The sequence below is a fragment of the Anabrus simplex genome, chromosome 1 (genome assembly GCF_040414725.1).
Source record: "Anabrus simplex isolate iqAnaSimp1 chromosome 1, ASM4041472v1, whole genome shotgun sequence".
Classification (NCBI taxonomy): Eukaryota; Metazoa; Arthropoda; class Insecta; order Orthoptera; family Tettigoniidae; genus Anabrus; species Anabrus simplex.
The window spans coordinates 1018931867-1020041678 of record NC_090265.1 but is presented as its reverse complement, the minus strand read 5'-3'; the positions used below and the strand labels follow the sequence as shown (position 1 = coordinate 1020041678).

At 39.1% G+C, this 1109812-nt stretch overlaps 3 protein-coding genes across 10 annotated transcripts; 2 read left to right on the top strand and 1 right to left on the bottom strand.

Annotated features, from left to right (window-relative positions):
* Positions 1-79953: 79953 nt before the first annotated feature.
* On the top strand, positions 79954-80677 carry Bet5 (blocked early in transport 5). The gene is made up of 2 exons (XM_067149303.2): positions 79954-80140; positions 80228-80677. Exons 1-2 carry the CDS (start codon positions 80042-80044, stop codon positions 80564-80566), a joined length of 438 nt encoding a protein of 145 aa, XP_067005404.1. The 5' UTR covers positions 79954-80041; the 3' UTR covers positions 80567-80677.
* A 152568-nt stretch (positions 80678-233245) lies between these two features.
* Positions 233246-838101, bottom strand: Fmr1 (synaptic functional regulator FMR1). 2 transcript variants are annotated; one of them, XM_067136974.2, is made up of 14 exons: positions 838051-838101; positions 837298-837350; positions 830775-830925; positions 775419-775582; positions 755293-755529; positions 707687-707758; positions 676866-677013; positions 617296-617433; positions 557372-557515; positions 510392-510504; positions 500198-500316; positions 388393-388593; positions 345963-346076; positions 233246-237254 (listed from the first exon to the last, which is right to left on the bottom strand). In XM_067136974.2, exons 1-14 carry the CDS (start codon positions 838099-838101, stop codon positions 237070-237072), a joined length of 1890 nt encoding a protein of 629 aa, XP_066993075.1. In that variant the 3' UTR covers positions 233246-237069. The 2 variants fall into 2 exon arrangements, with proteins under 2 accessions (XP_066993075.1, XP_066993074.1); XM_067136973.2 differs by lacking the exons at positions 707687-707758; positions 838051-838101 and having other exon boundaries at positions 837298-837968.
* A 120-nt stretch (positions 838102-838221) lies between these two features.
* On the top strand, positions 838222-1072170 carry LOC136857908 (WD repeat-containing protein 44). Of its 7 annotated transcripts, none has more exons than XM_067136965.2 (9): positions 838222-838378; positions 838596-838743; positions 873226-873493; positions 940811-941184; positions 981506-981646; positions 1015682-1015708; positions 1066146-1066274; positions 1067936-1068226; positions 1068369-1072170. In XM_067136965.2, the coding sequence occupies exons 1-9, from the start codon at positions 838311-838313 to the stop codon at positions 1070070-1070072; spliced, it is 3150 nt and encodes a 1049-aa protein (XP_066993066.2). In that variant the 5' UTR covers positions 838222-838310; the 3' UTR covers positions 1070073-1072170. The 7 variants fall into 7 exon arrangements, with proteins under 7 accessions (XP_066993066.2, XP_066993067.2, XP_066993069.2 ...); XM_067136967.2 differs by having other exon boundaries at positions 838246-838378; positions 838661-838743; XM_067136966.2 differs by lacking the exon at positions 1015682-1015708.
* Positions 1072171-1109812: the final 37642 nt, after the last annotated feature.

Below are 1109812 nucleotides of genomic sequence, written 5' to 3'. Positions count from 1 at the left end.
CAATATCATTTATTGTCCGCTGAAGGATAGAGTTGTGCTTTAGAAGCGTCACATGTCGACATATCTGTGTGAGGCACCGCGGTGAGGCGTCTTCTGGCTCAAAAATGTGTGCAAGTTGTCTGTGACACAAGCAAATTAGCGACCAATACGTCCAAAAATGTTATCTACTGCCACATAATCGGTGGTAATAATTAGCACTCAAATGACCGTACCTTTACTTTCGAAACTCTCAGCAAATTAGAGAGTTATCAAGATAATTACAGGATGTTCAACGGAAGGTGCGGTTAGATGGAGCAACATTCATAAATAATAGATACAAGTATTATGTCTATATAAAAAAGTCATTGTATGTATTACATCTCCTCCTAAACCATTGGAGCGATTTCAACCAAACTTGGTACACATATGACTTAGTATCAGGAGACAAACCGCGTTGGGGTAAGACACCTCTGGCACTCTTATGTGTGCGGGGTGAGAATGGTGATATGTAAAAGTAATCGAAAATAATGTCAAATCCATAGTTTTGGGGGTCGCTGAGATGAATATTGACACTTTGGATTGTATTAAGTCAAAGACTAGCCCCTTTTGGTATAGGGGTGAAAAAGGGTGGAAAAGAAAATGTCCAAATGACCGAGATAACGGACGTATGTGTGTATGTCCCAGCATAGCTCTCAGCCAACATGGCAGCATATGAATGCAAGCGTAAGCATCTCTTTCACCCAGTCGGGTATATTTTTCCAAAGCAATGGCTTGTAGTTTCCATGGGCTTTACATTTCCTTAAAATCCTAACTTTATCCCACAAATCATGACGTCGGCATAAACTGCCGGACGAGCTAGAAAATTATAATTTAGCAAAATTATAGCTTTTAGCCTGTAACCAACGGAAAAATTACGGTGCCGACCTTCGTTTCGAGATATTTGGAGGCTAAATGGTAAGTCGTATCATAAAACAGATAACACAATCGCAGTTCAATTTTCAAGTGATCTACAACTTTAGTCCTATGACGTTTGGTCGTATCTCTATCCCTTATAAGATAGATTTGGCAGTATTTCTCGAATGTACGTACATTTTGTACTTTTTACAGGTATCTTGCATATTTGACATACTCATAGTAAAGATAGGATCTTATTCGGTACTAATATTAGCCCATCCAGTGGCCATATGCGAGCTTAATTCTATGTTTCTAGCTATCACAAAAGTATCCAAAATGTAAATCAATGTGTGAAAACTGTACCAAATTTCACCCTATTTAAGGTTTCTCACTCAATCTAACCAGTAAATAGAGGACATACGAGAAAAGTCATAGGACCAAACATGTATGTCGCTAAAACGGCCATCTTATGGTACAATCCATTTGTCGATATGACTTACCGCTTAGCAGCAGTTAATCTGAAAATGAAGGTCTGCAATTGTAAACGTGCATATAATGTCGTATATCGATCAATATATATTCAGTGAACTCGATTTGAAACGATCTAGAGAGGGGATGCTGTTATTATAATTAATACTTAACAAATCGATAGTGACTGTCAGTAGGAGAGGCGTCTGTAATTGAAATCAAAACTCCCCATATGGACTATAACTGGCGTAGGAATGGGAGCTTAACTCCTGTGTAACTGGCATTAGTAAGGAAGGCCTACCGTTGCAATTAATATTTCCCTTATCGATTTGACTGCCAGAGGCAAGGGAGCATGCAGTTTTGTTCAAAACTCCCCTACCCGATTGTGTCTGGCAGTAGGCAAGAGTGCCCGCCACCATAAACAAATGTATCCAATAAAAAATGCGACCGGCATTAGGCAAAGTGCCCTGCTATTAGAATCGAAACTCCTCAACTAGAGTGTGAATGACAGTAAGGTGACTGGCATTACGAAAAGGGGCCTATCATTATAATGATAACAGATAAACTCCTCAACTGGAATGTGTCTGGAAGGGGGCCTGTCATTGTAACGTAAACTCCCCAAATCGATTGTGACGGGCAGTAGGCAAGAGGTCCTGCCATTATAATGAAAAATTCCCAACTCGAATGAGAAAGGCAGTAGGCAAGTAAGCCTGCCGTTACAGTAGAAACTCCCGAACTCGGTTGCGAACGGCAGCGGAAAAGGGGGCCTGCCATTATCATCACGACTACGATACTCGCACTTTACATTGGAAATATATGGGGACCTGTGATTTAAAAAATTTTATTCACTGTGTGTACAGTAATTTACTTCGAAATTCGTATACAGTGTAGAATACCGCAGCAAAGCACGGGTTCATTTACTAGTTAATAAAATATAGGATTTTATAATGCGTATTTTGAAAAAGCATGTAAGAAGTACAGTATATGGAAAATACAGGTCTTTATCAAATGTCGGAAATATAAAGGAATGCATCTATAATACGAGAATAATATTTGAATTCCAGGCATTCAGTAACAAATTCAATAAATACATAATGACATTAGTTTTCTCTGTAACTTGTAGTCTATCCTGGAAGTTCGTTGTTCGTCCCTCGTATTGACGGAGCAATACAGGACTATCATACAGTGACGGAGTGAAAATATAAGAAAGTACTCTCAACAGACGGTATTATAGCAGTTTTTGCCGCTCGAGATGTTGTTAAATACTACACTGAACCTCACAGAACTAAATTGACATTCCAGGTTAAACTTTGAATATACTACACGTTTTGTAGTTTATTTTATTACAGTACCGTACCTATAACTGAAATTGATAAGGTTGCTCATTCTCCATGGAAAAATTTGCTAAATGAACGCCTTATACTATCACCCAGAATTCTGGATCTATGCACAATTATTTTTGACAGATTGCTGTAGTGATAAACAAACTTGTGATCTAATCAACTAAAAGATCGTAATGCTTGGATGCAAAAATAGAATTTAAAATAATCCGAGTCAGTGGCTATTGCGGTAAAACATTTGCATTATTTCCTTCACAAATACCTCTTATTGTGTGAGAATAGACAAAACCGCCAAGGATAACGCTTCCAAAACACATTTAAAGACTCTACGTTCGTCGAATAATATTAATAATAATCATCATCATCACAGGGTCTTTATATATACTTGCAGAGTACATGAAGCTCATGACAACGAAAATAAATAAAACAAATAAATAAATAAATGAATAAATAAATAAATAAATAAATAAATAAATAAATAAATAAATAATATATCTTTCTAAGAGGGAAGCCATGCATGTCAATGTTGACCTAGTTAATATAACATTTTAATTTTCCAGTCTGTCGATTTTAAATTTAAATTTGTATTTTGTGTTCGACAGATTGGAAAACTTAAAGGTTATAAATAATATCTAACAACACAATATACATTTCACACAACACACTACAAAATACCGCAGAAACACGCTATAGTGCCTACATCCCTCAGCACAGAGTTGGTGTCAGGAAGGGCATCTGGCCATAAAACATGGCCAAATCCACAACAAATGCCGTCCCAATAAATTGGGAAAAGGCCAAGAAGAGGAAGAAGAATATAACGAAAGTTGAACGTTAAAACTAGGGTGGGGGGAGGGGGAGAAGCACAGTGTCAATCTGACTCCTTCAAACAGTTCCTCAGAAATGGTAACAAATAAGGCTATCTCCGTTACTGGTTGAGGAGGTCCATGGAGGTAGCCAGTGGCGTGCGGTGCCTTCTGCAACAGGGTAGGCTCTTTATGTTTCCATGGTACTTAGCGACCGTTCGACTATTGCCTAAGCATATTTGTAATATTTTATAAACTCCTCCACCCCTCCTCCTCGTCCTGTAAGCAAGAATAAGCCTTTGGTCCCTTGAACCTTGTGTGCTTACGTAAGATTTGTCTAATTTCGTTACACCACTGGCCAAACTACTTTTTAAATATTTAAATTTACAGTCCACTCGGAAGTAAAAATAACAGTAAACACCATTGAAAAATAAATGAAAACAACAAAAATTACATCAACGTGTTGAACAATTTTCCATTCTTTGCTTAATAATTGGACATTTTCAGTTTTGTCTGTCTTTAATAAGCAATACTCTGTTCTTCCCTCCCACTTTCCAACAGAATAAGCTAAGTTTTATCCGTAAAAATTTACCAAATACTCCCTTACAATATCTTGAATACATTGGTAATGTAATATAGTTTATGGCTTCTAGCATCAAACCAGGGCTATGCCAATTTTGATAGCAAATGAGTAAAATAAACAATTACCTTTACTTGAAGGAGAATTCAATTCTGTGTTCTTGTTTGGACAACTCCTCAATGACACCGCTGTGCAATGTTGGCGATTTTTGGATTTCCCTCAACTTCTTCTTCTTCTCAATGGACAACAGTGCAAGGCTGATCAATCTTTGTTGTCCTTGTGTTGACCTTTGGAATGATTTGATCCGTTTAAGTGCAGAAAATGACCTTTCGGCCGATCCAGATGTGCTTGGTATGGTCAAAGCAAATAATGTCAATTTATATAATTCAGCAAATACCGCGTGGAGTTGTTTCGATTTCAAATTTGTTGCCAGTTTGTGAGGTATTTGGCATAAAACTCGCCCATGGTATATAAGACTGTCGGTTCATTTTTGATTCGAACATTGAAGTGTGTTTCATTTTCAGTGCATCTAGAGCGAGGTTAGGAAAATGTAATTTGTACACTTCAAATTTGGTTGGATCAAGTAATGAAAGAAATTCCAGTTGGAGCAAGTTTCCAAATCTCTCTGCTATGTGACTTGTCACATTGTCTATTATTTCAAAATACATTCTCCTACATTTTACGATTTCACTGTCCAGGCGTTTTCTCTATCGTGACATTTCTTCGTATTCGACACATCATTCCACACTGCTCCAAATCACTCTCTTTCATTCTGAATAATACACTTCGTTTCGTTCACATTTTCTGTACAGTACAGTATGTCCAAATTGCTTTGTCTGAAGAATGTTATATAGAATGTCAGTATATGAATAGATGTTTGATAAAACATAAAGAAGGAATTTGGGCTCAAATTCTGAAAGGAAAGACAAATCGTCCATGCAAGGGCTACAGTTTCATTTTCCCAGTATGACGAGTTGTCTCGTATACTCTGAAGGAAGTCCACCAGCAATTAACGGTTCTCTTTGACAACATTTACAACTCTGGAAGAGAAATTCCATCTTGTTGGTACATTTCGTGGAATTTTCTTGTTGGAATATTCAGTAAGAGCATGAGTACGTTTTATAGACTTAGAGAAGAAACTACTTAGTCCATTGAGAGTTTGGAAAAAGATACGGCACTCCTTAATACTCATACTTTGTAGCTGTCAGAGATAAGGCTAGATTCAGAACGTAACTGAAACAGTGAACAAAGAGAGCTCCTTGGCACATTTCTTGTACTTTGCTTTTAGTCCATTTAGTTCACCAGACATCACTGCAGCACCGTCGTATGTCTGGGCAACCAATTTTTCTCTGTTGTCATAGAAAGCCACTATGTCCATTATATGATTAAGAATGTTGTATAAAATGTCATTATATGAATAGATGTTTGATAAAACATAAAGAAGGAATTTGGTCTCAAATTCTGAAATGAAGGACAAATATCCATGTGCAAGAGATACAGTTTCATTTTCCCAGTCTGGCGAGTTGTCTAGTATACTCTGAAAGATGTCCACCAGCAGAACACGGTTCTCTATGACAACATTTGCAACTCTGGAAAATAAATTCCATCTTGTTGGTGCATTTCGTGGAATTTTCTTGTTAGAATATTCAGTAAGAGCATGAGTACGTTTTGTAGGCTTAGAGAAAAAACATTCCACTGAGAGTTTGATAAAAGATACGGCACTCCTTAATACTCATAGCTGAGTGAGATAAGACTAGATTTAGAACGTAACTGAAACAGTGAACAAAGATACCTCTAGGGCAGGTTTCTTGTACTTTGCTTTTTAGTCCAATTAGTTCACCAGCTATCACTGCAGCACCGTCGTATCTCTGGGCAGCCAATTTTTCTCTGGTGTCATAGAAAGTCACTATTTCCATTACATGATTAAGTAAACCATTAGCGGATCTATCTGCACTCGCGTCAACGAAGGAAATAAACGTTTCTTGAACATGTGCTGTCTGGTGATGAACATATCTGAGGGTGGTGGACAGCTGTGATTTGTTTCTAATATCGGAAGTTTAATCTAAAATAATAGCTACGTGCTGGGATAGTGGAAATCTCACTCTTTATGGTTTCCATCAACACGCTACTGATAGTACCAGTCGTTTTGAATCCTGTTCGATGTGCCCTTTAAAGTTGAAGACGACTCTAGATGTTCTCTAAGAGTAGTGCCATAGCTGCTCAACAAATGTAGAAGTTCCACATAATTACCTTTGCTGAATGAACCTTCACTTTCATCGTGGCCTCTGAACGGCAATTCTTGCATGGATAAGAAGCATGTTGCGTCGATTAGGCGCTTTAAGATTTCTCCGTTCTTCTTGACCATTTCATTGCGACGCACTACATCAGCTTTCAATTGTTGATCCAGTTGGGTATCAATGCGAACACTTCCGAAGCACGTAAGCTGAACAAACGAACGTAAATGACTTTGCGATCGTTCGTGTTTGACAATGGCATTACTGTTCCTAACAGTTTGTACATGGCCAGCAAAATAATTTATTATAATGACAATTTCCAGCTAGCCAATTAGTTTTCTCGTATTGATCCACATTAAATGACGTAAATATTTTCTACCCTTTTACAATGAAGAAGTGTTGATTTTGGAATCGCCAGCACTGGTCTTCCCACTGCTATGTCACTCTTTCGACTAAATGATCGAGAACCAAAAGGCTTTTTTTTTAATGTCTTCAAATATGCAACGATTTTTGTCATAATGGAGCAATATCGCCCTAATTTTTTCACTCACTTGAAATCAACACTGTAACCGCAGTCACTTCACCACCAAAGACGCTTCCAATATCACCTGCCAAAGAATGTTCCACGGCAAGCCGCTGCGTACATAAATCACGGTGTATGCATCCGCCTATGTAATATACTGGCCATGAAGAGGGAACTCTATGATGTTACAATGTCACTTTTTTCACTAACGGAACAAGAGCCGAAATATTTGTAAAAAGAATTATCAGTGATATGTTACAACGATATTCCGTCATAATCCAGCAATATCTACCTAATTATTCATCACTCTGTTGTTTAAACACTATAACCACAGTCAATTTGCCACCGAAAGCGCTTCCAAAAGCGCCTACCAGGGAATGTCTTAGTGGTGGTGGTGATTATTGTTTTAAAAGGAAGTACAACTAGGCAACCATCCTCTATATAACACTAATCAGAGAGAAAAATGGGAGGGATCCGACACTTCGAAAAATAAAGGTATGGGCCAAAGATAGACAAGGGCGTGAAAACGAAAGACTCCCTAGCCCTCGGAAACCCAATAGCGTCGGGGTCAGAAAAGAACAAGTGTTGACCAAAGGGAGGCCGAAAAAGATAGATGAAAGTGAGAAGCCTGTCACAAGTAAGTGGAAGCAATACCAGGACTCAGCTAACGGCCCCGCGGTCACCAACCCACTCTCTAAAGTTCAGAGCCCTGGGGCCCTTTTAGTAGCCTCTTACGATAGGCAGGGAATACCGTGAGTGTTATTCTACCGCCCCCACCCACAGGAGGAGGGAATGTCTTATGGCAAGCTGCTACCTACGCAAATCACAGCGCATGCGCCAGACTATGTTATGTACTGGCTATGCACTATGCTCGTTGCGGGCCTACAGCACCAAAGAGAAAGGAGCACAGCTCGCAACTTCATAGACGAGCGGGAGGGGCTGTGTAACTGACTACACCGACTGTTTAATCTGCGGACCGCGCGGTTGAAAAAAACCATAAATCGGCACATAACACTGGCCAAAAAAAATGAATATTCAAATTTCAACGTCCATTGAAACTGTAAAATATTATTTCGGGATTTTATTAAGTAATAATACTTTTCATACAAATTTAATTAGGTTAAATTTATTCCTTTGCTGGGTAGGCGCCGAATACCTAGCCTACCCGCAACGCTCGCCACTGGAAGCATCTTCCACTCTATATAACCTCAGTAAGTGCGATGGAGTGTTAGCTCCATGTCGTCTGTCTTTGTCCTCAGGAGTAAACCTGTGAAGGCTCATGGAGGAATCTTCCACTTTCTATAAACTCAGCTCCATGCCGACTGGCTTGTCCTCAGGAGATAACTTATGGAAGTCCATGAAGGAATCTTCCACTTTCTATAAACTCAGCTCCATGCCGACTGGCTTTGTCCTCAGGAGATAACTTATGGAGGTCCATGAAGGAATCTTCCACTTTCTATAAACTCAGCTCCATGCCGACTGGCTTGTCCTCAGGAGATAACTTATGGAGGTCCATGAAGGAATCTTCCACTTTCTATAAACTCAGCTCCATGCCGACTGGCTTTGTCCTCAGGAGATAACTTATGGAGGTCCATGAAGGAATCTTCCACTATCTATAAACTCAGCTCCATGCCGACTGGCTTGTCCTCAGGAGATAACTTATGGAGGTCCATGAAGGAATCTTCCACTTTCTATAAACTCAACTCCGTCGTCTGTCTTTGTCCCCAGGAGTAAACCTGTGAAGGCTCATGGAGAAATCTTCCACTTTCTATAAAATCAGCAGTCAGCATTATGTATGTGGAATGGAGTGTTAGCTCCGTGCCAGCTGCCTTTGCCACCAGAAATAAATATGTGGAGGTCCATATAGGAATCTTTCACTTTTTTGTAATCATAACACTATGTAAGTGGGACAGAGAAGTTGGCCACTTCCCCACCCCCAGGAAATAATCTGATATTTTTATCTGTGGTGGATTGATTGAGACCCAAAGCCATAAAGTGGTAATGGTATTTCTAAATTTCTTGACTTCCTAACGAGGAATCGAATTGACATCCTTCCAGAAAGACCGAGCCTCGGTTAGACAGCGCCAATTCACAACCAGCCTGCTTTTAATTGTGAGCAACGAACGCTCTCCCATTCACGACGCAAACGATGTTCTCTTCTTTCAGTCTTAATCCCTTGAATGAATTACTCAACTACAACCAGAGCAATTTAGTTCGATAATTAAGTTCCAGCATGAGACAATGGTGGAGTTGTGTAATTAACATGGAGAAGGGAAACAGAAAGGTTCAACTCTTCTCAAAGTAAGAACATTATCCTTGAAGCAGATTCGTTGTCGGAAATCGATGTTCACTTCCTTATAAACAGGAACAAAGGACGTTTATACCTTGCCCACGACAACATAAAGAAGTCATTTCCCCCTTTAGACACTGCTGAAAAGTGTACTAGCTTGAATGAATATAATAACATGTGAATTAACCATTTTAATACGTGACGCAAAATGTTTCGCAAGAGCTGAAACTTTTGAGACAACTCTTTGAAAAAAGCATTCGATAAAAGACGCTAAACAAAATTTTCAGTTAACTAGTGATGTCAATGAAAACATAACAGCTAGGTTTCCCAGGTGGTTGTGTGCGATCCTTCTGTTATGATTAATACATGCGCAAGTGGTTCTTTTCACATCGTAGGGCTTCGTGTATCAATTCTTTGTACTTAATGTACTTAATGAGTGTTTAATCTCTGTTCGATGATGACATAATAATAATAATAATAATAATAATAATAATAATAATAATAATAATACATTTTAATTTTGTAGGGTAAATGTCAAATGTATCACCAGAGATCTCTCACATTCTACCATCGTACGACACTCAGTGCTGAATAGACCTGTCCCCTTTTAAAATCCAATTACCCCCGACGTGTTTAACCCACGAACTTAGAATCCGGAAGCCAATATTCTTCTACTGATCCACACAGGTAGCTCTGTCGTACTGTTTTGCTACGGTGTATTCTACGTTGTAAACATTAGAACTGGTAGTCTTAGGATGCAAAAAAAAGGGGGATCGTCAACCTGAGATCCATCTGTCTTCCGAGATCATTGGCGCATTTCACACCAGTCATCATTTTAACATATCAAGCTACATTGATCGATTGCAGGAGAAATCTCATCACATATCGATAATTCGAAAAATAAGGCAAGGCCGCCTCTTGCCGGGCCGTGACGGCCTTTGGAAGAGTGGAAAGTAAAGGCTTCCTCAGCATTAAGTGGGATGGAGTAATTAGCCCTATTCCTGATTGCCCTTGCGCTCAGATAGGCTGTTACCCTGCTACTACTCACTCCTAGGGTGATCTGAGTGAAAGCCAGAGCCGTGCATCATTCCAAAAGTAGAAATCCTGTCAATAAATTTGTCGATTTCCTGACAGAGAATCGAACCCACATCCTTGAGAGTGAACCGAGCCCACTTTTATTACATCGGCAGTAAGGCAACTCCCGTACATTAAGAACAAATTATAATGACAAGTTATTCTAGATTACAAAACTATTCGCCGTAGTAACAGGGTATTGAAACTATTGTATAATATCAGCTATTTTATCTCTCTTCTAAAACAGATGATCGAATTATGATGCATATACCTCGTCTTACACAGATAGCTTGTCAACAACAGAGTCAATAAAATTTAAGCTATTTATTTATTTATTTGGCGTATGATGAATAATGACAACCTATAAACTATTTACACAACAAGTGAAAGATGAGTACAAAGTAAATACAAATTATCATATCTATGCAGTCAAAGAAAGCAATTTACAAAGTTTGAAAGAACAAGAAAACACAATATATTTACATCACTATCCACCTATCAACTCTGACAGTTCGCGTATACACATTGAGTGCGAGTGATGTACATCTCACTAAATGTGAATGTCCAAACCCGCCACCCACTTCACTGCTTCGGGTGTTGCTGAGTTGAGGTCTTCCATGGTGCCAGTGAAAGCAATGAGTGGACATTCCTGCACTACACGTTTCATTGTTTGTCGAACCTCCCCACAATCACAGTAGGGAGAAACTGACCAGCCCCAGGTGTGTAAAGTACATGCTGTTCTACCTACTCCACATCTCACGCGATTTAGTCTACTCCAGGTGCAGCGTGGCAGATCGAAGCCTGCCAGCTTTGTGGATGGATTATTAATATCCACTATTGCCCGAGGTGGGGATAAACACCACTCTATTAACCATTTAGAGGTGGGGTTGAATTCGCTGGATGTTATCTTCACTGCAGTCTTCCAAGCAGGCTGGCGAGACTTAAGGCGTGTGCATTTTTGTCTGATATCCTCATGAACAGGTAGATGTTCATTCTTCAGCATTCTGGTCCATAGCTGAAAAATGGCCTTCTGTCTCCTGATATGTGAAGGTAGTATATTGCTGAGAACCGGTAACCATTGGGTCGGTGTAGCACGAAGTGTACCAGTTATGATCCGCATGGTTTGACGAAGTTGTGAATTTACTAGCTGTGTGTGAGCACTGTTAAGCCAGATACCAGAGCAGTATTCTGCTGCAGAATAGACCAAGGCCAGAGATGTTGTCCTTAATGTGTTTCCATCCGCTCCCCAAGAAGTTCCAGCCAGTCGTTGGAGAATGTTATTACGACTTTTTAGTTTATTGGCGGTTTTCTCCAGGTGATTTTTGTACGTAAGAGACCTGTCCAATGTTACTCCTAAGTAACTGGGATTGGCACAATATTGTAGTTCATGACCCTTGAAGAATACCCTTGGATGGTAGTTTGCTTCTGCGTTGTTCAGATGGAATGTGGATGTCACTGTTTTCTGTGGGTTGGGATGAAGATACCATCTTTGAAAGTAGTCATCCAACAGTTCAAGGTCTCGGTTAAGAACTATTTCAGCTTCTGCGAAGTTGGGTCGTTGAATTGTAAGGCAAATATCCTCCGCATATATGAACTTTCGGGACACTGTTTCAGGCAGGTCGTGGATGAATAAGTTGAAGAGAGTAGGAGATAGAACCGACCCTTGAGGCAGACCATTGTTGACTTTGTGGAATTTGCTTCTGTTGTGTTCTGAGTGAACTTGAAATTGTCGGTTGCTTAACATTCTGTCAATTAGTGTAGTAATTTTTAAGCAAGGAACAGCAATAGAACCATGGTTCAGAAATATAAACCACCCGTCGGTCAATACACCCTACTTTTTCTAGCTCTACACGCAGGTGTTAAAAGTGAACAAATGCCTAGAATTTAGGTTTAGAAATGCTTTTTCGCTGGGCTCTCCCTTTGTGATTTTTTTTTCAAATTACGTTACCTCCAATCTTCAACAATTCGTTCACATCTTCTTGAGTTTCTTTGGGAGTGTCTACCCTTGCGGCTTGCGTCGTTCTGCCAAGTCGGATTTCTCACCTTGTACGAAGGCTCTCTTACATTCATCCTTGGTCTTGCCTGATGTCTTTTAACTCGTTCTTTCTTCCTGCTTCTGTTTGAAGTAAGCTTGAACCTTCATTAAATTAAGACATTTTGAAGATTTGCACAACTGTTTCACAGTTTTTCACGGACCTAATCACGTTTTCTCTCAAATATTATTACAGATATCGGTAAATCTCGCGTAGATAAAATGAACGACATCTCGCTGTACGTGCCGTCAGGTTGTGGTCCCTACTTATGCTAATTTTACCACATGCTCAGATTTCACTACCCAAAATGGCGGATGCTTGCGTCACTCACTGTTGCCTTGTGACCTTGAAATCTATTACGATAGACTCTTTGGTCCCCCCCCCCCCCCACTGCACAAAATGGCGGATGCACCCGTCACTCACTGTTGCGCCTTCTGGCCTTGAAATCTATTACGGTAGACCCTTTGGCCCTCCCCACTGCCCAAAATGGCGGATGCACCCGTCACTCACTGTTGCCCCTTCTGGCCTTGAAATCTATTACGGTAGACCCTTTGGTCCTACCTCTTTTCAGTTCAGTTATTCAGTTCACTATTTTTTATGGTTTTGAAACTATTAACGGAAGTATGGTATACAGTTTTTGGGACACCCGGATATTTATCAAATGACTCATTACTGCAATAAAACGATAGACCTATTCCACGTCAATATCTGTAAGTAGATTTGTACGTCAAGCTTTCTATTCATTAGTATAATTTTGGGTTCAGCACAATTTCCATGGATATTTGGTGTTTTATCTCCTAAAATGTGCATTCACTAATATACGGCCTAATTCTACAGATGCAGTGTAAGGAATTTTTAACTGAGAAAAGACGATGGAGCTCCCTTTGACCCTTTCTTCACTTGAGCCTCCTCAGACATGATACGGGTATAATCTGTATCTATATACTCTATTATCTGGCTTCATATGACGTTGAACAGTCAGTATTACGAATGTAAATGGCGTAACGTCCCGTACAATATAAATACTAGCCATGAAAATCTTAATTATGCGGTATATTATATATTCCCCACTACTTTCATCACATAGAATAGGTCTATATGTTATCTTGGAGAATACTATTGCCTACTTATTCTTTATAGCATTGGTGGAATTGCGTAGTTATGAAAATGCTGACCGAATAACCTAAAATATCCAGATTCTAATATGTGTTAGTTTGGAGATGGGCCAGAATAAGCTTACGACAGCACTGCCTAATACTACAGTGTTGTACAATATACTTAATGAATATAAGAGAAATTGCAAAGCCGAACAGTCGCAGGCTATTACTGCATGACGGCTCAATTACAGCCCGATGCTATTCGGTACTGCAAAACACTGGCTAGTCCAGTGACTATTCCTTGCTGTCTATTTCACTTTTCGTCCATTCGACATACTAATAAGATGTAATTAACTTGTAAAATTAATCAGCCTATATCTGACTCTTTTTGTATATGTATCGATGATCTTAGTTTAGTTAGCAGAATATGACATAAAATTATGTACTTTAGGTGATAATGGCGTTAGACACCGGTTTGTGATTTCTATTATAGTTGTTTACAAAATGAATCTTTATAACGCACACTCTTGTGCTTTGTTGTACGTATATCACAGACAACTGCCTCATGGAGCCCATGAAGATGGTGACCGCGGGGCTTCTCATCCTCAAGTCGCGCACGCAGCGCACGGACAGTCACGGCTCGGCACGGCAAGGCACTTCACCGCACGGGGACCAATGAACCGTGATAGACACGCATTAGACGTTATTTTTCAACAAGCAGATGCATGTATATTTCACACGAGAAGTGTCTATTTACTTATATCTAAAATCGCCACTGTACGATAAGAAATATTACACGCTGTAGCTGGGATTTAAAGTGTTCCTTTCAGTTTTTTGTAAAGAAAATCATTATTCAATTTTAACATTATTGTTATAACAAGTCTAAACTATAAATAGCACAATGTAATCTGGGTTCTTCCCTCTCTCCTGTTGTCGCGTTGTTGATACTAGCGGCTCCGTGGTTTGAGCGATGACAGGACAAGAGGAAGTGATCTGAGGTGACTTCTGTTACAAACAACTTCGTTATCAATGAGCTGAAATGAATAAAATGAAATATTTGTACAGTATGATATGTGTTTTTGTGTAAATCCGGAGGAGTGCTGACAGCTCAGGACTACACGAGTCTGGTAAGTACAGTACTATTTATATACTAGTTTCAGAAGCAACATGGTAGGCTACTTTAGTAGGGCCTACTCATATTTTCAAGATAAACTGGTATTAGGAAGATTAAAATGGTATACAAATAGACATATTCAAAGGATAATACCTACAAGTACTCCACATGAAGAACGATTAGAAGTACAGTATAGAAATTAGAAGGTCCCTCAAATCACAGGTGATTCATTGTTTTTAAGGACAAAACAACATGATTATCAGCCCTTAAATCACAGCTGATTGGTATTTAAGGAAGTCACACCGTGGAATGTTGTCTTCCCCAGGTCCAAATGCCACACCTTCACCTCCTCGTTCACCTCTATTATGTTTTACTTTAGTATCTGGCAGAAGTGGAGGTGGAGGTAGGAGTATAAGACAGGGAGCAAAGCGTGGAGTCAGTGACTCAAGCCAAATACACTATAGACAATACTGGACACTTCCGTATTCCCCCGTATTAAACTGAGAGACAAGTTGCAGTGGCGCACCTGGCGGCCCGACCTTAAACATCAGGCGGCAAGATTGAAACAACGAAAGTTGCTTGTCAAAAGTTATAGAAATAATGACACTAATTAATGATTTTTGCTTTGTTCTACTACGAAAATTGAATGCTAATATTGATAGAAATAATGGAACTCAATAATGATTTTCTTTCGTCCGAATCCTTGGCTGAATGGTCAGCGTTGAGGCCTTCTGTTCAGAAGGTCTGGGATTCGATTCCCTGTGAGATCAGGGATTTTAATCACGTCTAATTAATTCTCCTGGCTCGGGGACTGGGTGTTTGTGTTTTTCCCAACACTTTTCTCTTGATATTCAGACAACGAACTACACTTCCAACCATCACAGAAACATGCAATAGGCATTAATGGCCCTGAGATTTTTGGGTGCTAAATTGTTATTTTACCTGCCTCAAATAGACTCTCAAATATGTTCTAAAATATTTTCAGACAGCTTCAATTCTACGTATTTTAATAGGCATCAATTAAAATACCATATTCATTTTGTTAAATTTATAAAAACTCGTTGGGAGAAATATAAAACACTCACCTCTTCCCAGCAAACATTACAGAATATAATTTTACCATTCCTATGTGAAATGGAGAAACTCCTGTAACCAATTTTTAATTAAAAACGACTTAGAACCTGACACTTTTTGCATAACTCACACACTGAACAAACGGGAATGCCGAAATATTCTCACAGAATTGAATGGAGTTATTTTCCAGCAAGTCAACGGATCCTGTCTCCTGCCTCGTGACAGGCTACGGGAGTGTTCGCTGCGGGAGGTACTTACGGCTTTCTGGGAAGTGCGGTTTTCAGCTTTCCGATCTGAAGACATTATTTAAGATACTGAAAACGAGTCATCATTTTTTGGAGTACATTAAAAGCATTTTAACCGATTTAGGAATGAAAATACGACTATAGAAATATAGGTAAATATATGTAGCTTCTAGCGTATATTCAGGCATTTTTAGGTACGTACTAAAATAACACCGTTTCTAATCTTATAATTACACGAAAATACAACTTAATTGTTGAAATGAATACATCTACATCTCAAAACTTAAGAGCTTACAGACGTAAAAAGTTATATTTGAAATCTACTTTTAAAATAAAGAAACACGTATTTTTTGTCTTCGGAAAGTCCATATAGTCGGCGTGAAAAGAAGTGAAGAAAGAGTTTAATTCTGTATGAGGACACATATCTCAAAAATTAAAGAGGTTACAGACGTGAAAATTGGTATTTGTAACCTCCTTTACAAATAGAAACACGTATTTTTGAGGGGTTAGCAACTTCGGGGAGGGGAGCGTGAAAAAAGGAGTTGAATAATTTTTACGAGGATACTTATGTTTCAAAAACTGAAGATGTTACAGTTGTGAAAATTGGTATTTGGAATCTCCTTCATAAATAAAGAACGTATATTTTTGGTAAAAGCAATTGGGGGCGGGGGTTAAAAGAACAGAAGAGGGTTGAATTACTTGTATCAGGATATCTCAAGAACTGAAGGTTACAGGCATGGAAATTATTATTTGGAATCTCCTTTAAAAATAAAGATACGTGTGTTCTTTTTTCAAAAAAATACACTTAAGGGGGTGAGTTAAAAAAGTGAAAAATATTTGAATTATTTTTATGAGGATACTTAGGTCTCAAAAACTGAAGATGTTACAGGCGTGAAAATTGGTACTTGCAATCTCCCTTAAAATAAGGAAACACGTTTTTTCTTGTTTTTCGCAAAATCCACCTAAGAGGGGTGTGCAAAGGACTGAAAAACGGGTTGAATACTTTTCATGAGTATACTTATATCTCAAAAACTGAAGAAGTTACAGATATAAACATTGGTATTTTAAATCTCCTTCAAAAATAAAGAAACACGTTTTGTTTTGTTTTCGGAAAATTCACTTAAGGGGGCTTGAAAAGACGTGAAATAGAGGTTGAAATATTTGTATTATGATACTTATCTAGCCTATATAAATAAAATCCTAACGACCCTGTGGTCTCTACATTGACTATTTTTGCGAAATTTTCGTACAGTTATCCGTTTAATGTGTAATAATGACCGTCCGCATATTTTTTTAGCTTTAATTTCCTGAAAGTCCTAAATTTTCCCCTTCCCCAAATCAAGATGGCGGCATAATCTGCCAGACGAACTAGAAAATTGAAATGTGGCAAAATATTAGGTTTTATTTAGCCTGTAACCGACGGAAAAAATCCAAAATTTTTAAATTTTTCACTTTTTACCCCTGGAAAGTATCGAAATATGGAGGCAATGTTAACGACGGTGCAGGCCTTCGTTTCGAAGTATTTCGTGGCTAAACGGTAAGTCGTATCATAAAACGGATGGCACTATCTCAGCTCAATTTGGAGTGATGTACTACTTTGGTCTTATTACTTTTGTCGTATATATATCGTCGTATATATTCATAGAAGTCGATTTTTAGCGATCTAGAAAGGGTCTGTCTGCCATTATAATTATTACTGTAGATTTGGCTGTATTTCTCGATTAAACGTAAATTTTGCAGCTTTTATACGTATAATATATAGCTTGACAACTTATAGGAAAGGCAGAATCATCAAATTTGGCACGAACATGGGCCCGCCCAGTGAGCCAAATTCTATGTTCCTAGCTGCACATAAATATCCGAAAAGTAATGAAGTGTGTGAAGATCTTGCCCAAATATCGCCCTATTCAACGTTTCTAACTCAGTCTAAGCCACAAATAGAGGAGATATGGGAAAATGCCACAGGATCAACCATTTCTACCGCTAAATGGGGCGTCTTATGGTGCAATCTATTTGTCGATATAACGTACCGTTTTCCAGGAGTTAATCTGTAAATGAAGGTCTCCAATATTGTAAACATGCATATACTTTCGTATGCCGATCTATATATATTCATAGAAGTCAATTTGTAACGATCTAGAAAGGATCTGTCTGCCATTATAATTAATACTGTACAAGTCTACAGTGACTGTCAGCAGGAGGGCATCTGCTATTGTAATCAATACTCCCCAGATCGACTTTGACTGGTAGTACGAATGTGGTCCTCCAATTCCTGTGTAACTGGCATTAGTAAGGAGAGACTACCATTGTAATGAATAATCCCCTTCTCGATTTTACGATTTGACTAGCAGAAGGCAAGGGAGCATGCAATTCTCTTCAAAGCTCCCCTACCCCGTTGAGTCTGGAATTAGGAGAGGGTGACTAGCATCAGTGCGATTGCGACCGTACAGTAGACAAGGGGGTCTTCTATTTTAATGAAAACTTTCCAAGTCGATTGTGAGTGGCAGTATGTGAACTTGCCGTTATCATCACAACTCCTCAACTCGCACTTTATATTGGAAACAACGTACGGGGACCTCCACATGATGTTTCTTGGATAATGCTAAGAGACATGCAATTTAAAAATTACTATTCATTGCGAGTACAGTAATTTACTTCGATATCCGTATACAATGTAGAATACCGTAGCGAAGCACGGGTACATTTGCTAGTTTTATATAAGAGGGAGATTGTAAAGGATAGTTAGATTCAAGGTCAGATAAATGTATTAACACTTGTCAACCAGGTCTGTTTATAGCAGAGATTCTTAATGTGAATTTTGTAGTTTAACTCTTTTTCTGTTACGGTATATGAAAATCATGAAATCACCCATATCTAGCTATAATTGCAAAGGGTGCAGGAAAACGTTTCCGCGGATACAACATAAAGACGTCATGAGATGTCGTGTAAGACAGTTTTTCAATGCAAACAATGTAGAAGTCAGTTTAATGACGCATACAACGGCAAACGTCGTGAAGAAGCTTGTAGTGTAGCTTCATCGAGAAAGAAGTTGAAAGAGCTTAATCATATTCAAGCAGATAATATTGCTTTGTAAAAAGTACACCTCTACAAAATATTTTTAATTCTTACTCGTTATCTAGCCCTACTAAAAGTTCTGTTCCTACGCACACATCTCAAGACAAAGACAAAGAGAAGCATGATGATGATAATGATGATGGAGAAGATAATATTAACATTTATTTACCATCAGAGCTTTTTAATTCTATTTCATTTTCTAAGCTTACTACACGTTCTGACGTCGTGCAAATGTTTCAAAAGGAAGAGAAGCAAGATAAGGTAGAAGAAGATTTCAACGTCTTCTTAGCATCAAAACAAGATAAGTTTTACCTACAGACGCCATCGCAGAAGCACGTATTACATCAAAACAGGTTCTACCGTTTCCTACACATCAACTGTCTGCATGTAGACTCAGTGTTTAACAACAAGCATCTATCACCCTATGTAGATGTAAGATCTTAAACTACTCGCAGAACGCCTGCAACTGCTAAGAGCATAGCAAGACGCTGGTTACACAGAGCATAAGGCATACATTTTAGAAATAGGAAGTGAATTACTTCATGCGGGTATTATTGAGTAATAGCTCTTTAAACTGAAGACCTTGCCTGTAAGCTATCTCTTATATAGTACAGTACCCTAAACACCTTCCTAAATTCCTACCCCTATACCTAAGCCTATAGACGATTTGACTTTGCTGGCGAGACCAAGTGTTTACAGTGCTCTATGTCTTCTAGAACAATTTGTTACTTATATTGATCTGTCTCAGTTTTATCCTTGGTTTTGACCTTATGAAAATGAGTGAGGTATGAATAATGCTAGTAATGCCATTCCTTATGCCGTTAGTCCCTGTTATGAATGAGGTAAAAACGTTGCTCACAGCGTCGGTTGGTGAATGCATTTCTGTGGGATTGCTCAGTGAGGAAAGCAACGGATAATTACGGCACTTCTCATTTCCCTCTTCAGTGATACATAGCCCATCTATAACATCTAATAGTGGAACTGTTGAAGATCCAACCAGTTTTCTGGCTGAGGACTGAACATAAAAATAATAGACTATAATGTTGCAACTTTAATAACCTCCTCCCTTTAGGGTACTAACTCCGCATCTAGCCGTCGAGCCAGTCTCAACCCCGGATAAAAGAAAAACATCCCAAATAGTAGACTAGCTGAAATAGTAGTTTAAAGGAAGTTTCAAAATATAATTTTGGTATAACTGCGTTAGTAGCGGTTCAATCGAAAATACGTCATTTTGGTCTTAAAATGCTTTCTGTACAGGCTATAATAAAATATAATTGAGAACTTAGACTTTTACCGAGTTGCTAGAAAACTGTTGAATAGAATGTAATGAAACTTCCAATATAAATGTTAGGAATAAAGAGTTAATTTTGTTCCTGCTGCGAAAATAATAGTCTAGGGGTAGGTATGAAATATTATCCTCGTATAATCGTCTTAGTACCAGTTTTATCAAAAATACTACATAATTAAAGTTGTATAATATAAAATTTCTAATCATTTTTATCTCCAAATATTTTTCCATGCATGTACTTAATACAGAAGTAATCGTAAATTTTGTCTTTTACAGAGTTGTGAGAAAATTGTTGAACAAAATGTAATAAAACTTACAATATATATTGGTCACTAGCAACTGCTCTTTAGCCCTTCTTCTCATTAGCCATTGCTCATTAACCCACATATTCATTAGCGATTGCTCAACATCACCTGCTCGTTATCCCTTTAACTTTAGCTACTGCTAATTAGCCCGCACGCATTCGTGATTGCTCATTAGCTCACGCTCAATTACTCCTGCGCATTACTGTAAGTTACTAAAAGATTTTAGAGTTTAAATTTATAACCTCGAAAATTTTAAATCAACATTAAGTGTACCAGTCAGCAAAAGGCATAGTCACATGTCGGATGAAACGCAAGCACAAATACGTGTCCTTTAGCTATATATCCACTATTTCAGACGAAGATTGAATTAAATTCCTTCCTAATAACAGCATTAGTTAACACTTAGGGCTAAGTTGATATATATCACCTGTTATAAGATAATATTTACTAAATTTTAAGATAAAAGTCAGTTTTCTAGGACCATCGTTATGAGAGGTACTGAATTTTTAAATCAAGGGATGTTTTCGTCCCCAACATATTTTTTATTCCAAGTCATTTTAAGTATCATCTGAGACTTTTTAACGTTAGAAGTTATTTAACCCCAAAACTTTAAAAAGTAACAATTAGGGATGAGTTCATATGTCTCACCGATTAGATTATTTTTTTTGAAAAATTTTAAACTAAAAATTATTCTGTAACTAATTGTTTAGTAGTTATTGAATATTTAAGTTAAGGGTTGTTTTCACCCCAACCTATTTTAACTCTAAAGTCATTTTACCACTACATTTTGAAAACAAACCATTAGGGGTGAGTTGATAGACATCGACTACTAGAGGATAATTTTTGATAAATTTTAATCTAAAGTCAGTTTTCTACCACCATTGGTTCAGCAGATAGTGAACTGTTAAGATTTAATTTCACCCCCTCCCTGTTAACACATTGTTACAGTTACTACAGTAACGCAGGTTATCAAACAAATTCTACATACAATAAGTACATTGAACTGATAATCGCAATGTTACAAAACCCCTCATAAGTCATCATGGGTCCCTCACCAGCATTACTTGATTCAAGAACCGGAAAAAATCGAAAGAAAAGCAGCTCGATTTGTTCAGGGTGACTTCCGACAAAAGAGTAACGTTACAAAAATGTTGCAAAGTTTGGGCTGGAAAGAATTGGGAGAAAGAAAACGAGCTCCTCGACTAAGTGGTATGTTCCGAGCTGTCAGCGGAGAGATGGCGTGAAATGACATTAGTAGACGAATAAGTTTGAGTGACGTCTTTAAGCAGGAAAGATCACAATATGAAGATTAAGTTGGAATTCAAGAGGACAAGTTGGGGAAAATATTCATTTATAGGAAGGGGAGTTAGGGATTGGAAATAACTTACCAAAGGAGATGTTCAATAAATTTCCAATTTCTTTGAAATCATTTAAGAAAAGGCTAGGAAAACTACAGATAGGGAATCTGCCACCTGGGCGACTGCCCTAAATGCGGATCAGTATTGATTGATTGATTGATTGATTGATTGATTGATTGATTGATTGATTGATTGATTGATTGATTGATTGATTGATTGATTGATTGATTGATTGATTGATTGATTGATTGATTGATTGATTGATTGATTGATTGATTGATTGATTGATTGATTGATTGATTGATTGATTGATTGATTGATTGATTGATTGATTGATTGATTGATTGATTGATTGATTGATTGATTGATTGATTGATTGATTGATTGATTGATTGATTGATTGATTGATTGATTGATTGATTGATTGATTGATTGATTGATTGATTGATTGATTGATTGATTGATTGATTGATTGATTGATTGAATAACAACTTAAATCGAGAGTTTGTTAATGGGGTAGAATTAAACCTTCCATGCAGGTAATGTATAGCAGCAATTATTGCCTAGTAGCCCTTGCTTCAGAAGCTTACGACCTGATGTAGGGAAGGGCAGCCGTTTAGATTAGCTTAACGCTTGATCAGCGTGATGTTAAGCCTGCACTCTTAGCCAGCGTGAGGTTAAGTCCGCGCATGTAGCCTAAGCTACTCACCGAAGTAGCCCTTGCACCGTGTAGGGAACGGCAGACGGTTAGGTTAGGTGAACACGTGGTCAGCGTGAGGTTAAGCTTTTACTCTTAACCAGCGTATAATTATGCCCGAGCACGTAGCGAACACTTCTTACCAAAGTAGCCTTTGCCTATAATTTGGTGTAAAGAAGGGCAGCCGGTTAGGTTAACATATGGTTATCGTGAGATTAAGCCTGCAATGTTAACCAGCGTGTAAGCTTATGCCCGCGCACGTAGCCAATGCTCCTCAACGAAGTAGCCCTTTCGTCGGAAGCCTACAAGCTAGTGTGGGGAAGGGCAGCCAGTTAGGATAACGCATCGTCAGCGTGAGGTTAGGCCTGCACGCAGCGTGTTAGGTTATGCCCATGCAATTATACAAGGCGCAGCACACACCCCCACGTGGAGTGACAGCTTTCAAATACAGCCACGCCCAATTTTCACATCGCCCGCGCCCAATATTCAAATTTTCAGCACGCTGTGACGTCACACTGCAACAGCCAATCAGCGCTTGGTATACCTTCGGTGTGCACCATCTACCCTCCTCAATTGTTATCACGTAGGCGGAGTGGACCTCGAACCAGCCCTCAGATCCAGGTAAAGATCTCCGACCTGGCCGGGACTCGAACTCGTGTCCTCCGGGTAAAAGGCAGACACATTAACCCTGCACCGCGGGGCCAGGTCCGTCCATCAATCCAGATAATAAAATCGAAATGAAGCCTGACTTTGTCTAGGGAATGTACTTGCGAACTACTGGAAGCATAGGATTGCAGAGGAATAATATCATATCATATCATATCATATCATATCATATCATATCATATCATATCATATCATATCATATCATATCATATCATATCATATCATATCATATCATATCATATCATATCATATCATATCATATCATATCATATCATATCATATCATATCATATCATCTTTATTTTCCTCCAGATCTACAGTATTGATACTTTATTGATCTATTAAGGAGAAAAATAATAATGCCCAACCTAGACAGCTTATGTTGACATACATAGGATAATTCTCGTAAAATAAATAGAACTAACATAATCGGTACCTGCTGCCAATTGGCGCACGGACATCTCCCTCAAGGAGAGCCGATCGCCACGATAATACAGCAATAAATTAAAACAAGGGGAAAAGGCAGCAATAATATAAATAATAATAATAAAATGGCAATGAGGCAGGATAAACACTGTCGCCTGGCCCAAGATCAACCCTTATTGGTGGTATGTTGGCCATGGCATAAGGCAGTATGGCAGCATGATAATAAGAAATTAAAATAATAACACATTACTGTGAAGAGTACAATAGTGTCGGCAGACGGCATCTGCACTTTAAACAAAGTATATATCACTTCCGGTCGGGTTCGCAACGCAGCGCAATCCTTCCTAAACACTGACCACTCTGTTGCTCTACAGTTGCAAACCTGGCTTCATGTTACATCCACTGTAGTGCCAGTGTGCAATTATTCTCTTTACGTTCCATTGCTATTGTCCACTGTTAAACTCTATTATCTCGCTACACTTATTATCTTTTAAAATTCCAGACAACTCACCACATTAAATGAAACCATCTATCTTGCCATTCCATACATTACCAACCAAACATCACTATCTCCCTATTCATCCGACAGCCTTAACTCATCACAATCACTACTACCTTATTCACTCACAGTTAACTTAGACCATCAGCTCATATACCTCCATCTTCACATATTAACTATATCACGAAACCTCACGATTATTTACAAAGTTACCACACATGCCATCACAACTTTGAATCACAAGCATCCTGCAACCACTTGTATTCTTACCATTAGCTTTTACCCTTATCACTTATCCATTTTACAATCACTCTCTTCCTTATTCACTAACCAAATACCCGCCTCATCTTAATTACAGCTTTACAATACCATCTAATGACAGAACTTAATATACACACTTAACGACCTACTAATTTAACTTCTTAGTCGCTCTTGTCACAGTTACAAATAACACACACACACTCCACTATTCTCATGTGTTTAAACAATTTACTTACTACTGCTGTTTTTTGCTTCTTGTCACTATGCCTTCGTCCAATTTGTTCTTCTTGTCCCATATCTCTCTTAGGCTCAAGCTTCTCCCTTCCGCCAAGGCACCTCTTGCTTCTTCTTCCTGCTTCCAAGCCGTATTTTCTCTTCGTTTATGTGCACTTGTCACATCATGTGCTTCCGCCCCCACAATCACTCCCTGTATCTTCCTTTCTTCTCTCACACTGGCCTCCGTCCTCAGCTCCTTAACTAATGCCCTGGCCTCCCTGGTCTCCTTCCTTATCTCCCTCCTCATCTCAATTGCTGCTTCGCTGGCTCCTTCTACGATCGAATCGAAGATAGCATGCACGCCTTCCTCTGTCCTGCTAATTTCTTCTTGCTGCAAGCTCTGTTCCAATGCCCTATTTTCTTTGTTTTTTCTTTGTCCCCATGCCCGTCTTCACTAACTTTACTGTCTCTAACTTGCCTTTCTTCCACTCTCTTCCCCATTACCACTTCGTTCTTCATATTCTCTTCCATTTCCCGTAATTTCATCGCTGTCCAAAATCTGGTCCATAGTCCATTGGTTACCACTAAATGTTGACCCTTAATATAGGCTCTTAAGCCTTGCATTCTAGCCCTGACCAAATGTTTCTTCAGAGTGTTTATATTCTTTATCCCATCTCTTCCCATTCCACTTTTAATCCAAATTTTTGTGTTCCGTATATTGTCTGCGCCTCTTATAACTACTTCCGCCATCAGGGTGGAAAACAGCTTCACTTTTATCGACCTATTACCCCATTTTTACTTATCCTTTCCACATCATCAATATCTACTTCACTAACGTTAATTTTCATCATTTCCTGGATGGCTTCCACAACTTTGTAGGTTGTCAACACTTTGTCCTCAACTTTTTCTTCCGGCACTCCATATATAAATAAGCATTTCTTCCTGCGTTCTTGGCTACTGTCTTCTATTTCTGCCTTCAGCTTCACTACCTCTTCCTCCATCTCCCTTATTTTTGCCTTGAGTGATATAATTTCTCTCTCGTTGATTTCCACTTAGTTCATTGTTTCGTCTGTTTTTCCCTGTATCCAACGCCTTATATGTTCAAATTCTTTCACTTGTTCCTTCATCATATTTTTAATATGCTCAAACGGACATACTTCTTTCACAACTTCTTTAACCACTCTTCTTATGACCTCCACGTCTTCCCAGTTCATGTAGCCACTGGAAGTCGGGCTGGGGTTTACCTCCACACCCCCTATAGCTAGCAGTACCATAATCACCACTGCCACCAGTATCATCTCGCCCATCATTCTTGTTTCCACTTTACCTCCTTCATTCCTGGCTGTTTCCTCCTTCCATCTTCCCTGCCATCTTTCAATAACTACCCGATATTGATCCACACCAATCATCTTCCTCTTTCCTCCCGTCTAACTTTTCCACTCACCGGTCACACTCCACACCGGCTCCACCGGCACCTCAACTCACCACGTCTGCCCGCGATCGTTGACTAGGTTAGACTGTGCAGAGGAGTAGTATTTCGTATGCAATATTATAAATCAATTATGGTATAGGGTAAACGAATTTAACTAATAACAATGTGAGCACAAAAGTTTTACGTAACTAAAAGTGAATTTGTAACAGTATATGCACTGTTTATATCGGTAAGAATAAGTAAACTGGTGACATTTTGAACACTAACAAGGGAGAATTTACTGCAATCGATAACTGTATGAACTTTACATGTTGATGGTAGATACTAACGCAACCATTCCACCTTTCACAACACTTCGCAAACATTAGATGTGCTGCTGACAGAGAAGCGTTTATGCTCATATCTAGTAAGCGATAAGGAATACCTTTTTCTTCCCACTTCAGTCCTAAATTGTTTTAATCCATTTCGTCTGCATTTTACCTTCATCTGTTTTCAAACAGTAAGGGAAAGTTGGTTATACAAAACCCACGACTCTTGGTGCCCACAACATAGTGCAATTCAAAAGCTACCTCCTTAAACACAAAATTCTTCCCATTCTCTTTAAAATCTTGAACTTCAACTATCAATGTTCTTTTCATGATGAACCAAGAAGCTGGCAACTCTCTAGCACAGTATCTTGTCAACTAAGTAAAATATTCCTACTCATATCATATTTAAACTCTTAAGTTTACGAAAGAGACCGAGTCTGTTAGCGAACAAGTCTGAACGTGCATAACCATGTCCACGTGATCACTGCATGGCTGACCTTGGTATGACACCTGATCTGCCCCGCCATCTTGTTCAACGCGTTAAACACAGCTGTAGATTTAAAATTCGTGTGTGGGACGGTGGGGATCTCCACTTCTTCCTCCACCTCACCTTCTACCTCAGCTTCAGCTTCAATCCCCACCTCAACCTCAGCATCTTAACAGAATTAGTGAAAGCATACAAGCTATTGGCTTTACGTTGCACCGGCACAGATAGGTCTATGGTGACGGTGGGACAGGAAAGGGCTAGGAGTGGAAAGGGAGCGGCCGTGGCCTTAATTAAGGTACAGCCCCAGCATTTGCCTGGTGTGAAAATGGGAAACCACGGAAAACCATCTTCAGGGCTGCCGACAGCGGGGTTCGAACCCACTATCTCCCGAATACTGGATAGTGGCCGCACTTAAGCGACGAAGCATACAAGCATCGACCTTGAACTAGAGTTAATTATATAAGAGCATGCATAGGATAACATAAAAGAGGAATAAATCATTATTTTGAAAGAACACCTACCTCATAAGTTTACAAATATTCGGATAAAGAGCAGAAGTGTTATGCGGGGTTGTAAGGTAGGTAAAACGAAACGTTTTAAGCTCGGAAACAGCTTTCTAATGAACTTTATAAGGGTTAAGGATTGTTTACACCTCCTAAGCATTTTTACTTTAAACGTAATGTTGAAAAGAAACAGTGAGGGTGAGACTATTTTTACTCTAAACATCATTTACAGCATCATCCGAAATATTTTTAACGTTAAAAGTTACTTTACCTCAAAACATTGAAAGGAAACAAGGGTGAGTTGATGTATATCACTGGCTAAAGGATAATATTTGATAAATTGTAAGCTAATATTCAGTTTTCTGTGATCATCGGTATGAGAGATATTGAAATTTAATTTAAGGGATTTCCACCCAATACATTTTTTACTCTAAAAATAATTTAAAATATCAATCGAATCTCTTTTGCGTTAAAATATATTTTACCCCAAAACTTTGAAAAGAAACAGTCAAAGGTGAGTTGATATATGTTAATAGTTAGAGGGTAATTTTTGATGAATTTTAAGCTAAAACTCAGTTTTCTAGGACCATCGGTTGAGGGAATGCTGAATGTTTAAGCTAAGGGGAGTTTCCACCCTTCCCTGACACCGGTACATGTTAACATACTACTACAGTTATTACAGTAACACAGGTTATAAAACAAATTCTATATACCTATAAGTACACTGTGTGATGACCGCGATGTTACAAGCTCCTAATGAATCAACATCAACAAATTAAAAAACAGTTCGTTAATGAAATAGCATAAAACCTCCCATGTATGTAATTTATAGCAGCCACCTTGCCAAGTAGCCCTTGCACCAGAAGCCTACGAGATAGTGTAGGGAAGGACAGGCGGTTAAGAGGAATAAGAAGAAGCTGACGAACTGTCACTATTTGTCCCAATATATAGCGGCCACCTTGCTCAGAAATACGGTTAAGTCTGGAGTCTTATAAGCATCGAACTTGGGTCTGTAAGGTTGGCATTTTCTCTATCAGGTTTGCAAGTCTGCACACGTAGCTACTTAGTTTTAATATCGCCCAACAGAGCGCAACACACGCCTCCATGTGGCGTGAAAGCTGTCCCAGACAGCCACGCCCACTTTTCACATCACCCACACCTACTATTCAAATTTCTCCCAATTGTGACGTCATCAGTAACGTGACCGGTAAGAGCCAATCAGGGCTCGGTATATTACTCTTCTAAGCTCCCTCCTTTTGTTACGTCGTATTTTTCGATAGAACTGCTACGGTACTATTGCGATTATATAAGAATAACCTTTTAAACTTTCCCCTAAACTACCATTTCAGCTAGCATGAGCAGAATTATTTACATCCTGTGAGATACAGCTTCATTCCTAACCTTTACATTGCGTTCAAAAAATTTCTCGCAACTCACTTTAAGTCTAAATTCATTATTATCTCTGTTGAGTTGATGTCCGTGCAGTTTTCAAGACTCAAAAGGGTAGTGCACTGCTGTCTGAGTTACTCAGCCTAGATCAGCTCTTTGGAATGATGACAATGCAGTTTTCAAGACTCAAATGGCTAGCGCTCTGACGCCTGAGTTACTCAGCCAATTAGGCTGATGACCGTGTAGTTTTTCAAGACTCAAAATGCTAGCACTTCGCCGTCTGAGCTTTGCCAGGAATGTTAATTTAAATTCATATAGCTAGAAGGCCGGATGTTTGAATTAAACGCAAGCTTTTAATGCGCAATCATTAAGTCAATATGATAGTCCGCAGTCGAAAGGAAGGTTCGACTCCCGGTCGGGTCGGGTCGGGTCGGGTCGGGTCGGGTCGGGTCGGGTCGGGCATTTTTAACTTTTAATAGCTGAAGTAAAAACATCAGCACCATGTCTCATTAGAATAAAAAATTAGTGTTCCGGACACTGCTGATGACCGTGTAGTTTTTCAAAGATGATGCCCATGCAGTTTTCAAAACTCAGCAGGCTAGTGCTTTGCCGCTTGAAGTAGAAGGATAGCGCTTTGCCGGGATTTTATCTTTTATTTCCTGTAGCTCGAAGCCCGGATATTTTATTTATGTTCAAGCTCTACAGTTTTCAGTCCAAAGGAAAATCCCCGGCTTCAATTCCCGATCAGGTCAGGTATTTGAACATTTAATTCCTGTAGCACTAAGGCCGGCTGTTTGAATTAAACACAAGCTTTTAATCCACAATAATTTAATCAGCATGCTAGTTTGCGGTTTAGGGGAAGGATTCCCGGCTTCGATTCCCGATCAGGTCTGGGATTTTAACTTTCAATTCCTGTAGCTCAACGGCCGGGTGTTTGAATTAAAAGGAAGAATTTAATGCACGATCATTTAGCCCCATCGATCCCAGATCGGGACGGGGATTTTAAATTTCTCAAGTCATAACATCAGCACCTGGTCTCACTAAAAGATAAACACAAAACCAGCTTTATACCTCCTGAGCTACTCAGCTTACCAGTAGAAGACAGTTTATAAGTAAAAAATCCAGCCTCCCCCTACAGTTATAGCACAGATTGTTTTTTCAGTTCTGAACACAAGGTTTTAATCTCTAGGTGATGTAAATATTACAGTGCCCCAAATAGAAGTCTCTAGGTTCAAATCTGTAAGCTCGAAAAGTTAAAATAAAATTTCAGTGCTCCAGACACTGCTGATTACCGTGCAGTTTTTCAAAAGGCTTACCCGTCAGCAAGACCATTTTCAAACTCGGAAGATGTTTGTACCGTATTCAGAATTAGAAAACATCGTAAGTAAGAGCTCTGGGATACATACAAAACAATCAAATGTGTATTTCCTGCCTCAGCAAATTCTTTCGAAGTCAATAAGTCTGCTCGTAAAGTCATTTCTCCTGCTGAGAAGACAATCTAGCAACTACCGTGCTTCACTCAGCCTTATCGCCTGTACATTATTTTATGAAGTCTAACATGTCAATATCTGTTAGCAGTTCCAAATTCAATTCCATGTATGCTGCGTTGCTAATAGCTTAAGATAGTTCGTGAGTCAAACATCCACAGTCCCCTACAGATGTAATTCGGACAGCTTTTTCGGTTCTGAACACAAAGTTTTAATCTCTAAGAGATGTAAACATTAAGATAAGCAATTAAAGGTCACTAGGTTTCAAATTTATAAGCTCGAAAAGTTCAAATTAAAAAATTCGGTGTTCCAAACACTAAAAACCAACAGCGCGTTACGCATCAGAAGAGACACAATCTTGTTCAGAATGTCAAGTTCAGCACCGAGTCCGCGAGGTCGTCCTTCAAAGTTATGTACATATGGGTAAAACATTCGTATTAAGACTCACACCATCTCCATAGTCCCATCAGTACAACGATATTCTTCCAACGATATTCTTATATAAGCAATGCATACCTATTCTACCTTACCCCACCTCCGTAGTCCCATACGAACAATGTATAGTCGTCATCTTGTTGAAAAGTAGTAGCTCAGCTCCCAGGCCATGAGGTAGCCCTCCAAAGTTATTCCTATATATGCAATGCGTACGTATTAGTAGTTAAGATTTGCAACTCTTAAAGCCTGAGCTACTCAGCTTAGTAGTAGAAGCTACAGTAGTAAACGAGTACAAAGAATCAAGTCTCCGAGTCAGAAGAACTCTTCAACCGCTATGTACTTAAATATTTTTTAGCCCTTTAGCGTATACTTACCCGTTAACCTACACATAGCCCCGTTTAGCATATTAGCATATGTAATCCCTTTAACCCTTTACCCTATTAAAGCCCTTTTGTGCCCTTTAACCCATTAAAAACCTGTATGTTTAGCCCTTACGTCACTTCCCTGGTCCCATAAGAGCTATGCAACAACCATCCAAGTATAAATATTTTTGCATCGTGCTATAGGTATTATTTCTTAAACGATTATGTTCTAGTTAAATGTCCTGAAAATGTTGTCAGTATATCACATAAGACTTAATCTCTTTCACTGGCAAGTAGCGCGAACTGTTTTTGGTTCTGAACACAAAGTTTAGATCTCTCAGTGATGTAAGCATTAGAGTAGGCGATTAAAAGTCTAGGGTTCTAATCGATATGAACTTAATTTAAAATCAGAAATTGAGTGTTCCAGTCTTTAGCAGCATTTAACACTTTAGTACCCTTTAAGCCCTTTAGTGACCTTAAGCCCTTTAGTGACCTTAAGCCCTTTAATGCCTTCTGGCCCATTTGTCCTTTATCCCGTTATTCCTTTAGTTCTCTTTAGCCTTTAGTGTCCTTTAGCCATTTAAAGCCCTTTAGCACTCTATAGCCCTTTGCTGCCTTTCTTCCTTTAGCCCTTTTGCCTTTAAAGATTTAGACTTTTATATCTTTAGCCCTTTACTGCCCTTTAGACATTACGCCACGTCCCTAGTTCCATAAGGACAATGTAGAGTCGCCGTCTTGTTCAGAATTCCAAGCTCAGCTCCGAAGCTGATCACCTGAAAGCAAATTCCTAGATATCTCGCAAGTCACCTTTATCTTCATCCGAATACATAAATGCTATAAAAATATCGTGCAACCTTACCGCAGTAAGATCGGTTTCCGGCAGAACTTTCATCTCAACCCGTTGCCACCAAAACGGTTGCAACGAGACCGAAACACTTGGACATGTGCTGGAGTTCAGGAGGAGCACCGAATTACTGCGTAACAATCGTCATCATCGAGTAAGGACATCAATTGCTCAAGGCCTGAGATGCACGAAGAAGTTTACTGAGTCTCTACCGACGACTCAAAGAAAATAGTGGACATCGTAGGCACGAATAAGAAAGAAAACAAATCTAAGGTGTTAGATCTTACCATTCGCTTCGAGAGGGACCTGCAACAAGCCCAGGATATTAATCTGGAAAAGCAACAAATTTATACTCCATGTCTACCATATATATCAGCTAAGTATAATATTCCTCTTGTTCAATGGATTGTGATGTATCAGTCAATACTGATCTGCATTTAGGGCAGTCGCCCAGGTGGCAGATTCCCTATCTGTTGCTTTCCAAGCCTTTTCCGAAATGATTTCAAAGAAATTGGAAATTTATTGAACATCTCCCTTGGTAAGTTATTCCAATCCCTAACTCCCCTTCCTATAAATGAATATTTGCCCCAGTTTGTCCTCTTGAATTCCAACTTTATCTTCATATTGTGATCTTTCCTACTTTTATAAACGCCATTCAAACTTATTCGTCTACTAATGTCATTCCACGCCACCTCTCCGCTGACAGCTCGGAACATACCACTTAGTCGAGCAGCTCTTCTTCTTTCTCTCAATTCTCCCCAATCCAAACATTGAAACATTTTTGTAACGCTACTCTTTTGTCGGAAATCACTCAGAACAAATCGAGCTGCTTTTCTTTGGATTTTTTCCAGTTCTTGAATCAGGTAATCCTGGTGAGGGTCCCATACACTGGAACCATACTCCAGTTGGTGTCTTACCAGAGACTTATATGCCCTCTCCTTTACAACCTTACTACAACCCCTAAACACCCTCATAACCATGTGCAGAGATCGGTACCCATTATTTACAATCTCATTTACGTGATTACCCCGATGAAGATCTTTCCTTATATTAACACCTAGATACTTACAATGATCCCCAAAAGGAACTTTCACCCCATTAACGCAGTAATTAAAACTGAGAGGACTTTTCCTACTTGTGAAACTCACAACCTGACTTTTAACCCCGTTTATCAACATACCATTGCCTGCTGTCCATCTCACAACATTTCCGAGGTCACGTTGCAGTTGCTCACAATCTTGTAACTTATTTATCACTCTATAGAGAATAACATCATCCGCAAAAATCCTTACCTCCGATTCCACTCCTTTACTCATATCATTTATATATATAAGAAAACATAAAGGTCCGATAACACTGCCCTGAGGAACTCCCCTCTCAACTATCACAGGGTCAGACAAAACTTCACCTACTCTAACTCTCTGAGATCTATTTTCTAGAAATATAGCAACCCAATCAGATCAGTCACTCTTTTGTCTAGTCCAATTGCACTCATTTTTGCCAGTAGTCTCCCATGATCCACCCTATCAAATGCTTTAGACAGGTCAATCGCGATACAGTCCATTTGACCTCCAGAATCCAAGATATCTGCTATATCTTGCTGGAATCCTACAAGTTGAGCATCAGTGGAATAATCTTTCCTAAAACCGAATTGCCTTCTATCGAACCAGTTATTAATTTCACAAACATGTCTAATATAATCAGAAAGAATGCCTTCCCAAAGCTTACATACAATGCATGTCAAACTTACTGGCCTGTAATTTTCAGCTTTATGTCTATCACCCTTTCCTTTATACACAGGGGCAACTATAGCAACTCTCCATTCATCTGGTATAGCTCCTCCGACCAAACAATAATCAAATAAGTACTTCAGATATGGTACTATATCCCAACCCATTGTCTTTAGTATATCCCCAGAAATCTGATCAATTCCAGTCGCTTTTCTAGTTTTTAACTTTTTTATCTTATTGTAAATGTCATTGTTATCATATGTAAATTTTATTACTTCTTTGGCCTTAGTCTCCTCCTCTATCCCGACATTATCCTTGTAACCAACAATCTTTACATACTGCTGACTGAATACTTCTGCCTTTTGAAGATCTTCACATACACACTCCCCTTGTTCATTGTCAGAGGCCACCTGTTTGGATCCAGAGGTATCCTGCCGAAGAACACAGCAACTATCCTCTAAAATTTTAAAATTCCTTTTACGACATAGAGAAAATCTTAAAACGGATCATAAGAGTACTCTGAAAATTATATAGTTTAATTTATACTTTATACGTAACTTCCACGAAAGATACGATTTCATTATCATAATTACATACTGTAAATTATGTATTCCGGACCTTTATGGTCACCCTCACTGGAGGACGAATGATTTATTTTTTAATAAATCTTACTACTGCTTATCAAAGAATTGTTTTATCAATTTTCAATGCAGTTCTACAGGGCGCCAGGAAATGTTCTCCGCAGCGCCTACGTGCTGCTGCGCGAGGTGGCATCAGCAGTTAAGTTGGCAGCGTGGCTGCTGACGCTTGTATAAAATAACAACAAACAGTAAACTTTACACTCACCACATCAATTCATAAGAGTTGCTGGAAGAGTTGCTGGAAGTGTGTTCCAAGACAGACTTCAACACGTCTACAAATCTTGTCGAAAACTTTCAACTAAATTGTCTTGCGTAATGGACTGCACATAATTAATTATATTCACTTTAAGTTCATCGGTCATTTTTCGCCTGTTAAAACCGTAGGCCTGCCTGTTCCCGGTGCATCATGAACTGAGCCGGTCACACGAAATTTACTTATCAAATCCCGAACGGTATCCCGGTTTCGACATCTTGAATTAGGAAACAGCGCCTGAAATTTAGTTTTACATTTTCAGTAAACTGATCGCCTTCACGAAAAGCGTATTCCACCAAAAGAAAGCTCTCCCTTCAGTAGTAAACATTACCGCTTGTATCCTGTTACACTATTCCAATAATCTAGTGAATGCTCGCTTAATACAATACACACTGACTTTTTCGACAGCCCACAGCTCGCATGTGGCCTTCCCAGTACTGCTATCCTGTTGAACTTGGCCACTCGGCGAGCGAGGGTAACAGATATGACACCGTGCTGCCAATTAAACTGCTGATGCTCGCTCACGAAGCAGCAGGTATGCACTGCGGAAAACATTTCTTGGCGCCCCTTATGTATGTTATTCATTTTTACCCTAAAACTTCTGTCAGGAGTAGGTTGATCTATATCACATGTTAGAAGATAATTTTGGATAACTTTTAACCTAAAAGTCAGTCTTCCACAACTAACCGTTTATGGAATATTGAATTTTTTAATTTAAGGATTACTTTCACCTCAAACTATTTTTAGTTACTCTAAACATCATATAAAGTATGCTACAAAACTTTAGAAAGAAACGGCCAAGATTGAGTTGGTCTGTATCACTAGTTAGAGAATAATACAGTATATCGTATCCACACTGCAGTTCGTAACTGAAATACGGTTACGTTATTTTTTACAGCTGATGGATTATTATTATTTTTACTACGCGGGATGGAGAATAAAGGTGTCCTTAAATGCTAAAAAAGAAGAGGTTGACTACTGTAATTTCTCTAAAAAAACGTTTGTCGAATCTACGTCGGGAAAATTGCAATTATTGGGATATAGGAATTTGATTATTAACCTTTACTCGACAAATAATCGAAGGTGCAAAGTACGAAGTATGCTGAGGACTTGGAACTACAAATTATCGGAATACAGTAATCAGCTGATTCTTGTATTATTGTTCACTCAGCTACCCTCCATTCGTTAATCTCATCGGAATGCAGCAAACTATCGTCAACAACCCAAAGACTGTTAAGTAATTCAACAGTGAAATACCGTTAATTAAAATCAAAGTTTACAGGCGTATAACGTTATTTAATTGAATAAGTTATTACCTTCGTGATTCTTTGAGCGGATATCTATACAAAATATCGTGTCTATTGTCTGCTCGAATGAAAAGGTGCAGAAGTTGGAAATCCTTATTATAATCTGTCTTTGTAAGTATTATACTAATGAACCTACAGATATTTCAAAGTTTAACGAGTTAATATTATTACCTAAATTATTTCCTAACGCTAAATTCTAAAGACAGAATACCTAGCTAGCCTACTTCCCCTAGAAAACGTAATCTTTTTTTTGCTAGTTGCTTTACGTCGCACCGAAACAGATAGGTCTTATGGCGACGATAGGACAAGGAAGGGCTGGGAGTGGGAAGGAAGCGACCGTGGCCTTAATTATGGTACAGCCCCAGCATTTGCCTGGTGTGAAAATGGGAAACCACGGAAAACCATTTTCAGGGCTGCCGACCAACTGGTATACGTACTTGATATAAAATTCAAATAAATATCACTACTCCCAATTTCAGCCAAAAAGCACTAAACACCAATATATAATTAGCACTAAATGGATCATACACACACAAAGTGTAACTATTTCAATAGGTTTTAACCAATTTATAACTACGATAATGCAAAAGCACACTAACATCCGACCATTCACAAGTGCATCTCACAATGGAACGTCATAGCGTACCGGTACTATCCCACTTACTAGTGGATTGATCTTGTTACCCAATGACTTGCTGTACATTCGAAGTGTCTGTTTGGGAATATGATGTCATATCATGCGAACGTTCGCAATTTTGTAGAGGTCCCGTAGTGGTGTGTTTCCAGGTAGTTTAGCCGCAGCTCGAATGCATTTGTGTTCTACGTTTTCCAGCTTATCCAGGTTCATCATCGCAATGAACCCCCACGCCGGAGCTGCATACATGATTATTGGCATAATGAAGGCCGTATATATGTTTATAGCTACCTTCGTGTTTATGCTGGAATTTTTGTTCTTTACCGGATACAGGTGGCTGAGTCTTATGTGAACTTTTCTTTGGAAGGTTTTAATGTGATATAGCATGGTAAGCTTTCTATGTAGGACTACTCCAAGGTATTTGGCTTTGTCGTGCCATGTTTTATCCGGATTAAAACAGCTTTAGCGGTTAATATTGGCTGGCCTGTGAGTAGTAAGTGGGTACGTTAAACGTATTTCCACTATGGGATGAAACCACTATTGAAATATCTCAAAAAATCACCTCTTTTGGTAAAAATTAACCATTTTTAATTAATTTTATAGAAGTGCGAAAATTCGCCTAACGTACACATTTACAACAAAATAGGACTAAAACGCCCAGAAAAACTATTTAAAAAGAAGATTAGTTCCTATCATGTAGGAAAAAAAACCTTGCTATGCTTTCCGCTACCATATTTCAGCTACCTCTATTTTTGCATGTTAATAAAACGTTTTAGTATATTTCTCATGCACACAAGTTAATAAACATTTCTAACAAATACATTTCCAGCTACTTTTTCCTCTCTAATAAATAAAGGCCGAAAACAGAACGTCTGTTACAACAAATAAATACTCTATAACAGAACTTCTTGGGAATAAAACAAAATCAACCAACGAAAGATTTGGATTATGCTTACTAACAAAAAATTTAAATAACTCGAATCTTGTTACAAATATTGGAGTTATTAATTACATAGATGGAGAACAAAAATTACAAGAATTTAAACCAATTGCAGAACCCCTTTGCGATAATATTATGGTTGTAAAAATAACAGATTTTATAGGTTGCGATGGAGAAATGAAAAAATAAATTTATAGTAAAAAAGGAAGCAAGCGGTGGTTTTAATAATATTTTGAGATCTAGATTTTCTAAATATAATTTAGCAGAACATGGATTTAAAGGAAAAATTCCTTATTTATTAGATTCTAATGTACAAACAATTTAAGGTGTTAAACAAATTATTAATAAAGATATTTGCATCAATAAGTTAAAATACTCGAATCCAGTTGCTATTCCTTATAAAATAGAATTAAGAGAAGTTAAACTCGATACACTATTAAAAGAATTACCAGATATTTTAAAAGAAATTAAAAAAGAACGTTATTATCTCTTATTCTTGGACATAACACAAGATTTTACAGGAATGTTTAGCAAAGAAGAAATAATTAAATACATAACAAATAATTTTAATTTTCGTATACAAATAGATTATGAAGAAGAATGTAATGTAATAGTTAATAATAATAATTCTGTCGGAATGGACTCTTTAAATGGATATATTCTAATTCTAGAGTTGAAATAATATAATAAACAAGTCCCGGAGTTAATACACAGCTAGGAAACCATATAGTAGATGTCATAAATTGTCCAGGTAAAAGATTAGGAGGAACATTTTCTTCCACATTAGCTAAATAGAATGGAATAACCAGTTTAGAAGCAACAATTTATAATTATACGAACAAAATTTCCAAGAAGAAAAAGAATTCTATGCATTAACAGATTATTTAGAATTAAAAAGAAATAATAGCAACTATTTCTAAAACGCACCATGTTATAATGTTACAATAGCTCAAGTGTGGCAAAAATTAACAGATTCGTTACAAAACAGTTGTTCTCTTGTTTTTAAAATCTATTACAGTATATTTATTGTGACAAGAAAAATACAAAAATTAACAGAAATGCAGATAAAAGTCGGTACAGACAAAAAAGAGGAAAGAGAAAAATATTTAAATTTGTTTTATCTGCATATAGTGTACCAGAAAACAAATTCGAAGTATGAGAGTTAAACTTCGCGCGAGGTGAAGAATAGGCAATCCCGCCGAACTCGGCTGACGTACACGGCAGTGACGAGGCCGCCTAGAGCCGGCCTCACCCAGCGAGCATGACCACATGTGGTAATGATCCGATCCATCTATAAAAATATATTTGGAGTTAAGATACAATTATAGATGTGAATAATATCCACGGTTGGAGATGCTTCATGGGCTCCAGGTATAAAAGCAAGGCAATCTAGGCTACAGGGAGGACCAAGCAGCAGCTCGACTGTCGAAGTGAAGGGACGTACGTGCCTCTCACTTCGCCTTCTCTCTCATCTCTCCGAGACCTTCGAGAATCTACAAATCCTGCCCCAGCCGGCTATCACTTCTCGGTGCCTAGGGTTAGATAGGATACCCTGTCGTTCAGGGCCGCGTTCGTGTCAGAGAAACCCGCGCCTACTAGTTCGATTCTAGATGTCCCCACACGAACACACACGGAAGCAGGTTCGTAGTTCCCGAAAGAGCAATCAGACACTTTCGAAAGAGCAATTTGTCGGTGGTTCTGGGACTAACACACACACACACACACACACACAAGCGACTACTTCGAGAATGTCTAGAGGCTACCGATAGGGAGGAGCCGCTGTTATCACAATTCTCCGACCAACTGGCGGTCGCCACCACTACAACAGAGAGTGAGAACCCCCACCTCTCTATTTGACTGAGGTGACGCTGTACTCACAGCGTTGTACCCTGAACACCACATCCCCGTGGGCACAGTTTGAGGCCAGCCCCACAGCTACGGCCTCGGTCAGGCACACTAAGTCAGCCTGTCTTAAGGCTGACACGTGTAACCTGCCACGTGCAGCCCCAACAGGTCACAAACAGCCGTCGCTCCGGACAGTGACCCCGTAGAGCAGGGAATAAATGTGACACGTGGTGTTACCCTCACTCAACACTACATATTACACACAGCAGGTATACCTGCTATGAACACTAACACAAACAGTGACTCAAAGCCAACTGAGCTCAGGCTCACACCTCCCGGTCCAGCCAATGCCAGCCCGCGCGGAGCGCTGTATAGCAGAGCTGGCGGCCAGCGTGGCGAAGACTGGGGGTGGTGTACCCCCTCATACCGAACTTAGTGGTCCACCTGCCGGACGCCGGGAAAGCGGGACCCAGTACCACCGACCCGAGCGAAAAGGCGGCTCATCGGGGAGGGAAAGAGGGCAACAAGAACCTGACTCGGCGGATGGCGCCACCTTAAAGCCACTCCCCTCCTTAGCATGCTGGCAAATTGGACTCGGACTCGAACGAGGCTAAATTGTTGATGGACCTGTCAAGTACAACCCAGGAGGGTGATTCTGAAAGTTCAGAAAGCCTAGGCTCACAAACCGAGTACCCGAGCCGACAGCTCTACCGACACCACAATTGACTCAATACAGCCACAACCAACAAAATTACAGATCACAGTAAACATGAGGCAGACACAGCAGAAACTACCTCAACCACCACAGCCAATAAAATCAACCACCCGTAAGGGGTCAACCCCCGCCCCTTACGGCTTACACCAACGATATTAAGTTAATTGAAATGAAGTTTCTCAAAAGCTGACTCATGAACAGAGAAACTATTACTTCTCTAGGCCGAGAACAGATGCATATGAAGCGATCCGGCTGCACATGACGAGCTATGAGGGCTACGAAATCGCTATCGGCGTGCTGAGAGAGCTAAATATAAAATTCCTACAAGTTTTGCCCAAAAGCACAGTGAAGCGCTTCGTAGTGAGAACTCTCATTAACACTTACGAGCCGAAGGATATCGGGATAGCGTTGCAATACCAGCGTCTCCCAGCTATTAAAGTGTAGCGGATGCTAACAGGAAACAGGCCAGCCAAAGGCTGCCTCTTCCTGGTTGCCGTGGCGGACCTCCCAGGAGCGGACAACTTGCGGGAAATGCGGCTTTTGTCAAATATGCTGGTGACAGTCGAGCCGTACCGCCTCCCAGCCACTGGCCCCCATTGTGGGGTGTGCCAGAGACACAGGCATTCCCTGCCGACTGGATCCCAGATGCCGCACATGCACCGCCCCCACTTGTCTCGCGGCTGTCCCCACGGCAGCGACCCAGCGTGCTCTAAGTGCGCTAACTGCGCGGAGAAACACGCGGCTAATTACAAGGAATGTTCCAGCCGCAGGAAAAAAGGCCCCTCAGGCAAAAAGACCGTTCAGGTCACGCAGGCCCCTCAAGCAAAAAGGGTTAAAAAGAAGGCCCATCAGGCAAACCAGGCCCTTCGGGCGGAGGGAAACTCAATTTGCAAACCCCACAGACGGAGGGTGAACCCAACTCTGGGCCCTCAGCCCAACAACCCCCACCACCATCCAAGGTAAGACCTCCAAGGACAACAGAAATGTGAAGGCCTACCCCCTACAACAAACAAAATGCAGGTTAAGCCCACGCACAGTGCCCCCTAGCTTCCCCAGGTGCCTCCCTTGGCCAGCTCCAACCCCACAGGAAACCTGCCACTAGTAAACCGGCAGCGGCGGCACTGCCCAAACGCCCACCCCGGCAACATACCAGCCTTACCCCTTACACCACCTACACCACAAACACAAAACCAGGCACAGCAGCCCGCAGGGAACATGGCAGGAAGGGCGTTCAAGGACAGGTTAGACAAAATTCTGAAAAACGTCTTCCCGAACTTGAACCTCACTGCAATCATAATCTCTGGAGCTACGATAGTCAACATGCTGGCCGTGGCCCTGTCATTGCGCTGGCTAAGGAAACTGGCGAATGTGATCGTCAAACTCCTGACCCAATATGCCTGAACAACCTGCCAATGATAATAATAATAATAATAATAATAATTATTATTATTATTATTATTATTATTATTATTATTATTATAATAATAACAATACGCAGGGCCTTCGAGTACTTATATGCAATTGCCAGGGCATCAGAACACACAAAACCGGACTCGAAGCCTTCCTTGCTAAGAACTCGATACATATATACCTCCTAACAGAAACCTTCCTCCCACCGGGGTCGAAATTCAACATGAGAGGCTATAAGGTGCACAGATGTGACAAAGCAAACCGCGCCGGAGGCGTGGCAACCCTGGTAGGAAAAGACATTGAACATATGGAACTAGACTTACCTGAACTCGTAGAGCTAGAAGCATGAGGAATTAGCATGCCAGTGCGAGGGACACTAATTAATGTCGTCGTAGCATACGCCAGACAGAGAACCTTAAACATGCAAGAGATCGAAACTCATTGGGGCTAAACAGAAACACAATCCTCGGAGGAGATTTTAACTCGAAGCATGATAGCTGGGGGTGCCTGAAGCCTAACGCTAATGGTAAAACACTGTACAACCATAATGATAGCCCAGGAATACATTGTAACAGCTCCAGATGAACCCAGGCTTCTAGCACCCGCCGGACAGGTCTCCGACATTCTCGACATAGCCCTGTTACAACACATTGCTCAGAGGCACACTATCACCACAATAAACGACCTAGGGTCGGGGCACCAACCTGTGCTATTTACATTGGATGATAAACCCGAGGAATACGAACACAACCCCAAGCGAATGCTTGACTACAAGGCCGCCAACTGGGGTAAATTCGAACACAAACTAGACAAAAGGGAAAAGAGGCCATGTTATTAGAAAGCCCAGCCCAAATAGACGAAGCAGTCAAAACCCGCAGGCAGCCGCCACAGCGAGCATACCGGTACACAAACACAAGGACTACCCTCATTTCGAAATCCCAGCTCAGATAAAGGAGTTAATACGTAAGCGCAACAGCCACAGACGTAACTAAACACGATACAATCGAAACTATGACCGAGAAATGAAAATGAACTTAACACAGAAATACAAACACAATTACAAGAATGCAGGTCACGCGAATGGAACAATAAACACGTCTAACCGACACAAATACCAGGCCTGTGTGTAACTTAGCAAGGTACTTCACGCGAGAGCCACACATCATCCCTACTATTAAGGGACCCAATGGCCCTGTATACGAGAACCGTGACAAAGCGGAAGTCATAGAGGACTTGCTTGAGACGACATTCACTCCGAACGAAACACCATTGGACCCTGCCTTCACCAGGCTGACTGAGGAAAAGGTAGAGGTGTTCCTCGAAAACGCACCTAACCGGAGGTTAAGAGGACTAATATACACGAAATCAAATGATTAATAGATCATCTTAACCTCAAGAAAGCGCCTGGCCCGGATGAGATCCAAAATGTTATAGAAATTAACCCATAAAGCCCTCACCCTACTGACCGGCATCTTCAATGCAATGTGCCCTCAGTAAAGTAGTTGCCATTTCAGTATTATAGCAGAGCCTGCTATCGGCCTCCTGCATCCTAACCCTGCGGCTGAACAGAATGTGTTTCGGTGTGGGGTACTTGGTGTAAAAATCTACGTCATAGTATCCTGTCCCACTTACTAGTGCGTTGATCTTGTTAGGCGATGACTTGGTGTACATTCGAAGTGTTTGTTTGCGAATATGATGTCTTATCGTGCGAACGTTCGCTATTTTGTAGTGGTGTGTCTGTCGGTAGTCGAATAGAGAGATGAGGGTTTTCACTCTCCGTTGTAGTGGTGGCGACCGCCGGTTGGTCGGAGCGTTGTGATAACAGCGGCTCCTCCCTATCGATAGTCTCTGGACGTTCTCGAAGTAGTCGCTTGTGTGTGTTGGTCCCAGGCCCGTCGACAAATTGCTCTTTCGAAAGTGTCTGATTGCTCTTTCGGGAACTACGATACTGGTCCCGTCTGTGTTCGTGTGGGGACATCTAGAATCGAACTAGTAGGCGCGGGCTTCTCCGACACGAACGGGGCCCTGGGCGACAGGGTACCCTATCTAACCCTAGGCACCGAGAAGTGATAGCCGGCTGGGGCAGGATTTGTAGATTCTCGAAGGTCTCGGGGAGATGAGAGAGAAGGCGAAGTGAGAGGCACGTACGTCCCTTCACTTCGACAGTCGAGCTGCTCATCGGTCCTCCTTGTAGCCTAGATCGCCCATGAAGCATCTCCAACCGTGGATATTATTCATCTCTATAATAGTACCTTAACTCCAAATAGATTTTTATAGATGCATCGGATCATTACCATATATGGTCATGCTCGCTGGGTGAGGCCGGCTCGAGGAGGCCACATCACTGCTGTGTACGTCAGCCGAGTTCGGCGCGATTGCCTATACATCACCTCGCGCGAAGCTTAACTCTCATACTTCGAATTTGCTTCCTGGTACACTATATGCAGATAAAACAAATTTAAATATTTTTCTCTTTCCTCTTTTTTGTCTGTACCGACTTTTATCTGCATTTCTGTTAATTTTTTAGTATTTTTCTTGTCACAATAAATATACTGTAATAGATTTTAGAAACAAGACAACAACTGTTTTGTAACGAATCTGTTAATTTTTGTCACACTTTAGCTATTGTAACATTATAACATGGTGCGTTTTAGAAATAGTTGCTATTATTTCTTTTTAATTCTAAATAATCTGTTAATGAATTATTTTTCTTCTTGGAAATTTTCGTTCGTACAATTATAAATTGTTGCTTCTAATCTGGTTATTCCATTCTATTTAGCTAATGTGGAAGAACATGTTTCTCTTAATCTTTTATCTGGACAATTTATGACATCTACTATATGGTTTCCTAGTTGTTTATTATCTCCGGGACTCGTTTATAATATATTTCTACTCTAGAATTAGAATGTGTCCATGTTAAACAGTCCATTCCAACAAAATTATTCTTATTAACTATTACATTACATTCCTCTTTATAATCTCTTTGTATACGAAAATTAAAATTAATTGTTAGGTATTTAATCATTTCTTCTTTGCTAAAAATTTCTGCAAAATCTTGTGTTATGTCCAAGTCTAAGAGATAATAATGTTCTTTTTTAAGTTCTTTTAAAATATCTGGTAATTCTTTTAATAGTGTATTGAGTTTAGCTTCTCTTAATTCTATTTTATAAGGAATAACAACTGGATTCGAGTATTTTTGCTTATTGATGCATATGTCTTTATTAATAATTAGTTTAACTCTGGAACCGGCAATCGTCGCAATCGCGACTCATTTCGCTGTTACTCAACCGGCAGAGTCGCTATCGAGATGCATTACGCCAGCGCTGACTAATTTCGAGATAGCGCCTTGACATTCAACATCTTTATCACATATCTTGCATCATGTTGAAGAGGAAACCCTACTGTATAATACAGCACAATTCTGAAGTAGTTTAGTATGACAGAGTGTGCGGTATACACGTGGAAAAACGAGAACGCTTTGCAGACGGTCATTCTGTTGTGCTTGCTGTGGTAGTCCGATGTGCATTAGCTTTCGTGGCGCAAAATTATTGAATTGTCAGGAAGTAGTTAAATTCGTAAATGTTTGTTTGATCTGGACGGCGAAGGTGATAGTGACGTATTTTTAGAAGGAATTGACGATGATTTTGACAATAATTCGTCAGGTAGTGGCGAGTTATATGAGCCTAGGCTAAGTGATTTTGACACTGATATTGACGATGATGTGGAACACAATGAACCAGCCACTGATAATAATAATGATAATGACGGTAATGCAGTTGACCAACCAGAACCGAAGTGGACAAGAGTTTATCCTCCAGAGCCAAAATAAAAGTGGAAGAGTAGTTCAAAGTTCGAAACGCGGGTGTACGAAATTGCCCTCCGGGAAACAGTCCTCCTCTAACATATTTCTAGTCGTTTTTCTCCAATGCTATCTGGAATCATTTAGTGACTGAAACTAATAAATATGCACGGGAAATTATTCGAAATAAAACGAATTCCGGAAATATAGGTCCGTATTCTCGTCTGCAAAGATGGGTTGACGTTACACTATCAAAAATTTAAAAAAATCATTTCTCTAGTTATAAATATGGGTCTGAACCATAATAACAATATTGAAAATTAGTGGTGCACTTCAAAACCGCAAATATTTCCATATTTTTCTAAAGTCATGTCACTAAAACGTTTCCACTAGAAAGAAATATTCTATACCCTGTTGGTAATGGTAATTTTTGATGCCTACATACTCTATAGTTTGAACACCGACAAACCCCTTGAACATGAGGAATTTATGGTTAGTATTGTCGAAGGTCTTGTAGATGAAGAAACTCTTCAAAACATTCCACCTGGACCTTCAGGAGAAATGGGACATCAGCCGGTACGCCTCTCAGGGAAGAAACTGCGGTTGTACCCTGTCTGTTCGACTGCAGAGAAAAGTCACGTACCCACTTCTGGTGCCTCGGATGTAATTGTGGTGTCCATAAACAGTACTACCATAAATTAAAACATTTTTGGAGGCCTATGAAAGAAGGAAGAAAGAGGAGCCACTCCGAAGATAGCGAGGATGAATCTGACTAAGTAGACTCACGTTTTGGTGCGATGTGCTTGTGTTATTTCAGTTCTATTTGACTTTAAAACACTTCAATGTAGTGAAACCTTTCTACATATTTTAATCAGCATAAAATTATGCAAATTTTGTATATAGTAAAATCTTCATATAATGTTACTTTTTACGTACACGTTGCCCAGAACTTTCGGATTATTTTGGAATGCTTAGCGTGTGTTGAATACTTCGCCCATACTGCTTCAGGATACTAAATTAGTAAGTTTAATTTCCTACTATAGTAATCTTCGTCCTTTTCTGAATAAAATGACATGTTATACATGAAAAAGAATTGAAAAACAACATTTTTATGAATTTTTTAAAAGTTGCTTGCAAAACTCGCCTAAATGCTTGCCGCTTGAAGGTAAATTGCTTGCCGGTTCCAGGGTTAACACTGTAAATTGCTTGTACATTAGAATCTAATAAATAAGGAATTTTTCCTTTAAATCCGTGTCCTGCTAAATTATATTTAGAAAATCTAGATCTCAAAATATTATTAAAAACACCGCTTGCTTCCTTTTTTACAATAAATTTATTTTTTCATTTTTCCATCGAAACCTATAAAATCTGTTATTTTTACAACCATAATATTATCGGAAAGGGGTTCTGCAATTGGTTTAAATTCTTGTAATTTTTGTTCTCCATCTGTGAAATTAATAACTCCAATACGTGTAATAAGATTCGAGTTATTTAATTTTTTTTAGTAACCAAAATCCAAATCTTTCGTTGGTTGATTTCGTTTTATTCCCAAGAAGTTCTGTTATAGAGTATTTATTTATTTTAACAGACGTTCTGTTTTCGACCTTTATTTATTACAGAGAAAAAAGTAGCTGGAAATGTATTTGTTAGAAATGTTTATTAACTTGTGTGCATGAGACATATACTAAAACTTTTTATTAACATGCAAAAATAGTAGCTGAAATATGGTAGCGGAAAGCATAGCAAGGTGATTTTTTTACCTATATGATAGCAACTAATCTTCTTTTTAAATAGTTTTCTGGGCGTTTTAGTCCTATTTTGTTGTAAATGTGTACGTTAGGCGAATTTTCGCACTTCTATAAAATTCATTAATAATGGTAAATTTTTAGCAAAAGAGGTGATTTTTTTGGAGATGTTCCAAAAGTGGTTTCATTCTGTAGTGGAAATATGTTGAACGTACCCACTTACTACTCACAGGCCAGCCAATATTAACCGCTAAAGCTGTTTTAATCCGGATATAACATGGCACGACAAAGCCAAATACATTGGAATAGTCCTAGATAGAAAGCTTACCATGCTACATCACATTAAAACCATCCAAAGAAAAGTACACATAAGACTCAGCCAGCTGTATCCAATACAGAACAAAAATGCCAGCATAAACACGAAGGTAGCTATAAACATATATACGGCCTTCATTATGCCAATAATCATGTATGCAGCTCCGGCGTGGGGGTTCATTGCGATGATGAACCTGGATAAGCTGGAAAACGTAGAACACAAATGCATTCGAGCTGCTGCTAAACTACCTGGAGACACACCACTACGGGACCTCTACAAAATTGCGAACGTTCGCATGATACGACATCATATTCCCAAACAGACACTTCGAATGTACAGCAAGTCATGGGGTAACAAGATCAATCCACTAGTAAGTGGGATAGTACGCTATGACGTTCCATTGTGATATGCACTTGTGAATGGTCGGATGTTAGTGTGCTTTTGCATTATCGTAGTTATAAATTGGTTAAAACCTATTGAAATAGTTACACTTTGTGTGTGTATGATCCATTTAGTGCTAATTATATATTGGTGTTTAGTGCTTTCTGGCAGAAATTGGGAGTAGTGATATTTATTTGAATTTTATATCAAGTAGGTATTTCAGTTGGTTTCAATAGATTACGGGTGACGGGTGGAGCTCTAAAAGTGCGGAAAACCGAAGCTATGTCCAGCCGAGACTCCGTATTTCAGTAAGACGACACTCTGACCCTCTAGTGTTCGGTTCCGGTAGAACATAGTATTTTTGTTCAAGTGCCATATTAGGACTTACGTTTCCTTTACAAACAGTGGCGTTCCAAACTAACATAGAATTTTTCCAAGTGTTACAATTTCTCCAAGCGTTGTAATTTTTCTAAGTGTCATGTTGAACCCGTGTTGTCATAACAGACAGTGGGAACATAGAATATTTCCGAGGGCCACATTTAAACTTGTGTTTCCAAAACAAACTATGGGAACATACAATATTAATGCCATGTTTGAACTTGTGTTTTCTTCTCGTAAATTTCCGAGAAAGCAGAATTTTCAGTGCCGCATTTAAGCTTATAATTTCTACTTCGTAAAAATTTTTCACAGACAGTGTTAAACATTATTCAAGTACAGTTAAACTCTAATATTTATTTATGGAAAGTGTTGAATAGTCCTCGAATGCACTTAAATTCCAATACTTATTTATAGACAGAGTTTAACATTCTCCGAGTGCCATTACACTTGTTTAATGTATAAAAAGCATGCTAATATGTCCTGAACTTGCAGGAACTGTAATTATTACATTCAGAATTGTGTTCCAATAATGAAAATGATGAAGCCAGTCAGTTAGAAACAGTGATAACATAAGTTAGGGACCTAATAGAATAGTTCAGACTGTCGTGCCAATATCAGCGGACTTACGTCGCGAACTTAACATTGAAAATTTGTACATAATTTTCCCAAGTATCAATACGGCTGACATGCAACGTGTGATCAGTTACTCAGTTCAATTGTTTTCTTTTCCAGAATCAATTTTAAGAACCTTTGACTTGTGCGATTCAACGAGGTGTTTGAGTCGAAAATTCAAGTGTCAATTTCATTAACATTTGACGTATTCCACATATGATGAATCAATGCAGTATTTATAGTAAAAATTAATTTATTCGACAGTGATACAAATCAATTCAAAATACCTTATTTGAAAATGAGGTCTCTACCTTGGTGGCAAATGATACACAAAACATTATGCTCAACAACTACATTTCAAGTTAATAAGAAAGGAAGACAGTTTTCCTAAAATACAGTATTATACAATTTACATTATTTTTCTATTAAGCACACAGCTCATCCTTAATAAATTTATATTATTTACAAAATTATACTCATAATATCTTCTGTACATACACACATAATCAACTCATATACAGTATGTGGAATCACTTCAAAAATACTGTACAATATTGCTATAAGATGTAAATATGCATTGTTTTTTAAACCCATTTTGGTACCAACATGCATAACGATCTGCTGCATCTTAACCAGAGCCCCTTTTGCCACTGCTTTTCAGAGTTCCTGAAGGGCCTTCACAGCTACCATAACGATCCTAGGGCCCTCGAAGACCCCACTGTACTTCACCCCTACAAGTAGTCCCCTACTTCAGCTGTCCAGTCTCCATAGACAAGGGGATGGAATTAATTATTCACAAAAATGCTTTATTACAATAACCTACACAGGTCGAATGCCCCCTAACATTTCTTTTCTCTGTTGCCGTTTATTCTTTTCTTGAATATCTGAACAGATTTTGGAAAAGGATCAAACACTTCCCCAAGTAAACTGTTCCACTCCTTCACGCCCTTCCCAATGAATGAAAATTTACCCCAAACATTTCTGCCAAAATCCCGTCTAATTTTATACTTGTGATCAGCCCTGCTGATATAATTATTTTCCAACTGAAGCCTCTCACAGATTTCTCCCCATGCTTCCTCTCCTGTACAGGCTCTATACCTGGTGTTAGGGGTATACGTGCAGATATTTTGCAAGTCGGCAAAAAGTACATCTCGCAATATATGCTACTTACGTTTTACTTTGTCCTGTTCGTTTTCCCATAACTGAGCCCAAATATTACAGGACCTAACGTGTTTTGAATTGTCGTAGCAGGATCCGCCGGTTATATCCTTCTGTCCTCGTGCAGTGGAAGTACAGTAGCAGAGTATAGGGGTTGTTGAACCTGTTTCTTATCGCAGGCCAACACATGCTGTTGTGCACTTCCCCTAAACGCTTGGCAAGTAAGGGAGATTGACTCACATGCCAGGCCACTTGCTGTACTCGAAAACCGGTCTAGGGTACTCTGTGTGAAAAGTACACATAATCCTTACAGAAGTGTCCACACCTTTACCTTCTCATGTTGCCGCCGATTGTTATTTTGTACTCGTTTACGTACAATACGTGACATCGAAGATACGTACCGGCACATACATGCGAATCAAGTGTTGTGCAGTTGTGTGTGATTTATAAGACGTCAATAGCATTACTCACTGATCAACGCTGACAAAAACAAGGGGAAATAGTTAAAGAGTAAATGAAAAATGGGTGTAGTATTTCTGTGCTGCTATTGTGACAGTCTACGATGAATGTCTGACAATAGACAATGCGAGTTGTCTATTGCTATATTCGGATTTTTCAGGTCAATGAAAGGGCGGTGAACACTGAAAGAAAAAAGCTATACGTATTCAGTGAAACTGATGAGACAAATTTCAAAAACCGTAGTTACATCCATGTGTGAACATTGCTCGAAGGAAAAATAGCTACTATGGAAGTGCCGCTGGGTATTTGTAATAGAAGTCTTATTACTGGACAGTAAGTGCCGATAGGTAAAATGATGACTGTAATTGATTCGTTTAATTAGATCTTCCGTAATAATAACGTTACTACTGCTACTACTACTACTACTACTAATAATAATAATAATAATAATAATGTCTTTACGTTCCACTAACTAATTTTTACGGTTTTCGGAGACGCTGAGGTGCCATAATTTTGTACCGCAGTATTTTTAATGCAACTAAATCTACATACACGAGAGTGACGTTTTTGAGCATCTTCAAATACCACCGAACTGAGCCGCCATCGAACCTGCCAAGGTGGGATCAGAAGACCAGCGTTCTATCGTCCGAGCTACTCAGCCCGGCATTAGAGCTTAGAGTAAACTGGTCGTGCGCGCATCTGTGAGATTGAGTTCTGGAGATAGTGGGTTCGAAGTCCACTGACGGTAGCCCTGAAGATGGTTTTCCATGGTTCCCATTTTCACACCAGGGAAATGCTGGGGCTGTACCTTTATTAAGGCCTCGAACGCTTTCTTCCCACTTATATCCCTTTTCTGTCCTATCGTCACCATAAGACCTATTTGTGTCGGTGCGACGTAAAACTATTTGCAAGTACATGTTTCAAATGTGTCCGCAATTATAAGATTAATAATAATTCGGACTCGTTGACAGTTCACTATTTTCTTTAGTGTTTTCTGACAGATTACAAACTACGAAGTTTGAGTGTGGCGATTAACTTTTATTTTCATAAGAGTTAGAATAATAGACTAACACAGTTATAATAATCATAATGATGATGATGATGATGATGATGATGAAGTTTACGTTCCAATGGAGACGCACGGTGTCGGAATTTTGCCCGCAGGTATTTTTTAACGTGCCTGTAAATCTACCGATCAGAAGCGGGCGTAATTGAGCACCTTTAAATACCACCAGACTGAGCCAGGATCGAGACTGCAAATTTCATGAAACCAGTGCCTGAATCTCCTGAGCAACTCAGCCTAGCAACGGTTATTTTGATACGGTTAATAGGCACTGCTAAAGCAGCAGTAAGATAGAATGTTTTAATTTACCATTACACATGGTCTTTTCGTTTGGAAACACGAAATGAAGGTACGTTTCATTTATTTACTTTTATAACATGTCCCTTATTGGTATGAAACAAAACATTCGATGTGATTTGACAATTCAATTCCGATACTACTCATTTTGACATCCTATCCCATGCATTCTTTCGTTGACGTAAGAAACTTTGTTTAAGTACACATCAACACGCTTCTGCCTGGCAGACTAACCGAACATCCTATAGGTTTTGTGTTTGAGCTATGTTGTGCATTATAAGAAAATGAAGAAATGAAATCCGGGGTGTTCCTGCTGTGGGAGAACATTCAACGTAAGCAGTTCGGCAAAAGCACTAGACGTGTCACGTGCCGGTTCTGTTGTCTGCTGTTTCTATCGACGGGGATGTGGTTAGACGGGTTCCCGCCCCCTACATGAAACCGGACTAGAGGTATGAGCTCCCTACCTGACATTCACTTGAATAACAGCTATCAGAGAGGCGAATCATCGTCCATACTAGTCATACGCGTGTTACGCCGCAGTAGTAGTATTTGCATAATGCCCGCGTATGAAAACCACGAATGCTGCTAGTGTATAGTTAGGCAGAACAGAATACAGGTCGCGCTCCATGAATCTATCGGGAAAGGTTTCCCAACAGACGGGTGCCGAATCCAGCAACGATACTTGCTGTACTGCAGCGTATTCGCGATACAGGTTGTGTTACATCACGGTATGAAAAGAGAGGGCCTGAACAGCCACGTGTACTCCTAGACGCGGAAGAAGAAATCCTAACAATAGTAAACGATGATCCCGGGCGCCGTACGCGTAGTATACCACGTGCCGTTGGTGTACCAACTTGGACCATACGTAGGACACTGCATGAAGGGAGAATGCATCCTGATCATATTCAACAGGTACAGTGTCTTTCACCAGCTGATTACCATTTCTTTACGAGTTGATGTACGTCACGACACAGATAAGTCTTACGGCGAGGCCGGAACAGGAAAGGGCTAGGATAGGGAAAGAAGCAACCGTAGCCTTAATTAAGGTAAGCCCCAACATTCCCCTGTGTGAAAATGAGAAACCACGCAAAACCATCTTCAGGGCTGCTGACAGAGGGTTTCGAACCTACTATATCCCGAATACTGGATAATGGCCGAACTTTAGCGAATGTTGCTATTAAGCTCGGCGACGATTTAAGAGTGGATTTCTGCCGCTGGTTAATTGATCAAGCACGCAATCCAGAATTTCTGTCAAGTGTTTTAGTGACACATGAGGTAATTTTACACGACAAGGAGTGTTTAATATGTACATAACTCACTCATCGTCTATGCAACATCCCCTCACAGTATGTCAAGGCAAATTCCAGGACCACCTCTCAATTAATATCTGGATGGATGCAGTGGGAGGTCAGTTACTTGGACCAATTATCTTTTTATTTCGTTATATTTCTTTACGTCCCACTAACTATTTTATCGTTTTCTAAAACAATGAGGTGCCGAAATATAATACCGCAGGAGTTCTCTAACGTGCCAGTATATCTACGACACGAACCTGCGAAGTTGGAGGAAAAACGCAGCACCTCAAGCATCTGAGTTACTCAGCTCGGCACGAAGCACGAAATATAAGAACGTGTAATTTATTTAGCTGTATAACATATCCATTATTCGTTTGAAACAAAACGTTCGATGTGCATTGGTAATTCAATTCCGATACTACTCATTTGGAAATCCTATCCCATGCATGCTTTCATTGACGTAAAGAACTTTGTTTGCATATACGTCAACACGATTGTGCATTCTTTCTTCTACCTTTATACAATGCACAACGGGGATCGTACCGTATTTCATATTCCGGCGCGCCTATACCAACCTTACGCTACAAGAATTATATCACATGCCCGTACAGATTCCGCAGCGCCACAGCTTTTCTGGTCATTTACATACTCACTAGACCATGGCGCTGATTACCACAGATATCCCAATCCCCTTGAGAACGTAACAGCAAAAGAACCAGTATTAACGCTGACAATTCGATACATCTCCAGGGTCCGAAACCGATTGCCAGTGTTATCTGAAGCCCCAAAAACGGAAACAAAATACTAAGAACCACAAAAACAGTCTAGCGAGAATGTTACATAACATGGCATACACTACTAGCAGCCTTCAGCTGTTATCGTAGTTCAGTTGCTCTTAAACATAAAACCAGTTTGGCAAGTATGTTACGTAACATCTCGTGGCATTGCATCGGTAGCGTTCAACTGTTACAGCAGTGCATTGATTTGCTCTTAAACATAAGCAGAAATCAGTTTGGCACGGATGGCGCGTAACTTTCCTGTTATCGAATGAAAGCTATTCATTCACAAGAACAAGGCACATTACCTATTCTAAAACCATCTTACCTCTTTGTTCTCAAAAACACCTTCCGAAGATTGCTAAAAGTGTGATATATAGTGGTTCGTCACATGGTTCTCTATTGCTACAAGAAATAACACTATGCACTCGTATAATCCTTATAAGTCTACTTTTCTCCCTTCTCTTCTTTCCCACCCTAGTTTCTGTAACATTTCTGATACACTACGTTTTCTCCTGCATTGGGACTAATAAGAACAACTAACACTATTCCATGTGTGTCTAAGAAAATAATAAATACCCATAGAAAAAGCTATCAATTTCCCATTAAAGAAATAAAATCAATTAATATGGCATATTTACAATCTAATTTTCTAGACACAAGTGGAATAATAATAGTTATTTTATTAGTGCCAATTCCTCGATATTTATATTCTTAGAGATGGCAGAAAACAAACTACTGGATTTAGAAAAATATGTTTCTAGAGATTTTATAAAACATGTTTGTTCTACAGAAATTATATTCTCTGTCCCTTCGAAAATTTCTATATAGTTAACAGGCAACAAGTTAAAACTATATGCAGATAAAACAAATTTCATTACTTTTCCCTTTCCTCTTTATTGTCTGTTCCAAATTTTATTTGTATTCCTCTTAATATTTTAGTATTTTTCTTGCCCCAATAAACATTCTGTAATAGGTCTTTAAAAATCAATCACTACTGATCTGCATTTAGGGCAGTCGCCCAGGTGGCAGATTCTCTATATGTTGTTTTTCTAGACTTTTCTTAAATGATCGCAAAGAAATTGGAAAATTATTGAACATTTCCCTTGGTAAGTTATCCCAATTCCTAACTCCCCTTCCTATAAACGAATATTTGCCCCAATTTTTCATCTTGAATTCGACTTTATCTTCATATTGTGATCTTTCCTACATTTAAAGTCACCACTCAAACTTATACGTCTACTGATGTCCTCCAGCGCCATCTCTCCACTGACAGCTCGGAACATACAACTTAATCGAGCAGCTTGTCTCCTTTCTCAGAAGTCTTCCCAGCCCAAACTTTGCAACATTTTTGTAACGCTACTCTTTTGTCGGAAATCACCCAGAACAAATCGAGCTGCTTTTCTTTGGATTTTTTCCAGTTCTCTAATCAAGTAATTCTGGTGAGGGTTCCATACACTGGAACCATACTCTAGTTGGTATCTTACCAGAGGCTTATATGCCCTCTACTTTACATCCTTACTACAACCCCTAAATACCCTCATAACCATGTGCAGAGATCTGTACCCTTTATTAACAATCATATTTATGTGATTACCCCAATGAAGGCCTTTTCTTATATTAACAACTATGTACTTACAATGATCCCCAAAAGGAACTTTCACCCCATCAATGCAGTAATTAAAACTGACAAGACTTTTCCTATTTGTGAAACAACCTGACTTTTAACACCGTTTATCATCATACCATTGCCAACCGTCCATTTCATAACACTATAGACGTCACCCCCCAGCCGCTCACAATCTTGTAACTTATTTACTACTCTGTACAGAATAATATCATCTGCAAACAGCCTTATCTCTGATTCCACTTCTTTACACATATCATTGATATATATAATAAAAAATAAAGGTCCAAAAATACTGCCTTGAGGAATTCCTCTCTTAATTATTACAGGGTCAGATAAAGCTTCGCCCACTCTAATTCTCTGAGTTCTAGTTTCTAGAAATATAGCCACCCATTCAGTCACACATTTTTCTAGTCCAACAGCACTCATTTTTGCCAGTAGTCTTCCATGATCTACCCTATCAAATGCCTTAGATAGGTCAATCGCAATACAGTCCATATGGCCTCCTGAATCCAGGATATCTGCTATATCTTGCTGAAATCCTACAAGCTGAGCTTCAGTGGAATAACCTTTCCCAAACCCAAACTGCCTTCTGTCAAACAAGTTAATAATTTCGCAAATATGTCTATTATAATCAGAAAGAATGCTTTCCCAAAGCTTACATATAATGCATGTCAAACTGACTGGCCTGTAATTTTCAGCTTTATGTCTATCACCCCTTCATTTATACACAGGGGCTACTATTGCAACTCTCCATTCATTTGGTACAGCTACTTCACCCAAACAATAATCAAATAAGTATTTCAGATATGGTACTATATCCCACCCATTGTCTTTAGTATATCCCCAGAAATCAATTCCAGCTGCTTTTCTATTTTCTATTTTTTATCTTACTGAATATGCCATTGTTATCATAGGTAAATTTTAATACTTATTTAGTATTTCTCACCTCCCCTATCTGGACATTATCCTTGTAACCAACAATCTTTACATACTGCTGACTGAATACTTCTGCCTTTTAAGACCCTCGCATACACACTCCCCTTGTTCACTAATGATTCCTGGAATGTCCTTCTTTAAACCTATTTCTGCCTTAAAGTACCTATACATACCCTCTCATTTTTCACTAAAATTTGTATGACCACCAATTATGCTGGCCATCATGTTATCCTTAGCTGACTTCTTTGCTAGATTCAATTTCCTAATATTTTTCTTCAATTTCTCCTTACTTCCATACCCATTTCTATTTCTTTCCAACCTGTACCTATTTCTTAGTCTCTTTACTTCTCTGTTATAATATAGTGGATCTTTACCATTCCTTACCACCTTCAAAGATACAAACCTATTTTCACATTCCTCAACAATTGCTTTAAAACAATCCCACAGACTGTTCACATTTTTATTTTCCATTTTCCAGTGATCATAGTTACATTTTGAAAACTCCCTCATGCCTGTTTTATCAGCCATATGGTACTGCCTAATATTCCTAATTGTAATACCTTCCTTTCTTTCACATTTATTTTAACTACGATAAAAACAGCTTCGTGATCACTAATACCATCTATTACTTCGGTTTCAATATAGAACTCATCTGGTTTTACCAGCACCACATCCAAAATATTCTTCCTTCTAGTTGGTTCCATCACTTTCTGAATCAAGTGCCATTCCCATATTAACTTATGTGTCATTTGTTGATCATGCTTCCCAATTGACATGGCGGATGACAAAAAGCACGTGGATTTGTTTCCAAACAAGAGCACGTGGAATTTGCCGCCACCACATTTCGATTAAAGAGTGCAGCTCAGCGCTCTCTTGATTAAAGATGGCGGATGACAGCTGACGAAATTTCCCGCTAAAAGGTATCTAGCTAAAGAGTGCAGCACGGTGCTCTGTTTATTAAAGATGGCGGATGACAGCTGTCAAGAAAAGCACGTGGATCTGTTTCCAAACAAGAGAACGTGGCATTTTTTAAATTGCTGCCACTACGATAAATAGTACAGCACAGTGCTCTCTTGATTAAAGATGGCAGCTTGTCAAACAGCATTTTTCAAATTGTCCGCCACCACATTTTAGCTAAAGAGGGCAGCACGGTACTCTCTTGGTTAAAGATGGCAGCTTCTCAAATTGTCCGCCACCACATTTCAACTAAAGAGTGCGGCACGGTGCTCTATTCATTAAAGATGGCAGATGACAAAAAAGCACGTGAATTTGTTTCCAAACAAGAGCACGTGGAATTTGCCGCCACCACATTTCAACTAAAGAGTGCAGCATGGTGCTCTCTTGATTAAAGATGGCGGATGACAGCTAACGAAATTGCCCGTTACTACGTGCCATAAAGAGGGCAGCACGGTGCTCTGCGGATTAAAGATGGCGGAAGACAGCTGACGAAATTGCCTGCAAGAGGGCAGCACGGTGCTCTGTTTATTAAAGATGGCGAATGACAGCTGTCAAAAAAGCACGTGGATTTGTTTACTGATTCAAATCTCGCCCTAGTGAGGTTAAGTTGGCACCACTAAGGTTTACGCCCGTCAAGAAGGTAGCACTGAGGTTAGCGATGCGTTGTTGTCTGTCAAAAAGCACGTGGCTGTCAAAAAAGAACGTAGCTTTGTTTACCGATTCAAATCTCGCGCTAGTGAGGTTAAGTTGGCAGCACTGAGGTTTAGGTCCGTCAAAATGGCAGCAGTGAGGTCAGCGATGCGTTGTTGTCTGTCAAAAAGCACGTGGCTTTGTTTACAAATTCAAATTTCGCGCTAGTAAGGTTAAGTTGGCAGCACTGGAAGAGGCCCCTGGCTGCGGACGAGGAGGCCCCTGCGAAGCCTCCCGGGAGGCGGCGGAGGAGGAGGACCCTGGGTGCCGGATGAGGAGGAGGCGGCCGAATCCCCAAATTATACTACTGATGAGGACATTAATTACGGACGATCGGCGACTAACTGTGCGCATGATAGCGGATGAACTGCAGATTAACCGTGAATCCGTGCGACAAATCGTTACCCAGAAGTTAGGGATGAGGAAAACGTTCTCGTCTTGTGCCACATCACATGACTGACGATCAGAAGCAGGCACGTTTAGCGGCTTCACAGAATTTTGCCGAAACGGCGAATGTGATACCAAATTTCCTGAACTGTATTGCCACTGAGGGTGAAACCTGGTATCTCAGGTACGACCCTGAAACGAAACGGCAAAGCATGGAATGGCGTTCTCCGGGATACCCTCGTTGGAAAAATGTCAGAGCCGAAAAGTCACGCATCAAAACGTTGCTCACCACCTTTTTCGATAGTCAAGGCATTATCCGCAAGGAATTTCTACCTGACGGAACGACGTTTAATGCTGCACGGTACATTGAAATTTTGACCCGTTTCATGAAACGGCTACGCAGGGTACGACCCCAGTACGCACAACAAGGTTAATGAATTTTTGTCCATGACAACGCTCGCCCACACACAACCAATATCGTTAAGCAGTTCGTGGCAAAAAGCGGGTGGTGCAACTTGAACATCCCCCATACTCGCCAGATCTCAATCCTCCAGACTTCTTCCTATTCTCACGACTCAAACACACTTTGAAAGGAAAGACATTTGACGATATTTCTGGCAACCAACGAAAAGTGACGAAGCTTTCGAACACCATCCTAAAGGAAGCCTTCTTGCAAAGTTTCCAGGACATGTATCGCCGATCTCAGCAGTGCATAGTTATGGGAGGGGACTATTTCGAAGTACAGTAAGGTCACTGTCGTCCATTGTTCAGGATTATTCACAGGTTGTATATACACGGCGTTTCCGTAAGAGAGTGCAAACATTTAACTGGACATAGAGGATACTCCACTGAACAATTTGAACCAGGAAACCTGTGGTCGGAGAAGCCAGCTTAAGGAGATAATATGAATACAGTCACATCACTGTGTACTTTTCTTATTGAAATTAGTTACAGTTATTTGTAAATACCATCATTGGTACGTATCATTTGCACTTTATCTTAAAAATGCGCTGAACGGGCATCAACCTCAATGCAAGTGTGACATCGGCAAACAAGGTTTTGACACCCTGACAAATATTACTGGTTTGTTTCGAATCACATCACAAGCAGCTATAATTATGACAACTAATTCCATCTCCGTATCCACTGGAGTCTCATACACAAGTGACTTTAGATATCCCAATGGGAAATAATCAAGGGGGATTTGGGTCAGGTGACCTCGCAAGCTATAGAAGAGGACCTCCTCTTCCAATACAGCGACCAGGAAATACAGCATTGAGATTTTTGCGGACATTCACACCGAAGTGAGGCAAAGCACCGTCATGTTGTATCCACAGTCTCGCAAGAACAGCCAAGGGTACGTCCTCCAACAACTCAGGTAGAACTTTTTGCAAGAACCTCAAGTACAAGTGGCCATTTATACGCCCAAGTAGATGATATGGCCCAATGAGATTGTCGCCTACAATGGGACCTCAGATATTCCCAGCAAAACGTACTTGATGGCGTGACTCTACTAAGTAAGTAAGTAAGTAAGTAAGTAAGTAAGTAAGTAAGTAAGTAAGTAACTAAGTAACCTTTATTTTTCTCCAGATCTTACAGTTTTCTAAACCTAATCGATCTCAATGGCGAAAAATAGAAACGATACCTTAGAAACCAAGCAAAACTATGAAAAGTTACTAAATCTATAACTAATTTCCTACTAAATCTACTATGCAGCATCTCACACGGGAGCGGATAGCCAGCTCACTACCTAACTACATTAAGGCCCGGTTTCATCAACACATGTTAGTACTTAACAAGGTGTTAAATCATGTTAACATACAATTTAAGAAAAATTGCGTTTCATCAACAACTGTTAACGTTAACATACGTTGAACTGCGTATTAAAGTTAACATCATGTTAAATGGCTAACATTAGCATTTAACAACCTGCTCCAAAATGGCTACTGAGAATCTCCCTTTAGATGCTGAATTGCTCTATTTAGATCTTTTACACAATAATCCTGATCGAAGAAGAGTTCAGCGACGTAATAACTTTGGCAATTTGACAGATGCAGAATTTCTTCATAGATACAGGTTATCGAAAATAGTCGTTGCTAAGGTTGTTGACGAAATTCGAGTGAGGTTGGAATATACTACGAAGAGAAACCTCTTTCCCCAAGGTTACAGGTACAGATAATATTACGATTTTTTGCTACTGGTTCTTTTCATATAATGGTCAGAGACAATGCTGGAATTTCTAAAGCCACTGTTAGTAGAGTTGTTTGTCGAGTGTCTGCAGCAATAGCATCATCCATGAGAAGGAGGTATGTAACATTACCTTCAGTAGAAGAGCGTCAGCAAATTATCCGCGTCTTCTATGAAATAAGCCATTTTCCTGGTGTTCTAGGTGCAATAGATTGCACACATATAAAAATCCAATCAGCTGGAGGGAATAGGGCCGAAACATATTGTAACCGGAAGAGATATTTCTCTGTTAATGTTCAGCTGATTATTTATCCTAACCTCCAAATCAGGGATATAGTTTCTAGGTGGCCTCGTTCTGTACACGACAGTACAATACTTAATAACTCCCATATCAGAGCACAGTTTGACGTGGGGACAATTAACGAAGTGATTTCTGTAGGTGATAGTGGATACTCGCTAAGAAAGTATCTGTTAACCCCGTTAAAACCCTCGTGGACTTTCTTCCACGCCTCGTCTTTTCTTTTATCGTCAAGCCATCTTTGCGCTTGAACTCAATAACTTCTATATATTTACTAATTCAATCAACAACTCTTTTTCGAAGGAGGAAAAATTAGAACTACGACTCCGTTTCACTCCACGCGCCATATTTAACAGCTGTACTCAAACAAAAGCGCATCGAGCGCGCTGCAAAACAGCATGTTCGTACCACTGCCTCCTTGATCCGCACCAGTTCGTAATGTTGGGAGAGTTAACAGTCGATTAGTTATTATTTCACAAGAAAAGTTTGATGAAACGCAAGAAATCTAACAAGATGTTAAATTTTCAACTCCGTACTAACTAACTACTTGTTAGTATATATTTAACATGTGTTGATGAAACCGGGCCTCAATCTATACTAATTCTATTCTAAATCTGACTGGTCGTGGCATCCCACCCTGGTGAGGAACTGATGCAACCCTTCCCTGGGATACCACGACCAGCCATGTCCCGTGAGGCCGGAAACCGAGACCTGAAATACCCCTTAAACTGTCCACGTTAATTCCTCACCACTCCATTATGCAACAGCCCACATGTGAGCGGATAGCCAGCTCTACACGTGGCCTGCTGCAGCTCCATTCTCCTGCCGAGACGGATTCCATAACTCGGCTCGTCCTTCACTGTCACATTGACAGCTTACTTCCTCTCACCTACTCTGCACGTGCAGACGTTCTGAATCTACACTTTCTTGACATAGGTCAGGCCTATCTCTCCCTCTCCCAGATACGTCATACACTCCACCATCTCGCTTCTTCAAACTTATCTCTTAACATTCATAAGATTCCCATTTACACATATACCGTACCTTAAAATTATACAATACATCGCCATTATAACTAATTTCATACTAAATCTACTTTGTAGCATGTCGCATCTGGGCTGATAGCCATCTCCACATGCAAGACGCTACCTCCACATCTATCTAACCTACCTGCTTAACCACACTCCTTCTTTTTTCCTATTTACCTAAACCTTAAATTCAGTAAAAAAATGTACGTAAATAAAACAAATATACAGAATTACAGAATAATGGCAACACGGTAACACAAAACAAAGAATAAATTCTGCCTCTCCAGTCCTGGTTGAATAAGCAAGTCTTAATCATTCTATACTCGCTCGCCACGTGCTACAGCACAGCAACCCTTGTCCTTGAATCATGACCATTGTTTCTCGACAAGGCTGTTTGCTCCTTGTCGCGACCTACCTCACCGTACTAAGACTTGCTGAATCAACCTTTTCATTTTCCTTAGTCTGCTGAGTGTCGTGCCTTCATTCCTCTTTACTTTTAATCTATTTCCTATGTACCCAATATCAGCCACGCAAAATATCACATACGCACTCTTCTACTTGTTTAATTTCATGTCCAATTGTCTCATTAGCCCATTTACACGAACATTTCTTTTATTTTTTGGAACATCCAAATGAATTTACAAGACCACTTCTTTTAATTTTAACACATCATTGTTTAACAGCGCTTAAATACCAATTAAGATCCCCTGCCCTATTCCATTCCTTAATAACCCACCCAAAATCTTTTGCTCGTCACTCTGTTTTAATAGGACTTGCTGACTTGCACTCAAAAGTTTCACTCTCACTTTTTCTGTTTCTTTACATCGTCCTAACACGTGCAGGTCTTCATTCATTTTACCACACAATATACATAATGAATTATCTTTATCTCTGATCCACCCCATATTTTTATATAAGCCCATAATCCACCACGTTAAACCTCCTCTCACAGTTCTTTCTACGTTACAAATATTTATACTAGATACTTGGCTAACCTTGTTAAATATACTTGGGAATGCTTTCCTTCTTGCATTTCTCCATCTGTCGTTGCAGTTGTATATCCTTAACTCGTATTAAAATCGTTTTCCGAGTTCTGCTACCCCTTTTATTCCTACCTCATGTCATATATATTCCATACCCAAACTTTCCACATACATTTCGATCTTCGGCAGCCAGCTCCCAGCATACATACTTTTCAGCTGTTGCTGGTAAGCCGATTGTAACACTATACCCCCTCCAGTCTCTTTAATCGCATCCAATAGTTAAGTACCCTCGTCACACATTCAACTTCTATACACTCCCCAAAAATTACTATCGCCCCCGTATTTCCTGTTGACTGCGGGAGACGCATCGACGTCTTACTGCATTTAAAAATAATCTGATTTAGCATATCGCTTCCTTCCTCTAGAACTCACAGTTCAGCCCCATTCAGTACTCTGCTCAACACTAATGACTTAAACACAATCCTTTGAATACTATACTTTATACCGGGCGAGTTGGCCGCGCGGTTAGGAGCGCGCAGCTGTGAGCTTCCATCCGATAGATGGCGGGCTCGAACCCCACTGTCGGCAGCCCTGAAGATGGTTTTCCGTGGTTTCCTATTTTCACAGCAGGTAAATGCTGGGGCTGTACCTTAATTAAGGTCATGGCCGCTTCCTTCCCATTCCTAGGCTTTTCCTATCCAATCGTCGCCTTAAGACCTATCTGTGTCGGTGCGACGTAAAACAAATAACAAAAAACTATACTTTATACCCAGGTGTTCTGTCTCCAAAATCTTGACAATTAAGAGAGCAGCAGCTTCCTTCCGTTTCGCTCTCTTAATTTGATCCCCCATCCCCTCTTTCGTTTATAAGCATTCCTAGATATTCTAACGTTTCTACCTCTTTAATCATCTCCCTCTGGACAACCTAATTCCTCTCCTTTCTCGGCCTGCTCTTTTGGACTACCATCACCTTCGATTTATTACAGTTAATTTTCCGGGACCACTTCCTAACATATTCAGAAACCGTACTTAAACTTCTCTATAAATTCCACCCTGTTAAGGTCATTAATATCACATCATCAGCAAAAACCAATCGTGGGATCTCTACATCGTTTACAACCGGCGATATCCAGTTATTCTCTCCGTGGCCTTGCAAAATGTCATTTATAATAATAGAAATAAAATCGGCGATAGCTTACAGCCCTGTTTTAATCCCATCTTACATTCAGTCAGACTGCTTACTAAATTTTCTTCCAATTTAATGCAACAATAGATCTTGACGTATACAGCCTCAATCGCTCGGATAATCTTTCCTGAAACCCCCACCCTTCCTAATTTTTCTACTTACCGTGCTTCTACTCACTATATCGTAAGCTTTTACAAAATCTCAGCTAAATGTACTTTACCTCCTTCCTTATTCAAATATTTCTCCATGATCATCTTGACTGTCATTATATTATCTGTCGTCCTTCTACATTTTCTAAACCACTCTGAAAAATTAACAGTATCAACTGCTCTTCTGCCCAGCCCCTCAGTCTGTTCGCTAGTACATCTGTATAAATCTTACTTAACGAGTCCAGTAAGGTTATACCTCTATAGTTACTCGGGAGATTCCTCTCACATTTCATTTTACAGATTGGGCATATGAGCCCCGTTTGCCACTCTTTTGGAAACATACCCCTCTCGAAAATCTTGCTGAATAGTTTCACTATGCCCTCTATCATCTGACTATATTTAGCCATTTTTTCAGGAACAAGTTATTGATACCATTGCTTCCACCAACCGACCTACCCTTAACTTTTCCTATCACCCCTAATACTTCTTCTTTTGATATTTCTTTACCAAGCTCATATATCTGCATATCCACACCCCTCCATATGACCTCCCCCGTATCTTTCCATCTAACTTTCCCTTCTAATAATTCTCGAAAGTAGTCCACCCATTGATCGCGGTCAATACTCGGTTTGTCAATCCTCTTCCCCCTTATTAACTTTATTTACTCTGTGCCAAACACTTTCAGGTTGCTTCATCCTGCACTCCCTATTTATTGACTCTACTTGTTCTGTAATTCATACTTTCTTACCCTCAGCAATTTTAAGCTTGTATTCTTTTCTTAATTTACAAAAAATCTCTTTCTGCGCTTCCTCCGTGCTTTCTATAACCTTTTAGAGACTGCATGACTATTTTCCTCATTTCCTTGCGATCTTAATTTTACTACCCTTCTTCCTCCTCCACTAGCCATCCTACTGCACGTAAACTCCAGCTCAGGCACACCTCAGCAGAGGTTCGGACCTGCCTTCGGGCAGAATACATCATTACCTTACCTCATCCCCTCCCGGCTTTCTTTTCTTACATTGTGATAGTACATATATCACACCCCCGAATTATATGTAGAAGTTAGAGATATTATTGTCAGTATTCGATTTATTATTATTATTATTATTATTATTATTATTATTATTATCAGTATTTCATTTGTATATTTTGCCATTTATATTTGTAAGCTGGAAGATATCCACATTGTAGGTATGAGTAATGTGTTTTGCACGAGTGGGAAAACGTTGCTTTAATAACTCTGGTAATTTGGATGAGTCATGTGGCTACCCCAGTGTTTGTTGTGATGTACTTGTGTCGGGAAATTCCATGAGTCATGTATATAACCCAGCCTGATGAGATGAGCTTGTTGTTGTATTAGGGAAGTTCGTTGACTCATGTAATAAACCCCAATAAACCCCAGAGTTTGTTTATCTCTCGGGAGCAAGGAGAAGTTCAGGGCATGGTCTTGACAAGAGGTTCACTCATGATTGGCTGGCAAGCACCAATCCAGACGTATCATCTGATAGGAGGGGGATGTTGATGTCTATAAAGTTTGATCATACGGCGGCAACCAGGGAGATTGTAAAGGACCGAGAAGGAAGACAACTACAACCAACCACTACTACTAGAACTACAACTGATACACTGTACAAGAAAAAAGTAGTGCTGGATATACGGTATTCGAGTGACATGGCTGCAATGGACTGGATTTCAAACGTTCGTGGAGCGTAGTCTTGTTATGTTCGTGGAAAGTGGATGATTAACAAATTGTGGAGGGCGTACGCATTAAGTGTTGTTGTACTTGTGGAGGTCTAGCATTATATGTTGGTGAAAACTATCTCAGATTTTCCATAAATTATGTTGAGGATCGACAAGCGTATATTACTAAAATGTATATATCTTTACAAGTGTTAAAATATGTGAACACAGTATTACAAGGTACAGTACCTGTGTGATGTGATAACTGCCGATTATGAGAATCGGTAAGTCGAAATGATATAGAGACAGTGAAGGGTATTTATCTTCATACATGTACATTGTTCATCGGACTATCTACAAATGGTAGCTTAGTTCTCGCTTTCATTTTCCCACGGTTTTCATTGTTGTTGTTGTAAATATGGAGTCTTCCAGCAATATTTTATGTGTGTATTATATGTATAATGTTGTATGTTGATGAGGTGCTCATGCACGGATTTTGTTAAGAATATAGTTAGCTATTTTAGAATCAGTGGAGTTATTGATGAACCTAGGTGCAGTTCCTACCTATTTAGTCGTTTTCAGGAGGTTAGGTAAGGCCTGCAGCAGATGTACCAGTACGCAGCATTATGTACACGCCCTAGGATATAAAGTTCATCATGCTCTATCAAAATTCAAGGGATCCATTCTGGTGAACTCTGGCGCCCATACTACGGACAGTTCGGTTAACTATTTTTATTAAAGTAATTCATTTAAAGTATTCCATGAAGTTTTTTAGTGATGTTATTTAAATATATTATCCATGATATATTTTATTATTATTTATTGGTAGTCATCAGTTAGTTACAACATCTAGCTATCTGGGCTACCCTCTTAATTGGGTATTCAATTCATTCCAGCGCTCTGTCAACATTGTCTTCTCTCAGTGCTGCCTCCCATCCACATTTAATTATTTGCAGTTAATTTTCCATAAGAGCATCTAAATCTCGTTTTACATTTTCTGCCCTTCTCAATACCCCTGTTTTCCCTCCTTCCTTTTCCTCTCTCTCACTTCTTTCCATCATCATCCACACCGGAGCATGGTGGGATTTAACTCAGTCCCAACACGTCCACCCTGCGGTATAATATACGTCAACTTACTTTCCTATTCCCTTCCCACCAGCCATTCAAAATATAAAATTTGCCTGCGGCACATAATTCTAAATGTTTAACCCATATCTATTTCTTTCTTTATCTTCGCTACATCTTCTTCCCCTCACCATCATCTCATCCTCTTTGCTGAATGTTGGACAGAGATCACTTATCCTAGCGTTCCAATCACCAAATAACAACATCCCATCTTCTTCATATTTCCTCCCTATGACACCTGTTTCCAGTAATAAATCTTCAAAAGAATTGGGGTGACAGTATAGAAAAGCCAAGCATACCTTCTTTTCTCTCCTTCTCACCCCCCATCTTAAACCTGACCCAGACTACCTCTTCCATTTCATTCTCAATGTCTTCGATTAACTCACTAATCTCTTCCTTTAGTAAAACTAAAATGCTCCCCGCGTTCCTCTCTTGCTCCGCTCTATTCTTTTAGATTTGTATTTGACCACAAACCCCCTCCACGTTAACACCTTCCCTATTTCTAACCACGTCTCTAGGAGCGCCACAATATCGAAGCTTTCTACTAATTTTATTACTTCACCATTACCCATCTTATTTAACAATCCCTCAATATTTACAAATCATACCTTCCACTCTAGTTATAACCTAGCATCCCCTGCTTTAACATTTCCTCCATTATTTTTACTCCCCTCAGCCACATTACTTGATTTGCTTCTCGTTATTATGGCCCTCTCACTTTCCACTTCCATTCCACCTTTTTTTTATATTTCGAGATGCTCTTTGCCCTCTTTATCCTCAACAATTTAATTTTCTTTCCCCATATGTCGCTTAAACTCAGACTTCTCCCTTTGCTCAAGGCCGATCTCCCTTTTATTTCTTCCCGCGTACCTTCACCTTTACCATCCACATGCACTCTGTTAACTGGACTTGCAGGTTCTTGAGATTCTTGACATTCTCCCTCCACCAACACCTGCTGAGTCCTCGTTTCCGTTCCTGAGCTGCACTGGACACTGGCCTCTGACCCTGGCCTGTCTCTTGCCTGGTCACGTCCCTCCGTTCGCACTGCTACCTGTCACCTTGCCTCGTCACCATGCGCTCTTCCTGTTTGAGCTTCTCATCAATTCCTGTAGCTTAGCCACTGTCGACGTTTTCACCCATCTACCATTTATCACCACCATCTCTTGGCCGCTGATGTACGCCCTCAGTCCTTGATGCCTGGCTTTCACTAGATATCTCCTTAAAATTTTCAAGCTCTTGCTACCTTCACTTTCAACTCCCTTTTCACCCATACTTTCTCTCCTTGTAAATTCACAGCGTTTCTAAACACTATATCGGCCATCAAGGTAGATAACAACCTGACCTTAATTGGCCTGTGTCTTCTTACTTTGCCTACCCTTTCTACATCATCAATGTCAACTTCACTGAAGTTTATTTTCATTTTGTTTTGAATCACCTCCACCACTTTGTATACTATGTCCACTTTATTTTCTTTCACACCCTCTTGGACACCATATATAAATATGCATTTCCTTGTACGTTCCTGACTACTGATTGCTTCCTCTTTCTTCAATTTAGCCACCTCCCCTTCCACACTTAACCTTCATCCTCAACAGCACAATATCTTCCTCATTACTCCCCACTTGGACATTGTCTCGCCAATTTTTTCCTGGATCCACCTCTTCATGTCGTCAAACTCTTTTGATTGATCCTGAGTAATTTCCTTGATCTGGTTCAACTGGTACGCCTCTTTAACCACCTCCTTCACCACCTCCTTAACGGCTTCGATATCGTCGCAACTAACATTTCCACTTGTAATCGGGATGGGATTCAATTCCATGCCCCCAATAACTAGTAACACTGTTACCAATGCTACCTCACTCATACTTTCCAGATCACCCTTGCACTCCATTCTTATTATAGTTTTCCTCTTCAAACTCCTCTGCCATCTTCCATTTGCGACTCGATATTGCTCCACTGCAATTAATTCTCGGCACTCACCACTCAGCACGTCCGCTCACTGCTTGCTTAGGCTAGACTTGTGTGACTCTACTACAGCGTGAGGGTTTTCCACAGCCCACACATGGCTATTCCTGCTGTTCGAAATACCATCACGATCAATGAGACTCGCCAGTAAACAGCACGATTTAGAGGAAATCTGGTCGCTCAATCCATTGTTGGAGCAACCACTGACACAATGCGACCCTTGGTGCAACGTCAGTCACAAGCATTGCATGGACGCGTTGTGGGTGATATGGGTGTAATTGTTGTTCGTGGAGTACTCATCAAACGCTAGTATGTGCAGCGCCCATTTTACGTGCAATACGACGAGTACTTGTAGTGGGGTCCGCTGTAGTACGTTCCAGCACCTACTCTTCAGAATCGGGTGTGCGAGTGGTATTCATGTTGCCAGATCCCTCGTTTCTTCTTTCCAATGAACCAGTCTCCCGCATTCGTCGATCGAGAAAAGTAAACACTCGTCATGACGGTTGATACCTGCTAGGAAATCGTTCCCTGTACAGCCTTTCAGCAGCGAGATCATTGCTACGTACTTCCCCGTACACATGGTGCATGCCAGCAGTAACGTAGCCAGGATTTCAGTTTGGGAGGGGGCATTCATCCAGAATTTTATTTTGATAGGTATCCAAACTTTCAAAATTTAGGTGGTGTAGAATACCTAAAAAGGAAATGGGTGCCGTTGGATCAAAGTAAGAGTGGTGGATGCGTGCAGATTCCGGAAGCTAATAGTAATCTTCTTCTTCATCTTCTTCCCCCGATTTTACCACACCTGTGGGGTCGCGGGTGCGAACTGTGTCGCACATGTGGATTTGGCCCTGTGTTACGGCCGGATGTCCTTCCCGACGCCAACCCTATATGGAGGGATGTAATCACTGTTGTGTCCGTCTTTGGTGGTTGGTAGTGTAGTATGTTGTCTGAATACAAAGAGGAAAGTTTTGGGACAAACACCCAGTCCCAGAGCCAGAAGAATTCACCAGACGCTATTAAAATTCCCGACGCAGCTAAGAATCGAACCCGGGACCTTCTGAACCGAAGGCCTCAACACTGATCATTCAGCCAATGTGTCGGACTCCGGAAGCTAATAGTAATATACATTATATATAAAATGCTTAATAAAAGTATATTAGTTAAAACTCCTGGGGTGTCTGGACTCCTTGGACGACAACCCCCTGTCCCCCGACTACCTCTGTTACTTCCATCTCAACATAACTGCAGCATTTCATATATTCCGAGTACAAGTGAAATGAATGCGAGAATAAACAGTTTGAGTAAAGATGCAGTATTCTGGTTTAGAATAAATACGGTAATGTTATTATAATAATGGTCATGTGATAAGCAATAAAGAAGTGACATTTTTACAAATAATGCGGCAAAGAAATACACACACACGTCGAATAGAGGTTTCTCGCCCTTCTTGTCCATGGCTAGATGATCAAGCCGAGAGAATGATAGCCCACCGTGACTCGTTATTTCCACATTATAAACAAACCCTAGATGACACAGACTTCGAATCTTACCGCATCTTAAGAAATCGCACAAAGCAGTTAATCAGAAATAAAAAATGTACATATTACCGGAATTCAGCTAACAACTTAAATTCTAATCTAACTTAGAGCTATGGGAATAGGTAAACATCAACAGAGACAGACAACTCCTGACATTCCACTTGACGAACTGAACGATTACTTTAGTAGAATAAATATTCAACCTACCCCAATTAACTGCACCGACTCACCGCCCTCCTCTCCAGCCAATCCACCATTCACATTTCACAGTGTCACAGAAAATCAGGTTAAAAAGGCTTTGTACTCGATTAAATCAAAGACTACAGGTGTAGATGATATTCCTATTAATTTTATACAGAACATTAAGGGTGCTGTCCTGTCTATACTGACTCACATACTGAACTACTGTTTACTAAACGGAACTTTCCCTCCTGTCTGGAAAACAGGTACCTAAGAGTTTAGACCCTCTGACTATCGTCCTATATCCATACTCCTTGCGCTTTCTAAAGCCTTTTAACGTTTAGTATACGAGCAAGTTCTGGAATATCTAAATAAAAATGCTGTTTTGGACCCTTTGCAGTCTGGATTTAAGAAGGGTCACAGTACCGCGACAGCACTTTTGAAGGTTACTGAAGACATTAGAAACGCTATGGACAAACGACTGCTCACTATACTTATCGTTTTTGACTTCAGTAGCGCCTTTGGCACTACAGTAATTCTGACTATGATAAAGAAAATGGAACTGCTAAATTTCGACCTGGCTGCGTTTAAGGTTTTTAGTTCATATTTGAGTAACCGTCAACAGCGTGTAACAGTAAACGATAAGGCCTCTAAATGGAAAATGAAACTTAGTGTTGCCCCACAGGGCAGTATTCCAGGGCCCCTAATTTTCTGTATTTATATCAATGACAAACCATCTGTGACAGGAAATAACACACACCACCTCTATGCTGACGACCTTCAAATATATCGACACTGCAAGATAAGATATTAACAATGACCTCCGACGACTCAGTGTATATGCACAACGTAACTCGTTTGTACTAAAATCCACAAACTCTCAGGCAATCATAATTGGATCACGAAAATTACTCAGCTGCTCATACAATGTCGCAATCCCGCCTATCCTACTGAATGGTAACATTATTCCCTACAATAAGACGGTTAAAAATCTCGGCGTAGTGATGAATGAAACAGTTGATTGGTCTGATCACACGAAATAAATACGTAAGAAGAGTTTTTGAGTTCTTCACCCTCTTAAACGGCAGAGGGATGTATTTCCATTTGAGCTACAGGCCAAACTAATACAGACACTCATTCTCCCTATTATTGATTATTGTGACGTTGTTTTAGTTGACATGACGAGAGAAGAAACACGTAAACTTCAACGAGCACTGAATTCCTGCCTGCGATTTATTTACAATATAGGGTACGATGTTCATATCACACCATACTACCAGGCTGTGTCATGGCTGATGTCTGATAAACGTTGGCGGCTACACACTTTAACGATGGTGTTTAGAGTGGTAGCTAAATGTTATCTACTGTATATTTCTTCTAAATGCTTCTTTTATCATCATTTCACAACTGAAATACACGTTCTAGATTCATTCCTTCTATTCCATTGCTCCGCACAAATAAAATTAATAGATCATTTTTGGTGACTGTCACCAGACTATGGAAGACCCTGCCAGCTCAGGTCAGAGAAACTAGCTTTTTTCAAATCACGATTTAAGGTCACCTACCGAGACTACCTGCTGGTGCTGAGGACAGCTGACTGAATGGTTTAAGTATGAATGTGTGCGTGTCTGAGGATTAGTCATATTAAGAGTTTTTAATATTAATTAGTTTTAATATTAATTTAGTTAGTACTTTATTGAAATTTATTTTCAATTCTATTAAAGTATGTAGGTTTAACTATTTTAAGTATCTCAGTATTTTATTTCAGATTCTGATTAGTATGTGTACGAGGGAGCCTGGAGCCCTAACTTTGCCAATGTACAGAAGGCACTAATAAATAAATAAATAAATAAATAAAATAAATAAATAAGTAAAATAAATAAATAAATACATAAATATAGAACGTAAAGCGTATGGGTATAGATATTTTGTTAGTTGGTAAAGAAAAGTACACCGGGTGAGTTGGCCGTGCGGTTAGGAGCGCGCAGCTGTGAGCTCGCATCCGGGATATAGTGGGTTCGAACCCCACTGTCGGCAGCCCAGAAGATAGTTTTCCGTGGTTTCCTATTTTCACACCAGGCAAATGCTGGGGCTGTACCTTAATTAAGGCCACTGCCGCTTCCTTCCCATTCCTAGGCCTTTAATATCCCACCGTCGCCATAAGACCTATCTGTGATGGTGCGACGTAAAGCAAATTATGAATTACGTTCTCCCGCATGCCTGGGATACAGAATATAGTACCGTAGTATAAAGTTACAGTTTTGTGACTAATATTCGTATGTATAATTGTTATTAACGTGCCAGAAACCAACAACACGGAGCTGTTGCCATTTCAACACCGTTTGAAGGGTCAGCGACCCAAGCCGGGATTTGAACCTGCGAACTCGGATTCAGAAGGACAGCGACTCAACCAACTGAGTCACATGAAAAGGAGGCGTTTCTAATTATTGTTATAAACAGATGCAGTTAGTATTTTTACAAAGGTTTAATAAGGAGCATTTGTTAAGGCGTACGTTTTTCAACTGTCCTAAATGCACGAGACTGGACGGAAGAATTAACTAGAAGCTAAAGAGCCTTGCAGGGGTATCGCTTCCTTCTCTGTTCACTTTTCCAAACCAAACTCCATGGTGTAACAGCACCGAAGGGCCATCGCGTAACAAGCGACCGCTGTTCTGCCCGAAGGCCTGCAGATTACGAGATGTCGTGTGGTCAGCATGACGAATCCTCTCCGCCGTTATCCTTGGCTTTCTAGACCGGGGCCGCCATCTCACCGTCAGATAGTTCCTCAATTATAAACACGTGGGCTGATTGTACCTCGAACCACCCCTCAGATCCAGGTAAAAATCCATGACCTGTCCGGGAATTGAACCCGGAGCCTCCGGTAAGAGGCAGGCATGCTACCCCTACACCACGGGGCGGGCTGGTTACTTTTAGGTCTCCTTATTTTAGAATTTGACATAAGGCATCCTGCATTCGATTCCCCGCACTGACAGAGTTAAGAAAGACATGGGATGGGGAAGATACAGCCTTGTTTTTGGTTGCAGGTGAGTTGACCTTGAGCCTCCCGTAATCGAAATATCTACGACCTGGAAGGCTACCTTCACGGGGTGTAGTACCAACGTGGTTCCTTTTTATAAGAAAACAAATTAAATGAAGATTCTACTCCTCACAAACGAAGAACGATATTACCAATTTTACGAACATTTTCAATAATGCAGCCGGTTTATGTTAAGCTATGATTGTACATGGTAACAATCAAAACCATCAACTACTGAGGATCCGTCACCGCACTCGGTAGTACCAGTTTTCTTTTCATATTCCACCGGGCGATTTGGCCGTGCGGTTAGGGGCGCACAGCTGTGTGCTTGCATCTGGGAGATAGTGTGTTCAAACCCCACTGTCGCCAGCCCTAGGGCTGTACCTTAATTAAGGCCACGGCCGCTTCTTTCCCACTCTTGGCCGTTTCCTTTCACATCGTCGCCATAAGAACTACGGTGCGACGTAAAGCAAATTCAAAATAAAAATGAAAAAGTCTTTTCACAACCCTTTCGAAGGAAAAGTTGTATGCACGCTACTGGCCTGGACTTACTCCCCACCCACTGAAATTATTTTGTAGGTACGCCACTGCATCCACTCACCATTTAAGATACAGGGTAAGCCCGAAGAATGGTTGGATACTCAAAATACACCACCATAAGTGATGCGGTTATGGCTCAAAAGTATAAAGAAAGGTAAGGGACGGGATGTAATGTTTTAAGTTGAATCCGTATCAATAGAACGTGACTTCCCATTTTAAAAATGTTTCATGCATCGACTGCGATTCAAGCCTGGGCCGTCCCGATGAGAAGATAGAACCATTGGAACTGAGTTATCACGCCCGCCAAATACAAAATAGTTTTGATGGTGCCATTTGAGGTTCCGATCAGTTTCCGAGCATTTGACAAAATATATAGGCCTACCTATCGAACTTTGGCACTTATCTGCGATTGTCTTACTACTGTTAGAATTTTTTTTAAACCTTTTTCATAACTTACCGAGGATGCACATAGTTTTGGCTTCTCTGTGACAAAACGGTCCCTCTTCAAAAAAGTTACTTATATGGCACAAAATTAGGAACTAAGTGCAGTTCACGATCCTGTCACAGTCTTCCGAACGCTGCAACATAAACACAGCTCATCTCTCAACCACGGTACAACCCGAAGATCCCTAGGGTATTGTTGTTTCCGGGAACCGATGTGCAAAAGCTGACACGATGTTGCAACTGTTTCTAGCCGTGGCCCCCGTTATCTCGGTGATCACGTTCCGGCCCCCTACTGAATAATCCTTTGTTAATTGCTCCTTTCCTCATGTCTTGACATTTGTCAACACACCGTTACATTAGCAATACTGAGGCCTCTACAGGGAAATATCCCCGCGCATCACAATCCTAAGTATATTCCTTTCATGCAAGCAGTACAAATATGGAGAATTATGTATGGCCCTACTGAGCCTTTCTAGTAGATTCTTTGTCGCTATGTTAATGTAACATTTCGGCGTAAGTGTTTAAGTTATTCGTACCGTACGTAAAACGACGGCTGATCTTCGCTCTAGTTTCATGAAACATTTTTGGGGGGGCGGCCCCCCTGGGCCCCCCTTGGCTACGCCAGTGCATGCCAGTGAGTTCAGCGAAAATGTACCGGTACCGCTCCATCGCATTGTAATGTAATTCTCTAAATAGCACTGAGTAATGAATGGGTCTGTCGTTGATACATAGCACGTTCTGTCATGAGACAATGTAAATACGATACAACAGAGCCACCTTATGGACAGGTAAACAAAATCTCCATCATATCTTCCTAGTAATCAGACTCGTCCTCCATGTTTCCTTGCAGAAAATAAAGAATGTACATATAAATAAACAGCACATTGCATGTAAAATTGTATGCTTGTTAGTTGGAAAACAGTAATGCGAGACAATACGGTAAACATGTTTACTTCCATACCTCCTTAAGCCGACTTTTCCGACCCCAGGTTCTTTGCTTCAAATCTCTATGTCCTGTTAAATTTTTGCACTCTCTTACGGAAACATCCTGTATATAAATGATATGAGTAAGGAAGTGAAATCAGAGATGAGGATTTTTGCGGATGATGTTATTCTCTATAGAGTAATGAATAAGTTACAAGATTGTAAGCAACTGCAAAATGGCCTCGATAATGATGTGGGAAGGACAGTACGCAACGGTATGATGATAAACGGGGATAAAAGTCAGATTGTGAGTTTCACAAATAGGCAAAGTCCTCTCAGTTTTAAGTTCCTTATGAGAATCATTGTAAGTACCTAGGTGTTAACATAAGGAAAGATCTTCATTGGGGTAATCACATAAATGGGGTTGTCAATAAAGGATACAGATCTCTGCACGTGGTTATGAGGATGTTTAGGGGTTGTAGAGAGGATGTAAACGAGAGGGCATATACGTCTTTGGTAAGACCCCAACTAAAGTATGGTTCCAGTTTATGAGACCCTCACAAGGATTACTTCAATCAAGAACTGGAAAAATCCAAGGAAAAGCAGGTCGATTTTTTCGGGGTGATTTCCGATAAAAGAGTAGTGTTACAAAAAACGTTGCAAAGATTGGGCTGGAAAGACTTGGGAGAAAGGGGACGAGCTGCTCGACTAAGCGGTATTTTCCGAGCTGTCAGCAGAGATATGGCGTGGAATGATCTTAGTAAACGAATGAGTTTGAGTGGTGTCTTCAAAAATAGGAAAGATCACAATATGAAGGTAAAGTTGGAATTCAAGATAACAAAATGGGGCGAATATTCGTTTATAGGAACGGGAGGTAGGGATTGTAATAACTTACCAAGGGAGATGTTCAATAAGAAAAGCTACCCCGGTCAGAGGTGATTCCATCTTTCTTTTCCCTCTGGTCACAACCACAACAAACACATCAAGTCAAGAAACTCTAATATCCTCAGTCACTAAATCAAAACATGGCAGGTAGACTATATTATGCTTGATCACAGTCGCGGCACTGAAACGTCTCTTTAAACTTTGGAGCGGTAAGGCATTTCAGCTTTCGGACAATGTTACATTTTCCGAGATATCCTAATGCCCGCGTTGTAAATATTAATACATTTTTAAGAGGAAGACGAATTTGCGTCGGCACTTTGTCGGGGAGCAGAATTCCCCTCACAGTACTTACCCTCACTGTAATCTTATTCAACAAAGTACAAGCTATATATTCTGGAGTTATCATTAAGAGCCCAAAGAGATCCGTTTCTGCTGTCATGTAGAGAAATAGCAAGCCTCCATTTCTCCCGTAAACTCGGATCTTTAGGAAAAAGATGAAAATTTATATTTGTGTATATTTTCTTTGCTGTGTCAGATGTACAGTTAGGCACGCAACAGTAAACCATCTTAACCAACAGAATGGAAAGAGAAGCTTGACAGTAATTGGCCCCAGGGGCTCTGAACTTTGGAGCGTGGGTTGGCAACCTCGGGGCCTTAGCTGAGTCCTGGCATTTCTTCGACTTATTTGTGCCAACTCTAGTTCTTTTTCTACCCCGACGCTATTAGGTTTCCGAGGGCTAGGGAGTCTTTCATTTTCGCGCCCTCCGTAGCCCTTGTCTTCCTTTGGCCGATACCATCATTTTTCGAAGTGTCGGGTCCCTTACAGTTTTTCTCTCTGATTAGTGTTGTATAGAGGATGGTTGCCTAGTTGTACTTCCTCTTAAAACAATAATCACCACCACCACCTTGACGGTAATTTGGAAGCACATAGGCTAACTAAACAAATGTTAAGTGCATCTCATCAACCATCCATATTTTGCAAATCGTGAGATCAAATAAATTAAAAACTACAAAACTCTTTAGATTTCATGTTAAATAAGACCTTACATTATGAACTGAAGGTTAATATGTTATTTCTTCTCATAAAACATGTTGCAGTAACACACGTAATCAAAGAATTCGCGCCAAAGAACAGAACATAAACGCGAACCTAGCGGTGGAAAAGAGAAAAACTATTACCCCGCTTTTAATGCAAGAAATTGGCTTTCTGTCCAGGCCTTTGGTCAAGGAGATGAAGTCAAAGAATTGCGGAAAGAAGGACCATCCGTTTTCAAAGCAGGGGTGCTGCCCTCTGTGGTATAGTTTGGGAAATAGTTAAGTGAAGTCAAACAAGAGTTGATTAAAACTCTTAGCAATCATAGGGAAACTTAGATGTTCTAAGCGGACGAAGTTTATACTACAAAGTAGTTTGCTTTTGAAGCAATAAGCAGGATGAGGGGAGGAAATGTGCCTAATAAAACTGCATTTCTAAATCATAACAAGAAGCAACAGTGGCAATAACAAAGGCCAAATATTCTTCATCTTTTTTTCTTTTTGCAAGTGGCTTTACGTCGCATCGACACAGATAGGTTTTATGGCGACGATGGGATAGGAAAGGCTTAGGATTTGGAAGGAAGCGACCGTGACCTCAATTAAGGTACAGCCCCAGCATTTGCCTGGTGTGTAAATGGGAAACCATGGAAAACCATCTTCAGGGCTGCCACCAGTGGGATTCGAACCCACTATCTCTCGGATGCTAGCTCACAGCCACGTGCCCCTAACCGCACGGACAACTCGCCCGGTAATCCTCTTCATCTGAGTCCATTGTCCTTGTTTGAAAATACTAGACACCACCTAAATGTATTACCGTACCACAAATTGATATAATGAACTACCTGTATATAGAAAAAAGGAAGTTAATTTTAACATGCTTATTAAGTGTGGGTACAATGTTAAATGAAACAGTATTTAACATTTAACATTAATTTAACATGTTGATGAGGGTATCCGATAAGCGGATCGAGATTGCTGTTATAAATAACTTTGGGTTTAATCTCCCTTTCACCAATTATCAGCGATCCAATCTTTTCCTACGCACATCTGATATTTTGACTTTCGTATTGAAGCCGCTGTTTGGTGAGCGATGTTATGCCCGTTACGCAAATATTTAGCGTCGTTTCACCGTATTTCTCTTTTTTCTTCTCGTAAAATTAAATTTGTGTTCGGCTCTGTGGTGTAGTGGTTAGTATGATTAGCTGTCATCCCCGGAGGTCCGGGTTCGATTCCCGGCCCTGCCACGAAATTTGAAAAGTGGTACGAAGACTGGCACGGGATCCACTCAGCCTCGGGAGGTCAACTGAGTAGAGGTGGGTTCGATTCCAACCTCAGCCATCCTCAAAGTGGTTTTCCGTGGTTTCCCATTTCTCCTCCAGGCAGATGCCAGGACAGTACCTAACTTAAGGCCAAGGCCGCTTCCTTCTCTCTTCCCTGCCTGTCCTTTTCGATCTTCCCATCCCTCCACAAGGCCCCTGTTCAGCATAGCAGGTGAGGCTGCCTCGGCGAGGTACTAGTCATCCTCCCCAGCTGTATCCCCCGACCCAATGTCTGGTGCTCCAGGACACTACCCTTGAGTGGTAGAGGTGGGATCCCTCGCTAGTCCGAGGTAAAAACCAATCCTGGAGGGTAAACGGATGAAGAAAGAAGAAGAAAATTAAATTCGTTCTAACAGGAATAAAGCTCCTAAATGACCAATTTTAGCATGCTTTTCAATTTGGTTTGCTTTTTGGTCAAGTTCAGATACCGTAAAACTTTTTTTTCTTATTTCATTACCCGTATCCTACTTCTCAATTTACAGATTATTTTTATAATCTGGTATTTAATTTTCTCATCCGTTTATTTTTAGATTTAACAGAGATACTCATAGACTTTCCTTGATATAGAAACGAGACTTGTACTCCTTTTTGGTTTGTGGCTGACGTATGAAGATATGGTATGTTCATTGTTATCTGAATCGGAACTTTTACTAAATTTTGTTGCAATACATCATTTTTGGGAGCTGGACGCTTCCTGCGTTTGACATTTTCCTGTTTGTGAACAGGATACAGAATGAAAACAGAAGGAAATTTTGATGTGCTTACACTGAAATCTGTTTTATGAGAAGAATTGCTAGGTACCTAAAGAGATCCTACTATATCACCTTGCCTAGAAATAGTTTGCTTCCATTTCTCCCTTAAACCGCACTCGGAAGGGAAACTATGGAACGTCAATTTTCAGGCTCTTTTAGTGTCATCCGAAATACAGAGAGGTACACAACAGTGCACCTTCTTCTCAACCTCACAGACACTCACCGACAGAAACAATATTCACAATAAATTGCACAAAATCAAGACAGCATCACAATTACTCCGCATATCACAATGTTAAAGTCCGCCAAGAACAGAACGGAAACCTGACATCTAGCGGCCAAACCGTGAACAGCGACAAATTAGTAGCTATGTCCCGGCCTTGTATATCTCATATGCAACGGCCACACCCACACTGACAGCGAAGATTGTGCGTTTACTACTGCACTCTTACGGCAAATTGAGGAAATATTGATATTGGCATCTTCTTGTGTTAAACTAGGGGCATAGAGCAGGCCAGGCAGTATAAGAGGATCGAGAGGGCGGTGGTCCAACCACATTACTCAAGAAGAAGAAGAAGAATCTTTCGCTCGATGTTGTATGGTGTGATGGTGTGTGTTTTTCCGTAGGTTAGGTTATATTTATTGCTCATTATGACAGTTCACAACCTGTACATATTTGATCGTTATGGAACATTATTGTATTATTCGGAATGGAATCGGCTGAAACAGTCTGGAATAACGCGGGAAGAGGTATATTAGCCTAAATTTTATAACAAAAATATGTCTTCCAATCCCAAATGAATATAAAAATAGTTGTTTCTGTTTTTTTGTCCTTAGGAAGCAAAACTTATGTATGGAATGCTGTACTCATTGAAATCTTTTGTTGGGAAGATATCACCTCTGGATACAAAAGAAGGCTTTTTATATTACAAAACAAGTAAATATGCGCTACATTACTTTGAAACACCATCTGGTTTGAAATTCATATTGAATACTGATACAAGTGCTCAGAATGCCAGGGAACTCTTGCAACAGATTTATAGTCAGATTTATGTAGAGTATGTCGTCAAGAATCCTGCATGCAGTTTGAAGGAACCTATCAAAAGTGAACTTTTTAAGAGTAAACTTGATGCCTTGATTAAACAGTCACCTGTATTTATATCAAGAACTGTGTGAAATATGTATATGTTCACTAGATTGAAGCATCTAGGTTATGCATGATGGCATTACTTTATAGCTTGTGTGAATATAAAAGTAGTATTACTGAATCTTTACAAGTCGGAGGAACACCACTGATTTGTACTTCAGGTTTAAAAATTGTGAACTGTTTTGGTCTAAAGAAGAATATTTAAAACTGTAGTTGTTGTCATGTCATCTTCATCAAAACTGTATTACTGATTATTAACTATTTGTCAGTTAAATGTTATGTAAATATTACTCTACCCATCTGAATTGCACTGTTAAATCTGTGAAATTAATCATATACTAATACTTTAGAGATAAACTTCCTTTTTAACTGAAGATCTGATACTCTGGTTTCTGTATATTTCTATTCAAGTATTTTATCATCTTTTCCATGGAGTTAATGGTTATTTATTATCTATTTCGTATATGATGCCACAGTTGACAATCGACTCTATGTACACGTTCTTGACACACACAAAAACAAATATACATATATATACAAACAACTCCATAAACACCTTAAAAATATACACACACACGCAGTCCACATTAAAGAGGTTAATGTGGAATGCTTTCAGTCTCTTACAGACGAATATCTAGCTTTTCCAACCAAGAGAGTGCCTCTGAGGTTACACGATGTATGTCCTCGATGGAACCAGCGAAAGCTTACAGAGGGCAGTCCTTCAGAATGTGCAGGATCATTTGCATTTCAGCACCACATTCACAAGTTGGAGAGTCTTTCCAGCCCCACTGATGTAGAGCAGAAGCACTTCTTCAGACTCCGCAGCGTATCCCGTTAAGTGTAGTCCAGATGGTACTAGGAAGGTTGAACCCAGGCAACTTTGTAGTAGGATCCCTGATGTTGACAATGCTGTGAGGGTGTGATTGAGACCATGCTTCATCAGGTTTAAAATATGAATTGACTAATTGCTTGGCTATCTTCCAGGCAGGTTACCGCGATTTCAGTCAGGTTACGGCATTTTCATCTGTATCCTGATGTATTGGGAGGTAACTGTTCTTCAGTATCCTGGTCCACAGTCTAACAGGGACGCTTTGCTGTCCGATATGAGAAGGTTGAATGTTGTTAATTCTTGAGTATTATTTATGATACTTATTAAACATTTGTAAATGTTTTGTGCCAGGATAATTATTTGTATTCTTGCTGTTATAAAACATCTTGGTGAACTACTGGATGTGCTGATTTCCAATGTTTCACTTGTTCTGCGGAAATAATGGCCACGCTGGTAAATCCAGCTGCTTCATTTCAGAAATAATTCATTCTATGAGGGTTAATAAACAAAGCAGTATACATGAAGCCAAGGACTAATATTACTTACCTAGACTCACAGAGTGCACTGATGTTATGAGGAATATTGAGCACATTTGTACATTGCCGTGTTGTGGGCACTTCAGGTTCGAATGCATGCTCAGCATGTGATAATGTTTGCACTTGCTGGTAAGTTTTCATATTGAATTATGACGGTTAGTAGATCTGTTACATTATTTATTAAATGTAAAAGGACTGATAATATATTATGCCAAATGTTTTCAATGAATAGGTGAGAACTTATGCAGTAATTAAATTGATCAATACTATTGGAGGAAAGTAAGTGTGAAGTGGAAAAGTATTCAAGGATGGCAAAATCTTGTGCAGTTTTTCATTGTAGAGTTCGCTATCAAAAGAGATCAGGTATGTCTTCTCACAAGTGAGTGGAAATTGAATGAACTGTTATAAAATTACCTTCAATTACCGTAATTGAGATTTAAGCAGGCTATAGGGCGGTGGATTCAGAAAACGTATGGACATTGAACTTTGAATGTGTAGGCTTCTTCTAATTCTTCTTATTCTTGGACTTCCTCCAAATTATTGTTGGACAATTGAAGACCTCCTCAGAATAAGGATTTAACCGACAAATTTTTGAAAAATGAGATTTTAGTTGAAATAGGGTGTATCATCAGTCATGTCTTATACTAATATACTATAACTTATTATACTAATATATTATACTAATTATACTAATATTATTTGTGTTCCAAGTGCATGTACCAGACTACTCCTCTGTTATATATGAATGTAAGACATACTTGCAGATTATTTTTCCATTGTATCACTTCTAATTCATACATGATTTTTAAAACCTTAAGTTATAATAATATTGTTTTTAATAGTTGAACTCATTTGTACACTTGCATATGCAGTTGGTTCAAGTAGTGTATACCATGAAATAAACCCCAAAAATATTTTCCTCTCACCTGAAAAATTGCTGATTTGTTGGTTACAAACTTATTCTGGGGAGGTCTTCAGTTATTAAGAACTAAACAGCTATTCTGGAAAAAGCATATATATTTTTCTTACAGGGTGTGCATCGGTGCCAATGATTCGAAAAACATGGGCCTAGAATACAGAAAATATGTATGGTTAATAAAGCTTGTCAAAACCTATCTAGTTTTAGGTCGAAGTATTGCTTCAGATTATTATAAATTATCTGAAAAATGATGATAATAATAATAATGTTATTTGTTTTACGTCCCACTAACTACTTTTTAAGGTCTTCGGAGACGCCGAGGTGCCGGAATTTAGTCCCGCAGGAGTTCTTTTACGTGCCAGTAAATCTACCGAACGAGGCTGTCGTATTTGAGCACCTTCAAATACCGCCGGACTGAGCCAGGATCGAACCTGCCAAGTTGGGGTTAGAAGGCCAGCGCCTTAACCGTCTGAGCCACTCAGCCCGGCATCTGAAAAATGCTTTGTAGGATAGGAAATCTTTATTTCTCCAGTTTTCACTCCTGCTTTATAGTAAAAGAATTGTTAAATATGCAATTAGCCAGGCTGAGTGGCTCAGACAGTTAAGGCGCTGGCCTTGTGACCCCAACTTAGAAGGTTCAATCCTGGCTCAGTCTGGTGGTATTTGAAAGTGCTCAAATACATAAGCCTCCTGTCGGTAGATTTACTGGTATGTAAAAGAACTCTTGCGAGACAAAATTTTGACACCTCGGCGTCTCCGAAAACTGTCAGAAAGTAGTTAGTGCGACGTAAAAACAATATTATTATTCTTAAATATGTTATTCCAGAAAATTCTGAATAGGCCTCAGTATGAGCCTGCAGTTCCTGTGAACTACATGGCCATTTTTAAGGTTATTAATTTCATGTACCAGAATGTAATTTTTTTCTGTTTTCAGGAACTGTTCTCTTAAAAGATGTTAAGTGTATTTTGCTGTCTCCTTATACAGTATACTTTTTTTTTTTTTTTTTTTTTTTTAATATGCAAAGAATTTATGGAGATTGTTCAATGGTGTTTTTGTAGTTTGGGTCATCTGTCCATAGACTGGTTTGATGCAGCACTGCATGGCACCCTATTCTTTGCTAATATCTTCATTTCTGTGTAACTACTACATCTACTGTAATCTGTCATATTCATACCTTGGGCTACACCTTCCTACACTTCCCTCAAAAACCAACTGAACAAGTCTTAATATGTGTTCTGTCTCTTCTTCTGGTCAAATTTTGCCAAATTTCATATTGAATTATGACGGTTAGTAGATCTGTTATAGTATTTATTAAATGTAAAAGGACTGATAATATATTATGCCAATTTTTTTCAACGAATAGGTGAGAACTTATGCAGTAATTAAATTGATCAACACTATTGAAGGAGAGTAAGTGTGGAGTGGAAAAGTATTCAAGGATGGCAAAATCTTGTGCAGTTTTTCATTGGAGAGTTTGCTATCAAAAGGGATCTGGTATGTCTTCTCACAAGTAAGTGGAAATTGAATGAACTGTTATAAAATTACTTTCAATTACCATAATTGAGAATTAAGCAGGCTATAGGGCGGTGGATTCAGAAAACGTACCAATTCAGTTTTGTATCTCTTCATTCATGATTCATTCTACCCATCTCATCTTTGGCATCCTTCTGCAACAAAACTTTTCAAAAGCTTCTATTCTCTTTTATATTTCACTTCCATACAAAGCCACGCTCGAGACGAAAGTCTTCAAAAATATCTTTCTAATTTCTATATCAATAATTGAAGTGAGCAAATGTCGTGAGGAAAACCTTGCTTCCTTGTGCTAGTCTTTTATGTCCTCCTTACTTCTACCATTAGTTATTCTACTACCCCAGTAAAGATATTCATCTACTTTAGGATTTCATTTCCTAAACTAATATTTCTGGCATTATAGGACCTTGGCTGATTCGATGCTGGTCTAGTCCGGTGGTATTTGAAGGTGATCAGATACGTCAGCCTTGTGTTGTTAGATTTACTGGCACGTAAAAGAACTCCTGTGGGACTAAATTCCAGCACCTTGGCATCTGCAAAAACCGTAAAAGTAGTTAGTGGGACGTAAAGCCAATAACATTAAGATATGGCAGAGTGCATCATTGATTTCGGAGGTTAGTTTATATTTTCTCGCATCTGGTTTAATTCTGGAAATGTAAATTTATACAATACTAGCATCTGCACGCGGCTTTGCCCGCGTTTAGTAGTTCAACCATTAGATGTTTCTAAACTCTTTATTTAAAAGCAAATTAAAGCATTATATTTATTAACTCGCATCTTTTTGACGTAAATTGCATGAAATACATTATTTTATTTTTATTATGTTGTTACTTTCAATGCTTAAGATACCGGGTTCATGGATGGTACAAATAATATTAAAACTATGTAAAAGACCATGTTATATAATACAAAAACTCTTGAACAATTCTCGTAGGGTTGACAATGGCAAAAGCACAGTTTTCAAAGATGGAATCCTACAACTTTAATCGATTGTTCTATGTCAAAATTTCAGATCTCTGTGTACCGTAGATTTGACTGGGCTTCGCATACATACACACAAACACTTCCGAATATTACGGGCTGATGGCTCCTCGTGTCGCGGGCTGAAAATGGCTTCCTACTCAGTGGAATACTACTTTGCCCGCGGCATGCTCAGTCATGATGGTGGCTTCAATAATATTCGTCATCAGTTTCAGAGCCGTGTTCATTGCAGAGGGAAGGATTAATATTCCTGAGAAGGATAATCGGTGCTACAATCGTTCACCCCAAGATATTCGAGGGTACTCCAGGTGACTCCAAATTGTTCAAAATCTCTGTCGTGTAGTTGACTGCCTCATCTATATGACATTTCGTGTTGATAGACTTTTCAGTTTATAGGAAACTGGATAATTCTTGTGAATGTTGCTTGTTGACAGCTTCATGTCTTGATGCAAGAATTGCGCTCAGACACAGCCATGTGTCTTAGTTGAAAACCTGTGCCCACGTATGACAAACATTTTAGATCTTTGTTTGCCGTGGTTTTGGCTGGGCATTGCACACACAAACACAGACAGACAGACATTATGGATTGAAGGAAAATGGCTTCCTATTCCACGGACTTACAAGGGCATCCTGACTGATGTATGTATTATTCCTGGTTTATTGTTATCGTCTATCTTGTGTCATATCTGTTTCCTCTAAATGTGTAAGTGTCCAACCCTTGTCCCCTTTCTCTACGGGGTTTGGGTATGAAGTGAGATGAATCTTCGTAGCGAATTTTTATGACCGGATAACTTTCATGACGTCAGCCTAATCAGATGTGTTAATGAGATGAAATGAATGACATTATATGATAGTAAGAATGAAGAGGATGAAACCCGACGCCGCCACATAGGCCTAGCCCACTCCTCTCGAATAGCTCAAGACTTTACGTCCCAATCCGATGGACAAATCACCATCAACAGCGTCATATGCCCTCACACCATATAAGACCAAAAACGGTTTTCTACGCCCTGGACTTAAAATGGCTCCTTGAATATTGTGTTCTCTACCTATCTTATCTACGTTGCCTAGTGACAGCAACTCTGTGCATTTAATCTTGGTGACAACACGTTGGATTGTCATATCCCAATGCACGTTTTCCGATGGTTTTTTGTTCATAACTCACCAACGAAAGCGAAAATGAAAATTCCGGCTCCGAGGTGCATTCAGACCCCTTTTCATCTACCTGTGTTCAAAATTTCAGATCTCTGCGTGCTGTAGATTTTGCCGGGCATCGCGCAAAGACAGACAAACACTTCCTTTTATAATTATAGATTAAATAGAAGGAAGGATCCACCTTTCAATACTCCGTTGTTAAGTTGAACCAAATAGAAGTTACAACCTGTTCATTTGGGACTGGTTTAAACACATTTGAAGTGTCATCATCAGCCAGTTAGCAAAGCAGTGCAAAAATTAAGTCATAAAGATCTAAAAACAACTAACAATGTGAATGCAGCACAACAGGATTGTACTAGACCTGCTTATGAACTTCAACTGGATTTGTTTTGGCATGAAATAGTGGTGTTCCTTTTACTCTTTTGACTGTGATAATTGTGTTATGAACATCAACTGGAATTGCTTGCACGAAATAGTGTTAATTTTTTGTCTGTGATCATTGTGTTAGTTGTTTTTCGATCTTTATGACTTAATTTTTGCACTGCTTTGCTAATTGGCTGATGATGACATTTCAAATGTGTTGAAACCGGTCCCAAATGATCAGGTTATAACTTCTATTTGGTTCAACTTAACAACGGAGTATTGAAAGGTGGATCCTTCCTTCTATTTAATATTGTATATTTCTCTATTCAATAAGGAACAATCATGAAGTTTTAAACTTTAAATGTAAATTTATAGCGAGAAAGTTATAATTTCACTACTGGCGCTTTGTGTCTTCTCTGCATATGTGCCACAATCTGGCTGTGATGACCTACCCAGAAAGGAAACAGATCTGGCAGGAGCTACAGGATCATGTTTCAGCGTGTCCTCAGAATTCCAACTTCTCTGTGGTGATCTTAATCAGCATGTTGGTCACACCAAGGATGGTTGTAGCTTCCATGATGGTAATGGCAACGGTATCCAAAATGATGATGGAACTCAAATTGAATTTCTCCAAGGCAAATGACTTGGTTATTGGTACAGTAATATGCTTTTCAAAATGTGCATCAACCACCTCATCACCTACACCAGTGATGATTGTAGAGCCCTGCGCGGATATACAAAATACGATCCGCATTTGCGCTTCCTTCATCCTCATCCGTGTATCGTTATCTGCGGATATTGTAAATATTTAATTAACTACAGTATATCACACCACCCAAGGTATTGAAATGTGTAGATCTGTTAACATAATGTAACAGGCCTGATACCTGGCACCAGAACCCCTACAGTCACAAGTTCATAAGGGATTTCTCTTGTGACAACTACAGACATACAGACTTTCCTGTTCCCTTGCTTACAGATAGGTGCAATTACTGCTTTCGTCCAATCAGAAGGAACCTTACAAACATTCCATGCCAGTTTGATTCCTCTGTGAAGACATTTCATTCCTGCCTTCCTGCTGTATTTAAACATGTCTGTCTGTTAGGTCATCAGCCCAGAGGCTGGTTGGATTCTCAAATAGTACCACCAAAAGTTATGCGGTTATAAGGAAACCGCAAAAACCAATGGCAGCACCAAAATGAGGCGTACTAGGCAAGACGAGGAGTGAGGTAGTTTGCCATTGCTTTCCTCACTGGGTCAGAAAGTGCTATTGCAGCACGACTGACCCTATGAGCAACGCCTTTCATAAAACTCAGATGCACTAGTCGTGCTCTGAATGTCATTACTCAGCACCACCCATACCCCAGCAGCTTCCATATTGTCACAGCCATGGATGAGACTGGGACTTCAGTGAAAGCTACACTTTACTCTGGCCTGTGCCAAGAGATGGATACAAAAGTACTGTATCCATCAAGAAATGGCAGCAGGCTATTTAAACATTTCAGGTCTCATTTCATCTGTTCCTGCTGGAGTTTGCTTACCATCCATTCCACTCCCTTAAGTGTAATTTCACCAACAGTGTCCTCCTCCTCATGAACTTGGTTACTCACAACAACCAAAGGAAAGTTTTCTTTTACGTTGAGATGATTTTCAAAATATTCCTTCCATCTGTTCAGTGATTCCCTAGTCACCCAATTTACCTAAAACACTATTCATTTCCTTTTCCCTCCCTTTCTAAGATTCTTTCACTGTCCAGAAAGGTTTCTCTGCTACTTTTGACTTAGTCTTTCCTAGTTATTACCACAACTTCTTCTTTGGTGAAACAGCTATTTGTTTTGCTCTGTTCCTTTCATCTACACATAATTCCCTGTATATCCCATCTTTACACACAGTTATTCCTAGGAATTTCATTCATGTTCCTAGTACTGCATCTACTATTATATCCTGAAGCTGCTTGCTGTCCACTGTTTGGAAATTTTCACTAATCATACCCATATACACTGACTGAGCAAATGTCATGTGGTAGCGAAGCACTGATGCGCAGGTGTGTTGTCTGCGCACCACACACCCCTTGTGCCAGCGGCAGTTGTATAAGAGACCTTGTGAGCAATGGCTGTGCATGTGACAGGTATAACATGGAACGTCGTCGTGAGCTGACACCGTTGGAACGGGGTATGGTGGTCGGTGCCCGACGGATGGAAAGTGAGATTTCGGAAGTAGTGCAGGAATTCGGCTTCACATGATCAACCGTGTCCAGGCTGTATCGTGAATGGTTGAATGCGGGTGTCACCGTCCACAACAGACGAACGACCGGCCGTCCGGACCGTGATCGGCGACATCCGAGACGGATTGTCAATAGTGACAGACGGGCAACCGTGCAACAAATCACGGCTCAGTTCAACACAGGCCGTGCTAGACACGTCTCCCAGTGGACAATCCGTAGGAACATGGGTTCTGTGGGGTATGGGAGCTGGCACCGCACACAGGTGCCACTGTTAACCCAACGTCATCGGGCACAACTACGCGAATTTGTCGCCAGTCACCCGGGATGGACACTGGAACAATGGCGTAACGTGATATGGTCGGACAAATCACGATTTCAACTGCACCATGCCGATGGGAGGCATTGTGTATGGCGCAGACCACATGAAGCGATGGATCCCGCCTGCCTCGAAGGTGTGGTCCAGGGCGCTGGTGTCTCTTGTGGTCTGGGGTGCATTTTCCTGATATGGAATGGGCCCCCTAGTTGTTCTGGAAGAGACTTTGAATGGTACGCGGTATGTTGAGCTGCTCAGAGACCATCTCCACCCATTTTTGGCCTTCCAGCGCCCAGGCAGTTCTGCGGTGTTTCAAGATGATAATGCGTCGCCCGGGAATGGTTCCAGGAACATGCAGCGGAGGTCCAACGACTGCCATGGCCACCCAGGAGCCCCGATATGAACCCTATCAAGCATATCTGAGATGTCCTGGAACGCAGGCTCCATGCCATGGATCCTGCACCCATGAACAGACCATCATTGGCGCCCGCTCTGCAAACGATTTGGTATCAGCTGCGTCCAGAGGACTACCAGGGACTTGTCGACTCACTTCCACGGCGTCTCACTGCAGTTCGCTGGCCCAGAGGAGGCCCCACATGCTATTAGGTGACTATCTCTTGACATTTGCTAAGTCAGTGTACTTCTGTCTAATTTCCTTGTCCTGGGTATTTTCTACCCTTATTTTTCAGCAGACAGATTTTGCTTTCTGTATCCTAGGCCTAGGGGTAGTTCCCTACAGATCAGATAGTGGTATGTATCATCAAAAAATCCCCAGAAAATCTGCACATTCCTAGCAGATTTCCTGAATTCAGAGGTGGTTAACACATAGCCTTTATGGATCTGGTGCCTCACCCTCCCGTGTGTAACCATTAATAGCCTTGTGTTTCAAGAATCTATTTATAACTGTTAATCCCATACTAGCACAGAAGACCATTCCTATTAGCCTCGATATCTTTCCTACATTTACTCCATCACCTTCCCACATCCTTCAGTTCTATTTCCAATTCTCGCATTGAAATTACCCATTAGCACTATCCTATGCTTGCTGTTGACCCTGACTATGATGTCACTCATTGCTTCATAAAATCAACTTCCTCCTTTTTTTTTTTTTTTTTTATAAGTTGTTTTACGTCGCACCGACACAGATAGGTCTTATGGCAACACTGGGATAGGAAACGGCTGGGAGTGGGAAGGAAGCGCCCGTGGCCTTAATTAAGGTACAGGCCCAGCATTTGTCTGGTGTGAAAATAGGAAGCCACAGAAAACCATCTTCAGGGCTGCCAACAGTGGGGTTTGAACCCACTATCTCCCGAATGCAAGCTCATAGCTGCACGCCCCTAACCGCATGGCCAACTTGCTCAGTAACTTCCTCCTCGTCTGCACTATCACATAGTGAATACACTGAGACAATTCTTGTCTTAATTCCTCCAATTGCCAAATCTATCCACATCATCCACTCATTTCAGTGTCTAACAAAAACTATGTTGTGTGCAATAGCATTCCTGATGAACAGTCCTACTGCATACCCTAGCCTTCCCTTTTTAACACCCATTGAAAACAGTTTATAATATTCTATCTCTTCTTTGTTATCTCTCCGTATACCCAAATATCATTAACTCGTAACACATTCAGATGCATCCTCTTCGCTGACTCAGCCAGTTCTACTTTCTTTTATTAATAGCTCCCCAGCAAATTCTATTTCATTCACCAAGTTGTTTCCAAGGATTCCCTCGCCTGTCAAATGGAAGATGGTCTTCGTTACTCCCATAGGTCTGAGGTCTGCTTTAAAATGTTTTGAGCGTGCTCAGTGAACGTTCTGTGAAGCAGAATGCTATCCTTCGTACACATAGTCCCCATGACGGTCTTTTCGCTAACTGGTTAGGGACCGTCGGTGGATTGTATAGTTTTAGCCACCTGAGCACAAGGAGGGCTATGACTCAGAATATTTCTGGGATGCCCACTCCCATTCCATAGAAATTGATATCCCGACTCATGACCACTTACTAGGCCATTCAACATTTGCCCATATTTCACAAAGTAGTGGGTGACTACAGTAACCCACTTCTCGTTACCAATACAATGTATGAGATAAATCTGGTTTATTTCAGAAATGTTGTTTGAAGTCTGATAGCTGTCATTTTTCTTCTGCACATTGTTGTTGAAATTCATTATTTCACGTCAGATGATGAACCATTGGAAGGCAAAAAGACAGGCATGGAGTATAACCAAGAAAGAGCAGCAGCAATTGCAAGTCTTTGAGAATAAAGTTTATAGAAAAATATTTGGCCCATTGTTCATTCCTATCTCTCAAAGTTGGCAGAAAAGATCTAATTATGAGATTTACACCCTCTCTCAACAACACACTATAATGGGTGTGATAGAATCCAACAGACTGTGCTGGGCTGGACATGTACTGAGGATGCAGGATAACAGAGCACTAGTAGATCTATACAAGGATCTCTTAATGGGAAAAGACCTTCAGAAAGACCCCAAAGCACCTGGAAGAAGGAGATCAACAAGGTATGCCGAACCCTCCAAATTGATAACTGGGAAGAGCAGGCTCAAGATCAGAGAGGATGGAAGAGGATTGTAACATCGGCACGGGAACTTGACGTCACTCAGAGGCCTACGGAGCGAGTGAGTGAATATCAATATAGTGACCAGGATTTGAACCCCAGCCATTTGACTAGAAAGCAAAGAGTTAAGTGATCACAACATTTTTAAAGTCAGATAATTTAAAAGTAAACATAAATTCAAAAATATTATGTCACAGTTGGGGCTACCAGCACAATAGTGGCCTAACTCTTACACTGATTTGTGGGAATGGCAACTGTAAGACATGACCATTTGAAGAACTAGCGTGAAAGGTTTGCGGCACATAGTCATTACCTTTTTTATTTAAAAACCTTGTGGGTGGGAGACTTAGACGAAGTATACACCCTTGGTATCCCCTGCCTGTCATAAGGGGCGACCTTGGAACGGTAATGGACTGTGGCTTGGTACAGTATGTTGGACACCCTGTGGATGGGAGGGATTGAATACATCCACAGGATGCAGATGGTGACTAAAAGGGTCATGCGGCCATCAGTCCTTTCTTTATTTTTTAATGGATAGTTGTAGACCGTTCCAAATTCTTGATGTGCGTACTGCTCAGAGATGGGCCTCTTACGTGTGCGATTACACTCGAAAGCCTGATGGTATTTCCAAAAATCATGTCGGGTGGGAGCGCCATGTACCCACGCAGTAGTATCTGCCTGACAACACAGATCCCCGCACAGCCAAATACCAGAAGGGCATATTATTATTAATTGTTTTTTTCTTAAATCAATATTTCGTCGTTACCGGGGAAAAACCTCCTATGTGCAAAATAACTAATTTTTCAGGAGAGACAAAAAACTATTTCATATAATAATACTTAACTTCATAATAATCGAAGTAATCTAGTTCCCTTCTGTACCTGTCTTTTTATAACCCTGTACAGTTTAACTGCAGTAATATCAATTATTTCACCAGATATTTAATTTTTGTTCATTACGTTGACACATAGGAGGTTATGGTTTCCACGAAATTACACATAGGAGATTTTGCTTTAAGAATGAAGCTTTTATTCTATTGAAGTTTTACTCAAACACATGAATCATTACAGTTTATTCAGCTGAATTTTATTACATCAATTGTTCCTAATTGTATTTTATTAAATGCATACTGTGCAAATTGATCACTGCCCTCTTCTGGGAACTTTTCACTTGTCCGGCTTTACAGAGAGATTATCATAGAAAGAGTGGGGGTCATGCTCAATTACCTGCTTCAGTTCCTGCAAATGAGTGAACTTAGATATTGTGATTGGCAATTGTGCAGTGTACAAACTGCGTGGTTCACCAATTGGAAAACACATTCTCCTCCTTTGTGGAAGTTCTTCCCACTCTGCTGTGTGTTCCAATTTGTAATTTATTCTTCCATCAGGTAAGTACTGCAGTTGGCAGATATCTGTCACTACAGGGTCGCCAGATTTTCTTCCAGGCCGTAATGATGGGAGGTTTGATTTATGCTCAAAATCCTTAAAGAAACTGAAGTCGACACTTTTCACATTGTATGGTTTCGTGGGTCTGGCTTGCCTCATTCTTGCTATATAATCCATGGGCGAATTAATTGGTGAAGAGAAGTAGTGCTCTAGAGTGGCATGGACACTATCACATTCCATCATAGTGTGCCCCTTTTCCAGATACAGTTGTTCCACGGTGATGTTCTTAGATCTAGCGGCATTACTTAAGGCGCTGGCTAAAACCTTGTTCCTATTCTGATAATTACAGCCATCAGAAATTAAGGTAACCTTATTGGTTGGAGGTGGCAAATTTTCAATAAAATTAACTATGCATGATGTAAATTCATTTGCACTTACACCACCATTGCCCTCGTGCCATACATAAAGTGTAACATCACCGTTTCTTAGATCATAAATTGTGAAATTGTGTACTTGAAGTTTCTGTCTGTAGTATGTCTTGGATGCTAGCAACTTAGGACACAAAAGAACACTTTGAAGATCCATTGTTACCACAACATGATAATCAGTACTGGGCTCCTTAGCTTTATTCTTCGCTTCCCGAGCCTCGTCTTTCCTTAGGAGGTGTTTTTTATATTCTTCTTCTTCTACTTGACCAACTTTATATGCACAGCAAATGTCGCACTGGTCTTTTTTAGGCAGATGAATATCAATTTTGTCTTCTTCCAACGTATCCATGAAAAGGGTTCTACAGCTCGGAGATTTGTTGTTTTCGTCACACCATTCCTTGTAGACTGAAAACATATGTAATTTTGATCGAAAAGTTGACTCAACGTATACCTTTTTTCGTGGACTTTTGACATTAATGGCTGGGAACTTTAGGTAAAACTCCAAGCCACTCACGAATAGTCTTCTTGTCTTCAATTTTCTTTTTCTTCTTGATGGACATAGGTAGATCCTGCTTTTCTTGGGCACGTTTCTTCAATGGACTGCTTCGGTCATCGGTGTCTGAATTATCTGCTCCCTTACCAGTAGAAGTTGAAATATGTTCGACGTCCTTTACATGTGTCCATCTCTTGTAACTGTCCTCACCAATTCCCAAAGTGTTCATGAAAAATGTTCGGCAAACACGCACACTTTCTCCGTCAGGTTTAGTTAAATGTATATCATGGCCTACGTTCTTTCTTTTGATGTTGCCTGCTGTTTCTTTGCGCCTCCTGAGAACATTCCTAGTGGTGACAAGCCCTCTGATGTATGCCTTCTTTTCAGCCCAGGATGGAATCTGCCAGAAATCTTTGAACAATTGACATCGGTGCTCACCGGGCGAGTTGGCCGTGCGCGTAGAGGCGCGCGACTGTGAGCTTGCATCCGGGAGATAGTAGGTTCGAATCCCGCTATCGGCAGCCCTGAAGATGGTTTTCCGTGGTTTCCCATTTTCACACCAGGCAAATGCTGGGGCTGTACCTTAATTTAGGCCACGGCCGCTTCCTTTCAACTCCTAGGCCTTTCCTATCCCATCGTCGCCATAAGACCTATCTGTGTCGGTGCGACGTAAAGCCCCTAGCAAAAAAAAAAAAAAAAAAAAAAAAACATTGGTGCTCCTTGTTGATTGTACCGCAAAGGAATGTCTTCTGTGTCTTCTTTATAAGTTCTTTATGTTTGCATCTGTTACCTAATTTTCTTGCCTGTTTTGTGATTACTTTAGCCTTTTGCTGTAAACCTAAGTAAGGCTTCCCAAAGATTCTATTTGAACGGGATTTTTCCTTTGCTTTGTGGTTGAGTCTCTTCTCTGCGCTTACATTTCGTATATCTGGATTACCAACAGACATTTCGGAATGATCCAGCGCCTCACTCACAGTTTTCATACCTTCGTTAGACGTATCTTCGGTCTTCGGTGTCCCTCTATTTTTATGAGAGTTCAGTATATTTTGGAGATCATCTTCTTCTATATTCCACTTAATGGAAGACATGTCATGTAGATCTTCAAAATCTGAAATAAATGATTTAATATTAGAACACAGTTTTTATCCTTCGTGTGGCTCCATTTGTCAACGTCACAGATTTTACACTAATTGCTTTGTACTCGTATTAGTCACAATTTTATGTTTAAGTAGAAGGCTTGTAAAACTTCAAACATACCTATTATAGGGCAGGCGATTTCCATTGCCTCCACATTTCTTGCTGTGCTGGTAGAGTCATTATCAGACATCGCCGCTATGGATGCAGTAAGTTCTTCTAGATGAAAGGGAAATGAGGATTATTTTGTAGATAAATTTTAGAGGCCACATGACTATTTGTTTACCAATAATGCAACATTCATATTGAACATAGTTTCTATGATATCCATGTGTTTCAAGTTGGTATTGTAACTCATACGTACCTGCTGCAGAACTTGTAACATCCATCACGTCGTCCAATATTTCTTCCATGGTAGGGGTGTCATTTCCATAGTGATTTGTCTCTGTTGTGGGTTTTACAAATGCACCTGCGGTATATTAAAGGAAATAAAACGATCATACTACTGTCATCTTACAATCCATAGTAGTTGTTATTTAAATGTGCATAGAGTTGGGATAGCCCTTGTGTTTTTGGTATTTTAAGATTTGCAATGCATCATGCTTTCATCACTGTTTATTAATTGACTTACCTTTGTCTGACTGATAATCTTTTGTAGATATCTCCAATGCCATTTGTAGAATCTTCTTTCCACGGCTGAACATTTCTCTTCACAATAAAGTTCCTGCACCAATAATAGTAGAAGCAGCAGAAAAAGATCTGACGTCATACAGAGTAAACAATCCCTATAGAGTTGTCATTGTCGAGCAGAAGGCGGAAAAGTATAACACTAACGTGTTCGACTCAACACATAGGAGATATTTCCCGGTAGCGTGAACAGTGTGGACCAAGGTATAATACTCCTATGTGTCCTTCAAGCACATAGATTTTCCCCAGCAACAAAAATGCTAAGCCACATAGGAGGTGCAATATTTTGTGGAATTTAACCCATTTAATATTTTCTAACACATTGGAGGTTTTGCCACTTCGTAGTGGCAGCCATTCTGAATCTCTTAGTGCTAAAATCTCATTTTCACAAATTCTGACACGTAGGAAGTTTCTTCCCGGCAACGACGATTTATTACTCTGTACATGCTATTGTAGGTGATTGGATCTGCACACCGACCCAAAGGAGAACACGGACCCGTTCATTTTTCAGAGGCTCTTGCTGTCCGTTGTTGGCCAGTATCCAGATTCAGTACTTGTTTACATGGATGGATCAAGGGCAGAAGCGAAAGGAGACACGGCATTTGTTGTTGACAATAACAGGTTTCTTTTTCCTCTGCCAGAAGCCTGTAGTGTGTACTTAGCAGAACTCTATGCTATCTTCAAAGCTCTGTGGGTCGCGCTGTCCAGTGATCGCCGGCACTTTCTGCTGTGTACGGACTCCTTGAGCTTGCTACAATCTACAGATACATGGTTCCCTCACCACCATCTGATGCAGCGGATCCAGGACCTGCTGGCACCAGAATCACATTTATGTGGCTCCCAAGTCACGTGGACATAGTGGGAAATGAGTTAGATGATAAGGCTGCCAAGGAGTCTGTTACATTGCCCTCATTGCCTTACAAGGTTCCAGCCAATGATATTCGTTCTCAGCTGAGACATTTCGTTATGTTCCATTGGGAAATGGAGTGGCAGGGCACCCCTCTCCCAAATAAGCTGAGTGATAAAAGGAACTTCGAAGGTATGGAGGATTTCCATTCAGGGTTCTCGGAGGGAAGCAGTGGTATTAGGTCGCCTTTGAATCGGTCACCATTAAGCAACACATTGCTACTTACTGAAGGGTGTAGGCCCCCACCGATGTGTACATGCAGTGGTCATCTCACCGTGGTACAACTCCTTACAGAGTGTGTGGACCTGGCCAATCTGTGCCGTAGTCTAAAACTCCTGAGTACCATCTCCCTCATCCTACGAGATGACGAGCAGTCAGCAAACCTCCTCATCCGTTTTATGAAGAATAGGTGCCTTTTTTATCATGTAACTTACAAAAATGTATTTTCTATAGTGTTTTATATTTTTGTTAACTACACTTTTATTCCATTGACTCTATTTTAGTTTGTGTTTGTGTATTTTAATGTGTTATTTTAGCTTCTAACTTGAATGATATATAGCACTGTACTTCATGGCTATGCCTTACTCCATCGTTATATAAATTTAACCCTTTTATTTGAAAATAAGGCATTGCAAATTAGATTGTTCTAATGTTGAGGCAGCCATCCACAAACTACCTACGGATGAGGCTGAGGAGTTAAGACAGAAATGTGTGAGACTCATAAGATCCGCTGTTGTACCCGCGCCTAATTTAACTAGAGGCGAAAGGAGAGCTCTGAAAGAACTCAGAGATGATTCTGAACTGACCATTCTCTCAGCTGCGACAGTGGTCATGGACACTGACGAGTATAAGAATAAGATATCGGCTATATTGTCAGAACCTGTCTACAGGCTGAGCTCACATGATCCCACCATTCATGTGTCCAACGCCATGGCGAAGCTCTTAAGGCAATCTTCAGTTCCAAAAGAGGAGGCTAAACATCTGTCCCCGGGGGATGCAGTGCCACCTAGATTATAGGGACTGCCTAAGATCCATAAAAAATATGCTCCCCTCAGACCTATTGTTAGTGCAATAGGTTTTCCTACGTATGCTCTGGCTAAATACCTAAGCGAATTGCTTTAGCCACACATAGGACGTACTGAATCATACGTCAGGGACTCGGTATTTCGTCAACAAGCTGTCAACCATAACCCTTCAACCTAATGCACTTTTGGTGAGTTTCGATGTGGAGTCCTTGTTCACTAAAGTGCCGATTGACTCGGTCATGTCTCACTGAACACCTGCTCCCTGAGGACATTGCTAAGTTATTTTACCACTGCATAACGTCCAGCTATTTCTTGTGCGGTGGGAATTTTAAGAACAGACGGACGGAGTGGCTATGGGAAGTCCACTTTCGCCCGTAGTGGCTAACTTCTTTATGGAGCATTTTGAGGAGGAGGCTATTGCTTCGGCGCCCGTCAAGCCTATGATGTGGTGGAGGTATGTTGATGATGTATTTGTGATCTGGACAGAAGGTTCTGAGAAACTTAATCTATTTCTAGACCATCTAAATCAGCAACATCCGTCAATAAAATTCACTATGGAGATGGAGTCGGACGGATGCTTTCCTTTCTTGGATGTTCTAGTAACAAAGAAACCGGACGGCTCCTTAGGACATACCGTCTATCGTAAGCCTACCCACACAAATCGCTATCTTCATGCAGATTCTCACCACCATCCAGCTCAAAAACAAGGCATCCTCACGGCACTCGCCAAGAGGGCGAGGCGAATTTGTGAGCCATCACATATCCAGATGGAGATGGACATGCTCAAAGTCGCGTTTAATGTAATGGTTACAGCGATTTGCAGATTCATAGAGCCCTACATCCCAGAGAAACGACCAAGCAAATCTCACAGAAGGAAGAAGTGAAGGGAACTGCCTACTTGCCTTACATTCACAACACCACAGATCGAAATTGCCAAGGTCCTCCGCAAACACAATATAAAAACCGTGTTTGGCACCGCCCCTAAAATTGCTCACAGTCTGAGTAAAACCAAGGACAAATTGTCCCCTCTTTTACATCCTGGGGTATACGAAATTCCCTGTACGTGCGGTAAAGTATACATCGGTCAAACATGCCGGTCCATTGGTACCCGTATCAAAGAACATGAACGTAATATTCGTCTCAACCAACCTGACAAATCGGCAATAGCTGAGCACGCTCTATCGTCGGGTCATGATGTCATGTTCCAAGATGCTCGAGCTCTTACCCACACTAGACACTACAGGTCCAGGATTATATGGGAAGGTGTGGAAATACGTAGAAATCCTAACAATTTCAACAAGGACACCGGCTATCAATTAAGTAATACCTGGTTGCCAGCCATAAAGAATTTACTTAGGTAGTACCCTTCCCTGCCCCTTCACTATTGTTATTTCGTCTCGGTGTTTTCCAAAATCGTACGTTCCTCGTCGCCAGATGTTTCATTCCGGGCTTATGTCTATGTCTTACACCTGTCATATTGTTACGCAAACACGTTATGTGAACCGCTTAGTCTGATTGTGATGGTTCGGTCAGCTTCCGCTTCGAACGCTAGCGTTGTGCCACGTCCTGGAGGCCATCTGGTGGTGAATGAACGTAAAATTTCTACTTCTATTATAACGTTCCAAATTCAAAAGTGTCATTGTTTAAGAAGCCTTTCTCGTGAACAGTCGAGAATTCTTCTGAGCACGCAGAGCACAGTTTTCTGCGAAACGTTAGGAATTTCACCTTATTTTCTTGACACGGCACGAACCCAAAAGCCTATGCAATATCATGTCTATATAGATCGTTCTATCTCGTATCATTATGGGCCTTTAAACAACAAGCATCATCATCATTATTTTATAAATAATGGTGTATGGTGGTCAGACATAAGTGTATTTAATATTAATAGTGGATTATTGGTCATTTTTGTGCGAGTTAGGCCACTATTGTTTCTGCACACTTGGCTGTAATTCACTAAACATGTGTACTGCCGTAATTGCAATACAAACTTTATTCAAAACTTTGATCCGGGCTGAGTGGCTCAGACGGTTGAGGCGTTGGCCTTTTGATCTCAATTTGGCTGGTTCGATCCTGGCTCAGTCCGGTGATATTTGAAGGTGCCTAATTGCGTCAGCCTTGTGTTGGTAGATTTACTGGCATGTAAAACAACTCCTGCGGGACTAAATTCTGACACCCCAGCATCTCTGAAAACCATAAAAGTAGTTAGTGAGACGTAAAGACAATAACATAATTATTATTATTACAAACCTTGGTAATATTCACATATAGCATTAATTTTCATCACCGGCATCATCGTTTACAGGAATTGTCTGCAAACTGCAATGCAGATATCTTCAAGTTATAATAATAGACATGGTGGGGGTGGGAGGGTGTTTCAAATTGCAGCAAAGTCATTAAATCTTTCTTTGCTAACTCACTAATAGCATGTTCATTGGGATGTAGGAAGTCCAGAGTCTTGAGCCACACCCCCACCCTTACCGACAACACACCTACGCATAAAACGCACACGTCGGATATTCGAGGCGTGGACCTCGGCTGGGAAAGGCCATACACAGCCCTGAACTGGAAACGGTGCTCATATCAAAATCATAACAGGAAAAACACAAAGCTACTAGCAATAAAATGCCAAGAAAATTTAAATGAGGGTTTATTATAATAAAATCAAGAGGAAACAAGAAATGAAGCCAGAAATAAAATAAATAAATGATACGTACATGTACACAGCCCATCCAATTGAAGTCATGACGCTAATGCGTGAGCACAAACTTATCAAATACCAACCTCAAATTATTCATAACACGGGCTCGCCGTTATATTCTCAATCTCACAGCTTAATCTGGTGATGCAAATACAATATGTACGGGTTATTTCGGCCAATTCTTTCCGCGAGATTGATAAAATTCATTATGAACCCGTCTATTTAACTTCCATATCCACAACAATTACAACACATATCAAAGCTTCCACGCAGCATGGAGGGCAAAAGTACAGAGAAAAAAAGATGCCAGATATCGCGACATAACAATAGAGAAGCATCTGTGGACCACGGAAGTAAAATTCAAACTCAAGAAAAGAAAATGGCGGCCTCATAGGCAAACAACGGCCGCGATAAAAACCAAGGCAAAACAAATAAAATCGTGCCGCAAACAAACATGAGGCACAGAAACAAGGTTAAAATATAAAATAAGCAGATCGATATGTCATCTTTTCTCCCCATTCACTCGCAAGCAAACTCCCAAATATTCAGACATCGCCGGAACGGAAAAAGATCCGAGCATTAGCTCTCATAAATAAGTCGAACTCAATCACAAGTAGTATGACGCACACGGTCACAAACCAGGGTCTCGCGTATGACAGAGCAGCGTCCATAGCGCGCACAATTACCAGCAGGATAATACAGACTCAGTAGTCACACATAAAACCATCATCTCACGCGCTGCGCACAACACGAATTGATCTCCGCGTCGACACGCAGGGTGTGCATTCATTGACGCCTAGACACAATACCATGAAGTGCACGAAAATAATCAATCAATCAGAGACCCAGTTATTAATACATCGCAATCACATCAACCACAGACACACGGGCCATTCATGCAGTAGAGCACAAGGATGCATATCAACCGGCCATCATTACTAAAAGGCGAAGGGCACAATTTATGCATAGTAATAATATAAATACAAGATTTGCCATACCTGCCATATCAGTACTCAAGACATCAAGAAGAAATATAGTACGGATCAAGTTTAAATCTGTTAAAGATCCATTTGTGGCACGAAAACGCCACTCCAATATGCATGATTTCACACACGTATAAATGCAAGGAAGGGCTCCAAAGAGATAAAAATACTTTCTCGCCGAAAGAATGATCTCCCGTGCTCACGACCGAGGAAGCTGCCCTCTCTGATACACACATGGAAACACTTAAGTAAATTGAGGCGAGGCCGATACAAGTTCTTTGTAATACGGGAAACAACATCTCAATGAACATGCTATATTAGCATGGTTCAGTCTCGAATACTTTCGACCCATGTATTGTAAAACTCACTTCAGCAAATAAAATATAATACTTATGTGGGAACATGAAGATCCATATTATGATTTTTCCCTGTCTGTTGATTTAAGTACATAATCAGTCTCTTTGCCTTGATGATATTTTAATCTAATGTAGGTGGCACAGTGGAATGTTGTGGAATTCAGGATGCTTCGCATTCACTTCATACATACAGTACCGGGAAAAGTTGCTTGAAAAGGAGCATGAGATAGGTCCTAGCTAGTGTTTGGTTCTTAGGAGCCGGTACAGAGAAGGGTACTCGCAGTGCGAAATAATAGATGTTCTATTTTTAAGGCTAGCTTTATTCAGTTGATGCATCGGAAACTTTATTATTTCGCATGTGAAACCAAATTAATTGTACTTACCTTTTTGCAATAACTATTATTGCACTGTAGAAAATTCTCAAATGTTCGTAGCAAACGAAAGTCAGAAGAATCACTCGTTATGAAACAAATGTGACTCCAAAAGAGTCTTTGAAAATTCCCTATCAGATAAAACTTAAAGTTTTCTTCAAGAAGTTAACACTTGAAACCTAGAGTCTTTCTAAGAAAATGCCTACAGTCTTTCTAAGATTATCATCACTTAAAAAATATCACTGGAAATTTCTGAGTTCTTTGAATTAACACTTGAATAAAAATAAAGTTATTAGTTCATGAAGTTTGTTACGAATTAGTGACTGAACTGTATTATTTATCACTTTGAAATGACTTCAAAATTTTATCACTGTCTCTGCAGTTTAAGAAGTTTCGAAATTAAAGGCACTCATATCACCTGAATTATTATTTTAGCATGAACTGGTGAAATGTAGTACAGCAAACAGCATTGATGAGCTCTATCGATGTGGTGATGTACCATCTCCCACGAGGTACCACGTTCAGCCCCTCGTTGTACCACGTATGATCTCCCACGTCGTACCATGCACCATCTCCCACGTCGTATCTCGTTCAGGTTGATATGATAATGGCAACACTCGGTCAAGATTTCTGTGTCATGCGTTAAATTGTGTTGACACTAGAAAGTTCAATTGACGGATTAACTTATAAGAGTGTTGAACTAGCACGATTCTACTTGTTTGGTAGTCAGTAAAATAGCACTAAGTATTACAGTTCATGTCACAGTCTGTCATTTGAAGTTGAAATTAGAAGTAGAATTCTAAGTAAAGATGCTTGACTAGCAAAGAATTCGTTTTGAAATGAAAGCACAGTTCGAAGTTTCGAAGCACAGTCCACAGTTCGAAATTATATCTTTATAACACAGTTCAAAGCATAGTTCTTTCTGTTTACACAGTTCACAGTACAACTCCTTCTATTTTCATGAAAAATAATGCCACAGTCTCTCTGGGTTCACGGTATTGGATTGAAAATGAATTTAAAGAGTGAAGTGAAAGCTCAGATCACTGACCACACATGAACATGTTCGAATGTTCCTAGTTGTTCACTGCACCAATATTAAGCAATTAATATTTGTGAATTTCCTTCAACTGAGTTGATGGTAAAATAACATTAAGATTCACTGTATCGTTTGATTCTATATAAGTCAGATTTTTGGCAGGAATCACTTACAGGGGGATGAAATGACAGATTAAATTGTGTATTAATAATATGACCAAAAATGTAGTACTAGACCGGATCACTATGCTCATCTTGATATAAATTATATAACTTCCCTACACTAATGTCCGGTGACAAATACTTCCAACATACACTTTTATTAATTCATGCATAATGGCTATAATATGCTGGAAACCATTTTATGAAGTTCTGTACTTCAAGGATCTTTTCCATTCGTGTTTTGTTTTTAGCAGGGTATGTGCCTCTTTTATCCACAAGTGGGGTCTGTTGCTTAACATTTTGTGAAAGAACTTTGTAATCCTGCTGCCTGAGATTTGTAAAATATTATTAAAGAACACTTTACACACCTTAACTTCAAGTCCCTTTTCATTATGAAAATGGTATATTTGTGTTGTTCCTCATCGTGACGGGCATAAGCGCGTGCCGTATGGACAACTTTCACTGTTGCAAAAACATACGCTGACTGCAAAACGAGACAAGAATCTAATTGTTATAGGCCATGATCTACCAAGCGACCGCTGCTCAGCCCGAAGGCCTACAGATTACGAGGTGCCGTGTGGTCAGCACGACGGATCCTCTCGGCCATTATTCTTGGCTTTCTAGACCGGGGCCGCTATTTTACCGTCAGATAGCTTCTCAATTCTCATCACGTAGGCTGAGTGGACCTCGAAACAGCCCTCAGATGCAGGTAAAAATCCCTGACCTGGCCGGGAATCAAACCCGGGGCCTCCGGGTAAGAGGCAGGCGCGCTACCTCTACACCGCGGGGCCGGCCATATCGTTTATCACATCAAATAATTCTAAATCAGCGTCAGCGCTACCCTTTCCCTGTCTGTACACTCCAAAGACATTAAGTTGCCTAGAGATGAGCCTTACACCTAGAATTTCATGTTTGTCATCTTTAACTTTTTCGTAGCTTCTTTCACCAGAATGAATACTCCCCCTCCTACCATTCCTATCCTATCTCTACTATACACACTCCAGGTCCGTGAGAATATTTCTGCATCCATGATATCATTTCTCAGCCATGATTCAACTCCTGTTACAATATCTGGTAAGTATACATCTGTTAATCCGCCTCTGTGGTGTAGTGTGATTAGCTGCCAACCCCGGAGGCCGGTTCTATTCCCGGCCTTGACACGAAATTTGAAGTGGCACGAGGGCTGAAACGGGGTCCACTCACTCTCGAGAGGCCAACTGAGTAGAGGTGGGTTCGATTCCCACCTCAGCCATCCTGGAAATAGTTTTCCGTGGTTTCTCACTGCACCTCCGGACAAATGCCGGCATGGTATCTAACTTAAGGCCACGACCGCTTCCTTCCCTCTTCCTTGTCTATCCCTTCCAATCTTCCCATACCCTCGCTAGGCCCCTGTTCAGCATAGCAGGTGAGGTCATCTGGGCGAGGTCCTGATCATTAGGGGCCGTATTTTTTGGTAATAGCGATACGCACGATTTTTTTTTCATATCTTCTTTCTTGCCCATATATGACCTTCTAGCAAAATGAACTTGCGAAATCTGATATATTGCGCAAATAATCACGACATATACCCCACTGTATACGAAAAAGCTGAATAGTATCGGAAAAGCTATCCCAATAACCGTTCAAATGCTTCTGAGAACGTGACTATTGTAATTTCCTTCTCATTTGCTTGATAGCGCTATATATTCTCTACACAAATGCACACAAAGCGATGCGCACTGTATATCGGAAATGTGTATTCAGTTCCACGATCTCTAAGGCAATCGATATCTGTTATCGATTATATAAAATGGCGTCGTGGTCGTAAGAAGACCGGTCATAGATACACAGTGCGCAATATACTCTGTGGCAGTGAGAGTTCACTGCTTATGAACTAGTGATGGGCAGTCTGAGATTAGGTCTCGAGATTAGCGCAAGCACTATTTCTCGCGAGAAATTTCGAGAGATCTCGAGAGCGTTGTCCCCGCATTGTGTGGCGAGCAGCGTGTCGTAGGCTTACGGATAGTCGGAGCTGAATGTTGTTTGTGCCGAGTATGCGAATAGCCAACCACGGGCCTTCTCCATTTCGTAAATACGTGTCAACAAGCGACTACGGTGTGCATTTCTACAGAGGTCTATTTTGACGCAGTATAACATCATTATAAAGGATACGCATTCTGGCATTGTATGCACTGGTAGGTACACGAATGAGTAGTTTAAGTACAGAACCTGACGGCTACTGTTGATACATGTGCCCGGATACTGGAGGCGTGCATTATTCTAACTCGAGACGAGGCAAGATGCACCTTGCTGTATATGCAACCACCATTACGCATGAGTGGAATGTGTAATCTAAAAGAGTTTGCTCCAATTCTTTCGACAGATAGGTGTACATCGTTATCAGACCCCACATTCAATAACATATGACCACTGCTTGTGTTTACTGATATTTTGGTGACGAGGGAAATAATTCCTTACAGTGTTATAGAGTATTCGCGTCATATGTAAAGTTAGCATAATTACCCAACAACAACAGGAGTACAACAAGCAATTCCATAGAAAGGAAATATTACAAGTACTACTAATTTAACATTCTAATTCCAGCATCATAAACAAATTCAGTATTTCCAGTGCTTAACACTGCCGCTTACAATACTATAGGTGCAGCTTTCTGCTGGCTCAACATTACAAGTGATAATAAAGTGACGTTAAACCATCATTACCCTACAACTATAACGACAACAACGAAAGAATATATGACAAGAAATGCTACTAGTTTAACTTTCTAAATCCAGCATAATTATATACAAATTCACACACAACTTAAGTATTTCCATTACTTAACACTATGGCTTACAATACTATAAGACAGGTTGAACTTATTACTAGCTGAACACTACAAGTGATATTAAAGTTAAACCATAACTACCCAACAACTACAACAACACGAGTACAAAAAGCAATTCCATGAAGAGAAAATATTATAAGAAATACTACTAGTTTAACATTCTAAATCCAGCAAAAAATCACAAATTCAGTGTCCGTAGTTTACAGCTTTTACCGTTCACTTTGCACTAGCACTAATCATCATCTTAAACGATCTGATATCTGTCTGTTAGGTCATCAGCCCAAAGGCTGGTTGGATCCTCAAATAGCACCACCAAAGGTTATGTGGTTATAAGGAAACCGCAAAAACCAATGGCAGCACCAAAATGAGGCGTACTAGGCAAGACGAGGAGTGAGGTAGTTTGTCATTGCTTTCCTCACTGGGTCAGAAAGTGCTATTGCAGCACGACTGACCCTATGAGCAACACCATTCATAACACTCAGATGCACTAGCCGTTCTCTGAATGTCATTACTCAAAAGTACTGTATCCATCAAGAAATGGCAGTAGGCAAAAACGATTTGATACCGGAAGAGAATCTATCAAAGACTGCTGCAGGTAATTTATTCCAATCCCTTACGGTCCTGTTTACGAAGTAAAACTTGCCCATATCAGTATGCTGGTTATTATTACACTACTGTAAGTGACCGTTTCCACCGGGATATTTCCCATTTGCGATGTATTTGTTAATAATAATAATTCGGTACTTCGGTATATGACAGTGCAATGTGTAATTGTGTCTAGTTGTACGCGACAACTTGAAAATGATGTCCGAAATGCAACGTAGTCGTGGATGTCGGTTATTTTAAAGAGATGCCACATAGCACATCCCGCTGTGTTTATCCAAAAGAAGTAAAATACTTCGGCAGAAATACTTCTGGGATGACCCGTCACTTAAAAACACATAATATAAATGAAGAGGGATAGTCACAGAACACCTCCGGCCCAGTCTGAATCACAAGAAGCTATCCTGCCGACAACGATTTTGAGGCATCTAGGTAGGTTTACATCCTAATAATAGTTATCAACAAATTATACGGGTTATTCAGCTAAAAAGTCCGCCTGAAATAACTCGTGAACAGTTTCACTTTCATTAATGGTATTAAGGAGCTCATAGTTCAACATGCAGCGCTTTCCTAGGCTTTTGACAAAATTTAAACACAAGTTTTCATATGAGAACTGCTGATGATAACTATCAAGCTTACACTCGTAGTTACTGGGATGTCGCGTCGCACAGCTTGCAGCTCACGAGAATCGGTCTCGAGAGCGTTCGGACATATTAGATTACACGTTCCACTCATGTGTAATAGGGGTTGCATATGTAGCAAAGCACATCTTCCCGTCTCAAGTTCGAATAATGCACGCCCCTAGTATCCAAGTAGGTGTACATCCTATCTGCAGTTATTCACAAATTATGCAGGGTTATTCAGCTAAGATGTCCACCTCAAATGAGCCGTAAACAGTTTAAGATACCGTACTGACATTCGGTTTTCACTTTCGTTAATGGTATTAAGGGGTTCATAGTTGAACACAGAATACTTTTCCGGGCTTTTGACAAAATGTATTGGCTCACACGTTTTCATATGAGAACTTCACGCTATAACTGCCAATGATTACTATCAAGTTTAGAGTCGTAGTTACTGGTACGTAGCACAGCTTGCACTACAGGAGGATCGGTCTCGAGACTCTCGCGAGAGTCCCGAGATCTGCGACGAGAGTCTCGAGCGAGAGCGTTGCCCATCACTATTATGAACCTTTATTGGCAAATGTCGCATTTAAGTCGCAACAGTGTTTTCGAGGGATGAGGAATGCAACACGTGCGATAAACACTGCAGGGAATCAGAAACACAATGAACATAATTCTAAGCGGCAAATAACAATCGACGGTACTCGACACATCGCAAAGAAGTTGAAGAGTGATAGACAGCAATTTGTGATAGACACACACATTCATTCGTGCAAGCTAACATTCACCTTGAAAAATTGGATAATCCTGGCATGAGGAAGCGGATGTAGGCTATATAAAAGGAAAGATAAATAATACTGTCTTTATTGTGAAATATGACGGTATTAGTAGGCCTATTAAAATCACCGAGCTCGATAGCTGCAGTCGCTTAAGTGCGGCCAGTATCCAGTATTCGGGAGATAGTAGGTTCGAACCCCACTGTCGGCAGCCCTGAAGATGGTTTTCCGTGGTGTCCCATTTTCACACCAGGCAAATGTTGGGGCTGTACCTTAATTAAGGCCACGGCCGCATCCTTCCCAGTCCTAGCCCTTTCCTGTCCCATCGTCGCCATAGGACATATCTGTGTCGGTGCGACGTAAAGCAAATTGCAAGAAAAAAACGCCTGGTTGAGTAGTAATAATGTTACTATTTTTACGTCTCTCTTTTTAATTTACGGTTTTCGGAGACGCCAAGATGCCAGAATGTTGTCCCGCAGTAGTTCTTTACGTGCCAGTAAAACAAGTGAAGTAGGGCTGACGTATTTGAGCCCCTTCAAATACTACCGGACGGAATCTGCCAACTTGGGCTCAGAAAGCCAACGCCTTAACCCTCTCAGCTACTCATCCCGCACTGGGGAATACGAGCATATCCATGAACACCTTCCAGGGCTATATGGCTTCGAAAAACGTAGTGAAAGCACGTCTGGTTGAGGAGAAGAAATTGTTAGCTATGTTTCAGGAGGTTTGATAGAAGACCACAGTGAACTTACATCCAAGTGTTCGCTTCTCTGCTTACACGAAGATACTTTCTGACTGTCGCACAACTCTGCATCCTGATGATGTTGAAACCATGTTTAGTTTACACTTTGGAGACAAGTGCTTCAACGTGTAAAAAAATAGCATTGTATACATTCATATTACAGGCCGGATCACCTAACTTCATTTCGAGGTATCAGTGATTTATACATTTATTTCTCTAACAATTTCTGTATTTGGTTTTTCTAAGATCTAATAACAAGGATACATTATAAGAGTTCACTTTAAAACCTCCTATCACAAAATTAGTTAGATTTACCCGATACTATAAGGAAGATTTCACAAGAAACATCGATCAGTATGACAATTTATTTCACGAAATATCTACCGAAATAGTGTCAGTTTTAACACCGATATCAACTGATTTATTTCACCCCAAAATAAGGCCCTTACTGATCATCCTCCCCATTTGTATTTCCCGATCCAGAGTCTGAAGATCCAGGACACTGCTCATGAGGCGGTAGAGGTGGCATCCCTCGCTGAGTCCGAGGGAAAAACCTACCCTGGAGGGTAAAGAGAAGAAGAAGACGTAACTTATATATCTATTAAATTACTTAATTCTATTCCTTTCTTTACAACACTTCTACAGTTGAGCACTAATATTTTTGTCTTCTCTACTTGACTTCCAGTTCCCTGTACCCTTATCACCGCTCCCTAGGCCACCGCAAATGTACAGAGTCACGACCATATTAGGAATAGCTCCTCAAATCATGATGAGCACGATCTTCTAAAATCCCCACATTTGAAATTCTGTGAGTCGAATACTTTATTTAATAGTAAGTCATATGATTATCATGTTTGATTGAGAGCTATGCTGGAATATGCACTCGTACATCCATGATCTCGGTCATTTTCGACATTCCTTTCACCCCTTCTAACTCCCATTCCGATTGGGAATGAACTTTGGCTCAAACGGCATCTAGAGTGTCACGGTTCATCTCAGCTATCCCAAAGACTATGAACTCTCCACTAATATCGGTCAGTTTTCGGGTTTTTACATTTCACACGTTCCTTTGAGATGCTAGGAGTGTCTTGTCCCTATCGTAATGTTTCGAGATATTAAGTTATATGTGTATCTAGTTTGGTTGAGAGCTATGTTGAAACATACACATTCACCCGTAATCTCTGTCATTTTCGACATTTTCATTTTCTTTCTTCACTCCTTCTCACTCCTTATGCCATGGGACTGAACTTGGACTTTTCATTTTTATATACCGTTTATAGAAGAAAAGAAGTTTTACGAAAAAAAATCATAATCATTACATACTGTTGGGTAGGCAACCCGCTGATCAGACTTGTCATGCGGTTTACTTACCTTCCCCTATTTCCTTTTTTTCACCCTTCTCATCAGATTTCGTTCAAACTACCCATCAGATTTCGTTCAAACCAGTTCCTAAACCCGCCCAGGGCTACTAAGAATGTGAAATTTTGAGAGCTATGCTGAAACATACACACACATTCACCCGTAATCTCTGTCAGTAGTCCAGTAGTTTTTGAGTCCATTCGAGACATACGTACATACAAACATTCATTTATATTTCTTTTCACCCCCTGGGCAACGGGATATCCAAAATCCTCCCTTAGTAATATAAATGTATCGCCCAAAAATGTCATTTCTTTGTGTCACGTAGTTTTGGCTGGGCGTTGATTAGAGTCAATCGGAGTTAGCCTTATGTATATAAAGATTAATTATTAATTTCGTGTGGCTATTTCTAGCCGAGTGCAGCCCTTGTAAGGCAGACCCACCGATGAGGGTGGCGGCATCTGCCATGTGTAGGTAACTGTGTCTTATTGTGGTGGAGGATAGTGTTATGTGTGGTGTGTGAGTTTCAGGGATGTTGGAGATAGCACAAACACCCAGCCCCCGGGCCACTGGAATTAACCAATGAAGGTTAAAATCCCCGACTCAGCCGGGAATCGAACTTGGGACCCTCTGAACCGAAGGCCAGGACGCTGACCATTCAGCCAACGAGTCGGACTATATATAAAGATGATATAGATGACAGATAAGCATGGGCACGTTTATAATGATAATCCGTTTGTCGATATGATGTACCGTTTATGAGCAGCAAATTTCGAAATGAATCTCACACTATTAGTCCTATAACATTTTCAAGTATCTTCCATATTTAAGGGTTAGATTGAGTTAGAAACTTTCAATAGAGCAAAATTTGGGTACATTTTTAACACTTTACATTATCCTTCGCATACTTATGAGGAAGCTACAATAATGAAATTTGGCTTTCATGTGACAATGAATTGTGTGAATATACGTGCAAAATGTTATGACTCTATATTTCCTGTAAGTGTGCTAAAGTATAAAAATGCGTGTAAAAAGTACAACATTCACTAAAATCGAGAAATGCTGCTCTTTATAACGTATAAAGTGGTGGTGGTAGTGGTGGTGGTGGTGGTGGTGGTGGTGGTGGTGGTGGTGGTGGAGGAGGAGGAACGATGTAATCATCCTCTCTGAACAAATTAGTGGAAAATAAATTTAAAATAAAAACAAGTATTTATTCAAGGAAGGAATTTGGAAACGCAATACAAAATAAAACAAAAAATAAGTTAATTAATTCGAAAAATTACAAACGAATCCAAAGGGAACGTGCGTTCCCTGAGTAACAGTACACTTGTTATTTATATATTCTTAATTAATCCACTGTCGCACATAAAGCATCCCGGCCAGAGAGAAGGCGTTACATTCTAGTTGGCCCGCCCCTCCCCCTCGGGAAGGTGAATGAAAACCTTAGCCCGCCCCACATGAAGCGGATAACGAGATCAGCAGTAGTAGTGTCATCGGCTAGTATGCGCTCGAGTGTTTCCTGCAGGCCGAGGCTCCGCCTTAGGCCAGAGAGATCGATGCACTCTGTGAGGATGTGGGCCACGGTGAAGTCGGCACCACAAGAACACACTGGGGGTTCTTCCCTCTATAGCAGATAAGAGTGCGTAGATCGTAAATGAGCTATCCTCAGCCTACACAATGCTATGGCCTCTCTCCATGAAGGCCGGAAAGAGGACCGCCACACGGTAGTTGTCTTCTTAATTGATATCAGCTTGTTCAAAGTTCGGATAGCTAGCCACTCCGATTCCCAGGACACCAAGATGGTTCGACGTAGCTGAGAACAAATATCTTTAGCAAGTAAGCTGACAGGTCTTGGAGGGAAAAGTACCGCTTCTTTTGCAGCTTCATCCGCATGTTCGTTTACCGCAATCCCAACGTGGCTTGGAAGTCACGCGAAAGTGATTCTGGTGCCAGCATCACTTAACCTGGCTAGAAAGACATGAATCTGCTGCACCAGTGGGTGTTGCGAGAAACAAGCTTCAATAGACTGTAGAGAGCTTAACGAGTCGGTTCCAATAAGAAAGTGTCTTCTACCGCCACGCAGTGCAAACTGCAGAGCCTCTACGATGGCGTAAAGCTCCGCAGTATACACGCTGCATACACTAGGAAGCGAGATCTTCGTGCTCATATCACCGGTGACGAAAGAGCAACCAACATTATCTCCGATTTTAGAACCATCCGTGAAGATATGCTTCGCGGCCGGATATTGGTGAACGATGTCTTGGAAATACCTCCGATAAACGGAGGAATCCGTGTTCACCTTGGATCCAGGGAGTAGATCTAGACGTATATCCGGTCGCGGAACTAACCACGGAGGTACCTTGCTGAAAGTTTGTTCAAGACAACCACCAATATCGATATTCAAATCACGATACAAGCTATCAATTCGAAACCCAACCGGCCGTGTGGCATTCGGCCGGTTTTGGTACCTCTGGTGGTATTGGGTACTGAAGATGCATTGATAGCCTGGATGTAGCGGCCTTTCACGAATTTTGGCAGCGTACGTGAGCAGCGTACTGCCTCCTTATTCGTAAAGGTGGAACTCCCGCTTCAGCGAGTAGGCTGGGAGTGGGGCTATTACGGAAAGCTCCCGTTGCCAGCCTAACTCCACTATGGTGAATACTGTCTAAAAGGTTCAGCGTAGATTTTGATGCTGAGCCATAAGCCGCACTTCCAAAGTCAATTTGGGATAGGACCGTCACCGTGTAAAATAGTAGCAGCACCGCACGGTCAGGCCCCCATGAAGTGCCGCTGAGAAACTTAAGCATGTTAAGTCTCTTCATGCAGGCAATCTTAAACTGACGGATGTGGGGCTGCCACGTTAGTCTCTTATCAAAATGGAGACCCAGGAATCTGCAGGTGTCTACCACTGGTAAGACAGTGTTTCACAAGCGGAGCTCTGGTTCAGGATGCACAAGCCGACGTCGACAGAAGTGTATAATTGAGGTTTTCGAGGCTGAAAACCGAAAACCATGTTGCAGGGCCCATCCGTCGAGTCGGTTAATAGCTTGCTGTAGATGTCTTTCAGCAAACGCCACCCTTCCGGAGCTGTAATGTAGAGCTAAGTCGTCTACATACAGCGATGGAACGACTGCGGGCCCAGCAGCGGCAACTATGCCGTTGATGGCGATTGCAAACAGCGTGACATTCAGTACAGATCTCTGGGGTACTGCATTTTCCTGAACGTAATATTGAGAAAATGCATTCCCTACTCGGACTCGAAAGATCCGAAGGGACATCAAGTTCTCAATAAACGTTGTCAAATTTCCCCGATATCCCCACTGGTGTAGAGTGGAGAGAATTCCATATCGCCAGGTAGTATCGTAAGCTTCCTCCAGGTCAAAAAACACGGAGACTATGTGTTCCTTCCGGGGAAAGGCCTCCTGAATGGCGTTCTTCAGTCTGACCAGATGATCAGTGGCAGACCGATGAGAGCGAAACCCACACTAGTAGTTAGAAAAGGGACCTTCCTTTTCCATGGCCCACACAAGACGCCGGTTAACCATCCTTTCAAATAGCTTGCAAAGGCCATTTGTAAGGCATATTGGCCTATAACTATCCAGGAGTTTTGGATCTTTACCTGGCTTGGGAATTATCACAATTCCCTCACGCCATTGAGGTGGAAACACTCCCTCACTCCATATTCTGTTGAACAGGGAGAGACTATCCTTGAGATATGTATTTTGTCCGGTCTAGGAGCCATGTCTCTGCATTGCGCGAGTGCACTCCGAAACTCCCATTCCGTGAAAGGCACGTTGTAGGGGTGCGGAGCACTAGAGGAAAAGGAGAGATGGTGTTCCTCTGCTTCGCACTTAATTGGTAGAAATGCAGGGTCGTATCTCCCAGAGATGGACGTATCAGAAAAATGTTACTTGACGTGGTCGGCAATGACTGAAGGAATCGTAACAAGATCTCCATTAATAGAGATAACGGGGACTGAGGGCACATTCTGTATACCGACAATACGGCGGAGTTTTGTTCACAAATGTGATAACGAGTATGTGCCGTCATGGAAGACACATACTTTTCCCACGTAGCTTTCTTACTTTCTCGAATCGAAAACGGGCCTCCGCGCGCAGACGCTTAAATGTGATATGATTGGCCATCGTTGGATTCCGACGATCCTGCTTAAAATCCTGTCGGTGAAAATGTATGGCTGCTGCAATTTCGTCCGTCCACCATGGGACGAATACCGGACGAGGATGGAATTGTTTCCTCTGCAGCAGTCGAAATTTCAGTAGTAATGGAAGAAACGTGGTCGTCAACAGACTCCAGCATATCTTCGGCCATCACTGCACGTTCCGAAAATTCTGGCCAAATTGCCCGCCGAAGAAACCAGCGCTTGGATACTTCGGACTGTATTTGATCCAAGAGAGAGAGAATTATCGGAAAATGGCCACTATCACAGAGGTCGTCGTGTACCTGACACTGCAGCAGGGGAACTAGCGCACGGCTGCACAAAGTGACATCCAGGTGTGAGAATATGCCATGTGCGCTGCTGAAATGTGTCGGTTTCCCTGTATTAAGCACGCAAAGATCAAACAGGTTGATCAGTCGCTCGCGCATCCTCCCCCTAGCACAGGAAGACGGAGAACCCCATACTACGTTACGACCGTTCACGTCTCCCAGCATGAGGAAAGGAGGAGGCAACTGAGCGATCAAATCTTGTAGTGCGCACATTTCAAGGTCGTAGTCCGGTTGAAAGTCATTACTGGCAATGGAGTGCGAATTGCATCTGCACCTAGCTGAGTACGGAGCGGTACTTCTTCGCTGAAGATGTCGGAGCGAACTAGGGTACAAACGTCCCCAGTCGCCGCGCCATCCACAGCTACTCTGTTTTTGGAATCGTGTCCAGGTCTCAAACGAGATTCCTGTAGACAGACTATGGAGGCCGCATAGACGGATATCAACTGACGTAACTCAGTTAAGCGACATTGATAACTACTGCAGTTCCATTGCAATAGTGCCATTGTGTGGATAGGTAAAACTTCGAATTCATATCAATTTCTTGCCCTTCGTTCGGTTCATTACCTGCCCGGTTCCGCCGTCTTTGTCGGTATCTTTTTTTGTCATCATCACCATCCACGACAATGAGTGGTTCAGTTTACATTGTCTCCTCAGGAGAAGGAGACGCGGTGACTGGGCACCGCGGACGGTGATCTCATGGATCGGGAACAGTGGGCCTTCTTCCTGGGAGAACTAGGTTCTCCAGAAAGTGATCGAGCAAGAGGGCGTCGGGGCCTCTCGCTCTTGCCCACCGTTTCTGTATTTTATTGGAGGAGAACCAGCAGATGGCTTGCCTGATTTCTTCGGGGATCCTGTGACCCCCGATTGAGTTGAAGAACGCTTTTCTCCAATTTCTTAAGGGAGCTCTGTGGCTTCACCTTCTCCTCCTCTGTGGTCTGGGCATTGGAAGGAGGGCTGGACGTTCCAGCCCTATAGGGGGAAGTATTTATCCCCGCCCTGTTGGGGGAGGACTTCCCAGCCGAATGTTCCTGGGAAGGGCCCTTCCCAGGCAACGTCGGCAGTAACGCTCTTTTCGATGCTTCACGTAGTAAAACTCCAATTCCTTTAGTTATTACATTTTGTTGCTGGCTTAGAATTTTCGATGCATTTTCAGTACTAGTGTTCTGTACAAAACACTGTGGAGTGATCTGCACATTCGCGACCTTTTCAGCGAAGGAGATATAGAACTCTGGAGCAGCCATGAACTTGAACTTCGTCCGGGCGTCTGGATAAGATAGCTTATCCATCGTTTTTATCTCCTGGATGTCCGGCTCTTTGGTTGAACGGTCAGAGTACTGTCCTTCGGTTCAGAGGGTCCCGGGTTCGATTCCCGGCCGGGTCGAGGATCTTAACCTTAATTGGTTAATTCCAGTGGCACGGGGGCTGGGTGTATGTATTGTCTTGATCATCATTTCATCCTCATCATGACTCGCAGGTCGCCTACAGGCGTCAAATAGAAAGACCTGCACCTGGCGAGCCAAACCCGTCCTGGGATATCCCGGCACTAAAATCCATACGACATTCTCCTGGATCTTCTTCCCCTGCTTGAATGTAGGGCACTCCTTGGAAATTCGAGCATTCGCACCCGGGCAGTTGACGCAGACAGGTGGTGGTGTGCAGCCAACCCCAGCATGCTCGCACTTCCCACACATTTTGCAGGTCGTCGAACCTGTACATCGCATTGAGGTGTGGCCAAACGTTTGACAGTTAGAAGAGCACCTCGTTGGTGCCGGAATATATGGACGAACAGTCAGACGATACATTGCCCCTTTTATCCGTTCAGGTACGGTCTCGACGTCGAAGAGTAGAGGAGCAGTGGGGATTCTGGACCATGGCGTCAGCATATTTCTGCTGAGTCGTCACCCGAGGTCACTGATCCGGGCCAGTGTCATTGACCCAATGACGCCATAACCACGTGACCGTGACGACACGACCACGTGCTCTTGTTTGTAAACAAAGCCACGTGATTTTTGACAGCTGTCCTCTTGACGGACCCTAACGTCACTTTTATGGACAACAGAGCATTGCTAACCTCACTGCTGCTATCTTGACGGGGCTAAACTTCACTGTTGCCACCTTATGTACGTGGTGGCGAGCAATTTAAAATCCACGTGATTTTTGACAGCTGTCAACGTGACAGCTGACATCCTGATAGACCCTAACCTTACATTTATAGGCAACAGATAATTGCTAACCTCAGTGCTACCATCTTAACAGACCTTAACCTCATTGTTGCATGTGGTGGCGGGAAAAATTAATTCCATGTGCTTTTGACAGCTGTCAGGTCCTAACCACGTAGGCGCGGAATTTAAACAAGTCAACATGGCTAACCTCACTGCTGACACCTAGGCGCGCGGAATTTAAAATCCACACGCTTTTTGACAGCTGACATTTCCTAACCACATGCACTTGTTTTGCTGAGGAGTTTAAACAAGTAAACATGGCTAACCTCACTGCTGCCATCTTAACAGCGCTAAACCTAATTGCTGCCATCTTAACAGCGCTAAACCTCATTGCTGCCACCTAGGGGCGCAAAATTTAAAATCCATGTGCTTTTGATAGCTGCTAAGATGACAGCTGCCATCTTCAAACACATGGACACGGAATTTAAACAAATGAGCGTAGCTAATTTCAGTGCTGCCATATTAACAGAGCCTCACCTTGCTGTTGCCATCTAGGGGCGCTGAATTTAAATTCCACGTGCTTTTTGACAGCTGACAGGTCGTAACCATGCGCTCTTGTTTTGAACTGCTGCCATCTTGACAGGACCTATCCTCACTGCGGAGCGCGGAATTCAAATGATCATGACAAGGACAGCCACGCTGCGGAATTTGAAGACATAACCAGGGGCCTAACTACAGGCAAGCTGCCCTTCTCGACATTCCATAACCTTAAGGCAATCTTCCCTTCTCAACACACCACCATGTTAAGGCAAGCTGCCCTTCTCGATATACCTACCATCGTACAGAAAGCTGCTCTTCTCGACATACCACCAACTTAAGGCAAGCTGCCCTTCTCGACATACTACCATCTTAGAGAACATAGTTTTTAAAGTAAGCTGCCCTTCCCGACATACCACTATCTTAGAGAAAGTTTTAAAGCAAGCTGCCCTTCTCGTCATACTTCTTTCTTATGATAAGCTGCCCTTCTTTACATACTAACCATCTTATGACAAGCTGCCCTTCTCGATATACTCCCATCTTATAGCAAGCTGCCCTTCTCAATATACCACCACCTTAGAGGACATAGTTTTAACGCAAGCTGCCCTTCTCGACACACTACCATCTTATAGCAAGCTGCCTTTTTTGACATTCAACCATCTCAAGGCAAGCTGCCCTTCTCGACATACTGAGCCGTATCCTGCCGGCCCATAAGAGATACTTGGATTATTATTTGACACAATATGTAAATTTTATTGATATGAATTGCAGTCATATATGGTAAAGTAAGGAAACGCAAGATAGCTGAGACCGGAAGTCGAAAGGAGACATCAAGTCGCTGGATATTGCCCAATACATCCTCGGGACCGTGAGAATGGCTTAAGGTGCGTTTTCCAAGTTGCGACTGTAGCCGCCACGGCCGCCAAAGCCGCAACTACTGGGGTCGCCATATACTTTGGCGACAGCAGCCGCAAGCGACGGGCACGTGGGGTGTTTTCTTAGACACGACTCCAGTCGCCAGTCGCACAGTCCAGTCCGTCAGAAATGGACGAGAGCACGGGCGATTTCGTTAGTGGCAGGGCTTTCCTTGACATTTGAATGGAAGAATAAGAATAAGTAGTAGACGAAGAAGAAGAAGAAGAAGAATTGTTAATGTGGTATCTCGGCCCGAAAAGAAGGAAAGTCAACAGTATATTTGCATCGCACTATGAGAAAGGACGCTATAACAATTTAATTAACAGGCATTTTTCAAGTGATGAGACAAAGTTCAGGAAGTATTTCAGACTGAGTGTTTAGTTATATTCTCTAACTTTTAAAAAGTGAAATTGTGAAAACCCCGCGCAATCGGTACAAGAAGCCTATCAGCCCACCTGAGAAATTTGCACTTACTCTCAGATACGGATATCTTATTTTAACAGTGTTTAGCTCAGCTGAATAAGTGTATTTACAGTAAGACATAACGATCAGTAAATCTGTGGTCGTAATAGACTTCAAGATTTTTTTGCTAGTGGCTTTATGTCGCACCGACACAGATAGGTCTTATGGCGACGATGGCATAGGAACTAGAAGGAAGCGCCGTGGCTTCATTAAAGTACAGCCCCAGCATTTGCCTGGTGTAAAAATGGAAAATCACGGAAAACCATCTTCAGGACTGCCGATAGTGGGATTCGATCCCACTATCTCCCGGATGCAAGCTCACAGCTGCGCGCCCCTAACAGCACAGTCAACTGGCCCGGTAAACTTCAAGTTTAAGAAACCCGCAACTTAAATGAGTGTCACAACATTAATTGCACCAATATGTCAATTATTTACATGCCATTCCATCGCTGTAATATAGGAAATGAAGGAATCAATAAAAACGCATAAAAACGATAATGCAGAGTGGGATTTGCATTTTATTTAAAAGTACATATTACACTGTATATTTATTCCTATAAATTATGAGCCAGTAATCTTGACAAGATATCATGACGACTCGGCTTTTATCGGCCCTTGATTGACAGAGGAGAATGCTTGCGGAGGAGGTGTTGAGCAATAGTCACTTCCGTCGCAGCGATTGCGGCTGCCAGCACTGCTCACTGCACCAGTGTGGCGGCTCAAGCCGCAATTGCCGCGAGTCGCAGATCAAATTCAAACTGCGCATGCGCGGAGATGGAGACTGCTGTCGCCGCGCGGCTACAATCGCTGTTACGGCTACAATCGCACCTTCGAAAACGCACCTTTAGCGTCACCAAGCGTTGGCACATCTCGGCACGTGTACAAGATGCTGACCAAGCGATATATTCAGCAAATGAGAACGTGAGGATATGGCAAACATGGAGTCTACATAGCGCGAAGTCATAATCGCAGGTTGACCATCGTGTACAGTTGCTTGAGATAAATTCTATTATTTGGCTGATTTCCACAGGTCTGTAAGTGAAATATAATCAGGAATACGGTATAAAAATTATAGGAAGAGATTTGATATTATTTGAACTGTGTTGTATTATTATGTTATAATTGATATTGTGTCATTATAAATGACAAGCATTCTGATTGGTGGTTTGTCTCGGCAAGCGGGAATCCCATAGTTGCAACGGCGTTACCTACGCTTCCTTAGCACCCCAAGCTCTGGAGAGCGTCACTCTGATCGGGTAGTTTGGAGAGTGTAGAAGTGCGACTCTGATCGGGCAGTTTGGAGAGTGTAGAAGTGCGACTCTGATCGGGTAGTTTGGAGAGTGTAGAAGTGCGACTCTGATCGGGTAGTTTAGAGAGTGTAGAAGTGCGACTCTGATCGGGCAGTTTGGAGAGTGTAGAAGTGCGACTCTGATCGGGTAGTTTAGAGAGTGTAGAAGTGCGACTCTGATCGGGTAGTTTAGAGAGTGTAGAAGTGCGACTCTGATCGGGTAGTTTAGAGAGTGTAGAAGTGCGACTCTGATCGGGTAGTTTAGAGAGTGTAGAAGTGCGACTCTGATCGGGTAGTTTAGAGAGTGTAGAAGTGCGACTCTGATCGGGCAGTTTGGAGAGTGTAGAAGTGCGACTCTGATCGGGTAGTTTAGAGAGTGTAGAAGTGCGACTCTGATCGGGTAGTTTAGAGAGTGTAGAAGTGCGACTCTGATCGGGTAGTTTAGAGAGTGTAGAAGTGCGACTCTGATCGGGTAGTTTAGAGAGTGTAGAAGTGCGACTCTGATCGGGTAGTTTGGAGAGTGTAGAAGTGCGACTCTGATCGGGAAGTTTGGACAGTGTAGAAGTGTAACTCTGATCGTGGATACTGACGTGAGGTGGACGTTGTTCGATGTGCTCCGAGTATTGTACTTAAAAGTTGCCACGTGAATATATCGTTAACATAGTATGGTTTATAAGACCAATAAACAGTGTTTCAGTCGTGCAGTGGAATAAAGTAACTGATGCAGAGTTAATTGCAGATTATATTATCGCAAAGTTCACTACCAATATATAGACGGCGATAATTAGCCGCAGTGTAGAAAGTGCAGGAGAGACGTTCCATTGTCTCATATTTTCGTGTCGGTCTCGTTTCGCGAGGAACTCTCGATTCGTACCGCGTGCCGCTCTGAAAAACTGTGTACATACACCCTCCAGTGTTAAATTTACAGTGTATTTATGTGTCAGTGTGTTTGGCTGAGTTTGTAGCCACATAAAGGGTTGTTCGGCACGTGCAGAATTGAGCGGTGAAGAGATTTTTATCCAAAGCCTTCTGTGTTGCAGTGTTTAATAACTTTCAGCAAGAAGATGGCTTCGCCTATGGAAGAAGGAAGTGTATTTCTATGTGTTGAAGCAGTGATCAACATGGAGTAGACACCCAACAAGGCAGAGATGTGAGCTGCTGCCATATATCCAGAGAGTCGTCCAAGATAAGGCGCATGTGTTAATTATGGAATGTTATATGGGTTATGTTAAAATACTAGTGCAGTTTAGAATAGGAATTTTATTTAACGTAAAGTAAGCCTAACGGTATGTGTTTGTTTCACTTTTATATTATTGTATATACGGATAAAAGAGAAATGCATGTTCTCTTTATTTTTATTCTGATTTATGACTAGTTTGTTGGGATAATGAGGGAATTGTTAGGATTAGATGCTGTTCATTCATGCATGATAATTTAGTTTAGTATCATTCCGCTTTTTCCTTGTATATTAGTGCTAGGACGATTAGATTGACAAGTTCATCCATTTTTCAAAGTTACACACTTGCAACGTTATTTTATTTTGGTCATTTAGAGAGACAGTAACAGTTAATTGCATGACGCATGGTATTTCAGAAGCTGTACGTAAGGAGCTGCATAACATCGTTGAAAGAATAGGATCTTCGAATTTAGGTTGGAATCTGTTTTTGCCCAATGATTTGCACAGGAAACGAACCGGGTCTCATAATATAAAAGGCTGATGTGATTTGTGAGAGATATGAGAAGTTATAATGCATGCGGAGTTATAAAGTGATTATGCAGGCCGATTGCATGCCTGATAAGTGAAAGAATAATGTGCAGTGGATATGTACCTGCTATTGTCTTCTGAGAGAATATTAGTTATCAGAATTGACGGAGTTGATTCCAGACCAATGAGTCTGATGTGTGTTAAATGGTCAAAGCATTCTAGGAAGGTATACGATTGTACGTGAGTTTCCGTGTTGCCGACGAAGGATGATATCTCATTGCAAGCTGATATATTGGCCGTGTTTCATAGACGGCGTGAATGAGATGGTATTTCCGTGTTACAATCTTGGCGGACAGAATCCAAGCCTTAGTACAGTGGTGAGTTCCAACATTTCCTTTCAGCTCACATCACACCAGGAAATACGTGACGGATGATCGCGTTGTTGAGTGCGCAAATGCAGCAGAAGAAGGCGATGTTGCCTATTGCTTTCCACATGAATATTGATGGCTAATTATATGTTTTACCCATACAGAATGGTGTTTTATTATGTTTCATATTGTTTGAATATGTTGTCTTGTTGTTTAATGGGGAACAGCCCGAGTGCTGAGTATATTGATGGTCAATCTAGTTCTCACTAGATCCTTTGTGGTGAACCGCGATTCACATAGAATCTGTGTAGTATGTAAGACTTTTCTCTTGATCCGATGTAAATAGATGTGATGTTTTGCTTATTTTTGTTCATTGTAAATATAGCGTAGGGAATTGCCACTAGTATTTTTCATAATTCATATCATGTCCCATTGCGTCTTAATTTTTCTTTTATCTTAGTTTTTCTTTTCATCGTAACTTTCTTTTATATTATAATTTTCCTTTAACGTATAATCTTGCGACTACTCTAAATTAAATTACAAACCCGTATCGATGTGATTATTGTCAAGTGTCACTCCGTCTGAAATAAATACGTATTAGTATATGCGTACATATGTTGTCATATAACATGAACAATGGACAATAAGAAGAAGATTATTTCTGAACTTATGCAAGTATTCAATGTTGTGCTTGATACTTCATTTCACTTTTGTTTCTTTGAACAATTAACGTTGTTAATGTCCAGTTATTTCTTTAATTTTGAGATTTTTGTAATGACATTTTATTATTTGATTTATTTGATTTTCGAGTAGTATGATTCGGGGATATTTATGAATAAACTCATCCTACCCCATATTATTGTTTTTCGTTCGAGTTATACCTCCATTTTCCTGTCATTTACTTATATTTAAGTGTAGAACTTCGACTTTTAGCCTGACCCAATGACGACCAACCCACACTCTGCCTAACCCTGAGTTACTCGAATGTTCATACAGGAATGGAGGCATCGTCCTAGAGGGTATTTACCTCTGGGTACGGTACAATACTATCATCTTAATGAACATGGTTTTAAAGTAAGCTGCCCTTCTCAACATGCCCCTTCCCGACATAGTTTGCATGCAAGCTGCCCTTCTCGACAAGACCCTTCCACCACATACTTTTCATGCAAGCTGCCCTTCTCGACATACTACCATCTTAGACGATTTCGTTTTAAGGCAAGATGCCCTTCTCGTCAAGACCCTTCCCGACATAGTTTTAAAGCAAGCTGTCCTTCTCAATATGAGCCCTTCCCCGACACCATTTTGGAGAGGGGATTATAATTTTTAAAACAAGCTGCCCTTCCCGATACGCACCTATTACTCTAACTGATTACACACAAAAATATAGAATCGATTGTAGGACAAGCAAGTGCTGTGCGGTAGTGCCGTACATGTCGAATAGCATTGTGAGGTTAGCATAAGGCTTTATGTCCCCATCCAACAAATAACTGCGTCCTCTTGCAGCGGAGAGAATTTTTAGAATATACTTATGCTGAATAGCACGAACGACGCTGGCCTTCTTGATGATACTATCTTCTAACGCAAGACAATACGATCTTTTGCTGGATGAATAAGCAAATGCTGCGACTGTAATTTCTATTGATATTCTTTTTAGAGCTTAAAACCATCACCATTCTGATTCAAATCATGGAAAAAGCTATATATATAGGAAGTATATAGTAATAATTTTCATACACTTAGAAAAGGCATATGACATCATCCCTAGAAATTATCCTTCTGTAGTGGAACGAGTACCTAGATTATTTTCTAACATTCTCTCTTCCTTAGGGTGTTAACTCTGCTACTAGTGTAGAGCCGGTCTCAGCCTGGATAAAGAGAGGAGAGGCACTACAAAATGTAAACTCTTTTCTTCTTTAGCCCATTTGCCCTTTTTCTCTGAAGCTTATTAGCCCTTTATCCCTAGGAGGAGGTCGTGGTGAGGAGGAGGAAGAGTCCTCTTGCCCTTCTGATAAGACGTGACCCCTGCGTTCCATTGCAAACTTAGATACACTCACACGCTTACCTGGGATGAACAATACTTACATATAGAAGGGATTGTTTTTTACCTTATCGCATAATTCTTTATTTACCCTTTTCGATTGAGGAGGGAGCGGTAGGAGGAGTAGGAGGAGGAGAAGGAGAAGGAGGAGGAAGAGAAGGTGATACATTTTTCCTTTTCGATTGCAATCAGCAAAAATATAGAATTGAATGTAGGATAAGCAAATGCTGTATGTCTACATCCGACAAGACAAAACATGTGTGCAGGTTCAATCCTGTTCCAATTAGCACGCACGCAAAAGTATAGAGTTAAAAGGACAAGCAAATGCTGTATGTCTCTATCCGAGAAGACAAAACAGGTTCAATCCTCTTACAGAATGCAATCAGCACTCAAGAAAAAATAAAGATTTGATTGTAGGACAAGCAAATCCTGCATGTCTCCACTCGACAAGACAAAACAGGTTCAATCTTGTTACAGACGACAGTTCTTATCTTCGAACAGACAGCATACATTTCCTAAAAAGAAAAACGTATCTTGATTGAAGGAGGACGCGCGGTATCTTGTTGATTGATGGGATTTAAAAGTGCACTTCCTCTTAATCACTACCGCTATGCAAAATGATTTTACTACTTAGCAGGGAATACCATAAAAATCTTTGTCCTCTATTAAGGAGATGGATTTTTGTGAAGGATTCGAACACTGACACATGCAACAGAAAAAATCTATGTAGATTTCGAACACTGATTCAGTTATCGTAACATAAAAAATCATCGACCCTGTTCTCTTAACGCAAACACCATAGTTACCGTAACAGAAAAACCATAGGATTTGAACTTTGATCCCTTTCAATTAGAAAAACTGACGCATGCAACAGAGAAAATCTGTATGGATCTCGATCTCTGATTTAGTAACCGTAACAGGAAAAAATGAAGGATTCAAACCCTGTTCTCCTAACGCAAGCACTGTAGTTACCGTAACAGAATAAAAATCATGGGATTCGAACTTTGATCCCTTTCTAATATAAACACTGACGCATGCATCAGAAAAAATCTGTATAGATTTCGAACTCTGATTTAGTTACCGTAACAGAATTTAAAAAATCACTGACCCTGTTCTCTTAACGCAAACACCATAGTTACCGTAACAATAAATGTTTTTATCGGATTCGAACTTTAAACCCTTTCTATTAGAAACACTAACGCATGCAACAGAAAAAATCTGTATAGATTTCGATCTCTGACTTAGTTACCGTAACAGAATAAAAAAAATCATCGACCCTGTTCTCTTATCGCAAATACCATATTTATCGTAACAATTAAGGAGATGGATTTGCGGGATACGAGGGAGAGGAATAGAAGTGTGATTGGTGTACTTCCTCTTAAATCATTAAACACTATGCTAATAAAATGATTTTACGTCAGCTGTGAGAGGGATCGGAAATGTAAACTTACCTCTGATTTTACTCACTTCTTAAAGGTGATACCACAATCTAATCTAGCTATAAATCGAATAATCTGTTACGCCAAATAGCTCGGATGCCTACTTAGGCGACACCCTTACTTACAACAGGTGTTAGGAACACTGAATTCTAATAATAATAATAATAATAATAATAATAATAATAATAATAATAATAATAATAATAATAATAATAATGAATATCCAGTAGAGCATGAAGCCCTGTTTGACAAAAGTATGTTAGGGCTGAGAAGGTTTGTACAGCCTGCCACCGCACAGCACTGCATTTTAACCGCACAAACACGACATATACACTGCAATTCACTTCATTTATGACCGATATGCACAAGTTCACGACTTTCAAAACATTCGCAAGCCTCGAAAGTAATTAAATAATTAAAGAAACAATGTGCAGACCGCAGGCGAACAGCAATGCACCGAAATTCAACACTAGAAACATTTAATTGTCTACTTTCATGTTGACATTACCAGGTAAAAATAGGAAACCACTGTGAAAATGAGAAACCAAGGAAAACTATATTCAGGGCTGCTGACAGTGGTATTCGAACCTACTATATCCCGTTGATGATAGCTACGTCACCCAAACCGTGCAGTGGAAGCGTCCATGATCTTACAGCCGCAGCATTTGTCTAGTAAGAAACCACGAAAAGTGGGTGCCGACAGTGGGGATCGACCCCGCTATCCCTGAGCTACGTAACGCAAACCGCGCAGCCTGCGACCACTGTTTAGCCCGGATGTGTTACAACACCCCGGCAATATTAATAATACACTTATACTTACACGGTAGCTAAAAAGAGACGGTAGGTGTCACGCGCAGTCGGCCAGGACCGTCTGCCAGGCGCCGTAACTTACTGCAAATCAGCGTGCCGAGCACCTCGCTTATGTTCCTTATTACAATTACATGTATTTCGTAATAAAAAATCACATGAAAACCACTAAGATATTGCACAGAACTATGATTTTTATTATTTTGTTTGAGTGCTTTCGTAATATTGCAGATATACATACTTTGAAATCCAGAATAGTGAGACCTTTTGCTAACATGTTTAAAAATCATTTTTAAATGTTCCAGTATACCAAAAATGTTAGTATTTACAGTTTCCAATCCTATACACGTACAGATTAAATACATCAGAACTTAATAATTAAGAAATAATATTAACCGAAACAGGCTGTGGATTTTCAAAGTCTAAATAAAATACACAAGATTAAACCCTGCATGTTGTTACTTTTCCTGAAAATATTAAGTACTGTACTAACATTATTGCTTTCTTATTACCAACAAAATATAATAATAATAATAATAATAATAATAATAATAATAATAATAATAATAATAATAATAATAATAATATTGAATATCCAGTAGAGCATGAAGCCCTATTTGACAAAAGTATGTTAGGGCTGAGAAGGTTTGTACCGCCTGCCACCGCACAGCACTGCATTTTAACCGCACAAACACGACATATACACTGCAATTCACTTCATTCATGAACGATATGCACAAGTTCACGATATTCAAAACATTCGCAAGCCTCGAAAGTAATTAAATAATTAAAGAAACAATGTGCAGACGGCAGACGAACAGCAATGCACCGAAATTCACTGCTTGGAATGAAATCGCTGACACCCAAGGGTATATAGATTGATATTAACGCGCCAAACAATGCGTAGTGTAATGGGAGGGATGGTCCAGTGACATCACGACCACGGCAGTCTACTGCACATCCGTCTCGTGACATCTACTGTCTCTCTTCTGGCTACCGTGGTATACTTATATGTAATCTCTAATACGTAAGTGATAGACTGCATTTAGTAAAATAATGTGAACAGTCTGCCTGCATGCCACTACCATAACCGGATGTAACCAGCGTATCGGTCAGAGTTCATTATCGGTCAGCATTTTTTGCAAGATTCTGCTTGCATGACGTTGACACGTGACACCGCACGCGTCGAACAAAAGTACAATAGCAGTCAGCATTTTTTGCTACACAGCAAGATTTTTGCGTGCACGACACAGGATGTAACTTGCAAAATTATAAGTAGAGGTTAATTTTATAGCATAAACCTCGGTGACCGATAGCTGAGTCTATAGGTTACCGACGTGGATTTTGAACCCGCTACAAGCTGATAGCTATACGCAGTAGCAGCGGTCGCTTGGTAGGACAAGACACTTCGTTAAGACCCTAGTCGGAAGATTCTGTGTTCTGAACACGAACACACTATACTGAGCGAATTGGCTACGCGGTTGAGGGCTGAGCAGCGGACGTTTAGTAGGGACCCGCGAGCGTGGCCACAGCTCCAGCATTTTGCATATAGTTAACGACTACGAAGCACATAGCTGAGTCTGTAGGTTACCGACGTGGAGTTCGAACCCGCTACAAGCTGATAGCACACGCAGTAGCAACGGTGGCTTGGTAGGACAAGACACTTCGTTAAGGCCCTAATCGGGACATACTGTGTTCTAAACACCAACACGCCTTTACTAAGCGAATTAGCTACGCGGTTGAGTACTGAGCCACTATTACTTTGCACACACATACACTAGATAAGAGATCATAGATGCACTCGGTTTTCGAAGGCGTCGACGTATAATCATTAGCACTACAGGGTACAAACTTAAATTACACACACACTTACCTCAGATAAACAATACTTACGTACTGAAAGGGAAAATTAGTAAATAAGAACGGATCTGAATTTAACACGCAGTACATTCGAAGTGATTATTTGCTTGCAGCGAGCTGTAGCTGGCACGTGTCTCTCGCGACAGAAAATAAGTGTTAAATTACTAAAGACACAGCAGTGTGCGCCGACTGCTTGTCGTGGCTCACGGAGGAATACTGTACCGAGTTAAGATTATTATCTAGTACACATGCATATTAATACTCTGTTACCACAACCTTATGTCTACAACTTACCTACGCGCGGTTAGGCATGTTGAGGGCTGTGCAGTGGTGGGGCAAGGCAAGTCCCCAGTAAGGACATTCTGCGTTCTAAACACCTGTGCATGTGTTACTAAAACACACCTTTACTAAGCGAATTGGCTACGCGGTTAGGCATGTGTTTAGGACAGAGCAGCTGTCGCTTAGTAGGGTAAGACACTTCGTTAAGACTCCCAGTTGGAACATTCTGTGTTCTAAACATCAACACACCTTTACTAAGCGAATTGGCTACACGGTTAGGCATGTATTGAGGGCATTCCAAGATAAGGTACGCTGACCACACATTACCTCATAATCTGCAGACCTTCGGCAGCAGTCGCTTGGGAGCCACATTATCTCATAATCTGCAGGCCTTCGGCAGCAGTCGCTTGGTAGACAAAGTCCTCCGTGGTTTTGCGAAAAGCAAAATAATAGGTTGCTCAATGTTGTATTTCGTTAATTACGATAGGTAGGAAGTACTTCAAAACCACCTGTTACAACAGCAAGGGACACGCAAGTTTACAGCCCCCTTTTAGACGTTAGGCAGGGGATACACAAGTTGAGAATACGTTTACAGCATTCTAAGATAATGTACGCTGACCACACATTATATCATATTCTGCAGACCTTCAGCAGCAGTCGCTTGGTAGCAAAAGTCCTCTGTGGTTTTACGAAAAGCAAAATAATAGGTTGCTCACTGCTGTATTTCGTTACTTACGATAGGAAGGATGTACTTCCATGTTACCTCTTACAACAGGCAAGGGATACGCAAGTTTACAGCCCCCCCTTTTAGACGTTAGGCAGAGGATACACAAGTTGAGTCCATTTACACCATTCCAAGATAATGTACGCTGACCGCGCATTACCTCATAATCTACAAGCCTTCGGGGTCAGTCTTGCCTAAGCCACGGACGAGTGAGGTCGCATTGAGTGGAGGGTCCCGGGAGTGGGAGGTGTGGGTGAATGTGCCGAGAGCTGGAAGGTTGTGGAGAAGTGTGCCGACAATGATTAGTGTAGAGCAGTACAGGGCGACGGTAGGAAGATGGCAGGGAAGAATGAAGAAAGAAGAAATGAAATTAGGAAGGTGTTATATGGATTTGGAGAGAAAAGGTGAATTACTGCTAGCAGCGGCGGTGATTATAATTTTGCTATGTATTGTGGGGGTCGAGTTGAACCCAGGCCCGACCCCTAGCAGAAATGAAGAAAGGGAAAATATGGACGCATTCAAAAGAGCCGTAAAAGAGGTGGTGGAAGAAGCTGGCCCTTTTGAGCAAATTAAAAATATGATTAAGGAACAAACCAGGGAATTTGAAAAAATGGAGGTATGGTTAAGAGAACAAACGGAAGATATAACAACAAAAGTGAGACATAACACCGGAGAAGTTGTAGCATTAAGGGAAAAAATAGGGCGATTAGAAAAGGAGAACTTGAAGCTGAAAGTAGAAGTGGAAGCCAATATTTTATATCGAAGAAAGAAGTGCTTATTTATCTATGGTGTGCCTGAAGAGTTGAGAGAAGACAAAGTACTGACAACTTACAAAGTTGTGGACTTAATACAGGGGAATTTGAAACTTAATTTTGGTGAAGTAGATATAGATGATGTGCAGAGGGTGGGAAAAATTAGGGGCAAAAGGCCTATCAAACTAGAACTGTTTTCTACGTTGATGGCTGAGGCGGTGATAAGAAATGCGAGTAATATGCAGAGAGAGAAAATATGGATCAAGAGAGACGTGGGATGGGAGACGATTAGGAACGAGAAAATACTTAGAAAACACAAGATTCGTGCAATAAATCAAGGGCTGAGAGCGACTATTAAAGGGCAAGAGCTAGTGGTAGTAGGCAGAAATTGGAAGAAAATCTGGACTGTAAATGGACTGATTGACTTAGACAGGAGGATAAAAGAAGACGAAGAAAAAGTGAGTAGTGCAACGAAAGGTGGGGAAGTGAGGAGAGATATCAGTAACAGTGTGCAGCGTGAAGAGGGTCAGGGAGAGGCGCTAAGTGAAAATGTGATCATAAACAGGGAAGAAACCCAAGGTCAGGAAGAGAGGACAAGTGAAAAGGTGACCATAAGAAGTGAGGAAGAAAGGCAGGGGAGGGAAGGGAAAGCAATGAAGTAAGGGAAACGCAAAGACTGGGAAGTGAAAACAGTAGAGTAAGGCAAGATCAGGGTAAACAAGTAAGGACAGATGTAACCCGGCAGAGGCTCCGGCACGAGCTGAGCCGGGGCGGACGGAGAGATAGAGACTTTAGGGCCATCCTGGCAGCTATTTATAGCAAGAAGAAATAACAATAATAAAGCGAGTAGTAAGTAATTAAGGGCATGATGGTCGAAGAATTAAGAGATGTAGGTGGTGTTGTGGAGTTGGAAGTTATGATGGTATTTATTTGTGAAGGCTGAAATGTGGTGATGGAGAAGTGGTATGTAAGTTATGACGTGTTATGGGGCTGAAATGAGGTATTGGAGAAGTGGTGGTAGAAAATGGTGGAGGGCAGAAGGAGAGTGTAATGGTCGAAGAAGTGGAGGTGGTACTTGAGGTGGAGTTGGTGTTATATTGCTGAAATGTGGTGTTGGAAGTTTTTGAGGGCTTGGTATGTATGAGTATGTGTTATGATTAAATTAGGAGGTGCTATATTGTTGAAATGAGGTGCTGGAGAAGTGGTGATATAAGATGGTTGATGCAGAAGGTGAGTGTTATTGTCGAAGCATGGTTGAATATGTAGGTAATGAAGTGTGTTTAGAAGGAGAGTGTAATGGTCGAAGAAGTAGAGGTGGTATATGAGGTGGAGTTGGTGTTATATTGCTGAAATGTGGTGTTGGAAGTTTTTGAGGGCTGGGTATGTATGAGTATGTGTTATGATTAAATTAGGAGGTGTTATATTGTTGAAATGAGGTGTTGGAGAAGCGGTGATATAAGATGGTGGATGACAGAAGGCGGGTGTTATTGTCGAAGCATGGTTGAATATGTAGGTAATGAAGTGTGTTTATTTATTGTTGATATTTGGAGATGGAGGAGTGGTGGTAAATGTGGTGTTGGAAAATATTGAGGGCTTGGTATTTATGATTATGTGTTATTTATTTGTGGAGGCTGAAATGTTGTGATGGAGAAGTGATGTATAAGTTATGATATGTTATAGGGTTGAAATGTGGTATTGGGGAAGTGGTGGTATAAGATGGCGGATGGCAGAAGGTGAGTGTAATGGTAGAAGAAGTAGAGGTGGTATAAGAGGTGGAGTTGGTGTTGTATTGCTGAAATGTGGTGTCGGAAAATATTGAGGGCTTGGTATTTATGATTATGTGTTATGATTAATTTATGAAGTGTTATATCGTTGGAATGTGGTGTGGGAGAAGTGGTGATATAAGTAGAGGTGGTATATGATGTGGAGTTGGTGTTGTATTGCTGAAATGTGGTGTTGGAAGTATTGAAGGCTTAGTATTTATGATTAGGTGATGTATGGTTTGGTATTGAGATGGTTTATTTACGGCTGAATTCGTGGGAGTTGGGAGGTGGTATTATTGTATTGGTGTCTGCTATGAGTATTGATTTTTTGGAGCTGGAGAGAGGTGATTTTATTATCATTTTGTAAATTTTGGTTTGTTTGTATGGAGAGGATGAAGAAATATGATGTTGGAGAGGTGTTGGTATATGCGTGATTGGTATTTGTTATTCATTGCCGAAATTTTTGGAGATGGAGAGGTAATTTTATTATGGAGTGTTATGGCGGAATGAAATTAAATGAAGCAATGTTAACGCGGATTGGTAAAAGCTGTGGTATGATGGATTGGAATGCAATGACGGAATATTGTTGTTATTATTTAGCCTTTTACTATAGGAGGTGGAATCTGAAAGATTGAATGTAATGTTAGTGTTATGGCTGGTTTGGTATGCAATCGTGTAATGTTGCTGTTGTAGCTTATTTTGGAGTAGGTCAGGGAACAATAGAGGTGATGAAAATGCGGAAGCAAGAAGGTTGCGTGATGAGTGGGTACGTGTGAGTGATAACAAGCAGAAAGTTGCAACACCAGCAGCAGAATGTAAACATAGACCAGGCTGAGGAGGTAAGATAGTTTGGGACCAGCAATAAGAAATGGGATAGTTGTTATCCTTAGTCTTATCTTTTCTTTTTATTCGTGAGTTGTTGTAAACTGGTGTTGATGGAGTTGGTTCTGGCATAGAACCGTGGCGTTAGGTCTTTTTGTTTTATTGTTCATTTCATTTTATTTTGTATATGGTGGAGAGTAGTGGCTTAGGTTGGACTACGTTTATTAATTTTATTAGTTATTTATTTATTTATTTATTATTATTGTGAACTTGTATTCGGGGCTGAACGCCTGTTATGTTCATTAATAAATACTAATACTAATACAAGCCTTCGGCAGCAGCCGCTTGGTAGCCAAAGTCCTCCGTGGTTTTACGATGAGCAAAGTAATAGGTTGCTAACTGTTGTATTTCGTTATTTACGATAGGCAGGAAGTACTTCCAAGTTACCTCTTACAACAGGCAAGGGATACGCAAGTTTACAGCCCCCTTTTAGACGTTAGGCAGGGGATACACAAGTTGAGAATCCGTTTCACAGCATTTTAAGATAATGTACGCTGACCACACGCATTATCTCATAATCTGCAGCCCTTCGGCAGCAGTCGCTTGGTATCCAAATCCTCCGTGGTTTTACGAAAAGCAAAGTAATAGGTTACTAACTGTTGTATTTCGTTACTTACGATGGGCAGGAAGTACTTCCAAGTTACCTCTTACAACAGGCAAGAGATACGCAAGTTTACAGCTCCCCTTTTAGGCGATAGGCAGGGGATACACAAGTTGAGAAACAGTTTTACAGCATTCCAAGTAATGTACCCCGATCACACATTACCTTGTAATCTGCAGGCCTTCGGCAGCAGTCGCTTGGTAGCCAAAGTCTTTCGTGGTTTTATGAAAAGCGAAATAATAGGTTGCTCACTGTTGTATTTCGTTACTTACGATAGGCAATGGATACACAAGTTTACAGTCCCCCTTTTAGACGTTAGGCAGGGGATCGCTCGGTTTTCGTGCGGTGTTCGGTAAAATCAGTAATCACTACCTCACACTGCATAGTACAAACTTAGATACGCGCACGCATACGCTTACCTGGGATGAACAATACATATAGAAGGGAAATTAATCATGTTTATAATTAAGAACATAACTGTATTTAACAAGCACTGTACATTCGAAATAATCATTTGCTTATAGAGAGCTAGCTGCATGCCTCTCACAATCTGACCGCACGCTTGTAGCAACAGGAAAACGGGTGTTAAATTACTGCATATGCGGCATTGCCACACTGTATGTGTGTGTGGATGTGCACTGTTCGTCATGCCTGTTAAGTAGGTCTGCATAATACAATTCTGTTACTACATTATCTAACTACAACTCGATTGTAACGTATTCATAATTGTATTTTGACGGCCTAGGGGCGATTGCGCAAAATAGTAGCTATACCCATCTTCCTTGTGCTACCGGGCTGAGACCGTTAAAAGGCAGACCCTCCGATAAGAGTGGGCTAGCCCATCACCTTTCGATCCCTGACTGCCTAGGGGCGATTGCGCAAGATAGTAGCGATATCCATCATCTTCCTTGTGCTACCGGGCAGAGACAGTTAAAAGGCAGACCATTCGATAATAGTGGGCTAGCCGGATCTCTGACGGCCGGGTAGCTTGCGTTAAAACTATGTTCTCTTAAGATGGTAGTATGTGAAGAAGGTCAGCTTGTCTTAAGATGGTGGTATGTCGAGAAGACCAGCTTGCTATAAGTTGGTAGGTATGTCGAGAAGAGCAGCTTGCTTTAAAAACTATGTTCTCTAAGATAGTAGTATGTCGAGAAGGGCAACTTGTCATAAGATAGTAGTATGTCGAGAAGGGAAGCTTGTGTTAAAACGATGTCCTCTAAGGTGGTGGTGTGTCGAGAAGGGCAGCTTGCCTTAAGATGGTGGTATGTCGAGAAGGGCAGCTTGTCATACGATAGAAGTATGTCGAGAAGAGCAGCTTACGTTGAAACTATGTCCTCAAAGCTGATGGTATATCGAGAAGGGCAGCTTGCTATAAGATGGTAGTATGTCGAGAAGGGCATCTTGTCGTTAGACGTATACGAGAAGGGCAGCTTGCTTTAAAACTGTCCTCTAAGATGGTGGTATGTCGAGAAGGGCAGCTTGCTATAAGATGGTAGTATGTCGAGAAGGGCATCTTGTCGTTAGACGTATACGAGAAGGGCAGCTTGCTTTAAAACTGTCCTCTAAGATGGTGGTATGTCGAGAAGGGCAGCTTGTCATACGATAGAAGTATGTCGAGAAGAGCAGCTTACGTTGAAACTATGTCCTCAAAGCTGATGGTATATCGAGAAGGGCAGCTTGCTATAAGATGGTAGTATGTCGAGAAGGGCATCTTGTCGTTAGACGTATACGAGAAGGGCAGCTTGCTTTAAAACTGTCCTCTAAGATGGTGGTATGTCGAGAAGGGCAGTTTGGGAAGAGTCATGGCGAGAACGGCAGCTTGCATAAAAACTATAACGGAGAAGAGTCTTGATTTAAACATTATTCCTTAGGCCCCCTCCATAATAATGTCCAGAAGGGCAGCTCGGGAAGGAACATGTCGAGAAGGGCAGCTTGCCTGTAGTTAGGCCCCTGGCTTTAGGACCGTTCAAAAAAAATCCGTCGCATGGCTATGTCCCTGTCATGATCACTTAAATTCTGCGCTCCGCCGTGAGGATAGGTCGTCAAGATAGCAGCAGTTCAAAACAAGTGCACGTGGTTACGATCTGTCAGCTGTCAAAATGCGCATGAATTTTAAATTCTGTGCCCCCCTTACATGCATAAGATGGCAGCAGTGAGGTTTGGGTCTGTTAAGATGGCAGCAGTGAGGTTAGCCACGATCAAATCAAGTGCACGTGGTTAGGGCCTGACAGCTGTCAAAAAGCACGTTGATTTTAAATTCCGCGCCGCTACATGCATAAGGTAGTAGCAATTGAGGTTTGGCCCCATCAAGATGGCAGCACTGAGGTTAGCCATGTTCAAACCAAGTACACGTGGTTACGATCTGTCAGCTTTCAAAAAGCACGTGGATTTTAAATTACGCGCTCTCTACGTCGTTAAGATAGCAGCAGTGAGTTTAGGTCCTGTCAAGATGGCAGCACTGAGGTTAACCATGTTCACTTGTATAAAATCCCGCGCCCACGTGGTTTGGACCGGACAGCTGTCAAAAGCACTTGAATTTCAGATTGCGCGCCACCATTTGAATAAGGTGGCAGCAATGAGGTTTAGCCCCGTCAAGAAGGCAGCAGTGAGGTTAGCGATGATCTGTTGTCCTTAAAAGTGAGGTTAGGGTCCGTCAAGATGTCAGCTGTCAAAAAGCACGTGGATTTTAAATTGCCCGCCACCACGTGCATAAGTAGGCAACAGCGAGGTTTAGCCCCGTCAGGATGGCAGCAGTGTGGCTAGCGATGGTCTGTTGTCCATAAAACTGAGGTTCTGGTCCGTCAAGATGACAGCTGTCAAAACGCACGTGGCCAAGCACGTGGGTTTGTTTACAAACAAGAGCAAGTGATCGTGACGTCACGGTCACGTGGTCATGACGGCATGAGGTCAATGACTTTGGTCGGGGTCTATGATCTCGGGTGCTGACTCTAGAAAAAATGCTGAGGCTAATGTCCGGAATCCCCACTGCTCCTCTACTTCGAAGGTAAAGATGAAGGCAGCCGTATCGAGTAGCTTATCACCCACACTCCTCTTCAACCTCTTCACGTCGTTTACACCCCGACGTGCTAGGTATCGGATCATAGTATCCAAATCCCTGTGGAATATAACTCCCTTGCAGGAGTTAAGGGTTTGGTGCTTCTCGATTTTCAACTCAACCTTTCCGAATAACTTGGTTTGAAGTTGCTGTCTGGACTGTTCAGCCGTAGATGTCTTAAGTTACGTATAATGTACGGAGATACGACAAAATGTCACCGAACCAATGTTGTAGATTTCTTCGTGCTGAGTTATATCATGCCAACCGTTTTGTGATACGACGTACCGTTTAGCCCAGAAATACGTCGAAACGAAGGTCTGCACAGTCATTAAAATTGCCTCCATACTTCGAAATTGTTCGGGGGTATAAAGTGAAAAATTGAAACATCGTGTAATTTTTCCGTCGGTTACAGGCTAAAACCTACAATTAAGCCAAATTTCAACTTTCTAGTTCGTCTGGCAGATTGTGACGCCATTTTGGGAAGAGCGATAAGGAAACGAACGCTAAAATGTATGCAGATGGTCATATTACACCGGAAACGAATAACTGTACGATAATTTCGCGAAAATAGTCAATGTATGGGCACATGATGGTTACGATTTTATTTATATAGATAAGTATTATAATAAAAATACTTCAACCATGCATCACTCCTTTTCAAGAACACTTAAGTGGATTTTCCGGAAACAAAAAATACGTGTTTATTTATTATAAATGAAGTTTCCAAATACCAATTTCCACGTCTGTAACATCTTAAGATTATGAGATATCAGTATCCTAATAAAAATAATTCAACCTCATTTTCTGTCCTTTTACCCCCTTAAGTGGTTTGTCCGGAAACAAAAACATCGTGTTTTTTATTTTTAAAATAGATTAATAGTACCAATTTCCACGCCTGTAACATGTGAACATTTTCAGATATACTGTAGATATATTTATTTTAAAATTTCACCCTTTTTCATTTTTCCTCAAGTGGATATTCCGAAAACAAATTGTGCGTGTTTCTTTACTTTTACAGGAGATTCCAAACACAAATTTTCACGTCTGTAGAATGTAACGGTGTAAATATGTAAGTCATATGTCAAAACAAATGAGAAAGAAGGCAATATCTATCAGTTTAAAATCCCATTGTCCATTCGAAAATACACCGACGAGCAAAAAATTCTATGTACCGGTATTGAGACTATCATCTTGTTTGTTTGAATGACGCGCCACTGAAGATAACTACCACTTGGAGAAGTAACCTAGTTAATATTATGGACACGTTTGACCTTACCATGCTCGATCACAGTCATAGTTGAGCGCCAAATGACCCGAAAGTAAACCAAATTAAAATTAAGCCCTTGCGGCATGTTTAGACTTCATGTTTGAGTATTCTGATCAATGAAATGTTTACAAAATTGTGGCCAGTTTTGTTTGTAAGATGAAGCCGATTTTGGAAATATAGACACACACGTGTTGGGAGGAGGAGAAGCACACGGATACATTGAGATAAGAAAATTACTATTCCGAGAGAAATGTTCCAAATGATAATTGAACACGAGCGAAGAAATGAAGGCAATATTTGAAATGGCTTTATTTTTATGAACATTTTGATATGCTGTTGGAGTCACGTGTGGGAAATCCTGGAATATTTTAGTTTGTTGTGGTTTTACGCGTCAGGGTTTTGACGGGACATATATTCCCAACTCACCAGCGCGACACCCACATTTGATAGATAAGGGTGCAGACATGTATCGCTCCGGAATCGTTGTTCTCCAAAGCCGGCTAGTCCTACAATTAGGAGGTTGAGCTTTGATCTCTAATAATAAAAGGACTAAGGTCAGATACTATTATTATAATAATATTTCATGTAAGGAATAGTCTTCCAGTCATCAGTGAGATTCTATCAAATTACCATACGTAACGAAATAACTTTGAGAATCATATAAACTGAACTTAGTGAGACCAGCGAATGTCCAGGGAGACGTGGTCCTCACAAAATACACTCCGGGAAAATGAAAAACGAACACCTTGATGCAAGTGAGTAAGGCCTGCCTGCTTGCATGGGATACTACGAGAGGCAATTGCATGCGATGATCAAACGCGCAGCGCTGGAGGCACACTAGGAACAGTGTTATCAGCCGTGGAATGTTGCAAGCTGTGCAACATTTGGTCACCGCCAGAGCCAGTGGCAGCCAGTTTGCGGTGGGATACGGAGCTCCGTCTGTGTCTGGAACATTGTTAGCATGCCATGAAAGCGTGTACCTGAACCGTTTATGCAATTGACGGAGTTTGAGCAAGGTCGTACCGCAGAATTGCGCAACACGTCGGGCGGGAGGTCTCCACAGTGCGTCAATGTCGTCACCAGTGGTCAGCAGATGGTGAACATGCCCGCCGGCCTGGGTCCGGACAGCGGAGACGCACGCCAAGACCATCACATCTTACGAAGTGCCGTATTGGATCACACCGCGACTTCACAACAAATTAGGGACATTGTTGTTCCGGGGTATCAGAGAGGACCATTCGCAGCCAACCCCGTGAAGCAGGGCTACGATCCTGTGTGCCGTCAGGGCGTCTTGACCTCACGCCCCAACATCGTACAGCCCACATCGAGTGATGTCGTGATAGGCGCTTATGGAAGGACGAATGGGGACGCATCCTCTTCAGTGATGAGTCGCTTCTGCCTTGGTGCCTATGATAGTCGTAGGCGTGTGTGGCGTAGTGCACGTGAGCATCAACTTCTGAATTGTATACGACAGAGGTACACCGGGTCAACACCCGGCATCATGGCGTGTGGAGCCATATCTTACACTGACCGTTCTCCTCTGGTAATCGTCGAGAGAACACTGAACAGTGCACAGTACATCCAAACCATCATTCAGCAATATTTGCCCAGCTACTGTTCATGCACGAATACGGCGATGTGCTTTTCGAACAGTACAATGCAGTCCACATGTATCCCGTGCTACCCAACGTGCTTTCAAATGTGTACGTCAACTACCCTGGCCATCATGATCCCCAGATCTTTGACTGAGCATATTTGGGACCGGATGAAAAGTCATCTTGCGCGGTCTGGAAATCTGGCCCAGGTGAGGTACCAGGTACAAATTATATGCCAGTCTATTCCGTAAGACTACATTCGTCACCTCTACGATCGTCTCTATGGGAGAATTGCAGCCTGCATTCCTTCTAAAGAGGGTATGTTTAGTACTAGGGCTTACATTGAGCACGCTCTGTCGACTGGCTCTGTCATTGTGATCGTGTGTCGTATACGTCCTCAAAAGTATGTCAATAAAATTTCTCTCTGCTGGATCGACGAATTCATGGAGTTATCATTTTCCCAGAATGTGTTCCTCGAGGACGAGGTGGTAAACGCACTTTTGTACCAGACCATTGAGGCGGTCGAACGCTGTATTTTTACCAAGAAACCCATGTTGAGTGCAAGCGCGAACCGATATTATAAACTGAACGCGAATCGTGTGCGATCGAAAGATTTCGAGACGGCATCCGTGCGCTCACTTCTTCAGGTACAACAGTATACCAGAACGAGGTAAAAATGATGAATTAAGGCATGAGGATTAATCTTGTAAACCTACAGGCAGTCATGATTATGTCACATTAAACCCATGAATGTTGGCGAGATGAGCCAATAGCTAGAATCAACAAATTAAGGTCTGTAAAAGTGTTTTGTTAGTTAACATCTAGACATGAGCTCCTTACCATTCTAACTATTCCTGATTCGGGCGGAGCATCGCGTTTTCCTTGTATAATTTTTGTGGGCAGATAATTTGTGAGAAGCGTGTGGATATATATATATATATATATATATATATACGTAGGTCAACGAAGATGTTGTTAGGGTTATGTTATTGTATTTGAGACTAGATCGGTGTGAGGTGTCGTATATAAGGAAAGAAGTTGGATTCTGTTGTAGAAAGTATTTGTAACTACTGTATGATGTTTAAAAATGTTATATGTAAATTGATAATTTTGTCTTTCAATAAATTACGAATCGAGAGGAGAACGATGTTTCAATAGGGAAATGAAAATTTTGCATGCTCATAAATTAAAAATATTAAAAATATTGAAGTCAAGGGTAGTGGTTTCTCACGGGTTTGGCCACATCCACTTCCACATGAGCCTGGGAGACACGATTCATTGAAGATCACTTGCTTCTGGCAGTCTCCACTGAGGAGGGCTCGGCTACATGTACGGCATCCTCTAAGAAACCTCGGCTAAGGTTGGGGCTTAACCTCAGACCGTGACAAAGAATAGGGGCTTAACCTCACACCTTTGTTGAGGGCTTAACCTTACACATGGGCTAAACTTCACATTCTGGATAAGAGTGGGTCTTAACCTCACACACAGTCTAAGAGCGGGGACGTAACCTCACAGCCTGGCTAAACGAGGGACCTTCAATTCACGCTGACCATGCGTTAACCTAACTTAACCTAACCACAACCAATATAACCTAACCCACCCTAACCTAAACATAACGCTAGCCAAGAGTACAGGCTTATTCTCTCGCTGGCCTAACCAGCTGCCCTTTCTAACACCAGCTTCAGTTGCTAGTCAAGATGGCTGCTGTCCTTCTCAACACCAGCTTGTACGCTTGGAGGGGCCTTGGCTATGTGCGTGAGCATAACCTAGCACATTTAAGAGACTGGGCTTAACCTCACGTCTAACCTAACCACCTGCCCCTCCCTACATAAAAGTTTCTGGAGGAGCTTTGTAAAATCTGTAATAGTGTATTAATATGTACTCGTGTTAGGGAGGTGTGGTGAAGAACAACCCTTAACTTATAATACGATATCTCCTCAACCGTTAGTTGCAGAAAACTGATTTTAGCTTAAAAGTGATCAAAAATTATTCCCTAACAGCTGACATAGAACAACTCACACCTAGCTGTTTCTTTCAAAGTTTTGAGGTGAAAATGTTTAACGTTCAATAACGTTGAGAGTAAACATAGGTTGGGATGAAAAAGCTAACAAATTAAAAATTCTATATCTCTTATATAAAACCTTTTCAGCTTGAAATTTATCAAAAATTATCCCACAACAGGTGATGCAGAACTCAACACTAACTGTATATTTTAATTTTGAGGTAAAATGACTTTTAACGTTAAAATAGTCTTGGGGGACTCTTAGAGTAAAAAATAGGTTGGGATGAAAACAAGCCTTAGCTTAAACATCAATATCTCCTAAACCGTTAGTTATGGATAAGTGATTTATAGAATAAAATTTATGAAAACTTATCTTCTAACGGGTGATATATAATCTCACCCCCAACTGTTTCATTTCAAAGTTTTGGATTTAAAGAACGTGTAACGAGAAAAATCTATAGGGTGATACTTTGTTTTGAGTAAAAATATACATAGGGGGTAAAACATCCCTTAATTAAAAATTAATTATCTCCTCAACTGTTTGTGACATTAAAATGTTTTGCTTTCCTTCACACAACGTTTCTGCTCTGTATATTTCTAAAACATAGGGTAGGGGTACTAGAAAATAATTTTATATTTATGTTATCCTATGCATGCCCTTATCAAGATCGATGCTTATATGCTTTAGGTAATTCTGTTAAGATGAGCAATCGCAAATCAACAGGGGCTATTGAGCAAGGGCTAATGAGCAATAGCTAATGCGCAGGGCTAACGTTCTAATAAGAAGCAGGGGCTAATGAGCAATCGCTAATGGGCAGGGGCTTTTGAGCAGTACATTGCAAGTTATATTACATTATGATCAACCATTTCTCACACCTCGGCAAAATTCTAAGTTCATGTGACTGTGTTATACTTCTAACATTTACTTTGCAAGTTTTACTACATTTTTAAATCAGTTTCTCACACCTTGGCAAACGTGTAAGTTCAAGATTATCTCCGTTATACAGAAAAGCATGTTAAGACAAAAAAAAGTATTTTCTAATTATTTCGGATGTTTCGATAGGTCTACTGCTGACGCGATCATACAAAGATAAAATTTGAGACTTTCTCCCTAAACTGGCATTTCAGCTATCATAAATAAATACAATTGTTTATAGTCTACACTATAGTTCTTTATTTCTAACCTTTACATTCCCTTCAGCCAATTTTCAAACCTCAGCAAAAGTCTACATTCATGATTGTCAGTACAGAGAAGGAGGTTAAGATAAAAATTGTTTGTCGACTTAACAACTTTGGTTATGAAGTATGTTTCGATGAAGCCGCTACTAACGCAGAATGACATTTTGAAACTCAACCTAAACTATTATTTCAGCTAGTTTTCTATTTAGGATGTTTCTCTTCCTTTATCCGGGGCTTGAGACTGACTCTACAGGTGGAGGAAGAATTAACACACTAAAGGAGAGACTCTGCAACATTATAGTTTACTACGTATGTTAATTTTCAGCCTGAAGGCTGGTTAGATCCTCATCAGCTCCACCATTAGCTGTCATAAATGGCCTAGGTATCACTGAAGTGGGAAATGAGGTGGGGAGTAGTTTCCTATTGCTTTTCTCTCTGAGCCAGAATATGCTATTACTTATCAGTTTGCCAAGCCCATTGAAATGCATGCACCAACCGACCCTTTGAGCAACATTTTCACACCATGCTTAGCAAGGATGGGCTGCATAAAGAATGTCACTACTAGCATCGCTCATACCTCAGTCACTTCACTATTGTCAAAGCCATGGATAAGACTGAAAGAGATAAATGCAAGTAAGAAAATTGCTCTACCCCATACTAGAAGACATATTGCACCAGTAGCGTAGCCAGGATTTCAGTTTGGGGGGGGCCCATTCATCCAGAATTTTATTTTGATAGGTGTCCAAACTTCCATAGTTTAGGTGGTGTAGAATACCGAAAAAGGAAATGAGTGTCCTTGGATCCAAGTAAGAGTGGTGGATTCGTGCGGATTCCGGAAGCTAATAGTAATTTCCTTCTTCTTCTTCTTATTCCCCATTTTCCCCACATCTGTGGGGTCGCGGGTGCGAAATGTGTCACACATATGTGGATTTGGCCCTGTTTTACGGCCGGATGTCCTTCCCGACGCCAACTCTATATAGAGGGATGTAATCAGTGTTGTGTGTTTATTTGGTGGTTGGTAATGTAGTATGTTGTCTGAATATGAATATGTTGGGACAAACACCCAGTCCCAAGCCAGAAGAATTATTCAGACGCGATTAAAATCCCCGACCCAGCCGGGAATCGAACCCGGAACCGTCTGAACCGAAGGCCTCAACACTGATCATTCAGCCAATGAGTAGGACTCCGGAAGCTAATATTAATGCACATTATATATAAAATGCTCAATAAAAGAACTTTCGTTAAAACTCCTGGGGTGTCTGGACTCCTTGGACGACAACCCTCGGTCCCCCAGCTATCTCTGTTACTCCCATCCCAACATAACTGCAGCATTTCATATACTCCGCGTAGAAGTGAAATGAATGCAAGAATAAACACTTTGAGTAAGGATGCAATATTCTGGTTTAGAACAAATACGGTAATGTTATAATAATAATGGTCATGTGATAAGCAATAAAGAAGTGACATTTTATACAAATAATGCGCGTCGAATACAGGTTTCTCGTCCTTCTTGTCCATGGCTAGATGATGAAGGCAAGAGAATGATGGCCCACCGTGACTCGTTATTTCGACATTATAAACAAACCCTAGATGACACAGACTTCGAATCTAACCGCATCTTAAGAAATCGCACAAAGCAGTTAATCAGAAATTTAAAAAATGCATATATTTTCGGATTTTAGCTAACAACTTAAATTCTAATCGCGCATGGGACCAACTTAGAGCTCTGGGAATAGGAAAACATCAACAGAGACAGACAACTCCTGACATTCCACTTGACGAACTGAACAATTACTTTAGTAGAATAAATATTCAACCTACCCAAATTAAGTGCACCGACTCATCGCCCTCCCCTCCAGCCAATCCGCCATTCACATTTCACAGTGTCACAGAAAATCAGGTTAAAAGGCTTTGTACTCGATTAAATCAAAGACTGCAGGTGTATATGATATTCCTATTACTTTTATACATAACATTATGGGTGCTATCTCGCCTATACTGACGCACATACTGAACTACTGTTTACTAAACGGAACTTTCCCTACTGTATGGAAAACAGCCAATATTATATCGGTACCTAAGAGTTCAGATCCACAATCACCCTCTGACTATCGTCATATGTCCGTACTCCATGCGCTTTCTAAAGACATTGAACGTTTAGTATACTAGGAAGTTCTGGAATACCTAAATAAAAATGCTCTTTTGGACCCTTTGCAATCTGGATTTGAGAAGGGTCACAGTACCGCGACAGCACTTTTGAAGGTTACCGAAGATATTAGAAACGCTATGGACAACCGACTGCTCACTATACGTATCCTTCTTGACTTCAGTAGCGCCTTTGACACTGTACTAATTCCGACTATGATACAGAAAATGGAACTGCTAAATTTCGACCTGGCTGCGCTTAAGGTTTTTAGTTCTTATTTGAGTAACCGTCAACAGCGTGTAACAGTAAACGACAAGGCCTCTAAATGGAAAATGAAACTTAGTGTTGCCCCACAGGGCAGTATTCTACGGCCCCTAAGTTTCTGTATTTATATCAATGACATACCATCTGTGACAGGAAATAACACACATGACCTCTGTGCTAACGATCTTTAAATAGGCTATATCGACACTGCAAGACAAGATATTAACAGGGACCTCCGACGACTCAGTGTATATGCACAACGAAGCTCTCTTATACTAAACTGCAAAAAACTCAGACAATTATAATTGGATCACGAAAATTACTGAGCTTCTCAAACAATGTCGCAATCCCGCCTATCCTACTGAATGGTAACATTATTCCCTACAGTAAAACGGTTAAAAATCCCGGCGTAATGATGAATGTAACAGTTGATTGGTCTGATCAAACGAAAGAAATACGTAAAAAGATTTTTGGAGTTCTTCACCCTCTTAAACGACAGAGGAATGTATTTCCATTTGAGCTACAGGCCAAACTAATACAGACACTCATTCTCCCTATTCTTGATTATTGTGACGTTGTTTTAGTTGACATGACGAGAGAAGAAACACTTAAACTTCAACGAGCACTGAATTCCTGCCTGCGATTTATTTACAATATCGGGTACGATGTTCATATCACCCCATACTATCAGGCTGTCTCATGGCTGATGTCTGATAAACGTCGGCAGCTACACACTTTAACGATGGTGATCAGAGTGGTAGCTGAAAGTCAGCCAATGTATATTTCTTCTAAATTCATCTTTTTATCATCATTTCACAACATTAATACACGTTCTAGATCCATTCTTTCTATTCCACTGCACCGCACAAATAAAATTATTAGATCATTTGTGGTGACTGTCGCCAGATTGTGGAATTCCCTGCCAGTTCAGGTCAGAGAAACTAGCTTTTTTAAATCACGATTTAAGGTCACCTGCCGAGACTACCTGCTGAGGACAGCTGACTGAATGGTTGAAGTATGAATGTGTGCGTTCCTGAGGATTAGCCATGTTTAAGAGTTTTTAATATTAATTAGTTCTAATATTAATTTAGTACGTAATTTATTTAAATTTATTTTAAATTCTATTAATTTATGTAGTTTTAACTATTTTAAGAATCTCAGTATTTTATTTAAGATTTTGATTAGTATGTGGTTAAGTGTACAAGAGGGCCTGGAGCCCTAACTTCGCCACTGTACTGAAGGCACTAATAAACAGACAAGTAAATAAATAAATAAATAAATAAATAAATAAATAAATAAATAAATAAATAAATAAATAAATAAATAAATAAATAATGTAAAACGTATGGGTATAGATATTTTGTTAGTTGGTAAAGAAAAATACACGTTACAACAAATGCTATGTAGGGTTTACCTTGTCCTGTTAGTTTCCAACGCGGTTAGGGCCACGCAGCTGTGAGCTTGCATCCGGGAGATAGTGGATTCGAACCCCACTGTCGGCAGCCCTGAAAATTTTTTCCCGTGGTTTCCCATTTTCACACCAAGAAAATGCTGGGGCCGTACCTTAATTAAGTCCACGGCCGCTTCCTTCCCACTCCTAGGCATTTCCTATCCCGACGTCGCCATAAGACCTACCTGTGTCGGTGTGACGTAAAGTAAATTGTTAATTACTTTTCCACGCAAGTCTGGGATACAGAATATAGTAGTATAAAGTTAGAGTTTCGTGACACTAATATTCGTATCTATAATTTTTATTAACGTGCCAGAAATCAACGACACTGATATGTTGCCATTTCAACAACGTTTTAAGGGTTACCGATCCAAGCCGGGATTTGAATCTGCGAACTCAGACTCAGAAGGACAGCGACTCAACCAACTGAGCCACATGAAAAGGAGGCATTTGTGATTATTGTTATAAATAGATGCAGCTAGTATTTTTACAAAGGTTTTATGAGGAGCATTTATTAAGGCGTACGTTTTTTTACTGTCCTAAACGCACGAGGCCGGACAGAAGAACTAGCTGGAAGCTAACGAGCCTTGCAGGGGTGTCGCTTCCTTCTCTGTTCACTTTTCCAAATCAAAGTTCATGACGTAACAGCCCCGAAGCGCCATCGCCTACCAAGCGACGGCTGCTCAGCCCGGAGGCCTGCAGGTTACGAGGTGTTGTGTGGTCAGCACGACGAATCCTCTCCGCTGTTATTCCTGGCTTTCTAGACCGGGGCCGCCATCTCACCGTCAGATAGCTCCTCAATTATAAACACGTGGGCTGAGTGTACCTCGAACCAGCCCTCATATCCAGGTGAAAGTCCCTGACCTGGCCGGGAATAGAACCCGGGGCCTCCGGTAAGAGGCAGGCACGCTAGCCGTACACTGTGGGGCAGACTGGTACTTTTAGGTCTCCTTATTTTCGAATTTGACTTAAGACATCCTGCATTCGATTCCCGGCACTGACAGAGTTAAGAAAGGCATGGGATGGGGAGGATACAGCCTTGTTTTTGGGTGCAGTAGAGTTTTCCTTGAGTCTCTCGTAATCGAAATATATACGGCCTGGAAGGTAGTCACCTTCACGGGGTGTAGTACCAAAGTGGTTCCTTTTTTTAAGAAGACAAATTAAATGAAGATTCTACTTCCTCACAAACGAAGAACGATATTATCAATTTTACGAACAGTTTCAATAATGCAGCCGGTTTATGTTAAGAGTACAAAAGCTATGATTGTACATGGTAACAATCAAATCCAACAATATCTACTGAAGATGCGTCACCGCACTCGGTAGGACCGGCTTTCTTTTCATATTCACCGGGCGAGTTGGCCGTGCAGTTAGGGGCGCACAGCTGTGTGCTTGCATCCGGGAGATAGTGGGTTCAAACACCTCTGTCGGCAGCCCTAAATATGGTTTTCTGTGGTTTCCCATTTTCACACCAGGCAAATGCTGGGGCTGTGCCTTAATTAAGGCCACGACCGCTTCTTCCCACTCTCAGCCCTTTCCTTTCCCATCGTCGCCATTGAAGACCTACGGTGCGACGTAAAGCAAATTCTAATTAAAGAATAAAAAATATTTTCACAACCCCTTCCAAGAAAAAGTTGTATCCACACTACTGGACACTACTGGGTACGCCACTGCATCCACTCACCATTTAAGGTACAAGGTAAGTCCGAAGAATGGTTGGATACTCAAAATACACCATCATAAATGATACGGTTCTGGCTAAAAAGTATAAAGAAAGGTAGAATCCGTATCAATAGAACGTGACTACCCATTTTAAAAATGTTTCATGCATCGACTGCGATTCAAGCCTGGGCCGTCCTGATGAGAAGATAGAAGCATTGGAACTGAGTTATCACGCCCGCCAATTACAAAGTATTTACCAGCACTTTTGATGGTGCCATTTGAGGTTCCAATCAGTCCCCGGGCATTTGACAAAATATATAGGCCTACCTATCGAACTTAGGCACGCATCCGCGATTGTCTTGGCACTGTAAGAATTAAAAAAAAAACTTTTTCATAACTTACCGAGGATGCACATAGTGTTGGCTTTTCAGTGACAAAACGGTCCCTCTTCAAAAAAATGTTACTTATATGGCACAAAATGAGGAACTAACGTGCAGATCACAATCCTGTCACAGTCTTCCCACCGCTGCAACTCAAACACAGCACATCTCTCAACCACGGCGCAACCCGAGGATCCGTAGGACATTGTTGTTTCCTGGAACCGATCTGCAAAAGCTGACACGATGCTGTAAGCTTGCAGCTGTTCCTGGACGTGGCCCCCGTTATCTCGGTGGTCACGTTCCGGCCCCCTACTGAGTAATCCCTTGCTAATTGGCCCTTTCTTCATGTCTTGACATTTGTCAGTACACGGTTTCATTCCCAATACTGAGGCCTCTACAAGGAAATATCCTCGCGCATCACAATCCTAAGTGTCTTCCTTTCATTCAAGCAGTACAAATATGGAGAATTATGTATGTCCCTATTGAGCCCTACTAATAGATTCTTGTAGCTACGTTAATTTAACATTTCGGCGTACGTTTTTAAGTTGTTCGTACCGTACGTAAAACAACGGCTAATCCTCGCTCTAGTTTCAGGAAATATTTTGGGGGGGGCCCGGCCCCCCTGGGCCCCCCCCCTGGCTACGCCAGTGTATTGCACTGTTAACACTAGGTCTCGCCAGCAAAAACATATTTGCTACATAAAAAGTCTTTGTATAATCTCGTTAGTAGCAGACCTATCAAAAAATCCAAAGGTATAGAAAATAAAATATTGTTTAAACATGCTTTTCTATATAACAGAGATAATCGTGAACTTAGACTTTTGCCAAGGTGTGAGAAAATGGTTGAACAAAATTTAATAAAACTTGCAATGTACCGCTCAAAAGCCCCTGCTCATTATCGATTGAGCATTAGCCCATATACATTAGCTCTCCTGCTCATTAGTCCCTGCTTAATAGCGAGTGCTCATTAGACCCTACTAAAATCAGTTTTCTGCAACGAACGGTTGAGGAGATATTGAATTTTTAAGTTAAGGGTTGTTTTTCACAACACCTCCCTAACGCGAGTACATTTTAGCCCATTTATGCCCTTGATTTGTTTTCGAATTGTATGGTTTTGACTACTGGAATTTGTTTATTTATGTCCCAAACGCCTCAAAATGTTTTAATTTTTTGTTGTTGTTTAAAAATTATAGAATTGGTCGTAAATGACCTGCTGGGCATGGTCCTCAGGGGCATATCTCCGACATGGGCTTCGGCTATTTTCGTGTTTGGGTCCATCGAAGTACATTTTTAATTATAAAAGAACGAATGGTGTATTTTATGACTCGTTGTTATTCAAAATGACAAATTTATTACAGAGGTTAGTATTGTAGTGTGTTATTAAAAATGCGTAGACAAATTGACTATCAGTGAGTTTTCTAGTCAATCTTACGCCTTCCTTTGAATACTCATTATTGAAATGGCACAATAGGCTTCTTCAACAGGTTCCACGCCGTCTTCCATGTCACAGCCACGCCACTCTTCTTCGTCAACTGCACTTACAAAGTAGCCCTTTCTTTTTATTCATCGCCTTCTTGGCTAGCAATGGGCTTTCCTTGATTTCTTAGCTCCGACAAAAACTTTGGGCAAGTAAAAATGTTATCGCAGTAAAATGAAAAGAATACACTGGGTAAAACTTAGATAAAATATCGCATAATTTCATAACAACGATTTCCCCAAAGCCAACATCTTCAGAGCGTTTTTGTAGCTTTTGCGCCTTGATAAATATCTACCTGCATACAATAATTTTGTCTTTGAGCAGCAGTCCATGCCTTGAAGCCAAATCGAATAGGGTTTTCTTTTACGAACTGGCGGCAACCACAGCGCCGAGAATACGGGATAATGGACTCATTGACAGAAAGAGTTGACTCATTGGGAGCGATTTCCACAAACTATTTGTTCAAGACATAAATAAATTCACGAATTTTGGGGTAAGTTTGTATTGTCACACACATGAAAAAGACGAAAAATGTCTTCAAACGATTTCGCCGCAGTGGCTGGCTCACAAGGTCATTGCGCGAGTCGCGCGGAAATTCCCAAAACACTCGTCTCCGTGGGACAGGAGCATAGTCGCTCAAGTGTAGGACACCTAATACACAATAAAGTTATCTGAAAATTGGACTGGTTTTTCTCATCGGCGTACACGTTAATGTACTTTGCAAGCATATCTATAATATCATTGGTACAGAAAACTTCCCAAAAATCTAACGGAGTCGAATTCGAAGCAGCGGCGGAACAGCTGATACGTGACGCGTATAATACCAGTGGTAGAGATTCGTATTGAAGATCTCCCTTTCTCCCAGGTCCTAGTAACTTCTTCTTTGCCGATTTTTCTTTGTAGGTGGTTCGGTCTCTGAACTACCCCTGCCAGAATTACTGTCAGATGCCGGAGCAGCTAAGTCGTCATCGTAAACAACTTGTGGTTCAGCCCGCAGTCGTGACCCACTTATTCTGTCCGGATTGCGGCAATCATCTTCGTCACCCGAATCGGCGTCCGGTATAGGAACCTTATCATCCGGTGGAGTGATAAAAATATCCGCGATGTTCCAGGAATATCGCTGGCAGTCAATACTTCAAACTGGCAGAATTTCAGCAGAAGTTAGATTTTTGCCTGAAAAAGACAAAATTAATATGAAAAGATCAATCTGTTGATTAGTTAACGAATAAATGACTAAAATATACTCCGAATGGTTGGTATTGTTTCTATTGTTTAAAAAACACTAATTTAGAACATTTTGCCCCCAAGCATTCGCGTTGTTACCATCTAAATGGAAAAACCCGCTAAAGTACTATTGTTCTGCGGTTTGTGCCCAGCGGGGAGTTTACGACCCACACTATGTTATTCTAGGTGTCTTGTAAGAACCAATTGAAATATTAAAACAATAAAGGCATCTAAACACGCGTCAGAGATCCCCGAACAATATCAACACACTGAACACTACATTTTAACACTTTTAAACACTCTACTTACCAATGACGGCCAGAGCGCGATATAGCTTCCATCATGAATCTAGCTGTTGGGCAGCGACTGTGTTGTCGACTGTCGACTGTGTGGGCAACCTTACTGCACAGACTGAATACGGTACCAACGCAAAACAACAACAAATGCGCTTGGCAGAATTTTTTTCTTTCGGGTGTCGCAAATGACCCGCTGGGTATAGATTGGTACACTACTACAGTACTACAGGTTATCAAACAAACTATTGTCTAGCAATATGATAACTTAGGGTGGGTTGGGTTAATTTAGATTAACTCGTGGTCAACGTGAGGTTAAGTCCGCGCTTTTAGCCAGGGTGTGAGGTTAAGTCCGCACTCTTAGCCAGGATGTGAGGTTAACCCCTACTCTTAGCCTGGGCGTGAGGTCAATCCCCAACCTTAGCCAAGATATGAGGTTGAGCCCCCACTCATTGCCAGGTTGTGAGGTTAAGCCCCAACTTTGCCGAGTCACCTTAGTGGATGCCGCACACGTAGCCGAACCCTCCTCAGTGGAGAGGTTCAGAAGCTGGTGATCCTCAGTGGAGTCGACCTTAAGCAGGCGATCCTCAGTGGATCGGGTCTCCCAGGCTCATATGAAATCGGATGCGGCCGAACCCGTAAAAAATCACTACTGTCACGATTTCTAGTATGAGCGTAGTGAGACTGGTCACATTGGGGATCATGTGGGGAGAATGAGCAGTCATCGAAGAGGAAACCGGTAATATCGAGTTTCTTGTGTCGTCACGACGGTGTATTATTTTGGAATTTGTATTGGTGATGACTAGACCTCGGATTTTAGGCAAAAACCTATTTTGTTCCTTAAGAGATAACTTGAAATGAAGTTGTATTTACATGTTTCATGCATTTATAAGTTAGCAACGGTGGTCCTGTAGTGCCTAAAATGCCTAAATTGGCGTTAGAACCTCATTTTTGCCTATTTTCCTATAATTGCTATATTTTATGCATAAATCGATTAAAACGCTTTTAATATAGTCGGAGAAACTTAAATATTTGCCGACTCGTTTTCAGTATCTTGAACAATATTTTCTTGAAATTCTTTTCAGACAAAATCTGAAGCTGTAAACCAATTACCACTCCCCGGAAGTCCTTAAGAACCTCCCGCTGTGAATACTCCCTTTGTCCCTTAGTTTGTGTGTCACGAGGTGGGGGACAGTGTCCATTGACCTGCTGGAAACGAAACTCTTCATTCCATTCTGTGAGAAACTTTCAGTGCGTCCTTTGGCTCAGTGTGTGCATTATGCCGAAAGTTGCAGCTTCCAAGACATCCTTAATTAAACAGTGGTTGCAGGAGTTTTCCCATTTCACGTTGCATGGAAAAATTATATTCTGCGACGTTTGCAGCAAAGAGGTAAGTGAAATTTGTTTTATATTTCACTCTGAAGTACCTACTTTGGTGTGAGAGTCGTACTTAATACGTAGGCGTTCTACCTCTCTGTTGTATATCGTTTAATACATCAATTCAGCGTACATACACTAAACGAAATATAACAGTAAATATGAATTGGGGATTGTAGCGCATCTCGATCCCCCGATTTTTTGTTTATAGAATCGTTAAAAACTGGCATGTTTGTGTGGTACTGTAAGGTCTATTCATTTCGGAGAAAGGAAAATTTTCAAGCAGGTTTTAGAAGAGGAATAATAGTACAAACGTATTGAAAACTGAAAATATCATGCTGCCGTAGGAAACCTAAAAATACGAGGTGGAAATTGTAAGAAAATTAGATATGCACTTTTGTAAATTGTAGGAAGTGAGTAGGGGAGCTGTGAGAGTTCTGAATCACTGGCGTTAGATTTTTTTTGCTGAGTCAGCACCCGAGGTCATTGACCCCGGTCACGTGACCATGACGTCATGCCCACGTGCTCTTGTTTGTAAACAAAGCCACGTGCTTTTTGACAGCTGTCATCCGCCATCTTGAATCGCTAACCTCAGTGCTGCCCTCTTTACGGCACTAAACCTTACGGGCGGGAAATTATCTTTAAACAGCAACGCATCGCTAACCTCATGCTGCCATCTTGACGGGACTAAACCTCATGCGTGCTACCTTATGCACGTAGTGGCGGGCAATTTGAAAATTTTCGTCAGCTGTCGTTCGCCATTTTGCATCGCTAACCACAGTGCTGCCCTCTTTACGACACTAAACCTCACGGGTGGGAAAATTCCACGTGCTTTTTTGACAGCTGTCATCTGTCATCTTGCATCAGTGCTGGCATCTTAACAGAGCAAAATCCTCATAGTTGCCACCTTAGGCTAACCTAATTATGCTTTATTGACTTCGGGGGAGTATAGGGAGTTCTCTTTCCCCTACCTCCCCTTTCCAAAAATTAGGGATGGGAGAGATATGCTCTCTCTAGAGATCCACTGCCATAGCAATAGCTTCTCTACAAAAAATATTGCCCTGGGAAGGCTAGGGCACAGCTACCTCTTACGTGGCAAGCGAGGGATACATCAAGGACCAAGGGGGATGTTTTCTTTCCCCTCCCCGAAGGGGAGGGGCGGGCCACCTAGAAGGTAACGCCTTCTCTCTGGCCAGGAGATTCAGCGGGGTTTGGGGATTTAATAGGTTAGATGAGAGAGGGGGGGTGCTTTTAATTTAGTGATGTGGGGGATTGGCCTCTTGGCTAAGGGTGCAGCATCTGCTCTCGTGCTTTTTATTGGTTCTTATTACATTAGTTACAATGGTTTACATATTTTGGATGATTACAGTACAGATTTACAAGTTACACAGATTTTAATTAAGAGTGGTGTTGTTGGATAGGAGAAGATGAATGGTTTGTTAATAGAAGGAGGTGATGTTGACGAGGGAAGTGAGTAGTAGGAGGAGAAGGTTAGAGCTAGTAGGTGGGCTGAGATGGTGGGGGAGGCGGGGTTGGTTCCGGGGTGGGTTAGGGTTAGGGCGGGTGGGTGGTTGAGGATGGGAGCGAGAGGGTTCCACCCGGTGTTGTTTTCCGAAGAGCTGGATCCCTTGCTGTATTAGTCTTTGTGCCTCTTCGGGTTGATGGAGAAGGAGCCGCACCATATAGGTGGGCCCGGCCGTGTTGTGGATCCTGGCTGCTTTCTTTAGGTTGAGTCCCGATCGCTGTAGTTCCTGTGTGACTATTTCCTGGGGGATGGCTGGGTTGACTCCTCTAATAACGCAACTGGCATTGGGCTGAGACGCTGCTGGTGGTGTCGGCAGAGTTGCTTCGTTGGACTCGGGAGTTGGTGGTGGTGTTTCTCTTCTAGTTTCCATGGTGACGCTGGTGGCGTCTTCTTCTTCGGGCTGTAGGTTTACTGGATTAGGCTGATTGGTGGGTTGAGGGGACATCATTATGGGTGAGGAGTGTGTCATCACTGTGGAAGTTATGGGAATGGTGGGGTGGAGGGGAGAGGTAGCAATGGTGGTGGTGATAGTGGTAGTTGTAGTGGTGTGTGGATAGGTCAACGGATGACGTGGATGGGTGTATGGAGGTGGTGGCCGTGGTGATGGAGGTTGGATTTGTTGGGGTGGCTGGGCTCCCGGGCTCGGTGCGAAGTCGTTTTCCATGTAGGCTGGGCATGGTTCTGCGTAGTGCGGTCTTCCATTTATGTAGATGCCCCATCTTATGGCATTTTGGACAGCTTCTTCTGTGGCAAGTTGGATCAGGACTCGGTCGGTGGGTGCAAAATCCACCAGTATTCGGCTTAGGTTTAATACTGGTACTCCTTTGTTTTTGAGGTACCCGAATAAGGTAGCGTCGGTGAAGGAGCGATCTACGCCAGGAATTATGCAGTTGGGCATGTTGGAGGGAGGCCGACTTCCAGTTTGGTGTCTTGGCCTGTTATGCTTTGTTGTCACGGCTAGGGTACGAATTGGAGACTGGAGTGTTCCCTAGCCGTAGTAAAAAGTGGCATAGATCGTTTTCCCGGGGATACATCGACTTACACTTGTATTTATACCTAGAGAATGCTTAGATCATCATGTGCGCGCGCACCTTCTGCTATCTACTGCTCATCGATCTGCGCACACATGCGATTGCTGCACGCTCTAGCGGAAGAAGATTAGTACGTTAGTCGATGCAAGCATTTATCGATAGGTGTGTGCGCGCGCACACATGCGATTGCCGCACGCTCTGGCGGAAGAATTTTAGTACGATAGTCGATGCAAGCATTATCGATAGGTGCGCGCGCACACATGCGATTGCTGCACACTCTAGCGGAAGAAGATTAGTACGTTAGTCGATGCAAGTATTTATCGATAGGTGTGTGGGCGCGCACACATGCGATTGCCGCACGCTCTGGCGGAAGAATTTTAGTACGATAGTCGATGCAAGCATTATCGATAGGTGCGCGAACACACATGCGATTGCTGCACGCTCTGGCGGAAGAAGATTAGTACGTTAGTCGATGCAAGCCTTTATCGATAGGTGTGCGTACACGCTCTAGCGGTAGAAAATAAAAACTTACGTTAACATGATTTTTCAACATCGCTTGTAGCTATCTCGACAGATTCTAACCTTATTGCTACAACACGTGTTTAGTTTACTGAATAAAACATAACAAGACAAGAATCGAACACTGTACTTGATGTCGAACATGTGTTTAAGACAAGAATGGAACACGATACTCGGCGTCGTTACTTTCAACATGTTAAGGAAAAAATATAGATTACTGCAGTGCTAACAAGACTAGAATTCTGAACAGCTTGCGCAAGATAGCGGCTGTTGTAACCTCCTCCGCCGCTGCCACCTCTTCCTGCTCTGTTAAGACATATCTCTATCGAACATACAACGTGATCTTATAAATAAGGCAGTGCATATAATATTTCAATAATATAGCATTGTCTTGTGCGAAAATAAAAAATCACACCACGTAGCTAACTCGCTCAGTAAACGATACAGCAAAAGTACATCTTCAATGATTTGCCTTGTTTTGTGCGAAAAAAAACCATACCGCCTAGCCAACTCGCTCACCGCACAGCTAACACGCTCAGTAATTGCAAATACACGGGTTATCGACTGGAACACTGATACACGTCATGCAAAAATTAAAAACCCATACTGCGTAGCCAACTCGCTCAGTAAACGATTCAGCAAAAGTACATCTTCAATGATTTCCTTGTCTTGTGTGAAAATCGAAAAAACCATACTCCGTAGCCAACTCGCTTACCGCACAGCTAACACGCTCAGTGATTGCAAATACGCGGGTTATCGACTAGAACACTGATACACGTCATGCAAAAATCAAAAACCATACTGCGTAGCCAACTCGCTCACTGCAAGCTAACACGCTTAGTAACTGCAACACGGGTTATCGAGCAGAACACGCATACACATTATTCCTTTTTTCGAAACACTCGGACAAGAATGTTGCGAGATAACACTTACACAGAGATATATGAATACTTACATGTAAAAGAAAGGGAGGAGGAGAAAGAATAAATCATAAATTTTTTGTATGCATGCTGTCTCTTCCAAGTTGTAAGACCAAATGGGAGCAGTACTGTGAGTTTCTGCTACCGCTCGCAAAACGTGAACGGAAGTGACATGTTATCTCAGCAAAAAATACACATGACCTTGTTCCTACATACACGCAAGTCAGACGCTTACAGAAATAAAATGATGGATACTGCGACTCAATATCCCAGTCCTAGCGTCAGGAAGGGCATCCGGCCGTAAAACAGATTATTGCTGAGCAGGAAAGGTAGAAAGTAAGCAGCCCCCAGCATTTGCCTGGTGTAAAAATTAGCAGACCTGACAACCGTGTAGTTTGAAGCCCGCTACTTTATAACGCTGTTGATCGTGTTAGGCGTACACTGTTTGCAAATCCCGGTCAGGAAGGGCATCCGGCTGTAAAACAGATTATTGCGATTTAAAATCCCGGTCTTGGAGTCAGGAAGTGCAACCGACCGTAAAACAGATTCTTGCGATTTAAAATCCCCGGTTTATCCGGCCGTAAAACAGATTCTTGCGTTGTCGTCAACAAAGCTTTGTTTCTTGCTAAAAAAAAAAAAAGCTCAACCACACATGATGGATACTGCGATTTAAAATCCCAGTCCTAGCGTCAGCAAGGGCAACCGACCGTAAACCAGATTCTTACGATTTAAAATCCCCGGTCCTTAGACTTTTGGCGTTAAGAAGATTATCCGACCGTAATTGCGATTTAAAATCCCGGTCCTTGTATCAAGAAGGGCATCCGGCCGTAAAACAGATTATTGCGTTGTCGTCAACAAAGCTATCTTTGAATCTTGCCAAAAGCTCAACTACACATGATGGATACTGCCCGTATACCTTTGGCGTTAGGAAGGGCAACCGACCGTAAAACAGATTCTTGCGATTTAAAATCTCCCAGTCCATAGACTTTTGGCGTTAAGAACGGCATCCTGCCGTAAAACAGATTGTTAAGAAGGAAAGGCCAGCGGTCGTAGCCGCCTCTCTAGCATTTACAGTGTAGTTCGAACCCCGGTATTTAGGCTATGTGCCAGCACCGGGTTTCGAATAAGGAGTAGGCTATGTTCCGTCACCGAGTTTGTAATGCATAAGTTTCAGAGGAAGAAAAGGGCTAGGAGCGGGAAGGAAGCGGTCAGCCACTTAGTATTTGCTTGGTGTAAAATTAGCAGGGCTGATGTCAGTGTAGTTCGAACCCCGCTATCTCCCGAATACTAGCGACACATAAATGTTGCTTGTTGTTTGAAGGGGCCTAACATCGAAGGTCATCGGCCCGACACACATAAATATAATGCATAACGCTGTTGATCATGATTTATCTGTTGGATGGGGAGCGTACACCGAGGTTAGCCGGTTCGAGTCCTGTTGGTCGAAACATTAGAATGTTAGCTACCGGGCGAGTTGGCCGTGCGCGTAGAGGCGCGCGGCTGTGAGCTTGCATCCGGGAGATAGTAGGTTCGAATCCCACTATCGGCAGCCCTGAAAATGGTTTTCCGTGGTTTCCCATTTTCACACCAGGCAAATGCTGGGGCTGTACCTTAATTAAGGCCACGGCCGCTTCCTTCCAATTCCTAGGCCTTTCCTATCCCATCGTCGCTATAAGACCTATCTGTGTCGGTGCGACGTAAAGCCCCTAGCAAAAAAAAAAAAAAAAAAAAAAAAAAAAAGAATGTTAGCTGGCAGTAACTAGATTGCATGCCAAAAGCCTGCATTAAATTCCAAACTACTCAGCACTGCTTGAGCGCATATTACGCTGTTTATCTGTCGGATGGAGGCATCAAGCAGAACCCTTAGTGCTAGAGTAGGCTATGTGCCGGCACCAGACCCCGACTCTGTAGGAAAACGGGACAATAGTTAGACAAAAAAAATCGTTATAACATTACTTAAAGTTACTGAGCGATTGAAAAGAACAAGAGCTGATCAAGGTGCTCAGGGAAAAGCCAAAACTAACTGATGATGCTAGGCAGTCGTTACAACACAGTAAAAAAAGCACAGGGAAACTGTTTGTAGGCTATGTGCCGGCACCTAGTTTTATCTTCTCTAAGATGCGTTTTCTATAGTTTTACACGAGCTAAATGCACAAAGCGAATTACTTACTGAGCCGAACTAGGGAAAAATGTTCTTGCCATGAGTGGGCGACTACCTTTTTCCTGAACCGAACGCTTAGTCCCGCGGCGTCTTTCTCCTTTCGAGCTCTACGAGTGGGTAACAATTTTTTTTCTTGCACCGTTCTTATGGGTGACTATTTATCTAGAGCCGTGCTACAGTGCCTATCTCACCTTTCGGTCCTCCTCAGCAATCAAGAAAATTCAATGTTCGAACAATATCTCAGGGAATAAGTTACATCAGCATTTTTTTTTACCGTGAATCCGACTGGGATTACCCTCTCTACCTTTCATTATATACGAACATCGATTGGAATATTTGGTCATGAAGACTCGGTTTCAAACTCAATTAATTACCATCATCAGGTAAGATATTACCTTAAATTAATCTTATAATCTATAAATAATATAAAATCACTTAAATTCTAAATTATTAATATTTATTCAAAATTATATCATATTTTCAGATGAGCTAAATGTTTTCTAAATATTTTGTATGTACATTGGTATTTCATCCAAACAAAAAAAAATCTTGAAATCGTCCTTGAAGTCCATGATCATTAATCAAAAACTACCTCATTATTGCCTATGGTCTCATCCTACCAAATAAATCTTCTCCTAAAATTTTTCATGGATTAAAATTGTTCGATGAATTCATCCTGACTTATTATGAATTACAATCTATCTTCATATTCTCATTCTCTTATTTAAAAAAATTATAATTGTATAGTTCTTTATATTGACATTTAGAAATTAATTAGATTAATGAATTAGCTTGAAATTGTGTAAATGATACAACAAGAGTAAAATAAAAGTGAAACTCTTTTATGAATAAAGTCAAATTCTCGTGAAATTCCAGCAGAATGTCGAGTTCTGTCATACATCCAGTTTCGGTTATTGATATTTTACAAAGTTTCAAACTTAAGAATCCGAGAATATTTTTTAAGTTTTTTTTAACTTTTGGTAAGTAAGCTTAATTATCTGCCTGGGCTCTTCAACTAACTTTATCTTTCAGAAAACACACGCAGAATAAGAAATGTTTCATGATTGTAGCTCGTACTAGCTACCTACGTTAATATATATATAAACACACACACACATATATATATATATATCATTATTCATGACTAGATGTGATCAAAATATTCCTATGAAACCTGTAAAATCTTCAAGATAGACTCAACACCTTTGCATTCAGGTTATAATATGTCGCACCGCTTAATAAATTCAATTATATGTTTGCAATAAGTCAAGGAATACCTTAGATGACAGTTCCTAAGCCATTAATAGTGATTAGCTAACATTACGATGACACTAATTTCATACCTGCCGACACTAATCTAGTGTTTCAGCTTAAATCAGCTTAAATATCAAATAGGATGTGGAAATTTTCTTTGAGGTTGCCATAATAGCCTGAGTTGTAGGTTAATTAAGATTAATTTCCGATGACCATACTTCATTAACATCCTGTAAACCTATCTTCAATTTGACAATACGTCACATATAGATTATTCGAGGTTACGTCGCTTTAAGCATTAAATAAAACCTTAATTCTACACTACGTTACATACACTCTCATTAATTAATTATACGTGAGATTCTTTCCTCAAACGACCTTCCATTTATTATCATTCCCCAAACAAATATTCAAGGATATCTATTATTTATTATTCGCACTCCCTATCTCATATTTCCATCATATCCTTACATCACCGCATACATAAACTTCATTTGATCTATTCAGTGTTACGCTCGATTTGAATAATTCCATATCCCAATGAAATTACAATATTATGGATCGACAACATCTATTTCTGACAATATGCACTTGATTTGTCAAAATATATATATATAAATATAACCCATATTTACTCACGTTTGGCAATAAGTTGGTATTAATGATGATCTTAGTAACCTACGATTCGATATGCATTACCGGTATTTACTCACTCCAAGTACATTTGAACAGCTTGATTATGGCATAACTCTTTGAAAATCGACTGACAAGACGTTATTATTGTGCTTCATTGGCGAATGCGACATTTCCTACATATGGAAGTTCTTATCTGCTTTTGAAAAATACAGCTTTTAAACTTATCTTATTCTGCCTGTGTTTTGGGCTGGGACTGCTGTAATTTCGTCCTCTTATGTGGCGATCATCTCTGGTTTATATCTGCGGCATCTCCGAGTCTTGATCGCTAGACTTGTGTTGTTGGGCAAGGCCGGTTCGGTTTCCGTCTGTCGCCAATCCCATCTCCATTTAGCAGGCCATCACAGCGTTTTCACGTACATGCATGAAAAACATAGACAAATATAACATTAATTCCACGGTCTCCATAGTTATAAAGCCTTCTTATATTCTTTAGGTTCTTATGAGGAGAATATGATGACGTAAATTCAACTATTGCAGTTTTAACGACACGAATGGTGGCTTAAATACTGTCAGGTTAATGTTTAAATGCTTCAAGATACCATTTTCATAGAAATCTACTTCAATAAACTTTCATTGATCAACCCTGCTTTCCGTTCAGTCGTCTTCTTTATTTCATGCAGTGTAATTTGCCTATGACCCTATATCTTTACAAGAAATATAACATTTGGACTTCGTATTTTTGTTAATTCTTCCGATAATGTTAGTATCTTCTCTCTAAAATCTGCTATTTCTTTATACAGTAGCTTCTTGAAATCTTCTGTGTATATTCTTCCTTTTTACGATCTTCGAGTGTTCCTACTGTTGGTTTATAGTGAACTTTTCTTATATCACGGTTACCTGGATTCCGTTTGCCTGTATACTTTCCCTTATGTTAGCGGCCACATGGATTCCATTAGTCTGTATTTCATTACTTCGAACTTTCTGCCGCACGATTTACGGAACTTTACCGCTATTCTCGGCAAATGATGATTTCAATTCCCTGTTATTTTTTTATAAAAATTTTATATTTAGGGCAATGAAATGGTACATTACACAGCTAAGCAAATTCTATTCTACTGTTAATTAAGCTACTTGGAGGTACAAGTATGTAAACTGTGCGCCTTATGTTTAATCATATGTAGAGCCCGGATTTGTATGCATTAATAGGTTAGAGCGCAAAGTTACTGAAGCGAGTAGTAAGTATAGTCTACCTCCACAACGTCTGTGCTATGGGGTTTGCATAAACATTAGGAGTACGGCCCATCATAACCCCAGTAATTTATGTTACTCTTGCTACAGTATGGAAGAGCGGGTGGCCGACACTTCCTACTAACCAAATTAGTTTGCAGTCTAACCTGTTACTGCATAAAAATCCGGGCTTTAATCATATGCAATGTTCTCGCTGCTCGCTGACAACGAGACAGCCGGAAGAGTGTACAATTTCTGGCGACGTGTACATTCTTTACTGTGCGTTTGCTCTGACTCTGTAACACACACTTCCTCAAAGACAGTGTTCTAACTAGACAGCTTTACCTGCTATGCTGAACAAGGGCCTTTTTACGCTAACGCTGTATATCGTCATCTATACACCCGGATGCCCTTCCTGACACAAAACCCCTACAATATCATTACTATTGAACAGAAACAAACATAAGTTCCTAAGCGATAATTATTGTCTTTACGTCCTACTAACTATTTACGCGGTTTTGAGAGATGCTGAGGTGTTCGAATTTTTTTCCACGGGAGTGCAATGTCCTAGAGCGTAAGACATTAGGTCGTGGGATACAACTAGGGTGAATGACTAGTACCTTGCCTAGGTGGCTTTATGCTGAACAAGGACCTTGTCCAAACAAAAGTTTTTATGTGCTAGTAAATCTATCTACAAGAGGCTAACATATTTAACAAAACACCAAGTTCCCGAGCCAGAATTAAAACACGATGTTCCTAAGCCTTAATCATTAGCAGTTACAATTACACTACAGCTACTCCGCGTAGGTAATTCGCTTAGTATAGCTTCTTACTATTTATTTCTTAATCTGCTACAATTCTTATCTTTGCAGTTAAATAGGGCTTTTTCTACCTGACTATTCGAGTTATTTTTACCGAATTCTAGACTGAGCTAGGATCGAACCCCTACCCTGTCGTACAAAAAAAAAGAAGCATCTATAGTATTCTCTGCTGGTTGTTTATTCCTGATAAACACTGCCGATATTACTTGCTAACATAAGAGGTAACTAAAATGCACTATCTATAAACTCTGCACCTACTACCTGTTGTAAAAGGCGCAGAGTACTCCTACCCTCAGCGATTGCTTCGTAGATCCCGGGTTCGATTCTTAGTAAGTGTAATCATCAGTAAAACACGACAGTTCTTATCTTTGCAGTTAGATAGGTCTTTTGTACCCGACTATTTGTGTTATTTTTAACGAATTCTAGACTGAGCTAGGATCGAACTCCTTCCCTGTCGTACAAAATAAAAGAAGCATCTATAGTATTCTCTGCTGGTTGTTTATTCCTGATAAACACTGCCGGTATTACTTGCCTAACATAAGAGGTAACTAAAATACACTATATATAAACTCTGCACCTACTACCTGTTGTAAAAGGCGCAGAGTACTCCTACCCTCAGCGATTGCTTCGTAGACCCCGGGTTCGATTCTTGGTAAGGACGGATATTTCTACTTAAGACGTGCTTCGTGCAGGCTAAGCAGCGGTAGACAGTATCCCGGTAAGAACAAGGACTTTTTTTACTCAAACGCTAGTTACCGTTCTAGAATATAGTGTAGTTTTACACTGGGTAAATGCTGTAGGTTGTAATTGTCGCTAGTACACTTTAATTTTTATCTTTGCTGTTAGATAGGGCTTTTGTACCCGGCTATTCGAGTTATTTTTGCCGAATTCTAGACTGAGCTAGGATCGAACGTGGTTACAAGTATCTGCTCGGAAAAAGGGTACCTAGCCCTAATTAGAGGAAGAGAGAGAAGTGTAAGACTAGAGCAGATAATAACGGAAGGAGCATCTAAGTCTAATAAATAAATAAAACGTAGCTATGCTACTTCCTTATCAAATACCCCTCCCCTCCCCTCCTCCTCCTCCTCCTTATTAGATGCAGTTTTACAGATAAATAGGCAGTTGTTATTTGTCGGTTGCAGTGTAAAACATCCATTATGTTTATGTGTGATATTTGTAGTGTAAGTTGTTCAAGACTTGACAATCTTCAACGACATAAAGCTGTAAAGCATAACAGTAGAGTATATGCATGCAAACAATGTACTGCTATATTCAACAGACGTGATAATCTCACACGACATGTAAATTCTAAACACATTTATTTACCAGTAGAACGCTTAACAAACGATATATCATCGTCTCAGCTTATTGATACACTACCAGATAAGGAAGAGGAAGAAAAAGAACAACTCAACGTTTCAGAGCTTTTTCCGACAACATGTTCTGTAGGTGTGCAAACATCAGAAGATTCTTTTCAATCAAACTGTGAAGCACAACAAGTTCTTCTACATCATCTGTCTAGCAAAACTCTGTTACCCTATGCAGATGTAAGATACTGTAAAGATGTTAACTTACTCGTTGAACGATTACAACTCCTAACAACTTATTATAATGTTGCATACACACAAGAGACTGAAGAAATAGAAAACGAATTACGTCGTAGTTGTATTATTGTGTAAAGACACACAACAAGGATTTTAATAAATATTTTTAAACGTTCTACTTATTGCATTTTCTTTACACCTATCGTAAAGGCTTGAGTTTACCTTGTTAACGAACATGCAACATTGTCATGGTAGAAGAGGGATTGTGCTGCCTTCTATAACGCTACACTATCGGATATAGATCTGTAAGAGGAGGAGGGGATTAAGGCGACCTCGTAACTGTACGGAGGAGGGATTGTGCTGTTGTACGCTGTCGGATACAGAACTGTAAGGAGGAAGGACTGTGCTATCCCCTGTATCGTCTCGCTGCTAGGAGGAGGAACGCAGCTAAGCCGACAGAGGAGGTAGGATTAAGCTGTAGGAGGAAAAGAGACTGTGCTGTCTCGCTGTTAGGAGGAGGAACGCGGCTAAGTCTCGACAGAGGAGGAGAGATTGAGCTGACCTTGAGGAGGATAGCCGAGCGATGATAGACCCCTCGCAGAACTGTAGGAGGAGGAGTAGAAGGAGGAGGAGGAGCGACTGTGCTGTCTTCTGTATCGTCTCGCTGTTAGGAGGAGGAACGCGGCTGTCTCGACAGAGGAAGATGGATTGAGCTGACCTTGAGGAGGATAGCCGAGCGAGGTTAGATCCCTCGCAGAACTGTAGGAGGAGAGGGACTGTGCTGTCTTTTGTACCGTCTCGCTGTTAGGAGGAGGAACGTAGCTAAGTTAGACAGAGGAGGGATTGAGCTGGCTATGAGGAGGATAGCTCAGCGAGGTTAGACTCTTTGCAGAACTGTAGGAGGAGGAAGGACTGTGCTGTCTTCTGTATCGCCTCGCTGTTAGGAGGAGGAATGCAGCTAAGTCTCGACGGAGGAGGAGGGATTGAGCTGATCATGAGGAGGGTAGCCCAGCAAGGATAGACTTCTTAAAGATAGCGTTGAGGAGGAGGGAATTGCACTGTTTTACGCTGTCGGATACAGAACTGTAGGAGGAAAGACTGTGCTGTCTTCTGTATCGTCCCGCTAACGCTATTGTAGTCATAGGTTTAATGCAGTAAAGATAGCAGCACGATGCTCTGTTGATTAAAGATGGCCGCTGACCGCTGTTAAAAAAGCAGCTTACTATATTTCCCGCCCGTGAGATTTAGTGTTGTAAAGAGGGCAGGACGATGTTTTGTTGATTAAATATGGCAGCTGCCAAAAAATTACGTAGAATTTTAAATTACCCGCTACTACGAGTGCCGTAAAGAGGGCAGCACGATGCTCTGTTGATTAAAGATGGCCGATGTCTACTTTCAGGTCTTAAAAAAATGCGTCGTTGCACAAAAGCATGCAAGAGCAGCAGTCATCTAAGGCTGTAGTTTTTCTGCAACCGTCAAGAAGGGCATCCGGTCGTTCTCTAAGATAATAATATGTTGAGTAGGACACCTTGCTAGCAGTGTGCCGACAAGTAGCAGCTTGCTTGCTTGTCATGTTAAATTCCATACAAAATAGCAGTTGGCTATACAAGTCTAAACATGCACAATAACGTCATCGCTGCAGCACGTACTCACTCACAATGTTTGGGTGCTGATTCTACAAAAAGAAGTGTTAACTCATTTCCGGGAGTTAGAACTCTACTGCTCTTCTCAGTAGATGGATAGCAAGAGGTGCGCGCGCACATGTTAATCTAAGCGTTCTCGCCTACCCCACTTAGAAAGGGCAGTTCGGTAAGTATGTTGAGAAGGGCAGCTTGCTTTATAACTATGATCGTAAGAAGGGCAGCTTGCTTGCTTGCGGCGTGGCTAAGTCCCGCACTATAAAGATTACTTCTCTCAAGATAGAGGTAAGCTATGTGCATGTAGTTAAAGATAGCAACTGACTGATGTCAAAAAACATGTAGATTTTTTTTAAATTGCCGCTACTACATGTCTAAGGATAAGATTTAGTGTTGTAAAAATAGCAGTACGATGCTCTGTTGATTAAAGATGGCAGCTTATATTGCCGCCACAACATATCAAAGGTAGTGCCGTAAAGATAGCAGCACGGTGCTCTGTTGATTAAAGTTGGCCGCAAGCACGTAAAATGATTACATTGCCTGCTACTACGAGTGCCATAAAGATGGCAGCACGATGCATTGTTGATTAAAGATGGGCGCAAGCACGTAGAACTTTTTAAATTATCCGCTACTACAATAAAGATTACTGCCGTAAAGATAACAGCACGGTGCTTTGTTGATTAAAGATAGAAAGATAGCAGCACGGTGCTCTGTTGGTTAAAGATAGAAAGATTGCAGCACGGTGCTCTGTTGGTTAAAGATGGCCGCAAGCACGTAGAATTTTACATTGCCCGCTACTACGAGTGGTATAAGGATGGCAGCACCATGCGTTGTTGATTAAAGATGGCCGCAAGTACATGAAATTTTTTCAAATTGCCCGCTACTACGATAAAGATTACTGCCGTAAAGATAGCAGCACGGTGCTCTCTTGATTAAAGATAGCCGCAAGCACGTGGAATTTTTTAAAATGCCCGCCACCACGATGAGGTTTAGTGTCGTAAAGAGGGCAGCACTGAGGTTAGCGATGCATGATGGCGGATGACAGCTGTCAAAAACATGTGGATTTTTAATTGCCCACCACCACGTGCCCATAAGGTTTGGCCTCGTAAAGAAGGCAGCACTGAGGTTAGCGATGCAAGATGGTGGATGACAGCTGACGGAATTTATCAAATTATCCGCTACTACATTTCAAAGGTAGTAGCTAAAGAGTGCAGCACTAAGGTTTGTGATGCAAAATGGAGGGTGACGGCTGTCAAAAAAAGCACGTGGATTTTAAATTACCCGCAGTACCTTAAAGATAGCAGCACTAAGGTAAGCGATACAAGACGGCGGATGACAATTACCGTCTACTACATTTCAAAGGTATGTAACTAAGGATAGCAGCACGGTGCTCTGTTGATTAAAGGTGGCAGCTTGTCAAATAGAATTTTTCAAATTGTCCGCCACCATATTTCAAATAGCTAAAGAGGGCAGCACGATGCTCTGTTGATTAAAGATGGCTGCTTGTCAAAAAGCACGTGGGTTTGTTTCCAAACAAGAGCACGTGGAAATTGCCGCTACCACATTTCAAAGGTAAGTAGCTAAAGAGTTCAGCACTGAGGTTTGCGATGCAAGATGGCGGATGACAGCTGTTAAAAAAGCACGTGGATTTTAAATTACTAGCAGTGCCGTAAAGAGGGCAGCACTGAGGTTAGCGATGCAAGATGGCGGATAGCAGCTGTCAAAAAAGCACGTGGCTTTGTTTACTAATTCAAATCTTGCGCTAGTAAGAATTAGTGCCGTAAAGAGGGCAGCACTAAGGTTAGCGATACAAGATGGCGGATGACAGCTGTAAAAAAAGCACGTGGCTTTGTTTACCAACCAGCAGTAGCGTAAAGAGGGCAGCACTAAGTTTAGCGAAGCAAGATGGCGGATGACACCTGTCAAAAAAGCACGTGGCTTTATTTACCAATTCAAATCTCACACCAGTAAGGATTAGTGCCATAAAGAGGGCAGCACTGAGGTTAGCGATGCGTTGTTGTCGATGTCAGCTATCAAAAAGCACGTGGCTGTCAAAAAAGCACGTGGCTTTGTTTACCAATTCAAATCTAGCGCTAGTGAGGTTTAGCTGCCAGCACTGAGGTTTAGGTCCGTCAAGATGTTAGCGGTGAGGTTAGCGATGCGTTGTTGTCGATGGCAGCTGTTAAAAAGCACGTGGCTGTCAAAGAAGCACGTGGCTTTGTTTACCGATTCGTATCTCGCGCTAGTGAGGTTTAGTTGGCAGCATTGAGGTTTAGGCCCGTTAAGATAGCAGCAGTGAGGTTAGCGATGCGTTGTTGTCGATGATAGCTGTCAAAAAGCACGTGGCTATCAAAAACGCACGTGGCTTTGTTTACAAACAATAGCACGTGGTGATGACGTCACGGTCACTTGGTCATGACGTCACGGGGTCACTGACCACGGGTGCTGACTCAGCAAAACAATGCTGACGCCAGTGATTCAGAACTCTCACTGCTCCCCTACTGAAGCGTATGACAGATTATACACATTGTAAATATATACAGCAATGATTTTTATAAGCATACAGTAAATGTAGGGAGGAAGAAACACGGAATTCGGCGATGCGCGGGCATCTGTACCGATAGTAACAAAAATATTGGCCAACATAATCTGACTGAACATAAAACAGGAAAAGAAATGAATTAAATTCACCTCTATTGTGTTCGGCTCCTTGGTTGAATGATCAGCATAGTCACCTTCGGTTCAGAGGGCCTCGGGTTCGATTCCCGGCCGGATCGGAGATTTAAAAATTAAATAGTTATTTCCCCTCGCTCGAGGACTGCGTATTTGTACTTTCCGAAACATTCCTGAAACTCACACACAATACTATCGTCCAAAACAAAAGCACGCAATTTCCTGTACACGATAGAAGCTGCCCACCCCGTTGGAGGGTTTGTCTTACAAAGGCTGGACCAGGATAGGAATAGTCACATGGAATTTACCCCTACTGCGTAATTTAAAGGTCCAGGGTGCATGTCTACTGGAGGGATCGGGAGCGCTACAAGGCCCTATGAATTTGAATAGTATTCTGTGCATATTTTCATCTGGCCTATATACTTGCACGGTTTACACAATATTTGCGAGTATTTATAGTTGTCGTTGTTTCTAGGTGTCCAGTGAAAGGCGATCGCATCTTAGGCAACATGTCCAGAGGATTAAACATCAGGAAAATCTGCAAAGAAAGTCAAATCTTAAACAAAGATTAACAACGGAATCGCTAAATAAGGGAAACAAAGACGAATTCCATGCGAACTTATGCAGAGCTCTTGTGTCGGCAAATATTTCCTTCAACTCACTTGAAAATCCTTCCTTCAAAAGTTTTTTTTACAAAAATATTGTCATCGGAAAATTCCATCCGAATCAACTTTAAGATAAAACTACCAGGACACTCTTTACCAAGACACAGTCAGGCGGATAGGGGAAGATATATGAGACCCATGGATATCTGTCGATGAGACTGACACTCTCGGTCGTTACATTGCCCACTTGATAGTCAGAAAATTAGATCCCGACACGCTGTGTTCGCCATATTTGATCTGCAGCAGACAGTTAACTAAAACCAATCAGGAGACAGTTGCTCAGTTTGTAAATAAAGGTCTCAAGGTACTTTACCCCAATAACATGGACGAAAATAAGGTGCTTCTTATATTAATGATGCAGCCGCCTACATGATTGCTGCTGTTAAGTTGCTGAAAGTATTTTGCCCTGCTTTGATTCACGTCGCTTGTCTTGCTCATGCTATGAATCGCGTGGCTGAGCAGATACGTGCCGAATTTCCTCGAGTCAACAAGATGATCTCCTCCACTAAGAATTTTTTTGTAAAGGCTCCCACACGAAGCCACCGGCCGTAGCCGTGTTGAAACACCGGATCCCGTGGGATCTCCGAAGTCAAGCAACACTGGGCGTGGTCAAGATTTGGATGGGTTGCCACGCGCTGTTGGTGAGGGATAAGGGAATTTAGAAGCGGAAAGGAACTGGCCAACCTACCGTACTTAAACTCCGGCTCAGGCACACCTCTGCGGAGGTTCGGATTTGCCTTCGGGTAGAATACACCCTTACCTTACCTACACGAATCCTGTTGTTCCGCAATGAATTACCTAATCTTCCACTGCCACCATAACCCATCCTTACGCGCTGGGGGACTTGGCTTCAGGCCATTGTGTACTACAGCGAACATTTTGATGCAATCAGACGTTTTGTTCTCGCCCTAAATGAAGATGCCATGTGCATCACTTCGGCCAAAAATGTTCTTTTTTGGTCCCTGTTATTTCAGCACTTGAGTCTTCCGGGAAACCTGTTTACAAACAATTGGATTTGTTAGAAGAGGTGAAAGAAAAAATCAGCTTAGCTCCAGGCCCCGCTGGGGATAGAATTTGGGACAAGCTTAATAAAGTACTACAGAAGAACCCAGGACTGTCAACGCTCCGTGCTGTGGCTGATGTTTTGATTGGCAAAAATAACGTTGAATGTGACATATCCCAACGTCTTGTACCAAAATTCAAATACAGCCCTGTAACCTCTGTTGACGTTGAGCGTACTTTCTCAGCCTACAAGCTAGTGTTGTCAGACAAGCGGTGTAGTTTCACAACAGAAAATCTAGACACAGTGCTAGTGATTTACTGTGCATCAAATTATGGGCAGCAACGTGCTTGTAATTCAATGTTTTAATTATTTAGAGATAAAAACTCAAAAATGTGGTGAACCATTGTATATGTGAAATATTGCATTAACATGTTGCCTTAGCCTATTACTTGTATGCATTTAGAGATATTATCAATTCAGAAAAATAAAATGGTATTTTAACTGATAAGTGCTTATTAAAATACGTAAAATTGAAACTGCCTAAAACATATTTTAGAACCTTTTTACATATTTGAGAGCCTATTTTAGGTACCTAAACTACAAATTTTAGCGCCTAAAAATCCGAGTTCTAGTGATGAGATGGGTGAAATGTTTACGTAGTATGAGGAAGTTGATAATAGGAAATTGTGTTCCAGGCAATGTCCTGAAGGTAGAAATGGCATTCCAGTTTAATTATCTGTAGAAATAATATTTTGGGGGAGACAATTATGACGAATTGTTTCCGTGGTTTCACATCGACAATCGAATTGTGTCGTTGTCACGACGTTGTGAGAGAGGTATAGCTAGCTGTATGCCATGTATCTGTCCTGAGGAAGCAGTATTTTGTGAAGATAGTTAGGACGTGATGTTTTCGTAGTTGTGCAATGTCCACAGTGATCTGTGAGGTCGTAATTGTTTACTTTAAATATTTGGTGACAGTTGTCAAATGAATTATGGAGTAGGTAGATTTGATAATGGTCAATAGAATGAGATTGTTATGTGCTGGAATTGTGCGTGTTCTTTCGAATCCTATCTGAGCTGGCCGGTAAACGTCAGGAATCAACCGGCCGAGCCAGACCATGTGGTGGGACGATGATAAAGTGCAGATTGTGTTTCTTTGCACTGGTTGAAACGATTTCATTTCTCGATGCTAGAAACTGATGATTATTTTCAAAATTCAAAGCCTTCTGCTGAAAACCGATTATTCGCAAAAGGTATAAGTCGCGTTCTCCACATTCTCCCACCTTGCAAAAGCAGTTTTTGCAACACATCGACAACTGAAAATAACAAATAATTTACTTTAACACAATTGTATTCATACAATTCAACACCATCTTCAAAACTATAAGCAAGGAAACTACATAACAACACAGAACAAAACACTGTCTTTCTTCTGCTGGAAATCGATTATTCGCAAAAGGTATAAGTCGCGTTCTCCACATTCTCCCACCTTGCAAAAGCAGTTTTTGCAACACATCGACAACTGAAAATTATACTATTACACTTCACTCATAGGTGTGAACCACTATAAGTCTAGTTTCTTGAGTGGTCGAATGGCTCTACCACAGCGAGTCTTGAATTCACTCCTGTTTTCACTCCTGGCAACATCTTCGTTGTTTACTGTTTCTCCTGTTCGGTATTGTGAAGCATTGGTAAAATCTTTCTTCTCAAGACAGTTTATCTCTAGAGGATAAAGTCTTTGTACTGGGCGAATCAAGACACCAGTTGCTGTCTTAATCCTGCCCAGACGAGTCACATTGTCTCTTCCAGGTAACAGCTCCACCACTTTTCCTAAGGACCAGTTGATTCGCTTCTTGTTGTCGCTCTCCACCAACACGATGTCTCCAACTTGGAGGGATCCCCGTTGCTTTTGGCTCCGTGATTGAAGAAATCCCAAGTATTCCTTTTTGAAGAACTTTCTAAGGCTCTCTCGAACAGCTTGTAGATAACGCCATCTGTCGTTCAAACTGCAAGATTGAACTTGGTCCAAGTCGGTTACATCATTACCCTCTAGATTCTGTAGGAACATGGAAGGGCGTAGTGGCTTCAGTTCATCTTCTTCAGAAACATAAGTTAGAGGTCGGTTGTTCATCAAATTCTCACAATCGCACGAAAGAGTGCACATTTCTTCATAATTTAGACAAGCCTTGCCCAAATTACGGCGTAGCAAATCCTTTAAAATCCGAATAAGTCTTTCCCAGAATCCTCCCCACCAGGCTGCCGTGGGAGGGTTCAGCTTCCAGGTAATTTTCAGAAGACCACATATCTTTATTTCAGTCCAGTCCAATTGTTCCAGCGCCCTACGCAGTCCTGTGAAATTCGGCCCATTGTCAGAATAAATGGTATTCACTCTTCCTCTTCTTGCCACAAATCTGCGTAGAGCTTGGACATAAGCTACCGTACTAAGTGAAGTGATCAACTCTAGATGCACAGCCCAATAAACCGCACAAGCGAAAATAACAATCCATCCCTTTTCTGCACCTCGTAGAAATACAGGGCCTGCTAGGTCTGTACCAGTGATCTGGAAAGTACTCGATGCCTTAATTCGATTCTCTGGTAATGGAGGGAAAGGTACTTCCAAAGCTTTAGCAGAGTTACGACGACAGATCACACATCTCCGAACAACTGCAGCCACCGTTCTTCTTCGTCTAAGAATCCAAACCCTTTGGCGCAACAAAACAAGTAGCGTATGTGTCGCAGCATGATTATGAAAATAATGAAACTGTTCAATCATCCTTTCAACCATTACATGTCTTGATGGAAGTACAATTGGATAGGTATATTCTGGCGTGTCGTCAGAATCAACAACTCTTGATTTCATGCGAAGAATTCCTTCATTATCTGTGAACACCTGCAGATTCTTCAATTGCGCCTTTCTTTCTTCTTCATAAAGAGTTTCACTCTGGATAAGGAAGAACAGCTTCTTTTCAGTATAGAGAAATTCTTCGCTACCATTTTCTGTAGATACATGATCCCTATGATGACACTGTCTGAATCTCAAAATCCAAGCAATAGTTGTAACGATTTTAGTGTATCCAGAGAATCGTGAGCTTAGTTGCAGTAAGATCGTTCTCACAACAGTGATCTTGGCAGTTACAACTGTTTTTCTTCTTTCCCTGTTGACTTCTTTCCATACTGGTTCAGGACGGTTAGAGACCCATTCTTCCTCTTCACTTTTAAGCCAAGAGGGGCCCTCCCACCATCGGAATCTCCAAAGCTGTGCAGATGAACATCCTCTAGACAGCAAGTCTGCTGGGTTGAGACTGCCCGGAACGTGCCTCCATGAATCAGCCTTACTGTACTCGTGAATCTCCTTTACCCGATTCTCTACAAACACAGACCAATGTCCTTGGTTTTCTATCCAGGATAAGACTACTGTTGAATCGGACCAAAACACTGTGTGTATACTATCCCTATGTAGGCATCGCAGGCTCAACCGAGATATCCTAACTCCAAGGAGCGCACCCATCAATTCGAGACGAGGTAGTGTTAGTTCCTTGAGAGGTGCCACTCTAGATTTAGCCATCAGAAGGCTTAGTTCGATTTCATTTTCATCTTCTGTCCTCAGGAATATACAACAACCAAACGCCTGTTTGCTGGCGTCAACAAATACATGCAGTGAGCTGTTGTCATTCAGGAAAACCCTTCTAGGTATCCGGCAGCCATGTAGGTATTGTAGCTGCTGGTTCCATTGATGGAATTTTTCACAAATATCTTCTGGCAAAACTTCATCCTATCTTCTTTTGCCACGTTTTCTGTAGAATGAGTTTGGAAATAAGGGTTACTGGGGCCGAAAATCCAATCGGATCAAATATTTTCTGCACACTGGAGAGTACCACCCTTCGGGTTACCAAACCTGTAGTTAGGTTGAAGTTACATCCAAGTTCATCTACGTCACAATACCATCGAAGTCCTAAGACATTTTCAGTTGTGCCAACATTACAATCTGAGGAATTCACCCATCCCCTCAAATTGAAACCTGCAGAGAACATCAACTCTTGTGCCTTTAAAATAAATGGCCCAACCTCTTCTTTTGAAACAACTCCAGTAAGACAGTTATCCACATAAAATGCATGTTTCAATTTATTAGCTACTTCCTTCAAATGAGTTGGGGCACCATCCAGAAGATGGTTCAGTACTAAACCAATAAAAAGGGACTGGTACAGACCCCAAAAACCACCCTACAATGTCTAAAAGTGGCGACCTTTCCCTTATCTTACCAAAGAAAACGAAGCATATCTCTATCTTCAGGATCAATTTTAATCTGCAGGAAGGCCTTCTCTATATCACCAATTAGACCTATAGGGTAGGATCGGAAATTGGTGAGTACGGATGGAACAAGGTCAATGAGGTTTGGTCCAGGTTTGAGGCACTTATTTAAAGAATTACCACTTCTGTCCTTGTTGGAAGCATCAAACAATGGCCTAATCTTTGTAGTACCACTCTCTTTCAGCACAGCTCGGTGAGGCAGATAATGCGTAGGTCCATCCGAAACCTCGTTTGCAACACCTTCAATGATCCCCTTACTTTCCCATTCTTGAAACACTTCATCATAATCCTGAAATTTCTGCATTCCTCGCAACTTTCTTGAAGTGTTCAACAATCGTTTCTCAGTAACTTCACGATTTGATTCCAGAGAAGAACAACCGTCAATCCAAGGTAGTTTTACAATGTAGCGTCCAGGTGCTTCTCTCTTCAGTCTTCACAGTCTTATCGAAGAACATCTTGACCTGTTGTTCCCTCTCCTCCTTTTTTTTATCTGTTCGCCAGGATCGTTTATACCCATAGCTTCAATTTCCCACAAATCCGCTACTCTTGTTGTTTGAGTCAATGTAAGTAGAGTGTAAGGCGAGGCAGTTGCTGAGGTGGTCTCAGAAGGGCCCATAAGTGTCCACCCCAGACAAGTTCTCACAGCCACCAGATTCTTGTATACGTGCACAAAGTCTGGCGTGATTATCTGAGCCCAGACATCAGCTCCTAACAATACCTGTATATCACTAGCACTGTTATCATCACATTGTCTAACATCAGTAAGTTCAACTCCCTTATCCTTCAGTAAATTAAACAAGTCAGCATCAACTAGAGGAGCACTACCACAAATACAATCAGAGCCTAACACAATAACCTCACATCTCCTTTCCTCGTTCATACCTAACAGGGTTATCTGATAGGACTCGAAGCTAACAGGTGCTGTTTTCCTGCCTCCAAATAATTCTTGACTTAGGGTTGCCTTTCCTGTTTGTTCCAACTCTAATTTCCTAGCACAAGACTTCTTAATGTAGCTTTTCTGTGATCCACTGTCACAAAGAACTCTCACTCTGTGTGTGAATCCACCAACAACTACCTTAGCAACTAAAGTCTGCAGATAGGTCACTTGTCCTTCATTACTAACTGCTATCATGCTAACTGCATTTGGAACTGAATCATCTTTAGGTTCATCTGAGGCTGTCTTCACACACATCAAAGCGTAATGTTTCCCTCTGCAAAACGGACACTTCACAAACATCTTACACTTAGCACTGACATGTCCCTGTCGTAGACACCTAAAACAAGCTCCCTTTTTCTTTAACATCCCTTGGCGTTCCTCTAGAGAACAATCAATAGCTACAGCACAGTCTTGAGAAGGATATGTGGTTCTGCTACAAAACACGCTTGCTAGTTCTCTGTTGTTCTTGTTTCCCTTACCAACCGAAACACCCTCTACTGAAACTAAAGCAGCTCTTCTTAATCTTGATTTTATCATCTTGCTTAACACGATCTACCCTCTCATTAGCTTCAAAAGAACCTTGCCTTAGCTTAAGTCGTTCATCCCCTTCAACCTCAATCTTTAAGAAGGTTAACAGTTCTGTCAAGCAACAGTCAGGTTCCTTGGTAGACGTTTCTTTCGATACAGGGTACCTGTCCCAGGTTTTAAACATAACCTCAGGTAAGGCACTCGCCACAAGGGGAAATAACATTGCTGCGTATTTCTCCTTTGTCACTCCTAACAAATCAAGCGCTCTCAACTGTCCTTCCAGACTGTCATACAGTTGTTCTATGGATCATAAGCTGTCTTTCTTTAACACTGTACCGGGCGGTACACCTCCACGCCGCGAATTCAAATATTGCGCCAATTTAAACTCCTCTACAGGAGAAGTTTGGAACCTTGAAAACTGAACTTTAAAATCTGTATTAAATCAAAGGTTTCTTGGAAGATGTCACTACTGTAAATTTTGAAGTGTTCTGAACTATGTCTATTTCGATTTGTGTTTGTTTGCTCTGTAGCAAGAAGTGTAGACATTCTCTTCTAGATGTCACTACTTAAAAACTATAACCGTGCACCCTGGTGCGAAGTGGACGAACTGTTTTTGAAGAAATTTTGTATCTATAAGTTTGTTCTTTGTTAAATTTCTTTCATTTTTTGGGTTGGAAATTTTGATCTCTGTTTCCGCCACTTTTAAATTTAGCCAATCCTAAATTTTCTAAATTAATTTTCCACCAATCCTAGATTTCTTCTTCAGTTTTGACTTGTAATCTTTAGCCGACCAATAAAAGTTTGTGGGCGGGTTGTTATCATTCATGAAAGGTCTCGAGTGTTCCACGAGGGTATATAAACTGCTGATTTTCTGGTCTCGGGGCCACTTCATTAACATCTTTCTCAGTGTGTGAATATATATAGCAGGGGGCGGGAAGCGCCTCTTTTTCCAAGCAGCGGTTCATCTACAAGGTAATGGCCTGTTAACATCTTCATTTCTTGCTAGCTCAGCAGTTTAACTCTCGGGGAGGGTTCGAAACCTTTAGTATGTAACCTACCCTTTTAAAATGTAAATTCTTTCCTGTCTATCTACAAATTACAAATCTGTAAAGCGGGGATAGAGAGTGCTTCACCCTCTCAAACTCCCCTTCGTTTTTGAAAAAGGAGGTGACTACGTTTTCATAACCGTTCTTCTCTTCTTTAATATAGTAAGTTTTCTCATACGTGTCACCTTCCTAGATTGGGATTAGCCCCTGTATTATCGGCCTAGCGCCACATAGGTTTTTTGACACAAACATTGTGTAGGAGTGCAAGTTATCGCCTCCATTCAATCTTGTATTATGGGCCAGTAATTTAACCTGATGTTTTGTTTTCCTCATGTAAAGGCCCTGTAGGTTGGGTATCAAATACCCCTGTTTCTTAGTGTGCCTTGAGGGCAGTCTGAAATGAAGGTTGTAGCCTTTGATAGGCTGGTAATATTGAGAGCGGTTCTGCTCTTTTCTTTAACATTAGCATTGTGCAAGTGCTCCTTGTACTTAGGGGTTTTCTGCCCTGTAGCTTTTGTGATTGTGAGCTGAGAGCTCAAGAGTTAATGAATTCGGGCCGTAGCCCAATATATGTAAAAATCACTTAAGTGGTTTTTGGTACAGCGGCTGTATACCTGATTGTCTTGGTTATTTCCCCTAGTGGGAACCGGTTAAATATTCTCTAAATTGTGTACCTGATTTAACTTGTTGTTATTTGTTGTATGCTCAAAATTCTATGCTACCATTGTTAAGTTTTGAAAATATACCCTTGTTAAAATTTTAATTCATCTTTCGTGCTTCTGTAGTTGAGACCTATTCCAACCCGCACCTTCTTTCACCTCTGCAGATCCACAACACTCCGTAACAAACACCAAGGATAAAAGTTCCCTAACATAGTATTCAATAAGTAACTCATCCTTCCCATACCTCGACTTCAACAAATCTATAGCCTTTTTATAGTTTTCCTTGGAAGAAGGAAAATTTTCTACCAGTTTCTGAGCAGGTGAACAAGGTTCCATACATTGAATCAAATAAACAAATTTGTCTTCATCTTTAAGGCTGCCATCTTCATGTATTTTAGTTACTAAAGTCTGCAGATAGGTCACTTGTCCTTCATTACTACCTTTCACATTCCCATCAAACCTTTCACATTCCCATCAAACCTTTGACATTCCCATCAAACCTTTTGAGCTCTAGTTTCGGCAGTTTTAATAATCTCTGATTGGAAGAAGGTAACAGTTACTATTGACTTCCGAAACTGCTTGATCTGCATCTTGTAAGGCCTGTACCTTCTCTCTAACCTTAAAAAATTTCAGTTCGTACTCACTGCAATTGTCGATCTCTGTTTCAAGCACGATGTCTTCTAGGTTTTCTCTTTGCACCAGTTCATTGTAGATTTCATCATCAATACATTTTAATTTCAATATCTTTCCACAAGTGAAGCATACCTGCTACGAATTTCTATGTAGTCACAATCGGGATGATTCAGTAGTTCTTCAAGCTTATTCACTTCGCGAGTAAACACGCCGAGTAATACTCGTCGTTCGGTCATTGTTCTTCTAATTTATATTGATGTTGAAATTGCCTGTAATCCTGTCGCGGTCGCCAAATGTTCTATACAATAACAAATAATTTACTTTAACACAATTTTATTCATACAATTCAACACCATCTTCAAAACTATAAGCAAGGAAACTACATAACAACATAGAACAAAACACTGTCTTTCTTCTGCTGGAAATCGATTATTCGCAAAAGGTATAAGTCGCGTTTTCCGCACCTTGTTATTCCGTGTTCTAGCTTCACTTCCAATTAGAATCGGTGACATTTATTTGTAGATACCGTACCGGTAAATTGCGGGTTATTATTTGAGATGTTTGTTAGATTTTATTATTGGCGTTGTTGATTTCGCGGGTAGCGATGCATTATCGGGCAGCGATCATGAATCAATTTTACAATTTGTTTTCACGGTGCACCGACACAGATAGTTCTTATGGCGATGATGGGAGAGGAAAGGGCTAGGAGTGGGAAGAAAGCGGCCGTAGCCTTAATTAAAGTACAGTCCCAGCATTTGCCTGATGTGAAAATAGGAAACCCGTCTCCAGAGCTGCCGACAGTAGGTTTCGTACCCACTATCTCCCGGATGCAAGCTCACAGCTGCGCGCCCCTAATCGCACGTCCCACTCGCCCGGTAGGAGCTAGGGTGCTTGGCGACCAGGGGCCTATTCCACAAAAGTATGGTCTTGTACATTACAAGTAAATTATCTAGTAACTAGTACAAATACCAGAGTTTCTGTTCCACAAAAGAATTTTCTGCAGTTATACTTTACTACTCCATACTTACAAATTACCAGTAAATTTTTATGGGTGTGTTCCACAAAAGGACTAGTACTTGTAACTTACTAGTGAATTAGTATTCTCTACCAGTAAAAGGACAATAACATATAAATGTACTAGTGATATTTAAATATACTTATTTCAGATACATTTCGATAAATATGTGGTCTAGCAGTAGTGGTAGTGATGGTGTTGAAAATGAAAACTACCGTCTCTATAGAGAAAGAATAAATTTCCAGTTTAATACTGCATTTGAATACAATGAGCGTTTTAGGTTAAGCACAATACAAGTGGAAGAACTTTTGATAGATATTGGATATAGGTTAAAACATCCTACGAACAGAAATCAATCTCTCTCTTCTAAAGAACAGTTACTAACAATACATTGGCTAGGAAATGGTGGTTAGTACCATGGTATTGCAGATATGTATTGGATGGAAAAATCATCGGTCTGTAGGTCAATACATTCTGTGGTAGCTGCAATAAATGATATAAAATTTCCTGAAATTTTTCGTCGGCCTGAAAATACTGAACAAACATGTTCCAGGAAGGACATTCCTGGAACCATTAATGAGCAGTATATCTCTTACATACGTCCAACTTTTCCCCTCAAAACCTCCATGAGCTTTTCCCAAGCCAAATATTTCCATCCAACCATTTATTTTGTCTTGTTTTTTCAGACTCTCGCTGAATACACCGAAAAGAATATCTTTCCTTCTTTCTATTTCCTTCAAAATGAATATCTTTGTTTCTCTTGACACCATTTTAACAATTCATGCAGAGTTTGCAGTTTCGTAACAATTAAGTTTGGCGGCCGAATATAGTTATTAGCGGCATCTGATTCCTAATGACAGACCAAGGTATGTCAGACTATCGTGGAACATATGCGAGGATCGCGGAAGAACAGAATGGGTGATAATAACGGAGTAATTTCCTATCATCAAATAAACTGAAAAATAACATTGTAGCATTAAGAAATTCACAGAAATATTAGAGTTCTTTGCTGCATAACTTACCTTAAAATACGATATTACGATAAATGAGACAAGCATAACCTAATTAAACGAATTGAATACGAAGATAAACAGTTGACTGATGCCATGACGTAGTATGTTTATTGATATGTCGTCACTTGTAAAACTTGTAACAATTCACTGGTAATATACAAGAGATTTTCAATCTTTTGAGGAACAGAACTGTACAACTCCATACATTACAAGAACCCACACTAGTAACTTGTAATGTACAAGACCATACATTTGTGGAATAGGCCCCAGCAGTTTCATATCACGGGAGTCGGCTTCAACGATAGATAGGTTGTTGGTTGACATCCGAACTGATGCAACTGAGCGTTTTTCCTGATGAAATCGGGAACCGCTCTGTTGGCAAAGTGGTTACCACCCGAAATCGTGTGGAGTGGGTGTGTGATAGAATGCCAGCTTGTCCACAGTAACATAGGTTCAATGCCACGCATAGGCAGTGCAGCCTGTCATGAGTATATTTTATTTAAGGGTTCTGCGTTTACCTTCGGGCCATTAGGCTCGATGCTATCCCCTTCTTCTTCTTCTTCTTCTTCTTCTTCTTTATCTGTTTACCCTCCAGGGTTGGATTTTCCCTCGGACTCGGTGAGGGATCCCACCTCTACCGCCTCAAGGGCAGTGTCCTGGAGCGTGAGACATTAGGTCAGGGGATACAACTGAGGAGGGTGACCAGTAACTCACCCAGGCGATCTCACTTGCTATGCTGAACAGGGACTTGAGGTGGATGGGAAGACTGGAAGGAAGAGGGAAGGAAGCGGCCGTGGCCTTAAGTCAGGTACCATACCGGCATTTGTCTGGAGGAGAAGTGGGGAAACCACGGAAAACCACTTCCAGGATGGCTGAGGTGGGAATCGAACCACCTCTACTCAGTTGACCTCCCGAGGCTGAGTGGACCCCATTCCAGCCTTCCTACCACTTTCCAAATTTCGTGGCAGAGCCGGGAATCGAATCCGGGCCTCCGGGGTGGCAGTAATCACACTGAGGCGGACTCGACGCTATCCACATGTTAATTATGAACGGTATAAGAATTTTTAGTTGACATTTAATTAATGTAGCGAAACAGTTAGAATGGTAAAACTGTAGAATATATGCATTTCTTTCAGAAATTACAGACGGAAGACATGGTCATGCGACCCGACCACTCAATGAAGTAATGAAACCAAACTGTAGAAAATTATTCCGTGTAATTAAATTTCAGGATAACCATCTTGTTCTTTCCTTTTATATTTGCTCGATGAGGACATGCATGTTAGTTTAAATTTTAATTTAATAATGAAATAGTGGCCAAGCGTAATGGTGATAGTTATTAACTCAAACGCAAGTGACGAAAGTCATTCCATTTGTATACTTTTGTTGTGGAAGCCTCACTTTCAAACGATTAACTTTGAATAGTTTCATTCGACTTTTGTTGTTGATAAAATGCACTTGAGCATTATTTTATTAAATAATTAATGATTCATTGTTTACCTTGTATTTTGATGGGGATCATTGTAAGTATCTAGGTGTTAATATAAGGAAAGATCTGCATTGGGGTAATCACATAAATGGGATTGTAAATAAAGGGTACAGATCTCTGCACATGGTTATGAGGGTGTTTAGGGGTTGTAGTAAGGATGTAAAGGAGAGGTCATATAAGTCTCTAGTAAGACCCCAACTAGAGTACGGTTCCAGTGTATGGGACCCTCACCAGGATTACCTGATTCAAGAACTGGAAAAAATCCTAAGAAAAGCAGCTCGATTTGTTCTGGGTGATTTCCGACAACAGAGTAGCGTTACAAAAATGTTGCAAAGTTTGGGTTGAGAAGAATTGAGAGAAAGAAGAAGAGCTGCTCGACTAAGTGGTATGTTCCGAGCTGTCAGCGGAGAGATGGCGTGGAATGACATTAGTAGACGAATAAGTTTGAGTGGCGTTTATAAAAGTAGGAAAGATCACAATATGAAGATAAAGTTGGAATTCAAGAGGACAAACTGGGGCAAATATTCATTTATAGGAAGGGGAGTTAGGCATTGGAATAACTTACCAAGGGAGACGTTCAATAAATTTCCAATTTCTCTGAAATCATTTAGGAAAAGGCTAGGAAAACAACAGATAGGGAATCTGCCACCTGGGCGACTGCCCTAAATGCAGATCAGTATTGATTGATTGATTGATTGATTGATTGATTGATTGATTGATTGATTGATTGATTGATTGATTGGGATGATGATGCAGTTAACTTTTATTTGGGATCTTCAATCCAATAATCTGTCGATTCGACTTATTCTTTGGCCATCAGCCCTGGTAACTTACATTCAACATTTGTGACAGTCGATTCACAAGGATATCAGAGGTCAATCCGATTCGAATAAGGGCTCATGTGACTCCCAAGCATCCTGTACGATGTTGAAGTAAGGGAGCTGCCTTTATATGTAAAGAGAAAGACTGGAGCTCGAGTCTCGGTAGCTATACTTTCCAGAATATTATGGAACAACCCACGGTAGTTGCATTCATGAAAGTTATTTTTCTTTGCCCCTAAGGCAGCATTGTAAGAAGACATGGCCATGCGACAATGAAATATGGAATAGAAATGTGATCAGTGTGTTTATCAATCCTGATGTATTAACGAATTTAAATTGTGCTTTATTGATTTTAAATGGTAATAATACCCTAACCTTCTAAAAGCCTTTAATTTCACATAGTTAAAATCTTAACTGTTCCCTTTGTCATGTCGGCAAGTGACGAAGAACCAGAAGAACCCATTAGAAGGTAATAATGGTTATAAATGCCACCGACTTTGTCCGGCGAATAATTTTATTTTGCTGACAGACAACGAAAAGGGTTATTGAATCTTAGAAAATGTTCTCAAAAATCGCCAAGTGGAGTGAACTCAGTAATGAATAGTAACAGCCAATAACGGACCATCCCAACCAGAGACGGATCCAGGATTCCCAAGGGGTGGGGGTGGGGGTGGGGGTGTTATCTAGAAGGAATACCATTAAAAAAAAGCAAAAACGAGTTTACATTCTGTAGCAAAGCGAGAAGAGAGAACCTTACCAAGAGGCCAATCCCCTTCAACTAATCAAACTTTTATATTTCTATACATTTTCATGAATATTAAAATATTTAGAGTTATCATTGTTATATGACTATCAACATTGCACTAAGCATTCAATATTAAATATTTTCGTTCATAAATAATATGAAGGACAATTCTTCAAAGAATTTAACGAACTGCTATCATATATATTATATTGCTGTAGACATGAAAGATGTACTAACCATATAAAGTCATACACGCCACCACTAGCAACTACGTTATTCCCTGGTTTGGTCATGTGTGCAGTTTGTTTTGAATATTAACAATAATTTAATACACGAGTCTTTCAAAAATTACACTTGCGTAAGTTTATTAATTTTATAGCAAATTTCTGCTCATCACCGACTAACCGCCTAGTGCTAATTGAAAAGTTATTTTATAGTAAACATAGCCCCATTTAATTTCGCCTGTCTGTTTTCATGCGACAATTTCAACATCATTTGAGATGTGGAAATATTTTAGCCATTCCCACTGAAGTACTAGGAGGATACATCCTTATTTCATCATCTGTAGATCCCTTTTCTTTTTTAGTAGTAATCATTTCAACACCACTAGAAGAAGCCTTAACTGCAGAAAGTTGGCATGTTTTACCTTCTGCTTCATTTTTGGCCTTTTTAAAAATGATATGATTGAAACACTACAAAATTTACGTTTGTCACTCATTGCATAGAAAATGGTAAACTTTCAGCTAGTATTCCAAGTATTATTTGTGAAATAAAACTTTTTAATCACATTCACTGAGAGTATTAATGCACCGCAATCCGCAAGCTTCTCGAAACTTCTTGTGAAGCAAAGTATTCGTACGATCGCCGAGGTAAACCACCTATTGTTGCCTATTGTTGTCAGTCCGCTAGCCACTGCTAGGACGAGATCAGTGGTTACTATTCGATTTATACTACTTGGACTTAATATGGAATCAAATGCTTTAAATTTGAAATGAACTGTACGTAAATCCTCGATTCTACTGTAACATGTGTTGTAAAGTTTTCAGTATTGCACTGTGTATATTGTGTTATATTTGATGTCTGTCATGACCAAATGGTAATGTAGCCAAAGGTCTATAAAATAGTTACTATTCAAGGGCTGTATGCTCATCCCTAGCAAACTTTGGTGACATACTTTTTTAAGGCAGAAATGAAACTTAGCATAGCGTATAGAAGAGAAAGTGTATCTCTTCACCTATTCCAACCGCTCATAGTAGATGCTACGAAAAAGAAGTTATTCTTGCGAGGAATTTTATTACGAACACGCGGCCTTTCTTATGCAGCACCCTAGATACAGTAATTTCCTTACCAATGCAATACATACACATTCCAAGGTGTTGTGGACACAGAGTAAATACAGCGTATCGAGTGAGTAGCTACGCGGTATGTGTCACGTAGCTGTCAACTTGCTCTCGGGAGATAGTGGGTTCGAACCCCACTGTCGGCAGCCCTAAAATTGTTTTCCGTGGTTTCTCATTTTCACACCAGGCAAATGCTGGGGCTATCTTCATTAAGGTGACAGTCGCTTCCATCCCACTCCTAGACATTTCCTATCCCATTGCCGCCATAAAACCTATCTGTTACGGTGTGACGTAAAACAAAAATTGTGAAAATAAATTAATACTGCGTTCGTGCTATTATTTCCGCACAGGGACGGGCCGACAAGCGCAAACAGTTCTTACACAATTAGAAACCTTTCTTTTCTTTTTTTAAAAATTATGACCTAGAATTTTAATGGGCTTAACAAGTTGCTGTAAGTCTAAATTACCTTTCAAGATCAAATCCGCCGGGCTGAGTGGCTCAGACGCTTGAGGCGCTGGTCTTCTGACCCCACAATGGCAGGTTCGATCCTGGCTCAGTCCGGTGGTATTTGAAGATGCTCACATACGTCAGCCTCGTGTCGGTAGATTTACTGGCACGTAAAAGAACTCTTGCGGGACTAAATTGCGACACCTCGGCGCCTCCGAAAACCGTAAAAGTAGTCAATGGAACGTAAAGCAAATAATTCCGAGGTATCTGTGGAACAGCAGAGGTGAAAGAAGGTGCGGGCTGGAATAGGTCTCAACTACCAAATTAAAGTTAATTTCAAACTTTAACAAAGGTTATATTTTCTTTTCAAAATCAACAAATGACAACAAATACCAAAATTGTAACAGGTACCAAGTAGCAAATCAACAAATTAAGAAATATAGATTACAGTCGTTACAAGTGTTGGGCTTCGAGCCCCGTTTTACATTCCTTGAGCCCTCAGCTCACAACCACAAATTACCAAAGGGCAGAAAACCCCTTCATACCAAGGAGCACTTGCCCCTACTTACAAGGTTAAGCCTCCTAAAGGCACGCAGAGATCAAATTAGGAAAGAGCAGTCCCGCTCTCAATTTTACAAGCCTATCAAAGGCCACAACAAACTTCACTCCTAACTGCCCTCAAGGCACACATACAGTGAAACAAGGGTATCTTGTACCCAACCTACAGGGCCTTCACATGAAGGAAACAAAACACTGGGTTAATTAAATAGCCCAAAATACCAAATTAAAAGGAGGCGAAAACATGCACTCCTACACAAAGTTATTAAAACCTAAGAGGCACTAGGCCGATCATACAGGGGCTAATCCCAAGCTAGGGAGGTGACACGTATGAGAAAACTTTAATAATTTAAGGAAGAGAAAAAAAAAACAGTTATGAGAACGTAGTCACCTCAATTTCCAAATGAAGGGGAGTTCGAGAGGGTAAAGCACTCTCTATCCCCGCCTTACAGCAAAAGAAATTTATAGATAGACAGAAAAGAATTTACATTTTAAAAAGGTAGGTTGCTTACTAAAGGTTTTAAACCCTCCCCGAGAGTTAAACTGCTGAGCTAGCAAGAAATGAAGATGTTAACAGGCCATTACCTTGCAGATGAACTGCTGCTTGAAGAAAGAGGCGCTTCCCGCCCCCTGCTACATATTCACACACTAAGAAAGATGTTACAAGTGGCACCGAGACAAGAAAATCAGCAGTTTATATACCCTCGTGGAACATTCGAGACCTTTCATGAATGATAATAACCCGCCCAAAAACTTTTATTGGCCAACAGCAAAAACTAATACACAAGACGAGGAAGAAACACCTTATTGGTGGAAAATTAATTACGTAAATTCATGATTGGTTACATTCAAAACGGGCGGAAATAAAGGATTTATATTGCCAACCCACAAACCACAGAACAAAATTTAGTAAAAATAAAACTTAGGAATACAATATTTCTTCAAGAAAGTTCATTCCATTACACCAGAGCGTGTTACCACAGTTTTGGGTAGCGACATCTGTTAGAGAATGTTCAAACTTCTTGATACGGAGCAAACAAACACAAATCAAAATAGACACAGTTCAGAACACTTCAAAATTACCAAATTTACAGTAGTGACATCTTCCGAGAAACCGTTGAGTTAATACAGTTTGTTAAAGTTCAGGCTTTCTTCTGTAGAGAGGTTTCAACTGGCGCAATATTTGAATTCGCGGCGTGGAGGTGTACCTCCCGGTACAGTTATTAAGATCAAATCCAGCGAAAGTGTTGACAAAACTGTCCGAGATATTAACACACTGCACGAACTTCTGCCACAGTACCACTTCTTCTCTCAATGCGTAGATGAGATGATTGTATAAACCAGTGGCGTATCCAGGAATCTCCACTGAGGCATGCAACTAGTAACCATGCAGTTAACACAATGTATTAAGTACATTTCAATTCTACTCACCCTAATTACATGTAGGTGAACTCGAGCCAAACAGTTTTACTGTAAGTTTCTGGATTGAACGTGCGTACACAATTCTTGTTTTCTGTGGTGTAGTGGTTAGTGTGATTAGCTGCCACCCCCGGAGGCCCGGGTTCGATTCCCGGCTCTGCCACGAAATTTGAAACGTGGTACGAGGGCTGGAACGGGGTCCACTCAGCCTCGGGAGGTCAACTGAGTAGAGGTGGGTTCGATCCCACCTCAGCCATCCTCGAAGTGGTTTTCCGTGGTTTCCCACTTCTCCTCCAGGCAAATGCCGGGATGGTACCTAACTTCAGGCCACGGGCGCTTCCTTCCTCTTCCTTGTCTATCCCTTCCAATCTTCCCATCCCCCGCAAGGCCCCTGTTCAGCATAGCAGGTGAGGCAGCCTGGGCGAGGTACTGGTCATCCTCCCCAGTTCATCCCCCGACCCAGAGTCTGAAGCTCCAGTACACTGCCCTTGAGGCGGTAGAGGAGGGATCCCTCGCTGAGTCCGAGGGAAAAGCCAACCCTGGAGGGTAAGCAGATTAAGAAGAAGAAGAAGAAGAAGAAGAAATTTACGAGGGAAGGTAGAGGTCTCCCGGCTTTAACTATTTGAATATTTTCATCAAACGAACAGCCAGTAAATGGCTCTTCAAACTGATTTACAATTATATCCGTTTTAGACTCATCCATCGTTAATACCATATGTGCGCAAAATATAATAAAACACCGAAAACAATTAATTAACTCACTAGTCAGCCACAACTCAAGCACTGGAGGTAAGTCACCCCAAAGGCATTGGTCAGTTTCGTCACGTTGGGTTCTCGCTGGGGGGTAATCTGTGGCTCCCGTTCGCTGTAAAGATGCCGACTTTCTCCAAGTTGCTAACAGATGGCAGAGGGTAGCACGGGTATGGGGTGACAAATTCTGACCAAGTTTCAATTGCAGCGACATCGTTCGGAGGGTTTCAGAACTACGTCTGCCAGCGAATGCAATTTTAAGATTGAATGCCTTTCATCCTTAACTCCTCCATTCGCTGTCTCTTCCTTCTTAGAGTGGTGTAGACGGCGAGACTACACCAGCACCACACGTAGTCAAGCAACGGAACCAGTACAATTGCGCGGACCTTTTGAACTTCTGAGAGATGAAATCGTTAATATTTGACTTTAAACAACCAAAAATCGTACATCAGATAGTTCTTTATGTTATCATAACGCATGCAATGAATGCCTTGCGTTCAAGGAGAATACACCCCTGGTATAAACACTATTGTTGTGGATTCGTTCTCAGTACTTAAAAGAAACTAGTCGTTAGATTTTATCCTGTTCCTCATCCTTACGGTCGATGACAGCCACCTTAGTCGCAGAAGTTCCGTCTCTTTGCCGTTAAGGTAAGACCGAACGCCAAAATCTGAAAAGAAATATTTTTTTCGTTTATTGACTTATGTTACAATTTGGACTTTAACGAACATTTTGGTGTATCATTTACATAGAAATTCGTCCTAGAAGTATTTTAAATTATTTTTAAAATTTACGTCTACACGGCATGGATTTTCGTTTCATGTTGCATCGATTGGTATAGTCATTGATATATCAGGAACTTCTTGATCTAGAAGTCTGTGGTTTGGCTCATTTTAAAGTTCCGAAGTTGGCTATACTGTTGCGCTCTAAAATACTTGCCTACTGTTGTTTACAAACAAATAATTGCCGATAAATTTATATGTTTATTGAATCCTTGTTGTGGTTTCACATTTCTTTCAGCTTTTTAATATCATCTGGACCAGGGTTTAAAGTCAGGGATCTCAGATGCTGTAATAACCTTAAATCATGGGAATTCAGGCATACTTAAGGTTCTTGAACAACTGGGAGTAGAAATAGGAAAGCATACGGCATCTGGAATGAAAGTGTTTGACAGGTTAAGAGTGAAATAGCAGAATTTGCGGCAAATTTGGCAACAAAAGAAGCAAAAAAGAATTTAAAAAGGAGCAGGTTAGCCAATGACGAGTCCGATTATGGTGCTGGATGCTTCTAATTGGTCTAGTAAAACGTATAGGATAACTTTTAAGATACTTTTTTCACTCCTCAACTTTGGAGTTGATTTTCTTGAAACCTAAAAAAATCTAAATAAATGTTCCTTTTTCTTCAAAACTATACAATGTATAACCATGACATTTTGACACGTACATAACGTGTATACAATACAGCTGGGGATCTACAATCAGGTCATTGCGACTAATACCTTGAGAGTTTTGCCACATTGTTCATGATTTTTTAAATTGGAATATATCTTTTCAAGGAATAAATCATTATTCCCACATTTATTGAACCATAGTTCCGATTGTAGATCCCAGCACTTAGCAAGAGTTGTGGAATAAACAGTAAAAAATTCATAAATTTATCTTTAGCAGTTTCTGAGAAAAAGGAACATAAATGATAAAAAATAACATTGGCGAGATAGGGCATTCGGTCCTACCTTAAATACAAATTTATCAGCCTTAATAATGTAAGGTACTACGCCCCTCCTGCGTCCAGGGCGGGAACATAATAGAAATCCAGGCTAGCTTAACCTACGGGTTATATGTTTATTTTTAACGTGGGTTCCGAAAAGAAGACGGCATCTTAATAAATGTCTTATTTGCCAGAAACTGTCATGGACGTCTCCATCCTATGAATCGTTGGCTGTACAAAAATATAATCGATTTGACGCCTTAATTCTAAATCTATCTAATATCCTTCACCAAACTGATAAATAGCACTTCCAGTATACCTTAACTATAATCATTTATTCAAGTTTGATAGTTGACAAAAAGAAAAGAAAATAAAGGAAAAATTAATATCTTAAATTGAATTAGTTGAATCTGCTTCGATAGCATAAACTAACAATGTTGATCATTGATATGTTGGTTATATATTGTAAAAATTATTAAGATCCGAAATGAACTTGTAAATCACTTTCATATCATCATTCAAATAACAAAAATATATATAATTAAAATTTCTTTTAAATAAATACATATCCACTTGGAAAGTCAAGGATAAAGTTAAGTTGTTTGAATTACATAAAATACATCATTTTATCAGCGACACAATTTTACTCCTTTCTTCTGTTATCTTAGGATGAGGATTTCATTTCATGCTTGTCTTTGGATTATCATAACATATCTGTGTGCGTCGGGAAAAAGATGAGTATTTCTTGCAAGCAAAAACATATGCTAATATTCACCTTAAAGTCTAACGTTACTCATCATTGTATCATTTATGTTATTAATCTTCGATCCAAATTAACCATAAAACATAACTAATCAATCATATTTTCGCATGAGTGTCTGAACTTTAATGTATGACCCTGAGTGATTTATTTAAATGGGCAAGAAATATCTTTCATGAAGATAATAGAAACCATCTATTCTTCTGAAATTATTTATAGAAGAAATATTGCCTATCCGTGTGATTTAATGTATGCCACTCTTATCATTCAGGAAAATATAACTTTATGGTAGAAATACTAGGTTAAAATTTATCAAATTAAATAACCGACACTTCCTATAAGGGTTCATTGTGGTGAACTAACCCTGCCATAACATACAAAGGGCACTAGGAAAGTTTTGCAATACGCAAAAACGGTTGGCCAGACACCCCTGTTATGGTGATTAACTCCTGACAATGGCCTAACATCATGGCAGGGTTCCTGAAAAACTTGTTCCAAGGGCAAACATTCCACTTTCATGGGGCTAACTGGCCTCAACCGTTTGGAAGGGGGATGGTGAAGAGGGGTGAAAACCGGTATAGAAGACAGCAAGGCGCGACCTTCACACCAGTTGTTACCAAGCAGTGGAATTGAAATCTGTCAGTGTGGTCTAAAGGTGAATATCGCTCCCTTATCCGCTACAGCTTTGCTCGTGGATTAACTGTTGGCTCCTCTGCTGGCGAAAGATTGTCCACATCGGACAACAATTTTCCGCTGGTACAAAGAGAGCCAGAGGGGAAATTTAGGGGTTGAAGATGATCCTCTTTCTGGGCGACCGTCTGAATCAGTGACTGAGGAAGACATTGAAGCTGTGAGGAAAATGTTGCAGCAAGAGAGGAGGTTGACATATCGGCAGGTAGAACAGACCCTCCACATCCCTGTACCAGCTGTAGAAACTCATATATTTCTACACGACCATCTCCATGTTAGAAAGGTTTGTTCCCTTTGAGTGCCCCATTCACTTTCACAGGAACAAAGGGCACATCGAATGGAATGGTGCCGAAAAATGCTAAAAGTTTGAAAATGGGACTTTGCGTAATGGCAATAGCATCGTTAAAGGTGACGAAACTTGGCTTTATTATTGCGATGCCCCAACAAAATCCCAGAACAAGGTGTGGTGGCTCTTTGAAGATGAGGGTAATCCTGTGACTGTGCGAAAGTCGAGGTCAGTGAAAAAAGGATGATTGCAGTATTCTTCACTAAACGGGTCATCCTGACTCGACCCCTGTCGGTGGGGACGGTAGAATAACACCCACGGTATCCCCTGCCTGTCGTAAGAGGCGACTAAAAGGGGCCTCAGGGGCTATGAACTTTGGAGCGTGGGATGGCGACCACGGGGCACTCAGCTTAGTCCTGGCATTCCACTTACTTGTGCCAGGCTCCTCACTTTTATCTATCCTATCCGACCTTCCTTGGTCAACTCTTGTTCTTTTCCGACCCCGACGCTATTAGGTTTACGAGGGCTAGGGAGTCTTTCATTTTCACGCCCTTCGATGCCCTTGTCTTCCTTTGGCCGATACCTTCATTTTTCGAAGTGTCGGACCCCTTCCATTTTTCTCTCTGATTAGCGTTATATAGAGGATGGTTGCCTAGTTGTACTTCCTCTTAAAACAATAATCACCACCACCACCACCACCTCATCCTGACTCGGGTTGTGCTAGAAACACAAAGGACAGTTACTGCGAAGTGGTACAGTGAGACTTGTCTGTCTCAGGTCATCCAGGCTCTCAAGCAGCTCCGTCCAAGGTCACGGCTCAACACTTAGCTCATGCATCACGACAATCCTCTAGCACATCGTGCTAATGGAAAAATGGATTTTCTTGACAGATCAGAGATGACTGACTTCGCACTCTTCCCAGAAGTAAAGATGAAGCTGAAAGGGCGGCGTTTTGCATTCGACGTGGAGCTTCTGGCAGCATGGGATCAAGAGTGTGAACATGTAACCGAAGAAAAGTGGCAGAGTTGGTTCAGTGACTGGTTTCGACGTATGGAAAAGTGTATTGACTACGGTGGAAATTACTTTGAAAAGTCCAAAGCGTTCACTCACATTGCAAAACTTTCCTACTGTCCTTTGTATTATAACTACCACAACACATTGTCACTATTGTAGGATATGGATTCTCTATCAATGAAATATAATCATGGTAACTTGAACATAAATGATCCTAGCTTACGTCAAATAACATCACCTAACCCTTCACTAAATATTTTTTCTTTTTTTTTTGCTTGTGACCTTACGTCGCATCGACACAGATAGGTTTCATGGCGACGATGGGATACGAAAGGTCTAGGAGTAGGTAGGAAGCGGCCGTGGCCTTAATTAAGGTACAGCCCCAGCATTTGCCTGGTGTGAAAATGGGGAACCACGGTAAACCATCTTCAGGCATGCCGACAGTGGAATTAGAACACACTATCTCCCGGATGCAAGCTCACAGCCACGTGCCCTTGACCCCACGGCCAACTCGCCCGGTAAAGTTTTTTCTTTTATCGTCGTAGCAACATATATTCTACCCCTCCACTCTTCATTATACTCATATAGCATCAAACATTACCTTCATTTCACATATCATATATCTTCCATTTCTTTCTAATAACCCTCATATAACTTATCTTGACGCTTAAAATCATTTCATTCCCAATTATTCCCTTCATTGGATCAATATTTTCATATCTATTCTCAACATGTCTTTGGTTCATTCTCATATCCATATATACAGTATATAACCCTACTCTGATTACTTATGGCAATATCTAACATTCATATTTCAATATATCAATCATCACTTCACATACAACCTTAAAGTGTTCTACCTAGGGATGTGCCACTCGAACCTCTGCTCGAGCAGGCTCGAGTGCTGACGTCACGAACTGATGTGTCGAGCTCGGTCGAGCAAGATCGAGCAGCACAGAATTACCTCGTGACGTAGGCTTGCATGCGCTTGAAGCAGGACGTGTGTCTTGTGACTCGAGCAACATTTCCGTCTTCACCCATTCTCTTTGGTCTTCCATTCCGGCACTACATTGTAGTAGAGTAATTAGCGAGTATTCTTCAGAAGTACAGACGTACCACAAGCCGTAGTGGACACATCAGTTTATTAAACCCATATATGCCCAGAGTAAATTTTTGCTATCAAATTAAACTGACTTCCCGACATGAACATGAGCTCTGCATAGTGATAATATTTCTGTGGTTTTCCTGTCATTATTTGGTCGCTACTTCCATTTCTGTTCTTCTGATCATTGGATGTATCATTTGCAATAACATACTGTATGTTTCAGTTTTATTATAGTGCTATGATACTACTTCACCTACACGAAGACGTGTTTATATAAAATACACCATTGGTGTGACGGGATCTTCGATATTTAATTTGTATCCATTCAATTTATAGTTTTTTGCTGCCGTATATGCTAATTGGGAAAAGGGAAAGGAGGGAGAATAGTAATAATAATAATAAGAAGAAGAAAATTTGGAACAGAACTTAAGTCCTGAGACCGATAGGATATAACTCAACTTGCAGGATTTTAAAATTATATTTCACAATCCGTAGATATTGCATGTTACGAAAATTCATCACTGGACACATAGGGCTGGCATTATGTTCCTGTAATTCTAATGGATTAGACATTAATAATTTATATTTCGATTTAAACTTATTTTATTAGCACGAACATGCGTATTTGACATCAAAGAGCAAAGAAGATTGCCACGCAACTGATTTAGTGCTAGGAAATCTCTCATAGATGGCGGGCCATACTCCTGCTGCTCGAATACTGCTCGACCTACATCGAGCTATGACGTCATCAGCTCGAGCTGCGCTCAAGCCTATCCCTAGTTCTGCCACTCTACATTTCACATGGCATAACATACCAACATTCTTTGGTTTCATTGCAATGGTATTATCATATTATTCATAATACATTCCCTAATTAGAATTGGTCTTGTCTTTTAGGAAGAACACCTATCTCCATGTATGTCGACACAAATGTATAACCATTGCGCGAAAATCTAACATAATTGAATCATTTCGAATATATAATTACGATCTAACTTTTACTTATAAACAACCAAAATGTCTACATTTGAATTTATATCACAATCATTCACCTTAATTTAATGAATAACTTATCTTTTTCATTCGGCTCCGAGATTGGTTTATGTTTGCATCGTTATCTCTGGCTCTAGTTTGACGTTCGCATTCTGCCGCTGGCCATCGAGATGTTCTCGGAGATGTGGTCACTCTTTGCCGTCATCTCAGTTTGGCCTCATCGGGACAATCTGCCCCATAGTCTTCTTAAAGATGCATGACCGTCACGTCTTGCGCATTAGGAAAATAAAAAAATACATATATGAAGTTAGCTGCAACATTATGCTGTATTCAAGGCCATCTAACATAACAATTTCAATAAGAATCCATTTAGATTGAATTTTTATAGTTTTAATCTTGCAGATCTCACATACGCCTGCTGTTGTTTCAGCTCTTTATATCGTATAATGGTGTTTAAATATTCAATATGTTATCGTTGCGTTACAAGGAATTCTTTCTTTTTTGATACAATCAAGGCCTTGTCTTTGCCGTGATCATCTCCTGTATGTCGATTATTTTTATAATATTCCCTTTATATCGCGTAGATCATACTATTGCTATTCAATTTACGCGTTATACTGTTAACTTAACAACGCTGTTAATCTTTCTTCTTTCGACGATTTTCTTCTAACGTATCAATTTAAAGATGCGTCTCCAGCCTCTTGAATGTAATGCGTTCGCTCTCTACGATGGTTTGTTTATTTACCAATTTTACAATAAATCTGTCTTTAACAATTCTAAGTCAGGTTTTGTCTTAACCACTGCCATGTTGATTTTGACTATTTAGACTTCGTGTTATACCGGATCTCCTTGATATATTATCGAGTTTGTGCGTTCTGTTTAAATTCGTTATCGGCAATTGCGACCATAACTCCACTGAATTCTATTCTCAGAACAGTGAAATGGCACATTATTCCCCCTAGGTCAGCTAAATATGTTGCTTGCAGTATATTTACTTAGATTGTTTCTACTCGAATGGGATTTTTCACTGTTCCAAATGACTATCTTTTCATTCACTATTAAACCATGTGGGTTTTTTATCGTTATCTTATGTGCTAGCCTCGTAATATTTATACTGGCATTTGGCTTCTTTATCTAGCTTAATGTGACTTGTCACTATCATCTGTCTCGTATTCAGTATCAGAATTGTTCATTTCTCTGTATATTTCTGTCATATTATTCTGCGTGAGTTCTTGATTCTCCTTATTATATAATTTTAAGTTTGAGGCATTATGTATGCATTTGTACGTGCCATTCACATTCTCTACCTTGCACCCGCCTATGTAGCGGTCAGTGCCAAGTTATCCCGGTAGCTCGGTTTCTTCTCAGGGTATACCAACTTTCGCTCATAAAATCTGTGATTTTATATTGTTAATTATTTTACGTGGTTTCGGATGAGAATCAGTCCACTGGGATACGCATCACGGGAGCACCTACTCGCTCAAGTAAGAACCTGTGGCCGATAACTTCAAAAGGAATCTCTTTCCATTTGTGAAACTCATAAATTACTTATATCTACAAAACTTATTAACTAACTTACAAACTAGCCGTTACCCAAACAGAAAATAAGACAGTCACTTACTAAAAGAAAAATATAAGATTATTTATTGAATAAATAATGTTCAATGTAAGATAAAATGAAATCTGGGTAGTATTATCTGAGTAATATTCAAACATGAAGGATTAGAGTCAGCGCTGGCTCAAATAAAAATAAAACAATTAAGCCTTAAAATATTTACATTATTTCTTATTTAATGTTCAAAATCATATTAATATTTACTTCAATATTCGTAGCCATGTTCCGAAAAGAAATTGATTTTCTCCAATTATATTCAAGAGATCACTGAGCAATCACGGTATCAATAAAAATACTCGTTGTGAATACTGTCACGTTAATTATTTAAATTATTCTCACAACATTTCAGTCATCTCGCTGAGGTAAAAATGAATGGTTCGCTAACTTGAAATGTAATAAAATTAAATGGGAAAAAGTCAAATTGAAAATGTAAATCTGCTCATATCTTCACGTAAGTATTTCCCAACAAACTCTTGCGTGAGAATTAAATCGTAAAAGTGTTCTCCAACCTTTCCATTCATAAATCATAATCATTCATAAACCTTAATCATTCATAAATTTGAACTCTGATTATTTGGTCACATATCTCGAGCACGCACAAATAACAACTTACGGGCTAAGACAATACCTCCCTAAAGCCTACGACATATGGCTCCTAACTAACCATTATCATATTCCTCATATTTAAAATACTTCAATTGAAATCATCACTGCATGAAAAGAAATAAATATCTATCTAACTATTCAAGTAGTTTCCAATCCACACACTCCTCTATCTACGGCTCAATGTGCTTTAGCAAACTGCTCTTTCTCAATATCTCATATGTATACGAGCTACTCAACTCGTATGGACAGTATAGAATGAAATTATTACGTATTATACTGTAACGTCACCGCACCAAAGAATATCAGATGTATACAAAGTCATGAGCCTAGTGAACCGTATATTAAAGTACTCTCTTATACTTGGTACCTGCCATTTACCAATATCAGATAAATACAACTGTCACGATACACAATTCTACCATAATACATGTCAATCTTACCTTAAAATGGTCATCTGCGCGATGTTCACACTTTGACACATTCTTTCCAATATGGCACAGAAACTCACCTCGTAATTCTAACACAACGTTTCCTTGGCGAATAGCAATTCTTACTCTTTCCGTAGAATATAAACAAACCTCTATACTTCAACTATTCATCAATATACTCCAATAAATAATCACATTTCAACGCCATTCCAACGTACATTAACATAACACCGGCATACATATTGCCGTATGCATATAGCCAATCACACCCAAAACTATATGCTAAACATTCTAGAATTGCCTTATAAAATACGCATTTAATAACCTTTATCTTTAAAAACAGTAGTTCGAGTTGGATGCCCTCTTTCTATGAAGAAAGGAATACGTAACTTGACAATATTCATCTGTATCGCGCAGGTAATTCGTGACGTAATCTATGTACAGGTAAGCGAGATTAATCGGAATTTCACTAGTTAAATAGACTCATTGCCACTAGGTCTTCACAAGTAACACTTCTTTCTTTTATCCAAGCTAGTTTCTACTGTATATATTCAAGTGCGGTATCCTGTATATGTCATAATAGAATTCTAAATCTACACTTCCATCTTATCTTATAGCCTTAAATATCTCACACTTCACTTTATATTTCACACACGCTCTTAATTAATTCATATATATAACCAAATATTCAGCACATGCCGAGTTAGATTGAGGGTGTAGATTACAAGAAACTACTCTACTAAAGAAATGTATGGACTTAGCTCGTCAGTTGCTACGTTTGGTCAGGTTGTCGCTCCATTCCACGGTTGTATTTAGATCCTCCGATAAGATCTGGATCTCTGGTTGGATAGCGTCTTCCTGGTCATCAGCTGGTCACATGGCTCGCCGGTCCAACTCCTCATCGTCCGGTCTTTGGCTGGGCGGTGCTCATCCTCATCATCATGTCCACTGGTTGGCCGGTCAATCATCATCAGCTGGTCCTCTGGCTCGACGGTACATATCCCCAGTTCAGTCCATCATCTAGATTTAGCAGACGGTCATCATTTCGAATCTACAGACAACGAAGAAAATTCCTTTTGCGGAGCAATCAGTCATGATATATTCCATATTTCTACTACTTATTGTAAACGACGAAGTTTTCTTCGGTTGGAATAATTTCTCCGTAAATATATATTAAGATTACTACAACAGTGGTAACTATCTTCTCGTATAAAATTATCAGTTCTGCAATATCGTGAGTCCCTTTTTCTTCAATCGTAGAGTGGTTGCTCACGGATCCAAGTCAGACGTATCTCACCACAAGTTATTTATTTCTATAATATTTTGTCTCCTTTTTCTAGTATACGCCGGTGAATTATTTAATCGTATATTATCGCGAATTGTAAATAGTTAATATCCTCCTCAGTAGTTTAGGATATTCTTCAGTAGTGAAGCTTCGCTCGTATTTGCGTCTTACTTCTTCGGATGCAATTTTTAGAGTATATACTTAAACAATCCTTCCGCTGTTATATTTTTTAAAACAATTCAAAATGAGCCTCTACTGTTCTGCCGTGTCTTCCAAATCATTCCGTTCCGTGACGTACATAGCCTCCTATATGCTGTATTAATAAGAAGTTCATTGTCTTAGTAGATCGCATGGGCCATACCTTCCTACGCCGCCATTTTGTAGTTGGTCTACGAGATGCGAACGGGCACAAACTCATATGCGTTATTACCGAATACTTTTCTATTGATACATGGTTCGTCAAATGTTTGTTTGTCCAACCCTTGTCCCGATTCCCTTCCTGACGTCAACCTCATCAGAGAGGTTAATGAGATTAAATGAATGGCGTGATATATGATAGTAGGGAGAGAGTGAAACCTGGTTCCGGCACATAGCCTACTCGTGTCGAATAGCACCAAGGGGTCTGCTCAAGGCTTAACGTCCCCATCCGACGGACGTCATATGCCCTCACTCCATATGAGCACTGCGGAGAGGTTTGGAATTTAATCCAGGCTTTTGGCACGCAATCTAGTCATTAGAAATTGTATACCACCACCTCCCCTACCCTGCCGGCCAACATTCTGATGGTGAAAAGGTTTTCGACCAACGGGACTTGAACCGGCTAACCTCGGTGTCAGGCCGTTTAGACTTCAGCGCCTTAACGATCATGGCCCCAGGCGGGCTGATATATGGTCCGTCAAATAAATGTATGAATTTTGAAAAATACCTTGGTTGATGTATTAGAAGTAGCTGATTTTTGTATCATCACGAGGTCATTTTGTTTGAGTGGTGGATGGAATTGCTTGTGTTGTATTCTTCTCATTATTCTTTTAGATTGCCTATTCATCCGTTCCCTTACCATCTGGTTTATCTCTCCAATGCTGGATCTTTGCTCGTTTATTCCCCAAGAATTAAGTCCCATGGTCTGGTTGGATACATGTTATGGTGTACGACACTTGGTATTTGCCCCGTTGATCCATGAATTCTAAAGTTGATACTCTCCTCAATTATACGGATGACATCGATCCATTTCCAATGACAATCTGAGCAATATATTGTACAAAATTTCGAGATTTCATTCATATATCTTTCCACTGGATTGGACGATGGATGTCTTACAGAGCATAGGCTGTGCTTAATACCTTGTTCATGCATCGCTTCACGGAGTTGCGTTGACGTAAACTGTGTTCCTCTATCTGTTAACATTTTATCTGGTTTCCCCATCTTCGGAAATTCTCTTTTTATTAAACATCGCAATACTTGTTTTGAATTAGCCCGCTGGATTGGCTGTAACGAAATATACTTGGAGAATATATCCATAATAACCACGATGAATTTCCGCCCTTTTCTTGCAGTTGGTAATTGCCCGAAAATATCTACAGCATCTTGGCTTCGTCGGCAATATAGATATATGTTGGTGTTTAGTCAAGAAGGTATTATACTTTGCTCTTTGACAAACGACACACTTTCCGATTATATTAATTACCATTCTTCTCAACCCTTCCCAAGTAAACCTCTCGAGTGTTGTTTGCGTTACTTTGTCGATTCCATCGTGCCCAGTGATTCTATGAACATGCCAAATCATTTCTCTCTGTATTCCCTGTGGTACTACAATACGCGTTTCATCTTTATTTTTATCTATGTAGGTCACCAGCATTCCACCTCTTAATGCATATGTCGTTGTCACGATTGTTTCTCTGATGTTTTCAAGACAATTTTCTTCTTACTCCCTTATAATTTGAGCTGAGTTTTTATCCGACCACTGTAAGATATATCTCGTAATTGTTCTAACAGTTCTTCCCTTTCCTGCAAAATTGAATACGTTGGATTACTTCTCCGTTCTCTGTTGAAATCCTACTTAAAGCACCAGCCAGTATATTACTTTTTCCACTACAATGCTCTATTTTAATTTTGAATTGTTGTGTAAATAACATCCACCTCGTGATACTTTCTTTCGCCATTGCAGCTTTTAGTGCAAACATTAATGCCTTATAATCTGTTCTTATAACTGTAAGGTATCAATATACAATTTTTCTCCACTGTTATAGAGCATAAACGATTGCCAAAAGTTCTTGCCCTGTTGTGATATAATTAATTTGATGATTTCTTAGTTTTCTGCTTGTGAATGTCAAATAAGTACGTTTCTTCAGATTATCCTTTTCTTCCTGGAATAGGCATGAGCCCATTCCTATACTGAAAGGATCCGATTGTATTATGACATTTTTTCATAATCTGTATATCCTAACTTTATGCAGTTTGCCATTAAATTTTTCATTTCCAGGAATGCCCTTTCTGTATCATTTTTCCCATTTCCATCGGGTGTTCGCTTCCAGTAATTCTTGTAGTGGTGCTGCGACATTGGTATACCCTTTACAATGATCCGCGAAGTATTGTGCCATTCCGAGGAACTGTCTTACTTGTTTAATTTTATTTGGGCGCAGAAAATCGCATATTGCCTTTATTTTTATGGGATTAGGTCGTATTCCCTCTCCGTCTATGATATGCCCTACAAATAATATCTGTTCAAGGCAGAACTTGGATATTGTTAGGTTTATTTTAAAACAACTATTCTTTAAGTTTTCTCTTAACTTTGACAATATTTGGCAGTGCTCCTCGAATGTTCTCGTCGCAAAGACCAAATCATCCACATAACAAGTTATGAATTCTTTTATTTCTGGTGTTAGATTCCTATACAATGCTCTTCTTAGGACTGCGCAGCTATTTGTCAGTCCAAAAGGTAATCTGCAATAGGCATGTTTGAATGTCAAGCATGAATCCGGTCAATAACCTTGACTTCTCTTCCAGAACGTGATGAAAAGATGTAAACTCCACACTTGTGAAATACTGCACATTTCTAAATTTCTTTACAATATCCTTGTTTTTTGGTACTTGGTCGTACTCTGGGATTAATTTTACATTTACTGCCTGGCGTCTAGACATATCCTCAGGCTTCCATTACTTTTTCTTACGATTACCAGTGGATTAAGATAAGGTGTAGTCGTTTTGATTATTATACCATCATTCAGCATCTCTTGTATAAGTTTCTTAAGTTCTTGGAAATGTTTCTCTGGGGTATAGAATAGTTTTCCCCCATATGGAGTCCAGTCATTAACTAAGAGTTCATATTTAAAATCTGGAATCTGTCCCGGCTTATTCTTAAATATTTCTGAATATCATTTTAAAATTTCGAATAATTTGGATTTTTCCACCGATGAATTCTTTGTATCTGCAATACATTCCCATATATTTGAATTTTCATTTTCTTCATGGACGCTAATTATTCTTTCATTTTCTTCAAACATTTCTTCTTCCATTACAATAATATCGCCCTGTTCTCTGTCTTGATTTAAGCATTCCTTCATTTTTATTCACCTCCTGCCCTTCAGTCATATGTTCATTAATATACATATTTTCATTTAACTTGACTCTTTCTCGTGTTTCTCCACTATCATGTTTATTGATAGCAAATCTAATTTCGTTTCTCCAAATCTATGGTCATTCCTATCATTTCTATTAAATCATTCCCAATCTTACGTTATATTTGATTTGGTTCATTACAATGAACGGATGTTCAACGTTTACTTTTCCTATGCAAATTTTTAAATATGTCTGAATTTTGCATTCGACTGATTTATGCGGTATGATCCCTCTGATTTCGACTTTTGATACCGGAATTGTTGGTAGTTTAACATTTTGACCAAGTTCATGGAATAATGCTTGAGATATCACGCTAATACTCACCCCAGAATCTATCAAGCAGTGCGTTCTCATCCCATTTATCTTTATTGTAATTACAGATAGGTTAGATTGATGCTTTTTCGGAGTCGCTCTAACATCCTCTATCAACTCATCCGATCCTACTTCACATGATTCAATTTGTGCAATTATCCAACTTAGAATTTTGCTGTCTTTCTTATCCCATCTATTTTAAAATTGACGTTTTTTCAATATTCTCGGTTGCCTCTGGTCTAAAATTAAAGGATTGAGCAGTCGGATTTAATCTTGCTCCTCTCGTTCCTTTCTCTTATATCTTTGTAGTTCGAGACATTCAGCTCTTTCCATGTCTACGTTTACATCCTGATCTTTAATTGCGCGTTCCCATTTCTCCTTGTTGCGGGTCACTTCTCTTAGATCTTGAATTTACCTTCTGTTCCTGTATTCTGTTTCCTTATCATTTTCTCCTTGTCTTCCTTCGTATATTTGTCTTCTTTTGATATTAAGTCTGTCTCTGTTTCCTCTAAATTGATTATTAGGTCGGTATTATGGTACAAATCTGCTATTTCTATTATATATTTCGCAAATTGTTTTTCTCTCCTACATTGACATCTGTTTTCTTCTGTCCTTCTTCCGTCTCGTTCTACTCATTCTTTTCGTCCATTACTCCCTTGCTAACTTGGCACGTTTTTACCAAGATTCTCCTGCGTTAAGATGTTTATCGTCTCTTCGTTATTCGTATTACGCATTATCCTACTTGTGGGATGTACGGTGGTCATGTCTAGCTGCCTAAAGACATTTTCAATCTCGATTGCTGACTCCACATTTGCAACTGCCAGTAACGTCTGTACATCTGGCGTAAATTGCTTTTGAATGGTTTTAGTGACTTCCAACTCACTAGGAGCTGCATCTAGATCCTGGAAACGATGAAAGTGATACGCGAAATAATCGCTAAATCTGGTCTGCCCAATAGATGCGTATCTCTTGGAATATAATTCCAATCCTAGATTTTGCTTGACCCCTGAATTCCATAAGCTCTCAAAAATGCTATGGAATCGGTGAGTCGTGAAAGGAACTAATTACGCATTGAGTACTTTCTGGTAAGATAAAATATTGTTTGAGTATTACAGTTTTATAAATTTCATGTACTTTATTTTTCCAAGTAGTAGAGAAAGGACCACTGAGTATAAAAAGATAGGAGGAACATTTGTCATTGTGTATTTTAATAGTTATAAACTAGACATGAATGTATTGTACTTAGTGCCTTTTAATTCTGAATGAGATTATATGACAAAATTGGCGTGTTGTATTATGTTATTGTTATATTTCAACTCATAACATAAACTGCAACTTCTGAAATACAACTGTACACACATTAGAAAACATCATCATCATCAATGTTACAGGCACTTGTGGTAGGCCATTGCAGAAGTCTTTCATGAAATGTCTGTATCTCATCGTCGGGTGGATTGTATTGAGACAGTTTCTTATGATCAACAATCTTGTTATTAATAGGAACGTTCCCATTTCTATAGCACTGTTGAAGGCTGCCGAACAGAGTTCCTGGCTCAGGACGTGTACCTGGTTGCTTTAGCTGGAATGTATGGAGCACACAGCTGTATATGAATGGGTAAACTCGTATAGTCCCAATGTGTTTCCTTGAGTATTCAAACTGCTTAAAAGATGTTGGTGTAAAGGACTGCTTTTGGTATCCTGGTACAGCACGGAAATAGGACTCATTGGAAAGACATTGTTTTTGTACAAGGATGGCCACCATTGATTGAAGTCAAGGACTTTATTTCCTTGCACCACAACTACTGCGTTGATCTGTTTGTTTATATTAGCTATTATGGCCACATACTCCGCAGGGATGTAAACTCTGCCATGTTTCTTTATAGCACGTTTCATAATGCCGAATGTTCTATGACAATCAAGGAAAGAATGCCCTCTGACAGGAAGACGATGAACAATATCATAAATCTTCCAGATTCTGTCAGTACTAAACAGAAACGAATGACAGTATGATTTCTGTTTTGTCCAGGGGATGCATCAGAGAATAGATGTAACGATTTGGCACTGGCAGGAACATAGTTTTCAATATAATGGTACAAGAACGTACACACTTCATTAGCACATTTCTTCGCATCTCCTTCGGTTTACAAGTAAATAACAGAACTGTTGTCCTTCAGATTTGTTACACACAAAACGAACATAGATAACTGTCTCAAGTAAAACACTTCTTGCACTGGGATGCATGGGACAGACAAGTTGTGCATATAGTCGAAGACTAGTCCACACACCGAGTCATCCCTGGCAGCTAGTTCTCTACATTTCTGTAGCGCCTTGTAAAACTTCTGGCTTCTTCTTTTGTGAATGTCCAGTCCACGCTGTGCCACACGTTTAACTGATTCAGACAGATGAGTAGTTTGTAGCTGTTCACACGTGCTGCACACATCACTTTAATAAAAATTGGCATTGAAGTGGTTGTACATGGTCTTCACATTTAATTCAGAGTGCATATATTTGATTTCTTTTCCTCCGAAGTGTGAAGTTGTAACAGGGAATGAACTTATGTGGTCATAAATATATTTTCAGATATCTCCTGGAACTGCATGGGTCTTCTTTTTGTAACCCCTGTCATCTTCTGGCCTGGAGCCTGAGATTAAAAGAGAACCTAACCTGAAAACCCTTTTCTGTGATATAGAGTGAAGGTTGATAAAAGCTTTTCTGCAAATTTCTATGCGGTTCGATTTATGCAGTACATATAACTTAAAGCTTGCTCTCCTTTGTTTTATTTGAATATTCTGCATGATCGGAACGGCGTTTTAATGTCAAAAGCTCCCATGAGCCGTTGTAGGTGAAGGTCTTTTTCACTTTTGTTGTTGAAATCATGAAATTTCGAGAGAATGAAAATCTGATCATATTCTGTGAACTTCAGATAACACTGCCGGATTTTGCACTCACATATTGGAATAATGATTTTTTGTCATCAATTAGTTTACCTGAACAACTAGTGTAGGCTTGCCCTTTCACTATCTTTTCTTTCCTAATATTACACTTCCACATTTCAGGTCTTCTCTTCCGCTTCTTATCTCTATCTAGAATATCTAGCTCATCTTGTGCTTCTTCAAACTCCATAGTTTAGCTAAATAATTCCAAAAAACCTTGAAAATACTATTTTACACACAATGAACTCTGTTACATACAAACTGCGCAGATAGATATCGTATTTCCTTTGTCGCGCAACCTTCAGCACTGCACCATGGAGCAACTATCACATCAGCTAGCACAACGTTTGGAATTGAACAGAACTAAATGCAGCAGTTAGTTCCTTTCTTCACCAAATCTAAAGAAGAGGTTATGCATTACCTCCATACTCAGCTACCGCAGCTAGTTCCTTTCATCACCAATCGATGAGCCTACCTCGAAAACATACTATCCAATGTATAACTCATTTAACCCAAAAATGTCAGTTAGTGCCTTTCACGACTCTCCGATTCTAATTTAAAGTCATCATACTCATGAAAGCTGTATTTCAACGCCTAGTACCAAATATTAGGATTTGAGTCTGCGTGTTTCTCTATCACTCTCAATTTCTTATCTTCAGGAATTTTGTTTTCTTTCAAGTATTCCTCCATTTCCCTGAGGAATCTATTCGGAGATATGCTTGCCGTGTTATTGAAGTGCTTTGATCGGTCGTCATAAGTTTTGATAATGCTTATTATAGCTGGATTCCCATTCAATCAATCAATCCATACTGATCTGCATTTAGGGCAGTCGCCCAGGTGGCAGATTCCCTATTTGTTGTTTTCCTAGCCTTTTCCTAAATGATTTCAAAGAAATTGGAAATTTATTGAACATCTCCCTTGGTAAGTTATTCCAGTCCCTAACTCCCCTTCCTATAAATGAATATTTGCCCCAGTTTGTCCTCTTGAATTCCAACTTTATCTTCGTATTGTGATCATTCCTACTTTTATAAACGCCATTCAAACTTATTCGTCTACTAATGTCATTCCACGCCATCTCTCCGCTGATAGCTCGGAACATACCACTTAGTCGAGCAGCTCTTCTACTTTCTCTCAATTCTTCCCAACCCAAACATTGCAACATTTTTCTAACGCTACTCTTTTGTCGGAAATCACCCAGAACAAATCGAGCTGCTTTTCTTTGAATTTTTTCCAGTTCTTGAATCAAGTAATCCTGGTGAGGGTCCCATACACTGGAACCATACTCTAGTTGGGGTCTTACTAGAGACTTATATGCCCTCTCCTTTACATCCTTACTACAACCCCTAAACAACCTCATAACCATGTGCAGAGATCTGTATCCTTTATTTCCCATTTATGTGATTACCCCAATGAAGATCTTTCCTTATATTAACACCTAGATACTTACAATGATCCCCAAAAGGAACTTTCACCCCATCAACGCAGTAATTAAAACTGAGAGGACTTTTCCTATTTGTGAAACTCACAACCTGACTTTTAACCCCGTTTATCAACATACCATTGCCTGCTGTCCATCTCACAACATTTTCGAGGTCATGTTGCAGTTGCTCACAATCTTGTAACTTATTTATCACTCTATAGAGAATAACATCATCCGCAAAAAGCCTTACCTCCGATTCCACTCCTTTACATATATAATTTATATATATAAGAAAACATAAAGGTCCGATAATACTGCCTTGAGGAATTCCCCTCTTAATTATTACAGGGTCAGATAAAGCTGCACCTACTCTAATTCTCTGAGATCTATTTTCTAGAAATATAGCAACCCATTCAGTCACTCTTTTGTCTAGTCCAATTGCACTCATTTTTGCCAGTAGTCTCCCATGAACCACCCTATCAAATTCTTTAGACAGGTCAATTGCGATACAGTCCATTTGACCTCCTGAATCCAAGATATCTGCTATATCTTGCTGGAATCCTACAAGTTGAGCTTCAGTGGAATAACCTTTCCTAAAACCGAATTGCCTTCTATCGAACCAGTTATTAATTTCACAAACATGTCTAATATAATCAGAAAGAATGCCTTCCCAAAGCTTACATACAATGCATGTCAAACTTACTGGCCTGTAATTTTCAGCTTTATGTCTATCACCCTTACCTTTATACACAGGGGCAACTATAGCAACTCTCCATTCATCTGGTATAGCTCCTCCGACCAAACAATAATCAAATAAGTACTTCAGATATGGTACTATATCCCAACCCATTGTCTTTAGTATATCCCCAGAAATCTGATCAATTCCAGTCGCTTTTCTAGTTTTCAACTTTTGTATCTTATTGTAAATGTCATTGTTATCATATGTAAATTTTATTACTTCTTTGGCATTATCCTTGTAACCAACAATCTTTACATACTGCTGACTGAATACTTCGGCCTTTTGAAGAACCTCACATACACACTCCCCTTGTTCATTAATTATTCCTGGAATGTCCTTCTTGGAACCTGTTTCTGCCTTAAAATACCTATACATACCCTTCCATTTTTCACTAAAATTCGTATGACTGCCAAGTATGCTTGCCATCATGTTATCCTTAGCTGCCTTCTTTGCTAGATTCAATTTTCTAGTAAGTTCCTTCAATTTCTCCTTACTTCCACAGCCATTTCTAACTCTATTTCTTTCCAGTCTGCACCTCCTTCTTAGTCTCTTTATTTCTCTATTATAATAAGGTGGGTCTTTACGATTCCTTACCACCCTTAAAGGTACAAACCTGTTTTTGCATTCCTCAACAATTTCTTTAAACCCATCCCAGAGTCTGTTTACATCTTTATTTACCATTTTCCACCGATCATAGTTACTTTTTGGAAACTGCCTCATGCCTGCTTTATCAGCCATATGGTACTGCCTAACAGTCCTACTTTTAAGACCTTCCTTTCTATCACATTTATTTTTAACTACCACAAAAACAGCTTCATGATCACTAATACCATCTATTACTTCAGTTTCCCTATAGAGCTCGTCTGGTTTTATCAGCACCACATCCAGGATATTTTCCCTCTGGTTGGTTCCATCACTTTCTGAATCAGCTGTCCTTCCCATATTAACTTGTTTGCCATTTGTTGGTCATACTTCCTGTCGTTCGCATTTCCTTCCCAATTGACATCTGGCAAATTCAGATCTCCCGCTACAATCACATTTCTTTCCATGTCGTTTCCCACATAGCTGACTATCCTATCAAATAATTCCGAATCCGCGTCAGTGCTACCCTTTCCCGATCTGTACACTCCAAATATATCAAGTTGCCTATTATCTTTAGAAATGAGCCTTACACCTAGAATTTCATGTGTCTCATCTTTAACTTTTTCGTAGCTTACAAATCCTTCTTTCACCAGAATGAACACTCCCCATCCCACCCTTCCTATCCTATCTCTACGATACACACTCCAGTGCCGTGAGAAAATTTCTGCATCCATTATATCATTTCTCAGCCATGATTCAACTCCTATTACAATATCTGGTAAATATATATCTATTAAATTACTTAATTCTATTCCTTTCCTTACAATACTTCTACAGTTCAACACTAACAATTTTATGTCATCCCTACTTGATTTCCAGTTCCCTGTTCCCTTATCACCGCTCCCTGGGCCAACCCGTTTCCCTGAATGTACCTCCCTATTACCCTTCCAAACAAATTTCCTAACTTATACGTACCACTGCGGTTTAAATGAAGGCCATCTGAGCGCAGATCCCTATCTCCTACCCACCCATTAGGATCTAGAAATTTCACTCCCAGTTTCCCACATACCCACTCCATAGTCACATTTAAATCCCCAATCACCCTCCATTCAGTATCCCTTCTACACAGTATTCCACTAATAACAATCTCCGCTTTCTTAAACTTCACCCGTGCTGCATTTACCAGATCCCACACATCTCCAACTATGTTGGTACTTATATCAGCTTGCCTTACGTTGTTGGTACCAACGTGAAACACTACCACCTTCTCCTTCCCCTCCTCCCTCTCTTCTACTTTCCTCAACATCTGCCTCACCTAATTCCTGGATAACACTCTACCCTGGTACCCTTTCCTCAACACACTTTCCCCACGTGTCTAACGATGGAATCCCCCATGACCAGAGCCTCAACCCTACCCACCTCGTTTGATCCCCTCCCCTTCTGGTCAGCCCTATCTTTCCTGATAACTACAGAAGCTACTTCCTCCTCCCTTTTCTCCTTCCCATGACCCTGTTCCACCTGTTTTTTCCTATCCTCTACTCTACATTTTCCTTTCCTACCTTTTCCCTTCCTCCTACTTCCACACATCTCAGCAACAGTTCCCTGTCCCTCATCTTCCCTCTGTTGTTCTACCTGGAGTGACTCGTACCGATTTCGCACAGACACCTGTCCTGAATTCTGATCCTGAATAGAGCTCTTAGCCTGCAATCTCCTTCCCCTTAGAACGTTAGACCACCTGTCTTCTACAACTCCTCCCTCTCTTTCCCCTCCCTCTTGTACACCTATTGTAACCTGTACGTTGTTTGAGGGAGTCCTATCTTCCTTCCTGTCTTCTGTGAGAATCCTAATTATCTCCCTCAAACTTTCCAACTCCTCCCTCATACCCCTCAATGCCTCGCCGCACCCACAGTAACTACACTCGCGCTCCTTAGCCATTCTTTACGGGGAAAAATGAAATTAAAAATAAAATAACTTATTTGCAAAAAATAAATGAACGGAGGGATATATTGTCTGGGATAGTACACAACAATAAGGTAATTAATATACGACTACACTACAATACTACTTAGTCGTGCTCTATTTTTTTATCCTACAACCCCTGACAGGATAAAAACTGCTGTTAATTACTGAATATCGAAAGTAATAGCCTACACAAGAACTACACAATTCCAAACTGCAATTAAGCCTATTCTAAATACGACAACAGTATTTTAGTAAGAGTTTCTACGGATACCTCTACTACACCAGTACTACACAAATATTTTACAATAATAAAATAATCACACTAAATTCTAATAGGATATTACTCGTATACTACTGTACAGTACACTACAGTAATTTTAAACTACTTTCAGACGTATCCTAATTACGACACCCGTACCGTACCGTATGTCACTAAACTAAGCACAACAGAAATGAAATTGGCAAGAACTACTGTACTCAAAATTGCTATTCCCCGTAATCATTTCGTTGTTACTTTGATTGGTTTGAGCTGACACTGTACGAGTTGCTTCGCTCTCATTTATATGTAACTCCATTGCACCTTGTCTCTCGTTGTAGTTAGATATTACCGATTTAGTTGCCTGAGTCTCTTTTCGTATATTCTGTATTCCTTTTTTCAATTTGCCTTAGTCCTTCCTCTGCTCTGTCTTTTGTCTCATTATCCTCGTTTTTATTTCGTTCTATGTCCTCCTTCATGATGACCAGTTTATCTCAAATTTGGTCCCGGACTACTATGAAATTTACCTCCATTATTTTATTTGTTATTTCAAATCCCTGGGTTGTCCCCATATTTATTGTGAGTTAATCTTTAATGCCCCTATATTTTCGGTTAGTTTCTTAATTTCGTCTTTCTTTAAATTTCTAATATAATTTCTATTCTCCGAGAGTTCCTCTATAACCCTGTTGCCTTCCTCATATATCTCCTTATTTTTACTGTCCATGATTTCGATAATTTTGCTGCGTAAATTTATTATATCATTCTTTCCAACTTCTGTTTTCATTATTGCTTCCTGTCTCTCTTCCATGTTTCTAATTTATTCTATTTGTTTTTGCTGTAATTCTTCCTGCTTCTTTTGTTCTTCCTGTATATTTCTAATCATCTCTTACAATATTTCTTGTTGTTTCTTCTCTTTTCTTCTGCTCATCTCTTCCATCTGTTTTTATTGTTCTCTCATTTCGTAAATAACTTCTTGTTGTTTCTCTTCTTGTTTTATCATTTCTCTCAAGATTTCCAACATTCATCTCTCTTCTTCCTTTGCTTCCTCTGTTTTTTCTTGATTACTTCTTATTGCTTCATTCGTTTTCTGTAACTTCTACACCTGTTCCTTTTGGTATTCTTCACACTGCATTCTCATTTGACTTAAATTAGTCATACTTGATTTTTTAAGTTAACGATGTATGGGTACTCTAAGATTCCTTTGCTTTAAAATATCGTTATATTAACTTGCTAAATATGGTTTATCTATATCTTCAGCAGTTGGGTTGATTGTCAGGAATCCACCTCACTGAGTGACATTTATCATCCCGGATTTTATGATAATCCTCATCCTAAGCATTTTATATAATACTACTTCATTTCACTGTGATCATTAAAATTTTACATTATCTTTGATAACTTTATCTTATAACTTCATAAAATTTAAATACAAGCTATTTCCTTCCTCATTGCTGGACGTCACATTTTCTTCTTATATCTCCACGTCATTATCTCTTCTTGCTTCCACGTTTGGTTCGTGATTTTTTAATCAATGTGTCTCTGTCTTCCTCTTCATTTCGAGCCATACGTTGAGGTGCAAATTTTCTTTTTAGTGTCTGCCTCTTACTTTCCTTTCGCGCTCCACGTTCGGGATCAAATTTTCTTTTTATTCCGATGTTGGAAATCAATTTTATTTATTCTCTGTCTTTCTTATCCTTTTGTCCCACGTTGTGACGCCAATTTTTTCTTTTTACGCCCTCCCTGCGTCCAGGCCGCGAACGTAAAGTAATCCCGGCTAGCTTAATCTCCGGGTTCGATGTTTATTTTTTAACGAGGGTTCCGAAAAGAAGATGGCATCTTATAATCGTCTTATTTGCCAGTAAAATGACGGACGTCTCCGTCCTATGAATCGTTGGCTATACAAAAATATAATCGATTTGACGCCTTAATTCTAAATCCATCTAATATCCTTCACCAAACTGATAAATAGCACTTCCAGTATACCTTAACTATAATCATTTATTCAAGTTTGATAATTGATAGAAAGAAAATAAAATAAAGGAAAAATTAATATCTTAAATTGAATTAATTGAATCTGCTTCGATAGCATAAACTATCAGTTGATCATTGATATGTTGGTTATATATTGTAAAAATTATTAAGATCCGCAATGAACTTGTAAATAACTTTCAGATCATCATTCAAATAATATATATATATATATATATATATATATATATATATATATATTAGAAATAATTTTTTAAGTAAATACATATAAAGTTAAGTTGTTTGAATTACATAAAATACATCATTTAATCAACATCATAATTTATCTCCTTTCTTCTGCTATCTTAAGATGAGGATTTTATTTCATGCTTGTCTTTGGTTTATCATAATATATCCGTGTGCGTCGGGAAAAAATAAGTATTTCTTGCTAGCAAAAAACATATGCTAATATTTACCTTAAAGTCGAACGTTACTCATCATTGTATCATTTATATTATTAATCTTTGATCGAAATTAACCAAAATCATAATTAATCAATCATATTGTTTTGTACGTAAATCACTCACTTGATTAAATAACAACATTTATTACACTTACGACACTTATAACACATTATTAATACACAATACTGAGTACTAATGGGCTGATGCCCTCGATAACAGTCAGTCACATGTTCCCGTCTCCTCTCGCTCGAGGCACCCAAGCATAACAGTCTCTCATCCCCTTCCATCCACACCACTTCCGGCTGAGGGCCTTCAAATAAGTACACACTGAAGGGTGCTGCTATCTGTCCTAAAGTGGTAGCGAGTAACTAGGTGGTCTAGCCATAGCTAGGCCGGAACATGCTCCCCACCGTTGAATCACCATGATTCAACCGAATTAAATTGCCTGATATGCCCTCATGAGAGTTCAGTTCAAATATCACACAGGCACTGACATACAGAGTTCATGTACAGTAACCAAAATGAGTTGAACATTCAACAAAATATACATATAAACATAGGCAAAACAGAAACACAAGCAACAAAATATTTACACACTGTTAACAGAAGGTACTACGGTAGGTTGACTGTGTCCTCATCCATTATTATGCAGTATGAATTAAGCACACTATAAGTTCTCAGTTCAAATCACACACATAACACCATAATTACACTCTGAAATGAACAAGAAAAAATATTCACATGAAACACATTATGTTTTAGCCACAAAAATCCTGTTTAGTTCGCAATAGGTAATGGAATTAACTTGTTAACAGGTCGTTTAAAAAGACCACTGGTTGTTCTGATGGTAGCCACTCGCGCAAGTCCATCCTTCCCAGGGTGAACAGTCTCCACCACAGCCAACTTCCAACAGAGAGGAGGAAGATTGTCCTCCTTCAGAAGAACAACTGTTCCAGTAGCTAGGTTCTCCTTGGGACAGGTCCATTTTTTCCTCTGCTGCAGTGAGTTCAGGTAATCGGCAGACCACCTCTTCCACAACTGCTGCTACATTGACTGGATACGCTGCCATCGAGACAATCTGTTGATGGGCAGGTCAGTAATGTCAGGCTCAGGGATGGTTGTAAGGGGGGCACCAATTAGGAAGTGAGCAGGTGATAAATAATTGTCACTGGGGTCATTATATAAGGCAGATAGGGGGCGAGAATTAAGATAGGCTTCTATCTGTGCAGTAAGGGTACATAGCTCCTCAAATGTCAATAGCGTATTACCCGCAACTCTTCTCAAGTGGTAATTCATGGACTTGACAGCTCCTTCCCACAGTCCGCCAAAGTGTGGAGAGCTGGGAGGTATAAAGTGCCGCGTGATGCCTTCCATCGCTAATGAATTCCTTATCTCTTCACAAAAGCTGGTTGAAAGGAATAGTTTTTGGAGATCTTGCATTCTTCTATTGGCACCAATGAAGTTAGTCCCATTATCACTATAGATGATAGAGCATTTCCCACGTCGAGCTATGAATCTCCTCAGGGCTGCCATAAGGGATTGTCCCCCTACCCTTAGCATTCCCTTATCATCTAAGAAAGGATGTAAATCTGCAATTTTACTCTTCCTTGAAACGCAACACTTCGAGTTGAGACTGGCTATCTCTTGAGCGTAACACACTTGTTGTGCAATTTTGAAACAGGAGTGCAAGGCCATCTGCAGCTCTTGTGTACTTAATATCCCTAACCTCTTGTCTTGAGGATTGGCACTATTGTGAATAAATCGCCAACAATATGCAGTAACTCGAGTCAGTCGGGACAGTGACGAGTACTTCAGCATAAGTTCATCCCAGTTTGTACCTATCAACATGACTACAGGAAGTGTGCTTCGTGACTCAGGTAGTTCCTCTTCTGCATGGGCTGAGATTGTGTCTGGCCATGATTCAGTGGGCTCAGTTAACCAGGATGGTCCGTGCCACCACAGGTTCATACCTCGTAGTTGTCCTGGAGCAACACCTCTGGATATTAAATCTGCTGGATTCCAACTGGTAGGAACATGTCTCCATTCTGCCTTGTGAGAGTATTCTTGAATTGAAGAGACTCGGTTGGCCATAAATGTTTTCCAGCGAGTAGCAGGAGATGCGATCCAGGCTAAGACAACAGTGGAGTCTGTCCACAGGTACAGCTTGCTGACTGGCAGAGACAAAGCTGGAAGGGTCTTGTGGAGTAGTCGGGCAAGTAGTAGCGCTCCACACAGTTCAAGTCTTGGTAGTGTCAGTTTCTTCACTGGTGCTACCCTGGATTTAGAACATAATAATCTGACACAGGTCTGTCCCCCTTTGTCGACAGACCGTACATAAAGACAAGCTCCATAAGCTTGTTCTGAAGCATCATAAAAACCATGAATTTGTATATCAACAGGGGGTCCCTTACATGTGACTAACCGCTCAATATAAAATTCTCTTACTGCCTGTGGCTTAAAGTGAAGTTCTTCCCATTCTCTGACTAGTTGAGATGGTAGTCTGTCATCACAGTTCAGATTGACTAGCCAAAGTTTCTGCATAAAAACCTTGTACGAAATTACCAAAGGGCAGACCAACCCAAGTGGATCAAATATTGATGCAATAACAGATAAGACCTTTCGTTTAGTTACATGAGAGTCAGCATGATAGGGACTGTCTGAATACAGATTACCACAAATGAGAAAATGATCAGTGACTGGATGCCATAATAGGCCTAAAGATTTCACGCTAGTGCCTTCATCAAGACTTAAAGGCAGCTGGGTTTCCCTGTCCTCTTCTGAAACTGCTTCTAGTAATGCTGGGCGGTTTGAACACCATTTCCTGAGGTGAAATCCTCCACTCTCTAGTAAATTAATAATTTCAGACTGCAACTGAAGAGCATCCTGGATATCGTCACAGCCGCTTAATAAATCGTCAACATAAAAATCTCTGCGAACAATTTGTGCTGCTCTGGGGAACTTCGATTCTTCAACTTCAGCAAGTTGCTGCAGGCATCTGGTAGCTAGGAAGGGTGCTGATGCTGTACCATATGTTTCAGTTGTCAGTTCATAGTGAGAGGGTGGGTCCCTAGGTGATTCCCTCCAGATAATCCGCTGAAGTTTCCTATCATCTGCATGAACCATGACTTGCCGATACATTTTAGCAATATCTGCGGTGAAGGCAAAGGTATGCATTCTGAATCTTAGAATGATAGAGTAAAGATCCTGTTGTATTGTCATTACAACCATTAATATATCATTCAATGAAATATTGTTAGAAGTTTTAGAAGATGCATCAAATATTACCCTAGTTTTGGTAGTCGAGCTACTAAGCTTAAAAACTGGATGATGGGGGTAGATAATAGCTTCCACCTTCATTCCCTGACTGAGTACATGTATCCACCTTAACCATATGCCCCATCGCCTCATACTCGTGAAGAAAATTAGAGTACTCATGCTTAAGTGAGGGCTGCCTGCTTAAACGCCGTTCTAATTGAGTTAGTCTTGACATGGCATGATTGAAGGAGTTTCCCAGAACCTCAGGTTTCTGCTTGAGGGGTAAGCGAACTATGAATCTACCTGTAGCATCCCTAGTAGTATTCTCTGTAAAATGTTTTTCTGTGGCTCTCTCTTCTCTTGTCATGACTCGTGACGTAAGCTCTTCTATTTCCCAGAACCGTTGTAGTTGGGTGTCTAACCTGTCCTCTGACTTCAAGAAACATGTAGTTAGAGTAGGATTTTTCTCTTCCCTACGATGGTAGTGTCCAGCAATAATCCATCCTAGTTCAGTGTCTTGAAGGATAGGATAATCTGGTGATCGAGTTCTGCGCCCAGGTTTCAGTAATGAAAAGAAATGTTCTGCGCCTGTTAACAATTCAGTGTCACCTCGCTGGAAGAACTTGGGGTCAGCGAGCTTCAAATCAGTAGGCAAGTTCCAATGCTCATGCTGAATGTAACTACTGGGCATGTTACCTGTGATACGTGGAAAGACAGAGCAAGTCATACTCACAGTGAAGTTACTTACAGTGGATTGCAATTCTAACTGAACATTGTACCTTGATTGAGAAATGGAATCATTTATGCCGCTGATTGGTATGGGATTCTTCATTTTCTTAAGGCCTAATCGCTGTGCTAGACTTTCAGTGCAAAGATTAACCTGGCTTCCACTGTCAAGAAGTGCCCGGCAGACCTGCATTTGCCCCCTAGAATCTAGTACCTTGACCATGGAAGTGGACAGTAGAACCCCTACAAGGTCTCTTGTATTGCAGTATGTGTGAGGGGAGTTGGATGCAGTTTGATGGGCTGTACCTCCCTCTCTACCTGATGGATTATGTAATGAGGTGTGATGCTTCCGACTACATAATTTACAACCACGTGATTTGCACTGTTTGGCAGAATGCTCTGTACGCAAACAGTTAAAACATAAGTCCATTTCCTTAACCCTTCTTTGTCTATCTTCCACACTGAGAGCTGCAAACTCTTCACATTTAAATATCGGGTGATTACCATGACAGCAGGGACACTTTATGAGACTGGTAGTGGTGTAAGTGTAACGTGGTTGAGTATCCCCTTGAGGTTTAGGCTTATTTCTGTCAGCTTGTTGTCTGTGCGATGGTGTAGTGTGCTATGAGCTAGGGAAGTTCTCCAGAGCTTGCCGTTTGTGCTCAACAAATGACAGCAAGTCATCAAGTGATGGAACCCGAGTGTCTGCTTGTGATAATTCCCAGTCTCGTCTAGTACAAGCATCAAGTCCTTGAGCATACAGTTGAGTCAAAATAACTTCATGCAATGGAATGAGTGCATTCAAATGACTATTAAAAGTGTTAGAGTACCTTAACAGTTTTGTGGCTGTTTCACTGGAGACTGATTTTAAAGTTAAGAGTGCCTTAACATGAGTAGCTGCTATTAGTTTCTTGTTCTCAAATCTGTCCTTCAACATTTTCCACGCTACCTCATAATTTGCCTCTGTGATGGGTAAATTTTGAATTAATTGGCTGGCTGGGCCCTTGAGAACAGATACTAAGTAGTGAAATTTCTGGACACTTGGCAGATTATTGTTATGAATCATAACTTGAAAACTGTCCGCGAATGAGAGCCAGTTTTCGTATTTTCCATCGAAATGTGGAATGTTTATAGCCGGTAAGTTTAAATCTACCGTGTCGCGTGATGACTCTTCAAGGTTCGCTATTATTTTACTCATTTCACCCTTTACCTTGTAGTATTTGGTTTCGAATTCGGCACGCGCCTGATCATGAGCTTGCTCGTTTTCAACGTCTCCTAATTCTAATTCTGACTGCACGTCATCAAACTTCGACATTAATGCACTCATGTCTTCGTATCGCAGTTTAATTTCATGCGAATTCGAATGTTGTTGAGCGATGAAATTCTCAACGAAAGTTTCCGAGCGGGTAAGTTGCGCTTTAAATCGCGACCTCTGCTTAAGAAGCTTTTGCCTTGTTGAGGATTCCATGATGGAGGGGGTAAGACAATAACAAGGAGAAAAGGAGAGCCTTAAATGAATAGTACTGACCTGCCTTCTCAGTTGAGTTTACCTCTGGTGCTGGAACATCGAACCCGGTACTGCCAGATGATGTCATTAAAGTTAACTTCCAAGTATTTCCATGTGACTGTTGAAACTAACTACACGCCACGCTGCTTTCACGAGGTCCTCGTGGTGTAGATAATCCGGCCCGGTAATTGGACCATGTTTTCTACGTAAATTACTCACTTGATTAAATAACAACATTTATTACACTTACGACACTTATAACACATTACTAATACATAATACTGAGTACTAATGGGCTGATGCCCTCGATAACAGTCAGTCACATGTTCCCGTCTCCTCTCGCTCGAGGCACCCAAGCATAACAGTCTCTCATCCCCTTCCATCCACACCACTTCCGGCTGAGGGCCTTCAAATAAGTACACACTGAAGGGTGCTGCTATCTGTCCTAAAGTGGTAGCGAGTAACTAGGTGGTCTAGCCATAGCTAGGCCGGAACACATATTCTCGCATGGGTGTCTGAACTTTAATGTATGACCTTGTGTGATTTATTTAAATGTGCAAGGAATATCTTTCATGAAAATACTAGAAACAATCTATCCTTCTGAAATTATTTATAGAAAATAATATTGCCTATCCATGTATTTAATGTATGCCACCCTTACCATTCAGGAAAATATAACTTTATGGTAGAATACTAGGCTAAAATTTATTAAATTAAGAACCGACACTTCCTATAAGGATTCATTGTGATGATCTAACCTAGCCATAACATATTATAACTACCACAACACGTTGTCACTATTGTAGGATATGGTTTCTCTATCAACGAAATATAATTATGGTATCTCGAACATAAACGATCCTAACTTGCGTCAAATAACAACACCTTTCTCTTCAGAAAACATTTTTTTAATCGCCGTAGCAATATATATTCTCTCTCTCCTTTCTTCATTGAACTCATATAGCACCACAACATTACCTTCATTTCACATATCATATCTCTTCCATTTGTTTCCAATGTTTGTTTGTCTAACCCTTGTCGCGTTTCCCTACGGGGTCGGGTATGAGGTGAGATGAATCTGTCGTGGCGGGTTTTTATGACCAGATGCACTTCCTGACGTCAACCTCATCAGAGGAGTTAATGAGATGAAATGAATGACGTGATATATGAAGGTAGGGAGTGGGTGAAACCCGGTGCCGGCACATAGCCTACTCCTGTCGAATGGCACCAAGGGGTCTGCTCAAGGCTTAACGTCCCATCCGACAGTGACTATCAACAGCGTCATAAACTATGACTCCATATGAGCACTGCGGAGAGGTTTGGAATTTAATCCAGGCTTTTGGCACGCAATCTGGTGATTAGAAATTGTATACCACCACATCCCCTACCCTGCCGGCCAACATTCTGATGGTGAACATTTTTTCGACCAACGGGACTCGAACCGGCTAACCTCGGTGTCAGACCATTTAGACTTCAGCGCCTTAACGATCATGGTCACCAGGCGGGCTCTTCTATTTCTTTCCAATAACCCTCTGACGCTTAATATCATTTCATTCCGAATTATTCACGTCATTGGATCAATATCTTCATATCTATTTTCAACATGTCTTCGGTTCATTCTCATATCCACATATATATAACCCTACTCTGATTCCCTATGGCTATATCTAACCTTTATATTTCAATATATCAATCATCACTTCACATATAACCTTAAAGTGTTCTACGACTCTGCAGCACATTTCATAACTTGCCAACATTCTTTGGTTTCATTGCAATGGTATTATCATATTATTCATAACACACTCCCTAATTAGAATTGGTCTTGTCTTTTAGGAAGAATACCTATCTCCATGTATGTCGACACAAATGTATGACTATCGCACGAGAATCTAACATTTGAATCATTTCGAAGATATTAACGATCTAACTTTTACTCATAAACAAGTAAAATGTCTACATTTGAATTTATATCGCAATAATTTACTTTAATTTAATGAATAACTTAATTTTTTCCTTCGGCTCTGGGATTGGTTTATATCTGCATCGTAATCTGCGGCTCTGGTTTGACGTTCGCACTCCGCCGCTAGCCATCGAGATGTGGTCATTCTTTGCCGTCAGCTCAGTTTGGCCTCATCCAAACATTCTGCCCCGTGGTCTTCTTTAAAATGCATGGCCGTCTCGTCTTGCGCAATGGGAATATAAAAATTCATATATGAAGTTAACTGCAACATCATGCTGTATTCAAGGCCTTCTAACATAACAATTTCAATGAGAATCCGTTTAGATTGAATTTTTATCGTTTTAATCTTGCAGATGTCCAATATGCCTGCTGTTGTTTCAGCTTCTTATATCGTATAATATTGTTTAAATACTCGATATGTTATCGTTGCGTTACAAGGAATTCTTTCTCTTTTGATAGAATCAAGGCCTTGTCCTTGCCGTGATCATCTCCTGTATGTCAATTATTTTTATAATATTCCCCTTTAATCGCGTAGATTTGCGCGTTGTTCTGTTAATTTAACGCTGCAAATCTTTCTTCTTCCGACGATTTTCTTCTAACCTATCAATTTAAAGATGCGTCTCTAGCCTCTTGAATGTAATGCGTTCTCTCTCTACGATGGCTTGTTCATTTATCAATTTTACAATAGAGCTGTCTTTAACAATTCTAAGTCTTGATTTGTCTTAGCCACGGCCATGTTGATTTTGACTATTTTGACTTCGTGCTATATCGTATCTCCTTGATATATTATCGAGTTTGTGCGTTCTATTTAAATTCGTTATCGGCAATTGCTACTATCTCAACTCCACTGAATTCTATTATCAGAACAGTGAAATGGCATAGTACTTCCCATGAACATTGACATCACACACAGAACTTTGCGGTGAGATTTTTGTCCTTACGGAAAATAGCATTTTTCCTCTTCAAAAACATGTCTCAATTTTTTGGGTGGTATAAAGGAATAAAGAGGACTGGAGTGGTCTACACTAACTTCGAGTGTTAACTACTTAAGATATAGAAACCAAAGAATTATCTAAATGCACTATGCATGACTGGATTCGTGTGTTTGTAGTTGTTGTTCTGATTTAATTTGAATGGCCACTACGCACTGAACTGGATGAGATAGTGATGGGCAATGTTCTCGCTCCAGACTGACGTCACAGATCTCGAGACCGATTCCCCTGTGCTGCGATTTTTGCGATGTCGTAGTAACTACGAGTTTAAGCTTGGCAGTATATCATAAGCAGTTATTGCGTGAAGCTTAGCCTACAAGCAAATACAGTAGAGACAATACGCGACACTTACGGATTTAGCCTTGTTAAAATGGGAGACAAGTCGACGGTGGCGCTCCTAGTGACTTGAACTGAAAATTCGCGCTAAATTCAAATATCAATGGAAATGCATATAGGAAAATGGATAAATAAATGACGTCTAGAAAGAAAGTATTATTGCGATATTAACTTCGAAGTTGCTAAAGCAATTCTGGATAAATGAATGAAGAATTATTTAAAAGGTTATTATTTAAAAACTGAAATTAGACATATAAACAAAAAGTGAAATGGACTGCTGTGAAATGGCTTGATCTTTCATTTATGCATTACTTTTTTTGCTTTAGCATTCCTGCCTGAACATTTTCGGTTACATTTGTCTTTTTTCTCATTTAAAAACACTGTATCATCACATTAAGACACTTGTCAATAAAAATATCGGCACATTCCTTACGCATATGATGCAATGAATTAACATTTAAAAGCTGGACAATTTTCCTCTTCACATGAAGCCTACTAACAGAAAGAAAATCTATAAAATCCCGGCTTTAATCTGAGAAGAGGGATAAAAGAAAAAGCATGAAAATGTTGTCGATAGTGATGCTTTGAGGAATATTTACGTACAATTAGAGTAAAAATGTAACATACCCTTGGCTGTATAGTCGAGGATTTCTAAAGTCACTCGCCTGGAAATGATCTGAACAGATCTTAAATTCTTATATAAGCGCAACGTTCCTTCTTTCTTGTACACCTTATCCAAATCACTTCTGTGACATTTCAAAACCCACAGATCACACCTACAACACCACATCGGTATTGAAGGTTAACTGCTGCACTATACAATAAAATATGCGTATTATATTTTAAGCCAGTTAAAATATGGGTCGAGCAGCTCAGAAACTTATGAAGTACTATAAAAATCTCTTTGTCACTGGAAGAATATATATACAAACACAATATTATTTACATTTTCTTGTCACGTTGGAAGCGAAAGAAAGACCGCGCATTCTTCTCTACTTCATAGTTACTGCAGCCAAACACAGCACATACCTTTCCCCTGATGTTGAGAGGAAATATCAAGGAATGACACACGCTGCTATTTAATTATGTCAACTCACTGAAAACGCATAAACAACACCAAAAACTTCACACAGAAATACACGTGCTCTTACGACGGAATCAGTAGTTCTCAGGTCTACCCGCTAGAAAGTGCTCTAATAGGTGTCCCTCGATATCTCGCTGAGTGTCGCGTATTGTCTCTACTGCATTTGCTACAAGGAATACAAAGCCTGCTCACTCACAGTGCTCTCTTCAGAAAGTGTCCACCTGGCAGTGCGCGTCTTGACCACTGCAGCGCTAGTATACCACCTCACATCAGCACTCACTAGCATTGCTAACGGGAGTTGAAGGCAGCACAAATTTACCTCTATACTATACTTCCTGTATATTGTATAAGTTACTGAGCAGAATTAAGTAGAAAATAATAAATGTTCACCTTTTACCCCCTAGGAGTTCAATTCAGCTGTGGGTTTTCATTTCAGATAAGACACATAACTGTCGAAATATATGTCTGACATTTAAAAAGATATATGGTCTGCACTAGATATTTTTACTACCGCACCGTAGATTTTCAGTGAAAAGGAACGACTTTAACCATTTTCCTTGATATTTTCTTCTCAAGAAGTATTCTCGGCGATACTCATCTGCCATGCCATTAGCGTAGTTAGTGACAGAGGGGCGCAGAAACTTCTGCAGTATTATTCTGCTTAGTTCGTCAGGATGATCACTTTTCCCACACTGTAGAAAAGGATTTTTAGCAATATGTGGCAACAGTATTTCGGTTAATGTTTGTGCTATTTTTGGACTGCCTAGCGTTACCTATAGCATTTCGTCCGTTAGTTGCCCCAGTTTCATCAGCAGTGAAACAAAACTTGGCTTTGGATACCTGAGACCACCTCTGTCTTCGATTTTTATTAATGACGTTAGTGCAGAAGGACTCTGGATACTGCTAATTTTATCAAAACACACTTGACATGGCATGTGGTCTTCGACAACTCTTACCAAATGCCCTCCAATACATGCCATTGCAGCACTCGACATAGAAACGCATGGTGCTCCTTCAGCTTCCTTTTCGATGCTTTCCAGTTGTGTTTGAAAATTTATTGCTAATTCAGGATTCGTTGCTGCCGGTTCATCCACGTGAATTGTTGAGCTAGTACGTTTCCCTGTTGAGTTAGATGTTGCCATCCAGTCACTGTAGGCGGATTCATGTGCCACATTCCCATGAGAGATGCACTAATGAGTCCAGTTGTTAAAATTTTATGTAGGGCCTGTGTAACACTTGCAACGTTTGTTTGGTCGTTGCTACCTCCAAGTTGTCTGATGCAACTAAATAAGCTTTCTACTTCATCACAAGAAACTTTTCTGGTTAGCACAAAGTGGATGCCATTCTCAAGCACGTACTTGACACAGGATGGCAGATTTTGTTGTCAGGCAAGCTGCTTGATAAATTTCTTTACTTATGAATTCCACCGGACTTGCTGATGCTTTCTCCCAGAGTTCCAGATAGGAAATGAAGTCGTTCTCCAGCCATCCCAGTCTTTCATCATCAACTGAGAAGAAATGCATTGCGTCTTCATTCCGACAGCGAATGTGCTGCAAAGTGTTCTTCACGTTAAGGATGATGAACCATTTATTAACTATCGTCAAGAACTCAATAGTACCTTCAGCATCCTGAAATTCTTTTATTCCAAACTAAGACCCGTATTGACTCAAGAAAACGAGCGCCGAAATGACACCTGAAGGGAAAATATCCACGGCTCTGCCCATGTTCATCTTCTTAAATGTTGTCGGTTAGACATGTTTGTGTGTCAGTATTCTTACTAATTTTACTTTTATACCCCTCTGCAAGTCGTACAACTTCCTGATGAACCCACCAGATATGGGTTTCCGATCCTTGACCAAATGCTTCTTCACGTCTAGTAATGCATTTCATAAAATTTTCAATATATAACATTGGTCATAAGAGAAATACATTCTGTGAGCTGTCCGAGGGATGTGGCACATCGGGTAAAGGGGTACTACCTCCAGAAAGCAAACGGAAAAGTTTCACATTTGTGGAGTGATTATATGCCACTATACGTACAACTCGAATAGAAGCCTTTTCCACTTCATCAATAACTTCAACAGCTAGTTGATGAAGTACTTCAGCCTTTAGGTCCTTAGTGAAAAGTACGCCACAGGGATTTTAAAATTAGAAGCAAGTCCAACGAACACAAAACACAGACTTGCAATCACTTTTTCTCGGCCTAAATCTTTTTCCAGTCCACCCAGTGACACACGTCCATGTACTTCATCAGCTGCTTTACAGTCAAGCGCGCGGGGTTGAATAGTCATCTAATCTACAATAATCGAGCCAAATGTATTTATTCTCTCGGTGCATTTTGCTTCTTCGTGCAGTCTCTTTACTATTAAGCTTGAAACCATTACACTAGTTAAGCTTCCAACATAACGTTTGATAGTAGACTTAGAAGGCAAGCTTAACAGTTCAATACTTCGTATAAATCTATAACCTGCCGGGGACTTACTGTGCCAGATAATGCAATACCTGAGTGTTATATCACTCCACCTGGGCTTTTTCTTTGTACACATACTTTAAGCTGTTCTTGTAGAAACGCTGCTTTTAAATTTCTTTCAGCACTCGAAGCCTTAACTGCGTCTATATTATAATCGACCATTTTTTTCTCTAGCCTACTGACTTGTTTTTTGAGTTGCTGTTAGTAACGCCTCAGTGCAGATATCTTCTGCCTTGCACGTTGAAGTGACCTACGCAGTGTTTGTAATGTCCTATTCCGCGAGTTTATATGTCGCACATGTAACTTTGTTTGTGTAGACACATCATTCTTGGCCAAATCACTACAAACTGAGTTACCAGTTGGGGGGGGGGGGGGGGGAGCCGACATCTGGAGCATAAGAATTATTCGGAAAAGAACCAGCATAGGGAAATGTTCTGGGTATAATTGATTTTACAATACATCTTCTTGGCACTGAGAGTTTAATTTTCTTACTTGGCGGGTAATCACTAAAGACGCTGGACACCACATCAGGCTTTAACCACTTTAGTTTTAATTCAGGTTTATAGTCACATTCCATAAAATGATTACTGCACATGACGGAGTGGTCACTAGGGTTCCATAACTTATCCTTGATACCACCTACACAACAGAATAAGGAAATTATTATCATCGGAACAGCAACCTAGATTTTGCCGTCACATAGTCTGCGTATTTACTTTTCCATACCTTGTCTGCTTATCGCTTTAATCCATAATTCCCTAGTTGGCTCGTGGCAAGGGAATTCATGTAAATTAGTTCCAGGAACTTTATTTCTAGAGCCTTGTTTACAAAACGGTAAGCAGCAGTACACCATTGTAGTATAATTGACGTATTTTAACAATACGACGTCACCAGTAAGCATACAACGTGTAGAAATACCCCCAGCCGAGGTGATCATGTGAGGTTGAATTACAGTGCCTCTCGCAGCAAATATAGCATCCACACGGCGGACAGCTATGAGTGGCTACTGGGCAGGCATGGAATTCCTTGTAGGCTAAGCGTGAAGTAACGTTCTCATATGGAAACGTGTGAGCTGATAAATTGTGTCAAACGCTTGGAAATGTACTGCGTGTTCAACTATGAACTCCTTAATACCATAAACGAAAGTGAAAACAGAATGTCAGAACCTTAAACCGTTAACAACTTATTTGAGGCGGACGTCTTAACTGAATAACCCTGTATAATTTGTGCATAACTGTCCTGTACATAGCAAGTACACTTCCCAGAATACTAGTGGCGTGCATTATTCGAACTTGAGACGGGGAAGATGTACTTTGCTGCATAAGCAACCGTCATTACACATGAGTTGAACGTGTAAACTAAAATGCCTGAGTTTGTTCCAATTCTTTCCACAGGAGTGATGAGGAACGATCTGGAGACCGATTCTCGTGTGGTGCGAGCTGTGCGACGTCCCATTAACTACGAGCGTAAGCTTGATAGTATATAATCAGCAATTTTCATATGGAAACGTGTGTGCCGATACATTTTGTCGAAAGCTTAGGAAAGCACTGCATGTCGAGATTTGTAATGTGAAAAAGAGTTTGGTGCACCTTGAAGAATTTCTCCGAGATGACATTTTGCCAACCGTTTTGGACACTGAAGTAGTCAGCAGTAAATAACGAGATGATTATTTTCATGTTGCTTAGTGACAGAGTGGTCTGTCCTGAATCATGTCGACAACGTTGACGTCCTCATTTTAAGGTGAACCCCATTCTTCTCTCCTGCGTAGCGAACAGTTCTTTTAAAAAATGAATCTTTCTGGCGAATGTATTCCAGTAATGCTACTTCAATGGAAAGCAGTGCCAAGCTTGAGTATTTTTTTTCTCCCACTCTGTTCTTTGAGTAGGTTTTTATTCTTTCTAAAGCTGAAAAGGTCCTTTCCACCGACGCAGTAGACACTGGTATAGTACAAATGATCGCAATTAACTTAGAAAATTGTGGGAAACAGCAAATTAATGATTGTTCTGAAAAGAGGCTCATTCATTCAAATGGACTCTTTTCATTAAGCTCCTCGCTACTGTAGAACACCGTTAGTTCGTTTCTCAACCTAATTTCATCGAAATGACCAGGGTATATAGAAGACTAGAAATTTCAGCTTGAGGGATATTTTTCTGATAAATTTCATACTTCCCTTTCTCCGCAAATATTTGTCCTAAAAAGTTCAATTTCCCATAATCCTGAAAACGCATGTCGAGGTGACTGTCAACATTATCAAATATTTCACAATAAATTTGTTTGTAATTAGGACTGTTTCTTTCTGTTGGCTCACCTATTTCTTGTGCTGTTTCTGCATAGGTGGACTCAAATTCGCCCCTTAAACGAATAAATGGCCTTCAGAATTCCATCAACTTTTCTCAGGCAGAAAATGATGTTGAAAGCTTTTGTTTTTTTGTTTTTGGTAGGGGCTTAACGTCGCGCCGACACAGATAGGTCTTATGGCGACGATTGGATAGGAAAGGCCTAGGAGTTGGAAGGAAGCGGCCGTGGCCTTAATTAAGGTACAGCCCCAGCATTTGCCTGGTGTGAAAATGGGAAACCACGGAAAACCATTTTCAGGGCTGCCGATAATGGGATTCGAACCTACTATCTATTCCCGGATGCAAGCTCACAGCCGCGTGCCTCTACGCGCACGGCCAACTCGCCCGGTTGAAAGTTTTCGTCTGGAGGATATTGTAGAGAACGTCAGTGAAAGCAAATATGATGTCAAATGTCCTAAGGAGAAAACAAACATTGGCTGACTGGTCAGCGTTGAGGCCTTCGGTTTAGAGGGTCCCGGGTTCGATTCCCGGCCGGGTCGGAGATTTTAATTGCCTCTGATTAATTCTTCTGGCCCGGAGACTGGGTGTTTGTGTTTCCACTTCATATTCAGACAACACACTACACTACCATCACAGAAACACGCAATAGTGATTACATCCCTCCATATAGGGTTGGCGTCAGGAAGGGCATAAGGCCGTAAACCAGGTGCGACACATTTCACACACGCGACCCCGCAGGTGTGGGAAACGCGGTAGAAAAAGAAGTCATAAGGAGAAAACAAAATGTGAAATCATTCAGCGTGAAGAGGTAATCTTTCACTGGAGCTAAAATTTCATTCTCAATTTCGAGGAAATTGCGTAGCATTGAGTTAAAAACTTCACACAAATCACTTCTGTGAATGAACACGGTGCTCACTAACCTCTTTTTATAGTTCCACCGAGTAGCTGAAACACTAGGAAGTCTTCACTGCAAATACTCTTCCAGGAATTTAGCCCGTTTAGGTGAACGTGAAAAGAAAGCAGCAATCCCATTAAGAGAGCAAAAAAAAATATTTTGCATTCAGACAACTTGTTCAGAGTATGGGACAAAACTAGATTTAAGCAGTGCGCAATAGCAATGAATAAATACAGCTTGAGGATGTGTTCTTTTAATTAAAGCTTGCACTCCATTCATATGCCCGGCCTCCATGACTAAATGGTTAGCGTGGTCACAGGGGTCCCGGGTTCGTTTCCCGGCAGGGTCGGGAATTTTAACCATCATTGATTAATTTCGTTGGCCCGGGAACTGGGTGTATGTGTCGTCTTCATCATTATTTCATCCTCATCACGACGCGCAGGTCGCCTACAGGCAACAAATCAAAAGACCTGCACCTGGCGAGCCGAACATGTCCTCGGATACTCCCGGCACTACATTTAATTTTTTCATATGCCCGGCAATTGAAGCAGCTCCTTCGCAAGACTGTGCAATTAACTTGTTATTAGTCAAATATTGTCTTACGATTTCTGAAATGCCTAAAGCTGTTCTGTTTTCACTGACGTAACTGTACCCGACAAATCTTTCTTTTGTTTGCCCATTGTAAACATAACGTAGAACGGGGTTGTGCGGTGTTGGAAACATCAGTCGCCTCGTCCACTAAAACTGAAACAAACTTGGCTTCTTGCAATTCAGATTTTATTTCTTCCAGCAACAAGTTCTCCACTGCACCAAAATAAATCATTCTGAATTCTATTTGATACACCCCTAAAAACTGCGGATGTCTCCAAGTGGGTTTTCAAGAGAGGGTCATATTCTGCAGTGTATTTTAACAGCTCAATGTAGTTACCCTTATTAACTGAGGTTACACACTCGTCATTCCCTCGGAAAGAATGTTCTTGCTTACAGGCACACAACATTAACGAAATGCTTCAAGAGTTCCCTGTTTTGTTTTACCCTTTCGTTAAGAAATGTGATTCCCTGTTTGAGCTTGTCATCTAGTTATGTGTCCACCCTAACTTTACCAAACGACGCTAAGAGGCAAGAGGCTCTGATGTGTCCTATAGACTCTTCGTGAGAAACAACTGCTTTGGTAAAATTTCCCAGATTAATATACCCCGTTTTAGTCCAGCTTGTGTTTCTGTCTTTACCAAAAAGAAGGCAAGATAAACATTCTGTCAACCAAACATTTTTTTCATACGAAAAAGCAGTGAGGTGCCTAGTGAAACCTTTTACTTGTTTTGTTAAGCCTGGTAAATCTGGAGTTGCCCTACCTTCTATTATAAGGCTGCATTTTTTTGTGGAAAGGTCTATCTGAGAAAGGCCTTTCAAGAATATTTTCAACCCCCCCCCCCCACACACACACACACTCTCTCTCTCTTCCAAATTGATATTCGCGGCAGTGACAACACCATCATAACTTAATCTACAGTACAGCATCACGACGCATAACACATGTTATATTCATGAATAATGGCACAGAACTCATGAAAACCTCACCTGTAATCCAGGAGGAACACTAAAAAAAAAAAAATTCACTATAATATACCACCATTACAGGTAACCAAATACAAAATTCCTTTACTTCGTGCTTAGCACTGTGTTCATGCTAGGCAACCTAAATATTTTGCTGCGGCTATCGGAAAACATACTGTACACGTATCATTGAACTGCTCGAAAAAACTTTATACATGCCAAAATCCAAAAATTAAAATATTTTATATTACAATTGATTTCATAAACAGGTTCTGTTTTTATTAGCAAGACGATATGTAAGTGGCTATATTGTTAGCTTATTGAAATTTTTCTTGTAGCCTCTAGTGTGTGGTGCTGAACAGTTTGAGAGTCAAGTATTAAAACTGACATGCCCTACCTAAGCTAGTTGGCCTGTCACTGTAAATTGCTGTCGGGGGAGGGCCCACAGCCCCGCTCCGCGCTCAGGACAAGGAAGCTTTAAGTGCATACGTCCTCCAAGCAACTTAAATTTCGCTGGGGTAGCTCTCTTTCACGCTGGCAAGGAAACCCAGCCCCGCTGGAGAACCTGAACTGCGGTAGAGAGAGCAGATCGTTGAGACAGCTGTATTTGGCTTAGATATTTGCAGTTTTTAAACTTTATAAAAAGCGTTCTAAGGAATAATAAGAAAATAGAAATACAAAGTTATTTACCCCAGCAGTGCTGGGGTAGATGGGATTCAGTGCTCGCCACTGATTTCCAGTACTTAACACGGTTTACAATAAATACTATAGGTTGAGCTTTCTACTAGCTTAACATTATAAGTGATAATAAAGTGAAGTTGAACCATAATTACCCTACACCAACAACAAGAAAAGAAAATATGACAAGAAATACTACTTGTTTAACTTTCTAAATCCAGCATCATTATATAAAGAATTCACACACAACTTATGTATTTCCAGGGCCCTGTTTCACAAAACGAACTAATAATATTAGAACTCATAAAAATAAGTATTAGTTAACCAAATTCTGTTTCATAAAGATTTACAAATGACTAATAAAATACTGTATCTTCACTCATAATATTAGTTCACTAGCCAGCTGATACAAATGGAGGTTAGAATTGGTCCGTTGGATATGTTCTTGGTTTGTGTTTGTTCCTAGCAGTAGGCTAGAGCTTAACTACAACCGGCTATTAATCCATATGTTCTATAGGCTTACTTGATATTTATTTTCATTGTTGTGACTTTGATTACGAGAATGAATAAAGTGAAAATAAGGTGAGAGAAGAAAGTTTCTATGCAGAAGGAGATCGAGTTAAAGCGTCAACTATTCGCAGCCTTTTGCTCACTATAACCCTCCTTGTTCTTTTTACTTTTTTATTTTATATGTTCTTAAAAATCTCTCTCGAGATGACTAGCAAAATCTTGGTTTAATACCCTTTGTGGGTGGGAGCAGTTGTATAACACCCACGGTATGCGCTGCCTTTCGTAAGAGGCAATTAAAAAGTGGCTCTCAATTTGGGAGCGTGGGTTGGTGACCACGGGCCCAGAGCTTAGTCTCGGCATTGCTTCCACTTACTTGTGCTAAGCTCCTCACTTTCATCTATCCTATCTGACATCCCTTGGTCAAACTCTTGTTTTCCGACCCTGATGGTATTAGGTTGCGAGGCCTAGAGTTTGTTTCATTTTCACGCCCTTCATGGCCCTTCTCTTTCTGTGGACGATATCTTCATTTTTCAAAGTGTTGGATCCCTTTCGTTTTTCTACCTGATTAGTGTTATATAAAGGATGGTTGCCTAGTTGTACTTCCTCTTAAAACAATAATACATTTTTTATTAAATTAACACTTTGTTTAAAAGTCTCCTGTTCCACAAACACATTTCCAATATTTGTTATGAATACTGTTCATTAACACGTTTCTGTGAGATTTATGAAAATGGTTGGCTGTGAGAGTCGTTTGTTTCTTTACATAAAGTGTCCAGAGCGGTATGTTGGAATTGTATTTTTTTTACATATCACTGACATTATTATAGGTTATAGTTAGCGGAGACTTTGAAGACGTAAACATGTGCAATAAGAGGCAACAGAAGCAAGTTGTTATAATGAATATGAGAAAAACGTTATTATAGATTTAATTTGAAAATATGCAGGTGTGCTTGAAAAATAAAAGAATGGACGGGTATATCACAACATTCATTATATTCTTAAGAGTGCAATCTAAGGCTCCTACAACACCGGGAAAATGTGATAACTGATATACATCTTGAATGTTTTTCAGACATTCTTTTACTATGGGGAAAGTAATGTAATGTCTTGCCAATGCAGCGGAAACTCTTTGCACAATTCTAAACACTCTTGCCTTGCAATCATGAGCGTAGTTGCCTACAATTACATGAAAAGTATCTGAAGCATAATATCTAAGAACTATAAGCTACTCCTGTACTGGAGACTAATAAGTTGTAATCTGTGGGAAACTCAATCTTATTTTCAATTTCTTCTAGTATCTTGTTCATTATGGCTTTGGTATTAGGAACCCATCTTTGAAGAAAACTTTCTTCTAACTATAAAAAGGGCATTAATTGCTTAGTATGGGTCATCCTTTACCTTCTACAGTTTATAGTTTTGATAGCTTCAAACTTACTTCTTCTAGATGCTGTCATTTTGAAATTTCACACAGCTGTTAAGAGGTTTTAACAAAGAGCTGGTGTCATGTTAATTTAACACAAGTATCAACAATTTGTTAGCGTTAACAATTCTTGATGAGACTGTAATTTTGTTATACTGTGTGATAAATCTAATTAACAGCAGTGTTAACAGTTAACATTCCTTGAAAAAACTGGGCCTATCAGTTATCTTGAACAGAAGTATAATGAATTCATAAAAATTAACATACCTTGAACAAATATCAATGTTATCTACCCCAAAATAGAACTCTTGTTCTATGACATGCTATAACTTGGATTCAATATAAGAAATGCATTTCCTAAAATGCAACATAACTTACCATGACAAAAGAAATGCTTTGAATCCAATCAAATGCGGTCCATATCTGAAGAGTGAAGCAAATTGCTGGTCTCAGAAAAGGGATAGAATTAACAGGGAACACAGTTTTTATATATATGTACAGAAATTATTTATTCTTAAATTATGCAAACATTGCAAGATCAATACAAATCTATCTCAACAAGCAAACTGGGGAAGAAACTACGATATTGCTTTTAAAACAAATGCAATGTTATTGATTCCAACTGACTTGACTATGTTCAAACGTCAATCACATAGTTCTCCTTTTTTTTTAATTAGAACAACTTTAGTCCCTAGTTCTGTAAAGACAAAATGGTTGGAGTCCACACAAACAGATTCACAACTTTGAGTAGTACGGTGTTTCTCTGAACACGATGTAAACAATCCATATTAACCATACAAGCCATATTGTCATTCATAGTCACCATTCTTAATTGGTTTTATCATGTTTGTGAAGATATATCTCTCAAGGCAGTTCTATTTACACCAGTTGGTTAAAAAGAAAAATGTCTTCATTACAGGACTTAATTAAATGAAATATTTAAAACATGATAGTTTTTTAAAGTAGAAAGATTATAACTTACAAATAGAACACTGTCTTAACCAGACTGATATGAAACTCTTATGATGGGGGGAAAAGATTGGGAGAAATTGTATATATAAAAAATAAGTATAAAAGTTGGAGTAACATATTATAAAGATAATTACTACAAGGAAGAAACATGAAGCAGCAAACCATGTTACTCGATTTTTTCATAATTTGGTAACTGCAGTACCGCAATTAAAAAGCATTAGTTAAGAATGAGATTTTTATTCTTATCAGCAGACAAGAATTCCATCTCAATGCAATGAAATATGTATGATAATTTTTTTCTACTTCCCCCCACTGCAGGAGATGAAAAGAGAATTACAGAGAAGTAATCCAAGATAGCAACGAGAAGTAAGAGATCTATTTATGAACTGTTCGATGCTTCAATCCCCCACTTCTCTACTTCTCCAGTGTATTACAAAATCAGATGCTGGACTACAGCCCAGATCCACATTCCTTGTATAATTCATTACAACAGAAGTAACTTAAGCTTTCCTATGAACTATAGAATTTAATTTTCATTGGGAAATTTTTTGTTTTTCTGTTTATAAGAAACAGGCTTTTATTCTTTTTTTGTTGTTGTTGCTAACCTAGCCTTCAATAATATTGCTTTATGAAACTTTCAATTTGTAACAACAGCAAAATAAAATGTAGGGCCTTTGTTGATATTTACTTGTTCTTATTTTGGGGCAAGTATATGGGAGAAGAAAATCTTGTACATGGGTTTAATCATTCCTACTAATCCCTATTTCTGGTGAAATAGATTAATACCTCCACACATAATCATTTACATGAAACTGCACACACAAATAAGCTAATATAGAATGGCTACGTTATATTCCGCAATCAATACAACCATGTTCTGAAAATCTTGGGTGTGTGCATATATACTATAGTAAAAGTAAAGGAGATAAGGATCAAAGGCGCCAGCATATATTACCTTTAAACTGGAGATACCACGTACAGAGCAGCAAGAAGATCTTAGCAAATTTTCCACGTTCAAACTAAGGTGTATGCTAATAATTCATACAACAGGAGACTGAATCTGGTTCTTGGTCCTTCCAAAACAATTACATAACTTGTAGTACAGATTTTTCATCTACTAACCAGCGTTACTTGCTCGATTTTTACACAGTGACAATCGTCTACAAACGTATTGCCATAGATTGTTCCCTGTAAATGCACCCACTTCTTACTACTCACCACAGTTTCCCATCACTCAGTTCTTACATTCATGATCTTCTGAAACATATTGCCTCAAATGTCTTTTCCTTAATCATGACAAAATACAATTTCAACATTTTTTTCTTTTTTTTCATTTTAAAGAGAAAGACAGTGATACACTGGTACACGTTACAACTTCTTACTTTTACTTCCACAGAATTAAATATCAAATAAATATAGTGGAGAAATGTTCTGAAACACAAATATTCCATTTCTTTGCATGACAATGATTTCTTATCTTAATCCTCTTAAATGGTTTTGATTTAAGAATTGAAGTATAACATTCTCTTATTTTAATATTATTCATTATAGCTAATGTTCCATTTCTCCAGAATCCTTGTTTGACATCTCAGAGACAGCAAGAGAGAGACCATAATTCTTTGAATATCTTGAAATAAATATCAGTTCATTCACTGCTACAAGTGCTAACTGCAACTGTACACATTACACCAGCATTTACAACATTAAAAAAGATTACAAAATTTTGTTTTGTAAGTACATTATCATGGTTCAGGCTATAATTTGCAATACATTTAAGCAAAGAAAATAATCCTGGGAAATTAATTTCTGAATAATTTAAATTTATTAGTGAACTCTAAAACAATGTTTGTCTCAAAGACTTTATTGTTAACAGTTTACACACCAAACCAGTTGGCTACAGATTTTGTTGATTATGGGTTTGCTTCAACCACAGTTCACAAAAGGAAAACACCTATCAATGAGTTACACAATTCAAACCATTACTAACAAAGCACATGCAAGGAATTTAACTATACGTAGTTCAATAAACAAGTTTCCTGTATGCACCACTGTATGCCTTTCACATTTTATTTTGTAGCATAATACCTTTTAATTTCCTAACAATAAATAAAGGAAAAATTAGCAATGCAGTTTTACTCCTTGTTGGAAGATATTCAAGAAATAACTCCATAAAATGATACTCATCCATGCTCAATTTGTTAACCTTAAGTCACAAATAACGAAACAAAAATTTTACTTACAAATTCTGTTTCAAAACCTATTTCAACTGATTTTCTCAATAGATCCTGTAAGGTTCATGACAATATAAATGAAAAACCACTTCCGGTATTTCTATCGCAAAGCTTAGAATTTAATAGTTATCATGAGAAGGTTTTAAAAGATAACTAACTTTCTAAAATTCAATACCATTTCAGTTTCTGTACAGCCTCCCTCTTTCTAGATTTCATTTTATGTTTTGTTTTTGCCATTCAACTCACCACTTTTGTTAGCAGTTAACACATTGAAATTCCTATTGAAACTACATGGAAAATAAGGTTAAGTAACTCTATTAATTGCAATTAACCAAATAAATACTAGAAGGAACATATGAATACTGCTGTCATGCAAACTTCACACACAGCTGCCATCTACAAACAAGCTATTGTATTCACACCAAATGCCATTCATCAAGGTCAGAAACAAATAAACAGTTTGATACTGGTCTATGAAATGAGAATTCGAAAAGGAGGGATTGGTTTTTTAGTAGCAAGTATAAAAAAAGGCAACCATGAGCTAACCCCTGAACATGAGGGAAACCTTTCATCTCAAACTTGTGCTGGTGATTGAGGCTACGTTTGACATATACTGTGAGGTAATATCTTATTTCCTTTAAGACCTCACTTAGTTGCTTCCAGATGATTTTGGGCTTGGTACAGCAGTAAATTTTATGGAAGAGAATTCTTCATTATGCTATTTTTCATGTACAAAAAACAAAAAAAATCAGCATGTATGTCAAGAAATTTCTTCAACTACCAAAGACAGTATCTCGCTGATAATGAATCAAGAAGGACCAAAAATGTCTTGAATGCAATTAATGGAAAAATGCACATAATGTAACCCACTTTACACAGCTTATCTTATGTGAATTCTTCCAACAGCATATGAAATCAGTTCTGACTTAACAACGTTCTTCATTACTTCGGGCTTCTGTGCAGTTATCCACAAAAGATCCAAACAGTGTATCCTTGGCACTTTAGTTATGTCAAATCATGTATTCCTGTTCCATGTCCAGAACTACTGTGCCAGTTTGTCAAACGTTGTGCGTTCAAAGATCTAGATTCACATTCCTAAGCAGATGTACCATTCACCATGGCTTCCTTAGGTTTCCCTTCTGCTCGCTTGGAGGGCGGTGGCCTTTGATTACGGGAACCCTTAGGCTCTCGTTGGTTCTTTGGTGGTCCTTCTGCCGCTGGTGTTCCTTCTTTGCTTGTGAATGCTGACTGATCACTTGGACCTGGAGCCATGCCACCACCTAAAACAACAATTAAGTTCATAAATCACAAATTGAAGATACTAGAATATTTGGTCCCCTTGAATTTTTCTGTATTACATGAAATCCCTACAACAATAAAACCCCGAAAAGGGCCAGAACTTCATCTTGAAGAGGGGTTCCATTATGTGTCAACAAATCTACTAACTATGGTCACTCACATTTCAGAGTTTGTAAATGTCAACAGAATAAGGCAGGATTTGATTCGATAACCTTCAGCAATGGAACCAAGTACTTAACTGATTGACATTGTACCGGGTGGTACACCTCCACGCCGCTAATTTAAAATGTGCGCCAGTTGAAAATCCTCTGCTGGAGGAAGTCTGAACTTTATCTACGGTATTAATTTTCTACTTTCTCAGAAGATGTCATTACCTGGAAATTTTGGAGTTTTTGAACTGTGTCATTTTCGACGTATTTTTGTTTTGCTTGCAGTAAGAAGTGTGAACTTTCTCTTCTAGAGGACACTACTGAAAAACTACAATGGTGCACCCTAGTGCGATGTGAAAGAACTATTTTTTGGAGAAATTTTTATTTCAAAAGTTTGTTTCTTGTTAAATTTCTTTCTGTTATTGTTTAAGTTGGCTGTATACCCCTCTCTTTCCCCTTGTTTTGCATTTAGCCAATCCCGAATTTCTTTAATTAATTTCTGACCAATCTGATGTATCTTCCCCCAACTTGAATATGTTGCTGTACCCTACCCAATAAAGTGATTGTGGGCGGGTGTTTTCTTCCCTAAAACGCCTCGAACTTTCCGCGAGAGTATATAAACTGCTGATTTTTGGGTCTCTGCGCCACTTCTGTACCATCTCTCAGTGTGTAAAGTACATAGCAGGGGGCGGGTAGCGCCTCTTTCTTTGGCAGCGGTCAACAACAAGGTAATGGCCGATTAATAACTTCTTTCCTTGCTAGCTCAGCAGTTTAACTCTCGGGGCGGGTCCGAAGTTTTTCCATAATGTAACCTTCCTTAAAATGTAAAGACCTTTGGGATCTATTCTATCTTTAAACTACATATCGGGATAGAGAGTGCTTAACCCTCTCGAGCTCCCACTCATATTGTTTTGAGGTGAACTTATTTTTCTCAACCTATTCTTCTTTAACGTAATGTAAATTGTTTCTTTCTTAAGTCACCTCTTTAGTATGGGATTAGCCCTTGTATTAACGGCCTAGTGCCAAGTAGGTTTTAAACAAAGAGTATTAGGAGCGGAAGTTCGCCTCCTCTCAAATTGTTATTTTAGAGGTCATGTAATTAATCTTTTCTCACTTAATAGACCTCAGTAGGTTGGGTATTTTACCCCTGTGTCTATGTCCTGAGAGGACAACTTGAAGGTGGAGTTTGGTGTGGCCTTTCAGAGGCTTAAAGTTTGAGAGCGAGTAGCTCTTTCTTGAAAACTGAGTGTTGTATGCCTCGAGGAGGCTTTTCTGTGTAATTTGGAGCAAGTGCTCCTGAGCATGAATGGGGTTTTCTGCCCTCTGTTAAAACTTATTTTGAAGTAAGGTTGGGCTGATTGCCCAAGCATTGTGAAGTCGGGGCGCGAAGCCCAAACCCAGTAAATTGTGTAACTACATTTTGTTGACTTGCTACTCTGTACCTGCCATGCTTGTTATTTTCTTATTTTGAAAAGAAAATATAACCTTGTTAATTTTACATGAACTCTAATTTCGTAGCTTGAGACCCGTTCACACCCGCACCTTCTTTCACGCATAACTACCACAAAAACACGGTAACAGACATAATTATAGTTATGTCAGGCTCATGATTAAGGTGCAGATGTTGAAATGTCATTTCTTTTCCTTATAAATTCAGTCTGTAATATAACAAACAATAATAATAACAACAAATGGAATCTAGAAGGGATTGGAAACAACAATTATATAACTTTCTGTTTCAGTAGTTCTGTGCAAGAAAAATGTCAAAGTGAAACCATCACAAAGTGTTTTCTTAAATCAATCAGTGAATGAATTTGGAAAACGCATGTTTACGACAGATGGGTGTGCTTAATTTTGTAAATTGTGCATCGAGTGCGGAAAGGAAGTTTGTTGTACAACAGCACATTAAATGAGAAAAACATCTGGAAGCTGTAATGAGTGCGTAGAACAACTAGTGTTCCCAGGTTCTTTGGGGGCAAACTCTAGCACTACATCCAACAAACTACTCTGTCCATATTTACACACACATCCATGTAAATTAGGAGATAATTATTTCTGTATAAACAAGAGCTGTGCAGTGAATAGAACAGGGATATATTACCTGTAAAACTACTGTTACACATTCACCAGAATTCAGTTTGGTCAAATATTTTAAAGACATTTTTTGCTTGTTTTATATCATTTTTCCATAAATTTAAGAGCATTGTTTTGATCATTCTAAGAGATTTTATTAGGTCATCAACATCTGCCCCCTACTTATACAACATGGTAATATAGTACATTTGTACAAATGGCCAGGTATAACAATTCCAGATATTAGCATTCCTCTACTCTATTTCAAGCAGCATACAATGGTGCTAGGGACATAAGTTTAGATCTGACCCTCAATGATAATTGAGGTGAGTGATGTACAGAAGTACTCAACATTAACTTTTCTTCTCCACGCCGATATGAAGCTATTTCCGCCTAAGAACGGATTGATATCATGTGATGATGCAATATTCAAACTATCAATTTTATACATTTGTAAACATACCAGTAATAACGGCTTGCTCACATTCTCTGAAAGGTTTTTTCACGATAAAATAATATGTCATTTCTTCCATTACTTCATAAAGCCTGTATTTATTTAATAGTGCATAGACAAATACTTACATATGTGACCAGCTACACAGAAAGGGACCCAAAGTCGGCAATGAAAATTTTACAGCCGAGGTGAATAAAATGTCTATGGATCTTCTTAACAAATTAAGAAAGCAATAAGTGAAAATTTTACTTGCGTTTTTCTCAAACTAGTTTTCTTGATGTCAACAGTCAATAATATGGTCTTAATTAATACAGCTAGAAGCATTAACTGCTTTTCTAAAATGCTCAGCATCATATGTCAATTTTAGAACCACAAAAAACTCAAAACTAAAAAATCCTACTTAACCCATCCGCTTACCTTATAAACATCAGTTCCAGAAATTTAAATTACCATTTAAATGCTGGTGTTTATAAGGTCCATGCAAGGCTGAGCTTAAATGATAATATCACTGCAACTACTGGCTCAAACGTTGTCAAATACTCAAAATTAATCATTTCAATGGAATGTGCTACATTACAGTGAAAAATATGAACTATGCACTATAAACTCACCTAGTAATTCTTACGGTGTGTCGGAACATTTACGTTTGTAATATTTACATCTGCTTCTTGACTCGTATTACTATCACTAACTTCACTAAGCACAGATAACGTATCCACATCACTAGATTCACAGGAAGAACTTTCAGATATATTGTAATCTTCTTCACAATCACTATTCAGTAGAATATCCACGACTTCTCGCTCGGTAATAGCCTCGCGCGTGTTCATCTTTACTCACTGAATATCCGTGACATCAGCTCAATGCTATCTTCAATTTATGCGGTTTATCACCTAAACATGACTCAAATACAGTGGAAGAGACTTCCTTCAGATATAAAGAATGAATGTAACGCCATCTGCTGAGTTTTTAATGTACTACCTTCCCTTTACCATCGATAAAGCAGGACGATTCGACGGTTAGGTAAGCTGTTGGGTTAAGGTACTTTTCTGCTCAACTGTCCATTTATTAAAAATTGTGTTTGTTGTACGTACAGAGGTATATTGTACTGCCACATTTAGTGATGCTTACAACTTATTATTAATAATACTGAAGATAATGAAAACGTTCTAATTTGAGATGTTGCCTAACTGAAAATCTGCCCAATATTGAGGACTGGGTTAGGAACGTGTGCAGGCCAGCTCCTTAGCACTGCAGCCTGTGCTACTTTATTATGTTTGATAATTTCTCACAATTATTTGAAAACGCTTCTCTGTATCAATTCTTTTAGCACTCTTCTGCAAATCTATATATATATAAAATTGGATGTTGGTATGTTTGAAGCTAATAGACTCAAAAACTACTGGACCGATTTTGCTGAAATTTTCACAGTTTGTTCTTATTACATCTGAGAGGGATTATGAAGTGTTTTGAACAAAATCTGATTGGTAGTTCGGCATTAAGGGGTGAAAAATAAAATAGGGGAAGATAAGCAAACCGCAAGACAAGTCTGATCAGCAGGTTGCCTACCCAACAGTATGTGAAGATAATGATGTGTTCCTCCTTAAAACTTATTTCTGCTTTTATCAAATAGAGTGGGGGCAGGACACCCCTCCCAGCCCAAGGGGAGAGAATGAAATGTAAAAGTAATCGAAAACGACCGATATTAGTGTCGTATATGCCGAGGTAAATAAATGTACACAGGCAGGACAACGTCTGTCGGGTTTTGCTAGTAAAGTATATTATTTATTGCACATGTTGATAGGTTGATTAGAGACTTAGTGGAAACTTGATGTTTTTTACATGAGGAGGTCTTACTGTACAGTCTGCAAATACTAAATTTAGTGCAATCACTATGAGTGGCAGGAGTGGGATTCCATGGTTTACTACATGAAGAACATCCTGAGAAGATCAGACCTCAACACTATAATATGTTTCTCCAGTTGGTGAAGATACCTTGCATTTTTAATTACAAAATTGAAGATTTCTTACAGAAGAAACTATATGTACACTTCCTAACATATAAAGTGATCAGCTGAAAATTATAAAATGTCTCTTAAGCACAAGGAGGACCAAAACCAAGCAGTAACGATCATAGAATAGTTTCCTGGTTAATACATGGAATTTTATTTACACTTTTCCAATAAATTGGTCTTCTTCTGAAGTATTCAATCCATGGATTGGTCTGCAGCAGTTCTCCAGATGGCTCTATTCAAAGCTTTCCTCTTCATCTCTTCATAGCTCCTGCATCGTACATCAGACATGATTTGTCTTCCTCAACATCTTTTGCCTTCAACCATTCCCTCCAATACTGTTTTCAACAGGCTATCGTGTCTCAAAATATGTCCTGTCAGTCTAGTCCTCCTCCTCTTTATACTTTTCCATAAAGTATAATTTTCATCCACCTATACATCAGCATTCGTTTTTAGCATTCTTCTATAACACCACTGTTCAAAAGAATTTAACCTCCTTTCTTCTTCTTTTCCAATTGTCCACGTTTTGCAACTACAAAGGTCAATGCTCCAAACATACACTTTCAATAATCTTTTTCTTGTTTTAAGATTAATAGGATTTGTAGTGAATAAATGTTTCTCTTTGTGAAATGCTAATTTGGCTCGTAAAATTCTATTTTTGATTTCCTTCTTGCTTCTTCCACAAATCCTCTAGAACCTTATTCAATGTATCCTGGATGTAGGCATTAAAAAGCATGGGAGACAAAGCACAACCTTGTCTAACTCCTTTCCTTATTTTTGCTTCCTCTTGTTCACTTCCAATTTTAATTACAGCAATTTCATTTTTGTACAAATTCCAAATTATTCTATTTCAAAAAGGGGCACCTATGTTTTTAAGAATGTCAAACATTTTTATTCAATGTACATTATCAAAAAGCCTTTTCAATATCCAAAAAGCATAAATAAGTTCTTTTGTCTTTTTCTAATCTTTTTTCAAGTATAATCAATGCCAGTATAGCTTCTCTTCTACCCTTACATTTTGCAAATGTCAGATACTTTTCAATTTGTCTTAATATTATGTTGGTGACAATTTTTGATGCATGAATGACTAAACTGATAGTGCAATACTGTTCACATTGTTTTGCTGCCATTTTTTGGTATAGGGATCAAGACACTTTACAAAATCAGCAGGTAGTTTTTCTTCCATGCAGATGTTTTGTACAAGTTTAAGGTATCTCTCCTTCATACGAGGTCCAATTTTCTTTAGGAGTTCAGCTTTAAAAATTATCAATGCCTGGTGCCTTACTGTCCTTCAGTCTTCATAGAGCTAATTCGTACTCCTCTCTCAGTACGATGAAGTCTAAATTTTCTTCCGTTACTTCATCCTCTCTCTCGAGAACTTGTATTTCTTGGAGATTTACATCCTCGTACAGGGTTTCAATATAATTTTTCCACTTCTTTGCAATCTCGCTATGATCATCGAGAATTACTCCTTCTGCATTACTTATGGCATTACCTTTGTTACACCTCTTTCTGAAGAAAATCTTTACCATCTGATACACAGAATCTACATGTCCTTTAGTGGGTTTTTTTTTCTATCATTAAGCATATACCCTCGTGATAATTTTCTCTTGCTATTCTTGCTTTCCTGTTTATAGCATTCCGCAATCTTCTATATTCTGCTTTGTTTTCTAATCTTGTTGAGCTCTCGAGAAACTGTCTTTTATCTATCATATCTAAAATTTCTTCCTAGGTGGTATTTCTGTTTTCCCCAAAATTTCATCAGCTGCCTCTGTCAGATCTTTTTAAATTTGAGTCCATGAATCCTCTATAGTATTCTATATTTCTGCTTTAGTTATCTCATCATTTTTCTGCTTCTTTCTCATCTTTCTATTGACTTATTTGCCAAGATTTGGTATTTCTTTTATTCTTTTAAATTTCAGTCTGCTCTTCATCATAATGAGATTATGATCTGTTCCCACATCAGCACCTGGACAGCTTCTGCTTTCTTTTACTTGATTCATAAATCTCTTTTTAACTATTATATAATGAATTTGATGTTTATTGATATCACCTGGTGCTTTCCAAGTGTACCACCTTCTTTTATGGTGTTTAAACCATGTATTGGTGATTACAAGACCATTTTAGCACAAAATTTTAACAGTTTTTTCACCTCTTCCATTCCTTGCCCCCAGTCCATATTTTCCTACTATGTTATCTTCCGCTCCATCTCCGACTACAGCATTCATGTCTCCTAGTATGGTAAGGTTTTCCTCACCCCTTACTCTACTAATAGCTTTTTTCTATTTCTTCATACATGTGTTCTATTTCCTGATTGTTGTGACCAGTTGTTGACATGTAAACTTGTACTATTATTGTATCTCTTGGTTCTGTTTTTAGTCTAATGAAATCACTGATCACACTGCAGCTCGTCACGGCTGTTCACATCGGCAACTTGTTGCTCAACTGTCGCTTTCATTCCCTTTGCATAGGTCAATTAATCAACAAGTGCTAAGATGGTGAGGCTGAATCTATAAAACAGTAGGCAAAAAATTATAAACAGAAATGTTTTTATGTTTTAATGGGTAAATTGTGTAATCAGCAACACCTGGAATGGCAAAAGGAAGATGTTTTAGACAAGCACATCAAAAGCTGGGGACATGTCGGTGCAAAAGAATGTTTTAATAATAAATGAGAAGAGTAGCAATGTGGAGTAAAACTGCAAGCCACCATACATCTGATGCAAGATAAGGTGAAAATTGCAAAATCGGATAAAAGATTTTTAGTTGAAGACACAATGAAGATGTTTTTGGAGACGAACATCCCTCTTCACAAAGTGGACCATCCAGGTTTTTGGGAGTACTTGTCAAAGTAAGTACCTTATTTTAAAGTTGTATTGTGTATTTAATTTTATCCAATTCTTAAAAACTAAGAGAGAATCCAATTCTTAAAAACTAAGAGAGAGCCATGAATTTGAGAAGACATTTCCACGTTTACACTTTACAGAAGATGTCAAATATCTGAAAACAAAGCAAAATTAAATTTAGTTAAAATAACAAATCACATTAACTGCCCAATATTAATTATTATAGTATGGTACAAATCTTGTGCCTAAGTCATTTTAGCTCATTTATTACAACTGTGCGTTCAGGTACATGCCAGGATCGGGAGATCTGCCAAAGGCAACCACATACATTGTGACATGAATATGTGCCTCGCTGTGGAGAAGCAATGAAAGCTGAGATTAAGGAGCGCCTACAAGGAAATCCAATTATTATAGTTGCAGACGAGACTTCAGACATGCAGGGAAGATCTGTTTTCACGGTTTTATTCTGAACAATTTATGAAGCAAATGGTATCACTTGTAGCAAAGCAATAACTAACACTTGCTTTTAAGCATTGGAGACTATAATCGGTAACTATCTTATGCACTTTCAGTATTTTGCGCACAAGGTAAAATTGGGGACGTGATTTTAAAAGGAATTGTATCCAAATTGTAAAAAGGCTTCCTTACATTAATGAAAAGTGCTTATGGGATTTTCTCTAGGAAATTTATCCAAATCTTCCAACAGTAATATTTCCTTTTCCCACGCTCACACAATGGAATTCATGGTTCAAATCTACGGAATATGCTAACAAGTATTTAGATGCTTAAACAGATTTCTTCAATCACAGGATGAAAATTTGTTAAACAGCCCTCCTAAATATTTTTAACGATGAATGTCATCATTTCTAAGTACAATGCCAGCTAAATTTGTGACTTAGGTCTCAGTCACAATTAGTAAATTAATTACCCATTTCCAGGGCCCTTCCTACCGTTTTGCACATAAGTTGTGGGATGAGTTGTTGACTTAATGCACTGTGCTACAAAGGTGTGCAGGAGGATGGTTACCCACAGATATGCTGCAATTCATGGAGTCTCTTGGAAATGAAAGTGCAATACGCAAAATGAATTTTAAAAAATGTTTATGGAGTGTACGCTTATGTGTAACAAGAAGTTCAGCAGTCGGATGGTAGAAAATGCAACAAATTATTTTTTTCCAAGAGGTTGCCAAGCTTGTTAATCCTGTCATTGCTGGCCGAGTATTGTCAAAAGATTTGAAATACTTAAGTGAAAGTAAAAGATCGCATTTTCTTGCAATGTTAATATGGATAGTTTTGTTGATGGATTTGAATATTTTCATTCCCAAATGGTACAAATTAAGCAGAAAGAAAGATAAAGATAAAGATGCCTGCAAGTGCTGTTGGGAGTTAAGCTCAAATACCCAGAGTTTGCCGAAGCAACTCTGCAATGTATTTGGGCTCCTACCAACAGCGTAGATGCTGGAAGATATTCAGCAAATACAATTTAAGGTTTCAAGATAAAATGTCCATAACAAAATGTCTACAGTGACATAAGGTCCTAACAAAAATGTCCACATACTAAAAGGTCCAACATTTAATGCCCTACATACAATTGGTCCGACATAATAAAAGCATGACAAGTAAGTTGTCCCACAGACAATAATGTCCAGCATACGAAAATGACCAAAATAAAAAATGTCCAACAAACTAAAATGGTCTACCAACAATTTATTGTTACTATGACATTGGAATACCATAAAATTGTTTGTGAAATGGATGCAATGTACCAAGTGATCTACAGCCAGAAGTCAGTCTAGCTTGAGCCAGCAAGGAGAATAGACATGTGTGGTGTGTGCCGGCTGAGTGGAGTGCAGGAGTGGGGGAGCGGTCGCGTCAAGTAGAGTGTGAGGAAGAAGCTCGGAAGATGATCGGTATTGAGCAGTACAGGGTCACTATCGGGAGATGGCAGGGAAGAATGAAGAAGGGAATGAATAATAAAAAGGAATGTAAGGTGGAGATGGAAGAGAAGGAGGAGATGCTGCTAGCGGCAGTGATGGTCACTGTGCTGCTGGTTATTGAAGGAGTGGAGGTAAATCCACGTCCACAGAGTAGTAGCAACATAAGCTGGAAAGACACATAGGAGTTATAAGGAAGGTGGTAAAGGAGGTAGTGGAAGAGTTATGCCTGTTTGAGCAATTGAAAAAGATGCTACAGGAGCAAGTCCAGGAGTACAAAAAGACGAGGCAGTGGATCCAGGAATACATGGAAGATACTAAGGCAAAGATGGAGGACTGCGAGAGAGAACTGGTGTCACTAAGGGAGAAAATAAAAAATATGGAAGAGGAGGTGGTAAATCTGAAGAAAGAAACAGCAGTCTGTAGTCAGGAGCATAAGAAGAAATCCATATTTATTTATAGGGTGGAGGAAGAAAAGACAGAAACTAAAGTGGACATTATTTACTAAGTGATAGATGTCATTCAAAAGAAAATGAAAATCAACTTCAGTGAGGTCGATATAGACAATGTGGAGAGGGTAGATAAGGTGAGAGGGCACAGACCCATAAAAGTGTCGCTGCTATCTTCACTAATAGCAGATATAGTGACGAGGAACGCTGGCAATCTACGGAGTGAGAAAATTGGGATTAAGAGAGATTTGGAAAGAGAGGAGAATATGAATTTCAAAATTTTGAAGAAACATTTAGTGAGAGCAAAACTGCAGGGGTTGAGGGCGCATATTAGGGGCCAGATACAGGTGGTGAGCTCCGGGAATTGGACTCGAAATTGGACAATGACGAAACTGAAAGCATTGGAAGAGAGTTTGAAGCAAGAAGAAATTAGCAGGGCAGATGAGGATGTGCATATTAGCAAGAGAGGAGCACCGAACAGAAGTGATTACATCGAAGCGGTCTTAGGAGTCAGGGAAGCAGCAAATGAGCTGAGGATGGAGGCCAATGCGAGAGAAGAAAGGAGGATACAGGAAGTGAAGGTGGGAGGGGAAACACAAGAAATGGCAAGTGGTCATGAACGAAGCGAAAATAATGGTTTGAGGGAAGAAGCCTTGGCTAAAGGGAGAAGCTTGAATTTAAAGGAACTATGGGGTAAGAAGGGTAAAAGTGACGAAGGCATAGTGACGAGAAGTAAAACGACAAGTAGTAGTAGCAGTAGTAGTAGTAGTAGTAGTAGTAGGTAAACTGGTTTGCTTTTGAAATGTTTAGTGAACTGAGTGTAACTAAGGTAATTTGGAATTAATTTGGAGGGTAAGATATATGTGAAGGATGAGTTGGTGGCATGAGAGGATCGAGAAGAAATCGTAATGAGTAGTGAATTTAATGTGGAGTTTGTGGTTATCTGGTGGTAGGTTATGGTGATAAAGGGGAGTGTGTCTGTTAAGGGTAGTTGAAAGGAATAGTGAATAGCGTAGATAAGAGAGAATATGAATAAGTGGCTGGACTGGTGGTAGGAGATTGGAAAATGTGGAGTCAGATTGTGATTATATTATATTTATTGAAATGTTTAGTGATCTGAGTGTAATTAAGGTAAGTGGGAATTGATTTGGAGGGTAAAGTATATGTGAATTATGAGTTGGTGGCATGAGAGGGTCGAGAAGTTGTAATGATTAGTGAATTTAGAGTGGAAGTAAAGTAATTTGGAAGAGTGATTAGTTGAAGGAAAAAAGTTTGATTTGGATGGATATGAGATTGGAAAGTTCGATGGTATTTTTTGGAGTGAAGGTTGCTAAGAGTGATTAGACATGATGGCAGAATTTAAGTGTGGAATTTGATTGTAATTTGAATTGAAGAGTGATTAGTGGACGAGATGGATGAGAACTTGAAATGTGGAGTGTGTTTGGGTTTGTAATTATAAGAGAGTGATTGATGTGAGATGAAAGTGGGGGATTGTGATTATATTTATTGAAATGTCTCAGAATGTACTGGACAGAAGATCTAATTTTCTCCACTCCTATTTTCTCAAAGACAGTGTCACGAAATCGCTTCGAAAGTATCCTCTCATTTCTCCACTTTAGTGACAGCAGCGAATACGAGCACAGTACTGACAGATTGTATAAAATCAGACCCATTTTACAGAAACTTTCGGACAGATTTACAGAGCGGCTAAGATTCCGGGTATAGAACCCCAGTAAAATAATAAAATATGGCATTTTAGTGAGGATGGCTTGCGAGTCTAACAAGGGGTACATCTGTAAACTCATTATATATGATGCAAGTGGTGCGAATTTACAAAGCACAGTTTTTCAGCTGCTTGAAAATTATCTTGGCCAGGGGTATACAGTCTGATGATGATCATGATGCTTGTTGTTTAAAGGGGCCTAACATCGAGGTTGTCGGCCCCTAATGGTACGAAATGAAATTACAACAAAAAGTTCAAAATCATCCACTGACCAAAATAAAAAAAGTCATGAAGAATGAATGGATGGACATGAAAGAAAAAAACAAAAACAAAACAGTGGATTCAACTCAAAAAGGTCATATATAGCAGTATTACTGACCAAGGAGCTGCCTCTGTAGATCAGTGGTAGAGTGTCGGCCTCCGGATCCCAAGATAGTGGGTTCAAACCCGGCAGAGGAAGTTGGATTTTTGAAGGTCGGAAAAGAGTCCATTCGAGACTCCATGTCGTACGATGTTGGCATGTAAAAGATCTCTGGTGGCACATTTGGTGTTTACCCGACAAAATGCATTAAATCTCAGCCATTCACGCCCAAGAGAGTTTCGGTTTACTCAGTCTGCCATCTAGTGGGCCTAGAGTAAAATGGAACGTCGAAATTGACGAGCAGCAGCCAGATGGCGTCAAATTGAAATGCCTGCACACGGTAGCCGAGGCCGTACAATTATTATTATTATTATTATTATTATTATTATTATTATTATTATTATTATTATTACTGACCAAGGGACCACTTATAAAGCACAATCCTGAATCGAGTATGTTTGATGCCTAAAGGGGTTCAAAAATCCAGGTCTAAGGCCCCTCAAAATGGTGCTTATCGCTAGTAAAGTAGAACCATGGTATTTGTCATGTTGGGGTAGTGATCAAAAGTAGCGAAGACTCACGGTGTTCCACACATGATGGCACTACTCACAAGTATTGTACGCCGTACAGGTAACGTAGACCTATGGTGTTCTCACACAATGGCGCCACTCATAGCCAACGCAAACCAATGGGGTTCCTCACCTAGGTGTACTAACCACGGGCGCCGGTATTTCCCTGGTGTTCCTCACATAGTGGGTACTAACCATAGGTAACGCAGACCCACGGTGTCACACATATAGTGGTACTAAACACAGGCAACGCCCAGACCCGCGGTGTTGCTCACATGGGTACGACTCACGGGTACTGGAAACCCACAGCGACCCTCTCACAGCTGCTACTAAGCACAAACCTATTGTGTACTTAACATAGTGGTACTACTCGCAAGTAAAGGCGAGCCATGGTTTTCCCCGCATGATGGTACTAATCAAAAGTAGTGTCATGGTTCTCATACAATCATCCCTTGGTCGTCCCTTTTAGTCGCCTCTCACGACAGGTAGGGGATACCGTGGGTGTATTTTTCGTCTGCATCCCCCACCCACAGGGGGTAAAGAGAGAGAGAAATGAAGAAGAAGGGATCGTCACTTCGAAAGATGAAGGAACGGACGAAACAAGGCAAGGGCCACGAAGGGCGTGAAAATGAAAGACTCCCTAGGCCTCGAATGCTCTAATACCGTCGGGGTCAGAAAAGAACAAGAGTTGACCAAGGGAGGTCGGATAGGATAGACAAAAGTGAGGAGCCTGGCACAAGTAAGTGGAAGCAATGCCAAGACTCAGCTATGGGCCCCGTGATCGCCACTCCACACTCCCAAGTTGAGAGCCCTTGGGCCCCTGTTAGTCGCCTCTTATGACAGGCAGGGAATACCATGGGTATATCCATCTGCGTCCCCCACCCACAGGGGGTAGTGTGTTTGGTCCGCGAGAGGTATTTTATTTCCCTCAAGTCCGCCGGCAAGCCGGTTAGGGCCCCCCTATCCGCCACCTGGGACACGTCACGTGGGAGTATCACCTCTCCCCCAGCTACGCCAGCATAGTAGGTTCGTGGCTATACAGTCTATATGGACAACTATTACAATAGCGTTGGACTCGCGAAACAATTACGGGAACAGAACACTGCCGTATGTGGAACAATAGGGTCAAATAGGGGTGTACCAAAAGATCTAAAGGAACACCAGGCAATTCTCAAACGGGGGGAAATGACTTTCAGGAGGGACGAGGATGTATTGCTTGTCTCTTGGAGGGACAAAAAGGATATTACTATGGTAACTACCATCCATTCGGCAGAAATGGTCGAAACAATGATGATGCTTGTTTTTTAGAGGGGTCTAACATCTAGGTCATCGGCCCCTATGGTACGAAATGAGACGAAATGGGATTACAATTTAAAAGTACAAAATTCATCCACTGACCCGAATTCAAAACGTGATGATGAGGAATGAATTGATGAATATGAATTTAAAACAAGCAGTGGATAAGACTCGCAATGCCTCACATTCCCAGAAAAAAATGTTACTGACAAAGGGACTGCTTCCAAAGCCCAATCCTGAATCGATGATGCTTGTCTGAATGGGTCAATATCTATGTCAATGATCCCGCATAATGGCACTTATCGGTAGTAAAGGAGAACCATGATATTTCTCAAGTTGCGGTACTAATCAAAGGTAGCGTAAACTCGTGCTGTTCCAAACATTAAGGTACTACTCACAAGTATTGTACGTCGTAAAGGTAACGCAGACCTAAGGTGTTTCTCACACAATGGCGCCACCCATAGCTAACGCAAACCGATAATAATAATAATGCTATTTGCTTTACATCCCACTAACTACTTTTTCGGTCTTCGGAGACGCCGAGGTGCCGGAATTTAGTCCCGCAGGAGTTCTTTTATGTGCCAGTAAATCTACCGACACGAGGCTGACGTATTTGAGCACCTTCAAATACCACCGGACTGAGCCAGGATCGAACCTGCCAAGTTGGGGTCAGAAGGCCAGCGCCTCAACCGTCTGAGCCACTCAGCCCGGCTCGCGCGCAAACCGATGAGGTTCCTCACCTAGGTGTACAAATCACAGGCGCCGGCATTCCCGTGGTGTTCCTCACAGTGGGTACTAATCACTGGCAACGCAGACCCACGGTGTCATTCATATAGTGGTACAACTCACAGGCAACGCCCAGACCCATGGTGTTGCTCACATGGGTACGACTCACGGGTACTGGAAACCCAAACTGAACCCCGCTTGAGTGCTACTAATCACAAAACTATTCAGTACCTAACAGAGTGGTACTACTCGCAAGTAAAAGCGACCCATGGTGTTTCGCGCGTGATGGTACTAATCAAAAGTAGTTTCATCGTTCTAATACAATCAGCCTTTGGTCGCCCCTTTTAGTCAACTCTCACGACAGGCAGGGGATACCGTGGGTGTATTATTTGCCTGCCTCCCCCACCCACAGGGGGTGTGTGTTTGGTCCGCGAGAGGTATTTTTTTCCCCTCAAGTCCGCCGGCAAGCCAGTTAGGACCCCCCTATCCACCACCTGGGACGCGCCACGTGGGAGTATCACCTCTCCTCCTGCTACGCCTGCATAGCAGCTTCGCGGCGAAACAAAGAAATCTGGAAAAATACAAATGAAACCAGAGTCTGTGAGCGACTATAATCAACACATACATGGTGTTGATACTGCAGACCAGTACTTGGCGCTCTATCCTTTCATGAGGAAAACTATAAAGTGGCCAAAAAAAGGTATTTTTTATTTACTGTACTGCTCACTTTTTAACGCATTTCAGCTCTTCCAGAACTTAAATCCTCAAAAATCAAAAAAACATTTCTGAATTTCATGCAGACAGTAGTTAGGAACTTGCTCCAGGAAAAAAGCGAACCTGACATACAAGTACAGTCACCTCTCTCCGACATCTCAGCTCCATCTACTTCATCAGCTCCAAGTCAACGTCCTGCGATTTTGCCTCCAAAAAGGGCACCGGCCAAGGATCCACCCTTTAGGTTAGATGGGAAGAGAAAAGAGCATATTCTCTTCAAGTTTCCACCATCAAATAAAGTCAAGTTCCCTTCAAGAAGGTGCAGTGTGTGCTTCAAAAGTAAAATTATTAGTGAAACACGCTATTTTTGTGGAAAGTGTGGTGTTCCCATTCACCCAGGAAAGTGTGACATTAGCTACCACACCCTACAGAGATACTGGAGGACTTCATTAAGGTATGTGGAAAATTTTGTTTCCATATCTTGTTTAGTTTAGAACTTATTGTGAAAAGAATTTGTTGTTGTTTGCTCTGCCACTAACAGCTGAAATAGCTGGGCCAGCTCTTTAAATAGCCAGCTCAGATGATGGGCGTGAATGTGTTAAGAGGAAGTACAGCCAGGCAACCATCCTCTATACAATTGACGGTGTACAGAGGGAAGGGATAGCCTTTGGAAGTGGCAAACCACTCGTAATAAAAGCCTGTATGATGACAAATGTACTGAAGCCCCGGAAAATGCTAGGGCATTCCCCACAAGTGACGTGCAAAATGCTAGGGCATTCCCCAAAGCGACATGCAGTTCTTGTGAAGCTGGGAGAAATGTGAGAAATGGGCGACCAACAACCAAATCCATCAAGGTAATGACCATCAATGTAGTGATACTAACAGGGAAAGTGGAAGAAATTGTAAATATTATAGTTGAAAAAGATATAGCATTACTGGGAATCAGCGAGACCAAATGGAAAGGAAAAGGTAAGAGGAAACTAAAAGGATACACTTTAGTGGAGGAAGAGAAGCCAAAAAATGGTGTAGGTCTCATAATTAGAAAAGACCTAAAGGAATACCTAGAATTAGTGGAAGACATAAATAACAGGTTGATTAAGGTCAGATTGAGACTTGAAACTAGTGTACAGATATACAGGGTTATTCTAAACGATTGTCGGGGTTACAAAAATTCATAACTCTCAGTGCAATTGACGCAGGAATATGAATCTTGTTTTATTGTGTACTGTAACTCATAAAGTTATTTTGACATACAATACAAATGCTCGATAAGTGCGCCTTGTGTCACTCTACACACATCTACTTGATAGTCCATCTCTTCCCACACACGAGTCAACATAGCAGCAGTGATGCTTTCGAAGGCGGCTTGGATGCGCTGCTTCACTTCCTGAATATCCATCGGTAGAGGAGGAACAAATACCTGATCTTTAACATATCCCCACACGAAGAAATCGCATGGTGAACGTGGTGGAAAGGGTATGAGCATCAGATCACCTTCCGTCCCATCAATTGTTGTGGGAGTTCTTGACGTAATTGTAGGCGATGTGGTTTTACCTTTAGGCGCATTCGAAACACATGCCATACTGTGGTTTGAGGAACTTGCATTTCCCTGCTACATCTCCTTATTGATTTCTTAGGACTACGGAGATAAACGCCCCCAGGATTCACATCCACTTCTGACACAGCGGGACGCCCACTGCTTTTCCCTTTGCACAAACAACCTGTATCCACAAATTGTGCGTACCATATCCGAACAGAGTTGTCGGAAGGAGGCTCCTTCCCGTATTTTGTCCGAAAATGGTGCTGGACTCTGGTGACGGATCGGTGTTGATGAAATTCACGAGTACAAAAAGCTTTCTCCTTATCGCTAACTGCCATTTTGTTAAACACTGCTATTACTGCCATCTAGCGCTAACTTATGTACTACAGTTGATGCAAAACAAAACTTTGAGAGTTTGTCTGACCGTTAATGCAACAATAAAAATGGTACGTTTTCCACGTTTTAAAAAAAATTCACGAAACCCCGACAATCATTTAGAATAACCCTGTAATTCAAGGGTATGCTCCACAAACAGAAAGTACAGATACAGATCTAGAGAAATAACTTGAATATCCGGAAGGCCATATACTGTACAGGACGAACAAGTTGTGATCATAGGAGACATGAATGCCCAAGAAGGTCAGGAAAGTAAAGGCAATGAAGAGATTACAGGACCATCTGGATATGGGAAGAGAAACAAGGCTGGAGATATTTTGGTACACTTTTGTAGAAGAAATGAGCTGATCATTGGTAACACATGGTTTCAAAAGAAAAAGTCAGAAGATAACGAGATACAGCTGGGATAACAAAATCAAAACTCTGATAGATTACATTTGGTCGAGAAAGGTAACAGGAAAAATGTTGGTAGATGTAACAGCCCTCCCACGTGAATCTTTTGAAGGAGATCACAGAGTTGTGATAGCTAAGTTAAAGATGGGAACGATACAAAATATAAGATTAGGCAAAGGAAGCTAAGGGCGTGGAAATTGCAGAAGGAAATAAATGAACAGTTCCAGACACACATTAAAACAAGTAAACCTAAGGAAGACATCGGAAGGGTAGAAGAAGAATGTGCGTACTTTAAAACAGTCATGGTAGAGTCTGCAGAAAAGACCTGTGGAAGAGTATCAGAAAGGAAGAAAGATCAAGAAACACCCTGGTGGAATGACAGGGTGAAAGATATAGTTAAACGGAAGAAACAAACTTGGAAAAGATGGCTGAGAAACAGAACAACAATGTGCAAAACAGAATACAGGCACTGCAAGGTAGTTCAAGATGAGAAAAAGAAATGCTGGCAAAAATTTACTGAATCTCTGCAAGAAGATACAACCAGAAGCAAAAAGATCTTATTTCAGTGGGTAAAAAAGAAGAAAAAATTGGTAAAGGTGCTTACTTCATTAAACAGGAGGAAGTGATGACACAGAACCAGGATATATTGCAAAAGGAGGGGAAAAATACTCTGAACAGCTTTACAACGTGCAAAATACCTTGGTACAAGGAGAAATCGAAGAACCAGATTTAGTGCAGATGGAAGATAAGGAAAACGAGGTGTCCATGGCAGAGATTAGGTGGGCCACTAAAAGAATGAAACGAGGCAAGTCAGCTGGAATTGACGAGGTCACCATAGAAATGATAATAACAGCAAGAGCTGAGGTTGTACAGACTCTTCAGAGTGATATGGAGAGAAAAGACTGTTCCAAACGAGTGGATGAAAGGGGTCATTATACCAATTTTCAAGAAAGGAGACAAGAAGCAATGTGAAAATTACAGAGGAGAGACACTGATACCTCATACAGCAAAGATCCTTGAAAGAATCTTGGATAAACGAATAAGAGACAGAGTAGAGGGAAAACTGGCAGAACATCAGTATGGATTCAGAAGAGGCAGGTCCACATTTGACCCAATATTTACATTACGTCAAATGAAATATGGAAAGGACATGGTAGTAACATTTCCAGATATTGAAAAGGCATATTGCAGTGTCCCAAGGAATTTGGTATGGAAAACGTCGACAGAGCCACAGATTGGGAATGAAACAATGCAGATGATAATAGCATTATATCAAAATTGCAAAAGCTGTGTTAGAACCAAAGTGCGTCAGACTAAATGGTTCAGAGTTGAGACAGGCTTAAGTCAGGTAAGTGTATTGTCTCCCTTACTCTTCATAAGCATCATGGATAGAATTCTACATAATATCAAGGAGAAGATGATGGGCGAGCAAGTAAAGTCTATGCTCTTTGCTGATGATATTGTAGTTTGGGGAGATAATGAAGAGGAAGTACAGACACAAATGGGTTTATGGAATGAGGAGATAAGAAATTTTGGAATGAAGATTAGTACTGCAAAAAGTAAGACTTTGAACATGACGAGAGGTAACAGAAAATCCAGGGGAGTGATAAAAATAGGGAATGAACATCCTAAAGTAGTGAAAATTATTAAATATTTGGGCAACATGTCACAAGATGGAAATTTGCATCGAGAAATTCATTTAAGAATACAACAGTCTGGAAGTTTCTACCAGTGTGTGAGACATTGTATGGAACAAAGATGTGCCAATGAAGTGCAAGAAGGTTTTATACTCGTCCTGTTATAAACTTATACTGACCTATGCTTCGTCAACCTGGACGTCGACTAAGCAGAACCAAAGTAAGATACAAGGAGCTGAAATGAGGTTCTTGAGGAGTATACAGGGAAAGACAAAATGAGATAGAATATGAAATGAGGAAATAAGGAGAAGCGTGGGAGTATGTAAACTTCAAGATGAGACTGATATAGCAAAGCTAAAAGTGTTTGGACACGTGATGAGAATGCCAGGAGAGAGAATACCAAAGAACATTCATGGATACAGAGATTGCAAAGAGGCCTAGGGGACAGCTTAGACTGAGATGGAGGAGCTCTGTTGTGAACTGTATTGCAAATAAAGGAGTCAATAACAATAATACGAAAGATGGCGGTGAGTGAGAGTAACTGTGAGTTTTTCCTCTGTGTTCTTTTAGGAGTTTTAGTGTCAAAACAAGTAGTGTGTGCAAAAGAATATAGTGATGTTCATCTACATGATCCAGCCAGTGATTCCATGTGTTGTGACGTGCTCGGAAGTCTGTACAATATAAATGGCTTTGGTTTTATTCCACGTGCTACGGCGGCTGCTGGCGTACCCAAGCCTCCCTTGCCGGAAATATACGACTCGCCGTCTCAAGATTGAATATACCTCAGATTGGAAACTGGTTGACTGCCGTTCATGAGTTTCATTTTCCTTCACTGCCGACTGCAAACCTCCCTTGCATTCTTGTAGCACCAGCTTCGATTCCAGCCTCCAGTATTTATCTCGGTTTTCTACTCGGTCTACTTTAAGTTTGTTGTTGACATTCCTACTGTTAGCTGGTGATGTGGAGATAAACCCGGGACACGCGGCGGATACTGCGATCTCAGTTTACCATCAGAATGTCTGTTCTCTTAAAAACAAAATTACTGACTGTGAGCTCTACCTAGAAGAACTATCTTCTTTCGATATTGTCGCCTTCTCTGAAAGTTGGTTAACTGACTTTGTTTCAGACACGGAAATCCCTCTTTCCAAAGAGTTTTCCATTTTCAGAACGGACCGTGGATCTTGGGGCGGGGGAGTTCTCCTGGCCGTTAAATCCAAATGGCACGCTAACCAACGTACTGATTTAAGTAGTAACTGTGAAGCCATTTGGGTAGAAGTGAAATTTCAGCATTCCAAATATCTATTTGCTTGTTTTTACAGACCTCCTCGATCAACCCTCAATTATTCTAAAAATTTTCTCTCTTCTGTAATGAATGTTGAGGATTGTAAATAGACAGTGCCCCGCCATCTACCGGGGAGTTTAAGTACTATTCATGTATCGACATATCTGTATCGATTCCGACATTTCTGTATCGAGTTGAGTGAATAGCAAATAAATGTATTGAAGGCGTGCTTGGTGTGTCGTGTTTTATTCCCTAACATTTTGGTGCCGAAACCCGGGAGTGACTGTTACAATACGTGATACGGCTGTGTGAGAAGACGAACGACAACCTCCAGGAATTTGGACGTCCACGCAGCGAGAGAAGAGTTGAAAACGACGAATGTGTAACCAGCCACTCCAGACGCCATGAACACATCACCACAGAGCTAAGTCGCATGGACTTATATTTGGGACATATACTTTACAGATTACTTGGAACTAATGCATGATTGCAAATATAATAGAAAAATCGCTAATGCTTAAAGATAATGCATCACAACAAGACATACATTCATATTAACAAAGCATGATACCAGCGATATCTAGTAGCAGTGAGATGTACTAACAAGCACGCTGATTTTCATCGCGATTCTAGCGCCTAAGACGACTCCACGACGAACGTTGCAGATTTAGCGCCATCTATCACCTATTCACTGTACTGTAATCTCAGTCTACGATCTCCATCTAACGGCTACTGAGAGTACCACTGCTGCTAGCCCTCACAGTTGCTTCACCCCTCTCACGACTACCCTCCTCTTCCAGCGAGCAGGTAGTGAAAGGGATTATAGCCAGCCGGTCCCTTTCTTTACTACTTAAAACATTTCAGCCGACCAGCACACCATGACAGAAGACAAACCTGATTTACAACTGAGGAATTTGAAAAGGAAAAGGACGACTTCCAGGGCGCTGCTAACTAAACTTAGCACTGCAGTTAACGAGGCTACTGTGGACACAGTAATTGACTACGAATACAATAGCATAAGACTTCAAGATACACTAGATAATCTCATCACCCTGGACTCTGCTATACACGATCTTTTATCCGACGAAGAATATGAAACTGATGCCGCTAAGTGCGAAGAGTACATCGACACAGCCAAGAGAGCAATTCTTAAAGCAAAACGCGCGATCGAAGAGAGACTTTCCTCATCGGTCGCCAGTTTGAACCTCACTCCAGTCACTCCAGCAGTACAAACACCGCAACCCTTTACGCATACCGTGAAACTCCCTGTCATCAGATTAGAGCCCTTCTCTGGGGACGTAGAGAAGTGGTCCCGCTTCTGGGAGCAGTTCCATTCATCAGTAGACAGCAACCCTTCAATCTCTAATATCGACAAACATGTCTTCCTCCGCGGGTACCTAGAGGACGAGCCTAAGGATTTGGTTGATGGAATACCAATAACCGGCGACGCATACGAGGAGACAAAACGGATCCTAGTTTCACGATACGGAGACAAGAATCGTATAATCCAGGCTCATCTGGATTATCTCGAAGCTCTCAAACCCATATCACACTCTTCTCCCGATGCCTTAAATAGCACTTACATTGAATGTAACAGACGCATACAGGCATTACGAGCATTAGGGGAAAGGGTTGACGACTACGGACGGATGCTAGCTCCCAAGATATTACGCGCGTTTCCGGAGGATATCGTCCGCCGGTGGATCATATATTCTAAGAGAGAAAAGATCGCAGAAAGTCATATAACGAAACTTATGGAATTCCTGAATGACGAAGTGGAAGGTGCCGTGACCTCATACAAAATTAGAGGAGACTGTACCTTTTCAGACACGTCCACACCCACAGCTGCTATGCTTCACGTGAATGCGAAATCGAAAACAGTGGACAGAAGAACGAAGAAAGGACCATCGGCATTCTGCGTATTCTGCGAGTCGCGAGACCACTGGGCACAAGACTGTTCCAAGGTGTCCAACATTAAGGAAAGAACTGATAAGCTACGAGCTGCTCATCGATGCTTCTTGTGTCTCAAGCGAGGACACAATACAAAGGACTGCAGCAAAAGAAGCAAGGTAGCTTGTTCAAAATGCAAGAAATCTCATCATGTGTCAATCTGCAACGAAGAACGGGAAGTTTCAGTAGGAAAGATCGACGTAGAATTGCCTCACTTCACGCATCTCCAGACTGCCAGTATTTGGATCACGGGCCCGACTGGGTTAAGGAAACGTACACGTTGCCTATTTGACGCAGGAAGCCAATCCAGCTTCATCAGCATGGAACTGGTAAATCAATTGAAGCTACGCGTCGTGGGACACAAGGCTATAACCGTTACAGGTTTCGAATCACCTCACTCTACATCCAGAAATCGTCGTCTCATCCAGTTCAGCATTACCGGAGTTTGGACAAATGCTACAGTAAACCTCTCAGCGTTTGAAAGCGAAAACACGTACTCACCACATCCAGCTGTCCCGCACGACATTCAAACCTTACCACGAATTAGAAAGCTGCAGCTTGCGGATCCCAATGATGACGGACATGACCATCCTATTGAAATCCTAATAGGTGGAGATCAGTATTGGAAGGTGATGAAAGATGATGAACTGATTCGCCTTTCAAGTTCCGCAGTGCTCCTTCCATCGATATTTGGTTGGGTTTTAAGTGGCAAAAAATCCGGTATCACTGTAAACCATGTCGCTGTGAATCACGTGCACTTCAACGACGAACCTCCGGCATTGGACCACGAAATTCGCCGCTTCTGGGACCTGGAGACCTTGGGAATTAAGGAACAGCAGGAGCGATCACTAACGACGAAAGACGCTGCCATTCTACAAGACTTTCACGACACCTACCGAACAGAAGATGGACGGAGAGTGGTTTCTTTGATTAGAAAGGAAGACGCATATCCGTCTTCAAACCGCTGCAATGCAGAAAAGCGTTTCCAAACACTTCAAAGAAAACTTAATGGCAATTCCGAGTTCCGCGAAATGTACCATTCTCTAATGATAGACTACATTGGGAGAGGACACGTCGAGATGATCGACACTCAGGACACCACGGACGACATATTCTACCTTCCTCATCACGCAGTGAAGAAAGAGAGACACGAAACAACCAAATGGAGGATTGTCTTCGATGCTTCATCCCACGACAAGGATTCACCATCCCTCAATGATTGTCTGGAGGCAGGGCCTAATCTCTTGCCAGAAATACTGTCGACCCTGATCCGTTTCCGAATGTTTCAACGAGCGATCATCGGGGACGGAACTCAAGCATTTTTGCAATTGTCTTTGGACAAGTGTGACAGGAACTTAACCAGGTTCTTCTGGTTTCGCGTCGAGAAGGACGAAAATGGAACTTGGTGTACGACAGATGACGTAATTACGTACAGATTCACTCGTCTACCATTCGGGCTCACGTGTAGTCCCTTCCTCCTCTCTGCTACTCTGCGTGAATTGGCTACCATGTTCAGTGATCAATTTCCCACGGCTGCGAAACTGCTTGACAAGAGTACGTTCATGGACGACTTCGCCGCCAGTTCCGAAGACGACAACGAGGCTATAACCTTGTACTACGAGATGACAGCGCTGTTGCGGCAAATACGCCTACCAATGGCAAAGTGGGCTACGAACTCCGTGCCACTCAAAGATATATGGAGGGCAGAAGGGCAGGAAATCAAACGGGAAACGACAGTTCTGGGCGTCAGCTGGGACACTGAATCTGACTCACTGCTCTTCGACCATCGCGATGTCACTGACAGGCTGCAGGACGAACCCGCTACCAAGAGACAGGTGCTTCACACTATATCCAGATTTTACGACCCTCTCGGCATCCTCTCTCCAGTATCCATCGTGGGAAAAATCCTCTTCCAAGACACGTGGTGTAGGGGCATAAAATGGGACGATATTCTTCCATCAGACTTTGCAGCAAGATGGCAAATTTGGATTTCAAGCCTATCTCACTTGTCAGTCATAATGGTCCCTCGTTGGTTAGGGATGTCTAGTCGCACGCAAGAAGCTTTCCAGGTTCATGTTTTCTGCGATGCATCCGAGAGGGCTTACGGAGCTGTGTTGTACGTGAGAACACAACTCGGGGACAATATTACGGTTCGTCTAGCATGCAGCAAAAACAGAGTGTCACCAGTAAAGAAAGTGACGCTGCCAAGACTGGAGCTACTGGCTGCCTTGATGGGCTCACGCTTATTAAAATATTTCTGTAAGTCAACTGGATATGACATCACGAATGCAACGATGTGGAGCGACTATGGTAGCACTGGGTTGGATACGCAATGACCCCAATCGATGGAAGACGTTTGTCTGTAACCGTGTCACGGAAATTCAAGAATATCTGACTCCAGCTCAATGGCGACATTGTCCCACGGATAGTAATCCAGCAGATCTCGTGTCACGTGGAATGTCACCGCAAGAAATACAGTCTTCCGTGATGTGGTGGCAGGGACCACCATGGCTCTCCGAACACCCAGATACTTGGCCTCCCAACGTATTCCCCGAGGATTCACTTCCAGAAATCCGAAAGACGCACCAGCAGGTGCTAACGATGAGTACCTGGGAACCTCCCATCGACGCCTCAAAATACAGTTCCTACTGGAAGTTATTACACATGATGGCATGGATTCTACGTTTCATCCATAATGCAAGGCACTCCGAGAAACTCACGGGCCATCTGACCGCACGCGAATTGGAAGATGCAAGACTGCGTTGGATCCGAATGTCCCAGCAAGAGAGTTTTACCGCCGAGTACAACGCCTTGAGTGACAAAAGAGAACTTCCAGGAAGATCCAAAATTGGACGCTTCAATCCCTTCCTACAGGACGGCCTCATACGACTAGGAGGACGCCTCCAATATGCAGAATTGACTCAGCAGGAAAAACACCCTCTTCTTCTCGATGGTTCCCATCCATTTGTAAAACTGCTGATGAAACAGACCCATATACGCCTACATCATTTGGGAGTTAGGATTGTGTTATCGGAGCTACGCAAGGAACTTTGGATTCTCAAGGCAAGACAGTCAGTCAAGAAGGTCATTCACAGATGTTTACCATGCAAAATTGCCAAGAACGACCGAGGACGTGAAATTGAAGCTCCTTTGCCACCTGCTCGTGTGCAACTCACGCAACCATTTGCCGTCACGGGTGTCGATTTCGCCGGGCCACTTTACATCAAGGTGGGGAGCCGGCCACAGAAATCCTACATCGTCCTCTTCACATGCGCTACGACAAGAGCTCTGCACCTTGAACTAGCATCGGATATGAGCACAGAGAAGTTTCTAATGGCGTTTAGACGGTTCTGCGGTAGAAGAGGAGTACCACATACTATCTACTCTGACAACGCGAAGACGTTCCAAGCAGCTAATAAGGAACTGGACATTCTCACCCAACTGTTCACCAGCCCACTCACGAGCCAGCACTTCGCTCACCTTCAGGTCTCTTGGAAGTTCATCGCTCCACGGGCGGCTTGGTGGGGAGGCTGGTGGGGAGGCTGGTGGGAAAGGATGGTCGGAACGACCAAACGGTGCCTGAGGAAAGTGTTGGGACGGTCGCAGGTTGACGAAGAGACACTTACAACCTTACTGGTAGAAATAGAAGCCGCCCTAAACTCTCGACCTATTATTCAAGATGGCGCCGAGACACTGACACCAAGCCATTTTTTAAATGGTGAAAAATTGACGACGTTGCCCACTGGTCCAGAGCCCAGTATCCTCAAAGACCTCAGAAGAGAAGTGAGACTCAGACAAAAGCTGCGTGAGGACTTCCTGAAGAGATGGAAGAAGGAATATCTTCTCGAACTCAGGAACTACCATGAAGTCCAGAGCCCGAAAGGAAAATTGACGGAGTGTAGAGTAGGAGACGTTGTCCTTCTTCAAGACGACATGAGACCAAGGCATATGTGGCGGAGAGCTTGCATCACAGAGAGAAGACCCGGACGAGACGGGAAGGTGCGGACCCTCATCTTACGGACAGCTGACGGGACCACTATCTGCAGGCCCATACAACTGGTCATCCCCCTCGAGATCGACCAGGGTGGGGAGGACGTTGAGGATTGTAAATAGACAGTGCCCCGCCATCTACCGGGGAGTTTAAGTACTATTCATGTATCGACATATCTGTATCGATTCCGACATTTCTGTATCGAGTTGAGTGAATAGCAAATAAATGTATTGAAGGCGTGCTTGGTGTGTCGTGTTTTATTCCCTAACAATGAATGTAATGTAATGTAATGTAATGTAATTATACTAGGCGACTTTAACCTCTCTATTTCTTGGAATTCCCCTGCCCATGGTGTCCCTTCTAATAGCCTTGACAAGTGGTATCTCGGCCATTATATTACGGACCTAGGCCTCCAACAGTACGTCCTGGAGAACACCTGCGGGGATAGTCTTCTTGACTACCTGCTCTGCTCCGTTGAGCCTTCAGTTATTTCTGTGGGATGAAATATTTTTAAATCGAACCACAAGTCTGTAGAGGCAACATTCTCTGTTGCCCCTCCCTGCCCCCCGAAATGTCATCGACCCTTTACCAGGAACTGTGTGCCCTTGTGGCAAAAGGTGGATTGGCAGGCTGTCAATCACACCCTCTCTCTTCTACCCTGGTACTTGCTGCAAGTGGGTGAAGTGCAAGAAGCAGTGGACCTGTTCTATGACTGGACTCGTGCTGTGATCCGTGACCTTGTTCCCACTCGTAAAACATCCGCCACATGCCCACCTTGGAAAAAAAAGTGACACCAAAGTTGCAGAAATTAATAAAACGAAAGCCTGGAAAGACTGGAAAAGGTCACCCTCTGAAGCCAGCTATAAAACTTTTTCTGACCTTCGCAAACACCATAAACAGCTTCTAAAACGGGATTACCAGGACTACATAAACTCTGCCTACCTAGAAGTGAGAAGTAATAGCAAAAGATTCTGGTCTCTGATAAACAGCAGGAAAAATACAAAGCGTGTGCCAGACACAGTGACTTGGGGTGATAATTTAGCCAGTGGTAGTGATAGACCGGAAATTTTTAACGATTACTTTGCGTCTAATTTTGTTGCACCTGTTCAGTTCCCAGATTTTCCGTGTATTGATTCTGTTCCTTCTCATAGTCTCAGTAATCTTTCCACCTCTGAGTCAGAAGTCTATTCTTTACTTTCCTCCCTGCCAGAAAATAAACCTACTGGTCCGGATGGTCTCAGTCCTGTCTTCCTGAAGAATACCGCTACGACTTTTGCCCATCCTATTGCTGTTATATTTAACCGTTGCTTCTTAGCTGGCTACTTTCCTGATGACTGGAAAATCGCTAACATCACTCCGGTTTTTAAAAGTGAAAAGAGGTCTGATGTCAGAAACTATTGTCCGATTTCTATATTACCCACTCTGTCACTCATCTGTGAAAAGATTATCCACCAGCATCTTCTTTCTTTCACACTTCCTTATATATCGTCCCAGCAGCATGGTTTTCTTCCTGGTAGCTCCTGCCTAACTAATCTGGCTGTTCTTCTCCATCGTGCAACCTCTGCTCTTAACGCCGGTTCTCAACTGGACGTGTGCTACATTGATATTGCAAAGGCTTTTGATACCGTAGACCACGCACTTCTTTCCTATTAACTCTCAGAACGTTTTAATATCCATGGTCGCTTCCTAACTCTCCTGCAGAGCTTCCTCAATACCAGAACTCAGCGTATGGTTCTTGATGGGTTCAGTTCGACTCTTGTTATGGTACATTCTGATATAGATGTTGATTCCCATAGGGAATCTGAAATATTTGTCCTGAATAAGCAAATTTATAATACCAATATAAATGGTCCGTTATTGGACATTATAAATTTTCCAGCTAGCTCATTCTTGGTTGCCAGCGTTTCGCCCTCGTGTGCTAGGGTGGGCTCATCAGTTGGTACCTAGCACACCTACCAATACGCTGGCTAGTGCATACCGTGGAGGCCACTGCGTAGGCTAACACGAGGACGAAACGCTGGCAACCAAGAATGAGCTAGCTGGAAAATTTATAATGTCCAATAACGGACCATTTATATTGGTATGGTACATTCTGGCGTCCCACAGGGCAGTGTCCTAGGTCCGCTTCTTTTTTGTCTTATTTATTGACGATCTCATTAATTCTATATCCTCCGTTTCTTGTGAAATTCTACTATTTGCAGATGACTGTAAAATATTCAAACAAATCGATTCTTTATCAGACGTAAACTCCTTACAGAGTGGGCTTAATTCACTCTCTGAATGGTGCTCCACATGGCGTCTTAAGCCTAATCCTGCCAAGTGTTCCTCTATTTCGATCACGCTTCGTAAATCCCCTATTCTCAGTAAATACTCCCTCCTCGGTAACCCGTTCCCAACTCAAACAGAACAAAATGACTTAGGAGTGATGTTTGACAGTAAATTGTTATTTGTCCCCCATATACAAAAGATAACCGCAAGAGCAATGTCACTTCTCGGTTTGTTGTATAGATTTTCTGACATCTACGATATCCACGCCCTCCGAGCCTACTATGTATCTTGCATCCTACCAATTATTGAATTCGCGTCTCCCATTTGGTCTACCTCTTCACACACTAATCTGAATCATATTGACCGCGTGCAGTCATTCTTCTGTGCCATTCTTAGAGCCAGATCTGATTGTCGAAACTTGAGCAGTAATCAGATACTAGACAAGTTAAATCACCCGTTATATAGTCGCAGGAAAGTAGCCGACATTAGATTCCTATATAACGCTGTTAGCGGTATATTTCGTTCTCCTGAACCTGCATCCTTCTTTTCCTTACATGTTCCAACTCACAAAACCAGGATTAATCCGCCTCTTCATATTCCGTATTCCCGCCTCTCTCTCGTTCAAAGAAGTTTATTTATCCGCACACCAACCCTCCTTAACTCTTTATCTTCTGACAGGAACTTGGACGTTTTTTCTTCGTATGCCTCCTTTAATTGATTCCTCCTTAACCTAGTTCATTTTCTTCATATTCCTTTTTTCTCTTCTTGTTGCTGTCCTCACTTTTGTACACAATATAATATTTATTTACTTATTTTTACTGTACTATACCGTTACTTATGTGTTATATCTGTATTTATCTTACTGTGCCTAGCTATAAGTTCTTCTCTTTGTTTTACGTTCAATCTTCAATTTTTCTTGTTGTTTCTTTAGCCTTTATGTTTTGTTGTTATTTGTTGTGTCTCTACGGTTATTTTGTTAGTTTTTAATTTTTTTCCTCTATTTTTATCATTAGATGTTTTTCCGTCATTGTTCTTCCACTCATTTTTTATGTTTGCCTTGTGCTACTCTATTGTAAATATGTTTTTCATTGCGGAACTCTGTAATTCGGCTTCTCACTGTTTTTGGTTTCCCAAATAAATAAATAAATAAATAAATAAATAAATAAATAAATAAATAAATAAATAAATAAATAAATAAATAAATAAACAAATAAATAAACAAATAAATAAATAAATAAATAAATAAATAAATAAATAAATAAAGTACTAGAAGAGGAGTGGTGGAAAGATCAAGTAAGGTGGAGGGCTTTGGTACACTACCCTACCCAGAGAGAATCTGGAAAAGGGAATAGATGAAGAAGAACAGAGGGAAGAGATAATAGCTGTTCTGAGGGATTATGGATAGATTATTAAAAAGCAATCAAAGACATTTAAGTTGACAATTGGGCTGCAGTGAGAATTTATGGTAGAATGAGTTTTGGTTCAAGTTAATTACAGCAGTTAGACAAGGTTGTCATCTTCAACTTTTTTTTTCTTTTCATAATTTAGATGGCTCATCTACTGTGGCAGGAAGTGATTTAGTTAGGTGGAAATGTAGTAAGCAGACTGGCCAATGCAGATGACTGGGTTTTAACGGCAAGCTGTGCTGAAAGCGTGCAAATTATAATATCTTGAAGCTTGAAAATAGGTGCAGTGCATATGATATGAAAATTAGAATTTCTGAGTCTAAAATAATGTCAGTTGGGAAGAAACCTAAAGGAACTGAATATCATGTTGGGACTACAAAACTGGATCAGGTAGATAATTTCAAATATTTAGGATGTGTATTTAATAAGATGGTCAGGAGAATAGAATAGAATTATCCACCTTTCAATACAAAATTAAATGTATGGGACCAGTTTTGACTCTTGCGTAGGGTCATCTTCAGCCATATAATTTCAAATCGGCAAGTTAATAAAAATATACAAAACATTGATAATCTACAAAAAACACATCCAAAAACATATAAACATGTCAAAATACTACATACACAAAGCCTGAAAAGACTTCAAATTACTATATGTGAGCCGATAAAAGCTTTGTCAAATTTTGTTAATGTAAACTTATTTGAATAAGCCCCACATGAAAGGCTGTTATGAAAAGCACACTCCTTACTACTTACTTCTTAATAAGATACGTGGAGCACGTTATTGCTATTAAGCACAAAAGGTTCTCAGCCATGGCGCAGCATATGGTAGACTCAAGCCACAAATTTTTCGATATTGAGCAGGACTTGAACATCATGAAATTAGCAACTAAAGGCCCTGGGTGATGATTATTCTAGAAAATTATTTCATACATCTAGAGCAGTTCTCTAACCCCAATTATAATATTAATGAACGCTCTAAGAAATCCAACGGCTTATTCAATGAAATGAAATGTCATATGGCTTTTAGTGCCGGGATATCCCAGGACGGGTTCGGCTCGCCAGGTGCAGGTCTTTCTATTTGACGCCTGTAGGCGACCTGTACGTCGTGATGAGGATGAAATGATGGAGACAACACGTACACCCAGCCCCCGTGCTGTAGGAATTAACTCATCAAGGTTAAAATCCCAGACCCGGCTGGGAATCGAACCCGGGACCCTCTGCCAACGAGTCGGACTGCTTATTCAATGTTACCATCCCTATCTATGCAGAATATTTATCAAACATCATCAACAAAAGGTTCACACCACAGGCAAGCTGTCCTGCTGTCCAACTCTCCCTGCCAGCACCAGTCAACACACCTAGTGGAAGCTCGGAAGGTAGCTCTGCTTTAACCTGAGCATAGTTATAAAACAGGTCACCAGCACAACTGACATGTAAGAGGACAACAAACAGGTGTGTCCCATACAAACTTACTTACTTATCTTTGCTCTTAAACCTTAACACCCTTATACTTCTCCTTTTTTTTTTTCATTTTTTTCATTTTGGAGTGTCCTTAGTAATCTGATCCTATTTGATTTGGTCAGGAGGATCCGCGTGGACCTATCCAACCCAATTATAGTACATCATCTTTCATTTCAATTAGGAACCCCTGAATACATGTTACAGCCATACATCGGATACCATCCGATAATCCAAAGCATCAAGTCACTTTATAAATATCAATTCAAGAAGACAGAAGAACTGAACACTGGAACCTGCATAACCATTCAAATAAGTTTAAATTAACGAAAATTGACAAAGCTGTTATCGGCTCACATATAGTAATTTAAAGTGTTTTAGCTCTGTGTATGCAGTATACATGTTTTTATGTTTTTGGATGTGTTTTCTTCTAGGTTTTAAATGTTATGTATATTTTTATTAACTTGCCGATTTTAAATTACATGGCTGAAGATGACCCTATGCAAGGGTTGAAACCAGGCCCATACATTTGAAATAATGTAAATTTTAGTTATTCCATTTTTGTATTGAAAGGAGGATAATTCCTCTCCTATTCTCCTGAATACTGTGTCAATATGGACCAAATATGAAGTTTCTTACTTACCATAATAAGATGGTAGTATAGTAAGCAAGACAATCACGGTGCAACAAAGTGAATGCAGTGAGCTCACAGTTACGATCAACAGTATTCTACAAGAAAGAAGTCAGCTCCTGGACGAAACTATCTTTATACCGGTCTGTTTTCAGACCAACTTTGCTGTATGGGAGTGAAGGCTGGATGGACTTGTATCTTATTTGTAATTTAAAAGTAGCAGACATGAAAGTTGTGAGAATGATCACTGGTACTAACAGGTGGAAAAAATGGCGGGAGGACACTCCGAATTAGGAGATAAAGGCTTAAGTTAGCAACGAACTCGATGGATGAACCAGTACACATAAACTGGCTTCGTTGGAGGGGTCATGTGATTTGAATGGAGGAGGACAGGTTATTGAGGAAAATAATGCACTCGGGCATGAGGGGTAAGTAGAGGGAGAATAATGCAACTATTATTAGACTTAGTTTCTAACGATTTAAAGATAACAAGCGATAGAACTAAACAAGACCACGGAACTAGTTACAAATAGAGGATTGTGGAGGTATTTAGTAAATTCACAGAGGCTTGCAGACTGAATGGTAAAACTTTTAACAGTTTTCGAAGGCAGTGACTTGGAAAGACAAGATTAACTTAGGATACTGATACTTTATATAATTTTTAGAGATATTTGGCTTGGTTGACTTCCCTCGTTTTGGTTGGGTTTTTATAGTTTTTTGACAGAGTATCGTGTAGCTTATCAGTGTTTTACAGACTTACATGAAGGATTTTTATTTATACTTGTGAGTACCGTATGCATGTTTACGCTTCACGATTGCTGCCATGGCCGTGCATAATATTCGTACAGGTTACGTTTTGATATACAATTGATTTCGACTTTTAAAATTTACTTCTTAATGTTTACTTGGTAAGTTGTTCAATTAACCCTCTCCCGCCCATAGCATAGTAATGCGTAGCGCGAAAGCTTAGGGCCTCCCGCCCATAGCGTAGTAAAGCGTACTTGTACTTCTAGTCGCATCTATGAGCCATCTATCGGCCGATATACAAATATAACTTACTGTTACTAGCATGTGCACTTCCTAGAGACCAAAGATATTAGTTATCTTCTTTTAAAACCTTAGCAGGCGTATTAGAACATGAAATACGGAAGGCAGTGACATATAGTAAACAAACACGTTGACGTTTAATTTGCGTGAAAATATTTTATGCGATAACGACATTGAACGTTTGGTGAACGATAATTCTGACTGTGAAACTGTTAGTAGTGGCTCAAGTGAACTCAATGAAGTGGAAAGTGAAAATGAAAGTGACGATATTTCAGGAAATGACGACGTACACATGCGTGATGACATAGATTGCAGGCCTAACTTTCAGTGGACAAATACATTGTCTTACGTCGAACCGGCGGACTTTACTGAAGAGGCAGGACCTTGCCATTCTCTTCCTATGGCTAGTACAGCATTAGAGTATTTCTCCCTTATATTTGATGAAAACATTTTCGATTTAATTGTTCATTAGTTTTTGTACAATATACATTTTTATAAATATCTGCATTATCATAATGATGGCTAAAAAGAATTGCTTTAATTCTGGGGAAAACATGCATTTTAATATGGGCGGGAAAGGGTTAAGGGCCTATTTAATATCCTGTCACACCATCATATGGTCAATGCTTTAATACTGTTCTATGTCTGTTAGATTTCATTTTCTACGGTGATAAGTGCAAATTACCCAGTTGGTAATTAGTGATCATAACACCATAAGTTAATATACTATACATACGGCTATATTAAATGATGTGCCATTATTAATTCTGTTCTTGCGAATAAGGGTGCTATAACATCCTGAAATGCAACCCTTGGACGAATCACCGAACATGACGACTCAGATTATCACCGATGAAGTTAACGCCACAGCCTGTCCACATTGTGGTAAACCCTACAAAGGGAAGCTAGAACTGCACTGTTACCTAAGCAGCCTGAATGGAAATCAGCAAGAAGTGGTCGTGCACCCCTTTCAAATGATAGTGATATTTTGTTTCCAGGTAATATCAACACGCCAGACATAATGAATCACAGTACGTACATACAAAACCAAAACACACAGACATAAAAAGAAACAATGGAAAAATTTAAGTTGGAATTCCAGAATATCGGTAATGACAATGACTTCTGTAATCATGTCAAAGAATTCATGGAATTCTTATCCAAAGCCGTGCATCAGTTTCCCGGTTCAAAACACTCGGCAGTTAAATTTTATGAGATATGGCGGAGAAAATAGTTACTTAATAATCAACGTAAATTTACGCAATCGAGCAATCCAGAAAGGGTGACCAAGAGAGATAGATTAAAGTGCCATGAGAAGTATGAATACCAAAAAACTCAATTCCTATACTACAACCAGAGACGAAAAGCAGTATGTGCAGCAATCAGCAACACTAAAGAGGTCTGTAAGGTAGATATAAAATACACAACTACTTTTCCTCTCGTGTTTCAATCCCCTATGATTTGGAAAGATCAACATATACTTTTCACACACATCTGAAGCAGAATATGTAGAATTCGATGATACAATGAATACTGTAATTTCTAAACAAGAAGTAGAGTAAGCAATCACAAAAACAGCCATTGACACATCCCCCGGCCCAGACCCTATACACTTAAGAAAATGGAAATTGCAACACCATGAAGGCACTGGCCGTTTGTGTTGACTTTCAAGATATGGAACGATGCCATGTAGGTATGTAAACAATCAAAGTTTCAGACCAATTGGATTGTTGCTACAGGTCTCACCACGTGATTGGTCACGGAGGAATCAACTCCAGTATATGGACTCTGGTATAGCGTAGTTAACTTGCAGTCTGTGCAGTGAAGCGTTCCCCGTCAAACATGTCTCGATGACAGAGAAGAGAACGCTATCAACAACTGTCGCTGTTTGAGAGGGCTTGGATAATTGGGCTGTGTGAGGCTGGATTATCGCTAAGGACTGTTGCTGCACGTGTTGGCCGACAGGCATCTACGGTACAACGTGTATGGCAGCAGTGGTCGAATGAAGGTACCCACACTCGTAGACCTGGCACAGGCCCGGCGCGACGGACAACTGTGAGAGAGGATCGCCGCATCATTCGGATGGCCCGGATGGAACCCCATGCAACAGCAGCGCAAATTCAAGCAGCTGTGGCACCCCACGTTACACAACAAACAGTAATCGCCTGTGTGCAGCTGACTTAAGAGCTTGTGTCCCTGAAGAAGGTATTCCATTGACCCCACAACAGCGACGTGTACGGCTGGCCTGGTGTCGAGAAAGATCGACGTGGGTCGACGAATAGCACAGGGTTGTCTTTAGTGATTAATCGCGCTTCTGTCTTGCCCGCAGTGATCGCCGGAATCGTGTGCGCCGATGTACCAGGGAGAGGGGCCGCCCAGATCTTATTGTCGAGAGGCACACAGGGCCAACACCAAGCATTATGGTCCGGGAAGCTATTGGCTTTAATGTGAAATCACAATTAGTGCTTGCTGAGGGCACTATGACTGCTCGACAGTATGTTGATAGGATACTCAATCCAGTGGTTGTCCCTATGATGGCGAACATTGCTAATGGGATGTTTCAGCAGGACAATGCCTGGGTTCACACTGCACGCATCTTCAGGAAAGCTCTCCACGACATCACAACCTTAGAATGGCCCGCCAGATCCCCGGACCTCAGTCCTATTGAGCATGTGTGGGACATGATGGGTTGACAACTGGACAACTGTCCTCAGCCACCCACAACTCTGGAACAACTGACCCGTGCAGTGCAGCAAGCATGAGCCACAATTCCTCAGGAAGCGATCCAGGGCCTTATTGACGAATTCATCAATGTATTGCAGCTCGTGGTGGGCACATCCTGTATTGATTGTTGTCCAAACTTGTGGTCAGGGGACCTGAAAGTTTAATCATCGAATCATAACCGAACACTCTTCCTGCATGTTCAATTGCAGCAATGTAGCACCACTCCTTCTGGGTGTTGCAATTTCCATTTTCTTCAGTGTATTGATGAGGGCATTTAAACATGACACGTATTACAAAATTATAGTATTGATTGCAACAACCATGTTAACAAGAACACTGGTGCCCTAGATTCTTAAGAGAGCTAGAGCCATGCTTATCCATAAGGGAGAAGACCCTATGGATCTAGATAACTGGAGACCAACAACCATCGATTCACTAGTAAGAAGAGTAATAGAGCGCATATTAGATACACAACTACGTAGTTACGTGAGCTTTAATGAAAATCAACATGTCTTTACAAACTCTGCTGGCACTCATATCAACACTTCCATCTTGGAATCTATTCTGACATCAGCCAAATACCAAAAGGTCAACTGTAACCTGTTTTTTCTGGATATCAGTAAGGCCTTTGACAACGTAGGGCATAAACACTTGAAGAATACTCTCTCCTCCCTTGCTCTACCATCAAAACTGTATGATCTAATAATGGCACTACAAACTAATTTTAATACTACTCTAATAGAATCCCATCACAAAAAGACCAAACCAATTGTTCTCAATAAAGGTATAAAGCAGGGTTCTCCCTTATAACCGGCGCTTTACATTGCAACTGACCACATTTTAGAACTTTCATCAACAGAGTTCCAGGAAGAACATGGAATTGTATAACGCCGGGCCTTCCTAACGTAATCATTCTAGGCTTTGCTGATGATACGTTAATTGTAGCAAAATACAAGACTTCAGCTAGAAAGATCACTGAAATGGCCATCATGAGATTTGAAGAAATTGGCCTAACAATCAATGTCAACAAATCTAAATCCATTTCCACATCAAAAGGAAGTCCTACCTACAAATCTCTAACATTAGATGGTTACAATGAAACTAAATCTACAACTCCTGCAGAGACAATCCGTTACCTCGGAGTAAACTATCACAATGCTACTGTATTTGATGCTAAATTAACGACGGAAAAACTTAAGAGTAAACTAGACGCATTAGCATCAACTCCACTACTGCAACCACACCAGAAATTTAATGTGCTATCAACCTAAATTTGCCCATCTTTGATCTAAAAATTCCACACTACAACTTTACATCGAATACCTGCGAGTTTCCTAACTGATACTGACAAACTTATCAAAAGAACCTTGAAAGAAATTCTTCAGAATGTTATACTCCGATAAAAATTATGAAGGACTCTGTCTTTTCAAGTGTGGTTGGGAGGCTTATCTACAGCACATAAATGCATGCCAAGTTCTCCAATGATCCAACAATATACACATTAATCATACCAGAGATCTATATACAGAAACAGAGAAGTGCTTTGAAAAACTTGACCTACTCATGAATACTGAATACGAATCTGTCAAGGTCTCGCTCCTACGACAACAACTCCATGAGAAAGAATTCGATGCCTGGTGTGCCTTACCACAAAAGGGTAAGGATGTTATACTGTATAAGGAATACACCCCAGCCAATCAGTGGGTAAGAAAACCCGAAGGTTTAACCAGTAGCAATTGGAGAAATGCCATAAAACTGACAGCAAATGTAGTTCCAGTTCGTGCATTACCTGGCAGGTCCCAAGACAACAACCACTGTCGTTGCCACAGTAAGACTGAAATACTTGGTCACGTCTTGGGTTCCTATCCATTTCATGACACCCTACGCAATTCACGACATCATCGTATACGATCTGTTTGCTGAAGCCCTGACAGAAAAGCATTATACAGTCTACATGGAGGTACACGGATTGTCTCAAACAGGGTCAAGCCGTCGGACTGACATGATAGCTATACCACCGGGCTCAAGTAAAGTGTTCATAATAGACCCCACAATTAGAACCGAAGCATCATCCACTCAATCACATGACGTACACAAGGACAAATATATACGAACCTACAATTCCATACTACGCTGAGAAATATCATCCGGACTCCATAGATGTTTTAGGATTGATGATAGGAGCACGAGGCACCATTACTCACACATTTCACAACTTTTGTAAGAAATTTAATTTGCATAACCAATTGATTAAGGACATTGGGTTAGCAGCTCTGAAAGGATCGTTAGAAATAGTAAAAAAATCATCTATAATCTTAGTACTGACTGATACATTATTTTTAAATTATTAAGTAGGCTTTACTATAGTATACCTACCATTTATGGACATATTTTAAATGACCCTTGTAATTATTAATCAAATTTTCATGTAAGCTTTGTCTTTTTGGCAGCCTCCAAATGGGGGAAGCAGAAATAAATGCATCTCTCTCTCTCTATAAAGATGGATTTAAAAAACAACTAAATTCATTGCTGAAGGAAGATATATTTCTCAAGAATAATAGGCAGGTTTAATAAGCCATAAAATTAACACATATTACACTTATTGAAATAAATGTAAGTATTAGAATAGTGTTGTCTGATGTCACTTGCACACACTATTTACAACTTCAATTGTAAAGTTTTATAATGCTAGGAAAGTTACAAATAATGTTAAAGGAAATTTGTTGCAAACATCATCATTTAAACTATAGTAATTCTAAAAGTATAGCAGTTATGGACGAAGTTTAGGTAAGCTTCTGTATATTAATTAGACATAGACTATGATAATCAGGCCACAGATTAAGAAAAAATCTATTCTATGGCCGAAACTAATGAAATTGTAGTAGCTAAAAATATCTTGATGTTAGAACCCATTTTTACCTCTTTTACATAATATGAACAAGAATGCACTTTTATTTCATGAAAGTAATTAAACATTTTATTTACAAGAGTAATTATTCAAATTGAACAGTTTGCAAAGTAATTTTTGCACCCTAATTCCATGGTACAATAAACTACTCATATGGCAGTTGTTGCAGATAGTCAAAAAAGTACTGGAAACTTTAAAGAAAGAACACACCCTGGAACTACTGGACATAGTGTTTAAAGGTGGGTACATAATAAGTTATTATTCTTCTGCAGTAAACACCAGAAGCTGAAAAATTTTAAAGTGAATTTGTTTGAAGTCTTGCATTCATTCTAGTAGAGAATTTCAGAGTGATTGCAGAAAGAGCCAGAACATGAAGTACTGACAGCCAAGTCATCATTAAATTGACAGTGGATACGAAAATGACAAATCCAGATGGCAGGATTCTCATTGTGATATATTTAAAAAGACGTTAATAAATTTTCATTGCTTTTGGTTGTGGCACCATACACAACCATTAACTTGGCTCAAGGGAGATAGGGTCACCTTCCCTATTCCTCCACTTGAGTAATTCCTGTCTGGCAGGTCCACGTCGCGGGGGTGGGCACCCTACACTTCAGTAGGCCGGAGTGATAGGATGGCTGAGTTCAGTCGGGGACCCAGTCCCGTGGGGTATAACATAGAATCCATGCCCAGGGATACAGGTGAAGATACGGGAGTGAAAGCGGAAGTGAAAATCACTGGTACGGTGGATCTGGCGGAAGAGGCAATATTTGATCCCTGAGAACCGACCCAGGGCCAGCTGCCTTGCAGGTTGATAGGGGACTATTAACGTCTACGGGTGATAACCCTGACAGAAAAATCTTCGGAAGTGATAGGCCCAGCAAGCCAGCTTCTGAATAATTTGGAATTGCTCTCAAAACTAAACGAGGCCTCGGATAGAAATATTTTAATCTCCAGAATAATGACTCTAGTTCCCTCCTTGGTAATGATATTAATGACGATTCAATACCCGATGCTCCATCACAACAAAAGAGGAGAACACACAAAACTCGATATGAGACTGTAATCAAAATTGCCACGCTAAACATTCTGACACTACCTGGCAAAATAGAGGAACGTGTAGACTTAATGAAAACAAGGAACATAATGCTGAAATTGGATTCTTCCCAGAACATCAACATCATTCAGTGCTATGCACCACAGACTGGTTGTGAAGATGAAGAAAAAGAACATTTTGAAGAAAGAGGAAAGAATAAGAGGAGATGGAACGATTATCATTGGGGATATGAATGCTCAAGTAGGAACTGTGAGAGATGGATATGAAAGTATTCTAGGTGGTCCACGAAACCTAGAAGGAACTAGACTCCTTGATCTCTGTTTGAGGACCAACCTTGTAATAGGGAACTCATGGTATCAAAAACAAAAAAGCCATAAGGTCAGCAAGATATGAATGGGATGGAAAAAGTGAATCTCTTATAGACTACTTTTTGATCGAGAAACAACTACAAAATAGACTGTTAGACATAAAAGCGATTCCTAGTCTCTCTCTGGAAAGTGATCATAAACTCCTCATTGGATACTTCAAGTTTAACAAGTTAAAAGAAGTACGAACCACACAGGGAAAGAAACTCAAGACTTGGAAGCTGAAGGACAATGATAGAATAATAAGAGTTCTAAGAAAACATCAAAACAGTACTACCAAAGACAGATGAAAGAACAGTTGAGGAGGAATGGAAGGATCTGAAAGAAAATCTAGTAATGATAACTGAGAAGGTGTGTGGACAAACCAGTGGCTCAAGAAGATGGAAGGAAACTCCATGGTGGAATGACAGAAGAACTGCTGTCCTGAACAAGAACAACATGTTCAGAAAATATTTCAAGGTCCAGACTGACCATAATAATGAACTATACAGGGTTGCTAAAAAACAAGCAAAACAAGTTGTAACAGAAGAATGAGAGAAGTGGTTGAACAAGTGGAGTGATAAACTGAAAGAGGATGTTAATGGTAATAAGAAAATGTAATATGGGATGATGAAAAATAGAAAAAGAGATAAAGTACACTCCAAATACCTACAAGATGATAGTGAAAATCTGATCACTGAAGATGATAAGATCAAAGAGACTTAGAGAACTTACTTTGATGAATTGCTAAATGTGAATTGCATGCAGCCTACACAAAAAAACAGTACCGGTACTATCTCATGCAAGTCTGCCTCTGACAACGAGTTAAGACTTAACATGGAGTGATGTAGAATATGCCTGGAAATACATCAAAACTGGGAAATCAGCTGGTGCTGATGAAATTAATGGATAAATGATCAAGGCTATGGGCATTTCTGGAAAACATTGGATCTACAGACTCTTTCGTAAAATCTGGAAAGAAGGGGACATACCAGTCGATTGGAAAAAAGGCATCGTAATTGGAATTTTCACGAAAGCAGATAGAAAGAAATGTTTCAACTATAGGGGTATCACTTTAACATCTCAAGTTGGTCAACTTTATGAAAGAATTATAGAGCGTAAAATCAGACCCCTTATTGAAGAGAACCTCTTTGAAAAACAGTATGGATTCAGGAAGGGGAGATCAACAACTGATTTAATCTTTACAGTCCGTCAGTTAATGGAAAAAGACTACAAACACAACTGATATTTGTGGTTAGCCTTTCTGGATATCAAGAACAGAGAGAAGGTGTGGGAAACACTGAAGAAAATTGGAATACAGGATGACATGATACACAGGATCAAGAATTTGTATGAAGATACCCGAAGTAAAGTCAAAACACCTGTAGGAATGACAAACGTTTGATATAAAATCTGAGTTAAGACAGGGTGGTGTTTTGTCTCCTCTTCTTTTCATCACTGTGATGAACGAGATTCAGAGAAAAGTTCACCAAACCACTGGAGGTAGGAAAATGAAAGTTATCTTGTTCGCAGATGATATATGCTTGTGGGGAAGACTCTAAAGAAGTCCTTCAAGAACAAATAAACTCATGGACAGAAGCTGCTAAAGAATATGGACTCATCTTCAGCCACGAGAAAAGTGAGGTTATGGTCATGAAGAGATACCGACAACCAATGGGACACATTGAAATGGAGGGGAAACAGCTACAGATGAATCATCAATTCAAATATCTTGGAAGTGTTATCTCTGATACTGGTTCTATAGACAAGGAAATATCCCACAGAATTCAGGCAGGTAGCAACTTGTACAAAATAGTTAAAGACATAATATGGAACAAGAAAATACCAACAAAATGTAAGAGAGTCATATATGAAACCTATTACATACCAATCCTGACCTATGGTTGCAAAACATGGACCATGAGAAATAAAGATGTTAGTAGAATCCAGGCAAAGAGATTTGTCTGTAGCATGATCGGTAAACACGGAGGGACAGAGTCCGTAATGAGGAAATCCGCAAGCAGGCTCAAGTTGTAAGACTGCAGGACAGAATAACAGCGCAGCGACTGAGCTGGTATGGGCATATGCGACGCATGGGGGGATAACAGATTGTCAAAACAAATGTATGATCTAAAACTTGAAGACAAAAGACCAAGAGTGCGACCAAGACTCAGGTACAAGGACATGGTGAAGATTGACATTCAACAGCAAGGATGTACTTTGGAAAGCATCAAAGAAGGAGAGAAGTTCAAAGACCACAACTGGTGGAGAAGCCTCGTTCGCTGACCCATCGCTTAAGATGGAACGACGTAGGATATGTATGTATGTATGTATGTATGTATGTATGTATGTATGTATGTATGTATGTAAGTATGTATGTATGTATGTATGTATGTATGTATGTATGTATGTGAATTTTCACTATTATGTTTGCAATACCTTAGTAGTGTAAATTCAGTGCTTGTAGGTTTACAGCCACTAGTATAAAGCTCTTAGTTCGGTATTTTAACTGTCACCCCTCAGTTTCAATTGATATAGAAGTACCAGTGATGGGATTAAGATTGTGAATTCTCATGGTTCCATTAATAAGTATCAAAGTTCTATTAAAGCCCACAATATTTTCAAAATAGTTTCTATCAGAAGTATGTAATAATACTAATTATAGTTTACTGTTTTAGGTTTCCTGTGAACATATTTAATATAATCCAATGTGCAATACGAGTATAATGAAAGAGAGTCAAACATAAAATACGTGCACACTTCTTTTTTCTTTCTGTTTCAGGTATATATATATTTATTGAACGAATCAACGACTTCCCGCAATTACGGGTTGCCACAATGGACAAAGTAAAGCATATCAGGATAGAGAAAGTTTTTATCATATAGAAATATAGTGATAATAAGGATTTCTTAGATTATGGAGATCCGAACAGGTGAGATTTCAGGATTTGTACTGATCCACGTATGGTGGTGGTAACTATTCTTTCAATGCTGTTGATGGGCAGGTCGAACTTTTTCCAGAATTCTACGAACAAGGCAGGTATTGTGCCACGAGCACCAATCATTAGGCCGATAATCTCTACTTCATTCAGCTGGTATTTATTTTTGTAGATGATTTATATTTCAAATTCATAGAAAAATACATGTCCTGACTACTGTCTACAAACATAATTAGATTCACAGTAAATAACTGCACCCCTTGTCTGTTAATATTAACATATGAATGAAGTTAAGGAAATAAGAGATGATGTATCACTTATTTCTGCAAATGTGATATGACAAATACCCGTGACATTACCACCGTACACAGTATGTTTCTTTTCCAAGACTAGCCTGCCATGAATTTGAGGGATACCTAGTACTACCAAGACTCAGAAGGAAAAAAATATTCAAAGGGAGAGCTAATAGAGGAGCTCTTTGAGAAAAAATATGAAGTGTCCAGTTCCTATATCCTTTCTAATAAAAGATGATCTTCAAGGTATCAACTGCATAGAAGAGGAGAATAAAACAGAAATACACAGGAATTGCAAAAGTGTAATAGAACTGATGTTAACTTCTGCAGAGCACAATATGTTAGAACAAGACTGTAAAAGCATTGTTTCTGACCTAATAGAGAAACAAACAAAAAACTGTGCTTCTAGTGTTCTAATAGTGCTTCTAATAGAGAAGTATTTCCAGAAGGGTACACAGTCTATCGTAGAGACCGAGAAGATAAAAAGGGAGGGGGTGTTTATTCTGGTGAAGGAAATTGTTTACATGAATGGTTTACCAATGAAAGGGATGAAATATTAGGGATAAAATTAGTTTGAGATAATATGAAGGAGGTGGGAATTATAGGAACATACAGGCCTGGAAAAGAGGAAAGAGACATGGAAATATTTGAGAAAATAATAGATTATACTCATAAAAACAATAATAATGATATGGTAATAATCGGGGGAGATCTAAACTTGCCTGAAGTTGAATGGAATGGAGCTGCAAGTGAAGCCCATGAACAGAAACTGGCAAATAAGTTAATTTGGGAGGGAGGATTTACACCAGTAGTACAAGAACCAACTCGTCTCAATAACTTACTAGATGTATTCTTGGTTAAACCATGGGAAATTGTTGATAAAACTGAGGTTATTGAAGGAATAGGTGATCATAAGGCTGTAATAATGGATGTAGGACTGGTACCAAAAAGGCTTAATAAGAGGGTCACACAAGACAAGAAATTGTACAGAAAAACTAAAGTTGATGAATTTGGGACTTACCTTAAATCACAATTCAGTCGTTGGATAAGTGAAGGGAGTAACGTGGATACACTTTGGGCTAAATTTAAAGGAATCATTTGGGAAGGAGAGAAGAGATTTGTACCTGTTAAGAAGGGTAAAATGACCTCAGACCCTGTTTATTATACAAGGGAAATAAGAAAATTAAAAAGAAAATGTAGAATAGTAAAAAGGAAAATCGAAGAGGGTAGGGAGAGTAGAGAAACTAGAAAACAGCTAATGAGGGAACTGAATAGAATGAAAAAGGAAGCAAAAGAGAATTATATGAATGGCATACTTCAAGAGGGTAATGACCACAAAGGGAAATGGTAAAAACTGTATTTATATATCAGGAATCAAAAAGGAAAAGGAATCCAAATTCCTACAATGGTGGGAGAAGGGGGTGAACACTATTTAACAGATACTGAGAAAGCAAACCTATTCAGTAGGGAATTCAGAGATTCAGTAGATGATTGTCAGGAGCTGGAAACCAAAACAGGAGATAGAGAGGGAGAGACACAGAGGGAAACAAGAAGCTTCTCATTCACAAATGTTTCAGAGAAATCCAACTGCTTCAGCAAGGAAAAGCAGCAGGAAGTGTTCAAATTACTGGGGAGGTGTTAAAGACAATGGGGTGGTGCATAGTGCCTTATATAAAATTTCTCTTTGACTATGTCATAAATAATAGTGTAATACCAAAGGAATGGAAGGAATCTATAATGATACCAATTTATAAAGGAAAGGGTGATAAAAGGAAACCAGAGAACTACAGACCAATCAGCCTGACCAGTATAGTTTGTAAAATACTGGAGAGTTTAATATCAAAGTACATCAGAGGGATATGTGATGATAAAAATTGGTTCATGAGGAGCCAGTATGGATTTAGAAAGAAATTATCTTGTGAGGCACAACTGGTGGGATTTCAGCAGGACATATCAAATCAATTGGATTCAGGAGGCCAGTTAGATTGCATAGCCATAGATCTTTCCAAAGCCTTTGATAGAGTGGAACATGGAATATTATTAAAGATATTGGAGGGAATAGGATTGGACGTAAGGGTTACACGTTGGATAAAAGTATTTCTAAATCCAAGGGTTCAGAAAGTCAAAGTAGGAAATAATGTATTACGGGAAGAGAAAGTTAGGAAGGGAATTGCACAGGGTAGTATAATCGGTCCGTTACTTTTCTTAATATACGTAAATGATTTAGGGAACAATATGACATCAAAAATAAGATTGTACGCAGATGACATAATTGTTTATAGGGAAATAAATAATATTGAGGATTGTTCAGAATTACAAAGGGACCTTGCGAGTATCCAGCAATGGGTTGAAGAGAATAATATGAAGGTTAATGGAGGCAAATCAACTGTTACAACATTTACAAACAGGAGTTTTAAAACTGAATTTGACTATACTTTGGATGAGGTAGTTATCCCAAAAGATGGCAAGTGCAAATACTTAGGTGTGAGATTTGAAAGTAATTTGCACAGGAAGGGTCATGTGGATGGCATTGTTGGGAAAGCATACAGATCGTTACATGTCATAATGAGGCTACTTAAAGAATTAAAAGAGAAAAGTTACTTAAGTATGGTTTGTCCATTATTGGAATATGCAAACAGTGTTTGGGATCCTCACCAAGAATACCTAATAAAAGAAATAGATAGTGTGCAGAGGAAAGCAGCAAGATTTGTAACAGGGGATTTCAGGAGAAAGAGTAGTGTATCAGAAATGTTAAAGGAACTTGGGACGGAAACTAGGTAAGAGAAGGGAGAAAACAAGACTTATAGGATTATATAGAGCCTATGCAGGAGAAGAAGAAGCATGGGGAGATATCTGTGAGACGCTTCAGTTGGAAAATAATTATATCGGCAGGACAGACCACAAACATAAAATTAGAAGGAATTTTAGCGGAAGCGATTGGGGTAAATTTTCATTTATTGGGAAGGGCATGAAGGAGTGGAACAGTTTACCAGGGGTAGTGTTTGATCCTTTTCCAAAATCTGTACAGATATTCAAGAAGAGAATAAACAGCAACAGAGAGAATAAATGAAGTATTAGAGGGCATTCGACCAGTGCAGGTTATTGTAAATAAAAAAATGTGTGTGAATAATTTTTTTTTTTTCGCTAGGGGCTGTACGTCGCACCGACACAGATAGGTCTTATGGCGACGTGTGAATAAATTAATTCCATCCCCTGGTCTAAGGAGTTTGGACAGCCAAAGTAGGGGACTGCCTGTAGGGGTGAAGTACAGTGGGGACTTCGCGGGCCCTGGGACCGCTCCGGTAGCTGTGAAGGCCCTTCAGGAACTCTGAAAAGGGGTGGCAAAAGGGCTCTGATTAAGACGCAGCAGGTCGTTATGCTACTTAGGTTCCAGAATGGGTAAAAAAAAAAAAAAAAAAAAAAAAAATTAAGTAAATAAATGCAATGTAAAGTTTAATCTTATACCAGTTGTATAGTATCATTTGAAGTAATTCCACATACTGTATATCAGTTGACTATACTTGTAAGTAGTACAGGAGATATTATAAGTAGAATTTTGTAAACAATATAAATTTATTAAGGATGAGCTGTGTGTTTAATAGAAAAAAAATGGTTAGCGCAAATTGTATAATATTGTATTATAGGAAAATTTTCTTCTCTTGTTAATTTAATACACTGACTGACAGAGCAAATGCAACACCAAGAAGGAGTGGTTCGAAAGGGATGAAAGTTGGGGAAAAAACAGAGACGGCACGGACGAATAATTGATGTTTATTTCAAACCGATATGCAGGTTACACAATGCGCACGGCATCGACTCAGTAGGATGTAGGACCACCGCGAGCGGCGATGCACGCAGAAACACGTCGAGGTACAGAGTCAATAAGAGTGCGGATCGTGTCCTGAGGGATGGTTCTCCATTCTCTGCCAACCATTTGCCACAGTTGGTCGTCCGTACGAGGCTGGGGCAGAGTTTGCAAACGGCGTCCAATGAGATCCCACAAGTGTTCAATTGGTGAGAGATCCGGAGAGTACACTGGCCACGGAAGCATCTGTACACCTCGTAGAGCCTGTTGGGAGATGCGAGCAGTGTGTGGGCGGGCATTATCCTGCTGAAACAGAGCATTGGGCAGCCCCTGAAGGTACGGGAGTGCCACCGGCCGCAGCACATGCTGCACGTAGCGGTGGGCATTTAACGTGCCTTGAATACGCACTAGAGGTGACGTGGAATCATACGCAATAGCGCCCCAAACCATGATGCCGCGTTGTCTAGCGGTAGGGCGCTCCGCAGTTACTGCCGGATTTGACCTTTCTCCACGCCGACGCCACACTCGTCTGCGGTGACTATCACTGACAGAACAGAAGCGTGACTCATCGGAGAACACGACGTTCCGCCATTCCCTCATCCAAGTCGCTCTAGCCCGGCACCATGCCAGGCGTGCACGTCTATGCTGTGGAGTCAAAGGTAGTCTTCTGAGCAGACGCCGGGAGTGCAGGCCTCCTTCAACCAATCGACGGGAAATTGTTCTGGTCGATATTGGAACAGCCAGGGTGTCTTGCACATGCTGAAAAATGGCGGTTGACGTCGCGTGCGGGGCTGCCAACGCTTGGCGGCGGATGCGCCGATCCTCGCGTGCTGACATCACTCGGGCTGCGCCTGGACCCCTCGCACGTGCCACATGTCCCTGCGCCAACCATCTTCACCACAGGCGCTGCACCGTGGACACATCCCTATGGGTATCGGCTGCGATTTGACGAAGCGACCAACCTGCCCTTCTCAGCCCAATCACCATACCCCTCGTAAAGTCGTCTGTCTGCTGGAAATGCCTCCGTTGACGGCGGCCTGGCATTCTTAGCTATACACGTGTCCTGTGGCACACGACAACACGTTCTACAATGACTGTCGGCTGAGAAATCACGGTACGAAGTGGGCCATTCACCAACGCCGTGTCCCATTTATAGTTCGCTACGTGCGCAGCACAGCGGCGCATTTCACATCATGAGCATACCTCAGTGACGTCAGTGTACCCTGCAATTGGCATAAAGTTCTGACCACTCCTTCTTGGTGTTGCATTTGCTCTGTCAGTCAGTGTATTTAGTGCTTGACAATAATGTATTTTAGTGTACCATTTGCCACCGAGGTACACACCACATTTGGAAATAAAGAGATTTTGATTTGATTTTGAAATGTAATGACAAATTAAAAGTCCAAAATCATCCACTGACCAGAATTCAAAACGTGAGAACGAAGAATGAATGGATATGAATTTAAAACAATCAGTGGATCCAACCCGCGATGCCTCACATTCACAGAATCCAACATAAAACAATAGTATTACTGACCAAGGGGCTGCTTCTAAAGCACACTACTGAATCGATGATGCTTGTAGTCTAATAATGGTACTTATCGCTAGGAAAGTAGAATCATGATATTTGTCATGTTGCAGTACTAATCAAAAGTAGTGCAGACTCACGGTATTCCACACATTATGGTACTACTCACAGGTAATAAAATTCGCACATGTAATACAGACCTATGGAGTTTCGCACATTGTGGCGCCATTTACAGGCAACGCAAACCTGTGGTGTTCAGCACATGTGTACTAACCACAGCGACTTGCACTATCCTGTGGTGTTTCGCATATAGTGGGTACTAATCATAGGCAAGCCAGAACCACGGTGTCACTCCTAAAGTGGTACTAATCACAGGTACTGTAAAAGCCGGCAACACACTCTGTTGCTACTAATCCCAAACCTATTTGGTACCTAACATAGTGGTACTACACGCAAGTAAAAGCAACCCATTGTGTTCCCCACGTGGTGGTACTAATCACAAGTAGTTTCATGGTTCAAATACCATCATCCCTTGGTCGCCCCTTACGACAGGCAGGGGATACTGCGTGGTTGTGTGTTTGGTCCGCGAAAGGTATTTTATTTCCCTCAAGTCCGCCGGCAAACGGGTTAGGACCCCCTATCCCCTATCCACCCCTGCTATGCCAGCGTAGTAGATTCATGGGAATACATCTTTTGAAGTGAATTCTGACGCTTGCAATCTGAGAGTCTTGTTTACTTCCTCATCACTCAGCCTCCCATCATGTAAGGATGGCGTTAGAACAAATATGCCGCAACCTTCCATGCTTAGTCTACGAAACCCTTTTTCAGCCATTATCTTATCACAAGCTTCTAACGATGAGAGCAGTTTGCTGTCACTGGTCCTTCTGCCATAGCACTTGGATTTAAATCTGATCATACCATATGCTGCGATTCCCATGAGAAATTTCACTTGTAATGTGAGTACAGATATACTGTATTCTAACGTCAATTCTACTTGGTTGTTCAACTCATATTTCTGTGCAGTCTTACTACTATGCAATGGGGATATGTATTTAGAAATTCTGAGGGCATAGTTTCTTTGACACTTTCTCTACTAGGCCAGGAAACAAAGTTCACCACAGTCGTATCACTGTAAAAATTTTAGACACTGTAGTACGATGACTAAAAACAAAACTCTCAATGCTGAATAAGACAAACCAGTTTTCATCTTTATTAAAAAATTTGCTTTAGAAACTTTTAGTTCCTCCTGATCTAGCAGGAAACCTCGGTAATCACACCCGTCAAGTCCCAGAGTTTGGAATCTTCTTTAATGGATTAGTAACCTCCAAAGCCTATAGATTCCATTAATTCATCATTATTATCTTTTTGTACAATACCCCTACCTAGGTCAAAGCTGACAGGAATACATGCTCGATTAGCAATATCATTGCAATCAGTCGTACAGGTAAAACAAACTCTTGTAACATTATTACTTGCGTCAATTTTGCATATATGCATCCAAGAATTTACTCGGACTGTTACTTACAGGATCTCATTCTCTTACTTCTGTCCAAATTGTTTATATGGTCAATGAGTAAAAAAAGACAAAACTTACTTTTTACGAGTCACTGCTTGAAACTTTCTGCATCAGTTATTCTCTTAAGGAAAGAATAGAGTATCACATCAGTAGTACTTATGAACCTATTGGAACACCTTACAACACACCACAGTACATAACTTCCCCTTTCTTTTTCTTTCTGTATGTACTTACACCCTACATTCATTATTCCATCTAACTAAATGAAGCAGCAAGTCCACATGTAATTCATTTGGTGGCTGCTAGTGTGTCTCGCACACAGCGTGTATTTGAAACTTGGTATGAGACATGGAGGGATTCACGGTCTGTAGATCTCCCATACAATACATCAGCCACAGTATGAAAAGTTGATAATACTGAGTTTTAGTGAAGCTCTCTATCAAAATTTCACAAATTTTACCCCAGTAGGGCCAGGGGCTAAGTTTTTTTTTTTGGCCTCTTTTGTTAAAGAGAATAGTAGAGCTCACTAACAGAGCCCCCAGGCTGTCAACAGCATTCTCTAATTCAAAAGTATGTTAACACTAGATTGATGGAGACCCTTTTATGAATTCAACGCTCTGTTGTTGCCATTATTTATCTTAGATTTCATCCACATTATATGACTTTTCTTCATTTAAACTTTATTTAATGTTGCTAAAAATTGGATGCTCCGGCCCAAGCAGCTTGACCTTCATTATTCAAATAACCTACGATGGAAGGGTCATTGCTGACCCCGATTGGAATTTACAAAACGTGCTTCCTATTTACACAATCTTGCATTGCTTTTGTTCCCTTTGAACTATGGTGTTGGAGAAAACTCCTTAGAGTTCCGTGGACTGCGAAGAGGTCTAATAAGTCCATATTACAGGAAATCAACCCAGGCTGTTCACTGGAAGGACAAATACTCAGACAAAAACTAAAGTACTTCGGTCATATTATGAGAAAACATGATTCACTGGAAAAGACCTTACTGCTGGGGAAGACTGATGGTAACAGGAGAAGAGGGCGACAATGGATGAGGTGGATTGATGGCATCAAGGAAGCCACGGCTCTCAATTTAGAAAGACTTCGGAAAATAGTTCATGACAGGAAGAAATGGCGCACTTTGGTCTATGGGGTCACGGAGAGTCGAAAGTTGAATGTGAGCGAGAGCATAACAGTGGTAATGAAAGTAAGCAGGACAAATACACCTTGTACCCTCACCCACAAGAGAGAGAAAATTCTGGGGAGTACAATGTCAAATGATGCAAGTGCCAAGAACAAAGTGTTGAACAGGGTGAAAAAAGGATCCAAGTCCATCAAGAACAGAACATAGTATGGGACAAGGGAGTTCCTCAGAGGGCTAAACAGACCATGTTTAAGACTTATCTCCTGCCCATCATGAACACATAGTCTGGAGAGTTGCGTCATACATAAAAGAAAAGGAAGTCAACTGTAAACTTGTGAAATGAAGTTCCTTAGATCAATTTAAGAGAAAGTAAGGAAAGACAGAATTAGGAATGATCAGATACAAAGAGACCTGCAGGTCATCCTGATCATGGAAGAAAGACAGAGTGCTGCAAGGCTAAAGTGGCTAGAACACGTTAAGCAGAAGCAGGTGACACGAACATCAAGGAAATATTCTGAAAAGATCGCTCCAGGACAAAGAACAATTGGATGCCCTAGAAATAAGTGGTTAGACCAGATAAAAGAAGACCTAGAGAAGAGAGGAAGAACATGGAATGCGCTAGGGAGAAAAAAGCACACGAAGATTGTAATAAATGGAGGCACGTTGTTCTTACCTCTACATGTGCTAATGCTATATTCTGTATTAAACCTCTTGGAGCCAAGCGGCAGTTCGAGCACCCGCCCTTTAAACTGCCAAAGCTAAAAATCCAGTTGGAAGTTGCTAGACCCGATTACATCGGCCGGCTTAAATTCTGTGATATACATAATTTTGGGGCAACCTATAGTGACGCACATACTACTGTGACAACCTATAGTAAAGGGGCTACAAGTTATTGTGTGCCTGACCTTGCTTTGGCATTTAAGAGGGTGTTCTAGCTTTCACAACAGTTGTTTCCTGTATTTACAAATACCACTAATCGGTCAGTAAGAGACTGCTCCTTGCAGTGAGTGGATTTGTGACAGCAAATTGGCAAGTAGTTCACATGATTTTTTCCAGCAGGTATTGATTACGATAAATTAATGTTTGCTTGAGAACAATGTACAGCGGCAATTTGGTTCCGTCGGCGAGAGTACACAACATTACCGTACACCATTGTTTTTCATTACCACCTATTCTAATGGTAACACTTTAAGCACCGTTAACATTCACAGTCCTGTCCACTGGCATTTCAAAGTAGACTGGCGGCTGATCTGCATTGCCGATTTTGGAAAGCAAATATGCATTTTCCTTTCACAACCGAATTATGTGACGCTGAAACGACAATAACTTCTCATCGTAGGCACCAGGAAGATGCTGTGAAATTGAGGTACGCCTTCGTACACTCAACCCATTTCTTTTATAAAACTTACAAACCCATCCTCGGCTTGCCTTAAACCCTTCCACTGAAAGTTCCTTTACGATGTCTAATGCCTTTAGCTGACACATTTCGGTTGACACATTATATCCCTATTCCCGCCTTTCTGTCACATATTTATAAAGTCTTTTTTTCAATTTCTGCAAACTGTACACTCAGTCCACGAAACGCTCTACGATCACCACTACATGTTAATAGCACATTTTTCTTCTTTCTCCAATCGCGAATACATGACTCGTCAATATCGTATTTCCTACCGGCTGCACGATTTGCAATAATTTCGGCTTCCCGAACTACTTTCAGTTTCTCACTCGCAGTAAAAGATCTCAAACGCTTTGTAGAATTCATGTTGATACTCCGAGAACGTGCGTGAGACTGACGCCAAGCATGGAAGTAGTGTATGCTGAGAGCGGAGAGAACGTTGTTGCCAAGCAGCACTGGCAGTGAAGCCCGATTTACGCGCATTCGGAACAATAAATTTCCCAAAGTTTTTAATAAGACCCGCACCCAATTTTGGAAGCGATATTTTTGGAAAAATAAAAAACCAGTGCGGGTGGTACTCGAGATTATACGGTATTGAACACATGCACGACTGGGCACAGATGATGAGACAGGATGCAAAGAAGAAGCCATTAATATGATGCAGATGTTGATTCCCATAGGGAACCTAAAATATCTGTCCTGAATGAGCAAATTTATAACACCAATATAATGGTCCGTTATTGGACATTATTATTATTATTATTATTATATTATTATTATTATTATATTATATTATTATTATTATAATGTCCAATAACGGACCGTTATATTGGTGTTATGAAGCCATTCATAGTCGAAGAAATGTAGAGAAATTAGTTCCTTGACTTTTCCTCACTATTGGAAGGCCCTCTACAACATCAACGGATTGATAACATGGTGATCAGCTGAGCTGGAGGGAAGTCAAGTGACTACATTGCAAGAAGGATAAATTGGGCATTCTGTTATATAAGAGTACACTTGATTAGGGGGCATTTCAAGAAGTAATTTTTTTTTTTAAGAAGGGGAAGAACCAGTAAACTTACACCACCTAAGACATACAATGCAGCTTTACCAATCTCTTTCTCTAAGAATACGGACCTGCTTTATTTACTGAAGTATGTGTGTAATGTTTTCAATCCCTTCTATCCAGACACAGTTTCAGGATGAGGTAAACCGCAGCTTTAGCTATGGGTGCAGACTACATGCTTATCCCAAATAATCACACACTGCTGTAAAATAAGAAAGCTAAAAACAAAAAACCATTTCATGGCAGTAGCTCACTGGCTTAACTCATTGTGGGCCGTGGACGGTGTAAGACGTTTAATGTTCCGCGCGAAGCAATGCTGTTTATATTCGTCACCTATGCATTCTTACACCTTAGTCAGCGTTAATGGTTGTAACAGGAAGTTAGTTGACCTCATTCAGATAACCCTCGCGTTGAGTGGGCTCATGTTTATCTCAGCTGTTTTAGTGGGAAAATCTCAGTACTTTCTCATGCGTCAAGTTGGTACTTGAGATTCCAATGCAGTGCGTGTCATACTTACCAAATGTAGTATAATGGCTTAAAAAACAAAGTTTCTTACGGAAGAATTTTTAGATATTGTTCACAATGATGATTCTGGTGATGAACTTATTCTGAAATAGACGCAGATAGTGAAAGTGAGAGTGACGAGGAAATTCCGATTCCCGAATGCGATAGGCCTATAGAGGAAAGTGAAGTGCCCGATACATATCATCCTAGTTATTTGTCCACCTGTTCCACCATTTACAGGGAATTCAGGTCTAAACGTTCAAATAGAAAATGAGCAGGATATTTATTATTAGTTACGTGAGTATTTTCATGAATGACGAATTTTATCAGTATGTGTGTGAGCAGACGAATCTATATGTGAGTCAAGTGATAAGTGTGGCGCCCCAGCCTTTCATAACGAATTTGGTCATGCAATCCTGGAAACTGATTGATGTCTCCGAGTTGAAAATGTTTTTAGGGTTGATGTTCATCACAGGTATAGTCCAAAAACCTGATATAAAAATGTAATGGACCAAAGACCCTGTTTTCTAAAACAATGTCCCTAACACGCTTCCTTCATATTCTTTCATTTCTTCACCTCAGTGACAGTAATCATTATACCGATAGTACAGATAGGCTCTATAAAATTAGATCTATTTTGGAAATATTGAGCAATCAATTTTCATTTGTATACACTCCAGACAAAAGATTGCATTGGATGAGGGGATGCTAGCTTGGCGAGGGCGTTTGAAATTTCAAGTCTACAATCCTGGCAAACTTACCAAGTACTTCACTTTAGTCAGGATGGTGTGCGAGTCTAGTTCAGGATATATTTGCACTCTCAAAATTTATGATGGAAGTGGAATTTCACTCAGAGACACAGTGTTGGAATTACTGAATCCCTACCTTGACCAGGGGTACGCGGTATATATGGATAATTTCTATAACAGTGTAGGTTTGGCTAAGGAGTTGCGTGAGCGCAACATTACTGTTTGTGGAACAATATGGCAAAACAGGGTGTCCCTAAAGAAGTCGGGAAACGACAGAAATGTCTGAAGAGGGGAAAAATGACTTTTATTAGAGATGGCGAGGTGGTTGCTCTTTCATGGATGGACAAGAGGGCCACAAGAATGATTTCAACAATGCATTCAGCAGAAATGACTGAAGTAACAAAAGGTAGATTTCGAAAACCTGCAATGAAGCCGCAGTGTATTGCTAATTATAACCCACACATGCATGGAGTAGATATTGCTGATCAGTATCTTGCAATGTATCCATTCATGAGGAAAACAGTGAAATGGCCCGAAGAGGTTTTCTTTTTCATTTTACAATGTGCCCTCTTCAATGCATTTAGGCTTCATCAAAAGAACACTAGAAACAAATCCCTCTCATTTCTGTTGTTCATGCAAACAGTCTGTAGATATCTGATACCTGATTGATTGATTGATGTTTGTTGTTTAAAGGGGCCTAACATCGAGGTCATCGGCCCCTAATGATAAGAAATGAGACGAGATGAGATGACAAATTAAAAGTCCAAAATCCTCCACTGACCACAATTCAAAGCATGAGGACGAAGAACGAATGGATGGATACGAATTTAAAACGATCAATGGATCCCACCCACAGTGCCTCAAATGCACAGAAGCTGGCACAAAACAATAGTAGTATGGACCAAAGGACTGCTTCTATAGCACGATGCTGAATCTATTAGAATATGATTGTTGTCAAAACGGGTCCAAACTCCAGGTCATCGGCCCCTCATAATGGTATTTATCGCTAGAAAAGTAGAACATGTTGCGGTACTAATCAAGAGTAGCATAGGCTCGCGGTATTCCACACATTATTGTACAACTCACAGGTAAAGAAATTCGCACATGTATTACAGACCTAATGTGATTCGCACATTGTGGCGCCCTTGGCAGGCAACGCAAACCTATGGAGTTCATCACCTAAGTGTACTAACCACAGGGACTCGTACTATCCCAGGGTGTTTCTCATATAGTGGGTACAACCATGGGTTCCTTCATCCCATGGTGTCGCTCATATAGTGCTACTAATCACAGGTACTGTAAAAGCCGTCGAGCCCTCCTTTGCTACTAATCACAAACTTATTTGGTACCCAACGTAGTGGTACTACGCGCAAGTAAAGATGACCCATGGTGTTCCCCAGGTGGTTTCATGGTTCCAATTTGATCATCCCTTGGTTGACCCTTTTAGTCGCCTCTTACGACAGGCAGAGCATACCGCGGATGTATTCTTCATCTGCGCCCCCCACCCACAGGGGGTAATATCTGATACAAGATACGCAAGTAATTCAGTCAGTATCTCCAGTTCCTTCAGAAGCATCTTCATCAAGTATGAACACATCCAAATCCCCACCCCTACAACGAGTACCAACAAAGGACCCAGTATTCTGGCTTGATGGAAAAAGGAAGCAGCATGTTCTTGTTAAATTTCCCCTTGTAAAAAGTAATAGCACCCTCTCAAGAAAGTGTAGAGTGTGGAAAAAAAAAAAAAAAAAAGTTAGAAGTTAAACAATTTGGTACTGCAATAAGTGTGGTGTTCCTCTCCACCCTGGAACCTGTGACACCAGATATCACACCCTCAATATCTACTAGAGGTAAGCACAAAGTATCATGTTTCTAACATTTATATCTCAGGAGTAATGGTAAATTTTATTAAGTGATGCATGTTAAGAGGGCCAGGCATGAAAATGGCTGGTCCAGGCATTTAAGTGTCCCGCTGAGAAGCAGGTACTGTACATGTTAAACTGAACTAAGTGTATACAATTACCAAAACATATCAGTCTCCTAAGTTATGGATATTAGCAATTCAATCTTGTGTCCAGTTTCTTTTCAAGTAACTTGAGGCGTTTTCCTTTTTCTTCTAAAATTAAAAAGTAAAGATGTGCAATTTTTATAGTAGAACTAAGACGTATTGTATTACACTGACGTAAGTGTACAGTAGATTTGCCTCTTTTTAAAAAGTTACAATTCTAATTTCAAGTACAGAGAGCTTTCTACAGTTTTATTTTTCGATCAACAGACAATTTTAAAATGTATCTTTTTATAAATATGCTAGTGATATTGTATTTTTATTGTTTTGGAATGTGCAACAAGCACCACTAAACCACTAAAAGGGAAGCCCTCCCCCCCCCCCCGACACACACAGTCTGACAAAAAAATTAAGCACCCAGAAGGGGAGGACGAAACCAAATGCAACTTCACGTGTTGAGAGGGTATGTGATGTTATTTCAGTGATCACATGGTAGAGTCAAATTTACAAAGAACTAGGCAGTACGAGCCCACTTATCAGTATGACATTACACCCCTTCTGGCCTGGATGAATGCACTGAATCGGTTGAAGAGGGTGTCATAATGCCTTTGTATCTTCTTTTGAGGCAAGCTGGCCCACAACTGTTGTAACTAGTCCTTGATATCCTGGATACTGACACTGGGATGAAGTTTATGTCTGAGCTGTTCGCACACAAGTTCTATCGGGGAGTGATCTGGAGATCTCTTGCTGGCCACAGGATAACTCAACATCACACGAACAGTTCATAGAGACACATGCGTTATATGGACAAGCATTGTCCTGTTGAAAAATGGCACCACGATACTGTGGCAGAAGAGGTGACACACGGGGACGCAGAATGTCCTTGACGTACTGTTGTGCCATCCGAGTTCTCTCAATCACTACTAGCCGTGACCTGAAGTTATACCTGAAGGCTCCCCACACCATGACGCCAGGTGTATCACCACTGTGCCTCTCCAAAACATTGGAAGAATGGGACATCTCCCCTGGTCGCCGCCATACTCACAGATGATGGTCACCCAGGGTAGCGCAGAACTGCGATTCATCACTGAATATAATGCGACACCAATGATCAGCAGTCAATGCTTCCCAGTCACGGCACTGTTCCAAACACAGTCGTTTGTGTTGTCATACTAATGGAAGCCTATGCAAGGGATGGTAGTTCCCTAGCCAGGCTGCTGGTAGTCTCCGACCAATGGTGAGGGATGACAAAGAATATTGCAGGGAGTCCATTACTTGTTCTCAAATGGCAAGTGCAGATATGAAGGGGTTACGAGGTGCTTGGTGCACAATATGGTAACCCTCCATTCTGGTGGTCAGACGTGGCCGAGAGGAAACTTGGAGACAAGTATGCCTGCCCTCACGTTCCCAAGGAGCCCAACATCGGGCCACTGTCACATCCGAATGCCCCACAAATGTGGATATTGTAGGATTTGACCAGCCGACCAAATGGAGACCCACAATTAGGTCTCCTTCAAACCCCATCAGGTGCTCATAACTCTTTCTCACATGAGTACACGGCATCTCCGAGTCCTTCACAGTGATCACTCAACATCTGATGTTGCTCAAGCCCCTGGCCTGGTAACAACAGGCCTGGTAACAACACTGAGCACAAACACTACTGCACTCTGGTGGCCATTCTACCGGTTACAGAGAATTGAAACGCTAATCATTTACATACCCGCTGATGATGTATTCGTATAGGAAGTTACATTGACATCTGACCATTTCTTCTGGGTGCTTCAAGATTTTTGTCAGTGTATATTGATGATTTTAGGGAATGCCTCAAACTTTACAAGGAACAGTTTCACCTCAAAGCCTTCCACCCCTACCAACTCCTTAGACGATATGCAAAGAACTGTTATTGTACATATCCATATCCCCTACCTTCCTCTCTTTGCAAATTGTTCGGGACGCTTTGTCTTTACACCGTGTTCAGATCTACTTTGAAGAAGTGTGTTCGATAAAGCATAAAGTAAAATCTCCTAAGTCCTACTGGCTGAAGCAGTGGATCACTTGAAGTCCCAACTTCACTACTGATGGAAGGGTACCGGTAAATCTACCGGCAATAGGGCTGACGTATTTGAGCACCTTCAAATATCACCAGACTGAGGTAGGATTGAACCTGTCCACTTGGTCTCAGAAAGCCAACGCCTTAACTGTCTCAACCACTCGGCTCAGTGTATGAGAAAGTGGCATGATGTAAACTAAGCATTAATGCCAATTAACCCAAAAATAGAAAAAGGAAGTTAAGATATAGGAACATTATTTTTCTGATCAAATGCGAAAAAAAATACCACAATGTAGATCAGCACAAAACTACAGTGACTGCTCTGAACTGAGTGTAGAAGACTGTATTAACTCATCCTTTGTACGCCTCTGAACAGTGACCAGCAACAATTTACTTCAGATCTGTGTACTGCAATGGTGGGAGACAATATCCCACTGCAAATGTGGGCGATAAGTATCGTGCTGCAAACACTGGAGCATCCAGCATTTAAATATTTTTTAAATAAAATAAACAATAAAAATCATACAAACAGCATCAACATTGCAGAAAGCCATGTAATGCCCATTGGTTCAATCAGATTTGGCGTTCCTGAAGGCAAAGTTTAAGATGCTGTCACTTTTGCAGCATATTAGTATTCTAGAAGAAGTTAGGGAAAGTCTTGAGCAAATATCTAGGAGAGGTTGCCACAGTCAGGGAAATAGGGTCCTGTAATGAAATTCAGAGTAGAAAGAGACAGCAAATGTAGCCAATCTGCTGCGAGGTGATGTAGGTGGAACATTGTGAAGCCAATGAAGCCAGATCAACCGGCTTCATTGAAGTTCTGCTCCATCACTTCAAGTGATATTGAGAACAAGATTTATATAAACATTTGTCACAATATTAGAACACGATTGTTACCTAAAAATATTGAAAAGCTGGTAGTTGTAAATTCCTTCCATGGTCATTGAGTTTACATGAAATTATAAGCAACCTTTTTATGCCTATTTTACACAATAGTGCCTATTTACTATTTTGGCTATGCTTAGTGCCTACAGTATATGCTTGCCTATTTTAACCATTTTTCATACCTATTTAAATCCCATCCCTAGTGATGAGAGTGTATAGTAGATGCACATGGAGGTAATGAAATGGCTTCTTGCTTTCCAAGTTGGGCAGTAGAAAAGTTGGTAGAAAGTGACGTAGAAACGCTAACAGTTCGGTCGGAACACTGTTCTGGTCAAAACAGAAATCAATTCATTATAACGATGTATTTTTGGTTGTGAAAATCTGCTCAAAATCAAGCAGAAATCAATCAGGTTCCTCTTACACATATAGTTCATGCAATTCACTGTTTCATAGAGAAAAAAAAAAGCCCACACCCTCAACTCAAGACATTGTTACATGCAATGCCTGGGCAAGATTAGTGAGTGGAAGTGGATAGTATATTTGTGTTCTAAGAGGGGAACTGGAACATTTTAACACAATGCGGACCGGTCCCGAGTTATCTAGTGTTAGCAGCAGACTGAAGTTTTGTGTTATCTTTTGAGATATACCAGAACTATTTGGAGGTCAAGGGTGATAGAAATCTTATGTATGGTTCAATACAATCGACAGTTGTATATCTTTGAGATTATTCTTCATATCATAAGTGTTCCTTGCATTTCATGACAACATGTTTGCAAAGTTTAAAGAGCCATGCAGACTGCAAGATGGTGGTGCCCAGGTATCGCATGTGTTTAGACAGGGATGAAATTATTTGCGAATTATGTGCTGATACAGGCTTCGAATGTCAAAGTGGTGCTGAATATTCAGAGTTCGATGATGAAATATCTTCTTTATAAGTTAAGAACATTTTCCCTATTGAACTGAGATTCACAATTAGAATTAAAGAAGGTTCAACCTATTCAATACAAAATGTGTTTTACAAGGTGTTGACATCATATTATTTATTATTACTAGTACCGGTTTCGACGCTTAATGGCTTCATCATCAGCTAGAAATCACAAAGTAGGCAGAGTACATGTCGTAAAAGTTATATAGATAATACATACATTGCAAAATACAAATGATAGGCTGTTTTCTCATTAAAAGCTAGAAGAATGATATGTAAAAGATGGTGATATAATATAACGCATAGAGGCGTTATAGTCTAATGAGGCAGGTGAGTATTGTACAATAAAATTGGTCTGATGAATAAGAATAAAAGTCTTCACATGATAATAAAACGATGCAGTAAAATTGTCCACTCTTCTATTGTTGTTCAATGGAGACATATAAGTCCAGGTCCAGTGTTGTATGTTGTTGGCAAGACCATCATATATTTCTCTAAGGCCGGGACACCTGACGTTGAGAGGTTGAATAAGGTTGATTTTTAAGGTTGTCTCAGCTCAACGTGGGTGGTGAAGCTTAAAAGGAAGAAAAAACTAAGTTAATGAAATGGATAGCTAAAAATGGGATCGTGGCCGAATATGATAGGATATGAGACTCACCTTGTTTAGCGTGCTGGTTGTATGTTGTGAGAAGAGTTGTGGACGAGTGAGATGGGTGTGAGTAAGTTGAGTGAGTGTGAAGGTAGGGTGGGAGGAGCGGGAAGAGGAGGAGGGAGGGGGAGAAGGAGAGAGGAATGGAATGGAAGGGATGGGAAGGTGGAGTTCAAGGCGGGTCAGGGGGGTGGTGACCTTGAACTCCACCTTCCCATCCCTTCCATTCCATTCCTCTCTCCTTCTCCCCCTCCCTCCTCCTCTTCCCGCTCCTCCCACCCTACCTTCACACTCACTCAACTTACTCACACCCATCTCACTCGTCCACAACTCTTCTCACAACATACAACCAGCACAAGGTGAGTCTCATATCCTATCATATTCGGCCACGATTCCATTTTTAGCTATCCATTTCATTAACTTAGTTCCTTCTTCCTTTTAAGCTTCACCACACACGTTGAGCTGAGACAACCTTAAAAATCAACCTTATTCAACCTCTCAACGTCAGGTGTCCCGGCCTTAGACAAATATTTGATGGTCTTGCCAACCACATACAACACTGGACCTGGACTTATATATGTCTCCATTGAACAACAATAGAAGAGTGGACAATTTTACTGCATCGTTTTATCATCATGTGAAGACTTTTATTCTTATTCATCAGACCAATTGAATTGTACAATACCCACCTCCCTCATTAGACTATAACGCCTCTATGCATTATATTATATCACCATATTTTACACATCATTCTTTTAGCTTTTAATGAGAAAACAGCCTGTCATTTGTATTTTGCAATGTATGTATTATCTATATTTTATGACATGTACTCTGCCCACTTTGTGATTTCTAGCTGATGATGACGCCATTAAGCGTCAAAACCGGTACTAGTAATAATAAATAATATGTTGTGAACACCTTGTACAACACATTTTGTATTGAATAGGTTGAACCTTCTTTAATTCTAATTGTGAAATATCTTCTAACGGAAATGTTTCACGTGATGACGAGGATATAGTCTTATCTTCAAGGTGTGGAACTGACAAGGTGCAAAACAAGCCTGATAATTATGTTATGGGTGTAAATATTCTAAATATTGTAAATAATGTAGTGTTTTCTGACAACTGGGTTATGGACAACAGTGAGTCGAGGCTAGAAGATTTTGAAGGTGCTCCTGGTATAAAGGTATGACCTAATGAACCTGGAAACATAGGACAAGTAGCAGGACTTACGTTTGGTGCGGATTTCTTTCAGTATGTAGCTGAGCAGACAAACTTATACTATGAGAAGAATTCACATTCTCATAATATATCCCCTAAAACACTAAAGCGGACTAATGTCACTAGTAGGAAAATTTAAACAAATTTTGCTTTGTGTATATTGATAGGACAGATGAAAAAATCATGTCTACAAGATTACTGGCCAACAGATACCCTAATAAAAAAAACCATATTTCTGAAAACTATGAGCCAAAATAGATTTCAATAAATACTTACCTACCTGCATTTCAACTACACAGGAATGCCTCCAGAAAAAACTACAGTAGTCCTTCAAAACTAGTGAAGTTCTGACAGTTTATTTGAATGCATGCACTCCAGTTTGGAGGTGTTAGAAAGTGGCCGGGAACAGGGCTGTGTATGGGGTGAAGGGGACCCAGTCTGCAATGTATTAAGAATTTTAGCATACTATCTGGAAGCAGCAATTCTGCATTTATTATCTTAATTGCAACAGGCGAACAAGTTTGTTTCAAAATGGTCCATCTGCAGGTACGGAAACTAATCATAGGGTTTTTAACTTCATTTGATGAAGTGAATTTACATGAAGTTGATATGAGAAGGTAGGCAACGTCAACTTGTGGTACTCGTAATTGCTTACCACTTAGGAGACAAACCAAGAAACCTGTAAGTAAGGCAAAATACAATGACATTCAGAAACTCTAAACATGGATACCATAAGAATATAGGGAATATTTCAGAATTCATCCATTTAAAGACAATTTTGAGGAATATTCTGATTGAAAACGACACTGTAGTGTATCAAACTACTGTGGAAATTACTGTTTGTAGAAGAAAAATCAGTTTACTACTAATAAACCCACATTGCATTTCTTATAATGTTATTTTTTCTTTTACTTCTATGTTTGAGTGCAGGAATCTTATTACTGTGATGGGAGAGCTAAAGTAATGGTTTCCTAATTTCCAGAGGACTGCTATACAATAATGTTACTTCTGTAAAAGTTTGTTGCTATCTACAAATCATTAATCTTCATGTAATCATAAAATAAGACACAGTCTAGCTTTAGCCAGCAAGGAGAACAGACGTGTCCTGTGGTGTGTGCCGGCTGAGTGGAGTAGAGAAGGAGTGGGGGGAGCGGTCGCGTCAAGTGGAGTGTGAGGAGAAAGCTTGAAAGATGATCGGTATTCAGCAGTACAGTGTCATTATCGGGAGATGGCAGGGAAGAATGAAGAAGGGAACGAACAAACAATAAAGCAACGTAGAGATGGGAGTGAAGGAGGAGATGCTGTTAGCGGCAGTGGTGGTCACTGTGCTGCTGGTTATTGGAGGAGTGGAGGTAAATCCAGGTCCACAGAGTAGTAGCAACATGAGCTGGGAAGACATTGAAGTTATAAGGACGGTGGTAAAGGAGGTCGTGGAGGATGCCTGTTTGAGCAGTTAAAAAAGATGCTACATGAGCAAGTCCAGGAGCACAAAAAGACGAGGCAGTGGATCCAGGAATACATGGAAGATACTAAGGCAAAGATGGAGGACAGCGAGAGAGAACTGGTGTCACTAAGGGAGAAAATAAAAAATATGGAAGAGGAGGTGGTAAATCTGAAAGAAATAGCAGTCTGTAGTCAGGAGCATAAGAAGAAATCCATATTTATTTACAGGGTGGAGGAAGAAAAGGCAAACTAAAGTGGACATTATTTACAAAGTGGTATATGTCATACAAAAGAAAATGAAAAATAACTTTTGTGAGGAAGATATAGACAATGTGGAGAGGATAGGCAAGGTGAGAGGGCACAGACCGATAAAAGTGTCGCTGCCATCTTCACTGATGGCAGATATAGTGACAAGGAACGCTGGTAATCTACGGAGTGAGAAAATTGGGATTAAGAGGGATTTGGGAAGAGAGGAGAATATGAATTTCAAAATTTTGGAGAAACATTTAGTGAGAGCAAAACTGCAGGGGTTGAGGGCATATATTAGGGGCCAGATACTGGTGGTCAGCTACAGGAATTGAACTCGAAATTGGAAAATGACGAAACTGAAAGCATTGGAGGAGAGTTTCAAGCAAAAAGAAATTAGCAGGACTGATGAGGATGTGCATATCAGCAAGAGAGGAGCACCGAGCAGAAGAAATTTCATCAAAGCAGTCTTAGTTGTCTCGGAAGCAACAAATGAGATGAGGATGGAGGTCAGGCGAGAGAAGAAAGGAGGATACAGGAAGTGAAGGTGGGAGGGGAAACACAAGAAAAGGCAAGTGGTCATAAACGAAGCGAAAATAATGCAGACATGCCAAATTACAAAAGTGAAAAATCAGGAGAAATTTCGCAGAGAATCGCGACGTATTACGACATCTGCATTAACATGTACAGATTCATTATAAGTCAATACATTTATAACAATTCTATTTGCCGATATATATATATTTTCCATCATTTACATGTGCATACTAAATACTGGACATACCTGAACTGTAGGAACATGTGACTTCTCATCCTTCAACATGGCGATCACATTACGACTAATTGTTGTTCAACAAACCAGTAGCTGACTTAGCCTTCTTCAGAAACTCGGAACTAACTTGCCTTGATGAACTGATTTCAAGGTTAAAAGTTTCTCCAAAGTTTGTTCAGGCAGCAAGGATCTGAACTGTGTTTTTGTCTTTGTGACTTTGCTAAAAATCCTTTCACATTCTGCATTGCTATGTGGAATTGATAAAATAGCAAGCATCACCTTAGAGAGTCTGTCATATTTAAGTACACCATCAGCTGATTTCATCTGACCTACCAATGCCCATTGACCATCAATTCTTCCTTTCGCCAGGTCTGTTTCTTCGAGCTGAAAGTTACAGAACTGGGAGTGCAGAATATCAGTTTCTTCATCCAAATGTTCCGTTTCACTAGTCAAAATGTTCGGACACTTGTTTATGAAAAATCTAAGGCTAGAAAATGATGCCTTACTTATAGCAGAAATATTTGCAACTTCTGCATTAATTAAAACTTCATCTTTGAATGGAAATTTGTGTACCATGTAGTCACACGATGAAGAGAAACACTTTTCCTCAGACTTCAAGGTGTTCACTAAAACAAACGCAAAGTTCCCTACCATCAGATCACAATCATCCTTTTAATTTGCTGGAGTATGATAATCTACATCAAGGAGAGAGGAGGATCTTTTAATAACGTCTGGTTTCACAAAACTTGCCATCACATTCTTCAATAGTTCATCCAAAACTGACCTCAATAAGTGGATGTGCGGCATACTTGACTGAAGAGCTACGTTTGGATTCTCAAAGATATCCATAAAACTTGAGAGAAAAAGGCAAAAAGATTTATGTAAATTTGATGAAAGGAACATGAAAAGTCGTTCTTCACGTGACAATGAATGGCTCTTAGTGTCATAAGTAGTTTCATTTTTTTAGTGAAACTGATGACTGGGTTTTCCTTTTAACTGAGGAGTGAGGTGAAATGTTATGACAATCCTTAACGTTTTCAGACAAACAAGACACATCTGCACTTAAAGTGTGCTTAGGAATTTTGTAAGTCTTCAAAGTTCCCATCTGAGAATCCTTACTCATAATTTTGTTCCTGAATAATGTAACCAAAGGGTCCCACTGAAGCAAAATCCTATCTAAACACCTTCTTAGTGATAACTAGGGCCCGGATTTTTAGGTTCTTAAAAACCATGTTAGTTCTTTAATAGCTCAAAATATTTCTTTTCGTTTTTTATCCTCCTGAAATAGTTTTAATGATCATTTCAATCATTACTAAAGTTATACTATTCATTCAAACTTTTTTTTGCAGTCGCTTAAGTGCGGCCAGTATCCAGTAATCAGGAGATAGTGGGTTCGAATCCCACTGTCGGCAGCCCTGAAGATAGTTTTCCGTGGTTTCCCGTTTTCACACCAGGCAAATGCTGGGGCTGTACCTTAATTAAGGCCACGGCCGCTTCCTTCCCATTTCTAGGCCTTTCCTATCCCATCGTCGCCATAAGACATATCTGCGTCGGTGCGACGTAAAGCAAATTATGACTTGCCTTTAGGCATCGCTACTTCTGAGATGCGTACGCTTCATAAGCTGCCTTCAATAATAACTTGATTTATATGGAAAATCAATCTTAATCTGCTGCATAATAGTGTGTATAGAGCTAAACAGCCGTAGCTGGCGGTAGTCGACCGTACACAATGAGAGATGCACTGAAGATGGCAAGTTAGGCGGGCTTGTACCTGCTAGATACAGGTCAGTGAATGCCAGGGGGTTGTCTCTTGTTTTGTGCTGTACCCTAGTGGAATAGTATCGTATCACGTTGTTTCGCTCTCACTAGTTATACTTACAAACCACTTCCAGTTCGAAACCATGAAGTCATTTCAAAAAGTCGTGCATAATGTTTATTTTTTTAAATCATTCAATTTCATTAATATTTGGTACTTCTATTTCAAAATAACATAATACTGTCTTGAATAGCCCATTTAGTTTCTTAAGGTTCTAAAGTCTTATTTAGTTATTTTTAGGTTTTATAAGATTCGAGTAATTTACTCCAATGGTAATGAAATGGATAAGTAAGTTAAAATACTGCAGTTAGCTATCAAGGAATAAAATAGTTTAAAACCTAAAAATCCGGGCCCTAGTGATAACCATCGAGTAGGCACATGCTTCAGAATTTTCCTGATCTCCGGGTTGTGTAAAGTCTGAAATTCTCTGAACTTTTCTTTCCTCTTTGCACTCCTTTCCAGATAAAAAAATATATCAATTATATTTTCATCTACATTTACGGGCAAGCATGCCTTACCCTTCTCGGCAGCAAGATTAATTAGGTGACAAGAGCAGCCGACGATGATTATGTTACTATTTTCCTGTTTCAAACATCCTGCCACACCATTCTTTAATCCTACCATTACTGGAGCATTATCTGCACCAAGAGCTAGGCAGTTTTTTAATGGAATGCAGAATTCCCGAAAAGTTGAGAGCAAAAGATTGGCAATGTTTGCTCCAGTAGCATCCCATTCTAAATTAGGCACAGAGTAGAAAACTCTGAATTTAATTGAGTTCAGGCCTAAAAAATCTTACAACAATGGGATATATCTTCAAGTCGCTTTTATTGCTACCATCAGTAGCAACAGAAAATGCATTCACCTGCAAATGTGATACAATTTTCGCCCTTTCTTCCGTGCACATTTCTGTAATGATAGCCGTTGTTTTTGTTCCAGCACACTCGTATTGTTTAGCGATTTCCGAATCAGGAAACATTTTGCAAAACAAAGGTCGCGTGTGATCGGCACAATTTACAGGCACGTTATGTTCTACTATAAATGACGTAAATAACGCCTCGGCATTCATCACAGGATTTATATCTTGATTTTTACATGAAAAGTTCAGTTCCTGGTTTCTTTCTACACACTGAACACTCTCCTTATGTTTTTTCGTTTGCATGTGCTTGAGTATATCGCATTTCCCACGATGTGCAACTGAAAAAATCACACCTACATATAGTACAGAATGTGAACGTTGGTCCTTTTCTGGATTCACTCAAACAGGGAAACTCTTCCCTGTAAGTACTTTTAAACACTGCTTCATATTTCTTTTTTTGACATTTTGGCCAAAACAAATATTAAGGCACAACACGAGCACTTCTGCAGGTCTTGCCCCGGGTAGAACGACTATGTTTCTGAGGTTAGGTTTCTCCAAAGAGAATGTTACTCACTTGACTCGCTTGCAAAGAGAATGACTGTATTATAGATCCAAGAGCAGCACTTGACTGGCCACCGTGCCCCATACTGCAATCTGGTAATCATTATTAGAACTACTATCGATCAGCCTTACTCAGCCATATATCGATAGAACGAGGAAATCTGCGGGAGTTTAAAATAATACGAAAATTACGGATATTGCTCTGAAAATCGAGAGATCGGACCCGGAGATCGGGAGGAACGATGAAAAATCGGGAGTCTCCTGCTCAAATCGGGAGACTTGGCATGTCTGATAATGGCCTGAGGGAAGAAGCAGAAGTAAGGGGTGCCTTGGCTAAAGGGAGAAGCTTGAGCTTAAAGGAACTATGGGGCAAGAAGGGTAAAAGTGACAAAGGCGTAGTGATGAGAAGTAAAAAGACAAGTAGTAGTAGTAGTAGTAGCAGTAGTAGTAGTAGTAGTAAACGAACTGGTTTTCTTGTGAAATGTTTAGTTAAGTGAGTGTAAACAAGGTAATTTGGAATTGATTTGGGATGTTAAGTATATGTGAATGAGGAGTTGACGGCATGAGAAGGATGAGAATTTGTAAGGTCTAGCGAATTATTATGGAGTTAGATTGTGATTATATTTATTGAAATGTTTAGTGATCAGAGTGTAACTAAGTTAATTTGGAAGTGATTTGGAGGGGAAAGGTAATTTGGAATTGATTTCAAGTGTTAAGTACAGTAGAAGTCCGTTATAGCGAGAATTCATAACGGCGAAAAATTTACTCACTATAGCGGATTGTCGTTGTATCCGATTTTTTGTAAAAGTTGGGAAAACCCCATACACATTAAAATCAGTATGAAATAGCAGTCAGTTTGTTCAAAACTGCACTTTTGCGGATAATATCCACACTACGGCTACTTGTGTGCTTTTCGAAATCCGAAACTACGTGAAAGCGTGTGTTTAATTTCATTCTGAAAAATATATATTACCGCCTTTCTCCAAATCCAAGACGACCCCCGCTTTTTCCTTCAAAAAATTTTAATCAGGCTTAAAAAGTGCTTTGTAAAATCATACGAATGTCTTTCTTATACAGTACGCATTTTAGACTATTTGTAGACGCCGAGCATTGGCTTTAGTTATGCCGTATTTTTTTGCGGCCGTACAATTATGCTTTCTTTCAGCAGGTTTAATAACCATTCTTGCCTTTGCTGGCGAGATGTAGTGTTTACAGTGCACTATGTCTTCTGGTATGGGCTATATCAAATTTGTTACTTTCATTGACCTGTCTCAGTCTCATCCTTGGGCTTTGACAATATGAAAGTGACTGAGGTATGAGTGATGCTAGTAATACCATTCATTATGCAGCCAGTCCCTGTTATGAATGGTGTGAAAATATCGCTCATAGGGTCGGTTGGTGCATGCATTTCAGTGGGCTTGGCAGACCGATATGTAATAGCAACAGCTGGCTCGGTGAGGAAAGCAACGGGAAACTACTTCACTCCTCATTTCCCTAGTATGCCTCTTCAGTGACGCCTAGGCTATTTATGACAGCTGTTGGCGGAGCTGCAGAGGATCAAACCAGCCTTTGGGCTGAATACCCAACATACATAAAATTGGCATCATAATATCAAAGGGAACTCGTTGAATGTTTGCCGGCAATACACATTCCACACGTCTCTACAATACGACGATCCATCAGGAAAATATTCTTGCTTACTATAAAACTGTTTCTTTCACTCAGGCGCTACACGCACGTCTTGCTTGGCGCATTTGGCCAACTTAAGCAGCTAGCATGTACAAACAGGTCTTAATCGCGGACTTTGAAGGTCAACGAACGAGTTAATTGCGCCGCGGTATGGCAATTCTGCCCTTGCATTTTTGTGAACATACCTCACAATTTCATCTTCGACTTCTTTAAAGCGTCCTTGTTACAGGCCACTGAATAATTTTTTGTGCAGTACGCATTTTAAGCTATCTTTGTCTTCACAGTAACACCGAATATTGCTTTAGTTAGGCCTATGTCGTATTTTCTTTCGGCCGCACAATTATTATACATTTCCGAGTGTTTAGTAGCCATTAACGTAAAATTGGCATCATAACATCGACGGGAACCCGTTGAAAATTTGCCAGCAATACCTGTTCCACATATCTTTACAATACAACGATTCATCACGAAAATATTCCTGCTGTCTATAAAACTTAATTTTACTAAGGGCCGTTTTCCCTAAATGAGTTTAAACTAAGTTTATTTTAATCTGGTTTAAGTCTGAGTTTAAACTAATATTCATTTTCTCCATATTGGTTTAAACTTTGTATCAAGTTTAAACTTAGTTCAAAGTTAAACCTTCTATATTGTAGGTTTAAACTGCTGTTTATATTCAACCTTCTTGACATTTTATTAATGTATCTGTGATTTTACTAGTAGAAGGGTTAGTTTTGACTACCAGTACTGCAGCACTTTAAGAGAAAATGTACTAAAATTATAACCTAGTATTAGCATTAGAAAAATGGGAGAATTTATTGAAGTCTTTGGTTAAATAGGAAATAATTTTCATGTGCAAGTGAGGTTAAGAAGCTGCATTCCAACAAAAGTTTACAATCTTGGAAAATCTGACTTTTTTTTGATGGATTTATAATTCATAAGCAAACAGCAAGGATTGTCTAGTATCGAAGAAGGATTAATTAAAAACGTCAACTGCACGAAATAATGCTATTTCGCTAGAAGCAATGATTCTAGTTGCTTCAAGATATGATGCAGCAGTCATTTTTCTTATTAACAACGGGGACCACAGACCTTAAAATGCAGTCTCCTTATAATATTATATACTGTAAAATACTGTTGGTGGTATGAATACTGTAATGTAAAGCATAAAAATATTCTTACATAAGTCGTGTTAATATGTCCACCCTCCATGCCATGTCTGGTGGCTGTGGTCGCTAAAGCATTAGGTCAGCATCGTCCGAATCTGTGACTTGAGGGTTCGAATCCAATTCGTCGAAAATATTTTTACCATCAGAATGTTGACCGGCACGGTAGGAGAGGCGGTGATATACAATTTCTAATCGCTAGATTATATATTTATAGGATCAGAAAAACAATAGTGTTTCATGCTTGCTAGTAAACTTGTAATAGAATAAATTATAGTTACGAATGTTTCGTCGTAACTACTGCCAGCATACCAGCAATAGAAATATTAATGCTATAGGGAGAAGAGTATTATGCATACAGTACGACATATCGCGAACTTGGTTATGTTATAAACGAATATGGAATCAAGTAATACATCTCCAAATAATATATCCTCAGTGGTCTGTCTGCTGGATCCAAGGTTTGTGAGATTGATCCCGGCCGAGGGCAATGGATATTAATAGGAGATAGATCCCGAGCATGCTTGGAATTTGTTTACTTGAAATTCACATAAATGTTGATTTTCTGAGGAAAGGAATACCGTAGGCCTATTGCTGAACGACCAGGATTTTAATATTTCAACGTTCTCGTGTGTTCCGTATGACAATACAGACATCAAAAGACACGTATTAGGCCCACGGTACTTATTTATGGTAAAGCATGACAGAGAAAAATAAGTAATAAAAGCGCGTGCCAAGAAATTGTAGACAGCAATGGGTAAAATTATGATACAACACTTCGCACAAATGTAAACAATTTATTTGTCAGTAAAGCTAATATCCCGCAGAATTTCTTCTTTATTCACTACGTACGATAGCATTAATTCGCCACAAACAGCTGATATTATTACAAAAATGTTGGTCATTGAATTACTTGGCTCTGATTGGCCAATTCCAATTGACCATGCCTTCGACTATTCCTTCAGTGCAGCCAACGTTAGTGCCAACGACAGCTCGCCCGTTTAAACTAAACGAGTGTCAGAAATTGGTGGAGAAAATGGACCCAAGTTTAAACTAGGTACTAAAGTTAAACAGGTTTAATTTATACCAGGTTTAACTCGATTTGGAGAAAATGGCCCTAAGTGTCAGGTACAGCAGACGAGTTATAACTCTGCTACTGAGTAGCCGTGGCCTTTCTAAGAATTCGAAGTCTCGCATGTTTTGATGCCATTCTGCAGATTTGAGAAACTTTTTTTTTTTTTATTGTAGAGGATAATAGAATGTCATCCTCTCTTCACTATTTCGTTACACAAAGGCACTGTACAACCGGTCGCCGCGGCTAAGCGGTCGTTTTTTGTCAACGAGTTTTGTGTGCACGCGAGGGGTGTGTGTGTGAAAAAAACAGCGTAGTTATTGTGGTACCTTAGTTGCCAGTGGTGTTCATTACTATCAAGCCACGAATGCAAAGCGACCCTTGCTTGATTTTTCACACGAGATTCTGAGAAAAAAAGTCGTCTTGGATTCGGAGAAATACGGTATCACTACAGAGGCTTCTGTGGCAAACATTTCAGTTTACTTCTTCAAACGGCATCACCTAACCTAACCCTATATGTATCATGAAAACCTACAGTATTTGAAACGCATGTAGAGAATTGATAACCTCCTCGCTAAAAATTGGCATGGAAATAGCTTTCCGAAATTTAACTAGACGCGAAGAAATATAAACTATCCTCTGAAATCAATGATGTACCCTGCCATATCTTGAGGTGTATCACATTCTTACTTAATTTCAGTATACTGTATACCATTAAAATTAAGCGATCGTTTACTTCAGCCTTTATTTTTAACGAGTTTACAACTGCTATCAGGCGCGTTATTTACGCATTTATTACGAAAACGTGTTATCATTTCAAATTTTCTTTAGAGAACAGCAGTCGAAGGGGTATTACTAATAGACTCAAATATTGCCTTCGAATGTTCACGAGAGAGCTCGCGAATAGAGCGAAAACTATACCGTACCGAAGATGATCAATCGCATTTTGTGGCAAACGTTTCAGTTTTTGTTATTCAAATAGCGTCACCTATCCTAACTTATCTGTACTGTATGTATGATGAAAGCATACTTCAAGCACCAGTAGGGAAACTATAACCTTCTCGCTATAAATTGACATGATAATAGCCTTTCCGTAATTTATGGGACGCGAGAAAATATAAACTAACCTCGTAATCAACGACGCACTCTGCCATATCTAGAGATGTAGGCCTATCTCATTCTTACGTAATTGCGGTATTTAGCATTAAAATTAAGCGATCGTTTATTCAGCGTTTATCTTTAACGAGTTAACAACAGTTATCGGACATGTTATTTACGCATTTATTACGAAAACATGTTCTCTTCTTTCGTTTTCCTTGCGGAAGAGCAGCGACGGGTATTGATTTTTTTTTTTTTTGCTAGGGGCTTAACGTCGCACCGACGCAGATAGGTCTTATGGCGATGATGGGACTGGAAAGGTCTAGGAGTTGGAAGGAAGGAAGGAAGGAAGCGGCCGTGGCCTTAATTAAGGTACGCCTGGTGTGAAAATGGGGAACCACGGAAAACCATCTTCAGGGCTGCCGATAGTGGGATTCGAACCTACTATTTCCCGGATGCAAGCTCACAGCCATGCGCCTCTATGCGCACGGCCAACTCTCCTAGTACGGGTATTGCTAATAGACTCCAACATCGCCTTCGAATGTCGACGAGAGAGCTCGCTGGTGGGCAAAGCGAGAAAACAATACGGTACCGAAGATGATGCAGTATAATAATTGTGTGCATAAATATCGGCAACGGAAAAATCGAGCGCGCAAAATCGCTCGTAATAACGGATGTCAGTAATTGAGCTCTCGCTGTAACCGAAGGATAACACACAGTTTAATATAGGAATTTTGAAGGGACGGACAAAAGTTACCGTTATAACGGGGTTCTCGCTATATGCCGTACTTGCTATAGCGGACGTCTACTGTATATGTGAATGATGAGATGGTGGAATGAGAGGGCTGAGACTTTGTAACGACTAGTGAATTTATTGTGGAGTTGAACTGTGATTATATTTAATGAAATGTTTAGTGATTTCAGTGTAAATAGGGTAATTTGGAATTGATTTGGAGGGTAAAGTACATATGAAGAATGAGTTGCTGGCATGAGAGGATCGAGAAGTTGTAATGAGTAGTGAATTTAATGTGGAGTTTGATTGTGTCTATCTGGTGGTAGGGTAAGAATGATGATAAAGGGGAGAGTGTGTGTGTTAAGCGTAGCTGAAAGGAATAGTGAATAGTGTAGAGAAGAGTATGAATATGAATAAGAGGATGAGTTGGTGGTAGGAGATTGGAAAGTGTGGAGTCAGATTGTGATTATAGTTATTAAATGTTTAGTGATTTTAGTGTAATTTGTACCGGGAGGTACACCTCAACTCCGCACATTCAAAAGGAGCGCCTTAAAAAAACTCTATCTAGCAAACAAAATGTGAAACAGCTACTGCATGAAGTTGGGACATTAAACAGATGATGTCACCATGGAAGTATTGAGTAATTGTGTTACTGTGAAGTTGCCTAAATTGACTGGATTTATTTGGTTTGTGTTGGTTTACTTCACGAAGTTTGAACTTTTCTCCATAGATGTCTTAACAAAAACTGTGGTCATGCACTCTGGTGTAAGACAAAAAAATTAATGGTTTAAAGAAGTTTTGTGTTATTTATTTTGTTATTTCAAGGTTTGCAACACTTCCTTCTCATTCTGTCAGTTTTGAATATGGTCAATCAGGAATTTTCTGTAATTAATTTACAACCAATCACACATTTCTTTCTCATTTTGTACTTGCCAATCAAAATGAAAGGGTATATAAGTTTCGGCTTTTCAAGTTTCCTTGTCTCATTGATCGTCGTCTTTCTGAGAGAGTGTGTGTTAAGACAGGAGGCGGGGCACCTCATTCTTCGGCAGGCAGACCAACAGCCCAGGTAATGGCCACCTATATGCTATCTTTCTAGCTGCCTCCGCACACTTATCTGAGGGGAAGGTTCGAATTTCGATGTAACTAACCTTTTCTAAAATGTATTTTTTTTTCCGGCTAATGTAAAATTTTATAAAGTCTTTAACTGTAAATCAGGGATAGAGAGTGCATTACACTCTTGAGTTACACTTCAACTTGGTTTGAGGCGACTAAGATTGTAACTGTTTTTCTTTCCTGTAATGCATTAAATTAACCTTAATTCGAGTCACCTCAGTAGCTTGGGATTAGCCCCTGTATCATCGGGCCGAGAGCCCAATTAGGATTTTATACTTAATTTTCTATGAGCGTAGTGTACGCCTCCATTCATTTTGTGTTCGGGCCAGTAATTTAACCTGTTCTTTTTCCACGAAGGCCCAGCAGGTTGGGTACTAGTTAACCCTGTGTAAAATAGTAACTTGTAGGATGGGCCTAGAGAGGCCAGAAACCGTATGATTTTGTGTGTAATTTTGCCTTGAGTAGGCTGTTAAGAAAATGGGAGCGCAGTTTCCATGATTAATGTAAGCTCTTTTCTGAGATTTTTGGAACATTGAGGGGTGCCCTTGGAAGGCTATAGATTTGGAACCTTTGGAGCAAAGTGCTCTTGTTTTGGAAGTTTTCTCCTTGTCTATGTAAACACTAATTGGTGATATTGTAAAGTTAAATTCCCTAATGTTGGGTTTTCCAATTTTTGTATCCCTATTGCGATTTTGTACCTGATTACCAGTACCTGAACATACTGTTTAAGTTTGAGATTCTAAAAGAAATATAACCTTTATTTAAAGATTTAAATTAATTTTTGCTATGGTAGTTAGACCCATTCAACACCAGCACTTTCTTTCACCTCCTCCTGCTCCACGGAATGCCCGGAAGATAATTAAGTATATGTGAATGATGAGTCAGTGGCATGAGAGGGTCGAGAATTTGTAATGATTAGTGAATTTAGAGTGGAATTCAGGTAATTTGGAAGAGCGATTAGTTGAAGGATAAGAATTTGATTTGGATGGATGTGAGATTGGAAAGTTTGATAGAATTTTTTGGAGTTAAGGTCGCTAAGAGTGATTAGACGTGATGGCAGAATGTAAGTGTGGAATTTGATTGTAAGTAATTTGATTTGAAGAGGGATTAATTGATGAGATGGATGAAAATTTGAAATGTGAAATATGTTTTGGGTTTATAATTATAAGAGGTTGATTGACATGAAAGGAAAGGGTGAGATAGTGATTATATTTATTGAAATGTTTAGGATTTGAGTGTAATTATGGTACTTTGGAATTGATTTGGAGGGTAGAGTAGGTGACTTGGATGAGGGATTTGTTAAGTAATGGTGTTTAGTAAGTAGTTCATAGTAAGATGCTAAGTAAAGAGCTGTGGCACACCAACATGACACGTGATGTAATGCTAGAGCTGGGTAAGCAACCTGAGAGGTCAGCAGCAAGGACAAGGTACGGTCTGGAATGTGCTAGGTTGCGAGCCCAGCCGGAAGAGATATGTAGGTTTTTAAACTATATGTGTCGTTTGCCAATGTTCTTTTATTTTACTCCATTTTATGGTTTGTTGTTTATCCTATTGCTGTATTGCCATGGCCAATGGATCTCCGATAAGGAGTTGTTCATGGGCCATATGACAGTGTCAGTTGTTCATTTTCCTCATTCAACAGATCAATTGGGTAATTTACTGTAGATCTGGAGGAAAATAATAAAGATTACTCATACTCATACAATAAGAAAAAGATTGGTACTAAATGGAGTTGATGTTTGTTGTTTAAAGGGGCCTAACATCTAGGTCATCAGGCCCCAAGTAGAGTGAACAGAGTAACAGTCATTCACAGTGTGTCCATTTGTGGTGCATTTTTATTCAAAGCCAAACTATTAAGCCCATATTACTTCAGTTTATGTTGTTCTATTCATATATGAATTATATACAAATTTTGTCAACTGATAACATTAAATTCAAAATTATTTTACACTTTAACCCTGAACAAGGTTACCATATTACCTCCAACCGCCAAGCATTTCTGGGAGTTTTGCAAGCATCTTTTCATAAAATCACGCAAAATAAAATAGTTGACTAATAATTAAATACTGCATGTCATTTTATTCACAAATTATAGAGAAAAATACAGTAAGAAATCAAACTCACCAATTTAATGTCTTAAAGAGTGTATTAACAGAATCTTCCACACAAAAGAAATACGTTGAAGTAGTCAACGAGGTTGTTGGCAACACAGAGGTAACAAAAAATAGCTTGATCACTGTTATGTTATGTTATATACATTTTACGCTGATCGAGAATATATACACTTTTCACTAACTGAATAAAAAGTAAGAGAAATAAAAAGGACTAAATAATATAATGCATGCACACCACTCAAAACACAGACTGCCTATAATACCAATATAAAATGGTCCATTATTGGACATTATAAATTTTCCTGCGAACTCATTCCTGGTTGCCAGCATTTAGCCCCAGTCTGCTAAGTTGGGCTCATCAGTTGGTTAATAGCACACCCACCAAGACACATGGCTAGTGCATACTATGGAGGCCACTGCGTAGGCTACTTGGAGCCACCGGCAGTGCCAATGCACTATGAGAGGCTTTGTCTCATACCAAAAAGTGATGCATGCCTTGCCATCAGATGATATAGATGTTGATTCCCATACGGAACCTGAAATATTTGTCCCGAATGAGTAAATTCCAATATAAAATGGCCTGTTATTGGACATTATAAATTTGTCCAATAAATAAGTATGCCTCCATGGTATGCACTAGCCATGCGTCTTGGTGGGTGTGCTACTTACCAAATGATGAGCCCAACTTAACATACTGGGGCTAAACACTGGCAACCAGGAATGAGTTAGCTGGAAAATTTATAATGTCCAATAACGGACCATTTTATATTGGTATTATAAATGTACTAATTCGGGACGAATATTTCAGGTTCCCTACAGGAATAAACATCAACAGATTGCCTAATCGGACTCATCCTCGGCATCTTCAGGGTGGGTTCTCTTTCTTCCTGGCTTCATGGATCTCCAGTAATGTTGTAATTTACGGTAGCAGTGTTGATGAACACCACAATTACATCCTGGGCACCAGAAGTGGCTGCATGATTTTTTTCCTGCAATTGAAGAGACAGGCCACATACGCAGTTTCTTTCCTGGGAGGTTGTAACGGTTCAAATCCCGTTACAAGATGATATCTGTATTTTTATTATTTTATCTATATTATTATTATTATTATTATTATTATTATTATGTCCGTATTATTATTATGTTATCTGTGATATTGTTACTATTATTGTAATTATCAGTTTTATTCAATTCGTTTTTGCAATGCCTGTTGCTTGCAAGATTGTACTTAGATGTATGCATATATACGTATGTGTAGAATAACACTCAATACCTGTACAGTGAGAATTGTTGTATATATCAGAGATTGGATGTGACGTTGGTACATTGTGCAAGATTGGTGGCGATTCTGCCAAGTCATTGCCAAGTCATGGCTACGTCATCGTGAGCTTTTAGAATATGCACTCAGAGAGTCAGCCGCCCCGGGCTATTTCACCACTGTATGTAATATCTGTCGCGTAGGTGGGAGTATGTCATTGTTATTTCTGGAGATTACGTAGCTGTGTCAACCAACGTCTATATAAGGTGGGTGCATATTGTAGCGTCAGTCATTACTTAAACGGAAGCAGTACAGTGAAGAAGTCTACTAGATCAAGAGGCCTTAGTTGGTCAGTCAATGAGTGTGAACGAGAGATGGTGAAGACTCAGTGAGCCATTAATTCTTGGTCATTGAGAGAGTGAGACCAAAAGGTTGGTCGCTCACTCAGTTGAAGACACGGACACAAGGGCTTACCATGAAGTCAGAGAGGGCAACCCTGGACCTGCCAAGAGGTAATACCATATTGACTTACAAAGAAGTCAGATGATATGGAGAAGAAGCAGTCACAAGGATGTATCACCAAATTAGGCGTGACACATCTACAGTAAACACCAGATCAAAGGAATACGTCGTAATTACACTAAAAGTGTTGAAGGTACAGTCAAGTGAATCAGTGAGGGAAATATTTCGTATAAAGTGTTAAATGTCCGGTCAAGAAGAACTCAAATTCATGCCTAATTTCCTTCAGTTGCAATGTCATAATTTCATATTCTCATCTGTTTTATCGCAACAAGACTCACTATTTTTTATATATTATTTAAAGAATATATTTTGTTCTATCAAACGAATTCATAGTTTTATTTCAATTACAGTAAAATAACCTCAAAATTAATGGGGAAACCGAACGCCAATCTCCTTTTCCCAGAACTTATATGATATGTTGTCAAAAGTAAGCTTATTACCCCACACCCTAGAGATAGTCAAGAATCTCATTCTATTATTGCTGCACTGAGTGGCAGCTGGCGCCCTTCAAATAACGTATGTGTAAGCAAGCAGGTAACAAGTAAGTGTGAGTACAAGGTCCGACGAGTGTGTATTTTATTTAATGAATGTTAATTTTCATAATTTCCATTTTAAATGCAGATATTCAGATTTTTCAAATTAAATTCAGATTTAGATGTTTGTAAAATTAGTCAGTGAGAAAGGAAACTAACAATTTGGCTCCGCAACGTGGTGCACGAATAAATTCAGAATTTGGTCTGAATGACAGCATATCATAGGTTCATTTGGGAAGAGTATGCACATTTAAGCCAACGGAATTATTACCGGTAAATGTCAGGAGTGTGATTTTGGAATATATATTTGTATTTTGGGGATATGTCAAGGGATTTGAAGAGGGAAATTAATTTGAGATCGCGTACTATCACTAGTGAACCAAAGATGGACAAGGAAGACAATAACAAGTCATGTGACGACGAGGTCATTGCTTCTGTGGACATCCAAGGTGAGATTGAAAATAGGGAGCAGGTGAGCACGATGGAAGGTTCTGAGATAATTCAGGAAAGTGCAGAAATTGAGAAGCATACTGAAACTCAAAAAGAAATCGCGGGGGGAATGAACCAAGATATTTTAAATTTGCTGATGGCCAGATTTACCGAGCTCAGTAATGAAAATAAGAAGCTCAGTGAAAAGAATAGTGAAAATAATAAGAAAGAGATGAAAGAATTTTTTAGTAGTAGTAGTAGTAGTAGTGAAAATAATAAAGAGATGAAAGAATTAATTAGTAATAATAATGAAAATTGTAATAAACAGATTAACTCTCTAAGTAATAAAATGGAACAAATGATTGGTATTAGTAATGAAAATAATAAGAAACAAATGGAAGAATTAATTGGCAGTAATAAAGAAAATTTTAATGTGACCAATGAGAAAATAGATGCTTTAAGTGAATCACTAAATTATAAAATAGATACTAAGATAGTAGAGGTAACTAGTCAAATATCTACGTTAGAAAATAAGTTAAAGAGTGTGTTGACCTTAGAGGAGAAATGGAGTCGAGTCGGAGCGATCTTCATACTCAAATTGAGCATGTCAAAGGAACTTGTACAGAGAATATCAAAGAGTTAAGTAATAAGATTTCTAGTAATCGGGAAGAAATTCACGAGATTGTAGACAAAAGACTAGACAAGATCCATAAAGCAGTGGGGCAAGATATGAGGGAATGTGTCAGTAAGGTAGAAACGTTTGAAAAAGAGCTTGGGCAGGTCAGAGGACTAAAGAATAAACAAGAAACTTTGTCGCAGAAGGTTACAGAGAAAGAGGAAAAATTACAGGAAGAATTGAGAATAATGAAACAGAATGCGGAGAAAGTGGCGGAAGAAAAAGTTTTGAATTGCCAGAGGGTACTACGGCAAGAAATGAGAGAAGGTCAGATTACAAGAGAAATAGTAGTAACGAGTTGTTTATACAATAGGGACCAAGATTTGCCTAAGTTTACTGGAAAACAATTTAATCCTATGGAATTTCTAACATTAGTTGAGAAAAGATTTGCAAATAAGTTGAGGGATAATATTATCGAATGGGAATACGTGTTAGAGATCTTGTCTAATTCCTTCATCGGTGAAAGTAAAACCTGGTTTCAAGTGTACCGTAATAATATGTCTAATTTGGAAGAATTTAAAGAAAAGTTCATTAATAAGTTTTGGGATGAGAATGTCCAGGGTCGTGAGAGAGAACGGATTATGTTTGGTAAATATAGACACCAGGAGGAAGTGTCTATGACAGAATACTTTCTAGTACACGTGCTTATCTGGAAAAATCTTAATCGTATTGGTTCAGAAGTTGACATCATAAGGATTATGTTAAAACATTATTCTGATAGGATTAGGGAAGCTGCGTGTATGCAGAAAGTCAGTACTATCAAAGAAATGGAAGTATTGCTAGATAGTTTTGAGGCTCTGAATAGTAGCATAGGTGGTAATCGACCACAAAGTAGAACTGTAGAGGGAGTGGGAAACAGGTCAGATAATTATCAGAGGAGAGTAAACAATTATGATCAGACGAGGGCTAATAGGAATTTCAATAGTGATAGAGGTCAGCAGAGTTACCCGAGACAATCCGACAATGGGAGGCGTGGGGATTTGAGTCATAGAGATGAAAATAGGCCTAACACGAGTGTTATTCAGGATCCATCATTGAGCCAGCGCACTTTAAACTCTCAGCGGACTGCATAAACAGGTCACGTGAACAGTCCGAAGGTAAAAGTTGTAAAAAACAGGTAGGTAGTGTAGATAATTGTGTAGTAAAAGTAGATTTAAGAGAACAACGTGATTGTGACCTAAGTAGTGATAAGTCAAATGTTTTAAGTGATGACGTAGTCATAGGTAATAAAGTAAGAAATAGTAGTATTAATTTAGATATAAGGAGTGATTTGTTAAGTGATGTAAGTAGTTATAATACTGAGGATATAAGTAGTGAGGTAGTGACTCCGACGATAGAAATTATGATATGGAGAAGAAAAGTGAAGGTATTATTAGATTCTGGTAGTGAAAGGTCGTGTATTAGCTCCAAGCTTTACGAGGAAATTCTGAAAGAAAGTCAGAATATAACAGAGATTCCTGTGAGGCAAACCTTCATTATAACAGCGGTGGGTAGCAAGTCACAGAGAGTAAATAAAATGATAGCGGTACCAATTACGATTGAAAATGAATGTAACTTTCAACCATGCCTTGTTGTGCCAAATCTGGTGTATTCAGTCATTTTAGGAGCTGACTGGCTTACAAATCATGGAGCTAGATTAGACTTAGATTCGGGTAGTGTGTGTTTGTCCTGGGGGAAAACTAGCAAACAAGTATGTGTGAATTATGAAGGGTCTGAGGTAAGTGTTGATAACGTGTGTTCTGGTAAAGGTATTCGGGAGGTGAGTGAAGGTGTTCCTAGTGAGAGGAGATGTTTTGACGTGTGTCACTTGTGCATAAGACAGGATCCAAGGGATAGTCTGTATGAGACAGTGGCGAGAAGTAATTTGAGTGAATTACAGGAGGAAGAGTTGTGTTCGATGTTAGGTGAGCATCGAGATGTATTTAGTGATAAGCCAGGAAGAACACATGTATATGAACACAAGTTTGTTGTACATGACCATTCATCATTCGTAGGACCCAAGTACCCCATTCCACTTAAATATGCTAGTGCTGTCGAAGAACAGATAAACATTATGCTGGATTACGGAATAATTGAACCATCTTGTAGCCATAGTATTAATTCTTTAATTATCGTTGCCAAGAAGGATGGGTCAGTCAGGCTGTGTATTGACGGCAGGCTTATGAATCAGAGGATTGAGGCAGACCAACAGAGGCCTGAAACAGTGGAAGAACTCATTCAGCGTTTTGAAGGAAAAACATGGTTTTCCATCATGGATTTGTCTTCTTCATTTTGGCAAATTCCCCTCAGAAGAGAGGACAGACCTCTCACAGCTTTCGCATATAAGAATTGTTTGTATCAATTTGCTAGAGTCCCTTTTGGTACGAAAACCTCTTCCGCAGTGTTGATTCGTGCTATGTCTAGAGTTTTAGGTCGGGATACAGGGGATTTTGTTACAATGTACATTGATGACGTAGTAATAGCATCTCACACTTTTGAAGAACACATGGAACATTTGAATATAGTTTTACAGAAAGTTAGAGAGGGGGGCTTCACATTAAAACCGGATAAGTCAACATTTTGCACACAACAGATTACATTTTTGGGGCACACTGTATTTGCACAGGGGGTAAAACCAGAACAAACGAGATTAGAGAAGATTAACAACACGAGCACTCCACGTAATAGTAAACAGTTAAAATCATTTTTAGGGGTTTGTAATTATTTTAGACGTTTTGTCATCCAATATGCAGCGTTGTTAGAGCCATTCAGAGGCTTATTGAAAGGTGGAGCTAAATGGAAGTGGACGGCTGAACATGATGAGGCATTTCTTAGGCTGAAGAAAGGTTTCAATGATGCCGTTATGTTAAAATACCCTATGCCTAATCGCGAGTTCGTACTCATGACCGATGCGTCAGAAAAGGGCATTTCCGGATGTTTGTGTCAGAGGGATGACGATGGAAATTTGGGTATTGTTTCTTTGGCGAGTCGGGGACTCAGCTTGACTGAGAAAAGGTATACCATCATGGAAATTGAGTTCTTGGCTATTATTTATTCATTAAGCAAATTTAGGATGTATGTATTAGGAAATAAGTTTGAGATATGGACAGATCATCAGGCATTAGTATTTATTAAAACATGTAAGTTAACAAGTAATAGAATGACAAGGTGGATTTTAGCTATCAGTGAATATGACTTCACTATTCGACATATTAAAGGTAAAGATAATGTCTTAGCCGATTTCCTCAGTAGGAATTTATCAGGTAATACTGAGTCAAGGTATGTAGATATCAGAGAAGGAATACTGGTATGTGTGGGTAATGTGACGGACAACATGACAGAATGAGATCGGTTACGTCATCTCATGGTGGAACAGGAGAGGGACGATGAGATGAATGTTATCCTGACCTGGTTAAGAGATAAGGAGGCAGATGTTCTTGTGAAGAAAGGTAAACATGAATACAAACTAAGTAGTGGTTTCCTGTCAAGGAAGTGTCATTCTGGGGAATTTAAAGTTTGTGTACCAAAGGCATTACAGGAAGACATGATTTGGTATTATCACAAAGAACTCGGTCATTTTGGGGCAAACAAGGTTCTTTATGCTTTTCAAGGGAATTTTGTGTGGAAGAATATGGGAAGGAGTATCAGGAAATTACTTGCGACCTGTGATCTATGTCAACGTAGTAAGCATCCTAACAGGACGTTAGAAGGCCCACGGCAAGCCGTCATCGTAGACAAGCCCGGCCAACTTACATGCGTAGATCTGTTCGGGCAACTAGTAAAATCTCGGTATGGATACCGGTATGTGTTCGTTTTGATTGATGCCTTCAGCAAATATGTCAAAATGTATCCCCTGAGAAAAGGTACGGGAAGGGGTTGCCTAAAGCAGGTTATTGACAGATATATTCCTGAGTTTGCATGTCCACTCAGAATATTATCAGATCACGGCAGTCAGTTCAGTTCAAAGATATGGACTACCAAGTTGAAAGAACTGGGTGTTAAGGCCATATATTCGTCTATTCGATACCCACAAGGTAATATGGTCGAGCGGGTCATGAGAGAGATCGGGAGAATATTCAGAGCATACGTACATGATAAGCACAGTTCGTGGTTTTCACGACTGGGTGATGTAGAACGATGGTGTAACACTACGTTACACGAGTCTACGGGATGTACGCCGTATGAAATTCATTTTGGTAGGAAGCCAACCGATCATATTGCAAGTATGCTAGGCTTAGACTTGGGAGAGGGAAAATCTAAGGATTATTATATCCAGCTGGCTAGGGAAAATTTAATCAAAGCAGGCAATAAACGCATTCGCCAGCAGAAAAGGGCAAAATTGGACGAATTCAGTTTGGGTGACAAGGTGCTACTTAGAGTTCCATTCCCATCATCTGCAGAGGCGGGAAATATGTCTAAATTCTTTCTTTTGTATCAGGGGTATTTCACTATTGTGAGCCGTATCGGGAAGTGTGCATATTCCTTAAAAGATCAGGAAGGGAAGATTGTCGGTACTTACAACATTAAGAACTTAAAGAAGTATTTCACGTGAGATTTGTTGAAATAAGAGTAAGATGATTAAATTTTGTGAGAAACTGGCAAAATAAAACTAACATCTGCGATTTGCGTGTGAACCAAGTGTCGTATTGGTATATTGGAAGAATAAGTGCTACATTGTCATGTGTTGTGTGGCAGAAGGCGGAGAACAAGACATTGAACAGTTATCTGCGATAACAATATGCGAGAAAAGTTCTCATATAAGTGAATTTTCACAAAATATTTTGATATGTTAAAAAAAAAGGAGAAGAATGAAGTATATTGATTGAAAATTATTTGTGTGTGTTAAATTAAGGGCTATGCTCTTGTGTATTGTATGAGAATGGGACAATGGACAGTTATCTGCGATGACAATGTGCGAGAAAAATTCTCATACCTTTGATATTTTATAAAATGTATGGATGTTGAAAAAGAAAATTATTGTTGTATACTCAAAGTGTTTATATCTGTCAGTGTTATATATATAATTTTGTTCATAAATCAATCGATTCTTTGTTCTTCGATTTATTTATGAGGGAGGCGAATTGTAACGGTTCAAATCCCGTTACAAGATGATATCTGTATTTTTATCAAAACATCAAAATCTCTTTATTTGCAAATGAGGTGTCTACCTCGGTGGCAAATGGTACACTAAAATACATTATTGTCAAGCACTAAATATTAAATTAACAAGAGAAGAAAATCTTTCCTATAATACAATATTATACAATTTACGCTAACAATGTTTTCTATTAAACACACAGCTCATCCTTAATAAATTTATATTGTTTACAAAATTCTACTTATAATATATCCTGTCCTACTTACAAATATAGTCAACTGATATACAGTATGTGGAATTACTTCAAATGATACTATACAACTGGTATAACATTAATATTTACATTGCATTTATTTATTTACTTTTTTTTTTTTTTTTTTTTACCCGTTCTGGATCCTAAGTAGCATAACGACCTGCTGCGTCTTAACCAGAGCCCCTTTTGCCACCACTTTTCAGAGTTCCTGAAGGGCCTTCACAGCTACCGTAGCGGTCCCAGGGCCCTCGAAGTCCCCACTGTACTTCACCCCTACAGGCAGTCCCCTACTTTGGCTGTCCAAACTCCTTAGACCAGGGGATGGAATTAATTTATTCACACACATTTTTTTATATACAATAACCTGCACTGGTCGAAAGCCCTCTAACATTTCATTTATTTTCTCTGTTGCTGTTTATTCTCTTCTTGAATATCTGTACAGATTTTGGAAAAGGATCAAACACTACCCCTGGTAAACTGTTCCACTCCTTCACACCCTTCCCAATGAATGAAAATTTACCCCAATCGCTTCTGCTAAAATTCCTTCTAATTTTATATTTGTGGTCAGTCCTGCCGATATAATTATTTTCCAACTGAAGCCTCTCACGGATATCTCCCCATGCTTCTTCTCCTGTATAGGCTCTATATAATCCTGTAAGTCTAGTTTTCTCCCTTCTCTTACTTAAAGTTTCCCACCCAAGTTCCTTTAACATTTCTGATACACTACTCTTTCTCCTGAAATCCCCTGTTACAAATCTTGCTGCTTTCCTCTGCACACTATCTATTTCTTTTATTAGGTATTCTTGGTGAGGATCCCAAACACTGTTTGCATATTCTAATAATGGACGAACCATACTCAAGTAACTTTTTTCTTTTAATTCTTTGTTGCATCCTTTAAGTAGCCTCATTATGACATGTAATGATCTGTATGCTTTCCCAACAATGTCATCAATATGACCCTTCCAGTGCAAATTACTTTCAAATCTCACACCTAAGTATTTGCACTTGCCATCTTTTGGGATAACTACCTCATCCAAAGTATATTCAAATTCAGTTTTAAAGCTCCTGTTTGTAAAAGTTGTAACAGTTGATTTGCCTCCATTAACCTTCATATTATTTTCTTCAACCCATTGTTGGATACTTTCAAGGTCCCTTTGTAATTCTGAACAATCCTCAATGTTGTTTATTTCTCTATAAACAATTATGTCATCTGCATACAATCTTATTTTTGATGTTATATTGTTCCCTAAATCATTTGCGTATATTAAGAAAAGTAACGGACCGATTATACTACCCTGTGCAATTCCCTTCCAAACTTTCTCTTCCTGAGATACATTATTTCCTACTTTGACTTTCTGAACCCTTGAATTTAGAAATGCTTTTATCCAACGTGTAACCCTTACGTCCAATCCTATTCCCTCCAATTTCTTTAATAATATTCCATGTTCCACTCTATCAAAGGCTTTGGAAAGATCTATGGCTATGCAATCTAACTGGCCTCCTGAATCCAACTGATCTGATATGTCCTGCTGAAATCCCACCAGTTGTGCCTCACAAGAGAATTTCTTTCTAAATCCATACTGGCTCCTCATGAACCAATTTTTATCATCACATATCCCTCTGATGTACTTCGATATTAAACTCTCCAGAATTTTACAAACTATACTGGTCAGGCTGATTGGTCTGTAGTTCTCTGGTTTCCTTTTATCACCCTTTCCTTTATAAATTGGTATTATTATAGATTCCTATAGATTTTTATTATTTTATCTATATTATTATTATTATGTCCGTATTATTATTATGTTATCTGTGATATTGTTACTATTATTGTAATTATCAGTTTTATTCAATTCATTTTTGCAATGCCTGTTGCTTGCAAGATTGTACTTAGATGTATGCATATATACGTATGTGTAGAAAGATTGGATGTGACATTGGTACATTGTGCAAGATTGGTGGCAATTCTGCCAAGTCATTGCCAAGTCATCGTGAGCTTTTAGAATATGCGCTCAGAGAGTCAGCCGCCCCGGGCTATTTCACCACTGTATGTAATATCTGTCGCGTAGGTGGGAGTATGTCATTGTTATTTCTGGAGATTACGTAGCTGTGTCAACCAACGTCTATATAAGGTGGGTGCATATTGTAGCGTCAGTCATTACTTAAACGGAAGCAGTACAGTGAAGAAGTCTACTAGATCAAGAGGCCTTAGTTGGTCAGTCAACGAGTGTGAACGAGAGATGGTGAAGACTCAGTGAGCCATTAATTATTGGTCATTGAGAGAGTGAGACCAAAAGGTTGGTCGCTCACTCAGTTGAAGACATGGACACAAGGGCTTACCATGAAGTCAGAGAGGGCAACCCTGGACCTGCCAAGAGGTAATACCATATTGACTTACAAAGAAGTCAGATGATATGGAGAAGAAGCAGTCACAAGGATGTATCACCAAGTTAGGCGTGACACATCTACAGTAAACACCAGATCAAAGGAATTCGTCGTAATTACACTAAAAGTGTTGAAGGTACAGTCAAGTGAATCAGTGAGGGAAATATTTCGTATAAAGTGTTAAATGTCCGGTCAAGAAGAATTCAAATTCATGCCTAATTTCTTTCAGTTGCAATGTCATAATTTCATATTCTCATCTGTTTTATCGCAACAAGACTCACTATTTTTTATATATTATTTAAAGAATATATTTTGTTCTATCAAACGAATTCATAGTTTTATTTCAATTACAGTAAAATATCTTAACCTCAAAATTAATGGGGAAACCGAACGCCAATCTCCTTTTCCCAGAACTTATATGATATGTTGTCAAAAGTAAGCTTATTACCCCACACCCTAGAGATAGTCAAGAATCTCATTCTATTATTGCTGCACTGAGTGGCAGCTGGCGCCCTTCAAATAACGTATGTGTAAGTAAGCAGGTAACAAGTAAGTGTGAGTACAAGGTCCGACGAGTGTGTATTTTATTTAATGAATGTTAATTTTTATAATTTCCATTTTAACCCTTTCAGTCCAGGTGTACAGTATACTGTACATCAAATTCATTAGCTTATAGCACCAAGAATTATTAGTGAATAGGGGAGTTCTCTATCTTGGTAGAGACTTCTATGCTTTGTCTTTGTTTCTCAATTGGTTGAAGTGACATCTACCAACACATTAGTGAATTATGAAGATAAACAACAAACATGGCAGAGAAGCATGCTCTTAGTGGAGGTAAGTGGGAAAATTTTATTCTTTATTTTTAACATTTTATTCTGTTTAGGGTAAAGTTCTGTTTGGGGGTTAAAGATAAAGGTTTGAATAGAATATGCATACTAATTATAGTTAGACTTTCATATCCCTTGACTCATAACATCCATGTATATTAGCATGTACAGTATACTGTACATGGGGTCTCAAGTGTTGCAAATAGTGTGACTGAGTTCATTATCTTTCACAAAGTTTTATTTATATACCTGGTAGTTTCTAGTAATATAGAAGAAGATTAAGTGTTGTATACTCTAGATTGTCTCTTAGAAATGTAAAAAGAAACTTTGTTTTTGTTCTCTGAGTTCCCTAAAAATATATTTTTGTTGAAATTCAGGCACATCAAGAATGAAAATGAACCCAAGCGCCGTTGATATGATTTTGAAGTTGTTGGAGAATGGAGATGTGTCTGATGTGGAGGAACTAGTCAGTGATGATGAGGATGAACCACAAACCAGCTACAAATACAGCGCATTGGTACGTTATCACATTCAGTATTATTACACATTATGAAACTCCAGTACTCTTATGGCAAACTGAGTTGCCCAAATTTTTAGCTAATAATTATTAAAATACAGCTTTATTCTGCGATATATTTCAGGAGCTGATGTTGAGATAATATCTGTAAGCAGCCCAACCGAGGAAAGTGGCAATGGATATACTACTGGTACTTCTGGAGATGCTGAACTTTCTGTTGAAGATATTTTCCCGACACAGAGGCCTGATATTCTGCTTCCATGACAATGTGCAAACCAAACAACACTTTAATTACTTTCCTCAGGTTTGATTGGCTTGTATGTCACGTTTTTCTGAAGTGCATACATATTTGTTTTCTCTGAGTGATGGAGTACAGTCAAAATGCTAGAAATGCTGGGTTGGCACAGAAGGAGATAATGGATTTGTTAGATTTCAGGCTTAGGGTAGCTGAAGCTTTTCTTAAGGTTGATAAGCAATTCAAGTGTATCAAAAGAGGAAGGCTATCTACAAGCCCTGTAACATCACCTTCAACTAATAAAAAACAAACAACTGAGAGGAGACCATAGAGGGAATTGCAGGATAGTGTTGATCACTTACCAAAGCATGATGGCAATAAAGAACCTACTCGATGCAAGAAAATTAATTGCACCCAGCGATCACACATTATCTGCAGAAAATGTGGAGTACATCTTTGTATAAATACGAACAGGAACTGCTTTGCAGCATTTCATAAGCAATGAAATGAATGTGAATTGTTATGAAGCTTTTCTTTGTCGGTAACATGTGAACAAAATATGAATATTTGTAAGTAATTATCTGTAAACAATGAAAATATCTCAAAAATAGATAATTTCAGTTCTATAGGAATGTATGGCTTACTATTTAGTACAGTAGAAACATTGTATACCTCCAAATCCTGTCCTAAGAAGGTTGCCATCCCAAGGTAAAAGTTTAGGATTCAGCAACACTTGAGACCAAATGTACAGTATACTGTACATGATACATTTTTGTAACGGGAGGTCTCTCATCAACCAAATTTTGTAAGTACATCCCCAGTATGACCTAAAATCAAAATCCAGTCAGAAATGATTTTTCTTTCTAAACAGAAAAATTCAGGACTGAAGGGGTTAAATGCAGATATTCAGATTTTTCAAATTAAATTCAGATTTAGATGTTTGTAAAATTAGTCAGTGAGAAAGGAAACTTACAAGGTGTACCAGCTGACCTGATGGTACAAGTTGAATATTTGGAATAGTTTCTTCTTCTACGAGTCCCTCAACAATGCTGATCATAAACTTGCCACGTTCAAAGGGTTTGTCAATGTTCAAACTATAAAGAATGTAGGCATCAATCATTGCCATATCCAACAGGTTGTAGATATTTTTTTTTTTTCAGTATCTTCTTGTTGCTCTGTCACAGGATAAACTGACTCATCCTTGCAGTCTACTTATGGATCAGAACAGGTTTCTTAATTTCCTTCCCACTTCTGCTTCAAATGATTTAGTCTTCAGCATGACAGCCAGTTGTTATGAGATAAACAGGTTTCCTTGACTGTTTTTCTTTGTATCCTACCAAAAGTATTGTCTTTCTTCCTGAAATAAACTGAAGTCTGGGAGGCAAGTTTTGTATTTAGAACTGATTTTGATAAATCTATAGACTTTTTATTTTTGTGCCAGTAAGAAAGGTATCTGAAGCAAAAAGTCTTGTCGCTAAGGGTATTTTTTTGCAGTAGTTGTCAGTGAAAATATGGTATTCCTTGTTCAAAAGATATGAGATTTTCAACAAATGCATGACAATTTTCTCTGTGAAAAGATCAGTCCAGTCTGCTAAAAAGTGTTTTCCACAGTACAGCTCTGTAAGCATTATGTAATTATGTTTGCTGTCTACTACTTCAGATTCCCTTATCCCAAATCAAGCATATCTTTTATTTGGCATATACATTATATGTACAAATCTGTTCTTCATGCCTATCATGGATTCACCCATGGACAAATTCTGATGGGGTATAAAGTATTTTTTAAATGAAGGAATGTTCTTACTTTATAGCTAATATGAAACATAAAGCTTATCATTTCGAAACGGTTTAGTGACATGACATTTGAGAAAAAGGGAGTTACTTGAGATTTGGACGTGATCCAGTATTTTTCAGTGTTGTTCTTCCGAAGCAGACTCATGTTTATAACCAAGGAAATTAATTTTTTAATTTCTGAGGAAATTAATTTTTTTATTTCTGACAGTCATGTCAACTCATCTTTGCAGTCAAGAATATGGACGTGAATTTCCTGAGTCCCTTTTATTTTGAATATGTTCCTGTGCATATTTATTAGCCTACCTCACTAACAGATTGCAAACAGTAGTGGTAAAGAATAAATAGAAATATGCTAGCGGAGGACAGTTTCTTGGATGGCAGTTTTGGTATACCTGTGTTCCTAACCTTGAACTGCTCTTCTACTTTCATTTCTGGTTCAGGTGCATTGGCCCCAGTCCACTTAGGTACAGTTTGCTCTACAACGTTATCATTACTCTCATTAGCATTAGTATATTCCCCAATTTCAGCTTCTTCATGACCTAAATCGTCAATATCACTATCTAAATCGCTTATCCTAGGCTCGTGCAACTCACCACTCCCTGAAGAAAAATCTGTTCGATTATAAAAATCATCATCATTTCCTTCTTCCAGAATGACATCACTATCTTCTTCGACTTCTAAATCTAATAAACAGTCACAAATTTCACTGCTTCCTAATAACCGACTCATTTTACATGCAAATACCATGGAAACACGCGCTAGGCAACTACAACAAACATAACAAGGTGAGTTTGCAATAGGTTTTTACTGCACATACGCCAACCTTCTCCACGACTCTAAATTACTTTACTGATGTTTATAATTATAAGCAAACTTTCCTCTTTAAAGTGATATATAATATTTGATCAATACATTGAATATAAAGGATCTATCACAAGATTAGTAAGCGCTAACATAATGTGTGAAGCGGTAGAGCTACATGGAAATGGCCGTTTACCTGTTATAAGGTTAAAAATGCTTTTAGCAGGAACAGTAATATAGCAAGCCGTCTTTGTATGAATTTATGGAGAGGAAAAAAAAAAAAGTGACTTACAGTAGTATGGCTCTCAGGAACAGACCCTGGAATGTCCTTCCTGGAACCTGTTTCTGCCTTGAAGTATCTATACATATCCTTCCATCGCTCCCTAAAATTCATATGGCTACCAAATATGTTATTAGCTGATTTTTTTGGCTAAATTCAATTTCCTAACAAGTTCCTTCAATCTCCTTTTCTCCTGCAATCATTCCCAATTCTATTTCTATCTAATCCACACCACCCTTTTTTTTCTTAAGTTTAAAAGTTGCTTTTGTCACACAGACACTCATAGGTCTTATAGTGATGATGGGATAGGAAAGGGCTAGGAGTGGGATGGAAGCATCCGTGGCCTTAAGGTACTGCCCCAGTATTTGCATGTGTGTGTAAATGGGAAACATTGGAAGATCATCTTCAGGGCTGCCGACAGTGGGGTTTGAACCCACTATCTCCTGAATGCAAGCTCACAGCTGCGCACACCTATCCGCACGCACCACTCGCTTCGTGCACAAAAGCTCTCTATTTCCCTGATATAATATAATGGGTCCTTACCACAGAGTAAAGTGTAGCTTCCACCAAAGTCCCAGTCAACATCCGTGGCTGTGACAATATGGAATTTGCTGGGGTATGGGTAGTGCTGAGTAATGACATTCAGAGCATGACTAGTGCATCTGAGCGTTTTGAAAGGTGCTGCACATACGGTCAGTCGTGCTGCAATAGTACTTTCTGACCCAGTGAGGAAAGCAATGGCAAACTACCTCACTCCTCATCTTGCCTAGTACACCTTATTTTGGTGCTGCCATTGGTTTTCGGAGTTTCCTTATAAACGCATAACCTTTGGTGGTGCCATTTGAGGATCCAACCAGCCTCTGGGCTGATGACCTAACAGACAGACAGACAAACCATATCTTACCACTTTAAAGGTATATATCTGTTTTTACACTCACCAATGCCGTGAACTGTATTGGATTGGCTGCAAAACTAATTATGACAGAAATTGAGACAACGTGTTTCATTAAAATGGGGTTTGGAGAGAGTGATAATACAGGTGATGGAACAAAAGAAGCACCTGAAAATGTATTGGTGACAAGAAATGTTCCCTGCAAAGCAGGTAATGTTATTCAAGGTGATGAACAACTTCCGATCCATTACAATTTGGAATCAGCTGATATAGGTAAGCTCTAAACAATAATTGAAAATATTGTATACTGTATCATGTTTTTTGTAGCAGTGGTGGCGATTGGTCTTCAAAGGTAAAAAAGAGGTTTTGTGTAATGCAGAAACTTGTCAAATTTGAAAAAGAAGAGCGATGGCCAAAACTGTAATTACGAATTTATCCCATATATGGAAGGATTGCTCTATCTCGTTAGGACTGAAAATTACAGTAGTATCCAGTCTGGTATTTTCAATATTCCTCTACAGAGCTGAGGCGTGGACTCTTCATTCTACGGACCTGAACAAAAATCAATTCTTTTGAAATGTGGTGCTGGCAAAGAATGTTACACATACCTTGGATAGCATTTCGCACCAACGATCCCATTATAAACCAGTTCAACCTCAGCATCAGATTATTATCAATATGTAAACATGTGGACATATTATGCGACATGGGAATGACATGATAGAAAAACTCGTAATTCTTGGAACAGCTTCGGCAAGGGAAATCGTGGACGAGTTACTACTTGGTTGAACATTATCAAGATTATAACTGGGTTGAACATCTTTGGTGCAGCACATCTGGCCGAGGACCGCAAGAGAAGGAGGCAATTGACCAAGAGCCTGAACAACAATGAGAGAGAGACTCACTCATTAGTGCCCCTGCACGTTTTCTATGTTTTCTGGGTTTCCTGTGGTGAGCCTGAGATACAACCAGCTTACAAGCTGAAAATATATAGTAAAACCTCGTTAATTCAAAGCCGTTGGGATGCAAAAATCAGACTTCGAATTACGTGATTTTAAATTAACCACCAACTCTTAATTCAGAAATGTCAACGCTTGTCGCATAACAAAATATTCTACGACATGTTAATGAATGCAATTACCCTTAATTCAGAATTTAAATCTTTCAAATGCCATGAAAAAAACCCTATTTCCAAAATACATCCAACAAGGTGCATTTACAGTATTCAAATAATGAACTTGGATAACCTAGTGACAAAAGTAACCCCAAGCAACGAAAGAAGAAAAAGAAGAAGCAGCAGCCTTCAGTGACGAGGGGAAATCTATGTTGGCTCCCCCGTGCAAGTTATTTATTCATTGAATTATTGTATTGTATGCATTTTAGATGTCCTGTACTTGCACAGAAAGTACACAATGTCCTTAAAACATCGTGGCTTACCAAACTTTACTATGGTGAGGGGAGAAAATCTCTTGCTTCCATTTGCATTACAACACAGTACAGTGACTCTATCCTTGTACGATTTCCCACCATGGCACGTCTCTCGTAATTCAGAAATGCCAACCCTTGCGGCGTACGAAGTATTCTATGACCCATTAAATCATGCCATCACCTTGATTTAGGGTTTAAACCTTTCAAATGCCATGGAAAAAGCTATTTCCGATATGTATCCAACAAGGTGCATTTACATTATTAAAATAATGCACTTGAATAAATCACTGGCAAACATAATCTCACGGAACAAAAGAAAAAACACGATTCAAAGATGAGGACAAATTATGTTGTCCCTGAACAAATGCTTTCTTTTTAGGATCACTGTACTGGTTGCATTTTTTAGATGCCTAGTACTTACCCTTAAAACATCGTGGCTTAACGAACTTTCCTATGACGAGGGGAGGAGGTCTCTCGCTTCCGTATGCATTGCAACACAGTACAATGACCCCCACCCTTGTATGAATTCCCAGCTGGTACTTCTCTCCTTTAAAAACAACAATGCAGTTTCATCGGCACTGACAACATTGTTCGGTGTGTACGAATTGATCATATGAGCCACGCTTTTTCGCCGACTGTTGGCATCGGCTGTGTTCGCAGATTCTGCTTGTCGTCACACTGCCTGATACATGATGATGTGTTCCTTAAAACGCTGAATACAACATAATTACGATTTTACTCGAACTTAGCAAATATGAAACACACTGTAGACACACTGAAGTGAGTGAAAGTAAGGAAAGCTAGCCCAGCACGTTCCGGAAGATGCATTCTGTCATGACGTGGATAAATTTTGAATTTAAATTACTCTGTAAAATACTATGTTTTAAAAATGTAAAGGCAGTTTTTAATTAAAAGTCTGATTTTCGGTAATGAGATAGACATTGTTCTTAGAATGACGAATAATCCGTATTTCGAAATAAACAGTTTAAACAACATGCAAAACTGTACCTCATGTTTCCAGGAATGAGAGCTTCTTTGAATTGGGTGGGATTTTGAATTAACTGATTTCAAATTATCGAGGTTCTTCTTCTTCTTGCTTCCGAATTTGGCCAACTGTGGACCGCATGAAACTTAATGCTTTCTGGCCAGCCTTCTTCTTTTCTCTTCCCAGAACTTCTTCATTCGTTCACTCCTTATTTTTCTCTGCTTCTCAGATATAATAAATTTGAGCCTGTTCTTCCGCTGTTCTTCATGGAATTTGTGGTCATCTACTAGAGTTCTGAACGTCTTTCTGTTGAGGATCAATTTTGATGTTATTTTAATTTCTTCTGCGTCCTTCTTAACCTCCTCCACCCATTTCGTTGTCCTCCTCAATCCAATTATATATTTAAACATCCTTTTAGTCAGGCGGTTGTCATTCATTCTGACGAGATGCCCGTAAAATTTCAGTCTTCGTTTTCGCATTATGTCCATGATCTTTTCGGAATACTTGTAGAGATCCTCATTTCTCCTTTTCCTCCACGTACCATCCGTTGTTTTCTGAGGTCCAAGAATTTTCCTCAGAATTTTTCTTTCCTTCTCAATTTCTTTAAGTTCCCCTTTTTTATTTAATATAAGGCATTCTGAACCGTACAGCCCCTCTGGTTTTACAACAGCGTTTTAGTGTTTAATTTGGCTTTGTAGGATATTGCCCGTTTATTGTACCTGTTCTGTGTCAGTCTGTAGGCCAGTTCTAATTTTCTAGCTCTTTCCTTGTTTGAATCCTTGTCTAGTCCATTGGGTTGGATCAGTTCTCCCAAATACTTAAAACTTTTCTACTCTTCTAACCTTTCCGCACTTTACTACCATGCTTTCCTCTCCCTGATGTCGGTACTCCATGTACTTCGTCTTTTCATAAGAGACTTTGAGACCTGTTTTCTTAGCAATGTAATGAAGAAGCTCCAGCTTCCTTTGGGCATCCTCTCTGTTTTGAGCTAAGAGAGCAAGATCATCAGCAAAAGCCAGACATTTAATTTCCAAGTTTTGTCCCTTGCGCCCAAAATGAATTCCCTGTATGCCTTCTACTTTCAGAGAGTTTTCCCAGGTTCTTATGACTTTCTCCACTACAATGTTAAACAGGATGGGTGATAATCCATCTCCTTGTCTGACTCCTGTCTTTATTTGGAATGGATCAGAGATTTCTCCAGTGAATTTAATTTTTGAGATGGTGTCTGTCAGGGTTTGTTTTATTATTTCTCTCGCTTTCCTGTTGATTCCAAACTCTTCTAGGACATTAAATAATGTCTGTCTATCAATTGAGTCATATGCTTTTTGGAAATCGATGAAGATTACCACTGTGTTCTGGCCCCTCAATGCTCTAGTCCTTAGAATAACCTTGAGGTTGAATATCTGTTCTGTACATGACCTCCCTTTCCTGAAACCAGCTTGGTATTCAAAATCAAAAATCAAAATCTCTTTATTTGCAAATGAGGTGTCTACCTCGGTGGCAAATGGTACACTAAAATACATTATTGTCAAGCACTAAATATTAAATTAACAAGAGAAGAAAATTTTTCCTATAATACAATATTTATACAATTTACGCTAACAATGTTTTCTATTAAACACACAGCTTATCCTTAATAAATTTATATTGTTTACAAAATTCTAATTATAATATCTCCTGTACTACTTACAAATATAGTCAACTGATATACAGTATGTGGAATTGCTTCAAATGATACTATAAAACTGGTATAACATTAATATTTACATTGCATTTATTTATTTACTATTTTTTTTTTTTACCCGTTCTGGATCCTAAGTAGCATAACGACCTGCTGCGTCTTAACCAGAGCCCCTTTTGCCACCACTTTTCAGAGTTCCTGAAGGGCCTTCACAGCTACCGTAGCGGTCCCAGGGCCCTCGAAGTCCCCACTGTACTTCACCCCTACAGGCAGTCCCCTACTTTGGCTGTCCAAACTCCTTAGACCAGGGGATGGAATTAATTTATTCACACACATTTTTTTATTTACAATAACCTGCACCGGTCGAATGCCCTCTAACACTTCATTTATTTTCTCTGTTGCTGTTTATTCTCTTCTTGAATATCTGTACAGATTTTGGAAAAGGATCAAACACTACCCCTGGTAAACTGTTCCACTCCTTCACACCCTTCCCAATGAATGAAAATTTACCCCAATCGCTTCTGCTAAAATTCCTTCTAATTTTATATTTGCGGTCAGTCCTGCCGATATAATTATTTTCCAACTGAAGCCTCTCACGGATATCTCCCCATGCTGCTTCTCCTGTATAGGCTCTATATAATCCTGTAAGTCTAGTTTTCTCCCTTCTCTTACTTAAAGTTTCCCACCCAAGTTCCTTTAACATTTCTGATACACTACTCTTTCTCCTGAAATCCCCTGTTACAAATCTTGCTGCTTTCCTCTGCACACTATCTATTTCTTTTATTAGGTATTCTTGGTGAGGATCCCAAACACTGTTTGCATATTCCAATAATGGACGAACCATACTCAAGTAACTTTTTTCTTTTAATTCTTTGTTGCATCCTTTAAGTAGCCTCATTATGACATGTAATGATCTGTATGCTTTCCCAACAATGTCATCAATATGACCCTTCCAGTGCAAATTACTTTCAAATCTCACACCTAAGTATTTGCACTTGCCATCTTTTGGGATAACTACCTCATCCAAAGTATATTCAAATTCAGTTTTAAAGCTCCTGTTTGTAAAAGTTGTAACAGTTGATTTGCCTCCATTAACCTTCATATTATTTTCTTCAACCCATTGTTGGATACTTTCAAGGTCCCTTTGTAATTCTGAACAATCCTCAATGTTGTTTATTTCTCTATAAACAATTATGTCATCTGCATACAATCTTATTTTTGATGTTATATTGTTCCCTAAATCATTTGCGTATATTAAGAAAAGTAACGGACCGATTATACTACCCTGTGCAATTCCCTTCCAAACTTTCTCTTCCTGCGATACATTATTTCCTACTTTGACTTTCTGAACCCTTGAATTTAGAAATGCTTTTATCCAACGTGTAACCCTTACGTCCAATCCTATTCCCTCCAATTTCTTTAATAATATTCCATGTTCCACTCTATCAAAGGCTTTGGAAAGATCTATGGCTATGCAATCTAACTGACCTCCTGAATCCAACTGATCTGATATGTCCTGCTGAAATCCCACCAGTTGTGCCTCACAAGAAAATTTCTTTCTAAATCCATACTGGCTCCTCATGAACCAATTTTTATCATCACATATCCCTCTGATGTACTTCGATATTAAACTCTCCAGAATTTTACAAACTATACTGGTCAGGCTGATTGGTCTGTAGTTCTCTGGTTTCCTTTTATCACCCTTTCCTTTATAAATTGGTATTATTATAGATTCCTTCCATTCCTTTGGTATTACACTATTATTTATGACATAGTCAAAGAGAAATTTTAAATAAGGCACTATGTACCACCCCATTGTCTTTAATACTTCCCCAGTAATTTGATCACTTCCTGCAGCTTTTCCTTGCTGAAGCAGTTGGATTTCTCTGAAAATATCTTCGTTTGTGAATGAGAAGCTTCTTGTTTCCCTCTGTCTCTCTCCCTCTCTATCTTCTGTTTCGGTTTCCAACTCTTGACAATCATCGACTGAATCTCTAAATTCCCTACTAAATAGGTTTGCTTTCTCAGTATCTGTTAAATTGTGTTCAGCCCCTTCTCCCACCATTGTAGGAATTTGGACTCCTTTTCCTTTTTGATTCCTGATATATAAATACAGTTTTTACCATTTCCCTTTGTGGTCATTACCCTCTTGAAGTATGCCATTCATATAATTCTCTTTTGCTTCCTTTTTCACTCTATTCAGTTCCCTCATTAGCTGTTTTCTAGTTTCTCTACTCTCCCTACCCTCTTTGATTTTCCTGTTTACTATTCTACATTTTCTTTTTAATTTTCTTATTTCCCTTGTATAATAAACAGGGTCTGAGGTCATTTTACCCTTCTTAACAGGTACAAATCTCTTCTCTCCTTCCCAAATAATTCCTTTAAATTTAGCCCAAAGTGTATCCACGTTACTCCCTTCACTTATCCAACAACTGAATTGTGATTTAAGGTAAGTCCCAAATTCATCAACTTTAGTTTTTCTGTACAATTTCTTGTCTTGTGTAACCCTCTTATTAAGCCTTTTTGGTACGAGTCCTACATCCATTATTACAGCCTTATGGTCTCCTATTCCTTCAATTACCTCAGTTTTATCAACAATTTCCCATGGTTTAACCAAGAATACATCTAGTAAGTTATTGAGACGAGTCGGTTCTTGTACTACTTGTGTAAATCCTCCCTCCCAAATTAACTTATTTGCCAGTTTCTGTTCATGGGCTTCACTTGCAGCTCCTTTCCATTCAACTTCAGGCAAATTTAGATCTCCCCCAATTATTACCATATCATTATTATTGTTTTTATGAGTATAATCTATTATTTTTTCAAAGATTTCCATGTCTCTTTCCTCTCTTCCAGGCCTGTATGTTCCTATAATTCCCACCTCCTTCATATTATCACAAACTAATTTTATCCCTAATATTTCATCCCTTTCATCGGTAAACCATTCATGTGAACAGTAAGTTTCCTTCACCAGAATAAACACACCCCCTCCCTTTTTATCTCCTCGGTCTCTACGATAGACTGTGTACCCTTCTGGAAATACTTCTCTATTACCCACCCCTTCTTTCAACCACGATTCCACTCCTATCACCACATCAGTCTCATAAGATTCCATCAATGTACCGAATTTTAATTGTTTATTTACTACACTTTGACAGTTTACCAAGAGCAATCTCAGACCCCCTTCCTCCCTAAAACTTGACTGTTGCAATTGGGTAACTTGAAATTCCTTACTATCCTGAGTTTCTTTTTCTAGTTGACTGAGCCAGCTTGAAGTACAGCTGGCTCTTTCTACTAGTTTTCCTGGTCAGTATTATAACTCAAGGGAGTTGCCTGTTTTACAGTACATATCTTAAGATTAATAAAATCTAGAACAATATTTGCTATCTTTCGTTTACCTGAATTGTTTAGATGGAGGCCATGTTTTGTATAACAGTATCTCTCAAAACTGCTGCATTCAATAACCTGAGTATTCCGAAAATGTTTACAAATTTTAACAATATCTGTATTGACCTTGTCCACTTCAATGTTCACACACGAGTCTCTACTCAAACCATGCCTGTGGGGCACGTTCACTACAAAAACGTTAGTATGGGTCAGCTTCCCTAGTGTATGTTTAAGTTGTGATCTTACATTCTTGGCGTCGTCGCGAGCTACGTCGTTCGTCCCACCGATGATAAGCACTGCATCGCCGCTCCCGAAGTTCCTAGTTGCTGCTTCTACGTTTTCCACAACACTGCTGATAGAAGCTCCTGGATATATTTCTCCGGTTGCTGCTATATTCTCGTCGTTAATCACTCCCGCAATTCCCCTTCCTTGGCTATCACCAAACACAGCTACCTTCGCTGATTTAGGCCTAACTGGGTCTTGAATCTGAATTCTAGGCCTAAATTTTAAACTCGGCACGGCAACGGATCGCGATGATTTGGTTTCACACGCGCGATCACTTTCTTCCAGGATTAAATTATTTAGGGCAGAAAACCTATTTCTAATGTTTATTTCCGGAAATTCAGTTGTAGATTTCTTCTTAGCCGGCCATCCACGAACTACTTGACACCACGTGCTCGAGTTTGTTACTTGTACCGGTATATCACTCGAAGAATGGTCAGTCCCAAATTCTAGCGATCGCAGTCTTTCTTTTAATTCTTGATTTTCAACTTTAAGAGTCTCATTGTCCTTTTTTAGAATGTTAATTTCTAATGCACTTTTATATTCCTCATCGACTGTTTTCGGTGCTTCGTCAACGCCGTCCCCAACAACAACATTCCGAACACACTGCTCACAAATCCAGTCAACATTTTCATTAGTTTTTACGCCTCTAGGACAATTTCCGCACTTATAATGCCACCATCGATCACATGAATCACACAACATTCCATTTTTCACTAATTTTCGACATTTTCCGCACTTTTCGTCACATTTTACGGTTAATTTACTCGGAGAATAAAACACTACGTCGTCATTACCGGGCGCCATTTTGAAAAAAAAAAATGAGGAAGTCTACTTGTTCTTCAACCCTGTTCAGTAGCACTTTAGAGAATATTTTATACGCAACTGAAAGTAAAGAGATACCTCTGTAGTTATTAATATCCATTCGGCTACCTTTCTTGTGGAGTGGCTGGATAAACGCACATTGCCAATCGTTCGGAATCCTTTCAGTTTTCCAAATCTCTTTTATGAGGTGATGTATTCTTTCTGCAGCCACTTCTCCAATCTTCCACATTTCTGCCACAATGCCATCTTCCCCTGGTGCTTTGTTGTTTATACATTTTATCTCATCTAGACTTGGTGGTTTGGAATTTGGATTCTCATTGGATAGTTTCAGGACAGGTAATCTTTCATGCGGTTCTTCACAGTTGAGCAGCGTTTGGAAGTAGTTAGCCAAGAGCTGGCAGTTTTCTTTATAATTTGTTGCTATGCTACGTCTGTTCGTCTGAAGCACAGATTTGGTGGTGTGTATCCCTTTAGGTCTTCTTTGAAGGTTTTGTAGAACTCCCTGGTGTTGTTCCTTTTAAATTTCTCTTTTATCTCCTCTATCCTATTCCTGCCATATTTTCTCTTCTCTGTTCTTATGATCCTAGCTGTTCTCTTCCTTGCTTCCTCGAAGTCTTCCAAGTTCTCAGTGTTGCTGTTCGAATGCCATCTCTTCCAGGCCTTTAGTCTACTTTCGAATGCATCGTCACATTTTTCGTTCCACCATCTATGTTTCCGCTTCCTTGGAGGATTCCCCAAACCTTCAGCAGCTTTGTTCACGGAGTCTCTGATTTCATCCCAGTTGGTCATCCTTAGTTTGGAGAGGTTCTGTTGGTATTCCAATTTATTCTGCTCCCGAGTCTCTATATTGATCCCGGGCTTCCTTTGCTGTCTCGGTTTAGATCTATTCGGCTGGAATCTTACTTTTATCTCAGAGAGATAGTGATCTGAATCAATGTTCAGGCATTTCCTTACTTTGACATTTAGGATTTCTTTCTGGTTTCGTGCTGTTATTGCAACATGGTTAATCAGAAATTCACCCAACATTGTATTAGGAGAGACCGAGGTTTTCTTCTTTTATGGGAGAGCTTTGAAATATGTGGACATGAGTTTCAGGTTGAATTGTCTACAGTAGTCAATCAGTCTCTCGCCATTTCTTTTCGTTCTTCTGTGTGATGGGTAATCTCCCACGACTTTTCTATGTTTCCTTTCTTTGCCTATCTGAGCGCTGAAGTCTCCGACCAAAACCTTTACATGATGTTGTGGAATTTTGGAAGTTATATCTTCAAGAGTTTCCTAAAATTCATCCACCTTTTCTGGACGTTTCCTGTTATCTTCATTTATAGGGGCATGTGCGTTGATGATTGTGTAAGCTTTGTTGCCAGATCTAAAGGAGAGAATTGAGAGCCTCTCTGTTGGTGATGTGAAGTTTATGACGGACTCAGTAATGCTCCTTTTGACTACAAAAGCCATTCCTAGAATTGGTATGTTAGAGTTGTTTCTCATTGCAGGTTTTCCTTTATAGATTCTGAAACCGCCTGACTTGAATTAATTTTCGTCCAGAAATCTTGTCTCTTGTACCGCTAATATGGAGATATCACGTTCCTTTATAATACTGTACTTAAAAATCTCTCACCCTCATTAGTTACTGAATAAATAAATAAATGAACAAATAAATAAATAAATAAAATAAATAAATAACGGAAGAATGAAAAGAAAAATATATGGTAAGAAGTTTGAAGTTTCCTCAATTTGAACATAGTTCAGGTGGTAGAGTGCTGGCACCTTGAGCTAAGGTTGGTGGGTTTGATCTTGGTTCAGTCCAGCAGCAACTAGAGGCACTCGAAAACGCCAGCTTTGTGTCGGTAGATTTACTGGCACATAAAAGAATCCTGCAGGGCAAAATTCCAGCACCTAAGCATCTCTGAAAATCGTAAGAGCAGTTAGTGGAATGCTAAATCAATAATGTTAATATTCTCAATTCCTCTGTGAGCTTGAAAGCTGACCTATTTTCTGCTTCCGTTTGACTCATTAGTGCTCCTATACATTTCCTTGGTAAGCTTGAGCCTGCACGCTGAAAACAAAGTTAAAACTCTCCTTCTCTTACTGCTTATTGAAGAAAGAAAGGGAGACAGAAGGAGGTCATCAGGATACCCAAGTTTCATATGACAAAACTGAAATAATCGGCAGTCGAAGATGAATCGGAACAGGAGACAGCCATGACCTGGGAAGAATTCATAAACATGAAAGTGAAGACAAAATTCCTGTAACAAAAAATGCAACGAAGGTGGAAAGACACATACGATAAAGCAACTGAGAACAGGAAAATAGCACTCAACAACTGGAACACCGACAAAGCAGAAGCCAAATTGGCACCATACACAGAGGTGAAAAAGTAAACCATAAGAGATCAGAAGAGTCAAAAAAGAATACAAAAAGGATCAATTGAAAGGTATAGAACAGGTTCTGAAATTACAAAATAAGCTACAAGACATTCAAAATCAGAAATCACAGGACACCAACAACAAAATCTATGCTTCAGAAAAAAGGAACGGAGAACTGGCACTAAACAACAAAACTGCAAGACAATAGTGAAGTATTTTGAGGAACTACTGAATTGTTCTGAACCCATGGATTCCCAAAGATCGAAGGAATGAGAGAAACGGAAGTCAGAAGCACCACATGAACCAGAGATCAAGAGAGAAATCATGAGATTGAAAAACAGTAAATCAGCAGGAGAAATGGAGCTGTAACCTAGCTGCTGATGGAAGCGGGGCTGAAAATGATCACAGAAATAACAAAGATCATGCAAGATATATGGGAGACTGAAACCGTACCGGAACACAAGAAGTGCACAGTTATACACCCTCTACGTAAGAAAAGAGAGATAGAACCTATGCAAACAACTGCAGAGGGATATCTTTACTACCAGTTGCACACAAGATTACAGTGTCTGTTTGATGGGACACAGTCCCAACTAGAAAAAAAGACAGATCAAGCATGCTACAGACTGGGAAGATCTTGTGCTGATCAGGCACTCAATCTAAAGACAGTCCTGAGATACCAAATGATGAGAAGCACGCACACATTATGCACCTCTGTAGACTTCAAGAAGGCTTATAACTCTATAAAGAGACTATCACTGATCAATAAAGCAAGTTCCATTAGGAAATTTAAGCTCTTTTTGGATAGCAAAGCTACAGTGAACATGAGAATGACTGAAGGGTTCACTTGCACCACAATATGCTGCTGAAGGTACGTAGGTGCTTTGAAAAGTTCTTGGAATATACTAGAATTAAGTATCTTACCTCGGTGGAACTGCTTTTATTTTTCAACATAGTCTCCCTGTAGACTAATGCATTTGGTCCAGCGATGTCCCAATGCCTTGATCCCATCTCGAAAATGAGATTCCTCCAGGCCTGCAAAATACCTCTCCAATTCAGTTCTCAGTTCTTCCCTTGTAGAAAATCTCCATCCACCGATGAAAATTTTCAGCTTGGGGAATAGATGAAAGTCTGATGTTGGCAAATCAGGTGAATAAGGTGGATGTGGCAACAATTCGTACCACAGTTCATGAAGTTTTGCCATGGCAATAACACTTGTGTGCGACGGAGCATTGTCCTGATGAAAGATGACCTTTTTTCTTGCCAAACCAGGCCTTGTTTTGTGTATCTTTTCCTGTAGTTGGTCTAGGAGGTTTGCATAGTATTGCTCCGTAATTGTTCGGCCAGTAGGAAGATAATCTATTTGCAGAATGCCTTTTGCATCCCTGAAAACTGAGGCCATGACCTTTCCGGCTGAACGCACTGCCTTTGCTTTCTTTGGTGGTGGTGAATCAGCATGTTTCTGCTGCTTTGACTGCTGTTTTGTCTCTGGGGTATAGTAGTAGAAGCAAGCTTCATCTGTAGTCACAAACCGGCGCAAAAAATCTTGTTGGTTGCACTGAAAACGGGCCAGACTTTGTTCGGACATTTCCAATCTGGTGCGTTTATTGTCCAATGTCAAGAGCCGCGGCACCCATCTTGCGGATAATTTTTTCATACCCAATTCTTTGGTTAAAATATAATATACCCGTTCGAAAGACATCCCTACAGCTTCAGCAATCTCCTGCACTTTCAGCTGACGATCCTCCATGACCATTTTATGCACTTTTGCGATAAATTCTGGGGTCGTAACACTTTTTGGCCGTCCACTACGCGGATCATAATCCAAGCTCTCCCGGCCAAATTTTAACTCGCTGGTCCACTTGGCAACAGTTGAAAATGAAGGAGCAGAGTCCTCCAGTGTGTTCTGAAAGTCGGCATGAATTTCCTTTGCTTTCATACCTTTCTTTACAAAGTATTTAATCACTGCTCGAATCTCAGTTTTTTCCCATTGTCACAAATCACTACACGGGAACAACAACAACAACAACAACAACAAAGAGTCATCACTACCACACTCCTGCAGCTAGAGCACTGACGCGCCATGTGTTCACTCACAAAGGATGTGTGATTATTGCGTGGGAACCTCGTTGCTCTAGCACTGACATCTAGCGGTGATTCCGAGAACTATTCAAACCATCCTCGTAGCTGAGGAGGAGGAGGAGGAGGAGGAGGAATTTATAGATACCACCTATCTCAGATCCACATTCCTTAACTCATACAAAGTAAAGGCACAAACGGAGGAACTTCAAAAACCTTACATTTCATTCACTACTCAGAGCGAAGGTAATTGTAACACTTTGTAAAACCACTAAAGAAAATGCAGTGAAGTCATGACAACACTGCCTGCAAACATGTGATTTTTTCTTAGGTCCCTGCATATTCATACATAAAGCCTTCAAAAAATACTCCATATACTGTAATCAAAATACTACCTATTGCACTTCATTCGCAGAATATTTTCAATTCATTTTCAGCAATGCTTGGGAAAAAGTTAAATTTTGTTACCTGCTCAAGCAAGGATCATTAATCTGTAAAGTATTCCACTCTCTACTAACTGGTCTCATTATCTGTGCTCTTCAAACTTAGCATATCCTTGTACAGAAGAATACTGTGACTGCTCTGTTGTTACCTCTTGTCCCTCACACTCACATTCCTTAGTTCTGGAAAGTTTTGCTTGTTAGTTTCATGTTGTCCTTGGTGTATTGAAGTAATTGGGTGAATGTTAAAATCACTTCAGAAAGACTTAAATTATGTGAAACCATACAAAAGTTATACTGGTGGCACAGCTAACAACGACCCACTGAACCACATCCAATGCTCCTGCAGCGATGCGAGTGATACAGTAATTTATCATTGCTTCTAATGATATGTCAATGCGTGTAAATTCACAGATAAATTTAACAGAAAAGGGTGTTATTCATGTTATTCAGCTATGTCTACAACACAGGCAATGATTAATGAGATTCTTTCCCCCATAAGAATTAAGCGTAGCAGGGCTACGTCATTAATAGGTCTATTGTAAAATATAAATTCTGTGCAATATCTTGGCAAACAGTACATGTAGGAATTACAATATTGTGCATGCAATATTTGAATAAAAATGCTAACAAAATTCAAACATGTTATACTGAATGTATTTGATTGTCTTTTGTTTAATATGCAGTCAACATGGTATCCCGTGAAGAACGTTTTAGAGAGGTTTCACTGTAATGTACCAGTGAAAGTTACTAAGAAACCACACCTTTTTAACAGCATACTAAATTCCATGAAATTGAGATTTTGCATATGCATAACAGCATCATACGCAGTGCTTAAGGCTGCGAAACCATCTATTTCCAACAAAAAGCAAACTAAATACTACAAAACAAAAAATCTCACATGGAAAAAGGAAGACATTCCATTGTAGTGCTTTTAACAGATACCTCAATGCATAGCCTACATTCATTCAATTAAAAAAATATTAAAGACCATACAATGAATATCATAGCTACACATCCAACAATACACTAGAAACTTAGGCCTAACTTACCCTGTCCAGAGACAATGTCGGCATGTTCCCCTGAAGGTGTCTGACTGCGTTGGCGTGTCCTGCGCCTACGCCGGCGCCGCCGAGTCCTGGAGCCCTCCACGCTCGACACTGACTCTACAAGGAGCAGGACGAACACCGCTTGTGACCAGCAATAACAACACTCTAGTCTAAATAATTTAGTAAATCATTCCCAAATCAAAACTGTAATAAAAAGCTCAATGTGAAACACTGCAAGAGGCATTAAATAGTTAAGAGATGAAAACATACACCTTAGAAAACAAAAAAATAAAAACAAATTAAAATTTCAAACTGCAATGGTTAGTAATATGATGGAACATGCAAATTTTCAGTTGAGTGTTAGCATCCTATTACAGTTTTTAATATATTAAAATTGATTTGAGTTACTGATGGTCACAAATGGAGAGTTGTCCTCTTCCCTCCCCATGCATAGGTTACACACAAAGTGTAACAACACACAGCTTACCAAGCTTCACAAACTACATTACAGCAAGCAGGTCCACTGACTGCATCCATGAAATGAGCAAATATTTCAAACTCTAGCTTACAATGCACCAACACCTAAAATTCTGAACATTATGGTAGCACTTTTTGAAGATGCTGAAATTCAACATTAATTTGTATTTGATTACAACTTATATTTTTTCACCTCCATCCAAAACTGTTTAAGAATGCATACAAGAAAGTAAAATGTAAAGCAATTGGAAATATATCCAATAATAAAAATCTGCATAATATGTCAAAAGCTTGGAAAAGCAGACTCATTTGATATGAGCAGAAATATCACTCAAACTATTGCAAGACAACATTGAAAGTTCTACTGCAAAATAGTCTGCATAAGAGAAGGACAGGGGCTAAGTTTATATATGCTAAATATAGGGAATGGTCTATATTTATATTCCTATAAGATACCTGAAAACAGAGTACACAAGAAATTACCTTTATGTATTATTGGTGGATTCCTTCAACATTTATTAAATCCTCATAAATTTTCAGAATCATCAACATCAACAACAATTTCCATGAGAGCAGTGGCTTTCTCCATGACAGCAAAACATTAATATGCAAAACAGGCCAAACACAATTTTCAAGGAATAAGGATATATAAAATATAATGCAGTATAACTCTTGCCTTCAACAACATCTTTCCTAGACAATTTCTCTCAGATTTTATAATGATTATAACATTCTTGATGTTGTTCTTTCTGCATACTGCTGTGGCAATAAATTTAATGACTTTGGCATGGATAGCCAGATATTTAGGATTTCCTTGTGGCAATGACTTTTGTTCACATGGTCCATGACATGGGAGTAGCAGAAAATTAAATTTTCATGCTGGCACAATTTTTGAAATACCATCCATAGGATTTCTCACCTATTTCTACAGCAATTCAAATGTCATCCATAAACATTATAACAGAACAGAAAACCATCACCTGTCACCCATATTGAATGCAAAAACAATTCTATGATTCAGATTGGAAATTGGGAGAGAAATGCAATTCTTCCGAGTTGTAAGGGACATTACCCGATTAAAAACTTTAAACAGTTTCTATAAAATATCTGATATTCATAATTTCTTCAGTGATCCATGCTTTCGATTATTTTGTTCACATGCTGTGATAAATCATCCATCTTGGTCTAATGGTCTAATCTGTAAATTTAGATAACTTGGTTAGAAAACTTGTTGATCACAGAAGGTTGATCTGTTTCCATAATGACATAATAAAACACTACTAACTCTTGAACTGGTAGTTGAAATAGCTCTAACCAGTGTGTGTGCACCACATTTACAGTACCTGACGTCACTCTGACAGATTTATATTATTCACAGAATATGAACATATAATATACCAAAACATGAACTGGACTACTTGAAAAGTGGTTTGCATTTAGCCTAATTGGAAAATTTCTACAAAATGTTCTGCCCCTTTAAAAGCCCCTTCAAAAAAAAAAAAAAAAAAAAAAAAATCAAAAATATTTTTTACTTACACATCAAATATAAGTGATTAATCAGTTTTTCTGAAACTTTTAAAATTTAAATTTTGTAGAGAAATAAATTCTGATGATAAGCATGTAAATTTTAAGTAAATAGTGTTAATACTTTAGGAATTATTCAATAAAAAGTACGGTAGTTGATAGAGCTCTAACCGGTGGGTGTTCGTAACCTACCTCAGGTGGCACAATACTTATCCATTCTGCTGCAGGAGGCCTTGAATTTACAGATGCATTTAATTCTATTACAACATCTTCATCATTTAAATCCAAAAATGTAGCCACCGTGTGTGCATAACACACAGTAAACAAGGAAAGTAAGTCCCAAAAAAATAAACACGTGTTTCAAAGCTGTACGAATTGCGACCTGCATTTGATTCAAGGATATCACACATAAATGGATGTATTTAAAACTGAAACATTCCACATTCCAAGGAGAAAATATGCCTGATGAATTCCGCCATCTAACGGAAATATTCACAACTTCTTCTACCTGTATTTACTTGTAAGGTAGACATGATGATTGTCAGCGGCGGTTGATATCGGCGCACACCTGCTGATCTATCATCAGCTACCGGTCCGAGGGTTAAGAATCATGTGCATATTTCCAGTTGGTACATTATCACCCTTATTAACAAAGTTCTTGATGACAGGCAAAAATAATGCGTTTCAACTGGCTTGTTCGAATAGAAGTTGATAGGAGCATATGTAGCCTTTCATAAGGATGATCGGCGATGGCTTAATTTATTCCATGGAATTGTGAGAGTACATTTTGGCAATTATTCCTTGTTAACTATGACACGACTGATCAAGATGTTAATTTACCATGGAGCATTGAGGTATTCATGCAGAATGGATGTGTTATTAGTTATAACATAAATAATTTGGCCACATATAATATTGCGATTTGGAACAATTGGATCATCAGTCATTCAATAGCATGAGTTGTAGGACTGCTTACCAGTTGCAGCAGTTCACCATTTTATTTTTGTCACTATCATTCTGATTGTCTTGGTGAGAACACCACTAGTCTTACTGTTTGTGTGAACAACCTCAACAATGGACACGGCAAGACAATAATGCGCCATGAGTTGGTTGCACGTGTATTTGAATTTTACAAGTTCAAAAAATGTTTATGAAGTGATTCATACTATAAACAGTGTTTTCTGAAATTAATTCAGTTAAGGTGAACTACGAAGATACTGGATCCGAGTTAAATTCTGTTTATTGGAAATCTCGTATGTTGTTAAACGAACAATTACAAGGAAGGAATACGGTAATTGCTGACGATAGTGTATCCAGATTTTAGCAGTGTGCTGAATGTGAATGCTACATGAAACGTGTGAAGTGATAGCGATTTCAAATCTATGGAATATATGCCGTGTGGAAATATTTACAATCATAAATAGGAAAGGACTTCCACCTTATCAAATTTATTCTAATTATTTACTACAGTACCGGTTTTGACCCCTTCTTTTTTTGGGTCATCTTCAGCTGAACAATACATTCACATATAGATCATGAAACAATGATTGAAATTACTTTGTCTGGGGAATGCCATATGGTAACAAATGTTTGGTTACGTCCAAATGGGGCATGTCAAAATGAGAACTGGCATGTATGTCACTATGTGTGACAATGCAATTACATGTCTATAATAATAGGCTTTAAATCTTAAAATTAGTTTATAAAACACTATCTCCACTAAAAACTAACTTATAAGTATATTAGAGACCTGTGCAGAGTCTCTTTTAAGGACTGTTTACTGTATGATGTGGAATGTTGTTGTAGAATATTTTATTAGTATTCCCTTTACCTACCTAGCCTGTATGGTGTAGAATATTATTGTGGAGTGTTTTGTTTGTATTCCCTTTATCTACTTAAGTAACTACTAGATTGTAAATTATTATTGTTCGGTGATATCTGTAACATTCCGGAAAGGTTGTGACGCGGACTTTTGGAACAGGGTGTGTTGGCCCCTGTCGATTCTAGAAGCATGTCCTTACAAGTTCTGGAAGATGGAAAGTTCACGATTAGTGTCTGCCTATGTTCTGGAATATTGTGAAAACATTGCCACTTGATAACGAGTTTTGACTAGTGGATCTGGGTGGCGATAGGGAAGCTCCTGTGCTCTGATTGGTCACTTGGTAATCACACCAGGGCCAGACTTGCCTTTTTAAGAGAGTGAGGCAAGATTTCATTCATGGTCTTTCGTTCTCTCATCAATCCAGCGATCGGATGCACGTCGGCGAATCCTCGTTCCCGAGATGGGCTACCTTGGGGCAAGCACTGTTGATCTCAGTTCCACTTTAATTTACATTCAATGTTCGCTTGTATTTTCACATAGAAGTTACCCTACGCATCCAGACTCACCACTCAATTACTTCAGATGCCTCAGCTTTTCAGCTGGGCTTGCATGAAGTGTTCCTACATATATTGTTTTTATTACATATTCTTATAAGTTAGTTTTAAGTGGAGATAGTGTTTTATAAACTAGTTTTAAGACTTAAAGCATATTATAGACATAATTGCATTGCACATAGTGACATACAGTACATGCCGTTCCCGTTTTGACATGCCCCATTTGGATGTAACCAAACATTTGTCATCATATGGCATTCCCCACACAAAGTAATTTCAATAATTACAATAAATACGTATTGATAAGGTGGAAGTCCTTTATCAATCAATACTGATCTGCATTTAGGGCAGTCGCCCAGGTGGCAGATTCCCTATCTGTTGCTTTCCTAGCCTTTTCCGAAATGATTTCAAGGAAATTGGAAATTTATTGAACATCTCCCTTGGTAAGTTATTCCAATCCCTAACTCCCCTTCCTATAAATGAATATTTGCCCCAGTTTGTCCTCTTGAATTCCAACTTTATCTTCATATCGTGATCTTTCCTACTTTTATAAACGCCATTCAAACTTATTCTTCCTATTTATAATTGTGTAATCTGTCAATACGGATATGAAGATCGTAGATTACGATGGAAATATTTAGTCAATGTTGGCATGGCCACACACATGTATAGACTGTTGTTAAATACAAATTGCAAATACTTTGTTTAGGTTAAGCTAGTTATGAGAGTTTGTTGGTAACAGTTGTTATAATATAATTTTTAAGGCAAGTACTGCTTTGTTCCTTTAGGAATTGTGTGTGGTGTACATTTTTTCTATAACAATCTACTTCAAACGCCATTTTCAGTTACAGGTGAATGAGAATATTTTAAATAAGCCAAGTACGGAGAGGTTTGAGAAAGATGTATACATGTCTAAAACATAGGGGACTGGAAACCCTATGATTGTGGTTAATTAACCCGGGAACGCCGGAGTTTTCAATTTTCGTTTTTTTAAATTTTTGTTTAATATACCCAGCATTCACATATCAGAGAACATTTAAAAGTCATTTTTCTAAAAATTGAATCGTTGGTTTTTAAATGAGGGCCTGGTACCATACGGTACCGCACGGCGCTTGACATAGCTTTTGGTTGGAACATAAAAATTGTTACCTCTTTAGAATACCATGGAACTGAATGCTTAATATTGTTACAGAATATCACTTACAAATTACTGAGCAATAAACAAAAGAAGAAACGGTGTTTATAGGTTTATTTGTGATATCCCTTTGGAATTCCGAAATATAACATTAGCTCAGACGTGACATATCTTTAGGAAATACGAGTAATATTATTTCAGCTTTTCTTATTTAGTCACCCATTTCCACTCTTCACTAGTTTAGAATGGCAAAATGCTGTTTACACAAACGCCCACACTACACGTGACGCATTCTGTGCGGCCGCGGAATTCGCATTCGTTCGCCGCACAACTCCTGCTTTGGTTTGTCGGAGCGATATAGTGATGTACGCCATTGAATCTCAAGGTGTCAGATACACTAAGAAGTGTAAACAACTGCATTTATTTACCTTAAAATACCACCCAAATATATATGTCGTAATAAATATTTTGCACCTACCCTTTTCTGATTGTGGTACTTACACATAGCTACTTAGAAGGAAAATGCCGATGAAATTTTCATTTCTTCGGGGTTATTTTTCGTTTGTAAAAAGCATATACCGGTAGTTGTTGACTTCAGAGCACAAGAAATTCATAATTTCATCGTAAAGAAAACCCTCATATTTCGGTCGGCATCATATATCGAAAAGTGGAAAATTTCGCACTAGGGAATTGGAGTGAAATTGGGCCATACGCCATCCAGGTATCTGGTGGATGAGGTGATGATTTCGCTCTCTTCCCGGGCCATGAATCATTATCGGACATGGATTATCTACTCCTGTGCGGAATTTGTTGCTTTAGCACTATTTCTGCTGGTACCCGTGATTGACCTCCCGTAAGGTTATCTGCGAGACCCCCTTCATCTTCCTCGGATAATACCTTAGATTCCAGTGGTTCAGTATGTCATGCCGTTTAATTTTTAAAAGTAAAATATACAATTATAGATTTTTATGACACACATAAATCATTATTTGCAACTACAGTATGAATTGTTACCCTTAGAAGTAAGGAGGAGAAAGTAAACAGAGAGGCATGGTAAGCGCCGTGCGGTACCATACGGTACCAACGGAATAATTTGTATCATAACAGCTGACACAGGAATGCTGACCAATTGCTTGTTATTTCAATTCATGGACTTATATTTCAAGACAATAAATCACATGATACAAAATCGTATTCTCAATATTTATAAACAAAGTAAAGCAACTTACTTTAGACAGGTAGTCATTTTTATTCCTCTCGACACGATCTCAAATTACAAGCAGTTGTTGCCGCAAACAAATACTCAAATAAAACCTTTTGTTGATTTTAGGCATTGTAGAGAGTATCTCCTTGACAATGTAAAGCGAAGTTGCCAGATTTATGGCGCGAGTAAGGATCAGTATGAGAAAATCAGAAGTAAGGCGCACTGGTACTATACGGTACCGCACGGCGTTGCCGGGTTAACCACCACAGCATGTGGTAGCGGTGTTCCAGCTAAGATAAGTACTCTTTCTGCTTTCTTTCATTTTGTTGAAAATTCCTTTCTTTTCTTTATCCTACGTTTAGTAGTGTGATTGAAGGAATGCCATTTATTGAAAAGCGAGGCAAATAATCTGGAGATAGTTTGAAAAGGACCACAACTGTTCATTACTGGTTTTGTTTACCTATATAATTTCATCAGAAGTAACCCTATGTAGCACCATATAAATTTTTGGAAGATTCACCGTCATACGATGGGATTATATCAGCTACGTGTATTTAAGTTCATCTGAATTATTTGATTTTTGGTCTCACCTGGCAAATTTTATGGTGGAATGTGTGTTATCATGACAGAATTATGTGATCCAAGATCAAGTCTTCGTAATTGCTAGAAGCGTATTTTAACACTGATGAGGTAGTGTGATCTTTGAAATGTGGTACTTACTCTTGTGCATATTATTATGAAGGATAATGCGACGTGTACATGAACTGAGAATTTTATTTTAATTGAGTCCTCTAAAATATTAAATACGGTTAAATAGGCAGATGGATAGCCAGGAGTCTTCGATACGTTATAAGATATAGGCAGGTAGATAGCCAAGAATCTTTGAGATGATATTGATGGTAATAATAATATGAATAGATAGATAGGAATCTTTGAGATGTTACTGATGGTAATAATAATGTGCGTAAATAGCCACGAGTTTTTCAGACATGTAAAAAAATATAATCAGGCTGGTAGTTAGCTGTGTATATGTTGCGAGGATCTTTGAAAAAGCAGACTAAGTTATTATGATGGGAAGAGTTGATTGTGTACACCGTATATTTTTGATCACCGTAGTTGATGTTTATTACATTCATGAGATTAGTTGACAGTATCTACATTTAAGTCGTCGAGAGATATTATTGTCTTATTCCACCCTGATTTGATTATTACTCAATATTGCAAGTGATAAAAATCATTGTTATCCGTATTGAAGATACTGAATGTAGGATGTTAAAAGGTTTGTTTTTTTCACCTATTCAATACATATAAATTTTATAAATTAGGAATTTATTGTAGATTCCACTTGAGACATGTTTCGCCCTTCATTGAGGGCATCATCAGTCAAAATATCACCTCAAGGTAAAAAATCAGGTAACTGGTTAGTAGTAGACATGTACAAATTAATACATATTATTAACAACATATAAAAATTAAGTATGGGAAAAAAAATTTGCACAAAAGTGATGGTTGAACATGTAGGTTTAGATGAAAAGTCAGCACCAATGCCTAAAAATAACAAAGTAGAGTTCTGCAGTGGTGCTCTGGAGAAACAGTTGACGCAATCATATGAAAATAAAAAGTTTAAAAAATATTTACAATAAAACAATTAAGGGAGAAAAGGTGTAGTGTTTGGCATCAATGTTAGTAACCAAAAATTGATGTCAAAGGTTGGTAACTATACAGTATTTACATAGTTCAATTGAACAGTTGAGATAAAGTTTTTTAAAAAATATTTACATTTAACATTCAGCGTAAATGTTTGTAATAAAAACTAATGTTAATGATTGGTAACTATATAGTAATTACATTATCTAATTGAAAGTTGAGAATTTACAATTATATACATATTTACACAAGAGCAGCTGGTGCGCAAGGATAAAAAAAATTTTAGTACCAAGTGCGTCCTGATGTTTTAGAGGTTGGAAGAAAGAATTAGCATTGACATTTCAGAAATATGTAGAGCAGATTATTTTAGTTAAAAATCACCGGGGGTAGGGGAAATTTTTATAGCCAAATGAGGTTTTATAGGCATCAAGCAGAAAGTTTTCCAGTTGAAGCGCCGAGATCGGGACGGAGACTGGTCAGTGTGGCTGGAGATTCATGGGTAATCCGCGCGTTTGAACGACAACAATGGTGACAGTTAAAGTGGGTAATTGCTAATTAGGAAAAATGTTGTGGGTTGAAACTTCTGCTTATTCTTTTAGTTGACTTCTGTAGCATCGATTGTGATGTGGAGACATCGGTGTGAAATGCCGGTGAGACAAAATGAATTGTTCCGTGGAATAAAATAAGGCGGACTACGGGATGAAGTTGTTGGTCTTTACTGGTCTGGTGAGATAGAACAGAGTTGCTTGTGTTGTGGACTGCTGTGGAGAGATTAGAAAGTATACGGCAACTGCAGAGTCAGAGCGTTAAAGCTGAGGTGAGGCATCTTCTTATTCTGACTGCGAAGAGGAGCCGTAGTGGCCCGCCATATTTGTGCCGATGTGCACTGGGTTCCGGCGAGTTGTTGAAAGTTGTATTGTAAGAAGTGGAAGTTATCTGTAATTGAGACGTTAATAGTATTAGTTGGTGTGTAAGAAAGGTTTATGGTAAGTAATGAAGAGTGAATGTTATGTTACGTACCTGATGTGTCGCTGAGAGGTGATTGTTGATGAGTAATGGTGGACTAAGAAGGAGGCTCAGTCGGTAATACGCACATGCGGTTAGCAATGGCGGCGGGAGGAGTGGATAGCTTTGGGGGGGAGGGGCATGGGCGGAGTCATGCGCAAAGGTGAGTTGTCAGAATGGAGGAAGGTAGAGTGGAGGGGCAAGCTAGTTGTGTATTGGGAGTGCAGGTTGATGTAGTGTTGGTTTATAAAAAGAGGGGGGGGATAAGGAACCGAAAGTTACGCGGATAATATTGATGCCTTTAGTTAATGTGATGAATGTTATTTGCTTGTGTTGGGTGTTGTATTGTTTTTGAAGGTCGAGTGGTTCTTATTTCTCGTGTTGTATCGGTGGGGTCGTGGTGGAGGGGGGGGTGCTTGGGTGGGAGGACGTGTGGGCTTGCTGTCGTTGTGTGTGGGGGAATTGGTCGGAAAGGGGGAGGTGGGGGGTAGGGGGGTAATTGTCGACGTGCTGGGTGAGTTAGTTAATGTGGTATTGAAGATTTTGGACAAGTTGTTGCCTTGAAAATTTATTTTTTGTAGTAAGGTGGGAATTTGTTCATAAAGGGGGTTTTTAAAATCTATTATCTCGTTGAGGTTTTTATCCTTGTTGAAGTGTTGGTCTAGATAGATGTATAGGTTCTCAAATTCAGTCATTAGTTTGCCCTTCTCGACTTTTTTTAGGATTGTTGTTCTATTGTGGTGAAGTGGTGGCCAGTGTCCCTCATGTGGGTGCTCATTGCGGAAAATTTATTATGTTTTTGGGCATTGTAGTGTTCTAAATAACGGGTTTGGAAGCTTCGGCCAGTTTGTCCGATGTACGAGGAGTTGCATTGTGAACAGGTGAGTCTGTAAATACCTGAGCCCGCGTAGAGGTTTCTTCTTGGGTTGACAGAGTTCTGGTTGAAAAATATGTTCTGGTTCGTGTTCTGCGTTTTGAAAGCAATGTTGACTTCGTGCTTTTTTAGGGGGTTGGCTATCTGGTGGATAACTGGATTAGTGTATGTGAAAGTTGCGTATTTGTGTTTATTGGGTTTTATTGGGGAATGATTTGTTGTTAATTTTAGTTTTACTTTGTTGATGATCTTGTTGATCATGTTGGTGTTGAAGCCATTGAACTTGGCAATATCTGTTATGTAATCAAGTTCTTTTTTCAGATTGGTAGGTGAAAGGGGGATTTTTAAAGCTCTGTATATTAAACTGTAGTAAGGGGCTTGTTTATGGGAGTTTGGGTGTAAGGAATTATTGTTTATTGTTAGTGGGGTGAAGGAGGGTTTTCTGTGTATTTGAAACTCAAAAGCGTTGTCCATTCGTGTGATGTTGATGTCTAAAAAATTGATGGAGCCGTTGTCCTCATCTTCTTTTGTGAATTTTATGTTGTTGTCTAAAGTGTTTAGGAATGTGAGGATGTTGTCGCTGTTGTTGCACTGTTTATCGATGATTACTAGTGTGTCGTCGACATAGCGGAGCCAAAGATGAATACCATTGATGGAGTTTATAATTTTATTGTGTTCTAAGTTGTCCATATAGATGTTCGCTAGAATGCCAGAAATAGGGTCTCCCATAGCTAAGCCATTTTGATGGTAAATCTTGTTGTTGAACGTGAAGTAATTATTGTTCAATACAAAGGTTAATATTTTAATGAACTCATCAATTTCTATTTTGCTTAGTCCACTGTGTTTGGAGAGGTTGTTTTTTATGATGTTGATGGTTTCGAGAACTGGGATGTTCGGATACATGTTAGTGATGTCAAAGGAACATAGAATGTGGTTTGGTTGCAGTGTAAATTTATTCAGGGTTTGACATAGGTCAATTGAGTTCTTAATGGGGTATTTGTTGTTGAATTTGTAGTGTTTTTTGAGAAAGTAGTGTAGAAATCTTGAAGTTTTGTATGTTGGACTGCCTCTACTGTTGATAATTGGTCGGATGGGGATGTCTTTTTTGTGGGTTTTGGGTAAGGACTTGGCTGTGGGTAAAGTTGGATTCATGTTGACTAGTTTAAAGATTTCATGGTCATTTAAGAGGAAAGTTGAATTTTTGAGAAGGGTTTTCAAGTTGCGTTGTACTTTTGGTATAGGATCCTTGTTGATGGTGGTGTAGGTTGTGTCGGAAAAGAATTCTTCAGTTTTTTTGATGTAGTCCTGTTTGTTCATGAGTACAGTTGTGTTACCTTTGTCGGCTTTTGTTAATATAACGTTATTGGTGTTTATTTTGGTCTTTAAGGCATGGATTTGTTTTGAGAGGGTTCTGTCAGCAAGCCCCACACGTCCTCCCACCCAAGCACCCCCCCCTCCACCACGACCCCACCGATACAACACGAGAAATAAGAACCACTCGACCTTCAAAAACAATACAACACCCAACACAAGCAAATAACATTCATCACATTAACTAAAGGCATCAATATTATCCGCGTAACTTTCGGTTCCTTATCCCCCCCCCCCCCCCCCCCCCTCTTTTTATAAACCAACACTACATCAACCTGCACTCCCAATACACAACTAGCTCGCCCCTCCACTCTACCTTCCTCCATTCTGACAACTCACCTTTGCGCATGACTCCGCCCATGCCCCTCCCCCCCAAAGCTATCCACTCCTCCCGCCGCCATTGCTAACCGCATGTGCGTATTACCGACTGAGCCTCCTTCTTAGTCCACCATTACTCATCAACAATCACCTCTCAGCGACACATCAGGTACGTAACATAACATTCACTCTTCATTACTTACCATAAACCTTTCTTACACACCAACTAATACTATTAACGTCTCAATTACAGATAACTTCCACTTCTTACAATACAACTTTCAACAACTCGCCGGAACCCAGTGCACATCGGCACAAATATGGCGGGCCACTACGGCTCCTCTTCGCAGTCAGAATAAGAAGATGCCTCACCTCAGCTTTAACGCTCTGACTCTGCAGTTGCCGTATACTTTCTAATCTCTCCACAGCAGTCCACAACACAAGCAACTCTGTTCTATCTCACCAGACCAGTAAAGACCAACAACTTCATCCCGTAGTCCGCCTTATTTTATTCCACGGAACAATTCATTTTGTCTCACCGGCATTTCACACCGATGTCTCCACATCACAATCGATGCTACAGAAGTCAACTAAAAGAATAAGCAGAAGTTTCAACCCACAACATTTTTCCTAATTAGCAATTACCCACTTTAACTGTCACCATTGTTGTCGTTCAAACGCACGGATTACCCATGAATCTCCAGCCACACTGACCAGTCTCCGTCCCGATCTCGGCGCTTCAACTGGAAAACTTTCTGCTTGATGCCTATAAAACCTCATTTGGCTATAAAAATTTCCCCTACCCCCGGTGATTTTTAACTAAAATAATCTGCTCTACATATTTCTGAAATGTCAATGCTAATTCTTTCTTCCAACCTCTAAAACATCAGGACGCACTTGGTACTAAAATTTTTTTTATCCTTGCGCACCAGCTGCTCTTGTGTAAATATGTATATAATTGTAAATTCTCAACTTTCAATTAGATAATGTAATTACTATATAGTTACCAATCATTAACATTAGTTTTTATTACAAATATTTACGCTGAATGTTAAATGTAAATATTTTTTTAAAAACTTTATCTCAACTGTTCAATTGAACTATGTAAATACTGTATAGTTACCAACCTTTGACATCAATTTTTGGTTACTAACATTGATGCCAAACACTACACCTTTTCTCCCTTAATTGTTTTATTGTAAATATTTTTTAAACTTTTTATTTTCATATGATTGCGTCAACTGTTTCTCCAGAGCACCACTGCAGAACTCTACTTTGTTATTTTTAGGCATTGGTGCTGACTTTTCATCTAAACCTACATGTTCAACCATCACTTTTGTGCAAATTTTTTTTCCCATACTTAATTTTTATATGTTGTTAATAATATGTATTAATTTGTACATGTCTACTACTAACCAGTTACCTGATTTTTTACCTTGAGGTGATATTTTGACTGATGATGCCCTCAATGAAGGGCGAAACATGTCTCAAGTGGAATCTACAATAAATTCCTAATTTATAAAATTTATATGTATTGAATAGGTGAAAAAAACAAACCTTTTAACATCCTACATTTATTACTCAATACCATGCAGATATTATTGAAATGAGACTCTGATCATCTATAACATATTAAAGAGTTATGATTTGGATTTTCTATCAGAAAGGAATTTTAATATTTCAATGTTTCCATATACATTTCTTTTATGTGTGTATGTTGCATGATCTGTTGTTCATTTGGGATGCTATCCTTGAGTTATTTCTGGATCGCACGTATCATATTGGAATTACAGGTGCAGACAGCGTTGTTGTATATGGGTTATTATTGAGATCTGATCCTATTGTTTATCCTCTATTGTCTCATTTATTTCCCATTTACGTTTGAGAATGACGGCTATTCTTGTATTATACCAATATAGCTGGTCTGTTATTGGGCATTATAAATTTTCCAGCTAACTCATACCTGGTTAGCACACTGAGGTGAAACATTGGCAACCAGGAATGAGTTAGCTGGAAAATTTATTATGTCCAATAACAGACCAATTATACTGGTGTTATAAATTTACTCACTCGGGACAAATAAAACAAACAAAAGGTATAAACAATTGCCAGACCAAATAAATTGTAAATTTATTATAATGTAAAATAAGATTATTTTAACCCCTCAGCGCTGACCTCTATACGTTGTATAGACCCTCTTTTCTTCCGTAGCCGCCGACCTCTATACGGGGTATAGACCCATGCATGGTTTCGCATTTACGGCTATAGCGCGAAGAGTTTTGGAGTTATGGATTTGCAAATTGTTTTGTTTCCAAGAAGAAATGTTGGGGTTTATCAGTGTTGTAAAATAAGAACGAAGATCGTTAAAATGTATTTGTTTTTGTAAGGGTAAATATTTGTCAAGTAAGTCTGAGCACTAGTAATCTCTGCTTTTTAAAAGACTGTTTGCTTCATTCTTTCGCACGTAATAAAATAAAGAAATGATAATATGAGAAGTTTGTCTTTTCGCGTGATGTTCTTTGCTCTGTTTGTACATTGAGAGTGCAAAATATTTATCATATTGTCTTTATTTCTTGGCTTGTAATATTTTCGTAACTCTCCACTAGCGCTCTGTGTAGGCATCAATTAGTGCTGCTTTCTGTCATACGATACGAGAATCAGTTGTTCATGGTATATATCTCACTTGAAAGACGATGATTCGACCTTTTATCTGATATGTGTATCGAGTTGGTTTGTTTCGTCATGAATGTTATTCCCCTCATTCAGATTCGTCCTGCTGTTTTCGGCCTCGCTGCAGCTTCATCAGTCCGTGTGACCCGCCACGCTCAGCCGTGGTTTGACTGACAGTAATGTGCTTGAAATATTGTATAAATTAGATGAAAGTTTAGTCAGAAGTAGTAGTGACAGTATTAGTAGCAGTGATAATTAAATAAATGATGCGGCTGTGGCGGATGCAGTGGTAAATGATGAGAGTGACGATCAGGAGGAACCAGTACTTGGAAATTTCGTGTAGGAGACTGTAGTTAATTATACAGGTCAGAGGGAAGTTTTCAACAGTGAATTCGGATTCCTAAATTCTCTAATAATATCCAGACAAGTCACACGGACAAACACTGAGCAGTTAGGCCTATCTTATCGGGTTCAGCTGGAGGAAGGTTTGTTTACATAATAAGCTCGCTCGGCCGGGAAACGAAATATTCAAGGCCGGTGCGCATCAGATAATACAGTTCCAAGGTATCATGAAATTATCACACAAGGGTGAGAAATACAAACCTCAGAGACGTATCATGTGTTCAAAACACGGAAAAAAGACGATGTCAGTGTACTGCTGCCAGGAGTGTGACGTGGGTCTCTGTCTCGAAGAGTGCTTCGAACTCTATCACATGAAACTAAATTACTAAGGTATACATAGTTCTGTCATAAGGAATTCAAAATTTCGTGAATATTGGGCTACTCTTATACTTGTAGTAACACTTTAAGTGAATCACGTATTTCAGTTGCGCGTAGTTGAAATCTCATCCGGCCGCGGGGTAGGAAGCTCCTAAAATGGTTGCGACGCTGAGGGGTTAAACAAGGCTATATCAGACCAGATTATTTTAAACAGATTATATTAGATCAGACTGCACTGAACCAAGCTATGTTATGCCATAATTTACCAAGAATAGTATGCAAGCAGTTGTCATTTCACATATACCATAGGTAATGAATGGTCATTTCAGAGTAGTACAATTGTCCTTTCAGGATAGTAAAGCATATATTGCTAGCCTATAAAAACCATATGTGATGAGTATAGACTGCTAAACCTATTTAAACAAATATAAATGTGGAAAGCAAGTGTAAGTTGTCAGAGCAAACCAGTATATTATATAGCCAAATCAGTATGAGTAACTTAACATTACCACATATGAAGGAGATATTAATTATTGCTATGTAATTCTGACTCATATTTGACATACAGAATATTACCACATGTAAGCAATGTACTGGACAATGAAGTGTTGAAGTTAGAGTTGCCATGGGATATGTATTTTATTGCAAGTGCTGCTTAATGGATTGAGTTGTATGATGTTCCTATCAAGGTTATATGTGTAAGTGAAATTTGACATGTGGTTTGTTGCTTGATATTGCTACTACAAGTAGATTGGTTATGTGAAAGGATGTGAAATGAACAGGCAAGATACATGTTAAGGTCATGATAGACATATTTTCGTCGATACTGTCAGAATTAGTTCTACGCTGGCAACTCAGGTTGTTATGACTGACGTGGTAAAAACCGTTTTCTTTATTCTTGGAGAATACATATTTCTGAAGAAGTGGTAAATTACGGAGTCAAGATAATAGTCAGTTGGACATTTTAGATTTTATCTCCATTCATTCAGTCGTGGTCAGCTGGATTGTTTTGTTTTGATTATACGCATTGTTGAATCACGTTTTGATGGACTACACTAGGTGCTTTGCAGTCAGCCTTCATTGTTTCACAGTCCCATTCATTACTTCCATTTGATTTTTGAATAAAATTCTCAGTCCTCTCAATAATGTGATTTGTTATTATTTTAGAAGCTAGTCTCACCTGTTGTTAGTTTGTAAGTTATAGATGGTAATGTTTACTGACTGATTTACATAGATGTGTTGCGTTGTGTACTTGCCACAAGGAATTTACTCCCTCGAAATAAGAACTTTGCTCTATTTTACATATTTCTGTGTATGCAATCCCTTACTGAACTGACTAGTCGATGAAGATGATGGTGAATACTATTTTCCAAAGTTAGTTTGCTTCAATACCACTAGCCAACATGATTTGGCGGTAAAATAGAAAATATGCAATTCTTATGGAAATCACTGCCCTGATTCCAAAAATGATGCTATTTTTTTTTCCTATCACGTCTAGTTTTGACGCAACTCAGTGTTTTAGTATCTGCATGAATTCGTAAGATGTAGTGTTGAGAGATGTTCTCGCGAAACTTTTTTTAGAATACAATTATGTGATTTGATTTGTTATTGTTTGCATTTTATTATAGGTTTATTACTGTCCAAATTTTCATTTTGCAGTTGGGGGTTTCCTGGTAAATTCATAACAAACTCCCCCAAATACGCAATAGACCGTGAGGTATGTAGGATTGAATATAAGACAGTTGAGCGTTTGTCTTTCATCTTAGACCACTTGAATAAACAGACGTGTTAAAAGCCCCAGCCCTTAGGCAATGTTTATGATGGACTGATAAAGCAGTTTCCTTGCAAAGATAACAGTCCGAAAGTATTATACTCACGAAGATGAAATTGTATTTTGTACAGATGTTTCAAATCTTCTACGTCAATTGGGGGAGAGAGAGTATGATCCTAGTAACTGGTGTGTTTTTATCGACTCTTACAAAGGAAGTTTAAAGGCTGTTTTGCTTCATAATACAAATGTTCTGGCATCCGTACTACTTGCACACTCCACAAAAATGTCTGAAACATACACGAGACCTTAAAGTTGGTGCTTGAAAAAATTAAATATCATGAGCATGGGTGGCAAATTTGCAGTGATTTGAAGATCATTGGGTTGTTGCTGGGACAACAAAAAGGCTATACAAAATTTCCCTGTTTCCTATGCGAATGGGATAGCAGGGCATGGGATAAACATTGGGATACAGTGAATTGGCCAGAAAGGAAACAACTACAACCAGGATCCAAAAATGTCTTCAATGTAAGTCTCATTGTCCGTGAACAAATTCTACTTCCACCCTTGCACATCAAATTAGGATTGATGAAACAGTATGTCAAGGCATTAGATAAAAGTAGCCTATGCTTCCAATATTTATCCACTAAATTTCCCTCATTATCAGATGCAAAAATCAAAGAAGGCGTATTTGATGGACCACAGATTCGTAAACTGATGAAGGAAAAAAATTTCACGGACACGATGACCAAAATTGAGAAAGAGGCATGGAACGCATTCAAAGATCTGGTGACTAAATTCCTTGGCAACATTAAGAACCCTCAATACAAAGAAATTGTAAGGAAAATGTTGGTCAAGTTTAAGGAACTCAATTGTAATATGAGCCTTAAGCTTCATTTCTTAACTTCACATCTGGATTACTTCCCTCCAAATTTAGGAGCTGTCAGTGAAGAACAAGATGAAAGGTTTCACCAGGATCTCACAGATGCAGAACAACGCTATCAGGGACGTTGGGATGTGAATATGATGGCCGATTACTGCTGGTCAATTGCACGATACGACCCTTCTAGAGATCATTCGGGAACTTCAAAAACCCGGAAATTCCACGGAAAACGGGAAAAGACGGAGGTGTGAATCTAACCTGCACATAATGTAATAAAAAAACTATGTATGTTTAATCATGTAATTTTTATTCAAGGTACGGTTATATTAATTTAAAAGCAACATTATGTGCAGGTTAGATTCACAACTGAAGCATAAAATGCCTATTTAGTTTCACGAATTTCAATATACATTAAAAATATAATACAAACCATCTACTTGCTTACAAAGCAGCATTTATGTGTATATAATGCATGCAAAATATGATTACGTTTTGAAGCTGAAATTTACATTAATACATCAAATTTAATCAGTACTAAGTATCAACAATTTTACATAAGAACAAAATAACATTTTGTAAAATTGCCACTAAACCAGACGTGATACGCCAAAATTAACTTTTTTCTCGAATTCTGCGCTAAGAATTTCATAAAACCCACCTATTTTCATTTTTACCGCACAAAAGTGGTTTTTTTTTGCAGGCTAGTGTACTTATTGGTACTTACGTGGATAGGACCACCTAACTTTGTGTAGGCATTATTTCATTTTGATGCTGCACTGGTGAGTTAGCCTCACAGCCAGCAGTACTTTAATGTTATAATATTACTGTACAGTAAAAACATGCTTGTTAATGGGATAAAGTGATCAGGATAAATAATCAATCTACTACTACTACTACTTTTCCTCCTCCTCCTCTCGCCCTTTTCCATCATACAGGGTCTGCTTTGTTAATCTTGAGCTGCCATCTTCTCCTTTGTACTGGGTCTTCTTAGGTGAAACTAACATTTCTTATGTCCCTACGGACAGTAGTCACCCAGGTGGTTACAGGTCTGCCTTGTTCTCTTTTCCCCATAGCTATTGGATAAGCCTTTCTTCACTAATCATTGGGTCTGAACAACACAACCATCAGAGACTGCTCATCAAGTGAAGGGAATGAAGGGCCTCTTCACCTTCCTTTAAAATCTAAAAATCAAATTATTAATAATACACTCCAGTATATATGTATATTTTCTACTTGCAAGCTCATCCTTATTCTCTGTGTACAGGATCATAATGCTTCACAAGTTACTGCTGGAACGATGTCTGCCTTTTCAGGTAGAAAGAAGCACCGGTTAGTTATTGATATTCATTCTGTTGACCTTTTTATACAAGGGGTGAATAACTGAATTCCTCCATTCATCCAATATTGTTTTTGTTTTCACAGATGTTTTCTAGAACGTTCTCCAAGTTTTCTGCCACTCTGTCGCTGACATATTTGTTCTTCAAAGATGGAGCCTTTCCCCGAGGCTCTCTTTCTTTTCCTTCAGGTCCTCGATACAGTCTTGGTTTAGTGGAGAAGAAACAAGCCTTTGCTGAGGGGGAAGAATGACAATTTGTTACATAGAGGGTCACAGCTTTGAAGGTTCTTCCAGTGGAGAGTACCTCTTAATCTTGCTTTTGAAGATATAGTAGAAGTTCCTCATGTTGATCCTCCTAAATTCCTCCTCTATTCTGTCTCATACTGCCTTGTGGTGTTCCTGAAGATCCCGGCTGTCTTCTTACTCTGGATCGTTTCTTCGAAGCGAGTTCCAATTGTTCCAAGCTCTAGAGCGTTCTTGGAAGCCAGCTTCACGGTCATCATTCCGAGGATGTTTATTGTTATTGACCAGAAGTATTGTCTGTTTTGTGGCATCTTGGATTCATCGAGCCATTTAATCCAAATCACACATCCGGCGGCCCCGGGTTCGATTCCCGGCTGGGTCAGGGTTTTTTTTATTGTACATGATTAATATCCCTGGCCTGGGGACTGGGTGTTTGTGTTGTCAATGTTCCTTTCCTCAGATTCAACAGTTTACACTTCCGCAATTTCCAAATACACGCAGGTTCATAACATATGGTGCAAAGTAGGGGCAAAAGATCTTAGGTAGACGCCCCGAATAAATAGCATTTAAAAAATCCAAATCACAAGAATCCAGAGTTTCGAGCTCTTTACAATACTTCCCCACAGTGTCTTACCAGATTTTTAGCTCATCGATTTGGTACTTGGTGATACTGGAGATATTTATGTTGCTTTTCAGAGGAAACTTCACTTTGACCCTTGGTAAGATAGTGATCAGAACTGAAGTTGGCTCCTCTTTGATGCTCATTATCTCTTCGGGAGTAGTCGTTGCAACGTAACCAATTTAGTATTCTCCCGGTCTGAAGATGCCATGTTTTTGTATTTTTGGGATCTTCCTTAAAATGCATCGACATGAGTTTCATTCTCAAGGATTCACATACATCTACCGTATTTCTCAGAATCCAAGACAACCCTGAATGCAAGGTGATCCCCACTTTTTTCTTAAAAATATAATAACAGAATATCAGGCTTAAAAAGTGCTTTGTGAAATAATATGAATGTCTTTCTTGTACAGTACGCATTTTTAGATTATTTTTTGTCTTCACACCAAAGCTGAACTTTGGCTTTAGTTATGCCGTATTTTCTTGTGGCTGCACAATTATTTTTTATTTCCATGAGTTTAATAACTATTAAAATAAAATTGGCATCATAATATTGAAGGGGCCGGGCTGAGTGGCTCAGATGGTTAAGGCATTGGACTTCTGACCCCAACTTGGCAGGTTCGATCCTGGTTCAGTCCGGTGGTATTTGAAGGTGCTCAAACACATCAGCCTCGTGTCAGTAGATTTACTGGCACGTAAAGAACAACCGCAGGACTAAATTCTGGCACCTCAGTGTCTCCGAAAACCGAAAAAGTAGTTAGTGGGACGTAAAGCCAATAACATTATTATTAATGTCGAAAGGAACCTGTTGAAAATTTGCCGGAAATACCTGTTCCACATCTATACAATACAATGATCCATCAGGAAAATATTATTGCTGCCTACAAAACTATTACTTTTACTAAACGTCGGGTACAACCAGCTGCTGCTACACGCACGTCTCGCTTGCCGGCTTCGGTCACCTTCAGTGGTTAACGATGTGTAATGAACACGTGGAGGTTGAAGGTTGAGTTTACTGCGCCATGGTATGGCCATTCCACCCTTGCGTTTTTCATGCACATACCTCACAATTTCATCGTCGACATCTTTAACCCTCACAGAAAACAAAATCAGGCTTAAAAAGTGCTTTGTGAAATAATATGAATGCCTTTCTTGTACAGTACGCATTTTTAGACTTTTTTGTCTTCACACCAAAGCTGAACTTTGGCTTTAGTTATGCACAAACAGTGCACAAACTTATGTTACAACATGTTTAATTTGGGACCGGTTTCGACACATATTTGGTGCCATCATAAGCCGATTGAAAGAACACGGCAAAAGTTATACAATTATCAAACACATAACACAAAATGACAATGTTCACACTCTAAAGGATATATGTAAAAATGTAACACTTTCATGAAAATGAAATATTCAATTGAAGTTCATAAGCAACATGACAGTCTTGTACACTCCTGCTATGAGTGCTGAAATCACATATAATGATGTTGAATTAATGGATGAGAACGAGTTAATGGACTTGATTCAACACATTAAATCTTGAGGGTTGCCTTGTAATATTGTGATCTTGAAGGATGCAACTTGTAATAGTTGTTGCTAGGCAAGAAATAACATGCTTTTGTTTTATCGGCACGTCCAAAGGTGGATAGTGACATATACGAGCTCCTAAGATATATTGTAGGAAACAAGTACTCAGTTCGATGCAGATATATGAAGTCTATAGAAAAAAAAAGAAAATTAGAAATAAAAACGGGCGGGGGGGATTGGTTAAGTTAAAAAACAACTATTATTATGAGGTTCACCTTGTTCAGCTTGCCGTGGTGGCTAGACATGTTTAGAGGAGCTAATAAATGAAGTATAAGTGGAAGTAAGGACAGATAATGAGCAGAGGTAGGAGAAAGGAGAGGGATTAAGGGATGTGGGGGTAAGGGGAGTTGTCTAAGGTGGATTAGGGGGGCGTTGTGGTAGGGGCAAATAGCGCGAGAAGGTGTTGTGTATGACGTGAAAAATCGACCGTCTATTTGTCAACTTGGAGCTTTTAAAAACCAAGACAAGGAAGTCAAAAAGGATGTTCGGTTTCTCAGATAAGTCATTAAGGTTTAGGTTAGGATTTAAAAAATTGATCGAGGTGTATAAAACAGATTTCAGTGATATCAAGAAGAGGGCCTTTGTTTAGGAGACTGAGAATTTCAATATCTTGGTCTAATGTAGTGAAATTATGTTTTACGTCCTGCATATGTTGCTCTACTGCCGAAAACTGCATTAACTTGTTCTGAGTATCTAATTTTGAAGTTGCGTCCGGTTTGGCCTATGTAAGAAGTATTGCAGTTATTGCATTTAAACCGGTATACACCTGACCTCGAAAAGATGTTAGTTCTGTTTAATGAATTGGAGATATGTACCACTTCCATGTTTCTATTGTTAGTTTGAAAGAAAATCTTGGAATTATGTTTTTTCAAGATATTGGCAATGCTGTAGAAGTCTTCATTGAAGGTAAAGGTGGAGTAAGCCGCTGGTTTAGGATTGTCATTTAACAGAGTTGTATTTGGTCGGTGTTTAAATTGACTGATTATTTGTTCAATAAAAAATCTGCTGTAACCATTTAATTCAGCGATGGAGCAGATGATATTAAGTTCCTTATTTATCTTTGGACAACGGTATTTTGAAAGCGCGGTCAATCATACTGTTGTAAGAGGCACACTTGTGTGTTTGTTGGTACAGTGACTCTATATGTACAGTGTGGCCAATGAGTGCTTCATTCTGATTGGCTCCGCCATCTTTCAGCCAAATGTCCCGACAGCTGATTTAAACGTATGTATTCAGGACAGGGTAAGATCACTCTTAATGCAATTTCAGCGAAGTACAGGCTACCTGTTCTAACCTTAATACACTGAAAATATGTTCTTATTAAACACGGAAGATCATTTAGTATTAATAGTTAAGAAATGTGTGTGAATTTACGTATTGCTGAGGTCTGAGTTTTGAAGAAAATTACACCAGGCTGTTATGCTTATGGTTGCAGAAGCAGATCAGGAAAGGTTTTTAAAATGAAATTAGGCAACTGCGTATTTTCAGCACGTTATAAGACGCTCCCAACGACGACTAGAGTTGTTTCATGCATTATAATGGTAACAATAATAACAAAATGTGTTAGTAATTTTATAGAGGCCAAGACAGTAAATCTCAGATTTCTCCGTTAATATTCTCCGTTTCGAAAACCTGTGCATAAGAAAGTTGTTAAGAATATCCTCTAGCGACCCCTTGTATCATATATGATACACTGGGAATTTATTTTCTCTGGCGCTTCGTACGTATGTTGGGAAGGTTGCACCCATTGTATCACCTTCGTTACACTCTACGCTATTCAACCGTCGCTTCTTTTTCATTGCTCGCTGTCCCGGTAGATGGCAGGGGAGGTTGTAATCAGGTGGAGATTGAACCATCACAACAATGCTGCATAATAAACACGGTAAGTTAAGTTAATACGTACTTTATAACATAAGATTGTTTGCTAATTGTGCTCCAAGTCTGGAGATCATATTTTTATCATGGTAACAAAATTTTCAATAAAATTTCAATGTGTAACACCAAGATATATCTTATGTATCATATATGATACATTGGGTTTCTATAACTACTTTTCAAGCAGTTTTCTCGTGGGTTGTCTGTGATTTAGTATTTAGATTTTTATTCTCCGAATCGTCATGTTTTTGGCTTTAATGCAATAGAACGGTGAGGTAAATACATATCAGATATGTAAGCCCATACAGACGTATTAAAAATAAAAATATATCGATATTTTAAGGTTATGTTACACATGATCTTCCGATTTCTTTTGTTAGGGCTGGATGATGATGAGATTTTTGAGATGTTGGATGGCGTAGATCCAAACAATTCAGATATTGAAATTGAAGATGAGGATGTTGAGGCTGATATTCAAGCTCCAGCAGTTAGTACTGGCGTTCTGGAAGAAGGAGCTTCTGATGATGATGATGATGATGCTAATGATGGAACAGTTTCCAGTGGTGACGTTTCTGCCAGAAGGGATCCTACTCAGCGATGGCGCCACAAAACAGAGTGAGTAATTTTGTCAACTGGTCCATTTAATAAATAATCAATCCAGATAAAAGCTAATTTCCACAGATTATCTCATTGTGTGTTGTAGTTCAAACAGTAAAAAGTATCTTGTTACTAATTTTATGGTTTGTTTTTCTTTTCAGGTTTCTGGGGCCATCTCATCATGCCCCTGTCATGGCCAGGTGAAGATGAAACAGTATGTGAAAGGAAAACCCCAACCTGTTGGATTAAAAAACTCTGTTATGACAAGTACCAGTGGCCTTCCCTTAGATTTTACCTTGTACGAAGGAGTTAGAAGGGAAATCGTGTTGGAAATGGTTCCTCTCCCAGAGAAAATGGACATTGGATGAAGGGTTATACTTAAACCCTTGGACTCTCTTCCTTCTGGTTCAACCATTTTTATGGACAGATATTTATTATCTGTGACTCTCTTTGATGCATTGTTTACCCACAGGTCCATTTTAGCTTGTGGTACAATCATGGTAAACAGGATTCCAAAATATGTGAAACTGAAACGAGATGGTGATATGAGGCGCGAAGGGAGAGGTGGAAGTGACCAAGTTGTAAGAGCAGATGTAAAGATGGTTATAGTAAATTAATTTCAGCAGACTACGGTGTTGCTCCCATTGAAGACTGCACGCGTTGGTCAAAGAAAGATGATCAGTACATACGTATTCCTCGACCATTCCTAGTCAAAATGTACAACAACATCGTGGGAGGTGTTGATCTCTTGGATAGAATCCTCAGCAGGTATGCTATGAGAAACAGGACTAATAAGTGGACAATTAAAACAATCCACAATTTTTTCGATTTTATGTTGGCAGCCGCTTGGATCGAGTATCGAATGGCTGCTGTGCAAAATAAGTGGCTAAGGAAAGACATTCTAACCTATTTCTCATTCAAGCTATGTATTGCAGAGCATCTCATCTACTCTCATGTCACTAGGAAAAGTGTAGAAAGTGAAAGCGAAGACGAAGATGACGAATTAGCAGAAGAACAAAGAAAACGAACCCCAACCCAGCCACTTCCACCATTGGCAAAAAGATCAAGAAATGCCATGCATTTACCAGAAATGATGACTCAACAGAAGTCAAGATCAAGGTGTAGAGCTCCCGGATGATCTGCACTAACATATGTCAGATGCATAGATTGTAACGTGTTTCTATGTTTCACTTCCCAAAGGAACTGCTTCCGTGATTTCCATACCACAAGAGGGAGTTGCCTGTTGGATGGGTATGGAAAAGCAACCCTAAAATTCATTCTTTCAATGTCTAATAGTTCTAACAAGTAAAAGGCTATGAAAGAGCTTATTTTAACTTGTATTATCATGTAAATAAATTTTCTTACAATAAATGCATGTTCTCGATACAGATCCACTGTATCATATATTATACATCCCCTCCTGCCACTATGGAAACCCTAAAAATTTTTTTTTTATTGAAAGTACCATTTTCAAGCCTGAAAGAGTAAAATTAATTCAGAGAATCATATTTCACGAAACAAATTTGACCTTGGGTCTCTAGAGGATATAATTTCCGACATTTTACTTTTTGTGCGATTTTACCGTGTAAAGAAAATAACAGAGATTTTCACGATTATATTATTTTAAACAAATTTTCAATACTCCCTGAAAATATCCGTTTTATCTGAAACTTGTACGTAACAAAACCTACAGGAAAGATCACCCCCGATCATTCACTGTAAATCTCATTCATTTTCACCGTATGAGGTATTATGATCGATATATTCTCAAATTCAAACATTTATGGCTATTCATCTATTAAAGGACGTGGTTATAAGTGCTGCCTAGCATCAAGTTGAGTTTTCCCGTATATTATAATGATAAAAATAATAGTCTGACTCCGTGGATGAATGATCGGCGTACTGCCCTTCGGTTCAGAGAGTCCCGGGTTCGATTCCCGCTCGGGTGGGGTATTTTAATAGCTCGGGCTTGGGGACTGGGTATTTCCGTTTGTCCCAACAATCTCCTCTTCATACTTAGACAACGTACCACGCTGCAAATCACCACAGATACACGCAATAGTGATTGCATCCCTCCATGTACGATTTGCGTTAGGAATAGCATCCGGCCATTAAACAGGACCAAATTCACATGTGTGACGCAGTTCCTACCCACAACCCCACAGTTGTGGGAAGAGCGGTAGAAAAAGAAGAAGGTACTGATAACAGTGATAACAATGCATTAGCAAAACCGACAGTAGCAAATAGAATGTTTAAAATACAGCGGATATCTACCAGTACTAACCGAACCGGGGCACAGAATTAGTCGCACATCAGGGAAATCGAACAGCGGGTGGTCGATAATTGAGTCCTGAATACAAGTACACCGGGACCAGGAAAACTGCTTGTTTTCACCGAGCAACAAGTAGTATTTCCTCAAACGATAGGCCTGTTGTATAGTGATACTAATATTTCATTCCTCGTTGCGGGGATCAAACGGTAGCCATCATTAAAGGAGCACTATACACAAACCGAGGACCATGGCAGTTGTTTGTTTTCGCCACTGAAGATTAGGAGGTTTTTGCTATTATTTCTATTAGTACCACGAGTAAAATGGTACAGTATATTATGTTAACTTATATTACGTTAACATAAATATGGAGCTAGGTAATACAATTTTGTCTACCCATCGGTTAACTAGACATATTAGTTTCTATCTTCTGCATGTGTCCAGATTATATACATACCGATGTCATATAAAAAGTAGATTTCTACGTATAGTTTTATGATACTGCGTTGTATATTCTGAGATGTAAAACCATGTAACCTGATATATAGTAATGTTATAATTTTTTTTAAATTAAATGACCGGCCAAGTTGGCCGTGCGGTTCAGTTTCCTTTTTACACACCAGGCAAATGCTGGGGCTGTACCTTAATTAAGGTCACGGCCGCTTCCTTCCCATTCCTAGGCCTTTCCTGTTCCATCGTCACCATAAGATCTATCTGTGTCGGTGCGACGTAAAGCAAATGACTCTGAATATATCAAATAGTGATAGGCCTATATACAACAGCATAAGCAAAATAAATAACATCTTAAAACATTGACCTAGCCTAGTCTTTATTGAAATAATAATGATATCACTCTCCTTCATCTATCAGCTGACTGAGTACTTGGCTAAAACATGGCAGGTGGACTGGCCTTGGCCACACTGTACATATAGAGTCACTGTATTTGTAGGTGTGAAGAATCTTGTCTTATGAGAGTAGCTGCTTGTGTGTGTTTTCTGTAAATCATACAAGATAATGAATAAGGTAGTCTGCTTATTGTTATATCTAGAAAGTTGATTTATCTGTTGGATTCAGTTTCGATCACGAATTATTTACACTGGAGAAAAATACATTTCTTTTTCTGTTTTAGAGGTGTGTACAGGTTAACAGAAGTCTGTATACAAACAACCATAATTTTCATTATTTTTGAAAATGCAGCATGTGTACAGTGTGTTTCTTACAACAAAAGGGAACTACTTCTAGAATTCTGCACAGAATGAAAATGTAAACAACACATTAATATTTTTTGTCTAATCTGTATATTTGGCAATACACACAAGAAATTACTATAATAATTCAACTACAATGAATTCAAAAATTTGTTTCTTATTGAAATTAGCGGAAGTAAAACTCAATGAATGCACATTATTCAGTCATGCCACTAACACACAGGAAAAATTCCTATTTGCTCAGAGTTCCTTAGATTTTGTGATGGAAATTGGTGAAGCAGTTCCTTTCCTTGCAGAGACGAAGATAGATGTTGCATTTCTGGCCATGCCAACTTGACTTTCCTTTGCAGTCTGTGTTCTTGCATCTACCAGGTAAAGTTGCATCACTGTGGACCGCCATGTGGTCTATATTATCATAACGAACTTCCTCTGAGGGACAAACTTCGACACCTTGCTGTTTCGTTCTTGAGGAATCAGTATTGTCACTGCCTGTACCAGGATGACCCCCCTTTTTTTCCCCACTACATCTTATGCTTGCTTTACCAGGGCTTCTGCAATTCTCAGCCGAAAATGCAGAAGGTCTCATGGTTGTTTCTTGGGAAGTCCTGATCTTGTAGTATCTCTTTGATACTCCAACGAACTATTAGTGATAGCCATATCTATAGCATGAAATATCGTCTTGAGAGTCAGTTTCCTAGTCTTGATGCAGATTCTATAAAGGCTTATAAGAAAGTCTAACTTGTCAACTCCACCTATTGACGTGTTGTAAAAAATTCACTTTTTCAGGCTGTAGAACCAGTATATGTTCTTTCTTCTTTTTGTCCCAACTTCTCACAACGTCTCTTTCACCAGTGTCAATTACATTTGAGGCTAAATTTGCTGATCTGTTGTCCTGCCACTTTACAACTACATTACCATCATGACTGGAAATATGGTCGCAGTAACCCCTTTCTTTCATGTCTTTGTCAGAAATCAAGGGAGGGTTGGAGAATCTATTCAGACTAATGGTACCAGCTGCAGCAATTTCTTTTCATCTTCAAAGCTTCAAAGAGGTTGTATGTTGAAAAGAAGTTGTTGAAGTATAGTCGATGGCCCTGAGTAGGTAGTCTTTCACATAAATGAAGTAGAACAGAAGTTCCCTGACCAAACCTTTTTGGCATGCCCACTTCAATTTCCATGGCTCAACCGTGGCAGAGCAGTAAGTCATAAGCAAATCCACTTCTCCCACATAGCAAAAATACCCTTGCACCCCACGGATTCGGTTTACCTTTCATGTATTGTTTTACATTGAGCTGGCCCTTAAAAGGTACTATTTGCTCATCTACGAAAACTTTTTGTTTTACTTCAAGTTCCAGACAACGTTTCCTAATTGCATCATAGAAGGGACGCACCTTCCAGAACCTGTCTGTACAATATACCCTTTTCTCTAAATTATTTACACAATGCAATAGGTTTCTGAGCTTGGAAAATGTGTTAACTAACATATTATCTTTAAAAATATTTAGCCCTAATGCAGTGTCCCAATACAACAGTAATCTAGGAAATCCCTAAGTGCCAGCATATATATGTAGTCCAAAGAAAGTTGCAATTTCACTTAGACTGGTTGATGCATACCTTGATTCTCCAGCCTGATTTGCAAACATGTTTGTTATGTCGACAAATGTCTGCAACAGTGATTCTGGAATATATTTGTAAAAGTAGGAAATTGGGTATGGAAGCGCTGTAATTTTATTATTCTCAATGTGGCATCTTCTCCTGGAATGTAACACCACGTCTCCATTGGAGTTAGGTTCATCCATGAACATGAATCCTCTTCCACTGGTTCACCATTTTCCTCAAGTGTTGGGGTTTCCATCGTCACCTACATCGCGTGTTTCATCTACCATATCACCTCCTGACAAAAAATTTTAGTACATGAGGCCTACTATTATTTCAATGAAAAACCAACAACAACCACAATAGTGAGTAATGTTAAACACACCTCGAGCTGGCAGTTGGTCAAACAAATCATCATCTTGTTCCTCTTCATCAGTATCACAACCCTCTATATCGGAAACATTTCCATTCTCCAGCACCTTTAGTATTGAATCAGCTGAGAGAACTGTGAGAAAACAATACCATTTTGTCTCATATACTAATTCAGAAAAAATTAGGAAATCTCTGGAGTAATACTCACTTTATTACGATTCATGTCACCATAATGCATCCTCAACAATGGCAAAAATAGCTTTACGTCACCTCAGTAACTTGATTTAGTTATTTGCTCCATGCAGTCATATTGTCTACATTTGTACAAACCTATTTATAACATGATATACTTCAAGTAAATGTGATTTGCACACATTTCTTCTGCATAATACCAAATTTACATATTCGTAATCAACATTTTAAAAGTTTCCATAATTAAATGCAGCTCCTAAGTCGTAAAATTAGATAAAATTCAGCAACTTACTGGCTGTCTTGTGTGTAACTTCCATCATGCCTGCTTACAATATCTTCCGCTTCGTCAAGTTTCTCGCAGAGAACAGCACATCCTATAACACTGGATGGCTAGATATGTATGTACGGAGATAACATTTACGAAATTACAAGCAAGCACCATTTTTCTCCGTGAAATGCAATGGAAATCAATGTGTACAATTGGAGACATGGTAATCAAATGGGTTAAAGCATCCTTGTTGCGGACCAGTGAATGCAATTTTTGTTCATTAAGCATTTTTAAGCTACTGGTGTCTTAGTCTTTATGCTAACACAGAACATTAGCTTTAGTTATGCTGTATTTTCTTGCTGCTGCAGATTTATTCTTAATTTCCGTGTGTTTAATAACCATTAACTTAAAATTGGCATCATAATACCAATGAGAAGGCATTGAAAATTTGCCGGCTATACCTGCTCCAAGTGCTTTTGCAACACGATGATCCACCGCAAAAACATTCTTGCTATCTGTAAAACTGTTAATTTGACTAAGTGTCCGGTTAAAGTAGATGCCTTATAAGTCAGCCACTGAGTAGCCATGGCCTTTCTAAGAATTCGAAGGCTTGCATATTTTGATGCCATTCTATGGATTTAAGAAACATTTTTGTAGAGCCTAAAACAGGGACATTTAAAATAAATATACTCAAGGAATTGTCGCTTGCCCGGTCGCGCACGCTGCGAGTCTGTCTCCCCCCAAGTCGAATGTTATTCCCTCTACACTATTTCCAAAGAATTACAGAAACACTGTACAACCGGTTGCCGCGGCAAGCAATGTAGCCTATAGACCTAACAAAGGTAGGGACATTGAAGGTCTAGTTTTATGCGCGTGCGGGACGTGAAGGGAAGCAACCATGGTAGCTGCCAGTATTGTTTTTACTGTAGGTCACGAATGCAAGAAAACTGTTCATTTTTCACACGAGATTCTGAGGGGGCGGGGGAAAAAAAAAAAAGAAAAAAAAAAAAGAAAAAAAAAGAGGCCGTCTTGCAATTCGGAGAATCTTATTCTTCTAGGTTCACTGATGTCCTGGGTATCTTCTATTTTCATGTACAGTCGCACCTCGATATCTCCAATCACCTCAGGAGCTAAATTTTACGAGTTATTAAAATTTCAAGATATGAACAATACAGTTTTTGAGCATGAATAGCACATAACTGAATCATACGTATCTACGGGCTTATACCGAATACATTATTTTTAACAGCATTTAAAAATATACAAACTATTTTATGGCATCACTTTAATTTAACACTTATTATAGTAACTTTTCAGAAGACAGGATACAGTACATACAGTAGGGAAACAAAAACCATACCTCTGTTAACATCTTTGGAAAAAATCCGTTAGTCTCTTCTGTTTGTTACTGTTAACCTTTCCTCCCTTCACGCTGAAACTTCTCATCAATACCACGCAGCCGAGATTCGTAAATGGAGCTTGTCATATGCGACTTCGGGAGTTGCTTTCATACGTGACCGGTAGTTAATTCACGCCCAAGAAACATCGAGGCATCGCTGATTTTCCGATTGCTAGAAGGTTTAGTTTTCTGGTTCCCATCATATTAGATCCCAGCATCACTATAAACCTTTCTTTACTTGTTAACTCTTTCTCACAAACCACAAATGCTGTATTGCACAGTTAATGTTGCACAAAATTCAAGTTACAGAGTATTTTTTCCTTCAAGGGAGGAAATATTTGCTTCGAGAAATCGAGAAATAAATACATCTGAAGAATAGGATAAACAGCCGGGAAATTTAAGTTACTTCAAGATACTGAAAACTTGAGTAATGGAGGTTTGAGATATCAAGGTTCGACTGTATTTAATGCAATTATCTGGAGTGTGGAATACGGTAGTTATTTAGCCAGTTCAAGTTCTGTAGATGGAAAAAAAAAACAGAATGCTTGTTGGCAGGGTAGGAGAGAACCCTGACACTCCCGTCATTATAAGCCATACACTAAATAAATAATAACTTACCAATAAGTGTATCTAAATTAGATTCTTATAGAATGTACAAAAGAAAAACTCCAGGCGTGAATATATTTTCTACTTTTCCTGACTCGACTAGGTTGTCTCTCTTTTTCCCCTACTGGATTAAAATGAAAATCCACAGCCTGTTTCCAGTCATTCGACCGGGTCAGGAATGGAATGAAGCCCCCATCTAGTGGCGAGGATAGGAAATGTGCCAGCTGCCAAAGCCTGTCCCACTCCTCTGGGGCAACGATAAATGACTGACAAATGAAATGTTAATGGAGAGTATTGCTGGAATGAAAGATGACAGGGAAAACTAGAGTACCTGGAGAAAAACCTGTCACACCTCCGATTTGTCCAGCACAAATCTCACATGGAGTGACCGGGATTTGAACCACGGTATCCAGCGGTGAGAGGCCGACGCGCTGCCGCCTAGGCCACAGAGGCTTCTCCTACTGGTTTAACATTGCTAAAAAATATCAAAGGTTCTTAGCGACGAATTGACTAGGTTTTCTTAGTCCCAATTCACATACTATTTTGTAGAAAACTGTGCCTTTTCTGATCTACTTGTATACTTGCAAGTGGGCAACTACTGCATCCTCTTAGAACTGCATATTTCTTGTCTGCTTGATAGGAGAAGAATGGCCATAACAGATTAAAAAATCACTACTCTACTAAATATATGTAGTAGTGATTTCTTGGTATGTTATACAGTATTTTTACATTACAGCAACAAAAGTAGTACCTCTTGCAACTGCCAAATGCTGGTGGTCATAGCTGACAATAAAATGCAACAGAGTGAGTGACTGTACAGTGGGTTTGAAACCCACGGTTGGCAGCCCTGAATATGCTTTCCGTGGTTTCCCATTTTTACACCAAGCAAATGCTGGGACTGTACCGTAATCAAATCCATAGTCACTTTCTTTCTATCCGATAGTTGTCACATGACCTATATGTGATGGAACGACATACAAAGTAAAGCAAAATAGTATTTTTTAATTTTTTTAATGCAGGTGCTGAATATTTACAGGTTTAGTTTTGTTGGCTGGTGTCTAACAAATAAGAAGGCAAATCCCTCCAAGAAGAGTAGAGTGAAACTGATGGCTGTGCTGTGTTTCAAGCTGCAAAATCTCTTTGACAATTTATTAGGCAATCTGAGGCAATATAACAGGGAAGACGGACCAGCCTATACGAGTACATACTATGACAAGTTTGTGACCAAATGGTCAGATTTCAACAAGTTCATGTCAAAAAAAAAAAAAAAAAAATCAGTATAACAATAATACTATGGTTGAGAGACTTGGAGAGGCTGCATGTTGATATCAGTGACTTAGCTACTGGCTTTCCACTCCAATGGCTGAGGTTTAAATCCTGGTTGCTCCCAGTTTGGAAATTTCACCTGAAAATTTACAGGCATCAGGAAAGGCACTCGGCCTAAACACTGGTCAAAACCAAAACGATCCCGGGTGGCTCCAGTGACCCCAGAAATACCACTGATGAAAGTACTGTGGGTGAAAATCTAGTTCCTTGGGAAAAGTCTCTCTGCAGGCAATATTTACCATTAAAACCAAAAAGAAAATACAAAATTGAGATAGGGTTCCTCTCCAAAGTGTAAACAGCTTACATCTATGCTGCAGAAGTTTACACGGGTAAAGACACCGCAAAGTGAACCAAACAATGAAGGTGGTACCGAGACTTGTGAACGTACTTAAGGGCGTATATTGTACGTGGCATTCACACTTGATCTATGAGACTATGTAACAACTATGACACAGTACGCTGACGTGTTATACACAGAGCCATCAAGAATCATGGTGACGCAAGAAAAATAACAGGAAGACCCGGACAGTATTCCTATATGGCAAGTAAATAGAATGTCCTTAAATGCCAGTATATCTGTTTAAGTGGAGCCAGACAGCCTGCCTCCCATAGTGTCTCACTACGAGGCAATCTTTCAAAATGTTTATCATTAAAAAGTATTAGATTTAAATATATGTAGTAATATGAAGCACGCACAACAAGAAAATAAGGTGCAAAGAGTTTATGGATTATTGTAGTAATCCACCTAATCAATACAATTTATTTTAATCATGGTACGAGTTTCAGCCTATTGATATTAGGCCATCATCAGCCATAAGATCTTAAACTAATTGGCCATACATATAACAAAAATAGATAGCATAATACTTGACAAGTTCTGATACAATATTCAATATCCACAATCTTGGGGAAATAACACAGCACTTGAAAATTCTTATGAATTGTTGGTATACTTCAATAAATATAAATCACTGTCTTGATATATAAATAATTTGTTGAACACTTCTATAAAATGAAAAGCAGTTGGTGATAAATTAAGATGGAATAGATTGATGTTAAATTAGATCTTAATTGATTATGTTGCATATGCAACATAATCAACCTGTTGTCGCATTGAAACCAGATGTCCTCATGTATCCTGGAGTATTCATATGCACATATCAATGTTAACGGAGGGCATTTTGAACATTTCATGTAAGAAAGACTTTCATATGGTACGCTGGTACATTCTGTTCCTGAGTGTTTCCCATGATTAATGAATAATGATGTAGAGTTCTAGAAATTAGTTCTAACCTGCAAATAAGGCATTTTCAGATCCACATCTATACAACAAATTTTTATCTTATACTTGTGAGAAATGTATCCTGAAATTTTGCCCATACCTTATTGTTACACCCTACACAGAGGGTATGCCATTGAAATTAAGTTACGAATTATACACGAATGCCCTTTTCAAACATTCCACTGAATTTAATAAACCATATTATAACAAAGAACTTGTCATCTCAAAAAGTCCTCTAATGATAAGGCAGAGGACCATGCTCAATAGACAAGCCTGCAACATCACTGAAACACCGAGGTGAAATGTAAGCAATCACTGAAAACTAAACCTGAAATATAGTTGTCAAACCATCAACCCACAGAGGTGATCCCTTCTAACAACTACTACAAATATACTAGGTTAGCCCAGAAACTTTTGCAGCACATTTTTCTTATTCAACAATTATACACAAGAAAGAATTGTGTTTCTTCTACACTCCCTATTTTTCCACGTAATCTCCTTCCCGTTTATATGGCCTTCCTCCATCGAGACACAAGGGCATGTATGCCCTGCCAGTACCACTTCTTGTTGTGTTCATGAAGCCATTTCTTCACTGTGCGAATCACCTCTTCATCATCATGACCTTACCAGAGGAAGCAGTTTCTTTGAAGTTTTCCTTCTGTGGAGAGTCAGGATGGTGCAGTTTTATTTTGGGCACAAAATGGTGAACTCAGGTTTCATCACCCGTCACAATCCAGGACAAGTAGGCTCCCCACTCAGCTTCAAAACGTTGCAGCAAATCAGAAAAAAAAAGTTCTGAGAGTTTTGTGTTCCTCCGTAAGACAGCGCAGAACCCATCGTGAACACCTTTTTGCTTAATCAAGAGCACTGATGATTACATCTACATTTTGCTGATTGAAAGCTCCCGCACCAAATGTTCGGTCATTTTGTGTCTGTCCTCGCGAATGAGCACATCAGCACACTGCATCTTGTCAGGTATGAAAGCCGTGGGTGGCCTCTCCGACCGCTGAAAATCTTGGAGCTCTGCCGAACTGCTTTCAGATGGTATCAACCTCTGTGCCCAGCGACTAACTGTACTTCTGTGACTGATGATGCTCCATAAACTGCACATAAATGTTTGTGAATGTTTCCAACCATTTCTTGCTCCTTAGTGAGAAATCCAATGATGATACGCTGCTTGTAACATACATCACTTACAGACGCCATGTTGAACCACAGCTGCAAGTAAGTTATTTAATATAATAGAGTTCGAGGGATGTTCCACCATTCAACTATTTGTAGGAAGAAGCGGAAACTTTGCATGCAAACTCTGAAAACTTCAAAGAATTCATATCTAAAGTTTTACATTCGTTCCATTGTTGGGGGCTGAGAAAAAAAAAATTGTGCTGCATTATTTTCTGGGCCACCCTCATAAAACTGTAAAATCGCTTCACATATATTATCATACAGGAATAGTAAGAGGGACGACAATTACTAAGCTTCATTCTAAACCCCACTGTAGTCATCGAAGCACTGGGATTACTAAATACAAAATAATCACTTAATTGATTATTTCATTTTACTATATTAGATTATTCATTCAAAAACTCCTTTCGAAATAACTGCATGAAAACTGATCCAAATTGGCATCAACTCATCAATCTTCTTACAGGAAGTGTGTGGGGTGGAGGATCGGTCTCTGATAAGCCTAGAAGTAGAAAGCTCAGTCAAGCTAGCGTTGCTGGAACAGCCCGACGTACTTAACACGCACCGTATGAAAAAACTTGATCATTTCTTCCAACAAATGTTTCAACGGGGTTAATAACACCCACCTGACCGTCTTTTGGATCTAATTGATTACCGCACCAATATAATTACTGACATCCGCTAGCTTTGACACAACATTTTATCATTAGCAATGCCTCCACAAGAAGTTCCATTTTCTCTTCTACGACTTTCAGATATATCAACCATACACATTTTAACATATTTGTTACGTTCACACTTCTGATTTAAATAACTGACAGTGATTTTACAATCTTGGACTCATGCTATGGGAGTGGAACAAACATCCCCCTTTGATGATTGTGCTTACACTCAAGGCCGTCACAGTCTTGATATATAAGAAGAGGATCCATTTTGGTTTTAAACGCTCAAATATTCATGATTAACCAAGTTTTAATCTTCAAAAACTGTTAATTCACAGTTTTTTTTAAACACACTTTGGTGCAATATCGTTATTTTAGACATTATAGTATAATATTTTATGAAATCATTGTCCAACATTTTACTCTATAGTTTATAAGATTGGAAAGATTCCATATCCATTAATTTTTAAGATTGATATAAGCTGATGATGCCCATAAAAAAGGGTTAAACATGTACCATTGACTTTTATGTATTATGTATAAATTTTAACCACATGAAATAGTGGATTATATTGTATTGTATTGAACAGGTGGACCTAATAAATATTAGAATAATATTTGAGATATACGTCAACTTCAATACGGAACCAAAATGAGAATAGTTACTTGTAACTATGATAAGCCTTTTGAAAAGAATATTAACTCATGCTCCACATGTGTCAATGAGCCAAGCAGTGAGATGCCATTATTTAAAATGCATAGGTTGATATATTGTATCATGCACCTATGCGACTAGGCAAAGTGCAATGCTAGTGTTGACTACTTGGCTCACCAAATTTATCAAATCAAAAATTAAAATTTGCCACTATTTTCTCCAAATGGCAAAATTGGTTTTTGCTACAGCAAGTTAACACACAAACACAGTTCACATTCTAACAATAGTTCAACACAGTGTGGTATATCTTATAACACTCGTCTACATGCAGTGCCACCTTACACTTATCATATTCATAACGGCATTCACCCCTATTTTTTCCCTGGGGAGTTTTTCCTCTGCAGTCATAGCAGACCTTGTACCTTATAGATGGAGATGCCTTGCTTGCTGTTATTTTGACAGGGAAGTGAATGCAATGTTTTCCTTGTAACCTTCCTGGTGAATTTCCTGTACTGGGCCAGCCTCTGGTTGGATAATCAGGCAGAACACCACCCTCCAAAATTTACTCTGCAACATCAACCCTGAAAGTGGAAAAGCTGGGCCTCTTTTTTCCAGGATTCAGCATTTGATGAATGACGCTAGCATTTTGCATTGCCATGTTGAACACATGAAAGTGTATTTTCTTATACCCTTTGATATATCATCTAAGGGGGTATGATGCAAGGCGTTGGTCATGTGAATCAACACCACTCATTCCAGAATTGTAGTCCACAACCATGTTTGGTTTCAGAACAAGTTTGCCCCTTTTGTTTCTAGTTTCCACAAAATTAGTCTGATGCATTGTTGATAGAAGATGTACATTCTTTTTATCCACCTATTTTGTGGCAAGGATGCCATTTGCTGAGGCAAAAGTCAGTTCTCCTTTCTTGATGTTCATTGCTGCAAAATGGGGTGGTATGAATTTCCGGTTTGGGCATACAATTACAATGACATTGATATTTTTCATTATCAGGTCCCTGAAAAAAGTAGGTGAACTATACCAATAGCCCATATATAAATAGTCCTGCATGATCCTAGTAATTCATCATACAATTCAAGAACAATTGCCTCACTACACAGTGGTCTTCTGGCATCACCTGTCCCATCTACATACTGAGGCTCTTTTCCAACATATACAAAACTTCCAGCATCAGCTAGTGTCAGAGCAGCAGACTTTATAGAATTTTATACTGAAACATGCTATTTTTGAAGGGTTGAATTGAACCGAGTGCCAAAACGCCCCCTGAACTTCAGACTTTCATCAGTACTTATGCCTTTTCCAGGCACATACACTTTCTGAAACTCGTCTAACAAACCTTTTGACACATTAGCATTAGTTTCATTCTTTACAAGTTCTCAGAATTTGTCAGTCAAAAACTCACCTAGCACCTCTGCCTTCCCTGGATTCTCCCCTAATCTTCTTGCTACCACAGAGTTCAGTTCTCCATCTTTAATGCACCGCATATTATTTGGTACGTTCCAGTCTTCTAGGTTATGCACATGCCCACCTGCGTCCCTGCCTTCATTTTCTTCAATAATGTCATCTAATTCTTCGGAACTACTAATGCTAACGTCACTCGAAGGTAATTTAGTATCACTTTCATCCGAAAAACCGTCACTGATATAGCTTTTCTCCAAAAAACGTAATATTCTAGCTTCATCCGACTCGGCCATGATGTTGACTTTACCTTCACTAAAGCTTTACGCGGCAATTTACTCGATCATATTAAACTCTCTGGCGGTGAAATACATAGCTGCAGGGCAAAGATAGCTGAAATACGATTACCAACATCTCGTAGACATGTTGGGATTGCAAAGAAATATTGATAGGTATCCCTGGGAAACCTCAACAAAGCAATAAAGAGAGTGGACGTAAATTTCTGCAGACTATTACGGAATTATCCGTCATTGCCAGGCAATGGGTTAAAATGATGCAAGATTGCTAGAGTTAGGATCACTGATGATATTTTGTGATAGTGGTTCTTTTCCAGTCAAGAACCCGTGTAAACGACCAGCACAAATCAGTAAGAGTTGAAAACAATGAAGGTGGTGGTGGTGGTGATACTGTTTTGGAGGAAGTAAACCTTGGCAACCATATTCTATTAGTACTAATTACAGGGGAAAAAAAACAACACATGAAGATATTGGCCAAAGAAAGACAAGAGCCAAGAAGGGTGTGAAAATGAAAGAATCTCTTGGCCTTGGAAACATAATACTCTCGGGGTTGGAAAAGAACAAGAGTTGACTAAGGAAGGTCGGCTAGGACAAGGGAATGTAAGGCACAAGTAAATGGATGCAATGCCTGGATTCTGCTAAGGGCCCCACGGTCGCCAACCCATGCTTGCTCAATCAATCAATCAATCAATCAATCAATCAATCAATCAATCAATCACCACTGATATACTTTTATGGCTGTTACCCAGGTGGCAGATTGTTTATCAGTTGTTTACCTAATCTTTCTTCAATTAATTAAGAGCCCCCGGGGCCTCTTTTAGTCACCTCTTTTGATAGGCAGGCGATGCTGTGGATACTAATTTACCACCCCAATCCACAGGAGAAAATAATCGTTGCAGAATGAGAGAGAGAGCTGAATAATTCCTCTTCGTCTTTATGATGAGGTGCTAGGGACCACACGTCAATTTCAATTCATCCTTCCCTGTTGTTTCCTCTTTTGTTCTTCGCAGTATTCCTTCATCATTGCATGATGTTTTAGTCTTCTCTCCTCAGACCATTTTGGACCAGGTTTCCTTTTCATTCTTCCTTAGAATCCTTCCATTCTTAAAACTTTCGTTTTAAAATTCCCCCTCTCTCTCTCTCTCTCTCTCTCTCTCTATATATATATATATATATATAACGTACTCTTCCCTTATCTTATTTCTTTTTAAATCTTTCTTGACCTCTTGTACCTGGCTCATTGTGTACTTTTTCTCCCAAAGGTACTTGAATTTCTGTTTTGTCAATCTGTTTCATTCATTCTATAGATATGTCCAAAAAATAACTATCTCCTTTTTCTTTTTGTTTCTGTAACATTTTCTATGTTCTGGTATATTTCCTTGTTACTTCTTGTTTTCTATTGTTCTGTTGTTTTCATTGGTCCTAAGATTTTTCTCACCATTCTTCTTTCTAGTACTTCCAGTTTATCTGAACCATAGTTCAAAACTAGACAGTCACTTGCGTAAAGACATTCTGGTTTCACCACTGTATTGTAATGCTTTAAGATTTTTAGATAAGCATTTCTTTACAAGTTATCGTGCTTATTATGGTACATATTGAGAGCTGCGTGTTATGTCGACAACTAGAGCGTGAAGTATTAGTATTAAATTCAGCGCAACGCAAGTGTGTATATTATATCTCCTTCAATTAACCAGCCCAGACTCAGGTGGGTAGGTTGTCAGAGACGTGTTGTTCATTAGTTATTTAAAAAAATTGTAAAACAAGAAATTATCTTTGAATTATTCTCCAAGACTCAAACACGCTTACAGATACTTGAAGTGTGCCTTACACTATGATTTCAGTGCATTTTATTGGTACGTTATTTTCTGTTTCGACATTGGTTGTTCCCCCTCCTGTTCCTTCCCCTTACACTCTCAAGCATAGTTTAAGTGGCTGGTTGTGTCCAGCAATTGAAGATCGTAATTATTTTTCACTTGATCAAAGCATCAACTTAGGGGTTCCTTTTGACCCGAGGCTGCTGGGCTGCAAGCATCGGGGTGTATGTCGTATGTGTATGTTGAGTGAAAGGTTAATGCTTGTGGCAGCGAATGGGCATGTAATTGGTTAAGAGTTGTGCTTCCCTGTGTACTGGGCTCGTAGCCCAGGTACCTACAGGCCAGCTGAAAGATTTTTTTTGTTTTTTGTTTTTGTAATTTGTATTACTTTTAGTAAAAGATATTCTGTTCTGTTGTACTGAATCATGCGAGGCCAATAGAGATTTACTGGTTTACTGTTGTAAGGTGCTTCAGTTACGTTTTTGTGAATATTTTGTTACCCGGTACTTTGCTACCTTAGAATAAACGACAGATGAATTTACAAATGGGAAACTCCCTAACCTCGGTTCACCTTGCTTTGCCTTTGGGTACGTTCCTTTTTCCTAGGCCCTAATGCTAGTACATTTTCAAATTTAACACCACCCACTTTATTGAAACAACTATGCCCTGAACGAACGACGGCATTACAACAAGGGTTAACTGATAATAATGTTATTGGCTTTACATCCCACTAACTTCTTTTATGGTTTTCAGAGCTGCCGAGGTACCAGAATTTAGTCACACAGGAGTTCTTTAACGTGCCAGTAAATCTACCGACATGAAGCAGATGTATTTGAGCACCTTCAAATACCTCCGGATTGAGCCAGGATCAAACCTGCCAAGTTAGGGCCAGAAGGCCAGCGCCTCAACAGTCTGAGCCACTCAGCCCAGCAGGGGTAACTGAACTGGTATTATTTTGTAAATTACTTCTTCAAACAAAACATATTGACTGTTTAGAAGACACCATCCTCCCACTTTCTTTCAAGAACAATAAATCTTCAAACAGTTATAATGTTGTTCATACAGAAATCAGGACACTGAAAGGTTACAAATCATGAAGAACACTATACAACCATGTTGCATAAGGCAGCCCATAAAAACACTAAAGCAGAGTCCAGAAGATTTCTAACATAAAAGAAAATTTACTCAAGAAAAGGAAAAACTTACCAAGCTGATATGTCAACGTGTTAACATGCGACCAGTCAATAGACAGTTCAGTTCAAGCAATACCTTTGAATAATACATGGAAAGGAATACATCAAACAAGGATGAAACAAAAGAACGTGCAAAATCAAATTTCGTTAAAAGAGGGGTAAGGCAAAGGATATACATCTGAAAAGCAAATGAGAAAGGTTTCAAACCACATATTCTAATCAATTTTGCGTTCTGAATTTTTTTATATCAATGCTATAAATACAAAATAGTATAAACTTATTTCAAGACATTAATAGGTTGATTCATAAAATTTGAAAGTAATAAAAAAAGATCATGCACATAACTGGAAACATTCATGCAAACAGATTAACACAATGAATTGTAGCTCACTCACCCAGAAGGTACCAAGTTTCTACCCAATATATCAGAACTATACTAGAAACTAAATAAATAGACTACTCACCCCGATCCACACTAGATACATCTTGGCTGTCCATAACAGTGTCTTCCTCATCTGTCATGCGTCGCCGTTCATCCCGACGATGATCTCTGCGAACGGACTGCCGGGGTTGATTCTGGCGAGGTGCTGTTTGATACTGGTGTTGACGAGGAGGCAAGTCTCTTACACGTTCATCAGCAGTATCAGGTGTTGCATGTCTGGAGCCTAGACAAACATATGTAATAGCTTAAAAATGTACCAATGCAAATAGTACATAAATGTTAGAAAGACATGAAATAGGCTTTTGGGCTTATGCTGTGTCAAGAAAATAAGGTGAAATTCTTTACGTTTCAGTGAAAACTGAAGCTGACGGAACCAGGCGTTTTATTCCAGGCTTGTGTCAATGTCATACCTTCCTATGGGCGTAAGCCTGTTATGTGACCCTCTCAGACTGATTCTGGTGGTTCCGTCAGCTTCCGCTTCGAACGCTAGCGCTGTACAACGTCCAGGGAGCTTTCTGGTGACGAATGAATATACCATTTCCACTGCTATTAGGTAACATCTAAATTCAAAACTTATTGTTTTAGAAGTCTTTCTCGTGGACAGTTGAGATTTTCTTCTCATGACGCACAGCAAAGTTTTCTGCGAAACGTAAAGAATTTCACCTTATTTTCCTGACACGGCACAAGCCCAAAAGCCTATATCATGTCTATAATTACGGGCCGTGAAAGCATCAATGGCAACAATGTTAGGAAATATCATTCTGTTCTCCAAAGTTCATTCAGGACAACAACAAAAAATTAGTTTAAGTCTAAAGACATGCAAGAGAAGAATACCGTTAAACAAGAATGGTTTCCAAAGAACTGGTATGCCAATTTCCACTGCAGTAACCAACATTATGTAAAAATGATGTTGAAGGATGTGTATTTTCTAAGGATCCTATTTCCAGTGCAGCAGGTTAAAAGCAGCTACGACTTGGGGACTGTACAGGAAAGGGAAACTAATTCCAAAAAGACAATAACTTCATAATTATACAATTTTCCTTTCTTACGATTAAATTATTGCTGGGAGGTGACTGGGTTACTCTTCGATGTGCGATGATCTGGTACAAAATTTTCAGTTAATTTTTCCTCCATTTTGGTATTACTGTTTCATTTTTAAAAGATATTTGTTTAGATGTTTTACGTAATTCATTGTCAATGGTAAAACACCATTTATATGGTATATGTAAAGAAAAATGTTTTCATGATAGGGGATAGCTGTACAATGAAGAAATTTCAAAATTAAAAAATATGTAAGCTCATTTTATCCGAAGGTAAATAGTGCAAAAATTACTATCTATTTGATGCTGTTACTGAACGGTACCCCTTGTTTAGGCCTATATGCTATATGTGGAATTATACATAGTAAGGAAATCGAGACACTACATATCAAACAGAAGTATGAACTAATACGCTACCGGTACATTATTGCTGTACTTAACAAAAGTGACATTCAAACATATTTCATCATAGGAGACATATGAGGAAAGGATAATGCTACGGTCAAGAATGAAAGGGAAAAAACAAATGCAGGAAAAGATGAAGAGGAAATTATAAAGGCAGGTGGGACTTGGAGATTACTAGAAAGTTTCTGGAAAGAGACATGCTCCAAAAAATGCATGTGAAAGGAGGCTATATCAAATATTTTCTCAAGATGGTAAGATGATATATAAATTATAGAAGAATAACTATTGTATTCTACTTTTCCAAAAGATTGGAAACGTCAAGAGGAATCACAGAAATAGTGCAGATGCAAATGCAGGTTGAACCAGTTTGAAAAATTACCGACTGCATGTGTGTCGAGCAGTATGCAAAATGTGCATACAAAGGTATGAGAATGAGCCGACTGTTACTTGCAGTCCAAAATCTCACATGCTTAGATAAGGATATAAACCATGACCACCTTGGCCTACCATGCCCACTATGAAAGAAGGTAAGAGGAGTAACAAAAATCACAGACAATTATCTCAATAGTAGTGGTGAGCCTGCAGGACTACAGAAGTAAATTAATGGAAAATTCAAGACTGGATGGTTTTAAAAATGTGTACCAGAAGTCAAGTGGGGAGGTGAAATGAAGATGTGTAGAAATAAATGAAGGTCAAAATGTGAATTTAAATATTGGATCTGATGCAGTTAGGACATGTTAATGTGATGTGATGCCAAAACAAGTACCGAAACGGCAAATAAAACGAAAAAGAGGTCGAGGAAAATCCACCTAAGACTTGATTCATGGCCCAAGACAATGTTTCCTTGACTGGAATATAGTAATGGATGAGGAATAATTCAAAGGGGTAAAAGAGGAATCGTATCTGAACCAATTTCACTCCAGTTCGGTAGATGGAAATAGTAACTACCACACACGAATACTTCTTTTTACCCAATACTCCTTTTCAAAACTGCAGGTTATCACAGTTCCAGTGGAATGCCACTTCGAACACAACAGTAATAAAGAATTCATTTACAATGGAATGCCACTTCGAACATAAAGGGAACAAAGAATTCAAGAAAAGATTTAAAAACATCAATTATGTTCATTTAGGAAAAATCTGCAAATAGATCATTTTAGTATAAGATCATAAGCACCATAAATGTTGCAACTGAATATCCAGATCCCACTGTACTAGAAAGAATCTGAAGGTGCTTTACAATTTGGTCGTAAGACTGCTCAGTAGGCGACTAGCCTGGAGACCAGATAAACAGCTATTACTATACAGTAAGTAGTTCAACTTAATTTAATATACTGTAGCATTGACAGCAAACTTTGCAAGCTTACTTAGGGACTGCAGATCTTGAGTTGCACAGTTAGTCTCCCATTGACCTTCTGTTTCAACGATAGAGGATTTGATCGCAGCTGATAATGGTGTCATGCAAGGGGTACTGAGATAGGTCGATAGTTTCCTGGGTTGGACCTATCATTCTGTTTGTGTATAGGAACCACTCTAGAGATTTTTTAAATTAATCAGGGACAATGCCTTTTGCCAAAGAGCAGTTGATAAATTCAGATATTGCATTATGTCAAATAACAACTCAAGGCAACCCCAATACACAACCTTCTGTTTAGACTGTGGTGAGACAGTGCTACTCGGAAATGGTGCCGTTTGTTAAAACAAAAAACACTTGGCTTTTTTTAAAAACTGTAATGAAATGCGTGCGTTTCATCACACCTGAAATAGGCCATTAAGTGTTTAATTTAGTAGTTTTATTTTATTTTTAAAAGACACGTGACAGTTTCTTTTAGTGTAAGGCAGTCTTCCTGTTTTTTAAACTACTGTGGTATTGTCTATCCCGTCCACTTCAAATCCCAAGACTGCTGTAATTACTTCACTAACAAGTATAGTGAGCTAGAAGAAAATGTATATGGCTTTAAAAAGAGAATATTTGCAGGTATTGTAGATGGCCACTGTATCATGATTCCATTGATATCATTTGTGCCAGACAAAATAACAGGTCTAGACCTATGCCAGATCTTTGCTCACAGCATTAGCTCAAAGTTCTGTGAAATATTTTCCTGGAATTTTGTCCTACAGAAGTTCCTTTACTTTCTAGAAATTAACAATATGGATTTGCTGAATTATCTAAAATCTTAGAAACTGTTGCCAAAGTAAGGCTTATTTTGTTACCTCGAAAAATGCAATTATTTTTCTAGACTTCAATATGGTTTAAGAAAAAAGGCTGGGGTGAATCTTGCCGTAATGAATATTATAACTGAGCTTCACAATTATATTGATAAAGGTTACAAGACTGCTGGGTTGTTCATTGATTTAAAAAAAGCTTTTGATACTGTTAGCCATGAATCCAAACTGGAAAACACAGGTGAGAGAGGTCTCTCATTATAATGGTTTAAGGATTTCTTATCAAACTGACAGCAATATGTTCAGATTGGCATGAATAAAAGTGAACTACAAAAGATCTCCTTTGGTGGACCACAAGTTTCCATATTAGGTCCAATTTTTTTTCTCATATATATTAATGACCAGCATGACTGTCATATCTTAGATGAATGGCTGAGAAAAAAATCTCCGTAACAGCCAATTACCCCAAAACTCTCTGTATGATGTCCCATAAATCACAAAATGACCTAAATGCAACTACAAATATATTATTTGCCACGTAGAAGTTGCAATGGGTTAAAGAAGTTAAATATCTTTGACTAATAATTGATAGTGCTCTCCTCGACACCCCATATATTTAACTTAAAAAATAAAATCTCAGTCTTGGCTGATATCATTGGCAAGATTAAGTACCAACTAACAATTGACACTCTTTGTCTACTTTATTTCACAATGATACAATCTTGACTTTCTTACTTGTGTTTCATTTGGGGCAAAGCAACCCAAAATAACTTAAACACTTTGGAGGTCTTACAAAAAAAGGGTTATTAGATTTATGTACGGATTCCAACACCTATATTCTCGAAATAAAATGTACTCTGAAACCAATATATTACCACTTAAGAAATTAATCTCATTAAATGCATAATTTCTTATTCATAAAGTCTTGCACAATAAAATGTTCACCAACTCTGAATTTCCTAGTCACTAATATCCAATCATATAAGACAAGGCAAAAAAAAAAATTACAAGTTTTTCAAAATTATACACGGTTTGGCACTAAGGGAGTGCAACACTTACTAATATCCCACGTAGTAAGGAAAATAATAGTAATCCACCAGCGATAAAAATTCATATAACCACATTTCAGCTGAGAATTGTAGTATAAATACACTATATTTAGACAGTACTGTATCTAATTGTAGTTTAGAATTGTGTAATTCTTGTGTATTCCTTTTGGTATTCAGTAATTAACAGCAGTTTTTATCCTGTTAAGGTGTTGTAGGATGAAATTTGAGTACGACTAAGTAGTATTGTAGTGTAGTCGTATAATAGTTACCTTATTGTCGTGTGATTTTTGAGCACTATCCCAGACAACATATTCCACCCTTCATTTATTTCTTGCAAATAAGTTATTTTACTTCTCCTTTTCTTTACATTTTTTCCATAAAGAATGGCCAAGGAGTGCAAGTCTAGGAACAGTGGGTGTGGCGAGGCATTGAGGGGAATGAGGGAGGAGTTGGAGAGTTTGAGGGAGATAATTAGGATTCTCACAGAAGACAGGAAGGAGGATAGGACTCCCTCAAACAATGTACAGGTTACAATAGGTGTACAGGAGGGAGGGGAAGGAAAGGGGGAGTTGTAGAAGACAGGTGAACTAATGTTCTGAGGGGAAGGAGACTGCAGGCTAAGGGCGCTATTCAGAATCAGAATTCAGGACAGGTGTCTGTGCGAAATCAGTATGAGTCACTCCAGGCAGAACAACAGAGGGAAGATGAGGAACAGGGAACTGTTGCTGAAATGTGTGGAAGTACGAGGAAGGGAAAAGGTAGGAAAGGGAAATGTAGAGTAGAGGATAGGAAAAGACAGAAGTAACAGGGTCATGGGAGGGAGAAAAGCGAGGAGGAAGTAGCATCTGCAGCCATCAGGGAAGATAGGGCAGACCAGGAGGGGAGGGGATCAAATGAGGTGGGCAGGGTTGAGGCTCTGGTCATGGGAGATTCCATTGTTAGACATGTGGGGAAAGTGTGTGGAGGAAAGGGAACCAGCGTAGAGTGTTATCCAGGAATTAGGTTGAGGCAGATGTTGAGGAAAGTAAAAGAGAGGCAGGAGGGGAAGGATAAGGTAGTACTGTTTCACGTTGGTACCAACAACGTTAAGGCAAGCTGATACAAGTACCAACATAGTTGGAGATGTGTGGGATCTGGTAAATGCAGCACGGGTGATGTTTAAGGAAGCGGAGATTATCAGTGGAATACTGTGTAGGACAGATACTAAGTGGAGGCTGACTGGGGATTTAACTGAGACTATGGAGAGGGTATGTGACAAACTGGGAGTGAAATTTCTAGATTCTAATGGGTGGGTAGGAGATAAGGATCTGCGCTCAGATGGCCTTCACTTAAACCACAGTGGTACGTATAAGTTAGGAAATTTGTTTGGAAGGGTAATAGGGAGGTACATTCAGGGAAATGGGGTGGCCTAGGGAGAGGTGATAAGGGAACAGAGAACTGAAAATCAAGTAGGGATGACATAAAAATGTTAGTGTTGAACTGTAGAAATATTGTACAGAAAGGAATAGAATTAAGTAATTTAATAGATATATATTTACCAGATATTGTAATAGGAGTTGAATCATGGCTGAGAAATGATATAATGGATGCAGAAATTTTCTCATGGAATGGGAGTGTGTATCGTAGAGATAGGATAGGAATGGTGGGAGGGGGGAGTATTCATTCTGGTTAAAGGAGAATATGTAAGCTAGAAAGAGTTAAAGATGACACACATGAAATTCTAGGTGTAAGGCTCATTTCTAAAGGTAATAGGAAAGATATCTTAGGAGAGTACAGACCGGGAAAGGGTAGCGCTGACATGGATTCAGAAGTATTTGATAAGATAATCAGCTATGTGGGAAACAACATTGAAAGGACTATAACTGTAACAGGAGGCCTGAATTTACCAGATATCAATTGGGAAGGAAATGCAAACGACAGGAAGCAAGACCAACAAATGGCAAATAAGTTAATATGGGAAGGACAGCTGATTCGGAAAGTGATGGAACCAACTAGAGGGAAAACTATCCTGGATGTGGTGCTGGTAAAACCAGATGAGCTCTATAGAGAAACCGAAGTAATAGATAGCATTATTGATCATGAAGCTGTTTTTGTCGTAGTTAAAAATACATGTGATAGAAAGGAAGGTCTTAAAAGTAGGAGTATTAGGCAGTACCATATAGCTGATAAAGCAGGCATAAGGCAGTTTCTAAAAAGTAACTATGATCGGTGGAAAATGGTAAATAAAAATGTAAACAGACTCTGGGATGGGTTTAAAGCAATTGTTGAGGAATGTGAAAACAGATTTGTACCTTTAAAGGTGGTAGGGAATGGTAACGACCCACCTTATTATAATCAAGAAATAAAGAGACTAAGATGGAGGTGCAGACTGGAAACTAATAGAGTTAGAAATGACTGTGGAAACAAGAAGAAATTGAAGGAACTTGCTAGGAAATTGAATCTAGTAAAGAAGTCAGCTAAGGATAACATGATGGCAAGCATAATTGGTGGCCATACAAATTTTAGTGAAAATTGGATGAGTATGTATAGGTACTTCAAGGCAGAAACAGGTTCAAAGAAGGTTATTCCAGGAATCATCAATGAACAAGGGGAGTGTGTATGCGAGGATCTTCAAAAGGCAGAAGTATTCAGTCAGCAGTATGTAAAGATTGTTGGTTACAAGGATAATGTCCAGATAGAGGAGGTGACTAATACTAAAGTAGTATTAAAATTTACCAATGACAACAATGACATTTTCAGTAAGATACAAAAGTTGAAAAATAGAAAAGCTACTGGAATTGGTAAAATTTCTGGGGACATATTAAAGACAATGGGTTGGGATATAGTACCATATCTGAAGTACTTATTTGATTATTGTTTAGTCGAAGGAGCTATACCAAATGAATGGAGAATTGCTATAGTAGCCCCTGGGTACAAAGGAAAGGGTGATAGGCATAAAGCTGAAAATTACAGGCCAGTAAGTTTGACATGCATTGTATGTAAGCTTTGGGAAGGCATCCTTCTGATTATGTGACCTTGCGGCAGTGAGGAAGCTTGCGTGTCGCAATGAAACAGGCAGCTGAGCCTCAGGTGCAACTCGGATGGGTATCTGTTGAGAGACCAGACTAAAGAATGGTTCATCAAAAGGGGGGTAACAGCCTTTCGGAAGTTGCGAGGGTGGCAGTCTAGATGATTGAATGATATGGCCTAGTAATAATACTCAACATGGCTTGATGCGTTGATACTGCAACACGGCTGAAAGGGAAACTACAGCTGTAACTAATTCCCGAGGACATGCCGCTCTCCTGTATGAATTATGTAATGATGATGGCTTCCTCCCGAATAAATATTCTGGAGGTAAACTAGTGACCCATTCGGATATCCGGGTGGGGACTATACGGGAGGGGGGATCATCAGGAAGATGGATACTGACATTCTGCGAGTCGGAGCGTGGAATGTTAGAAGTTGGAATCATTGTGGTAGGTTAGAGAATCTGAAAAGGCAGATGGATAGACTAAAGTTAGATGCAGTTAGTATAAGTGATGTACGTTGGTAGGAAGAACAGGATTTTTGGTCAGGCGACTACAGAATTATCAACACAAAATCAAACAGGGGAAATGCACGAGTTGGTTAAATAATGAATACAAAAATAGGGCAGCGGGTAAGCTACTATGACCAGCATAGTAAAAGAATTATTGTCGTCAAGATAAGACACCAAACCAATGCCCACCTCAATAGTGCAGGTCTATATGCCTACTAGTTCAGCGTATGATGAGGAAATCGAAGGAATATATGAAGAAATAGAAGATTTAATACAATATATAAAAGGTGATAAGATTCTAATCTTGATGGAAGACTGGAATGCAGTGGTAGGCCAAGGAAGAGAAGGTTATATAGTAGGAGAATTCGGATTGGGACAAAGGAACGAAAGAGGAAGTCCGCTGGTTGAATTCTGCACTGATCATAATTTACTCCTTGCTAATACTTGGTTCAAACATCACAAACGACGACAGTATATGTGGATGAGACCCAGAGACAGTGGAAGATATCAAATAGACTTCATTATTAGGCAGAGATTCAGAAATCAGGTGTTGGATTGCAAAACTTTCGCAGAAGCAGACGTGGACTCTGACCTCAACTTGTTAGTCATGAAATGCCATCTGAAGTTCAAGAAATTGAAGAAAGGAAAGAATGCAAAAAGATGAAAGAAAATAGTGTGAGGGATTGTTTCAAGGAACATGTTGCACATGGACTAAATGAAAAAGCTGAAGGAAACATTATAGAGGAAGAGCAGATAGTCATGAAAAATGAAGTCAGTAGGGCTGCTGAAGAAATGTTAGGAAGGAAGAAAAGATCAACTAAGGACAAGTGGATAACTCAGGAGATACTAGACCTGATTGATGAAAGACGAAAAATACAAGAATCCTAGAAATGAAGAGGGCAGAAAAGAATACAGGCGATTAAAGAATGAAGTCGATAGAAAGCACAAGGTAGCTAAGGAAGAATGGCTGAAGGAGAAGTGCAACGACGTCGAAGGCCGTATGGTAATAGGAAAGATAGATGCTGTATACAGGAAAATCAAGGAAACCTTTGGAGAAAGGAAATCTAGGTGTACGAATATTAAGAGCTCACATGGCAAGCCACTTCTAGGGAAAGAAGACAAAGCAGAAAGTTGGCAGGAACATATCCAACAGCTGTATCAAGGTAAAGATGTAGATGATTTGGTTCTTAAACAAGAAGAGGCTGTTGATGATGATGAAATGGGAGACCCAATTTTGAGGTCAGAGTTTGACAGAGCTGTGAGAGACCTAAACAGGAACAAGGCATCTGGAATGATGACATTTCCTATGAATTACTGACTGCCTTTGGAGAAACCATCATGGCAAGGTTATTCCATTTAGGGGGAAGATGTACGAGACAGGAGAAGTGCCATCCGATCTTGGACAAAATGTTGTTATACCTATTCCCAAGAAAGCCGGTGCTGACAAGTGAGAAAACTACCGAACCAATACTTGAGTATCTCATGCCTGCAAAATTTCAACATGTATTATTTACAAAAGAATGGAAAGACAAGTTGAAGCCGAGTTGGTAGAAGATCAATTTGGCTTCAAAAGAAATGTAGGAACAAGTGAAGTAATGCAGACTTTATGTCTGATCTTAGAGGATCGAATTAAGAAGGATAAGCCCATGTACATGGCATTCGTAGATCTAGAAAGGAATTGGATAATGTAGATTGCATCAAGCTATTTAAGATTCTGAAGGCGATTGGGATCAGGTACCAAGAATGAAGAATTATCTACAATCTGTATAAAAATCAGTCTGCAGTGATAAGAATGGAGGGCTTTGAAAAAGAAGCAGCAATCCAGAAAGGAGTGAGGCAAGGCTGCAGTTTGTCCCCCCTCCTTTCAATGTTAACATAGAACAGGCTATAAAGGAAATCAAAGAGGAATTTGGAAAGGGAATCACAGTCCAAGCAGAGGAAATCAAAACCTTGAGATTTGCCGATGATATTATTTTATCTGAGACTGCAGAAGATCTTGAGAAGTTGCTGAATGGTATGGACGAAGTCTTGGGTAAGGAGTACAAGATGAAAATTAAGTCCAAAACAAAAGTAATGGAGTGCAGTCCAACGAAGGTAGGTAATGCAGGAAATATTTGATTAGGAAATGAAGTCTTAAAGGAAGTAGATGAATACTGTTACTTGGATAGTAAAATAACTAACGATGGCAGAAGTAAGGAGGACATATAATGCAGACTAGCACAAGCGAGGAAGAGCATTCATGGGAAAAGAAATTTGCTCACTTCAAACACTTATACAGGGATTAGAAGGATGTTTCTGAAGACTTACATCTGGAGCATGGCATTGTATGGAAGTGAAACATGGACGATAACTAAAACAGAAAGAAAGAGAATAGAAGCTTTTGAAATGTGGTGTTACAGAAGAACGCTGAAGGTGAGATGGATAGATCGAATCACAAATGAAGAGATACTGAATCAAATTGGTGATAGATGGATTTGGCTAAATTTGATGAGAAGAAGAAATACAATGATAGGACACATCTTAAGACACCCAGGACTTGTTCAGTTTGTTTCTGAAGGAAGTGTAGGTGGTAAGAACGGTAGGGGTAGACCAAGATATGAATGTGACAAGCAGATTAGAGCAGATGCAGGATGCAATAGTTAAGCAGAAATGAAAATGTTAGCATAGGAGAGGGTGGCATGGAGGGCTGCATCAAACCAGTCTATGGACTGATGACTCAAAACAACAACAATAACAATAACAACAACAACCACCACCACTAAGTTCCTTGAAGAAATCAATGTGTGGGCTGGGTTTGGTGGACAGGACATCATTGGACTGGTTTTTATTGAAGGAAACCTGACTGGAGAATTGTATCGGAACATATTATGAGATTTAACTGACCCATTTATCATACTATCTCTACAAAACCAAGTCAATGAAGAAGGAAGCGTAGGAATGAGTGAACAAACCCTGCATTTTCAGCAAGGCAGATCTCCTCCACACTATGCTGCACCTCTGTGACATTGACTGGATAGCAGATTTCCTGAAAAAAAAGGGTTAGTACAAGAGGTGGTTTAGAATGGCCAACAAGATCACCAGATCTGACATCCTTCAACTTCTTCCTATGGGGTAATTTGAAATCAGTTGTCTATATTCCTTCGCCTGACTATATTCGAGAACGGAGCAGTAGAATAACCCAAGAATGTAGGCTGATACGTTAATAACACTCCAAACGGTTCACGATGAGATCTAAAATATGCTGAATCACTGCCTAGCAAATAATGGAGCATAAGCTTAAATATTGAATTAATGACATGCAGGATATTACCAAAAATAAACCATATTTTCATCCAAATGACTTACTCATTCCTTACTGAAATTCAAATGGGTTCCAGATTGCCCAAATGATAGAAGACAAAATATGTTAGATCAAATAAGTAAGATGTAGCCTACTAACAAATGAATGTTCTTTCAAAAATAAGAATAAAAATACAAGGGTAACACTTCAAAATTTCAAGGAGGGTGTGGCTGAGGATGACACCTAAAATAGAATTAATCCTGGTATAAAACTTCCCCATCAATATTTAAATTTGAGGTAGGTTTTCCTTGTACATAAAAATTAAAATTAAATAGTTTAGACAGGGAAGTTTGGAAATGAAAACCCTGTATGTAATTTATACAGTAATTTGTTTTAATGTTTTTCCTATGCAGAAGAAATTAAAATAAGGGAGAAAATATTTTATAACTGTGATTATATTTGTGAGGCACAAACTCAGCAGAGACCCAAGTGCTTAGTGACTACTGCCTCCTAATTTCAAATTTCACGCCCTGAATTAGACCCATTTTAACAGCATTAAATTGTTGGAATTCCAGATGGTCGGCTCATTGTATAGCCAGCCATACAGTTTGAGTAGTAGGCATTATTAAACATTATCAACATATCTGAATATGAACACGTCTTACGTCAAGTAGACCAAGTATTGGTCCCACCAGAGGCATTACAGGCAGATTAATTTACTATATCAATCACTGTGCAGTAACAGACAGTGATACCACGTCCAGAGAGATCCTGCAGTCTGTACGACCTGCAGTGTATTTGTCAATCTAACAAGAACCCTGTCACTGTTTGAGACAGTCTGGATTAAAGGCACAGCTTCCTCTCCAATGTTTACTTTTGACTCCTGTACATCATGTGGAATATTGCAATTGGACAGAGGAATGCCAATGCAGTGTTCTTTGTGTGGACTGCTACTTCAATCTTGATGCAGATGATGGTCAAATTAAGGTTCTATGTCACGGAGAAAACGGAACAATCCAGCAATGATTTGTCAACATCATTGCCAAGTAGCCAAGACATGGTAGTATACAGTGCAATCAGTGCCGACCTCTCGTGTTAGCTAAAGGCACAGAAGTAGTACAGTGATAAGTCAATGAGGTTCTATAGCCCCATTTCCTACCAATTTTGTACAGCATACTGCACAACATTATACAGGAAGATAATCTTGTCATTGATGCTTTTACGGCCCGTACTTATAGACATGATACTGTTAATGGGCTTATGCAGTGTCAAGACAATTAGGTGAAATTCTTTAAGTTTTGCACAGAACTGTGTTCTGCGCCATCAGAAGAAATCTCGACTGTCCACGAGAAAGTCTTCTTAAAAAATGACTCTTTGATTTTAGACGATATAATAGAAGTGGAAATGGTACGTTCATTTGCCACCAGATGGCTCCTTGAACGTGGCACAGCGCTAGCGTTTGAAGCGGAAGCTGACCAAACCATCAGAACCAGTCTAGGAGGTAACATTTGATAGACAGGTGTATGATATTGATACAAGCCTGAAATGAAACATCTGGCGATGAGGAAGGTACGAATTTGGAAAAACACCGAGATGAAATAACAATAGTGAAGGGCGAGGGAAGGGAACTACCTACATAAATTCTTAATGGCTGGCAACCAGGTATTACTTAATTGATAGCCGGTGTCTCTGTTGAAATTGTTCGGATTTCTACATATTTCCACAGCTTCCCGGATAATCCTGGACCTGTAGTGTCTATTGTGGGTAAGAGCTCGAGCATCTTGGAACATGACATCATGAGCCAATGACAGAGCGTGCTCAGCTATTGCCGATGTGTCTGGTTGGTTGAGACGAATTTACATTCACGTTCCTTGATACGGGTACCAATGGACCGGTATCTTTGGCTGATGTATAGCTTACTGCTAGTACAGGGAATTTCATATACCCCAGGATGTAAAAGTGAGGATGATTTGTCCTTGGTTTTATTCAGACTGTGAGCAGTTTTAGTGGCGGTGCCAAACACTGTTTTTATATTGTGTTTACGGAGGACCCTGGCAATTCGATCTGTGCTCTTGTGAATATAAGGCAAGTAGGCAGTTCCCTTCACTTTTTCCTTCTGTGAGCTATGCTTGGTCGTTTCTCAGGGAAGCAGGGCTCTATGAATCTGCAAATCGCTGTAAACATTATCCTTGAACGCGACTTTGAGCGTGTCTATCTCCACCTGGATATTTGATGGCTCACAAATTCGTCTCACCCTCTTGGCAAGTGTCATGAGAATGCCTTGTTTTTGTGCTGGATGGTGGTGAGAATCTGCATGAAGATAGCAATTTGTGTCGGTAGGCTTACGATAGACGGTATGTCCTAAGGAGCCGACTGGTTTCGTTCTTACTAGAACATCCAAGAAAGGAAGGCATCCGTCCAACTCCATCTCCATACTGAATTTTATTGAAGGATGTTGTTGATTTAGGTGGTTTAAAAATAGATTAAGTTTCTCAGGACCTTCTGTCCAGACCACAAATGCATCATCAACATATCTCCACCATATCATAGGTTTGACAGGCGCAGAAGCAAATAGCCTCCTCCTCAAAATGCTCCATAAAGAAATTAGCCACTACGGGCGAAAGTGGACTTCCCATAGAAACTACGTCCGCCTGTTCGCAAAAATTAGCACCCCACAAGAAATAGCTGGAAGTCATGCAGTGGTAAAATACCTTAGTAATGTCCTCAGGGAACAGGTGTTCAATGAGAGACATGACCGAGTCAATCGGCAAGGACTCCACATCGAAACTCACCAAAGGTGCATTAGGTTGAACGATTTGCTTAGGTATTTAGCCAGAGCATATGTAGGAGAACCTATTGCACTAACAATAGGTCTGAGGGGAGCATCTTTTTTATGCATCTTAGGCAGTCCATGTAATCGAATTGCCAAGGGCCTCCCCAAACACAATATAAAAACCGTGCTTGGCACCACCACTAAAACTGCTCACAGTCTGAATAAAACCAAGGACCAATTGTCCCTACTTTTACATCCTGGGGTATATGAAATTCCCTCTACTTGCAGTAAGGTATACATCGGCCAAACATGCCAGTCCATTGGTACCAATTTCAACAGGGACACCGACTATCAATTAAGTAATACCTGGTTGCCAGCCATTAAGAATTTATGAAGGTAGTTCCCTTCCTTGTCCCTTCACTATTGTTATTTCAAATCGGTGTTCTTCCAAATTTGTATGTTCCTCATCGCCAGATGTTTCATTCCAGGCTTGTGTCAATATCATACATCTGTCAATGTCATATGTTACGTACACATGTTATGTGAACCTCTTAGACTGATTCTGATGGTTTGGTCAGCTTCTGCTTCGAATGCTAGCGCTGTGCCACGTCCTGGGAGCCATCTGGGGGCGAATGAACGTACCATTTCCACTTCTATTATAACGTCTAAATTTAAAGAGTCACTGTTTAAGAAGCCTTTCTCGTGGACAGTTCAGATTTCTTCTGATGACGCAGAGCACAGTTCTCTGCGAAACGTAAAGAATTTCACCTTATTTTCTTGACACGGCATAAGCCCAAAAGCCTATAGAGTATTAGGAAGATAATGTTCACCCTACGGGCCCTATGAGAAGTAGAGATCATTCCTTGGCCTGCAAAGTTACAAACTGAAGGCATTTGGATCTGATGGAATGATGTCTGCTCCACCCTCCCCACCTGTATGAATACTGGAGGCTCTACATGTACAGTTGCATGACCAATGGCTGGATGTGCCTAAGGATAGTTTCCACAAGCTGTATAAATGGGATGCCTAATCGCACCGCACCAACAGGACGCCTCGCCTCATACTGAATAGTGTTCTATACACATTAAACAAGGCAGAACCTATCCGTGACTGCTGGTTTACGATATGATCTAACAGCCTGTGAGGGTTTCATAAAAATTTCAAGGAAGAGTGCGTATGTGTAGTATTTCGTGTCCATTAGCTTATGTTGTCGTTTTCTCACATTAGCTTATGGTGGTTGCTTTTTTCCTCCTTTTGAAGTATTGACTGCTATCTCAATACTTTGCCCTCTGATCATCTTCAGCAGTTTCATCACATTCTTCTTCATTCCTATTTTCAATACACAGTACTCTTCACCTAAATCTGTATTGTAACCATTAAAATTTCACAATTGGGTCTGTCATTAGTGTCATACATTTTCACTTAAATATCTCTTCTTTTCAACATCGAGATATGCAGCACATGAAATATGTTGCTTGAAAAGCCCTGTTTTGTACGCCATGCTTGAATGCAGAAATGTAACATATATCACAGGTCATAACAAGCAACAATGAATAAACAAGCCTGTACTTTATGCGAATGTTGATATCGCGATGAAAACCATGGGACCTCTTCAGTTGATAAAATCACGTTCTCTGAAGCCTTCTCTCTTCAATCATTTGTAATGTCTCTTCAGTGAAAAATTGTTTTTTGTTTGGTGTATGCATGTCTGTTGAGCACTGTGGACACAAATTGTATAAATATGGACCAATGTAAATAAATTACAGTTAAATACTCTGTGAGTTTAAATAAATCATATAAATATTACAGTATTTTTAGTATCAGTACTTAAAGTTATTGCAAAATGTATGAGGTACTGCCTCTTTTAACAGACCACCCACCTAAAACAATTTCTCCGCAGAACCATCGACGGTCACTTAATACAGGTTTCATTGTATTTGAAAATATTATCTGCTATGGAAAGAGAGATATTTGCTGCAAACTGTAAGACAAATATTCCTTTCGTTTTTGTTTATCAAGTATCCATACTGATACGTCCCACTAACAAATTTTATGGTTTTTCGGGGACGCCGAGGTGCCGGAATTTTATACCGAGGAGGTTCTTTTACGCGCTAGTAAATCTATCGAAATGGGGCTGATGTATTTGACCACCTTCAAATACCACCAGCAGCCCAAGAGTCTCCATTTCCTATTATGGCCTGGATATGAGTAATTTTTCAAGCTGTCATTTAAGCCTTCAAGGATAATAATGCTTCTATTCCTTCAACAATGTAAAGTGCAATAGGCATCTAAATATGCAGTAAGCAAAGATTATGCAGCTTTGTTTCAAGCGTGATTTGGATTATTTGATCACAGATTGAATCAAATGATTTAATATACTTTCCAATGAAGGTTGCACTATTTTTTCCAGCACTTTCAAATCCCAAGATAACAATCATACAAATTAAGGTTAGATAATTATTCTTGTCTTTCTATCGAGTTTCTGAAATAACACACAAATTAAAGTTTTCCCTTTCACTCCCTTTCCATTAGATGCAGCTCCCAGTCTTGCAGATACTACAAGTGTAACATGCACCAATTCTCCTGAACTTCCCAAGTTAAAATGCTCTCTCCTTTTTTTTTTTTTTTTTTTTTTTTTTTTTTTTTTTTGAAGATGACTTTGCTTCCCAGTTGCTCACATACTTAAGCTACAGTAGATAGAGCATTTCACATGAATGGACCCAGACCTCAACACAGTGCAAGTCATCAGCCAGATTACATGAGATTTACTTTAATTTCTTATACCAGGGCCTCTCAGACCTCCAAAATCTAATGCGTGCAAACTGCGGCGCAGAGTTCCTGTGCTCAGTGCATCGGTCCCACTCGGCTCGCACCAACGATTCATCTCAGGGCTATTTGGCTAAGCTTGGCTCGGATTTGGACCACTACGGAGCAAGTGAGGAAGAGGGAGATAGGGGGAGCGAGCGAGACAGGCGTGGGGAAAGAGAGAGACAGCACTATTGCTCCAAATCGAGGAATGGGAGTCTGCACTCTGGTCAACCAAGCGAAGTTTTTGCACCGTGCACAGTGCATGCACCTGAGAGGCCCTGTCTTACACCATCAATTTACTTCTGGGATGCCTGATGCCGAATCCAAATGGCAGGAACAATAAGAATTTCCAGTTAATTCGCCTTGGCTCAATCAAAGACAGACATGTTTTACACAGCTTACATTTAGTTATGAAAAAATATACCCTACATGTACATAAAAGAATCTGATGTTATCCACTGCGCAGTCTACGTCAATATATCTCTGAATACTTGAATGTGATGACATGTAATATGTAGGAGCTGAGAGGCAAATATGGAAGCAAGAGATTATGTGTGTACAAGGACTATAATATGACATTATGAATAGCAGGAGAAATTCAATGGTCTTATTTAATTTGAATATTGATCTCCATACATATCTTCATTAATTCTACCAATGGAATAAATGCTCTGAAAACGGATCTATCACAAATTTGGGATAGTAGGGTGTGATGAAGGAAGATATTAAAAATTATTTGTGAGTGATCACTCAATGTTGGATGTCGTTTTTAAAATATGTTAAAAAAGAAACACTGGCAAGTTCATGAAGGAATATTCTTCCTATTTTTTGTGGATTTAAGAAACTATTCACGACTGTATAATAATCAGCAGCAAAATGTAAAAACAGATTATTTTGTGAAAAGCAAAGTGAAAGGATTAGTTTCAGGAAGCAGAATTTTAGTCCACAAAGTGGCAGCCTAATTAATTTGGGGGGAAAAAAACACACACATTCCCTAAATACCAAGACAGTCTGAGGAGTATACATTAGTGCAATACTAAGACTATACTCCTGTTAAGGAAAGAGGTCAAAACCATCATATCGGGCATCTTGCACTGAACTAGTTATATTAATGTTCTTGAGTGGCTGAAATGTGTCAAAAGACGGCGTAGAATTGGACAACCATTCTCTCTTAACACTAAATCAGAAGAAAAAAAGATGAGGTTTGAAACTGTCTTGCAAAACTAATACCGTCGGGGGTCAGAAATGAATAAGAGTTAAACAAGGGAGGTCAGACTGACGAGATAAAAGTGAGCACAAGTAACTGTAAGCAATCCCAGACTCAGCTACGGAACTACTGTTGCCAACCCAACCCTCCTCTCCCGTGACAGGCACGGAATACAATGGGCATACCGTATTCTAAAGCAAACACCCACAGGGGGGTTGATGTACGAGTATTCATTTTCCCTGCAGCTAGACATCATAGGCGTAAATTTGCTGGCGAGTATAATGATGTCAACTGAGTGCATCGAGATTGTTAATTATGGGGTCTCAAGATGGCTAGCCTGACCTATTCAAAAACCCAAAGCTTTGCTGCAATATAAGCACATCAAATCTGCCATAGCTCCTGTTATTCACCCCTTCTCTAATGAGTTCCAAAGTCACACAATGTTATTGTTCACGCAAAACCATACTAATAACCAGTGGCGTAGCATGAACTTTTGAGTTGGGGACGCCAAAAATTATAACAACAGTTAAACTAAAGCAGGCCACTCACGAGTGAACTTGTTGGCCAATATGCTCTAATTTTCTCGTTCTTTTCTAGGACCTCTATCATACTCATGCCTTACTCACAGTTGTTCAAAATACAAGGGTTTCTTGTGGACAATAAGTTGGTACATCCTCCTAGTTGCAGATTTGTATTTGATATTAGCTTTAAGAATGTCCTTGTAGCAATTTTTGCTATCCTCTCCGATGGCACTGTCTGTGTAACTGAGAACAAAATTATAGTTACAAGTGCACTACCAAAATATTGCCCACAATTTATTCAATTTCTCGAACAACTGTGCATTTATAAAGCTTATATACAAAATTTATCAAGACAGACATATTCTTGTTACATTCAGCAAGTTTAGCAAAAATGTGCTCCAAAGCTGTTGCTGCTGGTTGAGTCAGGATGTCTAGTATGATAATACAGACCCTTGTTCCGTAAAAATGATACTGCTGTTTTCTCGAAATGGTAATGTCTGAAGTATAAAAGCAAATACTGAGGGGCGGGGGAAAGGGAAGAGTAGTTTAGTACATACATATTTAAAATTTAAAAACTTACTTTTCCTATCTTTGGTCATCATCTTTATGGCACTTCCTGATTGGTGCACATGACCATTGTTGTACTCAGATTGCACATTCATTTTGGTAATAAGAAAAATATTTACTTTCCAGAGACAGAATAACATAGGCTACATATTGCAGAACGGATGGTCACTGTGATTGTTCAAAGACTGCCGAAGCATATTTTAACTTTAAACTTTTCTGTACAGTATAGTCATCTATTATTTTATTTTTTAAAATACAGGTTGTTTTACGTCACACCGACACAGATAGGTCTTATGGCGACGATGGGACAGGAAAGTGCTGGGAGTGGGAAGGAAGCAGCCAGGGCTGCCGACAGTGGGGTTCGAACCCACTATCTCCCGAATACTGGATACTGGCCGCACTTAACTGACTGCAGCTATCTACCTCGGTATCTATTATTGTAAGCTAAAACTAAGCTAATGAAAAGGTCATCACAGACCTCTGTTCTGCAAATAACTCTGTTTTTATAGAAATGTAACAGACACCTGTTCACTGTTACACTTGAATTTTGTTTTTTGAACATTTTAAAAATGTATAAACTTCTCTAACAACATTCACGTGCTTACAAACACTGCAAATTGGTGCAAACCAAAGCATTCACTTCATCACCACTGGTACTCTGTTTTACATGTTTTATGATTTCATCCATTAATATAATAAACAATAATGGTGACAGTGCACTTCCTTGCTTGAGATCTTTTTCTGTATAAAATGTTTCAGAGTCACCACTCCCCACTTGCATACCGATTTACTCTCATGATCTTGTTAATTAATGATTTTTGTGCATTCCTTTTCCATAGGCAGTCCCATACAGGTTTTCTCTTAACTGTATCATAAGCTTTTTCCAAATCCAAAAATATGAAGATGATTTCCTCATTCCTTTCCAGGTGTTTTTCCATTATCCTTTGCACTGTAAATATCAATTGATCTATTCGGTCTAATGCCATATTGTTCTTCCTCTGTGTTTCTATTGTATCCCTCAGTATTTTGTCTATGACTTTCTGAATTATTTTTAGCCCATGTGATAATAGAGTTATACCTCTATAATTTTCACATTTCTTCCTATTCCCCTTTTTGAACAATGGTACAATGCTGCCTTGTTGCCAATCTTCAGGTATCCTCTCATCCTTCCATATGGCATCGAGGGCTTGGTATAGCCACTGTAGTCCACTGCTTCCTGCTGCCTTAATCATATCAGCAATGAATTAGTCTTTCTCACTTGCTTTACCTCTGGTCATTGTTTTCACTGTCCTTTCAAGTTCCAACCATCTTATCGGGTTCTCTCTCTCTTTTTTTTTTTTTCTCCATCTATTATTTCCATTATGCTATCTCCTTCTTCCTGCAAGCAGTCATCCTCATTATAAAGTTTTCCAAAATATTTCGCCATCACCTTCTGAAGACCCCTTCCGTCATGTACTATGGATCAATCTCCTCTCTCTAATGCCTTTATTTTATTTTATTTTATTTTCTCTTTCCGATTTTATTACTCTGTATAATAGTTTCTCATTTCCTCGACTATCATGCTCAATTTTGTTCGTAAACTCTCCCCAACATTTCTCCTTTTCTTCCGTGATACTCCCCTTTACTTGTAGTTTAAATCTTTTGTATTCCACATGTAATCTATCTCATTTTCATCCCTGTGATACATTTTTGGCTTTTCCTTATCCATTTCTTTCTTCACATTGTTCCATAATTTTATTTCTTTTTTACTTTGTCTGTCCGCCACCGTGTTTCCTTTAACTTAAACTTTGCTTGTGTTTTCTGCATACTTCAACTGCTGCTTCCACAAATGTATGTCTTAAATTGCCCCTCTCATCTTCTCCACTTCATATTTCTGTGTCAGGCAACTTCCCTTTTATATGATCTTGGAATGCCATTCTTTTATCCCCCTCCTCCAATTCCTAAATCCTGATCTTTGGTTTCCTCTTCAGCACAATTTTAGGGATTTTTACTTGTTTCAATTCCACAATTAATAATCTATGATCACCTTCCATACTTTCACTGGGGATTATCTTCATATTCATGACTGTATCTTCCCCATTCTCGGTCGGTTATTATAAAATCGATGAGTGTTCCATACTATCCATCCCAACTATATCCAGCCAAAATTACCAAGCACGAAGTAAGTTCAGCAACTAACCCTCTTGGAGTCAGGCGGTAGTGTGAGGACTGCCCTTTAAATAACCAAAGCCGGTCAGGTCAGCCTTTAAAAATTCAGTCGGAAGTTGCCAGCGCCGATTATATCGGCCGGCAGAAAATTCTGTGATATACACGTGACGTGTATACATTTGTGACAACCTTTAAGGAAGAGGCTACAAGTTATTGTGTGCCTGACCTTGCTTTGGCAATTTTAGGAGGGGTTCTAGCTATCACAAGAGTCGTTTCCTGTGTTTAGAAATACCACTAAATGGCCAGTAAGAGAGTGCTCCTTGCACAGAGTGGAATTGTTAAAGCAAAATGGCAAGTGTTTCACATTATATTTTTTCAGCGGGTATTGATGATGAAAAATTAATGGAATATTCGGAACAGTGTGAAGTTAACGTGGATGATTTGTTATTGGGTAACAATAATGAATTTAACTCAGAAAGTATTGACAAAATTATACCATACTATAATCTATCAGCTTCATTGTCCGTATTGATGAATTTCCATGGAAATCTCATTCTTCATACTTGCATTCAAAATTATACCAGACAAGCCCCTGGATCACTGTAGCTAAAGAAGGGACATTTGTTTCAAACAGCACTAAAGCTAGTGTGAATGTGGTGGTAGATGAAACTAGTGATAACGAAGATGATTATGATGTCTCTGGGAAACATTTTACGGAAATTTCTCCCAATGAATCTGACATTCCTCAAACTCCTGTCTCCTTCAAGAAAATTACCGGATCTAAACATGTCCCTCCACCTGAAGCTCCACCCTCTCATACTTCAATTTACTTTTCACTTTCTCTCTGCAAAACCTAATAGTCAGAGAGACCAATCGCTACGCAGACCAACTCGTTACATCAGTCACCCAATTCAAAACCTTGATGCTGGAGACTCACTACAATTAAAAGTTGCCTTAGGCTTTTGTGGTCTAAAACTCTGCATAACAACATATTGTTATCTTGTGGTGCAACATATTATTATTTTGCGGTACAACATATTATCTAGTGGTAAGTCCACAGCTCAACAATTTTCAGGGAATTATTATCTTTTCATTTTCCTTATTTTTCCTGGTGACATATATTTGAATTCTTTTTCTTTTTCAGAATAATTATTTTATAGAATTCTGTTTAGAAAAAACTATCATTATGCATATTTGGTCCCCATAGACCGGGTGTAGCAGGCCTGCTCTCACCCGGAGGCCACGGGTTCGATTCCCGACCTAGTCAGGGAATTTTACCTAGGCCTGAGGGTTGATGATTGTTTTCAAAGGAACCTAACAGCCAGGTCATCGACCCCAATTGTACGAGGTGCAACGAAATGAAAAATTAAGACTTCAAAATGTATCCACTGACTAGAATCTACAACGAATGGTAATGAAAAAAATGACCGTGAGACAAAAACAATCAGTGGACCAAAATCACAATGTCTTATTTAGTGGGATGTTGCTTATTATCTAAAGGGGTCAAAAATCCAGGTCCCCAGCCCTTCACAAGTGTACTAATCACCAGTAAAGAAATCCAATTGTGTTTCTCCTACAGTGGTACTAATCGCAGGTAACATGATGATGATGCTTGTTGTTTAAAGGGGCCTAACGTCGAGGTCATCAGCCCCTAATGGTACGAAATGAAATGACAATAAAAAATTCAAAATCATCCACTGACAAAAGAAAAAAAAATCATCATGAAGAAGGAATGGATGGACATGAAGCAGAAAAAAACAACAAAAAAACGAGCAAACAAAAAATTAGTGGATTCAACTAAAAAAAGGATCATATATAATTTATTACTGACCAAGGGACCACTCATAAAGCAGAATTCTGAATCGAGAATGCTTGATGTCTAAAGGGGTGCAAAATCCACGTCTAAGGCCCCACAGAATGGTACATGTCGCGAGTAAAGTAGAACCATGCTATTTGTCATTTTGGGGTACTAATCAAAAGTAGCGAAGACTCACAGTGTTCCACACAAGATGGTACTAATCACAAGTATTGTACTTCGTACAGGTAACGCAGACCTATGGTGTTTCTCACACAATGGTGCCACTCATAGCCATCACAAACAAATGAGTTTCCTCACCTAGGTGTACTAGGCACGGGTGCCGGTCCCACGGGCCCCGTGGTGTTCCTCACATAGTGAGTACTAATCACAGGCAACGCAGACCCATGGTGTCGCTCATATAGTGGTACAACTCACAGGCAACGCCCAGACCCGCAGTGTTTCTCATAATGGTACTAATCACGGGTACTGGAAACCCACAGGGGAACCACTCTCTGCTGCTATTAATCACAAACCTATTGTGTACCAAATATAGTGGTACTACTCGTAAGTAAAGGCAACCCATGGTGTTTCCCGCGTGATAGTACTAATCAATGGCAGTTTAATGGTTCTAATACAAGCATCCCTTGGTCGCCCCTTTTAGTCGCCTCTTACGAGAGGCAGGGGATACTGTGGGTGTATTCTACATGTGCGTCTCCAACCCGCAAGGGGTAGTGTGTTTGGTCCACGAGAGGTATTTTATTTCGCTCAAGTCCGCCGGCAAGCCGGTTAGGACCCCCCTATCCGCAACCTGGGACGCGCCACGTAGGAGTATCATCTCTCCCCCTGCTACACCAGCGTAGTAGGTTCGTGGCACAGGTAACATAGACTCGTGGCATTTCTCAAATGGTGGTACTAATCACAGGTAATGTAAACCCAAAATATTTATTCTATGTAGTCTGCACGTTACTTGTAGGTATTTGCCATACATCAATACATAGCAAATTTTACTGGGGAGAAAACACAGTAACTTCTTTATACTAGTGACATATGTTTGAATTTTTATTCTCATTCTTTATATTTTTCTCCTTCCAAATAATTATTTTATAGAAGTATATTCCAAAACACACTATACCGTATATCATTGCGTTTACACCGTTGTATTGTAAATTATTTTATCAAAGTAGATACTGAGATAGAAAGTGCGAAATTATTTTCATTTTCCTGAAACTAAACACCATCGACAACTATAATGATATGATACTGTATAGGCTTTTGGGCTTATGCCGTGTCAAGAAAATAAGGTGAAATTCTTAACGTTTCGCAGGGAAATGTGTTCTGCGTCCTCAGAAGAAATCTCGAGTGTCAACGAGAAAGGATTCTTGAACAATGAAACTTTAAATTCGGACATTAAAATAGAAATGGAGACAGGGTACGTTCATTCTCCACCAGACGGCCCCCAGGACGTGGCAACGCTAGCATTAGCAACGGAAGCTGACCGAATCATCACAATCAGTCTAAGCGGTTCACATAACGTGTTTGCGTAACACATGACTCTATAAATACACCACAATTTTGAACTAGTTTAGTGCGACAGTGTGTGCGGTATATACGTGGAAAAATGAGAACGCTTTACAGGCGGTCTTTATGTTGTGCTTGCTATGGTTGTCCGATGTGCGTTAGCTTTCGTGGCGCAACATGAGCGTGATACGCAAACATGTTATATGAACCGCTTAGACTGATTGTGACGATTCGGTCAGCCTCCGCTTCGAACGCTAGCGTTGCCACGTCCTGAGAACCATCTGGTGGCAAATGAACGTACCATGTCTCCACTTCTATTATAACGTCCAAATTTAAAGTGTCATTGTTTAAGAAGCCTTTCTCGTGGACAGTCAAGATTTTTTTCTGATGACACAGAGCACAGTTCCCTGCGAAACGTTAAGAATTAGACCTTATTTTCTTGACACGCCATAAGCCCAAAAGACTATACAGTATCACGTCTTTAAGTACGAGCCGTGAAAGCATTAATGAGGACAACTATAAAACTCTACTCTATAAATAAAGCATAATTTTGAAGTAGTTTAGTGCGACAGAGTGTGCGGTATATACGTAAAAAAACGAGAATGCTTTGCAGACGGTCTTTCTGTTGTGCTCTCTGTGGTTGTCCGATGTGCATTAACTTTTGTGATGCAACAGTTTGTTTGATCTGGATGGTGAAGGTGAGAGTGATGTATTTTTTTTAGAAGGAATTGGCGATGATTTTGACAATAATTCGTCGGGTATAGTAGGGGACAAAACATGATGACCTCAGTTCTTGGAAGCGAGGTGGAAGCCAGCTCTAAATCCCACCCTACACCCTGCTGAGTTAATGAGCTCCATGTGATCCTTGCTTGGTATCGAGAGGTTGCCAAACTACTGTCTTCAGTCTTGACTCTTTCTTCATGCCGAATTCAGTGTAGTGACGACCCAATAGTAAGATATGAAATAACTGATATTTGTTATATATTTAACTTACCAGTCTAGCGCAAGAGCAGCAATATGTCGGGATTCTTCCGGCCGTGGATAAATCAAGAATCACGGTGTTGTTGTTATTGTTCGAGTCATCAGTCCATAGACTGGTTTGATGCAGCCCTCCATGCCACCCTGTCCTGAGCTAACCTTTTCATTTCTACGTAACTATTGCATCCTACATCTGCTCTAATTTGCTTGTCATATTCATATCTTGGTCTACCCTACCGTTCTTACCACCTACACTTCCTTCAAAAACTAACTGAACAAGTCCTGGGTGTCTTAAGATGTGTCCTATTATTATATCTCTTCCTCTCGTCAAATTTAGCCAAATTGATCTCTCACCAATTCAATTCAGTATCTCTTCATTCGTGATTCGATCTATCCTTCTCACCTTCAGCATTCTTCCACATTTCAAAAGCTTCTATTCTCTTTCTTTCTGAGCTAGTTATCGTGCACGTTTCACTTCCATACAATGCCACGCTCCACACAAAAGTCTTCAAAATTACCTTTCTAATTCCGATATCAATGTTTGAAGTGAGCAAATTTCTTTTCTTAAGAAAGCTCTTCCTTGCTTGTGCTAGTCTGCATTTTATGTCCTCCTTTCTTCTGTCATCATTAGTTATTTTACTACCCAAGTAACAATAATCATCTACTTCCTTTAAGACTTCATTTCCTAATCTAATATTTCCTACATCACCTGCCTTCGTTCGACTGCATTCCATTACTTTTGTTTCGGACTTATTTATTTTCATCTTGTACTCTTTACCCAAAACTTCATCCATACCATTCAGCAACTTCGAGATCTTCTGCAGTCTCAGATAAAATAACAATATCATCAACAAATCTCAAGGTTTTGATATCCTCTCCTTGGACTGTGATTCCCTTTCCAAATTTCTCTTTGATTTCCTTTACTGCCTGCTCTATGTAAACATTGAAAAGGAGAGGGGACAAACTGCAGCCCTGCCTCACTCCTTTCTGGATAGCTGCTTCTTTTTCATAGCCTCGATTCTTATCACTGCAGACTGATTTTTATACAGATTGTAGATAATTCTTCGTTCTCGGTATCTGATCCCTATTATCTTCAGAATCATAAATAGCTTGGTCCAATCAACATTATCGAATGCCTTTTCTAGATCTACGAATGCCATGTACGTTGGCTTGTCCTTCTTGATTCGATCCTCTAAGATCAGACGTAAAGTCAGGATTGCTTCACGTGTTCCTACATTTCTTCTGAAGCCAAATTGATCTTCTCCTAACTCGGCATCAACTTGTTTTTCCATTCTTCTTTAAATAATACGTGTTAAAATTTTGCTGGCATGAGATACTAAACTAATGGTATGGTAGTTTTCACACCTGTCAGCACCGGCTTTCTTGGGAATAGGTATAACAACATTCTTCCGAAAATCGGATGGGACTTCTCCTGTCTCATACATCTTGCACACTAAATGAAATAACCTTGCCATGCTGGTTTCCCCTAAGGCAGTCAGTAATTCAGAGGGAATGTCATCAATTCCAGGTGCCTTGTTCCTATTGAGGTCACAACTCTGTCAAACTCTGACCTCAAAATTGGGTCTCCCCTTTCATCAGCATCAAAAGCCTCTTCATGTTCCAGTACGAAATTATCTATATCTTTACCTTGATACAGCTGTTGGATATGTTCCTGCCATCTTTCTGCTTTGTCTTCTTTCCCTAGAAGTGGCTTTCCATCTAAGCTCTTAATATTCATTCACCTAGATTTCCTTTCTCCAAGGGTTTCCTTGATTTTCCTGTATGCAGCATCTACCTTTCCAAGGACCATACAGCCTTCGACATCCTTGCACTTCTCCTTCAGCCATTCTTCCTTAGCTAGCTTGCACTTTCTATCCACTTCATTCTTTAATCGCCTGTATTCTTGCACTTTCTATCCACTTCATTCTTTAATCGCCTGTATTCTTTTCTGTTCTCTTCATTTCTAGCATTCTTGTATTTTCGTCGTTCATCAATCAGGTCTAGTATCTCCTGAGTTATCCACTGATTCTTAGTTGATCTTTTCTTCCTTCCTAACATTTCTTCAGCAGCCCTACTGACTTCATTTTTCATGACTCTCCACTCTTCCTCTATAGTGTTTCCTTCAGCCTTTTCATTTAGTCCTTGTGCAACATGTTCCTTGAAACAATCCCTCACACTCTTTTCTTTCAACTGGTCTAGATCCCATTTTTTTGCTTTCTTTCCTTTCTTCAATTTCTTCAACTTCAGATGGCATTTCATGACCAACAAGTTGTGGTCAGAGTCCACGTCTGCTCCTGGGAAAGTTTTGCAATCCAACACCTGGTTTCTGAATCTCTGCCTAATCGTAATGAAGTCTATTTGATACCTTACAGTGTCTCCAGGTCTCGTCCACGTATACAGCCGTCGTTTGTGGTGTTTGAACCAAGTATTGGCAAGGACTAAATTATGATCAGTGCAGAATTCAACCAGCCGACTTCCTCTTTCGTTCGTTTGTCCCAATCCAAATTCTCCTACTGTACTACCTTCTCTTCCTTGGCATACCACTGCATTCCAGTCTCCCATCACAATTAGATTCTTGACACCTTTTACATATTGTATTAAATCTTCTATCTCCTTGTATATTCTTTCGATTTCTTCATCATCCGCTGAACTAATAGGCATATAGACCTGCACTATTGTGGTTTGCATTGGTTTGGTATCTATCTTGATGACAATAATTCTTTCACTATGCTGGTCATAGTAGCTTACCCGCTGCCCTATTTTCTTATTCAATATTAAACCAACTCCTGCATTTCCCCTGTTTGATTTTGTGTTGATAATTCGGGAGTCGCCTGACCAAAAATCTTGTTCTTCCTGCCAACGTACTTCACTTATACCAACTACATCTAACTTTAGCCTATCCATTTCCCTTCTCAGATTCTCTAATCTACCACAACGATTGGAACTTCTAACATTCCACGCTCCGACTCGCAGAATGTCAGTATCCATCTTCCTGATGATCGCCCCCTCTCGTGTAGTCCCCACCCAGAGATCCGAATGGGGGACTAGTTTACCTCCGGAATATTTTACCCAGGAGGAAGCCATCATCAGTACATCATTCATACAGAGAGAGCTGCATGTCCTCGGGAGGTGGTTACGGCTGTAGTTTCCCGTTGCTTTCAGCCGTGTAGCAGTATCAACACAGCTAAGCCATGTTGAGTATTATTACAAGGCCGTATCAGTCAATCATCTAGACTGCCGCCCTTGCATCTACCGAAAGGCTACTACCCCCCTTTCGATGAACCATTCGTTAGTCTGGTCTCTCAACAGATACCCATCCGATATGGTTACACCTGCGGCTCGGCTATCTGCATCATTGGGACACGCAAGCCTCCCTACCGCGGCAAGGTCACATGGTTAAATGGCGGTGTTATAACTGGTAAAAATTCAAATAATTTATCATCGGAAGCGACAGGAATCTGTATTACTACGGTAAAGAGAAGATACGACGATGCTTAGAAGGGCCATCTGTAATACTTATGGATAATGCCTCCTACCACAGCCGTGTATTTAAACCTAAACCCAATCCATCCTGGAAAAAAGATTGAATCCTTCAATATATGATCGATAAAAATATTCCTCTCCCTCATCCTGTTCGTATAATACAAGTACTCCTTGAAATTATTATGGAGAACATGCCTATTGGAGAATGAAAGAAAAAAGAAGTATGTTGTTGACCAATTGGCAGCCAGTTATGGACACAGTCTCGCGCATACCGCCATACCACTGCCTTTTAATCCCATTGAGAGGGTGTGGGAGGAGATAAAAAGGAGGATTGCATCACAAAATCTAAGAAAGAAACCATTGGAAGCAATTATTCAATCAATGAAGGAAGCCTGTATGCTCGTGACACCTGTAAAGTGGAAAAAAACTACATCAGCCACGCGGGGAAAATAGAAAATTGCTACAAGAACATGCAGATCATTTTCGAAAATGAGAAGATTTGTATACAACTAACAAACTCTTCTGGTTCTGGGGAGGAAGACTACGACGAGGATTAAGGTAAAATTTTAATAAGAAGAAATTTGATGGATTAATGGTTAATCTTTATGTACGAGTATATGATGATACTGGATTTAAAATGTTAAACTAGTAGTATTTGTTGGGTAAATATATTTTAATATTATCACACTAATGTAAGTGACCATTGCCACCTGTTCCCAATTGCGATGTATTTGTTAATAATAATAATAATAATAATAATAATAATAATAATAATAATAATAATAATAACAACTAGCTTTTCTAGGGACCCATACGTCAAATTTAATATATTTTTCACTTTTACAAATATTTATGGAACCCTCCCCCATGGCACTACAGCCCTTGAAGGGCCTTGGCCTACCAAATGACCGCCGCTCAACCCGAAGGCCTGCAGACTATGAGGTGCCGTGTGGTCGGCACAACGAATCCTCTCGGCCATTATTCTTGGCTTTCTAGACCGGGGCCGCTATCTCACCGTCAGATAGCTCCTCAATTCTAATCATGTAGGCGGAGTGGACCTTAAACCAGCCCTCAGGTCCAGGTAAAAATCCCTGACCTGGTCGGGAATCGAATCCTGGGCCTCCGGGTGAGACGCAGGCACGCTGCCTCTACGCCGCATTTTATGGTTTGCAAAACACCTGAAAGTGGGAGTTAACGCCTTAACTGTCAGAGGCTACCGCCCGGGCCACGGAAGAGCCAATAATTATACCAATTATGAATAGTTAATAATAATTCAGTTCTCTCTTCATTCAGTATGAATACAGTATTATTTTCACTTTTAAAATTGTTTACATTACAAACTGTGCAGCCTATTGGTGGGATAAAATTAAGTAATTTGAACATTCATTCCGTTAATTATATGATAATAGCAACAACAACAGCAGCAGGAACGGTCAAGTTCAGAAGGTCCCATGTTCGATTCCCGGCCGGGTTGGGGATTTTAACCTTAATTGGTTAATTCCATGGTTCATGGTGTGGGTTACTGTAGTCATGTCCTAGTTTGTGAACCATGGGCAACGGCTGAGTGGCCTACTACGTGGTCCTGAGAGTCGGGATACCAGATGCTATGAAGCGGGAGTGGGCATCTCGGACATATTCTTAGTCATGGCCCTCCTTGTGCTCAGGCGGCTAGGACTATAAAATTCACCGGTGGTCCATTACCCGTTAAAGGGGAGTGCAAGTAGGGTAACATCCTGCTTCATGAATGTACCGAGCTCAGAACATTTTAAGCATAGCTCCTCAATTCCAATCATGTACAGAATTGACAGGCGACGGACTCCTTGGAAACAGCTTGGCGAACGAAATGGAATTCGATGGGGAGCTATCAATATTAATGGGGCTTATGGAAGAAAGAAAGTAGAACTGGCTGAGTCAGCAAAGAGGATGCATCTGGATGTGCTAGGAGTAAGTGATATTCGGGTTAAGGGGAGATAACGAGGAAGAAATAGGATATTATAAAGTGTACTTGACAGGTGTTAGAAAGGGAAGGGCAGAGTCTGGGGTAGGGCTCTTTATCAGGAATACCACTGCACACAACATAGTTTCTGTTAGGCACGTAAATGAGCGAATGATGTGGGTAGATTTGTCAGTTGGAGGAATAAGGACTAGAAATGTCTCCGTGTATTCACCATGTGAGGGTGCAAATGAGGATGAAGTTGACAAGTTTTATGAAGCATTGAGTGACATTGTGGCCAGGGTCAACAGCAAGGATAGAATAGTGCTAATGGGTGATTTCAATGCGAGAGTTGGGAATAGAACTGAAGTATACGAAAGGGTGATTGGTAAATGTGGGGAAGATATGGAAGCTAATGGGAATGGGAAGCGTTTGCTGGACTTCTGTGCTAGTATGGGTTTAGCAGTTACGAATACATTCTTTAAGCATAAGGCTATTCACTGCTACCGAATAACAAGCCTAATACAGATTATCTGTCTGAACAGATGATGATGTGTGTACTGAGGTATGAGATACAGGGGTTCGTACATCACCTTTCCAGAGTTTAACCTCACAGGCTTGTTTGTTATCTATCTCAGACAGTTGGATTTACCACCATGGCTCGATATAACTGACCATGGATTGGACGGTCTGCTTTTCTTACAGATCAAGAAGAAGATAGAAAGTAAACTTCTTCATGTACTTGCCAACCTGATTCCCACATTGTAGAGGCCAAAGCTGTTCTCACATTTCGGTGGCGAGCGTTGCTCTGCAGTTTTCGTCATGACAGAATCCAGGCACATGTCCTATAGTTTGTCTCACGATAGTCTGAATGACAGCAGTGGGTTGTGCTTGGAAATCTGGGTACTGCTCGAACCGCCGAAACGCTAGTCATTTGATAATGCTGTTAGATTGCTCACCCCAAAGTTTTCTTTGGGATGGTTTATACTTACAGCAATGCTCTTTCCCGCTAATTTGTGAGAGGACTATGAGTGGAAGGCTTGGTCAAGACTTTCCTTATTCACCTACCTACACAGTGGTGGTTGTCTGGCTCACCAATGCTGAATTTCTCTACTATTGCTTGCTTCCCATTGTGAAGATCCCAGATGTAATGGAAGTAGAAATCTTTGATTCAAAGTAAACTCTAATGAAGTGCTGTAAGCAAATCTCCCATTTGGCTTTGATGAGGCCCCAGCTGCAAAATTTTTGTGGACTGTATATTAGGGTGGGCTGAAAAATTTGAATTCTTAAAGTCATAATACTGCAGAAAAGTTAATAGGGAGAATAAAATGGGGTTTAAAAAAAAAAAAGAAACAAAATTGGTTCATTTCTTCCGCTTGTGCACGTGTTCTAAAGTTTGCCGACATCGGTAAAATGTGCATTTTTACGATAATTTTCTGCCTTACTTGTCAATATTTATATGTAGTGGCTTTAGTTGACACTCAACTGATAATGATTTAGAAAAAAGAATTATTCAAATCAGTTAAGGACTTTTGCTCACGCAACAGCCGTCAAATCCAACAAATTCCTGCGCGCAATGTAACTCGCTCGGTTCAAAGACCCTGACGCTCCGCCCACCTATCACTCTCGCCACCAAACCGCACCATTGTTGAGTCAGTCTGCAATTATTCCTTGTGTTTGATGTGTGTTTCATTTGCTCTTCCAGTTACTATTATGGCATTTACTGTATTTCAATGTTAGTTTTGTGTTATGACATTTTTGTGTAACTTTGTGACTTAATGGCGATATACTATGGCTGTACCTAAGAAAATCACCACATGACAGGTACTTGATTGCCCTATATTTGGTGCACCTAAACACTTTTCATCAAGCAAGCTTCCTACTGGTGAGGACGTGATTCGGTGTTGTCCACAGGAGAGATACCACTTGGCGTTTTCATACGTTGCCAGTATGGTAGCTAATAAAATAATAGGTTTGTATTAGAAGGCATCCATCCCAACGGTTAAAGATAAGAAATTTGTGCAACTTATAAATGCGTTGCATGATAAATATTATAGCATTCGAAAATCATATACAAGGGATAAGAAAAGAGATTCGTTTAAGCAGAAAATTTAAGAATTTAAGCAAAAATGCTCATTTCTTCTTGATGTAGCAACTTGCAAATGCCCCACTGTTCTTAACTGCATTTGTAACAGAACCCCTGATTTATGTAAATGCGATATAACTGTCAACCCTGTTTGTGCAAATTCACATTAAGTACCTGCTATTGAGCTAAGATTTGTTTACTTATTACGAGCACACGGAATAGGAAAAATTGGGTGGGTCGGACGTGTCTGAAAGAAAGAAGTGTATTGAATCATAGGAAAGGAGATTGCGTGACAGCCATTTAACTTTGGATGATGAATATGAATCTCATCTGAAATCCTCGTGCTCGTATTCAAATGTAAATATTGTTGAAACTCATCAAGACCAATATCCTTCTAGTAAAGGTAGTGATAGCAACCAAGATTTTGAAGTTCCAAAAAAGGTCTCCTCTGATAATTCACAGAGGAGAATTCAGATAAAATCTACTGCATTACAGAGCGATCTTTATAGAGTTCCTGATCGTGCTACCACTGCAATCGCATCAAGTGTTTTGCACGACGTTGGAATAATTACCGATTCTGATGTCTTCCATGTTATACACAAAAACAAAATAAGAGGAAAACAAAATGTTAAGAGCTGAATTGTGTGAAAATTTGAAGAATTTCCACTACAAGGTCTCTATTTTGATGGGAGGAAGGACGACACGTTAGTGGTAGATGTGATTCATTCGAAAAGGTTCTGCAGAGTAACAGTGGAAGAGCATTACTCGCTAATTCAAAAACCTCGTACAGTCTACATCAGCCATGTTACTCCAACTTCTGAAAGTTATGAAGATATTCTCACTTTATTACTTCTTATCTGTCTGGTCGTGGTATTTCTCTTGAAAAGTTAGTTGTTGTGATGGCACTGCTGTTAATACAGGGTGAAAAAACAGTGTGATTCGCCGAATCAAAATACATTCGGGGAAACCGTTACAATGGACAGTTTGCCTTCTCCATTTCAATGAACTGCCATGCCGGCATCTGTTTCAATACCTAGACGGTAATCAACGGTCTGAAATCGTTGAGAGGACCAACCGGTGAAAAGCTAAATGGCTGCGAAAAACTTTCAGTGATTGGCTTCAAGAGTATTGACTGTCAGATCCCCACAATAAACAGAAGTATGCTAAGTAAGGATAAGCAATATCTACACGATATTTCCATGGCAATAAATTTAAAATTAAGAATTTCATCTTAGGTCTGTATTGAACTGAGAATAATAGAAAATGTACTGAAAAGGTGGACATTTTAATATTCTGTCATGGCAACCAAGTCGGGAAACTGTAAGAGGCTGTACGAGATCCTGGTCCCTTGTCATACTCGAGGTGGTTGACAACAGCAAATTGAACTTGCAGATTGTACTTAAGGGAAGAAAGTCCAACATCTGAACTTCAAGACATAGTTTTATTTATTTTGAAGTCATATATGCCTATCTGGTTTAGTATCAAAACAAGTAAATACTTTACAGAGGCACCAAAACTTGTACCAATGAATACAATCTCCAAGGTACCTGCCTGAAAATTTACGTAATATTGTCGACCCTGTGATACAACAAAATGGCCTTTTCGCTCATCCAGAACATTTAATGTTAGCCATGACACAAGTTAATACAAAACAAGTAAGAGAACTCGGACTTTGACGAATTCTAAAGGTGAGACAGATCAAAGGAGAACAACTATCAGAACATTTTGTCTGCCAAAACTCAATTTCAAGGTTCAAGACTATTCAGAAGTAATTAACTGGGATATCTGTAACGAGATTAAAACATATATTAAAAGTGACTCAGTCCCTAATCAATCACTACAATCACTACTGATCTGCATTTAGGGCAGTCGCCCGGGTGGCAGATTCTGTATCTGTTGTTTTCCTAACCATTTCTTAAATGATTGTAAAGAAATTGGAAATTTATTGAACATCTCCCTTGGTAAGTTATTCCAATCCCTAACTCTCCTTCCTATAATCGAATATTTGCCCCAACTTGTCCTCCTGAATTCCAACTTGATCTTCATATTGTGATCTTTCCAACTTTTAAAGACACCATCCAAACTTATTCATCTACTGATGTCCACCCACGCCATCTCTCCACTGACAGCTCAGAACATACCACTTATATAAATAACACTAGTATGTTTTTATTATTCTCCCACCTATTCAAGATTGTATTGTATTGAATAGGTGGGAGAATAATAAAAACATACTAGTGTTACTTATTCAAATACTTTCAATACGGACTCAAAAATGAATTTTATCACATGACATACCACTTAGTCGAGCAGCTCGTCTCCTTTCTCCCAAGCCTTCCCAGCACAAACTTTGCAACTTTTTTGTAACACTACTCTTTTGTCGGAAATCACCCAGAACAACGATCTTTTCTATGGATTTTTTGCAGTTCTTGAATCAAGTAATCCTGGTGAGGGTCCCATACAATGGAACCATACTCTAATTCGGGTCTTACCAGAGACTAATATGCTCTCTCCTTTACATCCTTACTACAACCCCTAAATACCCTCAAAACCATGTGCAGAGATCTGTACCCATTATTTAAATAATTTTTATGTGATTACCCCAATTAAGATCTTTCCTTATATTAAGACCTAGGTACTTACAATGATCCCCAAAGGGAACTTTCCCCCCATCCACACAGTAATTAAAACTGAGAGGACTTTTCCTATTTGTGGAACTCACAACCTGACTTTTAACCCTGTTTATCACCATACAATGGCCTACTGTCCATCTCACAACATTATTAAGGTCAGTTTGCAGGTACTCACAATCTTGTAACTTATTTATTACTCCGAACAGAATAACACCATCTGCAAAAAGCCTTATTTTTGACTCCACTTCTTTACACATATCATTGATATATATAAGAAAACATAAAGGTCCAATAATACTGCCTTGAGGAATTACCCTCTTAATTATTACAGGAATGATACAACTTCACCTATTCTAATTCTCTGAATTCTATTTTCTAGAAACATAGCCACCCATTCAGTAACTCTTTTGTCAAGTCCAATTGCACTCATTTTTGCCAGTAGTTTCCTATGATATACCATATCAAATGCCTCAGATAGGTGAATTGTGATACAATTCAATTGACCTCCTGAATCAAGGATATCTGCTATATCTTGCTGGAATGCTACAAGTTGAGCTTCAGTGGAATAACCCTTCCTAAACCCAAACTGCTTTCTATCAAACCAGTTATTAATTTTGCAAACGTGTCTTATATAATCAGAAAGAATGCTTTCCCAAAGCTTACATGCAATGCATGTCGAACTGGCCTGTAATTTCCAGCTTTATGTCTATCACCCTTTCCTTTATACACAAGGGCTACTATAGCAATTCTCCATTCATTTTGTATAGCTCCTTCATGCAAACAACAAGCAAATATGTACTTGAGATATGATACTATATACTAACCCACTGTCTTTAGTATATCCCCCGAAACCTTAACAATTCCAGCTGCTTTTCTAGTTTTCAAATTTGTATCTTACTGAAAATGTCATTGTTGTCATTGGTAAATTTTAATACTTCTTTAGTATTAGTCACCTCCTCTATCTGGACATTATCCTTGTAACCAACAATCTTTACATACTGCTGACAGAATACTTCTGCCTTTTGAAGATCCTCGCATACACACTCCCCTTGTTCATTAAAGATTCCTGGAATAACCTTCTTTGAACCTGTTTCTGCCTTGAAGTACCTATACATACTCATCCAATTTTCACTAAAATTTGTATGGCCACCAATTATGCTTGCCATCATGTTATCCTTAGCTGACTTCTTTACAAGATTCAATTTCCTAGTAAGTTCCTTCAATTGCTCCTTACTTTTACAGCCACTTCTAACTCTATTTCAAGAAATTCCCAGTTTACACAGACAGTTGAATGATGTGTGAAACTTGTGACGGAAAGCTCAAGTAAACTTGCGGAGCTGAGTCTAGGGATGGTTTTATCAGAACAACTCTCCTGTAAAAGTACACCATGCCTAACTTTGCCCATAAATCATATTTCAAATTACCTTCAGCTAAGAATGAGTGAAAACGGTGATGTTCAAATGGTGTACAAGAGTTTCTTGGACTTACGATTCTTCCCCCAAAAAACTTCTTTAAATTAAAAATTGTTATAAATATTCCCGTTGGACTAAACTATTTTGTTTTTGAACATTTAAGCTAGTAATCAATAAAGAAAACAAAAAATAAACGCGGAAGTTGTTAGTATTGCTTTCTCCTTGAACTCTGATCTATTTTATTTGTATACAGTTTTCTTCAAATTTTCATTAACATTGAAGGAAATGTGCAACCGGAAGATCTGATGGATTTAATTAATATTTAAACGTTATTTTCTGTGGTTCTACTACACAAGAATTTCAGCTATTACATTCGGGAATAGGCTAATTTAAGAACGGTAACACTGTCATAAAAAAGTGTTTTTCTCCAAATTTATGCAAACTTTAGAGCACATGCGGGACCGGAAAATATAAACCAATTCTATTAATTTTTATTACCCATTTTTATTCTCCCCAATTTGCAACTTCTTAGCAGTATTACGACTTGGAAAGGAGAATTCAAATTTTTTCGGTCCACCCTATTGTATATCATCCCATCAGGACAGTTGTGTGGAAGCCCGATTACTTCTTTCAGTGCATCTCTCAAATAGCTTGTCCAGATCTTCTAGAAAACATTTTCTAATCTTCATGAAGGGGTGCAATGCAGAGGATATATCAAGCTTGGCTGTATCTAAGCTTTTGGTCAGGCTACAATAGTGGCAAGCTGCACGGCTTAGCAGCATTTTTGCCGAGGCCTTTCATTACAACTGCTTCGTTGAAGACTATTTCATCAAGGAAATTTATGCCGGATATGTCTAAGGCTGCTCGTCCACTGGAAGCGACTACATGCAATTACGAGATCAGGAGACTACAAGCGACTTTGATTCAAGCGACTACACATGACTGGGGTCGTCCACTGCAGGCTAATTCGCGCGGCTATCAGCTGGAATCTGTACTCCATACAGGTCTGTGAGTGTTTCCATAGTAGACGTTGTCAAGTCATTAAACATATTAAACAGTCTGTGAGATGGGTGATGATGATGATGATTTAGTTTACATTCTGGAGAGTCTCTGCCTGACGAGGTGTCAGAGGAATAATCGCAAAAGAAGACATCGGTGCTGGGTAAACCCAATACTAGGTAAAAGGAAGCCAAAGGGGAGAATTCCATCATGTGCACAATGATTTGGACAAAGACACCTAGAAGTTCTTTGATTATCACCAGATGCGTCCAGGAACGTTTAACTGTATTTTGAATGCAATAGAGCAAAAAATAGCCAAAATGTCAAACTTCAGGGAGACAATAACACCTCAGGAACGTTTAACTGTGACTCTAAGGTAAGTTATAGTTATTAAAAAGTGTTGATATTAATTTATGTTTTTATTTATATTTATTAAAGATTCAAAATGTAATCATAACGTGACGGCACTATTTGTAGGGTGGTCAAATTGTTAAATACGTGGTCATGGTTTGAATTTTGAGCAAGGAGATAGAAATTCGAGAGTGCACTGTTTATTTGTTTTCAAGAATATTGTTATCAATTGTGATTGTGATCAGTGAAACAGTGCAGTGCTATAACAGTCGGAATTGCATTAGCTGTTAGCCTGTTAATTGATGTGTGTTCATAAATGCCATTGCAGTGTAGCTAATTAATGTAGAGAAAGCAGATTTCTAATCAGCAGGTGTCATCAAGTTATTGTTATTATTCATCTGAAAGTATTGTGGTGTTGGTCCGTGAAAACTGGACCGATTGGGGAGGGGAAAGAGATGGCGGCACAGCTCTGGCAGAGCAAAATGTCACAAGCCGCCACTACTTGGAAATACTACAGGAATGAGCCAGGATCGAACCTGTCAAGTAGGACTCAGAAGGCCAGCGCTCTACAGTCTGAGCTACTCAGCAGTCTAGCATATTAAATGAATAAATAAATAAATAAATAAATAAATAAATAAATAAATAAATAAATAAATAAATAAATAAATAAATAAGCCCGCCTGGTGGCCGTGATCGTTAAGGCGCTGAAGTCTAAACGGTCTGACACCGTGGTGAGCAGGTTCGAGTCCCACTGGTCGAAAATAATTTCACCATCAGAATGTTGGCCGGCAGGGTAGGGAAGGTGGTGATATACAATATCTAATCACTAGACTGCGTGCCAAAAGTATCGATTAAATTCCAAACCTCTCCACCGTGCTCATATGGAGTGAGGGCACATGACACTGTTTATGGTGATTCGTCCGTCGGATGGGGACGTTAAGCCTTGAGCAGACCCCTTGGTGCTATTCGACAGGAGTAGGCTATGTGCCGGCACCGGGTTTCAACTTCTCCCTACTATCATATATATAATCATATCATTCATTTCATCTCATTAACTCCTCTGATGATGTTGACATCAGGAAGGGCATCTGGTCATAAAAACCCGCCACGGCAGATTCATCTCACCTCATACCCGACCCCGTAGAAAAACGGGACAAGGGTTGGACAAATAAATAAATAAATAAATAAATAAATAAATAAATAAATAAATAAATAAATAAATAAATAAATAAATAAATAAATAAATAAATAAATAAATAAATAAATAAATAAATAAATAAATAAATACATTTAATTAGAGTACTTACCATTATCAACACTCACTTCCTCTGCAACCTTTGACCATAGTTTGCGTTGTAGGCTATATCTCGAGTATGATAGCGTTTATCTTTCACATTCCATAATGGTATTCTTTCACAAACCGCACTTACAACCGAATGCTTGCACGAACTGTAGAGTACAGGCGACTACACACGGCAAATCCCATTCGTGTGGGATCCATCGCTTGTCACCTGTTATCGCCGATAATCACGCGAGTCGGCCACTCAAGATCGCTTGCAGTGGACGTGGTTCTGTTACAATCTTCACTTTGGGATCACTCGCGCTAGTATGCACGTAGTCGCTTCCAGTGGACGAGCAGCCTAATGCGTTCATCTATGAATGAGTGTATGAGAGAACATCTGTGGAGGCAGCTTAAGTTAGTATAGACACCCATTCCTCAGATAGTAATTTGATTTTCTTAGGTTTGATTCAGAGTCCTATCAGAGTAGGCCTATCACATTAGAAACTCAACTTTCTCTGTTGTTGCTAACAACAACAACATCATCATCATCATCTGGTTAATTCCTCAGAATAAGGGGCTGACTATTTGTGCCTGTCCCAATACATTCCTTTTTATGTACACAAAGCACACTACACTACCACAAAAATAACCAATAATGAGTACATCCATCCAAATGGGGTTGATGTCAGGAAGGGCTTACAGATGTAACACAACGCCAAGTCTACATGTGTAATACAGTTTACCCAACCGGACTTGGGAAAAGTGGAAGATGAAGAAAAAATGAATTAATAAAAATTTGTAATCTTTCCTATTCAATATATTTACTGTTCATCCTATAATAGTGATATTCACACCCTCACATTCTGAATCACTGGGATTATCACACGCAGAATAGCAATTGTTTTCACACACTCTTTGACAGTGAAGGTTGGAAATCATTTTTCATCCTATCAGCTACCATAGAACAATCAGTAAAAATTCTCATCATTTTAAACTACCCCATGACTTGCCACATTTGCAATGATGCGTTCAGATGAAGAACATCTGGTGTTTTAATCATACAGCAACTAAAATAGACTAGCTGCGATAAAAATATGGACTGTTCACATTTACAATGCTTCAGCACTCAACAGTGGAACATCAAACAGCTCCACATAACAAACACAGTTAAGCACAAGATGTTAAAGAAACGTGCATAAAAATGAGAATTCTCATGGTCCATCTTATGCATTTCAACACGTACCAAAGAGAATCACCAGGGCAAGTATACAATGAATTAACCCCTTAACTGGATTTGCCGCCTAAAAGCGTCAACAGCTGTCGCACGAGTACTGGCCCTGACGCCTTTAGGCATTCTTGTAATTCTAAGTGTGTTTTTACATAGGGTTAGCAGCCTATAGACGTCTGGCTATTCTTAAATCAGTCTGGCCATCTACTACAGTAATTTAAAACTAATTCCATTTATATTAGATGTGATTATTGCTGTCTTATTCATTTTTATCAGGTCTCACGCCAGTCAGGCAGTTCGCGCCTTGGCGGCAGTCCGACAGCTGTCTCGTGTTGCCTCATGCGGTCCGCGCCAAATTTTTTGTAAATAATTTACTTGTGCACATGTACATTGAAATTACTAAATTTGCGAGTTGTTATCTTTGTTGTTGTTGTTGTTGTTACGATAGTTGTTCTGCAACCTCCATTGTCCATATTCTGATAACTTTTTGAAAATAGGTCTCTGTATCGTAGTAAACTGTTCCGTGTGACGTGAACATGGCTTAGTTAGGAAAGAAGTTGAATTATCTGAGAACCCGCCAACTGGAAGTAGGAATCACTCAAGAAAACGTTGTGTTGTATCACAGGAAAACTATCTACTGCTGTGAGGAATGTGACATGGCACTTTGAGCTTGCCCGTGCTTCCGTATTTACCACACTGGGCGCAATTTCTGAATGACCTATGAATCAGAATGTATGTAGAACCTATTGATGCATATCTGAAAACTTGAAAAATGTCATTATAATATTGAAAAGAACACTTTTTATATTCACTTTCGTATGAACACACTGTGTATATTTATTTTTTTTTTACAAGAAAAACAGTAATAACTTAATGCTATTGAATTTCTACTATATCACTAATAATTGAAATAAATCAAGTAAAATATATTTTTCTGTTGAGTATTTACATCTGCCGCACGCTACTTGTACCCATTCCAAAAGTGCGCGTTGCAATGAATAATTACCCACTGGCTGGTTGACGTTATGAAACTATTCCCCAGTTAAGGGGTTGAAGCATCTTTAATGGAAATTACTTTGATCTGAAAGATTGAACTCTCAACTGAAAGGGAAATATCAGAATTAGTTACATTTGTTGGTGCTACCAATGTCTTATGAATAGGCATCGAAGTTTAGGAAAATACTTGTTTTGTTTGAATGTATATATTTAAACGCTGGTAGTGGAATTACCACAAATAAAGCCTTCTGGTGAACTTTTATCTTGCCTATTTTTTTTTCTATAATATGAACTCAAATAATGATGTTATTGATTTTCATCCCACTAACTACTTTTACAATTTTGTGGAGATGTTTTAAATTAAGATTGTAAATTGTGACATCCCAGATTGTTTATCATTGGTTATATGTGAGCATATGCCTTCCAATTGGAGCATGGCTGAAGATGACCCAATATATATGGGTTCGAAACTAGTCCCAGTTATACAGGACAATTGTACAAGCTTTGTCTACCCTTTGATAGTGAACATTTGACGAGACAATACTTCATGGAATGTTGGAGGTAGGGAGGTAATAAGCGACACACATGGTTGACATGACATGGGCTTTTATTGCCACCAAAATAAAGTAAATAAAGCTTCACTAACAGGGCCTTTGCTGGTAACATCAACGTTCTGCGACGGAAGGTGCATCTGACACCCTCTCTCATATCAGCTCCTTTTATATCGTATACGGATCTCATGTGGCACCACTGACCCGTTGTTGTCCAGCGCCATCTGTTGGTCGTTTTGTGTACTTTATCTTGGTGTCAATAAAACCCCATGTCATGCCAATCATGAGGGTCAATTATTACCTCTCTATCTCCAATATTCTGTGAAGTATAGCATCATCAAAAGTTAATGGATTTTTGAATCACCCTGTATATGAAAAACTACAAGATGTTCCGTTACGAAACCCTGGCCATGAAATCATTAGTTTCATTTATACTGTGCGAAGTGGGAATGCAGGGGAATTTCCTGCGGGGTTTAATGTTGTGAGGATAGCACTATTAAAATGTGTTGCAACCACATGAGCATATAATTGGTGTCAAATACGAGAGAAAGAACTCTGTCCGTCAACCTTGAAAAATTTCTTGTTCATTGTTATAAGATTATCGAAATGACAATATAGATGAATAGTGTAAAAAAAAGAAGTACTTTTAAATTTTTTTACAATTTGCTTTACGTCGCACTGACGCAGATAAGTCTTATGGCAACAATGGGATAGGAAAGGCCTCAGTGTGGGAAAAAAAAAAAACGACCATGGCTTTAATTGAGGTAAGCCCCAGTATTTGTCTGGTATGAAAATGAGAAACCATGGAATATCATCTTCAGGGCTGCCGACAGTGAGGTTCGAACCTATTATCTCCCGGACGCAAATATGTGTAAGAGACAACTTACTTAACCTTAAGTGTACTTTTATGGTGTTAACCCATTAGCACCTAAGGTTGCCATACAGATACGGCAAACAAGTAATTTTCCTACTAGTCTAGAAGAGAAATCATGAGCAAGATATGGAGAAAAAGAATTTTTCACCGTGTAGATGTGTGTGCTACATCATAATTGTCTCTGCTTCGTTCCGTCTTTCCAACTGTTATAACAACACTCCCAAATTTCAAGTGCTGTCAATAATTGTGCAAAAGTCAACATTTTTGCATAAGTAGATAGTTATCCATAGAAAATTATTAGTTTATTTTTCACTTATATTCAATGCTCTGTGAAAAAGTATATGTAAATTATAGCCTAAATTAGTTGAACTAAGCAGACTTTCATTTTAGACAGGGTGCCCACTAGTAACCTAAGGGCCATTTTCTCCAAATCGAGTGAAACCTGGTATAAATTAAACCTGTTTAACTTTAGTACCGAGTTTAAACTTGCGCCCATTTTCTCCACCAATTTCTGACACTCGTTTAGTTTAAACGGGCGAGCTGTCGTTAGCGCTAACGTTGGCTGCACTGAAGGAATAGTCGAAGGCATGGTCGATTGGAATTGGCCAATCAGAGCCAAGTAATTCAATGACCGACATTTTTGTAATAATATCAGCTGTTTGTGGCGAATTAATGCTATCGTACGTAGTGAATAAAGAACAAATTCGGAGGGATATTAGCTTTACTGATAAATAAATTGTTTACATTTGTGCGAAGTGTTATGTCATAAAATTTTACCTATTGCTGTCTACAATTTCTTGGAACGCACTTTTATTTCTTATTTTTCTCTGTCATGCTTTACCATGAACAAGTACCGTGGGCCTAATACGTGTCTTTTGATGTCTATTGTCTTACGGAACACACGGGAACGTTGAAATATTAAAATCCTGGTCTTTCAGCAATAGGCAAACGGTATTCCTTTCCTCAGAAAATAAACATTTATGTGAATTTCACGTAAACAAATTCCAAGCATGTTCGGGATCTATCTCCTATTAAAATCCATCGCCCTCGGCCTTGGATCCAGCAGACAGACCACAGAGGATGTATTATTTGGAAATGTATTACTTGATTCCATATTCGTTTATAACATAACCAAATTCGCGGTATGTCGTGCTGTATACATAATACTCTTCTCCCTATAGCATTAATATTTCTATTGCTGGTATGCTGGCAATAGTTATGATGAAACATTCTTAAGTATAATTTATTCTATTACAAGTTTACTAGCAAGCATGAAACACTTTGTTTTTCTGATCCTATAAATATATAATCTAGCGATTAGAAATTGTATACCACCGCCTCTCCTACCGTGCCGGTCAACATTCTGGTGGTAAAAATATTTTCGACAAACTGGATTCGAACCATCTAGTCAAGGATTCGTACGATGCTGACCTAACGCTTTAGCGACCACAGCCACCAAACATTGGATGAAGAGCGGACGTATTACACGACTTATGTAGGAATATTTTTATGCTTCACATTACAGTATTCATAGTACCAACAGTATTTCACAGTATATAATATTATAAGGAGGCTGCAATTTAAGGTCTGTGGTCCGTGTTGTTAATAAGAAAAATGCCTGCTGCAACCAGAATCATTGCTTCTAGCGAAATAGCATTATTTCGTGCAGTTGACGTTTTAAATAAATCCTTCTTCGATACTAGACAATCCTTGCTGTTCGCTTATGAATTATAAATCCATCCAAAAAAAAAAAAAACTCTGTTACATCCGATTTTCCAAGATTGTAAACTTTTGTTGGAATGCGGCTTCTTAACCTCACTTGCACATCAAAATGATTTCCTATTTAACCAAAGACTTCAATAAATTCTCCCATTTTTCTAATGCTAATACTAGGTTATAATTTTAGTACGTTTTCTAGTAAAGTGCTACAGTACTGGTAGTCAAAACTAACCCTTCTACTAGGAAAATCACAGATACGTAATAAAATGTCAAGAAAGTTGAATATAAACAACAGTTTAAACTAACAATATAGAAGGTTTAACTTTGAACCAAGTTTAAACTTAATACAAAGTTTAAACCAATATGGGGAAAATGAATGTTAGTTTAAACTCAGACTTAAACCAGATTAAAATAAACTTAGTTTAAACTCATTTGGGGAAAACGGCCCTAAATGTATTATCCCTGCATTAAATATAGGGGGACATCATACATGAAAGTGACGTTGAGTATGTTCATCATACTATGGAATAATACTCTTGAAGTATATTTTGCACTAACACTTACAATGGCATAAAGACGTTAAATTAATGTATCATAAAACAAGTTACACCGAATCATGAAGTGCCAATTGGTGAAGTGTGTTATCAGTGATCCCATCATTAACAGCCACTACAAGAAACAATACGACCAACGAAAATTAACTATGTTGCTCCAGCAAGCCATCAGTCAATCACTCTTCATACTAACTCCTGCATTCATCAGGGACCTTGTACTTGAAATTGGCGTGAGTGAGCTTACCAGTTTCTAATCACACTTGTAACAGAAACTTATACATTGGTAGCTTTTAAAACACTGAGCATTTTAAAAGGAATGTAAAGAAGGTTACATACGTGTTTTTAATACAAATTATTATTAAAGTTTTTGTATGAGAACAAGGCAATTACAAATTGGATGGTGTTATGCATCACTTGACCAAGCGCCAAAAGTAGATTTTGAGATATTGACACAAACGCAAAATCCTTTGTATTAATTCACATTTTCTGTTAAATGTGAGGTATTCTATACCAAAATGAAGACAGAAACATAAATTTTCTTCTTAATGTATAAAATTTAGGGATATTTGAAGTATATTGTCGTAATCTGAGATAATGGCGCTTGGTCACTTGATGCTTTATTGCGGTTACCTTAGTTTTTTGTTTAGCATCACTTGACCAACAAATAAAACTGTCATTTAGTGATCGAATGGACTTTCAAAAATTCAGTGCAGTGTAAAATATGATACTTGTTAACTAATGTTATTCCTTATTTAAGTTCAGGATTAAGTTATACATAACAGAATACAACATGACATAGAAAAACATGAATTTTAGAATATAGTATAGAAATTACACTGGTGTAACATAATGCAGGATTTTAAGAATTTTCGAGTTCAAAATCCATATTTCCACAATCAGACCCATCTATATCATCGTCTATTCCAGGTTCACTAAACAGGTCCTTATAGAAAGGCTTAGCATCGTTGGGAATTCGCTTCATGAGGGAGCGCAGGTCGTTCAGCTTCGCTTCTGAAACTGGTTTTCCATTGGGCCATAACGGAGTGAGTAGACCATGTAGAGCTGATCCGTTTTCATTCTGAAGCCGGCGACGAACTTAAATAGATCAATGAAAATTTAAGTACATTTAGTAACGCATTTAACACACCTGAAATTCGTTTACTGCAGTCAAGTGTTGTTGGTTAACTTTTGCTGGAGAGAATGTTGTGGGATCTACACCTTCAGTTGCATGTTTCTTATCAATTGGAACAGCTTCCTCTGTTGTATTATTTTCATCGATTACAAAAAAACATTTTAGGGAAAGCTAGGAAACGTGCATACACATTTTGAATTCCTTATTTACAAGTGTGCCACTCTGCAAACTATATCAACGTGGTTAGATGACTGTAGAATTTCACTGAATGTACCAAAATGTGAAACCATGATCTTTACTCTTCGACGTCCACCTCTCCCACCACCAATCTTCCTAAATGGAACAGCCATCCAATGGACGCCTAACGACAAGGCCGTGAAGTACCTGGGAGTATTCCTTGACCGTCGCTTATCATGGAAATACCATATAAATCAGAAATTAAATCTAAGTTATGCACGACTAAGAAGACTATATCCTCTCCTAAACAGGAAATCTTCCCTCAAATTTGAATGTGGATTACTTCTCTACAAATCACTGCTCCGTCCTTTATTCACCTACGCCTGTCCAGTCTGGGGAGGGGCGGCTCGAACCACTATCAGACGCCTGCAATCATTCCAAAACAAAGTTCTCCGTATCATCACCAACGCTCCTTGGTACGTCCGAAACAAACAGTTACATCGTGAACTTCAGTTAGACACTTTGGAACACGTGATTTCAATGCACGCCAAGACGTTCTTCAAGAAACTCCAAAATGTGCCTGGTGCTGTGTTCTTCGCCCTTGGAAAACGATCCACACTTCCACGACGGATTAAAAGTAGACTTCCTCAAGATCTTTTACTTTCGCCAAGAGAAGAATCTGAACATGAACAGTGAATGTTTGTGTTTATCAAAAATAGAATACATCAACGTGAACGAATTTCCGGGAATCCACATTTAGCATCATACGACCAAGTGACTGCACGCGTGTCGTGTGGTCATTTGATGCGTAATTCAGACTCAGAAATGGTGGTTGGTCACTTGATGCAAAACTTCAATTTAATGATTGTGAGGTTGGCGTTTGGTCAAAATGCATTTCCTGCGAAATCATATTGAGAATAAAAGTCCGAACCATAACCTATGCAAAGTTTACACCTTTCGCTACCAGATGGTGCAATAATCTAAAAAAAATCGATTTTGGCGCTTGGTCAGTTGATGCATAACACCATCCAATTAATAGGTGGGAAGTTATTATCTACAAATATTTAATTTTACCACGAAAGTAAAGACCTGGAATAACAGTATTGTTAAAGGTTAATTGTAAGGCACACCACACTATCCTTTTCTCTATCTCTGTCTCTATCTCTCAAAGTACTCCTTACTGGGAATGACTCACGTTGTGTCTACACATCAGTTTCGCTTGATAATTCCGTTCAGGTCCAGCCTTAGATCGAAAACTTAATTTTGACATGGCAAGTCATTTCCCAGTGTTTTTCAGGTTTTCTGTTTTTCCAGGAAATGGGTACCCTGTTAAAAGTTGCTGTATGGATAGGCTTGTTGCTTACATTCGGTGATATAGATTGTCAGACAAAAAACAATTGAAGCACCCAGAAGGGAAGGATGAAATAAAATGAAATTTCACGTGTTGAGAGGGTATGCGATGCTATTTCTGTGATTATAAAATAGAGTAAAATTTACACAGAATTTGGGAGCAAGAGCCTACTTATATGACATTGTAACCCCTTTGGCCTGGATGCATGCACTGATTCAGTTGGGAACGGTGTTAAAGCCGTTGTATCTTCTCCCGAGACAAGCAGGCCCACAGCTGTTGTAACTGCTCCTTGATATCGTGGATACTGGCATAGGGACGGAGATAATGTCTGAGCTGGTCCCACACGTTCTGTCGGGGACAGATCTGGGGGATCTTGCTGGCCATGGGAGTACCTCAACATAACGCAGACAATTCATAGAGATACATGCTATGTGTGGACGAGCATTGCCCAATTGAAAAATAACACCACGATACTGCTGCGCGAGAGGTAACACATAAGGATGAAGGATGTCCGTGACGTACCACTGTGCCCTCATAGTTTCCTCAATTACCGGCCATATCCTGAAATCTTACCCGATGGCTCCCCGCACCACGACTATCACCGCCGTGTGTCTCCAAAACATTAGAAGATTGGAACCTCTCCCTATGTCGCCGCCATACTCACAGACGATGGTCATCTGGGATAGTGCAGTACAGCGATTCATCGCTGAACACAATGGACCCCATTCATCAGCAGTTCATGCTTTCCAGTCTCAGGACCACTCTAAATGCAGCTGTTTGTGTTGTGTTAACAGCAGCCTACGCATGGCACTGTGATTCCCTAGTCCAGCTGCTGCTTGTCTCCAAGCAATGGTGCGGGATGAGAGAACGTTACAGGGAGTCCACGTGAAGGGGTTACGATGTGCTTCATGTACAATATGGCCATCCTCCTTAGTGGGGATCAGACAGGCTTGACTGGAACCTTGATGACGAGTATGCCCACCCTCACGTCCAATGCAGCCCAACATCGGGCCAATGTCACATCCGAATGTGAACAAATCTGGATATTACACAATTTGACCAGGCAGCCAAATGGTGACCAACAAAGAGGTCCCTTTCAAACTCAGTCAGGTGCTGATAATGCTGTCTCACACGAGCACACGGCATCTCCGTGTCTTTCACAGTGATCACTCAACATATGATGATGATCACGCCCCTCATATACCCTACCAGGCCTGGTAACAACACTAAATACTAAAGCACTCTAGTAGCCACTCTACCTGCTACAGGGAATTGCAACTCTAAATCATTTACACTTTTTTTTTTCTTTTTGCTTTACGTCGCTGCGACACAGATAGGTCTTACGGCGACGATGGGATAGGAAAGGCCTAGGAATGGGAAGCAAGCGGTCGTAGCCTCAATTAAGGTACAGCCCCAGCATTTACCTGGTGTGAAAATGGGAAACCGCGGAAAACCATCTTCAGGGCTGTCGAGAGTGGGGTTCGAACCCACTATCTCCCGATTACTAAATACTGGCTGCAGCACTTAAGCGATTGTAACTATCGAGCTCGGTATATATAATGAAACCTTCTGTACATAATATAATTTTTCTACTGTGTGAATTTTCAGTATGAGTGAGAGGACAGATGATAGTTTATGTAATCCCGAGTGAGTGAGACTGTACTGTATGTGGGTATGAGTGTGCCGGCCTAGCTAAAGTATATGTGGGGATTAGAGAGAGAGAGAGGGGTGTGTGTGTGTGTGTGTGTGTGTGTGTGTGTGTGTGTGTGTGTCGAATAACTTGAATGTTGACAATGTCTTGTGAGTAGGATGTAAATATGCCTGTAAATACAGTAACTGTATATAAGCACACTATGTAGAATGTAATTGTATATAATAATAAGGTCACTGTCTATATCTTTTTCGACGTGCTCTTGACCTCAGTTATTCCGGCCTCATACCTCTTGTACAGTATGAACACTGTACCAAAGCATGTAGGTGCTTGTCTCTCCTTTCTCATTCTGGTTTTTGGTTTTCCTTTTAGCACCATAAAGCCTTCAGACTCCACTGTTTCTTCATCCTGTATTCTGTTTCTTGCATGCCTAATATTTCACTGTTTCTGTCTTTAATCTCATCTATTATCCATTTGAGTTTGCTGGCCCTAGTCATTATCTGTATGTTTATGGTCTATAAGCTCCAACTCTTCCCTTGCCCACTTCTTGGCATGTCTGTCAGACCAATTACCTGCTTGTCTTGGCCAATGGAGTATTGTCCCAATGGGGTATCCTAGATTCAATTGTGTGATCCATTCCATGAGCTGAAATTAAATTTGTTGGGATGGCTTGTGTCTGTCCAGTCTTGCAAGTGAGGTTGTTAGCACCAGAAGTGGTATTCAGGCTGCCCCTCACATGGGAAGCTGTCTCCTTTGGTAGCCACTCCTATTCTGGAATACAGACTACCTAATAAAGTTTAGTGGCATTTTCTTCATTGCCCTTCCGAAGAAGCTCATACGCCCGAAGCTGTTGGCTCGCTTAGAGCGTCAGCTTTTCCCCACCGGCCAACACTCAGAATGGAGTCACTCACTGCAGAGATGCCACCTTTGAAGAGAGGCATTTTGTAATGCAGCCGTTGGGGCACCGGGGGGGGGGGGGGGGGGGGTTAGATTTTTTTTTTCTTCCCGAAATCTTACATATCACTGAAAAATCAATGAACAAGATACAATTCAACCAGATGTAACATATTCAAAGACTGGCATATAAAGTGTATGATTCTTATCTGCTAAAGTAACACGTGATATGCAGTATATATCTGAGTGGAGGTTGAAGGATCATTTCTTTTGTTGAGTATTGCAGTTGCTCCCTTAGTAGCGTCTAGTTCCTGTTTGGTAAATGTACACTGGTGACATGCTTTTTCTTTTGATATCATATGCATCCTCTGCACTAACAGAGCACTTAACATTTCGATGTTCATATTAGCACGGAATGCAGTCCTGTTCTTCCTCACAATGTGCAATTAAAAAATTGCTGCTACACACACTACAAAACATGTGTGAACGAGATTTTGAGGAACTCAGTAAACAAGGCCATTATTTCGAGTATTCCTCCCTAAATTTTTTAACTATTTTTGGTTTATTACCAGCGTCACTAGTCACCACACGTATTTTCATCGACAAAAAATCGCTTCATTATTTCAAACCTTTCGCATTTCATAACACACGATTAGCTTATATCCAAGAAGAACAATATATGTAAATTTGGCAACCAAAATCACAATAAATACTTCAACAGTCACGTACACCGTATTCATAATGAAATGGAGTTTGTCATCACTTTGCTGCCAATTAAAGACAAAAGAACTCTCATACTTGCATGGAATTCTGATCATATGACGAAGAAAGATAACAACTCCACAAGATATATCACTTCACAGGTGCCTATTTTTCTGGTACTGGAAGCAAACACTGCATCACGTGAAAACTCAAAATATTCTTAAGCAAAGAACAGAAAAGGGATATAAATAATTACTGAGAAATCTGAAAATACTATTCTGAGAATTCAAGCTGTAATGGCATTCTTTGTGTTTCCTTTTGAAGACTAAATACACTTAGATTTAAAAAATCAACAAAAAATCGTAATTTGTGGTGTGTGTGAGGGAAGCGCGTCTCCACTGGTACGGTCATGTTATGAGAAGGCAGGATGACTCAGTTGCTAAAACAGCTCTCCAAGTTGATCCGGGAGGAATACGACCACGTGGAAGGCCTTTAAAGCGGTGGACTGACAATATCAAGGCCGACATGCACGACGTTGGTATAAAACCTGAAGATGTCAGCTATAGGACGAAATGGAGGAGATGTAGCAAAGCGGCGGACCCCATACATTGGGATAAACGCTAGGAAAGAGATTCGCAAAGGCGTAATTATGATGGGTAATTCGTAACTATTATGATTGAATTGTAATAGTTGGTATCTCTGTGATTGTATAGTCTAGAAGATTAATATAGCAGGATGAACCTGACCAGACCAGACTGTATTTCAACAGATAAACATTAGACACTTATCTTAAGAATTCTAGTAGGGTCAATTTTTTCATTATTTATATTGTGGTAAAAAATCTGTTCTGAATGGGTACATCTAACATTCATGAAATGTAACTTGTCCCCCTCATCTCCTGAGTCCTCTTCTGCATCCATATTAGATACTGAAGACTTTACCAAGTGAAAATCCTCTCCTATTATATTTTTTATTCATTTCATAGATCTACCTGCCTAACAAACAAATTGAAGAACCCAGAAGAAATTGGCGGATTTCAATGTGACTTTGTAAACGTACACATGTAAACACCGAGCTCGATAGCTGCAGTCGCTTAAGTGCAACCAGTATCCGGTAATCGGGAGATAATGGGTTTGAACCCCACTCTCGACAGCCCTGAAGAGGGTTTTCCGTGGTTTCCCATTTTCACACCAGGCAAATGCTGGGGCTGTACCTTAATTAAGGACACGACCACTTGCTTCCCATTCCTAGGCCTTTCCTATCCCACCGTTACCATAAGACCTATCTGTGTCGCAGCGACGTAAAGCAAAAAAAGCGTAAATGATTAGAGTTGCAATTCCCTGTAGCAGGTAGAATGGCTACTAGAGTGCTTTAGTATTTAGTATTGTTATCAGGCCTGGTAGGGTATATGAGGGGCGTGAACATCATCATAGGTTGAGTGATCACTGTGAAAGACACGGAGATGCCGTGTGCTGGTGTGACACAGCATTATCAGCACCTGACAGTTTGAAAGGGACCTCTTTGCTGGTCACCATTTGGCTGCCTGGTCAAATTGTGCAATTGTGAGAGGGAACAAGAAGAATACGACAGCGATCAGTAGGGAATTGATTTTTATGAACGTATATATATATATATATATTTTTTTTTTTTTGCTTATAGATGAAAGACTGTAACTAAGACAGAAATTCCAAACTCAAACAATGAAATCTGTATGTGAAATTTTATTTCACATAAAAATAAATTTTTCTGAATTTTTAATGTATAATGTATAAAAGACTCATTTCATATATTTTTCATATTAATGAAAAAGCAATGCGAATGAATTTCACAAACTTGTTGCATAGTGAGTGGCTAACCTTGACCGTACATGCTGGCTTCCATTGTCGAAGGGAAAACCCTCATGAGGTCGGGATGCAACGTGATGCGCATGACATGATGCAGTATTCCTCAGTTCAATCAGTGAATGCCCTCGGCAAGTTTGAACCACACCATTTATGTAGTACCAGTATATTAAGTGAAGTGTAAAGTGATTGTGATTGGTGATATAATGCCGAAAGTTAAGTCAAGTATATGTTATCGTTTTCAGCAATGTGTTGCTGAATTTAGTGGAATTCTTATGAGTAATGGCAAAATTCTATTCTATGTGGGAAACTTGTAAGTACGGAACAGTCAATCACAAGTCTTGCAGCATTTAACAGGAAATAAACATAAAACAGCTGCTTTACATCCTACTTCAAGAAAAGTTCTTTTATATGAAACAACTTCTTCACATACCCCAGTTTCAAAACGTTCTGAATATTATGCAGATTTATGCACATTTTTTCTTTCTTGTGATATTCCTTTATATTAATTAACAAGTCCACAGCTCAGAAATTTTCTTCCCACGTAAAAAAATTTTGAAACAATTAATCAACATTAAGAAAATTGTACGTCCCTGCATGTTACACAGAAATCTCAAACTAAAATGTAAAATCATATACAGCAGAATGCAGTTTATCCAAAATGAAGGGGGCAGAGCCACTTCAGTTGATGCATTTTTTCGGATGACACACGGTAAATTTTTCGGAAGTTAAATGTCGAAATAAAAATGCATAAACTCTGTTAAGCAAAGGTACATACTGTATCATCATCATCATCATACTCCTAAACCATCTCCAGTTTCCCTGCATGTGGCAAATGAGCCTCTTCCATTTCATCCTCTCCCTGTACCATTCCTCCTCCACCAAATTGTCCCAATCATGACCTCTCAGCAGTACATCGTTCTTAACTAAATCTATCCATTTCCTTCGAGGCCTTCCCACGGGTCGTCTTCCTTCTACTTTTCTGTCAAATTCCTTCCTTGCAGTTCTGTTAACTGGCATCCTCTTCATGTGACAATCCACTTCAGTCTTGATATCTGAATCTTATTGAGGAGAGAATCATCTATTCCTACTTCTCTAATTTTCTCATTCCTAATTTTGTCTTAGCTGGTTTTCTAGATCATAGTGTGTAGGAATTTCATTTCAGCTGCCTGGAGTTTGGAATTATCTCTAATGGTCAGTGTTGTGGTTTCGAGACTGTATGTAATTTGTTTTCATAGGTATTTGCTCATCCCACAGCAGGTGTCTTACCTGGTGGTAAAATTGCGTCGCCTTATTGATTTGACTGTTCACCTCATGTTTTGCTAGGTTGTCATTTGTTAGAACACTACCCAAGTATTTGAAAACTGGAACGCTGTCCAATTGGGCTTCATTTAACATGATTATTGGTTCTGCTCTTTCACAATACACTTTCACCACCACCGTCTTGGTCTTACTGATGTTTAGACCATATTTCTTAAACTCCTCATTCCAGCTTTGCATTCTCTCTCCCAATTCCCCTTCTGATTCACTCCAGATCGCAACATTATCTGCAAATGTGAAGGCTTTGATAACTCCATGTTCTTTCCTTTTAATAGATTTCATTACTATATCCATCACAATAATAAATAGAAGTGGTGACAATGAGCTGCCCTGCTGCACTCCTCTCCTTGTTTCAAACCAGTTCGACAAACCACGGCCTACTTGAATACAACTTCTATTCCCACTATACAACATTTTCACTTGTCTATGAGGCTGTCTTGAAGTTCTTTCATGCATTGCCAAATTCTTTCCCTTGGTACACTGTCGTAGGCTTTCTCAATGTCCAAAAATATTAGAAATAAATGCTTGATCTTCTCCCAGTATTTTTCCAATTAGCATCCTTTCTCTGTTAATCTATCAGTTATACACATGAGTAAGGCAGAAATTTACAACAAACTGATATCTCTGGAATTAAAGAAACCGTAGGACCCGATGGTGTTTCAACTTTCCTGCTCAAGTACCGCTCATTTATTTTATGTGAAGCACTCTTATCTGTTCAACTTATCATTAAACCAAGGCGTTTTTCCAGTGGAATGGAAGAAAGGATTTGTTAGTCCAGTTTTCAAAAATGGTGATAAAACTGACATAAAACAATATAGACCAGTTATAATATTTTCTCATATTTCCAAAATTTTTGACTCAATAATTCTTGACAGAATCACACCTCTCTTTAGAAACATCATCACTGATGAACAACATGGATTTTTTTCAGGACGGTCAACCTGTAGCAATCTTCTTTTATTCTATCAGTTCCTCTTGGATGCAATAGAGAACCACTCCCAAGTGGACTGCATTTATACAGCCTTCTCAAAAGCTTTTGACACTGTCGAGCACGATATCTTGCTGAAAAAAGTAACAGGCTACGGAATTAATGGGCCTCTCCTCTCATGGTTTGAATCATATCTTAAAAAACGCCTGCAGTCTGTTAAAATAAGGAATCATTTTTCTGCGCCTATTATTGTTACCAGTGGAGTTCCTCAAGGGTCTCACCTTGCGCCCTTACTTTTTACTCTATACATAAATGACATTAAAAATATACTTAAGAATTCTGAATTGCTTTTGTTTGCTGACGATGCAAAAATTTTATGCAAATTAATTCTCCACTTGATTGTTTAAAACTTCAAGAAGATTTACATCATCTGGAAAAGTACTGTATTCAAAATGGGTTGAAACTTAATGAGAAATGTAAAAAATATCATTTTTAAAAAACAAGAAGAAAATATCATTTCAGTACAAATTTAGTAATAACAACATTCTAACTCCTCTTTCACAAGTTAATGACCTTGGTGTTTTATTCAGTTATAACCTATCGTTTAATGAACAAATTGAAAATATTTGTAAGAAAGTATCTCAAAGATTGGGTTGCATTACTAGATATTCTGGAGAATTTTCAAACTTAGCTACCTATCGATTGCTGTATGTGTCTATGGTAGGCACTATACTATAATACTGTACACCTGGTTGGAACCCTTCTCATCAGACCTCTATCCATAGATTAGATTCAGTAAAACATAAATTTCTTTGTTTATATTCATTTAGAGCAGGATTCTCATATGATAATGTTGATTATACATCCCTACAACAGTCCTTAAATCTGCATAGAGTGTCACAACGCCGCGAATTATTGGATACACTCCATTTTTAAATTGCTTCATTCCTTGGTAAAATGTCCACAACTCCTTGCAAAAATTAACGTACATGTCCAGACAGATGCACAAGAATACATTGTCCACAAATTGGCATAGAACTATCTTCGCATTCAATGGGCCAATTGAACGAATGTCAATAACTCTAAACAGTGGATATTGATTTATTTAACTCCTCATTGTCAAAATTTAGAAACCACTTACATAATCTCCAGAATTGACTATTACTTTCCTGTAATTACTTGTAATATAACCTGTGTATATATCTGTACATATTTTTCTACTTATACTCCATTGAACTTTCTTTTTAGTGTGTTTTGTTTTGTTTATTCTTCTCTACTGTTATGTAAAATGGTATTACCATTAATAAAGTATTATGTTGTAGTTGACCTTCCTCGTCTGAAACTATAATGCTCTTCTTCCAAAATTGGTTCAACAATATATCTGATTCTGGTTTCTTATATCTTTTCCAATATTTTTAGGACATGAGACAGTAGTGTAATACCACGATAATTAGTACATTTTCGTCAGTTTCCTTTCTTGAACAGAGGTACAATGATGTCCATCTTCTAGTCCTCAGGAATAGTATTTTCCTCCCATATCTTGTTGAACAGTCTGTAGAGCCTCTGGATTTATGGAATTCCTGCTGCTTTCAACATATCTGCACTTAGTTCGTCTATGCCCACTGCCTTTCCTTTCTTCATGCTCTCGAGCGCATTTTCAACATGTCCATGTTGTGGTTCCTCGACTTGGCTTTCCTCTATCCGATGCTATGTTTTCCGTATCTCCATTCAGCAACTTTTCGAAATAGATCTTGAGTTCCTGTTTAATTTCTCCCTCTTCTTGTGCCAGAGTTCCATCATCACATTCCATTGCTTTTATGGTCTCTGTATATTAACATTAAAATGTTTACATAATGTCACTCATTGTATAAAATAAGTGATTTACTTCTGAATTTTTGTGATGCAGCAACTGTCATGCAGCTATATCGTGCCACCGTTTAATCAACAATACCTCAGCTGGTGTAGGTTCACCGCTTTATTCAACAAAGCGTTAAGCAATCTGAAATAATGAAACTTTTTTTGTTACTACTGAACTGAACAATGTATACAGTAATTTTATTACAGCACTGTAGATAATGCATGTGGTTCCGTATTTTAATAAAAAAATCAAAATCAATTTTACCTCCAATGCGTTAAATCCATCATATAATGTAACTCTATTCTCAGAACTGCTATTGTCAAGGTCGGAGTCGTCTGCACAATCTTCATGATGAATAATACAGTACCGGTAATCATTATGATAGAAATAATAATAATAATAATAATTATTATTATTATTATTATAATAATAATAATTCCTGCTTGTTCCAAGAAAAAATGTATCGTGGAAAGAACTAGAGGGTAAATAATAATAATAATAATAATAATAATAATAATAATAATAATAATAATAATAATAATAATAATAATAATATTTGCTTTACGTCCCACTAACTACTTTTTAAGGTCTTTGGAGACGCCGAGTTGCCGGAATTTAGTCCCGCAGGAGTTCTTTTACGTGCCAGTAAATCTACCGACACGGGGCTGTTGTATTTGAGCACCTTCAAATACCACCGGACTGAGCCAGGATCGAACCAGCCAAGTTGGGGTTAGAAGGCCTGCGCCTTAACCGTCTGAGCCACTCAGCCCGGCAGAGGGTAACTAAGAAACTGTTTTGTTTCATGCTACACGTGCATTCTGCAATATGACATAATATAAAAATAGGGTTTGCCTAGTAGCGCTCAGCATATATAGCAAGAGAATTACTAATATCGACGGCTAAGAACGAGAGGGTACAAACAAAATATTAAAATACAATATTGCCAAAGCATTTTGGTTAAGCTGGGTTCTACTGTACATACCAATATTTCTAAATCCACAAAAGAACTCAAACTATCAATCAATGTCACAATAAAGGAAATAAAATACAAATTCAAACAGCTAATACAAATCCTTTGTGAAAGAGAAAATGACCAAAATGACCGAATTTGTAGATGTATGTGCGTACAGTATCTTCCAGAATAGCTGTCAACCAAACTTCATACAAATACAAATCACAATCTCGAAATGATACTGGAGGGGAGGAAATGGGCATACAAAATAATAAAAAATGACCAATATTAGCGTTGAATCCAGAGTTTCCACGGTCACTGAAGTGTATTGTGACACTCTGGATGCCGCTTAAGTACTAAGCTGCATAGGCATGGTGAGAAGAGGTGGTGAAGAAAATGTCCAATCTGACCAAGATTAGTTTAATCAACGAGAAATTAATCTATAGCTAAAACTTATATTAAACACATAACAATAACTTTTAAAATACAAAATAGTTCTTAAAAAATCAGTCAACATCACAATAAATTAAAGGACATAATTATTGAGGTGCATGCCACTGAGGACTTTTTTTTTTTTTTTTTTTTTTGCTAGTTGCTTTACATCGCGCCGACACAGATAGGTCTTATGGCGACAATGGGAAAGGAAAGGCCTAGGAATGAGAAGGAAGCGGCTGTGGCCTTAATTAAGGTACAGCCCCAGCATTTGCCTGGTGGGAAAATGGTAAACCACAGAAAACCATCTTCAGGGCTGCCAACAGTGGGGTTCGAACCTACTGTCTCCCGAATACTGGATACTGGCCGCACTTAAGCGATTTCAGCTATCGAGCTCGGTAGGGAAAAATTGTAATTCACTCAAAGGTCCAAGAGTGGAATCTACTAAATAGAAATTTATAAGTGTGTAAGATTGCCAAAGTTTTGGAAGGGCAAGAAGACATCTGTAAAATTGAATGTTTGAGTGCCAGTGACATTCCTTTGATGAAATATGCAAGACTGTCTTCTTATGATGTTGAATGGTCTTTTTCCCAGTATCGTGGAATGTTCTGAGACAACAGACATCGGTTTGTGATGGAGAACTTGGAAAAAGTTTTCATATACCCTTGCACGTGAGCTCTCTTAATCCACCACCATAGCCTCAACATGATTGGAGAGCATTTTTTTTAAACTTAAGTGTTTACAAATTAATAATATTGAAAGAAGATATATTTAAAATTTTACACATATTTTCCATTTTTATAAATATTTATTACTAGATAAAAGGAACATTTTCAAGTTTTTTAACACACAAAAATCCGTTCCCTAGTGATCAGACATTGTACCGATCAACGAGAAGAAGAGGAAGGATCTGAAAGTGATAGACAACTTATGAAACTACAGTAGTTGATACCTTGAGAAGCACACCAGACAGACAAAGTGAAGTGATTATAATGCATAGGTCGGAAGAGACAACCAACATAAGGAAATAGTAGCAGAGTACCTGGCACACAAGTGGACAAATAAAAATGGGGAGAGATTAATAGAACTATACCGAGAGCACACATTGAGGCTGATGACTACACACTGCAAGGTCAAACCACACAAGAAAAAGACACTGGCAAGTCCACGTACAAGTCTAGGGGAATTCCCGATTGATCACGTTCCGATATGTCGCATGAGCAGTATAGACATCACGAAGACCAAGGTCAGGCACAACACACAGAAGGAATAACATCACTACCTTATAGAATTGCTGTTGGGTACCGACAAGATTTAAGATGAAGAAATTTCCTTAAGGAAATTTTGTTCAGAGCCCAGGCAAATCTACACGGCATAGAGAAAGGACATTTTCGGAATACATTTCTAATACAGAGTGGGTGCTTACTAAAAAAGGGTTTCAAAAAATTCCAACCCTAATGTGATGAAATGAAAATAAAACCCTGAATACCAAAATATTAATTGCTCCAAAACAATTCAAAGTTGGAATTTCACTCAATGGCTGCCTTTACACACTAGATGTTGAATAAGGCAAGTTCAGAAAATTTTCCAGCCCTTAAAGATTAAAAGGGGTGTTAATACGCAAAATACAAAATAACTAATTTCTCTGAAACCATGTGACATACAAGGCTGAAATTTCACATGATGGTTCCTCCTATATGTCTTAGATTTTAAATACGAAATAGCCTTAACAGATTACACCTCCTAAGGGCATTAGACAATGGGGTGAGGCCAGATGACAAAAATAATCATTTCTCTGAAGCTGTTTGACATAGGAGGTTGAAATTTCCCAGAAGCAGACGTGGACTCTGATCCCAACTTGTTGGTCATGAAATGCCATCTGAAGAAAATGAAGAAAAGAAATAATGCAAAAAGATGCGATCTATACAAGTTGAAAGAAAATAGTGGGAGGGATTGTTTCAAGGAACATGTTACACAAGGACTAAATGAAAAGGCCGAAGGAAACACAACAGAGGAAGGGTAGATAGTCATGAAAAAAGAAGTCAGTACGGCTGCTGAAGAAATGTTAGGAAGGAAGAAAAGATCAACTCACAATCAGTGGATAACTCGAGAGATAATACACCTAATTGATGAAAGATGAAAATGCAAGAATGCTGGAAATAATGATGATGCTGCTGCTTGTGGTTTAAAGGGGCCTAACATCGAGGTAATCGGCCCCTAATGGTACGAAATGAGACGAAATGTTACGACCATTTAAAATCTATAATCCTCCACTGACCAGATTCAAAAACATGAGGGTGAAGAATGAATGGGTGGATATGAAGTTAAAACAATCAGTGGATCCAACCCGCAATGCCCCACATTCCCAGAAACTAGTGTTAAATAATAGTATTACTGACCAAAGGATTGCGCCTAAAGCATAATACGGAATCAATGATGCTTGTAGTCTAAACGGGTCAAAAATGAAGGTCAACGGCTCCTCAAAATGGTACTTATTGCTAGGAAAATAGAACCATGCTATTTGTCATGTTGTGGTACTAATCAAAAGTAGCGTAGACTCGCGGTATTCCACACATTATGGTACTACTCACAGTTAATGAAATTTGCACATGTAACACAGACCTATCGTGTTTCACACACTGCGGCGCTATTTACAGGCAACGCAAACCTATGGCGTTCCTCACATAAGTGGACTAACCATAGGGACCCACACTATCCCATGGTGTTCCTCACATAGTGGGTACTAAGCATAGGCAAGGCAGAACCAAGGTGTCCCAAATCCCATGGTGTTGGGCATATAGGGGTACGAATCACAGGCACTGTAGAAGCCGGCAACGTACTCTATTGCTACTAATCACAAACCTATTTGGTATCTAACATAGTGGTACTAAGCGCAAGTAAAAGCGACCCATGGTGTTCCCCGTATGGTGGTAAATATCACTAGTAGTTCTATGGTTCTAATAAAATCATCCCTTAGTTGCCCCTTTTAGTCGCCTCTTACGACAGGCAGGGGATACCGTAGGTGTATTCTTCGTCTGCGTCCCCCACACACAGAGGGGGGGAATGTTAAAAATGAAGAGGGCAGAAAAGAATACAGGCGATTAAAGAATGAAGTGGATAGAAAGTGCAAGGTAGCTAAGGAAGAATGGGTGAAGGAAAAGGGCAAGGATTTTGAAGGTTGCATAATCCTAGGCTAGATAGATGCTACATACAGGAATATCAAGGAGGAAACCTTTGGAGAAAGGAAACCTAGATGTACGAATATTAAGGCATCAGATGGAAAATCACTTCTAGGGAAAGAAGATAAAAGCAGAAAGATGGCAGGAACATATTCAACAGTAGTATCAAGATTAAGATGTGGATGATTTGGTTCTGGAACAAGAAAAGGCTATTGATGCTGATAAAATGGGAGACATTATTTTGAGATCAGAATTGGAAATAGCTAAGGGAGACCTAAATAGGAACAAGACAGCTGGAATTTATGACATTTCCTCTGAATTACTGACTGCCTTAGGAGAAACCAGCATGGCAACGTTATTCTGTCTAGTGTGTAAGATGTATGAGACAGAACTGCCATCCAATTTTCGGTAGAATGTTGTTGTACCTTTTCCCAAGAAAGCCGGTGCTGGCGTGTGTGAAAACTACTGTACCATTAGTTTAGTATCTCATGCCAGCAAAATTTTAACACCTATTATTTACAGAAGAATGGAAAGACAAGTTGAAGCTCAGTTGGTAGAAGATCAATTTGGTTTCAGAAGAAATGTAGGAACACGTGAAGCAATCCTGACTTTACGTCCAATCTTAGAGGATCAAATTAAGGACCAGTCCACATACAAGGTGTTCACAACCTAGGAAAGGCATTCGATAATGCTGATTGCATCAAGCTATTTAAGATTCTGAAGGTGACTGCAGAGATAAGAATCTGGAGCTTTGAAAAAGAAGCAGCAATACAGAAAAGAGTGACGCAATGCTGCAGTCTGCCCCCCCTCCTTTTCAATGTTTACACAGAACAGGCAGCAAAGGAAATCAAAGAGGAATTGGGGAAGAGAATCACAATCCAGGGAGAGGAAATCAAAACTTTGAGATTTGCTGATGATATTGTTATTTTACCTGAGACTGCAGAAGATCTCGAGAAGTTGCTGAATGGTACGGACAAAGTCTTGGGTATGGAGTATAAGTCCAAAACAAAAGTGATGGAGTGCAATAGAACGAAAGCAGGTGATGCAGGTAAAATCAGATTAGGAAATGAAGTCTTAAAGGAAGTAGATGAATATGGTTACTTGGGTAGTAAAATAACTAATGATGGCAGAAGTAAGGACATAAAATGCAGACTGGCACAAGCAAGGAAGAGCTCTCTTAAGAAAAGAAATTTACTCACTTCAAACATTTGTATAGGAATTAGAAAGATGTTTCTGAAGACTTTACATCTGGAGTGTGGCATTGTATGGAAGTGAAACATGGACGATAACTAGCTCAGAAAGAAAGAGAATAGAAGCTTCCAAAATGTGGTGTTACAGAAGAATGCTGAAGGTGAAATGGATAGATCGTATCACAAATGAAGAGATACTGAACTGAATTGGTGAGAGATGGATTTTGCTAAATTTGACGAGAAGAAGAGATAGAATGATAGGACACATCTTAAGACACCCAGGACTTGTTCAGTTGGTTTTCGAAGGAAGTGTAAGTGGTAAGAACGGTACGCGTACACCAAGGTATGAATATGACAAGCAGATTAGTGTAGATGTAGGATGCAATATTTATGTAGAAATGAAAAGGTTAGCACAGGACAAGGTGGCATGGAGGGCTGCATGAAGCCAGTCTATGGATTGACAACTCAAACAACAATAAATCCTGAATTTAGTACATGGCTATATGAGATCTTTTTGAGTCTCTAATATCATTAATGGTACCTGATGAACTGCTGCTTACTGTCCCCAAATGTAACAAAAATCTGAAGTCTTTCTTAGTTTCGGTCCCTGACATTCACTGCAGGTAACAGTTTACTATCCCAATGAACAGTAAGAATTGACTGCGATTTATTTTTGAAAGCAGATTTAATTGTTTCAGAATGTTCTCTTTTCTTCTATCTGATTAAATTTATTAATAGAGAGTTCTTCGGTATTGTGGGTAAGTGATTCTACTGTCACCTGAAGAATGTAAATTTGTACAGCATCTCATATACTAAGCTGACTTCTATCCAAAGCATCCACTAATTTAGTAGTAACATTTTCTGTACCATGCCTTGAAGCGTTCTGCATTGATGTACTCTCAGAAATCTCTTCTTTGCCTCGCTTTTTTTCTTTATCTGTGAGTTTTTGGTCTACTCCTGCAGGGTAGCCTTTAGTCCTGGCTCTCTCTGCCGAAGTAAAAATATCTTGTCTTTTTCCAACTTCATCATCTTTTGAAGAGCATTCACATGTGCAATATCAAACAGATTGTTCAAATTATTTCTAAACTCCTCTTCATGGTGCTTAAAAATATCTTCAGACTTGTTTGTGTTTTTTGCAATTTTCTCCATTCCGAATACAAGTTAACACACTATCGCGAATAATGCCGATTAGTTCTTGAAGCAGGTGATAAATATCATTATGGATCCGTACTGAAGATACTATACTGTTTATTAATAATATAATCTATTCAATACATTAAAATTTTAAACAAATAGGAATTTATCATTATTACCATAAGAATGTGAGACATGTTTCGCCTTTCATAGATGGCACATCACTTTCACTGTACCTCCTCAAGGTTAAATCAGGTACCTGATTTATATTTAAATTAAAATTACTAAGAATTAATATTAACATATTTACAGTAGGAGCAAGGCATATCACAGTGTCCATTAGCAGAGGTCCGACTTGAAATTCTGACACTACACTATTTGAAATGTTAGGAAATGTAATTACAAAGATTTATATTAACATATTTACATGGGAGCAGTCTAAGGAAAAAGAATACAAATGTCAAGCACCAATGCGTATAACTATATTTCTGCCATTGGCTGATGATCATCAGTTATGACAAGGTAACTACACAGTGTCTAGCAGCAGTAGTCCGAGTTCAGAATTCAAATATTACATTATTTGGAATGCTAGGAAAAACACTGCAGCACTTTGAGAGATACCAAATGAGGGCCCCATTCAGAAGCGTAGTCGTGAAGCGAAAAAGCTATCTTGTTGAAGTCCCAAGTTTGAGAATTTGGCTCTCAATAAGCAAATGGTGTATTTAACTGGTGTAAAAGGATACTTGACTGGAGTGCCTTAAATCGTTTAGGTTTAATTTACGTGTAGTTGAAAAGAAAGGTCGAATAAATACATAGGAGCATTGTGAATGAGAACAATGACAGCCATTATTTGTTGATAGTAGTTGTTCCAAAGGGACTCCTTGTGGGGTTTAGAATCACTCACCTAAATTTGAGTTTTATATATTACTTTTTTTGGAATGCTATGTAAAATATTCAAGCATGAGAATGGTTAATTTGGACCTTATTCGGAGGCAATATCGTAAATTTGAAAACTGAAGAACGGGTCAAAATCTTTGGCTTGTGATGCTAGCCTAGTGAAATAAAATGTTGGTTTAACATTTGGCATAGACCGTAGCAAAGGAATTAAATGTCAAAGTACACTATGATTGGTCGGAGTGTCACGGCTCAGGACGAGTCATCATCAATGTTATCGGTGAAGTGAAGTTGTAGTGGCCCAACACCGAGCTCGATAGCTGCAGTCGCTGAAGTGCGGCCAGTATCCAGTATTCGGGAGATAGTAGGTTCGAACCCCACTGACGGCAACCCTGAAAATGGTTTTCCGTGGTTTCCCATTTTCACACCAGGCAAATGCTGGGGCTGTACCTTAATTAAGGCCACGGCCGCTTCCTTCCCACCCCTAGCCCTTTCCTGTCCCATCGTCGCCATAAGACCTATCTGTGTCAGTGCGACGTAAAGCAACTAGCAGGAGAAAAAAAAAGAAAAAAAGAAAAAAGTGGCCCAACATGTTGGTGTTGGTGCGTGCTGGATGCTAGCGCGTTGATCATAATCTGTGGTGGATGGTGTGGAAGCCAAGTGTGTGTAGATTGTCTGTAATTGAGATATTATTGCTAAATTGATGCTTAAAAGAAATGATCTAGGCAGTAAAGATGAGTAAATATTAGTATCACACACCCGATAGGCCACTGAGAAGTTACTTGTTGTTCGGGTTGAGTGTTGTCGGACTAACGAAGGAAGCTCAGCTAGTACTCCACGCATTGTGTTCATTGAGGTCATAGTGGAGGGGGAAGCGTTTGGGACGGAGGAGCTAAGGGCTAATTGTCCACGCAGAGAGGAGAGTTGACGGAAAGGTGGGAGGTAGAGTGGAGGGGCGCGCCTGTACATGTGTTGGGAGTGTTGGCTGATATGGTATTAGAGATTAAAAGGGGGGTTGGGGGGTTGGTCCTGAAAGTTAACGATGGGTAATGTCAATATCAATTATTCTTTAGGCTGTTAAGATGTTATTTATTTGTGTTGGTTGTAGTCATATTTTTGAAGGTCTCTTGGTTCCTACTTCTCGTATCCATGAGGTCGTAGTGGAGGGGAAAGCGCTTTGGAGGGATGAGCTTGCTGCCAATGAGTAGAAGAGAGTTGATGGGAACGGGGGAGATAGGGGGGAGGGACAAGTCTGTCAACGTGTTGGGAGAATTAGATGATGTGGTATTAAAGATTTAAAAAAAGTTGTCTTGAAAATTCATTTTTTGAAGCAGAATGGGAATTTGATCATAAAGAGGGCTTTTTGTGTCTATTATATCATTCAGTTTTTATCTTTATTAAAGTGTTGGTCCAGAAAGATGTATAGGTTCTCAAATTAGGTCACTAGTCTGCCTTTCTCAATTCTTTTAAAGCTTTTTAAATCCTACTCTATTGTGGTGAAATGGTGGCCAGTGTCTCTCGTGCGGGTACTCATTGCGGAAAATTTATTATGTTTTTGGGCGCTGAAGTGTTCTAAATATCGAGCTTGGAAGCTACGGCCTGTTTGGCCGATATACGAATAATTACATTGTGAACAACTGAGTCTATAAATACCTAAGCCTGTATAGTGGTTATTTTTTAGGTTAACAGAGTTTTGGTTAGAAAATATGTTTTGATTTGTGTTCTGCGTTTTGAAAACGATATTGACTTCATGTTTTTTTTAGGGGGTTGGCTATCTGATGTATAACTGGATTAGTGTATGTGAAAGTTACGAACTTTGGTTTATTGCGTTTTATTGGGGAAAGTTGTGTTGTTCGTTTTAGTTTTGCTTTGTTAATAATTTTATTGATCGTGTTGGTGTTTAAGCCATTGAATTTGGCTATTTCTTTTATGTAATCAAGTTCTTTTTTCAAATTGTTAGGTGAAAGGGGGATTTTTAAAGCTCTATATATTAAACTGTAATATGAAGCTTGTTTATAGGAGTTGGGATGCAATGAATTATTATTTATTGTTAGCGGAGTGAAGGAGGGTTTTCTGTAGATCTGAAAATCAAATTTATTGTCCATTTGTGTGATATTGATGTCTAAAAAGTTACCAGAGCTGTTATTCCCATCTTCTTTTGTGAATTTTATATTGTTGTCTAAAGTGTTAGTTCTTGTCGGAATTGCTTTCTCCCAAAATATCACGCACACACAAACCGCAAAATTTGTTGGTCTTCTATGTTAAATTTTACATTTTACATCTAAAACAAAACAAAACATTCATTTCACCATTACTGTGCAATGTATAATGTCAAAATTTTGCAGGTTGGATACTTCTGCGTCCTCGATATTAAATAAAGTAGGGCATTGAAACTTTCCAATTCTATGGGATTCAAATGAGTGTTGGATTCGAAAATACATACTCGTTCCTCCAAAACTCTATGACCTATGTACCGCACCAAATGCTCTTTTGCTTCATCGCTCTAGCTGTCCTATTATTCTATTTCCTAGAGGCTATAACACATGTTTGTTGTTCAAATATTGTAACTTTTTTGGACATGACAATTACTTCTTCCCTAACTTGATAGATGGCAAAACCATGCCACTTTGATATTCCAAAACATTTTTCTTCCCTAACCTTTTTACATTTATTATCTCTTTGTAAAGGAGAGGGGCTTTTAACAAAAGATCGTGAGACGATCTTACGAAATGTGTATTATGGGGTACAAATGAATTTTGAAAGAGATGCAAACCTTGCCTTACTTAATTCTCTGTCCTGGCTTTATGTTCAGGATCACTTAATGTGTACGGAATCTGACCCCTGTAACGATCACTACAAATCAAAAGATCATCCACATACGGAAATAGATACTGATATTTTATGTCAGAAAAAAGGTTGTCGACAAATCTTTGCATGATTTGTGAACCGAGGTTTAATCCGAAAGGTACTTTAGTGAATTGATACAGCCCGGTAGGTGTAATAAAAGCAGTATACTTAGAGCTACTATCATCTAAGGGTATCTGATTATATATATATATTTTTTTTTTTTTTGCTAGTTGCTTTACGTCGCACCGACACAGATAGGTCTTGTGGCGACGATGGGATGGGAAAGGCCTAGGAGTTGGGAGGAAGCTATCTGATTATAGGCAGAATTGAAATCTAAGAGGGAAAAATACTGTGCATTAGAAAAATGTTGAAACGCAGTTTGAACTTTAGGCATGGGGTAAGCATCATAGAGGATCTTAGAATTAATTTTACGATAATCAACCACAAAACGAAAGGACCCGTCAGGTTTATCAACAATGAACGCGGGAGAGGCATAGTCAGAAGTGGAAGGTACGATGGTATTATCGAGCAGCATTTTATCTACAAGTTGATTAAGAATTTTCATTCTGGGCGGACTTAAATGATACGGAGGAGATCGAACAGGAGTCGTATCAGTAAGATCAATATGAGCGTGATAATTCAAAACAGTTCCAAGTTTAGAGGTTACAACATCAGAAAACTCAACTAACAAATTATCAAGTTGGTCAGACTGAGAATGGTTACAATACACATAGTCCTTATGAACAGAAGGAAGATGTGAAAGAGGAAAATCAGAATAATTCACTAATGGGATCGTAATATCCGAAAAGGAGAAACGAATAGAGGAACAAAAGGAATCAAGTACCAAACCAGTATGACGAAAAAATTCATATCCTAGAATTAATGGATATGATAAATTTTCTACAATATTAAAAGAATAAGGCCAGGAAAAATGTTGAATTTTTAAGTTGAGCCTGACTTGGCCAAGGGTCTGAAGTAGATTATTTGATGCAGAAGTAGCGAAGGGAAGACTGAGAAAGTTGAAGATGAGAAAAAATAGTCTGAAGAGATTGGAAAAGTTCTAGACTAATTAAAGAAGTCGTTGAACCAGAATCTAAAAGTGCAATAGTAGGAATTTTATGGAGCAAGACTACAATATGGGAGGTCCTGGATAATGAGCAAAAAATATGAGAATAATATTTTACGCCCGGTTTAGTGTAAGAAATAGTAGAATATCGAAGAGGTTGCCGAGTAGTAGAGGTGGCATGATGCAAAGAATGTATTTGAGTAGGCAGATTTGCCCCTTGAACTCGTCCACTGCCTACGGACGGGGGTTGGGGGCGTTTACCGAAATGGGCGAGGCACAATATTTAGCTATATGTCCTGTACCTCTACAACGATAACAAATAATAGGTTTACTAACTGTAGCAGAACGAGATATTGGTAATGATAATGACGCCGGGGGAGAGGTAATAGCAGAAGGTAAGACTGGTGGTGGTACATGAGCATAGTAGGAAATATCTGCATACGAGTAAGTCGAATGAGCTTGTGCTGCGGTATACAATTGTAGCAAAGAGGTAGGGGGAGAATGTACATGAAGAAGTTGTTGGAAAGAAGGCACAGCATAAAATGTAACAATTGAGATTAAGTCCGATGGATTATTAGCGATATTAAGAACATCACTAAAAGTAAGAAGCGAGTCTAAATAATCGTGTACAGGTTCGTCAGCACGATGACGGCGGACCAATTCCAAACTCAATGTATGACGTACCTCATAAGGTAGAAAGTAATTATGAAGACATGTGCGAAATTGAGCCCAATCCTGAAAATGTGCCATATTTTCAAGCCAAAAATTCGTTAAATGTCCAGTAGTTTTAGACGTTAATAAACTAAGGAGTTGAGAAAATGGGGCAAGGTTAATTTTAAGAAATTTATGGACAAAAAATAACCATATAGTTAAATTTCGAGGATTTGTATCTGTTAAAGGAGGCACTTGTGTCAATGACTGCTTAATAATCTCCAAATTTAATGAAGGGGTGAGTGGATTTGAGGAAATAGGCGATGAGGTGCATGGCCTAGAAGATTCAGGATGTAAATGACGAGTGGTAATTGGAAGTTTTGGTTTTAATCCTGATTAAATAAATCTGAAGTGTTAGAATGCGAAGACGAACAAATAGTGGATGAAGATTCTGAGAGCGCAGTCTCATCAAAAGAAATTAAATCCGCACAAGGTGGATTAGGTAGAGACCGGGAAACCGGGGGCAAAAATGAATAGTCATTAGAAGACTTTAATGGAAAATTATCAGAAAAAGTTGCCATGTTGAGAAAGAAAGTACGGTAACAAAGAGTAAAAAACAATAGAAAGAAGATAACAATAATTAGGGTGAGTTACTCTGCTACCATTTAATTATGTATTGGGTATGTAAAAAGGAAACAAACTTATCAATTCGTAGAGAACAAAGCAACAACGTAATAGTTGATAAAGATTCTTTAACAAGACGTTCAAGGAGAAAAGGGCTGGGACCAATTGGAGGTCGGTGGACGTAATAAGAAGAAGAATGATCAAGGTTAATCAAAACAATGTATGATTTCTACAAGGAAATCAATCTCAAGTTACAACTCAAATTTTTGTAATCTGGCACATAAAAGAAAACGCTCATCGTGAATGGCGTACAACAGAATCGAATCCCTAGACCATTTACCAATTATAATGTGTAACTGATCAAATGAACATGGTAACCTATAAGCCTCGGAGAATATTGACACAGATTTCCAAAAAGGTCGAACAAAGGGAGAAGAAAGGCACGGGAAAGGGCCAAGGATGGGAATCACAATAGTGGGAGTCGCCTGAATATAAAAGTTGCCAAGTACAGGAACAGTTTAAGTGATAAGTTGTACCGTCCAGGCCACAAGTTCAATCACTCACTAACTCTTGAAATTACATATTACTTGATGTTCATTTGTTAAGGAAATATATCACTCATATCAAGCTTAAAAGAAAAACGGCCATAGCAATGAAGATAACTCCAAAAACCACAGGAGAAGAATAAATGCTCTGTTGCTCACCCAATACAGCAAAATAAAAGAAGTGGAGCTTCCCGGCAAAATACTGGGAAGTCCTCAGACGACCCACCAACCACACTCGGATTCAGCGCTGGACTGACGACCAAGTACGTGGGAGAAGCCTTTATACCACTGCAGAAAGTTCAGGAAAGAGGTACACAAAATATCGAGAAACATCGGAGAGTGACGCAGCAGGTGACGTAATCCAGTGGAGACTCAGTGTGTAGTGAGCAATTCAACAGGACGGACACACGGCAAGGCAGCAGTGAAGGTCCAAGGCCGGTTAGATGAGTAAAGTAGCGGCGAGTATATGAAGATAAGTGGAGTTCCAGATGACGGTAGCCGAAAATAGGCGAGTGATCGTTACACCCCAGGTATTTGTTATTTTACCTTTTCCTTTGGTTGCCACGGTTACTTGGTTGTATGTCTTTGTGATCCCATTTGTGTTCTAATTTTATCATTGCGATGTGATATTCTCTGTTTTCCTTTATTATTTTTGTTATTCCTGAATGTATTTATACTCTTATGTAAGGACAAGAAGTTAACACAGACCCATTTTGTGTGTATAGGTGTATGCCATTGTCTAACTGCCTTGGTTGTGTATTCGAGACCTGTACCTATTTCTCCTTCCTTGGCGTCTCATCTTGGGATCATTATGTTATGTGGGCATATAACGCTATCTTGGGTCAATTCATTTTCGCCACTAGAGCAGATATGAATGTGTCCAACAGCGTAATTGTTCTGTGATTTTGTACGATGGGGTGAGCCTTGTCTTATATTTATGGCCATGTTGAAACTCGGATGTAATCTTTCAGATCAAGCCCATGTTCTATGAGCTTACAAGCTTGTGCTGCTGCGATTGCAACGCAGTGTGTCCCTGTTTTGCTATTATGATACCTTGGACATTTGGTGTACATCTATATCTGTATGAATGGATAGTATGAATGACGGGTTTGTGCTATCTTTATTTCTCGTATTCCCTTACGGGAGTTATTTCCTTTTTTTTTTGTGTTTGGGTGGGCATATTGCTTGTTTTATTCCCCATCGCAGGCTGATTCTGCCATTTCTATTTGTAGTTTGGGATCTCATTCTATTTTTCTTATTTGATACTTGGGAGTATGTCTATTAATTATTTATTTATTTATTTATTTATTTATTTATTTATTTATTTATTTATTTATTTGCTATGGCAATCTGTAGGTTCCCTCACTTCCTTATATAACTTCTTTGTATATCATGGTTCATCTTTGGCAATAGTACTTCTTTGCCCATGTATTATCCTTTCTTTTCTCGATGTTAATTCCCTGGGGATTGTTGTTACGCAAGAAGAATTCTTAATTGATGTGTGTGACCTCGCCCCCTTTTCCTGATAAGGTTGTGGTTACCAGTTGGTTACTATATGATTTCTCCGTATGAAGAAAGAAACGTTTTGACATTATATCATATCGTAAATCGATTGTTCCCCCAGCCTCTAAATTATTATATTATTGTGAAGAAAATATTATGCAACTGAATGAGAAGCTGGTGACATTAAAAAGATCTCCCAATCATGTTAAGCAACATTAAAAAGTCAATGATTATGCATGTAAGTTGTATTCACTTCCTCTACGTTTCCACTGTATGTTATACTCTGCTTTATCCTTTGCTTTAGCCAAAGTTTCTTTTAAATAAACCCTGTTGTGTTTTAAACTACATCTGTCTTGGGTTATTGCCTTTCTATACTGGGTTTTATTTCTATAAGAGGTACAGGTCCAGTTCCTGACCAGTCAGTCAGTTTTGACCACTCCACGGTAATTTATTTGGTATTTGCGTGAGTGTGTATTGTGTGTGTTACTCCTTCGTAACGTTAAATGATGTGTATTTGCATATTTTTTGACTGTATTTCATTAAGCCTAAAGGAGGTTAAGTGTTCGGTAGACCCATTAAATGAGGGTATATTTTACAGGCTCGGTCAACGATGGACTCTCCAAAATTTTAAACTCTGAATGATGATGTTCATTTTATACCATAGGAAAGCACGGGTATCTTGCTAGTAATGACGTTATTGGTTTTACATTCCACTAACAATTTTTATGGTTTTCAGAGACAACAAAGTGCCGGATATTTGTCCCACAGGAGTTTTTTAACATGCCAGTAATGATATTATTTATAACGTAGCCTAAATTTCCTAGTAGACCTATTCCATACACCAGTAAAGAAAAGGTAAGTGTAAGTGATTTTTTCTTTATATTCTTAATAAGCACACACTTATACACTGACATTACTTCATGTAAGTGACTGGCACAACCATATGACACTTCTTGAATATACTTGGTAAAATGATTAAGCCAATCTGTATTATTTTCTGTTATATCTCAGACCACAAATCAAGCAACAACAAAAAGTAAAAAGTTGTTTAAATATTTTTCATATACAACTTTTCATTCCCCTCAATATATTTCCAATGCTGTTTACTCCCTATTTTTCCTTGTTTTAGTGCCTTTCTAGGTGCCCTAAACACCATTCTTAGTGAACTTCCGAAACCTATTTATGAAATCACTCAAGTCTTCATGGTATAAATTTGCACAAAAAGCAAAGTCTTTTTTTTTTTTTTTCTTTTCCATTCTTGTACCCAACTACAACTGGATAAAGTAATCAAAACTCTCTTCTTCATATCTTCAAAATTCAATGGAACAATTTCAATTCCCGATTGAAAAATTTTGGTGGCACAATAACATATATACTCCCAACATCAATTAAAATCTCCCCAACTTGACAGAGCAAACAAGTGGAACTTTTATTGAGTTTTGAGACTAGAGATGTGCAAATGCGTATCCAAGATTATTGAAACACAAATACTCTTTGTTGCAAATCTGATATTGAAAATATATTCAAGAGTTGGAGTAACTTATATTACGACAGTATTATTTTGACAATGAACAACATGAAATCTTACAGTGCCATTTAATGGCAATAAATCTCATAGTAATCAAATTAAGACTTCAAGAAACCAGCACTGATACCAATATATTTGCCTAACAAGTACTGTAAACATGACAGGATATTTATAACAAGAAGATGCCTCATTAATAAAAGTACATACTTTGGTTTAACCCTTTCCGCTCGTGTGACGACCCTGAGTCGACATAATGTTTTGCCTCTCGTTGCTAGGTTACCTGGTAGGCCAAGACTTAAGTACTTTGTTTCGTAAGGGATGGTCCCTTCCGGAATCCGAAAGAAACCAAATAGGAGTGTTTTAGTTTCTCTTTGCTCGGCAAAATTGCTCCATTTCCTTGACAATGGAAAGCGGTCGCGTGAAGCAACATGGCGGCGCACAGCCTGACCGAAGCCGAGTTTCTGGCATATATTTCTGCTGATTTTGATGATAGTGACCATGAAAGTGATGAAAATTTTGAATCTGGTGGTGAAAGTGATATATGCATTAGTGATTCAAGTGACGATATTGACATTAGCGTCGCAAGAAATCATGGAGGAGGCGGTAGTATTAGGACTTGTCCCGGACCCAGTCATACAGTGCTGACTTCAAACATATTTGGGAGATCGTGGAGAACGGGTGATGCGGGATCACCCAAATTTCCTTACAGGTTAGTCAGTGGATTCATAAGTTGTGGCAATAGACATAAAATAGATTTAGAGTACTGGCAGCTACTTTTTACTTTAGTTGCTAACCTCTATTGTCCACGAGACAAACAAATTTGCCAAAACAAAAATACAGAAAAATACTCCACTTCAGAAGAGATCTATCTGGTTTTCTTGGAAAGTTGTGATTTTAGAAGAGTGAAGAGCTGAAGACATTTATTGGTGTAATTATCAACAAGGGGATGAACAGTAAGGCAGAAATGCAGAATTATTTTAGTGAAGACTGGTTGGATAAGAAACCAAGGCTCCATCCAAGCATTTGCTTTGAACACTTCCACACACTCAAGACATACCGTTAAGTAAAAAACATTATTTTGTGTCATGTAACTAACATACGTTAATTAATTTTGTAGTTCCTTCCTGTATATATTGTTACAACCCGTACTTAATACCAGATTTTAAAATATGAATAATGCTGACAGAAATAAATATGAGTTAGGAGAAATCAGGACTTACAAATAATTCAAGTGGAAAAGGTTAAAATGGTCAGCATAATCAAACTTCATGTCTGATGAACCTTATCAAAACAAAGATAGATCAATCATCTTGTTCACAGAAAAAAGTTACCCCTTAGTGGGATGTCCCATAATAATAAATAACAAAATCTGAAGCAGGCGCAATTGCTCAAATGGTGCACAAAAAATAAAATAAAAATCTTTTCAAGAAATCATTTCAGTCCACAATGTCTTCTTGTTGGGTTCTGAAAATAAAAAAGCAAACAAAAAGTTTAAAATATCAAAATATATTTTAAAAATTTCAGCTGAACAGTACTTCTCTACCTTTGCACAGAAACTTGTGAATTGTTGGGTCAAATGTTCAAAAGTTGGTGGTGGCTTGCAGAAAGAAAATGTACTCTCGCGTTTTTTAAAAATTTAGTAATCAATGTATTAATTAACGGACAACAGCATAGCTTTTAGAATTTCATGCATCACACCTGTTTCATTACTGTCTACATTTCACGTAGGATGTGCAAAAAGTGCAGTTGAATACTAACACCGTAGAGTAGAGGTCATTATACCAATAAACTCAAGTACAAGAAACATTCCACACGTTATAAGAATGGAGATTTAACAATTCTGTTAGGTCAAACGTGGTATACTAGAAAAGCAATTTTAACTGTATCCAGTGTAAGAGACTTGATAATGATTTTAGGCACGAACGTTAAAACGTTTATGTTTTACAGTGTAATGATACATAACAGCAATGGACATCTGGGCTTTACATCAACAGTTACTCAAAATGTTCAACACATATACCAAGGGATCTTCTCACTCGATGCACAGCACCTTGGGTTTCCCTGTGCACGTACTATTCTTTGGTGTTATCAATGGTCGCATTCAGGTGAGCTACTAGATCATCATCATTTTTCTACGGGACTGTCCTATATATTAGCTCCTTGGGGTGACCTCATAAATAGTAGTCTGCGAATTTAAGTCTGGTGAAATTGCGAGTCAATGACCTATTCATTTTCAAGGATATAGCCTTATGAACTCCTGAAGAATCTTATAAGAGGAATGGGGTCATGCAATTTCACGCTGGAACAATGTTGTACATCGTACCACATAAGGGACGTCATCTAAACAATATCTGATTTCATTAGTATACTGAGGTGTAGCAAAATTGAGGGTAGGGCTACAAACAGGAATTGTCCTGTCGGTTAAAATGAGTTGTATTGAAAAATTGTACCAAAAAAAAAAGTGTGCTAACTATAATTTTCGATCCTCATACGTTTTGTACATTACCCCAAATATTTCTGCAAATACTAGTTCTTACTAAAAACTGCACGACAAAACTGCTAGATAATTCAATTTCTTATCTCAAGAGGAATTAAGATAATGGAGATATTAACACTTTCATCATTATGCTTTACATGGTTGTGTACCCGATGCATTTACTGGACGTATTACAAAATGGCGCCTATGGAAGGTAGAGGCCAGCCAAGGCAAAGAAATGTGTAGTAGGATAGATACTTATATATGTCAGAATGCCATGAATAACTTAAACCTACCACTATGAAGGCGGTGTACAATGGTGTAGAATCGATAGGATTGTTTTAAAAAAATAAGAAGGGTCAATCGGATTATTAAATAAAAAACTGACTTAAAACATTGACTTCATAAGGATAAGACATCCTGAACATCGCTCTAAAAAAAAATAAGCAAGATTTGCAGTATCTAACGTGAATTTTAAGCTCAGAGGACGGTAATATTGAAGAAAACGAAGAGATAAACGTTGAAATACAGTAAAGAAGAAATAAAATCCAGAAATTTCGAAAAGGTCGTCGAAATACTTAGACGCAAAATCGTTCGGAAACAAGAAGTTGAGTAGCGAGAGCTTGAAATTGAGCTATATTAAGTGGAAAAAATAGCAACGATAGCCTAAATAAAGAGGCAATCATTATAAATATATATATATATATACTTCGCAGAACCAATATGAATTCACATTTTCCAGTATCGATGCATATTGTCTACTGTGTTCCTGAACAGATGATGGCTTGCTAAATCGGCATAGACCAACCTGGAGGGAGATGTCATCCTGGCAGTTAAAACCACCCGACCCGTGTGGAGGAGGTCACTCTACCCGAGATACCAGTGATGGACAACCTGCCCAGTTCTCAATCCAAGGCCTGTGACCAGACCGAAGAGAAACTAAGGCCCGAGATATTGAATGGCGAGCTAAGTAATAGTATTTAGTAGTATAATTTCTTATGTAGAGTATTACCAGTATATGCAATAGATCTGAATAGCCTAAACGTGAGATAATTAAGTGTGCAGTGAATACAAGAAAGTGCAGTGTGAAATATTTAAGACGATGTCTTGTGACAGATTGGTAACGTATTTACTATATCATCTTATCCAAGGAAGTGAATACAATTTAAAAGTGTGACGTAGTATAATATATGTTTCAAAGAATCCCGGTTAGTTAGAAAGATCCATGAGTGATGTAATACCAGTCAAACCCAGTTAACGTCACAGAGGGACGCATGTTTGAATTGGTTAAGTTAAATTACCATACTCTTTGCTGTGTTATTATATTGAAAAAAAAATAGATACTGAATTTGGGGTTATATGTTAAATTGTATGACAAAACACGTTTTGAGGAACGAATTCTGCGCTATTGGAGTGATACGTATCGTTGTGTTTAATTAATATTGGAGGTTAAACGCAATAATTATAGATGTTAAATGAATTAAATATGGGTTGAAACGAAGGTTAGTAATGAAATAATGAAGTATATATGATATTTTAAATGTATTATTGCGCAGATTAACAGGAAGTAAAACGAATATATATAATGTGCGATACAGGAGCACAAGTCAAGCGACTACGGAATATAAGTAAGCTCCAGGGAGGAACTATGGCAAGGTATGGACAATAAAATTACGCATATTTTAATGAAGTGTGAAAGTGGTTTGACTATTATAACAACCGGTGATGGGTATATGAATGCTTGACTGTGTCGTATTCTGAATGAATGTTAATTGCGTGGAAGATCAAACTAGGATGTAACTAGTATGGTAATGTAGTGTTGAAATATTTTAATGTAGGAACCTGCACATCCATATATGAAAAAATGCTTATTGGCTACGTGCATATTGAACTGGAATACGTTACATAAGAAATTATATAGCTAGAGTAGGGAAATTATTTGAGATTTGCGTAGGATATCATCGATGTTTTGTTAATATGAAATATTATTAGAGCGAATATTTAGCTAGCAGCCGTACTTAAGTGGCAATTGGACCGAGAAGCTTAGTGCGTCATTCAATATTTCATTTTCTTCACTGTAGTCTGCACCAACGAACTCAGATAATTTTCAATGTAACTTAGGTCACTGATATTAGTATTCAGAACACTTTTATTCATATTCAGTTCATTTCCACGATAATTTGAACAATGTAATGATTGTATTTTTGATGAGGGTGTATAATTAACACCGTGAGTGATGGAATAATTTACTGATATACCGAATTTTGACCGTGATCAGAAGACTATGATATAGTGTATACTTAAATGACCAGATGTAAATTTTAATAGGAAGATGAAACAAAGCAACAATTCATTTCAGGAATACGCGACCCAGAATGTTAAGATATGAAAACTTAGTTTAGGAATAAGCCGGCGCTGACTTAGAATATTTGATTTAGGAATTAGAATATTTATTTATTAGGTTGACAATTGGAAGATCATGAGCAATATTTGACATTAACCATTTCTTTCACAAGTCTTGATAATTTAATAAATGTGTTTCTTGATTGATTTTTATAGAATGGAATGAGTTTTCATTTGTAATGGTAGTCTGTAGTTATACTTAGTGAGTAAGGTTCTCGTTATGCAGATGTGTTTTTCGAAAGGTTGACTGAAGTTTGCGTACGCGAAACCCACTACTGAGCGTTGAATTATGTAATGCTGGACCGCATATGGTGTCATTATTCTCTCTTTGAATGCACGTTAAACCAAAACATAGAAAAATTAACCATTTTTCTGGAGGCATGAATACCCTGAGATATGTAGCTGACTAGTTGAGAAAAATACTATGGTCACCCTGACCCGTAGGGTGCAGTATTTAATTGCCGCTCCAATGTGGGGCGATTAAAGAGAAAGATACCGGAGAAAGAAACGTATCAGTCACCAAAAATAAGCCAGTTATCTAATTGTCACTCAACCTGGCACAAGAAGAGAAAGACACCGCGGGAACGATTATTTAATTGAGAGTTAGACCCGAGAAAATAGCCCGATAACTTACTGCTGAACCAACATGGGGGTCTGAAGAGAAAGATAGTAGCTGATAAAGAGATAGATGGAGAAAGGCACCGAAGACTGCAATGTAATGGACATCCAAAAATACGCCAGTTATTTTTGACACTCTGTGCCGAGGTCAAAAGAGAATGATATCGCGAAACGTTGAGGGAAGCAAAAGAGCTCAACATGCGGTTGGTGAGAAGATACTTGGAGATTTGTCAAAATAGGCTCGGATGAGAAGCTAATAATTAAATATTGAGAAAATGATATTTAAGTAGGAATATTTTTCAGAAGTAGATTGTTAGATGGAGTGATAGGAGGACATTTTATCCTTTTTATTGAAATGATTGTAGGTCTTCACATTTCATTCTTTATTTTAAAATATGATTGAATTTATTCTTGATATTTGGATTCATAGTTAGTATGTAAGTGAATGATGAATACCACATGGTGGATAATTATTTTTCTTTTTGGGAAACTATTTCTGAAATGAATTCAAAGGAAAGTGATCTGATTTCGTTGGGAAGTTGCTCATACTTCAACTGGTAGGATGATGTCAATATTCAGGAAGGTCTAAATTTTAAATAATTTGAGAAACTAAGTGAATATTTAGTATATAAGACTTGATTGCTAGCTTTAAGATTATCTTAGTATAATAAATTGAAAAATATTTCACATATTTATTGATACTGTGTGATATTAGAGAACTTTCAAAAAATTAGAGTTGGTTAGGAAATTAGAAAATCACTCGAAATATTACTGAAATTGACGAGATAATGGCAACTCAGGGAAGAGTACAAACCAGAAGGGAACAAGAAGAAGAAATGAAAAGAGCACAGGAAAGGCAGGAAGGAATACCGTTATGGTTTCAAGAATATATGAAGAAACAGGAGGAAGAAAGACAGAAGGAGAAGAAAGAACGTGAAGAGAAAGAAAAGAAACAAGAAGACAGACAGACAGAAAGAAAAACAAGAACGAGAGGACGAAAAGAGGAAGGAGAAAAGAGAACGTGAAGAGAAAGAAAAGAAACAGGAAGAAGAGAAGGATAGGAGACGGGCAGAGAGAAAAAAGGAACAGCAAGAATTCTTAAAGGAGTTCCGTAGAGAACAAGAAGAGAAACTGGAGGAGCGGCAACAAAAGCAACGTGAAGAGAGGGAAGAGGAACAGCAAGAATTATCGCAAGAGCTGAATAGAAAGCAAGAGGATAAACTGAGAGAATTGACAGAGGAACTCAGAAGGAAACAGGAGGAAATAAAGGAAGACAACAAAAGAACTCGGTTGGAAATACAGAATAGGCTAACCGAAATGACTCAGAGTATGGAAAATAAAAACAAGCAGATACACGAAGAAATGGACAAAATTAAAGGACAGGTTACAGAAAGCCAGGAAATCATCAAGAAGTTGAAGGATGAGGAGATTAGCAAACTGACCAACAATCTCCGAGAACTAAAAGTCAGTAATGAGAAATGGGACGAATTGAGTGAAATAACAAGCGGCATGGAAGGATTGAAGGTCAGACATCAAGAATTGGAGGAGAAATTCGATCAGGCGGCTGGCACGGTGCCCGGTAAAATTAATGAATTAAAAGAGAGGATCGAGAGCAATAAGAATGAAACGGACCAGAAGATTGAGAAGACAGAAGAGGAATTAAGGCAGATTAGGAAGGAGATGCAAGAAATTAAGATAGAAAACCAGACAACGAAATCCGTTATTTCAAATTATAGCGAAAGGCAAAAAGCGATAGAGATTCAGATTAATGAGAGGGAGACCACACCGTCAAGAACACTGGATCCAAGTAGGCAGAGCATAGACTTAGTAAATGGAAGCAGTCAGAATGAAAGTCCAACCATAATAAATGTCATAAAAACTTACGACGATCGCCCAAAGCATTTTGACAATACGTCAAAAATATCACCTAAGCAATTTCTCAGAGATATTGAGGAACATTTTCGCGAAGGTAGAATTCACGAGGATAAGAAGCTGCGCGTGATAGAAAAACATCTAGACGGAAACCCGAACATCTGGTTCCAAGCTTTTAAATATTCTTTCCACAGCTATGAGGAATTTAAGGCAGCGTTCCTAAGAAAATTTTGGAGTCCAGAAATTCAACAACAACTAGGAATCGAACTTTACGCAAGAAAGTTTTCGTCAACGGGTCAAACCCGATACAGCGACTATTTTTCTTTTCAGTTTCATAGGTTTCAGGACTTAGACTCAGCACCAAGCGAGCTAGAGGCCATAAAAACAATTCAAAGACAATTCCCACCGGAGGTGCAGAGATTATTAGCAGCCTCTGATGTTGAAACCGCAGTCGATATGGAGAGGAAGCTAAGGCAGATCGATATGACATCCTCATATCCATTGAATAGAAATGTACGGAATACGGCCCAAGAAGAAGCAATAAACATCATTAGTCCCGAGGAAACGAACCATAGGGAAAATCACAAGTCAAAGAGTAGACCAGAGGACCATGACGAACAAAGAGAGAAGGGCAGAAAGAGATGTTGTTGCCAATGCAGTGTAAATTCTAATGCGGAATATGGACAGAATAATAGTAGACATAATCCACATTATACGAATAATCCAAGATTTCGAGGCAGTAAGAACCAACAGCATTTTAGAAACAGAACATGGTTTAATAATCAAAAAGGACAAAATAATTATCGTAGGAATGAAGAAAACCAAAGGTATATACAACAACTACGAGAGGAAAGACGAAATAAGAACAGATGGGAAGAAGCAATAAAAGACAAAGATATAAATGGAGACATCGAGGGAGCGGAGAGCCTCGAATTGCAGTCATATAAACAAAGGAAAGCAGAAGAGGGGAGACTCAATCCAAATACTCCTGAATTTGTAGGAAATTCGGAGCCACCTGAAAAAAAAAAACAACAACGCCGATTTCCAACTGAGAAGTGAGGAGATATCATATAGCGAAAGAAATGGTAGATTCGACAAAATTCGTAGTTGGATAATCGCACAAGTAGACCACTGGGATATTCGACCTGGTGATCTGCTTGACGAAAATGATCGAGGCAAAGAAAGAGCAAAATTTAGTTTACCCGTAATTGTAGTAACAGTGGCCGACAAAGTTGCATTGCTTGGTGGACACTGGAGCAAGTATTAGTGTAATGGCATCGTGTTTCCAAGAGCTTATTAAAAGAATCTACATACCTACAATCCCTGTATCAGGAATTAAAATAAGAGGAATAATCCCAGATAAATCTGTTGACTGCAAGCTGCAAGCATATGTTACAGTCATGATAGGAAAGCACAAATTTGAACATCCATTCATGATTATGAAGAGGATAAAATATAATATCATCTTTGGTATAGATTTCATGTTAACGACTCGAATGACCATTGATATGGAAAAACGAGAAGTCCGGTTCCCAGTAACAGAAAGTGGTGGAACGCAATCTGTAGAAACCATACAACTTAACAACATTACGGACGAAAGGGAACACTTGAAGATTATGGTGGAGAAAATTGATCCTGAAATCATGGAAGGCCGAGGTCAAAATAAAGACATATATGAACAAGAGATAGATTTAGAACTGATTGAAAGGCTCGAAGAGATAAAGGCTATCCAAGAGGAGCAGGAAGAGAAAACTGAAATTTGGAAAACTATGGCCGAAACTACAATATCATCCACAGAAAAGCGGAAGATCTTTGAAATTTTGAAAAGACATGTCGAGGTTTTCGACAATAAACCGGGTCAAATACCCAACTTTAAAAGTACAAAATATTAGTTAACGACTGGACGCCATATAAGGGAAAGTTATACGATGTACCAGAAAGGTATTTAACAGAAGTAAGAAAAATTATTCAGGAGATAATGGCTGACGGAATAATAGTAAAGACAACCACACCTTACTTAAATCCGCTGGTAATAGTAAAGAAAAGCAACGGAAAACTCAGACCGTGTGTGGACGCCAGGGTCCTCAATGAAAGACTTATCCCAGAGTACAATAAGGTCCCAAGGATTAAGGATATAATAAAAAAATTAGAGGTCTGCAGTACTTCTCAAGCTTAGATTGTACATCGTCTTTCCATCACATCGTGCTGGAAGAAAAGTCAAGGATACTAACAGGGTTTATGTTTGATAACCAAACGTACGCCTACTGCAGATTACCCTTTGGTCTGAAGAATAGTTCTGCTGTTTTGATAAGGGCCTTAGATAAGAACCTAACAGATGAAGTAAAAGGATTTGTCAACTGTTATGTCGATGATCTAGTATTTGGCAGTACAACTTTCGAGGAACACTGCGAAAAATTAGAAAAATTGTTGAGTAACCTGCAGAAAACCGGATTTAAAATTAACCTAGCGAAATAAAAATTCTGCCAAAATCGTGTGCTTTTCCTTGGACATATAATAGACGGCGAAGGAGTTAAGCCAAACCCGGTAAAGATCAAAGCAATTTGTGATTTCCCACGTCCTTCTAAAGTCAAGCACATAAGACAATTCCTAGGTATGACTGGATTCTTTTCAGACCACTGTAGAGGTTATACAGAGATAGCTGCACCGCTCCAGGAAGTCTTAAAGGCAAATAACCGCTGGAAATGGAACGAAGAAACTGAAAACGCATTCATAAGAATGAAAGAATTGCTTAGGCAAAGTATCAAACTAGGGTACCCTGATTTCGAAAAAGATTTTATTGTCCAGGCAGACGCGTCAAACATTGGTGTTGGAGCAGGTTTATACCAAGAGGCAGAGGAGAATAAGAAACGAACGTACTTAGCCTTTACGAGCAGAAAACTGCGAAAACACGAGCTACATTATACAACGACGGAGCTCGAACTCCTTGCCATAATACATGCACTGTAGCAATGGAGACGGATTATTTATGGATACCCCGTGATCATCAGAACGGATCACAAGGCACTAACTTTTGGGTTAAAAGCAATGATGACCAGTGAAAGAGTAGTTAGGTGGATGCTTTATACACAGCAATTTAACATCAGAATTGAACACTGCAGCGGGAAAGAAAATGTATTAGCCGATGCATTGAGCAGAAATCCAGCAGACCACGAGGAGAATATTTTACAGTTAACGTTAGATAGTCAAGACGAGGAGTTGCTAACAAAACTGGAAGACCTTGCTGAATATCAGAAAAAGGATGAAAAGCTAAAGATCATCAATGACAAGTTAATGGCTGATGAGAGGGAACCATTGATAGAAAATAAATATAAGATGTTGAGCGGCATATTAACAAAGGTCGTGGATGAGACCACGCGTAAAAAAAGAATAGTAGTACCACGAGCACTGCAATGTGAATTAATTTGGCACGTACATAAAATAACAGGACATACAGGAATCGATAAAGTCAATGGAACGTTATCAGAAAAATTCACATGGACAGGGCTGAGGAAATCTGTCAGATGCACAATTAAAACCTGTGATATTTGTCAGCGGGTTAAACATAATTTTATCACTAGTAACCAACCTATCGCCATATTGCCATCTAAAGTAAGAGAAATATATGCAATTGACATTTTTGGAAAATTACCGACAGCCAAAAAGGGAAAAAAATACATATTGGTAGTAATTGACATCTTTTCAAAGTACCGTATTTACTTGCGTATTAGACCCCCCATTTTTTTCCCACTTTTACAGTCAAAAAATGCGAAGGGGGGTCCAATATGCGATAACGTCAAATTTCGTGCAGTGAACACATGACTTCTAGGCTATAAATTGTACACGTAAACATTCTACACTATTCTTTAATAAACTTATGAATGTATTCTGCGTTTTACTGGCTATTTTCGTTCGAAAATTTATAAATTTAAAAAGACAATGGTGAACATGACTTTTAGGCCTACATATATTTTAAATATAATCAATCACTTTTATTTACCGTATTAAGCAATGTTAACACAAAATAATGAAAAAGAACTTAATGGCCAGTCATTTGTCACTGTCAGTTGTATTTGATAGTTCGGGAAACACGCGAGCATCGTCGTACCTACGTTACCAACGCTCAGCTGATGCAATACGACCACGGCGCACAGCCCGCATAAAATGTAATACTGTACTCCAAAAGATAATTATTCATGAGGTAAAATAAATTCACAAAATATACACTTACTAACAACATCCGGCACTAAAATGAGAATACAAGAATAAAAGAGAGTGAGGAAATAACAAATTACGGTACTTACAGTCAAGGGAGGTTATGGTGTACAAAAGAAACACTCCACTGATCCGAGACTCAAGTAACTTTCTTGCCACGTGTATTTCCCGGAATAAACGAGACATGGTACACACAGAACTAGATACACTAACCAACACACAAATATCAATAAAACTACAGCTACAATAAACTATTAAACGCATAAAAAACTACGTTATTGCACTAATGCTGTGAACTACGCTATCCTAGAGAGATGAAGACTAGAAGTAATATAACAATTCAAAAAACACAAATTACTGATGAAAATGTTCAAGATCGCAAACCGTATCGGTAGGCAAAAAGTCTATTTACAAGCTATAATGTTCAGGTTATAGCAATCCTAACCACTGCTTTCATCTGAACCATCGTCTGTGTCGTCATCTTCCCCGCTGCTGGCGTTACCATCCCACGTGACGTCGTCTTCACTCCCATCGAGAGCATTTGAGATCCCGTTTTTTTTTAAATCTTTTCACAATAGTTTCGTTCTTGATAAGAGCCCACGCAGTGAGAACCCATTCACATATGGTTTCTAGAGATGGTCTCTGTATTCTCCCAGTTGGTGTGAATTTATGTGTAGCAGAAGCCATCCATTCCGAATAAAGCCTTTTCATGTGACCCTTAAATGGCTTGTTTATGGACACATCTAGAGGCTGGAGTATTGATGTTAGTCCTCCAGGGATGATTGCGAGATACGTCTTTAGGGATTTCAGTTCGTCCTTAATGGCATCTAACAAATGACCCCTAAAGCTATCTAACACAATTAAGGCTTTCTGCTGCAGTAGTGCTCCAGGACGACGACTCCACACGGTTTTCAGCCAGTCGTGAACCAGGTCTGCTGTCATCCAACCTTTCTCATGTACTCGAACATGAATACCGCTCGGAAATTTTCCCTTTGGTAGAGTCTTCCGTTTAAATATTATGTTTGATCTGCGTTGCCAATCTGAGAAAGCAAGTAGTTGTTTAATTTCCTTTGCTGAATGATGTAACGATGAAAAGAGATGACTTTATCCGTACAATCGTGAGGTAGTCTCTGGCAAATAGTTGTTCGTCTTCTCAAACTCAGACCATTTCTCCTCATGAAACGTGTAGCCCAACCCCTGCTGGCTTGAACTGTTGCCGACTGAGATTCAATGTTCTTGCCACTTCAAGTGCTTTAAGCTGTATCATATCATGAGTTACAGCAAAACCATCATTTCTCAACTCTGTTATATATTCTAGTACTTTGATATCTATCTCAGGATATTTGCCCGTTTTGGTCCCACGAAAAGTTCGCAAACTTTTATTTGCTGCTTCCAGTTTCTCTTTTTGCTTGCGCCAATATCTGATCATGTTTGGTTGCACATTAAATATCCTGGCCGCTGACTTCACCCCTTGTTTTTCCGCTAAATTCACAGCGTTTAATTTGAAAGCTGCTGTGAAACTACATTTCTTATGTTTCGTACTATTTACCTCCATGATTTGAAGCAAAACTCACTTAACAACAGGCAACTTAACTAGACACACGCCACTATCAAAAGAAAGTTGTTAATAGTAGGTTTTCGCGCCGTTATTGTACCGATACCACTACCTTCGTGATGTAAGCAAGCTGTACTACTGTAGGCGTCCGTGCGTGCTCACTTGTGTCTAGGCAATGACGTGCAGCCATAATCGGCTGTACCCGGACCTGCTCGGGTAATCTCGGCATATAGCCCGTCCCACCAGGCATTTCAGCGCGGTGCAGCCAGCAGCACTCACAATGGCCAGTAGCATGAATACGAACAGCTGTTACTTTTTAGAATTAGGTACCGGTAATCAGTTTAATAGCCACAGAATCTCTTATGATAGTGTAATTCATATATTTCAGTTATTCCTATGTTGGTCTGGTTGTTCTCTAGACATGAGTGAGAGAGTACATTCTATTTCACTTGATAGTTCACCTCGTGGGTCACTTTGGAAATTTGAAAAGCGCTGTTGTTATTAACTTAAATAAGAAATCGAACTCAGGGCCCCAGGAACGGCAGCTAATAGTTCTAAAGCTACGGAAATAGACATCTCTTAACTATAAGACAGACGTATCACACGATTTTGGTGTGAGCTTGAATCGGGCGGGTCGGACGGACGAACCTTGAGCTCTCTCAGTGTAGAAAGCTGCGGTGAGTGGAGAGTTTCACTTCCGCATCTCTTCCTGCAGGGAGGCCAACCAGCCGGCAATGGAACCAACAGTAACAAAGTTAGTCATATTGACATATATAAGGTTAAGAATTCAAAGCATATTTTCATAAACCGCCATTTGCGTCACAAGTACTGATTATATCAGCTTTTACGGGACATTTTAAGTCTCAATTCATTCACTGATGGCCGACTGCGAGTCTACGGAGGAATACTCGCCACCGTATTTTCTGACATGTTGGCAATTTTCCAAGACACAGACACACGTACTGTGATAGTCTGTAGTTGGAAAGTCGAGAATAAAAAAGTAGTAGGCCTATTTCTCCGTTTACGCTAATCCACCTACGAACTCGGACAATATTCTGTGATGCTTGTACCGTACTGCTGTAGTGGCTGTTGCAGATAAAGCTGTCAGCTCCGATTGTGCCGATCTGGCAAAAGGCAGCTGAGGGCTCAAGAAAATGTGCGCAAACTTGTACACACATTTGTACGACGTCATCAGAGCTGCAGTACAGCTTGTAGTACCCGCTACGAAGTGGAATCGTTTATTGGTCTCAGCTGAATTTCGTTACGGGGTCTAATATGCGAGATTTATTTTTTTCCATTCTCTTGGTCTCAAAAAGCCGGGGGGGGTCTAATAGGCGAGGGGGTCCAATACACGAGTAAATACGGTATATATCACTACAGTCAGTACAACGGGCAAATACAAAACAAGTTCTACACAGACTAGTGGAGAAGGTATTTCCTAAAATGGGCAAGCCCGAAAGAATATTGTCGGACAGGGGAACACAATTCACATCTATGTTGTTCCGAGAAAAGATGAAAAGTATGGGCATAAAATACGTATTATGTTCAGTACGGCATCCGTCGGCAAATCCAGTGGAGCGATACATGAAGGAGATAGCAAAATTCTGTAGGATATACTGCAATCATTGTCACTGGAAATGGATTGATGTAATAGAGATAATAGAGGAATGCCTAAATAACACCGTAAATGAATCAATTGCTCAGATACCAAACCTTGTGCATCACAATAAAGAATCGCGGAGAACATGGGACAATATAATAAACATATCACTTGAAGAGAAACCAGACATCCAGCAGATCAATAAAATGGTCCAAGGGAGGCTAAAACAACAGTCTAAGAAGAGGCTAAGAAGGTTACGAAATAAAAGATTTCGCGCACCGTTTAAGAAAACGATCTCGTTTTGATTAAAAAGGCACCAGTAACGAACGCACCAGCCAAAATATGCGCTAAGTTCAATCATTTATATGAAGGACCATACAGAATTGAGCAAGTTTATGGAAATAACGCGTATCTTATTGTAAGCATGAACGGGAAATACAAAAACGTTCACAATGCATGTAACATGAAGCTATATTTCCCAGAAAGCAGAGCTGGAGAAACCATAATATAACACCCACGGAAGTACGAATCAAGTCCAGAATAAATATATTGGTGAATCCGCTGATATGCAAAGAGATAGGCTTGGAGAAGCTAAACAACATCGGTTATAATAACAGAATAATCGATACGATTCCATAGAGAAATAAAATCCATTAATCGATCAAAGAACCATGGAGAAATAGCAGAAATGCATCGTCACATTTGTCGATCATAGTTCAAGAGAATAAATATATCGCAAGCAATATATTTAATCTGTGCTGGGGGAATAAAATGTACCCGATGCATTTACTGGACGTATTACAAAATGGCGCCTACGGAAGGTAGAGGCCAGCCAAGGCAAAGAAATGTGTAGTAGGATATCGATACTTATATATGTCAGAAGGCCATGAATAACTTAAACCTACCACTATGAAGGCGGTGTACAATGGTGTAGAATCGATAGGATTGTTTTAAAAAAATAAGAAGGGTCAATCGGATTATTAAATAAAAAACTGACTAAAAAAATTGACCTCGTAAGGATAAGACTTCCTGAACATCGCTCTAAAAAAAAAAAAAAAAAGCACGATTTGCAGTACATAACGTGAATTTTAAGCTCAGAGGACGGTAATATTGAAGAAAACGAAGAGATAAACGTTGAAATGCAGTAAAGAAGAAATAAAATCCAGAAATTTCGAAAAGGTCGTCGAAATACTTAGACGCAAAATCGTTCGGAAACAAGAAGTTGAGTCGCGAGAGCTTGAAATTGAGCTATATTAAGTGGAAATAATAGCAACGATAGCCTATCATTATAAAACTATATATATACTTCGCAGAACCAATATGAATTCACATTTTCCAGTATCGATGCATATTGTCTACTGTGTTCCTGAACAGATGATGGCTTGCTAAATCGGCATAGACCAACCTGGAGGGAGATGTCATCCTGGCAGTTAAAACCACCCGACCCGTGTGGAGGAGGTCACTCTACCCGAGATACCAGTGATGGAGAACCTGCCCAGTTCTCAATCCAAGGCCTGTGACCAGACCGAAGAGCAACTAAGGCCCGAGATATTGAATGGCGAGCTAAGTAATAGTATTAAGTAGTATAATTTCTTATGTAGAGTATTACCAGTATATGCAATAGATCTGAATAGCCTAAACGTGAGATAATTAAGTGTGCAGTGAATACAAGAAAGTGCAGTGTGAAATATTTAAGACGATGTCTTGTGACAGATTGGTAACGTATTTACTATATCATCTTATCCAAGGAAGTAAGAAAACGATTTAAAAGTGTGACGTAGTATAACATATGTTTCAAAGAATCCCGGTTAGTTAGAAAGATCCATGAGTGATGTATTACCAGTCAAACCCAGTTTACGTCACAGAGGGACGCATGTTTGAATTGGTTAAGTTAAATTACCATACTCTTTGCTGTGTTATTATATTGAAAAAAAAATAGATACTGAATTTGGGGTTATATGTTAAATTGTATGACAAAATGCGTTTTGAGGAACGAATTCTGCGCTATTGGAGTGATACGTATCATTGTGTTTAATTAATATTGGAGGTTAAACGCAATAATTATAGATGTTAAATGAATTAAATATGGGTTGAAACGAAGGTTAGTAATGAAATAATGAAGTATATATGATATTTTAAATGTATTATTGCGCAGATTAACAGGAAGTAAAACGTATATAATATATATAATGTGCGATATAGGAGCACAAGTAAAGCGACTACGGAATGTAAGTATGCCCCAGGGAGGAACTATAGCAAGGTATGGACAATAAAATTACGCATATTTTAATGAAGTGTGAAAATGGATTGACTATTATAACAACCGGTGATGGGTATATGAATGCATGACTGTGTAGTATTCTGAACGAATGTTAATTGCGTGGAAGATCAAACTAGGATGTAACTAGTATGGTAATGTAGTGTTGAAATATCTTAATGTAGGCACTTGCACATCCATATATGAAAAAATGCTTATTGGCTACGTGCATATTGAACTGGAATACGTTACATAATTAATTATATAGCTAGAGTAGGGAAAATATTTGAGATTTACGTAGGATATCATCAATGTTTTGTTAATATGAAATATTATTAGAGCGAATATTTAGCTAGGAGCTGTACTAAGTGGCAATTGGACCGAGAAGCTTAGTGCGTCATTCAATATTTCATTTTCTTCACTGTAGTCTGCACCAACGAACTCAGATAATTTTCAATGTAACTTAGGTCACTGATATTAGTATTCAGAACACTTTTATTCATATTCAGTTCATTTCCATGATAATTTGAACAATGTAATGATTGTATTTTTGATGAGGGTGTATAATTAACACCGTGAGTGATGGAATAATTTACTGATATACCGAATTTTGACCGTGATCAGAAGACTATGATATAGTGTATACTTAAATGACCAGATGTAAATTTTAATAGGAAGATGAAACAAAGCAACAATTCATTTCAGGAATACGCGACCCAGAATGTTAAGATATGAAAACTTAGTTTAGGAATAAGCCAGCGCTGACTTAGAATATTTGATTTAGGAATTAGAATATTTATTTATTAGGTTGACAATTGGAAGATCATGTGCAATATTTGACATTAGCCATATCTTTCGCAAGTCTTGATAATTTAATAAATGTGTTTCTTGATTGATTTTTATAGAATGGAATGAGTTTTCATTTGTAATGGTAGTCTGTAGTTATACTTAGTGAGTAAGGTTCTCGTTATGCAGATGTGTTTTTCGAAAGGTTGACTGAAGTTTGCGTACGCGAAATCCACTACTGAGCGTTGAATTATGTAATGCTGGACCGTATATGGTGTCATTATTTTCTCTTTGAACGCACGTTAAACCAAAACATAGAAAAATTAACCATTTTTCTGGAGGCATGAATACCCTGAGATAAGTAACTGACTAGTTGGGAAAAATACTGAGGTCACCCTGACCCGTTAGGTGCAGTTGTTTATTTTTCTTTTACCCAACATCACTCATACAGATCAATAGGCTTTAACATTTTCCAATATTTCTACACAAAGCAGAAAAAGAAAATTTCAATCTGCAACAACAGAAAATCATTAAAAATAATTGATTTGTGTGATTGTTTTATGCATGTGTAAGTGAAATTCTATATGCTGAAAACTAACCATCTCAAAAATAAAAATATAAAAAAAGCATGTCACTTATTTTTCTAAACTCTGTAACTCAGAGGAAAACTGTTCAGTCTAATGTTGTGATTTAAAAGCTGACCTCTAAACAGGGGTTGAGAATTGTGTCCAAATCAAACTGTAACAAGTGAGCCGATATAAGAAGAGAGGTGCATACTGCTGAAAGTCAAATATTTTTGTTAAAAAATAAGTAACATACTTCTCCATTATAGTTTGCTATGCCTTTCAGCATTCGTCTGTAAGCCTGTATGAATTTACTCGATGCCTTGACAATCCTCTATTTGCAACTACAGTAGCTCTGTGGCCTCTGTTAGTTCCATATCTCTTACCTTCAAATTATTAGAAACCAAGTCTAAGTATAATAGTCATCGTCTACCTCTGCTTCTCTTATCTTCGACGACCATGTCCATTATTCTCGTAGGTACTTACACTCCTCCATTCACGTCACATAACCCCACCACCAAAGTCAGTTTATGTGTACTGCTTCATCCATCAAGTTCATTATCTCTTGCCATAATAACCACCTGTTTGTACCAATGATCAATTCTGGCTACGTTGATTGTCTGTTACTTCTAACTCATGAATAGGATATCATGAGTCAACCCAGCTTTCACTCCCATATTTCACAGTTGGTCTGGAAGCAGATTGGTTTTAAGATAGCTTCACCCGGATGCTGCAAACTCACTGCACCAGCTTTGCTGAACCTTGATTCAATCTCACTATACTATCATCGTATGAGAATACACGTTTTGCCTGTATCAACTCACTGCACCAACTTTGCTGAACTTTGATTCAATCTCATTATACTATCATCGAAAGAGAATACACAATTTGCCTGTATCTTCCTTACATTTAGCAATCACCTTCTGATTTCCTTCAGTTCTATTTCCAACTCTCGCATTGAAATCGCCCATTACCACTATCCTATCCTTGCTATTTAACATGACTATGATGCTACTTGGTGCTTCATAAAACTTGTGAACTTCCTCATCTCCACATTCGCATGGCAAATACACCGAGACAATTCTCATCCCAATTGCTCCAACTGCTAAATCTACCCACATCATTCGCTCATTTACATGCCTAGAATAAACTATGTTGCATATAATAGTATTCCTGATGAACAGCCCTACTTCACACGGATGTGAAATGGGAAACCATGGAAAACCATCTTCAGGGCTGCCGACAGTGGAGTTCGAACCTACTATCTCCCAGATGCAAGCTCACAGTCGCGCGCCCCTAACTGCATGGCCAACTCGCCCGGTGCTGACAAATGGAAGTAAGAATCTGTTATTCCTATACGTCTGAGGCTTGTTTAAAATATTTTGTGCTCTGTAAATTCTGTGAAGCAGGATGCAACCCCACTTATAGTCCCAGCGAGATCTAACGTGTTGGGGATCACTGATGGATTGCATTGTACAGACCACCTGAGCAGGATTAGGATAAAGATGAATGCAGATGGTAGAAGGAGAAGAAGGAATCCAATGGGTCAATATACATACTGCATAATTTTACAATCCCTTTGCTGGCAAGACCTAGTGTGTACGCTGCAGTACGTCTTCTGGTATGGGCTACAGCAATTTTGTTACTTTCACTGATCTGTCTCTGTCTTATCCTTGGCTTTGACAATAATGAAGGTGACTGAGGTATGAGCGATGCTAGTAATGCCATTCCTTCTGCAGCCAGTCCCTGCTATGATTGGTGTGAAAATGTTGCTCACAGGGTTGGTTGGTGTATGCATTTAAGTGGGCTTGGCAGACTGATATGTAATTGCAATGTCTAGCTCGGTGAGGAAAGCAACGGGAAACTACCTCGCTCCTCATTTCCTTAGTACACCTCTTCAGTAATGCCTAGGCCATCTATGACAGCTGATGGCGGAGCTGTTGAGGATCCAACCAGCCTTAGGGCTGAAGACTGAACATACATACATACATAATTTTACAGGAAAGAAAGTAAAAGGAATGTATGATTCATTGTTAAACCACTACCTACACATGAGTAGGTAATGGAACAGAACAAACAAGTTCAATTCCATATATAGAGATATGTTATTCTTTCTATAAATGACTTACACGAACAAGGATGTGACCACAGTAATCAGCATCACAAACCATAAGAAGCAAGTACAATTATAATATTTTATTTTTATGTGTTTCTGCTTGATCTTAAACAAACCAAATGTATAACAAAAATAAATGTGTAAGTAAGTATTGGTGTAAAAATGAATCACATATCCCTTTTTCTTTCTCTCCTGTAAATTTATGCATTTGTGACTAACGTTACTTTACTTCTGCAGTACAAAATTATTCCTTAACTGCAAGTATACCATTTAGGCAAAAGGCCCTTCATATAAAAAAGAGTTGTATGTAATTAGCTTCTCCTTTTAACCCTATGCTTGTAAGTTGATGAATAACCTATTAGCAATAGGTCATACAGTCAGTATGCTATTTTAAATTGGTTGGGGACCTACAGTCTGTGCAGATGAGTGTACATTCGTTACTTGAGCAATTCTTTTTGAGGTATTAATCTGTTTTTGGTATACTCAAGATCTTATCTTATATACAATGACAATTTAAGGAACACACAACAGGAAAAGAACAGTGACAGGTTAATGTGCGAAAAGGGAAGAGTCAGGAAAATGCAAAAAGACAAGGACAATCTGCACATCTTAAAACAATGCTGTCTACAGATAATTTGGTTCTCTCCTCATCGATCCCAGTCCTATATCCATTTCTCCTCAGCTCCCAACAATTTTGTTTCTGCTTCCCAGCTTCATCAGGAGGGCGAGCTTCAACACTTACTGAGGGGCTATCTCAATAGATCTGCAGTCTTGATGTGTAATATGTAGGATAAGAAGAAAGCCGGATGAATAAAGGAGAAGTTGAAGACAAAAAAAGAATAAAGATGAATGCAGATGGTAGAGGAGAAGAACACAGGACAAACATAAAAAGTATGAAAGGAATAAAATGGGTCAATATACGTTCTGCACAATTTTACAAGAGAGAAAGTGAAAGGAATATATGATTCATTGTTATACCACTACTTACACATGAGTAAGTAATGGGACAGAACAAACAAGTGCAATTCCATATATAGAGAGATCTTATTCTTTCTATAAATGACTTGAATTGCACTTGTTTGCTCTTTTCCATTACCAACTTATATCAAAACCTTATCAGTGGCATTTTTCATTACGAGTCTTATTCCGTTAACGAGTCTCTATTGCACTATCATAGGGAAACAACCCGATATGTTTTGACAAAACTTCACATTCAGAGTCTACCCAACCAGGAGCAAATTAAAAGATGCATGTAATCTCAAAATAATTCAACAGAATGGGGTTTTACAGGAAAATCAGAACAGTTATATGATGATATATATATACTCTGAACAACATTTATTTTAGACTATTTTTGTCTAATACACCTTCTTGGTTAGAATGTTTTCTGTGGGGTTGTATGTTCTGCCATGAGTGACTCTCTTCCAGCTCAGCACAGAGTCTGTTGGTAGGCTTGACAGTGCTGAGGTCAACTTGCAACAGCTTATATGTTGTCAAAGTAATCTCGTAATATGCCGATCATAATTTCTGTGAATTTGTAGTTGCTTTTTAGGTAGCAGGCAACCGAGGCATGAACTTGTCGTTCTATGGAACATTTGATTTACCTGTGCACCAGATAACAGAATGCACAATATTCTTAATGGGTTTCTGCAACGACACTGCTGTTTTTTTCTTTCTTCTCGCTTTGACACCTACAACGGGTACTGTAAATTAAGAGCCACTTGATCCAATTGGTATTGAAATCCAGTGCTTATGAGTCACACAGTTAGTATGCTATAAAAAAAGTTTACGACGCCCATCATTGGTGTCCTCAAAGTACAGTAAAACCTCGTTAATACATTTCTGCAGGGGACAACAAAAAAGAATGTATTAAGTGAGAAAATGTACTACTGAATATATGAATAAAAACTGTCCAACAGAGATATGGAAACACTAAACACCTTTTTTTTTCCAACATGAGGGCATGTTATGTCATGTATCCGCAGGTAGGTACAGTGTAAACCATATTTACCACATCTAAAGATTTATTTATTGGTGTCAGTAGCACAATATATTTTACAGATGCAAATTAGATCAAATATATGAAAATTTTTTTTTTTTTTGCTAGGGGCTTTACGTCGCACCGACACAGATAGGTCTTATGGCGACGATGGGATACGAAAGGCCTAGGAGTTGGAAGGAAGCAGCCATGGCCTTAATTAAGGTACAGCCCCAGCATTTGCCTGATGTGAAAATGGGAAACCACGGAAAACCATCTTCAGGGCTGCCGATAGTGGGATTCGAACCTACTATCTCCCGGATGCAAGCTTACAGCTGCGCGCCTCTACGCGCACGGCCAACTCGCCCGGTATATATGAAATTACACTATTACATAAAATCAAACAGTTATTTACAAAATATCGGCCCAGAATTTGACCACGTTAACAGCACTGATACTGGCCTGTGCCAGATGACGTTCTGTGCATTTAACAGGGCATAGAGGGGAATTAATAAGGTGCCTTGTCCTTAGTAGCACACCGCATTCACATACGGTCTGATCCCCCTTCAGGAGGCCCCATTTCTTCATATTGTCCTTTGATCTTCCAACGCCTGCTCTTAGTCTGTTCAGTGCCTTCCATGTAGTCCAGGTTTCTTCATGACCAGGGGAAAAGCTTTTCCTCCAATTTTAAGCGTTCTGGATGAAAAGGGATCTTCTGATTCCAGAGTAGAAGTCTGGTCTTCCTTGCATTTGCACTAGCAGGGGATGAGGAGTGCACAAAACTGTTCCTGGACTTCAATCGAGTTGGTGGTAGTTTGTGTCCGTGTAGGGGGTGGGCTGAGTTGGTAGAAGACCTTAAACTCTCCACATTTGCAGCTATTTCGCGTCTGATCTCAGGAGGGGCTATTCTTGGAAGGGAGTACAGTTTGTTTGTTAGTGTTGGTTTCAGACATCCTGTAATATGTCTACATGTTTCATTCAGGGCGACATCAACCTTTCTGACATGTGTAGATTTATATCAAACAGGACTAGTATACTCCCCTGCTGAGTAACAGAGTGCTAAGGCTGTTGTCCTTACCGTATGAGGGTGGGCGCCGCACTTTGAACCTGTCACTTTACGGAGCAGGGAGTTCCGAGAGGAGACCTTTGCCTTGATGTTTGAACAGTGCTCCCTGTAAGTTAGAGAAGGATCCAAAGTAACACCCAAGTATTTCAGTGTATAATTACGTTCTAGAACTTTGTCCTTCCAATTCACTTGCAGCTTCCTTGAGGCTTGTTTGTTCTTCATATGGAAAGCACATACTTTAGTTTTTTTATGGGTTTGGTTTGAGATTATTGGTCTCATAGTAGTGAGACAAAATATCCAATGCTGAAGTGAGACTGTTTTCTACTCCTTCAAAGCATTCACTCTGAGAAGCCAAGGCCAGATCATCAGCGTATACAAAGCATTTAGTATGAGGTGGATATGGCTGGTCATTGGTATATATATATTGAAAAGTAAGGGAGCTAGCACACGTCCTTGAGGAAGACCATTCTTTTGCGTTCTCCATAGACTTCGCTGACCCTGAAATTCAACAAAGAATCGTCGGGTCTGTAAAAGGGCAGCAACAACTCTGGTAAGCTTGAAATCCTTTGTCAGGTTGTACAGTTTTTGTAACATGATTTGATGTTGTACGGTGTCATAGGCACAAGAAAGGTCACTTTACAATGGCGAAAAATGAAAGTATCCTCCTATTCAATACATCATATATTCCGTCATTAGACGGAGTAAACAAGTTCAGACATGTTTCGGCTCGTTTGAGCCATCTTCAGTGGAAAAAGTTAGGGGGGTTGGAATAATTTACATAATATGAGTTGAAAAAATGCTAAAAAACATAATGAAAGCGCAAATGAAAACACAAACAAAAGAGAGCCTAGACGGAAACAAAATTAACACAAATATACAATATTTACATCAATATGCAGAGCAAAAAACAACTGAATTTTGTCACAACTTGTTTTTTGCTCTGCATATTGATGTAAATATTGTATATTTGTGTTAATTTTGTTTCCGTCTAGGCTCTCTTTTGTTTGTTTTTTCATTTGCGCTTTCATTATGTTTTTTAGCATTTTTTCAACTCATATTATGTAAATTATTCCAACCCCCCTAATTTTTTCCACTGAAGATGGCTCAAACGAGCCGAAACATGTCTGAACTTGTTTACTCCGTCTAATGACGGAATATATGATGTATTGAATAGGACGATACTTTCATTTTTCGCCATTGTAAAGTGAAAACCGTCAATACGGAATGATTCTAATATCTTGTAACAAGAAAGGTCTACAAACACTACTCATGTGATTTTTCGGGATTGAAAACCATCTTCTATATACTGCGTTAGGTTTACTACTTGTGCAGTACATTCATGCCTGACCTAAAACCAGCTTGCTCTGGGATTAACAAAGGCTCCACTGATGGTGCAAGACGATTAAGAAGCATTCTTTCAAAGATCTTGTACAGGTGACACAAAAGGGAGATCAGTCGGAAGTCCTTAGGGTCATTAGGGTCCTTGCCGGGTTTAAGGATAGCAACTACTCTGGCCTTTCTCCAGATTTTTGGAATGTGACAGCACTACAGGGAGTTAATGAAGAGTTGGAGTATCCATTCTTTGGCAGCATTTCCAAAATGTTTAATTTGCTGTATAAGAATGTCGTACAGACTAGGTGCTTTTCAGTTCTTACACATCTTGATATTTTCCAGCTCTCCAAAAACAAAAGGTTTGGATATTTCCCAGGTTTCATCTTCAACGTTCCTTAGCAATTTAGGTGTTCTAGCTCTGCGTTTAACTTTGTCATTCAACAAGAGCTGATGGGCAATTTCATTTGGGGATACATTATAAAGAACAGATGCCTTGGTAGGGTCATTATTCAAACATTTCAGTAGTCTCCAGGCTTTCATGCTGCTCTGTGACGTATCAATTCTTCCATCAATTTAATCCAACGTCCCCTTTTAATTTACCAACAGTCTCTATCAGTTTATTGCCAGCCTGTATTGTTTCTTCACTAAAAGGATCCGCTTCAAAAAGCGAAATGTACTTTTCCAGATCTTTTACTGCAGAAAGATCTGTGTCTCCCATCTGCCACAATTGAAGGACGGTGGAAGCTCGCTGTCATGAATTAAAGACAAGTGATTCACTTCAACCCAATTTGTAACAGCTAGCACATCTTCGTTGTCATTTCTATATCTCCAAATGGAGCTGTGGCTATTGAAGTCACCCATAACAAAATGGATCTTGCTTCCTAGAAGATCAACGGAGTGGGAGAAGTGAAATGGAATATTTGGTGGTTTATAAACTGACATCATACAGTTTGATAATTCTATTGATATCAGTTCTATATCATCATCTTCAGAAACGGATATTGAGTTCAGGGACACTAGAGAAACCTCCCAGCAGGGTGTATTTACATGTGATATTGTCATACATCCAGGTGTCTCCTGGGCAACGAACTAAGACTATTCCTAGATGGCTGAATCTCTTACTCCAGTAGCACTAATACTAAACAGTATGGTTAATATCTAAAGATGAGAGGAAAGTATTAAAAAATGTGAAAAACAAAAAGTGTGAAAAACAGAACAAATCTAAAAACCTTCTCCGCAGGGACTTATAAAATAACAAGTGCAGTGAAAGTTCGAAAAACACTCGACATGAAAACGCGCACGGGGGCCAATGAAAAGATCGAAGTATTATTGCAGATCACACACACAATTTCTACAACAAATGTTGGTTAAAGGCTTTTATTTCGAAGCAGTGGGTTATTAAACATTATTTTCTGGTCATGTTCTTTAACAATAATTTGAGGTTACACTCGACCATGTGCAACTGACAGGAATGACTTCCCCCGCCATTTTGAATCAAATCAAACTTCAATGAACTTGAGTGACTGAGTCGAAACTCGAAGGTTCAACATTCACAATCTCTGCGCACTTTTAAATGCGGACGTCAATCAAAAATCTGACAGAATTTAATTATGAATTGATTAGTAAGGAATTTCACAACGTTCTCCATATCCATAACCAGGCTATCACAAGACAAACATGCACCACGTTAGTCAATTTCACAAGATGATGCTCCTAATCTAGATGTAGGCTACCGTATCACGAAACAAATATTCGCTACACTCAACTGTACCACTCTACAAAAAAGAAATTTCTAACTTCTGAATGGAATGCGAAATACAAACACAAATAGTACACAAGTATAAAGCCAAGAATTCCACCTAATCAATACTTTATTATATAAGGCATCTTAAAAACACAGTACCGGTTTCGACACATTATTAAGGTCATCGTCAGCTGCTGATGAACGTGCTTATTCATAACTATTGTACAAAATAAAACATTTACTTAGCCTAAACTTGAGTGATACAAATTTCATTAAAATGTTACGTAATAATGTTAAAATACATTTCAGGGTACAATTCTTAAAACCTAAAAAGTCTCTGGCAGAATTATGACACATTTAAAAATATCATTTGTATTCTAAAAAATACATATTTAAAAAGGATCAGTAAACATAAGCTTATACACACAAACGAACCCCCACAAGACACGCCCCACTCTACCCCACCCCCTCCACAAGCCGCCTCCCCTACCCTACTAACCCTCCCCCCATAATGTTGCTACAGCTCGTCCCTGATGTACACGGAACAGTCTGCAGCACACTCCCAACAACACACGATGACAAGCTAAGATTGCACGTAAGTAACACACACATCCTGGTTTAAAACACGTTCAATAGGCACACTCCATTAGTTCTCTTATAGATCAATTGACATTGTCCAAATGAAACAAGTATGAAGAGGGGAGCATTCAGACTTACTACTATTGACATCGATACTCCATATTACAGCAACTTATATGCAACATGAAGCACTAGTATAAAATCAAGCATGTTAATCAGCACAATAATGGATTGAGAAATGAATGTATGTACTTGGCAAGAACAGTATACTACCAAAAAATTTTCTTCACAATTGCAACCCAGCAAAATACTTTAGAAAGCAATTAGTGGACATAATGCTATCAATAAAACACGATATTTTTAAACGTGTCATAAGGATGCTAAAGACTTTTTAGATTTTAATAACTGTACCCTAAAATATATTTTAACATTATTATGTAACATTTTAATGAAATTTGTGTCACTCAAGTTTAGACTAAGTAATGTTTAACTCATTGCAGACCGTAGACGGCGTAAGACGTTTAAGCTTGCTCCTATGCTGCGGGCCGTGGACGGCGTAAGACGTTTAATGTTCCGCACGAAGCAATGCTGTTTATATTTGTCATCTATGTATTCCTACACCTTAGTCAGCGTTACTGGTTGTAGCAGGAAGCTGGTTGACATTTTTGAGATAACCTCCGCGTTGACTGAGCTCATGTTTATCTTAGCTGTTTGAGCGGGAATATCTCAGCACTTCCTTGCGTGTCAAGTCGGTACTTGAGATTCCAATGCAGTGCATGTCGTTCTTACCGAGTGTAGCATAATGGCTTATAAAACAAAGCTTACAGAATAAAACTATCAGATATTGTTCACAATGATGATTCTGGTGATTAACTTATTCCTGAAATAGACTCAGATAGTGAAAGTGAGAGTGACGAGGAATTTCCGATTCCCGAATCCAATAGGCCTATAAAGGAAAGTGAAGTGCCTGATACATATCATCCTAGTTATTGTCCACCTGTTCCATCATTTGGAGAGAATTCAGGTGTAAACGTTCAAACAGAAAATAAGCAGGATATTTTGAGTTACGTGAGAATTTTCATGAATGACGAATTTTATCAGTATGTGTGTCAGCAGACCAATCTATACGCGAGTCAAGTGATAGGCGCGGCGCCCCGGCCTTTCACGAAGAATTCGTTCATGTAATCGTGGAAACCGATTATTCCAAAATCCTGATATAAAAATGTACTGGACCGAGGACCCTGTTTTTCATATCCCGATATTATCTAAAACAATGTTCTGGATACGCTTCCTTCATATTCTTCCCTTTCTTCACTACAGTGACAGTAATCATTATGCCGAAAGTACAGATAGGCTGTATAAAATTAGACGTATTTTGGAACCTGTGACACCAGATATCACACCCTAAATATTTACCAGAGGTTAGCACAAAGTATCATGTTTCTAACACTTATAGTTCAGGATTTTTATTAAGTAATGCACGTCAAGAGGGCCGGGCATGAAAATGGCTGGTCCAGGCATTCAAGTGTCTTGCTCAGAAGCAGGTACTGAATGTGTTAATATTGCACAAACGTTATGAATAAGCTGGTTCATCACCAACTGATGATGACCTTGATAATGGGTCGAAACCAGTACTGTGTTTCTAATGTGATTGAAATATTTGAAATATTTTAGACAACTTATATAATAAAGTATTGATTAGGTGGAATATTCTCAACTTTATACTTGAGGACTCGAACTATCAATATGGACAATGAAGCTTGTAGACTATAAACACGAACAGGTTCAGTGTGTTATCCAGCAATCTCACTGCTACCCGGCAACAAAAACTGAACATTCCTGAAGCTAACGGCCTGCTCCCTGAAGGCACAACTTATCCTGTGAAGTTCCGAAATTCACGGCCTTTTCCTGTAATCACACAACTGCAGTGACAGCTCTTACCCGAGATATCAGGTTTCCTTCACAAGGGATGACAAATAACATTTTCAGGGCTAGGAAAAATGTGATCCTAAGAGGTAATGGTGAAAACTCGTGACTCGATAAGAGAGGTATTTTTATATAGATTAAATACAATGAGAATTAGGACTTTGAATTCACAAACAAACAAACAAACAAAACAATAATCAAGATAGATATTTTCATTATTTATCCATGGGTTAGAGAATTGTTTCCATGGTCTACTAGTCCATTACACTTGCATCAAGTATTAATTATAATTGGGGGTTTGCTGATTTGGTATCCACCTTGTGAATATGAACCAATTCTCATACAACTTCATGAATATGCCTCAAACCTCACACAATGCAAATTCCGAACTGCTGCATTCCACATCAGTGACTTACGATGATGTTATTCATCCAATTCAAACTACAGGGACCCATGACCACTTGTAATAACAATGAATAAAATTTGAACAGCAATTATGTAAGTCAGTTTTTCTATATTTGACAGACTGTCAGATATGGTGCAAGTATGTCAACTAAATGGAAAAAACAAGGGCTCTTCTTTTGGAAGCATGCTCAATTAAAGATAAATCAGCCTTAACAAGTAAGGAACTATGTGTAGTTTATAAATCTTCTTGGCCAGTAATGACAAGAAATCAGAAATTCACCAGAGGATTGAGAGGCAAGGAAGGAGGGGAAGAGAGAAATGCTTCACCGGCTATATGATAGTCGTGGAGATATCAAGTTAGACTGATGCAGATAACCTCGGCTGATCTCACAATATAAGCACGCGTCATGCAATTAATGAAGTGGGAAGTTTTATAAGTAGTAAAAAAAAATTAAATAATAATAATAATAATAATAATAATAATAATAATAATAATAATAATAATAATAATAATAACGACAACAACAACTGCCATCAACTCACAATTAGTCACTGTTAGGCATATAGAATCCTACATAAACAGTTGCAAAACGAGTAAGTCTTTTTTTCTTCTTGTTATGTTAGTGGTTTAATGTTCCACTAACACAAAGGTTTTTCACGATGCAAGGATGGCAAAAAGCCAGGGTTAGAAAGGTAGTGGCACTGGCCATAACTAAGGTACAGCCCCAGCATTTGCTGGTAGTGAAAATGCAAAATCACGGAAAAGCATTTTCAGGGCTGCTGACGGTGGGATTCAAACCCACCACCTCTAGAATACAAGCTCACAGCTACACGATCCTAACTGTATGATCAACTCCATTATGACTTCACAAGGTGGATACCAAATCAGCAAACCCCCAATTAGAATTAATACTTGATGCAAGTGTAATGGACTAGTAGACCATGGAAACAATTCTCTAACCCATGGATAAATAATGAAAATATCTATCTTGATTATTTTTGTTGTTTGTTTTGTTGTTGTATTTTTGTTGTTATTATTATTATTATTATTATTATTATTTGTGAGGTGTGGCTATAAAGTTGTTTACGTCTATTATTATTACTATTATTTAGGTAGTTATGTACAGACTTTATTAGGTGTAAATCGTGGTCGTATTATTTCTCTCTCTAGTGTAACAAAACATGCGAGATTATGTCACAACACGTCACCTGTATTTATATTAGTAAGAGTTTGTTTAATGTAAGAACACACAATTAAGAGTATATAATTTCATTATTAACTGTAAATACGATGTATAAATCCAATGTAATGTTGTGCAACACACGGTAACAGTCCAGAGTAACGCATCTTGTCACTTGAGTTGTATAGAAAATTCCATTCATTGTAAATAGGTTATCGGAGTCTCTAGAAATTACGATGAAACGTGTTGTGTCATATTTATCTAGAAGCCTGGCCAAGCAATGTATATAAAGAGGCAGCCTTAGGAGTTGTTGTTAACGAGAGTTGCTATTGAAAGTCGTTAGTCAAGTGTTGAACTCATGTTGTGACACTGTTGTGTTTGTAATCAGTTGACATGCTACTGTAGCAGTCAAATGTTTGTCAAGATGGCCGTTTATTAACGTGTGTGTGTAGAATGTGTATATTATTTTTAAATAATATAGTGTACACAATTGACAGCATCTCATGTGTGCGTCTTTGTGAATACGATATACTTACGGATGATCGTAAGCTTTATGGTGCAAGCTGAAAGAATTCGTTCTCAGGAATGTACTGTCATTGGATATCTATAATGGACACACTAGTTAGCCTGACTGTTACCTAGGCTTAACTTACAAGCAGAGGCTGAAGTTGAAATGACTGATTCACAAGTTAGTAGAGTACAGGCGCAATTTTCTTTTCTTTTTTTTGCTAGTAGCTTTATGTTGCACCGACACAGATAGGTCTTATGGCGAAGATGGGATAGGAAAGGCGTAGGAGTTGCAAGGAAGTGGCCATGGCATTAATTAAGGTACAGCCCCAGCATTTGCCTGGTGTGAAAATGGGAAACAATGGAAAACAGTTTTCAGGGTCGCCGACAGTGGGATTCGAACGCACTACCTCTATGATGCAAGCTCACAGCTGCTCACCCCAGAGCACACGGCTAGGCTATGGAGCCGAGCTCTGCATTTGGGATATGCGAGTTCCATCTCCACCGTCGGCAGTTGTGAGAATGATTTTCCATGATTTCCCATTTTCAGGCCCAGGCAAATGCCAGAACAGTTCCTATTTGGAGGCCACAGCAGTTTTTTTTACACCTACTTACCCAACTGAATTCACCATCATTAATTTGATCTCCATTATTCCCTTAACTGAGGTCGACATCGGGAAGGGCATCTAGCCATACAAACGCGCCAAATAAATTCATTTCACCTCATCCCCAACCCCATATCAATGAACATAACTAACAGGTAGACATACAGGGGACTAATGTGTACTTAATCATTGTCAGATCGTATCATGGTGTGTCCCTTGTGCCATTCTTCCAGTGAAAAAATTATGAGACTATATTTATTTTGTATCCAGGCCACTCCAAAGTTGGGTTTCCACTCTTAAACATGGTATGTGGTTAATATGGGTACATTTTCATCGATTTAGTACATTTTTAGAAATTTTGCATGCCCTTTTTATTTTAACAAATTTTTTGTCGCCTATGGCCATGAATTACCACCACTTGCGATGGGTTTTTACCAATAGTATTCTGTAAGGAGCAATCAGTGAAAGATGTTTTCATCTCCTTTTCACATGAATGAAGTTGCCCGATTTTTACCCTAAAAAATGGATATTGTATGGAGATGACATAACTTATATTACAATCTTCACAAAGATGATTAAAACTAATGAAGGATAAATAAATCTGCTGTATGATAACATCAACAGAAGCTTATTTTGTACCATAATAAAGCAAAATATTTTTTACCTGCTTAGGATAAAATTGTTAGGAATACTAAACTAACTTGGGATTTACACTCAACGGCACAAAAATTGGCCATCACAGAAAATGACTTTTTTCAAAATCTTCTCATTTGAAATAGAATAAAAGTAATGTACAGGTGGTAGGATTAGAGTATAATCTCTTCAGCCACCAAATATCCACACTTCACTAATATCCTTGCGTTTAAAAAAATGTATAAAATCCATTTTTTTTATTTTTTAAAAAATTTTGCTGGCCAATTTCAGTGTGTTCAAGCGCACATTATGAACTTCTGCATAATATTCTTGGACGCAAACTATTATTGCTGATATGTTATGCGGTTTTTCCATTCTCACATAGTTTACAGCATATCTGTAAAGGTAATTCAACTGGTGAACAATCAGTGTTTAAGTGGTAAAATAAAGTAGTTAGAATTCTTGAAGGCATCAGAGTACAGAATCATGTACACCCCACTTTTGGAAAACAGAAACCTTTTACTATCCTCATAGTTCATTAAACCATGTCTCATTCTAAAAATGAATCCCTAATTTCTCCTACAAGTGGTATAGTACCCAACTGTGAAACAAGGAGAAACAATTTTGGAACTCGATAAATTAAACAATTATCAAAATAGGTTCCAGCATAGATGTATAAAAGTATTAATTGAATTACCTTAGAATGTTCAAGAGATGCCCACAAAACAATCTGAAATATATTTGAAGATATCACTAATGGATTAAGTGAGCAAATATAGCAGAAGTGAATATCTCTCTCTCTCTCTCTCTCTCTCTCGTGAGAGAGGGAGAGAGAGAGTTAGTTTTAAAACACACAATGATGTTTATTGCAACAATGTGTTAAGGATACTAAATCCCAACCTAACCTGGAAAATCATGAAGCCAGAACTCTTACCATTTTCATCCTTAGCAATAATCACTAAGTGCGACATTAGAGACTACAGCTAAAATTCAATAACAACATACGTCCAAGTTGATTTAACTGAAAATTTTAAGAACTTTATAGAAGAACAAATTTACAATCGGTACTTTTGTACTGCACATTAAGAGGAATACTAAACCTCCTCACTCCAGTGAAATTAGGGCTGACGTGTGATCTTAGGGACGAGTGCCTAGGGCAGGATGTATCCGCTGTACAGGAGACCTTCCACACTCTACTTTCTTGCTCATATTTGTTCACATTGGTAGATATGACAGGCTGACTATTTTTAAAGATATATATAGAGAGAGATAGGGTAGTTCAGTCAAATATCTTTGTGCATGTTTTAGTTACTGACATATAGCGACCCTACTAGTAACCACAGATTCACAAGACAACCGCTAGATATCATGAAGGTCGTTTGGTTCGTACTTTTCCAGCAGTCGACCGGCAGCCAGGCACGGCAGTCCATTGGAGTAAAAAGGTTAATTTGGCAATAAGAATAAATTAATAATTACAAAAGACATATACAGTATGTGGCCTCACTAACTGGGAAAGAAAAGAATAATCTGACCCTTCAATGAGCTGGTCCATAATTAGAATGGGCATCCACATAGGTATAGGTGTCAATTATTTTAAAAATCAACTAGTTGGGAGCTCAAGTACGTTATACGGACAATGTCCCGCATATAAATAAGTCAATGATCAGTAATGATCATGCAAGAAGAAAGCATAAAATAAGCCCTATGAAACCTTTCTTTTTAAAAGCAAGGATTTGTGTACTAGGAGATGTTATGTTACAAGTTAGTTGCTAGTTGGACTCGAACATATCGGCATACCCTTTCAAGCTATCAGTATTCTCAAATGCAAGATACTCGTATTACATCATGCAATTAAGTTCTATACTAATTAAATACAAAACACACATATAATCAAAACATGCAACATTATTAATCATCTCTCTCCCCATGTCATAAGGCAGATTGGGTACTGGCTTTTATAACTCTTAGGTCCCCAGCTGAAAGGGTAGCACAAGTATCGAGTCAGAACTCTGCAACTTCTGCAACGGAAGCTTACACTACAATTAATAAGACACACTGTGATGTTTTCTGTTTCTTTTTACAGTACATAACTTTATTTCTTAGAAAACTGTAAATAATAAAGAGGAATAATAATATGCAAAATGCCCAAAAGTCTGTAAACTGGCAAATTCTAACTTTTCATTAATTACTTCTGAATAAGAACATTTGAAGAATTTGCAAAATTAAGCACAGATATTCAATCATAATGTATCTGTAACAATGTATGATTGGTTAACCAATCATTCGAACTCACACTCATATTTTCACAGTTGGTCAACAAAAGCCATTGTCTTGGTTACCCTTCCAGCTTTATTTTTTTGATCAGGGAACAAAGAGTTTAGCCAGTGCATATGGTGGTATATATAAAAAAAAATGAGGTCACAATGATATCTTCATTACAGTATTTCAACAACCAAGTAGCACTGTATGAACATTGTTACATGAGTTTATGACTTGTATACAATTTTATATCAACACACACACACAAACACAAACACAAACACACACACACACACACACACACACACACACACACACACACACATCAGTCTTTCCCTGAGAGCAAAAAGCACCTGAGTAATCAATGCCTTTATGGTGCAATTTAAAAATCATACAATGCTACATAGTTTTGAAGATTTATGAAGATATTTTTCCAAACCTCAAAATGAACCATTGAATTCTCTTCTTACTGAAATTTAGGTCCACTATAACTTCATAAAAAGCTGACACGATTAGCTTTCTGTACCAACATAAGTTACATAAAAGATAAAATAAGAATCATTACATATAGCATAAAATATATTAAAATGCAACTTCTCCCCAAAGATACCAGTAAACCCAGAAACAAACTTAATTTCACACAAAAAGGTTCAGACTTATTTTTCATTTTTCTGCCAATTTTTAGTTTAAACTTCCACTTTTGTGCAGAATTACAGCTGCATTATAAACCTGCACACGCCCTTCAAGGACAATTTTATACAGTTCTAAGATCTAGGAAATATATTAACACGTCAAGTTTAATTTATATGAACTGAAAATACTGTCAATCAAAAAGGATGGAAAATTGAAGGCAAGCCTTATATACCACCTAATGAAGTCCCAGGTATTAAGAGTATCATTCCCTAAAACATTAACTTAATATATAATCAATATATATTTGCACTTGTTATTCCAGTTGCCAGTATTATTAATATTAGTAAGTCCCGGGTGTTTTGGTTAGCCAGTGTAATGAATTCCATACACATCTAGCACAGCATAATATTTTTCATATTATAATATATACACAAGTGAAACAAAGAGTGTCACTTGCAAAGGAACCTTCAGTTATCCGTAACTATAGCTGATGAGCACAATTTGTGTAACGCCACATACAGTATCAATTACAAGATATATGTAGACTTAAACATATCCTCACGAGGTGAGTGGTATTCTCTTAGGTCAACCATGTTTCATAACCTCTCCATCAAATCAGTCCAGAAATATAACCTCTGGCAATCATTGAATCATAGGATTACGTATTACATGCCAAGTGTATGTTAAAATTGAGGGTATTACGTTATACTACACACTGATAACGGGTAACAAAACTGTAATTCATGCAATAGAACAGTTAATAACATGAGCCAGTGAAAGTACTATACGGGGAAGATTTCTATGAGTTCTACATTCTCCGAATAACATGCTTCGGTTCAAACAAAAGAAATGATAATCTAGTCAGTCTCTTCCTCATGAGGCCTACATCATCAATTGAGTTAATAAATATTCAATATTTAAAAGAAAAGAAAAGAAAAACAGTATGCTGTTCTAGAGTATGAATAAAATGTCTAGTGAAGCACTAATATTTTTCCATATACGGGAGTATGAAATGAGAAGAGTTGCCTCCAAGATATATCTGTTTTATACTATAGGATGACAATATTAAGTACAAGAGGTGTTGGCGGGAGACTAAATCGAAGAATATCTAGGTGAAGCTACATGTGATTCACAACACCGAGACTGTAAAGATGGCATAAATATAATAAATCATCTTAACTAAAACAGCACCAATAAATAATCAATTATTTAAAATACAACAGCAAGTGAAATTCATTCCAAAATCCCCTACCACATTAACACTGAAAAAAAAAACACTACCTACCCAGAGGCTAGCTAACAGTGCAGCAAGGTCTAAGTAATTTGTTGGAAAAATATATTACAACACAATGCACAAATATGATGAAAATTGAAGTTCATATCATCATGAAGCAATTAAAATACATCAAATTTCTTCAACCTAACAAAACTAAAGATTTTGAAGAAACTCCTGTAATATCTGGTTAAAATGAATTCCTATGTGGGACAAGTTCTAACAATTATTTTTTAATTTTTTCTTGAAATTGAGCATCCATCTCATTTCCTTAAAAAATAAATTACTCAATAACTACTTAAGAAAACCAAGACAGGAAATCATTGCTTGTTTAGGCATTCAAAGGCAAAACAAGTAAAAAATGACAGCTCCGTACCAGAACTTTTTGACGGCGTTTTCCCTTTATATAATTTGGTGGAAAACAAAATAAATAAATGAATTAATTAAATAAGATATGTTATCTAATGGGTGTTTAATACTTATCAGAAATATATCAAGACAGCAACAGTCGAATAACCTCCTCTTCCTTGAAAGTTCTACCCAGTGCTAATAAGTATCAGAAAGAGTTCACCAACCTGCCTTATTGACATTTCTAAGAAACAAGGAACAGAGGCGTTCTTACCCACAAGGTACACACTGACCTGGATTTCAGTTGAAGTCCTATCTTGAAAATCATTATAACAAATTTATTTTTCATTTTAACTCCAAGTAAGTGTCAGAGCAAATACTATAAATTACAACAATTATACACGATTGAAAATATATTTCCATGACCAAAGAATAGATTTACTTCAGTCATGCTGAGATCAGTGAATTTACACCTTCAGTGGGCAATTCTATTAGTGGAACCATCACTTCCGTTCACCCCCTCCTGCTCCTTTATTGGCACGCCCCCCACGTCCCCGGTTAGAAGAAGGCCCAGGGCCCTTCTTACCCTCAACATTGTTGATATAATCTGTGATGGTATTACCGGCATTGAATCTGGAGTCATTGTGACGGCTGGCATTGCCACGACCTCTCCCTCGTCCTCTCATAGACCCACCTCGGCCTCGGTTGCTGCCACCACCATCCATATCAGAGTTGTAACCCCTGAAAGGAATCAACTAAACATTACAAGATAAGACAATAGAACAGAAAAGTACTGATGTACCAATCCATCCACGATGTGCTCCCAAGAATTTTTAAAATTACAGTACGGCTGAGAAATCTTCATACCTTCTATAGGTCTTTTCTGCTCTGATGGTGGGTGGCCTACATGCTGTCGGGGGAAGTGGGGTGCAGGCAGTATGTCACTGCCCAATCAGGCAAAAGATTGCCTGGCGGTGGCGCTAAGAACTACTCAGTCGCCCGGGGAGTTTGCCGTGCTCAATTCGCTCTACGAACTGCTGTGTTGCCAAGCAGTCTTACAGTGTGCATGTGGATGTTACAAAGAGCTTATCTGACAAGTTTGTTTTAGGATTATTCTTGTTTTATGAGTAATTCTTGATGCACCCTTTACTGCATTCTTCTATTAGCGAGTTCGTGGCATGTGATGTGACAGTTTGTTTCCATTCTATTGTTTATATTTGTGTTGCTCTATGTTGTTGTTGTATGTAATAACTGCATTATATATCTTACAATGGCGAAGAGGAAGGAGGTATGGAGCCAGAGTAGACAAATGATCAGCAATGTTCATGAATATTTTTAAAAGGAAGCAGAAAATAATGGTGCCTTAGTGACTGTGTATAAGGTACAGAAGAGAGTGTCGAAAGCTTGTCAAGTTAGTACACAAACCGTTCAGCGTATACTAAAGGAAGGTAAAGACAGTATCCATCTGGTTCCATCTCATTTCAATCACCGACAAACACATCAAAAGGAACTGTATAATAAAGGCAATCACAGGATTCCTTAAAGATATAATAAGAAAAACTCTCCTCAGCTATTACATAAAGGGTGAATACCCAACAATGAACAAATTACATGGCGATTTATGAATAGATATAAAATTTAAATGGTGAGTGACTTCACTGTGGAGGTTACTGAAGTTTATGAAGTTCAAGTACAAAAATCGCAATGACTGGAGAAGATTTTTAATGGAGAGAGCCGATATAGTAACAGCCAGAGGAATGGTTTTGAGCAAAATTCATCATTCTCATTCATGAGAATTACACTCCAACGAAAATCTGGCAAGATGAAGAGGGTACAGGAAGTTTAAAAGTTCCTGTGGGGAAGGTGGATGAATTATTGTCACGTAGACTCCAGCCACACTGGTTTTCTACAGGAATGTAAATTGGTTTTAAGGCCAAAGGTGAATTCGACCAGTGATGACTACCACACTGATATGAACGCTATGCTTTTTAAAGAGTGGTTTTTGAAGTTTTTTAATGCTCTTGACAAAAGGAACATCAAAGACGCAGTGATTGTAATGGACAATGCCAGCTACCATTCGGTACAGCTAGAACGAATCCCTACAATGAACACACGAAAAGCTGATATTATATCGTGGTTACCTGTTAGGAATATTCCTCATGACAGCGATCACACCAGAGTCGAACTGTTGTCTCTTGTGAAACTAGTCAAGCCAAAGGCAAAAATATATGAAATTGAAACTTTTGCTGACAGAAGGGTGTTATACCATTGTTCGCCTGCGACCCTATCACTGTTAACGCAACCCCATAAAGCTGGTTCAGGGAAACTTTAAAACTGCTGTAGGGAAAACAAACAAAACCTTCAAACTAGCTGACACCCAATTGTTAAAGGAAGAGGAGCTGGATAAAGTAACCGAACAGGAGTGGAAGGCTTGTATGTCACACGCTGAAAAATTTCAAGAGGACAATTACAAAAGGGATGTGGTATTGGACAAACAGTCATGAGTGATATCATAAAACTGCAAGACGACAGCCACAGTAAGTATTCGAGGGATGAGGATATTACTGGTGACAGCTCTGGTAACGATGATGAGTGTCAGAATGCCATAACATGGATACTTCAGCTGGAATAAGGTAAGGTAAAGTAAGAAAGAAAATGTTTTGTGTAACTCTGTACTTTTGAACAAAGTGTTTTTCAGTCTGTTGTCAATGCACTTGTTATATGCATTATTAACTTGTATCATATGACATTGAAGATACAATTAAATTATAAAAATAAATAAATAAATAAATAAATAAATAAATAAATAAATAAATAAATAAATAAATAAATAAATAATAATAAATTAAATAATTAAATAAAAATAATAAAACTTTTCCACAGGCCACACTCAAACTATAACATACGGAGATCTGTATTTCATAGTTACGTGGATTTCAATACAACTAACATGCGCGTGGGCACTCCCGGCAACGTTGTATTAGTGGCCTCTGTCTCATTCCCGTAACGGCCTCTTGCGCCGTGCTGAATTGGTTGGCCCCATGCTTCCCGTTTCCCCTTACAGCATGTAGGCTGCCTGCCATCAAAGCAGAGAAGACCAATAGTATTTAGTACTAAATGTAACTACAATATTTAGCATAGCTATTGCTTAGTATTTCTGCATTATAAAAAAATTAAAGTTAATCAGATTACAGTGTTCAACTACAGTAGATGCAAATCATAATAGTTAAAACTAGTGATATATGAATGACTCTCAAGAATATGAGACAGATAATGGCAGCATTCCAGGAAAAATTTAACAGTCCCACCTTAAAAACTAAACAAGGCTTGACTAGGGGGGGTGCTTTTGCTTTAGGCAATACAGGGCATGGAGTGGAAGAAAAATAACGTAGGAAACAAGTGCCAAAGTCGCTGGTTTGATTGGACATTAAAACATTTTGTTGAACTTGGTATAACGACAACAGCGCAATATTACATGAAGGAAGACCTAGAAGTCCGACCCTTCACGTGATGTTTGCCAATGAGTTATCGTATGGAGACCAGGATCAGTGTGTTACAGCATAAATGCTTTTTTCGACTGAACATGCAATTTATTACAGTTAATTTGTATTTTGGACTGAAGAAAATCATTTACATAATTGAGTTGGAAAGGAAAACACTTTAGGCAGCGATATGTTGTACATTTGGATGAGACAGGCCTGAGAATGGCAAAACCTAATCACTTATGTTGTACAAACAGGGTTATTCCCAAAGCCTGCTAAGCAAGGCATCTTTTGCATCCTAGTGTGATCCCACTGAGGTGCACGGCCCAAACGTTGGCTCACTTTCCACCATTTCACTAGATTTATTGCGTTGTCAGGGTAGATGATCATCACTAAGGTTTGGATGTTAAGGAGAACTATTTCTTTCAGAGCCCATTTTACCCAACAATAAGTGTGAATGATGGACCCGTGACACCGTTTACAGCATTTTAATGTTGTATATAAATGCATATTTTTGTCATTTTTATTGTTATGATCATAAAGTTAGTAAATGATACACTCGAGGTAGCATTGGCGCCACCGTCTACGAGAGAATCACTGTAGAGAGCAGATCATGTTGAAATCGCAACTGTTTGGCAAAAAGCTCATCCCGCTGTACTCATGAATGTAAATAGGGTACTTTTAAAACTTCGTGCATGTAGATAAGGTTTACAATTCTTACAAGTAAAAATTCTCAGATACTACAGTATAATTACAATGCTTCTCTCCAGTAAAAAATAAAAAAAAAAAAGAGCCCAAAAAGCGTAAATAAAGGAGAAATGCGCGAGTAAAGAGGACAGTGTTCAGGTGCAGTTAAGTAACAAAATCAATTTAACGTTCATATTGACTCTTCTAACAACATACGTTTAGAATAAGGGTACGTATATTTCGTTATTTTTTGTGTAAATGACCAGGGCTTTGGTATAATTCGGCCCAATGACTGAAAATGTCCTCTCTCGTACGAAGCGGATGGGAGAGTTTTTAGGCCTAAAAATGTTGGCGAGATTTTGGAGTAAAGTAGACAAAAATATTATTAGACCCTATCTTTCTGAGCCCAAGTTGGCAGGTTCGAGCCTGGCTCAGTCTGATGATACTTGAAGGTGCACAAATATGTCAGCCTCTTGTAGATCGAGTTACCGACACGTGGAAGAACTCGCATGGGAAAAAATTCAGACATCTCAGTGTCTCTGAAAACCGCGCACAAAAAGGGTAAGTAGTTAGTTATTGTTATTATTATTATTATTATTATTATTATTATTATTATTATTACTGTCAACATTTTCTAAACGTGATTACAAGTGGAAATATGACGCACGGTTGTGGTTTCAGTCTATTATGGAGTTTTTTATTAAGCTTTACCCGAAATGTATGATTTGCTTTTAAGACTCTAACTTGTAAAATGATTTCCGTTAATGGAAAGCGGGAGTGGTAAAGTATATGACTTAAGAGAACTGAAAAAATACTTACAATATTCTTTTTACAATTTGGTTTACATCACACCGACACAGATAGACCTTTACATAAAATTAGCTTCATGGTCCGTATCGCACTTCAATAGATTCACAATTAAGTATTTATTTATTTTCCACCTAGTCGATACAATGATTGCTTAAGGCAAATTTTAATGGTCAAAAGTGGTACATGTTTCGTATATTATCAACATCTTCAGCCACATAACACTGTTTAGATGAAAAATATATATATTGACAAAGTAATGCTTTAATGCTAAAATGTTAATTTCAGTCTTCAAAGTAAGATCCAACGAATCTCATTCACGCCGACAGGGGAATCATGTGCGAAGTCAGCCCAATTAGGCCAATTTACATGACTAAGTGTCACACAAAGTATTATTTTAGATACACGGAAATGAATTTCAAGGAAAATACCTGTGAAATAATACGCCATTGTCCTTTAAGAACCTCTCTATGTAGCCATAAGCTGCACAGGAGATTGACATTTTCCTTCAGAGAAGTATATACTTCAATTTATCGGGAAGCTCCAGTAGTGACAGTGCCAAACAATCCAGCTTTTGCCACACAGCGCGCTCACTAGACTTCGCACGCGACTGCAGCGCCAATGCTACCTCTAGTGTATTATTTACTAACTCTATGGTTATGATCATGTTTTGCACATTTTAGTCGTTGCAGTACTTTCTGGCAATGCCATGAAGCTTTTGTGGGATAGTGAAGTTAGGTGAAAACTAATCTTCTTGTCAGTAATAGATGCTGCAGCAACAGGACGCTCAGGTACTGGCAGCAACAGTAAAATGCCTTTGCAAGTGACGAACCCATTGTGATAAAAGCCTAAAATAAAGGAAATATGTTGTGGCTTCGGAAAATGACAGGGCGTCCCCTGCAGCCGGCACGCATTTCTTCAGGTACTGGGAGAGCTGTGAGAAGTGCGTGAGCACCATTATCACAAAATAGTATATCAGAATCAGGTTAGTCAACATTCTAACCTTGATAGACAAGACCAAAGAGCTGATCGAGTTGAGTTCATGAAAGAAAAGGACAATCATGCTTGGTTTTGGTGAAACAAAATGGAGAGGAAGAGGGGAAAGAAAACTGAAGGAACGGCACAGGCTGTTTTACAGCAGAGGATAGGATGCAGTAAATGGAGGATGAATGATCGATGTCCTGGAATATGTCGAGGAAGTGAAAAAGATCAATGATGGAATGATCATTACAAGGATACAGTTTGAGGCAGGAAGTCAAGATTGTACCCACCAAGCAAGTTGGTCAAGTGTTTGGGGTTGTGCAGTTGTCAGCTTTCATTCACGAGATAGTGGGTTCAAACCCATCGTAAGCAGCTCTGAAGACTGCTCTCCATGGTTTGCCATTTTCATACAAGGCAAATGCTGGGGCTGTACCTTAAGAACATGGCCGCTTCCTTCTCGCTCCTAGCCCTAGCTCCTATCCTATCGACGTCGAAAGACCTATCTGTGTCGGTGCAATGTAAAACAAAGAACTTTTTAGGAGCAAGCAAGAAGCCTGTCCATCCACTGCAACACACCCTTAACATCATAAGCTTAGTACGGTATGTAGACGAAGAGTGGACAGCAATAGGAGGGGGGGGAAAAAACAGCTCCCTCGATTGCTCCTCTCTACACGCATGGCTGATTCCCACGCAGTATGTTTACCAAGTACAGTAAAACCTTGTTGATTCAAAGTCATTGGGACGCTAAAATCGGACTTTGAATTATGTGATTTTGAATTAACCACTGCCAACTCAAAAATTCAGAAATGCCAACCCTTGCCGCATAACAAAATATTCTAAGATCCTTTAATGCATGCAATCACCTTCGTTCACAGTTAAACCTTTCAAATGCCACAGGAAAAAATGTATTTCTGAAATGTGTCCAACAAGGTGCATCTTTTGAAACAATGCTCATGGATAACGACGTAGACTGTCTAACATAACCTCACACCCGGAAAAAATAAAACACGATTCAAAGGGTGGTCTACTGTATACCCACAACACAATTTAAGTACAGTATAAAGCACTTGCACAGAGGAGCCAACAAGACTGTCCAAACTGGAAATTCATGACAACAACAACAAAACACTTTAAAAACCAGACACATATTTTACACAAATATCGAGAATAACTTTGTACAGTACCTGAAAAGTTCGCAAATGCTTAATGGTCCAGTAGGGGTTTTTTTGGTCACACATTAGGCTTATTGCCTTTAAAGAAAGAATGTATGAGAGGTTGCATCAATATATATATTAAAACACTAGCTACAAACTGCTCCATATGGGCCATAGCCTTAACAGTAGCACCGTCAGCATCACTTGCATTTATCACAGAGTCAAACATGACTACAGCAGCAAGAAAATATTATTTTTAATGGAATAATTGCCACCTGTACAGTAACTTTGCCGTGTCTAATATCAGCTGTAGCTGGATCTCCCTCTGGCGTCATGTGTTCACAGCCTCCGCATGGTCTATGGTTAACAAATCAAAACAACGCTATACGAAGCAGTTCTTGATTGTCGATAAAGGAATAGTGTCCCAGGCAGCTGTCACACTCCGCATTGCGACAATCACGTTTCACTTGCGTATTTCTCCCGCCAGAATATTTCTAGCAGCTTCATGGAGAAAGTAACGCACCAGTCGCTTTCTGTAGGCATGTTTCAAAGACGAAAGTATACCTTGATCTAGGGGCTGCAAGTATCTCGTAGTGTTGGCCGGCAGAAAAAGAAGACCCACAAGTTTTAAAATTAAATTATGTTTGTGTACAGCACACTGATCCAATAACAGAAATACTTTTCTGTCCTGGCATGCCATTTTGCGCTCAAGGCATACCAGCCACTCCTCAAAAATTTTGCCTGTAATCCAGGAATTTTTGAATAACTTGTATTTACATGGAAAGTGCCTGATGCCCTTAAAACATCGTGGCTTCTTGAACCTGCCTATGACGAGGGGAGGAAGTCCCTCGCTTCTGTCTGCATTGCAACACAGGACTGTGACCTTGTCCTTGTAAGACTTCCCGCCATGACACTTCTCTCCTTTAAAACCATAAGTCCATTTGGGCTCGGCATTAAAAAACAATGCATCTCATTGACATTGAAGATATTGTTCGGGGCATACGAATCGATTAGGTGAGCCACACTTCCTTGCCAACCGTCTGCATCGCTAGTGTTCACCAATTCTGCTTCTCTGTACACTGCCTGTCACATGATATTGTGCCATTCCTTAAACCGCTGAAGCCACCCGTTTGAACACTGAAACTCAACCCCCATCTTTGGCGCCAATTAATTCGCCTTCCCCTCAGCAATCTCGCCATCAACAGGAATACTGTTCGCTCGAACATGCCGAAACCACTCAATCAATTCCACTTCCAGATCAGAGTTTTTAGCTCCTCGAATGCGCATTCACTTTGCTGTATTTCCACCCTGTATTTCATGAGATTCTATGCTTTAACGATTTTTTAAAAGCATTGAAAGTGTGGACACAGGAATTCCCAAGTCTTTAGCCATTTCAGTTTTCGTTTTCTGTCCTTTGTCGACCTCCCTTATAATTTTCATCTTCTCGCTTAGTGTCTTGGAAGAATACTGACACTTGGCCATGTCGCAACACAAAAGAGGAACACGCATGCCCTAGCAATAAACTAAAACACAGTATTAATAAAATATAACTTTGAAGTTTATAACTGCACACTAAAACAAAGTAAAATGAGTAGCTGCAAGAATACAACAGAACTATGATTTCACTAGAACTTTGCAACTGTGAAGCACGCTGTAGGCACAACAAAGTCAAAGTATGGAAAGATACCCCTCCATGTTCCGGAAGACACTCTCTATTGTGACGCAGAGAATTTTTAATTCAAATTACACCGAAAAATATTATTTTGAACAAAATGAAGGACAGTTACGAATTAAAAGGCTGAATGGCAATACTGGGACCGACGTTGTTCTTCAAATTATGAATTATCCATATTTCAAATTAAACAATTTAAATAACATGAAAAACCGTACCTCGTGTTTCCGGGAACAAGACATACTTCAAATTAGGTGGCATTTTGAATTATCTGATTTCGAATTGAAGGGTACATGGGAAAAAAGGGGAATGTCAATGTAAAACAAAAAATGGATTAACATTACCCATATATACTTTATGGTCAGGACAATAGTTTAAGACAATGTATAACCAAGTAAAGGGAATAGTCACCGAAATATAACAAGTTTAAGAATACATGTACAATTGATGAAAGGGGAATGTCACCACAGAACAAGAAACAAAAGGGTAATGTCAGTTTGGTATGTGGCAATAGCGATGGATTTCCAAGAGAATCTACTAACGGCGTGTATTACCGTAGACAGCTGTCGCTGTTCTCCTTCAATACACATGTTTTGTCTATATTCTATACATACCCAGAGACAGTTGCACATAAAGCAGCAGATGAAGTGTGTTCTAAGTTACATCATTTTACATTTTGTGAACTTGGGGATGAGATAAAACACTTGACAATCTCCTGTGATTCTGCATGTGGACAGAACAAGAACTGTTTTCAGATTTCTCCACTTTATAGTACATCATACCAAACGCCTCAAGTCTGTGAAAATAGTATTTCCAATTCGTGGGCACTCGTACTTAGAATGCGATAGAAACATGGCACTAATTAATCAGAAATTTGCAGCTGAAATGCCAGAAGACTGGGCGGGTCATTTTAGGACTGCCAGAAATAAGCCCTTCCCTTTCCATGTAATTAAAGTTAATCAACAAATGATTCGTCAGTAAACAAAGCTTTTGACTCCCTTGTACAGAAAACTTTGCCCTTTTAAAACAAGATCTATAAGGGAACTTATCTCGATTGAGCATCCACGATTCATGGAATACAGACACAGTTACAATGGCCATTGGAAATGACCTGTTGTAAATGCTCCAAAATTAATTCCACACTTCCCAGAAACACCAGTTAGTGAGTTTGTTATTCCAGATGCATGTTATGAACGTAAGCGCAAGAGTAAGTGTACATGAATTTGCCCTACATTCACAAACATGCTGGCAATATTGAGATTTTAAATATGTCATTTATTTCTATTTCAGGTTTACATCCAATCCCTGCAGCAAAATTTTCTGATCTGCGTGTCCTTACATCATTTTGTGGACCAGAGGGCCGATCATTCATTGATACACTTCCTCACTATTAATTGACAGGTTATTTGTTAGGTTTTGTTAAAAGTGACATTCCCCTTTATTTTCGTGACAAATGTGTATTTACTACATTTTCCATTTTTTTTTTTTTTCAATTATAAAACTTAATTCTATACTTTTATTATTATCTATTTACAATACCAATACATTAGGCTAACGTTACATAATATAATACTTTATGTACATGTATTATTTTAGACAGTATTAAAGGTTGAAACTTTCATATTTAATTATCTCAGTTTGTAGTAAATATGACATTCCCCATTTTTCCTGTGTACCCTTCACTTATTGAGGTTCTACTGTATTCGGGGTATAGGCCTAGGAAAGAACCAACCATGGCCTTAATTAAGATACAGCCCCAGTATTTGCCTGGTGTGAAAATGCAAAACCATATAAAACATTCTTCAGGGCTACCAACAATGAGATTTAAAGCCATCACCTCCTGAATACAAGCTCACAGCTACGTAACCTGAACTGTGCACCCATTTGCTCTGTCATAGTAAATCTCATTGGCTCACATTTGGGTGTTAACCGCCTGCAAATCACTTATTTTATTTTATGTACAGATGATATAATCTTACTAATAAATAATTAATACTGTGAATGGGAAAAAAATCAGCTCTTATGTATCTTACCTATCATTGCGCCTCTGAATGGGAAAGTTTTGCATAGAACCCATTGTAGAACCATGTATACTGCGTAGCTGCTGGTCAATTTCTAATTTCTCTTGCCTTAATGCTTCTACTTCCTGTAATAAAAGGGTATGTATTTCACAATAAATCTACAAGTGTCAGCATATTATTTCATGTATAATTACATCTAATCTTAGAGACAAAAGTGATCATGCATGTTCAAAAAATACCGTAATCTACATTTTGAAAAAAATTCAAAGAAATGTTCTGACATAATACAAGTACAATATAGCAAGCCATCATGGAAACTGATTAGAACAAAGAAAGGTTACCAAAAATTCCCTTATATAAGAATTGTATTCTCTAGGATACATTGACATAACATATTCAAATGAGATCTTTTAAATAATAGAATTATTTTCTTAAAGGGAAACAGAGCTAGAAAAAAAGGGTAATTTATTTCTTTCTTTACAATATAAAATAACCTTAAGACAACTCCATAAACACAGCAATGAGATCCAAAATAATTGTATTAAAGCAGTTAATACCGTTCTTCCACACCTTGCCCAAAAATTATACGATTGCATTTGAAAATAAAAACTTCCAGATAAGTAATTTAAACCCATTCAAGGAATCAAAATGAATCAACACGATTAACTGAACTGTATAGGTTCAACGAACGTTTCAAATTTTTAATTATTCAAAATATTCTGTTACTTGAGTTAATACTTTCACTCTTTCATTATGAGAACAAAATATTATACAGAAGGAACAAATAAACACCACAGAAATAATATTAATCAAAACAGTACAAGAACTCAAAAAATAAATTTAGAAATAAAACTATGACAAACAGTCTGGTCTAACTTGAAAATTAAAAACAAATTCATGGTACTGAGCACATGATAACCAACACTTATCCCACATGGGAATAAAATTGACGAGTGTCACATTTCAAGTACCAAAAAGTAGGTAATATCGATACAATGGGCTATTATTGACCGTTAGGTTGTCCTTCTGAAACCTGAGCCTTCCTGCAAAACTGCAATAACAAAGAATCCACAACACATTAATAAGAAATTAAAATGAAGACCCACCTATTCAATATAATTTAATACGAGTTACACATTCGTACAGGTTTTGGCCCCATTATGGGTCAACCTCAGCTATTTATAGATTAAAATTGACAATATATAGTAGAAATATCTAACTAAATAGAACCAAATTAAACACTTAAAAATATTTTGTACGTTACAAATTATTTTGCATATTAATGCATGTGTAATTGACTAGTACAACTTGGAAACAATTCTCTAACCCATGGGTAAATAATGGAAATATGGAGCTTGAAGATTATTATTATTATTATGATTACTATTACTGTATTATTATTATGACTTGTGAGGTGTGGCTACAAAGTTGTTTACGTCTATTAGTATTATTATTATTATTATTATTATTTACATAGTTACGTACTGACATTATTTTGTATAAGTTGTGTTCGTATTATTTGTGAGATTTTGTTATGATACATATGTCTGTATATTAATATGAATTTATTTAATGTAAGAACATAAAATTAATAGTATATAATTTATTATTACCTGTAAATATGATGTATAAATCCAGCGTAATGTTGTGCAACACATTGTAACAGTCCAGAACAACGCATCTTGCCACTGGAATTGTGTAGACAATTCCTTTCATTGAAAATAGGCTACTGGAGACTTTTGAAATTACGAGAAAATATGTTGTGTCATATTCTTTAAGAAGCCTGGCCAGGCAATGTATATAAAGAGCCAGTCTTGGGAGTTGAGTTGAGTTTTTTAACGAGACTTGTAGTGGAAGTCATCAGTCAAGTATGTAAACTTTGTTGGGTTGGTAGTTGGTTGACATGTACGAGTTGCAGTCTTCTTCATCATAGCAGTGTGTTGTTCAACTCTACACAATTGTCAGCATTTCATGTGTGTGTCATTATAGTTACAACATGGGCGTGCGTGATGACAGGACTGAAGAATAATTTTTGGTGGTGAGTAAGAGTGTAAGTGGGAATCAGAACAAAATGAAAATGATACTGGAAAATATGTCCGTACAACATCTTAAAGATGAACTCGCAAAGAGAAATCTTCCCAAGGACGGTAATAAGAAATCGCTAAAGACGTAGTTACGAGAAGACCTCATGAAAAAAGGCGAAGATCCCCAAATGTTTTATCAAGATGGGCGAACATCCGGACTAGGTAAATATGACTACAATGTGTTCCAACTTAATGAGCATGATACAGGCAATTCCACCTTAACAGAACATATTTCGAAGGTAGATGACAAGATTTCTGAATTGAATACAGTCTTAACTAGATCAACATCTCAAGTGTACACGCAGGTTTACAAAAGAGAACAGTTCATAAAACAAACAGGTTGAGAGGAGAAGTTCTACTGTCGAGGGAAATTTTGGGAGCCGTATTTCTAACATTGAAGGAAGGTTACAAAACCGGATTTCGACCATCAAGGGAGATGTACGGAATATGCGAGAGACCATCCTTCAGGCAGTAAAAGATAAATTAAATCAAAAAGGACCTATCGTCACGCCTTCAAACCCCTCAAACCTAACCGGCAATACAGGACACCCAGACCCGAAGGCGATTATACAGAGCCTCCTGGAAATCCACGGGTGACTGGAACAGAACCCGACTAGCTTCATCGAGGGATCTGTCAGTCTACTAGGGAGGACAAATCTATTGGAGGACATCTTTGTTCAACTCATCGCACCACAGTTAAAGGGGCAAGACGCTACTTGGTGTAATAACTTGCGGGGTTTAAACTTAAACTGCGCTGATTTCAAGAGGGAATTCCTTGCTAGGTTTAATTCCAAAGGGGTGAAGAGCTCTGTGGAAAGGAAGCTATTGACTGATGCACAACTCTCCAGCATGAGAGCTAGTACGTTCGTCCTCCAGAAGTACCAGCTCTTCAAGCAGCTGCACACTGAACGAAGCAAGAACTTATCAGACATCGTAGAGGTACTACACGATAAGATTCGAATCCTAGCCAAGGTATCACAACCGAGATCCTTTGATGATCTGTGCAGAATCACTGCCCAGTTGGAAGAAAAACACAAGAGCAAAGTCACGGAAGAGGCCAGCTCGGTTAGGAAGTGCTACCAGTGCGGCAGAACAAATAACCAACTTTGGCGTCGGAAAACTAGGTCTGGCCCATTCTGGAGTGAGGGTGGATGGGACCGGGAACAGGAATGTGCTTCAAGACCTGACAGACAAGCAACCCTGGTCAAGTAGGAAAGGGATTGGTCAGATTGTGAGCAGAACTGGCCAAACTCGCCCAGCAATCATCTTGAGGATAGGCGAGAATTTTTCAGGAATACTCAACAGCCAAACAAGCCATTCCTTTATAAATGGAACTGTTGCCAGATTACTACCGCCTATGAAGTCTCACTATCTCGGAAGGGTAGTGAGAGCAGCACACCGGATAACCTATTCCATCCAAGGACAGACTAACATAACCGCTAAAGGCATGGACCTGCCTCTTGAAATTAAGATTGCAGTGATTCACGCCCTAGTACCTGACATCATATTAGGTCATGACTTTCTGTTACAATACAAGGTGATCCTAAACTATGCAGTTCATGAAGTCTTTTTTGGGAAAAGACAGACGTCTGAGGGTCGCCTTGCACGATGGAAATCTCTGGACTCGCAAGGATGTGGAAGTCAATGTAGACCAAGTGAAGAAGAGGAGCTGAGACACGCCTTAAAGGACTTCCCAGAAATCACCACCAATAACACAGGTCCGACTACCACTGTACCACACACCATCAAGCAACGCCCATATCCAATACCCCCATAAGCTCAACTTCGTCATTCAGAAGATTCAGAGATGGAAGGGTGGGGTGTCATCAAACCCTCTACATTCCTGTTGGGCTTCACCTATTGTCATACCAAAAAAGAACGGGAATTATCGACTATGTTTGCAGTTATTATTATTACATGTAATAAATATCATTTTTGGTCCGTATTGATGATATTTGATTGAAATAATAACATGAAGTTATTTATTAGACCACCTAATCAATACAAAATCGTCTTGGATGATTTACGTAAATTTGTTAGCTAATAGTGGTACATGTTTCGCCTTCCCTGAAGGCATCATCAGCCATAGTCTTAACCTTAAATTAAAAATAAGCGTCTAAATAACATGTAGTAATGAAATGAATTTTAAAATCTTGAAGAGATTTGAAGTAAAATAACATTAAAAATAACAATGATGGTTTGATAATACAATGTGATGAGATATAATAGTGGAAGTATTAACAAAATTAACATTAGAAGGCTGCTAAAATAAGTACAATGGATAAAACAACAGATTGTTATACAACAAGTAGCAAGATCGCATAAAAGTAAAGTTGATAGTCTGGCGGTTATAATTAGACGATGGCGAAAAATCGTATATAATCAAAGTAAAGAAGAGAGAATAAGTCAAAGTTAGTCGAGAGATTCGAAGTTAATCATGATCTTGAAGATAAAAGATGAAAGTCAGATGCATATGGTGAAGTTGTAGAACACGTTGAGGATATGAAGTTGGTGAATAGAAGTTGAAGAACAGTTTCAAATAGGATCACTATGGACCATCTCAAAATTTGAAGTGATGTTCAAATGTTGTAAATTGTGAGTTTGTAGATATTCTAGTTGAAAAAGTATATAAAAGTGGAATCATTTGACGGTGACAAAGATAGCTTGTAACATTATGAGTTAGAAGTATTTGCAACAGTAGACTTCTTGCTACGTGTGTTATAACTGAAACACCAGATCTTCACCATCAACATGGATGGTTCAAACTTCTCGAGGATCTAATGTCATGTACTCTGTCTTCATTTTGTGGAAGTGCATGCCGTATTGCGCTAGTCGGTTGTTCCACTCTTCTGTTTGGCGCTGGAGATCACATGTAACAGTGTCCATCAAAAGAATGAACAGCAGTGGTGATAAGGCAGAGCATTGATGTACTCCTACAGTGATCTGGAATGCTATGTTTTCGTAGCGCTAATCAGATTAGTCATGTTGCACCCAATCAAAGACCTTCTCAAGATCCAGAAAAGCGAGATGAAGAGGCTTATGTTTTTCATGGTGTTTCTCAACTAACAGACGTGCAACGTGGATTGCATCTGTTGTGCCACAATTTTTCATGAATCCAGCTTGGTTCGTTGTAAGTTAGGCTATCTTGCGCATCCTTTTGTCGAGAATCCGTTCGAAGATCTTCATCGTGTGGCTAAGAAATCTGATCGGGCGATAATTAGAACAATCAGCAGGACTTCCCTTCTTCTTGAAGATTAGAACGGTAATGCTCCGTTGCCAATCTGAAGGTATTTGACCTTCTTTGATGATCTGATTGAAAAGCTGTGTTAGCCATATTTCCGTATCCCACCGTTCAGAGCACCAGCACTCTACTGGAAGATCACCGGGGCCGGTGGCTTTCGCTGGTTTCATCTCCTTCAGAACAGCCTGAACTTTCGTGACGTCAATTTCCTGCACTGGGCCTTCAATACTGGAGGTGGTTGGGGTTGGTGGGTAGGGAAATTCTTCAGTTGAAAGATTCTTAAAATAGCTCCGCCAGCATTCTCGCGCCTTCTTCCAGTCGACCAGCGGGTCACCTTTTTCGTCGTTGATGCCGTAAGAACGTTGGATGTCTTCTGTTTTGCAGTGCCCCGATTTAAGTAGCCGGTAAACGTGCCGCTCGCCTTCGCGCGTGTCAAGTTTTGCATATAGGTCTGTATATCGGTTTGCTTTTATTACAGCAATGACCTTCTTCGCCTCACTACGAGCTGTTTTGTAGGTATTCCAACGAGATGGTGTTTTATCTGAAAGAAACTCATGTTACAGTTGTTTCTTCTTCCTCACTGCATCTTTAACATCGTCATTCCAAAGCCACATATCTTTGTCAATCCTATGTCATCCTGGTTTAGTTGTTCCTAGAATAGAGCGTGCAGCTTCATGAACGGCGTCTTTCAGTTTAGTCCAGCTCTCCTCAACTGTGGTGATTGGAGGCACTGTAATTTTTGTAACAATATCAGCCTCCTTCTGCTTATAGCGCCACCATTTCATTCTTTTAGGCCCACTTCTGGATAAGTATTCGGCTCTTGGCGACTTCATCTGTAGCTTACAGGTGACAGGTCGGTGTTGCATCGCGATGGTTTTGTAAGAACAACTTTTATTATTATTATTTTCTATTTTCCTTAAATTGTACATGTACAATTTAGGGTTGGTAGATGGAGAAAGGGCAAGCCCCACATACACGGAAGTGCCTCCATCTCCACATCTGTACATAAACTCTACTGAATATTTAGATATAAACTTATGTAGACAATTTTAAATTTACATATTTATACTACAAACACTGTACCCTTAGAATAATAATTATCTCATATCGTGTCAAGTTCAAATGCTCCTAAAGATCACGACCATATCACTGCAATCAAAAGGGAAATCAGAGCCTTGAAAACAGACAGTCTTGAGGGCAGCAGATTTTCTTGTCCATTCTCTCGAGAGGAAGTTGCTATGGCTTTAAAAGTTGTGAAATCAGGAAAAGCCCCTGGTTTCAATGGTATTCACTCAGAATTTTTAGTGCATGCTGGGAAATATACAATGATCTGGTTAGCCAAGTTCTACTCCAATATCTTAGAAACAGGGTCCATCCCTCGACTTCTGAAACAGACAAAGATCATCGCCATTCTCAAACCAGATAAATCTTGTAAAAATCCTCAAAGCTACCGGCCAATGCACTTCTGAGTGTAGTTTACAAATTACTGGAGAGACTTCTTTACAATAGAATTGGCTCAGTAGTTCCTGACTATCTACCTATTGAACACGCGGGCTTTCGCCCAAATCAAAGTTGCACAAACCAGGTTCTCTCTCTGACTACACATATTGAAGCTGGTTTTCAAAATCAACTAAAAACCTCAGTTGTGTTCGCGGACCTTACTGCAGCATACGATACAGTATGGAGACTAGTACTCGTCTACAAACTGCTTCGAGTAATACCTTGCAAGAAAATTGGCAAGCTCATCGAAAACATGCTTATAGACAGAAGATTTCGTGTAATTTTTGGGAAACAAGACAAGTAAGGAAAGGATCCTTAATAATGGTCTTCCTTAAAGATCGGTACTAGCACCTCTGCTGTTTAACTTATATATATCAGACTTATCAAAAACAGCCTCTAAAGCACTTGGTTATGTGGATGACTGGGCATTTGCAACGCAGGGCAAATCTATGGAGAACACCGAAGATACACTGACAGCTGATCTCGCCACCTTAGATCAGTACTTTCATACGTGGAGACTTAGGCCAAGTTTGAGTAAAACTGAAGTTACACGTTTCCATCTCAACAACAAACTGGCCCACCGTGAACTTAATGTCAAATTCCAGAACGCTAGACTTCCTCACAACAAACACCCAAAATACCTCGGAGTAACCCTTGACAGAACACTGTCCTTCAAGGAACATCTGAAGATGACTAAACTCCAGTCACGGAACAATATCATCCACAAACTGTGTGGCACCACCTGGGGTTCTTCTGCTGCGACCTTACAAACTTCAGCCCTTGCCCTTGTCTTCTCAACTGCAGAATATTGCTCTCCAGTCTGGCTGAACAGCTGTTGCACAATACTGGTTGATACACAGCTAAATCATACTTTGCGCATTATTTCGGGAACCATAAAATCTACCCCCACTTCTTGGCTACCAGTTCTGAGCTATATTCCTCCACCTCACCTACGGAGAAAGAATGCCTTGTTGCACGAGTACCAGAAGCTGTCGAGGTACTCCAATCTGCCAATTCATGGAGATATACCCTACGCCTTGAACAACAGACTTCGGTCCAGAAATCCACCAATAAAGACTGCCAAAATCCTGGTTGACAAATTCAGCCTGCAGCAGGATTGGTTTCAAGAATGGACTTCTATGGCTCCAGCTGAGTATCAGAACTTCCCCAGTATAACAAGTATACCAAAAGGATTTGATCTACCTCGCAAAACCTGGACAACCCTCAATCGTATCAGGACAGGCCATGGAAAGTGCACTGACTTTCTCTATAAATGGGGCAAACATCCCTCCCCGGAATGTAGCTGTGGTGCCCCTAAGCAAACAGTTCGTCATATAGTGGAACAGTGCCCCCTGAGTGCTATTAGGGTAGCCCAAAAGACTTTCTTGACCCAAGTCCTTCTTGTATAGACTATTTACAGAGCTTGATGGTGAAATTGTAACCTACATAGTGTACTGTTTTTTTTTAATTTGTGTTTTTATTTTAAATGTCATACACTAAATAAATAAATAAATAGAGTAAGAACACCCAGCCATTTATACTGTCACTCAGACTCCTGTATGCACACTCATTCACAACCACTCCCACACGACACGCATACATATTCGCCCACATACACCTGTACTTGCACCCATCCTTCTCGCAATTCTAATTTATACAAGTTATATACATTGCATATGGGTTTCTATTTACATATACATTTTCTTTACTTCGTGGAGGAAGTGAGGAAGAGGAAGCAGCTTTACCTCTGATGGTATAAGGTTCCAGGTACGAGCAGCCATTGCGTAAAACCCATTTAAATATGACGTTCTAGCGAAGGGAGGGACAAGAGTAACTCCTTGGCCTCTTTTAACAGAGCAGTAATTGAACTGCAGGTGGTGGAAAGGGGAGAGGTGTGTGTTATCTGTCAGGGATTTCCTAAGGAAGGCTACATCTATTTGTGTACATAACGAGTTCACCGGTGACAATGACCTGGCTGTGTTTAAGGGGATGTGTTTGTTAATTAAACGTTCTGCTCGTTGCTGGATACCCTCTAATTTCCTCATATTTTCCGTTGTCGTTCGATGCCAGGAAGGAAGGCCATATGATAGGATGGGCCGCACTAGGGAAATATAAGCCGTTCGTAGGGCTTTACTTCTTCCTCCCGAGAGACATCTACGGACGAAACCTAGCGCTCTGTATGCCTTACACCTCACTTCCTCCACGTGTTTATTCCATTTCAGATTGTCCGTAATGTGAATACCGAGCAGTCTGATGGAGATAGCAGTCGGCAGTTGGATTCCACATAGAGGAGGTTGGTTCTGGAATGGTTGTTTAGCTCTGCTTAGTCTTAAATATTTATACTTAATATTTCTATACATTCTATTTACCTCACACCACAGAGCTATACTCTCCAGATCCGATTGGAATTTTACAATATCATCACTGTTTTTCATGGCTCTGTAAATGACTGTGTCATCGACATACTGCGCCATGGTCGAATTTACACAATCCGGTAAGTCGAGAGCATAAATCGTGTACAGGAGGGGCCCTATCACACTGCCCTGAATTACTCCAGAAGTAATTGTGGTTTGGCCTGATTTGGTTCCTCCGCATACAACACATTGCGTTCGACCCACCAAAAATGACCTCAGCCATGACAGCAGTTTACCCTGAATGCCGTAGTTGCTAAGTTTTAACAGACGTCTTTGATGTGACACCTGGTCAAAAGCTTTACTCCAGTCCAGAGTCACACAGTCTATTTGTGAGACATCAGTCTGCTCCAAAGAGAACTGCCAGTCATCAATGACTTTTATTAAAAGTGTTGTGCAGGATTTTCCCAGAATGAAGCCATGCTGATTTGAGTTCAGCAGGTTTCTCTCCTTGAGAAAATCCAACATACATTTAGCAACTAGACGTTCCATACATTTACAGACCCCTGATGTTATAGAAACTGGGCGGTAATCATCTATGTTTTCCTTATCTCCATCTCTGAAAACTGGCGCTACGTTGGCTTCTTTCCACTCCACGGGTACAGCCCCGGTATTGATGGAATAGTTGAAGAGAGCACAAAGAGAGGGCGCCAAGGCGTTTGCACAATTCTTGAGAATTCTTGCTGGCACTCGGTCCGGCACGGTCGCGGCATGAGGTCTTGTTTTCAGAAGGCTCTCCTTTACTTCATTCGTTGAGAAATACAGGTTGGTTGGAGGGAAGAGAGGGGTAGATACTGTCCTTGAATATAGCATGTTCTCTTCCTCAGTAGGGACGGAGAAGTTACTTTTAAATTTCCTGTTGAAGGTGTCTGCAATTTTTTGTGGTGTGGAGACTGCCGTACCGTTATGTTTAAATACAGATGGAGCTCTGTTGCAACCTTTACTTTCAAGAAAAGCCCAGAGTTCCTTGGAGTTGGTGTTGAGACTGTGGATGTAAGAATCGTAGGAATCTCTGATGGATTGTTTAGCCTTGTTCCTAGCCAGCCTGTATTTCCCCCACTCATAATCGGTTGCATTTCTTTTCTATTTCTGGTACAGGCGGTCCCTTCTTCGAATTTCTCGCACTATCCATCTGCTGGTTATATTTACTGTTGGTGTGGTTTATTCTACGCATTGAAAGAAAATGTTCTTCCAGTCGTTCCATATCTTGTTTATGTCAGTACTGCCGGTGAAATCTGAGGTGGGAACGGGGAGGCAGTTGGATAGTAAAAAGGATAGATCATTCCAGTTTGTTCTGGAAAAATTATAAACTGTTCTGGTATGGAGTTTGAGGGATGGTTTTATATGGGTCAGTGTTGCAAGAATTGCCTAATGGTCACAGAATCCAGGAATAGTATTAAGAGATTGGACGGACTGTGGTATGTTACTTAGGAAAAGATCAAGGGTTGAGCGTGTTGTTTGCGTAATATGTGTGGCTTCGAACATTAATTGATGAAAGAATAAATCATAGAAAGCGGAAAGGAATTCATTGGCGAGAGGGTTATTTGGAACAGGGGCAGCATTTCTGGACCACGTAATTTCTAGGTTGAAATCACAGACAATATAAATGGCATTGTAATTTTGTTGTTCATGTTGCACACGCTCGAGAAAGAGGATTAGTTCATCGTTCATTACCGGCGATGACTTAGGGGCGCGATAAATTGATCCAATAAGGAATTTGTGTTTGTTGCACGTTACTTCCACCCACAGTGCTTCGGCTGCTGTTTCCAGATGATGGACTCGAGTTGGATGACATTCTGGCTAGGCTGCAATTAGAACTCCCCCTGCATAGCGGTGGGATCGGTCCTTACGAAACAATATCAGCGAGTCAGGAAACACTTCTGAGTCATTAATTTTGCTGGACAACTCGTCTCATTGACACATACGATGGTCGGGTCAAGGCTTTCAAGCGATGCGTGGATAATTTTTTAACCGTCCAGGTCGCATAATACTGCGCGCATTGAAGGCAAAAAGTGATATATTTTTTATTTACATATGTACATTTAGAATTATTTACTAAGTCACTGGGCGTATCACTGGTAATTGTAAAGAACGAGTCTAATAACGGCGGCATTTCACACTTCCAGCATAACCATGTACGGGAACCGTTCTTTATTTTTCTGAATTCAGACACTGAGACTTTTGCGCAGGTTATATGGCCTTTTAGCGAGCAATTATTACAGTGGACAAATAGTTGATTCCTCCTACCACTATTTCCGCAAATTGTGGACTGTTGTGGACCCGGGTTTAGTTCGATATCCCCACTTAGGGCGAGTGCCAAGCACAGCAGTAGCTGATTATCTACAGCCAGTCTGACAACTCCGCTCCCATCCCTTCACTGAGGCCGACCTATGGCTGCCATCCCAAGACTTTCAGCACTGCACCACGTCAAACGATTAAGATTATATTTTTCACTCACCAATAGTTTTTCCAATAGAGTTATGTTTTCCAGATATCCAGGAGGGTTATCTGAAGCGATTGTAATACTTTTGGAGTATTGCACTGCACTCTTTACCACCAAAAATATAATAATAGTGCGCAAAACACTAAGCGTCACTTCTGCACACGCCGCCATCATTTATCTAGAACGTCTTTGAAATTCCGTTGTCTCACAAGGATGTAGTCAATCTGAGTTGCATTGGAGCCACTGTAGTACGTGATTAGATGAGTATCACGCTTTTAGAACCAGGTGTTCGTGATGATAAGATCACGAGTTTCTGCATAATAAAGAATTCGTTGGCCATCGCCGTTCTTCTCTCCATATCCATGTCCACCATGGGCAGTGTGGTCTTCTTTCCTCTGTCCAACGTGTCCATTCAGATCACCAGCAATGATAAGGTAGTCTTCTGGTGGCACTTCAGCAGTCTTCTCATCAAGCAGTTCCCACAAGGCATTTTTTGTTTCCGCGTCTAGGCCGGTTTGTGGAGTGTAGGCACTGAAAAAAATGGACCTTCTTTCTATCCGTGACATATACGATTTTCATCAATCGATCACCGTAGCGTTGCACCTCAAAGACAGAACCATCAAATTTTTGCTGATATAACAATGCCAATACCGTTAGTTGTTCTTTGGGTTTCGTTGTATACGAGTTTGTATCCACACCCAAAGTCGCGTGACTCCACTCCATCTTGTCTCCTGCACCGCGCAGATGTCTATATGCCTTTTTTTTTCAAGTGTTGTGGCCAGTTCACTGCTTCGACCAGACATAGTCCCGATGTTCAGTGATGCTATACAGAATGTGAGGGGAAGATATTTAGTTTTTACTGTACTCGTGAATACACAATATAAAATTCCCTCATGTAGGAAAAAATCATATCTAGTATTTCCATATCCCTGCTTGAACGGTTTTATTTGCGTATTCCACTTACTGCCATTTCTTGATGGATGCAGCATTTTTGTATCTGTCTCTTGGCACAGGTCAGAGTGAAGTGCAGCTTCCTCCAAAGTCCTAGTCTCATCCATAGCTGTAACAATATGGAAGCTGCTGGGCCGAGCCCTGGGTACTGCAGTGTAATGATCTTTGGAGCACGAGTGCATCCGAGTGTTATGAAAGCAGTTGCTAATAGGGTCAATCATGTTGCAATAACACTTTCTGGCCCACGGAGGAAAGCAGGGGCAAAAAACCACACTCCTCATCTTGCCTAGTACGCCTTATTTTAGCACCACCTTCAGTTCTTGTGGTTAGAAGGAAGCCACAACACTTGGTGGTTTAATATGAGAATTTAACCAGCCTCCGGGCTGATAACAAGACAGACACATTCAGTAGTAAGTTTTCTCACTTAAAACGTCCTTTTTCCTTATCCCCTGCAGAAATGTCTTAACGAAGGTTTACTAAATCCATAATCGTGTATCACTATGATGTTTCTGTGAAACCGTGTCCCTCTGCTTCACACAAAATTTGTTCATGATTTTCATGAATTCCTGGAATCATTATCACTACTATATTCATCAGAATATAATTCTGAACCACTAATAGAACCTCAGACTACCTCCACTAACTTCTAACATATATCCAATTTTGCATTCTTTCAAACGTTTCAACAATACTCCCTGATAAGTAAAAGTCATGGTGTGAACTTGAACATGAGTAATCACTAACTAGAAGACATTTTTTATAAACTTGGTCTGTTTGTGAAATACAATGGAGAAAGACTGTCAATAAGGTGCTGAGTCTTTACACTCAGTCAACTGACGACGTAACAGAAGAAGTAAACATAGTGGGACAGGCCGGGAGACTCCCTTGAACATCTTAAACTTTATAACAAAAACATAACCCTAACTTCGGTTATCCTTAAGAAGTTTTCCCCGGCCATCGTATTTTAAATTTTACATTTTAAGGACTTGTACTATGACTGTCAGATAAACAGCCGGATACATAGGCTGCAGTTTTGTAAACTAGACTTAAATATTTTCTTGCGTACTACCAATGGATTTTAATGACGGTATTGTTATGGGGAAGATGTAGTAATATTTTTATTGTGTAGGCATTAAGGATACTGAAAATATAGTGAACTTTAGCGTGGCTGTATACGCGTTTCCTGGTGTTCTCGTCTGTTTAGCACTATTTGTTTTGAATCTGTATTACTAGAGTCCAATATCAGATTCTTATTACGCTGTAATGTGGATGTTCATGTCAAAAATAGAATTAGAACTGAAATCCAAACATACAAGAAATGTTAAAACTAATCAACTATGTAACGAAATAGAAAGATAAGAATTTCATTATGGTCCATATTGTACTGAGATCGCAATTAAAATTTTAAAAACTATTATGTAATGGTTTCACCTTTTCAATACATGTAAACTCAGTAATGTAAGGTTACATCACTAGCTGATCATAAACGGTACCGGTTTCAACCCAAATTTCGGGTGATCATCAACTGATCACTTAAAAACATGATAAACAATGCAGAGATAAATATCAGTAATGTAGAAGATATAGCTTTTCCCCCCCAGATGTAAGTTCGTGGGGAGCAGTGTAACAAATGTGAATGGAGCACTATTTTTTAAACGCTTTTTAATCTTGAAGAGAAGAATAAATAGCTCGAGGATCAGTATTGTAATCGTGTGCTTGATGTATGAAGATGCAGAACAGTTGACATTAAAAAACAAATGTGAAGAGAAATAAGTAAAAAAGTGCAGTATTAGAACAATGGAGAATCACAATTGACAAACGAAGGTTTCATGAAGAAGAGTGCTCAGGCAGTTCATGACGTGGCTAAGAGACTAAATTTGAGGGTCAAATTGATATGAACCAAGAATGAAATTTTAATTCCCAATTCAATGCAGAAAAAGAAAGTAATTAAGAGGTTAATAGAAACCAAAATAGGTGGGGATAGACTTTAAAAGGCAATGAAGTAAGTGGGTAAAAAATATAGTATATAATACGTGTTGTACAGCATAATATATAGTAAGGGGGGTAAGAATAATAGAGCGGAAAATGTGATGGAGAGTGAAAAGAGGAAAGGAGGGAAGAGGGAAATAAGGGAGGAGTAGTAGATTTAAGGCAGGGCAGTTATTCCCAACATGTCAACGCTTTAAACTACAACAATTCTCTGCAGTAGGACAACATATACATGATTCTAAACATTACTTCACCAAAATAGAACAAGACATGCAAATACTTGAAATAACTAACAAAGCCCCCCTAATGTTGTCATTGAAGCTTTCAAAGCCCGTACTTAGAGACATGATACTGTATAGGCTTTTGGGCTTATGCCGTGTCAAGAAAATAAGGCTAAATTCTTTACGTTTCGCAGAGAACTGTGCTCTGCGTCATCAGGAAAAAATCTCAACTGTCCACGAGAAAGACTTCTTAAACACTGACTTTTTGAAATTTAGATGTTATAAGAAGTGGAGATGGTACATTCATTCGTCACCAGATGGCTCCCCGCACATGGCACAGCACTAGCGTTCGAAGTGGGAGCTTTTGCTTGAATGGTTTCAACAATAACATGATGGTTAAAATAATAAATTTTCAGAGAACCGACAATCTAAATCAGCAATCAAACCTAGTAAAACTGATAAATATCAAATTTATATTTAATAATCCAAACATACATGTAATAACAAATTTATTGAAGAGAAAAAATCTCAAAATAGCATTTTTCACCAACAACATGAAACAGAGTATTTTCAACCATGATACAGTCAATCTCTCTGAGAAAGATACATTTTTTGATTCGGGAATATATAAACTTACATGCTTTGAGTGCAAGAATACATACGTAGGACAATCTGGCTGAAATTTTAAAGTAAGATATTTAGAACATGCGAATGCTGAAAAACATAGACGATTCTCAGCTATGGGAACACATGACTACCACAGGTCATAAATTTACACACATAGAACAAGACCTCACCACCATAACAAAATTAAAAAAGGGCTAGTTTAATGAACACACATGAAGATCTGTACATTCATCTACACCAACTTGTAAAGAAAAATGATAACCTTAATAAGGCTATAGAGTATAAGAACCCACTATATGATAAAATTCTGGTGTATTTGAAAATACTTGAAAAAGAATTGGAATCTCTCCACCTCCAGACAGCCCTACGACGTGTTCCTCCCCCTTTGAAGCAGAAGGTAATCAACAAAGAAGTTAATGACACACCAATATACCCTGTTTTTCCACCTCCTCAAGTACGTGAACAAGAAAAAACACATCACTACTACACCAGACACAAGACCATAAAAAAGACAAAGAGATACTGTTCCAGAAGAAAGCAGGTTTAAAAAGAATTGACAACTAGGAATTGGTGATATCATCTCCAATACTAATAAGAGCCACATTTTGAAACCTAGATTTCTACATTTCGACAATTACGAAAAAACGTTTTTGTTGTTTTTTTTAAATTTTTTTAATTTGCTTTACGTTGCACTGAAGGATACACCTTATGGCTACAATGGGACAGGAAAGGGCTAGGAGTGGGAAGGAAGCGGCCGTGGCCTTAATTAAGGTACATCCCCAGCATTTGCCTGGTGTAAAAATGGGAAACCACAGAAAACCATTTTCAGGGCTGTCAACAGTGAGGTTCGAACCTACTATATCCCGAATACTGGATACTGGCCGCACTTAAGCGACTGCAGTTATCGAGCTCGGTATGTGTAGTTTTTAATTTATAAATTGGCTTTTTATAACATGAACTTTTTAAGAAAAGAATATTCATCAGGACATATTCTCCATGGACTATTGAACAAGTGTTTCCTTGTCAACCGCTTTCAATTGTAAAAATAATTTATATATTTTCTCATGAGTATTTTGATTTGAATGTTGTCATTTAATGTTCTTATGCTATTTTTAAGGATACTTTCTCTCAAAGCATTGATACTTTGTCAATATATGAATTTTTTTAACTAAACAGTGTTATATGGCTGAAGATGTTAATATTATACGGAAACAAGTACCACTTTTAACCAATACGTTGCCTTAAGCAACTAATGTATCGACAAGGTGGAAAATAAAAAATACTTAGTTGTCAACTTGCTTTAAGTAGCACCAATACAGATAGGTCTTATGGCGACGAAGGAAAAGGCCTAGGAGTTTAAAGGAAGCGACCGTGGCCTTATTTAAGGTACAGCCCCAGCATACAGCGGTACTACTAGCAAGTAAAGGTGACCCATGGTGTTCCCCGCGTGATGGTACTGATCAAAAGTAGTTTCATGGTTCTAATACAATCATTCCTTGCTCGCCCCTTTTAGTCACCTCTCGTGACAGGCAGGGGATACCGTGGGTGTATTATTCGTCTGCGTCCCTCACACACAGGAAGGAGAGAGAAGAAAAAGAAAGAAAAACAAAGGGATCCATCACTTCGAAAAATGAAGTAACGGACGAAGAAAGGCAAGGGCCTCAAAGGGCGTGAAAATGAAAGATTCCCAAGACCTTGAATGCTCTAATACTGGCGGGGTTGGAGAAGAACAAGAGTTGACCAAGGGAGGTCGGGCAGGATAGACGTAAGTGAGGAGCCTGGCACAAGTAAGTGGAAGCAATGCCAGGACTCAGCTAAGGGCCCCGTGGTCGCCAAACCACAGTAACAAGCTGAGAGCCCCTTGGGCCACTTTTAGTCGCCTCTTACGACAGGCAGGGGATACCGCGGGTGTATTCTACATGTGCGTCCCGCACCCGCAGGGGGTAAGCTCAGAACCCCGTGGTCATCGGATACTTACAGTCATGAAATATCATTTAATGAATAAGCAAAAGCCAGTAAGTAAAGTTTACATTTCCAGCGGCAGGATAAAGCAAGTCTAACGTGTGACATTTAGGTCTAGCAGTAACATATGCGGCGGAGACCATGATTTAAACGTTGCAAGTTCAGTGATCAAGAAGGTGCTGAGGAGATAATCGATTGTATACGTCTTGAAGATGCGAGTACATGGTGAAGTGTTCCTTTGCATAACTTCCTAACTAGAAGAGCTGACATTATCATAAGAGTTTATTCCTCAAATGTCAAAAACGTATGGAACGGAAATTATAAACTAACGAACTTAGCAGGAAATATATATATATATATATTTTTTTTTGCTAGTTGTTTTACGTCGCACTGACACAGATAGGTCTTACGGCGACGATGGGACAGGAAAGGGCTAGGAGTGGGAAGGAAGCGGCCGTGGTCTTAATTAAGGTACAGCCCCAGCATTTGCCTGGTGTGAAAATGGGAAACCACGGAAAACAATTTTCAGGGCTGCCGACAGTGGGGTTCGAACCTACTATCTCCCGAATACTGGATACTGGCCGCACTTAAGCGACTGCAGCTATCGAGCACGGTAGGCAGGAAATCTGTAAACACGAACCAATATTGTTAATGAAATAATTTTTAATGGAATTTTGTTTCGTGAACAATGTATTGTGAAAAATTGAGATTGAAGGTCGAAGTAAGAGCTAACTGAAAGTGTAGAGATTGAAAACATATTGAAAGAAATACTAGGAAGATATAATAATATATAAAATAACAAGGTTTAATATTTGATATCAGAATAAGGCGAGTGTTTTGGGTTAATAGTGAAATATTGTATGACACATACAGTATATCATTGTACTAATTCTGCCTATACAAGTTTCAGGTCAAATTGCTCACGATGATTGAAGATTGTCTCTGCAATGTAATGAGTGCCAACATGTGGGCTTAATCAGGATTAGTGTCCTGACAGACCCAGAATGATGCTGGAATGAATGCCAGTTTGAGAACGATGAAACGGAGAGATGAGAGCAGTGTTACGTAACCAACGATAAGTACCCAAGATATTGTCTTTCTTTATTCTATCATGTGGAACACATAGTAGTAGAGTAGATTTCTTTCATTTTGTCATGAGGTGACATAATTGAAACAACTTGAGTAACCCAATGTGGTTGTTGCAAACGCTCAGTGATATCCGTAATTGCAGCTAAGTTTAATGTGGAGACATTGAAGTCACTTGCCCCGTGCAATGATCAACTTGCAGAATACACATTTCGTCGTAAACTACAACGGGATTTCTCTATAACTATCGTGTAAAGAGGTTTTCTTCATAATTTAAATCATATAGTAGTACTGCGTAGATAATTTTGGGAGGTGATGTGATTTTAATGTCGAATTTAAGGGTCTCCTTAGGTGATAATTTTCGTATACGAGTATGTTGTGTAGATGCAAGTGTTTCGTCAGATTAATAACATGATTATGACATGTTTTGTCATGATGAAATGGTTCTTCGGATAAGATGCTTGTGAATTTCTTTGAGATGGATAATTATGAGTAAGCATGGTGCGCTTGAAAGTATTTTGAATTATAAATGATACGATTGTCGATAAAGTGTTTATATGGTAAAATGAAGTTGTTATGGTGAATGATTTGTTGAGAATAGGTATTATGAAAGTGTAATAAATAGTCTTCGAAATTTTCTATGAATCTAGGGTTGAGTGACTGATTTAAGTGTTCATCATGCAAAGCTAAGAGACTCCAAAGATAGACAAGCAATAAGGTTTGACATTAGTGTTTTCATGTAACAGTTCCGAAGGTTATAAGTGTTGACAGATGTGCGATCATCAAAATATTAGTGTGTGACGTGACACGATGCGGATATTGAATATTTGAACAGATAATCACTGATATGAGGTCTTTAACATTAAATAACGTTGACATGGATGTAGTGAAGCATCATATTTAAGCAAGTTGTTATCACATGGCATAGTGCATAAGTTGTATTCATTTGAGTAGTTGCTTTGTAGTATGGATCTTTTGTATTAATGGTAGATCTTCATGATTTTCAGGAGGATAGTTCCGGCGAGACCAGATGCTGTCAAATCATTTCCAGATCTCTTTGTTTATTATGATGGTATTAGCTAGATATTGTGCATTTTAGGAGGCGGACATGAGCTCCTGGGAGATGCCGTACCTATTCGACTGAATTTATTATTTGAATCTAGTTGCAATGTCTTTGAATGATATACGATCACTTATTTAAGGACGGCTACGTTGAATACAGGTTATTAGGAAACTCAGGTTGAGAGGCAATTAGGCAATTTATGTGAGAAAAGATAAGAATGATGGAATGTAGAAAGATGAAATCTTGGTTCAGTGAGCAATAAAAACAAGTGGAATGATTAAAATGTTCATTTAATTTCTATAACTGGCGGACAATTAATGATAATGGAATAATTTTATAGGTTGAACATTAAGCCTTCAGCAAGTTCTATGTTTGATTTTATCATGATTTGATATCGAGTATAACTTAATTTTTACTAACGTGATTAGTTATGAGAGTATCTACCAACAAAGAATTCAATCTTGATTTATTTTTCATATATTTCCAATCTGAGGAAAGCAACAGGAAACTACCTCACTCCTCATTTCCCTAGTACGCCTCTTCAGTGATGCCTAGGCCATCTATGACAGCTGATGGCAGAGCTGTTGAGGATCCCTCCAGCGGAATTGCTGACGGACTGAACAAACATACATGCATATTTCCAATCATGTTGCGATGTAATATTATTGTCATATACTTCTATGTACTATGATTTAAATTGGAAAAATCCTTCCAAGGAACTAACATTCTCCATATCTTAATTTATTTAATTAGGAATTATTTTAGCCTTACATAATTAATTGAATAATTCCTTGCTATGACAATAAGAGCCTAGCGTTATACAGGAAATAGAATCTAACCTATGTTCGTCGAATGTCCATGCCAGGAGTGGAGACTCTTGTATCTCCGCTGATCCAGCCAAGGCGTATTCACAACATCTACGAACCCTCAACAGAAACGAACAGTGGACGGTCATAACATGATGTATTGAATGAGGAGGATACATTCAATTTTTCACCTTTGTAAAGTGAAAACCGTCAATACGGAATGATTCCAATTTCTTGTAATGGATAGTCGTTTTGTAAAGATGCGCAGAACAGGTATTGCCGGCAAATTAACAACAGGTTCTCGTCGATATTATGATGTCAATTTTAAGTTAATTGTTATTAAACATTCGGAAATGAAGAATAATTGAGCACAGACCTAACTAAAGCAAACATTTGACGTTAGCGTGAAGACAAAGATAGCTAAAAAAATTCATTCAGCGGTCCACGAAAGGGACACTTTAAAGAAGTCGAAGATGAAATTGTGAGGTATGTGCACAAAAAACTTAAGGGCAGAATGGCCATACCGTGACACAATTAACTCTTTCCTTGACTTTCAACGTCCGCAATTAGTCCTATACATCGCTAGCCGCTGAAGTTGGCTGAACCCGGAAAGCGAGACAAGCGTGTAGAGGTTGCTGGTTATATCTGATGCTGAGTGAAAGTATGGTAACAGTTTTATAGGCAGCAAGAATATTTTCCTGATGGATTGTCGTATTGTAGAGACGTATGGAATAAATACTGCCGGCAAATTTTCAACGGGTTCTCTTAGTTATTACGATGCCAATTTTAAGTTAATGGTCATGAAACCCGCATAAATAAAGAATAATTGTGCAGCCGCAAAATAAAAGAAGGCATAACAAAAACCATTGTTCGGCGTCTAAAATGCGTACAGTACTACAAAGGCATTCATATGATTTTACAAAGCACTTTTTGAGCCTGATTTTCACTTCTGGAGGGAAAAAGTGGGGTTCGTCTCGGATTCGGAGAAATACGGTACTATGATTTTTTTAAGAATGAAATTAAACTCACACTGTCACGAAAACTAACAAACAAGTAAACCGTAGTGTGGATATAAACTGCGGAAACACAAGTTTTGAACAAACTTATTGCTTTTTCATACCAATTTTAAGGTGTATGGGGGTTCTTCCGACTTAAAAAAAAAATCGGGTATAACGACAACCCGCTGTAATGAGTAAATTTTTCGCTGTAATGAATTCCTCACTATAAGGGACTTCTATTGCAACAGTAAAGTTTGCCGCATTTATGGATATCTACGGGTGTGGTGGTAATGTGTTTTATTATCATAATGTTCAATTGTTAAATAAGGCACTGGACAAGGAAAAACAAAGACAGGGAGAAGCGCGCAATGAACAAGAAATACTAAGACTCCAAGGAGTATACAGGAACAAGAAACTTGCTGTAGAGAACACTGTAAGGGAAGAAAAAGAGAAGAAATGGAATGGGTTTGCAGACGAACTGGAAGAGGACAGTAGAGGAAATATGAAATTGCTATACAGAGTAGTGAAAAACAAGCGAAGGGGTCAAGAGACCATAAAAACAATAGAGCGTGATTATGGAACTCTGGCACAAGATGAGGGAGAAATTAAACAGGAACTCAAGATCTATTTAGAAAAGTTGCTGAATGGAGATACAGAAAACATAACAACGGATAGAGGAGAGCCAAGTCGATGAACCACAACTGAACCACCAATTACATGGCTTGAGGTTGAGAATGCGTTCAAGAGCATGAAGAAAGGAAAGGCAGTGGACATAGATGAACTAAGTACAGATATGCTGAAAGCGGCAGTACTTCTAGGAATCCAATGGCTCTACAGACTGCTCAACAAGATATGGGAGGAAAATACTATTCCTGTGGACTGGAAGATAGGCATCATTGTACCTCTGTTCAAGAAAGGAAACCGACGAAAATGTACTATTTATCGTGGTATTACACTACTGTCTCATGTCCTGAAAATATTAGAAAAAATAATACAGACCAGAATCAGAGATATTGTTGAACCAATTTTGGAAGAAGAGCAGTATGGTTTCAGACCAGGAAGGTCAACTGCAGACCTTATATTTGCCATTAGGATGCTAATGGAAAAATACTGGGAGAAGAACAAGCCTTTATTTCTAATATTTTTGGACACTGAGAAAGCCTACGACAGTGTACCAGGGGAAAGAATTTGACAATGCATGAAAGAACTTCAAGTGCAAGACAGCCTCATAGACAAAGAGAAAATGTTGTATAGTGGGAATAGAAGTTGTATTCAAGTAGGACGTGGTTTGTCGAACTGCTTTGAAACAAAGGAGTGCAGCAAGGCAGCTCATTGTCACCACTTCTACTTATTATTGTGATGGATTTATCTATTAAAAGGAAAGAACATGGAGTTATCAAAGCCTTCACATTTGCAGATGATGTTGCAATTTGGAGTGACTCAGAAGAAGAATTGGGAGAGAGAATGCAAAGCTGGAATGAGGAGTTTAAGAAATATGGTGTATGGGGAAGAAACAGAACTAATAGTCATGTTAAATGAAGCCCAACTGGACAGCGTTCCAGTTTTCAAATACTTGGGTAGCGTTCTAACAAATGACAACCTAGCAAAACATGAGGTGAACAATCGAATCAATAAGGCAACACAATTTTACCACCAGGTAAGATACCTGCTGTGGGATGAAAACAAAAATGACATTGTACAAGTCCTATTATATGCCAATTCTTACATACAGTCTCGAAACCACAACACTGACCAATGGAGATAACTCCAAACTCAGGCAGCTGAAATGAAATGCCTATGCACTATGATCCAGAAAACTAGGAAGGACAAGATTAGGAATGAGAAAATTAGAGAAGAAGTAGGAATAGATGATTCTCTCCTCAAAAAGATTCAGATTTCAAGACTGAAGTGGTTTGTCACATGAAGAGGATGCCAGTTAACAACCGCAAGGAAGGAATTGACAGAAAAGTAGAAGGAAGGTGACCTTTGGGAAGGCCACGAAGGAAATGGATAGACTTTGGGATTCTCAGTCTTCCTGTGTCAGGAGGATTTTCCACTGGGAGATGTGTCTAGCACGGCCTGTGTTCAATTGAGCCGTGATTTGTTGCACAGTTGCCCGCCTGTCACTACCGACAATCCGTCTCAGGCGTCACCGGTCACTGTTATCGAGGGTGGCTGGACGGCCGGTAGTTTGTCTGTTGTGGATGGTGACACCCGCATTCAACCATTCACAATACATCCTGGACACGGTTGATCGTGTGAAACCGAATTCCCGCAACACTTCCGAAATCGCACTTCCCATCCGTCGGGCACCGACCACTATACCCCGTTCGAACGGTGTCAGCCGACGACAAAGTTCCATGTTACACCCGTCATATGCACAGCCACTGCTCACAAGGTCTCCTATACAACTGCTGCTGGCACAGGGGGCATGTGGTGCGCAGATAATACAGCTGCGCATCAGTGCTCCACTATCCCATGACATTTGCTCAGTCAGTATATATGTATCCTAGATTCTTCAACAGGTTTAGCAATATGTGAGTTCTTAAGAATTGACTTATTTCAGTTTCCCCAAAATTTTGTTATACTGGTATTTTACAGTATTGCCTCAAAAATTATGGGCGTTTGTTGAGAACTCCATTTTGAAGTTATTCAGGTCCCTAAATGTAGGTTTTTCTTCTTTTCTTTTTGGGACGTAATGGATGATATTGGTAATAATTCAGTCATTTTCAAGATGGAGGATATATTTATCATAGCCTAGATACCAAAAGTGTTATGGGATAGACTGGTCACTTCACTTGGATTACTTTTCAGCAGAGCATTGAACTTAGAGTAGGAGAGGGAAGCATGGCAGTTACAATAAGCATGGAACTTGCATGGGATTTTTCAGTTCAGTTTATATTATTACTATAAGAATATATTATATTTGGATGGGGAGAAGCAAAGGGAGCAAAGGGGGTCTGGGTTATATTACCCATGAGGAGAGGAAGGTATGCAAGTAAAAGCCACCAGTTTAGAGCCGTGGAGCGGCCTTAGGCCTCTAATTTCCTGTGCAAATTCCATTGGTCCGATCTGGTTAGGGCAAGGGCTGGACAAGTAGGGTCTGGACAAGAGCAGTGATATTGGGACAAAGGGCGTGTGGGGCGCATAAGCCACCCAATTAGATCCGCAAAGCACGCTTAGGCCTTTAGTTCTCACTGAAAACACTGTTGGTCCGGACTAGTTAGGTGAGGGCAGTCACACAAAACCATCAGTGTGCATTGCTTAGGGTGGGATTGTGGCAAGAGGGGTTCATTCATTCCAAAGTATATGATCATGTTATTGTTCCGAGAGGCATTTAGATGTTTTTATTTTTGGATGTATTCAAATACTTTTATTAGGAAGATTAGGCAGTCACTTCTGTAAAATGGATGGAATTACAACAGCAAGTGATCTCCCTACTTTCCAGAGTAAGGACAACAAAGAAATGATACAGGAGTCGCAGCTTCTTCATTTGTTACCACCCCTTGAGGAATGTAATTGGTGTGGAAAGGGACTGACATTGTGGAAAAACAGCACCACCTACTCTGGCATACCCGTATTTGTCTGCAGTGCTGATGTAGTAAAAAAAAAAAATTGTTCTTAGGAACTTTTTTGAGAATACCCACCTATTAAACGAAAAATTATTGAAGTGATGCCTTATTTGTCCATTAATTTATCTGTTTAGGTCTCAGTATTATTAAAGATAGCATTGACCAATAGTACATATTCTTCCGGGACGTTTGTTCATGGAAAATTATTCAAGAATTAAAAAAAAAAAAAATCTTGTTTCGTGGATCTGGTTTTTCAGTGCAAAGTGAAGTTTAATAGCAAAACGAAAATACGAGAGGGGCCATATAGTCTGAGAAAGATGGGTATTGGGTAGATATGATACCCAACTATGCTGAGGTATTGTGATATACAAAATTAGGAGGAACAGGGCATATTTACTTCCTGTTATTGAACTGCATATACTACCAGGGTCAATGATTCATAATGACAACCTACTGTGGACTGAGTAATTTAGGTTCGTGTAATTTCATTGACTCCGTCACTGGAGTGCATACAAACAATGTCTTAAGACATTTCTGAGAAAAAGTGATGTTCTGAAAAGGGCTGATGTACAAAATCTATGTTCTTAGGAACTTTTTTGAGAATACCCATACTGACGAGTTCCTATGGCGTCAAACTTACTGTAGGGATATAAAGAAATAAGCCTTCAAAACACTGATTTCACGTATCACAGAGAGTTATCATATGTAACTTGTAATATTCAATTGTCTCAATGACGTAAACTGAACAGAATTTTCTACAAACCAAACAGAAATCTCTTATTCGCTGGCTTCTTCCATGCTTTGCTAATTCTACTACAGTGCTTTATGTATATGCACCGTCTATACCTGAACATCTTTAGTTTCAAAATGGCGTGAAAACAAAACAACCTGCAGGTATATCACGTATTATGGCAAACTTAAGTAAGAATACCCTTCATAATCTACTTTTCAGGACCTCAAAATCCTCAGAATGAAGTGCTGAACACACGAGTAATTTTCAAAACAATATTACCATTACAGACATGATACTCAATAGGCTTTTGGGCTTTTGCCGTGTCAAGAAAATAGGGTGAAATTTTTTACGTTTCACAGAGAACTCTGCTCTGCATCATCAGAAGAAATCTCGACTGTATACGAGAAGCACAGCACAGTTCTCTGCAAAACATAAAGAATTTCACATTTTCGTATCACGGCACAACCCCAAAAGCCTATATAGTATCACGTCTATAAGTACGGGCCGTGAAAGCATCAACGGCAATATTACCATTACATTTTATAACCATTATTACCATTCCCCTGCTTCTTTGCCGCCACCACCACCACAACCACCACAGATATAGAAACACAGATGTAGAAGAAATGAGGCTACACAGATTTAAGTCAAACATACACCTAATCAGCTGATCTTGGGGAGGTTAGCAAATGTAGTCACTGACAAAATTACTCAAATGATTCCAGAGTATGTTGCGCAGTACAGTACACTAACACATATTTCACTATAAAATAGCCCAGAATGGCAAATTATTAAAATGTGGAGATGATAATATGAAGGGGCTGATAAATGTAAGTAGCCAAGAAGATAAATAAACACTGAAACCTGTAGCAACCGATACATATCTCAGAAGTCACTCTTAAAACAAATATTTAATTACCGTGGAGTATAAAACAACTTCACCTGATTATTTATGAAACTCCACAGTTTTTCCCTTATTCTCTGTATTAAATCATGTTAATTTAAATGTCATGTACAACACTGTGAACAAACTGCTCATAGGCATCAGCTATGTTGCTGTTTTGTTCCCAATTACTTTTGAGTGACCTATGTGAAGTCGTGTTTGAAATACTTTTGTACAAGTTGTGTTGTACTGTTAACAAGAAAAAGGGGTTAGTAGAGTCGCATGTCATGATACAAAGGATACTAGGAAAGCTTTGCAATACGCGAAAACATTTGTCTGGACACCCCTGTCATGGTGAGGAATGAAAAGAAGGGTGAAAACCGGTCTAGAGGACAGCAAGGCGTGACCTTCACACCAGTTGTTACCTAGCAGTGGGATTGAAAGCAAGTTAAGATGTCAGTGTTGTCTAAAGGTGAATATCGCGCAATTATCCGCTACACGTTTGCTCAAGGATTAATTGCTGACCAGTGCCTGGAAGAAGTGACTCCTGTGCTGTGGAAAGACTGTCCACATCAGACAACAATCTTCTGCTGCTACGAAGAGTTCCAAAGGGGAAATTTTGTGGTTTAAGACGATCCTTGTTCTGGGCGACCATATGAATCAGTGACCGAGGAAAACATTGAAGCTCTGAGGAAAATGTTGCAGCAATAGAGGAGGTTGACATATCGGCAGGTAGAAGAGACCCTCTACATCCCTGCACCAGCTGTTTATTCAATTCTACACGACCATCTCCATGTTAGAAAGGTTTGTTCCCTTTGGCTGCCCCATTCACTTTCAAAGGAACAAAGGGCACATCGAGTGAAATGGTGCCAAAAAATGCTAAAACAGTTTGAAAATGGGACTTCGCGTAACGTCAATAGCATCGTTACTGGTGACGAAACTTGACTTCATTATTACGATGTCCCAACAAAATCCCAGAACAAGGTGCTGTTTGATGATAAGGGTACTCCTGTGACTGTGCTAAAGTCAAGCTCAGTAAAGAAAAGGATGATGCAGTATTCTTCCCTAAATGGGGCATCCTGCCTCGGGTTGTGCTAGAAACACAAAGGGCAATTACTGCGAAGTGGTACACCGAGACTTGTCTGCCTCAGGTCATCCAGGCTATCAAGCAGCTCCATCCAAGGTCATGGCTCAACATATTAGCTCTTGCACCATGACAATGCTCCAGCACATCGTGCTAATGTAACAATGGATTTTCTTGCCAGATCAGGGTTGACTGTGCTTGATCACCCTCCATAGAGTCCTGATCTTGCCCCATGTGACTTCGCACTCTTCCCAGAAGTGAAGATGAAGCGGAAAGGGCGGCGTTTTGCATACGACGAGGAGTTTCTGGCAGCATGGGATCAAGAGTGTGAAAATGTAACCGAAGGAAAGTGGCAGAGTTGGGTCAGTGACTGATTTCGATATATGGAGAAGTGTATTGAGTGTGGTGGAAATTATTTTGAAAAAGACTAAAGCATTCACATGGTTCATGTTTGTGGGTTACTGTAGTCACGTCCTAGTTCGTGAACCATGGGCAACGGCTGAGTGGCCTAGTAAGTGGTCCTGAGAGTTGGGATACCAATTGCTATGGAATGGGAGTGGGCATCTCGGACATATTCTGAGTCGTGGCCCTCCTTGTGCTCGGGCGACTAGGACTATACAATTCACCGGTGGTCCATAACCCGTTAGAGGAGAGATCCTCACTTGGACTATGTGCAAGTAGGGCAGCATCCTGCTTCATGAATTTACCGAGCTCAGAACACTTTAAGCCAGCCTCGGACCTATGGGAGTAATGGAGTCCCACTCCCATTTGACAGGCAAGGGACTCCTTGGAAACAACTTGGCGAACGAAATGGAATTCGATGGGGAGCTATCAATATTATGACAGGGTACCGAGGGAAAAGATGTTCGCCATACTGGGGGACTATGGAATTAAAGGTAGATTATTAAAATCAATCAAAGGCATTTATGTTGACAATTGGGCTTCAGTGAGAATTGATGGTAGAATGAGTTCTTGGTTCAGGGTACTTACAGGAGTTAGACAAGGCTGTAATCATTTCACCTTTGCTGTTCATAGTTTACATGGATCATCTACTGAAAGGTATAAAATGGCAGGGAGGGATTCAGTTAGGTGGAAATGTAGTAAGCAGTTTGGCTTATGCTGACGACTTGGTCCTAATGACAGACTGTGCCGAAAGCCTGCAGTATAATATCTTGGAACTTGAAAATAGGTGCAATGAGTATGGTATGAAAATTAGCCTCTCGAAGTCTAAATTGATGTCAGTAGGTAAGAAATTCAACAGAATTGAATGTCAGATTGGTGATACAAAGCTAGAACAGGTCGATAATTTCAAGTATTTAGGTTGTGTGTTCTCCAAGGATGGTAATATAGTAAATGAGATTGAATCAAGGTGTAGTAAAGCTAATGCAGTGAGCTCGCAGTTGCGATCGGCAGTCTTCTGTAAGAAGGAAGTCAGCTCCCAGACGAAACTATCTTTACATCGGTCTGTTTTCAGACTAACTTTGCTTTACGGGAGCGAAAGCTGGGTGGACTCAGGATATGTTATTCATAAGTTAGAAGTAACAGACATGAAAGTAGCAAGAATGATTGCTGGTACAAACAGGTGGGAACAATGGCAGGAGGGTACTTGAAATGAGGAGATAAAGGCTAATTTAGGAATGAACTCGATGGATGAAGCTGTACGCATAAACCGGCTTCGGTGGTGGGGTCATGTGAGGCGAATGGAGGAGGATAGGTTAACTAGGAGAATAATGGACTCTGTTATGGAGGGTAAGAGAAGTAGAGGGAGACCAAGACAACGATGGTTAGACTCTGTTTCTAACGATTTAAAGATAAGAGGTATAGAACTAAATGAGCCACAACACTAGTTGCGAATCGAGGATTGTGGCGACGTTTAGTAAATTCTCAGAGGCTTGCAGACTGAACGCTGAAAGGCATAACAGTCTATAATGATAATGTATGTATGTATGTAAAGCATTCACTCACGTTGCAACTTTCCTAGTGCCCTTTGTACAATATATTGTAGAGCCATGTTGTTGTTGTTGTTGTTGTTGTAAACATTATGATAAGCTTTCGTGCTTTTGCCACGTAAGAAAACACGTGAAATTCTTTGTGTAACTTTCACACAAAACTTTGCTCCGCATCTTCAGAAGAAAATCTCGAGCATTCACGTGCAAGACTTCTCTAATACTAAAGTTTTGAATTGAAGAATGCTTTACCGTTGGTCTACAGTAAGTGATACTTTCGTACATCGCTAGATGGCTGACTGAGCTTAAAATCAAGATGTTCCTTGTCCCATCAAATGTGCACGCAAAGTAAATAGCAAGGTCAGCAGATGTATCGGGAACAAATGTGGTAGAAGAAATAATAAATATTAAATAAAATGAAAAATAAGTGAAACAGAAGACTAACAGGATAAAAGAACAGAATATAACTGAAGATGGAAAGACAAGTGTGTAGCAGGGTACAAGAGAGAAAAATACACGAGTCAGGCAGGAGGAGGGAAAAGAGGATGTACTAAAATGAGGTTGAAGAAATGGGAGTGAAAAGAAGCAAGAATAATATGGTAAGAGGAGTATACAGGTTTTCAAAGCATGATCCATAGCCTAAAGTAAACAGTCTAGTGATGAAGATAGTACTACTGTAATTTGGAAAATGATAAAATGAAATAACAATAGTGAAAAGACAGAAAAGAGAACTACCTACATGAATCGTTTATGGCTTGGAGCCACGAATTACTAAACTGATAGCCAGTGTCCCTGTTGAATTTATTAAGATTTGTAACTTATTACCACAGCTTTCGCTATAATCCTAGACCTGTCGTGTTTAGTGTGCATAAGAACTCTAACATTTCGGAACACAACATCGTGGCCTGCTCAACTACTGCCGACTTGTCTGGCTGGTTGACACGGACGTTTCACTGGTGCTCTGATACGAGTACCAACGGATTGGCATGTTTCGCCAATGTATACATTGCTGCAAGTACAGGGAATTTTGTACACAATAGTGGGGACAATTTGACATTGCCTTTACCTAAAATTTGAGCCACTTTTGCAACAGTGCGAAATATGGACTTTACATGGAGGGAGGATCTTGGCAATATGATCGGTGGTATTGTGGATGGAATGCAAGTAGGCAGTGTCGTTCATGTCTTCATTCTGTGAGTTTTGCTTAGTCCCTTTGGGATGCAGTGCTTTATGAATCTGAACATTGTTGAATATAACTCCGAGTGTGACTATCTCCTCCTGGATATTTGATGACTCACAAATTTGTTTCGCCCTTGTGGCGAGTGTCATGAGAATACCCTGTTTTTGTGCTGGATTGTGGTGAGAATCTGCATGGAGATAACGATTTGTGTGGGCAGGCTTACGATAGATGGTGTACCCTAAAAAGCTGTCTGGATTCTTTCCTACAACAACATCCAAGAAAGGAAGCCATCCGCCTGACTCCATTTCTATAGTGAATTTAACTGAAGGATGCTGCTGACTTACGTGGTTTAGAAATAAGTGAAGTTTCTCAGGACGTTCTTTCAGACCACAAATTTTTTGTTAACATACCTCCACCAAACCACGAGTTTGATGGGTGCCAAAAGAACAGCCTCCTCCTCAGAATGATGCTCCATTAAGAAATTAACCATTACAGGTGAAAGTGGACTCTCCATAGCCGCAATATACATTTGTTTGAAAATTTACTCATTCCATAAGAAATAGCTGCAAGTCATACAATGGTGACATAACTTAGCCCGAAAGCTTAGTATCATGCCTACAATTAACCCACTGCCTTGCAATGACGGAAATTTCCGTCATTGTCCGCGGGTTCCCATAAATGCAACGACGGAAATTTCCGTCCACCCTCTTTATTGCTTTGTTGAGGTTTCCAAGGTTACATATTGATATATCTTTGCAATCCCAACATGTCTACGAGATGTTGGTAATCGTATTTCAGCTATCTTTGCCCTTCAGCTACGTATTTCACCGCCAAAGAGTCTAAATATGATCGAGTAAATTGCCGCGTAAAGCTTTAGTGAAGGTAAAGTCAACATCATGGCCGAGTTGGATGAAGCTCGAATATTACGTTTTTTGGAGGAAAGCAATGTCAGTGACGGTTTTTCCGATGAAAGTGATACTGAATTACCTTTGAGGGACGTCAGCATTAGTAATTCCGAAGAATTAGATGACATTATTGAAGAAAATGAAGACGGGGACGCAGGTGGGCGTGTTCATAACCTAGAAGCCTGAAAGTGTACACAAACAGACAATGTACCAAATAATATATGGTGTAATCTTCTTGCTACTACAGAGTTCAGTTCTCCAAGCCCCATAGTTTTTCTTCTGCTGAAAGAAGGTATTGATGCAGTTTGTCAGTCTTGTATTTATTGTTGTTGTTGTTATTATTATTATTATTATTATTATTATTATTATTTCGTTAAGCCTGACTAATGAGCGCAATTAAACTTATTTAGCTGATGTCATTGCCTTTTCCTTCTCCCAAAATCTCTTCCATCTTCTCACTGTAGCTTTTTTAGCGAGGTCTGCTATGACTGCAAAGGTAAAAATCCCAAGGGAAAGAACAGGGGTGAATCCTGCTATGAATGTGATAAGTGTAAGGTGGCACTGCATGTACATGAGTGTTTTAAGATCTACCACACTGTGTTGAACTATTGTTAGAATGTGAACTGTGTTTCAGTGTGTTGACTAGCTGTAGCAAAAGTGTTCTCTTTTAAGCCAGATTAAATTGGAATCAATATATATTTATTTTCAAGAAAAATTGCAGTTCAATGGGTTAAGGGCCATGAAAGCATCAATCTAAATACTATGTTATTACTTCCAGTTTCTTTTCAGTAAGCTATGGGAAGTCATATTCTGGAAGTTCCTATGTATGTTTGGTTGAGGTGTATTATTGTTATGACACCCCGATAAGTACAGTCACAAGGGGTTTTACCATAATTTAACCTTTTACCGAACGTGACAAGTTAATTCGGCTACCAATAGTTGTTACTCAATCGAGTAATGACTAGATTAACTTGTCTACAGCTTTCGAAAATAGTTATTTGCTGGGTGGGACATGTTTTCTCTTCCCTTATTGTTGTTGAATTTTGTGATCGCTAAAAAATAATAATAATCGTATGGCCGAAGCTACCATGTGCAGACATTTCAATTTGATGCCATCTAGCTGCCTGCTTGTCAATTTCAACGTTCCGTTTTACTCCAGGCCTAACTACTTGGCAGACCGAGTAAACCGAAACTCTCTTGGGCGTCTGGCTGAGATGTAATGAATTTTGTCGGGTAAACACCAAATGTATCACCAGAGATCTTTTGAATGCCGACATCGTACGACAAGGAGTGTCGAATAGACTTTTTCCGCCCTTCAAAAATCCAACTACCTCTGTCAGGTTGGAATCCGCTATCTTGGGATCCGGAGGCTGACACTCCACCACTGATCCACATGATGAAGGAACTCTTCCCGTTAGTAGCTTCCAGACATGCTACGCCGCAGAGCGACATTTTCTTCTATACATAATGGCTAAGCGCGCTCTTTAGGATGATGAAACTAATCTTCATCTCACTGGTTCAGATTATGAATTAGATGACAACTTTTTAGATAGCAGCGATAGCACAAGTGGTGAAAGTGACTGAGCTTGCTTCTGAAAATGAAGAAGAGGGAGAAGATATTAGCTTGGCTATAACAAGTGAAGTAGCCACTTCGCACTGGCATAGCCAAGGTAAGCCTCGTGCTACTTTTAAGTTTGTATCGGACAGCAAAATAAATATTGACGCTGTTGCAAGAAGACTTATCGAACACTGAATTATGGTTTGAATTAACAAATGCACATCAAAAGAAACCACCTTTGGCTTTGCAAAAATCAAATGATCATAAATGTCTCTCTTGGTCATGGCCATCCATCAACGGCTCCTAATTTCAGATGACAACCAGCCATATAGCCTGCACGGTTGCTAGGTAACAATGTATGACCATCGATCCGTACCTTACATCACAGCCAGTGTTATTCTTCTGCAATGCAAATGACCACCAGCCATATGACATATGTCAAAACGGGCAGACTAGATAACTAGTCTTCTGCAAAGGCATGCACGCGTAATGGGCCCCTTTGTCATTCGTGGAAACACAATAGGCACGATGAGGTAACTCGTCACCCAAATCATGATAATGGGCGTAATGAATTAACTCGCTTTCAGACAAAATATATTCCCCACTACGAATGTTCTTTCCTCTGCAAAAACTGCCCGATTACAAGGTTAAAAGGATAACATGGTTATTGTTGCGACTTGAAGGTGAACAGGTTTTGAGGTTATGGTATCTTTTTTCTATGATGCTACTTAGCCAAGTATCATATCTGCCAGATATTTCTTAAAGATAATAATGTAATAAATTTGTTTTCATTATTCCAGGAAGCAATGAATTATGAAACATGAACAGATGCAAATTAATAATACAATGAACTTGTATTTTATAATTATTACAGTCTGTTTTACGTACCACGGACACAGATAGGACTTATGGCAACGATGGGATAGGAAAGGGCTAGGAGTCAAAAGGAAGTGACCGTGGCTGTAAGTAAGGTACAGCACCATGGAAAACTATCTTCAGGACTGCCGACAGTGGGGTTCGAACCCACTATCTCCTGAATGCAAGCTGATAGCCACATGACTTACACCACACAGCCACTTGCTCGGTCGATGAAATTGTGCGAAACTAAACATGAAAAGCAAGTGTACCTGTCATAAACGAGTGAAACATCTGTACAGTGCGCAAGTCTCTGTGACTAACATAAGGATTTTTACTGTTTTGCTACCTTGGGAGATTTTATAGACACCATCAACAGAAAACACTGGAAATATGAAGTAAGGAAACGTTTCAACAAGGATTTGAGAGCATTAATCTTTCTGCATCAACATCTCACTTGACTGATGAATGTTGAACTGAAGGAGACTTGGTAACATATCAGGTATTTAACCCAACAAGTAGTGAATGTTCAGTTAAGCATGAGAGAGAGAGAGAGAGAGAGAGACACACACACACACAAAACAAGCTAACATTAAAAAAAAAGATATGGAAAAGGATTCACATATTGTCACACCTCATTAGATTTTGAAAACAAAAAAAATTTATGATAACACATAACATATAACAAAATATAGGACCAGAACAATCATACAATAATATTTAGAGACATATCAGTAATGCGCTGGGGTGAGTGGCTCAAACGATTGAGATGCTGACCTTCTGATTCCAAATTGGCAGGTTTGAACCTGGCTCAGTCTGGTGGTATTTGAAGGTGTTCAAATACGTCAGCTTCATGTCGGTAGCTTTACTGGCACATAAACAGAACTCCTGCGGGTCTAAATTCCGGACACACTGCGTCTCCGAAAATCGTAAAAGAAGTTAGTGGGACATAAAGCCAATAACATGATTATCAGTAATGTTTGTGGACAAATAGGCCATCAACATAAAAAGAAAAAAGCTGAAAAGGCAACAAAAGGACAAGGAGGAAAATGTTTAAGAAATACCAGGAAAGCATACAACGTGAAAGGAAATGAAGAGAAAAAACAAAAAAGACGTGAGCTGTGTGAAATACCCTTTTAAATGTACACAAACATTATCAGATAAACCAGAAGGATGTCTGTTTCTCTGAATTTTGGAAAAGCAGATTCTGTGAGCCAGGACAGATGACAGTACATATAGTCTTTCATGTTGTAGAAGTTGAACCTCAAAGAAGACATACCAATGAAGCTTCTCGGAAAATAAAAAAGGTTCCAGTATTACTGAGAGACAGAGAGAGATTTACTTTTTGTTTGGCAGTATCTAGAATTACAGAAAATTTTGTTAGAGTTATGATTGACAAAAGAACAGCTTATTTATCAGTAGACAGTAGGGATAAAACACAATCCAAAAAACAAAAGCACCTTGGATAAAATCAATTCCTAAAGTAGACTCCATTATTGTAGACAGTTTTGAAGGTTATTTATATGGCAATCTTAATTTCCATAACCCCCCCCCCCAAAAAAAAACAATTTAGCACCTGCAATCACTATGCAGCCTGAAACTTACAAGACAAACAAACTGAAAAGGAGAAACATGGTAACTACTTGAACTAGGAAAGAGCACATGAATTAAAAGAGGAGAAAGTAAAGGAAAGAAAACATTAACCTGTTGACGTGTGGACGTAAGGACAGTCAATCAAAAAAGTTCGCACGGCATGTGCCGTTTGGTCCCACACAAGGGAGCACGGCATTTATTGCTTTAGGATAGTACTAAGAACTTCATTGTTTACTGATGTAATATAACATCTGGCGGCGTTTTTTGTTTCAGTTGTTCGAATAGTGCAGCTGTACAAATCCCAGTTCTGTACGGTGGTGGTCTGTGACGGAAGTGCGTATACTCTGTACAGCGAAAGACTTTTGGCGTGCAGTTAGCCTACAGGTTACAGCCGTGTAGCGACTGCCGCTGATGTGGATTCTTGTTTGTGCTCTTTGTAGCTATAAATATTATTGGTTTTCGTAAATATAACTGCGAAAGTTTCTTCTTTTGTAAATTACAAGTGATGCTATGGAGTTACAGGACACAAGTGGTGATATTATAGATGAACTAAATAGAGATATTAGGGGAGGTGATATATTCGGTTCCAATGAAGAAACTACAGATAGTGACGATGAAAATTATCTTACAGTGCTTTTTGATGACTTTTCACCTTTTGACGTAAGTACACCAAGACTACCTAACAACGAAAATATTAATAAAATTCGGACAGCCTTCCCGCCAACCCGTTACAAATCATCGACTTGCAGCAATGCCCTCTGTGTAAATGGCAACATAATAGTGCTTATCAGCCGCATAATTTACCTCATGACTCTTCAAAATCAGGCATTATTATTACAGATGAGATTGTGGGCAATGAATGGAATGAGGTTGATTCCTTTCATAACTTTTTAGATTACGACTTGGTACATCACATTGCTCCAGAAGCAAGTACTACAAGGAAACTGCTAATAATGTATGTACTCAGTTTTCTAAACTAAACCAATGAGTTGACACAACTGCTGATGATATATTTTGTTTTTTTGCAACTTTGCTGCTTATGGCTCATGTGGAAAAAAAGTCTGAAGCAATACTGGTCTACAGATCCAATCATATAAACTCCTATTTCTTCAAGAATATTTGCCCAGGACAGATATCTAAATTTACGAAGAATGCTTCATTTTTATGACAACTCTATGATGGGGGTGGGGTGACAGGCTATATAAAATACGAACTGAGAACATTGAGAAAAAAGTTCTCCTCTGCACAAATCCTTTTCAAAATTTAGTTATAGACGAAAGCTTGATGCTGAGGAAGGGCGGACTGTCTTTTCGGCAATACCTTCCCAATAAAAGGAAACTATTTGGAATAAAATCATTTGTTCTTTGTATCTGTCAAACTGGAATGGTGCTAGATGTTATAGTATACACTGGGTAAGGCACAATTGTTGACACTGACCAAAGTAATAAGAGTGGCCTTTCATCAAAGGTAATTAGAACTCTAATGCAACCATACCTGGATGAAAGTCACATACTATTTGTAGATAACTAGTATTCAAGCCCAGATTTGTTCTCTTGGCTGTACGATACAGGTAACAAGAGCATTGAAACGCTACATGCTGGAAGAAAAAATGTAGCATGTCTCAAAAAAAAGTCGTGACTCAGCACAACGATAAAATGCCAGTAGTAAGATGGTGCGATAAAAGGCCAGTGATAATGTTGTCCACTGTTGACACAAGCAAAATGACTACTATCAACACCAGGTCATTTGAAAATAAGCTAAAGCCAAAATCTGTAACAAATTAGAATGCACATATGGGACCAGTAGAGAAATGTGATATGATGGTCTCATTCAATGATTCAAGAAGAAAAACTATAAAGAGGTACACAAAACTTCTTTTTCATTTACTAGACATTAGAATGCCTTTTCATGCACAAAGAATATCAAAAGAAATCTGACCCTACTGTAAAATTGCTCATAATGGACTTCAGACTAAACCTAATTCAACAACTGTTTGGGAAACACTTTACTGCTAAAAACAACGGAAGGAATGTTGCATGCCCGATTGGAGGTGGGACACAACATCCGTTATGCCTTGAAGGTCGCCATTTTTAGAAGCCACTCCCACAAAGTGAATCAAAGAAGAGTTAACTTCTCAGGCAATGCTACGTGTGCAAACACACTAACCCATCATGACAGAAGAGAAAAGAAATGAGCTACGAGCGTTCTAGATGCGAGGTCGCTCTCTGCATACATTCTTGCTTTGAACTGTATCATACATTAAAGTTTTCAAATGACAGTATTTTCTCAATCCAAAATGTCTTTTCATGCATTTCAAAGTTATAATAAATAAGTTCATTGTAATTTAAAAAAAATTCTAACTCAAAAGAGGTGGTTTACCAGTCAAATACGTTCTCGAATGTGGCCGGCATTATTGCACGGCATTTGCCATGCACACTTGTCAACAGGTTAACAGAAAGCAAACAGTAATTAACGTTGATCAGCAGGCTGTTTTCAAATGTCCCAAGGGTGAACTATCATCACTTTTTTAGAAAGGAAAATTGGCAGTTTACAACTTAACGGTATTTGATCTTATTTCTAAAGAGGGGACATATAACCCGAGGGATGCAACTGAGCATAACAGGATCAATGGAAATTGCTACCCGCATAATGTCCAATAACGGACCAATTATATTGGTATGACCTGCATTTTTAATTACCATATATCAATGGGGGCAAGATCTAAACAAGTAATTTTCAACTGCTCTTTTACATGCTGTTAGACCTAAAAATAATGAAGTTACTGATCGTGTGTTTTATGAACCAGGACATTCGCAGAAAGGAGGAGATCCCATGCATTCTGCTGTAGAGATAGTCGCTAGAAATATACAAGTCAATTTACAATCTGAATGGAGTTTGCTTTGCCATCTGCCAAAGAAGACACCAAAACAATACAAAGTTGTAACATTAAATCATGATTCATTCATTAATTGGACTTCATTAACAAATGACAACAAAAATACTGCAAGATACCATACTGAGACAGATGATGTTACAAGGAGAAAAATGAAATGGTTCAGAGATACATAAACAAATCCCTCATTATATTTTCTGCAACTATGAACATGATAATAGAAGCCTTCAAGAATTGAAGTTGGAGGTCAATACGGATTTAACAATGAAGTTTTCATAAGGACGGAGACAAAACTCTACAAACAACAAATAAAATATTGTAAGAAACAGGACAAATTAAGAAGCTGAACAAAAAATCTTAAAACATTAGTTGGAGAATAAAGAATTCACAGAACATTCTAGTCTATATATATGACAAGTTGTATATGAACAGGAAGAAGTGGAAGAGGCTCGTTAACACTACCCAGGAAACGAACTGTACAATGATGATGATGATGATGATGACATATAAAATAAGAGTTTTGTCTGTACATTGGTCAGAATTTGAAAAGAATGATATTTCTGTATCGGTCACATTCACAGTAACAAGGAAATACACTTCTTACTTTTCCGTAATTTCTGTCTGTATTTATGTATACGCATCACGAGAAAACGACTGAAGAGAATATCAACAAATTAATCTAAAAAGCCACCTAATCGTACCGCTATCACACTAGGTCGTGCACGAAGGCAGTTCTCCAAGGCAACGCGGATTAAACATTTGCCAGATAAGATCGCGAGGCAAGCTGCCCGAATCAGATCGCCATTTTGTATGACAGAAGCCACCACAGGGTTTTAACAAGTTAAACGACTAACACAATTACTTTTATCACATTCCGAAGAGCAATTCTCGGAAGTTAAACAGTCAACACGGCCTTTTAACCACAAGAATATCACTCAAGGAAGTTATTAAATATAAACAATAAATACCTGAAGACTGGTGCATCTGACATAAACTTTCATTCAAGCACAAGTGTTTTTGAATAAGTGCCTTACCATAGACACTTTAGAATATTTTAAATAGACACTTTAGAATATTTTAAAGTATGTTTATTAAAAACAAAGTGTTTAACAGCACCACAGACGCAAATTTTAATTAAGTTATTAGTTTCTCACAAATGCCTGAAGATTATTACAAACACGAACTTTTTATTCACGCCACCTAATTTTATCAAAAAGAATTTTACCATAGACGCTTTTAAATATTTTAAATATGTTTTTCATCATTTAAGTTTTTTAAACACAATTGTAAACGATACTGATATTTAAGTATCATTCACATAAATCTCCTTACCCCCAAACCCCCCCCCCCCATCTTCCAATTCATTTAAAGCATCTAGAACAATAGTTTTTGGATTCCCATGGGATATAGTTTTAAGATCCAATGTGCTTGCTTTTAAATGTTATCATCTAAGATTTTTTATATACAGCTGAAGATGACCACTAAGTGGTCGAAACATGTACTGTGTTTGTTAATGTATTTTTAAGTTTGCCAAAGGCAAAAGAAATAAAGTATCGATTAGGTGGCTTTTTAGATTAATTTTGTTGATTAAACTCATCGATATGGCCATGAAGTGGACAGCTTGCAGTTGCAAAATGAAGAGAATATACTGAAAATTGGTTTGTAAAGTCGAGGGATGAGCCACTACAATCTAGGCTATAAATCATTTTATTCACCCTGCGTGAAATTGTACTTTAGGAGGAAGGTGTTGTATGTCCGGCGCTCCCTTCTCGCTCCGCCAGCCAGCTACACGCGCGCCAAGTGTCATTCTCCTAGCCTCGACGCGCAGCCCTCAGTGCGCGTGCCTGAACAGTCGTGTGTGTACTATAAAGAGGAACTCCCAGCCTGTCCAGATGCCCACTTGCCCCGGTGTCCAGCTCCAGAATACACCCTACGTCGAGCACAGAGGCTACTGCTCTTGAAAATGTGCTTCGACCAGGTGGACTGAATTTCTGGCAGTACGAGGTCTCACCTCTGGTCACCGCTCCTCTTCCGCTGCCCATATCCAGTCATACTATTACATACCGTCATATTTCCTTAATTGATGCAAGCTCCCTTGGTTTCGCCAAGTAAGAATTCTTCCAACATTGAACTTGCTTTTATGAACTCAGCAAGGAAGGACTTTCCAAAACATTTATGTCAGTACTTCGGATAGTTTTTGACTATCGACTTTTCTTATCACAAGGACTATCTTTTCGAGATAGAAGTGGATGTAAATACTGTAAACTTGTATATAGTGTACAAAAGATAGACTCTTTCTCAAGATTCCTAATTCATTTGCTTCAAGTTAAATTTCATTTTTATTTGTGTAAATAGTGTATTTTGCATTTGAAGCGAATAATAAAGTTGTGTTTTGTAAATCTCAACCTTGGTTACAACAGAAGGCTTCTAAAATTTAATTCTTAAATATCTATGTTATTGGTTCTATCAAAAAGTACTAGGTAACAAAAGTTATAGACAATACAATTTATGATCATTTATGTTTTATTCAGTTTTACCATACCGACTATGATAAGAGTGTATTTCAGAGTCTGATGAAAACTAAATGTGAAAGCCTATAAGATCAGAAACGCACAACATTGATTAACAATCACATTACATTGACCATTGTTTGTTGTGATGTTCTTTGTCTCTTATGCTGACACTCAACTGGATAGATGGGATTACTGCTGCGTACTGAATATAACAGCCTGAATGAATATTGGCAGGAAATAGCTGGAGAGTTAGAATACTTTCTTCTTTAGCATGCCATTCCTCTAAAGCATACATTTTCTGATACTGGTGGTACGTAACACACTGGTTCATCATAGTATTCCAGCTATTCGATTGCTACTCTGACGCACTGTTTTGAATGAGCAGTATGCACAGTTAGGCCTAAGGCAGAGGCTCACTTAGTAGTAGTAGTAGTAGTAGTAGTAGTAGTAGTATGACGTGGTCTAGAATTACTCTGAGATGCTGATTAGAATGAGTAGTGTCCACACTAAACGGAATAATGACAGTGTTGTACTGTTCGTTAAAATTGAGAAAAATGTGTGGTTTTTCATTTGATGGAGTATTTCATGACAGCATTGCTTTTAATTGCAACATTCCTACCACTAACATTGTAATGACCCATTTTGATTTCAGTTGGGAAAACCAGTAGGAAGGTCTTTGAGGATGTAAAAAGGCAGGTGGAGAGTGAGTGCCTGCCATTATAATGAAAAACCGCTAACTTGATCGTGACAGATGGTAGGCAAGAGGGCCTACCATTACAATGAAAATTCTCTAACCCAACCTTCACAAAAGAGAAGACGTTTGGTGACTTCCCCTTCGCGGTAATGTTAAGAGCTACGCAATTTAGTACAATCTACTCACAACGTGTACACAACCTAACCTAGAATTCTGTATACAACGTAGAATTCCATAGCGAAGCACAGGCACATCAGTTAGTTTCTTAATAATATTCATCGATTCATAATTTTTAAAAATTGACGGAGTGATTCTATAGAATCTGATTATTTTACTTTTAGCTAATGGTATATTTTTCAGGAATTATCTGTTAATAAATGTCCCCCCCCCTTTTTTTCATGTATTTTCTAAGTTTATGTTATACTGAATTAGTATCGACATACTGAAGAATATCATAGTTGTAAATACAAGTTTGTAACCGTACTTATGTTCGATCCCCGAATTTTTAGGTTAGGAAATTTTGTATATAGTTTGTAATGTTAAAATAATGTAATTTTGTTTATTTAAAATGTAAAAACATAATATTATAAGAAGAATGTGTAGTTAGGGTATATTGCATATGTGCATCATTATATTTTGTATACATTTCCGTTTGGGTAAGAGTCTGTAAATATGGCCTAGCCGTAAGGATTGTGCAACCGGGAAAACAGCGGCTATATCAAGAAGGACGGTTGAGGTCAGTTGAATGTGTTGCAACAAAGTGGCTTGGAAACACGGGGTACGGCAGGTAGTATAGGCTGAAGAATTGGAGTGGATCAATGTGGATATACGTGAGTGGATGTTCAATGTCACATGAGACACTCAATAGCCAAACACGAGGGCTTTGTTTTAAGCGAGGTTGGGTTGACTGAGCGACGCGTCAAGATGTGCCTGTGAGAGCGTTGCTACCTATAAACTTTTCGGGACTCTATGACCACATGCAGCAAGCTATATAAGTATGTACGCATGTGTGGCAAGTCATTAGGACTCAGATTCTGTTTCTGGTTGTGTTTGTGTTCTTGATTCTGTGTTTCTCACTCGGACCGGCGCGCGGGAGCTACTTTGTGCAGATTCCTAGGCGATGCTCTATTGGTCTTAACCCCTTCGGTGGGCGATGCGACGAGATCCGCGGCTACAAGTCGCTTGCTCGGTGGGGAATGCGGATATATCCGCTGATTCGGATTATATTTTTTTCTCGGTTGCCTGCCGGCAAAGGTTTATTTCCTTTTTAAGCAGCGTATTCTGGATGAGTCTTCTCTCTGATGTGAACTTTTTCAACTATATTCTCCCAATAAAATGTGTCATCCACGAGTTGCAACATAAAGAACGCAGCTGAGTCCGGGCAAGAACGACTTAAGGCCTAATAGCTCCGCACTGAAGCTTTAGGTCATCGCCTAATCGTCCCTTGGATGTAATAATATTGCTGTAGAAGGGATTTTTAGAGATTATGACACTGAACAGACTTCTCTGATGACATTTTAGAACTGTGACCTGATTTATTATCCCCACTCTTGAGTTCATCCTTCACGACTGGAACGTGTGTTTATCACGAGTTACACAACATTTTATTATCGTACGCATCCGTAGTACAGTCCTATTTCATGATTTCCGGCCAAACTGCTGAGACCAGGGTTCTATTCGATCCTTTTTCCTACATTTTTTCCGCTAGAATATCTATAACGAATTACCGGCTCCCACTGTTAGAGGAAGACGATTTACGGGTCATGATACACAAAATGTTGGAATTTAGTGCGGAGAATTGTGATATTAGTGACGTAATTTCTGCCGAAGGGGAATTCGTAAGTGACAGGAATTTACATGGAAAATGTACTGCAAGCTAGAATATACAGGGTTTGGGCGTAGCTGATGCGAATGTTCACTAGTCGCAGAAGAGATGACACGTATTCGATTCCAGTTAAGTAGCGATCATGACAGTGACAGTTGTAACGATAATACTGATTACAATCCAACCATTGCAAGTTCGTCAACTTATACTGAAAATGGACAAAGGAATTCCCGCTTTTATCCAAATTTCCATCATCATGTAAAAATAGTGTTTTTAGGGAAAACAAAACTGAGCGAAATATTTCAATTACTTTCTTATGACGAGATATGCCAGAACATAGCTGAACAGACAAAGGATGCCGAGCAGGAAATCGCACATAAATCCCAGTTTAATAAGACAAAAGGAAGGAATCGAGATCAAGACCGTGTCCGGACAAATAAGGACAAAATAAAGCTTCTTATGGCAATACTGTTGCCGCAGGGGATTGTAGAGAAACCTAAATTAGGACACTATTTCTCTCAATCGCTTGTTCACTACGCCTACTTTCTATGAGCTGATGACACAGAAGAGATTTTTCTCGCCAGATTGAGTGGCCTGGCCAGCATCCTGACCCCAACTTGGCAGGTTCTATTCTGGCTCAGACCGGTGGTATTTGATGGTGCTCAAATACGTAGGCCTCTTGTCAGTACATTTCCTAGCATGCAAATGAACTCCTGTGGGACTAAATTCCGGCAGCTCAGTGTCTCCAAAGCCAATAACATTATTATTATTATTATTATTATTATTATTATTACTATTAGATTTTTCTCCAGAGCTTTTTACATATCCCTGAGAATGAGTTGAATAATGCACAACTTCCTCCCAAAATATACGAGATAAATCCAGTATTTGACCACCTGTTAGCAACATTTTCGGAAGCTTATACCCGTGCTGGCAAAATGTCAATTGATGAGAACCTCTTGCCATGTAAAGGGTGGCTAGGGTGGAAAGTTTACATAACAAGAAAACGATCGCGTTTCGGAATGGAATTATATCAATTGTGCGAAGGCGAGACAGGTTATATAACATGACCTGCTTCATTGTGTATCATAATGAAAAGCTGTAAAAGACATAACACTGGGAAGACTGTAAATACTGTAAATATTACCTGTATTATAGTGTAATATAGTCAGTTTATGTCACTTATGAATTGTAGGGAGGCTATATAAACTTGATCCCTCGAAAGCAGTAATCAACATAACATGAGTATAATAATTTATTCCATTGCACATCTTTTAAGTATATGTAAACTTTGTAAATCTACAATTTACATATACAGAAACATTTATATACAGGCAGAGATTGATAGTAAACTGCCTAATATATTCAGGTGAAAGTTACTGTATAAACAAGCACTTAGTACGTTTTGGCATGAAGTATTGAAAAATTAAATAATCGAATTTTTCACAAATTAAATACATTATATTCAAGATACTTCTCTTTTGGCCCTTTAATAGTTCATTTTAGTCTAAGCACAATCAAGTAATTAAATATTTTCTTCAATCAGGGAAATCGCTCCACACCTGAGAGTGAGCTGGTGTTTACCGAGCTACCCGCTTAAGGGGTTAAGTATATTTTACCTACGGAGTGAGCACGCTAAATATCGCTGACGCTACAAGTTTCTGGTGGCCCCAAAGTGTACCGAATCTACATTCGGTAGTGGATGTGTGGTTGTGCACAGAGCTAATTCTGGGTAAAGAAGATCGTCGGCCGAGTATGCAATTTCAGTTGGAGAAACGTGAGGCGCCACACTAACCTGTGCGGCACTCGGGAAGGACTCAAGACGTCGAAGTGTGTAAATAAGGTTAGGGATGCTCTTCGTAAAGAAGGTTGCATCCGTACATAGAGAAAGCCGTCGTACTTTTCTTTACCAGAATACGATTTTTGTTCTGTAACAGTAGTGTGTGTAGTGGGACTCTTACCTGGAGGTATGTTAAGAAATGTATATCTCGTCAAGTAATGATTTTGTTATTGGTAGTAGTGTGTATATTTGCCTTTGTAAACGACAAACGAGTAGGTCTCGTCAAGTAATGATTTGGTTGTTGTTAGTAGTGTGTATATTTGCCTTTGTAAACGACAAACGAGTAGGTCTCGTCAAGTAATGATTTGGTTGTTGTTAGTAGTGTGTATATTTGCCTTTGTAAACGACAAACGAGTAGGTCTCGTGAAGTAATGATTAATGTTGGTCGTAGTTGTTTGTACGTTGCCTTTGTGGACGGCAATCAGGAGGGGGCCTCTTTAAGTGATGATTATTGTGGTATTCATTATATTTTTATTTATTATTTTGGGAGTAAAGTCCTGGTATCAAACTTGCAGTAAATCATTTTATCAGTAGAGTGAGGATGAACCTGGCATGCTACCTACATCTAATTTCAGGGGTAAACAGGTAAGGTTACAAAGTAAGTCTGGAGCTTCGTCAGCCTGATGACCGTCGCCTTGGGAGAGGGAGTTGCTCATTGCTCTACATAGTTAAATATTCCTGTAATTGTTTTACAGGTGGCGCCCATTGCCTTGGTATTTATACTTATTTCACTCACCGTTAATTCATTTCATATTTTCAATAGCTTGCAATCGTTACAGGTTAACTCTGAAGAAAATTGGCTTCCTTTATAACAGAAAAAGAAGTATGCTTTCATTTGCGAGTCTTTTTTGAAATTTTTCAGTGAAAACAACACATATTACCAACCAACACAGAAACACGCAATAACAATTACGACCCTCCACATTGGGTTGGTATCAGCAAGAGCATCCGAGTGTAAAAGAGAGCCAAATACACATATCCGACACAGTTTGCAGACACAACCTAAAAAGTGTGTGGGGGCGGGGGGGGGGGGGGGGGGTAGGGGCGGGGGATAGAAAAAGAAATTTCCTTGCCCATGCTGTGAAATTATGCTGCCAGACTTAAGTAATGATTTGCAAGACAACATCACATGTGGATCAGAGTATTTTGTCAGTGACCAACGTAGAGTACATGAGCAGAAATCTGTAACATGGAGATGACATTGACAGGAGGATAGATTAGTGTTACAGAACAAACTCAAGTACAAAGAAGAAAAATCTTTTTATATTGCTCCAATTGAGGAGAAAATATGATAATCATAAATGATGTGCCATGGACATAATCCAAACAGCAATAGCAACTCTCTAGCAGAATGCCACTGAACTCTTGGTGCTGGTCAATAGGGCACAACGACAACAAAATTTGAGGCGGTGTAAGACTGATACATAGTATGCAGTGTATTCTATGTACGAGAAGATATTTTCTTGAGCGATTGCACATGCAAAATCATCCATGCACAGAAAAAAAAATACTGATGAGTTTCACAACTGGTCTTACCTTTAAATGTGCTAAATGATATTCCAGGAGAACTTTCGCATTAGCTATGCTTTCTACAGTACCTACAAAAACGAAAGGAACTTGGCCCTCTTCACGAGGAATTGTTGGTTGGGGTTCATTATCACCCTCAATTTTTACCCGCACCTGTAAAAATGACACAAAAATCAGTTTATAGGCAAAACAGGGCCCAGAAGCCTGTAAAGTCTGGATGAAAAACCATCAACTTACAAACATAAAAATGAACAAATATTAGGGGTATGCAATTTAAGAGTATACTGTAGGTTTAAATTCTATTTTGTACATATATTTTATTATATAGATAGCTGTCAAGTGCCAATGACAACAGAAATGCTTCTAAAACCAACAACACTGAATTAATGAACAACAAAATAAGACTCCAGGGTTTCACTACGAAATAAAGAGTAATGGCAATAAAAATAGTTATCAAAACAGAATGGAGCAAGAACCTAGCTAAAGTACATCAAAACAGCCATATGCTAACAAGCTAAGAAACTAAGATAAGAAATGCAGCATTAATTTTTTGTAAAGTTTGTATATGGTTAAAAATCTCTGTACACAAGGAACCCTTCGCAGCAGAGGCTCACGCTGGGCATCTCGCCCCGCGGGCGGGCAGGCAGGTGATGAACATACTGTATGTTATTCAGACCAAGTGACATTGTGGTTACGTCACAAGCCGCGAAGGTTGAGTGAAGTTCTCCCAGGCATTCTCCATCACTGCGGCGATGCCAGGGTTTGAAATGGAGGCAGAAAATAATGAAAGAAGGAGGGCAGAAATCAACGTCATACACTGACTGACAGAGCAAATGCAACACCAAGAAGGAGGGGTCAGAACTTTATGCCAATTGCAGGGTAGACTGACGTCACTGAGGTATGCTCATGATGTGAAATGCGCCGCTGTGCTGCGCACGTAGCGAACGATAAATGGGACACGGCGTTGGCGAATGGCCCACTTCGTACCGTGATTTCTCAGCCGACAGTCATTGTAGAACGTGTTGTCGTGTGCCACAGGACACGTGTATAGCTAAGAATGCCAGGCCGCCGTCAACGGAGGCATTTCCAGCAGACAGACGACTTTACGAGGGGTATGGTGATCGGGCTGAGAAGGGCAGGTTGGTCGCTTCGTCAAATCGCAGCCGATACCCATAGGGATGTGTCCACGGTGCAGCGCCTGTGGCGAAGATGGTTGGCGCAGGGACATGTGGCACGTGCGAGGGGTCCAGGCGCAGCCCGAGTGACGTCAGCACGCGAGGATCGGCGCATCCGCCGCCAAGCGGTGGCAGCCCCGCACGCCACGTCAACCGCCATTCTTCAGCATGTGCAAGACACCCTGGCTGTTCCAATATCGACCAGAACAATTTCCCGTCGATTGGTTGAAGGAGGCCTGCACTCCCGGCGTCCGCTCAGAAGACTACCATTGACTCCACAGAATAGACGTGCACGCCTGGCATGGTGCCGGGCTAGAGCGACTTGGATGAGGGAATGGCGGAACGTCGTGTTCTCCGATGAGTCACGCTTCTGTTCTGTCAGTGATAGTCACCGCAGACGAGTGTGGCGTCGGCGTGGAGAAAGGTCAAATCCGGCAGTAACTGTGGAGCGCCCTACCGCTAGACAACGCGGCATCATGGTTTGGGGCGCCATTGCGTATGATTCCACGTCACCTCTAGTGCGTATTCAAGGCACGTTAAATGCCCACCGCTACGTGCAGCATGTGCTACAGCCGGTGGCACTCCCGTACCTTCAGGGGCTGCCCAATGCTCTGTTTCAGCAGGATAATGCCCGCCCACACACTGCTCGCATCTCCCAACAGGCTCTACGAGGTGTACAGATGCTTCCGTGGCCAGCGTACTCTCCGGATCTCTCACCAATCGAACACGTGTGGGATCTCATTGGACGCCGTTTGCAAACTCTGGCCCAGCCTCGTACGGACGACCAACTGTGGCAAATGGTTGACAGAGAATGGAGAACCATCCCTCAGGACACCATCCGCACTCTTATCGACTCTGTACCTCGACGTGTTTCTGCGTGCATCGCCACTCGCGGTGGTCCTACATCCTACTGAGTCGATGCCATGCGCATTGTGTAACCTGCATATCGGTTTGAAATAAACATCAATTATTCGTCCGTGCCGTCTCTGTTTTTTCCCCAACTTTCATCCCTTTCGAACCACTCCTCCTTGGTGTTGCATTTGCTCTGTCAGTCAGTGTATTTCATTAATGTATTTTGACCGGATACAATAAAGAGTTAGGCAAATCACCAAAAAATATTTTTGTTCTGTATATAATGAATTACAGTTTTCAGTATTATATTTTAAGAGGGGCTTAAGAAACACTTCTAACATAATATGGAGTTAAGGTGGATAAGCTGTGGCTTGTGCTTGCTTGGGTTAAAATTATCTCAAACTCACAAACAATGCAATCATGCTTACTGGGAATAACATCAGTTAGGTTATTTGAATACATACTGTATATCTATTTGGTAAATGCATTATTATTATTATTATTATTATTATTATTATTATTATTATTATTAACAATTTGTACTTTAACACGTTCCCTGCGGCAGTGAATTTCGATGACTTAATGTTACGTCGTATCGGCCCACCGGTGACCCGATGCTGCCTTTAGTTATAATCGGTTCGGGTCACCGGTGACCTGACGAATTTGACTTTGTTTACTCCCTAGTATGACATCCTATACAATGCATGTGCACTTGTTGTGTGCGCTATTGTTGAGGAGACATTCCAGTGTATGTACCTGTGCGACAGTGTTCCTATTCAACAATTGCGTGAAACAGAAATGACCCCGGAAATAATTGTTAGATTCTAATTCATTGATCTGGTTTTATGTGAATATGAGAGGCCTATGTTAATTATTTTCATATTATGCTTAGTAAAAAAGTAATATCACAAAAGAGAAAGGATATACATTCAGAACAATATTTACTAGATACGAAAACAATCCCAGCTATTTACAGTAAAAACGGAACAAAAATATAACATCATTTGCCAATACTTTTCAGAAAGGTCATGAAATAAAATTAAGTACTGATTTCCAGACGAGATATAACACAAACACTGTCACCATTGCGTTTTACACATTCATTGGCACTTTTTCACGTGAGTTTCATTGAAGCACTCGATACACATTTTTGGTGCTCCTGGACACTCTGCACAGAATGTCACCACCTTCTTTGTTTTGTTATCGGCAATTTTCTTACCATGTTGTGCAAATATCTTCTTGTAGCACACTGTGCAATGTCGCCGCATTTTTCTGGCTGGTCCTTCCAGTTTACCCAGTGTGTGCGCCCTGTTCCTTGTTGGAGGTGTAAAAGATGTAGCAGTGCTGTACCGACATAGAGAGAAGGCAAGAGATTCCTTAAAATGACGAAGAGATTGTTTTTTTCCAGAACTGCGCTTGCTATGTAGGATCCAAGCATTTACAACTGCAGTACCCAGGAGAAGTTCAATGGCAACTTTCCTCCACCATTTTACACCCTTTCTCAATGGGGTGTAATATGAGGACATTTGATCACCAAGATCAACACCCTTTTTGATCTTGTTGTAGTGTAAAACCGATTTCGGCTTCAAAATTGGATCTCCTTTCCTGTTCCTTTTTCCGGTGTCTTCCAGAATATCACCATGATCTGGTACAGTGGATATCATCAAAACTCTCCTCTTGTCCATCCAGTTAATTATCTTGACCCCCTTTTCATTCTCTGCTCCACAAATTTCCCCCCTTTTAAGACGCTTATTAACCACATCTTTGGGGAGACCGCTCTTATTAGGTCGAATTGTTCCACAGAGAAGTGTTTGCTTGTCCAAGAGATTCTGTGCCAATTGAACACTTGTATAGAAATTGTCGGCGAACAAGATGCGACCTTTTCCCAACAATGGCTTACACATGTTCATGACGACCGCTTCAGCGTGACCTGTCCCTTGCAGCTCCTCGTCTTTCCCTTGATAAATTCTTACTGCAAACGTATACCCATCTTCCGTGCACACTTTGTATAGTTTAATTCCATACTTATGTGATTTGTTCGGAATATATTGCCTGAAAAGCAATCTTTCCCCTCCACGGCACCATGGACTCGTCTATTACAACATTTTTCCCAGGGGTTAAGGCATTCTGAAAATTTTCCTGTAGCTGGTCTACTAGAGGCTTCACTTTATACACTCTTTCATTTCTCTCCCTAGGGGCTTCATTATCACACAAATGCCAACAGGAGAGCAAATCTAAGAAGCGATCACGAGTCATAGTGGCTTTTATTACCTTATCCTCATATAAAGAGTTCTTCGACCAATAAAGTGCCAGTTCAGGGACATAATTTAACCCCGTAACAAGTAATATCCCCAAAAACTTGGCTATTTCTTCCTCAGTGGTATCAATCCATTTGGATAAACGCCTCCCTTTCTTTGGTGGACACTTTTCTAACTTTTGTGCAGCAAGTCTGTTTGTTTCAGTTACCATAGTCTGCATAATTTGCTGTGTTACAAACATGTTATAAATATCAGAAGGGCTATCAAAATTAGTCACAATGTTCACTTCTGTGTCATCACAGAAAATGGGTATGCCAATGTCATGTCCCCCTACTGGACCCCACCTTGGCACATCGTCATCACTTACATCGCCATTACCAACAATCTGACTTGGAGAGTTATCACTTAGCGTTTCGTCCTCATAAATAGCTGACCCACATGCTTCAGAGTCACTGTCTGTGTCAGAAGACGAGTCACTATCTTGGAGGTTGTACGTAGGGTCATCCTCAGATACAGGAGAGAAATCACTGTCACTGTCGTCACTTTGTTCCAAATAATGAACAATTCGTCCGGGATCCAGTGCTGTCCTAACCCTCTTTCGTTTCCGTGCCACCGGTGTATCAGAATGTGAAGGCTCCATGCCTAAAAAACGGACATAAAATTGCTTGTAAATATTATCTACGGAAGATAATAAATATGTCAATAACTACTCCAATAACCTTTATTCGCTTACCTAAGAGCAATGTAGAAAGCAGATATCAGAAGGGTGGTAAATGGAAATTCTAAGTTCCCATGGAGGGAATTAGATTCTTTTCCACCAACAGAGCATATCAAAAATCAGATCAAAAATTAGATGGATGGCTTTTCCGGCGTTTGCTCTATTAACCAGCGTTTCGTCTTAGGTATGACACTAGACTCTTCAGAGTGGGATGTGTCAGACCCTACCCACTGACGCTGGGGTGTATGCAGGTGGAGTTTCCATTGTGGAGTTTTATCTCCCGTATGCAGTTATCAGACTGTGCTTCATAAATAAGCTTCTGATAAGTTCACCTGCATACACCCCAGCGTCAGTGGGTAGGGTCTGACACATCCCACTCTGAAGAGTCTAGTGTCAGACCTAAGACGAAACGCTGGTTAATAGAGCAAACGCCGGAAAAGCCATCCATCTAATTTTTGATCTGATTTTTCAGAAGGGTGGTACTCGTTAAACAACAATCTACCATCTGCGGGCAGCAACACTCTAGGCTTCATTCACCGTAACCGCGCTAAGCGATTCCCGCGTAAAAATATAGGTCAGACAACAATCGGGACTCAGGGTGACCCGAAGCGATATGAATGGAAGATGAAAAAAAATTCCTTCGGGTCACCGGTGGGCCGATCAAAACTAACAGTATGCCTCGATCCTTTACTTCAATTAGAACACTATGCTGCCATTAGTTAACGGAAATTCGTAACTAGGACGTAGTTACTTACGTCGCAATTTTGGGAAGTTCGCACCGACGGATAAGAGTAACATGCTTCGGGGCACATGGTGACCCGAACCGCATGGAACGTGTTAATCTTGGATATTACATATCTAAGTCCTCACTCGCGATGAAACTCCCTCGCCATTTAGAGGCTAGCCTGTTAAGTTTGTCACCAAGGTGATGTGTTTTAGGCCTCTCCCATTACACTTTGGGTCCGGCAATATCGCCGTTGAAATCTGTGTCATTTGGAATTTAATTCAGACTTCTTTTCCACTATTTTCTGACCGGCTTTATATGTGGCTAAGTTTTATTTGCATCCTCTCTGCCCTGGGAGCTATATTCGATCTTTAATGTATTGTGTATTTTCTACTCACCATGAGTTTTTTTCTTTTTTTTCTTTTTCTCAGGTACTGTGTCGGTCCACATTTAGTGCGAGTCTATCTGGAGGCTCGTCTTCTCTTCAGCCAATCAAATCTCTTGACGGGGCCCGAGTGGCCTCTGCTTGGGGTGGCCTATCTGGCTGAGCTGAGTTGATTGTTCGCCATCATGCAAGACAGTGGTGTTTTGTGGACGCGTGAGTGTATGGCTCCGACCTACTCCATTATGTCGGGTTAAGACATTTAGCACGAGGGTTTTATGCCCTCAGATCATTGAATTTTAAGTTTTGACGGGAAGCGTCCTCATCTTTATTTATGTCTTCTGAATCTTCTGGGCCTGTACGAGTGACCGCGTTACTAACGTCAAGGCGTTGGTATCTATCCAACGATACCATGTAAGTCTTTCAACTTCTAATTAATCCTTCCTCCTGGGGCTGGTCAAGAACGACTTCTGGATCTTATCTTCGCCACGGAAACGTTTTCATCTTCTGGATCTCAAGGAAAAAATTGCAACCTTCGTTCGTTCTTTGGTCTAATTAAATGATTTAAAATTTTGTAAACCAAAAATGGTAATAGTTTTTTAAATGATTTATACTGTTAAAGTTGCAACTTTCTACTGGGTAATCATGTTTTGTTATTATTATTATTATTATTATTATTATTATTATTATTATTATTTATAAATTCGGATACTGCAAAAACTGAAACCTTGATGGTATTAGGCTACTCAATGGGTGCAATTCATTAATGTTATAGTGACCTCACAAGATTTTGTCTGGGAATTGGTATCTCTATTCTGGTTTCAGATTATGTGCTATTGTTTTCCTTCCTTAATTTCTGTTTATGCATTCATCTTCGGGTAATACTTCATTTCTGCCTCGGGTTATCACACTGTTTTTACAGTTCTGCGATTCGTCACCTCTGGGGCCTGTATGTGTGTTGTCTCCATGGCAACTGCAGCCCTTGGTGATGATTACTGATGATTGATTGGAGTGGGCGTGCCGCTGATTGATTTGAGCTGGTTTTGCTCTTGCTTTGTGGTGAAGTTTTCTGAATATTCCCGTCATTACTGTGACCTGCTTTGTTTAATATTACTTATCCTGGTCACTCATTGCTGTCTGTGATTAATCGTTACATTTTCTATTAATTTACAAGTCTGAAAAGTTTGAGGCCTGATCTCTTGGGAAAATCTCTGTGGCCTCCCTTACTATGTTCTGATGTGAACAAAATAACTAGAAACAATTGGTGAAAACGTGAATTTAATTGAAACCTCAAAAGTAAATAGTTAAACTTGAGATCATTATTCTACAAAAAATTTCTGCCAGCTTGTGAATTGAGACCATGGTCCCGTTTAAACCTGTTTTCTTATAGGCAGTTCTCATTGGCTCTTCAACTTATTTATCCATTTGTTAATTGATTTTAACTCTTTCTTGGTTTTTAATTTTAGTGGACGTCTTCGCTTTTATTGTATTTGGGCCCTTTGTCTGAGTAACGCCGTCCTCATTAATTTAGTAATCAATTAATTTATTGATTTTAATTCATTCTTACTTTGAATTAGGGCACATATTTTCCTTTATTGTACTTGGTTTATTTGTCTAACTAAATCAATCCTCTGCAATTAATTTATTGGTTTGAATTTATTCTTGGGTTTTTAATTAAAGGACATCATCTGTTTTATGGTACGTGGTTCATTCGCCTGACTAAAGAAGTCCTTCGATTCATAAATTAACTTCTGATTTTAATTTAACTTTGCATTGTAATTAAGGAATTTGGCACCTGAGTCACTAATTTTGTCATCATTTCTTTAAAAATTATCATATTAGTTATTTAAAGTTGCGCCATGCATTCTATTTGAGGACATTCTTCACCTTTTAATTTTTGTATATTTTTTTACTAATTAAATAATTATTTAGTTTATCAAAGGAAGTTCTCTTGTCTTTTCTTTAGAAATATTTCCTGTTGTTTCTTACCATACCAAACATTTATATTCGATCTTCACTTTCTCTGGGCAGTTCCAGCTGTCCCACCTTACTGCACCAGTTGTACCGTCGCTTGCTGGCGCAAGTCACACAAGGACGAGAGATATCAAAACTACCCTCAAAACAAAATTAAAAAACAGGATACTTACCAAAATAGCTGGTGCAGTAAGCAGTAGCAGAGCATGGAAGCATGCTGGGCCCATAACCCACAGGTCCGTGGATCGTAACACCAGCTGTTCCACATTTTGATGAGTATCCTCTTGTTTAATTTAAATTCTGTTTTTGGGTTATTTTTTATATCTCTTGTCCTTGTGTGACTTGTGCCAGCAAGCGACAGTACAGCTGGTGCAGGTTTCAAATACTATTTTCAGAAATTCAGTGAACGGGGAAAGTCACATAACACTACAACAGTGTGAATAATCAAGCATTAAACTTGTTGAAGTATTACGTTTTGCTGAATGAATAACAAAAAGTTTACCTTTTTTAATGGAAATACTGTCAATCCCATCAAAGGATTGTAAATCGTAGCTTGTATGCCAAAACCCTGTATCTTTGTAAATTGTAAGAATTATAAAGTGGCATTTTTCTCTGAAAGTATATATGTAAGAAAATAAAATTGACTGTTTACATTAAGCGCAGTATAAATCAAACTGGAATGTGTTGAAAAGGCCAGTTTTCTTGCGATTACAGTGTTTCTTATTTTTCATTTTCAAAATCGCACCTGAACCAGCATTTTGCTCAGTAGTGCAGGAGAGCTTCGTAGTCACAGCTGAATGACATTGGTTCACTTCCCTGCCGAGTGTGCTCGGTCTCTTGCTTCACTGTGACGCATTCATCCTACATAAGCTGCCTGCATTTATGTCAGGTCAGCTCGGCCGCACTGGGCTAGCCTCAACGTGTGCCCAGCTGAGCACCCGTGCTTTACAGACTACAAACACAAAAACAATTCTACTCTGACAAGTTTTTGACCAAGATGAATTTACAATCTTACACTAGAATATAGCTGAACACTATTTACATTTAATAACGAACTAATTCATTCATATTTTCATCCAGCATTATCTTAACGAAAATACATGGCTCTACTTTAGTCAAGACTTCCTCATCCTTACATTTATTTTACTTGTAATGTTCAAGGAGAGTTCTAATTTTTTAATTAACATGCTATCACAATTTTAAAGATTGTAGAAAAACTATAATAGGCTCCTCCAACAGAGCAGTATCATAATCCACTTACTACGTAGAATATCAACATAGTTAAAGAAAACCTCGATATCAATGAACAATGTCTGTTTCAGACAAGTTTAACACATTGGCATACCTTGCCACCTGTCGGGTGGTCTCGCTCATCGTGACCATACATATACAGATGCTTTGCAAGCGGTCTACGCAGAGGCAACATTCTGCAACTATTTCAAGACGCCCATAGATGGGATGACATGCAGTATACCGTTTGAAAGCTGAGAATCTGCTCTCTCTTGAAATTACAATGAACATCGAAGATTGCATCACGCCGCTGGCAGTCTCAAAGAGTGGTAGTCAGGAGAAATAGCCGGCTGTAGCAAACCACGTATAACGGGCAATGAAACTGAGCTTATATTAAAGCTTAGCAGGAATGAATATGACAGTGATACAGCTTGAGAAAGTCATATAGCTTTATTTAGTAAAGGTGAAAGTGATAAACCATCCAAATACAGTTTTACAGGGCATTCTGGTATAAATCCCACCATAAACAAGAACCCCCCCGTAGACTTTTTTCAATGGAAGGTTCGTGACTGTTTATGGGATGAAATCTCTACTGAGACAAACCGTTTTGCCAATAAGTTTTTTCCAGATAATCCTACTTCACCCAGTATGAGCCGATTGCTTCCCAAATCGATGAAGTCAAGGGTTATTTTGCTTATGCATCCTCACTGCTCAAGTAAGAAAACCCAACCTACAACTATATTGGTCCATACCCACTCCCTTTTTTCAAGTCATGTCTCTCAAAAGGTTTGCAATCCTTTCTAAATTTCTACATTTCAGAAACAATGAAACCCACATGGAAAATGACAAACTCAGAAAAACTGCATCCATTGTAAACCATTTGCAACAACATTTAGCAGATGTTTACTATCCAGAGCAGGATACAGATGTAGATGAAAATGTAGTAAAATTTAAGGAAAGACTGTGCAACATCCAATACAATCCACAGAAAAGGGTCCAATTTTGCATAAACACCTATAAAATTTGTGAGTCTGACAGTGGATACTGTCTGGATTTTCTATTTATACAGGGAAAAAAAGCAGCCCAAGCAGAAGCGACTGGAATGTTGTCGAGTGAGGCTATAGTCACGCAACTTATCACGTATCTTGAGAAGGGGCACACATTTTAATTTGATAACTAGTATACTTCACCCTTCCTGTTTTTAAATTTGTCTTCCAAAAAAACAAATGTAGTAGGTACAGTGCATGTCAGTAAGAAAAATATGATTCTAAAGTTATTTTATTTTAAAACAACAGGTATGAAATTAGCTCTTTTAAAAAGAGAATGCGGTATCAAATAGGTCAATTTAATCAACCATTTACAAATTCAAACTGACAGCATATATAGGGATATCCAATTTACGTATGCTCTCTCAGTAAGAGTTAACAGAAGTGGAGCAGTTAGGACACTTTGATAAAAAAGTTTTCTAGAATAAACATTAAATTGTATCATCGAGAATGTGTGTCCAACGAAGATCCATCATATTAATAGACAATAAGATTGAATTTAAATAACTACCCAAGTGATTCAACAGTGTAAAATCCACTGTCAGTTTGTGTATCCCAGAACTCTTATTCAAGGATTGACATTGTTTCAATGCACTCTTCTTCACACAAATAGTTACTCTAGCCAAATGGGTACTTTAAGTATTGGCAAACAATTTTTTTTTAAAATAACATGAACTAAATAGTTTAATATTTTAAAAAATTATAATCAGAATTCTGGTTGTAATTTGGAGGTTTTGAGTCGAGAAACTCGCTGATGATGCCCTAAATGAGGGTAAAACTTGTCCCATCAACCAAATCGATGTAAATGTGAAGATTCTATTTGAAAAAAAAAAAAAAAAAGTATTGAAAAGGTGGACACCTTCTAAGACTGTATTGAATAAATATTATATGACAGCTCAATACAGACCAAGAAAATGTGATTTATAACATGTAACCACGTAACAATTCGAAGCCGTTTGAAGGAAAATCGTGGATTTATCAGCAGGATAGCCGCATTGCACACAAAACAAAAATGACACAGCAGTGGTGGTTGGCAAGCAATGTCGCATGATTCATCGCTGCTGCTGACTGGCCCAATGGAAGTCCGGACCTCAATCAATTAGATATTTCTCTGCAGCAGAAGCTCAAGGAGACAGCATGTAAAAAAATGGCACTGGAATATTGAGATGTTAAAAAAATCAGCCACATCAGCTGCCAAAAATATTCCACTTGACACAATTAGTGCAGCTATCGATGAATGGCCACGACGTCTTCGGTGCTGTGTTGCCGCACATGGTGATCATTTCGGATAAGAGTATGTACATTTTGCAGCTTGTATTTTTTCCCTGAGAATATATTATTAATGGGTGTGCATAGTTTTATTCAGTATTTATACTCACTGAAAGTACTGAGAGAACTTAGAACTGTGTAGATGTTATGCAAACCTCAAAAGTACATTTTAAAAATCAATCATCATTTAGAACAATCACAATTAAAGCATCGACATGTATATGTTACATTTGCGATAAATTCACAACTAATTTCATACCCAATTAAATCAGATTTGAACAAAAATAGCAATACGATATGTATCTACTTATTATATGTTACAAACCATTTACAATGGATGCAGTAGCCAGCTTCTGCTGTCATCCAGGTATTCAATAAAATGTCCTTCTAACAACCATAAAATACTTCTTGATGTTAAGCCCACTCAAACTGTTAAATGTCTTTCAAAAATATGTTTGCCAAATTTTTTTGGGCATTCGATATCAAATGTAATGTAATAATACTACAATAGGAGACATGAGTGCATTTGGTTGTATATGTGTTCAGGCTTTCCTTCTGACCTCCTTTCCTTTTAGGCAGCTGATACATGCCAAATAAATCAGTATACTTATACTCAGTATACTTATACTTTGTTGGGGAGCAACGTCTACCTAATCTTAGTTTTTAAAAACTTTATCTCCTATACGCCACTCTCAAGTTTGTAGTCTAAGCTAATTTTGTGAAAAAAGATCCACCAGTAATTCAGTAATTCATTCCACTGATTGGAAGATTATGTACAATGAAGTCAAATATTAAAATTTATTTATTCCACCTATTCAATACATAAATAGAGATCTTAATTAAGAAATTAAAACCTGAATAAAATTATAGGGACATGTTTCGCCCTTTAATTAAGGGCATCTTCAGCCTTAATCTCAATCTGAAAGGTAATTAATCAGGTACCTGATTGTATTAAAATTACATATGAATGTGAGGAGGATGATGGAAATGTGCTTGTTACATTGGAACAAGTAAAGCCGGGCCTTGTGATGGTTGAGGGTGTTAGATAAAATTATCGGGTTTTGAACAGTTCAAGCGTCAGGATAATGATGAAGAATGTAGTTAATAAATCCAAGTGGAGTAAAACAGAATTTTAAAAAATTAGTAAAGAGACATTTCTGCTGCTTAGAACAAGTTAGTGGGGTTTATAATAATATAAAAATGGTTAAACTGTTGTAACTCTCGTGCGAAGAGATAAAATTGTAGTCTTCTAAAAGCACGACTGAAGAACAGTGCTTGATGGTAAGCAGCTGTGTTAAACTCACTTTTACTGCATTCGTCAATATACTGTTCTAATTTATAACGAATGATCTCTTTGTTCATTTTGCTGTATAGTATGCTGCAGGAATGTGTTTACTTCATTAGCTGTGGTCCTCCTCTTTTGTGTTTTAAGTAATTGTAGGTATTTTAGCATTCTTTGCAAGCCTAGGGACTTCACTGGTGCCAAGAAGTCATAACATGCCCCCCCCCCCATTGCAATCTAGTCTTATGCGACCCACCATGTCGGTAATTCTAAGAAACACCAATCCCTTTTCCTAATCCAGGGTAATATAAGATTTGTGGTTACTGGTTAGAAGACAGCAGGAATCGTGAGCATCACAGAGGTTCAAATCAAACACAGTGAATGCTTTTCTTTTCAAGATAAATTTTCAACAATGTAACATGGTTGATAACTTAATAATTTCCACAGGCTGGTTTGTTTATGTGGCCCTGAAAAGGGCTGTTTGTATTGTGACAGAGTATGGAATTGGACTAGGAGAGGATGAGGAGGTGACTGTCTGTGGTTAGGACATGGGGAAACAACATTCCAGTTAGTTATGCCATGTATGTCTTCAAAGCTTCATGGAACCCAGGTAGGGCAAAATATGCCTCACTGGAATCATAATATATGATGGCAGGTAGCTTTGTGAGCTCCCCTCTGTCGCACAAACCAACACAACACGAAGCTTAATCACTCCTATGGAGAATTCTAGACCTATCTTGTGCTTGTGCCAAGCACTGGTCACCCGACAGATTTCTCTCTACTACCCGTGATTCGCTCTCCATGTGTCCCGCCTTCTGCTTATCTAGCCTTCTCAACCCTATTTAAGTTGAGTGTTAAACACGGCCCATCGTTAATTCTATAAGTCTGACATGGAGCTAAACGTCACATTTTCTGCCTGCTGATAAGATAGGACACTGTCCGACTTCTTTCTTATTACCATCTTCTCCGGGGATACTGCGGGATGTTCCCCAGCCAATTGTTGTTACACTAATTGCACCATCTGCATACCTGCCAACTTTTGAAAAGGGCTATCAGTAAAACTCACGCGCGACAAAAAAATTTAACGATTTTCGACATGTACAGGCTTACACGTTATAATCTTATGTTAGGTCCGTATTGAAATGTACATAAATGTACGGTACACTTGTAACATACTTTGTACTTATACACCGGCTTGATGAAAATAATACTTTTGGTCTACAAAATATAATAACTCATGGTTTAACCAGGATACTTCAATAAAATCCTATCTACTTACACCATAGGCCAATGATTTCTAAATGAACATACCAATCAAGAAGAAATACATGTTAAACACCAGCAGCTGTGGCGAATATTAGTTTGGAGCATACATAGTAGGACTTCTTTGATAAATTAAGCAGATATGCGATAATTGAAAAAGGCTTTACGCAATAAAACTTGTTTAACGTAACAAAGACAAGAAATATAATACACACTGCAAATCACACACCAGTTCGACTTTATTTATTTTTTATTTATTTTTTTGCTAGGGGCTTTACGTCGCACCAACACAGATAGGTCTTATGGCGACGATGGGATAGGAAAGGCTTAGGAGTTGGAAGGAAGCGGCCGTGGCCTTAATTAAGGTACAGCCCCAGCATTTGCCTGGTGTGAAAATGGGAAACCACGGAAAACCATTTTCAGGGCTGCCGATAGTGGGATTCGAACCTACTATCTCCCGGATGCAAGCTCACAGCCGCACGCCTCTACGCACACGGCCAACTCGCCCGGTGGTTCGACTTTACAGTCATATCCAATTAATTGAAGGAACAAGAATCCACCTGATCGATACTTTCACTTTTATTTAGCCTTAGGCTATTTCAATAGACATTAGATTAAAAGTTCAGGACATGTTTCGAATGCGTTGCATTCATCATCAGCTGCTTGCATTTGGCAAAAGTAAAAATTAGCTAAAAGCAGTCTCACAATTTTCTTAAAACCTTAAAAACAAGTGTTAGTAGTGCGTGTGTGAATGGATGGGGGGGGGAAGAGGGGGGGGATGCATTGAAGGCGTTTGTTAGTTAAACTAAGACTTATTATTAAAAATCTTAATGTTAAAAACACTGATGGACTAAAATACAGTTCACTATGAGTCTTGTGAATTTTCATGAGTTCGTTGATTACTGAAGAACTTGTATGCACTGTGTGAAGTATTTCTGTTGAGCTATTAGTAAAAAGTTTCCTTGAGAAGGCATCCGGTGTTTTCACGTCTCTTATCTCCTGTTGAGTGGAGAGGTGTGGCTTGTTTCGAATATGAAGTTTGCTAATTTGTAGTTTGTATGAGAACAGTTGGATCGTCTGTATCACGATCTGTAACTGGCAGGAAAAATGCGGCTGTTAGTTGGAGTTTGAAAGACGTAACGGATAATAAGTCTTTAAATGTAGGAAAATATAAAAGTATGAACTTACCCTTGTCTTGCGTGTTAGTTTAACTTCCCGTGCTGCGGGAGTGGGTTTAATCCGGCTGCCTTCAGCCTTGTATTGTAACTGTGTGCTGTAGTTCGTGCTACAGCACACAGTTACAATACAAGGCTGAAGGCAGCCGGATTAAACCCACTCCCGCAGCACGGGAAGTTAAACTAACACGCAAGACAAGGGTAAGTTCATACTTTTATATTTTCCTACATTTAAAGACTTATTATCCGTTACGTCTTTCAAACTCCAACTAACAGCCGCATTTTTCCTGCCAGTTACAGATCGTGATACAGACGATCCAACTGTTCTCATACAAACTACAAATTAGCAAACTTCATATTCGAAACAAGCCACACCTCTCCACTCAACAGGAGATAAGAGACGTGAAAACACCGGATGCCTTCTCAAGGAAACTTTTTACTAATAGCTCAACAGAAATACTTCACACAGTGCATACAAGTTCTTCAGTAATCAACGAACTCATGAAAATTCACAAGACTCATAGTGAACTGTATTTTAGTCCATCAGTGTTTTTAACATTAAGATTTTTAATAATAAGTCTTAGTTTAACTAACAAACGCCTTCAATGCATCCCCCCCCTCTTCCCCCCCCCATCCACTCACACACGCACTACTAACACTTGTTTTTAAGGTTTTAAGAAAATTGTGAGACTGCTTTTAGCTAATTTTTACTTTTGCCAAATGCAAGCAGCTGATGATGAATGCAACGCATTCGAAACATGTCCTGAACTTTTAATCTAATGTCTATTGAAATAGCCTAAGGCTAAATAAAAGTGAAAGTATCGATCAGGTGGATTCTTGTTCCTTCAATTAATTGGATCTTATAGTCGATACGGATATGAAGTGGATAGTATATTTACAGTCATAGTTGTGACCCTTTTAGCTTCTGGCAAAAATGGCCTGAGAAAATGTTTTTGTCGTAACAGGGACCAGAACTCATGGTCTTCAAAATAGAAATAAACTCCAGAAATTCATTGGACATAGATGATCTGAGCTCTGTTCTATTTTTCTTCACAAGGCTAAAAACACGTTCATATTCTGCATTGATATGGGGTATGGTGAGAACAGAGAGCATTACTCTATAAATTCAGTTATACTTGAGAAGTCCATCGGCTCCACGAATTCTTGATATTTGTGCCCAACCGGAATCACTTGCATCGTCTTGATTTGCAGCCAAAGGGTCATCTACCTGAAGAGCTGTGAATTGCCTCTGAAGCTCACTCACCAGCACATCTGTAGTTTCATTCTCTTCCTTGCATAACATGACAGGAAACTTTTCCAAGGAAAAACAAATGGAAGACAACTGTGCATCTTTAATTTTGTCTAACCTAGCAACTTGAGCATGCTTTAACACATCATCCTTCAGTGGAAACTTGTTCATGATGTAGTCACAGGCAGTACAAAAGTAGTTTTTCACTGATGAAAAGAAAAGGGATTTATCTATATCCCGGAGATCATTCACTATATTCGAAATCTGAATGCCAACAACTAACTCATCATCACTCCTTTGATTTTGAACGAAGTACTGTTTCTTGTTGGAATTATTCAAGATAATCTACAATAGGAATATAGCGTATGACAATGTCCGAGAACAAATGTGTTGATATCCACTGCAACATCGGAAGGAACCTGGGTCACTGAACGTCACATAAAATTATACCCAACACTCAAGGCAGTCAAACACTTCATTAAAACATGCCAAAGCACATAAAGTCTTAAAACATTAAATGAACACGACGCCAAATTCGTGGACGAAGAATATGCACATGGTAAAATTAAAAAAATCATACAAACACGTGGAACAAATGTAATTCATCTTCTTCTTTTTAATTTAATGGGCTTCCCTAATAGCGGTATACCCTGCCAACGGGACAAATGTAATTTTTTTTTTTTGCTAGGGGCTTTACGTCGCACCGACACAGATAGGTCTTATGGTGACGATGGGATAGGAAAGGCTTAGGAGTTGGAAGGAAGCGGCCGTGGCCTTAATTAAGGTACAGCCCCAGCATTTGCCTGGTGTGAACAAATGTAATTAATCCAACGATTACATTAAATTGCGAAGCATAATAAATAATAATAATAATAATCGTATGGCCTCAGCTACCGTGTGCAGACATTTCGATTTGACGCCATCTGGCTGTCTGCTCGTCAATTTCGACGTTCCGTTTTACTCTAGGTCCGCTAGATGGCAGACAGAGTAAACCGGATCTCTCTTGGGCATCTATGGCTGAGATTTAATTAATTTTGTCGGGTAAATACCAAATGTATCACCAGAGATGTTTTACATGCCGACATCGTACGACATGGAGTGTCGAATGGACTTTTTTCCGCCCTTCAAAAATCCGACTACCTCTGCCGGGTTTGAACCCGCTATCTTGGGATTCGGAGGCCGACACTCTACCACGGATCCACAGAGGCAGCTATTGCGAAGCATGAAGTTATAACACAGAAACTCGAAAACTTCATTAAAATATGTCATAATCTTAAAAGGCCAAAATAATCATGGAACGCCAACTTCATGAACAATGAACACACACGTGGTCAAAGAATATAGGTTAAATCACATCAAACAAACAGCGGAACAAAGAATTTGTGGAGCAGAGCCTGTCGATATTTATCATTTGCAACCTAAGATTCACAAGGAAGAACTGTTATCCCAGCTTTAAATTCAATTCCAATAACAACACAAACATCACACGGTTAAAAATACCAATCACATCAAGGAATGAGTTATCGACTATCATGGACTTGCCTTCGACCCACAAAAACAATCGACTGTACGCAAGTGGATCAATTATCGAATGTTAATGTTCCAAGTTTTTGCCGCAAAGTCGTAAAATGACACAGTCCATCTGTAAAACGGTAAAAGTTGGCAGGTATGCATTTGATATTTCGACTTGTTTGTTTTGTTTGTTTTGAACTGCAAGCTCCGATCTGTGGATGTGGAACAACTTCCTGAGTCTTTTACTTGTTCACTTTGTGAAGGAATTCAGAATTCCTTACCATTAATGTAATTTCTTTATTTTTATTGTTACTGTATTTGTACTATTCACTCTTGGATCTTACCACTTTTATAATGTTCGCTGATTTTTATCTATACTTGTAAAGATTTTGTAAACCACCCCCATCCCCACTTCTATCCTTCTTTTAACTTTAAATCTTGCCATTACTTATGTGTACACATTTCTAAATTCATTACCTTATTGCAAATATGCTAGTCGTGAAAGCTGCTACTGCTTGGCTCTTGTGGGCCTTTTTGACAGCTTGTTGTGGAAATTTGTTATCTTTCTTCATTTTTGAGATCTATATTATTATTTATTATCTTTGTTCTTACTGAACACAACCTATGAGGAATCCTCCATTTAAGGTAGGAATATATGTAAATATATTATTTTAGTGAACATCATCATTTGGAGTTGATCTTGCAAACTTACACACTTATTTATTTTTTGTCTTGTCTTTCATTTCTTAAGAGTGTCCCTGATTGTGAAAATCTGTTTGACATAGTAAAGACATATTACCCCCACTGACGTCTTGCTTCCTGAGCCCTGTACCTCCCTGCTTTGTTTCCACTGCACTCTGCTTGTAATTTAAAATCGGAGAACATTACATACTTTGCACTAATGAGCTTGTTTATTGCATGGTATCTGGGCTGCAGTTGTTCGTAGCTTCTCACCCTTATGATGATTCTCTACCACGATACCACATATCGTTACTATTTGTAACTGCTATGTACTGTGACAATGTAAAATGCTTCTCCCATGAGTCAGTCTAAACCTTTGCTACAACAGTTTCCAGCCTATACAAAACCTGTTCCTGGACGGTGTGTGCACCTCCTGTTGTAACGTAGTACACGTTCTTCGTATCTTTGCTTGTATTATGGGTTCATTTGGGCTATGTAATGAATTAATTGTGGCGCTCACAATTCCTGCTGTCCTGTAGCCTGTAACTATATATGTCGATGATGATACTTGTTTTTTAAAGGGGCCTAACATCAAGGTCATCGGGCCCTAAAGATAAGAAATGAGACGAAATGAAATAATGACTAAATAGAAGTCCCAAAACATCCACTGACCAAATTTAAAACGTGAGGACGAAGAATGAATGGATGGACCGATATGAATTTAAAACGATCAGTGGAGTAATAGTAGTACGGACCAAGGGACTGCTTCTATAGCACAATACTGAATCAATGATTCATGTAGTCAAAAGGGGTCCAAAATCCAAGTCAGCAGCCATCACAATGGTACTTATCGCTAGGAAAGTAGAAAGTAGAAGTATTTGCCATGTTGTGGTACGAATCAAGAGTAGTGTAGGCTCGTGGTATTCCACACATTATGGTACTACTCACAGGTAATAAAATTCGCACATGTATTACAGACCTACGTGTTTCACACATTGCGGCGCCATTTACAGGCAACGCAAACCTACTGTGTTCATCACATAAGAGTAGTAACCACAGGGACTCTTACTATCCCATGGAGTTCCTCATATAGTGGGTACTAATCACAGGCAAGCGAGAACCGTGGGTTACCTCATCCCATGGTGTCGCTATAAAAGCCGTCAAGCCCTCGTTTGCTACTAATCACAAACCTATTTGGTACCCAACATAGTGGTACTACGCACAAGTAAAAGCGACCCACGGCGTTCCCCGCGTGGTGGTACTAATCACAAGTAGTTTCATGGTTCTAATTTGACCATCCCTTGGTTGCCCCTTTAAGTCGCCTCTTACGACAGGCAGAGGATACCGTGGGTGAAGTCTTCGACTGCCTCCCCACGCACAAGGGGTTGTCATTACATTATCTTGGATTAGGGGGAGGGACCTATATTTTTCAGAATAGTAGTAAACGTGGAACGTTGCATAAAAGTAGATGGCAAGAGGCATGTCCTCTACATGGTATGTTTAGCTCACAGGTGGCAAAGGAAGACTGCGTAGCAAAGCATACTGGAGTTTCAAACAAACCGCTGGAGACAACATGCGAATCCAGTATGCTTTAGGGCTCAATCTGCAGGCAGGAGTTAATGGTCTGACAGCAAGGTTATCTGGCTTGAGTACAACTGACGGGCGGGGGAAACACCATCAGAATGTTGGCTGGCAGAGGAGGAGGTATAATAATTCATCATTAGACTGCGAGCCAAAAACTTGGATAATATTTTGAGTCCTATCCCCAGTGTTCTTATGGAGTGAGGGCGTATGCCTATGTTGATGGCAATTTGTCCATTGGATGAGGAATTTAAGCCTACCAGACAGGAGTAAGGTGTGTGTCAACATCGGGTCTCACCCTCTCCCTACCTCATTATCATCATCTCACAACAAGACGCACAGGTCTCCAATAGGCACCAAATAGAAAGACCTACACCACGAGCCGATGTCCTCGGGCACTCCTATATCCTCAATAAAATAAATAAAATTGTAAAAAACAGAGTAATCACCAACAGCTGTATTTAGATTGATGCTTTCACAGAACATAACTGTAGGTTGTAGACATAATAAGCTTTTGGGTTTTTGTTGTGTCAAGAAAACAAGGTTATGTATCAAAGGCTTCCATCCTTGTCTGCCTCTCCACCACTCTTTTCCTGCTTCCAATATTTCCTCTACCTTTCCTCATCTCTAATCTATACTCTCCTCCACTGCACCCGTCCACCTCCTTCTCTTTCTCAATGGTTTCTTTGCAACTAATTTCTTTGGAACTCATCCTTCTCCCATTCACATCACGTGTCCATACCATCTTACCTTCCTTGTATCTATATTTTCCCGTTGTTTTGAAACTACAATCTTTCCTAAAAGCCATATTGACCTCCTTCCATTTTTGTGCCATGTGCTTTGAACAGTAGAGCCAGGAGCTATGTTTAAAACGAGATTGCTAGTGAACAGGGACCCGAGTTCCCTCAGCTCTTAGCCAGCCAATGCTTTTATGCATCAATCTTCTTCTAGAACTTTCCATTTCTGTGACATAGTGCTTAGAGAAGCTCATCAAAGCCGAACATAAAATACCCTGTTTGAATGATACTCTCAGGAGTAATCTGGTTGGCTGGGCGCGAGCAGATTCCCTTTCATGTCCCTGATCAAGAAGAGCAATATAGATCACTGTGGATTGGTAGGCCCCGTCACTCAGCTGGGGTGGCTGCAGTCAGGCCTATTTTATGGAGGGTGTCTTGGTATGTAATTGAGAAGATCTTTCTCCTTTCAGTTCTTCACCGTAAATCAGTTACCTTCACTTTGCAGTAGGGATTTCCGTCTTAGTCTGCTTTCATAATGTAACCTTCTAAATTTGAGAGTTGTGTAGTACCTCTAAATCTTTCATATAGGTGTAACAATAAAGTACAGCCAAACTTCCAGGACACATTCCTGACACATGGGGGAAGAAAATATGTTACATGGACATGGGTACGGAAACACTATTTCCATGTCAGAAAACATTTTCTCCAAACTGTACATAAGTACATTGATAATGGGGAAAAACACAGGAACAGAACACACCTGCAGAGCACATAAAACTCTTTCTTACATAAAATGTTCACAATGTTCTACTAGCATTGACATAGTTTCCACAGAAATATTATCTTAAGTTTCCCTGACTTACTAAGAAAAATTTCCCTGAGTTACGAAAACTAAGGGACAAGTTAATTCAGCGAACAGCATGTATTTACAAGGAACAAAAAAGGAAATTCGAGCCTCCACCACCATCTGTACATACTTTTTTCAATTATTTATGGAAAACCTCTTCTACGAACCATGTGACCTTGCCGCGGTGGGGAGGCTTGCGTGTCCCAATGATGCAGATAGCCGAGCCGCAGGTGCAACCATATCGGATGGGTATCTGTTGAGAGACCAGACTAACGAATGGTTCAACGAAAGGGGGGTAGCAGCCTTTCGGTAGTTACAAGGGCGGCAGTCTAGATGATTGACTGATGTGACATTCTAATAATACTCAACATGGCTTAGATATGTTGATACTGCTACACGGCTGAAAGCAACGGGAAACTACAGCCGTAACCACCTCCCGAGGACATGCAGCTCTCTCTGTATGAATGATGTACTGATGATGGCTTCCTCCCGGGTAAAATATTCCGGAGGTAAACTAGTCCCCCATTCGGATCTCCGGGTGGGGACTACACAAGAGGGGGCGATTATCAGGAAGATGGATACTGACATTCTGCGAGTCGGAGCGTGGAATGTTAGAAGTTTGAATCGTTGTGGTAGGTTAGAGAATCTGAAAAGGGAGATGGATAGGCTAAAGTTAGATGTAGTTGGTATAAGTGAAGTACGTTGGCAGGAAGAACAGGATTTTTGGTCAGGCGACTACCGAATTATCAACACGAAATCAAACAGGGGTAATGCAGGAGTTGGTTTAATAATGAATAAGAAAATAGGGCAGCGGATAAGCTACTACGACCAGCATAGTGAAAGAATTATTGTCGCCAAGATAGACACCAAACCAATGCCCACCACAATAGTGCAGGTCTATATGCCTACTAGTTCAGCGGATGATGAAGAAATTGAAAGAATATATGAGGAGATAGAAGATTTAATACAATATGTCAAAGGTGACGAGAATCTAATTGTGATGGGAGACTGGAACGCAGTGGTAGGCCAAGGAAGAGAAGGTAGCACAGTAGGAGAATTTGGATTGGGACAAAGGAACGAAAGAGGAGGTCGGCTGGTTGAATTCTGCACTGACCATAATTTAGTCCTCGCCAATACTTGGTTCAAACACCACAAACGACGGCTGTATACGTGGACGAGACCTGGAGACACTGGAAGGTATCAAATAGACTTCATTATGATTAGGCAGAGATTCAGAAACCAGGTGTTGGATTGCAAAACTTTCCCAGGAGCAGACGTGGACTCTGACCACAACTTGTTGGTCATGAAATGCCATCTGAAGTTGAAGAAATTGAAGAAAGGAAAGAATGCAAAAAGATGGGATCTAGACAAGTTGAAAGAAAAGAGTGTGATGGATTGTTTCAAGGAACATGTTGCACAAGGACTAAATGAAAAGGCCGAAGGAAACACAGTAGAGGAAGAGTGGAGAGTCATGAAAAATGAAGTCAGTAGGGCTGCTGAAGAAATGTTAGGAAGGAAGAAAAGATCAACTAAGAATCAGTGGATAACTCAGAAGATACTAGACCTGATTGATGAACGACGAAAATACAAGAATGCTAGAAATGAAGAGGGCAGAAAAGAATACAGGCGATTAAAGAATGAAGTGGATAGAAAGTGCAAGGTAGCTAAGGAAGAATGGCTGAAGGAGAAGTGCAAGGATGTCGAAGGCTGTATGGTCCTGGGAAAGGTAGGTGCTGCATACAGGAAAATCAAGGAAACCTTTGGAGAAAGGAAATCTAGGTGCATGAATATTAAGAGCTCAGATGGAAAGCCACTTCTAGGGAAAGAAGACAAAGCAGAAAGATGGCAGGAGCATATCCAACAGTTGTATCAAGGTAACGATGTAGATAATTTCGTTCTGGAACATGAAGGGGCTGTTGATGCTGATGAAATGGGAGACCCAATTTTGAGGTCAGAGTTTGACAGAGCTGTGAGTGACCTAAATAGGAACAAGGCACCTGGAATTGATGATATTCCCTCTGAATTACTGACTGCCTTAGGAGAAACCAGCATGGTAAGGTTATTTCATTTAGTGTGCAAGATGTATGAGACAGGAGAAGTCCCATCCGATTTTCGGCAGAATGTTGTTATACCTATTCCCAAGAAAGCCGGTGCTGACAGGTGTGAAAACTACCGCACTATTAGTTTAGTATCTCATGCCTGCAAAATTTTAACACGTATTATTTACAGAAGAATGGAAAAACAAGTTGAAGCTGAGTTGGGGGAAGATCAATTTGGCTTCAGAAGAAATGTAGGAACACGTGAAGCAATCCTGACTTTACGTCTGATCTTAGAGGATCGAATCAAGAAGGACAAGCCCACGTACATGGCATTCGTAGATCTAGAAAAGGCATTCGATAATGTTGATTGGACCAGGCTATTTATGATTCTGAAGATGATAGGGATCAGATACCGAGAACGAAGAATTATCTACAACCTGTATAAAAATCAGTCTGCAGTGATAAGAATCGAGGGCTTTGAAAAAGAAGCAGCAATCCAGAAAGGAGTGAGGCAAGGCTGCAGCTTGTCCCCTCTCCTTTTCAATGTTTACATAGAACAGGCAGTAAAGGAAATCAAAGAGAAATTTGGAAAGGGAATCACAGTCCAAGGAGAGAAAATCAAAACCTTGAGATTTGCGGATGATATTGTTATTTTATCTGAGACTGCAGAAGATCTCGAGAAGTTGCTGAATGGTATGGATGAAGTCTTAGGTAAGGAGTACAAGATGAAAATAAATAAGTCCAAAACAAAAGTAATGGAGTGCAGTCGAACGAAGGCAGGTGATGTAGGAAATATTAGATTAGGAAACGAAGTCTTAAAGGAAGTAGATGAATATTGTTACTTGGGTAGTAAAATAACCAACGATGGCAGAAGTAAGGAGGACATAAAATGCAGACTAGCACAAGCAAGGAAGAGCTTTCTTAAGAAAAGAAATTTGCTCACTTCAAACATTGATATCGGAATTAGAAAGATGTTTTTGAAGACTTTTGTGTGGAGCGTGGCATTGTATGGAAGTGAAACATGGACGATAACTAGCTCAGAAAGAAAGAGAATAGAAGCTTTTGAAATGTGGTGCTACAGAAGAATGCTGAAGGTGAGATTGATAGATCGAATCACAAATGAAGAGATACTGAATCGAATTGGTGAGAGGAGATCGATTTGGCTAAATTTGACGAGAAGAAGAGATAGAATGATAGGACACATCTTAAGACACCCAGGACTTGTTCAGTTGGTTTTTGAAGGAAGTGTAGGTGGCAAGAACGGTAGGGGTAGACCAAGGTATGAATATGAAAAACAGATTAGAGCAGATGTAGGATGCAATAGTTAAGTAGAAATGAAAAGGTTAGCACAGGATAGGGTGGCATGGAGAGCTGCATCAAACCAGTCTATGGACTGATGACTCAAACAACAACAATGGAAAAAAAATTACACTGATGACACTTAACATATAAACAAATATTTCAATGATAACATGTAACATATTATACATTTATCTTATTTCGAAGGAACTAACTTATTAATAGAGTAATTCAAATATGAAAATAAAATTATTTTACCACAGCAATCTAATGCTATTTCCTGTGCATTTAAAGCACTCATGAGATCAAAACTCATCTACAAAAACAAGAAATTAACATGTATTTGAAGTGTATGTAGGTAACATGTGAATGAAAGTATTTTCAAGCACCATAGATAGTTCCATATGTCAAGAAACAAATTACACAATATACAAGTTTAGTAAACATTGAAATTATATTCATGGTATTAAAAGAAATTATTTTGGGAAACAAAGCAAGAATTGACTTATTTTCTAAGAGTAATTCAGTAAAAGGTACATTATAGCATGTATAACATAAAAAGTAAACTTCAGTAGCCTAATAGTAACTCATATGAATTTAAAGCACTCTTGAGATCAAGAGCAATTAACTTGTGTTTGTAATGTAGGTGAATATAATGAATTCCAATTAGTCTAGGCCTATATTCAAAATAATTGTCAAATTTGAAGACAAATCAGTCGAAAAGATGGAATGAAGAAGAAAAGTTTGGACTTATCGAAACAATTACATTTGTACAATCTACGAACTTCATCGTATAGATCCGTATTGATACAGTTACAACTAAGAAACAAAATTAGGTTTTGGTCCACCCACCCAATCAATACACGTTGATTGGGTGGACCAAAACCTAACTTTGTCTCTTAGTTTTAAGATTACATTTATCGTTATGTTTTCTAGAACTATTTTCTGCCTTTCTATTTCAGCATCCTGCTTTTATCCTTCAGTTTTCAACTTTTTCTGTTTTTCCTCCAAATCTTTCATTGTAATTCATTTTCCTTTACTCCATTTCTTCTCTTCCTCTTCTGATCGATTTCCTTTTTTGTTTTCCAGGTATGTCTGATACCTCCTCCTTGAAGCTCGGACTGAGGTTAGCACACTTGATAGTAACATTCCTCGAACCACCAATGTGTTTCACATTATCAACAATTATTCTACGGACGCAGGCGATTCTTACAGAAGATTTTCGACTAGTACTGGTACATGTTTATTGACAGAAAAGCCTGTCTCAACAAATGCATTACCATGGGATAAATTAAACAAAATTTCATTACCAGACCAGAGATCTTCATATTTCTCATCTTCTCCTAAAAGACTGTAGTAAAATTCATCCATTCCCAGGTCATCTATTCTTTTAGAAATGAAGTCATTAATATTGCAATGGTTGTCGAGTCCGCCATGCTAACTCGCTACGCGCCGGGGCCGTCACCCATCGCCCCAACCCCCCTTACGCTCGAGCGCGCCAATCCACGAGCAACACTCAAGCACTGGGCCGGCCCTTCTCACTTCTATCTGCGGTCGCGCCGCAGCGAACTACGGAAACGACTGGAAGACTAATCTGGAGTCTTCTATTTCGCGAGGTCCCTCGATGCATCGAACATCCGGACTATTCCAGAAGGGCTGGAGAAGGTATAAAAGAGCAGTTAGTTGCCTACAGAGTTAGTCAGTGAGAGGGGGTCAGTGAGAATTGGAGAGTGCGAAGTGGAGAGCGAGAGTTAGTTAGCGAGTGAGTGGGAGCGAGATTGAGTTCGCTGGAGTGCAGTTAGTGATAGCCTGGGAGAGTGCAGCCTGATTGAGTATCTGTCTGTCAGAGCCGAGGACTCGTTCCTGTTTTCCTGATGTCGTGTGTGTGTGTCCCCTGAGGCTGGCTGCTGGAGGAGAACCTGGAGTGTTCTGGAGTGGCGAAGTAGGGAACACTAGGAGACGACGTGTGAAGACTGTGGAGTTCAACGGGTTGAGTGAACAGCGGATACTATCCCGACCTGCGAGGCTGACATGTAGGCTGTGGACCGTGACAGTGCTAACGAGTGTGACTGAGTGGCTGAGAGAGTGTACTGCAAATAATCGATGACTCTGTGTATGTGTCATTGTAGATGGAACATAAGAGAGAGCGCGAAACGTCTGTAAGTGTATGACCGTGTACGTGTGTAAGTTGTAAGCTCGGCTATCGTCTGTGTGTGTGTAAATCTGTAATTGTAGTGCTTAGCTAATAAATCTTAGAAACAGGTTGCTACCAGGTGCTGTACGCATTTATTCATTTATTTAACCCACCAACACGTTACAACTGGCATCAGAAGTGGGATGGACAAGTGTGATAAACTAGTGGATAAACTTTTACGTAAAACTGGTGTCAGAATAGAGTTCCTGGTAGCAAATTTTGTAGTAGACAGAAATATCTACTAGCGAAATGAATTCCGAACAGCTTCAGATTTTTCTAAGCAAGTTTAGTGAGCTTGAAAACAAAATCTTATCTTCCTATGGTGAACTCAATAGTGAACTGAGATCTGACCGGAGGTCAAACCCGGACCAGCTGAAAACCGATTTGAGTGAACGGAAGAGTGAGGACGAAGTGCGCTCTCTCGAAACCGAGGTCGACGATGACGATGAGCGGGATGGCAACGAACTCGACGAGAAGGGATCCGAAGAGATGCTCGCGGTTGTGGAGTCCGGAGTTCGAGGCCCAGAAATGGAAGTCAGTGCCCTGTGTGCGGAAACGATGGCTGTGGAGACGCGAATGAATCCTGCTAGCAGTGACGGCGGTTCCACCATCGTGAAGTTGGAAAACCTACGGGACGACGGGATTACTTCCAAGAGAACCCGCCGGACCCAGTTCGAGACCGGATCGACGTCCAAGAAGAGTGCCGAATATCTGATCGCCGGACTACGTGTACAACGCAGCCCCCAGCCATGTTCGACCTACGAGGAGGTTATGGGAGTGCTCGACGTAAGCTGCGGTGTCCACCAACAGAGAGCCACCTACCGAGTCCAGTCGCAGGAGAGGACTCAGCGCTGGGGATAATCGACGCCGAGATCGAGCGACTAGGCGACGTGACTATGGAAGAGTTATCGCGAGGTGACACCGAGCTCAAGGCGGCTGACAACTGTGATAAACTACGTGGCGCTGAGATCCGTCTAGGGAGGACGATCGGCAGGAAAGAGAACTACGAACCGGCTCTGATGATGGCCCACGAGACAGAGGCAGCGACTGCAACGGCACAGCTGGAGGGACCCCTACTAGGAGACGGAGCAACAATGGAAGAAGAAACGATGACCAACGAACGAGGATGCCACCTGACTAGGACACTTGTTCCGGCACGAAGCTGCGTGCCGGAACGAACATCAAATTCCGCACCCCAGAAGAGGAAATCCAGCAGGGCTAAACCTGGAACGAGCAAACCAGTCCCGGGCATCACACCAGAGGACTACGAAGGCGCTCAAGCCCTGAAAGTAGACGCCAGTGTGGATGAAAGGAAAACCACTGAAGTTCCAGCTGCCATGCGAGGACTTGCTGATCGTTACCACCGGGAACGAGGACACCGTCGACCGGACCCAGCGGATCCCCCATGGGAAAGTTGTGGCCAACCAAACAAAATGTATTGCAGCGAATTGTGGAGCTGCTCGGGACGAGCAGCCTTAAGGAAGGGGCAATGTAATGGTTGTCGAGTCCGCTATGCTAACTCGCTATGCGCCGGGGCCGTCACCCATCGCCCCACCCCCCTTACACTCGAGCGCGCCAATCCGCGAGCAACACTCAAGCGCTGGGCCGGCCCTTCTCACTTCTATCTGCGGTCGCGCCACAGCGAACTACGGAAACGACTGGAAGACTAATCAGGAGTCTTCTATTTCGCGAGGTCCCTCGATCCATCGAACATCCGGACTATTCCAGAAGGGTTGGCACAGGTATAAAAGAGCAGTTGCCTACAGAGTTAGTCAGTGAGAGGGGGTCAGTGAGAATTGGAGAGTGCGAAGTGGAGAGCAAGAGTGAGTTAGTGAGTGGGAGCAAGATTGAGTTCGCTGGAGCGCAGTTAGTGATAGCCTGGGAGAGTGCAGCCTGATCGAGTATCTGTCTGTCGGAGCCGAGGACTCGTTCCTGTTTTCCTGACGTCGTGTGTGTGTGTCCCTTGAGGCTGGCTGCTGGAGAAGAACCTCGAGTGTTCTGGAGCGGCGAAGAAGGGAACACTAGGAGACGATGTGTGAAGACTGTGGAGTTCAACGGGTTGAGTGAACAGCGGATACTATCCCGACCTGCGAGGCTGACATGTAGGCTGTGGACCGTGACAGAGCTAACGAGTGTGACTGAGTGGCTGAGAGAGTGTACTGCAAATAATCGATGACTCTGTGTGTATGTGTGTGTGTCATTGTAGATGGAACATAAGAGAGAGATAGCGCGAAACGTCTGTAAGTGTATGACCGTGTACGTGTGTAAGTTGTAAGCTCGGCTATCGTCTGTGTGTGTGTGTAAATCTGTAATTGTAGTGCTTACCTAATAAATCTTAGAAACAGGTTGCTACCAGGTGCTGTACGCATTTATTCATTTATTTACCCCGCCAACACGTTACAATATGTTGATTCCTGCATTATTCTGAGTTTCCTCAGTTAGCAGACAGAACTCTCATTTGCTCTTTTCAGCACTTTTTATCACATTCTTGTATGGCTGTGCAAGTTTTCAAGAACAACGACAATGCTTTTCACAGTCAAACTGGATTTGAGTAATATCATTTTAGAGTCTAGGGCAGTGAGACCCCTTGATAAATTTGATTTTAGAGAACTTTTTTTTCTTGAGTTTTCCTAACATGGTGATCAAGACAATTCTTATCTCATTCATAAAAGTTTATATATTCCTTTTCAGAATATTTAACTTGTTTGAGTAAGCATGTGGCAGCAAATACTGAAGGTAGATCGGCAGTATCTTGTAATTACAAGTAATGAAAATCATTGCAAATCCGTATTGAAAATATCTTATAATAAATGTCATCATCAGCTGTATACGGCTCATTTTAATAATGTTTTTTAACTCAAACTTCAACATTATGAATTGTATTGAATAGGTGGAAGTGAAATAAATTTCTTACATTCATCCATGATTAAATCATACCACAGTTCAACAACCCTTTCAACTAATAAACAGAAGCACACTAACAACATTAAAATATTAGTCAACAGAAGAAGATAATTAATGACACTTCAGCAGTCCTCATCAAGTTATTAATTCAATTATTCAACATAGGTTCGATTTGAATTACGACATGAAACAAACATCCTTCTGCACTAAGCACACCATTAATACAGAGAGTGCTCAAAGGAGGTGGATGGTCTATTGACATTTCGGCAAACTCATTTGGTTGGTCTACAATAGATTTGCTCAACACAAGTGCTCGGGTGGAACTGCAACGTGAATGCAACGTCTTTCTGGGCTAGTCACAAACTTAAGAAAAAAAATAACTTTTCCGTTATCTTTTAATAGACTACATCAAGTACGACGTGCAAAGGTCAAACGTTATGGAAATTGGCACAGTATTGGAATGCTTTTCATCATCATTTCGTACATGAATATTTGCATTGTTCTATACTCTTTTCCACCATTTTTTTAAATTAATTTATTTACGTAGTTTACGTCCACATTGGAGCACTTATATTAATCCATATACACTACAGTCTTCACAATATTAGTTGTAATGTTTTCTCAACTTCCTCTTCTCTTCCCAGAACTTCATTTTTGTCTGACCTGGCTGCCCTCTCCATCTGTAATGGTGTTTTTGTTTGGCTGTTTTTAATTTTAGTCTTGTATCTCTGCTTCTCTACTTCTCAGAATCCTCATCTCTTTTCTCTCTCCAATTTGTTTCATTGTTATATTCACTACTTCTAAATCATTCTGGACATCAACGAACCAGTTCTTGGTTTTACTTTTCCAAAAGAAATTGAATAATTGTTTCAGTAGTCTGGTCTCTGGTAGTCTTACTATGTGGCTGAAAAAGACAATTCTCCTTTTTCGCATTGTATCCACAAATTATTCATTTTCCCGGTAGACTATTTCATTAGGCAGCAGTCTCCATTGTCCATTTACTTGATGTTCTTAATTGATGATTGTCCTAATGATCCTTCTGTCTATTTTTTGGATTTTTTGCTTTGGTATTCAACTTAAACAGAGTTTCGCTTGCGTAAGTTGCATCAGGTTTAACTCTGTATGTCCAGTCCGTCAGCGATTCCGCTGGTAGGATCCTCAACAGCTCTGTCATCAGCTGTCGTAGATGGCCTAGGCATCACTGAAGAGGCGTACTAGGGAAATGAGGAGTGAGGTAGTTTCCCTTTGCTTTCCTCAAAGAGCCAGAGTTGCTATTACATATCAGTCTGCCAAGCCCACTGAAATGCTTACACCAACCGACCCTATGAGCAACATTTTCACACCATTCATAGCGGGGACTGGCTGCATAAGGATTGGCATTACTAGCATCGCTCCTTAGTCACTTTCATATTGTCAAAGCCAAGGATAAGACAGAGACAGAGTTATGAAAGTAACAAAATTGATCTAGCCTATACCAGAAGACACAGTGCACTGTAAACACTAGGTCCTGCCAGCAGAGGCATCAGGTTTAACTACTGAACCATAATGTTTGAATATGGTATTTATCGAGAGAGATTTCTTATATGTTGACCATGTGACTCGTGCTTGTCTCAGTTTTGTTGTTCCACCATTTTGTAATATTTTTTAAACTTTCATTAATATTCAGCATTGACCATGTCACCAGGCCATCAATATTGTTAATTTTACTTATATAACGGCTTTCTAAGTTATGTTTGTTCAATGTATTCATAGTGTAGTAGATCTTTGATCTATTTTATACAAGGTAATGATATGGTTTGGAAGTTTTTTAATGTATTTAATTTCGCAGCAGATTTTAGAACAGTTTTTAACCAGGTACCTGGGAAGGTTTGAGGTATTGATACGGCTGATGATGCCCCATAGGAAAGGGCGAAACATGTACCAACTCTCATTTTAATAATGTTTTAACTCAAACGTCAACATTTTGAATTGTATTGAATAGGTGGTACAGAAATAAATTTCTTAGATTTATTATACTATCTTGTAAGTCTAAATTTATTAGCTTTTGGGATGTGCTTGCTTCAGCTACCTTTTCAGACTTAACAAATCTCATGATTATGTTTTTCATAAGTTCTTCAAAAGACGTAAAAAGGTAAAGGCACCATAGGTTTCCGACTTTGAAATCTTCTAAGGAAAGGTACAACATCTGACAAAATACTTCAGAGAGCACTTTCTTTTGCGTTAAGTGGTGGATTCTTCACAGCTTCTCTAAGGTATTGAAGGTTTTTTTTCTCAGTGTACTCTTTTGACAAATTTGTCAATGTAATCATCTATTTTAAGAGCTTGATCAACACAGCATCCAGCTCCCAACCACCTTATTGCAGTGAACTTATAAGGAAATGTGGTGCTTCTTGTTATGTTGTATATTTAGCATGTCAAGCAGGGCTATCTTTAACCCTATAACTGGTAAACGCAGCAATCATGGCGTATTTCTGTGTAGTTCTACCGCTACAGTCGCTATCATGACGCATTATGTCACTGTTTACTAATCTCGCGATAACTCCTTTATTGTCAATGTACTGATCAGATATTATATACGACTTTAAAGAGGAAAGTCTGTTTATAATTATAACACATCGGTGTAAAAAATTTACAATCATGGAGAAGATTGGCATAACCAAATTAAATAATAAACTAGTTAAATCCACATTTTCAATACAAATTAAATGGTGTTTTATTAAATAAAAATTTAATGGGACTAGTTTTGACCTATTTAAAGGACATCTTCAGCCATATTGTGTGCAGAACAACGTATTTGAAACACAGTGGTTTTAAGGATGGTCTTAAAACATAAAAGTTTGATATGAAAAAATTGTTTTTAGAATTTCCTTAAAACACTTTTATTCACTTAGCTGTGGGAATATATGAGAAGAAGAAGTCTCTCAGTATTCTTCGTAGTATTCAAGAGCGTAGATACAAGTTGAAATTCACAATCCTGAGGCACAGAACTGGGCATATATGCATATGGATGTTGTAGTAGAGAAGAAGAAATCTTTTGATATTCTTCGTATCACTGCGAAATGTAGATACACTAACTCCTTCCCGCGGATTGCGTAGAAAGTGTACTCGACTTTTAAACCGACTTCCCCTGCCATCTGTCTGCTAAACATATAACTTTTTGGAACCAGCGACTTCCCTACGCTTCCTAGATACAACTGGCATGCACGGAATCCTAAAATAAAGTGTTCTTTTATAAGTTTTCTTAGATTGAACAGACAGCTGACTGAATGAAAACACATTGCAGCAACACGGCTGCTCATAACCAGTTGTGTGCAGAGGATATTTGTTACAAATTAGATCAAATGCCATGGTAGTGAGTTTGAAGTTGTAGGTATGGTAATAAAAATGGTATGGGAAGCAGTTTGGACCGGGTATGAATCTGAGGGAAATTGAGATACGGCACGGGACAGGAAATATTCATTCAGGTACAGTCTCCTTTTAACATATTAGGCCTACTTGAACAAAACATAATTATCAGTTTCAATACTCCAGTTAACTCTGTTTCGGACTATGAGCCTCTACGTAATTACATAATACTCCAACTAATGTCCATTTATCTTCCAATCCCATTCAGTGAAAAATTGTCTATAATTTGTATATCCGAGAGGAAGTATGATTTGCTATCTAAATATCTTCATCCGACTGATCCTGAAAATGAAATAATTTGGGAGATTCAGGGTGAATTCCTGCGTTCTCTGCATTACTAAGAAAATAATAGCCCCATCAGGTCCAGCAATTCAGACTGACTTCAAGAACAAGCAATTTAACATTATGCACCATATTGAATGCTTCTCAATGTATCATACTGAACAGAAGGGGGGGAGGAGGGTGTCCTGCGTGTAATTAGGTGATCTCATTGTATCATTTGAGAATAACTATAGTGTATTTTCCATTGTTACAAAATTTGAAAGCGATATCTTAAATGGTTTTCACAGAATAAATTATTTAGTGAAGGTACTCCACAATATACCTGACAAGCAAAATATTACTTTAGGTTTCGCCAGACAGTGAGTCCAAGATAATACATGGGAAAGGGTTAAATAATTTATAATCTTGAAGAGATGTAGGGTTGAGCATATATGCAAAGTAATGTCCTATTTAAAATATGAGTTGAACAAATATATTATTGCAGTGGAAAGGAAATTCTTTATAGCTGTGTATAAAGAAAACAATGTAAAAAATATTGAAGTATTCATGGAGATTAATGACTTTAAGAAAATGAAAGTGAAAAGGCACTTGAATTAATAAAAGATTTTTATTCTTTGTATTCAAATGGTGAGTAAAATCTCTTCCAATGCTGATATAAAAGAAAGGAAAAATAAATCAGAAAAATGTAGAAAATATTAACAAAATTTAAGGAATGTAAAATATTAAACGAAAAGAATAAAAGAAAGAACTGAAAAGAAATGTCAAATTGTGGCTCAACTTACGTAACCAAATGTTCGATGTATTAGTAAAATAGCGTGCTCAGAAGCAAATGACGTGAAAAAGGAAAAAAGAAAATGATAGAGATTATAAGGAAAAATTACTAAGGTTTAAAGAAAAGTGTTCAGAATGGAGGGAAACTTAAGGTGGGGCTGAAAAATGAGGGAATGGGAGTAAATGCTGAGGAGAGGTGGAATGAATAGAATGGAAGATAGAATTTAGATTGGATAAATAAAAATTTTTAAGAATAATGATAAAGAGATCAAATAGAATGTTGGTTATTTCACATATTTCATTTTGGTTGTAATTAGAGTTAAAATATTTATCTAAAGTTATGAAAAATTCTCTGTTATATCAAGTAATTGGCCTATTTGTAATGTTTTAAGAATTCTTAGATCTTCTTCACATATATTCCCACAGCTACGTGAACAAAAGTGTTTTAAGGAAATTCTAAAAACAATTTATTCATAGTGTCAAATTTCTATGGTTTCATCATCAGCAGCAGCAGAGGTTCTTCTGCCATCCGGCAGGTCCAATCATGGCTGCGACCTCCATATCTATGTTTTAAGACTTTTTTTTTTTGCTAGGGGCTTTACGTCGCACCGACACAGATAGGTCTTATGGCGACGATGGGATAGGAAAAGCCTAGGAGTTGGAAGGAAGCGGCCGTGGCCTTAATTAAGGTACAGCCCCAGCATTTGCCTGGTGTGAAAATGGGAAACCACGGAAAACCATCTTCAGGGCTGCCGATAGTGGGATTCGAACCTACTATCTCCCGGATGCAAGCTCAGAGAAGACCATCTTTAAAACCACTGTGTTTCAAATACGTTGTTCTACATGTGATATGGCAGAAGATCACCTTTAAATGGATCGAATCTAGTCCCATTAAATGTGTATTTAATAAACGCTAATTTGTATAGAAAAATTGGATTTAACTCACTCATTATTTAATTTGATTTAATCAAACTTCAATACGGACCCATAAAATGAAATTCATTTCTCTATAAGATTGGCATATGTGCAGAAAAAGAACATATTTCAGACAGCCATCTTGTTTGTTATGGTTGCCTTGCGCATGTTTCAATGGTACTTGCATCTACAATGACTGAATTGTCACGAAGCAGTGAACTTCCTGACTCATACCTGCCAACTTTCAAAAAGAGAAATCCGGAAGATCCTACAGCGGAAAATTTTTAACAACACGCACATGCGTCGCGAAGTCTTTAGACATTAAAAAGGTTACATCTTGATGAGTGCTCATCTGTTTCTACTGAACACTGGGAACACTTTCTGTGATCGTATAAAACAAGGATATTAAGCAGAATATGCCTCCCTAAAAGACTGATATCGTTTCTTAGTTGAATTCATTACGAACACCACTAAAATACTAAACAGCCAACAAATGTGTCACACAATTCCTTGAGTTTCAGAACTACTGCCGTTGTTACACCCACACACAAACAAAGCCTTTCACAGCTGCTACGAAGCACGACACAGTTAATAAAGTTGTTATATATAAATTCACAGCCTGCTAATTTTCACGGATTTCTTTTCTTCAAAATCACAGCCTGCTACTTGTTTGGGAACATCTCAGTGAATGAAGTAGCAGCTGAGCTCGAACAGGTAACAAAAGCACAGTGATAATTGATAATGTGATTAACGATACATTTACTGGTCGAATTTCAAACACTGCATCTCCTATTACCAGCTACTATCGAAAGTCAAAGAAATCCGATTTGACTGCAGAAAGCGAAACCAAGCATGGATATTCAAAATCCATACAATAACGTTGCTCATCCATACAACCGTAAAACACACCCAAAATCCGTACATTTTATGGAAAAACCGGAATACTTGCAGGTATGCTGACTGTATTAGAATTAGAAGGCGGAGAAGGTAGTGGTGTCGTTCTAGAAAAAGGAAATGATGATTCTGACATCAGCTGGTACCCCCCCCCCCAGGAAAGAAGCCGCGCTTATACCCTGCCTGTTCAACTGCAGAAAACAATCACGCAGGCACTTCTGGTGCCCAGGATGTAATTGTGGTGGCCATCAACACTGCTAGCATAAATTACAAGATTACTGTAGACCCATGAAGGCCGGACGAGTAAGAAGCCACCCTGAAGATGCTGAGGATGAGGCCAACTAAGTGGTTTGAATTTGGAGTGATTTGCACGTAGTATACTATTCAGTACTGTTTTACCTTTACAACAGATCAGCATAGTGAAAAATGACTGTATTCTTGATCAGCATAAAATGAAGCACATATTGTATATAATATTGCAGTGATAAAGCTTATTTTTGTTACCCCTGTGTTTCCTAGGCTGTTGTTCTTTCTGAACCACCTATTTCCTATAATTAGACAGTTTCACATTTAAAATATTTTGTATCCTCTGTTCCTTAACAGTGCATACAATTCGTTCTTACTGCAACATCCTCCTATGAGATGTCTGTAACTTTCTCAGCATATCCTTTCTTTTCCTGCACGTGTTCTTGGCTTCTTGACACGTTTGCCTATTCTCGGCATTTCTGCTTGCTTTCAAGCCATTTGCTTTGTTTTACTGCTTCCCTTTTCCACCAGGGAGTTGCCGTTTACTTCTTTTTGTCTCATACACTACCACAGGTGTCTGCAGGACATTTCACAAATCAATGTTTGAAAGCTGTCCGCTTATCTTTCTATAAAGCTTAACTCTCCTTTCTGAATGTGGAATGATTTTTCCCCCCTCCCCTTCTTTTCAGATCATCTTGAAATTTTTCTGTTTTCTTCAGTTTACTTTCCTCTCTCTTGTCTCTCTTAAATCTTTGCGGACAGAAACATACACTGTAAATATGGTCTACATTTCTCTTCCGCTGGGTGGAAATACATATAGTAGAACCCCTATTTAAAGTTTTAACAGGGACCTGATTTTTTAACCTTAAATGGGGGGGTTTACCTTAAATCAAAGTTTCAGTAGAAAGTACACATTTCCCTTAAATATTTGCCTGTATTAACATACATTGTACCATCATACAATATTTACACAGTGACAGCAATAAAACAAGGAGATATCTATCCTACACACTGTACTGTAGTTACAGTTTGTGCTTTATTTTGATCGATTTTTGTCGGTGAATGCAAAACCACTTTACTTTAAGGTCGTTCTTATAACATTATAAATGATTTTCCATAGGAGTCGGGAAAGATACCAAACTCACACAAAAATCCATTAAAATCTGTATGAAACAGCATTTGGTTTGTTAAAACATATTTTCAGAGCAGCGGCTAACTCATTAGAACGTATTTTCTAATTCCAATAGTCTGAACATGCATATTTTCATTCTGAAAAATTGCAATAGCATGACTCCAGAGACTTATGGCAAATATTTCCATTTTCTTACTTTAAATGGCGTCACCTAACCTAAATTTACCGCGCATGTATTATCAAAACATTTTTCAAGCTCCCTGTAGAATAATGATTACATTTTCACTATAAATTTGCATGGGAAGAGTCCTTCTGAAATTTAACAAGAACCAGAAGTACATAACCTAACGTCTGAAGTTAGTTATGCATTCCACTGTATCTTGAGTAGGAGAAGTATCATATTCTCATTTTATTTCAGAAAAAGGTATTAAAATTAACCTGTCAGCATGCTGTGCCGAGCACTGCTCAGATGGTACACGCATGTACTGTACTGGAACGTAGCGGTTATGATAGAAGCTGTTCTTGTTTTAACTAATTTCTGCATGAAGCGGATGGATTGAGCTTTCGAACGATATACCTTTACTCCTGTCCCAATAGTGTTCTGTCACTGAAATTCGAGCGATATTTCAAGGAATGTTTATCTCTGCCACCAGGGGCAAGCACTGCTTTTGTCTGCTATCTAGCGACTACTATGTACGCTTCTTGCATTATACAGGGTGCGGCAGAAATATCTGACGAATTTCAGACGTAAATAACTCAGCAACGCAACAAGCCATTCGCAATTTTGTTGCGGAGTTTAAAAGAGCAGGGTTAGTAATTTACTTTGCATGATATTATCCTCACTTTTCCGTATTGAAATTCAGTTAAAGTAGAACAATAAAAGTTTGATTTTCACCTATTCAATACTTTACAAGCAATTATAAAATTAGGATCTCATCCTTATTTTATTGATAAATTATTAAAAACATAGGACATGTTTCGTTCAATTATTGAACATCTTCAGCTACATACACTTTTAACAAGGTCAAAATCGGTAATACTATTCTAACAACCTGCAACTATTGTTTACTGCTAACAGATTTAATCATAATGACTATTAAAATACTTTTGAATATAAAACATTATATATTACGTCGTCATTGTTAAACCAATATTACTATTTGTAGTGTTTGATATTTTAAAATGGCGTTCTAAATTTGAATACAATGTCATAAGTTACTCAGATATGATAACTGTACAATCTGTTTGATTTTGTTATCTTAAAACTATCAGATGGATACACATTAAAATCTTTTTGCTAACTGGCGCGAGCATTACTATACATCATACTTCATAAAGTACAAGTAAACCATAGTTGCAGGGTTATTAGAATAATTTTGACCTTGTTAAAAGTGTATGTAGCTGAAGATGTTCAATAATTGAACGAAACATGTCCTATGTTTTTAATAATTTAGCAATAAAATAAGGGTGAGATCCTAATTTTATAATTGCTTGTAAAGTATTGAATAGGTGGAAGTCAAACTTTTATTGTTCTACTTTAGCCATTTATGTCGCATACAGTATATTGGAGTGAACTAAAGGTCGTACTGGCCACAGCTTTCAAACAGGCGTTATTGTCGTGGTGCGCACCTTCTTGGCCTTGGAGAACACGTGCATAGTCTCGACCGGGCTAGTCAGTCAGCCAGCCAGTCGCTAGCATGGCGTGGAGTGGTGAGCGCCGAGGTTTCGCGATTGAGACTTATTTAAAAAATGCAGACTCCTTACGGGATGACGTTCCATGGCCAGCCCGTTCCCCTGACCTCACCTCCTGCAATTTCTTTCTTGGGGGATATTTGAAGAATCGCATCTTCTGACGTAAGCCGTGAACACTACATGACCTGAAAGCTGCCACCCATGAAGAAATCGAGGCAATACCACAAGACATGCTCAAGCGAGTCATGCAGAACTTCAGGGAGAGGCTCCAGAGGTGCATCGAACAAGACAGTCGGCATTTGGATGACATTATTTTCAAAACCTAGTGTGTATGTGTATATGACGCAAATGGCAAACACTACTCTTTCCAACTGAGCAATATATCTTTAAATGGCTTGATGCATTGTTGAGTTATTTACGTTTAAAATTCGTCAGGTATTTCTGCCGCACCATGTACCTTCATTTCCTCTCGGGAAAGAACCTGGCTGTCAACAAAATCACAAATTTTATCTATTCAGGGCTCTCAAGACTTTTTTTTCTTGCAAGTCCTTTTTCCTTATCACACGCTGCCTCTTGCATTCCATTGGTCTTGAGTGGAGATGGCTTTTATAAATAAGTGCAGGTTATTGAACTTGGAAATAAAGGATGTTTTAGAACAGTTGAGTTCTTCTAACAAAAGTTTGTTAGATTCAGGCAGTGATTTGAGTGATCAGCAGATACGACTGATAGTGCGTAGAATAGCAACCTGCATGTCACAGCTAATACATTTCGGTGGGAAAACATGACTAATTACGTGGGTCAAACAGAACAGTTTACAGGGAAGCCAGGACGTCAGAATGAAGCAGTTGAGCAATGCGATGGTGTGACTTTTCAAGACATTCTTTACGGATGAGTTAGTGGAGCTAATAGTTCTTGAAACAAATTGATGTGCTGAGCAAAGAATCTAATTTAGGGGCTTATTACCACTTCGTTCCAGAATGCGGGATTGGAAACCAGTCACAAAGGACGAGATATACGTTGTGATTACTCTTTATATACTAATGGTTATAATCAGGGGTAGAAGAAAATAGAAATAATTCAGTAGCCAGCCCCTTTTTATCAGGAGCCAGCACATTTTTCGCAAATATACATTATGAACACAACAGGTTAGACTAGGATCAAGCTACGTATTATTTTTGAAATGTAGCCTTAAGTAGTACAGTCTCAGAGTCACCTTCAAGGTCAGCGTCTTTTAAAATTACACTACATGTGCCTGTTTGATTTTACTAAACAATGCAAACAAACCTTCAAAATCAGTGTAGGGTCTTTTTTTTTTTTTTCTTCAGTATGATAAGATGCCATGAACAATGCATTGATATGCTGTAACATATTAGCATTCATTTTCTTGACGCACCTCGCTAAAAGTGCACATTCGGGATTTTTCATGAAACATTCAATCTCCTGCCGGCCCCGCAATGTAGTGGTAGCGTGCCTGCCTCTTACCCGGAGGCCTCGGGTTCGATTCCCGGCCAGGTTACGGATTTTGACCAGGATCTGAGGGCTGGTTCGAGGTCCACTCAGCCTACATGATTACAATTGAGGAGCTATCTGACGGTGAGATGGCAGCCCCGGTCAAGAAAGCCAAGGATAACGGCCGAGAGGATTCGTCATGCTGACGGCACGACATGTCATAATCTGCAGGCCTTCGGGCTGAGCAGCGGGCGCTTGGTAGGCCTCCTGACACTTCGAGTGAGTTTAGGATTTTTTGTATGTTTTAAACGTTTCCAGTTTAAATGGTCCTGAAAATCCGGATACACCAGGGTGCGAAATCAGAAATAAAGGGGGGGGGGGAAGGGACATAGGGTTTAACTCAGTGTTTTTTCAGGCAGTATTTCGCGGGGGGGGGGGGGGTGTTAATTTCTCCTGTAATTTAATTACCCCGTCACTCCCCAGACAAATGTAAGTTGTAGATCTTTTTGTTTGAATTTTGTTGTTATAACAAGAATGATAAACATCAGAACATTATTCCAATCAGATGAGAAGTTTTGAGAGACGAGGTGCGATTTGTCCTGATTTATTGCTTTATTAGTGGAACCTTCCTCTATCAGGGCTAAGTTTTGACTGAAAAAATTTGTCGGTTTGTACACTGCTTAAGTGAATATTGTCCTATTGATTACTTATCGGAAACACACCCTTTCCAAGAAGTACAAGAGTGGTGTAAGCTCGAGCTACTTAGAGAAATGACAAAGGAGGAGAGCTTCAAGTAATTTATATTTTTCCCGAGTTTCAGATGGACTTGTCAGAGTGAAATATGAATAATAGGTTGCAGGTCCGGATTGCCACTGCTGCGTTGTTTTATTGCTGAAGGTCTGGCACTCACTTGAATTATTGCTGATGTTTTCATAAAAATATGTTCAGTAAAAATCATTAATTTCAGTCATAAATTATATGTATTCTACATTTTCCTCATAATTTTATAATGAACCCCCCCCCCCCGGCAATTTTAGTGGGGGGGAACCTTTGAGATAAAATCGTCGGTGGGGAGGAAAATCTGCCCCCCCCCCCCCCCGCGATTTCGCACCATGGGATACACCTTTAGAATGTTTATCGGCAATTCTACGAAATTTACTGCATAATTTACACTTCGCAATTCCTACTTCATAGCACAGCCACAGTAGTCATTCAAGCTACGATTCTCTGCATTGTGTATCATTCTCATACGTCTCTGAATCAGTAACATTCAGCTTGCTTAACAATGTAACCAAACTTTCAAAATCAGTGTAGGGTCTGTTATTTTTTGCAATATGATAAGATGCCATGAGCAATGCATTCATATGCTGTGACCATATTAGCATTCATTTTCTTTACGCACTTCGCTGAAAGTGAGGAAATTTCCGTTTGCCTGAAAATTGAAATTTGACGTATTTTTGATGTTTGACCTATCATTGTCTTAAATACCATAAATTTCATGCTGGTCATTGTCGTCCTGAACTCTACAGTCGGCACTTCCATCAAGTGTTTTCTCACATTCACTCCCTTCTGTATCACTTTGTGTTACATTTACGGGCCCTACTTACGAAAAAAAATCTGAAAGAGTACACTGTTTGTTACTCACATCAGTCAATTTGTGCGGTTTTGTTCGTTTCATTTTGCCGCTTTTCTCAAGTATAGCCCAGTAACGTAAAATACACCAGCGTTAAATGGCTTCCGAGTTCGCGGGCTTCGATGTCTGATGCTACGTTGCCAATTTTCCATAAACGCACAGGAATAAAAACAACAGTATTTATAAAGTGCTAACTGTTCAATACCAAAATGCTGTAATTAAATTAAAAGTATAAATATTGTTCGGTGAAAATACAAGAATTGATAAACACGTCATTCCGTATGTTCTAAATACAAAGAATGAATTCCACGGGAATCTATCGGCACAGCTTTAGCGGCAATAGTTGAGGAACGGCTAGTCACGGGAAGGATGGCAATAATGTAGTGTTTGTGGAATTATTTAACATAGTAGGTCTCTGCATTTCTCCACAACTCTGGTCTGATCTTTGTACTCGGCTACCGAAAGCTGATCATCTGTAATAGAACTCAATGTGTTACGATACGTCCACATGAAAGGATATTTGTTTGACGGGTTACAACGATATCTCCCATGACCGCTAGGCTTGACCGTGCAGAACTGAAACGTCCAGTTCCAAGGTATGAAGAGCAATAATTACAGAATTCAAGACCTTGCCAAAAGCACAGAAAATGTTTATTGCCGATATTAGAATATATGAGCAACAGAAAAAAAAACGTGAAACACCACACGACTTGTTACTTTGTAAAGCAATGGGAAAGTACATGTAAGGGAACTCCGGATTTCAAAAAATAAATTTTCAAAACCAAATTTGAAAATTCAGGCACCAGGTAAAAATTTTCAGGCGCCATGGCGACTGGGCGCCCGGTATTTTTCGACCCCTGGTTATAATACAAAAGCCGATGCTATGGAGCTATTTTCCTAAAAGCTCTATTCTGTCTATGCCAAGTTTTGGCTCAGTTATTTCAATGGATGTATCTGAATTAATTAGTAATTTTACGGCGTATGGCCTTCAGTGCCGGGAGTGTCCAAGAAAATGTTCGGCTTGCCGGGTGCAGGTCATTTTGATTTGACACCCGTAGGTGACCTTCACATCGTGATGAGGACAAAATGATGATGACACATACACCCAGCACCCGTGCTAGCGAAATTAACCAATGATGGTTCAGATTCCCAACCCTGCATTTCAACGATGAGACACTTGATACATATCACGGACCCTCCTAATTTTTCATAATTTACCCGATTATGTCATGTGCTACAAACAGAAAGTTCGAAGAGAGACAGTGTTTCGGTGTCCAGACTGCGAAGCGGGTCTAAGCTTTGAGGGATGCTTCAAGATGTTCACACCAAACTGAACTATTAAGGAAAGATATCATCATACTTTCCAAAAGATTGGAGTTTTCTAAACATGCATGTGCAAGTTTTATTGAAATCCGTAAAATAGTACCAAAGTTGTGTTGATTTAAGAAAAGCCCTGCACAGATCTGGGGAGGTTTAAAAACCATGCTCAAAACTTCTCCCGCAGCACGGAGACGACCGACCATTTAAATCCACCGCGCTGAGGGGTTAAGCTATCACTTCCGCCTTTATTTCTAAGGAGTAAACAACTGCAGGTGTTGCACGTATTGCAAAAACATATTATTCCCATGTTTGGTTACAATATTTCGCATTGATATAAGGTGGATCATTTGTACTCTCCTTCATTGTATGTTGGTTACACAAGTCGGAATTGTGAGGACGGAGACCTCAGACCGAGACAGACTCCAACGCTTGCTCAAGATTGACTTACTCGCGCGTAGCGAGTAATAGATACGGACAATGATCGATCACATTCAATATAAACTCTGGACTGTACAGTGTATGAATATTGGTAACGAATACAAAGTAACACGCCCAAATTTGCCCATAATAACTGATTAATCAGTAGAAGGGGTTTCATTGTAACCGAAAGATATGGCAGAGGAATTTTCGAATGTTATTTGTCATTAAATCAGGGGTTCTCTTCTGCTACTGCAGCCGCAGTCAGATGTGTATATGAGTCAGACATCTCACTTTAGCGCTAAGTGCTTGCGCTCGAAATTCCTCTTCTGCCTTGAATCGTCCTTAGCAAGCTTATGACGTCTTTCTCATAGGTCCTTTCTGTCCCGTAAACAAAACGAATTTTAAAATTTCCTTAATGGTAAATGGGGTTTTGACCTATTGTGAATTACGTTAAATCAAATATAAAATTGCATTGCTCTCGCAGAATAATTTTGAGGACTGGAAATTTCTCTTATTAAAAGTGGATTTACATTAAATCGAGGTCGCAAAATTGGGGTGGTGGTTGTTATTGTTATTATTATTATTATTATTATTATTATTATTATTATTATTATTATTGGCCACATTGGACCACTTGAGTCTTCCACGTACACTTTTTCTTTTGAAAGTTGTACTGATTGATTCTTATCTGCCCAGCACTTCTTCATTTGTTCTGATCACAGTGTTCTTAATTTATCTGAAATCCCTACAGGCCTTCTGTGCATCATTTCAGTTGAAAATTTGCGATTCTTAAGAAGGGTGGTAATTTTATTCTTGTTCTCTGTAGGCTATCTGCAATTTTGAGTCAAACAGGTTTGAGATCCTCTTGAATTTCTTTGATCCAATGCCCTACTGTGCTCTTTCCCAGATTTCTCATCGCTAGTTGTAGCAAAATCCTGTTTTCTGGCAATCAAAAGATGTGAATAGGTGTTACACTGTATAGGTTTATAAATGTTCTGTTCGAATTTCACGGTTTCTCTAGCTGAGGTATATAAATATGCTCATAGATGTCAGAAGTTGTTCCTTTAATTCTACTGATGATGGAAATCCACTCAGTACCTTGCAATACCTTTTCCCGGTAGTAACAGTTGTGTAATATGTTCTGCAATGCAGTTTTTTCACGCGCATACTTAGTAATTACGTACCTTCACGGTTTTCTGGTGAAATGGTGCTGCAAAAACAGATTAGTGATACTGATATAGTGTCAATACTGAATAATACAAAGAAGTGTCAGATTTTAGTGTAAGTGGATCTGAAGTCCAAAATTCTTTCTCCAGCTCTTCTGACAGAAACAACCACATAAGTGACACTGACAACAACAGAATGGATCTGACAAAAGTAATAATAATCCTGGAACTACGACTAATACGCATGTTCCTAATAATGATTAAGGGCTAATGTTGTCAAACTTTGATACTGAAACAAATCCTATAGATTATGTATTGATTTAGTTTGTGCAGAGTGTGGGATCAATTTCTGTGACTTTTCTTAGAATAATTTTTCCACTTTTTGACAAACACAAAATGAAACAAAAACATAATTGAAAGTAGCTTTCTGTACATAAATTTCATAATAGTGGACTAATATGTACTGAGCGGAGTAGCCGTGCTACGGCTCTGCATTCGACAAACACACGAGTTCGATCCCTATTGTCTGCTTTCCTGAGACTGATTTTCCGTGATTCCCCACTTTCACTTCCACTATAAGAAATAAGGTCTAATGGATTTAATGACTCCACCTTTACAATACAGTGCAATGTTCTATTTTATTTTATTTTAAGAAAAGTGTCATGTTTCATCTCTTCTATTGTGAGACATCTTCAACTTAAGCTATTATTATAAAAACACATGATAATCTTAAAGCTAAAAAAAAAAAAAAAATGACATGTATTAATATGCTGAAGAGTCAAGGTGACTCAATCTGTCATATTTAAACACAGATTTTTACAAACGCATCTCATGTAAGTCTTATAACCAATCATTGAATGATGAAAGTCCCACTGAGTTTATAATGTACAAAACGAATTAAAAAGATGGTCACAACATGCTAAAATTAGAGTTCAAACTTGAAAAATGTCGATGTGATCTCATGTTGGAAGCCTTCAGTACGTGAATATCTCTGATCAAACAGGGCTTGTTAATAGGTGGAGTGTTGAGTTGTATTATGTGGCTGGACAATTCTTGCAATCCATATATAATTTGAAAGTTCTAAGAAGAAAAAGAAAAGGAAGAAGAAAAAAGGTAAGAGACTTGTAGTACGAAATATTGAAATAAATAAAGTGTTTTTACGGTGTCTGAGTACTTTACTTCTCCGCCCTGTTTGTCTCTCTCCCTTGTCCTTCTGGCTCGTGTATGGCTCCGTGTGGGACTTTTGTCTGGTGTTAACTGTGAGCTAGGAGCAGCATGTTCCGGAGCAGTGGTGAGGGGAGTGGTAGCAGGGGGAGTCGAGTGGAGGGGAACAGATGAATTAAAAGGATTAGAATTGCTGATATTTTGAAAGAATAGTTATTATAATTTCTCAAAAAGGATGCTGTACGGTTCGAAAATTTCGTTTTGATTACCGTTGGAGTTAATTTTTTTATCAATGTCAATAAAAATACTCTCATACATGTTGAGAAGAGCACCTTTATTAATTATTTTGAGGATGGAAAGATCTTTTTCAGTATCGGAAAATGCATGGTTGCAGTCAGACGTGTGACTACTCATGGCCGAGAATTTACCACATATTTTTGCATTAAAAGTGTTCTCAATAATGAATAGAAAAGCTGTGTCCTGTTTGCCTAATATAGCTGGCAGGATAGTGGGTGCAATTCAATTTACAGACTCCTGAATTAGAGAATTTAAATCTGGTATTGATTTTATGATTATTAAGAAACAAAGTAGAATTATTAATAGTCTTAAAAGCTATCTTAAGGTTCTGTCTTTTAAAAAGATTTGTAATTTGATACATCTTACCATTATTGTAAGTAAATGGATGCAATTCTCTCTCTCTCTCTCTCTCTCTCTCTCTCTCTCTCTCTTTTTTTTTTTTTTTTTTTTTTTTTTTGGTTCTCTCGTAAGAGTTGTTTCAGGTTTATTACTGATTTTATTGACGATTTTGTCAATAAATAAATTACTGAAACTATTCTTAATAGCTAGACTAAAGATTATGTTCATTTCCTTCATTAAATTGCTAGCTGATAAGGGGACACCAAAAGCTCTATGAATCAAACTAAAGAAAGTCACGGAATCCCTGCATTTTTCGAAAAGCAAACGCAAACTAACATATTGGCAACAAAAAATTCCAATCAAAAACCCATGCTATATAGCTAAAGAATGAAATTACTCAGCTATATGACACGCATCTGAGTGCTGCTTCTACGCTAATCCCGCTAGAATAGGACTCTCTCCAAAGATATAGTAATATAAAAATCTGGAACATCCTTACCAAGAAACAAGATAAGAAACTAGAATGATACTTACACAGTAAAATATCCAATAGTAACTACTTTCAAAAAGTTAAGGACTTAAAGTTTTGGGTAACGAACATTACTTTCATCCTTCTGTCAAAATTTTAACAGAATAACATTTTGATAACATTTAACGTAACCACAAAGATGCACACAAAATGCTGTCAGTTGGTACAGTCATACTTTCACATCTATTTAGAAGCTAACACACAAATGACCTTAATCACAGTATCAGAACAGAACACTTCAATCTGAGTCATCAACAAAGCCGCCATTTCAAACAACTGAATAACACAGCACATAGAGCAGGACTGGTCAAAATGAGGCTCACGAGCCACATGCGGCTGGAGTCAGTCTTGTGCGGCTCTTGACACCAACCTTAGAGTAAAATTAAATGATACAATTAATGTAATCTAACAACATTTCGCGGCCGGCGACAGTCAGTAGCAGCGATGTGTGACGTTATTAGCGCTGTAGGACCATGGTGAGAGATGGGAGGCGAGTGTGTCAGTGAGTCAGTGTCATGAGGTGAAGCCAGTCGCATTCACGTATAAGCAGTAGCGAGTGCCGCTGCTTTTCTGTGTGCTGGTTAAGATCAGCTGTGGCCTAGTGTCCGAACAGTTGCGATGTTGTATAAAAGCGTAAATATGAAGAGGAGAATAGAGCTTTTAATACCGACTGGGAGAAAGAATTCATTTTCTTAGAAAGAAACGGTAAGCCAAATTTATTTTGTGTCAAATAACATTGTCAGGGTTCAAGGCCAGTAATCTAAAACGCCATCATGACACTAACCACAGTGGTTTCAACAAAGATTTTCCTGTTGGCTCACAGTTAAGGAAAACCAAACTGAAATCACTAAAGGAAAAACTCCATGGTCAGAGTAGGGTTATGTCAATTTTTACCAAGGAAGCAGATATGACAACAGAAGCTGAATTCATCTTGGCTTTTAACATTGCAAAAGCAAAAAATCCTTACACAGAGGGGGAGTTTATTAAGAATAACATGTCACAAGTTATTTCTATTTTAGAACCCGAAAATAAGAAACTGCAGAAACTGATCAACGAAATGCCCGCTGCTAGACACACAATAGAGAGGCGAGTTTCTGTTATTAGTGTGGATAATTTTAATAATTTACAAAAAAATCTAAGCAAGAGCTCAGCAGTAAGTCAGGCTCAGGACGAGTCTACTGATATCAAAGATAAACCACAACTAGCCATATTTGTGAGGTATGGGGCAAGGGACTTGCAGGTGGTGGAGGAACTTTCAGACCTGGTTACTTTGAAGGATACTACTCATGGTTGTGACATTAAAGAAGCAGTGGATGGTGTTTTACAGATAAACTCAGTGCATATTAGTAATATTGTCAGCATTACTACCGATGGTGCACCATCTAAGACTGGCATAAAACCAGGGCTTATTGGGCTTTTAAATGCTGACATATCAGTTCCCGATTTTCTACCTGTACCTTGTATTGTTCACAGAGAACATTTAGCAGCAAAATATTTTCAGTACCCGGATATTATGCATGTTGTTCTAAAATTGTGAACTGTATTCGCTCATGTGCCAAAACACGCCGAAAGTTCAAATTTTTATAGAAGATATGAACAATGACGAGCTTCCTGATGTTTATTGGTTTTGAATTAATCAATCCAATCAAACAGTTTATGGAAGAAAAAGGAAAATCATTTCCTGAACTTAATGGCCTATAGTGGTTGTTAGATTTGGCTTTTTTTTTTAGATGTGGTCCAGCATTTAAAAACGCTACACATATCTTTACAAGGAAGATAAAAACTTACATCTGATCCGGCTCAGACTGTACTTAGCTTTCATAGCATGTTAAAGTTTTTCTGAAAAAGACCTTCAGACTAAAATATTTTCTCACTTCATATGTTTGAAAACTCTTACTGAAAGCCTTCCTGACGTTCAGGTGGAAACTGAAGATTACATGAATACATGCTGAAGACATCAATGGCAGATTGAATGATTTGAGATCACTTAAACCTTAATTTTAATTCCTGGAAAATCCTTTTGCTGTTGATGTTGTGGGCGATGGCTGTCCTGCTTCATCACCAATAACAAAGGATACAGCAGCTGTAGAATTGTAGCTACTAGAACCGCAAGATGACAAAGGACCAAAAGGACTCAAACGAAGTGTCGTTTCTACCATACAATTTTAGAAGAATAATCCAGATTGGCCTGCGTTTAGGGGTGCGCAGCTGTGAGCTTGCATCTGGGAGATAGTGGTTTCGAATCACACTGTCTGCAGCCCTGAAGATGGTTTACCATGGTTTCCCATTTTCACATCAAGCAAATGCTGGGGATGTACCTTAATACCTTAGAACCTCATATACCAACAATATCGTTGGACATGCTTAACTCTCATTTCACTGGTAATCAAATCAAAGAAACTCGACCCCAATCCGGAATCCCGTTACAAGAAGATGGCAATTACTTGAATATTGAACCAACATTCTCATTGCAAACTGTCAATATAAACAAAGTAAAACGAGTCTTAAATTCCATTAAATCTCAAGCGAAAGGAGCAGATCATATTCCAATAGGCTTCATCAAAAATGTCATCGGCGCAGTATTACTGATCATTACTCACATCTTCAATTACTGTATAAACTCAGGAACTTTTCCAGACATTTGGAAGGATGCTCTAGTGATTCCAGTATTGAAGAACACCACATCAAATTATCCATCAGACTACCGCCCTATATCAATACTCCCTCCGCTTGTGAAAGCCCTTGAACAACTTATTCACGAGCAACTAACTGAATATCTTACAAATCATTCACTACTAGACCCGTTGCAATCTGGCTTCAGGAAGGGCCACAGTACGACGACAGCACTCCTTCGGGTAACAGATGATATCCGGCTTGCTATGGATAAGCGACAGGTGACGGTACTCATGCTCCTTGACTTTAGCAGTGCATTTGATACAGTCAACATACAACTACTCCTTTCAAAATTGCGCTTCCTTGGCGTTGACCGGAATGCGCTCAATTTCTTTATATCCTACCTCACAAGTCGTCGTCAGTGTGTCTCAGTAAACGATGTTATGTCCAAATGGGCTATCAGATTATCTGGCGTGCCTCAAGGATCTGTGCTTGGACCTTTATTATTCAGCCTGCATATCAATGATATTTCATCCCCACTTGTCCACTGTAAATACCATCTGTATGCTGATGACCTACAGGTATATTACCATACCAGTGTAGATAGTATATGTGAAGCGATCCAGCATATGAATACAGACTTACAATGACTCACAACGTATGCCAGGAACAACGCCTTACTCATCAACCCACGAAAGACCCAAAGCATAATAATTGGACACAAAAAATTACTATGTGCTCTAAATAGTAATCACAATCCTCCTCCAATTACCATTGATGATACCGAAGTGCCATACTCCAAGATTGTTACAAACCTCGGGGTCACCTTAAATGAGACTCTGACCTGGAATGAGCATATAACCAATGTGTGCAGAAAAGTACATGCATCTATTTATCCTTTGAAGCGTCATAAAATGTTCTCCCACTGGACCTTAAATTAAAACTCATACAAACACTTCTATTTCCAATCTTTGACTACTGTGACAGTTTACTGACTGATCTAACCTGTGAACAAGCAACAAAGCTACAACGAGTACAGAACTCTTGCATTCGATATGCCTTCCAGCTCCGACATGATGCTCATTTAACACCATACTACAAAACGTTGGGATGGCTACGTTTAAATGACCGTAGAAAAATGCACCAAATGACCCTTGTCTATCAGTTGCTTTCTTCAAACAGCCCCACCTACCTGTCGTCCAATTTTAGGCTTCTTTCTTCGTTCCACGAAATTAACACTCGTTCTGGATCACTACTTGAAATAGCACCGCATCGAACGAATACCTACAGCCATTCATTTCTGGTCTCCGCTACGAGGTTATTGAATACGATCCCGGATGATATTAAAAAGTCTTGCTCGTCTAGGACATTTAAAACAGCCTACCGTAAATTCCTCCAGAGTACATACAGTTGACTCGAATGAATGTAAGAGTGAATGACGTGTGAATGAAATCAAAAATGACGTACTAGATTTAAGTTCTTAGGCTATCCCATTTATGTCCTTACTACTCTCATTTAAGGCTATAGACTGTTCATAGAAATAGACTACATAGTAACATTGATTTTAGTTCACTCAGATCGTAACATACTAGTTAATTTATTTTAGTCTTATATTTGAATAAGTTTTTCTTTAAGCTAGTTGTAGATATATTCTTTAGGTTATAAGTTGATATTTTTTTTTTGTTATTATCCACTCTCTATTTATCCTTTAATTTTTCATCAGTAGTAACCTTAATTAATTGTATTATTGTAATTCCTTATCTAACATATATATCTGAATAACAGTAATTGATTACAATGATACTTTAGATTAATACTGTAAAAATAAAAAAATTGTACGTGGTTAAGTGTAAGAGAGGGCCAAGAGCCCTAACTTTGCCACTTAATAAAGACACAAATAAATAAATAAATAAATATTCCTACGCCTTTCCTATAACATCGTCGCCATAAGATGTATCTATGTCGGTGCAACGTAAAGCAAATAGCAAGAAGAATGTTCCAGAAAAAAAATATTCACTGACAAAAGAGTGTGCCGAGAGACTTATCTCAATCTCTGGACTACTCATGTGTGTGAATCACTGTACTCAACGCTTACATTTATTAAATCTGAATATCGATCTCACCTAACTACTGAACATATAAGTGAACTTGTGCGAACTGCGCTTACCAATTATCGGCCAGATTTTAAAAAAACTAACAGCAAAAATTAACACTCGAAAAAGCACTTCTCAGAAGTCAAATCTCATTCCTCGGTGTGTACCTGAACAATAATGTTCTGTGTAGTGTAGAAAATAAATATTCCCTCATTTGTTATAAAATGAAAAACCTGTCTTTTTTTTTATGAACAATTTTCTAAACATGCTCCCACTTTTGCGGCTCCCAGAATTAAGGTTATTGGCCACCCCTGATATAGAGGTTAACCTTGAACCACAGTTGAAAAAAATTATTACAGACTGCCTACATCAGCATGTCAGCCTAACCACAACATGTGTTCACCAATGAAAGACCTACTAAACAATAACCCGTCGTTACTATCAAGACCACCTCCTTATATTGGTGCCTGGCCAGGCTACATTACAAAATATACATTCTCCAAAATTTGAGTGTGCCTAATACATATATTATGATGTACAGAATATTCTACATCGTTCTCGTCTACCTATTCCATTCTGGAAGTTACAGTGTGTTTCACAATTATGGCGTACAAATTATATAAACAGGTAAGAATACATAATATAAATTTACAGGTATTTACATTAACTGAAGTCATATGAATATTCATGGACAGCACGTTTCATGACATAACCTCACAGACAGCACAATCATATCGTTTGTACATATGATGTAATAATAATACTAATACTAAATGGATGAAACACTTCATAGCTATTCATACAAGTAGTAGTAATAATAATAATAATAATAATAATAATAATAATAATAATAATAATGATAATAATTCGAGCTCAATACCCATGCATGCGAGAACATTGTTTTCAAGTTATATTGGTTTATTGCACTTGCATCACATTAAAACTAATATATATGAAAGAGGTCCAAAGTTTAACTGGCCCCATTCAAACAAACCAGGTAATTCAATAACCACAGTAGCAAAATTTGAGCAGCTTATTTCTAAATTACCTCTGAGAAAACAGGAAGGGACTAGATAAGAAATACGTGAAAAATTACCCAATCTAACCACTTCTCATAATCCATATAACCCGAACACTCCCCAAATTCCTAAAAAAGCCATACAGAATCTTAAACTAAAAGTTTAAAAAAATATCTAATATATATAAAATAAGAGATCTGTCTGTACATTGCTCGGAATTTAAAGAGGATGATATTTCTGTATTGGCCGTGTCCCCAGTAAGAAAGAAATGTACTTTTTAATTTTCCGTAATTTCTGCCTGCCTGCCTGTCTGTCTGTATGCACACGTATCCCCAGAAAGAGGGTAGAGAGAATTTAATGAAAATTGGTATGCAGAGCCGGAGAATAAGTTGCTACAATCTAGGCCATAAATAATTATATTCAGGCTGAGAAAGATGATAGTTTAGGGAAAGGCCTAAAATTTAATTCTCAAATATTTATGTTATTAGTGTTCCTAACTTAATGAAAACTGGTATGAAAAGTAGGGGAATACGTCAATATAATCTAGGCTATAAATAATATTACTCCCTCTGAGTGAAATGGTATCTTAAGGGAAGGCCTAAAATTTAATTCTCAAATATTTATGTTATTAGTGGTCGTATTACATACTATCCACTTCATTCCGTATCGATATTGTAATCAAATAAGAATTAAATAAAAACTTTTCCACCTGATCAATACTTTTATTATTTAACCTTAGGCTAAATTATATCATTTAAAAAAACCACATTTCACCAGCTCGATTTGAAGACTGAACGAGTTTCGTCAAATGTTTGTACTTGTAAAATGTCCACATTATGTCCAGGTTTTGATGTATATAATTATAATCTTTTCAATTGTATCGCTGAACAGGTTTTCGACACTTCCCTGAGGGCAATCTATAGTTACTGGGCTTTATGGCAGGAATCAAAACCGCTCCTTCTTAATACAAATCTAGTATTTCAATATTATCGTATATGATTATGCTACTGAGACCAGAAGAAATGCTACACCTTACACACAAAAAGCCAAGGGAGGTCTAGGGATTGCCTGTTACTGTTCTGGTCCTAGTATAACACTAGGAATTTTACGTTTTTGTGTTAAAAATAAAAAAACCACAGTCGTTTTATTTGTACATGTTACATCTAAATAGTTTGTATCATCTCAAACTTGTACTGACATGTGCAACGAGCGCGCTTTTCAGTCGAGTTCAAGATCACGAAGAAGAGTAATTTCTAAAAGTTTTGATGCGTTTCTTCTTTTTTTTCTTTTTCTTCCCAATTTGATTGGATTAGTAATGGGCAGAACTGAACATATGCATTCGAGAAAGAGAATCGATACTTACATTCAAAACCATGTTCTCAAGTTCAACATAACCTAATAACATAGCCTAATTTACACGGTACGAGATTTCCAGAAACATACGAGCAGTAAAGCAGAGACCAAATTACAATGGAAGATTAAGAAAAGAAGGGATTTTGCCATCATGTGGGGCACTTTTGTATCTAATGCGCATTATTTTATTAGAAGAGAGAAGTAGAAACTACTTATGGTAGATTGTCTTTTGGCTTGGCATGATTAGATTTTTCGAAGAGTTTGGCAAATCAAAGTTGCTGAACTGGAAGAAGTTTTCACTGGAAACAGACTAAGTTTCCCCTGTAAAATTGAATATAAAGTATCGATATTTTGAACTCATGTACCGGCAATTAATGTTGATCCCGGTTGCGCGGTCTAACTTGCCTGCCTCTCATCTGGAGGGCCCGAGTTTGATTCCCGGCCAGTTCAGCCATTTTTACCTGTGTATAAGTGCTGGTTCCACATCCACCCAGCCTATGTGATTACCTTTAATTGAGGAGCTATCTAATAGTCAGATGGCGATGCCGGTATAAAGATCCAGCAATTACGGCAGACAGGATTCATCACACTAACCATGCGTCACCTCGTAATCTGCAGGCCTTGGGGCTAACCTGCGGTCGCTTGGCAGGCAAAGGCCCATTGGGGCTGTAGTTTGATTTGGTTTAGGAGTGTTTGTAAGATTATAATTATACATATTTCATTTTACCGAGCTCAATAGCTGCAGTTGCTTAAGTGCGGCCAGTATCCGGTATTCAGGAGATAGTAGGTTCAAACCCCACTGTCGGCAGCCCTGAAGATGGTTTACCGTGGTTTCCTATTTTCACACCAGGTAAATGCTGGGGCTGTACCTTAATTAAGGCCATGGCCGCTTCCTTCCCACTCCCAGCCCTTTCCTGTCCCATCGTCGCCATAAGACCTATCTGTGACGGTGTGACGTAAAGCAACTAGCAAAAATCATTTTTGTAATGTTTAGCCAAATTGTTGATGGTTTCCATTCACTCCTGGATTTTCCGCTTTCCCGTGTTGTACATTTTATCTTCATGGAGCCACCAAGAACGAAGAATCGAGGTTCCACTGTAATCACTGATAAAGCAGAACCATGGTGTTTCTAGCAGGGTGGCACTAATCACAGGCAATGTAGACCCACGGTATGTCACACATAATGGCAATGCCCACAGCCAACAGAAACCCATGGTTTCACTCAAATTACTACTACTCTCAGGCAACGCAGACCTATGCTTTTACTCACATAGTGGCATTAAACACAGGCAAAAGCCATACACGAAGTGTTTTTCACTTAGTGGTATTACTCATACGTAACGCAGACCTATTTTGACCACAGTGAAACTGCCTGGTGGAACAGACATGATGACCATTATCACAAATAACACCCAGACCCGTAGTGTTTCTCGGATAATGGTACTGCTCCTATGCAACGTGGACCCATGGGTTTCCTCACAAGGTGGTACTAGTCGCAAGTAATGTCAACCCATGGTGCTCCACACATAATGGTACTAATCACAAGTATTCTCGTGGTTCTAATTTCATCATCCCTTAGTGGCCCCTTTTAGTCGCCTCTTACACCAGGCAGGGGATACCGTGGGTGTATTCTTTGTCTGCATCCCCCACTTGCACGAGGTTATCAACGTTGCGATTCACTTGTGGATGTTATTAAACAGACATGTTCCATACCATTATTTACTCATTTATCTATTTATTTACTCATTATTTATTTGATAGCAACCACAAATGAATCACAACATTGACAAATTTCTAGTTGGTATTAAACATGCCATGATCCTTACCATTATTTACACCCGAGTCCCCCAATTATGTCTAGAAATAATTCAGCAAAAGAAAAGCTGATGGAAATGAAGTTGTTCTCAATGAAACACCCACTACTTTTTCATGCTTCAACACAATCATGAAAAGAGAATTTGTCCAAAATGTAGTTGTGTACTGTAGTGCAGAATTTTCTTACTTATATGAAAACTGTCTCATGTCATCTCCAGATAAACCGCCAGCCTCACTTCCTCGTTCAATGTGCTGTCATGTAACGCCAGTAACAAGATCGTTGTCATCTTTCCGACAATTCCTGCTATTGAACATTATAACTGTAATGCATTTCAAAATACTTCTAACTGGTTTCCATTTTCAGTTTTCATCAACCTCACCATTAAATCCTTTCATGTACCTGGCCACTTTATGTATGGAGGAAGCTTCTTCTTGCAACATGATATACTTTGTGATAACGGGGATTGTATTTTTAAGAAATAACAAGTCAAGTTCAGTGTCGCCGCTTTTCATTTCTGTCTTCTTTGCAAGAAATTTGCTATTGCTGCTTTCTTCTGATATGACTTCACCAACATGAAACAATCTCAAAAGCTCCCACTGTTTTAATACCCTGCTTGTTTAATCACCGAGATTAAACCATATTATGTTGGTATGTATGAAAATTTTGTGGCTTTTGAGCTCAGGTTCGCTCATTTCCATATACATCTTCAAATATTATTATTATTCTTCTTCTTCTTCTTCGTCTTCTTCCCCTTCTAAAGAAACGTATGTCTACTAACAATGTATCCATGTTTGCACTTGCTTCCAATGTTTTAGTAGTCTTCTGGGTAGCTAGGTGAAGAAGGTGAGAGCCTTATATAACCACTGGCCTCCCCCTGTGAAGTGACCTTGTCGCAAAGGGGAGGCTTGTGCGTACCAGAGAAGCAGTTAGCTGATCCGAAAACCACAGATGAAACCACGTCGGATGTGTATCTGTCGACAGACCAGACTAACGAATGGTTCATCGAAAACGGGGTAGTAATCTTTCGGAAGTTGCAAGGGCAGCAGTCTACATGACTGACTGATGTGGCCTTGTAATAACACTTAACTCCTTCAATGTCTGCCCTAGTATGTACTCAGGCTCCTAATTACTGCCACACGGTATCAGCCCGAATACGTACTTGGGCTTGTGCAGCTTTGCGTCAATTGCTTTGATTGTAGCCAAAAATGAATGCAAACGCCATCTGTTGCACACCATTGGAATCAAGAAGATATTCTCTTTGCAGTAGCGTTGCTCCAAATATCTATCCTCCTTGCGTTGTCGAGCTAGAGATAAAAGAATGAAGCTAGCTGCTGTTTGTTTACACTATGGCTTCCTCATCACGCAGTGTTTCGTGTTAATGACTATAATGAAAGAATTCTACCGTGATAGTGATTCATGTAGTGATAGTGAGTTGGCGTAAATCTAGTGATGATGAAAATATCAATTGTGATAAAGACAACAATAGTATCTTCAATACTGTTTTAACCCCAATGGGAGGCTTCAAACTACCGTAAATTCCTCACATTGTGTAGAATTTGTACCTATACCCAATAAAAAAATTTACACAACTTTCTTCGAATTAATTTATTCAAATGACTTCGAGACTTTTTAAGAAAATTAATTTTCTATGTGTGTTTTTGTTTGTGAGTGTGAGTTTTTAGAACACTGTGGAGAAAGCAAGATAGTCTGCCTGAAAGGGTTAACATGGCGTAGCTGTTATGATACTTCTAGATGACTGAAGCCAATCGGAAATTACAGCCGTAACTAGCCGTAACACACACTGTATGAATGAATGCTGTATTGATTATAGTTACTTCCTACCTGAAATACTGCACACGTAAAATAGTGCTGCCAATTGGATTGTGTTTTGTTCAGGCTTTTACTTTAGTCCTTGAGCAATATGTTCCTTGAAACTATCCCTCACTCTCCTTTCTTTCAACTTATCTAGATCTCATCCTTTTGCATTCCTTCCTTTCTTCAATTTCTGTGATTTCAGATGACATTTCATGACCACCACGTTGTGGTCAGAGTCTGCTCATGGGAATGTCTTGCAATCTAACACCTGAATTCCGAATCTCTGCCTCATCATAATGAAGTCTATTTGATACCTTCCTGTGTCACCAGTCCAAATGCACAGTCATCATTTGTGGTGTTTGAACCAAGGATTAAATTAGCGAAATTCCTCTTTCAATCCTTTGTGCCAGTCCGAATTCACCTACAGCAGTATCTTCTCTTCCTCGGCCTACCACTGTGTTCCAGTCTACTATCACATATTCTGCTCAATTTACAAGATCTTATCTCCTCTCATATTCTGAAGCATTGGTCTCATGAACTTCCATTTCTGCTGCTGATATCAAGACTGTATCTTTTTATTGGATAGATATCAGTAATCGCGCAAGTAAAAAAAATTCCCCCAAAAGTGACACACAAAGAAATAAACAGACTTCTATATTGTCTCGCAGATTAATCACTCATGAATAACAGTGCTAGGAATGTATGGGGAGCGTGGGATTTGAAAATAAGCAATGTGAAGCACATTATTGCCAACAAGAGGAAAATTATGAAGGAAAAAAACCTTGTTCCAATTATTTCACCTGGTACTGTAGAACATAGCAGAAGGTGTAGAACATTAAGTGGGCCTATAATAGAGGCAATAGGTATCCTTCTATTCAAAATATTCAAGCACTGTAGACTTAAGGAATGCACATTAAAACAAACTCAAATTCTGCAGATGTGTCAACAACACTCACAAATACAATCATGAATTTATATATTTGATTGTTTTTTAGGCAGCCGGAAACAATATTTTTGTAATCTTTACAATTAACCTAACCTTAACAATAACAATTTCCTGCTGAAATGTCGGATTCAGAACCATACTAAGTTCAAGTCAGATTTCAGAATCTTCATACAAAAACAATACAACAAATAGGTTCAAATAGGTGCATACAAACAACAGTTTTACAAACTTACCACTCCACTTTTGTCCACTATTTCCTGAATAATGCGGCCATTTTTTCCGATTACCTTGCCGACCAAGATTCGGGGTACTTGAATGGACTCTTCACTATACTCTAACATACTGCGAGCCCTCTTAACAGAGTCTGCTGTCTAGAACAAAGAAATGTAATAATTGTTTACATAACTTTTCTAATATGCAAAAACAAAAAATATTACAGGTTTCTAACATCATCATTTTAGATAATATCTACACAGCTAGCTTTGAAGCCACATACAACCCCTTTTATTTTTCCCATAACAACTACCAATATCACCAGCTGGCTTTGTGAAGAAGTACTGAAGCTAGATTACAGATATTAGCAAAAACCTGGAAGAATAAATAGAACATTATAAGGTTTAGGGGGAGGAATTTTTATTCAACTTCTTCCCACCAGAAGTTGCAAATTGGTAAAGGATAATAAATTACGTAAACTGAAGCTTTCAAATGGTCTCCCATATTTTTATTAATATTAATATATTATATTTTATTATTTTTATTAATATGTATTTTAAATACTGGTATATATTTGAATGGAATAAATATAAATAGCCATTCCTCGCAATGCCGATATAACTTTATGTAATCGTAGACCAGCCATTAAATCTTTCCTGAACAATCGTCTTTATGAATCTCACCTCGAAGCAACTCGCCTACTATCAAGCGCTCAGTGGGACTTATTTCAAACCCATGTAGATGATAAGTTGTTCTTTACACTTTCCAAAAAGCAATCAACTTAAGACAGAAAGATCAACAATCTCGAAAACATCGCTATGACAAGAGAACCTTAAAAAATTATCTACAGAACCGAAAAGTCACGACAATATAATTAGTAAGTTCCACTCCCCTGTTGTCAACTTATCCCAAACAATCCTAGATGATGACAACAACTTAATCCTATCAAAAGGCCCTAAACATAACTGGCCTAACTTAAATAAAAATAACACTGTATTTAATATAATCACTGAATCTGAATTAGCTATCAATAAAATGCCTTTAGAATTACAGGACGAAATTAGACTTGACTCAAAAAGAAAACTTAATAGGATTTACACCCCTAACGATAATAGCAACACTATTCCCTTCGCTGAACGTAAACACATTCTTAACCTTAAAAAGAAAATTAAATATCATAACCTCATTATCATAATTGCTGACAAAGGTAGCACTACAGTAATAATGGATAAAGTTGATTATATTGAAAAAAAAAAAAACCAAAAATTTCTTCAGTAATAATGCCTTTTCTATAATATAGAAAGATCCTACTCAACAGATTCAACGACTCCTTAAACAAACCCTAAAGAACTCTTCTTTCTTATTTACTGAACATGAAAAAACAAGATTATTAAGCATGAATCCAGGCCTGCCAACTGCAAAATCTCTCCCTAAAATTCATAATACTGACGTCCCCATTCGACCAATTATTAATTACAGACCCAGTCCACTTTACAAATTAGCACAGTTCATTCAAAAATTTCTTAAGAATAATTAAAGTTTTTATCGAATAAGTCTGTAAAAAACACCATACAACTAGTTGAGAAATTAAATAACTTTAAAATCCAACCACACCATTCTCTACACTCTTTCGATATTGTCAATATGTACCCCAGCATTAATTTCAAAAAATTATTTCCTATTATTGAGAAGAATATAAACACATAGTTGCTTAAGCAAACTTGAAATAAATGATTTTATTACCAACTTAAAATTAGTAGTTAATAACTTCATCTTCGACAATATAATTTATCAATAAGATAGTTTGGCTATGGGTTCTCCAGCCTAAGGGATCCTAGCAGAAATATACCTAGGCTTTTTAGAACACAATTTCATTGATAATGACGACTTTAAACACGTTTGGGCTAGATTTGTAGATGACACATTTGTGATCCTAGATGATAAAGAGTTATTAATGCAGCATCTACTCTTAACAGCCTCAATAAAATTGATCCTCATATTAAATTCACTCTTGAAACAGAATCAAACAAATCAATTTTCTAGATATAACAATAAGCTGATTACCTTTCTCATTATCATATATGATTTATAGAAAACCCACACATACAGCTAATATCATAAAATAAGACTCTCTTCACCCACAGACACATAAACATGCCTCGTACAACAGTATGGTTAACCGTGCCTTCAAAATTCCGCTATCAAAGGAAAACTTAAATAAAGAACTAAATATCATCCGCTCCATTGCCAAATTTAATGTTTATAATAGATATTTTATTGAACAAATTATTAACAAATTTAAACACCATCCTAACACAACACTTGTAAAAGATAATCCTAAACCAGCTGCTTACTCCACATTCACATTCAATATAAATGCCTAGAGTATTGCTAATGTCTTCAAAAAACACAATACCGTGATTTCTTTTCGAACTAATAATAGAAACCTTGAATTATTACATAACTCCAACTCCTTATATGAAACGAGTGTCTTTTCTAAATCAGGCGTATACCGTTTTAAGTGCAACAACTGTAACTCGTCTGACATAGGTCAAACTGGACGTAACATCAAAATTAGGTACTTTGAACACTGTAATGCAATAAAATACAACAGATTTTCGGCAGTGGGACAACACATACATGACACAAAACATATTTTAGCTACAATAGACCAGGATATTGAAATTCTCAGCACTCTAAATAAAGGCCCTCTCCTAGACATCACTGAAAACTGCTTTGTACACCTCGACCAGTTTTTCAACAAATCTTAACCTGAATGATATTTCTGAGAAGCCCAATGCCCTTTTCGATTTTCTCATCTCCATTTTAAATAACCTAAAGTCAACAAGTAAGCGATCAATCTTTCACAATGTACACAATACCCTTTCATGCCACTTCCCCCTTCCACAAAAAACCCAATGATCCTCCTTAGATACCCCCCATTTTCCTTTCCCTCCCACCCTCATTATTCCCCACTCTTTTCTCTATTTATCATCTCCCATTCATTTATCAATCACCACGGCAAGCTGTTTCGAGTTGAGCCTCACATTGTAATTTCTTTTCAAATTTCTTCCTATTTTTTTATATATTTTATTTGGTTTTGTTCTTTTTAAAGATTTAAATTATTTGCTAATTTATATATCCGCTTCAAATTATCGAAATTAAGTCCTACACTGTTTTCCTAAGACTTCAATTATGTCACCTTTTACTCTTCGGCCGGAGAAACAAATGATCCCAGGAGGGATTAAAACACACACACATGCACAGAAGCGATAATAAAATAGAAGCTAACCGATGAACATACAAATTAAATTAGCAGACCACATCTTTTGAACAAGCGCCATTTTTACGCAAAATTAACAGTTAGATGGGATAAGGAAAGAAATAAAAATAGATAGAAGATAAAGGATAGCAGGGTGGCGCAGTGGAAGCGTGCTGGGCCCATAACCCAGAGGTCCGTGGATCGAAACCACGCTCTGCTACCATATGTTACGGTCTTTTTACTTGATAGTGTCTTTGCTTACTATCAACTTGCTAGAAATAGCGTTGTAATTGAGATTTGCTTTTAAGAAAGTGCCCTTGATCGGGACACTAGACAACAAGATATCAAAGTACCCAGAACTGACAATACACAACCGCGCAGAGTGCCGAGAAGCGTGCAACATGAGAATATAACAGTTCAATACATCGTGTCAACATTACCATAAACAGTGCAATTTAGAGCTCCATACATGTGCATAAACAAGTTAAAGGGCCGCTACCCAAGAGAATTGCCGTAGTAGGTACCAGTGAAAACAGAAGTAATAGGGGAAAGGAACTCGTGAAAGAGAATTTTGGAAAACAAGTTTGGAAATAACAAATATATTATACCAATCTCAAAGGGGTAACAAATTATATTTACATCAGAACAAATAGTATGAACCAGCATATGGCGTAATAAAAGCGTTAAGTTTGATTTTAAGACACGTAGGTGATACAAATTTTAATTACATCGTCATAATCGAATTCCTAAGCAACAATGACTACAATCTTTGGACATATGTTCCGACACTGCAATTAGGGGAAAAAGAAAAAGAATGGGGGGGAAACCCATAGATTCTGAAATCAGTTTCTTTGCATTATATTACACAATACGCTAGAAGGGAGGTACATCAAATAAAGTTTCAGGCTCGTGCCAGTAGAATACAAAGTTGCAAGATAAGCTCACAAAATTGATACAATATTTACAATATGACATTGTAATGTAACCTCATGCCAAACAATTCAAGAGATTCAGAATTGAAATAAACCAATCTCCAGTTTCAGGGACTGATCCTTTTGGTAGATTAGAAAGAAAAAAAAAAGGAATTCTAACAAATGATCCCAGAAGGGATTAAAACACACACACATGCGCAGAAGCGATAATAAAATAGAAGCTAACCGATGAACATACAAATTAAATTAGCAGACCACATCTTTTGAACAAGCGCCATTTTTACGCAAAATTAACAGATAGATGGGATAAGGAAAGAAATAAAAATAGATAGAAGATAAAGGATAGAATGAGGAAATAAGAAACGGGGGGAATGGGATAGGATAAGGATCAAGCCGCCAAGTCCCCAGCACTAACAGACGCGATGCAAAAGTTCATCTCAAAAGTAAGGAATCTTTATGGACTAGAATATTAGATCAGCTGTCCAGTACACCATCTACACCACATTTTAGGAATATGAATGTCCAAAAGGCAGAACATTTGCGCTGCATGAATACTCAGATGTATCCTGAAGGGAGCAAAGTTCAATTTCGTTACTACGGCGAAGCCCAAGTATAGGAAGGTCGGGCACGTTAAATGATAGAAAGAAACAGTGTCTGCTCACCCTTGACAGAAGTCCAGTATGAAGTTTACAAGTAAAATGGACACGGTCCAGCCGTGTGGAGAGTTCCAGCTCCCACTGTCTTCAACAAGGTTATACCACAACTGACCAGCCGAATGAACGACACAAGGCCATATACACTGACTGACAGAGCAAATGCAACACCAAGAAGGAGTGGTTCGAAAGGGATGAAAGTTGGGGAAAAAACAGAGACGGCACGGACGAATAATTGATGTTTATTTCAAACCGATATGCAGGTTACACAATGCGCACGGCATCGACTCAGTAGGATGTAGGACCACCGCGAGCGGCGATGCACGCAGAAACATGTCGAGGTACAGAGTCAATAAGAGTGCGGATCGTGTCCTGAGGGATGGTTCTCCATTCTCTGTCAACTATTTGCCACAGTTGGTCGTCCGTACGAGGCTGGGGCAGAGTTTGCAAACGGCGTCCAATGAGATCCCACACGTGTTCGATTGGTGAGAGATCCGGAGAGTACGCTGGCCACGGAAGCATCTGTACACCTCGTAGAGCCTGTTGGGAGATGCGAGCAGTGTGTGGGCGGGCATTATCCTGCTGAAACAGAGCACTGGGCAGCCCCTGAAGGTACGGGAGTGCCACCGGCTGTAGCACATGCTGCACGTAGCGGTGGGCATTTAACGTGCCTTGAATACGCACTAGAGGTGACGTGGAATCATACGCAATGGCGCCCCAAACCATGATGCCGCGTTGTCTAGCGGTAGGGCGCTCCACAGTTACTGCCGGATTTGACCTTTCTCCACGCTGACGCCACACTCGTCTGCGGTGACTATCACTGACAGAACAGAAGCGTGACTCATCGGAGAACACGACGTTCCGCCATTCCCTCATCCAAGTCGCTCTAGCCCGGCACCATGCCAGGCGTGCACGTCTATGCTGTGGAGTCAATGGTAGTCTTCTGAGCGGACGCCGGGAGTGCAGGCCTCCTTCAACCAATCGACGGGAAATTGTTCTGGTCGATATTGGAACAGCCAGGGTGTCTTGCACATGCTGAAGAATGGCGGTTGACGTGGCGTGCGGGGCTGCCACCGCTTGGCGGTGGATGCGCCGATCCTCGCGTGCTGACGTCACTCGGGCTGCGCCTGGACCCCTCACACGTGCCACATGTCCCTGCACCAACCATCTTCGCCACAGGCGCTGCACCGTGGACACATTCCTATGGGTATCGGCTGCGATTTGACGAAGCGACCAACCTGCCCTTCTCAGCCCGATCACCATACCCCTCGTAAAGTCGTCTGTCTGCTGGAAATGCCTCCGTTGACGGCGGCCTGGCATTCTTAGCTATACACGTGTCCTGTGGCACACGACAACACATTCTACAATGACTGTCGGCTGAGAAATCACGGTACGAAGTGGGCCATTCGCCAACGCCGTGTCCCATTTATCGTTCGCTACGTGCGGAGCACAGCGGCGCATTTCACATCATGAGCATACCTCAGTGACGTCAGTCTACCCTGCAATTGACATAAAGTTCTGACCAGTCCTTCTTGGTGTTGCATTTGCTCTGTCAGTCAGTGTATATATATGCCAGCGGGGTAGATCGAGAACATACTATAGGTGTGACGTCAGAGTGGATGCGCCATACAGGCAAGCAGTGACAGCAGTAATACAAGCAGCCGGGAAGCAGACAGTTCGTAACCACAGACGGAGAAAAGAGCACCAATTCGAAGGGGAGAAATTTTTTTTTTGTTAGGTAAGCGCAAACAGCTCGCAACAAGACCTGCCTAGCAACAACTATACATAACTGCATATCATAAGTTCAGTTTAATAACGAGTTATTCCTTCAAGTCTGCATATTAGAACAAATCCTTTAACTCGTTATCGATCTCAAATACAACAACTTCATACGTCTTCATAGGTGAATGCAGCATAACAGGATTGTACTAGACCTGCTTATGAACTTCAACTAGATTTGTTTCGGCACGAAATAGTGGTGTTCTTTTTACTCTTTTGATTGTGATCATTGTGTTATGATCATCAACTCGAATTGCTTCGACATGAAATATTGTTAATTTTTTGTCTGTGATCATTGTGTTAGTTGTTTTTGGATCTTTATGTCTTAATTCTTGCACTGCTTTGCTAATTGGCTGATGATGACACTTCAAATGTATTGAAACCGGTCCCAAATGAACAGGATGTAACTTCTATTTGGTTCAACTTAACAACGGAGTATTGAAAGGTGGATCCTTCCTACTATATAATATTGTATATTTCTGGATTAACCTCGGAGTTGTTTCATATAACGGCCGTCAATCAGAATAAAGTTCCCAGTATGTTTAAATCACAGAACGCATGCGCTCCAATAGCCACACCTAATGCCAGACCCGCCCAATCCAATTCAAGTGAACGCCTCTCAAGCAAAAATACAGACGCACGATTTGAAACTCACGCCCCCTTTCCCAGCACTCTCCACCCCTCCGCTATAGCACAATACTACACTAGGAGCAGCAAGCTTAGCCGTTCAGACACAACCGGAACAATTGGTCCCAGCTAACGTCGACAAGTAAGTTCATACGATAAACACTCACTCTACATTTATTATCGTATTGGGTTCCATATTCATCAGTCAAATTCCCCGTTTTTTTTTTCTTTTTTTCTTTTATCCAGTTACAGACAACTCATATTCCTCCCAGATTGAATATGCACCAATGGGAAGTTTATCAACAAGAATGACGAAACTTTCCAAATATTTTTATCCGATAAGCAATGAATGAAATCAACAATATGTATCCTACTTACACGCTTTAATCTTAAAACATAACCATGCTTCTTTCTAAAGGAATATTCAAACTGTTTCAAACCTTAACATGAATGACTTTAACCAAGGTTCCGGTATTGTTAAAATTCTTACGACTCAGGCGACCATTTCAGTTGAAAAAACCGCAACTCACGCAGTGATAAATTCTCGTCAATACAATTTGAGAAACCCCAATTCACACCTTGATCAATCCAATCCACAATTGGAAGTCTAGTCATAAAAAAATAAGTTAATTCATTGTTCATAAATTCTGGCAAGGGTAATGCATATATTGTACATATTGTAAACTATTGTGAACTATGTAAATAGCATAAGACAATTGTATTTAGATTAAGTTAGTTTGCTATAAGTTCCAATGTTATAGTTTTAATCCTTGACCTTAAGTTTAATATAGGCTGAAGATGCCCATAACTATATGATTTTTCACGAGAGTTTAATCCTGATGTAAACAAGGCATGTCCACGCCTCAGCCAAAGAAAGAGTTGTGATTCGCTGAGCGTGTAGTATCGACCTCCACCCTGTCAACGTCTCGTGTTCGTACATACAGTGCTGCGCACGATCTAAAATAGACGAGGAACAGTTTTTGAGCTGTGTGAAACTAAACAGAGGGGTCTGAAGGGAGATTCTGGATTTTGTTCACTTATTTTATTAAAAACATTCACAACGCACTGCCTATGGTCACTTCTGAGCGCTTTTCCTCTTTTGTGCTTCACTACAGGCGATGGTCCTACCTCTTGCTCCATTTCTCTCACTATGAATACCGACACTGACAGCTGCTGCAAGATGCAACACCTTATCTCCACGCTGTACAGCTTGGGACTTTCCCTCACTATGAGAAGACTTCCTGCATTACACCACGCCTTCTGCCTTCACATCTTGTTATTTAATCACTGTTTTATTGAAAAAATATAGATATATGCCGGTATATATGACAACTATATTTTAATTTGATTACGTACTCCTTCAGACTATCTAAATGTAATAAACTAAGAGAAAATTAAATTAATGCGACGTACTTATTTTCTTCGAGCTCGCATACAGTCCAGTGAGTGCGACGGTTGCTTCTCCAATCAACTACGTCTGAGTCCACGTGCAAAGCCAAGATGCTCCGCCTATTTGTTTACATCAGGATTAAACTCTCGTGAAAAATCATATAGGGCGAAACACGTCCCTAACTGGTGTGTTTAATTCATGTAGAATTTAACCACTAAAAATATATATTTGTATTGAATAGGTGGACACAATATTCTTAATCTTGAAAGAGTTTACTTAGAATGACCAAGCCACAAACAGCCGTGATTCGTGAACACGCTTAGTCTTTTTTTGGTGGGGAGAGGTTTGAATAGCGGCGACTCTCAGGACAAAAACTAATGCCCTTTTACTAATCTGCTTCCTAGATGTACCCAATGAGTCGGAAAATATAAATTACTGCACTTGCGGCGGAAATTTTTCCTCCAAGTCAGAGGAGAAACCCCCCACCTCTTCACTGATAATTTGGAATAAAATAAATGTAGAATTTAAAAAAAGTATTTTTTTTTCAATTCGCTTTACGTCGCACCGACACACATAGGTTTTATGGCGACGATGGGACAGGAAAGGGCTAGGAGTGGGAAGGAAGCAGTCGCGGACTTAACGTACAGCCCCAGCATTTGCCTCGTGTGAAAATGGGAAACCACGGAAAACCATCTTCAGGGCTGCCAACAGTCGGATTTGAAACCACTATTTCCCGAATACTGGATACTGGCCGCACTTAAGCGACTGCAACTATCGAGCTCGGTGACAACAAAAGTGAAGAAGCTTTTCTTAAGAAACCGCTCTTTTCAGGATTGAATTTTGAGTTATTCAGTGAATTGTGGTGCTATAATTTGGAATAGGCCTAAATTGTTATTCTAGACCAGGCTATAATACTACTACTACTACTACTAACTCAGCCTCTGCCTTAAGTATGCACACTGCTCATTCAAAATAGCGTATCAGAGTAGGGATCGAATAACTGGAATACTATGAAGAACCAGTGTGTTACGTACCAGCTGTATAAGAAAATGTATGAACCGGAGGAATGGCATGCTAAAAAAAGAAAGTTTTCTAACTCCCCGGCTATTTCCCACCAATATTCAGTCAGGCTATTATACTCGGTACGCAGCAGTAATCCCATCTATCGCAGTTGAGAGGCAGCATAAGACAAATAATACCACAACAAACAATGGTGAATGTAATGTTATTGTTGATCAATGTATGAGTTTTCGATATTGTAGGCCCTCACATTTAGTTTTCTTCCGACTCTGAAATACACTCATCATAGTCGGTACGGTAAAACTGAATAAAACATAAATGAATGGAAATTGTATTCTCTGCAACTTCTGTTATGTACCGTAGTACTTTTCGATAGGACCAAAAACATACGTATTCAAAAATTAAAATTTGGGCGCCTTCCCCTAAACTACAATTTCATCCAGAGTGAATACAATATTGTTTATAGCTTAGACTGTAGTTTCTTTTTTCCTGACTCTATATACCGATTGCCATTAAATTCTGTTAACCCATTTTCTCGTGGCTTGGCGTCGATATGGACTTAGCAACAAAAATACAAATTCATGAATATCTGTTATCATAACGGGGGGGTAAAAATGTATGGTCGGAAATTTAATTCTATACAACTTTGGTTATGTAGTATTTATCGAAACGACCACTAATAATATAAATATTTGAGAATTAAATCTTAGGCCTTCCCATAAACTACCATTTTATTCAACTTATTTACAGCCTAGATTATAGTGGCTTATTCTCAGACTTTGCATACCAATTTTTATTAAGATTGGGCCACTAATAACATAAATATTTGAAAATTAAATTTTAAGCCTTCACCTAAACTACCATTTCTATCAGCGCGAATAAAATTATTCATGGCTTAGATTGTAGCGACTTATTCCCCGACTTTGCATACCGATTTTCATTAAATTCTCTGCAGCCGTTTTCTAGTGATGCGTGTACCTACATACATACATACATACATACATACATACAGAGAGACAGACAGAAATTACGGAAATGTAAAAAGTGCATTTCCTTGTTACTGTGGACATGACCGATGCAGAAATACCATTCTTTTCAAATTCTGAGTAATGTACAGATAAAACTCTTTATTTTATATTTATATAGATTTACGGGTTTACAACAAAAACGGTAACAACATAATGCTATTGAATTTCTACTATATCACTCATAATTTAAATAAATCAACTAAAATATATTTCTCTGTTGAGTATATATATCTACGCCGGGCCGTGGTGTAGGGGTAGCGTGCGTGCCTCTTACTCGGAGGCCCCGGGTTCGATTTCTGGCCAGGTCAGGGATTTCTACCTGGACCTGAGGGCTGGTTCGAGGTCCATTCAGCCTACGTGATTAGAATTAAGGAGCTATCTGACGGTGAGATAGCGGCCACGGTCTCGAAGGCCAAGACCAACGGCCGAGAGGATTCGTCATGGTGACCACACGACATCTTGTAATCTCAGGCCTTCAGGCTGAGCAGCGGTCGCTTGGTAGGCTGCAGTGCCATGGCGTTTGTTTTTGTTCCATGTATTTACATCTGCCGCACGGTACTTTACCCATTCCAAAAGTGCGCGTTGCGCTGAATGATTATCCACTGGCTGGTTGATATTATGAAACTATTCCCGAGTTAAGGGGTTAATGTACCTGTTGGGGGACGCTCAACAGTAACTAGTGCATAAGGGTTTAGGTCGATACGCTTTCGTTTTCAAAAAAAATGAGGGTGAATGTCATGAGGAAAGATCCGCTTCGGACCACTTGGAGGTGATAGAACACTAAAATGTGAACACATTTTACATAAACTTGTCAGGTCGGCAACCTAATAATTTCCTAAAATTTATGAATCCCCGATTCTAATGCAACCCGTATATACCTGAAGAGTTGCAACCCAGACAAGTAGAGCAGTGGCCGAGTGGTCATCAAACTTGTCTCCGAACCGTTACGACGTGAGTTCGAATGCCGCCATAGCTACACTTTTTTCTGTACAAATTAAATTATTAGTATTTCAGGGAATGTGAAGGTAAACATGCGAATAAAATTATAATCAAAATGCAGTGGAACTTTATTTTCTATGTCAAATTAATTATATATGCCTCTGCTGGCAGGACCTAGAGTTTACAGTGCACTATGTCTTCTGGTATAGGCTAGAGCAATTTTGTTACTTTCATTGATCTGTCTCTGTCTTATCCATGGCTTTGACTATATGAAAGTGACTGATACAACCGATGCTAGTAATGCCATTCCGTCTGCAGCCAGTCCCTGCTATGAATGGTGTGAAAATGTTGCTCATAGGGTCTATTGGTGCATGCATTTCAGTGGGCTTGGCAGACTGATATGTAATTGCAATTTCCAGCTCCGTGAGGAAAGCACCGGGAAACTACCTCACTCCTCATTTCCCTAGTACGCCTCTTCGGTGATGCTTAGGCCATCTATGACAACTGATGGCAGAGCTGTTGAGGATCCAAACACCCTTAGGGCTGAAGACTGAACATACATACATATATATACACACACACAAGGAAAAAGAGATCCAGCAGTAACTGTGAGAACATTTAGGCCTATATTAATATCAGGCAGAAAATAAAGTGTACTGCAATATGTGTAATATTTTTGTTCCAATTTTTATCTTAACGTTCCCCCAAATATTGATTTATTTTGTACAACAATTATAGCTGCGACGAGACTCGAACTCAAGTCTACGAGGTTTGCAGACAAGTACGGTGACCACTAGGCCACTACTTTAATTCGCCGTGATATAACTTCCATGTAGGCCTATATAAGCCTTGCATTGGAATCGGGGATTCATCAATTCTTTCAGAAGTTATTAGGTCGTGGACCTGACATGTTTAGGTAAAATTTGTTCACGTTTTAGTGTTCTATCACCTCCACTTTGAAGGAGATTCTGTGTAATGACATATGACCTCATTTTTTTCAAAAATGAAAGTGTATTGACTTAAACCCTTATACACGAGCTACTGTAGAGTAACTCCCCTCAGGTACATTGAAGCTGGGTGAAATCGGTTGACTACAAGGTCTGGCTTCTACTTGTTAGATATTATGCTTGAGACTTTTCATGTCTATGTTCACGAGTGCAAAGAAAGAGTGCGTCGAATACTGCAAAGAATTCCTGCTGCCATTGCAGCATTAACAAGGCATTACATTATTTTCTCTGCAATAAAAGAATGCCCGAAAATCATTCAAAACATATCAATTATCACATTTTCCTGGTGATAAGAATATAAGAATAGCCTATAAGAATAGACTATATTGAATGTTGTGATATAAAAGTTCTTTCTTTCATTTTTTAAGCACACTCCCATAATTTTAAACTAAAACTATAACATCATTCGTCTCGCATTCATCATAATAATGCTTTTGTTGCTTCTTACTTGACAGTGTACATTTTATCAATCTCCGTTAACCATAACCTATAATAATGTCAACCCTGTGTCTGTGTGACAAAATACTGTTTCAACACACCATAAGGAGCGCTTTTTGTAAACAAAAGACGCTCACTGCCAAACGCGTTCAGAAATTTCACGGAAATGTGTTAATTTGTCTTTAATAATTGTGTTTTAACAAATGTTGGAGATGTGTTCGTGAAACAGGGCACTTTTAAACAAAGTGTAAAATAACAACTGTTAGTTAACATTTGTTAAGTAAAATTTAACATAGAGTTGAAGAAACCGTGCCTATATTACTAAAAAAAGTCTCCATGTCCAGTGACTAGTCTCTAGAATCGACTAGACTAAAGTGAACTGTGAACGAACATGTACCAACACCGACAATTGTATTGTAGTCTTGTCTTGCACAAATATAACACGCGAGAACCAGAGATTGAAAATCGATATGCGTGTAGCGTTATACAGGTTTCAATAAACATCGCACATTCGCTCACGTTCCTCACAATAATAAAAGTCGATGTTTCGTTTGAAAGCGGCCAATGAACGAAGGACTTCTGGCCACTGGCATAAAAAAGCTGAAATGGCAGGATTTGAAAACAAAAAATTGGGTGAAATAATAGAATAATAGAATAATCGGGATCCCAGCGGGAAGCTGGGTCAGTGAACCGATCAGTGCTGGGGGCTTCAAGGCTTACAACCTTGATAGTTAAACACCACGTTACCTTCGGGTAACCCCTCTAAACTTTTTCGTAACTCTGGAAACATGGAGCAAACGACTAATTGGAAATCTACCCCAGGTGGTAACAAATCCACTCCCACTCACAGTGGGGCAAGCAGGCCATCGGATTCTGGGGAGCCTGCATCTTCATGTAAGAGGAAGAAACACATCAACTATCTGGCAACAATAAACATTAATTCCCTCCTACAAACGGGAAAACTGAAACATACATTGGACGTCCTAACAAAACACAACATCCTTATAACGGCTTTACAGGAGACAAGATTTACGGACGAAGAACCTTTTGAGTCACAAGGCTTCAGGATCTACAAGGGACAGCCAGGTCAGAGAGTGATGAAGAATATGCCTCACCTGGGTACAGGCTTCATAGTCAACAACAAAATGATCAACTCTATTATCTCCTTCTCATCACCAAATGGGAGAACGTCCACTATAGCCTTCAGAAGTCTCAACAAAGCCTACACGATTGTTAACTTCCATGCACCTACCAATGATACTAATAAGAGTAATATTGAAAGTGTCGAATACTTTTGGGAAGAACTGGAAGAGACAATCGATAAAATTCCTGAACATCACGTGATCATCTTAATGGGGGACTTTAATGCCCAGATTGGTAAGGAGCGGAGGTTTAAGAACATAGTCGGAGAATACCTGGCCCACAAGAGAACCAATTGTAATGGTGAGAGGCTGATCAACCTGTGTAAAAATCACAACCTTGTTCTTAAATCTACAGCATTTAGACACCTCCCCCGAAAAGCCAAGACCTGGAGATGTCCCAATCCCTTGCTAGGAGAGTACCAGTTAGATCACGTTGCCATCAGTAGAAGGAATAGCAAGGAAATAATGAACGTCGAGGTATTGAGAGGTGCCAATATTGATTCAGACCACTACCTATCTTTGGTCGAAGCAAATTTCATTCCACTCACGAAGTACAGAGGTAACAATTACACCAGGTCCAAAATCCCAAAATTTAATCCAGCCCAGCTGAAAGAGAACAACAACTTTACTAAGGTACTAAGCAATAATCAGAATAAAACAGATTGGCCTAACCTACAGAAGGCACTGATAGATGCAGCAACAGAAACCATCCTTGTAACCAGAAGGAGTAAACACCCATGGTGGACACCAACATGTGACAAGGCAATAGAGGAGAGAAGACAGGCATGGGTGAAATGGAACTGCAACAAAAACACGGAAAATCATACAGCCTTCCTAACAGTCAGAAAGAACACGGCTAAGACCATTAAAAATGCTAAGAGGCAATATAACAACGACATCATAGATCAGGCAAAGAAAGACTTTCAAAGGAACAACACCAGTAACTTGTACAAAACTCTAAAACCTCAGACAAATGCTCTCTCAGCCCCCACACTCCACCTTCGAGGACAAGACGGAGAACTGAAAATGAACAATGAAGATTGTACTACAGCCCTTGCAAAATATTTTGATGGCCTCCTCAATGCAGAAGAACCACAGGAAAAACTACAATTTCAACCGAAGAATGTTATTAACCCTGACTCCCTTCCTCCTACCAAAGAAGAAATCAAACAGATCATTTCTGAACTGAAATCTAACAGAGCAGCAGGTGAAGATGGCATCATTGCAGAATTATGGAAACATGCAGATGAAGAGTCAATTGACAGTATCCATAGAATCGTAACTGACATCTGGACAACAGAAACACTACCAAGGGATTGGACTTCAGCTACCATCCACCCGTTGCACAAGAAAGGAGACAAGTTAGACCCTAACAACTATAGAGGGGTCTCTCTCCTATCAGTGACGTACAAAATCTTCTCCAAAGCATTGCTTAAAAGAGTGGAGGCACAATTAGATTCCTGCATAGGAGAGTACCAAGCTGGATTTAGGAAGTCAAGACCATGCACAGAGCAGATTCTGAACCTCAAAACTATCTTTACCTACAAAAACCTCAGCACCACACCCTATGTAGCAATTTACGTTGACTTCCAGAAGGCGTACGACTCGGTAGACAGACAGTCCCTCTTTGAGACGTTGACTGAAATGGGACTGGATAAGAAGACTTTGAATCTTGTGAAGGCTACTCTGACAAACAACATCTCCAAAGTCAAATTCAGAGGGGTATTATCAGAATGCTTCGAGATCAAAACAGGTGTTAGACAGGGAGATAAGGCTACTCTGACAAACACCATCTCCAAAGTCAAATTCAGAGGGGTATTATCAGAATGCTTCGAGATCAAAACAGGTGTTAGACAGGGAGATGGTTTGTCCCCTATCCTGTTTAACTGCCTGCTGGAGAAGGTCATTCGGGAATGGACGAAAACACTAGCTGACAACTCTGGATTAAAAATCGGCTACAAAAAAGACAAGTTAACAGTTACTTGCTTAGCCTTCGCAGATGACCTCACACTCTTAGCTTCAAGTATGGAAGAAGCTACGTTCCAGATATCCTCCCTAGAACGCATAGCAGCTAAAGCAGGGCTAAAGATCGCTGTCAATAAAACAGAATTTCTGACAAACATCAGAGAAGCACCCAACTCCATTTCTTTGGGGGACAAAATAATACACAAGGCCAACTCATTCAAATATCTTGGAGAGTGGATAACCCCAAATGTTAATGAGGATCTTGCAATGAAGAGTAGATGCACTAAATTAGAAACAGCTTATCATCTTTGTAAGAACATATACAAGTCTAAATCCCTCTCCTTGAATCTTAAACTTAGACACTACAACACCGTAGTAAGACCATCTGTACTGTACGCCTCAGAATGCCTAAACATGACCCGGAAAGGACAACTCAGAAAACTAGAACTGAAAGAGCGAAAGATCCTCAGAAGGATTATGGGTCCCATTAAAGAAGGAGATGGCTACAGAATCAGGCACAACAAGGAACTGTACAGTAAAATAGAGAGCATTACAACAGCTATGAGGAAGAGAAGACTAATCTTCTATGGTCATGTAGTCAGGATGGACAGCCAGAGGCTCACTTCAAGAATCTTCAACACTGTATCTAGAGGGAAAGCAACAAATGCCAAATGGACGAATTTAGTACGGGAAGACCTACAATACCTAAACATTGATCACATTGACATTTACAACCGAGATAAATTCAGAAAGTTAGTCAAGACATCTGACTCTCTCCAGTCACTAACAACTAAATCACTGCGTCCAGGAGTAGGAGTGAAATGGACTCAAGAAAGAAAAGACATCCATAGCGCTAGAATGAAAGAATACTGGGCTAAGAGGAAGAAAAGAGCTCACCAGAGTTAAGAACCACGTGGTCCATCGTAGGCCTAAACGAAGAAGAAGAAGAAGAAGAATCGGGAGGCTGGAAAAACTGTTGAAAGTCGGGAGTCTCCTGCCTAAATCGGGAAAGTTGGAAGGTATGAACTATGAACCCCAGACTGCCAATAGCGAAAGCTTTACCTAAGATCCATAAGACCAGCGTCCCCATACACCCTATCATCAATTACAGGCCAAGCCCATTGTATAAATTAACATAATTTACCCAGAAATTTCTAAAAAAGGTTTATTTTCTGTCGAATATGTCTGCCAAAAATACCAATCAGTTAATTAAAAAACTTGATGGCTTTGAAATACAGCCTTTCCACTCGTATTCCTTCGACATAAATATGTATCCGAATATCAATACTAGGAAACTTTTTCCTATTATAGAAAATAATTTAAATAAATATGGACACCTCAGTAAATTCAAGATCCAAGATTTCATGGAAATATTGAAACTAGTAGTTAAAAATAATTTCTTCCGCTTTAATAATTGCATATACCAGCAGGAAGGTTTGGCTATGGGGCCGCCGGCCTCAGAGATATTAGCGACAATATATACCGACTATTTAGAGCATACGGCAATTAATAACAATGGTGACTCCGCTAACATAAAATTTTGGGCCAGGTTTGTAGATGACACTCTCTGCAACGAAAGAATTACTGATGAAGTCTCCACTCTTAACAAATTTTTTTTTTCTTTGCTAGGGGCTTTACGTCGCACCGACACAGATAGGTCTTATGGCGACGATGGGATAGGAAAGGCCTAGGAGTTGGAAGGAAGCGGCCGTGGCCTTAATTAAGGTACAGCCCCAGCATTTGCCTGGTGTGAAAATGGGAAACCACGGAAAACCATTTTTAGGGCTGCCGATAGTGGGATTCGAACCTACTATCTCCCGGATGCAAGCTCACAGCCGCACGCCTCTACGCGCACGGCCAACTCGCCCGGTTCTTAACAAATTAACAAATATTGATCCGCAGATAAAGTTCACTCTGGAATTGGAGTCAAACTGAAGCATACATTTTTAAGTTTAACAGCCTTTCTTCTTCTATAGAATACAATATTTACATGAAACCAACACAGACAGCCACTACCATCAACGAAAGTTCTTTCCATCCAAAAGCACACAAATGTGCTACCTACAGCAGTATGGTAGACCAGGCATTCAGTATACTGCTAAATAAAGAAAATTTAAATAAAGAATTGAATAAAATTCGCTCCATAGCTAAATATAACGGGTATGATAATGCATTTATAGAGCCATTATCAAATGCAAATATAGCTTATATTCAACTTTAACTATAGAGAAAACTAAACCTGACCATTATTCAACCTTTACTTTCAATGAAGATATTTACAACATTACAAATATTTTGAAGAAACGTAACAATAAAATTGCATATTGAACTGATAATAGAAATATGGACATAATATATAATACCAGCTCAATTAATAAAACTGACATTTATCAAAAGTCGGGCGTCTACAGATCTCAATGTCAAAACTGTGAGTCCTCGAATATCGGGCAGACTGGAAGGAGCTTCAAAATCAGATACATAGAGCATGTAAATGCTATAGAACATAATAGATACTCGGCAGGACAACACATTCCAGATTCGAAGCATAACTTCAGTAACATAACACAGGATTTAGTGGTTCTTACGAATGTAAACAAAGGCCCCGTTCTCAATGTCACAGAAGATTGCTTCATTCACTTGGATCAGTTCTCTAACTCCAATTCGAACCTGAACGTAATCTCATAAAAAAAAACTAACATTCTGTTTTGATATCTTAATTAAAGTCTTTAAGTGTGTCAATCTTCCAAATAGACAGTCAATATTTAGCGCAATACACAATACCCTATTGCGTTACAAACCCCTACCACACTGTTCACAAGGCCCACCTTACACCCCTCCTCCTACCCTCTTCTCCCCCAACACGCTCCTAACCCTCCCCCTCTCGCCATCAGATGTAACCTACCTCACTACACTCCACCCGTCAGCATTAGTCCGTACCTTCTGCTCTTTAGCTTCTCCTAACACACCGTCTATGGTGAGCCACATATACTGTACATTACACACACTTTAGCTCATCCAGGCCCATTATATTTTAATAGTTCCTTTGTTTTGATTTCGCTTGAGGCTGATTCAAGTCCTTCTGTTTAACTGAGAAATTTTAGTTCACCTGTACTAGATCAGAAGAGAAGACGGAAGGACAACCATTTACCATCAACCGTTTCTCACTTTATAATTTTATTTATACATCAATGTACATTTTTACCGAGCACAATAAGCCTGATAAGACAGAGTTTGACGGATGTTCCACCATTCAACACACTGTAAATTACATTAAATTATAAGAAGACTGGTTTCGACTCCCTTGGAGTCATCAGTTCCTGTTGAAATTTACTTCAGGGGGAATCTGATAATCATCATAATAAGAAAATTTAAAGGTGATAGCCTGGAAAAACGTCGATGGGTTGCAAGACATTATTTTGAAGTGCAACGCATACATTTCAAGCAGCACTTGGAACTTAATATGTTCCTAGTTCTGGCCTAAACTGTCCTGTGTTCATGGAAAATGTAACACTGGAAACACATGCACTGTTGAACAAGTGACACAGACACTTATAATGATATGAAACCTTGGCTCTCTAAGAGCGTTCCTGGAGTTGACAGTTTTGTTTCTATGTTAAAAAAAACTGGATAAAATACACACACACACCTTGAAACAAATGTACAAATACGTGGTTCTGGTCCAGACTGTCGCGCATTCGTAGACACGGAAATACTGGAATTTCTTGCACTGGTTGAAAACACACCTATGATATGAGACACTTACATCGATATGAAACAATTGGCATTTTCAAGTATGATCCAGGGCTTGACAGTCCTGCCTCCAACTGATTAAACCAATTGAAACATATATACATTAAATATACAAAGACAAGCCACTTGGCATCTAAAAGTTCTTGGTTTGGTTTCAAAAAATTTGTCATGTGTTCGTGGAATTAGAATAGAACCGTTATTTCCAATAGATTGTAGCAGGACCAACTCTGAATGGTGGAGAGAAGACTATTGCCTTAAATCTATTTAATAAATTTATGGAATATATCCAGAGAGTTCAACTAACGATATAGTGAAATTAACATCCATGTTCACCGGTGTCTGTTTCGAGTGCTTACAGTGCAGAGGAAGAATTTTCTACTACTGGCCATGTTACCACACCGGTTAAACAGTCTTAGTAGTGTTTTGATGTACAGTGCTATGAATTACAGTAAAACCTGTCTTAACGGACACCTCTCACCGGCGGACACCCCTCATTCGCGGACGATTTTCTAGGTCCGTAATTAAATGCCATGTTGTGTATGAGTAATTTACCCCTCTTATACGGACACCCTTTATTACGGACACAGACACACCATAGCCACGAGAAACTCCAATTAAACCTCTCTTAACGGACACTTTCTTTTTCAAAAAATTCGATATTTGTGTCTTGTACAGTATGTATTCGCTTACTTTTTGCACAGGCGGTACTTCCAAGAATCACAGACACCGTAACTTTTGATCCAGGCTGTATACATTCTTGGAAGGCAACACTAAGCTACGCTATCACTTCCGGAAGTTGTGTAATCTGACATGCTCGACAGCACTGGAATTCGTACCTTCACTGTCAGGTTACTTTTCATTGACTCGTGGGCTTTTGATGTGTTCAATTTTACGTTAGTAAGTTAGTGTAAACATGGCTCCGAGGAAGTATTTAACTTTAAAAGAAAAGGTAGGCATAATAGACTATCATCATGAGAAGTGTGGTGTGCGTAAACTATTCGAAGTGTTTAAGATTGGAAAGACACAGGCAGCTGAAATTGTGATAAAAAAAGAGGAACTAGTGGAAGAATGGCATTTAAATGGCAACGAACAGCGCATAAAACTGTTTCAAAGTGGTAGTGGAGCTCTTATTGACAAGGCAACGCTAGAGTGGTTCGCTAAAATAAGAAGTCAGAATGTCCCTGTGTCAGGACCAATGATACAAGCAAAAGCGTTAGAATTCGCGACAGAATTAGGTATTGGAGATTTCAAAACCTCAAATGGCTGGCTAGAAAGATTCAGAAAGTGACATGTATCAACTTCAGAGGGATTTGTGGAGAATCATCCAGTGTTAATATGGAGATTGTTGACAACTGGCAAGAAAAAATACCTTCAATCATAGACGGCTATGCTCCGGAAAACATTTTGAATGCCGATGAAATTGGATTATTTTTCCGTGCTTTACCCGACAAAACTTTGTGTTTCAAAGTAAATCGTTGTACTGGTGGAAAAGTTGCGAAAGAACGTCTTACGGTCTTGTTATGTGCAAGTATGAGTGGAGAACGGGAGGAGCCCCTTGTGATAGGAAAAGCTGCAAAACCAACGTGTTTTAAAAATATGGACGTTACGAAGTGTGGCATTCAATGGAAAGCGAATAGGAAAGCATGGATGACCAGAGAAATAATGACAGAGTGGCTAGGACATTTGGAAAGAAAAATGATATGCCACGAGCGAAAAGTGTTTTTATTCCTCGATAAGGCAGCATAGCATCCGGATAAAATTAAGTTGCAAAATGTGAAGATCGTCTTTCTCCCATCAAATGTAACATCAGTTTCTCAGCCGCTTGACCAAGGAGTGATCCAGAACATCAAGGTTATGTACAGTTAGTAATGAAGCACATAGTATCAGAACTTAACGGGAATGACGTAACCCTTCAAACACTGACAAAGGGGCTGAATGTTCTCCAAGCAATTTCATGGATAACCAATGCATGGAAAAACGTCACGGCCTCAACAATTCGTAACTGCTCTCTGAAAGCTGGGCTTCCCGCTAGTGGTGGACATCCCGAAATAGAATCGGATACCCTTCATGACAGCATGGAAACAACACAAGAGTTGATTAATGCAGCAGCTTACAATGTACAAATGAACACCTATATCGAAAGTGATTCAGATATTCCAACAGTGTGTGAGAGTGTAGACACGAAAACGATTCTTCGGTCAATCCAAGGGAAGAAAGACAAAAATGAAGATTCTGATGAAAGCGGGAATGAAGGTGATGCTAATGACGACTTTGAAGAAAATACGAAAATGAATGTGCTGCCAATAACCTCGTACAATGAGGCTCTCGGCTTTGTTAAGCGACTGAAAGAATTCTATTATAAACAAAACGATGAAAAAGGTGTAAATTTGACCCAGGATTTAATTGCACATAGTGAAAACATCATTGCTAAACCGAAATGGACAAAACAAACGAACATTAAGGATTTTTTCAAGTGTTAATGTTTTACTGTACTGTGCTCGAGATTGCTATATCTACATACTGATTTCAAGTTTCAAAAACTCATACCTTCTTCTTAATTTTAACATGGTGTACGGTAATAGTGTACAGTGTGCTCAATAGAGGTTCCCATAGAAGTGTTTTTGTCTCTTTAATACAGTGCATCGCAGCTGCAGCAGCCCATCTACAACTTTCTCATGTGAGTACAGTGCAGTATATTGTGTAATACTGTATACAGTATACAATTAAAGGTACATTTGCGAGAATTGTTAACACATACATTACATGGGTTATTGTGTTTCAGCTTACGTTTAATGGTACCGGTTTCATAACCTCTCGCGGGCGGACATCCCTTCATAACGGACATTTTTTTTCGGTCCCGAAGGTGTCCGTTATAGGGAGGTTTTACTGTAGTTCATTCTGCTATACGGAGGAATGTTCACATATTTCTTAAAAACAATGAACCCCATGCGATTAACAAAGTGTTATTGGCTGTAAATTTTGATCCTGAACTCCCAAATTTACAAAACCCTCCCATCACGTACTACTGAAAGAAACAGGTTTAGAGTTCATCAACACAAACTGAAAAAGCATCGTAGTGGACAGAGATATTATATTGTGGTGTACGAGTTATCTCCACAATATAAGAGAATTTAGACAACACAGGTTATCAATTTAGGAGAGGATTCTAGTGACACCAGGGACAGAGGATCATCTGAACTACAAGGAATCAAGCCTCTTGCAAGTTTGGATTAATGAAATAATGAAATGTCACATAAGTAGGCCTCCATGGCTCAGGCGCCCGTGCGCCGGCCTCTCCCCACTGAGTTCCGTAGTTCAAATCCTGTTCAATATATGTGAGATTTGTGCTGGACAAAGCGGAGGCGGGACAAATATTTCTCCGGGTACTCCTGTTTTCGCTGTCCTATTTCATTCCAGCAACTCTCTCCAATATCATTTCATCTATCATTCATTCATCATTGCCCCAGAGGAGTGCGTCAGGATTCAGCAACCGGCACTATTCCGATTCCCACCGCTAGATGGGGGCTTCATTCATTCCATTCCTGAACCGGTCGAATCACTGGAAACAGGCTGTGGATTTTCATTGATTCATTTTTCACATCAGGAAGCATATTTGTTAATTTTAATGACAAATATGCTTTATAGCAGTGATGATAACATTTTGTTTTACTCTATTTCAATTATGCGCATATGTCTATATCCGTCAATTTCCACTTATGTCCGTAATGATATTAAAAGCAGGCAGTGAGACATGTGGACGTGAGGAGTGATACAAAATGTTTGTCTATTTTATTGTTTCGTTGAAAACAGTTTAGTAGCAAGCACCCTATCATCGGCATAACCAAATTTTCTTGGAAGTGTGACAGGCTTGTTAGAGATTTATAAGCTAATTAAGACTAGAGTAAGAACAAAACCTGACAAAGTCCATTATTTAGTGATCTCTTGGTGCTCACAGCCTTCTCCATGGAAAAGTCTTTGACTTACCATATTACTCAAGAGCTGGACATTCGTCTTACAATAGTATCATGTTCATATGCATGATGTGTAGGCCATCTTTCTAGACTGTCACAGGCTGCTGTCAAATCAATAGAAGCCACTGATATTGTAAGCTTTCTCTGATAGCCTACTTCTATGAAAGTTGTAAGAGACAATACTTGGACTGTAGTGCTGTGCAGTCTGAATCCTATCTGCACCCCTTGGATTCTCTTTAGTATCTCTGGACCAAATCTACTGAAAAGGAGACTAGCTAGCAATTTATGTGTCACACTAAGCAGGGCAATACAGCGATAGCTGTCTGATTTATTGCTAGCTTTGCCTTTCTTCAAGATGGCTATTGTCTTTGTTGGTTTGAAAAACTTTGGCCATTGCCCTCTCTGTAGGACGTTCATGAAGAAGTTCGACAACCATACTCTTACTCTATCCCCAAAATGAATGATAAATAATTGCAGGTGAATACCATCCACACATCATGCTTTGTCCGACTTGATACCAGCAATTGCAACAGTTATCTCATATTCAGTAAAAGGTCTGGAGTACTCTGATATATCTGGGACACTATCGTTCAGAATTCTCAAATTATTCTTCACACATTTTATGAATGCTTTATCCCTCCTACTTTTGGAAGTCATGACTATATGAGAGGCAATTTCGTTTGGGTGAAGTTCTAAAGTCATTCGTGTAATGGGTTTACCAACCTCCAGCTTTCTGAGAAGGGAGCTTCTTGACTGGATTTTGAAAAGTCAAAATTCAACTTCTGAAATGCAATTTTGTCTTTGTACTGTATCAAAGCTATATAAAAGTTCCTCTGGAATGTTATGATCACTACTACTAATGTATTGAGGATTGTAGAAGCAAAGTCACCTCCGTAGAGGCCATGAAGGCCCTTGGAGGAGTGGAAGGTAAAGGCTTCCACCATTGTTAACCTCGGCACATGATGGGGTACAGTGGTTAGCTCTACGCCCGGCCGCCTTTGCTCCCAGGAATTAACCTGGTACTCATTTTTGGTATAGGCTGAGAACCCCAGGGTCATATGCACCTCCGGAAGTGGAAATCTCTTTTCTTAAATTTTACGACTTCCTGACAGGGATTCGAACCCACGTCCTTACGGGTGAACCGAGCATGCCTTTACCGTCTCGGCCAGGCAGCCCCTTATCAATGTATTGCTGAAAAAATTATCTGTATCCTCATTCCATCCAGGGATATACTCTCTATGAAAGCTCCAAAGGAAGTGCTTGTTTGCTGTAGATATCACAGATACCTCGAATCTCTCGTGCCTTTCATAAACGTTTGTCAAGGTCCACTGTAGAGGCAGACCAGTTAAGTTCCAGCATGGTCGTGAGGTAGTTGAAACTACAGAAATATGGATGCCACGCTTGTAAAGGACTGGTCAATGTTGGCCATGAGGGAAGTCTGTGAGTACTTTCTGGATGATTGGTAAGGGTTAAAATTCTTAGATATGGACACAAAGCATAGGCCAAACATCCAGCAATTGCAATGGTTATCTCATTCGCACACAACAGATCTAAAAGTACCTCGATCTCTACCATCAAAACATGGAGAAGGTCATTACTTTCTACACAACACATTAGTGCCTCACCGTTATCGACGTTGGCTCTGTAATTCCATTCCGGTGATAACTGTTGAAATCTCCTACATACACAGCTGGGTTTGGAAGCACATCTAAAACTTGATCAGGCCACTTGAAACTGGGTGGTTTATAGATATCCGAGACCAGTGTCTATTAACAACAGTGTGAATACGTTCACATATTCTACAAAAGACAAGGTAAACGTTATATATGGTAGAGAGCACATAGGTGCACCACATGCTTAATGATAGGGAGCTTCCAGAAGATCATACCCCGGAATTTTTCGCTCCCAATTTGTCAGCCCCTATGGGTAACTTTTTGGTCACCACTTACAACAGGCAGAGTACCCCATAAATATAGTAACGATTGCGAGGTCGAAGTCAGGGACCACCCACGTATTTGCCAGTCAGTCCCACAAGTTTCAGCATGCTCTACTTTGTTTCAAGAACTTAGAATGAAGAAAATATGGATCAAGGATGTGAGTGATAACTGTCCAGAAATTCAGCTTCTTATTGGAATGGATGTCTATGCAAAAATTCTAACTGGAAATATCATTCGACTTAAGAATGGTCTTACAGCCATTGAAAAAAGGCTAGGATGGACTTAGGGTGGAGAACTAACTGACAACTCTCCTCAAGTGAATATGGCGAATACAACAATCCCGATGGCTTATAGAGACGGTTCAATCACGGACTTGTGGAATCTTCAAATGATTGGTTTTCAGGATCCAGTAGAAAAAAAATCAGCGGAAGAACAAGATCAAGAAGCGAAACAATATCTACTTAATACTTTAACCCAAAAAGAAGATGGATATTTTGTAGTTGGCCTTCCTTGGAAGGAGGGTCTCCGGAAATCCAGTAAAATAAGGAAATAGCAGAAAAAAGACTTCAGTAAACTACACAGAAGTTGCAAGAGACAGGTCTCCTCTCACAATATGGCAAAACATTTTAAGATTGGACAGCGGAATGTTTTATTGAAGAAGTGCCACAGGAAGAGGCTGAGAAATCTTGTCATCTTCCACACCAACCTGTAATCAAACCTCAAAGCCTAACTACTCAAGTTCGCCAGTTTTCGACGCTTCATGTAAAACAAACGAAGGGCTTTCACTAAATGACTGTTTAATAAAAGATCCTAATTACGTTCAAATTATCCCTGAAATTCTTTTTAAGGTTTCGAGAGAAAAAGCTGGGTGTTATCACAGACATAAGAAAAGCATTCCAAATTATCAAAGTATGAGCTGAAGGTCGTGACTATCTCAGATTTTTATGGTGGGAGGATTTCAGACGTATGAAACTGAAGACTTATAGACATTCTAAAGTTATTTTTGGAACCATATGTAGCCCGTTTATATTGGGTGCTGTAATGGATCATCATCTTTTGACTGTTAATTATAAAGAGGAACTGGTAGCACAGAAACCGAGGAAATCTATGTACATAGATAACTGTGTAACATCACTTGCTTCTGTAGAAGAATACTGTATGTTTCGTTCACACTGTGTAACATCACTTGCTTCTGTAGAAGAATACTGTATGTTTCGTTCTGAAAGTACAAGGATTCTAGCTGAAGCCAAGATGGAGCTGAGAAGCTGGGAGTCTACAATACGAAATTGTGAACTTTCGAGATCGACGGCAACAGTGAACATATTAATAACAATGGATTTGTCACAAAGGTTTTGGGCATGAAGTGGAACAAGAGATTGGATACCTTGGGGGTTTATATTGTTGCTCACTTTCCATTCTCCAAAGAAATACTTACCGAGAGAATTCTACTCTCAGCGATGCAGAAAATTTATGACATCATTGGGTCTGGAAAATTCTAAATTCCCATGAAGGGAATTAGATATTTTACACCAATAGAGCATGTCAAAAACATATCAGATGTAAGGCTTTTCAGGCGTTTGCTCTATTAACCAGCGTTTCGTCTTAGGTCTGACACTAGACTCATCAGAGTGGGATGTGTCAGACCCTACCCACTGACGCTGGGTGTATGCAGGTGAGCTTATCAGAAGCCTATATATGAGGCACAGTCTGATAACTGCATACAGGAGATAAATCTCCACAATGGAATTATTGCCCACCTAGCAATTCCGAATGGAAAATTCTAAATTCCCATGGAGGGAATTTGATATTTTTCACCAGTAGAGCATGTCAAGAACATATCAGATGTAAGCTTTTCAGGCGTTTGCTCTATTAACCAGCGTTTTGTCTTAGGTCTGACACTAGACTCATCAGAGTGGGATGTGTCAGACCCTGTGCCTCATATATAGGCTTCTGATAAGCTCACCTGCATACACCCAGCGTCACTGAGTAGGGTCTGACACATCCCACTCTGACGAGTCTAGTGTCAGACCTAAGGTTAAAAAATTATCCGCAAGATGGGTGCCGTGGCTCTTGACATTGGACAATAAACGCACCAGATTGGAAATGTCCGAACAAAGTCTGGCCCGTTTTCAGTGCAACCAACAAGATTTTTTGCACCGGTTTGTGACTACAGATGAAACTTGGGTCCACTACTATACCCCAGAGACAAAACGGCAGTCAAAGCAGTGGAAACATGCTGATTCACCACCACCAGAGAAAGCAAAGGCAGTGCGTTAGGCCGGAAAGGTCATGGCCTCAGTTTTCTGGGATGCAAAAGGCATTCTGCTGATAGATTATCTTCCTACTGGCCAAACAATTACGGGGCAATACTATGCAAACCTCCTAGACCAACTACAGGAAAAGATACACGAAACATGGCCAGGTTTGGCAAGGAAAAAGGTCATCTTTCATCAGGACAACGCTCCGCCGCACACTAGTGTTATTGCCGTGGCAAAACTTCATGAACTGGGGTACGAATTGTTGCAACATCCACCTTATTCACCTGATTTGGCACCATCAGACTTTAATCTATTCCCCAAGCTGAAAATTTTCCTCGGTGAATGGAGATTTTCTACAAGGGAAGAACTGACAACTGAATTGGAGAGGTATTTTGCAGGCCTGAAGGAATCTCATTTTCGAGATGGGATCAAGGCATTGGAACATCGCTGGACCAAATGCATTAGTCTACAGGGAGACTATGTTGAAAAATAAAAGCAGTTCCACCGAGGTAAGATACTTACTAATAGTACATTCCGAGAACTTTTCAAACCACCTATGTACTGGGCTGACAGGAAACTGAAAAATTCTTTGTATCAAGTTGGCTAGAGTGGTCCAATGAAGGCCATAAAATGCAAATAATATTACACGAGTCACACGCACAAGGGGGCTGTAAGATGGAAAAGGAGATCTTTCACCACCTTTCACTTCAACTTGTTTAGTAATATCTAGACAGACAACACAAGCTTATGGCTGACACAATACTCATATAACGGACACACAAGATAAGTGAAGGCTCCACTCTTAAGCAAAGTCTTTAATTACAATAGAAAATTCAAAGACGTTTATTTATCATTAGGCTATGAACTGACATTAGCGTTTTGTACTTGTAGCGGTCTCCCCATAGATACAGTTTCACACACCCGGAGTTGTTGTTGTTAACGAATCCCTTATTATTTAAGTATCTATAGTAGTATACTCAGTGGCCGAAAGTAAGGGAGAGGGGTGTCCCTTTAGAGAATGTGCCACGTATGACAAGTGAGTGTTACGGCAGTCAGTCACAGGCACCAGTGCCGTGAAAATTGCAACACGTTGCAAGTTGACAGACTCTGAACGTGGGATGATCATTGGCGCACGGCGCAAGGGTCATAGCATGGTGAAGATTACACGTGAATTCGTGTGAACGAAGTCAACAGTGCCAAGGGTGGATCTTCAATATCGCAGAGAGAATGTTACCTCCCGCATAAAATACCGCCCGGGAAATCCACAGATGCTTAACGAACGGACATCACGTCACCTCCGCAGAACCATACTGGACGATCGATGGACTACTGTAAATCAAAACTCTGCCCAGTTGAATTCTGCGAGTCAGGAACCCATTTCTACCAGGAGTGTAAGGAGGCAAATGCACCGCATAAGCTTCACCAGTCGACGACCAACTTGTGTCCCTTTAGTGACACGTTGACACAGTGCTCAACGACGTGCATGGGCCCGCAAACTTCGGCAATGGACCCCGGAACAGTGGCGGTGTGTGGTATGGTCCGATGAATCCTGGTTCCGGTTGTGTCAAACTGATGGGCGCGTGAGGGTGTGGCATATGCCCCATGAAGCTATGGATCCTGCATGTAAACAAGGTTGTGCCCAGGCAGGAGATGGTTCAGTTCTGGTCTGGGCGGCGTTCTCATAGAGTAATTAGGTCCCATTGTCAGGCTGCAGGGAATGCTCATAGGTGCACATTATATGGACATTCTTTCAGACCATCTGCATCTCTTCCTGGCCCTAGAGTACCTCACTGGAGATGTCATGTTTCAACAATAGACAATGTCATTGCTCTGTGGTGGCACGCAGGTGGTTGGAGGAGCACTCCCGTGAAGATACGATCATGGACTGGCCCTCCAGATCCCCCGATCTTAATCCAGATGCTGTCGACTCTGCTGTACTCTCCATGAACCCCCATACCAACTATACAGGACAGTACAAGATGCATGGGTCCAGATCCCTCCAGAACAGTTACAACCCTAGTAGAGTCTATGCCTCGACATATTGTTGCCATTTGAGGGCTTATGGAGGTGCAACTTGTTATTATTTATTTATTTATTTATTTAGCATATGGCAACACATTGGAATATACAACAATATATGAATTATGTAATAAAATAACAAAGGTATTGTTACAATTTGACATAAAACAGAGTATGCAATGATAATGGATGCACTTATATAGTGAGAGTTAATTTGTCTATTCAGTTAACAGCATCTGGAGTCATCATTTGAAAGTCCTTCAGATCACCCGTGTATGACGTAATAGTACACTGCTGCACAATGTGTTGTATGGTCTGGGGAGTCGCTCCACAAACACAACATGGATCAGAAATTTTGTTCCATTTGTAGAGGAAGTCATCAAATTCTCCGTATTTTGTACGAGTCCTGTTGGCAGTTTTACCACGTACGTAGAGGCAGATCAAAACTAGCTGGTTTAATCTGGGTATTCAGAATGGTTATAATGTCTGGTGGTGCATGTTAGATCCATTTCTCTTCCCAATGATCATTTATGTTGAAGCCCATATTGAAAAGTTCAATGGCAGATTTTTTTGCTGGATGTCTGGATTTTTACCTGCCGGATATTGCACTTGGAATGTAGTCATGAATTGGAAGATCAGGATGATCCAATATTTTCTTATATTCATGTACCAAAGCATCCTGTCTCGTCAGTGCAAGTGGATGAATGTGACAATGTTAGAAGCCAAAATGTTGGAGTAGTTCTTAGACAACCAGTGATTGTACGCATTGTAGTATTGAGCTGGATGTCGAGTTTGCTGGTATGGTTGCTGTTTAGCCAAACAGGAGCACAATATTCTGCTGTACTACAGACGATTCCCAGTGCAGAGCAACGAAGTGTTGCAGCTGTTGAACTGCATCTAGTACCACACAGCTTTTGAAGGATGTTGTTTCTGGAATGAACTCTGGCTGTAGTATTATTCAGGGGTTGTCGATAAGTTAGGGATCTGTCAAGTGTGACACGCCAATACTTCAGAGTAGGAACATATGTAACTAGATTTTCATTAAAATAGATTTTCAGTTGTCGGTTTGTTTGTTATGAAGATGAAAACGTGAAGAATCTGTTTTACTTTCGCTTGGTGTGAGTCACCACTTGTGACAATATTGCAATAGGATTGAAAAATAGTCTGTCAATATCCATTCAGTTTCCTCTATGGATTTTCTGCTGATGCCAATGGCTAGATCATTCATATAAGCAAATTTCCTGTTTATAATATGGAGAATGTCTACAATATGTTGATTGAAAGAGATTGGTGTGAATACAGAGCCCTGTGGAAGACCATTTTTCAAAGTTCTTGGATTACTGATTTCCTTGCCCGGTGTGCCGAACCAAGACTGCCTTGGTGATGCACATCCTTTATTCCTACTTCTCCTCGACTGTCGTTGTCGCCATTAGTGAAAACATTACCCGAATGTGACGTGAAACTTATACTTTCTCACTGAAAATGGCGCTCTAGCCATCTGTGTTGATACACAGTCTGTCTCTCGCTCTCCGAGTGTTAAGTTGGTCTGCTCAGGATACCAACAATGGAGGGATCGAAAATGATGAATGAACTAGGATTTAAAATGTGCTTCTTGATCTATGAAATGCTATTATCGTTGATTTACTTGTTTGAAGGCTCGGCTCTCTGCTGGGAGTCATTATTTTGATTGACATAAATATTTCGAGATTCCCGATTGCTGCTCCCAGGTATTCATTCATTTTACGTGCCATAGTAAAAGAACGGTTCTATGTGATTGTATTTTGGTAGTCTTTTATCACCTGTCTTTGCAGGCTCATAGTTCATTAAAATGTATGTGTTTTAATTTTTATTTTTTTTTATGTGCACACGCGAACAGAGACTGGTATTTACCTATCTGTTTGGGCTTGTGTGTTTGTGGGTTTTGAGACTATGCACTTCTGTTTCCTCATCGTTTGGAATCATGGCTGAGCATTTGTATATTGTGTGATTTGATGCTACGGGGCTTAATTCACATTTGTCCACGTGAGGCAATTTGGATGTCCCGGGTAGCAGGTCAACGAATGTTGCGATTATATTTGGATCAGTCTTGCCTATTTTTGCGGCGGTCCAGCATTGTATCTGTGGTGTTCGAACCAAGCTCGTGAGTCCATGATATCCGTCGCTATCCTGTGCGAAAGTATACGTCGCGTCTTGACTCACCGAACTGGTCTGGGTCGATTTTATATTGGGTCTCTCTTCTTGTGTGTGTGTGTGCGTGCGTGCGTGCTGTCTGCCTGTGTACAGTTTATAGTACTCTCCGTATCTCGTTATTTTATTTTTTCTTCCTTTTTCTGTACTTTTTCGTTTTAGTTGCCCGGTTCGGGCCATGTGTGGTGCGCTATTTTATATTTCTAGGCCGTTATCTGCTCCATTCTAGGCGATTAGTTTTTGTTTTTGTAATTGTGCTATCATCATCTTGATTTTTTGCTTCTGCTCCTTTGGGAGGCTGTGCTTTGGCATTGTTGTAGTGACGCTCATTTGGAGCACGGATGCTGACTGTTGCTATGTGCGCGGTCCGCATTAGTATGACTCCATTATCCCTTTCGTGGTTCCATTTTCTGATTCCTTCGATAACGAGTTCCACGTCACATTATTTTTCTGAAACGAATTTGTATTCTGATATGGACATACAGAAGTGATTGGTGCGATCGTGTGTACTGTTGCCGTGTTACACAAAACTAACTATGTCACCGAATGGGATACTACCTTATGTTCTATTTTTCTGCACTTATGTAACATTTAATGCAGCTTCCTATTTTTCCTTTCAATATTGTGTGCATTTGTAATAAACCCCATTTTCTCTTAATCCATTCTTTCATTCTTGGGGGTTACGGGTTCTTGCCTTTCTGTCCCTTCGCTCCCCTTTTGTCTACGCACGGGTCCAGCTCCAAACTGTTTTAGTTCGTTCCTGTTCATCCATGGCAATTTATGAAGAGAGGCGAGCTAAGTATATGCGCGTATATGTCGTGTATTCTGTTGATGTGTTATGGTAGCAGGGTAGGGGGTGGTAGACCAGGATAACTTGGAAATACCTATAACAGAGCACGTTATTTAATAATTGGGATAACGTTCTGTTGGGGATCACTCTTAAAGGATTTTAAAAGGAGGCCCTCTCTCCATACTGTGTCATAGGCTGCTATTAAATCAATAAATACCAGTACTGCAAAAGTCTTCATACCACCTTGAAAGCCTGCCTCCATGTAAGCTGTAAGACTAACGATTTGATCTGTAGAGCTCCTCCCTGTTCGGAAACAAATGTTGTTTATGTCGGATATGATCCATAATTTTGCTACTGATTCGATATAGAATTATTCTGTACAGCAGAGGTGCCAACATTTGAAGTGGGTTATCAGTAATCACCCTCCGCACCTCAGAAAATTTTCGAGTTTAAGTCCAGAGCATGTCCTCCATTCTCGATGATGATACCCACTTTTTCCTTCCCGACACAATCTATTCTTAAGTATATCATATTACGAAATAACATTTGCACAGTACCTTTTAATTCAATGATGAAATATTCTTTGTAACTTGTTTCGCATCCAAATGATTGTTTGCAGTGTAATTTTCTTGAAACACCCTTCCCCCTGTGATGACATTTTCGTCTTCTGAACCATAAACGATTCCAGTGTACATGTCCTTAATGCGGCCTTCAATTCTGTAAATACATTACTTAAGGATTTGTTCTGGAAAAGAGCACAAAACTCCTTCGTTCGCACAATGGTTGTTTTTTTTTTTTTTTTTTTTTACGTCACACCGACACAGATAGGTCTTATGGCGACGATGGGACAGGAAACGGCTAGGAGTGGGAACGAAGCGTCCGTGGCCTTCATTAAGGTACAGCCCAAACATTTGCTTGGTGTGAAAATGGGGAAACCACGGAAAACCATCTTCAGGGCTGCCGACACAGTGGGGTTCGAACACACTATCTCCCGAATACTGGATACTGGCCGCACTTAAGCTACTGCAGCTATCGAGCTCGATACAGAATGAATTTCACAACGCTTACGATCGAATAAGTACCGTTGTCAACTCACAAGCGATGAAACGAGGAGGATTCATCAAACAAGCTGGAAAGGATTGAACATATTTATTTCTTTATTTCTTTTTTCGTAGAAAATGACTTGCGTGATAATGTCACTTTTCCGTAATAATTTTCCCCTTGACCGTAATGCCGTAATCGTGAGATGAAATCCGTAATAATTACGGACAACCCGTAATAGTTGGCACCTCTGGTACAGTAGTTTATAGCAAGCATTGAGGAAATCTACAGGGCAATAGTTTTCTGCCTTATTTGTTTCTTTTTCCGGTTTAGGATTTGCTATCATTTCCTTGTTTCCTTCAGCTCTTTAGGAATGTGACTGTCTTCAGAATATCATTTAAGAACCTTGCTAACCATAGTTTGGCATATGGACTAGTATTCAGTAGGAATTTTTTATGTATACCATCGCACCTACAGGCTTTCCCAGCTTTTATGCTTTGAAGTGCTGAACTAACAGTTTCTTGCGTAAATGGTTGTGAATATTCTGTATGAGTTTGGCAATTACCCTTGACTTTTCAAAGTTCCTGTTTTACCACTGGTTAGATAATACCAACAACTCTATATAAACATCACATTCAGCGTCTTCCCATGACTTCTGGCCACTCGGTGTATTATTATACAGCATCCATGTTCATCACATAACATTGTTATAAGACTATTGTTCAACAAGAACTACTGTAAGAAATAGCATACATACATATATACATACATAATCATTATAGACTGTTACGCCTTTCAGCGTTAAGTCTGCAAGCCTCTGAGAATTTACTGAACGTCGCCACAATCCTCGATTTGCAACTAGTGTTGTGGCCTCATTTAGTTCTATACTAATTACCTTTAAATCGTTAGAAACCGAGTCTAACCATCGTCGTCTTGGTCTCCTCAACAGACTCCATTATTCTCCTAGGTAACCTATCCTCCTCCATCCGCCTCACTTGACCCCACCACCGAAGCCGGTTTATGCGTACAGCTTCATCCATCCAGTTCATTCCTAAATTAGCGTTTATCCCCTCATTCCGAGTACCCTCCTGCCATTGTTCCCACCTGTTTGTACCAGCAATCATTCTTGCTACTTTCATGTCTGTTACTTCTAACTTACGAATAACATATCCTGAGTCCACCCAGCTTTCGCTCCTGTAAAGCCAAGTTGGTCTGAAAACAGACCGATGTAAAGATAGTTTCGTCTGGGAGCTGACTTCCTTCTTACAGAAGACTGCCGATCGCAACTGCGAGCTCACTGCATTAGCTTTACTACACCTTGATTCAATCTCACTTACTATATTACCATCCTGGGAGAATACACAACCTAAATACTTGAAATTATCGACCTGTTCTAGCTTTGTATCACCAATCTGACATTCAATTCTGTTGAATTTCTTACCTACTGACAGCAATTTAGTCTTCGAGAGGCTAATTTTCATACCATACTCATTGCACCTATTTTCAAGTTCCAAGATATTAGACTGCAGGCTTTCGGCACAGTCTGCCATTAAGACCACGTCGTCAGAATGAATTTCTTACCTACTGACATCAATTTAGTCTTCGAGAGGCTAATTTTCATACCATACTCATTGCACCTATTTTCAAGTTCCAAGATATTAGACTGCAGGCTTTCGGCACAGTCTGCCATTAAGACCACGTCGTCAGAATAGGCCAAACTGCTTACTACATTTCCACCTAACTGAATCCCTCCCTGCCATTTTATACCTTTCAGCAGATGATCCATGTAAACTACGAAACAGCAAAGGTGAAAGATTACAGCCTTGTCTAACTCCTATAAGTACCCTGAACCAAGAACTCATTCTACCATCAATTCTCACTGAAGCCCAATTGTCAACATAAACATATTTGATTGATTTTAATAATCTACCTTTAATTCCATAGTCCCCCAGTATGGCGAACATCTTTTCCCTCGGTACCCTGTCATATGCTTTCTCTAGATCTTCGAAACATAAACACAACTGCCTATTCCTGCCGCATACTAAAAATCTGATACTGACAGCGTCTCTGTGGTCTGAAACCACACTGGTTTTCATCCAACTTCCTCTGAACGACTGATCGCACCCTCCCTTCCAAGATGCCAGTGAATACTTTGCCTGGTATACTAATCAATGAGATACCTCGATAGTTGTTGCAATCCTTCCTGTTCCCTTGCTTATAGATAAGGGCAATTACTGCTTTTGTCCAATCTGAAGGTACCTTACCAACACTCCACGCTAATTTTACTACTCTATGAAGCGATTTCATCCCTGCCTTCACACTATACCAAAGATGCCAACTTTCAAGAAAGGTAATTCGTAATGCAGCCGTTAGGGCGGGGGGGCAGTCGTAGTTTTTTTTTTTTCTTTCCGTAATCTTACTAACTTACATATCATTTAATTTAAAGCTTGTGTTTGGTAAACGTACACTGGTGACTTTTTTTCATATCATGTGCATCCTCTGCACTAACAGAGCACTTAACAGTTCGGAGTTCATATTAGCACGAAATTCAGTCTTGTTCTTCTTCATCATGCGCATCCAAAACATCGCGGCTACACACACTACAAAACACGTGTGAATGAGATTTTGAGGAATGCATTAAAGAAGGCCATTCTTCCGAGTATACCTCCCTAAATTTTTCAATTATATTTACTACTAGCGTCACTAATCACGGTAACGTAATCACACGTATTTTCCTGCACAAGAAATCGCTTCATTATTTCAAACCTTTTGCATTTCGTAACACGATTAGCATACATTCTAGAAGAGCAATATATGTAAATTTGGCAACCAAAATCGCAACAAATACATCTTCAACAGTCACGCACACAGTATTCGCAAGTAAACGGAGTTTGTCACCACTTTACCGCCAAAACAAAGACAAAAGAACTCGCATACTTGCATGGAAGTCTGATTATGTGACGAACAAAGACAACTCCGCAAGATATACCACTTCACAGGTGCCTATATTTCCGGAACTGGAAGCACACACTGCGTTCGGCGCTTGAAAACTCGAAATATTCTTAAACGAGGGACATGAAAGGGGTATAAATTATTACTGAGAAATCGGAAAATAATATTCAGAGAATTCAAGCCGCCTTGTGTATCCTTTTGAACACTTCATAAACTTAGATTTAAAAATCAACAAAAAATCGTAATTTGTGGTGTGTGATTCGTAAAGGCGTAATTATGATGGGTAATTCGTAATTATTACGACTAAATCGTAATAGTTGGCATCTCTGCTATACTTCACCATTTCAGGTCTAATTTCATCTATTCCTGCTGCCTTATGACAATGGAGTTTATTTACTATCCGTTCCACTTCCTCAAGCATAATTTCACCAACATCCTTTTCCTCCTCCCCATGAGCTTGGCTGTTTGCAACACCACCATGATGATTTCCTTTTACATTGAGATGATGTTCAAAATATTCCCTCCACCTCTCCAGTGATTCCCTGGGATCTATTACGAGTTCACCTGAATTACTCAAAACACTGTTCATTTCGTTTTTCCCTCCCTTCCTAAGATTCTTTATTACTGTCTAGAAAGGTTTCCCTGCTGCTTGACCTAGCCTTTCAAGGTTATTACCAAAATCTTCCTACGACTTCTTTTTGGATTCAACAACTATTTGTTTCACTCTGTTTCTTTCATCTACGTACCAATTCCTGTCTGCCTCGGCCCTTGTTTGGAGCCATTTCTGATAAGCCTTCCTTTTACGTTTACAAGCTGCTCTCAATTCATCATTCCACCAAGACGGTCGCCTTTTCCCATCTTTACACACAGTTGTTCCTAGGCATTCCCTTGCTGTTTCTATTACAGCATCCCTGTATGCCACCCATTCACTTTCTATATCCTGAACCTGCTTACTGTCTACTGTTCGAAACTTCACACTAATCATATCCATGTACTTCTGTCTAATTTCCTCGTCCTGGAGACTTTCTACCCTTATTCGTTTGCAGACAGATTTCACTTTCTCTACCTTAGGCCTAGAGATAGATAGTTCACTACAGATCGGGTAGTGGTCTGTATCATCGAAAAATCCGCGAAAAACTCTTACATAAAATCAAAGTCTGTTAAGATATAGTCTATTATGGATCTGGTACCCCTAGCCTCCCATGTGTAGCGGTGAATAGCCTTATGCTTGAAGAATGTATTCGTAACAGCTAAACCCATACTACCACAGAAGTCCAGCAAATGCTTCCCATTCCCATTAGCTTCCATATCTTCCCCACATTTACCAATCACCCTTTCGTATCCTTCAGTTCTATTCCCAACTCTCGCATTGAAATCGCCCATTAGCACTATTCTATCCTTGCTTTGCTGTTGACCCTGACCACGATGTCACTCAATGCTTCATAAAACTTGTCAACTTCATCCTCATCTGCACCCTCACATGGTGAATACACGGACACAATTCTTGTCCTAATTCCCCCCCACTGACAAATCTACCCACATCATTCGCTCATTTACGTGCCTAACAGAAACTATGTTGCGTGCAATGGTATTCCTCATAAAGAGCTCTAACCCAGACTCTGCCCTTCCCTTTCTAACACCCGTCAAGTACACTTTATAATCTCCTATCTCTTCCTCATTATCTCCCCTTACCCGAATATCACTTACTCCTAGCACATCCAGATGCATCCTCTTTGCTGACTCAGCCAATTCTACCTTCTTTCTTCCATAAACCCTGTACCGGGCGGTACACCTCCGCGCCGCTAATTCAAACATTGCGCCTGTTGGAACTCCTCTACTGGAGGAAGCCTGAACTTAAACAACCACATTAATTCTAAGATTTCTCAGAAGATGTCCCTACTGTAAATTTTGAAGTGTTCTGAACTATGTCAATTTCGATTCATGTTTGTCTGCTCCATAGCAAGAACTTTGAACATTCTCCAACAGATGTCTCTACCAAAACTGATAACGCTCTCTGGTGTAAAGGAATGAACTGTCCGGAAGAAATTTAACATTCATAAGTTTTGTTTTTGCTAAATTTTGTTCTGTGGTTTGAGGGTTGGCAATATAATCCTTTCTTTCCGCCTGTTTTGTATGTAGCCAATCAGGAATTTCTGTAATTAATTTTCCACCAATAAGGTGTTTCTTCTTTGTCTGGTGTATTAGTTTTTGCTGTTATCCAATAAAATTTTGTGGGCGGGTTGTAATCATTCATGAAACGTCTCGAATCTTACGCGAGGGTATATAAACTGCTGATTTTCTGGTCTCCTCGCCACGTCAGTAACATCTTTCTTCGTGTGATTACGTAGCAGGGGGCGGGAAGCGCCTCTTTCTTCAGGCGGCAGTTCATCCATCAGGTAATGGCCGTTTTATAACTTATTTTCTTGCTAGCTCAGCAGTTTAACCCTCGGGGCGGGTTCGAAACTTTCCTCATGTAACCTATATTTAAAATGTAAAAGACACTTGGTATAAATTCTGTTTCCTTAACTACAAATTGGGTTAGAGAGTGCATAACCCTCTCGAGCTCCCATTCATTTTGTTTTGAGGTGACTACATTTTTATAACAGTTTCCCTTCTACTCGTAATGTCATAACATTTTTCAATCGTGTCACCTCCGTAGTATGGGATTAGCCCTCGCATAAGTGGCCTAGTGCCAAATAGGTTTTAAAGAAGTGTATTAGGAGTGTAGTTACGCCTCCTCTCAAGTTGGTATTTTGGGGGCCATGTAATTGACCTGATTCTTTATTGAATAGGCCTCAGTAGGTTGGGTATTTTTACCCCTGTTTTCATGTGCTTGGAGGACAGCTTGAAGGTGGAGTTTGGTGTGGCCTTTGATAGGCTTGAACTTTGAGAGCGGGTTGCTCTTTCTTAAATTTGGTTTCTGTGTGCCTCAAGCAGGCTTTACTGAGTAATAGGGAGCGAGTGCTCCTGGGCATGATTGGGGTTTTCTGCCCCTTTGTTAAACCTTGTGTATAAGTAAAGTTGGGCTCATTGCTCAGGGATTGTGTTTCTGGAACTCGAAGCCCAATATACATTAATAAACTGTAATTGTACATTCTTATTTTGTTGCTATATAACTAAGTTCGTGTTGTAGTTGTTATTTCTTGACCTCGAAAAGGAAATATAACCTTGTTGAATTTGAAATTAACTTTAATTTCGTAAGTTGAGACCTGTTCATCCCAGCACCTTCTTTCACCTCTAACTACCACGGATAACTCCGTAACAAGCCCCATTAATATTGATAGCTCCCCATCGAATTCCTTTTCGTTCGCCAAGTTGTTTTCAAGGAGTCGCCCTGTCAAACGGGAGTGGGACTCCATTACTCCCATACGTCCGAGGCTTGCTTAAAGTGTTCTGAGCTCGGTAAATTCATGAAGCAGGATGCTGCCCTACTTGCACATAGTCCAAGTGAGGATCTCTCCTCTAACGAGTTATGCACCACCGGTGAATTGTATAGTCGTAGCCGCCTGAGCACAAGGAGGGCCACGACTCAGAATATGTCCGAGATGCCCACTCCCATTCCATAGCAAATGGTATCCCGACTCTCAGAACCACTTACTAGGCCACTCAGCCGTTGCCCATGGTTCACGAACTAGGACGTGACTACAGTAACCCACAAACATGAACCATAAAAGCAGTTACAGAATTTTATTGATAAGAGAAACACACAAAAATGAGCGTATTCACAAGCTCCCCAGTAATAGGGAAACACTTTATAAAACTGTTTGTTTGTCCAACCCTTGTCCCGTTTCCCTACGGGGTCGGGTATGAGGTGAGATGAATTTGTCGTGGCGATTTTTTATGACCGGATGCCCTTCCTGACGTCAACCTCATCAGAGGAGTTAATGAGAGATGAAATGAATGACGGAAACACTTTATAAAACTAATTGTTGATATTTAAATTAAGGAACATCAATATTCTGAACTCTTTTTGTGAGAGCTTTGCTCTTGTCATTAATTACCAATTCAGTTTGGGAAAATAGGTCTCCCACATGGCACTGACATGATTATTTTGTTATAATTTTGTTCACATGATACCTGTTATGAATACTTAAGCACTGATTAATCATATCTACACTGAGGAGCAATATTTCAACTTTTCTTGATGACAGCCCTGTTCTCCTTTCAATAACAATCAGTTCAGTTGGGGAATGTCCGGCTCCATGGCTAAATGGTTAGCGCGCTGGCCTTTGGTCACATGGGCCCCGGGTTCGATTCCCAGGAGGGTTGGGAATTTGAACCATCATTGGTTAATTACCCTGGTACGGGGCTGGGTGTATGTGTTGTCTTCATCATCATTTCATCCTCATCACGACGTGAAGGTCGCCTACGGGCGTTAAATCAAATGACCTGCACCTGGCGTGCAGAACCAGCCCTGGGATCTCCCGGCACTAAACGCCATACGCCATTTCATTTTTCAATTGGAGAAGAAAGTCTTTCACACGACACTGATGGGGCCACTATTTTGCTCTTTTTTCTGAATATCTGTGCTAAATTAGGACACACATGTTGGTGATTTTTCCACCAGTCTAAGGGCTAATTAGATTCTCCTGCTGCATTTACTCAAGGTAAAATGTCATCTTTCAAATACAAATCCATTTTCTCGATGCCTCGTTACAGAGGGCTGGTTTGAGGACGTTGTTGAAAATGCTGAAAATGCTTATTAGACAAAACTGCTGAAAATGCTTATTAGACAAAACTGCTGAAATGCACCAGTTGTAGATGGAAGTGGGGACGTAATGTTACTGTTCTGCTTCTCGCTTGTCTGGGCGTTCCTTGCTATCAGATTCACTTCTAAAGAAAGCACCCTCTTTATGGATGTTATCAAGTGCAGCAGGGTCCTGAAAAGTGGTCTTTATAGCGTGGATCTAACATAGTGCATGAAGCGAAGGTGTTCAATGTTCATGAACTTTTCCGCTAACCCTTTAGTAAGGCTAGCAATTATGGCCCTGCCTGTTTGTGTAGTCAGCTGATTGCCCCAGTTTTTCGCAAATATCATTTAGGCACCTGACGACCACAATCACAGAACATCCAATTATATATGCTTCTCCACTCAGCGAATTAGTTATTTCTTCAAACGCAGCTGGCACATTGCAAGCTAGCCAATTTTCACCTGTTATTACGGGCAGATGTTTATCTAAGAGAGCAACAGTGGCCCTGATAACTCCTTCAAATTCAACAAATCGGTGCAGCAAAAAAAAAAAAGTTGAATTCCAGCGTGTTCTGACATCTTGGGAAAGGTCTTTAGGCACTGCATGTCTGCTTGATATCTGGTACTTCAGTAGTTTTTTTGCTTGCTAGTGAACTTCTCGTGAAGTAGCTGACAATTCCCCCCCCCCCCCCCACTCAATGGTGATTTGCATTTCCTGAAGAGAACCCTGGACAATCGAATCTAATTTAAGGGCAAAACAGCCAGAGTATTCCCACTTCGGAATTTCCTCAAACACGTTTGTTATATTACTAATCAGAAATGGAAAAATTCACGTATTCAATTTCCGATCGATTAGTATGCTCTAAATTTCGCTTGCCAAGGCAACAGACGTATGGCTTCCAGAAAAAATAGAACACTTCAGTAAAACAGTTTTGAAGGAAAACTCCTTGTAATGTAATGCGCTGTTACACCAATTTAACTCTCGGCAAGTAACAATGTCTACAAATTGGTTGTTATACACACACACTCTGCTTCATTGGTCATTGTGCCTCTTATTAAAGAGAACTGTTGATAGAATGCTGGAATCATCACATTTGAAATAGTCCTTCAACCAGGTAGTTCATAGATAGGGATCCACTTTATAAGTTTAGAAAACCCTCTATCTTCAGCAATACTAAAGGGCTGATAATCTAAAATCAGTAAATCAAGTAAGTCACGATCAATTTCTTTTGGGCAGATGAAACATTTTTGATGATGTATGACCTAATTAATTTTTGTCTTTTAGGTGCGACACATGAATCAGCCGTCGAGACTTTGCTATCAGGCCTACTAGTACTAGGTTCCTCTCTATCCCCTGTAGGCCTACTTTGTCATTTTTGTACTAACGGTATATCCGTAACACTATGAGACGTTAGTTCAGTATAAATTTGTTATGTTTCCTTTGCCAATGTGCTTTCAAATTGGTGAGCTGACTTGTAAGAAATAAGTTGCTTGCAGATGGTTAAAAGCGCCTTATTTTCACTTTTTGCGAAATTATTCCACCCCTCGATTAGCTTTGACATGCTATAAAACAAATCACCTCAATCAGCACTACGCAAACATAACACTGTTCCATTTTAAAACTGTTGTTAACACTCGTTAATACTGTCGACTGTCAACAAAAATGCATTGTAAATCAACTGCCAACAGCTTGCAACCAGCAGTAAGTGAAAACGTTGAAGAACTGTTTGGCAAAGAATGCTTTTCCAAACAGCTCTTGTCTCACTGCCTGCTAAATACGAGACAAACAGTTGATTCGACGGTAAGGGAATGGGAGCGGTTAACTATCGAAAAATGCCGATCTCAGCAAGTAGCTCCGACAGCTCGGTTAGGTTCCATTCAAGGTTAAGACAGTGTCGAGCACTAGCGAACAATGAAAGACAAACAGTGGATTGTATTGAAGGAAAACCGGTTTGGTGTACCTTTAAAAAAAGAAAGTTTTCTGTTTTCTCCCAACAGACGGGCATTAGTCTGCCCATCACTAATCTGGGTGCCTAAAATTCTTCCAACAACACTAATCCTTTCTCAGAAACTGGGATAGCTAAGTGCCTTTTATCAGTGAAAGCTTCTAACTCCATGCATTCCTGATATGAAATCTAGGTTATTCATGCTATCTGTTTGCAAGATCATTAGTGGCGAACAAGAAGAGCCCCTGCAACATATTTCACCCAGCTAGTTTTTCTTCTTTTTTTCCCCTTTTCTTTTTTCCAATTTGCTTTATGACGCACCAACACAGATACGTCTTATGGTGATGATGGGATAGGTGGTAAGGACCTTAATAAAGTTACAACCCAAATATTCGCCTGGTGTGAAAATGGGAAACCACGTACAACCATTTTCAGGGCTGCCGACAGTGGGGTTCGAACCCACTATCTCCTGGATGCAAGCTCACAGATGTGCACCCTTAAACGCATGGGCAACTTTACCTTTTAAAATATTCACAGATGACTTCATGTGATACTGAACGGACCTTCTCAGCCTAGAAGAGAATTTTACTGGATCTGTGCCGAAACATCACAATGGAAAATATGGATAAGTCCTTCGTAACACACTGCACAGCGTGATATTTTTAAAAAGTTATCGTACTAATGTGTTTCTGGCAAGCGTGGCGTTTTATTGCCGAACACCTTCCATAAACTCCTATGACTTCGAATGTTCAAACGAAACTATCCCAGGTGAGTAGAGTGAAAGACTCAGAATCTCACACTGACAACACGTCAGTCTACTTCAGGGATTCTGGGGGAGACAAAAATTTGAAAAATAAAAACGACTAAAAAAGTAAAAATAGCCATATACAACATAAGAACTATGAGACTATAAACTGACAACAAACAAAAGAACCCTCGACTACTTCAGTTCGCGCAGCTTGTTTTGGTTCATCACGATGTTACCCAACGAATCAAGGACAAGCACACGTGCAGCTGGCTGACAGACATGCCGCCTGTCAAGCTGGCGTTAACACATATTGCAAGTAGCTGCAGTCAGGCTCTTCGATTGAGGTTATTCTTTCATTAAAGCCGGAAACACAATGCAATTAAAAGAACGAAAGTAAATGTAAAGTGGCCAAAAGTATTAAGCGTTGAGTTAAATGGAACTATTTACATTACCCAAGCTGTAAACCATATTTTTAAAAATAAAAAAATAAAAGTATACTGTTCCAATAATCGTACACACAGACGACATGATATGAACAACACAAAATAACCGTTGAAGATACTCTCTGTTACAGTCAAGTACCTTTTCCGATTTTAACACGCTTCAATTTGTCCAGTGTAGGCACAGTTTTTTCATCACGTAAAATTCGCTTATTTTCCGACGTATCACATCTTTTGTGAAGTCGTCTGTTTCGATCCTTTTCTTGTGGACTGTTTTCTTGCCATCAGATGACACGACCCCTGGCCATAGACGTCTTCCCTTCCGCTAACATACGTTTCACCAGTGACTTTGAAACCCCCGTTGCTTCACTTGTTGAAGCCACTACATTATAATTCAGTTTATAAACTGTTTTCTGTTCTTGTAAGTGAGCAGCTACGTTATATACTATTTCTCTGGCTTGTCCCCCTACAGGCTGTCCACATTTGCTACCAGACTTCGAAGTACCAGCCATAACTACAGTACATTCAAATGACACTCTCACTAGAATAACATGGTACACAACACTATATAGCTGAAAGACTGGGCTGCCGTCAATTATTTCGCTGCTGAGCGGCTTTAGATGTGTGTGTTGGCATGCCAGTTGCGCAACTGCCAATACTTCTAATTCTGTTTTTTACACAGTCAAGAATTTAGTTTATTCACCTGGTTAATGTGTTCCCTTGAAGGTCGTTGGGTAACACTGTTCAACACTATACACATAAAAACATTTACCAATACAGTACACGCTACACGCGGAGGAATTATAGGACTACAATTACTATAACTAAAGAAAGAAATGTGAATAAAACTGACAAAACAACAAGAGCACTAAAATGGATACAGAAGTGACAGCGAAACTCTTGTGTAACCACGCTTCACAGTGTGCACAGTACGGTGGCCGACAGCATGTGACCCCCTCCACTACTCCCTATGACGTCAGACATCAACTAAGAGAGAATGCGCAGGGAAGTGAGCTATGCGCAGGTTTTTTTTGTTAGTTGCAGGGTAATAGCTGAAGACCTGGAAAGACTAGAACAAGAACTGCATGACATAAAATGCGATATTCTGGGTATTTGTGAGACTCACCTTCAAGGAGAAAAAGCTGAGACCCTTCCAATCAGGCCGTGTCATCTTACGTAATAACAGGGATGCTTCTACACATGGGGTTGTTATTCTTGTCAATAAAAATACAGTAGAAGTCCGTTATAGCGAGAATTCATAACAGCGAAAATTTTACTCGCTATAGCGGATTGTCGTTATACCCGATTTTTGTATGAAATTCGGAAAAACCCTTATACACATTAAAATCGATATGAAACAGCTATCATTTTATTCAAAACTTTGTGTTTCCGCAGATGATATCCACACTATGGATTACATGTTTATTTTTCATGGAAGTGTGCATTTAATTTAATTCTGAAAAAATTATAGTACCGTATTTCTCCGAATCCAAGACTAACCCCACTTTTTCCTTCAAAAAAATTAAATCAGGCTCAAAAAGTGCTTTGTAAAATCATATAAATGCCTTTGTTGTACAGTACGCTTTCTTAGACACCGAACATTGGTTTTCGTTATGCCTGTTTTTTTTTTTTGCGGCTGTACAATTATTCTTTATTTCCGCGGGTTTAATGATCACTAATTTAAAATTGGCATCATAATACCGAAGAGAACCCGTTGAAAATTTGCCAGCAATACCTATTCCATGCATCTCTATAATATGACGATCCATCAGGAAAAAGTTCTTGCTGTCTATAAAACTGTCACTTTTACTCAGCATCAGATATAACTGGCTACCGTTACACACACGTCTCACTTGCTGGGTTCGGCCAACTTCAGCAGCTGGCGATGTATAGGCCTAATCGCAGAACGAACAAGTTTATTGCACCACGGTGTGGCCATTCTGCCCTTGAGTTTTTCGTGCATATACCTTACAATTCCATCTTCGACTTCTTTAAAGGGTCCTTGTTGCGGACCACTGAATGCACTTTTGTACAGTACACATTTTTTTTAGCTATCTTTGTCTTCACGCTAACATCAAATATTGGCTTTAGTTAGCCCTATATCGTATTTTCTTGCGGCCGCACAATTTCCGAGTGTTTAATAACCATTAACTTAAATTGGCGCATCATAATATCAACGAGAACCCGTTTATAATTAGAGAGCAATACCTGTTGCACGTATTTTTACAATACAGCTATCCATCTCGAAAATGTTCCTGCTGTCTATATTACTTAAGTTTACTAAGCGTCAGGTACAGTAGACGTGTTATAACTCGTAGCCGTGGCATTTCTAAGAACACGAAGGCTCGCACGTTATGATGCAATTCAGCATATTTGAGAAACGTTTTTGTACAGGCTAACAGAACGTAATTCTCTCTTCACTAGGCATTTCCCAAGATCCAGTGACATGGTACACAGGCACTGTACAAACAGTTGTCGCGGCTTGCGATGTATAATAAAGAGGCGGTCGATTATTTTCAACAAGTTTTTTGTGTGCGTGCTGGGGTGAAAAGAAGCAGCGTGGTTACCGTGGTAGTTGCCGGTAGTATTCGTTACTGTCAGGCCGCAAATGCAAGACAACCCTTAATTTTTTGCATTAGATTCTGTCGAAAAAAACGTTTTGGATTCGGAGAAATACTGTAGCACTCCAGAGGCTTATGTGGCAAACATTTCAGTTTTCTTCAAACGGCGTCAGCTAACCTAACCGCATATGTATCATGCAAACATATTTTAAACGCATGTAGAGAAATTTACATGTGAATAGCCTTTCCGAAATTTAACTAGACGCAAGAAAATATGAACTATCCTCTGAAATCAGCATACATCTGATATGTACTCTGCCATATCTTGAGGTGTATCACATTCTTACTTAATTTCAGTATATAACATTAAAATTAAGCAATCGTTTACTTCAGCCTTTATTTTTAACAAGTTGACAACTGCTATCGGCCACATTATTTATGCATTTATTACGACAATGTGTTATCCTCTTTCATTTTGAATTTTCATTAGAGAACAGCAGTTGACGGGTATAACTAATCAACTCCAACACCGCCTTCGAATGTCTACGAGAGAGTTCGCAAATGCACATAGTATGAAAACTACTCTATACCATACCGAAGATGATCGATCAAATTTTGTGGCAAACGTTTCAGTTTTCTTATTCAACCAGCGTCAACTATCCTAACTTAACCATACTATACGTGAGATGAAAACACGCTTCAAGCGCCAGTAAAGAAATTATAATTTTCTCGCTATAAATTTACACGAGAATAGCCTTTCCGTAATTTAACTAGAAGCGAGAAAATATAAACTAATCTCTGAAATCCATTATGCACTCTGCCATATCTCGACGTGTAGGCCTATCCCATTCTTACTTTATTGCAGTATTTTTTATTAAAGTTAAGAGATCGTTTAGTCAGCCTTTAATTTTAACGAGTTTAACAACTGTTATCGGACACATTATTTTACGCATTTATTATGAAATATGCCCTCTTTCATTTCGAATTTTCATTACGGAGCAGCAGTCGACGGGTATTACTTATCGACTCTGATATTGCCTTCGAATGTCGACGAGAGAACTCACTAGTGGAAATAGCGAGGAAACAATACCGAAAGTAATCGAGCGCAAGCAATATAATCGCTGGGGTGCATAAATACCAGTAATGGAAAAAATTGTGCACGCTTAATCACTCGTAATAACGGATGTGTCAGTGTTAGGACTCTCGCTGTAACCGAAGGATGATACACAGTTTAATATAGGAATTTGGAAGGAACAGCAAAATAATGTCGTTATAGCAGAGTTCTCGTTATATGCCGTAGTCGCTATAGCAAACTTCTATTGTATCAAAGAATTCATACACAAGACGATTTCTCTCTCTCCCAGAGTGATGTGTATAGTCCTCAAATTGAATAGTAAATTCTCCATACAAGTCATACATGTCTATGCTCCAACCAGTACTTCTGGCGAAGAGGAAGTAGAACAGCTGTATGAAGATATCACCAAAGCAAAAAATTCAGGAAAGACACAACTCTCTATCATCATTGAAGACTTCAGTTCAAAAGTGGGTCAAAAGGAAACTGAACACCCAGAGAACATTGGTACATATAGACTAGGCAATCGAAACGAAAGAAGTGAAAGACTGCTAGAATATCTCACAGCCAGTCCAAAATGACAAGGGGGCACACTTTTCGAAGAGTAGAGGACTTGGAAAAACATCAATCATCATTTCAACATGCTTACCAAAAAACTTAACCCAATAGAAGATTAGAAATACTCGGACGTGAACGAACTTAATGAGAAAATTACAGTCAGTATTCAAAATGCAGCAAAGAAGATCCCATTGAAGAAAACTAGTAAGAGGAGCCGACTTTCACTTAATACCATACAACTCATTAAGGACAGGAAGACAATGGAGAAGGATACAGCAGAATACAAAAATCTTAACAAGACCATTCGCAAGGAAATAAGAAAAGATCAAAGGAAATTTAATAATAACATGATCATGCAGACAATTGAAGAAAATAAAAACATGAAGATTTTAAAGAACATGTCTAGAGGAAGACCAAAAATTACAAAACTTAAGAACCAAAATGGAAAAATAGTCAAGATAGGCAAGATGAACAACTAGCCCAGAATTATACACATGAAGTAACACCAGAAGTAACCACTGCCGAGATTGAAAATTCACGTAAACAACTAAGGAATAAAAAATCCCCTGGGAAGGATAAAATAACTAATGAAATGCTGAAATTAGGTGGAAGAGATCTGCTAGAAGCCATGAGAATACTCCTCAACAAGTGTATTAACTCTGGAAAAATACCAGATAATTGGAAAAATGCTGAAGTGATACTTCTCTTCAAGAAAGGTGATAAGGAAAAGAAAATTTAGAGAACTATCGTCCTGTTATTTTATCATCACACCTTTACAAGCTCCTGACTAAAATTGTAACCAACCGACTCACAAGAGAACTGGTTTTTTATCAACCTGCCAAGCAAGCGGGATTTTGTAAAGGTTTCTCAACTGTTGAATACATCCTGACTATTCGTCGTCTTCTCGAAAAAACCACTGAGTACAACATCAAGATTCATCTGCCTTCATTGATTATAAAAAAGCTTTTGACCCAGTGGAGATTTAGGCAATCATGAAGGCACTTCAAAATGCCATGATAAACTCAATGTATATAAAGCTCCTGGAAAACATTTATGATCAAGCAACAATGGTAGTCAGAATAGACAAAAACCTCATCACCAATAAAATCCCAGTTGGCAAAGGAGTTCGACGAGGTGACACAATCTCTCCAAAGCTGTTTACCCTTGCCTTGGAAGATGTATTCAAAACCCTTCTTTGGGTTAATAAAGGAAAACAATTAACGGGTTATATTTGAACCACCTGCATTTTGCCGATGACATTGTGCTAATAAGTAAAAATCTAGATGAGCTAGAAAGCATGATCCAAGAATTAAAAACTGCCTCTGCTAAGATTGGTTTGGAAATGAACATTAATAAAACAAAAATACTAAGCCCAAACAGCCAACCCCTTAAAAAGGGGAACCAATATATAGAAGCTGTTGATGCGTCCATCGATCTTGGACACAAGATAAAACTTGGAAAATACAACCAACGTGCAGAAATTCCTCGCAGAATAGGCACGAGTTGGATAACATTCTGAAAACAAAGATTCATCCTGACCAACAAGGATGTTCCAATTAACCTGAAGACCAAGGTTTATAATACGTGCATGGTGCCAGTTACTACTTACGGTCTGGAAACGATGACTCTAACGAAGGAAAGTGCTTGCAAGCTTCAGCGAACACAATGAGCCATGGAGCGACAGATGCTAGGGGTCAGCTTTAGGGATAAGATCGATTCAGAGGACATCAGGAGAGGAACGAATGTAACAGACATCCTAGAGAGAGTAGCAAGACTAAAATGGCAATGGGTAGGACACGTAGCTCGACAAGACTACAACAGGTGGACCTCTAGGATTGTTCACTGGAGACCATGGGAACACGAGAGAGGCACTGGAAGACACCAGGAAGAGATGGCTCGATGACATAAAGCTGTTGGCTGGAACACGCTGGTTCCAAGTGGCTCAAGACCACAAAGGCGATGGAAGCACATGGAAGAGGCCTATATTCAGCAGTGGATTGAAATAGGCTAGAAAAGAAGAAGAAGAAGAAGAAGAAGAAGAAGAAGAAGAAGAAGAAGAAGAAGAAGAAGAAGAAGAAGAAGAAGAAAAAGGCTAATGTGTTACTTAATAGGGTTTTAAGACAATTTGTACATTAATTCTATTTAGTAACACTTACAATAGAAGTCTGTTATAGCGAGAATTAATAATGGCAAAACATTTACTTCCTATAACGGATTGGCGTTATATCAGATTTTCCATGAAAGTCGGAAAAAAACCAACATTAGAATCCGTATGAAATGGCAATCAGTTTGTTCAAAGCCTGCGTTTTCACATATGATATCCACACTACGGCTTGGTCGTTTGTTATTTTTGACACCCAACACAACGTGAAAGAGTACGTATAATTTCTTTCTCAAAAATTATAGTACCACTCCACGTACAAGAATTTGGTGTCTTCAGGTTAAATTTGAAGCCGACAGTACTGTTCAGGATGTGCATAAGATAAGGTCTGGCCAACCATAAACATCAACAAGTCCAGCTTCCAGCGCTGCTGCGTTGCTACATTTTACTAGGTCACCTAAAAAATCTGTGAATCAGTGTGCGCGTGAAAGCGGGGTAAGCTGATCAACCATACGACGAATTCTGAAGGCTGCAAAAGTGGAAAGTGTACATTCCAAGATCGCTGCATGCTATGAATGAGTACTACCTGGTTCAAAGCATGGAGTAGTGCACGCTTTCCAAGGATGAATGGTTTGCAGGGTAGGTTATCGGGCCTGATAAGGCACAATTCAAACTGGACGGTACTGTTAACTGCTACAACTGTGTACTGGGCTCCTGGAAATCCTCACATTCATGTGAACAAATATGTTGATCTACCCGGTGTTAATGTGTGATGTTGTCTTGTCATCTCGCGGTTTGATGTGAAGGTACTGTAACTGGTGCGGTGTATCTTCATATGCTGCGAACGTCAATTTTACCTGCCATCTACTGCACCTGACGCTTAGACAGCAGGAATATTTTTGTGATGGACCTTGTTATTTATGTAGAACTAGTATTGCCACAAAATTTCGAATAGGTTCTCGTCGATATTATGATGCCAATTTTAAGTTAATGGTTATTAAACACTCTGAAATAAAGAATAATTGCGCAGCCGCAAAAAAACACGGCATTGCTAAAGTCAATGTTACACCTACAAGGAATTGGAGTAATAAGAGACAATATATGTAGGAAATGCAATGAAGCAGAGGAATCAGCTGAACACATACTTTTAAAATGCGAGGTGCTGGGTAGAATCAGATTCTCCACCCCAGGACTAACAGGTGAAGAGAGAGAAAAAATCCAAGAAGGCCCAATAAGAACAACCTGCATCTTTGTGAGGGAGAAGGTATATCTAGGTGGTAATGAAGGAAAAACATGGTAGCAAAAGATCTTAGAGGTCGACGCTATTTAGGAACTAATATTTAGAGGACCCATGAAGAAAAGAAGAAGCAGCAGCCAATGTTTGGCATTGGTATGAAGTCAAAAATAGCTCTAAAAATGAGGACTACAAAAAATGCATTCAGTGGCCCACAACAAGGATGCTTTAAAGAAGATGATATTGTGAGGTATATGCACGAAAAACGCAAGAGCGAAATGGAATACTGCAGCGCAATGAAATCGTTCGTTGACCTTCAATGTATGCGTCATATCAGGCCTACATATCGCTAGCCGCTGAAGTTGGCCAAACCCAGCAAGCAAGACGTGGATGTAGGAGCAGCCAGTTGCGTCCGATGCTGAGCAAAAGTGTTCTATAGAAAGCAGGAATATTTTCCTTATGGATCGTGTTATAGAGACGCGTGGAATAGGTAATGCCTGCAAATTTTCAAGGGGTTTTCCTCGATATCATGATGCCAATTTTAAGTTAATGGTTATTAAAGCCACGAAAACAAAGAATAATTGTGCAGCTGAAAGAAAAGGCATATATAAAGCCGAAGTTCGGCGTAGGCGTGAAGAAAAAATAGTCTAAAATTGCGTTCTGTACAGGAAAGGCACTAATATGATTTTACAAAATAACTTTTGACCTGGCAGTGGTCACTAGGATGAAAGTAACGCGTGTGGTCACGCGTTAAGCAAAACGCTCGGGGTATATGACGTGTTTACATAATAAATACCAACCGATTTCAAGCCAAAATGTATTAAAACATTAAATGAACATAAGAATAAATCTCAAGTGGTTATAAAGAACACTCAAAATTACAAATAGTAATAAATCTAAAATGGTTATAACTGTATCTGGAAAAAACTATTCCCAACTTTCTAAAATAGTGTGCACATCTTCCGCAATGCCCCTTGCAGAAGGGGAATGTCCTTATATTTTCAGCAGAAGTAAACGCGACTGTGGATTTCTTCTTGGTTGATGTCTGCCCCACTTCATCACCTTATCATTCCCTATATAAGCATTGTCACTAAACATGAAATTCTCATTTACCTCCAATATCTGCTGTTCGCCAGCTACAGATTGCTATCCAGGTACGGTTCCATCAGCACTTTCTTCTGTCACGAACTGTTCAGTATCCCTTTTATGTTCACCATGTTCACTTTCTCAGTACAATTCACTGTTCTCACCCTCTAGTTGATGACTAGGAATGTCATCAAACCAAGCTAAAACGTCACGACTCAAAGCCATCGTCATGCACTAATTACACAACACATTAATACAATAAGTTGTGAAGAACTGTTTCAACTATGAAACAACATACAACAAAAGCAAAACTATAACACACACCGAAATTAGAGCCAATGTGACTGGTCCCACGTGAAGCAAAATGCTCACCATTGACTGTCGCTGATAATCCCTCCCTTCCTATCCCTTCTCAAGGTCACAGATGTGTGTTTCAATGCATCCGTCCTTCCCTCAAAAACACAGTGCTAACGTACATTACGGCTCAAGTTCAAAACTACATGCTGTATAACAGAACAGATGATTTTCATTGACCGTAAGCATTTTGTTCATATAGCGAACACTGGCGGGTTAAGCCCGATTCAAGTTTTATAAAGGTAAAAGTGGGGGTCGTCTAGGATTCAGCAAAATACGGTACTATACTCCTTTCACGTTGTGTCGGATTTTGAAAAATAACAAAGAAAGCCATGGTGTGGACATCATCCCGGAAAACACAAGTTTTGAACAAAATGATTGCGCTTTCATACCAATTTTAAAGTGCATCGGGTGGGGGGGTTACAGTACTGTATAGCGAGTAAATTGTTCTCTTATGAATTCTCGCTGTAACGTATTTCTACTGTAAGTAGACGTAATACAACCTGTGACAAAGTTCAGTGAATAATCCTGTACTATCAACATAGATGAACAACGCACGACAGGGACCTTACTGTCCCTCGAAACAGTCCCCTCCCATAACTATATACTGCTGAGATCGGCGATACATGTCCTGAAAACATTGCAAAAAGGCTTCCTTTGGGATGGCGTTCAAAAGCCTCGTCACGTTTCGTTGGATGTCAGGAATATCGTCAAATCTCTTTCCTTTCAAACCGAGTTTGATGCGTGACTTTTTGGCACTGACCTTTTTCCGACGAGGGGATCCTGGAGAACGCCATTCCATACTTCGCAGTTTCGCTTCAGGGTCATACCTGAGACACCAGGTTTCATCCTCAGTGACAATACAGTTCAAGAAATTTGGTGATGCATCCGCCGTTTCGACAAAATCCTCTGAAGCCTCTAAACATGCCTCCTTCTGATTGCCAGTCAAGTGATGTGGCACAAGACGAGAACAAGTTTTCCTCTTCGCTAAATGCTGGGTAATGATTTCTCGCACATATTCACGGTTAATCTGCAGTTATCCACTATCATGCAAACAGTTAATCGCCGATCATTCATGATTAATATCCTCATCTTCTCAAAGTGCTTGTCACTGACGGCGGTCGCCGGTCTTCTGCTACAGGGGTTGTCAGAAACACTTACCCGGTCTCCTCGAAAACGGGCGAACCACTCGTACACACACTTCAAGGACAGTGCTTGATCTTCATAAACACATACCAGTATCGCATGCATTTTTTTCAGTGACTTGCCAAGCTTAAAATAAAACTGCACATTGAACTTGTTCATGTTCCTGTTTGCAGTACAGAACCAATGCACTAAACATGCAGTGTGTCAAACAGGTCTTACACAGCACACACACGATGCTCAACTGAACAATGTTAGGAGCAGGTGGTCAAAACCTGCTGCTACGCAGGTGCAGCGTTGTGTGTCACCAGTGTTGTCGGATCGACGGTTCTAACTTCATTCATCAAACTTTATTGTCACAGGTTGTAGTATCACGCCATAAAAATAACGACCCGGCCATTAATATTTACAGAAAACCAACTTATACTGCTAATACCATTAAACAATGTTCAGTACATCTTGAAACTCACAAAAAAATGTTGCCTACAACAGCACGGTAGAAACAGGTTTAAAAATTCTGGTCTTAAAGAAAAATTGGAAATAAAAAATAAGAAACAAAGACCATCCACGAAAGAGCAAAGGATTAAGCACAATGTTTATACATTGTAAAATCGATTCTCAGTTTTAGGAGGGACCACGGGGAAAAAACGTACTACACGGGAAAACGGAAAATTAGGAAAAGAAAGAATCATCAACAATTTGGCTAAACATCACAAAATTGAAATGTGTAATTATAATCTAACAAACATTCCTAAACCAAACCAAACTACAGCCTCAATGGGCCTCCAGTAAAGCAAGCGACTGCTGCTCAGTCTGAAGGTCTGCAGATTACGAGGTGACGCATGATCAGTGTGACGAATCCTCTCAGCTATTATTCCGGCTCTCTAAACCGGGGTTGCCATCTCACCATTCAATAGTTCGTCAATTAAAGGTAATCATAGAATGAGTGAACCTGGAACAAGCCTTCATATCCCAGTAAAAATGCCTGACCTGGTCCACAATCAAACCCGGGGCTCGCCGAGTGAGAGACAGGCAAGTTAGACTTCTTCCAGTTCAGCAGCTTTGATCAGCCAAACTCTTTGAAAAATCTAATACGTGTAATGCCAAGTCGAACAACAATCGACCACGAGTAGTTTTTTTAATTCTCTAATCTAACCAACTAAAGCACATTAGATACAATAAGGCAAGCCTCCATGGCTCAGGTGGCAGCACAATGGAAATAATGTACCGTGTAAATTAGGCCTACATCAACTTTTAAAGGTTATGTTGAACTGGAGAATATCATTTCGAATGTATCGTTTCACAAAAGTTCTCGAACACATTATATTCAATTCGCCCTGTCATTAATCACATTCAAACTGGAAAGAGAAAAAGTATCATCAAAACTTCAGAAATTACAGTTATTCTTGACCTTGAGCTCAGCTGGAAAGCACGTTCACTCTGCAAGTCGGCACGAGTGCAAAATGATACAAGTTTATAAAAACGACAGCGGTTTTTATAACATTTTCACACAAAAACGTGAAATTCCCAGTCTTCGATTAGGACCAAAACAGTAATAGGTAGAGGTGGGAATTATAGGCACGAATAGGTTAGAAAGCAAACGTATTTGAACAAGGCGCAAGTGAAATCTAGCCGCTCTACAGATATGTCGGGGAGTTGCATAAATTTTAAGGGTTCTGGTAATTCAGATCGATAATATTTATGCAAATCTCACCGCAGAACCGTCATGCGGGTAACATACACTTGCGCCTTGTTCAAATACATTTGCATTCTAACCTATTCGTGCCTATAATTCCCATCTCTAGTAATAGGCAATTCCGATGCCACACATTGCTTCATGTACTGTATGTAACGTGCAACATCTGTTCTGGTCTCGATAACATAATCGAATACAATAATATTAAAATACTACATTTGTGTTACTTAAGAAGGAGCAATTTCGATTCCTGCCTGAAAACCCAGTGACTATACAGTGCCCTGAGGGAAGTGCTGAAAACCTGCTTGGCAACACAGTCGAAAAAAGTATTTAAAAATAAATATTTGATTATGTTTGTTGTTTATACGGGCCTAACTGCTAGGCCATCGGCACCAAATAAACATACCCTGGACATAATGTAGACTTTTTCAAGTACTAACATTTGACGAAACTCGTTACGTCTTAAAGCAGAGCTCTCAAAATGCGTCCTGTCTCCTTCCAATTGCTGTGGCAACACTGCGTTATGATTTCCGAGGATTCTCTAAACAATACCACCCTAATGCGATGCTAGGACAGTCCCTTATGCAAGTTTACTATCGATCGCTTTTCCGGTACAGTAGGCCCACCTCCTCTAATTATCGCAATGACGGGACATTAACACCATGATCTGTAAGCATGCAGTAGCTGTCCTTACGTGAGATACAGTTTCTTGAAAAACGTATGATCGAGGATTTATGGTTGATGGGACTGAAATTTCTGGATGGTTGATCCGGGAAATAGTTTCTTCGAGGAACAGATAATGTGGGAGTTTTACCGCGTGATTTAATTAGGATACTCCAGGACCACACAATCTGAACGAATAATACGGTAAAACAGTTTCCAGGAATGTGCAATCGAGGTTCCACTGGAAAGAAGCTAATTAGTAAACATACAAAGAAGACCATAAGAAAAAACCATAGAACATTTTAACGATGTTTACATATCATACTAAGAGAGTTGCAAGAACTCAGAAGATCACACTGAGAAAATATAATTTTCTAAAGAGATATCCTCACCCAAGTGTTTTTATATTCTTATATCTTAATGTTCCAAAAAAATTTGTATGTACCGATGATGGCCCAAGGGATCAAAACATATCTACATTTTATATAATTATGTATTAATTGTAAAGTTTGTTAACACTGTGTATTGAACAAGGTGGATTAAATCCTATTTTAACTGCACAGCCTTCACAACCACAAAGTTGACTGTGTAAAAAAGCAAATGGCAGTAACTAAAACCTCCCCAGGGATTATCCAGGGATGACTTAATCAGCTTTGCAGCCAACAGAAGTTTCCAAAAACCAGTGACAAGGTTTTACACCAACTGTATGGTGGACAATGAGCATGAGACAACAAAAGCTGGAAAAATCCAACAGCCTTTGCTTCACTGTATATCTGCGACTGTATTGTGCATGCATCGGGGCTGATCACTCCTGAAATTATTGAAAAAAGTTTTTTTAAATATTATGTGAATTAGACGGTTCTGTGGAAAGAACCCAGACGACTAATGTAGTCCCGAAGATGTTCAATTGGATTGAGATCGGAGCTGTTCGGGGCCAGGGAAGAACTTTGAATTTTCGATTGTGCTCATCCAGCTCCGTGCAGAAACTTCTAGCAGTGTGGCAAGACACACTATAATGCTGGAAGATCCCATCCTCCCCCCTCAAAAAAGTAACATGTATGGGTGGGCATGAGCACTAAGGATGGATTCATAACCAAATCAATGAAGAGAATTTCAAGAGAACACTCTCCAGACTGAGACACTACCACCAACCCCTCATGTTCGTCACAGTTGCAAGGTGTTGGTTCTTTTACATTCCTCACTGGACATGCTAATGTCCATCCATTTTATGCAAGTGAAAATGTGACACGTCAGAGAAAACTATCCGTCACCAATAAGCAATGGTCTGGTCACATACTGTCAAGCAAATTCCTATCGTTCTCGTTTATGCACCAGCGTTACCATGGGTGCACTCCATCTACTCCAGACACCCATTCGCAGAAGAGTTGTTTTAATAAGAATGTGTCTGGAACGCTCCATGACGTGCAAGAACTGTCAGTAAATTTCTTTCCGAATGCTAAAGTTAAAACCATGCTCTCATTTTCCCATTTTTGTGATTCCTCAATTGATGGATATATAGGAAAGTAAGACAATCTAAATTAGTTTCATAATCGTAACAATTCCCCCTAGCAACCAAAAATTAGAATTTTTGGATATATGAGTTACACCACCAAAAGTTTTGGTGGCTACCTGTTGAATGCTGATGTTTACATGGTGGAAGTAGAATGCAAATCCAATCATCAAGAAGTGTATACTCTTAGATGGTTTATCTCTGGTGGTAGCTACCAGTTAGTTTTACTATTGGATATGATCTTTTATTAAAGAAATCTCAATCACTGGCAGAGATCAGAACCACATCGGTTTCATTTCAAGACAGACATGACATCACCGAGCCAGCTTCCACACAACTCCCACCTCCCAAATCTACACAACTTGATAGAGTATTATCGTACTATACAATTGCTGCCTATGCTCACTTGTAATACCGAAAGTGCAAAGGTACACTTCACTGGATAAAGTACTTATACAATAAATGCTGAACTGATTAGCACATGCTTTATGGGATCAAACTGGCAGGTTATATTTTTGCCCAGTCCGGTAGTATTTAAAATACTCAAATATGTCAGATTCATCATGGTTCATTTACTGGCATTTGAAGGAAGTCCTGCAGGGCAAAATTATGGCATCTTGGCTTCTCCAAAAACTGTAAAAGTATGAAGTGGGACATAAATAACCATATTAATGTTGCTGCTCTTAGATCATAATACTCACCTCTCCATATATTTTAAACGTGCACGAATTCTCCTCCAGCTCAATATTCGTAATACCCTCCACCTTTCGAGCTTGTTGAATATTAGCTCCGTGGGCACCAATAGCAAGACCCATTAAATCTTCACGAACACTAAACTCGTCCGAGTACCTGAAAACAAAAACATGCTCAATTTCATAAGATCAAGCAAAATTTCATCAAAGAGTATAATACAAAGGATAGTGTACACAGACTAATCCATTACCAAACACAGACTCAAAAATAATTGCCTTGACAATTCATTCCATTCATATCTGAAAAATCTGAGCTTGAATCTTTAAATTAAGTACAGAAAAAGTGAGAAACCCCAGGACAGTAAGATTGCCAGCTACATATACAGTTGGGAGCATAGGACATGCAACATGATCTTACCAAATTACATTCTAATATTTTATTATGCTTATATGATGACAGTACATCAAGATAGGTCTTTTAGCCTCGGTCGTAACATATCTCTCTAGTGGCTACAATAGTTGTAATATTATAATGAATGCTGTACAGTACATTTTGTCTGGCAGTCAAGTTATAGTTTCTGAAGTGCTTCTCAACATGAAGGCTCTGCCAGCCAATGCAGTAGCCGTATGGGCTAAATTGTAAGTTCTACTGCTCGGCTCTTGTGCCAATAGCTCGCATCTCCATGCGATAAAATATTTCTGTTTAATTTTATTCCTGCGCCGACTTATAAGGTGATTCACATAACTTCATTTGTTTCAGCATGCCATTATTGACACTTAGTCTGCTTATTTTGGCTTGAAAAGTGCCATTCGTTGGTCCGCTCAGAATGTATGCTTGTCAAGTACTTAGCCCAAAGGCTGGTTGGATCCTCAACGGCCCTGCCATTGGCTGTACGGATACATACTCTCGTCACCTGCCACCTAATCCCAGGCTGCACTGACATCATCCCCGAAAATACAGTTCATATTGGGCGAGAGATTGGAACTGGTAACCACCATTACTCTCTTCATCTCTGCCCACACTGGGATTCATGTGTGTCCCAAAGAGAGCCAGTCAATGAAAGAACTCAACCTGACTTTGCCTAGTGAACCATTCCTGAATTAATTGGGATGTGTACACTGGAAACTAGTACTGCTGAAATAGTATAACACTGGCAGGATGAAGCACTCACATAGAAGGGAAGATAATATTTTCTATATTGCCTGGTGGTGAGAACTTACTCAATTCTCTAACATTTCTGAGCAAGAGCTCATCCAAAGCAACACAAATCAGATACACAGCCTGAGTGCCAATGCTCGGCAATGTACGCTTGTTTCCAACCGGAGCCGAAAGGGCAAAACGCACAACGGTCCATTGTTTGCCAAGTAAATGTCCTCTTTTTTGGAGAATATAAAATTTGGTCAATAATGTAGAAGGCTTTCCTCAGCAAATGTATGGCGATAGACCCTCCACTCATCAGGGAGCTTTTGTGTCATAGCAGCTCACTGGGATTATAACCCTGCCCCATTCAGATGTCTTGAGTACATCCTCGAGCTGTCGGGAATATTTGCGGCCTCAAATAGCTGCACGGCGTTCATGAACAGGGTTGAATTTTATCCAACACGTCACCGTACTCTGTGAGATACTGTACAATCATCCAGCCTCTATTGCAGCTAGAGTTACTTGTTGAATTGGCGCAACTACCTGCTCACACGAGGTCCTTGGTGTGCCACAGTTGGAATAAGGCATGATTGAGGTATCTTGTAAATTGATCGGTTGCTCGCTATTGCTGCTGAAGGAGTGAAAATAACTTTTTTAAATTTTTTATTCTTAAACAGATTGGAACCAGGCACCTTCCCACCGTGATCCCGAGTCCATACCTACAGGGCTATGCAACTTCTCAAACAGGCACGCATAGCACACTTATTAGTCTACCTGCTACCTCCTGCCTAACACATTTTTACAGCTGTTTACCAGGAAACCAACTGCTTCACATACTCATAGATATTCCAGTCATGATGGCAACTGCTACATAAGTAATGTTTCATTGTTCCAGAGTATTGAAATAGTAACCACAAAATTATGGTTGCATGTGACACTTGGACTTTGGATCGGACGGGTGAAAGGAATATTTTGAGAACCTTCTCGGCATCAAATGAAGTCTTTCTGGTGATAGTTCGAACAACCGAGCTCATGGCGAGGACAATGATGTTGGTGAAATTATGCTTGAAGTGGAAAGGATGATAAAATCTAACACCTAAAGCAGCAGGAATAGATTAAATTAAACCTGAAATGGTGAAATATAGTGAGAAAGCAGAGATAAAATGGCTTCAAAGAGTAGTAAGATAAGAGAGGTATTTTTTATTTTTTTGCTTTACGCCGTACCGACAGAGATCGGTCTTACAGCGATGATAGGATAGGGAAGGCCTAGGAGTGAGAAGGAAGCGGCCGTGGCCTTAATTAAGGTACAGACCCAGCATTTGCATGGTGTGATAATGGGAAATCACAGGAACCATCTTCAGGGCTGCCAACAGTGGGATTCGAACCCACTATCTCCCGGATGCAAGCTCACAGCTGCGCAACTCTAACCGCACGGCCAACTTGCCCAGTAAAATGGTATGTTAGTAACATACTTTCTAATTGGACAAAAGCAGTAACTGCACATATCCATAAACAAGGTAACAAGGAGGACCGCACCAACTATCGAGGTCGTTAATTTATCAGTATACGAGGCAAGTTGGTTCACTGCCATGATGAAAGGGACAGAGTGATCAACGGTTGAGAGTAAGTTGGATGAAAAAAAAGTGTGGATGCAAACCACACAGGAGCTACCAGGATCAAATTTTCAGTATGTGCCACGTAATTAAAAAAGTGCTATGAGACTAATAGACAATTATGTTTCATAGATGCAGAAAGGGCACGACACAAGTACCAAACGGAAAAAATATTAGCTGTACTGGGGTACGATGGGATTAAGGGTGAATTCTTACACACAACCAAAGGTATTTATGTTGACCATTGGGCAGCAGTGAGAATTGATGGTACAATGTCTTCTTTTTTCATGGTACCCACAGGGGTAGACAAGGCTGTAATCTTTCACCTTTCTTATTCATAGTTCACATGGATCATGTACCGAAAGCTATAAAGTGGCAGAAAGGGACTGAGTTAGGTGTAATAAGCAGTCTGGCCTATGCGAACGGCTTAGCCGTATCGGCAGATAGTACTGAAAGCCTGTAATCTAATATCCTGGAACTTGAATATAGGTGCAATGAGTATGATATGAAAATTAGCCTTTAAAGACTAAGGTGATGTGAGTTGGTAAAAAATCTAAGACTGTTGAATGTCAGGTTGGGAATACAAAGCTGGAACTTTTTTTTTTTGCTAGTGGCTTTACGTCGCACCGACACAGATAGGTCTTCTAGCGACGATGCGATAGGAAAGGCCTAGGAAGTGGAAGGAAGCGGCCGTGGCCTTAATTAAGGTACAGCCCCGGCATTTGCCTGGTGTGAAAATGAGAAACCACGGAAAACCATTTTCAGGGCTGCCGACAGTGGGGCTCGAACCCACTATCTCCCGATTACTGGATACTGGGCACACTTAAGCGACTGCAGCTATCGAGCTCGGTGGCTTTTTTTTTTTTTTTTTTTTTGACAGACATTGCTTTATGGAAATGAAAGATGGGTCGACTCAGGGTATCGTGTTCGTAAGTTAGAAGTAACAGACATGAATGTAGCGAGAATGATCGCTGGTACAAACAGGTGTGAACGATTGCAAGAGGTTACTTGTAATGAGGTGATAAAGGCTGACATAGGAATGAACTTGACTGATGAAGATGTACACATCAACAGGCTTCGGGGGTGGGGTCATGTGAGGAGAATGGGGCAAGATAGGTAACCTAGGAGAATAATGGACTCAATTTTGGAGAAGACAACTAGAGGGATACAAAAACAACGATGGATTGAGTCAGATTTTAATCATTTAAAAATACGAAGAATAGAACTTACAAGGCCAAACAGAATTTTGTGGCAGACTATAATAAAATCAAAGAGGCTTGCAGAAAGGCATAACGGTCTATAATTTAAGATGCAAGTATTTACTCGCTCAAGAAGGAATAAATAACACGACCCGGTAGGATGCGCTCTTGCATGTGACAATCTCTTTCCCTTAACTTTCACTCACTCTGCTGCCGGTCCAAGCATGAAACGGGCACCAGAGTCGCGAACGATCGGAAAGGATTTGTGTATTACATCCAAAATATTTAAAGAGAGTGGAATCAACATTTTACATTAAAAATAAAATCTCTACGATAAAATTAAGCGGTTCACTGAACACACGAACAGAATACAGAACTTCCCAAAATACAGCAAGCAATATTACCTCTATTCCAGTGTTTTGCCAGTAGGCCTAGTGTTCTTAATTGAAGAGTGTATTATTTAGTTACTGTATAACGCTAAATAATATTAGTAAGTACACTAGCGTTGGCTACAGAGTGTGCGATTCGAAGCAGTGTATAGATTCATTCAAGTGCCCGAGTGAATTGATTCAGAGGAACAGCGAGCTTATGGCACACGATTCAGCTGACTCGCAGCAGACAGTGCTGAGTGGTGAACTCACAGATCAGTGAGACAATACACACATGGCCCACTAGCGGGACACTGGACATTGGCAGGGAGCCAAACTTCGCTGCAGCGAGACATACAAAGCCATAGCACACTGAAAGAATCATTCACTGTTACAGTCTCTCGCACTCGGCTCATTTGATAATAATACCCACTAAATAAAAGAAGGATTTATTTGCAATGTGAAAAAGAGTAGTCAAAACATAATTTCGAAGTACCTAGCTTGTAAGTAGGTAGGCTAAGAGTTTATTATATTTACCACATTAGTTCAATCGATTAATATTTTTCTAACTAGTTAACATTCAACAATTTATTAAAGCTCTCTAGCCTATCCGACTGGCTGTGTGGCTCAGACGGTTCAGGCCTGGCCTTCTGACCCCAACTTGGCAGGTTCAATCCTGGCTCAGTCCGGTGGTATTTGAAGGTGTCCAGCCATGCTCACGACCACCCAAAATTGACCGTTTCATAATGTGAAGAACTGCTCGGTATTCTCCGAGTCCCTATATCGCATCATCGCACAATATTTCAATAATAATAATAATTATTTATTTCGTGTGGCTATTTCTCGCCAAGTGCAGCCCTTGTAAGACAGACCCTCCGATTAGGATGGGCGGCATCTGCCATGTTGAGGTAACTGCGTGTTATTGTCGTGGGGGATAATGTTGTGTGTGGTGAGTGAGTTGCAGGGATGTTAGAGACAGCACAAACACCCACGCCCCGGGCCACTGGAAATAACCAATGAAGGTTAAAATCCCCAACCCAGCCAGAAATTGAGCTCAGGACCCTCTGAACCAAAGGCCAGTAGGCTGACCATTCAGCCAACAAGTCGGACACTTCAATAATCGAATCACGAGATCACCGGTGTACGTGGACAGTGAGTAAGTGAGCCAACTGATTCAATAGCTTAAATAAAAGGATGTATAATCAGAAAACCAGTGGGCTACGCTACACCTCAGGTAGACTATACAAAACACGGCAATTTAAAAAATCCTCTCTTGATAGAAAAAGACATTTTCAAAGATGACCGAGCTAGTTGGCCGTCCGCTTAGAATCGCATAGGTATGAGCTTGTATTCGTGGGATGGTGGGTTCGAATCCTACTGTCGTTAGCCATTAAGATGGTTTTCCGTGGTTTCTCATTTTCACACCAGGCAAATGCTGGTGCTGCACCTTAATTAATGCAAGGGCCACTTCCCCTCCACTTCTAACCCTTTCCTATCTCATTGTCGCCAAAAAACCTATGCGTCTTATTTGATTTATATTTAATATGTAGGCCACTTATTGTGGACAGATATTTTATATCTAATTCTGTATATATGTACTGTAATAGAGTTGTGACTTTCAGAGAACTGTCGAAAAACATTAGATAGTGCATAAAATTTGAGTTATATAAATTATTATTTTTATTATTATTATTATTATTATTATTATTATTATTATTATTATTATTATTAACTACGTAAGTTTTGTTTCGTAGTATTGCACAAATACCTCTTTTATTCCCTGCAGTTCAATTTTTAACATACTTATTTTGTATTATGTACGCACCGAGATTATAATGAAATTTCCAAATTATTTGAAATAATTGAAGAAAAGACCAGGCAAACAATTGATAGGGATCTCCCACCTGCGTGACAGCTCTAAATGGAGATCATTGATTATTGTGTGTACAAATATTTTTCTTCTAACTCTATATACATTAATGGAGTTGTCACTGTTGGGAGAAGGCTATGTAACATCAAAACTGATGTGAAGAAGTGGCAGCAGGGGATCGAGAATCTGAAAGGTAGATGATGCATAGGAAAGAAGTTCATAGAACGAAGACAAGATGGCAGCAGCAAGCACTGAATGTTGTTGCTGCTGTCTTATCAGTACACTCTCCACAGATGCAATAGGATGGATGACTAATGAGCCGTGAATTGGCTCACTGTATTGATTCAGTAACATGAACCGAATCAAATGAATATCCAATCACTAATGTACACTCGACAGCACCTGACATCGGCTGTATATGTTCAGCCCATTTCAAACATGTTTCTGAAAGAATGGCATTTTCTGCAAGAGCTAATTTTTGTGCACTCTGGTGTGCAAAACATACACAGTACACACAATATTAGATAAGTACGTTATGTATAAATTAACCTCTTTTAATATGTACCATATATTAAGGTATTTCCAGCAATCCGGCACCCCTCCAGTCCCAAAAGAGCACGATTACCGAGATTATACTGTGTATAATTATATATATTTGAAAATGCACCATCGTTTTATATGGGTTTGAATAAAGCAGTTTCAGCCTCATAGTCGGCTTTGGCAATAAGAAAGTGACCGATGTATGAGTGAAGTTAGTAATGCCATACGTTATGCAGCCAGTCCCTGTTATGAAAGATGTGAAAATGTCACTCACAGGATTTGTTTGTACACAGTATCAGTGGGCTTGGCAGACTTTTATGTAATAGCATCTTGTGGCTTGATGAGGAAAGCAAATAGAAAATACCCCTCTCATTTCGAGCATGCCTCTTCAGTGACTGCGAGGCCGTCTATGACAGCTGATGGCAGAACTGTTGAGAATCAAGCCAGCCTCTGGGCTGAGCCCTCAATATACGTATATAATTAGGTAAGTCACATTCCGGTACAAAAAAATGTGAGCCAATGACTGAACAGATTTCACTGAGCAACCCCTTATTTGAACTGTTGATAAACATAACCGTTATGGGTGATTTATTTCATCCTGTAATGACTTGTCTAAATCAATTAAAGAAAACTATTAATAACAGTAAATTTCTATTGGTATCTTCCTTTGAATTTTTGGTTTTCTCACTAACTCTGATTCAAAATATCCATTTCAACAAACATTTATTATCTGCTGCTGCCATTTTACTTTACGCCGCACCGACATAGATGGGTCTTATGGCGACGATGGGACAGGAAAGGCCTAGGAATGGGAAGGAAGAGGCCGTGGCCTTAAGGTACAGCCCCAGCATTTGCCTGGTGTAAAAAATGGGAAACCACGGAAAACCATCTTCAGGGCTGCCGACAGTGGGGTTCAAACCCGCTATCTCCCTGATGCAAGCTCACAGCTGCGCGCTCCCAACCGCATGGCTAACTTGCCCGGTTATTCATTATCTATTTGATTATTAATTCATTTTAACATCTAACACAAGCTATATAGATCTGTAGCACTAGTATTTACATTTCTGTTATAGGAAATTCAGATTATTTTCAAGCAGTATTCAGGCAAATTATATCTCACAGAGACACTGTTGATGACAATGCTTATTTGACTGATTCCAGAGAATTGTCAACCCAAGAAGGAAAAAAGTTTAAAATAAAACTCAACAATTGGTCCTTACGATAGATGAAACATTAAATTTTATTAATGTTATGATATGTATTAATTTATTGATGTATTTCAGTTTTTAATTGTGTGGTTAATTGAACCTTCATGTGCAGTCTAAATTAATTTGATATTTCTCAATGTATTAGGAATTACTGTTTATGATGATGAAAGTGTATCATAATTATGGTACATGTTAATTCTAATCCTCTTACTCTTCGTAGTAAGTTACTTATTTAGGTTATTAACAGTTTACATACGGTATAACATGGAGATGAATTTAGTGCTGCAGGCCGTGTAAACACACGATGAAAAAGGTATAAAGGTTTCTGTAGATGCAAAGTGCGTTGCTCAATTTGAATAAAATTTGGTATACAAAGCCAATGCAGTACACCCTTTTAAACTGCTATATCATTCGCTTAAAATTCAAATGGATTCATACCAAGCTGATAGTAAAATACATCGCGTGTTTACGATGTTCTCCCGAGCGGGCGGCCGAGGAGTTCCCCGTCGCATGGAGCCATGTGTACAGGAATGCTGGAGACGAAATTGAGTGGTACCAGTGGCAAAATGATGATCAAAATCTCAAATTCAAGAATCTAGCACAGTTCAAGAGTATTTTGATAAACTAGTAAAACCGTGTCCCTTGTTTATGAAACACACCTTTATTAAAAGAATGCAAAGCAAAATGTTCAAAGTGCAGAAAAAAGCAAAGACTGAAAATTCAATGGTTTTGCAAGTGGATTTCGTGGAGAATTTCACTATTTTTCCACAAGATGAAATTCAGAATTGTTATTGGCATCACCGACAAATTATGACATTTACCGCTGTTGCGTGGTTTGCGGGAAGGAATCGTGCTTCATATGCGATTGTGTCTGACCATATGGAGCATGACAAACGTGCCATGCACTCATTTTTGAGCAGACTATTAACAGACATCAAGGAAAAAATGACCACAAATCACAAGAGTGTGTATCTTCTCAGGCAGGGCGGCAGGCCAGTTCAAGCAAAGGTTCGTGTTCGCAAACCTAACATTTTTTAAGAAAACTTTTGGAATGAATGTAACTTGAAATTTTTTGGGGTCTGGTCATGGAAAAGGTGCTGTTGACAGTGTTGGAGGAACACTAAAACGTAATTTGACTGTTGCTCTACGTGCAAAAAGAGACCTTATAAACGTGCACGATGTCGTGAAAGCAGCTAAAAGAAATTCAGCAAACACAAATGTTCCTTCTGAAGGTGCTGAAAGGAGTAAACCCCTTCTGAAGAGCCGCTTCGCCGATGTCTGTGCAGTACCAGAAACACACATTATTCACTATGTGGAGCCATTAAAAAAAAATACACAGTTCAGGCAAGAAAATATGATTATTGAGAATCAACTACCACACACTCTCTACATTTAGACTACAAGATTGAAGCAGATGACAAAATTCCACCCCGTGATATGACTTTTGAAGTGGGAGACTTCGTCCTTGGAAAATACAGTAGAAAAATACATTCCAGGTATTATGTTTGTATCATAACTGAAAGTGATGGTGATGTTTATTTTGTAACCAATTTTCGCAAGTGCAACGATGAAGATAAACTGTTTTGTGAACCACCGACGAAAGACGAGTGCTTTTTAAATGAAAGTGAAATCGAAAGAAAATTATTGGTGCCTCGTTTTACTCATGGGAAATGGTATTTTGATGAGTCTTTTGCCAGAGCAGTTGTTCGTAGTGTACATGCACCTGCACCCCATGAAGTACCAGCTAGTCTACCCAGCAAGTCGTTATGGCTTTTAAGCTTAGCTGCCAGCTTCTCAAGATGGCATCGATAAGTTAAGGAGCTGACTACAGTTACACCCAGATATTTTGCGTTGGTATTACACTGTACTGTGTGGTTTCAGAATCTGATTGTAGGTTGATACTTTGCCATTTCAAAGTAGTCCCCTCCTACGACAATGCACATTTTTTTAGCATCTCTGCCAATCCTTGAATACATGCTGCAAACCATTCTTTGTCAGGTCCTTGAGAATCACCTCACCTTTCTTGAGCACTCCTTCAGAGCTCTCAAATCGAATGCCCTTAAGCTTTGCCTTTAGTGATGGGAATTTAAAAAAAAAAAAACACAGGGTGCAAGATCACGGCTATAAGGTGGATGCAGTACACAGGTAATGTTGAATCGAGCCAGATACTGCACGACTTGATTTGCGACGTGAGGCCGTGCATTGTCATGATTAAGTCGCCACCCAGTCCGAGAAAGCTCCGGTCTTTTCCCTGCAATGTGCTTCCTCAGTGTAGCCAATACTGACGTGTAGTATGCTGCTGTAACAGTAGTGTGAGGGGGAACTGTATGCTGGTAAATTATTCCATACCGTCAAAAAACTGATCACCATCACTTTCCCTGCAGATGGAACAACTTTTGCCTTTTTTGGTGTTGGAGATCCGGCAATTACCAAACTGTCCTGTCTTGTTTTCCTTCAGGATCACAATGATGCAGCCATGACTCATCACCGGTGATAATCGATTTAAAAAACGCTTCTCCTCCATCAGCAAAGAGACGCAGCACCTCATAGCTTGTCTCCATTCGCACAGCCTTTTGTTCGGGAGTCAACAGGCGTGGCACCCAACGCGCACAAACTCTGGTCACATGCAGATGAAAGTGCATAATCGTAAAGATACTGCCATATGAAATTCTCAACACTTCACTGAGGTTACGTAATGTTATCTGCCAATCCTCACGGACAATCACAGCAGCTGTGTTGATGTTGACTTCAGTTACAGCAGAAGCCGAAACACCCAGCCCACCTTGCTTAATAAAGACAAGTCGGCCTTCATTGAAGTCCTTGAACCACCTAAACACTGTCGCACGAGGTAGTGCATCTTCACCGTACACTCTTTCACCTTTTCTTAAGTTTCAGTGGCTGCAGGGTTTCAATGAAAACACAATTTGATTGGGCTGTACTGTTCCTCTAGCATCACCTCCGTTGTCTGGTATGCAAAATGCACGTAGTGTCTACACAATAGAGTATTACTGCTAACCTATCGATGCAAGAGTGCTGCCGCCTACGGACATTACACATAAAAACCCACTCTTTTCAAATATTTATGTTACAGATAGGAAACTATCACGGAAGCTACAGGAAAAAAAATCAGTCTCAGTCTCTGTTGATCAGCCTTCGTATGGTGAAGTTGATATCATCTTCATAGATGAACTTGCGATACGGTTTCTGGAAGAGCTTGGATGTGTAAGATGAAGAGAATGGAAGACAAGACCGATCTTAGTGGCAAGCCATTCTTAAGTTTATGGAATCTGTTATGGGCATGTTCTGAATAAAATTGGAAAAATCTGTTACCAAGCATATTTTTTATGAGGTTGAAAATTTTGAGACACGGTATAGTCCAGATGAGTTTGAGGAGAAGGCAGTCATTCCGAACGGTGTCATAAGCAGCCATGATGATGATGATGATGATGATGGTGATGCTGATGATACTGCTACTGCTGCACAAGACTCCAAACTTAGATCCCCCAGAAACAATGATCAATTACTGTACACTCTTGAAAATAAGTTTAAAATGTATTTTATATTAGAACTAAACATGTGCTTGCAGTAATTAATTTCTTAATTAACAAAATATAGCTGAAACATCTTACGAGCACATGTTCCTCTATCTGGAGGAGGACAGAGGATAAGATAAAATAATAATAATCGTGTGCCTCAGCTACCATGTGCAAGCGTTTTTAGTTTGTTGCCATCTGGCTGCTTGCTTGTCGATTTTGATGTTCCATTTCACTCTAGGCCTACTAGATGGCAGAGTAAACTGAATCTCTCTTTGCCGTCTATACCGGAGTTTTAATTATTGTTAGGTAAATATCAAACAAGTGACCATAGATCTTTTACATGCCAACTTCATACGACATGGAGTGTCGAATGGACATTTCTGCCTTTCAAAAATCCCACTACCTCTGCCGGGTTTGAACCAGCTATCTTCGGATTTGGAGGCTGACATTCTAGCATTGATCCAGAGATAAGATAAGATAAAAGTTCTTCTTACAACTCAAAGCATATGTTAATACTTCAATCTCTTTCCTTCAGAGAACATCCTTGAATCTTACATGTGAAGATTTGACAGTCAATTCCGGGTTTAACCCTGTCGTTCTACGTACCTTAAGAACACCTTGCAGATCTTTCGAATTTCAGTATTCCTTGTTAAGATTCAAGATAATTAGTCTCCCCAGGCAGATAAAATTAATTATGTACGTTGTCACTGTGCTTTGCGTTAAATACCTCTTCTCCCTGTGGCTGTCGTAAGCCCCAGCAGGTTATCTTGAAACATAGGGAATATACGTGCCGTTCAGCAGAGAGCTCGAAGATACCAGTGCTATTAAGTAGCTTGATGGTTCGTCCTGTATTTTCATGCTCTGATATGAATATTGGCAATCTGTACATAACAGGAATACAAGAATTGCTAATTTTGTAGCCTTCCTCTAAATTAGTCTTCTTGTTTCGTTATTACTTAATTTCTATTGCCTCCCAGATTTTTCTTTAGAGATTCCACGGAATTGCTGCCAAAATCTTGGTCCATTCAATTGAAATTTTGTCTTATTTAGCAGGAATGCTTGACTAAAGCTGAACTTCATGCAGCTTAGTTCTTGCTATTATGAATTTTGTTCCTTAGTCAGGTAAAAAAATCAGAGACTTTGTTTCGCGTACATAGCAGATACTGCAGCCAAAGTAAATGTGGTAGACACCAAGGACCTGTAATTCTATTTTGCCTCTGACTAGTAGCAGATAATTATCTTGTGTGGTTTGTAAATGCTATTGATATATATGCTCACAATATCTTTCCAAAATTGTCCGTCTTTTTTCTGATGTATGGAAGTATCGGTGTATTCGGATAGGTTAGTTACTTCTCCAGTGTTCTTTTCCACTGTAACCTTACCTTCGATTTATTCTATTTTTCTAAAACCTTGTCAGATATTGTGTAGGAAGTATCCATTTCTTTTGAGGTTTTCGGAGAGGTGCACTTCCTCTTCTTAAAGGTTTTCTGCATCTGATATCGCATGGCCCTTATAATTTGTTATGGTATTTGAGAATAACTTGCTTTTCTATTCTTAGGCGCATGGTATTATTTAAATTTCTCCCAGGCACATCCACGCTTGCGTTAAACTACACTGCTACGTTCCTGAAAAACAACACACATTCAAATAAATTAAGCGATATGGTTTAATGTAACTGAAAGAGCTGTTCAGTCTGTCAATCACACAAATTCAAAATATAACCTAGAGGTGCCAAATACTATGGATTTACTATAGTTCATGCGCATTTCCTGCATGTACTACAGTAGTATGAAATCGGTACCGATTGTTACAGATTTTACGAATTGAATGGGTTAGAATTTCGCTATACGCCTAACTCATTTCATCATGCCCAAATGTGAAATTATGTATCGTAACATGCAAGACCCTAACATATTCATTCCGTAAGCCAACAGCTCTCCAATCCAACCCTTGTTTCTAAGAACTGCACGAAAATTTTCCATCTTCACAAACGTAAAAATACAATGCCATTGGCTGAAATTTTTAATGGAACTGTGTATCCAGGAATGCAATACACCTCAGTTGTATATCAACTCTGCGACAATATAGCCCTGGATGAATGAAACACTGAAATTAGCAATGGTAATTAATACAAACTATAACATTTCAAACTATAAACCCTAATGCAGAACTCACAGGTTGACTCAAAGAAAATGTGCACTCTCGTCTTAACAGGAAACATTCTCTTAAAAGGAAATTCCATCACATTCATATACCACTCAACAAATATGGAGCCAAACAAGAATACTCTGAAAACAGTAACTCAGATAACACACCAAACAAATTAATCATTTCTGAAAGAGCTAGGCATCAAAATAAATTGTCAGCCCTTATCAAACAAACAGCGATAATGTCCATAACATTCACCTACCCTTACCCCAATGCACGGAACAAGGTTATTGCCTACAGCACTTTCTTTCTTTTTTAACTTATATGAATTAGGGCTTGATTAATCCCACAGGAGGATACTCTGAATTGTCTTAAATGAGGAATAGGACATTCTTATCTCTACAAAATCCTCTGAATTTTTTGCAGTGCCTTTGCCAATTTGAGATAATTTATACCTGTCAGGCTCTTCAGTTTGCCGAAACTATGAGTATATACAATTTTAAACTACCTGAAAGACAAAACATATGGCAACAGTATTACACCCAACAAAGAAACATCTCTCACAAAATTCAGGCATAGTACTGTTACCTTATGTTTTCTCTTTCAGGTAGTTTATGAATTTATTTACTGACGGTTAGTTTCTGCAAACTGAAGAGCCGAACAGTTAAAGATTAATTGAGTCGAAACTGAAAAGAGATGGCTTCCGATATTACAAATTTGAGGCAAGTCACAGTAGTCTCCTGTAGGATTCATTCAGCCCTTAAGCTAAAAATGTAGTCAAAAATTAATTTAGCATGGCAAACATGTGTGAATTTTTTAAATGAGTATGTTCACTGAGGTTGGTTTTATAGGCGATTTTGGGAAGTACATTTCAATAGTATTTAGACCCTTAGCCCTTCTTATTTTCTGAACACTCCTGCCTCCCCAGCTCCATTTCAGAATCTGCTTGCAGAGGGATAAGGGTTAGCACAAACATATGGACAGCATATTTATAAAATTCAAATAGAGCAAACACAAAATAAATATAATACAAGGATTATACAATATTCAGGTGCAATGTCCAGCATTTTTAAACCTGAAATTATCTCATGCAGTCACTTTTTATCTGTAATTGTGCATTGTGTGGAACTTCTCAAAGCACTGGACACAATTTAATCCAGGCTTTTTTCTAGAGGTACTGCAGAAAAACACTGCCTCACGGCATCCCCCCTTCACTTTACGGTCACTGCAAACTGCACAGTCTGAAGTTCTTCTCTGTGGATGAGAATAAATGAAGTGCAGACAACCACTTAGACGTTCCTCTTGATCAGAAGTAGATGGCTGACCGCACTTGAGTGACTCCTTGGTTCATACATCTCTGACCAACTGCTTTTATCACTTCCCTTCTGTATTTTCTGTGTTTCACTTGACTCTATTGTACAGAAGGAAACTGTTAATTACTGCTACCCCTAACAGCCAAAAGAACATTTTATGTCACCATTTCACCGACTTTCTAGTAAGGTCATAAGCAAATGAAAAGTAATCTGCCTGATCTACCCCACCATTTCCTTATTGTATTTGCATACAACTTTTGGTTTTTCTATCACTTCATTTTGTTTTACCTTCATCTTTCTTACTATCTCCTGGCTTGAATTATTGTAGTCGGTGCTCAGCATTCGCATTAACAGGTTTGTCTTTCCATAGTAAGAGAAGAACCCTGTTATCTTTCCGATATGAATGCACTTCATGTTTTGCCAGTGCTTTCAGTGTTTTCTTCTTAGCAGAAGTTGGTAACCAATCCTGTTCAACATTACGGTTCCAGTAAGACAGTACCCTAGTTTTAGCAGCTCCAACTGTAAGTCATATCCTGTGTAATACCTGTCTGTAAATACATGGAAACCTGTTGCACCATTTGAGCTGATCAAATGTTATCACACAGATGCAAGACAATCTGAGATGTAGCCGGGCTGAGTGGCTCAGACGGTTAAGGCGCTGGCCTTCTAACCCCAACTTGGCAGGTTTGATCCTGGCTCAGTCCGGTGGTATTTGAAGGTGCTCAAATACGACAGCCCCGTGTTGGTAGATTTACTGGCACGGAAAAGAACTCCTGCGGGACTAAATTCCGGCACCTCGGCATCTCCAAAGACCATAAAAAGTAGTTAGTGGGACATAAAGCAAATAACATTATTATTCATTATTATTAATGAGATGTAAATGACAGACGGGGTCAAGGAACAGAACTACTTGTATTGGACCCATAATATGTATGGCTCAAGTGCTACAACGTACCCTATTCTGCCTTTTGTGGATTATAGAACTTGAATATAATTCTTCCTTTGAAACTCAATGTACTTTCGTCTATACTGATATTACGACCTCGTACAAAGAACTCCGTAAATTTACAATCCAAATTTTCCGCCAAGTTTAAGATATTTGCTCCTCTCCTAACTCCCTGTGGTTGCCCGACAGGTGGACAAACGTGCAACACAACTTTATAAAATGGGACAAATATCTAACGAATCTTCTGAAAAATAGTCTTGTAATTCAGGCTTACTGTCCATTGCCATATTTAGGATTATGCCCAAAAAGTTTTGAATTCAGGAAGAGTAACATCTATCCACGACCTCCAAATAGATTCATGTCTGAGGGGCATAACCTTTGAATATTTACACCGGCATACAAGTTAGTCTCATGCACAATTTTGGACAATAACTCGTCAGTCATGAATAATTGGAAAAAGTAAAGTTCATTCTTAGGTTTAGTCCCTTGCGATGGCTTATAACCTGACGTACTTGTGAATAGGGTTCCTTTGAAGTCCAAGTCCGTGTCACGGTATTCCCTCCAGCCATCAGTAGAGGTACCAGCAGTGTCATTTAGCATACTTTTTCTCATTATCGGTATCTTCATCACTCAACTCACCAATATCTTCCACACCACCTAATTGAAAATAACTCTCACTATCGCTGAAATCGACATCACTTTCATCTAAAAGTATGGCTATTACCTTCTCACCATGTTGCTAAACAATGTCTGTTTATAAACTCGCATGGTCTACAAAGAATGATCACAAAACCTGATTTCAAAGAGATTATAGCAATATATGACTTCAAATTGTCGTCAAAAGTTGGCAGTAGCCTACAGTAACTGTAATGCATGTGAGCATACACCAACACGGGAGTTTTATAGGGAAGAATATCGCGTTGGGCAATGCCCGACATAGGATTTATGCGGGATATTCTCGTTGTCAGGAATGGTCCGCCGCGTGAGTGCTAAGGGCTAACGTTCAATACTCAACAACAACTCCGGTACTTAGGTCATTTAGCAAGGAGACCATAGGTAATTGAAAAATTCATTATAGAGGGTAAAATCAAATGTCAAATATAGCTGCAGTTCATGCTAGTTATAGAATTACACATTTTATTAGTGACCAAAAGACAAAAAACATGTTCCGATTGTGAGGCTGAGAAGGCTTTCTTCAACCCCAGACCGGGTGCGCCAATTTCTGTCACACTACCGGGCGCGTGGTTGACTTTGTCAACCAGTTACATTTTCAGTCGTTTGCAGGCTTCCAATCGCATAAACATTTCAATTAACGGCGTTTTATCTTTTGTTTCAATGTTATTCTCCAAATAAAATTAAAAACTTGTATTATTGATTAATATGAATGTACTTAAAATGAATAATCATGAACACGTGAACTAATTCTGATAGGGACATGAATACTGCACCTATTTAAAATGAGTTAAGCAGTAGATACATAAATTAAAATAATGGTCATATTTTAATATTTGCACAATTATACAATGAAATGATCAGATATAATAGCAAAAAATTGACTGGATAAAAAATAAACTTTATCGCCATATCCAAGAAACCTTTCACACCTTATCGCCCGAGCAATGCCATAATTTCAGTGTGGTTCGCAAATTTTGCATCGTGCTCACGGCTGTAATTCACTTCCTCCCGCTTCCTACAAATGTACAAATTAGTCCAGTATAATAGTTCATCGACCATCTCAGCGTTCATCAACTGCATTAAACAGTCGATTTCTGTTGATAACTTCATCGTCTCCCCTTCCGGTCCTGGCAGTATTTTTACGATATTCCTCGCTTTTACCCTCGAAGTAAATTTTGGAAAATCCGTTGTGGACGATGAATTCCCTTTTGTTATCGTCTTCATAGATCTCACTGTACGAAACAGCCTCCTGCTTCATATCACTGTTATGATCCTGATCCGATACGTTTATAATTTCCTCCTCCCCATCCGAAAAATCCGAGGCAGAGTCCTCTATTTCATCGGGCAACTGGTTCAAAATGTCAGGTATGTCTTCATCAGTGAAAAAACGAGACCTAAAATAGAAATATACCACATGATATTACACCTGACTTTGCTTAATTACACAAAAAGTACAGAGGAAAGGAAATTTTAAAGAAATAGATTTTACTTACGTGACCAGGCGCGCGGTTGACTTTGTTCGGGTTCCAAGAGTTCGCTCGAAATAATTACACATGTATCGCTTCCACTGTTGTCGAAACTCGACTGAACTGAAGGTCAAGAGTTAGAGAAAAGGTATTAGTTGCGAGGTGATGAAAGACTGACAGTTCTAGGAATTACTGCGTAAAATAGCACACTGGTTGGCAAAAACAACCAGTGCGCCCGGTTTAGGGTTAATAAAAGAAATGTTTCTGAAAGGAAACAACCGATAAATACAATCACCTTATCATGGAACATACAATAATGAGAACCACTGAAGAACATGGGACTGATTTGTGCTCACAACTGTGCAAAAATATCAAAATCATTCAAGTGCATTTCGTTGGCTTTGGATGAAAGTAATGTCGTCCGTAATACAACACAACATTTAACTTTTACTTGTGAAAAAATGAAAAAACATGTGAAATTACTGAAGAGTTGGCATCTCCAAGAAACATCCATGGAACTACAAAAGATGAGAATTTGTTTCTCAAACTGAGTAAACCAATAAATGATCTCGATTTAGGATGGGACGGATTGACATCTGTAACAGATGGAGCAAGGAACGAACAGTACAAAAACCAGAACGATTTGAGTAAAAAACAAACAGAAATATTGATATGCGCCTTGAATTTAAAATCATTTCCAGGTACTTCAAGCGAAGGCCCAAGACGTATCACCAATAAAAATTTACAGTACAGTTTACTTTCCTCCGTTTGTTTTGTATTGTGTATCAGGTTACTGCTCATATTGCTGAAGAGCCATATGTGAGGATGGTTGGTTATTTGGTTGGTAACAGAGGGGAAGTGGGGAATAAAGACTTCCTCGTCTAGAAATCAGAGGGTTTTGGTATGAAAGAACGGATGGGTTACGAAAGTAGAGACGAAAACCAGGAGGAGGAACAGAGAACAGAGAAAAAAGGGAATGTACCAACTTGGGGGCGGACACACAGCCTCCCATCTCTTGCGTGCCTGTGGAGAGTGCTGGTACTGGTGATTACTGTCTCAGGTGATTGTGTTGATGTATTTGTATGTTAGTGGGAGGAGAGAACGTGAAAGTGGGAATAATGTGGTCTACCTTCTGTGAAGAGATTTGCCATCCAGCCCACTCGCAAATATTATGTTGAACACCCCTGGTTCACACATTGGCATATCCAAAGGTAAAGATGATGATGATGATGATGTTGTTGTTGTTGTTGTTTGAGTCATCAGCCAATAATTTTGATGTAGCTCTCCATGCCATCCTAACCTATGCTAATCTTTTCAATTCTATGCAACTACTACATCCCACATATGCTCTCATCTGTTCCCATATTCACATCCAAGTCTATCCCTACCTTTCTTACCACCTACGCTTCCAACAAAAAACAACTTAACTAGTCCTGGTTGTCTTAAAATGTGTCTTATCATTCTATCTCTTCTTCTCGTCAAATTTAACGATCTCCTCTCACGAATTTGATTCAGTATCTCTTCAATCAAGATTCAGTCTAACCATCACAACTTCAGTATGGGGTAGCACCACATGTCAAAAGCAGGTGTACATTGAAAATAAATTATTGAGACTTAATGGATTCCCTAAATATCCAGGAGTCATCTTAGATACTAAGGTCGATCAAATATAAGCAGCAGGATTTTGGTCCTGAACATCAACAGTTGGTAGGACTGGCCCCGCGCTTTTGCTATGCTTAGGTGAGACCGTCAGGTGTGGGGAGAGCGTGCTGTTAGATATTTCCCGCTGTCTCGTCAGTAACAGTAATGATGTCGGAGCAACAAGTGCGAACACACACCACTGCGCAACACATAATTATAAACATTTTTTGCTCATGAACGAGTTACAGCAACGGAAATTCACAAGAGACTGACTACAGAGTTCGGTGATCAAACATTCTAAGCATGTGTTTGCCTAGCATAAAAGTTCATGAACATGGAGAAAATCAGCAACACGATCGCCATCCTCAGACCAGCATTACTGACGAAAACATTTGTGCGGTTAAAGACATTATTTACGACGATCGACGAACGAGAGTATCAGAAATTGTAGAACAAATAAGAATCAGTTATGGGAGCTGTTAAACAATCATCACAAATCACCTACCGTTCCGTAAAGTGGGTTCCTTGCGTTTTGACCGAAAATTTGAAACTGAGGCGTCTGTTAGAGGATTTACAGCAAGGTTTGCGGGAGAAAGTGACGGATTTTTGAGTCGGATCGTCACCTGCAACGAAACATGGGTCCACAAGTATACTCCCGAATCCAAACAAGCCAGTAAGGAGTAGCGGAGGAAAGGGGAGGAAGCACCAATGAAAACCAAGACTCTAATATCACCTGGCAAGGTTCTTTCAACATTTTTTTCCTTTTTTTTCGATCGGCAAGGTATATTGCTGATTGATTTTTTGCATGAGCGACGCACAGTCAATGCTGCTTACTACTGCGAGCTGTTGAACTAGACGAGGGTTGCATATCGCCGCAAAAGACAAGACTAAACGATTCGACAAAATAATCTTGTTCTCTTCTTCCCACTGATAACATATCTTGCCTTACGATTTATGCACCTCAAGCTGGACTATTCTCTTGTTTATCAAGACTCAACAACTGGGATACCTTCTCAAAAATGTTATGTTTTACTGTCAGACACACCACATCATTTCAACTGGTTATAATCTAACAGCGACTTTATAGGTGCTGTCATATGTTTAAATGGTTATACGCACCATACCCTCATCATTTTAATGTTAAATTTAAAATTTGCCTTAGTAGGTGCATTTAAATGTTGTATATAGATACACCTTATGTTCTACAAACCTCAAGCTGGACTACTTTCTCGTGTATCATACCCTAACTATTGTTACCTTCTCTGTTTTGCTTTCATTGTTTTAACTTTTGACAATTTAGCTTTCAACATTAATCCTTGTATTTGCTGTCATGTGTTTTATATTTCAACTAGTCATAGTTTAACACTTGTCTTGTAGGTGCTATCATGTGTTATAAAATTATATTGCTATTCGGTAAGTTGCATTTTGCTAAATTGATTTGTTGGCTGATGACGATGTGCAATGAGCGTCGAAACTAGTACCAACCTTCTCTAAACGTTATGTGATATATATTCACATCAATAAACATTCATGGTATTGAAAAGGTGGACCTTTAACATTTTCGTTTTACTGTAATGCCAGTTCAATACGGAACAAAATGAAGTTTCTAACTTTCAAGGACAGGAAAGGGCTAAAAATGGGAAAGAAGCGGCTGTGGCCTTAATTAGGATGTGAAAATGGGAAGTAACAGAAAACCATCTTCAGGATCGCCGACAGTGGGGTACGAACCCACTATCTCCCGAATACTGACCGCACTTAAGTGACTGCAGCTATCAAGCTTGGTAATTTTTTTTCTTAAGACAGGCTTTCCTTGGCTGTGCTAGTCTGCATTTTACGTCCGCTCTACATCTGCCATCATTAGTTATTTTAAAACACAAGTAACAATATCCATCTACTTCCTTTAACTTCCCAATCTAGTATTTCCTGTATTATGTGACTTTGTTTTACTGCACTCCATTACTTTCGCTATGGACAAATAATTTCATACTGTATTTCTTCCATACCATTCTACCAATTTCTCCAGTTTTTCTACAGACTCAGAAAAATTAACAATATAATCTGCAAATCTCAGGGTTTGAATTCCCACTCCTTGGATTGAGATTCCACCCCCCCCCCCCCCCCGATTCCTCTTTCATTTACCTTATTCCCTGTTGTATGTAAAACTTGAAATGAAGGAGAAACAAACTGCTGCCTTGCCTCACTCCTTTCTGAATTTCTGTTTCTTTTGCAAAGTTCTTGATTCTTGTCACTGTAGACTGATTTTTATATAGATTTTAGAAAATTGTTTGTGTTTAGTATCTGATCCAGATCACCTTCAGAATCTCAAACAGCTTGGGCCAATCAACATTATCGAACGTCTTTTCTACATTTATGAACGCCATGTACATGCGCTTGTCCTCCTTAATTCGATCCTCTAAGATCAGACAAGGTCAGGATTGCTTCAAATTTCTTCTGAAGCCTAATTGATCTCCTCCCAAAACAGTTTCAACTTGTCCTTCCATTCTTCTGTAAATAATACGTGTTAAAATTTTGCAAGGATGAGATACTAACCTAATGGTGCGGTAGTTTTCACACTTGTCAGTACCGACTTTCTTAGGAATTGGTAAAATAACTTTCTGCCGAAAAACTGGATGTCTCTTCTCCAGTCTCATACATCTTACACAATAAATGGAATAACTTCGTCATGCTGGTTTCTCCTAAGGCAGTCAATAATTCAGAGGGAGTATCATCAATTCCAGGTGCCTTGTTCCTATTTAGGTCTCTAACAGCTCTGTCAAACTCTGATCTCAAAATCGAGTCTCCCATTTCATCAGCATTAACAGCCTCTTCTTGTTCCAGATAAAATCATCTACATCTTTACCTTGATACAACTGTTGGGTATGCCAACTTTTTGTTTTGTCTTCTTTCCCTGGAAGTGGCTTTCCATCTGAGCTCTTAATATTCATACACCTAGATTTCTTTTCTCCAAAGGTGTCCTTGATTTTTCTGTATGCATCATCTACCTTTCCCAGGACCATACAACCTTCGACATCCTTGCACTTCTCCTTCAGCCAATCTTCCTTAGCTCTTCCGCACTTTCTATCTACTACATTCTTTAATCACTTGTACTGATTTCTGGCCTCCTCATACTTGCATTACCGGGCGAGCTGGCAGTGCGCCTAGAGGCGCGTGGCTGTGAGCTTGCATCCGGGAGATAGTAGGTTCGAATCCCACTATCGGCAGCCCTGAAAATGGTTTTCCGTGGTTTCCCATTTTCATACCAGGCAAATGCTGGGGCTGTACCCTAATTAAGGCCACGGCCGTTTCCCTCCAACTCCTAGGCCTTTCCTATTCCATCGTCGCCATAAGACCTATCTGTGTCGGTGCGACGTAAAGCCCCTAGAAAAAAAAACATACTTGCATTATTGTACTTCCGTTGTTCATCAATCGCGTTTGGTACCTTGTGAGTTATCCAATGATTGTTAGTTGACATTTTTCTTCTTCCTGGCCTTTCTTCAGCAGCCCTACTGACCTCATTCTTGATCTATTATGTTTCCTTCAGCATTTTCATTTAGTCCTTGTACAACATGTTCCTTGAAACAATCCCTCACCCCGTTTGCTTTGAACATTTCTTCTAGATCCCATCTCCTTGCATCCCTTACTTTCTTCAATTAGTTCAACTTCAGCATTTTTTAAGTTGTCGTCAAGAGTCCATGCCTGCTCCTGGGAAAGTTTTGCATTCCAACCCCTGGTTTCTGAATCTCTGCCTAATCAAAATGAAGTCTATTTGATACCTTTCTGTGTCTCCAAGTCTCATCTATAAATACAGCCGATGTTTGTGGTGTTTGCACTAAGTATTAGCAAGGACTAAATTATGATCATTGCATAATTCAACAATCTGATTTCCTCTAACATTCCTTTGCCCCGATCTTAATTCTCCTACTATATTACATTCTCTTCCTTGGCCTACCACTGTATTCCAGTATTCCATCACAATTAGATTCTTGTCACCTTATATATATTGATGTATTATTATTATTTTTGTTATTATTATTCTTTTTTACAAGTTGTTTAACATCGCACCAGCACAGACAGATCTCATGGTGACGATGGGACAGGAAAACCATCTTCAGGGCTGCAGGGTTCCCATTATCTCTCGAATACCAGATACTGGCCACACTTGAGCAACTGGAGCTATCGAGCACTGTTTGTGTTACATCTTCTCCCTCTTCATATGTTCTATCGATTTCTCCATCATCCCCTGAACTAGGCATATAGACCAGCACTATTGTGGTGGGCATTGGCTTGGTGTCTACCTTGACAGCAATAATTCTTCCACTATGCTGATCGTAGTAGTTTACCTGCTGCCCTTTTGTCTTTTTTATTATTAAACCAACTCCTACATTTCCTGTTTGATTTTGTGTTGATAATTTAGTAACCTGACAAAAAATCCTGCTCTTCTTGCCAATGTATTTTAATTATACCAAGTGCATCTTATTTTAGTCTATCTGTCTACTTTTCAGACTCTCTTACTACAATGATTCAAAGTTCTAATATTCAATGCTCCGACTCACAGAATGTCAGTATCCATTTTTCTAATGATTTCCTCCTCTCGCCGAGTCCCCACCCGGATATCAGAATGGGGGACTTTTCTATCCAGATAGAGCTGCATGTCCTCAGGAGTGACTTACGGGTGTAGTTTCCCATTGTTTCAGCCATGTGGCAGTATCAACACACCTAAGTCATGTTAAGTATTATTACAAAGCTGTTATCAATGATTTAGACAGTTGATGCTACAACTTCCAAAAGCCTGCTAATCCCCTTCGATAACAATTCATTAGTCTGGTCTCTCAACAGATACCAATCCGAAATGGCTGCACCTGCGGCTCAGCTATGTGCTTCACTGGGACCCACTAGCCTCCCCCCATAGCTAGGTTACGTGGTTCACAAGGAGAAGAAAGTCAAATATACGGTTTGTATCTTTTAGCTGCTCTTTTTTTTTTTCCTCCAGTCGCACCGACACAGGTAGGTCTTATGGCGATGATGGGTTAGGAAAGGCCTAGTAGTGGGAAGAAATTGGCTGTGGCCTCAATTAAGGTACGTCCCCAGCATTTGCCTGGTGTGAAAATGGGAAACCATGGAAAACCATCCTTCAGGGCTGCCAACAGTGGGGTTTGAATCCACTACCTCCTGTATGCGAGCTCACAGCTATGCGCCCCTAACCACACAGCCCGCTCGCCCGGTAATTTTCGCTTAGCAAAACTGCACACTAAATGAACACCTCATATTTTATGATACCAAATTGCCTAGAATAAACAAGATCAATACCTTGGATCTGTTATGAACGATGGGAGGATTCATGCTGTCATTACACAGGATCACAGCCTGAAGCATGTGGTGCTCACTAACTGGAGTTTTATGCAATGCAGAAATGCCTGTTAGAGCCAAGGCAAAATTTACGAAGTAGACATGGGGACTGAAATGCTGCATAGCAGCAAGGTCTGGACAATGGAAATGATTCAGAAACAGACACTTCATACTGCAGAAATGCATATGCTGCAAAGGGCTAGCGGAGCCATGCTTGGAAACACAAGGTGTGCAACAGATATGTAAGTGTGCAACAGATATATAAGTCATTGTCTAAAAACAGCACCACCCATGGATAAACTACCAGCATCATATTTGAAGAGGAATGCCTGTTAACCCTTTTAAGACCAGGCATATTCAAGGTGGGCACGCCTAAGAAGACCAGCCAGTTTTACGTCGCACCGACAGATAGGTCTTATGGCGAAGATGGGACAGGAAAGAGCTAGGAGTGGAAAGGAAGTGTCGTGGCCTTAATTAAGGTACAGCCCCAGCATTTGCCTGGTGTGAAAATGGGAAACCACAGAAAACCATTTTCAGGGCTGTCGACAGTGGGGTTCAAACCTACTATCTCCCGAATACTGGATACCGGCCGCTTAAGCTACTGCAGCTATCGAGCTCGGTGCCTAAGAAGACCAGCTGTTTAGCATATGGAATGGCGAAAAAGACCAAGGCGTTTGAGGCATATTTGTCACTTCTCGCTTTAGAAACCTACAACTAGGGACCTGAAAGAAAAAAGAAAAAAAGAAAAAATCGCATTTGCCATAAATGCGAATTTTTTAATCTTGTACTGAATCCAAGTCCGCGGTAATTCTAATGTGGAATAAACTCATTTTTACGCACAAATAGAAGTGCGACGAAATGCGAATTGTGACCCAAAATTCAAAATTAGGACGAATATGCGATTTTGTGCGAATTCTGTGAAAATGTGCTACTTTACTGGCAAAAACAACATATTTTGGCAAAATCATCAGAAATACTCAAAATATGATGCATAAATCTTTCGACCATTCTAATCGATTAAAAAAAGTAGCCAATCAATTACTGCTTGCTGAATTTAATCGATATTTACTAGTGAAGAGTAGAAAGTCGAGCGATTGTTTCGGTTATGGGGCGCACAACAGAAACTGCGCACGAAAGGGCTCAGCAATATGCAAAGGATGGTTTATATGCCACAGATTCAGTGACGGCGTTTTGCAGGTATTGTAATTACAGAGTTGGGTGGGGAAAAAAAGATAGCATTGTGAAACATGTTAAATCTAGTAGGTCTCAAAGATAGCCATCTTGAGTGCTTACACAGTTAGATAGTTGTAAACAACGAAAAATTTCCAGAAATAACTTCTCGAAACCCACAGTTGGTATTTGCCAAAGCAAATATATCTCTGGAAAAGCTGGAAAGCAAAGAGCTAAGAGCCTGGATTACTGAGTTTTCAAATGAAGAACTGCCATGTGTGAGAACTCAATGTGAAGTATATTTACAGGGTGAGTTTCGATTTCATTGATCGGGTACGGTTTAGATATTACGACATCGTAACCACGCGCAGAACTGAAGGATACCGAATTTGAGTGCGATTTCCCTATCGAACTATCTTACTCGTACCCAACTGATACAGTCATTTTAAATTATATTCTTATAATTTGAGGTCTTTCTTCCTTTCTAGAAGTTGCATCTGATGTTGTAATGTGCTGCTGCTCGTGCTCGAGGAATTCTCTTCTTACTCTCAGCAGATTTTAAAATCTACAGCACACAAAAATACGCTGTTCAACACTTAATTTCAGAAACCACGAAATTCACTAAACCAATCAATTACTGTTCTACAAGAAGCAATCACGTTTTATGGAAGCTTATAGCAGACGACCCGAGACCACATCAGTGGGTGAGCTGTATGGAACAGGTGTTTATTGCATTATATAGTCATTCAGATATGGCACAGGGAATAACCGGCTACTTGAATGAGGCTCGCACTGTACCAGATAGTTTATCCCACACCTCGTCATATAAAAGGGTGGATTTAGGAGCAGTATAAATGCATCTGCTTCAAACTGTCAGTAACGAAGCACTTTCCCAACTTAACAGAATTGTGTAACTGTTCCAAGCTTTCACAGCTTTATTTTTGATTTTAGGAAACAAACGCAGACCATTAACATGATAAAAAATTATTCCATACACCCGATGATCTAAGAGCATTTAATATTCCTCTTTCAGCTCTGAATCTAAGAAAGATGCTGCTTGTTGTTTTAAGGGGCCTAACATCGAAGGTCATTGAATCTAAGAAAGAAATTAATAACACTGTACTGTATAGCATATAACAATAGCTATAATAATTTGTAGACAGGATTATAAATAAAATCAAAAAGAAACCTGTTACTATTTTAGTGAAAGAACAAAATTATACACACAATGGCAATTTTCTAAATACTTATCAATAGGTTGTCCTAAAACATAATGACAAATTATGTACACAAGGACATGAAACACTTGGCACTTTAACGGAGTTCTTGGTTCTGATTTTAAAATACTGCCATGTGTATGTGGAACACAAAACAGACTTGTTGGTCTTGTTTCAATTTACTAGAAAATATACGAACTAGCTGAAATATACACACTGACATGAAAGCACACATTGACATGAAATACTTGGCACTTTCTTAAAGTTCTTGGTTCTAGTTTAAAAAACAGTGCCGTGTGTTTGGGGAACATCATAACGTACGATTACCGCTTAGTACGTTCACATTTTTCCTAGCCCTGAAAATGTTATTTGAAATCCCTTGTGAAACAAACTCTGGTAAGATCCATTGCCACAGTTGCGTGATTACAGAAACAGCCCTTAAATTCCTGAACTTCAGAGTATAATTTGCACGTTCGGGAAGCAAGCCGTTAGCCTCAGTAATGTTCAATATTGCAGGCTGGTTAGCAGCAAGATTGCTGAAAAACAGTGAGTAATGTTTGTGCTTGTATTTCGCATTCCATTCACAAGTTAGAAATTTATTTTGTGTTGAGTGGTACAGTAAAGTGTAGGGAATATTAGTCTCATGATATGGTAACCTATATCTGGATTAGGAACAAAATCGTGTGAAAATGACTTAGCGTGGTGCATACTTGTCTTGTGATAGCCTAGTTATGGATACGGAAATAGTCATGAATTTCTAACTAATGAAGACAAAATTATCTTTCAGAAAGTGGACTGGAATCCGCATCTTTAAGCGTGCAGAGGTCGCCAATGTTGAACTTGCAACCTCGAGTTTCAACTCGATCATTCAACTTGGTCCTTGGTCGAAGTTTTCAAAGTGGCAGTCAATGGCCTGATTCCTCCCGGTCGCATATGGGTGAGTGTAACCTCGGCAATCATACTTGGATATTTTCATTGCCCCCACCACCCACGCATATGTTTTCATATTTGTTGTTTAGTATTTTTCACACCTTTCATTGCACTTGTTATTTTATAAGCCCCAGCAGAAAAGCTTTTCATATTTGTTCTCTGGTGTTTTTCACAGCTTTTAATACTTTCCTCTCATCTTAAGAAATGGTCGATATAGATTTCACTGTACCCGCGGATACACGATGTAAAATGCCCTCATGTCGGAAAAAATCTCATTTAGTGTTTCCATATCGCAGTTGGATACTTTTTATTCATATATTCAGTAGTACGTTTTCTTGCTTAACACGTTCATTTCTGTTGGCCCCCTGCAGATACGTCTTAATGAGGTTTTACTGCACACGGTGGTCCATATAGAGTACGTTACATGTTAATAGCTATTAAGTGGATTAATGAAACCAAAGGGTGGGATCTGTTTTTTATTTTCCCCCTGCATATGAAATCATGGACTGTTTCATACACTCCTGCTTCACTTCATTTGGGCAAAGGTGGAGAGGTGAAGGCTATTGTTAGGATTTTAAATGGAAAATTAAATCCTTTCCTTTTACTCTCTCTCTCTCTCTCTCTCTCTCTCCAAATCAAGCAATGAGGTATCCAGCATCAAATCTTGAGGCATAAGTGTGTGCTGAAAAATAATGAAACAAGACCCAAGGAAAGAAAAAACAGGGAAGCAAAGACAACATCTGGTAGCATCCATTTTCGGGTAACGTCATTATCTCACAGACTGAGAAATATTGAATCGTTTTATGGTAAGGTAGACACTTGCATTCTAGCTTAGTACAGGGGAAGATGCAATTGATATTACTACAGTAGCATTGGATGACAAGGAATGCAAAGGATTTTTTTGCCAGTGGTTTTTATGTTGCCCTAACACATCGAAAATTTCCAGTGATGCAAGAATGAAAAAGGGCTACGAATAGGATGGTAGCGGCTAGGCCTTAATAAAGGTAGAGTCCCGGTGCAAATGAAATAGAAATAGCCGAAAGTAAAGAACAAAGGAATAGCAAGATGACATATTAAAATGATACCATACTAACATTCCTGCTTACAGCGGTGCCCAAAGAAAATCAAACCCATAGAGGGTTGACATAGCAAAATCAAATGCCTGTCAGAACAGCTAAAGCAACAAAAATAGCATGCTAATCTGCTTGAAAGATTATCAATTCAGAGTTGCCTTAGCAAATTACACCAAGTTATTAAGGAAATGGCTTATTTGTGATAAAATTTATGATTTTTAGACAAGGCAATGTTTTCAAACCAAAAACATGTAAACAAGTGTAATAAGGAATATTCTTCGAAACAGATGTAAACTGTACTTTCTGAATACTACTGGCCATTAAATGGTTTGACAATTTACAGTCAAAGATAAGGGTAGGATTTTCCACCTGTTCAATACTATAAAAAAATGTGAAATAATTAAAACGTCACATTTTTGTTATTTTTAGGTACCCGTTTCGGCATTGTATATGCCATCATCAGCCTAGGATAAAGTAACAAGGATATTCAGCTAGTTACATTAGAATATTTATAATATATGTATGTACAAACATCAACCTTCTAAATTTTTGACGTTAAATGGTTTGACAATACTAAAAATCATCCCAAATTGAAGATACTCAGAGGAAAGACCTCTTTGAATACATATCCCTCAATATTAAAGCAAGAACATGGTACCAGAAAGATGGTATGCTTATCAAGGTGAACACGTGAACTGGTCGGGGATAAACTGATTGGAACCAGCTGGCTCATGTCACATGACCAATCCTGTCACTTGATATTTCATTTTGAAAATGGAAACGAAATTGTACCTATACCACCTAGCACTAAATATTCAGAAAAACAAATACACAGCACAATTGTCAATTTGTTGATAAATGTAATATGAAAAATTCATTTTTTTTTAAAACCTGTCTGCAGTGATCAATGAAAAGTAAGCTATGACATATGAAAGAATTTTCCATAGTGAGATTTAATAGAAAGATTATTTTTAATTTTATTGACTTATCCATGAGATATGAACTAACATACCCTGGGTATTCATTCAAAATTCTATAAGGCACCTAATTGAGCTTAGGAAGGTCATGAAGAAAATTCTTGCTCATCCCACAAATTCAAGGAAATTCCCTACCAGGGAAACTGTACCTCTAGATTTGACTATATCATATCAGTAGAATAAATATTAAAAATAATTAAAACAAAAAAAATATATATATAAAATTCATGAGTATCAGTGTTCCTCAAACTTACTGGCAGGCAACATTTCAATATGTCTCACGATAATTTCCATAAATGTCAAAATACCGGAGTGCTAAAGTTTAACGCATAAGAACACTTCAGCCAGAAAACGCTACAAGTGATTTTTTCTCTTTTCTTCAAGAGACATGCAGTATTTGTATTAACAATAAATAGCAATAAGAATGTCAAATTGTGAAACGCCACGCCTCACCTTGCATTTGTTCTCACCCCTGCCTCATAGTTTGAGACACGCTGATAATCTAAGTTCGAAGGCCTAAAACTGCTGAAATAAAAAGAAATCTCTAATGAAGTAATTACCAGCGGAACCAGACAAATAAACTAAAGCAACAGGATATCTATTCAAGCATAATATGCTACACATAACAACAACTTGTAACACACATATTTGCAGTATGTTTGAAAATTATTTCACAGGTACACTTTCTTCATATCAAAGTCAAGAGAATGAAATTGAAAAGGGTCCACTTCGAGTAAAAACTTATTTCTGGTACAGAATAACAACCAAAACAGTTTTACCAAGATCTATATAATGAAATATAATACAAGTTCAACCACAAAGAAATCCTCAGTATTTCTATACTTTAAACCGTTTTACTAAGAACACAAAATCTACTACTTCAGAAGGAACATTGATACACCAATATTTTCCTTTCCTGATACCAGATTGAGAAACCTATTTAACTGTGACATAACTAGACCTCAGATTTTAGGCACGAAGGAATCAAGTTTTGTGCCTAAAATAGGCTCATTTTGAAGATACAAAATGAGGCACTAAAATAAAAAATGGGCTGAAATTTCACTACAAAAATCATACAGCATAAACAACATACAGTAGTTCTATCCACAATGGAACGAACTCAAAAGGAACGTCCCACAGGGTGTGTTCTCAAATTACTTTACATCAGAGCGTCTACAATTTACATATGTGTGAGACGAACAAAAAGATCAATGTAGATTATGAATTTCACATTCATAATGTTCCATATTGACAGTATATTCCTTCTCATATTAAAACAATTTAAGAGAGATTATAATATAAGAACTGTACTATAGTGGACATTTTTTAAAAATTTTCCCTTTTTAAAGGAAATTATCTCAAACAGAAGATAATGTCAGAAGAGGTATTATTTCAAAATAACACCCGTGACAAATGAAATTCAACACGAGTTGCAATGTCTCTTTAACATTCCCTTGCAACAATCCTATTATTTTTGACTAATTGTTCAGAAAAATTATTTGTGCGGTTGGGTGAAATCATTGTTATTGATGTACTCTCATTTGCAGCACCGACATTGGAAAACTATATTTTGGACTTTAGAAGAGCATTAAAAACGATTAATAGCTCTTCAGAACATGATCAAAGATAACAATAGTAAATTTTAAGACATTTATAGGCAGTAAGATCAAAATTAAAGGGGAACACTTTTTTCAAGACATTTTAGGAACCATAAAATGTTTCCAGTTGCCTTTACTTGATATGAATCATGAACACCCATTATTATGAAAGCAAGGGTGATCAACATACTGCCTGCAAACCGGTCTTGACCCACAGAAGCATTTTATGCGACCCCCTGGCCAAGAGTTAGTAACAAACTTGATTTTCAGCGTATAATTTGTGTAGTGACTGAAAAAACTAGTGAGCAAGAACTTTGTTTCAATATACAATGGAGATAAAATTATATATATATATATATATATATATATATATATTTTTTTTAAACCTCAAATTCATAATTCATTTCTTCAAATTACAGCTGCAGTGCTTGCTTGGACAGTGATAGTTTCGCTGCATTCCTCTGGGGATTAGATCCAGCTAGATCCAGCTATAATGGCACAGTCATAGGATATGGCCAGTTTACACTCGGAAAGTGCAACGCTCTTCCAAATAACCGATATCTGAAGGCGTGCCATATTTCGTTTGTGAAAATGTCCTTTTGCAACAAAGAAAAGAGGAACAGCGAATACAATGTTTTTAAAGAAAAGGGACTCATTTTTTAATCTTTGTATGGAAAAGTGCAGAAAAGTGATGTGTGTGATGTAGAGGAAATATTTCATGTTTTAAAAAAAATACATCGGGCATCATTATGACACTAAGTGCAAATCCGTATATAATATATATAGAGTATTGCGGAAGGAAACAATTTAAAATTTAACGATGTCTCACCACTCAAATAAAAATGTTCATGACATATCGAAGAAAGTATAGACGCAGCTGACGCTGGTTGAAATTCACAATTAAATAGAGTTGCATTTTACGAGTGTTGGGGCGTAAGTCATGGATGGAAATTATTTATTTGAATGAATGTGGGATCTACCAGACAAATGGAAACAAAGATGGGAGAGGGGAGCATAAGGTGCTGTGGAATGCATGAAAAATACAGGTGTAAGACACGAGGCAAGGAAGCCGTCGGCCTTGACATCCTTGTGCAACATAATGTTTCTCCTCGGAGATTGTCCACAACACATTGCCAACGATGCAGGAGACATCGGATAATAGTAGTCTCACCATATGTGAATTTTACAATCTCATGTTTCACAGAGTTATCGATGTGCTCGTGTGTCCCTAAGTCTCTCATGCAACAACTCGTCCACTTTCCATATGAGGACAAAAGTGCATGGAGACAGGTCCAGTGAGTATGGCAGCTGTTCCGGTATTTTCCACCCCACAGTGATAAAGTTGCCCGCATACCACCTCTGTTCTATGCAGTCAAAAGACTGTCTCAACAGCATGACGTAACTATCTCTACAGAAAGTTCTATTATACATTGTTTTCACCACTGTACCATGTGGAATGAGGTGACAAGGAATCATGCCTCATCCTGTATGTTACCATTCTGCAGAATGATGTTTGAGCCCTGGTTCATACAACGTGGGTCAAAATTAATCCACGGTCACTATTCTCTCCAGCACTTGCTTGCCTTCCTGCAGTTAGCAGTTTCCATGACTTATGCCCCAACCCTTGTATTAGACACTAAAGGGAAACCATTTTCTGTTGCGAAGTATACGAAGAACTGTATGCTTTCTGTAACAAAAACGTGTCCTGAAAAGAAACAACTAACAAATTCAATATGCATTTCAAAGAGCACAATGACGAAAACAGAAGAACTGAGGGCTAATTTGTGCTTTCAACTTCGTGAAAAATAAAAATTGTTACGGAGCTTTGCATTGGCTTTGGAGAAAAGTAATGACGTCCGTAATAAAGCAAAACTTTTAATTTTTATTTTAGGTCTGAAGTTGAGAAGCTGGCATCTTCAAGAAGCATTCAACACGGAACTACAATATCAACACGGAACTACAACAGGTGAAGATTTATTTCTCCAACTGAGTGAAACACAGAAGAATCTTAATTTAGGATGGGATGGATTGGCATCCATAACAACAGATGTAGCAAGGATGAGAGATACAAAAAAGTTAATTTAAATAATAAAAAGCAAACTTACAAAAAAATCCTGACATGCCTCTTAAATTACACTTGATTATTTATTAACAAGTGCTTTATGGAAACATGTGACTAATACAGTGACATCCACAATCATATTCTATCACAAACTCTACCATTGGTAGGTACAATCATTTATGATCAAATTTGATTCCCAATACAGCAATGTACTTTATCATAGCTGGTGCTGAACACCACATTGTTCACCAAATTATCCAGATGTGCCTACTACATGAAATTTCTGGTGATCGAGGAATTCTCATTTTATGAGAGACAATTTAATTGAATACATTTCTAATTTAAATATCTGTGACCTTCCAGAGAAGTGTAGATAGCAGTGTGTTAGTAATTTTTAATTTTTATCAATTTCATGTAATATATAGTCCGCATGGCTCTACTTCTAAATTGACGTTTTAGCAGATTTTGGCTCTGCCTGGTGGTTATGCAGTGAAGCACAGACATCCAACCAATCCCAAGCTGCCATTCATATCGATTTATATCGGCAAAGCACGATTTCAAAACCTGCTTGCCAACTCTAACGTTTACATTCACCACGTGGTTAACCTATCTCGCTCAGCGTGTGTGGTACTCAGTACGGTTCGCAATCTTTTGCATTTTCCTTCAGTAACTAGTGTGTTTTTCACATTAGTCTTTATCTCTCTAGTGTAGTACAGTATAGTACAGTATAGTACAGTATAGCGTCGTTTACAGTTTAGCAATGCATAAATTACTACAATATGGGTTTAGTTATTCATAGTATAAAATACCTGTAGTTTTATTTATGTCCGTGTATTAGTGTACTTAGTTCATCGTGTTTATCATGTCTCTGTGTAATTCAGGAAAGACAAATGGCAAGAAATTAAGAGGTGTGGAACAAGGGATGCCCTTGAGAAGCCAGGCCCGTGAAATTGTGTCCAACATACGCGAGTACTTTGAGAAAGAAAAGGAGAACGGTGCTACATTGCTTCCTTTAGCACAAACCGAACAGAGAACTGCCGATGATACCATAGTAAATAAACAGTAGTGGCAGTTGGAAAGGAAAAATACCACTCAGAGGTACAATCTCCTGGAACCTCTAAGTTTGAAATGCCGGGTAAGAAAAAAATCGGGCCAAATCAGTGGCGAATTTGGAGTTTCCAGAAAGATGCCATTTGTCGGCATATTTATGACTACTACCGCAGAGAAGACCACCCTATTCTTGGGAAACTATGTGAATCTCTGGGAGAAAGCGAACTATTTTAGGGAAGCAAGACTTCACTGAATGCTGTGATAAAGGAACTGAGATTCTGTTACAAGAAATTAAGCGGCCGGCAAATATTATCAGATCAAAAATTAGATGGATGGCTTTTCCGGCGTTTGCTCTATTAACCAGCGCCTCGTCTTAGGTCTGACACTAGACTCTTCAGAGTGGGATGTGTCAGACCCTACCCACTGACGCTGGGGTGTATGCAGGTGAACTTATCAGAAGCTTATTTATGAAGCACAGTCTGATAACTGCATACGGGAGATTATTATTATTATTATTCTCGTATCAGAAACATACATGTTGTACACAGTTATAATTACTATATTACATTTGCCCAAAACTTGGCCACTTCCAAAGCATTTTTTGATGCTTGATATAGTTCATCTTCTGTGCAGGAGGCTGGACATAGACGACACTGGAGCATATGTTGGACTGTCTGGTCTTCTCCGCAGTCACATTGGATTTTTTCTTGATCTATATAGCCCCATCTTGCCAAATTAACTTTGGATCTGCCAACTCCAGATCTCAGTCTATTCAGGGACTTCCAGGTCATCCATTCTTCATTGTAACCAGGAGGTAGAGTTTCAGAAAATCTTATCCAGCCAGGAGGAAGGTAGGATGTAGCCCTCCATAATTGCAACCTGGCTTTTTCAGTAGTGGTTCTAAGTTCCTTTGAAGTTCTGAGAAAACTCTTCCTTGACTTTAAACGTTGCAGATGCGGTGCATGCCCATATAGAGGGTGGGTCCTTTCCTGTTCCACTGTCTTTCTTTCCTTGTTCGCAGCTATTTCTCTTCGAACAGAAGGAGGTGCTATTCCTGCAAGGTGGTAGAGCCATTCAACTGGAGTGGATTTCAAACAACCTGTTATAATTCTGCAAGTTTCATTGAGAGCTATATCCACCTGTTTGGCATATGTTGAATTATACCAGACAGGACACGCATACTCTGCTGCAGAATAGCATAGTGCCATTGCAGAAGTTCGGATGGTTTCAGGTTGGCTACCCCACTGTGATCCGGCCAGTTTCCGTAAAAGATTGTTCCTGGTGGAGACTTTTGATTTGCACAATGGAATTAATGCCCGCCTAGCAATTCCAAATGGAAATTCTAAGTTCCCATGGAGGGAATTAGATTCTTAGATTCCATCTAATTTTTGATCTGATTTTTGATATGCTCTATTGGTGGAAAAGAATCTAATTCCCTCCATGGGAACTTAGAATTTCCATTCGGCAAATATTAATCGAGAGAAGTGATAATGTGATGTGGCGCTGCCGGTTATTAAGGGACATTATGAAGGAAAAATTTGATTCGATTGTGTGGTTAGATGAAACATGGATCAATGCAAAACCATACCATAGGAAAAGGCTGGAAAGATGATTCTGTGGAAGGTACAATGACAGTGCCCATAGATAAGAGGAAAGAATTATTGTGCTACATGCCGGTACCGCAAACGGATTTGTACCTAACTGTTTATATGTACTGTCGTCTAAGAAGACTGGCGATTACCACAAGGAGATGATTAGTGTTAATTTTCAGAACTGGTTTGAATACACATTAACTCCTGTCTGAAAACTGTAGGATAATAATGCACAACGCCCCCTACCATTCCGTAATTCAGGACAAAGCTCCAACAATGGCAGAAAAGAAGTCTATTCTTGCTGAGCAGTTCAGGAGGCACAACATTCCTGTGCAGGACGACATAAAGAAAGGTGAACTGTTTCGACTTGTGAAAGAAAACAAGCCACAATTTCCCGTGTATGTCGTGGACGAAACTGCAAGATGTCATGGACAAAATTTTTCGACTTCCACATTATCATTGCCATTTCAATGCAATAGAGAAAAATTGGGCTCAGATTAAAGGTTATGTTGCAACAAAAAATAAATTGTTTACTGTACCCGAGGTGGAAAACCTGTTAGCCGAAGCTGCAGCGAATGTCAGTGCCGATGACTGGAGGAAAGTTGTGCACAGTACACAAGGGTTAATATGTGAGGCGTGGGAAAAAGAAGATGTAGCGGAGAACTCCATCGAAAGTTTAATAATATCTTTGGAAGCAGGTGATAGAGATAGTGATTCACTGTTGGAGGGTCCCAGTGACTAAGTTCAGTGGAGTGTTCTCTTTGCAGGCCATAACCTCCTTCCTGTGCCAACCATTAGCAGTGAGAAATATTGTCTGGACATCAACACTAATAAAACAAAATTGAGGATCATCAGTAAGAAGAACATCTGAGGCGTGAATCTGTTCCTCAATGGAGCAAGTATAGAGAGAATTTCACAGTATCCGTACCTGGGTACCATCATTTACGAAGCATGGGACAATTCGCAAGAAATGAAGTGTCGCATTGGAAAAGCGAGAAGTGTTTTCAATTCAATGAGCTGAACCTTCAAGAATCACAATCTTACCGTGGATCGTAAACTACAATATTTTGGACACATCATGAGAAATCAGAAAAGATATGAGCTGCTTGAACTTATCCTGCAAGGGAAAAGAGAAGGAAAACGATCTCCTGGGCGAAGAAGAATTTCCTGGCTCGACAACCTTAAAACCTGGTTCAACAAAACATCTGCACAACTGTTCCGAATTTCAATGGATAAAGCCAGAATATCCATGTTGATCGCAAACGTACAAGGCAGACAGGCATGCTAAGAAGAAGAAGAAGAAGAAGAAGAAGAAGAAGAAGAAGAAGAAGGTGTTATTTCCTCATTCTCTTTTATTCTTAATAATATCTTCTCTTATTAGTGTCAGATGTTGTTAGTAAGTGTAGTTTTCTGAATTTGTTTTCAATCCATATTCATTAGTTTCTCTGAGTACGGTATTACATTTTACAAGGGCTGTTTACCATGGTCGTATTGCATCAGCTGTTCTCGCACATGTAGAGCGCTGGCAACAGAGGAAAGGCGATGCTAATTTGTTTTGCAAAACTTGAACTTAGAACTAAGGCCGTGCGGAGTATAGTAATATAGTCTACTTGAAGTAAGTAAACAAGGTGATGACAGCCAAACAGTACATAATTAAACCCTGTAACTACCGATCAGAAAATTCTTCCAGGAATAATCCAAGCACCTAGTAGTACGATTACCACTGGCATAGTATTGCTTTCAGCTTACTCCTATGATTGTAAAACAGAAGCAGCCAAATGTAATGCAGTACAATGAACACCAGATTCAAATGTAACAAGGTGAAAATTATTTGCCATTAAAGAAAGCTGTCTATTTTAGTAAAAAATGTACTAGGAAAGTTTAACAGTCTGAACTTCACAATTCTGCATTTTTTATAGCAGACACATTCTTTATAAATTTACAAACAACAATACTTCCTCAGGTTCTGGCATAAAAGTGACATCCCTAGGATTAAAGGAAAGAACCTGAAAACAAAAATCATCTCACGCTATTTACAAGCTTGAATCTTCCAAAATTTATCATCAAGACAACAAGTGATATACCTGACTGAAGCCTATCAGGTCCGTATCACACACCACAGAGATAACTTTAAATTTTATTTATGATAAGTTATAAGTTACCTCATCTGCTACTGCAGAACGTGTCTCATTGTGTAAGCAAGCACGTCACAGACAAGAAATTGAAACCCATGAAAAACGGGAACTAGGTCAGGTCCAACCTCGTCCTACATCCACCTTTAGATGTGACCTGTGTGGTCGTACGTTTCATGCGAAGATTGGCTTGATCAGTCATCAGTGACATATCCCCAGAACTAACAGGCTTTAAGAAGAATTGCAGGAGAAAAATATATTCTTGGAAATGAGTAGCAGCCAACGGCGACCACATCTGCAGTGGTGTCGAAGAAAACAACTACACTATGAGTGACAATCTAAAAATATAAGAACATACTTTCACAGCCAGTGTCGCAATGATAAAATAAGTGTGCAGGACTCGTAGGTCATGGACCAACTGGTTTTGAAGAAACCAACATTTCACTGGATACTGAGCCCAGAGCTTTCAAAAGGCACACATATATATCATGTTAAGCATAACATCTAAGAATATATCTATAAAACTGTATATCAAGAAGAAGGGTTTACTCTTTTGGAATCACAGCTAAAACTGAAATGGGGTTGCAAAGAGAAAAAAAAAATATTTATATTCAGTGTGGACGACTTACATAAACAACGGTGATGTGAAATTCTATCACTGTAATAATCACAAGAACTCCACCACTATTTCCCAGGCAACAGTATTTTTTATAAAATACAATGGACAGAATAGAGATTGCACTTTGAAACATCAAGAGAGCTGCACACATAATCTTCCAAGAAGTTTATTTCTAATAATAGATAATAATGTTATTGGCTTAACATCCCTTTTCGGCAACGCCGACATGCTGGAATTTAGTCCCGGTCGAGTTCTTTTCCATGCCAATAAATATACTGACGCGAGACAGACTTATTTGAGCACCCTCAAATATCACCGGACTGATCCAGGATCAAACCTGCCAAGTTGGGGTCAGAAGGCCAGTGCCTCAACTGTCTTGAGCCACTCAGCCTGGAAATTTATTTCTTGCTGATACTATGTTTGTGGCAAAATAATGTTAAAATTAGTCCTGTTTAAAAGATTGACTTGTGTATATGCTGATGCAATTTTATAAAATATGGAAAGTTTATAGCACAAGCTAAACATCCAGCAGAAAAATCTGTGCTATTTTCAGATGTATTAACAAAATCCAGATGAAATTAAAGACCATTAAAATCAATCTGATTTCCACTTGACATAAGTAAACGCTTTAGATACAACTTACAACCTCATTAATGTTCAGAAGTTTATGACCTGAAGAAGTACAAAATACGCAAGCAAATATAAGAGTATTACTAACATCAAACATCTGAAGTACCTAAAAAGTGATTAGTCATAAGCAGACGGATTGAATCATGCAAAACGACAGACCTCCAGTACGTTAAATCTTTCAATATGAATTCACATTCAATCGCTCTACTGCCGCTACCATAACTTAAGATGCTATATGAAAGGGAACTAATCCATCAGTATTGAAGATCTCTTCACGTAACTCTTTCACATAATTTCTAAATCTTACACATTCACAGCACTTCACTTTAGACATGGTAGGGTTCATTGTAGTACTAGAAATGTGACCAATCTGTTGAGATTCATTGGTGACATAAGGAGAAGAGGGCTATACCATGGAATTTCCATGTTTACTAATTGCTTCTGAGCTAAATATATCTACTGACGTGACATCCTCTTCCATGACACGTCTGTACAGAAACTCTATCTCGGAATCACGCCTTCTAAACCTGCTACCCGTCCATACCAGGAAAAGAAAGAAACTTATATCAATACAGTCAAAATCTCATTAAAACATTTCTGCAGGGGACAACAAAAATGAACGTTTTAAGCGAGAAAACCTACTACTGAATACACGACTAAAAACTATCCAACAGGGATACAATTTTTTTTTCAACATGGGGGCATTTTAAGTCTTGTATCCATGGATACAGTAAAAACTATAACTACCCTTTCTAAACATGAGAGGAAAGAATTAAATGGTGTGAAAAATATGAGAGAACAAGTATGAAAACCTTTTCTGGTAGGGCTTATAACAAGTGTGCTGAAAGGTGTGAAAAACACCAAAATACAAAAATGAAAAAATACGCACAGGGACCTAATAAAAATATCCAAATATTAGTGCAGATCACATTCATCTAAAACAAATATTAGTAGAAGCCTTTTGTTTCAGAGCAGTGGGTTATTAAACATTATTTTCTGGCCATACTCTTAAAACAAAGAATTGGAGGTTACACTCAACCATGTGCGACTGGGAGGAATGAGGAGGAATGACTCTGCCTGCCATTTTGAAAACTTTGAGAAAGTTGAATGATCGAGACAAAACTCAAAAGTGTAAGTTAAACATTTGCGACCTCCGCATGCTTAAAGATGCGGATGCCAGACCATTTTCTGAATGATTTTGTCTTCATTAGCAAGGAATTTCATGACATTTTCTGTATCCATACCTACACTATCACAAGACAAATGTGCACCACACTAGTCAATTAAACACGATATGTTCCTAATCCAGATATAGGCTACCATATCACGCAACAAATATTTGCTACACTTCACTATACCACTCAATACAGAATATATTTCTAATTTCTGAATGGAATGTGAAATACAAACACACGTAGACTCACAGTGTTATTCAGCAATCTTTCTGCTAACTTGCAATCAAAACCGAACATTCCTGAGGCTAACGGCTTCATCCCCAAATGTACAACTTATAATGTGAAGTTCAGGAATATAATGCCCTTTTCTGCAATCGCGCGACGGATCTTACCCGACCACGTTTGTATCACAAGGGATGAGAAATAACATCTTCAGGGCTCGGAAGATGTGATTGTACTAAGTGGTAATAACAAAAATTCATGACGCGATAAGCAACGTATTTTTATACAGATTTAATACGATGAGATACGGGACTTCGAATTTATGATGTGCTAAGCGGGAAAACGTGTTAATGAGAAATGCACTAACGAAGTTTCACAACATTTTGGAAATCCTGTGTTCGAAACTTGACTCAGATAATATATCTTGTTAAGAACGGCACCTCAATTTAAGCAAGAAAGCTCAAAATATAACCTAATTTGACCCTATATCATTAAAATTAACAAAATACAACCGAAACAATGAAAATGGCAAAAAAATATGCATTTATAAGCACCATAAAGTAGTTTTAAATAGGGTCAAGGAACCACCATCCACATTTACTTTACAGATGTCCAGTTCCATGGCTAAGTGGTTAGCGTGCTGGCCTTTGATCACAGGGCTCCCAGGTTTGATTCCCGGCAGGGTTGAGAATTTTAACCATAATTGGTTAATTCTCCTAGCATGGGGACTGGGTATATGCGTCGTCATCATCATTTCATGCTCATCACGACGCGCAAGTCACCTATGGGAGTCAAATTATACCTCCTCCAGGCCTCTCCGGAGGCCAACCGCCATTATTATTATTATTAATTATTATTATTATTATTATTATTATTATTATTATTATTATTATTATTATTATTAGTAGTAGTAGTAGTAGTAGTAGTAGTAGTATTTTCCAGATTTCTTGTAAAATGAGCTCAGGAAAGAAATATTACTTATCCTTAAAATCTGAACCTGACTCATTAATATTAATTTTAAACCTTTTCAATCCCTCTACCTCTAAATGAAGTTAAAAAGGCACAACTGGGTATCACATGAAGTGACAGAGCATCACACTACCAAGTGGACATCAACAGTGGTAACCGAATTGACCCCCGGAAAAAAAAAAAAATCACACTCCAAATGAGAAGTGGATTCTATATCATAATTACAAGGGAAGTGGACAGTGGATGGAAATGATTAACCGCCAAGGTTAATGCCACAGAAACATTTATCACACCGGGCAGCACTAGGTTACCCCATCACAAATTTTTCTCCCCACCCCCCAACCCGCCCGAAACCATTATGACTTAAATATGAAGCAGAATGATGAGATGAACTGGCAGATCTTTATAAAGAATCCGTCCTTGATCACGAAGAATGACCTATTTTATTAATAGACAAAATTAAAACACAGCAGGAAAATCTACAAAACAGAAGCTTAGCGACTGCAAATATGAAATACTCCTGTAACCTCATTATCCTGAACTTAGTACTACTGAACTATCTTACTTCTCTGCATCTTCGTCACTTCCTGAAAGACAGGATCATCAAAAGCATGGATGATGAAAAAAAATTCATTCTGGAACTTTTGTCATCTCGCAGCAACCATATTTCTTCAAGGACAGGAAGGTGAGCCCTGTAAATAAATAGCAAGAGATGTGCTGCTGCCAACAGAAATTATGTGAATGAGCACCTAAGTATTGTTCCATCCAAAAACTCTATAGCTGAGAAAGGTAAGGAAACAACTATACTTATTTCTGAACAAGCAAGTAAATCAGCAATAAAATTGTTCCAAGAGATCTAATAGAATTACTTTTTTTTTTTTTAATTTTTTTTACAACTGGCTTTACGTCACACCGACACAGGTAAGTCTTATGGCGACGATGGGATAGGAAAGGCCTAGGAGTGTGAAGGAAGCGACCGTGGCCTTAATTAAGGTACAGCCCCAGCATTTGCCTGGTGTGAAAATGGGAAACTACGGAAAACAATCTTCAGAGCTGCCGACAGTGGGGTTCGAACCCACAAAGAATTACAATTTTAGATGGTTGTTATCTACTGTACATGACTCAGAAATCAAATGGAGTAAGGGAACCCAGGCTCTGCCTTGTCACAAGCAAGAAAAGAATAGTGAGTGATAGAAGAGCAAGACTTCCCTAAAAAACACCAACCACCTGGCTGCTAAGTACTTTGTGCAGGCCCTTTGGTAGGGTTGCAGTTAGAAGGTCTGGTGAAGGAGCCCTTTGGAATGGCACAACTGGCAAGTGGGGTACCCCACCTTTACTGGAAGGGGTGAATGAAGAAGGAACCCACTAAAACCAAAATGCCTGAATAGGCGCAGGAGCAGTAACTCCAAAAATACTTAGAATGACATACGAAGACTGCAGAAATGTGAGAATTTTCAAGCGTTTTGAACAACTGGCCAATGAAACCCATTCCGACATCATCACGCAATGGGTGCTTGTCAAGATGCAGCTGCATACTCAGATTAAAAGAATACATGCACCAGCAGTCTCCACAACAAGTAAATAGATCTTCTGAAGTCAAATGGCAATTGGAAAGTTCATGACAGGAAGATAGTGGAATCTGAGGCCTCTAGTGACAAACTGGCAAGATCGGCAGTAGATGTGTGATCACTCATCTCGCTTCAGGATTTGTGGTGATTTGGTAGCTGCATCTAGAACTACATACATATCGCACGTCCTTCCATCTATATGATGGGTCGGCTAATGAAGCCCCTCCACGAACTTTTCTCTTTGTACTTTTCTCCCTCTTCAATGCTGTCCCAGGCCCCTCCTCGTTGCTCAATGTTGATTTTCACCATGTCTGTATACTGCATTCTTGGCCGCCCCCTTGGTGTTGAATATTTTAACTGCAGATCATACATTTCCCTGGGTATGCGATCAGGATACATCCTTCGCATGTGACCGTACTATTTGAATCTAAACAGAGTTATGGAATACTGCATTCTGCCAATCTGAGCTAAGTCTCTGATGTTCTCATTATGAACATTATCTCGTCTTGTTTTGCCAACCATCGCTTGGAGGAATCTCATTTCAGCTGCCTGAATCCTTGCTTCATCCTTTCTCATCACGGTCCAGGTCTCACTCCCATGTCAAAATTGCAATAAGTCAGATATGCTCACTTGCATTTCAATGGTGCTTTTAGGTTCCATATTAGGTCTCGGACAACTCTAATACAATGTTCCTTCAGCTTGAATCGTGTTAGTAAGTTCCTCTTCAATGGAGCCTGTTGCTGATATGCTTCCTAGATATTTGAATTTGTTGGACATCTTGAGTTGTTTACCCTCTATTTCAATGTAACCTTCAGGTTGACCATTTCTCTGCATAACCAACACTTCACTTTTTTCCTGACCGAATCTTAGGCCGTACCCTTTAGCTGTTACTGTCCATGCATTGATCTGATCCTGATTTTCCTTCCTGGAATCTTCCCATATACAGATGTCGTCAGCAAATAGCATGACTTTCATTTTGTTGTCACCAACGTTTTGGCATACTTGATGTTGAATCTCACTCCTCACAGTAATGAAGGGTAGAGGTGACAGAACTCCACCTTGTCTTAGGCCCGTACTTATTCTAAAGGGTTCCGTCATTCCTGATGGTGTTTTGACGTAGCTACTGATGTTTTCATGTAAATTCTCAATTTGTTTAATTATGTCATTATTGATTCCACTGTTTCTCAGGACTTCCGAGACATTGTCCCTGCTCACACCATCAAAGACCTTCTGATAACCAGGAAGGCCAGCCAAAGGACCTTATTACGTTCATAATAATTCTCCATTAGCTGATGCAGTCAAAATATTAGATCAGCTGTTGACCTGCCTTTCCGGAAACCATACTGTTCCTCTGATAATAATTCTATCAACAGTCTTATTTTTCTTTTTAAATCCTTTCATAGAGCTTTGCCACTTTGGATGTTATTCCTCTGTAGTTGGAACAGTACGTCCTGTCACCTCTCTTAACACATTGCTGACCAGATGCTTGAGCTTGTCACATACCCTGTGGACCGGACATTTTTCTACTAACCATGCTAGGGTGCACTTGATTATAAAGACGTTAATAAATATTAAACCAGTCAATATTTTATCTTTAAAGTTGGTATGGGTACTCTCCAATGCCCCTAGTAATAGTGGATCTGCCTTTACAAAACCATATTCAGCGTCAATTCCTAAAACATCATTAATGTTTACATCGTTGTCGTCAGAATCACTTGAATAAATAAGTACACTAGGTAAATTACGGCCTGTAGAGGCTTGAATATCACTTCCGCTATCACTCTCACATTCAGTTTTCACTAATTCATTAGACTATTTCCATTTGAACGATCATCGGCATATAATTCTTCTAAAATATCGTCGTCAGCTAACACCCTATTCCGCGGGCGCTCCATCTTGTCATTGACTGAACCGGCAGGAAGAAAGTCGACGTTTCGAAACTAAATCAAAGAATAAAAGAGGCCGTGAATAAAAGAAAAGTGGCAGATATACATCTACGATTTATTCTATTCAATGTGCACGTCCGAAATAGTTCAAGATATGGTCAAGAGATGTCACAGGAAGACCGAAAACAATGTCGTGAATAAAACCGAGATTTCTCGGGGCCCGTCACCTACCGCTGGCGAGCGTACTACGAGATTTCTCAGGGCCCGTCACCCATGTGTTAAAGAGTGGAATGATACCTTTTTTTTCCAATCTGCTGGTATCCCATCCTCCCATATCTTGTGAAAAAGTCTATACATCCACTGCTTTCCTGCATCACCCATAGACCTGATAATTTCACCACACACTTCATCAATGCCTGGAGATTTTCCTGTTTTGATGTACTTCCATGTGTATTCTACATCGTTGTTTTAAGGGGCCTAACGTCGAAGGTCATCGGCCCTTCCATATCATTCCAAGTCAAATCTATTATAGTGTCTTCCATCCTTCCATCATTAACTGATCTATCTAATAGAATTTTTATGATATTCACATTTAACAGCTTATCAAAATAACTCTTTCATTCTTCTTTGATCTCTTTGTCACCTGTAATGAGCTACCCACTATCACTAGTCAGCTAATTAGTCTGTTCTTTGTCTCTCCTCCTATTCTTCATCATTCCATACAATATTTTTCTGTTGCCATCTACGTCTTCATTTAGTTTATCACTCCATTCATTCAACCATTTTACTCTTTCTGCTCTGACAACCTGCCTAAATTATTTATTTGCCAACTTAGAGTTACTGTCCTGATCAGTTCAACTTTTGAAATATTTTCTGTAGGCACTGTTCTTTTAAAGGACTGAGTCTCTTGTTTTATCATTCCACCATGGCATCTTTCCATTTCCTTTTGCCATTTTGTCTTCCACATGTCTCCTCTGTTGTCTTGACCAAGCATTCCTTAAATTTTTTCCATCCTTCTTCAACTGTCCCAGTGTCTGTTTTTCGTATTCGCTGCTGGATTTTTTCTTGATATTCTGTGGCCTTCACTCTTCATCCTGCAATTTCCATATCTTTAATTTTTTGTCCTGGATGGTTCTTATTTCCTTCAACTTTTTAAACCTGAAACAAATTACAAGGAGCCTATGATCATGGTCAAGAGACAAACATGGGATCACTTTAACATACAGAAACATTTCTTTCTACCATAATGTCATCAATGATGGACTCCAGTTGCCCATTCCATCCATATCTGGTTATTTTGTGACTTTTCTCTTTGTGATAGCAGGTATTACCAATAACTATGTTATTTCTCAGGCAGAAATCTAGGAGTCTGCTTCCCTCAGCATTCCTTGGTCCTCATCCAGGTGTGCCCATGATGCTCTCATAACCTTGCATATCAGACCCCACTCGGGCATTCATGTCACCAATAACAATGGTTCCACCACCTCTAACTTGCTCTTACAAGGATTCTTCAAATATGCCTTTCTCTGAACTATCACAACGTACTTGCGGGGCATAGCACTGAATGATACTAATGTTCTGGGTAGGGTTTAATTTTTGATTGACTTGGATAATCCTGTCAGATTTTAAGTTTATCCAGTGCATCTAGAACTGAGCAGAGTTATTCAGAAGCTACTCCATGCAGTCTGCATAGGAACGGGGCTAGAAACCGTGGTCTAAAAATTTTGTTGTCTACTGATTTTTCGATACACCAAGTCGAGTAATGTAAAGGAACAGGTTCTAATTAAGGTACAGACTCAGCATTTGCCTGGTACTAAAATGGGTACCCACAGGAAACTACCTTCAGGGATTCTGACAGTAGGGTTTTAAACCACCATCTCCCAAATGCAAGTCAACAGCTATGTGCCACAAACCACACTTACTTGGTGCCCTAATCATAGCCACTCACACAGCTGAATGGACAGCCACACCTACGCTGTAGTCAAAAATATCCCAATTAATATTTTGATAACTGGAATGTCAGGACTTTTATTCAAATACTTTCACGTCGTTTAAAAATATGCACTCAAACCCTTAAAATATGGCATTCGGATAACTAATAAAATTAAGTCAGCAACTCATAAGCTATTTAGGAAACGTTCCTGAGATTGAGCTTAAAAAAACCACACAGTACAGTACTAAAAAATGTTATAAAAAATAATTCCCTTCATTCCTTTTAGATTCAAATGCATCTTGAATTTTGAAAGTTCAACATTTTCAGACTTGTTGTAATACAGAAGGGAATGAGAAGAAAGGACTTGAAATAGGAAAATAATTAACAACTGCCGATAAACCCATTTTACAGGAACTTCCATTTAACTAAAAAAGTACACGTGTTAGGTATTTTTCCATTGTAATTTCTTCATAAACGCCCAAAAAAGCGTAAACTAAGGATTTTGCTTCGAGTATGACTCTTCACACTCCCTCAGGGTATTTGTCCATCTCTTGTGTGGCCGTCCTCTTGGTCTCTTTCCTGTTAACTTTTCTGCAAATACCTATTTTGGAACTTCCTCCTCCATCATCATGCGCCAATTCTACTTCTGTTTAGTTGTTTCTATGCTGTTCTGAGGTTCCCGTCCTTTCTCTGATTTCCTCATTCCTAACTCTATCCCCTCTGTCTTGACTTCGGATGCCTTTTAAGAATTTCATTTCCATGGCCTGTATTCTGTTCTATTCTCCTTTTGTTGTCGTCCACATAAAGGAGCCTCGTATGGGTTCATGAAGTTGAATATAAAACTTTTCTTACATTGCTTTGGAACTTCTCAGTTCCACAGAATATCCCCTTACACTCTGGTAGAAATTGTTCGCCTGTACTTTTTTTTTTTTTTTTTTTTTTTTTTTTATTTCCTCGGCAACATTTCCGTCTTCTGTGATCACACTTCCCCAAGTACTTGAAACACTTGACCCCTTCCAGAATTTTTCCATTCAATTTATATTTCCCCTTCCTTCCTTTCCCTTATCATCACTGTTATACTCTTCTCTGTGCTTAATTTCACCCCACATTTTACTATCTCTTGGTACCATACATCTGCTTGTTTTTGCACTTCCATTTCACCCTCACCCTGTATCACAATATCATCTGCAAACACCAAGACTCCTGTTTAATCTCTTGCCAATTTCTGTCTAAAGGTCTTATGAATTTCGCCCACGACTATTACGAATAGTATGGGAGATGAGAGACTTCCCAGTCTGTAACCAGTTTCAATTTTAACCATTTTGTTTCTCGTATTCTGGTCTTTACGCTAACAAAATTCTTGTTTCATTTTATCATTTGCACTTTTGGAGACTCAACTCACTCGTGAAGGACAATTCATCTTACCTGAACTATCTTCTTACAACAATGAAACTCTTAACGGTCTGAAGCTAAATCCTGGCAAGTCAACAGTAAATGAAATTGGTTGGTCTTCTCAAAAGAATGGACCCACAAAGAATAGCTAAGAGTGTGGTTCGAGAAGGAACTTGATACCACAAGATCAAGAGGTTGGTCGACGTAGAGATGGATCAATCAGATTAGAAATGATCTAGCTGGACAAGTTCTGGATTTGCACCAGGTTATGGAAGATGATACCTACAGTACACGAGTTGAAGTAAATGGAGAGCCCGCATTATCTGCACCCAGGAAACTGGAGCTGGTTCAATATGATGATTTGGGCCCTGTTAAATTGTCATTTCTATCATGTGTCTCAAACCTACTTTCTAGGCACACTATTACATGCTTTCTCAATGGGGAAAGTGCAAGTCTTCTGTGTCCTAGATGTTAAATAAGAAATATTTTTAAAGCATTCTGCCCATAAAACAAAACATTCGTTCCTCTAATACTGTTCGACATACGAAGTCAAAATTCCACGGGTTGGTTGCGTCTACTACCTAGATGTTAAATAACATAGGGTTTTGAAAGATTCCATTTGGATGGTGTTCAAATGAGTATTAGATCTAAAAATAAACAATCATTCCTAAGGTTGTATTTTAGGGGGTAGCCAAGAGTGGACTTTCCAAAATGTAAAACTTGGAAACATAATCTTCAACGTAAAATCATAGCAAAGCACGGGTAATTTCCAGCACTTTATGAGAGAAAACTTTTTTTTAATAATTTGAACCAATACATCGACATATCTCTAATTTAATAAAATGTGTTTATTTGTAAGTATGACACCTACCTTCGGTAACAATAGAATCAAAACTGAAGAAGTTTCAAAATTCAGTCATAACTCACCTGAATATATTTTGCAGGAAAGAACTCAAATTTATTTACAGGAAGAGTGGAATATGGAATCCGCTAATTGGCAAGGCCAAAAACAGACTATGGTTTGTGTGGCCAACGTAGTAAGTAATTAATAATCAAGGATAATTCACCTCTGGTGTAGTGGTTAGTGTGATTAGCAGCCATCCCGGTAGGTGCGGGTTCAATTTCCGGCTCTGCCATGAAATATCGAAAGTGGTATAAGGACTAGAACGGGGTCCACTCAGCCTTGGGAGGTAAACTGAGTAGACTGGGTCCAATTTCCACCCAAGCCATCCTTGAAGTGGTTTCCCGTTTCTCCATGCAAATGCCCGGATGGCACCAAACTCAGGATCATCGCCACTAGGTTCCCTCTTCCCTCTTCAAACTTTCCATCTCCCCAAAAGGCACTGTTCAGTTTAGCAGGTGAAACCAACTGGGTGAGGTACTGGACCTCCTCCCCAGTTGTACCCAATACCAGGACACTACCCTCGAGGCGGTCGAGGCGTGATCACTCGCTGAGTCCAAGGGAAAAACCCACCCTGGATGGTAAACTGATTACATAATGCATAAACAAGGATGGTATTAATGTCTGCTTTAATAAATGACTTACACGACTGTCATTCTCAAGGTGTCAGTCATACTTCTGGTATTATTTCACGATACTTCATTTGGTTCACTGCCAATATCCATTTTTTCCCCTTTTTGTTGTTCGTATTGAATGCAAAAATCTATACACTGGAATCACTAAAACATTCTGAATTAAGGCAGTTGATGAAAACTGACGTTTCTGTGTTCTTTAACACAAGGACGTTCCCTATTGCCTCTATATGTAAATTACGTACTATACTATTATACAGACAAATAACAAATCATTCCATCAAATGACACCACAGCCGTGCGTTAGTTAAACCAGCAAAGTGTGATCCCTCTGTAATTTATTACATTCCTTCTTATCCTCCTCCTTAAGTATCAAAATCATTTGGCCCTTTCACCACTCTTCTGGGAAATAAAATTAATATACTGTACCTATGTGAATACTCAGTGCATATTTTTTTCAGAATTTATCTACGAAAAGATTGAGTGTGAACGATTGAAATATAAGGGTCATATAGCTTCACCTAAAACAATGGGTCCCATTATCCTTAGGTGAATTAAATATAAGTGGGATTTTTTTAATAATAAAAAAAAATTCTAAGCCACATTTTTCTCATTTTTCTACATATTCACACGATCTTTTAAATGCATTTCTTCCAAAGGTTAGGCAACATTATGATGCCACTTTCAAAAAATGTTGGAGACTGGGTGTTCAGCCAGTTGTGCATGAAATCTTGAACCTCCTCGTTAGTTGTCAAGAACTGTCCATCAAGATGATCTTTACGCTGGCAGAAAATGTAAAAGTCACATGGTGAGAGATCTGGACCATAGGGTGGATATAGAAGGGCCATCCAATTCATCTCTGCCAATTTTTGTTGTGTTGCCACTGCAATAGGGGGTCATGCATTATAATGGAGAATCGGCACATCTCTGATTGGGGTACTGCACCTTTTTTTGCCGGATGGCACCTTGAAGTTCACTGAGAAGGTTGCAGTAATAGGCAGCATCAATGATTTGTCCTTGCTGAAGGAAATCAACCAATATGAAACCTGTTGAGTCCACAATACAGTGCAAAATACCTTACCTGTAGACAATCCTGTCTTGGATTGCACTGGTTCCCGCTTGCCGCTCCTTCAATCCATACTGGCTCTCTTCGATTGCAGGGTGTAATGGTACACCCAAGTCTCATCATATGTGATTTTGTTCATAAAATCGTCACCCACTTCTTCACAACGTGCAAGAAGTGTTTGAGAAATTCTGACTAACATCTTTCTGTCCTTCTTTCAGCAACCGTGGAACCCAACGAATCGACATTTTCAGCATTGTTGATAAACATAACCACAACTAGTAATTTTATTTGATCCTGTATTGAATTGTCTGAATCTACTAAAAAAACTAATTAAAATAGTTTTATTTTGAGTCCACCTTGTCAATACACCTTGAACTGACAATGCTGATGAAGGGAATGGATGATTTTCCAGAAACATGTATGTTAAATTAATAATTTTCTATCATTACCAGGTGTATTGACAAGGTGGACTCAAAATAAAACTTTCTGCATTCTCAACTCCTGCTGGATGATTGACTGGACACACCCCTAGCTTACGAGAAGTTCTTGAGAAACTCACGTAGATATTTTAGAGGGAAATTTTATATATAGTAGAATGTAAGAACATTGTCAGATAGAGTTGGAAAATTATAGTTTCATCATACTGTAAATTACAAGGATTTATAATCTACCTTAGTGCATTCATTTCATTATATAGTATTGTGGGAGATTCTAGTTAAAACGCAAGCAAACCATTTGAGATCTAAATATAAATGAAAGGGATTAAAGATCAAATATTTAAATTGAAGGGAATCAGTCAGAGATACACTATGTGATCAAAAGTATCCAGAAAACTGGCTGAACATGACGTACAAGTTCGTACGGCCCTCCACCGGTAATGCTGGAATTCGTGTTGGCGCACCCTTAGCCTTGATTACAGCTTCCACTGTCGCAGGCATACGTTCAATCAGGTGCTGGAACATTGCTTGGGGAATGGCAGCCCATTTTTCACGGCGTGCTGCACTGAGGAGAGGTAGCGATGTCGGTCAGTGGGGCCTTGCACGAAATCGGCGTTCCAAAACATCCCTAAGGTGTTCTATAGGATTCAGGTCGGAACTCTGTGAAGGCCAGTCCATTACAGGGATGTCATTGTCGTGTGACCATTCCGCCACAGGCCGTGCATTATGAACAGGTGCTCAATCGTGTTGAAAGATGCAATCGCCATCCCCGAAGTGCTCTTCAACAGTGGGAAGCAAGAAAGTGCTTAAAACATCAATGTAGGCCTGTTATGTGATAGTGGCACGCAAAACAACAAGGGGTACAAGCCACCTCCATGAAAAGCACAACCACACCATAACACCACCGCCTCCGAATTTTACTGTTGGCACTACACACGCTGGCAGACGACGTTCACCGAGCATTCGCCATACCCATACCCACACCCTGCCAACGGATCGCCACATTGTGTACCGTAATTTGCCACTCAACACAACGTTTTTCCACTGTTCAATCGTCCAAAGTTTACGCTCCTTACACCAAGCGAGGCGTTGTCTGGCATTGACCTGTGTGATATGTGGCTTATGGCAGCTGCTCGACCATGAAATCCAAGTTTCCTCACCTCCCGTCGAACTGTCATAGTAATTGTGATGATGATGCTTGTTGTTTTAAGGGGCCTAACATCGAAGGTCATCGGCCCCTAATGTTACGAAATGAAAGAACAAAAATTGCAAAGGCATCCACTGACCAAAATAAAAATAAAATATGGCATGAAGAATGAATGGATGGACAGGAACTCAACAAAACACAAAACAAACAAAAACCAGTGGATCGGACTCAATACAGATTGAAAATTACATTATTACCGCCCAAGGAACCACTTATGAAGCACAATGATGCTTTGTGTCTAAAGGGGGTGCAAAATCCACGTCTAAGGCCCCACAGAATGGTACATGTCGCGAGTAAAATAGAACCATGGTATGTGTCATGTTGGGGTATTAATCAGAAGAAGCGAAGACTCACGGTGTTCCACAAAAGATGGTACTACTCACAAGTATTGCAATACGTACAAGTAACGCAGACCTATGGTGTGTCTCACACAATGGCGCAACTCAGTGTCAACGCAAACCGAGAAGGTTCCCCACCTAGGTGTACTAAACACGGGCGCCGGTATTCCCGTGGTGTTCCTCACACAGTGGGTACTAATCACAGGCAACGCCGACCCACGGTGCTGCTCATATAGTGGTACAACTCACAGGCTACGCCCAGACCCGCGGTGTTGCACACATGGGTACGACGCACGGGTACTGGAATCCACCAGGCCAGGCTTTAACTTCTACTAATCACAAACCTATTTCGTACCGAATTTAGTGGTACTACTCGCAAGTACAGGCAACCTATGGTGTTCCCCGCGTGATGGTACGATTCAAAATTAGTTTCATGGTTCGAATTCAGTCAGCCCTTGGTCGCCCCTTTTAGTCGCCTCTTACGACAGGCAGGGGATACCGCGGGTGTATTCTACATGTGCGTCCCCCACCCGCAGGGGGTAGTGTGTTTGGTCCGCGAGAGGTATTTTATTTCTTTCAAGTCCGCCGGCAAGCCGGTTAGGACCCCCCTATCCGCCACCTGGGACGCGCCACGTGGGAGTATCACCTCTCCCCCTGCTACGCCTGCGTAGCAGGTTCGTGGTCATAGTAATTGGAGTAGATTTTGATGCAGTTTGGAATTCTGTGTGATGGTCTGGATAGATGCCTGCCTATTACACTTGACCAACGTCTTCAACTGTCGGCGGTCTCTGTCAGTCAGCAGACGAGGTCGGCCTGTACGCTTTCGTGCCGTACGCGCCCCTTCACGTTTCCACTTCACTATCACATCAGAAACAGTGGACCTAGGGATGTTTAGGAGTGTGGAAATCTCGCATACAGACTTCTGACACAAGTGACATCCAATCACCTGACCAAGTTCAAAGTCCGTGAGTTCCGCAGAGCATCCCATTCTGCTCTCTCACGATGTCTAATGACTAACGAGGTCACTGATATGGAGTACCTGGTAGTAGGTTGCAGCACACTGTACCTAAGATGAAAAACGTATGTTTTTGGAGGTATCCAGATACTTTTGATCACATAGTGTATGCATGAGGCAAGACATGTCAAGGCATAGAAAGTGTAAAACGTAATGTATACAAATATTGAGTACAGTGCGGAATGAAATTGTTTCTAGTGCCGGTTAGTTTGTTGATGTGATTATTCTGCGTTTGCAGGAGCAACATTGTGTGGGAAATTATACGTCAAAGTTACATTATGGCAGAAGCTATTGTGGAATTATTAAAGGCATTTATTTTAAAGATTTATAGAAGCAGTTAACATGTAGGAATCATTGTGATCATTGTGATTTATAAATTTGAACAGATATCAGTGAATAACACAGACTTGAGGTTTCTCCTAAGTAAATAGAAGTGACCTGAAAGAAAAATAACTGTGTAGATGAGTGCGGATTTCATATTAAAGTGAGCTTATAGGGATTTACAGAGATGCCAGAAAGGCAAGACGAGGCATGAAAGGTGGACTAACCTTGGGGCATGTGTATGTAGGCATCGGTCCTGTAATATTGAATTCCCGTCCACATAATACAAGATATTTATGTGGTGTAGTTATCATGGTTCCGCTGATGTGATAAGCCAGCACGATTGTGATTATGTGATTTATTTGTGCAAAGCCCAAGGAGTGTCAAAAGAAATTGCAGAGGCCTATACTGTACTATTGTTACACCGCACCACTCACGACAGTATCGGAATTTCATATATGAGAAGCAAGACCAGAATGTAACTTTTTTTTTTTGCTAGGGGCTTTACGTTGCACCGATACAGATAGGTCTTATGGCGACAATGGGATAGGAAAGGCCTAGGAGTTGGAAGCGGCCGTGGCCTTAATTAAGGTACAGTCCCAGCATTTGTCTGGTGTGAAAATGGGAAACCACAGAAACCATCTTCAGGGCTGCCGATATTTAATTAGCATTGAGTGTTTCCTCTAGCATTGTCCAACTGCCAACAGTAGGAATGAATACTTTGTTACTGAATGTAAGTGAGAAGGTTTGGTATTATATTTCCATGAACCGTGTGTGCTGATTTGTATTTGTGCTTTTATCATGTTAATAATTGTGTGTGGTAGATGAAATCCACAGAAGGGATAGTGTTTATGCTTGATTTATGTTGCATGTAAAATATTAGATAGCGAATCACTCAGGATGTAGGGTAATTTAAGTTATTAATTAGGCTTTCCCTAGAATTTCTGTGTGAGGTGGTAAGGCACTCAATCCGAATGAGAGATCATTATCCTTTGGCCAAAACGATAAAATACATAACTATTTCGCAGTGTCGTAGGTTTAAACCTAGGAATTTCATTTTTGTCCGTATTGAACTGAGAAATGGATGATAGGAAAAACTTAAAACGGTCCACCTTTTCAATACAAAAATGTTATAGTTTATTTATAACATGTACTTGCACTTGGAACTAGTTTCAACGCTGTTCTGCGTCATCATCAGCCAAAATGTGGGAAATAGGCCAGCATGTAGTCATTTATATTACACAAGGTGTTACATTCAACAATACACATCTTACAAGGAGATAAAAACACGGACGAATATAGAAACAAATGAATCGTTGAGAAAGCAAAAGTTATACATATTAAAAATAACCTTATCCACACATCTTGCAGTGCGAAAGTGTTCTTCTTGAATGATTCCTGGCTGATGATGACGCAGAACAGCGTTGAAACTAGTTCCAAGTGCAAATACATGTTATAAATAAACTATAACATTTTTGTATTGAAAAGGTGGACCGTTTTAAGTTTTTCCTATCATCCATTTCTCAGTTCAATACGGACAAAAATGAAATTCCTAGGTTTAAATGAAGCAGCCAACCAGGCAAAGTCGTTAGCCTATCATTACTTGGGCTTAAAAATCAAAATTGGGAAAATAGGAAAGGATATAGCATTTATCAAACAGTGCATTACACAGAATTTAACCCCTAATTTTTTAAAAAGCGTCACGAAACAACGTTTTGTTCCTCCCCATCAACAAGATGTTCACGTTAGGACAAACAAACTTTGGTTAGAAAATGAACTAAAATTTCTCTATAAGAAAAAGTCGTTTTTAAATCATCGCTTATATGAAACTCACTTAGAGACAGCCACCTTACTCTCAAATGCTCAGTGGAATCTTTTTCAAGACGAAGTCCAAATCATGTTGTTCAATATTTTGTCCAAAAAACAGATAACGCTAGAGAAAAAACTGGTAGCACTTAAAAATAAGGTAAAACACAGCAACTCCCCCCCAAAACCTAACAGCAAGCCTAACATCGCTAATGACACTCTACAACAATTCCACCCACCAGTAATTAATCTTTCCACCACCAACTTAGATGAGGACGATATAAGAATTCTTTCGAAAGGTCCAAAGCACAACTGGCCTTGTTTCAACTCGGCCCTTACAGCCTCCAAACTCGTAGTTGAATCAGAAGTTGCTATCAGCAAAACGCCACATGAACTACAAGACAAACTCAGAATGGACGTAAAAAAACAATTAAACAAAAGTTTTTTCTCAAAAAATCGCACTGCGACCCCTATCACCAAAGTCAACAAAGACTCCCTCACTGAAAGAAAACAAATTCTCAATCTTAAAAAGAAAGTCAAAGACAACCACCTCATCATTACAAAGGCCGACAAAGGCAACACAACAGTCATTATGGATAAAACAGATTACATTCAAAAAACCAAAACTTTCTTAGATAATGACTCCTTTTCGATAGTTAAGAAGGACCCAACACAATCAATTCAAAGGCAATTGAAACAAATTCTAAAGAGCACATCTTTTCTCCTCACTGAGCAAGAAAAACAAAAGTTAATTACTATGAACCCAGGTCTACCAACAGCTAAAGCACTACCCAAAATCCACAAAACCGGTGTCCCTATTCGACCCATAATAAACTACAGACCATGCCCCTTATATAAATTATCTCAATTTATTCAACAATTTCTTAATAAACATTATAAATTTCATCAAATAAATCCATCAGGAACACTGTAGAATTAGTGAACAAACTAAACAGCTTCAAGCTTCAACCATATCATGCAATGCACTCCTTTGATATAGTCAACATGTATCCCAGTATAAACACCAACTCATTATTCCCGATCATCGAAAAGAACTTACTTGCTAACAATCAACTAAGTAAACTAGAAGTTCAAGACTTTATGACCATATTAAGATTACTAATTAACAATAACTACTTCACATTCGATAAGATCATTTACAAACAAGATGGTTTGGCTATGGGTTCACCAGCCTCAGGAATTTTAGCAGAGATCTACCTTGATTTCCTAGAGCACACCGCCATCGACAATAACATCAAATTTGCTAATATCCAATTCTGGGCTAGGTACGTAGACGACACATTTATAATCCTAGATGAATGCTCCATAGACGCGCCATCCACCCTCAAAAACCTTAATAACATTGATCATGACATTAAATTTACCTTAGAATCAGAGACAAACAACTCCATCAACTTCCTAGACCTAACAATCAATAGGCACCCCTCTTCGTTCACATATAGTATCTATAGAAAGCCCACTCAAACGGCCACTACTATAAGAAATGACTCACTACACCCCCAAACACACAAAGCGGCTACATATAATAGCTTAGTAGACCGAGCATTCAAAATTCCAATGTCAAGAAAAAACTTAAATAAAGAATTGAACACCATTCGCTCTATAGCAAAATTCAATGGATATAATGAATCCTTTATTGAAAGAATAATCAATAAATTCAGACACCGCCCAAAAACCACCCTAATAAAAGACAATACTAGCACTGCCACGTTTTCCACATTCACCTTCAATAAAGAAATTTACAACGTCACTAACGTTTTTAAAAAACACAACGTTAAAATAGTCTTTCGTACTAACAATAGAAGCAAAGAGATCCTACACAACTCTTCATCAATAAATAAAAGTAGTCCTTTTTCAAAATCAGGTGTATATAGGTTTTCTTGCCAAGACTGCAAAAGTTCTTACCTAGGGCAAACAGGACGCAGCTTTAAAATCAGATATGCAGAACATGTCAATGCCATAAAACACAACCGTTTTTCAGCGGTCGGCCTACACATAAAAGAATTTAAGCACAACTTTACTGAAATAAATCAAGATCTTGAGGTATTAGATATTCTAAACAAAGGTTCTTTCCTAGACGTCACTGAAAACCTCTATATTCATTTAGACCAATATTTCAATCCCAACCTAAACTTAAATGATATCTCAGAGAAACCAAAGATCCTATTCGACTTTCTCATTGAATTTTTCAAAAACATGAATATCCCGAAAAACAGATCTGTCTTTCAGATTGTGCATAATACTTTGTCACGCCACACACTTTCACCACATCACCCTCCATACTTCCCCTCCTTCCACTCCTCCTCCCTTACCCCTCCACCCCTCTCCCCACCTAATCCAACAATGGCCGCTCCCCAGACCTAAACTATCCAACACGCTCTGTTCCTCTTCATCTCACGCCATAGCTTTACCGCCTCATATCCCGCAATAAACATCATAGAAACCTGCCCCCACCCTGCTGCAACAATACACCACAAATACTGGCACAGTCATCCTTCAAACTCTCAACAACGTATTCCTTAATACCTATTTTATATTCTTGTCGAGCTGAATACCGGACCTGTGAAGATTACAAGATTATTTTGTGCATCTACAGAATGGTGTGTTAATGAAGCTATGTAATATAGAGAGAGACTTTCAAAGGTGGTTAAATGAAGAAGTTATATCATGTTCAAGATCATGCTTCCACATCTCTGCACAGTATTTAAAATACAATTTACCGTTGGTCTTTTATAGCTACTGTTGAGAGTTAAGGAGAATTTCCTGTTGTGTATGTTTATCAGAAACTCAAGGGAGACTTCATTAGTTAGTCGGAACATAGAAAAAATGATGAACTCTTCTCAGAAGAACTCTTAAGGTTTCACTTTACTTTTTCCTGCCTGCTGGCTCTTCAGAAATGTGTGCGCGTGTGTTTTATATTCAGGAATCATTCAAGAAGAACACTTTCGCACTGCAAGATGTGTGGTTAAGGTTATTTATAATATGTATAACTTTTGCTTTCTCAACGATTCATTTGTTTCTATATTCGTCCTTGTTTTTATCTCCTTGTAAGATGTGTATTGTTTAATGTAACACCTTGTGTAATATAAATGCCTACATGCTGGCCTATTTCCCACATTTTGGCTGATGATGACGCAGAACAGCGTTGAAACTAGTTCCAAGTGCAAATACATGTTATAAATAAACTATAACATTTTTGTATTGAAAAGGTGGACCGTTTTAAGTTTTTCCTATCATCCGTGTCGTAGGTTATGATCTTCATTTCCATGTTGACGTTTAACTAATAAGACAGAGTTTGAGGGATGTTCCACCATTCAACACATTGTAAAATACATTGAAATTATAAGGCCCGGTTGTATAAAACATTTGTTCTGAGTTTAACGAGGAAAAATGGCTGCCAGTCAAGTTGAACTTCGATTTTACGTTGTATAAACGCTAATCTAAGATTATCTCGTCTCGATCGAAGTTCAGATTTGACTGGCGAATATTCGTCGGGTAATCTCCTTGAACCTAGATCATTATCGTTCATATTAAACATTGAACTAGCCCTGAAGACTAGAGAAGTGTTTCCTTGTATCGTATCTGCGTAAGAATACCACGCCTTAATAATATCGAGATGAGTTATGAATATCTAGAATGCTAGTAGTTAAATAATATTGCTAAAGATAACTCGATTTTTTCAGAAGTGAGGTTATGTGAATATCATATCAACAATAGCCTACTGCCATACCAACACGTTGTTGTTACTTAGTTTTATGATACTGCTTTAATAATGAATTATTTTAAATTATGTTTCAAGTTTACAAAACAAAGCAACTATGTAATATATATATATATATATATATATTCTTTAGCAGGGATGTCAGATTATTCCGACTTTTCGTCTGATGAAGAAGAGTTGATTTTACGAAGAGCTCCTCGCGTCTTTCGGTACAGACGGAATCCGATGATTGAAATGAGTGATCAAATGTTCAAAATGAGATTTCGTTTCTCGAAAGATGTTGAGGAACGACTGGAACTGAAGTTAAGGGACACACTACAAAAACCTACTCAAAGAAATTATCCCGTCACCCATGTGTATGTTTTATGCTACAAGAAGTTTTCAAATGGTTGTTGGAGATCTCTTTAAATTGACAAGTCAACGGCTTTCTCTTTCAACTTTGATGTCACCATATCAGTTCTTTTATTTTCTATTACCAGTATATGTATGTACCTCGATAGTACAATATCCACCAGATCGTCCTTTTATTTCGGTGCGAAATTCGCAGAACGCTCCTTTGAATTTCCTTCCATGTTTACTTCGCGAGATTTCAATTTTATTTCTTCTTCTTCTTCTTCTTCTTCGACAGTCACGGCTGTTTCGTATTTCATTTGTTTACAGTCACGGCCAGGTCAATCCCGCCATTTATGTATTATCCAAAGGGCCGAGCTATTTCGTATTTCATTTGTTTTGCGGTGTTGCCACGTCCACTTTTTTGAACTCCGATTACATTTGAACTACACATGTGTAAACCGAGTTCAGTTTTATACAACGCGATGAAGTCGTAATCTCGATTCATTTTCAGAACTAAGTTGTTAATTGATCTCCAGTCAGGTGTCTTTATACAACCGAGCCTAAGAAGACTGGTTTAGGCTCCCTTGGAGTCATTATCAGTTCCTGTTGAAAATTAATTCAGGGGGAATCTGATAATCATCATCATAAGAAAATTTAAAGGTGATAGCCTGGAAAAACATCAATAGGTTTGCAAGACATTACTTTGAAATGCAACGTATACATGGCAAGCAGCACTTGGAACATAATATGTTCCTAGTTCTGGCCTAAACTGTCCTGTGTTCTTGGAACACGTAACACTGGAAACACATGCACTGTTGAACACGTGACACAGACACTTATGATATGAAATCTTGGCTCTCTAAGAGTGTTCCTGGACTTGACAGTTCTGTTTCTATCTTAAAAAAAAACTGGATGAAATACAGACACCTTGAAACAAATGTACAAAGACATGGTTCTGGTCTAGATTGCCACACGTACATAGACACAGAAATACTGGAATTTTTTGCACTGTTTGAAAACACACGATATGAGACACATCGATATGAAACAATTGGCATTTCAAGTATGTTCCTCGGCTTGACAGTCTTGTCTCCAATTGATTAAACTAGTTGAAATTTATATACATTAAATATACAAAGACAAACCACTTGGCATCTAAAAGTTCTTGGTTTGGTTTCAAAAAATTTGTCATGTGTTTGTGGAATTAGAATAGAACCGTTGGTCGTGCTACAATCCACTGGATATAAATACACTTATCGTAGTTGAGAATATACACATTCATTGAAAGTTTATGTACAAATATGAAACACATGGCACTTTAAACGTTCATGGATATGAGTGAAAATGCTGTCATGTGTCCGTGCAACTCGTATCGTGTGTTTTCAACTAGTGCAAGAAATTCCAGGATTTCCGTGTCTATGAACGCGCGACAGTCTAGACCAGAACCACGTCTTTGTACATTTGTTTCAAGGTGTGTGTATTTTACCCAGTTTTTTAAAGATAGAAACAGAACTGTCACCAGGAACAATCTTAGAGAACCAAGATTTCATATCATTATAAGTGTCCGTGTCATGTGTTCAACAGTGCATGTGTTTCCAGTGTTACGTGTTCCATGAACACAGGACAGTTTAGGCCAGAACTAGGAACATATTAAGTACCAAGTGCTGCTTGCCATGTATACGTTGCGTTTGAAAGTAATGTCTTGCAACCCATTGATGTTTTTCCAGGCTATCACCTTTAAATTTTCTTATTATGATGATTGTTATCAGATTCCCCCTGAATTAATTTTCAACAGGAACAGATGATGACTCCAAGGGAATCGAAACTGGTCTTCTTATAATCTTAATGTATTTTACGTGTTGAATGGTGGAACATCCCTCAAACTCTGTCTTATTACTTTGCAGTGTTCGTGAATTCAGATAGTGCACAGACATCATTAACTTCAGATATTAGTGTAACTTACGTGTCTTTGAGTCATGATAGTGTTGTCACTGGTTAAAATTCTGTACATTTTGTTGTTTGAGTATTTCTTTCGTTATTTTGAATAAATTAGGTTAATTTTACCAAGTGTTGCCATTATTCATAGAATAACTCCAACCTTAATCATGTCTGTCAGTGGAAGTGTATGATCCCCGAAATCAAAGCTTTTTTAGTTAGACGTTCATGAGAGGCTGCAAATCAGTCACCCCCAAAATACTAAGCAAAAGTGGGAACAAAACCAGATTTTGGTGGCATATGGGGACAATATAAATATTTCTCGAATATGACACTTCAATATAAATATGCATTTACATGCAAACCATTGATTATGTAGTAAGTGGAAGAGTAAAGAGAACTGCTCTTGTTGCTTGTGAATTGAGAAGGTGCCATATAGATATCCAAGCACTCTTCGAGATTTAACTCACGAAGGACAGCTAGGAGATGAAATGGGTGGATTATGCTGTAGATGATGTTTAAAGCAGCCTAACTTATGCTCTAGAGAGAAAAATATAAAAATTAAAGGCATATACATGGAGTCTGTTTTCCTAACAAAAATAACCTTCTGAACCCCTTACCTGAACTACTTTCTTGCTATAATGAACACTTCAGTGGTCTGAAGTTAAATCTGGCAAGTCAACAGGCAACTGTAATCACAGCTCATTGCCTCTGCGCTTGTCAGAGCACATCAGAGAAAAATTTTGCTCCGATTTGAATTCCATATTTTTCAATTTACTTGGTGACTTCAATGATGCGCTGAATATGGTGTCATAACTTACCGACACAGATAGGTCTTATGGTGACGATGGGATAGGAAAGGCCTAGGAGTTGGAAGGAAGCGGCCGTGGCCTTAATTAAGGTACAGCCCCAGCATTTGCCTGGTGTGAAAATGGGAAAACACGGAAAACCATCTTCAGGGCTGTAGATAGTGGGATTCGAACCTACTATCTCCCAGATGCAAGCTCACAGCCGCGCGCCTCTACGTGCACGATGTCATAACTAATAAATATTTTGCAAAAAAGGCCATCTCAAAACATCATAGTAGCATCCTAGATCCAAGCACTGGTACCTTATAGATTATTCATAGAAGAGATTAACACATTCATGTAACAAGTCAGGACAGGAGCCAATTGCTGGATAAACCATCTGCCTTACAACACTCATGACCCAATTACTTACACCTAAATGGAAACAGCAAAAGAAAATTCAATAGACTTTTCACATTGAAAAACTATCGAACAACGAAAAAGTTCACGAATTTCAGCTCGCTCTCCATCAGATGCTGATAATGGATAATCCTTCAAAAGGCTGCACAACACTGAAAAATGCTACAGAATCTAATTCATTCAACAAGTGAAGAAGGATTTAGTCCAAAAAACCGGACTAGTTTGACAACGATTCTGAAATCCAGCAACTCAAAGACATACAATGCCAAGCTGACAGCAGGGCAAAATAAGCAAAATAAAAGCACACCTCAATCAAAAGATGAGGCTTTTCAAAAAGCTGAAAGCTGAAGTCAAAATGCACAAAAAAGTGCTTTAAAAAATTAGAACTGGGTATTTAAAGCAAAAGAAATGCAAGACCTTGCTGATAATGGTAACAAACGACAGCTTTTCATGGCAATCAAAGGTGTTCATTGGCCCAGTACCCATGGTACACACCCACTCTTACCGTAAGACAGAACTCATGAGGTATAAAGACTCTCTTGATATTAGCTGAAAGGATTCTATTACAGAACGTGCTTTTGATAGAATTCCACAAGCACCAACGAACCAAGGATGCTATCACCAGAAGAAAACTGGCTATCAAACAAGGAAAGCGATTAAAAGCTACATGACAAGATGGCATACCAACAGAAGTACCGGTATTTAAAGAAAGAGGCGAGGTACTTGCACAACAACTTCACAAGTTAATTCTCAAGATTTGGATTACAGAAGAAATTCCATCAGACTAAAAATTGCCTAACAGAGCCAATTTTCAAGGTAGCAGTGCAGATTATGGTAATTATTAGGAATATCCCTTCTATCCATTGTCAGAAAGGTTACATATTGAGAGAATTTTGCTTTTTGCAGAGGATGTATTACTAGAAAGTCAGATTTTTCTCTCAGGACTGGGAATATTGGACCATTTCCACGTTGGACAGGTTCCATTTTGGGCTGGGTAAAGTGCAATATAGTTTCAAGGGACCACAGAAAAAGCCTGCTTAAGACACCTTCCCAGTTTATTCTGAGTATGGGTCTATACAGTTTTTACTGGGGATCCATTGTTCCTCATGTCCGTAGGTTTAAACTTAAAGTACCCTACACGTGATCCCCGGGTGGTGCTAAGCGAGCAACAGCGAACAGGCGACCAGACATATTTCTCTCCTGGTCCAGATACAACATTAATGAACATGGCTTCACTATCCAAAGGTCCTTTTCAGGACCAAACTACTACTACTACTACTACTACTACTACTACTACTACTACTACTACTACTACTACTACGAGACTGGGACCTACTGTCCGTATTTGCCAACTTAATATAGAAGGCATTAGCCGATCCAAGAGTGAAGCGCTGTCTAAACTGCTTTCTTATGAAGTTGACTTAGTAGTCATCCAAGAAACTCATGCTGCAGATGATCAGCAGTTCAAGAGGAAAGATTCCAGGATATGATCTTCTGGGAGCTACCTATCATCAAGCGTATGGTAATGCCACCTACGTACGCTCCACCGTAGATAATGCCTACCTTGTCTCTTCCAGTACAAGCGAGGATATTCACACTGTTGTTACTCGAATAGGTGACACTGTAGTCTCAAATATCTATATAAACCACCCAATGTCAAGTGGCCTAGTCAGGTTTTAGATGTGTATCCACACCCAGCTGTCTATGTAGGAGACTTCAACAGCCATCATCAGGAGTGGAATTATAGAACCAGCGACGACAATGGAGAGGCGCTAATGGGTTGGGTTGAAATTAATGACTTTTTCCATGTTTTTGACGCCAAAGATCGAGGTACTTTTAGATCTGCAGCATAGACATTAGAGTATTGCTCTGACCTATGCTTTGTGCCTAGAAACCAAGACGATAAATCCTTACCAATCATCCGGAAAGTACTCACAGATATTCCTCATAGCCAGAACGACCAGTCCTCTATCAGCTTGGAATCCAGATTTCTCTAGTTTCAACTATCCCACGACATCGCTGGAACTTCAGTAAAGCTAACTGGTCTGCCTTTACAGAGGACCTTGACAATGTTTTGCGAAAGATACCAACAACAAGAACAGGATATGAGAGATTCGTGGGAGCTGTGATATCTACAGCAAAAAAGCAAATCCCTAGGGGCTATTGTAGAGAGTATAGCCCTGGATGGACTGAGGAAACAGATAATCTTTATCAACAATACATTGATAGTGGTGATCACGAAATTGCAGATTAACTTTTAAATAGCTTAGATTCTGCAGGAAGACAAAAGTGGATTTCAAATCTCTTTACTTTACAAAATCCAGTCGTGAAGCTGGGGGATGGAAAACTCATTACACGAATGAATTCAGAAATTCACCCAAACAAAATTGCATCTCATATAGTCATGAAATCCAAAAGTAGCAGGGATAAAGTATTCACGAAACAAATAAAGAAGAATCTGAAAATTCTGAAGGACAGTGTCCCAGATATATCGGAGTACTCCAGACCTTTTACTGAGAATGAGATAACTATTGCAATTGCTGATAGCAAGCCAGGCAAAGCACCAGGTGTGGATGGTATTCACCCAGAATTTATCACTAATTGTGGGGATAGAACTAGAGTATGGTTGTCCAGCTTCTTCACGAACATCCTACAGAGTGGGCAATTGCCAAAGCTATTCAAACAAACAAAGATCATAGCCAACTTGAAGAAAGGCAAAGCCAGAGATAAACCAGAGAGCTATCGATCTATTGCCCTGCTCAGTGTGACATATAAATTACTAGAAAGGCTCCTTCTCAATAGAATTGGCCCAGAGATCCTGAAGAAAATCCCAGTGGAGCAGGCAGGATTCAGACCGAACAGAAGCACTACAGACCAAATAATGTCTCATACAACTTACATAGAAGCAGGCTATCAGAGAAAGCTTAAGACATCAGTGGCTTTTATTGATCTGACAGCAGCCTAGGATACAGTCTGGAAGGACGGCCTACTCTTCAATATTCTGAAAGTGATACCATGTAAGACGACTGCCCGGCTCTTGAATAATATGCTAAGCCAAAGACTTTTCCAAGTACATATGGGAAATACCGTGACTACCAAAAGATCACTAAATAATAGACTTCAAGAGGGTTTTGTTCTTGCTGCAATCTTATTTAGCCTATATATCTCAGACATGCCCGCCAAATTTTCAAGAAAATTTGGATATGCCGATGATTGGGCTATTGCTACCAGAGATACAACATTCGAGAAATCCGAGATGACCTTAACGGACGACATAAAAGTGTTGGTACAGTACTTTAAATTCTGGAGACTTACACTTGATGCCAATAAAACAAAAGTATGCTGCTTCCATCCAAACAGCAACATGGCTAACAAACAATTGCAGGTGTACACTGGTAATCAGTTACTGAGACATAATAGATTCCCTAAATACCTAGGAGTTACCTTAGATAGAACACTGCTTTAGACAACACCTTCCTAATGTCCAATCCAAAGTAAGAGCTCGCAACAACGTAATCCAAGAATTATGTGGTACAACTTGGGGTTCAACAGCAACTTTACTCCGATGCACTGCTTTGGGACTTGTGTTCTCGGCTGCCAAGTACTGCGCTCCTGTTTGGCTGAATAGCCCTCACACCAACCTCATAGATACGTAGCTCAACACCACGATGCGTCTCGTCACTGGCACAATAAGGTCTACACCCACATATTGTCTACCTATTCTCAGCCATATCTCCCCACCAGATCTTCGACGTAAAAACGCTCTCCTCAGGGAATTTAATAAATAATCCCCAATCACCAATACATGGCGACATCGCCGATCTTCATCTGAATCATCTAAGGTCCCGAAATCCACCAATAAGAACTGCAATAGAACTGAAGAATACCAACTTCAATATTACTAAGGAATGGCAGGGAAGACAAGATATTAGAACTGAATCAACTTTGCCACACATAGGACCGTCATTGCCACCTGGATTTGAGCTTCCTCGGAAAACCTGATCTACTCTTAACAGGATACGATCGGGCCACGGTAACTGCGCAGATTTCCACTACAAGTGGAAAATGATTCCTTCGCCTAATTGCAACTGTGGTGCCTCCAAGCAGACCATCCTGCACATTATCAGCGAATGTCCAAAAAGAAAGTACAGTGGCGATATCGGTGACTTTGCTCATGCGCTTCCAGAGACAGTTAGCTATATAAATAACCTGGATATAAATATATAGTTTGTTCTTCAAAATCATTGTGTGTTGTATCTGTACAGCCATACACTAAATTAATAAATACAGATTTTACTGTATAATCAGAAAGAATGGTTTCCCACCCAGAGCTACATGCAACATATGTCAAGCTGTCTGGCCTGTAATTATCTCAGCTTTATGTTTATTGCCCTCCCTTTTGTACACAAGCTACTCATAGCAACTGTTTGCTCCTTAATGCAAACAGTAATTGAACAAATATTTCAGATACGGTAGTATTTCAAAAAACATTGCCTTTAGTTTAACTTCAGGAATCTTATCGAGCTGCTTTTCTAGTTTTTAAGTTTTGTATTTTATAATAAATACATAATCATACGTAAATATCAGTACTTCGTTAGTAGCAGTCACTTCCTCCACCTGGACATTCTTATCCAACAATCCTTACATACTGCTCACTGAATGCTTCTACAGTACATCCTGTAAATCCTCGCATATACACTCCCTATTTGGAGTGACTGCCAAATGTTTTGCAATTGTGCTATCCTTAGCAGACTTCTTTGCTATATTCAATTTCTTATTAAGTTCCTTCAATTTCACTTTACTTAATCATTTCTATCTATTTGTTTCCAACCTGTACCTCCTCTATTTCTCTCTCTTCTAATTAGAGACGGGAATTTGCCCGTTTGCCTATTTTATTCCTGTATTCAGAAACGTAGGCTTTTGAGATATATATCCATTAAGGGTCTTTTAGCTAGATTTTATTGGTTTTATTGTGCCTATAAATGCCTATTTCAGAGGTTTGTGCCTATTTGGAGTATAATTGCCTATTCAATGCCTTTTGACTATATTTTATAGGAGCCAATTTTATTCCAATGCGTTATATTGTAGCTGGTGTGCTCGACAGAATTTTCTTCTCATTTCTTAATATCTGTTTACCCCATGAAAAAAATGGGAATTCTCGGAAGTCACCAGGAATAGTGGTGGGAAATTTCTATCAGGAGAAACAAGGAACAATTTGACCTCGAAGACTTCCACCCCTCCAGCCTCCTAAGACATATACGAGAACTAATCAACGTCGAACTAGACTGCACAACCAATAACCCATATACCTCCCCCTGGATGCGAACTGTTGTACGCATACGCTGTATCTTCAGAAAAATTTTGTGATTTATTGTGAAGGAGAAGAAGAGAAGAAGAAGAAGAAGTGTGTCTGCGCAATACTCAAAGAAAAATCGTCGAAGTCATACTGGCTGAAGCAGTGGATCATATGGGATTCCAATTTCACTACAGATGGAAGGGTAGTCTTCCGCAAATCTTTCTGATAGGAGGTAGGTTCGTTTGTTCCTTTTCTTTTCCTTTTTTTCTTTTTTTTTTTTTTTTTTGCAATTCAGAACTGTGATCGGATTTCATTGTAGCATTTATAGGCCTATTATTTTATGTATTGTGGCAAATTGTTTGGTTGCAATGCTGTATTAGTCATTAACTTTCAATATTTTTTATTGCTAAAATGTAAGTAATCATTTCATTACTGAACGAGGAGTTAATATGTCAGTGGTCACTTGTCACAGAGTGGATGAAAATTAAAAGCGGTATTTTGAACTGTTATTCATTTCCTATGAAAATAGAGATTTACAATTGAAATGATTTTTTTTTTTTTTTTAATTGTGAGTAACTTTCACCAATGCTATGTGTAGGCACTAGTGAACTCTATTACGCTTCCGCTAAGCATTCGCGAAACATAGGCTGCAGGTCCAATGTGGTGTGGCTAGGACGTCACGGAGGCTAGACATACAGTATGGCATGGCACAGACGATGTCACAGCGCTTTACAAGGTTGCCAAGACTATCTTGACAAGACCAGGCCAGTGAAAATACCGTTGGTCTGGATTGGTGAGGTCCGGTTAGTAACTGTTTTGCTGGAGGGCAAGCAAAGAGAATCTGGGAACCGTAATCTCCCAGGTAAGGGCCGCGAGGCGGCCAACAAGCCTCTAGCATCCCCTCTAGTCTCTCGCTAAATTGTGACACAAAGTAACGTCCTGGGCGCATGCCACAAAAATTTCAAATTACGTAGTTTTCTAATTTTCAATGAGGGTGGCAGCCTTGTGGCCACACATGATGCAGGATCTACTGCAGACAACAGAAAATAGTCTTCATGTCAGCTGACCCGGCTGACCAAAGCCAGCGAATAGCAACAAATAAAATGTTCACAAATCTGAGATTTTTTTTTTTAAATGTAAGAATACTGCTAGGGGCAGCTTGGTGGGTCCCTAGCAAGCATAAAGGAAGGAGCTCTCCTCTATGCTACTCAGCTACGATTTCACGTCATTCTGTTATATTTTCACCTAGTAAACTTGACACGATACTGCCAAATTTTAACTGAAAAACCTTTGAGGACATATTTCCATTTAAATTACGAATTCCCTTGTTCCTACCTTAAAGTTTTGTACTTCTGGAAACAATCTCTAATAGTTTTTTTTTATGAAACAAATGCATCATAAATACTAAGCATTGTTGCCAATTAACCCAACTGTAGAAATGTAAGATATAGGAACAATGTCTTACCAATTTTATTATTTTTCTGATCAAATGTGAAAAAAGTACCATATAGATCAACATAGAAATACTGCGATGCATCTGACACGAGTACAAAATGCTGTATCAACGCAACCTTTCTACCAGACCACTGTGAAGAGCGACCAACAACAATTTTCTTCAGACCTATGCACTGCAATGGTGGGAGCATAAACTGGAGCATCTTCAAACTTCAACAAGCTGCATGGAGCAATCTCAGAGTTGGAGAAGAGTGGCATGCCCAGATGGAGTCATTTAGGATTGTCGAAGAAAGAGGAAGTTTCGACCAAACCTCCAGGAAGGTAGCCACTGTCAGCGAAAAGTTCGATAGGGTCCTGTAGCGGAATCCAGGATGGAAAGCGATGGTACAAGTAACCAGGGTGCTACGAGTGAGGTAAATGAAACAATGGAACTAAGGCCACATGAAGTGACTTCATTGAAGTTTTGTCGGATCACTCCATGTGATGTTGAGTGAACTTTCCGAGTACAAAACATTCTGCATAGGGGCACGCGGCTGTGAGCTTGCATCCGGGAGATAGTGGGTTCGAATCCCGTTGGCAGCCCTGAATATGGTTTTCCGTGGTTTCCCATTTTCACACCTGGCAAATGCTGGGACTGTACCTTAATTAAGGCCACGGCCAAATCCAACTCCTAGGCTTTTCCTATCCCATCGTCGCCGTAAGTCATACGTGTGTTGGTGCGACGTAAAGCCACTAGGGAAAAAAACTTCTGCATGACGAGATAAAGACTGTTTTCATACAATTTACAAAATATTCGTTTAATGTTAACCTAGTCAATACTTACACCACCACATTTTGTGGTTAAATAATTATTTAATTAATTTATAATTTATTTTATTATTTTTTTACAGAGTTTACGCCCACATTGGAGCACTTAAATCAGACTACAACAAATTTGTCTTCCTTTTCTTCTCCCGAAAAGTCTTGAGTCTGGTTGACCTGGCTGCCCTCTCCGCATCCGTTATAACATATTGTTTCCTCTGTACAGTGGTCAGAGGAAGCCTGATGCATTTATTCTTCAAAATACTTTTCTCGCCTCTGTTTTCTATGGTTTGCATGGTAATATTCAACTCCTCCAAATCACTTTGGACTTCTTTAAACCAATTGTTTTTTCATTTACTATTCCAAAAGTAATTAAATAATTGTTTTAAAACTCCGTTATCACTCAGTCGAAATATATGACAAAAAAAGGCAATTCTTCTTTTTCTCATCGTGTCTGTGATGGACTCACTTTCCCGATAGATAACCTCATACAGCAACAATTTCCACTGTCCATCCACCTGATGTTTCTTGTTTATGATCGTCCTGAGTATCCTTCGATCAACTCGTTGTAAGCGTCCTGTTGTTGATCTAGTATTGAGTTTAAATAATGTTTCACAAGCATAAGTTGCTTCTGGTTTAATAACAGAGTTATAATGCCTAAATTTAGCATTAATCGAAAGACATTTCTTTTTGTATGTAGGCCAAGTTATCCGTTGTGCCTGCTTCAGTTTATATATTCTGCTCTCTATTGATGGTTTTTCACTGCAATTCCAAGTGAGATTTTCACCCAAATATTTAAATGTACTTACAATTTCAATTTGTTTATTATTATTTAATAATAGCTCTGAATTTAAAGTTCTGAAAGTAGGCATTATTTTTGTTTTATCATACGAAATTTGCAATCCAACTTTTTTCGCTACATTTGCAAGTTCTTCCAATTGAACTTTAGCCTCCTCGAAACCATTTGCCAGTATCGCAAGATCATCCGCGAATGCCAAGCAATTTAGTTTGATATTTTTTCCAATTTTGACTTTTGGAGGACTCTCGCATGACCTTTTCCAATACACAATTGAACAATAATGGTGAAAGTCCATCTCCCTGGCGGAGGCCTGTTGCAATTGCAAATGATTTAGATAACTCATTTCTGAATGTAACTTTAGATTGAGTATTCTTAAGAGTCATACCAATCAGGCTAATAAGTTTGGAATGTAGACCAAATTCCTGAAGGACATTCAACAGTGATTCACGATGTATACTATCATACGCCTTTTGAAAATCAACAAACGTAGTAACTAAATTTTTGTTTCTAGATCTATGATGTTTCATAATCCATTTTAAACTGATGATTTGGTCAGGGCAGCTTTTTCCTGGACGAAATCCACCTTGATATTCCCCTAGTTCACAGTCAAGATGTCCCTGTATTCTGTTATAGATAATCTTAGATAAAATCTTATATGTAATATCCAATAATGATACTCCCCGATAATTATTTGGATCAGATCCATCGCCCTTTTTATGCAATGGTTGAATTATTGCCATATTCCACTCTTCAGGCATTGTAGCAGTATTCCAAATATCTATAAGATGTTTATGTAGATTCTGAACGGTTTGGTCATTAGCATTCTTCCATACCTCTGCGGCGATTTGGTTCTCTCCCGGTGCTTTATAATTTTTAAGGGAATCAATTGCTGCTCGTACTTCATTATAAACGGGCGGTGTAACCTTTTCTAAAGGTATCCTATTTTTTGGATGTGTGTCATATTGCAAATATTCTGAAGGTTCCTCACTGTTAAGTAAGTTCTCAAAGTATCTAGCTAAAATTTCCGCATTATCTTGATTAGTACGCGCCTGTTTTCCATTAGTATCTCTCATTAGGAGTGTTGGGGGAGTATAATAAGTTTGGTACTGCCGAAATGTTTTATAGTAATCTCTTGTCTTATGTTGAGTAAATGCTTCGTCAATAGAGTGTAACATCTCCGTGTGATGATTTCTCTCAACCTTTCGGATGATTTTAGCCTATGTCGTCTAACAGTAACAAGTTCTTCGCGTGACTGTTCTGTTTTCCGTTGTTGATCAATCAACCATGCCTTGTGTCGGTGATGTTCGCTGCATCGCACTCCTCATTCCACCAAGCATGTTTTTCCTCTTTTTAACGGGAGCGTTTTCCTCAGCAATGGTTTTTAGCTTGTTAATTACCGTTCCCAAATCATAACTTAGATAGGTTTTAGATTGTTCATAATATAATTTATTATTAATGAGATAGCTAGGGTCATATGTTTTCTTCCTATTACATTTGGAGTGAATGCGTTTCTTTTTTGGAGTTAATTTTATTTTAATTTTGGACAAATAATGATCTGAATCTATGTCCACTCCACGGAGGACCCTCACATTGTAAATTTCCTTATGATAGTTCTTATCCATAGCTACATGATCAATTTGGAACTCCCCTAATTTAACATTAGGGCACTTCCAAGTCATCAGTTTATGTGGTCGTCGTTTGAATCGTGTGGTTTCCAAAAGTAGCCCATGATCAATACAAAGATCGATCAATCTCTGACCATTCCTGTTAAATGATGAGCTGGCCACTTACCTACAACATTACGAAACTTTTTCTCACGGCCTATTTTAGCATTAATTATTAATTATTACTATAATTAATTATTATAATTATTATAATTTATAATTATTTAACCACAAAATGTGGTATTGTAAGTATTGACTAGGTTAACATTAAACGAATACTTTGTAAACTGTATGTAATCACTGTCAATACGGACCAAAAATGAGGTTAATGACTTGTAACAACACTGTTACTGGAAAACATTGAAAAGCTGCTTGTTGTAAATTCCTTTTATAGTAATTGAGTCTGTTATTAAATTATAAGTAATTTTTTCATGCCTATTTTACACGTTAGTGCCTATTTACATGCCTATTTTGGCTAATTTAAGAGCCTATATGCCTGCCTATTTTAACTGTTTATAGTGCCTATAATTCTCATCTCTACTTATAATACAGTGGGTCATCACCATTCCTTACCACCTGTAAATGTACAATGTTATGTACTCAAACTGCTGTCAGCCCTGTCATAGCCTACTTTGGTATTTACTGGAAGGGATTAGTGATTCTGGTCCAGGGAATTCCCAGCCGGCCTGGAGAACATGGCCAGCTTCTCCTTGTATTGTTTAGATCTGATTTCCTTGTAGGGCTTCTGGAATGGGAAAAGAGAACATTTCCTCTCTAGTCAGACCACAAAGATTCCAGTACTCTCATCAGGATATAAAAAGGTGATAAGCTGTGAACAAGGAGGAGTTGTTGTCGAATTGAAGTGTCGAGAGTGTGGTGGGTGCTCCACCAGTGTCAGTTTCAGAGTAACATAATGTTGCAGTAATGTATGTGTACTGATGTGGTGCCAGTTTGTGGAACAGCTAGTATGAGTGGAATTGGAGCAATGTTAATTGTCCTCATTTTAAGACGCACCATAGTGCTCATTAGCACCGATGAATTGTTGCTACTACGTGACCTTAGTTGCCAACGTTGAGTAATTCACAGTGTGGAGCGACCACACAAATTGAGTTGATAGTGAAACTTACCGGACTCACCTGGAGTCGAACAAGTGAAAAGTCATTGTGTGTCATGACTTAACAGGCAGTGTGTTCACATCTGTTTGCATTCAGCTGCTGTTGAAGCAATGTGAAAATGATGCCTGTCAAGAGGGATTATAGACTGTTTAGGTAAAGACTGCCCAGCTGGAGTCCTGCTGTGAAAGATTTGTAAACAAGTATCCAGTATTCGGGAGATAGTAGGTTCAAACCCCACTGTCGGCAGCCCTGAAGATGGTTTTCCGTGGTTTCCCATTTTCACACCAGGCAAATGCTGGGGCTGTACCTTAATTAAGGCCACGGCCGCTTCCTTCCCACTCCCAGCCCTTCCCTGTTCCATCGTCGCCAGAAGACCTATCTGTGTCGGTGCGACTTAAAGCAACTAGCAAATAAAATAAAAAAATAAAATTTGTAAACAGACAGTGATTAGTGGAGGGTGACACTCATGCTTGAATATAATTGTGTGTGTGTGCGTGCGTGTGTGTGCATGCCCACGCACATGCGTGCATTTATTGGGTCATCCTGAAATAAATTAGAACAATAAAAAAGAAAGTGTTCTATTAATAACAAAAGTGGTTTAAGAAGACTGAATGGACCTCATGTGACATCAATGTAATCAGTGTGAATCAGTGGACCAGGTAATGCAGGTCTGACCACTGTCCAGACCATTCCAGAGGAAATGGGTTTTATGGGAACACACACACGTAAATCTTCAGGTTTTCTCCTGTGGTAATTTCTGCCTGCTTATTGAGACCAGAAGATACACGAAAATGGAGGCTTGGTTAAATGTGCTCAAGGTGACGGAGTAGATGGAAGAAAACCGAAAGGAAATGAAAGAAGACCAGAATATTTTGCAGAAGATGATGGAGAAGATGGTAGGCCATAAGAGGGAGAAGAAGATGAAAGGACACAAAATGACAGAGAAGATGGAATAAGGCCAGAAGGAGGTCGAAAACTGACAGAGAAAGATTGAGGAGAATCACCTTAAGATAAAATTAATCTTCGAGGTGGAAATAAAGAGTGTGAAAGTTTAAATCGGCTTCGATGATAGGCTTGAGAGCAAAGATGACTTCATTAAGGTAAGTTCCAATTTCAAGCAACTAAGAATTTTAACTGAATTTAAATACAAATGTTCATACATTTCTAAATGTTTTAGAGTGAGATTTGATAAAATCTGTTCTTTCAAGAACAAAACATGTCACTATTTTAAATTAAGCTTTTTTTTTTCAGGTACCTGTTATAAATTTACTTTTTCAGGTAGTTTCTTAATTTAGTTATTCATAATTTAATTTTGACAGACAAAAGAAATGAGTCGAAACTGAAAAGAAATGGCTTCAAATATCACAGATTACGTTAATGTCAGAATACAGATAGTTTTATTTTAAATTGGTATGGAGAAGTTATTGCAGAATCAAGGTGCAGTTCAAAGCCATTTAATTGTTTTCAGAATGACAGGTAGTATCCATAGCAGATGAACCAGTACACAGACTCACGTACATACCCTGGAGAAGAGATAATGTATCGTGTTGTACCTAAATTTGAGAAATCCATTTTCGTGAACTCTGGCACCCAAACCAAGACATTTCAAATTATTATGCAGAAGCTGAAGTAGATACAAAACTGACTGAGCGGAACAATATGATCAATAAATTTGAGGTGAAGGTAAGTAAAATAAAGACTGAAGAAATGACGATCAACAGCAAAGGAATAAAAGAGACCTCTTTTTGGAAGGAGCAAAACTAGAATCTGTTTCTCACTTCAAATACCTCGAAAGCATAATATGAAAAGACAACACTGTCAAGTAGGAAATACTCAACAGGAAACAAAAAGAATCAAACTTTTACAATCAAGTCAGAAATCCACTCTGGGACAACAAAATACTATAAAAACCAAAAAGAACCCTGTACCACACCTACTACCCACTCTCACATATTTAGAGACATGTACTCTACTAAACAATGACTACAGCAGAACTTAGGCAACAGAAATGAGATTCATTAGAACTGTGAATTAAACTACTCAAACAGACAAAATCAAGAATGAAGTAAACAGGAACGTACCTGGTTTTGAGGTCCCTTTTACTAATGTACAGTAATAAAGAAGCATGGACTTCAGTGGTATGGGCACATTATGAGAACGAAGAGTGAGAGACCTGGCAGAAAATACTTTGACCATACTGTCCAAGGAAAAAGACAAAGGGGAACGCCTGAGAAAGAGTGGATAGACACGGTGAAATCACATGTGAAGGAGAAAGGTCTCATATGGGAAGATGTCGTGGAACAAGATGCATGCAGACAGGAAGAGCTGGCGAGCACTTGCACATTACACCCGGGAAACTGGAATTGGAGAATAGATATGATGAGGATGATGGTGATGATGATGCTTATTATTCCAATTTCAAGTTAATTAAAGCTTCAGATACCACCCAGTTGTGGGGCTAATGGTTCAAATTAAAAAACATACATCAAAAACACAGTACTCCCAGTTACAGACATTTTCTAAGACAATGTTTCAATATGCCAGAGGACGGCGGGGCCTTACTGCCACATGAAACAGTAAATTGATTTGTTGTGTGATTTGCATAGTAGTTTCCTTCAAAATTTCTAGTAGATGTGTAGCAAAACTGTAATCTCCTCTCACACTGCCATTTGCTGTCAATAAGGTGTAATGTAAAGAATATAAAATACAGGCAAGAGAATACAGCACTGTCACTTATTTACAACACAGGGAAAGATATCGTTTCAGCAGTCACTACATACCAGAAGTTAGCCTTGGTGCTTTTGAGGCTGTGTGCTTGAACAAGACATGCCTTAGGGAAACATTCATCTTCAACTCCCTGTATACTATACAAATGATTTCACTGCTATAATTGCCAAGTAACACACAAAACAGAAACTTCATAGCTGGAGAACAATTATTTTTTTTTCAAATGTCCAACAACTTACAATTATTTGAACGAAATCTTCACATGATGTCTGAATAATTTAGTTGATCTCCCAAGATATTCAATGTACTAAGACAAACTCATATAGCTTCCACAATACATTATGAATTTTGCATTCCCAAAATGAAAATAATATATACAATGCATATTTTAGCCATTTTATAATGTTATAACAAACAAAGGGCAATTCCTTACCCTCCTGAATTTTGCAGCTTAGTGGATTCGAGCTGCCGTGCTGCTTCTTCAGTACGCTTAAGTAGAAGAACTTTTTGACTAAGGTTCCTAAAGTGCATTTCTTGAAGCATGGCCGAACGCTTTTTGGATGTTTCACTTCTTGAGATCACACTAAGCACACCCCGCTCTGGCACATATCGGCAAATAGCAGCACCAATCGCTTTCTGGAACTCTTTATGTGCTGTATCCATTTTTGCACTATGTAAAAACAAACCCAACATAATAGTATTAGATGAATAAAAAAATATACATAACCAACTACACACTTGAATAAAATTCACTCTCCTTTAAACAAAAGTACACATTAAAAACTGTAGCTAAATTGAGTAACACAAGAACAGTAACAAGTTGGGATAGTTTTATATCAGTCATGTTCAGTGACCAGTAAGCTCTCTTACTTTTGGGATGGACGTAGTGAAAGGTACAGATAAATATTCATGTACTACATTAACCCAGAACAGGATTGCACAGAGAGATGTACTCCTTGTTATGCAATACGTGTTGAATAGCTACCCCAAGAAAGCCATCAACCAATGAGAGATTGTCAGACACTTGATTCAGTCAACTCACAGTACTGCTGTCGATTAACCCTTCCAAAGCTAGGTCTTTTATGTATACATACTTCCTCTGTGCTGGGTTTTCCCTGAGAAAATGTAATTATTGAAAAATAACTTCATTATTATTGAACTGACATTATAAGTAATAAACTGAAATTAAGCATTAATTTACAATAATTATGTTCAAACTCAAAGAATGGACATTACTGTGGTATTGTTCAAAACAAGGTATAAATCACAACCCTACATCATATGGTTCAGAAATAATCTTTTTTAAGCTTGTCATGAACATTTTAAGGGGCAAGAAACACAAATTTTCTTTCATTTTCTTATCATTCTACTTCTGAAGTCTACTATTCATAGAAACTGAGTAAAATGTTAAGACCGTCTTGTAATGTCTGCATGACATTGGCGTGCATTTCTGCCGCAGAGAACTGCTATTTTAATATACAATCGTTGCTCCTGTTTGCTGACTTCCTTTTGTGACGCTCTCACTCACACACTAAACTTAGGGGCATGCTTTAGACCCACACCGTTGTTTACATACACCATCTAGTGGCATCATACGCAAGTACATACCGTACATTTGCAAATGCGTATCTTAGATATCTTAGCTTGGGCAACTTTGTTTTCCACATTAAAGGAACTAACAACTTTAATCATACTGCACTGTGTAACTATTCAAAAGAGCTGTTTGTGCCTTGTGAATTTATTTAGAGTTTGTGACGTCCTTTATGGTGATAATCTCCTCTTAAAACAAGAAATATATGATTACATAACAGCAGAAAGTTACAGAGGCCATGTGTTGAATGTCTTCACACCCACTTGACAGAGGAAATCCCGTGAACAAGCTGAAAATTGAAGACAGTTATTTATTCATTACTGGGGATTCTGCTATAAGATTTCATCCGGGCGAGTCTTAACCATAATATAAGACCACCGGTCACGTGATTATCGCACTATTGCGTCCCTAATACAAAGAGAATAGAGTGTATGGGAAATTTGAGAGGGGGAAACTTCTCAGCTAATATAAGGTTTGGGAAGCGTCATCCCTGGGCAGTCTGTGTTTTAGTCTTGTTTGAAACAGACATGTGACCGTGTCGAGTATCAGTTTCTTTTGTATGTGAAGTTTTATTTTAAAGAATTGTGGTTATGTCTTAAACAACTTGGGTTATAAGAAGTGATATCGGTGGTATATGAGAGTGCGCGTTTTGGGGTTATTGGGTCGTAATTCTGAGCATGAACTGGAACTAGTATTATTATTATCGTTACCATCATCACTCAAAACAAACAAGGGAGTAATGGAACCCTCGTAATATTAAATACAGTGAGTAGAGACACAGGGCTTGATACTAAGACATCACTACTAAACTAAATGTGGGTGTTTAATTAATAACTCTGTAGTAGTATTTTTGATCCCTGGACCTCGGGTCATAAATCAGACCGAAAAGTGCGCGTTTGATGCAGACTTACATAACGGGTCTAACTGTGTGTGTTGTGTGCCGCAGGCCAACGAGATTCCAATACAAAGGAATATGGAGTTTCATCCTAGGAGTTCCAGTTCGGACCTGGCCATCAAAGCAGTAGACATGGAAGCTATGAAGCAGCAGATCAACCTATGGGCAATGAGGTGTCCTGAGGATGAAGCTGAGTACCCCTATTTTACTAGCATGAATCGTATTACAATGGAATATCAAATTAAAGTTCATTAATTGGTAAATAATAATTGATAAGGTTTCTTTCCTTTAATATGTAAATGTGTTAATTAAGGGCACATTGTTCAATTAGTAACAAGTCAGAGTGAATTAGACTTTTGTAAATACGGTAAATTTGAAAAAAGTCTTCACGACAGTGGACCCGGCTGACGAAAGCTGGCAAATAACAACATATAAAACGTTCACAAATCTGAGATTTATAGTGCCTCAATTTTAATTCTTCAACATAAGTAAGAATACTGCTACGAGAAGTTTGGCGAGTCCCTGACAAGCATATAGGAACGATCTCTCCTCTACGCTACTCAGGTATCGTTTCACGTCATTTCTATTATTTTGTCACCCGGTGAACTTGACACGAAACTGCCAGATTATAACTGAACATTTTTGAGGATATATTTCCATGTAAATTACAAATTCTCTTGTTCCTACTTTAAAGTTTTGTACTAGAAACATCACCTTTAATAGTCTTTTTCTTTTTTTATGAAACAAATGCACGATTATATTAAGCATTATTGCCAATTAGCCCACCTGTAGAAATTTAAGATATAGGAACATTGTAATTCAAGTCAATTTTATTATTTTTCAGATCAAATGTGAAAGGATACCATATAGATCAACATAGAAATACTGTGAGGCATTTGACACGAGTACAGAAAGCTGTGTCATCGCAGCTATTCTACCTGTCCACTGTGAACAGCGACCAACAACAATTTTCTATAGATCTATGCACTACAATGGTGGGAGCTAATATCCACCTGCATAAACTGGAGCATCTTAAAACTTCAACAAGCAACCGGGAGCAATCACCGAGTTGGAGAAGAGTGGCTTTCCCGTGGTGGTGTCATTTAGGGTTGTGGAAGAAGGCGAGAGAAGATTTGACTGAACCTCTGGGAAGGTAGCCACTGTCAGCAAAAAGTTCCCTAAGATTCCTGCAGCAGAATTTATAATGGAAAGCGACGGTAAAAGTAGTCAGGGTGTTAAGAGCTGAGGTAGATGAAGCAGTTGAACTAAAACCAGACGAAGTGGCTTCATTGAAGTTTTATCCAATCACTTCCTGTGATGTTGAGATCTTTCTCTCAGTACAAAATCTGCCCCAACAGGAGAACAACGCTGTTACTGGAAAACATTGAAAAGTTGCTTGTTGTAAATTCCTCTTATAGTAATTGAGTGTGTTATTAAATTATAAGTATTTGTTCATGCCTACTTTACATGTTAGTGCCTACTTACATGCCTATTTTAGCTAATTTAAGAGCCTACATGCCTGCCTATTTTAACTGTTTTTAGTGCCTATAATTCTCGACTCCAATAACGAGGATGGAGCCAAGAAGGACAGCATATGTTAACCTGGAGAGACAAATGGCAGGAAAATGGATGGTGGGAAGACCAAGAACCCACTGGATGGACATAATAAAGTTGGATATTGCAGATTGGGGAAGGACACTGGAGGATGTCATTAACATCAAAACGTATCTCAATAAGACAGAATGGAAGAGGCTCGCACAAGTACCCATGAAACAGGAACTGTAAAATGATGATTTTTCACCCCAAAATTGTAACAGTATATAATGCGTCTATAATAGGCCTCTGAGACAGTTAACTTTGGAAATAGCAAGGCTTTCTGAAGATCAATTGTAAGCATATATTAATCAAGATTTTCTTTAGATTCTTCCCCGTCCTTTTTCAAGCTTTCTTGTGCCTTTGCTTTCCGCAAATGTAACCGATTACCGGACTTTTTGTTTCCAATACATCGTTTAAAATTTTATTATTACTCAAGAGCTCGTCCAAAAAATATACAAGTATTTTCAAATTTGGTCATCAATTTGCTCTTACTTACGCATTTTAATATTTGCGTACTGTTACCTGCCAGAGCAGTAACATGGTTAACAGCATGCAACATGCATCAGTACACAGGTGCGGAAGTGACTGACATGGTGCCTGCATACTGCAAACGGGATTGCAATGGTATAGCTGCTGCAACATTGTATGCGGAATGTAACCAAAGAGATGTACCCCACATCATTCCACGTTCGCGGCCATCGAGAGAAGACTGTGAGAAGCAGGACAGTTCCATGTAGGTACTTTCTGCCTGAAGTGTGTCCATTGTACAGTAAAGTAGTAGCACTATGTGCTTGTTACTTGCACATACATACTATCCCCATTCTACTGTTTGTCCTCTGTTAGGTGACGAAACGTGATGCTGGTCATCAAAGCTCGGCTCAAACACTACTGTTTTTGAGGATGACGTGCTGACAATGTTCGAAGAGGTCTTATCCACCAGCACTCTGCAAGTGGCACATGCCCTGCACAAAGGTAAAAGTGGCGTGTAGTGTGTTGTCCATGAACACGAACTCCATCCGTATCATCTGCATTACGGAAGCAGAACTACCCACGACGAGTACAGTTTGTGCAATGGTATTTACAACATTGCATACTCCAGCCACAATACCCAAGCTTGGTGCTATTCACAAATGAATGCACTTTTATCAGAGACGGCATGTTAAACTTGTACAACGTGCATGTTTAAATGGATTAAAATCAGCATGAGCAGGTGATTCAAAATCACCAACACAGGTTCAGTATTAACACCTGGGCTGGGATAATTGGTGACCATATCATTGGGCCATATCAACGGCCAAACAGACTGACAGGACAGCTCTACTTCACATTTATTAGAGATGTTCTGCCTACCTTACTGAATGAAGTCCCACTAAATGTTTGGCAGGTAATGTAGCTACAACATGACGGAGCTCCAGCACACTTTGATGTAAACGTGCGGAATCATCTCAACGTTGCATATCCAAATCGATGGATTGGTATAGGTGGACCAGTTCCATGGCCAGCATGGTCGCCAGATTTAACACCTCTCGACTACTGTCTGTGGGGTAGTATGAAGAGTATGGTGCATGACACTCCTGTAACGTCAGCAGAGGACCTTATTACTCGCGTCCACGGAGTGACTGGAATTCATCAAAAGATAACCGCACATCAGGTCATATGCGTGAGGCTCAGCACCACCGATGTAGGCTCTACAATGACATAGAAGGTACACAGTTTGAACCCCATTTGTAATGAGCCCGATGCGTTACTCATGTTGGGATTATTGACGACATGTGAAACACACATCTATCTCGCACTTCAATGTGCTACAGAATCCAAGCCGTGTGTTTCTGGATATGTGTTCCTTCATGAAAACTGAACAGTTTGCCCACCCGCAAAACATACTAAGCGTTGTCGGTTCTTTTTGGGACACCCTGTAAGTTCAATGTGTATATCTGACCAACTATCAGATCCTAGATACACACTTTGATTTTTCAAAATAAGGGAACAAATTTAAATTTCCTCTTCACAAACTGTTTCCAGTAAAGACCAACTAATGTCTTATGCCTCTGGAGAGGTGCAACATGAGCAAAGTTGTTAGTTACATAAGTCACACAAATTGAGGAAGGTACTTGCTCATCCAGACTACTACTGCATTGGTATTGATCTAACAAGAAAGCAATCCAATGATATTGCAGCTTTTTTCTTCTTACCCTAAAAGTATTCTGATTATTTTCATTTCTCTCATTAGAAGAAGATGCAGCAATACCACAAGTGGGAGAGGCAAAAGTATAAGTGAATATACTAGGACTACATGTGCCTGAAGATGATGTGGTAGAAATGGTATCTGGAAAAAAAATCAAGTTAATATTAATAGTGGATTTACCAAATGGATTAGCGGTGATATGTTTCATTTCCCAAATGGATTAGCGGTGATATGCTTCTTACTTGTTCTTATAAATGAACTAGAAGTGACACTCTATGAATGTGCTAATACACACTGTGCACATTACCTATTAAACACCCTGCTCTGAAAATCATCACATTAAAACCAAACCCAAACCAAAACTGCCTAATACCCATCACTACCCATACGGGAGGCTATCAGCAAGTAACCAAACTCCCCAGAAATTCCCCATGCAAAGGTGGCACTGGCGTTAGTGAGTATCGATATAGCATAATAGCAGGCTTCTGTTTTCAAATTTAGGTACTTAACCTGGGAGATGTTGCACTGTGGTCTTTTAGACAAGTTTCATATTATTCAGGTCACCATTTCTGTTTGCTGTGCACCCTTCGCACTACTCTTCATCTAATCCTAACAGAGAGTTTCAGTAATACTTTCTCGCAATACACAAGTCCACAATAGTGCGGCAAGTACAATTACAAGAGATTCATTTTAGACCTATTCTTAAGCACAGCATGCAACATGTCGAATTTTCCATTTTAGGACGAGTCCCGAAGAAGAGGATAGAATTAGAAAGCTCTCAGAGAGCATAGAGAAAGAAACCACAATAGAAACCAAGTGCTTAAATATGAACAAGACATACAAGAGAAAAAATATTGCTCATCCAGGGAGATGAAGATTAGTATACACAGCAGATGGGAGCCATGTAGGCTGGAATGTAAACAGTCCGTAACATAACAAGAGGAAAGACAGCCCGGCCGTTGTGCCTATTGTGACTGGCGCAAACACAGCAAGACCAAAACACAGCGCAGCATGTCAGCCACACACCTTCATTCAAGGTGCGCACAGTTTTAACTTTTGTCACGTGAGTGCAGGGCAAGGTGGTGTTGAAAGCCAATGACTATGCCTGTGAGGAACTGAAGTGCCCACAGTGTACGATACAATTATTATTATTATTATTATTATTATTATTATTATTATTATTAAAAATACTGCTATAATTATTATTAGTAGTTAATGAGTTAAAGTATAATGAGTATCCACTGACTGAAGTACGATTTTCAGTTAATTTTGTAATGTGTGGAATTTTAATTAGCAAAAAATGGAATAATTCCTTGAAAGCAACAGAAAATGAATCCAGAACAAAAAAATAAAGAAGTATTAAAATGGTAATGTGTAGGAGGCAGGTGTTGACGTAATAGGAAAAACATTCACTGAAAATGATCGATAAAATGCCCTTAATTTTATGGGTAAATGTTATAAAATAAGTAAAACATGGCTAAATTATTTGACCAAACTGAATTCTGGTGACTCTGTAACAATGGTTTTACAAGTAATATGTATCTGTTCAATTCACTAGTTCTTGTTTTTACAGATATAATTATCTTCTAATTTACTTGGAAGCGTACCGTTTATAGATATGGACATTTGCCCCTGAAGAACCTGGGACATTTGTAGTTCTTCGCACTCTTTACAGCTTTACAGTTTTCAGATTTTTTTCCTCATGTAATGTGCTGTTGTACAACAAATTTCCTTTTCACACTAACTTCAACACTGACACAGATCTTATGGCAACGATGGGATAGGAAAGGCCTAGGAGCTGGAAGTGGCCGTGGCCTTAATTAAGGTGCAGCCCGTAGCCGTGTTGAAACACCAGATCCCGTGAGATCTCCGAAGTTAAGCAACATTGGGCGTGGTCAGGAGTTGGATGGGTTGCCACGCGCTGTTGGTGGGGGTAAAGGGATGGAGGAGCGGAAAGGAACTGGCCACCCTACCGCACGTAAACTCCGGCTCAGGAACACCTCTGCGGAGGTTCGGACCTGCCTTCGGGCAGAATAACCCTTACCTTACCCAGCATTTGCCTGGTGTGAAAATGGGAAACCACTGAAAACCATCCTTAGGGCTGCCGACAGTGGGATTCGAACCCACTATCTCCTGGATGCAAGCTAACAGCCGCACATCCCCTAACCGCACGGCCAACTCTCCTGGTACAAAATAAAACACACCCGTATGTTGTAAACAAGACTTTTCCATATATATTCACTGCTGAATTCAAGGCACACTCTTCGGTCATTTAACTTTTGGATTTTTTCTTGTACAGAAGTACTTGGGAAGATAATTCTGTACTGAAGCGGACAGTTATGTAACTTGTTCTTGGCCTTGCGGTACGTGGGGATGAATTGTTGGCTGTAGGGGTGGGAATGAACCCTGGTGCATTCCTTGTGCTGTATTGTTCTGTATTGTGTTCCTGCACATACCTCAGAAACACAAGACTCACAGGTATGAATGTTTTAATTACCCTTTCTTAGTCAGCAACAATCACTGGTCAGTTTTCTTGATCATGAAAAATAAAGCAAATTTAACCATATGTAAGTGAAATTTATAATAATTTATGTTGTTAGTTGTTGACAAAGAATACATAGATTTAAAAAAATTAAAATGATCTAAAAATTCTTCGAAATGTTGTATACTGACTAAAAACCTCTTTCAAAGATGAAATAATGGCTGATCATCCCAAATCGGCACAAAATGCAAAGTAAAAATGTTATCGTTTGTTACATCGCAGAATGAATTTCTATATTATGAGCAACATTCGAATGTAAAGGAAAAAGATGATATTTCAACAATATCCGCCCCCTAGTAATGTGGCATTTGAAATAGCCTGGTTGAATAGACCCAGTGTGACCTCTACATCCAAGGAGTAGACGAGACGTTTCGTGTATTAAAGTCTTAATTTTTCTACTTCATAAATTATACAAGATACATAGCATTATTATTGAATATTTTTGCATTGAAACCATTCTATACCACATTAATAGGAGTCATGATATCTAGTAATTCATATGTGCTGTTTTCCACACTAATTTATTGCATATTTGAGAATCGCACATCATTTGTACAATGGGAACAAAGGCTACAATACAGCCAGACCTTGAAATAAATCCTTACAGTCGAACGACAGAGAAAGAGAAGGCACACGTAGCTTACCACTGTCACCAGTTTCATCGCAGGAGCTTATTTTAGTATTTCAATACACCAAGCGACAATGTCCTGTATTTCCCTGGATTTTTCGGGTGTGTCAACCCACACATTTGGCACGCTAATTATATATTGTTCCACAACATTGGAAAAAGACACAGAAGAGCTCATAAAATAGAGTATAATTTATGCTGTAATATTATAAAAATTTGGTTTACCTTATGGCGTATCTTTAATGAGGTGTCTTGGAACTGTGGAATTTTCCACGAGAGCAGATGCAAATCAGATCGCCCTGGATTCACTACATAGCGAAGTTTAGTCCATCAGGGCGGCTGCCATGTTGACTGCAAGTCTTGAGTTCACTGTGGTATGTGCTGGTTCCATACTAGAGTCGGAAGATGCCGCCGGCTTGAAATCTCGTACCTTGATGTGACGCAATGTTCTAGACGTCTGAACACCTCAGCAGGCACAGATGCGAGTATATGCTGGCACTAAGGCGGTCCCATCAACGGTTGTAACTGGTCCTGGTTCAACTTAGGCCATTCATAAGTATGTAAACTTAAAGTAATGCATCACGTTATTCACAAACTATTTATATGACGCCTCGTATTTAGTCGTCACTATGTCGGTAGCCACCTACTCGTGTAACTCGATATATGTTTCTACAGTTAACAGAAGTCCATAAACGTTGCTATTTAATGCCCCTCTTATAGAATATGATAGTTTCCCACAGTTTTATCATGTGACAAAGCCCACTAGTTCTACAACACAGCAGTTTCACATTTATAGATTAACTGCCCTATAGCTTCCATTCATCTCGTAATATCGTCTTGATCAAATTCTCTGTTCATGAGCAAGACTGACGTGACCCAACCAGCAATCAATCCTCATTATCCTAAACACAATGAATAATAATATTAGTACCACGGTCACACTGACCCTATATAACACCATTAACATATTGAATAGCACCACAGGTCTGAACATGAACGAAAGACTGCAAAAATTTAATGTGTGTTTCACACAAAGCAGATATCTTACAAACCGAGAATAAGTTTTCCAAAACAGAGCGTCCCTACCAAACTAAGAATGATGAGTGCCTTGGAAGGCGTCGTTTATCCGACGTGCAATCTCATTTGCACCTGCTCTCGTGGAAAATTCCACAGTTCCAAGTTAACTCATTAAAGATGCGCCATAAAGTAAACCAAATTTTTATAATATTATATATTTTACGAGCTCTTCTGAGTTTTTCCAATGTTATGGAACAATTCCAGTAGATTGTACAAAATCAAGTATGTTCTAAACTATTTACTACAGAAATTTCAGACTCTTTATAAACCTAAACAGCAGCCGTCACTCGACGATGGGGTAGGAAAGAGCCAGGAGTGGGAAGGAAGCAGCTGTGGCCATAAGGTACAGCCCCAGCATTTGCCTGGTATGAAAATGGAAAACCACGGAAAACCATCATCAGGGCTGCCGACAGTGGGGTTCAAACCCACTATCTCCCGGATGCAAGCACACAGCTGCGTACCGCTAACCACAGGGCCAACTCACCCGGTGTATGTTTCCTTAAAGAGGGCGACTTTCCTTTCAGACATATAATCCAGCAAAACTGGTAAAATATGGCCTTCTCCGAATGTTGTGTGAATCAGTCACTGGGCGTATTTGCAACTTGGAAATATATTCCGGGCAAGGGAAAAAATTGGAGAATACTATATTTTCCGTAGTGGGAACTAGTCTCAATTTGTTGCATCATGTGTATATGGACAATTATTAGAATAATGTCCTTATTGCTGAGGTGCTTCTTAACCATGGTACTAGAGTATGTGGAACAATTAGGTTGAATAGGGGCCTTCCTCAGTCTAAAATCTGTAAAACTGAAAAAGGAAGAGACGAAATTTCAGAGAAAGAAGGATGTACTACTTCACGTATGGAAGGACAAGCAAGATGTGCGAATGATAACAAGAAGACATTCATCAGCTGTAGTGGAGAATGGTAAAGATGACAGATCTGGAAAAACCAATTGAGAAGCTGGAATCTGTTGTTGATCATAACCAGTTTATGAAGGGAGTAGATCGTGTAGATCAGTACCCCTCTTACTGTCCAATGCTTAGGAAGACAGTGAAGTGGACAAACAGATCCATCATGTACCTTTTAACTGTCCTTTATTTAATGTATTTAGAGTGTTTAGAAAGTGTACCGTTACACTATCCCATAATTCAGATCTCGATCAAGTCAGAGTAAACGCGATTATCCATGACGAAGTTAAATAGAATGAATGGGTCCACAATGTCACAGAATCCCAGACTGACACAAATGGCAAGGTATGTAACATCATAATGTCAATGTAAAAGACAAAGACATGGGAGTTGGATTGTTTTAAAGAAAAAACCCAACACTGTAGAGGATATTAAAATGGCTAACTATCGCAATGAGAAGACGTATTGCAAGTAGAAAGCAAATTGAATCGACTAAAAGTAATCACTATCAAAGGTTGCGAAGGGTCCACCTATTCACTACTCTTAGTTTGTATATTGTCTTATAAAACTGGGACTAGTTTCTACCCCATATATATTGGGTCATCTTCAGCCATGCTCCAATTGGAAGACATAAGAATACATATAACCAATAATGATATAAACACTGATATGATAGAATTTATAGTCTTAATTGAAACCATTGATGAAGTCTGAATAACATATCTACATTTTAAACTAAATAACACACAAAAATGTTGTGGTTGATGGCAAACTATTTTGTCGTGATCAATTGTCAATACGGACCAAAATGAAATTCATCACTTATGATTATAAAAGTAATCAAGAAAGAAGAAAATTGAACATAAGATTACCAGATACAATTATATGCCGTTTCAAACTAACACAAGAAAATAAATCACGAAACACATTTGTTTCAACGAGAACAGCTATCAAGAATTGGAACTCAGCCGAATGGAGATGCCAAGAGCATAGATTCTACTAAGAAATATAGGAACTAGGAAAACTCAACATCTTCAATAGCAAAAAAGAACTATAATAGTGAATGTTTACCAGTCAAAGATTTAATAATACCGCAAACATACTGGAGATCTGATATATAAAATAGAGACCAACCTAAGAAATTCAACACAGACCAATAGCTATTCTATTAGAAGGCTTTGAATGAACAATTATGTCTCAACTGATTGCATGTATCTTTTATATTCCTATGATTGAGCAAGGAGAAATGATGTGTCTTTAGGAAGCTGGAAGACTGACTGCTTGGGATAACTTGAGCTGAATGAGGGACGAGTAACACCACAGACAATGACGGCAGAGCCCGCATCGCTATACAGAGACCGCTCCGGTACAGCAGAATGAAGAAAGGATGAACCATCCCAAATATATGGAGAAAGGGATAAGTTTCAATATTTAAATGTTTCATTTGGTAAATTCAATTTAGCTAGACCATATTTAATTGAAATGTAGAAATGGTACCATGTAGATCATCAAAACAACCCATATCAAGTTAGATTCTCGCGAGTGATTTCAATATAAGTGGACGTAAAAGGAGTTAGACAGTGGTCTATCAAAATGAGCAAATCCCAGATAAAATTAATTCTTCACAACGGACGTTAAATTCAAGTAATATAATATCATAGCTGATTTACAGTTCTTTTTGAGAAGTACACCTTATGAAATTATAGAGATTCCGAGTGCTAGATTAACATGTTTATGCAGATGACATAGATAGATATGAGTAGATTATATGCCACGATAAAAAATAAGGTGATATTGAAATGTCAGCTGATATATGGAATGGTGTTATGATTTAGCAAGATGTGAAGCTTATTATGAAGAAATACAAAAGAGAATACTTATGCAGTCGACGGGTATTACTAATTGACTCTGACATAGCCTTTGAATGTTGACGATAGAACTCGCTAATGGACATAGCAAGGAAACAATACCAATGACAATCTATTGCATGCAACATAATCGCTGGGTTGCACAAATATCGTTAACAGAAAAAATCGTGCGCGCTTAATCGCTCGCAATAACGGATGCGTCAGTGATAGGGCTCTCGCTGTAACCGAAGGATAATACACAGTTTAATATAAGAATTTTGAAGGGACAACAAAATATTGCCGTACTCGCTATAGCAGACTTCTACTGTACTTTCAACGATATAATTTTTTGTCTCCCCGGTTGCCCGCCTGCGAGAACGTCATAAGCACGTGACGTATTTTACTATCAGCTTCGTATGAATCCATTTGAAATTTGAATCAAATGATATAGCAGTTTGAAAGGGTGTACAGTATTGGCTTCGCATACAAAATTTTATTCAAATTGAGCGACTTACTTTTTGTCTACAGAAACTTATTTACCTTTTTCGTCGCGTGTTTACACGGTCTGCAATAATAAATTCGTCGCCTTATTATACCTTATACAAACTGTTAATAACCTAAATAAGTACTTTACTACAAAGAGAAAGAGCATTAGAATTAACATTTACCATAATTATTTTGATACCTTTTCATCACAATAAACAGTAATTCCTAAAACATTGAGAAATATCAAATGAATTTAGACTGCACATAAAGGTTCAATTAACCACACAATTAAAAATTGAAAGACATCAATAAATGAAAAATCATAAAATTAACCTGCGAGGACTGGCGCATGGGTGTTTTTGACCCGAGACTTAAACATTAGCCTATAATTCTGATTTGGTAACCCCTCGTTTCCTGTCGCCTTCAGTACCTTCCTTCCTGACCTTGGCCTAAATCCTGAGAAAGTTCACATGTGATAGCTTTGCCATCACCCGAGTTATTGACGTGTTACTCTCTGGCGGGTCAGATTTACCCAAGGCGCCAGTCCTCGCGTGACTTTTCTGTCAAATCAGTGCTTATCTTGATAACTGTGTCGATGGATTGGAATAAGGAACAAGAAAGTTTAAAAACTTCTAATTGATGAAGTATTTAAAGAAGATGAAGGGGAGGAAGGAATCGGTGGACAGGCAAGTGAAAGTGAAGATGACTGTGTGTCAGAAAGTGAGCTTAGCAAAATATTTGCTGAACTATCATCGGCTTGCTTTAGTCGGAACGATACGTAAGAATAAAAAAGTAATTCCTCGTAGTTTTGTACAACACACCACAGACCACAGTATTCAAGTACATTTGCATTTGATAATCAAGTGACTCTGGTATCACATGTTCCGAGGAAAGGAAAGACCGTGCTGCTCCTATCAGCAATGCAGCATGAGGCAGCCACTGAAGGAGAGACTGGTGACAAACAGAAGCCGGAGATGCATAAATTTTACAACTGCACAGAGTCTGGCGGTGATGTTGACGAGCATTGTGCAACGTACAACGTTGTACGTGTGAGTAACCGCTGGCCACTAACGGTATTTTATGCCATGCTAATGTAGCTGGCATAAATATTATCATTGTCTACCAATCAAATGGACCTGATAAGGTAGTTATACGTGCTTTTCTCAAGCAACTGTTTCAGGAAATCGTCCACGAAGACATGAAAAGCCCAGCCGTAATGGAGAACTTTCTTCGTTCACTCAGGTCGAACATAGCTGGATATGTAGGAATTGAAACTCCAATGATTGGACCTCCAGCTAAGAAAGGCTGAACAAGATGTGGGTATTGTCCTTCCAGTGCTGACAGGAAGACTAAAACTGAGTGCAACAGTTGGGGAATAATGATTTGAGGTCAACACACCACTCCCATGTGTCTCCAGTGTACGGGTATCGCTACCAGCAAGCATGAATAAAGGGCACATTTTGGGCAGCCATGAATTCTTGAAAAATACTGGTAACGATTTGCGAGTGATTGGAAACGTTTACTGAGACTTGTGCTATATATTAATGTGAATATTTCTTTGAATTGTTGATCGTAAGTGACTGACATTGAAGATAAATACTTCCCTGCCAATATTATAGCCTATTTTACAATTCACGAAATTATTGTAATTATTTTGTATGTTTTATTGGATACATGTTTAAAAATCACATTAAACGATTTAGAATAGTTCATGAGAACAGTCCAGGTGCAAATCGATTTCGTACGTAGTGCCTGATGGCTAAAAATAGATTTTTAAAATCGGGGTCAAATACACCCATACGCCAGTCTTCGCGCTATATTTTTTCGCGCCAGTCCTCAAGGGTTAATAAAATTTAATGTTTTATCTATCATAAAAAAACAACTGATGAGTTTTATTTTAAACTTTACTTTTTTCCTTCTTGGGTTGACAATTCTCTGGAATCAGCCATTTAGTGAAGTCATAAAAAGTGCTCGTAGATTCATCCACAGAGTAGGATTCTTTAACCCATTCACTGCCAAACCCGTATACGTTATTGAACACCATGCCTCATCCACCAAACCCATATATATATATATATATATATATATATATATATATATATGCACACGGTATGTGCAGTGTGTACTTCACCAATCTCACAAATGAAAAGGAAGTAGTGCCATGCTTTGAGATTCCAAGAAAATGCTCAAGGAAGTTCTGTATGGCAAATATGCCACTCCATTTTGTGTGTTTTGAAAGCGATCCTGTGTTATTTCAGCTCGTTGGAGTGGAACATCTTTCCCGCTAACATGTTGCCATAATGGCATTTTGAAGTATACATTCATCTCTTGTTGACAAAGAAATTGAATGTTTCCTCATAAATAGTGATTCTGGAGAGCTACATTTTGATAATGAAAATGGAGTATATATAGGGGGCAATAATGAACTACAAGAAAGTGCGAGACAAAGTAGTAATGATGAATCTCATGCAAAATTGTCACCCGATCCTCGGATAAATTCTGTTTTCCCCAAATGTTAATGATTTTGATAATACCAGTTCTTGGATCAACAATTTTGTATTATATTTCAGTAATAGTATCACTGAGCGGAGTAGCCGTGCGTGTTAACGTGCTACCACTATGGAGCCAAGCTCTGCATCCGGCGAGTGGGTTCGAACCCCACCATCAGCTGTTCTGAGAGTTGTTTCCCCCCCCCCCGCATGTGTTGTTTCCCTCTTGCACTCCCAAACAAATGCCCGACAGTTCCACAGCTGATTCCTTCCACTTCCTTACCCAATTTCATTCACCATCATTCATTTCATATTTACAGTAAAACCTTGTTAATTCGAAGTCGTTGAGACTCAAAAATTGGACTTCGAATTACGTGATTTCGAATTAACCGCCAATTCAAAATTCAGAAGTACCAACCCTTGCCGCGTTACAAAATATTCTATGGCCCGTTACTGCATGCAGTTAACCTTGATTCACAGTTTACACCCTTCAAATGCCACGAAAAGAGAACTATTTCCAAAATGTATCCAAGAAGGTGCATTTACAGTATTCAAGTAAAGCACTCGTATATCTCACTAACAAAACCTCACGCAACGAAAGAAAAAAAAGCACGATTCAAAGACGAGGAGAAATCTATGCTGGCTCCCATGTGCAAGTGCTTTATTAATTGAATTAGTATATTGTACGCATTTTAGATGCCTTGTATTTACAAAGGAAGTACCCGATGCCCTTAAAATCGAACTTTTCTATGACTATCCTTGTACGATTTCCCGTCATGGCAATTCTCTCGTACTTCAGAAATGTAAACACTTGCCGCGTCACAAAGTATTCTATGACTCATTAATACATGCAATCACCTCGATTCACAATTTAAACCTTTCAAATCCCATGGAAAAAACTATTTCCGAAATGTATCCAACAAGGTGCATTTACAATGTTCAAATAATGTACTTGGATAAATCCCTGACAAACATAACCTCACGCAACGAAAGAAAAAAATCGCACAATTCAAAGACGAGGATAAATTATGCCGGTCCCCCTGTGCAAATGCATTATTTTTTTGGATTTCTCTACTGTTTGCATTTTTAGATTGCTTTGTACTGACATGGAAAGTGCCCGACGCCCTTAAAACGTTGTGGTTTATCAAACTTTCCTATGACGAGGGGATAAAGTTTCTCGGTTCCATCCCATGTGCATTGCAACGCACTACTATGACCCATTTAAAACCATAAGACCGTTTGGGCTTGCATTAAACTAAAGCAATGCAGTTTCACCGGCAATGACAATATTGTTTGGTGCCTACGAATTTATTATATGAGCTACGTTTTTTCGTCAACTGTCGGCATCGCCAGTGTTTGCGGACTCTGTTTTTCCGCACACTGCCTGTTGCGTGATATTATGGCGTTCCTTAAAAGGTTGAATTCAAAAGAATTCCTATTTCATTCAACTTAGCAATCATGAAGCGCACTGTAGACCCACCGAAGTGAGTGTAAGTGCGGAAAGCTACCCTTCCACGTTCCGGAACGCGCGTTCTATTATGACGCGGAGCGGATACATTTCGAGTTGTGATTACTCTGTAACATACTATTGTTTTAAAATGTAAAGGCAGTTTTGAGTTAAAAGTCTGAATTTCAGTAATGGGGCGGACATTGTACTTCGAATTACGAATTATCCGTATTTCGAATTAAACAATTTAAATAACATGCAAAACTGTATCTCATGTTTCCGGGAATGAGAGCTTCTTCGAATTAGGCAGGATTTTGAATTAACCGATTTCGAATGATCGAGGTTCTACTTTATTATCTTCTCTACTGAGGTTTGCATCAGGAAGGACATCTGGCCGTAAAAACAAGCTGTAAAATTTATTCTCACTTCATCCCCGACACCATATTGGGCTGTAGGGATAAGGGGATGATATGTGTTCCATTAATATTATCAGTAAAAATTTATCTATAAAAGTGCTTCTTCCTTTATTAAAAATAAATAAATAAAAAATTAAAAAACAACAGACGTAGAGGGTTCACTTCGTCATCAAAACTCTGTAGTGAAAAGGTTAATCATATCCCAGGGGCACAGGTATAAAACATCCCTCATTAAAGGAAAAACAGCTATTTTCCATGCAAATATGACACTGTTTTGCGGTTTGAAGCGAAATGTCTTTGGCATAGGCAGCAAGATTTCGATGGCTTGGTGACCAGAGTGAATTACATTTTCAGTTTTGACATACTCTCCATTCCCAAGTAATTTGTTTGAGACTAAAATTAAGTTTAGAAAATTATCATTCCTAGTACAGAAATCACAAATCTGACTTAGATCGAATTCATTAACAATTTTTAGAAATAAGAATACCTCCTTGCTTCTCTGTTTGATAATGTGTTGGATTTTTTTACAACTAAGTTTTCCAATGGGAATCAACATCTATATCATCTGATGGCCAAGCAGGCATCAATTTTTGGTAATGAGACAAAGTATCTCATAGTGCATTGGCACTGCCGGTGGCTACAATTAGCCTACGCAGTGGTCTCCATGGTATGCACTACTATCCATGCATCTTAGTAGGTGTGCTAGGTACCAACTGATGAGCCCAGCCTAGCACACAGGGGCGAAACGCTGGCAACCAGGAATGAGTTAGCTGGAAAATTTATAATGTCCAATAACGGACCATTTATATTGGCATCAGCTTTCCAAGCTAATTGGCTCAATTTAAAATCACCACATACAGTAACAGTGTGGCATGTGTTGAGAACAGATGTAATGTTTGCCAATGTTTAACATAGGTCATTAAGCCGGTCGTTCACTTCATCTGGAGGCAGGTAGCAGCACACAATGAAGACAGCACGACCGGGTCGAGGGCTGACTTTAACTACTTGACACTCAATTCCCAGCAAGCTCAGGCTTCGACACTAGTCCAAGGTCAGGTTTCATAGCCAGTAAAACGCCTCCCCCCATCCAGTTTTGAAGTGTGCATGGAATTTCTCTCCTTACGAAATACAATGTAACTATCCGTCGATATTATAGTATCAGCTACTGTTTTGTTAAGCCAACTATCGGTAATACAAATACAGTCACAGTTCCCTTCACTTAGTCCAGCATTAAAGCCAGCAAGCTAGTCACACACACACCACACATCCTGATAGAAAAATGTCATTCCTTGATTGCTTTGGTTGGGACCAGGTGTTCAGTAGTACATCTTTGGACAGTGTTAGCATTAGGACGGCTAGTAAACGAGTGGATACCTGCGAATGAGCTGGACTACTTTGGGTGCGGGCGCACCTTTCACTTCGATGTGGCGACACCAAGTAGCCCCAGCCATTGAGAGGCAAGGCCAGATAAACTGCGTTTATTAACCACTAGGTATCTCCGATACTGTATCTGGCGTACTGTCAAACTTAAGAGTACTGTAATCACATCGGCACAAACGAACCGGACCATAGGCGTATTTAACTATCGAGAACACAAGTAATACTCTGAGAACTACCGACACTTGAATGTGACAAGCCGCCATCTTGCCACGAGTTTAGCTGAACGAAGTTGCCGAAATGAAAGAAGTTTTCACGGAAAACTGACGACTCCCCAGTAAAACCGAGTGTTAAGTTTCGAGATTTTTAACTCGAGTACCGCAAATTAATGTTTGAAGCCAGCCCCAGAGTCTAACTTCCCTGCCTCACACCCGGAGGACCCACGTATGATTCCCGACCAGGTCACGCATTTTTACCTGAATATGAGGCCTGGTTCCAGCTCCACCCAGTCTACAATGACCTGTAATTGAGGAGCTATCTAATGGTGAGACGACAAACCCAGTCTAGAGCCAGGAATAACGGCCGAGGGGATTGGTTACACTGACCATGCGCCACCTCGTAATCTACAGGCTTTTGGACTGAGCAGCGTTCGCTTGGTAGGCGAAGGCCCTTTGGGACTGTAGTTTGGTTTGGTGTAGGAGTGTATGTAAGATTGTAATTATACATATTTCATTTTTGTGATGTTTAGCCAAATTGTAGATGGTTCATTTGTTCCATTTTCCCCTGTTGTGCATTTTTTCCCTATGCTCCCGCCATATCGGAGAATCGAGTTCCTGGCCTGCTGGATTACTTAATTCCTGTTAAGAACAGAAACATAACAGCTATGGAGAAGAAAAAAATGACGAAGTTTACGTGTAAATGAAAAACAGAAGTTGATTAAAGAAGTGGGAGACAGAACAACAATGCAGTGGAGTGTATTTTCATTTTATCAACAAATTCTAGTAGGCTGCAACTCCCATGTTACATTACTGACTTAAAAGAAACTATAGATCTAATATTTTAAATTATACTCACTATTCACGCAGGTCTTCAGGTACTTCAATCTCGAACTTATGGAAAGTGCTCTTGTTAATGGGTAGGTTAGGGTTTTTAGGTCGCAACCTCTCACTAGCAACTATTTCCGTATATGTGTTCTCCCATCCTAAATATTCCACAACATGAAAGTCGCCTTTTATCATCTGAAATTAAAGAAATGCATTATAAATAATTTCATTGCATTCAATATTTCAAAACGAAGTACAATAAAATCCCAATCAGAACAGAAACAATGATATAGTGAAATATTCAATGACACAACTTCAAACGAACTTTACTTTTTTTAAAAAGGAAAAAAGTCATCTTCATCCTTTAACCATTACCAGTTGCCTGGGTGCATTACAAGAGCGCTCTCCATCTTTGGCTATCTAGATATATTTTTTCCTTCTCAACTTGGTGTTATTCCAGTCCTCTTCCTTCCAGGTCCTGGTTTACTTGAGTGATCCATCATTCCGTTCATCTGCCTCTAGGTCTTTGGCCTTCCAGTTCCTTTTGTAGACTTTTTTTTTTTTTTCCCATCCTTTTTTACATAGCCATACCACTTGAGTCTTGACGTTCTTACATTTTCGCTTAGCGGCCGCTTTACTTCTATGTTATGATGGATCTCTTCATTCCGGATCTTATCTATTCTTTTCTGTAGCATTCAGCTCAGGAACTTCATTTCTGCAGCATGAAGTCTGCTACTATCTCTACTGTTGATTGAGCAAGAATAATAATAATAATAATAATGTTATTTGCTTCATACTTCTCTGTCTCCTTTATGGTTTTTGGAGACGTCGAGTGCCGGAATGAAGTCCTGCCGTTCTTTTACGTGGCAGTAAATCTACCGACAAGAGACTGACGTATGTGAGCAACTTCGAATACCACTGGACTGAGCCAGGATCGAACCTGCCAAGTTGGGGTCAGAAGTCCAGCGCATCAACCATCTGCGCCACACAGCCCGACGTATAGGTTTAAAGTGCATATGTAGTTACTGGCATGAAATATACCTGATACACGGTTGTCTTTGTACTCAAAGGTATTTGGTTATCCCTTAAAAGAGACCTAACTTGGTGATAAAATTGTGCTCCTTTTTAGACTCTGCTAGCGACTTTCGCAGAGGAATTTGCGCCACTTATTACAATACCACCAAGATACTGAAAATGGTTAATGCCCCCAGGTTGAGAACCACTGACGTAAAGCACAGCAGTGGGAGACATAGAACTTGCGGAGTGATACAAAATGTCTACTTTATTATTTCGTGCGAAAGAATTTAGATATTTTTTTACCACCAACTGTATAAATCCCTATTATAGGTGATACAAGGTGAGAAATGAGATATCATGGGTAGAAAAAGATCAACATACATCGAACCTAACCACTAAAGAGAGAGAATACAATCATAACAAAATACATTTAACGTAACCCCCAAACAAAGACAGAAAACACAATAATTCAAAGCAAAAAATGCATAAAGCTGTCATATCTACGCAGACCTAAACCTACTGTCGGATTTTTTATTATGGACACTCGAGTTTGGCCTTTAATTACAAATGAACCAATAGGCCTATTGCAATGCGAGTTATACCAATATATTCTTTAATTCTACATTAGCGTATATAAGAAACATTGTTTTCGATGTTCACTAAATATTTTTTAATTGTGGTTGTAATAAATATTGTCCGCATTTTTGGCTTCTTCTCTAGGAAGCACTCACTTAGGAATATATACAAGGAAAACAACTTGTCTGATGGTAATGATTTTTTTTAATATATTAACCACATGTATTTTTAGTGTAATACTCAAGTTACAATTTTTTTCAACCACCCCAAAAAGGGTTCTCGTTTTTCTAAAGCAACTCTTTCTCAGCCCAGGATAAACATACAGCAGCAACTTGGGCTTGTTTTGAAGCACTCAATCAAAGGTTATCAGAAACTACAACAACTGTAACCGTACAGTGTGGTACCAAATTTATGAAGAGTAATATTGAAGAGAGGTTTTGTGTACGCCAGACCATGCGATTAACAGCAGGCCAGTTGGTGAAAACGGGCGCAGGTTGCCGCGTTCAGTAGTATTCACGCGCGAAACGAACACAGCTTTTTGTTTACTTTCAACCTTTAATTTTATTTCCTCTTATAAATTCCACTTCCCATCACCGTTTGTCATAAGGGCTTTGGACCTTCAATGGCAGGTTTTAAAATGGTTGACTTCTTAATTTAGAAGTATCACACTGTACAATTTTTACAAGAGTTATTTTCATTATTATTTACATATATTTATAATATTTAACTCTATCAATTTTCTTCGCCTGAAAAATCAGTGTTCCGATGAATCGGTGCTGCTGTCATTCATGTTAATTATGACTGGCTCGAAATAAGGGACATTTTCAGACAATCCGTCTTTTTCCCAGTAGTGGTCTTCAATTTTCTTACCGTGTTTAATACATTGTTTGCAGAGTTCAGCGGTCACGATATGTAAGGCTTCTCGGCATAAAGCATTAATTGCTTCCATACCTCTACCATTTTCTAATGTGTTAGCCTTTTTTGTTTTTGCTATTTTCCCTTTTACGTAAGGCCGAAATTGGATTAAGCTCGCAATGGGCCACTGGTAACCAAACAAGCTGTACATCTGGTCGAAGTCGTTTAGTCAGTTGTTCCCGCTTCTTTACCGGTGTTTGAAAATAAGGCCTGGCAAGGAAAATCAGCTCTGATTTAGTTAATTTGTTATAATAGTCAACTCCAGGTGGTAGTGAAGTATTCTTTGATGTTATCCAATAATTTCAGGTTTCAGCCATGACATGTTCAGGTTTTTAGACAAATGATCAACCATCATATGATACGGAGCTTGATCTATAACGACGGCCGACCTTTGAGGCAGTAAACTCAGGACTCTCGTGAACTATTATTTATAATGGGTCGAGTTCTTCTCATTGTGGTAATCACCACTACCTTTCTTGCCAATAAAACAAAGTTCTGCACCGTCAAGAAAACCACCTTCATTTCCGTTGCGTAAAATTATGATGAGTTTCCCAGCTTCAGACGGTGTTTTGAACCCTCCATCCATTAATTTGGTGAATGTACCCTCTGTACAGATTATAGTTGTCAAAGTTGTTTTCTAAATCTTTAACCATGTTTTCTTGCCACCCATATTTCATAGTATGGTACTGTCCACACCAGGTCTCATCTGTAAAAAAGATCTTGTAGCCCTGTGCTCTTAAGTCTCTATTTTGTCTAAGGTAGGTATTAGGCATAAAATCTCAAGGATAATTTAATAAAACCACCTATTCTATACTTTCCACTTCATCTTCAATACGGAACAATAATGAGAGTTGTTACTTGTTACTCTCAGAGATTCCATTAGCACTGGTTTCCTGTTTAGTTTTTTTTGAATCGGAATCCCAAGCTTTAAACTACTTTCAAAAGCGTAGAAATTGACATATCGGAAAAATTCGCCATATTTTCAAACAGTTTCATGCGGAGGCTTTTAATTGTGGGGAAATATCTCATTCATATAAAAATCGTGCATATTTCTTCGTAATGTGCCCAAAGTAAAATCATCGAGATGGATTTTTGGATGCCCCAGGCTCACACACTGCTTCTTTCTTGACCTGGGTGACATATACTTCCATCATTCTCCTTTGAAGCGGCTCCTACTCTCTTCACTGACAACAACGATAATCGAAGACAATCTGCCACTTTCTGGTACACAGGGAACCTCTTTCCACCTACTTTTCCCCCCTCACATTGAAAGAAACAAATAGCACTCAAAATCATTGCATGTTCACCCCCCTGATAACGGTCTCTGAGGCATCCTGAAGTCATGTGGCCAACATGCAGAACATAGGATAACTGAAAATAGCTTGCGGGCAAACCAAGGTCACGGGCATTCCGTTTCACAACTGCCCGGGGCGAGTGTACACGGCAACACTGCGCCTGATTTCACCACCCGGCCTACTATATTGCATCGTCCAGCGTGCACAAAACCTCCCTTCAATATTACTCTTCATAAATTCAGTACCACACTGTACGGTTACAGTTGTTGTTGTTTCTGATAACCATGACTGAGTGCTTCTAAACCAGCCCAAGTTTGCTGCTGTACATTTATCCTGGGCTGAGAAAGAGTTGCTTTAGAAAAACGATAAGATCTTTTTTTGGGGTGGTTGAAAAAATTGTAACTTGAGCATTACACTACAAATACATGTGGTTATAACATACAAAAATGTCCTTACCATTAGACAAGTCGTTTTCCTTGTATATATTCCTAAGTGAGCGCTTCCTAGAGAATCCAAAAACGCGGACAATATTTATTACAACCACAAATATATATTTAATGTATGTCGAAAACAATGTGTCATATATGCTAATGTAGAATTAAGTAAGGAAAATATTGGTATAACTCGCATTGCAATAAGCCTATTGGTTTGTTTGTAGTTAAAGCCTCGAGTGTCCATAGTAAAAAATCTGACAGTAAGTGCAATGTTCATCGGAATATAGTTCCATGTATTTGCAATATGTATATTCATAACCAGCATTAGTCCTATTTTTAGATACCACACTCGTTAAAGAGCCCTTCATACCATATTAGGAAGGGTCTGAAATAAATCCGTGCTCTCATCCAATTGGTTTAACATACACAGACCCCGCAAAAACCAAGAAATGTGAAATGCCTCAGTCCTACACTTCAGAAGATGCAACGTATACTTTTGCTGCTAGGGCTAGGAACATGGAATTATGTAAGTCCCAGCGTATACGGGCAGTCCACTATGCCACATCTAAGTAGCAGCATGGCATTTGCACATCTTCGGTGTGCTCACAGTGTGTTTATAACCAAGGAATAGTAATACGAATTGTCCACCTCCATAGCATAGCTGCCGTCCTCGAAGACCCGGGTTCAACTGTCGGTACTGAAAGAAATTTAAAATTGACTAGAGGTCTAGTATTGTGGTTAAAAAGGTACATGTAGCTCACCTCCATTGGTGTGCCTGAAAAAACCTGCAGCACCATGGGACGAGACCACGAATTTACATAATACTCATTTTCAGAAGCAATACGTCAAATCAATATGCCAGAATAGAATCAACATATACATAAATCATTATTCCCCTTTATTCCCAAGTACTGTACTGGAAACGTTAAGCTACAAAATGATTACACTAGATTTTGTGTGGTTTATCAAATGGATTTATTGTCCACACTATGCGACTCTCTGCTCTGAGTTCCCGTGATCTTAGGTCTATGATTTTAAATTTTTATTATGATTCTCATTTGGACGCTCATGTTGGGCAACTCAAAACCTTCCATAAGATCGCTCAGGTCCTTTATTGGCCAAATTTAAAGAGCGAAGTCTTCAAATACGTCAAATCCTGTGACATTTGTTTAAAATGTAAGGATAATAATTTGATCTTCATTTTATTAGAAATAAACATTGTGCTCCATATCACCAAGTTTTAGTCGACGCATTCGGGAAACTGTATTTCCACAGAACGTCACGTTAACGACTCTATTACCAATTTTAATGAACTATCTCATGTGTTCAATGTCTCTCTTAACAGTATCAAATATTGTGCTCACAACATTCCAACAATTTTTTTCAGTATTTCAACTGACGCATTCGGTATTCTGAATTATTTTAATGTGTTTTTGTCCTTGTCCTTTGATCTTAATATTGAAACTTTTTGGCTGATGTCTACAGGATTGATGAAGCATGTTCTGTTGTTTTAAAATGTTATTTAAATAAATAAACTTAAAAAATTAGTATTGGAGAGGTTGAACATTTGACCATACCTTTATGATTAAGTATGCTATATTAATAGCAACATCCGTGAATAACTCCTAACTATAATTAACACGTGTCCTCATACCGAGGCGGTGCAGCATTTTCCAGGCATGCCTCCAAGAGGTGAGATGGATGCATCATTTTACTGCATAACAACCTTCTAGACATTTTTAAATATCTGGCAGTACGGGGAATCAAACTCTGGTCCCCAAGAGCAGCAGCTGATTGTGCTAACAGTTCCTCTATGGAGGCGGACATTCTTAACTATAATACACAGACATATCGCATGAACGATCCTTGCTTGCAATGCACGGTTCGGACGTACAAAACTGTTCGCCAATTTGTGCAACGTCATCGGAGCTGCAGTACGCTAGGGAGACATATTTCTCAACTATGAAGCAAAGACGTACAGTATGACTGACGCGTGCTTGCTTCGGATGGGTCAGATGGATGAAACTATTCACATATTTATGTGATGTTATCGGTGCTGCAGAATGGCCTGTACCCACTACAAAGCAGAATCAGCATTCTTTTCCAACAAATTATCAATGTGAACTTCAATCATATTCTTTGTCTCGAAAAGTAAGGGAGGGGAGGGGTCTAATACGCAAGGGGGTCTAACACACAAGGAAATACAGTATTCTATCTCTACTGCTCCCCTTAGCACTGTCAGTACTTAGCTTTCCATCACTACGTCAAAGTACAAAGAAGATACTACCAACTTCCCCCCTAACCACAATATTGCCTACATTGTTTGATTTTATGGGTGCTAGATGAAAGGCCAGAGCAAGTACAAGTTCGTTTTCACATAATATGTCCAACAGAGACAGCCTGCTTATGTCGTCTGTGTACCAGTTGAGTTTGTTAGAGGGGTCCAAATACGTGGACAACCCACTCATCCGTCCCTAAAATTCCAGTAACGTGGGCAACAAAATTTAAAAGGAAACCACTGAAAAATGTACATTCTACAATGAATGTTATGAAATGTTAAAAATTTGTATTGTTTTGCAATGACTATTACGTACTTATAGCTCTTATAAGTTAAACCTGAAACTTCTGATACGCGTGTGCGACCAGATGCATACATCATTTTCCCCACTAGGAAACTTGGTTCGCCATTGGGCTTGTACTGGAGCAAAAGAGCAGGTGACATTGCTACATTCATATAAAGCTGTCTCTAATTTGCAAGTTTTGTTTAAGAAATTACATACATTATAAAGAGTTTTGTTTCAGTACCAGCGGTATTCCACATCAAAGAAATATCTTTTCCTTCTTTGGGAAGGACATAATATTTTTGTTATATGAAACAAAATATACCCACAGAAGCATGGTACTAATTGAAATAATAATTGAATGACCATTTATTAACGCCTCTCGCCCTACAGAACCCATTCAAACTGGTTTCTCAAGAAATCATGCTGAAGCAACTGATTATTTTAACCATGTTTGTTCAATCCTGTCCGTATTGACATATAATCAATTTCCATAAAACACTTTTCCGCCTTGTCAATACTTTACATTTTATTATAATGAAGTACCGTACATGTTTCGAGAGCTAACTACTCTGTTCTTCAGCGGTGACAAAACATCAAACTAAATCTTTGGACTTGCCACATTCTTATAAATACAGTTATTAACAGAACATTTTATATATATATCTTGAAACTGTTTTCCCTGACGGCGCATGTTGTTCACATACTGCCACCAAGCGCCGATGCATTTCTGCAGTGGTCACGCCTTCTTTCCATAGGAACCAAGTCGCATAGCGCTGCCCCTGACAGTTGTTTCCATGTTGTCTTCTCCTACAATGACAGTGTTGTTATGAAATAGCTATGGCGAGTGCTTTCATTGGCCCCTGTGCGTGTGCTGCTACTAAATGGTGGTACAAGACACTAGCTACACGTCACCACATTCAAAAGTGAAATGTGAACCATACCCGGACATACAAAATAATGAAAGTAAAACAATATAGTATGCCCCTCGTATATTTTTTATTATCCTACAAGGATTATTAATACAACACTATCTTAATAGAAGTATATGATATAAAACAATACATAACATTTATCATAGTAGTTGGACGGTTTTTTTAAACGTAAGTATAAATTAAAATAATTTGATGGAATGTTGCCATAATATTCGTAATAAAAGTGACGGATGATTGATGACTTGAACATGCATAAAGGAGTCACACTGCATGTGAAATGAGAATAGGGCGGAGAGGGGGGACACCGACGTGGCCTCACACACAAGATTATAATCATTATAATGGGAGGTGAAATATATTATTTATTGCTGCTGTTGCTATTGTTGCTGAGGGTGATAAGGGAACAGTGAGGAAATCTAGGGCAAGGGTACCGTCACAGGCCCCGGTTGGCCACCACCCACGAGTGGAGGAAGAGAACGATAGAGGTAAAGAGGGGACTGGATGAAAAGTGGGGAAAGAGGACGATTAAGGAGTTGAGTTAGGGGAGGATGGGCTCGGTTGAGGCGCAAAGGACGGTTCGTTGGAAGTGGACGAGAACAAAGGCATCCAGTTTGGGCAAGGGGAAGATGTCATAAAGGTCGGAAGGGTGGAAGAGGAAAGAGAGACTTAGGGCAAGACGGACAAGGCAACTTTCTATAGAATGGAGCGGGCAGTACATTGTAGTAGGTATGTATATACTTACATATTTGTATATATCCACAATTGTTTACTACCTAAATATTTGCTACTACAATTTTCACTCCTACATTGTTTTCGTTCTTATAGAAGGTAATTATAATTTTGTTTTTATCAGGCTGGTTTTAGTTACCCCTGTATCTTAATATAAATCCAAATGACTATTAATAAATATCATGAAAAAGAACAAAAAAACTTGGCATTACAGTACATATTACAGAACAAATTTGATCACGATTTGTAAACGTCATTATTTTCTACCGTTGTCCTGTTCACTCATTTCTTTCAACTTCTCGCCGAAAACATTCACTGCATACTACTTTTGTTAGTCCACTGTGCTCTTTGCATATTGAGCGCCTGCACGCATCACAGCAAGCTGACGTAATTTTTTTTTTCGGACCAAATAGTAGGCAAATCTTTGTTTCTGCCCAGGAACGTCAAATAAAATACCAATACCCTACTTGTTTGGTAATGATCATAAACAAGTTTTACAAAGTGTTCAATTAGACTTTTATAAAAATGAACAAGTGATAACTTTCAGCTATAATTACCTCGGGCGTCTGGTGTCTCATTTCTGACAGGAAGTTCTTGGCCAACAATATTTTTTACAGAATTTCTGAGACCATTTGACAGAATGTCGACTCTAGCACGTCTCAACAGATGTGGCTTTACGTTTTCCAGGGCACGATTGGCGATCTATTTTCTTCGTGGAATCGAATCTGCTGTATTAGAGAAATAATCTGGATATTGACAGTAGCCAGATCCAAAAGACCACAGAAGACTGCTAAAGGTCATCTATTGTTCACCCTTTCCTCGCTGTAGTCTTTTTTCTTCCTGTCAACAACATAAACTCCTATCGTAAAGCTGTAAAATGAAATGACCTCTGGCTTGTTGACAACTCCGGACACAGGGTCGATGGTGTCATGATAATTTAAAGTTGAAGGCATAAGAACATTTTTATTTTTCTTCGGAACATACGAAACTAATAGCGTATTACTAGGTTCTTTGCCGAATCCAAACATGCTACTTCCAACGGGTCTGTTCTTGACATTCAAGTCTGGCCGCAATTGAGGTTTGTTCTTTCTTACTGTGCCAACTATTGTCATTCTATAGTGAGTAAAAAGGTCATTGGCAAGTGGAGCAGATGTATACAAATTGCTCATAGTGATGTTCCTTCCCGAGTTGTCAAATGGTTGAATTAGTCTCTTCACAACAGCAGATGGCATAATTGTCTGAAGCGTAAGGGCTTCTAGTTGGTTGTCTACCAGGATAAATTTCCATATTTACAGTAAAAAAGGTCCTGGCATCAACCAAGGCAAGATTTTAATTCCGTATTAGGTTTATTAATTAAAATACTGACTGAATTTACACTTCCTCGGAAACCTTCAAACATTTTATCAATCGTCGCGTATTCCCCAGGTGTATAGCTTGAAATATTAACTATCAAAAATTTGTCTAATAGGAACCAGGTTGTCAATTATCGTACGAGCATTTCGAGTACGTTTGTCATCAAACTGAACAGCTCTGTACAACTGGTGAAATCTTCTTTCGCTCATGACTCCTCTGAAAAACTCGGGACCTGTACCACTAGTTTCCTACATTTCTGATGTATCTAAATGATTGCCTTTCTTCACACCCAACAAATATAAAACACCAAAAAAAGGCTAATACGAGGGGCGTTTGAAAAGTCCGTGCAAAAATAAAGACTACTTACGTGTTTGGGGTAAATCTTTTTTATTTTTCGACATAGTCTCCTTTTAGGCTTATACACTTCGTCCAACGATGTTCCAGTTTGTTGATCCCTTCCGAATAATAGAATTTGTCCAAGTCTGTAAAATATCCATTAGTGTTTGCAATCACCTACTCGTTTGAATAAAATCTTGCCTCGCCAGCCATTTCTTCAAATTGGGGAACACCGAGCTTGATAGCTGCAGTCGCTTAAGTGCGGCCAGTATCCAGTAATCGGGAGATAGTGGGTTCGAGCCCTACTGTTGGCAGCCCTGAAGATGGTTTTCCGTGGTTTCCCATTTTCACACCAGGCAAATGCCGGGGCTGTACCTTAATTAAGGCCACGGCCGCTTCCTTCCACTTCCTAGGCCTTTCCTATCCCATCGTCGCCGTAAGACATATCTGTGTCGGTGCGACGTTAAGCAAAATAGCAAAAAAAAAAAAAAAATTGGGGAACAAATAGTAGTCCGAGGGAGCCAAGTCTGGAGAATAGGGAGGATGTGAAATGAGTTGGAGTTATATTTCCATTAAATTTTGCGACCACAACTGCCGAGGTATGTGCTGGTGCGTTGTCGTGATGGAAAAGGACTTTCTTGTGGAAGAATCGCAGGCGTTGTTCTTGCAGCTCGGTTTTCAAAAGGTCCAATAACGAAGAATAATATGCACCGGTAATAGTTTTAGCCTTTTCCAGATAGTCGATGAGGATTATCCCTTGCGAATCCCAAAAGACAGTCGCCATAACCTTTCCCATCAGATGTAGATGTTGATTCCCATAGAGAATCTGAAATATTTGTCCCGAATGAGTAAACTTATAATACCACTATAAATGGTCCATTATTGGACATTATAAATTTACCAGCTAACTCATTCCTGGTTGCCAGCGTTTCACCCTCGTGTGCTAGGTTGGGCTCATCAGTTGGTACCTATCAGGAATGAGTTAGCTGGAAAATTAATAATGTCCGATAACGGACCATTTATATTGGTATTATAACCTTTCCCACCGAAGGAACGGTTTTCGCCTTTTTGGGTGCAGATTCCCCCTTGGTAACCCATTGTTTAGATTGTTGTTTGGTCTCAGGAGTATAGTAATGTATCCATGTTTCATCCACTGCGACGAAACGACGCTTAAAGTCCTCCGGATTCTTCTGGAACAGCTGCAAACCATCCTTGCAACACTTCACACGATTCCGTTTTTGGTCAAGCATTAGCAATCGCGGCACCCATCTTGCGGATAGCTTTCATCATCATTTCCCAACTCCAGTTTCCCGGGTGTGGTGTATAAGCGTTCGCCATCTCCTCCTGTCTTCATACATCATCTGATCCAGTACATCCTCCCATTTGTATCCTATCCCCTCCACATCTGATCTTACAGTCTCTACAACTCAATACCAGCTACTTTCCTATTCACTTCATTTCTGATCTTGTCCTTTCTGGTTGTTTGGTTCATGGTTCTAATGAATCCCATTTCAGTTGCTTGGATTCTACTGAAGTCTTTGTTTAGTAGGGTACATGTCTCTAAACCGTACGTGAGGATTGGTATGAAGTACGTGTGGTACATGACTGTTTTCGCTTTCTGTGGTACTTTGCAGTCCCAGAGGAGATTTCCGACTTGACTACAGAAGTTCGATGCTTTCTGTGTCCTGTTGAGTATTTCCTGCATAACTGTGTTGTCTTTCGATATTGTGCTTCTGAAGTACTTCAAGTGGGAGGCTGATTCGATTTTTTCTCCTTCCAGAAATATATTTGAGCTTGTTCCTTTCCTGTTGGTCATTTCCATTGTCTTTGTTTTGCTCATCTTCAGTCCAAAATCTTTGAATGTGTTGTTCCATTCATTAAGTTTCTTCTGAACTTCAGCTTCTGTCTCTCCCCATAACAGCACATCATCACCAGGTTGTGGCATCATACGCAACCATTAACCCGGCTCAAGGGAGACAGGGTCACCTTCCCTGTTCCCCACTTGAGTAATTCTTGCCTGGCGCATCCACGCTGCGGGGTGGGCATCCTCCAGATCAGTAGGCCAGTGTGAAAGGATGGCTAAGTTCACACAGGGACCCAGCACCACGGGGTATAACATGGAACCCCTGCCCAGGGTTACGGGTGAAGACCTTAACGGCATCTTTGGCAGAGAAGGAGACCTTCGGAATGGCAGAGATGGCGGATGAGGCAACCCATCCCCCCTGAGGAAAATTAGAAGAGGACACCACTGCCTTGTGGAGAAGAGGGATCTTCACAGGCTAAGGGAGTAAACCCCGAAAGAAAATCCTCACCTGTGTTAGGCCTAGCAAGCCAACAGTTGAGTATGAATATACTACTTTCAAACCTTGCGGATAGCTTTCTCATCAAATGTTTATGCAAAATATTATGTACCCATTCAGTCGAGATGCCCACAACATTAGCAATCTCATGCACCTTAACTCTTCTGTCATCCATCACCATATCATGGATGTGCTCAATGATTTCTGGATTCGTAACCTCCACAAGCCGTCCAGAACGTTCAGCGTCACTTGTGCCCATATGGCCAGGCCGAAATTTTTGAAACCACTTAAAAACTGTTCTAATCGAAGGTGCAGAGTCACCATAATGATTATCAAGCTTCTCTTTAGTTTCCTGGGGCGTTTTGCCTTGCATAAGGTAATGTTTAATCACCACACGAAATTCTTTTTCGTCCATTTCATGAAAATCACTCGACTTCCTTGATTCACAAGAATGCCAAACACAAAGAAATAGACCAATATGGCTGAAACTCGGTGTGCGTCCATTCAAGAGATGCTACTAACTAAACATGACCTCGATACGCGTCGGTACTGCCATCTCTTGGACTTTGCACGGACTTTTCAAACCACCTTTGTAGTCATCAAGATTGGTTTGTGGACAGCCCTTTTCACCATTTTTAGCTGGATATGTCTTCTTTCTTTATTCGAATCAGAAGAGGCCTTCTGACATTCAGAATTACAGATAATGTTAAATAAACACCTGATTGAATTGCAAGGTGTGTTACTTCAGCTGCATGAACACTATCAGATAATCTTGGATAGTATTATAAATGCTCGGTTAGGACTAGTACAAGTACGAATTCTTAGTCCTGATGATGTCTTAAAGGCTGACAAGAAGGTACAAGGGTAATTTCCCAAGGGTTATGACCTGCCAATAGAGATAAGAGAAAGTTATGGGTATCTCACATATCAAATTTCAACAGTGAGTGTGTACCTAACAAAACATTCCTTGGTATATATTTTAAAGCTTCCATTGACAAACGGAATTAAATATTCCCTGTATAAATGTATGCCCTTCCCTACAAAAATAAGGAATAACCCCAACCACTTTGTATACCTACAGGAAGAAAACGAGTATGTAATCTTAGACAAAGAGAAGCAAACATACGCACAACTAGGTAAGGAAGAAGTGCAAGAGTGCAAATTAATAGAAGACAATCAAAGGTTGTGTAAATATAATTTTCCTCTAAGAAATGTAATTACCAAGAGACCTTGTATAATCAGTTTGTTAACAGGTGTGAATCACCTCCCCAAAGATTGTGAAAAGCGGGTATTGCCAATTTTCGAGCTCACTTGGATCCCTGTGAATGATAATAAATACATTTACATTTCCCCTAATGAAACGCAAGTGACATGCATTTGTAAAGAATCAACTAGTGATGTAAAATTACATGGCCTAGGTATAATAAGTTTCATGGAATTGTGTACTGTATATTCTGTAGATAGTAAGATACAAAGTTCACGGAGTATAAACACCATGAAAAAGGACATTATACCTGAAATTGCACTGGAATATGATTGTGAATCAAGTTATAGTAATATAAAACTCAGTGAAATTCCTGAATTAAACAAAGTGACTGTAGGTAACTTGTTGAATCATGTAAACGACCTGAAATGGACAAGCCAGAAAGTAAGTGAAGTCGAACACTTGGTGCAACAGCAAGAAACTGAACTCAAGCATAATATAGCATTAAGATATGTGTGTACCAAATTGTAACTTGGAGTGTTTTAACCCTAATGATAGTAATATTGTGTTGTTGTTGTGGCTATTGTAAAAGCTGTAAATATAAACCCAAGTGCATTGAGGACTACAAGGAACGCTGCCCCAATCTCTGTATCTATCAAAATGTGATTACTGCCAACAGTAAGGCAAGGGTATCGGACGAAGACATTACCGTCCATTTTAGGCAACACAGGGCTACTGGAAGGGCCCCCAGTGAGCCTGGTTTGCAATCAAAGTTAGAATTAATAGAAACACCGAAGTCAAGGGTGTTACCGGAAGAGACATTGGCACAGCGTAGTCCTACTAGTAGGAGTGTAAGCTCCAAAAGATTGTAATTCATAAGTATCATAAGCTGTAAAGATTACAGTTTGAGAGTAGCGAAATGAATGCAAGAGATGTTTGCATTCATTTCTCCCTAGGGGAGGGAGGTGTCGTGTCCTCCCAGGGACTTGAACCCAGGACTGCTATTCCCTCCAAGGATCGAACCCAGGGAACGTAGAAGGAATAGCTGTACCTGACGTATTGGGATCAGCCTGTAATAGAGGCTAGGAGTCAGGTATAGGCATACCTAATAGGCGTACCTGATAATAATTAAAAGATGTAAAATAATTATATTCATGGAATTGAATAGTCAGTTAAGAGTGGAAATCATATTTCTTGCATCTTAGGAAATCTTGAGTAACAGAAGTTTGTCATACAGGACGTGAGTCATGTTGTCCAGGGCATGGTTCAACTCTATAGATGCAGTAAGAAAGTACTAGAAGGTCTCTTGGATACAGGCCTCTGATTGGCCAGAATTACGCAAAGTTAGGCGGTCACGTACGCCGGTTACCACAAGCTTCGAGAACATGGGGTGTGGCAAGGGCAAGGAAGTCATTCAGGGCTTCTACCATTCACTTCGCGAACCAGTCGTCAGCAGAATCCCTGCCGGTCGGTAGGACGATTACGCAATCAGTAATAATAATAATAATAATAATAATAATAATAATAATGAGTATTATATACTTCAACGGACGGCTAGTAGACAGAATTCTCGCTCAAGACTTGCCAACATTAAGTCTTCAATTTAATTGTACATAGTGTACATATTGTAGTCAACTCTCAGTATCAGAATAAATTAACTTCGTGGGAATCCACTTCGTCGACTTCCTCCTGATCTGCACATTAGTTGAAACTTCCCAACCTATACGTTCCAACCACTCGGGAACGATCCAAACAACCTTCCAACCAATCTGACATTTCCTACGAGCTCACCATAAGCTCAAATCCTATCTGTCACGACAAAAGTGGTCTCTACATTTCCAATTTACTTTGTGCGAAGACAAAAGTAGCTCCTTTTTTTAAAACCACTTTGTTGCCAAGACTCGAATTGGAGGCAGCCCTGCTTCGTGCACAACTTGTCAAAACAACAGTGAGTGCTTTGAAAGAAAAAATTGGGCAGATCAGATTATGGAGTGACAGTACAATTGTTTTGGCATGGATCAACAATGAGCCAAGGCTGCTGAAGACATTTGTGGCAAACAGGATTTTAAAGATTCAAGAAGCCACCGATACAACCACCTGGAAGCATGTTCCTTCGGCTGAAAATCCAGCTGATCTTCTCTCAAAACTTTGGTTGAGTGGACCTTCTTGGCTTCGCACGAAACGTCAACAACCAGAGCATTCAGAAGAATTTGAAACAGAACTACCAGGGCTGAAGGTCACAGCAGTTACGTTAACAGGAACATCAACCAGCATTGTAATGAATAAATTCTCGTCATTTCCGAAATTATGCCATATGGTAGCATACTGTCAAAGATTCATTTATAATTGCAAACTCAAACCGCCAAAAAGGAAAAAAGGTTCATTAGAAATACAAGAAACTTGTAAAGCAGAGAAACAGGTAGTCAAATGGACACAATTAGAAGCATTCCCTCAAGCACTACACTGCTTAATTAATAATCAAGACCTCCCAAAGAAGAATTCTCTAAAGTCACTCAGTCCGTTTCTGGATAGCGACGGATTGATTAGGGTTGGAGGAAGGCTTCCTTCTTCAGAGCTAACATCAGAACAGAGACATCCTGTGCTTCTACCAGCAAATCATCACATCACCAGAATGATCATGGAAAATGAACATCGTCGTCTGAAGCATTGTCCCCCAGAGCAACTGCTACATGCAACTCGACAACGATATTGGCCTATCAGCGGCAGAAGAGAAGCGAAAAAGATTGTCAAGCGGTGTCTGAAGTGCTTTGGTTACCATCCTACAGTTCCGGAGGTATGCATGGCAGATTTACCAAAAGAAAGGGTTAGGTTAGTTGTTCGACCCTTTTTTACCACAGGAGTGGACTATGCAGGTCAAATATCTGTAAGAGAGCCACAGAAGAGGCCGCATCCACACTTACAAGGGTTACGTAGCTGTATTTACATGCTTCAGTAGCAAGGCAGTGCATTTGGAGTTGGTGTCGGAGCTAACGACCGAAGCTTTCTTAGCTGCACTGCAACACTTTACGGCAAGAAGAATTTTGTGCAAGCAACTTTTCTCTGATAATGGGAAGAATTTCATTGGAGCAGCCAACGCACTACAAGATATCCAGTCCTATTTGGAAAAGGGGTCAACGACCATTACCTCCTTACTCACGCAGCAGCAAATACAGTAGTTTTTCATTCCTCCCCGGTCACCCCACTTTGGGGGATTGTGGGAAGCAGCTGTAAAGATGATGAAAAGACATTTGCTGACTGAAACACAGGGACGCATGCTAACTTTAGAAGAAACCTACACTATTCTTTGCGATATAGAGGCTGTACTAAATTCACGTCCCCTTACTCCCTTGCCAAATGATCCAAATGATTTAGAAGTCCTAACACTAGCACATTTTCTCTAAGTGACTTGATCGTGCAACCTGTGCAAAGGGATTTGTTGAGAGAACCTGGTAACCGCTTAAGTTGGCAGCATTTGCAGAAAATTCGGCAGCAGCTGTGCCAGAGATGGCAGTAGAATACTTGCAGGAATTGCAAAAACGCATCAAGTGGCACGATACTAATCGACGTATTGATGTTGATTCTTTGGTGCTGTTAATTGAGGACAACATCCCTCCTCTAGAGTGGCCCAGGTATAGGATAGTTCAAGTTCACCCCTGGACGAGATGGTGAAGTGAGGGTTGTCACCCTTCGGACGGCTGATGGAACTTTCACCCGAAGCATCGAGAAAATATGCCCTCTTCCCATTGAAGGGGATGACAAGGAGAACTGAATTAAAGATTTCCTGTGATATTTCTAACTTTGTGTAATTTTTCATCAAAGATATGATTTCAGTATTATTTTTCTTTTAATCATAATAATATGTATGAATGGAGTTTTGTACTAATGGAATGTTAAGAATATTTAAGTATTTTTACAATAGGTATTAGATTACAATAGTTAGCTGAAAGAACTCCTTTCAAGGGGGGCAAAATGTTATGAAGATACTTTTAATTTTTGTAAATATATTTCATTAATTGAAGTTGGCACTTTCCAAGCCTATTTCCGATTGGTTGGATGATTTTGTATTGTTGAAAATGGTTACGCACGCTACAGTCATGTTCGTCATCAAGTTGTGATATCGCATCATTAAGACATATCAAATGCAATGAAGTATTGAAGGCACCAAGTTCCTTTACTTCAAAATCAATCAAAAACAACACCCTACTTTATGGCCTTTCCTACCTTTCCTATTCTCTTACGTATTTTGTGCAGTTAGGAATCATTTGTTCTGTTCTTAGTGGTTTTTGTGAAAATGCTGTTCTGATGTAATAATTAACTGTGCCCATTTTTGTAAACTATGTTCCGTTCACTGACTTTATTGATGTCATGCCATTTTCTACCGTTTGTGTATAAAGTTATCAATACATTCATTGTTGTTCATCTAATGTTGGCAATTCTGATTTTTCTCCTAGCGTCCTTGTAAACTTCTTCCCTGTATATACATTGGTATTTCCCCTCTGGTACCATCCTCAGATTACCTCTGGATTGCCCAGCTCTTGTATTATATCGCTTCCACGATCCCTTATTTATCTTCTCTACATCGTAAATATAAGAATTATCATAATATCGCTACGTTGTAAAGACTACCATCCCGCCACACATCGTAGCAGATCTAAAACCTTTATATACGGTGGCATATTTGTTCCTCTTTCTTCTTTTGTATACTCTATTTTAACATTGTCTTACTTGTACTGGTTTTGCTTTTTCGATTATTTATTGATTCAGGTAACACTACCTTAGTTCTTTTTTCCATAGCCTCAAATGTTTTACTTCTACGCATCATCATAACTTATATCTACGTCACTTTGTTTTTATTATCTATTTGTGTAGCACATCTGTCCTTTCGTATAATACTTCGAGTTTTCTATATAAATGTTTTTTAGGGGATCTTCTAAAATATATTTCCTTGATGTTGTTCATGTGCAAATAATAAACTTTGACTCGAAGTTTTAATATTAGGCAATTGCTTGTCATAGTGCAAGTTATTAATTGCAACATTTTGTGCGAAAATTAGGGATTTTAGTGATAGTGATTTTTAGGACTTGATGCTTGCTGAGGTAATGATGATCTTGTGTAGTAAGGTTTTTAGTATTAAGATTTAAAGTTTAGGATTTACCTTAAAACTTCAACTTAATCTTGCCCTACTCGCTCATTTCTTTTTCTTCATTTTTTCACCATCTCTCATATGCTAATCTATTCAGTCAACTATTGATATTTCTATCCTTTTTTGTAATTTTATGCCCCTTTTTTTGGTTGCCTTTAAACTTTTGGAACCCTAATGCCTACTGTTCACTTGATGTATTCTTGCTCTACCTAACTTTCTACTTAACTTGGACTACTGTCTAAGCATCTTTGTCACCTAGGGAAGTTCTAGATTTTTTCGAACGTACTGACAACAAATTTACCTTCCTCATCATGCTATTGTCATTATTTGTTATACCACCTTTGATTTCACTTCATCCACGCTTTTATTCTCCTTTTTCTCTGAATTAAATATTCTTCCCGCTCATTTTCTTTTACCTCATGGTCTTTCCATCAAAGTTTTTTGCCCTTCCCTCCAGCAGCCTAAGATGCCCTCCCTCCCAAGCTTCGAGGCACCACTGTAATGGGAGTAAAATATTTTCCCAACCATCTTTCGAGCACCACTGTAATGGGAGTAAAATATTTTCCCAACCATCTTTCTAAGTGTTGTGTATTTGTATCCCTCTGACCCTTTGTCATTTCCTTATCTGTCTTGCCCGTTACCTTTCTCTCTATTGTCCTAAGTAAATTTATTTCCTGACTTCCTCCTCCGTTCTTATCCAACTTTGTACTATTGTAGATGAATTTTTTTGGAACACTTCTCTGCGCTATTAGATTTATGTTCTAGATACACCTGACTACCTCTTTGGACCTGACAAAATATCATGCAACTTTTCATCTTCATCAACTGCTCTCCGCTAGAGTCGGCCTATTCTACACTCTTATATCTGCACCGATGCTACTGACAGTAACACCTTCTAATTATCAGTTGGAATGTTCTACTCTACTCGTTGACAAACGGAGAAAAAAAATCCTATTGCGGCAGTCGGCGGATAATGTAACGGTCTTGACTGACCTTCGCCGCATTCGTCATGTTGACATCAGCACTCAGCCACTGCTATGCAACTACTATCAGCTGTTTTCTCACCTGCTACTTGGATGACGTCATCGAGCTAGCGATTCTACACTCCTCAAGCATATTCTCGGCGTTTCCAGCGCAGTGTGTCATGCCTTCCCCTGTACCTCCCCTCTCCAACTCTCCCTATATAAACTGCACAAAATATCTGCCTACTGTTGGTGTTTACACTATTCGAATTGAACAATAAATTATTATTATTATTATTATTATTATTATTATTATTATCTGTCCTGAAGGATACATGGATATTGTGTTTTCTAAATAGTTTCATATCATCGCAAGACATTGTATTTAATTAGACATTACTAAATTGTGTTTTTAATTTGTACTTGACAAAATGAGATTTTAATTCTATGTTTGTACTATCCAAAATTTATAAGTGTCACATTGTCATACTCATTGTTTTGAATTTTTAATGGGGGCCCCCGTATTTTAGTCAGGTCTTATTGTATACTGAATTTTAATCCACTAGCTGAGGAAGAGAATGCATAATATTCTCGAAACATGTACTAGATGTTAAGGTGAAAGGTAAATAAATGAATAGTATTGACTAGGCGGACTATCTTCCAAGATATTTACTGTTACTACGTCAATACGGATCCAATCCCGACCATCATGGTCAAGATTATTAATCACGATTACGTTAGCGAGATCAGAACAGATGTTGCACCTTACATTAAAAAAGAAAGCCATGGGAGGTCTTGGGATTGCCTATTACTGTTGTCGTAGGACAGGTATCCTAATTATGATAAAACCTTCAATACTCGTATTTTGAAGTTTTATGATGAGCCGAAATTTTTACGTTAATATATTTATGTTTCGTATCCATGGACGTATAACGTGCGGACATACGGACACACAGACTTCCAATATGGCGTCAAGGAACAGCACCATTAGGTCTCTGATGTGAAACATATATATTTTTTCTTTGTAGATTGTTTTTGAGACGAGTGATTGTTTTTCTTGATCTGACAGGATAAGTTCGTAGTGATAATAAAGTTGTTTTTTTAGAAATACGTAAAAGAGTTCTCGTGTGATATTTTTATTGCGCAAAATAGAAAATCGCATATAGAAAACGACACTGTTTAGGTTCTAATGTAAGACTGGGAATTTTTCGTTTTCGTGTTAAAATACCAAAAACCGCAATCGTTTTATTTGCGCATGTTACATGTAAATTGTTGGTATCATTACCAACTCGTACTGACGTGCAGCGAGCGCGCTTTCCAGATGACCTCAAGGTCATGAATAACCGTAATTACTGAAATTTTGATGATATTTCTTTTATCTTTCCAATTTTATTGGATTTGGGATGGACAGAATTGAATATAATGCATTCGAGAACTTTTAAGAATCGATACTTACATTCGAAACCATGTTTTAGAGTGCAACATAACCTTTAAAAGTCGATGTAGGCCTAAAATTTACGCAGTACAAGATTTCCAAAAACTGACTTACGAACAGTATACCGGAGACCAAATTACAATGAAAGATTAAGAAATGAAGGGATTTTGCCGTCATGTTGGGTGCTTTTGTATCTAATGTGCTTTATTTTATTAGATGAGAGAATTAAAAACTACTTGTGGTCGATTGTCGTGTGGCTTAGCGTTATTAGATTTTTCGAAGAGTTTGGCTAGGCTAATCAAAGTTGCTGAACTGAACGAAGTTTTCACAGGAAACTGGCAACGATTCCCCTGTAAAACTGAATATAAAGTATCGAGATTTTAAACTCGCGTACCAGTAATTAATGTGGTTTCGCGGGTCTGACATGCCTGCCTCTCATCCAGTGGGCCCGGGGTCGATTGCTACCAGGTCAGGCAATTTTACCTGGATATAAATCTGGTTCCAGGTCCACTCAGCCTACGTGATTACCTTTAATTGTGGAGCTATCTAATGGTGAGATGGCGACCCCGATCTAGAGAGCCAGGAATATCGGCCGAGAGTATTCGTCACACTGACCATGCGTCAACTCATAATCTGCAGGCCTTCGGGCTGAGCAGTGGTCGCTTAGCAGGCAAAGGCCCATTGGAGCTGTAGCTTGGTTTGATTTACGAGTTTTTGTAAGATTATAATTATACATATTTCATTTTTGCGATGTTTAGCCCATTTGCTTATGGTTTTCATTCATTCCCGGATTTTCCGTTTTCCTGTGTTGTATATTTTATTTTCATGGTCCCTCGAAAAACGGAGAACCGAGGTTCCACTGTACATAAGAGAACAATACGTTACACACATGTCCACATATTATTTTTAAACAAACGCTGTCGGAAGATGTGTGTGAATCCAGTGTCAACCCCTCAAAATTAAAAACACTAAAAAAAAAAACTTCAACATGCCCTAACACACGTGAAGTATTGCGCCGTGAAATGAAAGGCTTGAATAAGACCAGCACCCAATTTTTATAAGCGATATTTTCGAAAAAGAAGTGCAGCTGGTTTTCGGGATTATACGGTTGTAATGGTGAGTGTACTCCCTTGTTCGACACCCTGTGCTGTATTAAACCATTCAGAATGGCCACCCCCACCACGCACACAGCTGCTACAGTTGTGATACAGCATCTGAATCTAGCCTGCAAGAGGTTCAGGCACTCCCAGTTCCCTGAAGCACTTCCATACGACAGGTCTAGGCACCTACCATTTGCCTTTTCTAAGTCTAAGAATACAACAATTAGATTTTTCCTCTCTCCCAGTGGTGTTCCATTAACATCCTCAGGGTGATTATCAGGTCTATTGGTTCTAAATCCATACTGTTCTTCCAGGACGGGTTCTATCACGGTTCGCAGTCTGGTTTCAATAATCTTTTCCATTACTTTCAGACCATGGGAGCATAGTGTGAAACCCCTATATATGACACTTTCTTCTGCTTTATATTAAGGAATAATACCTTGCGTCCAATTCTCTGGCACGCAATTTTCAAACGATATTGCTCTCAAAGTTCTGTACAACCATTGCACTCCAGATATACCCGTTGCTTTGATCATGTCAGCAGTAACTTCACTGATCCCCTGCTGACTTACTACTTTTCATTTTTTTTTTTAGAGTACTTTCAACCTCAGATCAAATAATTGGAACACCATCTATCCTGGATCCAGTTTATCAAAATGCTTCAAGTGCAGTCGAATGTCCTGCTGGGACCTCTCCTCCTCTTAAGGTCTGTACACACCATCGCGGGAGCGATCCCGTCACAAACTATTATGAGTACAGCGGAATATGGATCCACTCACACAGAAGTGTCAATCTCCCGCCTACATGGCGGATTGCAGCAAACCATTTTCAGTTTGCTGCATACAGCATTTTACCCAGTTCATCACAAACAATCACAATGGTGACTGAAATGTTCATAGAGTGCATTTAAAAACATCCAATGCTTTACGACATCAGTAATGAAGATTGTAAGGAAGAACGATATGTTGTACAATGAAATACGAAAAGAACTGCACATACCTGGTAAGTATCAGTTCTTTATTTATCACTGTATGTGTCTTCTTTGCAGCCCCAGGGGCTCTTTACTTGGGAGTGTGGGCTGGTGACCACGGAGTGCTGAGCTGAGTCTTGGCATTTCTTCCATTTACTTGTACTAGGCTCCTCACATTCATCTAACCTATCCGACATCCCTTGGTCAACTCGTTCTTTTCAGACACCGATGGTAATAGATGATGATGCAAGTTGTACGAGATGGACGACATGATTTGTTACTTAAATTTTTTAAATGTATGCACTGACTAGAGTTTAAAATAGATTGTGATTAAAAATGAGATTACAACAATCAGTGGATCTAATTTGTAATGCCCTATTTTCTAATAGAATTATAAAAAATACAGGAAACAATAGAATAAAGCATCGCCTGGAAGTACAGAAATATATATATAACTCATGTTAGAAGTTAAAATAACACATTAAAATACGCAAACATGAACTAAAATAGAGTCAATGGGATAAAAGCAAAGTTAACACAAAAACACTAACCCAACGGACATTATTACACATGATAAAAAAGACCACTATCCCTCATAAAACGGATGACGAGGTCTGCTGACTGCTCGTCATCTCGCAGGTTGAGGGAAATTGTACTCGGGAGTTTTAGCCTACGGCACAGATCGACCAGGTATACGCACTCCACAGGGATGTGTACCACCATATCATTGCCGCAAGTTCACACCGGAGGGGGTTCCCTTTTCAGTAAAGAGGAGTGCATTACTATACCGCGGCCGATCCAAAGACGACTTAATACCACAGCTTCCCTCCGAGAAGCCTGAAAGGACGTCCTCCATACCTTCGTTGTACCTTTTAACGCTCTCAGCTTATTTGGAAGTGGAGTGGCCTGCCACTCCCAATGAGACATAACCAAATGTCTCAGCTGAGAGCAAATATCACTTACTGGAACCTTGTAAGGCAATGGGAGCAGTGTAAATGCCTCCTTGGCACCCTTATCTGCTAACTCATTTTCCTCTACAACCATGTAGCTTGGGAGCCACATAACGTGGTTCAGTTGCCGGCGTCCGAACACCTGGCCACCGGGTCCTGGATCCGCTACACCAGAGGGTGCCGAGGGAAACAGGTATCGACAGACTGTAGCGACCTCAAGGAGGCAGTACAAAGAAGAAAGTGTCGGCCCTCATCAAACACTGCGCACCGCAGAGCTTCACAGTCAACAGAGCTCTGATGTGTACACACTACAGGTTTCTGGGAGAGCAAAAATAAACCTATCATTATCGACAACAAATGTACAGCCCACCTTCGTTTCTGTACTTGAACCATCCATGTACACGACGACTTAACCCGGTACCGGCCAACAACGGACAGGAAGATCCTCCGATAAATCGAATGGTCCGCGTTTTCCTTCGGGCCAGTGTGCAGATCCAGGATTTCTTCAGGTCGTCGTATTATCCATGGAGGTGCCCCACTTGGTTGTCTGATAAGGCAAGGAACCAAAGGTACATCATAAAATCTGTGACTGCTATCCAAGTGTATTCCAGCCAGCCACATTGCTCGAGAATAAGCAGCGTACAGCCGACTGTTTTCGTTGTGGAATACGCAAGGATAGCTTGGGTGAAGTGGCATCTGTCGCAAATTTGCAGCTTACGACAGAAGCATTTGCTGGTGCCTCAGGTGTCAAGGCAGCACACCAGATTAAGCGAGCAGGCTAGCAATGGGGTGGTACGAAAAGCTCCCGTTGCCAACCTAACCCCGCTGTGATGGATACCATTCAGTTCTGCAAGGACGCATTGCTGACCCACACGCTGCACTGCCGCAATCTAACATGGATAAAATATGTGCCCTATAAAATTACAGGAGCACCATGCGGTCAGCCCCCCAATAAGTGCTGCTAAGAAACTTCAAGATATTTAACCTCTTGGTGCATTGCATTTTTAACTGCCGCACATGTGACCCCCACGATTATCTGGTATCGAAAAGGAGCCCAAGAAATCAGTGTCAACTAAGAGAAGAGTGACATTTCCCAAATAAAGCTCAGGATCCGAGTGAAGAGTGCGCTGCCGGCAAAAGTGGACAACAGAGGTCTTTGCGGTTGAAAACCCTGTTCTAAAGTAAACTGTTCCATTCTCCTAATAGCTTCCTGCACTTGTCGCTCTGCGACTGCCATATTACGTGAGCTATAATGCAGAGCAAAATCGTTCACATATAGCCACGGTATTACCGCTCAACCAGCAGAAGCAACAATAGCGTTTATAGCAATTGCGAACAGACACTAAGAACCGATCCATGTGGGACTCCATTTTCATGAACGTTATTGCGAATATGCCCTCCCTACTCGGACACAGAATAGACGGAGAGACAAAAAATTTGCAATAAATTCTGGCAAGTTACCTCGGAATCTCTATTGATGAAAGACTGAAAGAATGCCATATCGCAATGTGGTGTAATAGGCTTCTCTAAGTCAAAGAAAACAGCCACCAAATGCTGTTTGCGGAGAAATGCACCTCCAAGCTTACTAAGTGGTCAGTGTTCAAGCGAGCGGCTCAAAAACCACACTAGTACTCGGACAAGAGTCCTTGTTTCTCCAGACATCAAAAAGTCGGCGATTTACCATCCTCTCAAATAGCTTACACAGGCAGTTTGTAAGACAAATCTGTCTGTAACTTCCTGCATACTTAGGATTTTTGTCAGGCTTGAGGACAGGAATGACTATGCCCTCTAACCACTGAGATAGAAAGTCACCTTCTATCCAGATTCGGTTGAACACACGAAGGACAGACTATCCTCACTAGGGAGTTTCAACATCTGGTTATGGATATTGTCTGGTCCAGGAGACGTGTCCTTGCAAAGCACTAATGCGCTGCGGAGTTCCCACTCCGTAAAGGGCAGGTTGTAGTCCTCTGGAGCTTGAGTGGCAAAACTAAGGTGATGATGTTCTGCCTCCCGCTTCAGAGCGAGGAAATCACAATGGTAATTCCCGGAGCCAAACACATCCGCAAAATGACTAGCTGGATGGTTAGCAATCGAGACTGGTTCACTGATGATATTGCCTGCAATGGAAATTCCCGGTATAGAAGATGATCCTTGGATACCCAAAATACATCTAAGTTTAGTCTACAATTGAGATAATGGAGTATGTGACGTCATAGATGACACATATCTCACCCACGAAGCTTTCTTACTTTGGCGAATAAGAACTCGCGGCTTAGCACGGAGTTTTCTAAAGGTTACCAAATTGAGCACAGTAAGCTGCCTACGAAAAAGTTTTTGTGCGCGGCGGCGTTCTTTGATAGCTGCTGCAATTTCTTTGTTCCACCAAGGAACGAGTTTTCGGCTAGGAGTCCCTGAAAAGGAGAGAATACACTCCTCAGCAGCAGCAAGAATAACTTTTTTTATGTAAGTTATTTCGCTGTCTACGGTCAGCCTGGCCTCGTGGTTAAAGACAGCTAGTGATGTGAACTTCGGCCAATCTGCATGGTTAAGAATCCGTTGAGGAGCCTGGATGGATTTTTGTTTCAACAAAGCAAGAATAATGGGAAAAGGGTCATTGTCACAGAGACCATCTTGTGTATTCCACCGAAACTGCAGAACTAACGTTCAGCTGTATGTGCCGTAACGTACACTGAAATGAGTTGGTTCACCTGTGTTCAAAATACATAAATCCAGCTGCATTACGAATGTTTCCAACTGCCTTCTCCTGGGGCAAGGCGCTTCAGAGCACCATATGGGGTGATGGGCATTAAAATTGCCCATTAAGATGAAGGGAGATGAAAACTGTTCTATAAGATCAGTAACATCATTTATGTTAAGATGCTGGCCTGGTGGAAAATACCGTACTTAGTCGCGTATTAGTCCCCTTTTTCCCCCCCACTTTTGCAGCCAAAAATAGTAAAGGGGGGTCCAATATGCAATAACCTCAAAATTTTTTGCAGCAAACAAATGACTTCTAGGTTATAAAGAGCTATAAATATTACATGTAAACATTCTATACATACTATTTAACAAACTTGGAATGTATTTAAGTAATACTGGCTATTTTCGTCAGAAGGCAGTATTTCTAAACATAAAAAGATATAAATGGTCAACACGACTTTTAGGTCTACGGTACACATAAAAGTCTGTTTTTAGATACTCACTATCTGATGTACCCGTGCTTTGCTACGGAATTCTACATTGTATACAGAATTTTACATTAGGTGGTGCACACGTGAGCAAGATTGTATTAAATTGCATAGCTCTTAACGTTACCCTAGAAACGTGAGGGAGAAGTCACCAAACGTCATTTCTCATATGAAGATTGGGTTACTGAATCTTCATTGTAATGTTACGCCCGCTTGCCTACCATCAGTCACAATCAGTTTGGGGAGTTTTCATTATAATGGCACACACACTCCACCGGCCTTTTTACATCCTTTTAAATCGTCTTAGTAGTTTCCCCACCTGAAATGAACGTAGGTCATTACAATGACGTCAGTAGGAATGGCGCGATTAAAAGCAATGCTTTCATATTAAATACTCGATCAAATGAAAAATCACACATCTCCTCACTTTTAACGAACAGTATTACGCTGCCGATCTAACAGTCCAATGTTCCAAAGCCAGAATAACCAAGCCGCAGGCAGCCGGGATTTGTGAACACTCCGTCTTCTTTCGGCCGGGTAGGCTGTTGAATAGTGGAGACTCCCAGGGCCAAAACTATGCCTTTTTACTAATCTGTTTCCTAGGAGTACCCGATGAATCTGAAAATCTCAATTCACTACACTGGTGGCAGGAAAATCTATCTGACTTTCAGGCAAATTTTTCCTCCAAGCCAGAGGAGAAACTCGCCTCTTCACTGCTAATCTGGAATGAAATGAATGTAGAATTTAATCTATATATTTAAAAAAAAAAATTAAACTGAAAGATATTCATGCACAGATTTGTCATCAGGTACTATAAATCACTTAACTCCCGCCTTTCTCAAATTATTTGATTTTTTCAATTATTTGTCTCTTTGAAGCAATCAAATCTTTGGTTCTAATTGAGTTACACAGTTTGTTTTGGCCTAAGAACACTAAGTGGATCAATTGCTTTCTTTTGAGGTATTAACTACTTACATTGGTAGATTCTGAGAAAGGTTATGAGTGCACATTCCATTTGACGTCTCATTTCTTCAACATTATTTCTCATTGAAGCATTCATTTCTTTCATTGTATTTAATGTACGCAGATCGTTTTGGTCTAAAAACACTCAGTGGATCAAGCGCTTTCTTTTGAGGTATTAACTACTCAAATTGGTAGATTCTGAGGAAAGTTAGGAGTACATTTGTCTCCATGACGAAGATCTATGAAGGACTTTTAACAGTTCGGCACGTCGTGTTGTTCCCAGGAACGTTTAATTCAATTACTCTGTGTGATGTATTTTCAAGTGTTTTGTTGACATAATATTACATTCTATTACCACAGTAGATCATGTGCTTTATTTCATTAACTCGAAACTTTGCAAATTCATACGCGAGGATAGTAACGAACAACACCATACAGTGCGGACGGAGCCAGCGGGAAACTGCTAGTAAAAGTGAAGAAGAAGTTTTTATTAAGAAACGGCTCTTTTCAGTGTTGAATTTTGAGTTATTTAGAAGTTATTTTGTGAATTGTGGTGCTATAATTTGGAACAGGCCTAAATTGTAATTCTAGACCAGGTCATGCTACTACTACTACTACTACTACTAAGTGAGCCTCTGCCTTAAGTGTGTACACTGCTCATTAAAAACAACGCGTCAGAGTAGGGATCGAATAGCTGGAATACTATGATGAACCAGTCTCTTACGTACCGGCAGTATCAGAAAATGTATGAACCACACGAATGGCATGCTAAAGATAATTAATCATTCGAGTTATTCGCTAACAACTTTTACGGTCTTCGGAGACGCCAAGGTGCCGGACTTTAGTCCCACAGGAGTTCTTTTACGTGCCAGTAAATCTACCGACACCCTATGCATGGCATAGCTTGCTGTTCTGGTATTGCAGAAGTCTTCCATAATTGCTTCCAGCTGTCAATCATGTTGAAATTACTTTCAGCAAGCTTCCTTGCAGTATTCAATGGAGGGTGGCGAGAGCGAAGTATCTTCCTGTTAATAACAGGGAGGTCAAGATGTACAGGAAGAGAAGAATTGTTGCACATATTATTGTACACCTTGATAAGTGCTTGTTCTCTTCTCACGGATGGAGGTGGTATGTGACAATGATGGCAGCCAGTATGTTGCAGTACATCTGATTGTCCCTGATATTAAACACATGGTTTGGTTGAGCTGAGTATCAACAAGCTTAACATGAGCGCTGTTTATCCAGATTGGAACACAATATTCAGCCACGGGATAAACTAGTCCAAGGGCAGAAGTCCGAAGTGTAGAAGCTGTTGATCCCCATGTAGTGCCGCAAAGTTTCTGCAGGATATTATTTCTGGTTCTGAATTTGGCAGCAGTTCTGCTAAGATGTTCTTTGAAACTTAGAGTCCTATCTAGAATGACTCCTAGAAATTTTGGATAATTGGTATGTGAGAGTAATCTGCCATCAAAGTGAACTTTCAGTTCTCTATTTGCTTGTTTATTGTTGAGATGGAATGAAGCAACTACTGTCTTTGCTGCGCTTGGCTGTAACCTCCAGTCACGAAAGTATCGCCCCAGGTTTCGATGGTATTCATCCAGGTTTAAGATCTTTCATGGGGTATATTGCCTGATAGAAGAATGTCTGTGAAAAATTTAGCTAACCATATTCTTACATTTTTACCACAGTTGAGAAGGAACTCTGGATGAATACCACCGAAACCTGGAGCCTTTCCTGCTTTCATATCTTTCAGTGCTATTGTAACTACTTCTGGAGTGAATGACGTGGTACATTCAGAATTCGAGGTGCATATCGTCGCTGCCGGGACAAAACCTCCTATGTGAAATATTTTAGCTTAGAACTTTGGCTGGTAAGGTTCTGTCATCTAAGGTGCACTATTGTGTGAACATTGTCAAGGCATTCTCGCTCTTCATAATCCAAGAATATTATCACATAGGAGGTATTGTCCCGGCAACGACTATATTTTCCTGAGCTCTCTTAATGCCTTCTTAACTTTGATCGTGTATTGTTTATTTTGAGGAGCTCTTGAAGTGTTGACTATGTTGGACGCAATTTGATTTGGTGTAACAGCTCCGTTAGTACGGTGTGATGGTTTGCCTCCACCAAGCTTCCTAAGGAGAGACCAGGCCTTTCTACTTGATTTTTGGAAGTCCATAGATTCAACAGTCTCTGTCCATTTAGCACATCTTGTAGCGTCAAGTTGGCATAGCAGTTCATCAGCTACTTCTTGGTCGTTACCTACACAGAATTCCTCATAAAGTTTCTCACATTTCTCAGTCCAGCCAGGGACATATTCCCTACGGTAGCTTCTTGGGACACATTTCTTTGCTGTACTTATGATAGCACCAACAAATCACTTGTAATTGGACCTTATGGGAGGAATCCAACCGACGCATGTATGAAGATTTTCCGAGAACAGAATCCAGTTAGCTTTCTTGAAGTTCCATCTACGGTGTGGAAAGGACCTTATTATTGGGATACTATGGCCCATTTCCAGAAGAACTGGTCAATGTTGGCTGTGTGGAAAGTCTGCCATAACCTGTCAGGACATTGGCAAGGGTTGGAGATTATTATCAGACAAGACAAAACACAGGTCGGGATTATGGTCTGTCTTCCAGGCTGCGGACTGAAATGTACATAGATCTTTGGCATCAAAAACAAGGTTGAGGTTGTGTTGTTCAGTCCAATCAACCAAAAGCTATTCCATTATCATCATTGCGAGAATATTTCCACATTTCATGATGGCTATTGAAATCTCCCACATATATCGTAGGATGACTGAGTATGGAGTACATAAGATAGGAAACTTAAAAGGGTCCACCTTTTCAATATAAATAAATTTTATAAGTTTATTTACAACATATATGTTGTAAATAAAGTTATAACATTTATGTTGTAAATAAAGTTATAACATTTATTTGTATTGAAAAGGTGGATCTTTTAAGTTTCCTATCTTACGTTCTCAGTTCAATACGGACAAAAAAATTAAATTCTTAGATTTAAAAAAAATATATGGAGTACATATATCCCAGGAGGTTTATAAATATTAACCACAGTAACTTCTCCTATCTTGGAAACAATCTCATGGATACCAAAATGAGAACTAATAGAAATAATACAGTAGAACCTCGATAATTCGAAATCGGTTAATTCAAAATCCCGCCTAATTCGAAGAAGCTCTCGTTCCCGGAAACATGAGATACAGTTTTGCACGTTATTTCAATTGTTTAATTCGAAATACGGATAATTCGTAATTCGAAGTACAATGTCGGCCCCATTACCGAAATTCAGACTTTTAATTCGAAACTGCCTTTACATTTTAAAACAATATGTTACAGAGTAATTTCAACTCGAAATTTATCCGCTCCGCGTCATAATAGAACGCGCGTTCCGGAACGTGGAGGGGTAGCTTTCCGCACTTACACTCACTTTGGTGGGTCTACAGTGCGCTTCATGATTGCTAAGTTGAATGAAATCGGAATTCCTTTGTATTCAACCTTTTAAGGAACGCCGTAATATCACGCGGAAAAACAGAATCCGCGAACACTGGCGATGCCGACAGTTGAAAAAAAAAAAACTTGGCTTATATAATAGATTCGTAGGCACCGAACAATATTGTCATTACCGGTGAAACTGCATTGCTTTATTTTAATGCGAGCCCAAACGGTCTTATGGTTTTAAAGGAGAAATTGCCAGCCGAAAAATCGTACAATGGTGAAGGATGAGGGTCATAGTAGTGCGTTGCAATGCACATGGAAGCGAGATACCGTACTTTATCCCCTCGTCATAGGAAAGTTCGATAAGCACAATGTTTTAAGGGCGTCGGGCACTTTCCATACCAGTACAAAGCATCTGAAAATGCAAATAGTACAGAAATCCAAAAAATAATGCATTTGCACAGGGGAACCGGCATCATTTATCCTCGTCTTGAATTGTGCTATTTTTTCCTTTCGTTGCGTGAGGTTATGTTTGTCAGTGATTTATCGAAGTGCGTTATTTGAACATTGTAATGCACCTTGTTGGATACATTTCGGAAATAGTTTTTTCCATGACATTTGAAAGGTTTAAACTGTGAATCGAGGTGATTGCATGTATTACTGTGTCTTAGAATACTTTGTGACGCGGCAAGTGTTTACATTTCTGAAGTACGAGAGAAGTGCCATGGCGGGAAATCGTACAAGGATAGAGTCATAAGAAAGTTCGATTTTAAGGGCATCGGGTACTTTCTGTGTAAATACAAGGCATCTAAAATGCATACAGCACAGTAATCCAATTAATAAAGCACTTGCACATGGGAGCCAGCATAGATTTCTCCTCGCCTTTAAATCGTGCTTTTTTTCTTTTTCTTTTTTTTCGTTGCTTGAGGTTGTTTACCAGCGAGATATCCGAGTGCATTATTTGAATACTGTAAATGCACCTTCTTGGATACATTTTGGAAATAGCTCTTTTTTTATGGCATTTGAAAGTTATAAACTGTGAATCAATCAAGGTTAACTGCATGCAGTAACGGGCCTTAGAATATTTTGTAACGCGGCGATAGTTAGTACTTCTGAATTGCGAATTGGCGGTTAATTCGAAATCACGTAATTCGAAGTCCGATTTTTGAGTCCCAACGACTTCGAATTAACGAGGTTTTACTGTATATGCTTTTCTATATTGGTTTGTACATATGTTGCAATACCATAGACCTTGTCATAGGTGGCACCTAATAATACAAATCCAGGTAAGGAGCCTCTTGAAAGAAGTTCGGTTACATCTCCTGCATGCGTTTCCTGAATTAGGGCTATATCAACGTTATCGACCAAGATCTCGTGTTATTCTTGGCATTTAGATCGACTAATGCCTTATATATTCAACTGAAAAATCGTCAGGCAATGACCTAACTTTCTAGACAGTGGGACCTCAGATTTACATTCCATTGTATGATGTGATTTATGCCAGGAGATCCAAAGGATTATCTGGCAACTAGTGTTGTTGCTCAGTTAGCACCACCTGGGGGACACGTGTAGGGAAATTTCAGGTAAAACCTACGGACATTGAGCAACGTTGTCCCCTCAATCAGAAGTGTAGACTCTGAGTCTTAAGAATATTGGGAAGGCCATACATAGCGTCTATCTTCTTCATGACTACCGAGGTATTGGTGGCGAGTCAATCAAAATGGCTGACACTTAAGCCAAAGAATGTAAACCTATACCGGTATATCAAGTTTCTCTCTTCGTCGTGTTATCTATGGATCGAAAGCACGCAAAAACAATATGGCTGATACTTAGGGCACGACAGTAAGAAATATTTATGCCCAAAATAGGTGATAAACGATCATAAACTCTCTAGATAACACTAACACACACTAAACACTTAATGCAGTGTCAAAAATACTGCACGAAGACCACAAACGGAGCATAGTTCTAACGTATAGATGGAGATAAGACGCACAGAAACTACACTTGACCTTAAGTCGTACCCTATGACTATAAAAGCAGAGTAGAGAATTTCTTCAGGAAACAAAAATAATTTGATCCACTGTTCCTCGGATTTTTTATAGTAACGTGTGTTCCATCGATAATGCTAATACAGTTTGGGTATTGCCACATTCTCTAATATCCTTGGGGCCGATGACCTTCGATGTTAGGCCCCTTAAAACAACCAGCATCATCTTCATCACCATCATCTAATATCCTTGAGTTAATTCTATCCATGCATCGGTAAATGGTTCTGACATATATATTCCATGCATTCCGTCACAAATAGTGTGGCAAACTCTCCCACAATAGCACAAACTGTTGTCAATCCGACGCAGAAACCGTGACCAATTGTAAAATAGGAATCTCCAGTAGCCATAAATCTGAAGGAAAAATACATGCAGTAGTCTCAGAAATATGGGGCTCCGTTAAATCCGAGGCTTATTTGAATTTTTCTTTCCCAAATTTAAAACGATTTTTCTACAGCACTTCATTCCCTGCTTATTCCCAACATGTCATCGTATTATGGCTCCGCTCTACTGAGATCACGGTCGTTTGTTTTCGTGCATGAAACATTTTTTATAAAGAAGAGTCCGCCTATTAAACCAGTTTTATTGCTGGACAACCTAGGGTCACAGAAATAACTGGGATAAACTAAATAAAGTAGTAGTAAATAATAATAATAATAATAATAATAATACAGTAAAACCTCGTTAATTCAAAGTCGTTGGGACTCAAAAATCGGACTTCGAATTACGTGATTTCGAATTAACCGCCAATTCGCAATTCAGAAGCACCAACCCTTGCCGCGTTACAAAATTTTCTAAGGCCCGTTACTGCATGCAGTTAACCTTGATTCACAGTTTATACCTTTCAAATGCCATGAAAAAAGAACTATTTCCAAAATGTATTCAAGAAGGTGCATTTACAGCATTCAAATAATGCACTCGGATATCTCACTGGTAAACATAACCTCACGCAACGAAAGAGAAAAAAGAAAGCACGATTCAAAGACGAGGAGAAATCTATGCTCGCTCCCATGTGCAAGTGCTTTATTAATTGAATTACTATACTGTATGCATTTTAGATGCGTTGTATTTACACAGAAAGTACCCAATGCCCTTAAAATCGAACTTTCCTATTACTCTATCCTTGTACGATTTCCCGCCATGGCACTTCTCTTGTACTTCAGAAATGTAAACACTTGCCGCGTCACGAAGTATTCTAAGGCCTATTAATACATGCAATCACCTCGATTCACAATTTAAACCTTTCAAATCCCATGGAAAAAACTATTTCTGAAATGTATCCAACAAGGTGCATTTACAATGTTCAAATAATTCACTTGGATAAATCACTGACAAACATAACCTCACGCAACGAAAGAAAAAAAAAAAAAGCACAATTCAAAGACTAGGATAAATTATGCCGGTTCCCCTTTGCAAATGCATTATTTTTTGGATTTCTTTACTGTTTGCATTTTTATTATAGATGCTTTGTACTGGCATGGAAAGTGCCTGACGCTCTTAAAACATTGTGGCTTATCGAAGTTTCCTATGACGAGGGGATAAAGTATCTTGCTTCCATGTGCACTGCAACGCACTACTATGACCCCCATCCCTCACACTGTACGATTTCCCGGCTGGCAATTTCTCCTTTAAAACCATAAGACCGTTTGGGCTCGCATTAAAATAAAGCAATGCAGTTTCACCGGCAATGCCAATATTGTTTGGTGCCTACGAATTTATTATATTTGTCACGTTTTTTCGTCAACTGTCGGCATCGCCAGTGTTCGCAGATTCTGTTTTCCCGCACACTGCATGTTGCGTGATATTACGGCGTTCCTTAAAAGGTTGAACACAAAAGAATTCCTATTTCATTCCAGTTAGCAATCATGAAGCGCACTGTACACCCACCGAAGCGAGTGTAAGTGCGGAAAGCTACCCCTCCACGTTCCGGAACGCGCGTTCTACTATGACGCGGAGCGGATAAATTTCGAGTTGAAATTACTCTGTAACATACTATTGTTTTCAAATGTAAAGGCAGTTTCGAATTTCGAATTAAAAGTCTGAATTTCGGTAATGGGGCCGACATTGTACTTTGAATTACGAATTATCCGTATTTTGAATTAAACAATTGAAATAACATGCAAAACTGTATCTCATGTTTCCGGGAACGAGAGCTACTTCGAATTAGGCGGGATTTTGAATTAACCGATTTCAAATTATCGAGGTTCTACTGTAATAATTATCTGCAGCAACTGCTAGAAGCACTTCCTCATCAGACGCTACTGTTTCACGCTCTCTGGTTTGAAGACAAGGATGAACTTCGCAGCGACCACAGGATTGTAGGTTTCGCCCCCACTCCCACGTTGGTGCGTGCAGACCTTCAAAATCAGTGTGGGCAGCCATCAGAGTTCAACTCTCTCTACACTACCTATTCATCCTTTGCATGGACACAGTAATGGCTGATATAAAGTCCCCTCATCCCTAGACACTTCTGCATACCTGTCAACTTTTGGAAAGGGCTATCAGTGAAACTTACATACAACAAAAAAACAGTTTTCAACATACCTGGGCTTGACGAAAATAATAATACTTCTGGGTTACAAATTACAATAATTCATACATTAAACGGGATAATAATAATAATAATAATCGTATGGCCTCAGCTACCGTGTGCAGACATTTCAAACTGACGCTATCTAGCTGTCTGCTCGTCAATTTCGATGTTCTGTTTTACTCTAGGCCCACTAGATGGCAGACCGAGTAAACCGAAACTCTCTTGGGTGTCTATGGCTGAGATTTAATGAATTTTGCCGGGTAAACACCAAATGTGTCACCAGAGATCTTTTACATGCCAACATCATACGAAATGGAGTATCAAATAGACTTTTTTCCACCCTTCAAAAATCCGACTACCTCTGCCGTGTTGGGATCCGGAGGCCGACAATCTACCACTGATCCACAGAGGCAAACATTAAACAGGACACTTCAATGAAATCATATCTACTTACATCATAGGCCAATGATTTGTACATGAACATAACAATCAAGAAGAAATCCATGTTAAACAGCAGCAGGCATGGTGAACACTAGTTTGGAGCACACATGACAGGACTTCCTTGATAAATTAAGCAGATATGCAATAACTGAAAAAGGCTTTACACAATAAAACTTGTTTAACGTAACACAGGCAGGAAATAATATAATAGACAGTGCAAATCACACGCTAGATCAACTTTGAAATCACAGTTGTGACCTTTTTAGCAAAAAGACTTGAGAAAATGTTTTGTCATAACAGGAACCAGAACTACCGGTCTTCAAAAGAGAAATAGACTCCAGAGATTCATTGGACATGCATGATCTGAACTCTGTCCTATTTTTCTTCACAAGGCTGAAAACAGGTTCACATTCTGCATTGCTATGGGATATGGTGAGAATAGAGAGCATTACTCTAAAAGTTCAGTTATACTTAAAAAGTCCATCAGCTCCACGAATTCTTGATATTTGTACCCAAATGGATTCACTTGCAGCATCTTGATTTGCAGCCGAAGTGTCATCTACCAGAAGAGCTGTGGACTGCCTCTGAACCTCATTCATCACCTCATCTGTAGTTTCATTCTCTTCCTTGCATAACATGATAGGAAACTTTTCCAAGAAAAAAATGAATGGAAGAAAACTGTGCATCTTCAATGTTGTCTAACCTAGCAACTTGAGCATGCTTTAAAATAATCATCCTTGAGTGGAAACTTGATGATGTAGTCACAAGCAGTACAAAAGTAGTTTCTCACTGATGAAAAGAAAAGGGATTTATTTGTATCCTGGAGATCATTCACTATGTTCGAAGTCTGAATGCAATAACTAACTCATCATCACTTAAATTTTTTCTTTCACCATGTGAAATATTAATATCACACTCACATGCTGTGCAAAAGGCAGAATATGATTCTTTAAATGTCTGGAAGTACTATTTCTCATTGGATTTATTGATGATAATCTACAATAGGAATGTAGCGTACGAAAATTTTCGAGAACAAATGTCTCTATATGTACGGAAAATCGAAATGAACCTGGATCACTGAACGTCACATAAAATTATAACATAAGCACTCAAGGCAGTCAAACACTTAAAACATGTCAAAGCACACAAAGTCTTACACCATTAAATGAACATGATGCCAACCTCGTGAACAAAGAATATGCACATGGCATACACACACGTGGAACGAATGTAATTCATCTTCTTTATAATTTAATGGGCTTCGCTAATAGCGATATACCCAGTCACTGGACCGAATGTAAGTAGTCCAACGAATACAGGAAACTGTGAAGCACAGTTATAACACAAAAATTTGAACCCTTCATTAAAATACGTCATAACCTTAAAAGGCCAAAATTTTCGAGGAAGGCCAACTTCATGAACAAAGAACAACTCTCACGTAGTCAAAGGATATAGTTTAAATCACAACATGCGAACGGAGCGGAACAAATAATTTTCAGAGCAGAGCGTGTCGACACCTAAGATTCAAAAAATCAAATAATAATATTAGATTAAAAATTCCACCTGTTCAATACATATGTGTTTTTTATTTAAATTTAAAATATAGTTCTTAAGATATTACATACAATGACATGTTTCACCCATGTTGAGGGCATCATCAGCCTAAAAATCTCAAACCTAAAAGAAAGATCAGGATCCTGAATGTTTTTATACTTAAGTAAGAGGTACAATTTGTATAGATTTTTGCGAATGTCTTGTTTTTTAAAATGTGGTAACAAGTGGATAGTTCGAAGTTTTAAAATAATACGTAAAATTGCTGTGCTGAATTATAATTTGGTAAAATATGGTGCCTTATTCTAGAGATGGCATAAATAGCTTATAATAGCTTAATAAATTAGGAATAAAAAACACTCTTAGTGGTAGTATGTTGTTCAAGTGCTTAGGAGCGATGACAGGTATTCGTCGGAAAACATAGCTATATTTATAATAAAATTAGCTGGTAGATGTGGTTGTAGCTTCTTGTATTAAAAGTCAAAAGGAAACTACAGTAAAACCTCGTTAATTCGAAGCCGTTGGGACTCAAAAATCGGACTTCGAATTACGTGATTTCGAATTAACCGCCAATTCGCAATTCAGAAGTACCAATCCTTGCCGTGTTACGAAATATTCTAAGGAACGTTACTGCATGCAGTTAACCTTGATTCACAGTTTATACCTTTCAAATGCCATAAAAAGAGAACTATTTCCAAAATGTATCCAAAAAGGTGCATTTACAGTATTCAAATAATGTACTTGCATATCACACTGGCAAATATAACCTCACGCAACGAAAGAAAGGAAAAAAAAAAAAGCACGATTCAAAGACGAGGAGAAATCTATGCTGGCTCCCATGTGCAAGTGCTTTATTAATTGAATTACTATACTGTATGCATTTTAGATGCGTTGTATTTACACAGAAAGTACCCGATGCCCTTAAAATCGAACTTTCCTATTACTCTATCCTTGTACGATTTCCCGCCGTGGCACTTCTCTCGTACTTCAGAAATGTAAACACTTGCCGCGTCACGAAGTATTCTAAGACCTATTAATACATGCAATCACCTCGATTCACAATTTAAACCTTTCAAATCCCATGGAAAAAACTATTTCCGAAATGTATCCAACAAGGTGCATTTACAATGTTCAAATAATTCACTTGGATAAATCACTGACAAACATAACCTCACGCAACGAAAGAAAAAAAAAAGCACAATTCAAAGACGAGGATAAATTATGCCGGTTCCCCTTTGCAAATGCATTATTTTTTGGATTTCTTTACTGTTTGCATTTTTATTATAGATGCTTTGTACTGGCATGGAAAGTGCCCGACGCTCTTAAAACATTGTGGCTTATCGAAGTTTCCTATGACGAGGGGATAAAGTATCTTGCTTCCATGTGCATTGCAACGCACTACTATGACCCCCATCCCTCACACTGTACGATTTCCCGGCTGGCAATTTCTCCTTTAAAACCATAAGACCGTTTGGGCTCGCATTAAAATAAAGCAATGCAGTTTCACCGGCAATGCCAATATTGTTTGGTGCCTACGAATTTATTATATGAGCCACACTTTTTATTCAACTGTCGGCATCGCCAGTGTTCGCGCATCCTGTTTTCCCGCACACTGCCTGTTGCGTGGTATTACGGCGTTCCTTAAAAGGTTGAATACAAAAGAATTCCGATTTCATTCAACTTGGCAATCATGAAGCGCACTGTAGACCCACCGAAGTGAGTGTAAGTGCAGAAAGCTACCCCTCCACGTTCCGGAACACGCGTTCTATTATGACGCGGATAAATTTCCGAGTAGACATTACTCTGTAACATACTATTGTTTTCAAATGTAAAGGCAGTTTCGAATTAAAAGTCTGAATTTCGGTAATGGGGCCGACATTGTACTTCGAATTACGAATTATCCGTATTTTGAATTAAACAATTTAAATAACATGCAAAACTGTATCTCATGTTTCCGGGAACGAGAGCTTCTTCGAATTACGTGGGATTTTGAATTAACCGATTTCGAATTATCGAGGTTCTACTGTATATGAAGTTGTGTAGAGCTTGAGGTGTTATGTCCCTTTGACAGTTGTGATGTTAAGTTTGTGATGTGAGTTGAAGAAAATCTATACAAATTGTACCTCTTACTTAAGTATAAAAACAATCAGGATCCTGATCTATCTTTCTTTTAGATTTGAGATTTTTAGGCTGATGATGCCCTCAACGTGGGTGAAACATGTCCCTGTATGTTATATCTTAAGAACTATATCTTAAATTTAAATAAAAAACACTTATGTATTGAACAGGTGGAATTTTTAATCTAATATTATTATTTGATTTTAAGTACATTTCAATACGGACCATAATATGAGATTTATAACATGTAACCTAAGATTCACACAGAATAACTGTTATCCCGGCTTTAAACCCAATTCCAATAACAACACATAAAAATACCAATCATATCAAGGAATGAGTTATCGACTGTCGTGGACTTGCCTTTGACCAAGACCGAGTGTGCTTCGACCCACGCAAACAATCAATTGTACGAAAGTGGATAGATTATCAAATGTTAACGTTTCAATTTTTTGTCCGCGAAGTCGTAAAATGGTACCATCCATCCGAAAAACCATAAAATGATGGAATTTCCGTAAATGTTATGGATAAACTGTAAAGCTGGCAGGATGCCTCTGTATGCAGACAAAGTGGTACTCACTCCGGACCCCCCGTCTGGCACTCCAAAATCAGAAAAACTAACAGAAGGGCATGCATCTTCAAAAGATTAAATACTGCAGAAGTCTGTTATAGCAAAAAATCTTGTAAAAGCAGATTGTCATTACATCCATTTTTGTAAGTTGGAAGGAATACACACAAAAAATTAGAACTTTTCCCTTTGTGTAAAGCTATTTACCATGAATGTCTTTCAATAAATGAAACTCAAATGTTGATAATGAACTATTTACAATACCAATCTAAATGGTCTGTTATTGGACATTATAAAATTTCCAACCGTCATTCCTGTTTGCAAGGCATTCACCCCATTGTGTTAAGTTGGGCACATCAGTTGGTAAATAGCACACCTACCAAGATGCATGGCTAGTGCATACCGAGGAGGCCACTGCGTAGGTTACATGGAGCCACCGGCAGTGCCAATGCACAATGAGAGACTTTGTCTCATTACCATTCGAAACTGATTAAGACGTCCCTCTCTAGCATGTTTCCCTGGTTATTACATCATTATTCCAAAGTCCCAGTCAATTTCCTATTTAAATACAGGCTAAGGAAAACAAAAAACACATTTACCTTACTCTTTAGTACGTTCGCAACTCCGACCACAAGAAATTTTAATTTGTGCTCTCAGCCACATAGCGTGCACCGCGCACCAGTGACAACTGACCTGGGTAAGGATTTGGTAGAGAACTTAAATTCACGGCCTTGGAGAGCGGTAGCGTATTGGCCTACAGCTGCAAGGAGCGTCAGTTCAAAGCCAGTCCTTGCTGTGGTCGTTTGGATCACACAACAGGAGCTTGTATGATGTGTTGGTGCTTAATTTTACATTTGTAAGTGAATTGTGTAACAACATACACAAATTAGGCCTATTGTACGTAGTTATACAGCTGACTTGTTGATGATTTATTTTATATTTGTAAGTGAATTGTGTAACAGCGTACATAATATTTGTTTTTATGACCCACCAACTACGTTTATGATTTTCAGAGATGCCGATATGCCGAAATTTAGTCCCGCAGGAGTTCTTTTACATGCCAGTAAATCTACCTACACAGGGCTGACATATTTGAACCCCTTCAAATACCACCGGACTGAGCCAGGACCGAACCTGCGAAGTTGGTGTTCAAAGGCCAGCACCTCAACCATCTGAGCCACTCAGCCCATCAGTGTACATAAATGAGGCCTACTGTATTTACACATTGCAGTTTGCAGAGCATTCAGTTATGGAGAAAAAGAAAGCTAGACAGTTTACAAATTATGTAAAATTAAAGTTTATTTAGAAAGTGGATGCTAATCAACAATTGAAGAACCATGTGCAAATCACCTAGGTGCTGGACATTCCTACAATAATATTAAACATAGTTGTAAGCAACATGTACAGTTCGCGTTTCTAGGATCGTTTTTCCTTGATGTTTTACGATGTTTGTGTTTTTAAGATCTATTATTTATTTATTTCATTAATACTAATTGTAAACACTTATTTCTTTCTTTTCATCTTAATTATGTTTACATTCAAACCTAACCTTACATTTAACAGCATATTTGTTTTACGTTTTTTAGCACGTTCCCTCTTTTAAGACTTTTTTTTTTCAGCACAAAAATGTCCTAAACAGTTGTGGCTGTATTTGCATCATTTCACAGAGATGGGTACAGAGGTTCTTACATAAATCTACAGTCCATGCACCTCTCAAAGCCACTGTTACTAAGTAAAACAGGGTGTCCACCAAATCCAGATTTTGAAATTCCCTGACATTTAACCGTTTTCCAGACAAAATTTTTTTTTCCCCTGACACACGACAAAAAATAAAACGATAAAGAAAGTTTCCGGCTATGACAGTAATATTAAAATACATTTTAAAAGCTTAACATCCAAAAATAAATGAGCAGTTATGGCCAGTTTCTGGTACACCACAGTTACCTGTGAGTTACCTAAAAACACTTGTAACTTTAACTGTGCTGTTAACTTCAATGAGTTTCCGGAAACTTAAATCCAGATTTATAAGCCCTGGTTATAAACAGTACAGTTATCGTCATGCTTAGTATCTCTCGTCCTCTAAACGAGGTTTTATTGAATAAACTAACCTCTGAAATCAGTCATACTATTTGTATCGTATCTAAAAAATAATAATGCTATTGAATTTACGTCTGACAACTTTTACAGATTTCGGAGACATCGGTGAGCCAGAATTTATACCCGCAGGAGTTCCTCTTCATGCCACAAAATCTACAGACACGAGGCTAACGTAATTGAGCACCTAATACCACCAGACTGAGCAAGGATCGAACCTGCCAAGTTGGGTCAGAAGGCCAGTGCCTCAATCATCTGAGGCTCTCAGCCCAGTGGGCCACATTTTGAGATGTATCACATTCTTACTTAATTTCAGTATACAACATTAAATTAATCCATCGTTTACTTTGGCATTTCTTTTTATCTAGTTAACTACTATCATCAGCCAGGTAGATATGTGCTAGTTACATAATATAAATACATATTTGAGTCTTTTGATGCCCATAATTAAGATGTAAATACTGTAAAACTGTTTATTCAAATGATAAATGTTAATTATTGGCAGCATAATTGCATCAATTACATAGGATTTTAAATACCTAGCTTGACTATCACGTAAAGTCATTCGAGGTGTCTGGATTAATATGGAATCACACGCAAGCACTTGTTTTAGCGGGACTTCACAAACCTGTTGGCACTCCACAGAAATCGAGTGGTAAGCCCCGGAGTTACATGATTATGAACGAGCAGCAGAACACTAGAAGTTCAGAATACTCAGTTATGTCTTGTTTGTGATTATAACACTCAATTAGGTCAATGTTGTCGTTGATGTTTACCCGATTGATTATAATGATGAGAATAAAATGAAATTTTATCATACTCATTTTTACGTAGTACCATATTCACTCATGTATAGACTCCCCCTGGCTTTTTGGGACAAAGAAAATGAAAACTAAATCTCGCATACAAGACTCCCCAACGTAATTCATCAGAGAAGAACAATGATTCCGCTTCGAAGCGGATACAAGCCTTACTGCAGCTCTGATGACATCACACAAATTTGTGAATAGCTTCGTCCACACAACCCGCGCAATGAAAACACACATCAAAGTCATTGTGGTTCATCGGTGTTTCTTAGGTAAGAAATGCTGCCTCTGTAGCGTAGGCCTACTGCAGCTCTGATGACGAAGAAACAAGTGAATAGTTTCGTGTCTGACCTACGCAATTAAAGCATACTTCAGTCATGTATATATGCCCATGTTTTGTTGTTAAAATGTCTGCCAGTGTAATGGTTGGCAAAATTAGCTGCCGCTCTCAGGAGCCTGAGTTCAATTCCCGGTAACGTATTGCCAGAGATTCACGAATCGCAGGAAGGTTGATTTGCAGTAAAAATATTACATGCAACTGCCTTCCACCGCACACCAGTCTAAAAAGAGCTGTACCACCTCGGGATGAGGAAACTAATTTACTTTAGTGAAGAAATATTCACGGTTGCTAGGTCTAGTAATATAGGCAGGCGAAACATTAACAAAGTGATCGTTTAATATCTCATAACTTGAGCCAAACACGATAAAAACAATCCAATCATAACTATTAATTTACTCGCCAACGTACCTAAAAAATAAGAATAATAATAATATTGATTTTTCATCCCCACTAACTACTTTTACGATTTTCGGAGACGTCAAACAGAACATACTATGCGTTAATAAAAAAATATGGAGGCAACAAACGTGCAAAATTACACATTATGATAATAAAACGCATTACCGCCACACATGTAGATATCCGTAAATGCGACAAGCTTTACCATTATTTATTTTTATTCCTTCCGTCGTGGAACTGCCGACACTACTGGGCACTTAGTATCATACATAACCTAAACAATGCGGTCTCTCTCATCTCAATTACAACTGTAAATGTAAAGAACAAGCATAAAAAATGTTCTATAAAATAAAGGTCTGGCGTTCAATAGCTGCAGTTATCCAAAGGATGCTTCCAGTCACAACGTATTACATTCGGAAGTACTGCATGGCTTTATTCTGCTAGGACTGCTACACATACACCAACTGGGAATAACAGACTATCTCCAGAAACCATTTGCAAATAGATGCTCACTGATTGGACTCTACAGTCAGAAACAAAACTTATTTTTTAAGTTGCAAAAATATGGGATCTTGAATACTCACGATTATAGAGAAGATGAAGTCATTTGGAATGACAACACGCTGGTAGTAGGGAAGTTGGCGGCACAAGACGATAATTCAAATGAAAGTAATGATCAGGTTTACCGGGTGGTAGGCCTACTGCAGAACTGATAGACACAAATGACTGCCAATTTGTTATTTGTATTAATACTGCGTAATACGATACCCTTATCCCGTTTCTCTATGGGGTCGAGTATGAAGCAAGTTTTTATGACCGCATGGCTTTCCTGACGTCAGCCTCACCAGAGGAGTTAATGAGATGAAACGAATGACGTGATATAAGAGTAACCTAAACTGACTATAGTTACTTTGTATGTAGTCCTTAAAGTCATGTGTTCAAAATTTATTCCTCTTCATATGTAGTCCTAAAAGACCTGTGTTCACAATTTATTCTTTTTCAATTTAGAAATACTGCTTTCCAACAAAAATAGCCAGTAAAACTCAGAATACATTCATATATTTGTTAAAAAAATAGTGTTGAATGTTAACATGTACAATTTATAGCTCTTTATAGCCTAAAAGTCATGCGTTCACTGCACAAACTTTGAGGATATCGCATCTTGGACCCCTCCTTACTTTATTTGGCTGTAAATGTGGGGGAAAAAGGGGTCTAATATGCGAGTAAACACGGTACTCCCCGCTCGGCTACTCATTCCAGCCACACGGCTGACGAAAATTTGTGGGGAGAACACTAATTTTTTACAGAAAACATTCTCTTTCATTTTCCAAATTGTGTTTAGAGAACAACAGTCTGTGAGTATTACTTATCAACTCTGACATTCCGTTCAAGTTTGAATGTCAGCGAGAGAGCCCCCAGTGCACATAGCACAAAATCTATACCGAAGATGAACGTTCGCATTCACTGTAATCACTGGAGAGCATAGATATTGGTAACAGAAATAATAATAATAATACACTCTTAATTGCACTTAATAACGCATGCATCAATGATAGGGTTCTCGCTGTAACCAAAGGATAATACACAGTTTAATACAGGAATTTTCAAGGGACAGAAACAATCTGGCATTACCTGCTATTATAGCAGACTTCTACTGTACACAGTTTAATATAGGAAATTTTCTAGACACATAAAAAATCGCCATTACAACAGAGTTATCACTATATGCCCTTCTCGTTATAATGGACTTTCAGTGTATCAGGAAAGCAGTCCTAAAACATCAATGACCAGGATTTGAAGAAAACCACAGACTTCAAATACCTTAGATCTCTAATAACATCCTTGAACAATTCCACCCTGGACACCCATGAGTCTACGCAGCATAGTTGAAGTGGAAATAAGTCATTAGTGTTCTAAAAGGTAAAAAGATGCCTGAACATCAGAAAGCAAAAATTTAAAGAACAGTGTTGCACCCAGTAGCTCTCAACAGGATTGAATACCAACCACTGACAAGAAAATACGAACAGGCTCTGCACAAGATGGATATGAAAATGCTGTGATGAACCCTAAGATGTACTTGCTACGATAATAAAATAAATAACAGCATGTGTCTAAGGCTTGGTGTAGTACCAATTGTGCATAATGCAAGAGACACCCAACTCAGGTGGTACGGTGATGTAATGAGAAAAGACAACAATTCAGTGGCCAAAACAGCACTTCAACAGGATCCCAAGAGACGTCAACCCTGTGGTAGACCAATGAAGAGGAGGATGTGCAAGATCAATGATGACATACCAGAAGTGGATCTCAACCCCGAAGACAAACACCAAGACATAGTGGAAAAGCACACCCCGTCTGATGGGACAAATGCTAGGAAAGAAGAAGTGATAGTGATGGTAGAACTGACACCTATCAAACACTTCGGGCTATTAACACTTCCTCACAACAATTTCAGACTGTCCTCTCAATTGTCTCAAACAGTATGCATATGATTTACCGTATTTGAAGTTCATAGTCTTGTTATACAGTATCTTGTCTTCTTGGCCAGTGCAATTTTTTGAGCCTTTTTTTTAATGGTTCCTGATACTGGTATACTTTATAGTCTGTATACAAATTGAACCACCAGTTGTCACTGTGCCTTATACCATTTTTAGTTTTAAATGCTCCAAAACATTAACCCTATGCCCAACTCTAATGTACAGTAGAAGTCCGTTAAAGCGAGGATTCACAACAACAAAAAATGTACTTGCTATAGCGGATTGTCGTTATATCCGATTTTTGTCTGAAAACCCCCACACACATTGATATCGATAAGAAACGTCAATCAGTTTGTTCAAAACTTGCACTTTCACGGATGTTATCCACACTACGGCTTGCTTGTTACTTTTCGAAATCTGATGCTACGTGAAAGGGTATGTTTAATTTCATTCTGAAAAAATTATAGTACTATATTTCTCCAAATCCAAAACTACCCCCAATTTTTCCTTCAAAAAATTTAAATCAGGCTTAAAAAGTGCTTTGGAAAATCACATAAATGTCTTTTTCATACAGACTGCATTTTACACTATTTTTTGACGCCAAACATTGGCTTTCGTTATGCCGTAAATTTTTCCGACTGCACAATTATTCTTTATTTCCGCAGGTTTAATATTAATAACCTTTAACTTAAAATTGGCATCATAATACCGAAGAGAACCCGCTGCATATTTGTCAGTAATATCTATTCCATGCATCTCTACAATACAACGATCCATCAGGCAAATATTCTTCCTGTCTATAAAACCTTTACTTTTACTCAGCATCAGATATAACCGGCAACCGCCACACGCATGTCTCGCTTGCCAGGTTCGGCTTGTACTTCAGCGGCTAGCGTTGTACAGGCCTAATCGTAGACGTTCAGGGTCAACGAACGAGTTCATTGCGCCGTTGGGTTTTTCGTGCACATACAATTTCATCTTCGACTTCTTTAAAGCGTCCTTGTTGCGGACCACTGAATTCAAGCTAACACAGAATATTGGATGTAGATAGATCCATGCAATATTTTCTTGAGGGTGTAAAATTATGTTACATTTCCGAGCGTTTAATAAAGGGTAACTTTAAATTGGCGTCATAATATTGACGAGAACCCGCTGAAAATTTGCCAGCAATACCTGTTCCACGTACTTACAATATGACTATCCATCACGAAAATATTCCTGCGGTCTATAAAACTTAGTTTTACTGAGCGCCAGGTACAGTAGATGCGTTATAACTCTGCCATTGAATATCCGTGGACTTTCAAAGAATTCGAAGGCTCGCATGTTTTGATGCCATTCTGGAGATTTGAGAAATGTTTCTGTAGAGGCTAATAGAACGTCATTCTCTCTTCACTATTTCCCAAGATCCAGTGACATTACACAGAGGCACTGTACAACCAGTTGCAGCGGCTAGCGATGTATAGCCTAATACAGAGGCGGTCATTCATTGTCAAAGAGTTTTGTGCGAGTGTGCGCGCGCGCACGGCAGTAGACCGAAGCAGCGTGGTTACCGCAGTAGTTGCCAGTGGTGTTCATTAATGTTAGGCCGCGAATGCAAGACAACCCTTGATTTTTCGCTAGAGATTCTGAGGAATATAGTATGACTCCAGAGGCTTCTGTAGCAAACAATTCAGTTTCCTTCTTCAAACGGCATCACCTAGCCCAACCGTATATGTATCATGAGAACATATTTCAGACGCATGTACAGAAATTATAACCTCCTCACTAAATATTTAAATGGGAATAGCCTTTCCGAAATTTAACTAGATGCGAGAAAATGTGAACTATCCTCTGAAATCAGTAATGTACTCTGCCATACCTTGAGGTGTACCACATTCTTACTTAGTTTCAGTATACAACATTAAAATTCAGGGATTGTTCACTTCAGCCTTTATTTTTAACGAGTTAACAACTGCTAGCAGCCATGTTATTTATGCATTTATTACGAAAACGTGTTATTCTACTTCATTTCAAATTTTCTTCAGAGAATAGCAGTCTATGAGTATTACTTTTTTTTTTTTTTGCTAGTTTCCTTATGTCGCACCGACACAGATAAGTCTTATGGCGACGATGGGACAGGGAAGGGCTAGGAGTGGGAAGGAAGCGACCGTGGCCTTAATTAAGGTACAGCCCCAGCATTTGCCTGGTGTGAAAATGGGAAACCACGGAAAACCATTTTCAGGGCTGCCGACAGTGGGGTTTGAACCTACTACATACCTGCCAACTTTACAAAACCAAAAATCAGGAGATTTTGATGTGAAAATCAGGGAAAATCAGGAGAAATCAGGAGATACAATTGGTCAAAACTGCTTATTCTACATGGCTTGTGCAATACAGTACTACGATATATTTATAACACTTATTGTCTCAAAGCCCGACTGTTGCTATACTAGGCTACAAGGCTAAAAATTACACATCCCTATTCCATCACAGGAAGTACCGGTATGTGAGTGAAATGATCGGTCTCTGATAAGCCTACCGAAAATAGTATGAACTCATGCCCCACATGTGAATCAGTCATGCAATTAGATACCATTACTTAGCAAATGCATAGATTAATATATTGCATCAAGCGCCCGCGCAATTATGCGAAGCGCAATGCTATTTGGATCAAATAACTAGCTGATGCACCCGTGCTTCGCTACGGAATTCTCAGAAAGACTGTCCTTATAGTTTTCCCAATTGTTACAATGATGCCACTATATCGCGATTAAAAGCAATGCTATCATATGAAATACTGGATAAAATTAAAAACAGCACATTTTCTCACTTTTAGCGAAAAGTACTAGATGTCGATCTAACAGTTCAAAGTTTCAGAGCTAGAATGACCAGGCGGCAGACAGCCGCGAACACTCCTGTATAATTATTCCGTTTAAGTGTGCACACTAGAAAATAGATCTCAGAGAGTTAAGAGTACGTGAAGCTTTGTCTGACCCTGTAATAGTTGAGAGGGGAGTTCCTCAGGGCAGTGTTATCGGACCTTTATGTTTTCTTATATATATAAATGATATGAGTAAAGGAGTGGAATCGGATGTAAGGCATTTTACGGATGATGTTATTCTCTATAGAGTGATAAATAAGTTACAAGATTGTGAGCAACTGCAACGTGACCTCGAAAATATTGTGAGATGGACAGCAGGCAATGGTATGTTGATAAACTGGGCTAAAAGTCAGGTTGTGAGTTTCACAAATAGGAAAAGTCCTCTCAGTTTTAATTACTGCGTTGATGGGGTGAAAGTTCCCTTTGGGGATCATTGTAAATACCTAGGTATAAATATAAGGAAAGATCTTCATTGGGGTAATCTCATAAATGGGATTGTAAGTAAAGGGTACAGATCTCTGCACATGGTTATGAGAGTATTTAGGGGTTGTAGTAAGGATGTAAAGGAGAGAGCACATTTGTCTCTGGTGAGACCTCAACTTGAGTATGGTTCCAGTGTATGGGACCCTTACCAGGATTACTTGATTCAGGAACTGGAAAAAATCCAAAGAAAAGCCGCTCGATTTCTTCTGGGCGATTTCCGACAAAAGAGTAGCGTTACAAACATGTTGCAAAGTTTGGGCTGGGAAGACTTGGGAGAAAGGAGACGAGCTGCTCGACTAAGTGGTATGTTCCGAGCTGTCAGTGGAGAGATGGCGTGGGAGGACATCAGTAGACGAATACGTTTGGATGGTGTCTTTGAAAGTAGGAAAGATCATAATATTAAGATAAAGTTGGAATTCAAGAGGACAAATTGGGGCAAATATTCGTTTATAGGAAGGGGAGTTAGGGACTGGAATAACTTACCAAGGGAGATGTTCAATAAATTTCCAATTTCTTTGAAATCATTTCGGAAAAGGCTAGGAAAGCAACAGATAGGGAATCTGCCACCTGGGCGACTGCCCTAAATCAGATCAGTATTGATTGATAATTATAATACTGAAATTGCCACTGCTCTTTCCAATCATTGCCTCAGAGTAGGGGTCGAATAGCTGGAATACTATGATGATCCAGTGTGTTCTGTACCAGTAGTATCACAAAATTTTTGAACCAGAGGAATGGCATATTAAAGAGAGAGATCTAACTCCCCACTCCCCAGCTACTTCCCCCCAATATTATCGGAGATAAATGGCAGCAGAATACACAAAGCACATCACAACAAACAATGGTCAATGTAATGTTATTGTTGATCAATTTGATAATCTTTCTATAGTGGAGGCCTTCACATTTAGTTTTCTTCCGAATCTGTGATATTAGAGCATCTAATGTCAAGTGAGTCGTCCTTTCTTTCAAGACAACCTCGTGTTATTTAAGCGATCGTTCCTTCATGACTTTTTTCTCATTCTTATAATCATCTTCACAATTTAATCACCATCACCACCAATATTATTATAGTCGGTACGGTAAAACTGAATAAGACATAAAAAATCAGAAATTGTATTCTCTATAACTTTTGTTATGTAGTACGGTACTTTCCAATATGACCAGTCTGTCTGTCTGTTAGGTCATCAGCCCAGAGGCTGGTTGGATCCTCAAATAGCACCACCAAAGGTTATGCGGTTATAAGGAAACCCCAAAAACCAATGGCAGCACCAAAATGAGGCGTACTAGGCAAGATGAGGAGTGAGGTAGTTTGCCATTGCTTTCCTCACTGGGTCAGAAAGTACTATTGCAGCACGACTGACCCTATGAGCAGCACCTTTCGTAACACTCAGATGCACTAGTCATGCTCTGAATGTCATTACTCAGCACTACCCATACCTCAGCAACTTCCATATTGTCACAGCCATGGATGTTGACTGGGACTTCGGTGGAAGCTACACTTTACTCTGGCCTGTGCCAAGAGATGGATGCAAAAGTACTGTATCCATCAAGAAATGACAACAGGCAGATATGACCAGTAAGATAGGTAATTAAGAATTAAAGTTTTGGCACCTTCCCCTAAGCTACCATTTCGAACAGAGTGAATAAAATTACGTACAGCGTAGACTGTAGTTCCTTATTCCCCGACATAACATAAAATTCTGTTCACCCATTTACTCGTACCTCGGCGCTAATATGGACTTAGCAAAAAAAAGAAAAATCACGAATATATCTGTTATCATAGCCGGTACGGTAAAAATGTATGAGACATAAATTATAGGAAATTTAATAATATATAACTATAGTTATGTAGTATTTATCGATAGAGCCAATAACAAAATATTTCAGAATGAAATTTTTAGGACTTCCCCTAAACTACCATTTCACTCAACGTGAATACGATTATTTACGATCTAGATTTTAGCGATTTATTCCCCGACATTGTATACCGATTTTCATTAAATTCTCTTCAGCCGTTTTCTCGTGATGAGCGTGCGTGTGTGCGTGCGTACATACGTACAGGCAGGCAGACGGACAGAAATTACACAAAATTAAAACGTGCATTTCCGCTATTATGGTCACGACCGGTACGGAAATATCATTCTTTTAAAATTCAGAGTAATGTACAGACAAAACTCTTATTTTCTTTATAGTGAGGGTAAATTAAAATTAGTCAGAATTGTCTCGAAATGGATCCTAAAATCTCTAGAAAAGTCACTAGTCGTTATTATTGAAATTCTGTCACCAAATTACTAAGAAAGACTCAATATCAAGCGACTAGTCTCTAGAATCGATCAAAGAGAATGGAATCGACTAGACTGATGTGAACGAACACTAACACTGCACACGAGAATGAGAGATTGACAATCGATATACGCGTCGCAATATACGGGTTTCAATAAACATCGCACATTCGCGCACATTTATGGCATTAATAAATGTCGATATTTCGTTTGAAAGCGGCCAATGAGCGAAGGACTTCCGGCCACTGGCGTAAAAAAGCTGAAATGATGAGATTTGAAAATAGATGTTTGAAGTTTACCAAAAAATAAGCTAAAATCGGGAGAAATATTAGAATAATCGGGAGGTGGGAAAAACTGTCGAAAATCGGGAGTCTCCCGCCTAAATCGCGAAAGTTGGCAGGTATGCTACTATCTCCCGAATACTGGATACTGGCCTCACTTAAGCGACTGCAGCTATCGAGCTCAGTACGAGTATTACTAATAGAATCCAACATCACCTTCAAATGTCGACGAGAGAGCTCGCAAATGCACATAGCGAGAAAAGTATATTGTACCGAAGATGATCAATCACATTTTGTGGCAAACGTTCCAGTTTTCTTATTCAAACAGCGTCACCAATCATAACTTAACCGTACTACACTTATGATGAAAACCCTTCAAGTGCACAAAGAGAAATGAAATCTTCTTGCTATAAATTTACATGATAATAGCTTTTCCATAATTAAACCAGCAGGTGTAACCCATTTTTACTTAGCTGCAGTATTTAGCATTAAAATTAGCGACGAGTAATCGGACTAGTGATTTAGGTATTTATTACGAAAAAGTTCCCTTTCATTTGGAATTTTCTTTATGGAACAGCAGTCGACGGGCATTTCAAATCGACTCCCGTACGCAGTTATCAGACTGTACCTCTTATAATGGGCTTCTGATAAGTTCACCTGCATACACCCCAGCGTCAGTGGGTAGGGTCTGACACATCCCACTCTGATGAGTCTAGTGTCAGACCTAAGACGAAACGCTGGTTAATAGAGCAAACGCCTGAAAAGCCTTACATCTGATCGCCATCGAATGTCGAAGAGAGAACTCGCTAGTGGACACAGGGAGGAATCAATACCGAAGGTGGTCGATCGCATGCAACATAATCACTGGAGTACATAAATATTGGTAACGGAAAAATTGTGCGCACTTAATCGCTCGTAATAATGGATGCATCAGTGATAGGAGACTCGCTGTAACCGAAGGGTAATACACTGTTTAAAATAGGAATTTTGAAGGGACACACAAAAATTGCCGTTATAACGGGGTTCTTGTTATATGCCGTACTCGCTATAGCAGACTTCTACTGTATTTAAATGCCTTATGCACCCCGACAGACGTTTTATAAATTCTCAAGCTGCATTATATAACCTACAAAACAAAATTTTAAAGCAATAATTCTTTATACTACATACACCCGACTGCTTGGTTGAATAGTCAATGTAGTGGCCTTCGGTTCAGATGGCCGTGGGTTACATTCACAGCAGGCCAGGATTTTAATTGTCTCCCAATTCCTCTAGCTCCTCCACTTCACAAACCACCACAGAAACATGCTACAGCTTCCCTCCTCATACAGTTGGTGTCAGAAGGCAATTGGCCTTATTCGGCTAAATCCAAACAATGCGCCAACCCAAGGTAAATGGGAATGAGCCAGGAAAAAGGAGAAAACTGCATGAATTGAAATTTCCATAACTGACCGGTAGTTTATCAGCTGGTCATGATTGATTACCTGGAGAATGGAGGAATTTCCGTTATCTTCGTCATGCACTGTAAAGGCATTCCTTGTCCATACCATGGGATATGAAAGATGGGCCCCTAGGGGACAACTGGTTCAAGGCGACCTATCGCCAGGAATTTATAACAAGTACCGGTAAGTAAAATTAGTATATGCAAATATGTAAGTGATGTAAATAAAAATAAAATGGGATAAGTGGATAACGGTGAAGTAAAGGCAGGAGGAGAAGGAAAGAGAGATGGAAAGTAAAAGGAGAAAATTCTTCATTAACTTTTAGTTTCTCCCCACCCAAAATCCCTACTACACAGGAGGTCCCATAAGTAGGTCAATCAGAGCTGTGCCGGCAGATTCTGGCCTTGTTCCAGAACTGATGTAGTCATAGTATTTTCACTTTCATTATTTGTAGCATCATCATCATCAATATCCCACTCCAGTCGCCCACGTGTGGTCCGCCCCAATTTCACTTATTGCACTTTCGAGCTGATCAGCCGCAATATTTCTACACTTGTTACACGAACCCACGGTACCATTTACTTCAAAGCAAAATATTTGACTGGTATTCTCTTTGTTTGAATGTTCTAACAGATGCACAGTCAAAGCAAGACATTTGGAGCCTCACAGAACAAAACTGTACATGCGTCTAGGCTGCGAGCAAGGAGAGCATGCCGCAAAGCACCAATGCAAGAGAACGGGTGGTTTTAGGTGGGCACATTTATATGCCCACGTCAGGCAATTATTACATATTTATAAATGCTTTAACCAAGGCCAATAAGGATGAAACTATACCTTGATAATAGCTTTCCACCATCCACATGCCTCTTGTTCATTAGCCCGTGAGTAAACTTCAATTTCTTGATGTTCACTGAAATCTTTTCCTGGTGACCCATCTGGTGGAAGACGAACTTGGGAGAATGGAAACTTGGACTCAGGTTGCCAACTGAAAAGCAAAAATAAGTGCCCTACTTGTAGTTTAATTGCATGTCAATACACAATTCATTAGAATATAAATAAATCATAATACATGTAGGCCTATGCAATATACAAAACAGACAGTAAATAATAAGTAGCATAGAAGTAAAATCTAGCACTGAGATTGGAAATTATATCTGAGAAAGTGCACCTGCAAGGAATTTATACAATACCATGTGCTCACATTTTTCTTTTTAGACGACCATACATAAAATAATCCTTGGGTGGCAAATGTGGTGATTATTGTGCAAAATTTAATTAACAACCTACCTATAGTTCTACTTTCTGTTCCAAGGTAGCAGGGATAACTGAACTTCAAAATCAACATGTAAATTTGAAGGCATCATTTCCTATGATCTCCACCAGACAGTGCATAAATAACATGAACATAGATCTACTAAAATCTCTAACCTCCCATATGTTCCTGTGTACTATACTTCAGAAGCTACTAACACAGCATGAAGGCTTTAATTGCAAACGGAACTGTAATAAATAAAAATAAGAGAGTTTATGCTATTCTCAAGGTGTAATGCTTTTACGAGAGGTTAAGTTACTAACATTTTATTTTCTGCAATTAACAGGTTTTTTTTTTTTCTTTCAGAAACAGCATGACATATCCAATCAGCAAATAACTGCATAGTTCACAAGAAAAACACCACTTCATCGATGGCTTAGATTTTTCTAATTTTATACTTTTAACGTTGATAGAGCATTCCCAGTTCCAATTCAGAACTACTAACTAGAATTTAGACATAAATAATCTTGCTTAAAGATTTGAACAATTTTAAATATATTATTTCTTTGAGATCAACATGGAACAATGCAACTTTGCGAGGTTTGACTTTTCAGTGGCATTGCCTGGAACATGGGTGGGCTACTTTTTTTTTTTTCTTTTCAGTTTGTTTTACGTGTTGCACCATCACAGATAGGTCTTATGGCAACAATGGGATAGGAAAGGGCAAGGAGTGGGAAGGAAGTGGTTGTGGCGTTAATTACGGTAAATTTACTGGTGTGAAAATGAGAAATCATTAAAAACCATCTTCAGGGCTGCCGACTGTGGGGTTTGAACCCACTATCTCTCGAATGCAACTTCACAGCTGTGCGACCCTAATCACAATGCCAACTTGCTCGATAATACTAGGTGTCATAAGGTTAGTGTAATAATTCCTCCCCCACCAAAATCATGTGCAGCAACATATCTGTGCAAAGAATGACTAATGGGAATTAAGCACGGAGGGTTAATGGTCAAATCAATATCACTTTAAGCCTCCACTGTGAACTAATAAGTAGCTTAAAGATAGTAGTTAGGGTATCAAATCGACAGTCTAATTGATGATTAATTCCAACATACATTTTTACATCTTTTCTACAACAGAACATGTTCAGATAATTACTAAGGCCAATGCAGTATATCTGACAACTTCAACAGACCATTGGTAATTAAAACAACCTCAACAAATTCAAATTTCCACTAAGACATTCAAGCTAATATTAAAGATTATTACTGGCAACAACTATCATGAAACTAAATTAACAAAACTGACAACTGAAGAAGCAAGAACTGGGAAGATTCAAGAAGGTGAGAAAATTGCAAAAACTTGCCTTAAGAAATCCATAAACTTGAAAGAAAGAACTTACCAGTTATCACATATGGCATTCAATAATACGCTTTTAAACAACAAAACCATTTCACGTTACACTGACAACTATTGCTCGCACAACCTTTAGTGATACTTCTTTGTACGGAGGTGAGGAGTAAGGAGGGAGCACTCCTGGATCCGGTAATACTGCCTAACGAATGGAAATGAAATCCGAATTGAATCGATAGTATGATCGATCAATATGAATTTTCTAAACCTTCATTAGACGATCGCTACCACATACTTAAGTGCAAAAAAAGAACAAGATCAATGAACGAATACAGTAAAGACAATTAACTATTAAACTCTTTGCACATTTGTGCGCATTTCACTTATTATTAAACCTTCATTATCTTAAGCCAAAAACTGTGTTACACACACATTATATAACATTTCTCGATGCGAATTTTGTTTCTAGCATGAATTCTATACTTTGGCTTTGCTGTGTGAACAACAACTGTACTAGTACGTAAAGTGTACGCCAGATGTCTCACAGCGATGCATAAGTGATTCATAGTTTGCGTTTCAAAGGTTGCCAATAACGAATCATGAAGACTGTCAAGGTCTACCGATTCAGCACTAGGGAGCCCAGGTATCACTAAAAGTTGCGTAATACACACAATGTAATTTGTACAACATCACCTTTTACTTCTTGATGTTCAATTTATCTGCTCTGATCAAAGGTTACATGAAATTGCAGCAATTCATTTGAAATGTACTGGGAGGTACAGCTTAAAATACGATTTCGCTATTCAAGAGACTTGTTTCTTGAGAATGACAAAGGGACAGTGCGGTAACTGTCCAACTTGACTACAATTCTTGCAAACCGATATTTTATACATGGGATCATTTCCATGGAATTATAGGTCACTTCGACTATCCGAATAACTTGCCCCAATCGTCAGAGGGCTGTCACATACATCAACTGGGGGGGATTCACTTATATTTACTGCCAAGTACGCACACATAATAGTAACAATTAAAAAGTAGGTTGTATCTCCATAATGCAAGCTACATCTGTATGGCCCATACAACACAGTACTATAGTTTCATCTTTCCTTCGCCGAAGCTATTTAGATTACACACGCCATAACAGCACTATAATAAAAGCTGCACTTCCTTGTATGGTGGCGTGTAGCTTTAGTGTCAATAATATGAGATTTAATTTCCACTGAAAGCAATATTCTTATCTGCAGGCTAGTCATACTCCTGCTTAACCATATTTGAGTAATATGTAGGACGACGACAGCTCACTTAACATTTAGCACACGCACTGATGAATTTCATTGGTTGCGACAAGCAGAGTTGCATGAAACATACTTCTACCTCTATTTTTGAACCAATATTTAAAGTTTAAACGATGTCTAGTTAAACACCGACTGAACACTGTTTATACAATCGTGCTCGATTTAGACGTTGTTTAGGTAGACGTTGTCTAAGGCTTAAAACTAGTCATCATTTCTGTATTCGGCCACTAGTGTTCTAATGTTTGTTCATAATCATGTAACACTGGGGCTTACCACTCTGTTGCTGTCGAGTGCTATACGGGTTCGAAACGTCATGCAGAATCGAATGCTCACATGCGATTCCATGCTAATCCACTCGCCGCTCGCGCACAACATTACGTGGTAGTCAAGCTGTAATTATTTATCATCTAAACAGTTTTACAGTATTTACATTTTAATTTGGAACACCCAATGAATCAAATATGTATTTATATTATGTAAATAGCACATATGTAGGTTATGTTAACGGGACGGTCTGTAAAAACGGTAACTGTCACATACATCAACCGGTGGGGGAGAGATTCACTTATATTTATTGCCAAGTAAGCACACATAATAGTGACAACTAGAAAGTAGGTTGTATCTCCAGAATGCAAGCTACATCTAGGGAGAACACTGATCACACTTGGTTCATACATATAGCAATTGAGGCTTAATCATAAGGAACTGAACACCAGTTTCAGCTCATGCCATTCAATGTAATGTAGATTCAAATAGTTTCTTTCCTATTTCCCTTTTCAAAACAGGGTTATTAAAAAATTATGGAATGCGGAAGTTATCCTTTTGTCATTCTATTGCTATATTATGTAAAATTTGGTCAGATCAGCCATTCATTGTGAATTATTTCAGATATTAATTATAACCAAAAAGCTTCTCCTTGTCCACTCAGAATTCTACCACTGTTGTCATCACCAATAGATTTGAAGAAGAGATTCTACTTTTTTACATTCACGTGGTGAACCAACAATATATTTTTATAAGGTTGGAAAGGACTACCCACTGCACAGTCAACGGCAAAAGTTCACTTACTGCAAAACTTTCAGCGCAGACACGTAGGCGTGATTGCACTGTCATTTGTTTCTTTCTCGCCGACAACTTGCGATAGTCGTGATCATGCGATGCACAAGGCTTCCAACTCATGACCATACCACTGGTCTACATTGGTTAGGTCCAGCTAGTGACAAAACCATTGGTCTGGATTCGTTAGGTCCAGCAAGTGACAAAACTATTCGTCAGAGTTGGTTAGGTTAGGTTATTGACAAAACCATTGGACAGGGATCAAGCAAAGGGGGTCTGGGGACGTAAGTCCCCAGGTTAGGGCCGCGAAGTGGCTTTATGCTCTAGAATTCTGTACGGTGAGAATAATTTATCATGCTTGCTAGTGAGAAAGTTATTGTTCTGCCTGTACATTGTTTCGTAACACATTGTGTTTAGTTGTGTTTTTATTGCGTGCAGGTTGGTAACTGAATGCATTTCACTTCTTTGCTGAGAATGACATCACATCCGATTGTATCTCAGCCAATGGAAATGCTACAGTGCACTTGAGCAATGAATAATGTTGTGTGATAAATTATATTAGGTCATATATGTGAATGTACTACTGGGGGACGGCCGATGGGTCCCTGGCTGTCGCAGTGAACACCTCTCTCCTCTACAAAGTATTCCACATACGATTTGTAACATTTCAAATCCCTTATGATACTACAAAACCTATGTTGCACATACTGAATTTCTACCAGTACGATTGTATTAATTACCACTTATAACATTAGAAAATGCCTTTGCTGGCAGGACCTAGTGTTTACAGTGCACTATGTCTTCTGGTATGGGCTAGAGCAATTTTGTTACTTTCATTGATCTGTCTCTGTCTTATCCTTGGCTTTGACAATATGAAAGTGACTGAGGTATGAGCGATGTTAGTAATGCCATTCCTTGTGCAGCCAGTCCCTGCAATGAATGGTGTGAAAACGTTGCTCATAGGGTCGGTTGATGCATGCATTTCAGTGGGCTTGGCAGACTGATATGTAATAGCAACTTCTGGCTCGGTGAGGAAAGCAACGGGAAACTACCTCACTCCTCATTTCCCTAGTACGCCTCTTCAGTGATGCCTAGGCCATCTATGACAGCTGATGGCAGAGCTGTTGAGGATCCAACCAGCCTTAGGGCTGAAGACTGAACATACATACATATAACATTAGAAATATGTTGTCACGCGGGCTGGAATAATCCCTACTACTCTACCAAGAACATAAGTATGGACACACTCCCTTCGAGAGGCTCCCCTGAAATGTCACTCCAATGGGTTTTGTCACTAAGCCCACACACAATTCACTGCAACTGAGTGTTTACTAAAACAGCTGGTAATCATGTGAGGATGTAATGTAAGTCACTGGGAAGAAGAAAACACTGTTGTGCATGCTACATTCAACCAGCTAGGCTTAAAAAGGACAATATATAGTATGGGAAACTTTTATTGACACCTGGGCTTCCTAGAGCTGAATCGGTAGACTTCTGTTATCTTCGAGATTCGTATTGGCAACCTTTGAAACACAAACTATGAATCGATTATGCACCGCGGTGAGACATCTGGTGTACACCTTGAGTACTAGTACTGCTGTTGTTTACACAGCAAAGCAAAATATAGAATTCATGTTAGGAATAAGATTCGCATCGAAAAGTGTTAGCCTATATAATGTGTGACAATTGTTGGTGTAAGATAAAAAAGGTTTAGAAAATTCATATCGATCTATCATACTATCGATTCAATTCAGATTTCATTTCCATTCAGTTGGCAGTATTACCGGAACCGGGAGAGCTCCCTCCTTACTCCTCAACCCCGTAGAAACAGTAGGCCAATCACTAAAAGTTTGGCGTACTGTACCTTTGACTTCCCAGAGTAAGAATGCAACAGAGGCCATGGAAAAAGATAAGCAATAAGATCTTACAGAGATCAACTTCGATATGAATTTTTCAAGAACAAAAAATTCTTAGCAGTGGAAAAAATTCCCCAATATCCTGTTAGCATTACCAGTGTGTGTTGAACTAAACATCTTTAGTTATTACATGTAGGCTATATAAAATAAATTAAATGGACCCGTCAGCTTCGTAATACTGAAGTGCGATGGACACAATATTAAAACCATTTCTGTATAATTAAATTTCAAATGTATTATGTACCAAATATTACTGTACGAGGTGGCAAAGGTAGGTCAACTAACATTTCCATGTCACTAATATGAAACAAATTGTCCATGCTTTGCTCATGACCTGGAACACAACCAACGATAATACACAACCAACGATAATATTATCCCAAACTGTAAGCTACATAACCCTGCAACCAACTCCCATGTTACAGATCAAAATTTCCCCAAAGTAAACTTTAAACCTGCAACAAAGATCGCTCCTACTTACTCATTTTCAAAGGCTACAGACACTTCGTCCTCAAATACATCAGTTACAAAGGCCTGAAACAAAAAGCAAACAATTCAGAACCAAGATTATGCAAACAAATGGTGCTTCAATCGTGCAGCACAACTACACACTCTAATCACTCAAAAAAACAATTACAAGAGTATATTGGTCACATTATACTTATTCACAGAAAAACGATGAAAACACTTACAGATCCCCAGGAAAGTAACTTGTTCCATTTTTCTCACACTGCAGAAAAAGTCAACTTGGACAAGATATATCATTACATGCCCATTTGGTACATAGAATCAAATCCAGTGTAAACACAAATGTCCAATCATAAATTGCTATCATAATAAAAAACCTGGTAAACCGGCAATTCTTCATAATGAATCCAGAGAGGTTACTAGGTTAGTGAAATCCTAACAAACCTCATCGTGAAGGGGAACTTAGTCTTCTATGGAGATTTATGTCCAATATACAGAATTTAATTATTTCTTTCTTCAAACTATAATTAAGGAGTACATACAAGAGAAGAAACAGGATCTTAAAAGGGGCACATGGGGAAAATCACGCCCTGTCAAATGGGACATGGCGTCCTAGCCGCGTTCTATGCAACCATTTGAAACCGTGATTCTCATGAAGTAATGGCTTGATGACACAAATTCCAACACAAAAACGTGGTTGGCAGATAATTGCGCAAATCACTGTCTCATAATATTGAGAATTGAACATACTTTAATTAATACAAACCTTGTAATAGGCCCCATTCTCGCCGCATACTTCTACTGCGAGATCGTCCATCTTACTTTTGCACCAAAGAAACCTTGGGTTCGAGGTTATAACGTCAGTAGCCAATGGCACACAAATAAATGTACAATGATACTTTCTGATTGGTGAAATTTTAGTACTTCATGACAGGCATGGCAGCTGCTTGTGTGCTATTAATGAGCAGTCTGGTGATTTTCTGATGTATTTAATGCTGTTTTGAAATTGTTTAGGGGGAAAAGAACATGTCAGGGAGTAGTGACTCGGAAGAATTTTTTGATGCCGAAGATCTAACCCCAAGTCATGTTCTTAGGTAAAGAACAAAGATCCAATCGTATGTTCTGTATTTTTGAAGGGGGGCGAGTCCCTCAAAATATTTCGATGAATTTAATGCATAAATATATGACTTCAAGTGTTCTGTTGAGAAAAGCGCTGCCAAGTTTTGACTTTGCTTGCCATCTTTGACATTTTCTGATGTTTGAGAATATTATTAAGATGATCCCTTAATTTTTTTGGTTATGTAATTGCAGGAGAAACAAATCTTGTAAAGATCAAGAAATAACCTCTGAAAGTGTTTCCGGATATAATCTTACAGGGAGACATCAACATGAAGACAGGAAGGAATCCGAAGATAATTCATTCGACGTTTCACCTACCCGTCAAGTTGTTGACAAAACTGTAAGTGTATTCTGTTATTTATTTCTATAGTGAACCCTCCCCATTAATGTCGACACTGTATTAAGGACACATATAATATAATATATCGGTGATGTCACGTAGGCAAATAGTGATACTGATTTATCAAAGTGTTAAGAGACTTCCATAAGCCATATAATTTAATTTAATGCAGCCAATGGCCATGGGATAGTTATATACATAGATACCTGGAATAAATGTTCACTTAGAATACCATATGTAGTTCTCTGTGTTAGTCACTACAAAATTTTGCTCAAGGACACCACTCTTTTTCTACATTCCTGAAGGTGATAGCGATTACAACGATTCTTGCACAGCCGACACATACAATCCTCCTGCGAATCATGTGTCTTATTGTAACATATTCTGTGATGGATGCCATGTACTGCAACTCCTTAATACCATTCAGATAATCTACACATATTTAACTCAACGATGCTTATCTATAAATAGAATTACACAGTTTAAGACAGTTGCATTTTATGCACACTGAAGGCGGCCTCTGTTCAAATTTGAATCCTGGCCAGTGCATGTCCATGTAATTTGAATTACATATAAAATAGGAGTTCATGTGGCTATGATCACAGCAAGTACGAGCTTGCTAGCTTTTGTCGTATATTACATAATGTTATCATTACATAGATTTTGTACTTTAATTAATTGTGGGTTGTATTCCTAAGAGATCAGTAGGCCTACATGCTTTAAGATATGCATGAGCATTACGGGGATATAAGTTGACCAAATTCGAACTGTCCTTCATTAATATCATAAGAAGGATGAGTGGCGGTGTATTATTAACAGCTGGCAACTGTGAATTAAATGATGTGGTGCATAAAAGTGTAGTTTTTTTTTGTTTCTTTAAGTTCAGAGGAATTCATTTAATGAGTATAATTGTGAATGTCAAAATTAGTAGGCCTACTCCAGTTTCTCATGGACAAAAATTTCATATCATACATTCATTTTGAGTGATCCTGATCGTGTGTAGATTTGTGGAATCGAAGCATAGATAAAAAACTATGCTGCATTTTTCTAATCTTTCAATTAATGACCTACAAAAGGGACTCCAATGGTATACAGTAGGCTGCTATACAATTTGTATGATGGGAAAAGGTAAAATAGCACTGACCTAGCACCAGAGTAGTGCTTTTTTTATTTTATTTTTTTGCTATAGAGTGATGCTGCCTAGTCTTTATAAGGCTTTTTTTAAAATTATTACTGTTTTTTGTAGTAATTTTGATTTCTTTGAGGAAACTTTGCCAAAAATGCTATTATGTTTCTGTGCTTATGTCACCTGGTTGATGTAGAGACTATTTATAGAGTAGCAATCATCAAATTCCCGAAGATGATCTTATAGATGATTACGGGTGCTTACTTTGCGTTGTCAGCTTAAGTAACTCAAAAGAAAAGTGGCATAGGCCTACAAAAGAAAGCTTTGATCTCATCATTTATAAAAATATACATTTTTGTGAGGAAAGATGTGGACCTTGTGGAACATCATAAACATAAATTGACAGAGATAAGAATTGTAGAATATTAATGGTTTATGTCCTGTTATGAAGAAAACCATGACAAAAGAGTGTTCTAGACACCATATATTTTTAATTTACCAGGAGCTGTAGATATAAATACCTTGAGTGTTCGTCTTCCATTGCTTTACTTTTGTATTGCATTTAAATCGGTAGATTTATACATGTTAGTCAGTTTGAGTGGCTCAGATAGTTGAGGCACTGGCCTTCTGACCCCAACTTGGCAGGTTCGATCTTGGCTCACTCCCATGATACTTGAAGGTGTTCAGATACTTCAGCCTTGCGTCGTTACATTTACCGGCACGTCAGAGAACTCATGCAAGACTATATTCTGCCACCTTGGCATCTCTGAAAACTGTAAAAGTAGTTAGGTAGTGGGACATAAAGCAAATAACATTATTATTATTATTATTATTATTATTATTATTATTATTATTATTATTATTATTATTATTATTATTATTATTACATGTTAAGGAACGTGGCATAAAGCAAAGCGTGCCATTTGATTGCAATAGAAGTATAAAAATGTATTTTTCTTCATAATATATTGATATTAAAATTATTTTGATTTAAATGACGATTTATACACCAGTCTATAGTTCTAGCACATCAGACTTGTTGCCACTCTTAAAAATGTGAACAGTATAACTACATTTCTGCTGGTAATGTACCTCAGTTACGGCCATAGCCGCTTCCTTCCCAGTCCTAGTCCTATCCTATTGTCGCCATAAGACCTGTCTGAGTCAATGCAATGTAAAACTAATAGAGGGAAAAAAAAAACTACATATCTGTACAATTGAAAGAGTGATTAAAAAGGATAAATGATAAATCATAAAGATTTCAGCAAAATTGGAAGGATACCATCAGGATCGAAACCCACGGTGCCTCGTTGACAAAGATCAACAGGAAAACGACCAATTGCCCTTAGAGACCTCCCTCATCGCAGCCAGCGATACACAGTAGGACCCAAGAAAAAGATTATTTGGCCCATTGCGGGAATTATTCAGAGAGAGATATATACCGGACAGCAAATACTAGATTATCGGAACCCGTGATGTGTTTATCACCATTATTTGATTCAAAAGGAATCTTTTATATTTTATAACATACTACGAACACATGGAGGCTATGCAGATGGATTGTATCCATTTCAGGTATCAAGACTTCAAAGACATGCTAGGTGCAGAATTGTGCTATGTACGAAACAGTCAGAACTCTAAACCGGCCAAGCCATCAAAACCCGAACGTGTAGCACAAATAATACAGTCGCACATTACCATAACTAAAGAAAGCTGAATGAAGCGAAAGAGGTTACTCATGAAGCTACACCTGTCTTTTTGCAACAGTGGATCATCAGAGATACAAGGCCATGCATCAGTAACGTCAGTGATTCGATTCAGTATTCAAGAAGAAAGATCTGTACCATAGGATTCTCTACAATGAAACACCATCATCTTAGAACATCTAGAAAGTATTTCGATGAGCTGAAAATCACAATCACAACAAAATCTGCTTAGAACCCATTACTCATGAAATCAATATATCTCAAAATGGGAGGTATCCATTGTTTCTATGACATCAGTGATTCAAAGGGCAATGTGATGGTCAATTGGAAGAATATGTGAAAATGGTCATGAAGAGATCATCTTAGCAGAGGAATTCTCCCACTCACCGTTCCTAATCACTGCTATCAAAGAAACAAATCAACATCACTGAAATGTATTCTATTTTGAAACGAATGAAACCAGGAAAGCCACTGGTCAAAGGACTTTGAGGCAAAAAAGTGTAGTGCTCTTAAAGATGGGATACAGTAAGCTGGTTAACATTACTATTTAACTAGATCATTAAAGAGGGATGAATGCCAACCAGCTGTCAACAGAGTTGTACTATATCAACGTTCAATAAGTAACAAAATCCCACTGTGTGTTTGAATTACTGCCAAATGTGACTTCTAGCCACTTCATGAGGATCTTAGTACTTTCTTGGCAGCTGAACTTGCAAGATGATGAATAACTAAAAATCAAGTTTGATTTGTGAAAAATTGTTGACCGGGCGAGTTGGCCATGTGGTTAGGGGTGCGTGGCTGTGAGCTTGCATGTAGAATGCTAATTAATTTATTATTTAACCACCTAATAAATTAATTAGCATCCTACAAGTATAGTATCTTCAATACGGAACCATAATTATATTTATCACTTGCAATGTGAACTTGCATCCGGGATATAGTGGGTTTGAACCCCACTGTCGGCAGCCCTGAAGATATTTTTCCGTGGTTTCCCATTTTCGCACTAGGCAAATGCTGGGGCTGTACCTTAATTAAGGCCACGGCCGCTTCCTCCCATTCCTAGGCCTTTCCTATCCCACCGTCGCCATAAGACCTACCTGTGTTGGTGCGACGTAAAGCAAATAGCATAATAGAAACATTGTTGGGCAACATGCTGCATTCTTGATGTGGGAAATCATGAGTAGACCAAACTCTTTCGTGTCATTAGATAGATAGATAGATAAGAAATGGGTGAGCCCTGTTTTCGCAGAGCTCCACACGTAGGTCTATGGAGACCCTTTGTGCCCCTTGAACGGGTTTGCCTAGTCCAGCCCTAGTGCTCCTATAAAGGATACCAGTGTCCGGATTTTGGCATTCCTGATGTCCTCCAGGCTCACAAAGTGTGAGCCCAGGTATCGATGTCTAGTGCTTGCAAAAGCCTCGCACTGCCATAACACATGCGCGGAGGTCTCCTCCTTACCGCATCTTCTACACATCGAATCCTGGGTGATTTTCATGATGTGTAGGTGTCTCCGTAAGGTATTGTGGCCTGTTAACAGTCCAACTACCATTCTCATTCTGGTCCTATTCAAATTCATTAGGACCTTTTTTATAGCTTTGACTAGGCCCTTTGATAAGTTCACGTGCCTGTCTTGCTATGGTTAACCTCTTCCAAATATCTAGGTGAGACTGGTTTATCCATTGGGATATTGCCAGTCTCACACTTCGGAGTGACACTCCCAGGAAGGGCTCTGGTCCTGTGAAGGAACCCATTGAGCCCTGTTTCGCTAGTTTGTCAGCTTCTTCATTTCCACTGATTCCTGTGTGCCCAGGAACCCATAATAGGGTAACTGAGCTAAGCTCACACAGCTGATCTAACATCCTTTGGCATTCCCATACCAGTTTTGATGTTGTTTTAACTGCACATAGTGCTTTTAACGCTGCTTGGCTATCACTACATATAGTGATGTGTCTTCTGTGTCCAGGCATATTCCATATATTTACAGCACAGGCTAGTATTGCATATACTTCAGCCTGGAAAACAGTAGCATATTTACCCACAGGAAGGGAGAGCCTTGTCTTAGGCCCCCAGACCCCGGCGCCTGTGCCCGTCTCCGTCCGCGAGCCATCTGTGTACCATGTACAGCCCCCAGACTTAAGACGGGCCCCAGCGTCCGCGGCCCACTCCTCCCTTGTGGGTATCACCACTGTAAATTTATAATTCAAATTAAAGCTAGGCTTCATCAGATCCCCGATCATCATTGTCATAGGGCAAGTCTGGTGAAGCCTTGTAAGAATAGAGGCATGACCTCTATTCGGGTTTTTGAAGGACCATCCTCCGAGTGACCAAAGGCGATAGGCACTCATTCCCGCTATTACCTTAACATATAAATGTAAGGGGGGGAAAACCTAGGATGGCCTCCATTGCACATAATGGTGTAGTATCCAGTGCCCCTGTTATTCGTAGACACGCAAGTCATTGGACACTGTTTAACTTGGTGCTCACAGTTTTACTCTCTGAGCCTGGCCACCAGACTATAGATGCATAGGTGATCGTGGGCCGTACAGTGGAGATATAGAGCCACTGGACCACCCTCGGTCTTAGGCCCCAAGTCTTCCCGACGGCCCTGCGACAGGCCCACATAATCTTGCGAGCCTTATCCACCTTATGATCTATATGTTTCTTCCAACTCAGTCTTGCCTCAAGGATTACCCCTAGGTACTTAACCGAGGTTGTCTTAACTAATTTTTTTCCAAATAGGAAAGGCTCTGACAGTCCGTCTAGCCTCCTCCTCCTGGTAAATACCACGAGCTCCGTCTTATCGGGATTAACCGACAAGTCTATCTCGTGACACCATCTTTCCACCCTACGTAGAGAGCTCTGTACGAGTTCGGAAACCGTACTGGGGAAATTTCCTACCGCTATCAGGCTTATGTCGTCTGCATAGCCTTGGGCGTATATTCCTCCAACATTTAACCTGGTAAGTAGTTCGTCCACTACCAGACACCATAATGTTGGTGATAATACTCCTCCCTGTGGACACCCCCTGTCTATATGGTGGGAGAAGGGGGTGAACACTATTTAACAGATACTGAGAAAGCAAACCTATTTAGTACGGAATTTAGAGATGCAGTAGATGATTGTCAAGAGTTGGAAACCGAAACAGAAGATAGAGAGGGAGAGAGACAGAGGGAAACAAGAAGCTTCTCATTCACAAACGAAGATATTTTCAGAGAAATCCAACTGCTTCAGCAAGGAAAAGCAGCAGGAAGTGATCAAATTACTGGGGAGGTATTAAAGACAATGGGGTGGTACATAGTGCCTTATTTAAAATTTCTCTTTGACTATGTCATAAATAATAGTGTAATACCAAAGGAATGGAAGGAATCTATAATAATACCAATTTATAAAGGAAAGGGTGATAAAAGGAAACCAGAGAACTACAGACCAATCAGCCTGACCAGTATAGTTTGTAAAATTCTGGAGAGTTTAATATCGAAGTACATCAGAGGGATATGTGATGATAAAAATTGGTTCATGAGGAGCCAGTATGGATTTAGAAAGAAATTTTCTTGTGAGGGACAACTGGTGGGATTTCAGCAGGACATATCAGATCAGTTGGATTCAGGAGGTCAGTTAGATTGCATAGCCATAGATCTTTCCAAAGCCTTTGATAGAGTGGAACATGGAATATTATTAAAGAAATTGGAGGGAATAGGATTGGACATAAGGGTTACACGTTGGATAAAAGCATTTCTAAATTCAAGGGTTCAGAAAGTCAAAGTAGGAAATAATGTATCTCAGGAAGAGAAAGTTTGGAAGGGAATTGCACAGGGTAGTATAATCGGTCCGTTACTTTTCTTAATATACGCAAATGATTTAGGGAACAATATAACATCAAAAATAAGATTGTATGCAGATGACATAATTGTTTATAGGGAAATAAACAACACTGAGGATTGTTCAGTATTACAAAGGGACCTTGAAAGAATCCAACAATGGGTTGAAGAAAATAATATGAAGGTTAATGGAGGCAAATCAACTGTTACAACTTTTACAAACAGGAGCTTTAAAACCGAATTTGAATATACTTTGGATGAGGTAGTTATCCCAAAAGATGGCAAGTGCAAATACTTAGGTGTGAGATTTGAAAGTAATTTGCACTGGAAGGGTCATATTGATGACATTGTTGGGAAAGCATACAGATCATTACATGTCATAATGAGGCTACTTAAAGGATGCAACAAAGAATTAAAAGAAAAAAGTTACTTGAGTATGGTTCGTCCATTATTGGAATATGCAAACAGTGTTTGGGATCCTCACCAAGAATACCTAATAAAAGAAATAGATAGTGTGCAGAGGAAAGCAGCAAGATTTGTAACAGGGGATTTCAGGAGAAAGAGTAGTGTATCAGAAATGTTAAAGGAACTTGGGTGGGAAACTTTAAGTAAGAGAAGGGAGAAAACTAGACTTATAGGATTATATAGAGCATATACAGGAGAAGAAGCATGGGGAGATATCCGTGAGAGGCTTCAGTTGGAAAATAATTATATCGGCAGGACTGACCACAAATATAAAATTAGAAGGAATTTTAGCAGAAGCGATTGGGGTAAATTTTCATTCATTGGGAAGGGTGTGAAGGAGTGGAACAGTTTACCAGGGGTAGTGTTTGATCCTTTTCCAAAATCTGTACAGATATTCAAGAAGAGAATAAACAGCAACAGAGAAAATAAATGAAGTGTTAGAGGGCATTCGACCAGTGCAGGTTATTGTAAAAAAAAAAAAAAAAAAAAAAATGTGTGTGAATAAATTAATTCCATCCCCTGGTCTGAGGAGTTTGGACAGCCAAAGTAGGGGACTGCCTGTAGGGGTGAAGTACAGTGGGGACTTCGAGGGCCCTGGGACCGCTACAGTAGCTGTGAAGGCCCTTCAGGAACTCTGAAAAGTGGTGGCAAAAGGGGCTCTGGTTAAGACGCAGCAGGTCGTTATGCTACTTAGGATCCAGAACGGGTAAAAAAAAAAAAAAAAAAAGTAAATAAATAAATGCAATGTAAATATTAATGTTATACCAGTTGTATAGTATCATTTGAAGTAATTCCACATACTGTATATCAGTTGACTATATTTGTAAGTAGTACAGGAGATATTATAAGTAGAATTTTGTAAACAATATAAATTTATTAAGGATGAGCTGTGTGTTTAATAGAAAACATTGTTAGCGTAAATTGTATAATATTGTATTATAGGAAAAATTTTCTTCTCTTGTTAATTTAATATTTAGTGCTTGACAATAATGTATTTTAGTGTACCATTTGCCACCGAAGTAGACACCTCATTTGCAAATAAAGAGATTTTGATTTGATATTAGCCCTCAACATTACAGCGTTGAGAGTAAACAGAACTTGACGGCCCTGCAGTGAGGCCATAATCCATTTTATGAGCATACTGCTCACTCCTCTTCTCTCTAGACTATGTTCTATGGAGCCCAAAGATGTATAGTTAAAGGCCCCTTCTATATCTAGGAATACAACCATAGCAAGTTGTTGCTGATCCAAGGCACTCTCCAGCCTAGAAACCAGCTGGTGTAGTGCCGTCTCAACCGACTTCCCTGGTTGATATGCATGTTGATGAGAATGCAGGGAAAAGTCTCTTAATACTTTCTCCCTGATATGTCTATCCACCAGTCTTTCCAAGGTCTTAAGTAGAAAAGACTTTAGACTAATGGGTCTATAATCCTTAGGTCTAGTATATGAAGACCTTCCGGGTTTAGGTATATAAATACCACCTTCGCCTGACGCCACAAGGAGTACACGTACCCCATAGTGAGACAGGCTCTAAAGATTCTGACCAGGTATGGTATAAGGACCCCCCCGCCTCCTGAAGAAGCGCCGGGAAGATCCCATCCACACCTGGGCTTTTGTAAGGGGCAAAGGATTCTAATGCCCACTTAACCCTTCTTGGGGTAACAATCTCTGCGGCTTCCCTCCAGCCACTTTTATCGGGTCTGAAGGATCCGCTCGATTCTACCTCACTATTCGTAATTACCGAACCTGGAAAGTGGGCATCAAGCAATAAGCTCAGGGTCTCCCCCTCTGTGGATGTGTATCCACCAGAAGGAGTCTCCAGTGAGCCCAGCCTTGCCCTTCTATCCAAGGTTAAAATTTTATGAAGCCTTGCCGCTTCATGTTGACAATCAATGGAGTCACAAAATTGTCTCCAAGATATCCTAGAAGCCTTTTTGACTTCTGACTTGTACTTTCTTTGTGATTCTTTGTAAGAATCTAGGCTTTCTTGATCCTGAAGTTCCCTGTATTTATTCCAGAGCCTTCGTGTATTTCTCCTCAGGTGTTCAAGATAACTATTCCACTTGAAGCTTCCTGTTACTCTTTTTGCCTTAACAATAGGGCAGTTTAATTCATAAGAGGTAACCAGTGTCCGTGTGAGAAAACTCACACTGAGCTCCAGCTCCTCTTTGTTTTTAATTATGTTTGAGGGTCCTCCCTCCAGTCCCCTCCTCACGTCCTCCCTAAAAGATATCCAATCGGTTCGTCTAGGGTTTCTGTAAGACGGGATCTCGATGGAGCCCTCTATATAAAACACAATGTGTCTATGATCTGACAAGGAAGGCTCCAAAGAGACCTTCCAGTCTTTAAATTCCTGCATGATTCCCATGGAACCCAGGGTAAGATCTATGATCCCTTCGCTCCTATTATTAATGAAGGTAGGGGTATCACCAATATTCGTGATCTCAAGATCAGTTGTACATAGAAATTCTATGAGGTGCTCTCCCCTTCGGTTTGTATTTTTACTTCCCCAAATGCTATGATGAGCATTGGCATCACATCCTACTACGAGGTTTAATCCTTGTTTCCTACAGTATATCACCAGTCTCTTGAACTCCTCCGGCGGGGGTGGAGATTCAGAGTCTCCTGGGAAATATGCAGAACAGACAACCAAGTCTCTTGGCTGTCCGCCCTCTTCATATCTCATTAGGACTGCTACTAGGTCTCTAGTAATGAAACCCGGTATAGCCCAAGCGTTATGATCCTTAACTAGTATACATGCTCTAGGCTTCTCCTCTGCTATTCCACTGAATAGAGTGAAACCTGCACATTTTAGTCCCATGATATGTCCCTGTCTAAGCCAGGGTTCTTGTATCAGGGCGACCGAAAACCCGCCTTTCTGGATACTTCTATTAAGTACCCTAGAGGCCGCTATAAAATGTTGTATATTTGCTTGTATGAAAGTAATCATTCTTTACTTTCATAGAATACTTTACCTTATGCGGTTTCCGGAACTTGCAGCTCCGTCTCCTGCGATGGATCCTGGGGCTTGGCTGGCCCCGGTTCCTGTCCGGGCTCCAGCTCTTCGCCCCTGCTGGTCTCAGTTTTATCTGTGGTGGGGTTGGTCCTCTGCTTGTCACGTTTGCCCTCCACTAAGGTGAAGGTAGCCACATGCACCCCGCAGAAGATCTTCTTCCCCACCACTTTCTCCACATCCCTGGAGTCCATGCTGACCACAAGGCGGACACCTCTCTCCTCCTCCTTGCGGTCGTAGACCCTCCAGCTGGCGGGATTTAAGCCATGGTTCTGGCGTGCCATTCTTCCCAAAAGGACGTTATTGTCCTTTGGTTGTCCTGGTATCCAGACCATGACTCTCTTGTAGGAAAGGAGTTTGTCCATGCCCACAATTGTGAGCCTGGCTCCTTCCCACGGTTGTATACCTGTAACAAGACTAGAAAGCCATGCTACAGTTTCATTGTTCTCCGCTATGATGACGGCCGCACCCCTTGACAGATAGCAGTCCAGGAACTGAGGCTTAATGGGCCCCTTCTCCAGAAGCTTGTCTATCAGATTGGTGATAGCCTCTTCCACAGCTTCCACCTGTTTCTTGGATAGCTGCTGGTCAGGATATCCCACAGGTACTATGGCCATCCTGATCCCAGCTTTAGCTATCCTGGCGTACTCCACCTTGGGTCTCTTGCGGGTCTGCCGATCTTCTTCTGGGGTTGCCCCCGACAGAAGTCGTTTCCCCGCTGGCATCTTGGTGGGTGGGGTCCTCTGTGCCCTAGGAGCAGAGCCCTTTTCAGGGTCCCGCCTCTTGTGCCCATTGGATCCCTCCACTGTTGTCGCTGTTGTGGTAGTAGAAGTCCCCTCAGCCCCAGGAGTTAGGCCTGCTCCCGGGCCTTTAAGGCCTTCTCGTATCTCCTCTTTTCAGCGCCAGAGCGCTGTTTCTTCTTCTTATTCTGGACCTGTAGATTGCCCACCTCTTGTGTGAGCCCTCTAACTGTCGAAGTCGAACTGTCCGAGGGTATCTCCGAAGAGTCCCCTTCGGTTGTTGTTGTGCTGGTATTTCTCTCGGAGGCCCCAGAAGAGCTCTCCGGTTTATGGGTGGCTACGGAACTCATGTAGGTCCCACGAGTAGCTAGGGAAATATATGTCCGCCCAGGCAGAGCCCCGCATACCTGGGTAAGGCTACTTACTTCGAGAGGGCGCCAAGTATCTCGAAGGCTCCGTTCCAGACACATCTCCCATGTGCCATGCACCCCATCGGCACGGGTCGCGTTACACCTTAGGGTTGGGCGGTGCTTTAGCTTCCTCCTCCTTGTATGCCGAACGGTTACCCAATAGGGCTCCATTCGGCATCGCAAGAAAGGAGTTACTAGTCCCCCTCACCGCGAAGAGGATCTTCAATTGAAGAGGGTAACCAAGGTTAGCCCCCTACAATTGTAGAAGCACACACGAGGGGGTTTCGTGTCATTTTCTGGACATTGAGAAAGATCAAAGATCTTGATCACCTCAGTCGGTGAAATTAAATTATTAAGAATTAAATTAGGGAACAATTCTACTTTACTTTTGTTACTCTACTCTTCTTCTTCTGCCGTCTATTCTCCACTGGTCTCGTCTTATCCTTACATTTATATCTTATATTTGCATGTTATACAAATTTAATTTGCCTGTTATAAATTCCTGGCGGTGAGTCGATTTGAACCAGCAATCTCTAAGTCTGTAGTCCATTATTACTCGCAAAACTTTTAGTGATACCTGGACTCGCTAGTGCTGAATCGGTAGGCCTAGGCAATCTTTGAGATTTGTATTGGCAACCTTTGAACACAAACTATGAATCACCATAGGACATCTGGCGTAGGCCTACACTTTATGTACTGGTACTGTTGTTGTTTACACACAAAGCCAAAATATAGAATTCATGCTAGGAACAAGATTCGCATCGAGAAATGTTATATAATGTGTGTTTGATACAGTTGTTGGCTTAAGATAATAAAGGTTTAGGAAATTCCTATTGATCGACCGTACTGTACTATCGATTCAATTCAGATTTTGTTTCCATTCAGTTGGCAGTATTACCGGAACCGGGATAGCTCCCTCCTTACTCCTCACCCCCATTAAAAGAAGTATCACTAAAAGTTTCGCGAATAATGGCTTCTCCTCTTGACTGACATGTCACTTGACATTTGAAGATTTAGAAGTCCTATTTTTTGTTTTAACCCTTGAAGTGGTGGTCATTTATTTTACCGATGCTGCAGACTCTTAGTATAAATTGTGTTAAAAATCGTTGACATGTTATACATACATAAACAGCACACCCTTTTATCCTCAAAAGTACAAGGAATAAGATGATGATACTAAAGTTGTTATTTATCATCCAAAAAGTGTAAGACAAAAAAAAATATTGAATTTGTTTATATTATTTATTTTTGCAAAAGTTTTGCTATGCATAATTTGTTTATGTTTAGGTAAATTTAAAAAAATGACATATACAAAAGGAGCACCAGTTCATAGTAAATAGTTGCGTACCAGTATATAGTTTATAATACTGTTCTTAGCTGGAAAAAATATACAACACTGTATACAACAATTGTATGCTACCACTTGTACATTTCACTCAGTCACTCGGGTGGGTCTTTCTCTTTACTTCACGATTGTCAGGCCTCCAAAAGTGCACTAGTTTATGATAACACCCCTGGTGAATACCACCATTACATCCTGTGCACCAGATTATAGACTCCTTCTTTTCTTGCAAGTACACAACACATAGGCGATTGTTATTCTGTGGCAATTTTTCGAGAGCATGAGAGGGGCCTCCTGCATGACTTGTTGGCCTCACAACTGGAATAGGGAACTGTTCATTTAGCAATCCCCTAACTATACTGACCATGAAGTCTAAAGGCTTATCAGTGTTCTTTATGTACAGGATGTATGCATCAAATAATGTCATATCTAGAAGATTTGAGAAAATTTGCTTCCAGTACTTCTGGTCAGTCTCGAACAAGTGGCATGGTAAATGCACTTATCTTTATTATTTACACCTCCCATGAAGATATTGTACTTACGAATCAGTAGTGGTTTCAACCCTTCGACTCCTTACAACATTGTCCTCAGCATGACACCCATTTGTGAGACAAACTGGTTTCCATGTTTTCTTCTCTTTATAAGCAACCAGTAGAACGTCACCTTGTCTAAAGTAAACGGTTTGCCTAGGTTCAAGTTTTGTATCTAAAACAATGTGAGACATCCCTTTGAAGATTTATTCACTGTTCCTGGGAGGAAATGATTCAGTATTGCTGACATGAGTGCATATCAACACTTCAGATTGATATCAGAAGGAAAACTGGTGACTAAATATAGCTGGCTCAGCTGAGACATACGTTGTGGCCGGCCACTGAGTATGTAGTAGCTAGCACAAGACAGCAGGATTTTGACGCTACTTTGACAACGATTTACACTAGATTAGTGTAACATGCTATTATACAAACTAATTCATGATTATGATCGAACATTTCTTCTTCGATTGATTCGTAATTAGCACATTTCGATAAATAATAATTCGATTACCGAAATGAAATAAAATAAAGAGCATGTCAAAACGCCTGATATCAGGCATTTGCCACTTGGAGGGTTAAACCACCTTTTGCCTTAGAGTTCTTTGTTAGTTGAGTGCTGGTGGTTTATGTAGTTCCAACAAGCTACGTACAAGTTGCTGCAACAGCATTTGATAACTTTAGTGTAACAATCAACATCTACTAGAATTTCACCCTATCACCACTACTGTTTATCCTTATGACACTGTTACAGTATACTTCCACTGGTATCTTCACTGATGATTTCATGGTAGCCACAACAAACTTGATCTCCCACACCTAAGCCAAGAATGGAACTATCATTTGTCGAATTTGGCCTATGCTGAACAAAAAGAAAAATAGATATACATCAGATTCACAAGAAATTGAAACTATCCAGCTCGGCCACTGGGACTTGGTATGAGTGACATGGATCTTGGATTGCTGACAATGGTTACCCTTCCAAAGAGGTTAATGAAACCTGGATGAAGAGGTGGACGATGGCTGGAATAGCTGAGAACACTGAATGAAAACCAATTGAAATTCTATTACATCTGCCATCCTGTCATTCTGTACGGTTTAGAATGTTGGCCAGATATGAAAGATGCAGAACATCAGCTGAGCATCATTGATGAAAGGACTATCAGATACGTCACTAGGGTGGATCATGTTTCTACTGTAGGCGTTAAGAAAAAATTCACTACCGATCAAAAACAAAATGCGCGAGAGCAGACTATGATGTTTGGATGAGTGTTGCAAGTAGACACTAAATGTTTGCTAAACTGGACTACACACTGAATGTCATCAGAAAGAACCCCAAGGAAGGACTTCAGCAACAATAAACTGATATGCTACTTGACAACATGGTGATGTGAACTACTCTCAACATGGCCCACAACCTAATCAAATGGAGACAGCCGAGCTACAGAGCAAACTCTCTCACTAGACAAAACAAACAGTGTTACGGAACAAGGCCAGTGTGCGCCAGCACGTCTGTGATGTCATTCTTGCAGGAGCTGTGTGGGTAGTAGGGCTTTTGGGTGGGGAGAAACTAAAATTAGTTAACAGTTTTACTTTACGTTTATCCCTCTACTCTTCTTCTTCTGCCTATTCTCCACCAGTCTCCTCTTAACCTGTCTTACATTTATATCTTATATCTTATATTTGCATGTTATACAAATTTAACTTCCCTGTTATAAATTCCTGGCGGCAGGTCAATTTGAACCAGCAATCTGTAAGTCTGTAGTCCATTAGCTTCTCCTTGTGACTGACATGTCAGTTGACATTTGAAGATTTAGAAGACATATATAGGCTATACTAATTCATAGTACATTACCAGTAAGACAGCTGTCATTTCGAAGTAATTTGTATTAACCATGAGATATGTCACTGTCATGTGTGACTGAATTGCTACCAACATAAATTTGTGAAACTAAAAAGTATGTGAAACCCTAATCACGTGTTTCATTACCACGACACTTTCCTCCTATAAAAAGGAGACCATGTATCCTATCCACCTTCCTTTCAGCAACATAATATTCAACAAAAATTGCAAAATCGCACGAGGACAAATTCAATAAATTTTTATAGGAATAATCCAGAACATGGTTTGGTAAGGTTGGACATCCTGCCTGTCATAATTTGAGTCACTGTTTAATATACCATCCATGATCCTCGGTTTAACACTTTGTCTGTGTGTGTCTGATGGGATTCTATGCTAGTCAAAAACAGTTCAATCTGTGTAGTTCTATGCTTGTTCAATGGACAGTTCACAAAAACTAAACCTCAAGATGAATTGTGTGTTTCTATTTTGTGCACCAGTGTCCTCATAGTGTTTATACAACATGCGTTCCATAAGTAATGCGACCAATTTTTTTCTGACGCAACTGTACATCGCAGCGTGTTCTAACCTGCTGGGCTAGGTGGAGGGGGGTGTTAGCTTCAAACACTCTTTGTCTCATTCGGCAGCAAGCTGCCGGAGAGTCAAGACGTGCGTTTCCGTCAAGCCCGTTTTAAGCTCATGTAACACGACACAATGGATCGTTCTGTGGAGCAACGGTACGCTATCAAATTTTGCGTTAAAAACTTGGAAAGACCGCCACCGAAACGTTTCCATTACTTCAGCAGGCCTTTGGGACTGATTGCTTGTCCAAATCACAAGTTTTCTGATGGCACAAGTCGTTCATAGAGGGCCGAGAGGAGATCACTGACGAACCTCGCAGTGGACGGCCATCGACCTCATGAGTCAACGAAAATGTGACACGTGTGCACGATTGTTTGAACTCTGACAGACGGCTGAGCCTTCAGTTGATAGCACAAACTCTAAACATGGCAAAAACAACCATTTTCTGCATTGTGACTGAAGATTTGAACATGAGAAAGGTGTGTGCCAAACTGGTCCCAAAAGTGTTAACTGACGAACAAAAGAACATGCGAGTGCTTTGGTGCCAAGAAATGTTGGAAATGTGTGAAAATGATCCTAATTTTTTTAACTCGGTTATCACTGGTGATGAGTCATGGATTTTTTAGTACGATCCTGAGACAAAAGGCAAAGTTCAGAGTGGCACACCCCATCGTCGCCCCATCCCAAGAAGGCACGCATGAGCAAGTCCAGGATCAAAACCATGCTCATTGTCTTCTTTGACATCAGAAGCATTGTCCACCATGAATTCGTACCTACCGGGACTACAGTGAACTCAGCTTTCTACTTGGAAGTGCTCAAAAGACTGAAAAGGAGGGTCTCACGCTGCCGAAGCGACATCAAGGACACGAGGAAAGTTCATCACGACAACACGCCGAGTCACAGCGCCTTCATTGTCAACGACTTCCTGGCCAGGACCAACACCCCATTCGTTCCCCAGCCTCTCTTCAGTCCTGACCTGGCTCCCGCTGACTTTTTTTTGTTTCCTCGGTTAAAAGGAGTCATGAAAGGAAAACATTGGGACACGATTGAAAATCCAGGCACATCGGCTCTAAAGGACATTCCGGAAAAGGCCTTCCAGGCATGGAAACACCGCCTCCAGAAGTGTATCGATGCAAGAGGGTGCTATTTTGAAGATTTTTGATTATTTGTACGAATATATTCAATAAATGATTTTTTATGAATTTGGTCGTATTATTTATGGAACGCACCTTGTATATTGATACGAAAGAGTGCAAAATGCCATATAGTGAGAAACTTAAGTTCACTGCAATTGTAGCCGGAAATCAATCAATCAATCAATAATCAATACTGATCTGCATTTAGGGCAGTTGCCCAGGTGGCAGATTCCCTATCTGTTGCTTTCCTAGCCTTTTCCTAAATGATTTCAGAGAAATTGGAAATTTATTGAACGTCTCCCTTGGTAAGTTATGCCAATCCCTAACTCCCCTTCCTATAAATGAATATTTGCCCCAGTTTGTCCTCTTGAATTCCAACTTCATCTTCATATTGTGATCTTTCCTACTTTTATAAACGTCACTCAAACTTATTCGTCTACTAATGTCACTCCACGCCATCTCTCCGGTGACAGCTCGGAACGTACCACTTAGTCGAGTAGCTCTTCTTCTTTCTCTCAATTCTTCCCAACCCAAACTTTGCAACATTTTTGTAACGCTACTCTTTTGTCGGAAATCACCCAGAACAAATCGAGCTGCTTTTCTTTGGATTTTTTCCAGTTCTTGAATCAGGTAATCCTGGTGAGGGTCCCATACACTGGAACCATACTCTAGTTGGGGTCTTACCAGAGACTTATATGCCCTCTCCTTTACATCCTTACTACAACCCCTAAACACCCTCATAACCATGTGCAGAGATCTGTACCCTTTATTTACAATCCCATTTATGTGATTACCCCAATGAAGATCTTTCCTTATATTAACACCTAGATACTTACAATGATCCCCAAAAGGAACTTTCACCTCATCAATGCAGTAATTAAAACTCGGAGGACTTTTCCTATTTGTGAAACTCACAACCTGACTTTTAACCCCGTTTATCAACATACCATTGCCTGCTGTCCATCTCACAACATTTTCGAGGTCACGTTGCAGTTGCGCACAATCTTGTAACTTATTTATCACTCTATAGAGAATAACATCATCCGCAAAAAGCCTTACCTCCGATTCCACTCCTTTACTCATATCATTTATATATATAAGAAAACATAAAGGTCCGATAATACTGCCTTGAGGAATTCCCCTCTTAATTATTACAGGGTCAGATAAAGCTTCACCTACTGTAATTATCTGAGATCTATTTTCTAGAAATATAGCAACCCATTCAGTCACTCTTTTGTCTAGTCCAATTGCACTCATTTTTGCCAGCAGTCTCCCATGATCCACCCTATCAAATGCTTTAGACAGGTCAATCGCGATACAGTCCATTTGACCTCCAGAAATAATCCAAAGGAAAGCAGCACGATTTGTTTTGGGTGATTTCCAACAAAGTAGTAGTGTTACATGTTATAAATCTCATATTATGTTCCGTATTGAAATGTACTTAAATGAAAATGAAAATATTAGATTAAAAATTCCACCTAATCTAATATTATTATTTGATTTTAAAGTAGTAGTGTTACGAAAATGTTGCAAACTTTGGACTGGGAAGACTTGGGAGTGATGAAATCCTCGACTATATGGTATATTTTAAGCTGTCACTGGAGGGATAGCATGGAATAACATCAGTAAACGAATAAGCTTAAGCGGACCTTTAAAAGTAGGAAAGATCATAACATGAAGATAGTTTGAATTCAAGTGGAAAAATAGGGAAAATATTCATTTATAGGACAAGGAGTAAGGGAATGGAATAAATTATCAAGGGAAATGTTCGATAAAATTGAGTTCTTTGAACACGTTTAAGAAAAAGCTAGGTAAGCAATTGATAGGGAATCTGCCACCTGGGTGACAGCCCTAAATGCAGATGATTGAGGTTCCATTTTGGGATCTTCTCTCTATCTTGTATTTATTAATGAAATGCTAGAACTTGTAAACTCCACCATTGTATCCTATGCAGATGACACATCTGTTATTACTTATGGGAAAAGATAGGGAATCAGTTATACAAAATATTAATGCATCCTTAAAACACATTATCACATTTTTCAGTTACAATTTCCTTATGGTGAATCCTCATAAAGCTAATGTAAAAGGGATTGTTATGAAGATTGTTCTTGTTAGACGTATGTCTTGGAAGAATCATGATAATTATATCTGTAAAAAGTTATCATCTGGAATATTTTTATTGCATAGGCTATCGAAAATTGTTAACACAAATGTATTACTAAAAGTTTATTATAGAGTAATATACTTACTTGAGCTATGGGATAGTTTTCTTGGTTGTGGTAACAAATGAATATTTTGAATGGCTTTTTATTCTGCATAAGGAAGCTCTAAGGATCGTCTTTCACATTTTGAATCAATGTGCTTGCAAATGCAAACATTCTTTCATAACTCGTAATATTATGACACTTTATACATCTATAAATGTACTTTATTAAACACAATAAAACATTGATTACAAGTAACAGTGAGATCCACAGTTAGGAAAGATAACCACATGAGTTTTCACCATATGTAACTCTATAACAAACTACCTAATGATATTAAAAATCTGAGTGGTAAAAAGTCACAAAGTCATTAAAAGATCACTTGATTAACAGGTGCCTGTATTCCATAAATTAACTGCAAATCAGAATTTGTGGTATTTGTATGTAGGCTATATAAATTAGAATGTTTTTGTTGACATTATAAAGGCTTTTGGGCTTATGCCGTGTCAAGAAAATAAGATGAAATTCTTTGCGTTTTGCAGAGAAATTTGCTCTGCGTCATCAGAAGAAATCTCGACTGTCCACGAGAAAGGCTTCTCAAACATGAGCTTTGAATTTAGACGTTATAGGCCCCTAATAGAAGTGGAAATGGTCCGTTCCTTCATCACCAGATGGCTCCCTGGACGCGGTGCAGCGCTAGCGTTCGAAGCGGAAGATGACAGAACCATCAGAATCAGTCTGAGAGGATCGCATAACGTAACGGATGTACGCAACATATGACATTGACACAGGCCCGGAATGAAACATCTGGCAATGAGGAATGTACGAATTTGGAAAACATTGAAACGATAACAACAGTGTAGGGACAGGGAAGGGAACTACCTACATAAATCCTTGATGACTGGCAACCAGGTATTACTTGATTGATAGCCAGTGTCCCTGTTGAAATTGTTAGGATTTCTACGTATTTCCACAGCTTCCCGTATAATCCTGGACGTGTAGTTTCTAGTGTGGGTAAGAGCTTGAGCATCTTGGAACATGACATCGTGACCCGACGATAGAGCGTGCTCAGCTACTGCTGATTAGTCTGGCTGGTTGAGAAGAATATTACGTTCATGTTCCTTGATACGAGTACGAATAGACGGATATGTTTGGCCAATGTATACACTGCAAGTACGGGGAATTTCGTATACTCCAGGATGTAAAAGTGGGGACAATTTGTCCTTGGTTTTACCCAGACTGTGAGCAATTTTATTGATGGTGCCAAACACGGTTTTATATTGTATTTGCGGAGGACCTTGGCAATTCAATCTGTGGTGTTGTGAATGTAAGGCAAGTAGGCAGTTCCCTTCACTTTTCCCGTCTGTGAGCTTTGCTTGGTCATTTCTCTCGGATGCAGGGCTCTATGAATCTGCAAATCGCTATAACCATTACCCTTGAACATTACTTTGAGTATGTCCATCTCCACCTGGATATTTGATGGCTCACAAATTTGTCTCGCCCTCTTGGTGAGTGTTGTGAGAATGCATTGTTTTTGTGCTGGATGGCGGTGAGAATCTGCATGAAGATAGCAATTTGTGTGGGTTGTAGAGGTCTGCATTATCCCTGATTTTTACCGGCGAGTACCGCTCGCCTCTCTGGCTCTCGGGAGTTTGCGGCCGAGCGTCCTGTGCAGCCGGTTGCGGGCTACCGATCATCAGCGACTGGCCGAGCGCGCCAAACGCTCGGTCGGTCGCCAGTAACCGGCGGACAGTGCTAGCCAGCCAGCGAGCTGCGCTTCGCCGGGCTCGAGATCATAGGCCACTACTTTACATTAATCCTTACCTATTTCTTTTACAAATGTCTTTCATTTTCTACTATCAGTTCTATAACCTAAATAATACAATTGTATATGTTACATTTGAAGTGTGTTAATATGTTGCAGACTATTGGATTTTCGTCTTTGAGGTGTTCATGTATTCCAATAATTGTAACGTTATGAACTGTAAAGTCTTCATATAGTATTTTGTTACGTTCGCTAGATAAACGGGGCACAGTAATAGTGGGCTATGTGTAGCCTATCTCCAGACTCGGCCACATATGCACTGTACTAATATCAAATGCAGGATCAAGAAGGAATGCAGGATTGTTTTTTAACAAATACTCATCGATTTTCTTTTTACAAGCGTTAATTTATAAACAAATTATGACCTGTAAATAAAGTTATATGTGAACCATAACTATACAATTCGTTTTTCGTCATTGGTGCTGCCTGATGCACAGGATTCATTTGTGTTTCTGGAGCTACTACTACAGCTGGCGGTTTGCACTTCTCCCTGTGAAGTAAATGAAAGTAGAATCATACATTTATAGCGTTTGAGGCATGTTTCCTTTCTTGTGATTACGTGGTATGTTCAGAATACTTACAAAATTGTGATGGATCAATAAGATATCATACACCTTGTCTGATTCCAAGCACGATCTTTTGCTGGACAGCAGGTGACCGGCCTGGCTAAAATTTCTCTCGCTGGCAGCACTAGTGGCAGGAATGCAGAGTACTCTTCTGGCTACTACCGACAGAATTGGAAATAACTCCGCATGCGTTGTCCACCACTTCAAAATGTGTCCTTCGGCACAGCAACAGTCGGATTTGGAGAGCGAAAGGTACCTGTCGAGATCATTAGTAGTATTTGTGTGTCCATCTTCGTCGTCCTCATCTGAACTCCAGTCCACCTTGGACTTTTTCATGGGAAGAACTTCGTCACTGTTTGCTTGAATGGACTCTAAAAATGAACAAAACATCCGTAATGCATTCCTGTCAACTTTAAATATGTATAAAACTTACGATTACTGGTTACTATAAAGCTATATTTCCAGTGAATTCATATATATATCGCAAAAATTACATTAAAACGCATTGTGGAATTTTTAGGCTGCGAAACCCTTTCCAAATATTGTATATTTTAGACGGCATAATTGCTGATCTAACGAAAGGTGGAAAATTAGACAAACAAACATTCGTTTTGTTGTCATTAATGCTTTCCCAGCCCGTACTTAAAGACATGACACTGTATAGGCTTTTGGACTTATGCCTTATTCTCTTGACACGGCATAAGGCCAAAGTGATTCGACCTTACCATTTACAGGCAGTTCCGAGAACAATCGTCGAACTTCAGCATAAGCGACCCGCTTTTCTTCTGCCGTGACTTTCTTCAAATGACGTCGTGATGGCTACAGAACCGTGGCAACGTAATGGATAGCCTCCAATTTGCACTTCTCTCTGTTGAAGTATGCTGCTCTCGTTTTTATTATCGTCATGCACTGAAAAGTATAAACAATACATACATAATTTAATTCCGATAATTCAGCAGGTTTATAAACGATCGTAACTTATAAAAGTATTTCTTACTTCGTTGTCACTCTCTTCTGATTCACAATAATGTAACAGACGCGTGTACCAAGGCAGCACACGTTCCAGCCTTGTTACACTTTCCAAATCCAAACTCGCTTCTTTAAAAGGGGTTAGAAAAGCGATAACTGCTCGTACGCACTCTTCATGGAAAGTTTCTAAGAGTTTCGATTGCCCGCGGGATTCTAGTAGATCTCGAATATCGTCAATTTGACTTATGATGGAATTGAGCATTAACAGTATACTGTTTCACCGCGTTACAGCTTCTTGCGTCCCAGAGTGCTGCAGACGCCCCGAGTGACCCGATCTCTTCAAATAGCCTACTATAGCTCTTGCTGATAGCAAACACGACAGGATTTCAGGAGCTTCGTTTTCTAAAAACGTCTCTTGAAATGTGTGACGAAGCGCAGTCATCAGGCAGTGATCAAAGCAAGGCAAACGGTCGTAAGATGCAAGTGCCTTCTTCATATTAGCTCCTTGGTCGGTGACAAAGTAAATTTTGTAAGATCATTCTTGTTAATTGCTAACTCAAGCAACCGCTCTTCGATTTCGTGCCGAATGTTCTCTCCTGTCTTAGGTATGTCCGGAAACTCAGTTGTTAGCAAAACAAGCGTTTCTAGCTGCCACTCATCGTTAACATAATGCGATGTCACAGTCAAAAAATTTCTCTTCTTGTAGTTATCAGACCACAGATCAGCGTCTAAAGCGCACATATTGTTCTTTATGGCACATATTAGCTTGGGCATCATTGTCGCCCGTATTTTGTCGGCCTTTTCTTTAACATGCCGTTTTTTTAATTTCGTGTGGCTATTTCTAGCCGAGTGCAGCCCTTGTAAGGCAGACCCTCTGATGAGGGTGGGCGGCATCTGCCATGTGTAATTATAACTGCGTGTTATTGTGGTGGAGGACAGTGTTATGTGTTGTGTGTGAGTTGCAGGGATGTTGGGGACAGCACAAACACCCAGCCCCCGAGCCAATGGAATTAACCAATTAAGGTTAAAATCCCCGACCCGGCCGGGAATCGAACCCGGGACCCTCTGAACCGAAGGCCAGTACGCTGACCATTCAGCCAACGAGTCGGACTTTAACATGCCGTGATACAGTGGTAGGGTGCGGAAGAACATCTTCTATATTGACTTTGCCATAACTGGCGCCAACATTGATGACCTCCTGCGAATAAATCTTGAAGCCAATCTTACTACAAGTGTTTAACGGTAGCAAACCTATTCCACTCATATCGACCAACTTATCAACACCAACTTTCTTTATGCTGCTTGGTACTGCACGTGTTCGGTGGAATTCTGATACTCAGTTACTTTTGCAGCGCCAAATCATACCTGCTGTGCTTGGCTGGTAAGAAAGTACAGTATCACTGCACGAACCCAAAAGAAGCCTGCGTGACAGGATCCACTACAAGTGCAAGCGATTTCCAAGCTTCACTCTTCGCCTCCTCTTCCGACATATCTTTCTTCTTCAGGACTAACGAGCCGCTCCTAATTCTCTCCAGAATACTTCTCTTCGTTTCTTAAATGCAGCGTTTACAACCTATACTTGGTTGATCCATAACGCTGTCTGCACTGCTCAAAGCCCAGTCACCAACTGATTTTACACACGATTTCTAATGCATTCCGCACTGTAGAGCGCGCGGCGGTTTTACTGTCACCGACCGGGATTACGATTACGCTCGAGCGCCCGGCAGTGCTCGACAGTTCCACTGATCACCGAGAGGTGAAGGAAGGCCGGCCACATGGTCCGTTAGACGGCCACAGCCTTATCGCAGCGTGGGCTTTTCCCAGCCGTCGAGCAGCGGCACGAAGTGGGCAATGCTCGAGCGGTTGTTTTCTTCAAAATGCAGAGCTCTAGTGGGTTGGCTTACGATGGACAGTATGTCCTAAGGAGCCGTCCAGTTTCTTTCTTACTAGAACATCCAAGAAAGGAAGGCATCCGTCCGACTCCATCTCCATAGTGAATTTAATTGAAGGATGTTGCTGATTTAGGTGGTTTAGAAATAGATGAAGTTTCTCAGGACCTTCTGTCCAGACAACAAATGTATCATCAACATACCTCCACCATATCATAAGTTTGACAGGCGCCGAAGCAATAGCCTCCTCCTCAAAATGCTCCATAAAGAAATTAGCCACTACGGGCGAAAGTGGACTTCCATAGCCACTCCGTCTATCTGTTCATAAAAATTCCCACCCCACAAGAAATAGCTGGAAGTCATGCAGTGGTAAAATAGCTTAGTAATGTCCTCAAGGAATAGCTGTTCAATGAGAGACATGGCCATGTCAAGCGGCACTTTAGTGAACAAGGACTCCACATCGAAACTTACCAAAAGTGTATTAGGTTGAAGGGTTATGGTTGACAGCTTGTTGACGAAATATCCAGAGTACCTTACGTATGATTCAGTACATCCTATGTGTGGCTGTTACGATTTGCTTAGGTATTTAGCCAGAGCATACGTAGGAGAACCTATCGCACTAACAGTGAGAGAAACATATTTTTTATGGATCTTAGCCAGTCCATATAATCTAGGTGGCACTGCGTCCCCCAGGGACAGATGTTTAGCCTCCTCCTTTGGAACTGAAGATTTCCTTACAAGTTTCACGGTGGCGTTGGAAACACGAGTGGTACGGTCACGTGAGCTCAGTCTGTAAGCAGGTTCTGACAGTATAGCCAAGATCTTATTCTTATTCTCATCAGTGTCCATAACCACTATCGCATTACCCGTATCAGCTGAGAAAATGGTCAGTTCAGAATCCTCTCTAAGTTCCTTCAGAGCTCTCCTCTTGCCCCTTGTTAAATTGGGTGCGGGTACTACAGCGGACCTTAGGAGTCTCTCACATTTGTGTCATAACTCCTCAGCCTCATCCATAGGTATTTTGTGGATGGCTGCCTCAATGGAAGTAATTAACTCCTCAGTGGGAATTTTAAAGGGAGCGACAGAAAATTGAGACCCCTAGCTGGAACTGAAGTTTGGATCTCATCCAAGTCATATGTTACATACACCTGTTATGTGAACCTCTCAGGCTGATTCTGATGGTTCCGTAGGCTTCCACTTCGAACGCTAGCGCTGTACCACATCCGGGGAGCCATCTAGTGACGAATGAACATACCATTTCCACTTCTATTATAACGTCTAAATTCAAACCTCATTGCTTGATAAGCCTTTCTCAAGGCCAGCCGAGATTTTCTTCTGATGATGTAGAGCAAAGTTCTCTGTGAAATGTAAAGAATTTTGCCTTATTTTCTTGACACAACATAGGCCCAAAAACCTAGATCATGTCTATAAGTACAAGCAAGTACAAGCCGTGAAAGCATCTTATGTTTTTGTTGTTTATAGGGTATTTTGTCTTTGTGTGCAGGAGCGCTATCCTGCTGAAAAATCCACGATTTCCCTTCAGACAGCTTTGAATTGATATCACCTTTTCCAACACTGTCCGGTAGACAGCTGCAGAAGTATTTTTTTCTCTTTCGAAAAAATGCACCTCCGATGCTCCCCGCCAGGAAACCACCCGCCATACCATGGCAGAAGCAGGGCAATGCCCGTGCTGCACACTTGGAACTTTCTCTCTTGGTTCACTGGAGGACCATGCGTACACAAAATCGGTTAGCTTGTTAAACGACTCTTCCACAGTAAATATTTTTTTCATCTGTGAATAGGATATCGCGATGCTGGATCTCCCCATACGTTGTTAAGAAAGCCTGGGATTGAACCTGGTGAATCTCCTTTAATTTTTCCGTTAGTAGATTGTGTGTATATTTTATTTTATTTTTTTGCTAGTTGCTTTACGTTGCACCGACACAGATAGGTCTTATGGCGATGTATATCTTTTATATGCACCAACAGTTAAATCATCCTTCACAATACATGACATACAGTAGTTCATGGAGATGTATTCATTTTATGAGACATAATTGTTTGTTCATGCAAAGGATTGCATTGAATCTTTCAACGAACAGCATTCACAACTTTTTTTTCTGCATACAACAGTTTCTCCCGTTAATTTAAACCTCGCTACTGTCCAGATACAGAGAGGGTTTCAGCATAGAAAAAATTTCCTTAGCATGCTTTCTGCAATGAAATAACGCCAATACAGCGGTGCGATTCTCATACACTCCCCCACCCCATCTTTCATTGCTGCTTGCTGTCGACACACTGCAAGCTGGTTACTGGCGGAGTTGTGAAGGTAACCTTGTGGATGACGACATACAGCGTTGCCATGCTTCTTCATTCACAGTTACCATGCTACAGTGCGTTTAGATTTTACTGACAGATTTTATGGCAGTGCTGTGTATATCTGGTATCTGCTTTTGATATTGGGGCTATGACTGGAAGTGACTGCAGACTAAATGTTAGCTGTTATCTTGGTGGTCATCTTGATATTGAAATGGGAAACTGTGGAATAACACACTAATAGAATAGTTAAAAGTGGAATTTTAATTTTCTTTTCCCCATTTCTCTTTTCTTCCAGACCCTGTAATGAATCTTAAATTCATGACACAGATGAGAATCAAACCTAAATCAACCAAGCAGGAAACTACCATGCTAACACCTTGATCATGACAACAGTTTAGATCTGATGGCACACACAAGACAACAAATTCACTTTTCAGCATTTGACTACTCAATAGTATTGATCTAACCTTGAAGAACGTTCATTATGATTATGCTGCCTGTGTACACATGAGGTATGACCCTCAATGGTTATCATGCTACCCTCTCCTAACCAGGGTTCTTCAACGTAAACAATTTGCCTAGTGCAATGAGCATACCTAAACTACTAATTACCGGGCGAGTTCGCCGTGCGGTTAAGAGCACGCAGCTGTGAGCTCGCATCCGGGAGATAGTGGGTTCGAACCCCACTGTCGCCAGCCCTGAAGATGGTTTTTCCATGGTTTCCCATTTTCATACCAGGCAAACGCTGGAGCTGTACCTTAATTAAGGCCATGGCCGCTTCCTTCCCATTCCTAGGTTTTTCCTGTCCCATTGTCGCCATAAGACCTATCTGTGTGAGTGTGACGTAAAGCAAATAAAATAAAAAACTACTAATTAAAAAAAAAGATTGATCTGTCTGAAGTTCGATACAAGCTTGTGAGCCACAGTTTACTGGGAGAAGTGAAAGAAAGTGGCATAGGCCCCTACCTTATGAAACCAAAACATGAGCTTAACTGTTCGAACAGTAACCAAAACAAAGAGTCCGCTGGTAAGTGTATCCCTCTGTAAATCTTTCAAATCAAAACATTCTGATGGGGGACTCTTGGTACCGTGTTACTTCACCCCTTGCATTAAAGCATTTGGATTCTCATCGGTGTACCATCCTCAATATGGTCAAAATTTTACTGTCCTAACCTATCCCAAGTCTTACACAGTGCCTCTTGTGAGGTCAGTATGGTGGAGGATGGATTTCTCTAGCATCGCACTGCGAATTTTGAAAAGGTCTCAAGCAAGCACAGTTGACTTGATGTTTGGAGACATTGCAGGCCATTCCATTCTGTGTCAGCCTTCTGGAGTAAGATGTTCACAAGTTGGGGGGAAGTGCACTTGCAAATTGTCTTGCTAGATGAATCCATTCCCTACATGATGATGGCTGAACAATAGAGGATTCTGTCCCAATACTGTGCAGCCTTCAAACTTTGACAGTGACGAGTGGCAACCGATGTCCAAACATATTGCATGTCCAAAACATAACTGATCCACCTCCCTACTGGACTCGGTGGATGTGTGCCTGAGTCGTGCATTAGCACCTGGCTCCCTACACACTCTCTTCCGACGATTGCCAGGCTTTGGACAAATCCTGCACTCTTTAGTAAAGGGGACTTTCCATTGATCCAGATTCTACTCCAGGAGCTCTCTTGCCCATTTTTTTCTGGCAGCACAGTGCTGGGGTCATAGTAGTTAAGATCATGTGGGATGTCTGGAGCTAAATTGTCTATGGGAAGGCGGTTTCTTACAGTCAGGGTTGATACAGCCTGCCCAGTTGCCTCCAGGAAGACATCATGCAGTTCTGGGACATTCTCCTCTCAGTTCTTATGAGCAAGAATTAGTAGGTAGCAGTTGTTAGCTGGTGGTGTTAACTGTGGGCAACAGCTGCGAGGCATGTCTTCAACATTTTGTGATATCGATAAAGTTGCCGTGTTCTGACACCGTCACTGTGATGTATGCTGACCTGATAGGCAACTTCCCACTCTGGCATCCCTCCCTTTCAGAAAGTAACAATGCATGCATATTTCAACTTAGGGATGACCCTTCCAGGCATGTTGATGAACTGAACAGAGAACACAAACTACTTAGTGCCATTCAGGATTCATTGATATTTGGTGCTCCTCTAAACAACATACAGCCGCAAGTCAATATTAGATCTAATATTCCTTTGTCATGCTTCTGCCATATGCCTTTCATCAAAGTGTAAGTTAATTTCAAATTGTAACTGTACTTTGACATGCATATCACTTCAAGTAGAGCAGCAATATGTGCTAACAATTTACTCTTATATCTGTAAATAAAGAAAAACCCCAGTAAAAATCCGAAATGCCTCTAAAATCGCAAACCCAAAAAACACATACTGTTCTGCACAGAAAAAAATTGCAAGGGCAACGGCTATGGCTAGTGGAGAGATGAATGCCCAACCTTTAATTGATTCCCCAGCCACTGACTTCCCAGTCCAATAACAGCTCATGATGGTTTTAGAGCACAAAAGGTAAGCTTAAATTAAGAATTTTTTTATGTCTTTCAACAGTCTAGTACAGTATTTAATGGCTTGCTTTTTTAATATGAAAATTAAAAGTACCGTTGTACCATCTGTAGCCTACTGTATACTTTACATCAGGAGTTGGTGCGCAGACAACAAAGTGTGCAGCTGAGCAGCAGTGGGCTCTATATGCCCGCAGCAGATTTTGTACTCTATTTAACAACACACGCATTTTCCTTTTAACAGGAAACTACACTGCAATTAAGGAATCCAGCTGCTGTCCAAATAAGCTATAAAATAGCCCATTTAATTGTGAGACAGTGCCAACCTTTCACTGAAGGACCTTTTATAAAACAACAGTAAACTTGAATAAAATTTGCAAATAATATTTTAAAGAACCAAATTGTCTGTATTTTATCTTTAAAATCTACTTTAGAACTTACAAAATGAAATGCGCAAAAAATTGGAAAATACGTATCAACCTAAATGCTATTTGAAAAACGTACCTATTTACGCATCTTCAAATCTTTTATCAACTTCAGACATTCATTTTCTTCTAATGTGTCATGTGTACTTGTATGTTTAACTTTGTAATGTCATTCAATATTGTATTTTTTTGCAACTATAGTTGCATTACACAAGAGGCACGTAAATCCACTATTATCACTCAAAGAAACAAAATATTTGTCTTCCCACGGAGAAGTTGATCGACTTTACGACTTAGCTATGCTGCTGCATTGAACTTGCTCAGCCATAACTTCAATACTCACTACTCGCAGCCACTTCTCTATGACCTACTGCCCGACTTGAGCTCGGAGCAGCGAATGTGCGGGCAGACACAGAAGTCACTGTATGCCGAGGCCTGCTGTATATTACTACTGTGAGCTTGCATCCGGGAGATAGTAGGTTCGAATCCCACTATCGGCAGCCCTTAAGATGGTTTTCCGTGGTTTCCCATTTTCACACCAGGAAAATGCTGGGGCTGTACCTTAATTAAGGCCACGGCCGCTTCCTTCCAACTCCTAGGCCTTTCCCATCCCATCGTCGCCATAAGACATATCTGTGTCGGTGCGACGTAAAGCCCCTAGCAAAAAAAAATATATATGTATATTACTACTTCTTTTAAAGCAACACAGAAACTAGTACGTACACGTGTTATTGTTATTTTAGGTTGGCATAAGGTTTCTCAAACATTGCAGTGAGTCAACATGCTGACGTCATTCTAATGGAAAGATGGCGGAGCTTTGCTGCTCGAAAACGTTGAGAGGGATACAAGAAATGAACGAACATTAATGAATTTTTTTGAATGCGAAATTCATACTGATACACTGTAATCCTAAAAGTTTAATTGTAACTTATGTTGTTGGTTGAGTCATCAGTCCATAGACTGTTTGATACAGCTCTACATTTCACCCTATCCTGTGCTAACCTCTTCATTTCTACATAACTACTACATCCTTCATCTGCTCTAATCTGTTTGTCATATTTGTATCTTTTTCTATCACTACCGTTCTTACCACCTACACTTCCCTCAAAAACCAACTGTGTACAAGTCCTAGGTGTCTTAAGATGTGCCCTACCATTATATCTCTTCTTCTGATCATAATTAGCCAAATTGATCTGTCACCAACTCGATTCAGTATCTCTTCATTTGTGATTCTATCTACCCATCTCACCTTCAGCATTCTTCTGTAACACCACATTTCAAAAGCTTCTATTCTCTTTCGTTTTGACCTAGTTATCGTCCATATTTCACTTCCATGCAATTTCACGCTCCAGACGAAAGTCTTCAAAAACATCTTTCTAATTTCTATATCAGTATTCAAGGTGAACAATTTCCTTTTCTTAAGAAAGGCCTTCCTTGCTTCTGCTAGTTTACATTTTATGTCCTCCTTACTTCTACCATCATTAGTTATTTTACTACCCGAAAAACAGTATTCATCTACTGCCTTAAGACTTCATTTCATAATCTAATATTTTCTGCATCACCTGACTTTGTTCGACTGCACTCTATTACTTTTGTTTTGGACTTATTTATTTTCTTATTGTATTCCTTCTCCAAGACTCTGTCCATACCATTCAGCAATTCTCCAGCTCTTCTGCAGAGTCAGGTTAAATAATAATATCATCAGCAAATATCAGGGTTTTGATTTTCTCTCCTTCGACTTTGATTCCCTTTTATTTCCTTTATCGCCTGTTCTATGTAAACATGGAAAAGGAGAGGGGACAAACTGCAGCTTTGCCTCACTCCTTTCTGGATTGCTGCCTCTTTTTCAAAGCCCTCGATTTTTATCACTGCAGACTGATTTTGGTATAGATAGTACATAATTCTCCTTTCTCGGTACCTGATCTCGATCACCTTCAGAATCTCAAAACAGCTTGGTCCAATCAACATTATCGAATACCTTTTCTAGATCTATGAATGCCATGTACGTGGGCTTGTCTTTCTTAATTCGGTCCTGTAAGATCAGACGTAAAGTCAGGATTACTTCACCTGTTCCCACATTTCTTCTGAAGCCAAATTGATCTTCTCCCAACTAAGTTTCAACTCGTCTTTCCATTCTTCTGTAAATAATGTGTGTTAAAATTTTGCAGGCGTGAGATACTAAACTAATGGTGCGATAGTTTTCACACTTGTCAGCACCGGCTTTCTTGGGAATAGGTATAACAACATTCTGCCAAAAATCAGATGGCACTTCTCCTGTATCATACATCTTACACACTAAACGGAATAACCTCTCCATGCTGCTTTCTCCTAAGGCAGTCAGTTATTCTGAGGGTATGTCATCAATTCCCGGTGCCTTGTTCCTACTTGGGTCTCTCAAAGCTCTGTCGAATTCTGACCTCAAAATTGGGTCTCGGCATCAACAGTCTCTTCTTGTTCCAGAACCATATCATCTACATTTTTTTACCTTGATACAACTGTTGGATATGTTCTTGTCATCTTTCTGACTTGTCTTCTTTTCCTAGAAGTGGTTTTCCATCTGAGCTTTTAATATTCATATACGTAGTTTTCCTTTCTCCAAAGATTTCCTTGCTTTTCCTGTATGCAGCATCTACCTTTCCTAGGACCATACAACCTTCAACATCCTTGCACCTCTCTTTCAGCCATTCTTAGCTATCCTGCACTTTGTATCTACTTCATTCTGTATTTGTATTATTTTCTGCCCTCTTTTCTTTGCATTCTTGTACTTTCACTGTTCATCAATCAAGTCTAGTATCTCTTGAGTTATCAACTGCTTCTTGATCTTGCTAACTTTTCTTCAGCAGCCTTACTGATCTCATTCTTCATGACTGTCCATTCTTCCTCTACTGTGTTTCCTTCAGCCTTTCCATTTAGTCTTCGTGTTACATGTTCCTTGAAACAACCCCTCACACTCTTTTCTTCCAACTTGTCTAGATCCCATCTAGTTGCATTCCATCCTTGCTTCAATTTCTTCAGTTTCAGATGACATTTCATGACCAACAGGTTGTGGTCAGAGTCCACGTCTGCTTCTGGGAAAGTCTTGCAATCCAACACTTGGTTTCTGAATCTCTGCCTAATCATAATGATACCTTCCAGTGTCTCCAGTTCTCATCCATGTATACAGCCATCGTTTGTGCTGTTTGAACCAAGTGTTAGCAAGGACTAAATTATGATCGGTGCAGAATTCAACCAGCCGGCTTCCTCTTTCAATCTTTTGTCCCAATCTGAATTCTCCTACTGTGTTACTTTCTCTTCCTTGGCCTACTACTGCATTCCAGTCTCCCATCACAATTAGATTCTTGTCTCCTTTTACATATTGTATTAAATCTTCTATCTCTTTATATATTCTTTTGATTTCCCCATCATCCGCTGATATAGTAAGCATATAGACCTGCACTATTGTGTTGGGCATTGGCTTGATTATCTTGACAACAATAATTCTTTCACTATGCTGGTTGAAGTAGCTTACCCACTGCCCTATTTTTTTATCCATTATTAAACCAACTCCTGCATTTCCCCTGTTTGTTTTTGTGTTGATAGTTCTGTAGTCGCCTGACCAAAAATCCTTCTCTTCCTGCCAATGTACTTCACTTATATCAACTACATCAAACTTCAGTCTATACATCATCCTTTTCAGATTCTCTAACCTACCACAGCTATTCAAACTTCTAACATTCCACGCTCCGACTCGCAGAATGTCAGTATCCATCTTCCTGATAATTGCCCCCTCTCGTGTAGTCCCCACTCGGAGATACGAATGGGGGACTATTTTACCTCCGGAATAATTTACCCGGGAGGAAGCCATCATCAGTACATCATTCATACTGAGAGAGCTGCATGTCCTCGGGAGTTAGTTACGGCTGTAGTTTCCTGTTTCTTTCAGCCATGCAGCAGTATCAACATAGGTGAACCATGTTAAGTTATATTACAAGACCATATCAGTCAATCATCTAGACTGCTGCCCTTGCAACTTCCGAAAGGTTGCTACTTAATAAAGAATATAAGTTTAACCCACGAAGAGAGTTTTGAATTTGTAACCGATTTTCAACCTATTAGGTCGTGTTACATAGATGTAGTACATGTTGAAGAGGTGTTAAGTACAGAACAAAAATGGCCAACCAGACACCAGTGGGATCCGAACCCACAACCGCCCGATTTCGCGTTGGTTGATCTACCAATTGAGCTATGGTGGCCTAGGCCATCTTTGTTCTGTTGGGTGGTTGTGGGTTCGGATCCCGCTGGTGTCCGATTGGCCATTTTTTGTTCTGTACTTAACATCTCTTCAACACATACTAAATGTACGTAACACAACCTAATGGGTTGAAAATCGGTTTCAATTACAACACGGTCGTGAAAATTCAGTATACATTGACAGTTTTGAATTTGTTTGGCCTTCAAAACATTTTGGAATTACATACTGTAATTAGGCACAAAATTGTATTTGATGTTCATGGCCTAACCGAAAAAATCATTATCCAAATTGGCTTACTCCTCACGTTTAGTTCGGTTAACTGGGGTGGTACTGTATCTTTTAGCCATTATTCCTATTTTTACCAAGAGTTATAACCTCCAGATTATGATTAAGATATTGTGAGTCGTCCAACTTGCATTGCTCTACCTACAATCTAAGTTATTTCTTATTTTTATGTGGTGTGAAATATTGTTGATGAAATCCCATACAATCGGGTCAGGACTAGGCGCTGTGAATATGTTATTGTGCAGTTCAGTTAAGCTTTATCTTTTCGAGTTGCATTTTGCTGAATTGTCTTGTATATGAATTCAGTAATTTAGGGTGGGTGATTAGTTTGAAACCAAGTTCTGTGCAAATTGCTCATTTAAAATGAATGTATACTTTAATCTAGTACATAAACTTTATATATACTTCTTTTCTTCTTGTCTTCAGTTCTTGCAGTTGAAATGAAATATGCTCAATCGTCTGCATTCAGTGTGAAAGGAGAGAGAATAACTCTCTTGTTTAAAATGAAGCTGATACTATCTTATGATTTTTCATGTGTTACAGGAAGTCGATAAGAAGATAACAGAACTTCATCAAGGTCGGCAACGGTTTAGAGAACTACGGCAACGGATGCAGACAGATGATGAGGATACAGGTTTAAATAATGCTTCTCCTCCAGATAGCCAGACCTCCTCTGTTGAAGGAGTATTTGCAGTTCCATCAAAAACTTCACATCCATTTCGTATCATTGAGCATGATACTATGAGTCTACAAAGTATGACATCATTGGGACGTGTTGGCAGAATTTTAGGAGGTGTTAACGACACATCAGGTTGAACATGCCTTACTCAATATTTGTGTTAGAATGCAATATGTTTTCTGACATACTTACCGTATAATCCCGAATACCACCCAGACATTTTTCTCCAAAATATTTGTTCTAAATCTTGGGTGCGGGTCATATTCAAGCCATTCATTCTCGTAAATATTTACCACGTTTACATGTAGTATTGAAATAGATTTGAATATGGTTACCGTACTTAATATACCACATGTAAATGGGCATTCAGGTCTTATTGTGTTTTAGTTGCATTCTAGAAAACAAGATCGATTTTTTCCTCAATATGGTTACAGTTACATGTAAACGCGAAATGTAAGGTTATGAAATATGGTAAATCAAAGAATATGGGTAAATATGGAAGCCGCTGCTGCGGATGCTCGATCGTCATTTGTTTCACAAGTGTTGCTGACATGCTGGTTGCACGAATAGCTGAGCTCGCGGGATATCGTACTCTGCGAGAGTCGAGACTGTTGATTATAGAAGTCTACCTCGCTCACATTCGAGTTCCGAATCTGTCCCGTGAAGTGCTGTCTCGATAGTAAGCGATGGATTCAAAACAGCGTCTATGGTCATTTACTGTGCGTGAGAAACTTAAAGTTGTAAGCGAAGCTGAAATTGATGAATCGTGTATTCGTGATTCGCGGAAGAAGGAAAAACTTCTAAAAAGTAACGGCGATCGCAGAGCGTTCCGCGGGTGGAGTGCAGTGTTTCCGAAAACTGAAGAACGACTCCACAAATTTGTGATAGGAAAACTTGAGTTAAGATATGGTGTTTCTAGTGAAATGTATCAACTGAAAGCACTAGAGATCTCAAAAGAACTCGAAACACAGGATTTTACTGCATGCTGCGGATGAATCCGAAACTTTTATCGAAGAAAGGGATTGTGCATTCGGAGATGTACGTCTATTTCACAACGTCTCCCTGGGGCGTATGAAAAAAATTAATGGCCTTTTAGCGTAACATTAGTCATTTGAGGAAGCAAAATTATTTGCTGTCACTAATTGGGAATGCTGACCAGGCACCTGTCTATTTTGAAATTCCGTTGGAAAATACAGTGGATACGAAGGGTTCTAAAAGTGTAATCATCAGAACAGGTGGTAACGAAAAGCAACGATGCACGGTAATGTTGTGTGTGTTAGCGGATGGAACCAAACTCCCTCCATATGTGGTTCTGAAAAGGAAAATACTTCCGAAAGGAAACTTGCCGTCCGGTGTTATTGTTAGAACACATGAGTCCGACTGGATGGACAGTGCGTTAGTTGAGAACTGGGTGAAGTGCCTTTTGCAACATCACCCAGGAGCTTTGTTACAAAAACGAAACATGCTTGTGTTGGACAGTTACCGAGGACATACAACTGACGCCGTAAAAGATATGATGAGGAAAGGAAAAACTGATCTTGCGACAATTCCAGAGGATTCACTTCTATTCTACAGCCATTGGATGTGTGCGTGAACCGGCCTTTCAAAACTGCAATGAAACAGTTGTTCACTGAATGGATGTCTGACAGTGAACACACGTTAACACCAACCGGACGAGTGAAGAGGCCTTAAGTGGGACTAATATGCAGCTGGATCAAGACTGCATGGGCACGCATTCCCAACGATCTAGTGTCCAAAAGCTTTAAGAAATGTGAAATTTCAAATTCAGTGGATGGTAGTGAGGACGACTACTTGTGGAAAGATGCCAACGACGAAAGTTCCTATGGTGAAACTTCAGATGACGACGGTAAATTGTGAATGATCTGAGTATTGGACCAATTTTATTTAAGATTTTTGTGATGATTTTATTAATTGTAAGCTGTTTAATTTTCTTAAAATATACCACAAATATAAATTCAAATAGGTATGCAATTTACTTGTTTTTTTATTTTCTTTGTATTTTGCCGTCTCAAATTTAGGGTGCGGGTCTTATTCGGTGGCAGGTGGTATTCGGGATTATACGGTACATTATCCAGAAAAAAAAAAATACTCTCCATTTTGTCTTAAGTTATCATCTGTTGGAGCCTTTCAGTCTCCCAGTCCCGTTCTAGCTGCCTTTTGTGGATCAGTGGTAAAGTGTCGGCCTCCGGATCCCAAGATAGCAGATTCAAACCCGGCAGAGGTAGTCAGTTTTTTGAATTGGGGGGAGTCCATTCAATACTCCATGTCGTACAATGTTGGCATGTAAAAGATCTCTGGTGACACATTTGGTGTTTGCCCATCAAAATTAATTAAATCTCAGTCATAGATGCCCAAGAGAGTTTCGGTTTACTCTGTCTGCCATATAGTAGGCCTAGAGTAAAACAGAACGTCGAAATAGACAAGCAGACAGCCAGGTGGTGTCAAATTAAAATGTCTTCACACGTTAGCTGAGGCCATTTGATTTATTATTATTATTATTATTATTATTATTATTATTATTATTGACGCCAGCCCCGTGGTGTAGGGGTAGCGTGCCTGCCTCTTATCCGGAGGCCCTCGGTTCAATTCCCAGCCAGGTTAGGGATTTTTATCTGAACCTGAGGGCTGGTTCGAGGTCCACTCAGTCTACGTGATTAGAATTGAGGAGCTCTCTGATGATGATGATAGCGGCCCCGGTCTAGAAAGCCAAGAATAATGGCCGAAAGGATTCGTTGTGCTGACAACACGACACCTTGTAATCTACAGGCCTTCGGGCTGAGCAGCTGTCGTTTGGTAGGCCAAGGCCCTTCAAGGGCTGTAGTGACTTGACTTATTTCCTTTAATTCCATGTGGAACATAGGGCCTCGACGAAATTTATCCAGCTTGTTCTATCTGCCGCCAATGCTTCCACCTCCCTCCATGTCTTATCTCCAGCAATCTCCTTGTGTATGGTTCTCTTCCAGGTAATCCTTGGTCTGCCTTGCCTGCGACTGCCTTGTGGATTCCAACTCAATGCCTGCCTTGTAATACTCTCTTGTGATCTTCTCAAGGTGTGCCCAATCCATCTCCATTTTCTCTCATTATCTGTTGTGTATAGGACTTTGACTTGTGGCCTCCCAAAGGTCTTTGTTTGAGATGGTTTTTGGCCACCATATTCTCATAATGTACCTCAAACACTGATTTATAAAAATCTGTAACCTTGTGGTAATGTCTTTGGTCACTTTCCAAATCTCACTTCCATACAGTAACACAGATTTAACATTTGAGTTGAATATCCTTAGCTTCGTTTTTATACGAATGTGAGGGGATCTCCATATACGTCGTAACTGTGCAAAAGCTCCTTTGGCTTTATTTATACGACTCACCACATCTCTAAAAGCACCTCCATCCTGGCTTACCATGCTTCCTAAGTAGCAAAATTCCTCTACCCTTTCTATATCCATTCCATCTAGAGTCAAGCTACAATTGTTACGATGGTTTATGCGCATTGCTTTAGTCTCTTTGTTATTAATCTTTAAGCCTACTTCTTTAGCTTCTATTTTTAAGTCATTCAGTTTGATTTCCATGTCCCGAAAACATTGTGCAAAAAGACAGAGATCATCCGCATAATCAGTTCTTCCAATCGGTTATTTAATCCCCACTGAATGCCACGCTTTCTATTTGTTGCCTCTCTCAGCATACAATCCAGTGTCATGATAAACAAGATTGGCGACAGTAGACATCCTTGTCTTACTCCAGATTTTACAGCAAAAGTTTCAGACAGCTTCCCTTTATGTTCTACTTGACAAGTATATCCATCATACATTGCCTGTGTAAGACAGACTATCTTTTGTGGAATTCCAAACTTTTCCATAACCTTCCACATTTTCCTCCGGTTGACAGAGTCAAAGGCATTTTAAGAATCAATGAAAAGTGTATACAGAGATGTCTGATACTCAGCAAATTGTTCAGTGATTAGCCTTAGTGTGTTAATCTGATCCACAGTAGACCGACCTTCTCTGAAACCTGCCTGTTCTTGACGTAGTCTCCTGTCAATGGCTATGCTTATTCTGTTCAGTATGACAAGGACTATAGTGCCATGGGGTTATTATTATTATTATTATTATTATTATTATTATTATTATTATTATTATTATTATTATTATTATTATTATTATTATTATCATCCCCTTCTGACTCCAAGTGAAGAGGTTCAAGTATTTGAAGGTGCTGAATTATGCCAATATCATGTTGATAGATGTACAGGCATGTAGAATAACTCCTGCGGGACAAAAATCCAGCACGTCAATGTCTCCGAAAACTCTAAAAGTAGTTAGTGGGACGTAAAACCAATTATAATATACACTGCTGGGGAAAAAATTGGAAGACTCTTTGAGAGAATTCCAGTTTACTCAAGATTTATTTTAGAAACTATACATATGGAATACACGAAATGATTACATATACAGATCAGTAGTTTGAGCGGTTCTGATGTACCAGGTGTGGACCAATGATCACATACCCATATTAGTGTGTGGTGTAGCTTCCACGGGCAGCAATGCAGACACTGATTCTGGCATTTAGTCGATCTTATAGGTGGCGAACACTGTCTGTCTTGGGATACATTATTCCATGCCTGCTCAACCCATTCATATAGTTCTGTAAGTGTTGTGGGTTGACGAGTCTCATGAGTCACTTATTATCCCATCATGTCCCACATGTACTCGTTTGGAAACAAGTCCAGAGATCATGCTGGCCAGGGACGTTGCTGGACATCTTGCAGAGCATGTTGAGTTTAGTGGGCAGTGTGTGGATGACCATTATCCTACAGGAACAGAACCTCACCTTCCTGTTGCATGAATGGCAAAAGAACAGATCTAACAACATTCTCTATGTCCTGAGCACTAGTCAGCGTTCCCTCCACAGATAACACAGGTGAATGAGACTTGTGGCTTATCGTACCCTGGAACATAAGGCCAGTCAGTCACTACAGATCTGCATTTACGGCAGTCGCCCAGGTGGTAGATTCCCTGTCTGTTGTTTTCCTAGCCTTTTCTTAAATGATTTCAAAGAAATTGGAAATTTATTGAATGTCTCCATTGGTAGGATAATCAAATCCCTAACTCCCCTTCCTATAAACAAATATTTGCCCCAATTTGTCCTCTTGAATTCCAACTTTATCTTCATATTGTGATGTTTCCTACTTTTAAAGACACACACAAACTTATTCCTCCACTAATATCATTCCATGCCATCTCTCCACTGGCAGCTCGGAACATACCGCTTATAATACCAATATAAATGGTTCATTATTGGACATTATAAATTTTCCAGCTAACTCATTCCTGGTTGCCAGCGTTTCGCCCCCATGTGCTAGGTTGGTATCAACTGATGAGCCCAATCTAGCACACGGAAGCGAAACGCTGGCAACCAGGAATGAGTTAGCTGGAAAATTTATGATGTCCAATAACGGACCATTTATATTGGTATTATAAATTTACTCATTCGGGCCAAATATTTCAGATTCCCCATGGGAATCAACATCTATATCAACGTACCACTTAGTCAAGCACCTTGTCTCCTTTCTCCCCAGTCTTCCTAGCCCAAACTTCGCAACATTTTTGTAACACTACTCTTTTGTAGGAAATAACCCAGAACAAATCGAGCTGCTTTTCTTTGGATTTTTTCCAGTTCTTGAATCAAGTAATCCTGGTGAGGGTCCCATACACTGGAACGATTCTTTAGTTGGGGACTTACCGGGTGAGTTGGCCGTGCAGTTAGGGGCACGCGGCTTTGAGCTTGCATCTGGGATATAGTGGGTTTGAATCCCACTGTCGGCAGCCCTGAAGGTTGTTTTCCATGGTCTCCTATTTTCACACCAGGCAAATGCTGGGGCTGTACCTTAATTGAGGCCACGGCTGCTTCCTCCCAACTCCCAAGCCTTCCCTATCCCATAGTCGCCAAAAGACCTATCTGTGTCGGTGTGACGTAAATATGCCCTTTCCTTTACATCCTTACTACAAGCCCCTAAACACCCTCATAACCATGTGCAAAAATCTATACCCTTTATTTACAATCACATTTATATGATTACCTCAATGAAGATCTTTCCCTATATTAAAAATTAGGTAGGCCTAATTACATTGATCCTCATAAGTAACTTTCACCCCATCAACGCAGTAATTCAAACTGAGAGAATGTTTCCTATTTGTGAAACTCACAACCTGACTTTTAACCCCATTTATCATCATGCCATTGCCTGCTGTCCATCTCACAACATTATTGAGGTCATTTTGCAGTTGTTCACAATCTTGTAACTTATTACTCTATACAGAATAACATCATCCGCAAAAAGCCTTATCTCTGATTCCACTTCTTTATTCATATCTTTGATATATATAAGAAAAACATACAGGTCCAAAAATACTGCTTTGAAGAATTCCCCTCTTAACTCTTACAGGGTCAGATAAAGGTTTGCCTACTCTAATTCCCTGAGATCTACTTTCTAGAAATATAGCCACTCATTCAGTCACTCTTTTGTCTAGTCCAGTTGCACTCATTTTTGCCATTAGTTTCCCATGATCCACCGTATCAAATGCGTTACAGACAGGTCACTTGTGATACAATCCATTTGACCTCCTGAATCCAAGATATCTGCTATATCTTACTGGAATCCTACAAGTTTTGCTTTAATGGAATAACCTTTCCTAAACCTGAACTGCCTTCTATCGAACCAGTTACTAATTTTGCAAACATTTATAATATAATTAGTAGGAATGCTATCCCAAAGCTTGCATGCAGTGCATGTCAAACTGACTGACCTGTAGTTTTCAGATTTATGTCTATTACCCTTTCCTTTAAACACAGGGACTACTGTAGCAACTCTCCATTCATTTGGTATAGCTTCTTCATGCAAACAATAATCAAATAAGTACCTCAGATATGGTACTATATCCCAACCCATTGTCTTCAGTATATCCCCAGAAATCTTCCTAATTCCAGCCTCTAAATAAACTAAATAATTTTGTTAGTAGGAAATGTTGACTAGCCCGGTCTAATGTAATGTAGTGGGAGTAGCATAAATTCTAGGGGGTTCTAATGGGCCAAACCCCTAATGTTTATGCAAACCTTGTAGCACTACAGTCGTGCGGGTAGACTCTACTTCTTACTAGCTTCAGGAAGTTTGCATTCTAACCTATTACTGCATAAACATCCGAGCTCTATATATAAGGGTGTGAACACTTAGTAGAAAGGTTAACTAGTTACAGCAGTTGCAACAAATATATGATGAGAGCTCAATGAGGCTGGAAGAGGCATAATTATCGGTGCGTAATTCAATCTTTCCATCCATGAAATTTCTGGCAAGTTTCAGATATCACGTTCAACAGTAAGTAATGTAGTGGTGAAATAAAAACGCCAGGGAGTTATAAAAACCCACCTCCGCTAGAAGGGTTAAGACAGTGAACAGTTACAGAATGTCAATGCCTTTGACCTGTGGTGAAGACAAACTGGCAAGCTTCATTAGAAGCCATAACCACAGACATTCGATTGGCACCTGGAAGTGATGCCAGTACTCAAACCATTCGTCGGAAGGTGTTTGCACTTAGATTCCATGGGCAAGCTGCAGCACAAACCAAAGATCACTAAACTGAATGTTCACCCCTGATTACAGTGGTGCAAAAAAATCATGTGGAATGTTCAATTTCACTATGCATTGTGGCAGTCGATAATCATGTATGGACCTGGCAAATGCCGGGTAAGACAGACTTACTGGAGTGCAGTGCCGGTTGACAGCCAGACAAGACTGCCCCAAAACAGCTACTGAACTGTTTGCCATGTAGCGGGAGGAATAGAAGAAAATCTCTGCAGACATGTTATGAAATTTAACAGAAAGGCTGTGATGGTGACAAAGGGCAGACCTGTGTCATACTGACACCATAACAGCTGTAGATGAGCCAGTGTCTATGGGTGTCCAATCATTCATGGCAATGTAATATGACAGAGATGAAAGTTGTGAGAATGATTTCTGGTACAAACAGGTGGGCCAATCGCATAAGGCATTCTTAATGAAGAGACATCGTTTGAATGAATGTGTTAATCGAAGCTGTGCTTATGCTTCAGATTCTCTAGCAGGATCATTATGAAGCAAGTAGAAGAGCTTAGGTTACCTAGAAGAATACTGGAGTTGACCATGCAGTGCAAGAGAAGACTACCTAGGAGATTCATGTTTAGAACTTTAATGTCATCATCATCATCATCATCATCATCATCATCATCATCATTTCCCTTTATCCAGCTGTAGCCGGGTAGGGGCAAATATGGTTCCTCTCCACTTTCTTCGGTCTTTCCACCACTCCTTCTCCAGCACTGTGTCCCAGTCCAGGTTTCTTTCTATAATGCTGCGTTGGATGGTATCCTTCCATCTCAATCGTGGTCGTCCACGGCCTCTCCTTCCTTGGATTTGCATTTCCATCACGCTTTTTGGCATTCCTTCGTCGCTCATTCGCTTTATGTGCCCAAACCATCTTAGTCGGCTCTTCTCTATTCTATCATTCATTTTTTCCACTCCAATTTCTTCCCGGATTTTCTCATTCCTTATTTTGTCTCTACTCTTCTGTATCATACTCCTCAAGAATTTCATTTCGGCTGCCTGTATTCGACTCTCATCCTTCTTTGTCATTGTCCAAGTTTCTGCTACGTAAGTTGTTATGGGTACGTAATACATCTTGTACATAGTATCCTTTGCTTCCATTGGCACATCTTTGTCCCATAACATATTTCTTACACTATGATAGAAACAACTTCCAGCTTGAATCCTTTTACTAATCTCAGCATCCAGTCGAGCATTCTCCATTAATTCACTCCCCAGGTATTTAAACGTTTCCACTACTTCCAGGGGCTTGTCTGCAAGTCTAATCTGACCTTTCCCTTCTTTCTCCCCTCTAGTCATAACAAGAGTTTTACTCTTTTCTACACTTATTTTCAATCCACATTCTTCAATCTTCCCATTCACCACATTCACCACATTCACCTGTTCTTGAACCTTCCTGTCGTCTTCTCCCCAAATCACAATATCAACTGCAAATAACATCATGTTCATTTCTCTTCCTCCATATGCTGCTTTTACTGTTCTCATGATGTCATCCATTACTATTGTAAACAGGATTGGTGATAGAACACTTCCCTGTCTCAGCCCACTAGTTATTTTGAACCAACTTGTCCTGCCAACTTGTGTTTGCACGCAACTACAACATTCCTTATACTTCAATGTACTGCACTAAAATCTTGGGGATACACCAGATTGAGTGACTCAAGACATTAGAAGAACTAGCCCCAAGCTGACGGGTTCGATCCTGGCTTGGTCTGGTGGTATTTGAAAATGCTTAAATGTACCAACCTCGTGGTGGTAGATTTACTGGCATGAACTCCCGTGAAAGAAAATTGTGGCATCTTGGCATCTCGAAAAACCATAATAGCTTTTAGTGGAATGTAAATCCTGTATTATTATTATTATTTTTTTTTTTTATAAAACTCCACACATGGTATAATCTTGGGGCAGTAAGACTTTCAAGCTCATCTCTGGTTTTGGGAAGGTATAGGTAGTTAATATGTTGCAACATTCCTTTATCAGAGAAGCGTAAAATGGAAGTAACTGCTAATGTCTACGTTTCATAGTTGGTACTTTAAACTTGGTGAATGGACTGGCAATAGGTCTTTTCCAAAATGCTTTCGTTGCCTTACTACCTTTAGTGTAGTGAATGCTGTTAACCCATTGCCATAGTTTGACGGAACTTTCCCTCCTGGTGCACGGAACATTTATAAGCTCATTATCGCGGTTAGCTGGTCAGAGAGATTTATTCTGTTTGTTTTCCAGCCTACCCGATAGATTTCAGGTGATTCCTGAAGCTATTTTCTCTGAGAAAATAGTAACTCTGAGCTGAAATATGGAAAATAAAAAGCATCTCAGTTTGCTGCTAGTTGTAAACAATCATGGCGGCATCCAAGCACAGTATGGATGAGGCTCTTCATAACTAGCTTGAAAATAGTGATGTTGAAAGTGGAAATGATTTTCTGGAGAGTGAAAATACATCTTCTTCAACTGACAGTGATGAAGGCGATTCCGATTTCAGTTCCGAGGTGATAGTGCCAATCGAAACTATGGGAAAAAAGCTGAATGCAACAAAAGTGGGTGAGAACTCTAGTTAATGATACTTGGATTTGGGATCTTGTTCACTATAAGCCTGTTTCTGTAACATGCAAACCAGTTTCTAAAATTCATTCTTTAGTGAGGAGGTTGGGGAATAATCCAAAAGAAATGGATATAGTGAACAAAGTTTTAACCGCACAGTTCTGGGATCACGTTACAAAGGAAACCAGTGCCTATGCCTCTACGTTTCTTGCTTATTTATCTGCTTCCCTTGAAACCAGTAATACTTACGAACAAAAACATTGGTTTCCTGTTACTATAGATGAGCTAAAAGCTCACCTTGCTCTGTGTATTCTTCTGTCGCAGACAAAAAAGCCTGCAGTGTAAGATAACTGGTTGAAACGTAGAGTAATAGAAACTCCCATATTTAGTGAAACCTTGCCATTGAAGCGCTTCGATTCTGTAAACAAATTCTTGCATTTTAGTACAGGCTCCTCCAAATCAAAGCATGACAAACTAAGAAAGGTTAGACTTATTATAGATTTAATTTCGGACAGATTCAAGTTTGTGTATACTCCAGGAGAAAATATTTGCATTGATGAATCTATGATGAAATTCAAAGGTAGACTGTCATTCGTTCAGTATAATCCATCCAAGACAGCAAGATTCGGTATCAAGGTGTACAAAGTTTGCTCTTCAGAGAACGGCTATTGCTGGAATTTCAAAATATTTACTGGGAATGATTATGAGGGAGGATCTACCTACAGTGATTTATTAGTTAGTGAGAGGACTGTTATTAACATGTGTAAGGATCTTCTGGTTGTCTGGAGAACTTTTGTACATGGATAACTGGTATAGTTCGTCTTTGTACAAGATTCTCCTAGAACATAACACACATGCTATTGGTACGGTTAGGGCAAACAGAAAACATATGCATCCTAAGTTCAAGGAAACACGGCTGAAGAAGGGTGAACTTACTTTCGCTTCAGCGAACAAAATCCTAGCCGTAAAATGGATTGACAAAAAGCCTGTACACTTTTTGTCCACTCAGCACGATAGACCAGATTTTGTTACAGTCCAATCAAAACGAAGGAAGAAAAAGCTGAAACCCAACCGGGCGGTCAATTATAATAGTGAAATGGATAGGGTGAACTCTCATGATCAGAGACTGGCATCTTGCCCACTCATGAGGAAGTATGTGAAAGGCTATAAAAAGATGTCGGCCCTACTTCTACCTCCTTGATATGGCATTATTGAATTCCTTTCTCATTTGGCAAATCCTCAACCCAACAATGAAGAATAAACACTTCGCAGCATTCCGCATCAGTGTTGCAGAACAGTACTTAGAAGGTGCTCAAATACTGCAGCACCCCAGCAGAGGTCGTCCCCACACTGGTTCCACCCCATTGAGACTTCAGAGTCAACATTCTGGGCATTTCCCATCCAAAATTGCCCCTACGGAGAAGAAATGAGTGCCCTCCAAATGATGCAAGGTGTGTTACGCGCAGGGTCTATGGAAGGAAACCTCATTTCAAAGAGTCAAATGCATGGTTTCTCTCCATGTTGATACCTGTTTCTTGGTGTACCATACAGAAACTGATTTATAAAAACATGATGAAACTTGAAAAATGTTAGTGTGTCTCTTCAATTTTCCTTATGTCATTAGACGAATTTATGTTAAAGTGACTGAAAAAAATGGTAAGACAATATTTCCTTTCACATGTAATGGTAGACCAAAGGGTTAAGAAGTATTGAGGGTAGATGTTCTTGGAGAGATGATGTGTTCAAATTCTGCCATCGGCAGCCTTGAAGATGGTTTCCTGTGGTTTCCCATTTTCACCACAGGCAAATGCTGGGGCTGTATCTTAATCAAGGTCACGGTCGATTCCTCCCAACTCCTAGTCCTTTCCTGTCCCGTCTTCGCCATAAGACCTATCTGTGTCAGTACGACACAAAAGCAAATTGTTAAAAAAAAATAGAGAAAGAGAAACGGAGGGAGAAGAAAGTTGGTGTTGCTGAATCATATACTGCACTTCTACAGTCCGTGTGGAAAATAACATATTATAAAAAGGTAGCAATGTATAACATTGACTGCTGCATCTTTCCTGTATGCTGCTGAGGAACTACAGCATGTAAGGTTCCCTCATGCAAGTAACCATCAGTTAATAGATGTGGGAATGCCACATGTAGTTGATATCAAAATGGACCCCTGTATCAGCCTCTGGTAAAAGTGTTTCATAAGTGTAGCTCTGTATGCAGAGGACAAAGTTGACACAAGTATATTAGACATGTTTACACTTTTGAAAAATGAAATTAATGTGTAGAGCACACCTGACATTTCAGTTGAAAGCTTGCTTGAAATATCTTTCAGGAATTTTAATCCTTCCAGAGTTGAAATATAGGGTAAAATTATCTGTGATACTCCATTTCTCCACATTTATCATTGAGAATATACCCTCCTTAAATTGATTTGAAATAGCCAAAGAGACATAAAGTTCTCAATGGAAGTAGGCAGGTTATCTGAGTTTCCAACGAAGTATGATGGAGAACCTGTCGTATTGCAAGGTACATTCAAGGAAATGGTGTGAACTAGGGAGCGGTGATAAAGAGTACAGGGATTTGGAAATCAAATAGGGATGACATTAAAATGTCCATTTTAAACTGTAGAGGAGGTGTTGTAAAGGAAGGAATAGAATTATTTATTCATTTGTGTCAGAAACACTTAAATGATTGAAGTTAATATGGTAATAATGCATAATATGTACATGATACATGTACAATATAACATTGAATTGACAGTTTGTTTACACTTTTGCCGCCCAGAAGTTAGCAACATCGATTGCATTTGGTGTAGCAAAAATCAGGTCTTCCAGAGTAATGATACTGGACAGTGACTTCATTGGAGCAGGTGGGAATGTGTCTGCAATTCGCCATATTCACATAGTGGGAACTCTGTACGGAAACCCCATTTCATTAAGTTATTCTTGCATTTAGTAACTACTGACCATAATCTATTGAGCGATCACCATGTGGTCCATTCCTCTGTGTATCCAGCGGGAAGTTTTGCACAGGGTGTGAACCATTCCTCAGGGCTGTTAAACCTTGCATGCCAGAGATCAGTTTGGGAATGCTGCGGTGTTAAAAGTGATTAAAATCATTTTGGGTCTGTATTGAATCTCAGTATACTCCTTAAAATATATAATTTGTTTATTAAACATCCACCTATTCAATACAATAAAATCCTTATTAGGATATGATCTTTTTTTCATTAGATTATAATGGGACATGTTTTGCTTATATTACAAGTATCATCGGCCAAATATATCTTCTCTAGGCTAGATCAGGATCCTGATTTTGTTATTTATATATGAGATTATCCCTTAATAGTCTACTAATATTTCCACGTTATGATTAAATTCTACACAGTTATTTTTATTAAAACATTCAACATTAGACTGATGTGTGGATTGACTAAAAACAGTATATTGAATACTTTTTCTATGCTGAACTCTCTTTAAATTCTTATCTTGACCTCAATAAGAGAATAAAAGTTATAAACATAATGTCATAATACATCTGTAGAAAAATACTGGTTAAACACAACTCTTTAATTCTAATAATATTTACAAATTTATGATATAAGATTCTATACAGTTATTTTTTATTAAAACATTGAACATTAGCCTGTGAAGTGTGGATTGAGCACAGCACATTGAATACTTTTGTATGTTAAACTTTCTATAATGTTCTTTTCTTAACTTCAATAATAGAATGGAAGTTGTAAAACTCAGTATCATAATCAAATACTAGTAAAATACTGCTTGAAAAACTCATGTTAAAGTTTGTGATCTGTCATTACGATGTATTTAAGTTTCTTATTGATGGATTATTTATATAAAAATGGTAGACTTCTTCCTTAATTATGTTAAAGAAGCTTTAGAACTAACAAAGGTTGATATTGCCACTTAGTTGAAAGTGGTTGGAATCTTGTAATATGAGCTAGTCAAAAGGGGAGATGTTCAATTTAAACAATGGATGTAATTGTGAGTCCGCTGTGGGATTGCGTGGTGAAGTTCCACAACTGAAACAAAATTTTGTGTGAATATCACATTGGAAGGAATTCTAATTTAATTAGTAAAGTGGAATTATAAATGCCTACCCCCTTGACTGTTGTAGCGTTGGCTTGCAGTGTTAACTGCGCCAGAGAGTCTGACCGTTGATATGCTTCTGCTTCTCGTGTTATAGGAGTGTGTCTGTTGTAGCTGGGGGTGAGTAGGGGAAGGAGGGATGGGCGGGGCTTTAGGATCGCTAGTAGTGTGCGGAGGGGAATTGGCGTAAACAAGGGATGGGGAAGTAGCGGTGTAGCGAAAATGTTTGTGGGTTTAGAGTTAAATATTTTAATAAAGTTCTTATCCTTTATATTAAATGTTAAAAGAAATTTCGGAATTTGTTCATATAACAGATTTTTTATTTCTTTGCTTCTGCAGGGAATACTTCAGTAAATTGCAAGACAGTTAAATCTGGAAAGTACAATGAAGTAGAACAAGCTCTGCTGATATGGTTTAAACAGTAGTGAAGTTTAAACATACCTTTCAGCAAGACTATTGTGAAGGAGAAAGCCAAAGAAATTGCGTGCAAATTAAAGGTACCTTTTACCTCGTCGAACGGGTGGCAAGACTGCTTTAAAAATCAAGCCGGCATCGTTTATAAAACAATGTTGTGGTGAAGCAGAGAGTGTAAATGCAGAGGAAAGGGAAGCATGGAAGGAAATGGTTCTGCGTGCTAAAATAAGCAAACCGTGAAACATTTTAAATCTCGATGAATTTGCACTTTTTTACCAACTTATCCTGGATAAGTCTCTAGTTTTAAAGGGAGAATCTTGCCATGGGGTAAAATTAAGTAAAATCCGAGTTACGGTATTGTTTGGTGCTAATATGGAAGGAACTGAAAAACTACCTAGACTGATGATAGAGAATATGTAATAGACAAGAAAAATGTTCCACCGATCAATACATTTATTGTGAATGAATTATTGCACTAGTACCGTTTTCGGCCTATCTTGGCCATCATCAGCTAGCACACAAATTTACAGTCATTAGACAAAATTACAAAGATGTTACGTTAGAGCATCCGGATGTCTAATGAAAAATGGAAGTAAAATATATTGCAGTATGTTGCGTTAAAATATCTCTGATTTTAAAAGTGGTGATGGTTATAATAAACTAAAACCTATTGATTGAGCATGGACATGAGTACATAAACACATTAAAACATGGTATTTTTTAAAAACGTCTATTAAAATTTTAGTTCATGTTGCGTTGCATTCATTCTTCAATCCTCTTGTAGTTCTTGTGTTGATTAAGTTGTATTAGGTGAATATCGAGAATGTTCTATGGCTGATATACTTTGTATTGGTATGTTATAAGAACTCTTGTCATTAAAATTTGAAAATTGAGTACTGTGCAATTCAACTGTTGTTGTAGTCCAGTAAGATTTATATATACAGCAAGATAGGGTTTAATTTTAGAGCAGTTGGTGGTGAATGAATGCAACGCAACATGAACTCAAATTTTAATAGACGTTTTTAAAATATACCATGTTTTAATGTGTTTAATGTGCTATATTTTTTTGTGTAATTTTGTCTAATGACTGTAAATTTGTGTGCTAGCTGATGATGGCCAAGATAGGCCGAAACCGGTACTAGTGCAATAATTCATTCACAATAAATGTATTGATCGGTGGAACATTTTTCTTGTCTATTACATTGAATCCAATCAATACGGAATATGAAACTTATAAATAATAATGATGATAGAGAAGTCTAGAAAGCCACGTTGTTTCAAAAATGTCAGGACTTTACCGTGCAAGTACACCAGCAACAAGTCAGCTTGGATGACAAGTTCCCTGTTTGAGGAGTATATGCAGGCATTAGATGCGAAAATGGGGAGCCAGAACAGGAAGATTGTGGTGTTTATAGACCACTGCCCTGCTCATCCCAAGGAGTGGCCCCATTTAAGGAGCATCACCGAATACTGCATCGGTACTACAGCCCTTGGACCAAGGAATCATTAAGGTATTGAAGCAGAGGTACCGAAAATCACTTGTGCGCCGTATGCTGCTATGCATGGAAGCAGGCAAACCCATCTACAAACCATCTCTTTTGGACACATTGCATTTCATTGCCTCACCATGGGATTCAGTGGAGCCTGTAAGAATAGCAAATTGCTTCAAGAAAGCAGGTTTCGATGGTGGTACCAACAGCATTGTTATGGAAGTTGGTGATGAAGAGGCTGGGTGCTGGAAAAGTATACAGGAGAAGATGGAGATTAGCTGTAGTTTCAACGACTTCACTGCCATTGATGATATGGTAATCACTTGCGAGGAGCAGTCTATCGATCAGATCTGCAAGGAAATTCAGGCAGAAGAAGAAGTTGAGGAGGAGAATCCCCCAAGACCATCTTGCAGTAGGGCAAGCATCTGCCTTGAAAAACTGAGGCGGTTTATGGAATGTTCAGCCTGTGTGCCTCAGAACACGTGAATGGCAATGTGGGAAATGGAGGTTTATACTTCAAGAAAGCAGTAAAAATCTGAAACAGTCAACTCGGACAATTTCTTTTCCAAGTAGGAGCCTAGACTTTTGTGTTTGAAAATGTATTTAATGTCTAATGCAGTACAGAATTTACATAATGTACAGTTACCATCTACAGTTTTAATGTTCTTAGTATTTCTTCTTATCTCTTGTGCAAGGTTTTATATAATAATATGTTCCCTTCTCTTATCAAATATATTTATAAAACAGTATGTTCAATTAATTTACTTTATCTCTAGAAATACATGTCGATAATCAAATTTGTATATTGTGGCTTTCTTTTAGCAGCTCTTATATATCGGCCTATTTCGGTATTGTTCACAAACAAGGAAATCTGTTGGCTGTGTGTTTCGCATGTATTTCAAAGTACAGAATAAGTTTTTGGGCATTACCTCTTTTCAGATATTTCCTGCTTAAGGTGGTTTTTTTTTTTTCAGCCCCTTGAAAAACGTCTTAACAGAGTTTCAATGTGTGTGTATATATATAACAAATATTGTAGTAGGAGTTGAATCATGACAGAAGTGATATTTTGGATACAGAAATTTTCTCACCTGTCTCTTGGTCTTCCTCTTGGTCGTTTACCTGTGGATAAAAGGAGTGGAAGAATGTGTACAGAGAAGAGGTGAGGACTGGGCAAGAGTGACTAGGGAGAAGTGGTGGGAAGACAAGAGGAGATGGAGAGGCTTATGTTCCAAGCAGACCCGGCCGACAGCTGGAAACTGCAGATGATGATGATGATGATGATGATGATGATGATGATGATGATAATGATGACAGCCAAGAAAAGTAAGGGGACGTCCAATATGTGCTAACTTCAAATTTTGTGCAGTGAACACATGACTTCTAGGCTGTAAAGAGCTATAAATTGTACAGGTTAACATTCAACACTAATCTCCCAAACTTATGAATGTATTCTGAGTTTTACTGGCTAATTTTATTGGAAGGCAGTATTTCTAAATTTAAAAAGAATAAATGATGAACACATGACTTTTAGGCCTACATATTATAAGGTAAATATAATCAGTTTTAGTTACCCTTATATCACGTCATTCATTTCATCTCATTAACTGCTCTGATGAGGTTGACGTCAGGATGGGCATGCGGTTGTAAAAACTTGTTACGAAAATTCGTCTCACTTCATACTCAACCTCGTGAGAAAAGGAACAAGGGTATCGTATTATGCAATATTAATACAAAAGAACCTAATGGCAGTCATTTGTATCTGTCAGTTAAGCAGTGTGCCTACCACACAGTAAAACTGATTATTGCTTTCATTTGAGTTATGGTTGTCTTGTGCCACTAGGCCTAACTTCCTTGCTACTTGCATGTCATCATCCCAAATGACATCATCTTTACAGTAATTGCGAGTATTCAAGATTCCGTCTTTTTGCAACTTAAAAAATAGTTTTGTTCCTGACTATAGAGTCCAAACAGTGAGAATCTGTATAGAGCACTGACCTACAGGGTAAATTGCTAACAATATCATTTATGTACACAAGGAAGAGGAAAGTTCCTCTAATTGAACACTAAACCACCACTGTTTTTACTTTGAGAGCCCCAGATCGTTGATTTTCTACCAGTACAATTTGATACCTGTTATTGAGGTAGGATGTAATTAATAATAACTCTAAATCTTTCACGCCATAGAAGCTAAGCTTACTTACTAGTATATTGTGTGGTACTGAATCAAAAGCTTCGCTGAAGTCTAACAGTGTAGCACTTGTAATGTGGTGAGACTCAAAGACTTGAATTACTTCAGTCACAACAGCTTCTAAGGCTTTAATGGTGGATTTATTTGTTCTGTACCCAAACTGTGCGGCATTTAATAAATTGTACTTTTCAAAATATGCAGATAGCTGTTCCTTTATACAATGTTCTATTATCTTAGATATGATTGGAACAATTGCAATGGGTCGATAACTCCCTGGATCCATAACATCTCCTTTCTTAAACACAGGAATTGTAACTGTAATTTTTAGACAGTCTGGGAAAGTCCCCTCAGCCAGTATCCAATTGATGACCTGAGTTAAAGGAATTATTATTATACAATATAACTATTTATAATAGTTTATTTAAATCCGCCTTGATCAATACACTCATTAAATGAAAGAAACATTATTTATTAAACCATACATGTTTCGGGAAATCTCAACCATTCCCTTCATCAGTGGTTAGATCAAAGAATAACATAATATGACACAATCTTTTGTTTTACAATTTGAAGGAGTATTGTGTCCCAATACATCATGTCAAAGAGTAAAGAGAACTTATGAAATATTATAAAAATGATCAATACATACAATTTTGGTTGAACTGAATGAGAAACACTATACAAATTTATGATCTTCAAGTTTTTCTTCTTTTCTTCTTTTTGTTCCTTAAATGATTATATGCTAGCCTAAACAGTGGGTTATCTTCTGTACTTTTCTCATTTAAACTTGATTCAGAATTACATTTTTGTGTAAGGTAAATTTCTAAATTTTCCAAAACATTCATTAGTTTTCCCTTTTTGGTCGAATGTAATAATTTCATGTCATTGGAAATGTCTGTAAATTTATGATTCATTTCAACCATATGTTCTCCCATTGCCGAATATCTTTTATGTTTGACCGCATTAACGTGTTCTTTGTACCTTATAGCCAAACTTCTTCCGGACTGTCCTATGTATCGTTGTTTACATGTTTGGCATGTTAATTTGTAAATTCCGGATTTATTAAATATACATTTATTCTCTATTTTATCTGAATTGAAAATTATCTTATTAGTATTATTATTCGTTTTGTATGTGACATTGATGTTCTTTTTTCTGAAAATTTTAGCCAGTTGATAAGAGTGCTTATTTCGAAAAGTTAGAACTATGAATTTCTTTTTCTCTTTTCTCTCTTTAATTAAAGTTGTTTTAGGTTCATTTTTCAATTTATTTATCATTCTATTAATAAATCTGTTGGAATATCCGTTGCTACGAGCGATTTGATGGATTATATTTATCTCTCTATTATAATTCTTCTTAAACATAGGTATGTTCATAGCTCTATTAATTAAACTGTAAAATGTTGCCTTTTTATGTTGACCTGGATGATTGGAGTCATTTCTGATAATAGTATCTGTTTGAGTAGCTTTTCTGAAAATTTGGAAATCAAAATGACCAGAATTTCTAGTAACTGTCAAATCTAAAAAATTTAAAGTCCTATCATTTTCAGATTCCATCGTAAAATGCACTTGTCTATTCAAAGTATTTAAATACTGTAATATACCATCAGGTTTAACCTTTCGTTCATCGATAATAACAAATATATCATCGACGTATCTCAACCATGTAATCAATCCATCTATTTTATCCACTATTTTATTATATTCCATGTAATCCATGAATATGTTAGCTAAAATACCTGAAGCTGGCGAACCCATTGCTAGGCCTTTAGACTGTTTGTAAATTTTGTTGTCAAAAACAAAATAGTTATTTTCCAAAGTAAATTCTAGTAATGTTAAAAATTCTTCAATTTCCACCTTGCTTAATTTGCTGTGTTGCATTAAATTCTTTCTTACTATTTGTATAGTATCTACAGTAGGAATGTTGGAGTACATATCTTTGATATCCAAACTATGTATCGTGTAGTAGTCTGTTAGCTCAATGTTTTTAATTCTGTTACAAAAGTCAATAGTATTAATTAGGTGTGTCTGGCTATAAAACTTATAGTGTTCTTTTAAAAATATTTGTATGAATTTGGCCGTCTCATATACTGGACTATTTCTGAAATTAACTATTGGTCTAATAGGAATTTCTTGTTTATGAATTTTCGGTAGTGCCTTTAAAGTAGGTATTTCTGGGTTCATGTTAATTAAACAGTTAGTATCTTTGGAGTCTAATAAAAAAGTTATGTTATTGAGAATTTGTTTAAGTTTTTTCTGCATAGAAGACGTGGGATCTTTTTTTATCAATTCAAAATTATTGCTAGTTAGAAAATTCTTAGTCTTTTCAATATAATCCTGTCTTCCTATCAGTACAATGGTATTACCTTTATCAGCTTTTGTCACAACAATATTATTATTATCTATCTTATTCTTCAATAATTTGATATTCTTATTCAACTCCTCATGGTTCTCTACCGTATGTTCTATCATATTGGATAATGTTCTACTAACTTCGTATCTAAGAGGAATTTGTTCATCAACTGGTAGGTTAGCTATGGCCACTTCAGTTTCAGCTATTAATTTAACAAAATCTTTTCTATTACTATAATTCTCCTTTTCCCAATTGAATTTAGGCCCCTTACTTAAAATGTTAATTTCATTACTATCAAATTGAACTTGGGTTAGATTTCTAAGAGGTTCAAAAAACTTGTGTTCATTATCATTCAGAATATTTACTTTCTTATTACATTTAAAGTGTTTTATTTTATTATCAAGTAATGTTTGGAACTTCTTATCCAATATCACTTGCTTCTTGCTCAAAATATTATACATTGAATTTTCTATGTTCTTCTGTAACCAGTCCCATTCTATATTTGATGCTGTTTTGGATGAATTATATGAGTTACATCTAAGGATAACCAAAACAGCATCAAATATAGAATGGGACTGGTTACAGAAGAACATAGAAAATTCAATGTATAATATTTTGAGCAAGAAGCAAGTGATATTGGATAAGAAGTTCCAAACATTACTTGATAATAAAATAAAACACTTTAAATGTAATAAGAAAGTAAATATTCTGAATGATAATGAACACAAGTTTTTTGAACCTCTTAGAAATCTAACCCAAGTTCAATTTGATAGTAATGAAATTAAAATTTTAAGTAAGGGGCCTAAATTCAATTGGGAACAGGAGAATTATAGTAATAGAAAAGATTTTGTTAAATTAATAGCTGAAACTGAAGTGGCCATAGCTAACCTACCAGTTGATGAACAAATTCCTCTTAGATACGAAGTTAGTAGAACATTATCCAATATGATAGAACATACGGTAGAGAACCATGAGGAGTTGAATAAGAATATCAAATTATTGAAGAATAAGATAGATAATAATAATATTGTTGTGACAAAAGCTGATAAAGGTAATACCATTGTACTGATAGGAAGACAGGATTATATTGAAAAGACTAAGAATTTTCTAACTAGCAATAATTTTGAATTGATAAAAAAAGATCCCACGTCTTCTATGCAGAAAAAACTTAAACAAATTCTCAATAACATAACTTTTTTATTAGACTCCAAAGATACTAACTGTTTAATTAACATGAACCCAGAAATACCTACTTTCAAGGCACTACCGAAAATTCATAAACAAGAAATTCCTATTAGACCAATAGTTAATTTCAGAAATAGTCCAGTATATAAGATGGCCAAATTCATACAAATATTTTTAAAAGAACACTATAAGTTTTATAGCCAGACACACCTAATTAATACTATTGACTTTTGTAACAGAATTAAAAACATTGAGCTAACAGACTACTACACGATACATAGTTTGGATATCAAAGATATGTACTCCAACATTCCTATTGTAGATACTATACAAATAGTAAGAAAGAATTTAATGCAACACAGCAAATTAAGCAAGGTGGAAATTGAAGAATTTTTAACATTACTAGAATTTACTTTGGAAAATAACTATTTTGTTTTTGACAACAAAATTTACAAACAGTCTAAAGGCCTAGCAATGGGTTCGCCAGCTTCAGGTATTTTAGCTAACATATTCATGGATTACATGGAATATAATAAAATAGTGGATAAAATAGATGGATTGATTACATGGTTGAGATACGTCGATGATATATTTGTTATTATCGATGAACGAAAGGTTAAACCTGATGGTATATTACAGTATTTAAATACTTTGAATAGACAAGTGCATTTTACGATGGAATCTGAAAATGATAGGACTTTAAATTTTTTAGATTTGACAGTTACTAGAAATTCTGGTCATTTTGATTTCCAAATTTTCAGAAAAGCTACTCAAACAGATACTATTATCAGAAATGACTCCAATCATCCAGGTCAACATAAAAAGGCAACATTTTACAGTTTAATTAATAGAGCTATGAACATACCTATGTCTAAGAAGAATTATAATAGAGAGATAAATATAATCCATCAAATCGCTCGTAGCAGCGGATATTCCAACAGATTTATTAATAGAATGATAAATAAATTGAAAAATGAACCTAAAACAACTTTAATTAAAGAGAGAAAAGAGAAAAAGAAATTCATAGTTCTAACTTTTCGAAATAAGCACTCTTATCAACTGGCTAAAATTTTCAGAAAAAAGAACATCAATGTCACATACAAAACGAATAATAATACTAATAAGATAATTTTCAATTCAGATAAAATAGAGAATAAATGTATATTTAATAAATCCGGAATTTACAAATTAACATGCCAAACATGTAAACAACGATACATAGGACAGTCCGGAAGAAGTTTGGCTATAAGGTACAAAGAACACGTTAATGCGGTCAAACATAAAAGATATTCGGCAATGGGAGAACATATGGTTGAAATGAATCATAAATTTACAGACATTTCCAATGACATGAAATTATTACATTCGACCAAAAAGGGAAAACTAATGAATGTTTTGGAAAATTTAGAAATTTACCTTACACAAAAATGTAATTCTGAATCAAGTTTAAATGAGAAAAGTACAGAAGATAACCCACTGTTTAGGCTAGCATATAATCATTTAAGGAACAAAAAGAAGAAAAGAAGAAAAACTTGAAGATCATAAATTTGTATAGTGTTTCTCATTCAGTTCAACCAAAATTGTATGTATTGATCATTTTTATAATATTTCATAAGTTCTCTTTACTCTTTGACATGATGTATTGGGACACAATACTCCTTCAAATTGTAAAACAAAAGATTGTGTCATATTATGTTATTCTTTGATCTAACCACTGATGAAGGGAATGGTTGAGATTTCCCGAAACATGTATGGTTTAATAAATAATGTTTCTTTCATTTAATGAGTGTATTGATCAAGGCGGATTTAAATAAACTATTATAAATAGTTATATTGTACATTCAGACCAGTCAATACGGACCAAACACAATATTAACCTATCATGGTTAAGTTTATTAACAGCAATTATTATTATGTCAATAATTTGTTTTAGAATAAAATTTCTTATGCCATAGAAGTCTTCACAGTTTGAAGAATTTAGTTTTGAGACTATTTTGCAGACTTTCTTAGGGTTTATAACTTGCCATTTAAAGAGGGGTCTGTTATTTACAGGCACAGTATTCTTTAGTAGCAGTTTCATTGTCTCCAGAGGTGTTACTGATATTCATATGTTTGGCACTGTTTATAAAGTATTCATTAAGTACGTTCAGTTCTATGGGCATAGAATTCTCCCTCTTTGCCCTCCCAATTTCATCATTTATGATGGACCAGGTTGCCTTACATTTATTTTTAGAGTTATTAATAAAATAATCATTAGCTTGTTGTTTTGTCAGTTGAATTTCCTTGCGGTAGATTTTTTATTGAGGGTATAATTTTCTTTATCTGTTTGTTTTCCTTGCTTTGCTCTATTGTAATAGATCATTAAATTCCTGATAGTTGCGAGGCGAGGAATATTTTAAAATTATGATATTTTATACACTTTATATGTATTTTATCTATATCATGAAGAACTTGGCATATTAACCTATTTGTTATTGTTCTGTATATTATCTAAAATTAACTTTATGTGGAATGCATAACCTCTCCTGGCATTGAAAAGGACAGTGAAATGGACAAAGATTGGAAGAAGAAAAATACTTTTAGATGTGCTACCTGGAATGTACAAGGTATCTCACACAAAGATGACCAGCTGGACGACATTCTCGCAAAAAAAGACATTTTAATTGCAGCCATTTCAGAAACAAAAAGAAAGCTTCAGGGATCAAAAGAGACAGTAAATTATTTACAGTTTTACAGTGGGGTTGACAGAGATACTAGAGCACAGGCGGGTGTACTGCTCATGGTACACAAAAGATTAAGATCAACAATTGATAACTACACTTTTTGGAATGAAAGGATTATCCAATTAAGACTAAAACTATTCAGGGGTTATCTTACAGTTATAGGGGTATACGCTCCAGTGGAGGGCAATTCAAACGAAAGTGATGGGTTCTATAATGATCTGCAAAAGATAGTCAATAAAATTAACAAACAAGATATGCTACTATTACTGGGAGACTTTAATGCCAGAGTTGGTAGGCCTAATGAGAAAATTCAGAATCACATCGGAATCCATGGAGAAACAACCCGTAATAACAATGGAACGAAATTAATAGATTTCACTGTCTTCAATCAGTTAACGATTATGAACACAATGTTCCCACACAAGGACACCCACAAGTATACGTGGTCTGCACGAAATCAGAAATCGATTATAGATTATATAATTTGTAATGGTAAATTGGCAGATTTAGTCTTGGATACAAGAGTCTATCGAGGCCCTGAATTGGAAACTGATCACTATCTATTAGTAGCACCTATTCGTCTGAGGCCTAGATGGTATAAAAGAAACACACAAACAACACAAGAAATTAAAACTTCTTATAAGGTTAACCTATTAAGAGACCCCAGTATAAAATGGCTGTACCAGAACAGACTTAATGAACTTACACAGATGACACCAGTTAGTGACAACGTGGAAATGGAGTGGTCTAATTTGTGTTCAATTTTAAAGCAGTCTGCTTTTGAGAGTTTGGGAGTTAAGAAAAAATGGCAGAGGAAAAAGGGTTTAAGAATCTGGGATGAAGAGATTGAAAAGGTTATTTCAGACAAAAGAAATGCTTATAAAAAATTTGTCAACTGGCAAATTAGAAGATAAAATAGAGTATCACCACAAGAGAGCAATAGCAAAAAGGGAAGTGCGGAAAAAGCACAGAAAGAGTTGGGAAAACTTTGTTTCACAACTGGAGACTGATATAACAAGACCACAACCACAGACCTATAAAATACTCAAGAAACTAAATAATGATGTAAAAGAAGACATACGCATTAATGCAATACCTCTAACGGAGTGGCTCATTTATTTCTGGAACCTTTGGAGAGGTTCAAATATTGAGCCATTTCTTCTGCCAACATCTCTTAACAAGTCTTCGGAAACCATTACACTCAAAGAACTGGAGCTAATACTCAGAAAACTTAGAAATGGAAAAGCATCTGGAGAAGATTCAATAAATGCAGAATTATTCAAGTATTCCACTGACATCTTCAAGCAAAGATTTCTCAAATTCATCAATTTAATTTGGAATGGCAACAGACCACCAGAGAATTGGCAAAAAGCTATAGTTATTCCTCTTCATAAGAAGGGCAGTGTGAAAGATTGTGGAAATTACAGAGGGATAAGTATACTCAACTCAGGTTACAAAATTTACTCAAATATTGTCAGAGAAAAATTATTCAGATATTATGAAAATGTGATTGGAAATGAACAACATGGATTTCGAAAGGGGCGCTCATGTGCTGATGCTTACTTTACCTTGAAAATCTTAGTCGAAAAACGCAGGGAATTTAACTTGGAAACTCACATAGCATTTGTTGATTTTAAGAAAGCCTTTGACCTAGTTAACAGGAACAGACTTCTTAATATCTTAGCAGAAGATAATGTCCCACAACAGTTAATAGATAACATATACAACATGTACAGTGACAACCTTATTGCAATAAAGTTAGGTAATCATCAGACTGAATGGAAACCGATCAGCAGAGGTGTGAGACAAGGTTGTGGACTTTCTCCTTTGCTGTTCATAATCTATATGAACAACATAATACAGGAATGGAGGCATGAAAGGCATGGATCAATCCCAGTCAGCAGATATCTCACACATCTAGATGCCATACTCTTTGCTGATGATGTTGCAATGGTAGCATCATCAGAAGATGATCTTCAGTGGTCAGTATTTAATCTACAGAAAGTCTCTTCAAAATTCGACATGATCATTTCACCACAAAAGAGCAAAATAATGGCCTTTAAGGGGAAGGACCCTATCCCGAGTAAAATCTGTTTAGATAATAAAATTTTGGAAAGAGTCAACGAATTCAATTATCTGGGATACAATTTATCTTACCAAGGAGAAATTGATATCTCTGCAAAAATAACCAAATTTACCAGAACAACAGGAATCATAAATCATATCATGAAGCCATCTCTTGTCCAGAAACACACTCGCTTACGTCTTTATAACACTTTAGCCAGACCAACCCTTTGCTACGGCAGTGAGGCATGGACAATAAGAACTCAAGACATTTCCAGAATTACAGCACGTGAAATGACATTCATGCGCAGAACAGCAGGCTATACGAAATGGGATCGTATAAGAAATGAAGATGTGCTTAAGGGACTGAATGTGAAATCAGTAATCAATTACATCTATGATTACCAAGAAAACTGGAAACGTCATGTTCAAAGGATGGAATCTGGAAGACTACCAAAGGAGATCCTACGCTATCAGCCAAGAGGACAGAGATCTATAGGACGTCCAATGAAGCGATGGAAAGAAAATGCAAGACCGTAACGGGCCACATGGCCCAGTACTTGGAAGGATGATGATGATGATTATGACATAACCTCTCCTGCCCAAAGGCCAACCTCACCTTCCCGAGATGAAAACCTGTTCCCAGCCCTGTTGACAGAGTCACGGCGGTATAACCGTTACATCCATTATGGAGGAAATGCTGTGATTTCAGCTAGTCCATTAGCTGAGAGGTGGCAGCCCCACCAATGGTCTTACTTCCTTCAGGCTAGCAACCCATCGGAAGGACATTTGACTGCTTTCAAGTCTTGCAAAAAGTAAAATGCAAGACCGTAACGGGTCACATGGCCCAATACTTGGAAGGAAGATGATGATGATGATGATGGAGTGTACCATTTCCCTTTATGCTTCCCTTTGAGTTTCCCTGATCCGTTAATTACCTTTATAGTTCTAGGACAGCACTCTTCCACACAATAACCTAGTAATTGTATAAAATTTTCAGTTGCTTCCAAGACATTATTAGAGTTTAGTATAATGTTTTCAAAATCGATGTGAATTAATTCATTTCTTAGCTTTAAAATGTTATTTTCTCCCAACCTCCTGAAATGTTTAAATTGCCTATTGTCATATCGCTTTTCCAATTCAGTTTTTAATTTTAGCCAGATACCACTGTGATCAGACAATATATGCTCTGTAATACCACGTGTGAAGTCACTGTTTTGAACATTAGTGATTATGTTGTCCAAACAAGAATTTTTCTTGGTGGGTTGATCATTGGCAAGATAGAAATCATGAGACCTGAGAATATCACAAAATTGTTTTTTGAGTGATGATTCAACTAAAATATTGATATTAATATCACCTATGCAATAGATTTTGGAATTCCGATACCTCGCTAAGTACTCTGCAAAATGATCCCATACGTTCAGAAAGGCATGACTATCAGAATCTGGTGTTCAGTACAGGGAAATAGTTATCAATTTAGTATTTGTAAATATCACCCCGGCCACTTCAAATAACTTTTCTATACAGTACTCCTCTAATTCTAAAACAGTGTATTTCATATTAGAGTTTATTTTCCCATATATTGCAACTCCCCCCTTTGAAATCCTACTTCTACAAAAATATGTAACTATATCATATCCTGCTGGGATATAAAAACCAACCTCATCCTTTACAAGCCAATGTTCATTAATACATAAAATATCAACTGGAAATGAATTCAAGAATATTTCAAGTTCACCTAGCTTATTTCTAATGGATTGAAGATTGATATGAAAAACAATACGGTCTGAATTTACATAATGTTCTCTAGAAACCTTGACTGCTGGTATAGGTTGGTCCACTGAAAGTTGTTGTCTGGTATAATGTTTATACTATTTCCTAGTGTTACATTTGACTCATGAGTTGAAAACTTCCCTGGAACCTAGATCCTTATACACACTTCTTGATTTAAGAATCTGGATTTTCTGGCAGGTTTCCCTGTATGTGCCAGTTGAGTGGTATAAGTTTTCTTAAGTGCAGATTAGTTTGCAAATCTCTCTTGATAATTGTAGCAATTTGTCTACAGAAAGTTGCTTTACCATTAACATTCAGATGTAACCCATGCTGTAACTTTTTTTTGATGATAATAATAAATAAAATCATGAATAAAAATATATAAATAAAATCACTCAAAAAACTTAATAAAATTAATAAGCATAATTAACCGAAATGTCCGTAGTGTGGGCGCCAGAGTTCACCAGAATGGATCCCTTGAATTTAGATAAGAGCATGATAAACTTTATATCCCAGGGCGTGTACATAATGCTGCGTACTGGTACATCTGCTGCAGGCCTTACCTAACCTCCTGAAAACGACTAATTAGGTAGGAACTGCACCTAGGTTCATCAATAACACTGATTCTAAAATAGCTAACTATATTCTTAACAAATTCCGTGCATGAGCACCTCATCAACATACAACATTATACATATAATACACACAAAAATATTTCTGGAAGACTCCATATTTACAACAACAACAATAATAATAATGAAAATCGTGGGAAAACGAAAGCGAGAACTAAGCTACCATCTGTAGATGGTCCGATGAACAATGTACATGTATGAAGATAAATACCCTTCACTGTCTCTTTATCAATTCGACTTACCGATTCTCATAATCGGCAGTTATCACATCACACAGATACTGTACCTTGTACTACTGTGTTCACATATTTTAACACTTGTTGTAAAGATATATACACACGTCTGTCGATCCTCAACATAAATTATGGAAAGTCTGAGATAGCTTTCACCAACATATAATGCTAGGCCACCACAAGTGCTACAATACTTAATGCGCAAGCACTCTCCACAATCAGCCACTTTCCACGAACATAACAAGACTACGCTCCACGAACGTTTGAAGTCCAGTCCATTGCAGCCGTGTCACTCCAGTACCGTGTATCAGCACCACTTCCTTCCCGTACAGTGTGTCAGTTGTAGTTGTAGTTATCTACCTTCTCGTTCCTTTACAATCGCCTCTACAATCACCCTTACAATGTTCCAGGTTGCCGCCGTATGATCAACCTTTATAGACATCAACATCCCCCTCCTCTCAGATGATACGTCTGGATTGGTCCTTGCCCGCCAATCATGAGTGAACCTCTTCTTTCTCCCAAGTTATAAACAAACACTCGGGAGTTTTACATGAATCATCGAATTTCCCTGGTACAGCAACAAGCTCATCTCATCAGGCTGGGATATATATATGACTAATGGAATTTCCTGACACAAGTACATCACAACAAACACTGGGGTAGCCATATGACTCATTCAAATTACCAGAGTTATTAAAGCAATGTTTTCCCACTCGTGCAAAACAAATTACTCATACCTACATATGTGGATATCTTCCAGCTTACCAATATAAATGTCAAAATATACAAATGAAATAATAATAATAATAATAATAATAATAATAATAATAATAAAAATCGAATACTGACAATATTATCTCTAACTTCTACATATAATTATGGGGTGTGATATATGTACTATCACAATACCTAGTGAACATTTGCCTGCCAAGACCTAAGGTATCTACTACATAGACATTTCTAAAACTTTTACCACCCATTATTAGAAAGGAGGCCTCCAAAATCCTCAATATCCTCTCTAGATTTTTTTTTTGCTAGTTGCTTTACGTCGCACCGACACAGATAGGTCTTATGGCGACGATGGGACAAGAAAGGGCTAGGAGTGGGAAGGAAGCAACCGTGGCCTTAATTAGGGTACAGCCCCAGCATTTGCCGGTGTGAAAATGGGAAACCACGGAAAACCATTTTCAGGGCTGCCGATAGTGGGGTTCGAACCTACTATCTCCCGAATACTGGATACTGGCTGCACTTAAGCGACTGCAGCTATCGAGCTCGGTTCTAGATATTTTCATAAGCTGTTAGTATAAGAGATTATTCTGTAGATATCTGAAACAGAGAGTGTGGGTGTGTGGCTTTTTTTTTTTTCATGAAAGACACAAGACTAACAATTGTGAACTACTTCACTCCTCATATCTCTCGTATGCCTCTTCAGTAAAGCCTAGGCCACCTATGATAGCTGATCGCGGAGCTGTTGAGGATCAAATCAGCCCTCAGGCTGAATTCTCAACGTACATACCTCTTTATTTCAGGACAGACTTGAACTGTGGAGTTCACTGCCTGAATGCATTTTACTTATACCATATTTACTTGTGTATATATGACTTTTTTTTCCCCCCCTGAAAATTCCAGGATAAAAATCGGGCAGCAAGGAATATGTGGGAAGTTAATAAATTAAACTATCATCATCATTTCCCTTTATCCAGCTCTAGCCAGTTAGGGGCAAATATGGTTCCTCTCCACTTACTTCAGTCTTTCCACCACTCCTCCTCTAACACTGTGTCCCAGTCCAGGTTTCTTTCTATAATACTGCGTTGGATTGCATCCTTCCATCTCAATCATGGTCGTCCACGGCCTCTGCTTCCTTGCATTTGCATTTCCATCACCTTTTTTGGCATTCTTTCATCACTCATTCATTTTATGTGCCCAAACCATCTTAGTCGGCTCTTTTCTATTCTATCATTCATTTTTTCCACTCCAATTTCCTCCCGGATTTTCTCATTCCTTATTTTGTATCTTCTACTCTTCTGTATCATACTCCTCAAGAATTTCATTTCGGCTGCCTGGATTTGACTCTCATCCTTCTTTGTCATTTTCCAAGTTTCTGCTCTGTAAGTTGTTATGGGTACATAATACATCTTGTACATAGTTTCCTTTGCTTCCATTGGCACATCTTTGTCCCATAACATGTTTCTTACACTATGATAGAAACAGCTTCCAGCTTGAATCCTCCTACTGATCTCAGCATCCAGTCGAGCATTCTCCATGAATTCACTCCCCAGGTATTTGAACGTCTCCACTACTTCCAGTCTCAAGGCTTGTCTGCAAGTCTAATCTGATCTTTCCCTTCTTTCTCTCCCCTCTAGTCATAACAAGAGTTTTACTCTTTTCTACACTTATTTTCAATCTACATTCTTCGATCTTCCCATTCACCACATCGAACTGTTCTTGAACCTTCATGTCCTCTTCTCCCCAAATCACAATATCATCTCTTCCTCCATATGTTGCTTTTGCTGTTCTCATGATGTCATCCATTACTATTGTAAACGGAATTGGTGATAGAACACTTCCCTGTCTCAGCCCACTAGTGATTTTGAACCAACTTGTCCTGTCAACTTGTGTTTGCACCCAACTACAACATTCCTTATACATTGCCATGATCATTTTTATTAATCCCTGTCCAATTCCTTTTTTGCAGCAAACTGTCCCAAACTTTAGTCCTGGGGACACTGTCATATGCCTTTTCAATGCCAATGAATGTCATTACCATATCATTCCCATACTTTCATTGCTTTTCCATTAGTTGTCTCATAATGAAAATGGGCTCTCTTGTTGACCTTCCACTTCTGAAACCAAACTGATTTTCCTGTATCTGATTTTCAACCCTCAACTTTATCCTACTTTCCAGTATCCTCTCCATTATCTTAGCAACATGGGATATCAGAGTAATTCCCTTGTAGTTCTTCAATACTTTCTTATTGCCTTTCTTGAAAATTGGGATGATTATTCCATTTTTGCCAATCCTCAGGGACCTCCTTATTCTCCCAGACAATCCTGAAAACCCGATATGTCCACTGCAGGCCTACAGCTCCAGCTGCCTTTATCATCTCCACTGAAATTTCATCTATTCCAGCAGTTTTTCCATTCTTCATCTTTCTTACTGCCATTTCAATTTTATTAATTGTAATTTCTTTATCCATTTCTTCATCAACTAATTGCCTTTCCTGCTCGTCCATTGCATGACTGTCATTAGTTCTCATGTTCAGCAACTTCTGAAAGTGCTCTCTCCATCTATTTCTTATTTCTTCTGGCTTTGTTAATATTATGCCACCTTCATCCTTCACACATCTGGTGTTCACTTGATCTCTCTTTTTGTTTCTTAAAATACCATACAGTATTCTTGCTGCCCCGCATATCATCTCTCAGTTTCTGTGTGAATAAGGCCCAGCTTTTCCTCTTTTCTTCCTCCACTACTTTCTTGGTCAAATTCTTTGCCTTCACATATTTTCTTTTACTTTCTTCAGTCTTAGAATTTTTTTCCATGTTTTGCATGCCATTTTCTTTTCCTTCACTTTAATCTTTACCCTATCATTCCACCAGTGTGTCTCTTTGTCTTGTACATTTCCTAATGTTCTACCACATACCTTTTCTGCACGTCCATCCAGTGCCTCCTTAAATCTTTTCCATTCATCTTCAACATTTCCCATCTTCGTCCTGGGTAGCAAGGGTATTAATTCCCTTTGAAATTCTTCTTGTATGCTTTCCTCGTTAAACTTCTATACTTCAATTCTTTTCTCTCTTCTTAATGGAGGTGGGGCCGATGACCTTCGATGTTAGGCCCCTTAAAACAACAAGCATCATCATCAAGGTTAATGGAGGTTTTTCAATCTTTCCAACTTCCAATTTTCTTATCACAACTGAATGATCTCCACCAAAGGCTTCTTCAGGCATGGCTGTAACATCTAAAAGGTTCTTCCGGTGTTCTTTTTCTATGATTATATAATCAATCATGATCTTTGTTCGTCTGTCTCCCCAACCATATCTTGTTATCTTCTGACTGTTCTTCCTAAACCAGGTGTTTCCAACATTCATTTGGTTCCTCATGCAAAAATCCACCAACAACTCTCCTTCTGGATTTACATTTCCATATCCAAAGGGCCCTACAACATCTTCCTTTCCTTGTCTTTCCATTCCAACCTGTGCATTTAGATCTCCCATCAATAGCACTTCCTGTCTCTCCACTTCCTCTAAAAAGTTCTCTAGATGTTCATCTATGCAACCCATTTGTGGGGCATACAACTGAAATAGGTCGTTCATGCCATTTTCAAACTGGAGTCTCATCACCATCACCCTATCGCTGACGCATTTTGTATATTCCACATATTCTTGTATTTCTTTTCTAAGTATGATGGCCACTCCATGTTTGGCCTCAGGTCCTCCGCTGTAATACACCCCGTATCCTTCTTTCAGAGGAATCTCTCCTGTACCCTTCTTTTTGGTCTTACACAGTCCAAGTATAGCTATATCTTTTTCTTTCACAAAGTCAACCAGTTCTTCTGTCTTTCCCGTCAGTGTCAGGACATTTACTGTCACAATCTTGATGTAATTTTGGTGCCGGTTGCCCACTTCTCACAGTTCCCCCAGCACCCGAGGAGCTGCACGTCGCTTTTAGCTGGGGTCGCCCTAACCTTTTCCGAGGCACCATATCTGCTTTATCCATATAGGCTATTGTTATGATGGGCTCGTCACACCCAAAGGCATTTTATACCTACTGCCAGCTTCAAAATTAGGCTGCCCCTAAAATGGAGACACGCCTTTCATAGCCGCTCCTGTGGAGTACAGATGCTACGGGTTTTCCCCTTCCGCCATCTCCACCATACCGAAGTCCACCTTCTTCGCCGTAGATGCCGTTGATTTCTTCACTCGTAACCCTGAGCTGGGAACCATACCAGATGTTACACACTGGATCAGTATGGTCTGGGACTCAGATAAGCAGGGGCGCCACTCTCTGGGGAGGGCTGCCTCTGAAGAGGGTCCCTACTTGCTGCTTTATTAGAAGTAAAACATTTTGAATAATAAATTATGTTTCTTTATTATTACAGTTTTTTTAAACAGGAAAGCGCACAATGTGCAAGAATATAAACTTATTCACTACAAAGTTTCGTCAAGGAACACGGTCTCTTCAAGCACTCTAGGGTGTGGTAATGAAGACAATCGGCACACACAATCATGGTTTGGTTCATGGAACCTAAGTACAACTCATGCCTTACGATGCAAATCATGGACTGCTGTACTGGTCACTGTATGTCTGAGGTCGAAGAAGCAACTTTGGCACCAATTATCTGTTGTCCTTGCATCCATTATATAAAACTCCAAAATTCTATTTTATTTTATTTTAATTAACATAAGAGCTCTTAATATTCTTTTGTAGATTGTAGAGTTATAGTATATCATAGATCCTCAATGAAGGAAAGTTCTTGAGTCAATTCAATTTGTCTTGAGGGTACGTGTTTGGATACACATAGTACTCTCTTAAGGAAAATTGATTTCACCCTATCTATCTTTTAGGTCTTTCTTTTTCAGAAAGGTCCATGTGATTTCAACGCCATAGGTCACGATTGGTGTAATTTTGAGGCGGAAAAGCTTCAAGGATGTTTTGACCGATAGTTGAATAAGATGTTCTATGTCATTTATTGCTATTATTGCTCCCAGAATTCTTCCTTTTATATGAGCTGTAAATGTAGTCCCAGTTGCCTGGAAAGTCATTCCGTGATATTTGAATGTACAGTATTTACAATTCTTACAGGTGATCCTTCATAGCTGAGTATATCTGTTGCTGCTCGTCTTCCTCCCCTTCTGAAAACCATGACTGCTGTTTCCTGTTCATTCATTTCTAAATTGTTATCTTTGGACCATTTTGTCAGGTTGATGATTGCTTTTTGAAGTTCATCTCGCTGTGGTGACATAATTACCATATCATTCGCGTATAGGTTAATTCTAGCATGATTCCCAGCGATTGCTTCTGTTGCATCAAGTATTATTACATTGAAAAGAAGTGGGCTCAAAGGATCCCCATGAAGGATCCCTACAGTGTGGTCTGAAGAATTGATTTTGACTTTGTTAATTCATCGCATAATCTCACATAATTTTCTGATAACAAATGTTTTATCAATCTTGTAAAACAGTTTTTCCAGTTATCTCTTCCAGTTTCTGAATGATCAGGCTCCTGCTTGTGGACTCTGAGGTTTTGCAAATGTCTACAAACACTGCATATAGCTTTCCTTTTTATGACTTGAGTGATTCTTGTATATATTCAATCAAACAATTAATTTCCTGGGTTGTTGATCTACCTCTTCTAAATCCAAATTGTTCTTCTAGTATCTTGTTGTCTACTATATCTGTCAGTCGGTTGTTAGCAATTTTGTTAAAATCTTCAATAATGTGCACTCTAGAGCAATTGCACAGTAAGTGTTTGGGTCATTCACATCTCCTTTGCCCTTGTACATCACTTTTAAAGTAGATTTCCACCATTTGTCTGGTATTTTTCCTTGAATGAGACATTGGGTCATAATTTCTGTGATAGGTTCCTTCAGTGTTGCCCAGCTGTCTTTCATATGCTCGTAAAATATATTATCTGGCCCTCCTGCTTTTCTGGTTTTACTGTCACGGACGACTTCTTTTAATTCATCTATTGTGAAGAATTCAATTGGAATTGTATACCTGTCACCGTCTTCAGTCAAGTTTAGCGTTTCTTTTGCTTGTAACAGTTTAGTGAAATGATCTTCCCAGATTTCTGGTGGAATTTGCCTTGTATATTTTGGCTGTCTCTGCTTTGGGATAGAAAAAGATTCCTGTTCTGCTTTCTTTATTATATTTTCTGAGATTTTCTGGAATTCGTTCTTTGCTTCTTTAATTACTGCTTTATAATGTTTCCTTCTTTTGGAGTATTCTGCAAGTGCTCCCTGTGTTAGTCATTCCATGACTTTATGAAGAGCATCTAATATTTCTTTTCTTGCTTTGTAGCAGATATGATTGAACCATGATTTAGCGTTTCTTTCTTTGATATGTTGTGTTACAGACATTTGCTTGATTATATTTTCTATGTATTGAAGGGATCCGTTTTAGTTGCCGTGGTGTATTTCACTCAGAATTATTGGTGCTGTTACAGAATAGGCCTCCAATTTATCCTGGTCCATTTTTCACAGTGGTGGTTTCTTGTGATTGGATTTGATTAATGGATCTAAGTTTCCTCTTAGAATAATTTCTACTGGTATATCTTCTCTTATTGCTATTCCTTTTAGTACTGTTGGTCTCACTTCTTTTGGACCTATCTTACTGAACCATATGACCTTGCCGCGGTGGAGAGGCTTGCGTGTCCCAATGATGCAGATAGCCGAGCCGCAGGTGCAACCATATCGGATGGGTATCTGTTGAGAGACCAGACTAACGAATGGTTCATCGAAAGGGGGGTAGCAGCCTTTCGGTAGTTGCAAGGGCGGCAGTCTAGATGATTGACTGATACAGCCTTGTAATAATACTCAACATAGCTTAGCTGTGTTGATACTGCTACACGGCTGAAAGCAACGGGAAACTACAGCCGTAACTACCTCCCGAAGACATGCAGCTCCCTCTGTATGAATGATGTACTGATGATGGCTTCCTCCCGGGTAAAATATCCCGGAGGTAAACTAGTCCCCCATTCGGATCTCCGGGTGGGGACTACACGAGTGGGGGCGACCATCAGGAAGATGGATACTGACATTCTGCGAGTCGGAGCGTGGAATGTTAGAAGTTTGAATCGTTGTGGTAGGTTAGAGAATCTGAAAAGGGAGATGGATAGGCTAAAGTTAGATGTAGTTGGTATAAGTGAAGTACGTTGGCAGGAAGAACAGGATTTTTGGTCAGGCGACTACCGAATTATCAACACGAAATCAAACAGGGGAAATGCAGGAGTTGGTTTAATAATGAATAAGAAAATAGGGCAGCGGGTAAGCTACTACGACCAGCATAGTGAAAGAATTATTGTCGTCAAGATAGACACCAAACCAATGCCCACCACAATAGTGCAGGTCTATATGCCTACTAGTTCAGCAGATGATGAAGAAATTGAAAGAATATATGAGGAGATAGAAGATATAATACAATATGTAAAAGGTGATGAGAATCTAATTGTGATGGTAGACTGGAATGCAGTGGTAGGCCAAGGAAGAGAAGGTAGTACAGTAGGAGAATTTGGATTGGGACAAAGGAACGAAAGAGGAAGTCGGCTGGTTGAATTCTGCACTGATCGTAATTTAGTCCTTGCCAATACTTGGTTCAAACACCACAAACGATGGCTGTATACGTGGACGAGACCTGGAGACCCTGGAAGATATCAAATAGACTTCATTATGATTAGGCAGAGATTCAGAAACCAGGTGTTGGATTGCAAAACTTTCCCAGGAGCAGACGTGGACTCTGACCACAACTTGTTGGTCATGAAATGCCATCTGAAGTTGAAGAAATTGAAGAAAGGAAAGAATGCAAAAAGATGGGATCTAGACAAGTTGAAAGAAAAGAGTGTGAGGGATTGTTTCAAGGAACATTTTGCACAAGGACTAAATGAAAAGGCTGAAGGAAACACTATAGAGGAAGAGTGGAGAGTCATGAAAAATGAAGTCAGTAGGGCTGCTGAAGAAATGTTAGGAAGGAAGAAAAGATCAACTAAGAATCAGTGGATGACTCAGGAGATACTAGACCTGATTGATGAACGACGAAAATACAAGAATGCTAGAAATGAAGAGGGCAGAAAAGAATACAGGCGATTAAAGAATCAAGTGGATAGAAAGTGCAAGGTAGCTAAGGAAGAATGGCTGAAGGAGAAGTGCAAGGATGTCGAAGGCTGTATGGTCCTGGGAAAGGTAGATGCTGCATACAGGAAAATCAAGGAAACCTTTGGAGAAAGGAAATCTAGGTGCATGAATATTAAGAGCTCAGATGGAAAGCCACTTCTAGGGAAAGAAGACAAAGCAGAAAGATGGCAGGAGCATATCCAACAGTTGTATCAAGGTAAAGATGTAGATAATTTCGTTCTGGAACATGAAGAGGCTGTTGATGCTGATGAAATGGGAGACCCAATTTTGAGGTCAGAGTTTGACAGAGCTGTGAGTGACCTAAATAGGAACAAGGCACCTGGAATTGATGATATTCCCTCTGAATTACTGACTGCCTTAGGAGAAACCAGCATGGCAAGGTTATTTCATTTAGTGTGCAAGATGTATGAGACAGGAGAAGTCCCGTCCGATTTTCGGCAGAATGTTGTTATACCTATTCCCAAGAAATCCGGTGCTGACAGGTGTGAAAACTGCCGCACCATTAGTTTAGTATCTCATGCCTGCAAAATTTTAACACGTATGATTTACAGAAGAATGGAAAAACAAGTTGAAGCTGAGTTGGGAGAAGATCAGTTTGGCTTCAGAAGAAATGTAGGAACACGTGAAGCAATCCTGACTTTACGTCTGATCTTAGAGGATCGAATCAAGAAGGACAAGCCCACGTACATGGCATTTGTAGATCTAGAAAAGGCATTCGATAATGTTGATTGGACCAAGCTATTTATGATTCTGAAGATGATAGGGATCAGATACCGAGAACGAAGAATTATCTACAATCTGTATAAAAATCAGTCTGCAGTGATAAGAATCGAGGGCTTTGAAAAAGAAGCAGCAATCCAGAAAGGAGTGAGGCAAGGCTGCAGTTTGTCCCCTCTCCTTTTCAATGTTTACGTAGAACAGGCAGTAAAGGAAATCGAAGAGAAATTTGGAAAGGGAATCACAGTCCAAGGAGAGGAAATCAAAACCTTGAGATTTGCCGATGATATTGTTATTTTATCTGAGACTGCAGAAGATCTCGAGAAGTTGCTGAATGGTATGCATGAAGTCTTGGGTAAGGAGTACAAGATGAAAATAAATAAGTCCAAAACAAAAGTAATGAAGTGCAGTAGAACGAAGGCAGCTGATGTAGGAAATATTAGATTAGGAAACGAAGTCTTAAAGGAAGTAGATGGATATTGTTACTTGGGTAGTAAAATAACTAACGATGGCAGAAGTAAGGAGGACATAAAATGCAGACTAGCACAAGCAAGGAAGAGCTTTCTTAAGAATAGAAATTTGCTCACTTCAAACATTGATATCGGAATTAGAAAGATGTTTTTGAAGACTTTCGTGTGGAGCGTGGCATTGTATGGAAGTGAAACATGGACGATAACTAGCTCAGAAAGAAAGAGAATAGAAGCTTTTGAAATGTGGTGTTACAGAAGAATGTTGAAGGTGAGATGAATAGATCGAGTCACGAATGAAGAGATACTGAATCGAATTGGTGAGAGGAGATCGATTTGGCTAAATTTGACGAGAAGAAGAGATAGAATGATAGGACACATCTTAAGACACCCAGGACTTGTTCAGTTGGTTTTTGAAGGAAGTATAGGTGGTAAGAACGGTAGGGGTAGACCAAGGTATGAATATGACAGGCAGATTAGAGCAGATGTAGGATGCAATAGTTACGTAGAAATAAAAAGATTAGCACAGGATAGGGTGGCATGGAGAGCTGCATCAAACCAGTCTATGGACTGATGACTCAAACAACAGTGCTGCTTCAGTTTAGGCCTATGTATGTCTTCTCATTTTTCTCATTTAATAATGAGAATCCCTCCATTTCTTGGTAGTTTAGTACAGTCTTCATTTTTTTTGTTTACAACATCTATCCAGCAGTCTATTTCACCAGCAATCATAAGATCTGTCTTTTTCAGTTTAGAGATTCCTATAATGTAGTCTTTCCATTCAGGTTGAAAATAGATGCACATTATGGATAAAAGTGCTGTTTTGTTCATTAGCGTATTGTCTGTTTTATACACTAAACTGAAAGGGGACATTCTGGCTGATAAGAGACATGCCAGTCCTCCCTTTGGTCTTCCAGAATCACCTTGAGTTGCTAACACTTGGATTGCGTATTTCTTTTTTTATGTCTGGTTCTTTCATTGAAAATCTTTCTGCAAGCACCACTATATCGTATTCAGAGAATTTATCATAAGGGTGCCAAGTACACTCACTAACCCTTCTATGTTCCATATTAAACATTTAATATCAGTTTCTAAGTTGTATGCCTTTTTGATTGTGGGGTCCTTTATTGGGGTTTCATCATATTCATTGTCCTTAGTTGTCCTTAGTTAAATCTATCTGTCCAGAAGTCTCCATGGTTAATTTTTTCCCTGTCTGAATACAGAATACCTATTCTAAAAGCTTACATTGATGTGGATCTGGAATTCAGGAGTCTGTATTCCCTGAGATCTGTTATTCCGTTTTCTTCCAAATAGGCTCTTAGATCATCTTTTGTTGCAGAAGTGTTCAGTCTTCCAATATAAATCCGTGCGAGACGCTCTGCCGCACAGTCTTCATCTTCTTTTTTTCGTTCCTGTAGCGTGTCTTCTTACCTTCGATTGTCAATGCTCTGTGTCTGCCTCATTTCCTCTCTCATATGACACAGATTTGTGCTCTCTGTTTTGGGTGTTCTTTGTATTCATCCAAATTCTTTGTTGTTACTCGTTGAATAACTGATGATCTGTCCGCATGTACATCTGGTTCTCTGTGTCGCAGTTGATTTTGTAGGTTAGTGGCAGTTTTTGTGGAGCTGGTATTTGCATAGGATATTTCCTTCTTGTTGTTTGATAGATATTCGGTTTGTTGTAGTTATGCCTCAAGAGTAAGTGACATGCTTTCATTAGCACCTCACTCACTTCATCCATTTTTCTCTCAGAATTTTGCAAGTTCTCTTGTTTTCTATTACAGTCTGCTTCATGTCTTGATTCCCCTGAGGAGTCATAATTCTCCATTTATTATACATCCATAGGAGGTTTCCCCTTTTTTACCTTAACTTCATTATATTCCGTTGTAGTCAGTTGTGTACATTCCTTATGGAACCATTTTCTACAGTTCGCATCACAACAGACAGTGCTACCTTCGTTGCCAAAGCCTCTGCTGCATTTACTGCAGTGCAGGGAGTTATCATTTTTGTTTGTTTCATTGATGTTGGTAGCTATAGTATCAGTTGAATTTTGGGCTTTTTTGATGTTCAAGATGGTTGTTCTCTGATACAAACTGGTTGGCTAGGTTTATTATCTCCTAATTTCATTGTATGATTCAAGACTTTTGAGATAACACTTTCCCCGGTGCTATATGAACATGAATACTGGATGATATTCATAATAGTCACAATTGTTTCACTGCAGTAGTCACTTACTGCCTATACAAACTCTTTTGAACTCTATCCAGCACTAAAACAAAGCCATGTGGTCACGGGAAAAAACTGATAACGATCCTGGATAGAACAGGAGAAACCCAAATCTCACATTAAACATTTAGTTTAAATCACAATGTAATCATTTCACAGTTTCACTATTAAAATCTTCACAGAATTCGCATGATTGTCATTACATAACGCACTAAACAACATAGTTATTACTTGCCTCTCTGCCTAGACATAAATCTAAAAACCTGCCTGAAGTCACCTGATGTGAACATCATACTGCGTTGCTTGCCTTTTGTCTCATTGCATTTTTGGCATGGGGGCTGTTCCAACCTGGAGTGGGCTTCTCAGTCTGTATTTTCAGTTGTGAGAGTTTTACCTTGATTCTTTGTTTGGGTGTGCAGTTTGTGTATTGTCACAACTTGTTTAACTTATCCTTACTAATAACTTGTGTCTATAATTGGCATAGTTATTGTTTATACACTGGTAAAACACCTTCACACCGAGCTTGATAGCTGCAGTCACGTAGGTGCGGCCAGTATCCAGTATTCGAGAGATAGTGGGTTCGAACCCCACGGTGGCAGCCCTGAAGTTGGTCTTCTGTGGTTTCCTATTTTCACACCAGGCAAATGCTGGGGGTGTACTTTAATTAAAGCCACGGCTGCTTCTGTCCCACTTCTAGCCGTTCCCTGTCCCATCGTCGCCATAAGACCTATCTGTGTCGGTGTGATGTAAAGCAACTTGTAAAAGAATAAGAAACACCTCCACATTTTATTCGTTTGTTTGTTTATGTATTTATTTATTCATTTATTTATTTGTTTATTTATTTATTTATTCATTCGTTTGTTTGTTTATTTATTTATTTATTTATTTATTTATTTATTTATTTATTTATTTATTTATTTATTTATTTATTTATTTATTTATTTATTTATTTATTTATTTATTTATTTATTTATTTATTTATTTATTTATTTATTTTTGAGTTAAGGCTCTTGCCCTTCTCTTACACTTAACCACATTATGCAGCTTGATATAGACTAAAACGAATAGATCTACTTCCTAAGTCTGAAATGAGCATAATTAATTAATAAATATTAACTATTCTACACGAAATTCATAGAACACAATAGCAATTAATAAATCATTTAGGGACTACAGTATTTACTCAAGACATTCACTCGCACATTCACACATAATTATATAAATAATATAGCCTACGTATTCAAGAAGAAATCTTTAGATTGTCTTTTGAAGGTAATTAATGAGGAACACTTTCTCATTTCAGGGGGTAAAGCATTCCATACTCTAGTGCCCGACACAAGGAAAAAATTACTGAAGGCAGATGTATGATGTGGAGGTATTGCAATTATTGACCCAGATCGCATGTCATGGTCATGAAAGGAAGATAGAAAATGGAAATAACTGGAGAGATATTCAGGTATATTTTCACAAGAGTCGATAGATTAGGGTTGATACATGCTGATTTCTCTGCAGCTCTACTTATAACCAAGAAAGTTGTGTATGTAAAAAGGGGATACATATGAGGCAAAGTTCAGCTACAACAACAACAAATGTAATGCACGGGTTTAAAGCTCCCTGAAGTTTTTTATTTTTTCACTGGTAGCATCTAGCAACACAATGTCAGTTAAAAATTGGATGTATCAATGTTTGAACGAGTCTTATTTTTAAGTTGAAAGGTAAAATGGGCTGGTGAATCATAAAGTGGATGAAGTGATGAATAAACTTTCCTGCATACATTAAAGACATGCTTATCCCAGTTTAAATTTTCATTTATAGTGACTCCAAGACTTTTTTCTGACTTTTTTTCTGTAGGCATACTTTTTGTTTGCGATTATGTATTTAACTCGATTTGTAAGCACTCAATATTTTAAATCATCAGTTGATTACGTCTGTTTGTAACGTCTATGTAGTGCATTATGTTGTGCCATTGCGGATTTAATATCATTTGATAACCATGGAGCAGCTTTGTGAGCAACCCTAACAGTACGTTTATGTAAATGTTTGTTATACAATCCCAGCAATAATGTGTTAAATCTCTTTATTTTCTCCTCATTGTTGTCAAGTGCAGTATTTCGTCCCCTAGGCAGAGAGTAGCATCCTATGTTAATTGTTGAGGATTTAACTTTCTTGTATCTCTGTAGGTTATCCACTTTGTCTTTGTTTTGGGAACTTTCAAAGAATAAGCTAAATACTGTATATGAGATCGTGGGAGGATATACCAGTTGTCCAAGTTTGCCCATGTTTTAGTATTTTCTAAAGGTTGTTTTGTGATAAGTAAATATATTAGTGTGTGTGAGGATCTGTTGGATGTATACGTGTGGTGATTAGGGTTAAGTGGCAATTCTGACGTATTAAGAGAGGTAAATCTCTTATGTAAATGATTTGTTTCAATGGAGTATATTAATAGGTTTGTGTTTAAGTCTCCAAATATGAATACATTGAATACATGTTCATAGGTAAGTATGAGTCTTTGTAAATTTCTTTCGAATTCGGTAAAGTTTCCTGCTTTTGGTAGTTTATAAACAACTCCAATAAGTACTTCAGTCTTTTTAACAAATAGTTCAACACACATATATTCAGGTAAGGTGTCAGTAGATAATGTCAAAGTTTGTATAATTTTTCCCATTAAACTGTTTTTGTAGTATAGAGCTCCTCCTCCTCCTCCACGGCACTTCAGTCTATTGTGGAAAAAATGCATTAAATCCTACTAGATTTACCGTGTTTAAAGCGACAGAGTCCTTCATCCAGCTCTGAATAATTGCCATAACATTTAATATGCTTCTTTCAGCTCAATGTGATGGACAATTATAGACTGACATTGGCACAGTAGTGAGTAGGGAAAGGCTGAGAATTCTCTCTCCAGGTGACTGCAGGTGGGATGAGGTAGAGACTGAGAAAGAGAAGGTTAGGAGGGCTCGGTGTCAAGGTGAAGGTGGTTTTCCCTACCTGGGGAGAAAGCTACAGTACTGCCTGTGTTAGCCAAATCAAAAATAAACTGGGAGCAACTTATCATGTATTCCTCTTGTATATGTAAGCCACTTACATCATTTAAAAACTCACTCACACTAAACTTATAAAAAGACCCCCTATAATTAAAACAAAAATCCATGAGTCATGTACTCTGCTTATCACCTAAGCCTGAAATAACAGTGTTTAGTTCTTCTTTAGTGTTCACTGTAAATTTATTTTTGTTTTTGCCTAGAACTACGATTCTTCCTTCCTAGGTCCAAACGTTATGCACTCCAAGCTGGTCTCAGGCTCAGCTTTACAGCTCTTTCATGGTAGCAGTATATGATTCTGTAACCAATATTTTGGTACCTCTGAAGAGCATTTTAGCACGCCAGGTGCGATCATAAACATGAAACCAGATGAATTTGACTATAATCGGCCTGTTTTCCGAGGTCATGACTTCCGCAGCTGAACTGTGTAGAGGTCCTAGTCTAGGACAGCAATCGGTGTCAAGGAGAAGGTCATTTGCCATGCCTGGGGAGAAAACTACAGTACTGCCTGCATTAGCCATAATCAAAAATAAACAGGGAACAACTTATCATGGATTCCTCTTGTATACGTAAGCCACTTAAATCATTTAAACTCTCCTCCTCCAGGCCAATCCTCTTACCGGTTAGTTTTTACTGTTTCTATTACATTAGCATAGACATCCTCAGCCGGTTCTTCTTTCACCCCGTGTATGAGGATACAGTTACACCTACTGTATTGTTCGGCTTCATTGGCCCGAGCTTCATGCTGGTCAGTGCACTGTTGCATAACTAATAGCTCCTACTTTACACAAGAAATTTCCGCCAAGATGTACTGACAGAAGTCTTTGAACTCGGAGCAGAAGGGAAGTCAGATTTTCACTGGTGCGGTCGTTAGTGTTGGCAGCCCTGCTGGCACTAGCTGATGTCAGTTGTTTCTAGCGACCTTGGAACTTGCCCATCCATTTAACAAACTTTGGTTCAAAGTCCAACACACACTTATTTACACTTTTTACGGACATATTTTTAATAGAGTTTTATGTCAGTTGTCTGATGTAATCATATCCATGTACTTCTGTCTAATTTCCTCGTCCTGGAGATTTTCTACCCTTATTCATTTGCAGACAGATTTCACTTCCTCTACCCTAGGCCTAGAGATACTTAGTTCACTACAGATCAGATAGTGGTCTGTATCATCGAAAAATCCGCGAAAAACTTGTACATTCCTAACAGATTTTCTGAATTCAAAGTCTGTTAAGATATAGTCTATTATGGATCTGGTACCCCTAGCCTCCCATGTGTAGCGGTGAATAGCCTTATGCTTGAAGAATGTATACGTAACAGCTAAACCCATACTAGCACAGAAGTCCAGCAAACGCTTCCCATTCCCATTAGCTTCCATATCTTCCCCACATTTACCAATCACCCTTTCGTATCCTTCAGTTCTATTCCCAACTCTTGCATTGAAATCGCCCATTAGCACTATTCTATCCTTGCTGTTGACCCTGGCCACGATGTCACTCAATGCTTCATAAAACTTGTCAACTTCATCCTCATCTGCACCCTCACATGGTGAATACACGGACACAATTCTTATCCTAATACCTCCAACTGACAAATCTATCCACATCATTCGCTCATTTACGTGCCTAGCAGAAACTATGTTACGTGCAATGGTATTCGTGATAAAGAGCCCTAACCCAGACTCTGCCCTTCCCTTTCTAACACCTGTCAAGTACACTTTATAATCTCCTATCTCTTCCTCATTATCTCCCATTACCCGAACATCACTTACTCCTAGCACGTACAGATGCATCCTCTTTACTGACTCAGTCAGTTCTACCTTCTTTCTTCCATAAGCCCCATTAATATTGATAGCTCCCCATCGAATTCCGTTTCGTTCGCCAAGTTGTTTCCAAGGAGTCTTTCGCCTGTCAAATGGGAGTGGGACTCCATTACTCCCATAGGTCCAAGGCTTGCTTAAAATGTTCTGAGCTCGGTAAATTCATGAAGCAGGATGCTACCCTACTTGCACATAGTAAAGTGAGGATCTCTCCTCTAACGGGTTATGGACCACTGGTGAATTGTATAGTCCTAGCCGCCTGAGCACAAGGACCATGACTCAGAATATGTCCGAGATGCCCATGCCCATTCCATAGCAACTGGTATCGTGACTCTCAGGACCACTTACTAGGCCACACAGCCGTTGCCCATGGTTCACGAACTAGGACGTGACTACAGTAACCCACAAACATGAACCATGATTAGTGAGAAGTTTCGAACAGTAGACAGTAAGCAGGTTCAGGATATAGAAAGTGAATGGGTGGCATACAGGGATGCTGTAGTAGAAAGAGCAAGGGAATGCCTAGGAACAACTTTGTGTAAAGATGGGAAAAGAAAGAAAGAAAGAAAGAAGCGAACATCTTAGTGGAATGATGAAGTGAGAGCACCCTGTAAACGTAAAAAGGAGGCTTATCAGAAATGGCTCCAAACAAGGGCCGAGGCAGACAGGGATTTGTACGTAGATGAAAGAAACAGAGCGAAACAAATAGTTGTTGAATCAAAAAGAAGTCGTGGGAAGATTTTGGTAATAACCTGGAAAGGCTAGGTCAAGCAGCAGAGAAACCTTTCTGGACAGTAATAAAGAATCTTAGGAAGGGAGGGAGAAAGGAAATGAACTGTGTTTTGAGTAATTCAGGTGAACTCATAATAGATCCCAGGGAATCACTGGAGAGGTGGAAGGAATATTTTGAACATCTTCTTAATGTAAAAGGAAATCATCCTGGTGGTGTTGCAAACAGCCAATCTCATGGGGAGGAGGAAAATGATGTTTGTGAAATTATGCTTGAGGAAGTGGAAAGGATGGTAAATAAACTCCATTGTCATAAGGCAGCAGGAATAGATGAAATTAGACCTGAAATGGTGAAGTATAGTGGGAAGGCAGGGATGAAATGGCTTCATAGAGTAGTCAAATTAGCGTGGAGTGTTGGTAAGGTACTTTCAGGTTGGACAAAAGCAGTAATTGCGCCTATCTATAAGCAAGGGAACAGGAAGGATTGCAACAACTATCGAGGTATCTCATTGATTAGTATACCAGGCAAAGTATTCACTAGCATCTTGGAAGGGAGGGCGCGATCAGTCGTTGAGAGGAAGTTGGATGAAAACCAGTGTGGTTTCAGACCACAGAGAGACGGTCAGGATCAGATTTTCAGTATGCGCCAGGTAATTGAAAAATGCTATGAGAGGAATAGGCAGTTGTGTTCATGTTTCGTAGATCTAGAGAAAGCATATGACAGGGTACCGAGGGAAAAGATGTTCACTATACTGGGGGACTATGGAATTAAAGGTAGATTATTAAAACCAATCAAAGGCATTTGTGTTGACAATTGGGCTTCAGTGAGAATTGATGGTAGAATGAGTTCTTGGTTCAGGGTACTTACAGGGGTTAGACAAGGCTGTAATCTTTCACCTTTGCTGTTCGTAGTTTACATGGATCATCTGCCGAAAGGTATAAAATGGCAGGGAGGGATTCAGTTAGGTGGAAATGTAGTAAGCAGTTTGGCCTATGCTGACAACTTGGTCTTAATGGCAGACTGTGCTGAAAGCCTGCAGTCTAATATCTTGGAACTTGAAAATAGCTGCACTGAGTATGGTATGAAAATTAGCCTTTTGAAGACTAAATGGATGTCAGTAGGTAAGAAATTCAACAGAATTGAATGTCGGATTGGTGATACAAAGCTAGAACAGGTCGATAATTTCAAGTATTTAGATTGTGTTTTCTCCCAGGATGGTAATATAGTAAGTGAGATTGAATCAAGTTGTAGTAAAGCTAATGCAGTGAGCTCACAGTTGCGATCAGCAGTATTCTGTAAGAAGGAAGTCAGCTCCCAGACGAAACTATCTTTACATCGGTCTGTTTTCAGACCAACTTTGCTTTACGGGAGCGAAAGCTGGGTGGACTCAGGATATGTTATTCATAAGTTAGAAGTAACAGACATCAAAGTAGCAAGAATGATTGCTGGTACAAACAGGTGGGAACAATGGCAGGAGGGTACTCAGAATGAGGAGATAAAGGCTAATTTAGGAATGAACTCGATGGATGAAGATGTACACATAAACCGGCTTCAGTGGTGGGGTCATGTGAGGCGAATGGGGGAGGATAGGTTACCTAGGAGAATAATGGACTCTGCTATGGAGGGTAAGAGAAGTAGAGGGAGACCAAGGCGATGATGGTTAGACTCGGTTTCTGACGATTTAAAGATAATAGGTATAGAAATAAATGAGGCCACAACACTAGTTGCAAATCGAGGATTGTGGCAACGTTTAGTAAATTCTCAGAGGCTTGCAGACTGAATGCTGAAAGGCATAACAGTCTATAATGATTATGTATGTATGTATGTCTGATGTAATTATTGACACACACTCACCGGTACTGTCTGCTAATTATCTTCCTAATTTGGTCTGGTAAAATGGAGCTCTCCTACACAACACACACATCATATTATGTTCTGCAACATATTATTGAATATTAACAAAAGTATTAAAGATTCCATTCCACCGGCTAAAACCCTGCTTTGTCACTCACTCACTCACTCACTCTCTCACTCTCTTGACATTACAGCCATTTAAAACCCTGGTCTCTCCTACAGCTGCTACCCATTCTTTCTTGTCTCTAGTGCATCTCCTCCAAATCTGAATCCCCAGTGGCTGCAAATCCTCTCTGATACCATCCAGCCATTTCTTCCTGGGACAGCCTGCCTTCCTCCTGCCTTCTGGTTGTTGATCAAGGCTCTTCGTGGGCACTCTGTCCTCCTCATTCTCATGACATGCCCCAGATAATGTAACAGTCTCTTCTTCAATTTAGCAACCAGATCAGTTTTGTTATAGAGCTGATATAATTCCTGATTATTTCAAATAAGCCACTCTCCATCGTTACATATTGTCCTGATGATCTGTTGCAGCCCCTTTTTCTCTTGCACCTGAAGTCTGTTTTTGTTACATTCAGTGAGGCTCGCAGTTTCACACCCTTGAAGTAGCACTGGACGAATTATAACACAGTACACGGTGAGCTTGAGTTTTTTGGAAAGACTCTAGGAGCCTATAGAAAGTGTCCAAGCATTTGCTTCCTGCTGCTGTGTATACTTATCGCTTTAACCTAAAAACGCCAATGTCCGACTTGACTTCACGATTTCATTAGTTGAGGAACTTTCTGCTGGGTGGCTTGGTGACCATGCGGCAATTCCGCTCCCGCTAGTGGGCAACGAACCTCTTACTCTTTTACCGGAAAAAATAAGGAGCACAACTGTTCCATATGCAGCAAGATTAGTACTAGTCAAGGTGGTAAAAAGAGAAAGACTAGATACCTAAGTAAACAGTGTAAGAAGAGTGTACACCCTTTGTGCCTCCCTAAGCACATTTGCTAGAACATGTTATAAACATTCAAGGTTATAAACATAGTTGGTTCCGTATTTAGTTAAGACTACACATAAAATAAATACAACATTTTTTAATCCACCTTCTCAATACTTGACAATCATGTGATGTTTACAAAAACATTACAATGTGCTATTATAAGGTACTAGTTTCGGTCCTATAAGGACCATTATCAGCCTAGCCAAGATACATAAGTGGATACCATAGTCCTAAAACAGAGTTATGCGGTGAGAATGAGAGATGAAAGAATGGACTGGGCATGTGGTGGAATGATATACATATAAAATGGTGAAAATATGAACTGTTGTAGATGTAGCAAAGTTATGTTGAGCAGTGACAAATAAAATCTTTTGGTATATGTCTCATAAAATTACAATATTAATCAACAATTATCTCAAAATTGAATAAAATAATCTCTAGTTGACAAATAGTCCAAAGTTGCAGATTTAAAAATTGGTTTATGTCGGATTTTAAACAATGTCCAATGTTTCTATTAAGTTGTAGAAGATATGTTCAACATTGGCGCAGAGGGAATTATTTTGTCCAATAAATCCACAACAGAGGTTAAATGTTGACAAAACTGTTGGACATATCTTATGGTAGATTGAAATCGTGTTGTGTTACAAAGGAGGAACCTTGCGCAATGTGAAACAAGCTTGCCGGTTGAGTGCAACTAATTTATTCAATTTTGAGATAATTGTTGATTAATATTGTAATTTTACGAGACATATACCAAAAGATTTTATTTGTCACTGTTCAACATAACTTTGCTACATCTACAACAGTTAATATTTTCACCATTTTGTATGTATATAATTCCACCACATCCCCAGTCCATTCTTTCAGCTCTCATTCTCACCACATAACTCTGTTTTAGGACTATGGTATACACTTATGTATCTTGGTTAGGCTGATGATGGTCCTTATAGGACCGAAACTAGTACCTTATAATAGCACATTGTAATGTTTTTGTAAACATCACATGATTTTCAAGTATTGAGAAGGTGGATTAAAAATTTTGTTTTTATTTTATGTGTATGTTATAAACATGTGTAAATATTAATAAATAGTTTCTTGTATCATATTTTTAAGGCAAAAAGTGAATTTTTGAGTGTTTAGTTTGTGTGAAATAGTTATTAAGCCTACTAATCATTTTTTACTTCAAACAAGCCAGAAACTGCAGCCATTTGCATATAATGTAAGATAACAAAATTTCACGTTAATGTAATAATAATAATAATAATAATAATAATAATAATAATAATATTGTAACTGTAATATTGTATATAAAGTAACGTTTTTTATATATGGCATAAGAAACACCACCTCTCTAAAATATTGCAGTTTTTATAATAAAAATATTTTCACTTCATAAAGGTGCATTAATTTCATCAATAAAATGCCCGAAGCATTATCTTCAAAACAAAAAAATGCCCATCCAATTTACATAAATTGAACAGAAGTTATTACGAATAATTTTCTGCAAGGTAATAAGTGCATGTTAGGCCTTGGCGGTATAGAACATGGACACCGCGTATGAGTCTGGCGGTCAAAGGGTTAAATCTCAGTCCTAACTTCATTATTCAGCAGTCACTGGCACGTCCAACTTTCTCATCCTTCCTCCCATTCTAGGTTTTTCAGCCCTTGGAACCTTTCTCCCTCATACTAACCATGTACTGTGTATTTGCCATGTTAATTTGTAGGCCCAAATCTCTTGAGTCTTCAGTTATGTGTTGCAGTGCCTCAGTCATTATTCTCAAGTGTCTACTGAGAAGGATGACATCATCTGCAAAGGCCATATGCTCATGGGATCTGGTGTATATACTTCCTCTAGGGTTAGTGGTACTCTACAAATACTGTGTTTCAGGCATAGGGTTTTCAATATAGCATCTCCTTGCCGCCGTCCAGATCATACCTCAGATTCCCTTGTCAACTTTCCCTGAATCTTCGCTCTGGCCATGGTGCTGCGCAGTGTCATGCAAACAGTATTAATGGTCTTCCTCAGGACTCTCATTTCTTCCATCACCACTCTTAGCTTGGATCTATTGACACTGTCCTACGGCTCTTTGTCAGTGAAGAGTTGGTGTATGCTGATGTTATTCATATCATTTCTCCAGAGTTTGTTGTAATGACGCAATATGATATACACTCAATCCATTGCGCCATTCGTCCAGTCCCTTCTCCGCATATGTCTCAAGCCTCCTTGCCAGCACCTTCGAAATAATCTTGTATGCCATGTTTATAAGAAAGATTCCACGCTATTTACTGCAAACTGTCTTGTCATTCTTTGTGTAGATGGGGCAAATTATTGCTGTGTTCCAATCTTCTGCGCCAACTCTTCATTTTCTCGTACTGATCAAATGAGGCTGTGCATGATGTTGCTGACCACCACATCACCATACTTAAATAGCTTGGCTGGGATGCCATCGTTACCCCGTGCACAGTTGTTGCTCTTCACTGTAACTTCAATGGTAACTTCATTGCTCCTAAAGATCGCCACATGACATTTGTCATTGTACCAGTCTGCAACTCCTCAGTGAACAATGTGGCCTTGCCTTGAAATAGGTAGCCGAGCTGTAGTTGCAACCGTATCAGATAGGCATCTGTCGAGAGACTAGACTAATGAATGCTTCATCGAAAGGAGGGTAGCAGCAAGGGCGGCAGTCTAGATGATTGACTGATATGGTCTTGTAATAATACTTAACATGGCTTAGCTTGTGTTGATACTGATGCACGACTGAAAGAAACGGGAAACTACAGCCGTAATTAACTCCCGAGGACATGCAGCTCTCTCTGTATGAATAATGTGCTGATGATGGCTTCCTCCCAGGTGAAATATTCTGGAGGTGAAATAGTCTCCCATTTGGATCTCTGGGTGAGGATTACGCGAGAGGGGGCAATCATCAGGAAGATAGATAACGACATTCTGTGAGTCTTGTTGGCCGTGAAATGCCATCTGAAGTTGAAAAAAATTGAAGAAGGGAAGGAATGCTAGGAGATGGGATCTAGAGAAGTTGAAAGAAAAGAGTGTGAGGTATTGTTTTAAGGAACATGTAACACAAGGACTAAATGAAAAGGCTGGATTACAGTAGAAGCAGAATGGACAGTCATGAGGAATGAGACCAGTGAGGCTGCTAAGAAAAGTTAGGAGGAAAGGAAAGATCAACTAAGAATCAATGGATAACTCAGGAGATGCTAGACCTGATTGACGAACTATGAAAGTACAAGAATGCAAAAAATGAGGAGGGCAGAAAAGAATACAGGCGAATAAAGAATGAAGTAGATAGAAAGTGCAGGACAGCTAAGGAAGAATGGTTGAAAGAGAAATGCAAGAATGTTGAAGGTTGTATGGTCCTAGGAAAGGTAGATGCTGCATATAGGAAAATCAAAGAAACCTTTAGTGAAAAGAAAAGTAGGTGTATGGATATTAAGAGCTCAGATGGAGAACCACTTCTAGGGAAAAAAGAAAAGTCAGAAAGATATTTTTTTCTATTTGTTTTACGTCGCACCGACACAGATAGGTGTTATGACGACGATGGGATAGGAAAGGCCTAGGACTGGGAAGGAAGCAGCCGTGGCCTTAATTAAGGTACAGCCCCAGCATTTGCCTGGTGTGAAAATGGGAAACCACGGAAAACCATCTTCAGGGCTGCCGACAGTGGGGCTCAAACCCACTATCTCCCGGATGCAAGCTCACAGCTGCGTGACCCTAACCGCACGGCCAACTCGCCTGGTGAGGAAGGATGGCAGGAACATATCCAGCAGTTGTATCAAGGTCAGGAAGTAGATGATGAGGTTCTGGAACAAGAAGAGGCTGTTGATGCTGATGACATGGGAGACCCAATTTTGAGGGCAGAATTTGACAGACCTTTGAGAGACCTAAATAGGAACAAGGCATAAGGAATTGATGACATACCCTCAGAATTACGGACTGCCTTAGGAGAAACCAGCATGCCGAGGTTATTCTGTTTAGTGTGCAAGATGTATGGTAGAGGAGACGTGCCATCCAATTTTCAGCAAAATGTTGTTATACCTGTTCCCAAGAAAGCCGGTGCTGATAAGTGTGAAAACTACTGCACCATTAGTTAAGTATCTAACGTCTGCAAAATTTTAACATGTATTATTTACAGTAGAATGGAGAGACAAGTTGAAACTGAGTTGGGAGATCAATTTGGCTTTAGAAGAAATTTAGGAACACGTGAAGCAATCCTGACTTTACGTCTGATCTTAGAGAACCGAATTAAGAAAGACAAGCCCATGTACATGATATTTGTAGATCTAGAAAAGGCATTTGATAATGTTGATTGGATTCTTAAGGTGGAAGAATCAAAGAATTGTTTAACCACCTAATCAATACCTTTATTTGCCTTTGGCAGTTTTATAAAATCATTTGTAGTACATGTATCGTCTGCTTCACAGACATCATCAGCTATATTTAGTTATGCTTATGTACATAAAGACGAAAGTATACACAATATATTGTTATTTGCTGTTATGAGAATCAGCCTGCAGTTACAAGAATCAAATGATGTTATAAAATTGCTAAAGGCAAATAAAGGCATCAATTAAGTGGTTAAACAATTCTTTGATTCATAGATTGCCGTATCGATACGGAAATGAAGTGGATAATCTGTAATTCTGAAGGTGATCGGGATCAGATACCAAGAAAGGAGAATTATCTACAGTCTGTACAAAAATCATCCTGCAGTTACAAGAATCGAGGTCTTTGAAAAAGAGGCAGCAATCCAGAAAGCAGTGAGGTAAGGCTGCAGTTTGTCCCCTCTCCTTTTCAGTGTTGACATAGAACAGGTAGTAAAGGAAATCTAAAAGAAATTGGGAGGGGGAATCAAAGTCCAAGGCGAGGAAATCAAAACCGATTTGCTAATGATATTGTTATTTTATCTGACTTCAAAGATCTGGAGAAATTGCTGAATGATATGGACAGAGTCTTGGGAAAGGAATACAAAATGAAAATTTAAAAAAGTCCAAAACAAAAGTAATGGTGTGCAATCGAACAACGTGAGGTGATGCAGGAAATTAAGTCTTAAAGGAAGTAGATGAGTATTGTTACTTGGGTAGTAAATTAACTAATGATGGTAGAAGTGAGGAGGACATAAAATGTAGACTAGCACAAGCAAGGAAGGCCTTTCTTAAGAAAAGGAACTTGTTCACCTCAAATTGATTTAGGAATTAGAAAGATGGTTTTGAAGACTTTTGTGTTGAGTGTGGCATTGTATGAAAGTGAAACGTGGATGATAACTAGCTGAGAAAGAAAGAAAATAGAAGCTTTTGAATTTTGGTGTTACAGAAAAATGCTGAAGGTGAGATGGGTATGTAGATTCACAAATGAAGAGATACGGAATCAAATTGGTGAGAGGAGATCGATTTGACTAAATTTGACCAGAAGGGACAGAATGGTAGGACACATCTTAAGACACTCAGGACTTGTGTGGCTTGTTTTTTGGGGGAAGTGTAGGTGGTATGAATGGTAGGGGTAGTCCAAGATATGGATATGTTAAGCAGATGTAGGATGAAGTAGTTATTTAGAAATTAAAAGGTTAGCACAGGCTAGGGTGTTATGGAGAGCTCAAACAACACCAGTCTGTTCTCCACCCGGATTGTTTAAAGCCAACTGTTTCTTCCCCTGAGCTCTTCAATATGTCTTGCAACACCACCCATTAATAGATAAGTAAAACTAAAAATCCACCTTTTCAATACTAATATTAAACTAAGATATAACATTTACTTGGAACTAGTTTCGACGCTGGTGAGAGTCATCTTCAGCCAAATATGAGGACAGGCAATCGTAAATATAATGATGATATGTAGTGTCGTGTCGCAGAGCAGCACCATATTCCCTGTTGAGGAGACTGTAGAATGCATCCTTCCTGTATTCTTAGGACTCCTCTGTCAGTGCATCATCACACATTACAGTCCTGTTAAATAAGGAGAATTCAGGTGCAGGGAAAACAGTTTCTAATTCACTGGTTTAAATCCCAGGAATGCATGTTTCAAGTTGTTACTCATAAGGAATCCTGTTTAGGGTAATCAGACGTCATCTTTTATCCAGACATATATTTTCCTTTTTAGACCACTGTCCAGGGTCCAGGTGGATTAATTTTACTTATCTATTATTCTCGGTTCAATACGGACTTGAAAAGTTCTTAAATATAAATTACACCACCCATTGCTGGTTCTCTGTAGCTTTTTGCAGCTCTTGCTCCCCTCCTCTAAACCTCTCGCTAATTATTCTCCTATAGTGTTCCTTCACTTCTTTATCCTTGTTCAGTGCCTGTACATCAAGTTTCATCAATTTCTTCCCCTGTACCTTTCTCACTTTGGAGATTCTCTGTCTGTACTTCATTACCACATGGTAGAGGTCTGAGTCTGCATCAGTTCCCCTCCTGGTCATGACATCCATGATATTACAGCCGTGACTTCCATCAATATGGAGATGATCAATTTGTTTCTCAGTCACTCCATTTTCACGTAACCTTGTGAATGTTTTTCCCAGGGGGAAATATGTACAGCTTATTACCAACTTGTGCTCGGTTGCAAAATCTACTAGTCTGCAGCCATTTTCGTTGCTTTTGGTGTGAACGCTATGATGTCTGCTTACTGGTCTGAATGCTTCCACTCTCCCAGCCTTCACATTCATATTTCCGAGAACAACTGCAGTGTCATGCCGCGGAGCAGCACCATATTCCCTGTTGAGGAGAATGTAGAATGCGTCCTTACTATATTCGTAGGACTCCTCTGTCGGTGCATCATCACACATTACAGTCCTGTTGAACAAGAAGAATTTCAGGTGCAGGGAACACAGTTTCTAATTCACTGGTTTAAATCCCAGGAATGCATGTTTTAAGTTGTTACTCATAATGAATCCTGTTTAAGGTGATCAGACTCATCTTTTATCCAGACGTATCCTCCTCTTTAGAACACTGTCCAGGGTCCAGGTGGATTATTTAAAAAACGAACTGTCCTCTTTTTTTAAAGTGAATTGCTCATTTTGGGGTAATCTGCTGTACTACTTCATTTTTACAAGTATTCTTCTTTATGCGACGGCATCATCGATATGGTATCGATATATAGAAATGTGATTAATGTATATATGGTACATACGATTATTCTATGCATGCCTTGTATTGTGATTATAGACTCTATTTATCACTCTGTATACTGCTTGCTTCACTTTCAGCAATACCCCATCAGAACACTACTATGTTAACATGTGACATCTGATAACGTGACAAGCGACAGGAAATTATCTGGATTTGAGGAAAGCCAGTTTTAAATGGATGGCACAGAAAGTGATATTGATTATTGTGTTGTTGAAAAATGTATTCTGTATTTGGCTTTCAGATTGATGTGAAATCTTTTGATCAGTTCTACAATTTCAAACAATTCCTGAATAAGAGCAGTAATGACCCTGAATATAACAAGTTACCGTGTAGTCAGAAAAGGGTAGAATTGATTGTAGTTCAGAGTTATTAAAACTTGCAGAATATTTTTTCTATACCAGGGCACAATGCAAATATAGAAAAAGTATTTTGATTGATCTCAGCACAATGGACTGATAAAAAGAACCGTTTCAAAGTAGAATCTGTGAAAATCATCTTACTGATTCAGTATAATCTAATGGAATTTACATGTGTATCTTTTTATGTGTTCGACATGCCTAAACTCTTAATGGCAACTAAATCTTCAGAAAAGTATCAGCAAGATGTGTAAATTAGTTTCATTGTTTAAGTTTTGCAAGAATTTACCCTATAATATGGAGATGGATAAATTTTGTTTATGTATGTGAAAATTAGAGTATATGTCAAAATTCAGATTCTCAATGGAGGCGAACCTACTACGCTGGCGTAGCAGGAGGAGAGGTGATACTCCCACGTGACGCGTCCCAGTTGGCGGATAGGGGGGTCCTAACCGACTTGCCGGCGGACTTAAGGGAAATAAAATACCTCTTGCGGACCAAACACACAACCCCTATGGGTGGGGGATGCAGACGAAGAATTCACTCACGGTATCCCCTGCCTGTCGTAAGAGAGGACTAAAAGGAGCAACCAGGGGATGATTATATTAGAACCATGAAACTACTTGTGATTAGTACCACCACACGGGGAACACCATGGGTTGCTTTTACTTGTGCATAGTACCACTATGTTAGGTACCAAATAGGTTTGTGATTAGTAGCAGGCGAGAGCGCGACGGCTTTTACAGTACCGGTGATCAGTAGCACTATATGAGCGACACCATGGGATGAGAGAACCCATGGTTCTGGCTTGCCTATGATTATTACTCACTATATGAGGAACATCACAGGATAGTACGAGTCCCTGTTGTCGGTACACTTATGTGATGAACACCATAGGTTTGCGTTGTCTGTAAATGGCGCCGCAATGTGCAAAACACCGTAGGTCTGTAATACATGTGCAAATTTCATTCTATACCAGGGCACAATGCAAATATAGAAAAAGTATTTTGATTGATCTCAACACAATGGACTGATAAAAAGAACCGTTTCAAAGTAGAATCTGTGAAAATCATCTTAATGATTCAGTATAATCTAATGGAATTTACATGTGTATCTTTTTATGTGTAGTACCATAATGTGTGGAATACCGCAAGTCTACGCTACTTTTGATTAGTACCGCAACATGTCAAATACCATGGTTCTACTTTTCTAGCGATAAGTACCATTATGAGGGGCCGATGACTTGGATTTTGACTCCTTTCGATTACAAGCATCATTGATTCAGTATTGTGCTATAGTAGTAGTCCCTTGGTCAGTAATTCTATTGTTTTACGCCGGCACTGTGGATCGGTTCCACTGATCGTTTTAAATTCATATCCACCCATCCACCCATTCACCCACCCACCCATCCAATCCATCCACCCATTTTGAATTTTGGTCAGTGGAGGGTTTTGGAATTTTACTTTGTCCTTTCATTTCGTACCATTAGGGGCTGATGACCTAGATGTTAGGTCCCTTTAAACAACAAGCATCATCTTCACATCATCTCAATGGAGGATTTTTGTGTCCTTTTTTTTTTTTCAATATTGTCCTCCTTTTTAATGTTTTTGTCCTCTTTTTTTGCCTATTTGCATGTGGTCACCCTAATCCTGTTACCATCAGATTCTAGTCACCCCCACTGTAGAATATAATAGTCATGCCTTTGCATAACCACCTTTAGACATGCAAGTGCTCACTCCCTAAGCGGATTTAGCCTGTTCCAAGTTTTGAAAATTACTTTTTTTTTTTTTTTTTTTTTTTTTCCTGCACTTGGTTCTCATCTGTTAATCTGTCCAGCTATTTATATGGTATGTATGTTGAGTATTCATCCCATAGACTGGTTTGATCTTCAACCGGCTCCACTATTAGCTGTCATAGATGACCTAGGCATCACTGATGAGGTGTACTAGCTAAATGATGAGTAAGGTAGCTTCCCATTGCTTTCTTCACCAAGCCAGAAGTTGCTGTTACATATCAGTTTGCCAAGGGACCTGTATGTCAGGGTAACCATACCACAACCGAGGAAACCTAATTTTCAGGTGCCACATACTCACCTTCACTCCTTTCCTTATAGGGCTAAGATTTGCTGGTTGTGTAAGTAGGCAATCCTAACAACTAGAGCATTTCTTGGCATTTACCAGAGATCCCTACTTGACATCAGCATCTCCACAGAGACTCAATAACCAGCCGTATACCCTCCTCCTTTCTCAACTGGGTTTGGGACCAGCCACGGCAGAATTCTTGTCACTATTTCACATGCTTTAAATTGTAGCATTTTGTGTGAAATATCGTAACCTTAATCACATAAACATTTCCTGTACTGAAGCAGTTAATTTTTTACTGCAGGAAACTTTCCAAGCCCCTGGAATTATTTTCTTGACTTTTTGGTGTTTTCAAGAATAACTTACGCTTTTTGCCAGCAGCGTACATTAAACTTCATCACATTCAATTCTCAGCCCATCGCACAGTTACCATGTTTCTTCGCAAATTGAATCACACTTATTTTTAAACTTGTCTAACATAAACGCTTCTCCATAATACACCTATAACCAAAGTCATACCGAAAAGAAAATTACGGCATTTTAATTCACTAGACTCAACTGATGTGGTGTACTAGTTAAATGAGGAGTGAAGTAGGTTCTGGAATTACACACCTGCCTTTCACCAGACAAGGGGAGAGAGCTGCTGCAACTAAGATAAAAGAAGGGACTTCTAAATTTATGGGTTGTCATTACAACAGTACATACATACATACATACATACATACATACATACATACATACATACATACATACATACATACATATCTTCATTATAGACTGTTCTACCTTTTAGCCTTTCCACAAGCTTCTGTGAATTACTAAGCACCTCCACAATCCTCTATTTCTAACTAGCTCTGTGGCCTCATTTAGTTTCACACCTCTTATCATTAAAAACCTAAAGTAAGCATCCCTGCCTTAGTCTTCTATAATTTTTTTACCCTCCATGGCCCAGTCCAGTGTTCTCCTCAGTAACTTTTCCTCCTCCATTTGCCTCATATGACCCCACTACCAAAGCTGGTTCATATAGATTCATCCATTGGATTTATTCCTAACTTAAACTTACTCTCTTCATTCTGAGTACCCTCTTGCAGTTGTTCCTGCCTCTTTGCTACTTTCATATGTGTTACTTCCAACTTGTGAATACGATATCCTGGAACCACCCACCTTTCACTCCCATACAGCAAAGTCAGCCTGAAAAGAGACCGATGTTAAGATAGTTTCGTCCAGGAGCTGATTTCTTTCTTGCAGAATACCACTGATCTCAACTGCGAGCTCACTGCATAAGCTTTGGTGCACCTCAATTCAGTTTCACTTAATATACTGTACTACCATCCTCTGAGAATACTTTTCCTAAATATTTGACGTGGCCATACAAAAATATCTTCATTAAAATACATTATTAACGTCACAGGATAAATATTCACGATGTGATTTACATAGTTTACAAACATGTAGTGTACAAATGATTTCTCAGAATCTGAAAGGAGCCCAAAATGCCTACATCCTGACTACTCGTATATTCTACCAAAACAGTCACAAAATTCTTCAGTAATGTAGTATATGTTACTGAAATGAACTGAAAATGTTTTTTTAGTATATTGTAAGGGTTAAAAAGCAGATGATTTTCTTTTCTCCCTTAATGTGCTTGATGACTCTTTTCCAGTGATGACTATAGCCTGTTATATATTGCTTAGGCTGTTCTGGTGAATTTTGTTATTGCTCTTGCTGTGTATAATTTCAGGTTAAAGGAATATCATTTGCTTGAAAGTGTAACTTGAGCTGATACGTTCCTTAGTGTTTTCAATGTATTACTTTGTTACTTAAGCTTATTTGCTTTTTATTTTTCAATAAATTCCAGCTCCTTTTGCTGAATGGTCAGCATATTGGCCTTCAGGCTGGTCATTTTAACTGTATGTGGTTAATTCCTCTAGCTTGGAGAGTGCCTGTTTGTATTCATTTTAACACACATCTCTTCATCTGCACACCACACTATTAACCACCATAGAAACACGCAGTAGTGAACTTATCTCTCCACCTAAGGTTGGCATGAGGAAGGCCATCCGGCCGTAAACCTGGGCCAAATCCACAGATAGTGCCAACCCCACGATATTGGGAAAAAGGCAAGGAAGAAGAGAATACAGTGGAACCTTGGATTGCAAGCGTAATTCGTTCCGACAAACATACTTGTAATCCAAAGCACTCGTATATCAAAGCAAATTTTCCCATAAGGAACAATTGAAATGCGGATGATTCGTCCAATCAATCAATATTCTAAGGCTAATGCCTTGTTGATGCAACCACTCTTTTTTTTCATTGGCTGTTTGTTTCAGTTCCATGTAATTGACACAACCTAACCTCTTCTTGATGTCGTCCAAATACTTCATCCTAGGTCTTCCTCTGCCTTTCTTTCCCAGCACTTTCCCTTCAAGTATGTTAGTGATGAAAGTATTGTTTCTGATGACATGTCCAATAAATTTTAATTTTCTGCTTTCCATTTCGTTTAAAAATCTTCTCTCTTCTTTAACTTCCCTTTAGACTTCCAGGTTGGTTTTTCTTTCCCTCCAGCTCGTTCTGGTCATTTTCCACCATATCCACATTTCAGCAGCTTCAAGTCGATTCCTTTCTAACTTACCCAGAGTCCAACTCTCACTTTCATGCTGAAGTGTACTCCATACAAATGATTTTGTAAAGGATTTTCTGACATCTGTATTCATGTGTGTGCTGGTTAAAATGTTTTTCTTGCTCATAAATGCCTGTTTTGCCAATGCTATTCTCTTTACTTCCAGGAAGCATTTATTATCCTCTGTTATACTACCAAGATAACAGAATTGTTTGACCTGATCAATTCTGACATCATCAATTTTGATATTGGTTTTAATTTCTTCCATATTTTTTCGTACTACCATTACTTTTGTTTTCTGTTTGTTTACTTTTAATTTCCATAGTTCAAGAGTGCCTGAGAGGACTTTCAGCATTCTATTCATTTCTTTTTCTGAGTCTGCAATTAATACGATGTCATCTGCAAATCTGATACAATGTATCCTTTCACCATTGATTTTTATTCCCTTTGTCTTCTCCTTTATGATCTGAATAGCTTCCTCAAAGAACATATTAAATAAATACGGTGATAGGGGACAACCTTGTCTAACTCCTTTCCTAATCCTGGCCTTTTCTTCTACCTGATTGATGATTATTTTTGTGCTTTGATTCAGATACAGTTGATTAATCATTCTTCTATCCTTCCAGTCCAGTCCTATTTTCCTTATAGTTCTAAACAGTAGTTCCCAGTTCACATTGTCAAAAGCTTTTTCTAAGTCAATGAAGGTAAGCTAAGTCGTTCTATTCATTTCCATCCTTCTCTCCAATAACATGCGTAAGGCCACAACACAAAAATATTCCTTTGCATAACATTCCTAAAACAAAATATAACCTAAAGCAAATTAAACTGCACTTTTCCTTACCATAGAATCATTGTTGATATGAGGGAGACGAAAAATGACATGAGAAGAGTTACTGTGTAGCACAAATTTCACTGACGGAATCACTGCTGTCTGTTTGCTCACTGGAATTGTTTTTCTTTTCATGCAACTTTAACGAGGAACCTGTCCAATGAATGTTGCTTTTGCCTCTTTTTGAAGGTTTCACGAAAATGTGACATTGCATTGTCACTGAACAGATTCATCACTCACACTGCTACAGCTTTATTTGGGTGGTGTTTTTCTACAAAATTTTCCACTGTTTCCCTCATTTTGCACTTCTCCCGAATCTCAGTTGAAGTGAGAGATTCCATTGACTTTTCCTCCTCCTCTTCCCTGGGCGAGATCTCCTCCATAATTTCCTCCTGTTGTTCGCGATGCAGGTCCATCAGTTCGTTGCTGGTGAGTTTCTGGCTATGTTCTTCCACCAGCTCTTGAATGTCCACGTTATTCATCTCCGGTCCCATGGTCTTCCCAAAGGACACAATTTCATCAACAATCGACAGCTCATTGTCACCAACAATCCCCTCAAAGTAACGTCCAAGGACACAATCAGGCAACAGCTTCTCCCAAGTGGAAGTGAGAGTTCTCTTGGTGACCCCATCCCAGGCTTTATCGATGATCTTCAGGTAGTTCACGATGTGGAAATGATTTCTCCAAAACTCTCGTAGGGTAATATTTGTTCCTTCGGTCACTTCGAAGCATCGCTGAAATAGTGCTTTGGTGTATAGCTTCTTGACATTCGAAATGACTTGCTGATCCATAGGCTGAAGAAGTGGAATAGTGTTAGGAGGCAGGAATTTAACCTTAATGAACTTGAATTCCTCCATAAGTCGTTGCCAAGGCTTGGAGAATGAACAGGAGTATTGTTCTTAACCAGCAAGACTTTGAGCGGCAGATTATTTTCTGAACGGTATTTCTTCATTACAGGACCAAAGAGCTCGTTCATCCATTCAACAAAGAAAATACGAGTGACCCAGGCCTTAGTGTTGGACCTCCACATAACATTTAACTGGCTGTTCTGCAGCTTTCATTTCTCGAAGGCTCGTGGATTCTCAGAATGATACACAAGCAGTGGCTTTACTTTTAAATCCCCGCTCACATTAGCACACAATAACAGGGTTAAATGGTCTATCATGGTCTTGTGGCCGGGCATTGAATTCTCTTCTGCTGTAGCGTAGGTCCTTCGGCATCTTTTTCCAAAAACATTCCGTTTCATCGCTGTTAAAAACTTGCTGTGGCAGGTAACACTCGGTAACAATGGGCTTCTGGAACTCAGCAGTGAATGCCTCGGCTGCCTTACCCTTCGAACTGGAAGCCTCCTCGTGCCTCACAACACTATGGATTCCACTTCTCTTAAAGTTATCAAACCATCCCCTGCTGGCCTTAAAGCTTTCTTTGACTGCTGGATGTACGTGTACTACATGGTAATTTACTTACGCTGTCGGCATACAACGTCTTTGCTTTCTCGCAGATTAAAATCTCGGTCACAGTATCGCCTGCTAGTTGCTTATCATTTATCCAAACGAGAAGCAACTTTTCTACATCTTTCAGAACACATGGCCGTTGCTTTGATACTCTTGTGACTCCTTTTGCTGCATCTACCCCTTTTATTTCTTCTTCTTTAATATTATGCAAATCTTTGACGTAAACTTGTTACAAAATCTCGCAATATCAGCCACTCACATACCTCGTTCGTGCTTTTCGATCATTTCCTTCTTAACTTCCATCGTCATTGTCTCCTTCTTCCGACAGAATTCCTTTTTAGCCTTCTTTTCGTTCACTGGGCCCATTGTTGCAGAACAGTTACAACACTAATGAAAGAAACAAAACATGTACACTCATACGGTGTTGACTACGCGAGTGAGGCACTCCAACTGAAGTGTAGCACGGGAGATTGATTACACACACTCGCCCAGGAAAGAGAGAGGCAGGGGGGAGGGGAAAACGTAGACACATGTGACGCTCGTATTGCAGACCCTCACTCGCTTATCAAGTTACAATTTATTTTAAATGTTTGCTTGTCTTGCAAAATACTCGTAGACCAAGTTACTTAGATTCTGAGGTTTCACTGTATTTAACGAAGTTTTTATTCTATGGTGCATTTTTAACTGGTATTTTCTGGGATTTCTCAAACTTGCATTTGTTTCAACAGACTGGAAAATTTAAAGGTTATGTGTTGTTCATTATTCTCAATCACTTTTGCCTAATGTTCAGGCAATCTCATAATATTATTCCTGCAGAAGGTCTTGCCATTACTCTCAAGAGACTTGTTTAATTGAATTTTGACATTATCTAACAGTCAGAATTTTTACTTTCAAGGAAATTTTGAAGAGAACAGAACAATTGGTAATGTGATCGTGCTTATGTGGACTTCCTGAGGAATGGGACTGAACACCCCACTAAAAGTCCACTAACTTCTGTACGGTGGTCACAGACGGATGAAGCTTTGCTTTGTTGTTGGGAGAGACCCCTCTCTGTCTGTTACCCAATGCAGTTCACTTCAGGGCAAGAGCTTCCTTGTTGAGATTTAAAAGTTATTCACAGTTCATGATTGATTGATTGATTGATTGATCGATTGATTGATTGATTGATTGATTGATTGATTGATTGATTGATTGATTGATTGATTGATTGATTGGTCATAAACTCTTGCAATCCCAAATGCATAACTTCACGTTCTTGGAATATTGACCAGTCTTTGTTTACATCATGACACTCTAACACACAGTGATATTGTAATTAATCCACTTCACATCTCTGACAATGATATTCTCAAGAAAGGATTGTACTTTGTTTCATAGAATTCCACGAACCTACTACACTGGCGTAGCAGGGGGAGAGGTGATACTCCCACGTGGTGCATCCCAGGTGGCGGATAGGGGGGTCCTAACCGGCTTGCCGGCGGACTTGAGGGAAATAAAATACCTCTCACGGACCAAACACACAACCCCCTGTGGGTGGGGGATACAGACGAAGAATACACCCACAGTATCCTCTGCCTGTCGTAAGAGGCGACTAAAAGGGGCAACCAAGGGATGTTCAAATTAGACCTATGAAACTATTTGTGATTAGTACCACCACGCGGAGAACATCATGGGTTGCTTTTGCTTGTGTGTAGTATCACTATATTAGGTACCAAATAGGTTTGTGATTAGTAGCACACAGGAGCACCGTGCGGTCGGCTTTTGCAGTCCCTGTGATTAATACCACCATATGAGCAGGACCATGGGATGATAGCTACCATGGTTCTGCCTTGCCTGTGATTAGTACCCACTATATGAGGAACACCACGGGATAGGGGAAGGTCCCTGTGGTTAGTACTCTTATGCGATGAACAGCATAGGGTTGCATTGCCTGTAAATGGCACCACAATGTGAGATAAACCATAGGTCTGTATTATTTGTCGAATTTCATAACCTGTGAGTAGTGCCATAATTTGTGGAATACCGCGAGTCTCTGCTACTTTTGATTAGTACCGCAACAGATACCATGGCTCTACTTTCCTGGCGATAAGTACCGTTATGAGGGGCCGATAACTTGGAATTTGGACCCCCTTTAGACTGCAAGCATCATTGATTCTCTGCTATGCTATAGCAGCAGTCCCTTGGTCAGAAATCATATTGTTTTACGTTAGTTTCTGTGAATGTAAGACATTGCGGGTCGCATCCGCTGATTGTTTTAAATTCATCTGCATCCATTCATTCCATTTAGTCTCATTTCGTACCATTAGGGGCCGATGACCTCGATGTTAGGCCCCTTTAAACAACAATCATTATCATCATCATCATCATCATCTTCATCATCATCTTTCATAGAATTTATCACCCCCATTGTTATATTGTCTGCCAGCTGGTGCTCGTTGAGATCATTTTCCACCCACACATCAGCAGAGTTTACATACCCCTTGCCTGGAAATTGCATTTTAACACCTCTTTTGTTGATGGTCTGACTATGTTCACAACATTATTAAATGTGTGTTTTTGTCCAGCACAGGCATTGTTACAGGCTGTCCATATTGTTTACAGTCAAGTTAAAAATATTCATTCCTAATCCCGGCATGCCACTTTTGAACAGCGTAATTGGTCACTGCAAATGCTCTGTTCACATTGCATATCCTATAATAAAGCATAATACAATGAAAATGTTTATTATGTCCATCTTCTTTTGCTCACAACTCGCTAACAGAATCGCCAGATTGAACTAATCATAGACTAGGATGTGGCCAAAAGTCAACAACAGAAGCAATATGTATAATGATCCCTCTTCCATCCTTCTTGCAACACAATTCAATTTATGCCAAAATCCAGACAGATGTTACAAACCAATACAGATTTGTTCTTCTTTTCTTTTAGGGAGCTGTACGAATCGTGAGAGTCAGACACAGTTAGCATCTGCACTATCCAAATCTTCTCTTTTTAAGGACGATGATTCGGTATCTGAGACTTCATCTTTGCATTCTCAAACCTCTCATAGTCTTGCTAGTGGAGCTGGCATCATGCTAAAGAAACAAACATTAGTTTGTGGTGATAATGTGATCAGCTCATCCGATGTATGTCTTACGCAGAAAGAAGAACATGCCCCCCAAATTTTACAAGAGCCAGATGTGATAGCCAGCACAAAGAATTTGAATAACTTAGTTAGTGGGCATGTAGAAAACAACACTCCACCTGTTGCTCCACCAAGAAAGAAGAAGAAGAGCCGAACCCAGACACCTCGAACACTTACTGTAAGTCCAGTTTCCATAAAGAATTCTTATATTTTTAATGAAAATGTTTTTAGTTCTGAACTTGTTACTGTGAAAATCAAAGTGTATATCTAAATTTTTTCTCATGTTCTTCAACATTGATTCCAGTATAAAGTAGTGATAAACATACACTGCACAGTTAATTGAACTGGCTTCAGTACATTCTTCTCAGTAGCAAAAAAAAAACTTTTTTGAAGTACTTTCTTCCATTATGGTTAACCTCAACAACCGACTTCTAGAACAATAACAGTTGATGCCTTGTATTCTTTTACTAACATTGTGATTGGTTAGCCATTTGTATATGTACATAATGTTCCCAAAAAGCAGAAAAGTAGTTAATGAGATGTAAAACAGATTTTTAAAATTATTGTTGTTATCATTCACTAATGAGTCGCTTAGGGCCACATGGAATCAACATTCATTGGCTTTCTTTTGTGCCCATTAGTCTTTCATTTGCAGCAAGTGTGTGTGTGTTCGTTACTCCAACCATGTATGTCATGTGGTCTTCCTCGAGCACTGAAATTTGTGAGAGTTATCTGATTACATCTCGGTTCTGTAGATTTGGCAAACCTAATTCTTGAAGGTCCCTTTCTGTTTGCTTATACCAGTTTGGCCAAGTAGTCTTGCTTTTCAGGAATGTATGAATTTTGTTTGATTGTTTTAGATGTTGCAGAAATTGGACTCTTCACATGTTCATTGTATCTGTGATTTTGGAGATTTGTTTGTAGATTTCTGTATTGGATTTAGGGTAACATACTCCACCTTTGGTTCTTGGTCTTTGGTCCTTGAATTGTTCTCATAATTTTGCATTCTTTAATTTGTAATGCTCTTTTAGTGTTTTACGTTGGAGATTGAGCCTTGTCTGATGCATAGAGTGCTTCTGGTTTGATTACTATTGTGTAGTTCCAAATTTTATCATTCCAAAAAGAGACATTTTTGTTATAAATGTTTTTTGTTAACATTTGTTAATTTTCTAGAGTCTTGTTTCTATGGATTTCTTCTCCTTGTTTGTCTTTTGATCTAGTCCAAATTTGCTAGAATGTCAGAAATGATTTTTGGTCTATGCTGTAACGCTTTTTGAAGTCGACTAGTGTAATTACATTGTTAACATGTTGTGAAAATATTTCAACAAGTTTTTCAGGTTTGTAATTAATGTATGTGATGCATTTACCAAGGTATTTAAATTCTCTGATGTGGGAGATCTTTTTGTTGTTGATTTTTGAGTTTATTTGGTGCTGTTTTAATGTTTGTCCCTTTTTTCCAGATGAGATTTTCAGTCCAATTTTTGGCACTTGTTCTTGCAGTGTTTTAGGTTGTTTTTGTGCTCCTAAAATGTCTTTGGCAATAAGTCCCATATCATCAGCAAAGGTTGGACAAGTCCAATTCTACACCTTTGTATTTAGGTCCTAATCAGTGTGTTGGTGCACCAGTTTCCTCCATTCTCTTACTTTTTTTTTTTTAAGGGCACAATTAGTTGTTACTAGCCCAAGTCAAGGCCTGGAAGTGGAGGCCTCGCCCACACATGCTAGAGAGGCATCCATGGTTCCTCCACATGGGTGATACGGTTTTTCAGGTGAAGTGGGGCTGGTGATTGAGGTGAAGGCTCCCTGCGGGGTGCTGGAACCAACACAGCTCTACGTAGCCTGGACAAGACGTGGGTTGGGAAAGGGGTGATTCCAACCTAGGGGGAAAGTCATAGCTGTGAACTCAGTCTTGATAATGCCAAGTGGAGACCACATGAGTAGACCTACTGAAGGGGGAACAAAACTGGCTAGGTTCGGGCCAGGGGCGGACCGCTGGATGGACGACTGAGGGGCATGATCTCTGCTACGGGGAGGATGGTGAGAACAGCCCTCGGGACCCTAGAAGGGCAACCCTATGATTGATTGAAATATGGATGCTTATAAAGAACCAATTTCAAAAATTTTGACATCAAGGGAAGCCAAGGAAGCTTCAATAGAGCAGATCTGGGAGCAAGCCCAACGTGAAAAAATGGAGACAGAAGTCCCAATTGGACAGGCTGTCTGTCACAAACTCAAAACAAGAAATAGCAACAGAAGCTCCTGTAGAGCAGACTCCTATCACAATCAATCAGCATGATACCAAACTTCTAACACAAGAGAGGAGAATGCTGAATGCCACCTCAATCGATAAGACAGGAAGGACAGTCGTTTTAGCCCTTGGTGAAAGAGACTTTGAAGAGCTCAAAAAGAGAAGCCTTAAGGCTAAGCTCGGACTTGGGCAGATCAAGTTTCAAGTCATCAACGGAAAAACAAAACCCAATGTTGATAAAGATGGAGCTGAAGGTCCTTCTGGCCAATCTTCAGCATAAAAAAGCAGCTGTGGCCAATTTTGCCAGGAAGTTCAAGTATGAGGCTATTGACATGGCCCTTATTCAAGAGCCGTGGGTAGTCAAGGGCAGAGTAGCAGGACTGGCAGAATCTGGAGGTAAGCTGATGTACGATACAACATCCGAAATACCCAGAACATGTCTTCTTGTGAACAGGAAATTAAAGTGTCTTATGTTGCAGGAACGGTATTCACAGGACTCTCTCTCTACATCATAAGCCTTATCACACAACACCGTTTTCCTGTACTCAATTTTCACACTACTTCAATATATCATTCTACACTCCCCAATTTGGATGCTTCAAATCGTTACCTTGCAATATTCATATCAACTCCACTGACCTACTCATTAATAAATTATCAGACGATGCTCATATCAAATATCATCTGTTTAAAATTTAAATAATCTTCACCTGTCCATGTTTCTCGTATTCAGGTGAAGCATACTCTGATCAACGCAACTTATCGAAAATAGAACATATAATTACTTCATGGCAAAATTCAACACTAATTAAAATCTTATTCACTTCATTAAAACTGCAAATGTAATTTTATAACCTGCAATCTTGCAAAATTACTTCTAACGGCCTCTAATATAGATTTAATGCAGGCCTTAACATTAATCCAAATTAGTAAAACTGATAATAAAAATAATGATTAGAATATTGTCCGACTCGTTGGCTGAATGGTCAGCGTACTGGCCTTCGGTTCAGAGGGTCCCGGGTTCGATTCCCAGCCGGGTCAGGGATTTTAACCTTCGTTGGTTAATTCCAATGGCCCGGGGGCTGGGTGTTTGTGCTGTCCCCAACATCCCTGGAACTCGCACACCACACATAACACTATATCCTCCACAACAATAACACGCAGTTACCTACACATGGCAGATGCCGCCCACCCTCATCGGAGGGTCTGCCTTACAAGGGCTGCATTCGGCTAGAAATAGCCACACGAAATTATTATTATATATTAGAATAATAATAATAATAATAATAATATATAGTGACAATATATCTGTGTGTGAATAAAACATCCTATCTACAGATATCCTCTGTGCTATACGTTAAAATAAATCACAATAACTAAACATCTGACAACTCGCGTAACTAGCCTAAATAAATAGTAAACTACCTATTAGATTTATCATCATAATTGGCCTCACATTGTTGCAATCAGGCGTCCGTCGCTGTTGAATTAGAACATATTGGCATTGGTTTCACACATTACCACAATTTTGACATATCCATTCATGGCGTTGATAACAATTTTCACACGTTCACAATCTCTTGCTGCCTTATTTCTAACACACACTTTATGACCTAATTTAAAACTTTAAACTTAAATTATATGTACACATCTTTCTCCTACCGCAGATCATATGTTTTCCACACGAATGAAATTTCCTGTGTGGTGAATATTTGTTAGCTGGACTACTGTTTGTCTTGAGAATGTGTTTCCCCAGCTACCTGCTCTCGGTCAAGTTCCGTTAATCCTGTTACAAAATGTTATTCACCCTCTTGTAGTGGTCTCATTCTTATAGTACAACTGTTTGTTTACCATTCTTTCACTAATTATTAGCTCCCAGTTACTGAAAATGAAAGTATCTCCTCACCAACTAGCTTGCTGTCTGATCGCCATTGACGAAGTTCCCTCTCTTACCAAATGCCTGCTGTAGTTAAATACATCGAAGTGGTGTACAAAGAAAAATAAGATTAATGTCAACTCTTATTATACCAAAATGAATAAGTGCTCCTCGACGTGTTCTTAATATTTGCCTCATGTCTATTACAATGTCATTATACAAGCACATGAACTATTCAGTGCCTTACACACTGAGCAAAATGTTAATGTGTCACATGAATATGATACTGTATAGAAGCGTTTTCAGTTCACGTCTTCATCTCATGATTTCCAAAGAAAGAGTGTCCTTCCTGACTTGGCGTCTGTTCGCAGGTCCTGGTAATCTGTGCGGAGTAATATTCCTTGACTTTTTCAGAGATTTTATGATTATCAGAGCATCTTTTATTTATGCACCACTTCCTGTCACTCCATTAATACCTCTTATGACACATAAATTGGCATTAATTCTGATATTATATTGTGATTGCAAAATTAATCACAGACTTTTAAAAAATTGTGATGGCTTCGGTTGGAATATGTTGCCTGGCGGACTGTAGGGCGGAGTTAAGAAATGGCGGGAATACTCATTCTCCCTTGTCTTACGACTCATCTTCACTTCATTAATTATCGCCCACACATCTAATAAATTTTCTTCATCCACTATTGATACTATATAAATCGGAGTATAATTTCCACAAAAACATCAGTTACTACTGTTGGATATGTTAGAATGACTGAATAATATAGAGCACTACTTTTGAAATACTCAGAATAGTGGCCGGTGATTGGCTGAGATGTTTTGAGACATGACAGTTTGGGTGATTCCATTTCAAGGGTTTCAGGAAGGTATTTCGATATTCTGTCTGCGTTCCTCTGTGGGTCTTTCTCTTGCAAACAGCAGAAAGTTCCCAACATTGACCTCATTTCTCCCCTTATTTTGGCATCCTGGTGAAGTATTGTCCTAGAGATAATTGTTTTATTGCCACAACAGAACGTGCCTTACAGAGACTAGTGTAGCTTAAAGATGCTCCTTGGTGGTCTTTGTCAATACAGGGCTGTGAGAACGACAGAATTCTGCTGTGTGGAAATAATTCACCTATGATATCCTCTAAAAATATGTTATAATGAAATGAGGTTTAATTCAATGGGTGCAATATGTACACAAAAATATATGCAATAATCCAAATCATTATGTTAAGAAACAAGCTGAAATCAAACATTATAGTACGATACTGCTTTCTATTAACTGTTCCAAAATATTATTTAAATCATGCCATAATAACTGATCCATTGTCACATACAAGATTTTAAAAATTAAACACTTATAAACACTAGTAGATTTTCTGTTTATAAGGTGACAGGAGATTTAAAGAATTCCACTAGGCTCATCATCAACAAATTCCCCAAAGTCAGAAAATGGATCATCTACTACGTTGTTCTCTGGTTCTTGTGGTTCTTGCACAACTAACTTACAATAATTCCAGTTCTCTCAGTGAGGATTGGCTTTTTCCAAAATGTGCAGCAAGTAAGTCTGCAACATCTTTTTTTGTAGCTGCTTTTGTCACCGCTCCAGTATAATCTGTCATCGGCTGAAGAGAACTGAATGACATCCCGTGCTTCAGTAAAGATTTGGTGATGCCAACATCAAAGCGGTAACTTACTTCACCTTGGACGAGGACAGGGAACGAACTGAAAATTATATGAAGCTGGATATTTCATGCCTGATTTGACAGCTGTTTTCCAACTCACAGTCTCATTTGTACAATGTTATAGTAGCAAAGGAAAATAACATAAATTGCTTATTTCAGTACAATGCTACAGGTATAGCAGTTTACCTGTTGCTTTTTTTTTTTTCCTCTCAGTGATGGTGTAATATTACGATCAACCATCATCTGAGGTATGTAATATGACATACTGAAACACCCTAGTTAACAACTTGCAGATAAACACCAACAAGTACTGAGAAGCAGTCTTATGCTTACATGCTCACAACCAGCGATTGACCTGCCTGAGATTTACTGCGCATAACAGCAGAATGAATAGAGAGTGATAATTAAATCAGCATAAACAACGTGAAAATTCAATCTTTACCTATCCCAAATGAAGTAAATATAGCCTAGATGGACTTGTCCCACTCTGCATCCTCACTTATAAGAATGTATCAACTAATCCAAGGACTTGTCCCTATTTGCAGCCTAGGTGCTTGGTGTGTGCACTTGTCCACTTCTGCATCAGGATTGACATTGGACATTTTTGTAAATTTCTGAGTGAATTATTATTATTCTTCTGTAGGTCTTGGATACTTATAAAATGACAAAGTAATTTATTATCATCCACCTATTCAATACTAGATGATCCTTATATTCAGGATATAATTATTTTACATTAGTTGTTATGGTACATGTTTTGCTTGTCCTTGAAGCATTATCAGCCAAAAAAAAAAAAAAAACCAAACCCCATGGCACTACAGCCCTTGAAGGGCCTTGGCCTACCAAGCGACCGCTGCTCAGCCCGAAGGCCTGCAGATTACGAGGTGTCGTGTGGTCAGCACGACGAATCCTTTTGGCCGTTATTCTTGGCTTTCTAGACCGGGCATTATCAGCCAATTTAACCTTTTATAAACTAGGTCAGGGCCCTGAATTATTTACATAATGCATGAGATTATCCCTTAAATTCTAACGTTACATATATTTTGAGAATAGTACATAGTCGTTGCACTTGAACCTTCTGTACAATGGATTGTTTTGGTTAAAAATTACACCAAAAAAAATTTATCTTAATGAGCAAGATTTCTTATAATGTTCTTATCTTCACTTCATCTATATATCAGTGTACTAACACAATAGTTGACAATATCATTAAACGAGTAATAATACATTCAATAGTTTATTCATATTGAGCCATGCGCATAAGAAAACTCCAGCCAGTTCTTATCCCAGGGTAATTATCGTAGTTATATTTTTACGTGATTTCAAAAAGACGCCAATACATAATCAAATATCTCATCGATTTATCATAACTATTGATTGACATCTCCACCTAACGTATCGCTTCAAAATCGGGAATAGTAGATTATGCTATATCGGGGGTTTCCAATTAGTAAGGGCTCGAGGACCACATTGGAAACCTTAGGTATGATCGCGGGCCACACTTTAATAATAGGCCAATTTTCGTGAAGTTCTTCAAATAGAACATAGTTCAGTTGAAATGAAGGTTTGATAATTGGAATTGCTTAAAACACTATTGTACATCAGAATAAAGGAGTTAAATTAAAAATTAACACTATTATACCCAGCACAATTGAATTCTGAAGAAAAGCACCCAACAATGACAGTTCATTTGAATTAATGTTTGACAAATGACAAAAAAGAAAAAATGCCTTAAGAATAACGTAAATTAATAATGCAGTCAAAACAAAACTTAAAGGAGGACAATTTAGTGGGAGTAGTATGGTCGATCAGCTGCATCTACCTCCAGCTCTGTTGTTGCTAATCTCAAAAGATGCAGCAAGGAAGAATCTGAAAGTCGACTTCTGTACTGATTTCAATGAATTTCATAGATGAAAAAACAGTTTCACATATGTACGTGCTCCCAAACACTGAAGTCATTTTTAGTCCAAATTGTCTTAACTTTGGGTATTTTCGCTGGGTAGCAGTTTAAAAAATGTGATCCCCTTTCTTGTCTTGTCTGTAGGAACGTATCGGCTTGTAGACTGCACAGCTTAAGTTGTAGTTGTGGTTCTTGTTCCTCGATTGCAGCACCAAGAGGATTCACGTAAAGTTGTATACTGCTTTTCAGAATTTCAGTTTCCTTGAATCGTATGTTGAATTCTTCAATGATCTCTTGAATGTGTGAACTGAAATCTGAAAATGAATGGTTTCTTGGTTCTTCTCCGTCGCTAATTCTATACAGCAGGGGAAATGATTCAATTCATTGTTTTCTAAATAACGTTTGAAAAATTTCAATTTGTTTCAAAATCCATTAACAGTTCCCACCATATCTGACACCTCATGGTTTCTTCCTTGAAGATTCAGGTTGAAGGTGTTAAGGTGATTTGTCATGTCTGTTAGGAAAGCTAACTGCTTGAAAAACTCTGGGCTTTGAATTTTCTCTTCTAGTTCTGAGGTATCTGATGAGACAAACTTATTAAGGAATTCGGGGATTTCCTTGCGAATTGCGAAAAAACAGTGAAGGCACTTACCTGCAATCAGCCACTTTACATGGTTGTACAGCAGCAAGCCTCCATATTCTGCGCCAATTTCCAGCAGAAATTGTTTGAATTTTCTATGCAATAGGGCTCGATTTCCACCCCCTAAACATATTAATAATTATAACCACAAGTTCAAAAACTTCTGTTTTCTTAATTGATTTCTCACACAACACTCCCTTGTGATTGAGACAGTGGATCATTGGACATGTTACGCCAATTTCTTTTAGCAATCCCGTCAGTCCTGTCTTCACCCCTGCCATTGCTGGCACCCCGTCTGTCACAATGGCTGAACATTGTTGACAGTTCTTCTAACAGCATTATAAATGTCCCTCCCTTTTGTTGAAGAGAGCAGACATCAAACAGCTCCTCTTTACTACTGAAGTCTTCGAAGATAGTGCGTACAAATATTAGTGGCTGACTGAGTATGTGGAGACGGGTGGAATAGCCATCAAGCCTTACCGGGCGAGTCTATTGCTGCGTGTATGAAGGGGTTGGGGGCAAGGGCGCCTATACACGGGGGCGTCCATACCCGGGGGCGCCCATCCCCCCCCACCTAGCTCTCAGGGAAAGGAAAAAATATAACGTAGTCAGCTGTTTTTCTTTCAAGAAAATGGTTAAAAAGTCGGTATTACGTAGAAGTGGTACGGGATATTGTGGGTAGTATTCTACCGTAGAATACAAGTCGCCATTCATCCTCCAAAATATTAAAAATACTATATACCCCAAGGTCTAGGCCCCCCTACAAACTATCGTATGGGCTCCCTTGGCATGGGGGCCAGTGGAGGGGCCTGCGTCCGCTCTTGATGCATCCTACCCTGTGTGATACGGCGCGTCGCTCGTAGAACGGCTGACTTAATTCTTTATCAACTCCGTTTGCTCATTTTTTCTGTATCTATTTCAGACCAGCCACTTGCTGTTATGAGTGTATTTTATACATTTCATTAACATTAGCGATTAGAGTTCAGTTTCTGTGGAGTTGGGACCAGTTTCACATGAATGTGAAGATTCTTTGTATCAAGTAGGCAGTGCATTTCTACGAAAACATTTTTAGACAGGTTGGAAATTATGAAACAGTTGAATGTTGTACATCGTATATGTCTGCATAACAATTTAAATGTTGTTATGTCATCATTAAGATATGTATGACAATATTCAAATGTAAGTTGTTGAAAAATATTCTCAAATGTTTAAATATTGGTTTTATACTAATTGTGGTAAGATATGCATGCAAGTGGAAATTATATCCATACGAAATATATGCCCTCGCAAGAATGAGGGTTTTACATTTAAAAAATAAAATTATTCAGATCAAGTAAATACTTAAAAACAGGAAATAATATTAAACAATGAATTAATTCTGACTTGGGATAATTTTCTGAACGAGCTATGAAATATTTTTGGTACATTTACTTCAAATTTCTTAAAAATATATATAATTTTTCTAAAGCTCTTGCGGGCCGCACAATATGGCTTCGCAGGCCGCATGCAGCCCGCGGGCCGCCTTTTGGAAACCCCTGTGCGATATCTTAGTTCTAAATTGTATAGTATTCCAGCAAGTTATGAATAACACCTCAGTATATCTTAATTACTATGATTTATTGACAAAATGTGATGGAAAGTAGAAGAATGTGAAATAAATGGATTGAAGATCCAAAATTAATTAATTACCGTATAATCTCGAATACCACCCGCACTATTTTTTCGAAAATATCGCTTCCAAAATTGGGTGCAGGTCTTATTTAAAATGTAGGGAAATTTATCTTTCCGAATGTGCGTAAATTGGGTATCACCGCCGGCGCAGCTTGGCAACAATGCTCTCCGCTTTCAGTGTACACTACTTCCGCGCTTGGTGTCAGTCTCACGCACGTTCTCGGAGTATCAACATGAATTCCACAAAGCGTTTGCATCTTTTACTGCGAGTGAGAAACTGAAAGTAGTTCCGGAAGCCGAAATTATTGGAAATCTTGCAGCCGGTAGGAAATACGATATTGACAAGTCGTGTATTCGCGATTGGAGAAAGAAGAAAAATGTTCTGTTAACATGTAGTGGTGATCGTAGAGCTTTTTGTGGACTGAGTGTACAGTTCCCAGAAATTGAAAAAACTTTATAAATATGTGACAGAAAGGCGGGAATTGGTATATGGTGTGTCAACCGAAATGTGCCAGCTAGAGGCATTCGGCAAGCCGAGAATGGGTTTGTAATTTTTATAAAAGAAATGAGTTGAGCGTACGAAGTCGTACCTCAATTTCACAGTGTCTGTGTCTTCCTGGTGCCTACGATGAGAAGTTATTGTCGTTTCAGCTTCACATAATTCGGTTGTGAAAGGAAAATGCATATTTGCTTTCCCAAATTGGTAATGCAGATCAGACGCCAATCTGCTTTGAAATGCCAGTGGACAGGACTGTGAATGTTAAGGGTGCGAAAAGTGTTACCATTAGAACAGCTGGTAATGAAAAACAACGGTGTACAGTAATGTTGTTTATTCTCGCCGACGGAACCAAATTGCCACCTACATTGTTCTCAAGCAAAAGATGCTTCCTAAAAAATCTACCCGCTGGTGCTATCGTCAGATCTCAGAACTCTGGCTGGATGGACAGTTCACTTGTGGAAGACTGGGTAAAGTGTGTCTGGCAACGTCACCCTGGTGCGTTATTGGGACAAAAGAGCTTGCTTGTTCTCGACAGTTACCGCGGCCACACAACAGATGTTGTGAAGAAACATATCAAGGATGGGAAAACCGACCTAGCAGTCATTTGGGGCGGGATGACGTCTATGCTACAGCCGCTGGATGTCTGCATGAACCGACCATTTAAAGCAGCCTTGAAACAGTTCTATACAGAATGGATGGTGGCTGATGATCACACACTGACGCCAACTGGTCGCATTCAGCGCCCGGGAGTTCAGCTGCTGTGTTCGTGGATTTTGACGGCATGGAATCGTATCCCTGGAGACCTCGTACGGAAGAGCTTCGGGAAATGTAGCATTTCTAAAGCTATGGATGGCAGCGATGATATTTTGTGGGAAGGTGATGTTGATGAAAGTTCCGAAGTTGGTACTGATGATGATGATGATGGTGAATGAACTCGTTGGATATCGTTCTGGAAATGTTCGTGTACTTTTATTTGTATTTTCTAATCATTTGATGCGTGTTAGTAAAGATTGTAAATAATTTTTACTTCACTTTTTTTTTTTTTAAATCTTGTTCTTTCAAAATAAGGGTGCGGGTCTTACTTCGTGGCAGGTGGTATTCCAGATTATACGATAATTTGATTTTAAGAGATCATTCATTGACATATTCGTTGCTTGTTACATTAATTTCTTATTGAAATGAACTAATGTTCCTTTTTCACATTACATTTCATAATTAAAAGAGAACAATGGGATAATTGCAAATTATCTTGGTTAAAAATTTGGTTAAGTTTGTGACTTCCCCTCTCGGAGAACAATCATCGAACGAGAAATGCAACCATTCAAGCTAAGGGCGCCAATCTTTAAGTTGAGGACTTAAAGATAAAAATTTATAATCAAGCTTGGACGGACTCTTATCACAGGGGTGGGGTGATAGTGCACTAATCATTAAGCAGGAGAATTAGAAATCAAAAGGCTAATTAAGGCAGATTGATTAAAGTGAACTAGAAAAATATTATTTATTATCTTTAATATAAATGACGACGGTTTAACGAGAACTGAATTTAAAATAAAAAATGAATTTAACAAAAAAAAATTGAATGACTCTACTTCGCGAATACTTGCAATATCTTTAACTCGCTTGTTCACCATGTAGTCTTGTTCTGCTGGTCCTTGGAAAGCTTCCATCCTTGTAGCTGGAACATCACCGGTCGTCTTTGAGATCTCTTCATCTGCAGCTAAGTACCATTCCTGCCTTGCAAATTGCACCCACCACTAATTGGAAGATGACTTCAAAACTAACACTCCCTATTATGCTTTATCCCATATATTGGAGATAAGCCCTAAGTCATAGTTAGAAGAACCACCTTGGGTTATATGGAGAGGATACTCAATTAAGAATCCTTCCAACTTTACTGAAAATGTTCTCTGAAGTTTCATTTCTATCTAGATTAATACTACCTATTGACTTAGACTGGTTCAAACCGGTCTTGTAGCCGAGCTGTACGTACTTCCTGATGAGAGTGGCTATACACCCCTCATTCAGAATTTCTAAGTATCGAAACGAAGAATCAAGTAGAGAATCAAGTAGAATAATGTAGAATAATATCGATCAGAATGACGCCAAGAGCTCCAACACGCCCTTTTATAACCTTCTCTCGCGCTAATTACAGGTCGCTACACGTGGTCCAATCAGATGACACGTCTCTCCCCACTCTAGATATTAGAGTTGACGGGTCTTAACCATGATATAAACTGTTCTTCTATTAGTCCTTTCACTCAGTATCCATGGCAACATGACGCTCCTTTGAAAATATAGGCGGTGATCAGTTTGAATAATTCTGGTCGAAATACGGTAGCTTACGTTAGGACGCGTGAACACGTGCTCGCTTTTCCCAGAACTTGGTGTCTAAATTTGTCCTTCCTTCTTCCTCGGTGATGTGGCAAGATAGAGGAAATCTACTGCAAGTTAATTTTAAACTAATGTCGCAAGAATCTAAGTGAATATTAGGATATTCAGCCCTCGTTTACAAGTCGTAGTTACAAAGTAATGAAATGATAGTGAGCAAATGATTAAACATGAATTATAATACAATTACATACCAAAATAAATATCATGACGTTAAATTCCTGAATTAATTACACATAATAAAATTAACATAATGCCACTGTAACGTCTGGAACGTTACAAGTTAAGCAATTAATCATATCACTATATATTCTTGATCATTCTAGTTATTCTTCTTCTTTTATTTCTTAGGTCAGTTACTTTCCTTCATTTATATACGTTGTTTCATAAAAATTAGCTTAAGGAAAAGGATTGCATTCATGTCTGTGTACCATAGGCTAATATTCATTTAATTTAATAATATTGTCATTGCGTCATGTGTCAACTTAATATCCAACTTAAATAAAATATACATCATAAATAACCAAACAAATTCTTAACTACATTGAAAATTCAACATATCACCTGACGCGACTCAACTAAATATTAGGGAATATCAGGGTTAGCAATATCAAGTGACTTTTATTCAATTGAAATTACTGGTAAGAACTAGCTTTATCTACTCATAACTATCAAAACCTGCCATCAGTAATATTTCAGAATATGTGACTTTATTTTAGGAATACTATGTTGAGATAATCATTTAAATAGATAATTCTTCTCATCGGGACTCATTTCTATGATTTGTTCCTGGCACACTATTTTATAATTATCACATCATGTCGTCATTATTGTATGATATGGATTCTCATTCAATGAAAATTTGTTACTGCTTCATAAGTACAATTGATCCGAGCTTGCGTTAATATTATCTACTTTCTCTTCAAATATATCACATACATTCTTTATATCATAGTAGCAACATATTCTTTCAATTCCTTCATTATCATTCTCATATAACATCGTTTCATATCTCTATCTTCCCATTTCACAACATCATGTTTGAGTCATCAGTCCATAGACTGGTTTGATGCAGCTCTCCATGCCACCCTATCATGTGCTAACCTTTATATTTCTACGTAACTACTGCAATCCTACATCTGCTCTAATCTGCTTGTCATATTCAAACCTTGGTCTACCCCTACTGTTCTTACCACCTACCAAACCAAACCAAACCCCATGGCACTACAGCCCTTGAAGGGCCTTGGCCTACCAAGCGACCGCTGCTCAGCCCAAAGGCCTGCAGATTACAAGGTGTCGTGTGGTCAGCACGACGAATCCTCTCGGCCGTTATTCTTGGCTTTCTAGACCGGGGCCGCCATCTCACCGTCAGATAGCTCCTCAATTCTAATCACGTAGGCTGAGTGGACCTCGAACCAGCCCTCAGGTCCAGGTAAAAATCCGTGACCTGGCCGGGAATCGAACCCGGGGCCTCCGGGTAACAGGCAGGCACGCTACCCCTACACCACGGGGCCGGCCTTACCACCTACACTTCCTTCAAAAACCAACTGCACAAGTCGTGGGTGTCTTAAGATGTGTCCTATCATTCTGTCTCTTCTTCTTGTCAAATTTAGCCAAATCGATCTCCTCTCACCAATTCGATTCAGTATCTCTTCATTCGTGATTCGATCTATCCATCTCACCTTCACCATTCTTCTGTAACACCACATTTCAAAAGCTTCTATTCTCTTTCTTTCTGAGCTAGTTATCGTCCATGTTTTACTTCCATACAATGCTACGCTCCACACGAAAGTCTTCAAAAACATCTTTCTAATTCCTATATCAATGTTTGAAGTGAACAAATTTATTTTCTTAAGAAAGCTCTTCCTTGCTTGTGCTAGTCTGCATTTTATGTCCTCCTTACTTCTGCCATCGTTTATTTTACTACCCAAATAACAATATTCATCTACTTCCTTTAAGACTTCATTTCCTAATCTAATATTTCCTGCATCACCTGCACTCCATTACTATTGTTTTGGACTTATTTACTTTCATCTTGTACTCCTTACCCAAGACTTCGTCCATACCATTCAGCAGCTTCTCGAGATCTTCTGCAGTCTCAGATAAAATAACAATATCATCGACAAATCTCAAGGTTTTGATTTCCTCTCCTTGGATTGTGATTCTCTTTCCAAATTCCTCTTTGATTTCCTTTACTGCCTGTTCTATGTAAACATTGAAGAGGACATATCTCTTCCAATTATATCAAATACTCATCTCATATAACTTATATCAACGTGTAAATAACTTCATTCTTTATTAATTATATCATCTGTTCACAAACTTCATATACAGCATCAACATGACTTCCATTTACCTTCATATCCATATTTAACTTCATTTCAATTATTCATGATAACATATAAACTGCAAATATTAAAGTAATATTCTACCTTTCATCTAAAATCCTACAGTATTCTATTCTAAACACTTCATATACATCATGTCATATTCCGATATGGTTTTTTTGGTATAATTGAAATAACACTGTCGCATATTTAAGTCGCTTTCCCTTACCAAAGATGGTCTAATTTCCTATGAAGAATACCTATTTCCATTGTATTATCGACAAATTATTAGGTCACTCACGAGAAACTAATGTAAGTTGATTCATTTGGAAGACACAATCATCCTATCATCTATTCCTCAAATGCAAGCAATCTACAATACATATTACCTAGCAATCTTTTTGAATTCTCTACAAAACTTATCTTTTTCCTTTAGCCATCTGGATCATGTTGTTTCTAGTTCGCCATCAGCAGCTGTGGTTAGTCTGCATGGTTCACCAATATCCATCGAGACGTTACTGGGAATGTCGCACTCTGCTGCCATCATCTTAGCTGGATTGATCCCGGACAGTCAGCCATCTTCTCCTTAGAGACTCATGGCGAGTTTGTCTTGCGCAGTTAGAAGAATTGAATACACAGATGACATCAGCTGAAACATGATATTGTAGTCAAAGCCTTCTAACATTAATAGTCAAGTATACCGAGCTCGATAGCTGCAGTCGCTTAAGTGCGGCCAGTATCCAGTATTCGGGAGATAGTGGGTTCGAACCCAAGTGTTGGCGACCCTGAAGATGGTTTTCCATGGTTTCCATTTTCACATCAGGCAAATGCTGGGGCTATACCTTAATCAAGGCCATGGCCGCTTCCTTCCCAGTCCTAGCCCCTTCCTGTCCCATCGTCACCATAAGACCTATCTGTGTCAGTGTGACGTAAAGCCAAAAGCAAAAAAAGTCAAGTTTAATATAGGCTTTTCTTCTTAAGTTTGCAGACCTCCAAAATGGCTACTGTAGCCTCAATTTCTTGTGAAAATGAAAACCTACAATCTGCTTTCCAGTCTTTGACCAGGTCAGGGATGTAATGAATGAATCAATCAGATATAGGCTGTTATTACGATGGGGTCGCCACTCCCAAAGTGATTTACATTAATGAGTGATAGATGCTATGAAATGAGAATGGAAAGTGTTGCTGTAATGAAAGATGACAGGGAAAACCGGAGTACCCGGAGAAAAACCTGTCCTGCCTCCGCTTTGTCCAGCACAAATCTCACATGGAGTGACCGGAATTTGAACCACGGTATCCAGCAGTGAGAGGCTGACGCCCGCCGTCTGAGCCATGGAGGCTCTTCAATTTCTTGTATTCACTGCAATTGCTAAATGAATTGATGTTTATAACTGTTGCATTAGATCGAATTTCTCTTCTCTGAGCCAAGGCCTAGTCTTTGCCCTCTTCTTAGCGTTTGGCTTATTCACCTTTTGCTGTATGTTATGTATTTGATGCAAATATTTTATTAATAACGTTGCATTTACAGATAGTGTTCTCATATAGATGTCTCTAAGTTCTTCTTTCTTTACTATATAATTCTCAATGTTATATGGTGTGGTTTGCTTCTTGATTGATTGTGTCCGCTTTCTAGAAGTGTCTGTTCATTTGTGATTTTTTTATATAGTGTTAGGGTTAACAATTCAAACTCTATTTTTATCATATGCACTGCCTATATGATCGTGACTGTTTCGTCTTTGCGCGATACCGTATTTCTTTGACATTTTATAACTATATGCGTCGTATTTAATACTTTCCACATATATTGCAATGTGTGTGGCTTAATAAAATCCTTAAATATTAAACAATTCTTCTTAAAATTGGTAAAACTCAAATTGTAGTCAATAATGTCAGAGGCAGAACCACTGGTTGAACAACAAATGTGCGGGTTTGTGATCAATCTTTAGCAAACAACAACGTATCAATTATGTTGAATAGTTTAACAATCTCCAATTATTTTATAGGAAGTTGTGGAAATTAGTGTTGTTATCGTCAGATGTTGGAAAAGCTTGTGCTAGTCGAGTCTAATGTGCTAGTCTAAAGGGGAATTCAACTTGGAACGTAGATGTAATTAAGAACAGCTAAGTAAATGCATGTAGAAATCTGGAAAGATAAAGAAGAGTCTGTGTATGTTTTGGTAAATGGAATTAAATGATATTAAAAATAGTAAAGTGAACTAATTAATGCTTACCCCTTTGATTATTGGAGAATTATCAGCGTTAGCTGTACAAGAAGGTCTGACAGTCGATTTGTTTCTACTTCTCGTATTGTATGGGTGTGGCTGTAGTAGCGGGGAGTGAGTCGGGAAAGGAGAGGTGGGCGGGACATTGAGATCGCTGGTGGTGTGCGGAGGGGAATTGATGTGACTGGGAGATGGGAAAGTTGTCTTCATCGGTAAAGTGGAATTGTTTATAAATTTTTAATTGAATATTTTCGTAAAGTTGTTATTGTTTATTTTAAAAGATGCGAACAATTATGGAATAAGTTCAATTACCAGACTTTTTGTTTCTAATATGTCGTTTAAATTTTGATTCCTGTTAAAGTATTGATCTAAATGTATGTATTTTCAAACTCTGTCTTTAATCTACCTTTATTTATACATTTTAAGATTTTTAAATACCGGTCTATTCTAGGAAATTCATGTCCCATTTCCTTCATATGGGCGCTTATAGCAGAATACTTATTGTGTTTTAATGGATTCTAATGTTGTAATGTTCTAATGTGAAAACCTTGGTGGAGACCATAGACTGTTGGTTGCAGTTATTGCAGAGAAAAGACCTCCCAAAGTCTGTAACAAGAGAGTCCCAAAAATAAAAACTCGGCGACTAACCGAGCCAAGTGTAAAGGAAGAATTCAGGGAAGGTGTCCGCAGGTTGTTGCCAAGAGAAGAACTGAAATTGGTAGATGAAGAATGGGATACTCTAAAGAAGGTTGTGGTTGGTACAGCAGAAAAATTATTTGGACGACGGAGTCAAATAAGAAAACCTAAAGAAACTTCCTGGTGGAATGATGATATTAAAAAGGCTATCAATGACAGAAACCATGCAAGAAGATCCTTATATGAAGCAAGAACGTGGGGAGATCAACATGAAATAGAGGAGAAGCTGTCACTTTACAGAAAGAAAAATTTGCACGTCAAACAGTTGGTTGTAGCTGAAAAGCAGAAATGCAAGGAAGATCTGGCTACCAAAATAATGCAGGATGGAAATAAAAAACTGTTATACATTATTGTTAAGAATAGAAGAACTCAAAATGAATCTATCCAATCTGTAAAAGACCAAAATATTACAGGAGTTCCAAAGGCACTCTGAAACTTTGCTGAACTGTTATGAAAATGTCACCCCATTAGATGACGAACCTTATGATTTTGGCAGCAAAAATATCACTAATCTGACATGGTTGGAAGTAGAGACAGCAATATGTAAGCTGAAAAATAACACATCAACTGGATCAGATGAATTAAGTGTTGAGATGATCAAAGCACTAGGAGAGGTAGGACAGCAGTGGATGTCTAGGGTACTAAATGGAATCTGGAAAGAGAATGTAATACCCAATGACTGGAAGCAAGGAGTCATCATCCCATTGTTGAAAAAAGGTGATAGAAAGAAATGTACCAACTACAGAGGTATAACTCTGCTGTCACATGGCCTCAAAATCTATGAATCCATCCTTGAGACCTCATTTTTGCCACCAGAATGCTCTATGAGAAGTATTGGGAGAAAGGTAAAACACTAATAACTGTTTTTCTGGACATCGAGAAAGCATGTACCACGCAGGCATATATGGGAATGTTTGAGACATAAGAAAGTGCTCGATGACATCATAGCACGAGTACGATGATTATATGATGAAACCAAGTGTTGTGTCCAGGTCCAGGATGGAAGGTCATGTCGGTTTGAAACGATGAGTGGAGTCCAGCAAGGAAGTTGTCTTTCACCACTTCTCTTCATAATCATAATGGATGAAGTTTTAAAAGCGGTTAAGAGAAAGAATCCAACAACTAATGCCCTGGTTTTTGCTGATGATGTCATGGTATGGGGTGAGACAGAAGCAGAAGTATAAACTAGACTAGATCTCTGGCATGAAGCTTTTACAACCTTTGGTCTCAAAATCAGCAAAACAAAGACAGTTGGCTTGGTGATGAGTAGAAACTCTCCAACATCTAAGAATTGGAGATGAGGAGACGGATATTGTAGATACCTTCCAGTATTTTGGTAGTGTTCTGTCATCAGACAATACCATACATCAAGAGATTAGTAACAGAATACAGAAAGCTTCCAAATTCTGTCACGCTGTACGTCAAATACTTTGGGATGAAACATTTCCGTTAGTTTCCAAGATCAGCTTGTACAAAATATATCTAGTACCTATACTGACGTATGGCCTGGAAGCAGCAACACTTACTGGACCAACAAAGAGTCGTCTTCAGGCAACAGAAATGAAGCTTCTCCGTTCTTGTCTACAAAAAACAAAAATGGTTAAAATAAGGAATGTGGATATCCGACAACAGCTTGGATTAGAAAGAAGCTTGCTAGAGACTCTAGAAGTGAAGAGATTGCAGGGGGATGGTCACATGAAAAGAATGAACCCTCACAGGACTCCTCAAACATACTTTGACCACAATGTTCCTGGGAAGAGACCAAGAGGAAGACCTCGTGATGTTTGGGAAAAACAGATAATGAAGGATCTTGAAATTAGAGATGCGAACTGGTGTTGCATATACGAGCAGCATCTGTGGATGGATTGAACAAACTGGAGGAGGCTTGTACACAACCGCACCCGGCTTGCTGGAGCGAAGAAATTATGATGATGATGTAATGTTCTAAATATCGGGTTTGGAAACTACGGCCAGTTTGCCCAATATACGAAAAATTTATGTTGGGCACACGCGAGTCTTTAACTCCCGGCTCCCATATATTGGTTGTAAGATGAGTTTACTATGTTGGAATTAAAAAATATGTTTCGGTTTGTATTGCGAGTTCTATACGCAATATTGACATCATGTTTTTTAATCGAGTTAGTAATTTGATGTATTGCTGGATTTGTATATGTGAAAGCTGCAAAACTTGTTTTTTGTTTTGTTTTTTAGGTTTTTCTGGGGATAGAAATTTTGCTAATTTTAATTTGGTTTTATTAATTTTGTTGATCATGTCTAATTTGTAGCCATTGAATTTTGCCATTTCTTTAATATAGTCAAGTTCTTTCTTTCGATTATCTGCTGAAATTGGAATTTTCAACGCTCTACAGATTAAACTGAAGAAAGTCACTTGTTTGTGAGAATGTGGATGTAATGATTCGTTTTTTATGGTCAGAGGGGCAAAATAAGGTTTCCTATAAATCTGGAATTCAATTTTTTTGTTCTCTTGTTATCTACAAAATGTATGGATCTATTGAATTCATCTTCTTTTCTAAATTTAATGTTGCTTTCAAAACTGTTAAGAAATTCTAATATTGTCTCACTACTGTTTTGTTGTCTATCAATTATGGCAGACATGTCAACATACCTCAGCCATAGATCGAGTCCATTGATCTTGTTTATTATTCTACTAGACTTTAAATGGTCCATATAAATATTGGCCAAAATTCCCGAAATAGTATCAGCCATTGCCAAGCCCTTTTGATGATAGATTTTTTTGTTGAACGTGAAATAGTTGTTACTCAAAACAAACACTATTAATTTGATAAATTCTTCTATTTCAAACTTACTTTACTTATTATTATCAGAAATATTAGTTTTTGTAATACTGATGGTCTTGCTTACCGGGATGTTAGAATGCATATTAGTGATATCATATGAGCACATTACATGTTTAGGTTGAAGTTTGAAATTATTTATTTTATCACAGAATTAAATGAAATAAGTTTCATAATGATAGATCTGTATTGAACTGTGATTACAATACAGTAAATTAATGTATTATTAGGGTCCATCTATTCAATACAAAATGTATAGAGTTTAACTTACATACATGATTAGAGACTAGTATTGACCTAGTACTAGGTCACAATTACATTGAAATAATAAATAAAGTAGTTCAACCTATTCAATACAAATAAATAAGAAATGTAATGTTACATTCCTATTTAATTATAAGCGGAAGCGGTACCGGTTTAGACCCCAATCCGGGTCATCATCAGCCGAATAAAACTCAAAAAAACAATGCATAGGTGTATGTTGGGTATTCAGCCCGAAGGCTGGTTTGATCCTCTGCAGCTCCGCCAACAGCTATCATAAATAGCTTAGGCGTCACTGAAGACATACTAGGGAAATGAGGAGTGAGGTAGTTTCCCGTTGCTTTCCTCACCGAGCCAGCAGTTGCTATTACATATGTCTGCCAAGTCCAGTGAAATGCATGCACCAACCGACCCTATGAGCGATAGTTTCACACCATTCATAACAGGGACTGGCTGCATAAGAAATGGTATTACTAGCATCACTCATACCTCAGTCACTTTCATATTGTCGAAGCCAAGGATGAGACTGAGACAGGTCAGTGAAAGTAACAAATTTGATATAGCCCATACCAGAAGACATAGTGCACTGTAAACACTACATCTCACCAGCAAAGGCATAATGCATAGGTAAGAAAGAAATTAAAGAACGAGTCCCCACAAAAACAGTTGAAGAGGCAATATAAAACTTTCACTCAAGATGCTTATAAAATAACTAATGTTCTTTAAAAAAAAAACCACATCAAAATTTCTTTTAGAACCAATAACAGAAATCTTGATATATTACACAACTCTAAAACACTAAATAAATCTAATGCTTTTTCTAAATCTGGAGTATACTTATTCAAATGTAACAACTGCAGCTCCTCGTACATCGGACAAACTGGCCGCAACTTTAACATCAGATACTCCGAACATATCAACTTCGGCTCAGTTGTTCTTCAATTGGATACCAGCATCTTAAAGGAGCTAACATATTCTAATCTCCTTATCCAGCAACTCAAGGATTCCTATCTATAACATCTTTTTAATGCGCACTGGACTTTTCATAAATCTCTTTCATAGAGTTGTTTTTTGACATAGTGCTGCACAATATTTCACATGGTACATACTTTTACGAGTCATTATGTGTCTTTACATTGTTTAATTTCTTTGGTATTTGTGTTTTAATTTTGCTTTAGGCTGACGATGACCTAGTACTAGGTTGAAACTAGTCCCTAATCATTTATGTAATTTAAACTCTTTACATTTTGTATTGGAAAGGTGGACCCTAATAATACATTAATTTACTCTATTGTTTATCACAGAAGTCGATGGAATTTTTTATAAGATCTTCATTATTAAATTTAAAGTATTTATTAAGAAAATGGTGTAAAAATTTTGAAACTTTATAGTTAGGGCTATTTCTGCTGTTTATGATGTGGCATACGGGTATCTAAGTAATAATAATAATAACTTAAATGTTTCCACCTTTTCAATACAATATATTCACAAGATTACAAAATTATACGGTACTAGTTTCGACCCATCTAGGGGTCATCATCAGCCGTATTGGAGCAAAGATCATTTGTGGCGAAATCCTAAAAAAAATAATAAAAAAAAAAAAAAAAAAAATAATATTGTCTTAGGATTTCGCCACAAATGATCTTTGCTCCAATACGGCTGATGATGACCCCTAGATGGGTCGAAACTAGTACCGTATAATTTTGTAATCTTGTGAATATATTGTATTGAAAAGGTGGAAACATTTAAGTTATTATTATTATTACTTATATATTGTTCAATACGGACCAAAAACATGAAATTCATAACCATCAATACGGGTATCTCCTTTTTGTGAATTTTGGATAATGCCTTCGCTGTTGGTAATTTAAGATTCATAATTATAAGCTTTTGGTAATCCTGTTTCTATATGAGAAAGGTTGAATTCTTAATAGATTCTTTATGCCTCGCTGAATTTTTGTTATGGGGTCTTTGTTTACTATTGTGTAAACATTGTCAGGGAAGAAGTCCTCTGCTTTTCTAATATACTCATTTTTTATTAATAAAACGGTTGTCAACCCTTTGTCAGCCTTCGTGACGATTATGTTATTGTTGTAATTTTATTTTTTATTGCTTATATTTGTTTTTTAGGAATGGGATTAGAACTGGTATTTAATTCATTAACTAAAGAAGGAAGCTTCTTTTTTATTTCATATATGACATCATTTTGGTTTTCAACGGGAAGTTTTACGATATTAGACTCGATTTCAGCGACTGTAGTAATTAGGTCGTCTATTTTGTTCGTGTTAGGCCAATTAAACTTCAAGCCTTTATTTAGAAGATTCATTTCACTATCCGAATAATCAGTATCTGATAAATTGACTGTTGTGGGAATATTATTTAACTGAGAAGTGTATGTATTTGTTCTCTTATCCTGGTTTGTTAATTTTTGCTTATTATCTTTTAGGAGTGCAAGCTTATTATCTAACATTTTTTGTTTCCTATTCACTACATCCAATACCTTGTCATTGACAAATCTTGAATATGAGTCCCATTTAGAGAAACTTCTAAATGTGTCCTGTATATTCGCAAGTTTAAGAGTGACTTATTTTTATAATGCGAGTTAATTTCATTCCTCAACCAGATTTCGTTGACTTTCCTCTGAGTGTTTTTTAAGTTAGAAGAAGAAATACTTCATCTCTATAAATGTTTTAAGAATTTTGGGATTAATCCACACTTGAGGCATTCTTTTAAGAAGCTAATGTGTCTTGAGATTTTGCTGACCCTGACCCTAAGGTTAAGATATCTATTTACTTTTATTTTAGCTTGGTTAGCTACTAAATTACAAGTGGTTAATCTCATTTTATGACCTTAGTGAAGTTCAATATACTTATCAAATGACAAATAATTTATTATCATCAACGTATTCAATACTAGATAATCCTTGTATTCAGGATATAATTATTTTACATTATTTTACAAATTAGACATGATCAACAAAATTATTAATAAAATCAAATTAAAAATAGCAACAAATCTATCCCCAGAAAAAACTAAAAATAACAAGTTTCGCTGCTTTCACATATACAAATCCGGCAATACATCAAATTACTAACTTTATTTTTTTTTTAATGTCAATATCGCGTATAGAACTCGCAATACAAACCGAAAGATATTTTTTAAATTCAATTATAGTAAACTCATCTTACAACCGATATTCGGGATATATAGACTCAACGTGTGCCTGATGTAAATTTTTGTATATTGGGCAAACTGGCCGTAGCTTCCAAACCCAATATTTAGAACATTACAATCCATTAAAACACAATAAGTATTCTGCTATGAGCGCCCATATGAAGTAAACGGGACATGAATTTACTACAATAGACCAGGATTTAAAAATCTTAAAATGTATAAATAAAGGTAGATTAATGACAGAGTTTGAAAATACATAATTTATTTAGATCAATACTTTAACAGTAATCAAAATTTGAACAACATATTAGAAACAAAAAGTCCGGTAATTTAACTTATTCCAAAATTGTTCGCATCTTTTAAAATAAACTATAACAAATTTACAAAAATATTCAGCTCAAACACTTTACCGATGAAGGCCACTTCCCCATCTCCCGATCACGCCGTTTCCCCTCCGCACACCACCAGCGATATCAAAGTCCTGCCCACCTCTCCTTCCCTGATTCACTCCCTGCTACTACAGCCACGCCCCTACAAGTCATTAATATATTTTTTAGACAATATTGTAAAAATGTACTACAATAGTTTTAACTTGTGTTTGTAACATTCGCTTCAAACTTTCTAATCATGATATCGAAAATAACTTTTAACATCACAACATCCCATTCCAATTTTATATGACCAATAATTGTAAACGTTCTTAATTGTAATTATTTGTTTTAAGGTTATTCATTGTGCTGATGATGCCCATTAAGAAGGGCGAAACATGTTCACAACCTTTCTATCATTTATAAATATTTAACCACAAAATGTGGTATTCTAAGTATTGACTAGGTTAACATTAAATGTATATTTTGTAAATTGTATGTAAACTCCCCTACAATACGAGAAGTAGAAACAAATCGACTGTCAGACCTTCTTGTGCAGCCATCGCTGATAATCAATTCTCCAATAATCAAAGGGGTAAGTGTTAATTAGTTCACTCTACTATTTTTAATATAATTTAATTCCATTTACCGAAGCATACGCAGACTCTTCTTTATCTTTTGAGATTTCTACACGCATTTACTTAGCAGTTCTTAATTACAAGTTAAATCCCCCTTCAGACTAGCACATTAGACTCGACTAGCACAAGCTTTTCCAACATCTGACGATAACAACACTAATTTCCACAACTTCCTATAAAATAATTGGAGATTGTTAAACTATTCAACATAACTGATACGTTGTTGTTTGCTAAAGATTGATCACAAACCCGCACATTTGTTGTTCAACCAGTGGTTCTGCCTCTGACATTATTGACTACAATTCGAGTTTTACCAATTTTAAGAAGAATTGTTTAATATTTAAGGATTTTATTAATCCACACACATTGCAACATATGTGGAAGATTAAAATATTTGCACTGTGAATAAACTATTGTATGTATTTTCACTCTTTTAATGATATTGTCAGCTTTTGTGTTAGTACACTGATATATAGACGTTACAATCACAATGTTTATTCCCATTTGAAGTGAAGATAATAAGAACATTATAAGAAATCTTACTCATTAAGATATTTTTATGGTGTAATTTTTAACCAAAACAACAATCCATTGTATAGAAAGATCAAGTGTAACAACTATGTACGATTCTCAAAATATATGTAACATTAGAATTTAAGGGATAATCTCACACATTGTGTAAATAATTCAGGGCCCTGATCTAGTTTTTAAAAGGTTAAATTGGTTGATGATGCTTGCAAGGACAAGCGAAACATGTACCATAACAACTAATGTAAAATAATTATGTCCTGAATATAAGGATTGTCTAGTATTGAATAAGTGGATGATAATAAATTACTTTGTCATTTAATAAGTATACTGATCTCCAATGAAAAACCTACAACCTGTTTTCCGGCATTGACCGGGTCAGGGATGTAATGAATGAACCTATGTAGGCTATTAGTATGATGGGGTCGCCACTTCCAAAGTGAATTAGTAATGACTGATACATGCTATGAAATGAGAATGGAGAGTGTTGCTGAAATGAAAGATGACAGGGAAAACCGGAGTAGCCAGAGAAAAACATGTCCTGCCTCCGCTTTGTCCAGCACAAATCTCACATGGAGTGACCGGGATTTGAACCACGGTATCCAGCGATGAGAGGCCGACACGCTGCCGTCTGAGCCACGGAGGCTCCACTGATCTTCAATATGGTCATAAAATGAGATTAATCTCTTATAAGGTCTTGGATAGACGAACAAGTTGGCGCAAAGACCTAAGAGAGAGGAATATTTTGACTTGTCTCCTTCTGCAAATGGGCAACTGATATGGTCTATTACTGTCCTCTGCTTCCCATCCCAACTGTAGTGTGTAATTTTATGGCTGTCTCTCTTCTGGCACCAAGGGTTTTGTATGCTCAGGTTTCCTCCTTCTGTCCCTCCCTTCCTCCCTCCCATAATCAAGATGTTTACTTCTCATTATCCAGAAAAACCATGAAGGGTTCTTTGCCTTTATCGTAATCTTTCTCTATTAGCATATGTACTTTGAAGATTAGATCTGTTGTGGACCTATTAGTTCTGAAGCCATACTGTTCCTCTCCTTACTGTGGTTAAGATCACTTGGAATCTGCACTCCCAAGATCTTCTCAAAAATGTTAAGCATTATTCTCCAGCAGTTGGAGCATTTTTGGTGATTTCCTTTCTTAAACAGCAGGATAATGACACCCCAGCTTCAATCGGCAGGTATCCGGTCATCCTTTCACGCTGCATTGAACATCCTGTATAGCCACCGTAAACCCTCGACTCCTGCTGCTTTAATCACATTTGTGTTGATTTCATAGAGTCCTGGTGATTTCCCTTTTGGCATCGTTTTAAGTGCTGGTTCTGTTTCTTTCCGTGAAATGGGAGATTCCTCTGTATAGGTTTCAAAAGATGGTTTTTTGTTCTCTGATTTCCTTCTGACTTGTTCAGTAAGTGATCTAAATTATTCCTTGGAACCTCTCTGATGTCTTCTTTCCTGTCCAAGTTTCCATTGTGACCCTTAATTGCCTTGATTGTTTCAACTGCATGACTTTTGTTTTTGATCATTCTAAACAGTAGTTTTATACTGTCTCTGCTGTCTTCTCCTAGTTTTTTAGTAAATTTTTCCCAACACTTAACTTCTCTTCAATATTCTTTTAACTCTGTTTCTAGTCCCGGTAAACTTGTTCGAGATTCCTGATCATCTCCTCTTGCCCCAGTCTATCATTCCATCAGAGCCTCCTTTTTTCCCCTTATTCTCGCATTAGCCTTCCCACAATCTTCAATTACTTCCTTTATCAAGATGTTTCTAATTCTGGTCCACTCTACCTCACCACTCTCCTCTTCGTCTGTAGGCATTTGTCCTCATATACAGTTCTGATAGTCAGCCCTCTTTCCAATATGTTTTAGCTCCCACACTCTGATCTTATGTAAGTTCCTAGTTGTTATATTTGGTACATTGATGTCTCTCAGATCTGTTGCTAATAACTGTTGATCGCTGTTGAAGTTCTTGCCGGAATCACCTTGACATCAGTGACAAGTGTACTTCTTTCTTTATCTGTAGTGAAAAGTCAGTGGCTATCTTACTTTGTCCATTCTAGTTGTATCGGGTAATCATGTGACAGACTCTTTGATTGACCCAGCTGTCTTTTAATACCAAATAGTTTCTTATACGGAAGTCTAAGAGACGTTCCCCTTCATTCCTTCTCCAGTAGGGATGTGGTCCCATCACCTCCTCATAGCCATTCCTGACCGTCCTGAGCTGTGCATTGAGGTCGCAGATGATGATTGCCTTCTCTTCACTTCTGCGGCAGTGGTAGCTTGTGGACTCTTAGGTCGGAAGATGGCCACAGTACTTCTTTCCACACTTCTTTCTTATTAAATGAAAAGTATTACATTAATAATATTTTTGACACTGGATTTTTGCTATTTGGATATGCCATAATGATTACATTTAAGGGATACCATCACTGAGAATCTGATGTGAAAATGTTGTATATATGGAATTAGTCATGCTTTATTTGCAAAACTAGAGAAACCGAAAAAGTAATAGCACAGAGTTACGTTGGTTCAAATATGATGACCAGGCAACACATAGGTGTATAGGCAAGAATGAAGGCCATGTACAAAAATACGCACTTTGCTCATTGTTACGCTTATCAATTGTACTTGATTATGGAGTGCTGTGCAACCCAAATTAAGCAAATGAAAGGGGTTTCTTTTAGCAATTTAGAGGGATTTTCCTCATTTTTCTCCAAATCTTCCAAACGGATAGCCGTACTAGATGAGATCATTAAGAAACGGATTCTAAAAATTCAACTAAGACATTCAAGGCTTAAACAGTCTGAGCACAACTCACCAGTTTCAAACTCTTGAGCCCAACTGCTTTATATAGGAAAGCCAGGGCCGGGTGTACAATAAGATGCACTTGCGAGATCCGCAGTGGCTGAGGAGGTTCAGCAAGCAATCCCCCCCCGAGGGAAGAGCGGATCGACCGAGTACGGAGGGAAGCCACTATCCTGCACCCGGACAACCGACCCCCCCCCCCCCCAGTCGGGAGAGCCTCTCAGTGCCTTATTAATCAAATGAATATACATATGCAACCACAACTCTAGAATCATTGCAATATCACACCACAAACAAGATGAAACAAGGAACAAGCATACAGAAAGAAATTATACAAACTGCCCTCTAAGAAGAGGGGTGACAAAACAGGACCTCAGACAGGAAAATAATCAGTGCTGAAAATCCCACTACAAACAGAAAGATGCATATGAACAAAGGCTATTTAGTAGAATATTCCGGAGAGTGGGCGATGGCTTGGCTGCTGGCAGGGTCTGAGCGATCACACCGACTACATGGCTGCTGTGGCCTGAGCCCCCAGAGCTCCGCAAGCGCCACGGCCCCTGCCACGGCTTGATGTGCCGCGACTGACCGTGGGCACTCGGGTGGGCTGCTGAAACTGAAATCCTGGCGACAGGGGAAGGACATCGTCCCCTACCACTCAGTCGAGTTGAAGTGTATATTGCCAAACCTTAGTTAGCGCGCACCGGGCGAGTTGGCCATGCAGTTAGGAGCGTGCTGCTGTGAGCTTGCATCTGGGAGATAGTGGATTCGAATCCCACTGTCGGCAGCCCTAAAGATGGTTTTCCGTGGTTTCCCATTTTTACACCAGGCAAATGCTGGGGCTGTACTTTAATTAAGGCCACGGCCATTTCCTTCCAACTCCTAGGCCTTTCCTATCCCATCGCCGCCATAAGACCTATCTGTGTCGGTGCAACATAAAGCCACTAGCAAAAGATAAAAGAGAGTTAGGGCGCAATACAAGAGTGACGCACGGATAACAAAATACTTCCTCTGGCCGTGGTCCATATGCGGCCAAAGAGACAAAGGATCTCTGGTCCGTCTTCCAATTCCCTTGATTCCTGGAACTGCACATCATCGTCGTCTCATTGTCGAAGTTGCTGCACATCCTGCCTGAGGGTTTCTTGCTGCTCCTGAATTTGCTGAATTGCCTGTAGGATGGCTTGAATGGTAACCTCCTTGTTTGCCATTATTTCTGAGGATGGAGCGAGATTCTGCTGGGAACATGATCTGCTGTGGAGGCTGATGGAGATGGGTGTGCCTGTAGCTGATGGAGCTGGTTTACCAGTCTTAACGTGTGGAACTACAGTAAAGTTTATCTTGGATTGTTGCGACATAGATGCGCTTGTCGGGGCGATGCGCGGCAGGTGCTATACACTGGAGACTTTTTGCATATAACCTGGCAAGATAAGACGCACAAAAATATTAGCGTACCTGAAGAGGCACAGACCACTAGTATAGAAGCCATGGTTTTAAGATGTCAGCTACGATGGACAGGGCATGTAATACGCATGCCTGACAATCGCATTCCCAAGCAAGTGTTTTACTCTTAGTTAACAATGGGTAAACATTGTTTGGGAGGTCAGAGGAAGTGATTTAAGGATGGAATTAAGGCTAACATGAAGATGTGCCACGTTGATGTCAACAACTGGGAGACCTTAGCCCTCAATCGTTCATCTTGGAGATCTTTAGTTCATCGCGGCACACTATTTTTCGAAGGAAACCATAGGCGAATAGCGAACAACAAGAGGCAACGAAGGAAGGAAAAAGAACTAAAAAAGGCAAACAATGGCTGCTCCACCTGGGACAGTCTGCCATCTCTGCGGAGAATTCCGTGCCTCCTGTGTTGGGCTGTTCAGTCGCCTACAGACTCACAGATCGAAGATGAATTCTGATTGGAACATCAACCTACACGTTTCTGATTGTTTGTTGTTGTTATTATTATTATTATTATTATTATTATCATTATCATTATCATTATTATTATTCAACTTCGCTAATTGGCCAACTAGGGACTATGATAAGCCTCACTTTACTTTCTGGCATTTGTTCATTTTTCGCTCGATCCACATCGTCTTCATTAGCTCACTGTGTTTAGCACGACGTTCTTATGTCCGTTTGGCACCAGTTGCCCATTTTTCATCCCGGAAAGTCCCAAAAGTCTTGATGGCTGCTCTGAAAAGATTTCGGTCTTGTGCATCTTCTGCTTGTAGGCCCAGTTCTTTAAGATCTTTCTTGACATTAACGTACCATGGCATTGCCGTTTTTGGTTTTGGGCCAAATATACTGAAGATACGTTTCGTCCATCAAGAGTCGGTCATCCGTTGTATAAGACCATAGAAGCGAACTCTGCCTTTACACATTGTGTTCATGATCTTCTCTATCTTACAATGTACTTCTTGCCTGGATTTTCTAATGTAGATGCCATTTTTGTAGTTTGGCCCACAAGTATGGTGTGTAGGATCTTTCTTTCTTCTCTAAATCCGCAAGCAAATATTTCTCGGACAGGATAAGGCATTCAGATGCATACAGTGATACTGGTTTGATGACAGTGTTGTAGTGATGAATTTTTGTGTTCAGGGAAAAGCACTTTTTGTTGTATATGTTGCGGGTGGTTTTGAAAGTAACTTTCGTTTTCTTGATTCTTGCTGCTATGGCCTCTTTGTAAAGTCCATTTTGCTAAATCCATTCCCCAAGGTATTTAAATTTACTAACACGGTTTATCATTCCATATTTGTGGTTTAGTTGTGCCTTATTATCTTTGAAAGGAAATTTGTAAACCTGTTTTTTCTGCTACTTCCTTCAACACATTGATCTGTTCTGTTGCAATTACAAAATTTTCTGTCATAAGGGCTATATCATCAGCGAACGCTAAGCAATCTATTTCCACTCCATTTTTCTTTGTCCCAATCCTTACGGGTTTGTAATGGTTTCTTTCTTTTAAAGTCTTTCGCCACTCCTGTATTACCTTCTCAAGTACGCAGTTGAACAAAAGAGGTAACAGCCCATCTCCCTATCGAACGCCTGTCTTGATCTCAAAGGGTACAGAGAGACATCCGTGGAATTTTACCATGGATTTGGTATTAGTGTTGCCCTTATCGCCAGCAGTTTCTCATAGACTCCCATTTCTGCAAGGATGTTAATCAACACATCATGGTCGATGGAGTCGTACGCTTTCCTGAAGTCTACAAGTGTAGATACATAGGTTCGACCTCTCAGCATATGGTATCTTATTATGGTTTTTAGGTTTAAGTATTTGTTCTGCACTTGATCAGCCTTTCTGAAAACCTGCTTGGTATTCCCCAAGTTTGTGTTCAACTTGCTGTTCTAGTCTTTCAAGGATGGATAGTGACAGGATTTTATAGGCTACTGACAGAAGAGAAATTCCACGGTAATTGTTCGCATCTCTTATATTTCCTTTCTTGTATAAAGGATGGGTCAAGGCTAGCTTCCAGTCCTTTGGTAGTTGTTCTTTTTCCCATATATTTACAATGGTTTGGTGTAGGATGTCAATTGCTTCTTCCGAGGCATGTTTCCACAGTTCTGCAATCGTGGAGTCTTCACCAGGAACCTTGTTATTTTTCAGTCTCTTTATGTGGTGTTTGATTTCATCATGATTTGGTGGAGAAGATGGCAGATTTTGGCTCACTGGTTTGTTTGTTTTGATGGGGTTGGCTAGTTTTTAACAGTTTAGAAGGTTGTTAAAATACTTAGCTAAGATTTTGCAGTTTTCTTCATGTGATGTTGTAAGAGTTCCATCTTTCCTTAGAAAGCAAAGGGAAGGTGCCTTGTATCCTTGTACCTTCTTTTTACGATTTCTGAAGTATTCACGGATCCCACCTCTATGAAAATTTTGTTCAATCTTGTCCAGTAGTTCCTTTTCATACATGTGTTTCTCACTGCGTATTATTTTTGCTGTTTGTGCTTGTTGTGTTTTGTACATCTTCCAATCTTCTTCTTTTTTTCAAGGTGTAATACTTTTTCCAGGCATTCAGACGATCCCCTAAGGTCTTCTCGCAGTTATCGTTCCACCACGTGTGCCTCTTCTTGATTTCAGCTACTCCTTTTGCAGCTTGTATCATCTGCTTTCTCGTGCTGTTGAAGTCTTTTTCCACTGGTTGGGCAAGTTCTTTGAATTCCTTCTCTCTTTCTCTGAGCTTTTTCGTGTCAAAGCGAATTATGGTAGGTTTGTTCTTATTTTTGTTGAGAGGGATTGACTGAAACTTGATTACTGATACATAGTGATCTGAGTCTATGTTTATTCCCTTTTTTACGGTAACATTCATGATTTCCGGACTGTATCTTTGAGATATAGCAACATGGTCTATTTGGAATTCTCCTACTGTTTTGTTTGGGCATCTCTGTCGTCTGTTTTCGTGGTAAGTGACAAAGTGTTGTTGGTTTGTTTTGTGTAAGGGTAAAGCGGAGGTTTGTATTCTTGAGTTTTGTATTCAATTTTATCTTATTTGTGGTATCTTCTGTTGTAAGGCCTATTTCCTTAAGATCTTCTCTTACTTCTCTGATCCGTTTATGTCCTGTTGTGGTATTTTTTTGAGACGAGATTGTGTTGTACTAGTTGTTTCAGAAGTCTCGAATCCTGCATCCTCTTGATATGTCCAAAGAATCCCAGTCTCCTCTTACGCATAGTATCTGTAATGGGTTCTAGCTCTTTGTATACGACTTTGTTAGGTATTAACCTCCACTGTCCATCCTTCTGGTGTTTTTTGTTGATGCAGGTTCTTCCAATCCTCCTTTCAATTTTCTGAAGTCTGTCAGTCTTTGATTGTTTATTCAGGTGAAAAAGTGTTTCTGCTGCATATGTAGCTTCCAGTTTTATAACTGTGTTGTAGTGTTTTATTTTTGCATTTATTGATAGACATTTCTTTTTGTAGATATCCCATGTTAATTTCTGTGCTTTAGCTAATCTATTTGTTCTTGTTTGGATTGAGATTCTTTCATTTAGGTTGTGTGTTATTATTTCTCCAAGATATTTAAATTGAGTTACTATTTTGATTTTATTACCATTTATGGTCACTTCTTTTATTATTATTATTATTATTATTATTATTATTATTATTATTATTATTATTATTATTATACGTCCCACTAACTACTTTTACGGTCTTCAGAGATGCCAAGGTGCCGGATTTAGTCCCACAGGAGTTCTTTTACGTGCCAGTAAATCTACCAACACGAGGCTGTCGTATTTGGGCACCTTCAAATACCACCGGACTGAGCCAGGATCGAACCTGCCAAGTTGGGGTTAGAAGGCCAGCGCCTTGACCGCCTGAGCCACTCAGCCCGGCATTATTATTTTTGTTGTTGTTGTTATTATTATTAAACTATTGCATTTGGGGTGGGTTTTGATGTTTGCTCAGTAATTGTGCATCCTCTGGCTGTGTTGTTCTTTCCTCTCCTTTGTTTAGATGGTGCCTGTTTTCCTTCTTGGTGGTTTGTCCTGCAACCTCTTTTATTTAAGCATCCTCCTGAAAGATGTCCGGTCTTTTAAATCTCTTTCTGTTCTTCACAGTTCCTGCAGATCTTTGTTTACTTCCATCAACCATGGTGACTTGGTCTTCCTCTTTTGCCAGTAAATGAGAAGCTGGTTGGTCAGTCTAGCATGATGCATCCTGTAAACGTGTCCATAAAATGCTAGGCGTCCCTTCCTAGCCACGTCCATGATTTTTTCACAGTATTTGTAGAGCTCTTGGTTAGATCACCTTTTGTATTCATTCCCTTCTTTGAGTAGTCCTAATATCCTTCTCAATATTTCTCTCCCTTGGATTTCAAACCTGTCCATGTGTCCCTTCCTTTTGAATATTAGACATTCTGAAGCATATAAGATTTCAGGGCGGATGACTTGTCTGGTAGTACTTCATTTTAGTGTTTCGGGATGACACTTTTTATTGTAGATGTTCTTGGTCAGTTGGTATGCCATTTATAGCCATTTAATTATCAACTCGAGTCGATAATGCTGCTCCTTTGGTGAGGTTGCGTTCCAGTCATTCTCTCAGGTACTTAAACCTGTTGGTTTTCTTGATCGTTCCTTGCTCCAGGTGCAGTGTACAAGGAGGTTCACTAATGTTTGTGATGTACCATATTGTTTTTTCTCAAGTGAAATGTTTAGCCCCTACCTTTGCCGCCTGTTGTCTGAGAACATTGAGTTGTTTCACTGTTGTTTCTATTGAATTAGATAGGAGTACCAGGTCGTTGGTGAATGCCAGATAATCAACATTCAGTCCATTGCGCTTGTGTCCCAGAGTGATACCACGATATCTCCTGTCTAGTTAACTCCTTCCGCCACTCACTTAATACTTTTTCCAGCGCACAGTTAAAGAGGAGTGGGGAGAGGCCATCTCCTGGTCTTACCCATGTTTTGATTTCAAAACTTTATGAGAGCGTTCCTCTGAATTCCACTCGTGACCTGGTGTTATTTAAAGTCTGCTGAACAAGGTTATGGGTCTTCTGATCCAGTCCTAATTCCTGAAGGATTTTCGAGAGAGTATGTCATCTGAGTCAACCGCCTTTCTTAAAGTCGACAAAGATGATGATATATTTCTTACCGGCTATTTTTACCTGATGGAGCACTGACTTCAGGTTGACTATCTGTTCAGTATAAGGGCGCCATTCTCTGAATCCCCCTTGGTATTTTCCTAGTTGTGAATCTAATTGCGCTTCTGCTCTGTCTAATAAGGCCTTGGAGAAAATCTTGTATGTGAAGGGTACCCATAAGATTCCTCGATAATTATTCATGTCTGTAAAGTCTCCTTTCTTGTGCAAGGGATGAATTAAAGCAGAAGTCCAGTTGCTAGGTAATATTTCAGTCTCCCAAATGTTTTGGAGGATCTCCATCAAATTTTAGACAGTCCTATCTCCAGCTTGCTGTCATATTTCAGCTGTTATTGAGTCTTCTCCTGATGCTTTGTTGGTTTTCAAGGACTGAATGATTTTTACCACTTCTTATTTAGTCAGTGTTGAGAGTTTGGTTGCTTGATGTTGTTTTGATAAGCAAAAAATGTATCAGGCAGTTTACAGTTAAGGAGATTCTCGAAGTACTTTGCCAGAAGGTGGCAGTTGTCTGAATCATTATAAACTATCTTCCCATCTGGTCCTCTGAAGTGGAGGCTGGGTGGGTTATAGAGACTGAGGTTCCATTTAAAGATTCTCTAGAAGTTTCTGCAGTTGTTCTTCTTGTAGTCTTCATCCAACTGTGTCAGGTGGTCCTTTGTGAACTGATGTTTTACTACTTGTCTGATGGTTCTGGCAGTTAACTTCCATTTCTCTATGAACTTATCCCTATTGTACTGTGTCTTCTGTGAGTTCCACTTGAGCCAGACTGTTTGTCTCTGCGTCGCAGCTTCCTCGCAGGTATTTGTCCACCAGGCATGCTTCTTCTGTTATAGCAACGGAACATTCTCGGTGACAACTTTCACTAGCTTGTCCCTCAATTCATCCCAGTTGCTATGTTGGAGTCTTTCTAAATTCTCTGTGAACTGGTTGCAAGTTGAAAGTTTCTCTAAATCAAACTTAGTAAGCTTGAATGATCTGGGTTTTTTTTAGTGTTCTTAGGTAGGATCTTAGCTTTATTTTGGAGAGATAGTGGTCTGAGTCCAAATTCGCTCCTATTAATACTCTTACATTATGGATCTCTGTATATGACTTCCTTGCGATAGCTACATGGTCTGTGTGAATTTCTCCCAAGAGGTTGTTGATGTCCAAGTCTTCTGCTTCCTTGGTAGTCGCTTGAAGGCCGTTGACTTCATTATCAAGTTGAAGGCCTTACAGAGTCCAACTAGACGTTCTCCATTCCTGTTGGTCCGTAAGTGGGCTGGGTACTCCCCCACAATGTGTTTAAACTTGTGTTCTTTCCCTGACTGGGTGTTGAAATCTCCAACTAGGATTATTGTGTAGTGCTCTGGGACCTTGCTGATTATGTCCTCTAGTTCTTCCCAAAACTTTTCTGTATTTTCAGGGTTACACTTATTGTCCCACCTTTCCTTTTAGAATGCGGTAACCCTGTGAATCAATAGCACGCTCATCTGTATACCTGGTCTCCTGTATTGCTGTAAGCAGTATCTTGTGGCTTGTCAAAGTGTCAGTTAAATGTTTTAATTTGCCCATTTTGAGTAGTGAGTTGTTATTCAGGGTGGCAAAGTAGTTCTGTTGTTTATGTCTGATCTTGTTATTAGTGGTTCTAGGATGCTCCGGCCCATCTTCATAGCACGTTGGCGTGGACTCCCCAGAATCCTAAGGCCCACTAACGTCACCCGAGGTGACGGTGAATTGGGTACCACCTGGGGTATTCATTTTCGTATGTTTGTCCTCCATGCTTTAATTGAAAACTGTGTTGGATGTATTAGGGTTGTTACACCCTAATCATGTTACTACCGAGGTTGTGAGCTCTGGTATGTTTGATTTTAGGGTTTATTTACTTCCTTAGATTCGTTGCCTTCCCGGGCTGTAGAGACCGGTCTTCCCCATAGTGGTTCTATCGCCTTCCTTACTATTGAGATGGTATCAATCATCCTCATCTGTCTCAAAAGCTGTTGACCAGTTTTTACCTTTATCCTAGGCAGGTGCCCTTACAGGGTGCTGTCAGCTAGGCTGACTGAATCATGTCTTTTTTTAACAAGGTTGTTACTCCTCGTGCACTTTCTTCCTCTGCTTTTGCAAGAAGAGGCCCCGGCAACTGACACATTACTTTCACAGTTACATTAAATCGAGAAGAGAGCCTCTGTGGCTCAGGCGGCAGCGCACTGGCCTCTCGCTGCTGGGTTCCGTGGTTCAAATCCTGGTCACTCCATGTGAGATTCGTGCTAGACAAAGCGGAGGCAGGACAGGTTTTTCTCCGGGTAATCCAGTTTTCCTTGTCATCTTTCATTCCAGCAACAGTCTCCATTACCATTTCATTCCATCTGTCATTCGTTTATCATTGCCCCAGAGGAGTGCGACAGGCTTCAGCAGCCGGCACAGGTCCTATCCTCGCCGCTAGATAGGGGCTTAATTCATTCCATTCCTGACCCAGTCGAATGACTGGAAACAGGCTGTGGATTTTCATTAAATTGAGAACCCTGTTGTTGGACGTGAAACACCTAATTAAATAACAATGAATTTCGTTGTCTAACTAGCAGCTATGTTGTTGGCTGTAAAGCAGTTTTGCCCTGTCAAAGAGCTGATGCAGTGAAACCCCAGTCCACAAGAAAATCAATGGCCATGTTGTTGGCTGTTTAACAGAATCTGATAAAGATATTCTATATATAAGGGTATAACATTTCCATGAAGATATCTGTCCACTGTCAACTGAAAAATTTTGTTTGTATATGTGTGACCAAATAACTTACTGTATAATTGAAATATTCTTGTCGATGCGCTATTGTCCAGAAAAGGACATAAAATCAACCACGCAATCTTCTAACATCACTGCAGTGCCAACTTCATTTTCTCAATGAGGCAATGGAATACTAAAATATTTAACATGGGACAATCAATTAACAGGAGGCATATATAAAATTTAACCTCACTAAACATTTCAACTATCAAAAATCTACACCACACGAAAGGGGCTCTGGTTAAGAGGCAGCAGATCGTTATGCTTGTTAGGTTCCAAAATGGGTTTAAAAAAAAAAAAAAGTAGTTGTATAATAATATTTGAAGTAATTCCACATACTGTATATGAGTTGATTATGTTTTTAAGTACAGAAGATATTATGACTAGAATTTTGTAAATAATATATACCGAGCTCGATAACTGCAGTCGCTTAAGTGCGGCCAGTATCCAGTATTCGGGAGCTAGAGGGTTCGAACCCCACTGTCGGCAGCCCTGAAGATGGTTTTCCGTGGTTTCCCATTCTCACACGGCCGCTTCCTTCCCATTCCTAGGCCTTTCTTATCCCATCGTCGCCATAAGACCTATCTGTGTCAGTGCGACGTAAAGCAAATAACAAAAAAAAATAATAATATAAATTTATTAAGGATGAGCTGTGTGATTAATAGAAAAATTGTTAGTGTAAATTGTATAATACTGTGTTTTAGGAAAATGTCTTCTTCTCTTGTTAATTTAAAATTTAGTGCTTGTTAATAATGTATTTTTGTGTACCATTTGCCACCGAGGTTGACACCTTATTTGCAAATAAAGTTTTTGATTTTGAAATAAAAGCTATACACATTTCTAGTCCTCTCAGACAAAGAATGCACTCCACAAGCAAAAATTGTAAAAATAGGTATGTTTAATGTAATAATAACAATATAATATTAAGCACAGATAAATAAATCACAAGGATATCACTATCACCACAAGCGGTTCCAAATCACAATTACAACGGTAAATTAACAAACACTACTTTCAAAGCTTAATAGCGTACAGAATAATCACCACGAAACTTGAACACAAGAAAGATCACAACCAAAGAGCACAACTACTGACCGGTACCACCACACTCATTCAAGTTTTCCATGCGAAAATCTGCTGCCAAACCTCACGAAATGCAGGATGCAAGCCAGAGATCCATGTTACTTCACCTTTGCAATTTGAATTAAAATTCCTGGTCTCAGATGTTACATTTTATTATAATTCTTTATGATGTTTTGTCTTCATATATAATTAATAGGGCAAACAAGGTCGTAAATTATTTTTATTATATACTGGTGCATGCTCGTAGAGGCATTTCAGAACACACTTCACTGCTACGGACTCTGCTGAGCTTATAAAGCCTCCTCCCGCACCCTTCGTCCCTCCGAAACCGCCCACCAGCATGCCTCCCTCTTACATCTCACCTCCCTCATCCTCACTACGTCCTTGGTCAGAAGCTCGAGAGTCCATAACACTGTATCTTCAACCTGAAGACATTTAACTTCGTGCTAAAAGTCACCTAAGTTTTATAATGCCGAGCAGTTTTCTTTATTGATGAGAATGTACAGTTTTATAATGAAATGTAATTTTTTAGTATTATTCAAATTCAGTTTTTACTTCATATATCGAGAGAACATTTCAATAATAAAAAAAGGACACCGTCCAGTAGTCCTTAAGGGCCGGCCGCTACTGGTCTGCGGGTCCTGTTGGCCACTCTGCATTTTCTTTTTGCAAGACTCGTATACATTTTGAAAGCAATTGTAATTACTTTCCTACTGACTTGCTAGGCCTAACGTTAGAGATGATTTTGATTTTGTGTCAGGATTACCTCCCTTAGCCTTAATCAGCCACATCTGCAAGGCAGCAGCTTCCTGTCAAATTTCTGCATCATTTCCTATACAAAGGCTTCAACAAGCCCCCTAAGGGTGAACTCCTCCACCCATAACCATTGGTTCTCTTTAGTTTGTCAAATTTTGTAATGGCCACCCAACCCTCAGCAGCCAGACAGTCACAGGAAATACTCTCTCATACAGTAGCAGGATGCACCTTACCTGATTAATTAAATTGAAGTTTTAAATTTTTATTCTTATTGTACATTGCTTCTCCATTATATTTGTGTGATAATTTACTAGAGAGAGAATGTGTGGTTTTGTTTTTACCTATGTTTATTAAACTATGTGGTAATTAAAATGTGTTAATAGTAGAACATTTACTTTATCATAATAAGTCTCTTCTTCTTCTTCTTTTTTAAAATTAATTTATTGTGGCTGGGAATGGTCTATAGCAGTACATTAATTGATTGTGTTTTGTAGTAATTGATTGATATTATTCAGCATCTTGAATCTTACTGAGAATTGTCATAAATTTCATATTAATAGCCACCCTGTGCAGAAGAGACTTATTCTCAGTCTTCTCCCCTGCCAAGTCCGGCCAGCACAATTGAATCTCTTACACGAGAATTTGAGCATTCGTTAGACATCAGATCAGCAACAAAGGGACAGTATGTAGTAAAACCACAGGTAAGATCCTCTGTGCTCATTTATAGAGTTGTAATCTATTATTACTTTTTTGTTGTTGTCCTTATCACTATAGTGATACAGTTTTCAGCAACTCTCCTTCTCTGATTGAATGATTTAATATATTCCTTTTATGCTTGTTAATATTATTCATGGACAGCTATTCACACAACTTTTTAAAATCAGTTCTGCCAACTACCAATAGCTTAAGATGTTTGTTGTAATTTGAACAAAGCCATGTACAGTTGAGATATTCATAAATAATCTTATTTTCTGGTTTTTAGTTTCATCAGTTCTCTTAAATGCGAGTGTTTAAGTTAGGTTTTTTCCCCAACACAATCCTCAGTATCCACTCAAATTTCTGCTTAATTCGTTATACCACTCATATTACATACACTGTCAAGTCATATTATTATAACCACTAGCTAATATACAGAGTACCCCCTGTGGAGGGGTGAAGATTACACCTGTGATATCCCCTGCCTGTCATATGAGATGCTAGGCTCAGAAAACGATTATGGCATTGAAATCATGTATTGGGTCCCTGTGGATGGGAGGGTTTGAATACATCAACAGGTAATCCCTGCCAGTCATAAAAGTCAACTAAAAGGGTCATGTAACCATTGGCCCCTCTTGAGGGTTAGTTGTAAACTGATCAAAATTTATGTGCGTGCTGCTTAGAGCAGGGCCTCTTACTTGTGCTACTGAAAAGCCCAGACGGTATCCACAACCTCTCGGGAGGGAACGCCTGACAACACAGGTCCCCGCACAACCGAATGCCAGAGCATATTAATATTATCAATTTATGGATGAAACTATATGCATAAACCGGCTTCGGTGGTGGGGTCATGTAAGGCGAATGGAGGAGGACAGGTTACCTAGGAGAATAATGGACACTGTTATGGAGGATCAGAGAAGTAGAGGGAGACCAAGACGACGATGGTTAGACTCAGTTTCTAACGATTTAAAGATAAGAGGTATAGAACTAAATGAGGCCACAGCAGTAGTTGCAAACAGAGGATTGTAGCGGCGTTTAGTAAATTTAAAGTTAAAAACTTCATGATCGTTCCGTATTGAATAGAACTGAACACTGAGAGGCATTACGGTCTATAATGATAATGTGTGTACTTTTATTTATTTTATTATTGTTATCAGCTCTATATGCTATGGGGTGCATGACCTTTACAGATGATTTGAGGAAGGGTGCACTGAATCTCATTGCCTGGGTCATCCTGTCCTAGGCATTGTTCAGCATCGGATCCCAGGCTATACTTGTTATGACTTGGTGGATATTGCCTTGGCTGCTTGGTTCGGCTACAGAGGCTCCTGATCGGAGTGGGTTGCATTTGGGGAGGATGTTTTTGGATATAGTGGATATGGTTTTGAAACAACCAAAACCTGTCCAGGTTGGTCCGCCACTAAAGTCTAACCTTTGAATCCCTCAGGAGGGCAACCCCTTGGGAAGAAGCGCTGCATGGAAGTATGGGATCCAGCTTCCTTAGGTTCCTGGTTACTACCAGAACCGATGAGCATGACTTCAAGGTGGTGAAGTCTATTTTGTTCAGTAGACACATCGAAGGTGTCTACGGCGAACTTGAAGACCTAAAGAAATTGTGCGACAGTAGTTTGTTGTTGAAGACGTGCATCTCACTTCAGGCTGATCAATTGCTCAAGTGCAATCACTTTGGTGAAATCCCCATCAAAGTGGAAGAGCACAAATACTTGAATCTGGTTCGTGGAATCATTTTCCACTGCGACCTGCCATCTGATGGAAGACATGAAGAACCGTGGTGTGAGACACATCCGGCACATTATGCCCAAAGTCAGCAGTGAAGATGTTGCCACTAGTGCTTTCATTGTCTCCTTTAACTTGTCAGCCTTACCAGAGAAAGTCAAGGTGACAACCTATCTTTGCAATGTGAAGCCATACATCCCACCTCCTGTGCGGTGCTATAACTACCAAAGGTTTGGATACATGGTATCTTGTTGTTCATATCATTCTATATGTGGTACAAGTGGAAAAGAAGTTTATGGCGCATAACAGTGCACACCTCCTAACAGGTGCACTAACTTCCATGGCCTTCATTCTCGTTGAGGTAGAAACTGTCCTGTCCATCTCAGTGAGAAGAATATCCAGGAAATCAAAACACTGGATGCTCTTTCATATCAGGAAGCACGCCATAAGTTTAATTCCGTGAATGCACCTGCCAAACCACTGGGCGTAAACATCACAGCACAGAGTCTACCAGGTTCGTCGTTTGTTCCAGCAACACCTATAAAGATCGCTGCACCCAAGGTGGGAAAAATCCAGCCACAAAAATGACTGTGCCAGCTAAGAAAACTAAGCCAGTACAGCAGGTTGGCACAAGCCGCACCCAAACTGACGGAGGCAGTATCATAAACCAGGGCTTGGAATCCACCTCCAAGCCTATCTGAACATGAAGAGAAGAGGAGGAGAAAGGAACCCTTCCCAGGTGCTCCCTCACCCTTCTCATGAATGGGGAGACAAGCCCTCCATTCGGAGCACCAGCAGATTCACCTGCTGAAAAACCTTCACACTCCCTCGTAGAAGGACTGCCGCAGCCAAAACGCGTCGAAGAAGCATTTGACATACTTCCTTTTGATTGAAATGTTAGTGTTTAGGTTAGGAAGCCTCTTGCCTATTACAACCTAAAACATTTTAACTCATTGGGCCTGAGCCACGGAACCGTTCAGTGCTTCATCTTGCTGGACCAAATGCCGGACCATGGAACTGTTCAGTTGTCTCACTTCACTACGTAATTCAACTTTTCCTCAAGAGATGGCAGAGTGAGTTGCATTTGTGATTTGTGTAGGAACTTTCCTCTCCAGTGTTATATGCTCTTTGTTAATATATATCGATAGTGCGTTTGGTAATATTAGTTTGACGTGAGCTATCTCTGGACTTTGAGATATGCTTGTAAACAAGATGGCTGCCACTAAGCAACTGAAAGTTGCCGATATAAAATCCCTTTTAGAAAATAACGATGATTAGGGATATAATTTTTTAGTATTAGTAGTAGTAATAGTGTGAGTAATGCTCCTAATGAACAAATAAAACAAAGACAAAGTCACCTCCGTACAGGCCATGAAGGCCCTTGGAGGAGTGGAAGGTAAAGGCTTCCACCATTGTTAACCGCAGCACGTGATGGGGTAGAGTGGTTAGTTCTATGCCCGGCCGCCTTTGCCCCCGAGGAATTAACCTGGTACTCATTTTTGGTGTAGGCTGAGTGAACCTCAGCGCCATATGCATCTCCCCTAATGAACAAATAGATGTGGAAATTGAAGAGGAAGTGCAAGGATATTACCATGTTACAGCTCAGCGGGCAGACTGAATATGGACCTGTGATACTAAGAAAAGAAAATGTATTTAATGTATTCCTTGTCCCGGTTCATGGCATGAGTACCGTTTGTTTTCATGTATGTATATTTAAATCTTTAATGCTCTTGTAAGTAAGAAATGTATCATAATGCGAAGCGTCAATATATTTCCTTCAAAATAATCCCAGCCCCAATACAGTTTCAGTCCAAGAAATATGCAGGGCATAATGGGTTGAAAAGCCCACACTATGGCACTGTTACAGTGGAATTTTAATGAGCTGCTCTAGTTAATCATTCAGTTTGCGGCAAGTATAGTCTGTATTCAAGAAACTAATTTCAGACCAGGTCATCATACGGTCTTGAAAAATTTTAGACTATACTCGACAGAACAGATCATCAAAGTAGGTCATTTAAACTCAACTTCCGGTGGCGTCTGTACTTTCACTCATTCTGACACCTACAGCAAAGCCAGCTGGAGTGTGTTTCATTGCCTGTCATAACTACAATTTGTAATGTTTATTTCCCACCAGGCTAGCCTCTTAATATCAATGATTTAATTGACCTTGTAGATCAGTTCCTAACTCCCTTTCTCTTGTTGGGTTAATTTAACTCACATCACTTATTATGGGGCTCTCCAATGCCTTGACCCAGAGGAAGGGAATTGGAAAAGGTGATAAGGAGAGCTATCCTCACTGATGTGTTTCAACTTCTGGTTATGGTTACTGTAGGCAGCCTACTGTGGTCAGTTTGGTGACATTTAAGAAACTTTGTGTCATACTTGAAGTCATATACACAGTCCTCTCAGGTGTGGACTGAACTTTGACGTATTTTGGGTGTGCAGGGACCCTTGTTAGTGCTGGAAATTTCCATTGCAGGCAGTATCGTCTCTGATCCACCCAGAGTTCCTAATCATCTAGCAAGACATTTCATAGATGTGTCTGGTGCCAAGAATTACCATGCTGATTTCCTTGCTCTGAAGCGAGTAGCACAACACCATCATTTAAGTTTTGTTTCAGAGGATTATAACATGCCATTTACGGTGTGGAAACTCTGCAGCACCTGGACGTTTTGCAAGGACACGGCTCATGGCTCCCAGAATGTCCATAACCAGAAGTTAAAACACCTCAGTGAGGATAGCCTATTATATCTTCTTGGGGTGTCCAACCAAATCTGGATAGTGTGTTAATTTCCATCCCAGTGAGGAGAGGGGATAGTAGTTCCTTTCCTCAAGCCTGACAAAGACTCTAAATATGCAAGAAGTTACAGACCGATTTGTCTCACCAACAGTTTGTGTAAACTGTTTGAAAGTATAGTAAGTCGACGACTTGTATGGTGTTTGGAGAAAAGGATAAAGTTGTTCAAGTACCAGTGTGGTTTTCAAACTGCTCTCTCCACTACAGACCTCTTGGTATGCCTGAAGAGTTCTATCCGGGACACTTTTCTCCTAAAACAGCTTTTGGATGATATTTTCTTCAATTTGGAAAATGCCTATGACACCACATGGCAATATGACATCATTTCAACCCTGCATCAGTGGAAATGGAAATTACAGTTACAGTTTGAAATTCAAACAACTACTCACAGATTACCAATAAAGCTAAATGCATAGACAGATTCCTATCAGTAGGCCTGCTATTTTATCATACTCTGCTCCAATAGAAATGAAAACCTTTATGTCTATCACCCTTTCCTGTAAACAGGGGCTACTATAGCAACTCTCCATTCATTTGGTATAGCTCCTTCATGCAAACAATAATCAGATAAGTACTGCAGATATGGTACTATATCCCAACCCATTGTCTTTAGTATATCCCCAGAAACCTTATCAATTCCAGTTGCTTTTCTAGTATTCAACTTTTGTATCTTACTGTAAATACCATTGTTATCATAGGTAAATGTTAATACTTCTTTAGTATTAGTCACCCTCTCTATCTGGACATTATCGTTGTAAACAACAATCTGTACATACTACTGACTGAATACTTACGCCTTTTGTAGTTCCTCGCATACAAACTCCCCTTGTTCATTAATGTTTCCTGGATTGTCCTTCTTGGAACCTGTTTCAGCCTTAAAGTATCTATATATACCCTTCCATTTTTCACTAAAATTTGTATGACTGCCAATTATGCTTGACATCATGTTATCCTTAGCTGATTTCTTTCCTAGATTCAATTTCATAGTAAGTTCCTTCAATTTCTCCTTACTTCCACAGCCACATTTCTAAGTCTATTTCTTACCAACCTGCACCTCCTTCTTAGTCTCCTTACTTCTCTGTTATAATATAGTGGATCTTTAGCAATCCTTACCACCTTTAAAGGTATAAACCTGTTTTCACATTCCTCAACAATTGCTTTAAACCCATCTTAGAATCTGTTAACATTTTTATTTACTGTTTCGCACCGGTCATCTTTACTTTTTTTAAACTCTCTCATGCCTGTTTTATCAGCCATATGGTACTGCCTAATAGCCCTCATTTAAGTACCTTCCTTTTTATCACATTTATTTTTAACTACTACAAAAACAGCTTCGTGATCACTAATACCATCTATTATTTCGGTTTCTCTAATAGAGCTCATCTGGTTATACTAGCACAACATCCAGAATATTCTTCCCTCTAGTTGGTTCCATCACTTTCTGAATCAGCTGTCCCTCTTTTCCCTCTTTTACACCTGCTGTATCCTGTACATTGTTTGAGGAAGGCCTACTTTTCTTCCTCTCCTCTGAGAGAATCCTAATTATCTCCCTCAAACTCTCCAACTCCTCCCTCATACTCCTTAATGCCTGGCCACATCCACAGTGCCTACACTTGCACTCCTTGGCCATTATTTACGGAATAATGAAAAGAAAAGGAAAAATAAAGTAACTTATTCTGTGCTAAATAAAAATGAAAGTAAAGAAATATTGTCTAGGTTAGTACACAAAGATCACACGACAATAAGGTAATTAATATAGACGACTACTACTACACTACAATACTATGTAGTTGTAATAAATTGTTGTCCTACAACACCCTAACAAGATGAAAACTGCTGTTAATTACTGAAAACCAAAAGGAATACTCAAGAATTACACAATTCTAAACTGCAGTTAAGTCTATCCTAATTACAGTAGAATTCTAGAAAGAGAGTTACTACAGATACTTCTACTATACTACATAAATATTACACAGTAATAGAATAAACACACTAATTTCTAATAAGATACTACAATACAGTACAATAATTTTAAACATGTTCAGACGTGTCCTAATTACAACAGGTTATTACTAAGCACAAACAGAAATGGAAATTACAAGTACAGTTTGAAATTCACAACAACTACTCAAAGATTATCAATAAAGCTAAATGCATAGACAGATTATTATCAGTAGGCCTGCTGTTTTATCCTACTCTGCTCTAATAGAAATGAAAACAGCCGTTTGGTTAAATGCTGAAGGAACGAGAGGGCTACCATACACAAAGATACACATGAATATATCAGGCAAGATACTATCTAATATACCCTATCTGCTCTACAGTTCTTAACTGAAATGTGGTTTTGTTTTTCTTACAGTTGGTGGATTACTATTATTTTCCCTACTACGTGGGATATAGAATAAAAGTCTCCTTAAATGCTGAAAAATATGAGGTTGACTACAATAATTTATTGAAAAAACTTTAGTCGAATCTTCGCCGGGGACTTGAATTGCAATTATTGTGATATAGGAATTTGATTATTAACTTTTACTTGGTGAATAATCAAAGGTGCAAAGTGCGAAGTATGCTGGGGACTTGGAACTACAAATTATAGGAATACAGTAATCAGCTGATTCTTGTATTATTGTTTTTTCAGCTACCCTCTACTCTTTGATCTTATCGGAATGCAGCTAACAATCATCAACAATCCAAAGACTGTTGAGTAATTCAACAGTGAAATACCTTGTATTCTCTTGAACTTCCTTCTTTAAATGATGTGCTAATTTTGTGAGTGACTTATTCGGTGACCATACAACACTTGCACCAATGTCACTAGCTTTTCCTTTGTTAAAACTCTTTGTGTGCATGCATGATTTTTATTGAGCACCCATGCATGATTTTTATTGAGCACCGAGCCAGTAGTTTCAAAATGATTTACTATTAAGTTAAGTAAATCTGTGCTCGTGAAGGTGCCACTTCACCTGGAAATGGCTGAACAAATGCATTGCTTACCCATCGAGGCGACTCGTACTCTAAATAACTTTTACATACTAAAATACATTGTTGCAGTGATAACTGTCTCACCTTGTTAACTGCTGAGATTCAGACTGGTGACTTATACTAGCAAGGTTGAACATGTGCACGCTGCTTGCAAGGTCAAGAACTATGTGCGCACCTCCATTACTGTAGCTTACATGTCGGAGAGTCCAAACGCCGTTTGGATGGTCTTAGTTTATATGAAAGACCCTGTAGGCTATTTAGATGTATTTTTAAAGAAAAATCTGTGCCTGATGACTGTAATAAGGGAGTAATAATACCTATATTTAAGAAAGCAGACAAAGTATGCTGTGATAATACTAGATCCCATTTTCAATATGAGACAGATGATGGAAAAACAATGGGACCTTGGGAAAGAAAATAATGTTGATGACATTCTTTGATTTTTAAAAGGAATGCAGTAGTGTTCCCAGACCAAAGGTATGGAAAATTGCTAAACAGAAAGGATTTGTAAAGCAGTGTATACTAATTGTTGTTATCGAATGAGTTGGCCATGCGGTTAGGGGCATGCAGGTATGAGCTTGCATTCGGGAGATAATGGATTCGAACCCCAATGTCAGCAGTCCTGAAGATGGTTTTCCGTGGTTTCCCATTTTCACACCAGGAAAATGCTGAGGTAACTTAATTACAGCCATGGACACTTCCTTCCCACTCCCAGCCCTTTCCTATCCCATCATTTCCATAAGACCTATCTGTGTTGGTGCAACGTAAAGCCAATTGAAAAAAATAATATTTGGAGTGTCTCGGTGTATCCCAAAAGTCAAAAACTCAGAGTTAAATCAAAAACCTTTCTAGCAGCATTCAACATAAACTCCCTTACACAAACTGGCAAGCTGAAAAGCCTTACACGAAAATCAGATATCCATAATTGCCATACAAGAAACACAGTACCCATATGATGAGACCTATGAATCCAAAGTTTACCGTATCTTCAAGAGCAAAGCTCAAAAAAGGATCCTCAATGGATTTGTAATGCTTCGAACTGTGTTTGGCATGGGAACTAGACTCCTTAAATTGGTTGCAAACATCGAACCAGTGAATGACAGATTATCCATATTAACAACAAGACGTACTGTACACCCTAGTTAACACCCATGCCCCTACAAATGATAAAAACAGGTCTGACCTAGATGAAGTGGAGGAAAAGCTAGCCAAAATTCCCAAATACCAACAAGGTCAAGAACAAAAATGCAAGAAAATTGTTGGAAATTATCCTGCTCATAAACTAAAATGACAAGAGGCTGGTCTCTATTTACGAAAATCACAACCTGCAGGCCATATCAACCCACTTCCACCATCTACCCAGAAAACAGAAGATGGCATGGTGATCTCAAGTCCAAACAATCAAAGAGTTACAAATAGATCACATCGTGATCTCCAGGGGAAACAGCCCTGAGATTATGAACGTCAAAGTAAATAAAGGCATAAACGTGGCCTCAGACCATTACATGTCTATAATCAAATTCAAACCAATCCCCGCAGACACCAGGAAGACCCCCAAACAGATCATACGCTTTGACAACAATAAACTTTGACAACGGGTTGTGGAGTTCCAGAAAACGGCTAGACCAAGTAACTGGGACTTAAACAACACCAAAAGGCTCCTGATTGAGGCCGTCAAAGAAGTTGCAGAAATAAAAATAAGCAAGAAACATGCCTGGTGGAATGTTACCTGTGAATCAGTCCACAAGGAAAGGCTCGATGCATGGAATCATTATTTCTTGATAAAATCGGAAACTGACTGATAAGCCTATAAAATGCAACAGACTCAAACAGCTAGATGGATCGGAACTGAGGAACATAAGTACAAAAAAAAAAAAAAAAACTTATTGAAAAGATAGACCAAAACTTTAAGAGAAATGAAACCACAGAGTACTACAGACCATTCAAAAGGAAACTCACTGCCAGTATCGCTATGCTTTCAGGGAAAGGACAGTACACTGGTGACTTCAAATGAAGAAAATTGTAAAATTCTAGCAGACTACAGGAATCTACTAAATTGTGATAAACTTCCATTGAGACCATGGAACCCATACTCAGGTGCCCAGAATCTAGACCACCCGACAAAGATGAAATCAAGCGCCACATTGCCCATCTCAAAAACAACAAAGTGCCTGGAGAAGACTCAGTAGTTGCAGAATTGTGGAAATATGCCCTGAGGAATCAGTTAAAATCTTGCAAAAACAAGTACAAAAAAATCTGAATTGAGGATACGCTACCCAAAGATTGGAAAAACTGCCCTGATTCATCCATTGCACAAGAAAAGCAGCATGATAAATATCAACAACTACAGAGGAATATCCTGCTACCAGTAACTTACAGAATTCTCTCTCTTGCCATCCTGGAGCGTTTAGAAGCCCAAGTCGAGCATCAAATAGGTGAATATCGAGGGAAGGGGGGGCTCAGGAAAGGTCGCTCTACAGCCGAACAGAAGCATAACTTCAAAACGATCATCAGGTATTGAACTCTAAGGTCCAAACAGTACATATCAGTCTTTGTTGACTCCAAGAAAGCGTACATTTCGATAGACTGCGAGGTTCTGCTAAACATCCTTAATGAATTCGGGGTTGACCTGAAACTGCTGGCATTAATTAAAGCCACCCTGCCCAATACAAAATCTAAGATAAAGTTCCAAGGATGTCTCTTGGACCCCTTTGAGGTCAAAATAGGAGTCTACCGGGCGAGTTGGCCGTGCACGTAGAGGCGCGCGGCTGTGAGCTTGCATCCGGGAGATAGTAGGTTCGAATCCCACTATTGGCAGCCCTGAAGATGGTTTTCCGTGGTTTCCCATTTTCACACCAGGCAAATGCTGGGGCTGTACCTTAATGAAGGCCACGGCTGCTTCCTTCCAACTCCTAGGCCTTTCCTATCCCATCGTCGCCATAAGACCTATCTGTGTCGGTGCGACGTAAAGCCCCTAGCAAAAAAAAAAAAAAAAATAGGTGTCAGACAAGTCGATGGGCTCCCTCCAATGCTTTTGAAATGCATTCTCGAGATCATCCGGACCTGGTGAATGAGATTAATGGAAACTGACTAAATCCCACTGAGAATGGGAGCTAAATCAAAGGGCATTATGGTAGACTGTCTAGCTTTTGCCGATGACATTGCCATTCTGTCAAACGTTGTAGAAACTGCTAGGATTCAAATCGAACTGTTACAGGAAATTGACAAACAAACTGGCCTGCAGCTAATGTTCGAAAAACAGAAGTAATGTCTAACATCAAAGACTCCAGATGAAATACGGGGACATCAGGGGAGTAGAAAAATTTAAGTCCTGGGCAAGATCATCATGCCTCTGTGGATCCGTGGTAGAGTGTTGTCCTCCAGATTCCAAGATACCGGTTCAAACCCGGGAGAAGTAGTCGGATTTTGAAGGATGGAAAGAAGTCCATTCGACACTCTATGTCATACAATGTTGGCATGTAAAAGATTTCTGGTGACACATTTGGTATTTACCTGACAAAATTCATTAAATCTCAGCCACAGACACCCAAGAGAGTTTCGGTTTACACTGTTTGCCGTCTAGTAGTAGAGTAAAATGGAACGTCAGAATTGATGGGCGGACAGTTAGATAGCATCAAATTAAAATGTCCGCACATAGTAGCTAAGACCATACAATTATTATTATTATTATTATTATTATTATTATTATTATTATTATTATTATTATTATTATTATCATGAAAAATAGAATGGACAAGGAACCACTTAGGGAACGAATACGCTAACTTGAAATAGCCTACCAAATGTCACGCATGATCTACAAAAAAAAAATGTCTCCCAAAATGAAAGGGTTCTGAAGCCAGTAGTTATGTATGCAACCGAAACCTTATCCCCCAGTAAAGGACTCCTTGAAGAATGGGAGAAAAAGAAGCACAGAATCATTAGGGGAATTATGGGATCCAACTACAAGAATGGCATCCACCAAAAAAGATCAACAAGGAAGTCTGTAACAAAATAGAGAAAATTCGACACGATCCGCAAAAGACAGGCCTATTTTTATGGGCACCTCAAACGAGTGGACAGAAATAGGTTGACCAAACAGATCTTTCACTTGTTTGATTCAAAACCTAAAACCATGATGCCATAATTTAGAAACACCAAAGAAGACCAAGTGCTTCAGATCAAACCCAAAGATGCCTTTGACAGAGGTCTTTTCCGACAAAAGTTAATGACAAAAAGGCTAAACCAAGACAGACAACCAACAAAAAACAAAAACAAAATCGCTGTTTCCCTTGGACAGAGGAACGCAAGCGGACCCACTCAGAAAGATTGAGGGAATTCTGGGCTCAAAGAAAGTAAAGTTCACTGTCAAATGTAACAAGACTTAAACATGGTCCTCTATGACCCCAGTGAATAAATAATAAGAATAAGACTTGTTGCAGCAGTGTCAAAATCCCTGTGGGTAGAACAGAATGGTTTTGAAAGGTAGTATAACTAAGACAGGGTAGTTAGCTTTTGCCATTGTTTTTTATAATGGTAATGGATGAATATTGTGAATGAGACAAGGAGTTGAAGATGATATTTGCAGATGACATTGTGGTATGGGGAGCAAATAGAGAGAAAGTACAGGGTCGAGTGGACATATGAAGTAAGTATATTGGTAATTATGGAATGAAAATAAGCATGGAGGAAAGCAAGACAATGCTGTTGTCTAGAGGAGAAAGAAAAGGGAAAGATACTGTAAAATTCAGAAGACTGAAATTCTGGAAAGTTTCTAGTATTTAGATAGCAGACTGATGGAGGATGCACGATTGAACATGGAGATCAGTAAAATGATCCAACAGGGAAATGCTTTCCTCCAAAATGTGAGGAATTTAGTCTTGAAGGAGGTAGTACCAAAGAAGTATTAAAGAGATGATGTATAAGATGTAATCTTGCCCCATACTGACACATGCAGCAGAAGTCTAAACGCTAATAAAAAGACAGGAGAATAAGATTCAGGTCAGTGAGATGAAATTTTTAAGAAGTGTGATAGGAAAAACAATTGATGGTTATGATTTATGAATGTTTAGCATACTGGCCTTTGGTTCAGAGGGCTCTGGATTTGATTCCCATCCGGACAGATTGTTTTAACTGCGTATGGTTAATTCCTCTATCATGAGTTCTGGTGTTTGTGTTTGCCTTAATGCACTTTCCTTCATCTAAATCTCTTCTCACCACCACAGAAATGCATGGTAGTGAATAAATCCCTCTGCATGGGGTTTTCTCAGGAAGGGCAACCATGCGTAAAATGGGACCACTTCCACGACCCGTGCCGACCCCAATGAATTGTGAAAAAAGCCAGGAAAAAGAAACATAGGAAAGGGCAGTGTAGGAAATGAGGATCTCAGGAAGGAAGGAAGGAAGGAAGGAAGGAAGGAAATCAAAATGGAAAAAGCATTCAGACAGAATGTAGAGAAATAAACTGTGATGATTTGGACATGATAAGAGGTTGTACAAAGAAAGGATACCAAAGCAGATGATGGAGGCTAAAGCTGGGTTCACACGGTGCAAGTGGACTAGCATGATGCGTGCACATTTCCTGGCCATCTACTCACATTAATGGGTGTTCACATGACGTTGTACTCACGTCTGAATTAAGATGGTGGACCTCGTAATGGAAGGGATATCAGCTGTTGCTGATATGTTAATTGTCGAGTTAGTGAACAGTGCTGGAAAAATAAAAAGAAAGAGAGAAAAAATGTGGGTGCGAGAGTGGATTCTACGAAGTAGTGCATTCAATGCGTCAACAATTTTTTACGTGGAGTTCTAGAGGAACTGAAAGCACATTAAAAAAATCACTTACGACTCACAGCTATCCAGTTCGATCAGCTTCTACAGATGTTTAAAGTATAAATACAGAAACGCGACACAAATATGAGAGCGGCTACACCTGCCCGCCTGAAACTCCAGGTTACATTACAGTACTTGGTGACTTGTGACTGCCTCAGATCTTTGGAATCTGTATATCGAGTTCTGAAGACTACAGTCTTCTTCTTTTTCTTCTTCTTTTTCTACCCCTTTTCCCACACCTGTGGCGTCCCGGTTGCGAACTGCATCGCACATGTGGATTTGGTCCTGTTTTAGGGCCGGTTGCCTTTCCTAATACAACCCTATATCAAGAGATGTTATCACTATTGCGTGTTTCTGTGGTAGTTAGTAGTGTAGTGTTTTATCTGAATATGAAGAGGAAAGTGTTGGGACAAACACAAACACACAGTCCCTGGGCCAGAAGAATTAATCAGTGGCGATTAAAATCCCCGACCCGGCCTGGAATCAAACCCAGGACTCTCTGAACCGAAGGCCCCAATGCTGATCATTCAGCCAATGAGTCGGACTTCTGAAGACTACAATATCCACGTTTTTGCTGGCTTTGTTGGATGCGATCTATGATGCACTGAAGGAATACATTATAGTTTGTTCGCATGTATTATTTACTAAGTTTCAAAGAATATAATACATTGTTAAACATTCATTCAGCCCAGCAATATTGGTTTACAATGTAGGTATTACATTCTTTGACCCTTTAATAAATGGTAGACGACGATAAATAAATAAATAAATATCACACTCTTACCAAGTTGGTGAAATTGCTTCTCGTATTCATTACTCCATTCAGGAATCTTTCAGCGATGTTAAACCATTGAATTGTCGGTAAATAAATTTCTTCGGGTGATGTGCCTGACTTCTTGGATTTCTTAATTTTTAATAGTTCTTGTCTGTACGTGCTACGAATGTTTTTAATCTCTTTGTTGATTTCTTCGACGCCTATCCTAGGAATATTCATTTTTTCAGCAATCCGTAGCATCTCTTATTTTATAAATGGGCCTACAACACTTCTTCAGATTCATATAATTGTACAAATTTTGTCTGCGTATCGCTCCACTTCCTTCCTTGCACCGTCTTCAAGCTTTCAGTCATCTTGAATCTGTTATTCACTTGTAGAAAGTTGGGCTCGGTCCGAGTTGACACACTTCTCTCAAACTCAGGCAACTGGACTCACATCAACTGTTCACATGATGCAAGTGGCAGGCCAAACATGTGCACGCGTCATGAGAGTCCACTCGCACCATGTGAACCTAGCTTAAGGAAGGAGAACAAGAGGTAGATATAGACTAAGGACTCGATGGACTCGATCAAGAACAGTATAATAAGGGAAAAAACCTGAATTGGAGCACAGATAAGGAGCAACAATGGTAATTGGATAGAGGAAGATGGAAAGGTGCCTTTACTATCCCAACTTAGCTGGGGCTGGAAATGGTAAATTGATGATGATTCTGTGTTTTAAGATTCAAGTCTGGTCATAATTACAAACGCTAAACATTGGAGTAATATTTGTTATAAATATGTGAGAATGTGAAAATGATGCACCACATACAGTATATTCTAAGAGAAGATGTATTAAACAGTAATAACAGAAATACTCTGTGACCAAAAATCTCCGGACATCATGTAACTTAAAGTGTGTAGGACCTCATTTTGCTACTTTGTTTAATCTTTGTGGAAGGCTTTCCACTAAGTTCTGATACACTGAAGATGGAATATGTTTCCATTCTTCCTGAAGGATGGTGAATAGTGCCGAGTTGTTGGGCAAATTAATATGACATGCAGCCGATGCTCTTGATCATCTAAAAGTTGTTTGTTTGGGTACAAGTCGGATCTTCGAGGGGGCGAGTCCAGCACATCCACCTGATTTTTCTTTGAACCACAATGCAGTGGTCCTTGCTTTGTGGGCGGGAGCATTATCGTGCTGATACAGATAAGGTCTAATTCCCAACTGTTGTCATAGTGTGGGAAGCATCCTATTGGAGTGGATTCAGTGACTGAGCAACTAATTTGTTCAGTTATCTTATTCTCGCCCACCCCGGTGTAGGTAGAACAAAATTGAAATGCTTTTCTAATATGCATAATACAGACACAGCTATGTAATGATCGGATGTGTTTTGAAAATAAAACTGAAAATAAAAATAAATGTATTACAAAAACTATAAAATCAAATTGAGTCTTTTCCAGTGAGAAGCTGTTGAAGATGTAAGAAATTATTATGTCCATGTGAGCTGCCATCAGAGCTAGGCCCGTCAGTCTCTGCTGGCCGGTTCTGTTCCGTAGGTATGTCATGATTTTTTAAAGATGAAGAAGTCCCTTCAGGCATTGTGGTTGTTAGTTGGACCACTAAAGCTCTAAGTAATTTCTTAATAAGAGAGAAGAACAACTTGTTGCATTCATCGTAAACCTCCAAAACACCCACAACAGATTCAGCGGACCACTTCCTTTTCCACAACTCATACTCTGCTTTCAAAATTTTGGATGTTACTCAAGTACAAATTTTGTATTAGTTGTGACAGACTGCATCTCTTTAAAGAAACCTGGAATTAAATTTTTTAAACTTCTTATAATATTTGCATGAGACACAAATCTATATTTAATTTCCTCTATAACCTGTTCCATAAATGTATATAAAAAACATTCATTTGGAGTACTGTTCTGGAGTAATGGGTGCAGTGTTGATTCTACAAGTTTGTTTTGAAACTAGACGAGGAGCCATAATTTCGGTTGTGCCAAGTAGGTTGTTCACTTCCCTGGTAATAATTTAAAATGCAGCATCGCTAGCATCACGCCTGTTAGCATTCAGGGTTTCTATGACTGTTTTAATGTGTTAGTATGCTTCATTGAGATTTACAGATATGCTAACCATCTGCAGAACTACATTGAGACTTGATGTGTAACTAACCACCTGGTTCAAAATCAGTAAAGAAATAACAAATTGACAGTTCTCTAGGCTTTGTATACATTGAAAGGCTTGTGAGTCTGTAACATTATTTTGCAGAATATGCATTGCTTCTACAACTACAATGGCATTAAACTTTTCTGGCCATGCGATTAGTGGCACACGGCTGTGAGCTTGCATCCGGGAGATAGTGGGTTCAAATCCCACTGTCGTCAGCCCTGAAGATGGTTTTCTGTGGTTTCACATTTTCACACCAGGCAAATGCTGGGGCTGTACCTTAATTAAGGCCACGGCCACTTCCTTCCAACTCCTAGGCCTTTCCATTCCCATCGTCGCCATAAGACCTATCTGTGTCGGTGCGGCGTTAAGCCACCAGCAAAAAAAAACTTTTCTGTGAATCTATGTACAACCTTGTGTTCCTCAGCCCATCACATTTTACAAAAAGCTACCAAACGAGAATGCATATTTTTTCTGATAGTTCTCTTCAGCTCAGTGTTCTGTAAGAAAGATTGTCTAAAAAAAAATAATTTTCAGGGCCCAAATTTTGATGACTTATTAAATGATGAAAAATGGCCTATAAATGACCTAAAAAGCCTCAAAACAGGACTTAAAATGAGTGTGGAAATGACACAAAAATGTGGGGGGAAAAGTATGCTTACCAAATAAAACCAAATAATGTTTGTCCACAATACCTTGAACTCACAGTAGAGTGAAAACAATAAGTGTCATCAAATAATAAGAAGTAGTACAGAAACGCCTGAGAGAAAGTTTTTTTTTTAATTCAGAAATGTAAAAGTGAAGTTAGCACAGGATAAGGTGGCATGGAGAACTGCACCAAACTAGTATATGGACTGATGACCCCAACAACAACAACAACAACAACATAATAGTGTTTCCATTTTTAAATGATGATGTTTGGGTCACCAGTCTATATACTGGTTTGATCCAGTTCTTCATTCCACCTTATCCTGTGGTAACCTTTTCATTTCTACGTAACTGCTGCATCCTACATCTGCTCTAATCTGCTTGTCATATTCATACCTTGGTCTACCCTTACCATTCATACTGTCCCCGACTAGATCTGCCGGTGAACAAGAGACACCCCAGGGGTGCTCAGTTCACAGGACCGCTGACTTAAAAAAAAAATTATGAAAGTGGCAGGATTGACATAAGGTTCAGAAAATATGTTTTAAAAATAAAGAACATATCACACTTTTATTCAATGAAAATAAAATATTAGCCATCCTGACATCTATGATAATGAAAATGATCGCTACTTTACGTTAACTACTATTACTCTTGATGTGACAAAAAAAATTCAAACAAATGGGATGGTACACGTAACTTAATTTCCCTACAATTCTAACAGAGTGTTTGAATATAACATTGCTTTCTTCGTTTTAAAACATTCATTTAGTAATTTAAAGTCGAGTTAATTTTTTTTTAATGAGGTCTTGCGTAGTATTCCTCGAACAATCTGGAAAAATGCATTAATTTTAATAAAGTGTATAATAAAAATATCCAATATTAATTAATTTTACTACCTTGACAAAATCTGAGTGAAATTCTGTTCATCAAAAATTTTGTTAACGTTGAAATGAAAATTTGAATTTGCCTTTGTTTTCTACAAGTTAATTCAAGACGTCGAGTATATCTGTTCACGTCTTCCCACTTATCTCCTCGTGAGAACTAATAACAAAACTTATTATCGCTTGGTCATTAAATGAACAAAAATTAGCATTATGACCCTATGGAAAAATCAATAAATAGGGAAAAGTATATCCTCAACGTGGAAATCCCGTCCACATAACGAATTAACACCATCAAAGTGTCACACCTCACCACAACACAAATGCACAGAAAATAACTGTCTTACCACTAGAAAATCTCTAAATCTACTACTAGCTGCTGAAAAATATCAAAGAAGAAAATATCTACAATATTTACACATCATCATCGCCACTCTTCCATTAACTCGTTCCAACATGTTAAAAAGATAAAGTCTCCACGTGTGTACGAAATAAGACATCAAAGAGTGAGCATGTCTGGTTTCGAACTGTAACAGTATTAGAATATTCAATTGAGGATCTATTCTCCAGACCTAAGGTCTTCTAGTAAATTTACACATACCTTAAACTTAGAATTACTGACTTTCATGAACACTATTAGGATATTATCTTGAATTTTGGAGTACATCAATCAACATGGACTTGTCCTTATCATCAGAAGACATTATTATGTTAACTACACCTCGTAAAATCTCGAAGATTCCATATTTCCATTATATCATGATCAACATCATGTATAAAAATATTCCTACATTAACATGTGAAAATTCCAATTTCACAAAGACTCATATCATACGTACAAATTCCTCATAAATCACAGATACAGTACAACATCATAAAGACAACCCTAACTCATCGTAACCCATTATCACTCATGTGTAGCCATGAAAATAATAAGGACCTGTCATCGTCCCAAAACAAGTCATATTCTCATTAAATTTGTCTTGATGATTAGCTAATCCATTATTTATCACATACCATATTGCATGTACTCTAAATAAATTCATACACTCGATTCGGAATTGATATCCTGATGACCTGCTATCGTAAATATAAGATACGAGTAAAAGTCCAATTTCCATGAAAACGTTAAAAATACTGGAAAAATATCACCTCGATAAATTAATCGGACACAGATTTACTCACTATCATAATGAAATTCGTACAGTAAGAAAGGATGGTTCCGATAACACATGGATAACTTCAACTGATCCATCATCATCAAACTCGTCAACACGTGGTCATGAATCAAGCAAGTATGCAAATTAAGCTACAAGTCCTATCACACCTCTAGAAATAACCAGTGAAATGTCGTAAAAATAAATCAACTGGATATTATAGAACAAATCTTAGGAAAGATGAAGAGTAGAAATAAAGAGCTACATAGAACAGATATAAATAAGACTTAGTCGACTTAACTTATTTAGTTGTCTTCACATCTCGAAGTCCGGGTCCTCAATCACCCATTCTAAGGCGAAAGTCCCTGCATTTCGCTGCTGCCGACGCTGGTCATGGGCTTAGAGCTTCATGATGAAATACATGGAGTCCATGGTACGAAGTTCCATCTTCTTCTGGCGATGATAACGTAGAGGTCCTCTTCCATGTTTTACACTCGTGAGGTTGCTGAAACTTGTACCAAATGTGTTTAAAAAAAATCCTGAGCACACATGTAATTTAGGATGAAAAGAACACGTACTTTAAAAATGTTATCTGCTATTTCGACGTCTGTTTACTGCACTAACTCAAGTCGTAGATTTGCATAATTGTAGAAAACATCGAACACAGGAATGAGTCCACTATTCCTGATGATAGTATTCCACTGAAGTTCTGCGTTGAAATCCACCAGTGAAGTACACAAAGTGACTGTAGGTAGTAGACCAGGAACATGTCAGCATGTGAGAGCTTGTACTCTTATGACTTGCTTTAAATATCGTGCGTGGCACTTGTGGTCGGAAGTGAAGTCAACTCAAGTACTGAATTCTTCTGAGGTTTGATTACATAATTTCACCATCATTTCTAGCCGAAATACCGTTGAAATCATGTAAAAATTCAGTTCTTAATTTTTATAATTCACACGTGACATTATTAACACAGTTCAGTCAAATATGCTTCATGTGTACCTTCATAATTATGTATATCACGCCACCAAAGATATTATAAATATTTCATTTATTACAAAGCAATGTAATTGCAGATGAACACACTCTGGTTATTTTTATCTCTTGTTTGCTTTTATTTTTATTATTTTTTGTCAGTCAGCCAGCTACCCCCTTCAAGTGAGAAACTGGTTCTCTATCACCTGGCCAAGGCCACACTTGCCTCGCCGACAAAGCGAACCCCAGTAGCAAACTGACCCATATTCAGTCAGCCGAGACCTGTGTACGGTCACAATACCCACTACACTTCCCTCAAAAATCAACTTAACAAGTCCTGGGCGTCTTCAGATGTGTCCTATCATTCTATCTCTTCTTGTCAAATTTAACCAAATTGATCCCCTCTCACCAATTCGATTCATTATTTCTTCATTCGTAATTCGGTCTATCCATCTCACCTTCAACATTCTACTGTAACACCACATTTCAAAAGCTTCTATTCTCTTTCTTTCTGAACTAGTTATCATCGATGTTTCACTTCCATACAATGCCACACTCCAGATGAAAGTCTTCAAAAACATCTTTACTGGGCGAGTTGGCCATGCGGTTAGGGGCGCGCAGCTGTGAGATTGCAACCGGGAGATAGTGGGTTCGAACTCCACTGTCAGCAGCCCTAAGATGGTTTTCCATGGTTTCCCATTTTCGCACCGAGCAAATGCTGGGGCTGTACCTTAATTAAGGCCATGGCTGCTACCTGCCCATTCCTAGGCCTTTCCCATCCCATCGTCACCATAAGCCCTATCTGTGTTGGTGTGACGTAAAACAAATTGTAAGAAAAAGATCTTTCTAATTCCTATATCAATGTTTGAAGTGAGCAGATTTCTTATGAAAGGCCTTCCTTGCTTGTGCTAGTATGCATTTTAATGCCCTCCTTATTTATGCCTTAGTTAGATACTTTACTACTTAAGTAACAATATTCATCTACTTCCTTTTTAGATTTCCTTTCATAATCTAATATTACCTGGATCACCTGACTTTGTTCAACTACACTCCATTAATTTTGTTTTGGACTCATTTATTTTCATCTTGTATTCCTTACCAAAGACTCCATCCGTAGCATTCAGCAATTTCTCCAGATCTTCTCCAGTCTCAGATAAAATAACAATATCATCGGGAAATCTCAAGGTTTTGATTTCCTCTCCTTGAATTGTGATTCCCTTTCCAAATTCCCCTTTGCTTTCCTTACTGCCTGCTTTATATAAATATTAAAAAAGAGGGGTGATAAACTGCAGCCTTGCCTCAATCCTTTCTGAATTGCTGCTTCTTTTTCAAAGCCCAGGATGCTTATGACTGCAGACTGATTTTTATACAAATTGTAGATAATTCTTATTCTTGGTATGTGATCCCGATCACCTTCAGAATAAAGGAAAAATCGGTTGCCACTGCTCCTATCTCATATCTCTTACACAATAAATGGAATAACCTCACCATGCTGGTTTCTCTTAGGGCAGTCAATAATTCAGACGGTATGTCATCAATTCTAGGTGCCTTGTTCCTATTTACTGTAGGTCTTTCAAAGCTCTGTCAAAATCAGACCTCAAAATGGGGTCTCCCAATTCATTACCATCAACAGCCTCATCTGGCTCCAGAATCAGATCATCTACTTGTTTACCTTGATACAACTGTTGGATATGTTCCTGCCCCTTGTCTTCTTTCTGTAAAAGTGGTTTTCCATCTGAGCTCTTAATATTCATATATCTAGTTTTCCTTTCTCTGTACAACCTTCAATATCCTTAGCACTTCTCCTTCAGCCATTCTTCCTTAGATGTCCTGCACTTTCTATCCACTTCATTCTTTAAACGCCTGCAATCTTTTCTGCCCTCTTCATTTCTTGCATTATTGTATCTTTATCGTTCGTCGATCAGATCTAGTATCTCCTGAGTTATCCATTAATTCTTAGTTGATTTTTCCATTCTTCCTAACATTTCTTCAGCAGCCCTACTGACCTCATTCTTCACAACTGTCAATTCTTCCTCTATTGTGTTTCCTTCAGCCTTATCATTTAGTCCTCGTGCAACACGTTCCTTGAAACAGTCCCTTGCACATTTTTCTTTCAACTTGTCTAGATCGCACCTCCTTGCATTCCTGCCTTTCTTAAATTTTTTCATCTTCAGATAGCATTAAATGTTCAGCAAGTTGTGATCAGAGACAATGTCTGCTCCTGGGAATGTTTTGCAATCCAACACCTGGTTTCTGAATTCCTGCCAATCATAGTAAAGTCTATTTGATTATTTGGTACCTTTCAATGACTCTAGGTTTCATCCACGTATGCAGCCATCGTGTGTCTGTGTTTAAACCAAGTATTAGCAAGGACTAAATTATGATTGGTGCAGAATTCAACCAGCTAACTTCCTCTTTCATTCCTTTGTCCCAATTCAAATTCTCCCACTTTATTACCTTTTCTCTTCCTTGGCCTACCACTACATTCCAGTCTCCCATTACAGTTAGATTCTCATCACCTTTTACACATTGTATTACATCTTCTATCTCTTCATATATTCCATTGATTTCCTCATCATATGCTGAACTATTGTGCACTATTGTGGTGTGCATTGGTTTGGTGTCTATGTTGACAACAAAAATCCTTTCACTCTGCTGGTCATAGTAGCTTACCTACTGCCCTATTTTCTTATACATTATTAAACCAACTCCTGCATTTCCCCTATTGGATTTAGTGTTGAAAATTCTGCAGTCGCCTGACCAATAATTCTCATCTTCCTGCCAACGTACTTGACTTATACCAACTACATCTAACTTTAGTCTGTCCCTCTTCCTTTTCAGACTCTCTAACCGACCACAATGATTCTAACTTGTAACATTCCACGCTCCGACTCGCAGAATGTCAGTATCCATCTTCCTTATGAGGGACTATTTTACCTCTGGAATATTTTACCCGGAAGGAAGCCATCATCAGTACATCGTTCATGTAGAGAGTTACGGCTGTTGTTTCCCATTGCTAAGCCATGTTGAGTATTATTACAAGGCCGTATCAGCCAATCATGTAGGCTGCTGCCCTTTCAGCTTCCAAAAGGCTGCTACCCCTCTTTCGATGAACCATTCGTTAGTCTGTTCTCTCGACAGATACCCATCTGATATGGTTGCACCTGTGACTCAGCTATCTGCTTCATTGGGACGTGCAAGCCTCCCCACTGCAGCAAGGTCAAATAGTTCTCAGAGGAGAACAATGCCACACTCCAGGAAAAATCTTCAAAAATGTCTTTCTAATTTCTATATCAGTGTTTGCAGTGATCAATTTTCTTTTCTTAAGAAAGACCTTTCTTGCTTGTGCTAGCCTGCATTTTATGTCCTCCTTACTTCTGCCAACATTATTCTACTACCCAGGTAACAATCTTCATCTGCCTCCTATAAGACTTAATGTCCTAATCTAATATTTTCTGCATCACCTGACCTTGTTCGAATCCACTCCATTACTTGTGTTTTCGATTTGCTTACTTTCATCTTGTACTCCTCCTCCACCATAACATTAGCAATTTCTTCAGATCTTCTGCAGATTCAGACAAAATAACATTATCATTGGCAAATTTCAGACCATTGATTTCCTCTCCTTGGATTGTGATTTCTTTTCCAAATTCCCTTTGATTTCCTTTATCACCTGTTCTATATAAACATTGAAAAGTAGAGAGGTCAAACTGCAGCCTTGCCTTACACCTTCTGGATTGCTGCTCCTTGTTCATAGCCTTCAATTAATATCACTGCAGACTGATTTTTGTACAGATTGAAGATAATTCTTCTTTCTTGGTATTTGATCCCAATCACCTTCAGAATTTCAAATAGCTTGGGCCAATCAATATTATTTAATGTCTTTTCTATATCTACGAATGCCATCTATGTGGGCTTGTCTTTCTTAATTCGATCCTCTAAGATCAGACATAAAGTCAGGATTGCTTCACGTGTTCCTACTTTTCTTCTGAATCCAAACTGATCTCCCAACTTAGCTTCAACTTTCCATTGTTCTGTAAATAATGTGTGTTAGACTGTTGCAAACACGAGATACTAATGTTATGGTAGTTTTCACTTTTGTCAGCGCCTGCTTTCTCAGGAATAAGTATAACAACATTCTGTCTAAAATCAGATGGCGCTTCTCCTGTATCATAAATCTTACACACTAAATGAAATAACCACGCCATGCTGGTTTCTGCTAAGACAGTCAGTAATTCAGAGGGTATGCCATCGATTCCAGGTGCCTTGTTCCTATTTAGGTCTCTCAAAGCTCTGTCGAATTCTGACCTCAAAATTGGGTCTCCCATTTCATCACTATCAATAGCCTCTTCTTGTTCCAGATCATCATCATCTACTTGTTTCCTTTTATACAATTGTTGAATATGTTCCTGCCATCTTTCTACCTTGTTGTCTTTCCCTAGAAGTGGTTTTTCATCTGAGCTCTTAATATTCGTACACCTAGTTTACTTTCCTCCAAATGCCTCCATGATTTTTCCTGTATGCTGTATGTAGCATCTACCTTTCCTACAACCGTACAACCTTCAACATCCTTGCACTTCTCTTTCAGCCATTCTTCCGTAGCTTTCCTGTAATTTCTATCCACTTCATTCTTTAATCACCATTATTCTTTTCTGCCCTCCTAACGTTTTTAGTTGTATTTATGGGCCAATGACTAAGATGTTAGGCCCCTTTAAACAACAAGCATCATCATCAACATTGTATTTTTGCCGTTCATCAATCAGGTCTAGTATCTCCCGAGTTATCGACTACTTCTTACTTCCCACTTAGTTTACGAAAGGAGTATACTGTATATATTACCCCACCTATTCAATACAATTAATACCACGTTATGTGGTTAAATTAACATAGAAATTCTAATTTTTAGGGGACATGTTTCGCCCTTCTTTTATTGGGTGTCATCAGGCTTATTTAATGTTAAAACAAGCATTGTTTAGAGGACATTGACATTTATAAATTATAAAAATTGAACTGTGATTTCTTAAGGCAATAACACTAAGAAAACAGTAGTTATAAAATATGGCGTTGAGACATAACATATACAACATGTGTTAAAATCACTGTAAACAAATTTAAAATATTTGTCCAAAAGAAAATTTGTGTCATATAAAATTCTAAAAACAACACATGTCTGACACTGAAGTGGATCCTCTTCGTAAGAAAATTTGAGCATATACTTGCTTGGGGCAGTTGTCAACACATGTCTAGAATGGTTGAAACGTTGAGGTTGAATTTTGTTTATTTTTTGCGAACAGGAGCTAAAAAATATTGACCAGGAGAAAAGGCAAATGTTTTAAATTATCTTATTAAGTTGATTGATCCAAAAATGATCGTAATATAACCAATGCAAAAAGACGTTGATGTGCTGGTTGAAGCTGCTTTTGAGACGAGTATATCAGAGTATTTGACAGGTATGTTTGACTGTCTCGTGAAAGTGTAGTCCCTCTAGAAGCTGTGGAACACCGATGAAAAGAATGGGATTATACTGTAATGAAACAAAAAAAAAAGTGTATGATGGTGTGTATTTAAATCGTATGTTAATGCCCAAGAATTATGTATTATGTAAAACGAGTACTTACTCATTCGCTGTAACTATGTCTATCTTAATGTATTAGCAGCGTTGGTCTGTCTGGAGCTCCTACTCCTCATGTTGTATCGATGCGGCAGAGGAGGAGGGGAAGCGGAGGTAGGCGGAGCATTACATGTCGATGTTAATGTGGGACGGTATTGTGCAGGCTTAGTATTCGGTGAGATAAGGGGAGTTATTGATTCAAAGGATTTAAACATTCATGTGACTCTGTTCTGATTTGGATTTACTGTTTTTAATAACTTAGGCGTTAAAGTATATACGGGACTCTTGGCTTCCGTATCATCGTTAAGGTTTCAATCTTTATTATATGTTTTGTCCAGAAAAATATATATATTCTCTCATTCATTTAAAAGTTTACCTTTGTTTGTATTCCTGATTATTGTGAGATCCTTTTCTATTGAAGTAAAATGGTGACCAGTTTCCTTCATATGCGTGCTCATTGCCGAATATTTATTGTGTTTTTCTGCATTGAAGTGTTCCATGTACCTTATAAAGAAGCTTCATCCAGTCTGTCCAACATATGAAATTCCACACTGGAAACATGTTAACCTGTAGACCCCTGATCCTGAATATTTATTGTTATTATTGATTTTATTATAATTGAAAACTATATTTTGAGTTGTGTTGGTTGTTGTAAAGGCTATGTTCATATTATATTTGTTGAAAGTGTTAGCAATTTGGTGGACAACTGAGCTACTATATGTGAAAGTGGCATACTCGGTTCTTTTAGGTTTGTCTGATGTAAGATTTGTGGATAACGTGTTTTTAATCTTATAAATTAAGCGGTTTACCATTTCGATCTTGAAACCATTAATTTTTGGCAAGGTTCCTTATGTAATTTAATTCTGTTTTTAAGCTAGTAGGGGATAATGGGATTCTTAACACTCTATATATTGAACTATCAAGAGATGCCTGTTTCTGAGAACTGGAGTGTAGTGAGGAATTATTTATGGTTACGGACGAATGTGTAGACTTTCTATGAATCTGAAACTCAAGGGTGTTATTGATTCAGGTGACCTTTATGTCTAAGAAATTTAAGGAGCCTTTGTCTTCATCTTTCCTAGTGAAATTTACATTAGGGTTGATATTATTTAAGCTTTCTAAGACTTCCCTGATATTGGTGACATTCTTATCAATTATTACAAACGTGTCATCCACGTATCTCAACCACAGACAAATCCCTGTAATATTAGTTCTTATTTTTCTGTGTTCAATCGTGCCCATATAAATATCAGCTAGGATGCCCGAAATCGGGTCACCAATCGCCAAGTCGTTCCGTTTATAAATTTTCTTGTTAAAAGTGAAATAGTTGTTGTCTGAAACAAAATTTTAGTAGTGTCATGAACTCGTCGATCTCCATTTTACTGAGGCCACTATGTTTACAGATGTTATTATAGATCAGGCTCGGCCAACTGGCTGGCGTGTGATGTAAGAGAGACCGTGTGACGTCGGAGAAACCATGTGACGTAAGAGCACAGAAGGTGGGGAGCCGCTGTTGTAGACTGGAGACGAAGAGACAGCCTCGCTTTGTAGTAAACACGTGAAGTGCCATACATGCTGGTGGCTACGGCTTTTATAGACACTTTTCACAAAAAGCCACACAAATCCTTCTTATTTAAAAATTTATCTCTTAGTTCTCTATCACACTGTAAATCTAATAACTCTAACTGTAGGTATAGATCAACGTTATCTACAACTGAAAATGGCGTGGTTAAAAGTTTGTATCACGCTGCAGATTATGATAAGTATCAAGGCGATGAAAGGGTACGTGTAATTACAGAACTAAAAGGTAAAATAAATAACCATGTCGAGCATTCGATAGTGAGTCAGCAGTTTTTTACAAAAAACAATATACATATGATCTCCACCTTATCAATACAAAATTAATTTACATTAAGCTGGTAAATATAGTCAAGACTAGTTTCGACCCCTAGGTGGTCATCTTCAGTTGACATGCATTAAAAATGTATTTTTTACAAAAACATCACATGTAGTGGTAAAAGCTTAAATTAATTTGAACCGATCATAAATGTTGGTATGTCTGATACATTTTGGCTATTGTATGTGTCAATTTTGAGTTTTTAGCACACAGTGTGAAGGTAGTTGATTAACTAGTGTGCATCATCCATGAAGTCACATGTTATTTTTTATGCTACTACCATCCAATTTTTTGGGTTATACAATATGGAATATACATACATTTGTGCAAATCAACAGTGGCAAGTTTAACAATATACATTTAAAGTTGGTTCATAAATTACACAAATTGGCTATTGATTAGTCATATGAAAATGTAGGACATTGGTTTGAACACTTTTGACTGAAATATCAATGTAACACCTTACTGGCATATATCTTAGATGCTAAAATCAGTTTGTAAAGCCTGTTATTCTTGATTGAGTCTTGGAATAGGGTTAAAAGTTTTTAAATAAAAACTATTTGCTTGGTATAGGCATTAAATAATGCTGTTAAAATGGGCATATAACTAAAACAGTGGTATATGTATGCCATATATGCCTGGTTAAAAACACATTACATTAATGCATTGATATGTGGTGCTACATGTACATTGTTTTGGAATAAATGGGGTTGACGAATTATTCACAACAGTCTTAGATATAGTGTTCCGATAAAATGGGTCCGTAAAAATATTTATATGTAAAAAAACGGTTAGGTAAGTATTTGAATGATCCGCTAGCAGATCAGGTAATGCTTAGTTATATATCTGGAGATATTTTAGGCAGCTACTAATATTGGAGTTATTAGAAATCTTGAATATATTAATGGAGCATGTTCTTCATCCGTATGTCGTGATGTTTTAAGTTGGTGACATTTGTCAGAACGTGTTGAAATTATGCGTCTTGATGCACGTTGATTTTATCATGGAAGCGTATATGTTGTAAAAACAAGGTACAGTATGTAAGGTGTTGGAACCGTGCATTCTTTGTAGCTGCCTGTTGAGATCTCAATGGGGTTGACGAATTATTCACAACAGTCTTAGATATAGTGTTCCGATAAAATGGGTCCGTAAAAATATTTATATGTAAAAAACGGTTGAGATCTCAACAGGCAGCTACAAAGAATGCACGGTTCCAACACCTTACATACTGTACCTTGTTTTTACAACATACACGCTTCCATGATAAAATCAACGTGCATCAAGACGCATAATTTCAACACGTTCTGACAAATGTCACCAACTTAAAACATCACGACATACGGATGAAGAACATGCTCCATTAATATATTCAAGATTTCTAATAACTCCAATATTAGTAGCTGCCTAAAATATCTCCAGATATATAACTAAGCATTACCTGATCTGCTAACGGATCATTCAAATACTTACCTAACCGTTTTTTACATATAAATATTTTTACGGACCCATTTTATCGGAACACTATATCTAAGACTGTTGTGAATAATTCGTCAACCCCATTTATTCCAAAACAATGTACATGTAGCACCACATATCAATGCATTAATGTAATGTGTTTTTAACCAGGCATATATGGCATACATATACCACTGTTTTAGTTATATGCCCATTTTAACAGCATTATTTAATGCCTATACCAAGCAAATAGTTTTTATTTAAAAACTTTTAACCCTATTCCAAGACTCAATCAAGAATAACAGGCTTTACAAACTGATTTTAGCATCTAAGATATATGCCAGTAAGGTGTTACATTGATATTTCAGTCAAAAGTGTTCAAACCAATGTCCTACATTTTCATATGACTAATCAATAGCCAATTTGTGTAATTTATGAACCAACTTTAAATGTATATTGTTAAACTTGCCACTGTTGATTTGCACAAATGTATGTATATTCCATATTGTATAACCCAAAAAATTGGATGGTAGTAGCATAAAAAATAACATGTGACTTCATGGATGATGCACACTAGTTAATCAACTACCTTCACACTGTGTGCTAAAAACTCAAAATTGACACATACAATAGCCAAAATGTATCAGACATACCAACATTTATGATCGGTTCAAATTAATTTAAGCTTTTACCACTACATGTGATGTTTTTGTAAAAAATACATTTTTAATGCATGTCAACTGAAGATGACCCCCTAGGGGTCGAAACTAGTCTTGACTATATTTACCAGCTTAATGTAAATTAATTTTGTATTGATAAGGTGCAGATCATATGTATATTGTTTTTTGTAAAGTAATATCTATCAATACGGAAATGAAACTTATAAACAACAGTAGTGAGTCAGCAGTTCGACTGAGTTATAAAATTTCATATTTAATTACAAAGAAACTTAAACCGTTCAGTGGTGGTGAATTCGTAAAGGAATGTTTAATTCTAGCAGGTGAGGAGTTTTGTCTAAATATCATTCAAGAGTTCGAAGCTACCAGGTTGTCCGCGCACACAGTGTCGACAAAAATTCAAGACCTATCTGATGATGTCGACCTACAATTATCAGAACTGACAAAAATCTTCCGGGCATACTCCTTAGCAATTGACGAGGGCACAGATATTTCTGACACGGAGCAGCTAGCCGTTTTCATATGAGGGGTTGACAAAAACTTAACAATTTGGGAGGAAATACTGGATTTAGTGCCTTTGAAGAATACCACGAAAGGCATCGACATTCTCAACTGCATAGTAAGTGTTGTTGAAAATGCTTCTTTGCCATGGAACAAACTAGTTTCAATAGCAACAGATGGTGCACCTTCTATGGTAGGGCGCAATTCTGGAGTAGTTGGGCTCATAATATTAAAAAGAAAGGTTTCCCCGATTGCATAGGTTTGCAGCGGGAATGTTGAGTATATTAGGTTCCACGTATGCCTGTGAACGAATCTTTTCTATTTTAAATCAACAAAACCAAAATATTGAAGCCAGTTGTCAGATCACGATTTGAAGAGTGCTCTTAAACTTAGTGTTTCCTCAAACATTAACTCCAAATATTGCAAAACTAATAAACGAAACAAGACTACAAAAATCAAAGAAACCCACGAGTGGCAACTGAGTATCGATATCATGAGATAAAACGTATGTTTCGAGTTTACAGATTACTCTTTGTACTATTTTTGTTGTAAAACTGTGCTGTTTGTTACTATTAGCACTATTTTTTACTGTGGGTGATATTGTAAAACACAGCAATTTTGTGTTCAATATCAGTTCTGAAGATTCACCGGAAAAAGTTAGTTTAGTTTGTATATGTAGAAATAAAGTTGCTTTATAACTTTTATATTAATTCATAACAAAGTTACGTTACAATAAATTATGTGGAGAGAAATATGTACTACACATTCCGCATTGAACTACCTGCAGCCCTTGGGCCTCCCTCTACGAATGAAGTTGCATTTCCCCTTGCCCCTCTAGCCTTCACTTCTCAGTTACGGTACTAAGTACTTCGCTTCGCTGCCTGAGCAGAGTGTGTGACGTGTTACCTGACATCACACGTACTCGCAGTTGGCTGACCCTGTTATAGATGATGTTGACAGTGTCTCTGGTCAGAATGTTTGAGTACATGTTAATCACGTCAAAGGAGCATATTGTGTGATTAGGTTGTAGATTGAACTTATTTAGGATCTCACAAAAATCAGTAGAATTCTTTAAAGGTTGCTTGTTATTAAATGTGTAATGTTTTTTAAGAAAGCCATGAATATACTTAGAAGCTTTATAGGTTGGACTGTTACGGCAGTTAATAATGGGGGACGTATTGGGATGTCATTCTTACGTACTTTAGGAAGGGCTCTTGCTACAGGGATGTTAAGATTCGTGTTTATGAGTCTTTGTTGATCTTGTTCGTTAAAAATAAATTTAGATTTCTTTAATAATGTCTTTAAATTATGCTGTATTTTTACTATCGGGTCCTTATTAACTACCATGTAACTATTACTATTTAAAAAATCTTCTGATTTTTTAATATATGTTTCTTTTATCTAGTAGAACTATTGATCCCCCTTTGTCGGCTTTAGTTACAACGATGTTGTTTTCTATCTTGGTTTCCAAGTTTTGTATTAATGTGTGTTCATTAGTATCAAATTTAGTATTCAGATCTTCTGCTAATCTTGGAAGTTTTTTCTTTAATTCTATTTTTATGTCGTTTTGTATTTCATATGATAGTTTGAAAATGTTGGTTTCTATCAGGGCTACTGTGTTTATGATGCCTACCTCTTTATTCTTGTTAGGCCAATTATACTTAGGACCCTTGTTCAAGAGTTCTATCTCTGTACCTGAAAACTGTGTATCCGTCAAATTTACTACTGTAGGAGTGTTGGTACGTAAAGGGTTCATCTTCTGTTTATCTGTATTCTGCTTAGAATGTTGTGTTTGAAATACTCTTAATTGCATTAGTTTTTTATCTAGTGTCACCTGTTTCTTATCCATCAAATGCGTCAATTTGTTGTCTACATGTTGTTGGAACTATTTCCATTCTAATGGGGCCGATTCTTGGGCTACCATTAAATGTGTTCTATATAACTGTAAGTTCAATTGGGCTTTCTTTTTGTATATTATTTTAATTTCATTCTTTAACCAAGTATCATTTACTCTATTTTGAACTCTGTTCTTACTTGACCTTACCTTTCTTCCTAACATTTCTTCTGCAGCCCTACTGATCATTCTTCATGACTGTCCATCCTCCATCTGTTGTGGTTCCTTCAGCCTTTTCATTTAGTCCTTATGCAACATATTCCTTGAAACAATCCTTCACACTCTTTCCTTTCAACTTACCTAGGTTGCATCATCTTCTTGGATTCCTTCCTTTCTTCAGTTGTTTCAACTTCAGATGATATTTCATTACCATCAAGTTGTGGTTTGTATCCACTTCAGCTTCTGGGAAAGTCTTCCAATCCAATACCTGGCTCTGAATCTCTGCTTAATCATAATGAAGTCTGATTGATAACTTCCTGTGTCTTCAGTTCTCTTCCGCGTATACAGCCATTGTTTGCGGTGTTTGAACCAAATGTTAGCAAGAACTAAATTATGATCAGTGCAGAATTCAACCAGCTGACTGATTGGTTCACTTCACATATTTATCAGAAATGTATTAGACCATTTGACTAGAAAAACTATCCTCTCCAAATTGTGAAATAATTTTCCTTCAATGTTCAGCTTTATAAGATGAATAAATAAAACTTGTACTGTTTAAAATGAAACTTACAAGCACGTATATGTAACGCATGTTAGTTCTTGGGCACTTCAACACTATAATGAAATGTGAATTTGTACCTACTACAGTGGTAATACCTTCCTCTCCCATTGCAAGCCCATCCCATCCAGTAATGTCTCATCACACTTTACGGATGTTGATTTCCAAAGAGTACAGATAAGAGTCGTAGAAGGCTACTTTATTTTATTTCACATTTTTCGAACCGAGTACTGAACCTTTTGATGTTTAAGTGTTTTTGTTTATTGAAAGCTCTGTTGGTTATTCAGATATGCTGATTATCCAACATAAATGCATCATAAAAATGAAAAACAAAAATTAATGTGTCAAATGGCTCAAAATATATTTCTGTAATCACAGGGCCATGATTGGGATTTATATACTGTATAAGTTAGCGGTGTGTATGATTTACCAGTTAGAAGCTGACATGTCATCAAAGTCCAGGCCCTGCTAATCTTAGTTGTGCTGTGCAGTTCATTATCATAGATACTTCAGACAAATGGGCAAGAACCATATTGAGAGTATTTGCAGCACAATATACGAAGTGCACCTTAGGATACTGTTCACTGCACACCTTTAAGTTAGCTGCTTGTTATTGCAGCACCATCATAGCTCTGACCAACCATCATCTCAAGATCCAAGCTTTGAGAAATAGTGTGTATTTCTTTACAGGTATGTTATAGTGTTATACATGTTTTAAGTAGTGTTTTTGACAGACTAAAAAAAATTTTAGTAACATTAACTAAGTCAACACCAAAATGTATGGCTTCTTCTTTAACAAAACTTTGAGAAATCAGGTGCTCCATTATGGTTTCTGATGATGCTGATAGGTCTTCTATATGAACAAAAGTCCTCACAAATAATTAATTTTTCTCACAAGCTATGTAAATAACATACAAATGCAATTATTGCTCTTTCAATATGTCTTGTGTTTCCTCTGCCGAGACTGAGAAATTCTCCTGATTACAGTTTTTTGCACTGAATTACCACATAATTCAGCGATATTAAGTAGAAGGAGATATGTACATAGACTTACAATGTGAAGTCCGAATTTGCAAATGGCTTTTAAGGGCTTCATATCCAAAATGGGCTCAGTACCAAAGGAGAGCTCTGGAATCATCATCATTGTGAAGAAGCTTGGTGAGTCCAATAGGCCCACCATCACAGTCAACTTTCAAAATGATTTCTTGGTGACTACACCAGAATCACTGTTTCCACTATGACAGTGAGTTTCTTATGTTCTAGAGAATTTTTTTCTATTTTCTGTACTGATCACTTGAATGACATATTGAATTTTTCTGTTTTCTGTTTATCTGGCATCACAGAAGAAAATCCTTCAGCACGTTCAACAGGTAATTGATGGTATTCTGCTTTATTATGTTTCTTAAAATAATGTTTCCTTCACGTGCTTCCAATTCGTGAACTGTTTCTTGACTAGAGGCTGAGGTGGTTGTTGACTACGACCACCAAAGCCACCTCTGAACAGGACACAAACTTGGAAAAATGCACCTTTTAAATAATGAGTGTAAACTTGCGTCCATCCAGTGACAAGTGTCTCTCTGTACTTAGAGGGAAAATTGGCACCGTTATAGTTTATTATTTTTGTGTCCGTATCGATGAATCTCACAATTATACCGTGTGATTCAGCCACCCCTTCCAATGTAGTTTTATGCAACCTGCAATATCTATTCCGTCCTGAAAATATCTGCCCTGCCGGTATGCTCAGACAACACAACCGGATATCTTGGTATTTACTGTCTCACAATGATAGGATGCCATATTCCTATACTCGTATTAAACATTGGAAGGCACACGTGTGTCTTCTAGATCATATGAACCACCGGGCGAGTTGGCCGTGCGCGTAGAGGCGCGCGGCTGTGAGCTTGCATCCGGGAGATAGTAGGTTCAAATCCCACTATCGGCAGCCCTGAAAATGGTTTTCCGTGGTTTCCCATTTTCACACCAGGCAAATGCTGGGGCTGTACCTTAATTAAGGCCACGGCCGCTTCCTTCCAACTCCTAGGCCTTTCCTATCCCATTGTTGCCATAAGACCTATCTGTGTCGGTGCGACGTAAAGCCCATAGCAAAAAAAAAAAATCATATGAACCTGACACGCCGGCAAAACACTACAATGATATTGTGACTGCAGTAAACCTAATACACGCTATAAGCTGCACAGTGTGCCGTACGGAACTGTAACGTAGTTGCTAAAGGCATGGCGGAAAGGGTGTACGTGTGACATAGGAGGTTCAAGACCAGGACGAAGATTACATAATTTTGAAATATTTGTTTAATATGTACTGCATGTAATGTAAGTTCAGTACCTGCTTTCATACAAATTGTGTGTGAATGAATGTGTTTGTGAACCTAAGAATGGCTGACTAGTTAGCAGGCCAGACACATAAGGACCAGAAATAATAGAAACACAACTGCCTTGACAAATGTTTTATTCTTCTTCTTCTTTCCCTTTGTGCTGTTAGGCGTCGGGACATTTCAGCCATTTACTAAAGTTTCTTCTGTCGTATCCGTCCGGCTACTCTCATGTTTCTCTGAATACTTAATTTTGCTCCACGTGGGTTATTAGCCCTACGGAAGACAAATGTTTTATTGCAGCAAATGCTCAATGTGATGACCGTTTTGGTTTATGCACATTCACATCCAGTGTCCAACAAATCGTCTTGCACGCTGAGGCATTCCAGGCGTAACTGCTCGGCAGGCGTCCGTGATGAGTTGCCAGAGCTGGTCAGGTTTTTTTGGCACTTGAATGTAAACGATGTTCTTAAAATGTCCCCACAACAAGAAGTCTAACGGCGTTAAATCCAGTGATCTGGTGGGCCAAGAAACAGGCCCTCCTCATCCTATCCATTTCCCTGGCAGTTCCTCGTTCAGATGGTTACGAACGCATAAAGTCGAACGTGGCAAAGCTCCATCCTGTGGCAACTACATCATCAAACGATCATGCAAGGGCACATCCTCCAGCAGCAGTAGGAGTTCCTGACTCAGAAAGTGCAGATAGCGTGGGCCCGTCCAATGGCCCTCAAAGAAATAAGGTCCAATCAGGCGTTTCCCCAAGATTCCACACCACACATTCACTACACAGCCTACTTGATGGGCCGCCTTTTGCACCCAGTGAGAATTGTCCGGACTCCAATAGTGCTTGTTGTGGCAATTGACATTCCCGTTATTGTGGAAGCACGATTCATCCACGAACAAGATGTGCGATACAAATGCTGCATCATTGTCCAGCCTGCCTAATAGCCACTGACAGAACTTTATTCAAACTTCGAAATCCTGCCCATGAAACTATTGGTGTAGCTTAAGAGGATACGGGTGAAATTTATGTTCATGCAGTATTTGCCAGACGGATGCACTGGTTGGTGTTCACCTGTTATGCAATCGCCTTTGTACTGATGTGCAAATTATTATGAACTGCTTCCCGAACAGCCTCTTCTGTTTCACCAATGTAACGGGCCTATCGCGAACTGGTGACTGCTTGGAAATCACTCCTGTTGTCCTTCGATGTCTTTCGACATGGCGGAATGTCGTAGCAGCCGGTTGTCGCCTGTCAGGATACCGTTCCTGGTACAGATGTTGTGCCTAGCATGCATTTTGTCTTGCTTTCTCATAAATGAGGGGCATGTCAACGTATTTCTCTGGCGAAAACATGCCGATTGACAGCGGAGATTGCATTCAGGCCCTAACCAGCAGAGTATTCGCAGGGCACAAGATGAAGAACAGTGTTCTTCTACTGTTTGAATGTGGCAAATGTGGGCCTGTGTTTACATATTCAAACATCATACCAATGCAAAAATATTTGAATGATGCAGGAGTCGAACCACCAATGGCACATTCAGTCGATTGCTAGGCTAATGCTTAACCACATCCGCTACGCTACACTGCTCTTAACATGCTAGTAGTGCGACGAGAGTAGATTACATACGCCATCCGGTTCGGTGTTTAAGACATTACCTAGTTTTATGCATTGATCCCCCTCTTCGTTACACCCGGTCACAAGGCACGACACATTAACATACTTACTTGGTCAACGTACATCACTGCATGATCTCAGTTTGCAAATAATCATCCTCATTTTCCGTATCAGTGTTATACACTGTTAAAGGAGTTAAAAAGTACAATGGTTCCACCTGATCAGTACTGTTTATTTGTCTAAGGCAAATTAAAAACTGTAGAAAATGTTTTGCCTGCTTTGTACACATCTTCGGCTACATATGTTTAGGCTTATTGCATAATTAACAGGGACACATTCCTGTTATCTTAACTCTTTGATCGCCAGGGGATGATTTTCCATTCCTCCGTGAACTCTCCCAAAATGCCAGGAATGATATTTTATCCCTCATGCAGGCTCGTTTAGAAACCGTCGCCGTTCTTCCTTTTCCGTTATATGGTAGCACATATCAGTATATTCTTATCAAGGAAGGTGTGTAGTTTCCGAATTTACCACTACGAGCTGCATAAAATTATTCATTTTCATGTGACGAACATTTAAAAATGTGAAGGCCTTGTCCGCACATCTTGTGCACATGTCAACAGTTATGGCGGATGTACGGGATGACGTATTTACAAACAATTATGGCCTAACTGATTACATACATAGTTTAGGGAATGACGATTATGTCGAGTCAGAAAGTGAACTGGACTTCATAATAGTGCTGAAAACCCTTCTAGTGAGATTATAGTCAGTGAGAGTGATTCTGAAAACGATTTTGTAAGTGGAACACCGCCATTTGCCGAGGTTAGAGATAATTCGAAAAGTAACTAAGATTTCCACGGTAATATTGGTATTAACAATATCACACACTGCCATTATTCGGTGAAGTTACCCTTGATGGTGATTTACCATACCAACCGTCGCGCCCGTTCCTCGAGTTACCTGGAGTGAAACATGCCCCTCCTCATGATGCTGAACCTGTAGTTTATATTTTGATTTTTATGACATATTATCACACCAAATAACATACTTATTTCCAAAACGACAGTCAAGAGACTGTACTACAAGAAATACCAATGGTTAGTGTGTCATACTGATTTTTAGAACTATATATTTGCCTTAAAATGTGGATTTTCATTAATAGCATTTTATATTTTTAAATTCATGATTTATTTATTTTTAACTATAAATGATTTTAGGTATAAATTGCCATTAATTCAAAGGAGAATTCCTATTATATATTAGAAAAAAGTTTCAATGAGAATGGGTATAAATTGAGAGAGTGATGAATTTTTTTCTGGAGAGTTGCAAAGCGAACAGAAAGTGGCTGGCACTCTTGGCTAGTACCCAACAAATATGCACGGCACTGAGAGGGTTAATGTTAAAATACACATTAAAAACACTTTAAAAATTTAAAAACTTAATTATACTAAAAAGTACGTGTCATGGAGAAAAGAGGCGCTGGAGGGGGACGTTCATGAGGCTGAACGCTATCCTTATTGTCGTGTATTGAAAGAGTGCCATTGTTTTCTTGAGAATCTTGCTCTGCCCTGTATTTAACTTCTAAAGAAGAGCACCAAATCATCGTCCACCTAGTGTATTGTAGCTAGATTTGCCACAAAAATTTACAACAATTTTTACATGACATATGAACAGTGACAACTGCAAACTTTTCAACTTTAAGCATTTTTGGTTAACAGGATATTTTAGTGAAAATAGTTAATATACTATATTCCCTTTCCATTCATGAATGCCCATCTCCCCCAGCCTCTTTTTCCCATGACACACACTTCTTAGTAACTTATTACTAGCTTTACTACCCAGCATTATTCGGTTGGTTGGTTTCTTAATGTTTACTTTTAAAATTAGTGTTACCAGTTAGTTATGTTGAAGTGCATTTTTATAGAATTCCTTTTGGGGATATTGATGTTCACCATCTATTTTGTAGTTTGAGTTATTTAGATGTGTTTCATTTCAAGTTTTAGATTATTCCATTTTCGAGTAAAAATTTGTTCTTGTGGAAGCTCAAATTGATTGGGAAGTATTTGACCCTTTCAAAAAAAATAAGTGAAAACTACATTTATTTATCCATTGCACAATAGATATGATCTACACGATTTCATCTGTCATTAAGACTCTCACCAATCAGCCTTGCAACCCCAAAAGCAGTGAATTCAACACTAATCTTGGCCATTTTAGACTATTTACTACTAAACCCCTTTCACTGTCCTGTCTCAGTGGAGAGAGAATGTGAATTTAGTATTCAGAGCATCAAAATTCATCTCAGCGACACATAAACAGTGGATTGAACATTAATATCGGTTATTTTCCATTATTTTTAAATCGCATCCCCTCCCATTTCCCCAGCGAGGATTGATATGTTTCATCTCCATAGTATTTTTTTTTTTTTTTTTCCAGATGGTAACTCATATGTGTACCAAGTTTTGTTGAGAGCTATTGTGGAATATACCCACATACACCCATATATCACGGTTATTTTTCATTCATTTTCACCCCTTCTCAGCCTCCATACCGATTGCAGTGAAGTGTGACTTAACCATCTCCACTGTCACAGTTCAACTCTGTAAACTCGTAAACGATGGTATTCGACATTAATATCAGTCATTTTTGTTTATTTGTATATTTCACCATCTCTGCTAGGAGTGCTACGGGTGTTTAACCCAACAGTAATTTTTTCCAGATAGTAGATAGTATATTAATTTTGTATGAGGGCTATGTTGGAAGAAACACACATACATCCCTAAGTTTCGTCATTTTGGACAATTTCTTTTCCACCCCTTCTCATCTCCATGCCGATGGGGGCTGAACATAGACTTCAACGATCTCCAGAGTATAACTATTCATCTCAGCGATGACGAAAACTATGGATTCGACACTATTTTCGATTACTTAAACATCTAAGCCCTTCCCACCCCACCCTTAGGCGTACTAGGTTTACCATACCTCCTCACAGTTTGCCTCCTGATAGTAAGTCATAAGCGTACAAAGTTTGGTTCAAATCTCTCCCGTAGTCCAGAACAATATGGATTCAACACTAATATTGGTAATTTTTAGTTATAACTAGCAAATGTAGCCGTGCTTCACTACGGTATTCTACACTGTATGCGGATATCTAAGTAAGTTGCTGTACATGAAGTGAAAAAGATTTTTTTTTAATTGCATGTCTCTTGGCGTTATCCGAGAAACAGCATAGGGAGGTCCACAGACGTTGTTTCCAATGTAAAGTGCAAGTTGCGGAGTTGTGATGAAAACGGCAAGTTCACTTGTCTACTGCAATTCACAAAGGAGTTGGGAATTTTCATTTAACGGCAGACCCCATTGCCTACTGCATGGCCACAATCGATTTCGGAAGTTTTTGTTACAATGACGGGCCCTATTTCCTACTTTCAGACAGATTATAGTTGAGAAATTTTTATTATAATGGCCGGCACCTTCTCTACTGCCAGTCAAAATTGTATTGTGTTATCATTATAATGACAGACCCATTTTCCTAATGCCAGTCAGCTTACTGCCAGTCACACTGAGTTGGTGAGTTTCCATTATAATAGCAGGCCACTATTCCTAACATCAGTCACATTTTAGATGGGTAAATTTGTTTATAATGGGGGGCAACCTTGCCTACTGACAAACAAAATCGGTTAAAGGAGTTTTGAAAAAATTGCACACTCCCTTGCCTTCTGCTAATCAAATCAAGAAGGGAATTATTCATTACAGTGGTACATAGGGGTTGGAGGAGGACCCCCATTCCTACTGCCAGTCAAAGTCGATGTGGGGAGTACTGATTACAATAGCAGACTTCCTCTTGCTGACAGTCACTATCGATTTGTAAAGTATTAATTACAATGGCAGACACACCCTTTCTAGATCGCTACAAATCGACTTTTATGAATAAATACAGATCGAAATATGGAAGTATATGCGTGTTCACCTTCATTTACAGAATAATTGCTGCTAAACGGTGCATCATATCGAAAAACAGATTTGACGATAAGACACCTCTGGCCTCATTTAGCGATCTAAATGGCTGGTCCTATGATATGTTCTTGTATCTCATCTATTTAAAGGAAAGATTGTTTTAGAAACGTTGAATAGAGTGAAATATGTAGAAGGTTTTCACACAGAGAATTACTTTTCAGATACTTACGTGACAGCTTCAGACATAGAATTTGGCTCACATATGGCTATGGATGGATCAATATTCGTGTAGAATTTGATGATCCCATCGTTCCTGTAAGTGATTCGAACCATCAATTACACGTGTACAAAGAGCAAAATTTAGGTACAATCCAGAAATAGAGCCAAATTTAAAATATAAGGGATAGAGATACGACAAAAAGTCATAGGACCAAAGTTGTAGATCACTCCAAATTGAACTGAGATTGTGCCATCCATTTTGTGATACGACTTACCGTTTAGTCACCAAATACCTTGAAAGGAAGGTCTGTACCGTCATTAAAATTGCCTCCATATTTCGATATTTTTCAGGGGTAAGAAATAAAAATTTCAAACATCTCCTAATTTTTCCATTGGTTACAGGCTAAAAGCTATAATTTTGCCAAATATTGATTTTCTAGCTCGTCTGGTAGATTGTGCTGCCCTCTTGATATGGGGGAGGGGTTAAAAATTAGGACTTTCAGGAAACTTTTAAGCCCATGAAACCTATAGGTTATCGTTTTGAATAAATATATCCGACTGAGTTCTTATGCAATTTTGAAACTTCCTTCAGAGAATTTTGAGAATTTTTTATTTTTCTAGGGATCCTGATGTCATCAGCTTGTCTGGTACCAAGTTTTAAGTTTCTAAGATGCCTCGAAGTGCCTCATTAATTCATGTCTGTTTTCATTTTTATACCTAGTTTATGTATATAATATACAGTACAGTGTAGATATAGACCGCTCCAACCTGACTTCCATGTATTAATATGGATTCAACCCCTTCTCTAGTGGTTCTAGGGGCATCTTACTCCCAGAGTATATTTTCCAGGTAGTAAGTCATACTTGTAACAGTTTTGGTTGACAGCCATGTTGAACATACATACGTCCATTATCTCGGTCATTTTGGACAAAATCCGGAATGCTACTATTCATTTCAGCGACCCAGAAAACTATGGATTCGACACTTTGATTATTTTTATATCTCACTCCCCCTCCCCCCACTCTAAATGGGGCTAAATTATGAGTTTAAAAAATAGGGAGTGTTACTATTCATCTCAACGACCCCGAAAACTATGGATTCGACACAATTTTTTATTATTTTAATACCTCAATCCCCCTTCACCCCCACCTAAAAGGGAGCTCAACTTTGAGTTTTAAAAAATTGGGAGTGTCACTATTCGTCTCAGCGACCCCGAAAACTGTGGATTCGACACAATTTTCAATTCTTTTTATACCTAACCCCCCTGACCTCCTTCCCCTAAGGGTGCTGCGGATGGCTTACCCCCACAGTGCTAGTCTCCAGATAGTAAGTCATACGTATACCAAGTTTGGTTGAAAATGCTCCCGTGGTTTAGGAGGAGATTCATTCACACACACATCCAATTTTATATATACAGTAAAAACACCGGTAGTGGCCATAGTTAAGAACGTTTTGACTGTTTTCTTATGCCTAGACTACAGCACTTAGTGCTTTATGTGAATCTCATTGGTAGAATAGCTTTCCTCTTCCTCAGTTGATCCCTTGCCTAAAGATGGCTAATTTTTAATTTGCTCTATTTTTTATTAATTTATTTTGAAGTCCAATTTTGACCTAGTAGTGGCCATGTGAACTTCAGAAAATTTTAGTAGTGACGTAATTGATTCAGTAATGGCCACTCGATATTCTATTCTCTGAACATGTTTGGAACAGCCCCATTTTAGGTTACAGTATTGCAATACCAATAGTAAGATGTGTTCAACTTATTCTTTAAATACAAGGAAAGGAAGTGAAACATCTGACAATCAGGCAATCAGAATGGAAACTTTTATTTTCCAAAATAATAAGAACTTAAGTACTGAATTTTAACATTGAATTTAAAAAACACCATTGTATTCTCCTTGAATCACCGTATCAGTAAGTAATATATTAAAGAAACAAATCTTAATCAAAACATCGCTTCTGATACTATTAATATAGAATTTTACTACCACATATTAAACAGACCGGTTTTGTGTCCGAAGACAGGTAGCTAAACTTAATGCGTACGAAGAACATATTCTCTTTACACTACCTTCACCAACCACTCACCAAGACACAGGAATAGAGTTTTGGAACTGGTAACGTTTATTGTCAATGGTACGAAATATCAATGGGTTTGGTAGCTTGGAATGGACGTCAAACACATCAAAAATTTTGTTCTCTGCTTCATCCACTACAAAAACATTCCGCATTCGATTGTATGGCTTCAAAATGATAACTACAACTTTTTCATCCCTCATATTTCTGACTTGGCAAACACATTGGTAATACTGCTTCTTTCTATTAGAAAATGAAGCTAGGACAAAGACTCCTTCATGAAGATTTTTTTCAATATGTTGATCTTCTGGGAGGATTGCACTTTCTTCTTCACTTTTCTGAGTCATTTTTGGGTTTTGTGCGAAGTGAGCTGATGTTAATGGTGGTTCTTGGTGTTCATTGTTTATATTTGAAGCTGTCTGATCATTACCTTTATATTCGGGTGCAGTTTTATATTCTTGATGATTTTGAACACTCCCGGATGGTGCAATTGCAGTTGGTCCAAGTAAATCTTCCTCAGATGCAGTTCCTGCCAGTTCTAACCCACATTTTTCACTTTTGCTAACGAGTTCTATATTTTCATTTTCTCATTGGTTTTCTCTGCTGTTAGGAGCTTCTACGTTTTCCACATTTTGACATCTGTCTTGACCCATTTTTCCTTTGTTTCCGACATCTTCAACCACTGATTGCTCATCACCACAGTTGGGTATCTTTGATTCCTTTGATGTGACCTGATGATTCTTGAGGTTCATTGTTTTTATTTGAAGTCTCTTCATTGTTATCTTCAAATCCTGGTGCAGTTTTATATTTTTTAAGGTTTTCAACACTCCTAGATGTTACAGCTGCTGTTGATCCAAATAAATCTTCCTCAGATGCAGTTCTTGAACTCCTTCTCTTAAACAGATGTTGTTCTCTCTTGCTGGTAAGTTCTATTTTGTTACTTTCAGACTGGTTTTCTCTACTAATGAAAGCTATATTTTTTGGATATTCATATCTGCCTTGACCTATTTCTCTATTGTTTCCTACCTCTTCAACCACTGATGGCTCTACATCACCAAACTCATGTTCATTTTCAGAGTCCAAACATAGGCTTGCGTCATCAGTTGAATATCCCGAAGGCCTCCATGAATCATCTTCTGATGAACTTTTCAGTACAATCTTCTTCTTCTTCCTACATGTCTTCTTCCTTGGTAGTTGCTTTTTCAGTTTATTTTCTTCTTTTTTCCTTTTCAGTTCTTCCTGTTCATCCTTTTTCTCAACTCTAGCCACCTTGCGCTCTTCCTTCATCTTTGCCATTTCCAACTTCTTGTTTAGTTTATTTGCTTCATTTTCCTGTCATTTCTCAGAAGTTAATACCAGACAGTAGGCTGTGGATGTCTTCTTTCTTGAAGTTTCTTTCTGATGTTTCACTGACCACACTAATGCCCTTTTGAATGGACTTGGAATTGTTAACGTCTTGGAGCAACATGGAGTACCATGATTAACGCCAATATTATCATTTCCCACGTCCAAAGTAACAATGGTATCTTTGCAATTATTAGGCTGATCACTCCTTTTCAAGGCATCAAAAACAGAGTGGGTTTATGGTGAGGAGATACTTGAATGTTACTCTCAGTGATGATGCTATCACATCCCTCAACTTGGTCTTGTAAGAAATCATCTGTTAAAGAAATCTCAGATTCTTGGGCTTCTGAAGGATAAGATGGTAAGTCAGCAATCATAAATGTTTGTATGTTATCTTCTGAAGTATCTTCTTTGCTCTCCTCGACTTGTGCAACTGAAAGGTCATCATTACTTGATGCATCAGTTTTGATCTTATTCCACAGATGAAATAGGTGTTTGTCCTCAGGTGCACCAGCCCATAGTGCACTTCAATTAAATGCTATAATCTTGTCTTCGCCTATATGACGTTCAATCATTTTCAACGCTACTTGAAGTTCACTCTTGTTCATTGAATCCTGTGCAGAATCAAGGGAATTTTGCTTAAAGGTTTGCAATGGGGCTGAGGGATTCCAAGGCACTAACCCACTTTTCTTAAAGCCATTTTGAATTATTGTGGGCATATTTTATCATCAAGAACCTGTTTAAGTAGAGGACAAAAATCCTTTTTCAACTCTGGTTTGTCCAAATGTTGAAGCCTCCAATGGTGTACTCCATTCTTCCAGTGTTCCTTCAATGAACGAAATACAGATACATCTATTGGCTGGTTAAGGTGAGTAGCATTCGGATATAAAGTCACCCATACAAATGCCATTATCACTGCAGAATTGGCTTGTATGTAATGTTAAGTGGGATGTGTGACCATCAACAAACAGAATAATAGGCAGCAGGATGATATCGGTGAGCAACCAAGGATGGAACACATTCGTCACATATTGATAAAACAGTTCTCCATTCATCCAACCACTTATAGATTATGACATCCAACTACTGTCGGACTTACCTAGTCGCCAGATGGATGGAACACTAGTAATTATGTCGTGCGGTATCTACCATATTTAAAAACAACTAAAGGAGGCAACTAGCATTGATGAGGGCAGTAACACACTCTTTCTCGTTAGAACTGACTTGCTGATAAATGTTTTTGTCACCTTTTTTGGCCAAAACACGATTCTTTTGTGGATTTAAAAAGAATGCACTCTCATCCACATTGAATACTCGGTTAGGTTCCTCAAGAGTAAACTGCAAATTTTGACTTTTCAAGTAATTGTAAACTCCTGAAAACCAGCATATTAAACTTTCCTTTGTAACTGATGCCCTGCTAATCATCAAATTTTGAGCAATTCTTGTTGTTACACTTGGATTTCTCTTTATGAATCTTAAAAACCAAGTTCGGCCAGGACGATCATTTTCAAAAGAATTTTCTCTATTCATTTCTTTGAAAAGTTTCTGGACACTATCCAAAAGATCAGTTTGTTTTACTGGAAACCATGCTTTAGCTATCCAAATAACCAATATTTCTTCTTCTTGTTTTGTTAGTACTGAAATCCTTCCTCCTACCTACAGCAACATATCTTCAAAGGGTAATTCGTGGAACGTCATACTTCTTTGCAACCACAGCTGCTGGCATTCCACGTGAGATGTCTGCAGCTGCATCCTCCAACTGCTTTGCATCATAAGCCCAAAATGCTTTCTTTTTTGAAGGCATTCTGGAACCTGCAGGCAATGTCACCGAGAAGTTAAAATTAGAAAACCACTATATGGCCTTCGTGATAGAAATACCTGTGAAATAGCCCCCCTCTCATTTCAAATTTCCTTCAATTTTCTCCAGAAAATTAATTGAAACCTCTGTGGATAGGCTGGTCAAAAGTGGCCAGGATGTGATTCAGTAGGGACCATTGGGTGGCCACTATTAGAAAAAATATATATATAACAACGAAAACGAGACAATATTAAGTAGATTCATTTATGAGTTCATGGAAAGCAAAATCAAGTTGATAGGTTTGTAACATTCTCATCCCAGTAGTGGCCAGTTGGTGGCCACTTCTGAATATCATAGTGTTTTGTGTGTCAGTAGTGGCCACATAACCTCATAGGAAAAGTAAGAGCTCTTTCGAGCTAAAACCATCATAAACATTATCTACATATTTGATGATGTAGTTACAGTATCAAAATTATATTTCAGATGGTTGCTTTCTTGCATAACAAACAAAATCTCGTACTTACTTTCTTAAGAAGTAGTGTTAGGAGACAGCTGAAATCTAATGATGACCTGAGATCGCCATATTGAACTCATGATAGCAAAATCCCATGATGCTGAGCACTATGTTCGTTCTACTTCTTACCACTAGATGGCATAAGCCCCATGTTGTGCAAGTTTGAAGCTAATAGGAATTCTCCAAGTCTTTTTTTTTTTTCATATTTTATCCTTGAGGTAGCCACTACTGAAGCAGTGGCCACTACCGGTGTCTTTTAAGATTATATTTCACCCCCTTCCCTAGGGCTTCTAGGGGTGTCTTGCCCCCACAGTATTTTTTTCCGGATAGTAGGTAATATTTGTACCAAATTTCGTTGACACCTATAATGAAACATACAAACATCCATAATCTCGGTCATTTGCACATTTTCTTTTCTTCACCCCTTCTCACACCCCTACTGACTGGGGCTCAACTTGGACTTCAACTACATCTGGAGTGTCACTATTCATTTCAGCGACCCAAAAAGTATGGATTCGACACTTTATTATTATTTTTATATTCTGCACCCCTAACCCCCACCCCGAAGCGTGCTAGGGGTGTCTTGCCCTCACACAGTTAGTCTCCTGATAATTAATCATAAGTGTGCTAAGTTTGGTTCAAATCACCTCTGTAGTCCTGAAAACAAAGGATTCGACGCTATTATTGGTTGTTTTTATTTATATTTGCATTTCACCCCTTACCCTAAAGTTTCTAGGGGTGTCTTGTCCCCACTGCATTTTTCACACATATAGTAAGTAATATTTGCACCCAATTTAGTTGGCAGATATGCTGGAAAATACACACATACATCCATAATCTTGGTCATTCTATTTTTTACCCTTTGTCACCCCATATCCCCTAAGGGATAAAAAATTCAGAGTGTCACTGTTCATCACAGCGACCCGGAAAAGTATGGATTCGACACTATTTTCGATTATTTTTATAACCTACACCCCTTGCCCCCCGCCTTTAAGGGTGCTTGTGGTATCTTTTCCCCACGAGGTTTGTTTCCTGATACTAAGTCATAAGTGTACCAAGTTTGGTTGATATCGCTCTAGTGGTTTAGGAGGAGATGTAATACCCACCTATAGACCTATAGATAGATTACATAGACTCGCCTTTGCTCATTGAGAATCCCAGTTGCTCTTTGTTAGGAGTGGATGATAACTCGTTTCATTCCACTGTTGATATTCTGTACTGTTAACAGTTTCTTAAAAATTTTACACATCTAACACACAGCTACATTCTTCAAACTGGGAAGACTTATCAGTGCTGGTCTTATGACATGAAAGTACATCTTGATCATGACATGTTGGATTGCCATTTCAAAATAATAGGCAGAAGAATGAACCTCCTATCAAGAAAGGTTGTTTATAAAACATGGCGGCGTGTTCCCATCCTTTTATATACAGCATTTACTACCGAACTATAATGGTATGTATTACAGAACTATTTAAAATAGTTTTACTTGAATCCGCCTTGTCAATACACCTTTTGATAAAAGAAAACTATTTATTTAATCATTCATATTTTGGGAAGTCATCCATTCCCTTCATCAGTGGTCAGTTCAATGGTATAGCGTCAGCTGCTGTTGCCTAGCGACAATCTGTCCATCATGTCGATCCAGTCTTGGTGTGGCTTTGCAATTTATTAAAATTACATAAATTTACTCATTATAAAAAACTATCTCAGATTTCACTCAGACCACTTCATAAACACTCTCAGAAATGATAAGAAATGATAAGAACAAGTTGTGAAATTTTCAGCGAAATCAGTCCGGTAGTTTTTGAGTCTATAATCTCAAATATACCAACATCCAATTTTATATATATGGATTAAGTTCAGAAATTTTTTTAAATGTTTATGTGTGTTTTAACATTAAGATAACAGGAATGTGTCCTTGTTAATTATGCAGTAAGCCTAAACATATGTAGTTAAAGGTGTCTACAAAGTAGACAAAACATGTTCTACAGTTTTTTAATTTGCCTTAAGCCAATAAACAGAATCAATCTGGTGGTACCATTGTATTTTTTAATTCTTGTAACATGATTTCAAAGCATCATGTTGTGCAAACAGATGATATAACCTGTTGGTAGGGTTCAGAATCATATGCAAAATGTGCTCACTGGACATTAATACAATACAGTACGACTGTAGAGAAATAGCCACCTTATAACCATGTCACGTGTTAGTTGGGCTGCATAAAACTGCATTGGAAGGAGCGGCTGAATCACACGGTACAATGGGAATAATTCCACCTAATCAATACTACTTGCAACAAGTACAATGTATTTACATTAAAAATACACCATCTGCAGGACCGGTTTCGATCTATAATCATCCTTAACTGCTTGAGAATAAAAGATAAGATAACATGCAAATCGTTGAACATCACTTAATCTAATAATGTAATTAAATTGTGCTTTGGAAAATGTGAAAAACAAAAATTTATTTAGTTTTTCAAAATGATGATTGCCTGATAATTACCAGATAAGTAAGTAAATTATCTAATACTTATATGAACATGTTAAATAAAGTTTTCCAAGTAATATGGCATGCTGCATGTCTAACTTTTCTCTCTCTAAGCTTGATTAAATTTGTTGAAAAAATAAATGTGCAATGCATAGGTAAATGGCCTGGCATTTAGGGAAAAACACTCGGCACTTGAAATAGAAGATTTTTTACATATTCTGAAGTTCATTCTCAATAATAATTATTTTACATTTAATAACACATTTAATGTGCAGAAAGGACTGCCTGTGGGATCCCCTATTTCTGGACTTAGGTCAGAAATTTATATAGAAAATCTGGAAAAAAAATAAAGATACTCAACAATTCACCAGGTATATTCCATTGGTAGAGATACGTAGATGACATTTTCACCATTATTGATTAACCTATCACTGACAGTACAACCCTCCGTAATAAGCTAAATACTTGTGACCCCTACATAAATTAACAGTTGAATCTAAAACAGATACATCTTAAAATTAGGAGGAGCGACAACCATCTAAAATATGAAATCTTCAGAAAACCCACCTAGACAGCCAACATGATCAGACAAGATTCACTGCACCCTGGCTCTAACAAAAAGAACTCTTTTTATAGTATGCAAGAAAGCTTATAAGAAAGAAATTAACACCAGCCACACTTTAGCACACCGTAATGGGTTTAATAGCAATTTCGTTTGCAGAATTCTCAGTAAGATAAAACATGAACCCACCACCACACTTAAAAATGAAAGAAAGAGAATACTGATTTTGTCACCTTCATTTTCAACAGCAATAACCTATACCAAATCTCAAACATTTAAAAAAACAGAACCTCAATGTCATGTTCAGAACTAACAACACTACTTCTAAAACTCTTCTATAACACAAACACACTTAACAAATGCAAGAAACATTTGCAATCAGGGGTCTACAGGTTAATGTGTAACCAGTGCGATGCCAGCTATATCGGACAGACTGGGAGAAACCTTCAAACCCGCTACAAAGAACATTTTAGTGCAGCTAAATACAAAAGATTTTCCGCTATGAGTGAACACGTGAAAGATCACAATCACTCCTTCTCCACCATAGATAAAGTTCTAGATATCCTACTGTACCCTTTTCGTGGTATCAGTACATCAGTTGATCATAATAGTCCCGCAACATGACATTAAAATGGAACACCTTGGATGAGGCCTCCGACCAGGCGCGGCGCCGAAGACCCCTCCCCCCCCCCCCACTAGCATTACAAGGCACTAGCTGTGTGTTGGTAGAGAAATACGGGTCGCAGTCTGTCCTTACTGGGCAGTAATCTAATAATTTACAGTAGGGGAATCTTAATAATGAGAGGAATACTATCAAACTATGCAATGAGAAGAATGAATTGATTCTTTTTTTTCATAATGGCAATTTAATTACTAATAAAGCACATATTTAAATCTTTGCACAGATATGCCACCGCATCAACACATAAATAACAAACACTAATGTTTCTTGAAGTTAGGATGTTCATATAGTCTTATTTCTATAATCGCATCTGCTCAGAAATATGCCAAAACGTGAGAAGGCGTCCCTTCTCGGACCAATTAATTACCTAAATACTTATCACTTCACACGCACACAAATACACAAATCATTTGTCGGGGGTATATCGCGTGTCTTGCGTAACTCAAGCTATTAATTTACACGACCAAAGGACAAGCAGCATCGTTACGCTGTCACGTGAAATGAGGTTTGGTCAAGTTATTTATAAGTACACTCTGAAGTACGGGAAAGTCGCCTCATCCTATGCATTTCCTTTAGAGAATTAACAAAATGAGACCCTACACTACTGTCTCATAAGTAAATAAGTATGCACATAATGCGAATTCCATCGGGATCTTACTTTACACTACTGTACAATTGACATTCAACGACGTTGTTTCCCTATAACGATGTATATCAATGAACCAAGGCCCTTAGATTACATGACAATCTCCTGAAAGTAATGATAGATAAATAGACACTTCACATTCATATAACAGTTGATGGACACTGTGGTCTGTCCACAGTACGTAGCAGTGGGTATGACTTTCACTGCTATTGATTAGCAGCGATCCATGTTTCTCTGACAGTGTGGGTGTGAACATCTCAGGCTGAAAACCCTGAGCGGTAAAATTTATGCAAAGATAAGTGGAAATCGCTCTTCTAAGATATCTGCAGGTCTACCCCCCAACGTTGACGTTCTACAAGTTATTACAAGTTAGGCTGTCTTGGAGAAATAATGTGAACTTAAACAAGCCCTTTAAAGCACAACAGCAATAGATTCTCTCTCTCTCGCCTTCGGCCCATGAATGACCTTTGCAGGTAAACGACCTGCCAGCCAAAATACAAACACTCCCTCTAAGTTAACGGGACTTTCTCGGCCGGTGTAGCGATCAATACTTCTGCTACTCATTCACTTTCACATATTTTCCACTGTGTTACTAATATCATTAATGTGAATCGGCTCTAATCTAGCTCTCTTTATATTCATCACGGAATTACTCATCGTGGTACTATTAAAACTGCTGGGCAATATTCATACTTCCTCGAATCACAGGCTCATCACAGTCTCCTACGCTAAGTTCAATTTTTTTCTTTCTCCCTTGACTCGGCCATATATGTAAGTCACAAAAGAAGCTGTTCTATCGAAAGGGGACAAATATACATCCACACATGCGATTTTAATACAACTCATTTATATCACATCCACTGTCATACCGTCTTCTTGATGCTCATATATATCCTTAATTTACATAGGTGGGTATCTATCCAGTGTGAAGCAGAAATAGAAATTTCAGAATGTTTCTGAAGACTCATACAGAATATAGCTGATGTTAAACTGGAGTGAATTTTACATGATTTCAAATCCCCTTTACTCAATTACGCTGCTCCACATATTAAACTAAAAGGACCTTAATCATAACATGCAATTATATCCCGTGCAAATGGAATAAAGGACGGCTACACAGCCGTGAAGAAATCTACATATTCCTACTAGGCAACTATTTCATCCCTCTGAAATTGCAAATCTTAATCTGCTATCTACATCATTTGCATGCAATTTACATATTTACATTGAACTGAAACTGCGACTCTCTAATACTTCAGGATGGTACTTAACACTTGTCTGGTACAGTCCAACATCTCTCCTCCGGCAGGCACGGCATGGGTCCTTAGTGGGACATTACGGCAGCGTCATCAGCAGCATAGAGTTCGTAGTTCAATCGTAGATCGGTTGCCCCCCTGATGACTTGGGTCACATTCGTGCTGAGACGGTCTTGTAGTTCACGATGCGTCGAATAGGTAACCACCTGTGCACCTGGATATGCTCCTAAGGATGACGATGTCGCTGGCACATAACACACAAACGAGGGTTTTTTTAATTAGTATAACTGTATTAATTTGTGACATGTTATACTGCTATACGATCAGATAAAACTCATGGGCTCGAGTTCCCTGATTAAATGATGGTAAGGTCCCTGCAGACCATCGCTTTCCTCCATTCGCCTCTCGGATCCACTATCAGCATTTTAGGCCCTACATGATAGACAATCTGAATTTCACTTCACTGGTTACTGGGCAATGTCATGACAAGTATGGTTTCAACTCGGCCTTTTCCACACTAGTTTCTATGGGATACAGAGTTAACTATTGCATTAGGGTTTTATTAGCTGATACCGTCCTTTCAAATTCACTATCAGTGAGCCGCTTGTTCGTCTCTCACTTTACTATTTAGTGTCATACAGCTAGCAAAGCTTCTTCACGATTTTACCAACCTTACTAAACTCGTATACTGAGTTCTACTGAGGTCCGCCTACCAGCGTTTAAGTTACGCATTAATCGCTCCCATGTAGTTTATTCTATGGTTCCACACGTCACATGAAGAATCGTCGTCACGTCCTCGGAAAGTACGAATACCTCCGCACATTTAAGCACAATTATACCAATGTTGGTATTATTATTATTATTATCATCGTTATGAAACTTGTAGACACCAAGAATAGCCACTGAATTTCACACACTTTATAACAAAGACTTGTTAAAGAGTCACTCACAAGATGCACAACGTCACACTGCAATTGCCAATATCGAAGTACCCTGACTGGTCTGAAGCGGTCACCTTAAGTAGCGAAACTGTATCATGCCTAATGGAGAGGATAAACTCCACCCCTTCTGAAAATTAAAGCTCGTTCACTCCAATTTTCACTGATCAATCCTCATTACCATAGCTTCGTGTGTTTTGACGTAATCTCCATAGCGTCCTTTGGCGGCTTTGTGTGGGAGGGGCTGAACTTAGGAAGCTTGCGAGTTTGTTCCCGCCGTCCGTCTTCACCATCTGGCGAACACCTGTTAGAGTATTTGTTTGCTGCATACTTGGTTACATTTCCATTACATACAGCACTTCTTGGTGTGATAAATCTGCGTAAATTCTGCCGATCATTATGAGCTTTGACTCTTAGAAATCCATCAAGTATTACCTGAGTTCTGCAATTAATTTTTCTGAAACAGTTGAAGTCTTATGGTGTTTCGCGGGAAAAGAGCGAAGAAATTATATTTTTCCAGGGTTGAGAGCCGTGCTTGTGACCCAGATATTTGGCGTGGCTCGTTTTGTCTCTGTCGCACCTGACTGAGAGCGATTTCGCCCACAGGCTAAAATGCGACTTGGAGCAGCAAGTACGCACAATGAGATCTTGACCCATGGAATGAACAGCGCGCGACTCGTATCCCGGGGAGGATAAACGTGCACTAACTTGGACGCTAATTATCGTATAAGAGCGCAGAAAACGGCATATTTGATTGGTACAATGCCATAATACAGTCCTGATGATGTGATGAACGGTCACACTACATATAACCAAAGTGGGAACTTTATTAAATATCTTAGAAAATATTTATATAAAACTCGATCAAAAATCCAATCCCATCCATAATCTTAACGAAATCCAAGAAAAAACTAACATCCTGGTTGACACAATAATCGAGAAAGATCTTAAGCAAAGCTCAAATAATTCTGTCACAACACGCATTACTGGTCCCATCTATCCACTCACTCTCCCTACCCTCGCCCGCTGTTTCGCCCACCCAACACAACATCAGAACAGTCGCCAGTCAGTGTGGACTTCAATACTGATCCAACCTGATCTTTACAAGCACAGGGCTGGAGGAAAGAGGAAGTGAGTAATAATATTTTGTGACTCTTCATATTATCTTCTACTTCTACTTCATTTTTCATTCTCATACTCGGCTCATTGTTTTCACTTTTAGATCCTGGCTATACTTGTATTCTCTGTGAAGAAATGTAACTGATTTTTCAAATCTTCATTCCATTTCCAGAAGCATGACAAATAGAACAACATTTAACAGTCTTACAATTTTTAAGTTTTTCCTCCGGCCAACCAATAGTTGTGTTAAATATGGTAGGACTCACACTTACAACTAAATTCGTCCCTGTTTCAAGCTATGTACATTTTAAACTGATTTCCATTGCATTTGTAGAGTGTACTTTAAGACTGAAGCTATGTACATTTTAAATATATATTTCCATTGCATTTGTTGATTTTATTTTATCTCAAGATTTTTATGTATCACAGTTTTTTACATGTCTTTCTTTATGTTATTTTAGCTGATGAAGACCTCTAGGCTAGGTTGAAACATGTCCTATGTAGCTTTTTAGACAGACCATTTATCAAATGGCAAACATGTATTGAACAGGTGGACGTCATACAATAAAATTCTGTTCAGAATTTTGTCTTAAGATATTTAAAGTCAATACGGAACTGGAATGAAGTTCATTACTTGTAATAATAATGCTAACCAGGCATATAAAAATGCAGTTGAACAGTACGACTCATTAGCATCTTAGGATATTACCAACATGTATCCAAACATCCCTATACAGATGACAAGAGACATATTAGAAACAAACTTGAAAAACAGAACAGGCTAAGAAGTTTGGAAATAGAGGAGTTCATAAAATAGTTGAAATTCGTTCTCAGTAATTATTGCATGTTTCATGACACCATATACCAACAACATGGACTCCCCATGGGGTCACCGATCTCTGGAATCATGGCTGAAATATATTTAGACCATCTGGAATTCTTGAAAATTAGCTGAATGGTGTAGGTATGTTGATATATTCATTATAATAGATGAACGGTTCACTAATGGCAACATCATCCTGGAGAAAATCAACAAACTAGACCAGAATAGAAAATTCACCACGTAGACAGAGATACATTATACTCCTAATTACTTACACATATCCTTCACCAGGCATGACAGCCACCTAACATACACTCATGTTTATAAAAAACTGAACACCTTAAAAGACTAGAGTTAGGAAGTTCATATTCACTGGACATGTTCATTAGTATGTTCTGCAGAAATGATTAGCATTTCAGTCACCTAGGTTCAGCATGTGTCCTGTTGCCTAGTAGGAGTTAGGTCCTCCTCGGGCACTGATAACTTGTTCCATGCGTGATGGCATAGACACGTATAAGGCGCGAATGGCGTCCTGGGGGTATAGCCATCCATGCTGCATTCACCTGGTTCCACAGTTCATCTTTGGTGGTTGGCATTGGGTCACAGTGCTGCACCTATCGTTTCAGCATATCCCACACATTTTCGATTGGCGACAAGTCCGGTGATCGGGCAGGGCAGGGCAGGGCAACAGTCGTGACATCCTGTGACAAGAAGAAGGCACGTGTTCGTGCAGCAACATGTGGTCACGCATTGTCCTGCTGAAATATGGCATCTGGGGTGTCATGCAGAAAGGGTATGGCTACGTGTGACAGGATGTCATTCCTGTAGGTCAAACTGGTCACAGTACCCTGGACAAGCACCAACAACTGTAATTTGTGGTTGTACCCAATAGCACCCCTCACCATAAACCCTTGAGTTGGCACTGTATATCTTGTATGAATGCAGTCAATATGATGCCTCTCCCCTGTCTGCAGTGAACCAGAATGCTGCCGTCATTTTCAAACAAACAGAAAGAACCTGGATTTGTCCAAAAACGTTATCTGCTGTCATTCCTGTCCCTAGTGACATCGTTCCATACACCATTGCAGTCTAGCATTTTTATGCACATTAGTCAAAGGTAGGTGGAGAAGTGGACGACACGCTGGTAACCCAGACCGTAATAAACGACGATGGACTGTCACTCCTGGTAGTGTACGATGTGTGACACTGTCATATCTGCCAACTTTACAAAACCAAAAATCAAGAGATATTGATATGAAAATCAGGAGAAATCAGAAGTTACTAATGGTCAAATCTGCTTATTCTACATGTCTTGCAAAATACAGTACTATGATATATTTATAACACTTATTGTCTCAAAACCTGACTGTTGCTATAGGAGGCTACAAGGCTAAAAATTTCACATCTCTATTCCCTCACAGGAAGTATGTGAGTGAGATGATCGGTCTCTGATAAGCCTACCGAAAATAGTATGAACTCATGCTCCACATGTGTGAATCAGTCATGTACTTAGATGCCATTACTTAGCAAATGCATAGATTAATATATTGCATCAAGCGCCCGTACTATTATGCGAAGCACAGTGCTATTTGGATCAAATAACTAGTTGATGTACCCGTGCTTCACTACAGAATTTTCAGAAAGACTGTCCTTATAATTTTTCCAACTGAAGTCAACATAGATCATTACAATGACACCAGTATGAATGTCACGATTAAAAGCAATGCTGTCATATGAAATATTCAATAAAATGAAAACAGCACATTTTCTCACTTTTTGCGAAAAGTACAATGATGTCGATCTAACAGTTCAAAGTTTGTGCTAGAATGACCAGGCTGCAGACAGCCGCGAACACTCCTGTGTAATTATTCCATTTAAGTGTGCACACTGCTCATTCAAATCACTACCTCAGAGTAGAAATCAAATAGCTGGCATACTATGATGATCCAGTGCGTTACGTACCAGTAGTATCAGAAAATTTATGAACGAGAGGAATGGCATGCTAAAGAAGAGAGAGATCTAACTCCCCACTCCCCAGCTACTTCCCGCCAATATTCAGGCATGATATAGATGTTGATTCCCATAGGGAATCTGAAATATTTGTTCCGAATGAGTAAATTTATAGTACCAATATAAATGGTCCGTTATTGGACATTATAAATTTTCCAGCTAACTCATTCCTGGTTGCCAGTGTTTCACCCTCGTGTGCTAGGCTGGGCTCATCAGTTGGTACCTAGCACACCTACCAAGACGCTGGCTAGTGCATACCATGGAGGCCACTGCATAGGCTAATTGTAGCCACCGGCAGTGCCAATGCACTAATTTATAATGTCCAATAACGGACCATTTATATTGGTATTATAAATTTACTCATTCGGAACAAATATTTCAGATTCCCTATGGGAATCAACCTCTATATCATCTGATGGCCAAGAAGGCATCAATTTTTGATAATGAGACAAAGTCTCTCATAGTGCATTGCACTGGTGGTGGCTACAATTAGCCTATGCAGTGGCCTCCATGGTATGCACTAGCCAGCGTCTTGGTAGGTGTGCTAGGTATCAACTGATAAGCCCAGCCTAGCACACAAGGGCGAAACGCTGGCAACCAGGAATGAGCTAGCTGGAAAATTTATAATGTCCAATAACGGACCATTTATATTGGTAATATTCAGGCAGACTGTTATACTCGATACGCAGCAGTAATCCCATCTATCGGAGATAAATGGCAGCAGAATACACAAAGCACATCACAACAAACAATGGTCATTGTAATGTTATTGTTGATCAATTTTATGAGCTTTCTATATTGGTGGCCTTCACATTTAGTTTTCTTCCGAATCTGTGATATTAGAGCATTTAATGTAAAGTGAGTCGTCCTTTCTTTCATGACTCCCTCTTATTATTCAAGTGATCATTCCTTCATGACTTTTTTCTCATTCTTATATTCATCTTCAAAATTTAATCACCATCACCACCAATATTATTATAGTCGGTACAGTAAAACTGAATAAGCAAATTATCACAAAAATAATTTATTCTATTATCACCACCTATTCAACAAGCCACGTGCTACGTGGATGAAATCTACATAATACTATATACACTTCTCAGAGACATGTTTCGCCCCTTGTTAAGGGCATCATCAGCCTGTAGGTAACCTTAAGGTAAAGTGTCTTAAACATTACCTATTCATACATGGAATAATATGTAACATATTTTTCACTGTCATCCATGTATGAATAGATAATATTTCAGATATTTGACCTTAAGGTTACCTACAGGCTGATGATGCCCTTAACAAGTGGTAAAACATGTCCTTGAGAAGTGTGTATAGTATTATGTAGATTTCATCCACGTAGCACGTGGCTTGTGTTGAATAGGTGGTGATAATAGAATAAATTATTTTTGTGATAATTTGCTTAAATCAGTTTCAATACAGATCAATCATGAGAATTGTCTCTTGCAAAACTGAATAAGACACAAATAATTGGAAATTAACTTTTGTTATGTAGTAGGCTACTTTTCAAATATGACCAGGAAGATAGGTAATTAAAATTAAATTTTTGGCACCTTCCCCTAAACTGCCATTTTGAACAGAGTGAATAAAATTATTTATAGCGTAGACTGTAGTTCCTTATTCCCGACTTCACATGAAATTCTGTTCACCCATTTTCTCGTACGTTGGTGCTGATATGGACTTAGCAAAAAAATCCAAATTCATGAATATCTGTTATCATAGCCAGTACGGTAAAAATGTATAAGGCATAAATAATAGGAAATTTAATAATATATAACTTTAGTTATGTAGTATTTATCGCTAGGGCCAGTAACATAAATATTTGAGAATTAAATTTTAGGCCTTCCCCTAAACTACAATTTCACTCAGTGTGAATAAAATTATTTATGGCCTAGATTGTAGCGAATTATTCCCCGACATATACCGATTTTTGTTAAATTCTCTTCAGCCGTTTTCTCGCAATGAACATACATACATACATACATACATACAGAAAATTAAAACGTGCATTTCCCCTTGTTACTATGGTCACGACAGGTATGGAAATATCATTCTTCTTAAATTCTGAGCAATGTACAGACAAAACTCTTATTTATATTGAGATAAATTAGTCAGAATTGTCTCCAAATGGCTCCTAAAATCTCTAAAAAGTCACTAGATGTTATCATTGAAATTCTGCCACTAAATTACTAAGAAAGACTGAATATCTATCGACTAGTCTCTAGAATCGACTAAAGTGAATGGATTACATACAATCAGTTTCATGGTCCGTATCACACTTCAATAGATTCACAATTAAGTTATTCATTATTTTCCACCTAGTCGATACTATGATTGCTTAAGGCAATTTAATAGTTAAAAGTGGTACATGTTTCGTATTTTATCAACATCTTCAGCCACGTAACACTGTTTAGATGAAAAATATATAAAACTGACAAAGTAATGCTTAAGAGGAAGTGTCCTTAAAATTAACATAAGATTGACAACATGTACCACTTTTAACCATTAAATTGCCTTAAGCAATCATTGTATCGACTAGGTGGAAAATAATAAATACTTAATTGTGAATCTAAAGCAAATGGAATCGACTAGACTGATGTGAGGCATAGATATCAAGGATAATTTAATACTTTTATTTATTACTTGTAATAGACTGATGTGAACGAACACGAACATAGCACGTGAGAACAAGAGATTCACAATCGATATACGTGTCGCAATATACAGGTTTCAATAATCATCGCATATTCGCGCACATTTCTCGCATTAATAAACGTCGATATTTCATTTGAAAGCGACCAATGAGCGAAGGACATCCGGCCACTGGCGTAAAAAAGCTGAACTGGCGGGATTTGAAAACAAATGTTTGAAGTTCACCAAAAAATAAGCTAAAATCAGAAGAAATAATAGAATAATCGGGAAGCGGGAAAAAGTGCCGAAAATCGGGAGTCTCCTACCTAAATCGGGAAAGTTGGCAGGTATGTACAGTTCCAATGTTGCGCCAGAGCCGAGGAGGATGCAGATCTGTCCTGCAATGACATTGGAATGGGGTGTTGATCTTCTCGGGGGGTGGTCTGGATGGTGCGACCAGACCCATCTCACGTGTTCTATGGCCTTATGTGAACCATTCTGTACACACCTCTTGCACTGCTGACACACTTCGTCTCACACAAGCAGCAATTTCCCGGATGGATGCATCACGTTCTCTCATGACAATAATGTGTCTGCTTTCAAACTCACCCATTTGACGGTACGTTTCTCGCATACATCTATGAGGCATCCTACATGTCTACTCAAGTCACACTGATTCATTACCTTCGGTTTATTGTGACGAGAGCCGCAGGCACATTTTACCAGTCGGTGGTGGTGCGCCAAGATATTGAAGTGGACCTTAAACCTGAGGGCCGACATGGTTCAAATGCTAAATTATTTCTTCAGAACGTACTAATGCACTTTTCTTGTGAATATGAACTTCCTATCTCTAGTCTTTCAGGGTGTTCTGGTTTTTATGAACAAGAGTGTACATTATTTATAGGAAGCCTAAAAGCATGGCTAACACTATATAAAAGGATTCCATCCAGCTTGAGGCACATAAAAAAGAGACCTATTAAAGCAAACTCCCCTATCATATGAAAACCTACGTAAAGAACTAGACACAATCCATCAAATAGCTTAACACAACGGATACTCCAAGGAGTCAATAAATAAGATTATTCAGAAAATCAAGCACCGACCTAAAAACAAATTAACTAAAGAAGTATTCCAAGAAGGATTATGTAACCTTCACATTCAAGAACACTAGCATACACCATATAACAAACATATTTATGAGACATAACTTAAACATAGCTTTTAAAACCACTAACAACAATTCAACAATATTTTACAACACCAAGTTGATCAATAAGTACAACCAATCAGGTGTCTGTAGAATGGAATGCATGAATAGTGAAAAAGGCTGTATAGGACAAACTGGCAGAAGTTTCAACACCCGCTATTCAGAACATGTCAATGCCATCAAGTATAATAGGTTTTCTTCTTTTGGACAACGTATAGCAGGTTCTGGACATAAATTTTCTGATATTGAAAGAGATATGCCCATCCTAAAAATAACTCACAAAGGGACTTTACTCAATATCACTGAGGAATTCTATATGCATATGGACCAATACTTTAATCTAACTTATAATTTGAATGAACTAACAGAAAAAACACGAATGTCATATATGACACAATTATTCAATTACTCAATGGCCAATATCTAAGCAATAAACAACAACAAAAATATACAACTAGTCCCTCGCAAGACACGCCCCCACCCACCTGGATTACTCCCCCTAATCCTTCCCTCACTCCTCCCTCTCCCCCCTCGACAACTCTCACCACTAGCCCTCACAGTACTATACCTCCAGCAGGACAACAAGCATCGGTCCTTACCAACCGAGTAGGTAAACTAACACCACACACTTCCATCTCACATCCCATATAACAGACATTCACATGCAACTTTTCTTTTTTCCCATTTAGATTCCACAACTACTTAAGAACTCAAAATCAAGACTGTTATTCCATAGAATGATTCCACCTATTTCAGCTGAATAATAAACAGCAAGAAAACCTAAGTTATTAGAACATGACTACCAATCTCTACAAGCCAATGTGTACCAGTTTAGGAAGGTAAACAACGCCAGTTTAATCCATTTTGGCTTCAGGACAGCCCAGCCCCTCCCCCGCTCCCCCTTTTTTCACTGAAGATGGCTCCAATGACCAAAACATGTTTGAATTTGATTACTTCATCTAATGATGGCATTATATGATGTATTGAATTAGGAAGATACATTTAATTTTACCTTTGTAAAGCATAAGCATTACACAAGATGTGAAGTGTTCCATTAGTAACATACCAGGACCTTTCAAACGCAGTTTAATCATGAAGAAGATACAGAACTCTAGCACAAAAGTGTAACAAACCTTATAAGGGATCTATGGACATGATAATCGCATTGATTTTAACCTGTTATCAATGTTATTTACTATGTTTTTTAACTATATTCTTAGATTAAGTGATGTTCAATGATTTGTATATATTATTTTATTTTATATTCTCAAGCAGCTGAGGATGATACATTGTCGATCGAAACCAGTCCTGCAGATGTATTTTTAGTATAAATACATTGTACTTGTAACAAGTAGTATTGATTAGGTAGAATTATCCCCATTATATAATTGTAAATTGGTACCATACATAAATGTAGGCATCCAGGGTTCATTGAGAGCTTGAAACTTTTTGTCATTTTGAGGTCAGTTGTTTTATATATCTGCCTATATTACATTCATAGATAGAGCTTCTGGCTTATGTGAAAAATACAGGAATACAGTAAAACTTAAGGTTATTTATATTATTTAGCAGTGAAGCAATGGTTTTTAACCCATTGGCATACTTTGCCGCCTGCCAGGTGGCCGCGCGTGCAATAACCATTCATACAGACATACCTGGCAGGCGGTCTACTGAGACGTAAGCTTTCTGCAACTAGTTCAAGCCTTCTGTCCATAAATGGCATGACATGCAGTATACCGTCTGAAAGCTGAGAATCTGCTCTCTCTCTTAAAGTTGGAACAAACATCATAGATTGCGTCACGCAGCAGACAATCGCTCTCCAAGGAGGGTGATTACCTGCTTCATAATCAGCCTAAATTGAACATATATTATGGGATAGAGTGAATTGGGCAGTGATGTAGTTTTATAAAACAATTTACTAGCAGTGAAAATAGTAGCAACATAACAAAAACATTCACGTGAAAGTGAAGACGTTTGAAAGTGATGATAATAATAAAGTCCATCCTGCCTACAAAAAGATAAAGGCTGGTAATGGAATAAAACAGGTGATAAACCATCCAAATATGATTTTATACGAAATTTTGGAATAAAACCCATCATAAACAGGACCCTCCCTCCAGTCCCCTCTACACATTTCTCAACATGTGATTCACAACTCTTTATGGGATGAGTTAGCTACTGAAAGAAACGGTTTTGCCGATCAGTTTACAGAAAAAGGTCCCAACTCGCCCTGTATGAATTCACTGGGAACATTTCACAAGGCTTATAACCCTAAACCATGCCGTGGCTGTGATGAAAGCAAGACAAGCAAGAAGTGTAATGAGGTATGACTCTGAAAGTATTTGGTGGCTTTGCATTTCTTGAAGTGTTTTAGCATGTTTCATACCATTAAAACTTGCAAAAATTGTTCTTTCTGGTGCTGCACTTCATCAAATCAAACAGGGGTATGATTAAAATTTAGTATGTTGCGGATTACATGTATAAATCTTAGTATTGTAAAACTGGTTTACATGCACATTATCATTACATTAAAATTAGTATGTCAGTGGGTTAAAAAAAACACCAATAAAAATTAAAAGAATTTATTTTTAATTTTATAATTATTTGTAAAACAAGATATTAAATTGGCTGGCTCAAAGGTGAAAGGTAAAAGTTGTAAATGACGGACACTGAATTTGTGGGTTTTTCTGCTTGATTTAGAATGTTAAACTAGTAGTATTATTGTAATATTGTCTTTCCATGGAATTGCTTGTTGTACTCTTGTTGTTGTTGTAGTAGTTGTTGTTATTGGGTAGTTATGTTTTAACTTTACTTTAGTATCACTTGTAGTACACTGGCAGTTTTAACTTTACTTTAATATCACTTGTAGTACACTGGCAGAAAAAAATATCCAAACACCAAGAAGGGGTTGTGCTAGATTAACGAATGTTGGTAGGCATGTTTACACATCTGAAAGATGTCGTTGTTTCAAATTTCCGCCGGGCTGAGTGGCTGAGACAGTTGAAGCGCTGGCCTTCTGACCCCAACTTGGCAGGTTCGATCCTGGCTCAGTCCGGTGGTATTTGAAAGTGCTAAAATACGTCAGCCTCATGTCGGTAGATTTACTGGCACATAAAAAGAACTCATGCAGGACTAAATTCTGGCACCTCGGTGTCTCTGAAGACCGAAAAAGTAGTTAGTGGGACGTAAAGCAAATAGCATTATTATTATAATCACAGCAATAGAACCAGCTTTTGGGTGGTTAGGCCGTGTGCATTATGCAGAGTTTCGTCCAGACGTGCCATTTGGACTCATCAGCTGGAATGGCACGCCCCTCCAGGACTCTGCTTAGCAGTGGCAGACCAAACTGTGTGGCCCCGCCGTGTTAGCAAATCAAGTTTGCTAACCTGCTAAAGGAGAAATGATTTCTCCGTTTAAAAAATGCTCCCCCATTGGAGATACAATATCAAAAAAGGCTTTCACGGCCGCAGATCTTATTATTGTTATTATTGTTTCAAATTTCCAGCAATCGCATTAGCGTGGCGCTAGTAGCGGCCCCATGATGTTGCACATCAGGTTTGCTTTAAATACTGTAACTAACGCGTTAGTTACCAGTGAGATCGGACAGAGTGACTATGAGTGGGTCAAGAATGTCTTCACGACGACGAAGAGACAAGTATCAGCAGCTCACTGCGGTTGAACGAGCCCGTATAATAGGGCTACGTGGAGGTGGATTTTCCTTCGGCGCTATTGCAGAACGATTTGGCAGGAATGTTTCCACTGTTTGTGTGTGCTGGCAGCAGTGGTCACGAGAAGGTACACTCGCAAGAAGACCAGGCTCCAGACCCCATGGCACCAACGAGAGGGAGGACCACCATATTCAGCGTACAGCTGTGGTGCAGCGGTCTACATCTGCAGCAGTAATTTCAGTGGCAGTTGGCACCACAGTGACGTCACAAACTGTTTGAAATCGGTTACTTGAAGCTCTGCAGCTTCCATGGTGTCAAGCGAGAGCTCATTGGAGGATGGAATGGAGGTCCGGGTGTTTTCCGATGAAAGCCGGTTCTGCCATGGTGCCGGTGAAGGCCATGTGTTGGTTCGGAGGAGGCCAGGTGAGCGCCTGCATTCCACCTGTCTGCAGCGTCAACACACTGGACCTGGGAGTTCTGGTCTGGGGAGCAATTTCCTATGACAGCAGGAGCACTCTTATGGTTATCCCACGCACCCTGACTGTAGATGTGTACATCCATCTGGTGATTCTACCTGTTGTGCTGCCATTCATGAATAGCATTCCTGGGGGTGTTTTCCAACAAGATAATGCATGCCCCCATGCCACTATTTTGACTCAACATACTCTACAGAGTGTCAACATGTTGCTTTGATCTGCTTGATCCCCCAATCTGTCCCCAATCAAGCACATATGTGACATCATTGGATGACAACTCCAGCGTCATCCACAACGGGTATTAACCATCCCTCTGTTGACCGACCAAGTGTAACAGCATGGAACTCTGTCCCACAAGCGGACATCCAGCATCTGTATGACACAATGCATGCAAGTTTGCATGCCTGCATTCAACAGTCAGGCGATTACACTGGTTATTAATGGACCAGCAGGGCACATTTGCAATGGCTTTCCTCACGCGGATATTAACATGTATTCTTGTATCTTTAATCAATTAAAGGTCGGTTCGATCATCTGCTGGTAAAGTGGCTGGCAGCTGCCTGGGAGGTAAACTATCTGGGGGTGTAAATCAGCCAGTACTTTGGCTTGCGTGCAACCACCTCCGTGCAAGCACTAGGTAGCTACCCGGAGCTAGACACCGATATACGGGGTTGGTTAGACTGATTTTCAGCGACTTCTCGCTTTCGAGCGTGATGCTATCTATTGTTAGATGTATGAAGCTCATTTCGATTGTCTTATTTTCCTGTGCTTGCATCTGCTGATTATCACCAAAAAGCCTAATAAGGGGAGTCTTAAGAGTTATGGACAACAATTTATGTCAAGATTTCATGATTTTAATCTATGAGCTTCAAAATCAATACCTGATTGGGATTAAAATTTCGAGATTACATTTTCTTACGCTAGTTACAACCTGTCATGTAAGTCAGCGTTTTTGGAAAGTATTCTCGTAGTAGATTGGTCATATCATTTGCTCCATAATAGAAGGTACGCAGGTTTTCTTTGTCTTCCTATTTACATTTAAACATTCATTTTCGTTCCTTGCCGTTGTTTTTAACTCTCTTTTACGCGCTTCCATATATGTATACATACATCTTCCTTACGGACTTATTACCTTTGAGCATTCTATCTGCAGGCTTCTGTGAATTAAGTTTCTCCACGATCCTCTATTTGCAACTAGATCTGTGAGCTCGTTTAGTTTTACATGGTTCCATTTATTGATAATGCATTTTGATCTAATGTTTAACTTTATGAAGATAAAGTTGGAAGATACTGCAAATGTAAAGAACTAATCGGGGTGAATATCCATTCATAGGAAGAGGAATTCGGAAATGGAATAGTTAATCCAAATATAAATGGTCTGTTATTGGACATAATAAATTTTTCCAGCTAACTCATTGCAGGTTGCCAGCGTTTCGCCCCCTTGTGCTAAGTTGAGCTCATCAGTTGGTATTTAGCACACCCACCAAGACGCATGGCTAGTGCATACCGTGGAGACCACTGCGTAGGCTACTTGGAGCCACCGGCAGTGCCAATGCACTATGAAAGACTTTGTCTCGTTACCAAAAATTGATGACTGCTTGGCCATCAGATGATATAGATATGGAAAATTTATAATGTCCAATAACGAACCATTTATTTTGGTATTATAAATTTACTCATTCAGGGCAAATATTTCAGGTTCGCTATGGGAATCAACATTTATATCAATGGAATAGTTTCAAATTTCTTTGAAATCATTTACGAAAAGACTATGTAAACAGCTGATAGGGAGTCTACTACCTGGGCAACAGTCCTATATGCTATATTAATCATAACATCACGTTCTATAAGTAGCACACATAAAAAGCATTTTCCTAGTAGACATAATATTGTGATTAAACATTTCAATGAAATATATTAACAAATGAACATATGAAAAGAGGCATACAGATGAATACAACGCTAATAATGAAAATAAAAAATAATTCAGAATAATGAAGATTCAAACCTGCATGCCTCGTTTTACGAAGCGAGTGCATTAGACATGCTATGAGAATGCTTGGGGTAATTAGGATACATATAGTAAGTTATACCTGGTGTCTGAAAACTGAAAAATTAGAAACTTAAAGCCCATTTGAGATGACTTCCAAATAGTTTTTGATTTTATATTCTTGTAGAGTTTCTTTATGAAAGCTTGACGTATAAAATGTGTTCCCTACGCTGTCAATGCGAGAGGCTGGTGTGACTGTTGCACTCAAGGGAAGCATTAATGTTCAAAATCCTGCAATACAATATCGATCACTGTTACGGTATCATGCTTTTATCAGTATACTAAACTAATTTGTATGTCACCAGAAATACAGCTAATAATATTCAGCTCTCAAAACTTGCCCGGCAGGTAAAGTCTTATCGGGTCCTCGAAGTGGCCAATAAATTACGCGCCGGGTAACTATGATTTATGCTGACTATAGCACTACCTGGGAGTGGTCAAACGGAAACATCCTTTTACGCTGAGGGTAAGTTATGCGCTACTTTACCAGCAAGTGGTAGAACCGGCCCTAAATAATGTTATCTCGACAAGTATATTGCCAAAATTTCCCTATTCTACATTCCTTATTTCATGGTGTTTGGATATTTTTTTCTGCCAGTGAATTAAGCAAGTAGTAAGCTCAACCCATAGTATTGTAAGCCATAGTGTTAAGCACTGGAAATACTTAAGTTGTATGTGAAATTGTATACGATGATGCTGGATTTAGATTGTTAAACTAGTAGTATTTCTTGTAATATTTTCGTTCCATTGAATTGCTTGTTGTTGTTGTTGTTGTTGTTGTTGGGTAATTATGTTTTAACTTTATTATCACACTGCTGTAAGCGACCATTGCCACCGGGATATTTCCCAATTGTGATGTATTTGTTAATAATAATAAAAATTTTAAAAGGAGCAAAATCTTGGGTGCATCAGGAGAGATGAATGATTATGAACTTCTCCAACTCGTCATTGAGGGGAAATTTGAAGGGCAGCAATCTGTGGGGAGATGGAGATATTCCTGTCTTAAAGACTCACGCCACTGGTATGCTTCAACTTCTATTGCAGTCCTTCGAGCCACTGTTTCACGGGTAATCATACTCATTTGGATTGCCAATCTTCGTAGGGAGGTGACTCCTGAGAAGAAGAAAAGCATATGATAACTTTGCACATTGGGCTATTAGAAAAATATATATATTTAAGGTTGACTAAAACACACATTAATTTTCCAACATAAATCATTAGGGGAAAGGAATTATATATGTGCTGTCATGTGTACTTCAATCTTAGAACTAATACTTATATTTTAAATTATAAAACAAAACTTTAAAATTAAATAATAAATTGAACAATGAAGGCTGAATTAAATTGAAGTATAATTATGCGAGATAGATGATTCATCCATCTGAAAATATAATCAACCATCAAATGAATCTTTTGTTTTCATCCAATATATCCCATTATCATATTGTCATGCTGTCCACCTCTGTAGCGTTAGCACTCTAGCTGTTGTCCTCAGTGGCGCGGGTTTGATTCCTGGTATTGCCAGAGATTTAAGAATAGCAGGTGGGCTGGCATGTGGTTAAATTGGTACACTGCAGCTCGCCTTCATTAGAGGTGTGCCTGAAAAGAGCTGCACCATTTTGGGGCGAGGACATGAGTTGACTATTTACTGTCACGTACCACATTATATTTTGTGCAAGTAAAATATTTCAAAATAGGATCATCATCCTATCTCCTTATCCAGCTCCTGCCGAGTCTGGTCATTTATGACACTTCTCCGTCTTCCTCTCTCCTTCCATCATTCCTGTTTTATTATTTTGCCCCAGCCCAGGCTAGTTCTTCTTGCACTCCTCTTTATTGAATCGATACACCTTGCTCTAGGTCTCCCTCTCGCTCTCTTTCCCTCAAACTTCATCTTGATCATCTGTTTTTGGTATTCTTTTCTATCTTCTTTACATGTCCAGACCATCTTAGTTTATTCCTACTGAGTGGCTCAGACGGTTGAGGCGCTGGCCTTCTGACCCCAACTTGGCAGGTTCGATCCTGGCTCAGTCCGGTGGTATTTGAAGGTGCTCAAATACGTCAGCCTCGTGTCGGTAGATTTACTGGCACGTAAAAGAACTCCTGCGGGACTAAATTCCGGCAGCTCGGCGTCTCCGAAAACCGTAAAAGAGTAGTTAGTGGGACGTAAAACAAATAACATTATTATTTATTTATTACTATTATTAGTTTATTCCTATCACTTCACTGATTTATGATTTCCATTCTGACCTCCTTCCTCATACCTTTGTTTCTCAATCTATATTTCTTTCTTTCATTTATATTTCATTTCGCTGGCTTGAATTCTACTCTCCTCACTACTTGTATTGTGCAGGTGTTAGGGGCGCGCAGCTGTGAGCTTGCATCCCAGAGATAGAGAGTTTGAACCCTACTGTCCGCAGCCCTGAAGATGATTTTCCGTGGTTTCCCATTTTTAAACCAGGCAATTGCTGGGCTGTACCTTATATAAGGCCACGGTCACTTCCTTCCCACTCTTAACCCTTTCCTATCACATCGTCGCCATAAGACTTATCTGTGTTGGTGCGACGTAAAGAAAATTGTTTTGTCTGGGCCTCAGGTGCATAAGTCAATAATGGTGCATAATACATTTTGTACATTATCTCTTTACACTTCTTTGTTACTTCCTTATTATTCAGACAAGGTTTCTCACAGTCTGGTTAAATGCATTGCGCTGTTGTACCCTCTTGCTAACATCCATGTCCAGACTTGTATTCTACATTAATTCACTCCCTAGGTATTTGAAACTGTCCACAATTGCAAGGCTTTGACAACCAATTTTCACAATGCTTTTCCCTTTCTTCAATATTCTCATTTAGTGCATCAGTTTTTCTAGTACTACTTTACTGTTTGTTCCCCAGGCCACAATATAGTCTGTAAATAGTAGTAACTTCATCTCCCTATTCCCATATGCTTCCTTTGTCTCCTTTACAATTCCTTTCATCCATAACCATTAGAAACAAGAGAGGAGACAACACACTCCCCTGTCCAGTTTTATTTCTAAACCATTCAGTCTTTCCAACCGGAGTCTGTACCTGCTGACACAGTTATTGTACTGTACATTGCTTCCACCATTTGTACAGTTTGTGTACCCAGTCTCGTTTTTGAACATGATTTTCCAAACTTCTTCCTGGGAACACTATTGTGTGCCTTTTAGGATCTGTGAATGTTTCTGACCAGATCCTTTCTATATTTGCAATTCTTTTCCATTAACACAATGTTGTTATCGGTATCGCTTCATACACTTTTGCTATATTTTATGCATTTTTATTTCTCATTGTCGATTATCCGGCTCCATAGCTAAGTGGTTAGCATGCTGGCCTTTGGTCACAGGGGTCCCGGGTTCGATTCCCGGCAGGGTCAGCAATTCTAACCATCATTGGTTAATTTTGCTGGCACAGGGGCTGGGTGTATGTGTCATCTTCATCATCATTTCATCCTCATCACGAAGCGTACATTGCCTACGGGCGTCAAATCTAAAGACCTGCACCTGGTGAGCTGAACATTCCTCAGACACTTCCGGCACTAAAAGCCATACGTCATTTCATTGTCGATTTAAGAGGGTTTAAGTAATTGTTATAGTCCACATTTTTATGGTAATATCAATGATATTTTTTTATTTGATATGACTAAATTATAATTACAAGTCATCTTAGATTTAGTGAGATATACGAGTAGGAACGGAGAAGCAATATAAAATGTTCACGACACATTTTTATAATAGACAATGAATAATAATACATGACATACTATTCAATTCTAATGTTGATCATAATGATGTTATCATCATCTTTCTCGTGTCCGGCTCTGTGGCTAAAAGGTTTGCGTGCTGGCCTTTGGTCAGAAGGGTCCTGGGTTTGATTCCCAACAGGGTCGGGAATTTTAACCATAATTGGTAAATTCTGCTGGCATGGGGGCTGGGTGTATGTGTCATCTCATCATTTCATCCTCATCATGACTTGCAGGTCGCCTACGAACCGAACTTGTCCTCAGACACTTTTGGCACTAAAAGCTACTTTATATTCCAGGTTACATAATTAAATGTATACTATACAGTGATTATTAGTTATGGTTCTTCTTGGAGGCCAAAGAAATAGTAAACGTTTATATGCCATTTCATTTTCATCTTCCTCTGTATCAAACTACGGTCCATCAGGTTTATTTATTTAGCGTATGACATTAAAAATAAAAACACACAATCACAAATTAAATATACAGTTCACTATGTAGGTTACAATTTCACCATCAAGCTCTGCAAATAGTCTAAACAAGAAGGATTTGGGTCAAGAAAGTCTGTTGGGCTACCCTGATAAGCAATCAGGGGTCACTGTTCCACTATATGACGAACTGTTTGCTTAGGGGCACTGCAGCTACATTCCGGGGAGGAAAGTTTGCCCCATTTACAGAGGAAGTCGGCGCACTTTCCATGGCCTGTCCTGATACGATTGAGGGTTGTCCAGGTTTTGCGAGGTAGGTCAAATTCTTTTGATATTCTTGTAATACAGGGGAAGTTCTGATACTCAGCTGGAGCCATAGAAGTCCATTCTTGAATTCAATCCTGCTGCAGGCTGAATTTGTCAACCAGAATTTTGGCAGTCCTTATTGGTGGATTTCTGGACCGACGTCTGTTGTTCAAGGCGTTGGGTATATCTCCATGAATTGGCAGATTGGAATTCCTCGACAGCTTCTGGTACTCACGCAACAAGGCATTCTTTCTCCGTAGGTGAGGTGGAGGAATATGGCTCAGAACTGGTAGCCAAAAAGTGGGGGTAGATTTTATGGTTCCTGATATATTGTGCAAAGTATGATTTAGCTGTGTATCAACCAGTTTTGTGTAACAGCTGTTCAGCCAGACTGGAGAGCAATATTCTGCAGTTGAGAAGACAAGGGTAAGGGCTGAAGTTCGTAAGGTCAAAGCAGAAGAACCACACAGTGGTACCACACAGTTTGTGGACGATATTGTTCCTTGACTGGAGTTTAGCTTTTGTCATCTTCAGATGTTCCTTGAAGGACAGTATTCTGTCAAGGGTTACTCCGAGGTATTTTAGGTGTTTGTTGTGAGGAACTCTAGTGTTCTGGAATTTGACATTAAGTTCACAGTGGGCCAGTTTGTTGTTGAGATGGAAACATGAGACTTCAGTTTTACTCAAACTTGGCCGAAGTCTCCACTTACAAAAGTACTGATCTAAGGTGGCGAGATCAGCTGTCAGCGTATCTTCGGTGTTCTCCATAGATTTGCCCTGCGTTGCAAATGCCCAGTCATCCGCATAACCAAATGCTTTAGAGGCTGTTTTCAGTAAGCCTGATATATATAAATAAGTTAAACAGCAGAGGTGCTAGTACCGATCCTTGAGGAAGACCATTATTAAGGATCCTTTCCTTACTTGTCTTGTTTCCCAAAATGACACAAAACCTCCTGTCTATAAGCATGTTTTCGATGAGCTTGGCTATTTTATTGCAAGGTATTACTTGAAGCAGTTTGTAGACGAGTCCTTGTCTCCCTACTGTATCGTATGCTGCAGTAAGGTCCATCAGGTATAAAGTCCGGATCTAGGTCACTGTCATCTTCTTCAGCTGGGGCTGTACCTTAATTAAGGTCACGGCCGCTTCCTTCCAATTCCTAGGCCTTCCCTATCCCATCGTCGCCATAAGACATATCTGTGTCGGTACGACATAAAGCAAATAGAAAAAAAAAAAAAAAAAGAAATAGCATCTTCTTCAAAATCGTTATCTTGTTCAACATAGTCAATTTATCTTTATCATCGGAAGGTTCAGCGAGAATATTTTGGAATTCTTCTTCCGTGAGATCTCCATCCATTTCAGACTGTTGACCGCAATATGAAAAAGCTAAAAATATAGATACAGAGCCCTGGGGTATATTTCCACACAACTACTATGTTAAATATTCCACTTTATATAATTAAATGTAAACTACATATACGGTGATCATTAGTTGTGGTTCGTCTTGGATTCCAAAGAAATAGTAAACGTTTATATGCCTTTTCATTTTCATCTTCCTCTGTATCAAACCACAGTCCTATCAGGTATAAAGTCTGGATCTAGGTCACTGTCATCTTGTTCAACATAGTCAGTTTCTCTTTATAATCAGAAGGTTCGACGAGAATATTCTGGATTTCTTCTTCCGTGAGATCTCTATCCATTTCAGACTGTTGACCATATATGAAAAACCTAAAAAATATAGATACAGAGCCCTGGGGTATATTTCCACACAGCTACTAAGTTAAATATTCCACTTTATATAATTAAATGTAAACTATACGGTGACCATTAGTTGTGGTTTGTCTTGGAAGCCAAAGAAATAGTAAACATTTATATGATACGTTCATATCGGTGACGAATACAACATTAGAAAATGATCATAAACAATACTTACCTCAACTCTTCCACTCTCTTGGCTAGCAGGAAGGAGGCTGAACATTGCGCAAGGCACTGCCAGGCGTAAGAGGGGATAGAATAAAAGGGAAAATTGGGGGAAGCTTAAGTGTATCATGTGTTCGTTGCTGAGGTGAGCGCTACCGTTAATTGCCTCATGCTGCAGATTGGATCCACAGAGGGTCTTTCACTTCTAAAGCCATACTGTTCTTCTTGCAACTGTCCTTCTTTCTTATCATCCTCCTCTCTAATATCCTTTCCAGTATTTTTGCCACTTTTTTTGTCCCCCTTCTTAAAGACAGGTATTATTGCCTTTCCTTAATCTTCCGGCACATGTTTCTGTTTCTGTATGCACTTCAACAGTCTGTACACCTATTGTAGTCCAACAGGTCCAGCAGCCTTTACCATTTCACCACTAATTTCATCCATCCCTAGTGCCTTACCTATTTTCATTAATGAACTCCTAATTCCACTGTAACATTATATCATCTTCTACTCTTCACTCCTCACACCGTATTACTACCGTCTCCTCTGTACAATTTCTCATGTTCAGCAGTTTATCAAACTACTCCTTCCACCTTCTCTTTATTTGTTCTGGATGTGTTATTAACTCTCCACCTTCCTCTTTCGTCAGCTTTGTATAAACTCTTTCTTTCCTGTTACTTAGTATAAATCCATACAGAGTTCTTTTACTGCCAGCTCCATCCATTTCTATCTTTTGTGTAAATTCTTCCCACCTTTCCTTCTCTTACCAGTTTTTTTACATTTCCTTATATTAACAAGATATTTCCTTTTGCTTTCTTTTCTTTCACTGTTTCTCTCACCTTCTCATTCCACTGTGGTGTCTCCTTTTCCTTCACTCTCACCGATGTGCTACCACAGGCACTCTCTGCCTTGCTTACTAATGCCATTTTGAAGTTGGACCATTCATCTTCCACATTTCCTACTTCAGTAACTGGAATTTGTTGTTTCAGTCTCTCCAGAAATTCTTCCTGTACATTCTTATCTTTTAATTTCCACCCTTTTATTTTACTATCTATTATCTCCTTTAATTTTTGTATTTTCCCCACTATTATTTTTGCTCCATCGAATGCTTCTGCGGTTAAAGCTGTTACAACTATCAACTCTCTGTGATTTGTCTTTTCCACCAGAAAGTAATCAATTATTGATTGTATTCTTCTGTCTCCCCAGCCATATCTTGTAAATTTTCTGCATTTTTCTTCTGATGCCATGTGTTGTCTACAGTTGTTCATTTCCTCTCACAAAACTCAATTCTTCATGAAATGGCGTATGGCCTTTAGTGCCGGGAGTGTCCGAGAATATGTTCGGCTCACCAGGTGCAGGTCTTTTGATTTGATACCCGTAGGCGACTTGCGCGTCATGATGATCAAATGGTGATGAAGATGACAGCCCCCGTGCCAAAGAAATTAACCAATGATGGTTTAACTACCCTGCCAGGAATTGAACCCGGGACCCCTGTGACCAAAGGCCAGCATGCTAACCACTTATCCTTATCATCTGATTACTTCTTCCTTTCCTTGTCTTTCTTTTCTCAATTGTGCATTTAAGTCTCCCATTATAATCACTTCCACATCAGTTATCTCCTTTTCTAGGTCTCGCGTAAGTGCAGCCAGTATCCAGTATTCGGGAGATAGTGGGTTCGAACCCCACTATCGGCAGCCCTGAAGATGGTTTTCCATGGTTTCCCATTTTCACACTAGCCAAATGCTGGGGCTGTACCTTAATTAAAACCTATCTGTGTTGGTGCGACGTAAAGCAAATAGCAAAAAAAAATAGCTCTTCTAGGTCCTCCAGGAATTCCTCAATATCCTCTTTGTTCCCTGTGTGTGGTGTATACACTTGTATGAAGTCCTTCACTTTGTTCCTCATTCTCTGTCTAATTTTCATTATCCTGTTGTTGATGTACTATACCATATCCACATACTCCTCCAGCTGTTTTTATATTATCAGGCCCACTCCATTTTTGCCTCTCAGCCACCACTCCAGTATAGTGTATATCCTTTTCTCATTCTCTCCTTTCCCCTTCCATTTAACTTCACTCAGCCCCATCATTTCTATACCTCCCTTCTCCATAAAATCCACCACTTGTTCTGCCTTTTCTTTCAGGCTCATAGGGTTAATTATGCCCACCTTCATGATATTGGTTAGTGGTTGCCCATTTTTCACAGTTCCCCCAGCACCCAAAGAACTGTGTGTCACTTGCAGGGTATGTCCTAACCTTTTCTAAGGCAAGTTTACAAGTATCTTATTCATATTTAGGCTATTATTATGGTGGGGTCTTCCGTTTTATCTCCCATTGGGAGTGGGGCTCTTTTGCAAGTTGCTTTATGTCGCACTGACACAGGTAGGTCTTATGGTGACAGTGGGATAGCAAAGGTCTGGGAAGAAAGCAGCCATGACTTAATTATGGTACTGCCCCAGCAGTTGCCTGGTGTGAAAATGGGAAACCACGGAAAACCATGTTCAGTGCTGCCGACAGTGGGGTTCGAACCCACTATCTCCTGAATGCAAGCTCACAGATGTGCACCCCTAACCGCATGGTCAACTCACTCTGTGACTGGGGTGCTCTTCTGCCATGTAAACCGTTGACCATGTTCTCCTTTCTGGTGAATTTGTGTCATTTCCTACACAAAGGCTTCACCTGGCCTCAAATGAGAGGACTTCTCTGCCCATAGCCACTGGTCCCCGCTTTAGGTGTCAAGTTTAGTAATGACCACTTGACCCTCGGGCAGACAGTTACAGATTGTACCGTCTACTGTCGCGTACATTAGCAGGATGATCCTAACCTGACCAGTGTTCAAAATATGATATGAACATTAAAATTCAGGACAGCGAACAAACGGTGAACTCTGCACTGGCACATGATCTAGTGGAGCCCCTTTGGAAAGTTACAAGTACAAACTAAAACTTACTTATACAGTGAAGATGATGGGCACCCACTTGTAAACATGGGATGTACTTGCTGGAAATCATTCACTTTGACATAACAATGTCTTGACAGGACAAAAAACCAACATGATGGTAACCACAACAATCAGAGTTCATCATCTGTCTATGGTAATCGCTCATTCAGTGCTATCAAGTGGTCGGCTGTAACAAGATCTCTGTATTATCTTAGTGAATGAAAATGAAATGACGTATGGCTTTTAGGGCCGGGAGTGTCCGAGGACAAGTTCGGCTTGCCAGATGCAGGTCTCTTGATTTGACTCCCGTAGGCGACCTGCACGTTGTGATGAGGATGAAATGATGAAGACGACACATACACCCAATTATGGTCAAAATTCCCGACCCTGCCGGGAGTCGAACCCGGGACCCCTGTGACCAAAGGCCAGCACGCTAACCATTTAGCCACGGAGCTGGACATCTTAGTGATAAAGCACAGGCTGGCCAAGTAAGTATCTTTAAATCTATAGCATAGGAGAGTTAATACCAATATAAATGGTCCGTTATTGGACATTATAAATTTTCCAGCTAACTCACTCCTGGTTGCCAGAGTTTCGCCCTCGTGTGCTAGGGTGGGCTCATCAGTTGGTACCTAGCACACCTACCAATGCACTAGCCAGCGTATTGGTAGGTGTGCTAGGTACCAACTGATGAGCCCACCCTAGCACACGAGGGCGAAACGCTGGCAACCAGGAGTGAGTTAGCTGGAAAATTTATAATGTCCAATAACGGACCATTTATATTGGTATTATAAATTTACTCATTCAGGACAAATATTTCAGATTCCCTATGGGAATCAACATCTATATCATAGGAGAGTTAGACACGAAAACATTGCTATGAATAAAACAGGATTTTATTTCAGCATTTATTTTGAATAAACAATGTCTGGTTAACATTAACAATTCAGTTCATTAATTGACAACATTAATATGTATTCCTCCATGTGAGGGGTGATCTTTCCATTTGCCATGCAGACTCCATCTTTCAGTTGATCATTGTTCACATATTATCACTAACGAACATTTATGCCCCATAGTGCATTGTCCAGTGTGCTGAGGTCTGGGCTTCATGGAGGCCATGACAACAGTGTTGGAAGGTCTCGTGATCCATGTCCAATCCAGCAATTTGAAAAAATTTAATTTAACCGATTGCGGACACTTGCAGCGAAATTTGGTGGAGCACCGTTTTGTTAAAGTGTCACAATGTCACTTATGCCCTTTAGCCCTTAATTCTGCAAGCAACCATGTGTTAATCATGTGAAGGTAGTTGTGCTGCTTCACAGGACCATCAAAGAAATATGGTCCAAGCACATGGTTTGCCGTTAACCCTGCCCAAAGCATAACACGTGACGGATTGCACTTGATTTCCTCAAAGTATGGATTCCCCCCCCCCCAAATAAAGACATTATGTTTTCATGGGCTATGATAAATCGCACATTCATCAGAGAACATCTCTTTTTTTTATCATCTGCATGTGGGAATCATGTGAGCAACATTTCACATGCATACGCACGTTGCTCCAAGTCACGATCACTCAACTCATTCACTAAGGACAGCCGAAAACATTAAAGTTTCAAATCTTTCCGCATATGGTCATACAGGGTCGATCGCAGAATACCTAATTCCGCAGATCGCTTACGGGTTGATTTCACTGGCGATTGTTCAATTGATTCCTCCACAGCAGCACAAGTTTCGGTGCGAGTTGTAGGCCTTCCACGGCGTGGTGCATCGAGAACACTTCCCGTCGCAAAGGTTTTCTTCTCCCATGAAAATAACATACGTCGTTATGGCGGTGGTTTTTCAAACCTCACAGCGAAGTCCTTCAAAATGTCTGTCATTTTTTTCTTCGTATCCTGATGTTCGTGAACCCAAACAAAAGCTACGAAACGCTCCTCAACAGTGAAAGCACTTGTATCTGCCATGGTTTAACTCTTTTGACTGAAGGCAGTGATCTACCTTGCAAAACACATGACACGACTTTTCCACCAAAGCGAACATGTCGTGCAGGACTCAGCTTATGGCGGGAAATTGTTATCTCAACAACATATAACAATAAGGAATGTTAATAATCGTTCCTTCCCTCACATTCAACACTCTACACTTCCTCCATTCCAATTACATGCAGGTTCATATCACATGGTGCAAGTAGGGGCAAAAGATCTCTGTTGGTCGACGCCCTGAATAAATAGCATTTTTTTTAAAATGTTAACAATAAATACTTATAATACGCCTGTCCTATGCTATAAAACGTAATGTGACTTCTCGGCCAGCCTTTAGTTAAATTGAAATTTACTTACATTTTTTTGTGTGTGTGATCCATTTAGTTCGATAAACATTGATGTTTCGTGTTTATTTGTAGTAATTGAGTTTAGTGATATTTATTTAGATTTTTCGTTGAGTAGTTCTGTAGGCATTTGGTATTTATGTTGTAGGTTTTAATCTCTTTCAATTATGGGTTGGGAGAAAGAAGTAGTAATATTAACTTTTTAAAATTTAAATATTGGTAGGTATGTTGATAGGATATTTACAAAGTCAGGATATTATAATGAGTTTTAATTTCTGTAGCTTTTGCATTCGTACAAACGATACACACAGTATCTCCAAGAGAGATTCGCCAGTTGCGCCTATCATGGAGGTAATCATTTTTTTAAATAACACGATACCCTTGTAAATTTTGTTTAAAGAAAGAAATTCAATTGAATATAAGTTACAGTATTTTGTTGGCAAAATAGGTTGTTTTTTTGTTGCTTTATGTCGCACCAACACATGTAGGTCTTATAGCGACGATGGTATAGGAAAGGGCCAAGAGTGGGAAGGAAGCGACCATGACCTTAACTAAGGTACAACCCCAGCATTTGCGTGATGTGAAAATGGGAAACCATGGATAACCATCATCAGGGCTCAACTTATTAGATTAAATTACCACCTAATCGATACTTTATTACATGCCTTTGAAAAATTATAAAAACATCAGCAATCACAGTACATGTTTTGACCACTTAGTGGTCATCTTCAGCTGTGTCCAAAAACTCTTCGATGATAATACAAGAATAGTAAGCATGTTAAAAACCTTGATCATTTTTCCCATGGGAACTTTAAAAAACTTTTAAAACTGTTACTATTTGATATTGGAAGAGGAAAGGACAAGGGGGGGGTGTTGGGTTGGGGGGTTACGAGTTGGCTAAGAAAGGATAAATGGAGTATTCTTAAAAATAAAATCTGTGTCTTCAATGTATTAAAACATATTCTTCTATTAAACATTTTTTTAAACTTCTTTTAAAAGTCTATTGTGAAGCTCTTCTATATGATCACTGAGTGACTTGATCTTGTATACAATAAAAGTTGATCTGTATTACAGTCTTCAAGTGTTTAGTGTTTGTATAGTGTGTTGAAAATCTTCCTTGAAGGCTTCATTTGAACTGTACTAGAAGGCTGTGAGAAGCTGTTTGATTTAATGTTGTCTCAAGGTAATTTCATTGTTGTGTTAGGTTGAATAACGGTCTTCTAATTCTGCAGCTTGCCTCACGATCTGCAACCAACAGAGGATACAAAAAAATTGTTAAAGTATGTCAACAAACATACAGTGATTTCAAATTAATCTGTGTTGCGGAAGGGATGAAAATGAAAAGCTTATGTAATCTTAACTCACCTCTTTGTAGAATGATGTGTCTTAGTCCCTGCTAACTTGAGAATGTGTCTGTGCACTCGACCTGGTGCAATAGCGATGTGTCGCAGCCTGTTTATGCGCACTGTTCAGCAGAGAAAGGGGAGGCAAGGCTGTATCGTCATTTATTGCGTCTTGTGAGGAGGGAGGGGGTTCTAGTTGTGCTTCCATGATGTCATATTTGAGCCTTTTACTTGTCGAGTTTATATGTTTCCTGTTTACCCATTCCATATATGTATGTGCCCGTATAGGGGGTTTCTTTGCTCATTCATTTCATTCAAATTCCGATCTTTGTTCTCTAGTTTATCGAGAAGAATATAAATATTTTCTAGATTTTTCATAAGCCTTCCTTTATTAATCCTGCTAATGATTTGTAGGGCCTGTTTAGTATTGATAAATTTATTATCTGTCTCTTTCATATGAGCTCCCATAGCAGAGAACCTCCTATATTTCTCTGTTGACATACTTTAACAATTTTTTTGTGTCCTCTGCTGGTTGCAGATCGTGAGGCAAGCTGCCGAATTAGAAGACCAATATTCCACCTAACACAACAATGAAGTTACCTTGAGACAACAGTAAATCAAACAGCTTCTCACAGCCTTCTAGTACAGTTTAAATGAAGCCTTCAAGGAAGATTTTCAACACACCATACAAACACTAAACACTTGAAGACTGTAATATGGATTGACTTTTATTATATACAAGATCAAGTCACTCGCTGATCATATAGAAGAGCTTCACAGTAGACTTTTAAAAGACGTTTTTAAAAATGTTTAATAGAAGAATATGTTTTAAGATATTGTAAGACACGGATTTTAATTTTAATTATATTCTATTTATCCTTTCTTACCCAACTCGTAACTCCCCCAACACCCCCCCCCCCTCCTCCTTTCCTCTTTCAGTATCAAATAGTAATCGTTTTTAAAGTTTTTTAAGTTCCCATGGGAAAAAAGATCAAGGTTTTTAACATGCTTACTATTCTTGTATTATCATCAAAGGTTATTTTGGATGCAGCTGAAGATGACCACTAAGTGGTCGAAACATGTACTGTGATTGTTAATGTTTTTTATAATTTTGCCAAAGGCATGTAATAAAGTATTAATTAAGTGGTAATTTAATCTAATAAGTTGATTTAACTCATCGATACAGACATGGAGTAGACAGCTTGCAATCTTCAAAGCTGCTGACAGTGGGGTTCAAACCCACTATCTCTTGAATTCAAGCTCACAGCTGTGTACCCTTAACCATGTAGTCAACTCGCTTGGTGGCAAAATAGTTAACAGTCATATTGTTATCGATTATTGCAGCTCTTCATATTCAAAGTACTGCATTGAAATTAAATGGCGTATGGCTTTTAGTGCCGGGAGTGTCAAAGGACAAATTCGGCTCGCCAGGTGCAGGTTTTGATTTGACTCCCGTAGGCGACCTGCACCTCGTTATGAGGATGAAATGATGATGAAGACAACACATACACCCAGCCCCCGTACCAGCGAAATTAACCAATTAAGGTTAAAATTCCCGACCCTGCCGGCAATCGAACCCAGGACCCCTGTGACCGATGGCCAGCACGCTAACCATTTAGCCATGGACCCGTACTATTAGTGCATTGATAGTCACTGACTGACCAGGGTATAATGTAGTCGAGAAAAAACAAAAATAAAATAAAGTCAGCTGATTCCTGTATTCTGATAACTTGTTTATGGTTCTGAGTAGGCAGTTCAAGTTTCCGACATAATTTATTCTTGCACGCTCGATCTTTCGGCATTTAAGAGCGTTTTTAATTTCTTTTAGCTTGTAGGAATAAAACTAAAATACCTTCTATTAAGGATTTAGTTTTAACTATATTTCTGTTGTCTCAATGAACCAATTTTAATTAGACATGGATTTTTGAAGTGTGAAACAGACACCTGCGGTAGAGTGTCGGCTAAAAAGGAGGGGAAAAAAAGAGTTCCTGGTGGAATGATAGGGTAAAGGAAGCAGTAAAAAAGTAGCAAATGGCTTGGAAGGAGTGGAAAGGAAGTAGAAATGCAGAGAACAGGCAAAGATATCAACAAACCAAGGAAGTGTGCTGAAAGGTTGTACAGGAAGAGAAAGGGAGATGCTGGTAAATTTTCACATACACCTTGCAAGAGGATAAGGAAGTAAAGAGGTATTGTATGGCTTGGTTGGAGGATACAAAGTTTGTACTAACAGAAACAGGACATATTTTGATCCAAAAAATATGCTATACTGTCATAAGCAATTCAATTAGAGATACCTGGCTAGTAGCATGTACCATCCCCCTTCGCCTTGATGATGGCAATAGTACGGTGTGACATTGAACTCCATAAGACACCGGAAGCATTGCACAGCCTCTTACAATTCACTAAGATTGGTCAGAGTAGGGTCTAGGACATGCACATCCCTCTTGACAGCATGTGCTCAGTGGGAACTATGTTGAGGAGTGAACATGATTTCCCAGCAGGTTCTTGTAACTTGCACTGGTGAGGGATGTTGTCAGATGTACCAGGAGTTCAATTTCATTCCACGTGAACAGTTTCCGTACAAGGATACCGCCACTACTGGTCTGGACTGTACCCTGCCGGCAAGAGGGATCCATTGCCTCATGGTTGATGACTCGCTCGTACCTGGCCATCAGCGTGTACTAACTGATTCCTTGACTTATCCGTCCAGGCAATCTTTTTGCATGATTCAAGTGTCCAGTTGCAGTGTACCTTTGTCCATGTCAGTTGTGCCTTGTGATGGGTGTTGAGCAGAGGTACCCTTGTGTGACACTTGCTTTTGTACTCCATGATGAGATGGTTCTGGATGGTATGTCATTGTCTCGCATTAAATTGATGAGTGATCTGCTACAATGTGACCCGTCTATCCTCTTGTATAAGCCAAGCTAACCGACAGCGACCCCTGTCATCAACTAATTAATTGAAGGAACAAGAATCCACCTGATCGATACTTTCACTTTTATTTAGCCTTAGGCTATTTCAATAGACATTAGATTAAAAGTTCAGAACATGTTTCGAATGCGTTGCATTCATCATCAGCTGCTTGCATTTGGCAAAAGTAAAAATTAGCTAAAAACAGTCTCACAATTTTCTTAAAACCTTAAAAACAAGTGTTAGTAGTGCGTGTGTGAATGGATGGGGGGGGGGAAGAGGGGGGGGATGCATTGAAGGGCGTTTGTTAGTTAAACTAAGACTTATTATTAAAAATCTTAATGTTAAAAACACTGATGGACTAAAATACAGTTCACTATGAGTCTTGTGAATTTTCCATGAGTTCGTTGATTACTGAAGAACTTGTATGCACTATGTGAAGTACAAGTTCTTCAGTAATCAACGAACTCATGGAAAATTCACAAGACTCATAGTGAACTGTATTTTAGTCCATCAGTGTTTTTAACATTAAGATTTTTAATAATAAGTCTTAGTTTAACTAACAAACGCCCTTCAATGCATCCCCCCCCCCCTCTTCCCCCCCCCCATCCATTCACACACGCACTACTAACACTTGTTTTTAAGGTTTTAAGAAAATTGTGAGACTGTTTTTAGCTAATTTTTACTTTTGCCAAATGCAAGCAGCTGATGATGAATGCAACGCATTCGAAACATGTTCTGAACTTTTAATCTAATGTCTATTGAAATAGCCTAAGGCTAAATAAAAGTGAAAGTATCGATCAGGTGGATTCTTGTTCCTTCAATTAATTGGATCTTATAGTCGATACGGATATGAAGTGGATAGTATGTAACCCCTGTCATCAATGTACATCAGAACAGTTTTTCCTGGCAGCAGTGGTTTTGCTGGAATCCACCTACTTGCAGTATACCCTTGATACGGTGGCCCTTGGAATGCCCAGTGCCTGGATGACTTCGGAGATGGAGTAGCCCATATGTGTGGCCATGATCAAATGCACTTAGGTTTAGTGTTTATCCATCCTGTTGTCAACAGTTACTCATACAGTTTGTAAGAGGTCTGAAGCCTTCGGCTATTACATGCCATGCCCTCCTATTACATTCGTTGGGCAGAACACGGTGCCATTTCTTCACTATGACAGTTATCTCCAATTCAGTTGCTCATGAGTGCACTCCACAGATGGGAGCAGTGAACATTTGCATGTTAAGTAGGTCTCGCGATCCTGAATTTTTCAGCTGCATAATCGTCAGTTATATGGAAGTTTCAAGCACTGGTCCTTTCAACCAGGTGACGTAGATATCGTAGATTATGTATGTCTTGCACGATACAATAGCGTTTATGAACTATGTTGAGGCTCAGTTGTTTCTTTTTCCCAGAATCCTGAAATGCAATAATCTCCTTTACTGTTTCCAGTGGAATATCACACCTACTTCTTCCTCTTCTGTGGACTTGGCAGAAAATCGGACAACTGGCTTCCATCACTTACTAACATCTCTTCGTCAGGTTCTGGATCGGCAAGTGGATTGTCACCAGTTTCTTATGGTAGATCATCTTCTGCGTATTCATAGTCTTCGATGTAGTCTATTATATGTTCATTACTTCTGTTATGTCCATCTGTTGCCACCCTGTCTTCAATAACATTGATTATAAATTCAGTTGCCTTTCTCTCCTGTGCTATAATTTCTGTAGATTTTCTTTTGTATTTGTAATGACTAACAATTATGCCCATAAGATTTTCAGGATTCAAAGCACGTGAGTCCATTAGTAAGAGTTAACTGTCTCGCTATATAACCAGTCACAGAACAAACATTGATAGTGTAGCTGCCCTAGTTGATTTGTCACGATAGGAGAACATACTGTTGTGAGGTTTATGCACAACTTCTATGGTATACAGTACTAGTACAACTAGATGTCACTCCAGCAGCTTCATCACATGACCTTTGGGTGATGCCTATTTCGACTACAAAAGACATGCAGTAATTATACCATCGTGCACATTCACATGAGCCACAACTTTCTTGCAGTTGCGATCACAGCTTGTGCGAACTCCCTTATGAGAGGACCATCACCCCATCTAAGGGAACTATGCCCAAAGATTTTGGTCCCCATTGTGGGTTGGGTCATTTCGCCCAACACTCATTGAAACACTGGCTGTATGGTCTACTCCATTACTGTATTGGGGTAACTGGCCAGATAGTCTTTATTCCTATTGTGTGATTTTAAGGTTTTATTATGTTACATATTCAATACCCAACTGCCCTAATATTTCTATAAAGCAAGTAACCAAACAAACATTATACAAATCACTATGAAATTTTTTAGACAAATACCCTTAAGATGGAGTACTGTGATGATTAAAGTTTAAGCAATGATTTTAACAATGGCTGTTCAATTTGTTCTCTATAAAACTAAATAAATGATTAACATTTAAGAACAACTTTAGTAGTTCCTTCTGACTTCCGTGTGGCACAATTATTCATTGATAAATATCCAAGACTTTCTTTTGTGTTGTCTTGAGCAATATTCATGAACATCTTTCCAAGCTAATTTCATCTACATATCATACAACACTTCATGCTGTCAGTACATCTCTTTACTCCTTTTTGTGTAACTCTCCCAAATTTATTAGCAAATTATTTTAGAAATGCAGAGTTTGGTTCTCTTTCTTTTTTTTTACTCACTTTCCACAGCCATGCATCTCACAATTGCCAGTCTTTATTTCTGATGAATCCTTCCAAATGCTTCAATTTTTTATTGAAGAACGCATTGTTCATCTTTGCAATTTTTATGCATAGTAGTAGAGTCACATTTTAAAAAACAAGTTTACTTTTGAATTGGAGAAAAATAGTAGTAATAATTTGGAATTTGAACTTACCTGCTGAAGTAAACTTAAAATCATGTTAAAAGTGAAATATTTATGCTGTTTATTCATCACACATGATTTAAAGTGATTGGATAGAATCTGAGGATGTTCTTGTTGAACAAAACATGTAATTTTGTTTATTAGTGTGTGTATGTTATGTGTTCTTACAGGTATGTTATATGCCTTAAAATTAGTGTTTTCAACAGACCAAAAAGCTTCAAATTTACATTATATTATTAAGATTATAAAATGATTATTAGATTCCAAGCCACAGAGTATTTTCTTTGTATTCAAGCATGGAATCTTCTCTTACTTAACTTAAATTGTCTTCTTCCACTAGGATGAAGACCGTTCAAAGGCAGAGGGACCATCCGTTGAAGAGTTGGAACGAATTGAGAGATTGAAAACAGAACTTTTTAGTACAACATCGAGCCAGGCTTCTAGCAGTCCTATGGGATCCATTAGTAGCAACAGTATAGGTCGTGGTGGTAGTGTTTCTCGGAAAACAGGATTAAGTCCCCGAGGATCCAAAGAAAGGAGGCGCTCGGCTGGAGATGAACATGGTATGATGTCGCAGTTGAACATGTTTGTGCGCACAAGAACAGACTCTGGCAAACAACTCACAGATCTGGTTAGTAATGTTTTCCCTGAATTTGATGAACATTTTTACTCGAGTGTTGTAACACTAATTTCTGTTTGTACCAGTCATCATCATCATGATCAGTCCCTTTTTGTTGATTTGTTATTACTTACTAATTTCATTATTCTTACAGGAAATTCTTGAGCAGGTCACTGTGCTCAACCTGGATACTGGAGAGAGAGTTCCTTTGAGCATTGCTGAAGATAAGTTACCTCAGTGTATTAATCCATTATCCTTGCACATTATGCGGCTTACTTCAGAGTATGTGAGCAACTCCAGTCTTGAGAAGGAGAAGGAGTCGGATGAGGAGAGTGTCGATAGCAAAAAATCCTGTGCTCCACCCGAGGAAGATTCAGATACTAGTAAAGTACGGAGACGTACAGCTCAGTTGAAGAAATTCCTTGGTTCTAAAGTAAGGAAGACCATGGACAAAGCCAAGTCCATAGCTCATGAAGTTTCCCATGCACGGCATAAAGAAGATGTGGAAGATATATTGGATGATATGAATCCTGGAGAACAGTACATTAAGCTTAAAGTATCGGGAAGTCACAAGGGTCCATACGAATTTGACAGTCTGCAGCATGTTCAAGATTTGAGTGGTGAACATGCAGGACCCGTATGGTGTATGAAATTTTCATCGTGTGGTCGTTTATTAGCTACAGCTGGGCAGGACAGAGTTTTGAGAATTTGGGTAGTTCGTAATGCATTCACTTATTTTCAGGACATGCGCACAAAATACAATGCTGAAAAAGTCTCCCCAACCCCTTCCCAAGAATCACTGGTATCACAACATTCCTCTGAAGACCCAAATGCTACTTGTGCAGATCTGAAAGGGGAAGAAGGAAACAGAAGTCCATTTATGTCAAAACCTTTCTGTACATACACTGGCCATACTTCAGATCTTTTAGATGTATCCTGGTCCAAAAATTATTTTGTATTATCATCCTCTATGGACAAAACAGTACGTCTCTGGCACATATCGAGGAAGGAATGTTTGTGTTGTTTTCAGCACATTGATTTTGTTACTGCCATTGTATTCCATCCTCGAGACGACCGTTATTTTCTAAGTGGTTCTCTAGATGGTAAGCTACGACTCTGGAATATTCCTGATAAGAAGGTAGCCGTATGGAATGAAGTAGATGGTCAGACAAAGCTCATCACTGCTGCCAATTTTTGTCAGAATGGTAAATTTGCTGTTGTTGGTTCGTATGATGGACGCTGTATTTTTTACAATACGGACCAGTTAAAATACCATACACAAATTCATGTTCGTTCTACTAGAGGTAAGAATTCCACTGGACGAAAGATCAGTGGAATTGAGCCCATGCCAGGAGAAGATAAAATCCTTGTAACCTCTAATGATAGTCGTATCCGGCTCTATGATCTACGGGATCTGAATTTATCTTGTAAATATAAAGGTTATGTAAATGTTAGCAGTCAAATAAAGGCCAGTTTTAGTCATGATGGGAAATATATTGTGAGTGGGTCTGAAAATCAGTGTATTTATATTTGGAAAACACATCATGATTATTCAAAATTCTCTTCTGTTCGAAGAGATCGAAATGATTTCTGGGAAGGAATTAAAGCGCACAATGCAGTAGTAACCTGCGCTGTCTTTGCTCCCAATCCAGACATAATTATTCGCCAGATTGAAGAACAGGAAGCTCAAAGTGGGAGCCAGAATTTAAAAGTTGAGGTAGATCCTATGGTGGAACAACGAACAAAAGGGTGTGGAGGTTATGTTTTAGTTAGTGCTGATTTCAATGGTGGTATTAAAGTATTTCTCAACAAGATGAAGCCAAAACATAGCTCACTACCAGCTTCTGCTTTAGCATGAATAATGACAATTCCAAATGAATATCACCTTCCAATATGGGGTATAAGAGAGAGAAGAGTTTATTTTTAATTTACTGTGTATATTTTTAAACAATTGCTTCATATATTACTATTTAAAACCAGAATGGCAGAACCGTTAAAATCTTTTCTTCTGTATTTCTGTATTCCTTGTTTGGAAGATTCGTGTGTCCCCAAAGACCAAGAGAAAGCAGCAGTCCGAGCCTGAAAAGTGCCTATAGCCATATAATTCGTGGGTAAAAATATCCTTTTTTGTAATGACCAAACTTCAACTCTCTCTCTCATGAATTTATGAGATGAATAATGTGGAAATACTTCTAAATGTGTCTGTGAAGCAACTTAGGTTTCAAGGAAATAGCTGATATTCATTGGTTATCATTATAATCCTGCAAAAGGAATAAAATTTGCATTTCAACAAGTAATTTCTAAAGAAACAAAACTTCAAGAATAAGGTTTCTAAGAACGAGTATAAAATAATATCATAAGGAAGCCATTCATTTCAATCGTATTGATGATCCTGTAGTTATTTCAGACAGAAAAAATATGATTCTGAACAGATTTTCCAATTATTTCTTACTATAGTTTGTTATATCATTTTTTGTACACCTGAGTCATGAGTGAAGGGATGCTGTTGTGTAAAAGCAGTGTTTGTTGCATTGCCCTAACTGTTTACAGAAATATTCACCTTAATATTTAACATTTATTGAAAGCTTCTGATATAGAGGATGTTTATGCTTATGGACCAGATGTGTTCCACTTATTCACCTGTCACCTAATTTATATATTGGGAAAGGTTTCTACTTGAACTGCCTTATATCTCGAAAACTGATCTTGAAATTAATATGTTGTTTTCCTAAAATAAGTTACTAGAGGAATTGTTCTGATTCTTCGTCTTTCTCCCCTGTCTTTCTGAAATTTAGGAATAAGTTGTATTTTAAAGCAATGAAAATGAACTATTATTTATACATATTATGTACCTGTTCTTACATACTGTTTTTGTTAGTAGTTATTCTTCTTACAAGGAGCACAATGTTAATTGTGTTTGTTGAATGGGAAAATATGAATCAAATTACTATAAACCAATGATATATGTAAATATCTGATTCACATCGTTTATATATAGCTCTCTACAGAAATATACATTTTTTGTGTAGAGATGTTCAATTTTAGTAAGAATATTGGTTCTGAGAATATTGTAATATAACACTTTAATCTGTGAAATAACCTGTGTGCTTTTCCTGCAGTCCAAACATACTTGCATTCATTGTCTTGTAGTCTTACAAGAGAGGCTTCAGCACCTTTACATTTGTATATAGAGCTGTAAGAAATACAATTGTTGAATATATTGATGAAAAGAGATGTTACCCCATTCTGTTCACATTATCCTCTCTGTTTCTGATAGTAATGCAGACATTGTTATTACATCTTTTGTTAGTATCTTTTATATTTTTTTTGTATAATGTTTTAATAATTATATTTTACCAACAAGTTAAACTGTATGGCAAAACAATGCTCAAATTTCTGGTTATGCTTACTAATTTCACTCTGCTAGTTATCATGTAATGACATACAGATTTTGAAAGATATACTGTTGTGATTTATTGAATGATTTTAAACTGTAAAACATTGTTTATAAGAATTTATATGTAAATATGTATGTTACTGACAGTCTGTACCTTGTAATTTCCCAATGGAACTCAACTCACAGCAATGAAGTTTTATTTATGTGATATATTCTGAGTGTGTCAATTAAGACTGATGCTGTGGCGCATTTGTAATAATTTTTAGCTGTTATTAATTACAAATACTATGTCAGAGCTTTGTTAATAAGCATTATCATGAAGATAATGTTAAGAAAACAACTATTCCTTGTTAGACTTTCTAATCATTGAACATTTTTATTTATTATTCTTCTAAAGCTTGTAGTCAGATTATAAAATACTTCAAACTGAATAGGAATCAGATTTAATGAATAAGTGTGGTATGTTGAAGTTTGTCCTGCCATTGTACATAATTATGCATGCTCTTCCCCATCCTTGTATTGTAGACTTCCACTTTCTTCGAAAAAAAATTGAATAAGTTTCTCATCTTTAATTCCACTAACACCAGAGTATTCCTCCAGCCAAGGGAAGTAAAGTCATATAGCATTTTGGTATCTGGAGCATGATAATGCCAGAAAGATACTGCATTGGAATATTAATTGCTGCATAATTAGTGAACAATTTTAAATTTTCCTTCTATTCTCCATTTTTTAAAAATTTCATCTCTGCATGTTTAACTAAATTTTATACGTACAGTTTAGACTGGTTTATACATGACACAGTTCTGTGTAATTCTCTTTTATACGTAAATTTCTGTAAGTCCCGGCAAAATATAACTAGTGTCCAAAAGTTTAGCATAATCACTAAACGAGGCCATACCTCCTGATAGGAATATCAGACAGATTGTTGAACAAACGGAAGCTGACTCACGCACCATATATCGCACAACTTGTCCAAAAAAAACCTGTGTCAGAAAGGTTTTGATAGCTGAGGTACACCTTTGACAACAACTAACGAAACTTGGCAATGTCTTCCACAACAAAATATGCTGTTAATATGGTGTATGGTTACCCCTAATGGCCACACATGATTTGCAGCGATGTGGCATGCTCTCTATCAGATGGTCCAAGAGCTCTTGTGGCAGACGATCCCATTCCTCTGAAAGGGCAATGCGAAGGTCTTGGAGGGTCCTTGGTGGAGGCTGATGGGATGCAATTCGCCTCCCCAATGTATCCCAGGCATGTTCTATAGGATTCTGATCCGCAGACCTTGCTGGCCAGTCCATGTGATGAATGTCTTTCCCAGCCAGAAATTCATCCACCAGAGCAGCGCGATGCGGTCAGGCATTATCGTCCATCAAGAGGAAGTCTGGATCAACCGCACCTCTGAAGACTCTAACATGTGGTCTCAGTACCTCGTCCCTGTATCTCCGAGCGTTAAAAGTTTTCCTTTGACCAGCCATGAAGATGTGCAGGTCTGTACGGCCATTCAACATGATATCGCCCCACACGATAGTGCCACCACCAATCAGTCAATACTGATCTGCATTTAGGGCAGTCGCCCAGATGGCAGATTCCCAATCTGTTGTTTTCCTAGCCTTTCATAAATGATTTCAATGACATTGGAAATTTATTGAACATCTCCCTTGGTACGTTATTCCAATCCCTAACTCCCCTTTCCATGAATGAATATTTGCCCCAATTTGTCCTCTTGTATTCCAACTTTATCTTCATATTGTGATCTTTCCTACTTTTAAAGACGCCACTCAAACTTATTCATCTACTAATGTCATTCCACGCCATTTCTCCGCTGACAGCTCGGAACATACCACTCATTAGAATAATAACAGTAAGTTATTTATTACATTAACCACCTAATCAATACATTAAGTCATTGTCTTGGATGATTTACATTGATCTATTAACTAAAAATGGTACATGTTTTGCCTAGTTATTTTTAATTTTAATTTTAGTTTAAGTCTCTTCAAGACTTTTTTCAACTTCATCTTATATGTTTTTCAAGTGCTTATTTTTATTCCGAGGTTAAGACTATGGCTGATGATGCCTTCATACTAGGTGAAACATGTACCATTTTTAGTTAATAGATCAACGTAAATCATCCAAGACAATGACTTAATGTATTGATTAGGTGGTTAATTTAATAAATAACTTACTGTTATTATTCTAATCAAATACCATCAATACGGATCAAAAATGATATTTATTACATGTAATACATACCACTCAGTCGAGCAGCTCGTCTCCTTTCTCCCAGTTCTTCCCAGCCCAAACTTTGCAACATTTTTGTAACGCTACTCTTTTTTCGGAAATCACTCAGAACAAACTGAGCAGCTTTTCTTTGGATTTTTTCCAGTTCTTGAATCAAGTAATCCTGGTGCGGGTCCCATACACTGGAATACTCTAGTTGGGGTCCTACCAGAGACTTATAGCCCTCTCCTTTACACCCTTGCTACAACCCCTAAACACCCTCATAACCATGTGCAGAGATCTGTATCCTTTATTTACAATTCCATTTATGTGATTACCCCAATGAAGATCTTTCCTAATATTAACACCCAGATACTTACAATGATCCCCAAAAGGAACTTTCACCCCATCAACGCAGTAATTAAAACTGAGAGGACTTTTCCTATTTGTGAAACTCACAACCTGACTTTTAACCCCGTTTATCATCATACCATTGCCTACTGTCCATCTCACAACATTATCAAGGTCATTGTGCAGTTGCTCACAATCTTGTAACTTATTTATTTCTCTATAGAGAATAACATCATCCGCAAAATGCCTTACCTCTGATTCAACTCATTTACTCAAATCATTTATATGTATAAGAAAACATAAAGGTCCAATAATACTGCCTTGAGGAATTCCCCTCTTAATTATTACAGGGTCAGATAAAGCTTTGCCTACTATAATTCTCTGAGATCTATTTTCTAGAAATATAGCAACCCATTCAGTCACTCTTTTGTCTAGTACAATTGCACTCTTTTTCTGCCAGTAGTCACCCATGATCCACCCTATCAAATGCTTTAGACAGGTCAATCGCGATACAGTCCATTTGACCTCCAGAATCCGAAATATCTGCTATATCTTGCTGGGATCCTACAAGTTGAGCTTCAGCAGAATAACCTTTCCAAAAACCGAATTGCCTTCTATCGAACCAGTTATTAATTTTGCAAACATGTCTAATGTAATCGGAAAGAATGCCTTCCCAAAGCTTACATGCAATGCATGTCCAACTTACTGGCCTATAATTTTCAGCTTTATGTCTATCACCCCTTCCTTTATACACAGGGGCTAATATAGCAACTCTCCATTCATTTGGTATAGCTCCTTCAACCAAACAATAATCAAATAAGTACTTCAGATATGATACTATATCCCAACCCATTGTCTTTAGTACATCCCCAGAAATCTTATCAATTCCAGCTGCTTTTCTAGTTTTCAACTTTTGAATCTTATTGTAAATATCATTGTTATCATATGTAAATTTTAATACTTCTTTAGCATTTTTTTTTTTTTTTTGCTAGAGGCTTTACGTCGCACCGACACAGATAGGTCTTATGGCGATGATGGGATAGGAAAGGCTTAGGAGTTGGAATGAAGCGGCCGTGGCCTTAATTAAGGTACAGCCCCAACATTTCCCTGGTGTGAAAATGGGAAACCACGGAGAACCATCTTCAGGGCTGCCAATAGTGAGATTCGAACCTACTATATCCTGGATGCAATCTTTAGCATTAGTCGCCTCCTCCATCTGGACATTTTCCTTGTAACCAACAACCTTTACATACTGCTGACTGAATACTTCTGCCTTTTGAAGATCCTCACGTACACACTCTCCTTGTTCATTATTTATTCCTGGAATGTCCTTCTTGGAACCTGTTTCTGCCTTAAAGTACCTATACATACCCTTCTATTTCTCACCAAAATTTGTATGACTGCCAATTATGCTTGTCATCATGTTATCCTTAGCTGCCTTCTAGGCTAGATTCAATTTCCTAGTAAGTTCCTTTAATTTCTCCTTACTTCCACAGCCATTTCTAACTCTATTTCTTTCCAATGTGCACCTCCTTCTTAGTCTCTTTATTTCTCTATTATAATAAGGTGGGTCTTTATCATTCCTTAGCACCTTTAAAGGTACAAACCTGTTTTCACATTCCTCAACAATTTCTTTAAACCTATCCCAGAGTCTGTTTACATTCTTATTTACCGTTTTCCACCGATCATAATTACTTTTTAAAAACTGCCTCTTGCCTGCTTTATCAGCCATATGGTACTGCCTAATAGTCCTAATTTTAATACCTTCCTTTCTATCAAATTTATTTTTAACAACGACAAAAACAGCTTCGTGATCACTAATACCATCTATTACTTCAGTTTCTCTATAGAGCTCAACTGGTTTTATCAGCACCACGTCCAGGATTTTTTTTCCTCTAGTTGGTTCCGTCACTTTCTGAATCAGCTGTCCTTCCCATATTAACTTATTTGCCATTTGTTGGTCATGCCTTCTGTCGTTTGCATTTCCTTCCCAATTGACATTTGGTAAATTATTTCCCACTACAATCACATTCCTTTTCATGTCGTTTCCCACATAACACATTATCTTATCAATTAATTCTGAATCCGTGACAGCGCTACCCTTTCCCGTTCTGTACACTCCAAAGACATCAAGTTGCCTATTATCTTAAGAAATGAACCTTACACCTAGAATTTCATTTTTCTCATCTTTAACTTTTTCGTAGCTTACAAATTCTTCCTTCACCAGAATGAATACTTCCCCTCCCACCATTCTTATCCTATCTCTACGATACACACTCCAGTTCCGTGAGAAAATTTCTGCATCCATTATATCATTTCTCAGCCATGATTCAACACCTATTACAATATCTGGTAAATATATATCTATTAAATTACTTAATTCTATTTCGTTCTTTACAATACTTCTACAGTTCAACACTAACATTTTTATGTCATCCCTACTTGACTTCCAGATCTCTGTACCCTCATCACTGCTCCCTAGACAACCCCGTTTCCCTGAATGTGCCTCCCTATTACCCTTCGAAACAAATTTCCTAACTTACACGTACCACTGCGGTTTAAGTGAAGGCCACCTGAGTGCAAATCCCTATCTCCTACCCACCCATTAGGGTCTAGAAATTTCACTCCCAGTTTCCCACATACCCACTCCATAGTCTCATTTAAATCCCCAATCACCCTCCAGTCAGTATCCCTTCTACACAGTATTCCACTAATAACAATCTCCGCTTTCTTAAACTTCACCCGTGCTGCATTTACCAGATCCCACACATCTCCAACTATGTTGGTACTTATATCAGCTTGCCTTACGTTGTTGGTACCAACGTGAAACACTACCACCTTCTTCTTCCCCTCCTACCTCTTTTGTACTTTCCTGAACATCTGCCTCAACCTAATTCCTGGATAACACTCTACCCTGGTACCCTTTCCTCCACACACTTTCCCCACGTGTCTAACGATGGAATCCCCCATGACCAGAGCCTCAACCCTACCCACCTCATTTGATCCCCTCCCCTCCTGGTCAGCCCTATCTTTCCTGATAGCTGCAGAAGCTACTACCTCCTCCCTTTTCTCCCTCCCATGACCCTGTTTCACCTGTCTTTTCCTATCCTCTACTCTACATCTCCATTTCCTACCTTTCCCCTTCCTCTTACTTTCACACATCTCAGCAACAGTTTCCTGTTCCTCATCTTCCCTCTGTTGCTCTACCTAGAGTGGCTCGTACCAATTTCTCACAGACACCTGTTCCTGAATTCTGATCCTGAATATAGCTCTTAGCCTGCAGTCTCCTTCTCCTTAGAATATTAGACCACCTGTCTTCTCCAGTTCCCCCCTTTCCATCCCATCCCTCTTTTACACATGCTGTAACCTGTACATTGTTTGAGGGAGGCCTACCTTCATTCCTGTCTTCTGTGAGAATCCTGATTATCTCCCTCAAACTCTCCAACTCCTCCCTTATACCTCTCAGTGCCTCGCCACACCCACAGTTCCTACACTTGCACTCTTTAGCCATTCTTTATGGACAAATTGGAAAGAAAAGGAAAAGTAAAATAACTTTCTTTGTGCAAAAAAAATGAACGAAAAGAAATATTGTCTAGGATAGTACTCAACGATCACACGGCAATTAGGTAATTAATACACTACTACACTATAATACTACTTAGATGTATTCTATTCTTATCCTACAACACCCTAATAGATAAAAACTACTGTTAATCACTGAATAAGAAAAGGAATACACCATACCACCACCATACTGGTCCCGTTCCACGATGTTCCTGTGGTTGTATCGGCTACCCAGTTCTCTCCAGATTAATGTGCGATGGGAATCGTTCTGCAAACTGAAGCGGTGTTTATCAGTGAAGAGCACATGCCTCCATTCATTGATGGTCCAGTTTCGATGTTGACGGCTCCACAGTAAACAGGCCCGTCTCTTTGCTGGAGTGAGCGGGATGCACACCGTTGGACGTCGGGCATACAGCCCTGCTGTTCTGAGCCTCCGGTACACAGTTTGCAGGGAAACAGCAACCCCCAAGACTGCTGCAAGCTCCGCCGACAATTGTCTTGCAGGTGCACTCCGATTTTTTCGGGCAGTTAAGGCCAGATATCGGTCCTGCTGTTGGGTGGTTACCCTTGTTCGACCTGGTATTGGCCTACAACTAACCTCTCTTGTGTCTCGAAATCATCTCCAAAGCCTGGAAATTACACTTTGTAGCACATTCAAGTATAAGGCGACTTTGGTCTGTGTCTGGTCTGCTTCTAGGCGGCCGAGTATTCTGCCATGCAAAACGGTGTCCAAATGGCATCATTGTGCCATTATGTTGTCAAGTTCACCACGAGGCTACACTCCGCACACTCTAACAGGGCAAACATGACTGAGAGAATATGGGGCGCAGGCACTGGCTATGTTTACCTTGCGGTTACGCCGCTAGTCAAAGCAGGGAACACTCCTTTCCTATACAGAGCGAACACGTAAGGTGGTTAGGTGCATATGTCGTGCGATTTGCGGTCTATTTCCTGTTGCCCTGCTTACTCGTAACTTATGCGTAACTTTTGGACACCAGTGTATTAATTAAACCTCATTTGTATGTAACCCATTTATGCATAATACAGTAATTTATGTATAAATTTTAATTAAATGCAATTTATCGGTACATAACAAAGTTAAAATAATGTTGCTGACGTATGCATTTCCTCTGATCAAAACACAGGCGAGTTAGAAATGAGATGCATTATAATTAATAATAATGTTACTGCTTATCGTCCCACTAGCTACTTTTACGGTTTTCAGAAATGCCGAGGTACCAGAATTTATTCCCTCAGGAGTTCATGTATGTGCCAATCAATCTACCAACGTGAGACTGATGTATTTGAGCACCTTCAAAAGTCAGCATTTTGACCAAACAGCATAAAGTAGAAATATTACGAAACGTGTTCAGGACATAGGACATGCTTCTATTTTAACTATGTATGTTGTATGTTTAGTCCTCAGCCCGAAGGCTGGTTGGATCCTCAACAGCTCTGCCATCAGCTGTCATAGATGGCCTAGGCATCACTGAAGAGGCATACTAGGGAAATGAGGAGTGAGGTAGTTTCCCGTTGCTTTCCTCACCGGGCCAGAAGTTGCTATTACATATCAGTCTGCCAAGCCCACTGAAATGCATGCACCAACCGACCCTATGAGCAACATTTTCACACCATTCATAGCAGGGACTGGCTGCAGAAGGAATGGCATTACTAGCATCACTCATACCTCAGTCACTTTCATTTTGTCAAAGCCAAGGATAAAGCTGAGACAGATCAATGAAAGTAACAAGATTGCTCTAGCCCATACCAGAAGACATAGTGCACTGTAAACACTAGGTCCCGCCAGCAAAGGCATCTATTTTAACTATAAGCAGGTTATCAAAATGAGACACATTAAAATGATTTACAACTGTTAGGCTCTTCAGTCAGCCAAAACTAATTTTGAATAAATAAATTTATTATAAACTATCTGAAAAGAAAAAGAACTTAATAGTTTTAAATTGAGTTGAAACTGAAAAGAAATGGTTTCAGATATCACACATTAAAATGATGCTGAGAGCTGACATTTGATGTACTGAGTTACAAAATCTGTAGTTATAACAGTAGAAATTTACTGCTTGTTGCTGTCGGTCAGCCATGGAGAATGGAAAGAGTAAAGTTACACACTGGATGAGAAAGTCAAATTTATACGAGAAATGGACATTAATCTATGTAAAACTCAAATAAAATAACTGGACATTTGTGATTTACTTATACCTCACTTTGCACAAGTACTGTAAATTATCAACTACTAGTTTCTACAGCCCTTAATAACTTATTGTGTTAATAATAATGTTATTTGCTTTACATCCCACTAACTACTTTTACGGTTTTTGGAGACGCTGAGGTGCCGGAATTTAGTCCCGCATGACTTCTTTTACATGCCAGTAAATCTACTGACACGAGGCTGACGTATTTGAGCACCTCCAAATACCACCGGACTGAGCCAGGATCGAACCTGCCAAGTTGGACTTATGTTGTTAGCTCTACACTTGACACTTTGACCCTGGCTTTGTTATGATGTCAATATTCAGCCTACACATGAAGTTGTTGCCAATATTCGTAATTTCGTGAGTTAGATCTGGACATATATAAAAAGGTGACAAAATGTATGTTATTGCTGGGAAGAATTGCAGAAGAGTGAGGAGGTAGGTATGTTCTTTGATATTCTGGAGAAAAGTCTTGTTTCAAACTATGAAACTAATTTTGACAACCACGAGTGTATTATGATCATTTATTTGGAGGAAAAGGGATTAAAACTGATAAGTTAATATATATTTTTTACAGCAGTCAATCAGAAGATGCAAAAGCACACACAGTATTCCAGTTCTCATAGAGCATTACATAACATAGATGCCTGTAGTCAAGTCGAGTTTGTTAGTGAAAGGATAATTATCTGGGAACTTAAGAGAGAAAAAAATACAGTGTGATCCAACTCTATGCCCCACAGGTAGGATACTCAAAAGAGGAAAAGGCCAACTTCCTCAATAACTTGGAAGAACACACACAGTATGGAAATCTAATTGTAATGGGTGATTTTAGTTCACAAGTTGGCTTGCAACGAACAAGATATGAATCCACACTGGGCCCTCATGAAATGGGAAATAGAAATGAAGAGGAAGAATATATGATAGATCCAAGCATGACAACCTGATAGTGAGTAATACTTGGTTCTAGAAAAAGGACTCCCATAAAATCACAAGATATAGGAGATGATAAAAAGGGTACAAAATGTATGGAAGAATGTGAATGATGTCAAGGTCATTCCAATTGAAGACCTTGGCGGAGATCATAGACTGCTGGTTGCAGTTATTGCAGTGTAAAAACCTCACAGAGTCTGTAACAAATGAGTCCCAAAAATAAAAACTTGGCGACTTAATGAGCCAAGAGTAAAGGAATTCAGAGAAGGTGGCTGCAGATTGTTGCTGAGAGAAGAACTGAAATTGGTAGATGAAAAATGGGACACACTAAAGAAAGTTGTGGTATGTACCGCAGAAAAAGTATGTGGCGACAGAACCAAATATCAAAAACCTAATGAAACTGCCTAGTGGAATGACGATATTAAAAAGGCCATCAATGACAGAAACTGTGCAAGAAGAGCCTTATATCAAGCAAGAACACAGGGAGATTAACATATAATAGAGGAGAAGCTGTCAGATTACAGAGAGAAAAAGTTACATGTTCAACAGTTGGTTATAGCTGAAAAGCAGAAATGCAAAGGTGATCTGGCTACCAGAATAACACAGAATGGGAGTAAGAAACTGCTGTACAGAATTGTTAAGAATAGAACAACTGGAAATAAATCTATCCAATCTGTAGAACTTCGTAATGGTGAAGTGGTTAGGGATAAGTCCAAAATATTACAGGAGTTTGACAGACACTTTGAAACTATATTGAACTGTGATGGATATGTCACTCCCTTAGAAGATTAAACTTATTATTTTCGCAGCACAAATGCCAATAGTTTGACATGATTGGAAGTGGAAACAGCAATATCTAAACTGAAAAACAAGTCAACTCGATCAGTTGAATTGAGTGTCGAGATGATGAAAGCACTAGGAGAGGTTGGACAACAGTGAATGTACAGAGTAGTGAACAGAATTTGGAAAGAGAATGTAATACCTGATGACTGGAAGCAGGGAGTTGACATCCCACTGTTGAAAAAAAGTGATTGAAAGAAATGTACCAACTACAGAGGTGTAATTGTTGTCACATGGCCTCAAAATCTATTAAGCAGTCCTTGAGAGTAGGATTAGAAAATATGCTGAACCCACACTTGAAGAGGAACAACATGGATTTAGACCTCATAGATCAACTACACATATCATTTTTTCCAACAGAATGCTTTATGAGAAATATTAGGAGAAAGGTAAAACAACTGTTTTATTTCGTTTTTTTTAATATCAAGAAAGCATGTGACCATGTACCATGCAGGCATGTATGGAAATGTTTGAGACATAAGAAAGTGCCTAATGACATCATACTATGAGTACAACAATTATGTGATGAAACCAAGAGTTGTGTCCAGGTCAGGATGCAAAGTGAGGTTGGTTCAAAACGAAGAGTGGAGTCCAGCAAGAAAGTTGTTCTTCGCCACTCCTCTTCATAATCATAATGGAGGAAGTTTTAAAAGCGGTTAAAAGAAAGGATTCCACAATTAATTCCCTTTTTTTTTTTAAACGATATAATGATATGGGGGTGAAGCAGAAGTGGGAGTACAAACTAGACTAAATCTTTAGCGTGAAGCTTACAACCTTAGGTCTTAGTTGGTTTGGTGATGAGTAGAAACTCTCCAGGAGGAGATGGGTATTGTAAACAACTTCCAATACTTAGGAGGTAATGTTCTGTCCTCAGACAGTACCACATAACAAGAGATTAGCAACAGAATACAGAAAGCTTCCAAATCATAATGTACATCAAATACTCTGGGATGAAATATTTCTGTTAGTTTCAAAGATCAGCTTGTACAAAATTTATCTGGTACCTATATCTGGGTATATTGACGTATAGTCTGGAAGCATCAACACTTGCTGGGTCAACAAAGAGTCGTCTTCATGCAACAGAGCTGAAGATTCTTCATTCTTGTCTACAAAAAACAAAAGTTAATGAAATAAGGAATGTGGATATCCGACAACAGCTTGGATTGGAAAGAAGCCTGCTGGAGACCCTAGAAATGAAGAAATTGCAATTGTATGGTCACATGAAAAAAATGGATCCCCACCGGATTCCTTGAGCATACTTCGACCGCAGTGTCCCTGGGAAGAGACCAAGAGGAAGACCTCATGATGTTTGAGAGAAACAGATTTTTATGGACCTTGAATTTGGAGATATAAAGTGGTGTTTCATATATGAACAACATCTGTGGATGGACAGGACAAACAGGAAGAACCACACCCAGCTTGCTGGAGTAAAGATACGATGATCATCACTTTTTTATACATGTCAGTTTGCTTTCATCTGCAGTATCATCATGGTGATTGTTCTGAAGTGCTAGGCAGGTATGTTAGTCTTGTTCCATTTTGTTTCTCTTTGTGAGCCTAGATGAACTTACATTTGCTCACTGAGTGGTTTTTTATTTATCTTGCATTTACTACTAGAAAACTGCAATCTGAGCCATATGATTGTCAGCTGCAAAATTCAAGGAACCCCAACCTGAGGTTAGTTCTCAACTCTCTTCTCTCTGAAGGTTTTGCATTATACAAACATAACGTTTCTCGACAGGCATGTGTCTAGAAACTGTGTTTAGGGTCTCTGGAAAATATCTGATTGCTAGACATCTTCCCCAATAAGAAATTCAACAATAATGCCTTGTTCTGCACTGTGCAGCTCTTTCTGATCACACATCTCTCTTGTAGATTAAATGTATTTATTTGTATATTTATTAATTTATTTAATTAATTACAAGACTGAATTGGTTTGTAACTACCTATGTGAAAGGTCAGAGGCTGCAGCTTCTCCTGCAAAACCAAATCAGTCCCGATTATATTTGAACCATTTTGTAGCATTTTAATTTCTCTGCTATCTGCCCAAGTACGTATCCTCGGTCCCCACTACTGCCACATGGTGTCAGCCCGAATATGTACTCGGGCTTGTGGCAGCTTTGCATTAGTATCTCTGATTGTAGCCGAAAATGAACGCAAACGCAATCTGTTCTACATCATTGGAATCACAAAGATGTTCTCAGCCCCTGTGAGTGGGGGGGGCGCAGATGAAGAATACACCCAAGGTACCCCTGCCTGTCGTAAGGGGCGACCAAGGGATGATTGTATTAGAAGCATGAAACTACTTGTGATTAGTACCATCACGCTGGTAACACCATGGGTCGCCTTCACTTGCGATTAGTACCACTATGTTAAGTACGCAATAGGTTTGTGATTAATAGCAACGGAAGGTTAGTCTGTGTGGGTTTTCCAGTACCCATGATTTGTACCATTGTGAGCAGCACCACGGGTCTGGACATTGCCTGTGATTAGTTCCCACTATATGAGGAACACCACAGGATTACTGGTGCCCTTGATTAGTACACCTAGGTGAGGAACACGATGGGTTTACATTGCCTATGAGTGGCACCATTATGTGAGAAACGCCATAGGTCTGCGTTATCTGTGCGAAGTACAATACTTGTGAGTAGTACCATAATGTGTGGAAGATAGGACTCCCTCAAACAATGTACAGGTTACAGTAGGTGTACAAGAAGGAGGGGAAGGAAAGGGAGGAGTTGTAGAAGACAGGTGGTCTAATGTTCTAAGGGGAAGGAGATTGCAGGCCAAGGGCCCTATTCAGGATCAGAATTCAGGACAGGTGTCTGTGCGAAATCGGTACGAGTCACTCCAGGTAGAACAACAGAGGGAAGATGAGGGACAGGGAACTGTTGCTGAGATGCATGGAAGTAGGAGGAAGGGAAAAGGTAGGAAAGGGAAATTTAGAGTAGAGGATAGGAAAAGACAGGTGGAACAGGGTCATGGGAAGGAGAAAAGGGAGGAGGAAGTAGCTTCTGCAGCTATCAGCAAAGATAGGGCTGACCAGGAGGGGAGGGGATGAAATGAGGTGGGTAGGGTTGAGGCTCTGGTCATGGGGGATTCCATCGTTAGACACGTGGGGAAAGTGTGTGGAGGAAAGGGAACCAGGGTAGAATGTTATCCAGGAATTAGGTTGAGGCAGATGTTGAGGAAAGTAGAAGAGAGGGAGGAGGGGAAGGAGAAGGTGGTAGTGTTTCACGTTGGTACCAACAACGTAAGGCAAGCTGATATAAGTACCAACATAGTTGGAGATGTGTGGGATCTGGTAAATGCAGCACGGGTGAAGTTTAAGAAAGCGGAGATTGTTATTAGTGGAATACTGTGTAGGAGGGATACTGACTGGAGGGTGATTGGGGATTTAAATGAGACTATGGAGTGGGTATGTGGGAAACTGGGAGTGAAATTTCTAGATCCTAATGGGTGGGTAGGAGATAGGGATCTGCGCTCGGATGGCCTTCATTTAAACCGCAGTGGTACGTATAAGTTAGAAAATTTGTTTGGAAGGGTAATAGGGAGGTACATTCAGGGAAACAGGATGGCCTAGGGAGCGGTGATAAGGGAACAGGGAACTGGAAATCAAGTAGGGATGACATAAAATTGTTAGTGCTGAACTGTAGAAGTATTAAAGAAAGGAATAGAATTAAGTAATTTAATAGATATATATTTACCAGATATTGTAATAGGAGTTGAATCATGGCTGAGAAATGATATAATGGATGCAGAAATTTTCTCACGGCACTGGAGTGTGTATCGTAGAGATAGGATAGGAAAGGTGGGAGGGGGAGTTTTCATTCTGGTGAAAGAAGAATTTGTAAGCTACGAAAAAGTTAAAGATGAGACACATGAAATTCTAGGTGTAAGGCTCATTTCTAAAGATAATAGGCAACTTGATATATTTGGAGTGTACAGATCGGGAAAGGGTAGCACCGATGCGGATTCGGAATTATTTGATAGGATAGTCAGCTATGTGGGAAACGACATGGAAAGAAATGTGATTGTAGCAGGAGATCTGAATTTGCCACATGTAAATTGGGAAGGAAATGCGAACGACAGGAAGCATGACCAACAAATGGCAAATAAGTTAATATGGGAAGGACAGCTGATTCAGAAAGTGATGGAACCAACCAGAGGGAAAAATATCCTGGATGTGGTGCTGATAAAACCAGATGAGCTCTATAGGGAAACTGAAGTAATAGATGGTATTAGTGATCATGAAGCTGTTTTTGTGGTAGTTAAAAATAAATGCGATAGAAAGGAAGGTCTTAAAAGTAGGACTGTTAGGCAGTACCATATGGCTGATAAAGCAGGTATGAGGGCTGATAAAGCAGGTATGAGGCAGTTTCTGAAAAGTAACTATGATCGGTGGAAAACGGTAAATAAAAATGTAAACAGACTCTGGGATGGGTTTAAAGAAATTGTTGAGGAATGCGAAAACAGGTTTGTACCTTTAAGGGTGGTAAGGAATGGTAAAGACCCACCTTATTATAATAGAGAAATAAAGAGACTAAGAAGGAGGTGCAGACTGGAAAGAAATAGACTTAGAAATGGCTGTGGAAGTAAGGAGAAATTGAAGGAACTTACTAGAAAATTGAATCTAGCAAAGAAGGCAGCTAAGGATAACTTGATGGCAAGCATAATTGGCAGTCATACAAATTTTAGTGAAAAATGGAAGGGTATGTATAGGTATTTTAAGGCAGAAACAGGTTCCAAGAAGGACATTCCAGGAATAATTAATGAACAAGGGGAGTGTGTATGTGAGGATCTTCAAAAGGCAGAAGTATTCAGTCAGCAGTATGTAAAGATTGTTGGTTACAAGGATAATGTCGAGATAGAGGAAGAGACTAAGGCCAAAAAAGTAATAAAATTTACATATGATAACAATGACATTTACAATAAGATACAAAAGTTGAAAACTAGAAAAGCGGCTGGAATTGATCAGATTATTGGGGATATACTAAAGACAATGGGTTGGAATGTAGTACCATATCTGAAGCACTTATTTGATTATTGTTTGGTCGAAGGAGCTATACCAGATGAATGGAGAGTTGCTATAGTAGCCCCTGTGTATAAAGGAAAGGGTGATAGACATAAAGCTGAAAATTACAGGCCAGTAAGTTTGACATGCATTGTATGTAAGCTTTGGGAAGGCATTCTTTCTGATTATATTAGACATGTTTGTGAAATTAATAACTGGTTCGATAGAAGGCAATTCGGTTTTAGGAAAGGTTATTCCACTGAAGCTCAACTTGTAGGATTCCAGCAAGATATAGCAGATATCTTGGATTCTGGAGGTCAAATGGACTGTATCGCGATTGACATGTCTAAAGCATTTGATAGGGTGGATCATGGGAGACTACTGGCAAAAATGAGTGCAATTGGACTAGACAAAAGAGTGACTGAATGGGTTGCTATATTTCTAGAAAATAGATCTCAGAGAGTTAGAGTAGGTGAAGCTTTGTCTGACCCTGTAATAGTTGAGAGGGGAGTTTCTCAGGGCAGTGTTATCGGACCTTTATGTTTTCTTATATATATAAATGATATGAGTAAAGGAGTGGAATCGGAGGTAAGGCTTTTTGATGATGATGTTATTCTCTATAGAGTGATAAATAAGTTACAAGATTGTGAGCAACTGCAACGTGATCTCGAAAATGTTGTGAGATGGACAGCAGGCAATGGTATGTTGATAAACGGGGCTAAAAGTCAGGTTGTGAGTTTCACAAATAGGAAAAGTCCTCTCAGTTTTAATTACTGCGTTGATGGGGTGAAAGTTCCTTTTGGGGATCATTGTAAGTATCTAGGTGTTAATATAAGGAAAGATCTTCACTGGGGTAATCACATAAATGGGATTGTAAATAAAGGGTACCGATCTCTACACATGGTTATGAGGGTGTTTAGGGGTTGTAGTAAGGATGTAAAGGAGAGTGCATATAAGTCTCTGGTAAGACCCCAACTAGAGTATGGTTCCAGTGTATGGGACCCTCACCAGGATTACCTGATTCAAGAACTGGAAAAAATCCAAAGAAAAGCAGCTCGATTTGTTCTGGGTGATTTCCGACAAAAGAGTAGCGTTACAAAAATGTTGCAATGTTTGGGTTGGGAAGAATTGAGAGAAAGAAGAAGAGCTGCTCGACTAAGTGGTATGTAATACCAATATAATGGTCCGTTATTGGACATTATAAATTATCCAGCTAACTCATTCTTGGTTGCTTGCGTTTCGCCCTCGTGTGCTAAGTTAGGCTCGTCAGTTGGGACTTAGCACACCACCCAAGACGCAAGGCTAGTGCATACCGTGGAGGCCACTGCATAGGCTATTTGAAGCCACCAGCAGTGCCAATGCACTATGAGAGCTATGTCTCAATTTCCAAAAATAGATGCCTGCCTGGCCATCAAATGATGTAGATGTTGATTCCCATAGGGAACCTAAAATATTTGTCCTGAATGAGTAAATTTATAATACCAATATAATGGTCCGTTATTGGACATTATAAATTATCCAGCTAACTCATTCTTGGTTGCTTGCGTTTCGCCCTCGTGTGCTAAGTTAGGACAATAAATATGTTGGAAGATAGTCCGCCTAGTCAATACTATTCATTTATTTAACTTTCACCTTAACATCTAGTACATGTTTCGAGAATATAATGCATTCTCTTCCTCAGCTAGTAGATTAAAATTCATTATACAATAAGACCTGACTAAAATACGGGGGCCCCCATTAAAATTCAAAACAATGAGTATGACAATGTGACATTTAAAAATTCTGGATAGTACAAACATAGAATTAAAATCCCATTTTGTCAAGTACAAATTAAAAACACAATATAGTCCAATTAATGTCTAATTAAATACAACGTCTTGTGATGATATGAATTCATAGTGTCCTTGAAGTTGCCTTGCGTACTTCAAAAATGTTGAGTTAAGGATGAATAAAATTGCATTAGAACTTGAAGTCCTGCCGATATCCACCGTTAATGGGTGTTAAAATGATGTCTATTTAAATTAAAATATTGGATACAGCGTCGTATAATGATGTGAAATTACGGTGTCCTAGGAATTATAATACTATCTTGCGTAGTTCAATTGGATTTGTACAAGAATAAATGAAGTTGCGTTAAAACTTGGAGTCCTGCCATTATCTTCGGTTGATAGATGTATTATGCAGCCAGGTTGAAAATAGGTTAAAATGGTCTATAAAAAGGAAATGGATTGAAAATTAACAAAAGGCTCCGACATGAACAAATGAGAATACAACGGGGTAAAAATATTAAACCTTACCACTGTGATGATGTAAATATTACGTGTGGCATGCATGTGTTAGATAGATGTTGAGGCACCTGATGTTGTTTGGCAACTGGTTACAGTATTACATTGGGTTGCGTTTGGATGTAAGGAGGGGTGGAAGGAACCTCCCCTGATACTACAGTCATACTTCCCCCCTTACACGCTTGACATCATTTGGCCTCTTACTAGGGTATTGGGTTACCAATTTAAACAACTGATTGTCTTCTGCAATGTGTTCATTTAGGTTGTTCTCATTATCAAATTTTTGCAATTTGTATATTTCTAATTTCTCTAGGGCATTCATTTGTTTGCCTTTGCTTAATGAATGTAATAAAGTCATATCACGTTCAATATTTGTGAAATGATGGTTGCTTTCATACATGTGTTCACACATTGCAGAGTATCTAGAATGTTTTCGTGCATTGACATGCTCTTTATACCGTACCACCACACTTCTACCTGACTGTCCGACATATTTTTTCCGCAATCCTGGCACGACAGTTTGTATACTCCTGATTTACTGAACCTACTGTTGGTGTTTATGCTATTCAAATTGAACAATAAATTATTATTATTATTGTCTGTCCTAAAGGATACATGGATATTGTGTTTTCTAAATAGTTTAGCCAAACTATATGATTGTTTATTAATGTAAGTGAATGTAGCGAATTTCTTTTGGCACTGCTGGTGGCTTCAAATAGCCTATGCAGTGGCCTCCACGGTATGCACTAGCCTTGCGTCTTGGGTGGTGTGCTAAGTCCCAACTGACGAGCCTAACTTAGCACACGAGGGCGAAACGCAAGCAACCAAGAATGAGTTAGCTGGATAATTTATAATGTCCAATAACGGACCATTATATTGGTATTATAAATTTACTCATTCAGGACAAATATTTTAGGTTCCCTATGGGAATCAACATCTACATCATTTGATAGCCAGGCAGGCATCTATTTTTGGAAATTGAGACATAGCTCTCATAGTGCATTGGCACTGCTGGTGGCTTCAAATAGCCTATGCAGTGGCCTCCACGGTATGCACTAGCCTTGTGTCTTGGGTGGTGTGCTAAGTCCCAACTGACGAGCCTAACTTAGCACACGAGGGCGAAACGCAAGCAACCAAGAATGAGTTAGCTGGATAATTTATAATGTCCAATAACGGACCATTATATTGGTATTATAAATTTACTCATTCAGGACAAATATTTTAGGTTCCCTATGGGAATCAACATCTACATCATTTGATGGCCAGGCAGGCATCTATTTTTGGAAATTGAGACATAGCTCTCATAGTGCATTGGCACTGCTGGTGGCTTCAAATAGCCTATGCAGTGGCCTCCACGGTATGCACTAGCCTTGCGTCTTGGGTGGTGTGCTAAGTCCCAACTGACGAGCCTAACTTAGCACACGAGGGCGAAACGCAAGCAACCAAGAATGAGTTAGCTGGATAATTTATAATGTCCAATAACGGACCATTATATTGGTATTATAAATTTACTCATTCAGGACAAATATTTTAGGTTCCCTATGGGAATCAACATCTACATCATAAGTGGTATGTTCCGAGCTGTCAGCGGAGAGATGGCATGGAATGACATTAGTAGACGAATAGGTTTGAATGGCGTTTATAAAAGTAGGAAAGATCACGATATGAAGATAAAGTTGGAATTCAAGAGGACAAACTGGGGCAAATATTCATTTATAGGAAGGGGAGTTAGGGATTGGAATAACTTACCAAGGGAGATGTTCAATAAATTTCCAATTTCTTTGAAATCATTTCGGAAAAGGCTAGGAAAGCAACAGATAGGGAATCTGCCACCTGGGCGACTGCCCTAAATGCAAATCAGTATTGATTGATTGAAACCGTGAATCTACGCTACTTTTGATAAGTACCCCAACATGACAAATACCATGGTTCTACTTTACTAACGATAAGTACCATTATGAGGGGCTGTTGACCTGGATTGTGCACCCCTCTAGACAACAAGCATCCTTGATTCAGGATTGTGCTTTAGAAGCAATCCCTTGGTCAGTAATACCAAATACAGTAGAGACAATACGCGACACTTACGGATTTAGCCTTGTTAAAATGGGAGACAATTCGACGGTGGCGCTCCTAGTGACTTGGGGCAAGACCAACTACAATTACATATTGTAGATTTTGTAGTTGGTCTTGCTTGGGGGTAGTCTTTACTCAACTTGGGGAGCTGCTAGATTCAGTGTTGCCAAGATGGCGACTACTGTGTGTGAGTCTGTGATATCCGTAGTAGATAATGGTGTAAGATGCAGTGAAAAATGTGGCAAATGCAGAAGAGTAGTTAAAAATGGAATTCTGTGTCGTAAGTGTGATGAATGGTACCATTTTCGTTGTGCAAATATTGTAAATAGGACTGATATTGAAGAAAGTGAGTGGCTGTGTCCCGAGTGTAAACAAACTGAGAGTGAGGCAGAACAACAAGAAAGAGAGACTTACGAAACTATAATTAAGATTTTAGGAGTGCTACCAGAGGACTTATGCGCTCTGAAACATGAAAATGAAAGCTTAAAGGACAGAATAAAGAAACTGGAAGATAAAGAAGACTTTGGAGAAGAAAGATCGCCGTGGACGGAAGTGACGCGTGGCCATTTTAGGCCTAATGTTAAACATATGGGAGAAACTACGTACAACTTAAAATCGGGAAAAAACTCTTTGCAGTGCCAAAATAGATTTCAGTTATTGCAGCAAGTTCCAGAAGAAGACACACCAAGTTTTCCAAATAATTTTAAATCCAGTGGAGGTAAGCTACAGAAGAAAACCAACCGAAAGTCAAGATCGCCAAAGATTCATCTCTACGCAGACAGTCAAGGGCGGGGTATGGCAGAAGGCATCAAGGATGAGCTGCAGAATCCAGAGACTGAGGTTTTAGGACTAATAAAACCAGGTGCCAAAACTGAAGACGTCCTTTCAAGTTGTGATCCTGTGTTAGAGAAGGACAATTATGTGGTGATTGTGAGTGGTACAAATGACATTGCTGCAAATGAAGGTGAGGAATTAATTACGACTCTCAGAGGTAAGATTTCTTAACTACCTGACTCAAAAGTAATTGTAGTAAATGTGCCACCCAGGTTTGACCTTTTAGAGGACTCATGTGTGAACAAAGCTGTACATGATGTAAATATAAAAATCAAGAGAGTAAGTAAGAGTTTTAGAAATGTCTATGTAGTAGATACTTTAGGTCTTGGCAGGCAAATGTTCACTAGACATGGGTTACATCTAAATGGTAATGGAAAAGCAACTCTCTGTAGACAAATTGCTACAATTATCAACAGAGGTTTGCAAACTAATCTGTACTTAAGAAAACCCATACCACTAAACTGGCACATACAGGGAAACTTGCCAGAAAACCCAGACCCTTAAATCAAGTTCTATGTACAAGGATCAGGGTTCCAAGGAAGTTCTCAACTCATGAGTCAAACGTTACCCAATTGCAACAGTCAAGTTTTAGGGAGGAAGGAGGTCTGAGATTGCTCTTGGTAAACTGTCAGAGTGTAGTAAATAAACAATTAAAATTCGGTACATTGATGGAATCTTATGAGACGGATGTGGTGATAGGAGTGGAATCGTGGTTGAGAGAAGGGGTGGGTAATACAGAAGTATTTCCAGAAGGGTATACAGTCTATCGTAGAGACCGAGGAGATAAAAAGGGAAGAGGGGTATTTATTCTGGTGAAGGAAACTTATTGTTCGCATGAATGGTTTACTGATGAAGGGGATGAAATATTAGGGATAAAATTAGTTTGTGATAATATGAAGGAGGTGGGAATTATAGGAACATATAGGCCTGGAAGAGAGGAAAGAGACATAGAAATATTTGAGAAAATAATAGATTATACTCATAAAAACAATAATGATATGGTAATAATTGGGGGAGATCTAAACTTGACTGAAGTTGAATGGAATGGATCTGCAAGTGAAGCCCATGAACAGAAACTGGCAAATAAGTTAATTTGGGAGGGAGGATTTACACAAGTAGTACAAGAACCAACTCGTCTCAATAACTTGCTAGATGTATTCTTGGTTAAACCATGGGAAATTGTTGATAAAACTGAGGTAATTGAAGGAATAGGTGACCATAAGGCTGTAATAATGGATGTAGGACTTGTACCAAAAATGCTTAATAAGAGGGTCACAAAAGACAAGAAATTATACAAAAAACTAAAGTTGATGAATTTGGGACTTACCTTAAATCACAATTCAGTTGTTGGATAAGTGAAGGGAATAATGTGGATACACTTTGGGCTAAATTTAAAGGAATCATTTGGGAAGGAGAGAAGAGATTTGTACCTGTTAAGAAGGGTAAAATGACCTCAGACCCTGTTTATTACACAAGGGAAATAAGAAAATTAAAAAGAAAATGTAGAATAGTAAACAGGAAAATCAAAGAAGGTAGGGAGAGTAGAGAAAGTAGAAAACAGCTAATGAGGGAACTGAATAGAGTGAAAAAGGAAGCAAAAGAGAATTATATGAATGGCATTCTTCAAGAGGGTAATGACCACAAAGGGAAATGGAAAAAGCTGTATTCATATATTAGGAATCAAAAAGGAAAATGAATCCAAATTCCTACAATGGTGGGAGAAGGGGGTGAACACTATTTAACAGATACTGAGAAAGCAAACCTCTTTAGTAGGGAATTCCGAGATTCAGTAGAAGATTGTCAGGACTTGGAAACCGTAACAGAAGATAGAGAGGGAGAGACACAGAGGGAAACAAGAAGCTTCTCATTCACAAATGAAGATATTTTCAGAGAAATCCAACTGCTTCAGCAAGGAAAAGCAGCAGGAAGTGATCAAATTACTGGGGAGGTATTAAAGACAATGGGGTGGTATATAGTGCCTTATTTAAAATTTCTCTTTGACTATGTCATAAATAATAGTGTGATACCAAAGGAATGGAAGGAATCTATAATAATACCAATTTATAAAGGAAAGGGTGATAAAAGGAAACCAGAGAACTACAGACCAATCAGCCTGACCAGTATAGTTTGTAAAATACTGGAGAGTTTAATAGCAAAGGACATCAGAGGGATATGTGATGATAAAAATTGGTTCATGAGGAGCCAGTATGGATTTAGAAAGAAATTTTCTTGCGAGGCACAACTGGTGGGATTTCAGCAGGACATATCAGATCAGTTAGATTCAGGAGGCCAGTTAGATTGCATAGCCATAGATCTTTCCAAAGCCTTTGATAGAGTGGAACATGGAATATTATTAAAGAAATTGGAGGGAATAGGATTGGATGTAAGGGTTATACGTTGGATAAGAACATTTCTAAATTCAAGGGTTCAGAAAGTCAAAGTTGGAAATAATATATCACAGGAAGAGAAAGTCTGGAAGGGAATTGCACAGGGTAGTATAATCGGTCCGTTACTTTTCTTAATATACGCAAATGATTTAGGGAACAATATAACATCGAAAATAAGATTGTATGCAGATGACATAATTGTTTATAGGGAAATAAATAACATTGAGGATTGTTCAGAATTACAAAGGGACCTTGACAGTATCCAAGAATGGGTTGAAGAAAATAATATGAAGATTAATGGAGGCAAATCAACTGTTACAACATTTACAAACAGGAGCTTTAAAACTGAATTTGAATATACTTTGGATGAGGTAGTTATCCCAAAAGATGGCAAGTGCAAATACTTAGGTGTGAGATTTGAAAGTAATTTGCACTGGAAGGGTCATGTTGATGACATTGTTGGGAAAGCATACAGATCGTTACATGTCATAATGAGACTACTTAAAGGATGCAACAAAGAATTAAAAGAAAAAAGTTACTTAAGTATGGTTCGTCCATTATTGGAATATGCAAACAGTGTTTGGGATCCTCACCAAGAATACCTAATAAAAGAACTAGATGGTGTGCAGAGGAAAGCAGCAAGGTTTGTAACAGGGGATTTCAGGAGAAAGAGTAGTGTATCAGAAATGTTAAAGGAACTTGGGTGGGAAACTTTAAGTAAGAGAAGGGAGAAAACTAGACTTATAGGATTATATAGAGCCTATACAGGAGAAGAAGCATGGGGAGATATCCGTGAGAGGCTTCAGTTGGAAAATAATTATATTGGTAGAACTTACCACAAGTACAAAATTAGAAGGAATTTTAGTAGAAGCGATTGGGGTAAATTTTCTTTCATTGGGAAGGGCGTGAAGGAGTGGAACAGTTTACCAGGGGGTAGTGTTTGATCCTTTTCCAAAATCTGTACAGATATTCAAGAGGAGAATAAACAACAACAGAGATAATAAATTAAATGTTAGAGGGCATTCGACCAGTGCAGGATATTGTAAATAATAAAAGTGTGTGATTAAATTAATTCCATCCCCTGGTCTAAGGAGTTTGGACAGCCCAAGTAGGGGACTGCCTGTAGGGGTGAAGTACAGTGGGGACTTCGAGGGCCCTGGGACCGCTACGGTAGCTGTGAAGGCCCTTCAGGAACTCTGAAAAGTGGTGGCAAAAGGGGCTCTGGTTAAGACGCAGCAGGTCGTTATGCTACTTAGGTTCCAAAATGAGTAAAATATAAATATGTAAATAAATTCAGTGTTAATTTTAATCTTATACCAGTTGTATAGTATTATTAGAAGTAATTTCACATACCGTACTGTATATGAGTTGACTATGTTTGTAAGATATTATAAGTAGAATTTTGTAAAAAAATATAAATTTATTAAGGATGATGTGTGTGTTTAATAGAAAAAATTATTAGCGTAAATTGTATAATATTGTATTCTAGGAAAATTTTCTTCGTCTCCTGTTAATTTAAAATTTAGTGCTTGACAATAATGTATTTTAATGTACCATTTGCCACCGAGGTAGACACCTCATTTGCAAATAAAGAGATTTTGATTTGATTTGATTTGATTTGATTTGACCTGAAAAAATCGCGCTAAATTCAAATATCAGTGGAAATGGATAAATAAATTACGTCTAGAAAGAAATTGTTATTGAGATATTAACTTCGAAGTTGCTAAAGCAATTCTGGATAAATGAATGAAGAATTATTTAAAAGGTTATTATTCAAAGACTGAAATTAGACATATAAACAAGATGTGAAATGTACTGCTGTGAAATAGCTTGATCTTTCATTTATGCATTACTCTTTTAGCTTTAGCATTCCTGCCTGTGTTCTTACGGTTGGATTTGTCTTTTTTTTCTCATTTAAAAACATCGTATCATCACATTAATACACTTCATAAAAATATCGGCACATTCCTTGCACACATGATGTAATGAATTAACATTTAAAAGCTGGACAATTTTCCTCTTAACACATGAAGCCTACTAACAGAAAGAAAATCTATAAAATCCCGGCTTTAATCTGAGAAGAGGGATAAAAGAAAGAAAATTATGAAAATGTTGTCGATAGTGATGGTTTGAGGAATATTTACGTACTATTAGAGTAAAAATGTAACATACCCTTGGCTGTATAGTCGAGGATTTTTAAAGTCGCTGGCCTGGAAATGATCTGAACAGATCTTACAATTCTAATGTAAGCGTAACGTCCCTTCTTTCTTGTACAACTTATCCAAATCACTTCTGTGACATTTCAAAACCCACAGATCACACCTACAAGAATACATCGGTATTGAAGGTTACCGGTAACTGCTGCACTATACAATAAAATATGCGTATTACATTTTAAGCCAGTTAAAATATGGGTCGAGCAGGTCAGAAGATTATGAAGAACTATAAAGATCTCTGTCACTGGAAGAATATATATGCAAACACAATATTACTTAAATTTTCTTGTCACGAGGGAACCTGAAGAACGACCGCGCATTCTTCTCTACTTCATAGTTACTGCAGCCAAGCACAACACATACCATTCCCCTCATGTTGAGAGGAGATATCAAGGAATGACACACGCTACTATTTAAGTATGTCAACTCACTGAAAACGCATAAATAACACCTAAACCTTCGCACAAAAATATACGAGCTCTTATGACAGAATCAGTAGTTTTCAGGTCTACTCGCTAGAGAGAACTCCAATAGCTGTCCCTCGATATCTCGCTCAGTGTCGCGTATTGTCTCTACTGTATTTGGTAATACTATTGCTTATGGTAGTTTCTGTGTCGGATCCTCTGATTGTTTTAAATTCATATCTTTCCATTCATTCTTCATCACGTTTTTTTTTTAATTCTGGTCAGTGGATAATTTTGAACTTTTAAATTGGCATTATATTTCATTTCATTTTGTACCATTAGGGGCTGATGACCTAGCTGTTAGGCCTCTTTAACAACAAGCATCATCATCATCAAAGATGTTCTCTTTGCAGTAACACTGTTCTAAGTATTTATCCTCATTACGTTGCCGAACTAGAGATAAAAGAATGATTCTAGCCACTGTTTGTTTATATTATGGCTTCATCACTTGGTGTTTTGTGGAGAAAAAATCCACAGCCTGTCTCCAGTCATCTGATCAAGTCAGGAATGGAATGAATGAAGCCTCATCTAGCAGCGAGGACAGGAAATGTGCTGGCTGCCGAAGCCTGTCGCACTCCTCTGGGGCAATGATAAATGACTGACAGATGAAATGAAATGTTAATGGAGGGTGTTGCTGGAATGAAAGATGACAGGGAAAACCGGAGTATTCGGAGAAAGTAGTGTTTTGTGTTCTTTGCTAAATGATATTTAAAGAGAATTGTATCACATGAATGATTTACTTAGTGAAAGTGAGAGCTAGTGTAAACCTAGAGATGATGAAAATATAAATTGTGATGAAGATTGCAGTGGTATTCTCGGTATTATTTTACTGGCAGCAGGTGGTGGGGACGGCATAAATTCCCCAAATTAGTCGATTATGTTCCTATCCCTGATAAACGACAATTTACTCGGCAGCAGGTTTGAAAATATATATTCCTGACAATTTTACAGAATTGGACTTCTTTGAATTACTTTTCTCAAATGACTTTTATATTTTTTAAGAAAACTATTATTCTATGTATGTCTGTATTTCTTGGTAATTTGCACGAGTGTATAGAACACTGTGTAGAAAACAAGGCAATCTGTCAAAGACAATGAAAGAGTTAATAATAAATACCGTAGTGCTTCTTACAATGTCTAGGTCGTCACCTACATTGAATTCACAGAGCAAGTTAATGCATGGTTTGGGTCATGTAGCTGTGAGCTTGCATTTGGGAGATAATGGTTTCAAACCCCACTATTGGCAACCCTGAAGATGGTTTCCCAATTTTACTCCAGACAAATGCTGGGACTCTACCTTACTTAAGACCACGGTCGCTTCCTTCCCACTCCTGACCTTTTCCTATCCTATCGTTGCCATAAGACCTATCTGTGTCAGTGCAACATAAAGTAAATGTACATTGAATTCTGGAAAAGATGTGATAGCAATGTGGCTCAGTGATGCAGATGTAACTTTTGAAGGTAGCTTGTTGAAAAAACAGCTGTATTATTTGATTAAGGTGCATAGGATCCAAAATAAAACTTATCTCATTGATGCAATAATGTAGTGGCACAGACACTCTGTTCTCCACCTGCCACCATACATTCCACGTCGTAAACCTAATAAGATTTGAGTAAATGTGAAAATATGGGTCACAACAGAACCTTCAAATTAGATGATGTCATGGTTGTGTGCGGAAGAGGCGTCAGTTAAGTTGGGACTATAATATGGGAGAACGTTAACATACCAAGGAAAATATAAGTATTGGGACTGAGTGAGTTAGCCGCACGGTTAGAGTTGCTTAGCTGTGAGCTTGCATTCGTTAGACAGTAGATTCAACCCCACTCGGCAGTCCTGAAAATGGTTTCCCGTTGTTTCCCATTTTTCACACTAGGCAAATGATGGGGCTGCACTTTAATAAAGGCTATGGTTCCTTCCTTCCCACTCCTAACCCTTTCCTATCCCATTGTCATCATAAGATCTATCCGTGTCGGTGTGACGTAAAGGAAAATTTTAAAATATATATATTGGAAAGAAATAAGTGTTCAATCAAGTTCTATATAGAAAGAAACACACAGTAAGAGCATAATGGCAGTTCAGTGTTGGAAGAGGAAGCAATGGAAATATAAGAGACAAGGACAATCTCCACATTTTCATATACTGCCATTTGCAAATAGATAGGCTCTTCTCATAAATCCTAGTTCTCATTTATGCTTCTCAGCTTCACCACTCATTGAAGGGCCATCTTGACGGATCTCTAGTCTTGATGTGGGAAGTAAGAAACAGAAAAATACAGGAGCAAGTGTCAAATAAAGTTAACGCCATACCCAGGATATTTCGGCATGGAGGAAGGGCTTCCAAAACAAAAACGATGGGAGCAAATAAAAAAATGTGTGGATAGGAATGGTAGAATACAACCACGAATTCCTCTGCCTGTTGTACGAGGTGATTAAACTGCAGACCTCGAGCTGCCAGTTTGTTAGCTAGATTGTTTTTACCCTAATTGACATTGCTTCCACTGACTTGTGCCAGTCACCTCATTTTTATATTTTCCTATCCAACCACCCTTGGTCAGCACTTGTGTTCTTCCGACCCCGACGTTATTAGATTTTCAAGGCTTACGAAGTCTTTATAATTTTCACCCCCCCCCCCCATGGCCTTTCCCTATCTTTTTCCAATGTCTTCATTCTTCAGAGGTTGGTAATGCCTGATGCAAGTCTTTCAAGATGGCGCCCTGTAGGTAGTGATGGGGAACGCTCTCGCTGGAGACTCTCGAGACTGACGTCACAGATCGCGAAAATCTCGAGACCGATCCTCCTGTAGTGCAAGCTGTGCGATGTACCAGTAACTACGAATGTAAACTTGATACTATATCATTGGCAGTTATTGCGTGAAATAACGTTCTCATATGAAAACGTGTGAGCCAATACATTTTGTCAAAAGCCTGAAAAAGTACTGCATGTTCAACTATGAACCCCTTTAATACCATTAACGAAAGTGGAAACAGAATTTCAGTATCTAAAACTGTTCATTGCTCATTTGGAGTGGACATCTTAGCTGAATAACCATGCATAATTTGTGAATAACTGTAGATACGATGTACACCTACTTAGATACTAGAGGCGTGCATTATTCGAACTTGAGACGGGGAAGATGTGCTTTACTACATATGCATAGTGATGGGCAGTCTGAGACGAGGTCTCGAGATTTCTCGGGATTTCTCGAGACTAGCGTAGGCACTACTTCTCGCAGGAAATTTCGAGAGATCTCGAGAGTGTTATCCCCGTATTGTGCGTCGAACAGCGCGTCGCAGGCCTACGGGTAGTCGGAGTTGAATGTTGTTTGTGCCGAGTATGCGAATAGAAAACCACGGGCCTTCTCAATTTTGTAAATACGTGTCAAAAAGTGTCTAGGTCTCTTTTGACGCAGTATAACATAACTATAAAGCATAAGCATTGTGGCATTGTATGCACTGGTAGGTTCGCGAAGGAGTGGTTTAAATACAGAACCTGACGGCTACTGTAGGTACACGTACCTGGATACTAGTATGTATGTATGTATGTATGTATGTATGTATGTATGTATGTATGTATGTATGTATGTATGTATGTATGTATGTATGTATGTATGTTCAGTCCGTCAGCGATGACACTGATGGAATCCTCAACAGCTCTGCCATCAGCTGTCATGGATGGCCTAGGCATCACTGAAGATGCGTACTAGGAAAATGAGGAGTGAGGTAGTTTCCCGTTGCTTTCGTCACCGAGCCAGAGTTGCTATTACATATCAGTCTGCCAAGCCCACTGAAATGCATACACCAACCGACCCTATGAGCAACATTTTCACACCATTCATAGCAGGGACTGGCTGCATAAGGATTGGCATTACTAGCATCGCTCATACCTCAGCCACGTTCATATTGTCAAAGCCAAGGATAAGACAGAGACAGATCTATGAAAGTAACAAAATTGCTCTAGCCTATACCAGAAGACATGCCGTAGTGCACTGTAAACGCTAGGTCCTGCCAACAAAGGCGGTCTGGATACTAGAGGCGTGCATTATTCGAACTCGAGACGAGGCACGATGCGCCTTGCTCAATATGCAACCACCATTACGCATGAGTGGAATGTGTAATCTAAAATGCTTCAGTTTGCTCCAATTCTTTCGACAGGTAGGTGTAATCAGACCCCGCATACAATAACTTATGACCACTGCTTGTGTTTACGGATATTTTGGTGACGAAGGAAATAATTCCTTACAATGTTATAGAGTATTCGTGTCATAATTAGGTACTTCAATATATGACGGTGCAATGTGAAAATGTGTCTAGATGTACGCGACAACTTGAAGATTATGTCCGAAACGCAACCTAAGTCGTGTATGTCGGTTATTTTCAAGAGATGTTACATAGCACAGCCCACTGTGTTGCTTATTCAAAAGAAGTACAGTAAAATACATCGGCAGAAATACTTCTGGGATGATCCGGCACTTACAAACGCATAATATCACTGAAGAGGAATCGTCACAGAACACCTCCAACCCGGTCTGAAACAAGAAGCTACCCTGCCGACAACGATTGTGAGGCATCCAGGTAGGTTTACGTCCTAATAACAGGTATTAAAAAATTATACGGGTTATTCAGCTAAAAAGTCCACCTGACATAACTCGTGAACATTTTAAGATACTGGCATTCTGTATTCACTTTCGTTAATGGTAGTAAGGAGCTTATAGTTCAACATGCAGTGCTTTCCTACTTTTTGACAAAATTTATCATCACACACGTTTCCGTATGAGAACTGCTGATAATAACTATCAAGCTTACACTCGTAGTTACTGGGACGTCGCACAGCTTGCAGCACATGAGAATCGGTCTCGAGAGTGTTGCCCATCACCCGTGCTGAAGGAATTGGAACAAAGTCGGGCATTTTAGATTAAACGTTCCACTCTTGTGTAATGGGGGTTGCATATGTAGTGATGGGCAACGCTCTCGCTCGAGACCCTCGAAACTGACGTCACAGATCTCGAGACTCTCGCGAGAATCTCGAGACCGATTCTCCTGTATTGCGAGTTGTGCGTCGTCGCAGTAACTACGAGTGTAAGCTTGAGAGTATATCACCTGCAATTCTCATATGGAAATGTGTGTGCCGATACATTTTATTAAAAGCCTAGGAAAGCACTGCATTTTAGTGATGGGCAGTCTGAGACGAGGTCTCGAGATTTCTCGGGATTTCTAGAGACTAGCGCAGGCATTATTTCTCGCGAGAAATTTCGAGAAATCTCGGGAGCGTTGTCCCCACAATGTGCGGCGCGCTGCGTGTCGTAGGCCTGCAGGTAGTCGAAGCTGAATGTTGTTTGTTCCCAATATGCAAATAGCCAACCATGGGCCTTCTCATTTTCGTAAATACGTGTCAACAAGCGACTAGGGCGTTCACTTATACCGAGGTCTATATTGACGCATTATAACGTAATTATAAAGGATGCGCATTCGGGCAGTGTATGTACTGGTAGGTACACGAATGAGTGGTTTAAGTACAGAATCTGACGGCTACTGTAGGTACACGTAGCTGGATACTAGAGGCGTGTATTATTCGAACTCAAGACGAGGCAAGATGCGCCTTGCTGCAAATGCAACCACCATTACGCATAAGTAGAATGTTCAATCTAAATTGCTATAGAGTTTTCGCATCATAATTAGGTAGGTACTTCGATATATGACGGTGCAGGGTGAACTGTGTCGAATTGTACGCGACAACTTGAAGACCATGCCCGGAACGCAACGTAAGTCGTGGATGTCGGTTATTTTGAAGAGATGTCACATAGCACAGCCCACTGTGTTGCTTATTCAAAAGAAGCAAAATATATCGGCAGAAATACTTCTGGGATGATCCGGCACTTACAAACGTATAATATCAGTGAAGAGGAATCGTCACAGAACACCTCCGGCCCGGTCTGAATCACAAGGAACTACCCTGCGGACAACGATTGTGAGGCATCCAGCTAGGATTACATCCTAATAACAATTATTAAGAAATTATACGGGTTATTCAGCTAAAAGTCCACCTGACATAACTCGTGAACAGTTTAAGATACTGGCATTCTGTATTCACTTTAGTTAATGGTATTAAGGGGTTCATAGTTGAACATGCAGTACTTTTCCAGGCTTTTGACAAAATGTATTGGCTCACACGTTTTCATAAGAGAACGTTGTTTCACGCAATAACTGCCAATGATATACTATCAGGTTTACAGTCGTAGTTACTGGTACGTCGCACAGCTTGCGCTACAGGAGGATCGGTCTCGGGGTTCTCGCGAGAGTCTCGAGCGAGAGCGTTGCCCATCACTACTGCGTGTTTAACTATGAGCTCCTTAATACCATTAACGAAACTGAAAACAGAATGTCAGTATCTTAAACTTTCACGACCGATTTCAGGTGGACTTCTTAGCCAAATAACCCGTGCAATTTGCAGTGCCGACTGGTGGTATCTGAAGCTGGGTGTTGCACCTAAATTTTCAGTGTCACATTTTAATACCTTACAGAAATAACAAGAAACTATTATCGTTAAGTAACGAACTACATTCCTACTAAAACTGAAATATACCTGGCAATTACAACACCGGAAATAAGAGGTTAATTATAAACTGTAACTATAGTTACTCTTAATAATAATAATAATAATAATAATAATAATAATAATAATAATAATTGTACCGGGTGGTACACCTCCACGCCGCTAATTCAAACATTGCGCCAGTTGAAACTCCTCTACTGGAGAAAGCCTGACCTTTAACAACCACATTAATTCTAGGGTTTCCCAGAAGATGTCTTTACTGTAAATTTTGAAGTGTTCTGAACTATGTCGATTTCGATTCATTTTTGTTTTCTCTGTAGTAAGAAGTGTGAACATTCTCTTCTAGATGGCACTACTTAAGAACTACAATTGTGCACCCTGGTGCGAAGTGAAGGAACCTTTTTTGAAGAAATTTTGTAGTCATAAGTTTGTTCTTTGTTAAATTTCAGATTTTTTGGGTTGACAGTATAACCCTTCTCTTTCCGCTTGTTTTGAATTTAGCCAATCCCGAATTTCTCTAATTAATTTTTGACTAATAACGTATGTCTTCTCCGATATGGAGATGTTGCTTTATACTACCCAATAAAATTGAGGGGGGTGTGGGGTCTCATTCTTGAAAGGTCTCGAATGTTCCACGAGGGTATTTAAACTGCTGATTTTCTGGTCTCCGGGCCACTTCAGTAACATCTATACTAATGTGATTATGTAGCAGGGGGCGGGAAGCGCCTCTTTCTTCGGGCAGCAGTTCATCCATCAGGTAATGGCCTTTTAATAACTTCTTTTCTTGCTAGCTCAGCAGTTTAACCATCGGGGCAGGTTCGAAACTTTTATCATGTAAACTTCCTTTAAAATGTAAAAGACACTTGATATAAATTCTGTCTCTTTAACTACAAATTGGGATAGAGAGTGCCTAACCCTCTCGAGCACCCATTCATTTTGTTTTGAGGTGACTACGTTTTCATAACAGTTTCCCTTCTCTTCGTAATGTAATAAAGTTTTTCTATCGTGTCACCTCCGTAGTATGGGATTAGCCCTTGCATATGCGGCCTAGTGCCAAGTAGGTTTTAAAAAGGTGTATTAGGAGTGCAAGTTACGCCTCCACTCATGTTGGTAATTTGGGGCCATGTAATTATCCTGTTTCTTTACTGAATAGGCCTCAGTAGGTTGGGTATTTTTACCCCTGTTCTTGTGTGCCTGGAGGGCAGCTTGAAGGTTGAGTTTGGTGTGGCCTTTGAATAGGCTTGAACTTTGAGAGCGGGTTGCTCTTTCTTAAATTTGGTTTCTGTGTGCCTCGAGCAGGCTTAACTGGGTAATTGGGAGCTAGTGCTCCTTGGCATGGTTGGGGTTTTCTCCCCCTTTGTTGAACTTTGGACATAGGCTAAGTTGGGCTCATTGCTCAAGGATTGCGTGTCTGGGGGCTCGAAGCACAAATCCATTAATAAATTGCAATTGTACATTCTTAATTTGTTGATATGCTACTGAGTACCTGTTATACTTGTTATTTCTTGATATTGAAAAGAAAATATAACCTTTGTTAAATTTTAAATTAACTTTAATTTCGTAAGTTGAGACCTATTCATCCCAGCACCTCCTTTCACCTCTGCCGGTCCACAAAACATCGTAACAAATGGTAATAATAATAATAATAATAATAATAATAATAATAATAATAATAATAATAATAATAATAATAATAATAATAATAATAATAATAATAATGTTATTGACTGTTCGTCCCACTAACGACTTCCTTACGGTTTGGGAGACGCCGAGGTGCCGGAATTGAGTCCCACAGGAGTTCATTTTCATGCCAGTAAATCTACTAATACGAAGCTGACGTATTTGAGCACCTTCAAATACCACCAGAGTGAGCCAGGATCGAACCTTCCACGTTGGGGTCAGAAGGCGCCTTAACCGTCTGAGCCACTCAACCTGGAAAAGTTATTTTTGCCTCACTTAAATTGAAAATTTTCCGTCCTGATTTTCATTGAAGCAAGATGTTGATAATATTGTGGGTGGTCTGGTATGGCGTGAAAAAAAAATTACCCAACAAGTTAGAAGCGCGGTCAGGGTCGCGTAGCGGTGAGGCTTGCATTCGTGGGATAGTGGGTTCGAACACCATTGTCGGAAGCCCTGAAGATGGTTTTCGGCGGTTTGCCATTTTCACACCAGGCAAATGCTGTGATTGTACCCTAATTAAAGACATGGTCGCTTCCTTCCAACTCCTGGCCCATTCCTATCCCATCGTCACCGTAAGACCTATCTGCGTCGATTCAACGTTAAGCTAAATTGTAAGATTAAAACATGGAAATGAAATTAAATTTGCGAGAGGAGAGAAATTAGGAATGAATTAATCTCCGTAGAGTGGCGCAATCTATCGGGGACATTTGGAACTGTTTCTCGGTAGGGGACTTGCTAGTCTCGTGCAACTCCCTGAGACCGATACCGGCGAGAATGCTACCTGATGCTATGCAGGCTAGGCTTGTCCCTACGGAGGTACACTGCGTCGCGCTGTCCGCTAGGGAGTTGGCGTAGGAAAGCAAACCCCTGAGTTTGATTCGAAGCCAGCAGCGTTTATTGGTCCGTTACGAAGCATTAGTGAGCGAACGATCAAAGAGGGTTGATTTTAATATGTTTTCGAATATATGTTAGGTTTATTAAACTAAAACATTAGAAGAAAAGACGACAAATGAAGTGCAAACTTATTGGGAGTTGTGCAACACTGCAACAATACCACGCCCCGCCCCCGGGTAATTTTTTAATAACTGTATATAGGATGTACACCTACCTGGATACCTTGCAGTTGTTGTCGACTGGGTAGCTTCTTGTGATGCAGACCGGCCCGAAGGTGTTTTGTGACGATTCCTCTTCAGTGATAGTATGTTTTTAAATGCCGGATCATCGTGGAAGTATGTCGTAGGACAGGTATCCTAATTATGATAAAACCTTCAATACTCGTATTTTGAAGGTTTACATTGAGCCGAAAGTATTACGTTATTATATTTATGTTTCGTGTCCATGGACGTATAACGTGCATATGCTTATCTTGGTTAACATAGCAACGGACATACGGACTTCCAATATGGCGTCAAGGAACAGCACCATTAGATCTCTGATGTGAAACATGTATAAATTCTATGTAGATGGTTTTGAGAGCGATCGTTTTGTATTCTGAATGTTTTTTCTTCTTCTTCTGATAGGATAAGTTTCGTAGTGATAATAAAGTTGTTTTAGAAATACGTAAAAGTGTTCTCATGTGATATTTTTATTGCGTAAAATAGAAAATCACATATAGAGAACGATAAGTATTTCTGCCGACGTATTCTACTTCTTTTGAACAAACAACACAACGGACTGTACTATGTGACATCTCTTCAAAATAACCGACATCCACGACTTACGTTGCGTTTCGCGTACAACTGGACACAATTACACTTTGCACCGCCATATACCGAAATACCTAATTATGACGCGAATACTATATAACATTGTAATGAATGATCTCTTTCGTCACCAAAATATCGGTAAACACAAGCAGTGGTCATATGGTATTGAATGTGGGGTCTGATAACGATGTACACCTACCGGTCGAAAGAATTGGAGCATACTCAAGCATTTTAGATTACACTCGTGCGTAATGGTGGTTGTATATGCGGCAAGGCGCATCTTGCCTCGTCTCGAATTCGAATATGCACGCCTCTAGTATCCAGGCGGGTAGGTGTAACTACAGTAGCCGTCAGTTTCTGTACTTAGCCTATTCATTCGCGTACTTGTGCAGCATGTAATGAGAGAATGCGTAACCTTTACAATTATGTTATACTGCGTCAAAATAGACCTCAGTAGAAATGTAAGAAATGAACGCCCTAATCGCTTGTTGACAGCTACTTACGGAATGGAGAAGGCGCGTGGTTTGCTGTTCGCATACTCAGCACAAACAACATTCAGCTCCGCGTACCTGCAGGCCTACGACACGCTGCACGGCACAAAAATCGGGGACAACGCTCTCGAGATCGCTCGAAATTTCTCGCGAGAATTAATGCCTGTACTAGTCTCGAGAAATCCCGAGAAATATCGAGACCTGGTCTAAGACTGCCCATCACTAACACAAATACCCAGTCTCCGAGCTAAAATAATTAACTACACATTGTTAATATCCCCGGCCTGTCCTTAAAATGAACCCGGGTCCCTACACAAATATGCTGACCATTTATTCTGGGAGCTGGCCTAAAGATATACTTAAGAGCCTGAAATAAACATTCGTAAGAGTATTTTCTATACTTTATAGCAAAGAATTCAAATGATGATGATGATGATGATGATGATACTTGTCATTGCCTAGGCGAAGGGAGCTGGGAGGTGCGGAGGAACGTCGGCCAGCATGAAGTGAGACCAGGATATAGGTGCTTTACGCATGCGCAACATGCCACTCTCTCAAGTCTGTCGCAGGTAGAGTAGTTGGGGTTAGAAAACTGTAATAGTATGTGCCTGCCATCTGTTGCCCTTACAGGTATTTAAACAGGCAGCAAAGAATGGTGCACATAGTGCCAGTGTTGAAAAGCATCATTACTACCAAAAGTCATATTAAACTTCCAAATTACAATTGATATCTTGTCCCAAATACACTGACTGACAGAGCAAATGCAACACCAAGAAGGAGTGGTCAGAACTTTATGCCAATTGCAGGGTAGACTGACGTCACTGAGGTATGCTCATGATGTGAAATGCGCCGCTGTGCTGCGCACGTAGCGAACGATAAATGGGACACGGCGTTGGCGAATGGCCCACTTCGTACCGTGATTTCTCAGCCGACAGTCATTGTAGAACGTGTTGTCGTGTGCCACAGGACACGTGTATAGCTAAGAATGCCAGGCCGCCGTCAACGGAGGCATTTCCAGCAGACAGACGACTTTACGAGGGGTATGGTGATCGGGCTGAGAAGGGCAGGTTGGTCGCTTCGTCAAATCGCAGCCGATACCCATAGGGATGTGTCCACGGTGCAGCGCCTGTGGCGAAGATGGTTGGCGCAGGGACATGTGGCACGTGCGAGGGGTCCAGGCACAGCCCGAGTGACGTCAGCACGCGAGGATCGGCGCATCCGCCGCCAAGCGGTGGCAGCCCCGCACGCCACGTCAACCGCCATTCTTCAGCATGTGCAAGACACCCAGGCTGTTCCAATATCGACCAGAACAATTTCCCGTCGATTGGTTGAAGGAGGCCTGCACTCCCGGCGTCCGCTCAGAAGACTACCATTGACTCCACAGCATAGACGTGCACGCCTGGCATGGTGCCGGGCTAGAGCGACTTGGATGAGGGAATGGCGGAACGTCGTGTTCTCCGATGAGTCACGCTTCTGTTCTGTCAGTGATAGTCACCGCAGACGAGTGTGGCGTCGGCGTGGAGAAAGGTCAAATCCGGCAGTAACTGTGGAGCGCCCTACCGCTAGACAATGCGGCATCATGGTTTGGGGCGCTATTGCGTATGATTCCACGTCACCTCTAGTGCGTATTCAAGGCACGTTAAATGCCCACCGCTACGTGCAGCATGTGCTGCAGCCGGTGGCACTCCCGTACCTTCAGGGGCTGCCCAATGCTCTGTTTCAGCAGGATAATGCCCGCCCACACACTGCTCGCATCTCCCAACAGGCTCTACGAGGTGTACAGATGCTTACGTGGCCAGCGTACTCTCCGGATCTCTCACCAATCGAACACGTGTGGAATCTCATTGGACGCCGTTTGCAAACTCTGCCCCAGCCTCGTACGGACGACCAACTGTGGCAAATGGTTGATAGAGAATGGAGAATCATCCCTCAGGACACCATCCGCACTCTTATTGACTCTGTACCTCGACGTGTTTCTGCGTGCATCGCCGCTCGCGGTGGTCCTACATCCTACTGAGTCGATGCCGTGCGCATTGAGTAACCTGCATATCGATTTGAAATAAACGTCAATTATTCATCCGTGCCGTCTCTGTTTTTTCCCCAACTTTCATCCCTTTCGAACCACTCCTCCTTGGTGTTGCATTGTCACTGTCAGTCAGTGTATATCAGCACTTACTAAACATCTATTAATTTGCCTACTTTGCAATAATTACCTTTTTGGAGAGAAACTTAGTTTAAAAATCATTGAGGCAAAGAGTAGCGGGAAGTTACTACCAATGAAAACGTTAACTGACTAGGCCACACGAGTTCTTAAATTTAAGTTACCAACATTGTGAACAGTGCGAACATTCATCCCTATAGTTTCCTCGTGTTTTTCACGG

What these genes read in the sequence shown, in the direction of transcription:
- Bet5 (XM_067149303.2), top strand. Translation starts at nt 80,042, where the DNA reads ATGACAGTTCACAACCTGTACATATTTGATCGTTATGGAACATTATTG. An exon ending in CTGGAATAACGCGGGAAGAG is followed by an intron (nt 80,141 to 80,227) that starts GTATATTAGCCT and finishes TTTTGTCCTTAG; the next exon opens with GAAGCAAAACTTATGTATGG.
- Fmr1 (XM_067136974.2), bottom strand. Translation starts at nt 838,101, where the DNA reads ATGGACGATCTCGCAGTAGAAGTATGCGGCGAGAATGGGGCCTATTAC. An exon ending in TAGTGGACAAAAGTGGAGTG is followed by an intron (nt 557,516 to 617,295) that starts GTAAGTTTGTAA and finishes TCATTTTTACAG; the next exon opens with GTGCGGGTAAAAATTGAGGG. An exon ending in TGTATCTAGTGTGGATCGGG is followed by an intron (nt 346,077 to 388,392) that starts GTGAGTAGTCTA and finishes TGCTCCTTGTAG; the next exon opens with AGTCAGTGTCGAGCGTGGAG.
- LOC136857908 (XM_067136965.2), top strand. Translation starts at nt 838,311, where the DNA reads ATGTCAGGGAGTAGTGACTCGGAAGAATTTTTTGATGCCGAAGATCTA. An exon ending in AGACACCTCGAACACTTACT is followed by an intron (nt 941,185 to 981,505) that starts GTAAGTCCAGTT and finishes TCATATTAATAG; the next exon opens with CCACCCTGTGCAGAAGAGAC. An exon ending in TCCTTCAGCACGTTCAACAG is followed by an intron (nt 1,015,709 to 1,066,145) that starts GTAATTGATGGT and finishes TACTGTTTCCAG; the next exon opens with TGGAATATCACACCTACTTC.